This window comes from Canis lupus, chromosome 14 (genome assembly GCF_048164855.1).
Source record: "Canis lupus baileyi chromosome 14, mCanLup2.hap1, whole genome shotgun sequence".
In the NCBI taxonomy this organism is placed as follows: Eukaryota; Metazoa; Chordata; class Mammalia; order Carnivora; family Canidae; genus Canis; species Canis lupus.
Window position 1 is genome coordinate 19,356,523 of NC_132851.1, and position 1,114,742 is coordinate 20,471,264.

Genomic DNA, 1,114,742 nt, shown 5'->3' on the forward strand with positions numbered 1-1,114,742 from the left:
TTTGGTGGATGAAGCAAATCAGCAAGACTGATAAGAATCCAGGGGTTTTCCAGCTTCCCACTTTGCATTTTTTTTTTCTGATTTTTTTTTTTTTTTTTTTAGGTAAACTCTACACCCAACAAGGGGCTTAAACTCAGGACCCTGAGATCAAGAGTTGCATCCTCTACCGACTGAGCCAGCCAGGCACCGCCCCCCACCATCATTTTGCCATTATTAATGTCATCAGTGATATCTGCAACGATGCTATAATATGTCTCCACCAGCTCCAGGCATTTTGTCTTCACATAACCCCAAACAAAAGCAGGAAGCAAGGGGAACCACAGCAGCTTCCGTCTGTGCTGCTCTCTTTCTTAGTAAAGAGGACAATTGTTCCAGAACATCCCCCCACCCCCGCCACCCCAGCATTTCTTTATATTTCATTGACCAGAAACAGGTTACATGGTCACCAATCACCAGTAAAAGGGAATACAATGGCTATGGTTGACTGTACTCATCCAGGTTCTTCAGATAAACAGAACCAAGAGAAGATATATATAGAAACAGACCTAGATATAGATATTTATATATATTTATATTTTTACTTATAAAGATGTTTATTATAAGGAATTGTCTTACATGATGATTGAGGCTGACAAATCCCAAATCTGCAGTCAGCAAGCTGGAGACCCAGGAGAGCCAATGGTGTATGTTCCAGTCACAGTCCAAACCTGATTCTAAAGGCAAAAGAAGACAGTCATAGAATTTGCTTTTACTCTGCCTCTTTGTTCTAGTCAGCCCTTCAATAGATTAGACGAGGTCCACCTACACTTGGGAAGACCAATCTGCTCTACTAAGTGATTCAAATGTTAATCGCACTCACAGACACACCCAGTTTAGCCAAATACCTGGGCACCCCACAGCCCAGCCAACTGACATAAACTTAACCATCACACTCAGTCCAAGAGCCAAGAGAGGCTCATCAGAGCTGAGCCTATTTTCCTAGCATGTTATTGTTCAATACCCAAACAAGATTTGGATTGTGTTAGCAGGGAAGAAAAATGGATAATGGGTAGGCCACAGATAGTTTCTTCTACAGTTATTTATGTGTTTATGAAAACTAAGGTTTTTTTAAAAAAGATTTTATGTATTTATTTGAGAGAGAGAGTGAGTGAGGGCACAAGCAGGGGGAGCTGCAGAGGGAGAAGCAGATTGCCCTGCTGAGCAGGGAACCCAACATGGGGCTCCATCCCAGGACCCTGGGATCATGATCTGAGCCACAGGCAGACACTTAACTGACTGAGCCATCCAGGCACCCCGAAAACTAAGGTTTCAAAACAACAAACACAAAAGAAATGTGGGTCATACCATCACCTCCCTGGGCATCCTAAAAAGAGAATAAATGATTGGGGGGGGGGTGGGAGTCATTTGGGTATGGACACGCTTGAGGTCTCCTGTAAGATATATTAGTTTAGGGCCTGGTTGCTTTTCAAGGCTACAGCGTGTCTAGCTTTTTGAGAATACCCTATTCCATCCCATTTGTATAGTTAAACTAAAATAAAGATATATCTTTGAAAGCAATTTTAGTATTATCTGTATAATCTTCCATTTGCCTTCACTTAGAAAAAGTTGTTTTGCTAAGATAACTCGGGCTCTGCACCAGGCATAAGCATATAGTTGTATCTATACCTAGAGTCACCACTCTTTCTATACCAGCATCCTCCTCGGCAAGTCATCTTCCTAATTTTATTGCCTGTTTCCCAAATGGAGGCTGTAGGTGGAAGTCAGGAAGAGTTGAATTTCCAGATGACTGAGGCAGGGTAGAAAGAAATGTGATTCTATCATTAATGTTGATTATTTGCTCTGTTGAGGAACACCTCTTCTTCATAAAGAATGCCCTCAGAATGCCATTGTGAGGAGAAAATGACCTAACAAGAAAAAAGCACCATGTACAGTAGTACGATAAATGTTATTGTTATCCTGATGCTAAGAAAAATAATATTGGCTCAGAAAAAAACTTTATTTTTACCAGTTATATGTTATTGTAGGAAACTCAGAAGAAAAAAAAAAGAAAACTCAGAAGAGCTAGATAAGCAAAGAGTTGGTACAAATGACCTGCAATTCCATCATTGAACATCTTTCCACTCATATTTGTGCATTTTGGAATACGAGTGAGATAATATTGAGCAATACTGCTTTGCAACTGAAATCCTCTCCTACAATATTTTTCACACATTATTTCATATTAATATACACAGTTTTACTGCATGATTTTTTGTGTTCATATAGTTGCTCCACATTTTGCTCAAGCAATCCCCTATTGGACATTTAAGTTATGAAAATCTTTCTACATAAAAAGGAACCCTATGGTTCAGAACTTTGCAATATTCAGAGTTTCTCATACTCTAGTAAGTGCTCCCATTCACAGCTGTGTGCCCAATCCCAGCAACTGAGGAATGCACAACCCTAGCATGCTCTTTCAATTTCTTCCAATCCCTTCTTCCTTAGTGTGAGCACTACTAATGGGTGTTGAATTGTTCCTATCCTCAAATATGTTTCCAGAGTATTCAGAGGACTGGAAGACCTAATCCTCACCGCTGCTCCATAGTAACTCTGGAAGCAACCATGGGGGCGGGGTGGGGATAGGGGTGTCCTGGCAAAGTGCAACACTGTTAGCAGTGTTTATAGAGAGTTTCTAGAACAAGTACTTCTAGAAACCTGGAGAGAGTCCCCTGGGCAGAAAATTACAAATGGCTAGTCCAAAGCCACAGCAATGCCTGCTGCATTCAACAGCTTTTAGGAGCCACTTCCTAGAATCATCTTAAATTCTCCCCTTCCACTGCAGCCAGTGGAGCCAAACGTAGGTTTTAAATCCAAGGAACCTTAGCAGATAGATTTACTTAGGTATATTTCATTACCAAAACCACAGCATATGTTTGGGTGATTTCAGAATGTGACCACTTATTAATCAACAAAATATTTATTGCACGTTTTCGGGTGAGAGAGGATACCTCTAGTGCACATCCCATCAATTAACCTGAGTCATACAATTTTTCTGAATAATGTTCACCCTGACAAAATTGGCGTTTTTGTTACCTATTTATTATACTCTCTTTTTTAATGTTTTTATTTTTCTTTCTGAGATTTCTTATGTGTGTGAAAATATGATTATGTAAGTGAAGCACCTGGCTCAGTGCCCCATGTAGAAGGCACTCAATAAATGGCATTTTTCTTTCCTTTTCTGTTCTTACAGCTTACATAGCATTTTGACGTCCATCCTTCGTTTGGTCTTCTCAGCCCTGAGAGGGAGGTGGCACACTTTATACCCCTCCTGTGCAAGTATTTAAATCTAGCTGTGTTAATCCTACTTCCTGTTTCAGATTATGAATTATTTCAAGGCAAATACCTTCCCTATGTTTGTTTCTATCAGATAGCTCAACGTGTCAGAGTTCAATAAATAATACATAGCAACAGTGAGATTTTTTTTCTTATTGAAATACATCTTACATGGGGGTTGTTGGTGGTATTTGCCTCCAGAAGTTTTGCTGCTGATAGAAAAAGACAAAGTACCCTTTCTAATATGAATTTATGGAATGATTGTCTGCCCATAAAAAATTATTCTCCAGCTTGGAGCAATTAAAGTGGTCTCTCTCCTCTCCAAATTAATGTAATTAATACTATAGTCTTGGTTGTTTATCATGTCTTGATAATATCACAAGGGAATGAAAATATTGGCTCTTTTATCCCTTTAAATAGCTGAGATGGAACTGTTCAAGCTCTAATGTTACAACAGCTGTTTCTCATGTCCCAGAATATAATTGGTTGGTACTGAGGTTACTAAATTGTAAGAAATTGACTTTGGTTTTATATGCGTGCCTACTTTTGGTAGAAGGAAAGATGGGAAATGTTAGCTTTCTCTTGTAATGAAAAGGCAAAACCTTCCCCAGTGAAATGACAGCTTCCGGGTCGCATCTGTGTAATTTTCTTTACCAACCTACTGTCTCTGGGTTTGCTGGATAACACGGCTGGGAAAGCAGGACCATTCTAGCTAGCTTCCCTCCTAATTAGCTCTCAACCCAACACAGCTGGTCGAAATGCATCAGGGCTTTCCCACGAGGGCCTCTTTCTGGAAGTCATTGTAAAGTGGTCTGGTCTCCAATGGCAAATTCAATAGGGGATTTGAGACCATAATTATCCCGAATAATTTGTAGAAGGGAGATTCTTTTATCTGAATATCTTTATGGCTTGGATCAGTTGTTCTCAAAGTGTTGTCCTTGGATCAGCACCATCAGCATCACCTAGGAACTGGCTAAACATTTAGATTCTCAGGTCCACCCTAGAACTATTAAATCAGAAGTTCTGGAAGATGGAGGGAGGAACTAGCAATCTATGTTTAACAAGCTTTCGCGTGATTCTGATGTGCACTGGACTTTCAGACTCACTCACTTAGGGTCTTACCAGGTTTCCCTAGTTTGTGATAGCTCACTACCAGCCTCTCTGCTGCCTGGCTTCCATTAGGCTCCCAAAGAGTAGAGCCTATGGCAGGTGCATACTCCTTTATATCAGCCTCCTCATCACAAACACATTCACTGTCACTCTTTTCCTCATTCGTTTCTGGAGTTGTGGGGCACCACCTCAATCTTTAAAGCACCCAAGAATCATACAGCAATCTTGTTAAAATACAGGTTCTGATGTAGCATGGCCAGAGTGGGGCCTGAGAGTCCACCTTTCTGCCAAGCTCCTTGGGGCTGTTGCTGGTCCAGAGACCACACAGAGACTAGAGGAGCTGGCATCTAATTGTGAAGCCAAGTAGGCACAGGAAAAATTACAAACAATTCTAAAGAACTTGCCAGTTGGTCAGTGCAAAATGAGAGCGATTTAAGTAATAAATAGGGTAAGCGTTTATCAGGTCAGGACTTGAAGGGACTTGGACAGGATATTTCCATTGCAGAAATGTTCTTAATGTCTGCTTTCTTCCTCCCTGTGTTTCCTGGGACCCTCACTCTTCCTTCTCTTTCTCTTCCCATACCACACCCTCTACCTCCCTTTCCTTCCACTTCCCCACTCACATTTTGTTCAATTGCCTGGTTCTCTCATTCTGAAGCTTGCTTCTCTGTTGATCTTCACACAAGTCATCACGAACTGAAAAGCTGGAGCCAGTGCCAACACTTGCAAACGGATCTGGTGGGAAAACCATGGGGGAGAAATTTAGGGAGAAGACCTAACTTTATCACCTAGAGAGGCTTTTCCAGTTGTAAAGCCAATTGCTCACTCCTGAGTTCTGATTTCCCTGGTGAATTCCATCCAGTGAACTACAGCTTCTCTGTCCTTTAAGTGTCTCCCCTTAGACTGGGAAGGAATTAAGTGTAATGTTGGATTTTTCCAGCAGCTTCCAGATTGGCAATTTCCTTTAAACTTTGAAAATTACTTCGAAGTTTCCCTTTGAGGAAAGCTGGTGGTATGCACAGCTGACATCTTTGCTCCTGGATTTGGCTCCCCTAGCCTAGGTGCAGGTGTGTAAATTGTGGGGGGATGGGGTTCACTTTGATGTCTGCTGTGGAACAATGGCAGGAGACTTTAGAGACATGAAAAATAAAGCAAAAGGGTGGGGTGCCTGGGTGGTGCAGTCAATTGAATGTCTGACTCTTGGTTTCCACTTAGGATCTCGGGATCTCAGGATCATGGAATCAATCAAGCCCTTGAGATTCTCTCTCCCTCAAAAAAAAAAAAAAAAAAAAAAAAGAATAAAGCAAAGGGGTGATCTTTGCAAAGGTCAACAAAAAGAAAAACCCATGGCTTGTTGTATGGGTAAATCCTTATATCATTTCCTCCTGCCTCTTCTTCCTCCCTCACTTTTCTGGTGGTTCTTCTTTCACCAGAATGTGCATCCCGTCCCCCATGAGTACTTATAATTATTCTGTAGTCTTATTGAATTATAAGCGTGTGACAAGAAGCATCAGCTTAAATTTAGGAATAAAGGTTTCCCTTCTTTCCTGCGATCTTACACTCTATAGCTTAACACAGTGCCGCCCAACAAATATTAAGAATACACACGAGCAATGGTTGTAAAAGTTGCAAAAGTATAGAAAGCATTTCTCTTGACCATAAAGCCTAACTTTTTTCTTCTTGTCTTGTGGAGATAAGATTAGAGGGGAAAGGCAAATATCAATATTAAACAGAATGAGCCAAAAAGAAGAGGTATGAGATGGTTATCTCTTTGGGATACAGGAATCGGACAGAGTGAATGGAGGGAAACTTGATTTAGAATGTAAAAAATAAGGAAGGAAATGGGATGGAGTAGTGATAAGAGCATGGGTCTTGGCATATGTATTCTGATCACCTGTGAGTGAGCAAGTGACTGCGCAGCCTGTAGTTAGTGGACATCCAAGTGAGACAGCGTATAAAAGCACTGCATAGGTTAGGAAATAAGTGCAGAATATAGAAACCACTCTAGGTATTGAAGCAGAATAGGATTTTAAAAAGGGAAATAAATGCTCACAAAATTGGAGAAAGGATGACAGGCACTGAAAACAGGGGCTACTGCTAGGCTTCCAGGCTTCTCCTGCAGCTGCCACCCCCAGTTCAGGAAGCTGCAGGAAAACCACTCTCACCATCACCACTGCTCTGCAGCGTCAAATCTGGCTCCCAGACCAGCTGTCCTGGTCACTGCAAACGTTCCCACTTGATGAGAATGTGCATCAGCCAACACCAACACTGAAGAAGAATGGTCCTCCTCCTTTCCACTGACCAATCTCAGGAGAGTACATCTCATTGGCGAACCCTAAAATGCATCTAGACTCAACAACAAGGACAGACTGGGGAAAGAAGTCTTCACTTTCTCATCCGTGAGGTATAAGGAAAATTGGAGAGGGAGGTTTTGCAATGGATGTTAATGGTATCTAGTGTAAACATCAAGTACAAGGGAATAAAAAAACACTAGTCTGTGTTAGAGGAGCAAGCCATGCCTGGTAAAGTCTGCTCAGAGACTGGTGTCAGGATATATATATATATATATTTCCAGTAATAGAAGGAAAGGACTGTCACAAGAAGCCAGCAGAGGAGACCTAACAGCATGCTTCTCCCATTCATCCAATGGAAACTAACAATAGCTTCCACTCAGCCTGGCTGGGGTAGAGTAGACACTAACACAGCTTGCTCATACCCTGAAGCCGAACCCCCACGTCTTCCTCCTGCTTATCCCACCAAAAGGCTGAGGCCCCTTTTCCATTAGCTCTCATTCAAACTCTATCAGCTGGGACCTTCCCCTTCCTGCTCAACCCCCTAGGGTGATAAGCACATTTTCCAGCAGTTCTGGAGTCACGGCTGCTTACAGAGACTGTGCCAATCCAAACAAGTCCAGCTGGAAGGCGCTGCCTCCCAGCCTTCCTTCCCTCTCTCCTCCTCCCAACTGAAACCACAGAGGCTTCTGAACCTCATGACAAACAGACATGAGCTAAACCAAGAGAAGTTAAAGCCCACTTCCCAGAGAGGAGCACAGATTTTTTAGAATGGTCCCAGTCCTGTTCTTTTGAAAACTTGGGCCCTCTCAAAACCACCACAACTGAAGAAGAACAAACTACTGGAGTGGAAGAAGAAGAGGTAGTACATGGTACTGGAAAGCTAGAGCCCAGCCAAAGTGTTTTCACACTCCCATACTCCCACCTTGGCACACCCTCCACAAAATCTGGGATTCTCTCCCTCTTATGTGTTGCTGTTTCCCTGTGCTGAGAACAGGATCTGGCATGTAGCAATGACTCATGGTGATGGAGGGCACTGTATCACAGAGAAGGCAGGACTCAGCCTTTGCCCCCCTACATTCAGTGGCTTCTTTTGCAGTTGCATTGGTCTGTATGATTAGTTCTGGCCAATAGGCTATGAGTGGAAATGACATGTGTCACTTCTAGGACAAGGCAGTTAAAAGCTCTGAATCTCTCTTCTTTCCCTGCAGGAAACCCTGGCAACCATGTCTTGATTCAAGTATAGAAGAACTCTGGACCTCTGGGTCATTGGAAGTCTCGTCTTGCCCCGCTGATCTGCAGCAGATTTTACATGAGTTTCGTTGAGCTAACTCAGTGAGATTCCAGAGTTTATCTGTTACTGCAGCATAGCCTAGACTATTCTAACAGACACTGAATTATTCATACATTAACTCAACAGACATTTATTGAATTCTCCAGGGTGCTGGTCACAGGAGCGAGAATAAATTTAGAGACCAGCATAAAAGATAAGTTATAGAAATTCTAAGAGATTGTGAAACTCAAGAGATACTGTCAATATTTTCCTGACTCAGGTTTTATGCAAGTCTTGGGATTTCAGTTGCTATTTGTACAATGGAAGAGAAATAGTAAATTGAGACTGCCATATGCTTAGAGAAGACTCAAAAAATGAAAACATCCCTACATCTTATGTGTCTTACATTTTGCAAAGGCTGTCATGTGTATGATCTCATTAGATTCTTCTTCATAACTCTGTGAAGATGACAGGGTAGGTGTTATTATTCCTATATTACCAGGGTGGAAAATGAAGCCTAAGCAGGGGACGGACAGATAGCTCATCAGTAAATCCAAGTTTCAAACCAAGGTCTTCAGTTTTGAACCAATGTCCAATACACCAAGCTGCCTTCCAATAGGCAGCCAGATGCTTAACTTTCCATGAGGGAAAAATACAAGCAACAGAAGCTGAGATGTAGGTTAAGGGGACAGAAATGAGGTAGGAAAGAACACTGATAGTTTTGGCATAAAGAGTAAGAACGTTTAGTTCTAATTCAGTGAGTAACAGAAGCCATATGGATCTTAAATGGAGCATCATAATATTTAATTTATCTTTGTGATTCCACTTGACTCCATGAAAATTATTAGGATGTAAGCAAAGAAGAAAGACCGTATTTTGGCATTCAGATCTAGAAAATTACATTCAAGGAGAAGAATGAAGGAGGGCTAAGACGAGTCATGGTCCTGAACAGGGGCCTGGTCATCCCATACAACTGTTGCTGGAAAACTTTGGAATAAAGCCTCTCCCTAGGACAGTTCTCAATGGTATATGTTCTAGGGTGACAGCCACAGCTCATTGTACCATGAAACAAGACCTTCTTAGGGGTAGCAGCAGAGATCCGCACAACTTTTGTCACCCAACCAAAGATTTTCACTATATATTTGGAGATTGTAGAGACACATAAAAACCTTGGCACCTGATTAGGACAGTTTTTGCAAGTTAGCCACAGGAGGAGGCCAGGCATCTCTCCTAGGTCCTTGAACCTCCTGTTTCCACTGCCCAAATTAATGAATGTTAGATTCTGACTCTTCAACAGTGTAGAAGTCATGAACTGAAATGACACTAACCTTTGAAGAACCCATCTTGCATTAATTCTGCATCCAAATGCTACTTTTATCTCTATGAAGAGTCTACTTCTGCAACTTTGTTTCTATCCCTCTAGATGGGATAGATGTGCACTCTTGCGGTATACAATCTTATTTTTTTTTAAACAGATTTATTTATTTATTTGAGAGTGCGCACACACATGCACAAACAGGGAGAGGGGCAGAGGGAGAGGGATAAACAGACTCCCCCTTGAGCAGGGAGCCCGATGCAGGGCTTGATCCCACCTGAGATCATGACTTGAGCTGAAGGCAGACGCTTAACTGACCAAGCCACCCAAGCACCCCTGCCTTATATCATCTAATGCCTCTCAATGCTTCAAACCCTAACTCAAGTCTCTTTTATTCTGGAACCTTCCCCTGACCATCCCTATCCACTTCAGACCATACATTTATTCATTCAATTCATGTCTATTGAGTGCTTACTTTATTGGGCAAACTGGGCTAGGCACTAGGAGCACAGTGCTAAATTGGACAGCTTAGATCCATGAGCTAGATTCCAGTGTAACAGACCAGAGTATTTGTCTCTTGTTTTTTTGCTTCTACAATGAATTCAAGTATTCCTGCATTGGTCCTTAGAAAACAATGCTTGGCTTCCTTTGCACAAGTAAGCTCTATGATGGCAAGAACCATACCTGTCTTCTACATTTCTGATCCCTGCAGTGTCAAGCAAAGAAGTGAGCTGCTTGATGAATATCTATTGATATATATGTGACTAATATTATCCTGTGTCATATATCTTGTGTGGGGGTGCAGAGAGAGAGAGAGAGGAGTGAAAGAAGAAGAGGCATGTTTAGACTTGGTCTGTCTAGAGCACAGACACAGGTATTTGTTAGAATGATGAATAATCCATAGCAGGCATGGACTAGGACCTGTTTATTGCCAATATCATTTAAGAAGTGTCATAGGGAACCTCTTCTGGTTGAATAACTTAGCTCGTACCACTTGTTTTAGCTTACCCACAGATACTACACTAGGAAACTCATGACATTGGGAACAAAAAACAGTGAATTCCCTAAGGCTGACTTTGAGTTGTGTGTTTTGAGGGGACAGCCAAGACCTGTCATTACCTGTACATCTGATATTGGAAATCATTTGGTATAGCTGAAACCAACAGACACACTGTACCTATGAGTTCAAGTCATCTTCCTTTTAGATAATGTGTTTTGCAGACTTCTTCTTCTTCTTTTTTTTTTTTTTTAGAGAAAAAGCACAAGTGGGAGGGCAGTGTAGGGGCAGAGAGGAAGAGGGAGAGAGAGAATCTTAAGCAGGCTCTACATTCAGCTGCAGAGCCCAATAGGGGTCTCAATCTCATGACCCTGAGATCATGATCTGAGCCGAAATCAAGAGTCAGATGCTTAAGTGACTGAGCCACCCAGGTGCCCCTTTGCAGACTTCTTTGCAGAATTAGTTTTATAGGAGTCCTAAATAAATTTACATATTTTTTTCACAACTGTGAAAAGATTTGACAATGGAATTAATGATTATTTTTAAAGTCAGAAGAGAACTTTAGGCTTAAACACCCCTGAGCCCTCATTTCACACATGGGGACACTGAAGCCTAAAAAACCTCAGTGTCTCACCATACATCATACAATCAACTGGCATCAGAAGCTAAATTAAAATGTAGAACTCATGACGCATATCTGCACCCTTTGCACCATACCATAGCAACCTCCCTCTACCCATTTTATAAATACCTAGGCTGAAGGAGTTCAGTGGTAATTTTCTAGGAATGCGGAGTATAGACCTCAGAGAATCTATAGCAAAGGGGATTAGAATCAAACCTATTAGAATTAACCTGCAACTTTCTTGGCAAATGAAAGGTGAGTGTGTGCCAAATAGAAAGGAAAGAACATAGATTCCAGAAAATGAGACAGTATTCTAAAGTGGTATGAAAAACAGAAGGCAGGAAGACATGAGGGCAAGATCTATACACATTTTTTTCTGGGTTCTCCAGTCTAGATTAGAGCACCTTGTTTATATATCCCCTTGCATTTGTTTCCTGTGGCTGCTGTAACAATTATGACCAATTTACCAGCTTAAAACCACAGTAGTGAGTTTGCTCACAATAATGGAGGCCAAAAATTCAAAATCAGAATGCTGGCAGGGCCCCATTTAGGGCTCACCCTGATAACCCAGTGTTGTCTCTTTATCTCAACATCCTTAACTTAACCACATGTGCAAATACCCCTTTTTCCAAATAAGGTCACATTCACACACTCCAGGTATTTACATGGATATCTTTTGGGAAAGAGGCATTTTTTTTTGGTCCATTATACCACTTCTAACTTTATTGCACATATTCATTATCTGGGTTATTATTTTTGATGACCTCCACCCTTGCTGTGAGGGTCCAGAAGGGCATAAGCCTTGTGCTTTATTCACTGTTGCTTCTAAAGCACCTAGGGTAGTACCTGAGACACAGTAGACATTTAATAAATGCTTGGGGATCAAAAGGAGAGAAGGATAGAGGGAAGAAAGGTAAGAACGGAGGAAGCGAGTGAGGAAGGGAGGGGGAAAAAAACAGAAGAGGAAGGGGTGAGCAAGGAACAGAAGGGGGAAGAAAGAGGAGGTAGGAAGAGAAAGAGGAACCCAGATGAGAGCAAAGACAGAGAATAGAGAGGAAATGTCTCCATATCTCACTACTATTCTTACGAGAGAGGTAAAGGTGGGAGACATAAGGATGAGTTTTAGAAGTTGAAGGTCACAATCAGTAAGTGATAGAGCTTGTATTTGAAATCCATTGCTATTCAGGACAAGAGGCCCTTGTAGATACTGGGGTGGGGGGAGGTTAGGGTGGGAGTGATTGAGTGCAGAGAAGTATATGGTGTGCTTGCCCTCAAGGAGTTCACAATTGACAGAGGGGAGCTAGCCAGCTACACACTTGGTAGTGTGACAAGTACCAAATGAGTAAGGCCTGGGTTTTGAAAGATTTCAATGTCTTTGGATTTTATTCTGTAAAACAACATTTAGATGACATCTCCAGGCATATGCTGTAATATTTAAATTTTGCTATTTTGATGGTAAATAACCATTTTATAGCTATTGTGTAATTTTAAGTACAAATACCTATTATGACTCATACTCAGCTACATTAGCCCATGGGATTATTCTAAAGGGTAAATTACATATTTGGCATAAATCCAACCATTGGAAAATACCCACTTGAAAATGCACAATTATATTACTCCTGCAATGCATTTCATATATGAATCTGAGCCTTCAAATCAGAATATTCTTGTTTTGTTTTGAGAGAGAGAGAGAGAGCACGGGGTGGGGGGCAGTTGGGGCAGAGGGAGAGAGAGAATCTTAAGCAGACTCCACACCCATCATGGAGCCCAATGTAGGGCTCCATCTCACAACCCTGAGATCGGGACCTAAGCTGAAGTCAAGAGTTGAACATTTAACCGACTGAGCCACCCAGGTGCCCCCCAAACAGAATATCTTGCATGTTGACCAGTATCTGTGGTCAGGAGTTGTACAGGATCAAGACAATACTTAGTGTTGAACACTATCTTGAGCATTCATACAGTCATTCATTTGATCCATAGTTATTTATTGAGATCCTATTGTGTGTTGTTCCTTGAGCTGAAGATGCAACTGCCTAAGAATATGGCTTAAGCAAAGCTTCTAGTCTAGGTTCATTGGGTTAACCAGAGAGCAGATGCACTGACAAAGTTAGGAGTACAAGAGGTCTATTGGACAGTAACACCCTGGAACTGAAAGGGTAAGGAGACCCCTGATGCCCAAACACGGATATGACACCGTAGTAGGAAAGGAAAGGGAGCAAGTACTCTGAGGCAAATCCTCCCTGGTCAATGGAAAATCTGCTTGTTGTATTATGAGAAAAGAGAACAGAAGACGTGACTCAAATTCAGGTTTTTTTCTGCCTTGGGAATGGGGTGAAGAAAGTTCAGAGAGTCTCATACAGTCGATGTCTCTGAGCATAGGCCGAGGGAGAGAGAGCTTCTGATCACAATGCCGAGTTGATGAGGTCGCAGGGAACCCACCGAATCTTCCACTAGAAGTCCTGCATTAGCCCCCGCCCCTCCTTATGCTCAGCCATTGGCTGGGGCTGCCCCCCAAAGACCATGGCCTCACCTTGAAAGTCGAGATGGATCTCGAAGGCATTAACAGCTGGAGGCTGTCAGCTAACTGCACTCCTTGCAGTCCAACGGCAAGTTCTTTCTTGAAGAGAGATCAAAGTGATGCAACCCCACGGCTGCCACATGATGTGATCAGAAGAAGGCAAATAAACAGGCAATTTAAACCCAGTAAGGGTAATGACAGGGTGCCGCCAGGGCTTAAAGGTGGAGCACCACATCCAGACTCGGGCACACAAGAACTTCCAAGAAGATGTACTATTTAGGACGGAGGCAGGATTACAAGTAGAAGTCAGTCAAACGAAGGGGGGCAGGGATGGCCAGACAGGGTTCAGGGCAAGGAAACACCAAGTACAAAGCCTTGTGGGAGACAAAACACATTCGGGGAATGGCAGGGCCTGTGGTTTGATTTTAGTATTACGTTGGAGGGAGGTGGTGGCAGGAGATAAAGCTGGAGAAGTAAACAAGGGGTAAATGGTGAAGAGTTTTGTAGACTGAGCTATGGAATTTGGGCAGCATAACCACGTGCAAAATGGTCTGCGATTGGAACATGCAATTACCAACACTTTGTCCTAATCAGGAGAGAATCATGAAGACCCCATGTTCCAAGTCCCTGTATCTATTGAGACACTAGTGATCCTTACGAAAAAGCAACTGTATTACCTACAAGGGAGACTATAACTTATTGTAACAACAGTAAGTTGTTTGGTCCAATATTTTTATCCAAGGCCACTGGTTTATCTCCACTGGGAGAGAAATCACAGGACTGATGGGTTTGGGTTGGAGAGAGTAAGATGCTTAGAATCATGGAACTCTCTGAAGCATCAGAGCAAGAATGTGAGGAACTATTTTCGGTTTCCAGCATCCCAGAAAAAAGAGGCAGAGACAAGAATGTGTTTTGCCTACTTCTAATTTAGAGAGCAGTGCTTTTATTTTATTTTTTTAAGATTTATTTATTTGAGAGAGAGAAAGAGAGAACAACACACAGGAGGAAGGTGCAGAGGGAAAGGGCAGAGAGAGGGGGAGAGAGAGAGTCTTGAGCAGACTCTGTGCTGAGCATGGAGCCAGATGTGGAGCTTGAGGTGGGGCTCGATCTCACAACCTTGAGATCATGACCTGAGCAGAAATCAAGAGTTGGAAGCTTAACTGACTCTGCCACCCAGGTGCCCGCAAGGACAGTACTTTTAAAAATGATTCCTGAGATCTCATGTCTATGATTCTATTCTGAAGAATAATCATCAATTTCAGGTTTATAATAATTGCCGATGACAGTAATAATGGCTAACTTCTCCTGGTGTTTGCCATTATCATGCTAAGTGCTTCACACTTGGTTTTATACCATGCTTAGAAAGACCATATTGTACCTAAGAAGTAGGAATAGTATTAATTATGCCCATTTTCCTAACAGAAAATTAAAGCTGAGAGAGGCTAACATATTTGAGGTCATACAGTTAATATGCACAAAGAAAATAAACAAAACATTATTTTTAAAAATTGTAAACAATCTAAAAGGAAAGTATTACATTAATTTTGGACATATGTATTTAAAATGGTAGGTAACTATTAGAAAGATGTTGCAAATTGTCCGTAATGACATTAACAAGTATTTATGGTATGGCTTTTAGTGAAAAGAATGGAATGCAAAATTATGCATACAATATGATCTTTTTATAAAACAGCTTCACTGATGTATAATTTACACACTATAAAATGTACCAATTTTAAATGTACAATTCAATGATTTTTGGAAAATCTAGTTATGCAACCATTACCACAATCCAGTTTTAGAATATTGACATCATCCCCCTCCCGCCAAAAAATCTCTCATGCTTGTTTCTGGTTAATCCCTACTCCTACACCCAGCCAGAGTCGACTCAAACAGATTTTTTTTCTCTACAGATTTGCCTTCTCTGTACATTTTATATAGATGGAATCATGTGACCATTTGCATATGGCTTCTTTCAATTAGCATAACAATGTTTTTGAAATTTATCCATGCTATAGCATGTATCATAGTTTGCTGCTTTTATGTGCTGAAGAGTGTTCCAGTATATGGCTATAACACATTTTATTTACCTAGTCACCAGTTGGTGGACATTTGGATGGTTTCTACTTTTTGGATATCATGAATATAATGCTGCTGTAAACATTTGTGTGCAAATTTGTGTGTGGACATATGTTTCCTTCCTTCCTTCCTCCCTCTCTCCCTCCTTCCTTCTCCTCCCTCCTTTCCTCTCTCTTTCTTTCCTAGATGTCCCAATGTGGAATTGCTGGGTAACATGGTAAATGCATGTTTAATTTTTCAAGAAATCACAAAATGGTTTTCAAAGTGGATGTCCCATTTTATATTCCCACCAGTAATTCACAAAAATTACACTTTCTCCACATTCTCACCAACACTTGTGATTGTATGTATTTTATTATAGCCATTCTAGTAAGCGTGAAGTGATTGCTCCTTGTGGTTTTAATTTGCATGTACCTGAAGACTAAGGATGTTGAACATCTACCTGCCATCTATATATCTTCAAATCTTTTGTCCATTTTTATTGAGTTGTTTCTCTTTTTTCTTTTCTTTTCTTTTCTTTTCTTTTTTCTTTCTTTTCTTTTCCTTTCTTTTCTTTCTTTTCTTTTTTAAAGATTTTATTTATTTATTCATGAGAGAGACAGAGAGAGAGAGGCAGAGACATAGGCAGAGGGAGAAGCAGGCTCCATGCAGGGAGCCCGATGTGGGACTCGATCCCAGGTCTCCAGGATTGCACCCTGGGCCAAAGGCAGGCGCTAAACTGCTGAGCCACCCAGGGATCCCCTGTTTGTTCTCTTATAACCGAATGCTGAGAGTTCTTTATATCTTGTGAGTACAAGTCCTTTATCAGATATGTGATTTACAAATGTTTTCTCTTCAGTTTGTGCCTTGGTTTTCTTTCTTTTAGCAGAGTCTTCCAAAGAGCAGAAGTTCTTAATTTCAATGAAGTCCAATATAACATTTTTTTCTGCTATGGATTGTGCTTTTGGTGCTTGTCTAAGGAAGCTCTGTCCAATCCATGGTTCTAAAGATTTTTCTCCTGTTTTCTTTCAGAAATATCATAGTTTTCAGTTTTTTATTTAAGCCCACAATCATTTTTAGTTATTTTTGGGTACAATGTAAAGTATGTACTGAGGTTCCTTATTTTTTCATCTATTTTTTTTTTTGCATATTGACAGCCAATTGTTTCAGCATCATTTGTGAAGAAGACTATCATTCTTTTTATTAAAAAATTTTTAACTTAAATTCAATTAATTAATATATAATGTATTATTGGTTTCAGAGGTAGAGGTCGGTGATTCTTCAGTCATATATAACACCCAGTGCTCATTACGTCACGTGCCCTCCTTAATGCCCATCACCCAGTTACCCCACTCCTCCACCTCCCTCCTTTCTAGCAACTCTCAGTCTGTTTCCTGTGGTTATGAGTCTCCAAGATTTGTCTCCCTCTCTGATTTCATCTTGTTTTATTTTTCCATTCATTTGTGGAATTCAAGAAACAAGACAGAGGATCAGAGGGGAAGAGAAGACTATCATTCCTAACTGAATCACCTTGCTCCTTTGTTGAATATCAATTGGCCATATGTGTATGTATTTCTGGATTATTTTTTCTTTACTACTGATCTATTGTCCATTTTTTGCCACCAACACCACATCATCCTGATGACTTTATACCAGTAATTCTCAACTACAAGTGATTTTGCTCCACAGTGGGATTTTGCCTGAAAGTGCACACTTCCTTGTCTCCTTTTTCTTCCCTGTCCTGCTTTCTCCTCTCCCTTCCTGGTTTGTCCAGGTTTGCTCAGAAACACAACTGAATGAATCATTCACTAATTCCTTGTCTATGAGTATTTTTGTGGGGAACCTAACCTGAGATATGAAAACAGTACAGTGCCTGGAACATAATTAGTAACCAATAACTGTTAGTTGTAATTATTATAATATTGAGGTTTTGTAAAAGATTTTATTTATTTATCCATGAGACAGAGAGAGAGAGAGAGAGAGAGAGAGAGGCAGAGACACAGGCAGAGAGAGAAGCAGGCTCCATGCAGGGAGCCCAATGTGGGACTTGATCCCTGGACTCCGGGATCACACCCTGAGCCGAAGGCAGACGCTCAACCACTGAGCCACCCAGGCATCTCTATTATAACATTGTGGCTGTTAATTTTCCTCACCTCATTTTTTGAGGGGCTCCCTTTACAAAAGTGACCAACTATGTGGGTTTGCAGTTTTCCTTTGGGCAGGCTATTAAGTTATGGTAGTATCTAACTATCTTATATAATATTTCTACTTAATACCTAACTTCATATTTATTCTTAAGTATCTTTGTAAATTATTTATACTTAGTGCTTACCTAAATATAATACGGTCTTTGACTAGGAGTATATGAATGGTGTCTGTTCATTCTAATTATTTAATGTGGCTCTCTTTCTTTAACTTTGGAAATTCCAAATCTCAATTATATAGACCCCAGTCTCTGCAGAAGGAATAAAAAAAATTTTTTTTAAAAAGCAATCATCAACAACCTGGAGTGATTGTGGCAAGGACCAAATACAGATTAAGACTTTGAGGTATCAAAAATCATTGCCAAAAGTACAAGTTGGGGATCACCAGGGGTGGCTGGAAAATCCAAGGAGAGCATAGACCCTCTATTGCAATGCAATGAAAGCAAATTTCTGATGTTTCTGACCTGGCACTGTATCAAAGACCCAGGAGTAAAGGTATTATACTAAGCACCAGTTCAGATGTAAAGACCATGTCCAATTTTGTTCTTTATAACTTAGAAGAGATATAACAAAGTAGAAAAGGTTCAGAAAAGAGCAAAGAAACAGTCAAATAATCAGAAAATTGAACCTCTGAGGAAAGGTTAAATGAGTTTGGGTTGTTTACCCAGAGAAAGAAAGGCCAAAAGTTTACTTAATACTTCTCTTAAAAAATTTAAAGTTGGCATTTGACCAGATATTCTACATCTCTGGAAAACAAAACTAACCAAGCCCACACTCCACCTCCCTAATGGCGACCCCCCACCCCTGCCAAATTAAAGAATTTAAGGCTTAGGATAGAGCAAGAAGCTGAGATTCAAATGAGGAAGAATTTACTGATTCAGGAGTAGGTAAGGTTTGGAAGAGTCTACTACTGGTAGCAAAAATTTTGTTGCTAGTGATCTGTAAAACACAAGCACAGCGCCATTCATTAGCAGAAGTGGATGTTCTTTAAACGGTGATTGAAAATCCATGAAAGGTCACAAAATAAATGTGACTAGATCTAACTTCAGTTGTCACCACTGCAGCTGCTATTCAGACCAGCATCTGACATGCTGGGGACTTTGTCAGACTCTCAACGCAGCTGCCTCAAGAGCTGGTATGGGAGCTAAGAGCATCACCGCCCATAATCATATATTTCACCTAATGGCTGTATCAGTTAGTTTTCACCATGTAACAAAACACGCCCAGACCCAGCAGCATAACATGATTATTTCTTCATGTGGGCTGAGGTGTTTTGGCTTCAAGCTGTGGCTGCTGGATTGGCTCTGTTTCTTGAATGTTCCTTGTAGAATCTGGGTAAAGAAGAAACATCTACACAGGGGAAGGTATTCCGAATGTTGAAAAGTAAAGTGCAAAATAGCAAGGAAGCCCCATTGCACAAGCACATTTCAGGTCTCTGCTTGCATCATGTCTCCTAATATCTCATTCATCAAACTCAAAGTCACCAGACAGGAAAGCACACTCTGTCTTTCATAGGAGGCCCTGCAAAGATACATGGCAAAGGGTATGGGGACAGAAATGAGTGAAGAATTAGGGCCGGTATCTCCCTCCAGCTACTCAGGTAGCTCAGATCTGAAAGGTCCAGTCCTAAGGTGTTGGTTGTTACCAGAATGGTTCGTGCAGGTGTAGTATTGCTTGCTTTGGCTGAAATATGCTTGATTCCCCATGTTGGCCATAGAAATGACCTTGCCCTTTAATACTGCTTTAGAAGGGTGATGGCCAAAGGCCAGCCATAAGCCAAGGATTATTCTAGGCAAGAGTGGCATCTCTACCTTTCCCCTTTCTCTACCTCCACCCAAAGCAAAAATGTATCCACCCCTATATTTTTAATCGAATTAATGATACAACAACCTACACAGTTATCTGATTCAGAAACCTGAACTTCACCCTTGATGTCCTTTTCTCTTCTTTTTTAAAAATTTTTTCTTTTTTATTTTTTTAAGATTTTATTTATTTACTCATGAGAGACACACAGAGAGGCAGAGACACAGGCAGAGAGAGAAGCAGGCTCCTCTCAGGGAGCCCGATGCTGGACTTGATCTCCGGGCTCTGGGATCACACTCTGAGCCAAAGGTAGACCCTCAACCACTGAGCCACCCAGGTGTCCCGACTCCTTTTTCTTTATCCCCTCATCTCACCTGTCTTAAGGCTCTTGATCTACACCTGAAATGATGTAATAATATAATAATAATTCACTCTCTCTGCTACCTTCTTCTTTGAGATCCTTCTTGTTTCTCATAAGGATTACACAGTGGCCTGGGCTGCCTGCCCCTGTCCATCACCTCCCCAGTCTATCCACTACATTGCAGTCAATTTACTTTGGAAAAAGCAAATTATATTATGTCCAAACCTACTCAAGCAAAAGTCAAAGGACAGGGTTTTGTTTTGTTTTGAGGACAAATCTCGAAATCTTTATCATGGATTCAAAGACCTCTGAAATCCTGCTTCCTTTCCAGCCTCATCTCATCTCAAGTCCTCTATACTCCAATCACACTGGGCTGCACATTCTTCATACATTCCACTCACTTCATTTTTTTTTATTTTATTTTTTATTGGTGTTCAATTTACTAACATACAGAATAACCCCCAGTGCCCGTCACCCATTCACTCCCACCCCCCGCCCTCCTCCCCTTCTACCACCCCTAGTTCGTTTCCCAGAGTTAGGAGTCTTTACGTTCTGTCTCCCTTTCTGATATTTCCCACACATTTCTTCTCCCTTCCCTTATATTCCCTTTCACTATTATTTATATTCCCCAAATGAATGAGAACATATAATGTTTGTCCTTCTCCGACTGACTTACTTCACTCAGCATAATACCCTCCAGTTCCATCCACGTTGAAGCAAATGGTGGGTATTTGTCATTTCTAATAGCTGAGTAATATTCCATTGTATACATAAACCACATCTTCTTTATCCATTCATCTTTCGTTGGACACCGAGGCTCCTTCCACAGTTTGGCTATCGTGGCCATTGCTGCTAGAAACATCGGGGTGCAGGTGTCCCGGCGTTTCATTGCATTTGTATCTTTGGGGAAAATCCCCAACAGTGCAATTGCTGGGTCGTAGGGCAGGTATATTTTTAACTGTTTGAGGAACCTCCACACAGTTTTCCAGAGTGGCTGCACCAGTTCACATTCCCACCAACAGTGTATGAGGGTTCCCTTTTCTCCGCATCCTCTCCAACATTTGTGGTTTCCTGTCTTGTTAATTTTCCCCATTCTCACTGGTGTGAGGTGGTATCTCATTGTGGTTTTGATTTGTATTTCCCTGATGGCAAGTGATGCAGAGCATTTTCTCATATGCATGTTGGCCATGTCTATATCTTCCTCTGTGAGATTTCTGTTCATGTCTTTTGCCCATTTCATGATTGGATTGTTTGTTTCTTTGGTGTTGAGTTTAATAAGTTCTTTATAGATCTTGGAAACTAGCCCTTTATCTGATATGTCATTTGCAAATATCTTCTCCCATTCTGTAGGTTGTCTTTGAGTTTTGTTGACTGTATCCTTTGCTGTGCAAAAGCTTCTTATCTTGATGAAGTCCCAATAGTTCATTTTTGCTTTTGTTTCTTTTGCCTTCGTGGATGTATCTTGCAAGAAGTTACTATGGCCGAGTTCAAAAAGGGTGTTGCCTGTGTTCTTCTCTAGGATTTTGATGGAATCTTGTCTCACATTTAGATCTTTCATCCATTTTGAGTTTATCTTTGTGTATGGTGAAAGAGAGTGGTCTAGTTTCATTCTTCTGCATGTGGATGTCCAATTTTCCCAGCACCATTTATTGAAGAGACTGTCTTTCTTCCAATGGATAGTCTTTCCTCCTTTATCGAATATTAGTTGCCCATAAAGTTCAGGGTCCACTTCTGGATTCTCTATTCTGTTCCACTGATCTATGTGTCTGTTTTTGTTCCAGTACCACACTGTCTTGATGACCACAGCTTTGTTGTACAACCTGAAATCTGGCATTGTGATGCCCCCAGATATGGTTTTCTTTTTTAAAATTCCCCTGGCTATTCAGGGTCTTTTCTGATTCCACACAAATCTTAAAATAATTTGTTCTAACTCTCTGAAGAAAGTCCATGGTATTTTGATAGGGATTGCATTAAACGTGTATATTGCCCTGGGTAACATTGACATTTTCACAATATTAATTCTGCCAATCCATGAGCATGGAATATTTTTCCATCTCTTTGTGTCTTCCTCAATTTCTTTCAGAAGTGTTCTATAGTTTGAGGGTATAGATCCTTTACATCTTTGGTTAGGTTTATTCCTAGGTATCTTATGCTTTTGGGTGCAATTGTAAATGGGATTGACTCCTTAATTTCTCTTTCTTCAGTCTCATTGTTAGTGTATAGAAATGCCACTGACTTCTGGGCATTGATTTTGTATCCTGCCACGCTACCGAATTGCTGTATGAGTTCTAGCAATCTTGGGGTGGAGACTTTTGGGTTTTCTATGTAGAGTATCATGTCATCGGCGAAGAGGGAGAGTTTGACTTCTTCTTTGCCAATTTGAATGCCTTTAATGTCTTTTTGTTGTCTGATTGCTGAGGCTAGGACTTCCAGTACTATGTTGAATAGCAGTGGTGAGAGTGGACATCCCTGTCTTGTTCCTGATCTTAGGGGAAAGGCTCTCAGTGCTTCCCCATTGAGAATGATATTTGCTGCATTCCACTCACTTCAATAAATTAATATCTTTGTCCCTGCTATTCCATATGCTTGGAATGCCCTTTCATATGTCCTCTGCCAGACCAAAATTTCTAATCATTACCCTCAAACATCACTGTCCTTTCAGAATTAATCATTCTCTCCTCTGTGTTTCCATGGTGCTCAGTTCATCATGAAATCATAGTGCAGGCCTCACATAAATGTGCATGTATTGATTACTCACAGAAACCCCAGGAAGAAAGAAGAGCATCAATAGCTCCTGCACAGTGCAGAAAACTCTTCAGAAAGCACTTAGCCTGGAAGCTGTTCTCCCTTCTCGAGGTCCAGGGTCTTCTAGAGAATTCCTTACACCACTAAATTTCTGTCGCGGCAAGGAATCCCCGTGGCTGTAACAGAGAGTAGTGCAGAGTAGGCATCGGAGGTTAGTGAGCATCCTATGGTCCAGCCCTGTACACATATGTGCAATAGTAAATTAGGAACAGTAATAGCGTGGGGCAAAATATCTAGTACTGACTTAAAACCCGCCTTGAGAGCAATGACAGAAAAAGAGAATGATAATTCTGTGTAATAATATGTCAGCCTTGGAATAAAAAAGTAAGCAAATGGCCTAGCATGGGACCAGTTCCAGTCACTAAAAGGACTGAGAAGCAGACCTAGAATGTGGAGATAAGCTGAGAAGAGCTAGTGTCACCACCATGATGGTGACATCCCACTGGGTGACACTGTTAGCAAGTCTGCTCACACTATAATTAAGTTTTAGTTAGCTCTGTGTGTTAGTTATGGCTTAGTTATTAAACTTTAATACTGTATATACATATGCAATCAACATGCCTATATTTAATTATTAGTATCTATTTAGTGCATTACATCTAATCTATTTTTTTATGATTTATTTCTTACAGAGAGAGAGAGACTGTGTGTGCACGAGCAGGGAGGGGGCAGAGGGGGTGAGAAGAGGGAAGCCGACTCCCCGCTGAGCATGGAACCTGATGCAGGGCTTGACCTCAGGGCCCTGAGATCCTGACCTGTGCTGAAACCAAGAGTCAGATGCTTAACCAACTGAGCCACTCAGGTGCCCCCTACATCTAATCTATTTTAAAGTATGGGCTCAATCAAGCTATTTAATTCTTTTCATTGTTTTTATCAAGTCCAAGGTAGAAAACACTATTGCATTTTGCCAAAGTTAGAATGGACCAATCTTGGGGCGCCTGGGTGGCTCAGGTGTTTAAGCATCTGCCTTTGGCTCAGGTCATAATCCCAGGGGCCTGGGATCCAGCCCCACGCTGGGCATCCTGCTCAGCAGGGAGTCTGCTTCTCCCTCTCCGCCCCGTGACCCTCCCCTCTGTTCATGGTCTTGCTCTCTCTCTCTCTCTTTCTCTCTCAACGAAATTTAAAAAAAAAAGAAAGAAAACAACGGACCCAACTCTAAATTAAAATAATAATCTAATGGTCAAAGCACATAGTCCAGATACATCATTTCAGAACCGGGTGGCTGAAACAATGTGTTTCCTTTTTGGGTGGGCCACATGCAATGACAGTTCCTAAAAGATTATCATAAAGTTCTTTATGATTCTATTCAGTTGTGAAGGCTGCCAAACCAGACATCATGTTGTATTCATTGTAGAACCCAGCATGGTAGGTCCTGGCACAGTGGGAGTCCTCAGCCAGTGCTCACTGATCTAAATTGCAATGGCACCAGGAAGATGTCCCTGATGCACCCCAGTCTAGACTGAACATGGATGTGCTTCCGGAGAGTGGAGCTGGGCTGCTCCTGTGGCAAGGGCCCCAGGGTGTTCCTGAGTTGCTACCCCCAGCCAGTTGAGCACGGGATGGGGAGAGTGCCTATGGCAGAGAGTTCATTACTTTTTCACAACACACCTTAGCACATTTCTAGTCTGGCCAGCTTCTAGGAGAGTGAATAATTAAAGGGCATGGTACATGTCCGAATCAGCAGTGCCCATGCACACAGAGTTGAATAAGGTGAAGCAATCTGGAATTTTTATTCTCGTTTTAGGTATTTTTTTCCTTCCCATGCTTTAGTTAATCCACCTAGCTGAGTAAAATGATGTGTCACAAGCACAGAAGTCCAACATTTCTTTCCAGTACCAAATTCTTTTTGTATCAAAAAGCATAGTTTTTTTTTCTCCACAATACGTAGCATTAACACTAGTCTTATCTTCTGTCTTATGTAATGAATAATCTCAAAGTCACTATCCTGTTTTAGTTGAAGGCAAGGGAACCATACAACAGGAGCAAACTGGCATGGAGTGAGCTGGGGAATCCACTGTATTCCTTATTCCAGCTCAAGCAGCTTTGTTCCGCAGCTCAGTAACCATAAAAAGACCCATTGATGGCAACCCCTTTTGTTTCAGTGGCTCTTTCCGTGGCAACGATGTTAACAACATGCAGTCACTCAGGCCAGCTAAGAGCATAACACCTGTGGTATAAGATAACATCACATTATATCGGTGTGAAAATTTGTCCGACTATCACTTGCTTGGAGCCAAATGTCTCTCAGCCAACTTGCTTTAAGATGTTCATGCCATTTTCTGTGGGTGGAAGGACAGAGCTGAGATTTCCTTTTGTGTTTCAGAGGTCTACTGGAGAAATGCTGGTTATCAAGGCTCCAGGTGGGCCCAAGCGCTGGATGTTTAGAAAGGGTTCTGTGTATGTCCTGGCATAAGACAACTCTTGTACTCAGTGTTTTTGTTTAAGATGAGAGTAAATTAAAAACAAATACTGCTATATTAATCAGTTCCTATATTTCCCAGGATATCCAGATTTTGAGTGTATCATTCAATTTAATATGCATTTATTGGGCCCCTATTATGTACATTCATGGTAATATGGAGATAAAGTTACAACAGGCAAGAAGGAAGGCATGGATACAAAATACTAAGAAATACAGCAAGATGCTGGGGGAAGAGATGAAAAATGCCTTGCTGTATGGTTCTTAATGAAAAAATACCCAGATGAAGGGAAGGAGCAAAGACGCCAACAGTCACTGGTCATCTGTTCTTTGTAGTCATTGGTAGTGGATATGAGTAAATGACTGGATCAATGTCTTTGGTCAGATCAACTGTGAAGAATCTTCATGTTTTTTTTTTTAAATATTTTATTTATTTATTCATGAGAGAGAGAGAGAGAGAGAGGCAGAGACACAGGCAGAGGGAGAAGCAGGCTACATGCGGGGAGCCTGATGTGAGACTTGATCCTGGGACTCCAGCATCATGCTCTGGGCCAAAGGCAGGTGATAAACTGCTGAGCCACCCAGGGATCCCTATGGTTTTTGATCTCTAGAAGTGGGGGAAGTCAAGGTGAGAAACTTCTATTTAATTCAGGGATAGCAATCAAAATGGGGAGAGGTTATGATTCAATGGGGCTTCGGGAAGATGAATGCTTGCCTGTGGTAAAGAATGTGGCTTTGGGCCAGAGGGACTTGAACTCCAGTATTAGTTCCAGTATTGGTTATACACTGAATGACCCTGCACTTGTCACTTAATCTTTCCAGACCTTGGATTCCTCATCAGTGGATGGATAGAGTAGGCCCACCTTAGATGAACAAATCCATGGACATGAAGAATACCAACTCCAGAACAGCGGCTACTTGGAGAGAAGGTTGGAAGTGGGTCCAAGGAACAGGTCAGAAAGGAAAATTTGCTTTTGTTAAAGCAAATACCACGAAAGGTTAGTGTTGTCACTTCTAGGTGCTAAGAGTATTCATATCACTTCCAATTTTCTAAATGTCTGAAATATTTTGTAAATAAAAAAATAAGCCCAATTTGCAGTCATGGTTGTTGGATGTAATGTTTATCAAGTATGTGATACAGGCCCTGGCACACAGCAGGTTTTCATAAAGGAAAGCTATTTCATTGTTGTTTTTACAATGTAACAATGGGGGCAGTGGAATAGAAAATACAGGATAAGAGAGAACTAGAATAAAATTATAGGGCATAAAGGACTTGTACTTACAGCCAAGATGGAATAACAGGGACTAGTTTGGTCTTCCTACTTAAAACAACTGAAAAAAAAAAATGGACAGATATATGAAACAAATTTTTCAAGACAGTTGGCATCAGACAACGAAGGGTAGTATTCTCAGAAAGGTGGAGAAACAAATGAGGTTGAGTTCTATGATTGCCCCAACCTAGCGCTCAGAAAGAGCTTCCAGGCCTTGGAGTAGGGAAGGGAACTCAGGCGGACTCCAGTAGTCTTTTTTGACTTGAGAGACAAAGATGGGAGTAAGGAGGCCAGTCTCCCAAGACCCTAGAGTTGCTGAGAGGCACAGACTGAGAGGAAATATTTGCAGATCATATATCTGGCCAAGAGCTTGTATCCAGGATATATACATACATACATGGTTATTGTTATTAATTCATTTAATACATTAGTACGTCAGCAAAAGATTTAAATAAATGCTTCACAAAGGAACATAAATGGCAATAATCACAGGAAAATGTGAGTGTCACTCTAATAAGTGCAAAATAATCTTTAGTGATAGGAATCAGACAGTGGTCACCTGGAAGAGGAAGGACAGGCAAGCCTGAGGCAACTCTTAAAACGTTTACGTGATTTTCACTATCTAGTGTGTTTCATGGAGTTATATGTGCATGGGTGTATGTGTGTATGCGTATTTGTGTGTGTGTTAAAATTTATCAAAGTAGGGGTACCTGGTTGGCTCAGTGGTTGAACATCTGCCTTCAGCTCAGGTCGTGGTCCCGGGGTCCTGGGATCGAGTCCCAAGTCGGGCTCCCTGCATGGAGCCTGCTTCTCCCTCTGCCTGTGTCTCTGCCTCTCTGTGTCTCTCATGAATAAATAGAATCTTTTAAAAAAAGTTTATCAAAAAAAAAAAATAAAAAAAAAAAAAAATAAAAAAAGTTTATCGAAGTATACACATTAGGCACCTTTATTGTTTGCCAATGGTACCTCAATAAAGGGATTAGCATAGTTAAGGGAATGTGCTCTTATTGGCAGGAAAGAAAGAAATCAAAGATGACTTCCAACTTTGGGTGACTGAGGACTATACTGGTTCCACAAAAGAGGAGAGAGCAGGGAGGAGGGAGAGGAGGAAGCCCTCCCCCCTTCTTTGGTGTTTGTTAAGGTCAGGAGACACTTTCTATGGCTCTTACCCCCTGAGCTTCCTCTTACAATTATTTGGGGTAAAGGTCAATGGGGGAGATATGAACCCTCCAAAGAGAAAACGTAATTTTGAAGCATGTCGTCTTGTCCCTTCTCTGGATTCGGAGGGTTGCACCAGCCAACGTCTGCTTCGGCTGGAACACCGTGAGAGCCGTCAGGGAGGCCCAGCTACCTGCACCACTGTCAAGGGTCACCCAAAGCAATAAAACTGTGCTGCTTGACACTGGCCCCAGGTCTCCAGCCCAAAGAGGGGCAGCTGTATTGTCTTCAAGACCCCAGGCTGCTGTGCATTTTGTGAGCTTCCATCTGGTTTTGGTTGATTTTCAAGCACCTCCGACACTGTAAGCTGGTACTTTTTTGCTGTTAGCAGGTGTCTGCAGAGGGATGCAGGATGGTATGGCAGCAACAACCAAGGCTCGAGCCTGTATTATACCTCCTCGGTGTTATGGGCAATTGTAACTTCTTGGAGCCTACTTCTAGTTCTTTAGCTATAAAGTAGAAATAATAATGCTTATTCTTTATGTTTCTGTGTGCCTAAAAATTAGAGACTTTCTCTTGGTCTCTGTCTCATCTATCTATCTATCTATCTATCTATCTATCTATCTATCTATCTATCTATCATCTATCACCCGGGAAGATCGGAAGCATGATGGTATTGTGGGTACACAGTAAATGCTAACTGTTATCAGTATCCTCGTTCATGCTTTTAAATTTACTTACAATCTTTTAGGCCAGTAATTCTCAAAATGTGCTCTCTAGATCAGAAACATGGGTATCGACCAGGGAATATGCTATGAATGCAAATTATCCTGCTCAGACCTACTGGGTCAGAAACTCTGCGGGCAGGACCCAGTGATCTGTGTTTTACCAAATTCTCCAGGTAATTCTGATGCACGCTAATATATGAGAACCACGGTTCTAGATTATCGGGCTTGCTAAAGTAAATGGGTAACGAGGGAGGCTTTTTGGTATGCTTTGTAATTCTCAGCTGTGTTTGACACAGGTAAGGTTTCTGCCTTAGAGAGCCAGCAATAGGTACCCTGATAGCACACAATTCTTTATTGTGATTTATTCTGATTGAGTGCTTGTTTTTTGCCAGGCATAGGTTTTAGTCAAATGGTTTTAACACCCATGTTATTCTCAGATCATTTCATTTGTGTTACCCATATTTCCAAACCAATGTCTATGCTCTCAGAGGGCAAAACATAGGGTCTCACGTAGCATTTGCATATGCCATTGTGCCAAATACATTATTGCTAATTGCAAAGTTACTGATAGGGGCTGAAAGACTTTTCTTCTTTTTCAGAGATGGGAAAGTTCTGAAAAATGTTTTCTCCATTTTTTTTATGGCTCGAAACATGATAATAAGTGACAAAGTCGAGTCCATTTTTATTTTAAACCTTTTATCCTGTCTACCCTCCCCTAAATCCTTGCTTTTGCTTTCTATTTAGCTTTGGATTTGTCCTTGAAATATGTCCGCTTGTGTAGTATCTTGGCTTCTGGGTTTGTACGTTGGGTTTCTCAACTTCATCCAATTTCAGTTCCGTGCAATAAATAATAGCCATTTTAGCTAGAGTTTTAGCTATGAATAGCTTCTCTCCTCATAACTTCATCTTATATTTATTGCCTAAAATGATAGATTGAAAGTCATCACCTAGCAACTGGCACATTTTTCTCTTGTGGTCTAGTTACTTGTAATGATTGACTATTGCTACCGCTTCACTTGCTCGTCCTGGTCAAAAATGGATATAACGAGTCTATAAATAGATGTCCATTTACATACTCTTAAGATGATCAGTGCAACTTAACTGAAATGAGTTCATTTGTACAAAATACCTTGTCTATCAATTTATTTCTCACATTCTCAAAAGGAGTAGCCAATTCAAGTCTACCCATGATTTTATACTTACAGTACTTTATTAGCTCTGTTATCTCAAACACCAGATCTCCTGTTGGAGACTGGCTTTTGTGTCCCTGTGAAGAAAGCAACTAAAAACTGAATGCAAGAAAGAACACAAAAAAATGTTTTATATTGCTTCATGTTCATTTCTTGTATAGTGCTCTGTCACAAAAAATTAATGCTTTGTACTTTAAAAGAGGCTTTCATCCAAAAACCTCAAAGAACTTTATAAATAAGTAAGCATGATTATTCACATTTACAGGTTGGGAATGATGCACAAAGCTGTTAAAAGTGCATTGTGCATCATTGCCAAACTCAAGAAGAAGCCCATTTTAATTAAATGAATATAAAATTAGTTTGCTTGGTGTTTAAAAATATGTATACTAGGTTCCTCTAGGCCTCAACAGCCCATGGTTACTAACAAAGTTATGATAATAGTAAGCCCAAGTTCCTCTGGTTCTTCCCTCCTACATAATTCAAGACCTTGGCTTCCTGCAAAGCCCCCAGTTTGTATCTGGGTGTCCCCAGGGGGCATTCCTTCCGCTATCATGGACCATCCATCCCTGCTGAGCCTCCTCTGCTTCACTGAGCTTGTTTCCAATCATGGGCTGATATGCAGTTTTCCCTAATGCCCTGGGAGACATCTTCACAAAGGTACCTGTACTCTTTAAATGCCGGTTGCACAGTGCCCAGTGACCTGCAGCCGTGTGGGAAAAGACTCTCTTCCCTTTGTGTCATGTTCTGATAGAAGACAGTCCAAGGCAAACATCTTAAGCTCTAGTGCTTTGTACCTGGCTTTTCTTTTCAGAAGTTCTATCCCTCTTTACCTTTCTCCCTAGAGAGCTGGGCTCAGAGATGTGGGCTGATGACAAGTATCATGATGGACGTAGAACTTGCATCTTCAGTGATCTTAACTGATGTTGAGGTTCTATGCAAGTGTTATGTTCAACAAAAGAATCCCACGGTCAAGCTGATTGTTAACAGGTGAGGTCCTGGAGAATAGGGGCTGCTTTACTTGCTCACAAATCAGCCTCCGAGAGTACACACTTGGGTGGATGTGGAGAGCCTGAGCATGGAATCCAGCAAAGAACCTCGACATCAGACAAGGCCACTCTGTGACCAGGACGCATCAAAACAGCAAGTCCACCCAGTAATCACATAGGAAAATGGACAAAAACTGAATATCTTTAAGTCACAAAAATGCCCATGATTTTAGTTAGAAGAGCGGGGGATGATGTCAGGAAGTGGCGAGAATTCTATGATTGGGTATCCAAATAAATCTTATCTAGAATTAGGAAACAACAAGGGGGAGGCTAAAGCTGTAATTGGTAAATAAGTTGCTTTTGCCTTACTTAGCATCCAGCCCACAGCAAAGCCTCTTCCTTCTTCAGCCTTTTCCCAAATTTCCTACCAGCAGTCCCAATCCTAGAAATAAGTCCTCTCTAACATCGCTGTCTTAGTAGTGACCTCTATGGTGTGCATTCTTGGCCACTCTAATGAGTACTAAACTCAACTCTTCAACTGCAGATATGATCCTGAGGTCGTTGGCTGGAGGGCACTGACATCTAAGTGGAACAACAATGGGCTCCCTTGCCTTCTGGGTATTGTTGGGTTTGGCCAATGGGAGAAGATGGAGGGTGAGAGGAGAATGTGAGAGTATTTATTCCCCCATCATTTCCCCTCCCCCCACCCATGTCCTTTCTTTCCACATTCCAGTGACCACAAAGGCTCCCCTGTATTGTGAGCCCTGAGACACTGCACCAGGTCTTGCTGGTTTCCCTAAGTCCTGACGACACCTTTGTTACTAGTCATTTTATTAAAAGTTCTTCTGCTCTCCAATCTGCGAATGCTGTTGATTTATCCCTGGGACCAAACTCTCTTACTGGATTCTCCTTGTTACACTCTGACTCTTTTCTCTTAGGATGTGTTCCTCCTACGATACATTTCAGTCCTCTTACAAATAGACTTCTGGCTTGTTTGCTTCACCAGCTTGCCAGACACATCCCAGCCGGGCAGATTCATGCTTCAACAAGTTATCCCTTTTGTTGCCCTATCAAGCTTAATTAATAGGTTTAGGAAAGACCTTCAGAAATTATTAAATTTCAGGATCAGCTGACTGGCAAGTCTTTCCTTTCCTCTTGTATATCAGAAAACTGCACACCAGTTGTGGAAATTAAGTCCCAGAAAAAAGAATTAGGATTATGCAGATATATATATATATATATCTGCAGAATCAACCCATTTTCACTATAAAGAAAATGCATGGACTATTAAGCAAACACATCAATGGCTCTAACTATGGATTACCTAAGAGACCACCCTTAATATATACACTCAAAAATGCTAAACATTTTAACACTTGTCTTTAACCTTTTAAAACTACTAACTGATTAATTAAAGACCAGAGAACACAGTAGACAAATTTCCTTTTGTGGAAGCTACTCCACAAGGAAATGTAGCTGTTGGCACAGTATTTTAAGTTTTAGCACACCATCCATTCTCCTTGTGACTTAGTTTGGCTTTATTATTATTTTTCAAAAATGATACACTTTTAAAAAATTTGTGATTTTGAAAAGCTTTCCTGCAGATGCAATTGTTTCAAAATTACATGTTGGGGCTACATTTCTTTGTTCCTGTGGGAATACATCTTCACTGGTATAATGTAAGTCAGTATGAAAATAAGATTTGCTTAAAGGAAATTGTTTTATAGCCATGCTTCAGGAGCATGTGGAGTCCATCAGTCACAGCAGAATCCTGTGACCCTAAGGGCTCTTTCAGGGAGACCTAAGGATAGCTCTGGAGGGTTTCAGAAGAGGGAATAGATACAGTTCCTGAAACATTTTGATTGTAATTAAAAGAGAAAAAAGGATGGGGCATTGATACAGGAATTCCCTACGTCTAGGTATTACCTTCAGGAGCCAGATTTATTGTAAATAAACGCATACGTTATATAGTTTAAATAAATCACACATATCATGGAGATGGAAAATTTTGCATGACTGTAACGATTAAACATGGGACTTTCATGGGCATTTCAAGGCTGTAGTTAGCTGCTTCAGGCCTTTGCCCCAGACCCTGAGGGAATGTTGAGACTTTTATTTATGCCATTAGGCAATACCTACAAGTTATACCCATTATACAGACGGTGGTCCGCTCATGTGAGACTTGGAAATGCAGAAGCGACTTCCTAGCTGTGTGAGGCAAAAACCCCACAAAAACCCTTGAAGCCTCAATTTCCTTGTCTGAGGAGACAAGTGTGCCCTGAACGTGTAATCTTCTTAGGAAGATTAAATAAATGCTAGAGATACTCAAAGAGTTCAGCATAGTCCCAGGCCCAACATATGCTGGCTCTTATTATCCTGATAATTACTGCAGACATAGTAGTTTAATATCCTGATAATTACTACAGACATAGTAGTTTAATATTGGGATTTGAAAATTAATATGCCCTATAAAACATGGAAGGGGCTTAAAGTCATCTTTAAGACATCATATGCTATGAGTCAATATATACTTTGCAAATTATCTTTTCTAGGAACATATCAGATGTTTCCCAAACAATAAAACAAACCAACTTAGTTGACTGGAACTTTTAGGGGATTATTTAAGGTGCACTGATGTAAAAATAAACCCCACCTTTACATTTCTGGTTAATTGATTTCAACATGGATATCAGACAATTCAGGGGGAGAAAGTAATCTTCTCAGCAACTGGTTCTGAGACAACCAAATATCCACATGCAAGACAATGACATTGGACTCCTATCTCATATGATACACAAAGATGAACTAAAAACAGATCATAGACCTAAATATAAGTGTTAACACTACAAAAGTCTTTAAAAATAACATAGGAGTAAATCTTCATGACCTTAGTTTAGGCAATAGTTTCTTGGATAGGACAGCTATGAAATAATAGAAAATATTTATATGGGTCCCTGCCACTTATTCCTGGCACAGAACTTCTAAAACTTCTTGTAATTTCCTAAGTGATAAGAGTACTAGGAGCATCTCTGGCTCTAATGTTTGGTCGTTGACCCTGGTTCCTCACACACAGCTCTTAAATCCTTTGGAATCTTCTGGGTGATAAAAGCATCTTTTGTTCTAATGAGCCAATGCTTGGTGGGCTCCTGAATCAGAGCTGGTCACTAGAGAAAGCAAACCATGATTAGAAGCTTGGAACTTTCAACCCTATCCTCTATCTTCCAGGAAGAGGAGAGGGGGTTAGGAATTGAATTAATGATCAATCATGCCAACACAATGAAGTTACACATATAGGGTTTTGAAAGCTTCCAGGTTGTTTGGTGGACACACAGGTTGGTGGACATACCCATGTACCAGGAGCATGATGCACCCCAGCTCCACAGACAGAAGCTCTTGCATGTGGGGTTCTTGCAGACCTCACTTTATGTACCTGTTCATCTGGTTATTGACCTGTATCCTATATCATAAATCTTTTTTTTTTTTTAAGATTCTATTTACTTATTTGAGAAACAGACAGAGAGAGCACAGCAAGGGAAGAGAAGAGGAAGAGGGAGAAGCAGATTCCCTGCTGAGTGGGAAGCTCTATGCAGGGCTTATTTCCAGGATGCTAAGATCATGACCTGAGCCAAAGTCAGACACTTAACCCACTGAACCACTCAGGTGCCCCATTTATTATAATCTTTTATAATAAACTGGCAAATGCAAGTAGATGTTTCTCTGAGTTCTGCAAGCATCTCTAGCAAAGTAATGGAACCCACGAGGGCGTCATGGGAATCTCCAATTTATGGTCGGTCAGTAACAATGTGAACTTGTGATTGGTATCTGAAGAGAGGACAGTCTTGTGGGACTGAGCCCTTAGTTTATGGGATCTAATGCTATGTCCAGTAAATAGTGTCAGAATTGAGTTGAATGGTAGGACATCCAGCTAGTGTCAGAGAATTGTTTGGTGTGGAAAAACCCCACACACATCTGATGTCAGAAGAGTTGTGAGTATGGTGGTCATTTGAAAGTAAAGGAGAAAACACAGGAAAAAAAGTGAGGTTTTCCTACTGAACAACAAAAGGACAAGTAACAAAAGAAAAAAAAAGATAGATTACACCAAAATTTAAAACTTTTGTGCAGCTCCTGACACCATCAAGAAAGTGCAAAGGCAACAGACAGAATGAGAGAAAATATCTGCAAATCATATATCTGATAAGGGACTTATATCCAAGATATATAAAAAACTCTTACAACTCAATGAAAAGACAAATAACCAAAATTAAAAAGTGGTCAGAAGATATGAACAGACATTTCTTCAAAGAAGATATACAGATAACCAATAGGCACCAATTAGAAAATGCAAATCAAAATCACACTAAGATACCACTTCATACTGCCTAGGATGGTATAATCAAAAAGTCACACAGTAGCAAGTATTGCTGACGATGCTGGGAGACTGCAACCCTTATACCCTGTGAATGGCAATGTAAAAAGCTTCAGCCACTTTGGAAAATAGTGTTGCAGATCCTGAAAAAGTTGAACATACAGTAACCATAAAAACCAACTATTTCATTCTTTGGCGTATACTCAAGAGAAACAAAAGCACACATCATTATTCTTACTGGTCAAAAGCAGAAACAACCCAAATGTCTATCAACTGGTGAACGGCTAGACACAATGCTGCATATCCATACACTGGACTGGTGGTTGAGAATTTTAAAAAAAGGAATGAAGTACTCATACCCATATGGATGAGCCTTTAAAGCCTTATGCTAAGTGAAAGAAGCCAGTTACAAATATCACACATTGTATAATTTCATACATATGAAGTGTCCGGAATAGGCAAATCTATAGAGTTAGAAAGTAGATTAGTGGTTGCCAGGGCCTGGAGGAAGGAGAAGGTTGGAGGGAATGAGGAGTGACTGCTAACCAGTACAGAGTTCCTTTCTTGGGTGATAAAGCATGTTCTATAATTACATTGTGGTAGATAGTTGAACAGCCCGGTGAATATATTTAAAAATATTGGATTGTGGACCTAAAATGGGTGAATTATGGTATATTAATTATATCTCAATAAGGTTACTTTAAAAAGACAAAGAAAAAAAAAACCCAAACAGGTCTTAAATGTAGACTTTATAGTCCATTTTCTCCATAGGTTTCTAAAATATAAAATATGTATTTGATCACTGCATTGATTAAGCTTAACACTATTTTATAGCAAATTCTGCAAGTCTGTTTGAGCTAATTGGAGACCAGTGGAAATTTGGATGGGAATGTAATTACCTGAGTTGAACCATGATCAAAGGCATTCTAGTCTAACTAGAAGGTACTACTGGATCTTTAATAAGTGCTGGCTCCTAGGAGTCAGGCTTTCTCTTCCTTGAATAAGACAGAACAATACTTTTAACCACCCCCCTTCCCTACCAAGCAAGTGGTACAGATTGACTCATGGGTAAGAGGGCAACCTTCAGAGTGCAGCACCATTCCTTGGAATGCTTGAAATTTCTTTTCAGTTTTTTGCTTTCCATTCAAGTATTGATTGAGACAGGGCTCTGTGTAGCTTACAAGGTGTTAGGTGTTGTCAGGGTGTGATGTTAGAGCTCTGAGGCCACTGTTGTAAGGGGTTAACTGTCTTTATGGCAGTGGAAGTGCAGAAGGGCAAGCTGGTGGATTAAGGAACTGAAGCACTTGCCTTAAAGGACCCAGGCTTAGTTCAAAACCAGTGACCCACTGGCCCTAGAACCTCCAGTTTAATGACAAAATAAGCAGTTGTCATCGTACATTTGGAGGGGCTACTTTTTAAACAAGCAATCTCTGTTTTCCTTTATGTAATGAACTATTTTGGGATGTGCTTTTGATGTGTGTGTGTGTGTGTGTGTGTGTGTATATATATATATATATATATATATATATATATATATGAATATGTAACTCATTTGGCAAGTAGAAATGCTGCCTGTTAGTAACTGCAGTATTTTCAGATGGTCTGATATATAGTGAAAAGAGCTAACTATTCTGAGTCAGGGGAGCAGGTTCAGTTAGCTCTGCCAACTGTTGGACCTTCGGCAAGTCATGCACGTCCTTCTGTGCTTTCGATCACCCTCTGTCAGCAGGCTAATCATTTTCCCTGTCTTATAAGATTTACCTGAGGGTTCAGTGTGGCAATATTACTAAAGTTCCTTCATAAAGTGAAAAGGACCCTCTTGGTCATCTTTGTTGTGTGTGGGTCTGTGTCATGTTCCCACTGGGACTGAAATCTTTTGTAGCTCCACAAGGCTGAGTGTGGACACTCAGGTCAGGTTTGCTGACTGGTGGGTTGTTTGGGGGTCCTTGGGTTGTTGGGGAGCTGGAGGTGTTTAAGATATTTTTCCCTTGATTCATCAGGGAGTTATGGTATGGGGCCATAATTACCTGAGTTGAACCATGTTATGGAGGCCGAGTTATGGTATGGGTCAAGGGTATCTGGTTGGGCCATTCATTCACTCATTTAACAACTATTAATTGAGTGCTACTTTGGTCTAGGCACTTGGGATAAACTGGTTTTTCAGACTGACAAAAATCTGCTCGCAGAGGCTTACATTCCAGTGGAAGAAAAAGATCTAATCATTAATGAAATAAATAAACACATGATTTCAGAGAATTGGAGGTTCTCTGCAGAAAATATACCAAGGCAAAGGACAGAAAGTAGGAGTGGAGACTCTGTTTTTTCTTTTGAACAACTTCAGATCTACGGAGAAGCTGAAATAACAATATGCAATGAAGACCCATTTTTTTTTCATTGCCTAAGTCCACACTGTTTTGCCACATTTGCCTTCTCTCCCTCCTCTAGGTATGTGCACGTCTCTACATTGGTTTATGTGTTTTGTTCTTGTTGAAACTTCTAAAGTAAGTTACAGATATCATGAGACTTTATCTCTAAATAGTCCAGCAAATACTTCCCAAGAATAGGATATTCACCTGAATAACCACAATGCCATTAAGTCTCAAAAAAATTAACAATATATACTAACAGTATTTAATGGTGTGAAATTCAAATGTTCAATTGTCCGCCCCAAAATCCTATGTAGCTGTTTTGTTCTTTTTTTTCTTTTTTTTTTTAAAGATTTTATTTATTTATTCACGAGAGACACAGAGAGAGAGAGGCAGAGACATAGGCAGAGGGAGGAGCAGGCTATCTGCGGGGAGCCTGATGTGGGACTCGATCCCAGGACCCCAGGATCATGACCTGAGCCAAAGGCAGACACTCAACCACTGAGCCACGCAGGCATCCCACTGTTTTGTTCTTGTTGCTGTTTGTGTGGGAGAGCGGTTACCCGGGTGATGAAAAAAGACTTCTCTACATATGTGACATTGCAGGGAAAAACTGAATGTTGAAAAAGAGTTAGGTGCTGATGTGGTACGTGAGCCTGCGAGGTGTGGGGAACGGCAAGGCGGGAAGGCCCGCACCGAAGCCCAGGCGGCAGATCCTCATACAGGTTTACAGGCTCCCATCTGCTCTAACCACACTGCCAGACACTTTTCTCCAAACCCCTCAAGCCCTGGACCCATGCTGAATTCAAACTTTCAAATAAATCTGAAAACATGAAGTCATCACACGGGACAAGAAGACATCCTTTTTGTTAACCAGCAGTTTAGTTTGGGATGGCAGATGTGTTCAGGAAATCCCATGAATATTTTTTATTTTTTATCTTATTATTTTGCACAAGTGGAAAACGGAACACTAAGTGTTCTGAGACTAGAGCTAAGATGTGGAAGCACTGTAAGTTTAATGCAGTTAATACCAGAACTGACATCATCAACGTCAGAAGTGGGAAAGCTTATTTTAAGCCAAACAACGCTGTGTTCAATTGAGGAGGAAAGGAAGAAAACTGAAGATCACATCCACAGTGCTGGCAATCTGTGCCAGAAGACTCCTGAAAAAGTGAGGGGCAGCTAAGAATTATACACTAGCTCTTTCAAGATACTTTCAAGAACAAAGTATCTTCCGAAAGAGCTTACTGTATGATTTTTTTAAACATTAAGGGTTTTTTTTTTACACATTTGTCATATTGAATTAGGATAATTAATGCTAACTGCCACAGCAGACAAATCCTGAAATCTCAGCTTGCACCATCAAGTTTTATTTCTTGTACATGTAAAGCCTGATAATGTGAGGGCATCTCTCACCATCTGGTGTCTGTAGCCTCCAAAGTGGCCTCAGATGCCGGGAGGAGAAGGATGGAAGAAGACACTGGCTGTTCCTTGCTTTTCCCCAGGGGCTTAGGCAGTGTCACCACTTCTGTTGACACTTCATCGATGCCAGCCAGCCTCACCACTGGGCAACGTATAGGAGTGTTTGGAATAATTGGTGAGAGTCAGTAGTCTCTACAGATCCCAGATCCCATATGTGAAAGTAGGAGGCTCTCAACACTGAAGTCTCCAGGGCCTTCTCAGGTGGCGGCCACGGTACGAGGGGTAGTGTTTGCAGTAGGAGGAACAAAGAAGTTAAAAGGATTGCTTCCTCTAAGCATTGTCTTCTAGAAAGCTTCCTTTTCTCTTTCCTGTTGGCCTCATGTTTCCTCGTGAACCTTCTGAAGACCAAGTCCTTCCTAGGTGGGGCCCAGGTAAAAGAGGCCCAATACCACCCACCTCTTCAGTCAAATTCTGGTTTAGGCCAGAAGAGGCAAAGTGGGTGTTCATGGTTCAGTCTGGCTCTTGCAGATATGGGATTAGGCAGAGGTTTAGGATCAAAACAGTGGGTACCAATAAAGCAAGGATTTATCTAGATTATTCCAGATTAATCCAGATGCTCTTGGATTTTTGCATCTCCCATCACAGCCTGCTGTTGTCATTAGAGACAAGAATTCAAATCATGTAAAGAGCTAAATTCAGAAACACAATTGCAGCTTCAAAGCACAATGGCTTTGGAGGTTTAGCCCAGTACCTGGCAGCCTGAAGGACGCTCTCTCTTGGCAGGACTAGCTCTGGGCACTCTGGCAGAGCGGTCAATCGCCATGCCAGCCCCCTTATCTCTGACTCTTGAGGGGAAGGCAAGAGGAGGCTGAGCAGTCTTTAAAAGCCTGCTGTCTTCTCAATCCTTTCTCCTAGGATCACATGGGGGTCTGGTGTATCCATCCCTTTCTCATTCATGGCTACTCGGGGGAGAGCCTGCCCACAAATTCTTACTGCTCACATTTGCTTCTGAGGTACTTAAGGAATATATGACTGAGATAGGACAGGTGAGAGATAAAGGTTTGGAGTCCTACAGACCTAAATGGCAGTGATATTTAATACTCACAAATACCCACGTACATACCAGCAGCCTTCCCATCCCCCCACATCATTCCCTATCCATTTTGCTGTTAGGCAGAAGCATGTGACTCGTTCTGGCAAGTGAGCAATGGTTGTGAGTGTTTCATGCTTCTGTTTCCCTCTGCTTTATGGGCCTGGAATCCAGGTCTTCCAGATGTTAGAACCTTCGTGGTTGGCCTGGGTCCTTGAGTACTGTGGGGATCAGAGCCTCCCGCAAACTTCAGTCTGAGTCAGGCATGTAAGGGGAGTAAGAACTAATGTTTTGATGCACTAAGCTGTTAAATTTGGGGCTTTATTTCTGGTTACCACAGCATAACTCAACCAATTACATCGAAGGCAGATTTACAATCTCATCTGGGCTCAGCCACTTGATGTTCTTGGTCCTCATTTTCTCATCTGTAAAGTGTGATAATAATACCTACTACAGAGTCCATCTGGTATTTTTTTCTGCCCTGCATCCATTCCTTCTGGGCAATTCTCCTTCTCCTCTAACTCCATGAGATTCTTGTGGTGTGGTCAATGCAGGAACTCACCTTCCCTCCCGTGGGCCAGCCAATCAGAAGGCCACATCCTCATGAATATACTGACTGAGCCAAGGGATGGGCAAGAGAGCACATAATGGCTAATCAGAGTCTACTTTCTAGACTGGCATGGATGTTTCATAAGGGAGGGTCTCTTTCCATGTAAACCTGATGTTGTGAGGTGCCATTTTTCCCACTCAGACAAGAAAGCAGAACCTGTGCATGCTAAGAGACCCGCAAGCTCCATCTAGCCTGGGGCTTTTAGATACACCCTCTACTAAATCTCTTTCTCTCTCTCTTTTTCCTTAAGGTAGTTTGATTTGGGATTTAATCTCTTACAACAGAAAGAGTCTTGATCAATGCCCTTACCTTGGGGAGTTATTGCAAAATTAAACAAAACAGCTCACTAAATTCCCTGCCACATGACAAGTGTTCCAAACATGATGCTGTTATGACTGAGGTTGGTGGCTAGGGGCTCTAGCTTATTCCTTATTCTCAATCCTTTAGGTATTTTTTAAAAAGATTTTATTTATTTATTCATGAGAGACACAGAGATTGAGAGAGGCAGGGACACAGGCAGAGGGAGAAGCAGGCTCTATGCAGGGAGCCCGAGGTGGGACTCCATTCCAGGTCTCCAGGATCACGCCCTGGACTGAAGGCGGCACTAAACTGCTTAGCCACCTGGACTGCCTGCCTTTAGGTAGTCTTAACATTTGATGAGCTCATAAACTGAAATCATATATCTTGGGCCACAGAATTTTTTCCACTAGGTTTCACACAGTTACTGTGTCCTTTGTTGCCTTTGAGAGACATCCTAAGAAGCAACTATTTGAAAATCTTTATCGCATATGCTATAGGGACATTGTCTACTGCTTCACTCAGGGTCCAATCTAGAAAAATACATTAAGAAATTTTTCTCAGACTTATGTGGGAAGGAAAATTTGACTTCCCCCAAGGTGGTACTTCTCCAACTTTTTCACCCTCATCATCAGAAAAGACTGCACTCATACTCCCAGGGGTTGGAGGCATAGCCCTAAGCAGTGAGTACAATTTCTTCTGTTTTATGTTAAAAATTCATATAACTTTTGTATTCTTCTCCACTAGACATCCATGTTTATTTTTATGGATGTTGTAAATCCTGCAACAGATCTCTTTGATTGCCTCCAAGGTTGACATGAAATTTATGATTCCTCTTTAATAATGATGGCCAAAGTATATAGACTACAACCTACATCCTTGTCTTGATATTCTAATTGCTCTACAATTTCTCTGATCTTGATTGTAGCTTATTTATAGCTTTCTATTTTATGGTATATTTTCTTGTGAATTGATACAACTACTTTGTGGAAGTAAATGGGTTATGAATAAGTAAAAGCATTCATATAAACATAAAAAAAGAATTGACAAGCTTGAAATGATACCATATGAGGACACAGGATGTGTACTTGGTTTCCTACTAATAGACATCTTGCCCCTCCCCCCTCAACCTCAGCTGAATTGAACAACACATTGAGCGAAAAGAAGGTGTTTAAAATTTTAACAGAAACAGCACGCACGAAAAAGGCATAGCTAATATTCTTGTTATCCACAGAAAATCAAAAGTCCTAATTTGAAGAGAATACATTAATACTGATTTTGGAGGACAGATGTTGGAATCAGCATTTGAAAGAGTGGGTCTATCTGCTTCCTTTTTAAACCAAGGGCAATAATGAAAAATATTTTTTGTTAATAGACACACTCACTTTACTTTCAACTTCATACATCGAGACAGAGGCTGGGCAATAGCAGTACCTTTACTACATACATCCAGAACTGAATTAGCTGGTCTTTTGGACACCCTTGGGAGCACTGAGAAGCTTGAAAATGCAAAAGGAGGGCTATGGATCTAAGGCTTGGTTACATACAGGTCTCCCTTTCTGAACAGCATTCTCCAAGTAAAGGTAGTTCTTACAATGGGATGTGGTCCACAAGGTCTTTGAACCTACTGAAAGATTTGTGTGTTGGGTACATTTTTCGACAAGAGCATCCATAGCTCTCAGTAGATTTTTTGAAAACGCGTGTGATTTGGAGGGGTTAAGGACCACTGGTGCAAGGGAATGTCAAGCAGAGTGCCTTGTGCATTGTATGTGCTCAATAAATGTGAGTATATCTAACAGTTGAGGTTCTGTGCTTCCCAGTCAGAAACAGCTAAGTTGGCTGTAGGATCGAATCTAAGAATTTAATTCCTTTAAACTTGAATTCTTCACTGTTAAATTAAAAAAGAATAGTAACACCTAACAGAATATAGTAAGGATTAAATGAGGTAAAACATAGAACGCCGGACCTCTAGTGAGCACTCAGTCAATACAGCTATTGTTTTGCTTATCGTCAATTAAATTGTATTTCAGACACAATTATCAGATACTTGGTCAGGACCAATTCTCATTATAACTGTTTTTGGTTTTCAGAATAAAATATATTTAAAAACTTAAAAGATTATTCGAATGATTTTGGAATGGAATAGAGACAAATACAAAGGAACAAATAAAAGCAGGAATTTACCTATTTTGTTCAGGATGAGAGAGGAAATCGATCAGACCTAAGTAGAAACAGGCCTTCATTTGAAATTCTCCCAATCTCTTCCTCCTTCCCACTTCCTTCCCTCTTCTTATCTCCATCCTTAACTACATGGACACTCCTGCAAGTATGTGTGCATGCGCACACATGTGCACACACCACACACACACACGCTCCCCTAAACAAATGTTCAGGAATCTCTGCTGAGAGTTAGTGGCAGTCGTTCAGAACCCATCTTTAAAATAGAGTTCTGAATTCAGCCTCTAACTCCCCTAATTTAATTTCTGAATAGGGCGTCATGAAAGGATAAATAACAAAGGTGTCAAATTTGATACCACTTGTTCTTTTTTTTCAAATTCTCTGAATGACTTCCCCCCCCCCCCCAGTTCCATTGTGGCCAAGAATAATTTTTAAAGATTTTTTTTTCTTAACCAATTAAAATTAATACCTTTTCGTGCTGCTGGAGATGCCATTTATGGACCTGCGTGCTTGCCCAGTTGCTCAAATGGTGTTCCAAGCTCATTTCCTTTGAAAATCTTGCATAATGCTTGTGAGACAAAACTATATAAAATAAAAAAAGTCTGTTTTTAAAAAACAAATTTTCTTTTAATTTTAAAGTAATCCCTATACCCAACGTGGGGCTCAAACTCACAACCTCAAGATTAAGAGTCACAAGCTCCATTGACTAAACTAACCAGGTGCCCCCTCACCCCCAAAGTCTTTTTCAATCTTGAGAAGGAAAGAAAGCTACAGCAGACTGGAGCATCTAGATTTTTAAATGTATGCTTACTTCTCTTTAAAAACAAAATTGGAGATAAAGTATGGTAAAATTATAGTTGGGCTTAAAATGTTGGGGTGTAGAAAGGATGTTGGGGTCCACCTATTCCAAATCCCTATTTTTCCAAAAAGAATATTAAAAGCCAGAGGTATGTGAGCCTTGGTCCAAATCACACTACTGTTTTCCCCTCTCCCATCTGTGGATGATGTAAGGCTAGGATATGATAAGCTCACAGTGTTGTTCTATAATTATTAGTATTATTGTTTCAAGTAGACTCCATATCCAGGGTGGAGCCCAACATGAGGCTTAAACTCATGACCCTGAGATCAAGACTTGAGCTGAGATCAAGATTTAGATGATTAACCTGAGCCATCCAGGCGTCCATATAGTTATTTTTATTAATATACATTAGCAACTCCATTTTTAGCCCACTCTCTGGCCCCTCCATCACTCTCTTGGGACCCCATCTTTTGCACCATTTATTTTCTGAGGGCCTTTGCACTCACCTGGTTGATAACATATTGCTGTCAAGCCAATGATTGGCACAGATCAGCATTTCCAAAAGGGCTTGTTCTATGGGTTGTTGTATTCTCTGAGGGAAAATGTTGATGCTTGAATGAATTTGGAAAATACTGCACTGAATAAATGTATATGGTTATTTCCTGCAAGACTTCTCAGAGCCTTTAATATGCTAATGTATATCATATGTCTCTAGGAGTGGGGTGAAGTACATAAATCATGTTTTTAGAGCTTACCTGATGGTGGAGCTTTCTATCTCTCCCCAACCCCAGGATGTGAGAATGAGTGGGATTTAGGATATCCTTCCAGAGATTTTTGCATTTTAATAAGGGTTCTTTAAGAAGAATTATGTTGAGCTCCTTATTTCTCTTAGGGTGTACAATCTTTAAGGGCAGGAAAAAATATCATTTATCTCTGAGTCACTAACATTTAGTCCAGCGCCATGCACTGTTCCTGGCACACAGGATGAATAGCACAAGATCCATCTACACTTGTTAAAGGAATAAACAAAAAAGACTTCAAGACCCATCAGACTTACTTTCTGGAGGTAGAATTTGAGCCATCGATGGTAACTGTATTAATCTTCTGTTATTCTTTGTTTGTTTTTTTTTTATTAAATCTATAGTTCCAGGGCAAGACTTTTTTAAAAAAATTGATAAAGAGAACTATAAAGAAAACATATTGTATTATCACATTTTTTCTCTCCCTTGCTTGCAAACAAAAAGAAATTAAAAATTAAAAAAAAAATCCAATGCTTACTAGCTTTTGTGAGGTGGAATCAGGGCAATAGGTAGAGAAAAGCAGAGCTGGAGAGACAAAAATGGGAAAATTAGATGGAAGAGGGTTGTGATTTAGAAGAGAACTATGGAAATAGAATGCGAGAGGTTGTAGAAGTAGGTGAGAACCAGAGATGTCTGGTGGCTGGGAGAATTTTTGGTTGGGAGTTGAGAGTGGCAGAGGGAGGAAGATCTGGGGTAAGGAAGGTAAGCAGCTGCCTTTGGATGGATAATGAGGGCTGCATAGATGGGAAGAAGGACTTTTAAGATTTTCTGTGTAACACATACCCATACCAACAACCACACATCCTACTTTGGAAGTTTCATGAAGGACCAACTAAAACCTGGAAATGCTTTCAGATATATTCCTATTTCTCTCTTGGAATTCCCAGCATAAACTGGGCAATGGTGGGGCAGCTAATAATATTCAGATTCTACTACCAGAGGACAGAGATGCAAGAGCAAAATAGGACCCCAGCAAATTTTCCATTTCTCATGAGAATGGGGGCATGTTCATTTTGTGAAACAAATGTATGCAATTCTCATTATCCATTCCTACCTTATACCTCCCCAGTGCCATACAAGAACAGAAAGATGTGGTTGCCTTTCTTCACGCTTATTTTTAGTTGATTTTTCAATATATGTACAAAATCAGGAAAGGTTATGGAAAGCTATTTTTCAGTGTATGTACACCTATATACCATAAAAATAGATACATGTGAAGAGGAAAGTGCTACTAATTCTTGTGATTTCATAATCTGAATAATCTTAGGTCAATAAATAATTTTGGTGCCCTCGACTGAGCTTCTTATGACATCACTGTACCTGATCCAAAAATGGCCACCATGTCTGCCCAGGCAAGTATGAGTTCCCAAACACTAAGATGGTAGAAAACTTTCCTTTGTACTGGCAAAATGGTATCAAGGGGCATCTGCCTCGGCCTGGGTTGAGCATACTGGAAGCTGCCTTGGTGATCTGCTACCTAAAACTTTCACCCACGTCAGAAAAGACACCTGGCTTTAGTCCTTATTGCTCCAAGTTAACTTGCTTGAGTGTTAGAACAGCTTGATGAGCTCAGTAGGAAGGAGGGAAATTAGCTGGGAAGGACATGACACCAAGTTTAATTTACCGAGACCTAACCTTTGTTGAGCAACTATTATGTACCAAGAGATGGGAATGCAAATACCAAGAAGATGAATGCCCTACCTACAGGGAGAAAAAAGAAAGAAGGGTAAAGTGAGTTGGAGGAGAGGAATTGAGGTGGGATGGAAGAAGGGAAAGAGAAAGAGAGAAGATAGGGAGGAAGGTAAGGCAGAGAAGAACGCCAGTGGTTAAGAAAGACAAATAGAAGAGAAGGAATGGTCGGAAATCATCCAAGAAAGGTCAACACAAGAGGACACTGGGCTTGGGGTCTTTCATTCTATATCCTCTCAAGAGGTTAAATGGCGAAATGTTGCCCGGTTTCCATGTTCTGTGTGAATTAAGAGCAGCAGAAAATTGTGCTTTTAGAGTCGTAAGGCAGATGTAGAAGGTTTACACACCGAGTCAGTAGCCTACCTAAAAGATTATTGCAGGTTTTGCTTTTGGAAAACTTTTCGGGAAGCGGGAGGAAACCCCCCCAAATTATATTCACAGTAAACCTGTAATAAAAAAGGCAGTGAGAGTTTCCTTTCTTTTTCATGCAATTTATAAGTGCCTTTTCTTTTCTGGGAAAGAAGTGTTTCCATAGTACAAGTCAAAGCAATTCATCATATTCAGTAAAGTCATAGTGGCTCTTAGTACTCATTAGGATGTTTCCTTGAGTAAAGGAAGGGTGGAAATGGTGGAGCAGGTAAAATGGTCCATTGTTTATATTTGGTACATTGTATTATTTAGTTAAATTTTTTTTTATTTGAGAAAAAATGTTTGGCATCCCTTCAATACGTGGTTGAGACTGGAGTATATCCACATGTTTGCTGAAATAAAGAACTGGCTATGCCACATCTGTTTTGGAGAACAATTAGTTTCGGCCCCCAGATCTCTTGGTCAGGTGTTATTTGAAGGTCAGTATCTCTACCGATAAAATACTGTAACTGATAGCTTACAGTTGGTCACTACCTGAGACAGATGGCACTGGAGGCGCTTGGGAATGCCATCAATCATGCTATTATAAGCACTCAAGACTCTCTGGGGTGAGAGTAAATTGGTGGACCAAGGTCTGTTGTCCCATCTCTTCCCAGGGTGTTACCATATCTGGAGACCAAAAGAATTGTGTCTTTTTGCCTGGCTGTGCTCACCACTAAAGCCTTCAGTGGTAATAGCAATCACGCTGGTGGGATTCGTTGCTGGGGGAGTTCTGTGTGCTGGGAGCTGGAGGGAGGCCACCAATTCATTTCACATATATTATTTCTCCAGGAAACACAGCATAATTGAGGACAATTTTCCACCATGAATTGCATCATTAGCTAACACAGGGAAAGTGAAATGCTGTTAACTTTTCTTTTCCTTCTGCAAAGCTGATGAGCTGAAGAAAACAGAAATAAAAAGTTTAATGTGATTTTTTTCTAAGGATATATGTTGAAAATCAGAATCAAAACACTTTTACACGGTAATAGAAATCCCACATTTTAATACATTGCCATGCACATAAGGAATCAAGTAATGCTGAATACAAAATAGTCAGATATACAAAATGATAAAGCAGATTTTCAAGCCCGATAGAGATCATGCTCACAGATACAAGGGGGCAAAAATCTGTACAGTTTCATTTCTATCAATTTAAAAAGAATCATGCCCCCCAACTCTTTTTTTGACGACAACCCAACACAGAAAGAAACATTATAAGAAAATATAAAGGAGACCCAGAGGGAATTGCCAAGTTGAGAGCTGCTTAAGATATGGAAATCGTTGGTTCAAGATTGTGGTGCACAATAATTCTTATGTTTAGAGAAAAAAGTTTCTAAACATTGTATGCCCTGGGAACCCAGGGAACCAAAGTGAACATCCAACAGAAAAGGCACTCTGATTTTACCATGTAACTTGCTTGAGTCCTCCTAAGTCTAGTCCTGGGAGTTTTTCTAGGGTGCATAGAGAAAAAAAACCACAGATGTGGGCAATGGATAAGGAAAATACTTATTTAATTAACCACTCTTAGGGGACTAAGAGAGTTCAGACTGCTGGTTTAACTACTCACTTAAGGAAGCTATAAAACTTTCTACCCTCGATGTAGGCTTTTGTATTATGAAACGTGCTTTTATAGCCGTGTTTGTTAGTGTTTGTAAAACCGTGAACCAATTTTTTTCATGAGATTTTCCCCTCTTATACCCTACTGAGAGCACTGGTCTTCCATTCAGTTCACATTGTGTGATTTTTCTTCCTTTCTTGCCTAGAACAAATACTAAAATACAGTAGCTCATCAATGAAGTTCGATGTGCCTCTCTGCTTCCTGTGACCCTCTATTTGTCAACTTCACACTTTCACTGGTCTTCTCCAACTCAGAGATTGGCGATTTTTGAGTGCACTAAGCCAAACCTGAGGCTCTCTCCCTCAGCTAGGTCAACTCTAAGTCTTTTGGAGGCAGAGAAGTGGAGATAGATGGGCACCTAAGCCATAGGCTCTGCAGACTGGTCCCCATACATTAGATAAAGCTTGTGTGTATATATGCAAAATGCTGATTGTTACTTTCTTTTCACCCTTTCTTTTCTTTTCTAATCCCAGGATGGGCTCTCAGTAGTACCAGCTACAAGGAGAAAGGATAAAGAGAAAGGGCTCACAAGTAAATAAAGCCCAGGTCCCTGTGATAATTGCACATATATTAGTGGTATGGAACACCTCCCCTTAGCTCCTTTTATTTAGCCTGCAAACATTCCTGCCTGCTAAGGTGACAGATGAGCAGAAGCCTAGAGAGACCGGCAATTTCTGTTGAATCCAAGTATTCTTGAATTCAAAACCTCTTCTTCCCCTTTCTCAGAGCAGTGCCAGATCCACAAAGTCCTAAGAATAACTCAACTACATAAGCCACAACAGATCAATATTTTCTTTTCTCAAGTACTTTTTACTGCTAATAAGTAATTTTGTTACAATATTGATCTTCTCTAAAGTTTTGGGGGCAGCTACTTAATTTAGTGGCTAATGATATTAAATAGTTGGATTAATTGGAGCTACAGTAGTATGGCTTAATGGCACAAGAGTTTCAGTGCAATTAGTTTCAAACATTTGTGCTGGCTTGGCTTTTCAACAGACTAGCTGCTTCTGTGCCAATCATGACTGAAACTTTTGCAGTGCAAAGTCAAGAGCCTAACATTATTCAGCTCAGCAGTGTGAACTTCACTAGCCAAGCCTTGGTCTCCTCAAACATGGCCTTGAAGGGATAGCATTTTTCTTTTGGTGGAGAAAAGATAATGGTGGACATGCCATTCAGACCTCCCAGAGCACCTTCAAATTGTCTATGTGTGAGTTTAAGCAAGTGGAACCCCAACGACCCCCAGGGTGGCCAACACTCACTGAAGAGGCTAATGCTTCTCTTTCTAGTGACTGGAGATGAGAGTTACATTACAATGGAAAAGACAGTTTCCAGTGTTCAAACACCAGTATGTGGCCCCCAGCCTCTCCCCAGCCCCTCCAATCTGACCCAATTCTCTTTAGGTTTACCTCCTACAAACAGGGGCCTGTTGATGTGAAAAAGAACCTGGTCACATGCTTCAAAACTTCTGCAGTTGATGTGTGGGAAAACATTCTCAGTCCTTCTCCTGTATGGGAAATAGGTATGGGGACTGTTTGAAGCTACCACAGAATAAGCAGGCAGCTCCCAATGCAAAGCACTAAATGCAGTTGATGGTGGTCAATAAAAAATACTGGATATATATATATATATATATATATAAAATTCTAATTGATTTAGGGGTCATATAATCAAAGACCATGGCAGTGCTCAACCCAAATCATATTCTTGAAATTATGCATGAATAGGGAGACTATCCAGAGCTTCAAAAGGTGTCTTCATGGTCCTTGCGCTATCTTGAGAGGGGGTGGAATGGGGGTGAGGCTGGGCAGGCCAACTTCCTCTGCGGATGGGAGAAGCCCACCATCAGTTTGTGGAACAGAGCAACCACCAGACATTCGCATTTAATGGCAAGCAAGTATTTCTTCAAAGTTATGTCACAAAAGCAGTTCCCCCACTGCAGGACAAATAATGACCTAATAAGAATCTCTCTTGTTTTAGATTTTTTTTTTTTTTTTTTTTTTTTTTTTAAAGAGTTAAGCTCTTGAAAATGTTTTTATAGAATTTGGAGAGAATGGTATTTAAATACAATCACACATAACAGATCTGTGAGCTCTTGCATATCAACCCAGTTTAGAATTTTACATTTGATAGCTATGTGTGTGCCCTAACAGGCAAAGCCAAGTGGAGAGCAGCCCGTTTACTTCCTTTGATCCAAACAACTGAAATTTAAAAGGTTTTAAGCAATGCAGAAAGCAACCAGCAGAGGCTTCAGTGTCTTCAGTGTTTTGGGTGTTAGCCTCTCCAGCTGGATTAATGTCACAGTCTCTGTGTCATTCATATCAGTGGGGCTGTTTCTATCACTCTGCACTTGAGGCAGAAAGGCCTGGTTTTAAGAGCCTTTCTAAGGCTTCTGGAAATGTTGGAGGTTTGGAACAACAACAGCAACAAAACAAGCCATTAAAGAAATGAAACCCCTGAACCATTGGCTCCAAAATATGAAAAGAATATGTATAATCAGAAAGACTGTATCTACAACACTTATTATGTCAACGAGTCAATTGCAATTCAGTGCAAGTCATAGGGTTACTTTGAAATGTTATTAGGTGTATGTTGTTGGTTCCTTTTAGTGCTTGACGTAATTGGAGAAGGGAGGCTCTGAAGTAAGAATGCTTGGGGCTCTTCAAGATTGTAAAATAGCCCTACATGGTGCATAAATCTCCAATCTTGCAAAGCCTTTAACACGCATTTTCTGCTGTTCTGTGGAAGTCATTTGTCAGTCTTTGTGCTGTCGGGCAGAAGGTCTAAAACTGATCCCATTCTCACTGCCACTTCCCCTTTGCATTTATCCTATAGGTGAATTTCATCTTTAAATTTCTAGATCTCAGGAATGATGCTCTGCACTCCTCCCACCCCCTACTTCCAGAATTTTCCCTGCAGGGCCAAAATGATGGCCAGAAGAGAACCAGTGTGATACATCCCTCTAGCACCTTCCCGTATAAGAATCTCCAGGGAAGGATCTATTTTATTCTGTTTATTAAGGTGGGGAAGAACCTCTCTGTGCACATGGCCAACTTTTTCTCAAGCTGCCCACAGGTGATTAGCTTTCAAAAGAATGTCCCTGTCTCCCCACAAGAGTAAGTCACCAGAGCAAAATAATGGAAATGTGGTTCTGTTTGACCTGGAAACTATGCAGTGGTGCCAAGGAATCAAGCATATTGATAAAGGAGAATTCATGAGGCAGTTTTCTGGCTACAGGATTAGGTGAGATCTTAAGAAACAAAGGAGCAGGACCTCCTTGTCTTTGAAGTAGAGTCCCCAGCTGTGCCCTGTGCAGAAGCATCTCCTGGTCTGTCCTCCCTCATAATCTCATGGGTTCTGTTTTGATTAGCAGCTTTGACCAGTCACTCCCTAGAGATGTGAATCCACATCTGTTTGGGCAGCGAACCCTCACCAACGTCAATCATAAGAATGAACTAGGGGTGGTGGAAGGGGAGGGGGGGTAGGGGTGAATGGGTGACGGACACTGAGGGGGGCACTTGACGGGATGAGCACTGGGTGTTATTCTGTATGATGGCAAATTGAACACCAATAAAAAATAAATTTATTATTTAAAAAAAAAGAAAACCACAAAAGGACAAATCAATGTATTAAATAAAAATAAAATGGTAAAAAAAAAGAAGGAATTATTAGTCAGTATTGGGGGAAAAAGGAGACGGTTAAGTTTTTCTGTTTGAGTTCTTTATAGAATACTCAAAATCTACCCAAAGAATTGTATTAAAAGAAGAGATTAAAAAAAAAAAAAAAAGCAAAAGAGTGGGGTGGAAAGGGTTGTGGGAGAGGTGAATAAAAACAGCCTTTAAGGCATAAAAGAATTTATGTCATTTTCAAAGATTAGATTTTTAAAAAGAGTCTATGGCAATCTTAAGTCTAGTTGTCAAGTAACAAAATTACTCTAAAGAATGTAGAGGAAAACATCACAAAGAATGGAGCAGCTAATGGCACAGGGAAGAGGAGGTTTAGGTAAAGCTAAAGTACTAAGGGGGTCGTGAAAACTTTTCTTCCCAGAGACTTTTATTGTTCCTATCCAAAATCAACCATGTGGCATTCGCAGACAAAGGAAGCCTTTGCACGTAACACTGGGGTAAATCCATTAGAGGTTTCTATCCTTCTTTTATATTTGTGAGTACGGTTGATAGTCCTTCTCCCCATGAGTGTTAAAAATGGAAGAATCTCCTCAGAACGGAGGACCGTTAACATCTGTCTCTGCAACTGAGAAGTGACTTGGGAGAGGACTCGGGGTTGCTTCCCCCGTTCTGGAGGTAGAAGTCAAATGTGCAGTTACACAGCTCACGGAGCCTGAGCAGGGGGCTGAAGGGCCGCCATTACCCATAAGAAAGTTTATAGGATCTCTATCCCCTAGGTATGTCTTAAACTACTGAAGTGATTCGCTTTTTCACCCTAGCAGAACCACGGATGATGCTCTGCATTTTAAATTCGGTTCGGAAGCTGGAACAAGCTAATCCCCTTGGCACCCCAGAGAGTCTGATAATTATTCATTTCTCGTCATTCCCAAGAGTGTCTTTCCCCACACAAGTGTGGGTGTCAGCCTTTCAATAAAAAGTGTAGCAGAGGTTTAAGTAACAGGAAAAGTTAAGCATCAACAGTTTATAGCCCTTAGACATCAAAATATTTATCCTTTACCTCCTGGTTCTCCTGCTGCCTACTGAAACAAAACTCCCCACAGCCATTCCTGAACTTCTGGGAGGAAAAAGTTCCTACACACATCTCAGGAAGAAGGTAGAGCACAGCAGGAAGTAATGGCGGGAAATGGTGGATGAACATGGAACGAAGAATTGTGGAGGCTGCGAAGGAACTCGTGTCTCCATTTTGCCGGTTAGCAAGGGAATGCTCAGATTTTTTATGCCACCACGTTTCCAAAACTATCCCCCCCCCAAGTGATTTCATAATGAGGTCCACAGTTTGGAAAACAGTCATAGCTCATAGGCAAATAACGTGGTGTTCTGGGAATTAAGGCATTTATAGAGACGCCATCTTCAACTGGGTTCTTTCATCATCTTCAATTTTGCCTTTTCCCATCTCCACCCTTACCTGTCACCTTTTCATAATCTGTCAGCACACTTGTAGCTACATTAAAAAAAAAAAAAAAAAAGAGGCTAGGAAACTCGACTTATTTAATTGTTCAGAACATATTTTACGAAGGCCAAAGAAAGGATGAACCACTATCATTTAATGACTGACTGTGCCATAAAGCGTATCCAGTTTTCCAAGGTTGTTAGCCACAGTCTCAGAATGACCCTGAATTAATAAACCAATTAATTCCCAGCTACAGTATCTTAGCACCTGACAGTCATTCTTCTGGATTCAGGAGGCCCTATTCTGGGTCCCCTGGACTATACTGAGAACTGCAGCTTCAGAAAATCTGGCATAATGACCAATGTTGGTGCCTGTGTAAAGGATGGGAATACAGATGACCAAGGTGAACATCCAGGAAAGCAACCGAAAGCTGCTTTAGGAAGCTCTAACCAGCTAAGTCTGGGCCTGGGAAAGGTCTGATGTATACAAGGATGCAAATATGTGGCCTCATGCTGCCTACTACCACTTCCTCCACTGTCTACTTCCACAGGCAAGGGAACAGCCTGCTGCCTTGTGCATTTTGTGAGGTTACTCTGGAAGTGGGGAAAGCTGTCTGAATTGTGTTTCCATTGTGGAAAAGCCAAGATGGGGGCAGTGTCTAGGGGGAGGAGATACTGTTCCAGAAGGGCATGGGGAGTCTGCCTCGTACTCTGTTGTTACCCCAACACAATGCTTGGCACGTAGTAGGTGCTTCACAAATCCTTGCTAAATAAAAGAAAGAATGAAAGAAGAAGGAAGCCCTGCTGTTGGAATTGAAACTCAGGGGGTGGGCAGTAGTGTTTGGAATGTTATCTCCAGGGGTATGGACAGCCAGGGTTTGGCCGCCTCATTCTGGATTTGTAAAGAATTAGGGTCTGTGAGAGCCTGATGGTCCTGGTGCTGACCTGTCATAAGGCCAGATCTTGATGGTGACTGAAAACTCTTCTGAGCTCCCTCTCCAAAGCCCCTTCCTCTGGCAATAACAGCTTGACAGGTTTGTGGTGAGTCATCCTATGAGGTGACTCACCCGAATCACATTCGGTTCTCTTTCCCTTCCCCTGTCAGCTTTCCTGATCTCAGGTGGGGGTATTTTCCAATGTGTTGTGCATTTCCTGAGACACCCCCCCGCCCCCGCCAAGGGAGAGCAGATCATGAGTGCTTGTATGGAGACCCCCTCCTAAAATGCCAAATTTCCTTGTACTGGCAGGGCCCCAGGGTTGTTATGCATATTTAAAGGAAAGTCTCTGGTACCTGTCAGTCCCAGATTGGGATTGTGAGTACACAGAATATATTTGCTGAATTTTTGATTCAGCCAAGTTTATATTTTTAAGGGGGAAAACAAAGCTAAAGTATTATGTAGGGTCAGTCAATATGGACATCTCTCTAATGCCCAAAGACAAGCAATAACTGGGTTGATCAGTTTCCTAGGACTGTGCTTTGTTATAAGATGTAGTAAAAAAAATAATTAATTGTGGAGAGAATCCCAGAAAGGATTAAAAGGGACTAGTCGGTTCTCTATGGAGGTAGGAACCTAGTATGAATTGGGCCCTTCCCCTTCCTTAGGCACGCAAGGGGACACCTGTTGTCTCCCCTCTTCAGAGAGCTGTGATTTAAACTTGACCTAGAAAGTCTCCTAAAGTCGTAAAGCCAGACCAACACAGGAAAACTGCATTCTTTTCTCCTTACCCTCAATCCACCATGGTCTTTGACTAAAAAGCCATCTCTTTTCTCCATTGAAAATACTCTTCTATAGAAGGAGAGAGCATGTACACCGGCCACATAGAAGCCTCCTGGGTTCATCTGTATGTGGATGTGCTAAGTTGTGCCTCGGTTCCCAGCTTAGGAACAAAGAGCTAAGATACTTCAACCACCAGCCCCCTTCTACTTCCCTCTGGCACTGCAAGAAATCCAGTTGGTGGAGTAAAGTGTCAACAGGTTAAGTCTAACAGTATTGTGGCCATGTTTACACCAATCTACCACAAATGACCGGGGATATGCTAGGTGTGGAGTTTGTCTTGGACAGTCTGAGCCAGAACAAGGACGAGATTTATAAAAGAAAAAAAAAAGAGAATACTCGCTTTTCCCACATGTACTGAACGTGCTGATTCGTTTTGGTGTAGTGTTCTCAGGTAAAGTGCTTAAGAGTTGGACAGAACACCTTTAAGACACCATAACTAACGTAATCAAGACATGTTTACATTCCTACCAGGGCAGAATATTGTGAACACTTCCACTGAGATTGCAGAACTGCTGTGATTTTTTTTTCTAACACATCATGCCATCTGCACACATAATAAAATAATCCAGTAGTTGCCATGCTAAAATAGGACTTCTAGTGAAGGGCACAGACAGCTCCCTGAAGGGAGCTTGAGTTATGCACAGTGATGAAAACTGGAAGCAATTTTCCAGCTAGTGGTCTGCCAATGACCACTTGGAACCAGTTGGCACTGTATATTATGCACCTCATTTTAAAATCCACAGCAAACTAAGATTTCTCCAAAGCCCATAATCTTGACTGAATGGGTCAGTTAATCTGGTTAATCTGTCAATGCTCCATGGATATCTTCAGGCAGTGCCATGAGTTAGTCTCTCCGTGAGGAACAGGCCACGTTCATATCAGCTGGCAGGACAGCAGCTTGGAAGGCTAACCACGTTTACGGAGAACCCTCGGTGGAGGCTGTAAGACGAAAAGGGAAAAATGCAGTGAGTCATTTCTTCATGTTCCCAGATGCTGGTATGTAGCAATTATCCTACTCAAACAAATCCTACATCCTTAGGTCAAAGAGAAATCTCTAACAGAGATAATAGTTACTCAACTCCAGGACAAATTTATGGTGGTTTGTATTCTTGGAATGTCCTGCCACCATTTGGCAGAGCGTGGAAGACATCCATCTCAGGGACTGGTGAAGTTGCCTGGAAGGCAAGGCAAAATCAGGCCTCTGGAACTAGCATTCATCCCTCACTGGTCTGTGATTTGCTACATTGTGGAATTTCATGTCTTTACCTGATCTGGAACAAGATCAGATTGGGAGTGGTATGAAGGCGTGTGTGTGTGTGTGTGTGTGTGTGTGGTGGTGGTGGTGGTGGTGGGAGTGGAGATAATGATGGTTTTATTCATTAGAGAGCTTTCCTGGGATAAAAAGCAGAAGGAAATGTTGAAAGCAGTATGGCTGGAGCTCCTGAATTTGCTAGGTGAAAAGTGAGACTGGCTGAGCAGGAGGTCAAGGACAGAGAAAGTCATCAAAGTCTGATCAGAGATTGAACTACCTGCATTGCAACCTTGCTTTTGACTTTGGGAATGTTGGCATAGATATGTCTTCCTGGGTTTTGTAACTATTTATTTTATATTTTTCTTATCATTTTATCTGAGTCCTCCCTATAGTTCCTCATTTATTAGTTAATATGGGAGTGCCACTGAATGTTTTGTTATAAAAATATCAACATTAGCTTTATTTAATACACAAAACTATTGGGCAATGAAAGAGAAAGATACCAAGAGTTCTTGATGTTAAAAAGAAAAAAAAAAATCCTACCTAGGTTTTAAAACTGGCTTTTCAAAATATGAGAGAATGCAAAATTTATTAAGCAAATGTTTGATTAAAACTTGCTATTTTTGGGATCCCTGAGTGGCGCAGCGGTTTAGCGCCTGCCTTTGGCCCAGGGCGCGATCCTGGAGACCCAGGATCGAATCCCATGTCGGGCTCCCGGTGCATGGAGCCTGCTTCTCCCTCCTCCTCTGTCTCTGCCTCTCTCTCTCTCTCTCTCTCTCTCTCTGTGACTATCATAAATAAATAAAAAAAAATTAATAAAAAAAACTTGCTATTTTTGACAATGTAAAAACAAAAGTAAGGTACTATATAAGTGTACTAAATATAAAATAATACACACTACTGATATGGTTGTAATGAAAGTAGGATACTAATATATTGCTGATGGCATTGTAAAGTGGAAAAATAATGTCAGTTTATTTAAAAACTATTAAAAATTCACATTCTTTGACTCATTGTTCCCATTCAAGGAGTGTATCCTAAGGAAATAATCTAAAATATGAGAGAAACTGTACACACAGATATATAACCTAGAGGTTATTTATAATAGTGGGAAGATTGGAAAATAAGTCTCCCATTGTTCAAAGTGTAGGTTAAATAAATGACGGCGCATTAACAAGATGGATGCTCATGTGGCTATCAAAGTAGTAATTATGATGATTATGCAGCTACGTGTTAAAGGTATGGTATACTACAATATGCATAGAAAAGAACTCTAAGTAAAATGAGGAAGATGCTAGGATTTTATTATTGTTTCTTTAAATATTTTGCAAAACAACAAAAATCAGGTTCACAAGAATGCAGATTGACTAATGAGCACTAACTAAAGCATCCATACTAATAGTAATACTACCTCAAAGATAACTACTTTGCAGTTTCATTAAGAGATAACACTCCAGTAATATTGAAGGGGCGAATAGAAACCAACATGAATACAAATCTATCCAGGTCAACCTGCAATGGACGAGTGCAGCCTAGAAAAACCACATGGATTTCTGGGAACCAGACACAGTATAGCATCCTTTTGGGATTTTTGCTAAAATCAGCCCTAGAATAGAGAACCCAGAAATGGAAGCTCAACTCTATAGTCAATTAATCTTTGACAAGGTAGGAAAGAATATTCGATGGAAAAGTCTCTTCAACAAATGGTGTTGGAAAAATTGGACAGTGACATTCAGAAGAATGAAACTGGACCATTTTCTTACACCACACACAAGAATAAGCTCAAAATGGATGAAAGACCTAAATGTGAGACAGGAATCCATCAAAATCGTAGAGGAGAACACAGGTAGCAACCTCTTTGACCTTGGCTGCAGCAACTTCTTGCTAGACACATCTTCAAAGGCAAGGGAAACAAAAGCAAAAATGAACTATTGGGACTTCATCAAGATAAAAAGCTTTTGCACAGCAAAGGAAAGAGTCACAAAACTAAAAGACAACCTATGGAATGGGAGAAGATATTTACAAATGTCTTATCAGATAAAGGGCTACTATCCAAAACCATAAAGAACTTAGCAAATTCAACATCCAAAAAACAAATAATCCAGTCAACAAATGGGCAGAAGACATGAACAGACATTTCTCCAAAGAAGACATACAAATGGCCAACAGACACATGAAAAAAATGCTCAACATCACTCGGCATCAGGGAAATACAGATCACCACAATGAGATACCACCTCACAAAAGGCTAACATTAACAACTTAGGAAACCACAAATGTTGGTGAGGATGTGGAGAAAGGGGAGTTCAAACTGGTATATCCACTCTGGAAAATAGTATGGAGGTTCCTAAAAAATAGAGCTACCCTATGACCCAGCAATTGCGCTACTAGGTATTTATCCAAAGGATACAAACAGTGATTCAAAGGGGCACATAGGCCCCATTTATAGCAGCAATGTCTGCAATAGCCAAACTATGGAAAGAGCCCAAATGTCTATTGACAGATGAATGGATAGAGAAGATGTGGCATGCGCACGCGCGCGCGCACACACACACACACACACACACACACACAGAAATATTACTCGGCCATTGAAAAGAATGAAATTCGCCATTTGCAACAATATGGAAGGAAATAGAGGGTGTTATGTTAAGTGAAATAAGTCAGAGAAAGACAAATATCATATGATTTCACTCATATGCAGAATTTAAGAAACAAAACAGTTGAACATGGGGGAAGGGATGGAAAAACAAAATAAGATGAAAACAGAGAGGGAGGCAAACGATAAGAGGCCCTTAACTCTAGGAAACAAACTAGAGGGGAGGGTTGCAGGGGGGAGGTGGGGGGGGATAGGGTAATTGGGTGATGGACATTAAGGAGGGCACTCGATGTGATGAGCAACTGATGAATCACTAAACTCTACCTCTGAAACTAATAAAAAAATCAGCTCTGATTAAATGTGTGACCTTGGAAAAGTATTTTTAAGAATAGCCATAAAAGGGCAGTCCGGTGGCTCAGCAGTTTAGTGCCACCTTTGGCCCAGGGCGTGATCCTGGAAACCCGGGATTGAGTCCCACGTCAGGGTCCCTGTGTAGAGCCTGCTTCTCCCTCTGCCTGTGTCTCTGCCTCTCTCTCTCTCTCTCTGTCTCTCATGAATAAATAAATAAAATCTTAAAAAAAATAGCCATAAAAATAAAATTTAAAAGTGAGTAATGATAATAGTGAATTCTAATTAATTACTATAGATTGGATTGGATGCTGAATCAGGAGTTGATAACTAGGCTTATCACAGCTGCTGTTTTTCCCAATAGCCATGTTTTCCACATGAACCTCTAATAGCCAATGGAAAGCAGACATGTCTAGTTTTAGGCTATAATAACCTTATAACCAAGAACATAAGCTGAACTCATTGTATTTCAGAGCTCTTTACCTGTAGTTCCCCTGTAGACTTCTTCAGAGAGGTAGGGATATCCCCATTTTATGGATAAGGAGATTAAGGCCCAGCAGTATACTAGCTTGAGGTCACACAGCTTGTGAGGATCAAATCTGTGCTCAGACTTAGGTATGTCCCATTCTAGAGTCATGCAGAAGTGACAGGGACACATGTGTAAAGTATAAATACTCAGAGCCTTTCTCATTCTCTTCTCTCCTAAGTAGGATTCTGTGTTTATCCGTAAACTCATTCGGCACAATAAAGGGCCCTGTTGGGCTCGGAAGAAAATTAAAGACTTAATTCATTTATATGAGACAGAGATGATAGGGAGAGCAGAGGGATACTCCTTAAAGAAATTGATAACGTGGAGAAGTAGAGGCCACAAAGAGACAAAGTGGGGGTTTAGAGAGTGACATAGGGGACTCAGAGCGACCGCTACCATGTGAGTCAGGCCTTTGGAAAAGATCTGGCCAAGGAAAAGAGTGTGCTATGGCATAATGCCCCTGTGACCATCTTTCCATGGAATCAGTAAAGAATTCATTGATCTTTTATAGTTAGTTGCCTTTCATTTGAACGTGTCACTATGTTGAATTGGGCTTTATGTGGGAGCAAGAGGCCTCTGCTTAGGTTGTATGTGCCAGGTGCTGCCTAGGGTAAGGCTTGGACCACTGTCTTTCAATCCCAGATGTATAGTGATGGTCTCTGCTGTTTTCCCTTCGCTCAGGAGTTTTGTTATCTGCAATTGGAAACATGTCTTCGGGCATAGAAAAGCTACCTGAGGTCAAAATACAAAGTGGCAGTTTGCTTTTGATGGCTCTGGCTCGTTAAACGGAGAAATGTGTGCACTTTTTGCGTTCCAACCCCTGGGCTTTGGCCATCTCAGATTCCTTTCAGCTCCTAACATATACTGAGTTGTTCACAGACTTTGTTCACCCTTTCCTCCTGCCAAGATGCCTTCTTTGCGCACTCTCTAATGCTAGTGAATACATACCCCTCCATTTTCCAAGACCACCTTACGTGTCACATTCTTTACGAAGCCTTCTTTCCCCTAGATGTAGCTGACAACATCCCCCTAGCAGCCAGCACGGAATCTGAAATCTTGACCACCATACCCACCATGAACACTTTATTTTAATGTATCCATCTCTCCTAAATTTTTTGAGGCCATGTCTTTTGAGTGTGTGTCTTCCTAGTGCAAAGTGCAGTGCTAGATGTACAGAAAGTGCTTAAGGAACAGTGAAATTAATGAAGAAAGGAATGGTGTTGGAGAAGAAGAGATTTTTTTTTCTTTTTGTTCTTTTCGGCTTAATTCAATGCTTAATTTTATAGGAGATTTAATCCTGTAGCTCAGGGCTGCATATGGAAAGGGAGATTGCTCCAATTCCTCTCTTGCCATCTAAGGACTAAAGATAAATGTGCGTGCCAGTGCTGGCTATGAATGGATTTGCAGCTAACATAAAGTAAAGGGCTCTTTTTCTGATCTCTGCTTAATGGGTCAACATTACTATTCAGGCATTCTGGGAACTAATCACCTCCTAAGTCCAATGGCTCGAGAGCCTGGGATGAGTGGAGAAGGATTTGAGTTCAGTGATTAAGGGCGTGGGCTCTGGAATCAGGCAGATCTGGGTTGACATCCCAGACTCACCACTTACCAGCTGTATGATGTTGAAAACATGAATTTGACCGGGTTTTAATTTCTTCATCTTTAAAATGGTGATGATAATCCCTACCTTACTTGGTTGCTGGAATGATAAAATGGGCTCATAGAAAAAACACTTTGCATGGTGTTTGGCAAATAGCAAATACCTGCTGAGTGATGGCTACTATTTATTATTATTATTACCATGCATTCCCAGAATTCCTTAGAGAACTGAAAGTACAAATAGGGCAATGTTCCAGTGCCACAGCTGGGGGCCAGGAAAAAAGAAACACCATGCCCAGAGGTCAAGCCTTTGCACCCTCCAGGAGAAGGATAACACTCTTCTCACCTGCCAAGACCATAGTCAACACGCCATGGCTTTCACTCTGCCCTACATTAGTGCAGACATTGACAGACCAGTCCATGATAAGGAGATTTCACTTCAAAGGCAGGAAGGGGCCGGGGAGGCAATGGCCAGCTTGGCAGAGGATTTAAGAACAGATCTGGGGCTGAGTGTATCCAGCTCCACCTTTCCCTACTCCAGCAACAAGAGGCTGATGGGATTAGTTTCTTTGGGAAGAAGAAAAGATACCTTGTAGAGGCAGCCTTACTTCTCACAAGGCTGAAGGAAAGAAACAAAAAGGTTGTTTAGTGTCTTCCATTCCAAAAGAAGAACCATATAGTAAACAAATAAATAAAATATCCTCTATCTGAAAGTGTCTTTTATGTGATTCAAGTTAGAGGGTATTGGGAGTGGACCTGAACTGCATTTTGATGTGGGGCTATTTATGTCAGGTGTGAGAGATACATTCCATAGGACATCCCCAGTCACCCTTGGATAATGGCCAATAATTAGCAGAACTGACATTTGTTGAGCCGCTACAATGAGCCAGCCAAAGTTCTGCAGGCAGTCACTCATTGGAGCTTCACCACCATCTTTGAGGGCCAAAAGAGAAGATCTTAATGCCCCTGGAAAAAATGAGGCCAGGTTCATGAACTCCTCAGTCATAATGCCAAAAGGCATAGGACTGAGACTAGAACCCAGAGCTGTTCTCACCACAGTGATTTTCTGACTCAATAAGAAACACGTGTTAGGAAAGCAAATTCCTTAACTCCTAACAGGAATGCAAGAAAGAAAGCAAGTAGCTGTATTTGTGTAAAAGAATGCTCATCAAACACAAATCCTATACATAAAGTGCCATAAGTAAGAGGTATGACCTAGAGAAAGCTAGCGCATTCCTATTTAACAGTCTGAAATCTTTCCTATGTTTAGAGCAGTAGTTCTCAACTGGGAGCAATCCCTCCTGCCCCCCGAAGGGATATCTTAACTGTCAAGAGGCACTTTTGGTCATCACAAGTAGAGGGATAACTATTGCATCTGGTGGGTAGAGGCCAGAGACCCTATAAACATCCTAGAATTGCCTTAGGACAGATCCCCCCACCCTCAAAGAATTATCCAGCCCAAAATGTCAATAGTGCTGAGGTTGGTTTAGAGGATACAGGTCCTTGTTTATCTTCTCTTCCTGGTTGTGAGCCAAATATATCACTCCCAAAATAGGCCAAGATAAAAACCAACTTAAGTTTGACTGCTGTGTGTGCAGAATATAAGGCTAAGTTCAAACCTCACTCTTTCTTCTATTCATCATTTGCTTATTTTATTTAATTTTATATTCAATGTAATCAAAACCTCTAATACTAAATCATTTCTAACTTTTAGAACTCTCGCAGGCATACCATTATAAGAATCAAGACTGGATGATTTAAACAGGTATGCTCAATTAATTAGCATGTAGGGGAGAAGTTAGGAGATAAAAGGACAAAGGGGGATTTATGTGGTAATAAAGCTCAGCTCTGCCACCAGTTCCTTGGTGGGAGAACTTGTATGCCTTGTCTGTTGCACTGGCTTCATTTCTGCCACTGCCTGCCTCTCGATAGTTTCGCGGGTGTTTGCCCTCTGAGTATATTTAAGAAATTAACTCTACTCCCTGACTGCATGAAAATCGAGGTCCGAATCTTTTTTATTTATTTATTTATTTATTTATTTATTTATTTATTTATTTATTTATTTATTTATTTATTTATTTTTATTGGTGTTCAATTTACTAACATACAGAATAACACCCAGTGCCCGTCACCCATTCACTCCCACCCCCCGCCCTCCTCCCCTTCTACCACCCCTAGTTCGTTTCCCAGAGTTAGCAGTCTTTACGTTCTGTCTCCCTTTCTGATATTTCCCACACATTTCTTCTCCCTTCCCTTATTTTCCCTTTCACTATTATTTATATTCACCAAATGAATGAGAACATATAATGTTTGTCCTGCTCCGACTGACTTACTTCACTCAGCCGAATCTTGGGCAAAATGAGTATTAGGCTGGCAGAGGACTTGGGTTACTGGTGAGAAAACAGATGATGCATACAAACTAGCCTGTGACTTCTCATAAACCCTCGGAAACTGTAAACTATGGTGATGCTGTAGGTGGCAACCCCACGGGGCTACAGGATGCCCTGATATCTGGTTAAACATTATTCTGGGTGTGTCCTGTGAGGGTGTTTCTGGATGAGATTAACATATGAATCAGTAGACTGAGTACAGTAGATTGCCCTCCCAAGGTGGGTGCTCCGGATCCAATCAGTTCAAGGCCCGAGTAGAACAAAAGGCCCAGTAAGACTCAGCCATGAAAAGGAATGAGATCTTGCCATTTGCAACAACGTGGATAGATCTAAAGAGGATAATGCTGAATAAGTTAGAGAAAGACAAATACCATGTGATTTGACTCATATGTGGAATTTAAGAAACAAAACAAATGAAAAAAAAAAAGGGACAAATCCAGAAGGCAGACTCTTAACTAGAGAACAGAGGGGAGGTCACCAGAGGGGAGGTAGGCTGGATAGGGGGGGATGGGTGAAATAGGTGAAGGGGATTAAGAATGCACTTATCATGATGAGCACTGAGTCATGCACAGAACTGCTGAATCACCACTAGATTGTACTCGAAACTAATAGAACACTGTAAACTATACTGGGATTAAAAGAAAAAAGAAAAAAAAACTCCTTTAAATAAAAAAAGGTCAAGTCTAAGCATCTAAGCATCAAGAAATCTTTTTTGTCCCCTTACAGACAAAACAAGAGGGCTTCTCCTAGAGCTCTCTTTATCCGTGCCCTAGTTCCCACTTCCAGGTTTTAGGCTGCCCCAAGATACTTACAACTTGAGTCTAAGCCAGGGATAGCCAAAGAAAAATAAAGAATAAACATCACTAATAAGTAAAAAAAAAAAAAAAAAAAAAATTCTTTCTTTGAGTTGGGACACTGCTCTTCTGCATTTGGAGTTGGAGTCAGACTTGGACTAACACACCATCAGCTTTCCTAGGTGTCCAGCCTGCAGATCTTGGGCCTTCTCAGCCTCCATAATTGTGTTAGCCAGTTCCTTATAACAATTCCTTTATCTATCTATCTATCTATCTATCTATCTATCTATCTATCTATCATCTATCCATCCATCCATCCATCCATCCATCCATCCATCCATATGATATCTCTCTCCCCTGTATACACTCCCTCTCTTTAGATAGATTTGTCTGTCTCTCAATAACTAGAGAGATGGGTAGATATGGATGAATTGATATATCTCCAGTTGAAGAACCAAGATCTCTTATTGGTTCTGCTTCTTTGGAGAATACTAACACAGAGCCTGAAGACAACAATGACCATAATAGTAAGCACGATTGTTAACCAAGTATTTACCAAATGACTAGCATGGGGGTTCTGTTAGTTTTTGGGACTCTTTTCTTTTAATCTGAAGGAAAACCTGTTTGGGGCTTCTAAACACTAAAGAGAAAATTTTGGCTTAGACTAGTATTCAGTCTGGTGCCAAACTTCCGATGGAATTCAAATCCACGGACAAAAGTTTTATCCATAGAGGCTATCCTAATAAATTAATCCTTCACTTTGATCTATTTGATGGTCTTAAAATTTCCTGTTTCAAACAGCTACATTACTTGATTAAAACAATGTTAAAATTAAAAAAAAAAAAAAAGAACCCATGTCCACTGTGTAGCGACTTGAGGAGATAGATACAGTGACCTCACTCCACAGATGAAGGAAGTTAGGCTTGGAGAGCTAAATGTGCTAACACAGGCTGCACGTAAGCCAGGCTATGACCCTTGATCTGGTTATGACATGTCAGGGACCTGCTGAATCTGGAAGTGCTAAGCAGGAAATGTGCAGTCCCAAGGACCCTTGGGAACATTTTCAGGCAAGCATTTATATCTAGATGGGGTAGGAAAGCCTTGGCCCCCATCCCCCACCTTCTCAGTCCTTGGTTTTATTGTTTCAATTAGAATGTGATTGGCTCCAGATACTAGGAGAGGAGCCTTTCTGCAGTTGGCTTTGCAGTCCTCATTGGCTTGGACTGTCACCTCTCTCTGGGGCTTTAGAGGGTCCATGAGATGAAGCTGAAATACCACACGCAAACACACACACACACATACACACACACAGACACACACACACACAGTGAGAGAAAGAATACACTTTCTCTGCAAGCTATCCCTTTCCTCTTCCTCAGCCATAGAAAAGCAAAGACACTATGTTTGTTCACTTACTGTTCTACCACAAGTAAATCTGCTAGTCTATATTATGAGACTCAAAACCTTACAGAAGTCCATTCTGGCTCCTGTGGGTTAAATTGAGTCTCTGGATTCCAGGGTTTAAGAACTCTGGCATTTCGGCCACAGGTTCTCAAACTTAACTGCATCAGATTCATCTTAAAGAGCTTCTAAAATTTTAATTTTGTCCAGCCACTCCCCATTTCCACTCGTTTAGAATGTCCAGGGGCAGGTCTGCAAACCTCTATGTGATCGTCGTGAGGCCAGCTTGGCACAAGTCCATGGAAGCACTTCTGTCTTCTCCCTAGTACGTAACCACTAGTTACTTCTCCTTCAGGCAGAGAAAAGTATGTAGACTGTGGGGAAATTTAGTTTACAGTCTTGTTCAGTTCACATAATAAAATACCAAGAATTCTGGATATAATCCAGTGCAGTGATCCAAACATCAGGTTTTAGAATGGGACAAGGCAAGAGCGGTGAGGCCTGAGCAAGCCATCCAGCCCACTGAAAGTCCGGGAAACTAGGCATGCTCCATCCTCCCAGTATTGTTTAGTTTGTACAAGTTGATTCATGCATCAATCAATCAAGCAAGAAGCAACATTTATTCCATTGAGTACTTACTAAAATGCCCAACATTGCCTTGGGGGCTTCCGGGCTGGTGGAGTTTCATATCTGTATCATTGTACTCATCATACTGTATTAGAATCACCTGATGATGTGTCTGTCTATAAACTAATGCTTGTCACACTTTACTCTGCCTGAAATCCCCTGGAGAGCTTGGTAAGGCATTGATTTTGAGCCCCACAAGGAAAGAATCTGATTCAGTAGGTCTGGAGCGTGTCTGTGAATGTGCATTTCTAACAAGCTTGCAGCGACACCAATGTCGGTAGTCTGAGGAGCACTCTTTAGGCACTACTGCTCCTAACCCCAAGCTCTTCCAGGCAAAGAATATGTCTTCTTCTCCTTCTGCAGTGTGTAGAAGAATGCTTAGAATATCAAAGGTAGGGCAGCCCCGGTGGCGCAGCGGTTTAGTGCCGCCTGTAGCCTGGGGTGTGATCCTGGAGACCTGGGATCGAGTCCCACATCGGGCTTCCTGCATGGGGTCTGCTTCTCCCTCTGCCTGTGTCTCTGCCTCTCTCTCGCTCTCTCTGAATGAATAAATAAATAAATCTTAAAAAAAATATGAAAAGTACTCTCAAAAATGTTTGTTGAAAGAATATAATATCTAAGCTGCATAAGTAAGGTTAGTAGCTACTTAAAGTAGGAGCAGAATTTGTTTGGGGACCATGGTATTGTTCTCTAATGAAAGCTGGTTTAGAAATCTCAGTATAAATGCTTCATATAAGCATCTGAACTCCATTAATTCTCTGTGATAATCCAGGACACCTATAACTTCAGTCCTGGCATGATGTCCTGAAGAAAATGGCAAAACCTCACCCAGCTTTATGGCCATTTTGAACTAGAACTGCTGACAACAGTGGCTGCCATCTTGCACCACATCAAATGATTTGATGCCTTTTTGGGAGAAAGTATCATCAGGCCAGATGCTCTCAGCAGGGATGCATTTGTCCAGACAATTAGTAGGAGGTAACTCAGTGATTCCATTCTTTGCACTGGACAGAGGTAAGCACTTCAAGTCATTAAATTCCAATAGCTACTCTAAAAGCCCACAGAACCTTCCAGAAGAAAACTCTGTCCACTGGTGCAAATAACAATGAATCTCATGTGAGATCATGAAAACATGCCTTGAAGTTCAATCCAAGTTGCCATTGAAATTCCCACTCCATTTCCACGATGGCAGGACCAGCTGGCAGATTATATCCTGAGGGACTGTTTCCTTATTTCTCCCATTGCTTCTGCTTCTCACCTCATTCCCTCCCAGGGCAGGGCACCCCTGAGTAAGTCAAGTTACTTTTCCTTTTTTTTTTTTGATTAATCTATTTCCCTCTCTGTTTAATCTTATTTTAATCTCAAAGGTCTCTCTGTTGACTATTCCAATAGCTTCTTCATTGGAAAAATGCTAAGATTCACTTCTTCAGAAAAAAAATTCCAAAAAAAAATTCTCTAGGCCCTGCAGCTTTTCCAAGAGAAAGAGAAAAACATGCTTTTAAAGGGAGTACACAGGTATTGTCTTTCTCCTTTTGCATGCCAAGTCTCAAAGTACAAAAGTATCTTTTGGAATTAATGCCATACAAGCTAAATAAATATTAAGATATAATGCTGATAACGATGATAAATTTCACCATACAGAATCTTAGAGTGGAAGAGTATTTTACAACAGTACTTCTCAAATTTTAATGTCCATGAGTCACCTGGGTATCTTGTTAAAAGGCCGATCATGCAGGTCTAACAAGCTCTCAGGTGATACTGGTGCTCCTGGTCTGTGGACCACATTTTGAGTAGCAAGGCCATAGAGTTCTTAATCTAGAGCAGCACTGCCCAGTCAGTGGAACTTTCTGCAATGATGGGGATGTCCTATACTGGCTTCCTCCAATATGGTAGCCATTGGCCACATGTGGCTATTGAGCAGCTGACATGTGGCTAGTGCCTGGAGGACATTAATTTTAAATTTCATTTAATTTTAGTTCATTTAAATTTAAGTGGTCACATGTGCCTTGTAGCTACCATATTGGAAACCAGCTTTGTAGAGGAGAAAACAGAGAGATTTAGTAAAAATTTCAGAAAGAAAAAAACTAAAAAACCAGGTGAACCACAGATCCCCTCAACCATAGTATAAATTATTCTGATCCTCATCTCCCCTTCCTGCTTTCTATAGCAAGGGCTCCAGGCTTCCCCTCTGTTCTCCATCATTTTCTCAGAATCATTCTATAAACAAAATGATGTAATTAGGAAAGACTTTATAAACATTCTGAAGTGCAGAGAATGATCTCGTTTACATAAATCCTTTTGAGTTGGCAAAAACCAAGCAACCAGTCTTAAAAGAAAGAGTTCTTTTGTTATAGGCCTTTCACTTTGGGTATGCCTCATAGGATTCGGAATATAGGCTCCAAGGTTATTTCTTTATTGTGGATTTTGGCCCTTTGGCCTGGAACACAGGAGCAGATGTGAACAGTCCATATAGTCTAGAAAAGTTCAAAGGGAAAAAAAGCCCACTTCACATTGAGTTCCCAAAATGAGAAAATGCTGAGGGTGGGGAGACAGTAGGGTTTGGTTTTGTCTAAACTGGATTTGTCAGCTCTCAGCAGGTTACAGCCTATATTACAGCTAACGAGGTTGGGGGAATCTTCCCTGGGCTAGTGAGTACTAATTTCCATTGAGGAAAAAAGTTATGAGGCTTGGATGTCTTAATGATAACAGATAATTTCTCTGTGTTGGCAGAGCTACAAAGCGCGTTGCTATGAAACTGCATGGATTGGGCTATTTCTTTTGTGTACACAGTTTCCACTTAAAGAATCCACTTGGCATGAGTTGCAAACCTGCTCGGGGACCCTCGTGATTAATTGCTTGAACTGGCTGGTGGCCATCAACAGGATCTTGCAATTTACCAGGTTCTACACAGAATTATGAAACTGGAGGTTTAATGGGATTTCAGGTAATAGAGCCCAGATGTCCAAGACCATGATGTTTGAAATTATACTGCTTGCAAGGCTTCAGGGCTTAAACCTTATTTATTTCTTGCTTAGTAAATTTTCCTGTTCCCATCTTTATGTCATCTTAGACCAGTCAAATGTTAAGGCCTTTTATTCTGGCATTCTGCATCTAGAGAAGCCATTCACAACTACGCACCTGTAGCCGTAGCCTGGAGATGCACGAGCTCCCTGCCTTCCTGCCCCTGCTCTTGGGATTACCTTTCAGCCAAGGATATGGTAATTACCAGCCTTCCAGCACCTCGCCAGTACAGCCACTCCACAGCGCTTAACTTCCAAATTGCCTTCACACATTTAATTGCATTTTATTTTGTCAGGGACTAGAAGAAATGGGCTGGGACAGGTATTATGACCTCCATTTGGATGAGGAAACCAAGGTACACAGAAAAGATGGAATAATAATAGTAACATTTGTGGCATTCTTATGTGCCAAGCACTACTGTTCCCCACTGTGCCTCATTTCCTTTAAGCCTTATAGCAGCTTTGAGACAGATATGAGTATCAGCTCCACTTTGAAACCCAGAAAACTAAAGCACACAGTGTTTGGGTCACCCTGATTGGGGCCAGGCTCCATTATGATACACCCGTCACCTCTTTAAGGAGGGATCAGTGGCATCACTGACAAGACCTAGAGTCTGTTGTCGATAATGCAGCATTCATTTTCCATCATTTGCAACATAGAAGACAAATGCTAGGCACACTTTTCTAAGGAGAAGCTCTCTACACTCTTATTCCCTGCTCTCCTCCAGAGCAAGGCTTCCTCCTGAATGCTCTGGGGCAGGAGGGAGATTCTGTTTAATGGCATCCCATTTGAAAAAATAAAATACTTGGCTTAATATTCTAGGCCCTGTAGATCACAGTCCAGCCTATCCTTTCAGCTTTCTGCACTCTGCATTCCAGACACAGGAACTGATGGAATTTGTTCCATGCTGCCTGTCCTTTGTTTATATGGTCCCTCTTTCCTTCCTCATCCTCCTGTTCAAATTCTCCCCTTCCTACAAGGCCAGGTCACAGGCCACTTTACAAAGCCTTCACATATTCTCACAAAGCCTATCTCTCCTGTTCTGAACCCCTTATGATTTTATTGAATGAATGGATGGACGAAAGGGGAAAATAACATCATTTCTTGATCACTGTACCTAGCACTCTATGAAACACTGGGGATATAGGCCCACAGACAAACCACTACTGTAGAATGTCCTGTATGCTACCATAGAAGGGCGAGATTCCAGGGGAGCAGAAAGAAAGGGGGGGTGCTCATTGCTGTTTGCAGATATGCTTGGAAAATCTGCCCAAGCCTCGTCACCCCTCCTAGTTAGAGGAACTTCATGTTCATAAGGGTTATATTTTTTGCATCTATGTATAGTGCCGAGCATTCAGCATAGTCTCGAACCTGAGCAAATGTATGGTAAACAATGAAGACGTGTAGTAGAAGGGCTAGGGTCTCTGTCACTATGGTACAGGCATAGCCTTCCCACCTCCCCTCTTTCTGGTGGAAGTGCAGAAAAGGGAGGCAGATCCTTATGGCTGCTCACAGCAGCCTCACGGTGGTGTTGGCCCAGAGGGAGGGGGAGAGGGTCAGTGAGACCACTGGCCCAAACTGTAGCGCTCTTCAGTAAGGGGTCAAGGGATGGCTAATGTACTGCCTTAACATTAGAGTTTGGGCAGGTCTTCCCGAAACGTACTCTGGTCTTCAAATATTGGGAAATAGTTCTTGTTTTAAGTTGCTCCCATTTTAGAGCAGTTCCTCTCATTATTTAGCATTCTTTGGCCCCTCATAAAATCTCTGTACAGGGTGCTTGGGTGGCTCAATCGATTAAGCATCTGCCTTCAGTTCACATCATGATCTCAAGGTCCTAGGATCAAGCCCTGCATAGGGCTCCCAGCTCAACAGGGAGTCTACTCCTCCCTCTCCGTACTCTCCCTTTCTCTCTCTCAGATAAACAAATCTTAAAAAAATTTCTCTGTACAAACAAGCTATTTTTATTAGTTACCCTTCTCAACAGGAGTGCGACGGAATCCTGGGCAGTGGCCCAGCCCTATGAAAGCCTTCTCTCTAGAGAGTTCAAGTTTGGTTTTTGGAGACTGCGAACAGCATTTCATTCATATTTTTGAAATTTGTTGGAGACGGAAGGTGGGATGGCTGTCACTGCACAACATGTGTCTCTTTTCAGAATCACCAACCTGTGTTACCCAACAATTTTTAAAAAAGATTTTATTTATTTGAGAGAGAGCGAGCATACAAAAAGGGGCAGAGGGAAATCCCAGGACCCAAGATCATGACCTGAGCTGAAGGCAGACACTTAACCCACTGAGCCACCCAGTGCTCCTTGCCCAACAATTTTTTTTTTAATTTATTTTTTTATTGGTGTTCAATTTACTAACATACAGAATAACACCCAGTGCCCGTCACCCATTCACTCCCACCCCCCGCCCTCCTCCCCTTCTACCACCCCTAGTTCGTTTCCCAGAGTTAGCAGTCTTTATGTTCTGTCTCCCTTTCTGATATTTCCCACACATTTCTTCTCCCTTCCCTTATTTTCCCTTTCACTATTATTTATATTCCCCAAATGAATGAGAACATATAATGTTTGTCCTTCTCTGACTGACTTACTTCACTCAGCATAATACCCTCCAGTTCCATCCACGTTGAAGCAAATGGTGGGTATTTGTCATTTCTAATAGCTGAGTAATATTCCATTGTATACATAAACCACATCTTCTTTATCCATTCATCTTTCGTTGGACACCGAGGCTCCTTCCACAGTTTGGCTATCGTTTGCCCAACAATTTTAAGGAGTCAGTGTAGGATAATAAAAATAACAGTTTCTTCCACTTGCTAGTTTTGAGACCAATCATGTTACTGAACCTCTCCAAGCCACAGCTGCTTCATCTGCAAGAGGAGGGAATTCATGCATTTCCCACCTGTAAAAGGAGGAAACTGCAGACATTTTTGTGAGAACTACTACTTTTCATTGAATTCAGGATAACTTTTTAAAAAGATTTATTTACTTATTTAAGAGAGAGAGAGAGACAGAGAGATATGTGAGGGGAGGAGCAGAGGGAGAGAATCCCCAAGCAGACTCCCCTCTGAGTGCAAAGCTCCATGTGGGACTCTATCTCACAACCCATGAGATCATGATCTGAGCCAAACCAGAGTTGGACCCCCAATGAAGTGAGCCACCCAGGTGCTCCAAGGTGCAATTATTTTTAAAGTTTATTTATATATTTTTTATTAATCTCAACACTCAATGTGGGGCTCAAACTCCTGACCCCAGGATCAAGAGTCGCATGCTCTATGATGAGCCAGCCAGGTACTCCCCAAGATACAATTTTTAATGTACTACAAAGAAAGAACAAAGGGAAAAAAAAAACTGTGCTAATTAAATTATGATGTAATGATTTCTGATAGTCCAGGACAAGGGACAATATTAGCCTTTTGCTGCTTTGAAATTCTTTCATTTATTCTGAAGAAGCTGACAATTTCTCTGCCTTCAGTTTTAAGCTTTGTGTATCAAAGGCAATCCTTCTGCATGCCTTCCAGTAATAAAACACAACACACCTTCATCTACTTGTGATACCCTCCACTCTAAGGTGGTAGTGTAAAGCTCACAATTGCTGCTTTGCAGAAGTATATGAAATAGAGGCCATCTCTCTGATGTCAAACATTTGCCTCACTAATGGTACCCTATTTCAGTGACTTTTGGCATACAAGATAAATTTTCTCTTCAGTGCCAAATTGTAGTGTAATATTTCTAAAGACTTTTTAAAATAGCAATTAAACTCAACAGGTGAAGTACTAACAGTATATATAACTTGAGTGAAGTGATGAAAATGCGAACAATCAGAGCCAAATTCATGGATGTAAGATGCCACTTGACCTATAATGATTATAAGACTGCCTAGATTGTAAAATGTACAATTCAGAAATGTTAAAATATGAAAAAAGTGCATTTCAGATGCAGTGAAACATGGTAAATGAAAGAGCATATATTATGGGTCTTGCACCCAGTAGATGCCCAACAAATCTCAAATCCCTTCCCTTTTAAATAAAGAAGGAGAATGTGGTGAATCTCAAAGGTGCAGGGAGGCCGGACCTCATTTTTTTCTGCAAAAAATAAGATATTGGATTTAAATCTGATTCCTGTTAGATACAATTTACATTTCAGAAACACAAAATCATGAATGATCTCCAGAGAAATCAAAGTATTTTTCCAAACTCTGTGTGAATGATGTATGTCTGCAAATTCTTTGTTGCAGCTCCTATCTGTATCTCCCACCCAGAGGTGGGGGCTTTTTTCCTACTCCCTTGAATCTGGGCCAGCTCTGTGACTGCTTTGTCCAATAGTATATGACAGAAATGGTATTGAGCCAGTTAGGTCTAATCTTTTAGGAGGACTGGAAGCTTTTTTTTCTCTCCTTAGGACCTATCACCATGCTACATATAAGTCAACGAGCTACATGGAGAGGCCCACAAGGAGAAAAATTGAGGCTCTCAGCTGAAACAACTGTACAACCAGCCAAACTGATTGGAGTCACTTGCCAGCCAGTTGAGTGCACCATCTTGGATGTGGATTTTCCAGTCTCAGCTGATAGCATGTGGGGGAAATGGGAGGTCCCTGCTGAGCCTTGCCCAAATTGCCAAATCATAGCCAAATGATGACTATTGAGTTTCGAGCCTCTAAAATACAGAGCAGTTTGTTATACTGCAATAGATAACTGAAATTCATTACCTTGTTAATTTTCACAGATGCTCTGAGCAAGGCCTGTTCTAGAAATCCAAAGAATAGAACACAGAAGTGAACCTAGACCTTCTGATCCTTGGCCTGAGGCCCTTGCATAATTATTCTGCACAATGGAGTTATTAGGAGCTAAACAGGGCTTATAGGGCTCTTACTGTCTTACTCCTTAGCTTTCATCTGACTATATGATGAGAGCCAACTGGTCTAGACCAATTCCGGTGGGTTCAGGAAAGAGAACACTCAAGAGTGGAAAAGTTCCAATCTTTCAATTTCTCTCTCCCATTGCGCATCCCCCCCCTCCAATCTTAAAGCTTAGTTGGAATTTGAGGGTAGATTTTATGAATTAGATGCAAATATGCTTACGATGCTCCCAGCTTTTTAACATATTTGGTGGTGGCCTCAAGGAATAATATCCTCGTGGAAATAAGTTGGAATCTCAGGGGATGCATTCATATCAGTCATAGATTATTCAGAATGGAATCGAATCCCCAGGAGACATAGATTACCTTGGTGACAGATGAAAACAGGGAGTGGGGGGCACCTGGGTGGCTCAGTGGTTAAGCACCTGCCTTTGGCCCAGGGTGTGACCCTGGAGTCCCGAGATCTAGTGCCGCATCGGGCTCCCTGCATGGAGCCTGCTTCTCCCTCTGCCTGTGTCTCTGCCTCTCTCTCTCTGTCTCTCATGAATAAATAAAATCTTAAAAAAAAAAAAGAAAAAGAAAACAGAGTGGAACCAGTCATGTCCTTATGACAGAAAGGCTCCACATAGAGATAGAAGTCTGGCTGACCACGATGTCACTGTAGACAGCAACCAAGTATATTTCACACTGTTGTTCCCTTTCTATGCCAGGATGTCAAGATCTTCTGCTTCCACACATAACAGTCTATGTGTTGATGCTATGGCTTGTGCAGCACATGAGCGCTAATGGTAAGCGTCTGTGCCCCTGGTGGAGACATCTACCTCTAAGCAGGCTATGCTGTCAAGTATTTCATCTTGCAGTGCAATGTTCAGCTAAAGAGGCTTAAGGAGACAGATCTTTGTGTCAGAGAAACTCCAAATATCACTGAAGCAGGAAACGTTTTAATAGGCGTATATGCAGGATGCTATCTACCATGGATATGAGTGTTAGAAGTTTGGTGTTTAATTTATTTTGGAAATCAAGAGGGGAAGAGAACATAAACTTGTTGAATTCAATACAAATGGCTGTTGTTTATCTTTGCTTTAAAGCTAGAGCACTTATGAAATTGTAATTCTTTCCCATGACTTGCTGGTTGATGGCGAAGCTCCCATTTCTTAATGAAATCAGTGGCATATGAGACAGTGCCTTGTGGCAAATGGACACAACAGAGAGGAATGGAAAGCGCAGTGGAGCAGTGGCTGGAGGTGGAGGCAGAGGCTGTGTAGGACCACTGTTCAGAAGAGAGGTTATACAATGGGGTCTGGCTGTTACTGCAGTTGTTCAACGTAAGGAGAATTTATTTGAAGCATTTAAACAATTCTGAATAAAAAAGATCAAGCTAGAAGAATATAACTCTTCTTCACAAGAAAAATTCTATTTGTTATTTTTTTTTATAAACCAAGTTATAGCTAAACTCCTCTATTTCAAAAGTTAAGCTCTGGCAATTTTAGTAATCTAGAATAGGAGCTAAGCACCTACAAGGCAAATCCAGCCCACTACCTGTTTTCGTAAATAAAGTTTTATTGAAACCCAGCCACACCTATTCATGTATGTATTGTCTATGACTGCTTTCCATTCACAATGGAAGAGTTGAGTGGCTGCTACTGAGATCATATGACTCACAAAGCCTAAATTATTTACTATGTAGTTCTTCAGATAACTAACAAACTACATAGATAAACTGGTGTACACAGTGAGAGATTTAAAAAATATATTTAGGTGCTTGAAAGAGTAAGTAAATCTTGATAATCTGGAAAACTTTTAAGTATTGGAGCTTATTCTAAATGTTTCTCAATAAAGTATCGGCGCTGTATGAATGTGGTGTGAGACTTCAAGACACCAATGCTACAGCTTTGTGTGCACTGCATGTAAAATATTCCTTCACTACCCACCTCCCCACAGAAGTCTGTCCCGTCTTGTTCCTGGCCTCAGCATTCCTCATAGGCACCTGCAAAAGTTTCTTATCTGCTTTCCAACTCTTTATTCTTCTGTGCTAATCTATTCAAAACACTCCTATACCTTGGTCTCCCTGGAAAAACTACCCATCTCATTCATCAGCACATACCAAATGAACATTCACTACAGGCAACAGATTGTGCTAGATTCTGAAGGAGATTTGGAGCTGGGGTAAGGGAGTTTTGGTTCCTGAAAATATAAGGAAGGAGACACTATATACTTATAGAAGGATAATTAATAGTATAAGGAATTATATGATGAGAAAAAGAACGGTTTATTGTATTTCACATAATGAAGTGTTGGCTGCTTCATGGATTGGTTTTGGAGCAGGTGGACTTTGAGAGGAAAGGGCACTCTAGGAAGTTAGTGACACCTGGTTTCATTCAAAGCCACCTCTGTTCCTCACCGGAAGCTCTCTGTAGTCACTACTCAACCATGCCAACTTCTCCAACATCCCTCCCAAATAACCCCTCCCCTGAAGACCTTGGTGCTTTCTGGACTCTGATTTTTGGGGATGCTATTCCTAATGCCTAGGAAAGCTTTCTGTCCTTTCGGATTTATCCCAACTCAACTTATTATTTGTGGGCCAACCTCTTGGGCTCCATTCCAGCGTGTGGTTCCCTGGGGTACTGCTGCTCATGCCTTGCACACGGCTCACACCAAACACGGCTCACAGCCCAAGTTCTGCAACACCAGAGCCGACTCATGCCCAACAAGACAAGTGCACCCATTACAAGCTTGGGTATTAAACTGCTCTGAAAGCCTAAATGCTTATTTTCAAGTCTTTTACTTATTCCACTGTGGATCGGTAATAAACAGTCCACAGCCTGCCAGGGTTTTGCAACCTATAGTAAATAGCACTGCTATAGTCTAACATCATCTTTTCATCTCCCAAGTCATCAAAGCACCTGTTGTCCACTTTAGGGGCTAAAAACTAGTGGTACAGAGGCCAAATTCGAATTAATTGTCCACATGTAAAAATTGGGAGATTTATACTTCCTTGAAAAATTGGCAGTTGGGGCCTTCTTGTCCAATGTCGAGAAACCTTGAGAATCTATGGAGAGGGGGAGGGCCCAGCTGAGCCAAGTTGTTCAGCCATCTCTGCCAAAGCACCAGGAAAAGCAAGTAAAGCTGTCATGGACCAGCCCTGCCATGAGCAGAGTACCAAATAGGAACCACATTCAATGCCACGTGAAGCTGAAGAGCTGCCCAGCTGAGCCCTGAGCCAATCCCCAATGCTGAGAACCGTGAGATACAATAAAATGGTTGTTACCTTAAGCTACTACATTGTGAATGCAGTTTGTTACTACACAGTGATGGATACATGAAACAGAATTTAGCCTGAGTTTCCACTGTATACCAGAAGAGTATCCTTATTACCAACATTCAAGTCTTTACTTATCTTTTTAAAGTTATGACATCCAATGAAAATGATAATGCTTGCCTGGTGTTCAAGGTAGTGGTTGAGGCTGCTCATGAAGGGAAGGGCTGACCTGGGAGTTTTGCTGCTGAGAGAATTAGTGTCTCTTGGCATGCACACTGGTGCAAGTGAGCACTTGCTGATGCATCATTCCATTGTCATATCCTTCAGGAATGGCATGGTAAGTCATATCTTGGTCTCTACAGCAATTCTGCTGGGTTATTAATTTTTTAATTTTATATTTAACAGAGATATCTATCCATTATTTTGATCTACATAAATACTCTGGCCATAATTCTATATTTTATGACTTTGTTTCTGTGACTGTTAGGTTGTGGAATATGAAATTTTATAGTCTTTAAGAAATGTTTCATTTCAGTTGCCAGATCCTGGAAATCTTTAGGTCTTTAAAAATAGTGTACATTTTAAATAAAAGCTTAGCTCTTTTCCAACAATCTGTTTTTAGTTAATCACTACATTTTTCTTCTACCATTCTTATCACGTTGTAAAATCAGTTTCTCAAAGAACTATTCTCAACTATTCTCATGTATTTCTCAATTTCCTTTAGCAAGCCCTGGGAACCAATTGGCAATAATCATGATTTAAGTGCAGAGAGACAAGATCTAGACTTGGCTAAGGCTGGAAAGGTAATGGAAACAGAGTTGATAGTTACTTCATCCATTCCTGATAATTTGTCCCCATTAAACAAACAGATCAAAGTCTTCCCAAAGAGTACTTTTTCAATATTTTGATATGGCTACTTTGTAATCATTTAACCAATGATTATGCAAATCCTGTCCTTTGAATGCAAAAGCTGTCCTTGGGCCAGAGGTTTAAAAAACAGGAGAGGTAGGAGACTCACTGTGCTGAGAAAAGAGATAACAGTAGAATATGATGATGTAAAAACCTGGAATTGGAGTACTTGGGTGGCTTGGTTGGTTGAGTGGCTAACTCTTGATTTCGGCTTGAATAGTGCTCTCAGGGGCCTCACAGATGGACTCCACGATTAGTGTGGAGTCTGCTTGAGATTCTCTTTCTCCCTGTCCCTGTGCCCCTCCCTCTGCTTACATGTGTATGCACTCTTTCTTTCAAATTAAATGAATAAAATCTATATTAAAAAAACCCTCTGGAATTATTTGCACATCATTTCTAAAAACAAAAAACAAACAAAAAAAGCATATACGTAATAAAAAATAGGAGAAAAAACTTTTCAAAACTAAATTGGAGACAAAGGAGTGCTCATGAGAAGTTACAGACCCATACTGAAGAGATAACAAATGAACAAAATATTTTTGTCTTCCCTATTATGTGTTTATGGTCTGGTTCATGCAATCACATAAACACAAATTCAAACGTACATTAATTAAAACAATCTCTGCCCACAAGTGGTTCACCATCTGGCAGGGTGAGAAGTAGAAAGAGAAAGTAGCCACATTCCAATGGGATAAGTGCTATCTGAGTGGTGTGGAAAATGTTCTAGAAACATAAGGAATAATTAATTACATCAAGGGAGTGAGAATGGGCATTTAAGCTGAATCGGAAGGATGAGTAGAATATTTCTCTATGTATAGCTGGAGGAATGGAATTTCTGGAAAAGATTTTTGCTTAAGCCATGATGTGGAAGAATGAAGGATTAGAGTTGTTTCCAGAATGGCAAGATGTGAAAAAATATCAGATATAGCTTAGTCATAAGATGAGTTAATTGAGTGAGGGGTGGAGGGAGAAATGGGGTGCAGTGGCTTGCAACCTAATCTCAAGTTCGGAGCCAGATCATGAAGAGACATGTAAACCTGGCTAATGGGTTTGGGTTTTATCATGTAGACAATGGGTAGTCAGGAACCATAGGGTGTGCCATGATTATATTTATGGTTTAGAAATATTTTGTACTGGTACTGCCAGTAGGATGATCATGGATTTGCCTTTGTAGCAATTGTCACAGTTGCCCTTTTATATACGTTGGAGTGATTATTTGATTATTACTAGAGAACAGGACACCATGTAAACAAGGTCCATGTTTGCTCAGAACAGTTTTCCCAGCACCAAGTATGGTGCCTGGTACACAGCAGTGTTTCAATGTTGAAGGAATCAAACTATTCAATATTAGCATAGGCCAACCAACAGATGATGAAGGCCTGAATCAAGGCAAGGTCAGTTTCAACAGGGAAGAGAGAACTTTGATTAACACACCTAAAATAAAAATCCTAGGTTAACTCTTAAGAGATTAGGAGAAAGGATGGATATGAAAAGGGGTACTCTAAGGTTTCTAGAGTAGGTGACTGGGGGAAGTGCAGTTGTTAAAGACTCAGGAGGAAGAGAAGTGGGTGTTCTTGAAAGGGGAAGAATTGGAACCTTTCCCTAAGATCAGGAACATGACAGGGATGTCTACTCTCACCACTGCTATTCAACATAGTACTAGAAGTCCTAGCCTCAGCAATCAGACAACAAAAAGAAATAAAAGTCATTCAAATTGGCAAAGAAGAAGTCAAACTCTCCCTCTTTGCAGATGACATGACACTGTACATAGAAAACCCAAAAGACTCCACCCCAAGATTGCTAGAACTCATACAGCAATTTGGCAGTGTGGCAGGATATAAAATCAATGCCCAGAGGTCAGTGGCATTTCTTTACAGTAACAATGAGACTGAAGAAAGAGAAATTAAGGAGTAAATCCCATTTACTATTACACCCAAAAGCATAAGATACCTAGGAATAAACCTAACCAAAGAGGTAAAGGATCTATACCCTAAAAACTATAGAACACTTCTGAAAGAAATTGAGGAAGACACAGAGATGGAAAAATATTCCATGCTCATGGATTGGCAGAATTAATATTGTGAAAATGCCAATGCTACCCAGGGCAATTTACACATTTAATGCAATCCCTATCAAAATACCATGGACTTCCTTCAGAGAGTTGGAACAAATCATCTTAAGATTTGTATGGAATCAGAAAAGACCCCGAATAGCCAGGGGAATATTAAAAAAGAAACCAGAGCTGGGGGCATCACAATGCCGGATCTCAGGTTGTACTACGAAGTTGTGATCATCAAGACAGTGTGGTACTGGCACAAAAACAGACACATAGATCAATGGAACAGAATAGAGAATCCAGAAATGGCCCCTCAATTCTATGCAACTAATATTCGACAAAGCAGGAAAGAGTATCTACTGGAAAAAGGACAGTCTCTTCAATAAATGTTGCTGGGAGCATTGGACAGCCACATGCAGAAGAATGAAACTAGGCCATTCTCTTACACCATACACAAAGATAAACTCAAAATGGATGAAAGATCTAAATGTGAGACAAGAATCCATCAAAATCCTAGAGGAGAATACAAGCAACACCCTTTTTGAACTTGGTCAAGCAACTTCTCGCAAGACACATCTATGAAGGCAAGGGAAACAAAAGCAAAAATGAACTTTTGGGACTTCATCAAGATAAGAAGCTTCTGCATAGCCAAAGAAATAGTCAACAAAACTAGAAGACAACCTACAGAATGAGAGAAGATACTCGCAAATGACCTATCAGATAAAGGGCTAGTGTCCAAGATCTTTAAGAGCTTATTAAACTCAACAGCAAAGAGACAAACAATCCAATCATGAAATGGGCAAAATACATGAACAGAAATTTCACAGAGGAAGACACAGACACGGCCAAGAAGCACATGAGAAAATGCTCCGCATCACTGGCCATCAGGGAAATACAAATCAAAACCACAATGAGATCCCACCTCACACCAGTGAGAATGGGGAGAATTAACAAGACAGGAAACAACAAATGTTGGAGAGGATGTGGAGAAAGGGGAACCCTCTTGCACTGTTGGTGGGACTGTGAACTGGTGCAGCCACTCTGGAAAACTGTGTGGAGGTTCCTCAAAGAGTTAAAAATAGATCTGCTCTACAACCCAGAAATTGCACTGCTGGGGATTTACCTCAAAGATACAGATGCAGTGAAACGCTGGGACACCTGCACCCCAATGTTTATAGCAGCAATGTCCACAATAGCCAAACTGTGGAAGGAGCCTCAGTGTCCATCAAAAGATGAATGGATAAAGAAGATGTGGTCTATGTATACAATGGAATATTCCTCAGCCATTAGAAACGACAAATACCCACCATTTGCTTCGACATGGATGGAACTGGAGGGTATTATGCTGAGTGAAATAAGTCAATCAGAGAAGGACAAATATTATATGGCCTCATTCATTTGGGGAATATAAAAAATAGTGAAAGGGAATAAAGGAGAAAGGAGTGAAAATATCAATGAGGATGATAGAACATGAGAGACTCCTAACTCTGGAAAACAAACAAGGGTTAATGGAAAGGGAGGTGGGCGGGGATGGGGTGACTAGGTGACGGGCACTGGGGGGGCACTTGGCAGGATGAGCATTGGATGATATGCTATATGTTGGCAAATTTAACTTCAACTAAAAAATAAATAAATAAAAGTGGAAAAATAAATAAATAAATAAATAAATAAATAAATAAATAAATAAATAAATAGGGAAGAATTGGGTGGTTTTCACATATATTTGAGAAGCTTACAGGAACCCAGGTAGAGATATTATATGGCCAGTGGACAGAATGTCTTGGTAGAAAGAACTGAGAAACTAGGGGACCCTGGATTTGGGCTTTGTCATTTAACAGTTCTGTGTCCCAGGGCATGTCATTAGCTTAACTAACCTTAACTCAGATTTCTAACTTATGAAATGGAAATAAGAATCCCTGCCATAACTAACTTAGTGTGATTTTATAATAATCTAAACTTTAAAAATGTTGCAGAAAGTGATTTATAGAGTGTACAGAACATTATAAGGACTCATACTTATTATTATCACTACCCTAGAAGACTGCAGTGCATCCCTGAATAGAGCATGGTACTAGTTAGTTAAAGGCCGCAGTTTTAATAAACCTGGGCCACCTGACTTGGTAAAAGTACAGGTAAGTCCCTCCCTTCTGGCCAGCAGCCTTGTGAATGGGTATGACAGCAGAGTAGTCTAGGCACATCATCAGAAATAGGAAAATATCTCTACACACATCTTCTACCGAGAGTGACATATTCCAGTTTTAACAGAATGAGGAGCTATTAATATGAGGATTAGGATATATGGTATATTGCTGGTGTTGAGAAAACAACTCATGCTTGAATGAATATATCCTCTTTTCAGGTTCTGGAACCTTTCCTCTTTTCAGAAAGCCAAACACAAGTCTCTTTATTTTAATATACCCTTACTTCTAAAATTGTCACTTTTTTCTTCAGCCACCAGCCAGGAACTCCCACCTCTACATGAGGTCCATGGACTCCATGCCTGATTCAGGTAGGGGTGAGACACTCTCATGTTACTTCTTCCAGCATCTGGATTTTCCCTAGAAGACATCAATTTGCTCAGGTATCCAGCTGAAAACATCTCAGCATTCCAACTTTAGGACAGTCCTAAGGTTCTGTGGGAATCTGGCAGATAGGAGAATTAAAGGACCCTCAATTCAGATGACTGATTCAAGATTCCTAAAGCCAAACCTACAGCAACCCTGCCCTGACATGGAGGTCAGAGGCGTTGGAGACAGTCTTCTATTAGCGACTGGTTCCTGTCCTCAAAGTGGGCCTTGAGGACAGATTCCAAGGAGGAAGGAAAAGTTGAGTTTCTGAGAAAAATCGATAGGGCTATATCTTTTGCTTGTCTCAAGTTATTTGATGTGATATAAAAGCAATAATGTGCCTGGGAATGAACTCATAAACAGTTATTCATTTTATAGCATAATAAAAGCGTGGCGAGATTGAATTGGGATTTAGACAAAGGACTGGGCAGGCAGTAAGGAGGCCTGGTTTTTCTTGCCAATGTGCACACCATGTCCATCTTCAGTAAATCACCACATGGCTCTGGACCTCAGTTTTTCCTCCAGTGAAACATGGGTAGAAGGCTCACTATGTGCTAGGCTCTGTTCTTGAACTTGGGATACATCAATGAACAACAGAGGAAAAAAAGAAGATTTCTTTCATTCATAAAACTCATATTCTGGTGATGGTAGAGACAATAAAAAATACACTTCTTAAGTACATTATTTTGTATTTCAGAAGTTGATAGGTGATGGATGACTCCCCTCATCCATACCATGTAAATAATAATGTACACAGATCATGGGTTATAATGACTCAACAGAGTAGGAGAAGAAAAAGTACCTAGCACTCATATGTTACTATTATTATATTTTCTAATTAAAATCTCTAATAATTACTCTTCATTTTAAAGTAATCTCTACCCTCAACATGGGGCTTGAACTCACAACCAAGAGATCAAGAGTTGCATGCTTTTCTGAGCCAGCCAGGCACTCCCCTTAAAAATTTTCTTATTATTATACTTTCTAATCTCAAATACTTTTGACTCCAAAATCACAATTCTCAGATAGTAGGTGCTATAATGACAAAGGGCAATATCTGAAAATCACTAAGAAAGCCAAGGATGTAGTTTAGTCCAGGTGGTTTGCTTCAAGACATGGCCAATTATGGGAACAGCGATGCTTGCTGAAACAGGAGTGCCTCTAAGATTCACACAGGACAGACATCTGCAGGCTACCTCTTTAGTTCCATGAGTTAAAAAAAGAAAGATTTATACATTTTAAAACAAAGCTTTTTAATTTTATTACAGGTCTAACAAGCCTCCAGAGGCTGGCTCTTTGGAGAATGACACACCTGAACAATAATCAGAAAAGGCAAAATTGCCTCCTCTGGGAATTGACGTTAACAGATTTGACTTTTTCTGTTTCATGCCAGACACGGTGCACGTCTGGCAGAGGTATGAATTTCAGTGCCTCGCTTACAGAAATGCTGACCTCTGTGGGAAATGTTTAAGTCCTTTGATGTAACTTATTGTTGAGCAAACAGTATTTCTGGCACTAAAAACATTTTGGGTTTATATCTGTTTCCATCAATCTTTATGCAATGACATTATCATTGCTCACCTATTACAGATATTTCTCAGCTGAGACTTCTTGAAAGGGCAGAGGGTTCGAGAGAGTATATATTGAAATGACCAAAAGATTTTTTTGTCCCCCCCCACCCCGCCCTTTGCTTATAGAGGTCATAAAATCACTCATGGGAGAAGACATTTTTTATTAGAAAACAGTAAAAGCACCTCTGGATGGTCTTCTTCCTGTATTAGGTAAATGCTATATATTTTCAGGTTGATACTATCAAAAATATGCCTCATGCATTCATTCATGCATGCATGCACGCATGCATTCATCATATGTTGAATGTTTGTCATGTTCTGGGTGCTGAACATAGGCAGGCACAGACATAAACACTAAAGAGCTCACAACTCCAGGGAGCATTCTGTCTATGAACATGAGCTGGATTTCCCAGAACCTAAAAGAAGGTCATTTCATTAACTTCACAGAGAACTTGGCCTCCCTTCCTAAATGCTGTGGGGAAAGCTGTGCTGCCAGGGCATTCGGAGGCTGCTGGCTCCCAGAGAGGACCTGGGAGTGATCTGGGAGGGAGTGGGCTTGGTGCCATGCTGGGGGCAGCAGGATCATTAAGTTCAATAACTGCTTGCAGGGGAATTGGGGTAATGGGCCAGAACCTTTCTGGAGCTTAGTGTTCAGGAGTTTGACTAAGTCCCCAAAAAAGCATGTTAAGCGATTTGGGCAAGTTTATTTCAACTCAGCAAAACTTTACGAAGGGAATCCAGAGGAGCAAGTTGGGCCAGGATGTGTAAGGATGAGGTTAAAACAGTCCCTGCCTTCAATGAGCTTACAGTTCATGTCATACCTCAGGATGAGGTAAAGGCAGGGAGCAGCTTGGTCTGGAGCTCATGACAACATCGAACCAGTTCTGCAAGGTCAGATGAAGGGACTGAGGCTTGGGGATGGGCAGTAAGTTGGCTAAGGATGCCATGAATTATAGCTGGTTCAGTCCCCAGAGTAGCTTCAATCACCCCTTCAGGTTTTCTAGGAACTGCATCTGCAGATACAGACTTGACTTAGCCAACTTTCTGGGTCACAGGATTCGTATTCATGCAACATGAAAATAGAAGAGTTTGCACATACTGAGTGTGTACTCTATGTCAGGCGCTGTCCAAAGTGCTGGTGCATATTAAGCATTTTATATTTATTATCTCATTTAATCCTCACAAACCATTTGTACAGGTTGAGGGGGGAAGGGCTGTGACTGTCCCATTTAACACAAGAGGGAACTGAGGTATGACGAGGTGAAGTAGTTTACTAGCAAAAATCCATATACTCAATAACTTGATGAATCAAGATTCAAATTCTGATTATCTGGAGACGGCTATTCCTACTACACTGGTGCCTGGGACAGTTCTTTCCCTTGGGACATATTGAAGATTGATATCAAATAGATATTTCAGCAATGGTAATTCTGGTAGAATATGGATAAGTGATTATGGTAGCAGATGTAAACCAAGAACATCAGAAGGATTCTATCTTTAGCAGCAGGTCAAGAAAGCCCTCTGTTGACAGCAAGCTTCTCATGTATTTAAATTTAAATAAAAAATTTAAATTTCAACCTTGAAAGACCTTCTATCCATCCATCTGTCCATCTCTCTATCAACCATTCAGCAAACATTGTGGAGAGTCCACTAAGTGCTAAGCATTGTGTAAAGTACTGGGGATACAAAGATAAATATATACACAGTCTCTGCCCTCAAGAAAGTCATCATCATGTGTGTGGAGGGGTCTTGCAAAAAAAAAAAAGAACAGGATCCTGTGATATCCGGGTTCTATCTTAGGATGAAGCAAGGTTCTGTGGGAAGAAGGAAGTAGGTCAGCTTGTGGGAATCAAGAGCTTCCAGACGGGCTGACATGTAAGCTGATGAGAGTTGCTTAGAAAAATGTGGCAGCTTTGAGTGTGTATGGAAAAACTGAGGAACAGTGAGAGGGAGAATGAATGGAACATTCCAGAAACCACTGGCAGCATTTGGAATGAAGGACACTGGAGTAGGAATTAGAAGACATGTGTTTTCCTCCTGGGGCATGACACAACATGGAAGTATGACATTGGATCAGTCATTTGCCTTGCTGAGACTTGCTTTCCTCATTCATTAGACAACAATATTGATATTTAATTGATCTCTCACTCACAGGGATGTGTCTGAACATTTCTGCAGCTCTAAGAAGAACATTTTATTAGTACAAATTATTATGATTATAAATGAATTTATCCTCTCCATTCCCCAACTGTATACGGACAGGTTTTAACCACAAGGAAAAGAAAAGTGACCCATGGCTATCAAATAAGACTTAGGAAAAATGTGTCTCCTGTACAATGTCCAGATTTTTTTCCCCCGGACTTCTTTCTCTCTTCCCAAAGTCCACATCACACCTTGTCATTAACTAATGTTTGTTTTGCTTTTTACATTTGGCCTATTACCTTCCTCCTTTCTCACTTCATACTGGACTTTCAGACCTGCCCTTCCCACTTCCCCAGGTACCATTTTCATTACTTTTGTTCATGTGGTGTTGACTAGGATGACTAATGGCTAAAAATCCACAACAAACTCTGGGAACTTAATGAGTTAACTTGGGCCAAGCTCTGACTCTCAACTAAGCATATCAGGATGGATAAAAGCATTCAGAAAATGAGCTTCCATTTCCTCTCTCTGGTTTTCCCCTTCATTACAGACATTTGCACATCTCAGATTCCCCTATGGAAAGACTTCCCTGGAAGGAGAGAATGTATGGCTGCCTTGTTATGACCAGTGGTGACTGCCATTTGTAGTTCGCAGCCGAAGCCCAATTATCATATTTATTGCATCAGATGCTTCAACTTCTGCTAATTCTGGGGTGCAGAAATACCACACTTCCTCCTGGGATATAATCTGTCTGTGAGAGAAGAAATATGAATCTGCCATGTGGGGAAGGGATTTAAAAAAAAGGGAAGGTTTAGTGGTCTGGAGAAGAAGTGTTCTATAATGGTTGCTTTGACATAACCTAAAAAGTTGCTTAGGAGGTGGATGGAGCAGGAGAATACAAGGAGCAGGAGGGTGACAATCACAATGGTCGTCTATGTCTAATAACAGAGGGAAAAAAGAATCTCATATCCCTTTTAGATTTCTGGGCTCAGAACCCCAACTTCATTGGAGAAATGCCTTCTAAGTCAGACTGTTCTTTGCAGTTCCCCATTCTCCTTCAAACCCCAGCGTGAAAGCCCAAAGTGTGTGTGTGCATGTGTATGTGTGTGGGGGTGCATGTGCAAATGCACGTGTACACATATGTTTGGGGTAAAAAAGGGAGGCAAAGAAAAAGGGAAGGAAGAGAGTTGATTCAGTCATTTCAAACTGAGTCATATCAGAGAGGCAACAGAGGGGGTTGCCAGCCTATGCTGGATGAAGGCCATGGCACCAGGAGATTTGTGTGGTGGGATCACCAGTCCTGGCAAGCTTAACAGAAATGAAGAGTACCAGCCCAATTCTAGTTTAAACAGACAATATTGAAACCCTGCCAGGAAGAATCTGAGCAATATTTTGCAAACTTTAATAACAGCTCAGAGAAACCGATCAGAGCATTTGGCTTTGCCGTGCATTATTGCTTAGCTGGACCCATGTAATAGCAGAGAGAAATGAATCTATTTTTTTCCATTTGCAGAGAATAATATTTTTCTTCCTCCCAAACGGAGAGGAATTCAGTAAAGTCTAAATGTATTTGTTTTGTTCCTTATTTCAACTTCTCTATAAATCGCCCATAGGGTTTTGGCACCCACTGTTAAGGTAGTTGGTTCACTGCCTGACATATCTTCTTATTGGAAATTGTATTCTAGAAACTAGAATCTTATTTGGTTGAAACCTTCATTTATAGCTTTGATATCACACTTGCCAGGCAGTGACTATGAGAATTAGGCAGAGGTTTTGGATATGCCGAGTAGTGGGAGAGTTCCATACATCATCTCCCTCTGGGACAAGGAAAATTGACAGCTTTTTGGATCCATGTAGTAGAAAGAACATGAGATAGTTTTGGAAACTGAAATGAGATCAAATCCCAGATCTCCCACTTACGACCTGGGTGACTTTGAAGACAGTGTTTAAGCACTCTGGGACCCTTGAGTTCCCAGGTATGTTGGAAAGATCAGATAAAGTATGGTGCATCAAATGTCTGGGATAGAGGCTGCTTTTTAGGAGAATCCTACCCAATGGCATTTCCCTTACTCTTCTTTTTCCTTAAGGCAAAGAGAAGGGTCGTGAAGTACTGGACAGCAGGACAACTACTGTTTCCATGCTGGCATGTGGACTCCTTACTCTCAGCCTCGTGAATGGGAAAGCCTCATAGGTCACTATCAGCCCTGGCAAAATAGGTAGATCAGGGGAAAATGTCGGCTGGTTAAATGTGAAGGTGCTTCCCATGAGGAGAGAGGTATCTGAAGGGTCCAAAGAACAAGGTAGACCCAAGCACATATGGGCCTTAAAAAGCAGGCTGTAGGGGATCCCTGGGTGGCGCAGCGGTTTGGCGCCTGCCTTTGGCCCAGGGAGCGATCCTGGAGACCCGGGATCGAATCCCACGTCGGGCTCCTGGTGCATGGAGCCTGCTTCTCCCTCTGCCTGTATCTCTGCGCCTCTCTCTCTCTCTCTGTGACTATCATAAAAAAAAAAAAAAATTAAAAAAGCAGGCTGTAAGCTAGTTCTTAGAACTGGTTCCCTCAGCAGGGCCACTCAGATTTGGCTCAGCTGTAGGACAAGTGAAATGCTCTGGCTTCACTTTGGGGAATAATGTAAGGAGAGATGATCTGAGATCTTTTCATCTTAGACAAATGCATATTTTCCAAAGAAAACAGAGTTAGGAAAAACAAAATGGCAGGGAAGAAGGCAGGAGAGAATTATTTTCCTTTAGGTAGGACTGGGTGGTTCTCCAATTGTTTTTGGTGAGAAGTCTGTACATGAAAGGAGTTGGAACATTCTTTCTCATTCATTAGTCTCTGCTGACATGTTCTCTCCAAAAGAGGCCTTCCCTGACTACCCCTCTCCCCAAAGAAGTTGCCTCCCTACCTTGCTTTACGTTCATCACAATATTTATCATCATCCGAAATGACACATATTGATTTGGTTTTGTGTTCATAATTTGTCTTCCCCAGTGGAATGCACCTGTGATGGCAGGCACTGCATCCAGCTTGCCTACTGTACCCCTAGTGCATGACGCCTGATACAGAAACATGCATCAGAGGAATCAATGAACAAAATAACATATATTGTGTATAATGATTGCTGTTTTTAGTTTTAGAGGTTAGGGGGACAATTAAGTAAAAATAAAATTATTGCTGCAAAATGAGATATTATAAATAGATACTTCTCTGGAAAATATAGCCATTTTTTTTCTTGATTTATAGGTACTTTTAGAAGCAGAATTGATTTTTATCCACTTTTCCTTACAGAAGTATCGTCAAGAAGTTCAGTGTTTGGCCAATGAATTCTATGTTACATTTAGATAAATATGCTTACATTTTAGAATTTCATCCCAGTTCTTGGTAATCAGAAGGTATTATCCAAATAAGCTGTCATTTGTACCATCATTTATCTTAAGATTGGCTCCCTTGTCTCAAATGCATAAGCCTTATATTTTAGGGTCAGCATGCTGTCACTCTCAGTCTATGAGCAGAAAACCATACATATTATAATCATTTTAAATAAACATGATTACCATAAGTCTATTTTTCACATGTGTACTGGTATCCACAGGGCTTAAACATTTTGATAAAGGGAGAATGGTCTTTCATCAGGCAATTAAATGTGAGTCTCACTAGAATGTGAAAGGGGTCCATGCAGTTGGAACTGGTACTTCATAAGACACTTTATTTTTCAGGATAAAATTCATTCTGCTCTTGGATGTTGGGGTCACATTTAAAATGTAGATTGGAGGGGATCCCTGGGGGGCTCAGCGGTTTGGCACCTGCCTTCAGCCCGGGGCCTGATCCTGGAGTCCCGGGATCGAGTCCCACATCGGGCTCCCTTGCATGGAGCCTGCTTCTCCCTCTGCCTGTGTCTCTGCCTCTCTCTCTCTCTCTCTCTCTCTCTCTCTCTCTCTGTGTCTCTCATGAATAAATAAATAAAATAAAATAAATGTAGATTGGAGGTAGGGCACCTGAGTAGCTCAGTTGGTGGAGCATCTGACTCTTGATTTTGGCTCAGGTCATGATCTCAGGGTCATAGGATAGAGCACTGTGTGGGGCCCCCTGCTCAGCAGGGAGTCTGTTTGAGATGCTCTCTCTCTTCCCCTCTCCCTTTGTCCTTCCCCCTCTGCATACACACACACACTCTAAAATAAATAAATCTTTTTTTTTTAAAGTAGATTGGAGGGGATACGGGGAATAAGGACACCCTGATTGGCAGTTAATGCCAAGACAGCCCACTTAGAGAATGAACACCCAGAATTCACAACTCACAAGGGACTCCATTCCTCCCAAGGCATACGCATTGAGTTTTCTGCTTCGGACTCTCATTCCCTCCTTGGGTCTGCAAAAATAACAAAGCAGCTAGGAAGACAATATAGCAAGAATCGTATACTCTGACTCTGGAGTGGATGTTGTCCCCGGGTACAGATTATGTGACCTACTCTAAAGAGTCCCTTCAAGCCTCTGTAAATGTGACAGTAATAGCATCTACCTTGTAGGCTTGCTGTGGTCATTGAACAAGCTGACGGTACAGTGGTTATACTTAGCAAGTCTTCAACCAATGAGCATTAGCAGTGATGAAAAGCTGTTTAGTGACTATTTCATAGCCTCTGCTGATCCATCCACAAATTCCACATTACAACGATATTTGTTTTATTAAAATATTGAAGCAGCAAAGCCCCATTGAGCAGCAGCAACCCATTTGTGAGAGAGTCCTAGCAAAGACTAGGGAAGTCAGGCAGCCTTGCGCCTTCATGGCATTAAGGCAATTATACCCTGCGTTATTAAACTCCGTGGTATCCAGTTCAACTTGTGAAATAATATGAATTAAATACAGCCCAAATAGTAGCACTTTCCTTCATCAGTGAAAGAGTGGCACTCAACAATGAAGCTCTCTAGCTAAATTACCAAGTTCAGGGCCTAAATTTAGGATGGGACAATTTTGAAACAGTTGATTACTGCATCTAAGATTATGGGTGTTCTTGTGAACTATGGAAACTGATGAAATAAATATAAAATGGTGGATTATTGTTGGCACAATTATGGGAACAACCCTTCCTGGGCTGCCTGGAGTGCTTCTGCATTGCTATATGGAAAGATTATTGAAAAGCAATCACAACGCATGCCTATGAAAGACACCACAAACAATATCCATTTTCCAGAAGAATTTGATAGAGGGACTGAAGAGAACAGTTTATTTCATGATCGAATATGACACTTAAGATGAGAAGACATGTTTTTTTTTTGGAGATTGGAACCCTCCCCTGTGCTTCACGTGGATGAAAAATCAAAACAAAAAAAACACTGGTTCATAGCACAGAAAGCAGGCAAGTGGTATCACAACAGTCGGAAATTTACCTTCTTGGTTACTAGTCAGTTCCTAAAGTCAGAGGACAGAAATCACATTTGTGCTTTGGCATCAGACAGGCCCCCACTTTTGAGCTGTGTATTTTTAGCCAGTTTCTTGCCTTCCATAAGCCATGCTTTTCCTGTTGGTAAATTAAGGAGAGTAGTCATAGGACCTTCTTCCTGGGGTGGCTGTAAGGCTCTGGGTTAAATGTTCACATGAATTATTCCATACAACTCCACTGTAAATATGCCATAAATGGTAGCCACTGTGTAATTCCATTTTGTCTAAAAACTTTGTGACCTTGGGCAAATTATTTAATTTCTACATGCAGCTGTTTCCTCATATTTAAGAAGATGATGATGAATGATTGTACCTACCCGACTGAATTGTTGGGAGGAATGAGTGGGCTATGTATAACATGCTTATCATCAGACATAAGCCTTCTGTGTGTTAGCTGCTGTTATTATTGTTATTATTATTATTACTATGACTACTAAAACTTATTAATTAATTATTTTAATGCTACAGCTATTTTAAGACTCCATCAAGTCCATGACAGGGGACTAGGAGGGAGCCAGCCACCTTACAACCTTTCCTGAAATGTGGTCCTGATAGCTCTATCTTGTCAAACTAATGACTTGATGGGAGCCTTAGAATTGCTGTTCCTCTCCAGCTATGGAGTCCTCAAAGTCCCATCTATAATCCACAGGTACGCCAAGATGAGCCCCCCGAGGCTACATCACAGTGTCACTCAGAGCCTCTCTCCACACGAACTGGAGGGTGGGAAGAAAGAGGCAGAGGCTGGAAACTGCTCAGCCCTCCCAAATTTGTGGGGTCTTGATTTGGACTTTTGATGTCATTGCTCAATAAAATATTTTCATTATCATTAGAATCACATAAAAATAACAATTAAATGTCAATATTTTAAAAAGAGCAAAATATTGTTAACTGTGTTCATTTTTTTTCTTCTGTCTTGATTCTTTCTTTTCCTCATTCCCTCTTTCCCTCTGTTCCAATATACTGGAGCTTCAAAGAAGAGAAGTAGCCAAGGCCTTTCTCAAACTCTGACTGGGCTTGATACTTCTTCTCTATTAAGGTTCTTCTTGACCAGGATCTGAGCTGACTGCATTTGTGATTGGTTCAAATCTCATCTCTAGAAACACTAGCTTGAGATTGTATGTTCCCATCTGTACAATGGGGGTAAGAATTCTCCCTCACTCACAGGACCACTAAAAGCATTACATAAGATCATGCTTTTGACATGTGGGCAGTGCCTGGCACATAGTAAAAGATAATTTTTGCTAGCCAATAGTATTTGTCTCAAGTTCAGAAAGCTACTATTCCAGCCAGCTAAGATTTTCCTCTTTTCTTTTTTCCATTTTGTTATAAAATATACATAACATAAAACTTACCATTTTAACTATTTTTAAATGTGTAGGCCAGGGGAATTAAGTACATCCACATTTTGTGCAGCCATCAATTCCTCCTATTTTGTGGGTAAGTCTCATGAGACTCTGAATCAGACCTTGTGACTTGCCCAAACTTACAATGAGTCCTGGAACCTGTATATTCTACTCCATCAGAATTCCCCAGACTTTGAAAGGATCTCATCTTCCTTTCATGCAGACCCAAGTTTTAGAGTGAGAAGTGAAGTTGGAGATAAAATTACAGCATTTATTTAATCAACATGTTTATTCCATAAATACTTATTGGGCATCTACCTGCTATGGAAAGGGTGCATGCGAGAAATCTGGCAAAGAGAATCTGTTATTCCTTACAACAGTCATATTGGTATTTGGTTGGTTTTATGTTTTCATTTTATACATGAGACCATGGAGGGCCAGAGAAGGTTGGTAACTTACCCAAGGTCACATAGTAAATAGTAGAGATGGGATCCAATACCAGGGGAATATAATTCCAACATATTATGATGAACCTGGTGACAGGGCTTATTAAAATTTCCTAGGGATTTGGTTTTGGTTTTGTTTTGCCTTGAAACATAACATAATACCAATATGGCAGAGTACCTTTTTTGTTACTATGGGAGACACAGACTCCTCTGTGAACGAAGGCTACCTGAAGCAAAAAAGAATTAAGTCTCAGGTTCACAGACTAAGAACATTATTGAATCATCTTATGTCTTGGAGATGGGAGTGCTGATGGTGGTGGTGATAATGATGGTATTGATGATGATACAGGTAATGATGAAAATGCTAAGAACTATCAATCATAGAGTGCCTCTATATACCAGGTTTGTGTTAGGTCCATTTACAGATGCTGGGAATACAGTAATAAGACAGACACACAAAGTCTCAAACTATACAAGATACCCTGGAGCAAGATCATGGAGCTTATAATCTAATAAGCAATAGGATATGTTATCTTGATCCTCAAAACAGCCATATGAGATTAGAATGATGACAGTCATAATGAAAATTACCCCTAAATTTCTATTTAGAATACCTCCTGTGTGCCAGTCTTCTATGTGCTTTACACACAAAATATGTCATTCTGCAGATTAAAGAACTTCAATGAGCATTAGTTTCCTCATAACAAAAATGGGCACAAATGAGTCTGTCTTACACCATAGACTTTTTACCACAGTCTCCTCTCAGCCTAAGCTCTGGCTTCATTTTCTATCCAGGCCATTTGTTACTTCCACCCTGGTTTAAATCCCAACATCTTGCACCAGAAAGCAAAAGGGGTTGGGTGCCTACTTTCTAGAAGCTACCAGGTCTCTCTAAGTAAGAATACCTCTCCTGCCCTCCCTTCTTTTCATTATAAGGGAAAGCAGGGAAGCCCAGTCAGATCACTGACTATGAACTGTCTCATGGGGGCTATGTGCAGAAGCTTGGTTTCCTTGCCTTCTTCACTCTAAAGTGTCCTGGATTAGATGTCCCCTTCATAGGTGCTGGGCTTTTTTCCTAGGGCATGGAGTGAATCAGGCATGATCTTGGTTATTCTTCTGCAGGAGTCAGGGATATCTCCACTTCCCTGAATGCTCTATGCAAGATGGTGATAAATTCATATAATATTATTGCTATTTCAGCTTCCATAGCACTTTTTCATAGGTTGTCTCAGTTGATCCTCATAAAAACCCTGAGGATATCTTTATTTTATGGAGGAAACTCAGGTAGCTCTCCAGAAAGACTCACATAGTGAGGAGCTGGTTGACACCTTTACTGCAACTTCATGAGCATTTCTGAGCCAGAAACATCCAACCAAGCCTCTCTTAAATTTGTAACCCTCATAAGAAATAATAACATTTGTTGTTATTTTGGGGGGCAATTTGTTACGCAGAAATAGATCATGAATACAAATTTTGAGAGCACAGAAACTCATCTTCAGAGTCAGACAGCTCTGGATTTGCATTACAGTTTTGCCAGTTATTAGCTTTGTTACTTTGGGCTACTCATTCCATCTCCCTAAGTCTCAATTTCCTTATCTGCAAAAGGGGGATAATAATAGTACATATGCCCAAGTTTCTTTTCTCTCCAGAGTAAATAAAATGATGCTTATTCAACACAATGCTTGGCACACAGTAAGCAGTCAGTATTTGGAAGTTATAATTATTATTGCTATCACAACATTGGGAGCTCATTTTGGCAAATATCTGAAATACTCATTCTTCTTAAAGCACCAACCATAAGCTTTGCTTAGTTGGATTATACAGAAGGAGTCTTTTTATGAGGAAGACATGCTCAGTCAAAGAACATGGGTTTTGCCTGTTGTTGCCCGTGGTGCTGAAGGATATGCCAGGATTAAAAAGCCTTAACCAACCAGCAGCCAACAGAGCTTTCCTCTCCTTGTCCACAAAATGCTGATGAACAGCATTTTGTAATGTAATTAAGATCATACTGAAGAATGAGTCCTCCATCACCCCATCATTCAATTACCTTTTCCTTCACCAGCAGGAGCCCAGAGCTGGGCTTCACCTTCTCCTACAACATTCACCTGACCTCCATCTCATTAGTTCCATCCCCAGGAATTGATTTTAGGGGCCAGAGTCCAACATTTCTCTTGAATCTTTTTATGGTCTGCACTGAGGTCAAAATGAACTACATACTCATTTTCTGGGATGATATTTTTTGATGTGACAGTGATTGGAAACTATTCCTGCTTCCCATCTGCATATCCAGGTTTATGCTCTTCTTGGTCCTATGATTCATTCCATCTCTGAGTTGAGGGCAAGTGTGGAAGACAGTTTCCCTTGAAAACCATTATTTATCTGCAGTCACCATCTTCAGAATAAGATTCAACAAGGAAACTTCTCTCCCACAACAGTGTTCAAAGAGATGAGGACCCTTTCCCACACTGACACCTCTACCTTTATTGAGAAGACCATTTGGCTCATATCTCAGACCAAAATGATAAGTCATCCAGATTTATTAAAACATGTTTTGATGTGACTATCTCATCAGGCAGTGAATGACTCTTTCATGCAGAAGTTTAAGATAATTCTGCTTTGTTGGAAACAATCCTAACTCTTAATAAGCTGCACAGGGGACAAGAGGTTTGACTGTTGATCTTGGCTTGCTCACCAATTAGCTATATGAACTTGGGCAGGTAACTACATGTCAATGAGTCAAATCAGTTTCCTCATTCATGAAATCGGGAGAATAATACCTGTTTCACCTAGTTTTCAGGGTTTTTAGAAAGATCAAATGAGATGGTATCAATAAAAGTGTTCCAAAAATAATAATTTAAATACTTTCAATTTATATAATCATTCCAGCTGTAGCAAGAAACTCTACAACAATTACACCAGGTTTAACCAGCATTGCCAACACAAAATAATGACATTTGAAAGATATGCACAATATGTTTAAATCAACTTGTATGGGCAAAAAAAAAAAAATAAGAATTTATGATCAGCAAAAAACACTACAGAAAGAAAGTTAACACAAAGATAACAGATCGTCAAAACACAAGCAATGTCAAAAACCTTAAAGTATTATCTTTTTGTAAAAAGATTTGTTTATTTATTTTAGAGAGAGAGTACACACGAGTGTGTTGGAGTGGGGGGAAGGGCAGAGGGAAAAGGAGAGAATCTCAAGCATACTCCCCACTGTGTGCAAAACTCCATGCAGGGCTTGATCTCATGACCCTGAGATTATCACCTGAACCAAAATCAAGAATCAGATACTTAACTAACTAAGTCACCCAGGTGCCCCAAAGTACGTATTATCTTAAATCTGCAAGAAAGTCAGACAAATAAGCAGAACAAGAGGCAGGAAAACTTCCATCCTAAATAATCCAAGGCTTTAAAAAGTCTAATCTTGGAATGGGGAAATCTAACTGCCTAAGAAGTATGAAAGGCTATGCTCAAATTCCTTGGTTATCAGAAAACATAAGGTAAAACAGCCAGATACCACTTTACACCTATCAGATTGGCAAAAATTAGAAATCTAGATAATGACAACCACTCCAGAGGGAATATACACTGGTTCACCCTTATGAGCAATAATCTGGCACCAACTGGTGCAATTAGACACAAAGGTACCTTTATGACCCAGGAATCTCCACCCTTGGTCCAGAGTAGATAAATTCTTCCCAGGTCTTTGTATGAGGCAACCCAAGCATATGTAGGGTTGTAGCTAAGTGAAATGTGAGAAAATGCTAAGGAGCAATAATAGGACAATAGACTAGATATACATATAGCAAGCAACACGGAGAGGTTTCAAATATTGAATGGAAAAAAAGAAACTGGAAGGTCTATAACACAATATCATTTGCATAATGGATTATAAACATTCATACAAAATGACAGTATATATTAATAATATATCAAACACACTGGAGTTTTTGCTTAAGTGGGTGGTGGGTAGGATTGGAAATGAAATTTGGAAAAAGAAAGGAGAGGTAAACCCAACAAGAGTCCTTTGAAAGACCTGAAAAAATTGTATGCCATGAACCAAGTAGTGCCGTTAAGTCAACCCTGTGTACCTGATGTCTAAAAAGAAAACCTTCATGTAAAAACTATGATTCATTTTTATAAAAACTATATACCCAAGTGAACATATACACCTGCAAAGTCAAAAGCATCTGCAATGAAATAATAACAGTGGTTATTTCTATATACTTCTGGAAAGGGATTCAACTATTATTTTCTTCTTTTGTGCATCTGCATATTCTAGACTTTCCATAATGGACAAAATGGACATACATTCCTTTTTTAAATTTAGTTTCTATTTAAATTCCAGTTAGCATACATTGCAATATTAGTTTCAGATGTACAATATAGTGATTCAACATTTCCATACAACTCCCCAGTGGTCATCACATGCCTTAATCCCTACCACCTATTTAACCCATCCTCCCACCCATCTTCCCTCTGTAACCATCAGTTTGTTCTCTAAAGTTAAGAGTCTGTTTCTTGGTTTGCCTCTCTTTTGCTTTTTTCCCCAATGCTCATTTTTTTGGTTGTTGTTTCTTAAATTCCACGTATGAGTGAAACCATATGGTATATCTTTCTCTGACTTATTTTGCTTGGTGTAATACTCTCTAGCTCTAACACGTTATTGCAAATGACAAGATTTTGTCCTTTTTTATGGCTGAGTAATATTTCATTATATATATACCACATCTTCTTTATCCATTCATCAATCTGTGGACATTTACACTGTTTCCATAATTTGGCCATTGGAGATAATACTGCTATAAACATTGGGGTGCATGTGTCCCTTTGAATCAGTATTTTTGTATCCTTTGGGTAAATACCTAGTGGTGCAATTGCTGGCTTGTAGGGTAGTTCTATTTCTTAACTACTGAGGATGGACAAAGGCAAATGACTTTACTTAAGAATCCTGAAGACAGGTGGAGTGTGTGGCTGGCTCAGTTGGTGGAGCATGTGACTCTTGGGCATTTGAGCCCCATGCTGGATGTAGAGATGGCAAAATATTAAAAATAAGTGCCATGTCTTTCTATCTTCGTAATCTGCACACATGCCCATGGTGTGGGGCTGTAAAGACTCGTGTCCCTGAAAGATAACTGGAAGTCCTTGTTTCTAGTTGTCCTTGTCATGAAAATAGAAAGGGGGCAGAACTTTAAAGAGTTGAGCCTTGGCAACTGTATTTACCAAAAGAAAGAATTCTGTACAAAGAGAGAGAAAATGGTATACTTGGGTAATGATTTTTTTTCATTGGCTTCCCCAAGAAATACAAATGTTAAAAAATGTCTTAGTCTAAGGGCTGCCAAATCTGTTTTCCTCTTGGAAGTCCACTGGTAAGGAACACTTAAGATATCTGCCCTCTTCCTATTCAGGTGTCAAATAAAGCCAGTAGTTTCTGTTTTGTAGTCACTAGAATTTTAGAACATTTGCAGTCCTTTCCATGGGATAGCCCTTTCTGTACATTTTGCAGAAAAAAAATCCATTCACATTTATATATGAGATGAATATGTTATTAATAATGACTACTAATAGCTGACATTAGAATTCTTCTGAAGAAGGGAACTATCTTTGTTCAATAAAATTTTTTGATGAGCTCCCAGGGTATGAGATTAGTTGTCAAAATCACAAAAACTGATGATAAACTACATTGAATGAGATTTTGTTTGCTCCCAAAAGGAAAGTAGAGCAAACACTGGGAAGAGATTACTGAGACAGGAATCCAGAGGAGGTAAGAAGGGCTGAAGGAATAACCAGGTAACAGCCCTATGTGGGGTTCTAGAAACAGGATCTTTAATGATAAAATTTGATGTTGTTTGAGGTCGATAAAGAACTTCCCTTCTCTGCCACAATTTTAAGTAAAGTTTATTTTTTGAACTAGGAGATGATGCTGAGTTTTATATCAGGGAGACAGCATGTGCAGAAGCCAGAACTTCGAGATGGAGGGACCCTGAGGACACTTAAAGCTTTGTAGACTCTTAGGTGGTCCTGACTCTCACACCATCCTATCTATTTCTTTAAAGTGACCACAGCTGGCAAGCTATTTTCTGCTTCACCCAGAAAACAAAACCAGGGCATGCCAAAGTAGGCAGATATCAGCCTTTGGAGAGAACTGGAGAAGTTCTCAAAGATTGCTAACGAGTCTCAATTTCCCATGCTTAGACATTGGGAGGGCAGACTAACCTTCAGTAACAATGAGCTTCTTCAACAGCCTGGATCACAGGAAAATTGGAAAGAATTGTGGAACTCAAGTTAGATGTGCCAATAATGCACTCTGGATGGCACAGAGAGAGGAGGGAAGTGACATCAATTGACCGTGTACTGTCCCAGCCACATTAAATAGCTTATCTTATTTAACCCTTATTATAATCCTGGGAGGTGAGTATTATTATCCCCATTTGACACAGGAGGGGGCTGAGCTCAGAAAGATTAAATCACTTGCCCAACATTTCACAGAGTTAAGAAGTGATGGTACCAGCATTTGACCCAGGCCTGTTTGCAAAGTCTAGTCTCTTTGTACTCTGTTATGCTCTTTCTTTTGAAGAAACAATCAAAAGACATATAGCAGCTACCTTCAGGGAATATTAAATAAATAAAAAGACTGGCTGACAAACCATTCTTTATTTGATATTTCCATCATTTGGGGCGATATGTTTGTACATTTATCACAGAATCTTCAAATTGCAGGGAAACTTTAGAGAACCTCTAAACAAGATCTTTTTGGAATTGGGGTGGGGGTGAGGTGAGTGCAGTTAAGGTGAATTTGATTGAGAAAGAACAACCCAGGATAAGGGAAGTGGGGACTCATTTTAAGCAGATTTCATAAAGTGGAAAGGTAAGAAGTAGCTGTAGGAAGTAGTCAGCATGGAGGTGGATCGGCAGGGCTAAAGTGAGAAGCATAGATAAAGGTGGGCATGGATACAGATGTGTTTTTCAGTTCCAGGAAGGGTCAATTTCCTCCAGGTAAGCAAATATAAATTGATGACCTGCTCTGCATGTTGCAAGCTCTGTGCTACATACTTGGAACCCAAAGACGACTGTGGCAGGGAATGCAAGACCATCAGGAGCCTGGTCTCATTGGAAAGTACACTTAATATTGTTGATGGCTTCCAAAGTATCTTTACTTCTTACTCCTTCCTACAAGGATCTGAACCTTTCAGCCACAGAGTCTTGGCCAATGAGCAGACTCTCATTTCTTTTGTACTCATGATTGGTTTAGGGAAGGGCACTAGTCTTTTCAGTGACTTAATCAGTTAGAGCTTTCATTGGCTAGTGAGGGAAAGATAAATTCTTTCTTGTCATTTGGATATCATTGAGAAAACTTGGCAATCACTTTGATACCATGAGGGAATAATCTGAGGGTAAATCTAGGAAGACAGGGCCAAAAGAAATACATAAAAATGAAGCCTAGTGACTATGAATCTCTTGATTAAAGTATACCTGAAGCCTCATAGCTCTTCATTTATGTGGACCAATATATTCTGAGTTGGATTTTCTGTATCATGCAGCAAAAACACTATCATTTAAGGAAATATAAAAATAGATCATTCCAATATCATAAAGTGAGTGTTATGATAAAAATATGAACAGAGTGACATGAAATTTTAGAGGAGAGGCATTGACCCTAACTCTGGGATACAGGAAAGCTTTTCTCTTTCTTTCTTTCTTTTTCTTTCTTTCTTTCTTTCTTTCTTTCTTTCTTTCTTTCTTTCTTCTTCTTTCTTTCCTTTCTTTCTTTCTTTCTTCTTCTTTTTTCTTTCTTTCTTTCTTTCTTTCTTTCTTTCTTTCTTTCTTCTCTTTTTTTCTTTCTAGATTTATTTATTTTATAGCAAGAGGTAGAGAGAGAGAGAGAGGGAAAGAGTATAAGCCTGCTAATGGGGGAAAGAGGAAGGAGAGAAGAGAAGCAGACTCCTCACTGAGCAGGGAGCCCTACATGGGACTCAATCTCATGACCCTGAGATCATGACCAGAGTCAAGGTCAAGAGCTGGATGCTCAACCAACTGAACCCCCCAGGTACCCCAAGGGAAGCATTTCTAAAGAAATGAGTTTTGAAGGGTGAACTAGAGTTAGGTGGGAAAAGAGTTTCAGGCAGAGGGAACCTTAGGAGTAAAGACACAACACCATGAACTATATGATTTTTGTGGGGAACTTCAAAGTTTAGTATTACTAGATAATAAAGTGCAATGCTTGGCTGGTTAGCAATGTAGCTGGAGAGCAATTTGGGTTTCACTCAGTGGGTGAAAAGAAGATAAGGTTTTAGGCAGGAGAGTATCTATGTATCTAGATTTACATATAGCTGTAAGGTGGAAGATATAATTAGAGGAGGCAGGGAGCTCAGTTAGGGAGGATGAAATCATTCACACATACTCATGATGCCAAATGGTACTAGGCACTCATAACAATGAATGATAAGGAAACAGACACAGTCCCTGCCCTTGACAAGCTTACTGTTGGCTGAGAGTTTTATAGAAGTTAGGGTAAGAGATGGTAAGTGGCAGACTGGGATAATGTCTCTGCAGATAGATGAGTAAGGACATTTCAGCAGCGGAAGACATGAACTTTATATACAGTAGGAACTGTGCTTTCCTTACCCTACACATTTGGAGCCTGACTCCAAATGGTCAATTATTTTCCTACTCTGAAAGCTACTATTCCATTTCTGCTGATAATATATGGATCACATGGTGTGATTTCCACAGTGAATATTTCAATTTTTATTATTCCACATGGAATCCTATTCTTACTCTTGGCGACTCTTGTATGAACATTGGCTCCAACTATGGAAAGACAAAAAGATTGTTAGCCCAGGTTCAGACTGGTGGCCAACAGCAATGGGTTGGTGTCTTTGTGTGTGTGTGTGTGTGTGTGTGTGTAAACAATGCTTTATGAGGGTGGAGTAGGGACTAGATAGGCCTCCAGGCAATGAATAACATGTACTCACAATGGTGGGGAACTGGAGTCAAATGCCCTGGTCTCAGGCTTTGGGAACTCTTCAAGTATGGTGTTACATAGGAGTGGTGTTGCATGAAGAGTAGTGTTGAAAAGAATGTTAAGATTGCTCAGATAGATTTAAAAAAAAATATTTTATTCATTTATTTGAGAAAGATAAAGAGCATGAGAGAGCCCAAGAGGGAAGAGGAGCAGAGGAGAGGGAGAAGCAGACTCCTTGCTGAGCAGGGAACCCAACTCAGAGCTTGATCCCAGGACCTCAAAATCATGACCTGAGCCACAGGCAGAAGCTTAACCGACAGAGCCACCCAGGCATCTGTTAGATTGCTCAAATTGATTTTTGACGTCTGCCATTGCACAGGCAGGATCTGATGGTAATAAGACTGTATAATGGCCAACCTGGTCTTAGTTCACTGTCTGTTTTGGCCACTATCTGATAAAATGATTAATGAGTAGGTGACTTTGTTTTTTTTAAACATCAGAAGACATACACCTTCTTCTGAAACATAAGTGCAACAAATGGAGGCCAATTAAAATATGATCAGTACTAACAAAAGGCCCCAGAAATCTTTATTAAAACATTCTTTTAAGTCCTTAACATACGCTTCTCCTTAAAATACTCAACTCACTAAAACAAATCCATTGTAAGATAAATACAGCTATGAGCACCTCTTTATTCATGAGAATCTGTTCATGCTCAAGGACCATCCGTTGAATGGAACTGCTCTTATTGTCAAAATACTACTTGAACTGAGTTATTTCACTTTATTAAAAAGGAATATACATATATATCCATACACACATACATATTTTTCTTCACCAGCAGTTTTCAATTCTCATAAATCACTTTAGAAATCCTACACAACAGTAATTCCTAAAAGATTTTGTATTTTAGAAAGCAAAAAAGATAATTCTAACGGCAGCTAGCTTCTCATTAATAAAAGACATGCAGTAATTCTAGGATTTCTGTGTACTGTCTATATGCCAGCAGGCTCCCTTCGCTCCTGCTTGTAGCAGCAGCGATGGTTCCTGAGAGTGAGCACAGATGACACATAAACTTTAAATAGGATTATTTTTCAACCACACCACAAACTTCTGATGGAGTCATGGGTGGAAGGCGTTCGAGGCCCAGAGTGCTTGCTGTTGGCCTTGTCACTAACTGGGTGACCTGGAGCCTCTAAGCAAACAGGCGATTCCATACTCCAGGTTTTGGGGTGGGAGGCCTGATGGGAGGCTGCAGGAAAAGCTGAACAAATCCCCCGTGTCTGAATTTAAGGGGAGTGTCTGGCCTCTGGGGCAGGAGGGACAGGCAGTTAGGCTGCCTCAGAATCACCTCGATCACATGGGGGAGCCGTCTGTGTCAGTAGGCAGAGCATGCCAGGGTGCCGGCACACCATTTGGACATCCAATCCCTGGTACATGAAAGTGGGAAAAGCATGGAGTTCGAGGGCCCTGTTAAAATCCTGTCTCTTTAAACACCTGCTTATCACCTTAAATCTGCCATTTAAACTCTGTGTCTCACTTTCCTAATATTTAGATCAGAAAACATAAGAGGGTTACATAGGATAAACTAGAATATTTTCTACCGAGGACCTGGAACTTGTTATGCGGTGGGCACACAATACATGGGCATAGAGTAAACTTGCTCAGTTTGCTGAGTGCCCCTCAAAACCCATACAGGGCTTGAAGTATGGAATGCTGGGCAGATGAAACATTGAGATTGAAAGCCAGCCAATCAACTGTTTTTTTGCTGCTAAGCTGGGCTAAGTTCTAGAGTCAAAGACAGGGTCTGTCCCCCACAGCCCTGTGATATTTACCTTATGACATTTATTGTGTGTGCCAAGTACCGGTTTAAATATTTTGCACTCAATCTTCCTGTTCCTGCTATTATTATTTCCACTTAAAATGCATAAAACCTTAATACACAGAGGTTAAGTAAACTGCCTGAGGTTGCAGGGCTTAACCCTGAGGCAACACTACGTCACATTCCAGTTGCCGTCAGGGAGATGAGCACCTGGTCTGAGTCTGTGAGTCACAAGCTGGAGTGGTCAGATGATGGCCGAAACTAGGAAACCCTTTCTGGAAGAAGTGATTTAGGATTATTATTTAAAACCTTTAGGTTTGGTCTTAAAATTATGCCTTAAGGATGTTGGGCAGTCACATATAACACAGAGGAGCACCAGGTATCTCCGATAACAGCAGGGTCCCCATGCTGCAATCACGTTATCAAAGTCATCCCTGCTTTGGTTATAAATAAGGTAATTATCTGATTTGAAAGAAGATGGCAGGGGTAATCTCGCCCCTGAAGGTTTCTCATCTGTCTAGTGCTCCCTAGATCTTCCTCCGCCCCCACCTTCTCTGTGAGCTCCGAAAATCTTTGCTTTTTGGTTACTCTTGCTTTAGAAGTTCTATCCCCGACTACTTCTTTCGCGGAATGGAAATTTAATCTTCAAAACTGTTCTGCACTGCTGGCCCCAGAATTAAAAGCAAGCATCTTCAATGGGGAAATTAAATTTATTTGATATACCTGTACATGTATAAAATTGGATCCGGCGCCCATTTGGTTTGCAGGCTCATACGAAATGCTTTTAGCTATATTCTGTATCTAATATCTAATTCGAAGCTCAAAAGGGGCCGACCTCAAAGACCTTGTCTTGTACTGATCCTGTGCAAGGTGATCATTAGCCATGAGCAGGTGTCATTTTCGGTTAGAGTGTCTCCCCATACGCACAGTGTAATCGACAGCTGAGTCTTCCTTGGGGAGCTAAATATTCAGTTGACTGAATTTTCGTTTAAAAAAGAGAGAGAGAGACAGATACCCAGGGGGAGAGATACTTCAATTATAAATATCTATATTTCATTTTACATTCTCCTTTCTGAAGCTTCTGAGTCGGGCTCTGCCTGGGTGCTGCAGAAGGCGGAACCTGAGGTTTGCATTTGCGTGGATCTTGGATTTAAAGAAGAGGCTACGGGAAGTCAGATTTGTCCTCAAATTCTCTCTGTGTGCTGCAATTTAGCTCCTATGGAAACCGTAGTTGTGCTTTCTTCCCTATGTCGTTCATTTAGGGCACTTCTGCACCTAGCAAGAAATAAAGACGGGGAAGATGAACGGAGAATGGGGTTGGGTCAGAGGGCTGGCTGCCAGGTGGCTTCTGTCAATCCTTGGAAGACCAGCATGGCAGCAGGGGTGCTCATGTAGAGAGGGGCTCTGGGGAATCTGGCCTGATCCCCTCCTGTCACATGTTAAAGCCTTCCTCCACGGTCCACAAAGGCTGGTGACTTGTTCAGAGTCGTCTCCTTTTGGGTCCAGATGGTGCTCCTCTACCTGGGGTAGGGTCATGCACCTACCCTGCCCAGCCCCAGCACCCTTTCTGCTGCCTTGCTTGCTTTTTGGGCTTCTCTTTTCTTCCCTCTGGTTGTTCTCATTTCTTTTTCCTTCCTTCTCCTTTCTCCTCTTACGCTTCACTTTTTCTACTCCCCTTTCTTTGTCTGTTTCCCTCTTCCACATCTCTCCTTCCCTACACCTTCCTGCCCTCTCTTCCCTTCATCTAGCAAATCCTGATGGATTGTCTATTAAAGGCCAGTGACTGTACCAGGCAGGCATTGGGAACACACAGGAGGCCCAAGCTGTCCCATCCCCACACGAGCTGGAGGCTGTGCCAAGCCTTCAGAGATAAGGCAAGTCCCATCCTTTGTCCTCTGTGGGACCCAGCTGCTGTGCTAATCCCTGCAGTGGGCCCAGTCCTGTGGGAATTGCTATGGAACATGGCCATGGGGTAAGCAAAGTGTGATGGCACAGAGAAAGGAAGAGGGGCTCCACGTAATGAGAAGCTGAGCCGAGCACAGGCACCTCTTGGGCAGCTCTGATGGGGGAGAGCAGGAAGCTCCCATCGGAGAAATGGGAGAGCCCTTTGGCCAATGCGGAGAGATGGGATATTCTTTGCGAGCCAACCCTAGATAATGCACATCCAAACATAGTCCATCTTTTATGTGTGCCAAAACTAAGCAGAGTTGGGAGTGGCTGATGTTTCAATGAGAAACCTTGTGGAAGGGCAGTGTGCTTTAGACTCCCTCTTCATGGGAATGTAATCGCAGGTAAGTCACATATGATGGTTAATTTCACAAGTCAGCTCGATGTTTGGTTCAACATTATTTCTGGCTGTGCCAGTGAGGGTGTTCCTGGATGAGATGAACATTTGAATCAGTAGGGTGAGTAAAGGAGATTGCCCTCCTAAGTGTAGGTGGGCCTCGTCCAATCCATTGAAAACCTCAGTAGAAGAGAAGACTGGATAGATAAGATTCTCTCTTCCTGTCTTTGAGTTGGGATATCAGTCTTCTCCTGCTTCAGGCTCCTGACTTAAATTAGAACTTATGCTATCAGATCTCCTGGGCTTCTAGCCTGCCAACTTCTCATCCTCCATCATTGTGTGAATTGATTTCTTACAGTAAATCAGCCCCCCCTCCCCTGTCATTCTCTCTGTTCCTATAGGTTCAATTTCTCTGGACAACCTAGACTAATACATCATGTTTCTAAGTTTTGAGATACAAAATTCGGTTTTCTCAGTGCCAAAATATGAATGACAAGATAGATTTCGTACCATTTCAGTGCAAATTATCTATAGTAAAATATGATAAAGTTCTGCACTATGTATTTTTATTCCAAAATAAAATACTCTACATTCTTCTTGTACTTATGAGGATATCCTATAGAGTCTTTGTATCTCATGGCTTAGCAAGTTGTCTTGCAAACAGTAGGTCCCCAACTTGTCTTGGGAACCATGGCTGGTAGACAGCAGGAATTTGGGGATGTTTATGTTCCTAATGATGTTACTGCTGCTGAGATGTATGCAGGGTAGTGATGCATTCCCCAGGCCTCACATAATCTGTGGTTTAGCATGTGATCAGTTAGTTGAATTAACACATTAATTAATCAACTAACCTATCTCCCAACCAACACCAGGTGGCCCCAGAAAAGGAAGATAATGTGACCAATGGATAGGACACTAATAGGCAACAGAGAGGTGTATTATGTGAAATCAAAACCCATTATTCTTAATATTAAAAGGTTTATCAAGTACCTGCTACGCACCAAGAAGAAAATGCCCAGAATGGAAAATGTGACACTTGGGCTTACAGTTTGTAACTATCCCTTCTATTAAAAAGTTCTTACATTTCAATCTTGTTGAAAGGTTCTATTGTATCCAAGAAAATTGTCTCACTTTCTAGAAATAGGTGAAGTTGAAATGACAATGACAACCACCACCATAACAATAATAAAGCTTAAACCATACTCTCTTGCAAGTAAAATAGATTCCATCTATGCGAAAATTGGCCACATCTGTTGTGGGAAAAAGATAAAAGATGTAGAGAAGGATGGTGGGAATAGAGGCCAGAAACCACTCATTTTAGAATATAATCTAAGTTTTGAAAAATCATTCAAGTCAATACCCTATTTATCAAGTATTAGGTTGCAGCAAATGCTTCCACCCTGGGGTTTTTCAGGCTTGGGTTGACAGGAAGGTGAAGAACAGTTGCAAAAATGGAGGTGATGTAACACTCAATCTCCCCAATAGCCTTTATCAGTGTTGCAGCCTCCTTGTTCGAAACAAGAAAGTTCCAGAGATTATGATTCATGCCACATGGAAAGAGACAGTGAGCTATGTTGGAAGGGATTTAAGTAATACCCCCTATGTCATCATCTGTCTTGCCACACCAAGCTCTTTGGAGACAATAATTAATAACACATATCTAAATTGTTTCCATTCGCTCTGTCTTGGGGGCTTTGCTCCTTCCTCCTACACACGCCTGCACCCCTCCACCCCTACTGTGCCACTCGCCTGCCCCTTTCTTCCCATGACAAATGAGTCATGAGAATCCCTCTGCTTCCTACATGATCACACCACATGACTAGGCTTTCAAACACGCCAGTGCCCAGTGCATGTAGGTGCTGTTCCTCAAACTTTCCACCACACAGCTCAGGACTTGTTTTTACTTAGTCTCCTTGGCCTATGTTTTTCTATCTTTCTAGGGCTCTTCTTTGAGATTTGTCCTTTATTCCTCTCCCAGACTGATTTCAGGGGTTGTGACGGACAATTCTGGTGTTAATTTCTCCTTGCTCATCCCCTTCCCGAGAATGATGCCTCTCAGTGAGGGTCTTCTAGATTAGGTATTTCTATTCCTTCCCCATAGTGACTTCCCCAAATGTTCTCTCAATCCTAATTATCACAATGGGCTTCAGTTTTATTGAGTTGATGCTTTTGTAATCTTGATACCTGATCAAACTTTAATAAGAATCACCTTCAAATTGATCACTCGTGCTGCATCATTGTAATGAAACCAATATTGATGAAAGAACAAACTACAGGAGGGAAAATCAAATACATCTGAATCTAAAACAAGCCAGGTGTGTGGCTTCTTTATTTCTTGTCTCTGAGAAATATACTTTGTGCTCCATTTCCGTTATAGGAAACAAATTTTAGATTAGGAATAAACAAACAACAAACACATAAATAAATAAGATGAAGAGACCCTAAACCCTATTTTCTGGAGATAGCTATTGTTAACATTTTAATGTCTATTCTTTCAGAATTTTTCTGTGTGTAGTGGGTACAGAATACATAAATAAATAGGTTACACACACACACACACCCCTACACATGTATTTACCTTACTATATACAGAACTTATTCTTTATAACCAGTGTAAACATGTGGTTAGTCTACAAGTAACAAATGGACTATGTGTTGACTTCTTTTTACATTTCCTCTGAGAAGACTTTTGTTTTTTACCCCCTCATTGAAACAGGATTATTCCTGGTGTTTGGTTTCCTGGACTAGAACTCAAAAACTAATTTAACTTATGAAGGATAAGAAGAACTTCATCTAGTAGAAAATGGACAAAACAGAATCAGAAAATCACTTTTCCAATTTTGGTTCTACCATTCCTAAATAAGGCGCTACTACAGGTCATTTCAGTCCAAGGTGTGTAAGACAAATGGGGACGAAGCCCTCATTTTCCCATCTTCAAAATAAAGATAATAATTCACATCTCAAAGGCTTGTAAAAATTCTCTTAAATCACAGATATGAAAATGGTGAGCACCTAGCAAGGACTCAATAAATGATTATGAAATGGGCAGCAGGACCTCTTTAACATCTCTGGCTCTCTTTAAAGCCTCTGCATTTTTTTTGAGTCACAGACTCACTGCTCAAGGAGTTTTTCTTTTAGGATACTTTGGATTCGAGCAGATTGCAAGAATTCAACCAAGAGTTTTTCATTTATCAACTGCACAGGTCCCACCTTTGCCTAAGCAACCCCCCTCAGCCCTCATTTCCTGATAGTTTTCTAATCCTGAGCCCATTCCCCTGTTTGCTCCCACTGTAGACACACTGGCCTCAAGAAACTGCCACAGATTCTGTGTAATCATCTCCTTAGAAAAGGCACTCAGAACCACTGACTGGTGCTCTTTGTTGTGAATGTAGACAAAACAAAGCTAAGTTCCCACCATGTTCCAAAGTCACTCCATGTAATTCCTGCTCTGTAGTCTCTGGGGAGGCTAAATGCCATAGAAGCAATATCTTTCGTCCACGGCAGCTCATGATTTAATCAGGCCCCTTCTGCCAGAAAGATGGTCAAAAGTCACCATAATGAAAAGAACCATTAACCCAGCCCAATTAACCAGTGACCTATCTGAAATGTCGAGATTGCAGAACCCAAGACACATAGATGTTTTCTGACTACTGTTGCCTTTTTGGAAAATACAAATAGATGGTTACTATGTTCTAAGAATTTATATTTTGAGAACTGGCTCTTTTCCTGACTTTGGCCAGGTCAGATTGTCTTGATGGCTTCAATGGAACTCCTTACTGAAGTGACTGGATAAAATCTGCAAGTCACAGCATCCCAGCATATTCAGGAGATGACATACTCTGGGGTTAGCATGGACTCTGGGACAAGCCCTGAGGATGATCTTGCTACCAGCATGATCTCAGGTTTCATATTCCCCGGAGCAAACTGCTTAGGCTTGGCTTCCTTTCTCAAGGGTCTGGCTGGTCCAGAATCACCATCTGGAAACTTGTCACCCATGGGGACTGTTAAGACCAGTCATGACCTTGAGAAAATGCAGCAAGTCAATTCCTCTGCCGATGTTTAGAGTCCTATTGGACACGGATCCCTTTCTTATTATGTACAGAGCCATTTTTAAATGGGATGCTTTTCTCTGACCTTGCACACCATTCAGGTAAAAGTTCCCCTACAGGTTGCTTTATTCTGGTGTGAAGGATTATTCCTTGCTACAGGAGACAGAAATAGCCTAACAACGTGAACAAGTGAGCTGTTAGAGATACCTGAGAATCCTACCCACCGGTGTCAGGCAGACACTGAGAATCTTAACCTTTCCTCCTGCCCAGTGAAAAACACCAGCATTTGCAACGGAGGAAATAATGGGAGGCGGATTTGTCCTGCGAGCTGGAATCCACGGGGCCATCCCCAATCAGCGAACTTTCAAGAGAACTGCAGTGGAACAGGAAACCGGCTGACGTTCAGTCATTTTATTTCCCTGTCTCTGGGACTATTACAGTTCTCTCTTTATCTGTGACATTAGAGATTAGCCCGTGCTTTCACTACAAACCACTTTCCTCATCTGGAGTTTTGAAATCCTTATCTTTGGCTTGCCACACCTCACATGAGTTTTTTCCCACTGACACCTGAAAAGTGAGGCTATATTCTCGTGTTTACTCAGGGGTTCTCTTCCACAGACAGGCCTACTACGTGCCTGGCACCACTAGACGAGGTGCTAATACATCAGACTTATTTGAAGATCTCAAAGCTATCTTATTGGCTTACTTTCTACCGTGCTCGGTGCAGCCTCACAGATAATACAAATGATGCACTGCCCCTCATATAATTTCTATGAGATAGAAGCAGGAGTGAGGAAGGTGGTGGGAAAAGTAAAAGACTAATTGTTCTCTGTAGTGTTAGTATGCAATTGGCAGGGATGTTTGAACTGTTATCAGATATCCACACCCTCTTATTTCATCCTAAATCAAGGATATGGGAAAGCTGATGTTTGTAACATCATACAGTCACATTATAATAATCAAGATGACACCATACTTACTTGGCAGATGTCTCTAGCAGCAGAGGAGCTAGGAAGTGAGAACAGGAAGGCCACCGCATAGCTCACACAGACCAAGTCCATCTGCCAGGCTCCTGAACACCCAAACTCAGGGACTGTTGATTCTCATTTGAGATGCGTTCTAGGAAAGCTAGCTAACTGCTTTTTAAATCCTCAGCAGATTAGAAATAGCAAATTAGTACACTTCGAAGCTTACGGGAAAATGACAGCTGTCAGCCTCACAGGAAGAGAGGGAGGGAAAAGAAAATGCATGAAATGCAGGCACAAGGCCTACAAAAATATAGCAGACCAGGGATATGAGCAAATAATTCTAAGACACCTTGAACATGTTCTGATTCTTGCAGCCAGTATTCTCATGTAGCAACTCAGGAGACCATGTTCAATGGGCAGGGATGTGACCAACATATTTTAGAAAGATTTCCATCTAGAATGGTTAAGGTTGAAAAATGAATGTTCAATGCAGTGGTTCTCAACCAGGGAATGATTTTGCCCTCTAGGGGACATCTGGCAGTCTGGAGACATTTTTGGTTGTCACAACCAGCTGCAGGGGTAGAGGGCAGGGGTGGGTGCTGATGGCCAATGAGAAGAAGCCAGGGCTGCTGCAAAATATCCTGTAATGCGTAGAACTCCATCCCCCAACTCCGGCTGCTGAGAAGTACTCTGCTTCCAAATGAACATAGTGCTGAGAATGAGGAACCCTTGTTAATGGAACATTACATTATTTGAAAAATTCACTTATGTGGCTCATCTCAGAAGCTACTGATGCAGGAGGAGGAGGCATCACTGCATCTTATCTGTCAAGTTCTTTATACCTGTCAAGGCACCTTTGATCTATTTGATCTCCACAATAATCTTACGAGATAGCTGAGGGAGTGAGCACAATTTTCACTTTACAGACAGGATTGCTGAGACAGAGAAGGCTAAATGATATTTCTAGTGAAGAATAGATGTCCTGACTCCTCATCCTATGCCTGTTCCACAAAACTACTTTTCTGCAGATCTACTTATTTCCAGAACAAAAAAGAAGAATCAAAATAGTACTCACAACTAATCCATATCAAATTTAATTTTAATAAATTAAAATGCAGTCTTGGGACTTAGGTTCACTTTGTCATCCATTTTCCAAAGAGCTATTGAGCATGGGACATGTGCCATATGCTATCCTAAGTGCTGCATGTACAGACACCTCCTCTCTCAGAGCCTGCAGGTCAGAAGTATCTTACTTGCTTGCTGGACATGTTGCAGTGATTCTGGATAATATTCTCTTCCAGTCCAAACAAAGCCTTGCAGAATCCCAAGTCCTTTCCCTTTGTCCTATATACCTTGCACCAGAGTCATGCTTGATTTCTAACAGGCTTTGCCCATTTGTGTGATTTATATACTTGCCTTTTCCTCTGCCCCTTGTGCTATTCCTCCTTCTTCCTCTGTCATCCAGCAAACTTGTACTCATTTTTTGAGATCCAGAATAAATGTTCCCTAGTACCGCAGAGCTGCTAGCTTTGTCATCCAGCCTCTCTTATTATTCTGTAAATATCAGTACCATGTTAATTACTGTGGGTATTAAAATTATCTGCTTGTGCCTCAGTCTTCTACCTTATACCGGCAGTCTCTTGAGGGAGGTCATATTGTGCTGATTTTTCCCTCTGCCCTTTCCAGATCCTTCTCCACTCTGCTCTGTGCCCGGGGAGGCTGACCTCTGTGAATTGCACCAGTGGGCTCCCTTTCTCTCTGGTTACCAGTGGGGAACCTGCCAACAGGCAGCACTGGCAGGAGTTTCAGATAGTAGGAGAGGCCTAATGGTAGAGTTTATCCTCTTTGGCTACCTCCTTGGGCAAGCCATCTTGGATTGCCTATAGCTTGCTGCATAAGGCCATGCATCTATCTATGGCTGACTGTGACCAGCCTCCTCCAGGTCCCAGTACTTACTCCTTCCTCTTGTCCACTTAGGCCAAGGTGTGGTAACGGCTTGCCACTGTCATGATGCCTGGAGTACCAGCACCATCCTTATGACTTTATCTAAACCCAGTCCATACATTTACAATCAGCTCCTTTTCAAAACTCTCCTAAAATTATAGCATGTCATTGAGCCACTCCTTTCCTTTTAACAATAGTTTTGTTCATTTTAGCATCCCAGTGTCTAACAATATACCTGGCCAAAGATGATGTTCAATGAATGTTTGCTAAAAGTATAAATGAATGAATACAGATGGTACAAAAATTTTTTTCAGCTAGTTTTAGAATTTTTTCATTTGTCAAAAAAGCTACTCTCATCAAAGGCTTCGATTTCCTCAGAAGTAGTGAATTATATTTTTTGAACTCGACTAGACACAGTACCACTTATTAGCATTGCTGTTCTTTGTCATTTTCAACTTTCAGAAAACAGAAGCATGGTGACGTCTGTGCTTTCCCTAGAGCATCTAACAATTCTCCTTCTGAATTCTTCATTACAAACCTCAAACACAAAACAAAATCAAAGCACGAAACTCCTGTCCTAACCAAGCCCTGGTCAGAAGACTTCCACCTCTGAGGATACACATAATGACAGTTGGGTAGACAAGAAAGGAAAAAATAAATCCAACGATCCTCTCACATTTCAGCAAAAGTTTTCACCCAAAGCGAATATGACACATTAAATGAGCATCAGCCTCAAAGACCTTCTTTTGGAGCCTCGTTGGTAGCTGTGTTTTCTAAGTTAGTGAATGCCTGCTGTTAATGTGAAAATTGGTTTCAACTTAATTTGGCAACCAAGAAAACACATGATTTTTTTTTTTTTGTAGCTATTATGGTCCATAGTTAGCACTTTCCCATGCTGTCAGTGACTTATAGAATTAATAGTAATTATAGCTACTGACCATTTCTGAAGTTTCCGCAAGAGGTGACAGGTCCTATGCTGGAAACTTTTTAATTTAAAGGTGATCTTCATGACAATACTACAAGGTAGGCATCATCCTGCTGCTCTACAGAGGATTCAATTCAATTCAAGTATGCTGACTCAGAAGCCAAAAATTGGAAATTGCCCTTTTCTGATCAATAGCTCCTTACCCCGAGCATCAGAGACATGCAGACACATGGGGAATTAGGAATTCAAGGGAATTTCTAATCCATTATATACGGGTCCTTTTGGTGTGGAAGTGTTTGACTTCCAATCTGCCCAGGGACACCAAGTCACTTAGTTTTGAGAGTGGGTTTGGGGTGGTGCTAAGGAAGAAGGTAAAGAGAAAAATAATCTTAAAAGAATGAGAGAGAAAAAAGAATGTTTTACACAGCAGTTTTACAAATTTTCAAAGGTAAAGTGATTTCTGCTTGGTGACAAACACCATTTCTATTTCTGTTAAGATAGAAGAGATAGAGAGATACAGAGAGATAGAAAGAAAGCTCAAGGCTCATCCTAACTTGACTGTCTCTTTAAATGTTACCCAGCACCTAATATATTACAAAGAAACTACAATGCAGAACAGATGGAACAGCATAAAGCAGATGCAGATCTGAAGTCTAAATAGAGATGAACAATTCTTCAGTTAACAACAAGAAAATGAGGTGGCGGCGCAGACAACATGGAAAAAGAGCAGTTTACACTGGAGAGAAGCTACAGGGAAATGCACACATTATCACAACTGAACAGTGCAAAAAGATTATTTCATGGCATTTGAAATGACATCCCCTTATGTCTTCCTGGGATACAACTCAGGCTTCCATGCAATACTCAGGAGGAAAGCTAAAGGAAATCTGAACAATTTAAGGCAATGGGTAGGTAATAATGGTTGGAAACAAACGACCCAGGGTTTCAGTGGACTTCCAGTGGAGAGCTCAGCAATTAGGAGCATTTTCCATAAGAGGGAGAGGTACCCAAATAATCTTAACCATAGGTTAGATAAAGAAGTGATGCTATTTCTCCCAAGTTTTAAATTTAATTAGTTGTATTTTTATAATTCTAACACTTTTCCTTTATGGGCATTTCCAAACATTTACAAAAGTAGCAGGAATAGTATTTTGAAACTGCATTATAATCAATCACCATTTGGTTTCAATAACCACCAATGTCTGCCACTCTTGTTTCATTTCTTTACTCCCTCTCTACTTATTTTTGTAGGTAATTTTAAGCCAGTCTGGATAAAATGCATTGTCTTAGTTTCCCTGTTTATAAAATGTACCAACTTCCTAGAGCTGATGTTGGGGAGAAAGGCTGAAAAGATGTTAAACACAAAATCCTGCAAACGGGAAGTATTCAATAAATGTTCATTTCAATTCTTATGTTGTGGACACATAAAAACAATGGCTGAAGGTATGGAAAATGAGACTTTGTCAAGTGTGGGGGGTAGAACAAAACAGGACAGGAATATTAGGTGCTTTTATGTTCTGGCATTGTTTTAAGTATTGGCTATGAGGAAACATGAAACTCTTTGGACACACATTTAAGTGAAGTTAAGTAACAGGATTCTGTTCCAAAGTGTGGAGACGTGCACCTCAGAAAAAAAATCTATTAGTGAGTCAGTCCACAAGTTTATGGGCTTTTTATTTGTAGTATTGCCCTAAACGCCACCAGAAGATGGAGAAAAAAATGGCTGCTAGCTTCAAGGAAGTTGACTTCTATGTTTGAACCCAGAGCTGGAGCACTTCAGGAGAAAGACCCTGGCAAAGATACAGAAGAGCACATGGGAAAATACAGCAGAAGAATCTTCTACGTAAATGTAAATGCGGAGGAGATGCTGAGTAATGGGTCCTGCTCAGAGGCAGCGCTGGCAAGTGGAGAGCAGTTGGCCCAGCCTGTGAGGCAGTGGGGATGGAGATGGTGCTCTGTCAAGGCGCTGACAGTAAACGCATAAACACTCCTTAAAAGGCTTGCATAAAATGGAAATGCACCGACCACTCTTCTCCTAAGCCTCAAGAAGATGGTTTTAATCATGTAATTTGAGACTTCCTTTACTTTGTGAAAGCTAAAGCCAGATTCCATTGCAATTGAAATAGTGCTACATTCTGTTGTTTCTTAACATAAGTTTCAGTTTTATTTTAGGGTTAAGTCCAACTTTCTTACTCTTTTTCTTAAGAACACCTGCAAAAATCAACAGTCTCCTAGTTAACTCACTATCCATAAGGCAAGTGGTTCCCAGGTAACCACCCCTATGGCTTTTGTTCTATTGGCACCTTTACCACCCTTGGAGGGGTCTTGGTAATATCAGCACTGACACCATCTCCTCCACCTTCTGTCCCTCTTGAGATCCACTAAAGGATATGCTCACATCTGGGATTTCTGGCCATCTTTACAACATTTTCTACCCTAACAAGTGTCCTCATGTTTCAATTTAACAACGTCAGTAATCATGCACTAGAGTAGCCAAAAAGGGAAGACAAGATTACTGTTATAGAAAACATTCTACAAGCCTACAAACCTTGATGGTGACCCATCACCAAGTCTTCAGGGTGCTCATTGCTGATTGCTTAAAAACCACTAGCATGGAAATAAGATTGTGGCCATACGTGCAGGGGTGAAACAGGTGAAGGCAGAGGCCAGGGGAAGGGAATGAACTGAATGTACTTGGAGCGACAAGCAGAATCATTGGGATTGTGACATGTACATCTCTCTGCCTGGTTTTATATGTTTTCCCAGGGCAGTTCGGAGGCTTACTAAAATTTATATTCCCCCAGCTGTTTTTACCGGGTTGGAGAACTAACTGATGGAGAAGGGAATGATGATGGAATCTTGTGGAGCTGGCAGCGATGCAAGGTGAGGACTCATATTGAGACCTTTTGGAGAATGGGAAGGACCACCAACAGAATAAGGTTAATTCCTCAAGTACCTTTCTATGCCCTCTACTGTATTGCTCTTCGCAGGGCCATGGAAAGTTTTATTATCCTATGCAGGACAGGGCTCAGGTAATGTTGCCGTTCCTTCCAATGGGGATTACCTAAGGGAGTAGAAATGGACCACAACGAGGCATTTTCCTAATGAGAACATTCGGAGCCCGGTTATCCCAGCACTATCATCACTACTCAACTTGCTAATAAGTATTCTCGACTCTCCTTAGGACTTGTACATCTTCAAAATGTCCACAACTGCCTAATTGATTAGGACTTGGCCAGACAGCTCCAGGTGGCTAATTGGTAAAGCAATGTCTCAAAGAGGATTCGTCTTTAATTACGGGCATTTGACATCTTTATGTAGGTTTTATGAGATATTAAATACATTTTCACTAGACATCCATTGAAGCCATATGGCAGCCTTGAATATGCGGAACAAATTGGGCATAATGAAGCTTTATTTATTTATTTATTTATTTATTTATTTATTTTAGAATAGCAAGATGTACTGTTGAGAGTACTTTTTACAAGTTGAGGCTAGAAATTCAGGAGTCTGGGTAGTAGGGAAAACATTCTTTCTGTGCTGCTTCAGGATAAATGGAGGAGGATATAAGGCCCGACGGAATCCAAACAGCAAATAGAGTAAGAGATTCAAAACCAATTTTCCATATTCCGAGAGGAAAATCAAAGACATAAAATAAAACAGTGCATTGATTGTGTGTCCTTGTTTTCACCTAATAAGTCAGCTGGAACTACAGTCCCTCTCTTTGGATCCATTCATTTAACTCAACATTTATTCAGAATCTATTAGTATAGCAAGTGATATGGATCAGACTCCTAACAAGTTCATGAACACTCAAGTGATCCATGAATGGGCATCAGGGACTCTGTAATTCTCTGAAAGTATATGCAAAAATCTGTATACAGAGTGAAGCCACAGCTTTAATTAGATGAAAGGCCTCATAACTGAAAAAAGATTAAGAGTCACAAGCTCCACATCCAAGACTGTAAGACATATAATGTAAGACACACTAAGGTGAGTGAGCAGTGACTATTCCCTTTCCCAATCAGCCTTCTTAAGTAAAAGGCATATACTCAATTTATTCTGAAGGAAGTAGGTAGGTAAGTAGAATCCATACGCCCCAAAGAATGTTTCAAGTATAGTGATGTTATGATTCTCAGAAAATAATTCTTACTATCTGTAAAATCTAAAAATGTTCTAAAGAAAGACAACTAAAAGTGGAAGATAAATAAAAGCAGCTACAAATGAGATGTTTTGAGAAGGCTGAGGCCATCTGGTTCCCATTATCCTTAAGCTGGGGTACATTATTTCATCTGCTCAAGACCAGGCCATCAACTTGAATAGCATGTGGACAGGGTGGGTTTGCTAGGAAAAGACACAAGGATGGAGAGAGTATCATTTTCTGTTCCTCTTCACCCTTCTTGCTGTTGGAACAAACATGAAGTTGGCTTTTCAGCACATACTTTTTTTTATTAATTGGTTTGAAATCAATAAATAATATATGGATTTTAAATCAAAGATACCTAGGCTGAATTTTAAAGAACTGAATTGTTCTATAAGATTTGCCATAGGGATCCCTGGGTGGCTCAGCGTTTAGTGCCTGCCTTCGGCCCAGGGTATGATCCTGGAGACCTGGGATGGAGTCCCACATCAGGCTCCCTGCATGGAGCCTGCTTCTCCCTCTGCCTGTGTCTCTGCCTCTCTCTCTCTGTGTTTCTCATGAATAAATAATAAAATAAAATCTAAAAAAAAAAAAAAGATTTGCCATAAAAAACATCCTCTGATAGCGCTCCTTACCCTCCCCACTCCCACAGCTGATTATTTTGGTATTTACTTCCTTTATCTCTAAATCACATACTTATATTGCTACTTAAAAAAAAGTTGTCAAAAAAAAAAAAAAGTCCAACTTTAAGGGATGTCTGGCTAGAGAAGTAGAGTCAGTAGAGCATGTTACTCTTGATCTCAGGGTGGTGAGTTCAAGAACCACGTTGGTTGTGGAGTCTACTTAAAAAAAAAGGATTGATGCATATGTGGAATTTAAGAAACAAAACAGATGAACATAGGAGAAAAGAAGGAAAAATAAAATAAGATAAAAACACAGAGAGGCAAACCATAAGAGACACTTAACTCTAGGAAATAAACTGAGGGGGTCGCTGGAGGGGAGGCGGGGGTGATAGTGATGGGCATTAAGGAGGTCACTTGATGTAATGAGCACTGGGTGTTATATACAACTGATGAATCATTATTTTCTACCCCTGAAACTAATAATGCAGTATACGTTAACTAAATTGAATTTGTTTCTTTTAAAGATTTTATTTATTTATTCATGAGAGATATATAGAGAGAGGTAGAGAGACATAGGAGAGGGAGAAGCAGGCTTCCTGCAGGGAGCACGATGAGGGACTCAATCCCAGGACCCTAGCTAGAATCATTATTATAGTAATTAAATGCTGCCCCCAAACTGAACCCAGAATAAACTACCATCACAATTCCTCCCCTACATGACTACTCTTTCCCGGGTGATAAAATTACCTTGTTTCTTAATTTATTGGGTTTTCTAAACACTTATGACTCCCTTAGCCTCAAAATCTTCACCACCTATGTAACTACCCTGTTAAGATATCCCCATACTACGTATTCTATCAATTTCATCTTCCCAGAGAAGTCTCTTCTGGAGCCTTGCTCTCATCTGTGCCTGGTGAACTCCATTTCCAGGAACTATTTTACCCTCCTCTGGAATAAAGCTTCAGTCATTGGGTAGGCTGGGAGCATGGCAGTCTCCTGAATTGAATATAAGGAGTGGGAGAGGAGGTCTGGGGGTCCGGCTGTTTCTCAAACTTTTCAGTCATCTTCTTTATTTTAGCTCAGATATTAGAATCTTGGGCCTGCTAATGCATTTACCATGCGCCCGTCTGCTTTCCAGCTTCCAAAATGTGTGTACTGCCATCTTCCCTTCTGCTTTCCGTGTCTTGATAGATTTATGTCCTTAACATTTTTCTTTGCTGTTATTTTTCTGCATTTTTTTCCTGGTAGACGACAAATGTAGAAGTGTGTATCCAATCTGCTGTCATTGTTTTTGACAGCGTTTTAGAAATCAATATTAGCAAAAATACTTTAAGTAGGCATTTCATCAACATCTCTTTATAAGACAATAACCAACATATGCTTATCTGTTAACTCATAGGTGAAGAAAATGAGGCACATTCTGCTTCAAATGTATCATTTGTTAGATTGATAGAAATACAGAACACCTTATGCCCAAGTCCTCTTTTCGCTTCATTCTCCTAATTGTAGGCTTCTGTAGAGCACTGCCTTCCTGATAGTCTATGGTTGCTTTCAGGTCCCAAATACCTGAGAATTGCTTCAGTCAATCAATACTTCTGTCATGCTCTATTACAGCTGATCAATATGGACAAGGATGCAATGAGCTGGAAGCAAGATGTTTTATTCAATCAAGTTTTTGGTCTCTTTTATTGACCCCAATATAAAACTTCTCTGTTTACAAAACTTCTATACTCCTCACGTTTGATTCTAGCTAGCAAAAATTGTTTGCATAAAAACACATGCACATGCCTCCTCCTTCATGGTTTCAGACTGAGTCCATCATGCTGAACAGATCTGGATCCTAGATTCATATCTGCTTCTCTTTGTGCAATTTTGGATAAATCACTACCACTGTAGGTATCTCCCATCTGTGGGGAGTTGTTAAAGCTCACAAACAGGTATTCTATGGGTCAGCTGGAGTCAGCGGACATATTTAGTGGGGCTGGTACAATAAAGGAAGTTTTTGGAATGTGACTGCCTTTAGTGATAGTGGGGGAGGGGAAAGTACTCCATAATTCTCCAGTACTCTGGTAACATCACCAGGTTGCTTCACAAAATCCTATGACTTTTCCACTTCTTAAACGTATTTGAGTTTTTTTTTCTTTTTCTGTACAACGACTGCTCTGTCATATCCCCTTTAGCACTAAACTCTTTTGAGTTTATGGGTACTGCAAAAGCGTTAGCCAAAATACCCCAGAACCCTGGGGCCAGCGGAGGTAGACCAGCTGTGTAACCACCTACAGTCAGAAGGAGAATTTTATAAAATAAAGTGACCTTCCTCTCTTTCTATATGTTTTTTTCTTTGATCAATGCCCAAGAACCAGCTGACTTTTCTTTCTATATATTTCCATTTCCTGAATAGACATTAGTGTCAGCAATATCATTACCACCCACTTTCTTTTCTCCTATCTCACTCTATATGTTTGTCATTTTTAGATAGTGAATTCCCAGAGGGTAAAATGGTCTTGTTTGAGTTTTCATCTTTCTTTTCTAAATGTTTATTTGGATTACAATTTTTGCATTGTACACACAGCACACCGAGTGGAAACATTCCTCATTTTTATTTGGTCTTTTTTTTTTTTTTTTTTTTCTGAGAGGTTAAGGAGTCACAGAACACACTGTGTGCTGAATTTTATTACTTTTTGGAGCTCGGCTATTAAAAGGAAAATAAATGACACAGATATAAGATAGTTTTTCCTAACAATCTTCTCTGTACATCCTTGGCCATTCTCTAGATCATACACTTGATCTTATAATCCAAAAGACAACAACAGTGACGTAAGTTCTGGATTACAGAGAGAAAGGACACATGGGGAGAGGGGGAACCCAATAAAAAAAAACCCAAATTAACAAACCCAGAAAACAAACAAGGATAAAGAAGAGATAAGATATTTATACCATGAGCAGACCAATGAGTAACCGCATAGGTTGAATATAATTATTGGGTAACTGACGTGGAGGTCACAGGTGTTTTAAGTTTAAGCCAAATGGAGTGAGGTTATCATCTCTCTTATTAGTCTGGGAAGCCATGATTCATTGTTGGAATCAACAATGCATCTATTACCTGCTCAAGATATGGAAAATTATACATTAGCCCTTCCTGGATCCTTTTGACCCTGCTCCCCTCCAATGCAATCAAGATTCTGAATTTTGTGCTAATCATTTTATTTTTCTTTATAGTTTACACATAATATATATATTAAGGGATATATTAAAATCTGCCTTCTTATGAACTTTATATAAACTTCAAATAAGTGGAATGATACTGTATACATATTCTGTGATGTGTGATCATTTTGATCCTGATTTTAAAAGGGCTTTAAAAAAATTTCACCATCAAATATTATGTTTGCCGTAAGTTTTTTGTGGGTATCCTTTATCAGGTTAACAAAGTGCCATTCTATTCCTAGTTTGCTAAGAATTTTTATCATGGACAAATTTATTGAATGATCATTTGAATGGCTGTATGCTGAGATGACATATAGCTTCCTCCTCTAATTAGTTGATATGATGAATTACGTTAAATAATTTTCTAATAATGAACTAACCTTGCTTCCAGGAATAAACCCAAATTTATGATATATCATTTTAAAATCCATTGCTTCATTTGGCTTGCTAATATTCTTTTTACTTGTTAATGTTCTAGATATTTGAATGGTGTGTAATTTTATTTTCTTATTCTCTGTGTCAAGTTTTGGATCCAAGGTTAATATTGGCCTTGTAGAGTAAGTTTGGGAATATTCCCACATTTTCTGTTGTCTAAAAGACTTTATGTATTTTGGATTGAATATTTGGCATAACTCATATGCAAGACCTTCTGCTTTAGTGTTTTCCAGTAGAAAAAAAAAGTACCAATTTCATTTCTTTCATGGTTAAAGGATCATTCAGGTTTTTTCTCAAATTAGTTTTGATAATAAATATGTATGCTTAGAATGTCCATTGTACATGAATTTTCAAATTTATCTGCATAGTTTATAATTTTGCCTTATTATCTAATTAATTTCATATGCATGTGTAAAGATCCTTTACATCCTATATATTATTTGTGCAATTTCATTTTTTTAATCTTATTATTTCATTATTCTTTTCACAGAATGGACTTGATGTTGGTGATCTTCTATTTTTGTGTTCTACTTCGTTGGTTTTTGTTAACTTTTTCTCCATTATCTTTGGGTTTATTCTGCCCTTTTCCTAAATTTTTCAGTTGACAATTAGCTAATTTTTTTTTTGCTATTTTCTTTCTAATATAAGCATTTAAGACTATAAACTTCTCCTTAAGTACTGTTTACTATTTTAACTTCATCTCACATATTTTGTTAAGTAGTATTTATCATTTCCCTAGTTTGTTATAATTTATTATTTGATCCATGGGTTATTTAAAAGTGGATTTAAAAATTTCTCTATGTATCCATATATCTTTTTATAACTGATTTGCTTATATTCTTATGATAAAATGGATTCTTTACCATTTGGTGAGACATGCTTTATGCCTTACAACATGATAAATTTTTATAAATTTTCTGTGTCTCCCTCAAAGGAATTTTTACTCCTTAGCTATTGGAACAGTGTTTTACATATGTGCTTGAGGTCAAGCTTATTCTTTGTGCTGTTCTAGTTTTCTATATTCTACTGAAAACCATTAAGTAAAAATTTCCTACTATGATATGGAATTGTATATTTTTCACTGTAATTCTATTAATTTGTTTTTAAAATTTGAAGCTCTACTATTCATCACATATAAACTCAACATAATATTTCCTGAGAAATGTTAAGAAAATTCACCTCTTTATTTCTGGAGCATTATTTTTTGCCTTTAATACCACTTTTGTCTGGTATTATTATATTAATGAAGGCTTAGGTTAATGTTTGCCTGGAATACCTTTTTCTAATATTTACTTTTAACCATTCTGTGCCTCTTATAAACAACATGTAGCTGGATTTTGTGTGATTTTGTGTGTGTGTGTGTGTTTTAATCTAGTTCAACAATATTTGTCTTTTAACATGGAAAGATGATACAGTTGCATTGATTTTGGTTACTGAAAAATCTGGATTCATTTTACAACTTTATTTCGGGGTATCTGTTTCACTTTTCAATATTTCTTTTATTACCACTTTTCTTTCTTGACTTATTGAGGTTTTTGAAGTTTTTTTTCTCTTTTTTGCAGTTTTTCTTCTACAAGCTTCAAAATTACAGACTATATGTACCCTCTATCACTTGGAATCATGAACAGCAACTCTTCTGTAGTGTGGGCTCCCTCTCCCCTGCCATATTCACCTACTAAGAATGCCACCTTTTGGGATGGGATCCTGGCTTTTTGTAAAGATTCAATCTCCTGTCCTGATCAGGGTCCTCTTTAACTCCTGCCCATCTCTCTCCCACACTGGTCACAGCTCTAATACCTAGACTACAAGATGCCAGTTGTAAGACTTGCTTATCCCTGTGAAGTAGAGCTTTTGGTTGTTTCTTGACTTTGTTCTCCTTTCAATTTCTGTATCTGTCTACCTACCTATTTATCTATGTCTAGTGTATTTAAGTGCAAACTGGGAGGGTTTTCTCTAAACATAAGGTCATTCATCTTGCTAGAAATGGAAGACCACACTTTGGTTTCGATGCAATCATTTCCTTATGTAGCTTTGACAGGTTGACGAAAGCCCGGGACAAAGGGGGAAAAGTAATATATTTGATTTGTATGTCTCCTGCAAATTTGCAGAAATAAACTCTCAGATCATATTCTTTAGGGAATTAACAAAAGGGATGAACCTAATAAAATGATTTCCTTCCACTATGCATATTATGTTCATATACTCACTTTATTTAATCCTTAGAATGACTTCATGAGATAGTTATTATTACTCTCATTTTATGGATGAGGTATCCGAGATCACATTTTGAGGTTATTAAATTACTGAATTGGGATTCAAACTCTTGCCTATCTAATTCCACAGTCTGTACCCTTTCCTGAATTATGCTGCCTTTCTCCTGAGGGCTCTAAGGGATTCTTTCTGGAGCTGGTAAAAACAATCCTGGTTAGTCTTTCCCTGGTAATTTTCATAGCAAACAATGCAGCTATTTACCCGGCATTGCTTAGAACTCTGCTAATTGCTAGCACTCATTCTGTTAGCAAACATGGTATTTATTGACTCCAGAAAGAGTCCAGATTGTGGGAAAACATAAACAGTGATAACACAAACAAATGCTTGCAAAGCAAACCTTTGTTTGGGTCCTAGTGTCAAGTCATTTTTATTTCTAATTGTCATTTTTACTTTTGACCAAATATCTCCCATTTAACACTCTTTAAACCTCTGAGAGTAATTAAGCCCTCCATAAAATCTCCTAATGTCAGTTCATATAGTAAATCTCATAAAAAATATATATCTGTTTATGCAAGAGCCTATGTAGCCCTGCAGGCTAAGCCTAAACTGTTATTGAAGGCCATGTTGCCAAGTCTAATGGATGACCCAAGAGTGCCATAGATAAGCTAATCTTATTTTCTCTCTCTGCTTTATCACTGTGGAAAGGGTTGAGGAAAAGGCTCTCTCTCCCTTTCTACATGTCGCTTTTTCCCTAGCTGAACTTGAAATGTCTAAAGCAGATCCAAGAGAATTCTGGCATCTGGGCAGCTTAGAGAACAAGCCATAAAAGATGGCGCATGGGCCTATTTTCACTGGTCATGTTACTGGACCATTTACTGGTCATGGGCTGCCTTGCTAGTGGAACATAACGATTTCTGCTCAAAACCAGGTTGGAAGCAACATTCTCAGGCAACTCACACTCAAGCCATATGGGAAGGGGTTAGAGTTTGGATCACTATAATTCAGAGGTCAGTGATCACAAATGCAAACCAAGCCAGGCAAGTTTTCTATTTCAAGGCTTCATACATGATCAAAGAGACCAATATGGCAGTGTAAAGTGAAGAGAAGTGAAGGTGCATTGTTTCCATTACATGCAGCCATATGTATTTGCAAAATGGCTCATAAGATGTTATCATTCCCTAGGTTATAAAAGGCCCTAAATCCTTCTTTGTGCAAGGTTTGCCCCAAAATACAATTTAGAGAGGAATAAAGTATTAGCATTCTCTCCCAGTGGATGTCTCTAGTTTTGTTATTAAAACGAAATGGGTGTGTTTACATAATCTGGGCATTACGCACTTCTGTGTAATTTTCCCCAGAGTTGAAATTGAACAAAAATCAATTGCACATCTGGGTCTGGGGCTCTTTCAGCCTCTGATTCAAAAATGAAGATGAATTTCAAGTGATCAAAATGAGCAGAAATGCTCACTCCTGACAATTTTTTCCCTCCTTGGAATGGAAAATATAACAACTGTTTTTCTGAAAGATAAATTACAATCAGCTGGTGTTAGTCTTATTATTTTTAAGCCTTTCTACTGATCAGACTAATAGACTTTTACCACTGAGTACACATGAAAAGAAAAAACATCCTAACACTTTCCCATGATTTTAACTGGAAGGAAATCTAGATCAAACTGGGTGTGCCTTGTGTATTTTAATATTATGCAATAATCATACACTATGCTCTTTTCATTAATGTTTGTGATTAACATTAATTGGAAATGGTTACATGAGAAATGATGCAAACAATGTATCTTAAAAAATTTTTTTTAATGATTTTATTTATTTACTTGAGGGGGGTGGTGCACAAGCAGCCAGAGGGGCAAAGGGAGAGGGAGAAACAGACTCTGCTAAACAGGGAGCCTGATGCAAGGCTCGATCCCAGGACCCTGGGATCATGAGCTGACCCAAAGGCAGATGCTCAACTGACTGAGCCACTCAGACACTCCTGTATCATTTATTATTTTTTTTGACATTTAAGCAAATTTAATCTTTCAATCAAGATATTTTAAAGCTGTACATAATTTCCAACTGAAGGTCATAAAACAGTAAGCTTAGAAAAAGAAGATAATTTAAAGACAGAAGACATTTCCATGAGTTAGAGTGACTTAGGAGAACCTTAAAGAAAAATCAGACACTGTTATCTTTTTAAACTTGATTTTAATCAGCCATTGCCATATGTGAATTATGCTTTGAACTGTAGCAAAGACTATAGCTGTTAGGTACAGAACTGAAATAGTTAATTCCCCTACCATAGCCTCATTCTGACATTGTGGGGTACATTGTCAGTGTTTTATATATACATAAGAGGGAATATGTAAAAAGTCTGTTTTAACATTGTAATCAAGACATGCATATTTGATGCATTTTGCTGATTTCTGTGTAACACAATTCTGTTCCCTGTGTGTCTGAGACATTTATGTTTCTTTTTAGGACAGCTAAGGGAGATGTAATGCATGGCCCTGTGGGATTCACTTTACCAAAGAGATAGTTGGGTAAGACAACTTGAGCTCAAACAGCAACACACATACCAACACATGGATACATGACTTACCTTGGCAAATTTCTCATCTGCAAATACCTCCCTTTTAAAGGATACCCCTCAGATTCAGAATTGACCCTTGCACTTTCTCCCCACTCGCACATGGGACTGGGCCATTTTTCCATTTTTGTGGCGGTGATGAGGGAAGCACAATAAATGCTTGTAGACTTTATTCTGTTGCAGGTGCCCAGATAAACCACAAAATCAATAGTCATAACATTTTCTTTAGCTGAACAAGGAATTCCAAAAACAAATCCCCGTGTAAATGATAGCACGATGTCTTCATTCTTAGTCAAAATACACTTGAGTCTGATTGTTATGGTGTTAGAACAAATGCAAAGCATTCCCCTCATGCCATCTTGTAGCCAAGCAACTCAGAGGAACATGGTCACTCAGAGCACGTACAGCTTATCTCCAATCGGCTGCATTGCCCACTGTATGCTACAAGGGCAGGGTAAACTCAAGTTTGAGATAGAATCAAGGACAAAATTATCATCATTGATACCTCTGGGGTGATTTTGTATTACAGCCCTCAATAGAATTGTGGCAAAGGTGGTCTGAACGCTGCTGGTGGGACTTAATGACCTGGTCAGGGGAGGCCTATGCCTTTGGACAATCAAGCTTAGGAAAAATAAAGAAGTTGTAGGTCAGCTTCCAAGAGCAGGCTCCAAACAGCAGTAAAAGGGAAAGAAAAGATTCAAGTATTCTTCAGAAAAGAGAAGAAACCCGTTTGAGCCAAGCTTCTAAGGAACACACATAAATGGTGGCAGGAGGTTATTTCCTCATTAGGCAACTGAGACTTATCTCAATTGTATTACTATATGTGTACTGTGCCTCAAGCACTGTAGGTCCTCTAGACAGAAAGAAGAGTTTCTAATAATTGCAGGCTATGTCAGTCACCTGCACAGTAGCAGGTAGCTCCATGCTTTTATTTTAAGTGGCAGAAATGTACACTCTGGGCCCCCAGGAAGAAATCATAAAGCTGCCCTCCTTTGTCCTATGTTAGTGATCACATCCTAAAAATAGTCTTCACAGCACCTTATGTTTACATGTATACAGTTAAAACTCATTCACATATTATCTGAATTCAGTTTCAGAAATAGCTAGCAGTGTTAGTAGGGAGAGTATCATAATTTCTTTTTAATAAATATGGAAACCAAAGCACAGATTTTCCTAAGGTCAAGCAATTATCTTATTCTAGAACTGAAAGGGTCCCAAGAGAACTCATTTTTGGCCTCCAATTTCGCAGATTTGTAAGTAGAGGATGACAATGAAAGGTCACATGGTGAATTAGTAAGGGAGAAAGAACTGACAGTTCAGAAAGACTCAGAATCCAGTGCTCTTTTAAAAAGTAGCATTGAACATATCTAGATGGGAGGCTCCTCTTGTTCAAAGGCTTTCCTATGTGCCATGGCTGTTGGTCCAGGAATGAAAATGCTGTGAGGCAGGGACTCTTTCTATCTTGCTTACCATTTTATTGTCCATTCCTAGCACAGGAACCCTTCTGTGATGTTAGGTAAATGAATGTATGTCTTCTGGTAGCTACTAGGTATTTTTAGGAATAGATTGCTGACATATGGCATAAAGTAACAATTTCTTGACCAGAGAAAAACACAATATGCCATCTATCCACCAATGATCTTTGTAAATGATACAAAACATCTAGAAGTAGCTTAGATACCTATCTTGGATGGGGGAGGGGTTCTGAATCAGGCCCTGAGACAAGCTGGTAGAGTGCTCAGTCATAGACTCTCTCAGTATGACTCAGGAGACTCCCTACCAAGTAGAATTCCAGAGAGTTAGAAGTCAGTCCCTAATTTCTAAACCCATGTCCTCTATCCTCCCTAAAGTTTGCTCAGGATCCATTTTTCTACATTAAAGGCTATGATTCTCACTAGGGTGTCATGGCAAATTCTATCTCCTGTTCCACCATCTATGTATAGAAAGCCACTGTTTCATACAGAACGTGTATCCTTCAGGGGCTTTTGGGAGAAGTGAGGTCCCTACCTCTGACGAAAGACTTTAATGATCTTTGTCAGAAGGCTAGTTATTTGGAGAAAGGGCTAAACAACTTGGGTTGAGTGACACTGGGCAGTAATAGCTTAATTTGTCGTGGTTATAGTTTATCAAGTCCTCTAGCTTCCATTTTCTTCTCCGGCCATCATGACTTCATAGCGTAAGTAAAAATGACCATTTCCTTTTTTCAGAGGGGAAATCAAGGTTTGGAGTGGCTATGTCACATGTGTAAGGTCAAACATCTGGGGAAACTTTAATTCAGGTCTTCTCATTCCAAGTCCACCATCCTTTCCATTTTTCTAAGGACATGAGGTCCAAGCCAGGTAAAGGCTCTCCCCACCTCTCATCTCCCCAGAAAGGCTGGTGCCAGCTATCTGCTGAGCAGGTTGAAAGCTGGGCTCCAGCAGCTGCCCCTTTCTCCTGTGATCTAAAGAATGTGAAACTTCTATGTAAACCCAGCCTGTCCGTCTTCTGCAATTTGTTTCTCTTGCTTTTCAAATATACATTTTGCTCTGAGCTTACAGAAATTGCTGAAGTTGAAATTCCAATTAACCCTAGCATTAAGTATTGTAACTATGAGGGAGTTTTTGTCTCTTATGAAATGAGAATGAACCTCAAATGTTACTGGGATTTGCTAAAACTGGACAGAGATCAGGATTCAGATGCTTCAGCAGACACCACCCAGGTTGTTCCCCCTAGAAAATCAGGAAGAGGTACAGGTTTTCAAAGCAAATATGACTATTTTTATCAGGCAGGCTGTTTTCATTAGCTGTGGTTCCCTGCCATAGTTTCATTTTATTTTTTCATCAGTCAGATTCATTTTGTATTTTTTTCTTTCCCCTTGAAGCATATCATTTAAACTCAAATTAGACATCAGGTAGAAGGAGCTGGACAACTACTACCATGGACTAAATATACAAACAAAAATTCCAATGAGCCTAGACTTATTACAAATAAATCTAGTTTGAAATGTGGTTGCATGTGGAGTTTCACTTTGCATTTGGCTAGGACTCATGAAGAAAAATATTTAATACTCCTCTGACACTTTATTTTTAGGAGAAGTGTTGTCTCTTGGTAAAAACAAGATATTACTTTTCCAGACTCATTTAGAACTTAGTCCCTATTGTGTCGATGGCACCTTTTGGGACATCAATCAACAAATACCATTTAAACCCCTACCATGAGGTCAGAACCACACTTGGCATGCAAGGAATATAAGCCAGAGTGAGAGATTCTTATTCCTTAGATACTTAAGGGCTGGTTTTGGAATATACAAAGCTACAAGGCCCAAATGTTCTATTTCTCCCTTGTATACCTAAGAAAGATGCTGCTAATTCACCAAAGCATCCTTCACACAGACTTGGGTAAAGAGTCTTGCAATTTTCATCTAATCAGCTATATCTAAGCTATATCTGAATTGGCACAAAAATGAGATGAAAAGCCCACTGGCTATTCCTGAACTAGTTTGTGAGACAAAGCTAAAGACAAGAGTAAGAAAAACCAAGCAATGAATCCTAGGGAAGGGAAGTACATCCTACTATGGTGATGAGTCTTCTGTAAAGAGAGAGGGTTTCCATTGGGTCTTGTAAGTATGGCTAGAACTTCGAGAGATGAAGGGGACCAGGAGTAACAGACTCCAAAGAGCAAATATGTGGATAGAGCAGATGAATATAGATTATGAATATGGAATAGGGGTTGCCTTGAGATTGCAGAATAGGATTCTGTTCTCATTATCTTGAAGTTTCATTCAGAAACTTCTATTGTGGTTATGTTCTGATTCACAAATTCTAAGCATGGAGACCCAGTGGTGTCTGATCTATAGATGCCTAGTGGCACCCTAAAGTATTATGTATCACATTCTGGAAGGTGTATTAGCTCATTTTCAAAGAACAAAGATTACTCTGAGTCATAGCTTTCATGTCAATAAAATGGGTAAAATAAAGGTGACTTTATTTTTTATTTTTTATTTTTTTTAAAGGTGACTTTAAAAGTTTGCCAAATCTTCTACCAAGCTCTTTATTTTTAAAAATTTATTTATGAATGAGAGACAGAGAGAGAGAGAGAAAGGCAGGGACACAGGCAGAGGGAGAAGCAGGCTCCATGCAGGGAGCCCAACATGGGACTTGATCCAGGGTCTCCAGGATCAGGCCCTGGGCTGAAGGCAGCGCTAAACCGCCGAGCCACCCGGGCTATGCTACCAAGCTCTTTAAATTAAGCCTTTCCAAATACATTCATTTAGATGCATTATAGGCAATCTTGATAGTCACTCTTTGCCCCCTTTATGATAAAACGAAGAAAGCACCAGCTTTCTTGCACTTTTTAAAGGTAGATGAAACAATAAGCCAATCCCTCTGTCTTTGGCAGTTTGGGCTTGTACCTTGCTTGAGGCAGAACTGGCTAGGATGACCTCATAATTTCAAGTGATAGAATTTTATAAATTTTCCCTCTGAGTTGGACAAGAATCTGCATATCCTGTTGGAAAATCTGCACACTTTGACATGTGAATGACTGTGATTACCTGATGTACCTGTATTTCTTCCAACCTCCATCAATAAGAAGTGTGTAATAGTTCGCCTTCCCCTTTCTATCTAGACAAAAAAGAAACATGAAGATTGACTGGAAAATGGGCATCTCTCTAGAAAATGTGACTCTTGAAGAAGTAGTAGATAAAAATTCATCTGATGCTGAAACTGCATGATCCCAGGCAGATAAATGACCTAGTTAATTCTTCTAATTTCTATGTGGATTCAGAAGTCTGGGTTATGTGCTGCCTTTATCCTCTTATACTCAGGCAGGTTCCTTCTGATTTCCTATCTGATTTCTCTGCTCTTAGTCATGTTTGTTCAGAAGTGGTTACAAGAAAGAGCCTGGACTATTAGTTGCATGGGTAGACTTTTGGACGGCATCTCACAATTCTGAGTGGTTTGTAATCCATTTTGCCCAAATTGCACAGTGGGCATTCATGAGACTTGAATCTTTCCATGCGAAATCTGATAGCCCCCATGTAATAGTCATCACATACACTTTGGAAGAACCCAGCAATTTCTTAAAAAAAAGTAGGTAAGCAGAAAAAGCCAAACAATCCAAATAGCAGCTTGATGGGATGACTGGGTGGCTCAGCGGTTTGGCGCCTGCCTTCAGCTCAGGGCATGATCCTGGGATCCTGGGATCTAGTCCCACATCAGGCTCCCTGCATGGAGCCTGCTTCTCCCTCTGCCTGTGTCTCTGCCTCTCTCTCTCTGTCTCTCTCTCCTCTGTCTCTCATGAATGAATAAATAAATAAAATAAAATAAAAAAACAAATGGCAGCTTGAAGGTTTGTTCAAGGTTTATTGTATTTAATGAACTATGAATGCTACCATTAAAAATAAGAAACCAATGCTAATTTTCTCAGGTTGCTGTGGCATGAACAAACTTCTCTAAAACCCTTTTCACCTCTCTACTTCTGTCTCTCTAAAAGATCTACTAATTTAGAATGGCACATTTGAAAACTTGTCCTGCCATAGGAAATGTGACATAGTGGAAATGGACACAGGCTTTGGAGACAACATGGCGTCATTTCAACACCAGATCTGTTCCTTCCGAATTGTGTGGCAGCAGTAATTTGCTTACATTTGTTCAGCCTTGGCTTTCTTGTAAGCTGGGAATAATAATTTACCAGTTTCACAGTTATTGAAGAAAGTGAATGGGACCTAGTCCAGTACCTGGCACAGGGTGGGTGTATGATAATTGCTAGCAATTTCTGTTGTAAAAGTCTGACCCCATGAGAACCTTTGTTTGATACTTGGAGAAAGACACAGAATGGCTGCTTATATAATAGTGATGCTTGAGTTTGGTGGGTGGGGGCAAGCCTATGTTAGAAAGATGTGTTGGGCTCTTTTGTCCAAGATGTAGTTAGGGACAGCAATTTTCTTGTCTTTGTTGGGGCCTGTTCATGTCTGATCATGGTTTCCTGTTTCTCATCAATCTCTTTTCCTCCTCTCTTCTGAAATCCATCCAACCTTTTCCTTCCAGTATCTTTAAGAAAAGTAATAAAGGCTAATACTACCACTCCCTTACTCTACAGAGATGAGAACATTTTCTTCTGTTACCCCTGAGGCGATGTGTCATAAGCTGGCAGAGTTCTCCTGCTTCATTTAACTAGGAATCCAGGGTGGCGGGACCAGGAGGCTGTGACTAGGAAGAGAATGGATCAAGGGAGGAAGGAAGAAAGCCTAGATATCAGCTGGATTTGTGACTCTTGACCAACCTCTGCACTAGAAGATCTGGGTAGATTGCAGTGAGAATGGTAAGAGAGGTTTGGATAAGTCAGATTAAAAATCCACAGTCTCAGTATCCATCAGAGCATCTACATTCAGAATCAAAATTTGGTTTCTCTGGTTGGATTTCCATCTAAAATCACCAATCTGTGCCCACCATGTTGAATATGGCCATGAAGTTCACCTGGTTTAATGCACCTGAAATAACTCACTGAAATCACTGCTCTACCATTTACTATCTCTATGACCCTATCATTTTTTTCTTAGCCCTAATACTGAATTGTTTTAAAGACTAATTAAGATAACATATGTGAAGCACCTTGTGCTTGGAATATAAGAAACAATCAGCAAACTCACTATTTGGAACCAAGAAACGAAGGAAGAACGTTCTCTAAACCAACAACAAAATAAAAAAAATGAGCAGCCAGAGAAAAGAGCTAAGGATAGTACAAAGAAATAGTTTATTGATGAAATGAGTTGGGATAATGCAGGGAGTCAGAGGGAAACCCTGACTTTGATATTCATCATCTCCACCTCCCGAGAGAATCAGCTGGTGCCCAGTTTTTACTCACCATACAACTCATGATATTAATTTGTAATAAATAGTAAGAAAAAGAGGACTAGAGTAAAGGGGTCATATATGAGGCACATCTGTAGGGGTTTTTCTTGTTGTTGTTCAATGTTCTGATTTACTATTTCTGCTGTTTACCTTTTATTTTCCTTGTTGTCCTAGAGATATATTGGCAAAGTGTGGACCTTCATGAAATTAAGAAAGGGTGGAGTTTTAAGGACTTGTTGGTTCATGGGAAAGCCCCTAATAGTCCATACAGTCACACTTTCAACCCATGCTTATCCTGGCTTAGATCACAAGGATAGGAAAATTACATGGAAAACTTCTGCTTTTCTGGATTGTTGAACTTCAATCCCTTGTTCTTGGTAGACCTAAGCTTGCCATGGAAAATGACACAGTCAGGGCAGCCCGGGTGGCTCAGCGGTTTAGCGCCACCTTCAGCCCAGGGCGTGATACTGGAGACCTGGGATCGAGTCCCATGTCAGGCTCCCGGCATGGAGCCTGCTTCTCCCTCTGCCTGTGTCTCTGCCTCTCTCTCTCTCTCTCTCTCTCCCTCCTCTCTGTGTTTCTCATGAATAAATAAATAAAATCTTAAAAAAAAAAAAAAAGAGAAAAAAAGAAAATGACACTGTCACAGGATGTCATGAACTGACTGTCCTGAAGACCAAGCTCTGGCTTCTGAGCAGTAGTATTTTTCTGACCACAAAAATAACAATGGAAATGATGATAAGCAATGATAACAACAGTAACAATGATGCCAGCCTTTGTGCTCAAAGTTTTATAGATTGCATTGCATTCTGAAAACAAGGCTGCAAGGTAGATGTTATCCCCATTTACAAATGCAAAAGTCAAGGATTAGAGGCATTAAATAACATGCCAGAAATCACAGTTAGCGTCTAATAGTGCTGGAATAAAATTCCAAGTGGATGTGACAATAAAGATATTTTAGGCCATCCCTGCACAGTTGTCCATAATGACCTTCAGGAAGTCAGATCTTTTCAAAGTTATGAAAATTCATATTTTGATGGCCTTAGACCTTCTTTCCCATCATTAGTTTTTCCTTCTGGAATTGAACTTATAACCATTGAGGACTGGGGCTCTAGGGCAGTGATTTCAGATTTCTTGTAGACCATCATGAACTACAATTAGTTCATAATAATTAGCAAGAAAAAATGTTTCTTAAAAAAATCATTCACTTAAAATTATTTTTAATTTTATAATAACTAGTATATAATTATAGCAGAACAGAGCTATTTAGTTAGAAATAAAGAACTTCAAAGATGAGAACTCATCTAGTGTTTATTTGCTCTGGGGTTCTAATTACTCTGAAAACTACCAAAACTTTGTATATGATTACTAACAGCATTCAATAGCAGCTTTGAGGGAAGCTGAACCAATCTTTTTCTTTCTTTTTCTTTTTGCTCCATTAACATGGTGGGAATAAATGACAAATGCTAAATGCCGTACATATTCACTATGTCATTATTACTCTCCTGCTCTGTTCCCACTTTAGGTTTCCTGTGTTAAAAAATAACAAAACCAAACACATCTCCCTGGTCATTTTCAAAAGGTGACCAACCAAAGAACACCAGTGAGAAACACTAAACATGATATTGTTTTTCTGTAATATATTAGCAAATCCTGGTAGCTTCAATTTGGCTTCATTACATTTCCAATATATGCATGCATCGATTCATCTTCTTTTTTTCCCATAGTTAAGATTTATGTACTTTATTAATCACCTCGCGACAGCCATCTCAGCAGTTTCATTTAGCAGAGTAAACCAGTCAAACCTCATCAGACTTCTGGGGATGTCACATGGCAAACTCTGGATTCCTGGCAACTTGAATTACTCTTGCCAATATGAGATTTTTCAGAGTGATCCATCTTAGGGCCATCTAATATATCACATCTGACTCCCTCTTTTCCGAATTGATAGGTTGAGAGAGACACCCGCTAGATCTCACAATTGTCCCCCTGAAGCTGCCTTGGGATAGAGGTGCCTTGGCAGCAGCAGCTCAAAATGGCAGGCAGTTAAACATTCTGTTTTCCAAATGTAAGTTGACTGATATGAGGTGGGGGGGGGCTATGTGACATTCATCAAGCTCACATTTTCCAAAGGGCTTTAATAAGCAATGGCAGCCTCCCACACATTCACCACATGCCCTGGTGGTCTAAAAATAGGATATCATCAGGTGTTATGGACCAGCCATTCATTACAGCATCCTAGCCTACAGTAGTACTAACCAGACTCAGAGGCTGTGGACACTTCCCTAAATTGTTGTCACCAATTCTAATTCTTGGACACACTGCATTTAAAAAAAAAAATGTGTTATGACTTTTCCAATGTCTACTCTCCCTAAAGTTCTAAAAGAGCACAGTTCTAAACATACTTTTGCATGACTCAAATAATTTTCACATAATCTTTATTCAGTCCCCAACAGAACATGTGAGTTACTGGCCAGCTTGTTTTGTGATACAAAGAGTATAGAATTGGATTCCAAGTGTAGCTATAATCAGAAAGAAGCAATCTTAACACACTTATTCATTTAAGAGAAGGGTCTTCTGAGCTCTTCCAGATCTTACTTGATTATATGATCAAATAGGAAGGCTTGAGGGTGGCACTTTTTGTACTAAAGGACTCAAATAGGGAAGATCCAATGATTTGCAAACTCTTACAGTGGAGCAGCTGAGTAGAAATTATGAACCTTATGTAACAGCATGGCACATGAGACCAAAAAATTTTTTAAAAAAAATGACCAACTTGATATTAAGAAAATCTAATGAGAAACCCTAAGAAGAAAATGGGTTACCACAGTGCTATTTCTATGGTCTTTCAAATGCAGTTGCACTTCTAAAATTGGAATTAACAGTACTCAAAACTCCTCAGCCTCACAAGTTTATAAAATGGTGGTGTGGTTTAGCAAAGGGAGGGCTAGATGAAAAATTGGAAGATCTGTATTTTAGCCTTGACCCTATACAAAACTGTATGGTCTGAGGTTGAGCCATTAAACCCACTATGCAATAAAGGGGCTGGAAGAGACAGTGGCTTCCAACCAGTAGCCCTCAAAGGTGGCAGTGGGCCTTCTTGCCCTATTTTTGCTTTTCAGAAAAAGACTCACAGAAATCACACATTTACCCATAATAAGATTACACAGGATAATCAAAATGTCACATTTATTTGGTTTTTGCTTAATTTGTATTAACTGAAAGAGGTACCACTAGTTATTTCGTGCTAATCCATACTCTAATTGGAAGATCATGTATTTACTTACTGGGAAATCAAGTTAATTGGCACTTAATAGGCACAAATTGTAAAGGGAATCTTTCAAAAAGTAAAACTCACAGGCAAAAATAAGTTTTAAATGGGAACTTGATGGTCGCCAGTTTAGAAATGGTTTCACAAAAATCCCTTCCAGCTCAGGATTTCTATTACTCTGAATATATATATTTGGTCCTTTTCTTGTTGTCTTTTGACTTTTAATATAGGACAGTTATTTATTAAACCCAGGACTTTACAACTTTTTCATTCAACTCTGTGTATATCTGCAGTGAGAGCATTTTAACCAAACCTCACAATTTCCTTGGCTTACATGCTCCTCGCTTCACTGGCCTAATTATTTTAATAAGCAGCTTAACTGAAATGCTGGCTTATATTTATATTTCAATTTAATTGTGTACAGTTCCTAGTATAATGAAAACCTTGAAAGTCTTTCCCTATTTGTGACACTGTTTTACTGAGTCTTTTTGTTAGGGACACTAACAAAGTAACTTCACTTTATCTCTAAGCATACATCTTTTATTTCCTTTTTTCCTCCATCTTTTTTTTTCTTTTTCTTTTTTAAGATTAACAATGCAAAGAAAAGATCCCCACGTTCTATCATTTTGGCTGCCTAGATGAAGAGAAAAGAGAGTCCCTGTCCAGGCCTGCAGGAGAGCCTACGTCTCCTGGATTGAAATGAAAAACCAGTAGCACACCCTGGGTCAGCCATCCAGCTCAGGGGGCTTGAGTATTCCCACTCTATTCATTCTGATCATTAGCAAACAATTTTCTTAAAGGAGGAAAAAACAGGAAGTGGAAAAAAGAATGATCTGGAAAGTCACCTACTAATCATAGTCTCTGGGAAATGGAAAACAGAATTCCCCCTATGGTCTAATTATCCTTCGGTATCTTTAATGAAACCAAATCATAAGAGTTTCCAGCATTTGGCTGATGTTTCAGAGGCCTGATTTTCACGTGTCCTTGGCTCTGAAAGAAAATATTCACTACCTTCCTGAAGTTTCCTTATTATCCTCTATTTCCATTTAGTACCCAGAAAAATGTTTGTCACTTTTCTAACACGGAAGGAAAAAGCTGGAGGAAAATAAAAGATGTATGTAAACTGACATATGTTTTGCTTCTTGAAACTGTAATAGTGTGACTTAAGAATTTGTCACTGTGGAGCAGGTCAATATGCAGCAGCTGACTCTCTGATGATAACTCCTTAGGTACATAGCAATGGACCCTATGCGTGCCCCTGAATTACCAGGCAAACATGAATATATGTGTCTCTTTTCATCTATGCTCCTGCATGTGGGCCTATAAAAAAAATGCTACAGAGTGATGCGTTAGAAACCCAATTCTATTGCCTACCATAAACTGTGGCATGCCAGAACCAGGGGATTTTGGTAAACCTAATAAAACACATTCTGGAATCCTTGGATCAAAAGCAGTATTTACAGATTCACACAAAAAAATTGCAACAATACAGTAATAGCTACTTCTGTTCTGAAATACTGTTAGGCCAGGCTGGACTTTAATCTTTATTCCATTAAGAAACATAAAAACGTAAACCCTTGCAAATTGGGCAGTATTTTACTTATGCAGGGTTCATGACTCAGAAATGTGAAGCAGCATCTCAAGAACACACAGGTGCTAACAGCAGAGGCCTGCTGAACGTTTTCTAGGTACCTTAAGGATTACCCAGACCCACTCCTCTTGTTTTACATGCAAGATGCTGAAATTTAGAGCTATAAGGTATTCAGACAAGGTAAAACAGTGGGTTTGAAGTGTTAAGGCTATGGATTTCTACACAGTCCAGTCTGAGATTCATGATAACTGGATGGAACGTAACTCTGACAGCGAGCTTCTTGTAGACCAGAAGAATGTCTGTTTTGCTCACCTTTAGCAGTAGCACATTCTAGGCATGTAATCAATATTTGTGAATGAAAAGCCAATACATAAAACTGAAAACAGAAAACATGTAAGTCAATTTACATTTGGGTTTTGAAATACATGTTCTCTTCAGCAGATTTATCTTAGGAAATTATATCTTTTTTAGGATTACCACAGCCAGTTTGCTTTTTTTTTGTTTTTGTTTTTTTTGTTTAACACTTTGATGAAAAAAATCAGAGCCAGATGTGTGCTGCTAGAAGCCAGCTGAAGATGTGAAATGCAAAATACCCCAATATGCAGTCAAATCCTAGGTACCATCTGATGATAGTTCCTCCCCATAGGGCTCAGAGCCCATTTCTTCAAGGAATCCCAACTCCTTCTACAACCACTCAGACTGGCACACTCAGGTCCTCACAACATGTGAGGTGTAGCAGGGAGAAGTGAGGGCTGGTGGTGGGAGATGGCAGGTCTTTCACTAGGTCTTCAGATAGAAGCTGGCTCTCTCCAAACACGCTCACCCTTGATTTTCTTTGTCATTGAAGGCACATCTGAAAACTGATCGTAAACCCAACACCAAAGTAAGATTCAGCACAACCTCCTCAGCTAAACAGAATGGGGCCCAGATTTGGGGCATCACAGCATCCCGATCGGAGGGTGGCCCGCTTCTGTGTCAGACACATCTGCCTGTCAGATTAGGTGGGGAAATGCTCACTCAGCAATGAGGCGTGAGCTGACATTTGGGGACACAAGCAGAGCCTGCTGTGTGATGTTGGAGAGAAAAGCTCTTCCTTCCAGACTGACAGCCAGGAATGCCATTTTCTTGTTCGATGAGTGCAAATCTTTTCATTTCTACCCCAAACCTCTGGAGCCCGGCTACACATCTTGACTCTTCCCCCCCTGAGCTGAGCAAGCTGAACAGACTGACACAAGCTTAACAAACACGACCCACTTCTGTGAGTGCCATTGTGGGCAAACGGAACATAACATTAATTGTTTCACCGGCAGAAGGAGAGCTTCAGAGGCTTGCTTCACTGGGAGAGCCGGGCGTGCTTCAAGCACCCTGATGCTCAGCTTAAATTACCAGTAGCTACATGGCAGGAGGGCCTGTTTTGGGAGGGTTTTTTACACCATGACATTAATAATTTATGAATAGGCCAGTGCACAAAACTGTACTTGTACAAGGGACCAATAGGTGGGGTAAATAGGAACTTATCTTCTTAATAAAGGCAGAAGGATGAAAAAGACAATAATAACATAAGCCCTTGTCAGTAATATGCAAAATGTAAATATTGCCTTGTAGCTTCCATCACTAATTGGGGGGAACAAAGAAAAGACCCATGTAGGCTCATGGGACAAAAGGTGACACTTTGTACCTTCTCCTCCCATCTGCTCTCTGAGCAACAGGTTGGGTCTGGATGCATGCCTCTGATTCAAGGTAGTTTTTATAATTGTTTAGGCTCATCCACTTGTGTGTTGTCACTAGAATTGTCAGCAACGTTTGGAGGGCAGGAGCTTTATTATGTGCTTATGTGGGAGAGAAAGAACCAGCTTTACTTTGCAGTTTTGACAGTTATAAAAAAGAAAATACTTTTTTTTTCTCTTTTCAGTTGGAAACTGGGAAAACAGGGCATACAAGTCATCTAGACACAAAAGAAATAGAGTTTGTCCAGGTCAATTTTTGGCATATTGATCCATTTAGACGTCTCCATCAATTAGATACAACATAACATGAAATAAAAAGAGAATTAGATTCCTCTAATCAGCTGAATTACAAGACCAGCACTCTAAATTATTGCTCTGTTGTTTGAGAAGCAAATTATTGGTGAAAGGATATTTTTATTTTATGCATTCATTTAATCTCTGTATTTATACACTTTTCTAATAGCTATCAGAAAATGCTATGATGCAAATACATGTTGCAATTCAATATATATAGATTACATTTTTCATCATCCTAAATCTTTGAGATGCTTTGAAGCTCTGAAATAACCAATACTCCACTTATTGGAAAATAAAACCATGTCCAAACTACTCAAACCCCAAATATCAGCGGATAACAAAGACGCTTAATTCCACATATGAAAGTATCAGAAGCTAGAAACTCAATTTATTACTGTAAATCCAAAGTAATTTTTATTAAGTAAAAACCCGAGTGGGAAAATATATGTAAAATCCTAGCATGCAAAGGACTGCTTAGTAATAATAATGGTAACCCAGCTGTGGTGTATTGAGCATTTACCAAGCAGTTCACAGCCAGGACGGGCAGTAAGGGGACCCACTGAAATATAAGACCAAATCCTTGCTCTTCATGACCTCAAAATGCAGGTAATAAAAGGGAAGAAAGAGGAAAAGCAAGTGATCATAGCTGAGCATTTCCTATGGCCCAGACATTGAGCCAAGAGCTACCCATAAGCTTTATACTTGCGGTGGACCTATCAGGTAGGTGCTACTAAGCCCCCGTTGCTGGAAAAGGTCAGGGTATGTCTTCCTTCATCACACAGCAAAGAGCAGTGAAGTCCTTTTCTCCAGCTGCATCTCTCAATGCTCTCCACCCTCTCTCTGTGCTTCCCGATAATCATTTTTCTTCCATTTCTCCAATGCATAGTGTTCTTAGCTTTTGTCTTTGAACTTGTGTTCAAAATGTTCCCTCTGCCTTAGCATCCAGTTCAAATATCCCTTCGCCAGAGAAGGCAGGCTTCCCTGAGCTCTCAGGCCAGGCAAACCTGTTATATGCCAGGCACTTAACAGCGTCTGTTATTCCCTACTGTTCTAGGAACATTTGATCACTGTCTGTCTCTCAGTAGACGGGAAGTTCCCTGGGGGCAGGGCCCGCAGCTCATCCTCCTCAGGCTTCTCTGGCATTCAGCCAAGTGCACAGCAAGGCTGACATTAGCCAGAGGGTGGATGAAGAGGCTCCCAGTGTGCATCTCCCCAACAAAAACAATAAATGAACAACTTCAAACTGATGAAAACTGCTCTGGGAAAGCCACGGACTATGATGAAGAAGCTCCAAAAATCCTGTGGAGCTCACCAACTGAAGGTGGTGACAGAGCAAAGTGCGGGAGGTGCTTAATCTGCAGCATCCCATCTCCGTACCTGAAGAGCTCCATATCAGAAGGGAGTCCCTGGGGTAGGGAGGGGATGGCACCACACAAGGCACAGGAGAACCCAGATGATGGAGCTGCCTGGAGCTGTTACTGAGGGGAGCCCTGACTCAGGGGCCCGAATTGCCGTTGTGCCTTGCTCTTCAGGACCAGGACACTGTCAAACCTGCCATTTATAGGGACCAGAGCAGTTGCTGCACCATGGCTCCCCCTCCTCACGAGCCTCTGGTGGGGGCTCTGAGCTGCTATCACCTGGCTATGCTTCTGTTGCTTTGAGCCCCACTCCCTGGGTCCAGGGTCGGAGCACTGATCCACCATCACTGGGCCTGAGCTGGTGCTGCTCTCTGCAACCTGCAGCCTGGGTCCTGATTCAGGGTTCTGTTGTTCAGTCACAAGGCCAGGCCACTGCTGTATAATGCTCTCTGGGTCCTGAGTCATAGATATCACTCATGATCACGGGAGCCGAGCTGCTGCTGCTCTGTATCGTGTCCCCTGAGGACTAATGTACAAGCCCTTCCAGTCCTAGTGTACTCGGACTGCCATCCTGGGGATGGCCCCTGCCCCCGCAGCCCCCTGTTATTTCTGGGCCTGTGCTGCTGCTGCATACTACTCCACCTTCCCTGGAGCCCAAGTCACTGCATGAGCCCTAAAACTCAGACATTGGTTCCAGGAGGAATAGGCACATGCCCATAGTCCAGACAGCAGCACCCACTGCAGCAAGCACACCTCCAGGACCCAGGAATTAAGGTCACTCCATGTGTCCCTGAGCCCAGAACCCCAGCTATGCTGCCCTCTTGAGTGTTAGCATGCCACACTTGGTGCCAAGAGGAATTCCCATGGCTAGAACATCCCCCTGAGGGAAAGGGAGAATGGGAAGATGCCAACAACCACTGCCACTGAGGCTTTCCAGAGCCCTAACTGCCACTGTGACCACAGGCATCTCCAGGATTCCTGCAGCTTTGGTCACTGAAGGCCCCCTAGTCTTTGCCAAAATTAACCTAAACTGATGGAGCTTCATGGAGACTATGCCTCTGTGCTCTTCTTGAAACCAGAGATACTATACTCCACCTCACCAGTGCACTGTTGGCAAGAATCTATTTGGTACAGTAATTATAGGAAAACCTATGGTGGTACCTCAAAAAATCCAAAAGAGAACTACCATATTATCCAGCAGCCCTGCTCCTCGGAATATTATCTGAAGGAAATGAAATCAGTATCTTAAAGAGATACCTGCACTCCGTGCTCACTCCAGCATTATTCACAATCACTAGATATGGAAAGATGGATCCATTCACCCATCAACCAAGTGTCTGCTGATGGATGAATGGATAAAGCTAAGTGTATAAGGTTGCACACAGTAGAATATTATTCATCTGTAAAAAGAAGGAGATTTTGCTATTTGTGACATGGCAAAACATGGATGGATCGGTAAGGCATTGTGCTAAGTGAAATAAGCTAGCCAGAGAAACACAAAAACTGCATGGTATCACTTATGTGGAATCTAAACAAAAGCTGAACTCATATAAATAGTATAGAAGTAGATGCCAGTGACCAGGGGTGTGGAAATGGAAAGATGTAGATCAAAGGGTACAAACTTTCAATTATAAGATGAATAATTTCTGAGGACCTAATGTACAGTACGGTGATTATAGTTAATAAGACTGTATTGTGCACTTGAAATTTGCTGAGAGACCTTAAGAGTTCTCCCCCAGCCCCAAAGAGTTACCTAGTGAGATGATGGGTATGCTAATTATCTTCATTTTGGCAATGTGTATCAAATCATCAGGCACACTTTAAATATATGCAGTTATACCTGTCAGTTATTCCTCAATAAAGCTGAAGAAAAATAGTGTAAGGCATATAGTAAGTACTTAAGACACACTGGTGGAGTGAGTGACTTAACAGCTACTCCCTGATAATGCCAAGGTTAGATCTGAAGCTTGTTTTCTTCAGTACCATTCAGCATTCATCATATTTCTCACCAGTATTATTCAAAAGATTTGGCCATCATATATTATCTTACAAAATAAGGTGAACAAAGTTTGGATCTTGGTGTCCAATTGTTAAGTGCTGGTTTGTTCATTCATTTATATTTTCATCACATATTCATTTACTCAAGATACACTGTTTGGGGGGCACCTGGGTGGTTGTTGGTTGGGTGTCCAACTCTTGGTTTCAGCTCAGGTCATTATTTCAGGATTGTGAGATCAAGCCCTATGTTAGGCTCCACGCTAAGCAGAGTCCTCTTGAGATTCTCTCTCTCCCTCTCCCCCTCCTCCTGCTCTCTCTTTCTAAAATAAATAAATCTTAAAAAAAAGAAAAAGAAAAGAAAAAGAAATATTGGTTGACCACCTGGTCTGTGTGCTAGGAACTCTCCTAGCTGTCTGGAATAGAACAGTGAATAAAACAGACAAAAATTATTAGGATGAATGACATTCTAATCAAAAATATGCACAGTCTACAATCTTGATCCAATTTTTAAGTGTCTGGCATATATAAGCTATGTGTATAAGGTTGCGTGACACATTGACATGTAGATTAATGGACAACTTTTAATTAATACATTTAATATGAAGACTAAGAAATGAGGTGGATGTAGTGAGAAGCCTTCCATAACAGATATATCCAAATGACTGTGGTGCTTTACAAGAGCCAGGCATTTATTCTGCTCATGTTTCCATGGCTCCATAGACTTGTTTTTATGGATGGTTTAGGACCACAAAGAAAACTGAGATTATCACCATGCAGTTGCTCTACCATTTGTCCCTAACCTGATGATGTAACTGATCCTAAGGATATCCAAAAGATTGTCACTCTGACTTTGATGGTCATTCAAAAACAGACTTATCCAAATGTTGAAGCCATGGTCGTGTCATGCTACAAGGATACCATCTTCTAAAGTGACTAATTTCTCCGGGACAGCATACATCGAATGTATGAGCTTTGGTATGTTCATTTAAAAGCCGAAAGAAGGAATATAAATGGCCAGTAAATCAGATAGGAAAGCAATTCAACCTTATCAGTAAAATAAATGCAAATTTAAATTGCATGTCATTTTAAACCCAATTAGAAAATATTTAAAAAGAAAAAGAAATACCTATTTTGTAGAGGCTTTTACAGGAAAGGAACTGTTTCACATTCTCTATGGGAGGGTAAATTGTTAATACATTTTTAGAAGGGCAGCTTGTTCCATATGGGCATATCATATGACCTTTTTTTTTTTTTTTTTTAGTTCATATGAACTCTTCTTTAAAGTGGCCATACTCTTTTTTGAGGGCATAGTTGTGTTTTACTTGGGAAAAAATAATTTTCATAATATGTTTATTTTTAATAATAAGTAAAACACAGTACTTATAATAGAAAACAGTATTAATCTGTCCCTTTCTGTTCATCCTTGTAAACTTCTTGCCAGGCATAATCACTTTTAACCATTTTAGCTCTTTCTTGTGGTATTTACCTCAATTGTTCATATACTTCTACCAAGGGATTACCTCACAAAGAATCTACCTTAGAAATATTACCAGGAATGGGTACAAAATTTAGGTACAGGGATGTTCATTCTGTTATTATTTATAATAAGAAAATCAAAAGCAACATTTGTATGGATTGTTTGAATAAATGATGGCCTAAACATACAACTGAATATTCAGTCACTTCTATATAAATGGCATGGCAATAAATAAAAACACATAAATTCCATAAATGTATATGAGATTACCTTTGGGTAGAGGCTGGTATCAAAGATGAATTTTTCTTTGTGTACCTCTTTGTGTATTTCTCTTAATTTCTCTTTAGTTCAAAATTCTCTTCAATAAATGTGTGCTTTCTTATAATCAGAAAAATGGATACTGCTTTAAGATTGAATCTTTTCTGTAATCTTGAGACTTTGATTTCATGTCATATAGTGTGGGGCAGTTTACAAGAAAAGGATTGAGGGGATGTGCATGTTTTCATAAGACATATTTGGGAGAAATCACAAGACATATTTGGGAGAAATCATTGTTTTTGGTCCAATTCTGTGTGTGGGAAACATATTAATAAGGGTGATGATACAGCATCTGCATAACAGAAAGAAAATATTTTCACAACAGTCTAGTCACGGAATGCAATGTTGGTGGAGGTCTACACAGGAGAACTGACAGATGAATGGGGTTCCATTAGCAGAAACACAAGGAGGGAAGTAGGCAAGACTGGGAGGTGCTAGAACAGCAACATGCACATCTAGGCAGGGTCCAGGGAAAGGGGGTGAGTTATATTCACCAAAAGCAGTATTAGCAACAGAATTAAGGAGTAGGGATTTTTCTGGATGGTCTCATGGTTTAGGACTGTGAAGAAAGATGTAGGTCGTCTGGGGCCTATTGACCTCACTCTGAGGATGCCTAAGGGGAAAATCTGTTTCATCAAGTTAGAATTAGAAATTCTGGGATGATCTCCTTGGCAGAACTAGGTAGGAGAGGAACAGAGGACAGAGTAAAGCACACCTGTCCTATAATGGACTTTGAGGGGGAAAGGGCATTGGTCTCATCCGACTTGAAGCAAAGGATTTGGGGGATGTAACCATTTTGAGAATTCAAGCATATAGGGGTTCCAGAAGCAGCAAGCAGAAAATTTCAGATGAAAGCTCACCCAAAATGTACTAAGGTAGATTTAGGAGATGTTCTGAAGGATTGGCAAAAATCTCTTTGTGGCCTACTGACTTGTGGCCTTAGGCTAAGTACGTATAAAAAATTTTAAATATATATATTTTTGGATTGGGAGAGTATATGGTAGATAATTAATCTCCACTCAAATTTACATAATAAAAGTGTTCTCAGGGAGGCCTGGGTGGCTCAGTGGTTGAGCGCCTCCTTTTGGCCCAGGGTGTGATCCTGGAGTCCCGGGATCGAGTCCCGCATTGGGATCCCTGCATGGAACCTGCTTCTCCCTTTGCCTGTGTCTCTGCCTCTCTCTGTGCCTCTCATGAATAAATATATAAATTAAAAAAAAATTGTCTTCAGAGTTGGGCATGGTTCATCTTGTGATCACATGAAAGTTATGTATATTAGGGTAAGTGAAGCAATATTGCCCCCAACCTCAGCGACTTCCTATAACAAAGGTGTATTCCTCTTTCACAGGACAGTTTTTTGAGATGTAAGGCAGTTTTCCTCTGTGGACAAACTCACAGATCCAGGTTCCTTCTATTTTGGCAGGCCACCATCTTTAATACATAGCCTCCACATTGCCTAGTAAAGGGGAGAGAGAGAGTGGAAGAGTTTTGTGGCTAGATTTGGAAGTGGTATATGCATGCCTCTGGCTTGGACACAGTAATTTGTCCCCCCCCCTCCAACTTCACTACAAGTGCAGCTGGGAAATGCAGTGTTTCTGTGTGCTCCAAGAGAAATGGGATAGCAACGGTTCTCAACATGTGGCCCTGGATCAACACAATTAAACTTACCTGGGATCTTGTTAGAAAAGAAAGTTCATAGGCTCCACCACAGACTGACTGAATCAGGGGGCTCAAAAGTGTTTCCACAAGCCCTTCAGGTGATTCTGATGTAATCAAAGTTGGAAAAGCATGGGGACAGGGTATTGTTTAGCCAGTCTCTTTTACGTGTTTTTTATTAATGTGTAAATGCTGCAGATTACATCTAGAGAGTGCATGTTCATAAAATTGTATATGCTTTTGAGCATTGATACACCTACTCTGCTGGGAAGTAAAACACACAGTTTCTACAATGTGCAGACTTAAACATAGCATACCAATTTTAAACTTAATGCAATACACAAAGATGTCGGTAAGAACCAAATTGCATTTTTGAGCTTTCATATATGGAGTCAAGTAATTTTATACAGTTGTAAGCATTTATTTACTTAAAGGTTAAAAGGTTTAAAGATATCTAACCAAGGCTGAACCATCTGCAGAAAGTCAAAATAGACAAGCTTGAGTAGAAATGCTAAAGACAAATTAGAAGCAGGATCAAATAGACTGGCATGGGAATAAAACCCCAGGACAAAAATGACATAATCTTAAAGAGAAAGAAAAAAATTGGAAATGCAAAGAGTGAAATGTGGTAGGACCACTAGATATGAATAATTAGCAAGTTGCAATCATCATGGAGGACCTGTACCACGTGAAATGTGTTACAACTGTGAACAAAGCCAAGAGTAAAAGCATGAAATAAAAATATGAAAAGCTTCGATGCAAGTGGTACTCTTGACCCACTCACTGAAATACCTTCTATATTATTAAAATGCTTATTGGGGGCATGTCATTCAAAGCTAAAAGCTACAGACTTAAAAGCAGCTCAGCCATTGTCCACCCTAAATGGACCCCAGCATGAATCAGTGACTAGCATTTAATTACAGACACCCAAGAAATGCTTCCAAAGCTGGAATACTGGACTCATTAAATGTTGTATCTTAAAACAATAAGACTATTCATTTGTTTAAAACAAACATATAAACTGGATTAATATTTCATTGACATTTTTAAGATCTGCTAGAAAAGCATATGTCATGATGAATGTAGGTATTTTATTTCTAATCAGTTTATAAGTTATAAAAGTAACATAGGCTTGTGGACAAAAATGATCCATACAGATGGTTACAGAATAAAACGTAAACACTGTCCTCTTCCACATTTCTACGCTTCCTACACATAGCTACTGCCACTAGTTCCTTATGTTCTTCTTAGGGACAACTTCTACAGGTAGAGAGTCCCTGACCTGTATTTTAGGAATATCTCATTTAAAACAGGCATCTTAAAAAGCTGTCACAAATAAGGCAAAGACAACACACTTAAAATAACAGTGGAAATTGAGAGAAAGAGCTCAAGCTAGGGCCAAGAATAAAGTAAGCATATACATACACAGATGCTGGAATGTTGTAAAGCTCTTCACAATACTTTCTAGTAACAGAGTTGAGCATTTTTGCTGGGGTAGATTAAAAGGGTAAGGAATCAAAGGGAAAGAAATTAAACCTGTATATTGTTCATGGAAGCCAGAGGAAGAAAATTTGGATGCCTTCCAGGGAAGAATGGGGACCATCCTCACTTGTTCGCTGTTCTTCAGTTTCTTAGCTCACATCTCAAATGTAAATGGTGGCTTCTTGAATCTGTAGCCACATCTATTCCTTTGCTTGTTAATTTATGGTAGATTTATTGTCTACTGTGTGACATTAGCTCTGATCTCAAAGAGTTTATAACAGAGATGGAGAAAACAAGATGAGCATACATGAAACATTTGGAGAATAGTCAAAGATGGTATACAAAAAAGATAAACTGAATATAATTAAGTGCCAGCCTGCATGGTGCCATGAGCAACACTTAATTAAATTCAGGCCATAATCCATGTCCTGGTTCTAAGAAAAGAGCCTCCTACAATTTCGTATTTTCTACTGTAACCAATACCTGGAGTTCAGTCCAGTAATGTGATTTAACAATGACTATATTTCCATTCTCAAAAGGGAAATCTGTTGTTCTCAAAATGTGTAATATGTTTATATGTGTGTATGTGTTGAAAAATACCTAGTTAGTTTCAGGGGAAGACAGGGTGGATTTGATTGCATTTAGTGATTGATTGTTCAGATTTAGTACCTCTGGGAAAAGATGTGATAGGATCATAAAATCTAGAGATAGAAGGCTGAGAAACCAGCAAGGTCAATCCCTTGCCTTCAGGTGGGATGGAACTCCTGACTGATCACCTAGCCAAAAAGTTACAGTGATATTCTTGTATATATTTTCTTCTTGCATATATTGAATCAGAGTACAGCAAGGCATCTGGAATTGGAACATTATAAAGCCATATGTGAGGCTCACTAATACAAAATGCCTGGAAGGAAACTAAGTTAATACATATGGCTTTACATTTATAAATGAAGACTCATCCATCATCAAAGACCCAGAATGATCGCTGCCGTGACATAAAAAAGAACTTAAGAGAGATATCTGTTTTCATTTGTGTACCATCCCTTCAACACAAGTAACTATGAGAAAGACATGTGTGCATTTCCTAGACTTGATTTGGGGTATGCAATGTATTTTACAAAGGGATTTAAGGGTCCGAGGTCTCTTAGACAAGACTATGCTATGCCAATTTCACATCAGAGACAACTTACGTTGTTGGAGTCTGCAGAAGAAGAGTACTCTTGCATTATGCTAAGGCCATAAACAGTATTGGAGGTTCTTAAAAAAATTATAAGAGACAAAACAGCAGGCAGCTCTGGAATGGAACCCTGTGGCTACACTCCAAATACTGCATGGTTTCCTTTTCTAGGAGAAAGAACATGCGGCTCAGACTCCATCACCTCACATATTTGATCAGAGAAGACGTTAACAAGAGAGCTTTTAAAAAATGGCATGATTAACAAAAGTGAAAGAGGAAACAGAATCCTCCCATAGTTTTCAGTGTTTGTAGTATCTTCTTAGGATCTCAAAATCAAAGTTTCTTTCCTTTCCAATTTTGACCTTTTCTATTTGGCAGATGTTATTTATTTATTTTTTTCCAGCCTGTGTTTCTAATGGAGCTTGAAATTAACATAGCTTTTTGTTTACTTCCTAATTTGTGTGCCGCCATCATCAATGTTGTCAGCACAGTTCTGGGAATAGGGTTTGTTTACTGCTTCTGTTGAGCAAGCAAATAGAGAAATACAGAAAAGACTGTTTTGCTCATCCCATCCCAGTTCAGATCCCCCCTCCATTCACAGAAATGGCCTTCATCAAGAAGCCAATGACCTTCTCAGGTACAAGCACCACCAACCATCTTTAAGTGCTTGTCCTCAGTGACATTTCTGGGCTGCTTTTGACATAGCAGAGGATAGCCTGACCCTTTCCATTCCTTGTTAACAGGTGACCCAGAAAGAGAACCTTTCCCCAGGCATCTCCATTCTTCAAAGGATCCCTTGCAGGATTTCTGGGTTCTTGTCTCTTCTCCTACTCCTTTGTAAGGTTACCTATTTTTGAGTTTTTCAGATGCATGCTATCTCTCTATATATAGGTGACATCCGATTCTACCTGTATACCTCTGATACTGCCTTGCCTTTTCATTTGGACGTATGCTTGTGCTTCCTGACCATATCAAGTCCAGTTTGGGAAAGGGGGCAGTGATATTTCTCTCCCCAGCAAGTGCAATTAAAATTTCACAATGAATCCTGGAAACAGGGTTTTGTTTTTGTTTTTTAAATTCTTCATGCTCTTTTGATCCCACACTTCTGTCCAAGATTCAGCTTCTATGGCTTTACTGCCAACATTCACCTTTTCACAAAGGGTTCTACAATCAGTAAATATATTTGGGAGGCATAAGAACCCTCTTTATTTATGCTTTGATGTGACATGGTTTTGCTTTAAAAAACAATTTAACTATTATTTTTCAACGTAAAATTCAGTGCTATTAAGTATGTTGACAATATTGTGCAACCATCACCACTATCCATTTCTGGAACTTTTTCAACATCCCAAATAGGAATCTGCACTCACTCAACAATTGCCTCTGTTGTCTCCAAACCCCCAGCTGCAGGTAACCTCCAGTCCACTTTCTGGCTCCGTGAATTTGCCTATTCTAAGTACCTCATATAAATGGAATCATATAATATTTGCTCTGTTGTGTCTGGATTGTTTCTATTGGCATAATGTTTCCAAGGTTCATCTATGTTCTAGCACTTGTCAGAATCACGTACCTTTTGATGGCTGAACAATATCCTATCACATACACATCCTATTCTGCCTATCATGTATTGATACACGTTTGGGTTGTTTCTACTTTTTGCCAGTGTGAATAATGCTGTGAATGTGGATGTACAGGATCAGTGTGAGCCCCTGCTTCTACCTCAAAAGAGGGGTAGAAGGACCTTCTTTTGCTTTGCAAATTTCTCAACTTCATCCAGAAATAATATCCAGCAAGGTCTCAATTATTCATTTGTCCTGATCCACAGCTTGGGTTTGGTTATTGCTCCAGTTACTCGATGGGATTTCAGATCCATGCTTTACTCTTCTTGGCCTGCTCTGTTTGCATGGAACTACATTCCCCAGGCTCCTATGCCCTTTACCAGGCAGTTTTAACCAATGAGGCACTAAAAGGAGGCTGAGGGGGCAGAAGAAGAGAAAGGCCAGCATATTTCTTCCTCTCTCACCTTGCTTCTGGTGGCACCTTGGGCATGGCTGCATCTTCTGGCTCCAGCTCCCACGAGGATAGGTCACTGGGGTTCCAAGTGCTGCCAGGCAACCTTGACTTGCAAGCTCTCACTCCTCTTTTGTACCCCAGGGAAGGTAGATGTGCCCCAGGGAGGGTAGATGCTTCCTCTGGCTGCTAATCTCTGTATTGTCTCACTTTCACATCTGTGCTGCCAATTCCCTTCGTTAAGTTCCCTCTTCTAAATATAAATGGTGTGGTTTCTGGGTTCTTGACTGGGACTTGACTATTAACCATTCTATCGGGGAAAGATCTGAAATTTCTCAGGATGCAGAACCTATCTATAGCAGCGAATCCTAGCCGTCTCCAGTGTACCATCCCCTCAATAGAAGATTTAGCTGCGATTCCATTTCCATGCCTCCCTGGCAGTTCTGTGTGACCATGGGAGCAAGTTCTGGCCAAAGTGATGTAATCAGATGTGCTGTGTGGCAAATTTTAAACCTTCTTTATAAGTGAGCTGCTCCATACTTTCTGGCCCACTGTTGGAGCATGGACACAACAACTGGAGTTCCATTGTGGAACAAGAGGGCAGGGGCCACATCCTGGGGAAAGCAGGACTCAAAGCTAGAAGAATAGCTTGAGTCCTTGAGAACCCTGTGGAGTAAAACAACCATCACAGCCCTGCTCTGTCTACCTCTGCAATTTTACATGAGAAGCAAATAAAATTCTCTTTTGTCTAAGCTGCTGCTATTTTGAGTCTCTGTTTGTTTACCGCAGCCAATCTGAATCCTTACAAATCAGAACCCATATCATGAGCTTGATTTCTGTCCCACACCGCTGATGAATTTTCCTCTGCCTTTTCTTGCTAGATTAAAGCAAGGTCCTTGATCCTATGGTCTTATTCTAAGTTTTGGACACCTCCTGTTTATACTGGGAATTGACCTATTATCATTTACAAATCTTTCAAAAAGCTTTATTCCCTTTAACAGCTTCTGCTTTGCTTATTAAATTTTCTCTGAAAGGGTGTGTGTGTGTGGGGGGAATCCAACCCCTCACCCAGCCCATATCCAACCTAGAAAATGATTAGGGCCTTGGATGTTAGAGAATTTTTAATTAAAAGCTTGGGAACATTGTTCCTCAAGCATTAATAAAGCCAGTAAAATGGAGAATCAGCACAGCCTAACACCACAAGACAGACCGTTAGTGTCCTGGTCTGATGGCCCCTCTTCACAGAGCTGATGGGCTGTAACTGTACCTAATAGCTGCCAAGCACAGATAAATCTCACCTACACTTTACCCAAGTGGGCATCAATTAGAAATATGGACGTCTAGGATGATGGCTCTCAAACTTTATTGTGCATAAAAATCACTTGGGGGAACTTGTCTGAAATGAGGATACCCACCCTTCTGCTTGTGATTTAGATGGTCTGAAGCAGGGGCCACAAACCTGCCTGTTAAAAAGGACCCCAGGTGCCTCTAAAGCACATGGTCTATGGACCACGCCATGTGCGATGCTGCTCCTGAGGAACTCATGAAGTCTTATAAAACAGCCACAAGTGGGGAGTACTGTTATCGGCTGGGGGAGGGGCTGGAGAACATTAATTGATGTCTATTATGTTCCAGGGGCTCTGCTAGGAATTTTCCAGGCATCATCTTAGTTTATGCTTATGAGAACCTGCGTAACTATTAATAATGACTATTATAATTATCCTTGCTTTACAAGAGGCAACCTGAGGCTCAGAGAGATGAAGCAACTTGCCTAAAGTTGCAAAGTGGCTTCACAGCTGGGCATGTGTGTGCTGGATATATCCTATTTATTCCTCTAGTTTTGCTCTGTGCCTCTCCCTATACTCTGTATTCCTAGACACTGACCTGTAGTAACTGCATCCCAGGGTCCTCTGCCCTCCAGCTGGGTTGGGTCCTGCCAGTGGGAGATTCTGGGAGAGGACTAAGGGGAGGGAGGATTGATTCCCCAGCAGCACTCACTGCAGGTCATACCATAGTTCTTACCAGTGGCACTTGCTACCTGATTGTCTCTTTCCATGCTCCTGTAACTATTCCCTCTTCTTGCCCCTTCAGGTCTAAGGCTGATAACTGGTGTCCTTCCCCTTCTACCTAGGATGAAGTAGGATGCTGACCTTTTTTTTCACAGCTTGCCCAAAACTTTGTAAATACAATTATTTCTTTATTAAATTCGCTTCCAAATCACCCCATTTGAATGTTTCATCTGTTTCCTGCCAGGAATCTGACTGATAAAGTTTGCTTGGCTCCAAAGTCTTCCTCTTCCCCCTGTTCTATACTGCCTATATCATTCCCCTGGTGATGATGGAGGATGGTGGTGCTGGTGCTGCTGCTGCTGGTGGTGGTGGTGATGATGATGATGATGATGAAGCCAGCAACAATGACCACACCTGCTGAGCACTTACATACAAGTTGTGCTGAGTGCTTCACATGGACATTCTTATTTATTTTCCACAAGTCCCTAGGTATTAGGCCCTGTTTTACCTCCATTGTATAGAGGAGGAAAATGAAGACCAGTATGATTAAGTAGTAGAATCCAGCGGAGCCACTAAGGGGTGGTGCTGAGGTACATGGGCAGTACTTACTCCTTCTACTAGTGTCACTGCCATCATGTTACTTCCCCGGCTAAATCTGTGTGAATAAAATTCATAAAAATAAAGATGTTGAATGAAAAGCCTAGATCACTTACTTTTTAGGCTTGAATTTGAAAAAAAAAATGCATTTCATTCCAAAAAGGAATATGGTGCTCTGTAATAGTTTTCTTTCTACTCTCTTGAGCACAACTCAGTTCAGACCTTTCCACAGCCCATGTGGCAGGTTGTGATGGCTGCCTAACACCTTTCAGCCTCTCCCTGTATTCCTCGGCATACTGCTTATCATGGTGCTACATAAATGTGCCTACAATGTATTCTGAATATGGTCACGTCTCTGGAAATTATCAGTATAATTCAAGGATTACTGCTAAAATAAACCAGAATTCTAGGATAAGATCTTTTTCGACTCCCAAATCATTTTTCTAGCCTTGAGTGCAATTATTCCCCTATATAACCCGAAGTCTATAAGACCAAACTGTATTCATGATTAAGCCACAGTCTTTGAATATGTCTTATGCTCAAAACATATGGGCCTTTACTTATGGGGTTCTCATTGCTTGGAATTCTACTACCTCTCAAAAATTCCAAAGAGACGTCCCTTATCACCTTTATTTAGCTCTTGGGTCTCTGATGACATTACTTCCATATTTATTGTCTGGCTCATGCTTAAGGAAACTAATTCTGCTCTTACCTGCTAAGCCCCTTCCTTCTATGCTCCTGACACTCGGTATAGCCCTGCATCCATGGAACAAAACAGACTTATTTCCTGCACTCACAGAATTTACTTTCTGGTGGCAGGGACCACTGGAGGTACTAGAAGAATAATTTTTGAAGGAAAGAAATCTTTGAGGGTTCTCCTGCCTTCCTTAAGGAAAAGTGAATCTCCATACTCCAGATGTTTGTTGTCACTTCCAGGAATAGGGATGGGAGGAAGCACTACCATTTTGTCTAAGCTATTTCTTCTGTTCAGAAATCTTGTCTTCTCTCTATATACCTCATTAGTTTCTTTTTATCCTTTCTCCCTGGCAACTGCCTCTCCAGTTTCAAAAGAAACCCTCCTTACTTTATAGAGTCTCCTTTAATTCCACTTATGCCTCAGTCCTAATATGACTGGTTTATCTGCTTATCTCTCCAGTGGTGGGAATGAGGTATTCGACATCTACTCTACTTTGTTTCTAACATCTTCATTGTACTGCAGAGGCTATGAAGCTAAAGTACTGTATTTTCCAGACTCCCTTGCAGCTAGATTGTAAGTTTGACAAATTACTCTTTTATGAGATTTTCATAGAGAAAGCAAGTTGGAGGCTGGGTACCCCCAGTGGTGGAGACACTGCATTTTTCTGTGGCAGATCTCTTAGGGACAGCCATTACTCCAAGGGCCCAGAATCCATTGCAATGATGGATCTCCCTTATCCCTGGATAACAGCTAAGGCGTTGTGCTCTTAATTTCAATGATTTCCCTGGTACTCTCCTGAATTCCTATCTTCTTCATTGAGACACACAGAGTAACTGACCTCACAAGGCCAGATGGGTATTGTCTGGGAGTCATTTCTAGAATTCTCAGAGAACCTGGACCCCCCAGCCCTTCCAATGATTTTGTAAGTATCTAATTCCCTACATTAAATACTTACTGCATAAAACAGAGTATTTTTTACCTCCCACATTTGAACACTGACTAATGGCTCTACCAGGTAGAGACTTGTTGATGGAAGGGTCTGTATCTTATTTGTATCTGGTCTCTAAAATAGTGCCTGTTGCATAGCGGAAAGACTGTAAAGCATGCTGATATCGATAAGGACTTTATGAGTCCAATCATGTGACAAATAATATCTAACTTTGAACTCATTTAATTTTCATACTGTCCTATAAGGTGGGAATAATTTGCTTCGTGTTGCAATAGGCTTAGAGAGATTTAGCAGACTGCTCAAAGAATCTGATATATAACTTGGTATCTACTACCAGATTTATTTATTTATTTATTTATTTATTTATTTATTTATTTATTTATTATTTTTTAAAGATTTTATTTATTTATTCATGAGAGAGACACACACACACGGAGAGAGGCAGAGGGAGAAGCAGGCTCCATGCAGGGAGCCTGACGTGGGACCCGATCCTGGGTCTCCAGGATCATGCCCTGGGCTGAAGGCGGTGCTAAACCGCTGAGCCACCCGGGCTGCCCTACTACCAGATTTAAACTCACCTTTTCAGTCTTCAAAATTCTTGCTCCTTCTACTATGCCATTGCCTTCTTATAACATTAAAGGTATTTCACAAGAAAAAAACAGAAAATATATGACTATCTTACTGATTTATTGAAAACACTATCATAGGGCTGAAAATTTTGACTCCTGAGGGTAAGGATTACTTTCCTAAAATAGTCTGTTTCCTACTGTGTGTGTTAGATATTGTGGGAAGTGGTCTACAGTGGTCCCTGGAATATTAACTCACCCTCATGCCTTTGCTGTTATAGTCACAAAGTGGTCAATAGAATGTTTGTGGGCAAACTAAGACGTTGTTAAAGATACAGACCTCACAATTTTAATTTTCCCTTTATTAAGAGCCATTGTACAAAACCATTAATGGAAGTATTTAAGAGATTCCTTCCTGTCACATGCCTTTTGTGGAATTTAAGGGAGACACTTTCTATCACAAACATTCATACACCCAAATTAGAAAGCCCATATAGAACATAAACCACTTTATGGCCCCATATTGACATATTAATTAGTTCTGAACACTGATGGCATGCAGGTGTGAGAACAGCAGGGAGGAAAATTAGATAATCTCTTGGTAATTTGCTAGTTTACAAATTGAGGGAGGTATTCTGGGTTTTCTTCACTTATATTTCTCCACTTGGCCAAATATAGAATGACTGAGATGGTGATTATGGCATTCCTCCAACATATTAAATGTTGAGACCTGGTGATCTATCGGCAACCTGAAAGTGCCAATGCTCATCAAGAAGTATGTGGAGATTAATGAAGTCATTCTTTTTCTAGAGAAAGAATGTTATATTGGGACCATTTGGGATAGCAGACAGGATATATAATAAGCAATTTCAAAGAACAATATGATTCCTCCACAAAGAATATGGTACCTGGGGATTGGATGAAGCAGAGAGGGTTAGCTTACACATCTTCATCAGAAACATCTCCTGTGACCTCATTTATTGCATTTTCTCCCTAAGTCTGAAATATTCACTCCTAATTGACATGATTTGATGGGAAGAACAAATGTTCTAAATTTTATAAGGCAAGTCTAGGTGACTGAAAATAAGACATGAACTCTGAGGTTCCTGAGTACTTGGAATTGATATAGAGGCATCTCGGCCTCAACTCCCCCAGAAGACATTCCTCTTTTGGTTTTCTTAGTTGGCTAATCTTTCTCCTCCAGCCTTTGACTAGGACCCTTCCTCTGTGGAACTGTGCTTTTCTTAGCTCTTCTCTCTGTCCCTAGGAAAGCCACCTTTTCATCTGATTTCAAACAAACTCCTCTGTGTTATTTTATTTTATTATATTATATTATATTATATTATATTATATTATATTATATTATATTATATTATATTATTTTTTATTCATTCATGAGAGACATGGAGAGAGAAAGAGGCAGAGACACAGGCAGAGGGAGAAGCAGGCTCCATGCAAGGAGCCTGACGTGGGACTTGATCCCAGGGTCTCCAGGATCATGCCTGGGGCTGAAGGCAGCATTAAACCGCTGAGCCACCCGGGCTGCCCCTCCTCTGTGTTTTTAATCACAAAGCTTTTTCTCTAATTTCCTTTGACATCTACAATCAAATGCCCAACAGCATGTCAATCATTTTTGCTTTTATATCTTACGCTTACCTCAAACTTAATACGTCCAAAAAGCAATTAATTATTTGTCTCTTCTTCAGTGTTTTGTCTTTAGTACCATCTTATGATGCTTCTTATATTCAGGCTTGAAATCAAGTGGCCTCCTCAGTCTAATTTGCTTTAGAAAGGGCTTGCAATATGCTATTTCTTCTTCATTCTTAAAATCACTACTCCTGGGATCCCTGGGTGGTGCAGCGGTTTAGCGCCCGCCTTTGGCCCAGGGCGCGATCCTGGAGACCCGGGATCAAATCCCACGTCGGGCTCCCGGTGCATGGAGCCTGCTTCTCCCTCTGCCTATGTCTCTGCCTCTCTCTCTCTCTCTTTCTGTGTGACTATCATAAATAAATAAAAATTAAAAAAAAAACAACCATTGCTTTTAAAAAAAATCACTACTCCTTTACAAACACTCACCGTCTCATATCTGGATTGTTTTTTCTAAGTAATCTGTACACCCAAAGTGGAGCTCAAACTGACAACCTTGAGATCAAAAGTTGCATGCTCTACTGACTAAGCCAGCCAGGTGTCTCTCTGGATTATTTTAATAACCATTTAGAGTTCTTATAACAGTCTTGAGACTCCTATTGGAGTCTATATCTCCAATCCTTACCATTCTTTAAACTGACTATATTCCCTATCCTGTGCTTTTCATCACCATTATTTATTTATATTATAACTGGAAGTTTGTACCTCATAATCCTGTTTATCTATTTCATACTCTCTCCTCAGGCAACCACCAGTTTGTTTTCTGTATTTATGAGTCTGTTTCTGGTTTTTGTATGTTCTTTTGTTTCTTAGTTTCCAGATATAGGTAAAATCATTTATAATCCAGTGATTCCACTGCTGGATATTTACCCCCTAAAAAAACCAAAAACATGAATTCAAAAAAATACATGCACCTCTATGTTTCTTGCAGCCTTATTTTGAAAGCTACCTAAGTGCCTACTGAAAGATGAATGGGTAAAGGTGTGGTATATATACAATGGAATATTACTTAGCCATAAAAAAGAATGAAATTTTGCCATTTGCAACATGGATAAACCTAGAGAGTATTATGCTAAGTGAAATAAGTCAGTTCTTAGCATTCCTTTTTTTTTTTTTTAATTTTTTCAGTTCTTAGCATTCCTTAAAGCTCAGACCAAGTCTGAGCTCATGAATATTTGTGTGACCCCATCACCCTCACCTTTGCTCTGTTCTCTAAGCCCTCAGGGCCTTTATTACATTTAATGACATATTGTCCTTGAACATTAATGTGGATTAGTCTTTTCTCCTCCATGTAACTATGTCTATACCTCTCTTCCACAACTGCTACTGCCCTCCCTTACATGACCATCTCCTGCTATAGCTTCTATTGAAACTTTTATAAAGTAGATATCCAGGTAGGACATGCTCTATGTTTTTTTTTTAAACATATCAAATAATTTTATCTAAAGTGTGTAATTGGGGAAGTTGAGGGTTAGAAAGATTAAATGACATGCCTAAGGAGGCACATCCAGCAAGAATGTGGTTCCAAGGTCAGGCTAACATCAAAACTCCTGCTCTTCCCAGACTCGACTCCCAGATGACATGCAGAATGAGTACAGGCAAACTCAGTTACCTTAGTTTGGTATTAAATAACAATATTCTCATATTACTAGTAAGGAATCTTGTCTTTTCTTAAGATAACTGAACCAAACTGAGAGACAAGAAATATTTAGAATTTGCAACCATAAAGAACAGATTTTTATTGCTGGTAGTAATTTATCAGTTATCTAGGATTCAGATGTGGTACATTATTCTTTGATATATACAGCTCAGTATGGAGGAGGAACTGAGTAAGGGAGACCTGCTACATACCACACATGAGCAGCCACCTCTGCCAAAACTGATCGATACTTCTGGTGGGGGCACTGTCCATTGAAAGACTCATCCTGAGAGCTTCACGGCCAACACCAGAATGAAGAGGTCTAACTAGTTAGAGATTTCTGGTACCACCTTCTTTTTGGCCTGATTTACCCTCAAAACACTGGGACAGGTGTGGAGGGGCCAAATTTCAAAATAAGAAGAATAGTAATAAAGATACTGGCATTATCAACTTATTTTTCTGCCTAATGATGTGAAAAACAAGTAAACAAAAACTCTATAATTAGTTAACATGATGTTGGGCTAAAATTTTCCATGCCACACACTTTGCACATACAGTGCAAGGTTTGCAACAGAGGTGTGAAAACCAGTTCGATTACCTTTATCTCTCAGTCAGATAGAGACCATGTAAAGGTTGGAAGCTTGTGTTTAAAGATTTCTTTAAAAAAAAAAAATCAAGTGTTGGTGATGATGTGGAACATCCAGAATTCTCATATACTCCTGGAGGAAATGCTTATTGATACAATCACTTTGAGACATTGGAGGAATCTATCAAAGCTGAATATGTACGTACAGATGAGTTATGTCCACCCCCACCCAGCCCCAAATTCATATGTTGGAAGTTCAAACCCTCATTACTTTACAGTGTGACCATATTTGGAGACAGGGTTTTAAGGAGATAACTAAGGTAAAGTGAAGTCATATGGCTGAGCCCTAATCCAATATAACTGGTATCCTGATAAGAGGAAAGTTGGACACAAACAGAAAGAAGGCCATGTGAAGACAGAGGGAGAAGTCGGTCATCTATAAGCCAAGGAGAGAGGCTCAACCTTACTGACACCTTTATCTCAGACTTCCAGTTTCCCAAACTGTGAGAATATGTTTCTGTTGTTATGCCAGCCCGTTTGTGGTACTTGGTTATAGCAACCTGAGCAAACCAATACATCATACCTCCCCAATGACTTAGCAAATCCACTTCTCGTATGCACTGACTGAAATAATTTTATCACTCAAAGACACGTTTAATAATATTAAGCAGCCTGGGTGGCTGTATGTTAACTATACTGGAATTTAAATAAAAACTTTGAACAGTTACTTAAAAATAAGTAAGAATAGGGCAGCCTGGATGGCTCAGCAGTTTAGTGCTGCCTTCAGCCCAGGGCATGATCCTGGAGACCCGGAATCAAGTCCCACGTCAGGTTCCCTGCATGGAGCCTGCTTCTCGCTCTGCCTGTGTCTCGCCTCCCTCTCTCTCATTCTCTCTCTCTCTCTGTGTGTGTCTCTCATGAATAAATAAAGTCCTTAACAAAATAATATTCAGAACATCCCTTTTTACAGAGCACTCTCAAACTGGAAACTACCCAAATGCCCGTGAACTGCAGAATATATAAATAAATTGTGATATGTTCACATGTTGAACAATTTAGAGCAATGAGAATAAACAGCCCAAAAGAGCAGACAACAATGTGGACAAATTTTAAGTATGATGTTGAATGAAAGAGGTCAGACACAAAAAGTACATAATTGATGATTCTATTTATGCAATGAACAAAACCAGATGATGCTATTCTTTACTATCAGGATTTAGAATAGTGTTCATCCTTTGAGGGGAAGCAACTGGAAGGAAGCAGCAAGGAGGACTTCCGGGATACTAGTCATGTTCTATTTCTCAGTCTGGGTATTATTTCATGAGTGTGCTCCATTTGTGAAAATTCAGTGACCTATACAGTATACACACACACACACACACACACACATTAATTGAAAAGTTTTAGAAGGAGATTTTCTATTAAGAAAGCTTGGCATGAGTCCATGACAGCCTAACCTGCCTCTATTTGCTTGGGGGTAGGGGAGAGAGAGAGAGAGGAAGGGCTACTTCCTGATCCCAAGTCTCTCAAGGAGGCCTCAAGATCACTGAACTTGGTGTGTGTCTCTGGGGGACAAAGTGAAACATCTGAAGAGCCTGTAGCCTGTGGCTTGCTAACTGCTCTGGTGGCAGACCAAACAAAAGATTTGCATGCTAGGGACAGTCTGCCCTTGTTTGGCAGGGCAAGGACTACATAAGCATTTCCCATGGGCCAGATGTGGGCCATCCCACAGGAGAGAGCTGGTGTGGAGAAGCTAAGACCTCTCCAAAAGGGCACTTTAAAGGTGAAAACACAACTCAAGCTGAAATGCTATTGAAGAAAAATAAACTTGTGGAAGAACACGGACACATTTTCTCTTGTCAAGGGAATCACAAGTGAGTCATTTCTAGCACAGGGGTGGGGGGGTGGTAGTGGTATCTAAAGAACCCATCAAGACTAAATATCTATCAGTCCTTAAGAGTGAGGGCTGGGGGCAGCCCGGGTGGCTCAGCGGTTTAGCGCCACCTTCAGCCCAGGGCCTGATCCTGGAGACCTGGGATCGAGTCCCACATCGGGCTCCCTGCATGGAGCCTGCTTCTCCTTCTGCCTGTGTCTCTGCCTCTCTCTCTCTCTGTGTCTCTCATGAATGAATAAATAAAAAAATTTAAAAAAAGAGTGAGGGCTGGCTCATACTAGTATTTGTCAAATAAGAACTTTCCTGATCCACATACTTCCCTCAATTTGCTCTAATCAAGAAAAGGCTAAAAACCCCTAGTTAGCAAGGGAAGGAGTTCTATGGGGCACCAGGTAGCAGAATGTGGCCCGTTTTCCCATCATGTTCTACCCTGAGAGAAAAAACATTAAAACTTGAATTTTAAGTCATAGGTCAGTCATCAGGACCCTGGTAAAAGTTGTAGCCCATTGAAAAACAGTTAAAATTACAAAGAAATTTCCAAGAGATTACAAATTGATCTTATCCTCACAAAACTTATACCTAGAAAGCCCACTTCTCTCAGTACTCTACATCACTCTTGGGCTAGATCAACCCCACTTCTTCAGTAGAGTAGACCAGTGTTAAGCAGAGGTAGGAGTGATGGAGAGGGAAGAACTGACGACAGCCCTGAAATTTTTCCCTTGGTTGATCAGAAGACTTTGATCAATAATAAAAACATGGATGCAGGAGAAAAGAGCGTGCTGGGTGGTAGAGGCAATATGTGAGTTCAACTTTAATGTACCATGTTGGTGGTGCCTCTGGGCTATGATGGAAGTGAAAAATTTCCCTTGGATAGCTGGGAATTGAGGAAGGAAGTTTGGAAGAACTAGTTCAGATTAGAATAATCAGTGTAATGATTCAGTTCATGTCTGAGGGGTAGATGTGGTTTCCCAAGGAGAATACTTGGAACTTAATTTTATGAGAAATGAAGAGTAGAGTAGCTTGTAAAGACATATTGAAGTAGGTAAGAAAGGAAGAGTGATTTTTCTGAAGGTGAAGAGAGAGTCCCTTGAAGAAAAATGGGACCAACAGTGGAAAAATTCTACAAATGTGGGGGAAAAGAAATACTGAGAAGTATTCACTTAACACCAGGGGACTCCAGGGATCCCAGAATGATCACCTTGTGAAAAGAAGTTGGGGAGCAAGCCAGAAAACAGAGAACTAGGGAACAAATGGGACATGAGAAAGCCAAGATAATCCTCACACTATTCTAGAAATCCGGTGACAAGGAGGGCAAAAGTTTAAACACAGAAAAGGTTAAGGGAAGGGATTCTTTCTTTTTGTGTACTATGGACTTCTCAACATGTTCCAAACTAAGAAAGAGAGAAATCCATTAAAATTAGAATTTTAAGTCATAAGTCAGCCTGGTGGCTCTTGGTGGAAGCTGTGGCCGGGGGAAAGATAGTTAAAAATCACAGAGAAATTTTTCGAGGAGTTATAAATTGAAGTTTATTCGGCAGTCTGGAGAAGCCTATGGATTCCTTCTCAAGAAGCTATTTAAACGCAAAAAAGGGAACATATAAGATTATAAAATAAACAACTTATATTGAAAAACACCTAAGATAGTTTAAAAAATTTGTGGGTGGAACAATACATGTGTTTCTTTATTGATGCATTAAAGAATAAGATTTATTGGCAGAAATAATAACTTTTGTAATTTGACAGTAGTGATGAGTGCAAATGATATTTCAAGAATGCTTCAATAAGTTTTATGTGATTAAGAATTACTTGTGATTCTAGTGACAGCGTCACATAAACTGCTAAGAGTACTGAGGTTTTGGGCAGCCCGGGTGGTTCAACGGTTTAGCGGCACCTTCAGCCTAGGGCCTGATCCTGGAGACCTGGGATCGAGTTCCATGTCAGGCTCCCTACATGGAGCCTGCTTCTCCCTCTGCCTGTGTCTCTGCCTCTCTATGTGTCTCTCATGAGTAAATAAATTAAAAAAAAAAAAAAAAAAAGAGTACGGAGGTTTTGTTGTATTCATCATAGAAAGAAATGTTAGAATTTCAGTAAAAAGTTGACTAAAAAAGGTATATCTTATATTTAATACATATTCTGTACAATATAATCTATACATATACCCAAATTCATTCATACTCCACTAAAATCTTTCCATGGTTCTGTTGGAGGAGAAAGGGATCCAGAAATCTTAGGTTAAGAACATTCAGCTAAGGGATCCCTGGGTGGCGCAGCGGTTTAGCGCCTGCCTTTGGCCCAGGGCGCGATCCTGGAGACCTGGGATCGAATCCCACATCGGGCTCCCGGTGCATGGAGCCTGCTTCTCCCTCTGCCTGTGTCTCTGCCTCTCTCTCTCTCTCTGTGACTATCATAAATAAATAAAAAATTAAAAAAAAAAAAAAAGAACATTCAGCTAAGAGAAAGAGGTGGCTTGTTGCTTTCATTCTTTTTTTTAAAGATTTATTTATTTGAGAGATAGAGAGTGCACACAGGCAGGGGGAGGGATGGAGGGAGAGAGAAAAATCCTCAAGCAGATTCCTGGATGAGTGCAGAGCCCAACACAGGGCTCAATCTCACGACTTTGAAATCATGACCTGAGCTGAAATCAAGAGTCATTGCTCAACTGATTGAGCCACCCAGGTGCTCAGACCACTGCTTATACTGCGCTTTTTCTGTCTGAAAGACTCCTCTCACCTGTTCTTCACATAACTGACTCCTCATCCCTTGTGACTCAGCTTAAATATTACTCAGAAATGCTTTCCCAGAAGCCATCTCTGAAAGAGGCCTTCCGCCATTAAGCTCTATGATGAGCTCCATAATGACTGAGCTTGTGTCTGTCTTGATCCTCTCTGTAGCCCTGTGCCTACCACCTCTCTGTAGCCCTGTGCCTACCACATAATAAGCTCTATATAAACAGTCTTTAAATGAGCTATTGGATAGGGAGCAACTGAAGAGACCTGGGCTATATTCATGCCAGTAAACAGTGCTTCAACTTTCAGTGTGGTATGGATTTTATTAAGACTGTTCCCAGACTTGTTTTGGAGTTGTTGGAAAGCCAAACACCCTGCTTACATGAAAATGTCTGCAAGGTAGAATTTAGCCATTCTTCAAGCACTAGGAGGACCCCCTCTCTGGTCTAGACTGGATCAAATAAAGCAAGACAAGAATGTCAAATTCTGGGCTGTGCTATGACTATTCACATTCATGTGGGCTGTAGGCAGTGCCTAGGAAATCCACAGGTGATGCATCTACAAAGTCAGTATTCAGCTATCATTTCATTTCTAAGCAACACAAGTGATGGAAGAGATACTCATCTAGCATTCAGGAACATGACTTCTAATTCCGATTTTTCAGGTTTAACTGAGTGATTTTAAGCACGTCAACCTCTTTGAGCCTTAATTTTTTTTCATCTTACAAATGGCAATTTTAAAATATCTGCTATGGCAGAGAACGCACCTACCAAGCAAAATCCATTCTTTCCTTTACTCTGAATAGAAGACTGGACTACAATTCCAAATTTCCCTCAAGGCTCATGTGGTTAGGTGATTAAACCTTTGCCAACAGAATGTAAGTACTAGTGTTGCTTGTAATCTGCTTTATTGAGATGTAGGTAACATAAACACTGTATGCTTCAGGTATGCAATGTAACAATTTGATGCAAGTATATATTGCAAATCATCACTATTGTTAAGAGAGAAAAGTGCGTATTAGAGTGCCTGACACATACTTATTATTTATTTATTGAATTAATGAATAAACATCTTGCTGATAAAAAGCCTGAGATTAAAAAAAGATTCTATTCAACACAACTACACTTGGCAAAATACTTGTTTGGCCAGGGAAAACCTTTAATCGATTCACCTGAGCTCATACAAGTAAAATCAAACTCCTAGATAATGAGCCTCTTTCAAGAAGATTCTTGTTTTTCTTTTTGATAGTTTTCTACCAAAATAAATTATAAAATATTATACATTTTGAAAAAAGGAAAATAGACCCTTAATCTCATCATCCAAACACATTGCGTTCCAACTACAGCCATGTCTATTTTTGGTAGAGGTAAACCTGTTTTTTCTTATTTTTATTTTTCTTATTTTTAAAAATATTTATTTATTTATTCATGAGAGACACAGAGAGGCAGAGACATAGGCAGAGGGAGAAGCAGGCTCTTCGCACGGAGCCCAATGCAGGATTCAATCTGGATTCTGGGATTACAACCTGAGCCGAAGGCAGCCGCCCAACTGCTGAGCCACCCAGGCATCCCTTTTTATTTTTAAAATAAATTTTAATTTGTACTTGGTAAGGAAAGCACAGACTTGGTAATTCTCCAGAAGTGATTCCATCAAAAAACCACCTAATACTTCTAACAGTTCCAATTTAATTTTGCCAAGGGGTTCCATTCTTATTAAAAAGTATACCAGGGAGAGGAGGTGATTTTCATAAGAAAGTATGTGGGGGTGTTAATTCTCGCTACAATTAGGGTGATCAAGATCGCAAATGTCACAATCTTTCCACTTGCAATTTAAAAGCTATCTTGTGGGTCTTACAAAAGTTACATGGAGAGCAAATGAGTGTATACAGATCTTTTTCAAGGATATAAATGAATTCAATGATTAATGCAACAAATATTTATTGAGTTCCCACTATGTTTTAAGCAGGATGTGAACCATAAAACAGTCTCTATCCTTGAAAAAATTAAAGTAGGAATGAAAGACAAGACAACACACTGTGGTGATCTCAGAGGACAAATGAGGCCAGGGGCAGTAGCTGGAGAAAATGAGACATGGCATCTGGCTGAGGATCCGGCAGGTAACGGGGCAGACAGTGGTCCAGGATCCCCAAACATGTGGACCAGAATCAACAGAAGCAAGAAAGGGCATGGTATTCATGGGAATGCAAGTTATTCTGATAGGACATTAAGAGAGCCACTGGTGGTGAATGTCTAAGAATGAGAAGTAGAGGTCAGATCACGAAAGAGTGGATAGACTTTCATAGAGCAGTGATGGTGTTTGTTCTGTGCTACCTAGGACAGCACCTGGTAAACAGGCATTCCACCTGTGTTTGTGGAATGAATTAACCTACATCATGCTACACAGTTGACCCATAGTGCTTGGCCTCTCATTACAAAGGAAGAGTGTACACAGCTGCGAAAGACAACTATTCCTCTTTCTAGAGATTGCACCTATGATGGTGCTTATTGCCATGCTGGGTGTGCCACGTGACCAACTCTTGCTTCTCAGCTCAGGGATGCTGTTTTACTACTGGTAGTCCTGAACTGGTAAATAGTAGGGTCAGACACATTGAACCCTAATCTGCAAAATGCCCCCTTATCTCAATCTCATTTGTTAATGGCATCAAGAATTTCACACATGTATCTTCTCAGGACATGCTTGCAAATGTGATGTATTCATGCCACTTCCAATTCCCAATCCTAAAGGCAGAGAACCGAGGCAGATGGGGAGAGATGTGAGGGAGCTGAGGCGGGAAAGGACCTAAGAGGAAAGGCTCTGAAGACTTCTACTCATTTCTTGTCCTTGATTCTATTCTTCTCTATGTTTTGAAACTACTTTTAGTTGAAATTGAGCATCAATGATGTAGAAGTACCAGAAGTCCTACCTTCTAGGGAGATTAATGGATTAATAAACCAGATCTAGCAATACTGAATAATTTGGAGGCAAAAACAGACTTGACTCACAGCAGCCCAGCAGGGTGGCTTACTTTGGAAACATTTTGCCACCGCTCTGCTGGGCATACTAACAATGCACGGTGCAGGCTGACTCCATGGGGGAAGTGCATGGATTCAGCTGCTAAAGAGTGATGTGAAATTAAAGAGAGAATGAAATGTGTGATCTTACTTAATCACACCTGGTGCTTCAATTTCTCAATAACAGCACCCTGCTCCACTGTGTCAAATTGTGTGTGTGTGTGTGTGTGTATGAATTACAGCTAGGGGATAGATTTACTTTCTGATGCTGCCAATCCATCGCAGGGGATCTAATATGCAAATGACAAATGAGGTCTCCTCATAAAGAATTTGAGAGTAATTACCCTTGGGCCTGGACTGGCATAAAATTACCATAACTGAGGGGTAGGCAGTAAAATGTCACCACCTAAAAGAGGCTCAAACCTCATGGTCTCAGGTTGAAGGCGGCTTGGGGAAGACGATGTATTTCAGTACCCAAAGTATACTCCAGGCTATAATCTTCTTCTGGCCTAATGGCCAAGTGTGTGATTCATGTTGCTTCAGATTTCCAGGAGGATAAGAGATACCAAAAAAAAGGGAGAATGAACCATTTCAGCTTATTTAGGAATGCATGTTCATGAGTTTAAAAGTTCATAAATCTGCACTAGAATTGATATTTAGGGAGATCACCTCTCCCTCCCTAGCCCATCACTAGAGAACTGCTACTTTATGGCTTCTGTGGGTTTATACTGAGTATCAAACACAATGTATTTCTGTAAGGACCTGTGCATACTTCCCTGGCTAGTAGATACTTTATGGCAAGGAGGTCCTCAAGGATAGCAAAATGCTTCATCTAATGTAAAAATGGTTACTATAATTAAATGTTCCATTTTCTGCATTTTCTGGGGTAGGGGTTGAACTTTACATGATTCCATTTAGCAGTAAAAAATAAATTCTTAAGTATAACTAGCTTAACACTGTCAGCTTCATATTGCATTTACAGTGAAGCAGATCAAAAATGAGAACTAGACAATAGCTATTTTGATCCTTTCTAGGGAGTAAACACATGGTGGCCTGCAAACATGCACATGAGTGATCCCCAAAGATGCCCTGCTAATTTAGAGAAGATTTGTTTAAAGAGATTGATTTAGTGAAAGGAATTACAGAGGGAATACATGAATGGACTGTTCAGAATTCTGACCTAATCAATTTTCAGAAGCATGGGTTTTCAATATATACATTTAAAACAATCTCCTAAAAATAATCCTTAACTGCCAGGGATTCAGGTAACTGAAAGTCCTCCTTGTTTCTCTGCTGCTTTTGCAAACCCTGAGTTTGTTAGCTATCTTGGTAGTGCTTAGGTCATAGCTATTGTGACCCTCTGATCTCCTCTGGAACTGGAGGCCTCTTGAAGGCAGAAAACCTGGCTCATTTATCTCTGTCACTCATTTTCAAAATATATGATGAAGTACCTTCATGCCATAGGTATTCAATAAACAGGTGTGAATTGGACCATTCATCACTGTAGGCCACATTATTCTGAAAAGTAATTAGTTATTTCCCAGTATCTGAAGAAACAATAGGTAAATGTCAGAGGACGTGGGGAGAGGGGGGAAAGGATGGCAGGCAATCAAATGAAGTTATATTGAAATTAATTCTCTGATATTGAAAAAGATCTACTGAATGGACCCTTTATGGTCATTGAATGGGAATCTATAAAAATAAAATGCTGATTTAGAATAAAGGCCCATCCATTTTGCTATGTGGTATATTTCCTTAGCCTACTGAAGAGTTTAAGCTGTCTTCAGTTCATGGAGTTCATGGCCTCAACTTTCTGCTGGCAGGAGGGCAGGCAAGACTGAACAGCAGGGGTGGACTGGGGCAAGATCTGGGGGTTTCATCAAAATTCTTACTTCTCCTAATCAGAAGACACATCTTCAACTTGAAAAACTATGAATGTCAGGGATGTCTTTTAAGGTTTATCAGGTCTATGTTCAATTTTTAATATGTAGACTGAGAATGATGTATTTTCAACCATTTAAAAAGTGCTTGAGATATCATATATTTATAAGCAAATCTATAATAGCCTAACAGGTTATTAACCATTCCCAAAGATATTTGGGCTCAGGAATAAGCTGGTTTGATCTCTTCAGCCTCTTTTTAGTATATAACACAACAGATATGACCATGTTCTCTCTCCACTTTTTAAACCCTGCAGAACTTGCCCTAACTTCAGTGCAACACCCAAATTCTGGTCATCATGTCTTACACAGCTCTGTAACGTGTGTTGCCCCCCATCTTCAGCCACTACCCATTTTCCTCACTGTGCCTTTATGCTGATTTCTTTAGTTTGCCAAGTTCTTCCCAGCTCTGGGCTCTTCCTCCTGGCTCTGACTTTATTGTATTGTTGTTCTTTGCTGTTTATCAGTTGGGTCTTATATTATTGGTCACTTAAGAAATCCTTCCCTTGGTACCAGTCTGGATTCCTTCTTTTGTACTATTATACAGTAACTTCTTTCCAACGGTCACTTGATGGTTTTTCATGCAATTATCTCTTTAATGTCCATGTTCCGTTCTATATTTTAAGTGTCATGACAGCTGTGAAAAGATATGTCTTATTCATTGCTGTGTCTTCAGCACCTGGCACAGCACATAACAGGTGCTTAATAAATATTTGTTGTATCACTGGACATATCTTTCAGCTTGAGTTGACTAGGTTTGGAGCATCAGGCATTGTGATGTACTGGACAGAGAGTGGACTCTGGACTGTTTGAATTTAGCTTCTGTCTTTAACAGCCAGAGGGATAAGTCACTTCAGTTCACCAAGCCTCACTGTCCTCATCACTCTAAGTGTCATGGTGCTAACCCTACCTCCAAAGAAAATGTATGCACACAGTGCTGCTTGCACTTGCAAATGACCCTGTTATGCTATTGGTAATAATGCCCTGTGTATAACTCTAGCCATTCTTTCTGGGTTTCTGGGAAAAATCTCTCATGAAAGCAAGCTCTCCACCCTTCCTCCTTTCAGAAAATGCAAAGAGGAGTAAGAACAAGGAACAGCTTCCCCTTAGTCTGAACTAGGTCACCTAACAAAGCCGTTTTAGAAGCATCTAGAAACCTGCATCTAATACTGTGTAGATGGCCTCAAACTGAGGGAAGACATACAAGTTCTCTCGCTGTCTTCCATTTGACTCTTTGGTTCAACTTTGGTTTTGATGTTTGTTTATATGTCAAAATAACACCTGGCTATTAGAGTTTGCATTTCATTGTACAACTACACAATTTATTTACCATAGCTACAGACAAATATTGAGCTTATTTTCAGTTTTTGGCTATTACTTGCCCTTTTTTTATGAACTTACTCTGACACCCAGGGGAGAGGTTTTTCCTATGGAAGGTTGAGATCTAAAGTCAACTGCGGTCTACAGGAGATAAAGGGACTCACTGATAAGGAATAACATGGAACATGTAGTACGGGGAAGAAATGCCCATGGCTCTACCTGCAATTCCAATGAAAGTGGGGCTTTTTCCCTAATCCATTTGTCACCAATGTGGACCTTCCTAAAAAAAAAAAATAGGAAAAAACATCCTGGAACTAGACAGGATACTGTCCCAACTCATGTAAGTTCTATCCAACTCAGATGGCTAGACATTGAGTCTGAAATCGTAGAGTCAGTCATGCTAGGTACACAGAATAATGGACAGGGTGAAGTGTACCCAAGATATGAAGAGGTGGGTCTTGATGCAAGAGCTCCCAGATGTGTAGGAAATGCTGAGTAAGGTAAAATTCTATTACTGGGTCTCCTCATAAAGCTGGCTGCTCTCCATGCTCCTCAGGCTGCTGAATAACAAGAATTATGTAATGGCATATCATGCAGCCTTCAAGGGAAGTGTGTCTGGGGATGCAGAGAAGACACCAATGACACCTTTGAAGAGTGAGCTATCAAATTGGCCCAACATGGAATAAAGAAAAGTTCCACAACACAAATCACAAACATAATATAAACACGAGGAATGAAACATAATGCATAAAAGAGAAAAGAATAGCATCCTTTAGAAAAGATTTGCCACAAGACAAAGACAAAAGTTTAATAGTAACTACTTTGTATTCTCAAGGTAATTACTCAACACTCCAAGTTGCTATAAGAGAGGTAATGAGGCAACAAACAGATAAAAAAGGGATTTTATGAAAAGAATACAAGCAAGCAAATAATTCCATTGCAGAATTTAAAACTGTATGAAAAACAGTAAAGAGCAGTGATTCCCACTCCTGAACTAAATGGAATTAGATTAGTGAAATAGGACAGTGGCTCTCAAACCTAGATGAGTAAGGGAGTGGGGGGACACTTAAAAAATACATTCCTAGGGTGAAATACAGCAGATTTTGAGTCAGTGGGTCTCAGGTGAAGCCATGAAATCTATATTTAGAAAAAGTCCCTGAAGAGGATCTGAAACTCAATCTGGTTTAGAAACTATTAAGGTGAGTGCAAACTTAAGACAATCACCCAGAGTTCAGAGGGAGAAAAAAAAGCCAAGTGGAATAAAGAAAGAGAAATAGACTAGAATCATGATTAGTATCTGTGGCATATGCATAATGGGAGTAAAGGAGGAAGCAGTCAGAATCAATGCAACAAAACCAATCTCAAAAATGTATAATGAGGGGCGCCTGGGTGGCTCAGTCAGTTAAGCATCCAACTCTTGATTTTGGCTCAGATCATGATCTCAGGGTTATGAGATCAAGTCCCAGTGTCGAGCTCTACGCTAAGTGTGCAAGCCTGCTTAAGATTCTCCTTCTCTCTCTCCCTCTGCCCCTCCCCAGTAGTCCTTCTCTTAACAAAAAAAGTCCTTCCTATAGTGAAGGAAATTGCTCTGAAATGAGAAAAATATCTCCAATTTAAAAGGTTTTCCTGTGGACTTAGTGAAAACTGAAAAATATTTTGATCTGCTGGATAGTAAGTCTTAAAAAAAAAAAAAAAAAAAAAGAATCTTCCCCAAATCCAGGAAAAAGAAACATATCCCATATAAAAGAAAAAGATGTCAGTGGAATTTGTCTATGTAGTTTTCAGGGAGAATGCTTAGGCTATGATTCCCCCATTCTGTTTTCTGCCCAAGCTGCTGTCAGTACGAAGTAAAAGCAACCGGAAGGCTTTTTCTGCAGGGAAAGGGTTCTAGAACACTGATATTCTCTATGGTAGCTGAGATTAACCAACATCATGGAAACTGCACAATGTTGCCATCACTAGATAGCATCATTCCTATGGAGAATGTAAATACTGTCATTCCTGAAACAAGAGGTCCAATTACATGAGAATCAACAATTTAGCAACTATAGACTGCGGATAACAACCTCAAAGAATAACAAAACCTGGGTGGGAGGGGTATTGTGGGGAGCTGGAGGAAGGAGTCTATGGTCATCTTCCATTTGTATACAGTGGTGTGTCAACATATACTGCTTAATTCCTGACAATAATTTGAGAAACAGGTTTAGAATATGGGTTTTAAACATCACTATTATTTAAAAATTCATTAGGAGCTATCAGAGGAACTTAAAACAAGTACCACACCTTCCAAATTCCTGGAGTGGGATGGGGAAGGAGAAATGAACCAAAGAAAAACTCAGGTCATATAGCAAAACTGGCCTCCACTTAAAAAAGGGTGGGGGGGAACAACAAAAATCCAATACAGATTACGACAATAGAATAACTAAATAATCAGTTTTCTGGTTATAATATAGTAGACATATAATAATATAGACATGTTTATAAGAGTCTGAAAATATATGCACCAAAATGTTGATGGTCATTTCTGCCCGGTGGGTTTATAGTAACTTTTTTTTTTTCATAACTAAATTTAAAAACATTTCTGGCAATGATTACATATTACGTATGTGATTGAAAATAAAACATAAACCTAAAATTCCTCTTCGTTCATCTGAATGAGCACTGATCACGAAGCCACTCATTAGAACTAGAAATGACCAGCAGAGCTGCAATGGCTGAGATTGGCATTTGCTGTGATTATGCAACTTGTTTCACTAATTTGACTCATTTCCCCAAACAGGATGCACAGGTGGTGTTCATTTATTTAGTCACAACACTAATTACTCTTTACAATTGTGCTCTTCTCTGGGTTTCTCAACATAACCATCGCAACGGTAGGAAAGCGCCCTTGAATGATTGCTTGTGCGTGTGTGTGCAGAAGGTGGGGGACCTCGGCTTATAGTCAGATGAGTCTGGGTCCCCTGCCTTATGAGGGCTTAGACAGGACATTCCAGTCCCTTAGCACCATACGCTTCTAACTACACTTTAGTCTCAGCCCCCACCATGCCACAAAGAGCAAACTCCAGCCATACTGAGCAAGTCATTTCTTGACTCTTGCCGTCATGCTCGGAAGGCTCAGCCACGTTAGGGGGAGTTAGGGGTCCCTCTAGGGTCACAGCATCCTCTGCTTATCCTCTTTATTTATTTCATGTTTTATGGGGACTGCTTATTCAACTGTTCTGCAATGGAAATGTCTGCCTCAAGAGGAAAACCTGGGATGCCTGCTGGTCAGGAATGTATGGTATTTGCCTTCCAGCACTAGCAGGACGCCTGAAGAGGAGAAAATACTCAGTAGATAGTCCTGTGAGGGGGGCTTCTCTCAAAGCTGATTCACCTCAGCTCACACCCCCTTTTTCCCTTGCTCACATCTCCTTTCTTGGTGGAAGAGATCAGAAGGTCCAAGAGGCAGCATTTTGCAGCAGCTTGTTTCCTGAGCTTCTGAGTTCTGTAGAGCCAACCCTCCCCCTCTGCACAGAGATGTTTCTCCAAGAAGTTGGCAAGAGCTAAATGGCAAGTTCCCTGTGCTCTGTGGCTCCAACCTCATGGAGAATCCCAGCTCGCTTGTGCTTTCTTCTCATGTACCTCCTACACGAAGCCCCACTACTCTCTGGAAAGAAGCTGATGCCAGGCCTGTTCAGCTTTCTGTATCAGGATCATGAAACGTGTCACTACTGAAAGAGAAGGGATGTTCACAAACTCCAAGGCTGAGGTCAAAGATCTTCAAACTGAAGAATCACCTCACTTATGTCTATTTTTAGAATATGAACCAGCCATGGCTCTTTTGTTTTACAAATTTATAGATGCAGCTCAAAAAGAACTGTCATGTTTTCAGGCCAGGAAAGTATTAAATAAGGTCGGACTTGACTTAGAGCAAATATAGCATGAGAATCATTAGGAGCTGAAGAGACTCTGAAAAACTGGGGTTTGTATACTTCATTCTCCACCTGACTCTTCTCTGATCACTAGTCCTCTTGTCTCTACTATATAACCTCTACTCCAATCACACTGTAGTCAGTGTCCGGATAGCCCAGCATCATGTGTCTTGTGTGTCCCATCCCTTCATGCCCACCTTGCAAACAGTCATCGTTCAAGATGTTCAAAAGCCAAAAAAAAAAAAAAAAAAAAAAAAAAAAAAAAGTTCAAAAGCCAACTCTTCAGCAAAGCACTAATTACTTTATCCATAGTTAGAAATATAATTCCAGTCCTGGGGCAGCTAATAGTACTATGTCATTGTATTAGAATTTATCTATTTATACATCTCCATTTATATATTTATTCAATAACTAGATATTGAGCATGAAGCATGAGTCAAGGAGCTCTATGACGACCTGGCCTGTGTCCATCATTCCTAGGGCCCTAGACCTCAGCACTGCACCTGGATAGGTTACACACAGTATCTCTTTGGTGTCTGAAAAAATGACGGGAAGATAAAGCCCGGTTCTTTGAAATTCAGGGATGGCTATGCTTATCATAGATGAGTGCCTTCATATCTAAGATATGTAGGGAAAATACCATAATTTCTTTCTTTTTTAAACAGATTACTAACAGGAAGTTCTCTGATCTGAATCACATCTCCCATAACTCAAGCCTCCTCTTGATTCCTCCTTGCTTTGAAATTACAAATGTTGTTCATCATCACTCTTCATATATGTGAAAATTATTCTAAACTTTTCTCAGCTAGTTCCAAATTCCCAGAAATGTGGTGTTGAGAATCTGTTACCTTTATCCTTTTCATAGAGGCCAATTTTCAAGGCTAGAGCTCTTATTATTTATTTTTATATTTTTTAAAGATTTGAGAGAGAGAGTGAGCACATGTGCACACACACGTAGGGGGAGGGGCAGGGGGGTAGGAGAAAGAAATCCTCAAGCAGACTTTCCACTGAGAGTGGGGCCTGACTCAGGGCTTGATCTCATGACCCTGAGATCATGACCTGAGCTGAAACCAGGAGTCAGATGCTCAATGGACTGAGCCACCCAGGTGCCTCAAGCTCTTTTTAAAATATTTTTCTCCTTGGACTGTTAAGGCCTTTGCATTATGCTGGAGTTGTGAGGCCAGAAACTTCCTAGCCCTGGTGAGGGCATGACCCTGGCTAGTGGAAGAGAAACCTCTGAGATCTGAGAAAAGTGAACAGCCCCTGCCTCTAAAGCCCTTTCTTTATCATGTAACATTCCTGATGTGGCTCATCCAGAATCTCCATTGCCGTCTCACCCTTCTGTGTCCATGTGTTCTCTCCTCCATCTGCCCGTGTGACTCTGGGGTTCTCCACTAGGGCGTTTCCCTACTCTCCTCACACATGAAGGGTTGGCTTTCCAAAGAATGGTTGTCCTGCACTACTGGGGAGGCTGGCTGCAAAGCTACTTGGTCCTAAGTACCAAATATAATATCAAAGTGTGCCTGACAAAAGATTTTTAGAAATGACTATCTCACAACCTGGTGTGTTAAGTGAATTGTGTAACTCACCTGGGAAGTTCTAACCCCCCAGTAAATCAGAATGCGATCTTATCTGGTGTTGTAGATGTAATTAGTTGAGATGAGGTCAAACTGGAGTAGTGAGGTCCCCAATCAAATATGACTAGTGTCCTTATAAACATGGGGACTATGGGCACAGACACACATGTAGGAGAATGCTGCATGAAGACTGGAATTATGTAGCCGTATAAGAAACTACCAGAAGCTCGAGAGAGGAATGGGATAGACCCTTCCCTAGGATCTTCCCATCGAACATGTCCCTGCTGACACCTTGATCTCACACTACCAGCTTTCAGAACTGTGAGATGACCCATTTCCATTGCTCTAAGCTAGCCAGTCAGTGGTACTTTATTATGGTGGTCCTAGAAAACAAATACACTAAAGGCTTTCTCATTCTATCTTGCTATACAGAAGGTAGCCAGCCAGCTTCCCTTTAAAGTTTGTGCCAAATCTCCCAGTTACATTATGCTGTCTACTACATTAGAGAATGATTAGATGTTTGACATTGTGTCTCCACATTGAGCCAGAGGATGCTAGGAACCCAATAGGAGGGTATCCAGTTAGGTAAAGGAGGAACAGAAAGGTAGCCTGTATTCTCTGTGGTAGGTACTGCACATATTTGTTTACTCTGAAAAACCATCTTGTGATGTAAGTAGACTGTTCTTTAGTTCATGTTACAAATCAGATTTATCAAGATCAGTAATCTGCTGACAATCACAGAAGCCACAGAGCAACAATACAGACATCTGAATCCAGGCCTGCCTCCAAAGCTATTCCAGGATTTTCCTTCTGGGGAAGGTAATTCAGCATCAGGATAGGTTACTAAGGAAAGCTGGCTCCTTTCATTTTCCCAAGTGCTTAAAAACAGGCCAATTGTGCTCCTTTGTGGACAGGTTGTGTGTGGTTTTACCTGAAGTCGGGAGCACGAACAAGTAATCTTTCAAATTCCTTTGGGTCTGTGATTTTTATGATCATAGAATAGCCTTCATGAATTGAGGAAGAATGGGCCTCATGCTCCAGGAATTTCATCCATGCAGTCCTCATTTAAAATGCTCAGCTCACCAGATTAAGGGGACAAGACTATGCAACCAAGCAGGTCCCTTGAAATTGTTGGCTTTGGGCCAGTAGTCCATGTCACTTGCCAGTTCGGCTTTTCCACATCAGTGAGCATCTCTTCCATGCCCTGGGTCCCCAGGTACTCAGTGTTTTCAATCCCTTCGAGGCAGGGAGACCAAGCATGCTGTCTTGACATTCTTTCTTTAACCTTATTTCACCTTCTAGTCATCTCCTACAGGTTACGCAATAAAACTTTGACTCACTTAAGAACGTACTGCCTGTTGAAAGACAGGAATCTTGGGATATGAGATTCTAGATTTAAATGTACTGGAACCACCAGGGGGTAGCGGATCACACAGGAAACGCTTGTAACAGCTAAGAGCAAAGCACCACTGACCTAGAGATCAGAGAAAGCGAATGGAACTTCAAAGAATAAAGTAAAAAATTAGCAAGCAAGATCGGTTCTCAGGAAGATACAAAGTTCTTCTCCCTTTGAGATTGGATCTCTTCAGGAAGAACCGGGTGAAGCTGACGGGCAGCAGCACATCACGTGGGGGCTAATCACCACCTCCTGTCGAAGCTTTCTGGACTTTTTAATAATACCTTGATTTGTTTTGATGATTTTACCTAATTCCCAAGACAATGAATTTATACCGACTCTGAATTCCAAAGTTGAAATGATGAAAAAGCTACTTTTTAAAGAAGAAAATAACCCTTGATAAAGATATTTTCTCCTTAGAATGTAAACATGTTGACAGTTTGAAAAACTGTGAGAAATTGGAGGGAAATCTGGTCTCTGTGGTTCTGGCTTTTACCTTTCCTTCTAAGATTTCTACTTGAAGAAGCCCAGAGTCCCCTGAACAAATATGGCAAATTAACTACTGGTTAAGTATTTTGCTGGGTTCTACTTTACAAATAGAAAGTCATTTCCACCTGTGGGGTTTGGCTTCCCTGGGCTTGGATATGGGTCTGCTGCTTGGAAATCGGTGAGACAGCCCCAGCGTCATCCGCTGACGACTTCCTGACATCCTCATGGATGCTATTTAACATAAACAATGAGACATCCTTCAAAACCCAAAAGCATTTTATTTTTATGATTTTATTTACTTAGAACAGGAGAGAGAGAATGCTAGCGGGCAGAGGGGCAGAGGGAGAGAGAGAATCTCAGGCAGACTCTGAGCACAGAGCCCATCTCGGGGCTTGATCTCACAACCTTGAGATCATGGCCTGAGCTGAAATCAAGAGCCGGATGCTTAACTGACTGAGCCACCCAGGAGCCCCCAAAAGCATTTTAATCAACACTCTGTGCAATGTTGATCATATAAATATATTGACACTGATACTCAATCTCACTGGGAGAATAAAGAATAAGAAGCCACTTATCTTTAAACAAATGTTTTTGCTTCCTCTCTGACTTCACAAAATCCTCAATTAGAAAGAAAAGGGGAAAATGTATAGGTTGACAACCTGCCCAACATACTTGGAAAGGAAAAAAGGTAATTCCTCAAAGTCCATACAGGGCAGGCTGATTAAAACCAAGCCTTCCTCCATCTCCTTTAAGAAAACAAAACTTTGGTGTTTGCCCTGAACCTTTCAGTGCTAGCTACTCTGAGGAGTGCTGTTGATGGAGCAGCCTCGTTGCTATTTCTGCAGTCTGTGCAAACAGAGCCTGATGGAATGATGCATCAGTGATTCTGTTCTTGCTTTCCTGATGGGCCCTGGGGGTGCTTCTGAGTGATTGTGCCTTGCTTCCTGCAGCTCCGATGGGACTGAGCTCCCTTCCTCCTTAAACTCAGCACGGGGAGGTTGTCTCTACAGGGGAGGTGGCTTGGAGCCCTGTCTCATTCTGGGCTCTTCCACTATATATGTGTGTGTGTGTGGGGGGGGGGGGGGGTTCTTTTCATTGAGGTATAACTGACATATAACACTTTAGCTTCAGGTGTGCAAAGTAAGGATTTGATATTTGCATACATCGCCAGCTGAGCCCTACCACAAGTCTCCTTACCATCTGTCACCATACAAAGTTAGAAAAAAATTTTTTTTCATGTAGCTTATTGTTTCATCTGGGTATGATGTGAATAGCCGAATAGCCTAGCCAGCTAGACACAGATAAAGTGGTGTTTTTGAATAAAAGAATGTGCTACCCAGGAGGCATAACCAGTATTTTAATTTGCTGCTTGTGTTCGATAGACTGTGAGCTCCTCAAGGGCAAGGACCGTGTCTCATTTGTCTTTGTATTCTTGGTGACTAACACACATTCATTTGTCCATTCATTTATTCAACAAATATTTACTGAGAGCTGGAGGTACAAGATGGGAAAGGCAGAGTCTTCAACAAAGAACTAGACATTTCTTTTGCCCCATAGGCTGGAATGCCATGGAATGAAAATACTTTCTAATATATTACAAGATACAAATACACACTCAAAATAAATAATAGAAAAGTGGAGCTATCTTACTCATAGACTCATCGAATGTCAAAGATGAATGGGATTTGCTTGTAAAGATAAAGAAGCCAACACAAAGGAAGAGCTGACCAAACCTTGATCTTGTGCTCTTTTCATCTTAAGCAAGGTGGTCCATGGAAGGTAAATTTCTCCTTCAAGTAGAAATTTCCATTTTTCTCTGTATCCCTCCTCCCTTCCAAACATAACTTTTCATATATTTCTATATATATCTTTAATATTTTAATTTTCAAAAGTTCACATAACTGAAGGGTCTCCAGACCACGGTTTAAATCAAGATTAGAAATCCAGATTCATACAGGAACCAGGATGTAAAATAATTTAAGTGAAGCCAGGGGAAAGAATGGAGGTCAGAATAGAGCAAACTAAAAACTCAAGCTCTTGTTCAGTTACTGACTCCAAATTTATGGCTTAAAGCAATTACTTTATTTAGCATATGCTTTCATGGGTCAGGAGTTCATGAAGGGCTCAGCTGGGTGATTCATCTCTTATCCACGTGCTGTCCCCTCATGGAAATGGAGGATCTTTTTCCAAGGTGGTTCCCTTAATCATGTGTCTGGCACTTTGATGCTCCTTGACCTTCTGTCTTTGTTCATATGGTGTCTCTTCTTCTAGAGCTTCTTCAAGTGACTTGGGCTTTTGGCAGCATGATGGTCTCTGGGTAGTTGCACTTGATATATGATGGCTCATTTCCCTGGATTGGTATCTAATGAAACAGGAAGTAAATGTTGCCAGTTTCTTAAAGCCTAGGTCCAAAACCTGACTTACGATTACTTCTGCATGTATTACTGGTTCAAGCAGTCACTAAGACTTCCCAGATTCAAGGGAAGGATTCTGGGAGGATTCTGGGAGGATACCCAGACTACACAACTCAATAGGAAGAGTGTTAAAGAATTTATGACCATCTATAATGTGGCATAGTCTGTTTCAGACAGTAGCTATCAAGATACCAGGTTGTTGCATTGTGGGACTATAGCTCACAATGAGATAGTAGGAATATTTGAAAGATGGAAATTTAAATTTAAAAATGTTTAATATTTTGATATTTTAAGAAAGAATTTGAGAGAGAGAGAGAGAGAGAGAGAGAGAGAGAAAACAAGTGGGGGAGGGGCAGAGGGAGAAGAAGAAGGAGAAGCAGACTATCTGATGAGCAGGAAGCCTGATGTGGGGCTCGATTCCAGGATCATGACCTGATTCAGAGGCAGATGCTTAACTGACTGAGCCACTCAGGCATTCCCACAAACTCCTGACTTTTAAGTGCTGTCAACAGACTCAAATTTTCTGAAAAACTGTGTCAGGCACGCACATTTGCAGACACCGCCCAGGCCCACTAGCATGTCCCCTTTCCTTCCAGCAATAAACCAAATTCTTATAAAGAAGATCTAAGAAAGTACTGACACGCATTTGGAAATATTTTGCCTACACCTGAAAATGAAGATCTTAAGAGCTTTTTTTACTATCTTTGACAATAGATTTTTATTGAAAACACACCAGTGGGGAAGTGAGGGATCTTTCTATATAATTATCATGACCCACAAGGGAAAATTCAATGTCTCCTATTCTGAGAATTCCCTTCTCCGTTTCTATCTTAGCCAAATCACACTTTGATGAAAAGTACAGTGACTTTCATTTCTTGAATTTGAGAACTAAAAATACAAGATGATAGAGGTACTGACTTAATGCCCCAAAGGAAAGAAAACCAAAGAGGGCCCCTGAAACTAAATAAGAAGTCACCAATAGAAAGAGTACAAACTCTACATTAGTACTTAAACTTTAATGACTGGGGCACCTGGGGGGCTCAGTGGTTGAGCATCTGCCTTTGGCTCAGGTCATGATCCTGGGATCCCGGATCGAGTTCCATGTGAGTCTTCCTGCAGGGAGCCTACTTCTCCCTCTGCCTAGGTCTCTGCCTCTTTCTGTGTCTCTCATGAATAAATAGATTTAAAAAACAACAGCACTTAGTGATCAAAGCACCTTCTGACTCAAAAGAACCAAGTAATGTCACAAGACTTTGCATTTTGAATCAATACTTGAGATGACTCTGATGTAGGTGGTCTGAGAACCTTATCACTGGTACTCAACTACAGGGGTAAATTTTGAGAGAGCAAAACTGGGCACAGCTACAGTATGAATCATGCCTCATTTTGTGAGTTGGTGCTAAGCTACAGTAATGATGGAGCCAAGAGAAGGATGCATACAGTGGGCCCCACTTCTCTCAGTCTCAAAAATGTATTGGGGGTAGGAGAAATAGGGTTTATGGCTCTGATCTGCATAGCTAACTGAACTCAGGGAAGTCATTTCCCCTGCTATGGCCTCAGTTTCTTCCTCTATAAGATGAGGATGGTTGGCCTGGGTTCCAACAGTAGCAAGTACAACTACCCATATTCTGTGCTCAAGGGTTGCCCTGTTGTTGGGAGAGGTCATGGAGTCCTGAAAACCAGACCTGGGAAATCAAAGGCTCAATGCCTTGCCCCCCCCCAACTCCAGTGCTCCACTCTGTCCTTGGAATGTATATTCTGCCCACTATCTCCAGTGGGAACTATTCCAAGGACTGAGTCTTAACAGAGTAAGGTGCTGTTGAGACCATTTGGATGAACATGTGACTGAACCCCATTAGGGCCTTTACATAAGCTTTAAGAATCTGGTGGGTGGGTGGGTAGATCCACTCTCCTTGCAGGTGCTCAACACAAGCCTTGTGTTTAAGTTCTCCTGCTTACTGACACTGCCACCTATCAATCTGGATGGGACTGCCTCTTTCTTTGATCTTCCTTTGTCTTCCCACCATGTGGAAGGGCCAATTTGCAAACTGAGCACCATGTTCTCTGATGAGCCCTGGCCTAGCCTCCCAGGCCTTCTTTTCCAGCCACTTCCAAAAGACTGGAACTAACATAGGGGTCGAAACCCACTTCGTGGCTGTGGTGGAGGTTCTCTGTAGTTTATTCTGATTGTGTGGCATCTTACAATCTTGGAGGGAAAGTCAGGCAATAAGAGGTCATGAAAGGTAGTTTTTGAAGGTGGGAAAATAGTTTTAGGGCAGGAGCTATCTGGAAGTGGAAATGTGGGATCTTTGAAGGGTAGGAGTGCCAATCTGCCATCCAGTCTTAGGCTTGTCTTGGTTATCTTGGTGATGGAAGTCTTGGTATACTTGCCTCCACCAAATCCCAGTGACTACATCCCAGGACAAGCATCAGGAGGAGCAGGATTGGGATTAGGGTGAGCAACATCATGGGTCTGAACATACGTGAACCTGGGAGTGAGTGTCTCTTTACATTTGGCACCAGGCACCTTGCCTGCCTCAACCTGGCCCCACCCCCCACCCCAGCCCTGGGGAGGGGGATTATAACAATGGAGTTGTGGGCTTGCTTCGAAGTTCTCCTCTCCACCACAGACCCATTGAGCAGAGTTGGAGTGGGTTGTGTAGATCAGAAAGTGCAGATGAATCAGGCCAGATGAGGCCAGGAATTTCACAGATCTGATTTTCTGAAGGGCATTTGATAATAAGGGCAGAGGCTTCAGATTTATGTTGGCTTAGCTGTACAACTCTCTCAAGTTACTAAAGCTCTTTAAGTCTCAGTTTTCCAATCTGCAAAATGGAAATAAGCTTGCTTCAAGCTTCTTGGCAGAGATGCTGTGAAGATAGGATATGTATATGGGGCACCTGGCATGTAGCATTCAAGAATTTCATGGAAATTCTTTCTTTCTTTCCAGCCTCCATTTTGCCTTGAGTGAATGTCAGGAAGTGAAGCAAGCTAGCCACAGCAAACTTCATGCCAAAAATGGATGCAGAAATCCACATCCTTGCGCAGAGGAAGTCCGGCAGGTCTTTACATGCATTGTTGGCTTTCTGACTCATAAATGCTTTCTCTTTTAAATCCACCCATTCTGCTCAAGTTGGACCTAGTGAAGGAAGGTTGACAGTACAATGGTAGGATCTTGCTCACCAGGAAAAGTCTCCTGGTGCTGCTCTGAGGCCAAAGTTCTAGGGAAAAGGGAAATGACAAACCTTGTGTCACAGGCTTCCCTAGTAAGAATTATAGCTACCATTCATTTAAGCAATTAGTATGGCATTGGCCCAGTGCTAGGCACTTATGAACCTTAAAGTCAGTCTTTCCGGTATGATAAAGAAGCAGATATGACTATTTTTATTTGTGTGATTTGAATTAAAAACAAATTTTGTACAACCAAAACCTAGGAGTAACGTGGCTACCAAGGCTGAAATTATTGCAGCTGTCATATGTCACCAACTTTAAACATTTTTATGCTTATAATTTTAAGAAGCTTAAGTTTAAATTGATTTTATTATAGGTTTATAAATGTTTATACTAATAAATACTAGCAATAGTATCATTTTTAATATTGGAATTTTTCATTAGATTTTGTTTAAAGACAGGTGGTTCTGTTGCTTAAAAACACAAATAAATAAAGATTAAAAACTAAAAAAAATATGGGGAAATAGAGGCTAATATGGCTCATAAGCTGTAGCAGTGAATAGAAGCCAGACCTCCTGAGTTCTTTTTTTTTTTTTTTTTTTAATGTTTATTTACTTATGATAGTCACACACACAGAGAGAGAGAGAGGCAGAGACACAGGTAGAGGGAGAAGCAGGCTCCATGCACCGGGAGCCCGACGTGGGATTTGATCCCGGTCTCCAGGATCGCGCCCTGGGCCAAAGGCAGGCGCTAAACCACTGCGCCACCCAGGGATCCCCCTTCTCCTGAGTTCTTACCTGCTACTTAGAAATGAACATTTGTCACTCTGGAAATGCAAAAAACACAAGAGGAATTCATTGTTCCCAGAGAGTTTTGAGATGCAGAGAAGAATCAGGATCAGCATATGAAAAAGAACAGTATGGCACACCATGTGGCAGCCCAACAACACTGTGAGTTCCTTGGGGGGTGGGGGTTCTGTTTCAAATACCCCTGTTTTCTAGACCAATGGGTGGTCCCTTAGGAGGAGCTCAATCACTGTATGTTAGATGTATAGGCAAAATAAGTGCTGAGGTGTGTGCTACAGACACAGAGATTGGTGGAGATTCAAGGTCCAGGGGTGTCCATGAAGGTACAAGGGAGAAGGTCAGCTTCATGGAAAACAGTGGGACCTGGGATAGGATTTAGACAGGTTGAAAAGAGCAAAGGTGACAGAAGAAACCCACAAATGATGACATAAAGCAGCACAAACATGGGGTATTGAGACAGAGGATGAAGTGCTTAGAGACTTATCTGTGTGCTAATCGGCTTGGCAAAGAGCCAGCCAAGTAATACCTGGCAGGGCTCTGGTGTAAGACGGGCCATTATCTCTGGAAACAGGTCCACAAGGGTTGGCAGAACAAGGTCAAAGGAAACACAGGGCAGGCTGGTCTAGACATACAACACAGGAAAGTGTACTGGAGCAGGCTGGGTTGCAGGAAGCGTGGTTCCCCACCCATGGTAGAGGATGTGCAAATATAACTTTTGGCAGCTGTGAAAAGCATAAGAGGAGGGCAAGTCAGCCATGAAGAATGCGGAGGAGGAGGATACCATGAAAGGTCTTGGAGGAACACATGCTGGGGCCAATCACCCTCTCCAGTTGGATTTTCATGCACCATAGCAGCCTACCTGCTCTCAGGAGACCCGTGGTGCATCTGTTTATTCTGTAAAATGAACTCAGGGAAATCATATTCACTAAGGGTAAGTCATGATCCATGGGGTTCAAAAAGCCATGAAGTCCTTTTAGTAGGGTTGTATAGATATAAAAAAAATCTCCTATACACATATGTAATTTTATAGAATTTAATACATTTTCACATAAATGCTAATATAATTTTGTATAAATTTATACAAGTAATTTTATCCTGGGCTAAAGAGCTAAGTCTAAAAATGGAAGAATCTAACAGATGGCTCTATCCCGAGGCTATTGGTTCCATCCTTACCCTTCCCACCCAATTGTTCCAAAAGAATGATGAAATTGTATCAGTCAGTTCTGCTCTGTCAGTATATATTTAATCCATGTGTTCTAGCCAGGAAGAAAATCGTTACTTGGTAATGACCTCCATGTGGGCCTGAGGAACCCTGAGATTTTTTCACCAAGAATCCCAGAGTGGTGGTGTGGGACAATCTCTGCCTCTGACTCGTGGGACTAAACAGTTCATCACTGCCCACACCGTATGCTCTAGAACCCCTGTGGCCGTGGGATGTTAAAAAGCACTTGTGAGGAAGAGGATATTCTGGTTGTGACAGGAGGTCCCTAAGAACATCCCCAGGGTTGGTGATTTGCTAGGAGAACCCACAGGACTCAGCAAATACTCGTACTCACAGCTAGGATTTATTATAGCGAAAGGATGCAGAGCAAGAGCAGCAAAGAGAAAGACGCACAGAGCGAAGTCTGGAGGAGAGCAGGCACAGGCTTCCAAGAGTCCCTCCCGGGAGAATCACACAGGATACATTTAATTCCTCCAGCAATGAGTTGTGACAGCATTGTGTGAAATGCTGTCTACCAGGGAAGCTCATTAGAGACTCACTGCCCAGGATTTTTATTGGAGGCTGTTTCACATGGGCATCCTCTGCCTAGCATGTACCCAAACTCCAGACTCCCAGAAGGACAACAGGTGTTCAGCAGAAATGACTGTTTGTACAGCCAGTTTAGGCACATGGGCCATTCTGATCAGGGAGTGCTGGGAGTCCTCCTGAAATCCAAATTTCCAAACACCAGCAAGAGTCAGCCTTGCAAGGAGGACCTTCTACGAAAAGAGTCTTGGGCCTGCTTCAAGAACCTTTTCCTACATGGTGGTCTAGTAAGTCCAGTGTATCCTGTATGCCACGGCCATCTTTTGAAAATAAATAATGAACATTAGTATATTAAAGGATCTGAGAAGTATTGCAGTATTAAAGACTTCTTTTAAATCAACATTTCTCCAACCTTTTTGATCAATATACTCCCCTCCCCCCTTTTTTTAAACAGAAAACTTATTACATTCTCTGAACACTAGTTTTCTAGGAATACAGTTTGGGAAATCCTGGCCTAACTGTATAGACTTGCATTTACTTTTCGAAATGCTTTTACCTTTTATTAAACACACAAATAATGAGAGCTAGCTCATAAATTGCTCTCACTGCGTGTTAGCAGCTTTTTAGGTTATAACTCATTTGACCAAAAAAGAGGCTGGACGAGATTGCCTGTAAGCCTGGAGAAGCAGCACAGGAGGGATTGCTGCTGTGCCTGTTTCTTGGCTTTGCCAGTTATTGGCTGTATGAACACTTTCTTAACCTTGGTGTGTCTCAGTTTCCTCACCTGCAAAGGGAGAAGAGTGCTTCACACACAGGAAGAATTCCAAATGTGCTTGCTGATTTTTTTTTTTTAATAAATGAAGCTCTTTACAGCTTGAGAAGGTTCGATCCTTTGCTCTATGCCATGAATCACATGGCAAGCACAACAACAGACTCAAGGGGCTTCAGAAATGACAGGATGGGATGGTCAGGTGAGGGTGGCCTGGGCGGGGGGGGGACCCAGGATAGTCCCAGGTAGAGCTTGCTTCCATTTCTAGGAAGCCTCAACACCCAGGCCAGTCAAAACCAGGGCCACTCCAGGGAGTAAATGCAGAATGTCACAGGCCAAGAGGCACTGTGAATTTTCTGGGAGTCTAGGACTGAGGCCAGCAACAGAAATGATATGCTTTTGACTGTAAATAGAGCAAGACTCTAAACAAACTTCCATTAAACCTGGCAATTTTATCCGCATGCTTGAAGAAAGGCACCTCGCAAGAAAATCCCCTCTGATTCAAATCTCATACAGATCTACATGGTAGAAAAAAAGAAAAGGGAAAGATGCCAAATTGAAAAATGACAAACTGCCACCAGGAAAAAGCCAGTTTTTAATATGCCTTAACACTGTTTCTTTATCCCTTCTCATGCTATCTCCAGTTAAGGAATGTTCTATGTAACTAAAAAATCCTTCACTGAGATATATGAAGAGTCAACAGTGCCATCCTGGAAAATGAAGGACAGTTATATATATTCTACAGTGTGCAGGTACAAGTGGGTGTAAAAAAATCAAGGGGGTGGGAAGAGGAAGACCCCTCAGTGTGCTACAGGGTGCTAAATGAATGAAGCACTTCACTTGAATGAAGAATTTCTTAAGGGCTTGGTGAAGAAATTATCTCCTTGAGACAATCCTAGGCTTGTCATGGCCATAATTGTTCTCACAGATGATTCCTTATGGTCATTTTCCATTTTCATCTCTGTTTTGAAGTCAGGATCTAGAATATTCCATATAGTTTCATAGTGCCATGCCTCTCTATCCCAAACTGACACTGAGCTGGGTACTTGGCACATGTAAATAGATGCTCAATAGATGGATAAACAAAGGCCTTTACTCACAGATCCTTCCACTTTAAATGTCCAACGTTTGCCTCCCTACCTGGCAACATCTGATACGTCAAAGCCTGTTTCCTCTCTGAGTCCTGCCTGATTCCCATAGATGGTACCAATTCTTGCAGTACATAGTACTTTGTGGATAGTAATATGAGCTACCATTGTGGGAGCCCTTACTGTCACTGCTCCAGGACCTTTACACAAATCGACTCTTGTACTCCACATATCACCCACAAAGAAGGTCTTTTTATCTCCCTTCATTTTTACAGGTGCAGGACAGTGAAGATCGGAGGAAAAAAGAACTTGCCCATGGTTCCATAGCTAGGAAATGGCAGATGTCTCCTGTCTAGATGTCTCAATCATAGTATTTATGTCTTATCATGGTGCTAGCCTGGGAGCTATCCAGGATGGGGCAGGGGTGTTTCTTACACAATTCCTCAAATAATCAACAGAATAGACTGAATAACCCATGACAATCCAACTCAAACACTGAAAAAATAAAACCAAGGATCTCACAGACTGATCTGGCTTGAGTTCCAGCCTCTCCAAACCCTAACATTGTGACCTTGACCATATTCTTTTAGTCTTTCTGAGTATCAGTTTCCCCTCCATAAAATGGCAATTACAGAACCTACTTCATGGTATTTGTTGTAAGAATTAAAGGAGTTCAAGAACATGAAGTGCATACTCAAGTGCCTAGCACAAAGTTTATCTAATAGTAACGCTCATTGACAGGTTTGTTTGATAACCATACTGCCTAAGATTTGCCTGAGGCTTAGTGGAGTGTTCTACAAATGTCTATCAGATGAACTAATGCTTATCTGTCTCAGTTTGGGGACCCAATGCAGTAGGATGCACACGGAACAGCTAATTGTATTTTGGTTGCCTTAAAAGTGATATTTTTTTCTTTCCAGGATGCAAGCTTCATAAAATATGCGTGGGTTGCTGTCTAGACACAGCATAGTAGATTCTTAAGAAGCGGCCATCTTCACACGGCAAACCTGCCTGCCTCCTGTGGGCTAGTTTTACTTTCCTGGTGTTGTTGCTAGTTCTGATACTTTACTTCACTTCCTTTGATCATATCCCATCATCTCCCTGACATCACTCTGTAACCATTCCTTACGTTGAAAACACAAAACTGCTCTTTCTTGCTATGTAGGAAAGAAGTCTTGCAAACTCCCTTTTTCCACAGCCCCATCTATAGGAGCCATACACTGCTTCTTCTAAATATTAATGCCAAAATGTTAATCCAGAAAATTTAGATCTATGTCATTAAGTACAATGAAAGCGTTAAGTACATAATTGCTGAGATCAATACCCTTCAGGGTGCGTGACTGCCTCACCATGGCCACAGGGGCTGTCTCTGGGCAGCATCACACCCTGGTGCTGGCTGTTGTTGACCGCATCAAAGCTGGGCCAATCAGAGTTCCTGTCCGGGGATTATGGACGTGAGATGAGAAGGGGCAGAAAATAACTGGGAGCAGAAAGATGAGAAATTGAGAGAGCACTTGAGGGCATTATGAGCTCTCTAGCCATAGTCCGCAAACTCGAGAGGGGTAAGAAATCGCCCACCATTCTGTCACTTAAGTCACAGAGATAATGTGTTATAAAGAATGAAGTGGAGAAAGAGAGCAGTCTGTTGTCTAGATTCTTCCTGGCTTTCATAGTTCTACTTCTTTCTGAGGTGCTGCTGCCTCTGCTCTAAAGTCCCGTCAAGGACTTCTGTCTGGGAATTAAGAATACCCCACCAAGCCCCATCATTTGGCTGAAGCCACTTCTAGATTTCTGTTCCTTGCAATCACAAGAATCTCAATTTAGCCAACGCAAAAACTATGATTACAATTAGGGTTATCAACAATAATCCTTACAAGCATTTAATACCGTGCACATTTACTAACTGCTTATTATTATTAATATCTGCTACAAGCAAGTGCTAGAATAATGCTACGGAAGCAGCCATCCAAGAACTAATAATTGGGTAGCAGCTGGAGGTTAAAAAGCAAGCCGCGGAGAGGGAACGGATTTACGGAAATGATAACCAGTATGAGAAGTCATCAAATCACTGGCGACGATTCTGCTTACAAGAGTCCATCAAGGTTGGATGATTGTAGATCAGTGAGACAGTGGAGGAAAATGTTTTTCTATATCAGGAAGAATGAAACAATGAAACAGATGGATTGCTGTTTTTAAGATGAAAATTACAAGAGCACAAAAAACTGGCTATGCTTAGGTGGTTCCGAAAAAAAGCATGGCCACCGTCACCATGGTTCCTAAGAAATATGCTTCAATCTTAAAGATGTCAATAAAGCATTACTCGACTGTCAATTTTATAATGGAAGTGCCACCAAAGATTCATATTTAACAAAGCTGAACATAATAGTAATGAGGAAAGGTGGTTGATGGGGATCTGATTTAACTAACCATGTGTGATTGAGGAAATGAATGAATAAAAAGATCAATGGGAAATCAGGCCACTCTCTAGGACCTAAGGGTTTCTCGTTGGAATATTTTAGAAGAAGAACACTTAATTCCTGCAGAAAAGGGTACACAATGAAGCTTAAGCTAACTGAATGACTGATGAAATGGAACTTAGTCACATACCTCTCTCTACTGAGTACAGCCCCACAGATCTACCCTGCAGATAGATCAAGAACAACAGAAACATTGTTTTAGATTAGAAATAGACAGTAATCACATTGCTTGAGAAAATCTGGAAAGCCCAGGAGGATGCAAAGGAGAAGTAAAAATGACAGCCTTAAACCACCACCACGCAGATACCACTGTTAAAATGTGGGTGCATTTCTTTCCAGTTTTCTTTCTTTTCCCCCGTGAGTGTGAATAATATGCACTTGTATTTTACTGCAGAGGCACTATCTAAAAATAACATTTGGGGGTGGGGCAGGCGCCTGACTGGCTCAGGTGGTAAAACATGACTTTTGAGCCCAGGGTTGTGAGTTCGAGTCCCATGTTGGATTACTTAAAATACAAATAAATAAATCAAATAACATTTGGATCTTCCAGTATATGCTCTGTTCATATTCTTTTCATTTATTATCTAGTGAAGATTTTTTCTTGCCATCGTATGTAATTTCGAGGTTGCACACTTCTTTCAATTGTACAATTTTTTCATAATTTAATCAACATATTAGATATTTATATGGTTTCCATTTTACTATCAGCTATTGACTAAATGTTTGTGTCTTCCCAAAATTCATATGCTGAAGCCCTAATCCCCAGTGGGATGGTGTTAGGGGGAGGGAACCTTTGGGAGGTAATTAGGTTATGAGGGTGGAGCCCTCAGGAATGAGCTTAGAGTCCTGATGTCTTTCTGTGTCTACCATGTGAGGACACAGCAAAGAAGTAATCATCTACAAACCAAGAAGAGAGTCCTCACCAGAAGCTGAATCAGCTGGCACTTTGATCTTAGACTTCCCAGCACCCAGAACTATAAGAAATTTCTGTTGTTTAGATGCCCCCAGTCTATGGTGTTTTTGTTTTAGCAGCCCTAACGAAGACACTACTATTTCAACATAAAAAAAAAGAGAGAGAGAGCTATTTATTCACACTCCCTTTCCCCACTTGCTTTTTCCCCACAATCCATTGTCATCTATCCATCTGTGCCATGGGAGGCTGACCCCTGAGGACTGTATTATCTCCGATCCCCTGGCCCCTAGTCTCTGGCTGTGTTTAACTAGTGAGAGGCACCAGTGGGAGGCGGAAGGCAGGAGGTTTGACTGTTCTCTCCCTCCTTCCCTGCTCGACCTGGGGCTGGGGGCACAGACTGCACCTCTCCACAGGGTTGTCTGGTCAGCTGACGCCTCTTCCGTGCCTCCAGCTCTCTGTCCCCTCTGGCTTCTGCTCTTGCTAGTCCCTAGGAGACTCAACCCTTGTAGTTTAACCTCGGTTACATCAATACTTCCTTGAACTATCTTTAGATTGCTATCTCACAGGTATGGAAAATTTCACTGACCAGCTTGTATCCTACATGGCATAACTCTGTGGAGATCACTTATTTCTGAGAAGTATAGCAAAATCAACACTATGTGACCCGTTCCAAATATTGGGAGGCTTAGCACGGGCAAAATAATCATTCAAAACTTGCAAAATAGAGGAATGGTCCAGATTCTAGAAACATCTTTCCTGGCATTTTCAGCAAGTCTTTCTCATCAAATTTCTTTCAGTTCTCCTGCCTGTGTAATGTTCACAAACCACATGCTTTCCCCTTCCTCGCAGCCTTTGCTCAGACTGTTAGCCTAGATGGAGAGTCTTTCACATTCCTCCCTACTTCTAAGCTCTGTCTGAAGCCCTATTTCCTTCCTGAATTTGTGGAGCCCACAACCATCTCTCCTTAGAATTGCTGAAGCTGTGACACTCAACATGTTAGTTGGGAGTCATCACAAATGGCTACTTCAATCTAAGTCAATTAAAATTAAATTGTAAAGCCAGTTCCTAAGTCACACTACCCACTTTCAAGTACTCAATAGCCACATGTGGCTGATGGCTATTGGACTGAATAGTGGAGATCTAGACCTTTTCCATTTCAGAACGTTCTATTGGATGGCATTTTTCTAGAGCACCTAATTATATATGATTCCAAAAAGTATTACATCATAAATCTCTGGTACTGTTTTCTAGCCACAGAGTCAAGAATATAAGGAATAACAAGGAAGAGTTTGCCTTCTTCATTCTGAGTCCTAGTAATGCCAGAAACATAGGAAATATTGAGTAGATACAGTTGCTGATTTGGGTAATGACCGTGACTATTGCTCAGTAGAACATTAAAACACAGGAAGCAATAATTGAAGCAATGGTAACTTGTAGGTAGTGGTAGTAGGGATTCGTCTAGTCTCACAAAAACACAGGCATCCTAGACAACGTCCTCTTTATGCAGTCACAGAGAACCTATCCACAATATTAGGGATGATTCTTCAACAAGCTACATAGTCTGATCAAATGGAGTCATCAAAAGGACCCAAATACACAGCTATATATAGAAGCTTCTATACCATCTTCTAGACTTGTTCACAGACAATGAATAACTGTCTTTAGACATTTGAATAACTGTCTTTAGATACTCACATTTGTGACTGTGATTCTGGTTGACAAACCGGCCTCTGTCAAAAGTAATTTAATGGAAGTGATAAAGCTATATATCCTATACAACACCCTCTCTCTCATTTCTCTGCCTTGAGATGATTGCAGAATTTTAACAAAAATTCAGTGTTTGACTTATTGGAATAGTCTTATGAAATACATTATTTCAGCCTTATGCTAATCTCCGGCAAGAATGTCCTCTTAGATATTGATCCACTTCCCATCTATCGTTTATTCAGATCTGTGCTAATAATCACTTCACAAAAATCTCTTTTAATCCACATAGCAACTCTGAGCTAGGTATTTCTGTTCTGATTTTACAGTGGAGAAAACTTGCTTTCAAAAAGGATTATGTCATTTGCCTGAAGTTAAATAGATAGTGAGAGACAGAGCTGGGGTAACAACTTAGATTTTCTACTACAAAGGCCATGCTTTGGGTTGCTCTATCAGAGTTCACCTGGACATCAGCAGAGGTAATGCTGCGAATGAGGAACCCGAGCCCAGGCCAGGGCATGGTAGCATGTCACAACACCATTTTGTGATGGCTCTCCTTGGGACAGCTTTTATGTCCTCCCAAGGCCTTTTCTCATGTTGATTTGCAGAAACCATCAGAAGACACTCAGGATATATACAAAAGCTGATGGCAGCTTAGCGAAGGAAGCACACACAGGGCACTGGGAACTTACCAGAATAGCTCTCTTATTTGACATTACACAAGACCTGTTGTGAATATAGGTCAGGAAGGCTTAGTGGCCAAGCAACTGCATTACCCCCATGGCATCTTTGACACGTATTTGGACAATTCCTCAATTTACTGTTCAGTACAGATTCCTTATTAGACTTTCATCCCCAGACATCTAACTGCTTTCTTCAATGTTTCAAAGGACTGTGAACATAACATGCTGCAAACTGACCTCATCAATCCTGTCCAACCTCTGCCTCACGCTCCCCCTTCCAGGCCCCTCCTGAGCACAGACTGCTCCACCCACCCTGCAGCAGCTCAGACCAGGAATCCTGACTCACTTTGGTTCTCTCCTGGCCACATCTAATCCATCATCACACCCTACAGATCTTACTGGCAGACAGATCTGTCCCTGTTTGGTTCAGTGGCCACCACCTTAGTTCTGACCATCACCTGTTCTCACCTGGATTTCTGAACCTCCTTGGTTCCATGTCTGCCCTGTCTAGTCCATTTTCCAAGTAGCTGCCAACATGATCTTTTCAAACACAAATACGATCTCATTGCTTCTCTGCTTAAAATCTGCTAATAGCATCTCACTGCACTTCTGGAGACCCTAGTTCCAAACCCTTAATGTGACTTTGAGGTCCTATGGATCTGTCCCTTGCTATTTCCAGGCCACACGGCTCTCTTTGGAGCCCTGGGGTCCCACCTGAGGGATTTGTTCAGTTCTTAGATAATACTAAACTCTTCTGTACATCAGAGCTTAGCACATACTTTCCCACTGCCTGCTTGCTCTTCCCCTGCTCTCACCTGTGAACCCTCATTTCTTCTTGTAACCATTAAATGTCAGTTATCCCCCAGTCTAACTTACGGCCTCTCCTTGAGTCTCATATTTTTCCTTCCCTGTCCTTACCACAATTTTGTGGGGGACACACACACACACACACACACACACACACACCCCTACTTCATTTCCTGTGGGTAGAACTCTAGAAAAGTATATGCTAACTGAACAATTCTGCAGGGAACAGTACAATGTAGCTCCTATAGAGTTACCTGACATGAGACAATGGTGATAACTCTCCTCAACCTCATGAAATGTATTCACAGGGTGACAGTAGCATACCTACCTGATGTCTAGGACCATGTACTTTGGAGAAAATCAGGACTCAAATTCTCACTTCACCACTTCTCAGACTGGGTGACCTGGTTCAAGAGTCGCTTCAATTCTCTGTGCATCAGTTTTTTTATTCGAATAGGGACATTAGCAGCTCCTATGTCACAGGGTGTTGTAAGGATAAAATCAGAGTGCAAACAGAGTGTTTAGGGCATTGCTGACATGTAATCAGCACACAAGTGACAGTGATCACTGCTCTTGTTCACCCTGGCCTCATGTGGGACTAAGTATCCTGGGTCCCAGAACCAATTCTGGTAAGATGTGGGCAAAGTCTAAATTTTTGGAATAATCATTGGCCCAAAAGCCCCTTGAGGGCTGGGGCTGTCTGGGGTCTAGTACAATAGCTAGCAGAGAATAAATGTTCAATAAATGTGTATGCAAATACTCCATAAGCTGCCCTTAGAGGGCCTGGGAGGAGCCGTCATCCTACGCTGGAGACACCCATTACCTTTTTCTCTGCACTTGGGCAGTGTGGTTTCGGCCAGAGTCAACATGTTCAATATCCCCTTCTCAAGGGACAAAGAAGTCAATTCTTTTTCAACCTTTCCTTTTTAAGCCCAGGGCTTGAATAGGATAGGTTCCCTGGAGTCTAAGTAATATTTATTTCAATTATCTTTACTGTCACCGTACTTACAAGCGACCAGAAGCTATTTTAAGGATGAAGAAAGTCAAGTACTGGCAGTTCCTAACCCTGGTGCTGGGCTAACCCAGGAGACCAGCTGCCTCCCAGTACAACTGTTTCTCCCTGCAGAAACTGCTGAGCCATCATAATTTTGGCTTTTATTATGACGTGGAGAAGAAAACACAAGGGTGACTTATTTAAAGATTAAAATTGTGCCTACTTAATGGAGTAACTCTTTAAGCTGTTGGAAACTCAGCTTTCAAGCCCTTTGAACTCAGTTTTGCCTCCAGATTATTTAAGCCAACAGACAACCAAACTCCACCACAGATGGAGTTAAAAACCTGCTTGTATCACAGGAGGGATAATAGCAATGTGTATATGAGGGACCCAGTTTTTTCATTTTACTTCATTTTTAAAAGATTTATTTAACGAGAGAGAGAGAGAGAGAGAGAAAACGAACATGTGAGTAGAGGGAGGAGCAGAGGTAGAGAGAGAATCTCAAGCATCTCCCCACTAAGTGCAGAGCCCCATGTGGGGCTTGATCTCACAACCCTGAGACCATGACCTGAGATGAAATCAAGAGTCAAAGACTTAACCGACTGAGCCACTCAGGTGCCAGGACTGTTTTTTTAGCACAATACCTCAGAGCTGCTCTGTGTACCCACAGGGATTTTGCCCCAGGGTGAGTAATGAAGGAGTTCATACCTGTGTCTGTGTGATCACCAGAAAGTCTAAACCAAAGTTTCCTCATGCCAGGTGGACATCAGCGCCCATTTCTACCCTGTCAATTAGGTAGAGAACTGCTTTAACCGTCCTTGTTTTTTCCTGAAAAGAGTTCAAGGTAACATTTACACCCTTCAGGATGTGTTCTGGAAAAGTGGAGTAGGCAGCCTTATTAGCACCAGCGTGTCAACCTTCTGGAAATGGAACATAATTTGCTCATGCCAAAAAGACTTTGGCAGCTAGCCCATTTGTCACTTTCAAGGATTACATTGTTAATCACTGAGTCCCAATACCTAGCCTGACACACGGTAGGTACTCAAAAGTCATTGAATGGGTGAATATGTATGTTAACATGCTATTACAATGTTAGATACATAGACTGTAGTCAACGATCCTTTAAAAAACATGAAGGGAAAGATTAGGTATTCAAACCTTACAACCCCAATTGGTATTTTGAAACGGCAAATAAAAACACACAGATGGTTCAAGTACAACCTTTGATACGGGTGCATGTGTGTGCACAGATATCCTCAAATATGTCCCCCCACATGCACCTAGATAACATCTACACAAGCAAACCACCATTCACACATTTGTTAATCGTGGCTTTGCTTATATAGTGCTTCTACTCAGAGGAGTAAACATTTGTGAGTCTTTTAAACTGCTGAAAGAGACATTTTTCAGTTCATTGTGTGAACAAATGTGATGAGCCCAAGTCCCTACTAAGAAATTCAAGCCTGGAGAACTGGATAAATAAATATAAATGAATTCATTTGACTGAGTGACATTTTCATTTAATTAAAGCAGAAAATCAGCTCTAAAACAAATGATTATCCCTGACAAAGAAGCAGAAACTGGTCCTTAATTAATAAATTTCTAATAGTTCTTTTGCGGGCTGAGCAGTCTGTAGTGGAGAAGTACACTGGGGAGAAAAGAGAGGATAGTAGAGAGGGAGAACCCAGAACATAATGCATGTTTAAACTTTTAGAAACAGAAAGAAAATTAGAAACCACTTATTTATGCTTGAATACATGTCAAATCCTGCTAGACCAAAAGTATTATAGTAAAACACTTTGTGTAACAAAACAAACATTCAAGACCCAGGAGAGGATTAAAAAAAACAAAAAACAAATCTAGGTCAATAAAATTTGTTGTTACTATTTCATCTCTTCTTCCTTCCATGGTGTCATCAAATGACAAAAGAAAAATACTTAGGAAGATAAATATCCAAATATATGTAGTTTACAGTAAACACGAACCAACTTGACCAACCAATGTGATAGAAATGGGATGAACTAAAACATATATTCAAATGCTTCTCATATATTTTCAGAATCACCATATCCTACCTTTATCAATGTTTAGAATTTAACAGTTTTTGATGCTAAACATCTGTGTTGTGGAAGTGGCCTTTCAGATGTATACCTAAAAGCCACATCACATCTTACATAGCAGATACTTGAAACCTTTGAGGTCACTGTTAATAATTTTCTGTGCATTCATTTATGTCGAATCAATTTCAATTAAATCAATAAAAATGGCAACTAGCAAAACTTCACATCATTGATCCAACAAGATTCAGACTACTCAGGGTATTTGGGGGCATCAGGAAACGCTAGGCTGGCATCTCTGCTTCATTATGTCAGTTGGGAAATGAGTTTCTTAGTATCCCAATATCTTGGGTAGGCAAAAAGGGCTTAGCAAAACCATCCACCTACCAAATCTAGCATCCCAAAATAATGGAAAATGGAGGATGGAGAGTGAAAACAATGTGTGATAAGGAAGATATTCAGAGAAATCTTGGGATGCCTCGGTGGCTCAGCAGTTGAGCATCTGCCTCTGGCCCAGGTGTGATCCTGGAGTCCCTCCTCGGGCTCCCTGCATGGAGCCTGCTTCTCCCTCTGCCCATGTCTCTGCCTCTCTCTGTGTCTCTCATGAATAAATAAAATCTTAAAAAAAAAAAAGAGAAATCTTTTTATATGAGTAGTCTCGAGAATTTTTTTTTTTTTTTTTTTTTTTTTGAGAGAGAGAGAGAGAGAGAGAGCATGTGTGAGCAAGGTGCGGGAAGAGCAAAGGGAGAGGAAGACAGAATCTTAAGCAGGCTCCATGCCCAGCTCAGAGCCCAATGTAGAGATTGATCTAATGATCTGAGATTGTGACCTGAGCCAAAATTAAGATTTGGACTTTTAAACAACTGAGCCACCCAGTTTCCCCCTCAAGCATTAATTTTTTAAAAAAATTTTTTTATTTATTTATGATAGTCACAGAGAGAGAGAGAGAGGCAGAGACATAGGCAGAGGGAGAAGCAGGCTCCATGCACCAGGAGCCCGACGTGGGATTTGATCCCGGGTCTCCAGGATCGTGCCCTGGGCCAAAGGGAGGCGCTAAACCGCTGCGCCACCCAGGGTTCCCAAGCACTAATTTTTTAAAAGTACATTGGTGTCTTACTATTCATATCAATGTGGATGGAACTTGAGGGTATAATGATAAGTGAAATAGTCAATCAGAAAATGACAATTATCATATGGTATCACTCATATGAGGAATATAAAAAACAGCACAGAGGATCATAGGGGAAGGCAGGGAAAATAGATTGAGAAGAAATCAGAGAGGGAGACAAACCATGAGAGATTCTTAACTATGGGAAAGAAACTGAAGGTTGATGGAGAGAGATGGGTCAGGGGATGTGGTAACTGGGTGCTGGGCATTAAAGAGGACACGTGATGTAATGAGCACTGGGTGTTATATACAACTGACTTCTATATCTGAAACTAATAATGTACTGTCTGTTGGCTAATTGAATTTTTAAAAATACACTGGCATCAAGAGTATTTTATAAAAGAAAAAATGTATCTTTGAGAAGGGAGACTTACCAGCAGGCAGGTAGGTCACCAGCAAAGAGCATTGGTTTTGGAGACAACTAGTTATCTTGCCCACTGTGATGGTTACTTTTATGTATCAACTTGACTAGGCTATGGGGTATCCACACAGTGAAACATTATTTTGAGCATGTTTATGATGGTGTTTTTGGATGAAATTAACATTTGAATAGGTAGCTGGAGTAAAGCAGATTGCTCTCTCTGATGTGGGTGGGCCTCATACAATCAGTCGAAGGTCTGAAAAGAAAAAAAAAAATCTGATCCCCATCAAGTTACAGGGGATCCTTTTTGCCTGTTTTGAGCTTGGGCATTGGTTTTTCCCTGCCTTTGGACTTGAACTGAAACACTGCCTCTTCCTGGGTTTTTGGTCTTCTGGTTTTCAAACTAGAACACCACTGGTTCTTTTGTGTCTTCAGCTTAGTGACAATAGATCCTGGGACTTCTCAGCCTCCATAATTTTGAGAGCCAATTCCTTATAAGTTTCTCTCTCTGCATATATATTATAATTAAAACATTAAGTATCTATCCCCTAATGGTTGTTTCTCTGGGGAACCCTGACTAATATTTGCACTTTTAAACTGTGGAAAGAGCACTGCTGCTCTCTGGGCCAAGTTTCTTTATCTAGAGAATGGGGCTCATGATATCCATCTTGCAAAATTATTGTGGGGGCTAATTATAGGATTCAAAATGCCAAATGTGCAAATTAGGTGCACCATCAATCTTAGCTCCAGACTTCCCTTTCATAATAAATTGAAGATTCAGTAACTTGTGCCTTTGTGTGGAAATAAAGACAGTATCTAATGCTGATGTTAGATATTAATGATTTTGAAACAGCTGCCAAACTTTACAAAACCTTAATGGTTTCAAATATTAATCTCCAAACTGCTTCTTGTAGAGTTGAAACACTTTTCTTTCTCTCCTTCGCCCTTCTATCTTTAGAGGAGGTCCTACCACAATAGCTTTATCTTTCCCCTGCCCTGCACAGGAAATAGTGGAGTCTCCATGTGAAGTACCTTCTTTATTGCCCTGGGGGATTGCCCAAGGAAACCTATTTCATTTTGCCTGGGGAAACGGGAGTGGAATTACAGTGGTGGTCTCCTGGGAACTATGGGGGCTGGGCCACTTTCATGGACTTTGAGGACACCTGCAAGGTTAGGTGAGAGCATAGGATGGGTTCCACCCCATTTTGGGCTTTAATATAAGATATTCTCATTCATCTCAAGGGCTGAAGCTTTCATCTGAGTTTACCAGGTTATGGCAGGCAAACTCATGAAGCCCAAGAGAGTCTTACGCCGTGAAGGGGCAGAGTGCCTGGTACACTGTGCATGTGGAATCTGTAGTGTTGGGCAGTGACAGTCAAGCTCTCATCTGCCTAAGCATCACGTAGAAAATACCAATGCCTGGGCTGGAGAGCCTCATTCCACAGGTCCAGGGGTCAGGTCCAGGAAGCTAGAATTGTGAAGAAGCACAAAGAAAATTCTGCTGCAGAGAGAGAGCATGGATTTGGGGGAGGAGAATGTGATGCAGAGACATGAAAGATGACCCTTTACAATCCCCTTCTTCACCATGGGTTGCCTCGTCTCTTGAGTTGACTTCTCTCTACTCCCACTGGCCACCAGCCTCCTTCAGGCTATCCTCATCTTCTGCACAGATTAATACAAGAGCTTCCAAACTGCAGTCCTGCCTGCTGTTTTGTCCTTCTTCAGTGCAGCTGCTCTCCTTTTGTCACACAAAGCTCATCAGGGTGGTCTCTGGTTCAAACCCTTTATTCCTCCCTCCCCCCCCCCCCCCAATCTCTGAATTCCTTAGGAGAGCAAGCACTGAGGGTGTTCACTTCACTCTGGCTCCTCCCTTATTCTTTCCCATCTCTCACATCCCACCACTGTCTCCCTCCCCCACCCACCTTCTAACTAAATGAGCCTTCCTTCTGGCCTTCCACATGTTCCTGGGATGCACCAAGTTCCTCCCTCAATGTTGGCCACAGAACAGGCAGTTCCCTCCAACTGAGACATTTTCTTTTCTTTTCTTTTCTTTTTTCTTTTTTCTTTTTTTTCTTTTCTTTTTTTTTTTTTTTTTTAAAGATTTTATTTATTTACTCATGAGAGACACACAGAGAGAGGCAGAGACATAGGCAGAGGGAGAAGCAGGCTCCCTACGGGGAGCCCAATGCAGGACTTGATTCTAGGACCCCGAGATTACAACCCAAGCCGGGATTACAACCCAAACCGAAGGCAGATGCTTAACCACTGAGCCACCAAGGCATCCCTGGGACATTTTTCTTCCTCAGCCCCACCTGCTCCACTCCTCTGCTACATCTTCTGAGGGAGATTTTCCTGATCAGTCAGGGAAGTCCCTCTGCTTCCTCATGCCCGAAGCATAATTATCACCACCTTTCAGATCATTCACCACTGGTACAAAGATTATTTGTTAGAAGTGCCTTTGAAATGTGAAATCTATGTATCTGAGAACCATGTCTCTCTTGCTTACTGAATTTCACCAACACTCAGTAAAGGTCAGGCACTTAGTAAATATAGATTTTTTTTTTCTTGTAAATAGGAGTTTTACAGCATAGTATATCTCTCTGAGGCTCCGATCATCTTGGCAATTTTATATTTGCTTGATGACAACATCAGAAATTAACATACCCTAACTTAATATCGGCTTCAGTTTAGAGGTCACTGCCTCTTGGAAACTTTCCTGACATATTCTTTCTGGTTTAGATACAATTCCTATTTGATCCTTGAATTCTATGTTTACTTCTGTTATATCTCTTTCATTTGACTTCCACATCAAGGATTGTTATATTCATCCCTGTATCCCTAACACACAGCATCAAGTGCTGGGTATGTGATAGGATCTCAGTAAATGTTTTCGGGATGAATTATTGAATGAGCAGCTGTGTAATTGCTACCAAGTAAAGCAATTAAAAAAAAAAAGGGATACTAGTAACAAAGGTGTTATTTCAGAGAAGGAGAGAACATTTTGACTCATTGCTGGGGGAAAAGGTTGGGGCAATCACAGTGTAGACTATGTACGCAATGCCTTCTGGAATTGGTAGGTAGAAACATGGATGCAAGGAGAATCTTGAATATCTACCCTGTGTAAAGATTTACTCCGTGCACTGAGAATTAGTGGCCCCAAAGAAAAAGGCCACAGAGAAAGTAGGTAATAAATAATACTAGGGGTCAATATTCTAAACTATACAGATGGTATATTTCTCTGTTTCTTCTAGAAAAGGCAAAGCAGCTCAGTGCATCCCTGAAAATGGCTTCAATTCTCTCACATCAAGTCCACACGCCATTGTCCTATTACAACTGCCTTTCTTTTTTTTTTTAATTTTTATTTATTTATTCATAGAGACAGAGAGAGAGAGAGAGAGAGAGAGAGAGAGAGAGAGGCAGAGACACAGGCAGAAGGAGAAGCAGGCACCATGCAGAGAACCCAACGTAGGACTCATCCAGGGTCTCCAGGATCACGCCCTGGGCTGCAGGTGGCGCTAAACCGCTGCGCCATCGGGGCTGCCCTACAACTGCCTTTCTAATGAGCCCATAGGAGATTCGAACCCAAATTGCAGGGTCTAGCCTTATCCTAAAGAAAGGAACACAGTGTTAGTTGTGGAAACATATGTCAGTACAGTATCAGTCACTCAGGGTCCTTCAAATTCACAAACCACAAGGTGAAATAAGAATGCAATCTCATGGCCATCTTGAATTGTCCAAACAAAAGACATCAAATATATTTTTAATTTCACTGAGGACATTTAAATGCAAAGAAGTCAACAGTAAAGAATTCTGAGGTTGGTGATTTCTGCAGAGGCAGACACGAAACATTTGGTGTCCCTAACAGTTGCTTCTCAGCATGGAAAAATGCCATTAAAAAGAGAGTTGTGCAGAAGTCAGAACAAGGATAACTCCTGATAGAACATGTCCATACTAAAAAAATATATAATGTGTGGATACCTCTCCTTTATGCTGGTTAGAGAACCATCAGGGCATTTTCTACTGTGAAGAATGCAGCAGATAAGAAGGGTCCATTTGAAGCCTCACTTCAAACATCTTCTTGAATGACCCAGCCATAATGGACTCCCACAATGAAAATGAAATTGCAGTGGGTGCTAACTAGGGTGTATGCAGCACAACGCTAACCCCTACTGACATACTGATGTGTGAGCTCAATAATCTCCCAGAGAAGTCTATATTTAGGCCTTTAAACATAAAACTATACTGAAGAGAATTTCTCTGAAGGCTCAAATGCTTGATAAAATTAGAACTATTCCTGGCTGCACCATTTGTATAATAGGGTATGGAGATTATGAAACCTGTTGGGGAAAAGCTCAAGAAGGTAGCAGATTGAGTAAATGTTTTTTGGAGGCAACTTAGAAGTGACATGTGGTTGGCAGCTCCAAATCAAGTAACACTGGATGAGGAAGTGGTAATGAAAGACCCCAATTATAGAAGAATTATCTCCACAAAGTCCTATAAGATTCCTGATCCAACATTCTCATCTACCATGAGCCACTGGGAAATTTATTGGACCTTAGGAGAAAAGGCTCAATTTATAGTTGCTTGATAGTATCCTTCAGAACATTTAAAACTGAAAAATACTAGGAAAAACAACTTAAGGAAGGGGTGGCTTCTATATTTAAGAGCCCTTGTAAAAGGAGTATATATTTAAGAGCCTTGCCATCACCTGTAATGGTCAAAATAATACAAAAAGATCACAACAAAATAAAAGAGGTCTTCTGCAATTTTGCTCATGGGTGATGCAAAGTGGCTCTGTAGCTACTCTTATTTTTTATTATGAATCCATAAAAAATTGATATTACATTTACTGTTTTGAGAAGATTGAGAATAGTAAAGAAGAGAAAAGGAAAGGAGAACAATTAAGTTTAAATCAGTAAAAAATAAGTGGAAGATCCACTCTCTGATAAGTACTATGCTAGGAGGTAGGAGAACAAAGGAAAATCAAAAGACAATGAGGTTGTCTATGTTCTACAGGGGAGACGGACAGACTTCTCGCTACCATGTCTTTGTATAGGCTCTTCCTTCTGCCTCATGCCAGCCCTTGGCCATCTGTGAAAACTTCTATCCTTCAAGATCTAGTTCATATATTATACTCTTAGCAAGTCTTCCTTTATCCCACCTATTTCCAGGTGAGGCTAAGTTCCAGTTCTGTGGCATTATTATACATCTGTAAGGGCATACACATTCTATCCTCATTGCTAGATTGGGTGTTTCTGTCTATCCCTAATACCATAGAACCTGGTGCTCAGTGGATGGAAGAATAAATGGATACTAAATAGATAGTATGTAATGAATACATTATTAATATGAACAAAGTGCTTAATAATTAAGAAGAGAGAATGATTGGTTCTGCCTGAGAGATGAGGTAAGGCTTCTCAGAAGAGGCGATATCTCATCAAGACTAGGTCCTTTCATGAGTTTTATTATACCATATTCATAACAACTCTGTGAAATAGGTCTAATTCCCTTTTTTTACAACTGAAGAATCTTAATCTCTGACAAGTAACTTGCTCAAAGTTAATATATCTATGAAATGCCCAGAATGGCTTTCTCTGGAACGCTAAAAAGTTTGGATTTTATTCTGTAGGCAGCTGGGAGCCATCAAGTGTTTTAAGGAAGGATATAATGTCATCAGAAATATATTTAAATTAAGTCTGGCAATAGAAGTAGGAAGTTAATTAAAGGGGAATGAATGGGACAGGGCAGCGACCAGAGATCAAATAACTAGCAGGTTATTCTTATGGCCTGGGAAGGAGCTTAAGAGGAATGGTTTAACACAGTGGCTAACAGAGTCATGAGGCAGGGAAAGGCTGGAAACACATTTTACAAGCAAAATTCAGAAGATATGGTCACTGATTACATATGGGTGATGAGAGAGGAGGAGTAATCAGAGGTCAGGTGACTCAGCCTTCTATGTTAGGTAATGGAATGAGTAATGGCATTAACCTTGAGAAGAAACAGGGGGAAGAGTAGGCTGGGGAGATGGTGAGAAAGACAATGGAGTTGATTTGGAACATTTTAAATTTGAGATATCAGTGGAATATTCAGAGTTCATGACCTTTATGGAGATTAAAAATCTGAAGCTTCATTGAGGTCTAAGATGTATTTGAGAGTCACTATAAAAGAGGGGATGGTTAAAACACCCCTTAAACTATTTTTGTACATATTAAAACCAGTCTTTAACACTGTTTTTCTTCTTTTATTATCTTAAGAATATTGGCCTAGCAGTTTCTTCTGAAAATAATCATATAATTATGATACAACCCAGCAATTTTTAGATACTTATCCAATGAAATGAAAATTCATGTTCATACAAAACCAGCACATGAATGCATGTAGTAGTTTTATTAATATTTACAAAACTGTAAACAACCCAGATATCCCTCAACTGGAGAATGTGATATATTCAACTATGGGATATCCATGGAGTGGAATACTAATTAAATTAAATGAATGAACTAATTAAAATGAATGAACTGGTGATATACACCACAGCTCTGATAAGTCCCAGTGAATTACAGTAAGTGAAAAAAGTCAGATTCCACTTATGACATTCTAGAAAAGGCAAACTAAAGGGACAGAAAACACAGCAGTAGTTGCCAGAGGCTGACAACAAAGGGGCACCAGGGAGAGTATTTTCTGGATTTACAGAACTTTTATTTTATAGTTTGACTGTGGTGGTAGTTACACAAGTATATGTGTTTGTTAAAAGTTACAGAGCTGTACACTAAAAATGGTGAATTTTATTGTATGGAAATTAAACTTTCATTGCAAACAATAAGAAAAAAAGAACACTAATTTGGGAATTAGGAGAATAGGGATCTAGTTTCAGTTATGCCACTAACCAGCTGTGTAACCACGAACTATTATCTAATCCTCTTTGGGTCTTGGAACCCAAAACTGTAAAATGCAACTGGAAAAATTTTCTCAAAGAGTCTATTGCTATGTTCTACAAAGACTTCCTTCTTTAAGCAATGTGGTGGACCAGATGGCCTATTTCAGATCAGATGGCCTACTTCAGTTGCTGAAGTATCACTGTGGGGGTGACTGGACTAAAATACCCAATCTGTACACATGGTTCTGAAAAGTCTTCTTGGATTAGAAAGTAGTGTTTCTAATTTGTGTAATTCAAAAGATGAAGCTCTAGGAAAGTCCTCTGGTCATGCAATTCTTAACTAAAATTTGACACATATATTTGGACAATGTGGAAGAAGTCCTTCAAGAAACACTAATGTTTAATGAGCTATAAGTGGCCCTGGTAAACAATCATGGTCTTTTTTTCACTTTGTAGGCACTAATTAAAAAGGCATTTGGAGATGGTGGCATTTACTGCCTTCATCTGCTTTATCTGCCAGTTTGGATACTAGTGTCTACTGCCCAAAGTAACTCAACCCTCATAGTTGTGATTACATTTTTACACTATCCATGTATTTGTAGCCAAGGAAGACACTGAAAAGGACACGCAGGAGCGATATATATATATAGTGTTCCTGAGATGAGGGAAACATTTACAACTTCAAAAGGGAAGATACTGAGAATAAAAAATAATCTTGATAATGATGTTTAACGTTTACATTTTTGCCCCTGTAATACAAAAGTCCACAAATTATAGTCCACCAGCTATGTCTGTGAATAAAGTTTCATTGGTACACTGCTATAGCTCAATTCATTTTAGATTATCTGTGGTTGTTTTTACATGATGTGATAGTTGCCACAGATTGCCACAGATACTATATGGCCTTTATAAAGACTAAAATACATACATTTGGCCCTTTCAAAAAAAAAAAAAAGTCTGCCAACCTATTTTCATAGAATATGCCATAAACTAGGCTATACAGTTTACAAATAAAATTTCATTTAACCATCACAGCACCACCATGAAATAGAATTATTATCCCATCTGACAGATTAGAGGTGGTGAAATGTAATGGATAAAAGTTTGCTGTTGAGTCAGACAGACCTGCACTATGCTCTTTATTAGCAGTCTGACTTCGGGTCTATTAAACTTTTTTTTTTTACGGTTTTATTTATTTATTCATGAGAGACACACAGAGAGGCAAGAAACATAGGCAGAGGGAGAAGCAGGTTCCATGTAGGGAGCTGATGTGATACTCCATCTCAGGACCCTGGGATCACACCCTCAGCCCAAGCCAGACCCTCAACCACTGAGCCACCTAGGTATCCCTATTACTTAAATTCTTAATCTTCTGTTTCCCCATATGTAAGTTGGGGTTAACCACACCATTGATCATGGTAGGGTAACTATCAGGAGTTGATGTGACAATTAGTGCAGTGATTTGTGTATAGTAAAATTTAAAATTCATTACCCATCTGAGAAACAGTCAGCTTTCAGTATCCCTGGGGTTTTTTTCTTCCTACAAATACTGTCCATTACTAAAAAAGCTAAGGATGCCCCCTCAAATGCTTGGTTATGAATTAATTTGATATTTTGCACCACCGCTGTGTGTTACATAAGGAACCTTTCTCCTGTCTCTCATGAATCAAGGAGAGAACAATGATGTTTCCAGCTCTGTACTGCATTTCCCAAGATAACTGGAGGTGCCATAACATGGGAGAGTTTTCTGCAGAAATGAGCAAACTAGCAAGACCACCAAACTGACATCCTGGCCACTTCGTGGATAGGACACAGAAGACCAAAAGGCTGTATGGAGGAAGAAACCATCTCAGTGGTCTCCAAGGGAACATTTAAAGCAGGACCAGACATGGGTTATGTTTCTTGCAAATATCAGATAGTTACAGGGCCACTGTGAACAAAAGAAGGGAAATCAGAGGCCAGCATTTCAGCTGAAGGACAGTTCTGGCTTTATTTTTTTTTTTTTTTTTTTTTTTTTTTAAAGATTTTATTTATTTATTCATGATAGTCACACAGAGAGAGACGGAGAGGCAGAGACACAGGCAGAGGGAGAAGCAGGCTCCATGCACCGGGAGCCCGACGTGGGATTCGATCCCGGGTCTCCAGGATCGCGCCCTGGGCCAAAGGCAGGCGCCAAACCGCTGCGCCACCCAGGGATCCCCAGTTCTGGCTTTAGACGATGAGCTGTTTTATAAATTTTTTGTCATGATTCATTGTTAGTGCCTATAAACTGATATGCTTGCTATGAATCCACCATGTACACTTTTAAAATACCTTATAGTTTTTGTCTCTGGGTCAGCATCCAGAAGGAGGAGAGTAAGAAAAAGCAGGGTAGAAACTTCACATTCTCTGTGTTCAGATGACCCACAGGAGCTCCCCCAGTCCTTTTGAGACCATCTTAGTCCAATTACTGTAATGGGGTTCCTGGCCAACTGTGTGAAAATGATTGGTACAGAATCAATAGCTTAAGACCAGTTTTAAAACAGCCATCAAAAAGTCACAAAAGTAGGCTTAGCTATTATTTCCTTTAGAAACATGTTCAGAGATTTCCAGAAGCTAAGTAGCATTCTAAAATCTTAGTTTGGACTTATTCGGCATATTATTTCTACTGATTAATATTTGCAGAGATGAGGAATCAAATATTCAATACCAAATCATGTATCACCCCCGTGGTGAATTTCCCTATGATCTATATGTTATGCCAGTCCATTACTTGGGTAGAATAACATTCCAATTTTTATTATAGCAAACCCAGACCCAAAATATTTTAAGCCTACCCCAGCTGCCTTTAGAACTTCTATTATCAGTCATAAAAACAACTTGTCAATTTTTTTTTGTTTCACTTTTTTAAAAAAAGAAACCATCGCTTCAACAAGGCTATAGATTTTCTAAAGTCGGCCTGGCATGAAATGAGTTTGAACATTAACATGTAAAGGACAAGCAATAAAAAAGGTAATATGAGCGCAGATAGAATATCCAAGAGCTAGTGAACGTGATATCTTCTAAAGGGAATGGAATGAAAGAATGCAAAATGCACAGCTCTTCAAAGCTAAAGGAAGTGACAACAACTGAATTGAAAAGGCTGAACTTAGCATTACCTTCCCAGAACACAAACATATATTTAGCTTAATAGACTTGAGTACTATCTCAGGAAAAATCTTATATATTATGCATCTAGGGCAATGAAAGCTGTAGAAAATGATTTTGCAAAGCAAACACACTGCAGGCTGACAGCAGCATGGGGGAAAAAAAGGAGTCTAAGGCACATGAGATGAGTTTAGGTCTCATTTTCTCCATAACCTCAGAAGAAGAAAACAAAAGAGCAGAGGAAACCTCAAGACACTAACCAGACCTGGTAGAGAATGATGCATGTGATCGAAGCTTTAAAAATGTGACATACTTTCTGGTTATAAACATAATGTAGATTTAAACTAGAAAATTTGGAAAATATAAAGAAAATAATTAAAATCACCCACAATCCCGCCACCTAGAGAGAATCATTATCCGAATATTGGCACGTTCATTGGCATTCCTTTTTCTGTGTACATATAAAAATATGTTCTTTTTAAGAAATCTGGTTCATACTGTAAATATGGTCTTTTCCCCTCCACCCCCACTTCCTATTACTTCTTGAGTACTTTCCCCACATTGTCATATATTCCTTGAAGATTTAATTTTAATGACTGTGTTACATTGTATCTTATGAGTTAAAGCAGAATTATTTGTTTCTTTCCATATTGCTGAACCTCTAGGTTGTTCATAATTTTTCAGTTTTATAAATAGCACCAGGATGGACTTTCTTATAATAAATCTTTGAATCTCTATTTACTTCTTCAAAGAAACTAACTAGTATATCAGTATGTCAGATTCAAATTTAAATCACTCAGTGTATTTGTACCTATAAATTTACCACTGGAAACCTCTGGAGACAAATGCAAATAATGCATATCAAATAAACACACTATTTTCATATCACTCGAAGTCTGTATTCATCCTTCTAGAGCAGTCATCTTTAGGCAGTACATCACTTTCTCTAGGCAAATGGTCTATTACTGGGTTATAATCTAAATGCAACAACATGAAACTTGGCTGACCCAGATTTCTCCAATATCAGTATGCACACAGTTACAATATTCAACAGATTGAAAAATACCCCAGGCTCTCAAAAACACATATTTTAAGCACCCTTTCACTTAAAATGGTGTGTAATGGACATTAAAATAAAATAAATAAAGGACTATAGCCAGTGGAGGTTGGTAGCAACCAATCTTATGTAGACACGAGTTACACATAGTGCAACTTAAAGTTTTCTTCAAATTCTAGCTCTCTCCTGTCACTTCCTGTTATAGGTCCCTGAAGCGCTCCCAATATATCGAATTTATAAATGATTCTTGTTAAGAATTATATGGTCATAATATCCCAGGCTTAAATTCTTTACAATCTATTTTTTATAAAAAAAGATTCTATTTTCAGGATGCTAAAGAGCATTCTCAAAAATCACCGAAGAGTATGTGTTCATAGGTATATATATACAGACACATACCTTTAAAATGGTTTATTTTTTCCATTAGTCAATGAAAAGCAAAGTAAAATGAAACACAACAAAAATCCCACTTTTATCACGATCCTATGAACTATGCAATCATGCAAATTCTGAGGCCCCTGACTAAGAGAGCTTGGGCAGCACTATACAAATTGAAGGGGTGTGTTTGTATCCATATCCATATCCTATATAATAAGTTCTCTAGGGTTGTGCAGTGCACAACCTATATAACGCTATGTGATGTTCTTGAAATTAGGTCATCAGATAATTCCGTTTGCTCATCCATTACTTATATGTGTATCTTTCCCCCAGTGACCCATGAAAAAGAGAAGTTTTAGGAGGGAAGTGGGCTTTAAATCTATATGCCTTTAAAAAAAATAAAAGAAATTCTGCAAAAACACAAAAATAGTTTCTCCCTGGCTCCCCTTTGTCATGGTGGTAAAGGTTTCTTTCTTCCCATCCTCCCCCCCTTCCATCCACCCACAAGGCAGCAGCAGGATACCTTGTGTGAGTAACTGTAGGTTTCTGACTTCTTCTCGCACCTTCAGCTGGAGCACCTGTTGTAAGATGTGCTGCCGGAGGTTCTCCTGGGCAATCCCCATCCGCTCAAGCTTTTTGTCAGTAAGTCTCAGCAGGGCTCGCCCTGCGGGGTTTCAAGAAATAAAAGAGAAAGCAAATGAACAATGGCTAAAAAGGATTTCCATCCTCATTTTGGCTAATCTTTCCTTAAAGGTAAGGTTCCTTCTAAACAGATGCTTTAGAATTGAGGGTCCTCAATTATTCTTATTGACAAAAATTGATAATATGGATAAAGAAAATGGACAAATTTAGAGAAGAACCTCACTTTTTAATCTAATTTTGGCAATCCTCAGCTGAAAACACACGGAGTCAAATAAAATAGCACAATTTTAACCTGGGTATTTTGGACACAGATTGCAGGTTTCCATAGAAACAACACGCTTTGGTGAGTGATGGGTCCTGAGGCTGGCCTGTAGGAACTCATGCACTGACAGACCAGTGGATGACCTGGATATTGTAGCTGTGGTTATAGAGAAACTCCATCAATGTTTAACTTGGGTTGCAATAATGTTTCTGTGAAACATGCATGTGAAGTTCCAGTTTTAATCTGCAGGCATTTGCCTGTTGCATCCCTAGTGCTGGGCTAGAGTTCATTTCTAGCCTGTGGGAGCCAAACCTTAATCTCAGCCTCTGGCCTCAGGCAAGGGCTACAGCAATGGCCATGGGTGAGGGGAGCAAGGTGAGGGCATCTAAAGATCGCAAAACAAGGAGCCTCCAGGAGTGAGTGCCTGTAGTGTGCAGACACTCCCAGGGCCCCAGGCAGCCTGGCATGGCTTCTTCCCCAGGAAGTCTGCATGACTCCCTTCCTACAGTAGTTTCCATCAAATTCCACAACTCTCTGCCACTCTGTGATTGCCCTGAAAGAAGCATACTTCCATTGTGAGAGTTTAGCACAAGAAATAAAAAGAATGATGGTGGTTAAATGCTGTAGCATTACCCTGTTCTCTCTCCCCAGCACCCCATCATCATACTTGCAGATCTTTCTCATTTCAACTGATGTAGAGTCAACTATGTGTGATGAATGGTATATCCTTGGGTATATTATCACCTACACTTCAGAAAATAAATTCTCTACCTCCTCAGAACAGAAACCCAACAGCCAGAAGATGGGGTCAATGGACATTTTCATCAGAAAAATAGGGAAGTCTGGGTCCTGTGAATAGAGACAGGCAAAGGGAAAGAATGAGGTAGGAGTGATCTGTGCTGTTTGCTTTTCCCTTTTACCTCCCATTAACTCTTGCTAAATGTATCGGTTGGGATAAGTTAGGTAACACGTTACAATAACAAATGATCCCCAAATATCAGTGGTTACAATAAGGTTTATATCCTGCCTAGTGTACACATCAAATTCAAATCCATCCATCCTGAACATTGCTGCTTATTGTACCAGAGAGAAAAGAGGTGTTAAAAGGTCTCATGGCATCACAGCCTAGAGGTCATTTACATGAGCTAATGTAAGGGACATTAGCCAGAGCTAATAATCACATGAACTTTCCCACCACAGTGTTCACACATGAACTGCACTTCCATCATGTGTCAGGAAGGTGATGCAGGGAGGGAAATATTGGATGGGCAGCACTGATAAGAACACCAATACGGACTTGGCTTTGGACCAGTGCCTGGCAGGGAAGTGAATGCAGTGAGCTGTGGTGGTCTAAAGCTTCAGTAAAAGCTACATCTGGAAGAGGAAGGTGAGGTAGGGGAAAGGAATCCTAGGTGGCCATAGCTGAGGCTTGACAACACAAGGCAGATTGTGGTGGCCATGAGAACAAAAGGAAAGAACATAAACAGACTCCAAGTAGTTCTGGTTGTCTCCTGTGATAGACAGAATGATGCCCTCCCCTCCAGAGATGTATACATCCTCATCTCTGAGACCTGTGAATTTGTTACCTCACATGACAAAAGGGACTTTACAAGTCTGATTATGTTAAGGGTCTTAAGATGAGAGAGTATCTGGCGTTATCCAGATGGGTCTAATCTAATTACACAGGCTTTTATAAGTGGAAAAGACAAGAGAGCCACAGAGAGAGAAGTGACAATGGAAGCAGAAGTCAGAGTGAGGTGGCCACAAGCCAAGGAATTCAGGCTTCGAGAAGCTGGAAAAGACAAGGACATGGATTCTCTACCATACTCTTCCATCAGGAAGCATCTCTACCGACACCATGATTTTCTGTAAGAATCATTTCAGACTTCTGATCTCTACAACTATAACACAGTTAAGCTGTATAATTTTATGCCACTAAGTTTGTGGTCATCTGTTACAGCAGCAGTTGTTCTTTTGATTGAAATTTAACATACTTTTAAGAAATGAACCGATGGCTTTAGATTCCCTTTCCTAGTTTCTGGGCAGTGGCATACTCAAAGGTAGAGAACCAAGGGGTGGTGAGCCTGAGTCCGAGGCTTCCAGGACAACCCTGCCTTCAAATGCCCTCTTTACTGTCAGACCTTGGTCCTGAAGTTTCATTTCAGGAAGCATGGTATTGGGTATCCTCTATGTGGGTAATCTGCTTCCAAATAAGATATCCAGCTCTTTATACATGCTCTCAACTTACAATGCTGCATAAAAAGACTCCCTGAAGTTCAGATGTTCTAAATCCCTCTCAATACCAAAATACAGATCACCCATCCTCCTTTCTGTTCCCCATTAATTGAGCTGTGGTTTCATAAGCTGTGACATTCGGGTGCTCACAATGCTGAGGCACTGGTAAGATACACTGGAGCTTGGTCATGGTAAGCTGGCTGGTCTGTCTCTAGAGCACAAGCTAGTAAGTCAAGATGACAATTTTGTTCCAGTGTGCATGGCTCAGCTTCTCTGTCAGGTGGCCCCCTGAGAATCTCTAGCCTTGGTCTTTCCAGTAATGCACCTGCCTGGTCAATCCATAAGCCCTTTCAGAAAGTTATCCCCTACTTGGGTGGGTTAATAACATTAACTCTGAAAATGCAAGTTCCAAAATTCCATTAGTTGTAAAAATCTGTGCTTTTTAGACTATGTGGTGTAAACAATTGTGCCTATCAACATTTCACATGCTGAATACTCAGCTGTTCAAACTGTTTTATGTAAATTCTGAGAAAATAGATATTATTTCCATTTTTGGAGAAAGGAAAATTGGGAAGTTGAAAAATATTCAAAACACGAGAGCCTTTCCTAATTCTTCCTACTATACCTTTAGTTGTGCTTTCACTTCCTTGGGAGGAAAATAAAAGGCCCAGACTATAAGAAGAGAGATTATGGGAAAATTGTATACAACTTCCTGATAAAACAACTTCTAGAAAAGATCATGATCTGCACACTGACAGTGTTATGAACAAAATCTGATTTGTCTTCCCTGGATGGTTTCTACAGAGCCACTCAGGTCCTTAGTTCTGAAAAATCTGCCCAATAATTAGAGCATTTCAAGCAGCAAATGTCCCCTGTCCCATCACCTACTGCTGACCACAAAACAGTGTCCAAATAAATGTGGTGCTGCTTTTGATGCTGGTGTCAGAGAAGCGATAAACAATCAACAATCACTTTTTTTTTTGCAATTCATGTTGTCATTTTTTGTTGCTTAGCATAAAAATCCAATTGTTAATTCAGCAAACACTTACTGTGCACCTACTGTGTGTCCCTGTTATTATTTTATTCACCTTGACTATATAATGATGAACAGGACAGACAGGGTCAATCTTGGTGCCTTCAGAATGGCAAGGCAGGCAGCTCATGATAACTGTTGGCAGGCATGAGTATTAAGAAAAGGCAAATATGAGATCACAGAACTGCGTGACCTGACCTTGTCTGGGGACCAGGAGACTGTCACTGAGTAAAGAACACTTAACCTAACACTTGAGGAGTAAGTAAGAGGTAGTCAGACCATGACCACTGGATAAAGCAAAGATTTTTTTAAAAGTCCAGCAACCAGGTGGATGAAGAAGGAGCCCACTCTTGCAGAGAGAGAACAGAGGCACGCTGCTATAGTTTTTACGTTCCCTGCCTTTTCTCTTGAGAAGGTCATGGGCACCTTGCTCTGCATTCAGCTGTTCCACATAGAGAGGAATCAAGAAGAGAAAAATCAATTCAGTCTCAAAAGAGGAGCACTAACTAAAGTTCCTGATACTCCAAACTTGTTATAAATTTAGTTAACCCAGGCTGCTCAGCCTTCACAGACCCATAGATTCTTGGAGTCGGAAGAAGCTTAAAGTCCTTCATTCACATTGATCATATGCCGACCTTTTACTTCTTCTTTTGTTAAGCATTTATTGAGCATCACTGTATGCCTGACACTTTTCTGGGTCCTGAGGCTATAAATAGGAGTAGTATTTTCTGTCTTCATGGAGCTTACCATTTAGTTCGAGGGGCAATTTTCAAATGAACTGATACAGGGGCAGACGGGGACCCCTACCGGAAGGATGGCACTTTGTAGTTTGGGTAGTGAGGCAAGGCTTCCCTCCACAGGTGACACTGGAACATCTGGAAGTGTTAAAGCAATGAGAGGAATGGCAGGAAGGCTAGTGTCATGAGGGTCGAGTGGACAAGAGAATGATAAGAAAGGAGGTCTGAAAGAAGGCAAGTGCCAGATCACACAGGACCTCCTAGGTCCTGGTGAGGACTTTGGATATTATTCTGAACATGGGAAGTTTTAATAACGTCCCATGATGATGTGGACGTGATCTTACCTATTAAAAGAATCCCTGTGGTCACTATGTGGAGAACAGATTGGGGGTGTGGAAGTGGGGGTGGTAAGGAGCAGTGGGAAGAGTTAGTACACTGCCACGGGAGTCAAAACACGAGGTGCTGCTTCCTTGGATGAGGAAGGAAGGGGGGAAAGTCATAAGAAGTAGGAGTGTTCTAAATTGTGATACCTAGAAGTGGGGTGTGAAAAGAAGGCACACCTCAGAGATGATCAGGTTTTCAAGCAAAGCCATGAAGGGCTGGGTCTTCCATTTCAGTGCAGGAAGTTGAGTCAAATGAGGACGAGTTGGAGGCACAGAAAATCATGGTAGTGTGAGTGCTATTTTTTTTCTCTTGAGGTCACTTGGGATATAGAGAAGTAGTGAAAAGAACAGAATTAAACAAAAGAAGGTTTGAATATTCTTCTTCCCAAATCCCAAAGCTCTGAGCTGACTGTAGGCAGATCCTGGTGGAATTTAGAGAAATATGAGGGAGCAATTATGACCCACGCCCTGTACTGCTTCAACCCCAGCAATGGTCCTCAGGGCTAAAAACGCTTTCCTAGGACCCTCGGTGAAAGCTCAAGCCAGGGAATATTCAGTGAGAAAAGTTCACCCAGGAGAAATACGGATCTGATGCTCTGCTAACGGGCCTGGAAAATTAGTACTGTGCTGTAATTTAAGCTTGAGTGTAGACATAAAAGCTTTATCAAGTGTGGCCCACCACAGTGCTAGCTCCGTAAGAATCAGTATCTTTCCTGTCAGCCTCCCTACTGTCCCTTGTTCCCTACGATTGCATGTAATGCTCAAATATTTATTGAGTGAATACACTTAGTGCTACTAAATGAATGTTCTCTTCTTTACTCACAGACTGATGATCTCAAGGTCATTAAATGACTATCTTTCTTGATGTAAGAGACTTGGCTGGAAACCGACTCCCAGGACAAGGAGAAACTGAAAATAGCAGAGGGAGGAGGCTGTATTGTGTTGGTGGTGACCGCAGATGCCAAGTTGAAAGGAATAGAGAACTTGACGCTAAATGAGTACTTTGCCTTCCGGCAGGCTTAAAGAAAGACAAGTGTCTCCTCCTTTTCTTTCTTTTTTTTCTTTCTTTCTTTTTTTTTTTTTTTAAGATTTTATCCATTTATTTGAGAGGGAGAGGGGGGAGAGGGAGAAAAAGGAAGAAAAAAAGAGACCACAAGAGCAGGGGGAGGGAGAAGCAGACTCCCCACCAAGCAGGGAGCCCCACTGGGACCCATCCCACAACCCGGGACCATGACCTGAGCCAAAGGCAGACGCTTAACTGACTGAGCCATCCAGGCGCCCCTCTCATTCTTCTTTTGAACAGGCACCAAGTGAGATTGCAAGCCTTGATGGGCAGATGGGCAGGAAGAATGGATGAGGAGTCATGGACACAGAGAACAGTGTATTCATTTCCTACAGCTGCTGTAACAAACTGTAAACATGGGGATTTAAAACAACAGAAACGTATTCCACATCCTCTGGAAGCTAGAAGTCCAACATCAGTTTCCCTAGCCTGAAATCAAAGTGTCATCAGGGCCATATTCGCCCTGGAAGTTGCCGAAGAGAATCCATTCTTGCAGCTTGCAGCTTCTGCTGGCTGCTAGCATTGCCTTGCTGGAGGCCACATCACTCTAATCTGTGTATCCTGGTATCACCTTCTCTTCTGTGTGGGTACTCTCACTCTCCCCTCTCTTGGAAGCACGCTTGTAATGTGATTTAGGGTCCAATAAAATAATCCTGGATAACCTCTTCAGATGAAAACCACATCTTCGAAGACCTTTTGCTTTATAAGCATTTAGCAGTTCCTTCACTAAATGGCTGCCATTCAGTCTACTTCAAGCTGGAAGGAATCTTTGGGATTTCAGAGTATGGCACAGGATTTGTTGTGTTCTACATAGAGAAGTGAGGCTGAGAGGGGCAGCTGACTAAAGCCACGCAGGAAAAGCAGGGGTTGGGGGAGGAAGACTTAGGTCTAGACAAGTGTTTCTGACCTTCAGGCCCAATCTGGTCTTAGGTCTTGAGTTCAGGTATTCCCTACCTTCTGCTCAGAATATTGTAACAGAAGCCCTGTCCCAGCTTTTTAAGATGGTGACTGTATGCCATAAAGCACAAGTAGAAATTTCTGGGTAAGCTGGCAGTGGTGCAAAGGATGTGGCTCCAAGCCCTACCCTGTTGAGAAGTCTCAGTACCACTCTGAGTGGTTGGGGACTTCTACTCTTCCCAGCGAAGAGGAACCACAGGGCCTCTCTTCTGCTAGAAATAAAGGTCATTTACAGTTCCCCCAAAGAAAGGGCCATTTGTACCCTAGGCTAGCGCCAAACCTGCTCTCAGATAAAGGCCTGTGCCATGCACCAAGTAGGTGTCCCTGGCTCTACCCACTCTTGGCTGCTTAAAAGCTACAGAGTGATGAATGTTGGACACACAGCCAGGGTCCCACAGCCTGAACCCTTGTATCTCCATCTCCTCATCATTCCAAAGTCATAATATCTGGAACAAAGAAATAAGGAGAGAGGTGGAATGGCTAAAAGCACAGGATCAGGAACTAAAAGGTTTCAATAAATGCCCAGGAAAGCATATTTCAGTCTTAGCTTTCTCATCTTTACAATGGGGATGAAATGACACTATTTCATAGGGAGACTGAGGATCCATCAACATAAAACACATGCCCTTTGCAAACTGAAATCATTAACATCATGCAATATGGTTCCTATAGTTCTCTGGCTGAGAATGCTTCCCCCTCCTCATAGCAATGATCATGGTTATCAAACATTTATTGAATAGTTACAGAGTTAAACACTGTCCGTAGAGTCTGACACAGATTACCTTACTTTCAACAATTTCTCGAAGATACTTCTACTATCTATACCTGATTAAGAGCGGCTATCCCCATCTGAAGGTCATATACCCGCTAAGCTACAGATCTAGGATACAAATATACATAAAGACCATGCTCTTAACCATGCGTTAAACTGCCACCCCAAAATTTTTCAAGCAGACTTTATGTGTCCCCAAACCCATGTCTGCCAATTCTTCAGCAGGGAGCACCAAAGGTCAGGAGAGAGGCTGAGGGGCAGAAAGGGGTCATCATCTTGGATGAGTTAAAGGCAAGCAGTGCAAACACTGGCATAACTTCATAATACACAAGCTGCGATGCCCTTCATTCTTTGGTCTTCACTCGGTAGTATATCCCAGGAGACTGAATGGTCTTTGAGAGCAGCCATTAAATAGATTATCTATGTCTGCACCATGAACTGAACAGATCATGCCACTAGGAGCTAGGAAGAGAAAGATAAGATGATTTCCCTGCCAGTGGGACAAGCACAGGTTCTTTCAGAGCCCACAGGAGGGGTACCTAACTTTAGCTGGGGTCCTTGAGCAACAACAAAACCCAAGATGGTGAGTAGGAGGGAGAAGGCATTCAAGGCACGGAACAGCATAGGCTAAGACAGGGATCTGAGAACCAAAAGGTACATTTAGGGAACTCCAAGAACCTTGAGATTGCTGCGTGTGAAACATGAAGCAGGGAGCACATCATGTAGGATCCTGCCATTTCATGATGTTCTACCCTATAGATGGGCCCATCTTACTCTTTTTGTTTACCCCAAAGTAGCACGTAGGATACACCAAAGGATGATGTGCATGGTACAAAAAACACTTTCATTTGTAGGACGAATACCTCATTTTTGCCTACATTATATCGCTGCCCATTTCTTTTTTAAAAAGTTTCATTTATTTATTCATGAGAGACACAGAGAGAGGCAGAGACAGGCAGAGGGAGAAGCAGGCTCCACGCAGGGAGCCCCATGTGGGACTCGATCCCAGGACTCCAGGATCATGTCTTGGACCAAAGGCAAGCACCAAACCGTTGAGCCACCCAGGCGTCCCCCTGCCCATTTCTGATAAAAGAATCTCTCTTGACTTTTGGGACCTGGTCCTCCTCATCTGGTGGGCCTTTTAATAATTAAAAAAAAATTCCCTGTGGTACATTTTACTTCTAAAGTACTATGCAATATTCTTATTTTTAAAAAGGATTTTATTTATTTACTCATGAGAGACAGAGAGAGAGAGAGAGAGAGAGAGAGAGACAGACATAGGCAGAGGGAGAATCAGGCTCCTCATAGGCTCCTCATCGAGTCCCCAATGTGAGACTAGATCCCCCAATCAGGATCATGCCCTGAGCCGAAGGCCAGATGCTCAACTGCTGAGCCACCCAGGTGTCCCACAATGTTCTTGCTTATTATATTTATTTTTCATTTTCAAATTCCTTTCTACCTCTTCCCATAATGTAAGATCCACAACAGCAGGGCTTCATGGATGTTTCGAAGCATGTAGTTAAAGCCTAACTCAAAGTAGGCACTAGATACATATAGGTTACCCACCTGGTGGCTCAGTCAGTTAAGTGTCCCACTTGGTTTTGGCTCAAGTCATGATCTCATGGGTCATAAGATTGAGTCTTGCATCAAGTCCCTCATTGGGCTCTGCTCTCAGTGGGGAGTCTGCTTGAAGATTCTCTTCCTCTGCCCCTCCCTCCCCACTCATGCACACATGTTCTCTCACTCTAAAATGAAATATATTAAATATATATATAGATGTTAAATGAATGCTGTGTGTTCACTAGAATTTGTTGGAATTACTAAAATGCACTAGAATTGCCATGATTTATAAGAGAGAAGTTCTTTCTTTCTTAGATCATGTCCCAAGGGACAATACAAGCTTAGACTTACTGTCAGTTGCTATCTTTGTCAACACATGGAGAGAATTTGCTAGAGAATTAAGCCAACAGAAAGGGCAAAGCTGAGAGATTAAAAAAAAAAAAGGGGAGTGAGAAAGAAGATAACAATATGGGATTTCCTGAATACAGCCCTGCATGAAGTCAGATACCCCTGGGTTTCTCATTTATGTAAGGCAATACGGGGTGGGGCTGGTTAGCAAGCTGAGATCATTTACACCACTTGATTATAGCATTTATACCACAAGATTCCCAGGAAATCTTGACTTACAGATCCAAGCTCATATATAATGCTTAGTTGAGGCACTGTACTGTGCCTCTTATTCTCATTTCAAGAAAGCCCATTATGATATAGGTAAGAATGATATGTAACCTATCTTATAATAATTGGTTTTCAGAAAGTTAATCATTGGCAAATTTTGGTATTTTAATTTTTATTACTTATAAATTATTTGGTACACACCTTAAATCTGACTGTACATTTTTATTTGATGCACCTGGTACAAACTACTTACCAAATTTATGACCAGTGGTCGAAAATACAAATGTTGTCAAATGTGTGAAGAGAACCACTCTAAGGGACAACAGGGAGTAGGTGGACCACAGTAGATTGGACAGTTTGGTTCTTTAACTTTCTAAAATAAGCAATTCCAATCCATTTTTGCTATGCTAGATATAGGCTGAGTGTTGCTACTTCTACTATTTTTAAGTTAAGAACAACTGAAAATCTAGAAGGTTTATGAAGCCTCCCAATTTAAAATTTGCCCGTTTTTTTCCATACTATGAGAGCCAAACAATTCATGAATATGGGTCCTATTTGGCTCAAAGGTTTCCACCTGCAACATCTGACTTTTAACCACCTCCTCCCACATCCCTCCCACAGGCAATGGAAAGTGATTCCAGAACCTCACCTTCAGCGTCTCATCAGGCTTTAGGAACAGACTCCAAGTTTTGTGATTCCATTCTCTACAGCCTATTCTAAATTAACAGCCAACTGAGACCAAGGGGAGTTGAAGACTAATATGAACTGGCCCTCTGTGTTTTCTAACTTGGATATGCCTTAAAAATCCATTTTCATAAGTAACCCCCATCCCAGTGCTTGATTTCCTAAAAGTGACTGTGAACCAATACCAGAGCTAACAAGGACTTTGAGGTCAGCCAACCTATTGCTTCATTTGTTGGCAAGAACGCGTACAAAACCTTCCAAGACCAATAAATTTCTTCTCACTTCTACCTGAGAGCACAGCCCACTTGCCAAGCCTGGTCACTCACTTGGTTACATTAAGAATGATTAGCCATTAATTGAAGGCTAAGAGAAGGATTCATGGACATTTATTTGCACTGTAGTTGCTGTAAGTAATTTACTATACTGATGGGAACTGTATGCATTGGTAGTTTTGTTCTGTTGTTTTTAACCAGTCTGGGTTAAAAGGACTGTCTTAGACAATCTTTTTTTTTTTTTTAATTTAATCTTATTTAAATTCAATTAATTAACATGTAATGTATTATTAGTTTCAGAGGTAGAGTTCAGTTGAATGTAACACCCAGTGTTCATTACATCACGTGCCCTCCCGAATGCCCATCACCTAGTTACCCCATCTCCCCACCCCTCTACTGACAATCTAGTTTTTTGGTTCAATACATTCAGGTGCTTATGATGTTAATAGGAAGAAACTGGAATAATGTTATTTCCCATCTGAAATATAAATTCAGAAAGAAAGGATATGATAGTGCTTTTCAAACAGAGTGAAAATGTAGCCTTGCACTATTCTTTAGCCCTCCAAGAAGGAATACACATCTTCCAAACAGTAAATTAAAGGTTAAATCCTTTTATGTTGTTGGTAGTACATAAAGTTACCAAATCCCCTCCAAAAATTAATTTAAGAAACCCCTAAAACATTTTGTTTTGGGATTCTGCTTTAGTCCCTGGGAAGACTCAGTAATTACTTCCCTTGTACCTTAGAGCAGATTTTTCAAGCAAAGAAATCTAGTACCGACATAACGGAGAATAGAGCTGAAGATTTATGATATCATAAACAACCTTCAAGGTCTTTTCTGTTTTTGATAGGTAGACCCAACCTCTTGGTATGTTTGCTTTTATTTATTAGCATTTGTATGCATTGTTTTGGGATTCTCTGTTAATTGAGTGCCACTAGGTGAGCAACCCACCATGCACTACGCTTTTTTTGAAATTAGTTGCCAAGAAGCATGTGAGATATCTATTGACAAGTGTCCTCCCAGCCCTTGATATTCTGCTCATGGCCATAACAGCCAAAACTGTACAGTGTTCATATGCTGAAAACAAGCACTGGGCATGCTAGCTTCTCCATGTGAATTAATTTGAACTAGTGACTCATAGCCAAAGTAATGTTTAAAAAAAGTTTTTAAGCTATGTTGACTCTTTCTGATGCTTAGGAATTTGTTCTTCTTTAAATGTTTAAATGCTTAACTTTATTAGTATTGGGGATTTTTTTTAGTAGAAAAATCAACAAGTGAGAACCGTCCCTGGTCCAGATATATTCAACAGAAGACATGGAAACTACTCCTGTCTTCGGTGAGATGAAAAATTACCTGTGATGTAAGATCAGCAAATATGAAAAAGCCTTAAAGCAATTATTGAAAGAACCTGTAGCAATGACCATGAGGACCATAAGATCTTGAAAGTTAGGGCTGGATTAACCAGTTATTAGCTACCTGGTTATTTCTCCGCAATGTTTCACTTTTCTAGGCTTCAATTTCTTTACTGGTAAACTGAGGATGATGACACCCTCTCTCTCATGTTGTCCTGATTAAGTACTCAAGAAAGTAAGCAAATAGAAAATAATGTTGCCACTTTTAGAAAGAAAGGTAAGAAGCCCACCCAGGAGCCTATGGGTAGTGGTATAGCTCACTTCAAAACTGATGGGGTTACCTGAAAGGGTGGTGGGTGGTACCCTGACGGTGAGAGCAAGAATCTTTTATCGGGAACGAGTGGTAACAAGGTAAAAGAAATTCTACTTACTACATGGCAAATTTCAAAAGCCATCAACAAGACATGAAAGTAGAATGGAACTCTTCTCCTTAACTTAGTCTATTTTGGCACTATTGACACGTGAGGCTGGATAATTCTCCGTTGTGGGGGGGTGGGGGGGTGTTCTGTGCATTGTAGGATGTTCTGCAGAGTCTCTGGCTTCCACTTGATAGATGCCGGTAGCACCAGCTCCCTCCCAGCTGTGCCAATCAAAAATGTCTCTAAAGTTCTGCCAAATGTCTGCTAGAGGGCAAAATCCCCCCGGTTAAGGACCATGTATCTGGATGTTTGCTTCCCACAGATTCTCAAAATGCTAATCTCCAAGAGACAGACTAATCCTTAGCATTGAAGGTTCATGGGACTCAGGTGGTTGAGGAGACAAACCAATCCAAAACTCACTTTTGGGAAAAGCATCTACTATGTGTTAGACCTTCCTCCATTCATTGTCCCATTTAATCCACAAAGCACCTTGGAAAGCATTCTTAACTCCATTTTAAAGATGAGAAAATGGAGATAGCACCAAAGCACCCAAGCAGCAGAACAGGGATTTCAACCCAGTTCCACAAGTAAAAATTTCCACGTGTTTGATCTTGAAATGTCTCAATCCTGTAACCACAGCACTTCAAATGAGATTTAACTTAAGGGGCCTCATGTAGTAGTAAAAGTTGACTGAGGGAACCAAGACCATAAGCTTTGACTGACACTGTTTGGCAATTTAGGTACACATCAACATAATATTATCTTCATGTAAAGAGTAAAGATAAGCTCAGCAAACTTGAAGTCCAAAATTTGATGTCAACAAGTTACATCACTAAAAGTTGTGTTAATATTAAGAAAAGCAACATGAATACATTCTCAGTCTTATTTTTCCATGTCTCCATACATGTTACCCCTTCTAATGCCTTTCTTCCCTTCTTGTCTGATGGGCTTCAAGGACTGGCGTGGCTCTGTCTTTCTCAGCAAGTGCCCCCTGACTCCCTTTGCAACCTTACCTTTGGAGCAGGTAAAATACAAGGTGGTAAGTGCTACAGTAAGGATCTCTATTTCTCTACCTAAAGGTTCTTAAAGGTGTATCTTTTCATTTATATATTGACAATATCCAGGAAATGGCTTAATAAATTACTGAAATAATACTTGGACAGTGTCACAATAAAGTGTGTCAAAGGAAACCCAAGTTAGAGAACGTGGCAGACCCTAAGGATAACAGTCCCATGTTGCATTGTCACATACATTTGAACTAAATGGCTTTGCCGTGTCTGTAGCATCAATACTTTGACTTTGCAAAAAGATCTGCAGGCTTGCAAGAGCCATCAAATAGTTCAGGCTGGTGATGGTGCTAATGGTTGTAGGACTTGAGATAAAATGGATAACGGCTTTCTTCTCTTATTCGTTCATCTCAGAGATTATAATGCTAGAGCAGGAAAGATGGGAAGAACAGAATGAGGGAGAAGACTGACGCCGTGATGAGTTTGATCACTCCTGTGGAGTAGCAGCACAAGAAGGGGCACTGGATGGCCCAGGCAGCATGGACAAATGGCTTTATGATGATTATGGGTATAACCCATGGAATCAGACGTTTGGGTGTGAATCACATCTCTGTCACTTAAGTGACATGCCACCTTAAGCAAACTACTTAACCTGATTTAAGTGTTCATTTTTCCATCTTATCAGTGAGTATAAGAGTATCTCTGTCACAGAAATATTTATAAAGAATAAATGAGATGATACACGAACAGCACAGTGCCTTCAGAAGAAGTTAGCAATGGATGATAATGATCAGTCCTAGGACGGAGGACTAGCCACGGATGAGCCTATGATCAGCAGTGTGGCTCCTGTGTTCCCACAGATGAAATGTACGGCAACCTCCATGCTAATTACAAACACCGACACTGAAGTAGCACACCTCTTTATTCACTGTTACTGCAAACTTTGCTTCATGGCTCAAATCACTTAGCTGCCCTCAATTTCTCTTCTTACAATTTCACTTTATAGGAAGTGTGTCTTAGATATTTAAAGTAATGTCAAATTGATTTTTTTTCTAAAAAATTCTAGTTGCAATGAGACATTTCAAGAATTTTTTTTTTAATTTTTATTTATTTTATGATAGTCACAGAGAGAGAGAGAGAGAGAGAGAGAGAGAGAGAGAGAGGCAGGCAGAGACACAGGCAGAGGGAGAAGCAGGCTCCATGCACCGGGAGCCCGACGTGGGATTTGATCCCGGGTCTCCAAGATCGCACCCTGGGCCAAAGGCAGGCGCCAAACCGCTGCGCCACCCAGGGATCCCACATTTCAAGAATTCTTTGGAAAGAAAGCAAAGCAAGGTCAACTTGGGTTTTCTCCAAGAAGCAAGCTAGAGCCAGTGTTCTGGGACCAAATGGCCATGTATGAGGGTTCTCCAACCTCAAAAGGTTTTAAATTATTATTGTAAGTACAATAATTTGTTCACTGTGGACACAAAGACATACTATAATCAATGATGAACTCTTTACAGTCATAAATGATAAAATGGACTGTAAATAAATTGGTGAAACAGGAAGATGAAGGAAAAAGTGAGACTCTTTGATATGATTTTTTTCCTTCTGATTTAGATTTGGTTATAAAATATTTGGTTCACTATTGGTTCATTCTTCTAGTGATCATGTAATTAATAACTCATACTTTAACCATGTTGATTTCTGAGGGGAGAGACCTGAACTTGTAAGTAGAACACTTGGATTTGAAGCCTGGTGCCTCCATAGCATGGGTGCTATGTACTTGGACTGCTCACTTAATGCCACTGAGTCACAGTTTCCTCATATGTAAAATGGGAATAATGATCCTAATCACTTGGAGTTTTCTATGTAAAAGTTAAATTAATTAAAAGTACATTTGGAAGTGCCTACCACAGTATCTGACTCAACACATTTCTTTCAAATTAAACATACAGATTATATAAAGACATGCCTCAGTCTTCTATAATTGCCTTTACTATATTATAATCATGAATTTGTTCACATGCCTGTCTTCCCTTCTAAATCCTAGACTCTTTAATGAAGAGAATGTGGCTTTCATTTAACTGAATAAATCCAGGGCTCTATGAAGTTGGTGATGTTCATTAAAGTATTGCTAAATGAATGAATGGATTTCTTTTGTGAGAAAGGGAGAGCTCATTTAAAGAAAACAGGCCCAGAAAAGTGAAGTGAGTCACTCAAAGACACACAGCTAGTAATTGGCAGAGCAAAAATTAGAACCAAGACACCTGATTCAAATTCATGCTGCCTGTATTTACAAAAGTTCAGCATTCATTTAATAAACAATTAATGATCTTCTAACGTCAGCCATTAGGCTACATGCTGGGTATAAGCCACGAATCCAGCTGATATGGTTGCTGTGCTCACAGAGCTATGGTTTAGTGGGGAAGTACACATTAAAAAAATTAACAGGCAAATAAATGTTCTTCATGAGAGAAACAGTGGAAACCCAGGTGAGACTGAGAAATGGGGAAAACAAGTGTGAAAGAATCTTCAGGCTAAGATGAAGGATGAGAGCAACAAGAGTAGAAGAGCAAAAGTGCTCTGTGGCAAAGGAAAAAATATACAACATTCTGTGTAGAGTATTACTTTCAGAGAAGGCAAGAAGGCCAATAAGGTGGGCTTGTGGGAAGAGTGGAGGCCATCAGCTCAAGATGAAGACAGAGGGGCAGACCAGAGAAAGATCATTCATGGTCTTGGAGGCAAATCAAGGGTCTCATTATTTACTGCAAGTGCAATAGGAAGTCAGCATAGAGCTTCAAGCAGGGCAGTGACATGATACAATTTTTATTTTAAAACTCTGGCTGCCTATAAAAATAGTCTCAGTTGACGATCTAAGTGACATCTGGAAGTACAGAAACTGGTCAGAAGACTGGAGCTTCTGTTGAACCCACAGATGGTGGTTGCTTCTATTAGAAAGACAGTGATGAAAGATGTACATTTTGCATGTAGAATCAAAAGGATTTGGTGGTAGATTAGGTATTATTCGAGGCAGGAAAGAAGGGATTGTTAAGGATGACTTCTGGTTTGGGCAATAAAAGAAAGTGCAGTTGCTGACATGGGGGGTACTGAGTGAGCAAATTCAAAGGAAAAGATCAATACCTCTGGTTAGGACATGCAATACATTTGAACTATCTATGAGATATTCAGTAGAAATGTAAAGTTGGTAGGTATACACACTGGAGCTCCAAACAGAAGTCAGGTCTGGAGTTTATCTTGGAGTTGCTATTATAGAGTTGACACAGAAATCCACAAAGAGAAAGGAAGCATGAACAGGGGGTAGCCTTCAGACTGATCCTTTGAGGAACACTAGCACTGAGTGGGTAAATCAGTGAGATAAGCCAATAAGGACACTGATAAGGAGTGGCTGAAGACAGGGAAATAAATGTGGGAGCATGAGATGTCAGGAGGAGTGTGGTTCAAGAAAGAGAAGGGGCTGTTTGTGACTCTGAGGAGCCTACCAAAGTGTAGTCACTAGAACACAATGTGGAATGTAAGGTCCTTGATGCATAGGAACCCTGGGTGAACTAACCGTGTGAAGGGTGAAGGGTCACTCAATAACTTTTCTCCTAGGTTAGTTTCTGTTTGACCCAACAGACGACAGTAAAAGAGGTGTATGGAAATGGCTCCATAAACCTTTGACATCATCATTATCAATAATAAAATAATTATCAATAGTTTATTGGGACAATTATGATGGTCTGGATATAAGTGGACAATTTCTTATTCTTCAATTTCTTTTTTGGAATAGCCATCTGGACAAGTTCTATTATTACCCTCATTTTTAAAAGGAGGAAAATGGAGGTCGACAATTTCAATGACTACGATCATCACATGGATAGCAAGAGACAGAATTTTCAGTTATTATTTTTCTATTCAAAAACTCATCTTCTCCCATTCTGTAGCCTGGCCTTTCTATGCATATGAACAGAGCTTTTAAAAAAGAGGGGAATTAAAAAAAATTTTTTTAGCCTCTCATTAGAGTTCCTCTTGCATAGTAAGCCATCAATAAATTGTTGATGGAAGGATGGGAGAGAAGGAAAAAATTGAGGGAGACTAACTAGAGAAGACTAGAAACTAGATAACTTAAGTCAAATCAATGTTGCTCTACCGACTGGTATAGACTTTGTGCTGTGCCACTCAGATCTCCCTTAAAAACTAAGCTGCTGCAAGGGAGTGTTGCGTGGTGTGTCCTCTTTCAGCTGTTGGCCCTTCTTTCAACCTGGGCTGCAAAAGAACCACCCTGCCCAAGGTCATACTTCTCTTCCTGAGAGCAGCCTGCATCCGATCCTTGTGGACAGGGGTGGAGAGAGAAGGTATAAAGATCCAGGCCCCCAAAGTAACCCAGGCCCAGCTTGGGACAACCCCAAAGGTCAATTCCAGCTCCAGGGCTGTGGTTGACCATGGTCTTATCATGAATGAATAACAACCCAACTTCTCCCTTGTCCAGCCATGTTTCTTTCATTTCCTTCATTGGTTTTAAACTTTAGGATACCACCCAATACACTTCCAACATGCAGATCTTCTCTGAGCTTGCCTTCTGGGAAACTGAAACTCTAACAGGGTTTCACTGGGCAAAGGGATTCCTGATTGATTCTCTGACATAAACATTATGTGTTGCCTGTGGTGATTTTAAAACAGCCCGGGTGGCTTCACTGTACCATCCAGCATGCTTCTAGGTCACCTACCTCCATTGTTAGTAGGTGTGTGTGCAGGGAATGAAAATGAATTTTAACAGTGGCCTCTGCAATATATAATTAGTAAGAAAAATCTGGTACTAAAAATTCTGTGTGCATACCCTCTATTGATTTTGTAAGTGTGCCTCATTTTCCATAAAACACTAGGAACACTAATCATAGTGCACACTGTATTTGGGCACTATGCAAATCATAAAACACAAAGGTATATATGCATGCACATACACATTTTCATACATACACAAAAACCTACATATGATCCACCTTACTGAGTGCTTGCTATATTTCAACCACTGTGATAAGTGCTGGGCCTGAATTAACTCATTGTATTTTCACAGGCAGGCACAATTCTCTCATTTTCCAGATGAGAAAACTAAAGCCCAGAGAGATTAAGAATCCTGACAAAGACTTCCAGCTAGAAAAGCTAATGCCTTGAGTCACTTCTGGGACCACCAGATTTTTTTTTCAAACTCTGTACTTTTAATCACTACATCACAGTGAACATTAATTTGAGGAAATTTCTTATAACAATCTGTGAATGTGGTAAAAGGATAACAAAAACAAAGAAAGATTCACTGATCCCTCATTGTGTAAATCTGGGTTTTGTAAAATGGGTTTCCTTAAAGTAGGAGACACCTACATATACAAATAAGTCAAAGTCACAAACAATGAAGCCACAGGGAAAATGCAGCATTGTCCTTTGCCCCTTGCAAAAGCTACTTCTACTCAACAATCGAAGTAAGCTTGCTTTTACAATTGAATTGTTTTCCTTTATATGCAGAGTAATGGAGCATAGCAGAATACATGCCTTCAGCTACAAAAATCTGTAAATCAACACACACTCCACCATGTTGTGGCTGTGAGGACACCCTCACAAGCCAGGAGACAGCATCTGTCAAAGGAAGGGCTGATTCCAATGAATACTGAACAGCCACTAAAAACAGAAGTGAGACTGAAAAAACACCTTATAACTGATAAATGTATTGCTGTCATAATATCAACAGCTTGAAGTCAATGAAAACTATATTGGTTAAATTAAGTCTTCTACATAAAGATGTCAAATGTTACAACTTCACTATTACAGTGAAGAATAGCTTCAAAATGAGCCTAAACGGAAGAATTAGATGATACCATCCTTAGAAATGACTACGGAATTGTTAGGTCTAAAACCTTAAATCTGTACTGGAACATCAAATTTCTCTTGGTTTGGATTGTATAATCCAAGCCACCCGGACCATTTTTGTATCTTGCTTCTAACAAAGAGTTCTCCCATAATCACAGAGTGCCGTGGAATCTGGACACATTTGAAAATGTGCATTTATTAACATTTCTTTCAGATCTTGATAGTGAAGCAAGTCTTCCAGATTGCTTTTTGCCTAAGGTCCTGTATGTTTTCTGGATTGATTACATCTCTGGGCTTTATTTAAAATACCAAAACAGGGGTACCTGGGTGATATAGTCAGTTAAGCATCCAACTCTTGGTTTCAGCTCAGGTCATGATCTCAGGGTCATGAGATAGAACCCTATTTTGGGCTCCACACTGTGGAGTCTGCTTGAGACTCTCTCTCTCCCTCTACTCCTCTTGCTCATGCTCTCTCTAAAGTAAATAAATATATCTTTTAATAAATACATAAAATATAAAAACATCAAAAACTCTTTAAGACAAAGAAGTCTGAACCCATGAGAATTCATCTTTTAGATGAGCTAAGTCAGGATCACACACATACACACAGAAACAAAACTTTTAAAGATATCAGGATTGCTCAAATATATACTAAATGTGCTTCTACATTTAACCTTGAGATTTTATTTTTGGAATGTCTTTTCATCACTTACAAACGTATCCACATGATTTTTCATTTCAACTTTTAAGATGAAAGTAAGCCTTTCTTGAGCATGATTTACATTTCCTTTATTTGTTCCTTATAAATTATATTTTAAGTTCAATATTCTGATTTATGAAGCTCCACTTCCTTCTCTTTCCATAAGAAAAAAGGCACATGTCTCCAAGATTAGATTCTAAACAATTGTCTGCATGTAATTATGAAAACCTGTGCAACACAGGAAAAAGTTGGAGAAGAAAATTGCTCACAAAAAGAAATAATTCAGTATTACAAAGTCACTGAAATTAGAGAGGGAAAAGGCTTATTAGGTCATCTATCAAAGGAAGTGTATGCATTCGACACCCAGATTTAATATGCCAGAGATGTCAGGTCACCCCAAGGTGCCTCCAATCTTTTGATAAAGTAGAGAAACTAAAACAGAACATTTAGGAATCAGAGTCCTTAATCAAAGGCAAGTCCTCCCAGATCAAAATATCAGAGAGAAATATGTAAGATGAAGACAAGAGGCAAATGGAGAAGTAATGCTGAAACATCAAGGAGATGAAACTTTGAGATGCCAGTCCTGTGACATTCACGCTGACAAAGTGTCCAGGGATTGGGATTTTATAAGGGAATTTACAGCCAGAAAAGCCAGAGGGGTCAAAGGCTACAGGATATTGTTGTGTGTAAAACCCTAACCTTTCATCTAAGGAATGTACCTTAACCCTTAGAAATCTATTTTTCTTCTAGCAAAGAGCAAAGGCTAGTCACACACATTCTTCTGAGTGTGTTGGGGAGGGAGGAGATATGGGATAGGGGCTCTGGCTGATAAAGCAAAACTGTAATAAAGCAGATGCTGGGATTTACCAAGATAATCAGATCAGAATCACCTCAAAACTTTAAGAATCTTCACCATATGACCTCTGATGGGACAAATCTTTTGTAAGGCACGATCTTGTTGATATTTTATTGTCTTTTCTTTATTTAAAAAATTATGGCACTGCTAACTAGTTGCTAGAAGCCAGTTCAAAGGAGAAACCTACCAGAAAACGTAGGAAAATGACGTTACAAAGAACTTGCCAGTGAGCAATCTCTAAAGTTTATCAGAATATGCATTGAGAGTCCACCCACACACCCTGAACTGAGGATGGTTACAGAGCTTCTTTCCTGAGGTGCCATGGCTCTGCACACAGACACCCAGGCTAGCATCTGTGTATAGTGCACTACACCTTCATGCCAGCCCACCAATTTCTTTAAGGAACTCTCGGAATTCAAGAGAGTTTGGTCATTTCAACCAGATCACTGTTGCAACTGGGCTAACAAAAACAAAGGGAAAGAGATAAAATGTTCCCTAACCTGTTGAGCAAATTAGGCTATGATTCTTGGTGGAAGTGGGGAATAAAGTCTGCTATAATTTTGTAAATATTACGCATAATATACAATCTTTCTGGTGGTGGTGCTTTAAAATTGAGATGCAGTCAGAGAATGGTTAAAAGTAAGGGTTTCTCTTCCCTCATAAACATCTATCAAAACAAAGTTATAGACCCTTAAATATATACAGTTTTCATTTGCCAATTATACCTCAATAAAGATTGAGGGGGAAAAAAGTAGCAGTTTTGGAGTTCAATTGCCCGGATTTCAATACTAGCTGTTTTACTCATTTGCGTGGTGAATTTGAACAATATTTTAAGTTCCTTTATCCTCAATTTCTGCATGTATTAAAAAATAGTATCTCTTTAATAAGGTTGCCATGAGAATGAGGATAAAATGAGATGATATACACATATAGCTAGTACCTGACCCTGAGGAAGGGCCTAGTGAGAGATGCTATTATTAAAAACAATAATAGTTTCTAAAGAAAAATAGGTTCTAAAAAATAAGTTGTGAATATTTGGAGAAAATGACTTTAATGGGTCAACTTTAAAGACTGGCATCCAAAGGCCTATTATGAACGAATACAGTGACATGCACCATGAGATATAAATCAGAGGGAGAGGAAGTTCACGTGAGGTAGATGTACAATAGAAGAACCTAGAACTGGAATTCAAAAAGCCATGGGGTGATCAATGACAAAAACACTTCCATGCCTTTGGAATACAGACAACATATTGCATTTGGTCTTTAGCAATAGATAGGTCTCGGAGTGATGTGCTTAGTTTTTAGTTTGGTTGATTTTTGGTATTTATCCTACTTGGTGTTCTAGGACTTGCTTGGATGTGTCGTTTGGTGCCTGAACTAATTTTGGACAATTCTCTGCCTCCTGAAAAACATTAAAAAACTTGGCTTCGTTCTCTTTTTTTTTTTTCTTTTTTTTTCTTCTGGAATTCCAACTATCTGTATCTTGGAGCATCTGATACCAAGAGTGGCTGAAATTTTCTGAGGCTGTCCTGATTTTAGATAACCTCAATTGTTAGTCTGGAAGTACAGCATAGATTTAACTCAATATTTCTCAGTTGCCATTTGAGGGTTTCTGTCAGTTAACTATTATGCAGTGTTGTATATATACAAACCTTAATGTCTGTAAGAGTGAGGGGGGCTTGCTATACACGCAGAATTCTAGGACAGGAACTCTGACTCAGTGAACCAGGGGTGAGGCCAGGAGTATATATACTTATCAAGTATGCTGAATGAGGCTGAGAAAAGTGATCAGAGTATTACACTTACAGAAATATCAGCTCAACAACTCCTTTACTATTTTCTACTTGTGGTACTCTAAGAAGCTCTGTAAGATTAATGGTACTCTGCTTGAATATAAATTTTCTTTTATGTACTTTAAAATAGCCTTTAGTTCAAGAATGAACTGTTCTTTAAACTCTCCTCGAATGGCTGAAATTAAAAGCACTAACAATACCAAGTGTTGACAAGGATGTGGACAATATGAACTATAATGAACTGCTAGTCAAAGTGTAAAGCAGAATAGCTACTCTTAAACTTTCATAGTATCTATTAAGCTAAACATACCTAAGACGTAGAAAGTCCATTCCTGGGTATGGAAATGAGTATTCCTTTCCACCAAAACATGTACAACAATGTTCATATTAGCTTTATTCAAAATAGTTCCAAATTGGAAGTCATCCAATGTCTTTTAGCAATGGAATAGAGAAATTAGAAAATATTCACACAATGAAATATTATTCATCAATAAAAACCACACACTACAGCTATATTTGACAACATGGATAAATCTTGTTGAGAAAATATTAAGTGAAAAAAGCCAGACACAAAGAATTTAAAAAAAAAAAAAAAAGAAATCTAATCTATGGTGGTAAATCAGAATTGTGGTTCATTCTGAAGACAGTTGGCTGGGAAGAGGCACAAGGGAGGACAGTAATGACAGAAATATTCCAGAGCAACAAGCTGAGTGAAGTTTACACGTTATTGAGATGTATGTTTACAATTTGTATTCTTTACAGTGTGTAAGTTACACAAGAAAAACAAAAAAGGAAGGAAGGAAGACTACAAAGCTAAGCCACTTTGTTCTAGAACTTGAAAATCTGGAAAACAACTTTGAAAGCCCTTTGGTCCTTGCCACTAATGACTTCAGAGATTTTTCTTTCTTTTTTTTCTTCACAGATTTTTCTTATGTTCTTTTTTACCTATCATTTTCCCAGATTATAAAGCAAGTCTGGATGGAGAAAATCTCCCTTGTTAATAAATATTATCAATGGAAATCATCTGGGCACATAGATAATAAGGAAAATCTTGCTGATTTCTTTTTGGTTTTCTCTCTATGGTCAGTCATAAAAAAAGATTTCCCTGGATAAATACAAGGCTTCAGGAGGCTGGGGAATGTTGGTTTAACTAAGTTACGTAAACTGGATTGAACCAGATTAAGTATTTCCCTCTGACCAGAAAAAGAGAATTACTGAGGAAAAATACACAAGGCTTTCCTTGAAATTCCTGGCTCCAGCATTTCTTATGCAACAATTAGGTTAAAATAAACATTATGCATTCTTAAAATAAATCACAAAGTGATAAACTCAGCAGGGAAAATGTTAAGGTAGAAGAGGGAGGTCAATCTTCTATTTTTGCATTCATTAAACTAGGAAGGACAATACACGGATCAGAATCTCCACTTTATTTTTTACAATTTTTATTATTTTTAAAATAATCAACTAGAAATGTCCTTCTTGCCTCCCTGACAAATGTCACTGGAGGAGCCATGGGGCAGGTCCAAGGTGACTGCTGGCAACAGCTTCCTCTTGCTGCTTCCAAATTACTACTCTCTCCTTTTAAAAGAGATCCTCCTCCTTTGATGTTTGCACCTTCCTCCAATTGCATCTTTACCTCTCTCATTATCATCCGCCTTCTCCTTCACCCACGTCTCCTAAAGGACTATGGCACCTGCATCCCAGACTCAGTTTTTACTTCAAACACTCCTCTCCACATCACAAATCAATCAATTATCCAAGTATTACCCTATTTCAACTACTATTTACTTCAATAGCCACACTTTATAGTTTCTCATCACTGAATTATTTGAGCTCTTAAAGTTTAAACTTCATCACCAACCTCCTCTCTGCTGAGCTGTTCCCTCCCCCAACTATTCCTGTCCTCCAACTTTATGAACACTTAAATTCTTTATACTTTCCTTTCCCCCAAACCTATCAATTCCTTTGTGTATTCGCTGTCACTCCAGTCCTACACTCAACTGCATACCAGACTCCCTTGACACTATCCTCAAATCCCTTGCACCTGTGCTGCAAAAGACTGGTTAATTTCAAAGATCACACCCACCATCTGTCTTCCCAACTTACACATCACCAGAGAGCAGTTTGTGGACTCTTGCCACTACAAGCTAAGTCATGTTCTTCATCCTACCTGGACCCTCATCCCCACATTCAGTGGTTCTTCCTGGGAATCTGTTCTCAACTGCACCACTGTTGTTCCACATTCTCCAGGATCCCAGTCCCCTTATTGGACAACTACTCAACATCACCATCAGAGGGAAGAGTTCTGCTTTGCATGGAAACCTGAGAGTGGCAGAACTCTTTTACTTTTATACTCTACCACCTACCAAGATTGAATAAATCTATGGTGGTGGTCAGAAAATTGGTAGGAGCAGAAGGCGACATTCCACTGGAATAATGGAGCCATTCCGTGTCATGAACTGAGTGAGGTTTACAGGAGTGTCCATGACAGAGGTAGACACATTTTCATCTTCCACCTTCCTCAAAAGGATGATGAAAGCACCAAAATAGTCTATCTTGGTTTTTCCAACTTAATATCTTACAGCAACTCCATTCCACAAAACATCATTCATATTGAATGTGCTTTGCTAACGGCTTTTAGTTTTGAAAGTTCCATTACTTGCTGGGCTAAAATAAAGTCCACTTATTTAATCATCAAGAACTCTCTTATTTCAAGCAAAGATCAAAAGGCCACAGTGGCTCAAAGGAACCCAGGTAGAGATTCTGAGTAACAAACTTAAAAATGTAATCCCAGCATGGTTACTGATGCTCTGTGAGGCCTTCAGTAGGAAATTTCAACCCAATATGCCTTACTTCTTCTACTGTAAAGAAAAGGATATTAATACTAACTCAACTCTGCTAATTGTTGAAGGAAATTAAATGATTTATGAGGCTGTTAGGAAATGTAAAACCCTAGACATCAAGATGAAGTTACAAATAGGAAGGGTGTGAAGGGGAGGAAAAATTGTTAATCTTCACTGATATAGAAACTTAATTTTTCAAAGCGGCCTCCAGTGGGAATGTATTTCATAGGAAAATAAGTTCTCATCTTCCACAATGTTTTGACTAGCTCATGGAGGAGGCGAGTTGTCGAGAACAATGGAGATTTTTGCAATTTCCTTTTTGTTGCAGATACAGCACTATTATTCTAAACTCAACAAATACTGAGTGCCTACTTTGTGTCAGACATTCTTAAAAATTAGTGCAATGTAAAAAAACAACAACAAAAATTAGTGCAACGTATTTATTAAAGGTCCTCTTGTCAGATGCTTTCATCATGGCATGCTTGCACTCCAGGGGGTACATCAGATGTCTTCTGAGGTGTGGTAAGAAAACATCAGGTGACATATTCTTCTTTATTTATTTATAGATTTTATTTATTTATTCATGAGAATACACAGAGAGGAGAGAGAGAGAGAGGCAGAGACACAGGCAGAGGGAGAAGCAGGCTCCATTCAGGGATCACGCCCTGGGCTGAAGGTGGTGCTAAACCGCTGAGCCACCCAGGCTGCCCTATTCTTACTTATTTTTAAATAATTGTCCAAAGTTTTTATTTAAATTCCAGTATAGTTAACATACAGTGTAATACTAGTTTCAGGTGTACAATATAGTGATCAACACTTCCATACAACACCTGGTGCTCATCACAAGCACACTCCTTAATCCCCATCACTTATTCCCCCCATCCTCCCACCCACTTGCTCTCTGGTCACCATCCGTTTGGAATTTAAGAAACAAATGAGCAAAGGAGGGAAGAAAGAGAGAGAGGGGGGCAAACCAAGCAACAGACTCTTAACTATGGAGAACAAACTGATGGTTAACTTATTTTTCATATTAAAAGTTAGTTGGAAGGTCATATTGTAGCTAAAGTATCCCCTAGAGCAAAGTGAGATTCTACAGGCTTGAATGACAGCTGTGCTGCTTCCACTCACTGGTTCCTGATCAGTGCATAGTGGGATGTGTAATATTTACATATATCTGGTTAAATGAACTTGTAGCTTATAACTATTTTAACTAAACTGCCTTACATAAGATATAAGATAAAAAAGTTAACATGATTCTTGAAAACTAATAAAATGGTGAAACTGGCACTTTTTGCTCCAATGCAAAACATTTAATTAGCTGCATTATGAGGTAAAAGCCATAATAATATACCATTCAGACAAGAAAATGGCCCCTGAATTCCAAATTATGGAGATAGACAAATTCAAACATATGTATTTATATTCATTATTGTTAACAGTGAGTGTTGTTTTAAGTATATCTTTCTGCCTTGAAATATGATAATATGTCATCATAATTAGCAAGATATTTACAAATAGTTTATATTTGACTTTACCTGGTCCATTTTAATTTTCTATTTTATAATTAACATAATCTTATTTATAGAGTGTATATGTGAGGGTATTAACACATTCTGAGCATACATGTTCCAAAGTGTTTTTACATTGGGACATGTGCTAAAAAAAACAACAACAACAACAAAAAAAAACAAAAAACAACAACAACAATAAAAAAACTGGAACTATAAGAAAGCAAGATTTGGGGAAATGAAGGTTGAAAGAGAGAGAGCTGTGCTATGTCTAATTGAACAAAGGAATATAGACAGTCCAAGCTCAAGTTCAAACCTTTCTGCAAGCGATATGAAAAACTTCTCAAAAAAAAAAAAAAAAAAAAGAAAGAAAAACTTCTCATACAAAATATTACCTGTGATAATGGTCCCTATGGTAGCCCTAAAATATAGACTTAAATTTTTTAACTCTCCTCTCATTGACAGGCAGGGACTAAACTATGTCCCTTCCTCTTGGATCTGGATGGGTATGTATCTCTTCTGACCAGTAAAAGCCATTAATCGTTTTCTTGGCACCTGGGATGCTTGCTATTCTACAGAGGAAGCTATCTGTCACAACTACCTTAAGATAGCCATGTTAGAGAGGCCACATTTAGGTGAATGGTTCAGGCTGAGTCATATCTTCTGAGCCATATGCATAAGTGACGCCACCTTGTGCCTTCTGAACCACCCTATCTACCAGATGAATACCAGTGAACAACCTCAACTGAGATCAAAAGGTGTAGAACAATCACATAGCAGAGCCTTGCCCAAGTTCCTTAAACAAAATCTCTGATATAATAAAATGGCTTTTTAAGTCCATAAAAAATGTGGGGGTACTTTGTTATATAGCAATAGATAACCCTAAAAGAACCTGTTATCAGAAGTGAAGTGCTAGGATAACAAAGTAAACAAGTGGTTGTGACTTTGAGACTAAGTGGTGGGCAAAAGATAGACTTGAAGGAAGCTCTCAGTGATGGAAGTGAGGAGGATACAGTTGGTAGGTGGAGGAAAGGAAACTGCCCTTGTATGGTAGGGGAAACCTTAGAAACACTGTTGCCTGCAGTATTTTCAAAAACAAACTGCGCTGATGAATTGAAGAAGCCGGCTAAGGAAATTTCCAGCAGAACATCCAAAGTTTCAATTGGTTTCTTTTAACTGTGTTTCAGGAGTTACCAAAATAGGGAGATGAACTAAAAAAGGAAATATGCTGTTTCAAGCAGAATTTAGAGAAAATATAAAGGAGTCTGGACTTGTTTAGTTAAAAAATAAAACTATTTCTCAGCCCCAGTGCCATTTAGCAGAACATTACCAAAGTAAGAAAGTAAAGAAAGGTATAAAAGCAAAGGCCAACACCAGAATGCCATGGGGAAATGTGGTCTCAGAGTAAATATGAACACTGGGTGTGGCTATAAAACCACTTTTTAGTACCTCAAAAGATTCGAGGTGCTGTATCATAGATCATTTTAGTGAAACAAAAGAACCGTAACAACAACAAAAACTCAAGCTTCAGAAAGCTCCTAAGGGTGTGTATTACAGCCTCTCTTTGATAAAGAACTCTTAAGGGCATTGTCCCTCAATAGTCTCAGAGGACCCAGGATAGAAAAAGGCCTATTTCAAAGACTTTTATGCATGTGACTTTGGTCTGATACAATGAATTCTAGTAAGATTCTAGAAAACCCACAAAGCTTTTAAAAGAATTGTATTGGTAGAATATATTGCAGCTTGGACCTGGTCAAGAAAAAGTCAGATAAAGAGTGACCCGCATTCCTCGGAATTCTATGAGCCGGAAACACACTGAGATGATTACCCAGATATAAACACAGGCTATTTCCTTTCTGTGGGAAAGGAAAAAAGACTCAAGGGTAGGATCACAAGTATACAGCACAGGTTGGCAAATTATGGCCTATAAGCCAAATGTAGGTGGCAGCCTGATTTTATGTCTCCAGTTAGCTAAGAATTATTTCACTTTTTTTTTTTTTTTTTTCAGATTTGAGAGAGGGACAGAGTGCGCGCGTGTACACACACACGAGTTGGTGGAGACGCAGAGGGAGAGAAAGAATCTCAGGCAGACTCCCCACTGAGCATGAAGCTCAACATGGGGCTCCATTTCATGATCATGAGGATCATGACCTGACCCGAAATCAAGAGCTGGATGCTTAACCAACGGAGTCACCCAGGTGCCCCAAATGTTTGTACATTTTTAAAGGATTGTTAAAAAAAAATACAATTAAACAAAGACTACATATGGCATGTGAAGATTATTAACTATTTGGCCCTTTACAGAAAATGTTTACCTACCTTTACCTGGAAGGTGATGCCAAGAAATATGGAGAATCATTCTCAGGAAGCAATAATGGGCGCTGATCACAAAACTGAGAGTATGGTATACTGAGAGTATAGTATGAAATATAGGTAGGCCTATATCTCATAACTGATAGGGACTTGTGTTTATTGAGGTTAACCATTCCTGTTCTACCATTTTACATTGGAAAGCAGAAAACCAGTTTCTTGTGTTCACTTATTTTCAGATCAAAAGGACCGATACCCACTGAATGGCACTTGAAGCAGGAGTTTCATCTGCACCTGATTTAGATAACAAGATCCTGGATCAGGCACCTGAGCCTGCTATCATAAGGGTACATCTTTGGGTACATGGATCTTATTAGGAGTATGATTCACAACACGGTAAAAATGCATATATAATTTGTTGTTTGCAGAATGAACATGTGGTTTCAAAACATATCTGCAAATTCTTTTATGTTTCCCATAAGGAGATGGGGGTCTGTGTCCCATCTCCTGGAAATTGGGGAGGGCTTGTGTCTGTTCTGACCCACAGAGTAGAATGGAAGCTTACTGCATAAATTCCAAGATTAAGTCAGAAAAGGTCATGTTATTTCTGCCTTGTTCCTTTGGGAGACTTGGTCTAGGAAAAGCCCCTGTCATGTAAGGATTTTGATTACCCTAAGAACTCACCAAGTGGAACAGAGTTCAGCACTCTTGACAGTACAGCTGAGCCTTAAATTCTAGCCAAGATATTAGACACATGAGTGATGTGGTCTTGAACCATCCATGTCAGTCCATCTACCAGCTGAGTACCACTAATGTCATGAGGATGAAAAGAGCTCAGCCAAGCCTTCCTGAGTTCCTGACACACAGATTCTAGGAGGGGTATTATATGTGGCCAATGCTTTAAGCAACTAATATTTGGAGTATTTTATTAAGCAGTAATAAATAACTGGGACAGTTTACTATGTGTATGTAGGACCCTCTATGATGAAGTGGCTCTATGGACTGAGCCATGTGACTTGCTTTGGTCAGTGGAATGTTAATATATGTGACACAAGCAGAAGACTGGAGTTCTCTCCTCTTGGAACCTCCACCATTGCTATGAGAAGAAGATACGCCTGGGCCAGCCTGTTGGCAGGCAAGACACATGGCGGCAGAGGTCCCAGTTGTTCCTGTCATCCTGGTCAAGTCTGTCCTACACTAATGAATAGCCAGCTGGCTCACAGACAAGTGAGTGAGCCCAGCCAAAAGCAGAAGGACCACTCATCAAATCTAGCCCAGATCACCAGGCCATAAACTTGGGAGCTAATGTATTGTTTTACGCCACTCATTTGGAGAGTATATATGTGTGTGGTTATGCACCTTTAGTAGCAATAGATAACACAATGAGAATTTTCATTTCAAGGTATTTCTCCACTAAAAACACATTGTTTCTAATCATACGGTTCTGTGCATTCTTCCTGACACTTGGCATATTCAATCTAGTCTTTTTTCTTCTTACTCCCCTTCCTTCCAGAATGCCCTTTGCCTTCTTTGTGCCTCTCCTAATCCTACATATTCTTAACAGGCTGGCTTAAGTTCGATAACCCTATAATCAATCTTCATCACTCTATTCCACAATAGCGTCACTTCTGGATTCATGCAGAATGCACTTTCTGCACCATCTTCTTGACAATTAATTGTATATTGCTTTGAGATGCTAGTCATTTCTCCCTACCTGTATTTTGAGATACCTGAAGGGTGGGTGATACCTTATATCCTACTCTTCTTTCCATCCATCTCAACACCCTACATTCCATAGCCCAGTTTCATGCAAATAGTAGGTGTTAAATAGGAAGTAAAGAACACATCAAAGCTTTTGAAAGGGTCTTGCTAGGCAGAGGCAACAAAATACTTGTTTTGTATAACCATTTCCTATTACAGGTATTCCCCTCGCTTTTCCAAAGTTCCCACTATGCCACTTCACTTTTATGAAAGACCTACATTAGTACCTGGTTTCCCTGACTGTAAGGAATCTGAAGAGGATTTTTGCTTTATGGAAAAAAAAGGCAAAAAGCGAACATGAACATAGCGTTCACTGCTGGTTTTGCAGTAGCCATTATAGAGGCAGCCACACCCTAAGCAGTGACAGTGCCCCTCCCCATTCAAACTCCTTCCTTGAGACCTACACTCAGCATCCAGCCACCAGAGCCTGGATTTGTGTCTGTGCTTTATCTTGATTTATTTTGTGCATCCATTAGGAAGAGGTATTCTAAGGTATCAGAAAGCCTAAAAGAGGTGTTTTTTTGGGTCAAGGAATGCTCAAAAATTTTTCTGTATGAATTAATGGTATTGGTCTTCTCTTTGCACCATTTCAGCTTAGGAAAGGTTTCACTGGAACTTTCTACTTTCAGATAACGGGGGGAAACCTATACTTCAAATTTGAAAGAATAATAGAACTCTTTATGGGAGATAATTGAGCAATTTGGTGGAGGGTCAGAGGGTGGGAGGGAAATGTGCTAAAATCTTGAATGTTTTCAGTGAATCAGAGTCTTTATGGGTAAAAAGGTATCAAACAATTGTTGTCAGGCTTGACTATCTGCCAAATGACTGATCATAATGGCAGAGCTGTATTTCCCAACTTGGAGGTTTTGCAAGTCATTAATAGCCTGTGCAAGATTTACCAGGTGTTTGGTTAAAGCATGCTTACATAAAGAGTTTACAAATATTTATATTTCACAGAAATCCTCCCACTGTATTTAGAGTTAAAACAGAAGAATCATTTTCCTTTAAAAGATTGTATTTCTCATGAAAGGACATTATTTTTCCAAGAATTATAAAGAGAAGTGTTACCTTTTCCTCCAGGGAAATTACCTCTGAGGATGATGGGAAGGCTGAATTAGGACGAATAATCACCTGCCCAAAACCACATTTTAGTGACAATTTACCATATCTGAGTTTTTTTTCTTGGAAAAAAAAAAAAGGCAATAGGAAATAACGTTTTAGCATTTGTTGGGAAAAACTAAAATCTTCTTTGTAATTTTCATTTCAACTACAAGAGGAAGCCCAGTTATTTTTCCTCTGGCCTTTGCAAAAGAAGACTTCTAATAGGACTTAACCAGTCCTTATATCCAGACATTAAAAATGAGGGTAAATATGCATCCTACACCGAAATAGATTTATGATGAAGGGACAGGGTTTGGAGGTGGGGTGGCATAGTATCTCCTGAGGCCTAGTAGGAGGTGAGAGCAATCTCTTTTGTGTCAACGATAAACTGGCACTGCTTATGTGGCAATATGAAATGGTAGGTTTGAATAACCCTATCCACAAAGAACGTTCTAATGAAAAGTACAATCTAAGACCTAGTTGTCATTGCTTTCGAAATGCCTTAGTGGGGACACTGACTAGACTGAGCACTTCACTTACATACGGTAGGACACCTAACAATGATTAATTCATATCCAAGTACAACTTGACATCATTATTTTAAAGACTGTAGTTGACAGGCTGTCATCTCCCTTCAGGTCAATTAAGAAAGCAAAACTTGGGTATCAAAGGGAGAATCCTATTCAGATTAAATGGATGGATAAGGAAGAAAGTCCAAGTCAAACCTGAGAGGTGAGTATCCTAGTTAGCTTGTGTGAAAGCTCCCCCTTGAGGAGCACACAACAACTGCAAAAACTCAGCTGAAAACTTACATCGCCAGCTCTTGCCCTTCAGAAGAAAAGCCTAAGCATTTTTTTAGAACAAAAAATAAATAAAGAAAAAGAAAATCCTTCACAAATATTTCTGTTAAAGACTATTTTACTATGGGTTTTTTCTCCCCCCCTCCATCCAAGATATTATTTAACTGGTTCCTGTAACATGAAATGAGACACATATAATTAACCATACTGCCACGCTTGTCCTGTCTTTAGCCAGGACTCATCTTCAATCAACTTGAGGAAAAACCATTAAAAAAAAAAAGATAAAAGAAAACTCGTGTAAGAGTTACTTTTTTGTGTGTAGACTGCTACCAATAGTTAGTTGCTTTATGTTCCAAGAATAATGCAAAGGGAAAATAAAACACTTCTTGACCTGAGGTTGTAATTAATTGGAAAAAAATTCGGGTGGGTGAGCACCTGAAGATTCTGCTTTAAGTTCAAGATGAGCATACCCCAGAGTGGACTCTACTGAAGTTTGGAAAGAGGAAGAATGAGGCGGTATTCTAGTCTAGTGTCTTTAGCAACCATTCTCCTCCAGGGTAAACAGGTTCCTTTTCCAAGTATGTTTTAAGAATGAGCTATCTAATCTGCCCACAGAAGTCAAATAAGCAAGCCTCTGGGGCACATTCCACAGGCAGAAGGGTCAATTTACAAGTCTGGATCCGCCCAGGTAGTGCTAGAACTGAGGAGCTGGCTTCAGCCTGACCAACCGTGCCTGAGGCCTTGGACGACGGGAACAGATCTTCCATGAAAGCTGTCTCAATATCCCCATTTATCTAGCATGTCTTTACCCCTCATACTTTAAAGTTTTTGGAGACATTTCCCTCAGTGCAATGAAGAATAGACATCAATGCTCAATGTTATAAAAGGAGAATAGGGTTTTCTTTCTATCAGATCAGGGCAAGTCAGTTCCAATAATAGTTTAATAGTTCCTACTGAAGTGGAATCAAGGAGGAAGTTTGCAATACGTACTGTCCATCTAAGCCACAGGATGATGGCATGAAATGCTGGATATATGGAAAGACAGAAAATGTTGTATGAAGTGGGAAGAGCTTCATGATTATATGAACTATTTAACTATTATTAACCATAATAAGTTAATCAGAACAGGGAATGAATTGAGGACAAGGGGCATTTACTCCCCTCCAACCACCACCTCCACCCCCCCACCCTGCCACCAGGGCATACTACTCAAATTCTGGCAAAGGATAATCAATGATGCTACACTTCTACTTAGTACATCTCCAACATACTCTCAGGAGGCAGCTGAAATCAAGAAAATCTTTAAACATGGGCAAAATCAAATAACAAAGACTAAATTTCATCTAAAATAACTTTGAGCTTGTTGAACTGAATGTTGCAGCTGCGAAAATTCCAGAATGAAGGAATTGTCCTGTGTGAAAAAAAAAAAAAATCAAACCATCTAGTGGTATAGACTTTCATTCATTTGGGCATGATGAGCCCAACCTGTACTACCCGTGATAACAAGCACCAAGATATCACAGGATAACCCTTAAACCCCACTTAACTCTTTCAAGCTTGTCTCCTGCCCCTGTATCTCTGTCCACCTCTGTTTCATCCCTCAAATACTTAACATCTATATTTATTACAAGACTAATATGTGTATAGTATTTGTGATAATACAAAAATATGATTTTCATGATTCCATTAACTTTGTGCATTTTGATTTTTCAAAGTGTTCCCAGATTATTAAAAGGTTTTTTTCATTTGACCTATCTTGGGGGAAAAAAGCAAATAAAAGTTTCTAAATTTCACCTTTTTCTTTTCGGATTTTTTTTTTTTATATGGAGCTAAGCAGAATTAGCTTAAAGAAAAGAGATGAATATATCTGCTTGTACTAAAGAAGATGCAGTTATCCAGAAGGGACACATAGTGAATTCCTTCTTGAAAGAAGGAGCCCAACTTCCTTCTCAACCTTTTTTGTGTGCCCATTCCGGTAGTGTTGGCCACTTAGTGATTGCTCAGCAAATGTTTAGTGAGTAAATTAACGAGCACTAATATAAAGATAATTGAACAATTAGTAGGTAATGAATGATCTGCAAATTAGCAATTTATAATAAATTACAAATTATTTAATCCGTAAATAATTAAACTTCAAACGAGATAATGACAAATATTCAGTAAGTAAACAAATTACTGGAATGAAAAAGGAAGATTGTACTAAAAAACCCGAGGCCCAAACTACAGAATATTTGCAAGGAAAAAGAAAGGGTATTTTTTTTCAGATACTATAAGCTGTAAATGGGCACTGAGACAAAATTAGATACACTGTGAGGTGGGCAAGTCACTGTGCCATCTTGCATCGTCACCTGTTTTTAACAAAGATGTCTTTAGCAGTCAACTGCTTGATGCCCAATAGAATCTTACTGCTGAAACATACTTGAGAGGTGTTTTATTCAAACTCCACCATTTTGCAGATAAGAAATCTGCACCCCATTTCATATGTGCAACCTGCCCAAGTTTATTTGGCTAGTACACCACTGGCCTTCTTTCCAATTGGTTCTTTCTTCTGTCCTGCCTGCCATTAACTTAATCCCCATTTCTCCAGTGACTGCCATGTGTCATTTCTCTGCACTAGTCCAATTTTTGTGAATTGAAAGGTAGTGGGTTGCAAATAAATGAGGGTATATTTGTCACACTTATTTTTTTAAACTATGAAGTTTCAAAGATAGGTACTACACTATTGATTACACCTTGGTGACCTGGTTTTAACCATAGCAGGGGTTGCAACAATTGTTTCTATTGATGCTGCTTCAAGGAAGTAGAGTAGTCCTGTTTGCAGATTCAGTGTATTTCTTAGTCTTTTTGAATGTACTAAGAAAAATCCAACTCAAGTGTGTGCAGTCAGAGGTGATAAAGAGGGAGGGATACAGACTACAAAAACTTCTAAAAGCCAGCCAGCCAGTTTCTTAAATAAAAAGCAGAAAGAAAAAAAAATGAAAAAGGAGAGTTTTCCAGCCAGGAAACAGGCTTTTGCCATTATAGCATCCAACATATGATCAAAGAGAAAACATCAGTAAAACATATGTTTTTCCATAGTTTCTAGTCCATCTGTCCCTGACATTTTGCTAATTATCTCAAAAATGGGTTTTGGTATAATTTTCCTTTCCCTTCTATTTCCAGTTAAAGGTAACAATATCTCTTGGTGAATAACAGCTTCATTATTAAACGTTCTTGAACAACCATGCTTGGCATATACACACACCACTGTGGAGTTCTGAATCTCCTAAGACAATCTTCTCCTTGGTGTCAAAAATCGTCCTTTACAGTCGGCGTGTTCTATAGCATAGAACAACACAGCACGTTCTGTAACAGAGAAATATGACCATACCGAGCACGTAACAAGGGCAAAATGATGGGAGTAAAGAAGGCAAAACTTGCCTTGGACTGGAGCAAAAAATGCAGCCTGAGGTGTCAGGAGCTGAGTACTGCCATCTACTGGCCATGACGTCTGGGTCAATTTTCTTCACTTTCCTGAGCTTTATTTTTATTTTTATTTTTTTTCCTGAGCTTTAGATTCCTCATCTGAAGAGAGACTCACACTTAGATCAACAGGGTTCTGAAGATAATGTATTGGAAATATCACTCTATACATTTCAGGTGTGATATGAATGTTACTGGGAAAATTTCTTACAAGTGAAACAACCTGAGATTCTAGGGATATCCGCAGAATAGTTAACAATGTGAATGCAGGAAATTGCTTAGAGAAACAAAGTGGCTCCCTGTTTACGTTCTATAGCAGTACTTTTTGCCAGTACCCAGTCATCGCTGTATCCTTTGCCCTGTAGCCTTCTACATTTGTTGGGAGAGAGGCTAGTCTTTGACTTGAACTTCATGGGAGCATATTTTGCAAAAACAGAGGTAACTATCTTGTGCCCCTTTTTCTATGTGCTCAACTGAACATCTCTGTGAATGTACTGCCAAATGGCAGATGTGAGGCTAAGATCTTTCTGGAATGACTACAGCAATCCCATCTTTTCCCCTCTAGATATACTCACCGTCCTCTGAAAGATTTATAAAGAAGGACACTGTGGCAACATGCGACCTTTCGAAACTGCTCGCACTATGTTCTCTTCCTAGAAGGAATTCTAATGTCCTCTTTGCCTTGTGCTGCCTGCCGCGTACCAATCACGGGGGAAAGACACTGAAAATTTAATGAATTTAAGAAAAGCTGTGCAAGCTTCTCTTTTGGAGGAGCCTTGGGGAAGAGGGAAGCAGACATAAAGAAAACATTCAAAGAAATTACACTGTCCCCAAGGGTGGCATCTATAGAGGACAGTGACAGGGATTTGGAGATGTATTATTTTTCTAGTGCTCATTTACCTACCGGGCTGGTTTCACTACTGCTACTGGCCATAACCAGGGCAAAGGTGCAGGGATAAGATCAATATCAGAGGTAAAAATACTAGAAAAAGAAAACTGATTCCACCACACAAGTAAGAGTATAGGAGGGACATAGCCAGGGAAGGGAGGGTGGGTGTTAAAAAGAGAAGCATGTGGAACCAGAAACACACTTCATCTGAAAAGCATAAGTACATACATCTGGATAATAACAGCCAAAGAAAATATTTTCCATTTAGCTAATAAAGAAATGTATTTGCCATATATTTTTAAGTAGAAAAGAGAAAATATATTTGGGTATAGGGAGGAAGAAGTTGGGATGGGATCTACAAACCATAGCCTCTGGGTCAAATCTATCCTGCTGCCCATTTTTATAAATAAAGTTTTATTGGAACACAGCCACCTCATTCATTTACATACACGGTTGGAATCCAGTAGTTAAGACAAAGACCACATGGCCTGCAAAGCCAAATGGCACTATGTGGTCCTTTATAAAAAAAGGTTGCCAACTCTGGGCTAGAAGAATCCACTGCACAATTTTAGCTGTGTCAGCCTGAGGAAGTCATAACCTCTGTGTCTCAGCTTCCCCATATATGAAGTAAAGGGTAATGCATCTTGGAGTTTTCTTGAGGATTAAATGAGTTAATGTAAAAAAACACTATTTACTGTTGTGCCTGGCACATTAGGAAACGGTCAAAAACATTCTACTTACTACCTACTTCCTTATAAACCAGATACATTATTCCACTTATTAGGTTAAACCTAATGAAACTGCCACTTTGTTGGTGAAAATTGGTCAGTATTGGCAATTTTATATGGCTCAATGTAACCATATGTCACCACTCACTGTTTTCATTTCTCCCATGTAAGTTGTAATCTCTGAGAGAGTGTCAATGTCATTAAGGCAGTTTGGGGTTAGCTAATTTGCCATGAATAGCTGAGAAAAAAAAAAAAATCTAACACTGTTGTACCCAAATCCAGACAATATGGATGTCTGAAACAATAATGCTGTATTTGTATTATGCTTTGTTACTTTGAAACACTAGCAAATTAGCACTAAATGTATGTATGGTGTGACAGGTTCTGTGTTCCTGTCCTGCTGCCACAAATAGAAGCTTTTCAGATAAAAGATCTTCTTCCCATCCTCCAAAATAACACTTGTCTCTTGAATTTCAGCAGGCCCAGCAAGCTTCCACAACACTGTGACAATCACTCTTGGCACTGAGCAGAAATCCAGACACAGCCTGCCACAACATCTGTGGGAAGACCTGCTTGAAGGGAAGATGGGACTCTGGATCCTACAAAACTTCAAGAGTCTGTCATTCAAGTGCACTTAAAGATGGCATTTTGAGGCTTAGTACAGATCCAACATAGGAGTTCTTAAAAAAAAAAAAAATCAAATGGGGCTCCTCCAAGAATGAGACAGGAAGACAGACTTGAACATCAATGGAACATAATTATGAGAAGCTGCAGATAGAAAAGTATAGGATGAGCTTCATGAAGAGGAGGCAAATCAGGAAACTGAAAGACTAATCAAGTATTCTTATCAACGGAAATGGAGAAGGGCTTTAAGTTCAGTACTAAGCCTATCAAAGGAAGAACAAACTCAATTTAATCCAATCAACACTTATTAAATGCCTATTTTACGCCAGGCACTGGGTTAGCACAGCTAGAAATAGTAAGATAAACCAGATGCTATTTCTACCCTACAGGAGTTTCTGGGCTGGTTGGTGGAAGGAAGATAAATATGTAACCAAATAATGTTAATATAATGTGATCAGTGTTCTAAATACTAACAACAATAGCGGTTATACATGCACAGCAAAAAATGTAAAGGAAATACAGATGGAAAAATTAAGTTTGCTTGGAAAGGCCCAGGGAGGGTAGGGAAGAGAAATAATTGGAGGTGGACCTCACAAATTACTCACAGTTCAGTAGGCAGACAGTAGGGGCAAGAAGGAGAGTGGTCTGCTACAGTTTCGGGATAGGATGGACACAAGGAATGGCTGCAAACCAAGCTGAGGAATGTTTATGAAAAGTCTCATACGCTCAGCTTAAGAATCTGGATTTTATCCAGGAGGCATTTAGTCTTTTTAAGAGATCTGGTCAAGTCTGATTTAAAGAGACAAAAGGAAAGATGCTTTCCCAGAGAGCCATGAAGTAGGGTCATAGGAGACTGTTTGGGCAGAGACTAAGAAAATCTAGACCACAGGGAGTGCAGAAGGAGTAGCAAGGAGGGGACATACTGGGGAGAGCAGGCCTTCAAACTGGAATGTAAAAGTGGGAGCAGAAACTCTGAAGACTCAGACGAAAAAGAGAGATGAACAGAATTCTGGCGTGGAAGGAGGGAGGGTCACACAGGCAGAGAGAAGAGCAAGGTTAGGAGATCGGCCTTGGGAGAGATAATATCTCTTCCTCAGAGACATAAAAGAAACCAATAAGAAGGGAGTAAAAATAGAGGTAATACTGCAGGGAGGAATTTAAGAAGATTTATCACCATTGGTGCCTCCTCAGAAATGAAAGGGGAAAGGGATGGGGCTCTGTGGAAAAGGAGCTGGGTGGGAACCACCGTTGGAGGCTGGGAAAATGGAAAAGCCACAGATCCATAAAAGTGATAATCCAACAGATCCTGACCCAGGATCCACTTGGGCTAACAACTCACACATTGCTGATCTCTCTCATGCACACATTCCATTTTTTCCAAGAGTAGGTATTCTGAGCTTGTCAGTTCATTCATCATTGGTGATGCTATTATCTCTGATAGGTGGTGAATGACATCCAAAAGAGGAAAATTTAGTTTCCTTAGTCTGACACTCAGAGCCTCTTCTAATGTAGCCCTCAGTCTACTCTCTGATCTATCTCCACCTCCATCACTTACTACTCTTCAGGTTCAGAAACCCAAATGCTTTCAGGCTCAGGCACATAACCCCAGTGTGAGAAGAGGCAGGGTCTGATACAATAGGGGGTGGTGAGGTCTGTGGATTAAAAGCTGTTACATTTTCTTGCTCTCTAGGGTCAAACAAAATACATAAATACAACTTGGTATTTCAAGGACTTTCTCTTTTAAATTACTACATGGGACAAATCCAGCCTCCTCCAAGAAGACTTCCCAATCAGTCAGACTCCTATATAGGAGTTCCTTCTCAAGTCTCCTTTGGTGCTTACCCGCATTTTCTTTTTCATCACTCACTTGTACTTAAAAGATGCTATCTTTCATTGCACAGAGGTCAGGATGCGAGCTTTGGATTCAGATGGCCCTGGGTTAAAACCCTGACTTTGCCATTTTTAGGTTTCAAGGCCATAAACAAGAGACTTTTGTTTTATAAGAATCACTTTCCCCATTTGTAAATTGGAAATAATAATAATAGTATCATATAGGGTTATTGTGACAATAAAATTAAATAATGTATGCACAGTACTTACTGGAGTGCTCAGCATGCAAACACTCAAATATTTTTTTAAAATATGAGTTTTCTGCAACCATATATTAAACAATGAAACAAAACTACACACACATGCATTTATATAATTCTTTCCCATTTGAAAAGTGATTTCTACACTCCCCTTTGCTTCTTATAAACCTATGTATGGAGTCCATACAATCACAGATCAATAATAATAACTAGTAGCAACCTTGTAAGATACATTTTATTTTTGAGAAAGGGAAACCGAGACTCAGGGAGGTGAAATACACTTTGCCAAGGCCACACACAGTGAATAATCAGTGGAAGGGATTCTATCATGGGTTTCCACGGGCCAGGCTTTTTCTGACCTTGTGCAACTATCAGAGATAGGAAGTGTGTCAAGAGCAATTAAACACTTAACAGTCACATTACCCCAAGGTTAAGATGGAAATTGAAAAATACATTTAATGAGACTGAATGAGGAAGATGAGAGTCCAAACACAATGGCCTAGAATGATCCTGGCCAAGACCTCTTGAGGACAACTGTATTTCATCAAGATAGTGCCACAGAATCTTAAATATAACCAATCCCATGTGTGTGGACTTCCATTTCTTCCATTAACAAATATGGCACCACATCACCATAAGTGATGCCATCTGAAGGAAGTGAGCCATTGTTCCACAGAGCACAATGCCTCTAAAGGGCATGATTCCCAATCTCCCCACTGAGTGTCATGACAGAGGTTCTGTCCAAGCACCCTGGAGCCCTGAAGGATAAGAAATTTGACTTGACAGGATGAGTACACAGTATGTTCATTTTCAAACAGGGATCGGGAGCAAAACCAAGGGAAAAAGATCTCGAATTCTGCAATCTGTCTTTAGTAAACTACATTAAAAAAAAAAAAGTAAAAAACAAGATGGAGGTAAAGTCATCGATAAAAAAGGAATGAAATAGACACAGAGGCTAAAAAGTGGACTTATCCAAAAAGATCATGTTTTATGAACTTCGTTTCTCTGACAGAGCAAAAAAATCAGTGTTCAAAGTGAGCAGCAAAAGAAGCTGGATTTTTGGTTACATGTGACAGTCTCATAGGAAATTAGGTGGAATTAGGAGGGGAAAAAAGGAGGAAAAACTGGATCTGGTTGAAAAAAAGAATGAGATTGAGTTTCTGGCTATAAAGCCTTCTGGAATTTGGAGTGGGAAAATAAGTGGAGTGGTGTGCTTTAAAAAAATAAAAGGGAATACCTTGTCCATGTCTGGCTCCACTTTTATCTGTGAGGCAACCTGCTGGACTCTTCCTAAGAATGGTCTCCTATTCTCCCATAGTAATGTGATAATGAGAAGTAACAGTTACTGAGCCCCTACAATGTGTCAGACACTGTTTTAAGTATTTTCTAGGTGTTAACTTCTCTCACCTGCCAACAAACCTGTGTGCTAGGTCTTGCTGATGTGAAGTGCTCAGCAACTGTGCTTACCTGGACGTACCCACCATACTCTGAGCCATGCTTCCTCCTATCTGTAACAGCTTGCAAGATGAGCCTCATGCATACACAAAGCCTCCAAGACACAACAGGTATGATTAAAGATCTCGGGGGTTTTCTAAAGCAGGACTGTCTCATTAGTTACAACTTTGATAAGAACACCTGGCTGGCACTGGCATTTCTAAGGTCTCAGAAGCCTTTGGTTTGGGTCTGCTAACAGGTGCTGACCGGGAGAACGAGAAGGATATCTGGCAGGCAAGGGGAGTGCTGGGTAAGGGTGCAGAAAGCTAGCTCCTGACCCCAGCCCTGCATTCCCAGGCCGTGATATGTAGGCAAACCTTTCAAGTCTTATTTCCCAAACTACAGAATCTATAAAAGCAGTGAAGAGTAGGGGTAGATCATCCAAGAAAAAACTGAATCAGGTAGCAAGTAAAAATCCTCACCCTTGTAAGAGTATTCTTGATTATTTAAGTCTACACAATTGGTTAAAAAAAAAATCATTCTAGTTCTTTGATGTACGAAACAAATAGTTCATTTGGTGACAAACTCCCTTATCTTTTCAAGTGTAATATTAAATCAATGTTGTATTTAGAATATCAATTAATGTCCCCTTAAGAGCAGTAGTTTCCTTACACAAGCCTATAAAGTGGCACTGTTCTGTGATGAAAATGAGAGAAATATTTTTCTTAATGTAAAATTTATCATATTTTTTAAATGAGATTTTGTGTGTTAAGATTCCTTTGGTTTATAAAATGTGGTGAGGGTAATTTTTAATTTAAAAGTATGAATGAGTAAAATACTAAGGTGGCAACTATATGCTATTGCAAAAATATCTTCTGAAATTTAACTCATCTGTGAAATTCAAAAGCCTTGGATGCATGAGTGTAGCTCAGACAAGCAGAATCGCAGTAAGACAAGAAAGCTGTTCTTTTTGTCAGCTGTCATCTTCCACCAATTGGTAAAACCATACCTTTCATTACAAGAATGTTCTGCTATCTTCAGGTTATCCTTTGAGTGAAAAATGCATAAAGTGGATTTTCAAACTCAATTTCTTTATATATAACATATATATTTTCTTCTAGTTACATATATTTGTTATGCTATATTAGATTGCATACATTAGATTTATAATAGAGTTGAATATAAAACCACTCTACCTATCTTCATCTTTTTTCTTTTTTTTAAAGATTTATATATTTGAGAGCATATTATGAATATGCATACACAGGGTTGGGGGAGGGGGAGAGGGCGAATCTCAAGCAGACTCCCCCACTGAGTGCAGAGCCTAACGTCAGCCTCCATCTCACAACCCTGCGATCATGACCTGAGCCAAAACAGGATCGGATGCTTAATGGACTGAGCCACCTAGGTGCCCCTCCCCATCATCCTGAGTACAAATGATCCTACACAGCCCGTATGGAAAGACACAGGATGACATTTTCATCTTTTCCTTTTAAAAACACTTTGCCATTTTAGAAAATTTGGAAAGCACACAAGTCTCCAAAAACCAACTATGAGATATAATTTACATACAACACATTTCACACATTTGAGGTGCCAAGTAGATAACTTCTGACAAAGATATAAACCATTTTCATTGCCACAGAAAGTTCCCTTGGTCCTCTTTACCATCTCTCCTCCACATCTCAATTCAAGCAACCACTGATTTGACTGCCATCACTATCAATCACTCTATGTGGAATATAAGAAACAGCACAGAGGATCATAGGGGAAGGGAGGGGAAACTGAATGGGAAGTCATCAGAGAGGGAGAAAAACCGTGAGAGAACCTTAACTACAGGAAACAAACTGAGGGTTGCTGGAGGGGAGGCGAGTGGGGGGATAGAGTAATTGGGTGACAGGCATTAAGGAGAGCACATGATGGGATGAGCACAGAGTGTTATATGCAACTGATAAATCATTGCACACTACATCTGAAATGAAGTATGTAGTTTATGTTGGCTAACTGAATTAAAAAAAAAGAATTTCCATACGACTGAATCACACTGTATATACTCTGACTTTTCACTCAGCACAACTTGAGATTCTTTCCTGTTGCATGTGTCAGTAGTTGGTTCCTTTTTATTGTTGAATAGTGCTTTTGGTAGAAATATAGCACAGTTTGTTTATCCATGCTACTCTGGAGGGACCTAAGGATTGTTTAGAATTTTTGCCTGAGTAACACTCCTTTGGATATTAGTGGACGGGAATTTTTATGAATATATGTTTCCAATTCCCTTGTGTAAATACCCCAGAGCAGAATTGCAGGATCATTTAATAATTGTGTGATTAACCACATAAAAACTTTACAGTTTTTGAATCAGGTGGCATCACATTATACCCAATAACAATGTATGAGACATCTAGTTGCTACACATATTCAGCAACCCAACAACAGTCCACTGGGATGAAGGAAAGGATTGGAGCTGGCAGCAACAATCTGCCCTAGGGGCAGCATCAAGGGCTTTTTGAGGCAAAGGTCTCTCAGGTGGGAACCTAAACAGGATCTGTGGGTGGGTTTCAGTTAAACTACAGCAAAACTTTCTAATACTTAAATTTTTCGCCTATTAATGTGAAAAATCCTACAACAGGGCTTACCCTGGGTAACAATTTTTCTGAAGACCTAAATGACAATCTCTAAAAAGAAATGAAGCTGACAGTCTGATCTCCATTTATACTTTTCATTCAAAACAGTTTTTTTTTTTAATTGACCTCATCAAACCTAGGATGACATCTACAGCCCTTTCTGATATTTAGAAGTCTATTATCCTGAGTCATCAAGACAATTGAATGGAGCACCCCTGGTTTAAGAAAGTTGAGGAGTGTAAAGGTGATATTAGTAAGCTTTTTATTCAAAGGTGTTAAAAAACAATAAATGCTGTTATTGGAAAATTAACTTCTGGGAAATAGGCCCTGATGATGTCAGAAACTTTACTATGCAGATACATATGGCTTGAGGTTCAATAAAAAATGTAGAGCAGTTTATACAAAAGAGAAATGTAACAAAACACAAAACACAAAGACATAGAAAAGGAAAACACGGTATTCAGAAGGAAACCAATAATGAAAAGAAAATGTAGAGATGAAGTGCTGCGGTACTTACATATGCTCAAGTTTTACTTGGCTACACTGGACTCTAATAAGTAGTATACTCACAAGTAGATGACCTAAAGTAACTATTCCACTTCTTTTGATACTTGTTGACCACACACCCCACTGGTCTCTATGGGTAACTTATGTTAACTTATTATGTCTTTATTATAGACAAGGAAGACAATAGCAGAAGGGTAAAGAGGTAGAAGAGCTCAGAGAAAGCAGCACAGAAGGGAATACTGTTAGCAAACACACAGAACCACAATCCAGAGGTCCGATAAAGATAGAGGTTTCCACTTTATTCAACAGCATAAGCAGAACTGACAAATCCCAGGGTGCTACATCTCAGTAGAATATTTTAAAAAGGGGAATGAGGTACGGAGGGTGGTTGGAGCACAAAAAGAACCAGAAACACTCATTTATTTTGCAGGAGTCCACCGGGAAATACTTCAAATCAATACTGACCATTTGCAGGGGATATTCATATGATAAGTATTTATTCCTGCAGACATCTGGACATCTAAAGAATTCCCATTGCTGGGCCACAAATAAGACTACATGGAAACCTTTTTACATGTTCAAAATGGCTTTTAAAAATATTTTATATTCTGGGGAACACTGAGTGCTTCACCCATAAAAATAAGTCTTTCAAGTTGGCAGGGGTAAGAACCCTTTCCAGATGGAGAACTCAATGCTGAAGGAGGTAAACTCACTTTAGCATAGCAGCCATAGGAACAACACAAGGCACAGCCAGGGGCTGAAATCGCCTCAAACCTGAAAATATTCTTAACTGTGCATAAAAGAGAATCTGAAAGTTGCCTGTAAGCTTACACCTGGCCCCAGTAGAGCTTCCTCATCAACATTCCAAGCCGGCCTCAGAAAGCTGGAGAGAGAATCTTGCAAGCACAGGAAAATAGACAAATTTCTTTCCTTCAAGCCTAATCTGATGATTTAAATCTATCTATCCTAATGCCTCTCAGGTGTTCTCACCATCCTATGCCTTTTAAGAGAGCTTCTGCAGGGAGGTAACACTAGTAGCTTCTCTTCTGATTAAACACATCTGCCACAAAATAGCAGGTGCCTTCTGGACACAATGAAAGTCTCAGAAATTCTAATAGGAAATTTGCAAAAGGTTTTGAATGTTCATATATTGAAACATATCTTAAGTTTTCTTTGACTTTGGAGAAAATGGGAATGTTTGTGTAGAATTTAATGTCCTTCAAAAGGAGGCATAAAAAAGGTTAATATAGTGGATTTGCTGGCTAAAACATAAAAAAAAATTAAGCCACTGATGTTAAAGCAGGAAAATTTTCAAAAAAAAAGGTTAAAATCTGGACTCATCAGATAGAAAAATGAATACATTTAAGTTTTTTTTTTTTTTTTTTAAACTCGTTATAAGAAACCAAGAAGAAGTAAAACCAGGACATTACAAAGGAGAATCCAAAAAAGAAACAGCCAATAGAGCAGAGTAAAATGAATATATAAATGGCAGGCAAAATTCACCCTTTCCACAATGGCAAGAAAAGCCAATTGAACCTCTCGGGGACAGAATTTACACACCTACAACAAGGATTATTTTGTATTGCTATCAGTTATCTACAACTCACAGAGTTGTAAAAACAGTTCCGTGGAATTAGCCCCAAATGGTGTGCTATTGATGATGCATAGCTTTTCACAGAAGCATCATTTTTTCCATGCACAGATCGCTGACCGTCTTATTTATTGCTGTATTCCCCCGGTACAGGGTAGATGCTCCATAAATACTCGCTAAATGGATAAATCTCTACTATGTATCAGGAATTAAGCTAGGCCCTTCACGTGTATCCTTCCATTTACTCTCCCAACACCACCCTTTAAAATAATTATTCTCATTTCACTAATGAAAAACTAACTTGTGTGATGTGGTACAGCTATTACTTGTCAAAGGTTGGGGGTGGAGGACAAGCGAGGACAACTCAGGTCTGTGAAAGCCCTTTTCCCCTCTCTTTCCGTTTAATATATGTTCTTTTTATTTGCCATCACTGTACCATCTGCCTCTAAATTAAGGGATTGTTTATAGGTTACACTGGTATAACAAACACACTTGCTTGATGAGCACGATATTGGAGGTTCACGCTCTGAGAAAAAGAAATGAACAGCAACACTCAAGAGAATCTAAGCATAAAGTAAGAGACTCATCAACATCTTTTTTGCAACCTTGCAGATAAGCACAGGCTATTTACCAGCCCAGACTACCTCTACTCCTCCACTCCACCTGGGTGCTCATTTCCCAATTTTCAGGATAATAAAGATAGATGAATTCAACACTGTTTATATGTGTTGTTTGTTTTCCTAGAGATCAGAATAGCACTTAGGAGATCTTCATGCTTCCTAGGACCATGAACTACTTTCACAGCAACACTAGGAGGCAGGTACCATCTCCTTTCTGCAAATAAAGAAAGCTGAAGGGTACTAGCAACCTTCACAAAATCACACCATGAAGCTACAGCTCTGGGCTTCAGCCTGGCCCTTGTCACCACCCTCAGCCCTCCACTGTTTTCCAGGGGTGGGTGAAGTTTGCTCTGTCACCACAGATCTTAATTTTTCACAAGCCTCTTTGCCCTGTTTTTCACAGCCTAGCCTCCAAGGGTACAGAGACCCTCACAGCTTCCAGCATCTTGCGGCTGGTAACTGCAGGCTGGAGTTCTATTCTCTGGCCAGTTGGCACTTGTGATCACCTGGGTATTTCACCTTCACCCTTGGAGAGGCAGGGGCCGGAGGACGGGGGAAGAGAGTGGTTTTCCAAGGCCTCAGATAGCTGAATGACAAAGATGTAGGTCAAATGTTAACGTGAAATCCTCCTCTCTGTTCCCTAAACCCCCAATACTATTCTGCTTTCTTTTCTTTCCTGAAAGCAGGCTGCCCTCTTAGAATGAATAGTATTTTCAGACACCATCAGATGAGTCTTGACATGAATAATAGCAAAATGCTAGCATGTAGAAGGTGTCAATAAATGGTCAAATTAGTGGGTCACTTAATATTATTTCACTGTAATCTTCACAACTCTTGGGGACAGGTACTATTATTATCTTTGTTTTGGAGATGAGTAGTGAGATTGGGCAATTTATTCAGCTGAAGCAGCGTGCCCAAGATTCCAAGAAGGTTGTGATGTACCTATATCTGTGGTGGTACTTGGCGACCAAATGGGCCATCAAAAGCAATATGACGGCTGTTCAAAACACGTATCTCAGGCCCACAGTCTCTTTCTTCATATCACTTAGCAGAAAGCCTTGGGAAGTGGTACCATGGACTCCGAGCACTGCAGCATAAGACCTTTATTTCTACGGAATGTCATACTCATCCTCTACAAACCAGGATAAATACCTACCCTTCCCTCAAGGGCATCTCACAATTCCCGTTCATAATAAAGAGAACACTACTTTCAAATAAGATCGCAAAAAAGCTTTTGCCATTATTCTATCACACAGGCATTAAGAAACATTAAGTACACATTATCAGATGAAGGCGACCATAATCAGCCAAATGGTGACTAACTGATTGATTGCTTTTAGGGGTGGAATAACACACCCTGTATGGGATTTTCTTATATTCTTTAGGGAGGGACTAAGAAAAGAAATTAAACACTTGGAATCTAAACTAAGTTCTGACACTGCCTTCACAATTTTAGGAATTTCATCTAAAAAAGCCATTATTTTAGTTGGTGTAGGGGAAGCAAAGTGTGTTCAGGACAATTTTAAGACTTAAGTTATGAGGATTTCATGCTTTGTTAACTCATCTTGAGCTACAGTTGAGTGTGTTCCTTACATATTAAAACACTACCAATTTTGTCAGCAGGGAATCTACGATAAACTTAGCTCACTGTTCTTTTGAATTAGAATCCTTTTTTTCCATAGTTTTTTTTTTTTTTTTTTTTTTTTTTGTACAATTCAAATATGTCAAACAGGCATAAAGGGAGCTGCTTTAGTTGACACACCCATCTCAACCCAAAGCGCATCCCCTGTCTCTCTGGCAATCTTTAGCGTACCCTAGGGGCTCCAAGGAACACACTATGAAAACCACCCATTTTGGAAAGAGGCTTGGCATCCACAGTGCTGGGCTACTCAAGAGCAAGTCACTTGCCCACTAAGAGTAATAGTTTTTTCTTAGAAAAAAATCTGGACTAGAATCAGGACTTCTCAGTATGTTTTCCCTCTAAAGCACAGTTTTGGTGCACAGAGCATGTTCTTTAGTCGTATTTTTCATTATGGTGCTTGCATAAGTGGAGGGAGGATGCTACCCATATCCATGCAGACCCTCAGGGCAGGAGCACAGGTGAGGTCTGGGGAAAACGTCCCTGACTTGGATGGGCTTCCATGGTGGCCCCAATGCTCCCGCTCGCCTGCTCTGTTCTCAATGGAGAGACATGATCCTAAGGGCTTCTGCAGTTCATTATACTGTCATTGTTTGTTTTCTTTCTTTCTTTCTTTCTTTTTTTTTAATATTTTATTCACTCATGAGAAATACAGAGAGAGGTGAGGGAAAGACATAAGCAGAGGAGGAAGCAGACTTCCTGGGCGGAGCCTGATGTGGGACTCGATCCCAGGACCCTGGGATCATGGCCTGAGCCAAAGGCAGATGCTCAACCACTAAGCCACCAGGTGCCCATAGTTTCTAAGGGCTTCTTGATCTCTACATATAATATTCAAAGCCCTTTGGATCTAAATGGAATCTTCATTTTTGTTTTGAAGATATTCAGCTCAGGGACAGTAAGTATTATATTCACTTCAGAATTTTCCTATTTTGAAATCTTTCCTACTTAGAACATTTAATACTGATCCTGTAACCCAGCTAATTTGAATGACTTTTTCTTTTTTTCCTCTAGGATTGGTACACACTCATTTTCTCTAGAGTTCCCCAACCCCTTACCCTGATTTCCACATACTTGTCCTGGACAATCAGAATCTATGCTTCTCTGTAGCTGCTTATGCTTATTAAGCAGCATAGCTTGCACGGATCTGCAATCCATCCTCCCCTTTTAAAGTAAACCCATGCCAGAAAATTTCAGCAAGGAGAGGCATTTCATTTTAAGGGTATGGGAAAGGCCACTGTGATGGGGAGAGGAAGAGGGAAGAAAATATTTTGGATACCGCATACTTTACCAGTAATGTCATGCTGTTTGAATGACTCACTGTAGATCTGATACTGATTCGGACAATGTTTCTTCAACCACTTGCAGACATCCTGCTGAGTCCACAGAGCCACTGGTTTTGACAGCTTCACCGTAGCCGACTATAAATGAAGGAAAAGGTCTGTGAATGCCAGCACCATGTCTAGAAAGGTACCACTGTTAGAAGTCCTAGTGTGTGTGGTCAAGGCTACCAGCTGGAATCCTTGAAGATAAGGATCTGGCTGTTTTTCTCCTAACCTCTACAGACCTTCTCCATACCCCTGAAAACCAGAAAAAAAAAGGTCTAGGTGGAAAAGACCATAAAAATTATACTTTTTCTCAAGTTATCATCTCTACCAGCAAAAAATCCCCAGGAAGTAGTGTTTTCTGACAAATACTTCAACAACAAGACAATGCTGTTGCTAAGCAATTAATTAAATTTTAGGGGTGAAATAGCTGCCCCCCAGTGGCCATTCTCTGTACTGTAAGAAAGTGTCCATTTCTCCTCCTCTGAGACCTCTAGGGTCTAGTGCAACAGCAGCCCTGACAGGTGCTAATAATTATTTTAGGAATGCATGTTATTGGATTTAGATACCTACATACTAAAGAGTGTAAGATGGCCTGGGAGTGGTCCTGTAAAGTCTAGGAATTATTTATGCCATAGAGGGGAAGCAAAAAAGTCAATTCCATCAGCCCGTGGAGAATGGTAATCAGATAACAGGGTGGCTAAACCTGATGTAGAAGCCAACTCATCAAGGCCTTTTATTGCTTACTAGATCTTTCAGGAGAGGTTTATGAAACAAAACAAAACAGAGGTGCAGAGGACCCAGCCTTTGACAGATGGCAGGTTACAAATTCATTCATTAATTAACATGCATCAGCTCTGTGCCAGATGCTGGTCTTCCTCATGGATCCCAGCAACTTAGCTGACGCAAGATGAAAGCTTATTTATAATTTTTTTTTATCACTCCAGGTCAGTGTTTGTCAACAAAATAGGATTATAATATCAAAAATTCTTTAAAGGATGTTGGCTGGCACATAGACCTGGCCTTAAATATCACTGACCTTCTTATTAGAGATCATTTGCTTTTACTTCTCTTTCAGTCTTTCAGGTTAAGAAGACAGCCCCAATTTTGTATGACTGTGATTTAATATCTTTCAAACACCTGCTAACATTTTGACAATGAGGGCTTGCTTCAGTCTTACGATCTTCATCAGAAAGCAACAAACCTAACAACTGTTCAATTTTATATTAGTTATATTTAAGGTTAATTTTGTTTTACAGTAAATAAATTATGGTAAAAAATAAAATTTTTAGTAATATCTAGTTCGTTTTAAAAACAAATTTGTTCAAAAACGATCAATTTATTTATTTTTATTAGATTTTATTTAAATTCAACTTGCCAACATATAGTATAACACTCAGTGCTCATCCCATCAAGTGCTCTCCTTAGTCATCCACTCACCTCACCCCCCCATCCTCCTCCCCTTCCGCAACCCTCTGTTTGTAAGAATGGTCAATTTAAAAAAAATGAAGGGAACAGTAGGAGAGATGGTAAAATAATAATAGACATGACATGCACAATTTACATTTGTGAAACATAGTGCTCAGGTGGTTCTTTGCTTTGTTAGTATATTTCCATTTGTACGGTTCTTTGGACTATGGCTTACAAAATCATCACAATATTTTTACTTTATGCTGTGAATTTTTTTCACTCTGTGATAGATGATTTTATACATGTATATATATATATATATACACACATACGTGTACATATATACACATCCATACACATAGAGCTGCTTTTCATTCTTTGAAAATTCATTCATTGGCATTCCTACACTGATATTTGGGGTTGATGTTCCCTCTCCTTGAATTTCAGCAAGGTTGGTGATGGTCCTGACCAATGGAATACAGTGGAATTGATGATATCTATGTGACTTCTGAGGCAAGGTCACAAAGATACAGCTTCTGCCTAGCTAATCTTCTTAGGCACTCAGCTTTGGAACCCAACTACATGCTGTGAGAAATCTGAGATCACATGAAGAGACAAATGTAGAAATTCTGGCCAATTCCCCAATTGAAGTTTCAGCTGACAGCCACCACCAACCATCAAACAAATGAGTAGACAAGTTGCAGATGATTCCAGCCACCAGTCTTTGAGTCTTCCAACTGAGGCTCCCAGACATCACGATGCAGAGACAAGCCATCCTTACTGTGCCCTAAGTGAATTCCTGACTCATGTAACCCATGAGCATCACAGATTGCTGTCTTTCACCACTAAGTTCAGGATAATTTGTTCTGCAACACCAGTAATAACTGGAACACTTAGTTAACATGCTGCTGAGGACAGATCTGTTGTAACTGTGGTCTCAGAATGCCTTGTCTCTAATAGGTGCTACATAGCCACAAGGAGTAAGTGAATGTATTAATGAAATTAACCCAGTGGTGAATTTCAAGGGTAGCTCTTTACTGCTCTCTACCCACTGTATTGTGCTCACGTGGCTCCTAGTCAAACATTGTCAGCCTCTTCCTTCCACCTCACATCCCCGAGTCACGGGCTGCTAGCCATGTTCCCTGCAAGCTCTGTATGCAACCGCATCAAACACTTTCCTAATTTGGATGAGCAAGGAGGACCTCTGGTGTGGATGGCGCAAATAAGTGAATGTTTTGTTGTTCAGTTTCTTCCCTTTCTGCTCATCGTTACCTCTTTTCCTTTACATGATTAGGAACTTGAATTTTGGCTCTTTTAAGCTAGAAATGCACTCACTGTCGTGTTTCACAAGTCAGCACCTCTGAATCTGCCTCCTTCCTGCTCTTAAAACTTTTCTTCAGATTAGCTGAATGAGTTCATAGCTGACACATCATTACCCTGAAACCCTTTACAAGTTTCCTGCAAGGAAAGCTAATCACATCTTTTGAAAACCCCTATAAACCAGTCATAGATGGCTGTAAATTAGGAAAGGAAAGACAGGCGAATGAAGTTGCTTGTATATTAATATACTGAACTTTCTGAAAGATCATCTTTAACTTACTCCCTTCCTAGGAAACAGAGGGCTCTCAGCATCAAGTCAAAGCCCCTCAAAAGAGCTTCAGGTAGAGATTAACCCATTCCTGCCAAGTTGACTCAGGAGGCGCCTTATCAGCCCACCATGTTTGCTTTTGTCTCAGATTTTCCCTTTGTCATAAATTCAGGTGTTCTGAGGCCAATACTCAAGGAGGTGCTTTGTTTTTCCTTCAGAGTATACTCTTACTAAGAAGTAATTTGGTAACACTTGCTTGGACAGCAATTAATTCAAAGCCTTAGGCATAGATTTTTAAGACTGCAGGAAACTACAGGGATCTGCCTCCATGTAAACTGGCATAAATAAAATGGGGGAGGGATGAAGAGTCCTATCATTAAGCACTGCTTGTCTCTTCTTAATCAGAGAGTGATAAAAGTACTGGCCCCACTTATTAGCTGATTCTTAGCCTTGGCTTTATTATGAAATTATTAGTTTGCTACACATCAACTTGTTAAGAGGCATAATGACTCCACTTGCCCCAATCTGCTGCTGCTTATGGATTCTCAGAGCTGACTTTATTTTTTCTGCTTGAGCTGCTCTTTGCGTAGCACCTAGGTGAACCTCAGCCACTTGTCCTATCATGATTGCCCTATCTCCAACAGCAACTAAATCTGGGGCATGAATGCCATAACCTGATCCTTTTAAAGAGTTTAAACCTCCATGTGCAATTTGGAACAACGAGGAGCATATGCTAAACTCATGTCAATTCATGTATGGTTGTCCCACCGGGAGGTGCAGCATCGTCAAACTGAATAGCTCCACAATGTTATTTCAACCACCCACCTTTCCTCTGCTCTACTCACAGCTCTCTTTGTATGTGACTCTAGCCAAAAATATTCTGATATGTTGTGTTTCCCAGTGGGAGCCAAGACCAAAACAGTTCACAAAAACAAAGAGTATTTTATATTTATTAGAAATAGTAAACTAGTAAAAAACAAAAAAACAAAAAACAAAAAACCCATCCTGCCCAAAGGCAAACATTAAAAAAACATTTGCCCCAGTTCCCTTTCTCCTGGCTCAGGTCTACCATACCATTCACTGGATTTATAGCCCTGGAGACAATTGGAGTTTGTTTTGTTGCCCTGAAAGAAGCCAGAGGCAGTTTGTTATCTTAACCCCATGCATTGTGACACCAAACAGAATCCCAGGCATTTCCTCTCTGAATTGGTCCTGGCCTTTCTATAGACAAGCTGAAAATGCACTTCAGGAGCTTTTAGGGTCTATTTTACAAGGAGATCTCACTTGGGGTGGAAGATGCATCCCTGAGGGAAAGTTTGTTTGCAAATTACTTTTTTTGGGCACATTTCTTACTGTTATTCAACAGTTTCAGCCCTGTTTTACAGTAATTTTTAATTTGTATTTACATGGAGAGAACCCTTAAGTTTTGAGTTCTTGGAGGTAAACTTTAAGCTTTTCTAAGTTATAAAATAATTAAATGCTTTAAGGAAATTTGATATTGAAAGAACATGTTACAAAATGCTTTTCAAGTTAAATTTTATCTTGTCATTCGATGATCCCTTACCTGTTTTGCAACATAACATCTCTTTAATATACTAGGTTTTGATTTATAAGAGAACACTGCAATTTTACACTCCCACTGGCTGTATAAACTCAAGTAGGTAAGCTTACATGAGGCCCAGTGGGCTAACTGGGGAAAAGTAGAGAACTCACAGATCATTTATACCCACTGGCAAGTCAAACTGAGCTTTGTGCCCAAATACCAGGAAGTGGTAAACACATTTGCAGCCTCTCATTATAAACAGGTGTTTGCAAGTTCCCTTACTATCGTGCAATGTTCTCCATTTAGAATCCCGTCTTCTTTTCCATTGGTTTAACCACTGTGTAATCTTACTCAAGATGGGGAAGAGAGATTGAAGAAAAGGACAAACATATACAACAAGGTATTTATGTCTCCAGGCACAGCTTTTGAAGCTCATTTGCGCCCCCCCCTCCAAAAAAAAAATGGAAGGATGGGCTAGTTCACAGAATCCTTGACTTGGAATTCATTGATTTTCTAGTAGTAATAATGCCATCTTCTGCTGCCTTAACTCTTTCAGGAGTTAAGGAGGTAGTTAGAAAGTTTTAATGATTCTCTCTCCTATTCTATTCTGTTCCCAGGATAGCTTCTGAGCTCCATTCGGTCATTCTTGGGTTTAAACGAAACTAAGATGAAGGAAGCTTCTTAAACTTTATACCCTCCAAGAGAAGATATCTCACTGCTAGCAAGTTTATAGATAAAAGCAAAATCTCTTCTCAGATAAATGAAAGATAAATATATGTAGTGATATTTCACATTTTTTGGTCTTTAATTGACCATTGCTTTAACATCACCTCAGTCAGTCTATATGTCCTCATTGCGGTGTTCATCTAAGCAGTGCAACAGTAATGGGGAAGCAACTTTACAAATTTTTCCAAATAAACAGTGTGACATTATGAGTTTCTTCAACTGTTCTTCACATACATCTCTTTTAGACCTTTAAATTTTCATTCTCCTCTACGGGGCATGATAGCTTGTTAGTATTGCCTTAAGAAGGATCTTAAATGGACTGACTACAAAAGGAAATATGTTATTGAAACCCAAACTTATCTACCTATCTTCTTTCTTCTTTCTTTTTTTTTTTTTTTCCAAAGTCATTTCATTGGCTTACACTGAACTTAGAGGAAATCTATAATTTTGAGTCTTCTTCAAAGGAACTTGTGTCAATGTAGGGGTTCTCTTTTCCTGAAAGTAAAATTTTAAGAACTTCAACTGTATTTTGCAGGTTTCAATACATCATGTGGAATCCTTTTTTTTTTTTTTTTTAATTGAAGATTTTATTCATTTGAGAGCAAGTGAGTGAGGAAGCACAAGCAGCAGGGAGGGGCAGAAGGAGAGGGAGAAGCAGACTTCCCGTGGAGCAGGGAGCCTGATGTGGGATTCAACTCCACATCCCTGGGATCGTAAGCCAAAGGCAGATGCTACACTGACTGAGCCACCCAGGCGCCCCATCATCTGGAATCCTTATTAACCAGTGTATTCTCCCATATTTGTACCATCCATGTAAATATCAGCTTTTTCAGGTACTCAAAAGTTTTTAAGAGGGTCCTGGGATTAAAAGTTTGATAACCACTCTTCTAAGACATTATTAGAGTACATCATTGAAATTAAAAAAAAAAAAAAACTTGACCTAATTTTTTCCTTAATTTTATCCTGAATTTTAGTGATGGCCTTTTTCATTCCTAAATGCTCAGAACCAGTCTCTAGAGGACTCTAAACAGTCAGTAGGTTCAAGTTTAAACCCAAGGTAAAAATCCAATCCACTTTAAGACATCTAAAATGGTGGTTAGTAAGCTGGGACTACGATAAATATATCAAGGTATGTTTGTGTGTAAGCTACCTGGATAAAGACCAATAGTGATTGAAGATAATTACTTTTCTTTAGAGCTGTACAAAATTTGGAAAAACAATGATCTAGGTTCAAGATTCTCCCTGAAAATTTGTAGCATCAAAGAATGCATCCCATTGGGGTACCTGCGTGGCCCAGTTGGTTAAGAGTCTGCCTTTGGCTCAGGCCATGATCCCAGGGCCTTGGGATCGAGCCCCACATGGGGCTCCCTGCTCAGCGGGGAGTCTGCTTCTCCTTCCTCCTCTGTTCTTCCCCTGGCTTGCTCACTCTGTCTCTCAAAAAAGAAATAAAATCTCAAAAAAAAAAAAAAAAATCTTGTGAAATGGGCTATTCCATTGCTAATAAGCTCTAAGGGCTTAAAATAGTTTTTTGTATTGAAACCAAAGTCAGATTTCTATCCTCTTTCTCATGGATTCTGAGTCCTGCCCTTTGGAGCAATGCAAAACAAATCTCACCACTCTATGCACTGATTTCCATTTCACACATTGTACTGGTGCTCTCCATTGGGTCTCATAGTTTTGTTTTAAACCATGGTATTTGTTGATAAATCAGAAATTATATCTCCAGCTCATTCTTCCCAAACTAAAGAATCACATACAACTGATTTCACAGTTCCATTTGCAGATCTAATAAACATTTCAAATTCAATGCACATTTCAATTCATGTCCAAAACTGACCTGTCCTTCCCCTCAAAACTGCCTTTCTTACTTCATCTAATAAGGTAAACTCCATACTTTGTGCTACTGAAGCCCCAAATCCTAAATTCAACATATATTCCTCTCTCTCTTTTAATTTTTATTTTATTTATTTATTTATTTATTTATTTATTTATTTTTATTTTTTTTTTTTATTTATGATAGTCATACACACAGAGAGAGAGAGAGAGAGAGAGGCAGAGACACAGGCAGAGGGAGAAGCAGGCTCCATGCAGGGAGCCCAATGTGGGACTTGATCCCGAGTCTCCAGGGTCGTACCCTCGACTGAAGGCAGCGCTAAACCACTGGGCCACCAGGGCTGCCCCCACGGGTCTACCTTTAAATATGTCCAGACTCCAATCTCTTTTCATCACCAACATTGCTATAACCCTGATCAAAAACACTATCATGCCACACCTAGTCCACTTCATCTAGGTACCTAATGCACCTAACAGATGTATTAGTTTTTTTTCCCCCTTATTTTAAATCTTTGAAATGGCTTACAAAGCCTCAAGCAATCTGGTGACCCAGTATCTCTGATGGCCACCATCACCACCTTTCCCTAATACTTACTGCTCTTACTACATCAGTCTTCTTGCTTTTGCTCATGAATGCCAACTATACCCACTTCATATCTTGCCAGGGAGGCTCCTCTCCCAGGCACTGACCCTTCACTTCTTTCAAACCATTGCTCAAGTTCTACCTCCTAAGTCCTGCCCAGATCTCCTTATTTAAAAATGCAACCCTCCTCTCTCTGGCACTTCTGATACTCATTACCTCGCTTCAATGTTTCGTTCTCAAGAGCAAGTATCCTCCACCATACTACACAGTTCACTCATTTTGTCTATTATGATCCTCATCTGTCTCTTCCCACTGGCCTGCCATCTCCACAAAAAGCAGAGATCTTTCTTATTTTGTGAAGAATCCCAAATCCCAAACTTTAGAACAGTACTCGGCACATAGCAGGCACTCAATAATTATTTGTTGAACGAATGAAGAACTGTCTGGTCCGTCATCATATATCACAGCTCCTATATCCTTGAGTGTCAGAAAGATGATTCAAATCCCAGCTGTGCTCTTGACATTCCCAGGTTAGAACTACAACAGCCTTTTCTCCAATTAGATTTCTCTTATACTGAGCCAAATATGCAGAGACATTCTAGCACTATAATTCTTAGCAAGACAGCTCACATTTCTGATCCTCGATTTTTCTTTTCCGATTGACACAGAGAGTGATGTAATGAAACAAGCTTGGCATTTGGAGTCATGCAGACCTAGGCCGAAAGCTAGTTCTGGCATTCACTAGCACTGTGACCTTGGGCAGGTCACTGAACCTTTCTAAACATGTCCCTCAATACACTAAAACCTATCTTGTCATTTGTGGAGATTAAAAATGGCTTATCCAAAACACTTTAAGAGAGCCTGCCACATACTATGTGTTCAGGAAAGTATATCTTCTTATCTCTTGAATGTCAGTGATATGCTCTCCTGCTGGATTTCCAAGCCTGATCTAGGGAAGCATCAATGAAGTACAGCAGACACAGGTGATCTATGGAGTCCAGCTGACTCGAGTTGAGTTGCAGGCACTGGGAGCTGTTAAGATTAGTGACCTCAGAGACAGCTGAAGGCAAGGGGAAGTATTAGAAGGCACCAGTAAAAAAAAAAAAAAAAAAAAAAAAAAAAGGCAAGCATAGGAATAAGAAATGAGAAAATATAGGAAAAAAGAAGCATGGAAAGATAAATATACCAAATTAGGAGAGTCACAGGGATGGTCCCTTTATTCAAACCCACTTTACTGCAACTACACAAATATCACTTTGTGTTTTCCCATGATAGGTCATGCCACTGGTTTCCCTGAGACTCAGAATCAGCTCTTCCCTGTCTCTAGGGACATTCATGCACAAAGGGTCCCAATCCCATGCCAATGATATGGCCTGGACTCCCCAGGCATCTGACAGAACGATTTAGAAAGGCGCACCATCTAGATGCATAGACACTACTATTTACAAGCTGTGAAGCAGACGCCTGCATGTCATGCTGGTGAAGATCTGCTGGCTTCCAAACGCATGCTGCTGGGCATAAAAGTTTCCAACATTAAAACCCCAAGGAGGGAGTAAACAGACACGCAGAGGCAGTCAACAGGAAACAAGATGTCTGTGGCATCCTGAATGGCTCAGTTTATCAAGGCCTGCTCTTCCTCTAAGCCCACATTGTTATGTTTGTCAAGAGAAATATGGAAGAAGAGGATCACACTATACTTTGTGTCTGCTCCATCTTAGTACAGCAGAAAAACCCATTCCTCATCTGCCCAACTAAGCATACCCTATGGGAGCTGCTCTGCCGCAAGGTACAAAGGCACACATATGCTCTGAGCATATACCTTATGGTCAAACCCCTGGGTGAATGTTGGATGAATGAAAGCATGCTAAAGCAAAAAGGAAAACAAGTATGAACCAGCAAATGGTTATGACCATTTCATATTTTTCTTTTTTTTTTTTAAGATTTTATTTATTTCAGAGAGAGTGAACTCACATATAAGTGAGGGGAAGGGCAGAGGGAGAGGGAGAAAGAGACTCCCCACTGAGCAGGGAGCCTGATGTGAGGCTCGATCCCATGACCCTGGGATCATGACGTGAGCCGAAGGCAGATACTTAACTAAGCCACTGAGGTGCCCCTTACTTCATATTTCTATGACAATTCCTTGGGAATAACAATTTGGTGGACTGATAAAAAAAAAATTTGTCCTAAGTACAAAATGATTCTCTGAATACAGCTAGAGGTCCCTCAGGCACAAGGTGGCATCTATTTCTCCCTATCTTGACACCAGGGGATGCAGGGAGAAGGAAGGGGAGCCATGTGACCTACTTTGACCAAAAGAACAAGGCAAAGGTATGATGAACCAGGTCTGAAAGGAGTTCTCAAGAGGCCTTTTGGGCTTGTGCACTTTTGCTTGCTCCTCTGAAATCATGATGAGAACATGCCTGGTCAAGTCTGACCACTTCATATTTGGAAACATGGCAGAAAAACTTATTAATGCCATTCCAGACAGAACATTAGATTCAATTTTGTAACAAAGCATATAAGAAGAATTGTTCTAAGCACTTTAGATAAATCATCTTTAATCATCCCAACAACCTAAAAAGTACTTATTACTTTCAGCTGACAGGAACAGGCTTAGAAAGTTGAAGTAACTCATACAAGGTCACTCTGCTAGTGAATTTCAGAGCTGCATTCAGTCCAGGTCTGCAATAATTCCAATGTCCATGCTTATGCCATGACATCACTCTAGCTTGATAAACATGCAAGAAGAAATGAGGCTCATGATATCACTCTGGCTTGATGGCCATAGGGGAAAAAAAAGACATGAGCTCTCTTAACTGAAGTTCCTAGTGCTGGTTTGCTTCCTTAATTGAATCCATCGAGATAAATCTGTGAAAAACAATCCTGCCTTTGTGCTAACCTGGGTATGCCCAGGGTAGAGCTAGGATCAACACCCGTCATCTGTCCCTTAGACCTGGGATCTTTCTACTCTCTTCATTATGGGAGGCAGCACATTTTTCAGTTCTGTATAGTAAGGCAGTACTTATTAATCAGTCTTTCATTTACATCGCCAGCAAAATGTGAGCAGGAACAACTTCTCTACCTTACAGAGTTGTTGTAAAGAGAAAATGAAGATCAAAAGGCTGAGCAGTTGCTCTGATGATTTTACAGAAAAAAGAGGGCTGATGGATCCTGGGAAGTTGAGGCTACCAGACTATTGGCATGCAGAGAAAACTAAGGCATTAAGAAAATATTCTAGTTGTATTTAGCAGGACAGGGTGGGGACTCTGGGGTCTGGGGAGCTTAAAAACTCTGAGCGCTGTGAGGGAAGGAGTTAGTCGGTGCAAGATTCCAGAATTTAGTGTGTTTGGATTTTAAAAGTTAAGCCTACATGAAGGACAGCTACTCTCCCACTTCCATGACTTCTTGGTGGCAAAAAAATTTGTCCCTATATTAGATTCAGCCAAATGACAATTCAATGGAACTTGTTATGTATTGAAAGTTTCTAACCCCTAAAACATATATGTTGAAGCCCTAACCCCCAATGTGACTGTATTTGGAGATAGGGTCTTTATGAAAGTAATAAAGATTAAATGAGGTCGGAAAGTGGGGTCTGTTTCTCTCTCCATCATGTGAGCACACAGCAAGAAGGCAGCTATCTGTAAGCCAGGATGAGAGCGCTCACCAGATTTGACCATGTTGGCACTCTCAAGATTCCAGCCTCCAAAACTCTGAGAAAATAAGTTTCTGTTAAGGCCCCCAATTTATGGTAGTTTACTATGGCAACCCAAACTAATACAGGGCCAAACTCTGGTTCAGATAAACTGGTCAATTTGCAAAATAGTCTAACAATCCACAATTGATAAAACTTGGAAAATCTTGCTACATATGTTTAATAAGGAAGATAAAATAGAAAAGAGATGAAGACAATAGAAAAAGCAGATTTTTTCTTATTCATTTTTCTAAGATTTTTTTTTTTTGAGAGAGTGTGAGAGAGAGAGCGAGAGCAAGTGCCTGAGAGTGTACATGAGCAGGGGAAAGGGACAGAAGAGGGAGAAAGAGACTGTTGAGCGGGAAGCTTGATGCAGGGCTCCATCCCAGGACCCTGAGATTGTGACCTGAGCCCAAGGCAGATGCCTAATGGACTGAGCCACCCAGGTGCCCCTATGTTTACTTTTCAAATACTGACTTTTATATAATTAAAGAAAATCTTAACCTACGATTTATTTCATTAATGCAATTACATTTTAATAAACTATTTTCCTAGAATCTGTGTCCCTGTACATGTCTTTATGGCCACATGCCCCCTGAAAACAAAAAAGTTCCATACTACTTAACAATTTAAGTAATTTTTATGCTTTTATAATCATCCTGTCCATCCTTAATCTTCTTTTTGCTATCAAAGCATGCACATGGTTTAAAAAAATAAACAAAAGAGTCTATAGTGAAAAACACCAGTCCCTTGTCCCATTTGTTCTCACTGGAAGATATTATTTCCTCAGAATAGCACACATATATGATCAAACTCAAATATCTCTCTTCTCCAACCCTAGTCACAATCTCGGGGTGGGGGGAGCAATCTCATAGTGATTTCTCTTAATTGATTAGACTTAGATAATTATCTCTGGATATCCTTAAGAGAATGATCAGGAATTAGCACATACATGCCAGCTTCCTCTTCCCTTCCCTGGTTTGCTGTTAGGATTATTAATATTAGTTTTTAACTGGTGGTTTTTCCAAGCTTAATATATTTAAATCTGTATGACTTTCCAAATAAGGATCCTCTTTGTTCTTATTCTCTTTTGTAATAGTCTATCTCCTTTCACATCCCACCTTCTGTCATTTGCAGTATTTTATATTGTCAAGGACAATTTTATATTTCTATCCTACATCTCCAACAGATCGATATTATCTGTACTGATTTGAAGTTAAAAAATCAATAAGTAGTTGGGGTGCCTGGGTGGCTCAGTTGGTTAAGTGTCCGACTCTGAGTTTTAGCTCAGGTCATGATCTCAGGGTCATGAGATCTACGTGATTTGACTACGTGCTGGGCATGGAGCCTGCTTAAAGTTCTCTCTCTTTCTTCCCATCTGTCCCTCCCCTGTCCCCTCCACTCATGCACATGCTTCCCCCACCTCTCACAAAAAAAAAAAATACGTAGCATTTACTATATTGTGACTATGTAAAAATACTGTTCAATGCTGGACCAATTGCTCTGATTTCCCTTATTTTTCTTGTATCACATTCTCAGCTGTCTAATGTTGCATCTGCTCAGAATCTCAAAGACGTTTCCCATGACAAAAATCAAATAGAATTTTTCTTATACTCCATCAATTGCATAAATTCATGCTACAATGTAATTTGCTTGTCCCCCAGCTCATCCATACTTTTCTTCTACATCAGAGGTCAGTAAACCATGGCTCCAAGGACCAAACCCAGCCCATTGCATATTTCTATATGGTCTGTAAGCTAATAATGGTTTTTATATTTTTAAATGGCTAACAAGATCAAAAGAATAATATTTTATAATGTGTAAAAATCATGTGCAACTCAAACTTCAGCGTTCATAAAGTTTTCCTGGAGCACAGCCATGCCCATTTGCTTTTATGCTACAAAGCCAGAGTGAAGGATTGTGACTGAGACCAAACAGATTGCAAAACTAAAAATATTTACTATCTGGTTTTATATAGAAAAACTTTGCTAATCCCTCTTCTACATGGTAAGAGACTTTTCTCAATTTCATCTGCTAAATCATCTACTAAATTTTAAAATGTATTTCAAAATTGCATTTTAATTTCCAAGGGCTGTCTTATTCTCTGATGTTTTTTTTTTCAAAGCCACTGGGGATTTTTATTTTCCGTAGATGCAATATTGTTTTGAATTGCTTCGAGGATACTAATTAAAGTTTTTAAAGGGAGGGTTGGTATTTCTCAAACGTTCTCGATGTGCATATTTGATTTTCTGTAAGTTAAATATCTGGTTTATAGATCTGTCTATTAAAAACAATTAGGCAATGGAGACCAGACTTGGATTTCTGTATGTTTGCAATGGGCTTGTTGCCTGAGTGGCCAATTACTCAGAATGCTCCCCAAATGCCACAATGAAGATGACATCACTCCAGAGAGCTGATACATTAATATGTTCCAACTCAATCTAGATATTTAAAAAAAACAAACTTTTAAGAAACAGACTTTTTTTTTCTTTGCCTGAAGCAGCATAATAATCTAGCCATTGGGCTTTGTTCCTACAGTAGAAGAGGGCAAGGCAAAGACTATTTGATATTTCTTTACTTGTTCCCCATCTTATATACTGTGTCTCACTCCTGTCCCCAAGTCTAAAGCCTCTCTGAGATTTTACCTTCAAACCTACCGGTGTCTCCCCTTCCATTCCCATTGTTACTGTCATCTTATATTTCTTTACTATTTTCTCTTTTTAAAGATTTTATTTATTAATCATGAGAAATGAGAGAGAGAGAGGCAGAGACACAGGCAGAGGGAGAAGCAGGCTGTATCCTGGAACTCTGGGATCACACCCTGAGCCAAAGGCAGACGCTCAACCACTGAGCCACCCAGGCGTCCCTCTTTACTGTTTTCAAATTACGTTCAGTTGGATGAGGAAATAGATACTTGTGTTGGGTGTGTCATCTTGTATGTCTCCACATCTTTAAAATTATCATGATATATCTTATCCATACAAAAGAACATACGTCCATGGACATGTACACACATACTTGTATTCCACTGAAAAGCTATTATTTTCTCATTCCCTATTAGTAGATGTTTACATTGTTTCTAGTTTTGGGCCACTATTTATTTTGAAAATCCTAATCTCCAGGTCCCCATTTCTGCCAACAGGTACTGTCTCATTTCTCTGTTCTCTTCACAGAAACCTATCTTGAAAGAATTATCTGAGGTAATCTGTTTCAGCACCATGTGCTGTCACTCTGGTTGGGCTTTCCTCCCTACCTTTCACCAAACATATTCTTGCCACACCCAGCTGCTACTTCTGGTATCACTTCTTCCAATAACCTCTCTCCTTTCATGTGGCTTCTTAGTGGCATCTGACAAAAGGAAACACTGCTTGTTCTTGAAGTGCTTTCTTCTCCTGGCTTCCATATAATTCACTCTAGTGTTTGGTTTTTTTCCAAGATTTTATTTATTTACTAATGAGAGACACACAGAGAGAGGCAGAGACATAGGTAGAGGGAGAAGCAGGCTCCATGTAGGGAGTTCAACGTGGGATTCTATCCTGGGTCTCCAGGATCACACCCTGGGCTGAAGGCAGCGCTAAACCGCTGAGCCACTCTTTATTGCCAGTTCTCCCTCTTTGATCAAACTCTAAATAATATGTTTCGTGGTTTGGCCCTGGTACCCCTACTAATGTCGATATTCCCTCCCATGGTAATTTCAAGTCCTGTTGGCTTTAAATACTGTCAATAAGGTGATGATGTTCAAGTTTATACTGTTCCCTCAATATATCTCTGTAACTTGACTCAATTATACATGCTGCCTACTTGAGAGCTCACTCAGATGTCAAATAGGACTTTCAAACATAACACGTTCCCGAAACAGAATGCGTGATTTCCATCAACTCTGTTTTTCCACAAGTGTTTCTATATTTTGGTAGGTACTGACCAAAAGGTCAGTAATCCTTTCATTCCTTAGCTTTCCCTTGCCCCCTTCCTAGCACACAGATACACAAGATCCATAAAATCCCATGGAAAATGTGTTCAGGACCTGAATGCTTATCTCCACCTGTACTGCTTCCAACCCAGTTCAAAAGGCAACCATTTCCCACCTAGACCGCCCCAATAATCTCCTATCCAAATCCCCATTTTCCACACTTGCCTCCTATAATCTATTCCATAGTTTCAGAGTAATTTTTTAAATATGTAGGCCTCATTGCATCCTTTATTGTCTTCTCCTTCCACTTAAAATAAAATCCAAATTCCACCCTCCAGTCTGTAAGGCCCTTTCTTCATGCATTTACTACTGTTGTTTGCCTTGGTCTTAATGTTCCAAGACTAAGACATTCTTGTCTGTTCCTCTAACACATGGAGCCTAGCCTATTTTAGGGCAGGTAATGAATGAAAGCTAGCCTTTCTCTCAGATTTCCTCATTACTAGCTTTGGCTTGTCATTCACATCTTGGTTTAAATGTCATTTCCTCAGGGCTGTCTTTCTTGAGCAAAAGATGGTAACTGTTCCCCACGATGCTTTTGACACCTTATCTGATAGTTTTACATTTACTTATTTACTACAATATTCCCTATAACTAGCACCTAGATACAAAAGTAACTACTCTTTAATGAATGAACTATAAAGTGAATACAGTAAATCTCCATCATCTGGACTGATTTCTTGATGATAGAATATATAAAGTCTAGAAGATGACACGATCATTTTTCACCTGTTTTTCCATAGCTTTTTTAAAAATGTTTTTAGTGCAATTCTAGAGTCACAGCAACATTCAGTGGGAAGTACAGAGAATTCTTATGTATACTTCTCTGCCTCACACATGCACAGTCTCTTTCATTATCAATATCCTCCACCAGAGAGGTACATTTTCTTCATTTAGAAGAATCTACATTGATGTATCATTATTACTCAGACTTCATAGTTTAGGGTTCACGCTTAGTGTTGCACATTCTAATGATTTGGACAAATGCATGTGACAGGTATCCACTATTATAGAATCAAAGAGTAATTTCACTGCTGTAAAAATCTTCTGTGTTCAGGCAATTCATCCTTCCTTCCTCCCTAATCCCTGACAACCATTGATATTTTTACTGTGTGCATAATTTTGCCTTTTCCAGGATGCTATACAGTTAGAATTACACAGTATGTGGTCTTTTATATATGTAGCCTATATAAGATGTTGTGCATAATATTCCATTGTGTGTATGTGTATTTTCCTTATCCATTTACCTATTGAACACTTAGGTTGCTTCCTTACCTTGGCTATTACAAATAATGCTGCAATAAGCATTTAGTTTTCTTTGGAAAGTCCAATAGCAGAATTATGGGATATGGTATTTCCACTTGCATTGTTTTGAGGAACCTCCATGAGGTTTTCCACAGTGGGTGTATCAACTTACATTCCCTTTAATGGTGCACGATAGTTCCTTTTTCTCCATATCCTCCTCAACACTTGTTATTTCTTTTTTTAGTCATTCTGACAGGTATAAGGTAGTATCTCATTGTGGTTTTGATTTGCATTACTGATGATGAGTGATGCTGAGCATCTTTTCATGTGTCTGTGGACCATTTGTAGATCACTGAAAAAAACGTCTATTCAAGTCCTCTGCTCATTTTTTAACTGTTTTTGTGTATGTGTGTGCGTGTGTTGAGTTGTAAAAGTTCTTTATATATTTTGGATATTAACCCCTAATAGGATATATCACTTGCAAATATCTTCTCCCATTCACTAGATTGAATTTTTGTTCTGCTGATATTTTCCGGAGGGTTTTTTTTTTTTCATTTTGTTTTTGTTGATAGATTTTGCTGTGCAAAATCTTTTTATTTTGATATAGTCCCAATAGCTTTTCAGTTTTGTTTCCCTTGCCTCAGGAGACATATCTAGAAGATGCTGCTAAGGTTGACAGTGGAGAAATTACTATCTGTGTTCTCTTGTAGGGTTTTCATGGTACCACAGTTTTTAAAAATCCACTTACTTTCTAAAGAACATATTGGTTGCTTACACGTTTTGGCAATAATTAATAAAGCTGCTAGGAACATCCACATGAAGGTTTCTGTGTGGACAGATGTTTTCAGCATTTTTGGGAAAATAACAGTGGTAATTGTTAGATTACAAGGTAAGAGTATTTTTAGTTTTGTAATAAACTAGTCAACTGTCTTCCACAGTAGCTGTACCACTTTGCATTTCCATGAGGGTTCCTGTCGCTCCACATTTTCATCAGCATTTAGTATTATCGGGATTTAAAATTTTGGCTATTCTAATGTGTAAATAGTGGTAACTTGTTTTAATTTTTATTTCTCTGGTGGCCTAATGCGGAACATCCTTTCATATGCTTATTTGCCATCTGTATATCTTCTTTATTGAGGTGTCTGTTTACATTTTTTTTTTTTTTACTGGGTTGTATCCCTATTGTTGAGTTTTAACAGTTCTTTGTATATTCTGAATAACTGTCCTTTATTAGATATGTCTTTTGCAAATATTTTTTCCCAGATGGTGGCTTGTTTTCATCCTGGCAGTGTATTACACAGCAGAAATTTTTAATTTTAATGAAATCTAGCTTATCAATTACTGCTTACATGGATCATGCCTTTAGTGTGCCCTGTCTAAAAAGTCATGGGCAAACCTAAGACCATCTAGCTTTTCTCCTGTTATCTTCCAGGAATTTTATGATTTTGAATTTTATATTTAAGCCTGTGATCCATTTTGAGTTAATTTTTGTGAAAGATGTAAAGCTGAAGTCTAGGTTCTTTTTGTTTTGTTTTGCATGTGGATGCCCAGCTGTTCCAGCACCATTTTTGAATAGACTACCTTTTCTCCATTGTATTGCCCCTACCTCTTTATCAATGATCAGTTAATTAGGGACACCTGGGTGGCTCAGTTGAGCATCTGACTTCTGCTCAGGGCATGATCCCGGGGTCCTCTGCCTAGATCTCTGCCTGTCTTTCTATATCTCTCATGAATAAATTAATAAATTCTTTAAAAAAATGATCAATTATATTTTTGTAATTCTACTTCTAGGCTCACCATTCTATTTCATTGACCTATTTGTCTATTCTTTCATAATACCACTCTGCCTTCATTACTGAAGCTTTATAGTAAGTCTTGGATTTGGGTAGGGTCTGTTCACCACCTTTGCTGTTCTTCAATATTGCGTTGGCTATTCTGGGTCTGTTGCCCCTCTACATCTCTGGGATTTTGACTGGCATTACGTTGAATGTATACATCAAAGTTGGAAAGAACTAACATCTTGACAATATTGAGTATTCCTATGCATAAATATGGACTATCTCTCCTTTTTAGTCGTCTTTGATTTCACTGATCAGTTTTGTAGTTTTCCTCATATAGACTTTGCATATTTTTTTTTAAAGATTTATACCTAAGTATTTCATTTTGGGGGCGCCAATATAAATGGTATAATGTTCTTAATTTCAAACTCCACTTACTTTTGTTGGTATAAAGGAAATTGATTGGGTTTTGTGTATTTACCTTATCTTCTACAACCTAGTTCTAATGCCTTACTAGTTCCAGAAATTTTGGGGGGTCAATTATTTTTATTTTCTACACACACAATCATGGTATTTGCAAATAAAGAGAGTTGTATTTCTTCCTTCCCAATCTACATCCCTTTTATTTTTTATTTTTTTGTCTTATTTCTTTAGCTAGGACTTTCAATATGATGTTGAAAAATAGTGAGAAGGACATCCTTGTCTTAGTCCTCATCTTAGTGCGAAAGCTTTGACTTTCTCACTATTGAGTATATTACATTTAGATTTTTTGCTATTATCAACTTGAGGAAATTCCCCTCTTTTGAAAGTTTATTGAGAGGTTTTTATCATAAATGGTGTTGATTTTGTCAAATGCTTTTTCTCCATCTATTGATATGATCATGTGATTTTTTTTCTTTAGCCTGTGAGGTGGATTACAGTTATTAATTTTTAAATGTTGAACCAGCCTTGCATACATGAGGTAAATCCTATTTGGTCATGGTGCATAATTCCTTTTATACATTGTTGGATTTAATATTTTGTTGAGGCTTTTTCCATCTATGTTTGTGAGTGAGATCAGTCAGCAGTTTTTTTTCTTTGTAATGTCTCTCTGCGTTTTATTATCAGGGTAATGCTTGCCTCATAGAATGAGTTTGGAAGTATTCTCTCAGTGTTTATTCTCTGAAAGAGATTAGAGAACTAGCATAACTTCCTTCTTAAATGTTTGACAGAATTCACAGTGAAACCCTCTGGGCCTGCTGGTTTGTTTCAGAAGGTCACAAATTTTTCAATTTTTAAGTTGATATAAACTTACTCAGATTGCCTATTTCTTATTGTATAAGTTTTGAGTTTTGGTAGATTGTGTCTTTCAAGGACTTAGTCCATTTCATCTAGGTTGTCAAATTTATGTGCATGGAGTTATTTATAATAATCCTTTATTATCCTGTTAATGTTCAGGGGTTTGGTAGCCATGTCTCTGCTTTCATTTCTAATATTGGTAACTTGTGTCTTTTTTTTTTTTTTTTTCTTTCTTTCTTAGCCTGGTTAGAGGTTTATTGATTTCATTGATCTTTTAAATGAACCAGTGTTTGGTGTCCATGATTTTCTCTGACTTCCTATTTTCGATTTCATTGATTGCTGTCTAATTTTTATTATTTTTTTTCTTCTGCTTACTTTGGGTGTAATTTGCTCTTCTTTTCCTAGTTTCCTAAGGTGGTAGTTTAGATGACAGATTTTAGATCTTATTTTATAATATATGCACATTCAATGTCATCATTTTCCCCCAAGAACTATTTTCATTTTATACTATGAATTCTGATAAATTGTTAATTTCACTTTCATTTAAGATTTCTCCTTTGACCCATGTGTTCTTTAGAAGTGTGTCCTTAATGTCCAAATATTTTGTGACTTTCCAGATGTTATTAATTCTAATTAAATTTCAATTTAAATCCATTAATTTAATTCTCTGGTGGTCTAAGAGAAGGCACTGTATGGTTTCTGTTCTTCTAATTTTCTTAAGGTGTGTATTATGGACTGGAATATGGTCTATCTTGGTGAATGTTCCACATGAGCTTGAGAAGAGAGCTTGAGGGTTTTTCAATGAAGTATCTATAGATGTTCATTATATCCAGTTGATTGATGGCATTGTTGAGTTCAACTCTATTTTTAACTAATTTTCTGCCTGCTGGATCTGCCCATTTCTGTAGACAGGTTTGAAGTCTCCAACTCTAATAGTAGATTAATCCATTGCCCCTTGTGGTTATCAGTTTTTCCTCACATGTTCTGATACTCTGTTGTTAGATGCATATAAATTATTACATCTTCTTGGAAAATTGACCCCTTTTCTGTTATATAATGTCCCGTTTTTCCCTGTTTGCTTTCAAAACTGCTCTGTAATTAACATAGCTACTCCTACTTTCTTTTGATTAGTGTCAGCATGATTTATCTTTCTCTATTCATTTACTTTTAATCTACGTGTCTTTATATATAATATGGGTTTATTGTAAACAACATATAATAGGGTCTTGTTTATTGATCCACTCTGATGCATTTATACCACTGACATCCAAAGTGATTATTGACATAGCTGGATTTATACCATATTTGTAACTGTTTTCTATTTGTTGCCTTTGTTCTTTGTTCCTATTTGTCTTCCATTTCTTCTAGCATTTTTAGTTTTAACTGAGCATTTTATATGATTTTCTTTTCTCACTTTTATTAGCAGATCAGGTATACTTTAAAAAAATATTTTTACTGGTTCTTTTAGAGTTTGCAATATAAATTTTTAACTAATCCAAGTCCACTTTCAAATAACACTATCCTGGCTCAAAGGGAATATAAGTACCTTATCCTAACATAATAATCTTGATTCCTGGGGATCCCTGGGTGGTGCAGCAGTTTAGCGCCTGCCTTTGGCCCAGGGCGCGATCCTGGAGACCCGGGATCGAATCCCACATCGGGCTCCCGGTGCATGGAGCCTGCTTCTCCCTCTGCCTATGTCTCTGCCTCTCTCTCTCTCTCTGTGTGACTATCATAAATAAATAAAAAATTTTTAAAAAAATCTTAATTCCTCCCTCCTCTATTTTGTATAATTGTCATTCATTTCACTTACATATAAGCATATGCATGAATATGCATAATTATTGAACACCTGGTAGCTATTATTTTGAACATATTTGCTAGATCAATTAAGAGAAAAATAAGTTTTTCTTTCATCTTCACTTATTCTTTTTCTGAAATTTATCCTTTATTTGTGTAGACCTGAGTTTCTGACCTATGTCATTTTTCTCCCTAAGAAACTTCTTTTAACATTTCCTACAAGACAGGACTACTGGCAACAAATCCCTTCAATTTTTGTCTAAGAACGTCTTTACTTCTCGTTCATTTTTGAAGGATAATTCTGTAGGTTATAGAATTCTAGATTCATAATTCCCGCTCCCCAATGTTTTATTTATTATTATTTTTTTTATTTTTTAGTTTTTTTTAATTTATTTATGATAGGCACACAGTGAGAGAGAGAGAGAGGCAGAGACACAGGCAGAGGGAGAAGCAGGCTCCATGCACCGGGAGCCCGACGTGGGAATCGATCCCGGGTCTCCAGGATCGCGCCCTGGGCCAAAGGCAGGTGCTAAACCGCTGCGCCACCCAGGGATCCCATCCCCAATGTTTTAAATATTTCATTCCATTCTCTTCTTGTTTGCATGGTTTCTGAGAAGTCAATGTAATTCTTATACTTATTCCTGTACAGGTAAGGTGTTTTCTCCTTGTGGCTTTTCTCAGGATTCTTAAATCTTTGATTTTCGGTAGTTTAAATATGATCTATGCAGGTATATATGTTTTTGACATTTATCTTGCTTAGTGTTCTGTTAGCTTCTTGGATCTGTGGTTTGGTATCTGACATTAATTTGGAGAAAAGTTCAGTCATCATTGTTTCAGATGTTTCTTCCTATTTTTTTCTTTCTCTTCTGGGACTACACGTATGTTCCATAATTTGTAGTTGTCCCATAGTTCCTAGATATTTTCTGGGGTTCCCCCCCGTTTTTCACTTTTGGAAATTTCTACTGAGATAGCCTCAAAAAAGGAGATAATTTTTTCCTCAGCTCTGTCTAGTCTAATATGTTTCATCAAAGGCATTCTTCATTTTTGTTAGAATGTTTTTTTTTTATCTGTAGCATTTCTTTTTAATTCTTAGAATTCTCATCTATCTACCGACATTGTCCATCTGTTATTGCATATTGTCTGTCCATTAAAGCTCTTAGCCTATCAATTACATCAAGTTTTAAATTTCTGGTAATTCCAGCATTCCTGCTCTGAGTCTGATTCTGATGCTTTTTCTTTTTTTTTTTTTTAATTTTTATTTATTTATGATAGAGAGAGAGAGAGAGAGAGAGAGAGAGAGAGGCAGAGACACAGGCAGAGGGAGAAGCAGGCTCCATGTACCGGGAGCCTGACGTGGGATTCGATCCTGGGTCTCCAGGATCACGCCCTGGGCCAAAGGCAGGCACCAAACCGCTGCGCCACCCAGGGATCCCTCTGATGCTTTTCCAATCTTTAGTTGGTCTTGTAGTTTTTTCTTAATAGGCAGACATCACGAACCAAGCAAAAGTAAATGCTATCAATAGATCTTTAGTAATGTGGTGGTAAGTTGTGATGGGGAAAGATTTCCCAAGTTCCCTCAGTGTTTTAGTAAGCCTATACTTCTGTACTTTGAACTTGTCAGGTTCCCCCCTTCCTTTAGGTAGAACAGGATAGCTAGAAGGGCTGGAGTTGGATATTTTTCTTCTCCCAGGTCAGTTAGGCTCTGGTTAAATAGTTTTTCATGAGGGCAAAATTTATTAAAAACAGAATACTCTCTTGCATTTCAAAATGGATCCTTTCCCCTTCTCTCTGCCAGATGTACAAGGGAATTCATCTCTGGTATAAACTATGAGAACCTAGTAAAGCTCCAGAAGGTAAAATTCACAAAAGTATAATATCCCCAATGACTGGGTCCCCCTGGAGTTTCTTCTTCAGAGTTATGCACACTGAGCCTCCAGCAATTCATCAGTTACAGTTCATGTTTTCCCATCCTGGCCTGATCCTATGGAGGTTTCTGCTCTGGTAAGTTGTGATTCTCTATATTCACCTGTTAGTCTCTCCAATTTGGGGGCAGCAATTTTCTCTGACACCTCACTTCTCTTCTGAATTTAAGAAGAGTTACTAATTTTTCAGTTTGCTGAATCTTTTACTTGTTAGGATGAAGTGGCAACTCCAAGCTTCTCTCATACTCAACCAGAAACCAGAAATCCTCCTTGTGTGTTTTCCATCTCAGTTGGACAGTAGAGCAAGGCTTTGGGGTAAGACAACTGGAGGCAATGAAGCAACCTGAAAAGCCCAGGACCAGTCTTGTGCATTTGAATTGGAGGAGTGAAGATTCTTTCCTGCCCATTCATTCAAATATATTTACTAGATATTTACTCAATGTCTACTATATATGTGTGGAGTACTGGATAACACAGAAGAGGCCTTCCCCCTTCATTGTCTACTTTGACCCACAAGCATAAGCCTGACAAAGATTAAATAGGAGAGACTGCATGATGTTGTGAACAGGCACTCAGCCTAACTTTGCTAAAATGGAATTCCAGGGATCTAGGTTTGCATCTTTGTTTTTCTATTGACTAGCCATTTAATTGTAAGCAGGTGACTTGATGTTTCAAAGTCCCTGCTTCACCATAAAGGAAAGAGAGATAATATATTTCATAGGTTTTCTATGATGATTTGATTAGAAAATAAACATAAAACATGTCAATCAGTCCCTGGCACTAATGATAATAAATGCTAGTCTCTCCTACTGTTATTTTATTATTATTTCAGCTGCTACTACAGTTGCTACTCCCATCACTCCTCCTCTACCACTTGTTATTGAAGAAGTGTGGGTCAGGTGGAAATCGGTTAAAACATATTTTTAGCCATATTCATTGATAGGTACGTAATAAACCACATTAGTTATTTTCCAGTGGCATAATTTACCCAGACCCATAGGATGGCAAAAATACAAAAGATTTGATGGCTTCCATTTTATCTTTTCCAGAAAACAGCATGAAAGGAAACATGCCATCATATCCTGGTCATTTCTAGGATCCAGGCATGAAGCTGGCACTTATTATTCATGAAAAAAATCTCCACATTCTCTCTGGCCACAGATAGCCAGTTGAAAATGAATCACAGCTCCCAATCAATATACACACACCTTGGCCAAGAGAAGCATTTTCATTTGCTCAGTCTTTCTTCCAATATGTCTTGTCTTTTGGGTCTGTGTGGCTTCCAACCTTCTCCAGGAAAGATCAGTGGGGACCATAAACAGAAATTTGAATTCTCACTGAGCAATGCCTCCCCAGCTCATGAATGTTATTTGTGGAAATGAAATCTGGTTTCCTCTGGAAGTGCTGAACAAATCCAAAACCAGAAAAACTCTCCCGCTCAACAAGCATCATCCAGAGTCTGTGGGAATGAATAATGACACTAAACAATACAGCACAAATGCAGTTTCCCTACAGAACTAAAGCTGCATTTCCCCACAAATCATCATCGAAAATCCTCTTTCAGGTTTTCATTTTTTCTATCTCCTGTTTATTCCTTTTTAATAAGCTTGCCTTTTCATTTTTCATTCCATTTCCATTTTTCCTTGAATTTACACAGGTTTTTAAATTAAAAAACCTTCATTCTCTGCCTTTGCATGCACAATATTTTCCCATTTCTATTCTGGGGCCTAATTCTGAATGTTTAGCCATTTGGCATTCTCAGCAGGTGCAAAAAGAGACTGGAAGTTCAAAGGTATCTTCTGCATTTCTTGACCTCTTTGATTTGAAAGCACGTTACCTTAATAATAAAAATATCTGGGTTACACATTTGATATACAGAGCAGAGAGAATTGAGTGCAGGACATTTTTATGATCCTTTAAAGAAAAGCCCAGAAGAGGATTCCAAACTAATTTTCCACTGATTCTCTGTTCCTCCATTACATTATTTTTCTGTACCTTTTATACATCAGTGGAGCCCTTCAGAGTCATTTGGGATTATTGATTATGAAGCAGTAGAAATCCTTCATATGGTAGGCAGGGCGATTCCAGCCTCTCTCTCAGCTATCTTTTCAATCATATTATTTCTTCTCATCAAATGTATTTTATTCCATAATTCTTTTTACAGTCAAACTAGTTTTCAAGTTACTATTACTCATTGAAAAGTGACCATATAAAAAGTTTAAAATCTATAGATTTAATGTGCCCAACACTTAATTTCATGCTCTGTTTGCCCCATTGTTCAAAGCAAATAGTAGTTAAGTCCCCAGCTGTGTGTATGTGTGTATATTCAGTTCATGGCTCTAGTTTTTACAGTATTAATATATTGCTATTTAAAAAAAAACCGCTACACAGGAAAGGTGTCAAATAATAATTTATAATTTATCCCATTAGCTTTGTAGTTCCTATTTGCAAAGTGGTCTGATTTTTTATGGTTAACGTATTCAGTAGCACTTCTACATTTTTCTTTATTTTATACCTTAAACAAGTCAACTGTACACTCAGATGATGAAGGACTAGACAGAAGGGCAACACTGAGAGCAGAGAAATGCCTCTGCATATTGTAATTCAAATTATGTAAGAGCCTCTTTAAACAAGCAAACAATTATTAATAACTATGGATGACTATTTTGTGTCAGGTGCATGCAAAGGTTTTTAAACCTACAGGATAAGTGGCCCCTGTTAACTCCCAGAAATTTGAAAGAAAAAACTTAAAGATGATGAATTTTTAATATCAGGCAGAAGGCAAATGAAATGGTTAGACAGCGTTTTCTATAGAATAATTAGAAGAATCATCCAAAAGTGAAATATTCTATCAAGTATCCACTACACTCAAGGCACTTTGAGATGCACTGGAGAGAAAGAATGAAAAGACACCCGCCTACACATGGCTTATGTTCTAGCGTAAGAGACAGACACAAAGTAAGTCAACCAATGGTGGTGAGTGTCATGAATAAAGCTGGGTGAGGAGAGCTTAGGACCAGGACAAAGGAGACAGGAACTGTGGCAAGTGCTCTTTCAGATGTGGTGGGCAGGCTTATTTCATATGATTAGTCTGTAAAATAGAAACTCTCATACAGGGATCTCTGGGTGGCGCAGCAGTTTAGCGACTGTTTTTGGCCCAGGGCGCCATCCTGGAGACCTGGAATCGAATCCCACGTCGGGCTCCTAGTGCATGGAGCCTGCTTCTCCCTCTGCCTGTGTCTCTGCCTCTCTCTCTCTCTCTCTCTCTTTCTCTCTGTGACTATCATAAATAAGTAAAAATTAAAAAAAAAAAAAGAAACTCTCATACAAGTTGGAGGTATTTTTTAAGTTGGAGGTTTTTTTGTTTTGTTTTTTTAAAATTAATATATATGAACCTCAGCATGAGAAAAGGAAAATTAAAAATTGTTTTACAACATTGATTTTATTGAAAGGTTTCCACTTTTCAAAAGAAATGTATTTTCCAGTAATATCATGGCTTCCAAACTACTCGGAATTCTAGGATATTGTCCTTCCCAAATGCTCCATCTTCGTTATTCTTTTTCTTCCATGAATTATGATTTACATCATCCTGTAACCACATAATTAACACTGTCCAATAAGCACTCAAAACATACTGTTTTATGGGCCAGGTATAAAAATACACACTGACCATCAACAACCCACCGTTAAATGGAGTGAAGATTCATTTATTCAACATATATTAGGCACTTACTATATGCCAGGCACTGTGCTATCTGCTGGGGACAGAAAGATGAAAAATCAGGGCTGAGGCCAAGGGTTTCAAAAGAGAAGAACCGAGAGAAAAGATAATTAGGTCAGAGCAGTTTGTGGTAAAGACCCAAGACAGAAATATGCAGAGGGTGATTTGGGCACCTACAGGATGGTACCTGAGCCTGTTACCTGCAGGAGTGAAAGTGACAAGGAGTCAGAGAGGAGGTAGAGCCAACAGCAGGCAGTTTTAGGACAGAGCCACATGAGGATATTAATGTGATGAAAAAAAGAAACCAGCCAACTGAGAAACACTATTGATAAAGAATTGTATAGGAGGATGGAAGAAAAACTGAGACTAGGGATGATGATGCCATGAACATGGATGCAGTGGTGTTCCCATTCATAGTAGGGACACCTGCATGTACATACTCATGCAGTCTCTCAAACTGTTAGGCAGGATGCTGGTGAAGCAAAGGTGAAAGACAACTATTTTTACACACCCATCTGGCAAACCTGACATGATTGGTACCCAGCATAGCTTCGTCACTCATCATTTCCCCAGAACTATTTCTCCAGCCATATAAACACTTGTCCCTTTTATGCTTCTCTGCCCTGGCACATAATATTTTATCTTGCTAGATGTCACTCTCACCATCTTTCCCTGGAGAGTTCCTGTATACCTTTCAAGACCCTAGTCAAATAAAACCTCATTGGAGGATTTCCCCAATCTCTCCCTACCTTATTCCCATAGTTCTTGGCAACATCCTCCAATGAGAGTCCCTTTCCCAGTGAGGCTTAATTATCTGTCTAAATATCTGCTCCCACACAGAATCATGAACATTTCAAGGGTACTGACAGTTCTATCTATCATTCCTATCCTTCACAGCTTTAATACAAGGTCTGCCACATAGTGGGTGTTGATTATATAAATGTTTCCTTTTATATAATTTATTATTCTAGCAGTCGCTTAACAAAGGCTCAGATACTCAGAGACAGAAAATATTATACTATGCATGTTTCAATTTTTAAAAATTATATACAGTAATTCATGAATGCATTCTCACTGTAACAATTCAAACAATAGAGATGTATAATAAAGAGCCACATACAGTCTTTTTGTACTATTTTGCCCAATTTCATTCTTCTCAGCAGGGGTAAAGTATAATCACTTTGAGGTATAGCATACACTTTGTGCACATTTTCTTTTCAATGTATTTTACACATGTATACATGTAAAATAGGAATATAGGGTTTTCCATGAGCCACATGCATTCCTACAAATGGGACAGTACCATATGCATTGCTTTTCAACTTGTTTTTACTTAATAGAGATATCTGCCACCCTAAAACATATAAAGTCACCCCATTTTCAACTATTGTAGTGTTTATGAGTAAAAAGATGCGCAAAGGAAAACCATGATTGAGTTTTCACTCAAGAAATATACAAGCATAGAGAAGATTGATAGTATTTAATGGGAATTTGCCCTTAGACTAGTTTTGTGTTTTCCAAGTGCAATTAATTTCCAAGTGCAATTTTTCTAGAAGTTTATAATGTATAATTCCACTTCAAGGTCTCTATGCTGAAAAAACACATATCCATATGTATAAGCGAACATAAACAGGTGTGCATAGCTATGGAATCTGCAATAGTGGAAACTGAAATACCTTCAACATCTATAAGGGTTTTAAAAATTGTGGAATATCTGCATTTATTCTGTCAGTTTTGGGTGTATGGGATTAAACGAACCCAACTTTACTCCAGCCACATGCCTGTCCCTTCCTAAGGCTGCTATATTTCAAGTCTCTTTCATTTTTAATATTTTCAAACACTGCAATTCAGGACTATGTGCACATCTGATAATGGGATTCCTTTAGAGACATTTCTTATTTTCAGAGATTTTAATAGCCTTGTCTTGCTTCTCTTCCTACACAAAGTGAAGGATATGGTTATTCTGGTAAGCTTGTACAAGGCTCTCCCCTTCATTCTGACACCAAACCTGAATTTGACAATAGTTTTTGCTTTATTAATAATAATAGGCATGTGTTGAATGTTAACCACATTTAAGAGACTGTGGAAGGACAGTGACAAAATGCAAAGACATATCACTGTTTCACATATACCAGATGCTGAGTGTGGCAGCCATATGGTATTAAAAAGAAAGTGATCAGAAAGTTGGTATGTTTCTTTGTCCGTCCACCCATCTGTCCATCTATCCATCTAACTGCTGGCTAGATTGATGCAGCGAAAAGATAAATCAAATAGAACCCTCCATGAAATCAAATAAGAAAGAAGAACAAAAAGAAACCAAACCTGACACCATGGCTGAAAATAAGGAAATGAGAAATGAGGACAATTTACAAAATCAAAAGCAGAGAGGTCTAACGTCACTTGGAAATGCAATAGGCAATTTCTGGCTACCCACAGAGGCCAGAATAAAAGGTTAAGTCCTACAAGAAATAAATGAAAAAGTAGAGGAAAATGCTGAGTCTAAACAGAATCTTCAATTGGTATAGGGAATGTATGGCTCCTTTCCAGGCCAAGAGACTGGAACTTCACAGGTGGTGGGATAAGACTGGAAACCTGGACATAGACAGACTCCCAGATCAAGGCAGGTCTAGCTGGAGGTAATAGGGAGATGCCCAGGCAGGCAGGGGCAGCAAAATGCTGGGCATACTGTGAGACACACTGGCTCAGGAAGGCAGCCTTCGCAGACCAGGAGGTGTGAAATAAAGGTAAGGATTTATCAAAGAGTCACAGTGAGAATGGCACATTTGAATGCCAGAGTCGTGTGGAAGGTGAGCAGGTGGTGAGTGGGAAGAAGAAGGCAGGGCTCCCACCTCCTGGCAAAGGTTCACAGAAAGATGATAGACTATGGGATGGTAGGCCAGGCCCCAAGACAGAGCAGCCTAGTCTTATAGGGCTTGAAGGACAAACAGGCGAATCCAACCAAGAGGAACAGAATAGTCATCCTATTTATTACCAGGACGAGGTTACAAAATGGGCCCATGCCACTGCCACAAGGGCCAAACCCAAAGAAACCCCAGTAACAAGACCTGACTCCTGAAGAGGGGTCCTCAAGTTCCCTCTGATTAACAATCACTAATCATCCTATACCTTTCCCCTTGGGGTAGAACCCTTAAATGTGGTCAGATGGCTTCAGCTGTGGGCATCAGAGGGATTCCAGGGCAGGGGGCCAGGCAAGTCATCATACTCAATTACTGGGTTTGGCAGGAGGAGGAGGGAAAAGTGTGGTTTTGGCAACACTGCTGGAATTATAAGGCCTTAATTAGATTACTGGATCAACCTCTGACTAGCAATGAATGTCCTTGGGGAGGTCGTTTAATCTCTCTAGGAGACTATGTCTGAGTTTCCACATCTAAAAAACATGAAAATATTTCAGAGGCAGCTTACAGGAGAGCCCCTAAAGAGCAACAGTATTGCTAAAAGGATTAGGATTTCAGCTGATCCTTCAATTATATATACTGCCCTTCACCCTCTGGCCTTGCAAAAATAAATAAATAAATGAAATAAAGCGAAGCTGGAAGAAGTGGCTTCAAATAATCATTGCAAAGAAATGCACTTGCTTTGTATTTATGATAGGTCATGGAGTTAACTTTGCTGAACCTACACTGGTTGTACTGTAAAACAGTATAATAGGACTGAACCATTAACTTTAAGAAACCTGCAGATGAGAAATAGCAAGGACAAAGAGACTTTGTATTGCCACCTGCCCATGAAAGTTGGATCAAAACCACTACAGAGAACACTTCAAAGAAAAAGAACTGGCTCCCAAAAACGGGTATTAGAGGCTGACCATAGTAAGAACCAGGGAAAGAATCAGATTAAGTAGAGGGCTATTTATATTTGGGGAAATGGTAGTAATTTAGAGTCTAACCAGGAGAATGCTGACTAAGAATAAAAGGCTTCTCCCAAAAGTTTCCAAAGGTAAGAAGAAACAAAGTCTTTTGAAAGTGCAGTAAAGGATACACATGTACAATCCTATTTGGTATTACTTTGGCTTCTTTATTTAGACCTAATACCATGTTTCTTAAAAGACTCCCAGTGGGCTGCCCTTCTAAGATCTGGAGGCAAGATTTGAAAATGGCATTATCTAAAACTGGAGCTAATATTAATCAATTTTAAATGGACACTCAAAAATTTATCCCTCCATGAAAAATAGTTTGGAAACACCCTCCAGTTTTGTTGAGATAACATGGAGTTTCCCCCCAGGAAATTACAAGCAGAAAGTCATGGATGTTACCATTTGCTGTGTTGTCTTAACAGAATGGCTTGATCTTGATGGACGTAAAGTAGAGGCCACACATGTGATTTTCCATGTCTTTATTTTTTTTTTTAATTTTTATTTATTTATGATAGTCACAGAGAGAGAGAGAGGCAGAGACACAGGCAGAGGGAGAAGCAGGCTCCATGCACCGGGAGCCCGATGTGGGATTCGATCCCGGGTCTCCAGGATCGCGCCCTGGGCCAAAGGCAGGTGCCAAACCGCTGCGCCACCCAGGGATCCCATGACTTTCCATGTCTTTAATACTACCCACTATTGAGAGGGTCCCACATATTGGCAAAGGACAAGATTCCCTACTTCCTTGGCTACAACCTTGGATGAAAATTAGGATAACCTGAAGAGTTTTTTTTTTTTTTTTTTTTTAAAGATCCATAGAGCCATGTCTAAGATCTACCTCAATCAAGTTAAAGTGGAATCTTGGGATGGTTAGAGGGGAGGAGACCTAGGAAGTAATTATTATACTTCATAGACAGGGTTGAGAATTGACATATGCTTTCAGATGGGGGGAATGGAACTCACAAAACCTGATGGCTTTCTAATATGATTACTCAACTTCCTTTGCTCTGGTACCATGATTAATAAGCAACCTTCTTACGGTTATTTGATTTTCTAGGCTATTTTATAAGGGCTTACAGAGGGTGATCAGTTGACCTAAGGAATCTGCCTGCTTGCCAGTTAGCATTCTTACTTTAAATCAATAAAAGGGACTTTTTTTTTTATTGTCTTGTTATTCTGAAAAGTCCTACAGAATCTCCAGAATCTGTTTAACTAGTAAGGAAGAAATATACATGGCTTCAAATATATACCAAGTAGAGGATAAGATCTGGATCTTTCATGACTCTCTCAGGTGCTGCCCTTAGGAGAGCTTTGTATTAAATAGCTTCATCTCTGTGAAAGAACTTTGAAGGCAGTTGTTGTATTTCAAAGGGAATAATTAATTTCCATTTTTTTATTATGGCAAAATAATTACATACAAATAAGATGTGAGGTATGCATTCTTGACTGCCTTGGTCTTCCGCACCTAAGGTAATTAATAATTTGTTTGCCTGGAACCAAGAAGGTTCCTGGGAGCTGGGGTTTTCAGTTTTAAAACTGAGGCTGTCCTGGAGGGAAAAAAAATCCCCTGGATGGGGTGGGAGGAGGAGGTATTTCCTGGAACTCAAGATCTCCAAAGTTAAATACAGAATGATGAGTTGGTCACCCCATGCACACTCCTAGTCTTCTAGGATGGATCTACTCTACAAAAGAGGTTTCACTGATCACCTAATGATAACTAAAGGGAAACAAGCAGGTTGGAAGAGGAATTAAAGATGTTCTCCATCTCACATCACAATTCAACACTAAGAATGAAAAAGCAGCAAATACTCCATTGCACAGCTCAGAGTTAAGACCTGGTGCAGTGTTTCTATGGACAAAATCTCAGTATAGGGTTGAAAACAGTCACAGTTCAGGTACTGGCAACATGAAAAGAGTATAGAGGAGTCTCAACACAAGTGTGAGCTTGGAGAGCAAGGGGGTGTCTTGGACCAAGACAGTCAGCTGTCCCAGGTCCCAGAATCAAAAGCCAAGACAACTTTGAAGCCATGTGGTTTTTTTTTTTCCCCAAAGATTTTATTTATTTATTCATGAGAGACAGAGAGAGACAGAGAAGGCAGAGACATAGGAAAAAGGAGAAGCAGGCTCCATTCAAGGAACCCAACGTGGGACTTGATCCCAGGACTCTAGGATCATGCCCTGGGCTGAAGGCAGGTGCTAAACCGCTGAGACACCCAGGGATCCCCGAAGCCATGTGGTCTTAACTAACATTTGTTGAGTACTTAGAATAAGACATTACAAATATCATGTAATTTAATCAGAAAGCTATGAAATAAATCTATTGTCTTCCTTTTTATATATGACAAAACTGAAGCTGTGTGGATTTTATCACCCTTGTATTTCCAGCCCATAATATGCATGGAGCAAGTCACACAAAAATATTAGTCACACATAAACACACACACACATTTAAAGTGTAAGAGGGATAAATATTTTAAAATACAATTTAATAAAAAATCTTTTGCTTTTTTCTCCCAGATATTTCGCAAAATGGCTGACATCCATTTAAGCAGGCCTGTAACTGGTCATCCTTTACAAATTACTTAGAGATAAGAAGGGAGAAGGATCCAGATTAATATTATTAACCCAACACTCAAGTAAAGTGAAACTACAAATGATGTGTTCTGGCTAGCAGTAATAGGGAGAAAGAAAAAAGAATGGAATGTGTGTGTCAGTAAGGAAAATTAAACCGAAAATTAGATTCCCTGCCCACAAATTTTGACAAAACTTAAAAGAAATTAATCAACCACTTTACACTTGCTTTGCTGATCACAGAAGGGCTCTGACTCCACTTGACATAAGCAAATAAAGATGGTAACACTTGACATGTAATTCTTGGCTCACTTAATTGGATTGCTTCACAAACCATTTTCGGTAATCAATGATTCCTAGTAGGAATCACAAAAGACGACACCAGGCTGCTGTGAACAGAAATGACAGGACTGCATTTTCTCAAGTCATCTATTCAGAGACAATGGCCCAGTCATCAGATGCTTCTGTTCCCTGTCTATACCTCTTTGTCCACATGGCTACTCCTGGGGCCCTTTGAACACTTATTAACAATTATAGCCTAGGGATCCTAAAGTCAGACTTCCTGGGCTCAAATCATCACTCAACAGCTGTATAACCCAGAGCATATGATCTTAGTATGTCTCTGGCTCCCTGTCTGTAAAGTCACACAGAATCGTTGAAGTATTACATGGTACAATTCATGTAGAGTGCTTGGAATAATGTCTATTCCATGGAAAATTTTACATGATGGTTTACTTCTATTTTCATTACTGTTTTTGTTGCTTTATATTTCAAAAGCTGTGCTACCTCTACTTTGAAGTTAGGATCTCTGATCCAGGTTCAGGTAGAAAACTGGGAGAACCATCTGTGTACTCCCCTGCAGAACATATAGCTGTGATCTTTGCTGCAGTGTAGACAGTGTCAAGACATCTAGGCTGCAACTCCTTACCTTAGAGGCTTCTTAGACACTGTATCTAGGACATCCTTGGGCTCAAGCAGCTCTTAACCAGTTTGGCATAGGCCAAACATGCTAATTGGTAAGGATCTGTTTGAGAACCACACAATCTGCATTTTTGTCTCAGACCATAATTTATAGGGCAGGATTCAACCTATTAATGACAGGGTCAACGTACTTAAGACTCAGTGTTGCTATTTAGACTACACACTCAAATCACCAAGATACCTCTTCCAATTGAAAACCCCAAAAGGCTTTGAGGAGATCACAAGACTTGTGGCTTTCTAAGTCCTATCAGTATATAAGGATGGAGGCTAGGGCGACACCATGCTGGTTCAGTGGGAGATTGAGTTCTGCTACAAGGCACCAACTCTTTCTACTTTGGTAATCCCATTCCCTGTAAACCACAGCTCTTACAGTATAGTATGTCCATAGTACAAATGTGGCAGTCAGTGAACAACATATAGCAGCTTGCCTTAGCACAGGAAGTGTATAGACACGCACACCCAGCCCCAATTCCTCATAGTATGGAATGGTAGTGGATGATGGGCAAACAGCTTCAGCAAGCAGACCAAAAATACATCATCATGATCTTTGGCAGACTCACCAAGTGGTAACACAAAGTAAAAGGACAGATGGGTTTTTGCCAACTGCCTCTAAATCCAACCGTCCTCATACACTCACAAAAAACCCACTTCTACTGGCAGGAACATCCCTTTTAAAAATGCTAACATGTGGGGTGCCTGGGTGGCTCAGTTGGTTGAGCATCTGACTCTTGTTTCGGCCTCAGGTCATAATCTCAGGGTAGTGACTCTGAGCCCTGTGTTGGGCTTTGCACAGAATCTGCTTGAGATTTCTCCACCCTCCCTGCCACTCCTCCCACTCACGTTCTCTCTCTTTCTAAAATAAAAATAAATAAATGAAATATTTTTTTAAAAACGCTAATACTTCTTTCAACTATCCTGTTATTATTTCCATTGGCTCAGAGATGCCTTCAGAAAATAACCCACTGTAAAGAGAGATCAGGTAAGGTATTTACAGGGCTTTGTTAATATGAAACATTATTCTCTAACAGGAAAGTTTTAGTTTCATGGGTTCAGAGCTTCATAACCTTCTCATCCCCTTCATTCTTCTTTGTTCTCTGCTTGCCTCAGAAGTGCCTAGCAGAATGCTAGGCACAGAGCAGTTCAGCTACGCTGAACCAAAATGTAGCTTCATAATGGCAATAAACAAGATTTTCTTCTCCAGTTCCACCTCTATCACTAGAATTTTTATGAACAATATTCCCTACCAGAGGAATACGCAGGACTTTTGATGGCCTACTCATGGGTGTATGATTCTGGTAACTGTGCAGAGCAGTGGAGTACAAAATGCAATGGCCAACCTGGGGACACAAAGCAAAGTGGCCTACCTTACTGCATGACCAATGAGATGCAATGCAGAAATTTCAATCTGGTGAGAGGCTATGTATGGCTCCATCCTGCCATATAGGATTCTGGGGACGTCATGAATCACCGGCCAACACTCCTGTCCTCTCTCTCTGCCTCTGTCCACACTATTCTTTTTAACTAGAATGCTGCAGCCTGGTGCATTTCTACCCACCCAGCAAGCAGGCCACAACTCACTCTTCTGTCCTTCTACCCTATGGTAGCCAGAAGTCCTCTTGTCTTCCTCTGACCTTTAAAACTGCCTGTGTCATCCAGATCGTCTTGGAATGTACTGTCTTGTTGTGTACTTTTTTATGGATTTGTCTTATCCATGAAAGAGGGTGAAATCCTGCAGGATGGCCATCATTACTTTGCTCCAACTCCTATTGGAAATCCTATGGAATAAAACACTATTAGGTTTGCTATTTCCTCTTTTATAAATGAAAAAAAAATAGAGAAGTTCATGGGGACTGACTTTGCTTACTCTGACACATTACTGTTTCAGCTTCCTTGTGGACAGTTAGGCAAAATCAACTAAAATCTAAGTATCCTCATCATTTAGCCCTCCATGTACAGAATTAGCCCACAGTGTACACACTTCACAAACTGCTATGTGCTAGGATTTTTTTTTTTAAGATTTTATTTATTCATGAGAGACATAGAAAGAGAGAAAGAGAGAGAGAGAGGCAGAGACACAGGCAGAGGGAGAAGCAGGCTCCATGAAGGGAGCCCGACGTGGGACTCGATCCAGGGACTCCAGGATCACGCCCTGGGACAAAAGCAGGGGCTAAACCGCTGAGCCACCCAGGGATCCCTGTGTTAGGATTTTTATATTTTTATTCTAGCATTGTCACTGAAATTGCATTGGAAACAAGTCAAATTGTCTGGTGACAAGGAAATGATTTCAGAAATTATGGTGAGTACATAGAATGGAATAGAATGGGATATTTTTTCTCAAAGAAAGAGATACAACTACGTATACTGACATGAGGGTTTCTTAGTGTAGAGAACAGTAAATATTTGTTGAATGAATAAATCTCTAAGATATACCAGAAGTAAGAAAAGCAAATCACAAAACACTAAATGTAGTATAACTCCAATTATTCTAAAAAGCTATTTACAGATATACAGTATATACTAGGAAAAGGGACTGTGGTTTGGGATATATCACTTTTTACTCCATATTTTATTTTTTTTTAAATAGTGAGTTTATATTTATGAGTTGCTTATATAATTAAAAAGTTAAGACGAGAAAAAAGGTTGCCTAGATGTTGAAATATAAGAAGGAAAAAAACAGGTTATCAACATGTTGGAGTACAGGGCAACAGCTAGACATAGGTCTATCTGCTTCAGAAGCCCCTGCTCTAAGGGATGAACTTGGGAGTAGAGAGACCCATGTTCTGGCTCTGTCGAAAGCGACCTAGATAATCTTAATGGAATCACCCAACCTTTGGTTTGTTGCTGATTCTTTAGCCTGAAAGTAGAAATGATGTCTATCTTCTAAGATAACTCTGAGAATAAAGAAGATGATGCATGCAACAGCCCCTTTAAAACTATAAAGCACCATCCAAAGGCAGAAGATACTATTTATCATCGTGATTATTACTACTATAAAGTACTAACGCAATGTCTCACACAGATAAGGCACATGATATAAATCAGAGAAACGACTCTATTAGAATATGTGAATTTAGTCTTTGGCATTAGCTCCTTCCAAAGGTTCTTTGGTCTTTCAGGGATATCTCATTGAGAAAACATAAAAATAAAAAGGTCTGAATCCCCATTTCATTGGATTTAAGGTGCCATTGATTTTAAGATGTGCATTTATTTTACATACCACTACAACAGGAAAAGAAAGATGCTAAAGAAACTATGTCACATGATGATGCCAGACTCTGAAAATGTGCATTTAAGAATCTGAAATACAGTATTTAAATGAAAGGCTTTGGGCGAATTAGCTGATCAATTATACATTGTGTCTCTCAAATGAAATTACTAATTTAATAAAGCATGGTTCTCTCATACCAGGGATGTTTTACAGTGCCTTTTCCCCTTTGGATGTGCTGGCCACAGCATTTTTTTCATGTTTTAAAAATTATAGAGAATAGATAATTACTAGTGAATGCTGACCTTTTCCATATTATGAGTAATTATGCTATTAAAAGCATCATTTGGACCTTAATTTGGTATACAAATTATTCAATTACCTAGTCTGCAGTTGTAAGGATTTTTAGCCACCACCATTTTGGATGAGAGCAGAAGGACAGTCCTGAACATGACGCAATTTATTCTTATACTATGCTGCACAAATTTTAGTTGCATCAAAATAGTATTAAAGTCATGGCTAAACCAGTAATTCTACTGAAATGCTTCATGGCATCAAATTATAACCAATATGTCACTACTGAAAGAATTTGCAAGAAGGAATCTCATAAAAATCTTGTTATAAAACCAACACTGAAACAGACAAAAATAACTCTTCCTCAAGATGCTCAGGTTTAGTGTTCATCAACCTCGCCCCTGAGTCTCTATATCTGTTGCTTCTGTTTTGTTGTTGGTGGTGAGGATAACAGAGACCCAGGTACCCAGTCCCAAAGAAGGGTGCTGGACCTATGTAAAGGACTCCTATTGCCTGAAGACAGTAGGGCATAAACGGAAAAAACCAAATTGAGTTTGAATCCCAAATTAATTACTTATGGCTATAGTGTCATTGGAAAACCACTGCCTCAATTTCCTTATCTGTAAAGTATGAATAATACCAAGTATCTTCCAGATTGTTATAAGGACTGATAATAAGTCTCAAGAGCTGTCACACAGATGAGTTTCAAGAAATAGAGCAGAGGTGAAATTATTGTACTTATTCTGTGGTTTCCCGTTATGATGCTCTACTAGAAGAAAGGAGCTGATTATAGTTAAAGCCTTGTATAACTTTCTGACTCAGAATAGGAAGGTGGTTTGAAAAATTTCATGAATTCCAATCTTATGTATCCACAGCTATTGTCTTACAGTGGATTTTCACAGGGGTAGGGGGAGACTTACTATATTTTCAAATTGTCTGTCCTGAGAGGAGCGCTGGTCATTTCCCATTTTCCTGACCTCTACACATCACTCATTTGCTTCTAGTGGGGGTGAGTGATGAGGGTGTACCAGTAAGAGATGAGTGTGTGGGAAATGGTATCTTGCTCCCCATCTGCTTCCAGAAGTCCTGGCAATGACTCTTCCCTCCTCTCTGCCCTCTATCAGCAGCCCCTCATCCAGGGCTTCAGCTCTGAACTAGGCTCTGTCATACTGTTGCCTCATGTCTCTCAGGCCCCCATCTATTGCTGCCCCGCACTAGGCCCTGTTGGTTTCCTAAACTCCACCCACACCTCTAGCCTCTTCCTTTACATTTATTTTCGTATGTTATTTTCCTACATGAGTATGCCATCTGTTTCCTGCCTTATTGATAGAGAATCCAGAAAGAACATTCAGTCTACTCATTCTGTACTGAACACCCAGCAGTCCCTCAGTCCCCGATTTTATAGTGAAGCAGCTCAAAATGCTTTAAGAGTTACTGATGTTTTTACTTGTTTTCAACTCCTTAATTTGTTGGCTTTGTCATTCCTGTGCTTCAGACCTTCTAGATGAAACCCAATAACTAGGAAACCCTTTGTGATCTGGCTATTTCTCTCTCCAATTCAATCTCTTACCCCTCCTATATCTGCACCCTAGGTGCTCACTAAGCATACCAATCTAGCTGGGGTTCTCAATCTTATCTGCACACATGTTGCTCTCCTACTGGAAGGCACTGCTCTCCCCCTTTGTAACTACTGCTTATTGCCTAGGATGTGGCTGGCACATCAAACCCTCTGGGATTCATTCCATTACCTCATACCAAGTCTCCTCCATGCTCTTACACTACGGCATGCTTCTATACAAACACAGCACCAATTTGTGAAACTGTTGACTGACTTGGCTGTACCCCAACCCATGATCACTGGCACTTGATAATAGAAGTTTTTATTCTCAGCCTCACAGCAACAATACCATCATCGTCATCATCACCATCATCCAACAAACTCCTGAGTAGTGTTTATTACAGTGCCAAACATTGTTCTTAGTGTGCTTTTGATATATTTACTCCTCCCATTAACCCAATGATACAGATGCTAACTTCACCTCCATCTTATAGATGTGGAAACTGAGGCACAGAATGATTAATTGACCAGACCATGTAAGTAGCTAGTTGCAGAGCCAGGTCTGAGACCCAGGCAGTCTAGCTTTGTTCTGTATTCTTAACCTCCAAGTTCTACTACCTCTCAGGGGCACTAAATTAACTTTTGTTGGATTAATTAATGAATGTTAACGGGCTTACTAGTTGTCCAACTGGATATCAGGAAAGCAAAAAGAGGTAGACACAGGTTAGTCTGGTTATAGAAGACTTTTGGGAAAATCCCAATTTCTGAAGTTCACTAACATCACCATGTGGTTTCCCCTTTCTCCCCTTCTCATAAGAAGTAGATGGGGTTGACGGATTAACAAGTTACTCAAGTTACTCAATGTTCTCCAGCAAGGCACTGCTTGGAGTTTCCTTTCCTTGCAGCTCCTTCCCAGAAGATTAACTGAATCTGCAACAAAGTGGGCAGAGACAGTATAATATTTAAAAGCTTCCTGTGAAAAATCCTTCCCCTCTCTGGAAATAATTCAGGTATAAAACATTCACCACTTGGTATTGCAAATGGTAGGCAAAGTCTGTGTCACCATTACAACTGTTCCCAAATCATCAAGAAAACTGACTTGTCATCAGCAGTCCACATTTCCTGAGCTGAGAGTGAAAAGCAGACTAAGAACACCTCCCCACACTGGAATGACCACTCAACTGGCAATGGCACTGTCCCAGCTGCATGTTGCAGGTGTGCCCTCTGCCATCCTCCCCAAAGCTTGGGTGAACTGACCTCATTCTCATGCCCTGGACCATGCAGATAAAGTAAGACTCTCACTTTGATGCGGAGTCCAGAAACAGTGTGGGTAACTTCTGGGTTTTGTGGGGTACTCTGCTTTTTCGGGGAATTAAAGAGAAAGAATGAATGTTTTGGATGTTTTCTTGTCCCTTGGTGCTTGAAATTTTCATTTTATTTATTTTATTTATTTATTTATTTTTTTTTAATTTTATTTATTTATGATAGTCACACAGAGAGAGAGAGAGAGGCAGAGACACAGGCAGAGGGAGAAGCAGGCTCCACGCACCGGAAGCCCGATGTGGGATTCGATCCCGGGTCTCCAGGATCGCGCCCTGGGCCAAAGGCAGGCGCTAAACCGCTGCGCCACCCAGGGATCCCGAAATTTTCATTTTATGGTGATAAAGAATCTAAGTAGACTCTAGCCCAGAAAGGTGAGACACCTTTTATTCTGCCAGGCCCTCCAACAATTCCAAAGCTTCCAAACTACAGTTCAGCCCACTACATGGCTGATATTACCAACACACAAGTACACAGGGAATGGATGGAAATCACATGGAGAGGCTTCCAAGTGATAGGGAAGGAAACCAAAAAGCCTTGACATTACTTCTATCCCCATTCAACAAATCTGAACAGGTGGCTCTAGGAACAAGACAATACTAGGCAAGTTCTTAAAATTACTAAAAATAAATACTAAAATTATTTTGTGTCCTCATTCCCACTCTGGCAGCATCAAATATCAAAGGTTGCTGCCAGGAAACCTTAGTGCTCAGAAATGGCATTTGTTCCTCTAGCTCAAGTGGCTCTCTGCCAGCTCTGAGCAACGTCCCAAGCTTCTTCCCAACTGCTGGCACTAATACAAATGCAAGCCACCTAGAGAACCTGTTATCACCTGGTTCCCATTACTTTCTGTACCTATACACTTCAGCACACCTTTCCCCTGACCTGGATGAGCGCAGGGCAGAGCACATCCCGATTCTGTAGTTTGTCTGATGCCCAATTCATGATGGCTGCTTCACAATCCTCAAATAGCAATCCTTCAAAATCCTCAAATCCTCAATAGGACCTACTCGTCCTCTGAGACACAGCCATGCAAAATCAGTAGCTGATAAAAGATCCTTTGTAGTAACATAACCCAGAGATGTTTAACTCAAATTATTTACTTTTTCCACTTTTCTATTCTGAGCTAGTGTCTTTGTCATTTTTCTCATCTTTCACCTTTACATGAATGGCTAAGACCTTCATAGGAATGCCTAAGATGATCCTTTGGTTTGAGTATCAGTTTAAAGTCTTTAAGTTCCAATGAACATTGATAATAGGATACACCCAGGGACTTATTCCCAGGCCAATTCTACAGTAGTGGCTGTAGGATCCAACATTCTTATGGGAAACATTAATGTTACCTACTAGGATAGAAGAGATCAAGCCCTTTGCTCTCAATGCCCATAATGACCTGCCAAGGAAGGAGAGGACAGAAGAAAGAATGGGGTCTTGGGAAACAAAGTTCTGAAAAGTGGCTCTGCCGTTTGTAGCTATGAGCCACTTAGCTTTGTTTCCTCCAATTGTTAGAGATGATACTGTTTATCTCACCAAATGAGGGGTGATGGAGATAGTTTTTAAATAGTACCTGGAATACTCAGTACTTGATCACATCTCTCTCAATAATTATTTGATTCTAGAGTAAAGAAGAGCCACTCTCATCAGCGTGGAATCCATCACATAGTACCAATCCCTCAAAAACCTAAGAACCTATGAAGAATTAATATATATATATTCAATAATATTGCCCACTGACCCTGTACCTCTAGTTCTCAATATGCCTTCATTCTTATTCTAGGCACTATCCAATTACTTACATATAAATCCTCTTATATCACATTATTTTAATAAATTATTTTTTTATAAAGGCAGCAAGCTCAACAACTACCAGAAAATTAATTCCTTTGAGCCCCAGATAATTAGCATGATGACTTGGCCGACATATTTTCTTCTAACAGGGTGTTCGCCTTAAAGGAAACCTGCTGTTCCACTTTCAATCAGGACTGGAAGACAGCCCTGAACAATCAGGCTTAACTGCAGAGCTATCAACCTGCAGAGACAGAGAGGAACACACAAGAAGCCAGGGAAGAGGCAACAAGGCTTTGCAGAGAGCAGTCTCATTTCCTTGAGCTCACCCCCACATTGCCCCAAGAGGGCAGGAGGATGTGCGGATTTTATTTATTTTTATTTTTTTTTAAAGATTTTATTTATTTATTCATGAGAGACACAAAGAGAGAGGCAGAGGCATAGGGAGGGGGAGAAGCAGTCTCCCCACGGGAAGCCCGATGCGGACCTCGATCCCTGGGCAGAACCCGGGGATCATGCTCTGAGCCAAAGGCAGATGCTCAACCACTGAGCCACCCAGGTGCCCCCTGTGGATTTTATTTAAAACATCAACAATGCACCTTACATGTAGTAACTAGTCCTCATGGTAACTCTAAGAGGTTCCATAATTATTGCCATTTCATGGTTGTGGCAACCGAGTCACAAAGAAGTTAACTTACCTAGTATCACAAAGCTTGCAAGGGGCAGAATTGGATTCCAAAGCCGGGCAGCCTGGCCCAAGGATCCCAGCTGTGAACCACCACCCTGGCTGCCTCTCCACACTTCAGTTATGTGAGAGTCTCTTCCTAATGGCCAGCTGCCTGCGGTGCTTCCTGTCATCATGGGTCTCTGCTGCATAGACCTGCTCCTCAGGATCCTGCCTGCCTCTCTCTAACAGGGAGTAGGAGCTCCAGGACCTCATTACAGAAGAGCTGACACTCCATTATTTGATATCAAGCTACCCGCGCAATGACAATATGTCATAGTTACTCAAGACCAGTGTCAGCAAATTCCTATGCTACACCTGGGACACCAATTTTGAGACAAATGGATGTGGTAGATTGTTTTCTCTCTGTCACTTAATGAGCAGTTAACAGTCAATACACTTGTAATTCCTTGAGTCGATTCTGTGCCCTGGCTCTCTGTTTCCCTCCAAGTAAATCCAAGTCCTTCTGGTGGACCACAGGCCTTTTCCCACGTGTCTCTCCACTGCATCACATCTACCAATGACCTTAGCTAACTCCTTTCCCTGCCCTTCTTCTGACTTGCCAGGAACACTATTATCACAGGGCCTTTGCACTAATTTCTCTCCTCATCTAGAATGCTCTTCTACTCACTCTTCATGTATTTATTTGCTCAAACGGTGCCTTCTCAATGATGCCTTCTGTGACTCTGACCCCAACCAAAGGATTTCTTCCCTTAATACTCTCACCCCGTCTGAATACTCATCATCTTCTTATACAGTTGCTCTTAGAAAATAGAGTGCTGTAAGGGCAGGTATTTTTGTCACTTGTGTTCACTGTTTCATTCCAACACTATCACAGCACCTCTCATTCTGAAGTTCTACAAATTACATTCTGAAATAGTATAAATGAGAGAGGGTGAGAGAAGTATAAACCCAATAGGACCAGAGTCCTATTTAACAGGGAAGGTCCTTAAAGAACACGAATAATTCCAATTTTCTGGCAAGGAGAAGCAAGTGACTTTCTCTCCCAGGTGCACTTCAGTAGGAGGGGATGCTATACTTGCTTACTGGTATCTGTGGAGTTAGGCAGCATGTACTCATGTGTTCTAAGTAGGAAGCAGTGGTGGATTACCAAAGTATTGTGAACCTTTTGAAGACAATCAAACAAGAGAAAAAATCTTCCTGGCCTGCGCTACCAAAGGCCTTTAGGTCAGGCATTCATTCCCCTCACAATGCTTTCTGACATATCTTACTGTATGTCACGGCAGTACGTTACCCAGTGATGCAAACATGAATAATCAAGTAAAGCAATCTTTAAAATAATCCTATGGTATTAAACATGGTAACAGAGATAGGGACTTTTACAGTAGCCTCTAGGTCCCCTCACATTGCCATGAACCCCCTCCAAAGCAATATTTCACAGTAGCAATCAGAAAAAATTTTTTAATGGAAATCAGAAAGCGTAACCCTTTAGCCCTCCCTTGACTTCCATGACATGCCAGATCTATACCCCCAGGTGGGATTGCCACCATCTGCTACTGAGGTGTCAGCCTTGGGGCTTGCCTCCAGGCACAGAGCTTCAGTGACACTGGCTCTCTTCGGTTCCAGGGAGGCGTCTTTGTCTCCCTACATACAGTTCCCTCTGTCATGACTTTTCTCACCTTTCTCTCCATTAATCTTTTTTTTTTAAGATTTTATTTATTCATGACACACACACACACACACACACACACACACACACACACACACAGAATGGCAGAAACAGGCAGAGGGAGAAGCAGGCTCCATGCAGAGGGCCTGATATGAGACTCAATCCTGAGTCTCCAGGATCAGGCCCTGGGCTGAAGGCGGTGCTGAGCCACCGGGGCTGCCCTCTCTCCATTAATCTTAGCAATAGTTTCTTCTCAACTTTCATCTCAGTTTAAACATCACTTCCTCAGAGCAGCCTCACCAACACAATTTAAAGTAGGTCCCTATTGTTATTCGTTCATAACATTATGTTTCTCTAGTTTTTCTGGCCTTTAAAATAATTTGTAATTAAGTATTCAACTATTTGTTTACAATACACTATAAGCTTCATGAAAACATGGGCTATCTTTAGGTTGGCCATTTGTATACTTAACACCTAGCACTGTTTTTGGCTCATGGCAAAAGGTTAAAAATATGAGTGTTGAATGGCTGGCTAGGCTGGCTTGGCTGGAAGGAAAGGAGAAAAAGAAAGAAATAGGTTTTAGCAGATAAAGAAATGCTTAAATAAATAAATAAATAAATACACCAAACCAAGCTTCACTAATTCTCCCTAGGGATGGGAAAAATAAGACCCCAAAAGACTTTGCACAGAAGGGTTATTTAGTTTAGTTTTTTTTTTTAAACAAACAAACAAACAAACAAACAACAAAGATCTGAAGCCAAAGCAGAAAGCTGGCTAAGGGCCATAGGAGGGATTTAGATATGTTTGATTATTATCCCTGCCTTTAATAATCTTATAAATGTGTGAGCAAGATTGACAAATGGGAGAAAAATAAAGGTCAAGAAAGGGTTACATTAAATATAACAAACCTCCAGGGACACCTAGGTGGATCAGTCTGTCTTCGGCTCAGGGTGTGATCCTGGGGTCCTGGAATCGAGTCCCACATCAGGTTCCCCATGGGGAGCCTGCTTCTTCCTCTGCCCCCCTCCCTCTGTGTCTCTCATGAATAAATAAAATCTTTAAAAATAAATAAATATAACAAAGCTCCAAAATATATGGCTCAGACATTAAGTCACATAGGCAGCCAGAAAGAGAAGAGACACAAGAAGGCTCCAAACAGAACACAGGATCTGCAGTGTGCCTTGAAAGGCAATAGATGTGCTTACTTGGAACCAGGCAACGTTCCAAAAGCCTTACATATATTAACTCATTTAATTCCCCCAACAACCCCATGAGGTAGATTACAGTTATTATATCCATTTTACAAAAGAGGCAAGATCACATAGCTAATTACTGAAAAAGCAGGGGGTCGAGGCAGTCTTGCTTCTCAAAGGATGTCCAATGAAATTTGTTAAATGACCATTATTTGTATTCCCTACAATTGGTCATGAGTACAATATCTTAATTCAATAGGTACAGGATCCCACAGCTTCAAAGACACGAAATGAACATTTAATGCAGCAAGTCAGGCCCTTGATACAAGAGGATACCCACCATCCAAAAACAAGCACTGTTTCAGTCTTCTTTCTAGACTAATGGAGACTTTTTGAAGCAAAGATCATTTTAACTTGCCACAGCTCATCCCACTTTGTAACACTGTAGCTCCAACTTTTACTGAATGGTTACCAAATGAAAGATAGGTAAAACAGGTATGTTTTATTACTTGCTTTAAAGCTGTCCAAGGATCAATAACTAAGGACATCCAGAGATCACCATATAATAAAGACATTCTGATACTTTTGCTAAAACAAAAAACAAAAAACAAAAAAACAAACCTCTTTTGGAAGGGGTATAAGGAGCACCCACCTGAAAGCCTGCTCTGCGGTACACAGGGTTTTCATTGGCTTTTTGAATATTATTCCCAAGAAAGCCACAATGAAGAAAAAGTAAATACATTTCACATTCAATAAAATTGGCTATTAGAGGGCAGTACAGTAAAGTATTTTTTAAAGTATCTGATCTTTGCCATCCATCTCAATCTAAAAAAATTTCAGGTGCAAATATAATCATGCTAGTTTTATGCAGAATATGATGAGTCTCATGAATAAATTATTACAGAGACATGGAAGAGGTATAAGGTCATTAAACAAAATTATTTAATAAAGTAATAATCATGTCAGAAAGCATACCTGCTATTTGTAACAATCAAGACAATAACTGGGAGTGTTTGAGGTTAAAACACAAACCATCAGCCACATCTTAGTAATTCACTGCACTTGACATTTTAAGGAGACACTATTTTGCATTAACTTGTACTTTTTATGGAGAAACATACCACTTAGATTTGTAGATTGAAAAAGACTGACATTATAAGAACTAGTCTTAATCTTAAATCACTTTCTACATTCACTGCTCTGCTTGTGTCATCTAATGTGGTCATTTACAATTTGCTTTAACAAATAAGAACTTCTGTCAATCACTCAACTCTTGTCATACCAGACAAAGATTGCCATCTAGTGAATTTCATTATGATGTTTTATTTAATGGTCAGTGGCCAACTTTGATTTTCTGTCTCAATGATAAAATTTGATGACTACAGCTCATATCTAGACCATTAATATGAACAAGTTTCTTAATATCTCTATATAACAAAAATCACTTATACCCCTGAAGAACATACACAATTAAAAATGGACATTTAAGCAGCTCACATTTTTGAGGACCTTCTAAGGGCCAGATGCTGTGCCAAGATCTCTCACATATTTTTTAAAAAATAATTCTATATTGTAATTTTTACCTCCCATTTCATAAGTGAGAAAACATGCTCAGAGAGATGGGCCAGAGGAATGTCACCAGATAGAGTCAAATTAGATTCATGCATTTGGCAAATATTCACTGAACACCAACTCTGTATCAAGTATTGTTTCAGCACTGGAAAAGGAAACTAAACAGATAGTCTATCTGCATGGAAGTTCATTCTGGTGGGGATAAACAGACAATAAAAAGTTATCATATGATGTCATACTATGATGAGTGCCAGGAGGAAAAAGTGAGTAGGATAAGGTGGGAGTAGGGTTGAAAGAACCGTATCTGAGAAGGGAACACATGAACAGAGACCCCAGTGAAGTAAGTCACGTGGACGAAGTGGTCATGTGGATATCCAAAGAATGGGTTTAAATGTGTTGGCCAAGTGTCCTTCCTAATTGATCTCAGATATTCTATTACCAGTAAATTAATATGTATTATTCATATAGCTTTATGGTTCAAATATCACTGTACCCTTACAACACAGCATAACACATTAGTTAAAATTCCCTGGCAAAATCAACAGCTATATCTCCTGAGGAGCCTTGCTTCCCTCTGGCTGTCAATATACTTGTTGACCTTTAAGTGTTCTACTCTCAGAGGGGAAAAGATGATCAGAGAAAAACAGGCTTTGTCTTTGAAAGAGTGGTCACAAACCCTGAAGCATCACTTCTTTCTCTTCTCTTAGAGTCTTTCATTTAAGGAAGATCTATAGAATATTTACTCTGGGTATTGGGACAATGGAGAGCAAATATTCCAGCCAATGCCCCCTAGTCCTGCAGGAATTTCATGCTAATGGATCTACTCAATAATGTTTTTGGTGGCCTTGGCCTCCCTGCTTGGAATCTGCTCTTGGTTTGTTTACAAATGTACCATCATGATCTGTAGACCCCAGCTGTGGCTGTTCACTTGTACTGTTCCTTTGCTATGTGCTCTTTCACCAGCATGATTCCTATATTACATTGGTTAACCTAGCACATAGGATCAGCAGTAAGAAGATGGAGTAGCTCCCTACTAAAAGACCCCTGGGCCCAAGATACCTACTAACATTAAGGAAACAGACCAGATGGCTTGGTTTGCAAATACCTCGTTGCCCTGGGGATCTCCTCTTTGACATCAATTCTGTTGAGAGCTAACACATTAAACCAATTCACACCAAAGCTGCAATAACTTCTTAAACACACTTTTCTTCTGCAAATGGCAGAGGTGGGATTGGGGATGGAGAAAGGAGGAAGAAAAACCTAAGTTGCCTCACTGGATGCCTTGAGCTAGCAGGCATAAATAACTTTGGATTTTCTGATTTTTAAAACTCATTAGTATCTTTAAAATTACCTAATACTGGTATGGTAAATATGAACACAGCTAGCTACTTTCCATCTTTAATTTTCTCATCTGTGGAAACAATATCTACATCACAGAGTCTCTATCTAATAGGATTAAACAATGCTTTGTCAGCTGGTGTCCTGGCAGGAAGCAGATGACACAAAAGGGAAATTGATAATTTAGTGAAGGTAGTTGTGGTAGGCAGAATGATGACCCACAAGGATGTCCACTTTTAAACCCTGGAACCAATGATTATGTTACTTTACATACCAATAGGAACTTTGCTGGCTTAAGGTTAAGGACTCTGAGATAAAGAAATTATCCTAAATTATCATCTTAAAAGTGGAAGAGGGTGGCAGGAGAGGAAGTCAGGGAGATGTGACATGAGGATTCAACTCCTGCTGTTGGCTTTGAAAAGGAAGGAAGGGGTGTCAGCCAAGGAATGCCGGTGACTTCTGAAAGCTAGAAAAGACTAGGAAACAGATTATTTCCTAGAGTTTCCAGAAAGAAATACAGCCTTGACAACACATGGATTGTGTACATGCTCGAATCCTTCATTCCACAATTACTTTTTTCTTCGATTACTTTTTTAAAGATTTATTGAGAGACAGAGAGAGGGTGTGTGCACACAAGAGTGTGCAAGTGTGGGGTGGTGAGGGGCAGAGAGAGAGAGAGAGAGAGAGAGAGAGAGAGAATCCTAGTAGACTTTAACACTGTGCACAATGCAGGACTTGATCTCAGGACCTGAGCCAAAACTGAGAGCCAGACACTGACTGTGGCACCCAGGTGCCCCCCACAATTACTTTTTTAAAAAATGACAGTGTATATGGACTAAAGTGATTGAAGACAGGTGCTTTACATAATACATCCAATGGAAATACTGGACAACACTCCAAAGGGATTCAGACAGAACCACAACAGAGAATCTATTTTATTACTATTTTTACTTTTTTATTGAAGTACATAAACAGTAAACTAGTGTCTTAAGTGTACAATGCAATGACTTTTTTTTTTTTACATATGTATATACCATGCAATCACAATCTAGGTCAAGACCCTGGAAATTTCCATTACTACAGAAGGTTTCCACTCCCATTCCTTGCCTATCTGCCACACAATTCCTTTGTCCCAACCAGTAGCCACAAGGTAGCTACTGTTCGGGTGCCTCCCTCCATCTCTTAATTTTGCCTTCTCTTAAATTGCACATGAATGAGATGACCCTATCTGCATCCTTTTGTGCCTGGCTTCTTGTGCTCAGTGCTAGGATTTTTCTTTACTGCTACATGTATCCATAGTTCACTCTTTAGTACCATGTAGAGACTATACTAACTTTGGTCTTACTATTTCCCCTACTTTCTTCTATTGATGGGCACTTAAAGTTCATAGCTATTCTGAGTAAAACTGCTATGCCGTTTTTGTACAAGTCTTTGTTTGGACACACTTTCATTTTTCTTGAGAAAATACCTAAAAAAAAAAAAAAATACCTAGAACTGGATCTGTAGAATCACAGGGTATTTAACTTTACCAAAAACATAAAAACAAACGGTTTAATAGTTTTCTGAAAAGATGGTATCAATTTATACCTTAGTGACAAATGTGTGAGCCTTCCAGTTGCTCAACAACCTGGCCAAATCCTGGCCTTGGCAGTTTCAACTGGCAAACACTCTGGTAAGGATGCCATGGTATCTCATTTTGTTTTTAATTTGCATTTCTTAGATTAGCAGTGATGCTGAACTGTTTCATGTGTTTATTGCCATTTCTATATCCCTTTCTGCGGCGAAATGCCTGCTTAAATCTTTTGACCATCTGTAATTGGGGTCTTTGTCTCTTTTCTCACTACCTTATAGCACTTCTTTATAAACTCTGGATACAAGCCCTTGGCTGGAACTATGTATTGCAAATATGTTCACCTAATCCGCTGCTTACCTTTTCATTTTACTGTATCTTTGATGCTCAGGAGTTCTTAATTTTAATGACATCCAGTTTATCGTTTTTTCTTGTGGTTAGTGCTTTTTGTGACTTGTTTCTGAAGTCTTTGCTCACCCCAAGGTCATGAAGATGTTCCCTCTGCATAGAATTTTTAAAATACTCTCATATAAGAGCCCTTCAAATGCCAGCAAATTTTAGCTTCTCGCCTGCTAGCAAGTTTCCTCTAAACCAACTAAGACAGATGAGTTTCTTCCCCCTTAAAGATCTCTAGAGAAACCACCTTGACAAATCTCCTTCAGTAATCTGTTCCGGTGCTTTAAAACCCTTCCTATCAGGATGTTTTTTTTTTTTCTCTATATTGACTGGAAATTACAATCCTGTTCACATGATGGATTCATAATGCCTTTAACTTTCACATTAAAAACTAATTTAAAACATTTTTAGCTCCATGATATCCTTCTGTTCTAAGGATAGTCTAAGTACAGTTGTAATGGCTTTTGTTTTATGTTTTTATGTTAGCTTTGCCTTTTGTTTGATGCACTGAAAGTAATGTGATTTAATTGTTCAAAATGACTATGCAGATTGCTGGGTAATTAGGAGACTGAGGTCCTGGTGGGACACTGGGATGGGGGATGGGAGGGGGAAAAATGGCTCTGTTCTCCAGAAGCATCCTAGAGAACTCAGATTAAGCCAGAGGAGTGATGGTTTCTTTGCATACTACCAATGTACAGTCCCTACGTTTCCTTCTTGCAGACAAAGTCTTTATTGAGTAAAATGCAGTGAGTCATTATGAGCTGAGTATTTTTTAAATAAGGGGTCTGATACTGTTGATGTAGCAAATTATTATCATATGTTAACATTTTACAACTATTTAGATATGAGAGTCATGTAACATCCCTATTTAAGATGCTAATCAACTTTGCTCAATACAAACTGGAGTGGGGGAACCTATTTATTGAGATTCAGTTCCCATGTTCTTGGCAATTTAGTTTATAATTGTGTATCCTGTCTATCATTTTTCTATACCTTAAACCAACCACTTGAAAAAATTAAGAAATTGAAAGCAAAACCTATCAAATGTCATTTATGTCAAGGAAGGATTGCTTCATCATCTTCATCTCTAAGGGACAAGGAAACAAAGGAGAAAGCAAAATATCACAGGAACATGAAACTTTGTGTTTAGGAATCACAATGAAGGCAGAATGATCTTTTAAAAGTGTCAAACTGTGTTAGTTAGGACTAGGTTTACCTCAGAGTAGCAAAATTCCAAAAGATACTTTCTCTTCTGTCTTCCCTCCCCCATCTTCAAAAGTCTAGAGGTTTGAAACTGAGGAGTGATACATAAGCTCTTCTATGTGAAGTCTCAGGATCTAACCCTAGGAAGGCTACAGCCAAGTTTCTGGAAGCAGGAAGGGACAGGAAATGAAGGAGGGCATATTCTAGCTCTCTCCTAGAGAAGGCTCCCAGAACTTTCAAAGAATGCTTCCATTTGCATCCCCTTGGCTAGAACTTAGCCACATGACCACAGAGAGCTGCAAGTTAGGCAAGAAAACAAAGCTTTTATTTTGGCCAGCAATGCCCAGCTAAAATTGTTAATATTAAAGAAAGGGAAAATGAATACAGTGAAAAACCTGGCAGGGTCTGCGACACCAATAATGTCATTATGCCAAGTAACACCAAACACCACCTTCTTATTACCCCAGGGTAAATATCAAAGCCCTTAATATAATCTACAAGACTTTTCATTGTCTGGCTCCTGGCCGCCTCTCCAGTCCTTTTCTGCCACTCCCCTGATCCTTCTCCATGCTCCAGTCCCTTGGGAAACTTTCACTTTACAATTTAGGAAATTCCTCAACTTTACCTCTTCAGCTTCACCCAAGTCATTCTTCCTTATCCTTTTAAAAGTCTGCTTAGAGGTCATTTCCCTTGGGACACTAACCTTTCCTGAGTGTCTTCCCTTGCTTTATGCTCCCATACCACTATATTGTAAGGCCTACCCCACAAGTAGTTTCTTCTTTAACATCTTTCTCACTCATTCGACTGCAAAATCCATGAAGGTAGGGACCTCATTTATTTTGCTCATCATTGCGTGCCTGATATCTAAGTACAGTATTTTATTTCTTAAAGTTTTATATATATAAAACTATAAGGTATATATATATACACCTTAAGAATACAATTTGAAGAGTTTTGACAAGTGTTCATCGATGTAACCAAGACCCTCCCTCATCAAATCCAGAACATTCCATCCTAACATCCTTTCATGTTCTCTTCCAATCAATCCCCACCCCTTTAGCAACTTCTATTTATTTCCTATCACCAAAGACTGGTTTTGCCTGTTTTTGTACTTCATCTGAATGGAACCATACTTTATATATGCTTTTTCGGTATAACTTCTTTTACTTAACAATGTCTGTAAGATTCAATCTTGCTGGGTATATAAGTTATCTGTTTTATTTTAATGCGACAGAAAATTCCATTATAGAAGTACACTACAATTTGTTGACCCATTCCTTTGCTGGATGTTTGAACTGTTTATACTTCGGGAGTATTATGGATAAAATTATTATGAATATTCATGTATAAGTGTTTGTGTGGCTATAGATTTTCATTTCTCTTGGATATACCTAGGCATGGAATTTTGGAGTCAAATTCACATGCACACATATGGAACACATTTTCTGTATCCACTCACATCTTTCAACAGACACTTATTTCCCTATCTTTGCTACTGTGAATAATGCTGCAATGCACATGGGAGTGCAGAGGTCTCATTGAAACAATCATTTTATTTCCTTTGGATAAATACTCAAGAAGTGGGACTGTTAGATTAAGTTATTTTCTTAAACATGTCAAGAGATAGAAGAAACAGAGATGTGTGTGTCAAGCCTTAACATACCTTTAAAAGCTCCAATCATAGGCCAGTTTAAGATACTACACTAAAATGCAATCTAATAAAGATAGGAGTATACCATATTAAAGAATAGCCTAGTAAAATCAAGGAAATAGGGAAAAATAGGATATAAAAATATGAAAACAGAAGATCTGAATAACCTCAGGTAGAAGCCTAATGCCGGTGATTTGTTAGAAGTCAAATGCAGCTAATGTTGTACTGCCCTGAATATTTATGCTGACTCTGAGCTGTTTAGAAAATACCATTTTAAGCAGAAAATTAAGAACATTTGCTAACCAGCTGACCAAGTAAGAACCTCTGGGTCATCTTTGAATTCTCCCTTTCCTTCATCCACACATCCAGTTAACTGCCAAGTGCCTTACATACTACATTTCTCTCAAATTGATTACTTTTTTCCTCTCCCAATGATACTGCTTTGCTTCAGACCCTCATCAGCTCTCACAAGCAAAAGCCTCTAAATATTTTTCCCTATCCTCTTGCAGCTCCTATGAAACAAAGCCCAGGTCCTAGTATGTTAAATGAAGCTCTTCACCATCTGCCTCTATAGCAAAATCATAGGCCCTCAAAGGTATCCATGTCCTAATCCTTGAAACCTGTGAAAATATTACCTTCCATAGTAAAAGGGACTTTGCAAGCACTCTGTGATTAAGGGAAGATTATCCTGGATTATCCAAGTGGGTCTAATGTAATCACAGGGTCCTTTTAGGAAGGCAGGAGCATCAGAGTAGGAAAGATTTGAAGATGTTATCCTCTGATGATGGTGGAAGGGGCCATGAATCAAGGTATACAGATCTCCTCTGGATGCTGAAAAGACCAAGAAATGGATTCCTCCCTAGAGCCTACAGGAGGAACACAGTCCCGGCAAAAACCTTAATTTTAGCCCATATGACTTATTTTGGACTTGTGATTCCCAGGACTGTAAGATTACAATTTTTTGGTAATTTGTTACAGCACCTATAGGAAATACAATAGCTTCCCACGCTTTCCATCTGTAAACCCTGGATGCAGCCATGTGCTAAATGTACTATGTACTTTCATGAATTCCATTCAAGGCTATTACATGTTTGAAGTATAAAGTCCAGGAGGGCAGTTCCTCGTATCTGTATTGAAGTTATATACTCAAAGATATTTGTGGAATGAATCAGTGAAGGACAGGAGGCTTCTACATAGGAAGCTTCCTTGGTCTTGAATGCCTTTCTCTTATTATCCTGGTCAAATTCCTGTTCAATTATAAAATATATTGACTCTGTTCCCAGTTTCTCCAAAGGAATTGTTTTTTTTTTTTTTTTTTTAAGATTTTATTTATTTATTCATGAGAGAGAGAGAGGCAGAGACACAGGCAGAGGGAGAAGCAGGCTCCATGCAGGGAGCCCGATGTGGGACTCGATCCCCGGTCTCCAGGATCATGCCCTGGGCCAAAGGCAGGCACTAAACCGCTGAGCCACCCAGGGATCCCTGGTTGGTCTTTCTATTGTGCCTCTCTAACACCATTCATCTCTTTTTCTCAATTATTTGTCTGCATGTCTGACTATAAGTTTGTCAGGGCAAAGACTTTTTCCTTCCTCTGAGTACTTAGCACATATTATACAAAGTATGGTGTAATAAAATTCTGGTGAACAACTGCCATACACCTTAAATTACATATGGTGAGAACAGGGATTACCCAGTTCTGCGCTCACCCATCTGTGTCATTATAAGCAAGTTACGTAAATTTCCCTAGGCTCAGCTTCCCTAACTATGGGTTGGGGGCATTACAGAATGGCTCTTGCTGAGTTGTTGTAAGAATCCTATGATAAAATGCCCAGAAAGCAAATAGCACAAGTACCTAACACAAAGTTTAAAGTAAATGTTAGTTGTCATCATTCTTGTCACTAGAAGATAAAGAACATAGGATGAGCTCAGGCAATAGTGCATCAGATGGGAAGAGAACCAAATGTGTCAACGGTGGTCACCAGACTGTCACGGAATGTATGTGCCCCTGTGGATACAGGACCAGTTGGCTCTTGGGCACCAACCAAGCCACAGCATGTGAGTCTCAGAACCCCAAATTCTAAAGCTTTGGGGAGGTGTAACATCATGACATTTATTTTCCCTCTCAGTCTAAAAAATAGTTCCAAATATGTAGACTCTGTGAAATACTTTTCTTTCAAATTCAGTGGGGTGTAATTTTTATTTTTATTTTTTTATTTTTTATTTTTTTTTAATTTTTATTTATTTATGATACTCACAGTGAGAGAGAGAGAGAGAGGCAGAGACACAGGCAGAGGGAGAAGCAGGCTCCATGCACTGGGAGCCCGACGTGGGATTCCATCCCGGGTCTCCAGGATCGCGCCCTGGGCCAAAGGCAGGCACTAAACTGCTGCGCCACCCAGGGATCCCGGGTGTAATTTTTAAATGATCACTTCAGCTGGCTAATATGTGCATAATGACCAGCTGAAAACTGGTCCAAGAATTTTGACATTGACAGGAAGATAATCTTCAAAGACTTACACGTATTTCTGACCAGTTATTTATCTGATTTCTTTATCTCTCTACAATGGCTAAGAACGGGACTGGGATCCAGCTGCCTGGTTTAACTCCATAGTTGTTGATACTTTCCTTTTCTGTAACATGGGGATAACAATTGTTTTTACCTCTTAGGGTTTTAGTAAGAATTTCATGAGATAATACAAAAAACATTTAAGGAAAGTACCCAGCGCATTTAGGGGCTCATTAAATGTTAGCAATTACTATTAAGTTTTGAAATACAGGGGAAGCCCTGGTGCGCAGTGGTTTGGTGCCGCCTGCAGCCCGGGCGGGGTGAATAAATAAAATCTTAAAAAAAAAAAGTTTTGAAATACAATCTGTAACATCAAGGGTAGGTATCATACAGGGTATCTACTTTGGCCTTAATTGAACAAATATGAATCATAAGCATTTGGGAATATTTACACAAAAAATAGATGGCTTTCTGAGGGCTGAATCAAAGGTTTAAAACTTTTTAGATATGTCAAAATGGTTAAACCGAATATAAGAAATCTGATAAGAAATGTTAATGAACTATGAAATGTTAGAGGACACATCAATTAAACTTAAAGACCAAAATGAAATTTTCAGAGACAGAAACAGATGGAGAGTATGAAGGAAATGAAAAAAAGTCAGGAAGACTGAAGCAACATAGGACTAATTAAACAGGAAAACTGGAAGCAAATAATGGACTGAAATAAGGTGAGGAGTGTGCTACCATAGAGTGTACAGCACAGTGATCACAGTTCTCAGGCCCAACCCACTTCAGATTCCAGGTGTGACAGAGGTACTTTTCCATTTTAATGAAAGGTGTTTTGTGATCCCTTGAATGTTTCAATGACTACCAGGCCCAGAAAAGTCTAAGGAGCCGTTTACACAGCTCTATGCTGTTCCTCTGAATACAGGCTCATTAGTATGGTACATAAAAGATGAAGAAGTGTTTTCAATGAAACATAAAAATAACATACTGATCTATTTAAGATCTGCTAGATCAGGATGTTATAACATTTGTCACCTCACAACACTCCTAGAGGTACCTGGATCACTTCAGGCATACCACCAAATCAAGCTGAGGAATTCCTGCTCTGAATTTCTAATACTATTACTTCATCCCTTTCTTCTAAAACCTACATGGTGAGCAGTTTAGTGGTAATACAGATATCCTACCCACGCTAAATTCCTGGGTAAAGGTTGGTGTTGGCAACTAGAATTCACATGGCTTATGGTATGTAACATGGAAAATATGAGAAGAGAAACGATATTGCTAAGGCATGTCTTGATAGAAAGGACATATCCACTGAGTTTACTTTAAAGTATATGTTTATTCAACAAGTGTAGACCGGGCACAAGAGCTATGAGATATGTAGTAGAAATGATTAATACAACTGGAGAGAGGTAGACACAACATCTTCTGAGAGTATATGGTTGTATTGTGAAGGGTTTTAGGTATATGCTTTATCACCTTGCTAAGTTCACCATGTCCTCACTCTTCCATGGATACATGCTGGCTTACATACGTGGTTTGATATGGGAGCTGTATCCATCTAGGATAGACTAGGTTATGCTAGATAACTCCCAAGTCTCAGTAACTCAACAGTCAAAGTTTATTTCCTGCCTATACTACATGCCCAATATAGGAGTAGAAACTGCAACGTTCACTCTTCCACACACCCAGGAGAGGAGGAGCAAATATGATTAACTAGAACCAGTGATTACCACAGTGATTTATGATAGGGAATAAGGGAAAGTGTGGAAATATGGAATGGACACTCTATTCCCAACACCAAGATTTATCAGCCACATGCCTGCAAAGTCACTTAACTTCCCCAAACCAAAGTTAGATGGCAATAATCTCTCTCCAACCCACCTTAGATGGTGGATTTAAAGCTTCACTGACACAACAGTATATGAAGATTCTCTGGAAGCCTAAATACTTAAAATACTGTTGCATAGGAGTTGCACATGCTAAAGAAGGACATAGTTGGCCAGTGCTAGAGAAAAAGTGATGAACGTTGAAAGCTGCCAAAAGATCAGTGTGGATAAAAACACAAATAATTTATGAATCTTGACCACAGACTCCAAGACGACTCAGTTAAAGGCCAAGAAGTTCAAGCATTTATTCCCTTGGGTAATGAGCAGGGGAGGGGGCGGGGGGAAAGGGAAGGATCCTGAACTCCTCAACCTCAGTCTCTTTAAAGGACTCAACAAGGTTGTAGCCAGCATCCAGAGAAAACTGTCCTTAATATGGTTTCATGGTCCTGATGCTAGTGCAACCAAGTACCCTTTTATGGTGTCTCTCACCATATGCCTCCTCCTCTGCACCCACCTCAGAGTAGTTGCTGATCTGGACCCCAGGAGACCTTTGATGACAGAGTTTTGCTCTGTCCTTGAACCCCTTCCTCCAGCTTTTCCTTCCACATCAATCTTTCTCACATGTGATCAGAAAATGCCTAGAAGTCTCCCTGCAAAAAGCCATTCCTGATTTTTTTTAGCTAAAACCAATCGTTCCTTCCTCTATGGTGAGAAGGCAATTATTTCACCTTGTTTTCATATTTATTCTCACTTGGATTCAAATTATTGATATTCGTGTCACCCGTACTCTCTTAGAGAGTGTTAGAGGGCAGAGAGAGTGTCTAATTACTTAACCTCATTGTCTATCACTGTCTAGCATGGTGGTCTGTATAAAACAGACACCAACAGGCATGGGAAGGATGGAATGCCTCTCTAGCCACTTTTTGTCCTTTCCATCTTCTCGTCCTTCTCAAAGGGCCCCTGACTGATTCGGATTTGGCACTTTAGAGCCAATGTAGTATGACCTCTTTCTTGATGTGCACCTTCCCTATTCATCCAAATTTTAAAAATTCAGTTTTAAAGTCTGTTCTCCAATGCCTTGCTTTCTACAAAACTAGCCGTTTATCACAATTGGCTGGGAAGATTTCTAAAATATATATATATAGATTTCTTGTTCCCATGAGACCTATTAAAGCATCATTTCGTGGATGTGGCTTGGGAATCTATCCAGCTTGGACACTGGCTCTCTGAGCGACATTTGGAAAGCACCTTTACAAAAAGTATTCATGGCTGATAATGTGTTACTCCCGCAAACTATGAGTTTCTTAGCTGACACGTCTGCTGTTTTGCCCAGTGTAGTGCTCTCTAACATGCATATGAATCACCTGGGGGTCTCATTAAAATGAAAATTCTGACGCAGCAGGCCTGGGGTGGGATCTAAGCTCATGCATTCCTAACAAACCTCCAAGCTTTTGGTGTAGAGACCACACTTCGAGGAGCAAGACCATACTTTGTTTTGTTAGTTTGATTAGGAAGCTATTTAAAAATATAGCTTTCAAGGAGTCTTACAACAGACAAAAGTGATACTCTATTAGCTTCAGCACAGAAATTCCAATGTGTAACAACTCTTATTTAAAAGTCAACTCAAAAGACCAGTCATGCTGTTTTGATAAATGCAAAATTTGAAATCATGGTTTATGAAAGACAAATACATATTTAGCATTAGTAGTTTAATTTTGCATGATGTGATAAAATTGTTCTAATGCATAGAGACAAAAATGATAATAATTTACAACCATTTAGCAGCATGCCTTACAACGTTAGGCTAGGTGTTAAACAAATGACAGGAAAAGTTACTCTCTGATATCTGTGTAAAAGTCAGTGCAGGTTAAAATACGGTCTCCAGTATATTCACATCTGGAATACTTCTAAGGGTTAATTTTCATTATGGTTTTCAGTGAGTAAAAGGGTATGTAAAATTAAATTCAAAACAGACATCTGTTCAATTCCTGACTACCTCTGCAATTTGGAGGCAGATTTTTTAAAAACCACACCTTGATCCTAATAAGTAGATTTTGTAGGCTTTTTCAGCATTGAGTTATGGTCTATACAAAGAACGATTTTGAAAACAGGGGTAGTGCTAAGAATAGCATCACTTAAGGGTCTCTCAAATGATAAAGTGAGAGTAGCACCTCTGTCCAATTCTCTAAGGCCAGCCAAGTACAAAGGCTTGGTTTCCAAGACATTTCAGGATAAAGGACTCCCATCCCACCCCCACTCCCCCTTCTAGTGAAGTTCACACCAAAACAATACATTTGTCAGAATAAACCACTAATGTGACAAGCACTATAAATAACTATGCAAAGCACAGAATGCCTGTGTGTATGTGTGTGTGTGAGGCAGAGATATTAAAAGCATCAAGGTAACAATTTTTTATGTTCAATGGATGGTTCTGCCTCAATATTAAAGAGCTCAGTGGCTTTTAATGATGAAAAAATTATGCAAACATTAAAAAACAATTTTATATAATTATTTGGAGTTTGCTTTCATTTTACAAACAACAATTTAAAATAAATCCATTAATGCTGTCTGTGGGGATTTCTTGCAAGTCAAAGGAAATGTATCATGCACTGTGGTTTGGTTTAATACTAGAAAATAAGTTCTCTTACCAGTAGTGTTTATGAAAGGAAATTAAGAAACTTAAGTGATTATTTCTATGGCTGGGACTGGGCCTTAAATGGGGGAGGCTTTTTCATGGAAAGGTATTAGTCATCTATTCATTTAACAAATGTTTATGAAGAGTGTAAGGGCTCAAAGCCCCCTTCCCTCTAGCCAAAAGCATTTTGAAGGCTCATCCCGGCAAGCCCTCCTTATGACCCTATAGAGACCTTCAAATAAGGCTGAAATTTATCCTCAAGGTAAAAAGGATCCATGTAGAGTCACTTTTTTTTTTTTTTTTTTTTTAAGATTTGATTTATTCATGAGAGACACAGAGAGAGACAGAGACACAGGCAGAGGGAGAAGCAGGCTCCCTGCAGGGAGTGTGACGTGGGACTTGATCCCGAGTCTCCAGGATCACGCCCTGGGCTGAAGGCGACGCTAAACCAGTGAGCCACCCAGGCTGCCCACTGCCCACTTATTTGTTTCAAAATGATGTTGCCTCACATCATTTCTAAGAAAATTGAGGAAAAAGACAATGTTGTGAGGCTAAACATTCAGAAACCAAGCGCCACCTGGCGGTAGGAAGGGAATCACCACCAACCACATCTTCCCTCATTCTCTCCTGTCGATATATAACTACCACCTCTTTCTGTACCCTATAAAATCCAATTAAAATAAACACCTAAAGCAGAACTAAAAGAAAAATTAATCTTACCTTAAAATGGTTGCCTGAGGTGATTCTGTGGAGTCTGAGAGGAGCAGGAACACAAATTTTGTAAGTTAGCCATACTGGGTGGAAGGCATAGCCAACCTCCTATTTAACTGTCTTTTGCGGTGCCTCAAAGCCTACGACCTCAAAAAACAGTTTCTTATATTAACTATGCCCTAGAAATAACCCATGTCCCATGGTTTCCTGGGTTTACTTCCATCTTTGGCTACCATTTAAATCAGGTATGATTCCCCATCCTTCCCGTTGGCATATTTTGCAATTCATATTTGCTGTGCCTTCAACTATATCCTGAGGTTATAGTTGAGTGGGAAGGAAAGGTCAGTATCTACAACACAGTTCTGTACCAAGCTCTTTAAACCCAGAGCAAAACCACATACTCCTATGATCTGCTGCTCCTAGACTAGGCATTATAGCGAAGCCCAGATAAAAGTAACACAGTAATAATGGATTGATTCTCTTTACTGAATACATATTTAGTGCCATTTCCATCTAAGTGCTCAAGATAACCCTTCCATAAGTGGAAGATGACCTGGCTGTTAATGATCCTCTCCACATATATACACAGCTGGTGACACCATGTGGTGGATGACTCTTTGAGTTGCTATTCCTAAAAGGTTCAGGCTGACCTGGGACAACTCAGTGGTTAGCAGAGGGTTTAATGGGTTGAACAGTGTCTCCCATGTCCTAATTCCTGGAACCTGTGAATGGGACCTTACTTGGAAAAAGGATCTTTGCAGATAGAATTAAGTTAAGGTTCTTGAGATGATGAGACCATCCTGATTATCCAAGTGCCCTAATATCCAATGGCAAGTTCCCCTAGAGGAGAAAAGTGCAGGAAGATTTGAGATAGAAGAGAAGACATGGATTCACAGGAGGCAACATGAGGATACAACAGAGACAGATAGGGTCACAATTCAAGGACTTAGAGGTGCCAGAAATTAGAGCCTTCTGGGGGGAATGTAGTTCCTTTAAGATTTCAGACTTCTGGCCTCCAGAAATGTGAGAAGTTACTATTGTTATAAGGTACTGAAATTGTGGTAATTTGTTACACTAGGAAGAGAAAACAAAGATGATACACATGAACTTCCTCTTTCTATTTCTGCTTCCAACTGCTACCCTACCTGGCACTATTAGAATAGGGTGGCATTGCAAAAAAATCTTAGTTTAGGTTTTGGTGAGCATTGACAGGGGCTGAGCAAGTCTCAGAACCCACTTCACATTCTTAAGTTTTTCAGAATTAACTGACCTTGGTAACTGGTGCTACTGGCTTCTGCCATATTCATTCTCTCCTTTCTTATGAACACAACTCCAATTTTTTCAGGGCAGCAATGTGTAAACTACACTTCCCAGGATCCTTTGCAGCTAGCTAGCCATGGGACTGAGTTCTTGTTTGAGAGAGAATGTAAGTGGTTAGGTTGGCCTCCAGGAAAAACGATTTTTAAAGGGAGAAGACTCTCTTGGCACTCACATGTGGCCTTGGGTCTTAATCCCCTTCCTTCTTGGCAAATATGAGAACTATGAAAATGGAAAAATCTTATGAGAAGAAAACAAGGGAGAAGAGAATAAGCCTGTGACATTGACGATATTGTATATCTGAAAAGCCAGTCTTGCATTGCATACTCCAGACTTCGTTTCATGTGAGAAATTCAACCCTATATTTGAGCTACTGTTTAACTGGGCTTTCTGTAACAGCCAGATCCTAATATGTCCACCAGCTTTTAAAAAACCAGAATGTTCTTTGTGAACTCACTCAGTTAATAGAGCTGTCTACATTAAGATTTAAGGTGAAGTCAGAGCCCAAAATGATGCATAATTTGCCTCCCATGTTGCAGTCACTGGAATATCTCCTGGGCCTTCAAATAGGATTTGAGTATTCTTCAGTTCTTTTTCCATCCTACCATCAATTAATACCTTAATCTCATTGTTATCCCTAAAAAGAACCTTTCCGTCAATGTTAGCTCTCTTGCTTACTGTTCCAGTCACTAACAGAACTCACAGACCATACCCATGGTCACCCCTACAGTTTAGGTAGAGAACACTGCAGACCAGAACACTGGTCCCTATAAAGCAGCAAGACAGATCAGAGGAGGCATCAACCCAAGGAAAACCAAGCTCCAGCTCTGAAGGTGACACCGTCTTGCCTAGAGATTTTCTGAACTCCTTCTTTATCTACACCCGATTTTATCTACCTCCTAATCAATGACTTGGTTTGTTATCTTTAATTTTTCAGTATCTTGATTATTAATGAAACTTACTAATTTTCCTATGGCTTTGAGCACTTAATGTTGAACTCTACCTTGTATTAAATTATAACTGCATGAATATATGTTCCCTCTTAACTACTAGATTGTAAAACTCCTTGAAGGTACGTAAAACACAGAACATCTACCACAAAACACATATTAAGGGCTATTATGTATCAAGTCTGATGCCAAGCATGGTGCAATCATCATCTCATTTACTCCCTATTATTCCTATTTTATAAATGGAAAAACAGGCTTGGGAGGGTTGGTGATTTGCTCAAGACTCAGAGCTAATTGGGATTTGAATTCTGAACTCTATACCAATAGTAAGAGTCAATTACATATTAGCTATTGCATGGAATATAGAACTAGACCCCAAAAGAAGTGGAAAACAACTCAAACTTCCAATTTATGAGATGTATTCTCTAAGGCCAGATCTTATTTTCTCTGAAAAGGAAGATGAAGCCTGCTTAGTTGAACAACTCCCAGACAATATAATTTTCTTCAAGAATTAATGAATCAAAGACTAAAGCTGCTTCTCAAGGTTTTCTCCTCCCCTCATCTAGTTACCATTTTCAGAATAATAAACTTTAACTTGTTAATAACATTTCAACTTATCTATGACTGCATGTCTAGTAAGATAAAGACTCCTATCTCCAAGTGACCTTATATTCTTACCTCAACATCACTGGTACAATCACCAGTTACTTGTACTTGTTTTTCATATTTTGGGTAGGGAGTTATTTTCATTATTGTTAAATATGAGGCAGTTCTGGGCATATAGCAAGCACCCAATCAATATGTACTGTCTTACTTTAAACCAAATTCCTGTGAGCAGTCAAAAAGGTAGTCAGAGCATGACAGAGGCGGAGGTATGAATGAAAAGGATGAACGCATTTTCTCCAAACTCATTTTATTCAACTTTGAACATAAGTCCAGGGCCAGGCAACATTAAAAATGGAACTTTAATGTTACAACATGATTGAAAGTCTGGTATCATACTGAAGTGATGGATCAAATTTCTTATGAAATCTGCTCTGTAATAACATTTCATATTCTTAATAACACTCTGGTCTAAATATTGACAGTGAGTTGCCACTTGGGAGGCAAGTGGATGATAAAAAATATACCAAGAATATTAGCCTTCTTCCCTTAAGGTTCAATTTTTTCTGATAGAAGAAAAGCATTACTTTCTTGGGTGATTCCAAATTGATCTTCGATGAAGATGCAAAAAGATCATAAGTCCAATGAAATGTTCATCTGTGTGTGTTTGTATCTCCTAAGTGCCAAATAATTATATTCAAACTTTTAAAAAGTTCTCATGTGAATGGATTTGGCCAACCATCCAAGTTTAATAATATTTAACCCCCAAGCAATGACTGACAGCCAAAATCCCACTTGTCTATCATGATTAAACCCACAGGCTAGACCAAGTGTGGTTGAGCAAGGGTTGAGAGTAGGGCCGAGTGGCTGGCACCCAAAATGCACCAAAAGAGCATAAGAGCTTCAGAAATCTCTTCCCCAAAGAACAGAAATTTTACTGTGTCTTCATGAAACTGGCTTTGACTCTGAGGGCAGGAATGAACATATTTGTAGGTTTTCTTTTTAAAGGCTTCATTTCTGAAATGTACTAGTGCATGATTTGGTGACAGTCCCAGACACAGCTTCCCCCAAACTTAAAATTGAACATTATACACCCACCCCTTCTGATACCTTTTATAGCATGAAGTCCAGATTATATTTAGTTTATTTAATTAAAATATAACATGAACAGCTTTCATTTATATGTAAGTTAAATATATTTTTAAAATTTCTGCCCTTAATATGTGTCCTAAGCATTCAATAGTGACTACTGTCTCTCTTAGGTTATAAACCTTGTTAGAAAGGTGACATCTGTATAATAATCTCTATAGTACCCTAAAGTGTAACATCATAAGTAGTAATGTGATACAATTAAATACTGATATTTAAAGCTGGTAATACGGAGGGTCAGAGTTACCACGCAAGGTGATGTAGTGACACACACATATAAATACATATGATTCTTTTTCCCACTGTCCTCATTTTAGTGGCCAAGCCACTCTCTTAGTACTTTACAGTCTTTTATAACCAGTGGTGCTAATTTTTTATGTTATAGAGGAATCCTCTGGGAAGCTTTTTAATCGCCACTCTTCCCATCAAAAAAATTCTACCTGAGGCTTAGGGTGGGACCCAAGAACCTCTGCTGACAAGAATGTCATGTGATTCTGAGGCAGTTCACACTAAAACAAGGAGATCATTCATGGAGTTTAGTACCACAATCATTTTCTTTTTAAGCAAGGAAACTACATATATTTATGGAAATTTCACTTATAATATTCTATTATTGCCTATGAAAGAGAGTCATAATTTCATTTATATAACAGGTTTGGCAATTCCAGGAAGAATCATTTCATATGATAAATGAAATGAAAGTACCCCTTCCTCCCCATTCTGCAGTGTACATTTTGTCTGGCCATAGTCAGTGGACAGGGGACCTCATATGTTGGAGAAGGCACCTACTGGTCAAGTTTAGCTATCACAACCTAGCTCTAGTAGGTACTAAATCCCTAAACCCTCTCCAGCCAAGCCCCCTCCCAAAAGCACTACTTATTCATTTAACAAATTTTCAGGGTTCCTCTATTAAGAACTTTGGTTAATAGTTAAAAATGCTAGTAACTCACATATTCAGTAGATGGAATACATTTCCTCCAAGCAAAGAAAGTATGAATGTGGTTACTTTTCTACTGATTTTAAAACTATTAAAGCTTGAAGTTGCTCAGGAAATTCAAGTTAAAAGGTATTAACAATACCTCCGTCATTTAAAGAATAAACTGACTGTGACAGTCTGGTATATTACTCTTCACAAAGAACCTACCAGAATTCAAATATTACTTTGCTTATCATTGACAACTCATCTAGAATGGTAGGAGGAAATTGAACTGTTAACAAAAAGAGACGTCTTAGGGCAATATATTCAACCAAATTAGAAAAGAATAAATAAATAAATACAAAAACTCAAAGCTGCAGAGATTAATTTAATTTGGTTACTTCCCTGGGAAGCACTCAAAATGACGGGAATAGGAAGAGGGGGAAAAAGATCGATTCCTATTTGGAGGAACTGACAGCAATTGAAATTGAAATGTTCATATAAAAGAGAAAACCATTTCACAATTCTACCTTTTTTTTTTTTTTAACCAGTTTATGTTGTTATTTTAGGTACCATAATATGCAATGTCTAGCAGGTCAATTGACAAATTTAGAAATCCCTTGATGCTTAAAAAAAGTGCTTGAATAGACGTTTTGTGGATTGGAAAATCTGGGTAGATTTGATAATGCAAACCTCAGAGCAATGTTTGCTGAACCTCTGCTGTGTCAATTATCATGGCAGGGCCCTAGCAACTCTATAGTTCCGGTTGAAAAGACACTTTCTTCCTTAAAGCCCTACATTCATTCAACCTTCTATAGCAAACTCTTAAGGAAAAAAAAAAAAAGACAATTTAAAATATCTCTCAACACAATGCAACACAAAATCAACAGAATGAAGGTTTGCATTTGGCCCTACAATGTCGTGTAGGTCAGTTAGTAGAAAATTAAACAGACACAATTTGTTGTAGTTAAATCATTTCCCATTGTGAGGACTTTAAAAAGCATCCATTTATTTTGTAAAAGCACATACCAGAGACACATCCACAGCTGCACTGAATAAAGCATTGGCCTTCTGCAAGCACTTGTTGCTACTTCTATTAAGACAAATCAAACTTGCCTTTTCTATCAATGAACTATGAGCCTCTAATCCTAATAAATGAATTAGTAAATGAGTAAATCAGTAGTTGGACCTGAGAAGAACACAGCATAGTAGTGGACACTTTCTGTCTTCCAACTCTGATCCATTCCCTTTCATTTGGAAATAGGATCTATACTTTCCTTAGAGCCACTTCTTTAATGCTCTCAGACCATATCTCCGTTGGGCAAATGAATACAATCAAAGTGACTCCTTAATTCTGAAGACTCTGGCAAGAACTTCCAATAAAGACACATTTGTCTACTGGACTTGAAGCTGGAGTCTGCTACATGCAGATATCTCGCCGGACAGTAAAGCAAAGACAGACGCAACACACCTAAAAGATGAGATTCATGACACTGTGTGAGCCCTGAATCTACCATGCTTTATCTATGACTGACTGACCTTTCTAGTGTTATGAAACAATAAATATTTACCCCATTATCTGACTGATTGCATAAAATAGTTTGCTACTCTTCTACCACCTACAGTTGAATGAATTCCAGAGAATTCAAATACACATGAGCTTGCATTGAAAGAGGGTCATATCAGATACTCAAACTATATTTTTATGAGCCTACAACAAAAGAAAATAAGATTACCAGAATGTCACTAGAAACACTGTTTTTCATTTCAGTGCTTAAATCCTTAGCATGGCATTCACGATTCCTTATGATCCAGTCCTAGATATTTTGGTAATAAAATCACCTAGGACAGTTCCCTGATTTCTAAGATCCATCTATACTGATCTACTAATCATAACCAAACATACCTTACTCTTTTGTGCCTTGTTAATATCGTTTATGTCATTCTCTTGGCTTGAATGCACCCCTCCAACCTCATCTCTATTGTGGGACTATAGACTATCCTACCTACCAAGACAAGTTCAAATATCATCTCCATGAAGTTTCTCCCAAGCCTTCCAGTCAGTTCTAATTATTTTCTCTGAAAAGCTTTTGCCTCTATCAACACATGTGAAAGACATTTTGTGCACTAGTGGAAGCTATACAAAGGTCACTTATTTTTAATATTACTGAGCACTTGTATCACTTTCTTGTACTTATGTTGTATATGTGTATCACCTTCATTAGACTGAACACCCTGAAAGCAGGGACCAGTTTTATTTCTCTACAGCTTAGTTAATTGTCTTGGCATAATAAATACTACATTATTCATGTATTCCAGACATGTACTAGTCATTTGATTTTTCTCTTGCAAAACCAAAGCGCATAAAAACTTAAAGATCTGCCAATCCCAAATGCAGTTAGTCCAAGGAGAGGTAAATTTAAGTATTTTAACAAATAAAATATATAAATAACTCAATATGAACAGAGTTGAAAATCTTAAAGGAAAATGAATTTGAATAGATCTATTAAGAAATATTAAAAGTCAGGGGATGCAGGAAAGGCTATGGGGACAGAGGATTCATCCCTGAACACTGCCCCCTACACACACACACACAGCAACCTACGCTATATACATATTCCTGTACAGGTGGTAGAATAAAGACCAGGTCAAACCAGCAGAGTCAACTATAAGGAGGATAGGATTTGGTTGCTGCAGAGAGAAAAGAAGATGCCTCTAGGGCAAATAATTCAGGCGTAGGGGGCAGGGAGAAGATGGGAGTATCATATGTAGGGGGTGTCAGAGCCTCTTGACAAAGGTCACAAACCTGACCACCTAAGGGGCTAGCAGGTAATGAAAATCAATAGAGAAGGTCAAAAGGAGGGGGGAAGCTCTTAACAGCAGCAAATAATTACCTTCAGTTTTACAGGGAAAATGGGCAATACTGGGGATCAGAGCTGACCAAAAAGGAATGCTTCTCCTATAGAGTCCCCACTGCCCCATTCCCCCTTACTACTTCTATGTGGGAATTCAGGCCCAAAGTTTCCAGAAAATCCAATTTTCCAAGAACTTCTTAAAATCCATATTTTAAGTGTAGTTTGCTGTTATTAAATGCTAGTAACTAATTTAGTAAGACTTAAAGCATTGGGCAGACCAGCTAAAGGCACGTGTTGGCTAAACTTCAGGTTTGTAGCCTTTCTGATATGAGTATTGTGAGGCCAGCAAGCTTCTCTGGTCACCTAGCATTTAAAGCTATTTTTACACTTGCGTGACCCTAATTTTTGACCATAGAATACCATAAAATGAACCATGAGACCAAAATAGGAATTACGAACAAGTGTAGAGTGCCGTTTACAAAGTGCTTCCTTATGCATTCTCCAGTTCATCCTTGGAGCACCCATAGAGAAAGATATTATGCCTGTTTTCAGACCAACTTTACAGCAGGGTCTGGAGAAGGCAGAAGGGAGTCCCCTGAGTCAGTAGTTTCCTCACTGCCATTTGTTCATAGCAGATATTTATTGAGCACCATCTATGAGCCAGACATTCCATCTCTCTTCACAGTGACAGGATGAGGAAGGCCAAGTGGAAGATGTATACATTCTCTCTCGTCTACTATGTATTTAAAGTGGCTCACAAAGTGTGCAGGTTATAGATAGACCCTCTGCAAGTCATTGTGCTCTCTGCACATGAAATACCAATTTAGCTAAGATAATTAAATATGGCATTTGTAGGTTATGAGAACCACTCCATTGTTACCCATGAGTGTGACTTTTTTTGTGTTGTGTTTTTTTTTTTTTTTTTTTTTTTTAGGATTCCATATGTAAGATCATGGGATATTTGTCCTTCTGTGACTGGCTTATTCCACTTAGCATGATGCCCTCCAGGTTCATCCATGTCATTTCATACAGTAGGATTTCCTTCGTTAAGACTGAATGACATTCTACTGTATGTATATTTTGCCATTGACTTCTCCAACCTTTCTTATCTCTATCACATACTTAGCATTTCTTGTCTCTATCTCATAGGTATTCCTTAGAGTTGATAACCTAATACGTACTGCCTTAAATATCACTTTACAACTGCTTCTGAGTCATTTCATTTATGGTCATTTTGGCTGTTGCAATGACATCTCAATTTTGTATAAATTGTGGGCAAAGGTTTTACATTTTTTACATCATACTGCTCATATTAGACACACATAGCTGCTTAGTGCAGGGAACCCTAGGAGTTCTGGGTATATTGAAGGCTATCCTTGGTACAGAAGGGCAGCTTAATTTCTACAAGAGCTCAAAAGTGTCCATTTCTCCTTTGTTGAACGATAAATGTTCTCGTTCCAATTATATCCTGTTGTCTTTTTCCTTATATCTAATCTGTAGCTCTTTGCTATTGTCATTTTTGTTTCAGACAAGCTATTGATGTTTTAACATGATTGTGCAGAGGCTAAATTTCTAACAAGTTGTATATTCCAGGAACTTCCATGAAAATCTAGAACCTTCTTTTTAGGCTGATCTTATTTTCCTTATATGAAGAATACCTCTTCCACAAATAATCAGTGGAGGAGAAACCATTTTAATTTCTGAATAGTTTCAAGCTCAAAGGTGGTGCTAGACATAGTCACCCAGGGGAACAAAGGAGCTAAGAAGAAAAGGGCAAGATTGTCTAAAATGAGTTCAAATAAGCATAAACCAAAACCATGTCAGGTGAATAGTGCTCTGGAGTCAGGCTCAAAGGTCAATCACAGTTTTAGCACTAACTGCTCTACACCTTAATTTCCTCATTTGTAAAATGGGAATAGTAATAGTACCATCCCCTCCAGGGATATAAAGGTTATAATGCTCATGTCTAATAATAGTTCTTAGTACACGGTAAGTGGTTGAGAATTTAAAACAGATAAAAGGGAGGTATATCATACCCATAAGGGCAACTCATAGGAATTCCAGATGATACATCATCCAGGTGCTTACACAACATGGATTACTAAAACCACAAGTAATCATGGTATCTGCTGGTGCCTGCCCATCACAAGGATGGGGCATGTCATATAAAACATCAGAATCAGTCACACAAACATTAGATGGTTTCCAAAAGCAGTATGGCCTCAAGATTGGTAGACTATTCTAAAATTAACCAGCAAGTCTTGGTTATGCCTTACTTTTTAAATGCATGAGTTTGTAAGAATAATTTTGGTTGCAACTCAATCAACTTTAAATTAGCTATGTCTGCCCAGCTGCCTGCAGAATGGGCTGGGGCGGGTGATTCTCTCTCTCTCTCTCTCTCTCTCTCTCTCTCGCTCACACACACACACACACACACACACACACACACACACACACACACACAAACTGGGAAAGGATATCTTCACTCATGATTGAATCTGGGGCCTTAGTGCCATTCAGGTTCTGTTTCTTTCCAACACGCGAAGTAGATGGTCAGCAGGAGCACCAGACTCATGCTCTACCAGCTTACCAACCTGAAGGAAACAGACTGCTGTCTCTCATTAGCTTGGGCAAAAAAAAAGTGTCCTATATGAATTTCTAATGACCTAGTTTGGGCATGTCTGTCTCTGAATCAATCACTGTGGCCAAAGAGATGAGAATGGCCACGCCTAAATCAATGCCCATCACTACAAGTGGGACAGCTGACTCCACCAAACTTTATGCAATGGGTTCCTTTATAAGACTGAGGGCCTGTACTAGTACAGGAATGAGAAAAGGATAAGGGGGAGGGGGAGATAAACCAAGAGAAGTTCCTTTCCATAAAAATATAATCCTGTTAGCTATAGGGTTAATACTTTTTTAAAGATTTACTTGAGAGAGAGAGAGAGAGAGAGAGAGAGAGAGAGAGAAGCACACAAGCAGGTGGAGCAGAGGGAGAGGGAGACGCAGGCTCCCCCCCTGAAAAGGTACAACAGTGGCTGTACTTTTGCTTTCAAGTGACCTATAGTGTTTGGTGATTTTTATCTGGGTTGAGGGATGCTGATGCAACTTGGGTATGCATTCCAAATAATATGATTCAGCCTAAAGATGATCTGATGGTCAGTATGAAGGTATGGCCTTAATGAACATGTTGTAAATATGAAAAGGAGAAAGAGGTCCACAGATTGTCCAAAGCTGTACACTTTTAAAATTAGGACTTGCTTTCACAGGTCACGACTAAAGTGACTTAACATGTAGTCTGTGAATTCTATATAATTTGACTAATAAAGCCACAGCAACATCATTTGTGCTCAAGCTATCAGAGTACATTTAAGTTTAGAGCAGTGAAAAGATGTAATAATTATGTTGGTGCTTCTATGAGTTATAATTGCCTCTTGTATGATTACTGATAATTTCAGGTAATTGTCAGCAATATGAAAAGCTTTTTGTGGTCCCACACTAGGCATTACTCTAGGGAAGGCATTACAGAGCTGAGAGGGGAGTTGAGGAAGGAGGGGTAGTGAGTATTCATAGTATAATTTGCTTGGTTTATTCTCTAAAATAAGTAGATTGCTAGAATCTAATGATTTAATTACCTCATAGGACAACCATATGCTGAAACATCATACCAGCTTTTAGCAAAGAAGAAAAACTATATATAAAAATCTTTCCATCTTCAAAATCCTAACTTTTCAGAAAAGTCAATTTAAATCATTTGGAAGCCTACCTGAGCATTTTTACATCTGAAATAGCTGAACTGGCAGGCATGGTCAGAGATCTGCATGGGTGTGAGGTACTTCAAAACATGGCCATTATTCCAGGGAAAGAAAAGGCACCCTAACACAATGCAAACTGATTTTCCTCTACACTAGGAGGATGAGGATAGAGGAAATAAAAAAAGACCATTTTAAAATACAAATGCTCACTGGAATCTATATGCTGACATTTAATCCAGGGAACTTACATGAATTAACTGTTTCTGAAAACATGTAACCTAGTTGTGAAGATACGGGCCTCCCAATGGTAAAATGTGAAGAGATAAAGAACCAGACTCTGAGGAAACGTAATCAGAAAACCAGGTGGCTTATACTTCTCTTCTGGAAGACTCATCAGTAAGATGTCTAAAGACAATCACTTACATTTTTGCTTTATCCAAATATCAAAAGGTCAGAGTGGCTCAATTTATTGTTTCTTAGACAAACTTTTTTTTTCATTGATTTAGAAAGAAGAGCAAAAAAGATAGTAAAACTCCAATCAGCCTGAGAGAAAGGTTAAAGCCATTCTTTTTTATATCCATTCTGAGTAGTGATCCATAAAAAATAATTAGGACAAGGGTAAACCTATTATGTAGCACAGATTCACCATCAGTCTCGTCAATCTGTATTTGTTCAGCCTCTAAAGGTTTGCTGGCCTCCGTGTATATGATTAAAACATATATTAAATGCATATATATAAATTTCTCTTCCTTCATGTTCTTCTAGTCCAAGTTAAGAAGGCTCGATTCTTTCTGTTTAGTCTCAACTAGCATCATTGTGCATGCCGATCTAAAAATGGTTGTGTCTTCCCCCTCTCCATTTTATTTATTGCATTGTCCAATTTTTCACACATTTCTAAACATCCATCATGCAGCTGTTATCTCTGCCCAGCACTCACTGTCACATTTCCCTTGATCCTCCCTTTGAGCTAAGCTCCTTTACCACCGGCTGCCATGTCTATCTCCTTCATCCCTCTGCTGAGCAGAGGTGGCTGAGCACAGGGTCTGTAACTCTCGGATGCAGGCTGCGTTATGCGAAGGATTTTGTATTAGAGACCTGTCAGAGCTGGCCGGAAGGAGGGCACATTTGAAATCATTTCTCTTATTGAGAGATAAGTGTTCCCTGTCATTTATTCTTTCGTTCTCGCTTTTACCTTTCACACTACTTCCATATTTATCCTCCAGCCGCCTGCATATTTGACAATGTTATTGCTGATAGTGTTATGCCACGAGATATGCACACGTATAGCTGAAGTGACTGATGCGTGACCTTCAGCTTTTTCTATGCTTAATACACACATTTGAGCTTCATCCAAGATGACTGTTTGGGGTCTCCTGATGATCTCCATCCAGGTCCTTATTTTCCTTAATGGTAATAACAATGCTAAGTGATAAGGCCATGAATTTATTAGGCTTCTTCCTTCCCAGGTAATTAACTGTCATATCCTTGTGACTACCTCACTTTGTTGGCCTTCAGCCAGAATCAGAAGCTATAGAACAAATGCACAAGAGCAGCTTTCCCCCCTCCATCGTGTATAGGGTGGCTGGAAGGGGAGGGAGAAGTGGAGTATTTTGCCTACTTTTCAAATGCGCTCTGGATTACTCAACAGGGAATCTTTTTTTTTTTTTTAAGATTTATTTTTATTTATTTATGAGAGAGAGAGAGAGAGAGAGAGAGAGAGGGGCAGAGACACAGGCAGAGGGAGAAACAGGCTCCATGCCAGGAGCCTGACTCAGGACTCGATCCCGGGACTCCAGGATCGCGCCCTGGGCCAAAGGCAGACACGAAACCGCTGAGCCACCCAGGGATCCCCTCAACAGGGAATCTTAAAGTGACTTATGACACACATTTGTCCATAGAAAAAGCCCTGTCCCAAGAAGTACTGGTTAGCTAACTATATGGTAATAAACATACCACCCAGTATTCCCCCCAGTTGTGAGCTCTCAGGAGAGAGAATTGTGTCTTCCCACAACTCTGGCATATTTACAGAATCCAATACTTTGGAGGCTGCTTAGTGAACAAGGATTGTCTGAGGGACAGAGCACACATGCAAACATGTCAGCGAGTGTGAGCAAGCATGTGTGCACACGTGCAAATGGGAAGAGCTAGATGGGAAGCTCTAGAGAGAACCCAAGCACCTCACTCAACAATTTCAAGTTCATGTTTTAGAAACCACTCCTAATGGCTTGGTGGACACGGGGGGGGGGGGGGGGGGGGGGGGGGTTGTTTTGTTGTCTTATTTTAAAGATTTACTTACTCATGAGAGACACACAGAGAGGGGGGCAGAGACACAGGCAGAGGAAGAAGCAGACTCCCTGCAGGGAACCGGATGCCATACTCCACCCAGATTCCAGGATCACACCCGAGCCAAAGGCAGACACTCAACCGCTGAGCCACCCAGGTGTCTGTTTTGTGTTTTACTTTGCAGTTTTTTGGAGGAAATGTGAGCATATCAGTGCCAGGTTCACAATAACTTAAAAACTCCTGTACCAAATCAAACTACATATGAATGCCCATGCACCAAGACTGGTAAATAATCATCTTCCCTTAGCAAACATGAGCTTTATTGAAGTTTCCATCAAAGAGAAACAATCATTTCAAGTGACACTTTCTTTTTTTTTTTTTACAAGGTTGCTGTGAACTTTTACTCTATTGGTGACAATTCCAGATTACAGAATTTAATATCTAGTTTAACTGTAAGCCTTTTCAGCAGGGCTCTCGAGTTACTCCATTTAAAAACAAATGTATCAGATACCAAACAAAACTGGTACAGCTTAATAGAATAAACATGTATTAAAGGTTTTTTATTTACATGAATTGAGCAAAATCAAGATATCATACTGCTCCTGAGGGCATAGGCAAGTAGCCATGAGGAGGCCATCCTAAGATTATTCTGGTGTAAATACGTTTTATACATACCCACAGGATGGATTTTGTTTAGATCTCTCTACTTAATAAAATACACAATGTTCCTGGCTGTTTTGGTCCTTGGAGGTCATTCCGATATTTGATATTTCCCTAGCTGAAAATGCAATTTTATCTGGCTTTACAAAATGTACTTTTAGATATGTATCTAACTCATAAAATATATTTTGTACCTGAAAGTAGTTGGCCCAGTTGAGCCAAAAGGGTGGCACAACATGTGTGCACTTTGATGTACAGAAGTTTTAAAGTTAGCTCTGGGAGCCACAAACCTTTTAAAGACTGCTGATTCAGTGCATGGCTTACTGAAGATAAGGGTGGGAAAGAAGAGGGCAAAGGTGATGCTCCCTCAATCTCCTGTGCAAATGGGAGGTATATTTTGCCCGTGGATGAAAAGATTCCAGTGTGGACCTATCACCAGAATGGTAACAGAACATCAAACTGAAAGTAAGCACTGATGTCAGGGTGGCTGAAATGGAATCAATTAAGAATCAACTCTCATCATCTGTTATAACTAATGCAGGTTCTCCCCCTTTTCATTGCTTTCAGACTTATCCTCGTAGACATGGATGTAATTGTAGAGGACTCCCAGGGCTTAGAAAATTAAACTTCTTACATGGCATATTTTGCCCTTCTTTCATTTGGCTGATATACGTGTCTCGCCAAACTCCACTCTTAGATAAATCCAACTCTGTCTACTTAATACCTCCACGTGCCCCAGCTGAATAAGGCTACAGAATAATTCACAACCATCCCTAATCCAAATGCTTTCCCCCTCCCTCCAACATACAATATCTGTCCTCATTGTAGAGAAACTAATTCTTATTTCTGAGAAAAAAAGAGGCCAGCAGAACAGAGTTCCCCAAGCTTCCCCACCATCCTACCATCCAGCTGTCCTATCTCTGTGCCCCTTCCAACTCCACCTCCATTTCTTTTTAACTCTTTCAGGGTAAAAAGCCTAACAAGTGCTGTTCTTGCTCTCGTTGTCCAAATCTTCTGGGACCATTCTCTCCTGAACCCATACATCCTGGGCTTTTTGCCCCAGCATGCCACTGAGACAGCTCTTCAGAGTCACTAATGACTGAGTCTACATTGCCAAATGCGATGGCCAATTCTCAGTCATGACGCAGATCAGGATCATCTGCTTCCCCCCTCCCTTTCTCCCCCCCCTTCTTTTTGGAAACAATCTCTTATTTTAGTACCCAGGACAGAACTCACCTCCCTTCCAGCTTCACAGGTTGCTACTTCTTGGACTCCCCAATCCCTTCTAGTTTCCCCAACATCTAAATATTAGGCACCCCAGCATTCAGTCCTGGTATCTCTTCTCAGTGTCCTCTCTCTTCCCAAGGGAATTTACCCAACCTCAAGACATAAATACCACTATACACTAATGCTTCCCCAAATCCCACCCACAGCCTGGACTTCTCTCCTAAACTTCAGACTCATCTACCTAAACTGCCTGTTCAACATCTCCAATTAAAAGTGTCTAGAAAAGATTTCCTGATTTCTGTTCTCACAGTTCCTAAGCCAGTGTCACCCTGCAACTGCTTACGTCAAAAACCTTGAGTCACTGGTAACTGCTCCCTCTCTCATGCCTACACCCACATGCCATCCATCACTGAAACATGCTGGCTGTATCTTCAAATACATCACATATCTGGCCATTTGTCACTGTTGCCACTGCTCCCATGCTGACTCAGCACACTCTCCCCTGGATTATTTACAACAGCTTCTTAAGTGGCATCCCTGCTTCCCTCTTACTCCCCTACACTCCACCCTCACTCCACACAGAAGCCAGTGTTATCCTTTGTAAATAAGTCAGATGCTATCAAAACCCAATGATGCTTTACTACCTCACTCAAAATAAAAAGCAAAATTGCTCACAATCCCCAACCAGCCTTCTCATGAGCTACAACCCCCACCAGGTTCTCTGATCTTGTTTCTTATCACCTTTCTCATTTTCTGCCTACCCAACCCACCCAGGCTCCTTGATGTTTCTCCAGCACATCAAGCACATTCTGTCTCAGTGTCTTTGTATTGTGTTCCCTATGTCAAATGCTTTCCTCCAGATACCCACTGGCTTCAGTACTGCATCCTCTTCAAGTTAGCTTATTCAGGAAGCTTATCTTCTCAAAGACCTTCCCTGGTCATCCTATATTACTTTCCTCCCACCCCCTATTCATTCACCCCACTCCACATATCCTTTTCTCTTTACTCTTTTAATACTACTTTTCTGTGACAGCTGTCATCACTTCACATTATATATCTACTTGTTTGTTCATCAATTAAAATTCTTCCTAGACTATAAGCTCCATCAGGTCCATGACTATTTTGCACTCATCTGTGCCTCCAACACTCACAGCAGGGCTTGGCCCAGAGCAGAAGTTCAATAAATACTATTGAATGAAATAATGGCTGCGGAGTTCATCAGCTGCTTTTAACATTGTGTTCCTGCCATACCCAACTGTGCCTCTGCCAGTGATCCCACACTTTCACACATTCTATGGACTCCACGTTAGTGCCTGGAGCACTTGCCCTGCTTCCTTGTCCAATGGATGGACAGCTTGACATGTCTGTGACATTGCACAAATGTCTCTGAAACCTGCCCTGCTCCTCCTAACTCCTTCTATATGCCCCAAACTGTTCATTACATAACATCTCTATGGAATCACATTCATAAATATAATCCTACCCCACAGGAGGAGGACAGAGTAGACAAGTATCTGCTCTGGGCCACAGCTTTGTCGAGGTCAGTGAAAGATCCTAAATTAGAAGTTTATGAATATTGAAGCATCTAATGGCATTTATTATTTTATTTGTGTCATTCACAAGACTGAACCCGGACACCAAGTCTTCCCCCCAAACTGGCAAAATAGGAGCATGTGAATGTGAAGATTGAATGGATAGTATTGATGGTTAACACTGGAAGCTGGTTAGCAACCTGCTGTTTTACAGGGATTATGTCATTTAAGCCTCTGAACAATAAGATAAGGTTGGAACTATGAACTCCTTTTACATTTGTGGAATCCAAAGCTTGGGAATATGAAAAGTTTTCCCAAGGTCATCCAAAGGCAATGACAGAACCGGACCGAATTCTTTAACCTTGACCATCTGGCTCATGATGTTACGCTGTCTTGGAAGGGTTGCCAAGACGACCAGGGAAGGTTCCCGTCTAGCTACAGATCAGAATCACTTGAGATGCTTGATAAATTGCAGTCTTTGGTTTCACTCCTAGAAATTCTGCTTTGTGATGGAGTCCAGAGATCCTTATTTTTAACAGGCACCCCAGGTGAGTTTGATGGAGCCAATTCACTGGCCAGGGGTGGTGAGGAAAAAACAAAAAGCCCATCAAATGGGTGATGGAATATAATGAAGGAGGAATTTAATGAAGGGACTTTTTTTTTAAAGGTTCAGGCAGGGTTAAAGTAAAGTAGAAGACGACGAGCAGAGAGCTGTTTGTTAATACTTCTAGGCTGAAAGGAACAAGGTAACGGAGCAGTGGCCAGAAGGCTACAGAACTGCTACCACTCAGAAGACAGCTTGGCAGGGGCTCAAACATTCAGTCAAGACCAAAGGCAATCAGAAGCCAGAGAGCAAGAAAGGCTTGACGCAGTCCATACTGAGCAGCTTTCCAAGGTGTGGAGAAATGGAGAGGTATACCAATGTATAAGGCTGAAAGGAAAACATTCTGTATGCCACACGTTTGAGAATCAGTTTCCTATGGAAACATTGGTCCAATAATCACACCAAGCATATCAGACCAACCTGCTGTTGATACCCAGTGTCTTCCTCAAATGCCTCTTTCATTCTCAGCTCCAAACATAAAATCACCTGCCTGCTGAAATCTTCTATATCCCAGAGACATGACATGCCCCAACTGAACATGTTCCCCTACCCCCAACACATGGAACCTGCTCATCTTCCTGCATTCCTACTCATTGAACAGTACCCATCCCTTCCCCCAGGCTCCCAGCCAGAAGCTAGGGATTCATCTGTAACTCTTCCTTCTTAGCTGATTGGAAATCTTTATTCTCTCTACTTGATAGCTCAGGTCCTTCCTCTGCTCTTCTCTCTTCCTGCCATTGTCACTGCTTGAGGCCACGTCATCTCTGCCTGGATCACTGCAGGAATCTCATAATTGGTCTCCCTGCTTCAAACTAGTCTCTTCAGAGCTGAAGCTTTCTTTTCAAAATGCAAACCTGTTCATATTTCTCCCAGGCTTAGTATCCCACAGTAGTTGCCCACAGCATACAGGCAAACTGCAGACACCAACTGTGCATGCAATATTTTCCTATTTCCATTTCCAGATCATTTTTGCTAAAAGAAGAAAGGTATTGATTTTTACACATTTACCATGGCCCAAGTCTTTAATTTTAGTACTCTACCAGCCTGCATATTAAATTTTCTAGGCATACTATTTTATAAGCAAAGAAGATATAATTGTATTCCTTGTTCTCTTCATGCCAATTTTTACATTTTCTTTCCTTAGTGTATTAGAGTCCCCAAAATGATGCTGAATAATAATGGTGACGGTAGCCATCCTTGTCTAGTTCCTGATTTTAACTGAAATTATTCGAGTGTTTTGCCATTTAAGCTATTAGCCACTCTACGTTTTTTTGTAAACAACCTTTATTAGATTAAGTTCCCACCTATTCCCACTTAATCTTGGATTTAATTAGAAATACCTGATGAAGTTTAGAAACTGCCTTTTAATACATTATTTTTTCTTTGTTATTGTAATGAATTACACAGATATGTATCCTTACCTTGGATAGCTCTCTATTCCTGAAAAAAGCCTAATCATAATACATTATTGATTCAATGCTTAATTATGTGATATAATCATATAACAGTGGTTCTGTAGGTTTTGTTTTTACCTTTTTTAAATCATGTTTTGCTATTAACATTATGCTGTCTTCCTTTATAGTCAGGAATGGTGCAGTCATATGAAGATCAAATGATTTCTGATAGAGAACATGGTTGCATAATGGTTTGGTTCTTGTGACTTTTAAATGGTAGATCTTTAGTCATGTTTCTAATATCTTCTACAATAATTCATGCAAACCTCCTCTGGTGAACAAACACACAATTTTTCAGGTTTAAATTTACTTTTGAATTTATACCCAGTAAAATTCATTCTTTCTGGCATTCAAATCTATAAATTTGACCGATGCATAGGCCTACCAACCATGACAGGAGCTTGTCTTCCCTTTCCTCTAGAGAGAAAGGTGAGGCTGAGTTTCTGACACCCCACTGTCCACACTTATGCATAAATGGGGCTGCTCTTAGGCAAAGTGGTCAGAGAGAAGAGAAAAATTAATGGGGGTTAGCTTCCTCCATCACAGTTTGAACCACAGTCTTTTTTTTTTTTTTAATTCTTCTGGCCAGAGATAATTTTCTCTCAAGGTTTTAGATCTCTGCACCTCTACTGTGGCCCACAAGGTGCTACAGTGAGGCTACCCTTGGGATGAGAGGGAAAAAAAAAAAAAAGATTCCTCCCATACTTTTTAGCTTGCAAGGCACCCCCTTTTCCTTGTCTTCTGGCTAGAAATGGAAGTCTCTTAACTTGTGGCCATGGACACCCGCTGCACAGTTCCCTGATAAGGCTACCCTCAGGTTCCAGCCGGCGGTGAAAGACGGAAAAACCAGGAGCCATACAATTCTTCTGCCTTCCCTCCAAATCGAGTCTGTTCTGTTTACTTTGCAGAGGCCACAGGTGGTTGCTTTTGGTGTTTGGTCCAGGACAGAGGCTTGGTAGGGCTTCTAATCCTGGCCAGCAGCAGAGACGACTTCGAATGTGTGTCCTTTCAAATTTCTCCTCATGGATTGTTGTATTCCTTTGGAAGTCTTTGAATTGTTCCCTCTGGTTTTATCTTTGTTTTTATTTTTTGATCTGTTTTTAATTATGTACATTTTTTGCCACCTCCCTTATTCTCAACTACAACAAAGGTTATCAATTTCATTAGTCATTTCAAAGACCCAGATTATTACTTACCTAACTTTTCAACATTCTCTACTTCAACAATTTCCATCTTTAACACCTCTCTTTTTCTATGTTTTAGAGTTTGTTCTTTTTTTTAAATTCTTGAGATACATTTTAAGTCCCTTTACTTTTCAAATATTGATGTTTAGACCATATAATTTCCTGATTTTAGCTTTGGGTTATGTCCCCCATGGATTTTGGTATAAGATTTTCTCCTTGTAATTGCCTTTTATATAGAAATCAAAATTTGAATTGTAAACTTTTTTGATCCAAAGATAATTAAGAACTCTAATAACACAAACTTTTTTGGCCATCACAGTAATATTGATCTTTAAAAAAATTTTATTAGATTATTAGAAAACATGGCCTATGAAAATCTGAGGCTAAGAACATAATCGATTCTTGGAAGTATTCCACAGGCATACAAAAATATACATACCTTTCCCCTTCAAAGAATCCCAAGTTAAATATATTCAATTTTATTTATTATAACACTTAGTTTGTCTGGATCTGGGTTATCCTGAAAGATACACAGCAAGGTCACATTCTGAAAATTTTACTAATATCAAATTCCCTCTGCATTTTAATATATTTTGCTTTATATTTTAGTCTCACTTGTACATTTATGCTTATGACTAATGCATCTTCTTTTATACTGTGCCTATTCTAATTAATGTCCTTATTCTTCTTGTTCAGTGCTTTTAACCTTACACATGTGTAAGCTTGATATCAAAATTATAACCTATTTCTCTTAGTATCTCTTTGCATATTCCTGTATTTTACACCATCTTTCATCTCTTTGGTTTAAAAGTGCTTCACGTTTCTGGATTTTAACTGAATCTATAGAAAAGAAGGGAATTTGTTACGTTCATAATAAGCAACAGATATACTTCATTTTATTCTTTGTATCTTCCACTGTTTCCTATTGTCCGCCCCTTCCTTTTTTTTGTTGTTTTTCTCTGCCTAAGTTACTACTCACTGCTTCCCTTACTTGTGCCCCATTAAGTTCTAAGTTCTGCTTTTCTAGAGACAATTCAGGAAAAGCTGAACATGAACATAGTTACTTTAAGGTATTATTAATTTGGTTAGGTAATACAATGGTATTGTGGCCATGCATTAAAAACAAACAAACACAAAAAAACCCACAAAAACCAGAAGCCCTCATCTCTTATAGATACATACTGGAATATTTTCCAGTGAAAATTCAGGATGTCTTTGTTTACAATACCCCAATATCTGGGAACAGTTGGGGCAATATGTGAAGCTAGGCATTTTTTGAAACTGAGTGTTGGGCACTTGGGAATTGATTCCACCACTCTTAACTCTTTCACGTATGTTTGAAAATTCCATAAAAAAAAGGGAAAAATCATTTATTTACACAAAAGTTTTAAAAAATATTTGAGAGAGAGAGAGAGAGATAGCAAGAGAGAGCAAGAGCAGAGGCAGAGGGAGAAGCAGGCTCCCTGCTAAGCAGGGAGCCTGACACATGGTTCAATCCCAGGACCCTGAGATCATGACCTGAGCCAAAGGCAGATGCATAACTGACTGAGCCACCCAGGTGCCTCTACACAAAAGCTTTTTATGTTGTTACTGAAACTCCTCAGTGTTCATAGGATTCTTTTAATTAATATTACTGGTGGTCTCCTGCTTTCAAGGAAAGCAGGGGTGAACAATCTGTGTATGGAGTTAGATAATAAGTGTTTCAGACTTTATGGGCCAGTAGGCAAAACTGAGGATATTATGTAGGTATGTACATAACAAGAATCAATTTCCACAAGATTCTTCATTGTTTAAATGCAAAATATCATGGCAATAGTTGAATATAATTTTTGTAATACAAGTAAAAGATCTGCCTATAAGAAGAATGGGACTTTTTGGATGAGGTGCTTAGTTTTGCCTAATTGGGGTTCAAAGTTAGGCCTCCCCACCATCATGGTAGAAACACAGCCCCAGGGGATCCCTGGGTGGCACAGCGGTTTGGCGCCTGCCTTTGGCCCAGGGCGCGATCCTGGAGACCCGGGATCGAATCCCACATAGGGCTCCCGGTGCATGGAGCCTGCTTCTCCCTCTGCCTGTGTCTCTCTCTGCCTCTCTGCCTCTCTCTCTCTCTCTCTCTCTCTCTCTCTGTGTGTGTGTGTGTGTGACTATCATAAATAAATAAAAAAATTAAAAAAAAAAGAAAAGAAAAGAAACACATCCCCATTCTCCTATGGAGCTTTTTTTTTTTTTTTTTTTTGCTTCTCTGAAATAGAGTGATCAGATCACCTCTCCTGGGAACTCACCAGAATGTATTACACCTATATCTTTCTTTTTTTCCTTAAATATTGCACTCACAGTGTTAAAGAACTTTTCATTTAGGAAAGCAGATTAAGAGCATCAAAGGCTCTGGGATAAAACCATCTGGATCTGAATACAGCTGGATGACTCATCAGCTCTACCTACCTACTTAACCTATCTAGAAACTTCAGTTACTTCCTCTCCAAAATGACTACTAATACCTCTTTTACAGGATTGGAGAAAGATTCAGTAAGCTGATAAACGCAGAGTTCGAAGAAACATTACATACTATAAAACATTTGATAGGTGTTATTGTTCTTTCAGTTTTTTCCCAGCCACTTAAAATTTTAAGATTATTCTTAGCTTGTAGACCATACAAAAACAGTTGGGCCAGGTTTGGTCCATAGCTATAGTGTGCCAATCCCTGCAGGAGTTGCTACCTATTTTGGGTATTCTGCATATCTTTCCTCTCTCTGGCTTCTGGGCCCCTACATAACTCCATTCACTCCTGAGATTCAGGTCCAACTGTGGAGACCCTTTAAGCAGTAATCTAGAAAGAGGCAGGAGGCACAATAGGCCCAAAGACTAGCAGCAGCCAGGTTGGTAGCTGTCATTCCCAAATGCAGTGGGCATTTCTATTGTTCATCAATATACGATTCCCTCTATCTCTGGCATCGAAATGAGTCCCTGCCCTTAGCTCCCAAAGTTAGTATGTGTACCCATGTCACTTGTTCCATCCAATGAATATGAGAAAAAGTGATATGCATCCTTACGGGAAAAACATTTAAAGATCAGTATGCAATCACTCATCCTTCCTCCTTCCTGCCATGGTGACCATTGACTTTCTAGATGGTGGAGCTTCAACCAGCCCAGGTCCCTGATGGCAGAGACCTCAGATCATGGACTACTGACATGTAATATGACCAAAAAAAAAAAAAAAGTTTAGTATATTTTTGTCACAGAAGTTTAGGGGGTTTTTGTTTCCACAGATTAAACTGAGCCTACTAGGACTAATATACCATAACAAATTATCAAATTTCCTCCTTGGATCCCTTGGCTGTAAAAGCTGGCATTCTCCTGCTCACACGAAAGGAAATATTCAACCTGTGTATTTTTATTCTTCCTCATGGCTCTTTGGGGGGGGGTCAGGGCTTCTCTCTAGGACCCACTTTCAGGGATGGCATTGCCCTTAATCCCAGAGGCTACACAGCACTCTCAAGATCAGCTCTCCAGGAGGCAAGGTGTCCTGATATTCCCAGAAGGCTCCCCACCATTGCACCTCAGGCTTGAGTTGGCTCCCAACATGGCCTTCTTGGTTCCAGATTCCAGCAAATCACCAGGTGCTCCTGCCTAACCCATAACTGTTCCACTCAGGACAGATGGAAGGCAATTAGGCTAGAATTAGGAAGGAGAACAGCAGGTATCTGATTCTGTGCCACCACTTTCCCAGGCAAATTCCAAGGTAGAACTTACGTCTGGTTGCGGTCTTCTCTCTAGCATCATCTGTCTCAGCATTCCATTTATTTCACTCTGGGCTTCTGATATAGTCTGCTACACATTCTGTCATATGATAGCAAGGCTGTTATTGTACTCTTCATACCCACTCACCTTCAGTCCCCTGGCACAAGCCCACTAGCATTATTTTCAGTTCCATGTTCCTTCTAAGTACTACTGTACCATGGTACATCTTCAACATGTGCATGTTCAGGCTATGCTCTACTCAACCTTTTCTCTTATAGTCCTGGAGCCGTATAGTGTCTAGCCCATGAAGGAAGACACATGATCTTTGATCGATCCCTTTGGAACTCTCAAATCTAGCCATGAAGAGCCAGGTATGTAAGACATGCTATAGTAGATGGATATGCAGAAAGGAAGAAGATGCATGAAAGGATGAATTTGTGCTGCTTGGAAGGGGAGGAATGATAAGTGATCAGAAATACAGCTAACTAGAGGCACCTGGGTAGCTCAGTCGGTTGAGGGTCTGACTCTTGATTTCAGCTTAGGCCTCGATCTCAGAGTCATCAGTTCAAGCCCCACACTAAACTTAAAAAAAAAAAAAAAAAAAAAAAAAAGCTAGCTACCTCAAAATTAAGAACTTAGTTGTAACAAGGGATGCAGTGGTGCTAGTGGAAGCTTGTGGTAACACAGAGGTAATACATATTTATTGCATGCTTGTCTTCTTAAAAAAAAAAAGTCAAGGCAGCTTGAAACAAAAGGTACATGTACAACAAAACCTGGGAGACAAAAGACAAGAGCCAACTCATAAAAGGGAGTAGGTAGACAGAGGGGATTGATTGTACCAAAATCCTCTGAGTAAGGCTTAAGAACACTGTAATAAAAGTGAGTTGGATATAAAAAATATACTCTACACTGAGTGCTGATACGACAACAGGAAAAGGATATTCGGGTTCTAGTAAATGGTCCAGAGTCTCGGTGTAAAGAATCCTGGAGTGGAGAGATCAGTCCAAATTGCATTCGATGTATCTATGAATCGATCTTATCTTCACAGGTACATTGGAATGTCCTCACAGATATGTCCTCCCCAGGACACAGAGTGGGCACTAATATTTCTTAATTCATACAATTCCTATTCTTTCTAGCTTAAGAAAAAAAAAACTAATATTTACCAAGAACCTATTATATAATCAAGCATTGTCTTAAATATTTTTCATTTATTGCTTTACCTTTACATTATCACCATTGAAAATATACTTTGTTACTTTAGATTTCAGAAGAAACAATAGGAGATTCTCTTAAAATAGTTAAACAATATAATAACAAACTGTTACTATTATCCTTTCTTCCATACATTTAAACATTCTTCCAAGGTCACTGGTGTCAAATTGGGTGTGACCCTTTGTGTCTCTTTTCCATATTCTTACATACATAAGTACTGTTCATATAAATTGGATTGTACTGTATCATTCCGTGATTCAGCTTTCTTCATTTACCAATAGGTCTCAGAGAGCTACTTTCATACTATTTGTGGATCTACCTCATTCTTTCAGACCTCTGTATAATATTTCACAGAATGGATATACCAAGATTGATTTCGCAACCCCCTTATTGATAGACATTCATTTGTTTACAATTCTTCTGATATACCATAATTTAACTATTAAAATTGTTTCTAAATTTTTCCCTATAATAAAGCTTTTTGAAATAAGAATCCTTGTATATTCATTATTGTGCACAATGTAAGAATTCTTGATAGATTCCTGGAAGTGTAATTGCTGGGTCATAGGGTATAGACATTTCCTATCTCATAATCGATGCCAAAATAACTTAGAAGCTTTGCTAAGAATATTTCCACTAACAGTGTATGAAAGTGCTCATTGTTTCACATTACTTGCCAGTACCAGACAGTTTAATACGTTTTCATTGTGTTAATCCTATGCAAAGGAATCTCATTTAAAAAAATGATTTTTTTTTTCATTTATGAATTGAGTCTTTAAGTTTATGGTCATTTAAAAATTTCTTCTCCAAATTGCCTGTTTATTCAATAGCTTGTTTTACTGATTTGTTGAGGATATTTGTTTTACTGAACATGTACTGATATTAATTCAACATCTGCAATATACATACATCGCAATTCTCTTCCCATGCTGTGTTTAACTGTGTTCACAGTGACTTTGTATTTAGCAATAGGCTTGTGTTGCTTAAGCCTTTGTCCTATATCACCCTCTGAAACTTGGAAAGCTTTCTTTTATCATATTAACTCTTTAACCTGGAATAAATCTGGAATTTATTTTTTGCGCATGGTATAAGTTAAGGTGTCTATTTCTTTCTCTTGAAATGTCAGCATCTCCATTTTGCAAATAACAAAACTAAAACTCAGAAAGGTTAAAGAACTTGCCTGCTAATTCTGAGGTAGCAAGTGGCCTAAAGGGGATATAAACCTATTTGACCCTTTCTACCAAACCAAGCTGTTTCCCAAGAGTAGTGCAGGATACATTCCACATTAAAACATTATTATACTCAGTACAAACAACCTAAAAATGTCACTCACGTCTGCTGCATTACGTTAGCAGCGAGAGGTGCCTTGGCATTCCTGATCATATATAGATATACCTGCCAAGATCTGCTTTGCATTTGCTCAGAGATGGAATCACGAAGTCCAGGAATAGAATTGCATTATTATTCAACACCAACTAGCTGCTATCATGAAAATGAGGATGCCTCAAATTGACACTTTCTCAAAAGACAATTCTGTGCTCTCTTGGCTGGCATGGAACCTAAGAGATAATAACCACAGAAGAAAAGTAGGTTTGGGTTGCCTGAGTGGCTCAGTGGGTTGGGCATCTGACTCTTGATTTCAGTTCAGGTCATGATCTCAGAGTCCTGGGATAGAGTGCCAGGTCAGGCTCTGTGCTCAGCAGGGAGTCTGTTTCAGATTCTTTCTCTCCCTCTGCCTCCTCCCTGCTTGCACACATACTAATAAATGGATCAATCTTCAAAGAAAAAAAAAAAAAAAAAAAAGAACAGGGTTGACATTCTATCCAAGACTAGGAGACTGAATTATTCTGACTCCAGCTTCAATCACCAACCAATCCTTAGCAAATACTGTTCTGTGAGCTGCATGGAAAGTTGGCTTTCACACTTTTTAACTGATCTATTTAATGGGGTACACAGTAGATACCCCTGGGACTGTTACCAGTCTATCATGAACTTGTGTCTTACAGTGTTTTCTATATTGCCCAAACCAGAACCACAGGATTCTGGCGATGATGCTACTGGCCATCATGTTTATGTCACGGTGATTTACTAAGGGGGGACTGCTAACTGACATTGGGCTAATCAGATTCCTAGCTACCAGAATATAGAGTTGGGAATAAGGGAATCAAGTCAGCTTTATTACATGGCTGAAGCATCCACCCAGGAGCTGTGTGGCCATGTGCTGCCACATGGACTGGGAAGTAGACACGAGCTGCAAGGGAGAGGAGAATTGGGTGTTATGTATTGAGAGACGGAAAGAAGACCTGGAGACTGAACACTGTCTGAGTTCATTAGAATGACTTCCTGGTTGAGATCACTCATTCATTCAAATATTTACTGTGCACCAACTATATGTCAGGCATCATTTTACGATTTTATTTTAGAGACAGAGAATGCACGAGTCGGGGGAGGGTCAGAGGGAGAGAGAGTCTCAGGCAGACTCTCCATTGAGCAGAGCCCCTTACAGGGCTCAATCTCACAATTCTGAGATCATGACCTGAGCCAAAATCAAGAGCTGGATGCTTAAATGACTGAGCCACCCAGGCACTCTGTCAGACATTATTTTAGATGACTGAAGACTAGAATATATATTTCATTGTTACAATAAATTCTTTTTTTGCTTAAGCTAGTGGAAGGCGTTATAACCAGAGACCTATAACACAGGTCCATAAATGCAAAGACCCTTTATCTGTAGGATGTTTTACACTCTCAACTATTCCAGATGCCATCTCTATTTTTTAGGCTCTCAATCTACCTTGTATCATGCCTCACTTTACAAGCCATCACCTTCAGGTAACTCCAAATTCTTCCAGGGTAGTGGTTCTCAACTAGCATGACACAGGTCCCCGGTGCATTGTGATCAGTGATGAGGTTTGTCATCAGTAATTTTTAAAGCATAATGCAGTGCTCGATCTGGCTAGTGCTTTATGATTGTTTCCCACCCTCCCAGCAGATCCAAGGTCATCTGTAATGTCATCAGCCTCACTTGCACCACCATATGCTTTCTTAGTGGAAGAGAAATTTGATATTGCCAGCAGGTAGGGAATTGTGCATAACCCTGGGTATGTCCTAGGAGCTTCATAAACTGCTGTGGTTGCTACTCCTGATGCTGCAGTAAAGAATCTTCAAGCCTGCACCATTGCAATTAGCCACATAATAAATACACATGTGAACTCTAGGCCTTCATCCTTAAAAGATTATCTCAAGCTGGAATACATGCAAAGGTTGGGTAAAGTCAAATAAGGAGGTAAACACAGGTAAAGGCAAGTAGTTAACATGTTAGTTTTATGTTGCATCCCTTTCTAATGAGAAATGCATCTTCAGGTCATAGGATCCTGGTAACACAGTGATTGACCTAGAGGTGGGCATGACTGGAGTGGGCCAATCAGAAATCATTCTCCTAAGTTGAAATTAGAGAGCAAGAGAGTCCTCTTAACTGTCAGGTAGCAGAATCCTATAAGCTTGAAGTCAGGAGGGCAAGTCTTAGCCAGAGAAACTATCACATAACCATATTAGGTAGTACATATGTGTTATTTCATTACATTCTTATGACCTAGGGAAGTAGATAGCTACATTAAGCCCACTTTTTAAAATTTTTTTTTAAGAGAGAAAGAGAGTATACATGTTAGAGGGGGTTGGGAGTAGGACAGAGGAGAGGGAGAGAAAATCTTAAGCAGGCGCCACACTCAGTGGAGCCTGACACAAGGGGCTGGATCCCAAGATCCTGAGATCATGACTGGAGGCAAAAATCAAGAGTCCAATGCTTAACTGACTAAGCTACCCAGGCACCTCTTATGTCCACTTTTCTGATAAGGAAACTAGGACTCTGGGTTTATGTCCCTGTTCAAAATCATACAATCAGCCAAGAGTAGAGGTTTCAGTCTGTGTCTTTCTGGCTTGCCCTCTTCCAAGTAGGTATACAATGTTTTATATGAATTTGAAAATGTCTGTCCATGAGACCTTGGGCCAAATCTCTGGGCATCAGTTGACATACTTTAGTGCTTTTAAGCTTGGAGTCAAGAGAACTTAATCTCTAAAGGACCCGATAATAAATATTTTAGACTTTGTGGGCCACTCAAATCTGCCATTATAGTTTGAAAGTAATCCTAGGTAATGTGTAAACAAATGTTTGTAGCTACATTCCAATAAAACTTTATTTATAAAATAGGCAGGAGGAGAGGGTAGGATTTTGTCTGGGGGTAATAGATTGTTATTTTAAGCTCTGACTCACCATGCAAAAGATTGTAAATTCCTTATAGACAAATTCCCTCTATCAAATATTTTTATGTTGCTTTATAATTTACTCATGACTAAGTACACACATACATACTTCAGTAACTGAAAACTGTCAAACATAAAGTACACAAATATACTAACTAATCTACTAGATAAATGTTATATCATGGTTTTAAGTATTTTGATTCTTAATCTGTTTTTTAAGTAAGCTTCCTGCCTAACATGGGGCTTGAACTTACAACCCCGATATCAAAAGTTATATGCTCTACCAACTGAGCCAGCCAGGCACCCCTCAGCATTTTGATTCTTAAAGATAAGTGTGCCAAATATCTTACTGGTGATAAACCAAAGAAGGTCAAGGTGAGCAGGCAATGCTAGAGGGTGTATATAGGTCTTTGAAGAGGGCAGTCCATTTTACTCCATGCAAAGATGAAAGAACTATTAAGCTAGTGAGAAGTGGGCTACCATGGCCACATGGAGAATGTGCTTGGGACATTGAGGCAACAGCAAGATAACGGAGTGATATAAAAAAGCTATTCTCTGAGATGGGTAACTACAAGTAGATGATCTCATTTTCAGTGGGGGAAAGCATTTGTTTTCCAAACAGCATTTGTTTTTAAAATCAAGTCACTTTTGGGGCACCTGGGTGGCTCAGTTAAGCATCTGCCTTCGTCTCAGGTCATGATCCCCAGGTTCTGGGATTGAGTCTCACATCAAGCTCCTTGCTCAGGGGGGAGCCTGCTTCTCCCTCCCCCTGCTTGTGCTCCGTATCTGTCAAATAAATAAAATCTTAGAAAAATAATAAATTTTTAAAAATAATAAAATCAAGTCACTTTATGATTTAGATAAGAATTATTTAGATGTAAAACATCTACATATAAAATTAAGATTGCTGTGTATAAAAATTTAGATATAAATTAAAATATCCCTGAGATATTTGCTATGAATATAAATTAGTACTTAAGATACTGTGCCAATGAAGGAGCACGATCTTTGATACATCTTTTAAAATCTGATTTTTTTAAAAGATTTTATTTATTTATTCATGAGAGACCGAGAGAGAGGCAGAGACACAGGAAGAGGAAGAAGCAGGCTCCTCACAGGGAGGCCAATGTGGGACTTGATCCCAGAACCCTGGGATCACGACATGAGCCAAAGACAGATGCTCAACTGCTGAGCCACCCAGACGTCCCTAAAGTCTGATTTCTATGGGAATACAATACTATGCATATTTTCAGGAGGTGGTATCATTCAGATTTCAACTTCCAACGCCACTATATAGTAATGCAAGAATTCCCAGAATTAGGAAGCCAGAGTACAGGAAAAAAAGAAAAAAAAAAAAAAACAATTTTATGACAATTACTTATAGGAGATTGTTTATAACTAGATCCAAGTGAAAGTTAATTTCTGAGTCTATACACACTCAGGCAATATCAGGCTATCTGTAAATACCATGTAACAAAATGCCTTTTATTTCTATAATGAGGAATAATATGCCCTTGAGGGACAAAGTAGTGAGGAATATGTAAAACAAAACCATAAACTTGTGAGGAATATGTAAAACAAAACCATAAACTTCCCAAGGTTGTCTACATTTTCCTTTCTGTTTGTAGCCTCTTGCATCCAATATTGTCTCTAGCCTACCTAAATAAATACTCAGGCATCTTTGCACTAGGTTAGGGAAATGGGAACCAAAGACAGAAAAAAATGAAAGTGAAGGAAAGAGGGAGGGACAAAAAGAAGAGAGAAAAGGGAAGGCAATATAATGGAAAGCACAGTGACTATAATTTCTGGGAATCTAATGCATAGCATGGTGATCACAGTGAACGAATACTGTATTATATACTTGAAAATTGCCAACAGAGTAGATCTTAAATGTTGTCACCACAAAAAAGAAATGGTAATTATGTGACATGATGGGAGCATTAGTTAACCCTAAGGTGGTGATCAATTTGCAATATCCAATCAACACATTGTATACCTTAAACTTCTACAATGACATATATCAATTACATCTCAAAGTTGGGGAAAAATACTGTATCCCATACTTGAAAGTTGCTAAGAAAACAGTTCTTAGACGTACTCACCAAACACACAAAGAGATAACTGAGGTAATGGGTATGTTATCTAGCCTTTGTTATATATCATTAAAGCTGGAAAAAATAAAATATAAGAAATTCTTTTTTTTTTTTTTTTTAAAGGTAGATCCATGAGAGAGGGTGAGAGGGGAAAAAAGAATTAAACAGTAAGAATGAAGACAAAAAGGGCTATTCGGTAGTCCTAGCACCCCCCCCCCCCGCCCCCACCAGCACACACACACACAAAATTGCTGAGAAGACAGAGACCCTGGAATAGATTATTCCATGCCTAGGGCCCTGCAGATTTCCTGCTTGGCCTGTCTTCACTTTGGGCCTTACCAGAGTCTGTGCATTTATAATCCTCAGATCATTTTTCCACACTCATGATGCCAACTGCACCTCTAGGCATACAACTTTCAAATCTCTTATCTCCATCAAAGACAGGTCTGTCTTTGTTAGCTGGACACCTCCCTTTAGAAGAGCTCCCTTCATTTCATTTCAAACCCTAATGAAATCAAACCAAATAACCACCTTTTTCTTTCAAACCCTAATGAAATCAGACAAAATAATCACCTTTTTCTTTTCCTCTAGCTAGCCCTCCTTTCCCACACCCTATTTCAGTGTGCACTGGAAACCTCAGGGATCCTGACCCCACATCCTTCAACAACACAGATTCTTCCTTCATAACATAGTTTTGGAGTCTTTGCTTCCATTCCCTCCCTTCTGATAACATTCAAAATCTTTGTCACTCAGGAAGTTCTGGAATAGTCTTAATCTTCATGTTCCACCTTCACCTCCAACGTCTCCCAGTTGCAAACCATTTGAGCCAAATGAATTTTACCAACATATTTTTACTCCATTGTCTCCTTTGCCGAAAATCGTCCCCCCCCCCCCCCCCACCATGTACAGAATAACCTAAGCTCTTGGGTCTGGTGTCATAGATCTTTAACCATTTGTCCCCAACCTACATTTCCTATCTCCCCAAGACTGAAACTATCCATGATCTAAGCTGATCCACCAGTTTCTTCTCAGATGGTAATGCTCATTCCCACCTTTTCCCACTTGCATAATCACATTTAGTTACTACTTATGTGCTAGACATATAGGGTCACAAAAGTAGGTTATACTCCACTCTTTAATTATTCTATAATACTTTATGTGGAAGTTACTAGCTATACAAGGTTTACAGGTATTTTTGACCAGAAACAGATTAGTTCTAAGGGTGGGGAAGGATCTAAGAGGAGCATATAGACCAAGAGGAATCCATTCCTCTCTTAGAGCCCTTGGTTAAGTGGCACAGTGTTCCATGAAAATCTTCCTACTGGAAGGTCTAAGGATGCAATTTATTTTTTATTATTATTTTTTATTTCTCTAGAACATTTATTTATTTTTTATTATTTTAGTCTTTTTATTTATTTTTTATTGGTGTTCAATTTACTAACATACAGAATAACCCCCAGTGCCCGTCACCCATTCACTCCCACCCCCCGCCCTCCTCCCCTTCTACCACCCCTAGTTCGTTTCCCAGAGTTAGCAGTCTTTACGTTCTGTCTCCCTTTCTGATATTTCCCACACATTTCTTCTCCCTTCCCTTATATTCCCTTTCACTATGATTTATATTCCCCAAATGAATGAGAACATATAATGTTTGTCCTTCTCCGACTGACTTACTTCACTCAGCATAATACCCCTCCAGTTCCATCCACGTCGAAGTAAATGGTGGGTATTTGTCGTTTCTAATGGCTGAGGAATATTCCATTGTATACATAGACCACATCTTCTTTATCCATTCATCTTTCGTTGGACACTGAGGCTCCTGTTGGGGATTTATCCCAAAGATACAAATGCAATGAAACGCCGGGACACCTGCACCCCGATGTTTATAGCAGCAATGGCCACGATAGCCAAACTGTGGAAGGAGCCTCGGTGTCTAAGGATGCAATTTAAAGCCAAAAGAAGAAGTAGCTTGGAAGTAGGGGAGAGCACACAAGAAATATCTGTGTTCAGGGTTTTCTAGGTAACTCACAAGACTAGCAATAATGGGCAAATCACAAGGCCTTCCTATTGTCTGGTTTCTTAGGTACATGTTATTTAGGTTGGTCAGGATGGTAAGTCAGCCCAAAAGGGTAGAGAGTTGCTCCAGGGATTTCACCCCAGACCACAGGCCATGAAAAACCAAATGGAAACTAAAGTGCATGATGTACACTATAATATACCAAGGAAACAGGAATAGCATGATATGGAGACAGCCCAGAAGTACACAAGCAAGGTGTCTGGCTTTCTCCCCATCTCCAATCTTTATTTCCTGCTAACAACATGGAGAGAGGCCAGTCAGTAGCTCTCTCCCTCTACTCCCCTGCTTCCTCCACACATCCTGCCAACTCCATCCCCTATATCTCCTATTCACTCACCGATTTTGAAAATATGAAGGAGAAAGGATGAGAAGTTAGATATATTGAGAACATGCTTTGTGCCAGGTGTTGTGCTAGATGATTCCATATATAAAGAGAGGAAGAAAGCCAATAGAAAAAGGCAGAAGTAGAATCAAGTCAGCAGCAGATAAGTGAAGGCACTGGTTCTCGACTTGTTTCATGATACCTGTGACAGAACCCCAAGGGCAACTGCTGGAATGCAGCTTTTTCAGGCAGAAAAAGCACTAGACCTGGAATGAGGCCCCCAACTGCATATATACACACACACACATTTGTGTAATGTGCACAGGTGCATACATATATAAGCATACATATCAAAAAAATAAGCAGCCCAGCCAATTTTAAATGCTACACAGGTATTATACACTGAAGCAGAGGAATGTGCCACTGTGTTCCTCATAGAAGAGAGCGAGCTACCATACTTTATAAATCCTGATTCCCCCTAAGATGCATCATTACATTTATGTATCCCTGAAAAAGAAAACACACTGCCAATTAAACCAGGATATGCAAGCAATTGTAAGAGGCCTCTTAATTTCAGTAATGTTGAAAGGTTTACAAAACCTGTAGCTTAGAATTGACAAAATAGAGTTAACGTGTCAAGTGCCCGCTACAGTCAGGGTCAATCTGTGGTTATATGTGAAGTTAAGTTCCCCCAGTTACACAGCTCATAAGAGACCCAGCTAAGATCATTTCTAACTTGAAAGCCATGGCACTTTATTATCCTGCCACCAAACCCAGCCCAAGTACTGCCTTCATTCACACCACCCCCCACCACCCAGAGTTTGTATGAGCAGCGCAGCTCTGGGACTAGACCTCAACCGACACTGTTAGACACGAGAAATGTTGAGAAAGGAGCCTGGCACAAAGCACGATCTTGAGAAATGCCATCATCCCTGCTTGCAGTGCAGTGAAGGGACAGCAAAGGAGCTGCTATCAAGTGCATTGAGGAAGAAGCACAGGGTGTTGTCATAGAACGTAATTAGGGGACTCACCCATGCTATGGGTGGTCAGGGAAAACTGGACCAAGTGATGCTTAAGGTGGGGCTCTACCAGTAACCAGCAGCATTTAGCTATCATATCAAAGCAAGGGGGTAGAATGAGACAAAGTTCCTATAAATCCCAGCCCTGGTAGGGAAATTAGAGCCCTGAACTCTTCTGCTCTCAACCTGAATAACACTGCATCAAACAGTTCTCCCCAGCAGCACACACCCATTTTGTCCATACAATTCCCATCAGCTCCCAAGGTGTCCAGATGAGGCCCACTGGGAGAGAAAGCAAACTTCAACCCGGCAGGCTGCCAAGAGAACAGATGAACAGATCTCCTTGCAGGGCAGACAGCAATGGAGCAATAAATTAGCCCTGTAAAATACTTCTAATTTAAATGTGTAATCACTCTTATTTCTACAGAGGAATTTTTTTTTTCCTAAAGAAGGCAAATGAAATTATAATATTGAGCTAATTGGCAAGCCCCTCTGCACCCCCCACCACCATGCCTCCTTTAGGCAGTGCGACTTGTAACACATTTGGGGATGGCTTTATTATCCAAGGTGATGATGTCAGCCTCGGCAGATCTGCAATATGGGGTGGGACAGAAGGAATGCATTACACAGACTCAGTGGGAACCCAGCCCAGCAAGCTCTTGGCACCTGGGACAGAACAGAAGGCCACATCGGTTTGCTTTACAGTAGGCTCCCAGCAAACACAAAACCAAACTCTGGCATTTCATCGGGGATACAAAGTTTTACCTCAATCCAAGATCACTAAGTATCATTTTTCTTCTCTTGCGTTTTTTTCTTTTTAAATGACAGAAACCATGTTGAGAAAGCATGTTTATAGGATATGCAGACATTTGCTTGAGACTTAGCCCAGGAGTAGAGAAATAGAAGCCCCAAGTCAGGTAACAGGTAGGCAAAAGACAGCATATCTTCCAGAATCTAATCCATGAATATTAAAAGATTAGTTCAGGCTTGCCACCTAGAACTAGGAAGACTGTCTGAAAACAACATCTTCTATGGGCACTTCCTATATAAAAATATGTATCTGAAAATACCAAAGGGTCTCCTGAAAGCCTCTGGATATCCTATTCTTTGTACCTAGAGTACCCATCCCCAATTCGTCAGCTATGTCAATAATGACCACACTGAGGCTCTACCTGATATCCCCAAGGCATAGTGTCCTTCCTCTGTTACCCCAAAATGGATCCCTAGTACATACTTCTATTACTGCAGATATGATACTGGGTTATAACTAATCATCGACACTCCTGATGCCCCAGGAGACTGTAAGGTATTAAGGACCAAAGCCAGCCACATTCCATTTGCCCAAGGATCCCTGCACCTGGCCAGAACTTGGCACATGGTTGTATTCAATTCAGGTTGAGTAAAATATTAAGCAAACAACTCTCTACACTGCTTTCTGCTAAAAGAACCGTGGTCTTCAGGGATCTCTTGGAAAGCAGCATGAAAACACCTCAAGTGCAAGTTAGGTTCACAGATCAATAGAACATAGACTTCATTCATTTCTAATGTTTGTCCATATGAGTCTAAAATATGTTTTTTCTTAATATTTTTCCTTAAAACGATTCCTCGTTTAATTTCCACCCTGCCCTAAGCAACAATGAGGAAGCCATGATTTTGTGTGCTTAGTTTTTGTTCAAATACATAATAAAACTGATTAGTAAGCACTGTTCATCTGTGTACTACCTCCAACCCTCCAACATACAGTAATAAAGCGGAGCATATACACCGTTTTAAGAAATCCTGGATTAATAAAATATTCAAGCTGAATAGGTCATTAGAGATTTCCAAGTGCAAACTGTTAATAAACAGATATGGAAACCAAGGCTTAGGAGGATTAGATTTCTTTCCCAGCTGATGAAATTAGTGAGTAACAGAGATGGGATGCGCATCCTGAGCTCCAGCTCCCATTCTAGCGTTTTTGCTCTGATCACTGAAACAAATGCAAGAGATAAAACCTTTCAAACATCTAAAACATTACTGCAAGTATTTTTAAGATACTTTAAAATACACCCTTTTATTAAAAAGATGATGAAAATAAAACAAGTTTTGGTGGTGTAATGGATTTATTACTTTTTCTCCTTCCTAGCTTCCTAATAATTTACAATGTGGTTACAGTACTTTTATAATGAAAAAAAAATTAAAAATATACCTTATGCAGTGATTAGTTTACATGTTGACTAGGCTTCAGTGCCCAATGGTTTGGTCAAATAATAGTCTATATGCTCCTATAACAGCATTTTTTTTTTAAAGATTTTATTTATTTATTCATGAAAGACACACGGGGGTGGGGGGGGCGCAGAGACATAGGCAGAGGGAGAAGCAGGCTTCCTGCAGGAAGCCCAATGTGGGATTCGATCCCAGGACCCTGGGATCATGACCTGAGTCAAAGGCGGACGCTCAACCACTGAGCCACCCAGGCATCCCACAGCATTTTTTTTTTTTTTTTTAAACATTCAGTCAGGGGTGCCTGGGTGGCTTAGTCAGTTAAGCATCTGCCTTCAGCTTAGGTCATGATGTCAGGGGTTCCTAGATCAAGTCCTGCTTCAGCCTCCCTGCTCATCAAGGAGTCTGCTTCTCCCTCTGCCCTTCTCCCCTGTTTGTGTGCACTCTTTCTCCCAAATAAATTCTAAATACCTCCCCGCCAACAAAAACCTAGTTGACATTAAGTAGATTATCCTCTATGATGGTTAATTTTATATGTCAATTTGACTAAGCCATGGGTACCCAGATATCAGGTCAATTACCATTCTAGGTGTTTCCATGAGGGTTTTGTTTGTTTTATGAGAATAATATTTGAATTCAGACTGAGTAAAGCAGACTGTCCTAACATGGGCAATCAGTTGAAGACCTGGATAGAACAAAAAAGCAGACCTCCTCATGAGCAAGAGGGAATTTTTTCCACTTGACTGCTTTGAGCTGAGACATCAGTTTTTTGTTTTATTTTTTTCCTGCCTTTGGACTCAAAGTAAAATAGTGGATCTTCTTGGGTGCTGAGCTTACTGGCTTTTGAACTGGAACCATACCATCAGTTCCCTTTGGTCTCCAGTGCATTGATGACTATAGGTATCTTGAGACTTTATAATCTTATTAGCCAGTTCCTTAATAATAATAAATCACACATACATACATACACACACACCCTACACCTTATGGTTCTGTTTCTTTGGAGAACCCTAATAAAACACCTCCACAAGGACACCTGGGTGGCTCAGGAATTCAGTGTCTGCCTTTGGCTCAGGGCGTGATCCCAGGATCCAGGATCCGGGATCCAGTCCCACATCCGGATTCTTGTAGGAGGCCTGCTTCTCCCTCTGCCTATGTCTCTGCCTCTCTCTCTGTCTCTCATGACTGAATGAATGAGTGAATGAATGAATAAATAATCTTAAAAATAAATAAATAAAACCCCCCCATAGTGTGGGTGAGCCTTATCCAATCAGTTAAAGGCCCTAGGAGGAAAGATTGAGACTTCTCAAAGAAGGAATTGTAAAACTGCAACATAGAAACTCTGAGTTTCCAACCTGCCCCCTGCCCTGTGGATTTCAAACTTGCCAGACTCTACAATCACATGAGCTACTTCCTTAACTAGTTAGTGTCTTGACACACTGCCAGGACACAGACACATAGATCTCTATCTTTCCTTTTGGCTCTGTTGCTCTAGAGAACTGTAACACACAATATTTTTCCATGTCTGTACATGTACAGGAGAGGGGTGCATACCTTAAGATGACCAATCAGGAATTTGGTAGAAAAATAATCAGTTAATTCAACTACAAAAGAGCTAACATTCATCTGTTGTTTGTTAACACAGCAAATGTGAGAAGAAAGCAAAACAAGCAACACAAAGTGGCTCCACAAATCAAATAATTATGAATTAGTTTCCATTACAACTTTCTCTGGGTACGTAATGAAAAATTATGTTCCTGATGTTGTTTATCTTTACACTTGGTTTCCATTCTTTGTTTTGTTTAAGTCACTAACAACTAAGATATTCTTACCCAAGTTTCACAGTTTGAGAGGGTGCCAGAAGGAATATACTAAATTTCTTTCTCCAAAACAGTTCTCCACCTCTTCATTCGCTCACCCACAATAAAGCCAACCAGATTTCTTCTAATGCATCACTTTGTATTATTGATATACATACAAACCTGTCTTCTCTACGTGATCACAGAGATACTAGATTATAAAACCTTTTGTTAAATGAATTAAACAGCTGAATGAATTCTACAGCCCATGTTGACAACCAAATCAATATTCAAAAATATTAATACCATAAAGTTTAAATAAGAGGGCTCTTCTACTCTGTAGATCAGCACATTATACATCTCCCCATTTCCACTAAATATCAGAGTGCCAATGAAGTGCAGACCAGCTCCTGGCTCTGCCATGTGTTTATCATTACTTTTCCTGAACAGAAACAAACCATAAGAAAATGTTCGTTATACTGTAAGTAACCTAACTGCAACCAGTGAAGATGCTTTCTCACTGCAACATGAAATTAGGTAATAGGTATGACTGGATCTTTGAGCACTGTATCAGCTCACTACATAGTAAAGGGATTTTAAAATGACTTTTGGGCACAATTACCAATCCCTGGTATTTGATGATTTTCAGTGAGTGCCCTAGTTATTAGTTATTTCTACTACAGTGGCTTAGAAAAAAAGAAAAGGAAGAAATCACACCCTGAAAATGGGGAATAATATCAGGGTAAAATAATTATGGACAGAGCACTGAGCAAAAGGTATAAAATTTAGATTTGGAGTCCTTGCTGTTGTGCTCATCTGTATTCTCTTCTTTAAAATGGAGAGCAAGGCAAAATCTACCAACCAATCACCTTATAAGGAAAAATTAAAAATTTAAATTAGAGTATTTAAAAAAAATATCCTCAAAGATCCAACATTCATCTCTTTACATTCTATAGCCAAAAATGTCACTCCCATGCCCCCAAGCATGGTCTTCTAGAATTGTTAGTAAGGTCATGATGAGGGCAAAGGAGTTTCAGATATTATAGGACATTCTTCAGGACTCATGTGGCAGAAATGACTAAGACTCCTTAAAAAAAGGCCATCCATGTGTCACAGTATTTGGGCATCCCAATGATCTATCTACCTTTGCCAACTGATGAGTGACATGTATGTGTGAGTCTTTCTGTCTGTCACCAAAGACAAATTTTTGGATTACATGAATCTTTGAATTGAAAATGTCAATAAAACTGGTTAAGGTTATTTTCAGAATCTAGTAAGTATAAAGATGCTAATAGTAAGGGATGATAAAGATACAAAATTTGTCCTCAAGAAACTCACAGTCTAGTGACAGAAGCACACATGCAACCATGTTAACTACGACATAAGGGACATAATAGAGGAAGAGCAAAATGCTGAGGGAACACTTAGAAAGGTTAATATTGACTGGGGTTAGGATAGATCAGAACAGCTTTCATGGAGAATGATAGTATCCAAAGTTCATCTTTATGCAGGAGAACATGCACAGTAGTTAGGAAAGAGCTCCACAGTCTGAGGACACATGATCAAAACTAAAGAACATCTCGACACATAATCTGAGTCCCAGTGGTATACTTTTTCACGTAGCTAATTTGTACATTTGTGTGTCTGCGGTTTCACTTAGATACGTAAAATCTTGAAATTACGTCTAATTGTACTCCAGAGCTCTTAGAAAAAAAAAATTTCAAACAGTTAAAAGCATTGTAGTAGGGATCCCTGGGTGGCGCAGCGGTTTGGCGCCTGCCTTTGGCCCAGGGCGCGATCCTGGAGACCCGGGATCGAGTCCCACGTCAGGCTCCCGGTGCATGGAGCCTGCTTCTCCCTCTGCCTATGTCTCTGCCTCTCTCTCTCTCTCTCTCTCTCTCTCTGACTATCATAAATAAATAAAAAAAAAAATTAAAAAAAAAAAAAGCATTGTAGTAAAACCAATTCTCCATCACTTTTGCTCCCTTCGAGTTTACCCTATCTCTAAAAATGTCCTAACATCCTAACTGTTGCGAAGTGTTAAATCACTATATTGTACACCTGAAACTAATATTGGATTACGTTAACTAACTAGAATTTAAATAGAAACTTAATAAAAAAAGAAACAGGAAAAAATATCCTAATATTGTTTATAAAATTTAGCATGTTCTATTTATATAGTGTAGTATTTATATATACACTCAGTTTTTGTTTTTTGTTTTGTTTTTTTTTACATTTTCAAACTTTACAAAAATCTCACTATGTCAGATTATTCTACAATTTGGTTGTCACTCACCTTTATGAGACTTCCCCATTTTAAGTCAGGTAATTCAAATCTAATCATCTTAAATGTTTAGTATTCCTTGTAGGAACACAACACAATTAACTTACCTGGTTATCTTCTCATGGATATTTACATTCTTATTTGTGTATTATAAAAAATCCTTTAACATTTCTGTAAATGTCTTCTTTTGAATGTCCAAGACCTTCCCTATGCAAGGATGTAAGATGCAATCTTTAGGTTATAGCACATAATTTTTAATTTGCCATGTGTAGCTTACTGGCTTGTATGTATCAATAGAACCTGTTTTTAATTATTGGTACAAGATTCTAACTTTGTCTACTAGATTAAGATTGTTGTGTTGTTTATATCTTCTATGTCCTTTCTAACACTGGTCTAGCTTAGGATATCAATTACTAAGAAATGGAAGTTTAAGCTTTCTCCTATGATTGTAAATTTGTCAATTTCACATGGAATTTTTACATACATTTTGAGGCTATTTCATCAAATGTGTGAAACTTTAGAACTGTTCTTTTCTTACCAGTGAATTGTTCCTTCTACCATTATACAGTGACACAGATAACTCTGGGCCATACACAATCTTTGGGGGATTGATATAAATGGCCTAGCCCATGTGGGTGACCTGTAACTGAAGTTGAGCTCAATAAAGATGCTGATCAGGTTAGATGGTAAAGCATGTGCAAGCTCATACAGCACCTTGTCCAATCAGATTCATCAGGAATAGAGGTGAATTTCTGACTAAGCTGCCTGACTCAATAATTTAGTAGGGTCCCAATTTAGGAGGAAAAGAAAGGAGAGCTATTTATTGATTTCCTAATATCTCAAAAAGACTCCCTTCAGAGTAGATTTTTGTTCTGGGACTTGTCCCAGGGCTATTACCAGCACAAAAACTAATTTGGGAATTAATTTCTCAGCCATTAGCTCATGGAACATGGGAATTATAAATCCTAAACTCACAGGACATCAGGTACATGAAGTCAAGTTTTTCCAGGAAGACCTTTTATCCCCTTACCTAGAACTCAAGTTAAGACAGATAAAATTTTCCTTTTGCTTTCTTGTATTAATGAAAGACTCTTTAGACCACTCATTCCCAATACTCCCCCTTTGAGAGTTCTTATTTTATGCAGGGGTGGCCATTCCAACTCTCTCACTTCTAACCCCACATGAATATTAAAACTCAAATGTCAACTGTCTACAAAGGTATCAGAGTGCCCTCTCATAGTCTTCTCCTGGTTTTCAGTCCCCTTGTTTCCAGCAAGGCTTCCTTTACTGCCTTACAAGTTCTGCCTGCATTTATTAAGATTTCTGTTATATTTCTTAAGATTTGTAATGGGGGGATCCCTGGGTGGCGCAGCGGTTTAGCGCCTGCCTTTGGCCCAGGGCACGATCCTGGAGACCCGGGATCGAGTCCCACGTCGGGCTCCCGGTGCATGGAGCCTGCTTCTCCCTCTGCCTGTGTCTCTGCCTCTCTCTCACTGTGTGCCTATCATAAATAAATTAAAAAATAAAAAAAAAAAGATTTGTAATGGGAGGGCTTTTGGTTTATCCACTCTGCGAGAAGTATAAATGGTGACACATGAAATGCACTTGGAGCAGCACCTGACACGTGACAACTGCCACATAAGTGTTCACTGTAATTAAAAACATTCTCTCCAAAAATAAAAATAAAAATAAATAAAAATGAATAAAAACATTCTCTCCTTCAAACTTCTTTGCATAGAAGTAATGCACATAGCAAGCTTAGTGTATCATACTTAATGATTACACAAAGCTATGCCCTTTTCTATAAGATAAATCTGGGGTTTTTTTAAAATTCAATTTTAAATTGAAAGAAATTGCTCTCTATTCAACATACATTTTTACTTTAAAACACAAATTTAAAAATAAAAGCTCACCAAGTACCACATCATACACAGAGTTAAAGTAGCTAGCATTCAGAAAGCTAATGCTTTTTAGGGATCATCATATACATTTGAGGCTAAATAGGGGCAAATATAATAGGAAGTTTCCAGACTCATTTTCTCAGAGCCAAGAAAGGGCCTTACTGAATCACATAATCATAGATTTTGTTAAAAACTGTGAGATTTGCTAAGAAAAGGTATCTCATCCACAGTTACTTAAGATAAAAACTGTCTCCTTCTACACTCTCTGTCAAACCTTCTTCATATTGGGTAGTGTTGAGGCATCCACATACATTTTGGGGATCCAGCTATGGAGAAGTTTAAGTAGAATCGAATTCTGTTTGGGTTTAGCATGATGTATTTATATAGTTTATAAAGTACTGTACAGTTAATTTACTTCCATGTTGTTATTAACCATCTCACTACAGAAATGGCTTCCAAAAATATTTCTAGCCCACTTCGGCCTGTGTGGACTGTCATGGCACTATAGCATTTAGCACTGGAAGTACCTCTGCAGTGAAGAATATAAGCTTTCAGATATAATAAAGCACGAAGTTACTCTTTGGAAAATTCTTCTAATATTTAGATATGGAAACCTGGAAGCTCAGAATCTAGTTCTCATGGTCCCCAAGTCAAAAGGTAACTAGGGAATAGATATTATAGCAAATACAATTATTAAAGAAAAAAGAAGCCATATCCTTCCCATTCCACTCTCAGCAGAAGTGCTCACCATCCATCTCCAGAGCATAAAGCTCAAGGCAACTGCCTACTCTGGGTGATGGCTCTAAGGAGAATATCTCTAGGAGAAAGGGGGAGAAATTCTTAAAATGTCAGGATGCTGGGGGGACCCAAACACAACCTGAGTTTCTCAGTGATGGTCTATGATGAAGCAATGATCTATGATCTAAGAAAAGCTTCTTCTTTGCAAACATCCTGGATAAATATTGAATAAAGTCCCAAGAAGGAAAAGTCATGATGAGAATAAAAAATTTGAGACCTACTTGGGTCTCTAACTTATTTCTTGCAGTTGTCTGCAAGTCATTTCACTTCTTTGCCCATCAAGTTTCTCATCAGTAAAGTGAGAGAGCAGGATTACAAGATTCCTAATGTCCATTCTATTTGTAACCATTCCTTTCCCCTATATCCTCTGAGTTTTCCTCAAGGCACACAAGCCTGCTGCTTCCTGAAAAATAGCTGCTAATCTTGGGGCTCCACAGGGGGCCATCCTCAACAAAATGGCGGGGCTGGCGAGAAACTCCCAGGACTCACAGAAGTGCACTAATAAGCACTGCTGTAAATAACTTCACTGCACTAAACCCCAGATGTTGCCAATAAATATTAGCCATGGAAGCCCAAGAGAGAAAGGGGTCATTCAAGGAGAAGCACTTGTGTCTCAGAAAGTCACTGTGTAAACAGTGAGAGATGCAAAGCAGATTTGCATTCAGGAGGGCAAAATAGGTCACCTTTTCCAAAAAGTAATTACTTAAGCAGATTAACCACCACCACCATCCCCATGACAAAGGGGGAAAAAAAAAAAACATTCACCTCGAACTTTTAACAATTTAGACCAGTTGTAAGTGCTGAGCACTTGATAGCACATGCCAGAAGAAAGAACCATATGAAAGGAAATCACAGCATCAAAATGAGAAGGACATGGTGGCTAATTGCTATCAATTACACACAAACACAAAATGAGGCAGTAGGGATACACAGGCCCAAGGAGGTCTCAACACTGGTAATTATCACCGGGACCCAGGAGAAGAGCTTTAAAATCTTCATATAGGGATTTAATTTCAGTTCAGTAGTTGAGAGTAAAAAGAGCAGAGTCTCCATCTGTTAAAAAGAAAGTTACGATCCATACTGAGTTCTAAGTAATTGTTAAGCACACTCATCTTTGCTGGGGGTTATATCTGGCCTGAAGTTTAGCCAGATGCCTCCCTGTGAGTAGCTTATGCTTTGAGCAAGCATCACTGCACTGTCTCCGGATGTCACCTGGATTGATCTGGTTAGGCTAGACTTAGGCTGCAGTAACAAACATCTCTCGAAACCTCGGGACACAAGTTTATTTCTTGCTTCTACAAAAAGTCAGCTACAAGTCAGCTCCTAGGTAGCTGTCCTCCATGGGATGACTTTGTGTTCTGCAGTCTGAACATGTAGACGCCGTTATTTCCAAAAAGAAACAGGAAGTTTGCTCCAGGGTTTAGCTGATGTTAGTAGATACTTCTTTCTCTCCAGAGGCCAATGTCTAGAACTAGTCAGTTTAAGAGACTGGGAAGTGCAGAGGTCCATGAGCACATGAGAGAAGCAGATACTGATGAACACAGGTGTCATCTCCCATGACAGCACTGGTGAAAGCAGAAGCAGATACACCCTCACATTCCTATACAAGGCTACTAAGCCTTAAAGCCTAAAAACTGTATCAGCTGCTTATCCCCAACAACCTTTTTCTGAATGCTGATGATATGCACTAGTCTCTTCGCTAGGTAAGTATGGCTGCAGGTGAAAGAAGTCAAAATTAGGCCAGACAGAAAAAGACAGGATTCGTTACTTCTCCCCAAGTGCTTTCATGCTATTACGAATACCCTCTAAACTAAACAGTCTAACTCTTAGGCTCAAAGTCCAATGATGCAGGTTAAGGATAAGAAGAATCAAAGAAGCAGCAAGAAAGCAGGAGAAACCAAAGGGATTACGCATCCTAGAGATAAGGATCAATGGAAGACTCCTTGGTTCCTACGCGCGGGCACGTACTCTTAAATATACACAGTGACAGATATGGCCTTCAGTCTATAGCTAAGACTTCTTCCCTTGTAAACCTAGATTCAGAAGTTTAATAACCTACTCGATACGTTCTCTTGGATATCTCAGAAATTTTAAAATCAACACGGTCAAAATGAAACTTCTGATTCCCCCCAGAGCTTTCCCTTTTAACACCCTCCCTTGCCAATTTTCCTATCTTACTAAATAATGCCAATGTCTAGTTAGCTGCTCCAACCAGAAACATAGGAGTCATCCTTGATTCCTCCCTTTGCCTCATGGATTATACCTAATCATGTCTTACCAATTCTACCTTCAAAATGAACTTAAATTTGCCCACCTCTCTCCATTTCTATTTACTCTACTCTGGAACAACACAGCACTGTCTCTCAACACCATAAACTCCAATATCCCCTTCCCAATGTCCCCATTTCTACTCTTATTTGCTTCTCAACAACTCTGTAGAGCAGCTACAGTCTTTTCTTTCCAAGTCCCTCGCCTACCTAAAACCCTTCAATGATTTCCATCGCACTAAGTATAAAATTCAGATAAAACCACACAATCTCTCCTCCAGTATCCTCTTGAGCCATTTGTAAACCTGCCACACTGGTCTTTTCTAAGCAGTCTTCTGTACTTGAGGGTCTATGCACAAGCTGACCTAGTTCCATGAAGTGTTCTTGCTCCCAAGAAGTATTCTTGCTTCTTTTGGCATGGATGTATTTTTAACATTTTTAACAGTTTCTCAGACCTCCGTTGGTTTCCTTCCAAATATATATTAGAATTTGCATCACAGTACATGTTTCAGATCCAGTTTCCACTTCTGTCTTGCTCAATATAGTATCACCAGAAAAGGGGTCTAATAGATACTTTAAATATAGAATGACATGAACATTTTTAAGGATATAGAAGCCACTCTCACAGAGTGAGAAAAGGTTAAGTCTACATTTTATACTATGTCAGGATCCCGTTTCCCAAGGGTCACAAACTAAACGGACTATAGAAGCTTAGCTAGAAACAGAAGGAGTAAAGAGGGCCAGGCATGGACAGAACCAAATCTAAAGGGGGCAACTGCTGACAGCTGCAGCTGGTATAAATTTAGGCTTATCATTTCCAGGTTTTTTAAGTTTGAGAAATGGGAAATCTGGAGCTTTTAAATAAAGAATTTCTGGGTTTTTCCACTGTTGAATCATTGAACTTTAAGTCTGTGTGGGCAAACAAAACTTGCTGATAAACCCAATATGGCTGTAGGCACCCAATCTGAAACCGACTGCTTAAAAAAAAGAAAAAAAAGAAAGAAGAAAGAAAAAAGTATATTCTCTAATCCATCTGGCCAAAATATTTTGAGGATTGAGGATAATGGTATTAAGAATAACAATAGTAGCAAACTTACATCATGCTTACAATATGCCAGGAGCTGTTTTAAGCACTGTATATATAAACTGCAGTGATTCTAACCACCACATAGTGAGGTAAATATGAGGATTATCCCTACTGCACAGATGAAGACACCGAAGCCAGAAAGAGGTCAAGAAGTTAGCCCCAGGTGGTACAGCTATTAAGTAGCAGGGCAGGGATCAGACCTAGGTCCCAGAGCCTGTGAGTTTTACTATGTAATTTGAAGATAAAACAGTGAAGTTATATACCCTGCATTATAACAAATCCAAGTTTTGATGTCTTCCTCTCTTCTGTTTTAGTTCTGGTCTGTTCTGGCCACCTCCAAGTGGTTACTATTATCCAGGCTTTTAGAGAGTCAATCCTATATTTATAGTGTTAATAATATAATTTTTAGGGCTTAACCCTATTACTACAGTATGAGAAAATGCTGTCAGATTCTGACCCCCTCCCCCAAAATAGATTACAGTGTAAGGTAGACATGTGAACAATTAGGAGCTAAACTGCGTAATTAAGAACAAGATGCTGCCAGAGTCCAACTTTGGTTGTGGCATTTGGCCAAAAATCTGCTATTAGCTATGGTTTCGACCTTGGTTTTTGGCAGGCCAAGTAGCCAAATGCCATTTCAACTGTGTTTCTGGCAGCCCCAAGCTTGTGTGCAATTAATGATCATTTGATCATACAAGTTATTTACATATCTGATTACCATAGCATCATCAGCAACACAAATAGGGGTGTTCTTCAGGTTTACTGTTGCTGTATGAAAATTCCCTTTCCAGTAGAATGAGCCATGTAACAGAGTAAGATTCTTCTGGTTTGCTTCACACAATTAAAAGTTTATCAGCCAAGTGATAAATGTATACAGATTACAAAAATTCATGTCAACAACAAAAAATAGCTATACCTCTAGGACAGATCCCTATGTATCATAACCATGCCTGGTATATATTACTGAGCAAAACAGGTCTCTGCCCTCACAGACTTTACACTCTGATAGATGATGTATGATAATAATTCACATAATAAAGAAGTGATATAGGGATCCCTGGGTGGTGCAGCGGTTTGGCGCCTGCCTTTGGCCCAGGGCGCGATCCTGGAGACCCGGGATCGAGTCCCATGTCGGGCTCCCGGTGCATGGAGCCTGCTTCTCCCTCTGCCTATGTCTCTGCCTCTCTCTCTCTCTGTGACTATCATAAATAAATAAAAACTAAAAAAAAAATAAAGAAGTGATATACTGTTTTAGCAAGTTGTGAGTATACTGGAGCTGGGGAGGGGATCAGGGGTATTGGGAAAGAGGTCATTATTTAAATAGAATAACCCATGCAAACCCCAATGAGAAGGTTAAGCAGCCAAGATTTAAAAGAGACGAAGAAGCATGGCCTATGCTTCCTGAGGAAAAGGAACTGCAGGTAGAAGGAACAACCAATATAAGGCTCTGCAGTGGGAAGATGCCTGGTTTAATCTAGGAGCAGTCTAAACAAGGAAGAGAGTATAGTAGCAGATGACATGAGTGACTTGGCAGGGGACAGATCACACAGGGAGGGCCTGGTAGGACATCTAAAGGACGTTGGCTTTTGAGAAAAACAAGGAACCATTAGACGAATAACAGGATCTGACTCGCACATTAACAAGACCATTCTGGCTGCTGAGCTGAGAATCCTGTTTTACAATGAATATTGTGAAAACATTGCTTTAAAGAAGAAAACCACAAGGGATAAGAACAAAATTAAGCTTCACTTTGAGAATTTTTTAAAAGCATCTTTTTCAAGTACTAAAAAACGAAAAGCTTTACTTTATGGGATTGTTTCAATGAAGTTACCTCATGACTTTCAACCAAGATGGCAAGCCCAAGAGTAGAAGTCTTTAGTATAGTAGTTATTGTTGGAGGAGAAAACTTAATGACCTGAGAGGGAAATAGCACCATTAGCACGACACTGTAATGACAGAGCTGGATAAAAATGTAGGTTGCTCCATTACTGACCTTAGCTGAAAGAGAGCACATTTTCAGTATCATAGATGTGCAATGTAAAAACCACAAGAGCTGACAGCTCAGAGAAATTATTACCACTGAACTACAATGCCAATTTTAAACAAAATCTGCTTGGGATAATTTTAATTAAGTTGTAATAAATAGACATGCTTATTAAGATTTCAGGTTTATTCTTGTATGTGAGGCATTCATTCTATGATGGTGATACTGAGCTTCAGCCAAATAATGATTTAACACTGAGCTATTCGGCTTCGGGCCAAAATGCACGTTTGATAGGATAGGGACCAAATGTTTGTGCATCCTCCCAAATTCATATCTTGAAGCCCTAACCTCCAATGTGCTGGCATTTGGTAATGGGGGCCTTTGGGAGATACTTTTAGAGAAGATGAGGGCGGGGCTCCATTCGATTAATGTCCTTTTACAAAGAGGAAGAAAGAGCTCACTCCGCACCATGTGAGGCCACAGCCAGAAGGTTGCCCATCTGCAAGCCAGGTAAAAGGCACTTACCAGGAATCAATTAGCTGGCACTCTGACCTTGGGACTTGTCTGCCTCCAGAACTGTGAGAGGTCAAGTTTATTGTTTACACTACCTAGCCTATAGTATTTTGCTACAGCAACCTAAGCCAACTACGATGCTGTGTAGCTAAGGTTACCTGTGAAAGCAACACTTGAAAGCTATTTCTAATTCATAAAAAATTGGAAATAATGTTTTAGGTGTTGATTGGTACCCGGTGGTGTGATCTTCAGTTTTAATCAGAAATTCGTAACTATTTAAGGAGAAGCTGGTGCTTTCTATTTCCTTCAAGTCTGACTTCAAAAGAATAGGTTAGGGGATTCAAACGATGCTTATGAGGAGGACCCTGCAGAGAGCTACAGGTGGAGGTGAAGGAAACTTGCCATCTGAAATCTTGGCCAACCCAGGAGGGCAAGAGAGATCACTAGGTCCCAACACAGAGGTAGCAGAGCGTTTAAGTTTGGAATGCTTGCCATAGACTGCAAGACAGCTATTTTCCCTGGCTTAGGGACAATCTAGACTTTGTGAGGATGAATGATAGCATATTGGCTATGGAAGTATTCCTTGCTCACCTTATGTAGGATAGCTCACTTGCACTCAGTGTTCAGAAAAGTATTCCCCTGACATGGTCCACCATTATAGGAAGCAGCAAGATTTATCCTTCTGCTCATTTGTAGAGAGGCTAAAGATAATTAAACAACCACAAGGCAAAAGAGAGACTAGAGGCAAGAGACTTCTGTCTCGCATCAATTGATTCATTCATCAAAAATGTATTCTTTATTATGTGCTGGACACTATAGCAGGTAATCATGTTACAGCAGCAAACCAGACAGACAAGATCATGGCTTTAAAGGAGTTTCAATTTTATTGGAGACACAGAAGATAAACAGGAGGATTTCAGAAGGGAAGAAGTTCTATGAAGGACAAACCGTGAGGTCAGAATGTCCCCAGGGACTAATTCAGCTAGGGTGGTTGGTCTTCTCTAGAGAGGCACATTTGAGCTAGGGCCTAAATGACAAGGAATCAGCCAACCAATGATCAAGGGAGAAAACAGAAAGGATAGGGAATACCAATGCTCTCCAGACAAAGGACCTTGGTATATTCAAGAAACAAAGACAAGTATGTCTGGAGCTCAGACAACCAGAAGGGAGCCTGCTATGTAGTGAAGTTGAGAAGGCAAGCACAACCCAATGTCTTACGGTATTATCAATCATGATAAAGTACAAATCTAGATGCATTAAATGCTATGGAAAACTATTAAGGATGCCTAGCAGGTGAATGGCTTTCTCTGATTCAATATTGCTGTGTGGAGAAGGATCACAGGAGAACAAGAGGGAAGTGGAAGCCCATTAAGAGGCTATGTTGTGGTCCATGGGAGAAAAGATGGTGAAGTGAGGTGGAGAAGCAACATGAATGGATTTCAGAAGAGGTAGTTGGGGCAAATAAATGAACATGATAGGCTGATGAATATCCATCTCTCTAAAACAGAAGTGTCTGTCATTTGCATTTTGTTTCTTTTACACAGTGGAATTCCCTTTTTCCAATTATTACAAAATCTTTCTAAATGTATAATAGGGCAATTTTAAGTGATTACTTATTACAATTATTTTTTCCCTTTCCCACTATAAACTTTTACCAACTTATATCCAAACTGTACATAAGTTGTGCTCATTTGCAGGTTTACAGAGAAAGTGTTTAAAATGATTTGAAGTACCCCTTCTACCTCCCACTTCTCTCCCCACAGTTCTCTATAATATTGGGTGTGCACCATCAGAAGCTGAGGTGTCTAGTGCCTCCCATCGGCTGAGGCACAGGCAAGGTGATGTGGCACAGTGAGGACATGCAGACATGCATACAAGCCACAGGTCCACCACTTATCTCAGTGAAATGCATCCACTTCCTCAAAGTCACATGGAGACAGCAACACCCCCTCCTGTGCCCCCATGCAGAGCCATTTACTATCTGGCTTTTTATTATAAAGATTGCAAACACCAGTTCTAAATGGTCACCTGAGTTCAAGTGTTTATAGTTCAATAGCAACTACAGTGTAGTTTACCAAGGAAAGCAGAGATTTACTTGAAAATCCTCCTAAACATGTATTTTGTAAAGAAGCTATTTTAGCATGTATATGTTTATAGAGAGTAAAACTGTATGTGCTCAGAGAAGATGTGTATTTGTTAATCTATAATGCCCCTCCCTAGGAACCGGCATCAGCCCTCTAGCTATGGGTGTAGGCAAAGGCCAAACTCTGCTTTCTTCTACCTCCCTCTGACATTCATCTTTCTCTTATTACTTGAATGTGTGGCTCTGCTTTGCCTGCTTCTTGAGTTCTTTACTCAGCTAGGTTGACCAAGGCTCTTAGATACTTCTAGGCTTTTCCAATCTCACTCATCAAAGACTAGTCATCTTCATCACAACTACAGAATAGGCTCACTGCTGTCATGAGTCCCACCTATGTTTGTCTCTTTCTCAGGTATGAGATGTACCTTTTTTTAATGCAGATGCACAGAATTCTGAAATATCTTAATTCTGACTGTTATGGACTAACTGCTTCCATGGTTAGATACTGATCTTCAGAAAGGAAAAGCATCTGGGCAGAGTGGCTACCAGACAAGCCCTCCCTAGAACTCAAATGCCCTTTTTGCTGTGTCAAAACTGTCAGTGGAACTAACTGGGTTCTGATCCATCTGCTGTTAGGGGTTCCATCTCCCCTAAACATCACCTTTCATTCTGCAGCTTCAAATGGTACACACCACTGACACACCACAATGGTCTTCATATACCAGAAAAGTAGCATTAACCAAATGGTTCCAAGAACTTTTTTCATATAAATTTGTCAGAATAGAGTAGAAAGCACTGGCCATGGATTAGAACCATGTTTCAGGCTAGACTGGGCCACTGTTTGGTCTCAAAATCTTTGAGAAGCCCAGAGTCTCAGTTCCCTTACCTATAAATTAGGTGGTCAGATGTTCCCTAACGGTTCGTTCCTTGTTGATCATACCATGAATCTATGGCTCACATACATCCTAATTATTACATTTTTTCAGAGCTCAACACTTCAGTAATAAATGCTTACCTCTTCAAATATGGGTTTGCTATAGCTTTTCCTGAGATCTTTCCAAGTGCCCAGTCTGTACTGGAGCCCTGGAACTCACACAGCATGAAGTCATTCTGGCTTGTCTCTCTTGTTCTGACCCTTCTGACAATTCTTAAAGTGTGTGCTCATTATGTTTCCCATGTGTTATGCCCCTTCATATCATTGGTGACATTATATTGGATTGGCAGCTTCTTTTGGAGATACGCTTGCTCCCCAAGCCAAGAGATACAGAGAGCCAAGAATTAGATCATTCTATCCCCAAATTGCCACAGACCTTCTCAGAGGCAGCTGAGCCATGTAATTTGATCAAGGTTAAGTACCAATCCACCCTTCACCTTTTAACCCAAGTCAAAATTCTTTTAGTTTTCTGTTTTAATCCCAGATGAATGCTTCCTGCTAGTAGTTACAAATGTCCACAAGCCGCCTCCAGTCAACTCTCATTTATCCGCCTGTGGCTTATCCAAAGCACCAGGCTTTCTCCTCCTCCTGCCTCTGGCACCAAGTTTCAGGCCAGTTCCTTTAACTCTGTGCCAAAGAAATACAAACTAAATCTAATATTAGCCTAATGAGAAAAGGCTATCCTGCTGCCAAAGATTCACATAATGCATCCCAAAGCCAAATGTAGGCAATTATTCACTGTTTTAGATGCTGGCATTGCTTCTCCCTTATATAAAACAGAGATCAAGATTTTCGGTGTTTCTCTCTGAGGAATATAGATGACATGTACTGTTTTTTAACCTCTTCTACTGCCTACTTGGCCAGATTCTCAATAGAACAGATTACATTTTCTTTTCAAATAAATAGGTCATTTGTACATTTAACATCAAGGGAATGAAAAACCCTGGGTTTAGAGTCATTTGACTTATATTTGAATGCTGACTTCCTTTAGTAGTTAGCCAGAAACTAAGTTTTGGCAAGTCATTTGAATACTGTTTTCTTAGCTACAAAATGAGGATATACATTTTATTAAAAAAAAAAAAAATACAGGGGCCCTGGGTGGCTCATTTAAGTGTCTGACTCTTGACTGCAGCTCAGGCCATGACCTCAGGGTCGTGAGATGGGGCCCCACATCGAGAGTGGAGCCTGCTTAGATTCTCTCTGCCCCTTCCCCTGCACGTGCTCTCTCCACACACACACACACACACACACACACACACACACACACACACACACACACACACCGGCCTCTCAAACACACAGACACAGACACACTCATACACACAATACTAGGCAGTCATGCATATACAAGGAACACTCAAAAAGCCACCAAGACTACTGATTATCACTGTGACTCACAACCTTAGAGGCTCTAGTGAACTACTATTGCTGACAAAAAAATACATCCATCATCATCATCCTAAGGACTTACTATAGGAAATCCTTATTTTATAGTATTAAGAGCACAGAATGGGAGTTTCCTCGTGAGCACCCAGAAAATCAAGTCTAGAAGGCAGAAGTTTCTCATTTCCCAATGTTGTGTTTAGGCTATTGGTGAGGATACATCCCAGAATTCCAGGGCGGAAGGGCCAGGATACTGACTGCTGATAGGCGGATTCATTCCACAGCCAAAGTTCCCATGGAAACAGAAACCTTAATCATTGGAGCATTTGGGAACACCATTTTCAAAACAGACTCCTATTTCAACATTTCTTATGACTGATGCACATGTCCTCCAAGGCCCAAGGACAATAGAGAGGATGTTAGTACTATTTTTTCGTCTTACTCCTATAACCCAGAGAACTTTGGTAGCTTTCTGTAGGTCAGAGCCGTGATGTCTGACAGAATTTTCTAGGATGTTCTAAGTCTGTGCTATTCAGAATAGTAGCCCCTGGACACATGTGGCAACTGACCACTTGAAATCTGACTGGTAGGACCAAGGAAGTAAATCTACTATATTCAATTGCCATAAATTTAAATAACTACATATGCCCAGTGGCTACCATATTGGACAGTACAGGTAGAAAATAAATCCATGCTCCTCATCGTAGTATTCACATTCCATAAACTTGGCTCTAACCTACTATTCTAATCTGTTTCCAAAACATGAATCTTGACTCCAAGGAAACTGCTGCTGAGCACCCCTGAGGATGTCTGCTGCCAAACCTTGGCTCGAAGTTCTTTGACTTCATTGCTTCCATTCTTACTGCTGCATATTTGAGTTTTACCTGCACTTCATGACACTGGTTCGGTTCTGTTCCGCTGGTGCCTACTCCCCTGGATGCCCTGTCCCTACTTCTTGTGAAAATTGGTTAATAAACCTTGGGTGTGGGCCTGTCCAGGAAGGACCTCAGTCTCTCATAGGACTATTTCCTTGGAAGGTGCTCTGTGGAACTACACCTGGTCTGTAGGACTAGGAGTTGGTCTTGGGCCTCCATGACTACAATGGTAAAAAGAATAAAAATAAATCAATGGGAAAGAGGCCATACCCTCTCTGTGTTAAAAGGACCACCATGGCTCTCCTTTGTCACAATTGTACATACCCCTCTATGTGGAAGCAGACAAAAGCAGCCATGTACCTTTATAATTTCTGACTTCCCTAGAAGATGAAAATGCCATACTTATCTCTTGTCCTGTATCCAACTGTAAAACTAAGTTAATAGTTAACATAGGTTTGGGGTATTTTTTGGTTTTCTGAATTTTGTTTTTTATCTTAAAGTTATAACTATAGCTCTGGTATGCATGTGTACTCTCTCCTGAGTCCCAAGTGTTCAGAAGCATTTAGAATTTACATTGGTAAATATCTTTGGCAGATCCACATTTCAGTTGGGTCCATTTTTTTTTCCAACTAGACTCGATGCTGCCCAGTAATAAGGCTTAATTAAAAGTGCTATTGGTTCTCCACTGGTTTCTCTTTGGTCTGTAAGAGCTATGGGAATCTCCGGGCACAGACCACCTCTTTCTGGAAGTAGAGTTCTAGTCTTTTGAGGATTAGAGCCAAAGGCTCTAAAATTACATTCTAAGGGAAGAAAAAGAAAAAAAGAATTTTTCCAAGAATGGAGATTAGAGAGAGAGAAAGATATATATATTTTTAGATTATGAAAGCAATACAAATTTCAGAGTCAAGATGGTGTATTGAAAGTTCATGCTATAATCTCCCCTTCCTCAGGCTCTAGAAACTTAAAGGTACTAGAAAGTACATTTTTAAGTTGATATAAAGTCAAACTTGAAATCACAGATGTCAGAAAACCACAGCAGTCACTATGCCTGCTGGGGATCTGGAACAGGTGATGTTCAAAACTCAACATGGCTGGACTCAAAGTGGCAAGGCCACAGGCATGATGGGGATGGGGAACCAGAACCAGGTGCCCTGTGTGAAGCCTGCAAACAGGAAAGTGCATATGGGATGCTGTGGGAGAGCCTTGATTTGCATAATCAGTAGCAAAGGGAAAGTCAAATGGAACTGTAACATAACTCTTGGTCAGAGCTGTTACATTCCAGAAAGTTCAAAAAGAGGCAAACACAAAAGCACCTCACAAAATGATCTCCACAACTGAAGGCACATGAAGGCAAAAAGTCTCCAAGAAAACGCACCCCCTTGGTGAATAACTTACTAGCAACAATGGGAAGCCCTGGGAGGAAATACAGCACCTTTTAAGGCCCAATATCGACTCAAACAGCAAAAGTCACAGTTGAGCTACTCAAGTTAATAGGGCAATCTGAAAAAGGATTTGAAGTCAATACACGTAAAAACAAACAAAAAGACAGACAACCAAAAACCTCAAAACAAAAGTGAACATTTTCCCCATAATCTCAACTCCAGATTTGAAACACTGTTCAAATTGTGGATTAACTTTTCCAGACTCAGTGATACTTCTATACAAAAAAAGACCTTTTTACATAAATGAGAACATGCTATATACACTGTGCCCTTCTCCCCTCTCTCGCTTTAAAATATCATCACACTAATGTTCCCACTAAAATACTGCTAGATATTGAATGTCTGTTCTGCTAGTTGACCTCTAATGTGATAGAGGTGGAGCCTTTCATAGGTCATGAGGCTGGAGCCCTCATGAATGGAATCCGTGCTCTAAAGGAGACTCTAGAGAGCACCCTTGTCCCTTTACACCATGTAACACAGCGACATGATGGCCATTTAAGAAAGGGAGACAGTCCCTCATCAGATACTGAATCTGGTAGCACTTTGATCTTGAACTTCCCAGACTCCAGAACTGTGAGAAATAAATCTCTATAGTTTAGGGGTGCCTGAGTGGCTCAGTCAGTTAAGTGTCTGCCTTTGGCTCAGGTCATGATCCCAGGGTCCTTGAATCAAGCCCCACATCCCATGGGCTCCATGCTCAGTGGGGAGCCTGCTTCTTCCTCTTCCTCTAACTGCTCCCCCTGCTTACACATGCACTCTCTCTCAAATAAATAAAGCAAAATCTTTCAAAAAAAAAAAAAAATTCTACTGTTTATAAGCCACCTAGCCTTTTTGTTATAAGAACTTGAACAGACTAAGATAAATACATAGGTCTCTTTTACCTTATAAAGGGAGGATTCTATTTCATTGCATGGACAGACATAGTTCCTCTAGCCAGCAACCCAGGAGTGGACATTTGGGCTCTTCCCAACATTTTCATACTATAAACCATGCCAGAGTGACCACCATCCTCCAGTCATTTTTACATATCTGGATGATTATTTCTTTAGACAAGTTCCTAGAGAGGGGAATTCTTGAAAAAAAAAAAAATCACACATATTTAAAATTTCAATAACTATCATACTGTCCTCCAGAAAAAGTGTACCAATTTATACAACTAAGTAGCTTTAAATGCACACATTTCTAGCCAGAGGTTTTTGAGGGTTTTGTTTAAGTTTAGAGTAGGTCAAATTACCTGAGATTCAATTATTTGTCCAAGAAAGAAAGAAAACCCACAACTCCAATAACCCTCTCAAGGCAACCGAAACATTGAAATGTGTTTGTACATGACCCCAAACAAGTTCACATTGTGGCACAGAAGGTTCAGTGCAGGTAACACTGCAGGTCTGCAGCAATCACACTTATTTTTAATTCCGTCCCCTACCCCCACCCCCTGCAGCAACCACCGCTGTCATCGGGTCCTCCATGAAAAAAATAAAAACTTTTTCCAAGCTTTACTAAAGCCTCTGGTCATTCATTCCTAAATAAATATGAAAATAATCTCCTTAACCCCTTTTCACTGTAGATAAGCTGGATAATTCAAATGAATCTGGTCTCTAATATGTGGTCCAGTCTACTTCTGAAGGCCCATTATGGACTACTACATTCTCAATGAAGTACGTCTTTAGCAAAGCAAACAAAGTGATCTAGAGGAGAAGGCAATTGCTAACAACGTGAGATTCAGGAATTAATACAGTAGCACATATTCCAAATAATTCACAAGTTATCACATCATGTCAGATTTAAATAAAACTTTATATTACCGATGTGTTTTCAAATAAGAGATAATCTGGAAATGTTTAACGTTGAATTAAAATCAGACAAGTAATAGTTTTTCTTTACCCTAACTTTTAATATGTTAAGCATCCTTTTGAAAAGATCCTAGTCAAGGTATTTATCTTCCTAAAGATCCTTAATACTTTTATTCCCCCTTGTCTTTCAAGATGCCTGTGTAGCATCAGAGATTGAGGAGGTTTAAATATAACAGGATATAGCAGGGCTCACTTTATTTCCAACTCTGCTCACAAACCAAACTTCAACCATCAACTGATTACCTATGAGATGCAATTTCTCTCCACTAAAATGCTTAGTGCAAAATATCTGCAATATCCTTGCAACTCATTTCCCATGCTTTATAACATACACAAGCATGTACCTTCATGTCACTAGTTTTAATTATCCACACTAAAGAAGGGAAGCAACAATGGTAATTATTCAAAATTGTGGGTAAAAAACAATCATATTTGATTTTGGAAGACATTTGGAGCAGGGAGGGAGTTGGTTATTGTAGGACAACAAAGTCACCTGTCTACTTCAAGCTTTTCTTGGGCGATCGTAATCCTTGCTTTCCAAGGCACACACAGATTCACTCCTACAGACATTTGAAAGGAAAATCCTTTGCAGAGAATGCACAAGGGAGAAACCAAATACCATATAAAGACAAGTTCCTTCAATTTCCAAGGGGCCAGCTAATATGAACGTCTTCAACTGTGCCCCAAACATGAGCATCTTCACTGATTTCAGATAAAAATCCATCTATTGCCAGTTCCATTGTGGAAAACTCTAGAACAGGTTGTCCTTGCTAAAGAATCATCTCCCCCACCCAGTCCCTTCTTACTGGAGTGTTATATGCCTACAACTAAGACTTAAAAGAACTAAGTATCTTAAAACAAAAAAAATGGTTAGATCTTTCATTAATTAGAGTCCTGTTTATGTCGTCTACCTCACAGAATTGTTACAGGGACACAACAGGCCAATACATTGAGAGTCTTTGAAACCATACCTGGAATACATGCATATATTTAATAAAACATCATTAATTAAGTGTGCTTGTCAGCAAAAGTCCTTCATACACATGGCACTGGCCCTTTTTACAAAATCCTGCCAATGAATGGTATTATTTTATCTGTTCACCTCATTGGTGGAGGTAATTTTTATGATCTCTACAGAAGAGGAATGTGAGGCCTGGATAGTCACATGACATGCCTCATCATATCATAAAATGATAAATCTGAGCTTGGCAAACAAATCTTTCACCTTTGAGTCCAACGCATCCTTCTTGATAGGCCATTCTATACCACGCTCAGCCTCATGACATGACATGACATGGCCCCCAAACATGTTTTAGTTTCACTCCAAAGCAGATGCAGTCAACATCGTTTGTTATTGCTTAGAACCAAGCAGCAGTGTTCATTTAACTGAAGATACAACAGTGAGTAGTGAAAAAGTGCCATCAGTTCTCTGTGGCTGGGCCATAAAATATCAAAACTTTACCTTTGGAATCTCCCTAATTTAGTGGATCATTACCTACCTTAGCCGTCTCAGCTTCTGTTGGCAATCGCTTGGGGGTTCCTTTTTGGTCAAGCACCTTCTGAAAATTTTTGTTTTTAATGGACTGAGATTCAACACCTTCCCCTTCAATTTGCAGTTTAATGCCTTCAGCCCGGGCAGAGTGATCAATACCCCGCGGATTCAAGCCACAGTGGAGAGCTAGGAGAGAGTAAAAAAATTCAACTCCATACAAGTCCCACAAAGAAGGTGTCCATGACGGAGTATTTCATCCGGCCTACGTGGGAAGAAACAAGGCAGCAGCAAATTTAGAAGTGGTGGAATAACATGGGAACTAATCTGGGGAGCAGGGAACATGGCATGGAGGGAACCCTGAGCTCTCAAGTCAGAACAACTCAAGTACAAACCCAGATACCATCATTTCCAAGTTGTTTGACCTTGAACAAGTTACTAATTCCCACAGGACAGATGAGAATACCAAATCAGGCAACTTTGTTACAGCCTCCCACACAAGCACAACTAGTTCAACCCCTGCAGCTTAGCTTCTTGTCTCTGCCTCCATCTGGAAGAGCACTCCTTCCCTCCCCCTTTGAATCGCTTCAAGCATTTGCTCAAGTGCACCCTCTTGCATTCACTGTACAACTATTTGCTGAGCACTTACTATGTGCCGTCCCTGGGTTAGATCCTAAAAACATGTTTTTATGTATGACAGATGTTCCCTTCAAAGATCTCATGGTCCAATAGAAGAGGCCGATAAAAGACAAAAGAACAAGTGATTTTGAAACCATTATTATTATTGTTACATTAAAGAGAAGGAAAGACCCAAGTGGAGGGCTCCTGGGAGTCTAGCCTAGTGGCTTCCGACTTTTCCTGTCTTACTTCTCCACATTCTCAGACATGGATACCTCCCCAAATAAAATCTACAGCCCATTTCTGAACATATTTATTCATTCAACAAATACTTACTGAGCCCCTCCAATGTACCCAGTATTATCAACAAAATAGCAGTGAATGTTATGGGACCCATATATTTCCCCTTAGATGACGTCCATGAACCACCAGGGGTGTGTAGACTGGGTGTGTATCTTCATGCACATACAACATATGTGTGTTTGTGTGTTGAAGTTTCTGGTAGTAAATTATTTCACCTCCCTGGGACCTCACCCCTTCAAGATTAAACTCATTACCCCCTTCCCTTTAGCCTCAGAGGACTCAAGGCCAGAACCTTCCCTCCTCCCACCCCACTTGGGTCTCTACTTCACTGATAACCTTTTACTCAATATCTTCACTATCCCCCCTTTCTCGGCATTCTTCCCTTTTAGCCAACTGCTGCAGGTCTATAATTCTTCCCTCAACTCATCACCCCCATTCAGGTCAGGATTACTTCCTCCTACCTGGCTTCTGAGAGAGTCTGTGACACCTGAGAGACGAGGGCAGGCTTCCCAGAAGTGAGGCAGGGGTTGCCTCCCTGCTCGCCATGCTCTCCTTAACAGGAACCATCCACTCCCACACTCCAACAATCAATCTGTCGGTGACATCCAAATTTTAACTGCAGCCCGGATAGACCCGTTAGGAGCTTCAGACGTAGGCGGAACCTGGAACCCAATATCCCAATTCCAGTGTATCGCCGATACATCAAATTTAACGTGTTCAAAACCAATTCTTGGTTTTCTTTGGTTCAAAAACCAAAAATGCCTTTTCCAGTCCTCTCCAGTAACACAGGCACTGAAGAGTCATCCTTGGCAAGGCTCTCCCCACGATTCACTACGTCCCTTCCATCTATCGCCAGGTCCAGCAAGCTCTACACCCACAGTGCTGCTCCAATCCATCCTCATGGCTCCATCTGCACTGCCATCACCCTGGTCTGAGCCACCCACGTCTCTCATCCGTACTGCTGACTGGCCCAACTGCTCTTCCTTGCTGTAGCTCCCAAACTCCATTAAAAAAAAAAAAAGAAAAAAAAAGTACAGGTCAGATCGTGAGATGCTTCAGCTTAGAACTTTCTAATGGCTTCATTTTATACTTACATCGTTCAAAAAGCTTTAGCATGGCCAACAAGGCCCTGCATTATCTGTCCCCTTTCTACCTATCCAATTTCATCACCCACGTTATCCCTCATTCACTCTGACCACACACTTCCTCTTCACACTTCCTACTACTTGAACGCATTGAGTTCTTTCACACTTTCTGGATTTTGTATGTCATGTTTCTTTGCCTAAAATGTTCTCCCCATTCCTCACCTAACTCCTACTCCTTTGTCAGGTTTTGGCTTAAAGAACACTCCTTCAGATATGCCTTCCCTTAATCCCCTTCCTCATCCCCATGCCCCCACCATGTTAGATCATGGTGCCTGAAACCATAAGTGTTCAGATACTGAATAATCTTTAATTATACAAAGCTGGAAAAAAAATTATACAAAGCTGGGCATGTGGCCTTATTTATATCCTTTAATATGAAAATTATCTGTGAATTTCTCTTCTAGCTCTAAGCTTCCTAGAGCCAAGAACCAGCCTATTTCATGGTGCACAGTAGACATTCAGCATGTATTAGATCATATGTCCTTCCTTAGGCTTTGTTCTGGATTTCAAATGATCTTCATAAAAACTTGGTGAGACTGAATTACATTCACTTCACAGATAAAGGAGAGGAGACTCAAGGTGTACAGTCACTAGAAGTGATGCAAGTGTCTACTGAAGGTCAAAAAAAAAAAATCAATCATGTAGGATGCAGATGACTGTTTCAGATGAGCAAAACCAAACTAGATTAAATAGTAAGGAAAATTATTAGCTTTCAGAACAAGAAGTCCAGTAACAATAAAAGTTCAGAGTTTGTGGATTTGCCAGCTCAACAGGGTCAATGAGGATTCCGATTTTATTTTTTCTTCATCTCTCCATTCTGCTATTCAGAACATCACCTATGTCCTCAGCCTGGGTCCTCTCGTGGCACCTACAGTTACAAGCTTTTGGTTCTCATCTAGCAATATTGTTCTCTTTCCCCTAATCCTCCTCCAAGCTTTTATTTTTTCCTCATCAGTCCAAAGTGAATCACACACTCATTAATAAACTAAAATGCTGGCAGTGGAGATAGGGTTACCCTTAGACCCTGCGACCCTTCACTAAAGTCAATTCCTCAAACCATATTGCTGTTATTCGAGAAGGCGGGGGAAGAATAGATGCTGGAGAACCAATCACAATGCCCAATTCACAAAGTGGGAGAAAGAATTTAGTAGCCAAATCTGTAAGAGCAGGAGGTTAATTACTGTTAATACAAATCAGCTTCTCCATCTCCAAAGAATGGCCTATTTGCAATGAATATTCAATATGTTAAAAATCATGATTTAAAAAAAAGGTCTGTTTGTGAAGGGAGATGAAAAATTAACATGGGATAGATTTGGACATTAGAAGATCAATGTACAGCTTTGATCTTTTTCTTCAGTATGATCCCTGGCTGCTTCTTGCCTTGCAATTCACAGCCTACGAATGCCACTGATTTGCTGGTAGCTGCCAGTACCTTCTGTTCTCCTTCCCCACCAAATCAGATGCTCACACTTCCTTCACCTTTGCTCATGCTGGTCCCTCCTCCTAGAAAGAGGTTCTACACCACCCCAGTCTTACTTGCTGCTTTGGAAGGATAGGTCCACACAACGCCCCCCCCCCAACCCCCCCAGGAGTTTCTGGATACCAGAGCCAGAACCATTTGGCTATGCTTCTTCCATGCACATAGTACCCTGGTGCTTCATCTCCCTCGTTGTACTGAGGTGGTCTAGCTCATTGATCTGTACACCTCTCCTTCCACAACTACAAGTCTCTCAAGGCAGGCCCCACTGTTTGGTCACCTCCATGACCCCTACTCTCCAGTCTAGAACCTGGAAGGTCAATAGGCATTTAAGAAACATTTGTTCAGCTGCTGAGTGAACCAGCTATCTCTTCTCTTTATACAACCATGCCTTAAATCAAAGGGAAACTTCTCTCTGCTAGTAAATATCTAGTGTTTAAAATGTAAGGTAACTATAACATAAGGCAGAGTACAATGTTTTTGACTTTCTACACACGTAGCCATCTTCCTCACACAAATATTTTAATCCTCCATAGCTGTTCCCTCCTCGCCTGCAAACCCAGTAGTTGATTTAGGTTTTCGTGCTTGGGTTTATTTATTTAAAACCGTTTCTGACAGGCTTTGCTTTGTTTTCCCTGAAATTTCATGTCCCTAATATTTACAAATCAAGCAACATTCCAATGGCCTCTTTACAAGCTGTGACCTCCATTTCTTTGTTCATCATGTAAAAGGTGCCCTGTTTGAGTTCTCTTTTCTGTCCTCATTGCTGCCCTTTCTTGTTTTCACTCAAGTTATTTACTCAATTTAATGGGCTCAGCAGCGCACAGGTCAGCTAGGAGACCCTCTTCGTGCATCCCTGGTCTTCCTGACCCCACTGTGCTTTCTTGATTTCTAGTTACTGAATGGGCCCTGCAAGCTGTGGGTGTGTGGTCTTTCCTTCAAGGACTTCCTTCATCATTTTCATGTTAGAATTGCTAATACTAAGTCTTCAAAAAAAAAAAAAAAAAATCAAGAATTAAAAACCAAAATAGATTTCATAAAATTCCTTTTAAAAAGTTAATAGGGACTTTTTTTTTTGACTGCAAATGCAGAAGCTTTCAGATTGTTCCGAGATGCCAGAGCAAAGCTACCATCTCTTTTTCACATGTATGAACCCATTCCCTTGTGCTCTGCTACTGGGAATGTAAAATGGCACAGCTGCTGTCGCACTGTACGGTGATTTCTTAAAAAAAAATTAAACATTGAATTACCATCTGACTGACTCAACCAAAGAATTGAAAGTAGGGACTTGAACAGGTATTTGTACATCCATGTTCACAGAATCATTATTCACAATAGGCAGCAGGTGGAAACAACCCCAATGTCCACTGATGAATGGATAAATGAAATGTGGTACATAAAACAGAACATTCAGTCCTAAGAAGAAATGAAATTCTGATAGAGGCTATAACAGGGATGAACCTTGGAGACATTATGCTAAGTGAAATAAGCTGGTCACAAGAGGACAAATATTGCATGATTCCACTTTTACAAGGTACTTAGAGTAGTCAAATTCACAGAGACCAAGTACAACACTGGCTACCAGGGGCTGGGGAGTTACTGCTTAGTACAGTTTCTGTTTGGGGTGAAAAAGTCCTGGAGATGGGTGGTGGCAATAGTTGTACAATAATGTGAATATACCTAATGCTACTAAATCATATGCTTCAAGAATGTTAAAATGATAAGTTTTATGTTCTGTGTAACCTATAATAAACAAAATTCAAAAACAAAAACAACCCACTCCCTCTCATTTCATTCCCTGTACCACCTCCATACGTGGAAAGAGAAGTTCCAAGGACATTCTATTCAAAAGTTTTGAGTTTTTTCCCCAATAAGCTCACTGATTTTTCAACTAGAACATGTTTTCGTAAAAAAATATGAAGAGCTCAATCATATCATATTACTTTAGCATTTTCCTGGAAAGGGCATATTTTCCAAAAAAGGGGCCCCAGTGTGACTGGCAGAAGAGGTGCTTCATTGCTGGAAGTGAGCCTGGATCCTCCTGGACCTGACCTTGGAGAGATCCCATTCCCATGTGACTGAGCTCACAGTAATAGACTAGGAGGAAGTGCCAGGCATTTTGTCTCAAGATGAGAACCAAGGGATAAGCTGGCAGTGCATTCCATTTGCAAGAACAAGTGCATCCCACTTGCCAAGAAGTCATCCAGCTTCTAGCTCTTCTAATCCTCACCCACACCACACTCTCCCTGCAATGAAACAAGAGACTGAGCCTCATTCAGGCTGAAAGCTCCTTTATTTGGGGGCTTTGCTGTCAACAGAGATGCTTTGCAAACACACCTGAGGTCTACTAGGTTGCTCCATATCCTGCACCAAGAGTTTCTACTATCACACAGAAACTGCTTACAGCTGAGAGGTTTTTTGTGCTTCTCTAATTTGACAGAATTGATCTTTTTACATAATATACTCTTTCCTTATTTTCATGGATGACCCTTCAGGAAATATGAAATCACCTATTCTTTCCATCGTGAAGCATTAACTGATTTTGCACCTGTCAGATTCTCTCTATGCAATGTGGACAATTCACCTTTTTTTCTTTTTTTTCCTATTTATCTTCTCTCTCTCCCTCTCCCCTTCATCTCTTCTTCCACCCACCCAATGTCTGTATACACCATGCACTGCAAAAATTAACATGTCTGCCTAGTCTGTGACTGGGAATCCCTTGAAGCAAGGGACTTCTCATTAAAGCTTTACAAACCGAGTGCCTAGCCAAGTGACTACACTACTCTAAGTGCTCAATCATTGTTTATAGAATAAGCAGAAATATGGTGGAAAGATACCAATTCAATCCTACTCACTGCCATTCCCTTAAGAGAACTTACAGCCTTTACTTTTCAGAAAAGCAAATAAAACTTGCTAATTGTAGAATTCAAAAATATGTTTTAAGTCACAGAACCAGAGTTATTCTGAAATGGATTTACTTTACTGCCTTCTGCAAAAACCATCTTACTCATCTGTGTGCCTATAGAAACTAAACAGCTGTACATATCTGGCACCCAATAAATGCCGCTAAATACATGACCTTAGAATGTACTTCAATCTCATTATCTATTGAAATGGAGATCGATTGTTTATAATTTTATGTATATATCTTGCTTCTAGCTAAGGCTCCTGGAAAACACAATCCTTATTTCATCTGTCTTATACAATATACATAGCAGATATTCTCTAATCATCTAATTAATGGAAGTATCTTATCATACTCTAAAGTTAAATTCAGCAGAGCATTACCCTCTAGAAGTAATCTGGGCATCACAAGAGACCTTTCTCTTTAACAGACCCTTCCCAAGGTTTTCCTCCTTGCCACTTCCTACAATATGCCCACAAAGTCATTCAATTTTCCAGCCTCCCTTGCAGCTACATCTGGCTGTGAACATATTCCTGCCAATGGGACCTACGCAGAAGGTTGATATGTAAAGATGCAGTTCCATAACTGTTGGAAAAGAGTAGAATTTTTTTTTTTTTTGAGAGAGAGAGAGGAACAGAGAAAGAGAGGGAGAGAACACAAGTTGGGGGAGGGAGAAAGGACAAGAAGAAGCAGACTCCCCTCTGAGCAAGGAACCTGATGTGGGGCTCGATCTCAGGACCCTTAGATCAACCTAAGCTGAAGGCAGATGCTTAACCAACTGAGCCACCCAGATGCCCCCAAGAGAATGGATTTTGATATTACCCTTTTCACCACTTTGCTGCCTTGAATACAGTGGTGATATCCAGAGCTGCTATAGAACATAAGGCTATAAACATGAAAGCCAAGAGGCTAATAGTCACATTGGCTCTATCATCACTGAGCTACTCAAACTGGATTCTTATCTACCTACCTCTGGACTTGATGCTACATGAGAAAAGTAATCCTTTACTTATGATGCTGTTGAGTCAGGTCTTCTGTGACTTAAGACGAACCATTCTAAACTGACACGATTCCACTTTAGCAATATATAATTACTTAGCTCTTCCTTAAGGATAAAAAAGAAAACCAAAATCCTAGCAAAATATTCTGCTCTGGGTTTTATCATTCTCATTATGACTTGGAAAGTTGAATAAGTATAGTAATGCCCTAGCAAGAAAGCTGTATGTTACAAATACATGTTACCAAGAGAAAAGTTATCATAGATAGAATCAACCTAGATGATATGGTAAAGACCGGATGGCAAAACTCTTACTCATGGAGAAGATTCTGGTGCCCAGAAAAGTGCCTAGATCATGCATAAAAACTTATGCATGAACAAATAAGAATGTGTCCATGGGTGCCTTATCACAAATTTTTTAACATGAAAATATATCAAGTGTACCAGAAACATAGGTCTCAGAAACACAAGCTTGGATTAAGCTAATGGGCAGGGCACAACATTTCTTTGGGCAAAGAAGCCTGTCTAGCAGACCTCTACTAAGGCAGGGTCAGCCAACTATGGCTCATGGGACAAATCCAGCCCATTGTCCGTTTATGTATGGCATAAATAGTTTTATATTTTTAAATGGTTGGAAGGGAAAAAACTAAAGAGGATATTTTGTGATCTATGAAAATTATATGAAATCCACGTATCAATGTTCATCAGTCTTATTGGAGCACAGCCATGATTACATACAGGTTTTCTACAGCCACAATTTTGCTACTATGGGAGAAGTGAGCAGTTGTGATATACTGTAAACTGCAAAAACTAAATACTTACCAGCTGATTCTTTACAAAAAAAGTTTGCTGAGACCCATTCTAGGGTAGAGTATATCCATGTCCTGGAAGACTCTAGGATCTGAGAACTCTAGACCCCCACCCTGCCCCCACCATAACAAACAGGAAAAATGTAGGAGTCTTCGAGGGACTCACCTTCTACTTATCTATACTCCACTACTCCCAAGCAATTTAAATAAACTCAATTATATTTGATTTTATCACTGGGTCAGGCTAGGAGACTGAATATGACTTCCAGACGTCTCCTTTGTCAGCTAAATGTGATTTCATGTAGATGTGTGTGTGTGTGTGTGTGTGTGTGTGTGTGTGTAAAATTATATAATACTGAAGCTTAATACTTCTAAATACAGGTTGGAGTCCTTTCCTATCAGAGAATGGGGTAAAATACAAATTAGAGGCATTAAAAGAGGACATGTCCATTCTCAAACAAGTCTATAACTGACCACTAATATACAGCTCCTCACCTGTTACTAAGAGGGGGCTGGAGAGACAGGCACTCTACTGATGAGAAGAAAGGGGAGCAGATACCATGAGACATGAAGGGATGAACCTGCCAAATACTCTTATTGTCCTCAGAAATCTTCCCAGTGGGAGCTTTGGTAGCTACTGTGTGGCCACTGAAGCTGGGACTGGATGACCATCTATCCCAGCCAGATATTCAGACCACAAACAGATGTATCAGGACATTGCCTCCTCTGAGCCCCATCAAGCACCCTTACCCTGGCTCATTCATCTGGAGATGATTTCACCTTTGTAAAAGAGTTTGCTATAAGGAATCTCACTCCCCAAAGACTACTCTGAAGGGTGATAACCACGTTCACCCTTTGTACTCATGATACATGGACTAGACAATCTAAATACAGTAGAAATTAATGCTTAACATAGGTCATGAGAATGTGAAAAGGCATTGGACAAGCTCTAAGGCACAAACTTTAACTCCTCTCTTTCAAGAGAAGAATACAACCACAGATACAGTGAGAGGTTCTATGAAGCTTTAGACAGAGGATTCAGTTATCAGAGAAACAGGTTGTCTACACTGGTGACTCATTTTTAACTATGAGACTGTAAGAAACAGATTTTATACTGTGAACCCATAACCAAACACATCTATGTAAATACGTGAACCAAGTTTCATGAAAATATTTTTCTTTATTGTATGTAATCTACTCTGATGTTTCCTTAGGCCTTTATTCTTTTTTTAAGATTTTATTTATTTATTCATGAGAGACACAGAGAAAGAGAGGCAGAGACACAGGCAGAGAGCAAAGCAAGCTCCATGCAGGAAGCCTGACGTGGGACTCGATCCTGGGTCTCCAGGATCATGCCCTGGGCTGAAGGCAGTGTTAAACCGCTGAGCCACCTGGGCTGCCCAGGCCTTTATTCTTTTAAATAAAGTAGTGCCTCTTAGAGATTTCTAAAAGACAAAATAGACATAATTCTCTCAATTTGTCCCACTAAGGAAAAATAAAAATTCTGGATGTTACAGAACACAAACTTAAGACAGCTTTGAAAGGCAGGGAGAAGGCAGGCATTGAGGATCCTGAAAACTCAAGGAAAGACATGATAGTTTGTTCCTTGGGTTTTGTTTTCATTTACATTCCAGACTTGGAACTGAAGAAGTCTATAACCTAGAAACCCCAAAGGACACAAGTGCACGCACATCCGCGCGCGCACACACACACACACGACAAAAGCCTGCTTTCTTTAGCCAGAAGACCACATCAGGTACAACCTTGAAAGACAAACTTAACAATAACTGCTCTACTCAAACATTACAGAAAAAAATGTAACCCAACCATCCATACCAACAAAGGTTCGGTGAGAATTTAGACTTCTACCCTCACTGAGCCATACTAAGGTATTCCAAAACCTCCAAGAGGGTGGATCATAGAAAGCCACATAGGGGGCCCAGAGTTTCATATCTGTCAACGATTATCAAGGCCACCTCCTCATCCCTGAAAGATCAGTCAAGCCGCTGTGAGAAGGCTGGACTTCCACCTCCACCATGCAATGAGGCAGCCCCTCCTTTCTGAAATGGTGTCAGAGGAAGCCTGGTGGAAAGAGGACTTTTCAACACTACCCAGTGATATTAAGGAGGCCCCAACTCCCAGTAACATGTTGTTTTTTTTTTTTTTAAAGATTTTATTTATTTATTCATGAGAGAGAGAGAGAGAGAGAGAGAGAGAGAGAGGCAGGCAGAGGGAGGAGCAGGCTCCATGCAGGGAGCCCAACGTGGGACTGGATCCTAGGTCTCCAGGATCACGCCCTGGACGGAAGGACAGCGCTAAACCGCTAAGCCACCCGGGCTGCCCTAACGTGGTTTTAAAGCCAGCTAAAACAGATAGTTTAAATATGATTGAGTCTCATACAATGAAAATGTCCAAATTTTGATTGGGGGAAAAAAAAAAACACTCATAACCAAGAACCAGGAAGACAATCAGCAGATGCTAACACCAAGAGGACAGAAATATCAGATATGACAAAGATCTGAAAGCAGCCATGATAAAAATCTTCAATGAGCCATTATACCTGTCACATGAGAAAATAGAAAGCTTCAACCAAGAAAAGTTGCAAAGAAATAGAAGACATAAAGAACCAGCAAATGGTAATGTTAGAACTAAAAAATGTAATAACCAAAATGAAAAACTCAATGGATGAGTTCAACAGCCAAAAGAAAGATTTCATTGCAAAAAGTAGAAGGAATTTTCTGATAAGTGGAAATGTTCTGTATCTTGTTTTGGTTACATAACACAAGAATCGAAACTCAAAACTCGACACTTATTATTTAATATACAATAGCAAGCATGTATCTTAAGAATGTAAAAGAATACCAACATTAGATATGCTTTTAGATGGAGAAAGGATTTTTTAATCCTGTTTTCATTCATATTTCTCTCTCCCACCCAACACAACTACCCATTAAGTTCAAGTTCTACTTTCTTGCTATATGCTGACAGGTTGAAATAACCTATACAACACCTGACATCGACCAAGTGTTCAATGAGCATCAATCTCTATTTTTATCTTACTGCCATCCTCCATCACAATGGAGGAATATTTGGCATTAACATTTTTAACAACCGTGAAGTCAACAAAATGATAGTAATGTAACTTTACAGGAAAAACATAGTATAAACTTTAAAAGCGACAGTCCTGAATAAAAAGGCAAACTGAAGTGAAATGGAAGGGGGCGGGGATCAGAAAGCAAAGAATAGCCTTTCAAATATACAAACCACCTTGGTGAGAGAATTGAGGAATGAGGTTATGAATAAAGATAAAAGCCAATACCTGCAGCTTGTAACACACTTTCTACTGGTGAGCTTATAGCATTCCCTGTCAAACAATAGTAATGGAAAAAAGTGACTAATCGTCTAGGAAGTTTTGACATATTACAATCTGGTATTTCAGGAGAGGAGGAGGTAGGGATAGTACAGAGAACATATATGGAGGACTTTTCATCCCATATCACTAAGGTATTAGAACCGAGAAGGGATGCTTTCACCAGTCTCTGGTCAGTACATCCATCGCTGTCGGTCAGTAACTGTCTAACCATGTATGATGCCTTAACATGTGGAACGTATGCTGTGGGGGCCGTCATAACCTCTAAGCTTCCATGTCAGTATGAACATGTGCAGGTACCTACCCCCATCCACAATCCCATAGGCCCAGGCAAGTGTGTGAAATGTGCTGTAGCTGCTCCCCAGCTTGCCAGGGCCTAGCCAGCCCCCTCTCCCAGCCAGGGCTGTGGGGATGGCTCCAGGGGCTGGTGAAAGCCAAATTGTCAAAATTGAAGTTGCCTCCATTCCCATCTGGGAAGCCAGGTGTCTTCACACATCTGCCTTCTTCATCCTATATGGGTGGGCCTAGAGTCTCGTGCCTGGCCTGGCAGCAGTATTTATCATCTCCCTATGTGCTATACACTCTGGGCCTACTGGCCTGCCATGTGGAAGGTACCACCCAGGCTTGGTACCACCATCCTTGGCAGGCACTCCCAGACCCAAGGACAACTGTGGGGTCAGTATGCACAGGCAGAGCCCTCTCCTGTGTTTCCCCTCCCAGGCCCTAGCCTGGGATGCTCAGGAGCCAGAGCCTGACCCTTAAGAGTGGGAGATGGGGGAAGGGGTGGGGTGGGGGGTGGGGGGGTAGTGCTAATCAACTTGGTTAAGGACACCATGAAAATGGAAAAAAAGAGGAATGAAAACAAGGACTCTTATAATGCATACAACATTGTTCTCACCATACCATGATACTCGGGAATAAGCTACTTTTAACCACCTCTACATCTTTTTACCAACTATTGCTTAGTTGGTAAAACCTTAGCTTTGGAGTTGAATGAATCTGGCTCTACCACTCTCTAGCTGTGTGACCTTGGACAAATTAGGTTTATCTTTAGGTTAAGTTTATCTCACTGAGAAAATTGGAATAATCCTAATTTCTTTATGTTTTAGAATAATTAAGTGAAATGTATTTAAAGTACTCAATGTGGGGCACCTGGATGGCTCAGTTGGTTAAGTGTCTGCCTTCCGGCCCTGGGATCAAGCTCAGCATTCAGCTCCCTGCCTTGCAGGGAGCCTGCTTCTCCCTCTCCCTGCTGCTCCCCCTTGCTTATGCTGTCAAACTCTTTTTTAAAAAATAAGGAAAGTGCTCAATGCCTGGTGCATGGAGTACATGCTCAACAAATGATAACTACTGCTTTAATTAGTTCCTTTGCTCTTGTTAATATCTTAATGGATCTTGATTTCATCAGAAGCAACTACCCTTTGTATACACATCTGCATGTACACGCATGCAATAGCTCCACTAAGGGGGGGGGGGGGAAGGTGACTGGTCATGTCAGTGTAGGAGGACAAAAGGTCAGATAAGCTTCTCTTTCTTCTCTAAAGTCTTTAAAAATTCTCTTGAAAAAGTAATCCTGGCAACTAAATAAAAAGTATTTCAGGGAAAAATATGTATCAAATCACAGACACATGCAGAAGACTTAACAGGTTCCAGTTTGACTTGATGAATTGGAGTACTCCCCCTTCCCCGAGGGGCTGGAGTGAGAGGACAGGAAAGCTTGTTTTCTCACACTTTCTATTCAGAGTGATTTGCAGGAATGCTCAAGTTTAACCAGCCCCATTACTGTTTCACTTAATCTTCATAAATATATATGTTTTTATGTGTATACACAGATACACTTAAGTCAAAGATCATAGTAGCTAAAAGGAGAACCATATAGAGTTAATGAACAGATCTTAATATATGGAGAATCCACATCTTTCAAACTTGTGACCTGAGGAAGAAAAGTAGGTCAAAGATCAATAGTCATTAATATGTGTGTTTATCTTGCTAAAGATTAATAAAAATGCTCCTTTGAAATTTCTCAAGTTTACTAAGAAAACTGATAAAATGCCATCCAAGTTGGCATCACAAATCATGGCTCAATATTCCTTAGTCAATCTTTGAAGTCACACTGTCCAAAAAAGGATCCCACTAGTATCACGTGGCTATTTTAATTACATTTATGTAGAATTTTTTATTTAGTTCTTCAGGTATGCCAGTCACATTTCACTTGCTCAAGAGCCACGTGGAGCTGTGACCACCATATCGGACAGTGCAGATTACTGAACATTTCCGTCACAAAGTTCTACTGGGTAGTTCAATTTAAAAGATCAATATCTTTCTTCCCAGTGTTAAATTTGTTCTGTTCTGTAAATGTTACTTAAAAAAATTAGATTGATGAAAATAATTAGACTCCTCTATACTTTCAAATTGTTTTTAGTCATTTAAATAGCCATATGTATATTTCAAGGATAAGAAAAAAGATAATGCCATATTAGGGGTTTTATAATTTTTTTTCTCTTAGAATGAACAGCACTTTCAACCTATTGCTCTAATTTTTATAAAAGTAGACCTGAAGTGTATATAAAAGTGACTTGTTTATTTTAGACAACAGTCAGATCTTTATTACCCAAATTGGTTGCTTCAGTGTCACAGATTAGTGTTATTTTTGTTATAAGATTTTAGAGACCCAAGATTATTTTGGAGGGAGATACAGATAAATTGGGAATGGGAAATCAGCTGTGGCAAAGCTCAGAGTTTACAGCGTGGCTTCCAAATGTCTACCCAGAGAAGACAGATAGAGGATGAACATGTTATTGGTCCTCATTGAAATGGAAAATGAAACAACAACAATCCAGATAGCCTCAGGAGTTTCCCACTGGCCAAAGTTTGCAGTGTAAAGCCCTGTCCTTCAATATGGTCTTCCCTGCATTTTTTTGGTGTTAAATGCTTATCTTTTATGAAATTAGATAAAAGGTGGTGTGTTTCTGTGCACATTGAGTTTTAACACTAGCAAAAGTTATATAAACTGTAAGTGTCCACATTTTTTAAAAGTTTACTTGTCTTTAAAAGCTAGAGGTTTGAGTACTTCTATGCTAATGACCAAAAATAAGCAGGCCAACAGTTACTCGTAAATGGCATGAGAGCAAGTGAGATTGGGATTAGGAACTGCAAAGAAAGTAATGAGAGATTTCAAAAACTGAGAAAAGGATTACTTCCAAGAAAAAAAAATAAGCAAGATTCCATAGAAGTTGGTATTTCAGATAAATTTTGAAGAAAAGGCCAGGTTTGCATCTATAGATCAAGGAGGGTGTTCAAGCCGACAGACCAATTTCAAAGAAAATACAGATTAGGGAAGCTTGGCGCATTTACAAAGAAGATTAAGTCATTTGAAAAGAAATTATGGAGATGAGACAAGAAGATAATCAGGGAGCAGATTATGAGTGTATGGGTTTTTGGTATTAGGATCAGAAGTCTGAGATTTTTCACCAAACAACTAGAAAGTGAAGCAATGCTTTGAGCAGAGGGAAACAGCCAATGTTGTATTTCAATAAGGATGAATAAACATGTGACAATACTCATCTGTTGAAATGTGAGCATCCTTTAAGATGCAGTTCTCATTAAAACCTTCTCCCCATTCCAACACATAGCTAGTATTACTTAGTCCTAACTCCCAAAGCATTTATCTGCACTATACAGGGCAGTACATGGGCACTTCCAGTCACTACTGGAAAATTAGGCATCCAATAAATCATGTGGTTGTTAATTACCAACTTCATTACCTGCATCCTTTTAAATATTGGGCCTATAATGGGGCTAAGTGATGACTGCTGGTACAAGCCAACATATCCCACTAGCCCTTATGTTCCCACTCATGAGCGCTGCAGTTGGACACTGGTGGGTGGGCGTGCATCCTGGGGACATTTTAATCACACATATAAACACTCCCCTAAGAGACAGCTAAAGAAACAACAACACAAGTAAATGGCAGAAAGCATGACTGTATTTGAGAAAGGATTTATATTCCTACTTAGCTTTGCAAATCAGATGATGCTTGTAAAATATTTTACCAGGTTCCTCATTGGTCTAGATCTTCTTGGCTGGTATACACAAACAAATTCTAAAGAATACACTCTGAAAGATTAGCAGTTCATTTTATGGTGGTGTAAATTATTTCTAAAGATGCTTCTAGTCAGTTCTCAATATGATAGAAATTAAAACATTGTAAACACCAACTGTTACAATCTAAAACTCTCCTTTAAGATTAAAGAGAAGGGGGAAAAATCAAGTACACAGAACTCAGATCAGAGAAAGTCTACGAATCTAACCATTTGTCTCCTTGGCTGCTGCTAACAAAAGCCATGAGGAAGACGGCATCACTCCTCATGTTTTCAAATCTCAGCTGAATCTTCAACCTCTGCCCTATCTTCAATCTTCACCCCATTCACTCCTCCCATAAGGCTATTATTAACATGCTCAAGTCTTGCCCTGCAGAATAATCTTCCTCCAACTCTGTTTTTCCACTTATTTAATAAACTAGTCCCTTCCCCAAAGTAAGGTTAATAAAAATACATTACTGTTTACACTTTAGGCAGATCTATATGGGCACCATTTTAAGCACATTACATGCCAGGGTAGATCAACTTTCTGTTTGATAAGTATTCACTCCCCTTCCTTTAGAGCGGAGTGTATATAATGACTTTGGCCTTGGCCATGTGGTTAACTTAGCCAATGGCTAGAAGTGGACAAGATGTGAGCAGTGGAGTTAAACACGGTTACAGGGGTGCTGGGTGGCACAACTGGTCAAGTATCTCTTGGTTTCAGCACAGGTCCTGATCTCAGGGTCATGAGATCAAGCCCTGAGTCAGGCTCTGTTCTGAGCAGAGTCTGTTTAAGACTCTCTCTCTCCACCATACACACACACACACACACACACACACACACGTGCTCTCTCAAATCTTAAGGAAAAAAATGCTTACAAAGTTTGTTTTGGCCTCTTATGGACTTGTGATAACCAGAAAAACAGCATGCCCAAGGAGCTATTGCCCCTTCAACCTGGATCCCAGAAACAGACACAGAGCAGAACTGATTCCAACCTAAAGTAAGAAACCAAGTCTGGTTTTCTTGGCAGATAGAGAGAACTGGAGAAGGTAGCAGGTACTAGACCCACAGGGGCCTACAATTCACGATACTATTTTGCTCTTTATCCTAAGGCCAAGGGGGGCCTTTAGGACACAGCTTCTAGAAGTCTTCTCCATTCCATCCAGATGTCATTTGGGATCCCTCTAGATCCTTCAGAGCCACAGCATACTATTATAGAAACATGTACTACAATACAATTATTGTTTATGTCTTACCACATCACTAGTGCTGACTGCCCCTCCTTACAATGGTTAGTTACTCTATTTCATGCTAAGTCACAATAGGACTGAACCCTGATAATGTCAATGAGAATTCAGAGCAACAGATGTTGGAGTTGATAGGTCTTATCCCTTCAAATAGATGACCTAAACATTTCAGAGATAGGAAGCGACCTCCAAAAGCGTAGCTATGCCTATTTCAGAGCAGATCCCAAATTCTTGCTCTGCAGGCGGAACCGAATCAGGGGAGCAGCTGCTGAGAGAGGAGGTGGTTCTGCCAGCAGATACTAAAATAAGCCAGAGAATAACAGGCATTTCATCAGCCAGAAGCCCTCTACTCCCATGTGCATGGCTAACTCCTTGTTGCGCAAGTCTCCACTTAATCATCTCCGTGAAGACATTCCTAACCACATAATCTAAGTAGCCTCCCAGGCAAACACCATCTCATCATTGTTTTGATTCTCTACATAGCACTTGGTACTGATATTGGATGGTGTATGTGTTTATGGTCAGTGTCCAAAAGTTTTAAGTGGTAAGAGAAGGGGTCTTGCCTGGTCAATCATTGTTGTAACCCTAGCACGGTGCCTGACACACACGTAGCACTAAGTAATTGTTAAATGACCGGACTAAAGAATGACATACCTTCTTTTATACACATCCTTCTCTCTGGTAGGTGTTTTCCTCTGTGAGGCTGCTTCAGTGTTCCTGTTTACCTGCGATCTTTGAAGTCCTATCAACACATGCAAAGTTGGATGTACATGTGTGTCTGCATTTTTCTAGGTATGGGAAGCCTAGCTGTCAGAGAATCAAAGGATACATATCTTTTATAACTGAATTATGTCCCCTCACTCCCAGCTCCAAACTCATATGAAGTGTTAACCCCTATGTGACTATATTTGGAGACCTGACACTTGAGGTAATTAAGATTAAAGAGGCCATAAAAGTGGACCCTACTCCAATAGGACTGGTATCCTTATAAAAAGGAGATAGAAAGGATGTGTATACACACACACACACAAAAAAAACACACACACAAAAAAAACCCCCAAACAAAAACAGAGAGAGGAGGGCAGAGGGAGGGAGGAGGGCAGAGGGAGGGAGGGAGGGGGGAGAGAGGGAGGGAGAGAGAGAGAGGGAGGGAGAGAGAGAGAGGGAGGGAGGGAGGGGGGAGAGAGGGAGGGAGGGAGGGGGGAGAGAGGGAGGGAGGGAGGGAGGGAGGAGGGAGAGAGAGAGAGAGAGAGAGAGGGAGGGAGGGAGGGAGGGAGGGAGGGAGGGAGGGAGGGGAGGGGTCACTCCCCTCTCCTCTGTGATATTTTGTGTCTTAGGGATCCAATACAGTATCCCTGTAAAGGTAAGAACCACAGATAAGAAACTACCATTTATTTGAGCACGTAAGTAGGCCATTCCTTATACGCATCAATATACAACAATCCTGCTGGGTAAATAGGATTGTTCCCATTCCACAAAATCAGTAAATGAATCTAGACCTTAACCCAGTCAATAGTTCAGTTTGCACATTAGAATAACTCAAAGAACTTGTCAAGTTACTCATACCCAGCCAGCCGGTAGAGAACCCAAATTAATGCGTCCTCATGGAGCCCAGGCATCAGGCACTTTTAACAACTGGCCAGAATTAAGGACCACTGAGTGAGACAACCACAATCCCCAAACCTTGGAATACTGATTGCTGGCCTCCCCAGGCACAGCAACTGCTACTGCTTCTGACCACCTATGCAATCCTGCTCATGGTGTGCTCAGGTGAATCTTGGTTATTCTGTTCCAATCCACTTCCATTCACCCTGTTTCCACCATAGAGCAATGTTTGCTTGGGAATAACACCACCCCCTCTCCAGTTTTTATGGTTCAGGTGGGATCTTACCCAACTCCAGGGTTTAAATATGTGAACTGGTGCTAAGCCAATCAGCACATGCCATACCCCTGACCGCATGACCTATGCCGTCCAATCAGAGAGACTTCTGTGCTGGTGTGGGAATTACTGGGAAGGGACTTGTTTTCTGTCTCTGCCAGATGTGTGCACAGAAGGATCAGACAGAAACTGCCATAGCAGTCCTGACTTCTCAAGAGTAAAGCTTCTAGGTGAAGAGGGACACACACATGAGGAATCAACAAAAGGAAATGCAGTCCAGGTGAAATAACTAGAAATCTGGATTAAACTTTTCCCGAGGCCAGACGTAGAGCGAGGCTCTCAAGGAGGTGAGGGAACACACAGCCTCTTCTACTTAAGGCTAGTTGGGTTTTCCAATTCCTACAGTGTGTATCATCATGTTAAACCACACCTTGCCTCTTGTGACCAAAAAGGCCTTCAGATGTCAGTAAGGTCCTATGACTTCTTAACATCCTGTGTTAGATAAAGAATTTGAATTTTATCCTGAGTTAGCAGCTTGCCCATGTAAGGTTTTAAAAGCAAGTTGGTGTTAAGGTTTCTTTTTTTTTTTTTTAAATATACTGTTGCCATGCACAGTACCTTAGGGAGGCTCAAAACTGGAGTCAGAAAAACTCATTTTAGAGGCTCTTGGATTCAGCAGGTGAGAATCAGGGCAAAGGCCGTTAGGATGAGAGGTTTGCCAATGATTTCGATCAGGAGTTGATGGACATTTTCCATAAAAGGCCAGGTAGTAAATATTTCAAAAGCTTTGTGAACCACACAGTGGCAACTACCCCATTCTGCCACTATAGTACAAAAGCAGCAATAAATAATACATCAACTGATGATCATAACTGTGTTCCACTAAAACTTTAAGAAAACAGGTGGTTATTTGCCACCCCCTGACTTAGAGAGTAAAATGGGTCAAACCTAGTAATTGACTGGATGTGAGGGAGGAGGGAAAGGAGTCAAGGTAGCTGCTAGGTTTTTTTTTTTGTTTTTTTTTTTTTTAATCTTTATGTTCTCCGTGCTTGGTCCCAGAATCATAAATTCATTGAGTCACTGAATGTCAGAGGAGGATAGAAACTCATTAAAATTATATAGCTCAACAGCCTCATTTTATTGGTGATAATACTGAGGGCAGGTCCCTCTGAGGCAGCAACTAGTTAGCAGTGCAAGCAGGACCAGAATTCCTATCTCTGATTTCAGTGGCACCTCTATGACATGAGGTTCCTCTCTTCTATGCCTCTAGATAAAGATTTCTTTGAGACCATGGTGTTGCATGTAAGTATTGTATACTTAAAAAATATTACTAGACATCTATGATGACACACTCCGTGGTCCTAGGACAGTCTGTCCCTCAGGAGTCTTAGTCTTATCTTTGTGATACATATTTCCCCCAAGCCATTTTTGTGCTTTTGATTTTTTTTTTAGATTTGACATTTTTTAAGTGGTTGTAAAACATACATCATACTTCTTTGCTCTAAGGATTATTCACTTCTAATCTGAACAATGTTTTATGTTAAAAGCACAGAATTTATTCAAGCCAAAAACTGAAGAACTGCTTATTCAGCCTCCTGACAAGAAAAGAATAAATCCCATACATGCATTATCAGAACAGAACCACAGTCAGCTCCAATTGAAGACCAAAAAAATCCTACTAAAAGGCAAGCAAAATACCTTACGACTGCTACGCAAAACTAAAAACCATACAAAGAGAAGAACGCTAGAAAAAGTATGCCAAATACTAGCAATACCTTATCTTTTGAGGGTGGGTCTATGGATCATTTTTTTCCTATTTACTTTCCAGAGAATATATAACAAGCATGTAATCACAGTTATTTTAAAAGGTTAATTTAAAAGGTAGAGAAATGTTGCTATGTTGCATTTTTTTTTAAATGCTTGAATTTCTAATAGTATCTTGCTCTAGGACATTAACAGAATATATTAAATTATGTAAAAATTTAAACCTTTAGGTTTACAACAAACTATACTTTCAGGTCTAAATAGTTGATATAGCTTTATAACTCCAGAAATTATTTTTTCTCTTCATGCCTGGGAAGTGATTTTTCCTTAAGTATTTCCAGATACCATATCCTCTTCACCATTATCTGATTTTCTAGTACAGCTCCTTTTTTTTTCCTCCTTATCTCCTGACAAACCCAACATGGTCGGCCAACTGAGTATCATAAGTTCAAGTTTTTTTCTGGACACATCTTTAAACAGGTTGCCTCACATTCTCATTGGGAGAAAATTCTTAGTGCTATGGTCTCACTCACCTTCTTTGATGGGTTCTGGACTCTACTGCCCTCCCTGAGAATGCAAGCCCAGATGTCAAAATGAGAGGATAGGTAGCCATGTCCTTTTGATTTGACAGCTGACTCTTCTAAAAAGACTGGCACTGGCTCAACATTATCAAGCCCCAACCCCATTCTCCCTCCAATGATAAGGAACCAGTGCATAGACACAAAAGGAGAGAGAAGAAAAAGCTAGTCAGGATGGAAAGAGGCAGCTGTGGGTAGCCCTTAGGTATAGCTCTCCATTTTAAGTTCAAAAAGACCCAGTAAGCAGAAAGCAGATGGGAAACTCTCTAGAAGCTGTCCAAGATCCGAGATGTTGTAACCTGAATGCACAGGTATTTACAGGTATAATGCCAAGTTACTAAGAGCCCAGTCAGCCCTTTCTCTTGCCTCTTTCAGGCTAACACATGGCTGATGCCACCTCAATATTAACTCCTGATCCCAAATATAAAGAAACACTCTTATCCCAAGATGTCCCATGAGCAGGACATCTCTCTTGAGATTGAATCTATCTGGGTTTGCATGAGCACCTTTGTCACATTTGAGTGTATGCACATACACCATACACCAGGATGGGAGTTAGGGAACTTGGGTTTTTCTACATCCTATTACATGTTGTTCTGAAGGCCTCATGCGCTGAGTAAAATATCAATTCACTTCACAAAAAATTTCTGAGCACATACCATGCACCATGTTTTTTGTAGTGAATGGAAGTTTCTGGTTAAATCATCTTCAGAAATGATAATGCCTAGGGGCACCTGGGTGGCTCAGTTGGTTAAGTGCCTGCCTTTGGCTCAGGCTCAGGCCATGATGTCAGGGTCCTGGGAGGGAGCCCCACATCGAGCTCCCTGCTTAGTGGGGAGTCTGCTGCTCCCTGACTCTCTGCCTACCTACCCACCTCCACTTGTACACATTCTCTCTCAAAAACTTTAAACAAAAAAATCATAATGCTTGTAAAAATCTACATTTAGATGTTTTCTTAGAAATAATACAATGAACTATACCCAGACATTGAACCTTATTTGAAAATTAAGAAAATAAGTAAATAAGGGCATAGATTCTAGAATCAGATTTTGGAATTTGAATACTGGGTCTTCTGAGTGATTAACCAGTCCAATTAAAAAAAAAAAAAAAAAAGACATACATTCTGATATAAGATAATCCCCTCCTTGGTCCTAAAACTCCAGCCAATACATCTTATAATGAAGACCATAGTTGACAGGTTCCATCTGTTGAGAACTTTAAAAAAAAAAAAAAACTAAGTAGGTCACTCAAGAGCAGAGAGCCGAATATCTACAAACACTTGCATATCTAACAAGAACAGAGACCAGAATGAATTGTGGGGGTGGGGAGAGGAAGCAACGTGGAAGAAACATGAAAAGCAGAGTATGAACAAAATGTTAGCATTAATATCCTCAATGAAGTATGGAAAGATATTACATCCACAAAGATTAGAAGGCCATAAAAATTTCAAGAAAAAATTAAAAACGATGCTTGAGAGATAAAAATTGAAAAGTACAAACAAAAAAGAACCGATGAGAAATAGGAAACAAACTGAAAACTAGTCCAGTAACTTTAGCATCTTAACATCTTAAAGATAGCAGATAGAGAAATAAAGAACAGAACTGGATAAAAGGAAATAATTCAAATGAAATCCTGCCCCCCCCCCAAAAAAAAAGAAATTCCCTGAAATGAATGACATGAGTTTCCACTTTGAAAGAACACTAAATACACAACAGATGACAATAGGCTCACACCAGGCAGAGTCCCATGAAATTTCTCAACGTTAGGGACAAAGATTAAACAAGTTCAAGAAAAATGTATATTTCATGCAAATGATCAAGAATCAGAATGGCTTCAGATTTCTCACAATAAAGACTGGAAACCAGGAGATACTAGAAACCTCAAAATTATAAGGGGAAAATAGTTTAAATTTTTAAAAATTGGGTTATTAAGTACAAGGATAGAATGTTTTCAGATATGCAAATTCTCAAAAGCATGCTTCCTATGTACCTTTTCCTCAGGAAGTAACTGGAGAATGTGTTCCATCAAAACCCAGGTGAGAACAAGGTAGGACAAAGACCTAGGGTCCTAAAAGTGGGAACTTAACACAGACATCAAAAAAGGCATCTGAAGGACTGAGGTGAAAGGCAGTCCAAACAGTGCTGAATCATGTCTAGAGACCTATTTGAAACAAGTCAGATTTTAGGGGGGCAGGGCAGGGATTTCTTCAGTGAATGGAAATTGACAGATTACCTAGCACATGAATGTACTGGAAGGAGATTTAAGAGAGGAACTTCTGGTTCTAATTAGTGGTAAGTTTATAAAACACTAAGCCAACAGTAATAACAATATTATAAAGCAATTTTTAAAGAATGATTTGTAAATTATGTTCACATAATAAAATCTAAATTTTAAGTTTATAAAGTACTTGTCATATTCCCTGGCATATAGTATAAACTCAATAAATTTAGCCACTATTATGATAATTCAACCATACGTACATACATACACAGGCTCTATTTTTTATTTTTTTTACTAAGTAGCCTCAGGAAAGTGACTTACCCACAGCCTATTTCCTCACCTGCAAAATGGGAATAACTGTGTAGCAGATATTACACAGAATAAGTAACAATCCATGGTATACAGCAAACATTTACTAAATAGTAAAGGATATTTGTCTACCTATGTTCATATATAAAATATTTGTGTTTGGTCATCTGAAAAATGAAACCCTAATTTTAAAATATTAACAGTAAGAGGTCCATGCAGTGAAACGCCAGAGCACCTGCACCCCGATGTTTCTAGCAGCAATGTCCACAATAGCCAAACTGTGGAAGGAGCCTCGGTGTCCATCGAAAGATGAATAAAGAAAATGTGGTCTATGTATACAATGGAATATTCCTCAGCCATTAGAAACGACAAATACCCACCACTTGCTTCAATGTGGACGGAGGTGGAGGGTATTATAGGGAGTGAAATAAGTCAATCAAAGGAGGACAAACATTATATGGTCTCATTCATTTGGAGAATATAAAAAATAGTGAAACGGAATGGAGGGGAAAGGAGAGAAAAGGAGTGAAAATATCAGGGAGGGTGTCAAGACATGAGAGACACCTAACTCTGGGAAACTAACAAGGGGTAGTGGAAAGGGAGGTGGGCAGGGGGTTGGGGTGACTGGGTGACAGGCACTGAGGGGGGCACTTGGTGGGATGAGCGCTGGGTGTGATGCTATATGTTGGTAAATTGAACTCCAATAAAAAATATATATATTTATTACTGGGGATATATATATATAAAGTATTACTGGGGAGATATATATATATATAATAACCAGAAAGAGGTCAAAGATACATATTGGTTGAAAAGAAGAACTGCAGTGTTTCTGAATGTTGACTTAAAATTTTTTAAATACTAATAAAAGTGGCTGAATACTCCACATACTAGGCAGCCCTGGTGGCTCAGCGGTTTAGCACCGCCTTCAACCCAAGGCCTGATCCTGGGGACCTAGGATCGAGTCCCACGTCAGGCTCCCTGCATGGAGCCTGCTTCTCCCTCTGCCTGTGTCTCTGCCTCTCTGTATCTCATGAATAAATAAAATCTTAAAAAAAAAAAAAGACTCCACATACTAACAGGAAAAAGATCAAGGACACAGTACAGGATGACTAGATAAACCAGGAAGCCAAAATGAAACTTAAAAAAAAAAAAAAAAAAAAAAAAAAAAAAAAAAAAGGTGTAGAAAACCTAGTCAGAATAAACTGAAAAAATCAGAATAGAAGGTCATGGCAATAATCAAAAGTAGTTTGTGTGAATAACCAATCTGTAATAGTGGAGAGGAACATAAATGTGTGACAGGTAGGAGTTCTACAACTAACTTGGATCCTGTCCTCATCTTGTACAGACCTCTCATTCTATTCAAAACAGACACACCTTACAAAAAATAGGCATTTTCTATGGCTCTGACCTTGAAAATGACCATCGAGTCACAGGGACAGAATGGACTGAATGAGAGGACACCCTTCTGAAACTCAGTTTTTTGTTGCTCTCACAAGACCTCCCATCATGGGCCTTATTAAATGCTGTATCTACAGAGAATGAGATTGTTCATTATATTTACACAATGACCAAAAAACACAAACACATTAATATTTTATCAACTAAACACCTATTGAGATTTGCTGGAAGGACAAGTTATACCAGCTATAATGAGTTACCTAATATACCTAATACAAAGCCCAGAAGGAAATATGAACTTTCCCCTGGGGTGGTCTATAAGCTTTTTTTTTTTTTTTTTTTAATATAAAGCTTTTAGCAGCGGCAACAGAAGGGCACTGAAGTCAACTGAACTTGGGTTTGAATGCTTTATCATTTACCAGCTGGTGACCCTGAGGAAATTATTTAAGCTCTCTGGGCCTCAATTTTTTCATGTAGGAAATGGAGAGAATATTAAGAACCATCTCATGGGATTGGGAACAGGTAAGATATTCAGAAGTCATTGGCTATCAAAAACCAATATAGCTGTACCAGGGTATATCGGTTGAAGAGCAACCCTGGCTGCTAGTATCATTGAGTGCCTAAATAAATGCTAGTTACTGTTATCCCTAGTTTGTTCCTTCTTTTGTCTATGGGGACTATGAAGGATTTTCATATTCAGAAAAAAATATGTTTAAATATTACTTTAATATAGCTATTTAGAAGATAGTTATGGCAAATCAACAAAATAATGGGAGAGGGGGGAAAAAAAGGAACTTCTCACTACTTGACCTAAGGATTGGGTGCCTCTAGAGAACTAGAGGACCCCACTCTGACTGCTGTCATCTATAATTTCAGAAAAATTCTTGATCCCTTGTAGAACATCCCACTTGCAAACCCCTTCACAGTAGGCATTGTGCCATCCCTTCAATCATGGCAGCAGTAATAGAAGCCATAAAAAGACTCAAGACACCAAGTTCTAAATCTAAGCTTTGCCACCAATATGTTATGTGACCTTGGGTGAGGGAACTTTCACATCCTTATTTATGAAATGGGAACAAGAGCATCTGTCCCAGCTGCCAATGGATCATCTGTGGTTCAGATGAGAAACTGTACTTTGGAAAGCACAGAGTGCTGTGTAAAGCCAAGGCGGTATGATTTCACTGATGATGGCCTTGGGGTGAGCCCTAGCAAACACGCGGGTGCCAAAAGCTACCAGCTATTGAGTTTCAATTAAGAAACTCTGGCCAGGCAAAGCAGGTCAAAGGGAGGCAGGAATTTCATGGGGGTGTACAGAGGCACTTAGCAAGCAACAGTCCAAGAATCAGCCAGAAAAAAAAAAAAATCACTCTCCATTACCATAAGAATCCGGGACAACGGCATTAGCAGCCTAGCCTGGAAACCTAAATCTTCAAGTTTTAAAAGCAGGAAAGGAGCAAGATACAGGAGGAAATAGGGAGCATGTTCTTTTCTTGGCAAATTGTGATACTGGCTAAGTTTACTCTCTGTACCCAAAAGTGAAAACTTTTCCTTTGGGGCGTTAACCTTACTGTTTACCTGAAAGCCCAAACCCAAGTTGTAGGATCAGAGTGCCCTTGGGGCACCTACTGGCTGGACTGTGCACCCAACACCTGGTTCCACAGGCAAGCACTCACCAAGGACTAACCTCTCTGGAAAAGGACTACTGAAAATGATACCTTCCTCCAACATTTGTGAGTTCAAAGTCCTATTCCATACATATCTGACCTGGAGTTATTACAAAATAAACTAATTCACAAGAAAAACAGCAATGACCTGTATGTTCTTAAAGGTCATCCTTCAGTAGCCTCATTTTTAAAGAGGATTCAAAGGATGGTAGTATCTTAATGCAGTATTCCTGAACGTTTCTTAACTAGGAAAATGGACAGACATCTTCTGTTTTTAACAAATTCCGGCTCTACCACTTTCCAGCTGAGTGACTACGGGCAAGTTACTTAACCTCTCTGTGCCCCTTTCATTATTTACAAACAGAGATGATACTACTACTTACCATATAGGACTGATGTGAAGGTGAATGACTTATTATAGGAGAAACAGTTAAGACCATGCCTATCACATAGTATAGGTATTAGTGTATCTTGATAGTTTAGTACTTTAGTATTTTAGTTATGACACTCATTTGCACCAGGCACCATCCACCCCTTCCAGAAAAAAAAAAAAATTTCTCCAAGAGGTAATCCATCTAAACTCTTGATGGTCCTTGCTCTACCAATATTCCCTTCTTTGTATCTTCAAACTCTCTCCCCACTGGTTATTTCACACACATCATCTACAAACTCAAATATTTCTAGCTTAAAAAAAAAAAAGAAAGAAAAAGAAAAGCTTCTTTTGAACTTGCTTCCCAGCTAGGTAAGGGCCTCCACCTCTCTCCTTAGGTCTTCTCACCATGTTTAAAGCTCCTTTAATTTCAATCACTCTCTTGCTATAACTACTTCTCCCTCATTCTTCAATACTTTTGCATCAAGAGTGGTGTCCTCATCACCCACTTAAACCTTAAATTATAATATGTATTTGCTTCCCCATTTCATTAGAATATATTTTACTACTTGCCAAACCCCGTGGACACTTCCCAGCGCACACCTCGCTGGCAGGTGTTGACCATCAGTGACGCCGGCACACTCCATCCTGACATGTTTCCTGCTACCACTTGTTGCTTCTTCCCATCTCCCTCAGCTTCCTCATCCTACCCCTTCAGCACTGTAATTGCCTGGTAGACACACAGTTCTCATATGGGAAGATCTCCATCTCACACCCACCTATCCTCTTGCTGTAGACATGTGCACAGAAGGATGGGAGGACACCAAGTGAACCCGTGGGAGACAGGCACTGGGGGGGAGGGGGAGAAGAGCCTAAGCAATGCTGTGGGGAGTGAGATCCCAAGGTACACAGAGAGCCAGCAGACAGCTGATCTCTGGGCTCCACAGACTATCAGGGCAGATCCTAAACGAAGAGGGAGGGAAATCATTCTGGAGCAGGAAGGCCATAGCCTGGGAAGGACTCTGGAAGGAGTTTGGACTTTATTTTTTTGGCAGTGGAGAGTCGGGAGCAATTATGTCTGCCACACCCTATAAGGAAGCAATCCCAAATCTTACCATCCTCTCCCCCTATGAAAGATTTCTCACATCTTTTCCTTTTCTCTTATTACTTCAGCTTGTGTTTACAATTTCTCCAGGTTATGACCAAGCTTTCTGTAGCAGTTCATTCACGCTTTTCTTTAAAACTATGCTGACTTCTCCTGGGGAGCCCAGGAAAGTGGGTGGGCCATTGCTGCGGGTGTGGTAGCTTCCCTGATTAAGAGAGCACAGCCCCCACACACAGCCTGCCCTACCCACATGCCCTGTCCATGCCTGCACCTTTTCTACTGGGATACGTTCGCAATACAGATCTTGAATCTCTGACATGATTGTAAGTCTCACGATGGGAAGGTTTACAGCCTTAGATTCTTTTATATTGCCCTGCACCATTCAGAGTGCTGAGCCTATCACGAGTGCACAGTGAATCCTTCCTGTCCAAATCAAGTAGAAATTTACACTAATTGTGAACCTGGAAGGCAGCATGGGAAAACAAACAAAAACCTGAAGACCTGGGGCTCCTTACAAGGAAAGTAGTAAAACTGTACAGAGCTGTATCAGATAAACACATTACTGATTCAACTCAAATACCTGAGTTTTTCCTACTTCAGAGCCCAAATAAGCAATGATTTGTTTTACTATAATGTTGTTTTTCTTAAATTACTAACATTTCCCTGACAGAGCTAGTAAACTAGAACCAAACAACTGAACTAGAACAAAACCAGAAAGCGACACAGTACAGCAAGAAAGGACTCCGGAATATGGCACGTTTGGCAACGAAGCCTGGTTCCATCACAAGTTAGCTGTGTGGCCTGAGGGAAATAGCCTATCTTCTCTGGACCTAAATTCCCTCAATTACCAGATGGGAAAACCACCCAACCCACTGCATTTTGAAAACTAAGGTTTAGAATGGACACCAGGAACCTGGCTCAGAGTAGACACAAAACATTAGTTATCTTGTTTCCTCAATAATTGTATGCCTGCAATGTGTCAGACACAGCTGTAGGCACTGAAGTTGTACAAGAAAAAGTCAAATGCATGTTCTCATAGGGCTCATATTACTCATCCCTCACCTCTGTGAAAACAGAATGAAAGCCCCAGTCTTTTCCCCAGCGAAAAATGCCTGTAATGTCCGTACACAAATTGTATATACAGTGGTAAAGGGGTTAACAATCTAATATCCTAAGAGGAGCAAGAACCCTGCCCCTATATCAGGGTCTCTCAAACGTATTTAGTAAGAATGACTCAGGACCCAGGCCCCACTTCTGATTTACCAAAACAACAACAACAACAACACATCCAAGGTAGGGAATTAGGAATGTGGGTGTTATTAAGTGTCCCAGGAGAGAATTTCATCATTAAGAAAAGACCTAAAAAGAGGTCAGGATCCAACATACCTCTTTTCCCCAGCATACCCAGCCATATTAGGACTATTAAACTCAACTATTAAGAAGTACTTAATATTTGTGAATATAAAATGAAAAATATTTTAATTCTAAGCTACAGAAATGCTATACCCACACAAACTTCCTCAATGACTGCAATACAAACTGTCAATCCCAGTTTATCCACACAGAAGTATTTATTAAGGACCCCCAACATAAAAAAAAGATAAGTTTTATCAGAAAATAGAAAAAAGAAAGCAAGAGCTCGGACATCACAAGGCCCTGACACACATCTACTGACTCAACCAAGGTTGAGAGATGGGATGCTCCACCTCCACTGCTTGGTGACTGGTTGCTCTCTCCTACACCTGTAAATCACTGGTCACCAAGGTGGCAATTGCAAACCCAAGACAAAAATCAAGGGCAAGGTACATCTACTGAAGTCTGGTTAATAACATTTTCACCTCCATGTAATGCACAGGCATTCAGGATTTCTGTAGCAATCCCAGATTCAAGTGGTCTATGTCACAGTTACATGGACCAGTGGAAAAATCCTGGAAATCCTAGTTTATTACTATCCAAATTATACCTCTAAGACTGTTTGTGCTTGGAAACAATTCTGCCATCAGGTCTTATATCAAGTTTGAGGCCAGGTAAAAAGTGGTCTTTGCAAGTGAAACAAGCACTGCTCCCACTATATAAAGGAACAGCTGATGAAAGACTCGACTCTAGATCAGAATGGCACACAGGTGCAAAACAAGCCCCTGGTCCCTGCCATCCTCAAAATTTAAATCACACTAGATACAGTCAACTAAGCTTTTCTTAGGCTTCACAAAAACGGAACTCATGACTCCCCTTGGCAAATAAGGCCCACTCCCTTCAGGGACAAGTAAGTTTGTTCCCCACTCAGGGTAAGCAACTCTTCTGTGGATTCAAACATGGTCTTCCCTTTCCTGTCCTCCTGCTCTTGCCTATCATTCTCCCAGGTAAGCCTTTCCTCATTTGGGGCTTCTTCCCTTATGTGACAACAATGATTCAGTATCTAGAGCTTGATAAAAGGGCCTTTTAGAGTAAGTAACACAAGAATTTAACAGCTTTCTTTTGGATGCAAAAACAGTGGCATTTCTAGGCTAGATCCATGTTTGAGAGCTGGACTAACATCTAAATCAAGGGTGTATAGTTGCCATGGCCATGCTACACTCTTGTCTAATGTAGCACAAAGAGCCCACCTCTGAAAATCTACTCCTCCTAATCCCATCTGCCTAAACTCTACCCTGTAATGTAATCCCCTTATTTCCGTAAGATTGTCAATACCAATGATTTGTCAATGCAGAGAAAATCCAAACTGAGGAAAATCTGGCACAGTATCACACGTGAGGCACAGTAACTCTAAAAATGTTTGGCAGTTCCTTATAAAGTTAACACACATCTACTACAGGACTCAAAAACCTCATGCCTACCTATTTATACAAGAGAAACTTATGTTCACACAAAAACTATTTATAGTAGTTATTCACATTTACCAAAAACTGGAAACAACCCAATTGTACCTCATTTGGTGAATAGATAGACTGTGGTATGTCCATTCAGGGAATCAGTACTCAGTAACAAAAGGACTGAGTGGATACATACAATAACATGGGTGAAGCTCAAGTGCATTAAGATAAATGAAAGAAGCCATTCTAGAAGACAACATAGTATATCACTTACATGCCATTCTGAAAAGGCAAGACTCAGCAGTATTTGTCAGGAGCTGTGGGTGAAGGGTAACCACAAAGAGGCACAAGGAAACATTTTGGGGTGTAGGAATTAAATTTGATTGTAGTAGTTATAAGACTGAATACATTATATTTGTCAAAACTTAAAGAACTACAAAAGGTGCATTTTATGGTATGTAAGTGATACTTATATAACTCATTTTAAATTTCTTAACCTGCTAATATAGAACAAAGAATATTTGAAATAGGGACTCAAGTTTCAAAATCATGAATAGTTTAGATATTTCATCTCAGGAGATACGGAGAAATTTAAGCAAATTTAGATTATGATTGTAAATGTGTTAATTATTAGACAAAAAGAATCCAATTTTTTGTTGTGTACCTTCTAAAAGATTTATATAAGCAGGACAAAACATTTTTCATTTCACCTTTGACTCTTTATGGCCTATTTATATAGACCTTCCCCTCCCTAAAAAAATACATATATTAGGCATCAATTTTTGCCAAAGACTTCTTGATCCTTAAATGATCCTAATATTCTTCTTTGGTGCCTATCAAGTCACCATTAGGTTGATTATGGTCTTCTGTAATGCATCTGGTGTAACTCAGGCATATCTGCTCTGGAAAACTAATGGAATCATACAGCTGTGACCCAATGTCAATTTCAGAGTGCTTGACATTTTTCTTCTTTCACAAGATCTGAAATTTTGCTTTGCAATCAATTTACATATTGTATGGCTGGAGGATCCTGAGACCATTAGAGAGCTACACCAACAAAACAGCAGGTGTTAAGTGGCAAGTAGGTTTTGGGGTGGGGGGGGAATCATATAAGTGATGACCCTTTAGTGAATATAGTCTTGTTATAGCTTTTACTTCCCTCTGTTGCCTAATTATGATAGGGAATCAGATATTCAACTAATACATTAAAAGTGAAGATGCCTCATTTTATCAAGTACATTTGGTTGGTCTTATGCCAATGCTGAGAACCTAGATTCCTTCCCTGAGTACCTATTATACCAGACACTGTATCACAAAGCCATAAAAATAGCTTAGATGCTTTCTTAAGTGCGGCAGGAAGGAGACATCATTGCCATCACGTTGTCTAACATTTACTGAGTATTTATTGAGCAACTACCAGAATGGGTCTTAAAGAACTTTACTGATACTAATCTAATGCTCTCAATATGCCTATGAGGTCATTCCTATTAATATTCTCATTTGCTAAATTAGTAAAGAAGTCTCAGAGCTATTCAGTGAATTACCCAGGCCCACGTAGCAGGTCCTCGGCAGAGCTGGGGTTCACACCCAGTCTAGCTGCAGAGCTCATACATTTAAATACAGCTAGAGCCCCCACGGTGAGACACAAGCAGGACTGACCTCATTCCGGTCCCCGCTCTCCAGATTAGCTATAGCCGAGGCTTCATACTCTAGGATCATCTATAAGCAAATGTCAAATCACTGAAGACTTGCGATTTCCTAAAGAGTAGCACCAAACACAGCACCAAGGGCAGCTGAGGAGCAAAGAACTGAACTTGGCAGCTGGCTCCTCCCAACCTCAGTGCCCTTGGAAAAAGTCTGAAGTTGGTGAGGTGGCCGCCCCTGTCACCCAACAGCTGCCACCCCTTTGTGCTCTTCACTCGGGGAGGCAAGCTGTGCAAGCAGCTTCTTGCACCCACACTTTAGAAAAACCAGACTAAATATAGCCAAGTTTGCTCTCATGAGCCAGCTCAGAGCTGGTAGCGCTGCTACATTCCACTTCAGAAAATTGGGGAGAAATCAGCTTGATTTACAAGAGAGCAGCTTTCCTTGCTTGCTCCTGTGGTTTCAAAAGGACCATATGCAAGATCCAACTGGACTGTGGGGAGTGCTGGAGGTTTGGCCAAGCAGATAATAGAGCCCACAGGAAGAGGACTGTACCAGACATGGCTTAGTAGCATTCTCATTCACTTTCCTGCCCTAAAAGGGCTGAACAACCACAACACCAGGACTTTGGGGGGGGGGGGGGGGGGAAATCCATTTGGTAGAAATACTCTACCGACACCACTGTTTTATGCTCTTTCTCCCATCCCCCCCCCCCATCAATATCCTGGTCCAAAACTCACTTGAACACTACCCCCTTGGTTAGGCTATCCCATCCAGCTCAGAACTAAATGCTCCATTTGTTCTCATACCTCCTACGTTTTGCTGCTTGTACTTAGCACTTAGATCATTCCACCTATCTGCATCTTGGTGTTCTTCAGCAAAGTAATGATGAGGAGATACAGAATGGGCTAAGCTCCCTTCTTTATTAGACTCCTCCCCTCCCCAAATCTAGGAGACTTCCCTGGCACACAGGCTGTGTTCTTTTGGCTATGAACAGAAGATGCAAAACCTTTATGAATGTCGGTGAAAAGAGTTTTCAATTCCCTACCCGTCTCCTAATTAAATGCACAACATATGACACTCCTGGAGTTCAAGCACCAGCTTCAGATCCCGGGATACCCCTCCTGTAGCAGGTCACCACAGCATCCCCTGTGACTCAGCAGAGCAGAACACAGTTACCGCAGCAAGGTTCTATGCAATCTCCCCTAATGAGCACCTGCCCTGGTTTCTTCTGGCTTAAGACTACACTAAGAAAGAAAGGGCTGGGCCAGGCAATGCAAGAGTAGGATTAAATTGAGAGATGCCTGGGGGGCTCAGCGGATGAGAGTCTGCCTTCAGCTCAGGGTGTGATCCCCTGCGAGGAGCCTGTTTCTCTTCCCTCTGCCTCTATCTCTCTCATGAATAAATAATTTTTTTTTTTTTTTTTAAGAGTAGGATTAAACTGAAGCCGTGTCTGAACTGGTTGAGAGGTCCTCAAGAAGTGGCAGGAACCACTGTCCCAGCAAGCATGGAGGCAGGGTATGAACCTGCTTCTTCCACTGGACAGGAATTTTTGATGATGGGCTTCTATTCACCACACTCAGATCTTAAAGGGATTCATAGAAGCTGCTGGTACAGGAAAGTTAGATCTTATGTGCTAGAGAAAAAAATTAAATTTAGGTTAAAAAAAAAAAAAAAAAGACCCCTTGGTGATAAGTGGAAGAGAATCAGGCAGGAGTTAGTTGAATAACAACATCATGATGCAGATTAGAAATGGTTAGGGAAACCGGTCTAAACTTCCATTGCTTCAACGGCTCCTACTCTATATGTGAACACAGGTGGGAATCAGAAGCATCCATAATCTACCTGTTAATTGTCCTCCTGTCATTCATTCAACAAGCTTCATGAAGGGTCTACCATGGGTATGGCCTAAGACACAGTGCCTACCCACACACAGCAGCACCAAGTAGAAGATGGGATTACAAAGGAGGGTCTCAAGAAGGAAATGCAGTTAGAAACATGTCGGTGGGTGAGCACCAGGAGCTATCTCCCTCCTTCCTTCTGGCTCATATAAGGGGAAATCCATGAGGACACTTCCAGTCTCTCTTTACTCTCTCCTGGGTTCTTTCCGAAAGAGGAAATAACTACTAAGATGCAAGTCTATAAAAGGGAACAAAGGACACGTGGCTTGGGCCTCTATCCTCCCCTTGAGTCCCACTTGCTGCTGCAGGAACCTATACTCCATGGCTCCCCAGGCTGATACAGGGGGAGGCACTCCTAGGAGGGGTATGCTCTCTGCTTGGATGCAGTATTAGCGAGTCTGCTTTATCATCCAACTCAAAACCAAAACCAAAACCCAAAACCCATGGAGTCTTGTTATAAAGAGGGCACTTTAGTCTTCCATGAGTCCCTGTGATTCAGTTCTGAATTCAAGTGGAATAGAGAGCCTTCATTTATGACTGCTTCTGCTATACATGTTTGACTAGCTCATTTGCCCTTTCCCCCAGCTGCTATTATGTATCCTTACAATATCTTCCTGATGGCAGTTTTTTTGCTCTTTTATAGGAGGAAAACCATAAAACCTGAGTGTTGAATGACTTGGAGGCCATTTGAGAGTCAATTTCTTCGTTTAGGACGGAAAACTCAGATTCCTTAACGCAGATGTCATTTAGAGCATACCACCTTCCATTTGAATTCTTTGGGGAGGGGTAGTGCTGAATATTGGAAATCATTTTTCTGCCACATAAGAGAGACTAGTCCATTAGATCTGAAATAGAAACACTACACGTGAAGTTTATCCTCCCCACTTTCTTTATGTAGCACTGAGGTTAAAGCAAGGAGGAAAGAAAATGGGAATAAGGAGTAGGAATACTGTTCTCTTGTTTCGGGGCATTTTTACCCCGTTTGTGAAACTGTCACAGTTTCAGTGACAGTGAAACTGTAACAGTGAAACTGTCCCAGTCCTTTAAGTGCCAACCACCAATCTTGGAATACAAAGGTGAATACAACACTGTCCCTGAGGACTCTACTTTTTTCCTTTCCCTGTATAATAATGCAATCCATGTCTGTTAAACATCACCTCATGGACACAATCATCTACACAGTCCATCCATGGGGAATGGATTACTTTGTGGTTTCTGCATGCTACCTCCTCTCTGGTGGCCCTAATTTTTCCAGCTATTCGGGGTAACTTTCTAAAATACTATTATTTTTTTTTTGAAGAAAGACAATGGATGTAAACATAATCCCAACCTGAATGCAGACCATGTGCTCTATGGCTGGAAAGCACAACTCTAAGCTGCCCAGCTGACCATAAACACGAGGCATGGGTCTCCACCAGGCTAAGGAATAGAAACAAGATACTGTAATTAAATTCAAAGAAAACAGAACCCATGGTAGCCAAAAACAAAGGGCACCTCTTTGTCATTTTAAACTCAAGGCTACAGGTTCAGCAAAATGAAAGAGCTCCCTCCCAATTTGTTCTTAACACCTTTAATACTTTTAACACTATACACTTAACACAAGGTCAAGCTTAAACAGGTTACACATGATAAAAAAAAACCTTCTAATTTGCTACTAATTAGGCTTGTATGAGTAAGTGAAAATGCAAGATATGAAACATGCCAAAAAGGTTTTTTTTTTTTTTTTTTTTTTTAAGAAGGATGGGAACACAAAAACATTTACTGAGGATCTATGTTCTAAGCACCCTCCCGTAAGCTCTCTCCTTTATTAAATCGTCCCAACTCTCCTGGGAAGTAAACAGTAGTGTGACTTTTTCCCAGATACAGAAACTAAAGTTCAGATGTTAAGTACCTATTTCCTATCCAGGTCCTCCGGCAAAAATTCCTTCTCTGAATCAGTGTTTCTCAATGAACTTAGGGACACAAGCTGTTACTTGGTTTTGGGTTGTGAACTTTGTATGGGATGGCCATGCGCTGAGGGACACACAGCTGAGGGACCCATGGACAAAAAATACCAATAGTGCCCCAATATATCCCAGTAATGCACTAGGACTGTTACCCTCCAATAAGAACCACTTTTCTAAAGGACTCTTCAAGTATCAGGACAAAAGACTAAAGAGGAGCGCTCCCTTTAAAACTCTCCCCTATCTTCAGGGTGCCTGGTTGGCTCAGTGATTGAGGGTCTGCCTTTGGCTCAGGTAGTGATCCCAGGTTCTGGGATGGAGCCCTGCATCAGGCTCGCTGCAGGGAGCCTGCTTCTCCCTGTGTCTCTGCCTCTGTGTCTGTCATGAATGAATAAATAAAGTCTTAAAAAAAAAAAAAAAAATCTCCCCTACCTTCAAATCTCTCAGAAGTCTTGTTGCATTTAGGCTCCTAAGAAAGCCCTACGCACACTTATGGAGTCAGTTACAAAAGTGGTCATGAATTTATTTCCCATACATTCCATAATCATTCACTGAGTATCTACCTACTATGGGTCAGGTACTGCAATATTGGCTGGGACAGCAAAGCATACAAGATCCCAGCCTTGAAAGGGTTACAGTCTTATAGTCAGTCTATCGAGAAATTAAGTATGGAAATGTTAAAATAGGTGTAAGCACAGGTACTAGGGAAGCATAGTGCAGAAGGCACCGCCCACAGACTAGGGCAGAAAGCTGGGAAGGCAGAGGGTAAGAGGGTTGAGACAGGTTCCCAGAAGTGGTGAAGTTTTTCCTGAGCTGTTTGAAAGATCAGGTGGGAGTAGCCAAGAAGGGCCCAGTCTAAGCTGAGCAAACTGTCTTTGCAAAAACAGAACTAGGAATCCTCTTTGCAGTCAAAGTATAAAGGACTTGCTTTATTCCTCAAGTTGAGACCTCATCGTGATTCAAACTCAGGATCTCCTGCCTACGAGACAAGCACTTGAACCAATAAATCTCTAGAAAATAAAATAAGCCTCTGCAGTCCATGTGTACTTCATTTTGAAGCTCTTGTTTTTGCAAGGTCTGCCGTTGCTGGTATAATAACCCATCAGACAAGAAATATGACTAATTTTATACTTCTTACACTGAACAGGAAATTGTTTTCAAATGCACGGAGGGCTGGCAACCAGTGGGAGTGTCCCTCACTTGGGAACACAAAAAAGTGAAAAGAGGATAGTCAAGGTCACGTGAAGGGTGAGGCAGAAGGGGTGTCAGCAGGTCAACCTAACCTTGGCCCAAAGCTCAAGATGAGCTTTAGCTTTTTTATCTTTTCTCACTCATCTGAAGTCTAATTTCACTTACCATCAACTGTAACAATGCAGAAAGCCAGATTCTCACCTTATTAGTACATTTGCACTGTTGAGAAAACTTACAAACCTCTTTGGCTATTTTTTTTTTCAGAGCCATGTATGTTAGGATATGTAATATAGAAACCACGGATGTGAATATAATAAATATAAAGCTCAGAACCTCAGTCCAACGACTATAGTTTTTTGAGGTAAGGTACTGAGCAGAAGAACTAGGTTGTTGCTACTTCAGGTGGTTAAGTAATTATAATGAGAGCAGGAGTAAGGGTAGTTCGATTGCTCTCTTCTTGGGCAGGGAGGAAGACGGAAGCAAGCCCTGTGATTCCCTCTAGACTACAAGGAACAGGCTCATTTCCCCTTGGCAAGGAGCCAGATGCAGCTGGTCGGCATGCCCTCTCCTTCCTATCCCAGTGCCCCTTACCTGAGCCACACTCAGGAGACCTAACTCTGCGGGTAACTGTAGGCTCTCCTTCAGTCACACAATTATTTTATCATTCAGGCACAATTTGACCTCTAATGTGACATCGCAAACACATCTGGTCCACATATTCTTCCCCATGAACTGCCCTCCACAAAAAAAAAAAAAAAAAGTCTGTGTCCCAAGGGAAGAGAATCTAAAATGAAAACTGGGGATCCCTCACCAACCTCCTGCCCCTGCTTTCAACCGGGAGATTCGAAGGAGACAGTTATTGTAGAGCCAAAACCGCAAAGCCAAAGGCCAAAATTAAACTAGGAAAGAGAGGAAGGTGGTCTTCAGAGAAAGGATTCACCCAAACGGAAGAGGCTGGTTGTTCTTTTTTTTATTCCTGGCTGATTTCCATTTCTTTTCTGCAAAGTTTGCTAACCTCGGGATGGTCGTATTAACAGAGGCAGGTGTGGGAACACCTCCAACGCCCCTGAGTACATCCGCTGCCGCCGCTGCCCGGGGTGTGCAGGATGGGGGCCCTGGCCCCGGTCGAGGACCGTGCTTCCCGATGACGCACCTGGCCGGGGTCCCCTCCCACGTGTCGGGGGTGCAAAACCAGAATCCCCCGTCCGGAGGCCACCCCGCCGACCGCGGTGCGAGGGGCGGCGACAGGGGAGGCTCGGGGCTTCGACCTCCTGCCGGTCTCCCCGGCTCCCCGCCCGCTCCCAGCGCACCGTGCCGCCTTGGGGGTACTCTTCGCCTCCAACCCCAAAGTCCTGCGCACCTACGTGTCTTTCCAAAGCAACTGAAGGAAGCGCCTACTGGCCTTCCGTGGCTCAGGTGAGTGCCAAGAGGTGTAGGAGGAAAGGGCCCGCTCGCCACCACCCCCTCTCCTCTCTCCTCCCCACGTTCCCCAAGATTCATCAGGGACGTGTGTATTGGGGTGCGCGGGTTGGGAGAGGGAGCTTAAAATGCCCAAGCGTCCCTTACCTTCCACAGCCATTCTCTCAGAGCTTCCCTAACGCATGCATAATTTTCCCGGCCGAGATACTCCTCCTGCCCCGCGCTCCCCCCTCCTCGCGCTTTCGCCTAAATATTCTGCGCTCATCTGCTCTAGGACCAACCTGCCGCGGTCACGCAGAGCGAGGCTGCCGGCTCCGGCTTCGCGCAGGGCGGCCTGGGAAATGTAGTTCCACCACGTGCCTCTAACCCGGGGGGCCGCCCCGGATCCTCGGCAGGGGACGGCCCCGTCCGCACTCTCGGGCCGCAGCCCCCGCTGCAGGCGGCCCAGGCGGGACGACCCTTCCCGGAGTTGTCCCGTGGGCAGAACCAGCGACCTCCCCACCTCCCCAGACGAGGAAGGGACTACATTTCCCAAGATGCCCTGCGCTGGGCTTCGTTCGGCGCTGACTAGAGACCCGAGATTGAGTTCTCCGCTGACATTTGGAAGCGGGTGAGCACCTGGCGGGGGTCGTGCGGAGGGATGGAGGCGGCGAGGTCTGTGCTGGGATCTCGTGGGCTTGTTCCACGGGTTAGCGAGGAGAGCAGAGCCCGCTGCACGGGGTGCGGCTGAAAGTTGTTGCTGTGCGCCCCGGGCTCCGCGGGGTTCTGGAGGGTCCCGCCAGGTGGTAGAGCTTTGTCCCAGCCTCCAGGTGCTAGAGGTGGAGATAAATTTAACACGGGTCGGGGGGGGGGGGGCTTAAAAACTCCAAACAGGCGTCCTCCTCAAGGCTTTTGGGTTCCTCAAATCCAGGAACCAGGATCCCCACCTGAGGATGTTAGAGGATGTTAGGCTGCCTTGCTTCCCAGCTGGGAGACTTTCAGCTTCTGTGGCCTGGAAGCCCATTGGCGGTCTGTGATGGGGCCCGACAGTTAACCACAGCACCCAAGAATTAGCGTTCTTTCGACTTCTGACCCTGTGTCCTCACCCCCGGTGTTGGTGCTGTAAGCAGACAGGAGAAAGAATCACGTGGAGGGCAATAGAGTTCCAGAGCTGGCAAATACTGATAAAAATGAAGTTCCCAAACCTTTTGTTTTCTTGCATGTGGAAACGCAGATGCAGTTATGACTGGTAGCGGTAAGTGAATGGTTTTGGGAAAATAATGACTCGGGACTATAGTAAGTTTTTTAAAGGCCTTGAGGAGCTTGGAAATTCGAATGATGCCACTTCCACTCAGCGCCCAGCTCTTTTACCCCCTTGCATAGGGGGAGTGGAAGTGGCATCATATATATATATAATTATATATTATAATTATATATATAATTTCTAAAAACTACTCTGGAAAATAAGAAAGCACAAATATTTGATTCTTCCCATAAAGATGACTCTTTAGATTTCCTTTTTTTTTTGTTTTTTTTTTGTTTTTGTTTTTTTTTAATTTTCTGTGTACCTGCACACCTGTTTTTCTGGTCACTAAGAATGTGTGCCTTGTCCTACTATTGAGTAATATGGCTGTCTATTTTAAAAATACTTGTATGTCACTCTTAAATGCCATTGGTGATACTTTAACTGTGTCCATAGAGCTGTGTGCAAATCAAACCCAAGGCTTCCATCCTTGGTACGGTAGCCAGAGACCTGTTCAGTGAGACACAATGGGTATTTGCCACGGGTAAAATAATTTTCCAACCTAATTTGTAACCAAGCATTTCAAAATGTGGAAGGAACTGAAATCCAAGTGCTTTCTCTCCCCTCTCATTAAGTCTTTCCTTAGAACGTTTGTAGAAGAAAGCCATGGGACAGGCAGCATCAATGGCTCCCAAGCTTGTCTGTGCACAGCCTTTTACAAACACACAATCTTAAGCCTCGCATTAATCTCACAGAATCTGGATTTCTGAGCATTTGAATAGGGACACTTAAGTTTTAAAAACCCACAGGTGATTCTCATGTGCAGTGAAGATGAAATGACCTATTTACCAGCCACTCTTTGATCATCTATGCCTTCTCCTTGCTACAGTAAAGCAACAGTTGATCTACTGTCGTTCATTCGAACAATAGTAATATATTACCAAGGTAATATATGGTAGGCTGAACTTCTAGAAATGACCCTCAAGATTCTATACTAGAATCCCCTGAACCTAGGACCCCTAAACTCATTACAAATGAGTCATTCCTCCTGTGATTGAATTATGTTAAAAGGCACAGCTGACCATAAAAATGGAAGACTATCCAGGTGGACCTAATATAATCTGTCAAGAAAGAATTTTCTACTACTGGTAGCCAAAGGGGAGAGCAGAAGGAGAACTCAGAGAGTCCAGGCATGAAGAGGACTCAACACATATGTTACTTCTTTGAAGAGACAGGCATGTAAGTAGGGATACAGGTGGCCCCTGGCAGACAGCCAGCAAGCGGAAGGGGGCCTCAGTCCTATAGCTATAAGGGACAGGATTCTACTAACAACTTGAATGAGGCTGGAAATGGATTCTTCCCCAGAGACTTCAGATAAGCATTCAGCCCACCTGACACCTGATTGAGGTCTTTGAAAACCTGAACAGAGAATACAAGTGAGCCCTCTGAGCTACACAACTGTAAGCTAGTAAATCAGTATTGTTTTAAGCTACTAAATTTGATTCTTTTCTATTTGTTAATTTGTTTAGTGTGTGATGCAGCAATAGAAACTAACGGGATACATCCTGTATACAACAAACAGCAATTCTGGACCTATTTTTTTGTGGATGGGGTCAGTTAAAAAATAATGATTTTAATGCCAACAAAGTAAATCAGAATTTCTGGAGGTAGGAGGACTCCCACCCCTAGAATTTTATTTTTTCAAGTTTTTCAAGTACTTCAAGAGATTTTAATCTGAAGCTTCCATTGAGCAATCTTACTAAAGGGTTAGAGACCAAAATGCCTGGGTGAGAAGAGATATTTGGCATTCCCCTCTGTTACTGAGTCTTGTCATGGCCTTGCAACTTACCCCCTGAATGTGGGCTTCCTCTCCACTCCCTCTGCTACCCTGCTGGAGGATTCAGACCTGGGTTTCACTTAAGTAATGTGAATGATTCCACTGGCTCCATGAGGACAGGGGTAGACTGGTTTTGCTTGCCTTCGATGTTTAGGCCACTAGTACTATTTCTTTGCCTTGTAATAACTACATAATATATACATAATGTGTCTATAAATGATGACTAATTGAAGGAGTACGTAAATAAACTACCCAGTCATGATTAGATCTACATTCTGCCCAATGACACTTCAAGTTAATATTTTGTTTTTGTTTTAGTGTTCCATACCAGCAGAAGTAGATATTTCTACACCTGGAATCAATTCAAAAGCAACTTAGAGACAAGGGAATCTGAGCCTTCTCATTTCACAATTAGGGCAGAGAAAATCATGCCCAGGTAACACCATGGCAGGACAATGTCTAGAATCCAGGTCTGGGCCAAGGCTTTTTTTTTTTGTTTTTTTTTTTTGGTTTTTTTTTTTTTGGTTTTTTTTTTTGTTTTTTTTAGGGAAGTGATGGGGAGTGGAATGAGAAGGTTTCTATTGCTTTAGACTTGGTGGCTTTAAGTGGAAAAGGCTGGGGCAGCTATCCTTGCTTCAGGTTCATGGATAGGTTGGGGTAGCTCTACCTTAGGGTCAGGGGCAGTGGCTACTCAAGGGACAGCCATTCTCATAGTAATGGCAAAAGAATAAGTGGGCAAAAGGAAGCATGCAAGCCTTTTTTTTTTTTTTTTTAAGATTTATTTTAGAGAGACAGCACTTGCTTGGGAGGGGCAGAGAAAGAGAATCTCAAGCAGACTCCCCGCTGAATGGGGAGCCCAATACAGGGCTTGATCTCAATGCCCTGAGATCATGACCTGAGCCAAAAATCAAGAATGAGCTGCAGAGCACCTGGGTCACTCAGTGGTTGAGCATCTGCCTTTGGTTCAGGTTGTGTTCCAGGGTCCTTGGGATGGAGTCCCACATCAGGCTTCTACCTGCTTGCTTCTCCCTTTGCCTATGTCTCTGCCTCTCTCTGTGTGTCTGTCATGAATAAATAAATAAAATCTTAAAAAAAAAAAAAAAGAATCAGCTGCTTAACCCAATGAGCCACCCAGGTGCCCAGCACACAAGACTTTTAAAGCCTGGCTCTGAGCTGGGATGTGTTCACTTCTTACCCTTTGTCATTTATCAGTGGAAGTCACATGGCCAATCTAATAGTCAAGCCATGGGGAAATATACTATCCCCATGGAGAAGCCATGGCAAGAATGTGTGCGGAAGGATGAAAAATTGGGTTAATTATTCAACTCCCACCATGGCTATGTATTATTAGTCTCCTATGGTTGCCATAACAAAGTGCCACCAGCTGGGTGGCTTAAAACAACAGAAATTTATCCTTTTATATCCTGGAGGCTAGATATCTGAAATCAAAGTATTGGCAAAGCCATACTTCCTCTGACATCTCTACACAAGAATCCTCTCTTCTTGGTTTATAGTGGTTGTGGCAATCTTCAGGGTTCCTTGGTGTGTTGCTACATCACTCTAATCTTTGCCTTCATCATCACATGGTCTTATTCTTCATGAGTATGTCTCTGATTTTTACATCTGTCTTCCTTATCAGGACAGCAGTCATTAGATTCAAGGCCCACTCTAACCCAGTATTACTTCACCTTAACTTGAAATTTCCAGATAAGGTCATTTGAGCATCACCTGGGAGCTGGTAAAAATTTTAAATTCATGGGCGTCAACCCAGACCTACTGAATCAGAAACAAGAGGGTAAGACCCAGCAGTCTGTGGTGTAACAAGTTCTCCAGGTGATTTTAATTCATGCTAGAGTTTGAGAACCACCATTGTAGAAAACAGAAGTTAGACTTTGCAAAAAGGTACGTTTGGCCATTGTTGTTAAGAAGGAGCAAGAGGTAGGACCCAATCCCTACCTGTCTCTGTGTATGTGTTTCTGAGTATGTAGGGTTATTGGAATAAGTGGTGGGAGAGGAATTACTCATAAGAAGGCAAGTGTTAGCAGTAGAGTGGGTTTAACTAATCGCTTACCTGATAAGAATATAATTCTAAGGAATCCAGGTCCTATTTGCCTCATGGATCAGTGGACTTGACAAAGCACTGTTCTATTTTTTTTCCAAAGATTTTATTTGTTTATTCATGAGAAACAGACAGGCAGAGACACAAGCAGAGGGAGAAGCAGGCTCCACGCAGGGAGCCCGATGTGGGACTCGATTCTGGGTCTCCAGGATCATGCCCTGGGCCGAAGGTGGCACTAAACCACTGAGCTACCCAGGCTGCCCAGCACTGTTCTTATACTCAAAGTCATCACTGAATTTTCATTTTCTGTGGGTGTGAGAAAGATGGGAGGAGTCATCAGAACTGGTTCCTGAGACTACAGCATGAGCTACACTGGGTAGAATCAATGAAAAGAGGTAGCCAAGGTCTGGGGCACCTGGATGGCTCAGTCAGTTAAGCTTTGGGTTCTTGATTTTGGCTCAGGTCATGTTCTCAGGGTCATAGGGTTAGGTTCCATGCTTGGCAAGGAGTCTGCTTGGGATTCTCTCTCCCTCTCTACTTCCCCACTTCTAAAATAAATAAATCTTTCCAAAAACTGTAGCCCAGGTGCTCTCTACAGTTTTCAAAGCATTTGTAGAAATGATTATTACCAAAGACTATTGCTGACTCCATACTTCTGTCTTCAACCAGTTCTGGAAAAAAATGACCCTGTAACCTGCCCCTGGCTGTATATGCAGAGCTAAGAAAGAAAACATGCTACAGTTTGTTATAGCATTTCAGGCAGGGACATAGGAAGTTAGTTTACTAGTGAAGTCGCATCTAATGCACAACTAAATTTAACAAAGGGAGTCACCACCAAGGGTTAGATTCTCAAGTAAAACTATAAAATTAAAAAGAAAAGAAAACAGTACGGAGTTTCCTCAAAAAGTTGAAAATAAAGCTACCCTCCAACCCAGCAATTGCACTACTGGGTATTTGTCCAAAGGATACAAACATAGTGATTCAAAGGGGCACCTGAACCCCAAAGTTTAAAGCAGCAATGTCCACAATAGCAAACTATGGAAAGAGCCCAGTGTCCATCAACAGATGAATGAATAGAGAAGATGTCTATATACACAATGGAATATTACTCAGCCAACAAAAACAGTGAAACTTTGCCATTTGCAATGACATGGATGGAACTAGAGGGTATTATGCTAAGTGAAGTAAGTCAATCACAGAAAGACAATTATATCATTTTACTCGTGGAATTTAAGAAACAAAACAGGATCATAGGGGAAAACAGGAAAAAATAAGACAAAATCTGAGAGGGAGATAAACCATAACTTTTTTTTTTTTAAAGATTTTTATTTATTTATTCATGAGAGAGAGAGAGGCAGAGACACAGGCAGGGAGATCCCTGGGTGGCGCAGTGGTTTGGCGCCTGCCTTTGGCCCAGGGCGCTGATCCTGGAGACCCGGGATCAAATCCCACGTCAGGCTCCCGGTGCATGGAGCCTGCTTCTCCCTCTGCCTATGTCTCTGCCTCCCTCTCTCTCTCTCTCTCTGTGACTATCATAAATAAATAAAAATTAAAATTAAAAAAAAAAAGACACAGGCAGGGGACACAGGCAGACTCTTAATCCTAGGAAACAAACTGAGGGTCTCTGGAGGGAAGGGGGGTGGGTTGGGTAACTGAGTGGTGGGAATTAAGGAGGACATGTGATGTGATGAGCACTGGGTATTATATAAGACTGATGAATCACTGAACTCTACCTCTGAAACCAATAGTATATGTTTATTAATTGAATCTAAATATTTTTTCAAATATAGGACATGTTATTGTGTGTATACAGTCCTGTTAAGTAACCCCTAGCACCTCAAACTTACAGAACACAAAGGAAAGACTACAAGGAAAGACTTCATGCATATGTCTGTATATTCAGAACATTTTGCCTTTAAAATACATTCCTAGTCCTGAATGTGGGAGATGGAGAGACTGTTCAAAACATTTTCTTTTGGATTCTAATACCTTAATATGCTGGGATGGTTTTTGTTTTTGTTTTTTGAGGATTGAATGAGGAAAATAAAACTATCTGAGAGTAGAGGTAGGTCTCTAAAGAAATGGGAGTTTGTTCAATAGATGTAACCTACCTATATGAATCAAATGTGGAGTGGTTACAATTTGCCAGAAATTCTTCTAAGTATTTTAAAAATGCACATTCTGGCCCTGGAGGCCATGTGCCTCACTACTGTACTATGTCGCCTTTCTGATTTTGCACATATTGTGTTTCTGCTTTAAGAAGTTTTGGAGAGCAGCAGACCAAAATCAAAACATGGAGCTGGATACATTGATATCAGGTATGGGCCCAAAGAAGCACCCCCACCTCTATTCCCCTTGCCTCTCTCCTTGAAGGGTGGCAAGTAATACAACAAGCCTTCTGCAGCCTTTTCTTTTTAGCAAGCAAGCTCTATGCTTCATTTTCCCAGGGGCAGAAAAAAATAGCATATTGTGTTGTCGCAAAAGAAAAGAATGGAGTTGAGTCTTCGTGGTTAGAGATGAGAAAAGTCCATCAGTTGTCAGAAAGTAAGAGTCAGGGGAATTTGTGCAGCCAGAGCCCGATAAAAGGCACTGCAGGTGCTGATGACAGATTACTGTCCTCATAAACCCGAAGGCATGATCTAGGGCTCAATCCTAATGTCTGCCAAACTCAAAGAAGTTAAAGAAAAATGGGACATAGGAGATGATTTAGATTGCACCTGGGAAAGAAGGAATGTAGCACACCCAAGATGTGCCTTGTAAGATTAGGCAAGCATCTGCATGGTGCAGCCCCAGATTTGCCTTCTACTTGCTTTTTCCAGCCTGTGGTAACTGTTAGAGAAAAATTTGGCATTTAAAAGTTATTTCTGTGAGGTCTAATTTTGTTCAGGCATCCTAAAAGCTGCAAATGTAGATCATATGAGAGCAAGGGATATTATCAGCCAATTTTCACCCCATGGTTTTAAATGCTAATGGTGTAATATCTGTTAGGTGTCTTAGGTGATGCAGTGTATGTTTGTTAAAGTGATCTCTGCTTTCCCCATAGAACCCTTCTTGGGTTGTATGGACTCAGGTTGATGTGCATATGCATGTGGTGTCCTTCTTTGTCATTCCCTGGGCTGATCTCAGGAAGAGAACAAACCCAGCCACAAAGACTCCCCGAGGCTCAGGTGCCTTATGGTGCTGCCTTCCATCTGCTGTATGTATTGTTGATTTTGCCTTTGGAAGCATACTGATGGAGCAGAAATACCCTGGACCCTGGAAACTATAGATCTGGGTTTGAAATCTGCCTCTCACCACATATCAGCTGGGTGAATGGAAACAAATTAACCTCTCTGCCCTTGATTTGCTCTTCTATAAAATGGGTAACAATTTATCTGTCTCGGAGTTTTTGAGGATCAGTTATCTATCTAACAAATTAACCCCCCAAATTTAGTGGCTTAACATAGTTTATCATCTCACAGAATTTCTGGGTTCAGGGAATCTGAGAGGAGCTTAATCTGGGTGTTTCCAACTCTGTGTCTCATGAGGTTGCCATCAAGATGTTGGCCAGAGGGCAGCCCGGGTGGCTCAGCGGTTTAGTGCTGCCTTCGGCCCAGGGCTTGATCCTGGAGACCCGGGATCGAGTCCTGCGTCGGGCTCCCTGCATGGAGCCTGCTTCTCCCTCTGCCTGTGTCTCTGTCTCTCTCTCCTCTCTGTTTCTCATGACTAAATAAATAAAATCGATGTTGGCCAGAGCTGCCATCATCCAAAGGTATGACTTGAGGGAGTGGAGGACTTGCTTCCATGATGGCTCCCTCACACAACTGGCAAGTTAGTGCTGGCCAAAGGCAGGAGACCTCAGTGTCTTGGAACATGGATATCTTCATAAGACTGCTGAATTTTTCCTCACAAAAGGACAGCTGGCTTCTCCAGAAAGAGTGATCCAAGAAAGCCAGCAGAGGCCACATGCCTCTTGTGTCCTGGTCTTGGAAATCACAGATCATCACTCCTGCCTATTCTACTTGTTGAAAGTAAACCACTTGGTCTAGACTTCACCCAAGGGGAGGAGAATCAGGCTGTTTTTTGAAGGGACTCTATAAGAATTTGTGATCATACTTTAAATCCCTGCAAGAAATAACAGAAGTAAAATTCTTAGAAAAAAAGTATCGAATAAATGAACACAGTATTTGAAGACTTTAAAAGTATCTTGTTTCTTTCCATCTCTGGTACTGTGCACAGTACTTGGTGTGCCACAACTACCTCAAATAATAAGCTAGTGTTAATTAAGTAACGAGCTAAATTTGTTTGCTTTGTGTCAGGTATTATGCTAAGCATTTATTTTATTTTATTTTATCTATTAATGAGAGAGAGAGAGAGAGAACAGCAGAGAGAGAAGCAGGCTCCCTGCAGGGAGCCTGACATGGGACTCGACCCCGGGTCTCCAGGATCAGGCCCTGGGCTGCTAAAACGCTAAGCCACCCGGGCTGCCCTATGCTAAGCATTTTTGATGGAAAAGCCCATTGCACCTTCACAGTATTCCTGGGAAATGGACATTATTATTCCAATTTTATAGATGGAAAAACTGAAGTGTACAGAGAAGTTAAGCAATTTGTTGGATGTTAACATGGAAGAGTGTAATACAGCTTGGAACTGGTCTCAGTCAACTCCAGGGTATAGATTTTAACCATCTAAGTGTAGATCTTGTCATAAATCAAGGCCTCTAAAATTATTTATGTGAAATATTCCTACCTCTAAAATCTATTATCATGAAGTATTTTGAGAGTGGGAGAAAATGATGCTTGAATTATGAGGTCTGTATCTTGATGCACTTTTCTCAGATCTAGAATGTTCTAAAAATCCCCAGCCAAAACTTCACAACAAGAAGCATGAGAATTCCTCCCCCACACTCTTCTTTCCTCCGCCATTTGATAAAACACACCTTTAGCCTCTACTTTCTTCTGTTCTGCACTTGCGGTTTCTCCTTGAAACTTGGATGTTCGGAGGTTCCAAGGCTGAATACAAGTGTGAAAACCGAAGTAGATGACCTTAAAGGTCATTTCCTGTGTCAACGTTTTGTGATTACATGAGTCCTCCTTCTTTCTGCTTCCCCATTCTCATGGAATGAGTAAACAGGTCTGGTCAGTTCATCCTCAGTGATCACGCCCCTGACTCTTCTTGTTCCCTTCCTTAACCACAGCCCTCATTCTATACCTGGTAAGCCTGGGATGGAAACCGTAGCCTAGTCTTAGCTGGGCTAACACCTCCAGTCATTCTTATGTGTCCTGATAACCTAAGTCTCCAAGAATGTCCTTTTTGCTTATTGTTAAAAATAAAATCCATCAACTGGCTGTGTAGCAGTCCTCATACAGGGTGCCATGGTTTAGCAGATACTAATAGATAGGTTTTGGAGAATTTGGTCTTCAAAGAAGTTAGGTAGTTTTCTTTACTAATGGAACTTTCTGAAGCCTTTGATAATGCTGATATACAATGTGAATCTTTCTGAGGGAGAGATAATGTAACCCAAGAAATTTGATCTCTTGGTTTCGTTGTGGGCAAGCACAGGTTTCTCATGAAACTGTCTCGAATTATCCATTTGATAGCTGTTTCTTACCACTGGGACTCTTCCCTGACACTTCTTACTTGGTGATGAGCCCATCCTCATTACGTTGCATCTTAGCACATGAAGTCCATAGGCAGCTGCTCCATCTCTCAACCCACAGCCTCTCCAGAATCACTGCTTCAGAGTATCCAGATGTGTGCATACATGTGTTATGTATATGTAACTTTCTTTACTGAAGCACTGGGTAATTTTAAAAGGGCATTGACCCACTGAAGTTTTTAGGATATAGAAACTACTCTGTGTGGTAGATAAATGTTATACATTTCTTCAAATCCATAGAGTATACAACATAAAAAATGAACCCTAATGTAAACTATGGACTTTGGGTGATAGTACTGTGTGTCAAAGTAGGTTCATCAATCATAACAAACGTACACTATGGTGGCAGATGTTAATAACGGGGAAGCTGTGCATATGTGGGGACCAGAAGTATATAGGGATTCTCTGTACCCTCTGCTCAAATTTGCAGTGAACCTAAAACTGCTCTTTAAAAAAGTCTCTTTAAAAAGAAAAAGTCAAGTACTAATTGTGACTTCTCCAGGATCCAAATGTGTGTGTGTGTTTTAAAGATTTTATTTATTTGAGAGAGAAAATGTGCACGTGAGCACGAGCTGGGGGAGGGGTGGTGGGAGGGACAGAGGGAGAGAGAGAAACAGACTCCCCATTGAGTAGGGAGCCTGAGGATGATCATGGGGATCGCAGGGATTGAAACTCCTGGGATCATGACCTGAGCCAAAGGCAGAGATTAACCAGCTGAGCTACCCAGGCACCCCCCATGTGTGTATTAACTAAGAAGTCAACTCTTTCCTAGATGGGTCTTTTTTAAATACATCCACAGTTTCTATTCTGACTTTTATCCCTGGTTTTGCTTCTCAATCCTAGAGAGTCTTATCTTCTGGATTTCCCCATTGAAACTTTAACCCTTACTTCAGGATCCATTATGATTTCCCTCATTAGGACATTTCTCCAAGACCAAGTCATTGAGTTTTCAGGGTAGAATCCTGAAGTTTTTATTTGGACCATCAGTGATAACCCAAAGAGCTGCAGAGTGATTCCGGGGGGGGGGGGGGGGGCGGGGGGTCTTGGTGCTTCAAGTCTCACAGCATCATTCAGTTTGGTAATATACCCTCCAAGGGAGGTCTATTAGGGGATTCTCCTAAATATACTTCTTTCTAAAAAGCCCTTTTAGATCTCTTAGAACACCACACAGCCCACCCTAAAGTTGTTTTAATTCTTGAGGAAAACACAGTCCCTCTAAATCCTAATGAAAAACAGTGTTTTCTAACTGCTTTGTAATTTGCCATATAACTATTTCTTCCTTTGAAGCCAATGGATTTCATTATTATGAAGAGCAATGTAATGCTACATTCCTTTGATGCTTTAAGCTTGTATCACTTTGGACCTGATGGATAAAGAAAGGAGCCATATGCCTCCAGAAGACTGCTCCCTTGGTCATAAGAGAGAACTTCTGAAGGACCATTCAAGCAATTAAGTAGTCAGGCCCTGTACTGGGCACTAGAAATGTAAACATAAATGATACAAATTTTCTTCTCTAAGATTTGGCTTTAAAAAGGTATTTATCGGGGCACCTGAGTGGTTCAGTGGTTGAGCATCTGTCTTCAGCTCAGGTAGTGATCCTGGAATGCCTGGATCGAGTCCCACATCAGGCTCCCTGCATGGAACCTGCTTCTTCTGCCTGTGTTTCTGCCTTTCTTTCTTTCTGTGTCTCTAATGAATAAATAAATAAAAATCTTTAAAATTCTTTTTAAATAAAAAGGTATTTATCCATTCATTAGTTCGTATGTCAACTACATTTTGGGCCAGATATTATATTGGGTATAAGGACTGTTTTTAACTGGATTCCCTGGGAATAGAACGAAAATTGTGAGTTGTGTACAGATGGTTTCCTGGAGAATATTTGGGGATATAGACCTGAGCAAAAGTGAGGATAGCAGGACAAGGCAGGGAGAGAAGCAGGTGCTCCATGTGATTACAGCTAAGGCCATGCCCAATCTTACTGGGAGTGCCGGAGCTGACCTTATAGAGTTGTCCCAAAGAGGAAAGGAGTCCATTGACATTTGAATGCCAATGTCATTTGGTCACTGATGGCCCAGTGTCCTTAAGAGGGTCTGTAACTGTAGGGAAGGCAGTTTTTTGCAGCCTGGGGCAATGCCCAGGAAAGAACATGGCTTTGAGTCATCGGTTATCAGTATCCACAGGAGCTAAGAAGTGGGAAGAAATCTGTAGGAGAATTCAGCATCCACTATTGGGATATACCAGGAACAAGGATCCATTCATGCTCCCAGGGAGTTGATAGTCTCATTGATGAGACTTAGTAGCAAATAGATAAGTAAAAGTATAAGAAAGTGGTAAATGGTGTGAAGATGCAGAGCAAGAGCATGTGGCCCAGTCTGGAGAAGGATTCCCAAAGGAGGTAATGATGATGATGAGGTAAGAAATAAGGCATGTGAAGACAGTGAGTATTGGAGCTGGTAGAGAAAGTGTCCTCGGGGTGAGAATGTTCCTGGGGGGGCCTTACATAGTTAGGAAGGGCTAGAGTGGAAGGTGCAAGGGGAATGGTGCAAGGTCAGACAGAGGAGCTGAATGCAAGCTTGAACCTAAAGACTGGACCTGAAAGAGCAGAACACGTGGTCCAGCAGCTGGGGGTTTCATCCTGATGATGCTGACATCCAGAGGTTCCAGTCAGCAGTTTCATGAGGAAATTTGCACTTCAGGAAGCTCATTCTGGTGGCAGTATGGAAAAAGGAATCGAGATAAAAGAGCAACACGAGTGGCCCCTAGGAGTGTGGGCTGCTATTTCATTAGTTTCCAATGAGAAATGATAGTGACTTAAAATGGAGGCATGTCAGGTGGCATGGAGAGAAATGGATGGATTTGAGAGATATTAAGGAAGCAGAATCCATAAGACTTGACTGATTGGATATGGGTCTTTAGGGAAAAAGAGGAGTCAACCTCAGATTTGTCTTTGAGCCATAGCAGGCTGGCAGTGGCGTGAAGGATGAATCTGAGAGACTGTCAGGCTGAACCAAGGGAACCAATTAGAGCCATGATAAACAATGTTGTTTTGTACAGGGACCCATTCAGGGACAAAAAAGAAAAAAAAAAAAGTTTATGACCATACTCATTTCAATCAAATGAAAATAACATCATAGAATTCAATTAAAATACTACGTATAATCTTATAATTAAAATTACCTTTGTTAGAAGAATGTAAGAAAACTGGCCCTGCTTCTAGCCACTTAAATATTAGTATCTGAGCCAAGTTTAGACATCACACCATGGAGGCAGCTTGTCATTTTTTGGTTCCTATTTGTTTGGCGCTTTGGACCTCACAGAGCGCATTCTAGAGCATGCTCCTTTTTTATCCTTGATGCAACCTTGCAGGTAAGAATTATTGTTTCCAATACACAGAAGCAGAAACAGAGAAGGAAGTGAAATGGCTTCACTTGCCACATGGCAAAGTTGAATCTAGAATGTTCATTCCGTTCAGTGCCATGTTTCCCGAGGCTGCAGCCACTCTGTGCCACGTATCACATATGAAATCAATGAACTGGCTCCCTGTTTCTTTCGGCAACCTGGGCTTCTCTCTCTGCTGGCTGTAGGATTGTCTGTCTGCTTAGGAGCAGAGAGCCTGAGATGGGCAGGGACTGCCTTGTTGCCAGGAAGCCTGGACAATGCCTGTTTCTCCTGAGGGGTCTGGGGGGGACTGGCCACCTGAACATTCTTGCTGCCTTACTGTATTCAGGCCACTCCTGGGGGTCCCTGCTCTGGGCCATCCTGTCAGGCAGGCTTGGACTTTCATTCAGTTACTTGGAGCACAAGAGCTGAGCAAGACAGAGGTGGTGTCTCTGGATGTGGATCCCCGTGCTTTTAGGGTCTGAAAACCTTCCAACCATGTTGAACTTGATTTTGGGATTATATGTTGTCGCCAAATGAACTAGACCTAGCCAAAAACCCTTCTCTTCCCTAATCAGTGATGCTGTAACCTCCAGGGTCAGATGACTGTGTGCTTAGCTAGAGTAGGAGTATAGAGAAGATGCAAGGAGAGGGAATGAAAGGGAGAGGAAAGGAGGAGAGGACTCTGTTCTGAAACTGCCCCTTCTGACTACAGTCGCTGGCCATACAACCTCCTCTTTGTCAGGCAATTGCAGTATCAATGAGAAGGGAGCTTGTGTCTTAATCTGGCAATTTAGAAATTAAAGATGCAATTAAATATAATTATGGATAAGCTTGAAATAGATTTTCTGAATAGAAACACTCACATATACAGATGCACGCATTCATTCACTAGTCTCTCCATAAGCACTCTGAAGTCTTTCTTCCAGATTTATTGCGCTATAATTGATGTGTAACATTGTATAAATTTGATGTACAATGTGTTGATTTGATACACTTATAAATTGCAAAATTATTGCTACCATGGTGTTAGCTTGCAGAATTACCTTTTTTTATGTGCAGTAAGAACATTTAAGATCTGCTCTCTTAATAACTGTCATGAATATAATAGAGCATAATTAACTATAGTCACCATGCTATGCATTAGATACCCAGAACTGATTTTTCTATAACAGGAAGTGTGTACCCTTTGACCAACATCTCCTCAATTTCCCCTTATCTCCCAGTCCCTGGTAACTACCACTCTACTATCTGTTTCTAGGAGTTTAACTTTTCTGGATTCCATATATAAGTGATATCACTCAGTATTTGTCTTTCTCTGACTTATTTAACTTAGCATAATGCCCTCAAAGTCCATAACTATTCTCACAAATGTCAGGATTTCCTTCGTTCTGTGGCTGAATAATAATTCCATTATATATAAATAGTACATTTATATATAATATATATATATACACACACATACATATCTCTCTATATATGATGGACACTTAGTTGTTTTCCCATCTTGGCTGTTGTGAATAATGCTGCAGTGGACATGGGATAAGCAGTGGTAGTTTTGATTGCCATGTGTGGTTAGTATAAGGTTTTGGTGTTTTTCATCTTTCTTAACCTTATCCTCTGAAGCCCACCTCTATCTTGAACTGCCTTTTCTACTTCCAGAGTCTCATGATAATTGTCTTTGAAATGACCATCAAATTGATCAGGGAACTGCTCTTAGCCATACAAATACTGGTTATAAAGTCACAGAATGCCTCTCATCTTAGTTGCAAAATTAATAGTAATAATATAAACAACTTCCATCTATTGAACATTTACTATTAACCAAACTCTGAGTCAAGTGCTTTACACACATTAACTCAATGATATATTGGGATTTGATTATATTATGATAGGATTTTGTGACTTTTATGGCAATAAATTATCATTGCCACACCTCTTTTTTTCCATAACTTCATCCAGTTCTTTGAATTGTGTACTTTTGAACAGGACTAAAAAGGCCAATTTTGCCAATTTTATGTATATCCTCTGTGAGGTAGGGAAGATGCCTCTTACATTTTTGTACTTTTCACATGGGCACATCAAAATACATTACCTTCTGGTTGGTTTTTTCCCATGCTGCTCCTGCTCTTGAGGACCACATCTGACTCCCTAGAATCTTCCTTAAGGATGTGTTTCAGGCCAAGCAGTCTTCCAAAGTCAGCAGTTATCAATGATTTTTCCCCTCTGACACAATCCTATAGATAATAGGCACATTTTGACAAAACTCCCAAATGAAAGACCGTCTCATAAGACTGTAGAAGAGGTAAGGGAGGCTGCAGATGACCTATGATTCCCAGTGTGGCCCACTGACACCTCTCTCACTTTGCTCTTTAGACATATGCAACTACATAATATAACTGGAATAATTTTGAGTTCATTATAATTTGTTTAGTTTAAAATCAATTTGCTTTGAATTTTATTGCGTAAACACAGGATGCAAAAAATGTCACATTTGTATGTATGAAGTCCTATGGAAACCTCCAGAAAGAAACTACTGGGAGTGAGTTCATCAAGGTCACAGGATATAGGGGATCCCTGGGTGGCTCAACGGTTTGGCGCCTGCCTTCAGTCCAGGGCGTAATCCTGGAGTCCTGGGATCGAGTCCCACATCAGGCTTCCTGCATGGAGCCTGCTTCTCCTCTGCCTGTGTGTCTCTGCCCCCCCCCCTTCTCTCTCTCTCTCTCTCTCTCTGTGTCTCTCATGAATAAATACATAAAATCTTTTTTAAAAAAGGTCACAGGATATAAGATCGATTTATAAAAATCAATTGTAATTTTATATACTGGCAATGAGCAATCTGAAAATGAGATTTAGCAAACAATTCCATTCACAATAGCATGAGGAAGAGTAAAATACTTAGAAATAAATTTAACAAAAGGAGTAAGATGTGTACACTGAAAATTATAAAACATTAGTGACAAAAATTAGAAAAGACCTAAATGAATGGAGAAACATTCCATGTTCATGATTTGGAAGATGTTAATTCTTAATTGTTATCAAAATCCTGAGGGATATTGCTGCACTTATGCTGCCTATTTCCTGAGCCACCCTGTTAGCCAGAAGCTGGGCCAGAGTTGGTTTCTCCAGTTGCAGATCTTGGTGCTTTGTAATGATTGAGAAGTGTCCATTGAAATCAGCTTCCCAGTCATATGTGGTAGCCAAATGAACTAATATTGGTGAGTGAAGCCCCTGCACACTGAATGAGCAGATACCGTCACCATCCATGGTCACAGGGTTCAAAAAACATCATTAATCAAATGGGAGGACAAACCACACACTGGGTTGAGAAAAATTTTGCGAATCATATATTTCATAAAGGTCTTATGCCCAGAATATAATAAGACAGACAACCCAATTAATGCATGGGTGCACTATTTGAATAGACTTTTCACTAAAGAAGATATGTGAAGGACAAGTTATATGAAAAGATGCTCAACATCATTAGACATTAGAGATTGGAAAATTAAAAGCACAATGAGATACCACTTCCAAGGCACTGGAATGGCTCTAATAAAAAAGAGAAAAAAGTTAGTGTTGGAGAGGATGTAAAGAACTGAAGCTTTCACGCATTGCTGATGGGAGGTAAAATGGTGCGACCACATTGGATGACAGGTTCTCAGGTTCTTAGAAAGCTACTATATGACTTCACAATTCCACACTTACATATCTACCCAAGAAAAATGAAAATACAATATACAAAACTTCTAAATGATCATTCATAGTCTTACTATAACACAAAAACCTCAGACTAGATCCAAATGTCCATCAACATGTAAATGCATAAACAAAATGTGATATCATCATACATTGGAATACTCTCCAGTAATGAGTGAAACTGCTTATATATGCTACAACATAGAGGAGCCTCAAGAAGGAAGGCAGGAACTGAAGGAATCCAGAAATAAAAGGTTACATATCATGTAATTCTCTGTATATGTATGAAGTATCCAGAAGAGACAATCTGTAGAGACTGAGCGGTTGCTGAGGTAGCTCTGGGAATTAACGATAAAAACTCATGGAAGTTTGTGGGGAGGAGGGAGTCTGGGGGGCATTAGGGTGATGAAAATGTTGCAAAACTGGATTGTGGTGATATTTGCCCATCTGTATACTTTCACTAAAAATTATTGACTTGTAATTTTATAATGGGTGAATTCTATGAATATTATACCTCAGTAAAGCTGTTAATAAAAATTAGATAAAAATAACCAGAATGCAAAGTGGGAGGTACATATGAAACACGTTTAGCAGTAAATTGATATTTCTTGAAACTAGGTGATAAGTAATAAAGGATCATTATTTTTCCTTTTGTCTTATGTCTCCATTTAAAATTTTCAAAATAAAAAATTAAAAAGAAATGATAAACAAGGGAACTTTCATGCTTTTTTTTCTCTAAGTGAAATGAAGTCTGACTCGGTCTTTGTATCACAAGGCTGAAAGAAAATTAAATCTCATTCATCACAGAGGTGTCTTGCTAGGATCACTCAACAATCTGGGAGGCTCATGTGATGCCCAAAATTTTCCAGTCATCTGGGTAGTGGTGATATGACCAGTCTCTGATATGAATGATTCTTAGAAGTCAACAATGTTGCATTTATGCCAAGGACGGAGAAGGAATGTCTGCAGTCTCTAGTATCCATGTTTAGAGCCAGCCTCCATAGATCCCTTCTGGTTCAAGATCCTGGCTGTCATTTCCTTCTTCTGAGTCTTGATCCATTTGTGCCCAAGGAGAGGGCACGACTTTTTGACAGGGGTGAACCTTAGACCTATGTCCTCTTGTCAGTTGTGAGAATAACTCCCCTGGGGCTCATTCCAGCCCTCTTATCATAACCTTTTTCCTGGATTTCAGCTTTCACAACAGCCAGAAAGAAAATTCATCTTGCAGCTACTTCTTTCGGTTGTGCTCCTGCACCTGGAGTCTGGGTTCAAAAAATATTCTTTGACTTTAATATGTGTGCACATGCGTGTTAGTGTGTGTGTGTAAACACAATATAATACACAAGTACCTTATCTTTTCAAATTCATCTTCATCGTGTAAGGCTTGGTGCATTCACTTATTTAATTATTGATAAAGCAAATATTACTGAGCCCCTCCAAGTAATGCCAGGCAGTGTTTGTGGCACTCCTAGAGGTGCGTCACTGAGTGGAGCCAACAAAGACTCTGCTTTAGAGCTGATGATTTTTTTTTAAGATTTTATTTATTTATGAGAGAGAGGGAGGTGGGCAGAAACACAGGCAGAGGGAGAAGCAGGCTCCATGCAGGGAGCCCGACATGGGACTCAATCCCCCATCTCCAGGATCACACCCTGGGCTGAAGGCGGCACTAAACCGCTGAGCCACCCTGGCTGCCCTAGGCCTGATGATTTCAAACCATAATGTGCCTCATCTCATGATGTGCCCTCCTTAATGCCACCCAGTTACTCCCCATCTCCCCACCAACCTTCCCTTCTGCAACCCTTTTTTTTGTTTCCCAGAGTTAAGAATCTTTCATGGTTTGTCTTCCTCTCTAATTTTTCCCCCACTCAGTTTCTCCCTTCCCTTATGGTCCTTTTCATTATTTCTTAATATTCCACATATGAGTGAAACCATATGATAATTGTCTTTCTCCAATTGACTCATTTCACTCAGGGGTGTTATACTATATGTTGGCAAATTGAATTATAAATGAATGAATTAATGAATTAATGAATGAATGAATGACTATGGGTAGTCCAAATTGAAATATGCTGCAAATACACACTAGATTTAAATGACCTATGAGAAAATGAATGTAAGAGACCTTAATAGGGGACGCCTGGGTGGCTCAGCAGTTGAGCATCTGCCTTGGCTCAGGTGATGCTCCTGGAGTCCCAGGATTGAGTCTAGCATCCGGCTCCCTGCAGGGAGCCTGCTTCTCCCTCTGCCTATGTCTCTGCCTCTCTCTGTGCGTCTCTCATGAATAAATAAGTAAATAAATAAATCTTTTTTTTGAAAAAAGACCTTATTAATAATCTGTATATTGATTACATGTTGAAATGATATTCTGGATAATTTGGGTTAAATAAAATACATGGTTAAAATTAAAACAAAACAAAACAAACCTTGATGTGCCTAAGAGTCACATGGCAAAACTGTTAAGATGCAGTTACTAATTCCAAAAGATCTAGATGCTGCTAGAGAGCTGCATTTTTAACAAACTCCTGTGCAATGATAATGCTGCTGGTGTACAAAAACTGAATCAAGGTTCTGGGGTAGAATGCAGGGAAATTTTGGAGAACACAAAAGTTAATCATTCACGAGTTCCCATACTGAATTATTTGCAACAGGCTCCTCGTCTGTGCTGAAGGAGGGTCATTGACATGCTCTGCCCCGAGGGACCACACACTTGTCACTTGGCCCCCAGGTAAATGATTTCTCTCTTTTGTCATGAATACCACCCTGGTGAGGCAGCCTACACACTGACCGCACCCTATCCCACATTGTCTGTTCACATCCAGAGCCTTCTCTGATTAATTCACAGGTCAGGACCTGTGTGTCAGCCTTCCCTTAGGGAACTGATCCTATTTTACACTTCAAAAGCCCATCTGGCAGGTATCAAAGATGTGTAGGTCTTTGGAGCAGAACTTGAGCTTTTTCTGGTCTTAGGTTTTAACTCATTCCTGCTCCCCACTTCTGTGTTATAATGTTAATGATAAGAAGTTAAAATAGGAAAAAAGTACCCTTGTTTTCGCTTATTTTTTATGTGCCTTGTTTCCCCTGGAAAGCAATCTCTTTGTGTTTGTGTGATTGTTCCACAAAGTGAGTTAATTCTTTGTAGGTCCTGTGGCTATAGTTCAAAAATAGCAGACTTCTAAACAGCCAGGTTACTCAGGCATTTAGCCAGCCACAGCCTGGGCAATTGTATGGCGGTGCAACTTAATGGAATTTTGCCTCTAGGAAACTATTCTAATGAAATCATTGAAAAGGCAGACAAAAATATATGTAAAATGAAGTTCTTTTTTTTTTTAATTGATTGGATTTATTCTATGAACTTTACAACCGTTACTTGTATCTTAACAGCAGTTAAAACACAATTGTAAACTTACAACAATTATTCTATTTTTTTATGTTAGTCTTTTAAAATATAAATTCAGTTAATTAGCAAATAATATATTGGTTTCAAAAGTAGAGGTCAGTGATTCATCAGTCTTATATAATCCCGAGTATTCATCATATCACATGTCCTCCTTAATGCCCATCACCCAATTACTATGCTCTCCCACCCTCCTCCCTTCCAGCATCTCTCAGTTTGTTTCCTAGGATTAAGAGTCTCATATGGTTTGTCTCCCTCTCTGATTTAATCTTGTTTTATTTTTTCCTCTCTTCCCCTATGATTCCTCTGTTTTGTTTCTTACATTGCACAGATGAGTGAGATCATACAATAATTGTTTTTCTCTGATTGAGTTATTTCACTTAGCATAATATCCTCTAATTCCATCCACATTGTTGCAAATGGCAAGATTTCATTGTTTTGGTAGCTGAGTAGTATTCTATTGTGTGGCGGCATATATATATATGCATAAATATATATATGTATTTATATATATATATATATATAAATAATCTCACACCTTCTTTATCCATTCGTCTGTTGAAGGACATCTGGGGTCTCCATAGTTTGGCTGTTGTGCACATTGCTGCTATAAACATTGGATGCAAGTGCCCCTTCAGATTGCCACATTTGTATCTTTAGGGTAAATACCCAGTAGTACTATTGCTGGGTCATAGGATTACTCTCTCTTTGACTTTTTGAGGAACTTCCATACTGTTTTGCAGAGTGGCTATACCACCTTGCATTCCCACCAACAGCATAAGAGGGCTCCCATCCTCACCAACATCTGTCATTTCCTGATTTGCTCATTTTAGCCATTCTGACTGGTGTGAGGTGGTATCACATTGTGGTTTTGATTTGTATTTCCCTGATGCTGAGAGATGTGGAGCATTTTCTCATGTGTCTGTTGGCCATTTGTATATCTTCTTTGGAAAAATGTCTGTTCATGTCTTCTGCCCTTTTCTTGACTGGATTATTTGTTCTTTAGGTATTGAGTTTGATAATTCTTTATAGATTTTAGATACTAACCCTTTATCTGATATGTCATTTGCAAATATCTTCTGCCATTCTGTTGATTGTCTTTTGATTTGTCAGCTGTTTCCTTTGCTGTGCAAAAACTTTTTATCTTGACGAAGGCCCAATAATTTATTTTTGTCTTTGTTTCCCCTGCCTTTTGAGATGTGTCTAGTAGAAGTTGCTATGGTTGAAGCCACAAAGATTGATAATGCCTGTGCCCGCCTCTAGGATTTTGATGGATTCCTGTATTACATTTAGGTCTTTCATCCATTTTGAGTTTATATTTGTGTATAGTGTGAGGAAATGGTCCAGTTTCATTCTTCTGCATGTGGCTGTCCAATTTTCCCAATACCATTTTATTGAAGAGACTCTTTTTTTCCAGTGAATAGTCTTTCCTGTTTTGTTGAAGATTAGTTGACGATGAAGTTGAAGGTCCATTTCTGGGTTCTCTATTCTGTTCCATTGATCTATGTATCTGTTTTTATGCCAGTACCATACTGTTTTGGTGATGACAGCTTTGTAATAGAGCTTGAAATCCAGAATTGTGATGCTACCAGTTTTGGTTTTCTTTTCAACATTCCTTTGGCTATTCAAGGTCTTTTCTGGCTCCACGCAAATTTTAGGATTATCTGTTCCAACTCTGTGAAATGACTTGATAGTATTTTGATAAGGATTGCATTAAATGTATAGATTACTGTTGGTAGCATAGACATTTTAACACTATTTGTTCTTCTAATCCATGAGCATGGAGTGTTTTTCCATTTTTTTGTGTTTTCCTCAATTTCTTTCATTTTGCCTCTTTGGTTAGGTTTATTTCTAGGTATCTTATGGTTCTGGGTGCAATTATAAATGAGACTGATTCCTTAATTTCTCTTTCTTCAGTTTCATTGTTAGTGTATAGAAATGCAACTGATTTCTGTGCATTGACTGAATATCCTGCCACTTGGCTGAATTCCTGTATGATTTCCAACAATTTTGGGGTGAGTCTTTTGGATTTTCCATATAGACTCATGTTATCTGCAAGAGTGAGAATTTGATTTCTTTGCTGATTTGGATGTCTTTTATTTCTTTTCGTTGTCTGATTGCTGAGGCAAGGACTTCTAGTACTATGTCAAACAGCAGTGGTAAGAGTGGAGATCCCTGCCGTGTTCCTAACTTTAAGGGAAAAGCTCTCAGTTTTTCCCCATTGAGAATGATATTCACTGTGGGCTTTTCTCATATATGGCTTTTATGATATTAAGGCATGTTCCTCTTATCCCTGTAGAGAGTTTTAATCAAGAAAGGATGCTTTACTTTGTCAAATGCTTTTTTCTGCATCTATTGAGAGGATCATTTGGTTCTTGTCATTTCTTTTATTAATGTAGTGTATTGCATTGACTGATTTGCAGATGTTGAACCACCCTTGAAGCCCAGGAATAAATCCCACTTGGTTGGGGTGAGTAATCCTTTTAACGTACTTGTTGGATCCTATTGGCTAGTATCTTGGTGAGAATTTTTGCATACATATTCATCAGGGATATTGGTCTGTAATTCTCCTTTTTGGTGGGGTCTTTGTCTGGTTTGGGGGTCAAGGTAATGCTGGCCTCATAGAAAGAGTTTGCAAGTTTTCCTTTCGTTTCTATTTTTTGAAACAGTTTCAGAAGAATAGGTATTAATTCTTCTTTAAATATTTGGTAGAATTCCCTTGGGAAGCCATCTTGCCCTGGGCTCTTGTTTGTTGGGAGATTTTCAATTACTGCTTCAATTTTCTTGCAGGTTATGGTTCTGCTCAGGTTTTCTATTTCTTCCTGTTTCAGTTTTGGTAGTTTATATGTCTCTACAAATGCATCCATTTCTTCCAGATTGCCTAATTTGTTGGTATATAGTTGCTCATGATATGGTCTTATAATTGTTTGTATTTCTTTGATGTTGGTTGTGATCTCTCCTTTTTCATTCATGATTTTATTTGGATCTTTTCTCTTTTCTTTTTGATAAGTCTAGCATGGTTTATCAATCTTATTAATTCTTCCCAAGAACCAGCTCTTAGTTTCATTGATCTGCTCTACTAGTTCTTTTGGTTTCTGTTTCATTGATTTCTGCTCTAATCTTTATTATTTCTCTTCTCCTGCTGGGCTTAGGCTTTTTTTTGCTGTTCTTTCTTTAGCTCCTTTATGTATTAGGTCAGGTTGTATATTTGAGACCTTTCTTGTTTCTTGAGAAAGACTTGTATTGCTAAATACTTCCCTCTTAGGACTGCCTTTGCTGCATCCCAAAGGTCTTGAGCAAGTTGTGTTTTCATCTTCATTTGTTTTTGCCATGGATTTTAAAAAATTTATCTTTAATTTCCAGTTTGACCCTTTCATTCTTTAGTAGGATGCTCTTTAGCCTTTCTGAATTTCTCCTTGTGATCAAGTTCCAGTTTAAAGTATTGTGGCTTGAAAATATGCAAGAAATGAACACAGTCTTGTGGTACTGGTTGAGCTCTGATTTATGACCCAATATATGATATATTCTTGAGAATGCTCCATGTGCACTTGAGAACAATGTGTATTCTGTTCCTTTAGGCTGGAGTGTTCTGAATATATCTGTGAAGTCCATCTGGTCCAGTATGTCATTCAAAGATCTTGTTTCCTTGTTGATCTTCTGCTTAGATAATCTGTCCATTGCAGTGAGTGGGTATTAAAATCCCCTACTATTATTGTATTACCATCGATGTGTTTCTTTAATTTTATTATTAATTGGCTTATATAATTGGCTGTTCCCATGTTAGGGGCATAAATATTTACAATGATCAGATTTTCTTGTTGGATAGACCCTTTAATTATGAAATAATGTCCTTCCTCATCTTTATTATAGTCTTTGGTTTCAAATCTAATTTGTCTGATATAAGAATTGCCACCTCAGATTTCTTTTGATGTCCATTAACATGATAAATGGTTTTCTGTCCCCTTACTTTCAATCTGGAGGTGTCTGTGTCTCTTGCAGACAGCATATTAATGGGTCTTGTTTTTTTATCCAGTGATATCTGTGTCTTTTGATTGGGGCATTTAGCCCATTTATATTTAGAGTAACTATTGACAGATATGAATTCAGTGCCATTGTATTACCTGTAGAGTTACTGTTTCTGTATATTGTCTCTGTTCCTTTCTGGTCTATGTTACTTTTGGGCTCTTTGCTTCAAGGGCCCCTTTTAAAATTTCTTGTAGGGCTGGTGTGGTCATCACAAGTTCTTAGTTTCTGTTTGTTCTGGAAGCTTTTTATCTCTCCTATTTTTTTTTTTTAAGATTTTATTTGATAGAGAGAGAGAAAGCGAGAGAGAGCGCAAGTAGGGGGAGTGGCAGCAGAGGGAGAGAGAGAAGCAGACTCCCCACTGAGAAGGGAGCCAAATGCAGGACTCAATCCCAGGACCCTCGGATCATGACCATGATTTTAAGGGAGGTTCTCTGTGCCTCCTGGATTTGGATGCTTGTTTCTTTCCCCAGATTAGAGAAATTCTCCACTATTATTTGCTTCAATATACCTTCTGCCCCTTTCTCTCTTTCTTTCTTCTTCTGGGATCCCAATTATTCTAATATTGTTTTGCTTTATGGTATCACTTATCTCTTAAATTCTCCCCTCATGATCCAGTAGTTATCTCTCTTTTTCTCAGATTCTTTATTCTCCATCATTTGGTCTTCTATATCACTAATTCTTCTTTTTGCCTCATTTATGCTAGCAATTAGAGGCTCCATTTTTTATTATATCTCACTAATAGCCTTTTTTATTTCTCCAGAAAGAGATTCTTTAGTGTCTTCTATACATTTTATCAAGCCCATCTAGTATCTTTATGATCATTATTCTGAACTCTAGTTCCAACATCGTATGTCCATACTGATTAGGTCCCTGGTAGTCAGTACTGCCTCTTGTTCTCTTTTTTGAGGCAAATTTTTCCATCTTATCATTCTATTCATAGAAGAATAGATGAATGAGAGAACAAAATACTAAAAAGGCAACAAGGACCCCAGAGAAATATATGCTAAACAAATCAGAAGACACCTGAAACCAGAAAACAAAAATTAGGGGAAAAAAAGAATATAATTAGATAAGTGAACAGAACAGAGCAATACACTATATCCTGAGTGTATTTTTGTCAGTTTATTAGAAGAAACTACATCCCAAAATTGTAAAGAAAGAAAAACATGTATATATAAAAATAAAATTAAATACATTGAAAGGATAGAAAGTGATTGTAAGATGAAAATTAAAGAAGACTTTAACAAAACAGGAGAAAACAAAAGAGGAAAAGGAAGAAGAAGAAAGCAAACATGATCAGACAAGTAAAGAGAACATAGCCATTCACTAGATCCTGGGTGTATTTAGGTCTGTTAGAAGAAACTACATCCCAAAATTATAAAAAAAAAAAATTTATATATATATATATATATATGTAATTAAATGCAATGAAAGAACAGAATGTAACTATAAAAGTGAAAATTAGAATAAGTTTGTAAAAAAGAGTTGATAAAATTAGAAATGGTTGAAAAAGGAAAGAGATAAAAAAATTTTAATTGAAAAACTAAAGAATCATGGGGGAAAAAAAGAAAAACATGAATTCTATATATTATATTCCCCCAGCGCTGGAGCTTTGCAGGTCTCAGTGATCAGTAAACTTGATGGTGGCTGAATGTTCTTGCTAATCTTCTGAGGGAGGGGCCTATTGCATTGATTCTTAGGTGTCTTTGCCCCAGGTGGGATTACACTGCCCTTGCCAGGTGGCAAGGCTAAGTAATCTGCTCTGGATTGCTCCATGTGGCTTTTGTTTTTGAAGCCTTTTCCTGCTGCTTTAGAGGATGAGAGTGAAAATGGCATCCTCCCAATCTCCAGTCCCAGAGCTGAAAGCTTGGGGTCCCACTCCTCAGTGCTCCCTCAGGGAAAAGTGGTCCATCACTTCTGTCTCCCTGGTCTCTGTCCACACTCAATGCTCACCCAGCCTATGACTGAGTGTTTTTATCTTAGGCATGTGACCATGTTTTGAGTCTCTAAACCCTGCAGACTGCTGTGGCTTACTCCTGCACTGCTCCTCCCCAGGGAGGAAGAGGGGTCTTGCTGGTTCTTCCGCTTGCTGGTCCTTGCTCAGAACATGGTCACTAACTATGCCATGGTTCACAGTTTATAGCAACCCTGAGCTGAAAGCCCACTTCTGGGCTCACTAATGGCAGCTGGCTTCCCCACTCCAATGCCTGGGAACTCTGCTGCATTCAGACACCACTGGTCTTCCTGTGGCGCCAAGGATCCTGAGACCATGCTGTCCCACCTGGGATTCCACCCCCCACTTTGCTGCCTAAGCACCTTTCAGACAGGGATGTCCCTCACCAGAGCAGATTTCTAAAAATTCTGATTTTGTACACCGCTGCACTTTCCAGTAGCCAGTTTATGGAGACTTATAGAGGCTCCCACCCTGCTCTCCCATGGTTTATCTTCCCATATATCATCTGGGATTCACTTCTCCACATCTCTTACTTTGCAGAAAGTAGTCACTTTTCTATTTGTATAGTTTTAGCTATTCTGTTTTTAGATCTCCAGTTTGCAGGTGTTCCGAATGATTTAATAGCTCTCCAGCTGAATTCCTGGGACCAGATGAAACTAAGGTCTTCTAGTCCTCCACCATCTTGGACTCCTATCTAAATGAAGTTCTTTACAACATCATGACAGTAATAAATACTTAGGGGGGGAAGAAAGCAAATATCTGTGTTTGTTTCTCATTGCTACTATAACAAATTGCTTGAGATTTAATTACTTTAATTTTTTAAAGATTTATTTATTTATTCATGAGAGACACAGAGAAAGAGAGAGAGGCAGAGACACAAGCAGAGGGAGAAGCAGGCTCCATGCAGGGAGCCTGATGTGGGACTTTATCCTGGGACTCCAGGATCATGCCCTGGGCCCACCTTGGGCCAAAGGCGGTGCTAAACCACTGAGCCACCCAGGGATCCCCCGAGATTCAATGACTTTAAAAACATGGCCACTCTTAAAGTTCTGGAAGTCAGAAGTCTGCAATCACTTTTGCTGGGCTAAAGTCAAGGTGTGTATAAGATGACCCAGTTGGATGGAGGCCAGCAGCACAGGTGGTGAAAGAATTTACCCAAGGGAGAACAAAGGAGATAGAAGTTTATTGAATACATTGCAAGGGAGCAGTGGGTAGGAAAGCAAAGGAGAGACTCTCTGTGCAAGGCTTTGGGTGGTGGTGGGGTGGGGGGTTGATTATAGTTAAAGGGGGAAGGTGAGGAAGTATAGGAACATACGGAATTGTACTTTTTTGGTACTTGTGTACCAGGTGTAAGTAACCCATTGGTCAACTAGGGCTTATGGATATGCTAAGGCAGCCTATGGGCCTGCTTGCATTCAGCAAGGTGATGGGGGTCACTGTGGCCCCTTCTGCCTTACTCAGGTTTCCATCACCCAAGTTAGTTGCCTACAAGCAGCTTTTACACTGAGGACTGATTCCCTGTGGGATGTCTGAGGGCATCTGTCTCCTTGTCTTTTTCAGCTCTCTTGGCCCCCATATTCCTTGGCTTGTGGCCCCTCTCTCCATGTTCAAAGCTTGTCATTTCAATTTCTGATTCTGTCATCATGTTGCCTTCTTTTCCAACTTTGACTCCTCCTGCATCTCTTTTATGAGGACGGTGGTGATTATATCAGGTCCATGAAGATAATCCAAGGTAATATCCTTGTTTTCTAAACTCAATCTCTTAAAATTAAGATCCTTAGCTTACTCATGTTTGCAAAGTTGCTTTCACCGTATCGGGTAGCATTCTCCAGTTCAAGGGATTATGATGTGGATATTTGGGGGACCAGCATTCAGTTTACTCTAGAAGCAAACCATAGGAAGTAGTTAATAGTGTTACATTCATTGGAATATTTTATAGCTATTAAATGATCTTGAGAGCATTTAATGAAAATAGAAAGTACTGTAGTGCATTCAACATTTGTTCACTAAATCTAATACTTCCTATGTTCCAGGATCTGATCTGACCACAGGGGATATAGTCAAGAGTGAAGGCTCAGCTCTCTTACTTTGTAATCCTGGTCAAGGAGACAGACAATAAAGAAATAAATCAATAAACAGAGTAATTTCAACTAGTGATAAGAGCTATGAAGCAAATTGGGTGGTGGGGGCAGATGAGGGGTGACTTTGCTCAGGCAATCAAGTAAGACTCCCTGAAGGGGTTTCATTTCCACTAAGACCTGATGAAGAGAAGGAGCCAGTCATACCCCAACCACTGGGCAGAACTTTCTAGGCAGAAGAGAAAGCAGAGCTAATGGCCTATCTTGAGGCAAGCAGGTATTTGGTGCATACTAATGACTAATGCAAGTGTGGCTGGGTGTGGTATCAAGGAGAGAGTTAGGGAGGGTGGGCATGAGGAAGGATGTTGCAGGCCAGCAGCTGGCGATACTGCTGGTTGCTTACCTTAGAATCCCATCTTTCTTCTTTCCCACAGAGACAACCAGTTTAGTGTTGTGCATCAATGTATATAATTAATATACTGGTTATCCTGATGTATCTTGCTCCTGAAGTAGGGATTAGGGTTTGTTTGTTTGTTTGTTTGTTTGTTTGTTTTTGGCACATCTATGGCAATAAAGGTGTCTAGTGAAATCAGTGTGTGGAAGGAGGACTTTGACTTTTGCCCTTTTACTCCTTTCTCCTTTGAACACAGACAACATCCTAGAAATGGAGCAATGCCTTGCAACCATGAGCCTAAGAGCTTTGGGCTAACAATTTTGGAGCATAAAAGGTGCCTGGTAAAAAGCAAAATAATAATAATAATAATAAAAAGCAAAAAAAAAAAAAAAAAAAAAAGGTAAAAAGGTGCCTGGGAACTTGAGGGGGCCATGTGGCTATTACTCTTATTCTAGAATACCTGCCTCCAGTTCCTGTTTGGCTGGGCTATGTGAACCAGGATTCTGTGACATGACTTAGAATCCAATCCCTTAATGATAAATATAGTAAGAAATTTATATTTCGTACTGTGTGTAACTAGAAATCATTGGAAGGTTTTAAGCAAGAGAGCAATATGGTCTGATTTATATTTGTAACAAATGATGTAATCTACTATATGGAGACTAGACTGTAGGTCCTACTAGGTCCTACTAGGGACATCAAGTAAACAATCATTGCAGTAATCTAGGAGAGGGATAATGCTAGCTTAGACTAGGGTTATAGCAGTGAAGGTGGGGAGACAGTTTGTATTTTATTAAGTTAAAAAAAGGAAGCAGTAAGATATACTTATTCTATATACAGTAAAATAATAGTAGCCAACATTTATTGAGCATCCATTATGGCCAAAAAATGTTTTAACCATTTACATATACTAACTCACTTATTTTGTCATTATATTAGTTGTGTGAAGCATTATTTTTTATCCACATTTTAGAGCGAGAAAAACTAAGAAGTGAAAAGGTTAAGTAGTTTTCTAGTAATGATAGAGGATGCCTTCCTCCCTGTGTGTGTGTGTGTGTGTGTGTGTGTGTGTGTGTGTGTGTTGGATGGGATGGGGGTGTTCTGTATGTGATGTGGGTATGTAGATAGGGAGATACAGATGGGTCACCCTAGGAAAAAATGCTAGAAGGAAATATATCAAATATTTTAGAAGTTTTATGACTGAGCAGTAGCATTTCATGCAATTTTTCTTCTTTATACTTATTTACCAGCATTTCTACAGGGAACATGTGCTATCTTTATATACAGGAGAATAATTATATGTAAAAGATACTATAGTTTAGAATTGTATTGGTGTTTATCAATATATTTTATATCATGCCTGGTCTTTTTAGGCAAAGAGAGAAAGGGTCATGGTGTAGTTACTGTGGCCAAATATGAAGCACACCAAACTGAGCCGTGGAAATGAAGTCATGGAGCAAGTTAAGTTCTTAGACTTCCAGGGCATAATGATGGCTGCTTCATCCTAATCCAGTCATCTGTCCAGTCATTGATGATGTCTTCTGAAAATAGTCCTATTTTAACCAAATAACCAAACTTTTCAGCTTTTCCACAGGCTGGCATTGTAGGGAGCAGCTTTTCCGCACACACTCTGCCTATTCAGACGTGCTCCCAATAGCTGGATTCTGTATGCCAAGTTGGCTTTCTCTGAAGAATTTCTCTTGTCTGACATGACATCATTTAGTTTATTTATGTTGGAGAACCCTCAGGGAAATACTATACCTGTGTTATATATGTGTATGTGTGGATATAAATTGCAGAACAACAAATCATTAGAAGGTGAATTCACTTCTCAAATTCCTAGGAGCTGTTCAAAGGTAAGCCACATAAACTACTTCTAGGTATCCTTTGCCAGAGCTAGCAAATGAGAAGAGGGTGTCGAAATCCAATTTAGGGGTGGGGGACCCCAAAGCAACTTTTTAGACTCCAAATCCTGAAATTGTCAAAAAACATTCTTTAACCTCTCTGCAGGCACTGAACATTTATTTCTCAGAATCACTCAATCTCTGTATCCTCAGACTCCTCCACATATTTACTGTTTGCTCATTTCTTAGCACTAAGCCTTGCACATCAATATCATGAATACATTAGAAGAAAAAAAGTGCAGCCATAAATGTATCAAAAATAGAAAACAAGGGATAGTAAAATAATGGACTCAAAAGTCAGAGAATGGACAAAATGCTAATATTGTGCATTAGTATGCACATACCTTTTTTTCGTAAGGATTTGAGAACATTGGAGTGTTTGTTCCTTGTTTTACATAGACAATTTGAAGGACATAAAATTCATGATATATTGAAAAGCTTATGTTAAAAACTAAGGACAAAAGTCTAAATAAACCACACTTTATTCTTTAAAAATGGCTCTTTGTTTCATTACATTTGCTACCCTTTCTAAGATTCGACCCATTCATAAGTGAAGGTAGCGTTTGGATTATGCAGTCAAGTTACATGGTATGTCAATGTGGAATAAAATGATGATGAAGAAACGGTGTTCATTATACAATCAAGAAGCATGAAAAAGATTAGAATAAAGAGGCTTTAGGAGAAGAATTGTTTTGTTTTTTCACTTTAAAATAGATATGAGAGCTTGTTGAAGCCACCTGACAATACCAGGATTTGAATAAAATAAAGAGAAGAGGTTTTAGTTGAACAAGGCACTCTTTCCTAAATGGACTAATTCTGATAAATCACTAAGATATGGGGCTGCCAGATTCCAGACAATGAATTTATACAAAAGGAAACAAAGCCCCATAGATGTTTTTATTGTAGATGTTCTCACTATGTCAGTACCAAGCTATGAAGCAGGCAAAGAACTGAGCATAATTACAGCCTCTCTCAACGAAGTGAGGAGGGCTGGTTTGAGAAAAGCCCCATTGAAGCTCATTGCCCTGGAGGATTCTCACTGCAAGACCATAAATCAGGTTCAAGGGCGGGAACTATATCTGTGGTGTGCAAGGCAAAGGGTCTGGTTCGTAGAGATTAAGTTGGGTTATGTTATGTAGGCCACAGAAGAAGGAGCCTAAGTTTTGAGACCAGTGGTTTGGGACTTGGTCATAGCTCTCACATGATGCAAGGTTGCCTTGGAGAAGACAGCAGCTTCTCTGAGTCAGTCTTCACATTCATAAAATATAGTGCTGTGACTATGTGAACTGTAGGGACTATCCCCACTTGGGCATTCTGGTTCTTTCTCTTTAGAACCTTAGCTTGTTTTGTTTACTCCAACGGCAGGGCAGTATTGTAAAGTTTAATGGCCAACAAATAAAAAGGGAAACTCCAAATGTCAGAAAAGAGGGTTGCAGCCTGCTGATCCCTGGTGTGAAGGATTATATTATTGTTTGTCAAATATTTCACTTTCTCTCCTTGAGGAACCCCTTCTTGTGTGAGGTATATGTGTCTCAACCCTGTCAATGTCAAGAGTGGCCACGTGAACATGCTTTATTTAATGGAATACAGATGGAAGTCACATATGTCACTTCTAAGATGAACATTTTAGATTCATTGTGTCTCTTCTCTCTGGTACTATGGCCATAGATATATCAGAGATAGAAGATGTTCTCTCAGCCCAAGGCTGGAGTGCCCGATATTTGGAATAGTTAAATGATCATACATTGTAAGCAGGAAATAAACCTTTGTTTTAAGCCACTGCAATTTTGGGGATCATTTGTTATCACAGCAAAGCAACATTCTAGGAATGGCCAACTATGAAAAGCAGTTCTCATTTCTTGACTATGTTTTGAACAGAAAATCAGAATTCTAAACATTTTTTTAAGAACTATCTCTCTTTTCTTTAATCTTCATTTGAGGGCTATCATATATACATCATATATATGTATATATACACACACCTATATTGTAGATATAATTTAGATATATAAATTGTCTATGTCAGGTAACCCAGTGCAGGCACTAGGCTGTGGAAGATTTGAGTAATTTCATTTCCATTTAGTCTATGATGCCTTTAATTTTCTTCTGTGCCTCTGTGCCTTTTATCTATTTATCCAACAAATAGTTTTTGGTCACCTACTAAGTAACCAGTAATCTGTGGAGATGGAAGAGTGAAAAGGTAAGCCTGGTCCCTTAAGTCAGTTGTATTTTATCTTCTAGTAGCCTCAAGGAGAGGTACAGGACACAGTGATAAATGCTATGCTGGTAATACATACAATGTATAGAAGCACCTACAGTAAGCATTTTAAATCAGAGCTTTGACAGTGAGGAAGGCTTTCTAGAGGAAGTGATATCTAATCCAAGAACTGAAGAATAGATAGTAATTAGACAGGAGAAGTGTGTGTGTGTGTGTGTGTGTGTGTGTGTGTGTACAGACAGGTTGGGGAATTAAATGTGGTAACAGTACACTGGTAAGGAATGTTCTAGGAGAGGAAACCACACATGTGAAAACCAGTGAAGAATCCAGACCACAGATATTAAGGGGGAGAGGGCATTGTCTAGAAGATAAGAAGAAGCTTTATCATATAGGATTTTCAAAGTGATATTCAGGCCCTGGATTTTATCTTAAGAGTCAATGGGGAGCCACTGAAGGGTTTTAAGGAAGATGTTTCCTCTTCAGCTAATGATCTCCCCATCCAACCCCCCTTCCCCCAACACTTCTCATCTAATCCACTCAACAACCTCTTCCTCTTTAGAATCAGATCAAACTCTCTGGAACCTTCCCAGGGAGATAGAGCTCCTTCCTCTCTGACTTATAATCTGTATGTGTGTGTGTGTGTGTGTATGTGTGTGTGTGTGTGTGTGTATTCCTGAATACATTTATTTTATATCTATTCGCTTTCATCTGTTTCCCACAACTTAAGATCTAAAAATCTTGGGGGAGGGCCTTGTCTTTTCATCTGTGTATCCTCAGTGACTCTCATTTCTTGGCTTTTAGCAGACATTCTGTAAATGTGGCAAAAAGAATAAGCTGAAGGAAGAGAGCCTTGGGAGGATCCAATCTATAAGGAAATGTAGCCATGGATGTAGGGCAGTCAGATGCCTCCCCATGGTCTCAGGCCTTTACTATAGGGAATGTTTGTTTTTGAGGAATCTCAGAATGATCTCATTCAGAGATGATACTTAGGAAACTTAGGCACTAGATCTTGCCATCACCCTTCCCTCTGAGTAATGCAGGCCCACTGGGGCTTTACCTGTCTTTCCTAATTTTCCAAACTAGTAGCCACCATTGGGAATATCTGTCTAGGCTCCTGCTTCAACCCACATTGCTCAGGTGTGTGGGCCGCACATGGCTTTGGAAATAACTTGGAGTAACTCAGGCCAACTGGGGCTTTACCTGTCTTTCCTAATTCTCCAAGCTAGTAGCCACCATTGGGAACGTCTGTCTAGGCTCCTGCTTCAACCCACACTGCTCAGGTATGCGGGCCACACATGGCTTCGGAAGTAAAGGGACCTGAAGTCATGGCTTACTAAGTTCTTCCATTTACTGGCTTTGCATAGCAGGTCGAGTTCTAAGGTGACCATTAGTGTCCCACACCCTGTACGATCTCTGCTACCTGAGTATGGGTGGAGCCTGTGATTATGATTGGATAATATTCCTGTGGTTAGGTTACTAACCAGTTGACTTTGAGTGAACCAAATGAGAGATTATCTTGGGGAGCATGGTGGAGAGCCTGACTGGCCTAGGAGCAAATGCCAAGTTGTAAACTGCCTACTGGAGTCATATGGGTAAGGGAATATGTGACCTCTACTGCCTGACATGGATTCCACCAATAACCAGTAAGCTTGGATGAGTGCTGCAAGCCTCAGGTAAGAATCACGGCCCTGGCCCACACCTTGATTTCAGCTTAGAAAAATCTGAGAAGGAGACCCAGCTAACCTGATACCTGGACTTCTGACCCATGAGAACTATGAGATAATGCAATTGTGTTGTTTGAAGCTGCCAAGATTCTGGTGATTTTTTTATGCAGCAAAGACATGTCAATGGAATATTAATGCACTATGTGACTGTGTGACTTTGGAAAAGTTACCAGCCTTCTCCGAACCTCATTTTTCATCATCTATAAAGTGAGCATGATAATCTTATTCCCTTGTGAGGAGTCAGTTGTTGAAATCAATTGAAATAATATATGCAGAGTACCTAGTACCCTCAACATGGATTAAGTACCCCCTCTGTTGCCTCACCCCAACTGGCACCACCATCTGTGCATATGCCTTTTTTGGAATGTTCTGCCCTGGGTGCCCCCTCAAGAGCTGGCCCAGGAATTCAGGCTGTGGTAGGTGTCATTTGCCTAGCAGGCCATCCTAGGGCTAGTGTTCTGATGAAAATTCCTATTGTAATGCATAACCATGAAGAGTCCAGAATGAAATTGCTTTGGGAGCCTTTGTGTGATTAACATTTCAGCTGTTTATGGAGTCTTTGCCCTATCATTTCCTGTTTTAAAAAATTAATGTGCTGGTTTATTATTAAAAACCAAGGAGGGGGGAAGTTCAGCTGGTGCACAGAGAAATAGTTCTAGATGATCCAAATAAAAGTAAGTGTCTGAGTAGGGAGAGTATTTGGAAGACCACTTTTTTATTTAGATGCTCTTTTAATCCCTCTCACTTTTTCTTTTAATGTCACTCCCTATCTACCCAGCTCCTGGGCTTCTGTCATCCTACCCCTAAATTTGAGTTAGATAAAAGGCATTTGAGTCAAGAGCATTGTAACTTTTTAATGATGCCAAGGGTGTTGTGCATGATGGTGTTGGGTGATCCATGGCATTAGAGGTTATTTGAATTAGAAGGGACTTAGCAGGCCTATTTTACAGATAAGAAAACTGAGGTATAGAGGCTTAATTGCCCAAGGAGACACAGCTAACTTGTGACTCAATTTTCTCTGAAGGAAACTAGATGTCCTAACATGCTTTCCTCAAGTAATCTGAATCAATTAATTTTGTATGTATAGGGATCTCTGGGTGGCTCAGTGGTTTAGTGCCTGCCTTCAAGCCCAGGGTGTGATCCTGCAGTCCCAGGATTGAGTCCCACATCAGGCTCCCTGCATGGAGCCTGCTTCTCCCTCTGCCTGTGTTTCTGCCTCTCTCTCTCTCTCTCTCTCACTCTCTCTCTCGTTCTCTCTCTCTCATAAATAAATAAAATCCTAAAAAAAATTTGTATATGTCAAAGCTTAAAGCCTGCTGTGGTGAACTAAGGACCCCATGGTCACTTCTTTCTGATAAACCTCAGGGCGGACATGATCATGGATGCCCATGATCTGTAAGGTTGGCACCAACTGTGCTTCCACAGTGAATAGAAGGTTTTCTTAGGCCAAATAGAAAAACCTAGTTAATAAGAAGGAAAAGTTTAGATTGGATTTAAGGGGCAGAAATAGCTCAGTTGCCAGTACTAACTCTCAAATGGGACTGAGAAATAATGTTCTTTGTGGATCATCAATGAGAGTAGAGATTTATATATCCATCAGATGGATTTAGTCATTAGCTATTTGGCCTTAATCTTTGTCTTCTGCTATCCCAATATATTTCTGATGCCTGGTATTTATTTACTGGAACAGACTGGGCTCCCTTTTTCCAAGAGGAAGAAAGAAATTCTGTAATAGAGCCTAATCAACCTGAGATTGTAGTAAAGATTGACAGAGTATTTACTGTGTGTGCAGGAACATTTACTGTGTGTGCAGGAATGTTAACATGTAGACCTGAGACCGCTACCCTTAGGAAGTCTTGCTTGCAGCATTGTCCTTAGCTGGCATTCAGGCACTTAAATGATGAAGAGTTCCTTACACTGATCTGAAATGGCCCCTCAATGATAAGAGTGGCTCACTGTGCCTACAACTGTTTGTACAAGCAATATCCATGCTGAATACTTGCTATCCTTCTAGGATTCTTGAGTATTGGTATGTGACAGGAGTGGGTGTTTATATGCCCAGTTCCCAATAAAAAAACTTAGGTCATAGCCACCAGTGAGCTTCTGAAGGAGACAGTATTTCAAATATGCTGCAACAACCCATTGTTTAAGGAATTAAGTGTGTCCTGCATGACAGCAGCAGGATAGGCCCCTTGGAAGCTTGCATTTGGTTTCCTTTGGATTTTGTGCTACGCTCCTTTACCTTTGTTGATTTTGCTTTATATCCTTTTCACTGCAATAAATCTTAGTTGTGAGTACAACTATATACTAATGTAATTCCTCGTAGCAAGTCAAGCCTGGGGCTGGTCTTCAGATTTCCTTACTTCCTTATAGAGAATATATTTATTTCATTTTATTTTCTGGGGAGCTTCTCTAGCACCAGTAAAGCAGCAGGATCTGATTTCAGGAAGTTCAAGTTCAAGAGCCAGTATGAAGGGGCTCATGGGTAGCTCAGTTGGCCAAGCATCTGACTCTCGATTCCAGTTCAGATCCTAATCTCAGGATCAGCCCATGTTGGGCTCCATGCTTAACATGAAGTTTGCTTGAGATTCTCTCCCTCTTCCTCTGCCCTTCTCTCAGTTCTTTTTCCCAGTAAGTAAATAACTAAACTCTTATTTATAAATAAATAAGGAGCCAATATGAAGACAGTCCACTCTAAAATACTCAAATATAATTAATCTTATACCTCTTTTATACCCATTATTTCCCTCTGGTTTACTCATCTGCCCCACTCCACATCCCAGGTTTTTATCCTTTTTTTTAAATTTTTTGCTTTATTATTTCCTTCCTGTTCATTTCCAGTGTTTCCATCTGTCTTATCTTACATATTGTGCTGTGAATTTCATGATACCAAAACCTATAAATATCAGATTTAGCAGAAAACAACAAAATACTAGTGTATGGAGACTCCATTTTTATACTCAGAAGTTTTATTATTTGTCTTCTGATTAAAAGAAATCACTTGATACTTATGTCCCTTAGTTTTCTAATCTGATAAGTGGGGCCAATATTACCTGTCCACCTTGTGAAGTTACAGAGGGGATCAAATGAGAAGATTTTTATGTAAGAATTTCAAAACTTTGAGCCACATAGAATTGTTGAACCTTATTATTCTCCTGGAACAATCACATGAAAAATGCATACTCGAGATGTGGGCATTGTCTCTCTTTGTTCATAGAATGACAGGCAAGAGAATATAAAGATGCTCAGTGAGAAAGGACCATAGAAATGGTTAGCCTTGAGTAAAAGACGATCAAAAGGTTTTGATTACTGATTTCAAGTATGCAAAGGACATCCATGAAGAAAAAACAAGAGAAAAATTCTCTATGACTTCGCAAGATAGAATCAAGACTAATGGGAAAAAGTGAAACAAAACAAAACACAAAAAGCAGAGGAAGAAGAAAGACCTGGCTGAGGCATAGGGAAAGGAGGAGCAGAAGAAACTGATCTTCTAAGTTGTTCAAGGTCAGGCTGAACTTCAACATCTTGAATGTTGCACAAGGAATTAAACACCAGATTTATGAATGAGCTTCTTTTGTGAACCACCCCCACAATTTTTGCTGCAATGCTCTCTGTACTGTTATTTATTGAATCTTTAATTCATTCAATTTTTTTCAATAAATTTATTTTAAAACGATATTTTGCACGCTTGGTGTTTCAGTTATTTTTTTGTAATGTATTTTAAAATGCAAAGCTAACTATAAAAAACCTTCATCTGTTAGTAAACCTGAAACTAGGTGGCTTCCAAACCTGATACTCCATGGAAATTCTTAAGGCAAAATAAAGACAAGAACAAAAACAACACTACAACTCTGCGGCCCTGATTTCTGTTTTTGAGAATCTTTTGGTCACTTGGCGCCACATACTCTTCCTTGAAGAAAAAGATGGTGCTTCATTTGTGGAGTTGAGAGTGTCACTCAGCCTTTTTTCATGGGGGAATCACAAGGCCCTCCTTCTCCACTTCTGCATTGCTAATCCCTCTTTCACAACCCACCAGGACAATGCATACAAATGGAGATTAAAGCAAACTGGGATGTATCCTGTCCTACCTTTTCTTCAATCTTACTGCGCTGGCTTTGCACTTCCCACATTAAGCATTGGCACTTAATTCTTCACTCTTGCTCTATAATCTAGGGATGCAGGCTAAGACCCCTCCCCTTTGTCACTTATGTATACTCAGTCTACAGAAGTTACAGACCTGCCCCCATGCCCAGGGTTGATTAGAGCAGAGAAGGGCAACTGGCCCAAGATGGATCAGTTTTCTTCTTGCCAGAATTTGGGATTTCGGCCTAGAGACAATGTATAGTTTACTAGAGCTGTTTTTAAACAAAGTACCGCAAACTGGGTGCCCGGTTGGGAGGAACGGTGAATAGTTTGTTACAGAGTCTGAGTAAAAAGCAGGTGGAAACTATATATTCAATGAAGACTAAACAATGACTGAAATAAAGGAAACCATACTGTACGTATCCCAAATAATATGATCAGCAGAAGCAAATGCCTGAAGCATCTGACCTTTATTACAGAGGCCGTAGACAGATGTAAAAATGTTATAATACCTGTTGATGTCTTAAATATACCTTTGATATCTTATATATGTTACTTAATGGAGAAAGGAAAACTTAATAAAGGAGTGCTTGAAAACAGCTTGATCAGACAAAAGTAGCTCTTCAAACTCAGGACCAACTTAAGATCTTTGTAGATCTAATGTGCTCTAGTTTTGAGAGGCCCAAATCATATCAAATATATATGAATAAGGGAAGTGCTACATTTCAACTTAGGTATAACTGTCTTAAGATTTAATTGTCATTGGATACTTAACAAAATGCTACATTCTGTAGGTATAACAGTAGCATTTATTAATTCCTGTTTTGCAATTTTCTTTTTTTAGAGTCAATACATGTTGTTGCATTTTGTGTGTGGGTGGGTTTTTAAAATTTTGTATGCCTTATGCATTGTGCTTTTGGCACCCAGTGGAAGAAAATGGATGTGTTTATATCTTAATTTTTATTTAATTTAAGATTTTATTTATTTGAGAGAAAGAGCACCCATGAGTTGGGGGGTGGGAGGGTAGAAGGAGAGGGAGAAGCAGACTCCCCACTGAGCAGGGATCCTGATGGGGCTCGATCCCAGGACCCAGGACCTGAGCCGAGGGCAGACACTTAACCGACTGAGCCATCCAGGTGCTCCTGTCTTAAAATTTTGTATTCAATTTATAATTACATTTTTCTTTTCTTTTTTTTTAATTACATTTTTCTTAACAACTGAAAAACAATACATAGTATAGTATTTGAACTGCTGCTATATTTGCCTTCAAAAGGTGTCTGGAAGTAAGCCTAGGTTTCCAGAAGCATGAGAAATAGTTCTGTAAGGGATCCCTGGGTGGCTCAGCAGTTTAGCACCTGCCTTCAGCCCAGGGCGTGATCCTGGAGTCCCGGGATCGAGTCCCACATTGGGCTCCCTGCATGGAGCCTGCTTCTCCCTCTGCCTGTGTCTCTGCCCCCCCCCCACCCTCTGTGTGTGTGTGTGTGTGTGTGTGTGTGTGTGTGTGTGTCTCGTGAATAAATAAATAAAATCTTTTAAAAAAGAAATAGTTCTGTATTTAAGAAGCTACTATTAATAGCCTCTGCAACAAAAAAATAAGTCCTCATTTTAAAGAACAATTTATTAAAAAAAAAAAAAACTAGATAAAGCACGTTTCAAAATTAAGTGACTTACATGTGCATCAGTATATCTGATTCAAACTCCAAGGGTGTTTAGAAGCACAGCATACAATCAGCCCAGTTATGTAGTTTCTACATTTTTGACATAAAATGAAACAAAATGAACCACTTTCAGGAAAGTGAAATAAAAAGAAAATGATTAGGTTTAGTTATAGACATTACATTTCCTGCTTAAAAATTAAAATTAGGGATGCCTGGGTGCCTAGTCAATTAAGCATCTGACTGTTGGTTTTGGCTCAAGATCTCAGGGTCCTGAGATTGAAGCTTGTATTGGCTCCATGCTCAGCAAGGAATCTGTTTGGGATTCTCTCCCTTTGCCCCCCCCCCAATAAATAAAATCTTAAAAGGCACCTAAAAATTTTACTATTTGCAAATATTTCTACTTTTCCTGAATTAGGTTTCATCTGAAAGAGTGAGTTCACTATTGCTCAGAAAGATGTGCTCAACCAAGTCAGTGCAATTATGTAAGACGGATGTGACAGTGTGGGGTTCTGCTCAGGGTCCAGCCTTTGCAAGTTTTCTCCCCTCTCAGATCTACTCTAACATTTCTGTTTCATTTAGCTCAGGACTAGATAGCATTTTTTTATTGTATTCCAAATGCTTTCTATCTGACCTTTCAAGAGTGGTAAGCTTTTCAAAAGGTCATCTATCAGTTTGTGCCCAAGTTAAAAGAGGGACTCCCTGAGTGGACACATGGATGCCCTAAGTCTTTTTGTAGATACTAACAGGTATTTGCCCTAACTATACTAGCTCAGATGGCCGCACTGTTCTTTCAGGACTGCTAGCATGTATTCAAGTAGTCCAAGTCAGTACTTATTGATAACAACTTGGACTGATTATCTTTTTTTCTCAATCTATCAATTAATCAACAAATATGCTTGAGCTCCAATTATGTTCAAAGTATTATTTTATCAAAGAACAAAAATACATATGTAAGTCAGAAAAAAAAACAACTGAGTTGAATAAATGCAAATTTAAAATCTAAAATCTTGAGATAGATACTGGAAACAATGATATTTTGTGTTGGTGGATTTAAGGTGATGTAAAGTGAGATGTGTACTCTGACAGATGGCTGTGGATTATAGCATCTCTATAAAAATTGACAATATTCATCAATAGTCTTGCAGCTTGTCCCAAAAGGCATCAGGGAACAGTGTTTGGGAACATTTACCTGCATTCAAAGCTCAGTTCCTCTGTGATGTGGCTTTGGGAGATAACTGAATCTTGCTGCCTTAACTTTCTCATCTGTATAGTAAGGATAGCAATAGTGGCTCCCTGTTTTAAGGATAAAATAAGCCAATATTAGTAAAATTAAGGATTATAGTCTAGCAGACAGTGTGTCCCAAGTAGCCTTCTAAATTATCTTAACATTTGCACTTATAGAAACAAGGAATTAATTACAGATGAGAGTAAGGATATAAGTATGAAAATTTAAATACATCCTCAATGTCAAACTTGATGGAAATGGTTCAGTTCATTAAGGCATATCCACATTACAGTGTATTATACAACCATTACAAAATTAAGTTTTCAAAGAATATGGAGATAGAAAAATTCTCAGACATAATGTTACATTTTGAAAGCAGTATGTAAAGTTACCTATACATGTTATTATCCTAATGCTGTTAGAAGGCACATAGGAAAAGTTCTAGAAAGAAGTATCAAGATATTAATGGTAATTATCTCAGCGTATTGAAATTACGAAATTTTAAAATACGATTTTCTTTATCTTTTCTATAATTTCAAAATTTTCCACAAATGTGGAAAAAAGTAAAAAAAAAAATAACACAGGGAAAGAAAAAGTGGTGATCAAAGATTTATTTGTATTCCCTAACTTTTTTTTTTCTGAGCTGCTGAACAAACTTACATAATGGAATCTTGAATATCTTCAAGAATAGCAATTTTTTTAAGAATAGCAATTTTTAAAGCAAGATATGGTTGATATGGTTTTAAGACCTAATTAACTAGAAAATATCCTTTTAATAGTATTATATATGTGTGATTATATATGTATTTGTGTATGTATGTATATATACACACATATATAGCATATATATACACGCACATACATATATACACACATATATCCTCATATATCCTCTCTTTTAAAAAAGATGCTTACAGCAGTGAATCATGCCCTGGCCAAGAACTGATGAAGCAAAAGCTGATGAGTTTTGGATAAACTCAACAATAACTCAAGTCAGTAGACCCATAGGAACTAAAGTTGAGTTTCAAGGGGGAAAGAAAACTACAGACTGATGATCTTGGGAGTTGGTAAGGTAATTTGCAAAGGCTAAATATTACTGCAAATCTGACAACTGGAGGTACCAGAACTCACTCCATCATCTAGTGGCTAAGTGAGAGAGTCCCCTTGCAGACCTGACAGGGAAGGAGATGTCACTTAATCCATCCAACAAATTTCCTTTCCTGAAGAGGTGAGTTATGAGCTCAAATCCCCAGGTTTCTTAATGAAAATGTACCTTCAAATGTTTAAAAAATTTTTCTCTTCTCATTTCCTGGCTTGGAAGAAGAAATATATTTTCATGGTGGTTGTCCAGTGAATATTTACTGTCTAGACAATTCCTACCTGGATTTTCTTAAAATAATAAGATGGGTGGGGAAGGAGTGCTCTGAACATTTGTAAACCTGCTCACTGAATCAAAGAACATGTAGAAGCAGCTTGGTAGCAAGCACAATAATTACCAATTGTGATGCCTGAGATGTTTTTCTTTCTCATTTTTATAGTAGCTGTGTCCTTACAATCCGGGAACCTAAGAGAAAGTTACATAGGCAAATGTTAAGGTTAAGAATATATCCTTTAAATAGGAATTAGACACAAGATACATGCTCAACTACTTTTAAAAAGAAAGTGATAATTGTAATTCATTCGAAAGGAAGCATTCTTAATTTATAACCTTTAAAAGTAACTGTCTTTATTATACTGCAGAGTATTCTAAGTGTGTATCATGGCTAATATTTTATGCATACATTTTTTCAGTTGAAGGCATTTGCCATAATTCAGCTTTAACAAACTCTGTTCTCAGCTGTAACTCAGAGCATGACATATATCTGTTGTCCAGCTATAAATCTATGGTTGTTATTATACTTTTATGAATCTGATTCATGCAGAAAGCATTATCCTGGCAACTTTAATTAAGGAGCTAGGAATTTCCCCATTTGAATTCCTAGCATTCTGTACACTTTATTGCATTTTCCCTTGTGAGCCCTAAATGAGATATTTGGATTACAGATCCTTAGAAGAATAAAATCCATAAGCTCTAAATCAGGGATGGGTAAGTGGATTTGATCCAGCTTTAGAACTGACTTTGATGGCGCGAATTGCACTGAGTCTCTTAAGGATTGGATCAATCATTAATATATAACTTTTTAAAGCTGTAATTTTTGGTATTTGTTGGTATCAGGATATTAAGATGTGGTCTCTTGTTGTTTGGTTTCTTATTTCTGGGAAGCCCTCCAGTGTCTTATTTGGGTTGTACTAAAGCCAAGATTCTACAACTCAAGATTAATAGGATAAAATCAGGTATGAAGCAGAGAGAAATCTATGTATGACCTATTACATTAGACACTGTTATTTTTAATATAATGAGGTTGTGAATACTTGTGCATATGGGCAGGTGATTTTACACAAATACATAGAATTTATACATCTCTAATTGCCATTGTATCTTTAGGTTAGCTGCATATTTAGGCATCTTACATTGCCACCTCGGTTCCAATTTCCCATTCTGATGCTACAAATACACAGAGCATAATACGACCTATATCATCTCTTAGTTAAATACCAGCCCTGGTCTAAGGGCTTAATCCATTAAATGCTCATAACTAACCAGTGAGGCCATTATTGTGATTATTCCCACTTTACAGATGGGAAAACCAAGACAATGAGAGATTAAGTAACTTGCCCAAGATCAAAAAGTCAGTAAATGGAAGAGCCATAAATTTGAGCCTAGGCACATGTGGCTCTGGAATCCACAATCTTAAGCATTCTTCAATGCTGCCTGAACTAATATAGCTCTGTCAGCACACATTTATTGAGCATTTTAAACCAGTACCACTCTGTCCTATCAGGGAAGAGAAGATGTTTAAGACTATTTCCTTGACCCAAGAAGCATCTGAGTGAGAAGACAGGAAGTACACACAGGGACAATTATGGTGGAGCACTTGTCATGATAATAACATCTATTGGATGATTACTCTGTGTCAGCTGCCATGCTAATAACTAAATCTATGTAACCACAAAGGGACTATTTTTATCTCAGTTTTATGAAAGAGGAAGCCAGAGGTAAGTAATTGAAGTCACACAGCCAGTGAGTAGCAGAGCCAAGATTTGAGCGTACACAGTCTGAATCCAGAGCCCCAGCTCTTAAGCCATTGCTTTCTACTGGATGTGAACACGTCCCTATGTATGTGGCATATATCAGAAAAGTGCTATAAGAGCTTAGTGAGGGTAGGAAGGGTGGAGAGTCCAGTTAACCAATTACTTAGGTAATTAATTTATTCAACTATTGGTTATCTTCATTGTCTCGAGCCATAATAAAATGCCTTTGATTCTCTGAATTCAGTATGCTCTCTTTTGTGTCTAGATTTCTGTATGTTTCTTGCCAAGAAATATCCTTCATGCCCTGCCTCCCCTAGTACCAACTCACCACCAAACCGTATCTCCTTTACCACCATTGTGTGGCTAATTACTATTCACCCTTCATATCTCAGCTTGAATCCCAAAACATCTGGGAAGCCTTTCTGCCCCTCCAAGACTTGAGTGGGTCTAGTCACTTGTAATCCCACCTCATTAGAGCACCTACCACACTGTGGCATGATTACAGCTTTTCTTGTCTATCCAGTCCATGTCATGCCTGCTCTCTCCTCCTACTCCTCCAGCCAACACTCCCTAACCCACTCCAATAATAGTCTTGGAGCTTCTTAAATGTTGAAACTGGGTCTTACATCCTCCATTGAACTATAAGCTCCCAATATGCCCGACACATAATAAATGCCTTATAAATATTTTTTTGGTGACTTACTGAGTTCTATGTGCCAGACACTTTGCCCATAAAATACTTGTTATGTGATAGCACTGAGTGAATATTTGTTTCCATGATCTCACTGCATTCTTATAATAATCCTCTCATATACTATCATATTCATTTTACAGATAAGGGTACTGAGGCTCAAGAACATTAAACAGCATCCTTAAGGTCACATAGTAAAGGGGGAGCTGGAAGTAGAAATCAGATCTGTCTGATGCTAACCTGTCCTGCAGATGAACCAGCAGTGGCAGTGCAGGTTCTAGAAGGTATAAAGGTACACAGATGAGGTAAAGGAGTCAGAAATCATCTCTACTTGAGAGGACAGCAGGCCTTTCACAGGGATGTGATGCACAGGCTGGATCTTGATGGCCAAGTCTGAGTTCATTTGGGTGAAAACAAATAGAAGGATCAGCAGGTGAAAGCCCAGCCTCTTCCTTCAGAGAGGAGTGAGGAGTCATCTATAACAGAGTACAAGGTACAGGGGAGAAGCAGTCAAGGGTACTTGGATTACAGTGTAATGAATAGAGCCAATATAGGGCAAGGGAGGAACTGGCAGGATTAGAGTCGTGAGAAAGGATGTATCCACCACCTTACTTCTAAGAGATTGAGCTTCCTAGGCAAAGAGTGGCTTTCCCAAACCCTGGGAGGGATATTAAGTTAGTGTGAAGTCAGGTGGGAAATCAGTTGGCAAATAGAGGGAAATGATTCCCCCTCCATACTTTATGAGAAATAGGAGTCCAAGCCTTTTCTTTTGTTAGCAGCTCTTCAAATCCCCTGCCAGGGGGGAGTTGAGTAGAGACTTGAAAGAATGGAAGAGTAACCACAACATCCTTTAGGTACTCCTCATTCTTCTTGATATCTTCGTGCAATGCCTGCTATTTTATCTATTGTTCATATTAAAAATGTCATTGTTACTTATAAGTTAGATGCTGCACTATATGCATTCCCTTATTTGCATATTTTATTTAGTCCTTGCATTATGAAGGGTGTTATTATTTCTACTTTCGAGATAAGAGAATGGAAGTTCTGAGGTACTAAGTAGCTGGTCCAATTCCACAGGGAGTAAATAGCTAAGAATAATAGAATAGCTAAGAATTAATGCTTGCGGATCTGACATCCATGTCTGTGATCTTAACCAATGTCACAGAGAATAAAATAATAACTACTAAATACCCAGTGCCTTCTCTGAGCCAAGCACTTTATGTAGATAATGCGCAAAAAATAGGATATTTGCTCTAATCATTTAGTCCATTCATTTTGAAAGAGTAAGATTTGTCTAAAATTTACTTGCTGTGTTCTCTGCAGTAATCTCTTCCCTCTGTTTTCCACTCCCTTCTTTTCTAATTCCTCATTAAGAAGGGATGAGATATTTTAAGGATTTTCTAGGTTATTAGAAATTCTCATTTAGAATCTTGTATTTCTCCTTCACATCCACAGTGAGTCTATAAGAACAACTTCACGAAAGAGCTTTAGAAATGAATGTGTGGCGCCCATGCTCTCTCAAGCTCCTTTTAATGAGAAATGGTTAGGTGATTATGCCATTACGTGGTACATCCTATTCCTGGAAGCCATCTTAAGCTGTTCAGGATAATGTATCTCTAACATTGCATCAGCCTCTTTGTTCCATAGATGCTATTTTTTAGAGTTTTATGAACAGCAAATGGCTCCTTAGGAGAACATTGTCATCACTCAATCTGGATTTTCCAACAGTTTTGGGGTAAGGATGATAAAATGCCCATAGGGCAGTGCCAATTTGCAAAGGATGATTAACTCCAGATTTCCCATCCTTGGGACATTGTGAATGCCTGGATCAAGGTCTGATGTGTTCCAGATGATGCACAAGGATGTACAAACATGCAGACTTCCATTACAAGGGAGACTAGGAACAAAAGAGTACATTATTCATTCATTTATTCAACCAACAAATACATGGTGTCTGCTCTGTATCAGGCACCGTTTGATGCTGAGAATACTGAGCCCCTACCCTCAAGGCATTTACATCCTCTGAGAGAGGACAGGCAATAAATAAATAAATTACATGCTATTGGGAAAAATAAAGCAGGATAAAGCAATAAGGAGTGGTATGGGTGTGACATGCTTTTATATAGAAAAGGTTTCCTTAAGCTTAGACTCAGCTGAGACCTACAGGAAGTAAGTGATGGCATAAGACTTGCAGATGTCAGGGGAAATTGTTCGAGGCACTCATGGTAAAGTCCTGGGAATAGCAGTGCGTTTAAGGGTGTAGCAGCATGGATGCCTTCATGGCTGGAAAAGAATGGGTAAGTGGAGAGTGATAGGAGGTGTCAGCAGGAAGAAGTAAGTGAGGGGCAGAGGAAGGACCAGCTAGCCTCATATAAGCCTTGGTGGGGAGTTTAGATTTTATGCTATTATGGATTGAGAAACGATTGCAAAGGTTTAAGCAGGGGAATAGCATGACCCAACCTACCATTTTAAAAGCTTCTTCTGCCTATTCTCTGTAGGATACATGTAGGAGCAAAAGTACAAGCAGGAAAGCCATAGGTAGGAGGCTGTTTTAGTCCAGGTAAGACATGATGCTGCCTGGGGCAGTGTTGTCATGGTAGAGATGGTGAGTAGGGATCACACTCTGGATATTTAAAAGGAAGAGTTGAGAGGCTCTGCTAATAAACTGAATGTGAAAGAAAGAAATCAAGATTTGTACCAGCATACCTGGAAGAATGGAGGTGTTATTTAGTGAGAAAGGAAAGGTTTTAGGACCAACAGATTGAGGAAGGGGGAGCATCATCTCCATTTTGGACATGTCCATTGTGAGATGCTTGGTCAATGTCCATGCAGAGTTACAGGGGAGGCAGTTAGGTAGTGATTCTGGAGCTTGTGATTAATCCATGAGATGAGATAAATCTTCTAGGCGGGAGTTGACAGAAAAGTTAAGTTCTCAATTGGTCTCTTCAAGGGGTTCAGTTATGTTATCAACTTGGTATAAAAATTCCCCACATGTGTTGCTTTCAGCCCTTGAGAGGGCACAATACTCCCACGCTTTTCTTTTCTTTTTAAAGATTTTATTTATGTATTTATTCATGGGAGACAGAGAGAGGCAGAGCCATAGGCAGAGGGAGAAGCATGATCCCCACGGGGTGTCCAATGGGATACTCGATCTCAGGACCCTGGGATCATGACCTGAGCCAAAGGCAGACACTCAACCACTGAGCCACCCAGTCACCCTGCTTCCCTGCTTTTCTTAAAATGACCTATTTTAAAATGAGTTGGTTCAAGCTAGCTCCAATTTTTTTTCAAAAGTTCTTAGATATTTAACAGAGAGCAGCAAAGCAGGTGGTATACTTTGTACATCAACAGAGCAACTCTGAGCAGTTTTCCTGCTCTGTTACAAAATAAATCAGTATGGCCCAACCATATGGTAGTGCATGCAGAATAACCATTTCTCCCAAATATATACCAGTGTCACAAGTGTGTTTCTGGACTCTTCTCAATGGGAATGGTAACTACTGGTCTAGGTCCCCAGATCCATTTTGCCTTTTAGTATATGGCTTCATCCTAAATACATTTAATAAAGCAAAGGCTTGAAAAGAGAGCTATGTATACTCCAACTAGGAGTATCCACTAGTGTCCCATACTGGGAAAGGCCGATAAGGGAATGCAGAGTAAACCACACTTCTGAAAGTGAGTGGTGACTACATGCCTATTTCACACTGTACCTCTTCTACCTGAAGCAAAGATGTTGCAGTGATTCTGAGAGGGACCATATATGCCAAGTCCCATAAATGGAACATTTTATGGCACCAATGAGATTCAGAGTATTTGATTTGGTGGGATGGGGAAATATACCAAAAAACAAAACAAAACAAAACAAAACAAAAGAATTTTATGTGTTAGCACATGTGTGCGTGTACCTGTGCATGTCTGTATTACTCTTTAAATATGTGGGAGCCTCTCTCTTAAGTACAAGGACAGTATTGTATCCCAGCCTCAGAAAGACTGGCTTCCAGACCTTCCAGGTTTTGAAGCAGATGATCAGGTGCAGAAGAACGAGGCAGGAATCACTGATCAGGACAGAACTGAAAGATGGGGGTCTGAGTCAGAACTCAGCAAAGAACCAAAGTCAGGCCAGAGTTAAGCTGACCCAAAGTGTGTTACTGAGTCTTGAAATGCATCTGATGGAGGATCAAATTGATCATAGGGCCTGGAGAATAGAGCCTAGTCTGTGGGAGGGGATCAGTTGGCTCTGAGTAGGAGGATAGGATAGGATAGGATAGAATAGGATAGGATACGATAGGATACGATAGGATGGGAACTCAGAGAAGGAAGCAAGTGCTTGCAGAAGTAATTGGTGTCACTACCCTTTTCTTCCAAGGATAGCTGCTTTTAGCTGTTTGCTCACCTGTGTATATGGTGCTATCCTTATGGGAAGAGAATCATATTTTTCTTAATGGCACACTAGTTTACTTGGCCTGACCCCAAAATTTGCAATCTCCTAAAACAACAAATTGAATTGCACACTGAGGAAGGCTGGTAAAAACTAGAAATTTTATTTGAAACCTGAGTTATCCAATACACTAATTTCCTGAAGTTTCAAATAATCTTGAGAGTATTGTGCCCGAATCCCATTGTAAGGCCTTCTATGATATCTCCAACTATATGTCACAGCATTTAAATGAAGACAGCTGTGATTTTAAAATAGAGTACTTAGGTGGTAGATACACAGCAAGTATTATGGGTTTTTTTCATAAGTTGTCTTGCATGATATTAGCAGGGAGCAGCAGAATAAATAATATTTTTCTTCTTTTAAATTTGTAACGTGTGTGGTTATTGCCTTAATTTTGACTACAAGGATATAGCTTGTTACAATGCTTAATTTAATCAGAATTAAATCTTGCTACTTTTCACCCCCATAGTTAGTGTAGCTGTTGCAATTATAACCCTAAATAATTATTAACAATTATTTGATTTTAAACTAAAATACTATAAAATTTAAAATACCCCTTAGTACATAATTGTGAAAGACACTAAGATAGAGCCCTCTTACTTTTGGCAAAATATATCCAGGATGCTTATTTTATCAATTTATGTGAGCTTTCAGATGATGGAATATATATGCTGTTTCTGCACTGAGAAATTAAAGGACAAATTTAGATAATCATAATTTAAGTTCTTCTTCTTATTTTTTTTTTTTTTTTTACGTAGTATCCAGGCAAGGTGAAAGGGAGGCTTTGACAAAGAATTATCTAAGTGTCTCAGTTTTTAACTTTTTTCTGTGAATATCTACATATAGTCAAACACATACTTCTAATACCTTACTGAAACTTCCTATTTCCCAATTAAACATGCCCTTTTAAAGAAAACTAAATATTAATATAATCAAGAAAAAGAAAAAATCATTATAAATCTAGGATAGCAATTATAAGCATGCAAGTATCTAATAGTTGATAATTTTTAGTTTGACATATCAAGAAAGACCATTCTTGTACAGATTTTCCCCAAAAAGTGACTTTATATAGAAAAAGATGACAATGCTTGTACAGATTTTTTTATAATTTTATTTTTTAATATTTTACTTATTTATTAATGAGAGACACAGAGAGAGGGCAGAGACATAGGCAGAGAGAGAAGCAAGCTCCCCGCAGGGAGCCCAATGCAGAACTCAATCCCAGGACCCCTGGATCATGCCCTGAGCTAAAAGCAGTTGCTCAACCACTGAGCCACCCAGGCATCCACTTGTACAGATTTTTAATAGAGAATTATTTAATTACAAAAATGTGTGTGTCTCTCCATGGTTGCACCTTGGTTTAAAAGTCATTTTCAATAGATTTTGATTTCTGCTCTTTCAAGTGATTCATTTAAATTCCTTGATTTTTAATATTCCCCAATGAACTTTAATTAATCTCAGAAACTTCTAGGACCTCAGGATAAAACCAAACTTTGAAAGTAATCCAGTTGACTCCTGATTCTGATGCCCGACCTCTTCTTCAATCTTTCTGCCTGTGTCCTTCAACCCTGGACTCAATTGCTTTTATTAATTAAAGAATCACTTCCTTTGGGGAATTTTCCATTCTTGAAATAATTTTGACTGCCTGAAAATATTTCCTTATGTTGTTTTACAGCCTATTTCTATTTGTTCTCTAGTCTCAGATGCTTCAGAGAAAGTCCAGTCCCTCTTCTATGTGACAGTGGCCCAACCACAACATGAAATACATGCCAATTCCTGCATCCTCTCAGCTGCTTTCCCAGTTTCCTCTTCTTTAGCATAAGTGCTACATACTCCCTGAGGCCTTCTTAATATTTCAGTTTTAAAACACCTAATAAGCAGGGGCTCCTGGGTGGCTCTGTTGATTAAGCAGCTGACTCTTGATTTTGGCTCAGGTCTTGATCTCAGGGTCATGATATGGAGCCCTCAGCATGGAGTCTGCTTGTCTCTCTCCCTGCCCCTAACACTGCTCTTGGGTGTGTGCTCAATCTCTCTCTCTCTCTCTCTGTCACACACACACACACACACTCACTCACACACTCACACACTCCCTCTCTCTCAAATTCATTCATTCATTCATTCATTCATTCATTCTTTAAAACACCTAATAAGCTGTGTTGAAAAAAGCAGATAACTTTACCCCATTATTACAGAAACTCTCAGGTTCACAAAGGAGTATCATTTAAATTAGATACAAATTTGTCATGAAAAATAATTATAATATTTGTTTTTTTTTTTTGTAAGGAGATAAAATTCAATGAGTTGCTGTGTTGAAATTGGGCAATGTAATTTTCAATATTTATCTTTGAGTTATGTTTTATTGGGCTATTAAAACTCATACTTAATTCAATAAATTGGATTTTCTAAAAGCCTACTTAGATTCATTTGGTATATTTATGGACCACCAGCTACTGGAGATGGGATAATCCTGAAATTTTTAGCTCCTTAACTATGCCAGCACGTTACTAATGCAATATATAATTTCACAAATTATCTACTACTAAGATCTGGCTCTTCCAATACACGGCATTTAAAAGCAAAAAGCTCCAAATCTGCATACTTAATTATACAGCATTATCATTTCTATCCCTAATTCTTTAATCAAAACAGTCATTAGCAATGCAAATAATAAAGGAAATTAGATTATGAAGGAAATAAAGATTAGTGACTCCAAGATCAGATAGCTGGTTTTAGCAAGTCAGGTTGATATTGGGCTTTATTTTATTATTCAAATAAATAATACAACTACCTTGTCATAAACCTTTTCAGTTTTAAGGATAAAGCACTATGTATTTTGCTTTCTTTGATGCAAATTTTGCATGAAATCCATGAGAAGGAAGGGAATAAAATATTACATATTTTAACAGAATTGACCTACCACATAACCATTCATCCCAAATCGGGGACAGTGCTTTTTTAGGGTGTCATTTATGAAAATGGTTTTTGCTCAGTTCTCTCAAAGGCATATGATTTTAGGTTTTAAGTTTTGAATGGTTGTTTGTGGGGCTGGAGTCCCTGGAGGTCACATATTTTTATTTTAACTATTCAACTGAAAGCAGCGTCTTAAAACTAAACAGGCGTTCTGAGTAATTCACCAAGAAGCAGAGCTGTACTTGGTAGAACTATAAATAAAATTAATTAAGGTTCCTACCAAGGACAAGTTTGGCAAGGAGGCCTGTGTTAGCTCCTACCTCCAAGACAGTCTAACTCTGTGCCCTGGAGGCTGGAGAGATTCACTGGGCCTTTGTCTGCATAATGCAAAAAGCATCTCTGCTATTTAGATTTCTCGATTGTACATATTAGGTATATAAATATTAATAAAAAATTTCTGCCCTTAAATATTACATGTCACAGTTAATATTCTGTACTCTCTGTCTGGATATCAGCTTTTCAATATTTGCTGTTAGAACTTTATTAATAAATTTGAGGCCTGTTTTTCCCTTTGTGGGAATTTTATGTGGAACACTATGTTCAAACTACTAAGGAGAAAAAATATGGGCCATTCATTTATTGATGGAAGATAGGAATGTAGCATGTGCCCTACAGTTTCAGCAATATAAGATATTACTGAGATAAATGTTATCTTAGACACAGTGGGTTTCATCTTGTGTTTGATATAGCAGAGGGATGTTTCACTCTTTCATGCAGCCACAGGGGTTCCCCATATTGGAGAGCTAGCACACCAAGATATCAAGGATGCTGAAGAAGAGCATCCGGCATTGGTAGGAGACTCGATAGTGGTGGCTCTCAACTTGGCTGCCCTCAGAGTTTTACTGAATCCTGATATTTTGGTCCTACCTCTGAGGATTCTGATTTGAATGATTTGGAATAAGAGTTGGGCATTAGGAATTTTTAAAGTTTCTCAGGCGATTTTATTTTATTTTTTAAAATATTTTTATTTATTTGACAGAGCACCAGTGAACAATGTGGAGGGGCAGAGGGAGAGGGAGAAGCAGGCTCCCCACAGAGCATCCAAGAGCCCTACACATGCTCTGTCCCAGGACCCTGGGGAATCACAACCTGAGCCAAAGGCAGACACTTAACCAACTGAGCCACCCAGACTCCCCTTTCAGGTGATTTAACGTGCAGACACAATTGAGAACAGCTGTTCTGGAATCACTCCTCACTGAGATTAGAGATCTAACCTGATTCTATAATTTTAAAATATGATTTGGTACTATGATTAAATTTTAAAGTATGCTCCCTAAGAAAACCCTAGGTCTGCAAAATAATCTGTACAAAGAGATTCTGTGGTCACATAAACTTGGGAAATGTTATATATCTTATCATCTTCTAGGAGAAATTCAATTCACCTTGACTTGTTAAAGACAGTGATAAAAAAAACTTGTCTTATCCAGTGTTTCCCAGATTTTTAGTTAGGATCCTTGCTTTTTATAACAGCTATCCCATGAAACCAACATTCTGTGGTCCACACGTTGGTTAGGCTGCCTTATGTTTTGAATTAATTCTGAACTCTGTGCTTAAAAAAGGAAATTAAAAAAAATTCCCACATTAGTTGCTTATATATACATTTTGCCACAAAATGCATTAAGCTCTATTGGTCACATAGTCTCATATTAGTAACTGTTGTAATTGTGTGGCTGTTGAGTGAAGTGCATGTTGCTGTGAACCTTACTGGGATACCCCTAGCAGGGGCTCTTCCCATTGGACCTGGTATTTATTAATGCAAAGGGCCTGTATTAAGGTAATCCATCTTTTGTGCCTGATGTGGCAACAAGCAGAGAAGGGCTAGAGGGGTCTTGTTTGAAAGTTACCATCTTACCAGTTACTTCATTGTTTGAACTGACCTTCTCTGCAGCTTCAGTCACGAATTCCCTGTCCTAAGATGCTTTTTTTTTTGTCTTATAATGTCCTAAACATTAGGGAATGTGTTTCTTGGGCAAGAAAGTAAGGTGGAAGATTTGGGGATGTGGAGAATGGAATGATCAGGGTTGTGGAGCTATAACCAAGAAGAGGGGGTGTTTACTGACAAAGTCAGGTGGAGGGGGTGGCAAATAGGCCTGAAGGCTGGAGAAGGCAGTAGACATGTCATTGATCATGTCTCCTTGGGTAGAAATAAAAATGTGACTAGAATACACACCAAAAAGCAAAGCTACCCATGCTATCTGTTCACTTCACATCTCAGGTGTTGTCTTATTTGGTTCCTTGGCAGCACGCCAACTGGTCGCCTTCTATGCTCATCTTTCCATGGCTTCTACAACTGTATACTCGTTGCTTTTTTCTTATGACTTTACCTCTTCCTTCTGGTCTCTTCCATGTTGGTGAAGACACTCTTCCTCTTTGCTCCCATGATAGCCTGTGCCCACTTACTTCCATTAGGAGGTTTTCTGTAGTTTTATCCTAACTGTATTATCTTTCTATTAAAAACATAAGGAGGGATGCCTGGGTGGCTCAGTGGTTGAGCATCTGCCTTCAGCTCAAGGCATGATCCTGAGTTCCAGGATTGAGTCCTACATTGGGCTCCCTGCATGGAGCCTGCTTCTCCCTCTGCCTGTGTCTCTGCCTCTCTCTCTCTGTGTCTCTCATGAATAAATAAATAAAATCTTAAAAAAAAATAAGTAATACAACTTTATATTTACCATAATATTTTTAAGAGTAGGAATTGTACTATTTATTCACATCTCCCCAGATCATGGAAGACCCCTAACAGAGCATCAGCAAATATTTTTTAAACTCAATTAATTGATCCCATAAATACTCAAGAGATTCAATAGAGAGATGGAGTCAAGGCCAGTAAGAAACACCACAAAAAGGAATGGTGATTTATATTTCTAATGCACACTCAAAAAGATCACTCTGATTATAGAATTGGTGAATATTTATTTTAGAAGATTTTTTAAATAAAGGAAGAAATAAAGAAAATAACAATGATGTATAAACCCATAACCCCAAACCATTTTAAACAATTCTGAGTATTTCAGTTCTTTTTCTATGCATCAGTACAGGTCTATCTATCTATCTAAATTATGCTTATAAGAGAATGTGGATTATATTAAAAAAACGATTTTGTGTGCTCTTCTATTTAATGACACATTCTTTCATTTGACAAATATTTAGGAGGTTTACTATCATGTACCAGGCAGTATTTTAAATTCTAGGGATACATTAATATCTTCAATGTTTTCCTGAAAACTTGATTTTTAATGACTTATTAATATTTCATATTTTAGGTTAACTATAACTGTTAATTAGACAAATTCCTGGCTGCTGTAGTTACCATTTCACACAACTATTAGTAATTCTGCAGGAAGTACCCTCATTCATAAATCTTTGTGTTCTTCTCTGATCACTCACTTAGGATAGAAAGGAAGTTACATCAGATTATAAAACATAAACTGTTCAAAAAGTTGTTTGGAGATGATTCTACAAAATCAGATTATACAAATAATAATATACAAATATTTTAATAAGAAGAATAATATGCAAATATTGTTTGTAATAATTTATAAACCCTGCTTCCCAGTAGTGCATGAGAGTACCCATCCTGCCACCCTCACTGGTATTAACTTGTATTTCATTGTTAAATATCTTTGTCTGCCTCATGTTAGAATCTGTTTATTCTAGTAGGTCTAATGTTCATGCTTGTATGTAAGTATGTAATCGTTGTTTTTCCATTATTTTTTGTTGATTTTCACTCATTGTGGCCATTCAGAAAATCTAGACTTTAAAGGAAACCTCTGAAGCCTATTTTTAAGGATTTTTTTTTTGGGGGGGGGGATCTAAATTGTATTGTAACCTACTGGCAAAGTCCTGGGGCTTTCAGAATGGTTTCTTGCTAGCTGTTTTCCTTGGTTAACATATTCAGTACAGGTGCTCACATTTAGTGGAGGTACGTTAAACAAGGCAGATGCTCGGTGAAAGTCAAGTGTCCTTCAAAGAGTAATAACAGCATCCCAGGGGCTCTCTTTGAGTGTGAAACCTTCTCTGAGACTCAGCATAATAATTTGTTGGGAGAATCCTGTTGCATCAGTCTCTTCATGGAAAAAAAAACAAAAACAAAAAAAAACAGTATGTGACAGTACTGTCTGTTGTGGAATCTGTCTCTGTTTTTAGACATATGAACGGAGAAGGTCCAGGTATTGTTGTAAAGAATAATTTTAATCCCAATTACTAATAAAATGCTTAAATTTTGAAGGCAAATTATGAACCTATTGAAAGGAAGACACATCCAAGGACAAGAAATGCCGTTCATCAAGAATTTCTAAGTGTTAATATAGTCTAAATGGAATGCTATTTAGTTTAAAGGAAACTCAAAAAAGAAAAAACTATGTGTATTCTCTATCTATGAAGGTCACCATGTTGATGATGTAATAAGAAACTAAGGTTAAGTCAGTTGGTTTCAAGAGCAAAGCATTGTTGTTTTTGGTACAAAAGGGACTACTGGATGATTCTATGTTTGCGGTGACTCTAAATCTAGCTTTACAGTTTCTTCTTATTGGCTCTCTCTCTCTCTTTTTTTTTTAAACCCATAGTTTGCTTCTGTGCTTCCATGAACATACATGCTTTGTAATTTATATAACTTGTTTTTCCTGTTACTTCTGTCATGCAATCCAGACGTCAAAGAGCAGATCTGTATAGAGTTAATCAGGGTTTCTCAACTTTGGCACCTTTGGATGGGTAGTTGTCTGTTGAGAAGGGCTGTCTTGTTCATTGGTTTAGCAGCATCCAGGACTTCTGCCCACTAGCACCCCTCTTTCCTAGTTGTTACAAACAAGAACATTTCCAGATATTGCCAGATATCCCTTGGGAAGCAAAATTTTCCATGTTTGGGAATCATTAGGGTGAAGTAGAGTAAATGCAGCCCAATTTTCCTAAGGGGTCCTCGGCTTCACCTCTTGGCAGAGCACATTCCATTTCTACCCAACAACCATAGTGGTCTTTCCTAAAGAAAGATCCTGTCTCCTCCCTACTTATAACATTCTAATGGCTTCTTTGGACACTGCAATAAAATCTGAATTCCTTGTAGCATTTTTTAAGACCTTCCATAATCTTGCCCCAGCCAAGGGGCACTCTCTGACATCATAGTTTACCCCACTTCCTTCCCTCGGGCTTCTGCAGTTATCCTGATCAAAGTAATAACCTCAAAGAGGCCTTTTCTATCTATCCATCTGTGAGAATTGCCCCTCCCTCCTTCCAGCCACACTGTTACATCTTCTGGTTTGTTTCTGTAAGTGCTTATCACAACCTAAGTTTGCTTGGTATCTCTATTTTACTATTTTATTCTTTTTCCCCAAACAAAGTAGAAGATAAACTCTATGTATGTAAAGAAATTTCTATTTATTCAATACTCCTTGTACAATGCCTAGGACAAGCCTAACACTTTATAGGTGCTCAAAAAAATATACTGTGAAAGAATTAATAAATAAATGGGCACAAATAGGCAGGAGTAGCGACTCGGTATACGTATTTTCTCTTTTTCCATATTCAGATTTGACAGTTTAGTAATATTTTCAGTAGTCAAGCCAGTACAGAGAACAATGTAAGCATCTTCATGTATCTACTCTCCAGACAATGTGATCTTGAGGTACAAAGGAGGGAGCGCACCATTATGAATGTTATGGAATCCGTATACATATGTAAGCAATATTTTATAAATTAATCATCAAGACTTTTTCCATCTATGTAAAGCAACATTTATATGTTCAGTATTCAAGTGTAGAATGATGAAAAAAAATTCACTTCCCACTATCAAGGGGCTCACAGTTGGATGAGTGGGCAGGCACAGAGAAGGAGACCATTAAAGATAATCTGACGAGTGCTTCAATGTGGAATGAAGCACCAGGGGCTAGGGGAATGCTTCAGACAAACTCTGGAGAAGACGGGGGCTGGAGTGTATGTGTTGGAAACCAGGGAAGCCTGACCAGAGTTCTAATTCTCAGAGAGTACTGTGATGTATTTTGGTCGAGAATCCCTCCACATGGTTAGTGAAAGGAGGGTGCCTCATTAAGTAAGGAGTAGCTGTTGGGAATTGGCTATGCTCCATTGCCTCAGGAGCCTCCAGATTTGGAAGGTTTTTGGTTTCTTCACTTCTTTTGCTATCCATTTTGCCTTGATATATGTGCAACTCCCGGAGTTTCCAACTTCCAAAAATTTCTGAACCTGTAAGAAAAGAAATTTGCTTGGGGAACTTCCAAACATTTATGGATTGCCTTTTCACTGCAACAGCTAGGCAAATCTGTACCACCTAATATACTACTGATACTCTGCTCTCAGTGATAGCACTGGTAATAGAATAGAATATCTATACTGGTATAGATATTGTGTCCACGTGTTTCCTCTCATTTTTGAGTAATGGTGCTATGTATGTGGGAGCAGTGATATTTTCAGGTGTTTTCCATAAATTCCAGAAAATTTATCTAGGGTCTTGAGGTGTGGGTTACATAATGGGAATCCTATAAGAGTGTTTTTAAAAAATGTTTTGGGGAGACAGTTTATGACATAGTAAGTCCCACTTACATTAGTTCTTTAGTTGGTTACTTGCTCAGTGTGATTTGATCAATTGGGTTCTTCATGGAACAGCAACCAGGCCAGTGAAGATTCTTGTAGGTATTACATTACAATATGACAGAAGAACTCAAAAGGCAAATGCCTCTCAGATTAATATCACAGAGAGGCAATATTCATGCTCTTCTTGAGCAGAAGCTATGTACGCTTTCACCAGTTATGTTTTCCAGGTGCTTTCAAGTGTGTCAGAGTCATTCAGGTATTGTTAATTTGGGAGGACATACACAGAGGATATCAAATGGAAAGTAGTTGAGAATTTTCTGCTCCTTATTTGAAGATGACTGAGCAATCATCCTGGGAATAAGACTCTTTCCTTTCCTCTTATTCTGCTTAAAATTCTAACTGTTCAAAGTTGAATATGAGAGCGATTTGCTCATTACTCTTTGGTTCCCCCTTCCTCCCCCAACTTTTTTTTTTTTTTTTTTTTTCAACTTCTGTGTCTCTAGTTGCCTAGTGGGATGATCTTTGTTGTGGTCTTTGCTTTGTTGTTGTCAGTTGAACTCATGCAGGTTTTTCTTAAACTTTTTTTATGATACTCTGCCTCCCCCACAAGTAAAATGGTCACATATTCTCAGCAAGGCTCTGGTAGGGACTTAGAACTTCTCTTCTTCCTCAAGGATTAACGATACTTGGTTTCTAGTCTGTTACTGCCTCTGTGGACACAAATGTCAGAATCCGTATTGCTCGTGGCATATGAAATGGTATATGCACAGTTCAAGAAGCATAACTGTTTACCCATTAATCACTCTGGGCCACCAGTCAAAATATTTTCTCTGCAAAAATGCCTTTCCTATTTTGTACCAATTAATATTGGATGAAACTCAAGAGTCACAGTTAATATGTGGCAAAGCTTTTATTTGCTGTCAGGCATGCAGACATGAAAAATGCTCAATGCAATATTTTAATTAATAAAAATATGCTGAGAAGTGTATTTTTCTGAAGTAGATTTTTATTACACTTCATTACATTTCCAAATTTAATGGACACATATATTATGTCCTGTCACCATGGGAACCGCATCAAGAGAGGCTTTTTATAGGCTATTGGATGTAGTTATAAAATTCTCACAAAGACAAAATTGTTTCTTGTAACTTTAAAAGAAGCTGTGCTCATTTACAGTATGTATAATTTATTGCAGCGCTTGAGGCAATAGAGAAGGTCTTTATTTGATTTAGAGACTAACTCTTCTTTTTATGAAGCTCTTAAGTTTTCATTATTTCAGGTCTATGTTCATGAAGATAGAACTTGGCTTATTATAAAAGTAAATAAAAAACATGCAAACTTTGTAGAACATGAAAAAGATGAAATTATTTTTTTACAACTGTTTAAAAAGCAAACCATGTTTGAAAACAAAAATTTCTGATGACACATAAAAGAAACTACAACGATCCACAATATCCAGCTTCAATATCTGTCGGTGGTATCTGTACTTACTTATCTCTTGCTGCCAACACTTTTTATGGTTGAAGCATTTTAAAGAAAATCTCAGACATTATATCATTTTACTATCCAGTACTTTAGTATATATCTTAAAAAGGGGGAGGGGGCAAGAGAAAAGATCACATAGTGAACAACTTTCTGCGTTCAACAAAAAATATCATAAAACAATATGATGGAACAGGGACCAGACACACAGATCGTATCAACAAACATAACAGGCTTCTTTCACTTATTACAAAGGGAAAAAATGATTTTTGGATTGTCCATGAAAGCAAATTCTTGCTTACCGCTGTTTAAAAGGGCTGTGCTTAAAATTGAATGATTTTGGAGGTTAAAAATAAAAGAATAGGCAATTGCGATGAAAAGCAAAGCAAAGGTCTTAACATAGTCAAAATAGAATCAGCCCCCCCAATACTAAAAGAGGTGAACGAAGATATTTTGTAACACTAAAGGTTGAAAATCACAAGAAGATGGAAAAATCATTATTACTATTATTTCTGCCTCCAATAACACATAACAATTTTCAAAAAGCAGAAACTACTGGAGATACTCTAATAAGAAGAGTTTTAACATACTTCATTTCAATCCTGGGAAAATCAGAGAACAAAACACCAGCAAGGCTAGAGAAACCTCAGCTAACATGATCAATAGGGTAGAGCTAATAAATCTGTATTGAAATATGAACCCTGATAATAGGGGTTATGCCTTCCTTTCATGTGAGTCTGTGAAAATACAATTAATGAAAGGGGGGCAGGAAGTCATAGAGTTTGGACTCTGGGTTAAGACTCTGTAGACTTTTGAGGTTAGAAAATGTGTTCACTTTTCTACTCAAAATTATTTATGTGTTTTCCACATTCCTCTCACATGATCTCCCTCATCCAAAACAGGGATTTTATTCCAGCGATTTATGATTTTCCATATTGAAAGTAAGCTCTGGTGCTGATTTTTACATCAACCAGAGCTTGAAATATTTTCCTCAAAGGTTTCCAACTTTAACCTGCAAGGAAGTATCCAGTTTTGCCTTCTGTGAGCTTTCTGCCTTTTTAAAAATGCCAGAAGAGCAACGTGAGATTTTACAAATCTCAGTGTGAGATTGCTTTTCCATCAGTGACAGCCCCTGCTTGACAAGTGCACAGGAGCTTCTTAGTTAAACAAGACAGGTAAATGCAGATTGGTTTTTAAGCAAAATGAAGGAATAACCTGTTTCTTCAGGGTACTACATCCCTTCTTTGTCCTAAGACTCTTTGTCCCCTCAAGAGAAAAGACATTTAGGATGGACCTTTTGTGGCCAGGTTTTCCTAAAAATATAGCATTTGTGTAAAAGTACTACCTTTAGGATGTCTCCAGTCTCTAGGTTATAGCATTTTTTTCCCTCCCAGTTTTCGTGAGATTAATTGAATATAAGGAAGCAATAGGACCCAGTATTAGTATTATTATGATCATAGTTAGTGACTCACAATCTATAAAATGGTAAAAAGCTGTTGTGGGAAATGCATAAGGATTTCAAAGCCACTTAATTGGCTGGCTGCTCTGCTGCCTCGGCATTTATTCATTTGTTTACTCTTGTGCTTTTTTGTTTGTTTTAGTACTTGGAGTTTGTGAACTGTATAAGTGAAATCTGCAAATATAGCAAAGTAGGTGTGAGTGTGGATTTTTGTAGTCCAACAGTTCTGGAAATTAGAACTCCTTACTAGCGATGAGATCGCGGCAATTTGCTTAAATCCTCTGAGCTTCATATTTACCACCCGTGACATGAGAGGCATAGTAATACCCACCTGATGGAGTTGCTATAAAGATACACTTGAAGGATTTTTGTGAAATGCTTAGCATAGCTTAGATATGCTAAACATTGTATTGATGCTAGAACCTACACTAATAATTGTAATTTTGTAAGAATTAATATGTATTGTTAAAAGCAATTGAAGAGAATGAGAAACTCCTGGCCGTGAGGCTAAAAGTGAAAATGAGACTTTAAGAAATTTTTAAGGGCAGCCCAGGTGGCTCAGTGGTTTAGCGCCGCCTTTGGCCCAGGGCGTGATCCTGGAGACCAGGATCGAGTCCCACGTCAGGCTCCCTGCATGGAGCCTGCTTCTCCCTCTGCCTGTGTCTCTCATGAATAAATAAATACAATCTTTAAAAATAATAAAAATAAAAATAAAGGAATTAAAAAAATTTAATTATAGTGAAAAATGCATAATATAAAATTAACCATCCTGGGGATTCCTGGGTGGCTCAGCAGTTTAGCACCTGCCTTAGGCCCAGGGTGTGATCCTGGGGTCCTGGGATCAAGGCCCACATCGGGCTCCCTGCATGGAGCCTGCTTCTCTTTCTGCCTCTCTCTCTCTCTCTATCTCTCATGAATAAATAAATAAAGTCTTTTAAAAAATTAACCATCCTAACAAATTTAAGAATTTGTTTAAAGATTTTATTTATTTATTTATTCGAGAGAGAGAGAAAGAGAGCAAGTGCACGTGCAAGCACAAAGGGAAGAGGGCAGAGGGAGAGGGAGAAGCAGACTCTCCATTGAACAGCCAGGAGCCCTACACCAGACTGGATCCCATGATCCTGGGATCATGACTTGAGCTGAAGACAGATGCTTAACTGACTGAGCCACCCAGGTGCCCCCATCCTAAACATTCTTAAGTGTAAAGTTCATTAGTGTTTCGTATATTCACATTGTTGCACAATGTAACTCCAGAAATTTTTCATTTTGCAAAAGTGAAACTCCATTCCCATTAAACAAAGCTTTAAAAATGATAGTAAAATTGTTCTTAGAATAATTGTAGATTTACAGGAAAATTGCAAAGATGGTACAGAGAACTCCCATGTACCAAATCACCAAATTTCCATTGCTATTAACATTAAACATTAATATGGTACATTTCAATTAATGATATTGAGACATTATTACTAACTAAAGTCCATACCTTATGCATTTTTTTTTTAGTTTTAACCTAATGTTCCTTTTTTTTTGTCCCCAGATTCCATCAAAGTTTCAACATTCAGTTGTCGTGTCTCCTTAGCTTCTTCTTGTCTGTGACAGTTTCTCAGACTTTCCTTGTTTTTGATGACCTTAATAGTTTTGAGGACTACTGGTATATACTTTATTTGGGATTTGGCTGATGTTTTGCTAATAACTAGAATCAGGTAAGAGTACATACAATCAGTGACATTCTTGTTAATATTGACCTGGCTCACTTGGCCAAGATAGTATTTGCTAGGATTTTCCACTGTAAAATTATGGTGTTTTAATTTGCAATTTGCAATGACAAACAATGCTGAGAATCTTTTCTTAAAGACTTTTTTTTTTTTTTTTTTTTTAGAGTGGTAGAGAGAGGGAGAGCACATGAGCAGAGGGAGGGCCAGGGAGAGGAACAAGAAGACTCCACTCTGAGCATGGAGCCCCAAGCCTGGCTCAATCTAAAGTCCCTGAGATCATGACTTGAGTGGAAATCAAGAGTCAGATGTTTTACCAACTGAATCACCCATGTGCCCAGAGAATCTTTACATGTGTTTATGTATTTTCTGATTATCTTTTTTGATGAAGTTGCTATTCAGATCTTATTTTTTAAAGATTTTATTTATTTATTTTAGAGAACATGAGTGGGGCAAGGGGCAGAGGAAGATAAAGAAGCAGACTCCCCACTGAGCAGGGAGCCTGCCCCAACAACGGGCTCCATTCCAGGACCCTGGGATCATGACCTGAGCTAAAGGCAGATGCTTAATCAATTGAGCCACCCAGGCTCCCCTATTCAGATCTTTTTTTAATGTTGGGTTTGTTTTCTCCTTGATGAATTTTAAGAATTCTTTGTATGTTTTGGATACAAGTCCTTTATCAGATATGTGTTTTCCAAATATTTTCTCTCAATATTTAACTTGATTTTCAGCCTCTTAAAAATGTCTTACACAGAGCAGAAGCTTTTTATTTCAATAACGTCCAACTTACCAATATTTTCTTTCATGGATCATACTTTTAGTGCTATAACTAAAAACTTACCACCAAACCAGTTCACATAGATTTTCTGCTTTGCTCTTTTCTAGTTTTGTAGTTTTATATTTAAGTCTACAATCCATTTTGAGTTATTGTGAAAACTGTACGGGTATAGAGGTTCATTCATTTGTTTATTTATTTATGTATTTATTTATTTTGTGCATAAAGACATCTCATTGTTGTAGCACCCTTTTTAAAAAGATCACCTTTTCTCCATTACATTGGCTTTGCTTCTTTCTCAAAGATCAGTTCACTATATTTGTGTGAATCTACTTCTGAGCTATTTTATTCCATTGATCTATGAATCTGTTCTTTACTAAATATCACAATTGTTTTGATATCTGTAGGTTTATTTGAAATCAGTAGTGTGAGTCCTTTGACTTTGTTATTTTTCAGTATTGTGTTTGCTATTTTAGGTCTTTTGCATTTCCGTATAAACTTAATTTTTTTTAATATTTATTTTTTAAATATTTATTTTTTATTTTAAATATTTATTTTATTTATTTTTTAAATATTTATTTATTCATGAGAGACAGAGAGAGAGAGAGAGAGAATGAGAGAGAGAGAGAGAGAGGCAGAAACACAGGCAGAGGGAGAAGCAGGCTCCATGCAGGGAGCCTGACGTGGGGCTCGATCCCAGGTGTCCAGGATCAGGCCCTGGGCTGAAGTCAGCGCTAAACCGCTGAGCCACCTGGGCTGCCCCCATATAAACTTTAGAATCAGATTGTTAATGTGTACAAAAAACTTGCTGGGATTTTGACTGGAATTATATCAAATCTACATATCAATTTGTGAAGTATTGCCATCTTAATAATACTGAGTTTTCTAATCCCTGAACCTGAATTTTGTCTCCATTATCCAAGATCTTCCTTTGATTTGTTTCATAAGAATTTTATAATTTTCATAGAGACCCTGTGCCTGTTGTATTAAATTTATATCTAAATTTAGTTCATTTTTTATGCTATTATAAATGGTATTGTTTTTTAAAATTCAAATTCCAGTTGCTCACTATGATACATAGGAAAGCAATTGACATATATATTTACCTTGTATCCCATGACCTTGCCAAACTTGCTTACTAGTTCCACAAGTCTTTTACTGATACTTTGGGATTTTCTTTTCTTTTCTTTTTTTTTAAGATTTTATTTATTTATTCATGGGAGAGAGAGAGAGAGAGAGAGAGGCAGAGACATAGGCAGGGGGAGAAGCAGGCTCCCTTTGGGGAGCCTGATGTGGGACTCCATCCCAGGACCCAGGGATCATGACCTGAGCCATAGGCAGATGCTCAGCCACTGAGCCACCCAGGTGCCCAATACTTTGGCATTTTCTACACAGGAAATCATGTCACTTGATAATAAGAGTTTTATTTATTCCTTTCAAACCTATTTCTAATCTACTATTTGTCTCCTTTTCTTGTCTTATTGTACTAGCTAGGACTTCCAAGGTGAAGTTGAATAAGATTGGTAAAGAGAGGCTATCATTACCTTCTACCCCTTTCTAGAGGGAAAGAGTTCAGTCTACCACCATTGAGTATGATAATATTGGCAAGGAGCAAGAATTACCTATTCCCTTCATATCTAGCCAGACTAAGAATCAAATTAATGAGACAGATGAACAGGAGAAAATAAAATTTGATAGTGCACATATGGGAACCCACACAAGCATGGACATTCCAAAGACGGTCAAGCAACATGAGATATATCTGTCATTCTGAACTAAGGAGAAAAGGTTAGGGGTCTAGGACCTTCAAAGTAAGGAATGCAATCCTTAAAAAGAATGATGAAGAGTAAATGTTAGGTAAACAATATTTGCTGGGCCATTCAGAAAAAAATGGGGCAAAGAGAAGACTGATCAAACAGGCCTTGCTAGGTTCCTTCCTATCTACCATCCCTAGTTCATATCATAATGTAGTTCTCTATAGTGATAGCACTCTTCCTAGAATAGGTCCTCTACATAAATTCTTTTAAGGCAGTATAGGGGGAAATAAAGAACTTTTCTTGAGTCTGCTGGATTTTGATAGCTCTTTAATTCAAAGTAGCCTTCATGCCAAAATGGCCCATCTTGGAGTGGCCTGCCATTGGCTCCTACATTACCTATAGATTTTTGGGTACATTTTCTTCATTAAGATGGGAAAGTTCTTCTCTATTCCTATTTGCTGAGAGTTTTAATCGTGAATGAGTATCAGACTTTATCAAATTCTGTGTCTAAATATACTGATATGGTCATATTATTTTTTACTTTTGCCTGTTATACAGGTTATGTTGATTTTTAAATATTGAACCAGCCTTGCATATTTGGATTAAATCACATTTGTTCGTGGTGTAATTATTTTTATACAGCATCAATATATATACTTGCTAATATTTTGTGAAGGATTTTATATCTATATTTCATGAGAAATAATGGTTTTTCTTTTTGCAATGTCTTTATCTGTTTTGATATTAGACTAATCTCAGAATAAATTGGAAAGTGTTCCATCTACTTTTATTTTCTGAAAGAGATTGTAGAGAACTTATGTCATTATATTCATTAAATTTTTTATAGAATTCACCGTCAAAATTATCAGGATTCAATGGTTTCTATTTTTACAAAATTTTTATTTAGCAATATAGGCCTGTTCAAATTATCTATTTCTCCTTTGTCAGTTTTAGTATTTCATGTCTTTCAAGCAATTGGTTCATTTCACCTAAGTATTCATATTAATGGATATAAAATTGATCATAATATTCTTTTATTATTCTTTTAATATCCCCAGTACCAGTAGTGGTGACCCTTTTCTTATTTCTGATGTTGATAAATTTGCGTCTTTCCTATTTTTTCCTGGTTAACCTTGCTAGAAGCTTATCAATTTTATTGATCTTTTCAAAAACCAGCTTTTAGTTTATTGATTTTCTCTATTTTTTTCAATTTTATTGATTCATGCTTTTTATTGTATCTTCTCTTCTGCTTGCTTTGGACTTAAATTCTTCTTTCTCTGGTTTCCTAAGGTAGAAAGTTAGGTTATTAATTTTTTACCATTCTTCAATTTTAATATATGCATTCAATGCTATAAATTTCCTTCTAGGCAGTGTTTTTTCAGAATCCCACAGTTTATGGTTATGTTATATTTTCATTTTCATTTAGTTCAAAATATTTTTTCATTTGTCTTATACCTTTTTCTTTGATCCATGTTATTTGGAAGTATGTTTTATAATCTCCAAATATTTTAGGGATTTTCCAGCTATTTTTCTGTTATTGACTTCTCATTTAATTACATTGTGGGATGAGAACAGACTTTAAATGGTCTCTATTTAAAAAAAAATATTTTAGAATATATTATGGCCCAGAATATGGAATATCTTGGTAAATATGAATTTTTTAATGCTTTTATTTAACTGGTTTGTTGTTTTTATCTCCCATTAGAATAATATACTTATAGAACATTTTCACTATAGAAACACTTGTTAGGAAAAAAAAAAATCTCTTTCAGTCTGAAACCTTCTGACCTGTGTCTTCCTTCTTCAACTGGACCCACTGGTTTTGTAACATGAGTTTTAAAAGTGGAATTAATAATTTTAGTAGAAGAAGCAGCATTTATTGAACATCTGTGTTCCAAGTACTGTGCTTTACCTATATAATTTCAGTTCTCATAACAACCCAGTAGGATAGATGCCATTAATAGGGATGCCTCAGAGATGAAGAAGTCAAGACTTAGAGAACCATATCACTTGCCTTGTTACCCATCAGAGAAGTAGCAGAAGCAGATGTGAACCCTAGTCAATAAGACACTTGGGTGCACTTGGATCACTGTTGTCCTGGCACTTTCTTTGACATTATCAGTACTTAAAATATTATATTCCCAATTGTGAAATTCTGCTTCATCTGATTCATTAGCATTACTTCTTAAAATTTCCTTCATTAATTTATTGAATAATATTTGATGACCTAATAACTGTCAGGCCCTCGGGCTAAAATAATGAGCAGACCAGACATGGTCCTGCCATAACAAGCTTATAGTATAATAAGGCAAGAGGAATCCATCAAAATACACAGAAATAAATGTGGAATTATATAATGTTGTAACAGTGAATTAAACTGGTTGGTTTTGATGCGGTGTAAACAGGAAATGATTCATCCTTTTTCTCTTTTTGCTTTTAAATATCCTTTGATAGATTTCCTTTCTTATCCAAAAAAAGTATCCTTGACATGTTGCAGAAATTTTTATTTTGATAGAATTTTAGATTTATATCAGTTATAAAAAATAATACGGACTGGGAATCCCTGGATGGCTCGGTGGTTTAGTGCCTGCCTTCGGCCCAGGGCATGGTCCTAGAGTCCTGGGATCAAGTCCCACATCAGGCTCCCTGCATGGAGCCTGCTTCTCCCTCTGCCTGTGTCTCTGCCTCTCTCGATGTCTCTGCCTCTCTCTCTCTCTCTCTCTCTCTCTCAGTCTGTGTCTCTCATGAATAAATAATTTAAAAAATAGTAACACAGAGAGAGCCTGTGGACTCTTTCCTCAGTTCCCCCCAATGATGACATTATACAAAACTATAGCACAGTATTAAGACTAGATATTGACATTAATACAATCCACTGACCTTATTCATAGTTCCCCAGTTTTACCTGTCTTCATTTGTGTGCGAATGTGTGTGTGTATATTTAATTCTATAGAATTTTATTGCATGTATAGGTTTATGTATGTACTACAGCAGTCAAGATACTGAACAATGTCATCATTATAAAGATCCCTGATGCCACCACTTTGTAGTAGCATCCACCTTTCTCCCTGCTTCTTCCTTTATCTCTAATTTCTGGAAACCATTAATCTGTTCTCTATCTTTAAAATTTCACTATTTCAAAATGTTATATAAATGGAATTATACAATGTGTAATCCTTTTTGGATTGCCTTTTTTTCACTCCTAATTTTTTCCCCAATTCTCCAAATTGTTGTATGTATCAACAGTTTGTTTCTTCTGGGGCATCTGATTGGCTTAGTCAGTTAAACATCCAGCTCTTGATTTTGGCTTGGGTCATGATCTTGGAGTCATGAGATGGAGCCCTCCAATGGGCTGCACACTGAGTGTAGAACCTGCTTAGGTTCTCTCTCTCTCCCTCTTCCTCTATGTCAACTCACCCTGCTCATGCTCTCTTACTCTCTCTCTCTTTTAAAAAAAAGTTATATAAATAGTTGGTTCCCTTTTATTATCAAGTGGTATTCTATGGTATGAATGTGGGTTTGTTGAACCATTCACCTATTGAATATGAGCAGCCTATTTCCAGCTTTTATCTATCATGAATAAAATTAGAATAAACATTTATGTACTGGTATTTGTGTGAACATAGTTTTCATATCTCTGAGATAAATGCCCAAGACTGCAATTGCTGAAATGTATTGTAATCTCACATTTAGTTTTTTAAGAAACTGCCATACTGGAGTAGCTGTATGATTCTATGTCCCCATCAACAAAGTATGAGTGATCTAGTTTCTTGTCATTCTTGCCAGTATTTAGTATTTTTTTTCACCATTCTGAAATGTAGGTAGTAATAGCTCTCTGTGATCTTAACTTGCATTTTTCTAATATATAATAATGTTAGAGTTCAGAAAGTAAGAGTGTTCAAGAGCTGTGATGGGTTCGGATTTTATTCCACATGTACACAAACAAATTAGTGTGTCACCATTTTATGGATGTTGACAGAAGACACAAGACTCTGGGATCAGAGACAAAAGACTCCATTACTCAGGACACAGCGAGTAGCAAGAGCTTCACATTTGCATCATCCACCTCTACCATCCATCCTCCACCACTGCTGTCGCCACCACCATAAGCCTGACATAGACAATGTGAAGAGATCAAGGTGGAGGTAAACACGCAGTGAACTTGTGTTATCTTTGAGAAATCTGAGCTTTTAAAATGGAGAGTAGGCCTGTTTGAGGCCTGTCTGTAGGAGATATTGTCTTTATTATGCTGGACAATAAGCAAATCACCTTCTGCTCCAGAGGGAGACACTATCTCTAAGTTCCAGGGAAGTTCCCTATACAATCTAATTTGAAAAGATAGAAAAAAAGGAAAGGAAAGATAGGAAAAAAGGAAAAAAAGGGCAGTTAATACTTCTTGCAAGAAGTGGAGAAACGCAAGTGACCCATGGAGAATTGTCTCCCAACAGGATGCAAGATAAAGCAGCAGAGTTAGATATGGGCCAGATTATATAGGTCTTATAGGCCAAAATAGGGATCCTCTATGCACCCCACTATCCTATGCACAATAGAGCATTTACTAAAAGTTTTAAGTGGTGGTGGCATGGTGGCAGGGTGTAGAGTCATTCTAACAACAAATTACCTAAATTTCAGTGTGCACCTGCTTCTGTATCTTTTCATGTAAGGTTCTCTCTGCCTGGAACATTCTTTCCCCTGCTTTTCTTTCCTAAATCCCAGATGATTGATTACTTGTCCTTTAACATCCAGTTCAAGTCTTCCTCTCTGCTACTTTGCTTATCCATTTCCATGGTTTTTCCTACCTTCTGTATCAGATTAGGTGACCTAGTTTTTAGGCATCTTACAAAATCCTACTATTTGTTCATTAGTTTTGTCTCAGTGACTAAAAGGCCCCAATCACATCCTGAGATACTGCCACATAAAATTTGTCCCTTACTGGTTCCCACCTGTCAGGTGAGAGAAAATCAGCAAGTTCTAGGCTCTATTTGTTACCTGGCTTGTGTGTGCAGGGCTCTTACATTAGTTGTCACACAAAGTATGTCTCTGAGAAGCTTCCTGACAGCTCTTTTTCCATTGACAAGAAGGATTTTGGGGTGGAAAGAGTGGGTGTGGGGGATAGATAGAAGAGTAGCTGGAGAGATCCAAGGTTCAAGGATCATTCAAGGATCAAGAAAGGGGATCATCCAAGGGTTAAGTTCTTAGTTATACTCCAACTATTTTTAATCCAGATTGTGTGGAGATGATAACCAAAGTAAAGCAAAAACAAAACAAAAACAAAACAACCCCACCTGCCTCTGTTTGTTTACATAGACATGATCAGAAACAGCCAGCATTTTGTACTTTATGCCTTTATCAGAAGTATTTCATCTTATTCCATTCCTTCATTTCCTTTCTACATCTGTGTTCTTCAAATGGATACACTACCATTTAGCTAGCTAAAAATATAAAAGTTAATGTCTGCATATGGGTAGTGCCTGAATGTGTAACTTTACCCTCATTTTCATCAAGGCCTTGAAAGGATGAAGGAAAATCTACGAGCATTGAAAAATATAAATACTCATCCTTGTCAGAGCCTTCTAGGCATATTCCTTCAACGAAGCAACCAATTTTCAGTCTAGATGACTATATTCATCTCTAAGCCAATTCAAACCAATTTAACAAATAGAATTTTATGAGATTTTGTCACAAGCTTCACCAAAGGCCAATTATGAAACATCTACTTCATTTCCTTTGGTCATTGATTTTCTAATTTGTTGGCAAAAATCTATGACTTCAGTCTAACATGATATTTTCTTTCTAAGCTTATCTTATCTTTTGCTTATGGTCCCATTGTGTTCTAACTGTTTAAAGATTTTTCATTTTATTATATTTGTTCATTATATTGCTAGAGTAGAGTTTCTGAATTACAATAGCTGGCTCAGCCATTTTACCTGCTCTGTGGAATGATATCACATCTGTTTTCCCCTAATCTTATGGTGTGTCTTGAGTGCTTTGTTTAAAGACAAGTAGAAGCAATTCAATAGAGGTTTGCTAATTTTCTTATTATGCTAGAATGCATATCATCCAGACCAAATGTTTATGTGCACAGTTACTCTAAATACTCCCCTCATGCATTTTGCCAGTACTTATTCTCCAGTGTCTCCATTATTCTTATTGTGCAAGTTTATTTTTCTAATTTGACTTGGTAAACAGGAATTGAAAAATGACTACAATCATTCAGCTAAGTTTAGAGTCATAATAATTTAGTACTCTATCTTTTTATTAGCAGGCCTGTCTTCTGTAGAGTTTATATTTCTCCCCTGGTATATTTGTTTAATGCTTTTTTTATTCCATCCTTTTCTTTCCCTCTTAGCAGCATTAATTTTATTCTGAATGTTCACTGACATGATCAATTCTGGCCACACTCTCTAACAGAGCAGGTATTTTCCCTCTTTCTTTTGCTGTCCCTCTCTGTGGGAACATAAAGCAAATTATAGACATTAATTTTTATGACATGGAGACCAAAGTTAAAGAAAACTGTCAACAAGAATTACACAAATGACTATAATCATTTGCCTTGATAAGAACTTAAGCTTTTAAATGCTGGCATTTTTAAGTCCTGTCTACAAGTATGAAAAATCTTCACTTGACACAAACTGGGCATTGTAGGAAATTGCTGTGGCATTTAATATATTAAGGGAAGTGAGAGAAAAATGAAAGGGAGGAAATCCATATGTAGATATCATGACTGACATAGTTAGACTCTGTGAGGGGTCTTGAGAATTGATTTCTAACAAAAATAATAATTAAAGCAGTCTCAATATGTTTAGTCTTTCTTTGAAAAAAAAAAAAACCCTCACCAGTTACACACATGAAGACATGCTTTTCAAAATGAGGCTGATAAAGTGGAGGATTATCCAAAGAGAACACACATGCCACCATACAAATAAGCTAATCATGGCTAAGAGGGATGATTGGCTAGGGCCTCTTAGCTAGTGGTAGTTGAGCATGGCCTTCTTCCCACATCACCGCATTTTGTGTATGTAAATATGCCTGTCTGATCAGAGAGCTGCCAGCATTCCAGTTTGGCTATAGTAGGGGCTTTAAACACCTGTGTACTTAATTGGGAGCCCAATGAGAGCCATTAAATATATCGAATGAGATTATTATGTGGTCAGAGATGCCAAACCTTTCTTGAACCATGTTCCCAAAACCCAAACAATTAGGATTTGGGTTCCTGTATCAGTCACAGTTCAATCAGAGAAGCAGAATCACTAATGTGTACACATACACAGACATACACACATGTATTTGTTTCATGGATTTGGCCATATGCAATGATGGGAGCTGGTTAAGTATTCTCTCTAAGGCTGTTATCTTTGTACTTACTGCTAGAGCTAAAAGTCCACATAGTTCAGGCAATTTTGAAAGGAAGATAGATGTAAAGTGGGGGAGACTAAGAACAAGCATGAGGTGGAGCCCATAAGGATATGCTGAAACCTGTATACCTTCTTATTGCCTCTGATCTTGGTGGTATGAGTGCTGTACAAAAGCCTAGGCCCTCAGTCATAGGCTAAAACACACACATGTGGTCCAGGAATCCAAGAAGCTTCTATTAAAGAGACTGACTCCTTTTGTTCTTTTATCCCATTTTTTGTCATTTGCCTGCTCATAGCTTTTGAGCTTTACCACTGCCACTTCTTCCGTCCCATACCTAGCAGGCTGGTAAGAAAGACTAAACACCCCTGCCTTGAGTAATGTGGGAAGTTCAAACTGCATAAGCCCCAACACATGCAGGTATGCTATCACCCCAGCCCCATCCTCTGACCACCATAAAACCCCCAGTGAATCTCTTTTCCCTGCCTTCCAAAGCCATTTTCCAAGATGCTTGACAGCCTGCCTTGCTCCCCCCAGAAAACCTCATTATGTGAGTAATAGACCGCTTCCTTCTATCCTGCTGCATGTGTAGCCACAGTGTCTGAACCAAATTCATGTGGGAGGATCCATCCCATGTCTGTAAGGTGAAAACAAAAAAGTTGGATTCATGGAAAGATTGAGTCATTGAAAGCTCAGCTACTGGCTCAGGCTAACAAGATGACCAGCAAAAGTGTATCTGAGCTATGAAAGGACTGCCCTCCAAATCTCTCATAAGGACCTCCTTGGTTGTCTGACCTAGCCTGAATCATACAGGAAAGGGAATTTTGGGAAATGTTCAGCCGAGCCAACTTAACATGTTGCAGAAACCCCTATATCTCGCTCCTCTTTGATTTCTTCCCTTTTTTTGGATATCCATAATCATTTAATAATAGTGAAAACTCAATACATGATTTATAGTTATCAGCATCTCCTTTTTTTCCCCCTAAATGAGGTATTTTCTAAGCATTTAGCAAGGTGCCTTAAAAGTTAGCTATTATTATTCTATTATCACAGAATAAGATATGATTTCATTATCATTTTGCAGGATTGACCTTTCCTATCAATCACCGAAGAGGGCTCTCGGCTACTCTGGCTTTGACATCCCCTGAGGGTAGAGCTCAGACAGTGTGGAGGGAACTTGCACCCATGACAAATCTGGTGTTCTCCTGTGGTGCTGCCACAGAGGAAAAGTATTCTGATTCCTAAGAGTAGTGGATTTCTAGTGTAGGAAGTCCATGAGACCAGACATCCACTTGCCATTTTATGTGTGTTTTCCACTGAGTGTATAAATCCGTGAGTTTATTACCCTCTCCTTCATCTCTCCTCCTTTTCCCCCTAAAGTTAAAAACAAATTTTTATTATATGTGTAGCTCTTCTACCTATTTTTCTTAAGTCCTCATTCCTTTCTAGCTTGGCCCTGGTTCTTTTTGCTCTCACTCTGATTTTCTGGTAGAAAACTTAGTGTGCCTTGGGTTTTATTTGGAAATATCCAGGTCTATTAATTTTCTCAAGTACATTTCAAGAGCAAAACTAGAAACTTGGAAAAGGAAGCTAATGTGCAGAAAGTTTAATGAAATATTAGCAGGAAAATAATTTCTTCATTTAATTGTTTTACAATAAAGAGAAATACAAGTGTTGTTTCATTTTGTTTTGTTTTGTTTTGTTTTGTTTTTTAAGGGTTCTCTGTGACACAGGTTGGGTCCCAGGAAAGTGGACTCTGAAATGGAGACCAGAATTTTGGGGCTTTTATTAGAAAGTATTCTTGGGATCAACCTGTGGAAGGGAAGAGAGGTAAGCAGCAAGATGGAGAAGTCTGAGATGATACAGTGTCAGTGGAAGCTGTAGCCATCCCTAGAAGGAGTCCTAAAAAGGCATGATCCTTCGGAACTGACCCTAGATGAGGACAGAGGGTTGGTCCTTTATAAGCCTGTGTTAATCAATCATGGGATGTGAGCTGTTCTGTGACTGAGAAGGTGCACGTGGCCTTGGGGAAGCTAAGACAGTACTGACACTTGGGAACTGTTTGTTAACAGCATTCCCAGCAACTAGGATGGGGTGAGGGGGCTAAGACTTTCAATTTGATGAGGAATCTGGATGGTGCATCACTGTGTCCTACATACTCTAATGAGAGGATTATGGAGGGATAATTTTCTAGAAATACTGCTTTGCCATCCTATTATGAAATATTCTCTACTAACTCAATATCTAATACCTACATCAGTGGTGCCTAAGGGAATTAAACCATAATAAAAGGTGGCTTTAATATTTTTATATGCATCTTATGGCCAGTTTTACATTTTTCCTATCACATTTTATATCATAGTCTTAGAGCCATGTCAGTATGTTACCTTGAAAATTACTGAAAAAACATCACTTTTCCATACTTTGCCCAGTGGTAGTGACCATTTTTTACTATCTCTCAGCCATACTTCTTTCTGATCTCACTCAGGTTCAGTTGAGCTAAGTGGATCTTCAGAGCCTGAACAGAGGAGGTAATAAAAATAACTAAAATAATCTCCCATCTGCCCATCACTTGATCTTGTTCTTCTCTGCTCTGCACCCTGGAAGGCTGATCTGTGGGAACTACATTTCTGGTGGCTTCTCATTGGCTTCAGTCAATGGGAGACAAGAAGGAGGAAGTGAGTCTATGAAAGGAGAAAGAGGTTGGGGAATTTTGTGCCTGGTGCCTCTACAAATCTACAAAAAAGTGGCTATTGCCACTTCCTTGGCAATAGCAGTATGTGATGATTGTAACCCTGTCATGTGGTCCCTTCTCTGATTCAAATTTCTCCCTACTTTGGGACACTAAACATGGGCCATCATAGTACATTGCTCAAGTGACAATTATTTTCCTCATTTTTAAAAAAAACATCAATAGCTTTGATACATATTTCTTAGGAGATCTGTCCCCAGAAGCCTAGTCAATTGGATGTCAATGTCACTTAGGATCAAAACAACACCTGTGAGTTTTTATACTATCCCACACTCATATTTCCTAATTACTATCTGTTGTTTGAAAGTGATAGTGATAAACACATATGCAGTGCAAAAAAGGTTGGCTGTGGACCTGGAGGCAACAGTTTATCATCATTAGCAGAGCTGAAAAGGCAGGTACCAAAAGAACTTGGAAGATCTCCTACAAAATTAGCAAGGATGCCTGCCAAGCTCAGGCACTCTGACTTCTGCATACCTTTCTCAAGGCTGCCTACAGCCAATTCTCTCATAGTTTATACAGATCATACTCTCTCTCCCCACCCCCAACAATTTTTTAACCACTATTTGTCTCCTTATAACAGCTATTATTACTTAGTGACAGAATGAATGATTAAGAAGGCCACATACTATATGTAGGTGTTGTTAGTGACTCCCTTTCTCCTCTCCTAATAGATGACAGAGAAGCCGATACTATTTCTAGAAGAATTAGGAGCTTTTAAGGTTTGAGTCTGTTCCCAAGGATTACCTTTGGGCTCCTCATGGAGAGGGAGGAGGAGGCCAGGGCTTGGATGGGCAGAGGTAGAGTGACCTCTGAGACTAAAGACATGGTCAAGGTTCTACTGTATCCCAGTGGATTTGGGGTAGGTATAGAATCAGAGTCTGAGGGGACAACTCCTAGGAGGTGCATTCCTGAGTCCAAGGCAGATAAAATGCAATAGTCAATAAGCCAAAAAAAATGCTTGAACAGTGGTAACAATATAGGAGGATTGTAGGCAGGCATTTACTTATTATTTAATGCATATAGGAAAAATACGTAATTTCCATGTTAAAACTGTAGTTTTTTGGCCATTAATTTTTTATATTCTAAATAAGTTTACTTAAAAGACATATCAAGAAAATAATAATATAGGTAGTCCCTGGACCTCCTCACATTATTTCTGCTATAATGTGAGCAACTGCCACAGTGAAAATGAGATGCTACACAACTTTTGGTCTTAAAAGTCAAGAACCTATGAGTTAACTAGATGATCTAATCTAGTTAGATTAGATCATAAAAACATAAACTACTACATTAGTATAATCTACTATTATACTACTATAATCCCAGAGAGGAGTTAAAAGGGACCCAACATTTACTGAAATTGAATTTCTTTCCAACCAGGTTGATGGAAACTTTGAGCAGTTATAGTTTGATTTAAAAAAATTAATCAGGTATGTTAGCTATTCTACATGTTCTGTTAATTTGCTCTGCATCCTCCCAGCCTTGCTCTATCGCCAGCATACCCATATCAATAAGCTCTCTTGCCCTGTGGCTTTAATTAGCTTTACCCTGGGCCAGATTTAGGGTGAAAGGAGCATTGTGATGGCCTCCTTACAATGTTATACCTCATCTCAGACCTGTATTCACAAATGGGAGCCAGGATAGAGGAGAGTGAGGCTGGGGCATTTATTTCCCAACTCTTGCTACTGGGTTGCTGAGGGTTGAATCCATTCCTGTGTTGGGAAAATGGTTCCTTTCAGGCCGACCTCTCCATGCAGTTCTTCTAGGCCCCAGAGCATGGCTCTACCCCTTTAAGTATATATGTGGGGTTGGGGTTGGGGGACAAGGAGAAGGACCTGCGGGTAATAGCAGGGAGCCCCCTGCCATTGCTAGACCATTGCTAGGGTTCCTTGTTGTTACCCCGGAGGACTCTACTATTCCTTCTTCCTACCCTGGAGTACTATACACTTCCTTTTAGGAGACTGAATCTTGCTCACACCTTTATAAATAGTGCCTTTATTAAAGCCTCCCATTTACCTGTATAAATGTACCTCCATTTTTTGCTGGGACCCAAAGTGCGTGTAACTTGTCTTGATCCCTAGAGCTACGATCAAAAATTCAACTTTTTCAATTTACTAAATGAAATAATTTCCTTAGTATTTGTCTTCTCCACTAGTTTTCTGGCTTCCTTAGTAGATGGGGCTGCATTGTGAGGTGTCACCAGTGTGTCTACAGAGCCCAGCAATGGGTTCAGTGTGTAATAGGTACTCAATAAATACTTGCCGACTGATTTACTGTCTTGACAAAATCTAGGTCACAATTTCCCCATATAGGAAAAAAAATCAAGGATTATTGGATATCTGTCTGTTAGAATAAAAATCTTGCAACAGAGGAATATACCAAAAAAAAGAGAGGTGAGTTTGTCCTCTGTCCCTGCCTCTACAATATATCATGGATTTCCCCAAGCTCTTTAATTTTTTCTTTGTCATTTCTTGGCTGTAAACACCCCTGACTGGTGAGTTTAGCAAAACAGCTTTCAGTAAGCAAATTTCAGTGGGAGGGTGCGGGGGGGGGGGGGGGGGGCGGGGAGGGAAGCATGATAAGTACAGCACATGCTCATTTCTCTGTAATTACTTGATCTTCCATCTGTTGGTCTGGGATAATATTGATAAAAGAATTAAAGATACCACACCATCTCCTGAATCCAATGAGAACAGTCATTCTCAAATTACAGAGTATGACATTTTTATGTTTTGCAACATGAAGAGGAAAGAGCATTTAATTTATTTTAATGTGGTTAATTTGAAGCTAGATTAGATCATCTAGTTAACTCATAGGTTCTTGACTTTTAAGACCAAACATTGTGTAGCATCTCATTTTCACTGTGGCAGTTGCTCCTGTTAATATTGGCTTACATCTAATCAACTAGGGAGTTAACCTTGAATACCAAACACAAAGTCTATAAACTTAAAGCTAGAACTAACATGATTTTGGGAAGAGAGTCAATCTTAAATAAGAAGCACCTTCACATTGCTTCAAAATAAACATAGCTTTGAGGTTTGAATATTGTGGTTCATTTTCATATAAGGAAGGTGTTTGTTATTTTAAAACTTAATCACCTTCTCTTAGTAAAGAGTAGATGGAATGGTGGAAAAGTTCCAAGCAAAAGCAATCCTGGTGGCCAGGACTTGAGATCATGTCTATGGTGCCTATAGTAATGGAGTTGCCACTCTTGATCATGAGATAAGACAAAATTTTCATTTAGGCCTAGACGAATTCTCAGGTAAAATATCTTGCTGCTCCAGGGAGGGGATTCTCTGAACCACTAAACTAGATTTAAGCCATTATAAACAATCATTATTTTTCACCTTAGTTCAGACTATATGACTGAGAATGAAATTGGGCAAGTAAAGTGGCTTAAAATTTTGAGACTCCTGAAGACTTCAAAGATGAGGGTAGTAAGATGTGAAGTTCATTTTCCTTTTTAAGGAATCATGGGAGCTCTTAAAAAAAGACTTAAGCCAGTCACTGAATAGACATTTGATTTTAAATTTACTCACAATTTTGTTAACTAAATGCAGGCTTCAGTTGAAGCTCTAATATTGACAGATCATTTTCAGAAGGTCACCAGGTCCCCCAGAGTTGTGAAGTCTATATTCTCTCCCTGGTTAATTTTTACCCCCCACACCCATCTTTTCACTCCCCACCAGTGCTTTGAATTTTACTTTGGAATTATTTGTTTCCTTCTGATGAAATTTGTGAAGAGTATTGTTTAACTGAGTCTAGACTAATCATGGAATGAATATTTTAGTTCATCTTGCTAGTCCTCTAGGTGTCCTCAGAAGATTATTCTGGATTATTCGTGTTTTCTGTAGGCTACTTTTGATTATTTGATTATTATTTTATTAGTAGTATTATTATTAGTAGTATTCTGATTAGTATTATTATGATTAGTTATTATTTTGATTAACAGTATTTTGATTATTGCATGCTTTAAAATGTGTTAATATCTTTCCGTTTTTAAAAACTAATATAGCATACTCCTCATTTTCAAGCCCAATCATGTAAATGCTTTGTGATCCACCTTTTACAGATTAGGAAAAATTTTATTTTTACATTAGACCTGTAAGCCCATTCATACTAGGACAGGAACTAGTTAAAGGTTTTTAGTGTGAAAAGCTTTTTTAGCTGAGTAGCAGAAATGTGAATGTGAACGTCTGTATTTCTATTTGAAATATGGCAAATAGTTTGGGTTATTTGGCTCTGGAACAGGAAAAAAACTCTGAAAAGATGAACTGGATGAGATATGCAGAGGACTTTTATTCTGTAGAAGTATGTGTGTATTACACTTGGCCCAGAAGCTCTTCTTTCTTGCTAAAACTATGGAATCAAAATCAATTGCCACTCCTCTACTGTGTTCACAAAGGGGACTAGAATAAGAATATTAAAAATATTAAGAATAATCTTAATCTTAAGAATCTTAAGAATAAGGTAGATTAACACCATCTCTGAGTCCTAAGAGTCGTAACACGTTGACAAAATGGTGATCAGGGTTTTAGTATATTGAATGATACCTTGTATAAGTTAGGGTGGCTACTCATTTAAGATCCCACAATGGATGAGCAAGGCCACCAAGAAGGAACCAGTGGGCTTCTGGGTTAGTGGGTATATAGTCAAGGGCATAGTTCTGTGGAAAAATATGAAACCTAAAACCTATTCCCAATGGGAAAGTAGCCAAAGAGAAGTAGCCAAAGAGAAATACCCTAAGTTAAAATATGGAAGGGGATTGATTGACACAAAGGAAGGATACTTGAGTTGAGGTGGAGTGAAAGAAACTTAGCTTAGTTGAGATCAATGTATTTCAAAGCAAATTAGATAAAAAGGCTTGCAGTGGCTTGTACTGCAAAGAGAAAAGGTAGCCTCCACTTGGCAAAAATACAAGATAGGTATTAGAAAGTTAAGAGTAGCAGGCACAGGTTTGGGATTGGAAATTGTGTTTATCCTAATTATAGTCAAGAAAAACAGGAAAAGTTTTAGGCAAATAACAACAAACTCTGTCTTAGGGACAATCCTTCAGTGAGAGAAGAGGACAGAAGCAGTGAGGATGAGGATAGAGGTTTCCAGGCTGAAGGGTATTACCACTCATCCCTGGCAGGGAGAAATTAAAGGAGGAAATTCTGTGAGTAAAGGACATGATGATTCATATACCTAACAGAAGATGCAAGCTGATGGATGGCCTATGGTCTGCATCTGGCCCAAAGACAGCTTCTATTTATCCTGCTCTGTATTTAGAAATTTATTAGTTGATAATACTTTCAAACCAAACGCTTTCACATAGATCAAGATTTTTAGCCTCTAAAAAAATGGGAAGTTCTGGCCAATCAGTATACAATTTTCTGCAGAGCAAGAACATGGAGCTGAGTAGCAGCTGTCCTCTAGATAAAGTATGCCTTTACCAGTTCATCAAATGGTGCACCTCACACCTGCTTTATCCATGCATCTACCTTAGCTGCTTGTCCTAGACATTGGACTTGGTGAAGAAAACCCTGACTTAGGGTGAGTATGACAAACGCTCTATGTCATTTGTGTAGAGTGATTAGTGTGTGTGTATTCATTTTTATACATCATAAACATTTACCAAGCATCTGTTATGTACTGAGCTAAATGTAACAAGAGGCCCAAAGACAGCAGATCTAGACTTTGCTTTCATAGGATCTATGCTCTTGTAGAACTTCAACACATGCACACACTTCATTTGTGTGCAAGCTATAGGGTGGTGTAAGCTAAGACATATATAGATAAAAGATCATGGGAACTCAGAGCAGCTCAAGACTACTTCAGTTGGAGCAAACATCGATGAAGGCTTCATTAAGTAGGAGATATTTTTCTAAATTTGTGGTTTCAGAACCACTAATATAAAGATTTAAGAACTTCGGATGGGTGATGGTTAATATAGGAACAACCAATCCTGGGTAAACTAAACTCCACTGATACTATGATACGTAAGCAAGACCATTCTTGATTGAGTAGATCAGAAATCTAGTTACAAAGTGCTTCAGTTGACCCTGACTTTGGCACACACATCTGCACACACAATAGTAATATCTCTAGACTTGCTAAGTGGCCATTACTTCTCTACATTCTTTAAAAAAACAAAAAAAAAACAAAAAAACTGCTTTGTAGAGTTCGTTTCACATTGTTTTGCAAGCCAGTAACAGACTCTCATTTTCAGTGGGAGAACTAGCTTCCTTCCTTGATCATATGTGAGGTCACATACTTTAACAATGTTAGCAGTAGTTGAATATTTCAATTGTTTTGCTTTGTCAATGAGAACTAGGGAAAGAACCTTGCAACCATCCTATGAAAGCAAAGTCTAGATCTGCTGTCTTTGGGCCTCTCGTTACATTTAGCTCAGTACATAACAGATGCTTGGTAAATGTTTATGATGTATAAAAATGAATACACACACACTAATCACTCTACACAAATGACATAGAGCATTTATCATACTCACCCTAAGTCAGGGTTTTCTTCACCAAGTCCAATGTCTAGGACAAGCAGGTTTGACTCAAAGCCATGCTGAGGTCAGGTTCTCTAGTCCCCTCAAGGCTCATCTCTTAACTCAGTATTTTCTTTTGCCCTCCTCTTTTTTCATAACCAGGTGTGGATTTGGGAGACATGTAATATAGTGAGAGAGGTGTTGTCCATAAGCCAGAATTGCAGGCAATCTTACTTCCTGTTACTATATTTTAAAACCATTTTGTAGGGACGCCTAGGTGGCTCAGTGGTTGAGCATCTGCCTTTGGCTCAGATCATGATCCTGGGGTCCTGAGATTGAGTCCCACATTGAGGGAGCCAGTGGGGAGCCTGCTTCTCCCTCTGCCTGTGTCTCTGCCTTTCTCTCTGTGTTTCTCATGAATAAATAAATAAAATCTTTTAAAAAAATCACTTTATAGTAATAGGACTGTTTTTGCTACTTCTTTTTGCATTGGGTGAAATTTTAAAATAAGCTCACACTTCTGAAAATATCCAAGTGTAGGGAGGGCAAATAACTCTGCTCCGTTCTCCTATGCCTGTGGTAGACTGTAGTCACACTGAAACTTGATTCAGCCTCGGAGCCTCTAAACATGGCACTTCAGCAATGGGCAGAGGGATCACTCAGCTCCACATAAAGCTGCTTGACTTTTCTGATGGAGTGTGGTGCAGAGAATGGAAGAAACTCTGGGTGGGGTCATTTATTGGATATACCATGTGTCCCTCTCTTGCTGGGCATCGCATCCAGATTCTCCCTTAATCCCTACCCATTATTATTCTTAATTTAGAGATTACACACTGGTGGCTAAACCAAGCTAAATTACTAGAGTCTGGAAGCAGAGAAAAAGATTGATCTCATTCCTAGTAGGCATTAACAGAAAATCATTGAACTGCAGAGAGCTCCAAAGTCCCCTCCCTGCTCCTGCCTTTAACCTCCTCGCTGGGCGTGGGGAACTCCCTGCTCCACTCCAGCTGTGGTGGCACAGTGCAGTTTTGTTATTTGTGTCAGCTGACTCTGAGTCAGGCACTGAGTGAGATCAGACCCTGTCTCCTCAGTGTCCACCGAGGTGCCTGACACACAGCAGGTCCTCAGTCGACATCTGTTCCATGGCTTAGTGAAGGGATGCTTCTCCTCTTTACATAGTGAGAGAATGTTTGCCGGGAGTCACTCTCTCTCTCTTTGCAATGCAGTAGACTCCTGTCTTGAAAAAATGTTTATAATTTTTTTCTGACCCTAAAAACAATGTATGCTCCTTGTGGAATTATCAAACATTAAGGAAAGGCTGAAATTTAAAAAAAAATCAAATAAAAAAGTGAAACTAAGAAATTGAGCTTGCTGTTAAAAAATAACCAAGCATATCTATATGCACATTCATAGATGATATCTGTGATATATTTTTGAGTGATAAAAAAGCAAGTTATAGAACTAAATATGTTCAGAGTGTGACTCTAACATGACTCCGTTTTCCTGAAACGTAGTGAATATGAATTTGGCTAGGAAAGCTTCTGAAAGGACACATATCAACACATTCTTGGGTTGACTTAGTCTGTGATGAAAGTGAAATATGTCAGGGGACTTTCCTTTTTGCTTTATATGCTTCTAGGTTGTTTTACTTTTAACTATCACATCCTACTTTAATAGTTAAAAAAATTTTTTTTGAAAGAGAGAGTGAGGGAGCAAGGAAAAGGCAGATATATATATATATATTTTTAAACATGTATTTATTTATTTGAGAGAAAGAGAGCACACTGGGAGGGAGAGGCAGAGGGAGAAGGAGAGAGGATCTTTTTTTTTGAAATTTTTTTTATTGGAGTTCAATTTGCCAACATCTAGCATAACACCCAGTGCTCATCCCACCAAGTGCCCCCCTCAGTGCCCATCACCCAGTCACCCCAACTCCCCGCCCAGTTCCCCTTCCACTACCCCTTGTTTATTTCCCAGAGTTAGGTGTCTCTCATGTTTTGTCACCAGGAGAGAGGATCTTAAGCAGACTCTGTGCTGAGTCTGGAGTCTGACATAGGGCTCAATCTCATAACTCTGAGATCAGGACCTGAGTTGGATGGTTAACCAACTGAGCCACTCAGGTGCCCACAATTTTTTTTTTTACTTGTAATTTTATAATTAAGCAAAGCAATATAAATCTCTTGTACCAGAGATAACCCATGTTAATATTTTATTGTCTTCTGGTCCTTTTTTAAAAATTTGAATCACACTGTAGAAACGTTATTGTTTCAACTTTTTTCACTTACAGGATCTTGAGTTCTTTCACATGTCATTAAATATTCTTTTAAAGCATTATTTAAAAAAAACATTATTTTAAATTATTTAATGTTTCATCACTTGAGTTTTTCATAATTGACTATTCCTCAGGTAGAGAGCATTGAGACTGTCCCAGGCTTTCTCAATAATAAAAAGTACCTCCATTAAGAACCCTGGGGCAGATGTTTTTGTTTGCATCTCTGTATCATTAGGTTAGATTTCTGCAAATGGACTTACTAGGTTAACAAAAATGAAGACCTTCAATAGACATTGGTGTAGACCTTCATAGCTGGTCATACCAAGCTCAATGGCCCCAGATACTGTGTTATGTTACAGTAGGCTAGAGGAAGACAACGTTTTCCTCAAGTTTCTTAGGGTCTCTAGCTGGATCTGAAAATTAAACTGGCAAAGACAGATTAACAGGAGAAAAGCACATAAATTTTATTAAAATTTTTATGTGAAAATGAGGGCCTTGAAAAAGATGAAGACCCAAAGAAATGACCAAGGTAGAAAGCTTTTATACCTTTTAGATGATAAATGTGTGAAGAATTGACAAAACAAAGAGGTTTGGGTTAGGCATGCAGTTGACTCTTGCACAGTGTAGGGCATGTATAAGTTTTGACGCCCCTGAAAACTTAAATACTAATAGCCTACAGTTGATGAGAAGCCTTACTGATTAAAAAAAAAAGTTAACATATTTTGTATATTTGGTATATACTGTATCCTTACAATAAAGTAAGCTAGAGAAAAGAAAATCATTAGGCAATCATAAGTCAATCATAAGGAAGAGAAAATACATTTATAGTGCCATAGTATAAAACACCCTCATGGAAGTGGATTCGTGCAGTTAAAACCCATGTCGTTCAAGGGACAACCATAGTAAATAGTGAAGAAGTAACTAGAAAGATAAGAGTCAGTTTAACACGGTTAGTTTGTACAGATTCCTTGGTCCTCGAATTCTCTGTCTTTGGTAATAAGAATATCTTCCCTTCTCCTGTTACAGGGAGGGCACCTTTCACATGAGAGAGTTATCTCCTGCTTTCAAGGGGACAAAAGAGGGCCAGTGTCTGTCCTTATTGCATCAGCTGTTTTTTTAAGTGCCTTTAATTCAAAATAATCAATATGCCAAAGTGGCATGTTTTGGGGTGACCTATTCTGCTACCCTTCAGTAGACATTTTAGATGATGTGCCTGCAGGCTGGCTCTCATTATATACTTCCCATAGGATGGGGCATGTGTGAGGTCCAAACACCACTACATGATCTGGCCCCGGGCAGCAATACCACACTCGTGATGAAGGAAAAGTTTACATCGAGAACCCAGAACTCTGTCCGTAATAAGAAGAGTGGTCATGATGCTGGAGGTACAAAGACAGAAAGCTTCTTCTTTGGTCTTTCCATGACCCGGTGGGACCCATTTTCCCCCAGTCTCTTAACTCGTCTTCTGTTAGACTATAAATTCTTCAAGTTAACCTTCCTCACCATTTTATTTTCACTACCTGTTTTTCAAAATCTTCATCAGCACAGAGTTTGTCATTAAAAAAACCCAACTTTGCCACCTGGTGAGAATAGTAGTTATTATTTCAATACTTTTTGAGGTATATATGCAGTGGAAGTCTTGTTGATATATTTATTGATCATTTGTATTTCTCAGAGTTGACTCTTTAAGTCCTCTATTTTTTCACTAGAGGAACTCTTGTGGAGATATAGGAACTAATTATGTATCATAAATACTAATCTTTTGTCTATCTTAAACATTGCAAATATTTCCTGTTGGTTATCCATGATTTTTTTACAATGTTTATAGACTTTTATGTGACAAATTCTATTAAAATGTTTCTTTGTGCTTTCTGCTTTTATGCTTATAAACTCTTCCTCTGCCAATATTCCCTACATAATCTATTTTCTCTGGGTCTTACTTATTTTTTACCTTTCACTCTTTAATTCCACTTTGATTTCATTTTGATGTATGTATGAGATGAGTATCTAATCTGACATTTTTTTCTCCCAAATAATCCATCTTCTGACTTCCAACCTTCTACTCCATTACACAGGGGGCTAGATCATAGGTGTAGATAAGTCATTCAAAACAAAGAAGAAATCAAAGAAGACCACCTGTCCTAGTGCTCAGCGTTCAAGAGAAAGGATACCCATCTTGGTTTTGTCATTCAGAGTCACTTACTATACCATTTAGCTTTCTAAAAAGAAAGCCTTTCTGGTTGCCCTGAGTCCTCATTAATTCTAGACCATAAATAGTAGTAGTTATCTCCTTTATATTATTGAATATTATTTTTCCTGGTGTAAGATGTGATTTTTTTTCCTTTTGTTTTAACTCCCATAGTCACCCATTATACTCTTTTCAAAAGATTTGGATAAAATTGACTTCTGCCTTCCCCTGTGCCCTGGAATAGAAGCCATGCTTTCATGATAAATTGCACAGAAAAAAAAAGAAGAAAAAAAAAGGCAGCAGGAGTTGCTTGTACCAAAATGAGAGTGGCTTCTGGCTCTGCTTCAGTGACTTTGTTCCACATTTCTTTCTGAACTCTCAGACAAAAGTGATAATGAGAGTTTAGTCTCCAGACTTGTGCCATCAGCTGTTTATTTTCCTTAGACTATTTGAATTCCTACAGGGCCTCAATTTTAGCCACTAGAAGCAGTACTTTCATGGTAGTTCTTCTCCAGGGTGGAAATAATCAGAGGGTAAAAATCTAAGGTTTGCCGTATTTTCTAGCTGTGCTCCAATGTATTTTCACCATTTTGAAAAGACTGAGGGTCCAAGGCAAGCTTAATGGGAGTAAGATGAAAGATAGAAAAAAGGTATTCTTCAGTTTACTAGAACTCAGCTATCTTTATGGCATGATATTCAGTATCCATGTGGATACTGCTACTCTGATCTTTCCATTGTCCTGGGTTTCCTCTCTCTCTTTTATCATAGAGGCTTGTCATGTGCATTGTGGTATCTGCTGTTAGACTTTAGCAAAGTCATGTATATGTTGCCTGGGGGTATGAACCCATAAGAACTAAGATTTCTTTCAGTGGAATCCTTCCTTGAAGTAGGTAAAATGTAGTGTGGTCAGAAGGAGTGGTAAGGCCCAACAATAGTGTTTTTCTAACTTTTTTTTTTAAGTATTAAAACCAGTTTTCCAGTCTTATGAAAACAACACTCTTAATTACATGATGCTTGGGATACAGATAATGTCATATTTACATATTTGTTTAAACCAAATCAAATCTGTCTCCTAGGCTCTTCTTGCCAATATTGATATAAATCCACCCTTTCTCCTGCCTTCTCTGGCTCTCTTGTATTTGATAAGATTCTGGGGCTAATATGACCCCAGTCATCCTTCCACAGTGCTTACTGCTACCTTGGGTCCCTACCATGATTCCATCACAGTGCCCGGATCCATCAGGGGGGATGGTTTTACCCACTTCACTTCATTTTTTCCACCTCAATCATGAAGCATCTTTGCTGAGGATTCTGAGGCCATGTGCTCAATGCCAAGTCCTGATAAGCAACCACATTGCCAGCCCCTGACGAAGACCGGATTGCCTCAGAGGGACTGTAGTTTGAGAATGGCATCTACCATCATTATTTTTTTAAGTCCAGCACCGGAGCCTGGGAGCTTTGCTTAACAATCTTCAAGACATAAAGCCTCCATCTCTCTCCTTGGTGATTCCATGTAGTTTCAACATTGCCCAGAATTTTGAAAGGCAGATGTCTCTGTAGGAGATATCATTAGGATAATCTGTTCTTGGATCTTGGTGGGAGGGGTGGTGGAGAAAGGGATAGTAAAAGGCCTTTTTTTCCTGTGACCTGGAGGATTAGGGAATATAGACCTAGGGAATAGGACCTGGGCACTCCCCTAAGATATATGACTGATATATTTTTGGTTCCTTTATAACAGATTAGCTGAGAAAAAAACACCCTAATTTACTTTTGAAATTAGTAATACTATTATATTAGGTTTTCAGCAAATCACGCTGAACTATTATGATCTGTGGACTATCAATGTGCAAAACAGACATAAGCATAGCTGCTGTGGTATAAGAGGGATTTGACTTGAAGCCCTTCCCACTCAGCAGCCCCCCCTCCAATGTCTCAAATGTTCCTGAGCTACCTTGAGGAGCCCTGGAGGGTCTGTGATCTCAATTTAAAAACAATTACTGTGATTTGAGGATAACTTCTCTTTAAGCCCACATATACCTATTATGACGTTTTCACTTCAGAATGTAAGAATGGCTTAAGAGAAACAGATCTAACCCCAGTATAGACACCTTGGGTGCCCTTTGTAAAGTGGTATCCTGGAACATTCTAGAGAATGGAAAGATTTGTCTGCAGTATCCACTTTCTATATAACATTCTCAGAGAATAAGGATGTCCTCTGTAACATTTTAGTTTATCTTAACAGAAGCATGTACTTTCTGTAGTGTACTCACTATGTATCTGGCTGAGTTAATGCACACCTGAAATTTATAGAGTGCTTACTATGTGCTGGGCACTTTTTCAAGCACATCACATATAGTATTTACTTATTTTTACTTATAAGCGCTTAAATGTGTCAGGCGTTGGTTTAAGAACTCAATGAGCATTAACTCATTCAGTCTTCAAAAGAACATTCTAAATAGATACTATTATTCACTCCCATTTTCCAAATAAGGAAATTAAGGTATAGAGAGATGAAGAGAATGGCCAAGAGTAGCACAGCCAGCCAGGGACTGAGCTGCCATTAGAGCACTGACATTCTGGCTCCAGAGTTAAACTTCTCTACTTCTGTACTATTGTATCCCATGACAAAAATAGCTCATTTAGTCCTCCCTAGGAAGGAGATAATAGAGCTCCATTTTTACAGATGATGGATCTAAGGCCCCCTACATTTAAGTCATTTATTTGAAATCATACTAGTGCTAAAGAGAGAAATGTTAATTCAAACCCAGGTATTGAGTCCAGAGCCTGTCTGAATAGCAGTAATCTTCAAGAGGTAAATTCGCTAAGGTCATGCTGCTGGTAAGGGCAGAGTCTGTAGGATGCCTGGATATGCCATCGAAGTCTGTATTTTAATAATTCAATGAGGGCAGCCTGGGTGGCTCCACGGTTTAGCACCACCTTCGGCCCAGGTTGTGGTCCTGGAGACCTGGGATCGAGTCCCATATCAGGCACCCTGCATGGAGCCTGCTTCTCCCTCTGCCTGTGTCTCTACTTCTCTCTCTATCTGTGTCTCTCATGAATAAATAAATGAAATTTTAAAAAAAATAATAATTCAATGAATATATAATAAAGCTTCAGTTTATCAAAATTTTTAGAAACCTATATTTAAAATAATTTCCGTTTGTTAGTAATGATGATAATATTTATAGCTAGTGCTTACTATGTTCTTAGCATTAATATTAATATACAGATATTATCTAACTTATTGAGATCATACATGGACATTTTATGAAAATCAAGCAATATATAGAAGAATGTACAGAATAAAGCAAAAGTTGTCAGAAATCCCATAGTTCTAAATAACCACAGTTAACAGTCCTGTGAGAATCTTTACAGGCATCTTTCACTACACGTTTTGTATATGTACCATATGTACAATCATACAATTTTAGGTAAATGGAATAATAGCATAGATACTATTTGCAACCTGCTTTTATCTGTTCATTCCTCCAGTCAAGATATTTATTGAAAGCTTGACATTTATAAAGCAATATACTCAAAACGATATGTTGTCTCCATTTTCCTATTTTGATGAACAGAAAGATTGATCTTTTTGTGAATAATAAATTATATTAGTCAGGACAGGCAAGGTTATTCTACAATAACAGATTAACCCCTTCAACTCAGTGGTTTAAGGACACAGGGATTACTTCTTGCTTACATTGACTGAGGGTCCAGTGCCCCCAAAGCAATGACTCAGCAATCCATGTCTTTTCCATATTGTGGCTCTCATCTCCTTTTGGGACCTCTGAGTCACTACAGCAAGGGAAGAGAGTGCTTTTTATGGCTTTAGTCTAGAAGTAAAATAAAACAATTTATTCTTGATCTGACCAGAACTAGGCATGTGATACCACCTGATTTCAGGAAGACTAAGACATAGTCCTAGTCTGTGTACCTTGAGAGGATAAGGAGAAGCAGAAATTTTTGACCTTTAGTAATGTCTCCCACATGGGGATTCTGTTGCATGGATGTACTATCATTGATTTAACAATCCTCTCTTGATGGATATTTAGATAGTTACCATTATTTCTCTGTTACAAATAATGCCATGATAAATGGATTTGCATATGCATCATGTAGTCAGATTGATTAATTCATTTTAAATTCCTAGAGGAGGAATCACTGAGTCAATGATAGAAACGTCTAAAATATGATGCTACCTTTTAAGTTCAACCATGTAACATAGGGGCTTGAAGCCCAGAAAGTGTATTTCTCATGTTCTCTGGGCTTATAGTTTTGTCTAGAATCTACCAATGAGAGGCATTCACACAGGAAGGAAGGAGAAGCCATTCTCTAAACCAGTAGGGGAGTTTTGCCTGACTTTCGGAAATTCTAAGAGAAGTTGTCGGTCTCCAGGTTATCTTCCTGAGAACTACTTATTTCTGTGTTGCAGGGAACTGGGATATCAGTGGTGACTCTTTTACGGTCCTATACTTCTGGTTTCCTGTAAAGAGCCTTTCTGATCTATATTCCCGCAGGATCCTAGGCATGGTGTAAGTAAGCCTCAGTACAGGTGGCTTCTCTTCTCCAGATTGCACTCAGAGGAATGCAGCACCTATTGCCAAATTGCTCTTCAGGAAGTATGTACCAAAGAGACTTCCAGCATCAGCAGTACATTAGTGGCATATCGCCACTTTTGTGCACCAGCACCTGTCAGTATTTTTCAACATTGGTAAAGTCATAGGCAAAACAAAGAAAATTAATGATGGTTTATATTTGCATTTCTTGGGTTGAAAATATTATATTTTATTGGACATTTTTTCTTTTGTGAATTGTGTGTTAATATCTTTGGTTGTTCGGCCTCTTAATTAGCAACTTTTTAAAAATTTTAATTTATTTTTTATTGGTGTTCAATTTGTCAACATACAGAATAACACCCAGTGCTCATCCCGTCAAGTAATTAGCAACTTTCTTAAGAGCTCTCCTCTTTAATATAATACTTTTATTTGTCACTGCTTTTTGGGGGGGACTTAAAGGAGGAATCATTTGTTTCATTATATTAGATTCAGAGAAGAAAGATCATATGCATGTGAACAAATTATTAAATCTTGAAGTTGGAGAGTTAGCTGGATGTTCCATCAAAAGGTGCCTAAGTGACTCGTTGGTTAAGTGTTTGACTCTTGATTTTGGCTCAAGTCATAAACTAAGGGTTGTGAGATCAAGCCCCACATCAGGCTCCAAGTTGGATGTGGAACTTGATTAAGATTTTCTCTCTCCCTCTGGCTTCCCGCCCCCTCATCACCCCCCACAGCGCCCACCCCAAAAAAAAAAAACAAAGAGGAAGAACAGATCCACCTGTCAGGGTGATTCCTTCTCTCTGTAAACAGAGGATAAGCACTATTAAATGTGAAAAATGTGCTAAAATTGAAAGTGTTTTGGATAAAAGTAACTTTTAGAGCCTTCTAATGGCATTTGGTTTGTCATCCCCCACCCCTTTTTTTTAAATCTCCTTTCACCAATGGCCCTCTTTTGGTATAGGACTGTGGCACATTACATCCTTGGGAAGGAGGGAGGGAAAGTCCTGCAGATTTGCACTATATTGCTTCTGAAATACCAAACGAAAGATGACCATCAGAAAGGGTTATATTTTCCTTTAGGTCTTGAGATGGAAAACCAGCAGCATAATCAAGGTAGACTTTGAGCAAAGGAATTGAGGCAAAACACCACATAACTATGGCCAAATGGTCATGATTTGTTGAATGAAAAACTGGAAGGGCCAATACACAGGTTGAGAGGAGTTTAGGCTTAGGAATTGAAATGAGGATGGATCTTGTATGACCAATCTGTTTGATTGGCAATGACAGATTCTGAGACAAAGCCCACATTTACTAAGAGAGAGTAGTATGATCATTTACTGATGATGACCAAGGTTCTAGAATGTGAGGGCAGTAAAAATGATGCTACAAACTTGCCATATTCTGGTTTAGGATGTGGCTCCTTATAGGAACAAAGAAAGGACTTTTTTCTGAGATGAGATGGAAAAATAATATAATGCCTTAGGGAGGAATATGACTTTGTAATGCAGGCTCTTCTCAGTTTAAATTCCTAACATCTGCTTGGTTGATGAACAGTAGTTGAAGTTGGAAATAAAATTGTTTTAATTTATCTGATATGGAAACTTAATGGTAGCATTATTTTCAATTGTGTAAAATCCATAGGCTGGTATCCTGTGAGTTTACACACACACATAGGAGCAGAACCACAAGCTCTTCTTGGAAGAGACTTGCTTATTATTGAAAGACATTGGTGAGTAATGGATATAAGTAAGCTTCATGGTGCATAAATTTCTCCCTGTTCATAGATAACGTCCTTGGGAAGTTTCATTAATTTTTTCACCTCACTCCTGCACTATTAATTATTTCCAAATATCTCAATAAAGAGTAACTAGTATATTATTTTTTAATTAATTTCATATGTAATTTCAGTTAGTACTGTGTATAAAAAACTATTCATTGGTATGTCTATAAAGCGAAAGGACTTGGTTTACACATATGAGGAGCTTGCACTTGAATTAAGGCAATACAAATGGAAACCTAAACAATATAAGCAACAATATAGAAAAGTTGCCCTTTGGGTAACACTGAGTGTGACACCTATAGTAGTCCTTCTGGGACTTGGGTGCTCCAGAAATCCTTTACATTGGAAACAGAAATGAAACATGAGTAAGAATGCAATATAAAGAAAGAAAGTACATTTTGGTTTGTGTTTGGGTGGGAGCAATATAGCACTTTAAGAATGAGCGTATTGTATACCTGCTTCACCAGAGAGGAAGGTTTTATGTTGGGAAATAGTGGAAGAATTTGAAAGACTCATCTTTTTGGTTACACCGTGGGCTAAGAAGAATACACAGCTCTGTGGAACTTTCAGACTTTTCTGGTGCCCTTAGGCTAATTTTGGGGATTTCATGTCCATTGATTCACATTCTTTTTTTTTTTTTTTTTTTTTTTTTTTTTTTTTTTTTTTTTGATTCACATTCTTAATGGTTGTTCTAATGGCAGCTCCATTTGGGATTTCCCCAAATTGGCACTTTTCAACCTGTTTTAAAGCATGCTATTACTTTAGAGATTAGCCATATTTTTCTTTATAACACTCATTATAAATAGGTCAGAAAGGAAATACTGATATATATATATATTATATATATATATACACACACATGAATAGACACATGTGGTTTTCATTTTTATGTAACAATATGTATTCATACAAAGAGTGTCAGAAAGTTGTAGAAAGAGATCATCTAATGCATGAATGCATGATATTGCATTTTCTTATGGATTGCATTTACCAATTTGAGAGTTGTATTGATGAATGTTGTCTGTCTAGTAGTCGCTGGACTGTTATGTATTTTGTTTTAGAGTGTAAATACATACCTGTGATAGTTGATGTTTATTAACTGTTAAACATTTATACTGCACAAACTTGTTCCATGCATCTGTTGCTAATAGAAGGTAATTTTATGTAAAAATAAGAATATAATCATTCTCATCATCATCAACAAATCATCACAGAAAGGCAGAATGCTTCAAAGTGAGCATAGCAACTAGTATCTTCAATTTCTTTAAAAAAAAAAAAAAAAGGAAAAGGAACTGGACTTCCTGAGTCTAGTTAGCTATTTTTGGAGCATTCTTCATCAAGAATACTAAAATGTTTTAGAACATACTATTCTTCCCTTTAAAACTCAGCTGCATAGAATGAACTTTTCATGCTATATGTCAGTGAAAGTAAAATATAGGAATAGACTTGGTGCTACTCCTGATACCAGATCTGACCTATGAGAAGTTTTCATCATATTAAAAAAAATGCATCATCTGTAGTGGGTTAAACTGTTCCCCGCTCCATATATACCTGGAATCTGTGAAATGAAGTCATTTGAAAAAGTATCTTAAGTGCCTAGGTGGCTCGATTGGTTAAGCATCCAATTCCTGATTTTTGGCTCAGGTCACAATCCCCCAGTTGGGAAATTGAGCCTACCTCTGGCTACTCATTCAGTGCACGAAGTCTGTTTAAGATTATTTCCCTCTCCCTCTGTGTGCTCTTGCCTTCTCACATGTATGCATGCACTCTCTTAAAAATTTTTAAAAGATTTTATTTATTTATTTGATTTTAGAGAGGGGGGGCACCCGAATGAGTGTGGGGAGGGACAGAGGGAGAGGGAGAGAGAATCTGAAGCAGACTCCATGCTGAGCACAGAGATAAAGGTGGGGCTCAGTCTCACAATGGATTAGATCATGACCTGAGTCAAAACCAAGAATTGGACACTTAACCAACTGAGCCACCTAGGTGCCTCCCTCATCCTGACCAAAAAACATCTTTAAAAAAAGAAAGAGTGGGATGCCTGGGTGGCTCAGTGGTTGAGTGTCTGCCCTTGACTCAGGGCGTGATCCTGGGGTCTGGGGATCGAGTCTTGCGTCGGGCTCCCTGCATGGAGCCTGCTTCTCCCCCTGCCTGTGTCTCTGCCTCTCTCTCTCTCTGTGTCTCTCATGAATAAATAAATACAAATCTTAAAAAAAAAAAAAAAAAAAAAAGAGTATCTTAAGAGGCTTGGCAGGCCCAGTGCACTATCAAGTGTTGGCCATGTTGCATTATTGAAGCTTCGGACTGACTTGGGTTCTGACTTGGATTCTGACTTGGACCATAGTGTTAAGAGAATCTGAACGAAGTCTGCCCACACCTCCTGTTGTAAACTAGCAGAACTTAAAAAAAAAAAAAAATCTTTGCAGTTGTAATTAATCTAAGAATCTTGTGATGAGATCACACTAGATTTAGGATGAGCCCTAAATCCAATGATAGGTGTTCTTAAGAGAAGGGAAAACACAGAGACACAGAGCGAAGTATGTCTTCCATATGAAGACAGGAGCAGAGTATGAAGTAACAAAGGCAGAAGCCACGGAACATGAAGTGTTGCCAAAAGCCACCAGAAAAATAGGAGAAAGGCATGGATTCTCCCCCAGAGCCTCCAGAGGAAACTGACCCTGTTAACCCCTTGATTCTGGCCTCCAGAATGAACAAAGAATAAGTTTCTGTTATTTTAAGCCACCAAGTTTGTGGTAATTTGTTGCAGTCCTAGGAAACCAGTATCCCCATCTCTTCCTTTCTTCTTCCCTTCCTTTTTTCCTTATCTCATTCATTCACACAGCAAACCTTTGAGTGCCTGATATGTAGGTGGCAATGTTCTAGAGGAATTGGGGATACAGCAATAATAAAAAGACAACCTCATTTAAAAATATTTTATTATACTGTTTGGAGGACATACAATGTCTTTTTTTATTCTCTTACTCTGAGTTTTTGTGGCCTCTTCTACATTCACATCAGCATCTTTTATTTTTTTAAGATTTTACTTATTTATTCATGAGAGAAGCAGAGACATAGGCAGAAAGAGAAGCAGGCTCCCTGCAAGGAGCCTGATGTGGGACTCGATCCTCGGACCTCGGGATCACATCCTGAGCCAAAGGCAGACACTCAACCCCTGAGCCATCCAGGTGTCCTGTGTTCACATCAGCATCTGAACATATTGTAAGTGTCATTTAAAATATGAATGTCAAATGCTGTTCTGAAAAAGTTGTGCCGGTTCTCCATACTGATCCCACTGCCCCCTGAAGGCATTGGCTAGTCTTGGGAATGGGTGCCTTTGTCTGCACCCACCCCTGGCACTTTCTAAACTCACAGGGCTCTGGTGGTTCAGGACTGCCCATTGTGACCCCGTGTCAGGGTTTACCTTCTCCCACTCTGCCCCATCTTAGAATTCCTTCCATCTCTCTTCCCCATGGTCATCAAAACTTCTATTCTCTCAGCACCTGTGCTCTTTGGATCTCTCACCTTAACCGAATAAAATTCACACTTCTCACTATGGCTTGCAAGTAGTAAATGTTCTAGATTCCATCTCCTACCATGCTCCTGTTAGGTTTCAGGTGTACCCAGTTCCTTGATGTTCCTCTAAGATTCCAATTATGCTCCTATCTCAGTGTATACTTATGTTTTCTCTGCCAGGAACATTGTTTCTGAGACATTCCCACTGCACATGGCTCATTCTCTCACTTCATTCAAGTCTCTGCATAACATTGCCTTGTCGGAGAAATCTGACCACCACACCCCCTATGCTACTTTATTTGTCCTCATTGCACTGACTATTTCCTGGGATTAGAGCATATATTTATTGATCTGGCTATTGTCTGTCTCCTAACCTAGAATATGGGTTTCAGGAAAAGAGGGACTTCATCTGCTGCATTCCCAGCCCCTAGAGATGCATCTAGGCATAGCAGGCATTCAGTAAATATTTGTGGATAAGTGAATGGATGAATGAGAGCAGGATAATGTGAGAAACAGTGAAATCTTAGGATATTAGTTGCACAGTTGCACACTTGGTAAGATAGTTGCTTTGCATCTCCTGGTGACTTGATTTTAAGGCACATCATAACTAGCATTTACAGTTGCAAAGCAATTTTCAAAAGTCCAAGTATCATACTGCTCAAGACAACCTCCATTTTTATCGCTGATGAAATTGAGATTCAGTGAGGCCAAGATACTTAGTAGCTAAGGGCACACAACTTGTTAATGACAGAGTTGGAACTTAAACCTTGGTTTCCAGGTTTCAAATCCATGGCATTAAAAACAACCACCACAACAGCAAACAACACAAAGCCTCTACCATGATGACCTCTTTCTCAGAGGAGAAGTTCCGATTGTGCATGCATATGGGGTTAGGGGTGGTATTTCATGTGACAGTGATTTGGTTATCACTAAGTCCAACCATATATCTTGTCATTATAATTTGAGGAATTGAGCTACAAAAAGGCAAAGCATATGTCAATTTCTAAATTAAAATTCTCTTTTTTTTTCTTCAGATTGCGAAAAAAGGTGAAGTCTTGTTGAATATATGTGGGTTGCAGAGAATGAATATATCTTGGCCTAAAATACATCATGGTTCAATAAAACTCAACCTGAGAAATGTTTTAATTTTTACTGGTGCTTTTACTCTGTCTGTTCAAATCAGATAGGGCACTTAAGCCATTTATAATTAGATCTTCAGTCCTGTTACTGGATCATGGCAAACTTAGATGAGGCACTGAAAAATAGGCTTTCCTTTGCTATGTAACAGCCTTTGCATAAATGGAGAAGAGGAGCCTAATTAAACAGAAGCTAAGAATGTCATAGAGAGATTCAACAGTTAGGAGTTGGGGGTGCAGCAAATGCATCTTGTTTATCTGACAATATTTGTATATTTCCAAAACAAAGCAACAGGACCTGAAGCCTGATTAGTTGCCAAGTCATGTTTTTAGGGGCCATGGTCATCCTTTGCTCACTTCACCTCAGTTTTGAGGAACAATGCACAGTTTATATGAATATCACATGTGAGGAAGAGCACAATGGGTGCTTCTTTATCATCAACTCTTGGTCCTCACAACCCAAGCTGGTCCGCCTCATTATTTTTATTGAGTGGTGTAGAAGGGGGTATTTGAGTGAGTTAACAGATAACTAAAATAAATTATTATGTATTGCTTATGACTCTTGACCTAGACTTTCTATAATATTTACAAAGAAAAAAAAAGGCAAATCTTATACCAATTTATTTGTTAAGCTAAGTTTTATCCTGAAGCTATGAAGTACAGGAATAGTAGAAATGAGACAAGTCGATAAGATATCTGATATCTTGCTTTCCTTTTCTAGCTTGGATAGTCTTGAATTTGAACCTTTTTTGTATTGCTGTAGGTACCTTCTGCAACTGAGGTACAAGGCATATCAAACCAATGAGAGAAATCTAAGCAAAACCAGCTATTTGTGTTCCAATCCTGGAGATAGACTGTTAGGGCATTCCAACCAGGACTTTCTTCTATTTAGTTCTTTAAGATCTTGGAAGTTAGCTTACTCTTCTGGCTTTAGGAAATGGGGAACATTTAACTATTTCAGAAACCACTTTCTGCAATGATGAGACTATTCGATATCTGTGCTGTTTCAATACAATAGCCACTAAGTATTATTTAGTGCTTACTGAGCATGCTTACTGAGCACTCAAAATGTGGCTAGTATAACTGAGGAACTGAATTTTTAATTTAATTTAATTTTAGTTTATTTAAGTTTAAACATAGAGTTATGCTTGTGGCTATTGGCTACTGGTTAGTGCAGATTTAGATTGTTATTATTTCCATGAGCATTCATGCTCTAGGACTAATAATTAGAATCTTAAGCCTAGATTAAATGAAATTGTCAAATCCAGTTTTTGCAAATGAAGACACATTATCATGGAGGCATATTATTCAAAACTATAGGTCTAGTTCTTTGTAGAACTTTTCGATGGGTCTTTTATTCTGGGTTGTCATCACTTTCATGTCTGTTGGAAAGGAGAGGGTGAATACGTAAGACTCCGTGTGAGGATGCTTTCTAGAATACTATGGGAGTTTCCTACTAGAAACCCTCCTAGATTGAAATTTACTTGCATCCAAAGGTTTTATTGAACATGCTACATGCTTATCTGATCCTGAAATCCTTTCACACAATGTTTATATGCTGTAACTTGCTGCCAAAATTTTCCACAGGGAATAATTAAGGAACTTTCTCAAAGTTGTGGTTTTTCAAATATAAGAAAGATATTGCTGTCTGAAATAAAATAGAAATTCTGTGTGTAGTCATTAGGGCTTCCCCAAGTATTTTTAGTTTACCCTCTTCTAGTTAAGTGGTACTTTCAAGCCCTGTCATGGTTAGATGGGGCCATGTGACCATTTTGGCCAATGAATTATGAGAAGAAGCTATGCATGCCTCTTTGGGTCAGACCTTTAATTGCTGAAGCAAAACACTGCAGAGCTCTTTCTCTGCTGGCACAGCATCTGACAATGGTCAATAGGGCCCGCTGTATCAGCTAGGAACTCTGAATGCTAGGAAGAGCAACCTCTTGGCAACTTGCAATGGACATATAATATGGGAAAGAAGTAATCTTTGATTTTTCAAGTCAGCACACTGACACATGTCTAAGTATGGAGGTAAAGCAAAGATCATGAGTAGAAGACAAGAGTCAAGGTAGTAATGGAATAAGACAAGGATAAGTTATCTGAATTTCCACTCTGCTTCATATACCTTTCTCAGTTCACATATAATGGATTAGCAGACAGGCAAACCACTTGCTTGCACAGCCCCAGGGCAGTTATGAGACTGGGCGAGTTTCTATACCTTCCTGGATCTTTCATGTTATGCATTTTTAAAATGGGAGGATCTGTTAGATGACTCTCAACTCATTCTAGTACTAATATTCTCTTGTGTCTCTCCTTGATATCCTAACACCACAAAACTTATTTTTAACCAATAGCTGGAGACATAAATATGCCAGCCAAAAATTTTCCTGGGGTACCAAGTCATAAAAGGTATGTGGTAGACTTAAATTGTGTCAATTTAGCTAATCTGGAACTAGCATTCCTGCCATTCCCCCATTCCCTTCTGTGAGTAGCTCCAGGCTGAGGTGAGTCATAAAAGACTTCTTTCTTTCTGTCTTTTTTTTTTTTAAAGATTTATTTATTTATTTGAGAGAGAGGAAAAAGAGAGAGAGAGAAATAGGGCAGAGGGGCAAAGGGAGAGAGAGTCCCAAGCAGACTCCATGCCACACAGAGCCTGACACGGGTCTTGATACAGATTCTTGTCCATCTCCCTTGGTTCCAGCACATTCCTACAGGGTTTCTTTTGAGCTTTCTTCCCCCGCTTCATATCTCCCTCCCATCCCAGATGCCAGACCACCTGCCTTCCCTTGCCGAAAAGTCATAGCTCAGTAAATGCTTTAACCCACAATCATCTAAGATCAAATCCCTATAATAAATCCCTTATTATATAAATCTCCTAGTGGCTGCACTTCTCTGATCTAACTGTGACTAATACAGGTTGCTAAAACAGCTCAGGGAAGATAATTACATAGAGAAAATAGAATTTAGCAGAATTCTTGTCAGAGAAATAATAAATGTGATTGGAAGGATTTTTCTTAAGCCATTTGGGGGGCTGTTTAATGGGAGAACCAGAATAATAATCTGTATTTACTAAGTTGCCTTTTAGGAAGGGGGTGTCTAGTCCAGGTCAAGGCTTTTATGTTTCTTCTGATTGGGGATACAGTCAGGAGGATAGGACTAAAAGCTTGGAGGCAGCAAAGAATGAGAACATTATTTCTGGTTTCTCAGTACCCTCCTTCCTCATGCAGAGCTCAGCACCATCTCTAAACACATATCAGAACCTATTTTAGGACTTAGTATCAGTTTTAACATTAGCCAGTTATTCTTCCTTATAAGAGAAAACTCTGTTATAAGCAAGTGTAATGAGATGCATGGTATGGACCACACATTCATTCATTCATTTATTAAGTATTTAACATATATGCCAGGTCTGATCTAGGTGCTGGGGATACGATGTCAAACAAGATAGCAAGGTCCCTGGATTTACCTTCTTATAACAGAATCAAAGTAATACATTTTTCAAAGGAAAAAAAAAAGAACAAGATCATTGTTTGTAATGATAAGTGATAGGAAGCAGATAAAACAAGGGGAGGGTGTGATTTCAAGGGGAGGGTCAGGGAAGGGTACTGAAATGGGAGACCGGAATGAAAAGAAGGAGTCAATCATGTGGAAATCTGGCACTTTGCAGAAGAAAAAGCAAACCCAAACTCCTAAGTGGGAGCAAGCATGGAAAGTTCAAAGAATAAAAGGAAAGCCGAAATGGTTAGAGTATAGTGAGCGAGGCAAAGAGAATAAAGAATAGATAGAAACAAGACAAAATCAGAGAGGGAGGCAAACCATAAGAGACACTGAACTCTAGGAAACAAACAGGGTTGCTGGAGGGGACAGGGGTTGGGGCATGGGGTCACTGGGTGATGGACATTAAGGAGGGCAGGTGATATATTGAGCACTGATGAATCACTGACTTCTACCTCTGAAACCAATAATACATTATATGTGAATCAATTGAATTTCAATAATTTTTTTTTTTTTTAAGATAGAAACAAAGCCATGGAAGGGCTTTTAAACCATGGTGTGCAGTGTGGGTTTTATTCCTGGGTCAGCCCTGAGCATTTAGATTTTAGAAGATCATTCTAGCCCCACTGCTGAGAAGTGAAGAGTGTTAATAGGATCCAGTTATTGTGTGGCTGGTGTAGCAGGCTGGACTAAGCTGGAGACTTATGGATATGGAGAAATGTAGACAGACTTGGGTTTCGAGATAGGGCTGCTGAGACCTGGAGATGGATCAGATGTGGTGAGCAAAGGCACAGAGCTTGCAAAGATGGCTCTCATCATTTGAGGGTCAAACTGCTAAGCCAATGTTTGGCATTTTTCTAAGATGGGGAAGGCTGAGGATGGGATAAATTGTATTTATGTAAGTATAAAATACGCTATTAAAAATAAAAATAAAAATAAAAATAAAAATAAAAATAAAATACGCCATTAATTACCTAATCCTAGTTTTATAAAATTTAAAGTGTGTTTTAGTTCCCATGGCCTTTACTGAAGAAATATATGCTGATGAATAGGAGACAGTGCCTTCAGTGATGGATGTGTTGTTTCTGTGAAGAATAAGGTCCTTTCAAGAAGTTAAGTTTTATTCCACCATCAGGGGTGTTCTCTCTGGGAAATTCTTCCCTGTGGTTGCCTATTCACAATTGTACAAGTTCCCATTCTTTGACATGGAAATAAGGGGCAACGCCCACTGAAGTCAGCAATAGGAATCTGTCTTTCATTGCCATGAATTGTGCACTTTCACAAATCCTGAGGGATGGAAAAAAAGAGTCAGGACTGAGCAAAAGTGGCTGCCTCTGATTTCAAGGGTGCGCTTGTGTAAACATTTCTGAAGCGTGATTCTTATTCTTAAACATTGGAGAATGACTTTTATAATGAGAAAAAAAATTTTTTCTCTCCCTCTCCCAAATGTCAGTGTTTATGTTTCAGTCATTTGGGTTTTAGGAAACAAGATCTTTTAAGGGGAACGAGGTTATAGAAATTGCCAGCATCTTAAGGAAGATCCTTGCCCTGTTACTGGTTTCCTGTTAGCCCATAACAGGCTTCAAAAGGGAGGACCTCACTGCCAGAGTCGATGAGGTTTGCCCTCCAGGTTACCATAATGGATGCTACCAAGATGAAGAGGTTAGTAGCAGAGAACCCCATTTCCTCACTGGATTTAGCTCTTGGGAATCTGCCATAAATGAATTTTCTTCTGTTCTTCAGCTTTTACAGTGTAAAGATTTATTTATTTTTTGGTGTTGAAGCTGGACAAGGTTTATGAAGAAACTAGTTTTTCATTCCTTCAGAGAAAAGTTTGTTTTTTGGACAAGTGTCCCTGATTATTTTGCCTCGGAGTGCACAGTGGTCCATGTTGTAATGTCAACTCCCCGCCAGCAGATGGCAGTCACAGCACACTGCACTTTGGCATTAAGCAAAGTTTCAGAACCCCAGGAATTTGTCCTTTTCACAGAGGGGAGGGTCTGATGCACTCTGTGGCTTGGCAGGAGGGGTAGCTCCTATGGAGACTAATCCCAAGGAATCCACTACATAAATATATGAATTTGGCCTTGAACCTGGAGATATTTTTAATTGGAAAAGGAAAAAAAAACAGTAAAATAACAAAACAAAGCAAAAAAAAGCAATAAACCCAGCAACAGCAACAACAAAAACCCCTCCTTAAATAAATCTGTCAAAATGAGCTATGAGGTGAACATCCCAAGGTCTCGGGCTTATTCTGAGCTTTGTTTCACTGATACACGGATCAATATAATCATGGTTGAGGAGCTGGCATGAAAACATAATGGCCAAGAGAATAAGGCTGGAAACAACGGCAAAAGTATTTTATTTTCAGGAGGATTAACTGAGCTCTGGGTGGCTAGACAGGGTAGGGGAAAAAAACAGAAGAAACTCAGAAGTGAAGTTAGAAATCTTAGGACTTTTGTTTCTTCCATAGAGATATTTCCAAAGGAATTCTTTATAGGAAAAATAAGGATTTTTCTCCAGCTAGAAGGAAGACATTGCATATATCACTGACATTCCAACATGCGCTTCATTATGTTTTCCTGAATTTCTGCCACTGCAACTCAGCTGGGTTTGGCCACTCTTCTTTCCCATGAGCTAAGTGGTTGCCTTGCCTTTTTTGCAGAAGGTATGCTGACTTTGGGACAGGTGCAGGGGTTATATGACATTAAGAGGACATTCCTATTTCTCCACCCACAATGTGGTTTCTGTGTCTGAGCAAAAGGCACATTTTATCTGTTTATGTTTGGTTTGGTTTTTTGAGTGTGTCTCACCAGAAATGTGTGGGAACAGGGCTCTGTTTAAGAAAAGGCCACATTTCATTGTTAGGGAGAAGACTCGAATCCCATAGAAATGGACTATATGGGTTAGGAATTTCTGCAAATGTCTCTTTTCTCCCAGAAACTACTGAAACTAGGACTACTGTTAATGACTCAACTTTTTAAGGAGATCCTGGAATACAGAGTGATAAAACTCTATCCACATCATCATGATGAAAAACTTTAACTTAACCTTAAAGGCATCAAGAGAGGCATTTGCAGCTTCCTGATTGTATTGCTTGTTCTAGGTCTGTTGAGGGTTTGCCTATTTTCTATTCTAGTAAGTGGATAGTTATGTGATCATCCATCTGTATTTGAGCAGGGGTTGGATATTCAATCCACCTGGGATACAGACAATCAGGAGGTACATTTCCTGTAGAAAATTTAAAAACATAATGAAACTGATGAACAATTGGTCTGCTTTTAAATTATCACCATGTCCAGCAATTCTTAAGCACTTCCAGTGGGGGAAAAATATTTTTCTGGTCTAATTTCTAAATATTTCCTACGATGGCAGTTGAGTTTCAATAATATATATATATATATATATATATATATATATATATATATATATATGCTTTAAATTGGCACATTTAGGGACACTTGGGTGGCTCAGTGGTTGAGCATCTGCCTTTGGCTCAGGGTGTGATCCCAGGGTCCTGGGATGGAGTCCTGCATTGGGCTCCCCACAGGGAGCCTGCTTCTCCCTCTGCCTGTGTCTCTGCCTCTCTCTGTGTGTCTCTCATGAATAAATAAAATCTCCTTTTTTAAATTAGCACATTTAATTCATCTCTTAAGTAAACATTTTACATGGTAATGAATTCACAGAAGTCCTGCTATGCTGTTGGCCTCCAATACACATGGATTTGGCTAGTAAGTTCATTTCAAGAGAGAATTTGTAATTGTTCAGAATCTTTCAAGCTTGCCTTTGCCGTAGTTTATATTTCCAACTCCTGTGGTACTATATATTGTCACTTTTGAACAGTACATCGGAAATAAAGATATCTGTATGTGATTTTTCTTTTCTGAATTGCATTTTCTTTCTGGTGTGGTAAAGACCTAAATATAGTTGCAACAGCTGGAATCAGTTTAATGGTATAGTGAAAACAGCAACCTTCAAACTTGTTCCTTGAAAAATGGTGCACAAAAAATGGAGGGAAAGGCTATTAAATACATAAAGTGTATTGAACATTTACATAGATTAAGGAATCAAGTTAGAAGAAAAATATCTGGAGAAATAACATAAGATAGTGGTCTTAATGTTGCTGGAGAAATAACAAGGCATTGTTTGAATATCCTGATCATTTTCATCACGATCTCTGTATGAGTCCTAAATCAGAAGAAAAACTTCATTTTTTACTCAAGATAATAGAAATTTAAGATGAATTTCTGGTGTAAGTGCTCTGTGGAACTTTTCTGATCATGAAAACATGTGGAAGGAACTAGAACTGATAAAAAAAGACATGGACAGTATGCAGTTTCTGGAATTTATTATGAAACGAGACTTTTGTGGAACTTTGACAGGCTTATGCTTATGTTTAAGAGTCTTCTTAGCTATTTGTATATCTGTTCTTTCATGTGAAAGTAATGAAAGATAGATGGAAGAAAGGCAGACAGGGACAAGCCCCGCATTGCCCAGCCCTGAGACAAAATCATCCTTAAAAGGATTTTACACCACCCTGAAAGAAGCCCTCCACCCTCTTCCTCCATATGATAAGTAGATGATAAAAACTTGATTGGGTACTAGGAGCATGGAGGGTTAATCAGATTAAAACTGCCTGCTAACAAGCCCATAAAACCCCCTAGATCTGAACACCAAATCGGCAACCTTCTCAGGTCCCTTCCCTCTTTGAGACCTTTGTACTATCACCCTGTAAACTTTACTATTGCTCCATAAACTTTTCTTTGCTGTCCACCTGTCTTCATCGGGTCTACATGTTCATCCTTCCAAGCAGCATGACCAAGAACCCTGGGGACACTGAAGGAAAAGAAATCCTGTAACAAAGGAAACTTTATGACATTACAATTAATTTAAAAGGCATTCTTGACCCAAAAAGAATTATATTGTCTACTGAACATAAAGATGTAAAGAAAAGAATTTTGACAAAATCATTGACAAGTTTGTAGAACAAGATTAAAATGACAGAAACTATAATTTTATTGTCATACTACAATAGATCAATATATAAGTATGAATTTTCCCCTCTAAAAAATACAGCAATGCAATCAAATAATCTATTATCTTTTTCCATTGTGTTGTCCTATTTATTTTATTTTGTGTTAAAAAACTTAAGGGGCATGTGAGTGGCGCAGTCAGTTAAGCAGCTGACTCTTGGTTTCAGCTCAGGTTGTCATCTCGGGGTCCTGAGATTGAGCCCTGTGTCAGGCTCCAAGCTCAGCCTGGAGTCTGCCTGAGATCCTCTCTCCCTCTCCCTCTGCCTCTCCTGCTTATGCGCTTTCTTTCTCTCTCTCTCTCATAAATAAAGAAATCTTAAAAAAAAAAAAAACCCTTAAGACATATAGAAAGTTTTATAAAATAAAGAATTAAAAAAATAATTCATTCTGCTTCTATTTTCTGACTTTGCTTCATTTCATGTGATAAATATTACTCAAAATGTTTTTTTCAAATTTGTTTCATTTTTTTTTTCAAATAATTTTTAGAGAGAGCACAAGCTAAGTGGGGGGCATGGTGAGAGGCAGAGGGAAAGAGAATTTTAAGCAGGCTCCACACCCAGTGAGTAGTCCCATGTGGGACTTGATCTCATGACCCTGATGTTATGACCTCAGCTGAAATCAAGAATCGAGCACTTAACTGATCTAGCCACCCTGGCGCCCCATCAAAATGTTAAAAGTGATTCTTTGGATGCCAAATATGCTAGGCTGAACAGGCTAGTCTTTCACTATATTTATAGGTCACACTGGGCTTTGTTATAGTAAGATAGAAACTCTGAAATCTCAGTGGCTTAGTCCAATTAACATTTGTGGCTTCTAGCACAAAGTCAGGTATGGAAGTTGCTGATTGATGGTAACCCTTGGTAGCGGAGGCTCCAGGAACCACCATCTTGAGCATCTACCAGGTTGCTCCCTGATTGCTATCTCGACCAGATTCAGAGTTGCTCTGGTTACCATCCACCTAACAGATGGAGATATAGGATATGAGAGAATGCTGAAGATTAGGCAAGATGTTTATGAATAGGCCTGGAAATACCACATATCACTTCCATCTGCAGCCAGTTGGCCACGTCCAGCCATCCAGAACCAAGCTAACACCAAAAAAGGCTGGGTAAGAGAGTCTTCCTATATGACAAGGAAGAGGGAACAGGATTCTGAGCATCTAGGAGGTTCAGTCACTCCATCTGCGATCTAGCTACTAATCTTGCACCTTTCTACCACTACAATAGTTTACTAAATGGTATCTGTGCATCTCTCTCCCTGTTCCTAACATGCAACAGAGTACCATCGAACAGTTAATGGTTTCAAACCAAGTAAGTGAATTACTTTTTGTTCAATAAAACATGCTATGCACACTAGTATGTTAAAACTTAGATAGATAGATGATAGATAGATAGATAGATAGATAGATAGATAGATAGATAATCTATCTCACTGTTCTGGTTGGAGTAGGAATGACACTCAGAAATATTATTTCAGCAGTCTTTTCATTAACTTACACACACGTCCCCTACCTACCTACCCCAACCACTACTGAAACCCTCAGTCACCTTGTGTAATTTCTGGGTTGTGATTAACAGAAGTTAGAAAGCATTGGAAGAGGAAAAGTGGGACCAGTGAAGCTTTTGAACCAGGACTGTTGTTTAATAAGAGAGTTTAAAGTTTAAACTCTGGCATATAAGGGTGCCACGCCCCACCCAATAGTTTTCAACTTTATCTTATTCAACTCTACTTAATGTTCCTTAGAAGTTTTCAATTCATTTCAGCCTTTGTGTCCAGGTATTTAACCTTTTAACATTGTTTTTAATGTTGAACTTGCTTTCATTCAAGTGCAGGATTCAGGAAAACCATAATAGAGAAAGACACTGGCCTCAAGGGAAAGTATTCCCATACTCTAAAAATTGAACAACAACAAAAACCTAAATATAAAGTGGAATATACAATGTGATATTAATAATGTCGAAGAACCCCTTTCTTTATGCATAAAGATATATGTTAAGTTTCTATTTATTTCTCTACCCCCCTCAGTGGGCTCAAGGTCCAGCAAGAGCAATTAAGCCAAAAGGCTGCCTTCTTTTCCAGAAACCCAAGTCTGGGGAACGAGCTTTCTCTCAGTTCTAGGATTTCCTCCCATGCGAGAAAGGCCACAAAGAATAGCAGCCATGACAACATGGATGTTAGAATATTTAGTTTCTTTGTGACTATAGATTAAGGCAGACCTGTATACTGTGCTTATTTATAACCCAGCACTAAACCTCTATGATCTTACATTTGTGAATTCCTCAACATTTCTTCCAGACGTCTCCCCCATTACCGCTAGGTAGAGCCAGCTAAAGTCTGGTCTGTTCCACCCAATTTACTATTCACTTGATTTGCATGGGTTTTTTTTTTTTTTTTCATAATGTCATTGACATGGGGCAGAGGTTTGTAACTACCCTGCTAATTGCAGAGCAGACATAGTGTCACCTTTTTAGAGACCTTTGCCTCATGTGTTCTGAACCAAAACATTTCTGTCTTATCATATTCTTAGGATTCCAGGAATGTAAGCATAACTCCCCAGAGAATTTATACACATCACAGTGAAACTATTTCCAATTTAGCATTTTTTATTTGCTTGAAATTATTTTTTCCTGGAACAAGTCTGAAATTGCTAATTTATTGCATATACTTCTGATCACTTTATGCATACTAGAAACCAACTAGTCATACTGTTGTCTGTACCAGGTATAAGCAAAACTTCCTTGTGCAAATCAGAATCTTACCACATGCTTTTTTTTCTACATATGATAAAATCACATAATTTTTTCTATTAATGAGTAACACTGTCTGATTTTCAAAATGTTAAACTAACCTTCCATTCCTAGAATAAACCCAACTTTGTTGTGTAATATAATCATTATGGTTCATAAATCCTTTGTGCTACTTTAATAAGTAAAATGACCAGATTTATTTGTTTTTACTGTAATGTGCTCTCTGGTTTGTTATCAAGTTTATGCTGGTTGCATAAAATGAATTGGGAAGTGCTTGCTTGCCTTTCTGTTCTTTGTTAGGTTTTTATGTGAGATCGGTGTAATTTCTTGCTTAAATGTTTGATGTAATTCTCAATGATTCCAACTAGATCTGGAGCCTTTCTGAGTTAATATGGAAAGATTTTTCATTATAGTTTCAATTTCTTTAAAGATATAAAATTATTCTGATCTATTTCAGATAAACAATATTTGGAACATACTTATACTAAAAAATTATCTGTTGCTTATCTGAAATATTAGGTTTAACCACATCCTATATTTTTCTGGCAACCCTATAATGTTCTCATTATATTTTGAATGTCTGAATGGGTAGTGATTGTCCCCTTTCATCTCTGTGAGTAGTTATTTGTGCGTTTTCTTTCTCTTTTTTCCTTGATTAGTTTCACTAGAGGTTTATCATTTTAGTCTTTTCAAGAGCTAAACTTTGGCTTGTTTATTGTCTTGACTGTATATTTTCATTCCCATTAATTTTTATTTCCTTTTTTTTCCTTTTTTTCTTGTTTAACCTTTAGTTTGCACCTCTAACTGCTTGCGATGAATAATTTGATCTTTGATTTTAAGGATCTTTTTTCTTTTTCATTTTAGGAATGCAAATTATCCTCTGTGTATGATTTTATTTTGTAGGTGATCAGGAGCCCATTAGTTTTATGCACAGAAGTGACCACTTTATATTTGTTTTTTGATGCATGCCATTTGCTATGTTGTGGTAGAGGCAGTTCAGAAAAGCAAAACCTTAGAATGGAAGAGCACAGTGTTGAGGACAGAATATTGAAAGACAACCTTAAGAAAAGGGGCAGTAGAAGGATAGTCACCATTATTGGAGAAAAGGGACAGTCAGAGAAGAAAAATCCTCTGGTTCATACTGGATCATAAAGTTGAGGCCAGAGACTAGGTGAAAAAAAATCTTGAAGTTGTATATTTTACACTTGTGTTTCTGCTTAAGATTATCCACTAGATTTTACATATTGGAATATGTAATATTATGTTTATATATATAGTTAAATATACATAGTTTAAATATATATATATAGTTTAAAATATATATAAGTATATATATTAAATTCTTTTTCTTTTAAGATTTTATTTATTTATTCATGAGAGACACAGAGGGAGAGGCAGAGACACAGGCAGAAGGAGAAGCAGGCTCCCTGTGGGGAACCAATGCTGGACTCCATCCCAGGTCCCCAGGATAACAACCTGAACCAAAGGCAGATGCTCAACCACTGAGCCACCCAGGTGCCCTATTGTTAAGAAAATTTAACTGAGTAAATTTGAAGATCTAATTGGCTTTACTAAGCAGTTCATAAATCAGGTGGCATCCCATATAGCAAGTAGAGGGAAGCTCTGAGGAGTTTTTGTAGGATAGTGGGGCAACAAGTTATTAGCAAATGAAAAGATTGTTCAGGTAAGGTCACTTTCCTTGAAGGGGAAGAGCAGATCTTATTATGCAGATTACCTCATCTTCCTTTGCCGGGATCTGGATGGAGAGGGCCCCAGTGACAGATCACTTTATTGGTCTTGAAAAATTTCAGACTGATTGCTTTTATATCCCACTGTTGAAGAGATTGAAACTGCAATTAAGTCTCGGTTTGTTTTTGTGGGGGCAATTGACTCCACTTGGGCCTGTGGTCTTCTTTTCTTTTTTTAAAAGACTTTATTTGAGAGAGAGAAAGAGAGAGAGCACACACACGCATGCAGGAGCAGATGGCTGAGGGGTGGAGGGAGAGGGAGGAGCAGACTCAGGCTGAGCTGGGAGCCAGATGCTGCAGGATCCCAGGGCCCTTGGATCTTAACCTGAGCTGAAGGCAGACACTTAAACAACTGAGCCACCCAGGCACCCCCTGTGGTCTTCTTTTTAACTCTCTTTCTCTATATGTTTAAAATATATAGGAAACCTCTAAAACAAAGAACACATTTAATAACTGTTTATACCTGGTTACATAGCACACCAGTACTTTGACTTCTTAGGTATAAACTGAACTCCACCTGCAACCCTGCCATTCTGAAGTCTTCCTGGGTTGGCCTCTGCCAGAGTAATGGGTGTGAAGCCAATCCACTCCCTAGCCTATCACTTTTGCCTTTTTTATTCATCTGGTTTAGTGAGGTAGATACTATCTGAAATGTTTTTAGCAGTTTGGTACAAGATAGATTATAAGTAAAAGTTTTCATTTTAGTTGTAGATCATAAAGGATAAACTGTCTCATCTATTTTTTTTTTTAATGAATGTCTCATCTATTTTAAGAAAGAATAGTTGAATTGAGTTCAGATCAAGTCAGATTCTCCATTGATTTTTTTCATTGAAAGAGAAAAAGATTGGCCTGGAATAAAACTTTAGTGATTTGTTCATGGATAAGGCATTCCATCTTTATTTGGGATAGACCAAAAAAAATTTTCATGCAAAGTGAATAATGACTAAATGTATCTTTTTTGAATGGCCATCTTTAGAAACCAGCAACGTTTGGGATATTGTGGCAGGATTTCTTCTCCTTTAAGTTCTGTAGTTCTTGGTCACATCACTTCGAAGAATGAAGAGGTAGACCACACAGAATGGTGGGCAGCAAAGCAAAGTTTATTGAGTAGATGGTACTAAGCTCCCAAAAAGGGAGGGGATCCAAGAGGGTTGCCACCCAAGTGTCTAAGTCTAGGGGGTTTTATGGGCTTGTTGGAGGGCTGTTTTAATCTGGTTAACCCTCCATGCACCTGTCATACCTTCAGGTTTTTGTCATCTACCTTTATGTGGGAAAAGGGTGGAGGGGTCCCTGTAAATCCTTTAAGGGTGAGTTTCCTCTTAAGGAGGGGGAGTGGGGTTTGTCCCTGCCTGCCTTCCTTCCAACTAGCCTTCATCAATATCAAGAGGCATAGAACCTAGTGATTCTTCAAGAATGAATTGAGATTTATAAATAGGCCATTGTCTTACCAAAGTCTAATGTTCTGAAAGTTTTGCCACTCTCTTTCCTGGCATGTTGGGAAGAAGCCCATGATTTGTTTCCTTTTTCCACTGGTTCTCTAGACTCACCATGTGCAGAGTTGCTCAGCTGACATGTCTGTGGGAAGAGGAAAAAATGTCCTTTTCAAAGGAATCAATTTTTGTGGTTACACATTTGGGTGTTTGGGTAGACATTGACCATTTCCTTCTGAAACCTGAAAACTTCTTTAAGTTCCCACAATCATGTTAATTCATAGGAAGTTGACATCTTTAAAAAGCTGTGGAAAAAAAATCGCTTATAAAACCACATAACACTATCCTGTGTATACACACTATATGACCTCATGGTTCAAGTCCTAATGACAGGGAATAGTTCTTTTAGACTTAATGCTAAGATGTGGGTTTGGGTGTGATTATAGGATAAAGAAATAGATCCTTTCCCTGTCCATAATCAGTTGCAGTTCCTTATTGTGTTCAAAATCAACACAAACTTATGTTCCATTTGACTACCTTTTTGTGTTAATTGTGAAGTTACTATCTGAGAACTTGTAGAGGGAGTCAGATGAGAAATGATAGAATTACTGAGCTGCCTGTGATGATTTCACTCTATTGATTTGCTTTTTCATTTTTCATTGATCCATCTCTCTGACCATGGGTGACTGGGATGAAACCTTAGAGATTTGTTCATGAATAAGCTATCCTGGTGATGAGGAAGGATATGCAACTGTCTGTCCATTTATCTAAAATGTATTGATGTTCACATGGAGATAGAGATGAATAAGATGAACTATCTACCTTTACAAAGCCCCTGACAAGTAACAATAGGGAAATAATGTCATATGTGCTAATAATACAGCTATGTATGGAATGTAGTGGGTTCAAGGGAATAGAAAGGGAGGAGATGTACAGCTTAAGGTGAAATAAAGAAGATCTGGAGGAGGGGAGTAGTAGTGATGGAGAATAAAAACATAGAAGCTAAGTATTTGGTTTTTGAGTCCTGGTATCCTGACAGTACTTTTTTGCAGCATACTAGTTGGGCCATTCATACAGAATAAGTTTTTGAAATCCTCTGAATCTTGGTTTCTTTATTGGTAAAATGGGATAATAGTACCTACCTCAAAAGGTTGTTATATGGATTAAATAAGATAATTTCTGAAAAGTTCTTAGTATCCAGTGCTTCAAATATAGTAATTCTCTCTAAGTTGGCTGTAGTATTAGTAGGAGCTCTCCAGAGAAGCAGAACCTGTGGCATATGGGTATATATTATCCTATTTAATATAAGGAATTGGCCCACGTAATTATGGAGGGTGAGAAGTGCCATGGTCTAATATGTAAAAGCTGGAGACCTAGGAGAGCTGGTGGTATTATTCCAGTCTGGGTCTGGAGGCCTGAAATCCAGGAGAACTCATTGTGTAAATTCCAATTTGCATGCAAAAGACCCATGTCCTAGTTTGAAAACAGTCAGAGAGAGCATATTTACCCTTACCCTACCTTTTGTTCTATTCAGATCTCTAATAGATTGGAGGTACACCAATACATTGGGGAGAACAATCTGCTCTATTCAGTCTACTTATTCAAATGTTAATCTCATCCAGACACACTCCCACTGACATATCTAGAATGTTTAACCAAATATCTGGGTACCCCATGCCCCAGTCAAGCTGGTATATACAATTAACCATCACAGCTTTATAATTATAATCAGGACTGGAACTTGGGTGAGAAGTCACTTAATGTAGTTGAACCTTTTCACATCTTTTAATTTAAATCCCATCACTGCCTTCCACTATCCTTAAGATGTTCGTCAAGTTGTGTAATATCTCTGATATTAAGTTCTATAATCTGTGGAGTTGGGATTATACTAGCTATTTTGTGGGGCACTATTCAATGAAATGGATCAAAGGAACATGGCCCCACATCAAAATTCAGTAAATGCTTGCTACCGTTCTTAGGGGGCTGAGAGAGAATGAGATGTTAGGATGACATCCCTAAATTTTAAAGTGAGTATTAGCTGGATAGTCATGATATGCAGAGAATATGGAGGAAGAACGGGCTTGTTTAAAGAAAAAAAGGTGAGTTTTATTTTAATCATGGATAAGTGTATCTGTTGCCCTTGTTAGGTAGTTGAATATAAGGATATGGTTCTCAGAAGTGAGGGGATTTAGCTTCATGTATCAGCAGCAAATAAATTTTATCTGATTCCATGGATATGGGGGTAGGATTTTCCAGGGAAGGGGAAAAGATGCAAGTTTAGAATCTTTGAGGGGAATGATGGAGAAAAAGAAGTCCATGACTGAGATTGGGCTAAGACAATGATATGAGGAGGAAACCAGGAAAGAGGGTTATCATGCATGGCAAGAGATGAGAATTGTGTTCACAAAGGCATACAAAAATCACATGTCAAAAAGGAGAAAACAGAAAATGATGCTTGCTGAATTTGGCCACATGGAAGGCACCCAGTGATTTTTACCTTAGCAGTTTCTGTGGAGCGATGTGGGCAGGAGACAGAGGATTGCAGGGGATTGAAAAGAGAATAGGGCCAGGAAGTTAGGATGCAGGCAGTATGGGCCAGGCTTAAGCATGATTTCCAACAGTCCATACCATTGAGGCATTTATGTCGTTTGGATGGACTGGACATGCTAAGAAGTTTGTGAGTGTTTGTGATACAGTGGGTAGTGATATCAAAGGAATTGAATTTAGCACTTAGAAGAGCACCTGGCTTGTTGTAAACCCTCAATCACTGTTGGCTACTGTTAGCTACCAATGGAAATGACACTGCCATTAGACACACACTCACTCTACTGTTTCCTATGTCTACTCTGACCCACTTCAGGGAATAATTGGCTGCACAGCTTGGCAGTGAATGGGAAAAATGAGGAACTGGCCAAATTATTCATCTATATACATCAAATCAGAGCAATTTGCTTGAGGCTTTCCTGGTGACAACACCATCCTGCCTCTTTCCACTTCTTCCTGAAAACTACATTCTTGCTTTCTAAAGTGGCCACCTCTACCTTCACACTCCAAAAAGGATTGTTGGTGCTATTTTTTTTTTTTAAGTAGGCTCCACACCCAATGTGGAGCTTGAACTCAGGACCCTGAGATCAAGAGGTGCATGTTCTACCAACTGAGCCAGCCAGGTGCTCCTGTTATTATTTTTAAATAAACTTTAACCTCTATAAAATGTTAGGATATATCTTGAAAGATGGCTCTTTTCCTTCTGCCTTAGACCCCTCATTTTAGAAGTCTTCTATTTTATTTTGTTTTTAATTTAATTTATTTATTTGGGAGAGAGAGAGAGCATGAGTTGGGGTGGAGAGGGACAGAGCAAAAAGGACAAGCAGACTCCCCACTGAGTAGGGAGCCTGAATTGGGGCTTGATCCCAGGACCCCAAGATCATGACCTGAGCTGAAGTCAGACGCTTAACCGACTGAGCCACCCAGGCACCACATGTCTTGCTATTTTAGACAAGCCCACATAGACCGGTTGTTTGTTTGTAACTCACATATTTTTATCAAAAAAACTTTATCACATTATAAATCTGCTAAGGAACAGACACTCTTAGACATTGTTCATGGAAGTGTGAATTGCTCTAACCAATCTTTTCCAGAAAAATAACGTACATATTCTTTGACCCAGGCAATCCCATTTTGGGAAATATATCCTACAGATAAAAATAGCTGGTAAATGCAAAACTATAGTCAGTGATATTTCTTGCATTATTATTTGTAGTGGCAATATAACTAGAAACAGCCTGTGTATCTTATCAATGGGAGAAAGTTGACTAAATTATAGTACTCCATAATATAAAGATCAAAGGGATGTCCATGATATATTATTAAGAATAAAAGCAAGCGAGGCACTTGGGTGGCTCAGCGGTTGAGCATCAGCCTTAGGCTCAGGGCATGGTCCAGGGTCCTGGGATCAAGTCCCACATCGGGCTCCCTGCAGGGAGCCTGCTTCTTCCTCTGCCTATGTTGCTTCCTCTCTCTCTGTATATCTCCTGAATAAATAAATAAAATCTTAAAAAAAAAAAAGAATAAAAGCAAGCAAAGAATCCATATGCATAAGATGATCCCATATTTGGAACATAAATAAAACATTTTATTTATATGTGTTTATATCTTTGTGTGAACATATGTATTTATTTTGAATATAATTTTTCAAATCATAGAGAAAGGGACTGAAGGATTCATACCAAACTCTTAACAGTGGTACTTGAGAGTTGAGTAGAAATGAGGTAGAATTAAATTGTTAATGGTTTCCTTCTATCCCTCTGGATTTTTGGAGTTGATTATCAGAACAAGCTTACATTACTTTTTCATTAAAAAAAACAAACCCTGTAAAGGAAAGGAAAAATAAAGCTTTTACTACTGTTTCTGGAAATTATAAACCATCTATTTGGGAATAAATGTAATAGACACAATGAGGAATGAAATGGAAATTAACAAGACTTGGATGAATAATCTTAACTTTAGAGTTAAAGGATGCTGGCAGTGATTTGTCTTTATAATGTGATTAGAGAAAGTATAGGAGTGTGTGTCATGTTCAGTGGGTAGAGGATGCAACTTCTGATCCTGGGGTTGTGAGTTTAAGCCCCCCCATTGGGTATAGAGCTTACTGAAAAATAAAAGAAAATCGTTAAAAAAAAAGGGGACACCTGGCTAGCTTAGTCAGAAGAGCAAGCAGCTCTTAATCTCAGGGTTGTGAGTTCAAGAGCCACATTAAGTGTGAGGCCTACTTAAAATAAAAATTTTAAAAATAAATAAAAAAGAAGTTAAAAAAAAGATATCAGTATTGCTACCGGTCTTTAAATGTAGTTAACTCCTAGAAGGTCTTCTGCTTCTTACCTATGCTTTTGAATTGCTTACTATGTGAGGTAACATAAAAGGAAGTTGACACATTGGCAGAGATACTGATTTTATTTAACCAACTTAATGAAAATAATAACTGTTAATAAGAGCATTGCTATTAATAAATTATTAGTGTTATTAATTATTAACTAATAATAATAACATTAGTAGTTAATTTCATTAGCCGCTTGAAAGAGCAGGACATAAAGGAATGGTATTCAGACAGCTTAGTGTTGATCAGATAGTCATCATGGAAAAGAAATCATGTGAAAGGTCCCAGGACTACAGCAAATGCCCCATTCTGGTGGAATTCTTCTGCAGGGAGTGGGTTGAAGGAGGAATTGGAAGGTCACAAGTGCTCTCAGAATGTAGAAAAAAGGGCAAGAGAAAGCATAGGAACAAAGAATAGAGTTCCTCAAAACCTTGAGGGAAATCATCCAGCTTAGGGAAGGAGAGCTGTTGGAGAAAGGAAGAAAGAGGGTAATGGAGGTGAAAAAGAAAGAAGTTGGCACAGGATGTGCTTGGGCAGCCAAAGAGTGGGTGACAGATAAGGAGGGCAGAAGATGAATGCTAGGAGGTCTGAGGGAAGGTAGAAGGGACATAGGAAGTCATCCAAAACAAATATGCCTAATTTGAAGTTGGCCTAGCATTGGCCTGACTTGTGTTTAGTCTCATCCACTGGCCAAGTGAATTCCTATGGGTAATTTATAAAGTGAGAAAGTGTGAATTAACATCTTCATTTACATAATCATCTTTCATAACCAAGATGTCTTAAGCATCCAAAAGGTTTAATGTATCTAGTCTGTGCATAATAGCTTCAAATGATATATTTGAACAGAACCCTCTGAGATGTTTCATTCTCCTTTGCCAAAAACAAAGCTTCTTAAGTGAGGAAAAAGAAATACTGCTCTTCAGAAGAATCATGGTAAAGATATAAAGGGCACAAGAAATTAGTGTTGTAACAGGAATAAGAGACCCAACAGGAAGATAGGAAAATCTAATTTTGATAAGAGATGGCGTGAAGTAGCTTTGACATCTTATGGGAGTCATTTAAATTCTTTAGGTTTTTATTATATCATCAGTAGGATGGGGAAATCTATGATTTCTGTGGTCTTGCATGATACCCAGTTCTCTTAGGCAAGGGATGTTTTTGAAACTGATGAACATTGTCTGAATTAGAGGGAGCTACATGTAATGAAGACACACTTCAAAGTCATAGAAGATTAACAGTACAAGTTAAAGTTTGGAGTCCTATTAACTTGGGTTCAAATTCTGTCTTTACATATATTAGAAGATAATGTTGGGAAAGTTTTTCAATGCTTATTTCTCCATAAATACAACTGAGGATAATAACAAGTATCTAGCTATCAATGAAGTGAGTGTAAACAGATATGTGTTAAATGCTTAGTGATACAGATACCATAAAAGTGCTCAGAATGAGGTAGAAAATAAAACATTTCTGTTAATGTAAAAGCCAGATTTCTTTTTTCTTTTCTTTTCTTCTTTGCTTTTCTTTTTTTCTCTTCTCTTTTCACCTTTCTTTCTTTTTTCTCTTTCTCTTTCTTTCTTTCTTTCTTTCTTCTTTCTTTCTTTCTTTCTTTCTTTCTTTCTTTCTTTCTTTCTTTTTTCTTTCCTTTTCTTTTCTTTTCTTTCTTTTTTTCTTTCTTTCTTTCCTTCATTTCTTTCCTTCTTTTTAAATTATGGTTTGTCCTTTCAGATTGGGCCAAAAAAAAAAAGGGGTTATGAGTGTCTTGGCAATAAAAGCACAAATAAATATAGTAGTGATTTAGCAATACACAGTAAACATACCATTTCACGGCAGGAAGAAAGGAAGGAAGGAAGAATCAAGAGTAGAGTAAACAAAAGAGGAATATTATTCAGACAAGGAACTAACCAGCTCAATGACTAAAAATACTGTGGGATTGTCAAAGAAACTGAGTTGTTCCTTGGGTCAAGAACCCTGTGATTTATAAAATACAGCACTTTTCCCTTCATGACTGTTCTGTTGTGACCTCATGGTTCCTCCACTACCAGGACTACCCAGCTTTTCTAGCCTCATAGGGGTCACTGATTAAACTCTGTGGATATTTTTCCACAGAGTCTTTCCTATATGAGTCTTTTGAATGAGAAATAACCTAAACCATCATCACCACCACATGATGCTTCAAGTTCAAAATCCTGTTAAGTGCTAGTAACACCTGCACCTTCATATCCCTCTCATGGGCTGATACCAAGAGACAGTTCAGTCCTTCCATCTGCAGTATTTAACTTAATGGGGAAAAATGAAGGTTTCAGTAAAGAGCAACAGTGTTTTTGCATGCAAACTTTGCACATGGCAGCTTGTGACCGATCACTGTTTTGGCCGAATTAGACAAGCAACTCGTACTTACACATTCATTGACTTCTATGCACTGAAATAGCCATGATCCCTGCCCATGATGAGCTTACAGTCCCGCAGTGACACACAGGAAGGGGTGTTTAGAAGGAAAGAGTGACCTAATGGTGATCCGTTGAGTACCTGGTATAAATTCCTGTCTTCCAGAAGCTCCGGTGACAAGAGGGACAGAAGTGGAAGGGGAATGATTCTATGGTGAGAGAGTTATCAGTATTGCACAGAATGGAGGAAGCAGATATATAGAAGAAACCTGCTAGAGGGTATTCTCTGTGTCCATGGGTAGTAGGTGGAGAATGCCTGGGCAAGTTTGGAAATTTTATTGGAATATGGAACTAAAAGATTTGGTATCAAGACAGTGTCAAATTTCTTTCTCCTATTATACCAGCCAAATTGTATTTTAATTTGTAGATAGGCCATGCTTTTTTTAAAAAAAATTTTTCCTTATTTTACCTAGTTCTCCTGATAGCAGTTTTGGTTAAAATTAGTTAGCATGAGTGAAATTATGAAGGCATGGAACAGAAGTATCCAAAAACTGTCTGGGGTCAAAATGTATCTCAGAAAAAATTCTATTCAAACTGTCTTTCATGATCACATTAGTCTATCATCGTTAATTGTCTTAGACTAGCAGATCTGGCCTTCCACCTTGACCTTGTGTCCTCTCGTTCTACATAAAGGATCATAGGCACAAAGTGGGGGTGGCTTCATGCCAGATCCCCAGAAGTGTCCCTGTGTGAGCATGTGGGTTCGCATGAAGGAGCAGGGAGGAGAGGAAAGCCCTGCCTTTCGGTAAAAAGCATATTTGATCTTTCCCAACCGCAGCAGAGGACAGAGCAGGTTTCCTGGAAGAAGCTGAGGGGAGGGAAAAGGAAAATTAGAAGGCTTCATCTGAAAAGTTGGGGCTAAGCTTGAATTCCTAATTGCCACAGGTCTTTTCCAAGAAGCATGCTCATCTGTGGTATACCAGCCATCAGCTGGGTGGCTCCTGGATCATGTCTCCTTGGGCAACCCAGCTGATGGCATCAGAGTCATCAACTACTTCCAGGAATGCTGTGCCCATCCTCTCTGGTTTTCTGTTGAGTTGGTCTGGCCCTACTTAAGAGGAAAATAATTGGTATTCTTTACGCCTATGTCGGGCAGTAATTTCCTTTTGAACCACCCCGCACATCAGGGCCAGCTCTCTGCAAAATTATGCAGTAGACAGTTTGTTTTTAAGTACTTTTTTTCCCCCTCTGGTGCTTATCAGTCACTCTGTCCTACTCCCCTTGACCCAAATTTTCAAGACTCTTATATTTTCTTATGACTGTCAGATAACTATACCCTCATCGGTGTGATATCTGCACTAAGCCAGCAAACACTCCTTCCTTTTGGAATTGTCAACTTGATTTAAAAGTTACCAGTCTTTTGTCTCATTCTACCATGTGCCAGACACTATGTCAAATGTCATGGCTGTAATAATGAAGAATACATGGTCCCTATGCTTATGGAGGACACAGTTTCATGAGACATATAGGAAAGAGTATCCACCATTACAACAAAGATATAAAGGCATGAGACAGCATAAAACATTGGAGAAAATGTCACGATGGCAGAACATGTCACTGTTCTGTAAAGGTCACTAAGCAAGTATACTGTAAAGATGGAGATGAGAGTAAACTTTATCCTAAAGGCTGTGGGAGACCCACAGGCAAATTATGCTAGGTGACAAGATCAGATCTGCAAATTAGAAAGGTCTCTGAGGAGAGTCAGCGAATAGGATCCTAGTTTATAGCAGAAATCCAGATGAGAAATAAGGTGAACTATGTTGAAGTAGTAGCAGTGCAGATACAAAGGAAGGGCAGATTTGAGAGATATGTAGGAAATAGAAATTGCAACTTTGATGATTTCTTATGCCATTGTTTGGGGGAGATAAAGATTTTTTTAGGATTTTGATGAAGGCTAGGGCATGATGGTGTCTTCTCAGAGATGTGGGATGCACAAAGTAGAGTTGTTTTAAGACTCTTGATTTGATGGTAGTTGGTGTAGATGAGGCTTAACCCAACCTCAGAAATTACTTTCTTACCAAAATGGCATCAGAGTGGTTTCATGAAGTTAAAATACATATCTCTTTTTTATACCCTTAAAATTTTTGATAATGCTGGTGTGTTTAGAGACCATAACAAATCAATTGAAGAAATGTCGTTCTTTTGCTTGGATGGTAGGGTGGAAAAGGTGATGGACCTACTTATCACTTTGCGTGCTTTGGACCACTGGTCCTTGTGTTTACATGTGATCCTGCCTTCCCTGCACACTTTTAAAAAAGCTCTTGATTTTAAAAAAGCTCTTGATTTCTGTCCTCCTTAGCTTTTAATTCATTCTTTTATCCTTTGCCATTCCCACATTGGCCAAACCCTCCCCCTCTATGCTAAGTGCACTGGTGTCAGCATGGAGACCTCCCTGTTCTGTGTATTTGTAATCTAAAAGGAGAAGAATGGAGGTTACTTTCCCATGGACTTAGAATTCAGAGAATCTCTACTGCTACCACAGAAGATGTTTGGGAGAGATGTGATTATTGAACCAAGTAAGCATTCCCAAATCCTTGCTATTTCTCAGACACATGAGCTCAACAGTATTTATTGATAGAGATTAGGGAAGCCAGATACTTGGGAAATGAGGAAAATATTTTGATGTTAAAAAGCTCCATGTCCCTGGTTCCTTTGTTTCTATCAGTGCAGCTCTTAAATATTCACTCTCTTTTTCCTCTGTTTCTTGATCAATGAGTATTAAGTGAAAGCCTTAAACTCCCCATTCTCCCAGTCCCACAGAGTTTTGTTAGGATGTGAGGGAAGAGAGAGAGCAATAAACTCTTCTCAGGAGTCATAGAAGGAATAGCAAATGGATGTGAATAGAAAAGTGTTTAATAAGCAGCATGGAACCAGAAATCTTACAATTTTTGTAGCCTAAACCTAATAGACAAATACTTTCACCATTCACATGATTAGGCATCTAGCTACCTAGTGCCCTTCATCATGTGGTGGGAAAGAACATATCCACTTGTTATGCAATGTGGACCTAGGAAGTGGTTTTGGATTGGTTTTGGCTTCTTTGAGATGGTTTTGGACAAGATTTTGTTATGAAAGCCAAGCACAAGTTGTGATTGCATGCTACAAGAATGCCCCATATTCATTGGTTGCTCAGTTCCTTAAACCCACATTGAAATCCTGTAGGGCTATTGATGTCAGAGGCAATTTAGAAAGAAAAGGGTAAGAGTTAGCTACTGAAAAATATGGAAATGGCTTTGGGTCTTGATTCTGTGTGTGAGCAATGCAGTTGCAACAATAATAAACAATGCTTAGTTCCACTTGGCAGAGACACATACCTTGGATGACTTTATTCAAGTGGTATGCTAGGACCCCAACAAATTAAATGACATTAAGAGGGGTTAAGCACAGGAGGGAGAGATCACAAGACATTCCAGTGGAGTTACAGGTATAGGAGAGGGGTCACATTTGTTAACTCCCATTTTCCATCCTAAATTGAAAAACAGTGAATCACTTAACAGTTACATAGAAATATAAAATTCAATAACCAATAAAAGCTGGAAATTGAGTGGGAGAGAGAGGAGGGCATATTCATTTGAAAGAGATATTTATAGAAATCCTCTGTTCTTCTTAAATTTTACCAGAATTACCACAACAATAAAATAATAAGACTATGACTTTCTTGAGAACAAAGATCATATATTTTAAATTTATATCCTCAGCAACCAAGATAGTTTCTGGTTCAATAAATGTCTTCTGGCCAAAGGGATATGTAATCAAATGGCTACATTTACAGACAGATGTCTACATATCACATTATAATATTTATGTTATGATACCTATAGTAATTTAAACTTTGTCTATCCCTTATGTATTATCAAAAGTCAGCAAAGTTTTTCTTTTTCTTAAAAGATATTTATTTATTTATTTATTTATTTATTTATTTATTCATTCATTCAGAGAGAGCGAAAGAGAGGCCGAGACACAGGCAGAGAGAGAAGCAGGCTCCATACAGGGAGCCCGACAAGGAACTCGATCCCGGGTCTCCAGGATCACACCCCGAGCTGAAGGCAGCGCTAACTGCTGCGCCACCGAGGCTGCCGGCAAAGATTTTCTATAACAAAACTTATAAACTTTTTAGGCTAAGAGACAAAACAGAATATTATGTAGGTGCTAATGTAACATGAGGGAAACCAAATTTCCACTATATTTTGATGATGAAATTAAAAATATAATGATCCATGAGTACTTTTTTTTTTGTAATGGAATAAGAATGTAATTCTTTTGGAGGGGATAAATTTCATTTAATTGGGTTTGATGTCCCCATCATCAAAATATTTTGCAAATATTTATTATACTTCATTAATGATGAAGTGTAATGAGATTTTAATTATTCCATTTAGAATTTGAGTTTTATATAATTTTTGAATATCACTAAATATTGTCTTTTGATTTTTTTTTCCTACCATTTAAACATGTAATAGGTGTTCTTAGCCCTCAAGCCATACAAACACAGATGGTGGACTAGATTTGGCCCATAGGCGGTTCTTTGCTGATCCCTTATCTATACTGACTGATTTTGAAAAGTTTTCAATTTATTGATTTACTGCTTGTCATGGAAAATTGAATTTGAAAATGTGCATCTAGTTACATTTTTTGAAGTATCTCACAAAGCATAAGAGTTTCTAAATTTGAGTTTTCCTCTATTTTTAAAAAACTACTTACACATGGGTATTGGTCTGAGAACTAATCCTACTCCCTCTGCCCATCCACCCCCCCAAATAAAATTTACTTCAGTATCGTCTTACCAGGTTAAGATAACCTTACTTCTAAACTGAGTATGATTCTTAACGAGGCTGGCATAGAGGACAAGGACTTCACAAGAACTTCCTCTCCCTGGGATAAAAATACAATGACAAGGACAGAACCTTAAGGAACTGCCAAGCCCACTGGTTGCCCAAATTTGAAGTTGTTTTTTCATGATGTACTTTTGGTCGGAAATGCTTGAAATGCTTCTGTGTCTTGTAAGCCTTGTTCCCCGCTGTCACTTCTAGCCTGTCTCTCCTCTTTCCTCTTTCAAAACCCCAGATTCTTTGAATGCATGTCATTGACTTCATTACCCATGACCCTGCCTTGTGGCTGTCACATCTATCACCAGATTGTGTCCTCACTTCCTGGCCTCATCTATGCCTCTGTAAATCACCACATAGAATGGTGGTGAAGGGCAGAGAATCTGAAATCAGATTGGCTTGATTCAAAGCCTAGCTTATTTGTTCTCTGTCTCTTACACTATGAAATGTGTGTAAAAATAGTACTTCCCTTGTAAGGGCATTGTGAAAATTAAATGATTTTTTTTTTTTGTTTGTTTCTAAAGAAGTGTTTAGAACAGTGCCTACCATGCAGTAAATATTTAATATCTATCTTCAGAACCTTCACCACCTTTGAAAAATAAAGCAATAAATATGTAATACAAATGCAGATAGTACTTACTGCTAATACCTACCAGATGCTTACTATATGCTAGGTACTATAGAAAGTACTTTATATATGTGAACTTAGATTTCACAACAGCTCTGTGAAATAGTGTATACTCTTGCCCTCTTTTTTTTTTTTTTTTTTTTAATTAAGAAACAGAGGCATATGAATGTGTGAAGTAGCCTGCCCAAGGTTACCAGCCAATAAGTACAGAAGCCAGGATGTGGATGGTTCATCCTACACCCTGGTCTCCCAGATCCTTGACCTCTTTAGCTCCAGTTGTCTTGTTTCCCATTCCAGTTCAGCCATCTTGTCATCACTGATGGTAATCATCACTTCCCAGATTTTCAATTCCAAACCTCCCCTCCTCTGACCATCTTCTGCTCACCTCCTACATTTTTACTTTACTTCCTGTAGTATTCCCACTACAAACATTCTCTGATCTCATTCAAACTTTCACCTCATTGACCCTACTTCTTTCTTAGCCTAAAAAATTCAACAAGTCAAAATTCTAGGATTGGGGGATTTTTATTACTTTATTTTCTTTGCACTCTGGACACAGCCTTGCAAGTTTTTTCTCCAGAATGTATCCTGAATCTAGCTACTACTCACAAATCTTACTGCTAAAACTTGAGCTCAAGCCTCCATCATTTCTGCTATACAATGACCTCCAGCCTCAATGAACTCCTGCTTTCACACAGTGATGTGCCCTTCTCTCACACAGATCCTTCTTCAGAGTCATCATTCTAAAAAACAAGGCAGATTAAGTCACTTCTCTGTTAAAACTATCTAATGACTTCCCATTAAAAATGTCAAGCTCCTGGCTTTAGCATATGTTAAGCTCCTGTCAAGCCCTAGGGGATCCAGATCTTGGTCAACTCTCCTTTTTTTTTTTTTTCTTTCTCCCCTGTGAGCAAGTTAAGCTTGTTTCCTTCCCAGGATCTTTGTACTTGATTTTCTTTTTCTTTGGAACGATCTTCCCCATGTCTTTTTCCCATGCCTAACCTCCAACTCCACCCAGATTTCTTCACAGTTGCCTTTGTCTTATAATTCAGGACTAAATACACACATCTCCTCCTAAGAGAGATCTTCTCTGATAACACTAAGTAGCCCAAGCATCCACATTCACTCACTGTCACTTTCTTATTTTAACTTCTTCATAGTGAATATTAATAACATAAGTTATCTGTTTATCTGTTTTATATAAAATTATGGTCTATTATCCTAATGACAATATAAGCTCTTCAGGTGGAGGACCCTGTCTTTTTAAACTATCTCTGGTGTTAGTTTAGATTTAGAGTCTCCATATAGGATTAAAGACCTCACTCTCAGTTGCCAAAATTCTCAGCTCTGCTGAGACCATGGGTGACCATTGTACTCTTTGCCTCTAGGGATCACTCATCTAGTTGAGATCATAACAAATATAGGTGCTACTGTACTTTATATCATTTTTACTTGGGAAAACCTTTATACATCCTGTTTTACCTTCTTCTCTTTGGAAGTAGATGTTTGGAAAGCACAAAACTTTGAAGCTCATTGGATATAGGTTTGAATATCAACCGCGGTGTTAGGTAAAATCTCCACTCCTCTTAGTCTCAATTTCCTTTATAAAAAATGGTGATAATTTTACTTACTTTTCAGAGTTGTATTTGCTCTAATAAAGAAGCAAATTTTATTGCATGAAGGTAATAATCAATCAATATCATTGCTATTTTTCTTTATTAATTTGTTGTATCTCTAATTTTCTTAAGAAGATAAATGCCAGTTAAATTGGGCTTTCATCCAATCTGTGGACTTCAAGTTTTACCGGCATTAGCTAGTCTTGTGAGATGCTGTGTAGGACCCTTTTAACAACAGCTTTCTCCAAGCTAGTTTTTCTTCATAGGTTTGGAAGCAGATATAGATGAAAACACAGTGAATATAGAGAGGCCTGAGTACAGTTCCATCAACTTATTTATTGGGTTATGTTGGGTGAGACAGTTAAATTTTAATTTATTCTCATCACTTAGCTTTTATTTTCCTCATCTACATGGTGAGAATAATACTTGCAGGCCCTATATCATGGTTTGTGTGTGTGTGTTTGTGTGTAGTAAACATCACTGAGTTTGTCTTTTGAGGGTCTTCTCTAATTCCTGGATTTTCCTCCCAATTCTGCTCCCATTTCTCATCATCCATATGGTGTCTTCAGGAATGGAGAGAGTTCATTAGCCCAGTAGGGGAGGCAGGATAAACAATATTTTTTGCCAGGAGTTTTTGAATTGATAAGTGCAAAGAAAGTTAGTATCACTGCAAGGCCAGATATTTTAAGATATAACTCTTTGGAGCTGTTGGTAGCACAGTTTCCTGCCAAAGGGAGAAAACTTGTCAGCCATGAGAGGGAATCAAAGGTATGTGTGGAGAAGGCCAAGAAGAAGAGATACCAAAAAAGACTGCAAACTTCAAGGTGCTGGTTCTAAACATTCCTAAGGCCCTGCTATATCTGTGACCCTCATTCAGTCTGCTTGTTTAAACTTATTTGGAATTTGTAAAGTCATACTTTATCATTTTTTGCCTAAATGAATTGGAGTCCTGTTTCTGACACTTGAAAACAGGGCATCCAGAAATCAGTCCAGCCTTGTGGCCTTTTGTGAGTTATGTACCTTCCCTCTCTGAGCCTTGGTTTCCTTCACTCTAAAGGACACAATGCTTGCATTTGAACACCTAGATGGTGTCTGATACGTGCTTGGTGATTCCTAGTAGGTAGCTGTTCTTACCATTAACAATATAGTCCTGTTTGTGATAGACTCTCTCTGACCCACTTACCGTCTGTCCTATTGTGCCTTGTGATCAGACCATCTGAGGAAAAGCAGACTGAATGGTGAGCCAGAAGTGCCATGAAGTAGGAAGTGTTTCTGACAGAGACTTCTGGAAAGCTCTCATCATACTCAGGCCAAAGGATTAATGGAATTTTGAATTGATTTGTAATGAGAAGAGAGATTAGCAAGGCTGACATGATCAGAATCTCTTGAAGAGTTCTAACTAGTCAGTCTCCAGGTACCAATTTAAATAATCTCTGTCACATTTCAAATAAAACTTTTGATTGCTACCTCCTTTTTCCTTACTTAACATATGCTGTTAGCAGAAGTGGTAGGAGACAGAACATGAGGGAAATGATAGAAAATAGAGTAAGAGTTATAAGATAGACATTCTAAAGGCAAAGAATATAAACATAGAGCCATTCCTTTTTTCCCTTAAATAAGAAAGGACAAAAGCAATCTAGGGTAAAATATTAGTTTCAATGTAACACAATCACCTTATGCTTTTTTTAAATTAATAAGCTTTATTTTTGAGTGATTTTAAGTTCACAGCAAAATTGAGCAGAAAGTACAGAGTTGCCGTATCTCCTCCAGTTATCAACATCCAGAGTGTTACATTTGTTATAATCTTCCTTCACTTAGTTTTAGGCAGTTCAGTTTCCTCAATTTCTTTGCTTGGCTTTATCACTCATTTAATTTTAGCAGTGAATCATATTCCACTGTCTTGGATATACCACAGTTTATCTCCTATTGAAGGAAATCTTGTTTGTGTTCAAAGTTTACCAAATTTCAGCAATTATGAATAAAACTACTGTAATTATCAATGTGTAGGTTTGTGTGGACATAAGTTTTTGATTCATTTGGGTAAATACCAAGAAGCATGATTATTAGGTCAGATGGTAAGAGGATGTTTTTTGTTTCTTTTTTTTTTTTTTTTTTTAAGATTTATTTATTTGAGAGAGAAAGAAACACAGCAAGCAGAGGGAGAGGGAGACAAGCAAACTCCCCACTGGGTGGAGAGGTTAACCCTGGGCTCAATCCCAGGAGATTATGATCATGACCAGCTGAAATCAAGAGTCAGATGCTCAACTGAGCCACCCAGGTGTGTGAGGATGTTTAAGAAGTTGTAAGACGTTGCCAAAGCATCCCCTAGGGTGATTGTACCATTTTCCACTCCTGCCAGCAATGAATAAGAGTTCCTGTTGCTCCTCTGTCCCATCACCATTTAGTGTTGTCAGTTTTGGAATTTGGCCATTCTAATAGGGATATAGTGGTATCTCATCATAGTTTTACCTTACTTTTCTCTGATGATATATAATGTGGAACATCTTTTCATGTACCTATTTGTCATCTTCTTTGGTTAGGTGTCTGCTTGTATCTTTGGCCTCTTAAAAATTTCTTTTTAAGTTTAAATTCAATTTAATTAATGTATACTATATTATTAATTTCAGAAGTATAATATAGTGATTCATCAGTTGCATATAACACCCAGTGCTCATGACATCAAGTGCCCTCCTTAATGCCCATCACTCAAGTACCCCATCAAGCAACCCTTAATTTGTTTTCTAGAGTTAAGCATCTCTTATGGTTTGCCTCCCTCTCTGTTTTTATCTTATTTTATTTTTCCTTCCCTTATGTTCATCTGTCTTGTTTCTTAAATTCCACATATGAGTTAAATCATGTGGTATTTGTCTTTTTCTGAGTTATTTCACTTAGCATAATATCCTCTAGTTCCATCCATGTCATTGCAAATGGCAAGAATTTACTCTTTGATGGCTGAGTAATATTCCATTGAGTATATATACCACATCTTCTTTATCCATTCATCTGTTGATGGACATCTGCATTCTTTCCATAGTTTGACTATTGTGGACATTGCTGCTATAAACATTGGGGTGCATGTGTCCTTTCAAATCACTATGTTTGCATCCTTTGGATAAATACCTAGTAGTGCAATTGCTGAGTCATAGGGTAATTCTATTTTTAATTTTTTGAGGAACCTCCATACTATTTTCCAGAGTTGGCCATTTCTTAATCAGTCTTTGTTTTCTTATTATTGGTTTTTAAGACTTCTATGTATATTTTGGATAACAGTCCTGTATCAGATATATCCTATGCAAATATTTTCTTTGAATCTGGCTTGGCTTATTTTCTTGAGATTGTCTTTATAATCTATGTTTTTGAAATTGAAAATAAAACCATTGCTTTCAATGGGCTTGTACTGATATGCCTCAGGTTTAAGAACATCTCAAGGTCATGTATAAACTTCACCGCTGCTCCATCATCCACCTCTCATTCTATGGACAGCAGTTGTCTATGGACCAACTCATGCATTCCAGACAGTCACCTCAATTATTACTGCCTCTTTCATTTAACATATTTGCCAAAATTAGAATAGGCAGAGATAGATGAAATGCAATATGGTCTTAAGTGATGTCAAACAGGACTAAGTTCAGCACTTATTTTTTAAACTTTATCAACATAGCACAAGTATGAAATGAATTGACTTTGCCTTCTCCTGATGCAACAAAGAGAAATGCAGTTTCCTTCTTTATGCTGATAACCTTTTTGTATTCTCTAAGAGTGAATTTAAGAAGCAGTGTGAGTCCATTAGCATCTGACTTCCATAAGGAAAAACTCAGCATAAAATTCTGCAAAACAAAACAAAACAAAAATCACTGTATTTGGTACACATTCAATTTTAAGTGCCCTCAGGCAACAAGTCAATTTATTATGTCTTTTGTAGGGATTCAGTCACTGTGGATCCACAAATGGATCTATTCTCTTATTCAGGCATGCATTTTGCTCCTAATTCATTCTAATGGCTCCTGAGGATATCTAGTTCTTAAAATGAGATATTTGCTAGTTTATGTGTTGATGTTCTTTTATAGATGAGGCCAACAGCTGGTCATATATACACACACACATACTTCTGTGAGATAAAAGTTAAGTAAGATTAAATCTTTTTATTTCATATTTCCTGGTTCTGAACTGTGGAGTTTTAGACAAATACACATGCTTGAAAGCATTAAACCTCTGCTCAGGAAAAAAAAGAAAAATTAACTTTATCTCTAGACCTCTCTGCTACTCTCCACTATTAGAGTTAAATTTAATGCATGGCATATTTCCATTTTTGCTTCAGCTTCCAGGAAACAGAATATTATTCACTTTGATAGGAATTGACTATTTTACTTGACCCTAGCCTCTTGATAAGCCTCAATTGCTTCTGTGTTTTTTGGATAACTTTTTATTGTTATTTATTGTATTCAGAAGTATGTTTCATTTTTTAAGCAATTTAAATGATTTTTTAAGAAATTCAAATATTTATAACTTCTTTCAGCAGAAATTTATTGAGTACTATTCCAATAAGTTATTGTTTCTCAGCTCCACACTGACCCTTTACACTCAGCTTTGTGGTATTGGCTGGGGCTATGCAGGCCTCATGTGGCTCCATGTTAGGCTGGCTTCATGTTGGGTTCTACCAATAGGGGCCTACAGTGGGAGACCACCAGGCTTGAAGAGAAGGGATATTCTTCCTCCCAGCTTCCTGTTGACCAACAACCTTTAAGCTTTCTGTTCCCAGCATATCACCCAAGTAATACTTCATCCCCTAGCAGTTGTTTTTTCCCATAGTAAGCACTGGATCCAATGTGCAGTTAGTTCTTCCAGTGTGAGTAAAGCCCATTTCATCCCACTTACCATTGTGCCAGCCCCATCCTGTCATAGTCTCTTTTTGATGATCTGGGTGCCAAGCCCACTATTTGAGTTGGTTGGACATTTAGGCAGACAGGGCCTGGGTCTGCAACAAGACAATTTGGAGTCAGGACAGCTAAGATAAAATGCAACTGACATCCTGTTCTGCAGCTTAGATAGGACCACACTAGCATTCCGTTTTGTAGCCTTTGCAGAAATGACTTCTGCAAAATGACCTAAAATAAGACAATCACAGAGCATTTATCACTATTACAGGCAAGGGGCAGTTAAGACATGAGCCCTCAAATGTCAGCAAAAAAGACCATCAGCATGTAGACATTAACCTAATAGGTTGACAGATATGTGACCAAAGCCCTGATTGGAATGACTCAGCACATCCTGATTGCTTAAGATATTTCTGCTCATAAAACCCCGTAAGCTTAGAAATTCCAAGGGCAAAGCTCTCGGGTGCACCTCTTCTCCAGGAGTTTTATGCTATCACTCAATAAACTTTGTTTTGCTGCCCACCACTGTTCATCTGGTCTACTTCCTCTTTCTTCGAAATGGTGTGACTAAGAGCTGTGGGCACTAAAGGCTGATGAATCCTGCAACATCACCATATTGCTTCTCAAAGCTCAGAGATACCAGCCATGGAGATCTCCCTCCACAGAGCCCAGAATTTCAACTCTGCAAGGACCCTCTCTAGGTCTCCAGGATTTATTAATTCTAGTATCTCCTTTGCTCCCTCAGCCTGAGAGGTTGCTCACTGCAGTTGTTACTTGAGAATTTTCTTTGTATCGTTTCAGGTACCGAGTTAACTTTCTAGTAGTAGTTACTTCTTAATGTTAAATTCCCTTTCATCAAACTGGCATAGTTTCTGATGCCCAGTTAGCTCCTCACTAATGCAGGTACTTAACATGAATTAGGCATAGTTCTAAGGGCCAAGGAATGATCCTGACCCAGATAAATCTACTGCTTTCATAGAATTAATCTTATAGGATTGGACAGGTAACACACAGAAATATGAATTATGATAAATGGTACTTTTCCATTACTATGAAAAAAAAATAAAGCCAGGTAAGAGAGAAGAGAGTGCCCAAGGTGTCAGGAAGAGGCTACTGTTGTATGAGAATGGTAGAGAAAAGCCCTCTCTGGGCAGGCCTGGACATTTCAACATTTTTGAAGGAAGTGTAGGATCAAATTATATAGCTGTGTGAAGGAAAAATGTTTGAGGCAGGGAGAATAGCAAATGCAAAGCCCTGTGGGTAAAGCAGGCTTGCCATGACCAGGAATGGAAAGGCCAGTCTGTCTCTAGCAAAGGGAGCAAGTGGGAACGTGGTAGGAGATGAAAGTAGACAGGAAGCTGGAAGACCGGATCCTGTTAGGGCTCTGGGAGCCATAGTAAGGAGTATAACTTTTCTCTTCTTTTCTTTTTTAAGGATTTTATTTATTTATTTGAGAGAGGGAGAATAGGAGTGAGGGGGAAGGGGCAGAGGTACAAGTAGACTGCCTGCTGAGCATGGAGCCCAATGTGGGGCTTGATCCCAAGACCCTGAGATCATGACCTGAGCCAAAGTCATCAGATGCTTAATTGACTGAGCCACCCAGGCCCCTTCCTTCTTTTTTTTTTTTTTTTTTTTTTAAGATTTTATTGAACTTTTCATCAAAGTGAAATTGTAAGCCACTGAAGGAGTTTTGAATATAGGAAGCACAAGCCAGTCCTCCATGATCAAAACTTAATTGAGCATGTACTTTGTACTAGGCACTCTTCTGAAAGCCAGTATTATAGCAGTGAATAAAACCGATTTATTCCTGCCCTTCCAGTGGTGAAGATAGACAAGGAACACCTAACTCAGCATATAATAGGTCAGATGATATGTGCTCTGGAGAGCAGGATCATGGTGCAAGAGAATCTGGAGGAGAGCCTAAAGAGAGCAAAACAAAGTAGGAAGGTCAGTTAGGAGACTACTGTGATAGGCAGGAGTTGTTGGTGGCTTGGACCTGATGGGGATGAAGATATTTTTTTAAATGTGGTCTGATTCTAGATATGCTTTATATGTTGAGATGGTAGGATTTTCTGATGATTTATAGAATAAACCAGAATAAAATACAGATCCTAGTCATGGCCTACAAGATTTTGCAAGGTCTTGTTTCTTTTTTTATTTAAAGATTTTATTTATTTATTCATGAGAGACACAGAGAGAAAGGCAGAGACATAGGCAGAGGGAGAAGCAGGGTCGCTGCAGGGAGCCCGATGTTGGACTCAATCCCAGGACTCTAGGATCATGCCCTAAGGCAAAGGCAGATGCTCAACCACTGAGCCACCCAGGTGCCTGCATGATCTTGTTTCTGCCCTACGTTTCTAACCTCCTCTCTTATTCCCACTTCCCCCAGTATACACTGTTCTTTTACTCTATTGAACACTTACCAATTTCCTAAAGAGCCATGCTCTCACTGTCTGCTAGTCATTGCACATACCGGTCCCCCCATCAAGGCCTTATTTACCTGGAGAGCTTTCTCCTCCTTCAGCCATGGCTTACATTTTCCCTATTCACAGAAGCCTTACCCATCTTCTGAAGATGAGGCTCTGTGTCTCTCCTATGAGCCTTACCACAAGGCCCATTTGATCTTCTACAGCTAATCAGACATCCAGACAGCTGTGCACTCTCTTACTGTAATCAAAATTCTCAGTCTGTTTACTCACCTCATTAACTCTATTTTGGGGAGTTGAGGAAGGGTCCTTTAGACCACAAACACAAAGGTCCAGGATCCAAAGCAGTAGAGATGGTTGGTGGCCATCATACCATTCAATGGATAGTTGGTGCAGACTTTCTTCAGACATTTATAAGGGGATCCCTGGGTGGCTCAGTGGTTTAGCACCTGCCTTTGGCCTAGGGCATGATCCTGGAGACCTGGGATCGAGTCCCTCATCAGGCTCCCTGCATGGAGCCTGCTTGTGTCTCTGCCTCTCTTTCTCTCTGTGTGTCTATAATGAATAAATAAATAAAATCTTAAAAAAAAAAAAAAAAGAGAGAGAAACAACTTTATACTAATGAAGAAGAATTGGATAAGTCATTAAAGTTTTTGTTTTGGAACCTAATGTTTTGCTGTCATGGCCTTAAAATGCCCTCATTTTCTCAAGATTTTAATTTATTATGTTCACTTATTTTAATGCTGTTTTTACTTCTTGATTGTGAACACGCAACAGCTTTTAATCACCAGCTCACGGCACGCTGTAGGAAGAGAAATGCTTCTTTTATTAAGACAACATGCAAAATATATCACATGCTCATTTCCCGAAATATGGAATGAGTATCTTCAAACCTTGGAAACACTTCAGTTCCATGAAATAAATCTCCCCAGACTGGTAAATTCCCTGAGATTATCATAACAGACTTGCTAAGTCGAACTGAGGAGGGATTTCTATTTTGAGAGAATACTGCTTTTGGCAGCCAGGAGAGCCTTCTGTAGACATCTTTTGGAGAATGGAATAACTCATCTGAATTCATCATAGCCAGAAATAAATATTCTTGGTGCCTGATGTAGGTGCATTACCGGAAGGATGGTAGTCTGGCTTAGTATTGCTTGCAAAAATTACTTATGGTTGGCACTCCCAATGTATTTTTTTTTAAATAAAAACCTCTTTTCATACTTGGTTAAATGTGTCTGTCTTGCTTTTCATTATTATTTGAAGTCTACCTTCAAAATGCTCAAAATAAGGTTGTTTTTGGACAGACCTCTATCTGAAATCCAGGAAATAGTTTTCATTTTGGCCCCAGTTAGAACCCACATCATGTATATTAATGCAATTTTCTCATTCTAAACTACTTTTTGTTCTCGTTGCAGCCAGGCTTTATTAACATGCATAAACCAATAAATCTTAATCTTTACTGGAGTGAGCTAATTGTGTCTTCTAATGAAGAGGTCTGAACTTAGTTTTTCAGATTTATGTTTATACACAGGCCACCTCATTGAAAGCAGACCAGCTTAAGGAGTGTCTTGTCAAAAAGTACATTGAATGAGTACTTTAAAAAAACTTTCCTTGCTAATGACATTTTAAAGACTTAATTCCATAGATGTTATTTTTGCTGGAAGTATACAGATTCTTCCTACTAATATTTACAAATCTACTTCACGATATGCCATTTTCTATTGCTTTGAATGTGCATCTTACCCACAATACTCATTCTTATATGAAAATATATAGTCATTAACTTGTTTCATTACTTCCCTTAAATGACATCTCCATTCTTCCCTGCTTAGCTAAATCCTCTGTCTCTTTCAGTTCAGGGAAAATCTTACCTTATAGCTTTACCTCATTTTGGCAGAATATTCTGTAGATCATGGAGATGCCACTACTAACTGTATTGTGTGTTCTAGGTGGAATCTATACTGGCCAATATTTCCTGCATGTCAAAGATTTGCCCACTCATAAAAATTAACATACTATTATCTTAATGGAAATTAGAGGCACTGGGATAAGTTTTGTTTGTTTGCTTGTTTTTACAACTCTGAGATGCATTGTAGGTGATGTTGTTTTGGCCTCTCCAGAAGCCAGTTACCTTGACCCATGTAATAGCACTCTAATATATCTGGGGATTTCTGCCAGTGATACCTACACTGTGGATCTGTAACTGACCAGAGTAAATGAGGTTCCGTACCTGAGAAGTCTTCATTGCCTTGGCCTTGGGCTATGATAATATTATCTTGAGTTCTAAGGGCCATCATGATGGGAAAGCATACTTGAAAATTAGGCCATTTCAGAAGAAAGAAGGCATATGGGAAAGATTACTTCTTGACAGTATGGAACATCTGAATCCAAGTGTGTCAGAAGCTAAAGGATCTTAGGTTTTTCAATTACATAGTCAATACATTTATTTAATTTTTACTTGTATTTTATTTATTTATTTGTTTATTTGCTTAAGAAAGCATGGGTTAAGTTTTTGATTTTTGGAATTGAAAGAGCTCTGAATAACTATATGAGTCCCAGGTCTACAGATGAGGAAATTAAGCTGAGAATCGTCTAGGACACTGAAGAGCTAATAACAAATGAAACTGGAATTGGCATTTAGGTGTATCTGCCTCTATGGCCCATTCCCTCTGCTCTATTGTATTGCATGACAATTCTCTAGTATGCTTTACCTGGAATATATGTATATATATGTGTTTATTAATTTATTTTGGGGGAATAAATAAAGGCCTTGATTTGCAGTGATATCGTTTTCTAGTATTTTGGTGGAAGAAAATATGAGGGACACAGAAACATCTATGTTCTGAGTACTTGTAATAATATAAGCTGCATTAATACTCACTGAATTTTCCAGGGATTAATATTCAGCACATGTGGTCTTCCTTAGTTTAAAGCACCTCGGTTGAAGTCAACACCATTCTTATTCATAGAAAGACCTGCTAGTCTTTGAGTCTGTGTTACTCTAGTGTCTCATGTCCATAATCCCTATCTCCATCAATTTACATTATTTTCAGAAACACAAACAAAGGTTGAACTAGACCTTCACAAGGACATTTCTTTGGGAAATACTAGGAAAATTATGCCTACTCCCAGGCTGGATCAGAGACAACATTGCAAGAAACATCTGAGTTTCATTCCTGGAATTGTCACTGAATTTCAGGGTGGCCTTGGACATAATCATTTTTCTCTGTTTCTCCTCAGGGAAGATAACAGAAGTGGGAGAGGAATGAATAGCCCAGAATTAATAAATTTATTCTTTGCCGAGCTTAAGTATTGCATTCCCATTTTCCTGAAATTACTGTGAATTTACAGGCCAGATCTCAGAGAGAGCCTTTAAAATATTAGAAATAGCCCTTTTTATTTATAGCCAGAAGAACAAAAACAAAAACCAAACAAATAGAAAACAAGCTTGGGGCACACACACAAAGCTACAGGCAGGTGGGCCATTCTGGTGAGTTGGTGTCACTTACTAAGACCTAATTAGCTAGACTGCCTTGGTGGCATTTTCAGAAAGGAAGCTGGAATCCTCTGCCTGTAAATGTCTCTGTTAGCTCAGTGTGCATGTTTTCATTGGCCTTTGGAGAAGACTCTCAGTCTATTATGGTTTTGTTGATGGCTAACAGTATTCTTGGCGCTGAGTGAGATATAGAAGAAGGTGGGATCCGCCCAAGGCACTGCAACCTAAGTTAGTAAAACAAATAATTCGCTATTAGCCTTGACCTTGCTGGAAATTGGGCTTAAATATCAGTGGTGCTAAATTCCAGAATATTTCTATTTATGCCCCTTTGGGATGGGCAGGAATGACATTGTGGAGCAACCGTATTTCTTGGTATGCTTCCTTTCTTCCATTTTTAGCATGTCCGTCTGTCTTCCATACTCCAGGGCTTTTTCCATCCCTGAGTTAACCACATACATGGTGTCTCAGCATCCACTTATTTTGATGTAATATTTGCCCTAATTTTAGTTCATTATAGTAGAATTTCATTTATCTCTACCCACTGTAGTAGGAGAAAAAAGTGTTGGCTCAGATCAACCCTAAATAATTTTTTGTATGTGTGGGAATGAATTTTTTTTCTTATATATAATTGTGTGGATGCTGTAGCACTTCATTTTTTTTTAAAGATTTTATTTATTTATTCATTCATGAGAGACACAGAGAGAGCGAGAGACACACACACACAGAGGCAGAGACACAGACAGAGGGAAAAGCAGGCTCCATGCAGGGAGCCTGACATGGGACTCAATCCCAGGTCTCCAGGATCACAACCGGGGCAGAAGGCAGCACTAACCCGCTGAGCCACCCGAGCTGCCCTACTGTAGCACTTCAAATAAAATTGTGAAGCTTGAATGTGAAGACCCAGCTAGACAGCAATTGAAAATTAGCCAATATCCTCTGCCCATGTAGTTATTTTTCCATATAAGTAGGGAAGAAAGATATTACATTGCAGACTTCACACCTTTGGGAAGAGTGAGTGAAGTAGGGGAGGTGATCACAAGAGATTGAAGATGACCAGTGGAAAAGAGCCTGGTAAACTGAGGCAAGAAATATATAATTTGAAAGCCCATTTTTATGGCTGGTGTCAAGCCATTGCCAATTGGGAGCCTCTATGAGAAAGGACAAATAAAGCTGTTTATAAGTTAAAAAAATTGTTGGTCTTGCCTCTAATCCATACATAGCTCCTGCTGGTAAGCACTCAGAAGTGTGCTAGATTTGAGAGAGAAAGCTAATTGAAGTCTACTGGTAAGGTCTGTCAATATCAATGAAAATGTGATGGACTGTTACCACACCCAATAGCATGGATAAACCGTTCAACCATATGTTGAACAGAAGAAGACAGATACTAGAGACTAGGGATCGATTTACTTCATTTAAATAAAGTTAAAAAACAAATTATGTTGTTTTAAGTTTGCAAAGTATGACCTTCTGCAGGGGTGGTGACTGAAAGGGGGGGTGATGGGGTGCTCTGGGCTGTTTCAAATGTTCTGTTTCTTGGTCAGGGTGATGGTTCTACAGGTGTGTCCCTTTGTGAAATACTTATAATTATACTTGTAATTTGTATATTATTCTTCATATATTTTATATTTAATTTAAAAAGATTATTTAAAATTGCTAATGTCTAACCAGAGAGATGTTTGCTTGTATATATATCATTATGGAGCTATTAAAAACTTCTAGTGCTCACTTGGGCAGCACATATACTAAAATTGGAACAATACAGAGAAGATTAGCATGGCCCCTGCACAAAGATGACACACAAATTCGTGAAGCGTTTCATATTTTTGGAGGGTATTATGCTGAGTGAAATAAGTCAATCAGAGAAAGACAATGATCATATGGTTTCACTCATATATGGAATATAAGAAATAGTGAAAGAGACTATAAGGTAAAGGAGGAAAACTGAGTGGGGAAAAATTAGAGAGGAAGACAAATCATGAGAAACTCCTAACTCTGAGAAACAAACAAAGGGTTGCAGAAGGGGAGGTGGGTGGGGAAAGGGGTGACTGGTGAGGGGCACTAAGGGGGGCACTTGATGGGATGAGCATTGGGTGTTATACTGTATGTTGGCAAATTGAATTTAAATAAAATATTATAAAAAATTTAAAAACTAAGGAACTGTATATGCTTTTTTTTTTTCTTCAAGTTAATAGCTGACTGACATTTGATTTCTGGGAGATATTTGTTGTCAATAATTTCTGGTTACAAAAAAGAAGCCAGTTTGTCTAGGCCTGATGGATACCTAGGTATTATGGGTTGATGTGTGCTTTCCTCACAATCAAAGATAGTTGAGCCAAGAGCTGAGTCCTCTCCTGAGGCAGGAGGTAGGGCTAGATTATGGCATTTCCATGGTAGATAAAAAATAATGATCTTTACTCCATTGCTTCTCAGGTCCTGAAATGCGTGGCAGCTACTGTCACCAGAGTCTGTCACCTTCCTTCATTCCACGGCTCACTTCTAACCAGCAATATCTAGGAGGAGAACCTACCCATTCCCTTCTCCAGCAGGAACATCCTCTCTCTCTCTCATACAACACACACACACACACACACACACACACACACACACACGGGGAGTAGGCATTGGAAAGACCTGGTATATGAGAGCCAGAGAGAAGTAGGACAGAGGAATAGGAAGGAAGACAAGGCAGGAAGGAAAAGGGAAAAGTGGAGTTGGGAAAAAAAAGAAAGAAAAGAAAAGTGGAGTAGGTCAAGAGAGATGTGTCAAAGTATCTGAAGGTTGTCAACTTCCAGATAATGAGAAAAGGGTAAAGTCTTTACACTGTCCTATTTTTTAAAAATGCTTCAAATATACTTACTATATGCTAGGACCTGCCACTGTGCTATATGTCCTGTATCATTCTATTTAATTTTAATCATACAGATGATAAAAACTGAGGGATCAGGAGGATGAACACAGTATGTTTAATTCTGGTCTAACCCTTCCTTATTCACTAAGCTAAACCCTCTTAGCAGAGCCCATTGACTATAAGAATAATAATGTGATGTGTTGAGTGCCTACAACATCCCAAGTACCTCTCATTCACCTTTTATTTTCTTTTAGCTTTATCATGGTGAGAACACTCCACATGATATCTGCCCTCCTAACAAAATTTTAAGTATAGAGCATATGATTATTGACTGTAGTGCAATGTTACACTGCATGTATCTAGAACTTGTTTTGCTTAACTAAAACTTGATGCCCTCTGATGAGTGATTCCCCATTTCTGTTCTCACTCCAGCCCTTAGTAACCACTAGCCTATACATTGATTCTATGAATTGGACTGTTTTATTATTTCACATCAATGAAATTGTTCAGTATTTCTTTCTGCAACTAGCTTATTTCACTTAGCATAAGGTCTTCAAGGTCCATCCCTGTTGTAACACACAGCAGAATTTCATTTTTAAAAGATGAATGAGGAAAAAAAAAATAAAAGATGAATGAGGGATGTCTGAGTGGCCCAGTGGTCAAGCATCTGCCTTCGGCTCAAGGCGTGATCCTGGAGTCCTGGGATCAAGTCCCACATCGGGCTCCCTGCATAGAGCCTGCTTCTCCCTCTGCCTATGTGTCCGCCTCTCTCTGTATGTGTCTCTCATGAATAAATAAATAAAATATAAAATCCTAAAAAAAAAAGATGAATGATACTCTATTGTGTGTAAATACCACATTTTCCTTATCCATTCATCTGTCAAGGGACATTCAGGTTGTTTCCCCATCTTGGTTTTTGCGAAGAATGCTTTAGTGAACACAGTTGTGCTAATGTCTCTTTGAGATCCTAATTTCAGGTCTTTGGGATAAATACCCAGAAGTGATATGGGTGTAGTATGTAGTAGCTTTATTTTTAATTTTTTGAGGAACCACCATACTGTTTTCCATAGTGGCTGCACCATTTTACATTCTTAAAACTGTGCACAAGAGTGAGAGTTTGCCCACATATACATTTGTCCTCACCTCAACATACTTCATCCTAAATAATTAGTTTTTGTTCATGCTGATCAACATGTGCATATGGCTAAGTCTGGCTATCTGTGCCCATTTGTATTGGCTACTTGTTACTGGCTGTGACCTTATCATCTGGGATTCCAGCTGGAGCTGGGCGGGACTGCCTGGAGCCACTCCAGGCCACATGGCCCCTCTGGTCACTCTGGTCTGGACTCATTCCTCCTTGCCATCTATCCTTCCCACCAGGACTTATCTGGAACTTAACCAACTCCCAAAGGGAAAGATAGATCACTGGACAGATGACCATGAGCCTTTAACTGGTTACCCTGATTTGTGTGTATTGGCTTTGAGGGAGGATTCTTGTGGTTTCTTTTCACTCTGAGTTTATATTTTAAGCAAAGATTAGATTTGCTACACACTTCTCACTGACACATGAAGGTTTTGGGTGTGCATCATTGGATAGCATCCCACAAAACCAATGAGCTGTAGAAGTCAATTGTGCCATGTATATGTGATCAACTTGGAAATTCACATTTGAATGACTAAAATAGCTAAAAAATTTTGTAGAGATTAGTTACAGAATCATCACAAGTATTTGAGTATCCTAGACCTGCAAGTATTAAGCCAGGTAATTGTGTGGATTCAGAAGCTGGAATGAAGAAACAACAGATCAGGCTGTCAAAGACTGTACTAAAAACCAAGCCTATGCTGAATTAAGTAATTAGTAATAGGAGTGCAAGTGGACACATATAAGCGGAGAGAGATGGTCACTTGGTAGTGTGGGTAAAATGATCTTTCCTTACATCTATGTAATTGATCATTTCTATATATTTACAAATCAGATACAGTGATAATTGGTTGTTTGTGTAAAGTGTGTCTTTAGTGACCAAATAAGTTAGGAAATGCTAGTTAAAGAAAATATGTATAGGTTTCTCTACAGTAGGATCTTCCTAAGATCCTACTAATTTGGTAATTAGTTTTTGCTAATTTGGAAGCTCCAAGAGAAAAGGTAAATTTTCTGGTAGCCCACGTTTTGCACCTTGAAAAATTTTTATATACAGTATCTTCTGGAACTAGTCTTTAGAAAGGCTGGAAACAATGGTTTATTTAACATTTTCCGAATCATCTATCATTTCACGTTCTCCTTTCTTTTAGGTCTGGTGGAGAAAATCTAGGTAGCATAATGTAGTGGAAAATTCAGCAGAGAGTAGCCCAAATCCTAGGCTCATCACTCAGGGCTATTTTGCTTTCACCTTCTATGAAAATAAATCCACCCCTATTGTCCTCAACAAAGTGGGTCTACTTGAGATTCAGTGACCTAGAGATTTCAGGATTTCAGATTTCCTTAACCAGGGAACAGATCCAGCCATAAATCCTTTAGATGCATTCCCAACAAGCATCTTTCCTTTTATTTTCTCAAAGTACTCAGCTCTGAGCCCTTACCTTGTGGGTTTTTTTTTGTGTGTTTGCCTAGGGCAACCAAAGGAAATGAAGCAGATTAGTCCTAGAAAGGTCCTAAAGAGGGCACATGTATTCAAGTCTCCTAGTTTACAGATGAAGAATCTAAACATTCTTTGGAGTTTGACTTTCCCTTGGATTATAGTCCTGGTTAGTATGAGGGGCTGTAGGGGATGTATTAAGGTCATCTGACTCAGTCTATGCTGCTTCCTGTGATGGCGTACAGAGACCCTAGGATCACCCTGAGGTTTGATTCCCTTGACACAGGGCTAATCAGTGGGAAATGCCCAGGGGGAATTCCTCACTTTCACCCAGATCCTCTTTTGTCAGGCATGGTAACACTCAACTAAAATATAGTTGCTCTTATCTCTTGGGGAAAAATATTCAACAATTTAAAACTCCATTTGTTTATTAGGGATTTATCTAACTCTGTCCCAGAGCTATTTAAAAAAAATTTTTTTTAAAGCCCTATGAACAGATCTAGATGCTGTTACATCAGGGATCCCAGGAAATGATTGAGTTTAACACTCGATGGTTACAGAATAAGGGCTAGGGAAAATGCATGGTGTCTCGAAACCTCAGGCAATTTAACTGTGGCTGCTAAGGCATCCACAGAAAGAGTTTTTCAATTGGTATATTTATACTTTCTTTACTTAGTATTGATTCTAAATAAGGATAAAACCCATCCTTGATGGGAAGCCCTATGAGTAAGAACAGATGAATTAAAGTTTGTTTTATCTTCCCACTTTCCTTTCACTGTAGCCAAAAAAAGCCTTCCCTGTAGAGGCAAATGGGATGTATTCTAGAGGAAGCAGCCACTGCTTTCAGAACAACTAAATGATGAAGTAGTAGGAGAATCCAGGGCCAAAGGGATGGTGGGTTCTAGTGCAGGTCTAGGTCTCCCTAAACCTTTTGTCTAGAAAGTTGGGGGAAATAGGCCATCTTAAAGGTTCACAGTTCTCCAAATTTCCCCTGCCCAATCTGTATATGGATGCCCAGGCTTGTCAGTCTCCAAACCCTGTATTCCTCTTAAAACACCTGCTTTTGAGCCACTTTTAAAACAAGCACTCTCTCTCTTTTAGGTCTTGCAACAGATTGACTTCATCATACATATTTGCTTATTGATTATTTGTGGAACTGAGAATAATCTGTATATCTTGCCTTATGGCAGAAAATGAATAGAGAGAACGCGTGATCAAGGTAGGATTATTTTAGGCATCAGCTGCTCATTGTGTGTGTAGGTGTATCTGGGTGTGGGTCTGCGCGAATAATCTACAAACATCATTAAGTCAGACTTGCTCAAACAGAAATTGTAATGCGTCTCCAAACTTAAGGTAGGGCTCAAGTTTATCTTTCCTTCAGCTGTACAACAAGGTATGTGAATATGCAGAAAGATTGTCTGGACTTTAAAAAACCATCTTTTCCAACACTCTGGAAATTCTATTCTCATCTATGTGTAATCCACCCCATCTTGCAGCTAATTTTCTATATCCTGATACGTAGGCTGCTTCCACCCACCCCCACCCCTAACAAATGGATACCGCTGAGCTTTGCTGATAGTTTTCACTTCTTGGAGCCCCTTCTTCTTCGCCTTTCTCTTCTGTTATCCCACTTACCTTATATGGTTCCTTTTAAGTGTCCTCATCCTCCATCATCCAAGTTCATTGTTCTTATTCCCAGAGTTCCACAGGAATTTACTCATGCCTCCAACAGAGTGCTTATTTCATTCTGCCTGACATTCTAGTGAGATGTTAAAAGAGGGATAGTGAGAGAGTAGAAAATGAACAGGCTTTGGAAGCAACAAAGAAGGTTTTAGCCCTGGAAAATTCTAGCTGTAAAATGTTAAGCAAGGTTATTGAGTCTGTTTGAATCTTAAGTTTTCTTCTCTCTAAAATGGACATAACCATCACCCTGCCAATTTTTGTCAGGTAAAATGAGCTAATATATGTAAAGAGCTTATTACAAGGTGGATAACAGATCTAAGCTGCTATTGCCAGTTATAATGATTTAGGCATTTTTATCTTTGTGTCATTTTCTTAGTGTTTTCACAGTGTCTAGAAGACTGTTTCAAAATTGTTTGTTGAATAAAGAAATAATTCCCTTGATACATATAAGTTCCCTTTATACCTATAGAGCTGCTGCAAAATTTCATATACCACCACTAAATAAATAAGGGAAATAATTGTTTGATAAGGTAAGCAGAAATGAGAAAAGATGATGATGCAGTTGTTCTGAACTATTTAATTTATTCACCAAAGTAGCAATTCCATGGGGTAACACTGGGGATTTATTTACTGAATCGAGTCTAACCAGAGAATTTTCAGTGCATTGGGCTCAGTATTTGGAGGAGAGCAATCATCAGCAATAAGAACTGATAATTATTGATCATTAGTGATTATGCCTGCATGTGGGCATAGTGGTTTTAATAGAGGCAGTACCAGCAATAACTTTTTGAGGTAGATAGTAATGTCCTCATTTTACAAAAATGAAAATGAAGCCCACAGAAATGGAAAAACTAGTCTAAATTTGTTAAGGTATAAGTGGCAGACACTGTACTCAAACCCAGGCACTCTGGCTCACCAAATCCACTGTGACTACCATGCCTCAGGCAGTTTATACTCTAGTTGAACAGAGTCCATCAGTGCAGAGAAATACATGCTCCAATCCAAGGAACTCAAGGCGATTTGAAGCATTGAGAGGGTGCCATTTGAAAAGCAATGTTTTGCTAGGCTTTCTTTTTATTCCCCTAGCTACTTCCTTAGTTCTATTTTAAAGTTTTTTGACAAGTGATTGGTGGATTTTCCCCTCACTTTCTCATAGAAATACTGTGATTCATTTAGCTGGAGGTTTCAACTGAGGGAAAGTACCAGCCTTTGGTCATATTTACTCCTTGGCTGTCTGTAGGGGTTGGATGTGGTCATGCGAAGAAATCAAATACTTGATTGTATTCAGAACAATGCTGCTGCTGGCCCCAAGGAGCAAGTAGATAGCCCTTCAGCTCTCTCCAGTTTCTCTGATAGAGTTCTGCAAACAGTGCAGTGGCTTTTTCACAATACTTTCTATACAAACTTTGATTCTTTCAAGGCTGGCTCTGGAAAAACCAGAGAGGATGGAATTAGTATAGCAGCAACGGGTGGCCAGACTTACTCAGATCCTACAGGGACATTTCTCAGAGCCACTTCAAGAAGCTGTTAGAGGAAAGTAAGGAGAAAGGAAAATCACATAGGGATCTCTCTCTCACTCACCTGGTACAGGACTTGATATTGCCTCATGATAATGGCCCATATTAGATTCTTTGTAGAGAAGAGCTTTTGGTGGGTTAAGGATTTTGGGTTTCTGTTACATTGATTTATTAGTACTTTGTTTTAGAGTACTAATGCATTCACACTTGATTGCTACTTGGCAGAGAGAGAGAGAGAGAGAGAGAGAGAGAGAGAGAATGAGAGAGAGAAAGAGAGAGAGAGTTCTGATAGAGAGATGGGGGAAGGAATCCAAAGCATGGTGGAGACAAGCTAAGGCATGCCGTAAGGCATAGATGAACCAAGAGGAAGAACATCTTTCACAGTTGGGAATGAAGGGATTGGGAAATAAGGCAAATCCCCTTTTACCTTAGGCTGGTCCAGTTGTCTTGCTTACAAATCTCCCTCCTTCCTGTCCTCTCTCCCTTCCTTTCTTCTCTAGACACAGTACAAGGCAAATCACCAAAAGAAATACAAAGAGAAAGGAGACCTGATTCCTCCTCCTTCTAATTCACAATCTAGCAAAGGACATGTGTGTGCAATTAGGTCTACGGAGGGCCTGGTTTTAGAAGGAAGGTATACACACAGTGCCATGGAGTCACGGCACTTATTTTCTTTTTATCTAGATCCTAAGAAAGTGAAATAGAAGGAGGGGCAGGCATGGTTGGGACTCAGGGTGGAATTTCTCCTGCTCACCTTCTTGTTGGTGGAGTTGTCTCCAATGTGATGTGCTTGCTCTCAGCCTGGGAAACCTGCAAGCAGTGCTTTGGCTTCATGGGAATTGGTGTGACCTGTTTTGCTGAGTGAGTCTGACCAAAGCAGGGGGTGTGCAAGTAGATAATGAGAATGCTAGCAATGACAGCTAACTTTTTATTTATTTATTTATTTATTTATTTATTTATTTATTTATTTGCACTTTTTATATGCTGGTCATCATACTAGTCTATTTAATGATCTGGGCAATCCTTTTTGTTTTTTAAGATTTTATTTATCTATTCATGAGAGACACAGAGAGAGAGAGAGGCAGAGACACAGGCAGAGGGAGAAGCAGGCTCCAAGCAAGGAGCCCAACGTGGGACTCGATCCCAGGTCCCCAGGATCACACCCCAGGCTGAAGGCAGCACTAAACCACTGAGCCACCCAGGCTGCCCTGATCTTGGCAATCCTGCAAGTACTTTTATTATTCCCATTTTACAGATAAGGAAATTGATGCTGAAGGAGTTCAGTAATATGCTCAAAGATACACAAGTTAAAGGACAGAGCTGAGATTTCCTTCAGTAGTCCAACTCTACGGGCTAAGCCTTAACCATCATTTTCCTGAATATCCAATATTTCATAGTGGAGTCTCCCTTTGCAAGTAACTCTAAGAGCATACCATGCTAGAGATCCAGATCAGGCTGTGGGAGTGCTAATCATTAGAAAGGAAAGCATGTACCATCCTGGGAAGTCGTGGTCTCCTGGTTTTAGGGGAGAGGTTTATCAGTAACAGGAGCAAATATGGGTTTAGAACAACTGGAATGGTTTCTTCCCAGTGATCCAAGAAGCAGTGTCATATCCTACTTTTTTGAAGAGATGATGTGGTGTTGTTCTCTGGGCCTAATATCTCTGCTCAGCCAGAGAGACACTACCATCATCAGTTTAATGTTCAAATCCAACACTAGTATCAGTTGAATAGGAAAGCAGTAGTGATTTTTGTGTTCAATAGATAAGTTTAAACGAGTATTTTTGTTTTGTCTGTGGAAAACTGTAATAAAACAGAACTAGCCTTCCAAACACAGGTTGCACTATATAATTAGGTAGATAAACATGACTGTAGAAGTTGGAACTACATGAACCTTTAATGAACAGCAGGGAAAAGAATATTCTAGTCATCTTTTGGTGAGGATATAAGACCATGGCCAAAAGAACAATGTTTCCTTGATGACAGTTTTATTCCTAACTTGAGCAAATATGTGGCTTTGTATACTGCCATGAAAGATTGTTTTCAGATGAAGATGTCAGAGTACATTTGACTTCTGACATCAGTACTAGAAGGCACTGACACAGAACTTCTTATTCGTTTAATTTTTCTTGACTTTGGACTGGAAAAAAACACAAATTGAGGTATGAAACTGAAGCCTGACTGAATGTTTTGTACATAGGGTTCAGGTCATTCCTGAAAAGGAGGGATTATCTGAAAAAATATCATTCCTTTTCATGTTGCATCTCCTCCAGACTTTTTAGTGAACTAAGCTGTAGAGAGTAAACAAGCCAGGTTTCTCCCTCATGAGCCTTCCAAACATCCTGTCAATCATTTTATGTTTTTATGGAGTTGGTATGTGCTACATAGTTAACTATGAAAATAATGCTACAGTAACACCCTTGCATAAATATCTAAGCATCATTAAGTAATCCTGTAGGAGAGAAACTGAAAAAGTATAAATGCATTTTAATTTGGTGAAAATTACAAAATTATACCCCAAAAAAGCTGTTGTCCTCCTACATAGGGAACATGAAAGTATCCATTTCTTGCCCTTGCACTTTTGCCAATACCAAACATCATCTTTTTAATTTTTGTAAATCTGATTGGTGAAAAACGGCATCTTGGTATGGTTTTAGTTATGTTTAGGGGCACCTGAATGGTGCAGTTGGTTAAGTGCCCAACTCTTGGTTTCAGTGCAGGTCATGATCTCAGGGCCATGAGATAAAGCCCCATTTTGGGCTCTTTTGCTCAGTATGGAGTTTGCTTGAGATTCTCTTCCCATCCCTCTCTGCCCCTCCTGCTTGTGTTCTCTCTTTCTAAAAAAAATAAGTCTAGGGTAGTCCCAGTGGCTCAGTGGTTTAGCGCCGCCTTTGGCCCAGGGCGGAATCCTGGAGACCTGGGATGGAGTCCCATGTCGGGCTCCCTGCATGGAGCCTGCTTCTCCCTCTGCCTGTGTCTCTGCCTCTCTCTCTCTCTCTGTCTCTCATGAATAAATAAATAAAAATAATAATAAAATAAAAAATAAAAAAATAAATCTAAAAAAAATTGTTTCCTCAATTACCACAGATTAAATGTCTTTTAATCTTTATTGGTGACTTGCCTTCCTTCTTTTTTTGAACTATCTGTTCAAATGCTTTCTACATTTCCCTAGTGGTCTTGTTACATTACTCTTAGAGCTTTGTAAGAGCTTTTAATATTATGAGTATTGATTTTTTGAAAATATTTTCTCCTACTCTTCCTTGTTTTCTAAAGATCTTCATGATGTTTTTCAAAGTAGCTAAGCTGAAAGATTTAGGTAAGTCTACCAATATTTGAGTTTATGTCCTCTGAGTTTTGTGTGTTGCTTAGAAAGACTTTCATAGGTATATATAGGAAATATATATAATTATATATATATATATATATATATATATATATATATATATATATATATATATATCTCCTATGGTTTTTTCTAGTGCTATATGTTCATGATTCAAGTTACAATTTATTATCTTATTAGTATGTTTCCTTCTGATACTTTTCAAAGATTTATTTTAAGCATTTCAGTCATTCTGTTGTATATATAATGAAATATTTAGCTGATTTTTCTCCAAATAGAATCTAATTTTTCCAACTACATTTTAAGTAGCACATAATTTTACCACCAAATTGAAGTGTCATTTTTATCACATAATAAATTCTTATAGATGTTCATTTCCAGACTTTTATATTCTGTTCCAATTTATTTGTCTATTCCTGACACTGTCACCACAGTGTTTTAATAACTATAACTTTATATTTTGATTTGATCCATTGTTTTGTTTTTGTTTCAAAATCTCATGACTGTTCTTAGGTACTCTTTTGGTTAACTTTAGGAGCAGCTTAGTAAATGTCCACTTGAAGAATCTCAATGGAGTTTTGATTGAAACTATATAGTGTATGTAGGCTCCCTAGAGAAAAGAGAATAATCTTTCCAAGCCAGGGTGTCTACTCACACAGGATATCTGCCAGAATGTTATCAAGAACTGGTACCTCTAAAATGTTTGAGTTGCTCAACACAGTCCCAAAGTCAACACCGAAGAAAAATATTTCTCTTCCTTTTCTTAATGAATGTTAAGTCCAAACCCCGACTCATTTTATCTATGAAATGGAACTAAGATCCTGGGATGTCTGCCTGGTTAAGTTCTTGGCATATCATTTGAGAAGCTGTGCTGTCTGGCTCTAGAGGTGGTTCACAATAGGATATCTGCAAGATGTCGAAGTATGAGAATAATTCTGGAAGCCAAGGACTAGATTCATTAGATTAGATTCATCTCATTTTCAGTGAAGGCCAGTTTTATTGGATTCTGTAGCTTTTATCTAAGGCTATACCAACATGTCTTCCAAGAGTGCTGTCCAATCCAGTTAAGCCTCATTCTGGAAAGTTACCAGTAAAATTTAACCAAAAAATCTCACAAATATGTTAACATTATACACACCAAATGAGTAGATAAATTAATAAAGTTTTCACTTTTTCTTTCCTTCCAACAATGCTTTAATCTATTTTTAGAAGAATGAAGAAAATAGATACCATTCTTCAAAGTACAGTCTTTGCTTATTATAGCATTTGTGATTTACAAATTGCAGGCAAGGGGTGCCTGGGTGGCTCAGTTGGTTAAGTGTCTGCCTTCAATTTGGGTCATGGTCTCAGGGTCATGGGGTCAAGCCCCATGTAGGGCCCCTTGCTCAGCAGGAAATCTGCTTCTCCCTCTCCCTCTACCCCTCCCCACCCCTCATGTTCTCCACCTCCTTCTTAGTTTCAAATAGATAAATAAAATCTTAAAAAAAACAATTGCAGGCAATCTAAATGTTCAAGCAGGTTGGTAAATATTTCTTGTATATCCATATAGCATATTATGCATCATGTTAAAACAATGAAAGGTTGTTTGTAAAATGTAACGGCATAAAAGGCTTAGGATATATTATTCAACAGAGCTGTATCAATCTGTAGAACAGCGTATATAACATGATCCATTTTTGTTTAAAATAATTTGTTAAACACACACCGACATACCTAACAACATATAAAAAATAATCATTGAGTTTTGGAGTTGAGAAGGATAAAATTATAATTCTACCTTATACATATTTATATCATTTAAAAATTTTATAGTGAACATATGTGTTTTATAATGAAAAACAATAAAGATTTTAATTTTGGAAAATGAGATTTTTAAATTATTTGTTAATGATGTTACTTTCTACAATAACCTTTTTTCATTATTATAGAGTACTGAGAGTCGATGGTGCCTCAGAAATCATGTTTTCTTCCATTACAACCCTGTCTGTAGATTCATTTCAGCAGTATTACCTTTATCATAATTCCTTGAAGTTTACTAAGTGCCTCTAATAGAACTAGGTATATAAATTGTGTCAGTTAATCCTCAGAACTGGGCTGGATATTATCCCCATTTTACAGATAAACAAAATTGAATTTTAGAGAGGTTAGGTTATTTGCCAAAGTCCTTCAGTCAATTAATCAACATAGTAGGGATTCAAACTCTGATACCAACTATGGAGTCTCCTAATATCCTACAAAACAATTTCCATATGGAAATTAATAAATACAAACCAGAGAGTTTTTTAAAAATTCAAGGCCACAACCTTCCCATATTTCTTTTGTAAACTTGGTAGGGGTGCCAAAGTATCAGAATGAGTAAAGTGCAGATCTACTGAATGAAAACTTTATGATATGACCTAGGCTCCATTGATGATTATAATTCAGATCCCAGGTTAAGAAACACCACTGTGTCACACCATACTACCCCTGAGAGACAGGGCTACATAGTTACATGTACACACAAAGGCACAGAAATACACCTGTATAATACACTATTGTGCTAGGGTTCTTTTAGGTTCCTTTGATTTATTCTCTGGTTTCAGCCTGTACACGTATGTCCTATAGAGAGAAATTTGTAGAGTACAGTCTAGGCATCATTGAATGTGGCCATGAAATATTGCCAGTGGAAGTTTTTTTTTTTTTAATTTTTTTTAAAATTTATTTATGATAGTCATACAGAGAGAGAGGGAGAGAGAGGCAGAGACACAGGCAGAGGGAGAAGCAGGCTCCATGCACCGGGAGCCTGACGTGGGATTCGATCCTGGGTCTCCAGGATCGCACCCTGGGCCAAAGGCAGGCGCCAAACCGCTTTGCCACCCAGGGATCCCGCCAGTGGAAGTTTTATTTGTTTTCCCACCATTCAACTTCTTAATCCATTAAGCGTGAGAAGTTACTTTCCTTGATCAGAATTTGTGTTGAAATTTTGTCAAAAAAATAAAGAAAATGCCCAAAGGATAAACTTTCTATTACTGTCCTGAGCTTTCTAAATTATAGAACATTCAGAGAAAGTGTAATAACCTTGTGAAACTAGCTATTAGACTATGTTTTATTCATCTTTGAGTTCTAAACAGTTACCTGACATAAATTTGATGCTCAATAACTCCTTCGAAATGGACTATTTCTATATGTCATGAAGGGATACTTCAAACAGTCTTTCAAACACTCTCCCCACAACCTCCCCCCCCTCCCCAAATTAAGTGACTTGCACAAGGTCTCTTGCCTTTTTAGTTGGAGAGCTGAAGCTAGAATCAAGGTCTTGTGTCTCCAGAACTTTCATCTTCATTCAAACCATCACAACCCAGAATTGTTAAAGCAATGTTTTATTTAATTGCAAAAATGCTGTAGGATCATGGACATCCCTGATGACAAACCAGATCTTAAGTTTGGAAGTTCATGTGAATAGAAGTTCAAGAATGGAACTATATTTCAGTAGTTTGTGGCTTAGAATTGAGTATTTTTATGTTGACTTCTTTATATTAACTGGATTTCCATGACTCTGTCCCCTTGGATTGCAGGTGTAATTATGTAGCAGTTAACATATTCTCTGGGCCCAGCACATCCCATAATTAGCTGTGTTCTCTCCACAGCATATGACTCAACCCCATGTGGTTCTTCTATATCAAAGGCAGGGTGGCCAGAGTTTTTTAACCACAATACTTGAGCATGTAGTGGCAGATGGCTGCACAACCCAAGTGCACCAGGTCCTTTTGAAGAGCAACCTCACCAAAAACAAGCAAACAAACAAACAAAACCAGACCTTGAGATTTATTTTTGAAAAAAGGAAAGAACTTTCTTGGGGGTGTTTCCAAACACTGCATCATTTTAAAAGAAAAGCATGTCTTTTTTTTTTTTTTTTTTTTTAAGAACTAAAATAGAAATAAATGAGTTAGAACTTTGAGGTCAGCCTTGATCAGGAAGGAGGGCACTTCCTGGTCTCTAATCAGAGGTCTACAGAAGTTTATTTAGTTGTGCTAGGACATTGGGTATAATGTAGTATGTAGTGGGTAGAACATGGAACTAGGGGTCTGTAGATCCGATTTCTGGTCTTTCCTCTGCTGCTAATTAGGTATCTAAAGCTTTCTGAGCTTTGGTGAGTCTTGCTCCTTCTATCTGAGATCATTTATGAAAACACCTATTATAAATGCAAGCTCTTATATTATGAGACAAGCTGAAAAATAGACTCTCTTCTGCACAAGCACATTAATCTATATCTACTTGTGAAGAACCCTAAAGAAGGAAAAGACTCAGTAGCTGCCCTGGTAAACTTATTATAGGCTTAGTGAAACTCACCATCAGGGAGTTCCTTATTACGTTAGTGATAACATATCAGAATGTTTCATCAGAATTCCATTGGGAAAAACAACTATATTTGTTATGAAAAGCACTTAGAATGAAAGGTTAGACCTAGTGGGCTTTCTAGCAGTGTACTGCTTAAAAGAACAGATTTTCCTGTCACTTTCCAAGGTGGAGGAAAATGGGAAAAGGAAGAGAGGGGATGGGATTAATGTGATGGTAGGAATGCTACATGGTCTCAAATATTGAATTTTTCAAAAATGTGTAAGTACTGGTATATGTGTGTGTGGAGATGGGAAGAAATTGTTAGAGAAGTTATTTTTTTTAAAGATTTTATTTATTTATTCATGAGACACACACACACACACACACAGAGGCAGAGACACAGGCAGAGGGAGAAGCAGGCTCCACGCAGGGAGCCCAACGTGGGACACGATCCCGGGACTCCAGGATCACGTCCTGGGCTAAAGGCAGGTGCTAAACCGCTGAGCCACCCAGGGATCCCCTGTTAGAGAAGTTATGAAGGGACCCAATTTACACTTATTTTAATTCTAAGTGGTATCAAATTTGGGTACAGGAATGAGGAGGTAGACAGAGAAAAGAGAACATCAACTTTGGGGTCTGGCAGAAATATAATGAGAACTCTTGATTTCCAATATATGGAATTGTACTTCAGATCGAAGTCAAGATCTCAAAAAAGTAAAAAAACAAAAACAAAATCTCAAAAATATTTATAACATAAACACAGCAGCTGATACCTACGATTTGTGCACTTTCCACATTCTAGGTACTGTACCAAATGTTTTACGTGCATTTTATATATACATACCTACAAGCAAAGAGTATTCCTTTAAATCTTTACACTGGGTCTATGAAGTGGGTATTATCTTAATTCCACACTTAGAGAAATGAAGACTCAAAGAGGGTACATAAATTGCCCAAGGACATATAGGTATAAACTTAATGTGGATTCCAAATATATTGGAACATTAATTTATTAAATTATTCATTAATGTAAAAATGTATCAAGTATTATATCTACTGGACATCACAGGATGTACAAAGATGCTTCTCAAGTAAATCTTGCCTTGGCATATTTATTTTGTCATCTAACAGGAGCTATAGGATGAGGACAGAGCTATCTTACCAACACAGTATAAGGCATGAGGCATGACAGGTTTAAATGTTGTCAACTTCAGAGGAATCAAAAGATCTAATTCTCCCCACACCCGAGTATAGCATGAGTCCTTTTCTCTTGTGATGTTGGAGATTAGCTAACATATTCTGGATGTAACCCAAAGTCAGATGTTCTCTCATCCAGTGCCATCAATCATGACAAGGAACCCACCTCTTTATCAGTTTCAATACTTTTGGCAGCCTCTACTGAAAATCCTAGAGATCATGAGCAGTGGTCGCCTCAGGAAGCACACTGCATTTTATCCTGCATACTCCCCAACTGACATTTTTTTTCTTTAAGCTCCCCTCAGATTCATCCTTTTCCTCTAGTCTACCACATTCTTCCTCCTTATCTTTCCTTCCTTTGGCTACCACCCCTGCACATTCCCTTCCTAAACCTGCCCTGAAGAAATTTTAAGGAAATATTTTCTCAGCAAAGCAGATCTCTTTAAGGGAGCTATTTTTTTAAAAAATTTGTTGCAAGTAAAATAAATTCTTCCTCACGTAGAAATTTCTTCCATGGCTATATAGACCTGCTAGATAGAGCCTTCCATTTCCCAATGACCCACTGTCTTCTGAGGCTTCCCCAAGATCTCTGCTCTTTAACCCTCTTCCTTGACCTCAACTCTCTTGATATTTGACTACTCATTAAGTCACTATTTTCCCTACAGATTAGATAGGGGTTTATGAATGACATGGGAAACTCCAATCAGCCAAATGTTTCTTGTGCTACTTTCATAAAAGATTTGGAGGGAGAAACTTTAATGGCAATTAGAGGTGGTCTAGAGGTTGTCATTTATTTGATTTTCCTATTTCATCAATATTAAAGTTGATTTTCCAAATGAAAAGGGGACACTTTCTTAATATATTGGTGTGGTTTTATAAAAACAATTTTATATGCTGGAGCCAGTACTGATCCCGAGGTTGCAGAGACTGTATAAATCTCAGCTCTACCAGTTCACAGTTTTCTGACCTGGGCAAAATTATACGTAACCCTTCTGAATTGTAGTTTTCTCATCTGTAAATTGGCATGATAAAACTGTACATACTTCATAATGTTATTATGTATCTAGACTACAGTAGGTGTTTAATAAATGGAGGCAAATGATTACACTAGGAATCTCAAGCATGTCCATTAAGGAAAACAACTCTTGCAAAAACATAAAAATTCTCAAATTCCCACATTCTCTTTGACCTTCTTCTAATATTGTAAAGTGGTACATGGGGTGGCTATCCTTTGGTATAATCCAGTTACAATTCCGTAGATATATAATAGGAGTGTTTACAATTGAATTACAAACTCTGCCAACTTAGAGAAGCCTAGGGTTGGCATTCAGAGTTGGAAAAAAATCCCACCCCTGGTCTCAGTTTCACATCTCTGCAATTCATTTCCTGAGAAGCTTTCCAAATATGTGATTTTCCATAGCTTCAGGCTTTGTTATTAGTTAAGGGCCCTGTTGGGCTTATCACCAGCTCTAGCAGCTGCTGGCACAGGTGACTGTACATGGTTAGGCATGTGGACAGAATGTAAGTGGGGGCTTTCCAGTTCCAGGGGAGAAGACTATAAGATGCTTTGTATAAGAGCTCTGTAAGGAAGTAAGTAGGTGTCCACAAAGAAAGTGTACTGAAAAGCTAAAGAGTAATGATTGAATTTAATAAAAACTTCCATGTAAAGTGAGTTCCACATTCCCTTTGTGTTTTACATGGGAAATTACAAGCTAAAAGCCTTTGAAACAACTTTTCTAGCTTGTATTGACTTGAGAAACCTGGTATCATATGAAAAGTGTACAAAAAAAGTGATCAAGGAATAATAAGTAACTGTCATTATTTATTGAACAATTATTATGTTCCTCCTAAATCATATAAAGTAGATACTCTTAATTTTCATTTTATAGATGAATGTTATGAGGTTTAGTGGTAGTACATGATTAATCAGCAACTAAGAAGTTATTTCCAAGAATCCATCATTTCAACGATTTCCTCCCATTGAAAAATATACACTAAGAGCTATTCATTGATACCACTTACCTTTATTTATCCTAATCACTTCAGAAGACATTTTACCAGTGACTTACATTTAGGACTGTTTAACTATAGAAGAATCTAATTTGTTAGGCATGAAGACTACTTAACTGTTTGTTTATAACCAACTAACTGGTTAAGACAGCTTCTAAAATCCCTTTCTAGGAAAAAAAAATGTTTTTTAATTCTATAAAACCCAATACCTCTTAATAGCACAAGGCCAATACTAATGAAATATATTCAGTCCCAGAATACAGGGAAGTCTTAAATAGATTCAAGAAAAAGATAACACCATCCAAACAAAATGCAATCTGATCTTTTCTAAAATTTAGCTTCCTTTAGGGTGTGAAATCTTGTCTTTGTGTACTTTAAAGCACCCATCAGTTTCAGCGGACAGTGTGCCTTTAATGAAGTTTTATCAGATGAATAGCATTTAACCATCTCAACATCTCAGAACGTCTTGTTTCCAATGTCTCCTTATGATTGAAGCATTTTGTCCCAGTCCAAATAAAGAAACAGATAGGAGGCAGAACATGCATCAGCTCCCCTCCAAACATACAACAGTTAATTAGGAAAGTGAGATTATGGTTGAGATGTTACTGTATTAAAAGATGGGAGCTCACGTTATTGACCGATGACCACATAGCAAGATTTTCTCCAGATTAACTCCTTTCGTGTGATGGTTATTTCCATTTTATCTGCAAAGAAATGGTTATTTCCATTTTATCTGAGTGACATGTAGCAGAGCACCTAAGAATATGTGGCAGGTTGAGTAGATAGGCAAGCTTTAAATCTTGCTACTTAACCCACTAAATTGACCCTGAGCTTCATTCCTTCCACTACAACATACTCTTTCCTAGTACTGAAAGGCAGTCCTGAAGTTCAGGGTAACCTCATCGCACAGAGATTGCTCATGGATGAAGAACGATCCCTTTGAGGTATCTGGACCAGCAGCGTTAGCCGCCTACAGGAGCTTTTTAGAATTCAGCATCTTGGAACTCCCTCCACTCCCTACTGCATCAGAATCTACTCTAAACATGCTCTGGCTGTGATTTGTATGGAGATTAGTGTTTTAGAAGCACCGTCCTAGAAGTTACGCCCCCACCCCCACCCCCCAGCATCTCACAGGTGTTTTTTTTTAGAAGATAAAACAGGAGTGCGCTTTTTCAAATAGGTCTTTCTGTTCTTGGTAGTGAAAAATAGTTTGACTGTTATGATTTCTGTCAGGCTTATGGCAGAAGATCAAAAATGTGTGCTTTGGAATCATCCACTAATTTATGCTGCCAGATTGCTTTTATGTTATCAGTGCTGAGGAAATTAAGCCTCGACAGGACAGTTTCTCACTGGAGGCACTGACATTCACAATCTTTCCTGTAGAAGGGGAAGCAGATGGGCCTGGACATAGATATTATGCATTCTGATAGCGAAGAGGCAATCTTTCATGAGCTGCCCTGGAGCAAAGTGGGAAGAGTTCTGTGTTAATTTTTTAATGTCTTTTTAATTAAAAGTGTCAAGCAGTAGTCCCTGAGTTTCACTGAGAGAACTGGATTCTTCTCTGTTATCATCTTTGAAATGAAAGCCAATTCAAGGAGCCATGTATTTTTCTTAGTCTTTGTTTCTGGTTTCCTTGTTTCTGGTTATCCAATTTTTGGTACAGTTCAAGGTGAAACTCAGTTATCATTATTTGCTGACTTTCAAGTTTGCATTTGAAGTCATCTTGAAACAAAAAACAGATGCCCCCTGGTATTAGTCAACCATGGCCACAGTATTGCTGCATAATAACACAAACTGTCCCTGGCTTTCAACAATAAACATTTATTTCTCACACTGCGCCTGCAGAGGGGATAGATTTGCCTCACCTAGAAGGAGCCTGGTTAGCATGGCTGCCTGCTGTGGCTCTCATCCACAAGTCTTTCATCTTCCTCCTGGGACCTGCAGGTGGAGCATGCTTTTCTCATGGAGACAGCAGAGGTCAAGAAAGCAAGCACAACCAAACGAGGCCTCTTATTGCCTAGTCTAAGCCTGATGTGACTATCACCACTGCTTTGTTATGTTGACCAAAGCAACCCACGGAGACGAAACCTTAAGTCAGAGGGAAGGAAATGTATTCTACTTCCTTTAAGGGTAGAACTACTAATTACATGTAGATAGAGGGAGAAGTGAAGAACTGGGGCCATCGCTACATCGCTACAATCTACCACACTAGTGATTTCCTAGGATTCCTATTATTCAAAGATTCCTAGCCTTGTATTTCTGATGACAGTAGGCATTGTGATATATGCAACATGGTGGATAATGCATGGTTTCCTTCACATGTGCTGGAAACGGGTCTACTTAACATATCAAGCTCGATTATTCAGTCTTTTTTCATGCTCAGAGTTAATGTGACATTATAGAAAACCATGTCATGCTAATTACAAAATCATTTTAGCTGCCCAATATTATGGATTTTTTTTCTTGCCTGATAATATAGCCTTTCAGAGATGGTCAGATCACACTGGGGAGAATTAATTGCTCAGTGTAAATAGAGGTGAATAATTCAAACACCAGTCATGAATCTGTTGAGAAATAAGTTCAGGATAGGGAATCTAAGAAATATTCCATGTATTAATAGTATTAAAATATGACTTTCCAACAACTATTTCAGATTTTAAGACAAACTTTCTTAATTTTCTGCTTGAAGTGCCACATGAAGGAAATGTTTTCCATAGTTTTGGAAAATGACAGGAAGACCACCTTAAAGGTAAAGCAGACTGATTGTCTTAGGCACTCTGATTTGAAGAGGTGATTTGAAGATCCCTTACCCCTTACCCCAATATCTCCATCCCTGTTCCCAGTGTCTAAAACATCACCCTTAGAGAATTAGTCTTTGGGCTAAGATTTTATTGATTTTTAAGACATTTACCATATATCTATGTATTCTGTCCCCCCCAACTCATGCACAGGAGACAACAAAATTGGTTATCAAAACATCAACCTCCAAAGAACACAACCTTTTACATCATCTTTCACTTTCGCTACCTTTGTTTTGTCCTCTTTACCCCAGATTGGCCTGTGGTCTTGCATTACATAACCAAAGGCCTCATTAAAAATTATAGCTAAACAAAGGAATAATTTTTCCTTAGGATGCATTGTATTCTTTTCCTAGAATCATACTTTATGGGATTGCTGTGAGGACTAAGTGAATTAACACATGCAAACCACTGAGGGGAGTGCCAGACACAAAGAATATCATTACTAATGATATTTTGCTATAGCATCTGCATCAGTTTATTGCATCATTTTTTTAGGTTATTTGTCTTTTCTTGTCAAATATGAGTTTTTTGAGGGTGGTTCAGTGGTTGAACGTCTGCCTTTGGCTCAAAGCGTGATCTAAGGTTCTTGGGACCGAGTCCCATGTCAGACTTCCTGTGGGGAGCTTGCTTATCCCTCTGCCTGTGTCTCTGCCTCTCTCTGTGTGTCTCTCATGAATAAATAAATAAAATCTTTAAAAATAAATAAATAGATAAATATGAATTTTCTGATATACCTAGAAAAATCCATGGCTAATAGTATGTGCCACATATTTATTAATGGAATGAATTTCTTGAATATTCATTATGTGTAAGAACCAAACAAAGCAAATATACAAAAACAAAAAAAGAAAGAAGAAAGAAAGAAGAAAGAAAGAAAAAGAAAGAAAGAAGAAAGAAAGAAAGAAAGAAAGAAAGAAAGAAAGAAAGAAAGAAAGAAAGAAAGAAAAAGAAAGAAAGAAAGAAAAATGTCTATTTAGGTCCTCTGTCCATTTATAAATCACATAATTTGCTTTTTTTTTTTTGCTGTTGGGGTTATATAATTTTTTTAAAAATGTTTTTTTGACACTAACCCTTTATTAGATGTATCATTTGCCAATATCATCTCTCATCCTGGAAACTGACTTTTTCTTTTTGTTAATGGTTTTTGTTAATAAAGCCCTTTTTATTATTATTTTTTAAAGAACCATACAAAGCAATGGTTATGCAAAAATAACATAGCTAATACCTACCCTGGAGGAGGGCATAGTCTATGAAAAAAAAAAAAGACACTTTTTTTTTTAAAAGACACTTTTCTATGGATCATGGAGTATATATAAAAATGAAGGAATATAAAAAGTAGTGCAAGAGACTAGATGCAAGAAGGACACTCCATGACCTCATGGCTTTGTCCTGGATGGCAGGAATGTAATCTCGGAAACTAAGAAAATGAGTTAGAGCAGTGCTTGTCAAGTTTAACATTAATGTGAATCACTTAGACAAGTTGTCAACGCACAGATTTCTGGACTCTGTGCCCAGAGTTTCTTTCTTTCTTTTTTTTAATATCTTGTTTATTTATTCATGAGAGATACAGAGAGAGAGAGAGAGAGAAAGAGAGACAGAGACATAGGCAGAGGGAGAACAGAGCTTCTAATTTAATTGGTCCAGGATGGGCCTCAGAATTTACATTTCTAGTAAGTTCTCAGATAATGCTGATGATGCTGGTCTAGGGAACACACTTTGAGAACTGTAAAGGAATGGGGAGGTAACACTATAAATAGAGTCAGTTCTTGAAACTCTTGTCATCATGCAGGGAACTGAGAAGTGCAAACACTGAAAGAGCTGGATAAGGCCCCTCTCATATAAGGTGATTTACATTTATTTTCATATATTCTTCTAGCAATGTTATGAAGTAGGTTTATTAAGCAGTGTAGTGTCTAAGTGTGCTGCCAATAACAAATCAGCAATGAGATCTCAGGGTTAAACACACACACACACACACACACACACACACACGAGTTTTATTTATGTAGTACAGGTAGATGGAACTGCTCTATGTCGTCACTCAGGGAGTGTAATGGATGTTGTGGGCCACCACCCATAGGGCTTAGATACTCAATCCTTTCATCTGTTGGGACTTGTGAACAGCTGAAGAGAGATGCCATGCCTAAAGGCACATTCACACCCAGGCACCAGTTAGGCAATGTAGGCAATACAGATCTGGTCCACTTGCCATGCCAAGTCACAACTTGGAAGAGCCATTTCAACTCTAGAACTTGATTGAATTGGACTAATATAATCCTGCACGCTAGGGATTTCTGTCTTAGGCCAGATTCCCCCAGGAAACAGATGGAAATTTTTTTGTTGAGGACTTTTACTGGGGGAGTGCTTTAGGTATCTGTATCTGGAGGGAGTGAAGAAAGAAGCGCTGGGCAGAGGGTATGATTGGATTTAGATTCTGGAGCTGACATGGATGCTACACCTAGCAGGGATGCTTAGCTCAGAAGTGGTGACATGACTCCAGTGGTGGAGGCTCATTGCTGTCATTCAAGAATAGCAGTACTGGTGGGTGAGAATAATGGACTCTGCTTTGGCTGGCTGAGTCTTTGGAGAGTCACCTTGGCATTCTTCATGGGTTCCACTGTTCTCTTTACCCAACATAAATTAATTAGAGCATCAGTATCATCTGGGGGAAGTTTTATGAAATACATAATCTAGGCTCTGTCCAATAAATCAATCTATTGTCTTAGACTCACCAGGCTTGAGTATTGCATTTTATTCTAGGTGACAGATTATTCAGATGACCACTGAGAAATGTGGAAAGAAGCTGACTGGGATAATGAAATAGTCTGTAAAACACTTGAAATGAATATATAGCACCTAGAAAAGAGACACAAGTGGAGGGATCCTGATCATCCATCTCAGATGTTGAGACTGTCCTGTGGGGGAGGGTATCCCTCTGGCTCACAGTCCTTAGCTAGATGTTAATCTCTAGTAGATTAGAAATAGTGTCTGCCACAATTGCATTATTACCTCCCTGGCCTAGCATAGTACCTGCCATAAAGTAGCTACTCAAGAAATATTTTTAAATAAATGACACTGAATAAATATTATGTGGGTTCAGATTGTAACTCAACAGAATGAAGATCTGCATACTTTGGACTCTCTTTAAAATAATGGAATAGGCTGAGTGAAGTAAGTCAATCGGAGAAGGACAGTGTATGTTCTCATTCATTTGGGGAATATAAATAATAGTGAAAGGGAATATAGGGAAGGGAGAAGAAATGTGTGGGAAATATCAGAAAGGGAGACAGAACATAAAGACTCCTAACTCTGGGAAATGAACTAGGGGTGGTGGAAGGGGAGGAGGGCGGGGGGTGGGGGAGAGTGGGTGATGGGCACTGAGGGGGAAACTTGACGGGATGAGCACTGGGTGTTATTCTGTATGTTGGTAAATTGAACACCAATAAAAAATTATTTTATTAAAAAATAATAATGGAATAGGCTGCCTTAAAAGCCAAGTCAAGACCTTATATTGAGAGGTTCCAGATGTAGGTGGGATAACCCTGTCAGCAAGAGAGATTGAAAGATTGATCAAATTTCTGATCTGATTAGGAGGTAAGATATTTAAGGTTTCTTTCCATTTTAAGATACTTAATATTTTAAGCATAGAAAAGTGACTATTTTGTGGAAAAAGAACTGCCAAAAGGCATGATTGCTACTGTACACAGGAAGTTTTGAATTTTCTGAATTCCCACAGAGATTCCAGAAACAAGTTGAAGGAAGTCACATTTACTCTACCACTTTCAACTTAAAACATCAATTATTAATAGGCCAATTCTCTTCCTGCACTCAGAGATGGCTTTTTGATAGACCGTGGGATCCCCAGAACTTTTGGGCATGTAGTGATAGAGAGTCTAAATCCAAGGATGCTTCCTGTCCTCATGTACCCAGTACCTGAGGCTAGTAGTGAGGAGTGAAATCCTTATACTGTGATTCAGGACAATAGAATAAGAGCAGAAATTATAGGACAAGCTCTATAGGATAGGAGAGAGTATGGTTTCTAAATTTAGGTACCGTGGTTATCTTCGAGGATTTGAAGAAAGCTTTCATCAAATCTATGAAGAAAAAATGCATACTTGTATGAAATTGTATAAACATGGGCCTCTTGAAACCCACTAATGAATTAAGAACCTATGGGATAAAGATAGAGCTTTTTAGAGGCCCTTGTGCCTTCTAGGTATTACCTTTTGAGCACAGAAAGCTACTTTCTCCTTCATGCCTTCTAAGGAAACAGCTTATAGATATACAATTCATTGCATTTATGAAGTTCAAGGAGAGAAGAGTGACTTGATTCAGAGTCAAACAAGATCAGTATGGAACTGATGTCCCATTTATGAGCTGGATATATTAAAGCAGGTCAGGCTTTAGCTTACGATTACAATCATAAATGGTATTGATTGGCAGTTGGTCTTTTTTAATTTAAATTTTATTTTTTTATTTATTAATTGGAGTTCAATTTGCCAACATATAGAGCAGTTGGTCTTAGGAAGACTTGTATGCTTGAATTATTCAAAGTCCTTCTAGGTATGATACTTTAGATACTACATATCTACATATGATACACCTATGATACCTAGGTATAGGTGGTTGAATGTCATGCCTACTTGACCCGATTAATGGGCATTGATGAACCTACCCACTGGAAGATGTGTCAAGCCAAAATGGTTGTATGTTTATAATTACTACCATATGATGAGCCCTTCAGAGATTTCTAGATGCATGCACCAGTTCATAGAGAGAAGGCAAAATGTGACCTGAGAAGCTATGTGTTAAAGTGAAAAGGGCAGGCATGGCTTTAGGAACAGAAAGATCTGAATTCACCTTTACCACTGGTTAACCATATGATCTTAGGTCAGTTACTTAGTTGTATGGCATGTCAGGCACTTCACCATAGATCAAGGCTGAGGGTACCTGTCTTGCTTCTATTGTGATAGTGCATGTAAACATTTAGGTTAGGTTTGGATAAAAACCTGCCCCATCTTGATTTTTGTCCTCCTTTCATATGGGACACATTCTGGACAAGTATTATCCAATAGAAGATTGGTTTCTTTGATTAAAAGAGCATTGAGGAGATCGGTATTTAGTAGCCTCTGCAAGGGGAACACCCTACAGCAAAAACTGAGAGTGACATGCCAGGAAGAGAAAGCAGCCAGATAAAAGGAACTGGGGTCAGATGGAGGGGATAGGGACACAAAGTTCACCGTGTTCTCTAGGGCCAGTCCTGTATTCTCTCCCTATCTCTTCAAGATCTACTTAATTCCAACCTTTGACTTTCCCCGTTGGACACTTCACATCCACCCAGAAAGAAAGACTGATTCTCACCACTCCTCCCCACCTCCTGCCCATTTTTCACTTGATCCATAGTAATCCTTGCCTGAAAAAGAGTGAAAGTGCAGAGTTGGTTACAATGGAGGAGAGGTGTATAACTGTCTCTTTGGAGGAGTTTTAGAGAATTGGAATATACTTGTGGGAAGGAACTTTACATTTTTCTAGGCTAGGATTGACAATCTAGATTGGAGAATTTTTTGAGACTGTTCTATGCATTCTATATTGAGCATATTTAGTTGCATCACTGTTCTGTACCCACTAGATGCCAGCAGTCCCCCCTGCTCTGAGTTCTAACAACCAAAAATGCCTGCAGACATTGTCAGATGCTCCCCGGGGGAGCAATATTGTCCCTGTTGTGAACCCTGTTATAGTTCAACCTTTTATCCAATAAATGGCCATTCCTCTCATGGCTTTTTACTTTTAAATCAGCCCCTGACTCAATATCCAGACATTTTCATCTTTATATTGCATAGATGTTTAACTAGAAACAGGATGAGGAAACCCACATTTAGACTGTAGCCAATTGGAATTTTAGTGAAGACTTTGAGCTAGAAGACATAATAGAATCCAGTTGTTTTTTTTCCCATGTTGGATTTTGGAGTTAAAACCTGAGTCATTAAAGGAAGTTTTGATCTTCTATTTGCTTAAATATATGGGAAACTAGACAATGAATCTTTGATTCTCCTGCCCCTTTTAATTTGACAAGCTAACTTTGGCCTCTGAGAGTGAAGACAATCTCTGGACAGGGATTAATAACCTCTGAAAGGTGCCTGAATGCCACTCAATGGAGACTGAGTAACATTGTTTTCTGAATTATGCCTGCAGGAGCATTTCAGACAGGGATGAAATAAGAAAATGCATGTGGAGCATCCTGCACTATGTCTCTCATGATACTTGCTAAGGAATATTGTTATCATTATCATTATTTTTTATCACCATCACTGTGGTGCAGTCAGGGCACATCCAAGGACCCAGGGGGGGCGGTCCTGCAGGACCAGTCAAGAAGGTCCTTGGCTTCACTCAGGTTGGAAATCGAATGCAAGCCAACAGGAAGTGAGAGCAGAGTTTACTGAAGGTACAGAGAGAGAGAGAGAGCAGATACAGATGGAGGGTCTCAGAGACTCAGAAAGGCAAGGGGCATGAGTCTCAACTTTGGGATTTTTATTGATGATTGTGGTCTGGTGCATATGTCCTCTTAGGCTTCTAGGAACTGCTCTGAACAGGTACAGGGTCCAGGTGTCTGTCATAAGTCATTCATTCCCTGGAGCCAGGAGGTCTTGACGTTGACATCTAGTGAGCACCAGTGTCCTGGAATATGACATGCTGGCTTTGCCCATCCATTCCTGAGATAAGGTGTAATCTAATGTGCTGGAAGACTCCAGAGCAATCACTAACTTCCTGTCCCTTACAATGAGGATATACATTAAGGCTATACAGAGGTACAGGTCCTAGTGAGAACAGAAGCAGGAAAGGGAGCAGAGGAAAAAAATCAGCTTTTTCTCTCCTTGGGTCCTTCGGTCTCCTAACTGTCTCAGTTGCCCTGGTTGAGCTGCTAACCCACTTACAGTTAAACTATAAGTCTTTGTTTGCTGGTTTGTTTTAGTTTTTTCTCTTTGAATGATAAATTCATACCTTACATCAGGTTATAATGGTGAATTTATTTTGAGTAACTCAATTAGAAATGCAAATCTGTAAGCTTTGTGTGGTTCCATCTAGTTCACAAAAAGTACAGGACTACATGAAATAAGCACTTGGAAATGAGATGGTCTGGACCATAAGGTGTTTCTCATGTCTTGTCAATGGCCTCCAAGGACAAGTAGCAGATTTTAGTGAGGGCAAGGAGATAGAAAATAGAAAGTCATCGTTGCTAATTTGCTGAAAGAATCCCAGGTGTCTGTGTACTGCAGGGCAAAAAGTAGTTTCTTTTAAAGCAGCCCTGAGGGACGTTCATAGGCTATGATAGCCAGATTTCATCCAAATCCATGTTTTGCTTCTCATATAGGATTCTTTCTTTTTTAAATCCCTGGATTACTCTGTTAGATGCCTAGGCCTTATTCTGGAGAATTAGGGTATTGGATTAGAGGTGAGGAAATCTGGATGCTACAGTCTTTTTCTCTGGAGTTAAATTAAGGAAAGAAGTGAGTTGTGGATAGGGAGAAGGGAAGGGAGAAGAAAATGCACAAAACTGGTTACATATACTTCTCCAGGACACAAGTAGGATTTGCCCAATGCAGTAACTGTTGGCAGATTAGCAGTTTTGCTAGGGCAGTGCTGGTGATAAGAAAAATAATCATCATCGTAATTATAGCCAACGTTCCTTAACAGGTACTGGGCTAGACACAGTGCCAGGGGTTTGACATGTGTTCTATCATTCCACCTTCACAGAAATCCTATGAGGACCATCACTAACCTTCCTTTTGCCGATGAGGAAACAGCAAGATAAGAGCTTGAAGGAATGTGTTCAAGTAGTGGAACCGAGTTTCATATCCAAGAGCAAAGCCAATGCTCTTAACCATTTCTCTCTATTGCGTATCTCAAGATGTGTAGCATTGTTCAGCCTGAACTAGAACCAGGATGGCAGTCAAGAGGCCAGAATGACCGGGATCAATCCCAACAAATATACATCATGGAACCACTTGCTGGAGGCTTGTAGCAAGTTATTTCTAAAGGAACCAGAGCAAATGGTGTTTTTGTGCTGCTCTATGAAATCACGCAGGAAACCGTATTCTCAAGAGTAACAGAATGCATATGCTCTTGTTCATAGAAACATGTGTAGTAGCCTGATATTCTAAGATTTAGCCAGTTTGGTTTATATAGGATACTATTTAGCGTCATTGAAATGTTCCATGGCTCACTTTACTCCATAACTAAACATATCTATTTTCCCTCACATCTTCTATCTAGAGCTGTGAGAATGGTTCATGGGATCATGTTTGTAAGAAATTCTTTGACTTGCTTTGGGAAAATTATACAAATACATAATGTAATAATCTGATTTATACTACCTAGAGAGAGTTAACTGAAGAGGAAAATTAAATGATTATGGGCCTAAGTAGATGATTTATGAGTAAGGGCTACAAAGTATAAAAGTCTAACAACAACAGAAGTCCCTTTGAAGGTTGAGATGGGAGAAAAATGATGTAGGTTGGTACAAAGGCTTCTAGGTAAGATTAACCGGCTGAAATTGAAAAGAAAACAATTTTGTTCCTTATGACAAATATCAAGACGTTCAGATTAATGATATACTGAGTACTTTTGTAGAGAACCTTATACCCTCCAATCCTAGGGGGCCTGAAAACAAAATATGGCAACACACAATATATTTGGAGGTAAGAAGGTCCAGTGGTGGAATATAATGATTGATGCTTCAGGGATCTTTAGAGACAAGAACATTGATGGCTAAGGTTATTGGCAAATATAGTTTCTTTGACTCAACTGCTAAGACTTAGAATATACTAAAACATATATTAATAATGCTTCTTTCTGACCTTCTATGATTTATAGACTCACATGTTAGCAATATATAATTTTAGACAGAGAAGATAAAATATTTCCATAATACAAATTCTCCTGAGTGTGGGACACTTCTGTGCAATTGTTTAGAGGAAGTATAAACTGTGTAACTCTCTTCAGGGAAATAGTAAAGTAATACTAGACAGTATTTGGGTTGTGCTACATGTTATAGCAAGTAGACAGAGTGCCCAGTGTCTTGAATAGCATTTCTGCCCTATATGTGATTTGATGCTAAAACTTACAGGGTGTTATGACTTTAGAAAAAAAGGTGAGTATTGAATATGGAAGCAATAGGTTGTCATTGTGACAAGGTGAAAGGGATGGTCATAAAACAAATGAAAACAAATATCAGCTCTTTGGGGTCATTTTGAGATGAATTCATTTCATTTCAGCAACTATCTATTGAGACGTGACTATGCACAGTGCTGTTCTAGGAACTGAAAGGGAACAGGATGAGTATCACCTGGGTGCTCACAGTATAGTGAAAAAGACACAAATCAACACTGAAAATGATCCTTGAATAAAAGAGCCTAAAACAGTGGTATAAAGGGGAGCTATAAATCGAGGAGGAGAGAATAAGAAGAAATTCATATGAAATGAGATAATTTCAGATTAGTCTTTAAATCCCTCAGGTGATGAGGGATAGCATGCAAAAAGGGATTTACGATAAAAAAATTTTCCCAAATTAATTTGCAAGATCAGTAGAGCTGCCTTGTTCTAGCAACTACCATCAAAGAAATATTCTTTTCTAACTTATTTTTTTTGTTGTGTTTCAGCCTAGGTATAGGACGCAAATGCACAAGTTTATATAGATATATGTAATGTTTTTCATACCATACTAGTGAGTGGTTTTAAGAACATTACTGTATAAATCATGCACACATATATGTAGATTTGGAGCTCAAAAAGACCTAAGTTTGAGTTTCACATATGCTACTTACTAGCTGTGTAACTTTGGACGCTTAGTGTTTCTAAATCTCTTTTCTTATCTGTGAAATGGAGACAGTCCTGAAGTATGTGTTTGTGAAATATTTAGGCACGGTGCTAGATGGAGCATTGCGTAAAAGGAATAACTGGGTAAGATTTGGTGTGTAGGATTAGGGTGTCAGTCGTGGTATGCTGGTAAGGATTTAACAGTTGGCTCTTTGGGGGGAAAAAGCCCTGATGTGTAATGTTTGCCAATTCCCATGGTGTAACTACTTCTGCAATGGTCCATTTAAAACTAAACAACATGACGTCACTGAATGTAGAATTGGACATTGATGTGCATAAGTGGCTTTTATTGACTGGTGCCAACCAGGGTCAACAAATGACTGGATGTCAGTGTTTCAATGCAATGGAATTTAAAACTAAGTAAGTCTGATGGGAAAAGAAATTGTTGACAGTTGAGATTGTCTTGTCTGGATCATTGTGCCAGAATATACCCTGAAAGAATTGTCAGTTCTGAGAAGAGGTCAATTCAGTAATAGGAAATAATTTAGGTTAGGTACCATGGAAAGGAAGAACCTCCTCCTCTCTGGGACTGGTGAGCAGGTCCACATAGACTCTAAACTGGGATGTGGCAGGGAACATTCCAGATGGTGTGAGTAAGCTAATCTTTGCAGCATGGAGGTAGGCAGACTCCAGGCAGGGAACTGGGCCAGTTAATCTTAGGTCTCTGAGACTGGTTTGTGCCCATGAACTTTTAAGAGTAGAGATTTCCTAAGATCAGTTTTAAATTATGCAGTTGTATTTCTGCTTTCTGCTAAATTGTAGGGTAAAGTTATAGTTGGGTGACAGCTGTGAAACAAGGAGCTAGGGACACTAGGTGGGATCTCCTTTCTATTGTGGGAGGAGCTCTCTAGCTCCTGGAAACTTCCAAATCAAATGTAATACTCATTTACTGAATCCATCTTATCCCATGTTCAAGATATAAGGGCCTCCCAATCTTGAATATCAGATTCCCTTAAGCTAGCTCCATGGCTTCCATTTGAGTCTCAAAAGGACCCATAGCCCCAAAAGAGTAAGAAAGACTTATGCATATATTACATATCTTGTGATTTTTTTACTACAATAATTTTTAAAATGACTATAATATTGAGAGGCATCTGGGTGGCTCAGTTGGTTAAGTGTCTACCTTTGGCTCAGGTCATGATCCTAGAGTCTTGGGATCAGGCCCCATGTCAGGCTCCCTGCTCAGCGTGGAGCCTGTTTCTTCTCCCTCTCTTCCCTACTTCTGCTATTTCCTGCTATCTCTCTGTGTCTCTCAAATAAATAAATAAACATTTAAAGATGTGTATTTTACATTTCTAATCTGAACCATCTCAAATTCTCTTTGGCAAGAAAGTTATAAATGATACATGACAGTGAGAAAATAGTGCTGAATAATGATGTTTCATGGACTTAAATTTATATTCTAGTTCCTCAAAAATTAAACATAGAAATACTAGGTGGCCAAGAAGTTCCTCTCCTAGGTATACACCCAAGAGAGTTGAAAAGAAATGCACAAACAAAAACCTGCACAAAAATGTTCATAGCAGTGTTTTTCATATTAGCTCAAAAGTAGAGATAACATAAATGTCCACTGGAGGCTGAGTGGGTAAACAAAATATGATACATCATACAATAGAATATTACTGAGCCATAAAAAGGAATGAAGTCCTGATACATGGTGCACTATGGGTGAACCTGGAAAACATAATGCTAAGTAAAGGAAGTTAGATACAAAAGGCCACTTTGTGTTTGCTTCCATTTATATAAAATGGCCAGAATTGGCAAATCCATAGATTACTGGTTGCCGGGACCTGGTCGGAAGGGAGAATATTGGCTTGTCAATAGTTATAGAATTTATTTTGGAGGTAATGGAATGTTTTGGAATTAGAAATGATAGTTGCACAATAGAGTGAATATACTAAAAACTACACAAGTATACACTTCAAAATGGTAAATTTTGTTTGTTATATGAATCATATCTCAATAAAAATACATATGCTCACTGAAAAAAACTGAAGTAAGCACCCACATGTATGGTGGTATTCCAAAGAAGCACAGGAACCAACTGAAAAGCTCCTGGTGGCCAAAGGTAGAACAATTTGAGAAAAAGAGATAATTTATTTGAATTATCACCCAAAGTATAAAATATCTGTAAGTCCATGATGATATAAATAAATGAATTAATAAATGAGGACAATAAACACCTTTACACTTTAAAGCATTTTAGATGTACAGCATTCTAAAAATGTAGCTGAATATAAAATATTTTTTAAGCTTTTTTGCTATTTTTCTAATTATAGAAGTCATATACTTCTTGGTTTCTTGCTCAGATCTATTTTACTGGGCCATTGTACCTATCTTCCAGCTGCTGGGAGTGCTAGGTGCTAATGGCTTAAGCTCTGCTCTGATGGTTATCCCCACCCCAACACCCTGGGATGCTTCTGAGCAATGACTGATACTGCCTCAGACTAAGGGACCAACTGTATGGGAAAGTAGGTGTGGGTAAAAGTAGGTGTCGCTTGAAGCAGTGGCAGAGATGCCAGCTTGGAGATAATACCATTTTTCTGTATGTACCTTAAAATAATGGATATTAAAAGATTTTGATAAGTAGTAAGCAGGGAGCCGAAGTATGTGGTAGAGGGAGGAATGATTTCATTCACTGTCATTCTCGATGTCCCACTAGAACAGTCTGCTTCTCTCCTAGCAACTTTAGGCTCTGTAGGTCTCACACTTTCCCCAGGGGCACCAGAGTCCCACTAAACTTAAAACTATGGCTGGTATTGGTCACTTAGGATTTTTATGCCAGCAGGCTAGTAGGCAAAACAGGTAGTCACTGTAAAGGCCAGGCAACTGACCCTGATTGTTTGGGGGAAGTAGGGATGCTGCTACATAGTGAGGAAAAGGAGGGAGTATGTTTGTCAGCCAGATGACCCACTGGGCATCGAGTACTCTCATGATAGTTTGTGAGAAAGGGAAACAACTTTGCTAGCCATGAGATCAGGCTCCTTGGGAATAGGTCAGACCACTAGGCAAGACATCTATACCACCAGAAGTAAGTTACTGTCAGAGGAAGAGGAGGATCTAATAAGGATGATGGATGAGAGAGATGATGAGTCTCAGCTATGGTCTTAGAATCAATTTTAGGGGGTATGGAGGGATGTAATTCCCACTCATGTGTTCTTAAGACCAAAAAAGAATTCTAAAGAACCTGTGTCTGGATGTAGTAAATTTTTTTTAAAGACTTTTTTTGGGACGCCTGGTTGACTCAGCAGTTGGGCATCTGCCTTCAGCCCAGGTCGTGATCCCAGGATCTGGGATCGATTTCTGCATTGGGCTCCCTGCGTGGAGCCTGCTTCTCTCTCTGCCTATGTCTCTGCCTCTCTCTCTCTCTCTCTCTGTCTCTCATGAATAAATAAATAAATCTTTAAAAAATATATTTTATTTATTCATGAGTGACACAGAGAGAGATGCAGAGACATAGGCAGAGGGAGAAGCAGGCTCCCTGGAGGGAGCCCGATGTAAGACTCAATCTCAGGATCCCAGGATCATGATCTGAGCCAAAGGCAGACAGACACTCAACCACGGAGCCACCCAGGTTCCCCTGGATGTAGTGAATTTAATGCAAGAATTTTAAACAGTGCAAAGTAGAGACTGCAGAAGACTGGGTGTCCTACACAGATCTCCTTTTCAGTCTGGTACATTTTCCCCACAGCTGCCATGAATGTTGGTTTCTCTTGACAAAACTGCTCCCCTCTCCAATGAAGTGCCCTAAGCCCAAGGGAACCCCTTTGCTCAGGAGGTTACTTATGCACACTCCTGGGAGTAGTTGATCACCAAGGGCTGACTCTGTCCATACAAAGAGCTGGCTTCCTGATGTGGAGGTAGGGCTTACTCTGTGTTGCTCCAAAACTTCCCATGGGATGAGGCTGAAGCTTGACATTCTGGCTCAGTTTCTTCCTCTTTGCTATTCTGCTTCCTTTTTCCTTCTAAGTTCTTTCTGAGAAAGAATGATCTCATTTCCTTCCAAGTTCTTTCTTGACAGCTCTTCTTCAATAAAGTATTTGCACATGAATCCCTATTTTTTGGAAATTCAAGACAAGATACATATTTACTACGAAAAGTTCAATGATAGAGAAAAATATTTTTGAGTCATCCATAGCGATACCTTATGTTTACCATTGATGATAGTATATAGTCTTCCAGATGTTTCCATATTTATTTAAATACTGATGTAGAATGTATGTGGTATATGTTTGTGTACATGCATGTGCACATGTATGTAGTGTATGATTTTTTTAAAAGATTTTATTTATTTATTTATTTGAGAGAGAGAGAGAGAGAGAGAGAGAGAGAGCATGAGCTGCGGAGAGGAGCAGAGGGAGAAGGGGAAGTAGATTCCCTGCTGAGCAGGAAGCCTGAAGCGGGGCTCTGTCCCAGGATGCCAGGATCATGACCTGAAGGTACCCGCTTAACCCACTGAGCCACCCAGGTGCCCCTGTAGTGTGTGTTTTTATGTATGCATGTACAGACAGACACTGTGTGGTGGTGATTTTTTTCAAGTCAATAAATAGAACTACACCATTCTTCTATACATACATGCTGGGTGAATATATAATTATTTAACTAATTCCCTATTTGTCCTAATAGTTAGTTGTATAAGTTCTATGATAAAAGTATTTACACCTACATTTTTGCAGACTTATACAGTTATTTTCCTCGGATAAATTTTTAGAAGTATATTTGTTAGGTTAAAGTGCACATAATAAAAGGATTTTATTTCCTTCTGGCAAACTGCCTTTCAATGAGCTATGTATGAGACTGACAATTTCTCTGCATCTTTGCCAATACCTGATCGATGACAATTTAGAGCTTAATCAACCTATATATTAGAACTGACAGTTTAGAGCAGAAGTTTTAGAATGGCCAGTTGAATTGAATAGTAATATTATCAACTAATTTAATATTTTAAATGAACGCTTAAAATACAAAAAAAAAACCAGTTAATTTTCTACATGCTCAGTGCTTAAGATAACTTCACAAACCATCTGTGAGAAAGACTCAATCGCTTATATTACTCAGCTAGTTAAAGACAACCTGGTCTGCCTGTCTCCTAAGCTCTGCTTTTTCTACAGAGCCCAATATCTCCCATAGGTTATTGTAAACTTCAAAATATTATAGTATGAAAATAAAATCAACACAAGAAAAGAATCGATGAATGTTAACCCGGAGGCTGCTGGTATCTGAGGTTTCAGTGGAAAATATTCATATGCCTTTCCTGGATGACCTGCTCACCCTGTCCTCATCTTACCTATTAGCCCTTTCCCCAGAGGTAATCATTGCTTTGGCAAACACACACTGTCAAGAACAAAAATGCCAGACCCTAAGTAGATAAGACCAAAAGGATATTACTCCTAATGTGACATTAGACTAGCATGAAGGGACAAAAAAAGATTTCTTTTTTTTTTCTTTTTATTTTTCTGCCCCACCCCAGTTAAGATTAAAAAAAAAATTGTAGCATTTCCATTTCTTTCCTTTTTTTTTTTTTTTTTGAGAGATTGAGCCAGGGGTTGGGGGGTGAGGGGAAGAGCAGAGGGAGAGAATCTTAAGTAGGTTCTATGCCTGATGCAGAGTCCTACATGGGCCTCAATCTCATGATCCTGAGATCATGACCTGAGCTGAAGTCAAGAGTCAGCCACTCAACTGACTGAGCCACCCAGGTGCTGCAAGCTTGCAGCAGTTCTTTGACAGGTCTCTCCAAGAAGGGGTTTTGAGGGTCCATCCTTTCTCTGCTGGAGTCTACCAGGCTTCAGCCCTCTTGGCTAAGTCTGCTATGACGGGCCGTGCAGTAGCAGGGGAGTGACGCAGTGGTAGGATGTCTCCGGGCAGGGCACAGCACAGATTGCCCTCCTTTCCCATAGCCTACTCGTTGCCATAGAAGAATTCCAGATGAGGGAGCTCAAAATTGCTAACTAGTTTGACCATAAAGTGTCACCAAAAACAGAGCTTGGGAACTGAGGGGACCAGTAGCAGTAGCAGTAGGGTAGGCAGCCAGGTTGGGAGTCTCCTCTAGTGGGGAAAGGGATCAGTCTACATGAAATCCAAAGAAAGCATCCATCAATATTAGCATTTTTGAAGATGCTTATCTAAATTGTCTTTTCTATCCCTTCCTGCTCCACTCAGTCAAGGGGAGGGTATGAAGAACTGCCCTATGAACAGATTTAAAGCATTATAACTTTTCTACATTGACAGATAAATCACATGACAGCACTGAATTTGCTGAAGGCGATGTAGGTATAGGTGCAGTGATATGGACTGTGCATGCGTGCAGTAAAGTGGAATGTGCTCAAGAGCAAATTATTTCATTTATAGAAATAGTTTCACCTCTGTACATTACGACTTGTCTGCTGCCCTAACTTTAAAATATCTGATTGGTTACAGGTGCAGTAGTTACATCTCAATACCAAATTTAGTAAAAATGAAGCAATTCCATGTTATTTTTTGCAGAACACTGAAGTAGGTGGTTGGGGAGTAATTGAAGATATGAGTTGGATCTTGGTTATGCTGCGTGAATTTTCCTTTAGAATTGGCTTTGTGATGCAGATGCTAGCCTGAAAATGGTCTTTTTGCAACAGCTTCATCATTGTAGCCGTTGCTGTATTGTAATAGAAGCTTTCAGGGAATAACAGAAGCCCCAAATCTTATAGCAGTGATTGGGATAGAACTTTATTGAACAAGCCTCAGCTGAAACCATAAGTTTACCCACAATACAATATTTGAAGAAAGACAGGAAGTTTCATAATCTTCCACTCCACAGCACACACAAAATTTGAGTCTATTCATAGATGAGGTAGAAAAATAGAGAGGAAGATGTGCTATTTATGGAATCCTAACAAGGAGAGGATTCTTGTCTAAAGAGAGACAGTTTGGTTTAGCAAATTTACAGACAAGCTTCAACATGTAATATTCTCAGGTCATCTAAAGCCTGTGCTACTTGCCCCACTCATCTGATAAGTTATAAGGAAGTGTGTGTACTTCCATGTGTTTTTTTATAGATATGGGTTCATTGTAACATTTGGGTATGAGAAATGTCCATTTTTTTCTCAAATTAGATTAAATCTAGATCCAAATTCTTGTTCATCAGAGCAAAGAGAAATTCTGTCGCATTGTTTTTGCAGGAGGGAGGAATAGGTGAGATGCAAATAGAAGATATTTCCTACCTTTGGGTGATATAATAATTCCAGAGAATTACAACTAGCTCCAGAAGTGGCATAAAGGCCTGGTCCTTCTTTCATGATGCCTGGTATAAGGAGATATGGTCACTGTAATCACCTTGTAAACACAGGGCAGACTGGAGCAAGCACTCTGCTCTTGGCACTTGGGCCTTACATTTCCAACAAGGAAAATGAGACACATACATGTGACTCGATAATGTGAAATTAATTACTTAGATAATCCAAAATAGAAGGGCTTTAAGAGTGCAAAAGGGAACTGCTTCTAGATGGGCTGGTTAGATTGAATTGGGCAAGAGAGACTGGTGGCCTGGGGTAAAGGTTAATGTTAGTTTTGAGGCAAGATAAAATGATATATTATTTGTTCTCCTTAAGTGAATGAGAGGCACCGTTCATCCTTCCCTATCCCAAATATGCAGACAGACTTTCCTATTCTAACAAGGGTGGACCTCTTGCCTTGGAACTTCTTTTGCAGCTTTGGCCTCAACATGAAATAGAATTTTCCAGGCCTCCATAAGCATTTAACTCCTCCTTCCCCATCTTCTATTCTTTTATTAGGGATACAGAGACTCATCAAAAAAAGGAGAGGCTGGTATTGGGAGTTGAAAAGGTCCAGGGACAGATAGGGTTAGCTTTTGAAGACCAGGAAGTTATTGGAGTTTTGAGTTAAGGCCGGGGCCGGGCTTGTATGCAGTGATCTGGATGGGGGTGGTGGTGGTGGGGGGATGGGTACCTGCAAAAGAGGCAGAGGTGGCTCTGTGCCCTGCGTCCTTGAAGACAATGGTAGGGTCATGAAGACAGCTGCTGCCAAAGGCACTTGGCACCTTTGATCTTGTCCTTCTTTCCCCAGCACCTGGCCCTTCTGACATATTAGAAACAGCATATCTGAATTTCTACTTGCACATATCCGGGTATGCAATGCATTTCCACTGCAAAATGAGTAGACCGGACCCCAACATCATCTCACATGCTTTTGCTGGCTAACTCTTCTATGGAGAGTTGAACTATTATTGCTAACAAAGAAGCAAGAAGAAAGTCCTACCCGCAACCCACTTAGTCATAATTTTACCACTTACATCCCAATAGTCTCTCATACCCCAATTTTAGAGAAACTAAAAAATGTTGGGGTTCCAATCAGTGACTTCTTTGCTGCCAACAACTAATGGGCATAGCCAAACCAGGTCGATCTGGATTTGAAAAAGGCAGGGGGCGGGGGGTTAGATATAAAAATTCTCAGAACAATAAAATAAGAGTCCATTTTAAATGGAGCCTCTGGGGATTATTCATAAAAGGCTTTAGAAATCCAGGGGATTTTAGACACAAATGGAGATGTAGAGGGCATCTGAACTCTCCTCTTTCCATTTTCTTTAACTGCTGCCTCCATTTATAAATGGAAAACTATAGGAGGCAGATGTCAGTGAGAGATAGTCAGGCAATAAATAGTTTATTCACAATTGCCAGGCTCCAAAGAGAATTGTTAAAACCTAAGCCATCCCTTCATTCAGTAGAAAGTTTTCAGAATGAAATGGAAAATCAAAACTCTATTTGAAGAAATTAGCTTTGAGGATTGAAAGTAAAAGTGGACCAGCTGTTTGTCTGAGCTGAAAGAATGATTTACATTTAGCAGACTGTCACTGAGTCCAGGGCAGCAAGAATGATGTGATCTGATGACCACAGTCCCAGGAGTAGGGACTGGCTTGTACCTCACCTACTTTTGCACACATTAACCTCATTGGGCTCTAGGCTGAGAGAAAACTCCAGACTGGATGAAAGAAGCATCTTTAACTATGTCTAATCTTTCCCAGTTTAGTTGATCATAGCTCTATCTCCTTGATGTTAAATCTTGACATACTTAGAATCATTTGGATACTTTTAAATTCTGCATTCCAGATCAATTAATCTCTGATGTTGGGACTTCGGTATCAGTGTTGGGACACTCCAACGTGAGGCCAAAGTTGAGACCAAATACTACCTTGTCCCATCTTTCTCCAATATCATCATTTTTTCCTTCTAGAATCCCAGCCCAGAATGACTACCAATTATTCAAATGATCATTTTTAGAAGGCATCACATTATTTTTTTAAATAGTAAGAGAAAAAAAGACATAAACAATACGAACTATTGGGAGTGTGTAAATAGGAACTCTGTACTTTCTTGCTCAATTTTTAATGTGAAACTGCTCTCTAAAAAATGTATTTTTAAAAATCTTGAAAATTCTGGTAGTCAGTTTTTTATGGTCTTTATAACAGAAAGACTATAGACAGAGTGGCTTATAAACAGCAGAATGTATTTCTCACGATTCTGGAAGTGGGAAGGTGCACAATCAAGGCACTGATAGGTTTGGTGTCTGGTGGGAGCCTCCTGCCTGGACAGCCTCCTTTCCATGGTAACTTCACATGGCAGAAAGAGTGAGGGATCTCCTTTATAAGGACTCCACCCTCAAGACCCTCTAACCTTCCATAGGCCCCACCTCCTAATGCCTTAGGGATTAGGATTTCAATATATGAATGTTGGGGGCGAGGCATAAATATCTAGTCCCTTGAATTCTGCCCGTAGCCCCACCAAGTTCATATTCTTGTCACATGCAAAATACATTCAATAGCTTCCAACTCACCTTCCAGCATCAACTCTAAAGTCTAAGGTTTAAAGTTTCATCTAAGTCTCATCTAAATCAGAAATGGGTGAGACTCCAGGTATGATTCATCCTGATTCAAATTTCTCTCCAGCTGTGAGGCTGTGAAATCAAGTTATGTGCTTCCAAAATACAGTGGTAGGACAGACACAGGGCACACATTCCCATTCCAAGAGGTAGAAATAGAACAGAAGAAACAAGAGACAGATTACTAGTAAATCTTAAAGTTCAAGAATAATCTTTGGCTCAATGCTCTGCCCTCTAGGCCAAGCAGCTTTGGGAGGCCCTTATCCCCATGGTTTTGCTCAGACAGACCATCCATATCTCTCACAGGTTGTTTATCCTGTGCTGTGGATCCCCCAGCTGGCTCTACTATTTTGGGGTCTAGGGGATGTTTTCTTCCTGGGTGACATGCTGGTAGCTCTGAGTAACCCCTTCCTTCCAAATCTAGGTAGAGATAGCCATGTCCCCAGGTTCCTACACCATGCACACCCACAGACAGAGTGTGGGATGCCAAAGTCTGCAGCCTCTGTCCTCCGGAGGGGTGGTCGCCATGACCCCTGCCTCACTGGAGCAACGGGAGCCACACCTGTGTCTGGATGGCCCCGGAGCCTGGCACTAGAGTGAGGGAAGCACAGCCTTCCCTGTGCCTGAAATGTGAGGGGACACCTACACAAGGCAAGGCGCACAAAGGTAGTGCAGGCACAGGTGGCCCGTCCCTTGAAGTTGTTCTGATGAGCTCTGGATCATCAGAGCTCATCAGAACTCTCAAGGAGAAGGGGGCTCATTCTTTCTTTGTCTTGAACCTTAGCTCTTGGCTTCCGTTTAGAAGGCTGACTAATCTCCTTATCAGATGGTCGTTTGGCTACACCCTGAAAGTACTCTCTCAAACAGGACTTCTCATTCTTTATAGCGTGGACAGGCTGAGAATATTCCATACCTTCAAGTTTCACTTCCCTTCTGTTTAACAATACCATCTTTCCATCACGTCTCCTCCCATTTCACTGAAAGCCGACAAGAGGAACCAGGCCACTCCTTTAACACTTTGCTTATATCCTCAGCCAAATACCCAATTTCCCTGTTCACCTGCTTTCATTGTGGAATTTCTGCCTTCCTGGAAACACTAGGGCACAAATATTAGTCTAGTTGGTGGGGGGGTTGCTGCTTTATCACGAGGATCACCTTTCCTCCAGTTTCCACTAACATGTTCCTTGTTTCCTTCCAAGACCTTGTCAGAACACCCCTTACCATTTCCCACATGTCTGCTAACATCCTGTTCGGGATTCTTTAAGGATTCTCTAAGAAGAATGAGGCCTCCTCTCTGCTCTTTTCTTTCTGGATGCTCACCAAACTCTCCCTTCATAGGCCATGCACAGCAATCTCAAAACTCTCCTAGCCTCTCTTCATTACCCACTTCCAAAGCTGCTTCTACTTTTTGGGTGTTTGTCATAGCAGTGCCTGGCTCTTGCCACCAATGTTTGCCTTAGTTCAAGCTGCTAGAATAGAAATAGCATGAGCACTCTCACGACCTAATCACCTCCCCAAGTCTCTACCTCTTAATACCATCACCTTAAAGATTGGGATTCAAACTAATATGAATTGTCAGGAGGCTGGGGGTGGGGATATAAACAGAAACAGAAACAAACAAAAAGACATGGAAATGAATGGGTTAATCTTGCTCCAGCGTGTGGTAGCCATGCAGCTCAAGGGAAATCAGCCATGTGTCTACCAACTCAGCTCAGTGGCATCTCACTGTCCATCCTGACCATTTCACCAATAGTTTATTTACCAGCCAGTTCACATTAGTTCTATGTAGTGAATAAACCTAGCTTCTCTACAACCCAACTGATCGCATCCTGTATGTGCCTTCTAACTTCTGGAAATAGGGTCCTTCTCCCTTTGCAGCATCTGTAATCCTGTTGTGGGCCACCCACTAAGTCCTCCCTCCCGAATAAGCTCCCCACTGAATTTACTGAGCTCAGATGACTTGCTTACTGTCAGGCCAAAGGGCCAGCTCATCTTACCAGTTCCACCCACTTTGATGTGCGTAACTGCTCCAAAAGGGTTCATTCCTGTCATCTGACCCCAACAAGTATGAAATATGACAGTTATAGCTGCATATAAAGTAATAAATTCTGCCCATGTTTGAGAAATCACTGGTAGCCATGTAGGGTACATGCTCTGCATGTTCAACTGTGTGTCTGCACCTGAATGTTAGACTATTTCAATATGGAAACGTGACTTCTGCTTTTTATTTTATTTTATTTTATTTTATTTTATTATTTTATTTTATTTTATTTTATTATTTTATTTTTTTTCCTCTTTTGATGCATTAGAAGGATTTCAGAGAAAATTTATTTATTTATTTATTTATTTATTTATTTATTTATTTATTTATTTATTTATTTCAGAGAAAATTTAAACTTGAAGCTCTTCTTGCCTTCAAGGAAAAAAAGGAGCCCAGATTTTTCTGTTGCTAATGATTCTAACTTTGGGTTTAATGAGCCAGAAAGGTTTAATGTGGAAAAAAAATGACAGAGGAAAATGAGTGGGACAAGAAGAGGAGAGAGAAGAAGTTGGAAAGAGAAAGAGCTCTTCTCCCCAGATTAAAACTTGTCAAAGCAGGAAGGAGTAGACAAGGAATGGGGCCAGGTTAGCTGAGGGGCATCTCGCTAGAGGTTCATGACACCAAGGAGCCCCCACATTGAAGGGAGGTGCTAAGGGCAGTGGGGTTGGGAAATAAATCCTTGCATCTATACCTCACCAAGTGACAATACAGCTGAATTAACCCCTGAGCTGGGCGCATAAATGAAACACAATTTGGCATTTCACATTGTCTGTTCAGTCAACAACAGCCTTTGGGGTTTAGAAGTAAATGGAGACTCCGAATCATCTACCCACCTACCCCTACTTCTTTGCTATCAGGTGTCATAATGAAAGCAAGACTTGAGAACAAGGCATGAAAGCAATCACTTTGCTCAATCTCAATTTGGAGATTTGATCCAAAATGGATAAACGAGATTCTGATGGTGAAGTAAGTGCATCTTTTGATCCATGTTTGGAGATAGGGTCTTTACAGAGGGAACTAAATTAAATGAGGCCACTAGGGTGGGCCCTAACCTAACCTCCTGCTGTCCCTGTAAGAAAAAGAGATTAGGGCATGCAAAGAGACTTCCTTGCACACAAAAAAAGGCACTGTAAGGACCTGGTGAAAATGCAGCCATTTGCAAGCCAAATAGAGAAGACTCCAGAAACCAAACCTGACGATTCTTTGTCCTTACACTTCCACATTCCGGGACTCTGAGAAAATAAATTTCTGTTGTTTAGATTTCTGTTGTGGGATGCCTGGGTGGCTTAGCGGTTGAGCGTCTGCTTGGCTTGGGGCATGATCCCAGGGTTCTGGGATCGAGTCCCACATTGGACTCCCCTAGAGGAGTCTGCTTCTCCCTCCGTCTATGTCTCTGCCTCTCTCTCTGTGTATCTCATGAATAAATAAATAAAAATCTTAAAAAAGTTTCTGTTGTTTAGATTTCTGCTGTTTGCCACATCCAGTCTGTGGTATTGTGTTATGGCAGCTTTAGCAAACTAGTACAATTACCAAAATCTGCAGGCGGCTTTTTCAACTTACAATGAGCTCTTTCTCTTGAAGTGCATGTATCTAAGTATGGGGCGTGTGGCACGTACAGTATTACTCAGAACCACCACTCCTCCTCACATTTGCTGGGTACCTCTTTTGGGGCAGACTCCTTTTCCTTTGTGGTTATCAGGGACCCTTGATGGGGGAATATTTCTTCTCTACCCATTCCTTTCCACAAGAAGAGTATTTTGCTAAAAATTCCTGGTATCTTAGTCTCCCTCATTTCCTTTTCCTCCCCCCCCAGAAGTGGAGTGACTTATCCAACTGGTGAGTTTGAGAGTGGGAACAGGGTGGGAGTATCTCAGCCCCTTTCTTCCTCATTGTCATGGAAGGAAGTCTGTCTTCAGAAAAAAATGTGTTCTAGTCTGCTCCTCTGTACCCTTCATTATATTGAGGTACCCCTGCTTGGAGAGGCTGTGATTATCTGGTGTTGTCTGTGACAGGGTAGCAGGATGCCCATTGTTACTACACACCTTTCCCAGTTATCTAGTGCTATATGGCCAACTATCCTAAAACTTAGTAGTATAACACAATAATCTTTTTTTTTTTTAAGATCATAATTTTGTGGGCCAGAAATTTGGGCAGGATACAGCCAGGATGACTTGTATCTGCCCTGCAATGACTAGAGCCTTCAGTTAGGTTGGCTCAAATAGCTAGATCTGGCTCAGCTGGTATGACTGGAGCCATACATCTTGGGCCTTGATTCTAGCCATCAGCTGGGTTGGGTTTTTTGTTTTTTGTTTTTTGTTTTCTAGTTTTTCTGTTTTTTGTTTTGTTTTGTTTTGTTTTGTTTTTCCATACCACATATACCAGGGTTAGGATGTCCAAGGTTTTCACTGACATTTCTTTGCCTGGCAAAGCTGACTGAAACAATTAGGGCTAGCTGGGCATATCTATCTCTCTTATGGACACTCTATATGGTTAGTGTGGGCTTCCTCATGTTATGGTTGTACTTCTTATGTTGTGGCTGGGTTTTTCCCAGAATGAGCATTCCAGGTGACCCAAGTGGAAGCTGGAGGCTTCTTCTGACCTAGTCCTGAAAGTGTCATAGCATCACTTCTATTATAGTCTATTGATTACGATTGAGTCACAGGGCCAGCCAAGATTTAATAGGTGAGGGATGGCAATACAGGGATGTTCATACCAGGCAGAGGTTTAGAGAGGTGTGTGTGGGGGTGTCTTTTTAGAAGCTGGCTACCAAAATGCTTAAGCTATGTTCTTAAATCAGTAATTAAGGTCCTACTGGTATCTCCATCTGTCTTACTCTTTTGTTTTACTTTGCATTTGATTCAAAACTGAGGCCAGAAAAAGTGAAATGTTTTTTATTGATCTTCCCATACATCAGCAACAGCTATCATCTGTCCTTGCAATATGGCTTATATCAGAAATATCCTAATTATAGACAACATTTAAAAGTGCTCTGCTTGTATGCAAAAAAGAGGCTGTAAATAGATACTTGGGGGTTGGGATGTTGTCTAACACCATGTGTTAGATTAGCATCACATCTTAGTTAAGGAATAAGTTCTAAAGACAGGAAGGAACTCTGAAAACATCATGGCTAAAACATCCTGCTGAATTCTCAAATTCAACTTCAATTCTTCATCCTCATGAGCCAAATGGCTGGTGAGGCTAGAAGGGAGCCAGACCCTGAAGAATGAGAATGAGATTCTGCAGGGCTTGCCATGCATTGGCTGTCATGAGAGCCGGGACAGATGAGCACTAGGGTGAATATTTGAACCAGGCCCAGGTCCTGGGAAGGGGCAGTGTTGGTCTGTCATTTGTGACCATCTGAGAAAAACTGAGCAAATGAGTTGAGCCTACTCCACCTTTGAGACTAGAAAGCTTGAAGAGGCCAAGGAGCAGACAGTGTTCCTCAGGTGATCAGACAAGAGTCAGAAAATCTGCTGGCTATATCCATATATAGTCTCAGGGGAGCAGAAGCCACCATGCTACTTAGGGGAACAGCTGGCCCCAAATAAGCAGACAAAGAGCTATACACTGGAACATTCCCAATGCCTAGAGAGAGAAGAACAAGCATAACAGGAGAAGCAGCCCCTTCCCCTACAAGAGCTGGTGGATGATGTGAACAGCAACTTGAATGAAACAGGAGCAGATAAAGGAGATTCATTACAGTACATAAATGACTTGGGGATAAGTCGCACTAATTTTTAAGTAAAATACAAGCAGATAAATTGAAGGAAAAAATAGTCCTTACTGAGATTCAAATTAGAGGCTTGGAAGATAAGTGGAGGAAACCTTAAGAGACTATCTAAGTCAAACTGAAAAGAGATTAACATCGAGGGAGAGGTGAGAATTATAGTTGCAGGAGACTTGACATGCAAGTAGTATTAGTTTCGAAAGGAAAAACAAGAAGATTTGGAAGAAAGGTAATAATTAAACAAAAGAAGAAAAATTTTCTAAACTGAAGGAAGACCTGTGACAGTGAGGTACATTGGAGTGGGTCCTAATGAAATTCTTTAAGTTTAAGGATAAAGGGGAAAAAAATGTAGAGGCTTCCAGGTAGGAAGAACAAGTTATTTTGAAGGTTAATTTAAAAATTCAGGTTGGCATTGGAATTCTCATCTGCAGAATGAGGAGTTGCTCACTATACAGTGACATCTACAGACTACTTAGAAGGAAGTGCAACCATGGATCCTAAAAGCTGCCATGATGCCATTATAGTAGCATAATGAAATAAAAATATTGTAGATACCAAAGGACTTAAAGCATGCATCATCTGATTATATTCCATAGGAGGAAAATTATGGAGAGTAGACCACAACAAATAAGTCCTAACAGAGATGAGAATGAAGTGCTTGAGGGGTGGCAGGGTTGACACTGAATCAGGAAGAATGGGGAATCTGAAGACTCATCCTAAGAGGTGCATGGGAGATGAAGGGAAATAGTTGAGGAATAGATCACTTGGTAAGGGTTTTTGGAGCTAAAATTAATATTAATAGAGAAATAATGGGCTTGGTTGTAACTGCCAGGAAGGAGAAGTGAACCATTAGTACATTGGAAAAGTATAATACAGGTCCTGAATTAATAAGCAGTTCTACTTGCAAACAAGCTACAAATAGAAAAAGAAAATGTCAAATTAAAATTAATTAACATAGAGTAAGATGGAAAATATTTAAAAAGTATATTAAAAAATAAATTAAAATTAAAAAGTATATTATATATATTGTGTTAATGATCTTCAGCTGCATTAAAAGATTAACCCAAATCTTGGTGGCCTAAAGCAATAAACATTATCTCATCATTTATGTGGATCAGGAATTTTGGAGAAACACTTTTAAGCCTTAGGGTCTCTCATGATGTAAGGATATTGGCAGGAGCCAGTCATCTAAAGGCTTGATCCAGGCTAGAGGATCCAGTTTCAAATGGTTCATTCACATAGCTGTTGGCTGGAGCCTTAGTTCTTCACCTACCCCGGTCAGAACAGCCCTCTACAGCTACAATGCCATCTGAACCTCTGTTTTCTGCTTAATCTGACTAGAAAATTAGTAGATCCTACCATCAGAATATTTGTTTTGTTTGTGAAGGGGTAAAGTTTCCAAGCAAAGTATTCTTTGGAATTCTTACAAGTTGAAGAGATACTAGGCTTCACTGATTTTAGAAATTCAAAATGTGTGACTATTTTGGTTCCTAACTGCTAATAAATGATTATATAATTATTTTCATTTTCACGTACAGTCTGGTATGCATATGGCAAAGTAGACATTCAGTCTTTATTCATCTTTAATTGTTGGAGATTGTTAATATTTATTTTTTTTTAGAAAGAGAGAGAGCAGGGGTAGGGGCAGAGGGAGAGAATCCTCAAGCAGACTCCTCGCTGAGCACAGAGCCCAATGTGGGGCTTGATCCCGTGACCCATGAGATCATGACCTGAGCTGAAACCAAGAGTCAGATGCTTAACTGACTGAGCCACCCAGGCACTGTGAGATTTTTAATATTCATTTTTAAAACCCAGATAATGACAAATGGTAAAAATAGTGAATATGAAATAATTTTTTACTCTCAGCATCCCAAATAATTATAAGTATCCTAAATGGTCAAATATGAAAACCATCTCAACTAAAACAAAAGCAAGAATTTCGGAAAGGAAGTTATAAAACTATTGCTTTCTACTGGTGAAAAACTGTGTAAAGAAAAATCAACATGTACATTATTTATTGAATATTAATAAGAATTAATAGAAAAGTTAGGTCAAAGAAAGTCATTTATATAAGAAAGATATATATTATATGTTAATATAAGATAAAGACATAAAAAGCAATGGATTTCCTCTAGAATAATGGTAACCAGAAATGAAAGTAAGAAAATATTCCCCAAATGAAGACTCCTAACTCTGGGAAAAGAACTAGGGGTGGTGGAAGGGGAGGAGGGTGGGGGTGGGGGTGAATGGGTGATGGGAACTGAGGGGGGCACTTGACGGGATGAGCACTGGGTGTTATTCTGTATGTTGGCAAATTGAACACCAATAAAAATAAATTTATTATTAAAAAAAGAAAGTAAGAAAATATTTCATTCATAATGGTGGCAAAAATGATGATGTACTTAAGAATGAGTTCAAGAAGAAAAGCATCAGAATTAAATGGGAAAATTTAATAGTAAACTTATAGAAAAATATTAAGTTTTATTGAAAGGCATAAAAGGATATTCATGTAATTAGAAAGACATGCCATATTTTTACATGAGAACTTTAATAAATAAAAATTTCAGTTCCAATTATAATTATAAGAAGAATTTTTGGGAATTTCATAAGAGATGTTCTTATGAAAGACAAAATAACAAAAATAGCCAAAAATAGTGTAAAAAAGAAATATCATGATAAGGATATTGCCTTGCCAGACATTAGGTGCTATAGAACTCTGGCATTTAGGGATCCCTGGGTGGCGCAGCGGTTTCGCGCCTGCCTTTGGCCCAGGGCGCGATCCTAGAGACCTGGGATCGAATCCCACGTCGGGCTCCTGGTGCATGGAACCTGCTTCTCCCTCTGCCTGTGTCTCTGCCTCTCTCTCTCTCTCTCTCTCTGTGTTTGTGACTATCATAAATAAATGAAAATTTATTAAAAAAAAAAGAACTCTGGCATTTAAATGGATAAGTAGATCATTGGAACAAAATAGAAAATTAAAAAAAATAAGCTCTAATATTTATGAATTTTGAATCTATCATAAACTTGATACTTTATTTCATTAGGGAAAAAGATAGTTTATTTAAACACAGCTGACATTTTAGTTCATCTGGAAGAAAATGAAATAGGAGCCCCATCTTGTACCATGTATGAAAATAAACTTCTGGATTAAAGGCTTCAATATAAAATTTTTTTAAGGTATAAATAAGAATCTGAAGAAAATAGAGGAGGTTACGCTTACTACCAATGGATTAGAGAGAACTTTTAAACCAAGACAAGAAATCCAGAAAGTAGGGGGGCCCACATTCTGGGGGTGATTAAGTTAGTTAAACATCCGACTTTCAATTTGGGTTCAGGTTGTTCATGATCTCAGGGTCATGAGATCAAGCCCCGGGTCAGAGTCCATACCCAGTTACCCAGTTTAAGATTCTCTCTCTCTCCCCCTCTGTGTCTCCTCCCCCTGCCCATTCATGGGTTCATTCTCTCTCTCTCTCTCAAAAATAAAAAATAAAAAAGGGAAAAAAGAAATCCAAAAGGTATAAAAAACAGACATATATATATAGCAGATATATATATAGCAGAAGATACCAAAGCCAATGGATGACAGATCATAGATTCGCAAAATGTATTTGTAACATAAATGTAGACAACATTTTAAAATCTAGAGAATACAAAGAATATATAGGCCTCAAACTGAAATGAAAATATAGTTCAGAATTGTGAACAAAGAATGTAAATAGGACATTGTTAGAAACTCAAAACCAGGGCAAAATCTTTAAACTCATGATTAGTAGATTGGATATGAAAATAGGAAAGAAGAAGGAAGGTGTGGAGAAATAAAAAATAAAAGAGAAAAAGACATAACAAAAAGTTTCTCACAATATTTGACATGAACTTCTGTGTACAAAATATTCAATGTATGTGAATATATGCATAAAAACTAGAAAATAGATCAAGTTAGATCTATATCTACTAGTACTGGGCATTTTTAATCTATACAAGTTAAGTGTAAAAAGTCCACATTGTCCAGTGATATATATACTATAATTATATTTTGTTAAAAACAATAACAACGTAAGTCCTATAAATGTGTATACATGCAATAAATTTGTTAGAGAGAATGATTTGAAAGGTTGCATACCAAGCTGTGTGCGAATGTGTGAGCATGTGTGGTGGGTGAGAGGGGGATTATTGAGAGTGGTGGCAGCCCGCAGATTTGCTTATCTTTTCTTTTATAGTGTTTTTACACATTATAAGAATATATTACCATGGATATTTAAAAAACATGAAATACTGAAAAACTAGAATATTAATTTTTCAGCTGCCTGTGCTATGTTAAAATAATAGGATAAACATTTACTAAAAATGGAATTCTAAATCATTGTATAAGGTAAATTCAGGATAGTTAGTATTACTCCAAAAATTCCTTTTATAACTCACAGAGTACTAATACTTGATTTTTGGCATATAAACCTATAAGATACTTTGCACATTAAAGTTTACGAATGAAGCTTCCTAAGGAGGAACAAAAGAAAATCTCTTTGCAGACGTCTGGGCTTGTAGCCACTGTGCTCTGGCATAACCATCCCAACCCTGGGCATGAGCAGGGTCTGAATATGGAATTCAAAAGTATTCCTTCTTGCCTGTACATTCAGAATTAATTAAGTTTCTAAACCATAATACATTAACTTATTGTGAAGATAAAAATAGTCAATTGCATTTTTAGTGTAGTTCAGGTTCTCAGGTTCTCTTAGATTCTCCAAAAGTTATATGACCTTGATGGTTTTCTGCAATGATATTAAGTGACTGTCTCCAACCTAGCTGACAATGCAATTAAACCTGCCTACCTATTAGCTCTTTGGCTTAAAATCTGCATTTTACAGAAGGGAAACCATAAAAAATAAAAAATAAAAAATAAAAAAAAAAAGAAGGGAAACCAGTTCAGAGGCTTTAAGTAACTTATAGAAGACACACAGCTAATGAACATAGGGGAGTTTGAATCCACATCTGCCCCAACTCAGCCCAGTTGGTATGGTTCTCCACCTATGCCAACCACAGGCAACAGTTGGAGGAAAATTAGCAAAGCAACTCACAAATGTACCACTCCAGCAGGTCAAAGGACAGAAGAGTGAGAAGCAGGCAAGGCAAAGGGCTTACGTTCGTGTGTCTGGGGTTGTGTGTGGATTGGGGGTGGTGCTCTCGTGTAGGATAAGCAAACCCAAGAGGAGGGAGGAAATTGACTTGGCCCAGGGGAAATCTAAGTGGCTCAGGAGTGAGAATTGTCGGTGACAAAAACTGCAGTGGCTGCCAACCAGTAATTTGCACTTCATGCTACCTTTATTTCTTGTCCAAAGTGAGAAAAAAGGCCTTGAGGCCCCAGAGTAGGAGGGAGAAGAAAGGAAGAGCTGGTGGGGGCCAAAGCCAGGTTGGTTTCCTTCCTGACCTCACCCACGCTCTCCCACTCTTCCTGTCTGTGCTTAGCTGCCGCCCAGGCAGAGGCTGCTAAGGAGAGCTGGCTCGAAGGAGGCTTTATAGAAAACTGGAAGCTGAAGATGGAGCATGAGCTCCTGGGTGACTCTTCAGGAATCAGTGGCTGTGATTCCTGAGAAGCCCATTGTCCCCTCCTTGCCATCCCATTGAGTTATAGGGGCAGCGACAAGAGGCTCTGATGTGGTAGGTTTCCCTTAATAAGTAAGTGAATGAATGAGTAGCAATATGGCCATAATCTTACTTGCCTTGCAGGATATAGATGCTTGTGACTCTACAGTTTTCCAGTTCTCCAAACATCAGCTAGGTTTCTGACAATTCCATTTGTTCCTGAAAGTAATTACCTGGAGTTAACATCAGACTCTGCAGGTCTAAGGGCTCAGTCCCAAAGACTGCTCCCACTTCAGACTCAGTTGCAGATAACAGATAGCAGGTTACCCATTTCTGTCTGACTTGCTACAAATTCATGAGTTCCAGCAACTTCCTCTTAAGGTTCGTTAATTCCCTAGGATACCCTGCAGAATTCAGGAAGGCCCTTTACGTACTATTATGGGTTCATTGTAAAGGGTACAGGTTAGGAAGAGCCAAAGGGAAGAGTTGCACAGGGCAAGGTATGGGGGAGGGGGCACACATCTACCATGCCTTTCTCGGGCTTGCCACCCTCCCAGCACCTTCACATATTCACCGACCTGGATGCTCTCTGAATCTCGTTGTTTAGGAGTTTTTATGGAGGTTTCTTCACGCAGGCATGATTGATTAAGTGATTGGCCACTGGTGATTGAACTCAATCTCCAGCCCCTCTTGTCTCCATGGAGGTCAGGTAGTGGGGCTGAAATTTCCAACCCTCTAGTGATGCCTTGTTCTTTTTGAAAGCAGCCCCTATTCTACGAGTCCTCAACATAAACTCGGGTATGGTTGAAAGATGCTCATGGTGAATATCAAAAGGTACTTGTATCACTCAGGAAATTCCAAAGGTTTTAGAGACAAAGGCCAAATATATATTTCCCATTTATACCATAAGGACACATTTTGATGTTAAAAATTGAACTCTTTTGGGGGGGAATGTGACTTTTTAAAATTACATTGGAATAATCATTTGGCTCATTCTATGGGTAATCTGGTATTTCCTGCCCTTCTCAAAGAAACAGGGATTGTTCTGAATAAAAACCCTGACACTCTAAAGGAAAGGCCAGTACCTCTGTATTCGTTTTCTAGCGCTGACGTAACAAAGTACTACAACTTAAACAACAAAACTATGTTTTGTTTTGTTTTGTTTTCCACAATTCTGGGAGATAGAGGTTCAAAATCAGGGAAATGACAGGGTTGACTCTCTTTGAGGGCTGTGAGGGAGAGATCTGTTCTGAGCTTCTCTGCATGGCTGGTACCTGGCCCTGTTCTTTGTCTCATCATCTTTGTCTTCCATCTGCTTATCTCTGTCTCTAAATTTCCCCTTATAATAAGGCCAACAGTCATATGGGACAGCCTACCCTAATAGGACCTCATTTTTACTTGATTGACTCCATAAAGAGCCTATCTCCAAATCAGGTTACATTCTGAGAAACGACATGTTAGAACTTTAACATGAATTTTGGGGGCACACGACACCATCTTTACCAGTGGTTTGTCTCTAAACGTGAGATGATCACTTTCTGAATTAGTCACAAAGAACTCTTACGGGATGGAGGCAAAAGTAGGACTTGTTATGAACAAAAAATTTCTGTTCATATTGAGTGTAGACACTCCAAGGAAAAAGCAGCATAAATGATCTCTTTCATTGGAAAGTCCCTACTTGGACACACCAAACTGCCTGGTCTTGTTGGCCTGTTCTCAGCTCCATGCCCCTCTCATCCAACCTGTAGTGTGAGATTGCATTATCCCACATCCCCTTTTCATCACAGACGTTGATTTTGGTCCTAGTGCTTTCCATCAACCCCATCCACGTTTCCAGGATGTATTTCCAGGATGTATTATTGGATCAGGGTCATTGTCAGAGCTGTATTTCCCAAATTCTAGTATCTTCCAACCTAGAACACAGATTTGTTCTATTTCTCTGTTGTGTTTAGAAACAATAGTCTATTTCTATCCCATGCCTGGGTCATATTCCAGCCCAGCCAAATCAGAAATTCTGATTGTGGGACCCTGATTTTACCCTGATTCTCCAACACAGCATTAAGAATCACCAAGCTAGAAAAGCAGCGTGAGGAAGGGCAGGAGTGGGGCTGGTTTGGATACCCTGAGTACAGGGTGCATATACATTTCCCCAAAAACAAGCACTAAGTCTCAGAGACAGTGCAGTCTAGATACATAACATGAGGAAGAAATATTTTTCTAATTGCAGGATAATTTAAACAATTGTCCCTGCCCGCAGTATGTGCAGTATCTTACCTCGTTATGTATGAGAAGTTCTAGGTTGTTTGTTAATTGGATTCTGGATTGCAGAGTGTACTTTGAAGGCTTTTAGTACATGAGAAAAAAACTAAGTTCAAATGTAGCTACCTTTAATTCTACACTTAGCTACACAAAAAGTTTGCTTGAGTCTTAAAATTAAACTCTTTTTACCACTTTCCTTTTTGGCTGTTGGAAGTTTACTTTTGAAATAAATTATACATTTATGTCATTTAATGGGATAAATCATTCTAGAATTATTTATTAAGAGAACAGCACCTTTATACCCCTCATTCTATTTCCTTCTTTCATAGTAAAAGCCTTTTTATCATTTGCTGCTGCTTTGTAAATTTCAGCTTCTTGCCCTCACCTGAGCCCCAGGGTCTCTACATTTGTCCCCACAGATTCATTACCTTGAGTAACTTGGTGCCAAATTTTGATCATAGTTTTCATTCTTTGTGATGCATTATTTTTCTTGTGGGTGTCCTTATATAAACTTTTCTTTTTCCTCTTATCTTCCCATTTTTCTCCTAGTTTCTTTGTCTTGTGCTGTTTCCTTTTTCAAAAAATATTGAGGTAAAATTCACAGAACACGAAATCAGCCACTTTGAAGTTTACAATTCAGTGGCATTTAGTACATTCACAATTGTCCCCATTACCACCATCTAGTTCCAGAACATTTTCATCATCCCAAAAGGAAACCCCTTACCCACTAAGCAGTCTCATTACTTTTGGTAAGACCAAATACTTATTATATTACCTATTGCAGTCTAGCATATGGCTCTGAAATATAGCAGCTTACTAGTAATCATTTATTAATTTATAGTTTCTGGGAATCAGAAATCAAGACACACCTTAGACTTGAGCTCAGTTTCTTGTGGTCTATAATCAAAGTATTAGGGGCTGTCGTCATGTGAACACCTGATTAAGGAAGGATCCATTTCCAAGCTCACTCACTTGCTATTCGCCAGATTCAGTTCCCTCTAGTCTGTTAGACTGAGGCCCCAGTTGCTTGCTAGTTTTAGCTAGAGGTTCACCTCAGTTACTTGCCACATGGGCCTCTCCACAGGGAAGTTCACATCATGGCAGCTGGCTCCATCAGGGCAAGCATGTAAGACAGTAATAGAGGACTCAGAGAGGGAAGGAGGGTGGGGAGAGAGAGAGAAACAGAGATCTTGCAGATGAAAGTCAGTCTTTGTATAACCAGTCTTGGAAGTGACATCCATCACTTGTGCTGTGTTCTAGTTATTAGAAGCAGTCATTCGGTCCAGCCCATAGTCAGGGAGGGTGTTACATAGACAAAGTGAAGGCCGTCTCAGAGGCTACCAGCCATGTTTGAGTACGGCTTTCTTCAGTTATTTTCTGTCTGAAAATGGTTGTGATTTGAGGATCTTTTATCCAATTTTGAGTAATCTTTGGTAATTAAAGGATGATTTTGCTTTTTCCGTTGAGCATCTAAAAAATTTTACATGAATTTGGAGTAGAGAAAACTTACAGAGGCAGAATTCATGAAAATTAAGACAGAACAAAATAAAATTTTGAATGTGTGTGCCTCACACATGAAAAAGACAGGCAGATGGGATGCCTGGGTAGCTCAGTTGGTTAAGTGTCTGACTCTTCATCTCAGCTCAGATCTCAATCTCACACTCATGAGTTCAAGTCCCACATTGGGCTCCATATCTAGTGTAGAGCCTACATTAAAAAAAAAAAAAAAAGAAAAAGAAAAAGAAAAAGGCAGAGAGAGTTGAATGATTATTAAATCCTGTATCCAAATGTCTATATTTATAAATCCATATTCCACATACTAGGTTTGGAGCAAAGTTATATTGATAAGTAAGAAGGGAAAAGATTGGTGTTGGCTGAAGTTATTAAGTGGGGAGAAAACTTGAAAAAGACCTTACTTAAAGGAAAATGAACACCAGAGTGTTAAAACCATATTATTAAGCAGTAGGAATCAGACAATATTTACCATGAAAGAGAATATTTTGTGAGTTTTGACAACTATTTCAAAAACTGCCAAAAGAGGATTCTGATGTCTTTGTGTTTCCCTGAGGTAGGACCTCAGCGTGGAAAAAGTTTCTTAAAGCTCTAGGTTTTGTATCCTGGATACCCCCCTGTAATAAGCTGTGTAACTTAGAGCAACTTATAAGTCTCAACTTCCTTGTCTGTAAAGTGGGATAATCATAGTACATGTCCCAAAGAGTTAATAGAAGCAGCTAAGTAGAAGTTTAAGGATAGACTCTTATATTTATTTATACTGAACTAAGACTAATGGATGGAACCATTGAGGGGGTAGATTTTGGCTTAATACTGAAAATAATCATCACATTTTAGAACAGGAGCTGGCAAACAATGGCAAGTAGGATTTTGCCCATGGCCTGTTTTTGTTTTTTGTCTAGTTTTATTGAGAAATAATTGACATACCTCCTGTGTAAGTTTATAGCGTATAACATGATGGTTTGATTTATAATATTGTGAAATGACCACAGTACGTTTAGTTAACATCCATCATCTCATATAGAGACAATAAAAAGAAAAGAAAAGAAATTCTCCTTGTGATGAGAACTCTCCGATTTACTTTCCTTACAATTTATCCTAGATATCATGCAACAGCACTAACTAAAATCATCATGTTGTACATTATATTCCTAGCACTGACTTATAACTGGAAGTTTATACCTCTTGACCACCTTCCTTCAATCCCCCTGTCCATATCCTCTGCTTCTGTTAATCACAAACCTGATCTCTTTTTCTAGGAGTTTGGTGTGTGTGTGTGTTTAGATTCCACAAGTAAGTGAGACATACAGTTATTGGCCTTCCTCTGCCTGACTTACTTCACTAAGCACAATGCCTTCAAACTTTATCTATATTGTTGCAAATGGTAGAATGTCCTTGTTTTTTATGGGTGAATAATATTCCATTATGTATATAATATTTAATGTATATATATATCAACTTCTTTGTCCATTTATTCATCAATAGAAACTTAAGTTGTTTCCATGTCTTGGCTATTATAAACAATGCTGCCATGAACGTGAGTGCAGATATCTTTTGAATTAGAGTTTATATATCCTTTGAATATATTCCCAGAGGTAGAATTGCTGGATCGTATGGTAGTTCTACTTATAATTTTTTGAGGAACCTCTATATACAGTTTTCTTTTTTTTTAGAGTATTAGTGAATGTATTATATATATATATATTTTTTTTTTAAGTTGTTATTTATTTATTCATGAGAGACACAGAGAGAGAGAGAGAGGCAGAGACACAGGCAGAGGGAGAAGCAGGCTCCACACAGGGAGCCCAATGTGGGACTCGATCCCGGGACTTCAGGATCATGCCCTGGGCCGAAGGCAGGTGCTTAACTGCTGAGCCACCCAGGCATCTCCATACTGTTTTCATGGCTTGTTTTTGTATGGACTGCATTTTAGTCAGTTTGGGCAGGATAGCAGAATACCACAGATGGGATGTCTTAAACCATAAATCTTTATTTGTCACAGTTCTGGAGACTGGAAAGTCCAAGATGAGGGTGCTGACTGACCTGTTGTCTGGTAAGGACTTGCTTTCTGGTTTATAGATGGCCATCTATCCTCATCTCCTCACGTGACTCAAGGAGAGGAAAGAAGCAAACTTTTTCATACCTTCTCTTGTAAGGGCACTAATGCCATTCATTAGGGCTCCACCCTCACACCGCCTCTGCAAATACTATTACATTGGAGGTTAAGGTTTCAACATATAAATTTGGGGGGGAACACAAACATTCAATTCATAACAGATTATGAGTGAAGAATAGCATTTATATTTCAAAGGGCTATTGGGGAAGCAACAGCAGCAGTAGCAATGGAGACTGTATATGGCCCAGAAAGCCAAAAGTATTTAGTGTCTGCTCCTTTACTGATAAAACCTTTGCTGACCCCTGGAAAGTATTCTCAAAATTGGATGTATTTACTCCCTAAGAATGGGAGTAGTAAACTGGTAAAGAAATAATTCAAACAGAGAGGACAACTGAAGAAATAACCTCTGAAGTCCCCTGAAACCCTAACATTCTATCAAGTTTTGGATATTCATTTCATATTTTGGCAGCTCTGGTTGTTAGAAAATTCTTTCTTATATCGAGCAAACCATGTTTTTGTTTTTGTTTTCATGAATTTTGTCCATAGCTGCTCTGTTTTCTGTCCTCCATTCTTTGTTCCTCTGTGTTTTAGAGGAGTTGTCAGGAGGATGTTTGGAGAATGGAGGCCAAAGCCATTTCTGATATCTTGATACTAGATTAGTCCATCTTTTATTGCAAAGTGTTGGAAAGCCATAGTACTGATAGTAGTGAAGGAACAAAGGAAAATAAGAAGCCAATCTTTCTGTTAATGGCTAAGAAAAGTAACTTAAGAAAGGCGATATTGGCTTGGATTTGTTTAGATGTTCAACCTGATATGGCACCAAAACATATTATAATCATAACATTTATTGACCTTCTATGTACAAGGCATATATGTGTATATTATCTCATTGAATTCTCTCAAAAACAGTATTAGGTACCAGTTGTTACCACAATGGTAACTGAATACAACAATAAAGGCAACAAAAAAATTCCTTCTACAAAGTATTATCTCCACTTTATAAATAGGAAAATAAAGTTTAGAAAGATTAAGAAACTTGTCTGAAGTCAAATGAAAAAATGAATAGGAGGTTCTAGATTCGAGCCTAGTGTGCCTAACTCTGAAGCCTATTCTCTTACCTGCCATAGTACCCAACATATGATACCTTCTGTTTGTGAGAATTGTAAGTAATGTGGATACCGCTTGTCCAAAACCTCTTCCTTCCAGCCCCTAATAATAATAATAATAATAATAATAATACAAATCCAATTGTCTTTTTTTTTAAAACATATTTTCCCCCTTTCAGCTGTAGGAAGGAGCAGAGTTCCTTACCCTTTACCTTCTCTGGGTGCCTAAAACATGATGAGTATTTTTTAATGTTTATTTTGGTTATCTAGTATTATGCACATAGGGAAATGGGTTGCATGAAATTCAACATTCTTCTTTGATTTGTTTGGTCAAAAAACAATGGTTTTTGGTTCTCCAGGCAAGTATAATGAATATTTTTAAAAGAAAATATTATCCTTGAACTACCTGAATCTATTATTTGTGGTAAGATTCTACATTCCTTCCTGAATGTTTTTCTACTTCTCCAAAAATATGGCTCTTCTGCCTTTCTTTGTTCCTCAGAAGAAAGACTAGGTCTTATTTTCTTTGTTTCCTTTACCTTAAAAGTCAACTTAAAAGAAGTTGGGTACCATGTGCTGGGGATGATTGTTAATTCTTTTAAAAAGATAGATCTTTCAGGATCATCATGTGTGCAACGGCAAAATAACCCCAATGTAAGTTGTACATATAGCAATGCTTTTTCCTTTTTATTTATTTTTTAACCAGTAGATATAAATTAGACTAAAGAACAAAGAAATTATTGATTTGGGGATAAGGTCATGGAGGGAGTTTGAGATGGAGGTGATTTTAAATTTTTGGAAAAGTTGGTGGTATTGGTACAGAGGGATGGAAAGTTGATGCTCTAGTGGGACCATTTCTCTAGCATTGACTATAACCTTACATGGTCTCTGTAGGCTTGGATAGATTAGGATATGAGTAGTCAAGAGAGATTACATATAATCCCAAATCAGCCTGCTGATCTTGCCCTTCCCAAAGCTTGAATACTAAAAGCAACTATAATGAGGCTGAATCATCCCAAAGGTGCCCGGAAAAAGGCCATCCTTTAGTTCCTGAAGAATTCTAGGATCTTGGTGGCAGAGCCACCTGGGCTTATGTTTGCATGCTTTGGCTTGAGGATGGGGAAAGGCCTGATGGACAGAACAAGCAAAACTATAGGAAATGAAGGAAGTATAGGCAGATTGAAGTTAACAAAGGAAAAGGTTGCATTGCACAGGCAACAAGCCATGTAAGTCCTAAAGCAAGCATTGGTCATACTTGCTTAGTTTTGTTACTAATCCTCATCCTCACCTAGACTAAGACTTATAACATTATTTATTTGTTTGTTTCATTAAAAGGAAAGATTTCTACCTCACCATCTTTCCAACGTGCTTGATTTTACATTGCTTATAAGAAATAGTGACACTCCATTGTGATTCGATGCAATGTCTCCTATGTGACTCTGCCTCAAAGGAGATAATATCAGCTTGTGGCAGCTAGAAAGAAAATGTGAATAAAGAAGATTATGAGCCAACGAATCCTCAAGTATTAAAAGGTGTGAATTAATAAGAAGATGGAAGACTTTGAGAGAGATGAGATCTGATTTGAGGGAAAGACTAGCCCCAGCAATCGTGGCAATGACATGGAGGTTTGCTATAGTGAATTACTTCAGTGTCATCATCCTTATTTTTAACCCCGCATGTTCCATGACCTTGTCTCCAAGTTACAATTCAGTTAGCAGACTGTTGAGCTGTCAATTTGCTTAAAGCATTTCAAGGTGTCTTTTTCAACACACACACACACACACACACACACACACACACACACACACATATGTATCCTTTCTTTTCCCTAAGACCACTTTGCTTTATTAACATTTCTTAATCCATTCATACAAAAATCTGGTATCACCTTTATGAAATGCCTTTGAGGCTGCTCAGTTTGGGATAATTGCATTCCTCCCAAACAATATCTATCATTGCATTTACCATATGTTATTATATTTTCCTATTTACATGTTTACCTCTTCCAACTACTCAGTGACTTCTTTGTGTAGAGAAAAATAAATGGTTTTGAAAGGCCACAGACTGAAATAAGTCCCTTTTCTGAATAAGACTGCTTTCAGATAAACTAGCAGATGATCACATAGCTGACTCATGCTAAATCATCTAAGAAGCCAGACACAAAAGGCCACATATTGTGTGATTGCATTTATATGAAATATCCAGAAAAGGCAAAATCTGTAGAGACAGAAAACAGATTAGTAGTCATGTAAGGCTGAGGGAAGAGGGAAATGGGGAATGATTGCTTCATGAATATGGGGTTTCTAGGAAGGGTGATGAAAAAATCTGTAACCGAGTATTGATAATGGCTACACAACATTGCAAATATTCTTTTTTATTTTCTTTTTAAGTGGGCTCCACACCCAGTGTGAAGCCCAAGGTGGGGCCTGAACTCATGACCCTGAGATGAAGATCTGAACCAAAATCTGAAGTAGGACAGTCAAGCAACTGAGCCACCCAGACACCCCTCTAAATATTCTTAATGCTCCTGAATTGCACACTTAAAAATGGTTACACCAGTAAATTTTATGTTACCTGTATTTTGCCACAATAAGAAATAAAATAAAAAAGTTAAGTAAACAGGGGCACCTGGGTGGCTCAGTGATTGTCTGCCTTTGGCTCAGGTCGTGATCCTGGGGTCCTGGGATCAGGTCCTGCATCAGGCTCCCCTTGGGGAGCCTGCTTCTCCCTCTGTCTCTGCCTCTCTCTGTGTCTCTTATGAATTAATAAATAAAAATCTTTTTTTTATAAAACTGAAGTAAACAAAAATACAAACAGCCGAAAAAAGAGAAGAAAAAAAGAAAGAAGAAAAGAAAGAAAGAAAGAAAGAAAGAAAGAAAGAAAGAAAGAAAGAAAGAAAGAAAGAAAGAAAGAAAAAGAAAAGTGGTAAGGCCAGTTTCCATATGTCCCTGTATATTTCTCAAACGTTGTCCATAATGTCCTGACTTCCTTTACCTCCCAGATTTGGAATCCTTGACCTTTTCTCATCCTATATGGTAAATCCATAACCTACAATTCTCCACTGTAATTTTCTTCTCTATCAGGGGTCTCATGATGGAGAAAAAAAAAGAAAGAGGATTTTCATATAGGGAAAATGGAATTAAATATTTTCAGAACTAGGTAAAATTACTTATCAGGCATGACCAGGGACTCCTTACCTTTGTGTATATAACTGTTTTAATTTTCAAAGTAATAACAGTTACTTCCAAAAAATAAAAAAATAGGACAAATGTATAAAGTAGAGAGGAAAAATTGGGGGGTGAGATTTTATTTTTATTATGGTAAATTTACATATAAAATTTACCATCCTAACTATTTTTTTTCATCATGATGAGTGTACTCCTTACTTCCCATCACCTATTTCACCCATCTTCTCACCAACTTCCCCTCTGGTAACCATCAGTTTGTTCTTTATAGTTAAGAGTCTGTTTCATGGTTTGTCTCTTTTTATTTCCTTTGCTCATTTGTTTTGTTTCTTAAATTCTGCATGACTGAGATTATATGGAATTTGTCTTTTTCAGACTTATTTCACTTAGCATTGTACTCTCCAGTTCCATCCATGTTTTGCAACTGGAAAGATTTCATTGTTATTGGCTAAGAAGTATTCCATATCACACACACACACACACACACACACACTGCACATCTTCTTTATACTACATCTTCTTTATCCATTCATCTATCAGTAGACAGTTGAGCTGCTTCCGTAGTTTGGCTCTTCTAAATAATGCTGCAATAAACACTAGAATTCATATATCCCTTTGAATTAATGTTTTTGTATTTTTTTGGGTAAATACCCAGTAATGTGATTACTGAATTGTAGGATAGTTCTACTTTTGTTTTTTGAAGAACCTCTATAATGTTTTCCAGAGTGGTGAAAAATCATTTTAAAAAATCCCCTCTGACAGAGACAAAGCTATATATAACCAAACTGGGATTTTGTTTTTCTTTTCTGAGCATACAACCTACCTTTCCCAGCCTCTCTTGCCATTAGGGGAAGGACTATGTGTTCTGGCCAATGGGATGTTAGTGTTTTGAAATAATGTGACCCACTCCCAAGGCTAGCTATGAAATCCCTGTGCAGTCATCATACTCTCCTTAACTTCTGCAATAACTTTAGAGGTGATGTATTTGAGATTAAGTAGAACCACAAATTAGAAGAAATCTATTTCCCTCTGTTACTGAAAGAAAGGTGAGCAGCCAAGCCAAGATCCAGGTGACTTGAACAAGACTATGACTTGAATGAAAGGAAACTATATGGTTATTGCATTAAGCATTTGAAATTCAGGGCCTATTTGTTATCACAACATAACCTTTCATGTTCTGATTCATTGACCTTTTAATCTTACTCAGTGGAGGTAACTAACTGTATATCCAGTTTTTCAATCAAAGTATAGAATTTTTCCTGTCATTCTTTGTCCTGTCCCTTTAAAGTAGGTCCCAGATGTAGTTTTGGTGACCCACTTAGTGCTAGGAAGCCATGTTCTTTCTTAAACCAAGTAAGGGAAACCCATTCTTTTTGCTAGCGAGGTATTTGCTTAGCAATGGGTATATGATATGATTCTGGCCAAAGAGAAATAAGCGGATGTCCAAACATAAAGTTTCCTGGAAAGACATTTCCATAGGTTACAAAAAGATGGCTGTTCATCTTTTGTTCAGTGTTGGTATAAAGCAGGGGTTGGTGGTGCCATATATTGGCAAGTGCTGTTATTGCGAGAACAAAGTTTTTATGGTAAACAGAGGAAAAAGGTGGTAGTAACCATTGTTCTTCATGATATCCCTGAGCCAATAAATTAACCAACTCTCAAGATGTTCTTTCACATCTTTTAGCACATGAGATAATAAAACTTTCTTATTTTTTAGCTGCTTTGAGATTTTTACTGTTACTTGCAGCTGAAAACATCCTAGATACTGATATTTGTTTCCAATGATTTGGATATTTCAAGTAATAGTGCAGCAAATACCCTTGTACACTTATCACTGGTGATGTCCAAAATGCTTTCTCTAGTTGTATTGCTAGGTCAAAGAGTATAAACATCTAAATGTCTTATAGGTAGTACCACATTTTCCTCCAAAAAACATTACCTTCTCCTTAGCTTTTAAGTCTCCTTATTTGGATATTATTGATCTATTTAATTTTGCTAATCTGATAAGCAAAATAATATCTCTATGTTTTATTTTGTATTTCTTTCCTTATTAATAGACTAGTGACAATTTTTTTAAAGATTTTTAAAATTTATTTATTCATGATAGACAGAGAGAGAGAGAGAGAGAGGCAGAGACACAGACAGGGGGAGAAGCAGGCTCCATGCCGGGAGCCCGATGCAGGACTCGATCCTGGGACTCCAGGATCAGGTCCTGGGCCAAAGGCAGGTGCCAAACCGCTGAGCCATCCAGGGATCCCCAACTAGTGACAATTTGTAGGGTTGTAAGTTGTCTATCCAAAAATTTTGTCTATTTTTCCACTGACATTTGTATTCTTAATTAGTAAGAACTCTTAATAAAAATAAGACTATTAACTTTTGCATTGCAAATATTTTCTTCTGGTCTGTTGTTTATCTTTGACTTTGCTTATAACCCCTGTTCCTACTCAGGAATTCAACATTTTTATCTCATCACTTTCCTCACTCTTAAATTTAATGCCTTCCAATTTTTTATCTTAAAATCCCAAGTGTTGTTCTTCTCTGTGGTATTTTCAAGGACCAAGAAATCTTTAAAGTGTAAATAACCGAAATTGTAAATGATTGACAAGATATTTAGAGGGCTAGGATATATGAACAAATACTTCTTAAATTACTTTGTGTAGTTAATTGTTTTTCTTATGAGGACACCTGAAGGAAAGGGAATATATTTTTGTCAAGTACTTACTTTATGCTAGGCATTATGCTAGGTGCTTTACATGTAATTTTTTTAAAAGATTTTATTTATTTATTTGAGGGGGCAGGAAGAGCACAGAGGGAGAGGGAGAGGAAAAAGCAGACTCTCCAATGAACAGAGAGCCTGATGTGGGACTTGCTCCCAGGACCCTGAGATCATGACCTGAGCCAAAGGCAGATACTTAACCGAACCATCCAGGCGCTCCAATATGTGATTTTTTTTTTCAATTTCAATGCTCATGACAACTCTTTAAGTTGGCTTTTATTATTACTATTTCAGGAGAAGTAAGGTCAATAGCTTGCTCATGGTCATATAGTCAATAAAGACTAGATCTGTATTGAGTCCAGGTCTTCTTAGCTCCTTAACAATAACCTTAACCAAGGTACTCTATGATACTGGATAGATACGCAAAACAAATACAATTCCTATTTTCCCCTTTCACACTTCTCTTTTTGATACTCTTTCTTTTATCCTGGAACCGGGAATAAAAAGCATGCAATTCAAACATTATTTTCTTTTCATTGTACCATGGTGTCTTAAGCTAAAAAAAATAGGACATGTTTTACTTTTTAGGTATTTTTATCAAGCACTGTTTGTGTACAAAACTGAATCAATCACCAACATTATCAGGAAAACATTTCATGATGTTTGTGGGCTAGATATGTATGTTTTTGAAGACATTGATAAATTGGGTGATGGCTTTATGTCATTTATCACCCGGGCTTATTTGTTAGGGACTTACCTTTCTGAATCCCTCCCTGTTTGAACAGTCACTTCCTCCTGTCTCAGCTGGCTGTCTTTGATGTCTAGTACTGTCTGGTATTATTTTTAAGATGAGAGTGTGGGAAGAAAAGAGGAAATGTGTCTGCATATTGCACCAACCTCTGATCCAGGAGAACTTTTCTACTTCTGAATTTCAAGATATACTCTACCAAGGATTTAAGTTTCTTTGCATGCTAATCCCAGTTTGAGCCCTGTCTAATAGCTTTTTCTTGAATAAACATTCAGAATAACCAAAATAAAAGAACCTTTAATTCAGAGACTGTACGCCTTGGAAATAGGATCTGGAAAAACCCTAACCAAAGATCCTAATCTTGAGAGCCACCGATTTTTTTTTTCTTAGCAAAACAGGTGGGGAGTCGGAAGTCTAGATTTCCAATTGTTATTCCGTCACTTACTTGCTGAGTGTCATTGAGTAACTCAAATGTCCCAGACAGTGTTTTCTTTACCCTCGAAGAGGAGGAATTGAAGCAGGGTATCTCCAAGGTCACTTCTGTTGTCTAGTCTCATACTAGAACACCAGAGCAACCGACACTACATTGTGGAGTTGCCTGAGTTGAGTACTCTAAGAGCAAAATCAAGTGCTCTTATCTTCCCTTCATGTACCTTCTCTCCTCTGTGCACTATGCACAGTAGATAGATGTTTATATCTTGGTCCATGAAAGTCTCAGAGTCTCTGGTCCTGCATATCTTTGTTCCCATTTTCTCAAACACTACTTCTTGTTCCAAAACCTTTCATATTTGTAGTCTCCTAAGGACTTTCTCCTTGGTATGAAAATGATATATTAATTCATACTAATCACTTAATGGGCTACTTCTTGGTAACTTGCTTGCATTCTAACAGGGACTTTCAATACACAGAATATATTGATTCTAAAGAAGTGACTCAAAAAGTGGAAATTACAGTTACTTTGGGTTGGGCCAGTGGGAAAGGTTAAGGGTGGGGGTAGTTATGGGGGGCTTCTCAGAAATCATCAGAAAACAGCCACTTGGTCTGCCTTGTTGAATTGAATATAACATGTTATGTTCCTGATCTCTCTGAAAAGACTAAATGATCTTGACATCCTTTTTCTGTTTGTAAGGCCCAATATGATTTTTTTTTTAAAGAAAGAATTTGTATACCTTGGAGGGAGAAATGAGGACCACAGCTTCTTATTAATTCAGAGAAACCTGAAGCCCCATCAGATGTCAACTGATTCCAATGGCCCCATTAAGGAGTAGAGCCTAAAGAGACCTGTAAAAATCCCTCTCTTAATTTTAAGACCTTTAGGCTCTAGTCATTGGTTATGGAGACTTACTCTTTTCCTGAAGAGAATTTTGAGTTTTCTGTAGTCAGGGCTCAGGCATTTTACTTCTTTTTATGCTCCATGGAGCCTTGCACAGGCTGGGAACATACAATTGCTTAATGAATACTTGCTGACATATCATCCTCCTGGAAAAGAGACCAAAACAGCTATACATTTATTACCTCATTTTTCTGGGATAAAGCAGCTTTTGAAAACATCAGTAGAATTGGAATCTCTATTTTGCAAAGAGAGGAAAACAAAACAAAGAAGTTAAAATAACTTGTCTCATGTCATATCTAGAAAGGTTGACAGAGTTTTGATTAAAATTAAATTTTGACAAGTGGCTGAAGCAGAAAGCACAAGAAGAATCGTCTCTTCTGTGATCATTCCCTTGGTCCTTGTATTCTCCTGAGCAGTTTTGAGCAAAAGGAGAGAAAAGATAAATTCCTGAGCATGGAAGCTGGTTTCATAGAAGAATTGGAACCAGAGATAATCTAGATATACTGGATGCTGGTGTGGTTGAGGACATAAAATGGTGGAGTTTTGTGGTAATACTTAGAGCTGTGATCCAGGGCCTTATCTGCTTACCTAGAAAACCCATTCTTTGGGTCACCATCTGAGATTTTGAGTTAGAAGGCTCAAAATCAAGCCTCAGAAATTCCACCTAGAAGCAGAAAACTGTTTGGTGATATTCAGTGTAAAGATACCAAGGCTTTTCCCACTGCCTACAAGGCCCTACATTGCAGGGCTCCTGGCTACCTCTGCTTCAGCCCCATGGCCAATCTTGCTATTTCCTTACCACACCAAGCCTGCTTCTATCTCAGGGCCTTTTCTCCTTAGAGTGCTCTTCTTATATAGAGCTGCATGGGTGGTCTCTCACTTCACTTGGATCTTTGCTCATGTCACCTCATCAGTGGCATTACGCTTTCCTCATAGTCCAATCTAAAGTACTGACTCTGTCTTATCATATGTAAAACAAGAATAATAGCCCTACTTGAAGAATTAATATATGTGAAAAATCTTGGTAAACTGTAAGGTGCTATAGAAATAAAGAATTTTAGTTGTCTTTATACCTCTGAGACTTGGAAAAAATTTACTAAAGGCTTTAAATTTAAATATTGATCAATTTTTTTTTCCAAATTAGATTGACCTATTTTTTTTTCTTCCCATTTTAGGGATTATATCCTGATATAACTATGATGGCTAATGGTGATAAACATGTTATCTATGTATGTACATGGTTCTGTTTTCTAACTTTCTTAGCCTTTAATTGAATCAAATCAAATTTATACCTCTAACTACCTTCAAGAACAAAGGGATTTTTCCAGTTTAACAACAGTGGTTAATTAGAGGGACTCTTTTTAGGTGGAAGATGATAAGTTTGACCTCAGAAATTGCAACTTTGATGTGCAGGTATAACTTCCATATGAAAAATCCCTAGTGGGCCGTTGGATGTTATCAACTGATGTGGTGCAGGAAAGAAGTTAGCAAAGTGTTATTTATTGGTTTTCACCCAAATGGAGATAGTACAATTAAAGTGAAAACCAGCCATACCCCAGTACAAGTTCTATATTAAAACAGCAACTTGAATGACACAGTATTGCCAAGTACTTACTATGTGCGTGACACCATGCTTTGTATTTTTCATGCATTATTTCATTTAATTCTTATAATTACCTTATGAGTGGGTGCTAACATTATCCCCATTTTCAGTTGAAATGACCAAGGTTTAATGAAATAAATTAATTTGCAGAAGCTCTCAGAGCTAGTGAGAATAGGAGCTGGCATTCAAACTCAGGTTTATTTAACTTGAAAGTCAAAGCTTTTAATCACTGTATTAGATTGTACGGTGTGTAATTTATACAATACAAATTAAACATATTCTCAGCAGGAAGGCTGTACCCTTGTAATGCATTACATGAGAGACCCACGAAGTTCCTGAAATGACTCCTGGTTTATGGTTTCTTGGCTGTCTCAGAGTAGAGCCCAATATGCAATCCAAAGGGAGGGTTCATATTTCCTACTTATACATTGGATATTCATACCATGTCCTTTAGGAAACCACAATCCATCTTTTTTTAAAGTGTCAATGCAATTGCATGTGACACAGGCTTTTGTGTAGAGTTCACTTTTATTTCTGTAAGTATTGAGATATGTATTATATGAGTTTTTGTATCTCCTTGAAATAAATATAATGTCCATATTATAACTAAGCTGAAATAGTTCCTGGCATGAAAGCAAAGAATGATGAATGAAACCTAGTGTGATTTGCCTATAATTGTGCTCCTCTGTGTCTGTCTTATGTCCTTTCTTTCATTTCATTCCAAACAGGTCTAACACAGAACAAACAGCCATGCTAAATCATACTAAATAATTCAGTGCAGCACTTGCAGACATTTGCAAGGTGTGTATATTAAAGATGACGGTGATCTTCCTAGGAAAGAGAAAGACCAAAGAGTTTCCATATATTCAGGAAATGTGTTTAGACATGCATTTATATTCTTTGCTTTGTTTCTTTTAAAGATTTAGTTTCTTTAAAGTTTTTGTTGAGTGTATTATGGGAGGACTTGGCATATGACCTTTTTTTTCCATTTTCTCTATTAGATACTTAGGGGACAGATATCATACCAAAGGGTATAACAGTAGGGCAGGTAGTATAGGTAGGCAGTGCCATTGGGGGTTTAAAACAGACACACACCCTTCCCTCACAGGAGGTGTCTAGAAAACAGAGGAATTCACAGACTGATGCTAGAATTTTTAGAGGTCAGCAGCAACAAGCAAGGCAGTCAGCCGGTAACTCCCATTGCACTTGGGACTATGGTCAAGCTTCCAGTTCCTGGCACCTTGCACTGCCAAGAATAAAGCAGTTTTGAGTCAGCGTGTAGATTATCATGATGGAGATGGAGACCCAGAAAGAAACAGAAAAAAGTACAGTTTTAGAAGGCCAGAGTAGAAGGCCAGGGTTAGGACCTAGAGGTCCTAAATTCCCAGTATTTGGCAGGAATGGTTTAAGTATCTTTTGTCCTCTGTTAGTCTGAGTGCAAAAGGTCAATGAGACCACTTCTGCAGGTAGGCTCAAATGATGCAGGCACAAAGCAGGGTCTTTTACTCTGCAGTTTACATTTACTGCACCTCCATTGAACAAACCATACACAATGATACTGATTTGGACTAACAACACCCTTGATTAGTACTGGGCAATGGAGCAATTCTGTGTGAGTTGCTGAGTTAATAATATATACAAATGCATAAATGTTTAGCTAACTCATAATTATCTTTATCACTTAGGGTCCCAATAGGAAACAGATGGCACATTCAAATGGAGTAATTGAATAAAGTTTAATAGATTATTGATGAGGGTGTAGGCAGGAAAGGAAAACCAACCACAGGGTGATGAAGGACGCTGCAAGCTACTCACAGTGGGGATCCATTGCCATCCCTAGTCCTGAAAGGATAGGGAGCTGAGAACAGAAACCTACCTATACCCATGGGGCATTCAGTCTTCATTGACATGACTTTGCTCTTTCAAGCAACTCATGCCCAGGAAGATGAAGTTTCAAATAACTTTATTGCTTGTTTTAGGAACTTTCTGAAAGTCCATTCATCTCAATACTATACTGCTTAACATGTTCTCATTTGTGTAAATATCCCTACCCAGGATAACAGCCTAACCAAGCTTTTCAAGCAATTGTTTATTCTTTAACTCACCTGGAAACCCTCTCTTGCTGTATTCTATGCACCAGTCCTAAACTATTATATCATGAGCTTTGACCAGTCCTAACCAACTGCACACATCGAAAAATCCACCTTAAAAACCAGACCTTCAAAACTGTATATACATCCTGACTTTGCTCTTCTTCCTGCAAGTGCCTGCTAAGACTGGCAAGGTGCTGATCTGTCTTCCTGTGATAAGCAAAACACTCAACTTTGCTTTATCAATAGATAATTTTGGTAATGGTTTAGAGAGCCAGTATTTGACAGAACTGTTACTAAAAACTGGAACAAAACCTGGCCAACGGGAACTATGGCCTCTGGAGGAAGGGAATGAAGCGTTAATCAGCCAGATCAGGGGAAGGCCTGGGGATACACACCCATTGTCACTTGGCTCTCACCCTCTGATCTTTTGCTGACATCTCTCCATGTTCACATCCAACTGGAAACTAGAGAGCATGAATGCTCTGGATGCAGTCCCCTAGATTCAGAGTAGGGCGGCAAAGGGTGAAGTACAGATAGGGAGAGGAAAAGGAGAATATCCAGCACACTGATCAGAAATAAAAATCAACATGAATCCCTGAATGCACATATAAACCGCATCCTTTAAAATTTAGAGCTGCAGAAATTGATCTAGAAAAAGTAAACTTTCTAGAAATGCATTGAAGTAACATTTTTTACAAACTGATTTTTAAGTTCTCAAATAAGTTAAAAGTCCTGTATAATAAAAAATGATCTTGGAAAAATCTCTGCATTGCCCATAGAATACAAACATTTTTGGTAAATAGCCCTGTCCAGTAATATGTATGTATAACGGGATAATATATACAGTATGCAATTCCATGGGTGGACGATAATCAACAGGAATTTTGCAGCACTTCCAAAATTTTGTGAAAATTACAAATTGCCAGCTCTAGCATTTATCCTTATGCTCTATATTCAACTTTAACAGTCCTTCTAGTTTGGGTCAGTGTTCCTCTAAGGGCTTAAAGTAACTATTATTACTTTTTATAGATTTTATTTATTTATTTGAGACAGACAGAGAGCACAAGCAGGGGAAGGGACAGAGGGTGAAGCAGGCTCCCCACTGAGCAGAGAGCTGGAGACAGGACTGGATCCTGGGACCCTCCCAACCAGGATCATGATCTGAGTGGGAGGCAGGTGCTTAACAGAATGAGCCACCCAGGTGCCCAGTAGTTACTTTTTAAAAAGCTATATTTTGGGCAGCCCAGGTGGCTCAGCAGTTTAGCGCCGCCTTCAGCCCAGGGCGTGATCCTGGAGACCTGGGATCGAGCCCTACATCGGGCTCCCTGCATGGAGCCTGCTTCTCCCTCTGCCTGTGTCCCTGCCTCTCTCTCTCTTTCTCTCTGTGTCCCTCATAAATAAATAAATCTAAATAAATAAATAAATAAAGCTATATTTTGGAATAATTTCCAATTTAAAGAGAAGTTGCATGAAATTATGAAGAATACTTGTATGCCCTTTCTATAGATTCACTCATTTTGACTGTTTTGCTACATTTGCTTTCTATTCTCTCACTGTGTGTGTGCCTGCGTGCACATGCACACGTACACACTCAGCTTTTGGCAGACCTGTTTGAGAGTAGATTGAATACATCGGGACTCTGTCACTTAATTATGTCAGGGTGTATTTCTCAAGAACAAGAATATTTTCTTCTATAACCACAGTCTAGTTATCAAATTCAGGAAATTTAACATGGCTACACTTATTTATATAATAGTCCACTTCCAGTTTTTTCAATTATCCCAATTACATCATTCACAGAGGTTTTTCTCTAGAATCTAGTCTATGATCATGTACTTAGTTATCATTCTTATTTAATATGGAGTAGTTCCTTGGCTTTTATTATCTTTCCTGACCTTGATAATTTTAAAGATTATAGGCCAGTGGTTTGACAGACTGTCTTTTTATTTTAAGATTTTATTTATTTATTAGACAGAATGAGAGTATGAGTAGGGGGAGGGGCAGAGGGAGAGGAAGAAGCAGGCTCCCCCCTGAGCAGGGAACCCAACTTGGGGCTCGATCCAGGACCCTGGGATCATGACCTGAGTCAAAGGCAGATGCTTAATGGACTGAGCCACCCAGGCGCCCCTACAGACTGTCTTAGAAGGTGGTTTACCTATGTTTCCCCATGATGTAATTCTGGTTACATATTTTTTGGCAGGATTGCTAGATTAAGCAAAGCTGTGTCCTTCTTAGGCTATCACACCTGTAGGCACATCACGCCTGTCATGTATTCATGATGCTCATTTTCATCTGTCGGTTAAAGCGCTGTTTTGTTCCTCCACTGTATAGCAAATTATAGCTTTTGTAAATTGTAATTTGTAGGGAGATATTTTGAGATTATGTTAATAAGCTGTTTCTCATCAACACCCGCCTCCTCCCACCCCAAGTTAATTCCTTAATTTCTTTTTGGAGGAATCACTACTCAATTCTGTCCTCACCATGTATGAAACCTTTTAATGTTTGAGAATCCCTTGGGGGTGGATTTGGGAAAACACTGAAACTCTTAGATTTATTTTAAACTTTGGCCAAGCTGATTGAATTCATGTAAATTAAATGTGGATCTGTTGAAGCTCTATTATAATAACCATAAAAGAAAAGTACTATGGGTAGAAGCTATAATCAGTCACATTTTATATGGACAAAATGACTGACCAATAAATCAGATGTTCAGTGTACAGTTTACAGAAAAACGATCCTGATGAATATAATTTCAATAAAGTAAACATAAAAATGTTTTCACTGTGCTGAATAGAAAATTCAATAATAAATTAAACTGGCCTAATGATATTTGCTCTGTAAAGCGCTTGCTTGACAAAAATTTGTCAGTGGTGTTATAATTCTAAATTAAATGTTTGTATTCATAAAGATGGAACCCAGATATCCATGGCATCAAAAATGGGGGTAGAAATTGCAGGGTGAGGCAGGATTGCTGGGCGCTTTAACACATGGGGATTGGAGCCTAGGCCCCTGGGTTTGAATATCCCTTCTGCCACTTACTAGGTATGACCGTGGACAGGTTATTTAATCTTTTCCTCAACTGCTCTATTTGTAAAATGAGAAGATAAGGACATACACTATCCGACTGTTATGAGAATTGAAAGACTTAATATGTGTCAAATGCTTAGAATAGTGAGTACTATCATATAGCTACTCTCAGTAAGAGTGAATCTCAGTAATTAATCTCAGTAAGAGTTGCCATCATCCTTACCACCATCTCTATCATCTTCGCCTCTGTGCTGTATCTTTTGAGCATGAAGGAAGGGGCTATTTCCAGGCTGGGAACCTTAAATTATTAGAGATTAACTGATAAACTAATAATCCAGAATATTGCTTATTATTCTTTGGTGACAATAATGCCACGGCAGTTTGTAAACCAAGTAGCACTGTAGAATTTCCTTAGCATAGGTCACTAAGAATCATCTTTAAAGAGTTTAGATTATACCTCTCAGTTAAGGTTTCATCCCTAGAAACATCATTTTAAAACCATTGCCATTATCATAGCTGCTAGGCTATCAGTTTTAATGCCAATGGCATGCTATGAGTTTATTTTTATTTTTTTTATGCTATGAGTTTAAAACAAATTATCTCACTGATTCTTTGCAACAGTTTTATGAGAGAGCTGCTATTATTAGTCTCATCTTATTAGGAAAGAAACAGGTTTTGAGAAACTATAAGATTTGTTCAAGTTCATGGATCTAGCGAGAGGGAGAACCGGATTTTGAACCGTGGTATTAAAGGCCGGGTACTGCTCCACTACACCATACTGCTTTCTGGAAATATTCCCCTTGTCTGTGGGTTTCCCTTCCCTTCCCTTCCCTTCCCTTCCCTTCCCTTCCCTTCCCTTCCCTTCCCTTCCCTTCCCTTCCTTTCCCTTCCCCTTTGCATTGACTTTGCTTATGAGATTAGTGTTTCTTCAGATTTGATGTTGTAGTAAATGATATTTCTTTACTAACTTTATTAATCAGAGTTCTAGAAGAAAAGGAGATGTTGTACTTAAAAGAATAATTTAAGAAAATGCAATAAAGAGACTTGTATCAAGGTGTGGCAGGGTTAAGGGATTCAAAAAAGGATGACAAAGCCCTCTAAGACTAGCAGTGACAGGAAGCTTCTCCCACCATCAGGCCAACACAAACACAGTCAAAGAGACTACCTCTGGAATCTAGAGAGAGCTGTAACCACCTGACAGGGTCCGTCTGAGACACTCACTCAACGGGAACACAATCCCTTCTTAACAACGTCTAGTTGGAAGAGAGTAAGGATAAAATATCCCCACCTTTCTCTTCTAGTATTTGATCTCATGTCTATATTTCTTATGGGTCAAACCCAATTAGAAGGCAGAGGGCAAGGGAGCTCATGTGACACAGTTGGTGGAGGTGATTCTCCCTGGGCACAGGTTAAGGCTGAGATAAGTGGAAAGCCAAGTTGGAGGGGAAAAGGGAGACATTCTATCATGCAAAGCACCCTTGACATATTCTAAATCATGATCATGTACTATGATATCAGAAAAGAAAATGGAGCAATTCAATAAAAAAAGATAAGGGACACCTGGGTGGCCCAGTGGTTAAGTGTCTGCCTTCGGTTCAGGGTGTGATTCTGGAGTCCCGGGATCGAGTCCTGCGTTGGGCTCCTTTTGGGAGCCCAGAGAAGAACTCCCTCTGCCTGTGTCTCTGTCTCTCTCTCTGTCTGTCATGAATAAATAAATAAAATCTTTAAAAAAAAGAAAAGAAAAAAGATACAACATACATAAATGACAAATAGTATATTCTTCTGAGTGTGAGAGGGGACAAAGGCTTTTCATTAATAGAGGACATCCTGAAGGTAATGCTATCAAGTAGATAGGTGGAATGTAAAATGTTCAAATGTGATCAGGAGTCTTCTCCAAGTTGTTTATATGTTAAACCTGTCCTTTGATCAGTGGCTATAACTGCATTTTAAAAAGTCCAGCAGACTTACACACATTTGTGGCTTTGTTTTAAATTGGCCCTCTATTTTGTGCCAGTAGAGTTTACCAGGTAGTATGAGCTCAGTTCTGGTTTCTGAAGGGCTCACAGTTCTGTGGGCCACTCCCGATGTTTCCTGGACACCCTGTTTAATGTTGCTCTACTGCACGTCAGTGTGAGGAATCACACTGTCATCCATTCTCCTCATGTGTCCTGTCCTGTGCTTCAGTGTAAGGAACCCCATGCCCCGAGCCTGCTGGGCAGGATTTGATTTATGAGCAAGAACAGATGTTGTTCTCTTACTCATCTAGAAGATAATTCATATGCCTTCAGTTTAGTGTGGCATCTGCTACCCTTGGTTTTAGTTTCCTGCTCTTTTCTCCAGCTTCTGAATTGAGGCTTTTGTGCTCTTGCCTAGTAGCACACAGTGCAACAGACATAGCCTATCTCCCACTGGGCTGCTAAGCTGAGCCTAGCCCAGAGAAAGTCTCACTGGTAGAGAGAGCTGAACACTGAAATCCATTACTTTATTTTCAAACCCTGTCTTTTCTTATCTCAAGCAAAGTAGCATAGTTTAGACATTATTATAAATTGTTTCCAGGATTGCCTTCAACATATGTCATAAAAAAAAAAAACATATGTCATAAATCCAAGTTGGGAGAAATTCTCTGACCTAATCAAGAAGAATGGGAATTTATGAATCTAAAAATTAAAATAAAAAGATGCTGCTAAAGCTGCATTAAAGAAAGAAAAGGAAAGGCCAGGGGCTTTCTCTTTCTATTATAATATATTTTGTCAAAATTTTCCATTTTTAATTCCCCCTTTTTAAATTCTTCTAATGATTGAAGCACTTTGTTTAGGGCAAAGAAATATAAATCGATGGAGAATTACTTAACTAGGAAATATAAATCAATAGCCACTTCCTTATGCAGGAACTTTTTGGTCTGAAATGTTTAGCGACATGCTATTTGTTCTAAAAAAAAAAAACTGGCTTTAATAAGCTTGTAATTATGCTATTTACAAATCAAAGCACTGTATAATAATCTTTCATTTATCACAGGGCACAACCAATTAGCACTTTTTCATGCACATTATATGATAAAGAGTTAAGTAAACAAATTACATCAGAATAGCAGTAAAAAAGGAAATTTCTAGTATGAGTTAATAAATAATACATACTTAACCCAGATGTCCTATTTTCTTTATAAATCTCTAATGAGAACTGTTGTGTATAATAGTCATTCAAGAGAACTCAAAATTGAATGGAAAAACAAAAATTATTTTGTGTTGGGTCTTGTTTTTGTTTTATTCTGACAATTTTCTATGCCAAGAAAACAAAAATTCTGAGCCAGGAAAATTAATTTCTTTAGTATCTGCTGTAACATTTAGAGAAAAACATTATGCTGGAAATGAGCCCCGTAGTTGATGATTATGAATACACCACGTATTAGCTGTTTGGCATTGAGCAAATGATTTGTGGAGGGTTGTTTTGTCTTTCCAGATTCTTCTTGGCACAGATCCTTTTCTATGCTGACAGTATGCTACTGGCTGTCCCCATGCTTTTATGACTCAGTGCCACTGGCAGCAGTTAACTTGGACCCAACTAGATCAATTAAGGTCCTTCCCTAGATTTGGTTTGGCCCAGAGAGCATCTCAGCATCTCAGGGGTTAAAACTCTATGATATATAACTTAAGAACTATGAGCAGCCGTATTTCCTGCTCTGAAGAATGCTGGTTTACAAAGAGAGGGAATAAAGCCAACCTGCAGAGACAAACAGAGACAGAAACAATCCAATGAAGTTCATGTCTCTGGTTCTAGTTGTTGCTGATGCCCCTCTGCTTCCCTGCATTTCCAAAGATTGTGTTTTTCAATACTTAGTTGGCTTTTCCCTTTTCAAGTTGGATTTTAGAATGTTAAACCCACACTTTTGTGAGCCACACCCAAAGTCCTGTATATGATTTTGTATTTGTGATTTTATTTTATTTTTTTAAAAACTTACTCCCAGAATTGTGTAATGTAATACGCCCATAAACATGAACTCGCCTTTTTTTTTTTTGGTGAACCCTCGGTTTTGAATTTAATTAGTAAAACTTCGCTTCTCTGATTTTCAGTTAACTCATTTGTAAAAGACTGGAAATCATTATTAAATGCCACTAAAATTCTGTGACTCTACGACAGTATAAAGGGTAACTTCCCTTCATGTTCCATTTATTTTTACAACCATTGGGAAATGGCTCCTTGTGTTCAAACTTTCACTGAGATTGTAACGATATGCCATAGATTAGTAACAAAGAAATTTGAGAAGGAAGTGACCATGAGAACTGGGAACTTGAGGGGATTTCAGATAGAATTCTGTTATTACCCCTTTGGAATAGACAAAGGGTCTCAATATTGAAGGGACAATTGCTGAAATGAAAATTTTAGGTATTATACGTTGGGGATTTTTTTCATTAGAATACATACTTCCTCCCTAGTCATTAGATGATACTTGGAAGTTTTGTGGTCTAGTGTGTGATTCTTGCTTGGGCATTTTTTTCCCCATTTTATTCATTTTTGCATATTAAAAATGTAACAGCTTTCCGATGGATTAAATATACTGTAAATAGTTTACTACCCGCAAAGCCTTTATTATCAAGAGATGAAAATTTTTATCACTGTTTTTTGTTGCTGTGCCCAGCTGTTCAGACACTGAATCCTTGTTATATGGTTCTGGTTGCTTCTTATCTTCTTAGTTTTCTGAGTGCATAGTACCTCAACATTTTCTGGTTCTAAAGGTTATTGCAGTTTTTTCACTGGTATGATTATGGTTTCACTCACTTTTAAAGAAAAATAGTTTTTTGTTAGGTGTGAGATATTGAACAGAACACTTTATTCTCTGATTCTCAGTCCCCAACTTAAAAATAGGAATAAGAAACTAACAATAAAGGTTTTGTGAATTTTTGAAATTATAAGGTGCAAATGTGACAGCATGGGCTTCAGCAATGTTTGTCCTTACTCTTTTCTGACCTCTCAGAATTCTTTTGACAGAAAAGTCAGGTTACAGATAAAAATTCTCACCAAAAATGGTAGACAAAGCAAAATCTTAAATACTGAACATCAGCTAGTAAGAACGGCGGTATCACCTAGGTAATGTCAAACACTGAATATATTTGAAACGTTAGCCATAAATATACATAAATCTAAACTATTGTGTATGATTTAAAAGTGTGTGACTAACAACTTTAGTAACATGGATAAAGTTATATGAAGATACTGAAGGCCTTATTAAATAGCATTGATTTACCTTTGTTGAGCATTGTGGGGAACTTTACGACAATAGCTTAATCAAAGTCACTGCCTTTCTTCTGAAAAATTACAGATGATTTATCCAATTATCTACCCAATTTTTCTTCACTCTAATAATGTCTCCCCATGTTTTAGTCAGAGTGTGACCAGAGAAACACAAAATCTCTGAAATACACATTAATATCTAAATAAGGGATCTATAATAATGTCTTGGCCTTACACAGTTGTGGGACGTGGTTAAACTATTATGGTTTCCTTCTGGATCTGGTGGCGGAGGCAGACATCCACAGGGCAGGCAGTTGAGAAAAAGGTTGGATGTGAGGGGAAACATGCACAAACAGAAACCTGCAATGCTGACCAGAGCCCAATAAGGACAGGCTTTTAAAACCATGACAATCTCTCCCTGCCTTTACACCTGCCACCTGGGTTGGGGGTATCCTACAGGGGAAGCCAGTGACTTTCATCATGGAACTAAATCTACACCTAGCGCAGGAGCCAGAGAAGCCAAATAAGGATTTGGCAGGAGGTACATACAGGAAATGGTGGAGGGGATGCTACCCCAAGGTGAGAAGCCAGCAACAAGCAACTATGTATATAAACTACCAGGAGCCTCATTGCCTGCCCTCACCTTCTGCATGCAAAAAGAGTGTGGCTGATACTTCATGCTAACCTGGAGCTATATAGGCAAGGGAATTTTTGACATTCAGTTCCAGTTGAGCCAAATTGACGTAATATAAATCTACCACACTCTGAATAATTGTGTAAAATTCCATCTCTATGCTTTTTACTTTCCTTAACATAACTTGTTCTAGCCTACATCCTTGGGATAACATCCTTTCCCAGATATCCTACTCTTCTTGCCAAAATTAAGCTCTATTTATTGTTGTTCAGTAGATAAATAAATTCAACTCACTTGTATCAATTTTCCAGGGCAATGTTTAACTTTTGTTTCACAATGGGTTTCTAGAACTAGTAATCACACTCAACCCATACCATCTAGCAGAAACTTGTTTAAAATGAATTCTGGTTTAATGGTTTTTCCATGTTACTCTGAAATGCAGGCCTAGCTTTCCTCTTCATTTCTCTTGCAGCTAAATCTTTTATTTACAAATGTACACAGATCTGTGTTATACAGAAAACCTGAAATGGATTAGTGAAGTATCCTGGATATTGCAAAAAAGGAATTTATTGTTCAAAATGAAAATAATTTTCTAGTTCAGCTTTGAAGAGGAGTACAGAAAGTCATGCCATTAGCAATAATTTACTCATTTATATATTTTATACAGATTGAATAAGCCCTTTGTTTTAAGCTAGGCTTTTCTATGAAGATTATGAAGTGCTTTGTCAGGTTTGCAAATATAATTTGAAAGCTTAAACTTGACTAATACACCACATTGCTGATTCCCCTTCTTCCTACTTTCACTGGTAGAAGTAGGAGCTAACCATGCAGGAATGGGTGCCTTAAGGGAGTGGAGATGTAGGGATGAGATGTGGGGCTAAGGAAACGGTAGATCTCAAGCCCTAAAATTATTACAGTGCAACATCTCTAGGCCAGATGAGTATTGTAGCTTCCTACAGAAGTTAAGAATCTCTAGCAAAACAGTTCCCTAAAACTGAGGGGCAGCTGCTGGAGGAAGGATGGGGCAACCCACTGGAGCCTTGCTAGAAACTCCTCAAAGAAAAAGAGAAAACATAGAGAAAGCACCAAGAAGCTCTGGAACAAGGGGAAAGGGAATGGTTCAGATGCAGCATCTAAGAATCTCTGGCCCTTGAAGAAGGAAAGTAAGAATCAGGCCAGCACCTGCAGGGCGGCTAGCTATGTTCCCAAAGGACATTGGACTTATCTACATACAATCATTTCCCAGCACTCACAAACCCCTTCACCATCACTGAGGCAAAGCCTGGGAAGGTAATTTGTAACTATCTTACACAGGTCATCATCAGGCTAATCTTTACACCTCTACTTCACCCTTGATACTCATTTTGTCCAGACTTCAATTGCATGAAGTTGACATTAAGAGGAACATTTGAGAGAGAGATGATATGGCATGAGATGTTGCCAGTTTCACTGAAATACTGTTAATAGAATTTCATTTATTTCCAAAATGATATCATGGATACTGCCATTTATAAAGCCAATTCAAGAGTTTGTTCCAAGGTTGGTCTTTCCACAAATATTTATTGACACCTTCTCTGTACAAACACCAAAGAGATACAAGGAAGAAAAATTCTTTGACCTCAGGGAGCTTGCATCCTTGTCACCTTGTCCCCTGTCAGTTCTTTACCCCATTCCACAAGACGGTGAATCTAAACGCATTTAACCTCTACCACTTGCTGTTTCCCCAACTTTGTCTCACATCCTTCATTCGTAGCAGATACTTCATATACCACTTCACAGGAGAACAGAGGATCGCAGCCTAGTATTCTCTCCCACCTTTTTCTAGAGTGGAACTCAGACTCTCTTTCTGACTCAGGAGACCAGGCATCATTTATGAACTTCCCCAGGGCTTTGGTAGCCATGGAGTCATGAACATGTTTGTGTCTGGTGTGGGCATTTGTCCACAAGATCGAGGTTACCCGCTTTGCCTTCATTTGTCTTCATTTACTGACATATTCCAAAGTTTTAGCATGTCCTCAAAGCATCCACTACATTTTACTAACTCATTTTGATAACTTTAAGGAAGACTGCACTCACTCTTTGGGTATAGAATTGCTTCTATAATCATGTATTAGTTGTTAGCTAGTAAATAATATATCAAAAGGGTGATAGGATTGTCAGTGCTGGTGTCATAAAGAGTGTCCACAAAAGTGTTTCCCCCCCCCCACCTGAGTCACAGAGATGCCGATATTTAAGAGCTCAGTGAAAAATAAACCCTTAGTGAATACTAGCTAACCTGATAAAGAGTGATGAAGTTAAAAGATGATGGACTTTGGAACAGATAGTCCCTGGTTTGAATTCCAGCTGTGCAACTTAGTAGCCATGTGACTTTTAAAAGCTATCTGGTATCTATAAAGCCAACTTTTATCACTTGTAAAATTAAGATAAAAATCCAGCCTTGTCACGGTTATAGTAAAGAATAGATGAGATAACATAACATATCCAGCCTCACGCTTGGGTGAAATGGCAGCTGATTCAATATTAAAGGCCAGTTTCCTTTAGAATTCCTAGGCCCCTCCCAAGCCTCCCCTGCACCCCCTCATCTCATTTGTTTTGTTCATACTCTGTAATCGCAATCTACTGTAATACAGTAGATGGGTGGAGGTTTCCAGAAGAGCTGACCAAATACCAGTGTTTCCAAACTGTGAATCCGCTTAGAGATAGTATTTGAGTAAATTTTTGTCTTTGTGTTAAGAATCAGATCCTGTCTATTTGAAATAAGTTGAGTAATAGAAACCTAATGAGCCTTTTCTCATCTGAAAGCCATGTCTACCCCAAAACAAAATGTATTTGTGAAGAGCCAATTATTTTTATGCTTTCTTGGCCAAACTTTGAGGTGATCCATTAGTAACAGGAATTATAATTAGAACATTGAGAGTATCGTTCAATTTTCTGCCCACAGAAATCCTGCTACTTTATTAGTAAGACATAGGCCCAAGCAGAAACACTGATAGAGAAATTTGTGATTTCAGATTAATTTAGATATAGGTACATGCTTTTGATTAATGTGGGAGTTCTTGTCCTCTGGATAACCTTGTTAATTCATTTCATGGAGTCTAATCAGTCTTCCATAGTGAGGAGAAATAGGATCATTTCCAAGGGATACAGTAGAGACCAGAGCCCCATATTTGTTTTAATCTCTGATGATATACTGTGTTGCAGCCAAGAAAACATAACTGAGAAAATGTTTATTTCCTAGAGTCGGCTTGATATTTACCAACCTAATGCTGATTTAATATGGGAGTAAGATGAAAGTGAGGAATGGAAAATAGTCTCAGGGAAGCTGAAAAGGAGAACAAAAGAAAATTCGGTTTGATATATGGCCATTAGCAACTGTTAATGAATCTATTCAATTGATGAGGTACCACTCTTTTGTTATGTGCATTACGGTAGGATAGAATTGTGGGGAGTAGTGTCTTTACCACCGCCCCCCTTACTTCAGAGCTTACTATTTCTCCTGACAATTCATATTTGGTCTTAGAGAATGGTTGGTATTAAATGGTAATGGCAATGATAATCCTTAAACCCAGATCTTGCTTTTCCTAGGATTTATCATTCAGTCCAAGAAGAGAATAAAGAATGAGGTAAATATACTCACATATTAATTCAAATTTACAAACTTTTTTTTGAATGTTTAGTCAGGCACTGAATTAGGTACTGGATATGAAGAGATGAATAAGTCATCTTTTCTGTTCTTATGGATCTCGGAGTTTTAATAGGAGAAAGAGACCACTTGTCACAGAAATCAGTGCACTTAGAGGTGTCTCAGGTCAGATTCCCACTCCACAGCTGATGGAGTGTTTCCAGGAGAAGCCTGTAAGGAAATGAAGGAAACAGATCTGGGCAGGATAAGAAGCTAAGCAGAGATGTGGATACAGCTGAGTCTAACCTTAGCTGATCTCCAGGGGAGTTGCAGGGCATGAAGTACCCCACAGACTGGTCCCACCTTGAATTGAAAGGTTGGGCCTGTGTACCCTTTAATCATCCAGTCATTTGATGAGGGCTCTCCTCATGGGCATTTTTGGGCTCCTAGTCCGAAAAGAATTCTCTGGAGAAAGATTGCTATGGGCCACCAGTAGCCAAGACTCCTAGCAGCTGAGAGATAAGTGCGCTGGCTTGGTAAAGGCAGCCCAGTTCAGGCAGTATCTGCCACTGGATTCAAAAACAAGTATAGGGACGCCTGGGTGGCCAAGGGACGCCGTGGTTGGGCATCTTCCTTCAGTTCAGGGCCTGATCCTGGAGTTCTGGGATCTAGTCCCATATCCAGCTCCTGTGGGGAGCCTGCTTCTCTCTCTGTCTCTCATGAATGAATGAATCTTTAAAAAACAAACAAACAAACAAACAAAAAACAAGTGTAACGTGGCTTTTCGCCCAGGTAAGTCAGAGTCCCACTGTATAGACTGGCATTAAACAAACAAGTACAGCACAGTAACCATAGGAGTTTGTACTAGAGGCAGGCACGAGACCGCGATTATCTCATAATACATTCACTGGCAGTTAACCTCATTGCACAAAATACTGGTGGCATTTTGAAAAATAGCTCTATCTTTCTAGTAGTCAAGAGTATGGGCATGGAAGTGTCTTCAGAGAAGATGCTAATTGAGGTAGATTTACAAGGAATAGATTTTATAACTGACATACTGGTGAGGGGGGAATTATGAAAACTGCAATGTCTAATCCATGACCCTAAATTAAATCTCAGTGGGAACTCTTTTTCAACCCTATTGCCATTCTATCCTATAATGGCATAATTAAGCATATATATATATATGTATATAATGATATATTATGTATTACATATTTTAATATAACCATATATTAGGTAATAATTATAGATTACATTGTTATATTACATTACATATTTCATTATAAATATAGTATTATAAAGTATAAATATATGTAAATAAATAAACAATAGTAAGTATAATCCAAATAATGTATTATAAACATATTACATTGTATTAATATATATTATACGTAATAGACTATATTTTTATTGCATTATATTATATTGAGACTTTAAGAAAGGAATAAGATTGGATTTTAAGGAAGAAGGCCACTTGTAATAAAATGATAAGAGCCTTTCTATTATAGTAAGCACATGGTGATAGTAGTCTCTTTTGAAACTAGGAAGGAAGACAGACATACTTTTAATAATAGAGTTGGCCTGTCAAGTTAAATGATTGAGGTATGTTTCCATAAGATGCTTTTCCAAAGGTGGCCTACAATATCCACTGATATTTTCATTTAGCAATACCATTGTTTTATTTGCTACATCTTGGAAGTAATATTGGCTGTAGGCTTGTAGAACCTCCAGGGAAAACAGGCCCAACCCAGAACTGGGAACATCTCTAAGTGGTTCCAGGTTTTCATTTCTTGTGATGTACTTCTCCAGAATCAGTGGTATTAAATAAAAGTGATGTTTCAGTGTAGTTATCTGATGCACTACCCATGCAAATATCCATGTTTTAAGAACACAATAGAATTAAGTGAGATTTCTTTGTATGTGTGGCTCAGTATCAGTTTCTATGGTTTCCTTACTCACTTCAAATCCTGGAATATAATGCTTGGCTTAGAGGTTGACAAACTGGCAGGCCATTTATTTGTGTTCATTATTTATTACTTGAAATTTTCATATTTCATACTTTTTAAATGGTCGTCCCAATGTTTTCCCAGAATTTTCTTTTAATTTGAAGACTGTACATTTCATTTAAAAACAAAAAGAGAAAAGAAACTTTCAGTGACCTCCATAATTATCTTGTGCATTTTCTTTTTTTTCTTTTCATGTGAACATATTAAAAAAACTGCTTGTATATTTGCTGTTCTATTCAAGAAAGAAGGTTACATTGTCTAAGTATTTCTCTCTCCTCCATGTTTGATGGCTTGAGTGGTAGATAACCATGGAGAGGAGAAATTTCTTGTGAGAAGAAATGTGGGGGAAAACACATATATGGGTACACTGAACACACACACACACACACACACACACACACACACACACATCCCACCACCACCACTATCACCATCACCCATGCGTAAATGACTCTAGGACAAAATGACCTGATTTAAGTACTATTTGGAGCTTGGCATCAATAAGACTTTTACTTTTGAAAAACCTTCTGAAACAAAACTACATTAGGAAGTATTGGCAATTTATGTCTGAATTTTGTTACTGTAGCTTATTCTTTCCTGCGACAAGGGAATTCATGTGGTTGTTATATATAACCTTGATATATATAATATTATATTATAATATATATATCCTCGTCATATATATATGCAAAGACAGACACGCAGAGGAAAATTGAACCTTTTATTTACAGAATTCAGTCCTTTTATTTGCATATTTCCCATAGCGCTAAGTGATTAGCTTGAATTTGGGGAGTTATGCCTTTCAGTAGGAGCAAGCTGGTATTTGAAAATACTTTCATTTCTCTTGGGTAGTAAAGTCATCCTACATTGATTATCCCTGTTTAGTTTAGCCCTATGGGGATCAAAGCAGGTGTTTCTGCTCTGATTTTCCTTTAGTGATTGCCTCCTCTCTCACTCAGTTCATGTGGTTTAGGTAGCACAGCACTCCCTTTTCCATGTCCTCACCATCCCAGACCTCTGAGGAGGCCCCAATACCCAGGTCAACAACCAAAGAACTCAATATCATTGCCAGGATGGGCACAAGATCTAAATTTGGGCCAAACCACAGATATTCCTGTCCTTGCAACCGAACTGCTCAATGTTTTTTAGAAGGATAAAGGGGATTTCTCTTTTCTCTTGGTTTTAATTCATAAGGACTTATAAATCAGACAACCAAAAAAAAGGCACTTCTTACTCTCATTCTATTATTAAAATAATAATGTGTTGGGAGCCATGCTCACTGCATTTGGTTCATCATCTCATAATTTCTACAATAATTCTCTGAGGTGGGTACTTGTATTATCTCCATCTACACACGAGAAACCGAAAGTTAGACATACTGTTATTTTAAGGTCACATGCTAATAAATAAATGACAAGTATTTGACAAACTAAATCTATAACTCAAGGTAGCCTGGAAGCATTGCATTCCTTTTAGTGTGAGTGCCATATTTTAGACTATTCCAAAGTTGACTAGATCTAAAACGTTTGGCTTGGTACCCTATTGTTTCATGTTTATTAATAAATTTATTTTTTATTCAGTCATTCATTTCTTTGATTTTTACTGAGCATCTGCTAAGTGCCAGGTATTAGATGCCTAGGATGTATCAAGGTATCTGTCCCCAAGGAACTCCTAATCTAGAATAGGAGATGATGAGTTAAAAAACACATTATAATGAAGCAGTAAATGTTCAACAGTTTCAGTAGGAAGGAAAAGAAGGAAAAGAAATTATAATAGAGTAGATTTGGTGACCTATACTGGAACATACAATTAAGCCAAGAAAGATGCCTCTAATATTTACTCTTATTAATTTTATTTATTTAATTATGAGTGAATTTAATTCTGGAAATGATCCCAGATGCCTTTCCCTGCTGGGGAATACAACAGTTTTATAAATAGCAAACTTTCCCTCATGGGCTGAGAGGAAGCCATGTGAATTCTTCAGTGCCTCTGCTAGCAGCTACATTTAAAGAATTTTATGCTGAAGTATTTTGATATAATTGGAAAAAATACAGTGAATCAGATCCACTCACATTCTAGTTCAACCTAACTGCTTACTAAGTGTATGATATGTGTAAATTATGTAACAACTTAAACTGTAAGATGAGGATGCATACATAAAATGTAAATGAATATGTAAATACAAAGTGCACCTCATGTTAGTATCCATTTGCTTAACAGATTTTAGTTTTCTTCCCTTCCATGATTTTTCAGTTTCTGTTTTCTCATTTATCATATTGGGATAACAGAACTTATTTGTAGGACTGATCAATCAATTAAAGTATGTGCATTAAAAAATAGTTGTCACATAATAGATGCTCAGTAAATGTCAAATAGCCCTTGCTGTTTCTCTTACACTCTTGAAAATGTAAATGCCTTCTTATCTTAATTGGCAAAAGTAACTTCTCTGATAAATTCTAACAAGAAAAAAAATCCTACATATCTGAATAATTACATTATTAACTCAAGGTCAATTACAGTTCTCCACTTTGCCTGGAAAGACATAGTAAAAACATAAAGACAAAGTAGAAAGCAGATCACAAAGACATTTAATGTATAAGGGAACTAATTAAAATTTTCAGTAAGATTTCTGTGAGTGTGTGTGTATGGCTTGATAATTATTCTTAGAAAAATAAAAAGCAATGCTTTGGAATCATAGACAGTACAAAGAAAAAACAGTTACCTTATTTGTACTATGGAAAAGGTGATTTAGAAATAACTTTTTATTCATTTGTCACATATATTTTTGTGATATTGGGCCCCAACCTCGTGGTGATAGTCTGGTTTCACCAGAAGCCCTCTCCTTGCTGAAAAGTAGTTTTCTACTCTAAATCCATTCTATTTTCACTTATGCTGATGAATAATGCAGTGTTGAATTGCTTTTTTTTTTTTTTTTCTGGTTTAGTACTAGCATAGGAACTTTCCTCTAGAATAATATCAATTAAAATTCTCTGTGGCAGATGTGGGTTATGGACCTGGTCAAAAGGCATAAACTCTCAACCCACCTTGTGATTGTTTTAGTAGAGGATTTCCAAGCATTACTTCGAATGACCTCAGCCATGCATTGCAGATAATGAGGGAGACACAATTTCATACCCAGCTTCTTAACTCCTTGGCTGCTGTTGAAGGTAGCTTTATTTTTCATTTGGTGGACTGGAACATCCCCTCAGATTAGAGAGAAGGAAGCCCTTTGTACTTTATAAGCACAGCTCTGTCAAGAGTGAGTAATAATAGCATGGACTCTGATTTTTATAGTCAATTTTATTTCTACTTTAAGGAACAAGTTCTTCATCACATTTGTAAGCAGAAGCAGAATGGCTCTCGGCAAAAGTTAAAGCATGAATAATATTAGCAAGATAATTGGAATCTATACATTTAAATCTAATTCTATTTGATTTCTTTCCAAATAATTATTAAGTCCTTACTATATACAAAAGAGTATGTTCAATGCATATATGTTGATTTAAGTTTGTCAATGTCCATTATCTAGATTGGTCCACCAATATTGAATATACTCTCCCAGTTTTCTGCTGTTCAACTAGTCATGAATAACTTCGATTTCCTTCTTGTCTTCTTCTTGTTACTCATAAAGTTTTAGAGCCTCTTATGTTCTTAGAATATATTTGCTTAAGTAAAAGCTAATTTCATGAGATGATTCCAAGAGTACCTCAAAGAAATCAAAAATAAATGTTTTCTGAAAGAGCTAGGCTCTTTCTTTCCTATCAGAATGATCTGAAATTGACTAGTGTGACAGGTATATTGCAGTATGTCTTCCAATGGTCCCTGACTCGTGGTAGTCACACCCTCATTTGATCCCTTCCCATCCAATGTGGGCTCACCCTTTGATTTACTTCTAAACATTAGAATAAGGAAAGATGATGGGATGTCACTTCTGTAATTGGGTTACATAAAATTATGACTTCTATTTTGCTAGCAGAGTCTCTATTGCCTTCTCAATTTGCATACTGTCATATTAGGAAGGTGCATGTGGCAAGGAAGTAAGAAATTCTAGCCAATAGCCAGCTGGAAACAGGCCCTCAGTACAATAACTGCTGAAAAACTGAATTTTTCCAACAAGCCTGTGAGTATGGAAGTGGATCCTTTCCTAGTCAAGTCTTCAGATGAGACTACAGCCCTAACCAACACCTTGATTAAAGTCATGTTCCCTGCAGCACTGGTCACAATAGTCAAGATGTGAAAACAACCCAAATGTCCATTGACAGATGAATGGATAAAGAATATGTAGTATATGTACAATGGAATATTATTCAACCTTAAAAAAGAAGAAAATCTTGCACTATGGAACAATACAGTTTGACCTAGAGAATTTTATGCTAGGTGACATGAGCCTGTCCTAGAAGGACAAATACTTTATAATTCTACTTATATGAGATATTTAAAATAGCCAAGTCCAAGGAGGCAGAGAGTAGAATGATTGCTAAGGGCTTAGGGAGGGGGGAAATGGGGAGTTGTTCAATGGATATAAGGTTTCCATTATGCATGATGAATAATTTCTAGAGATCTACTGTACAACATCATGTCTATTGTTAATGATAATATACTGTACCCTCAAAAACTTGTTAAAAGGGTAGATCTCATGTTAAATGTTCTTACTGCAAAAAGAAGAAAGAGCATATTGTCAAGGGAATTACTCTGAGCGTGATTGGAACTTAATACTGCTGGGGAAATGGGAAATTGAATAGAACAAGCCCAGGGGTTGGGATAACTCAGTGACTATCCATGTACTCCCCAGTTATTCATTGATTAAGGACTTTTGGAGGTAAGTAGGAGGCATTAATTCCTCCAGAACTTCCAGACTTTCCCATAAAGAAATAGAAAGGGTTTCCTGGTTGGAGGAAGACCTCAGGCAATGAGTCAATGGTGCTGGTAGTTGGAAGTTGACTAAGCAGGCATGGATGTGATTAAGTGCTGGAGGATATAGGCAGGTAATCACAGGTATCTGACTCATTATGCACAACTCTTAGGACTCTTAATTCCACCTTACAAAAGAGGAAACTGAGTGAGGAGGAGTGGAATCCTTGCCAAATCCTGCAGTTTTTCTGGATCAGAGCTAGGATTAAAAAACCAGTGAGACTATGAAATAAAATATTTCATATAGGATTGTTGTGAGGGTTAACTATACATAAATGTACCTAGCAAGTAGTGAGCACACAGTAGTCAACAGGCATTCCATAATTGTCATACTTTCATACACCTGGAGTTTTCCAGCAAGACCCTGGACAGCATGGCATATAAAGGACCTGGGATTGGGGACCTGTGTCCTAATCTCAGCAATACCAACAAATAATAATGATATGGAGCACTGCAATAAATCCACTCTTTTTTTGTGTGTGCAGCGGTAAACAGAAAGAGACGGAAAAAGTTACTGTTCTTCCTCTGTAAATATAATTTTTTAAAAGATTTTATTTATTTATTCATTCATGATAGACATATAGAGAGAGGCAGAGACACAGGCAGAGAGAGAAGCAGGCCCCATGCAGGGAGCCCGACGTGGGACTTGATCCTGGGACTCCAAGATCACGCCCTGAGCCATAGGCAGGCACTGAACCACTGAGCCACACAGGGATCCCCCTGTAAATATAATTTTAATGATAGAAGAAAATAGTAACTGTACTTAGAAATCTCAAAATTAATGAAAAATTAAGGCATCCAAATTCTTTTATGTGACTATTAACATTTTTGTGTCCTCTCTTTCATTCTCTTTCACACACACACACACACACACACACACACACACACACACGCCCTACTTTACCTGGTTGTTATCATAGTTTATGTATATTGCTGTATGCAGCATTTTATTTTATTTTATTTTTTTATTATTGGAATTCAATTTTCCAACATATAGCATAACTCCCAGTGCTCATCCCATCAAGTGCCCCCCTCAGTGCCCATTACCCAGTCACCCCTACTCCCCGCCCACCTCCCTTTCCACCACCCCTTGTTCGTTTCCCAGAGTTAGGAGTCTCTCATGTTCTGCCTCCCTCTCTGATATTTCCCACTCATTTTTTCTCCTTTCCCCTTTATTCCTTTTCACTATTATTTATATTCCCCAAATGAATGAGACCATATAATGTTTGTCCTTCTCTGATTGACTTATTTCACTCAGCATAATACCCTCCAGTTCCATCCACGTTGAAGCAAATGGTGGGTATTTGTCGTTTCTAATGGCTGAGGAATATTCCATTGTATACATAGACCACAGCTTCTTTATCCATTCATCTTTCGTTGGACACCGAGGCTCCTTCCACAGTTTGGCTATTGTGGACATTGCTGCTAGAAACATCAGGGTGCAGGTGTCCCGGCGTTTCACTGCATCTGTATCTTTGGGGTAAATCCCCAGCAGTTGTATGCAGCATTTTAATACAAGTTAGAATGATGTAGGAAAGCATCTGTCGATATACCTTTGCCAATCCAGTGTGTTACCAAATTTTTAAGACTTTTTCTCTCTGACAAGTGAAAAGGGTACTTCAGTGTAATTTCTCTTGCTTGTAAGACTGAATATCTTTGCATGTGTTTAAGAGTCACTGCTATTTTCTTTCTTTAATAATATGCATTTTCCATTGAGGGAGGCGGAATTCTAAGAAAAGAACTCAGGTCACCTGACCATTTGATTTCAGCCTTGTGAATCCTTGAGTGGAGAACCCAGCTTCACCACATGAGACTTCTGAGCTACACAACTATGAGAGAACAAATGATGTTTTGTGCTGCTAAGTTTGTTATTACACACCAATAGAAAAGTAGTGTATCCATGTTTCTGTATAATGTCCACATTTATTTTTCATATCATCACAGAATATCCCATGAGTGACACTGTTATAATTGAACATTTAGGTCAACTATATTGAACATATAGTTGAACATTTGGGTCGCTTTTAATTTTTTGCTCTTATAAACACTGCAGCAACAAACAGGTTCATGGACATAGCTTTACCCATTTTTTATCATCTAATATTTATTTTATCTGCTTTTATTTCGAACAGATAATATATTACTGGTTTCAAAAATCAATGTAAAAAAATGATAAAAACTGAAGAATTTTCTTCTCACTCCCATGCCTTGGCTATATACTTTTCTAAGATCCAAACAATCCAAGTATTAAATTATTTTAATCCTTCTAGAAATTTTTTTTGTCTAAATGATAGCATATAAATGATACTACACTGAGATGCCTGGGTGGCTCGGCAGTTGAGCATCTGCCTTTGGCTCAGGGCATGATCCCGGATTCCCGGGATGGAGTCCCGTGTTGGGCTCCCTGTATGGGGCCTGCTTCTTCTCCCTCTACCTATGTCTCTGCCTCTCTCTCTCTCTCTCTCTCTGTCTCTCATGAATAAATAAATAAAATCTTTTAAAAAATGATAGTACACTAAATGAATGTACATTGTTAGGTAGCTTGCTTTTTCACCCAAACAATGTATTTTGGAGATTGGTCTATATCAGCACCTAAATAATAGCCTCTCTGTAGCTGAATAGCATTCTATTATATAAATATGCCATCATTTATTTAACATTTTTGTTATTCAATCATAAATGCATAATAATTTATTCTGTTGTATGAATGTACCATAATTTATTGATTGATGAACATGTTGGGGTTTTGGGAATTTTGTTCCTGGTCATCATGCAAGATAATATGGAAGTGTCCCACAAGGATAACCAGAAAAGCTAGCTAAATGTTAAAATATATATATATGTATATATATATATATACACACACATATATATATATATATCATATACATATGATATCATGGTATAAAAACACACAACACACACAGACACACACACAAATATTGGTAACATATTGTGACCAAATGGGCCTCAAAGATTCAAAGATTAAAAACAGACAAAGCTTTTGACGGAAAATATGTGGGTGGATAGTATATTTCTATGGGTGGGTCTATTTGGTAACGGTTTGACTGTGCCTGGTTTTACCACCTGTTCAGATGAGAAGATTTTTTTGTCTTTTTGTAGCACTGATAACCAGGAGAAGCCATTAAAAGCCACTGGTTATTTTATTTTTCATCAGGCAATTTTCAAGGTTTTAATTTGTTCGGTATTTTTTTTTTACACTGTGTTACATATAAGCAACTTTAATAGGTGATAAATGTACAGTAGTTAGACTTCACCTGCCTAGACATTTTTCCATTTTATGCTCTATGATCTGAAAAAAATGCTTTTTGAACTGTATAAGATTTATGTCTACTGTAAACATTGTTTAATTTTTTTTGCTCTTGATTTAAACAAAAAAAAGTTTTGTTGAAAACGCTATTGAATATTGCAATCTATATAGTGTATTGGATGGCTTCTTTTGTCAACCTGATCTCCTATGTTACCAATGTGTATCGTCTCCTTCTCCCTAAAGTGTACTTAATCTTTGCTTTCTTTGCACAATGTCTTTGGTTGCAAGTCATAAGCCTGAGGCAAATAAAATTCCAGTAATTTCCAAGAATGTGGTGTTGGTGCTTTCCTAATAAAGAGATAATTTAGCTCAAAAAATATATATATATATTTTATCTATATATCTATATCTATATCTATATCTATATCTATATCTATATCATCTATATCTATATATCTACCTGATATCTCTTCCCTAGATATTATCTACCTGAAGGTATTAGAGAGTTAAACAGAAAGAAGGAATTACTTGGTTACTTGGTTAGGAGCTGAGGGGAATGGAAACCCAGGACTGTGAGGCCAGCCTCTGAGGGTGCTTTAGACCTGAGTGAGAATGCTGAGGACTTTGTGAACAACTTCATGGGACAAAAATGTTAAGGGCACTCCAAGGTGACCCTTCAACTTTGGGCTGGGACTCCAAAGGGGTAAACACAAAGAATGAATGAATTCCAGTCCCAAGGGGCAAGCCCTTACAGGATCTGATCATGACCTCATAATTCCAGAAATTGGATTGAGATGATTCAAGATTGCTAATAGCTCTTGGTGGAAGCAAAGGTACATCTTCACTGTGAAATGTAACCACAATTGGCTTCACATTATTTTTAGAAATAATTTTACAAATAGAAAGTTCCAGCCACCAAAACCAACCAAACAAACAACAGGCACATGAGGAGTGGTGACAACCTGAAGAAAAATTAATAGAACTGATAGGAAATAAACAGATCTACAGGGCTCCCAAGAATTCAGAGACTGACTTAAAACTCAGCATTGTTACTGTGCCCAAGGCAATAAAGGAAGAGAAAATATTTTCAGTGGAGGATTGGAAACAATAGTTTGCAATCTTTGGTCTTACAAATAGGGCAGCAGTGAATATACTTATGCAAGTATATTTGTAGAAGAAATATGTAGATGTGGTATTTCTGTGTCAAAAATATTTGCAATTGTAATTTTGATAGCTACTGATGAATTGTCCTCCCTAGAGGTGCTACTAATTTACATTCTTACCAGCAGTGTAGGAGAGTGGCTGTTTCCCTACATTCTTGACAACCCATGTATTAACAAATTTTTGTTTATTTTTATTAAAAAATTTTTAAAGATTTTATTTATTTATTCATGAGAGACACACATGGGGGGGCACAGAGACATAGGCAGAGGGAGAAGCAGGCTCCCTGCGGAACTCGATCCCAGGACCCCGAGATCATGACTTGAGCCAAAGGCAGACACTCAACCACTGAGCTACCCAGGTACCCCTAACACATTTTTAAAGTATTTCCTAATATAATGGGTGGGAATGGTATCTCACCATAATTTGTATTTGCATTTATCTTCTAAAAAGTTTGAACATAATTACGTATGTTTAAGGGCTATTATTTTTCTCTAAATACTCCTTTAATTTTTCTATTGGATTGTTGGTCTTAATGTTTATGGGAGGTTTTTTTTAAGTATTAGGGAAATTGGCTCTTTTTTCCCTAAGATATAAAATGCAAATATTTTTCTTGTTTTGCTGTTGACAATTTCTGACTTTGGTTACTGTAGGTTTTGCTATGTCCAGATTTTTTATTGTCAAATTTTCACTTTTTTTTTGGTTTTATTACTTCTGGTTTTTATATCATGTTTAGAAAGACCTCTTCCACTTAGAGATTGTATATCAAAAATCACTACAGTGTTTTCTGGAACTTTTATAGGTTCATTTTTAAATTATTGATCTCACTAGACTTTTCTTTCAGTGGCCATCTAGTTATTTTGTACCATTTACTGAATAATCCTTCTATTCCTCATTGATTTGAAATGCCACCTTTATGATATGCTTAATCCCAGTGTACATCTGAGGCCATTTTTTGAGTTATTTTCTATTTATTGGGTCTGTCTCTTCATCTATCCATCATATATCTTGCAGATTATTTTGCTTTATACGATATTTTAACATCTACTAAAGGTTGTCCCTTCTCAATATTCTTCTTTTTTAGAATTGCTCTGGATATTCTTATTTATTCTTTTGTATTGGCTTTGGAATTTGCTCTTTGTTTCCCAAATAAACCTGTTGGTGTATTTAGTAAAATGACACTACACTTATAGAGTGATTTAGAAGGAATTGACATCAGTTCTTTCCATCCAAGATCATGGTATGCCTTCTCATTTGGTCAAATCTGTTTGTCTCTCGGAAGAATCCTACAGTTTTCTGTAGTGCCTTTATAAATGGGGTGTCTCTCAATTGGATGAAAGCCCCCAGATGTGGGGTGACTATTGGGTAGAAGCTGTGGCATGGGTGGTGAAAGAATTCACGTAGGGCAGAACCAAGGAAATAGAAGTTTATTGAATACACTCAAGGGAGCAGTGGGCAGGACGCCATGGAGAGGCTGTCAGCCATGAGGAGGTGTGGGGGGATTTTAGGTTATATGCATATAAAGCCAGTAATGCCAGTTGGCTCTTCTGAGTGGCAACACCAGTCTGTATTCCTATGAGCAGAGCATGAGAATTCTTATAACCTCCCAAACTCCCTACTAATATCTATATGAAAGATTTTCTATGTGCTTATCCCTTGCATTTTAATTTCTCCTGTGTATTGATTGTTCATGTGTCTTTTTCTAAGTATTCATTTATAATATATCATAAGATATACCAATTTCACCTTATTGCTAGATAGGTTTTTCAATATATTATTCATGTTTGAAAGATTTGTGATGTTCCTTCAAGCATTACAATTTTGTGATTTAAAAAACATTTAAAAATTATTCCTATCAAGAGTTTCTACTTTTTGTAAAAGGGATTTACTTCTAATTTTCCCGCAAGCTGCTTGTCTAAATACAACAGAGAAGTAGCTGAGAATTCTAAAAAAAAACTAGGATAGGGACTAGGAGGGGCCAGGAAGTCAATGTAGGCACAGCAATCATTTTAGAAATATATTTGCTCACTCATTTAATAAACAACTACTAAACTTATTATGAGCTGGGGACTGTAATAAATGTTGATGATACAGAGATGAGTAAGACAGTCACCTCCCTTAAAAAACACATGTTCAGTAGAGGAGAGGGGAGTGTAAAAACAGATGAATTGCAAGTATAACTACAGAAACATTAGCAAAGCCCTAGGGACACAGGTTTCTTCCATTATGTGACTCAGATTTTCCAGTGTGAAATTAATGTGTTTATTATATTGATGACACATTTTCTGTCATATTAGAAAAGAGAAAAATAAAAGAAGTAGAGATGAATCCATTGATTGTTGGTTTTAGTCAACAAATATTTACTGAATGCCTCATTTTGTCACTGTGCCATATATCAGGGATACAAAAGTGAGCAAATGTTAAGTGATAACCTACAAAGGACAAAAACTGTTGTCTGATTTTTAAAGCTCACTATGATTCATATAGCACAGTGAGCCAGAATATTTAACATATTCTTTAGTCATCTGTGTTGGATGTCGGAGATCATAGTATGTGTGTATATTTGAGAGTAAGCATTTCAGTTTTGTTGGTTGTGGCTAAGAAATGCTAATTACATCTTGTTTTACTAAGAATGAACAAAGCTATATTAAAAAGAAGAAATATTTCCATAAAGCAGGTGATTCTGCTTGCATGGATAGTGACCTGACCTCTTGAGGATGTCCACAGGCAGAGATGTAATGCATAAAGTCAGTCCTCTTCAGTGATTTTCCACCACTACCCCAGGCAGAGAGACATCTTCCATGTGAGGGAGCTGGGTGTATGCAGATTTAATGGTATGTGATGGCAGAGGTTGTGAACAGTTTGTAAAGAATTGTAAAAGCTAGAAGTAATAGAAGTTTTTAAACTAGATATAGTCATTTTATTTCTAAGGTGATAATGGGGGTCCTTTAAAGCCCAGAGAATCTAGGGAAGAGCAATTTAGAACCGTTCTTTTTTTTTTTTTCATATATATATATATATATATATATATATATATATATATATATATGAGATAAAGATTTTGTTCATTTGAAAGAGAGAGAGCACAAACAGTAAGAAGAAGGGGGAGAAGGAGAAGCAGGCTAAGCCAGGAGCCCAACCTGGGGCTTGATCCCAGGACCATGGGACCAGGGGATCATGATCCTGAGCCAAAGGCAGATGTCTAACCAACTGAGCCACTGAGGCACCCCTGGACTATTCTTTCTTTAAATCCCCTTGAGGAAACATATTGGACTCTGAGTTTGCCTCCCATCACCCATTCCCTAATTATGGAGCAGCCCAAGCTTGAGATGTGACTGACTTTGTTGGTAAATCAACTGCAATAACCCCATCCTTCCTTCCATGTTAGCTGGTTTCATTGGCAACCAGGGAGGCCTTTGTGGAAGAGGTAAATCAAGTTAGACTTTTAAGACAGAGTAGAATTTTGATAAGTGGAGAGCAAATTACGGGCAAAAGTGAAAAAATAAGAATATGCAAGGTTTGTTCAGGGACGGTGAGCAAACGTTTCTCAGCTAGAGCAAAATGTTATACTGTCTATCTCCCAGAGCTGCCCAGGTGATTAAACTCAATTCTTGCATTTAGTAAGCAATTATTGAATGACGCCTAGTATGGTACTAAGAAATAGACAGGCTTCAAAGAAAGTTGCCTCAAGGTTGAGAAACCCCACAGCAAAGGTAAACCCATTGATTTTAGAACTAAAAAGACCTAAGATATAATCTAACACAATCCATTCATTTTCAGGTCACAGAAGCAGAGGCCCAGATAGCTTAGGTGAATGGAAGCAGTAAAGTACGCAGGGAAAAGAACAAGTTGTCAGAGTCATTTAAACTCTTTTACTTTAATTTCCATCAGCAGAAAGAGGGCAGTAATAGCACAAGAAGCTGTCACTGCTGCCCAGGGAGACAGCATATGCAAAGCGTCAGGCACAAAATAGATGCCAAGTAAATATTCCCTTTCATTTTCCTTCTTTCCTTTATTGATAGCAACATAGAAATTCTATGGCAGACTTAGGAATAACTCTACCTGACTCCAGAACAGCTCCCTCCTGCACAGTACAGCAGTCCATTGTTAGAATCCCAAGGAAGGAACCACAAAGGCTTCTTTCTCCAAAGAAGAGGAGCTATATTCAAAAACTCTTACCTTGTTGTCTTAATCACATACCAATCTCATTCTCTTCTCTAGACCCATGAACGCCTTGATTCTGAATCCCCACTCCTGTTCTTTTCCATCTATCTATCCAAATCCTCTTTTTCACTCATTTATTCATTCAGTTATTTGGTCTGTGTAGAGTCAGGGAGTCATCAAACCTTTATTGAGCACTTATTATGTGGCAGGCACTGAGATAGGAGTTGAGATTACAGGGCCAAAGAGAAGAGCTGCAGGGAGTCTGGCAGGGGCAGTCTAGTTTAAGCACAGATATGCCCATACCAGGAAAGTTAAGGGATGGTGTTGTAGAGGTAGGGACATGATATCTTGGGAACATTGGACAGAGGAGACAAGGTGTACCTGCAAGATCTCTGCCATTATTCTCCTGTAATTACATACTCATCCTATTCTTCTTTGCCTCCTATTACACATAGAGATGGCCACACACAACAACTGAGCCCTTACATACATATACTACTTACTATCAGTGCAGTGATATCAGGATGTGGATAGGTATAAGGTGTATATGTAGCCAGAAAGGACCAAGGCAATCCAATCAAGGTACCTCAGGTTTATCTAGAAAAGTAGTGAGCATACCCAGGGGTAGAGGATGGATAATTCCATCACTAACAGACTTTGATAAGGGCCTCCTGCAGTATTTCTAAATCTTGGTTGCAGGTCAGAATTATCAGGGGAGCATTTGAAAAATAAAGATGCCTGAACCCTATCCTAAACTTATAGAAGCAGGATCTTTTGGGATGAAGCGCAGGCATGTGAATTTTTAAGTGACATGTGGTTGATTCTGATGATTAATTAGCAGTGTTAGGAAGCACTGGTCTATTTTGTGCCAGACATTTGCAGAACACTGAGAATACACAAGCAGTCCTACTCATGCCATAGAAGATAAGTCTCTGTCCTAGAAACACTGCGTCAGGTGGAAGAGACAGGCAAGCAAAGATACACAATCAACCAGATCAGTTTTTAGATAGAGACAAATACAAAGTGTTGTTGGATCACAGATGAGAAGGACCAACATACTTCTGGGAAGTGGAGAAGCTTTCTAAGTAATGTTGCATTTGAGACAAGATATAAAGGATGAGCAGGGGTGCCTGGGTGGCTCAGTTAAGCATTTGCCTTTGGTCAGGTCAGGATCCCAGGGTTCCAGGATCAAGCCCGGTATTGGGCTCGCCGCTCAGCAGGCAGTCTGCTTCTCCCTATACCCCTCACGCAGCTCTTGTGCTCTCGCTCACTCTCTCTCTCTCTCAAATAAATAAGTAAAATCTTAAAAAAATAAATAAAGGATGAGCAGGAGTCTCCCAAATGAAAGAGGTGTGGAAGGATATCCCAGGCCTAGGACTGAGATCCTCTAGTTCCCACAGGGCTTAGCCAGTAGGTGAGATGATCTGCAGGGAAGTCTGAGGGAGAAGAATTAGGGCACTTTGATCCTGGGAATGGGCTCTTAGGTGTGCTTGAGGTGGAGACAGTGATTTGATGGATTGCGTCACTGATTTATAGCTGTTTCATAGACCATTTTTATTTCTTTCAACTAGACCTTATACCTACAAGACAGTCAAAAACAGAACTTGCAATGGGAATATGCAAGAAAGAAAATTCCTTAAAATTTGAAGCCAAAGGAAAGCTTATCACAGAAGGGATAAGTCTATAGAATTCTATGGAGTGATCATAAGAAGGGGGAAGGGCAGAAAGGGGTGGCGTCTTTTGGCAAGGGCAAAGCATGGGGATGGGAGCAAGGTCTGCATATTCTAGGATCTTCAGGGTCAGTGTGGCTGAGGCAAAGCACCAGAGGAAAGGCAGTGGCCATGGATGAGTTCGGGGAGAAAGGTTTGCTCCAGGCTCTTGAAAGGCCTCTGATGCTCTGCTGCAGTATAGACTTAATCCCGTTGACATTGGTGAATCCTGGTTATTTTATGCTGAGCAGTGACAGGGTCGTTTTTCCTTTCTGAAAGGTAATTCTGAACGTATGTATATTTTCTTTCTCCAACAGAATTGTAAGCTTGCTGTCAATAGGGATCATATCTTGGCTATTTTTTGTTTTTCTTTTTTTTTTTGCTATCACCTCTAGTGCTTAGCAAAGCAAGAGCAAGGGACACATGTTGAGATGTCCATAGTTAATGGATTCACTAATTATTTGAGCCATACAAACCCATACTCAAGTCAATGTTGTAATACAGATATTATATCCTATGTGGTGCCTGATACTCAGAGATCTCAGGCAATCTTCCACTATGCTTCTTCATGTAACATGCACGCAAATCACCTGGGGATCTTGTTCAATGAGGATTCTGATTTATTATGTCTTTGGTGGGGCCTGAGATTTTGCATTTCTAACAACCTTCCAGATGCTGTCGTGCTGCTGCTGATTTAGATTTCTACCTTTTGAGGGGTAAGGAACTTGAGATGCGCCTACATTATTTGGAAGAGTTATAGTGGTAAGGTCATCTGTGAACTGTAGAATGTTCTATTGAGATTATGGAAGTGAAGAAGCCTTATCTGGAGAGGATAAGACTCCAGAGAGCTCCCTTGGGACTAGTTTTGAAGGTAACCACATGTCTTTGAGGCCCCAGGGGTAGATATTGATGTTATTTGCCTTTAAAGCAGCTTCTTGTGCTGCTGCCAGTTTCTTCCTTGCTCTGCTAGAATTGAGTTCCAAAGAAAATCCATTAGTAACAGTGGAGTTGATAATAGAACAGCAGATTAAGTCAGAGGGCTCTACAAACAGCATGCTATCAGCGTGTAATTTGTTTAGGTCCACGTAGAATAGTTTTTTTCTCAGGAATTTTCAAGTTTGAAATTTGATTATGGGCCACTTAATAAGTTCTTGATATTTTCCTCTTCTTTTCCTCTGTGAAAACAATACTCGTGGCCATATAATGGTAAATTGGAAGTCCCTCAGGCCTCATCAACTGGTAAGCATCAAGATGGCCGCATTGGAAAGGCTAAATCTGGGCGCTTGGTGCTGCTTATCAGTGTGAACAGGGGCTTAGTCTTCATTTCGATGTTTCCTGACCTTTCTTTTGGCTCTTAGAGCAGCCTTAGGCCACATCTCCTACTGTCCCAGTATTAACGTGCGTTGTTACCTGCACTTGCATCTTTTGGCCATGGACCCACCACAGCTGCTCCATCTGAGATTGCTCCTCACGACACTACCAGTCTCTGTTGTTTCCACTCCATGCATGGGTACAGCCATTGCTCACTTGGACCAAAGTTTGGAGATAGTCCAGGGTAGCAGCGGAATTAGCTTTGGAGACAGAATGTTGCATATAAGCTGTGTGATTTGCGCACATTCTCTAACCACACTAAACCTTAGATTTCTTAACTGTAAAATGAAGTTAACTGCAGTTCTGTAATCTCAGGATTGTTGAGATAATAAGGTAATCCACCTAAGCTCCTAACTCTTCATTCTTGGCTTGATAAACATTGACCATTATCCTCACTGCTTTTCACTATCATCCATGGTCCCGGTCTGGATGAGCTTCATTTTTCTTTGGATACAGCTGAGACTAGTTAGTTAACAAGTTTTCATGACATGGCTGATGGCTCTGGGATAAGAGATGGGGATTAAATCAGGGGGAAATACACTGCTGTTTGATGTGGAGACACTCAGGCATGATAGACCCAAGTGCGTTCTCCTGGGGTCCCTCTCAGGGGTCTCGTGGCATCTCCAGGACTATCTTTGTCTTTGAACTTATCTAGACTTCATGGAGTCCAGGCTCAGAGATGAATTTTGTCATCCTGGGCTCCATTTCTTTTTCCAGCATCAACTCTTTTTTGAGGTTACTGACAGTAGGAATCTCCACTCTCTAGAGAGTCTTTATCCTACTCTGGCATGTCACCTGACCTTGAAAGGAAGGCCAATGCCTCTTTGCCCCTCCCAGTCTTGCCCCAGGGTTCACGATGTTTCTTTCATGCAGAGGACAATTGAACTCTTAAATCATACTTAATCTCTATTCAGGCCCACAGGAGAGATCATCTCTTATAATAATAATAGTAGCAACAAAAACTAACTTTTCTCTTGTTTTCCTTGCACCACTGCCTCTAAAATAATCTTTCTTAAACATGCTTCTTATTATTCCACTTTCTGCTTAAAGCCATTGTGGCCTTCCTGGGACTAAGGTGACGGAAATTTATGTTACCATAAGCAGTTCTTTATATGTGCTGGTCTTTTGTCCTGAGACGCTCTTTGTTTCTTTGTTTTCTCAGAGAACGCCCATTCAGCCATCATGGCCTGGCTCAAATCTGACTTCCTCTGTGAATTCTTCCTGGAATCTGGCTGTGTCCCCTATCCCAGACATCACCCAGGATCCCTCCTCCAGGCCCCCTTGACACTCTACACCTTATCCCATCACATGGCAACATATGATAATTCACTTCCAGTTTTGCCTCCCCAGTGTCAAGGGCAGCTCCAGGAGGCAGTCTCCAGTCACAGGAGCAGCAGTGAAGGAACTAATGCTTACCTCACATTTTACTGAATTGTTTTTTGTCTGCTGTCTCTTCTGATCCTTCCTATAGGTCTGTGAGATAAGTAGGACGTACTACTGTGATCTCTGCTTTATATGTGAGAAAAGGAGTCTCCAACAGGTAAGTGACTAGTCCCTGGTCACCCACATCAGCTGATTGAGGGAAGCAGGAAGTAAACTCAGAGTGGGTTCTTTGGTCTGGAATTCCAGTGTCCCTATTCACTCCTTTTTATTGCTTCCATTTTGACAGAAACTAAGCCCTGGTAGGAAAGGGTCTCAAGGAAGACAAGGCATGGGACCAAGGAAGACTGAGGGAGGCAGTGACCTGCTGAGCAACCAGAGCTGCAGTATCACTGGGCCTCACAGGTAAGGCTGTTGGGTATGATAAGAACCATGGGGTGTACTCTTGGCTGACTTTAGGACTTGAGGGAAGATGCTCTTTGATTAAGACAAGGTAAGTGGGATTGGATATAAGAGAAACACCATGAAAATGAGTTTTATGCAAAACCAGATCACACTCAAAATCTGGTCTCAGGCACCACCTCGCAGAGTGTCATTCCTTTTCAGCAGCCCTCTGGATGGCTCTAAGTAATGACAGATTAATTTTATAAAGGTCTTGAACTGCTGCTAAGACTCCTTTTTAAACCTGAAGGCAAAACAAACAAACATGAAGTCCTACAGAGCCGAGAATAAGCTCCAAGGGAGAGTGAGAGCATTGGAAATAGTTACTGGGATGAAGAAGGGGATCATGATGTACCTTGTTTCAAACCCCACCAGCATTGTCAACTCACCCACCTGCAAATCCTGTGGGCAGTCTGAGCTCGGCTGGGGGTACTAGGGGGCGTTGCAGGGAAGATGCCAGGATGGGAGGGCTCAGAGCTATTTCAGACTCAAGGCTAACATTCACGGAGACCTTGAGTTACGTCATGAAAACTGTCTGGACTTTAGGCCCCCTTATGCCAAATGCGGTTTCCAGAAAAAGGATCCACTGCATATTTGGAAGCCCATCAACCAAAAGTTGTCTCGTCACTTTCGTGCATGAGATCTTTTCATTTGTGAAGAGTATATTATTTTGCTTAATTATGGGCTTAGAAGAGATGGCATAGAGCAGTGGAAAAAGCATGAGCTGGGAGTCAGAGCGACCTGGGTCTGAATCATGGCTCTGCCATCCGCGAGCTGTGGGACCTTGGCTGGGTGGGCCTCAGTCTCCTTGAACATGAATGGAGAATAATCTTGTAATAATGACCTATATTGTTGGGCAGTTGTTAGGACTCGATTGTTAATGCATGTCAAGAACCTTGTCTTATTCTGCTATTCAGATATTTAATAATCAGTAACTAGTATTAACAAAATGTCTGACTTTTAACATGATAACATTTGGTAAATGAAATTTCATGTTCACTGCAGAAATATATATGTAGTTATATGTTATGTATAATCTTTTTTTGCAGGGAAATATACTGTTGATTTTAAATTTCCATTTCCCAGTGGAAATTGCTGTTATTCCATATCAAAACACCTCCCCAGGCTCATTTTCCTTCTTAGATGGAGCCTCACTGTACCCTACTGGTCCTGATTTTCAGCACCTTGACAAATGGTTTTTAAATACTTACAGTATATCTGTAATCATTTATGCCATGATTAATTATTCTTTTCTTAAGGAAAAGTGCATCCATAAAGGAGATAGGATTATCTCTATCAGTCACTCACTGCCTAAGACTTAAGTTATCATCTCCAGTATGGCGATAATATTTAACCCATGTATCTTACAAAGGTGTTTTTTTTTCCCCACTGGAAAAAAAAATCAGATAAGATCATAAGTGGGGAAGAATTTTCTACGTTATAAGTAGATATGTAAATTCGAGTTGTGACGTAATTTTTGCTATAGATCCTTTTACAGCAGATAGGAAATTTCTTTGTGCTCTGGCCACCTGCCTGGGAGTCACCTTGAGGTTACTTAGAGACTTTCTCCACCACCGGATGTTAGGAGATTGGGCAACTTGCTTGAGTAATTTTCTCCTCTGACTCACGTTCCTTGCGGTCCCCATAGTGACCTGTGTACTACCCAGGGGCTATTAAGGAATAGCCCCAAACTTTCAGCTTAGTCTTTTTTTACACAACTTCTAGTACTACCTACCTCAGTGGCCACAGAACAAATCTGTGCAGCTGTTGAATTTGGGTTTGTTGAAATATGAGTACACACTGTTGGAAGGACATAGAGTCTCCACTCTAATGAAACTCTTTCTGTGGATACCAATCTCTCCATAAGGCCCAGTTGGGGTAGAAGAGCATAGTTAATACATAGCATGAATACTAACACGTCATCCAGAGATAAATTTTAGGTATACTTGACCATCTTTCTTTCCTTACTTTCTCTGTGTCTGCTTTCTCTCTCTCTCTCTCTCTCCCCCTCTCCCCCTCTCCCTCCCTTCTTCCCTCCCTCCCTTCCTACTACACTACAACTTTTTAAATCCCTTCTGTTTCCTACTTCCTTTTTACTACACTCTTTCCCAGTCAGTAGACCCACCATGGCATTCCCAGGCATAAGTCATTACTTTTGTTACATGTACTCAGAGTGCAACAGTTGTAGAGATCTAGTCCAGGTCTGAGATTCTAATCCCTTGCTCTGTATTATAATTACCTGAAGGACTAAAAGATACTGATGTCTGGGTGTCAGTTAATATCTCAGGGAGGAGGGGGGGAGCTGGACCCTGAGGCTGAAGCTTTTAAAAAGCTTCCAGAAAGATTCTAACGTGAATTCAGCCTACACTGGTTGAAGATATTTGGAGAATGAAGATATGACAAAATGATTCTAAAAATAAACTAAAATAAGATTTATGGCTCAAAGAGCTGCAATCATGTGGTTTGGCCACACTTGCTTGTTTTCTGTCCATCAAATAACAAGTATTTTTTGAGAACCACAGAAAGAGCGGTTGGTTATGTCCAGTCAGAGCTTCTAGATGAGTTTCAAAGATAAGGCATGTGCCTCACTAAACCCTTTTATATACATTATGTCATTCAACCTTGTCAGCAAAGCTAGGAGGCCTTTTTATTCCTCCCAGTTTACAAATGAAGAATCAGAGGCACCAAGGGATTGCTTAAATAGCTCAAGTTTTGACCACTAGTTAGAAGTGGAGCCAAGAGGTATGAATATAGGCATTCTGCAGTCTTCCTTTTAATTATCATGTGATATACCTCCTCTCTACATTGAGAGATAAGATGAAAACACAGACATTTACTGGAGCAGTGGTTCTCAACCTTGGGTGCACTTTAGAGTCAGTGGGAGAGCTTTGCAAAAATGTCCTTTGCTCAGGTCACACCATGGACCAATTTAACCCCCCACCAGTCTCAAGAATGGAACCAAGACATCAATATTTTTTAAAGTGTCACAGGTGACAAAATTGAAAACTACTGAACTATAGGAAAGAGAGCAAAACAAATGAGAGTCATTAGGATAAGCTTCCTAGGTAATACTTCACCTGAACTTAGTATGAGACAGAATAATGCCCTCCCCTTGCCAAAGATGTCTGTTTCCTAATCTCAGGGACTTCTGAATATGTTACCTTATATGACAAAAGGGAAGTAGGGGTGTGGATACATTAAGGTTGTTAATTAGCTGATGTTAAAATGGGGAGTTAGTTTGGATTGTTCAGGTGGACCCCATGTACTCACATGGGTCCTTAACTGTGGAAAAAATAGGCAGAGGAAGGAGAACCAGAGAGGTGGTAACATGAGAAGGACTTGGCCTGATTTAGAGGGCTTTGAAGATGGAGAACAGACTTAAGGAGTACAGGTGGCCTTGAACTGGAAAAGATAAGGAAACAGATGCTACCCCAGAGCATCCAGGATGAACACAGCCTTGACAACATCTTGAGTTTAGTCTAATGAAACTCATTCTGGACTTCTGACCTCCAATACTATAAGAAAATGAATTCATATTGTTTAAACCCCTGTTCATGGTAATTTGTTTCAGCATCAATAAGAAATTAGCATGGTGTCTTAAAAAGGAAGAGTTTAGAGAAATGTGTGGTGAGTGTGAAAAATACCCATTTAACTGCAGATTTGATTTTCTGTATTTAAGTATCTATATACTGCCACACCGTACATCTCTGCCCTATACAGTGCATCTACAATGGTAGGCATCTGTAGCCTACAGTTGCATCATGATTCAAACCCAAACCTTTTGGACTCTAGAATCAGTGCTCATTCCAGTTACTTGTGTACTTTTCCTCAAGACTATTTGGCACAGTGATGGTTTTTCTGATCTCTGCTTTGAGCAAAAGGCAAGGAAGCATAATGTCACAGGGGACCTTAGAGCACAGAGAAAACAGATCCTCATTCAAGATGCTTAAAGGAACAAATCACCTCTAATTACTTGGATGTTTAAGGAAGATTGATCTGAGAGTTGTGTGCAAGAAGTATTAAAGTAAATGAAGGTGGGATAGACAGATCAGTTAAGAAGCTCCACAACAACCTGAGGGTTTGAATTCTGAATGGCTGTGGTAACAATGGTAGGAGAACTTGAGGAGAGGATGAATCCAGGAAACCTGGAGAAGAAAATCAACCCAAGGGAAATCACGCTACTTGAGAAGGACAAAGGAAAGACAGTCAAAGACAGCTCCAAATTCTCAGCTGTGGCAGACTTAAAGGGTGGTTGGTAGTGCCCCTGACAGAATTGAAGGTGCTAGAAAACAGAACAAATTTGGTCTAAGTGGGATGGGATAGAACAATGGCATATAATAAAGAATTTGGTTGGCCTTTGTTCATGGAAGGGATACTCTAATCCTTGGACTATCCCAAGTAATAAATAATACTGTTTTTATGCTAATGAAATGGCTCAAGGTAGGCCCCTAGATAATTTTTAGAGAGTTGGGACTTTGAGCAATCTACATCTGTGGCATGGAGAAGGGCTGGAAATTGAGTTCAATCAATCATGCTCATGTAATGAAACCCCAATAAAAACTCCAGACAGTGGAGCTTTCTGGTTTGTAAACACATTATTGCTGTGCTGGGAGGGTGATGCACATCTGATTCTCCAGGGAGAGAGCACAGAAGCTCCATATCTGGGACCCTTCCAGATCTTAGCCCTAGGAGTATCCTTTATAAAAAGTATAATCATAAGTATAGTGTTTCCTGAGTTCTGAGAGTCATTCCAGCAAATCATTGAATCTGGGGGCATGGGAACCCCCCTTTTTTTGTATCTAGTCTGTCAGAAGTTTTCATGGCCTGAAGAACCCTGAGGCTTGTGGCTGTCTGGTGGCTAACTTCTGAAATGGAGGCAGTCTTGTGGAAGACTTAACCTATGAGGTCTGTGCTACCTCTGGCTTGTTACTGTCAGAATTGAATTTCTGTTCACCTACTTGGGGTGGAAACAGAATAGGTGGATACTGCATGGCATAAATGTCTGTGGGCAAAACTCAATAATTGTGTGAAACTAATTTCTCCTCAACACCAAGGCCAAAAGAAAATGCTGAGGACATTAAATACAACATTAAAATACTCACACCTTGCTTCTTAATTGACCATTCTGACTTCCCTAATGTCTTTGAGCCAGTGTGATAGAATGAAATATCGGATTCTAAAAGACAAAATGGAGTTTCTGTTATTCACTTGCAATGAAATGGTGGGCATCTAACTTATTGTCTTTGGGCCATAGCCCTTTATCTTTAAAACGGGAGTATTAAGGCCTAATTTGTAAAGCTGTTAAGAGAATGAACATAAAAAGGTAAGATATTGGCACGACAGGTATTCCGTGAATGTTACTTTCAGCTGTCCTTTAAGATTATTTCCAATTGGAATGGTTCCTTCTGAGCGAGATTTTCTTTTATACAGTTCATCAAAAGGAAGTCAAAGTGATTGATGTGGCTTCACTGAACATTCAGTGAACTATCTGACTTTGGGGGGATATGCTGACTCAACCTCTCAAATGTCAGTGGCTGTTAGAGAGTTTCATCTTAAAGAGGGTCTTACTTTAATTGAAAAATTCACAATGTCTGCTGTGCCTATGAAGGGAAAACATCCCTACAATGCCTGCATCTACTCTCTCTATGATTTCTGCAATAGCTTGGTGCCACATTTGTCAAAACCCATCTTGCTGCAGGTGCACTGTGTCTATACTCTGTATACTCTGAACAGCACCATTCCCATTGGAATACCATAGTGGTATTCACTGACTTGCCTAGGGAGGCCCAGCATGTCTGGGGCCCAGAATAAAACCCAGGCCTGTAAATGCCTTCTTGTCCCCTCAACTGCCTCCTCCTGACTTGCCCTCTCTTCCATTTTGTGGTGAAGTGGTTACGGCTCTGAACCAAATGACCAGCATAGTTTCCTGGAGGAACGCCCATTTATCATTTCCCTCAAACAATCACACAAAATGGTTGGGTGTCATCCCTCGTGTGAATTTATGTCTTATGAAGGAATAAGTTTTTAAAAACACTTGTTTATTATGCCAAGTACTGTGATAGAAACTTATGTGGAATGACCAGATAAGCTTCTGAGGTTTTATTCTATCAATGGTGCAGACAGGAAGGCTGAGCCCCAAACCAATCACACCATTTAGGAGAAGAGACAGGATTTAAAATTAGGCGTGTCTCCTAATCCCTTTTTTCTTTTACTGAAGGTTTATTAACTCACATGGACCCACTTCTGAGAAAGACAGCTACTTATTTCTAGGTAGAATCTGCTCTTATTTTTCTTTTATTCCCGGACCCCATTTTATTTTTTCTAGAAACTTCATTATGATATTCCCTATTCTTTAAATGTGGCTTAGTCAACAGCATATTTTCAAATAATTAGGGAAAGATATAGTGCCAGCTACACCCAAGTGCCAGTCTGTTGGCTTTAAGTCTTTTTTATACCCAGTCTTAACTCCATGGTTGGGTTTAAACAAAAATTTATTCTGGAGGCTTTAGCAAAGCTTACTTCTTTTGCCATCCTCTCTTAGTAAGCAAATCCTGGATGCTTTCCTTGCCACGAGTGCTTAATGGCAGAGTACATCTTGTCACCATCCAAGGCAGATCCTTTTGAGTGGCATATTCTCGTGGCTGGAGGGAAAAATCTGATCCAGATCCCACAAAAAACAGATGGAGTTTTCCATGCAAAACCATTACTCTGGGATTCCTGGCTAGTGGATTTCTGTTTTTCAAATTGTGGGTTTTTTTTTTTTTTTCTTCTTCTTCTTCTTCTTGACTCTTGCTCTCTATCTCAGGAGTGATGTTCGATACCTCAAGCTTAAATCTAAAGGTGCAATTGGGGTTGGTCATTGGAAGGATGTATAAGACTTGAGATAGCTGGGACTAGATCAGGCAAATATACCCAGTCCAAGCACAATATAATAATATAAATCCCAAATGAAAGAATGGTGGATGTTAGGGGAAGTCAGCTGAAGGCTGTTGGCTTCTAGTAAAATGATGATGGTGATTTGATAACTGGGTTACTGGGATATAATGAGATGATGTCTGTAATAGTCTTAAGGGTGGGACTTTGTTCCTCACAAGTTCTCAATAAATGACATTTACTGTGAGTACCAAGGTCAATGTAGAAACAATGGCAAATCAGATGAATCAGTCACTTCCTAGCTTTTGCCTTTATAAAACATTGTTTTCTAACAACCTAAATGGACCCATATCTAACAGAAAAGCATTTAATAAGTTATAGTGATGATTATTATTATTGCTGTTGATATCATTACCATAACATCAGCATCAAGGGAGACAGTTAAATTGTCAGGTGCTAAATGCAAGGATAGGCACATACATGATGGGATTAAACACACTCCAGAGAGAAAGCTGGTGGTTCCCCATCTTTGTTAGGAAAAGCATAAAGTAAAACAAGAGTCTTGATAGGACTGAGAAACTCCGAGTTCTGATAGAAGCTGTGCAACTTAATTTCTTGCAGCCTCATTTGGATTCTTAAGGATTAGATATAATGTTTTCCAAAATTGCCCAATAAGAATTCTGGCACCCGAGTCCTGACCCATGACTCAGAATCATTCTGGGAGGATGCTAGAGAATGTACATTTTGAATAAACATCCCAAGTGATCCTCATGATTAGGTTAAGTTTGGTAAACAGTAGGTTGAATTAAAGGCCACCTGCTCTAAAATTCCAAGAAAGTAAAAGTTTCCATTAAACAAACCATTTTGCCCAATCTCGATGTCAGAGTGAGAGCTATTAAGTGCAGAAATTGGGTTCTGGTGTCTGTGTGTGCTGTGTTCATGTGTATGCATGCATGTGTGCACATACATATATGCTGTGTGTTCATATCTGTGCACATGTGTGATGTGCTTGTGTGTGTATGTACGTGTGTGTATGTGTGTTAAGGGAATCACTGTAGCAATAAGATGCTTTAAAAATGCTTAAATACAAGGTTATCACTCTCCAGGATGGTTTAGGAATGGCTGGACCAAGGCAGGAGAGATGAATAGATGACCTCATGTCTTTCAGAAACCTATGATTGCATGAGAACGACACAGGTTTTATGCATGATCTGTCCTGTTTACCTCCTCTTGTCTGAAGTCAGTGAGTCATGAAAAACCAAAATTGCTATTGAAATGTCAATTTGGAAGATGTCTTTGTTTTAGTTAGAAGGATTTTTGTGGAAATATGACTTAAGCTTTTGTGTCTCAAAAGATGAGGTGGATTTCCCTGGGAAAAGACTCAAGAAAACCCAAGGAAATGGGAGACTTATTTTGTATTAAATATTTGGAAAAGGACAGAATCTCAATCCATTAGTCATAACCAAATGCCCAGTGATGGTGCTCTTCCTCTGATGACTCTCCTGGAAAGATTAATGGTTTTTACTGTGATCTTTCCTTTCCACTCTGGGCTCCCACCTGCAGTCTGGGTTGCCTACTTACCTCATGGCTGAACTATTCTAATAGTCAAACTCATCTGGTTTAATAATCTCTAACCTATTCCTGCTCCAATCCATTTTATTCACTCCCGTCAGAATAATCTTCTTAAAATTCTACTTTTGCAAACATCAAAATCTTTCTTAAAACTTTAATGGTTCCTATTGTGTTTATAGGTGAATATTATCTAATTAAGTGTTCTCAGATGGAACCTGGCAAGCATCACAGCTCCTCTAATCCACACACCTTTGTCTGACATTCAAAGACCTCTTACTTACTCTATATATTAGTCAGGGCTCCTGTTTATGAATTACAGAAACTAGCTTGGGGGAAAAGGGAAAGCCAATGATTCACAAAACTAAATAGTAGGAAGAAAATATGTGGCTAGAACCAGGGACTTGAACATCATCAGGATTCCTTGCTTGTCTCTCTTCCTTGTTCTCTCTGATAGCTTCCATTCTTTGTGGCCTCTGGCAACTTTAGCCTCACACTTCTATAGATTTCCATTGGACAGAAAAAAATTTTCTTTAAGTAATTCCAAATGCACACATCATAAGGAAGGTCTCTTACTGAATACCTTGGGGGTAGCAATAGGAAGAGTTGGGGGTACAGAAAGAGAGGCAGTTATTGTCAGGCTCCATTGGAACTATGTGGTTGAATTGGGGGTGGGATGGGAGACAGCAGTTCCCTAAAGAAAGGAGGTGTTACCAGACTAAACTGAAGAGTTCTGTGTAGATGAGCAGTTAATTTTACAGCCCACTGGATGCTACCAATAAACTAATTTGAGCTTATTTTATAGTACACTTTGAATTTTTAGGTAAACTACATGAGTCTAGACAATGTTTCCTCAACATGTTATGTACATTTTAGCCTGTATGGCTTTTCTAATACAATTCCTTATGTCTATATCCCACCTCATTCTCTATGCCTAGATGTGCCTACAGGACTAAGTTGAAGTTATTGCTTCTTGGTCTGCCCTGGGCTTCAGAGATGACATTTGATGAATGTGCCATGTTTATGCAATTCAATTGGTACTAAGTATATCCTGTCTGGTATTAGCAATTACTCTCTCATATATAGATCCTGTCTCTCCAACTCGATTCTAGCCATCTTCAGGACAGATGTATTTAAACTCAGTGGCAGAGATCATTGCTGCTGCTTAATATCACTGTTAAATCCCTGTTTTATAGTTTCCTAGATTTGAGGAGAGATAAATTTGGAAAATAACAGCAAGAAAGTCAAAGAATTAGAGCATATGGTTGTATTCAATATCAACAATCATAATTATATTTATTGAACTGATAGCAGCTGCTGTTTTGAACTTTGATCAAGAGAAGAGAATAGTAAAAGTTTATATCTCAGATTGAGTTTGGACAACTGTTTAGGAAACATCTCCAATGATGCTAAACATTTGAAAAGGAGCTACTCCTAGGGCTATTGGTCTCTGCATTGGCAAAATGCATAGAGTTCTCTGTTCTAGGGCTCTTCCTTTCCCTCACACCTATTTCTGCACCTGAGCACTGAGCATAAACACCACTGTATTTGACAGAGATAGTTTCACAAATAGTAAATTAGAACAACCCAAGACTATGCTCCTGGGAGTAATGATAGTTTGCCACTATATCTCTTGCTTAGAACTGGTATAAAGTGCACTGTACTGAGTACTACAATTTGGCACACAAAAATATTATTTTCAGTGGATTAACAAATTAGATTTTCAGTATATGAATAAAATACTAAAGATGGTCTATTGAATAAGAGGCTTAACAAAATAGAATAGAAAACCATGATTAGTAAGTAAAAACTTCCTGGAATATTTTACATGACTGGTCTAGAATCAGGATTTCAAAACCATTTCTTGGTCTGTATTCTTTAGTCCATAATACCAACCCATCAAAAATACTTTACAACTGTGTAAGGTTCTGGATCAACAAGAGGATACAGTTGATCTGGATTAAATGAGGATAGTTTGAATTCCCATCTGATCTTTCACATCAAGTTTTTAAACAGCAGAATTGACCAGGTTCTAACTTCTTCCTGCGAAGAATGCAGAGAGCTAGAATTGGTGATGTTCTCAATCTTACAAATAACCAAACTAAATTCAACTTTGTGACTTAAAAAAATCGATTGGACGTACACCACCAAGAGTGAACCCTAATGTAAACTGTGGACTTTGAGTGATAATGATGTGTCCAGGTAGGTTCATCAGTTATAACAAATGCACTGCTGTGGTAAATGATGTTGAGAGTAAAGGAAGCTATGCATGTGCAAGGGCAGGAAGTATGTGAGAAATCTCTGTACCTTCCTTTTAATTCTTCTGTGAACTTAAAACTTCTCTTAAAAAATAGTCTTAATTTAAAGCAAACAAACAAGCACTCATTAGACCCCTGAGGTCACGGAACAAAAAACTGGCCCAAAATCTGAAAAGAGAAAGTGATTCCAGGGAGAGAGGACATATGAATATGTGCTTACTTGGAGCAGATGCAATGGGACACAAATAAGAAGAGCTCACTAGGATAGCTGAAAAGTTGATGAAGGCTATGTGTGGGCTGGTGGAATAGTGTAGAACTGGGTGCTGCAGAAACTGGAGGAGTCGGCACACTTTTTGTTGCTTTGCAACCTTGGCAGCTTCTCAGGTGAAATCTGAAATTGGTCCCCATATACAGAGGGCAAGGAAAGACTAAAGAAAGACCACTCTAGGTGGTAGATAGCAGGCTTAATAAGCAAGGGAATTATATACAAGGCTAGTCTTGGGCAGCTACAAGATGAGTAGATCTCTACACCTGCGCATCAGATTCTTAAAGTTTAGGAGACCTGACTGGGGTTCTGTTATGTATTCAGTCCCTATAGTCCCATTGACACATTGCTTTCTTGGGGCCACATCCTAGAAATGGCCTCCACTGTGGGAATGGTGGGAAGAATTTACATTTCAAGGACAGGGATTAAGTGAGGAGCCTCTAATTGCCTTTGTCCAACTAACAGGTCAACCAGAGCAGGTCCACTTGATGACTTCCTCCAACACTTTTGCAGGCTCTTTCTCCATGAATCCCATTGAGTATTCACAGAATAGGTAGGGAAGAACCACAGGATCTTGGAGGGAGGGGCAGTAGCCCTGTAGGGAGATGGGTAAGACCCCTCACCCATAAGAATAAAAATATTAATATAGCAGGGGAAAGGGAAAACCCACTAGCTCTAGAACATTGGTGAACACTCATTACAACTGAAGAAAAGGAACAGAAGGTGAGAAAAAGTCTAGTCTTGGGACAAGGTCAGGATTAAGTGCTGAACGCACAACTGGCAGACTTCAAATGACAGTAACAGCAAGATGCTACTGGGAAAGGAATGGGAAAGGAACAAGAATATGCAGATAGAAGCTTTTGAGGAACAGCTCATGGGGAAGATCTAAAACTCAAACAGGCATTGCTCTGATACACATCCACCACCCTAGAAACAAGCTATCTATAGGAATTTGAAACCCCTGATGTACTGAGTATAACCATTGCAAGAAGAAAGGAAAAGAAGAAGAAAAGAAATTAATTGACAAGATAAGTGAATTACTAACTGGATTAATGCAAAACCTTCCTTTATAATTCTAGCAGAAGGAAAAGCATGCCCATATCCAGGTATATAAACTATTTTCCCCAGTTTCTACTGATCTACACAACATATTTGACTTTTAACAAAAAAATGATAAGACATAGAAAAAGGCAAGGAAAGCTAGTATACTCCCATGTAATAGAGTAATCATCAGAAATAATTTTCAGCTTTACTATAAAGTACAAGTAATTAAGACAGTATATTAGGTGAAAGGATAGATTTACAAATAAATGGAATAGAATAGAGAATCTGGGAGTGACTCACACAATATAATCATCTGATTTTTAACACAGATTCAAAGGCATTTAAGTGGAAAAATGCTAGTCTTTTCAATAAATCATGTTGGAACAGAAGGAGGATCATATGTAAAGAAGGTGGCAGATGGGGGGGGGCTTCAATACATATCTCACATCTTATATAGAAATTAACTCAGCTAAAGGGCTAGTATCTAAGATCTATAAAGTACTTATCAAACCTAACACCCAGAAAATAAATAATCCACTCAAGAAATAGGCAGAAGACATGAACACACATTTCTCTAAGGAAAACATGAAAATGGTCAACAGAAACATGAAAAATGCTCAACATCACTTGTCATCAGGGAAATACAAATCAAAACTACTATGAGATAACACTTTACACCAGTGAGAATGGCTAAAATTAATAAGTCAGAAAACAACAAATGTTGGTGAGGATGTGGAGAAAATGGAACCCTCTTACACTGTCGGTGGGAATGCAAGCTGGTGCATCCACTCTGGAAAACAGAGTGGAGTTTCCTCAAGAAGTTAAAAATAGACCTACCCTATAACCCAGCAATTGCACTAGTAGGTATTTACCACAAAGATACAAATGTAGTGATATGAAGGGGCACCTGCACTCTAATGTTTATAGCAGCAATGTCCACAATAGCCAAATTTTGGAAAGAACCCAGATGTCCATCAACAGATGAATGGATAAAGAAGATATATATGTACATCATGGAATATTATTCAGCCATCAAAGAGGATGAAATCTTACCATTTACATCAACATGGATGGAACTGGGGAGTAATAACGCTGAGCAAAATAAGTCAATCAGAGAAAGACAATTATATGCTTTCACTCGTATAAGGAATATAAGAAATAGAGCAGAGGATAATAGGGGAAGGGAGGAAAAACTGAATGGGAGGAAATAAGAGAGGGAGACAAATGATGAAAGACTCTTGACTCTAGAAAACAAACAGGGTTGCTGGAGGGAAGGTGGATGAGGGGATGGGGTAACTGGGTGATGGGAATTAAGAAGGGCACGTGATATGATGAGCTTTGGGTGTTACAAGCAACAGATGAATTACTGAACTCTACATCTGAAACTAATGACGTACTATATGTTGGCTAATTGAATTTAAATTAAAAAATAATTCAGTTACAAAGGTTAATATCAACAGTAATTAGTCTTGCTGATATCACTGGCCCCTGATATGATATGATATATGAGAAGGGCCATTCATTACCCACATGATATTCTCCAGATCCCTAACATCAGTCCATTCATGAGAAAACATCAGAAAGACTGAAATTGAGTCATACTTTACAAAATAGCTCACTAGGGATACTTTACACTGTCTTTTCAGTGATTCTATAAATCTGATGTTGTTTTAAAATTAAGTTTTAGAAAAAGACTGTTTGAGGAAATATACCTGCCCTACGACCCAGCAATTGCACTGTTGGGGATTTACCCCAAAGATACAAATGCAATGAAACGCCGGGACACCTGCACCCCGATGTTTCTAGCAGCAATGGCCACTATAGCCAAACTGTGGAAGGAGCCTCGGTGTCCAACGAAAGATGAATGGATAAAGAAGATGTGGTTTATGTATACAATGGAATATTACTCAGCTATTAGAAATGACAAATACCCAACATTTGCTTCAACGTGGATGGAACTGGAGGGTATTATGCTGAGTGAAGTAAGTCAGTCGGAGAAGGACAAACATTATATGTTCTCATTCATTTGGGGAATATAAATAATAGTGAAAGGGAAAATAAGGGAAGGGAGAAGAAATGTGTGGGAAATATCAGAAAGGGAGACAGAACGTAAAGACTGCTAACTCTGGGAAACGAACTAGGGGTGGTAGAAGGGGAGGAGGGCGGGGGGTGGGAGTGAATGGGTGACGGGCACTGGGTATTATTCTGTATGTTAGTAAATTGAACACCAATAAAAAAAAAAAAAAAAAAAAGTTTTAGAAAAAGAGAAATGGATGTGAAGTCACCTGCCATATTTCCCTTGGAGGAGAAGGTTGAGGTAGAGTGAACCCAAAGCAACAACCAGGAAAGCCAAAGAAATTGGCATTTCAGTGATTTATACTTGATGCCATTAACTTTCAAATGTTTCTCAAGCCTACCCGGTGTGAGTAGGTCATTTTATTTTCTGTTAATAGGAACTCTGATGGAAGCACTAGAGCTTCTGAAGGAGAAACACAGGCTTCTTGTTAACTCTTGTTCAGCTGCTTATACCTTCAACACTTAATTCCTACAATTGTTTTCACTTCAAGTGATGTTGGGATTCTGATTCTCTGAGTTTGAGCCTCTTGACTTCATTTCTGCTTTTTATTTCCCCAGATTTATGCGTTTCTCTGGTGTTTACCTGGATCTGCCCTTCTGTCAAAGTGGTCATAACTGATGTGATTTTACAAAGGTAGGGCTGATCAGCAACAACATTATACTGTAAGTCATGGTTTTGACGTTTGTAACCCACAAAATGATGAGATGGAATCAACCATGCTCACAGTGACATCCCCTTTTCGGGAACTGAAAAAGACAGACCTGCACTGGCCATTTCTTTACACCAGTCCCATTCTAGGACAACCAGAGTCTCTATCCCAGGAGTTTGATTTTGGGCCTACCAGGATGATTTCCTCATCTCAAGATCCTTAATTACATCTTATAAAGACCTTTTTTTTTTTCTTTTTAAAATTTGATTTATTTATTCATGAGAGATATATAGAGAGAGGCAGAGGGAGAAGCAGGCTCCATGCAGGGAGCCCAACATGGGCCTCGATTCCAGGACTCCAGGATCATGCCCTGGGCTGAAGGCCGGTGCTAAACTGCTGAGCCACCCGGGAATCCCCAGACCCTTTTTCTAAATAAAGTAACAAAGGCTCTGGAGGTTATGATGTGAAGATATTTTTGGAGAGCACCATCATTCAACCCAATATCCCACCCTTCCAATTATTCTGTTAAACTAAGTAGTACCAGTTTCCCTTACTTGTGATTAAGAAAACCTAGTTTGAAAAAAAAAAAAAAAAAAGAAAACCTAGTTTGGTGTCTCAGTGCTAGCCATGGCAGTTGTAAGTGGTTTGCACCACCTATATGCTACTCTTGACTTCAGAAATTCTCTAATTTCAATGTGGTAAGTTTCTTTGGAACTTATTGAAAATACAAGTTTCTGTCCTCTTCCCCAGCTTCTTAATAAATCGGTCCAGGAATCTGCATTTTTAACAATTTTCAGGTGGTCCTGATGATAAAAGAACAAGGAAAATTGTGACAGCTCAGACCCATTAGTGTCCCATTCAAATAAAAGCAAGAGGAAAAGCAATGAAAAATAATTTGAAAACTTTAATGATGTTTAGATAGTAAAAACATAAAATCTTTTAAATAAAGTACATTCAATTTCTCAGAGCATCTAATATTCAGATAATTTATACTTCATACACTTTCCAACATTAAACAATTGACTATATAATGCATTTTCTATAAAATGATATTACAGCTTATACAGGTAAAAGTATATTACAAAAACACTCCACACAGGAAGGATGGCCGTACCTATTAAGAGATGCTATAAACTTTCCATTAAAAAATATATTTTATCTCTCATTTGTCATAATAATAAACAGAACATATATTTTTCTTTCTAAAATTGTCTTATACAATTTCCCTTTAGGATGATAATATGTACAAACCTTATATCTGAATGAATATAAATAGAAATACTGTAATAGTGTTACAGATATATTAGTAACTTTACAGAAAAAAAATAGGGCTTTCTAATAAAAGCCTCTAGCACAGCTGAAATCTCAAAGCTATTTAAGTTAGACATTCCCATATTTAGTAAGGCACAATGGAATCTAGTTTCTTATTTCCAGTTGAATTACTGCGAGCAGTAATAAGAGAAAATATAGTCAGTAGATATTGGACCAGATCTATCAGTTGGATAAACTTTTTTGGGGAGACGTTAGTTCTTTCTCCACACCATTGTTTCCTTTTGTGCCCTGTGGCCAGATCTAGTCCTTGGCGATGAGAAAGAAATCACTGTACCCCCCGCCCCCAACAAGTGCCTGAGAAATAGTTTACTCATTCATTGGATCTGGTCTATTATGAGGACATAGCCCAGTGACCATTTCCAGTTATAAGCAGCTTATTTTTACTGATTGGACCTGGTTCCCTATCATTTCTAAAAATAGCTTCTGATATAATCTGTACATGGTAAAGCTGTGAAGGAACCTGATGGTCTTCTTCAGGCTCTGAGTGACAGTTTTGGGGAAGTGGTATGGCTTCAAGTGCTTCAGAGCATGCATTAAGCCCTTCAAGGTGTCTTGGTCACCATTTTTTATTCTCCACAGGCTGAGCAGCTTCAGAATCTGCTCACTTGATTTGCATGTCTTCATCGTCTTCTCAATGTCTTCTGTGGTGACTTTCTTCCCCGGTAAGCTTTCCATCAAGCTGCGGAGCTGCTCGAAGGTAAGGTTTGTGTATCCAATGTGCCGCTGTACGCTGTTCTCACACAGGTCAATATCTGCATAAAGCAAAAGCCCAAAGAGATGTTCACATAACGTATATTCTAAAGCCACCAGCACAAAACTATCATGAGGCTGAAGGAGGTTCTCCTAGAATTTCGTAAATTTATTTTAAGGATAACCTCTTTCCTTTTTTTTTTTTTTTGAGAGGGAAGGGAGGCCTAAGTGATGCTAGTTATTTGTGAGAACTGAGCTGAATATTATTTTGTGGTAAAGGGTAATATGCTTTATGTATTCTAGGCATCCAACAAAGCTTTGTAAAAAGCCCTAATTTTGGAAATGAACAATAGAAAACTATAGACACATCACTCAGTTTTCTAAGAAAAATTGGGAAAATTAAAACCATAACATTTCAGAAAAATAGAAATAAAGTATTCGAGTTAGCCATTTTTTAATATAAACTTGAACTAGTGGATATCTGGTATATACCCCATTTGAAGAGAAAAGGGCTAGTTAAAACCAAGATAATTTATAGCACAAGAGGATAATAACTACGGAGGAGGAGATCTGAAAAACCCAATAAAATGAGGGCAAAGAATGGTAGGATCTATATGGCCTAGAGTGTATTTCAGTAATGAGCTGCTACATAAATGTAAGGGAGAGTATCTAACATTTCCATTAATGACATGAGTCATTTACTGTCTGTGAGCCCTAAGGCAAGTCAGTTCATCTTTTTGGGTTGAAATGTCCTCATTTTTAAAATAGAGAATTTGGCCCCGTAAAATTCTAACAGTCTCTGATTCTCTATCCCACCCCACATCCCCCGCCCCCTTTTTTACTTGCTTCAGGGCTAATTATACTTTCAAAGAATACATTTTGTTTGCCAAAACAGAAGAAAACTTTACTCTGCACAAGTGAAAGCATTCAGCTGTCAAAGATCTTAGTCTCCTAAAATAACAGGCCTCAGTTTCAGATGCTTGAGGCTTTTGGGGAAGTATAAAACTCCTCAGTCATCTACCTGCAGGTAAATTGTAGATGGGTTTCTCACTGACACTGTCTGCACTATGAAAACCTTCCTCCTTCTTTCTGGCAGGTGCTCCAATGCTAACCGAAGTCCAGATTCTTTCCACTGTATATTCTAAAGCTTACAGTCCACACTGCATGAAACTTCCTTTTCCCCTTTGGATTCTTTCCCATCATAACACACACACACACACACACACATACACACACACATGCATACACACACACATTGTTTCTAAAGGAGATTCTTTATAAAACCCTATAACATGAGCATACTTGGTTTTAACTAACCTCTTTCTCTAAGAAGCTCAAACACTTTACGGACCTCATCTCATTAATCCTCACAACATATGCTATTAAAATGGTAATTTTAAAATAGGCTATGTTGTGAGGATTAATGAGAGGACATCTGTAAGACACTTGGAGGCTCTCTGGAGAGAACTACCAAATGAATACAAATAAATACAACATAGCTTCTTGGTGGAAATGCAAGATAAGATCCAAAGTGTGTAAAGAACATCCAGGTAGGCCAGAGGGAATGCTAATAAAACTGCTAAGGGATCTAGAGGTGGAATTCCTGAGGTCCTGTATGTGAAATGGACCATCTCTTGGTTTAGAGTGTTCAATATACTTTAAAAAGCATTTGGGGGTATGGAGGAGGTGACACTACAACCGTGGATGACCGCTCTAGGGATAGCTTCTACACAATCATTTGGTGAAAATATTTTAGTCCAATAATAATTCCCAAAGGGAAACATCATCCACACAACTAAACAGGTACCTAGTCTTCTTAATGATAAATGGGTATCTTTGATTTCTGTTTGATTTGTTTATTTCAGGTTACCATACCTTGGAAGATCTTCTTGACTATATCTTGATCTTTGTTTTGATGTTTCCATAACTTCAGTAGCTGGAAAGTCTGTTCTTGTGAGCTGTGTCGCCGTTTTATCCTCTCTACACTCTCTGCATTTACTCTGGTGCCAGGCAAATTGTCTACCAGGACGCTGAGCCAATTAGGAGTGAACTTTGTAGGAACAGCAAACCTGAAGAATGCCTCCTCACACAAGGTGACATCTAAAGGTAGGAAAACCAAGATTTACTTAGCAACTGGATTCTTGGAAGTCCAGTGGGCAAGACATAAATAAGCCATCACAATAGGGTTTTTCAAAATCTAACGTGTTAAAAATGTGAAGTTCGAATAAAATCAACCCTCTGTTGGCTGGGTCTTAGTGGCAGGTTGTCAACTCAACTGGGTTTATGTCCTTTCTAATGTCCTTTTAGGGCATTTGGGTGGGGGGAGATTTTAACAAATGTCTAATGAAAATATTGCTGTAAATTAATTGCAGCAAAAATTCTATGACTTGAAGTACGCATTAACCTATTTTCATGTAAATATTAAATATCCTGTTAGAGGGTTAGCTAGCATCCACAAGTTACGTCAAGATCTGTGTCAAAACAAATATAATTACTGTCTTTAGAGGAGTGTGAAAAGTAATCTAGAGTAGTATACCATTTTCTGCACACACATAAACACTTAGTTTACCTTTAAGAACAAGGATAGATATAGATAATATATAGTAATAGTAATAGAGTAATAGATATAGATATAGTATATATATATATAGTAATATATAGATATAGTAATAGATATAGATGTAAAAACATACATTAAGTGGGAAAATAAACACAAAAAATATGCCACTTAGAAAAAGAGATACAATGGCCTGAGTGTCTGGGTAGAATCTGTTTATCCCAGAGGTTAAGAGTTTGTCTGCGGATTCATCAGACCTGATGAATCTTCTCTGATTCTTCATCATCTATACTGAACTTAAGCAAACTTCACAGTGTTTTTGTAAAGATTAAATCTCATATAGCAAAAGTACCTGGCACACAGTAAGTGCTCAATCAATGATAAAAATAAAATTTAAAATGAATTAAATAAAGAGAATGATAAAGGTCAAAGTCCCTCCTCTTATCACTCCTTCCCTCATTCCATTGTTTGAATAGGAAAGCAGAAAGGCTAAATGGCTGGTCTAAGATTCTGATGAAATGGTGAAAAAATGTTGGAACTGGGTTTGAATCTTAAATATCTCAGCTCACAGTCCTATGTTTCATATTCTTCTTTGTCATACAAAAAAATGCCTGGGGGGGGGGTGGTCAAGCTGGTTAAATGATAAAAGGCAGGTCATCTTCAGTGTGATGCATCCTTGATAGAATGTCTGAGATTAGTCAAGTTGTAGGAATGACACCAACACGGGATACATTCACATAATGAGCTTGGAGCAGTGACCCTTCCTGAATAGAGTTTAGGACAACCAGAGGAACTGATCACTTCAGTGCCATAGAGGTAGTAATACCATAGGTAACAAGCCAGATTTGCATTTTCTGATTTGTTACCAGTCTATGTCATGGTGCTTCTTAGTTGCCGGTTTTTATTCTTAAAACTGATTAAAAATGCATAATTTATTAAAAGAAACCTCTAAAATGTTGACTGCTAATTTGACTTTAGATATAATCTTTGCATCACCCTATTCCCCATGGGTAAGATTTGAGTCAAGTGTGAAAGGGACAAAGTCAAGTTTGGGAGCATGATCATGACAAGGTAAGACCTCTGGAGAGATTTTGACTTGTGGCATTAGCAGCAATGCACAGAACAGTCTTAGCCTGTTAATGTTCAAGAATGAAAAAACATGAGTTTTGCTAAGAAGGTAGCCAGAGGGTCTTGTATTTAATTCAGAGGTAGTAGAAGGTAGAAATTTAAGAAGGTATAATTATTTAAGAAGAGGTAGAAATATAATTACCTATTCCACATTTTTTAGTCGATTCACTGTTTCCAGAGCATACATTGTCATGAGTTGCATTTCCTTTCTGTGTTAGAAGGAGACCAAATGCACTGCAGTTTGTGTGTTTTCTACAGGGTGCTTTAGATGACGTCTCATTCGAGAAGAACCCATCTGGGCATCTTTTGCAAACTGTATTTCGTTCTGGGGTTCCTACAGAAAATACCAAGCAATTTAGCACCTTCTTCACAAACACTTGCACAGCAGACATCCTCTTAAGACATTTTGGAAAGACTTCTAACTTGGTTTTTACTTCTACTATTATGTTGCACAAAACTTTAGGCATTTTTCACCTCGTTAGAGAACAAAACCTTTAGTTAGTAACCCCTTAGGTGGTCTCCCTTCCCTGAAATACAAACACAAATATATTTTGCTGTGACCTACAAAACACGAAATGAGAGGGAAGGAAAGAGTAAGGGTGTTCATTTGTCCTGCCTGTGCTGAAGCATCCATGAGGCCTTGCTGCCAACCATATTCTTCTCACATTTCTTTCTGGAAAATCATGAAGATAACTGCTGTGTATATCTGCTGTAATATCATTCTTTGAAATTAGTACCCACTGAATGCTAGGTTGTTAAATTCCAGTCGGTGCCTCCTGAAGTTCTGTCTTTCCTTAATCCTAATTTTGAAGCAACTCATAAGTATGCTAACCTTGAGAAGTAAAAATTTACAACATTATAATAAACTTTTGAAGGTGGCAATAAAGTTGATCACTGACTTAAAAGCGTAAGCCTGCAGTTAAGCTACACAGTAAATGGGAAATGATATACCGTTTGCTTAAACTATTGAGTTTTAAAAGAGCACCATCAGTAAAATTTCAGGGAAGGGTGATTGCAAGGGCATTTTATTTCATGGTGGAAAGATACATGATAAGTTTGGAGAACTCGCTAGTTAGAAAAACTTGAACCAGTCAACAACTAAAGATAAATACCTTCAAACCCTTGACTTTATTATGCGTGGCTAGATTATACATTACAGGGTATTTGCATATGAAAATACCTCCATCTAGTGTAAGCTAGTTGAACAGATTCAGACTTCAATATTCAAATGTACTTTTTCCAGGCCAATTCTGGTTCAGGCGAGATAACAAATACAAAAGGGACAAATGAAAGGAACAGCAAGTTAATAAACTTCATTTATTAAAAATTCAAACCTCCCACCTCATTGTATCAAAACCAGAGGTAAGAAAGAAGGAAAGAAAGAGCAAAACGATTTGGTTCTAGTTTCAGCTCCTACTTCTTCTAAAGGAATTGATGATGCGTTGACCAGTAAAAATGACAAAGGGCTGGCAGGAAAAAAAAAAAAAAAAAGAGGAAGGGGCAAACCACAGGCCTGAAATTTTCATGTGCCGTTTCCAGCATTGCAGTGACATTGTATTAGGGAAAACCTTCCACAGAGGTCTAAGTTTTGTTGTTGTTTAATACTTTCTTACTATACCTCTCACCTTAAGTGGGATCCAACTTCACACCAGTTCCTACAATATCATAAGCAGAGGTATTTGGCAAGGCCTCCATAGTATTCTTTCATTGCTAACATATTGGGAATAAGTGGACTTGGCCATCTGGATCTAAGTCTCCCTCGGCCAACTGCCACGTGTTCTGGAAAGCCAATTGCGTAAAGAAGAATCTTATCATTTTTCAGAAGAATTTTATCATTCTTCAGAAGAATCGTATCATTCTTTAGATATCATTCTTCAAGAATCTTATCATTCTTCAGACCCATAGTTTGGGTCTTGCCACACATCCCAATGACAATGTCAAAGATATAAGACATTCTTTCAGGTAATGTAATTTGTAAAGTTCTTTAGCAGAATCCAAGAAAAATGGAAGGAAAAGTTTCTTAAAATATTTGGGAGGCTTTATATAATGACCTTTCTGAAGAGGACTTCCCTCTTTTATCATTGTTAGAACTTTCTGTAAAAAAAAAAAAAAGGTTTATCCATCTAAGTAAATGATTTTGCCTTATTAATGTCAGTGGAAATAAAGGTAAAAGGTATAATCTGACAGGCAAAATGTGAGACACCATAATGGGGAGGGGAGGTCTGCTTTCCAATTGAGGATGTCATCATGCCAGCCGTAAGAAAGGACAGAAGAATTACAGGACGCACACACAGAATGGCATAGGTAAAACATGGAAAAGGGATAATCTGACTTCAAAACAACAGCGGCAAGGAATGGTTAATACTTTTTGGAATAACACTACATAGTCCTCCTTCTCTTTGGACTGGAAACCTCTTATTTTCCATGAGGAACTGCTCTGTGGGTTTTTAGGGAGGGAGAGGTAAATAAGCCCCACTGTGGTGCCACAAATAAAATGTGTCTTTTTGTCTGTCTTCTGGCTGCCTGCTTGCTTCATTCCACAAACAAATTTTCATGCTGATGTGAGAAAATGCCATTTCCATTATTTTCCAAATTTTTCTAGTTTCCAAGCTATAGAGCCCCTGCTTAATTAATTTTTCTGCATATACAACTTAACTGAATTGAATTAAATGGATTTGGTTTTGTTGGGTGAGTTTTACCCCCTACAATTTGGTTTAGCTTTTGAATCCCAAAGCATCATGCAATAAAAGCTAGGAAGTCTCACCAATTTCTTCATACTCATGATGGAGACATTTTAAGGGACACTCATGCAATTTGCACCTCCTGTAATTATTTTTATACGATTCACAATTCAGGCAATGAAATAGATTTCAACTTTTGAATGTTTCCTTTGTATGCCTTTATACCTAAAGTATTTGTCATTGAATAATTTAGGCTATGTAGAAGTGGTAGAACACCACTTCTGAAAGTTAAAATAATTACAAATAATTAGCATCCTCTAAACCAGTAGATCTGAACCAGGGTGATTTTGGCATCCAGGGGGCAACTGGCAATGTCTGGAGATATTTTTGGTCATCACAACTAGGGAAGGAATACTATTGGCATCTAGTGGCTAGAGACCAGGGATGCTGCTAAACATTCTACAATGCACAGGACAGCTGCGCATAAAAAGAATTATTCAGCCCCAAATGTCAGTAGCACTGGGGGTGAGATACACTGTTTCATACTGAGTAATCAGAATCTATACTGATTACTACTTCCTCCAGAAAAGTGGGAGAAAAAAGGAAAGGAGAGGAAGTGAATATTCTTAATTTTCCCAAGTCACGAGAGGATATAGACTGCATTGAAGCTTCATGAATGTGGTAGGAAAGAATGTGGGTTGCAGCTTTATAAGATTCAATGCACACTGGCCCTAACCTGTGCTGTTCAAAATGCAAAAAGAGAAAGTACTTTTGTTTGTAGACAAGTACTTACTCTTGGCTTGACAATCTGTTTTGTCTATGATAAAGAATAAGCTCATTTTAGAAATACTGCTGGTCTTTATCCTCATAGACGCTCGACTCCCATGCCAAGGGAAGAACTAACTTCATTTTTAATAATGAAATGCATTTCCCCGAACCATTCTCATTTTTTACATAATTAATTATAACTGCTTATTGTTAGCACTCCAGAGCCTCATTAATATCAGCCTAATTACTCTCTTGGTATCAATTATAATTTCTGATGTTTGTCAAAAAGCACTGTAGTTTGAAGCTGTCCATGCTGAAGGGAAACACAGAGGTATGTATCAACTATGAACAGTGCGACTCAGAGCATATCCCTTTAAAAAGGAGCACTCCATCACGCATCTCATTAGAGACCCATTTGCTGCATTTGAGATCTGTCACTAAATTGCCCAGTAGTGGCAAAGTATTCCTCTGAGGAATGGTCCTTTGGCAGCCAGCCAGACACACAGGACGTACCTAGCAGGTTCTATTACCTTTGCAATTTGCTATCCTATAATATCACCAGGACGCAAAGTGTTCCCTTAAACTTTCAGTACTACCTGACTTTGTATGATCTCATTAATTTTGTCGCATGCTGAAAGCCGATGCGTACCAGCGTGGAGCACTCCAAAGCCAGGGGGACAGCTCCTGTGCTTCAGGCAGAACTCAAGCTCCAGGTAGCGCCCTTCCTCACACTCGCACACACGGTTGTGGGTCCGGTTGCACTCCTGCTTGACATACTGGAGCTCCTTGCACACCGGCCTGCAGTATAGACACTCGTCACTGGTGTGCCACAGGTCCGTGTAGTAGTGGTTGGGACAAGGGACACACACAGTCTTCCGCCTTGCTGTGCAGTGCTGTTTCAGAGAAGTGCCAGGAGGACACTTGTCACACATCAGCTGGCGAGAGGTTTCTGGGTCATAATGAAGGTACTTTGGAGGAAAGGTTTCCTGGGTGGTCCATTTAATGGAGATGTCCAGGAACTAGGAGAGAGGGAAACAATGGCATGTTAGCATTGTTAGATAGGGTGGCTCTTCTGTGCAAAAGCATCATTAGACTCAGAAAGTCCCTGACTACCCTCCTGCCTACAGGGCTGCACCACAGAAAGTGAGTTCAGAAGCCGTCATTTTTGCCTCTCGTAGCTTAATTTCAAAGACCAAGATGGGGGTGGCAGCACACATTGATTTAAGTAAACCCAGGCTCATAGATAATAGGATGTTTAATCTCCCTGGGTTTCAGGATGTCTAGATGAATGAGTTGGATGAATTAGTAGGCCTCAGAATAGCTATACCAGAAATCTCCTAGACTCCCCGATAAAAATGCGGATTCCTGGGATTCACAACCCTACCCATTCTGATTCCGCGGGTGTGGAGCTGGGATTAGAGATTAAAAAAAACTCCTGCAGTGACTCCAGTGCTTGGAGTCCATACTCAATAACTATTCTTTCATTTATTCACTTCACAAATAGCTACTGAGCCCTTAATATGTGCCAAGCTCTGTGCTGAACAATTAGAATGCAGCTGTTGAGTAAAACAGTCAAGAAACCCTCCCTGCTCTGGCAAAGTGTACAGTCCAGTGGAGTAGTGGGTAAGAGAATAATTACAGATAAATTACATGTTAGAAGGTAAGTGTACAAAAAAAAAAATCAGCAAGTCAAAGAGATTGGAAGTATGGAGGGGGAGGTGGAGAGACTAACATTTAAATGGGGGGGATCACTGTAGCTATATTTAGGACTACGTATCTTTCAGTTTTCCCATTCTAAGACTTGATGTATAGTGAAATAAAGAGCTGGTGATGTGTGAAGACTGCATGATTACATTAACAGTCGTCCAGACCATCCATCCATTCATTCAATCATGCACCAGCCAGGCACTGAACACCTATCAAGAATGCACAGGAATATGCTAACAGATGAGACATAACCCCTGTCCTCATGGAGCCTGAAGTTCATGGAAAGATTCCAAGACTTTTAAGACTGATATTTTCTCCAGAACATCCTACAGCCCTATCTTGACTCTTGCACGTAAATGGTGACAAGAAAATTAAATGACCACCTCTTTTCACGTTGGTTGGGAAAAACCTCAGGGAACAGGCAGGGTTTCAAAAGTTTCTATACATAAAATCAGGAATAGGTCCAAGACAGCAGGTGAGAAAATCTCATGGGTGAGGGTGCTGCTTGGGAGGGCAGCTCCACCTGGGTGCTCTATCTCATATTCTAGATCTTCAAGGGAACATGGAAGTAGTTCTTCACACTAATTACCGAAAGCACACTCTCAGAAGACACAGTGTTGTTTGTGTGTAGGGGGTGGTTCATTTGGTTTTTATTGTTTGTTTATGGTACAGGGATCAACATAGACTATTTTCAGGCTTTGGGGAAGTGGCAGACCAAACACAGTAATTTTTTCCAAACTTTTCTTCTTTATAGAACCCAGGAAATTTCACAGGAGCCCCTTGACCTGGGAAAAGCATGCCCAGCTATGGAAACAACACTCCCTTATGAATTTGGAGTGACAAAGGTAAAGAATGGCCCTTTTCATAAGCATTTGGGCATTTTCATCTAATTAACAACACATTCACTTCTTACTGGAACATGACAAGCATCAAAGCTGACTAGACCTAATATGAGCTGATAAGCCAAAAGAAAAAAAAAACCCAAAATATCTCACACTGGGCCATGAACAATCTTCAGAGTCTTGTGAGATAAAGGACTCCTACCTAACAAAAAGTGGAATACAATGCAAAATCAGGGCTGCTCTGGGGGCCTTCTCAAGACACTTTCATGACCTGAGGGTTTCTAGGGAAAAAAGTCCTTGAATTTCCCCAGGGACTTTCTATTGGCTCAGACAAAGCTCATCAACATGAGGAGAAAGAAGAAATGGACCAATAGTGGGTGGAAACTCTGGCTTGCTCTGAAGCTTTCAGAAATATGGAATCTATTTATTCATTCAACACGCATCTGGTGAGCATCCACTGTGTACCAGGCATTGTAGAATGAACTTAGCATAGAGTGGTGCACAAAAGGCAAGATGGCTGTTGCCTTCAAGGAGTTCACAGTCTAGTGAGGGGAAAGACCGCAAAGAAGTGAAGAAATAAATAATTATATGTTTTGAGGGAAACAGAGCAAGATGGAAAAGCCTTGTAGCTACTTGGTCATTTGAGTAGATGATGCTACCTCTTTCAAGGCCCCTTGTGTGAATTTGGCTTAAATATTCCTAAAATCTTCAATATTAGGGAATGAAGTTTTCCCAGTGCAACTTGCAGACACATGGAAGCAAAGAGAAATGCTTTTTTTCTCTCACTGTTCACCTTTGATTTTCTGAAAGACTGTTTTTACAGGTTATGTCACTTTTAAGAGCTTTGTCTCTGAGGTGCAAAGGAACACCTTTATCTTGTGTGCTACAACTGAGTGAGCCCCATCTTGGTAGAACTAGAATTCCTAAGACTTTCTCCAGCCTGATTCCCCATCAATCCCCCTTTCTCATTTCAACATGGCTTAGTTGTGCCCATTTACTCATCAGCTGACTATTTTCTCCCTTATCAAGAAATGATAGGATGGGATGGGAACCCACACCCCCAGTGCTTGTGTTTCTCACTAGAAGGAGCCACATAAATTGAAGATCTGACCAAGAAAGCTGATGCAATTTATATTTTTCTAGGCAACTGGACATGACACTGTTGGTTTCCAGGAACCATGCATAAGAAATTAGTTGCCATTTCTTCAAAATACAGGGAAGTTGAGGTGAAAGGAATCCACAGAGACATAAATAAATAAGGTTGATTTAAGGATTAGAGGGCAATTATACTAGTGAAGGTAATTTCTCCAAGGCCACCGCATTGGGATTATCATATATATTTTTGCAAATCAGAAGGCCTTGAGGAACTGCAAAATAACTTGTTTTTAGCAACTTCTGTTGGGCCTCTGTGTTTTATTTGAAAATTTTCCACTATGGTAAAAAGACAGAACTGTGTGGCCAAAACTGGACGGTGAGGTCTTAATCTCTGGTTAGCCCTAATTCCCGCACAGAATTTCTGGAACCAGTTACTGGACAGAGGATGGGCAAGATCAATGGAGCTCTTCATGTCAGTCCTGTCCCTTACTTTCTTCAGCATTTCCTGGAAAAGCAATGAAAAAGATGCCATAGAAGGACACATCATCTTAACATTGGCTCCATCTCCTTTTTCTCTTTATTTTTTCTTTCTTCCTCCTCCCATTTCTTATGCATACACCCTTTGGGGTAGACCACTTTTGCTTGAGGGAATCTGGGACTCCTCCAATTTAGTGCTTCCATCTAGTTTTCCTGAAGCCCTGGTGCCTCTTTCCTTGAAAGGTCACTTAAAGTGCCATGTCTAATAGCTTAGTTCTTCTCCTTGCCCTTCCATTTTTCATGGTGGACAGAGGTTAAAGAATGTTCTATGTCAGCCCAACCATCTTTTCTCATCTATCAAATGTTAGTAAGGGTGGTGGTGAGTGGGTTGAATTGTTTGTTCTTTAAAGTCCTTTCAAGCTACCATCATAATATTCCGTGGTTTGACAGCATTTAATTAGCTAATGGCCTTGGAAACAAATCTCTTGCTTTAACTCCCTATTTCTTGCTCCACTGTTTTATTTGTGAAACCACTTTGGATCTCAGAACCCCCTTTTCCAATCTCCATTTTTCACATTCACCCATGTCTACTACTCCTTTTTGTAGAACCAACAACTGATGCCCCAGTACCCTGACTTTTCAGCCATCCCTTGTCTTCTGACATGCCATCTTTCATCTGCTCTTACCATGATGTTGGTACTTCACAAAAGCCAGTTGCATGTTTGTTGCTGAATCTGTTATGCTAGTTTTATCTCTGTATCTGTACATGCTATGGTTGTAACTATCCTTAGGTAATTCAGTCAAATATTATGCAAATCAATCAACAGGGGTGTGAAAAAAATTACTTTTCTAGGAAAAATGCTTTGGGAATGACTTGATAAAGATGAGCCACAAAGAAGCAAAAACAATCTATTATAGAATCTGGAGTAGCTGGGACACCTAGGTGGCTCAGCGGTTTAGCGCCTGCCTTTAGCTCAGGGCGTGTTCCTGGTATCCCAGATCCAGTCCCACATCAGGCTCCCTGCATGAAGCCTGCTTCTCCCTCTCCCTCTGCCTATGTCTCTGCCTCTCTCTGTGTGTCTCTCATGAATAAATAAATCTTTAAAAAAACAAAAGAATTTGGAGTAGCTGAGACAACTGTAAAAACAAAATGGGGTAAACGTCTAGAATACTCAGTTTGTTTCATAAAGGTCTTTAAGGGCCAAAATTGAAATGCATGGGCCATATATATTATAAAACATGTTTTGTTTTTTTTTTTTTAAAGAAAGATAGCATAGGACTTAAGTTAGCAAACCCAGATTCCAGGAAAAGCCTTGGCCAAATCTCAAATTACAGGTGAATGAATGTTTATTTAAATGTTTTAGTTTATAGTATATGTGTATACTTTTTAGTATTAATGTTTTAATTGATTTTCTTGTTAATCATCCAACTCTTAGTCCCAATCAAAATTTCTAATTAGAATTCTTAATATTTAGGAAGTAGAGTGGTATGGTAATGATATTTGCAGGTAACAAAAAATGGACAATATGAAGATGGAATTCTATTTTGCCTATCCCATTCTAACATACATGCATCAAATCTCTACTCTGTGATAGGCAGTAGAATTAAAAATAACCTTTATAATATTTTGATTTGTACCTACATTAGGATATTATTATTGTTGTTGTTGTTGTTCTACCAGCTACAAAAATGAGTCTTCGAATGAGTAACTAACTGTCCTAGGTCACAGTCATTATTAGTGGAAGCAGAATTCAAACCCAGAGCATGTGCCATATAATACTGTTTTTTGGTCAAATCCTTTAACATTTACCAGATGCTCTCACTTATACTATAGCCTTCATGCATAGTTTAAAAGTAAGACCTGATTTGCTTATTTTTCATTTAGACCCAAGAGCACAGAGTTAGGAGATCATGGAAGATCAACCAAAGCCTTCCTGAAGTCCAGATGAACTGACATTGACTCTTCTTTGTACTGAGACTAGCACTTACTGGTCCAAGCCACCGAGATAGAAATTTCTCAGATGGTGATTTGACTAGAACACTCTACTGGTCTATGTTTCATCCTAAAGGCCAAGTGAAGAATACACTTTCTCTAACAAGTTTATTTTTACATTATGCAATGCAGCAAATTCCATACTACTGGGCTTGCTCTCTGGTATACAGAACCATGAGTGACCCAGTGGGTTTCTGTTTATGGAAAATTCATTAAAAGGAGCCCACGCACAGCCTGAAATAACTACTTGGTTTGGGAGTTCCTTTTGTGATCTCTCGTCATGATCTTTGCCACAGAGAACTATTTGAGGACTATCCAGAGTTAGCTAAAGTTCTGGTCAGTTTAGAAACCATGCCGTTTTACAGTTCATTTTAGCCAAGAAGGGAGACATTCAGGACACATATCATGGTGAATTTCCTATAGATCTCTTGCAGTATAAACTATAAAGCTTATTTTTTTTAAACTATTTTCCTATGAAGTTTAGTGTATTTGATTTTCTATAGTTTTACAGTGTAGTAGCCCATTCTCTTTTTCCTCCATTGCTTAAATAATTCATTTATTCAATCAACAAACCCTTCCTGAAACAATTACTATGCTGTAGAAATACCTCTAAATGATGGAGTTGAATAAGTTAATGTTCCTGTTTCATAGGAACATTCATCTAAAAGCCCAGCCTGATATAAAATACTCATAAATCACTGCAAATCAATTGGAAGCAGAAGAGAGGAGAAAGAGGATCAAGAAAAGACTCAGCAGAGAAACAGGTCAGAAATTATAAGGGACTGAAGTTAGGCACTGATAAGGGAGGAGAAGGAATAGATATGATATGTTGACTGATTGCATGGAGAAGATGCCCTAGAAAAAGCGATTGAAGAACATACCCATGAATTTGAACTATTAGGTATGTAGTATTGTCATTAATTACTGATGCCAGGAGAAGAAGGCAGTTATGGAGAAAGAAAATGAATATACCTTGGGACATTTTCCATCTATGAGACTCAAAGTGATATCTACTAGATAACTGGATATATGTATTGGGAATTTAGGAGACAAAGGCAGCTAAAGACACAGGTTTCAGGGTTAAGAGCACATAAATGGCTCTATGAGCAGAAAGGTCAGATGGCCTACGGATATTGCATATAAGCATAAAAGGACAAAAAGTTAACCCTGGAATTTATATGCAAGATGGGATGAAAAAAGAGAAGGTAAAAAAGGAATTTCACAGTGTTTTGAAAAGAATGCTAAATGGATAACTTAACAAATTCTAAAAAGTATGTATCTTGGCCATTAGATCAATGTTAATTAAGAAGAGCACTTTTATTTTTAAAGATTTTATTTATTTATTCATGAGAGACAGAGAGAGGCAGAGACACAGGCAGAAGGAGAAGCAGGCTCCATGCAGGGAGCCCAACATGGGACTCGATCCTGGGTCTCCAGGATCACACCCCAGGCTGAAGGCGGCGCTAAACCACTGAGCCACCCGGGCTGCCCAAGAAGAGCACTTTTAGCTGGGAACTTACATTTAGACTATGAATACCAAGCTTCCAACTCAGTGTGACCACTAGGTTTAGAAACCTTGAGCCACTATCTCACCTCTAAAATGAGAATAAACCTTATTTTAACTATCCCTGTACAACTGTTGTATTTCAAATGAATAAAAGAAGGTACACAAATAAACTTGGTAAAGAATAAGCTCCCAGACAAGTAGGAGGTATTATTACATATACTAATTATACAGAAGGTGGGAAATGGGAGATATTTTGAACCAGACGTTTCAGAAGACATTTTGAAATTTCCTGTGCAGTAGGAAGTTAACACACCTATGATGTGTCGGAAGTTGACTATCTACCCTATTCTTAATTATCTCTAGAAAAAGTGATTTTTTAAAAAATTAGTTTCAGTATCTTCCCAACTGGTATCATTTTCTTGGTCTATTTCAAATATTTCCAAGGCAATTTCATGGATTTGCTTAGGGGGACCAGATAGAAAAGAATTTGTTTCCATACTCCTTATATGCTTAACCATGGTATCTTACACATATATCAAGTATTCAATATATCTCATTTAATTTTATTCAGTTCAATAGGCACATTGAATGCTTACTGTGTGTAATTAGGATTACTGGTGATGATGTGTGCACACAAATACCCAACATGTAAATTTGCAAGAACAAGCAAAAAATCTGCAATTTTCTCATCTGTAAAATGATACTGATAACACAATGTGCCTCTAGGAAACATTTTTTTAAAGTACCTTTCATCTCCCATGGCATTTTGCAGGTACTGTCTATTTGCATTTAGCTTCCATTTTAAATGCGAATGTAGAAAAAAAGCGGGTAGTTCATTTGAGAGATTTATCTGCTGCTGCCAGTTCCCCACCTAAGGGTCTCCCACTGCTTAATAATTTTCACAATAGCCAGTTGTTTGGCTGAGGATTATGTCTCTAAGTAAGAAGTAAGAGCAAATGAATTAAATCTGTTCATCTATACAGAACTGATTTGCTGCCAACAGCTAATACTAGGCAAACGGGAAAGGAAACACGAAGAATTATGATTTGTTAGATGAATCGCTGAGCCAGATTCTACACTCTTTTGCTTCCTTTGGGGCTGAAGAACTGTCTCAGGTAAACTTCAACTTTCAAAGCAATTTTTTGTTCCCTTCAGAAGTTTCCTTTAGCTGTTTGAAACCTTTTAAGTTAATTAGCAGTAAATTGTTTATGTTTGGAATCAACCAGAATTACCAGGACAGATTTGCTTGTGATGCTTCTGGCACTTTGGAGGAGTTTTACAGACAGCTGAGTTTGATAGATTCACAAGTGAAAAGAAAAAATCTGAAGCAAAAGAACTAGCAATACAGGTAAACTTAAGACTTTCCCAGAAAGGTATGTAGAAATCTCACATGTTTGGCTTCTGTTAATCACCAGATTTGAGATTGAATATTAATTCTGAAAAGTTCAACTCAACCGCAGAGCTGGTTGCAATTTTCTCTATAATTATGTCCATTCAGGTCCACTTAATAAGCATTACTTAAGAGTATTTCACCTGCTGTCCTTGGCATTTGGGGCTGACAACTGGCAACACATTTTAGTATGTTGATCATTTTGAACACCAATTTTTAAAATTCCTTTTTATTTCTATAGTGCTTTTCTTTGAAGATAATACATTACTCACATTTTATTAATCTCTTCTGGTTATTAATGATCTGGATTGAGGTCCAATCAGCATATAGTTAAGGGCAGCTGGTGAGAAAAAGTTAGGCTCGAGAAGCTGTAGTGATTATAAAATGGAACAGAAACTACAAATAGAAATGGAACAAAATAGGGTATGAGTTAAACATGGAGGGATTTACTGTGTGCCTCCAACACGTGAAATTCTAGGAGCCCCAGGTGATACAGGAATAATATTAGCTTAGTGCATTATATTATGATATAGCAGGCTCTATACTAAGCCTTTTCTTCACATGCTATTAACATCCATCCCCTTCGCCAATCTCTGAGGAGATATGATGATCCCTATTTTATGGACAAAGAAATAGCCTCTCACAGAACTTTAGTGATGTGTCAAAGGTCACAGGGCCAGTACACACGTGAGCTGGGATTCAATCCAATCCTGTTTAAATCTAAGCCCTTTAACAAATGGCTCTTGCCTCTGGGAACTTGCAGTCTTACAAAGGAGAGAGGCACAGAAGTAATCAACTACAACACAACATAAAGTTCAATAAGATCTACCTTGTACCTATGCATCTTATCTATGTATCCATCTTGTCTGTCTTTCTATCCAGCCAGCCATCTATCCTGCTGAATAAATTCTTCTCCCTCTCTTGTCCTAAAATACAATAGTTTCCACAACTTCTCTGGACAATGGTGCTATGAAACTGAGACGTACTTTAATTTTTTATTTACTTGCCACAGAGAGAGAAAGAGAGCTCACACACAAGCACAGGGAGCAGGAAGCTTGATACAGGACTCGATCCCAGGACTCTGGGATCATGACCTGAACCAGAGGCAGGCACTTAACTGACTGAGCCACCTCAGCACCTGAGAGGTACTTTATACTAAGCAGTAGCTTCTTGGTAATGTGCCCTCTTGAAGTGCTCTCCTTCCTTTTCCACCTTACTCTTCTTTCACTCGCTCCTCATTCCCTAGGATTGTAGTTTCTAGTAAAGTACTAAAATGTGAGTTTGCCTCATGCTGTGTTTCCTAAGGCATCTGGGCTTTTAACTCATGTCTAGTAAGGAGGCCAAGGCATTTAATTTTAAAAGAAAAAAAAAAGAGGAAAAAAGATGGAAAATACATTGGAATCGGTTGTCTCAAATATTTGACACTCAGGGGCCTCAGCTGGGGTTCTTTTAACCTCAGCAGAGAAGAGATCACTGGGTGTGAAGGCACCCACAGAAGCTTGGCTCTAACTTATAGATATTTTGTGTCCCACTGGACTCGAGCTACTAGATGTAAGTTCTTATAGGACAAACAAACTCAGCTAGGTTACCTAAGAAAAAATTACTTCACTTCTCTGGACCTCAGTTTCTATGTCTGTGAAATAGATACTAATCTCCACATCAGAGCCTTTCTATGCAAATTAAGTGAAATCCTGTGTGTGACTTTCATTTACAAAACATATTCTAAGTATCATTAGTGTCTTTCTATTTTAGGATTTCCTTCCTCCGCTCAGCTTCAATGGGTCATCCTGATGAAAGATGGCAGTGAACCTGTATGAAAGAAGGGTCAGTTGGAAGCAATGAAGAGAAAAGACTGATCCTTGTTTTCTTACTCTCACATAATAGGGTGTCTGATTTAAAGTCTACTGTTAGGTATCTGTTGACCCTTCCATTTGCAGCCCAGCTAAGCTTTTACATAATTTTAGTTCCCTAAATTTTGAATTTTTAGCATTAGAAGAAAGAAGAAGTCCTTCTCATGAACACCCCTAACAATATCTTTGATACAGAAGGAGTTTCAACTGATAATCTAAAATAATAGGTTTAGGGGCACCTGGGTGGGTGGTTTAGTGGTTGAGCATCTGCCTTTGGCTCAGGGCAAGATCCTGGGATTCTGAGATGGAGTTCCACTTCGGGCTCCCCACAGGGAGCCTGCTTCTCCCTCTGCCTCGGTCTCTTCCTCTCTCTCTCTCTCTCTGTGTCTCTCATGAATAAATGAATAAAATCTTTTTAAAAAAACCCTATAAAATCACAGGTTTAAACATTTGTGATTTTAAATGCTCCTTGAAGTTCCTGCCGCTCAATGAGCTGATATACTTGGGGTCTGGCTACTGTGTCCATCAGGACAGGCTGGGTTTTATGCTGTGCTAAGAAACAACTTCAAAATTTCAGTGGCTTAAATATAACAAAGGTTTATTTCTCACTCATGCTATATTCCTAGTGCATCCACTGAAACCTATTAGCATTGTCCTTTGTCCAGGATCTAAGATGATAAAGCCACCAATATCTAGAATATGGCTGGTTCACTGTGGAGGAGGGAAAGAAAAAAAAAAGTTGGAGGAGGGGGTCATAGGTCCTCACTTAAGTATTCTTTCGTGGAGTGACATATCATTTTAACGCTCAAGTCGGTGGCTGGCACTGTTTGCATCCTCTCCTCATCCTCCACCCTCACCAGAAGACTGGAAAGCACAGTCTTATGCTTCGAGAAGGGAGGACTGAGAACTATTTACAAGCAGCCCTAACAACTACATCCTTGATCAAAAAACATCAGTCATACTTTCTCGAGGACCTTTATTTTAGCACAATCCAGTTGATTTTCTCTTCTTTTTACTCAATAATAAAAGAAGGGACTGGGGTCACCTGAATGGCTCGGTCCATAGAGCCTGTGACTCTTGATCTCAGGGTTGTGGGTTCGAGCCCCATGTTGGGTGTAGAGATTACTTAAAAATAAAATCTTAAAAAAAAAAAAAGAAAACAATGTATGGGAGCAGAGATTTATGTCTATCAGCCTGATGTAGTCCTCAAGGGAAATATTTAACCTATTACCATGCCTACTCTGCCCAAAGGTTTGACATTTATTCTAAAGAGCCATGTGTAGTTGTCAAGTACTTCCTTGTGAAGACAAATGCAAAGAAAATTCTGCAATGAGTCTAAGGAGATTGCTAGCAACCAAAATTATACCTCTTTAGTAAGTCCTGAGGGAATGTCTTGGATCTGGCTTCTGGCTAAATGGAATATGAAAAATACCCACATTAACGACTTCTCTGCATACTAGCTAACGACAAGAAAGACTTGTTTCCAAATGAGAAAATGTTTTATGGTTTAAAAGAATAATCTGTGATCTTAAAACAAATAAGTCTCACTACTTAAAAGGAGGTAACATTTCAAAAGCTGCTTCCTCTGGGATCTCACTGACTTAAACAGAATTTCTTATATGAGAAGCCAGTTGGGCAGAAGAAAATGGCAACTGCAACAAAATAGATTTTTTTTTTTTACGATTTTATTTATTTATTCATGAGAGACATAGGCAGTGGGAGAAGAGACATAGGCAGTGGGAGAAGCCGGCTCCCCACAGGGAGCCTGATGTGGAACTGGATCCTGGGACTCAGGGATCATGACCTGAGCCAAAGGTGGACACTCAACCACTGAACCACCAGGCGCCCCAACAAAATAGATTTTTTTAAAAAACATTCCTTTACGATTATTTTTTTCATAAATAAGTCCTTTTGGTTTTTGCATGTTCGGTGTATTAGTGTATCTTCAATTTGTTATTTTAATGACAAAAGCTTAAAACTAAGGCAGACCTCCTGCATATCACCTGATCCAATACCCCTATTATTTATTTATTTCTATGATTATGGTTTTTAATTCTAGTATAATTAATATCCAGTGTTATATTCATTTGAGGTGTACAGTATAATGATCCAACAGTTTTTAGAGATGGTAAAGTTAAAATCTCACATTGCTGGCATCACCAGTCGGACTGCAGACTAAGACAGAACTTGGCTTCCTGCCACTGGAGTGATCTTACTGTCACTATGTCCAGTTGAATTCCTAATTACTTCATTTCTTTTTTTTTTTTTTGGTGGTGGTGTTATTGCAAATTGATGGTGGGAGGAACTTTTTAAAGAATAGGTTCCTGATAACCGTATTTTCTAAGAATAAAAGAAATCACTTTTTGAACAAGAAAGTACCATTACATGGGAAGGAAATTGAGGTTTTTTGAATCAAAGACCAGGGGAGAAAATTGAATTTACCAAGGCAGCCAGAAAGTTTAGATGAATTACGGTCTTGTTTTAAATCTAAATCCATCTTGACTCCCATTTTCCTATTTTATAGTTGATTATTTAAGAAGTCCTGATGGAAAATGCTTCCAAGATATGGACAAAATTGAAGTAAAATCCTAAGGCTCTTCTTTTTATTTTTATAGACGATGCTTCACATCTTCACAGTATTAAAACATCATTTTAGAGAGGCAAATTTTTAAGAAATCAAAATAAGAAAGTAATAAATCAAGACCATTAGGAGCACATTACTTTCTTTTTTTTTTTAGAAGGGCTTTAGGAAGGACATTTCATTTCCTCCTGCATCGCCTACCCATTATGGCCAGGCTGATATAGGTGTTTCTCAGAAATTGGGGTGAAAACAACGTGCCCAGGCCATACCTGGGAAGTTATGCCACCTTTAGTTGGGAGAAACCATTTTGGTGTGTCTGCATGCTGTTCTGGCCTTCGGGGCGTTAATTTAGAGAGGCCAGGTAAATGTGAGACGGAGTGGGGACCACAGAGCTTCGTACCTAATGTGTTGTAATACTATTCTTATCCCTTACAACTGTCTAAAAGAATTCTTTTTTTAGACTTTCTATGCTAGTCACCCCAAAATATTCTGTGGTAGTGAGTTCCAAAAACTAATTACATGTCACATAAAAATACTGTCCTTGTATCTATTTCAAGTTGGCCATACCTCAGTCTTTCTTCTTGCACAGATAGTTTACAGATGTTGCTAGGATTTCCGATTCACTAGTTCCTGCTATTATGGGTTGCTCAGTTTTATTTTGATTTTTGTTTTCTTTTCTAAACATGGCTGCTATTACTGCTCATATTTGCATTTTGTTTACCGGACTATCAGTATCGCAAATGTGCTCTGGGGCTGCTTCTCTCTCTCCTCTCTCACCATGTGCAATCACCTTTCCCTACTGCTTTAAAAACCTACTGTATAATGATGACCAGATTTTTATCTTCAGCCCGGGCTTCTCCTATACTCTGAAACCTTGAATCCAAATGTCTATTTGACTTCTCCATTGGCATGTTTTACAAACATGTAAACTTGATCAAACCAAAAATGAATACCTGATGCCCAAACCAACCAAATGGGTAATGAGAAAGTGGGTTCAGCTGAGCTTAGGTAGGACCTCCACGAGTCACTATATGAATCTAGTTCATCTCTGTTGCTCACTTAAGAATGGGTCTTCATGAAGATATTGATACGAACCTTCACAGTAGAAATGTACAAATATTGGCACCTGGCCCAAAATATTGGTCAGGTGGATAGGGTGTCATACTTAATATTATGAAAGCCAACATTAGAATGTTAAATCTCTGGCAAAATCAATCAATCAATCAATCAATCAATCAATCAATCTCTGGCAGTAAGGAGAACTTTAGCAAGATTTGTTTGCCATTTCAGAAAAGCACAGCACGGAAGCCAACACTGATCATGGTTCTGAAACCCAGCACATCACATGGGTTCTGGCCTTTGTTCCTAGTGGTCTGTTCATGGAAATTTCACATAAAGACGCTAACATGTCACTGCCTCATGATGTCTTACAGTGAAGCTTATTTTATTATTAGCTACTTTCTTTTTATTTCTCCTTTATAGTATAGTTATGCTAGTATATTGACTTTAAAAATTATGTATGTAGGTAAAATATATGCACTCTAAATTTTGTTTCAGGAGAGCAAGAGAGTTGTTACAAAGGATTTATTTTCAGCGTGCATGAAAAAAGTGATATGATTGAGAATTACTGCCCTACAGGGCAAAACGTACAGATATACTGATAATTTTGGCATTTTTGCTCCATGGTAGCAACATAAGGGGCAGCCAGGCCTCATTAGTCAAGGCTTTGAATAATGCAAACATAAATTTTTATAAAATTACTCTTTCTCTGCAATCTATTTCCCAGTTCCCTCTTTTTGACTACAAAGGAGAAACTCGGGCTTAAAAAAATGCTAGTGGTTAATGAGATGCTGAAGGAAATAATACTTTTCAGAAAAAAGCTTTCAGAATAGGGAACATGCAGGCAGGGGGGCTGAGGGTTGCTCAGGGCAAAACCCAGCAGGCAGGTTAGTGGATAGGAGAGCTAGACTAGTTGAGTGTGTGTTTAGTGCCCCTTTGATAGACACTGCCATAGCTCTCCTTCTAGAACCAAGTGGATAAAACATCTGGCACAGAGGGACACCTGGCTCAGTGGTTGAGCATCTACCTTTGGTTCAGGTGATCCCAGGGTCCTGGGATAGAGTCTCGCATCGGGCTCCCTGCAGGGAGCTTGCTTCTCCTTCTGCCTGTGTCTCTGCCTCTCTCTCTCTCTGTCTCTCATGAATAAATAAATAAAATCTTAAAAAAAAAATCTGGCACAGAATGCTTTCTTCCCCAGTCGATGGAATTTGACAACTGTGGTTTAAGACTAAGAAATAAAATTAAAGATCAGATTGAAATTGGGAGACTGGGGGATCCCTGGGTGGTGCAGCGGTTTGGCGCCTGCCTTTGGACCAGGGCGCAATCCTGGAGACCCAGGATCGAATCCCACATCGGGCTCCCAGTGCATGGAGCCTGCTTCTCCCTCTGCCTGTGTGTCTGCCTCTCTCTCTCTCTCTGTGTGACTATCATAAATAAATTAATTAATTTAAAAAAATTAAAAAAAAAGAAATTGGGAGACTGTGCTGATGGGTGCTAGGGGCAGGGATCAGGACTGTTTGGGACTGAAGATACATCAGATTCTCCTACAACCTTCAGAGTGATTTTTCTCTTAAAATAAGTAAAGAAGCCAATAAATAAAAAGGAGACAAATACTCTCAATCATTGGATGAGGGGGAAGGAAACCAAAATAAACAACAAAACAAACCAGGAAAGGCATTATTCTGATGGATGGACAGATCAGGCAATTGTCCTGAGAAAAACATCATCTACCTCCCCACAACCCCTTCAGCCCCACGCTCCACCCCAAGTCTTATCACCCTGACATGAATTGGGAGCTTAACTCTGAGAAGGCCATTGGATGGTTCAGGGCACTACACAGTGGGAAGTTTCACTTACCAGTTAAAATCTAGGCCTAGGCCAGGATGCTCCCAGAGTACCTGAGCACCCATGAATGGAATGGCCTCTGCTTGACACATTAGTGAGCATTCCGGAGAGCCCCGTGACTGTGACTGTGGCAGGAGTCTTGGTGGCCATGCCCCTGCACTGCTTGCCTAAGGGCATATCCTCTGATCTCTTAGAAACAATCTAGAATTCTACTTTGCCACATGATTTTACTTTCTCCCACTTCTTAGGTTCAGGACACCTGGATTTTATCTGCAACAATAGAAACATTCTAGTCCTCCTTCAAGGTAATAGGTGCTGGCCTCCTCTCCCCTCCCTCCTCTGAGCATCATCAGCTTTTCATTTACAAAATTCACTTGGGTCTAGATTTACCTACAGTGATCTGTGAGCAGACTTCTAGAAGCTACTGGTAATAGGCAGCAGGAGATTTATGTAGTTATCTTGCATGTGTGCATAACATTCTGTCTATTTTACAGAAAGCAAAAACACAAGAAAGATGTAACTTGCCCATGGTCACTTGTCACGTAGATGGTACTGCTGGACTTGAATTTTGGCCCAACTGCACTGCAGCTTCCTTTATAAGGACCTGGAGGGCGAATCTTTTATACACCCAGGACACCCAGCTCTTGCCCTTTTGTTATTCTCATTAGACAGAAAGTTGATATTCCAATGTCTACCTCCTCCATTTGACTGTGAGGCTCATGGAAGTAGGCATGGTGTCCATCCTGTTTTCCACTCTGTCCCTAGTCTCTGGGCCTGCCTGCCTCAAAGGACAAATTCCTCTAATGCTTCTACTTCTTACAGTTGCACCAAGGTGCTTATGAAAGGGCATCTGGACTCCTTGTAAGTACAGTGTCCGTCTCCAATCATTTATCAAATAAAGTCAATCTCAGAAACTGCAGAAAGGGAAAGTCTTCTTCATTGAAAGAATTCACTAGGTTCAAAGCACATAGAAAGTTTTCTCCTTTGATAATGTTGTATCATCCACAATTAGTTTTATCTACGTACGTATCTATCTCCCTAGATAGACTACATATCACAACGTTCATTTACTTCTTCCTTAGGAACACTTATGATTAGGTACATACATTATTTAAGGGAAATTCTGAGATTTAGAAGTCCTTGGTCATACGTTTATTATTAATTAAATCTGACAATACAAAGGACAAGGAAGACTAATGTCCCCATATTAACAGCAGAGTTATGTAAACTAGCAAAACACTAGAATGGTTACGTTAATTGTGGTACATCCATACAATGGAATACCATACAATGAAAATGAATGAACTATTGTACAACCAATGGCAAAAAATGATCGCATAAAGGGAACATAAGTGAAAGTAGCCAGACACAGAAAAGTGACGAAGCCATTATGTAAAGTCCAAATACAAAGAAAGCTTATCTATGATGTTAGAAGTCAGAATATTGATTACTCCGATTACAGACATAGTAGTGACCCAGATAAAGCCCGGGGTGCTGGTAATGTTGTATTTCTTGATCTGGGTGCTAGCTCATAAACGATCACTTTGAGAAACTTTATTAGGCACTTATGAGTTGTGCAATTCTCTGTGTATGTTATGCTTTAATAAAGGTTTACTTTTTAAAAAGTTCTACTTAGTATCTGTACTGGTGGAGTTATTTTATATATTATATCTTACATACGTAAGATCTTAGCGGTAGCTAAGATTCTCATTTGTGCACTCCTGTCTAACCTACATTTTCTTTAGTGACTTTGCTATTTATTTCCTTATTTATGCTTGTGTATCCTGGGAACTAACTGGAAGACTTCCTTGCCTACTACTCACTATTTGTGGGCTGGATGTTGAAACTCAAGCGTTTACTCCAACATGTTCAAAACACATATGTGGCTTAAATATGGGTTTTCCTATCCTCTTGTGAATGTCTCATTCACATCTTACTGTATTCAACACTCTAGTGACATATAGAATAATCTACAAACAAATCTTATTAGCTTGATTGGCCAAAACTCTAAATTCAAAAAAAAAAAAAAAAAAAAGTAAGCTAAGTCACAAAGACTCCTCTCTTTCTTTCCAAACAGCACTTTAAAAACATCTTGTAGCCCTATTTAGTGCTGAACTTCAATTATTTAAATCTATTTTGGAACATAATCGGCATCAGCCCACCAGTGTCTTCCACATTATATCGAAGTTGAGAACTGGAATAAACCATTTCAATAATAAAATTGTATTAGAATGTTAAATTGCACAGCCATGAAATCTATATATGCATGTGTAGGCAGGCATTTGTGTGCATGATCTTTTTCTCTGGTGCCAGTTATGCAAAATTTCCCCTAACGTTCGCTTAAGTGGGGTTGTGGGGGGCGGGTGATGAGCCTAAGGGTGCATCACACCATGTTCACTCTATCCAAACTTTATCCTAGCTGTCATAGTGTTCAAAGGCCTGGCATCTGCTTCTACGCGACCCCTTTATCTACCTACATATTTAAAACGATAAATTAATCCTCGCAGTGGTAGTACTAGTAATAATATGCAACTAACTGAGCAAAAACTCCTTGAGGGCGGCGGATCATCTGCAAAGAAGAGAGTAAGTAAGGAACGTGGATGCATATCATATTGCACCGGAGCTCCTCCCGGATTGCACAGCCCAGCAGAGGTCCCCCGGGCAAAGGGCCCCCCGAGAGGCGCGCGAGGAGCCCCGCGAGGGGGCCCCGGTTGCATCCTGCCCGCGCCGCGCCGCGCCGCGCCCCGCGCGCTCCGGGGAGCGGGTCCGGGCGGCGGAGGCCGGGAGGCGGCGGGCGGGGACTTACCAGGAGCGCGCAGCACAGCAGCGGCTTCATCGCGGCCGCGGGGCACGGCGTGGGGCGCGGGGCGCGGGGCGCGGGGCGGCGGCGGCGGCGGCGGCGGGGCGAGCGCTCCGGGGCGTCTCCGCAGCCCGCGCGCTCATCACCTTATATACAGCGTCCGGGCGGCAGGAAGTACCGGCGGGGCTTTGATCGCTCATCCTCTATCTGCACCAAACTTTGCACCTTTCTTTTTTAGGAACTCGGGCGGGGCGCAGAGGCGCGGGGTTAACGCTTTCGGGGCCGGCGCGGGTGGGGGCTGGGCGCGGGGCGGGGCCGGGCGGCTCCGCGGGGGGCGGGGGCGGGGCCGGGGCGGGGGCGGGGCCGGGGGCCGGGGCCGCGGGGCCGCGCAACAAGGAGGCCGCTGTCTCCGCGCCGCGCTGAGGTTTCCGGGCCGCGTCCCGCCCGCGGGCGGCTCCTGGCGGCGCTGGGAGGGCCGGGCGCGCGCCGCGGGGCTGCGGGGCCGCTGCGGCCAGGACCGGGGCGGGGGGGGGATCCCCGGGGGGTCCTCTGTGCGCCCCCCCGGGTCGACCCCGCGCTGTCGCAGAGCTGTTGGGAGCCCTCCCGAAGCCCGGGGCCCCGAGGTCGCGCAGCAGGGGCTCCCCTCCCTCCCGTCGGGTCCGAGAGCCGGGGTCCCCCCCCCCCCATTCGCTTCTCCTTGTCCGGGGCCGTCAGAGCCGGAGATTGAGCCGTGCAGCAGCTTGCGGCCCAGGGCAGGGCAGGGCAGGGCAGGGCAGGGACAGCTTGCGGGCTGCGGGCTCTCCGGGCCTGGGTTTTCCCCATCAACACCCCCATCAGCAAAGGGGTCCCGGGCCCCTGGGGCCCTACCTACGGCCCTACCTACGGCCCTTCCAAGCTGTCGACCTAGGTCTGGGGCTTGCCTAAAGAGGTCTCGTCCTCCTCACCCGCTCCTGCAAGCTCCTCCTCTGGAAGGGAGGCCCGGTGACTCCTGGAACCCTTGGTGCCCGGTCCTGAGAGGTCCGAAACTTCACCCGCGAGTTCTCCCGGGTTTCCACCCGAGGCCCAAAACATCACTGCGGAGCCGGCTTCCCCGTCGGGGCCAAGGGCTCACTTACAGGCCTCTCCAAAAGGGCAAGTTCTACTCTTCATCAGAGTTTAAGGATGGAAGGTATGGAAGGTGATAATCCAGGAGAGGGCCCCCCTGGAGGCAGGTATTGCTCACAGGGATCAGGCCATCTGCCCCTTCCTCTTCTTCTTTTTTTTTTTCCTTCAAGATTTTATTTTATTTTTTTTATTTGAGGGAGACAGAGAGAGAGAGAGAGAGAGAGAGAGAGAGAGGGAAAGGAGGGGCAGAGGGAGAGGGAGAAGCAGACTTCCTGCTGACCAGGGAGCCCTATATGAGGGCTTGATCCTAGGACCCCGGGATCATGACTTGAGCTCAAGGCGGAGGCTCAACTGACTGAGCCGCCCAGGCCCTACCATCTGCCCCTTCAAATGAACATGCTTCTAACCAGTTCAACCTGGGTCCACAGAGTAGAATGTATTTAGAGGATAAGAATGTCCGCTCTTCTGTGAATTACGAAGATAGAAGGGTTCCCTTTTTTTTCAAGATTTTATTTATTTATTCATGAGAGACACACAGAGAGAGAGAGAGAGAGAGAGACAGAGATACAGGCAGAGGGAGAAGCAGGTCCCATGCGGGGAGCCTGCCATGGGATTCGATCCCAGAACCCTAGGATCATGACCTGAGCCAAAGGCAGCCGCTCAATGGCTGAGCCACCCAGGTGCTCCCACAGAGGGCCTCCTGCAGTTTTGCCTCCTCCCAGGCTGGAGCTAACAGCGAACTATGAATGAATGAATGAATGAATGAATGAATGAAGACCAGTGAGTGAGGCCAAAGTTGTACGACTCCAGACCTGCCCCTCAACTTTCAAACCTCAGTTTTAACATCTACAGCCTGAGCTACTAACATAGACTTACTGCCGGACTCAAGTAAATTCAGATGTTAGAAGTAAGGCACTAGATAAGTGACAATATTATTGTGGGTTGTTTTTTTTTTTTTTTAATCAGGGTGTTGTTGGTCTAGGATATTATTTGAAGGCATTTTTCTTGAAATGTAATCTAATGCCAACATGCAGGAGCCAAAGCCTTGGAGAAAACAAGCAGTAAGTCCCACAGTGTTCACCCTGGGGAAGTTTCATATCTCCCTAAGCCACAGTTCATTCATCTGTAAGTGAAAAAAGAATACTGATATTATGGAAATTTGAGAGGGAACAAATGAGAGCATTTTAAAAATATTCCATAAATAAAGCTAATCACTAGTGGTGAGCATTACATAGAGGAGTACACGTAAGATCACTTAGCAAAATGTCTGGCTTATAGGAAATATTTACTAAATTGTGTCTATGATTGTTCTAGAGATGCCTAAGATGCTGGTCCTTGGAGCCAGACACCTAGCTTTGAACCCCAGGTCTACTACATCCCAGCTCGGTGACCTCAGGTAAATTTTCCCCGACCTGTTTGCCTTTCTGTGTTGTTTCTTTACCTGTATTAATGAGGATAAAAGTCACGCTGACCTCAGTGGATTCATAAAGGTTATTAATGAGGATTAAATTGGATAAAACATGTAGGGCCCTCAAAATGGTGTCTAGCACATAGAAAGCGCTCATTACCTGCTAGCTACTATGTTATTCTTATCTGAGGTTCTCAGAGGGACATTTATATGAGCACAAGGTGAGCTGAGATTAGAAACTCCCAAGGGCAGAAATCCTATATTTTCCTGTGGTATTCCTTGAAGCTTTTAGCTTAGTGTCCGGCTCCCTGGAACTGTTGGGAGCTACTACAGATAATAGCAACAGTGGTTAGTGGTGGTTGGTTGTGTGCTTAAGGAGGTGTGTGTAATTACCTGTAATCTTGAGAAAAGCCGGGGCACCATTTATCTAGAATTACAAAATCGACTGTGTATTGACTATGTGTTTCAGGGCCTGGCTATGGGTCATTTTTAAATCACTGACTGACAGGAAACAGACACTATGAGTTATTGGTCGTTTCATTTGTTATATTCCTGAGGCAATCTGGCTGATGCCCCTGGGTCCTTTCATGTGCTCCCCCCCCCCCCCACTATGGGCAGCAGGCCCAGCACTCTCTGTAGGCAGAGTTCCTCTGAAGCTGGCATTGGAATGGACCCAGGGATTTGGGACCGAACCCAAAGGGGGCTGTTTGACACCAAGTTAGCAGACCACATTCATCTTCCTGTGACAGATCCCTCATTGGCAGAGACCACTGGTGACATTAAATGGGCTGCCCCATAAATTTAACCTTCTGTTCCTGGTCACCAGATATGTGTGATGCTGACTTTCTAGGCATCACCTCATCAGATAGCTCTCATCTTCTCTTGCCTGAACCCTTTCAACTTCGGCCCCATGTTGAACACATTTTCACTGCCTGTATTTCTGATCATCCCTGCCTCCATTCCTGCCACTCCTAAGGCTTAGAGAAACTGCCCGAATAGTGGGAGCTCCCATGAGGAAAGCACTTCATCTCTTTTTTTTTTTTTAATTTTTATTTATTTATGATAGTCACACAGAGAGAGAGAGAAAGAGAGAGGCAGAGACATAGGCAGAGGAAGAAGCAGGCTCCATGCACCAGGAGCCTGACGTGGGATTCGATCCCGGGTCTCCAGGATCGCGCCCTGGGCCAAAGGCAGGCGCCAAACCGCTGCGCCACCCAGGGATCCCTGCACTTCATCTCTTTAGCACAGTAGCAGAGCACCTGAGAGAGAAGGCCACTTTAATCATCATCGTAATGGAAATGCCTGAAACTCAGAACAGGAATTGATTTAGGTCATTTGGGAGACAGGGCATGCCAGGGGCTCTGAAGTGACTGATCAAGTATCTAGATCATCTTGCACCTAAGTCCCCTCGCCTGAAAATTGGAAATACTGGTTCTGAGATTATGTAAATGAAAGATTGTTAACTTGAAGAACAAAAACATACTCCTTGTTATTTTGTTGCTAAAATGAAGGCTTTTCTGGTTTCATAGGAGAAAGAACAGACGGAGGAGGCATACTATGCTATTGATATTCTTTTATTAATGTTTGCCAATTTCTTCTCTAATGAACATGATTCTAATATCAATGATTTTAGACAAAAGCTATCTGACTCTTAAGGTGTTACAGACAATGCAGAGGTAGATGTGTACCTGCTTTACGACAATAATGAAAGCTGAAGCACTTTCTGATTAAGTCATCAGTGACTTAAGGATTTCTTGCAAGTATCAGACCAGATATCAATAGGCACTACTTATCCCCCACTCAGTGGTGGTGCGACACCAGCATTGTCACTCATTCCATTATAACTGTTTCTTTCTTTTTATTTTTAAAGATTTTATTTATTTATTCATGAGAGACATACAGAGAGAGGCACAGAGACACAGGCAGAGGGAGAAGCAGGCTCCATGCAGGGAACCTGACGTGGGACTCGATCCCAGGTCTCCAGGATCATGCTCTGGACTGAAGGCAGGTGCCAAACCTCTGAGCCACCTAGGGATCCCTAATAACTGTTTCATGGAAAGCTGGTAATCCAGCAATCACACAAATACATCAATATAAATAGGACGGTGAGCTGCCTGGAAAGAAATGTTAAGGTAGGAGCATCTGACCCTACGATGTTAGACAGTAAAAGGAGTATTAACTAGTGGTGAGAAAGTAGTGTTGGAGGGAGAACATGTGAGCAGGGAGGACAGGGAGGAAGCTGGTGTGATTGGAAAGAACCTGACGTGGCTGAGGATGGCTGGTGCATGGAGAGCAAGGCACTGCACAGACTGGAAGAGGCTGGAGAGGGGTGTGGACAGAGGTCAGGCTGCAAAATGCCATCGATTCTATCTTTTTCCAAAGGACTTTAGGAAGCACTGGAGGGTTTTAAGCATGAAAGTGACTCTAGTTGCCCTCAGGTGGAATTCTTTGAACTTTACCCTGCCAACTTCCTGGGGTTCCAGGTCCAAACACAGACATGCAAGGAAAAGCCCCCTGAAACTAAAAATCACAGCGCAAGTGTAAAAGTATTTATATGCGTTTAACTAGGTTTCGACTCTTTAAATCCTTGCATATGGTAAAATTCAGATAGTATGGACACATAGAGAATGGAGGGCAAATCTCCATGTCACTTAAGAACTCCCCACCCCTTTACAAAAACTGCTTTTGAGAGGAGCTGCTAAATTGTTATATTAACAATTACCACTACCAAATATGTTATTATTCTTAATATTAATCATACCATTGCAGTAGGTGAGGAATCAGTAAAACCATCTCTCATGTTATTCCCCATAACCCCCGTCCATGGCACTGGAAGGAGCCCTGCACATTTTAGTGGGAAGCCTAGTCTTTTGAAATGCGATCTATAAGAAGAGCTGCCTCATTTACAATCCAGTGTTCAGCAACCCCTATCAGTGCATCAAGTGGAGGGTAGAAATATGTCTTGGTCCGCTCCTGCAGCTTTATCGGAACACCATAGACTGGGTGGCTTGAACGATAGACATTTATTTTCTTTTCTGGAGGCTGAAAGTCCAAGATCAGGGTGCCAGCTTCTGGTGAGTCCTCGCTTCCTAGCCTGTGTGTGGTCACCATTCGCTGTGTACTCTCGTATCACCTCTTCTTTGCCAGTTGGGAGAGAAATACCTGTCTTCCTCTTCTTAAAAGGCCACCCATCGTATTGGACTAGGGCTGTACCTTCATAACCTCACTTATTCTTAATTAACTGCTAGAAAAGCCCTTTCTCCAAATTCAGGCACATTGATGGTTAGGGTTTCAACCTATGAATTATGTCAGGGAGCCAGGGGGAGGGGGATGAAATTCAATCCTTAGCGGCATAGTTCTTTTTTAAAAATTTAAATTCAATTAATTAACATATAATGTATTATTGATTTCAGAGGTAGAGGTCAGTGATTTATCAGTCGTATATAATACCCAGGGCTCATTGCATCACGGGCCCTCCTTCATGCCCATCACCCAGGTACCCAATCCCTTCACCCACTCCCCTCCAATGACCGTCAAGTTTGTTTTCCTGTGATTAAGAGTCTCTTATGGTTTGTCTCCCTCTCTGATTCCACCTTGTTTATTTTTTCCTTTCTTCTCCTATGACCCTCCGTTTTTTTTTCTTAAATTCCACATGAGTGAGGTCATATACTACTTGTCTTTCTCTAATTTATTTCATTTAGCATAATACCCTCTAGTTCCATCCATGTCATTGCAAATAGCAAGATTTCTTTGTTTTTGATAGTTGAGTAATATTTTATTATATATATAATATTCTTCTTTATCCATCCATTCACCTGTCAATGGACATCTGGGCTCTTTCCATAGTCTGGCTATTGTGGACATTGCTGCTATGAACAGTGGGATGCAGGGGCTCCTTGGGACCACCTTGGGACCATTTGTATCTTTGGGGTAAATACCCAGTAGTGCAGTTGCTGGGTTGTAGGGTAGCTCTATTTTTAATTTTTTGAGGAAAGTCCACACGGTTTTCCAGAGGGGCTGCACCAGCTTGCATTCCCACCAGCACCGTATGAGGGTTCCCCTTTTTCCCTTAGCAGCATAGTTGTACCTTCCTCTTTCTGGACTCATAATCTCATGCTTAAGTTTCCAGGGAAGATCAGCTTTTGCCACATTAGTGCTCAATACATGCTATAGATACAGAACTGTAAAGTCAGTCTTTTTTCTCCCTCAAATTTCCTTTTTCTTCCTCTTCTGAACTTTCTTCCCCTCTCTTCCATCTAATGAACTAGCCTCTATGGTTCTGGCAGTTCTGATTTATGCCTACATCACTTTCTAGAATGCATCACCCACTTATGGATTCTGGTTTCTCTGACTGAGGTTAGGAGGCTACTGGCTGGGAGGAAATTTTGTGCATTCTCTGATAAAGGCTTTCAGTAGAAGAAATCTGTATGGCAAGACTTTCTACACATACAACACACACCACAGTTTCCTTTTTGAAATTTGTGTCAAAGTTGGTGACAAATTCCTGATACCTCTGGGTGGGGAAGTTGGGGAAAAGGCACAAAAATCTCGACAGACCATAACAGACTATCTGTTCTTCTTAGCAGCCTGAGGAGGGGACATAGTCCCCTGCTTATAAGCATTTTGACTTTGTCCGCCAATTGCTCTAGTCACTTCAACGAAGGTTTTCTGAAACTCAGATATCCATATAGTGCCTACTCATTCCTGAGAAATTGGTTCCTTAATTAAACAAGGATGCACTTCCCAAATCACTACTCACCTGGAGGTTTCTGAACACTTAAATGTTTACATCCGAGAAGTGTTAGAGAATACTGCATATACACTCAGAGTTCTTCAAAAATCCTTCAGGAAATTTGGTCACCTCTAGTGTTGATGAGAAGATTTTCCCCTTCCCCAAACCTCCTGTAATTTGTCTGTACCTGGCTCATACAAATATGATAAATAAGAACCCTTACAACTATTCTCTTGATGTCAAGTTGGTACTTCTAACTGGGAAACTCCCCTCTTTTAACTAAAACAAACCTTTAGAAACAAAGCTTTTGATGAGATGGTCTTCAGAGAAATTAGCCCACAAGAGAGAATTGCTTCCTGAAACAGGAGTTTGCCGATAAAAGACAGCCCAGGGCAGCCCGGGTGGCTCAGCAGTTTAGCGCTTCCTCCAGCCCAGGGCCTGATCCTGGAGACCTGGAATCGAGTCCCATGTCAGGCTCCCTGCATGGAGCCTGCTTCTCCCTCTGCCTGTGTCTCTCTGTCTGTCTGTCTGTCTCTCTTATGAATAAATAAAATAAAAATCTTTAAAAAAATTAAAAAAATAAAAGACAGCCCAAAGGACCCTCCTCAGGTGAAGATAAGTGAAGATAAGCTAAAGAGGGAAATACAGTTATTTAACATTCAGCAGAAGGGACACCATTAACAAAACCAGGAAAGTCTGTTTCAGTACAAATAAAGTAACATCAATCATTTATTCAACAAATATTTACTTAGTACCTAGTAGCTGCCAGCCATTGTGCCCCTGATATAGGCAGAAATAGTTCCCACACATTTGAAGCTTCCAGTCAGGTTAGAGCAAGAGAGTAATGAAGTAAACCTAGAAATAAACTCTTCAGAAGGTGGATAAGCCAATTGCAGAGAGTGGTAAGAGAGTTGAAGTCCATAATAATATAATGGTGTGTAGTTAAGAAGGGGATACTTCAGCTGAGTTTCTTAGGGAAGAACTCTGAAAAAGCAACTTCTGATCAGACAGTAGAATGATGAGGCCTATTCTAGGAGGTGGGGTCAAGGTCTTCCAGATAAAGCCAAGAATAAGTGGGCTACCCCAAATGAGAGGTGTCAGTTGGCTAGAGCTAAGGGAATGAGAGATTTGAACTATTTGTGGCCAGAGAGGTAGGCAAGGCCAAACCATATAGTGACAAGAGGATTAGAATAAAGATTGAGCACTTTAGTTGAAAGGCAGGGAAGCCACTGGCCTATCTTAAGATGTGAGTAAAGTGATTTGACTTACATGCAAAAGGATCATGTTTTGGTGGGTAATGCAGCTAGAGCAGAGATAGGAAGACCACAGAAAGTAGGAGGGTAGTTGTCACCAGCATAATCATCATCAAACCCTTACGCCCTAAGATGTACATTCTTTGATAAAGGCTTTTAATAAAAGAGCTCAATTACATGAAATGGTATACCCTGCCCACTTGAGCAAAGGAAAACATATGTCAAGCCTTTCTGTACATGGAGCACACATCACAATTTCTTCTTTGAAATGTCTGTCGAAGGTTGTGCCAAATTCCTCATATTTCTGAGTGAGGAAGCTGGGGAAAAAGGAATCTCAACAGACCATAACAGAGTCCATCATTTGTATCCAAGTGTCTTTGGATTTCTTTGAGTCTTTGATTTTATTGTCTGTAAAGTTAATATTCCAGTTACCTGATAAAGCTGTACATACTTCCTAAGGATATCAGGAGGATCAGATGATGTATGTAAAAGAGCTCGTTAGTCCTAAAGTGCTATATAAATTTCCAATACTACTAATAAAGAATCTTTTTTTGGATCCTAGTTTTGGAGTAGGTGACTAACCTATCAGAAGGATACAAGAGAGCTAAATGGCAAAATAAGTAAATATGCAAAAAAAAAAAAGCATTTATGCAAAGAGTACATAAACTTTTACTTTTTTTTGTTTGTTTCTACATATTTTTCTAGATACTTGAGGTTTAATTGTTCCTCAAAGTAATGGTAATATAATTGATTAATCATCATAATAATGACATTTTTGAATACCTACAATTTCTAACAATTTCTACAATTTCTTTATCATATTTATTAACTTCCATGATATAGAAACTATTCTTCCCATTTTACTAAAAAGAGGACTGAAGCTCTGAAAAGTTAAGTAACTTACACAAGATCAACAGCTAATGAATGGATTTGGGCCCAGAGAGTCTCATTCCAGAGCCATAACTACTAACTCTGGGGCTTATAATAAATTTGAGGATTTTCTAAAGCTAGAAGTAAATTCTGTTCTGCAAAATAATTAGGTATTTAGTATATGTTGGTAACAGCCAACAGTTAAAAGTAGATGAGGTTTAGCTTCTCTTCTTAATCAAAATCTGCTATATGTATGATACTTATTAGCAAGAAGACCCCCAGTGGCCACACACTATGAATTTATACTTTGATAAAGTCTCAAATTTGTGGTCTTCTATACACAATTTGTGTTACAGGTTGACCTGAAGCAATTGTGACAATATTCAGTGAGAAGATGCAGCCACAAGAATACAGCACAGTTCAGGGATCAAACCTAGGGCACAGATCCCAAAAATATTTTATTCCTAAATATTTTATTGTTTTGGATGCTAATGGAAAAGGAGGTTGCTTTCAAAATTTCACTTACAGATAGTTCATTGTTGGTGATAGAAATACAATTGATTTTTGTATGTTTATTTTGTACCTTGCAACTTTAGCAAGTTTGTTGGTTCTAACAGATTTTTAGTGAACTCTTTAAGGTTTTCTGTATATACAATCATATCGTCTGTAAACAGAGATCATTTTATTTCTTCCTTTCCAATTTAGACCCAACTGTTTTCTTTTTCTTAATTGTTGTAGCTAGAACTTCCAGTACTGGGGTGGTGGAAGGGGAGGAGGGTGGGGGTGAGTGGGTGACGGGCACTGAGGGGGGCACTTGGTGGGATGAGCACTGGGTGTTATTCTGTATGTTGGCAAATTGAACACCAATAAAAATAAATTTATTATTAAAAAAACAGAACTTCCAGTACTGTGTCTAATAGAAGTAGGGAGACTTTGTCTTGTCTTGGTCCTGATCCTAAAGAAAAGTCGAACCATTGAGTATGACAGCTGGTACCAAAGGAATATAAAGAATCATCAGAGTCTACATACCAACAAACTGGACAACCTAGAAGAAATGAAAAGTCTCAACAGATTGATTAATTGCTAATAAGGAGATCAAATCAGTAATAAAAAAATCTCCCAATACGTAAGCCCAGGACCAGATGGCTTCACAGGTGAATTACACCAAGTGTTAAAAGAAGAATTAATACCAATCCTTCTTAAAGTCTTACAATAAAGTTGAAGAGGAAGGAACACTTCAAAACTCGCCATATGAGGCCAGCATTATCCTGATACCAAAGCCAAAGAAGGAGCTACAAGAAAAGTAAAGGCCAATATCTCTAATAAAAATTGATGCAAAAATCCTCAACAAAATATTAGGAAACTGAATTCAATAGCATATTAAAAGGATCCTACGGCTGATCAAGTAGGATTTATCCCTGGCAAGCCAGAATGTCTCAACTTAGGCAAATCAAAGACCACATTAACAGAGAGGAGAATAAAAACCATTTGATTATTCAATAGATGCAGACAAAGCATTTGACAACATTCAGCATCTTTTCATGATAAAAAAACTCTCAACAAATTAGGTAGAGAAGGAAAAGATCTCAACACAAGACAGGCCATATATGGACAAGCCCATAGCTATCATCATACTCACCAACTCTAAAAAGAAAGTGCAAAAAACTGCTATATTCTGTATTCCTACAAGGATATAGGGGGTATTAAAATACTTTAGCCCAGCATTACCTCACTTATCTTTTCATTGTTGCCCCTCAAAGGAGAATAATTTAATTTAAAGGGAGAAATTAGATACTGAAGCATATGATTTTTTTCAAGTAGGATTGTGCTTTTGAGAAACATAAAACCCTTGCAGTATCTCCGACTTTTTTCACTTTACACCCCATAACAAATTTTGCCCACTTGTAGAATATGTTCTCCCACAAGGAATGCATGCTTTAGCAACCCAGTACCTTGAATATTCATAATTTCACCAAATAAGAGCCCATTATACCACCATCAAGTTAAGTAATAGAGTCTGGTGGCGCCAGGAGATGGGTAGGGATGATTCCCTGGAATGCGGGCCTTCTCATGAAATGCTAATTTATCTCCTGGAAAGTGGGAATCCTGGTTAAGTCAACTGTTTACTTGTAGAGAGTAGATTCACCTGACTAATGTGTATATGACATAATACTGGGCTGATATATTGTAAAATAAATTACAGACATCATAACAAGAACCCACAGCAAGGGAGTGGACAGAGGGGAGAGTCTGTGTGCAGGGAGTAGCTCAGAATACAGGAGAGAAAGGATAGAATTTGGCTCTAGAGGAATATAAACAATTTGTGAATGAGAACCAGCCCAAATCCTGTCACAACCATTCGTCCTCAGGAACATGAAATGGCCTTTGAAGGCTCCTATTTCCGTAGGCGCCACAGGGCAGTCAGTGAGAATTAGGAAGGTGGGAACAGTGGAGCCCGCGGACAGTTAAGGTCACCTTCTGGGTCCCAGTAGGAAGGACATCATTATCTGTGCTAGGATTTCTTCTCTCAAGGGGCATATTGCTTCTGCTGGAAGGAGTTCCAGTAGAGGCAAAGGCACCCTTGCACTTCAAAACCAGTCCAACTGGGACGACTTTGCACAGTGGGACCAAGGGCCAAACATAGAAATGATGACTTGTGGCTTCAGCTCCGGTCAGGGGGCAGCAGGGATGCTGTCTCGCCAAGAACAAGCCTCAGGGCTGGGGCTTTCAAATTCATGAAAGCTGTTTTCAGGACTTCCAGCCAAAAAAGTGTACATAGGCTCACATAAATTTTGCACTGAATTGTAAAAGCTTCCTGGCCTCTGACTCCAGGAGGGAGATTGATTTGGAATATGATGAAACTCCTTTCTGTTTGGTTTTACAGAAATGTTTGTACCTTGGTTAATCATAATATAGTCATATTATCATTTGTCATATTTCAATATTTATATTTCCTGGGTTCTTGTGTAAGATACCTAGCCTGAATTTTCAACGTTAAATAAATGAGGGTTGTTTTCTTCTCCCGAGTGGATCATTTAACTGACCTAGACTCTAAATGGGCTCGACCTTTCAAATTGTGTACACTCAGAACGGCTCGGATCTCAGGGCAGCTGATCCTGCTTGGCAGGTGTGGGATGTGTGGTTGAGTCATCCTAGAATCTCAAAGAGATATTTGTTAGAGGGAGCAGCAAACAGTGACTGATTCAGTAGCCTCTTGGTTTCCCAACAACCTGGTACTTACCACAGTTTACATTTGAAGGAAACTCTGCTGTTCCTTTCATGGTTGTTAGATGTAGGGGAGAAGAAAGGAACACGAAAGCAGAAGTCCCAAGGGGCAGGGACAGTGAGAAGTGTGGAAGAGGGGGTTTTGGTTACCTTAAAGAAAAACATGTAAGATAAGGTTCAGATATCATAGGACGAAGATCTGGCAGGTTAGTAGTCAAGTCATTTGGGGACCTTTTAGATGAAAAGCAATATAGCCCGAGTGGTCGCCCTGACCCTGAAGCTGGACCGCTTATATTTGAAAACTTGCTGCCTTGCACTATGTGCTTTCATTTCTCTGTATCTCGGTTTCTCTATCTGTATGATGGGAAGCTAATAATATTATTTACTTCTTAGAATTGTTCTGAATATTAAATGGGCAAAGATACACAAGGCACTTAGAACAATGCCTGGCAAGCAGTAAGCTCTACACAAATTCATTGATGGGTTGCTTTAGAATGGTTGTACTTAGGCTGGGTATCATGGCTGTGAAGGACATTGAATGGAGAGACTTTATAATTTCAAAGACTATTCATGCTACCTGTTTAAAACTATAGATATTCAAAATAGAAAATCTTGTGGCAACCATGGAGGTAGAATCAGCTGGAACATGTGTCCAATAGTGCCTACAGTGTGTTCAACCCAGTACCAAGCACTGTGGAAACTGACCATGGGCAGATGTCCACGTGTCTTCCTTGTCTTCTGGGATTTTATTACTTGGTCTCTCAATCAGAGGTTGGTCTGTGCATTTTTAAAAGTTATAGGAAGGAAGTGGTGCAGGAGGTCAGAAGCCATAGTGATAAAAACATGATGTGAATTATTTAGGCATTTAGGGGGTGTGCGTTTGAAATGGGATTGAGTGTGCATAGGGGGGTGTCTGGAAAGGCTTCCTGAAAGAGAGGGCCTTTGAAAGATTAGCAGGCCTTTGAGAGACAGATATGGGAAGGAAGTAGATTCCAGGCAAGAAACCCAAGGCTATTGAAGACCTTGTAGTGGTGGTGGATGAACCAGTGCTGCGGGGTGTGTGGTCCCAGCAGAGGGAAGGCAAGCAAGCACAGATGGGAGAAGACCTAGTCATTGGTGCTGAGGGAAAAATGTGGATGCTTTTGAATCACCAGGTACTACTCTTGCTATATGAGAAGTAGAGGTTCAGATTTATGAGATACCACTGAAGACACCATTTGTAAAGCACTTTATTCTTTTCAAAGAACTTTACATGCGTTATTTCATTTAGTACTTAAAGCAAGACAATGCATTATATAAGGGAGCCATTATATGCCTCGTATCTGCCTAGCCAAGCCACACACATTGCAAATAAAGCAAATCAAGAGATTGTCCTGTTCATGCTCAGATAAAGATCAGGAGAAAGGTGCCAGGATGATGTGGACCAAGCATGGACCACTCTGCAAAGTTGCTCGTTTCAAAACAGTCTGTTTTTGTTTCAAACTGTGTTGAAAGTTTAAATAGAAATGATGTTCTTAGTCATAAAGTGTATCTATATTGTCACAGTACCTTTCAATATACCCTATCATTTTATCACTTAAGGCATAAGACCACATCCAACATGTGTACAGTGTTTTTAAGCCAACAAAATGTCAGCAGATCATTTAATCTTCTCAATAACTGACAAGTAGATTGGTTAAAATATGATTGGTATTTCTATGATAAGGAAAGTAGCACTGAGACCCCCGTGACCAGTCCAAGGTGGCACAGTTAGCAAGAAATGGGCTAAAATTTAAATCAAGAACTTGAACTGGGGATCCCTGGGTGGCGCAGCGGTTTGGCGCCTGCCTTTGGCCCAGGGCGTGATCCTGGAGACCCAGGATCGAGTCCCACATCAGGCTCCCAGTGCATGGAGCCTGCTTCTCCCTCTGCCTGTGTCTCTGCCTCTCTCTCTCTCTCTCTCTGTGTGACTATCATAAATACATAAAAATTAAAAAAAAAAAAAGAGCTTGAACTGTAGGGGTGCCTGGGTGGCTCATTTGGTTAAGCGGCTGCCTTCTATTCAAGTCATAATCTCAAGATCCTGGCATTGGACCCCCAGGTCAGGTTGGGCTCCCTCCTCAGTGGGGAGCCTGCTTCTCCCTCTCCCTCTGCTCCATCTCCTGCTTGTGCTCTCTCACTCACGCTTTTTTTTCTCTCCAATAAATAAATAAAAATCTTGTTTAAAAAGAGTTTGAACTCTAGATTATTTCAGAACTGTCATACTCCATCATATTTTTATTACTTTTTTATTGAAGAATAATTGACATACAATACTGTATTTGTTTCGAGTATACAACATAATAATTTGATATTTATGTACGTTACATTCTTTTTTTTGTCTTTATGTTCTTTTTTTAAAAAAGATTTTATTTATTTATTTGAGAGAGAGCACAAACAAGGTGGGGAGCAGTGGGCAGAGGGAGAGGGAGAAAGCAGACTCCCTACTGAATAGGGAGCCTGATGCGGGGCTTCATCCCAGGACCCTGAGACCATGACCTGAACTTAAGGCAGGATGCTTAACTGGCTGAGCCACCCAAGCACCCCTACATTACATTCTTTTGCTAGATGTTTCTTTGTTTAACTCAATTCCATCATTTTACAGTAAGCTTTTGTAGACTAAAGGTGATTTTCAAATGTTATTAGAATTCTCTTTTTCCTATTTTTTGAGGCCTGTGGGCAGATGCCAAAATGGAAGACTACAACTGGCTCATCTGATGCAGGGGCTGGCTCTCTGCATGGTGCAAAAACTGGTTAATATCATTTAGGATTCTGCCTGCTAACTTGACCATGAGACATGTTGCACTTTGTTGATTCTTTGGCCCACATTCCTCTCCTCCCATCTTCCACTCCCTTCACTCCCAGGCTGGAGAAGCAGAGAGTCTGACACTGGAACTCTACCTTTTCTGGCTAAATCCCCATCTGCGTCAAAGTGGTGTTGGCTTTGGCGCCTGGGTGGCTAACTCGAGACCATCCATCCAGGCAGCTGAGATGATTTCTTTCTAATGGTTTCTTGACCTGCAAAGCCAGAAGAAGGTTATTTTTGCTTAAAGACCTCAAAATTTCAATGGGGATTTTGGTTTTAAACATTTTCTAATGCCCTACTCAGTTCTTAAGAAGTGAAAAAAACAATCATTTTCAAAGAAGTACACTTGCGGGTTGGCATGCCGGCTTATGGGCCTACAGCTCAGCTCATGCTATCCAGGTCATACTTGTCTAAATGACATAGGGAAACCAATCATCCCCCTGATGTTTTGCATCACCTAGAAGGCAAGCCTCCCACAGAGAAGTGGTGGATATCAATTCTGGCACCCATACAAAAATGTTGAGAAACATTTGTAATCTCTTTAGAACCTTATAAAGTTAACAGGTTACCATGGGAAGGAACTATTGGAATGGCTCATCCAAATCAAACTGAAAGGAGTAACTGCCTTTGGAAGAGATTAACCGGTGTGATGGGGAAAGCCCTAGATGAGTACTGACCTATATATTCTATGGGATATTCCCATGTAGTCCAAGGAGTAGCATTCTCCTTTGAAACTATTGCTAGTTAGCACTCAAAAGTTGTTTTGTTGAGTGATGGATGGATACCCACTGCATTCATCACTAGGGCTTTATCGAAAACTTTCCCTTTGCTCTTTGGGGAGTGGGAAGGCCCATTACCCAACACATTTGTTTTTACATTCAGTCAAGAAATACTATAAGAACCTTCTAGGAGCCAAGCACTATATTCTAGATACCACAGGTACGAACAAGTCAGGGTTCACATGTTCAAGGAATTTATAATCTAGTAGAGAAGACAGATAAGGGACAAGTTGAAACAGAAGATGTAAAGACAAAGTGTTAATTGAGGAAGGAAAGTCCAGCACTGCAAGTCAAAGCAAGGGTCCAAGAGTTAAAACAAACAAACAAACAATAAAGAGAGAGGAAATCAACTGAAATTCAGTTCAGGAGTTACTGACAAAAGTATTAAAAACTATCATCTGTTAGTATTTATGGAGTTCAAGTTCTTTTACACACACTATCTCAAATATCACATTTTATAAAACCTATTTTCCAAATTAGGAAACCAGGACTCAAAAACTTGCTCAAGCCCACACAACAAATTACTACCTACCATGTAAATACAAGGTTGATTCTTAATTAATGTATCAATTCTTTATGACTACCTGTTCCCCTATCTCCCACTGTCCTTGCGTATCTAATTCCAACCTAATTCATGCATCACTTTGAGGCACTCTCTTGACACATCCCGCATGCCTTTATTTTTTGCTGCAACCCTTCTCATCATCTAACATACAATATATTATATTCTATCATTTCTAAGGCTGTCCTTCATTCATATTTTTAGATCTCTGAAGTTAGTATGCATCGACACATCAAGAGCAAAGTTTGTGATATCCTTTTCTTTCTTTAGACATAAAACTAACTGTGCATCTTCACATTGGTGGCATCTGAAATTCCTTAAATGTACAGTATTGTGCTTATGTTATACTGCTTATTTTCTGTCTTCCTCCAGTAGAATATAATCTGTGAGAGGGTGGAAACTTTTGTCTGCCTTTTTCATCTTTGTACTCCCATCTCCTGGAATGCTGTTGAATAAATTCATGACCGATTAGATATTGAATGTTTATTATGTATCCGTAGCTGTGTGAGGTGCTGGATATAGACTGGGGAATAAAGTAGACATGGCCCTTACTCTCCTGGAGGAGATGCAAATGAAACAAACAAACAAGCAAAGGCATAGATAAATGTGCAATGTGAAGTGGGAAGTCAAGAGAAGTGAAAATGTTGAAGGCGCTTAGAGAGAAAAAATGGGGTGCTTTCCAAGTTTAGATTGAGAAGTCAGAGAGGCTCTCTCCAAGCTGATGTCAGAAGAGTGAAGGCAATAAAGTCAAGAATCCAGACTATTGTACTACCTGACATAGATCATAGCAAATCTTGACCATTCCAGGCCAAAATATTCTCTCCCCTCTTGCAACAATGGATGCCACTTATTGTAGCTGCGTGCACTGGTAGTTATAAATTTGCAGGTTATCCTTTCTGTTCACCTAGATTACAAATGTATTCATCCCTTGGTAGAAAGAAAGTGCACTGGATTAAGAGTAAGCCTAGGTGGTAGTTCTAGCTTTGCTCCTACTACTTTGTGTATCCGAGAATTTATGTAAACTCTTCAGAATTTTTACTTGTAAGAGTTTACATTAGAGGGTCTCTAAAGTGTTATTGAGCTTTAACATTTAAATTCTGTAATTATCAGCCCATTTTCACAAACAGTTATTGAGGAGCTACTATGCTAGTCTGCTAACCTCTCTGCAGGGCACTGGAGGAATTGAAATGAAAGAAAGGGAAAAGGTACAATCTGTTCATTTTAGATGTTTATGAGCTTGAGGAGGAGACTGGTATATTGATGACTTCAGTATAATGCAGCATAGACTTTCCTCTGTTTCTGAACTTTAAACTACTATCATTGCATTTTCAGGTGTGAACAAAGTCCCCCTCTTGGTAAAGATACTTAACTTGTCTGCTACCAACCCATGGGCAGGTGGTCACACCAATTACACTGTTGCATTGGATTTGAGAGCTATTAGATGAGAGGGAGCTTTGGGAACCTAAGTTGTTTGTAGGAAAATAAGTGGCTGTATGCCAGGGTAACATGGGAATTGAAAATAAAGGTTCCTTTGTTCTACCTGACAGAGGATGAGAGCGAGAGTGTTGGTCGGGGGGTTGTCAAAAGATGCTATTGAGGGAAGTTTTGGAGGGCATTAATATCTCAGCTTTTTGAAGAAAGAATAATAATTAAGGAAGTATATTGGCTGGCTAATTACCTTATATATTAGCCTTCAGTTGCAAAAGAGACTGCCCACTTAAAGATGAATTTGATAAGAAGTGCAATCATTATTCCACATTTATAAAATACAGGGGCAGGGAAATTCCAGGTTTCATTCAATGGCTCAAAATGCCATTGAAGACTCAAGCTCTCCTAACTTCCACTCTGTCTTCCTCAGAATGTTGGTTTTTGTTCCAAAGCTTTTCCGCCCTCATGATTGCAAGGTAGCTGCCAAATAACTTGGCAAATTATTTGGAACAACTGTATAAAAAAGGCTGAGAGGGACAACTGTACTCTAAATCCTTTTTATTAAAGAGAAGAACTGTGTTCTTCTTGCCCAGTTTCTCACCCCAGTCTCAGTAGAGTTCCTTTTAGGTTCCAGTGGCCATGGTGGGCCACAGGGTCATGCTCCAAATGTAAGGGAAGCTGGGAAGTGTGTACCTGGCATTTGTAGTGTCCATATTGGATGCCAGATTCTGTCTGCTGGGAGGAGGTGCATGCATGAAGTGGGGAAGTGATCAATGGTATTGGGCCAGCCTCTCACACCATCTTCAAAACAGGAAAAGAAGGAATGGAGAGTAGTTAATGGATCTCACGCTCAGGCCCTCGCACAGTCCTTTGCTTCTTGAACTGTAGGCATTCAATTAATATTTGTTGATTGTGGGATCATTGTCATGGGAATGGAAAATCAAGATGAGGTCAGGCAAGTGAGGAGTAAAATCAGTTATTCTTTCCAGTCTGTGGCTAGATGACAAATTTTTAATTTTGTCACTTAAATGGGTGACTGTTGATATTTCTTCTGGGTGGATAAACTAAAATATTAATTCGACAGCAAGAGAGGTAGTGGTGGTTTTATAAAACCATGTCTAATTTGGCAACAGTTACATAATCTAAAAGCAAATCAGGGAAAAACCAGAGTTAAATGGAAAAAGACCAGGTCCTAGGAAATAAAAGTTTACTGAAAACACCATGTGTGAAGTCCTAATGAAAAAAACAGACTGTAAGATGGCCCCAGTACTGAAAAAAATTCAGTACTAACCTAATAAAGTACTTAGTGTCTGTTGATTACCCATGGAAACTCACAACAAGGAAAAAGAGGGCACAAACTTAGTTCATTTAAAAAAATCGACTATCTAAACAAGCAGACATTAATGTGTTTTAAAAACTTTGCCTTTCTCACAAATACAAACAAAGCAGAAAGTCAAAAAGTTGTCTTTGGACTATAGTAACGATGACAACAAGGATACTATGTAGAGACCGGAAGAAGACATGAGTCATTATGTTAAAGAAGTGTGAATTATTTTAAATAATTCATATGACGAAATACAGAGAGACTTCCAAATTAGTATGAGCACGTCGCAGCACACTGATCCTTTGAAATGACTTCTTGCATTTCTTTTTAAGTTCGTTAAGCCCTTTTGCAGAACAGAGCTTGCCTGGAGACTGGAAAGCATTAGAAATGAATAAAAGGTATGGGGTTATTTCCCATTGCTCTTTCTTGTAAGAGATTGGTCCATTTTTAAGTGATTGAAGCTAGTTAACTGTAACCACAATATATTTTCAGTGTTTTTCTCGTCTGGAGTTCTATTCTTTTGCTTCATTCCACTCTAGCCTCTCACAAATGCAAAGGCATGCCCCAGCACAGGGAAAGGGGCCACACAGGACCACAGGCAGTTAGTTGACTCATCTATAAATGTTTCTAATTTCTTAGTGTTTGTTATATATCAAGTCAGGTACTGCATTTCTGCTGTAAACTTTTCTTCGCACCTAGGCCGAATTCACAATCTTTGTGGAGTTGTGGTATGCTTTTGGTGGATCAGTTTTCTGACATCACTTGGATTTCCCAGTTTTCTCCAAGTCCTTGAAGGTAAGATGCAATCTCTGCACTTCCTTCGGCATCTGAAAACCCTTATGCAGTGGTTCAGCCTCAGGAGTCCATGTAGAGTTACATAGGGAACTTTTACCTTACACACAGGTGTCTACTTGCCCCAGCACACTGAATCAGAATCTCTACTGTTGGGCCTGGAGAATATCTCTAGAAACACTTCTTTGAGTCATTCAGATGTAAAGGTCTGTTTCAAACCATTAGTGCGTTCAGATTATAAATTTACCCTCCAAAAACGAAAGGAAAAGAAATGAAAAAAAAAAAATTGGGAAGAAATAGAAAGAAAGATGAAGCTTACATAGCCAGCTCTTGCATCTGATTTCTATGGCACCCAACCACGATGGCAGTCCTGGGAATTTGCATAGGACATGGCTAAGAGACCAATTCCCTGGATTCAAATCTCTGCTCTGCTGTATGACTTGCATCAAATCAAGTAGTCACTCTATGCCTTAGTTTACTCATCTTACAATGAGTATAATAATGATATTGGCTGTAATTTTGAGTTTAAATTATGTATTACATATACGATGAAAACTGATTAAGTATTTGCTGATAGACTGGCATAAAGTATTTGTTCAAACAATGTCAAATTGATATTATTTCAGGCTGCTTAGAGGCTCAGACTGAAAGTTAAATAGTATGTCTGATCTAAAAAATGAAAATATGAATGATTATAAATAAAAGTTTTTTTTTTTTTTTAACAGAACATAAAAACTGAGATTCAAAGTGAGATTTTGTTTTAGGTCTAAGGTGTTATCAATGTTGGGCCCATATTTTAATTAAGTGATTATATTAGCGTTGAGAATGCCAGAGTCTGTTTTAATGGCATGAATAAAACCCTAAGGTACCATAAAATGACAGCCAGAAATTACTGGCATGGATAATTAAGGATGGTGTTATTTCCTGCAGGCCCAGAGAGCTTGGTCATTCATTTTTTCACTGATTCAACAACAATTTGTTGAGCTGCTAACATCTGCCAGATACTATTAACAGGAAGCATATAATCCATGCTATGCCTTTCAGAAACTTTTTCCAGGACCCTGGGAATTAGAATGGGCAATGCAGAGACCAACCCCCAGAAGAAAGATGTGTGAAGCTGATGAATTCTGATGGTGGTTCACCTGATCCCCAGAGCTGTGCGATTTCCATTCCTTCCAGAGGTTTGGTAGTTTGCTTTTGTTTTGATTTTTTGAACCACCCAGGTCCTTATGATAAATTCCTTTATTTATATAAGTTGGGGAAAGTGTTCCTGTGGCTATTTGGCCCACTCCAGTAAATTATCTAAATAATAGTCAATCGATAGCATCTTCTGATCACATCCAAGTTTTGTGAAGGTATTTTAGACCAACAATTTATTTTTAGCAAGCTCATTTTACTCCACAGAAATAGTCTGCAGGTCATTAGCCAAGTAATGCTTTGTCCCCAACAAGCTAAGTCTACATCCTAATCTCAGCATTTGGAAAATATTTTTCCCTGTCTACGTGGAAAGAAAAATGTGAGCCACAGACCGAATTTGCAATCTTCTGATGTCTGAACTACTAAAATTTGTTATGGAAAGAATAGTTTTGTTATGAATATGAATTTCATAATAATCTCCATGAGTATTACCTACCATCTGCAAAAAAGGAAATTTGCCTTTGTTGGTTAGCTTTTATTTTTATTTATTTATTTTTTAAAGATTTTATTTACTTATTCATGAGAGACACAGAGAGAGGCAGAGACACAGGCAGAGGGAGAAGCAGGCTCCACGCAGGGAGCCCGATGAGGGACCCGATCCCAGGACTCTAGGACCACGCCCTAAGCCAAAGGCAAAGGCCCAACCGCTGAGCCACACAGGCATCCCTGTTGGTTAGCTTTTAAAATTGGCTATGGATGGAATGATGACAGATGTATGATGCCTTATATAAGGAGCTATCACCCTGCTCAAGGAATAGCAAGTTCTTCCAGTAAAGAGAAAGGATAAATTGAAGAGCAGAAGCACTGCCTGCATGGGCTTAGGTCTATGAGGTTTGCATAATGATTTCAAGCACAGAATCTTGTCCTAGACACCCTTGTGACTTCATTGTATCTCCCCTTACAGAATTTTCCAGACTCAGCAACATTCAACAGACTGGTGAAGTGACTCAAGCTAAGTTCAGGCTTCATTGTCTGATTCCCTTGATCAACTCAATTAATAACACTAAGCCTCAAGATCCTTGGTGGGATACCTAAAGTGGGACCAATGATAGCGTCTACAGACTAGCTGAATAAAGCTTAAATGAACAAACACGTGGATAAGGATCATAGAGACATTCAAAATATTGTCATTCTCTTCTCCTTTTGGTAGGTTTAAAATTCCTCACCCCTTTTGGAGTGAAATGACTGACTCCGGCCAATGAAATATGAACACATGTTGATTCTGGGAGGAAGCTTTTAAAGAGCTATTGTTATATTTACCATTTCACTGCTTGTTTCAGTAACATCAGTATTCCAGATGGTAGTCTCTCCACTGACCAGGGTCCAAAAGAGAGGGTGGTATGGTGCTGAGCCCCCCCCCCCCAGCTCATCTGAAATAAACCTTTGTTGTTTTAAACCACTGATATGTTTGGGGGCTATTTATATCTACCACATAAACTGGTCTGGAACTGAATGTAAAGCACTTAACACATAGTAACCTGTCAGTTTGGATGAGAGGTGAAACCATAGGGGTGATTAGTTTACTTATTTAACAGAAGTTTACTGATTGCATTCTAGATGCCATACACGGTGAATTCCATGGGAAGGACAGAAAGAAGATCCATGAACTTCTCAGTTGCACTGACCCTGCTACCATTCTAAAACTGAGGAAAGCAATCAGAAAACTTCACATCCCTGTGGGAGAGGAAAAGTCACGAAATTGGGCTAGCCAAAACTCTTCATACAAAGACATTGGAGCAAATAATAGTCATCCCTGACTAAGATCTGATGTGTACAATGGAGGTAACCTGGTCAGTATTGGTTCTGGGCATGACTAAAGGTGCCATCCTGCCTAGCCATGGCATCATTATTGATGCTTCTGCTCTGAGTTCCCTGACCCAACACGCCACTACTGCACTTAGCAAGATGGCCCTCCTTTAGAGAACTCCTGCCTAGTTCATCCATAAATTCACATTCTGCCTTAGTCCCTGCTACCCCACCAGATGAAAATAAAACCAAATGTTTGCCATCCTGATCTACCATCCCTCCACTCTGGGTATGCTAGACTCTCCATTGCTAGAGTCTTAGGATAGTTTTCTGAAGAAGTTGAGAAGCAACAAATCAAAGGGCTATTTACTCCCTTTCTGGAAACAAATGGCATTTGGTGAAGTCTGGTGATAATCCTAATGGGCTCCTGGCAGGGGGCCTAAGCTCTGTGGTGTGGAGCTTCCTTGCATTGAGACAGTAAGGCAGAGATCCTTGCTGTACTGTTGCCTGCTCTCACATAAGAAGGAGTGTTGGTGGTATTGGACTTTGAAACTCAAAGCAGAACACCCTATCGTTTTGAGTCCAGCAGTGAGAAACTTGGGCCAGGCAGAGATGCCACAGCCCCCACTGGTACCTAGCACAGTGCCCTGGGACTTCTAGGGTTTCTTCTTGGCACCTAATAGAGAAGGAGAGGCTGATGTTGATCAGCTTCTTCACGCCCAGGTGAACTCTGAAACAAGGTATACAAGTTTTCTATATTCTGGTGTAGCTTTAGGTAGGGTTAATGATATGGAGGGAAAAAAAACAAACACAATACATTTGATTGAAATTCACATTGCTTCAGTATGAATTCTGGCCTTGATGCTTATAAAAATGGATCTAGCATGAATTATTTGCTGTCTCTGAGCCTCAGTTTTCTTACCTATAAAATAGTAATATTTTTTGTTTTTTTTTTAATTTAAAAAAACTTTTTAAATAGTAATATTAACATCAATTTTATAGCTGGTGTTCAAAGATTAAGCATTGAATAATGTCTGAGGCATAGTGGACTATCAATGTATGTTTGTGCCTTTTCTTTTTTCCCTCTAAAACAGGTATAACTAAGTGCTTTTGATCTTATGTCTCTCAGAGCTTATCAGAAATCACTATGGCTCTCAGCATATTATAATGTTCTTTCACATAGATTTTTTTTCTTTTTTTTTTTAAGTCAATTGAAAGAGGTTTAATAAAAAGATGAATGTACATAATTTATAAATGGCATCTCAGAAGTCAGGATCATTGCCCAAAAAAAATCAGTTGAAAGCAGAATACTGAAGCCTAATACATTTGCATGACATTTAACAATTGTTTTGCATACAAAAAAGAAACATGAAGAAAAGGGAATACTTTTGGTAAATTGAACACCAATAAAAAAGAAATTTATTAAAAAAAAAAAAAAGAAAAGGGAATACTTTATATTGGAACTTAAGACCCAAATCAAGTACTACCAAGAAATACTACATATAACTTCATTTTTCTTTTGAATTAAGAGGCTTATACGAAGTTGATTTTGTGAACAAAACAAATCACACATTGATAATTACCATAAAGTTTTATGGATCCAAAAGCATGATATCTACTATGAAATATGAGTCACTGTATATTTTTAGTTTGAAGAATCATCATGATGCCACAATTTAGATTTACTTCCCACCTCTACAATTAAATACTAAAACCTTTTGGGAGATCATGATACCTCTATTATCAATTTGAGATTGTTTCATTTTTCAAATTTTTTTTTCAAATATCTTTTTGAAAAATATCATTTTCAAATTTTTTTTGAAATTTTCAAAATTTTTCTTAGAAATAAAAGGCACAATCACAATGTATGCTAAGCACCATTCCTAAAAAAGAAATCTTTAATCACATGGTGTTGGTTGGGGCTTAAAAATGCACTTATTTTGGGAATAGCTTTTGCATAAGTACAATTTGATTTTCATTTTTCAAATATCTTTTTTTCAAATATCTTTCTTAGAAAAAAAAAATTCATTTTTCAAATATCTTTCTTAGAAATAAAAGGCACAATCACAATGTATGCTAAGCACCATACCTAAAAAAGAAATCTTTAATCACATGGTGTTGGTTGGGGCTTAAAAATGCACTTATTTTGGGAATAGTTTTTGCATAAGTACAATTTGATAACGTTAAAAAGGCAGATAGTGATTGCTGCAAACAAATTATTAGCTCCCGTAAAGTACCAAGGTGCATTCTTGATATACTAAGGCATTTGGAGACCAGAGATACCTCTATAGTTTCCTTAGCTTAGAGCTTGCTTTTACTCTTGAAAGTATTCTTCAAATGTTTGACAAAGGAAATGTCCCCTGCTCCATCAGGCCAGTTGTCATGATCTGGTACGTCGAATATGTGCGTATACAGAGACTGGCCCCCGTCCACGTTCACCAACTGTCCAGTGATGAAGGAAGCTGCAGGAGACAGCAGGAAGCAGACCACCGAGGAGATCTCCTCAGGCACTCCAATTCGCTTAGCTGGGATTTTCTCAAAGTACCCTGCAAACATGTTTTCTGCCAAAGGACCATAGTTGTCAACAGCACTCGGGGAATAAATGGTTCCAGGGGCAACACAGTTGATCCTTATTCCACTGCTGGCCCATTCCACAGCTAAGGATTTGGTGAGGTTGTAAACCCCTGCTCTGGCAGCTCCACTATGCGTAAATCCTGGATATCCATTTCTAGTAAGGATAATAATATTGACAATAGATCCTCCAGGCTCTTTCATCCAGGAATTGTAAACTGCTTTGCACATGTAGAAGGTGCCTGTCAGGTTGATTTCAATCACAGCATGCCATCCCTTTGCATTAATGTGTTCCATAGCAGCCACGAACTGGCCTCCTCCATTGTTTACCAAAAAATTGATTTTACCATAAATCTCTAAGGTGGATCTGACCAAATTGTTCACCTCTTCTTCTTTGCGAATGTTGCATTTTATGGGAGTGACCTGAGCCTGGTTGGTCGGGGGTAGGCTGGCCCTCAGTTCTTCTGCAGTAGATTTTAATCGATCAAAATTACGAGATGCAATGACCACATTACATCCCAGATGCAGGAGCTCGGTGGCGATGGCCTTCCCGATGCCCGTGGCCCCGCCGGTGACGATGGCCAGCTGGTGCAGCAGCAAGCCGGGAGCCAGGAAGCTCCTGCGCTCGACCCACGACCTCATGTCGGCGGAGCGCCAGGCTCGCTGCAGCGCGGGGCTCTCAGGACCGCGGCCCGCGGGTGGGCGGGGCTAGAGGCCGCCGATTTTTTTTCATTCTCCCAATAATTTTATAAGTAAGGACTATAATTATGCTAATTTTATACATAAAGAAATTGAAGCTCAAAGAGATTAAGCAATTTGATCAATGATCAAAAAGATAATATTTGTCACAAGTATGACCTACACTGGAATCATTGGACCCAGTGCCCCTTTTCTTTATAGTCCTTACTACTTCTTTAACATTTGCATGGAGCCTGACTTTGTAGTGACCAAAGATCAAGCCAGGTTACCACTGTCTCTGCCTACTGCTCTTCCTATTTCCACTGCCATTAGAAATAACCTTGATCTAAGGTCAACTTTAGACATGTTGAGCCTTCACTTGGAAGGGGAAGTTGTATAAGTGATAGGTTGAGTGTGGCCCCTTTATTCTGTAGACCAGGACACACATTTTAATCTTGGTAGGGCCACAGATAGGTACTCTAAAGGGGAAAAAAAAAAGATGTGCCTACTATCTTTCCATCTCTCATCCTCAAACTCCACCCCAATCCTAGGGATGCTGATCTGCAGGGAATGCACCCCTCTTTACAGATCCCCCTCTGGATGGCTGGATTTCTCTACTGAAGGTCATAGCTTGTCTGAAGGTATGACTCTCTTCTTCTGAGTTCCACTAATCTTGCCATCTCCTCATTTTAGGGGGTCTAGGAGTTTAGTGGTAAAAATCTCGGGGTGCTGAACATTAGAGTAAATAATGCCGTACTAAACCTTCCTCAATTAGACTAATTTCCTGATAGGAACTTGAATAACACAATAGAGAGCTCCAAACAGTATTAAGAAAATGCAGCCTAGGTAGATAATGACTGTCAATATCAGTTTCTTTACCTATCACCAAACCGAAGTCCTCAATTGTACAATGTTCTATGGTATGGTTTTTCTCTTTTAAGGGTATTCTAAGTAGTATTTTTAACTTGGTCTTCCCTGTATATAAAAAAGTATTGGAATCTGGTGATGTGGACACAGTAATTTTTAATAGAGCTTAATCTCACAAGATTGCCCAGCTGAACTTCAGAAGTAGTAGAATATAATTATTTTAGTCTACTTAGGCTGCCTTAACAAAATACCATAGACTGGGTGGCTTAAACAACCGGAATTTATTTCACACAGTTCTGGACACTGGAAATCCAAAATGGTGCCATCAAGTTTGAATTCTGGTGAGGGCTCCCTTCCTGGATTACAGATGGTCACTTTCTTCCTGTGGCTCTCATGGCAGAAAGAATAAGCTCTGGGGTCTCTTCCTCTTCTTATAAGGGCATTAATCTCATCATAGAAGGTCCATCTTCATGACTTCATGACAAGCCCAATTACCTCTCAAAGGCTTTATCTCCTAACACTATGACATTTGGGGTTAAGGCTTCAACATAAGAATTTGGGGGTGGGGAAGACACAAATATTCAGTCTATTAAAATAATGTAGTGAGAGCAATGGAGTGAGATCTCCTGGGTTAAACATTACAGTAGTAGAACTTACTAACTGTTTGCTTCCAGTTTACTTAACTCTTTGTACCTCAATTTCATCTATTAAAAAATAGATCTTGCTTAGTGGAGTTATTATAAGAATTAAATGAACTAATATATGCCCACTAGATATTACTGAAGATGATTATGAGGTGCCTCAGGAATACACGTGAAAGTAAACAAAAACATTATAATGCTCTGAGTGATTGAAAGGACCCTGTAACATTCCTTTAAAATGACATAGAAACTGTAAACGCTTTGATAATATGCTAATAATCGTGTATATTGCTTCACAAAACAGAGAATACATTCCATAATTGTCCTGAAATTATTTCAAATGTATGCGTCTTCATCTTATATCCTAGTGACTTCTACCAGAGAAATGTAACACTCCCCAGGGAAGCTCTCCGTGCCTTACTCAGTAATGTTAGAGTGTCACCCACATGTTACGATAAAAACTCCCAGAAGGGATCGCATCAAGAGCTCTCAGATACTTCCGCCTTACACTGCTACCTGAAAACAGCCTCTGTTACATTAGAATGAATTCCTACTTTACTGCCTCCCACCCCCACTCACTGCTCATCCTCTTATTAACTCAAGAACTAGTCAATTAAATGTATGAATCTTCCTTGACCTATGATGGGGTTATGTCCCCATAAGTGAGTAAAATATCCCCATAGTAAGTTGAAAATATCCTTAAGTTGAAAATGTTTTTGTTTTGTTTTGTTTTGTTTTTTTTAAGTAAGCTCGACACCCAATGTGGGATTTGAACTTATGGCCCTGAGAACAAGAGTCTCATGTTCTACTGACTCAGCCAGCCAGGCACCCCTTGAACATGCATTTAATATACCTAACTTACGGAACTTCATAGCTTAGCCTTGCCAACCTTACGCATGCTCATAATACTTAAATTATCCTACAGTTGAGCAAAATCATCTAGCAGGAAGCCTATTTTTATAATAAAATGTTGAATATCTCATATAATTTATTAAATACTACACTGAAAGTGAAAAGGCCGAATGGTTGTATGGGTGCAGATAGGTCGTCCGTATATGAGTTGCTTACCCTCATGATCAAGTGGCTGACTGAGACCTGCACTCCACTGTTGCTGCCCAGCATCACGAACGAGGCTCATACACCATATTGGTAGCCCAGGAAAAGATTCCGTTTCAGAATTTAAAGTATGGTTTCTACTGAATGCATATCATTTTTGCACCATAGGAAGGTTGAAAGATTGCAAGTTGACCCATAGTAACTCAGAAACCACTTGCATTTGTTAATACCATTTATGTGTCTCTCACAAAGTGGCACCTGATTGGTGGTTTGAAACTTTTTATTTATCACTTGGTGACCATATTTTCTTGAGTAGAAAAGATTATGTTGGGCTTGTAATCAAATTTTTTACTTTGCCATTCATTTATTTGTTTATCTTCATTTCTTCCCCAGCTCACCTACAAACTAATAGAAACCAGAGACTCTCAATAATGGAATCTGAGGCTTCTCTGTAACTTCTCCCAGTTTTACTCAATTCTTGACCCTCAAGGAATTAAATAAAGAACTATTTTCATGCTCTACTTTCTTCTTTCCTCTCTAGGGCTTGGTTTCTTTACTGTCTTCCCAAGGGTAATGTGAGGATGAGTTGCATGACTTCCAAATTTGCATACCTAAGCTGGGCCTTCCCCTTGACTCTAGAACTTAACATCTACTCAGAAGTGTCCAAGAGAGGGATCCCTGGGTGGCGCAGCGGTTTGGCGCCTGCCTTTGGCCCAGGGCGCGATCCTGGAGACCCGGGATCGAGTCCCACGTCGGGCTCCCGGTGCATGGAGCCTGCTTCTCCCTCTGCCTGTGTCTCTGCCTCTCTCTCTCTCACTCTCTGATGACTATCATAAATAAATAAGTTAATTAAAAAAAATTAAAAAAAAAAAAAAGTGTCCAAGAGACATCCTAAACTTGGCACATCTAAGCTAAAACTTTTATTTTCAACATCTGCCTCTTCACCTTCCAAAAAAAGGTCAAATAGAAGACAAACTTAAAAAAAAAAAAAAAAAAAAAAAACTTTCCTTCTAGTTTTCCTTAGGTGGTAAACAGTAACTTGAATTGATCTGGCTAAAAAGCTTGGCATTTACCTTGACTCCTCTTTTTCTCTGATAGTTCACATTTGAAATATCACAAAACTCATAGTTTTGCCTTCTGAACAAAACTTTTTGCTTTTTGCCTTCTGCCTTGTTTTCTCCTTCCCAGCATAGCCACTGTGGTAGCCCTACTCCAGGTCACTGATGCCTCTCACCTAACTGTTCTCCCAGCTTCTATCTTTATCTCCTGTATTAGTTATCTGTTGATGGATAAGAAATCAGCACAGTATTCCTGGCTTGAACCCACCTAAATTTGTTATCTAATAGTTTCTGTGGATCAGGCGTCTGGGCACAGTTTATCTGGGTCCTCTGCTTCAGGGAAACCAATAAAGCTATAGTCAAGGTGTGATCCAGGGCAAAGGTCTCATCTGAAGATAGGACTAGGAATAGGTCACATGATTATAGGCAAGTTTTATTTCCTTAGGAGCTGTTGGACTGCGGGTCTCAGTCCTTGGTTGTTGCTAGCCAGAGGCCACACTCATCCACCCTCCTTTGCCACATGGACTTCTCCAACATGGTTTCTTGCTTCATCACAGTGTGTAAGTCAAGAAGGTAATAGAGGGTCTGCTAGCCAGCTGGAAGTTATAATTTTATATAATCTAATACATAATCTAGAAGCAATTTCCCGCCATATTTACCATATTCTATTGGCTAATACAAGTCAAATATCCTGCTCACACTAAAAAATCCTGCTCACACTCAAGGGGAGGGGCTTATACAAGAGCAAGAAGGAGGCAAGAATCATTGGATGCCATCTGAGAAAGTCACCTACTATATTCTTTTAGTTTATTTTTCATGCAGTGGTCAGAGATCCTTTAAAGCAAGAATCAAGTTATGTCATATCTCTCTTCCAAATCTTCCAAGTGTTTCCTATTTAACTCCTAACAGACTCCAAACTCTATATCATGACCTTGCCTCATCCACATCTCATCCTAAACCACCCCCACCTGAGTTCTGTCTTGTCCAGATGTACTGACTTCCTTCCGGTTCCTTGAACCCACACAATACTGTCCCACTCTGGGGGCCTTTGCACAATAAATTACTCTGCCTGGAGCCCTCTTGTCCCAGATACACATATGGTCTACCCTTCACTGAAATCAATCCTTTGCTTCAATGTCACGTTTTTAGAGAGAACTTTCTAAACCATCCTACTTAAAATAGTAGTCCTTCATTGCTCGCTGTCTTCTTTTCCTTCTTTAATTTTATTCTCAGTATTGTTTTTTAACCACATAAAATGTTATGTACCACATTTAAATGTCTGTCTTCACCATTAAAATTAAAGAACCATGGAGCAAAGACTATTTTGTTCCTGCAATATACATAAGATGGCCTATTTAGTGACATAAAGGGGGAAGTTTGTTAGGGCAAATGCAAGCACTTACAGAGGGAGAAAAAAGAAAGTACAAATTTCTTCTAATGATTATCCTGTAATCATCCAAAAGAGTAGACCAGCATACTATGTTCCGATCACTAGAGAGAGGTGTATCTTCCTTTAATTAAAATGAGAATTCCTTCAAGGACATTCAGTTCCCTTTACTGCTGTTTCATCAAACCGCTTTCTATCACTAATTCTGTTTTGTATTGCCTTGTTCCCAGGAAAGACTCTGAATAGAGGGCTAGTTGTTCATTCTTATTGTTCTCAGTATCTCTCTTAGTAATTAGTAAAGCGACATTCCTGTTTATAAGGTAGTATCTGAGCTAAAATTTAGGTAAACTCACAGAATTAAGTTTACGAGCGCAAAAGCCAAGGATTCAACTCTTCACTGTAATCATCCTCCAATGGGAGGCAGCCATGATCAAATACATCTGGAAAAGTCATCCAATCTTACCTACTGCTGTTTTCTGTTATTCCAGAGAGACACGTACAATTTGAGAATGGTTAGATTCAAGTCCATATTTGTTTAGATGCAGCAATTGCAGATCTTCAGAATTAACCTAAATGAGCTGAAGTTTTATAGTTTATTACTGGGAGAAAAGGGAGACATTTCTGTGGCATTGACCACAGAGTTTTCTTTTAATGGACTGATTTTCATCTAGTGAACTGCAGCAAAACAAAACAAAAATGCTGCAGACATTTTTCTCTCAGTAGCTACCTAATAAAGCCTAAACTGGCCAACTTCCATGCCCTTCAGGGTTCCAGAAATACAAACAGGAAGTTAACATTTCCATAGCAATAACAATTCTGTAATAAAAGCTGAGGAGAAACAATAAAACAGAAGGTCAGGATAAAAGCAATTTACATTTTATTAACATCCTAACACTACATCAAAATAGATTTTACATATTAAAATGGAATCAGAGTATAATCAGAAAAACATTTCTAATCAAATGACCTTTTTTTTTTTTTTTTTTTTTTTTCATTTTTCAGCATGACTTTGCTTTGGTCTTGTAGCAAGGTGCAAAAAGTATGTATAGTGTTTCTAGATTCTCCCAATTTGTAAATTCTGCTGTGTCATCTCAAGAATTATTTTGCCCAAGCAAGTTTTTCTACTTCAAATAAAAGCTGTGTGACTCATTGTGTTGTCTGTTTGTTTGTATTCATTCCATTACTGTGAGACACTATGCACTCTAATGAGTATAATGAAGATAGTGATCTGAAGCAAGTCAAATGCATTCTTTCAGGCATCTGAGGGAAGCCAACAGGGTGACAGATTGTCCTTTGGGCACAGACACAGCTGGTAACTGGTAAAGTTTCCTCGATTTCCCAGTACTTGGACCTTTTTTCCCCAACTATTAAACATTCATTTCCTCTAACTATGGAAAATGGAGGCAATTTCCTAAGAGAATGAGAAGGTACTTCAGCATTAAATGGGAGGATAAACTGAATGCCAAGGAGAGAGAAAAGGAGACATTCCAATCCCCAGGTTGAGATGAGTGACCAGGAGATAATGAGCCAGTGTTGAGAACAGAAGAAAGAGAAAAGAGTGTTTAGTTCTGTAAACCCTGAATTTGTTATTGTAATCTTGAGCTGCGCAAGCTTCCATGGCCTTCTGTCCTTGTCAGACATTGGACTTCTAATACAAATAACATAGCTAATAACTGGGCCTCGTTAAAAAAAATTGGAATTCCTCTCATTGTAAGAGAATCAATCTTTCATCGATTACCTTCTGTTGTCAAAATCCTGTATTTTAGTATACTGAGCACTTACAGAAAATTATGTAAGAAATTGTGTAAATGCCCTCTTATGGTTCCACAAATCCTTCTAGGGCCAAACATAAAATGTCCGTCTCTTGTTAGGGCAATTAATAGAGGGATTTAAGAACTGGAGGAATCTAGAAATTTAATACATACTTTGATTTTATAAATTAGAGAAGGGATTGCATGAAGACCACTCATTTCAAGTTCATATATCTAGATAGTATAGTGCCAAGGATGGAACATGGTCCATTACTTTTCCCATTCTAGTGCGTATTTTAATGTAATTTTAATTTCTGGCTTCATAATTCAGATATTTCAAGGGAAGTCACAAAACATCAATTTTATCAAAGGAAGTTGTACTAAGAGTAATTATACTAAGTCAATATGATGTCAAAACTTTTCAAATGTTAGAGGACTTCTGCATTTTATCAACTCAGAAAATTTGAAAAGTTCTCAAATAGCAAACTCACAAATTTCCAGTTTTCAGGACATTTTACTTGAATTCTCCCAACACAGTTCTTATTCTTATTTAACATCCGAGGAGCCACAGAACCAGTTGAATACTTATAAAACACGTTACTCTAGCAAAGCAATTTTTTTCCTAAAACCTTCTATCTCTTCCAAGATAACCATTTGCATTTTTATTTGTTCCCAGGCTGTTGTTTTTATTTGAGTTGGCTCTATGGAGGTATAATTTACACACAACAGGATGCACACATTTTAGTGGACAGTTGAGTGAGTTTTGATAAATATCTCCATGTATGTAATCTCATCAAAGTCAAGATATAGGACAAATACGTCTCCCAAGAAGGTTTCATTGTGCCTCCTCTCAGTCAATCTCTACCCTGGCCTCAGGCAACCATTTATCTGTTTTCCGTCAGGAAGGATCAGTTTTGCTTCAATATAAGAAATTACAAAGTAGATACTCTTTCATGTCTGGCTTCTTTCTTTCTTTTTTAAAAAATGTAAATCTTATTTTATTTATTCAATTAATTAACATATTACGTATTATTGGTTTCAGAGGTAGAGGTCAGGACTCGCTAGTCTTATATAGTACCCAGGGTTCATGACATCATGTGCCCCCCTTAATGTCCATCACCCAGTTACCCTATCCCTCTTTCTCCAGCAACCTTTAGTTTATTTTCTAGGATTAAGAGTCTCTTATGTCTTCTTCTCTGATTTCATCTTGTTTTATTTTTTATTTTTTGGCCTCTTCTGCTATGGTCCTGTTTATTTCTTAAATTCCACATATGAGTGAGATCATATGGTAACTGTCTTTCTCTGATTGACTTACTTCACGTAGCATAATGTCATCTAGTTCCATCCATATCATTGCAAGTGGCAAGATTTCATTTTTTTGTTGGCTGAGTAGTATTCCATTGTGCATATATATAGATATAGGTATCTATATATATAGATAGATATAACCACTTTTTTATTCATTCATATGTCAATAGACATATGTGCTCTTTCAATAGTTTGGTTATCGTGGACATTGCTGCTATAAACATTGGGATGCAGGTGCACATTTGGATCACTACATTTGTATCTTTGGGGTAAAAACCCAGTACTGCAAATTGCTGGGTCATAGGATAACTCTATTTTCTATTTTCAACTTTTTAAGGAATGTCGCTACTGTTTTCCAGAGTGGCTGCACCAGCTTGCATTCCTACTAAGAGTGTAAGAGGGTTCTCCTTTCTTTGCATCCTTGCTAACATCTACCATTTGATGGCTTGTTAATATTAGCCATTCTGACTGGTGTAATGTGGTATCTCATGTCTGACTTCTTTCATTCAGCATAATTGTTTTGAGATTCATCTTTGTTATTTTGTATATGTATCAGTAGCTTGCTCTTGTTTATTCCTGCAGAGTATGCCATAGTATGTATATATCACAATATTTATCTTCTCACTAGCTATGAGACATGAATTATTTTTAGTTTTTTTACTATTATAAAAAATTCTGCTGTGAAAATTTATATAAAAGTCATTGCATGGTCATATGTTTTCATCTCTCTTAGGTAAATACCTAGAAATGCAATTGCTGGGCCATATAAATATATATTTAACTTTATAAGACATGGCTAGACTCTTTCAAAGCAGCTGTATGGTTTTACATTTTCACCAAAAATGTGTAGAGTTCCTGTTGCTTCAATTTCTTGCCACCACTTGGTATCATCAGTATTTTTTTTTTTTAATTTTAGCTATTCTAATGGTTAGTAGGGACATCTCACTTAAGTAGGTTTTTTTTTAATTTTTTTTATTTATTTATGATAGTCACAGAGAGAGAGAGAGCGAGAGAGAGAGAGAGGCAGAGGGAGAAGCAGGCTCCATGCACCGGGAGCCTGACGTGGGATTCGATCCCGGGTCTCAAGGATCACGCTCTGGGCCAAAGGCAGGTGCTAAACCGCTGCGCCACCAGGGATCCCTTAAGTAGGGGTTTTATTTGCATTTATCTGATGACTAATGATGTTGAGCCTCTTTTCATACACCTGGTCACCATTCAGATATCTTTTTTAATGATGTATCTGACCAAATCTTTTCCTTATTTAAAAAAAAAATGGGATTTGCAACTTACAATTGAGGTGGAAGTGTTCTTTATATATTCTAGATGCCAATCCTTTGTCAGTTTTAAGTATTATCAACATTTTCTTTCATGCTTGTCTTTTCATTTAAGTGATGGTTTTGAAGAATGTTGAATTGAATGCTTATGTCTGCTCTCAATTCATATGTTGAAATCATACTCCCAAGATGATAATATTAATAGGTTGTACCTTTGGGAATAGTTAGGCCAAGGGGGCAGAACCTTTTATGAGGATTAGTGATCTTAAATAAAGAGAACCGAGAAAGCTCTTTAGCTCCTTCCACCATGTAAAGACATAGTGCAAAGATGCCATCTATGAGGAAGTGGGTCCCCACCTGACACTGCCTCTGCCAGTGCCATCATCTTGGACTTCCTCAGCTCCAGAACTATACAAAATAAGTGTTTGTTGTTTATAAGCCATTCAGTTTACAGTATTTTTGTTACAGCATCCTGAATGGAGATACTTTTAAGTACTGTTATGCCCTCCTCTCACAAATTGGTATCCTGTTTAAAGATACCATTTGGTTATTGATCCTTTCAAAATATGGCTGTCACAGATGATCACAATCCTAGTAGGTATTTCTTTTCCTTTTAAGTCTCATAAGTATATTACTTCATTAGAGAAACATGTACATAAAACTCAAGAATAGAGGCTGACTGCTTAATCAGTATTGGGTTTTCTTTGGCAGTGATAAAATGTGTGGAACTAGCTAGACGGTGTGGATGCACGATACAGTGAATACACTAAACAACACTGAATTGTAGATTGGGAGGTGGTGACTTTTATGTAAATTTCACTTTAATTTAAAAATAGAAAATACATAGGGGAAGCGGGGGAGGGTACCTCATCCTGTCTCTGAAAGAAATAGGGCTGCCTATGGAACTGTTCCTGGAGAGTGAGAGAAAAGACCCATACATCAACATATTCAAAGTGGAACTTTAGAACTCCATGAATAAGGAGAAATTCTAAAAAAACTTCCAGAGAGAAAAACAGATAACTTACAAAGGAACAAGAAAGATTGGTAAGAGATTCATTTTATTTTATTTTATTTTATTTTATTTTATTTTATTTTATTTTATTTTTAATAAAGTAATTTTTATTTGTGTTCAATTTACCAACATACAGAATAACACCCAATGCTCATCCGGTCAAGTGTCCCCCTCAGTGCCGGTCACCCACTCACCCCCACCCCCCGCCCTCCTCCCCTCCCACCACCCCCAGTTCCTTTCCTAGAGTTAGGAGTCTTTATGTTCTGTCTCCCTTTCTGATATTTCCCACACATTTCTTCTACCTTCCCCTATATTCTCTTTCACTATTATTTATATTCCCCAAATGAATGAGAAGATACACTGTCCTTCTCCGATTGACTTACTTCACTCAGCATAATACCCTCCAGTTCCATCCACTTTGAAGCAAATGGTGGGTATTTGTCATTTCTAATGGCTGAGTAATATTCCATTGTATACATAAACCACATCTTCTTTATCCATTCATCTTTTGATGGACACCGAGGCTCCTTCCACAGTTTGGCTATTGTAAGAGATTCATTTTAAAAACTGGCTCAAGAAACCATATTAAGTTGGGATACCTGGGTGGCTTGGCAGTTAAGCTCCTGTCTTTTGGCCCAGGGCAGATCCTGGAGTCCCAGGATCGAGTCCCACGTCGGGCTCCCTGCATGGAGCCTGCTTCTCCCTCTGCCTGTGTCTCTGCCTTTCTCTGTCTCTCATAAATAAATAAATAAAATCTTAAAAAAAAAAAAAAAAAGAAAGAAACCACGTAAGCAACATCTTCAAAATTGAGAAAAGATTATGAGCCTTGGATTTTATGTCCCACCAACTATCATTCATGTGAATGGCAAACTAACATTTTTAAAAAGATTTTATTTATTTATTCATAAGAGACATAGAGAGAGGATAGAGACATAGGCAGAGGGGGAAGCAGGCTCCCTGATGCAGGACAAGGAGCCTGATGTGGGACTCGATCTCAGAAAGCTGGGATCATGACCTATGCCAAAGGCAGATGCTCAACCACTGAGCCACCCAGGTGCCCCTGTGAAGGGCAAAATAAAGACAGATGTAGACATGCTAGGTTGCTTATGACCCCAAACTCTAACTGGAAGGTTTATTAAAGTTATAGTTCAACAAAAATTTTTAAAAACTTAGAAGATGTACATTTTTTTAATAGACAGGGTTTGGATCCAACTCTACAACTCAATAAATGTAGGATGCTGGGAATTTCACTGAACTCCCCTGAATCTGCAATATAAGTGGGAGGACAGGCACTACTCATCCACCGATGAACACTTCGATTGTTTCCATATCTTGGCTATTCAATGAACATGGGGATGCACACACCTTTTTGAATTAGTATTTTAGTTTCCTCCAGATAAATATCCAGAGTGTGTGATTATGTAGGTCAAAATAATTTGCAAAATCTAAAACAATACACATCATGATGCCTGGAAATAAGAAAAAAATGAAAACTATAAACAGAACATTATATAGGAAAAGTCAAGTAATAAGGATAAGGATAAACGGCTAGAGGGAAGGTTCAAAGTTGACAGCAGAAGATGTGAGCTTAATGCAAAATCCTGAAGTTGAGCCACAACTGTACTTCTGAATTTCTTGGAAGTCAAGGGAAAAAGGAAAATAGAATATATGGCATGGTTCTCGTTATATAGTAAAAGGAAGACTGCAAAGTATCAAGGAGAAACAAACTGTGTCAGACTGTATTTCCAGCCCTTCATTTAATTTCCCAGTTCTGAGCTTGAGAAAGTACAGAGATCTCATCAACGCTAGTTCCTGAGACTAATGCTTTAATTTTGCTGGCCAGAGATGGAGCTTCAACAAATGCCCATGTTTCAATATGCCCATATGCCAATATGCCAATATTTTCTTGAATAATATTTTTTAGAATCAGTTTATTATAACTAAAATAAACCCAAAACACTTCACTCATTTTCTCCAACTCCTACCCTTTGTCTCTGGCAAGCACTGACCTGTTCATCATATCCATGAAATTGTTTTTTGTTTTTTTTTTAATATAAGATCACATATAACAGAGGTCATATAGTATTTGTCTTTCTCTTTCTGACTTATTTCACTTAGCATAATGCCCTCAGTTGGCATTCTTTTTTATGGATGAATAATACTCATACACATGCACACACAAATACACATCCCACAATTTCTTTATTCACTCATCCACTGATGGACACTTAGGCTGTTTCCATATCTTGGCTATTCAATGAACATGGGGATGCACATACCTTTTTGAATTAGAATTTTGGTTTCCCTCAGATAAATATCCAGAAATGTAATTACTGAATCATACAGAGTTCTATTTTGTATTCTTTTGAGGAACCTCCATATTGTTTTCCATAGTGGCTACACCAATTTGTACACAACCAACAGTGCATCTTTCCCTCCACATTTTCACTAATACTGTTATTTGTAGTCTTCTTGACAATCATCATTCGAATAGCCATCTCACAGGTGTGAGAGACACCTCATTAGGGTTTTGATTTGCATTTCCTTGATAATTAAAGATGTAGAGCATCTTTTCATGTACCTAGTAGAAAAATTTCTATTCAGTTATGATCATTTTAAAATTAGTTTTGTTTTTGTTTGTTTGTTTGTTTGTTTGTTTTTTGCTATTGAGCTGTATGAGTTTTTTATGTATTTTGGATAAGTTGCTCCTTATCAGATACTTGATTTGCAAATACTTTACCCATTCAGTAAATTGCCTTTTCATCTTGCTGATTGTTTTCTTTGCTGTGCAGAAGCTTCTTAGTTTGATGTACTCCTACTTGTTTATTTTATCTTTTGTTGCTTTTGCTTTTGGCGTGAGATTCAAAAAATCATCACCAAGACCTATGGCAAGAAGCTTGCCATTTGTATTTTGTTGTAGGAGTTTTATGGTTTCTGTTTTTACATTCAAGTGCTTAAGCCATTTTGAGTTAATTTTTGTGTGTGCTATAAGATAGAGGTCCAGTTTCATCCTTTTGCATGAAAAAAGTGTCTAATTACCCCAATATCATTTATTGAGACTGTCCTTTCCTATTGCATATTCTTGGCTCCTTTGTTATAAATTAGTTGACCATATATGTTTAGATTTATTTCTGGGCTCTTTATTATATTCCATTGATCTGTGTATTTACTTTTATGTCAATATGATACTGTTTTATTTACTACAGCTTTGTAATATAATTTGGAAACAGGGATTGTGAAATCTCCAGCTTTGTTCTTTTTAAGATTGTTTTAGCTATTTGAGGTGTTTTGTAGTTCCATACGAATTTTAGGACTGTGTGTTCTATTTCTGTGAAATGCCATTGGACTTTTAATAAGGATTGCATTGAATCTATATATATAGCATGGGCATTTTAATAATATTAATTCTTCTAATCTATGAACATGGAAGAGCTTTCGATTTATTTGTATTGTCTTCAGTTTCTTTTTTAAAATGTCTTAGAGTTTCAATATAAAAACTACAAGCCTCACTAAATCAGTCCTGCCTTAATATTGAAGAAAGGAGGATGGTCTGAATTTCTCCTTCTTCACTGTAAATTGAAGGGTAAAATTAAAACTGACAAATATGTAAAAACACAACTTATTTCTCTCCACAAAACCTTTAAATGTTGTGCTAAGAGATAGAGCTTCAAAGGGAAATAATTTGTGCCCAGAACACAATTTTTCATTTAAACACAATCTTCATTTTGAAGAGAAAACAAATGGATGTAATATGACCCTGCTGGCCTTATGCCCACTCATGTACCACAAGTGCCATATGAAACCATGAAAGGAACCACATCAAGGCAGATTAGACCACTAGGAACTTCAAGGAAATCATGTCAGCCACACATGATTTATCTGTGGACCTTTGTTAGAAAAAGCAAGCTGAGTGGCTCAGGGCTAATGGGAAAAGTCATCAAGTTGGAAGTCAGCTTTTGAAATGACATGAAGAAGCAAAAATCTAAAGAGTTTGGAAATGTCATCAATTTCATATACTTGGGAATCAATTTCATATACTTTTACAGAATAAAAAACAGAGCATAACGTTGTTTAGTGTACTTAAAGCTTTATCAACCTCACAAATTGGACAACTTTTTATTCTCTCTTTTCAGCCCAAGGAAAAACTTTTTAATTAGTGTATTTTTATTTTTATACATTGACAATATAATAAATATTCCTTTTTTGCATTTAAATATTTCTGGAATCTCACATATATCATCTATAATCTGTAAGTCAGTGTTGTGTAGTGTGTGAAGAAACTAGATGGTGCAGCCATACTGCCTGGAATGGTATCCCAGGTGCACCATTTAACAGCCATGTGACATTTGTCAAATATTTACTTTCCTGTGTTCGGTTCCCTCAACTTGAGAATGGTAAACTAGTACACATTTCTTCAAGCCATTGTGAGGTTTGAATGAGATACAATAATCAAATTTCTCACAACCTTCCTTTGGTACAAATTAACACCAACAAGAAATAGCTATTAAAATCCCCATGTCAACCGCACAAAATAGATCTTCATTCTATAAAGACCTTGAAGGAGAAAGTAACTGGCCAAAGAACTCACAAGTGGTGGATAGAAATGGTGGAGATAATGCAAATCCAGTGGAGTCTGGCTACAAAATGCCCACTCTAAGTATTCACTAAAAGAGACTATTTCGTATCTTCTCATATCACAGTAATTCGAATTTACATTTGGATGCGAAAAACAGGAAGGCAAGAGCAACTGTGCCTTCTACTTGTTATAGGTTTTCTGGTGTGACCCAGTTTAGCGTCCTGGAGATACATGGCAAAAATTGCTGAAAGAGAGGAAACTGACATTTACAAAGCACTTAAGAAATGTCTGCCGAGAACTATGGCCAGATACTAAGATAAATTACCTTTCTATTTAATCTTTACAATAATCTCAAGAGGCAGGTGTTAACATCCCTGTTTTACAGATGTTTTACAGATGTTGCCTAGAGGATTTTTTTTTCTTCCCTCAGACTATGTTTTCTCTTTATGGAACAAATGCAGCAATTGAGAGCAGGATTTCAAAGCCAAATCAAACTTGGTAGGAAACTTGGGTCTGCAGACTGTTGGCAGAGGGAAAGGGGACAGAGAGTTGGGCAAAATGGGTGAAAGAGAGTGAGAGATACAGGCTTCCAATCTTGGAATAAATAAGTCATGGAAATAAAAGCATAGCAAAGGACATATAGTCAATAATATGATAATAGCATTGTGTAGTGACAGATGATAGCTACATTTGTGGTGGGCACAGCATTCAATAAAAGGAAATTGATCCCTAGACCTGAAACTAATATAACATTGTGTGTCATCTATACTCAAACACAAAAATTAAAAAGAAAGAAACTTGGGGGGCACCTGGGTCAGTTAGTCAGTTAAGCATCCAACTCTCGATTTTGGCTCAGGTCATGATCTCAGGGTTGTGAGATGGAACCCTGAGTTAGGCTCCATACTGGGCATGGAACCCGCTTAAGATTCTCTCTCTTTGTGCTCGCTTCAGCAGCATATATACTAAGATTCTCTCTCTTTCACCCACCCTTTGCTCCCTCTGCCCCTCTCAGCCCTCCCGCCACAAAAGAAAGAGACTTGGTTCTGCTACTTACTGAAATGCACGATTTTCAGTTATTAAACTTCTCTGAGTTTCTTCTATAAAATGCATATAGTGAATACAGCCTTTATCAATGGATAATTATATTAAATGAGACAATACGTTTGAAGCCCTCTACCGGAACCACAGTAAGCAGTCAATAAATGTTAGTCACTATTGTTGTTGTGATTTTGTTATCACTTTTAATATGAGTTTTAATGGAGTCAGCTGAAGTGAAAGGACCTTTATTAAATTTTAGCCTGTCAGTGTCTGCTTTAAAATGAAAAATAGCCTCTAAAATGGAAAGGCTTTGGGAGTCGATTATGTAGGTAATCAGTTTCTACAACTCCACGGGACAGTACTTGTCCAAAATAATCATTATTTCAGTAAGAAAGTCACTAGAACTGTTTTACATAAAACAGTAGAAATATTACTTCCTAACAGGAGTGTTGCCTATAAGTTTATGGGAATAGTCAGCATGTGATGTGGAGATAGAAATTTGTATGCAAGGAGTGTTTCTTCTCAAATGAAAAGATCTGACCTCAAGAGGGACTGTGAAGCTAAACCTATTGAGATTTTATCATCATTTGCAGATTGCACTTCAGAAGTTCAAAATCCCTAGGGGAGGAGAACTTCACACATAATATTTTAATCTCATTCTGTTTTAGAAATTATGATAAATTACTTTTTATCCAGAATGATCAGTGAATTGAAGGTGCTACTTATAACCCAATAATATTTGTCAAATGTCCTAAATTAAAGTCTAGAATATTCACATCAAATATTATACCGTAAAGAGTATAATATGAGAACTTTAGTGAGTAAAATGTTTTCTTTGGCTGTTCTGAAACCACTTTAGATTCTTAGAGTTCTCAGTGTTATTATTATGAACCTTAATTATGATAGCATAAATTTCAGTGTAAAGGAAAGAAGCTTTTTACCCAGGAAGAGCTGTTCCAATTTGAACTGGGCCATGATGGAATTTTATGGCTTCTCTTTGCAAGGAGATTCAAGCAAAGGCTGCAGGATTGCTGGCCTGGAAGTTTGCAAAAACAGATCTTAGCATAGGATGAGGAATCCTAGAATTGATGTTTCCCAGAGTTGATTTCCTATGGCTGACATTGAACAAAGGCCACAGACATGGTGGCTTAAAAAAATAAAAGTTTATTTTCTTTAGTTCCAGGTGAAGATATTGTTAGGGCTGATTTCTTCTATGGATTATAGATGGCCACCTTCTGCTATGCCGTCGTATGGTTTTCCTTCCACGTGTGTCTGTGTCCTAATCTTCTCTTTTTGTAAAAACACCGGTCACATTGGATTAGGGCCAACCCTAATGACTAATTTTACCCTGGTAATTTCTTTCAAGACCCTTATCTACAAATACAGTTCTATTCTGAGGTACAGCATGTTAGGACTTCAATGTAAGTCCTGGGTTTGGAGGTTAGGGGGTGGTATAGAGCACAATTCAGTCCCTAACAGTGGTTTTGCAGGAGAAGCTCTTCGGTTCCTGGTTAAAGATTGTGAATTCCTCAGCTCCACTACTAAAGAATGATTCATTAAGTCAAAGGAACTGCATTTTTAACCAGTGTCTAATAGGAGTTGTTCTTTTGCAAATGGCATAAGATCTGTCTCAAGCTGCATCATTCAAATAAATAATTGAACATTTGAAGAGTAAAGCTTTAGGCTGGATCAAGAGCCTAAAGGAGGGATCCCTGGGTGGCGCAGCGGTTTGGCGCCTGCCTTTGGCCCAGGGCGCGATCCTGGAGACCCGGGATCGAATCCCACATCGGGCTCCCGGTGCATGGAGCCTGCTTCTCCCTCTGCCTGTGTCTCTGCCTCTCTCTCTCTCTCTGTGACTATCATAAATAAAAAAAAAAAAAAAAATTAAAAAAAAAAAAAAAAAAGAGCCTAAAGGATACTATAACATGATTCTATAGTAAAAATGATGCCATAATAGCCTGGCTTCTCTTTTTATGTTGCTTCCACTTGCTTTCTCAATGTTGCCTCCATTTCTCAGTACCCTTCTGTTTGGAAGATGGCTTGGCCCAGCCCCTATATCTTCAGAGGTTCATATATAGTGGGGTTGAGGGTAAATCTGATGAACTCTTTACTATAAAGAAACAAAATGAATGCTAAGTGGCAAAAATGGACCCTAAATGGCAAAATAGAGAAAGGATAAGAATATGTGAGTTTCCATGCTTTGGAAGTGACCTAACATAAAAGATACAAAATGTACAATTATACAAAGTATAACTGCAAGTTTACTTTAGCAACAGATTAATAATACTAGTATTTATTTAAATTTAACTTAGTGCTTAGTATGTGTTAGCCTTTATGCTAAATCCTTCACGTGTATTTTTCTATTCACGTTAGGTAAGATCATTATCAACATTTTACAGACGGGGAAACTAAGTCTCCCACGGGCTGCACTTGCCCAAGATAGCAGAACTAATAAAGCAGGCAGACCTGGGACTTGTGTCTTAGTACTTTAGGTTTCAAAGTTCCTGCTTTGAAGTGTCACTTTTTGCTGCCTCATTAACATACTATCTATCAGAGTTAGCTCTCTCTCTCTCTTCAAAAACAAACAAACCCAAAAAACAAACAAACAAACAAAAAACAATTAATTAAAAAATCTTTTCCTTGTAATTTTCTTTTTCGGTTTTATTGAGATATAGTCGACATACAGCACCTTATGTTTAAGATGTACAGCATGATGACTTCACATATATACATTGTAAAAAGATGACCACAAGTAGTCTAGTTATCATCCATTAGCTTATATAGACACGAGAATAATAGTTTTTTCTTTTTCCTTTAGATGAGAACTTGCAGGATTGATTCTCTTAGCAACTTCCAAGTATGCCATATGTAGTGCTAACTGCTGTCATCATGTTGTACATTACTTTAGAGTTACCTCTCCTTAGCAGAACTGAACTCCCTCAAATTTCAGTGGTTTTAATATGACAGCAGTGTGGGGGTTGAATGGGAAGCACTGTTATTTATTATAATTATCAGCATGCACTAGAAAGACCACTCATCTGACATCAATTTGCAAAGTTGCCTTACAAACTCAATTAACAATGGTCATTATATCTCCTAAACACTAGCCACAGGAGTCTCCACAAGGCAACAGCTTATTAATTCTACTCAATGTGGACAAAAGGGAAAAAAAAAAAGAATCCAAAAATGCTTCTTTATTCCCTACTGAAGCTATACATCCTACCATATGACTAGTTCACTTGATGACCTTACCAACTAGCAGACCAAGACGCCTAAAGCAGTCAGTGTGTGTTGTCCTTATTCAGCTAAGTACATTTATTTTACTACTGAATTGCACCAAAGTGTAGGTAGGTCTTTCCCTGGAATTTGAGCAGGATGCTTGTGTCTTTTTGCTGAGAAAATGCATATAAATGCCCGAACCAGTTTAGTGGTCTTTACCAAAAATAGCTTGGCCTTTTGACTCACCCAGGCTGCCAGTAAACTCTGTTTTTTTTTTCCCCCTCTCCACAGATAGGCTAAATCTAGTAACATCACGTCAGTGCATTCCAAATTGGATGCAGCATTGAATTTGTTTTAGTTTGGGAATCCTTGTTATCAGTTCATATATTGTATCAGAGAACACTGAGACAGGAGGGGTCTGGGAGATATTCAATATTCAGCCCAGCCTCATAGATTTATAGATAAGGAAACAGAAGCCCAGAAAGGTTAAGTGACCCACATAAGGCCACATTGCTGGTAAGTGGCAGACCCAAAATAACTCTGGGCTGCTGATGTGTGAAGCAATCTGGTTTTTGTCAGAGTCTCAGCAGGAGGTCTCATGGGTGGGATAGGACAGGTCCCCCTCAAAAGTAGTTTGGGAGAGTGATCGCAAGGTCTGAATCCTGGCTGCTGCTGTATTTACAGAATTTTCAGGAAGGAATGTTCGAGAATCAACTGATATGAAACCTATAAAAACAAATAGATATTTTAATGCTTGGATTTGGCCTTGGTTGTGGGTGGCCCTCTTAATGGGGCCTGGGGAAGAAGCTAATTCACATCAGCAAGTTACACTGTGATCTCTCACAGCACCTGAATCATTCCTGTGGCTTGCCAGCTTGTGGAAGCCCTCCCGCCTCCCTAGGTGGCCAAGTGTACCACTTTGTGCAAGGAAACAAAACCAGCAGCCTGCCCTTCACCCAGCAATCAGAACCTCTGGATTTCTCCCCATACTTTTACTGATAGACACTGGTTTCATTTTCACACAGCTCTCTTCTTTGCTCTCTCGAGTCTTTCTGTCATCTGCTTGGATTTCAGGAGAGGTTTTGTTGTGTTTTGTTTTTAACAGAGAAGGATATAAATTATTTCTTTTTGAATTCAACTTGCAATGGTTGTCTGTAACGTAACGATGGAACTTGCAGTTAGAAAATGAAACTTAGTCACACTCAAGAAAGCAAATATGCCTTTGCTGAGTATATACGAAATGTCTCTTTAAATCAATATCCTGAGTGTAATTAAAACCTGTGTAGAGTCATTTCAATTTTTTTTTTTTTTTTAGAAGTAAATCAGGGACAGATCCTGGAGCAACACTTCTTGTGTGTGCCGATTTTGCAGGTGAGGAAACCAAGCCTTGGAAAAGAAGGGTCTTGGGTTAGGTTGTGAAATCGAGAAGGCAAAAACAAGAGTTTGGACCTAGATCTGAGGCTCCCCAGTGACTATGCTCTTTCCATTTTGTTAGACAATCAACCCCTACGGACTTGACTATCAAATGGCTGACTTCAGGAATAAGAAAATAAAAATCTGGTACCCAGAGTCCTCACAATCATTATATCTTTTGCTTTTAAATCTTATATCTTTTGCAAAGCCTTGGGAGGAAACTGGATGCCATTGCCCCTATTTTAAGGAAAGATATCTGGAAAAAAAAAAAAAAAAAGAAAAGACACCTGAGCATTAGAGAAGTTAGTTGACTTGCCCGAAGTTGCCTGGGCAGAAGTAATTGACATGGGACCTAAATCAACACCTTTACACTAGAGTAAGGTGGATAGTGAAAGAGACCCAGGCTCAATCAAGTTCCAGCCATTCATTCCATTTATTTGAAGTGTATCTTAGACAGATTACAGATTGCTTTTCGAAAGTTTAAGTTACACCGCTTTGCTTTTATGAAAGACCTGCATTAGTACGTACCTGTTTTCACTAACCAAAAGAAATACAAAGAGAATTAAGTGTCATAAAGGTGAGTGGTACAAGTCTTTGAAGACAGCTATGAACATCATTTCAAAACCCTGGGCTTTTGAAATCACCTGAACCTGGCTTTGATTCCCTGGTCTGCCACTTAGTAACTGAGTGACCTTGGCCAAGGGTTAGGGTAGAAAAGTTCTTTACATAATCATACTTATTTAATTCTCTCTGTTGTCATAGTTCCAATTGAATTTGCACTTTGCAAAGAGAAAGCCTCTGGCTGAATATCATAGCAGGTTTCAGTAACTGAAATATATAGTAAATATTTAGGAAAAACTCTTTGTGTGGCCAATTACAACAGAGAGAAGTCTAAGTCTTTATCAAATTATATTTTTCATCTATTTTTTTGTAAATCTCCCAAGTCAGATGACTTTAACATTGTGCTTGACAAGAAAACTGTATTTCAATATTGCTTGAAGATTCAAAGTCAGGAACCACATAAACGGAAATGGTGTACGGAATAAATTAGACTTTGTAACAGGTTCTAGTTCACTGGTTTTAAGGCTCCTCTGAAATGTTTCCTTGGGCCCCAAATGGCAAAATTGTTTCCAAAAACAATTTTTGATAGATTTTTAAAAGGTGAATTTCTGATGTTGTCATCACAAACTGATTATACTGTAAATAGAATGAATGATTGGCATCACTGAACATAGGCTGAATTAGTTAGATATTCTTTTTATAGAGGATGCTTAGGAAGCAGTGCAGATAATTTAGAGAGATCTGGCAATTGTACCTTCTCTCTTCTTGTTTGATCATAGTTGTGCCACTTACCCTATATCCTTATCTTTAAAGTTGAGATAAGTTGCCCAGATTCTCTAACTTTTCCACATCTTAGCACACATGGAAAATTGTAATATTCACCTAGCACACTGAAGCAAATGGATGAGGCCAGAGGAAACTTGCTAGAGGTTCTCAACTATGCTGAGCTGGTTAGCCTTCTTGGGGAGATCAATATTTCATCACTTAACAACTAAGAGAATCCTTTAATTTATCATGTGGGGATCCCTGGGTGGTGCAGCGGTTTGGCGCCTGCCTTTGGCCCAGGGCGCGATCCTGGAGACCCGGGATCGAATCCCACGTCGGGCTCCCAGTGCATGGAGCCTGCTTCTCCCTCTGCCTGTGTCTCTGCCTCTCTCTCTCTCTCTCTCTCTGTGACTATCATAAATAAATAAAAATTAAAAAAAAAATTTATCATGTGGATAAATTAAAAAATAAATAAATATTAAAAATAAAATAAAATTAAAATAAATAAATAAATAACTATTAATAATAAATAAATAATAAATAACTAAATATTAAATAACTAATAATAAATAAATAAATGTTAAAAATAAAATAAAATTAAAAATAAATAAATAAATAACTCTTCTGAGAGTTGAATTGTGCATGTTAATAATAACTAATAGCTAATAATAACTAATAATGTACCACTAAGATTGGTACATTAGGGATTTTACCGGGCAAATCAAGACATATTTAACCTAAGTATAACCCATCCACAGTAAGCAGCATGATTTGGGGGGAGCTCTAGACTCAAAATAGTATTACATATATTCTCATGAGGATAAAAGGTACAGCATAGGGAATACGGTCAATGATATCATAGTTGTGTTGTCTGGTGCCAGATGGTAACTACCCTTGTGGTAAGCATGGCAAAACCTATAGACGTGTAGAATCCTTATGTTGTTTACCTGAAACTAATGTAACATTATGGTCAACTACACTTCAGGTTTTAGAAAGTGGTTAGCTGCTGTTATTTATAGGAAATCTAAGTGGGGAGAAGTGTTCTGACCTCTACGAAAAGAATTGCCTCCAAATGAGGTACTTGTTCAGCCATGATGCCTACCATTGATTCTAGCAACTCCAACTATAGGTTCAAGGGAGGACAACCAACAACTATGATCTCAAGAATCCTAAATTACCTTTTCTAGTGTCATGTACTTGTTGCTTGTTTCAAGTTCAGTTTTTTCCCTTTTATCTCACAGCTGCCAAGGACGACCCTTGAGGGAACCCTGTGATGAGTAGTAATCTTTCTGAGGCTGTTATTTTTAGCTTCCTCAGCATTCCACCTGTATGCTATTAATTTCACTGCAGCCCAAGTCTCTCTCTTAAATTCCGTACTCTTATTCTCAATTTTCTTTTGAATATATCCATCCAAATTTCCACCCCATTCTTCAAACTCTACACACCCAAAGGGAGCTCTATTTTCAATTTCATCCACACCAGCCTTTTTCCTAGTTTATGTTTCTAACTTGTGTATGACACCATTAAGTCACTCAACTCACTTCAGAGTAATCCTAGATTCCTTTCTCCTATACTCTTCTTGGTCAACCCAGACTCATCCCACTAATTCTTCTCTCAAAATAGCTTTCAAGCTGGTATTTCATCTATATTCTGCTAGATTTTGAGTATGATCATATATCACCTCTTTGTTGAAAAGACTTATTTGTTGGTCTTTATACCTCTAGTTCCAGCACTGTTCACAACTTCCCACACACTTGTTTAAACATGCAGATATCAGTGTATTATTTCCATGCTCAAAATCCTTCAATGATATCTGCCAAAGGGTGAAATGTGAAATAATTTTCATCTCATAGAAATATCCTTGAGATCAGATCTCTAAGTGTCAAGCCTAATTTTTCTCAATCCTTTTCACTTTATACTGCATCAGACACTTCTTGTGAGCTATGTCAAACTTCTCAATGCTCACCTCTTATTTCAGTCACAGTCATGTTACCATGACCAGTTTTATATAGAACTTGACTAGCCTCACTCAGATGCATTTGGAAAATGCCTCACCTTGTACTCAAGTCACATAATTTTTCCTTCCCTGGGACATATCTGTCATCAAAACAAGGGGATCTCCCACTATCAGGGACAGGCAGACCCAAAGTATGGGATATTCATACACATTGAATCACCTTGATGTACGGGGAGAAGAGCCTAGACCAAAAGTTCAGAGAGTTATTTTATAAATCTCTTTCTTCTGTAGGTTATGAAGGTTTAGCATGTGTCACCTGTGCCAATGGCCAATGTAACAATATTTATTTATTTTTCTCTCTTTTCATTTTTTAGTCTCAAATAGATTATCTTTGTGTAAGTCTTCAGCTGAGTCTTTATTTTCAAAAAAATATGAAAGACCATAGTTACTAAGAATGTTCATGTAAAACAAATCCCTGTGTTGAGACTTTGAAGTTGGATTACTCATAGATCAGAAAGGAGTAAAACTCTGATTACTTAAGGAAAGTGGGTGGTGATAATCTTTGACATGCAGTAGCATCATGATTAAGACTATCACATATAGTAGATTGTGATGAAGTATGGGTAGGAGGAACATTGGATTATATGGTAGCTTAAGCATTTGATTGGCATAGAGCTCTCTAAATCATAAAGATTCTTCTTCGTATCATACCACATTGGATAACTTTGTGTAGATGGACCTCGAGATCATGAAGTTGCCAAAAATATAACTACTCCCGTAGGACACATGTGAGCCAGAATCACAGGATAAGAAATGAACTCCACAAAGATTTAGAATGCTGCCACATTAGTGAATATTTTGATGTTGGTACATTATATGGACAATAGTTTAAAGGGACTGCTGCCACACCAAAGACCCAGTCATGGATAATAATAATAAGTGAGATTGGTGGGGAAAATCCTACGAAAGGTCAGAGTTTGTTCACTTTGTATGGATGGGGAAATGGCCTGAGGTATGCATATGGATTAATTCATAGCTATTAGAAAATAATTTGCCTATTGGTCATAAACATAGAATGATTAAGACAAACAGAAGGGCAAAAAAGGGGTATGCATAGGATTCATATGGATAGACCTCCAGTAGTAATCACAAATCATGAGGATAGCATGAATCAAAAAGGAGACACTCAATGATAATTGGAGAGGATAATAGCCAGCTCCACTTTTTGCTTGGCATTGGCACAATGGGCTTATGAATTAAGTGGCTGTGATGACAGATACAGTCTATATGCACAGACACAGTAACATGAGATGTCTCTCCCCAAGGCTGACCTAAGTATTTCTGTGGCTAAATTCACAATCTGTAAGCATTAGAGACTAATACTGAGCTCTTGTAATGGTACTTTTGCTCAGTGAAGCTAGTCAGTAGCTTGGTGGTTTGTCGACTGCATCAAACCTCTTGATAATTTTTCCTTGCTGGAATTATTATATGGAAGCACATGGGTTGCCTTTTGTGCCTTCTGTGCTACAAGCAGCACCACAATTTGGAGGTTTATAGAATGCCTGAAATATCATCAGAACCATGAGATCTACTTATTATATACTCAGTCTGACCTAATAGAATAGTAGGAAGGCCTATTAAAATCTCAAGTAATGTGCTAGCTCAATAATATTGACCTTAGAATTGTAAATGTACTGAGTCAATGGTCAAAAGATAATGCTAGGTCCCCAGTAAGAAGAATATATGGATCCAGGAACCAAGGGGTTTACAGCAAATTAGGCACTCTTATCATCATTCTCTGTGACCAATCTGTAAAATTTGTGCTTAAGCTCTGATGGACCTGAAGCGCTATTTTCCTAAAGAGTTTACCTCTAAAAGAAGGGTTCCATTCTATTTGGAGCTAGAACAACCACTTAGTCATTTTGGATTTTTCATATTAGTAGACTAGCAAGCAAGGAATGACTACAGTACTAGTGTGAGGAATTGATAATGATGGCTATGAGGAGCTAGGGTTGCTGCTGTAAGTTGCAGTATAGCCAATTCACTTGGAAATGTCTTGCTTGTTCTCCACCCACTGAAAGTGGCAACTGGGCAAGCATAACAGGAATGACTTTAGAAGGGCATTCATCCAAAGCCTGCAGGATAGAAGGTGTAGGCAATCTCACTAGGTAAGCAGCCTAGATCGCCAGGAAATATTACTAGACCACCCATAGTGCTGGCTAAAGATGATAAAAATACCAAATAAATAGTGTATTAGTCTCTTCTCAGGCTGCCATAACAAAATACCATAGACAATGCGACTTAAATAACAGAAATTTATTTCTCATAGTTCGGGAAAGTGGAAGTCCAGGATTAAGGTGTTCGCCCATTTGGCCCCTTGTGAGAGCTCTCTTCCTGGCTTGTAGATAACATCCTTCTTAGTGTGTTCACCTGGCCTTTCCCTTAATTGCTTTCTAAAGGCCCTATCTCCAAATACCATATAATATTGGGCTTAAGGCTTCAATGTATGAATTTGGGGGGGGGACCCAAACATTCAGTCCATAACAGATAGTGTAGGAGTAAGAGAATGAATTACAATCATGTGCTTCAGGTCGAGTTATAGCAGCAGGGACTGAGCTGATTCCACTAATCCACTTTTAATCACTGGCTACCACTTTAAAGGGGACTTTGTGGCGGATTGACTATTGGAAGGCACAGGTGTAAGAAGTGAATAGCACTGGAAATGGTTGGTGTTGGGTATCTCTCGTGCGCCACTTCAAATCCTCTTAGAGCAGTTATAAGACACATTTCATAAGCTGTCAGTAACGACTCTCAGTCTCAAGCAATAGTTGCCTCTATCAGGGCCAGCTAGACAATGCAAGCTGGCTTGGCTTATCTTCTTTTTCTATGTCACTTTCCCCTATCTCTCACTTATGACTTTTGAGATCACTTTTTAAATGTACTATTTTCACTCAAAAATTAGGTTCAGGAGCTGTTTTGGGGGGCACTTTCACTAAGGCATCCGCTTTAAAGAACATTACCAAAATAATTACAGCACCTAGCAAAGGGACTGATACCTGGTATGGACTCATTAAACATTTATGTAATGTTCTTTCTGGACATGGCATTCTTCTTCTGGATCTTTGGCTCTGTCTGGATCTTTGCACAGCAATTTCTTTCTGTCCAAAGCACCTCCATTCTATGAATCACCTATAAAACTACCCATTTTTCAAATCTTAATTGGTTTGCAAGTCTACAAATGTAAATTGCCTGAGTTCCTATAGGAAACATAATGCAATTTGTTCACCAAACAATTTGATTTCTGGAGATACTGGAAGAACACATTTCCCAGTCAGCATTGTATATCTGTAGGACAATGTGACTGAGTTCTAGACAGGGAAATGTGGGCAGAGGTGATACAAATGATTTACAACCCTAGCCATAAAACAATTTGCATGATTTTTCATTCTCCATCTATTCCTGTCTATGCAGTTGAAAGGAGAGTTGCAGTAGAAATATCCCTCCCTTCACATTAGACTTTACTTGGGTGAAAAAGAAACTTTCTTTGTATTAAACCACTGAGATGTCAGACTTTATTTCTACTTCAGGATAGCCTAACAGATCATAACTAATATATCCCAGACAGAGGATTTCTCTAAATGTAACTCTATTAAATAAATAAATATTTAATTCTAATTGTCTCATTTCATTTCCATCTATTTGATGTTAGCTCTTTGGATTCCCCAACACTAGTACTATATTTACATACTTACTGATTGGATGAATGGATGGGGAAGAGCATGTAGATTTATTCTGCAGGATTCTAGGAGAAAAATGTTTAGAAATTTTTGAGAGACATATTATGATTGACTAGGAAAAAGAAACTTTCTAAAAACTGTAGCCATGGAATAATGGTATAGGGTTGCTGGTAAAGGTGATGAGAAATTTATCACCAGAGGGCTTAGTTGGCCTGTAATTTAAAGACCAATTGTCCAAACTGCTCATCAACTTCTTAATGAAATAATTAAGTCTAGGGAAGTCAAAGGACTTGTCCAAAGCATGTTAGTAATAGAACTAGAAATGAAATTGAATATTCTTTGATGCCAGTATTTTATTAAATCAAACTTCAGAGAAGCTGAGTAACCAGAATGTCAAATATATATCAGATCTGAGTTCAAATTCCAATGATTTACTAATATGTGTCTTCAGGTGAATTACTTAATCTGGCTCAGGACGATTTTCACATTTATAAAAGTGGGATATGATACCTTGATAGATTTTTATGAGATTTTTATTGTACAATATTATAATTATTACATTTATTATAATTTCAGTAATTATTAAAAAATAAATATTTCTTATTCAAATCTATTATTTACATTTTACCAGCATGGTGTTGGTAAATTTCAGCTATGTTATAGACCAACGAATTTTTGGTCACTAAATCTATAACATGAATCCTATGAAAAAATGAAGTTCAGGACTCAAACAACAGAATTTGAAGTGAGTTGTGGAATACAATGTTTTTTTCAAACTGGGGACTCTCTGGGAACACATTTTATAATGTATGAGTCCAATTAATTGCAAGTGAGTAGAAGAGGATAACAAAAAATAATCTGGGAACTCAGACAACAGTGAAGGCTGGAAAGTCCCAGAATACCATGCCCCTCCTTACATTCTTAGTTCCCATATTTTGGAGTAATATTTTTCAATCATGATTCCCATGAAAATGAGTAATAAATTTATTAAGTGTAATACTATAGCGCTAGGGAAGGATTAACTTAATAAAATCATTACCAAAAATTGTTTTTTGGTGGTGGTGCTGTTGTTGCTGTTGTTGTTGTTGTTGTTTGGCATTAGGATTCAGTTTGTGCTTACATTTAGGGTCCATAATTGCTCAAAGGTTTGCATTTATTCAGGGAGATACTTCTAGAGAATAGTCAGTGTGATGATCACTCTAGGAACCTGACCTCCTAGAACCGCTCAGGACCCTGGTGAGTGTCTTTTAGAAGGCAGTGAGCCAGGTGTGTGTGATGACCTACATTCTGTCACATTAGATAATGAATCCTGGCTATGCCTGCAACCTTTGTAAACTTAAGAAAGTTACTTAAATCTTTAGAGTTTCAGTTTCCTCATGTGCAAAATAGGGATGATGATACCCATCGCTGTCAAATTGTTATATTGATTAAGTAAATGTGTATATATTATCTAGCACAGTACCTGGCATTTAGCAGGTACTTAGTAACAATTTCTCCCTCTTCCTTCCCTCCTTCCTCCCTCCCTCCCTCCCTCCCTCCCTCCCTCCCTCCCTCCCTCCCTCCCTCCTTCCTTCCTTCCTTCCTTCCTTCCTTCCTTCCTTCCTTCCTTCCTTCCTTCCTTCCTTCCTTCCAGAATTCTAACTAAGCAAGAATAAAAAGAGCAAATCTAATTAAAAATGAGTACCAACTTAGAATTCTTGAACACAAACATATACACTGTTCCAGTTTCCTCCCTTAGGGAAGCATTGCCCTTCATACCCTGCTTCAGGCTCTTGCCAACATTTACCCATAAAATTAGCCTTTGAGAGTCTTTTTGATAAAACCCTATAGATACAGACAGTTGAGTGAGGAAGGACAGGACCACGGCTTAGATCCCCCTGCACAAATCCCTCCCCTTACGGGGAGGATTCTGTGGGAAGTTAGAATAAATCCTACAGCAGTGACAAATTCACGGGGCACAGTACAAACAGGGGTTCAGTTTTTCTTTCCTCCTTTATTTCTCTAGGAAAGCTGGGTAAACCACCTTTGATCTGCTAATCTGCGGATTAAAGATTAAACTCACTCCAAGAAGACTACTTAGGCTTCTGATGGTTGTAATGCAGTTAACAACTTACTCAAAAATGAAGCTAAGAAAGCTTAGCTTTTAATGTTGTCTTTATTAAAGTTAATGACGAGTCCTAGGACACATAGTATGTGCCCAGGAGTTACCTAATCCTCACATCAGTTGTGATAAAGGCAGACTATCATTCTACCCTTTACAAATGAAAAAACTAAGGTGCAGAAAAAGCCTAAGAGACATGCCCAAGGTCACAGTCCTAGGGAGTGGTGGAGTCAGAATCTGAATCTAGGAAAAGGTGGCCCCAGAGACTTTGAGTTTAACCATGACATCCTACTGCTAAGTTCATTTAGCAGCTCTTAATTAAAAGGCAATGCCTCTCAAGAAAATGTGTTGCATTCTTTTGAAGAATTCTTACTGAAGGTTTTTACTTCCAGTGAAGTCCTCTTTGGCTTGATAGAGAATAAGAATTGCCAATTATGTCACAGGATGCTGGCTTTCTTCAAATAACTTATTTCTCTTCCATTTATAGTTATATATTTTTCTTCTACAGGGTTTTCATTTTTTTTTTTTAAACCTACGTAAATCCCACAGAAGATGTCCTCTACATGAGTTATGAGAGCCACAGGGGTCTGCACAGGGCAATCCATGAAAATATAAGAAGAAATACTTGAGCACCTATTCATTCTATTTCATTTGTTTAAATGTTCCACTGTTAGTGCCTTTCAATAAATAATATACTATTTATTGCTACAGTAGTTCTTCTATGTAATTTATAAACTAATATTCACCTATATTGGAAATTAGCCCTCAAAAATTTTTTTAATAAAGGTGACTATTCTTTAAACAAGTTTGGAGATCATATTTTAGAGATCCTAGAATTTAGGAAACCAACCTTTAATACTCTATTGCAATGAACCGATTTTATCTCTTTCACAGGACAATTTAAGCTGCCTTCTAAATACTCACCGGATTTATAGGCAATATCAAAGCTACATAGATTTTCTGAGGGATCTACCATGACACAAAGTTTTGAGATTTCTAGCATAATATCTAATATATAATGAACCCTCAAAGAATATCTTTGGAAGGATAGAGGGAGGGGGGAAGGGAGGGAGTTTCCCATAGTTGGGAAACTTCCTAGGTAAGAAACACAGATTGTTCTTGGGTTCAGCATTTTAGGATGTTCATCCTGAGCTGAACAAATCTGGGGTCTGGTGGGAGTTAGGGGAAATTTCACAACACTATTGTGAAACAGATTCTGTTATTAACCTAATTTTACAGACAAGGAAACTGAGGCCAGAGAGATTAAGTAATTTGCTCAAGGTCACACAGCTAGTTACAGATGGAAAATTTAAACCCACATAATCTGGCCCCTGAGGCCTTGCTCCTAATGACTATACTACTACACTGGAACTTTCCATCTCTTCCTTCTTTCACATTTTTAAACTTCTTTTCCCTTTTAAGGATGACTTTGATTTTCACTTGAACGTATTTATCCTGGATTTTGCAAGATGGGGGCTCGGGGATATGCAAGAGAGAATTCCCAGCATATGGAATGGAAAGATTATTTGAAACCATAATACCAAGAATATAATAAACATTGTCATAATCACCCACGCTTTGTGTTGGTTCAGCACTTGAGTTTCCAAAGTTCCCACATATTTAATGCTTCTATATCTAACACTTCCAGACTCTTCTCAAGGAGGTAATATTTTCCCATTTCTGGTAAGGAAAGAAGCTGGCAGAGAAAAGGTTTAGTCACAATCTCAAAGCTAGCTAGAATTTGAATCATCTGATTCCTTTTCCTGCACTCTTTAAATACCCTTTGACACTGGGCAATGTAGATGGGAAATTGTTCTTAACATTATCTAATAACAATTCCTGAACTTTGTAGGGAGCCAGATTAGCATTCAGTTTCCATACTGGCTCTTAGTTATTGATGGTGATCAATTGTGTTAAGAAGGATTCTGAGGCTCAAACTCAGCTCTGTGGGAATGAATGCAATGACAGATTAGTCATGTCTTTCACAGGTACATGTGCCATGATTAACAGAGCACCTAGAGTGTATTCACTGAACCTCTTACTGAGATTTACGTTCTGGAAATTGATGTCTTATATATTGATTCTTCCAGATAGAGTCATCCACTTAGGGATCTTACAGCACTATATCCATATTTCTATGATTTTATATTAATAACTACTTAAGTATCTAATGACATTTTTCTCACACTCACTCTTAAAGTCAGAGACCTCATGTATCTGGGTATTTCTTCAGCCTGACACAAATCCTGACACATAGCAGGACTCAATAAATACTTGTTGAACATTTTACAGCCAAAAATAATTTTGGGAGATGAGCATTATCAGCTGTCAGTTTAAGAAGGCTGAGGATTCCGTAAAAGCCATCTTGACTTGTGCAGAGCTAATGAGCTTTTTCTACTCACTGTCTTATTCCTAAGATGCAAATGGCTTTCCTCATGACCATTGGGACTTTTCAAAGCCATTAGTATTCCAGGAGGGGACAAAAGATTTCTAAAGTTGCTCTCTCTAGCTGACCTACTGCACTTGGTTTGAAATTACACTGCCTGTGTTTCCTGCAAACTTCATCGGTTCCCTACAGACATGAAAAGGAATCGTTTCCACTGAGCCATCTTGCTAGGAGACCTTTACTAAAATTGTCCTGAAGAAGAAATTATACTTCACCCGTGGGGTCACTTGATAGCTAAAACAGACTTCTCCTTTTTCTTTTAATCTGTTCTACTTCACTGCCTCTGTTTTTCTGTGTTCTTAAAGGTATTGCCTTATTTACTTTGATGGTTTCTCAACTAATTGAATACAGAGGTGAGCTCTTTCTTCCTTGACTCTTTTGGATATTTCTACTACCCCAGGGGGAAGGGTCCCTATCAGACAGCTTGACTTTGAGATCCTTGCTTATCGGAGTCACTTTAAAAGCTATTGTTATTTACGGTGCTGTTAAAAGTTTGCACATTTGACTAAAACATAGTGAATGGAGTGATATCAGCCTTAGCTTGTGGTGGCAACATGTGTAGGTTATGGGTAGGGGAATAGTTTCTGAAAACAAAAGGGTGGGTAAATCCTGTTCCTTGAAGTTAGGTCCATGTATATTGTCACCAAAGGGTCCTAAAAGATTAAAAAAAATAACCAAAACACACATTTAAGGAATTATCTGTATATGAAGATAAGGAATGCAAACTGTGAAATCCAAATCATACAGAAGCATTACTTAGGAGAAAGAAGGATTTGTCTTGGAACTGAATCCTTCAAATTCTGACACAGAGATGACTTCTTTCTGACTCCATAGTTAGCAAATATTTTCTGATTCCTTAACACATGTGCACACGTGTACACACATGCACACACCCCACAGTGAAGGGAAGTCGTCCATAATCGGTCATGGTAGTATGTATCTTGTCACTTTCTTTCTCCATCCTTTATTTACCACATTCATTTTACTAAATGCTCTCCAAACCATTTTCACCAAGGTACGGAATTTATGTGAAAAGCCCTAAAACTCTAAGAAAAGATTCCTACTACCTTCTCTCCCTCTGCACACTGGCCCATACCCAGCAACTCGCCAGAGCCCAGGATTTTCCAAGCTTCTATCTTTAGTGAGCTGTATGTGTAATGAATCATAGTGTCCACCTGTAAGTGTCATAAACAGATGGTATAAATACGCTTGCATAATGTGACTCAAAACACATCTCCAGTTTTAGCTGGAGTTCAAACAATATTTGCAGTTCCAAGAAACCTGTGGCTTGCAGCTTCAGGGTCAGTGGGAGGAGAATACGGGAAAACTGAAAGCCCGTGTTCCCTGCTGCCTGTCAGTGCAGGCTCCGTGGAAGGGGCTGGAGAGAAGGTGGAGTGGAGGAGGAGTGACAGGAAAACCTGTTTTCCACTTGTTCTTGAAGCCATTCATTTTAAAGGCTCCCAAGAAATTGGTCTTTGGATCCTATGGGAGTGGGTGTTTCACACATGCCCTTCCCTCTTCCTGGAATGTCCTTCCCTCCCTAGGACCCCTCCCATTTTCCCTGTTTGTCTCAGTTCTGCTTATCAGATCTCAGCTTCCACAGCTTTCCTGTGGGAGGGGAGGCCTTCCCAACCCCCAGCCCAGGTGAAGGGGCCTGCCTGCGTTCAGTGCTCTGATGACACACCAGAGTGGGAATCCTCTAGGGCAGGGGTTGTGCCATCTTCTACATGGACAGACGTCCAACATGGAGCACAGACAGTGCTGGGCAATTAATATGCCTCACTTATTTGAAGGCCTGTCCCAATAAACAATGAATCAAGTGAAACAGTCCTGTTGAAATTTCAGTATGAGGGCATCTGGCTTCTTAGAGAATGATGAGGATTGACTTTTGAAGAAAAAGGTAAACAGATTCATCATTGGTTCTTGAGGTTTCATTCATCAGTACATCCCTCAGGAGATCCTGATCAAGCATCCTATCCTCTCAGAGATCCTGTCTGGGCTCCCCAGGAAGGCAGGAGCTTTCTCTTCTGTGACCACACAGTGCTTACTCATAGCCTGGGTTTCTTTTCATCTCTTTTCATCCCGCCCTGTCAGGTCACCAGCTATTTAAGGAGGTGAACTGGGTCTCTGGTTCTTCTGCCTCAGTCTACTTTTCCTAGGAACCAAGCTCATTGCTGAGCATTGGCTAAGCATTCACATTAGGTGAAATGGTTGAAACGTTGGTGAGAAAAATAAAACATCTGCTCATTTCACCAACCTTCAATAAATATTTATTGAGAGTCCTACTGTTTACCAGGTAATGTCTCAGGTGCTTGGAATGTATCAATAAAATATTCACTATCCAAATAAGTATTTTGGAAGTGTTTAACTTTTCCAAAAACTAGAGAGAGGGGTTCCAGGTTTGTTCTGTAACTCTGTTTCCTAAGAGATGCACAGAGATAGGTAGTAAAAGTTGCTTAAATACTAGGTGTTGAATCCTGAGGTGGTGATTGAGTCAAGCTCAATGGCATTTCTTCTTAATAGTATTCTTAATGGATGAACGTAGTACCTTGAAGATGTGTATTTAGTAATGGAAATACAAAAAGGAGTTAAGTTAGCAAATAATTTCTATGCTTACCAGTAGGCACCAATATCAGCACAACAGTGAGTTTTCTTTTCACTTTTTCATTATAAACATCCTAAAATGTCAGAGGACTAAGAGCTTGGCAATCTTGAGCCAGTTTCTAAAATCACACTCAATTAAATTTCATTTTTTAAAAAGTGCTTAGTTCTTCTTAAGTAAATAATCCTCTTTATTATGTTTAAATTAAATTCACCTAGAAATAGATTTCTCACAGCTTGTTTTAAGCTAGAATCATTAAAAATGCACACGAATTTCATGCTGTGCAATCTTTATCTTTTCTAATGATGCTACTTTAGTTGAAGAGTGTTTAAACAACTAGGACTTGCTCATTATCAGTCATTTTGACATTGAGGATGATGTATGGAATAGAGCAATTCATGTCAATTATTATCCACAGGCACGCTTCATATCTGAGCCAGTAAGCAAAATTTTGGGGAGCAGAGCTTCAATGTTAATTGAAAAATCAATAAACTTCTGATGGAGTGAGTTTTGTGCCTTCTATTTCCCTAATTTTAGAAGCTGCCTCAATTTAAGTCTGTGGTATTAGCCCCATTAATATTATTTTGTGGAAAGGCAGATGGTGACTTTTTATTCTTCTAGCCTGTAATGGAGACATGTATCAAATTATTTCTAGATTTATACTAACAGGATTTAACATTTCTTAAAGGGCTTTGTGGCACTGCAGACTTCATAAACAGGTCCTCTCATTCATCATAGATCTTTACTCCCCGTGGAAGAACTACAGCAGCAATTATATCTAAGACAGGGACTCTCACACAGTTTAGGGGCAGGGAATGAATGTCTTCTACAATCGAAGCATAGGAGCTGGCAGGAATTATTCCCACTGGAGTTGGTGGAGGCCGAAGGCTTTCCTCTGGAGGGGGATGGAATAAGTAGTGTTTCATCCTGAGTCCACATCTCAGGTCAAGGCCTTGGGGAGCCTAGAAGCTTATTGAACACCACCACCTTTTGATCCTGGAAAGACCAATCCTCAGCAAGACTGTGAAATAGAACAATGTTCATTTATGATCCAACTTCTCTTCACAAGAGCCAGCAAGTGTAACAAGGAGGAACAGGCCGAGGCCCCATAGTAGAAATGTGATGAGAATTAAATTCGGAACCCAGCTTTGAGCCTGGCTCAGTCATTTCTTGGTGATGTGACCTGGCGAAATCAATTCACCTCCTTGAGACAATATGCTCCTCTGTATAATGCAGCCAACAACACATAACTCCCAGGTTTGTTTTGAGGATTACATAGGTTAATGTGTGTAAAACAGCTCAGTCAACTGAGAAGCAAACTATACACTTGGTAGGTAATGTCATCATTATCCATAAAGCTGGCTCTGGCACAGAACTTGGCAAGACCATTTCATGGTTGGTGTTCCTCCCCCTGGCAGTCATCTTGTTCAGATGCCAAGATTTCTCATCTCTCTCCTGGCAACATCCAAATATAAGGTCTTGATGTTTTGGAGGAAAAATAAAAGCTGTAACTATCAGAAGTCTGATGGAATTTTATTTTATTTTATTTAAAATTTTATTTATTTATTCATGAGAGACACAGAGAGATAGAGGCAGAGACATAGATGGAGGGAAAAGCAGGCTCCTCCCAGGAAGCCTTGATGCAGGACTCAATCCCAGGACCCCGGGATCACCCCCTGCTCCAAAGGCAGATGCTAAACCGCTGAGCCACCCAGCTGTCCCTGGAATTTTATTTTTTAAGATTTGTTTATTTATTTTAGAGAGAGTGTGTGTGTGTGCGAGCAGGGGGAGGGGTAAGGGAAGGGGGTGACAAACAGACTCCCTGTGGAGTGGGAGCACAACACAGGACTCCATCCCAGGACACTTAATTCATGACATGAGCGGAAATGAAGAGTCTGATGTTTAACTGACTGAGCCACCAGGCACCACCTGATGGAATTGTTGGAAGCAAATTAAATCAACTACGTAAATTGTGAAACACATATGGGTTTTATTTGTTCTGTGACAGTTTAACACTGCCCATTTTTGTTTTAAAGGAGAGTAATGAGAGACTATGGACATCCCATCTTAGAGAGGCCTGCTGCTCCCATTGTCAAACAGTTGTGTTCCTTAAACCTTTTTTTTTCCTGCTAAGTCTGTGATGGATGAAACAGCAAAGATACAAAAATATTGGTGAAGTGTTAGCATTACATAAAAATGATTGCAATACTAAAGCAGAAGGAACTGCTCAAAGTGGAGAAGATATAAAGGAAGTGTTCATCATTCGTGGAGCATAAAGTCACTGGGGAAAGCCAGCCAGTTTTTCATACCCACATTCAACCTCTCTGGAAATCCTGTTGGCCCTTTCTTCAGAATAGATCTAGAAAGTGCCTTGCCTGGATCAGTGCAGTAGCCTCCCGACTAGTCCCCCACAACTGTATCTGTTTCCCCAGACTTCTCTCAATGCAGCAGCAGAGTAATCCTCTTAAAATGAAGAAAAAAAAAAAAAAGTCATGACATTCTTCTGTTAGATACCCTTCAGGGGCTTACAACTGACTCCAAATGAATGCCAAAATCCTGAAAATGCCTAGAAGGCCTTCCTTACCCCCACTCTATCTCTCTGACACCAGCCCTTATTAGTCTTCTTCACTCACTCTAAATGCCTACATCTTCCTCCTTGTCAACAGGCATCTCCTGCCTAAGGACCTTTGCACTGGCCACTTGCTCTGCAGGAGACAGCTGCAGTAATTCATGCTCTTTTCCAAACAATCAACTGGTTGTACTTGCACCTGCTTCAATTCTTTGCCTAAATAGCACCATCTCAAAGCCTACCCTGAACCAGAATCTGCCCTCCCACTCCCAGTTTCCCAGTATTGCTGACCCTGCTGTATTTTTTCTGTGGCACTTGTCATCATGCAATATACCATATAATTTATGTATTTATTATGTTTATTAATGATCGCCTATCTTCCATCCATTTTCCCCCTAATATAAATTCTAAGAATGCTAGGATAACATATGTCTACATGTTTCATGTATGTATCCAATTTGTAGAATGAATACATGGCTGATATTCCTGACCATATATTTTGAAGAAGGTATTTTTCAAGGGAAACTTTAAAGAGAAGCTCAGAGCCTGAAGGAGAGTACTTTGTCAATAGAGGGAAAACCCAACAAAAATAGAGGGCAAGTTATAGAAAGACAAATGATACAATTGAATTTAATGAACAGAACTAAAAATGAGATTATAAAAGTTCCAAAGACTCATTTTAAACTTCCAGTTTCCTTTTTTAATTTAATTTTTTAAAATTTTTATTTCTTTATTCATGAGAGACACACAGAGAGAGGCAGAGACACAGGCAGAGGGATAAGCAGGCTCCTTGCAGGAAGCCTGATGCGGGGCTTGATCCCAGGAACCCGGGACCACACCCTGAGCTGAAGGCAGACGCTCAACCACTGAGCCACCCAGGTGTCCCTCCAGGTTCCTCTTTTAAAAAAGATTTTCTTTTTACATATATTTTAGAAAGAGAGAGAGAAAGCATGCATGGGCAGGAATGAGCGTGCTGAGCAAGAGGGGAGGGGTCGAGGGAGAGAGAGGGACAAGAAGACTCGATGCTGGTGCTGGCTTAGCTTGAGCCCATCGTGGGGCTCCATCTCATGACCCTGAGATCATGACCTGAGCTAAAGTCAAGAGTCAGAAGATTAACTGACTGAGCCACCCAGATGCCCCATTAACCTCCAGTTCCTAAACATATTAATTATTCAGCTTGGTTCTCCCTTTGTGCTTTCTATGAAAATTGGAAAACATTCTGGTTTTAAATTTTTGTTATGTTGAAAGAGTGGATAACATTTAGTGAAACAGAACAATGATGTTTCTGTTAGAATTTATACCTCAATTACTATGTCTTACAGCAAAAGCCACAGCCCATTCCGTATTTATCTTTCAGTCAACGTATTTGATGTCAATACATTTGGGGAAAGGTGTAATTATGTACCATCATTTGAAATCAGAAGAATAGCTTTTGAATAGGCAGAAGCAGGATTTTGTCGCTGCTTTTGTTTCAGAAGACTGCGTGACAGTCCTGCCTTCCAGCCAGCTGCTTTTGTCCAGAGCGAGGCACTGCAGGTCAAAACCTCACATGGATGCCTCTTCCGCTGGACGCCTCATCTGTCAGAAACATGTTCACATACCGATATGATAAGGGCTGGGGGGTGGAGAGGATACAGTACAGTTTATTTTATTTTTTAAAAGATTTTATTTATTTATTTGACAGAGACAGAGATAGCAACAGAGAGCATGAACAGGGAAGAGAGGGAGAAGCAGACTCCCTGCTGAGCAGGGAGCCAGATGTGGGGTTCAATTCCCCAGGATCATGACCTGAGCTGAAGGCAGATGCTTAACCCACTAAGACACCCAGGCGCCTCTACAATACAGCGTAGATACCAAATTTGCTTCATACTCACCATTTTTCAGCACTCCATTCCAAGAAAGTGTTTTAAACTTCGTGTTTCCATGCCTCTGCTTGGGAAAGGTTGGCCATATTAGCTACTGACAAAAGACAAAGTTGATGGGTATCCAGAAGTTATCTCTCACCCATTCCTAGGGTATTTTTGGGGAGTGTTTGGTGTGATCTTTATAAAGGAAAGTTTCAAAGATTGGGAAAGTTGAAAGTAAAATGAACTAGGAAAAATATTTTTATTATTTTTAGAGCTTCCCCAGAGATTGGGACAGATTATATTTTACTAGTTTTCTTATAGTGGGACTCCTCGTAGGGCCTAGATTATGTGTGTGACCTCAAATGGGAATGACTGCATGGAGCATCTTGAGATGCTGGACACTGAGGGTCAAGGCCCAGTCCTCAGGGTAGAACCCCGCCCCCCAACATGTACATACATATGTACAGACGCACAAATATACGTATGTGCACACATACATGTCTGTGGTGATGTGTGGCCACCTGCCTTAGGAATAGTGGACAGAGGGTCCTTCACTGAATGTTCTAGATGGCATGAGGCCTCAACCCTTCTTGCATGACACTGAGGAGAAGGTGTCATATTAAAGCCTGGATTACATTTGTTCACTTTTTCCAGAAACACGGAGGCTCGAACAGACCATCCAGTTTCCTGAAAGAGAGTAATATGAACTTCCCTGCTACAATAGTTCAAAAGGGAGTCCAAAGGAGGATTTATAACTTATGAATTAACAGTTATCGCACTACTCTTTTTTTAAACCACTGACATGTAATCTCTCAGCCTGGTTACAGTGAATTGGGAATTTACATGGATTATCCTAACTAACAAAAAGATCCCATTTTCTAGAAGATGTTTATACAATTGCAATAACACATTATTGCATCTGCATAGTGCTATTTTTCACAGCTTAGTCTCCAGCTCAAGCCTACATGGAGTCCATTCCTTCCAGAATGTGGAAATTGACTGCAAGGTCATGCATTTGATCTCTGCTTTCCAAAGCTAAATGGAGAGAAAGTGATACTGAAGTATCTGGCAATTCAATCCACTGAGTGGAAAATCTGAAATGTTCCAGTCTTCAACATTTCACTTTCAAATTTACCACAGAGATTATTTTTTAAAGTTTAGCTGCTATTGCCTCTATTACATAATGCTTGGTACTGCACTCTGCTGAGAAGAAACAAGCACAGAGCAACACAGGCATTTCAAACATGGATTCTGTGCTCTGTGGGTTCGTGGGAAACACTCTCTGTGGTTAATTCCCCCGGGGCCACCCACCCCTGTGGCCGTAGGTCAGGAACTTCTTACCTGAAACAGCTCCTGGCGCTCTTCATTGTGTAATGGCAGGGCAAGACGTTAAGGAAAACTCTGGCTTCCAAAAAATCGACAGTGTGGACACCGGGTATGAAGTGACTAAGCACGCGGCTTGACCACATCACAGTGTGGGATTTGAGAATTCACTTTTGGGAACCTCCAGTTCTTGAGAAAGGAGATGTGATGTGAATGGGTGTTCCCAGAGTCTTGGATGTTTGCTCAAGATTTATTGCAAACGTTATTACTCTGGATTTCCTGTGTGTATGCAGTAGAAGTGGACCCTACTCAACCTTGACAGATGGGCAATGTTAGAAAACATCAAGACTCTACCCTGGCTCCCTTGAAAGCTGTGCTCCTTGATAGCATTGTTTACAATCAATCATCTTTACATTTCCTCTCCATTCTCTCTGCAGTGCAGCAATGTGCGGACACCTGCATTACACCAACAGAAGTCAGGTTGCTCAAACTTCCATTGCCAAAGCCACTGGACAATTTTTAACCCTTATCCCCTTTAATCTTTCCTCAGTATTTGATGCGTTTGACTAGTTCCTTCTTTAGATGTTCTCCTTATTTGATTTGACAATGCCTGGTTCAACCTCTTCTCAATTCTCTTCTTTTCATTTCAAGTAAATGTTTATTGAATGACTGTTCTGTAACATGAAATAATACAAAAAAAGTCAAATGTGTCCATTTATGAATCATTTTTTGCAGTACTCAGTATTGCCCCTAGGGTCTCTGATTTCATGAAGCTATATAGAAAAGTGTTTGAAACCATGGCTATTATAAGCCATCTATCGGAGTTCAAATGCTAGCTCTGCCACTTGGTGGCTGTTCAGAAGGGAGTCCTCAGAGAGCAGATTCTGAAATGATTAGTTTGTAGGGTGTTTATTAAGGATTGCTCTTGAGACCAACAGCGTGGGCAGGAAGCGAGATTGGGCAAAAAGAGAAGTCGAGCTGTGTGCATTCTCTTATCAGAGGTAATCACATGGGGATCTAAAGCTGGAACAAGCTTTCAGAGTTATCTGAAGCTGGGAAGAAGAGAGTCTGCCTTTGTAATCCTGTATTTGTCAATCATCGGTTGTAGGCTGCCCCCCTGGAAGGGGCTTTATGACTTTGGGCAATGTGGCTCTCCTAAAGGAGCTGAGAGCTGAGAGCTTTCAGGCAGCTGCACTGCCTGCCATTAGGGGAATATGCCCTGGTCCTAAAGGGAACCTGGGCAGAGCCTCACAGTCTTCATTACCATTGTTCTATGTCCTTCTGAAGTCATCTTTTCTGTGCCTCACTTCCACAGCTACAGAATAGGAATAATGATAATACCTAGCATGTGAGTTTATTGTGATTGCTGAAAATTATATCTGGCACTTACTAAGTGCCTAGGAAAATTAGTTATTGTTTTTTTTCAGTAGCTACTCAAGACAGCATGTGCTAGAGGGCCGAATTCAACAGATTGCCAAACTATAATTTTGGACTGATCAAATACTCATGCCCACATTCAATTTCAATTCATAAATTCTATTGATTTCTTTCTTTTTTTAAAGATTTTATTTATTTACTTGAGGGAAAAAGAGAGCAAGCATGAGGGGAGGACAACAGAGGGAGAGGGAGAAGCAGGTTCCCTGCTGAGTAGGGAGCCCAAGGGGGCTCCATCCAAGAACCCAGGGATCATGACCTGGAACAAAGGCAGATGCTTAACCAACTGAGCCACCCAGACACCCATATTGATTCTTTCGTTTAAACATTCTTCTTATTAGTGACCCCTTCTCCAGCTCCAACAATACTTCCCTAGTTCAAATCCTTATTTGCTGTTGTCTGGACCAGTCTCTGCTTCCAGTTTTTCTGTCTTCCAAATAATCCTTTGTAAATAGCTAATGATCTTTTATACAAATTCAAATCCAGCCATCATTTTCCTACTTAAAATACCATTGCCAGTAAGGCAAAGTACAAGTTTTTTTTTTTTTTTTTTTTTTATCAGAGAGACAATCATTCCATTTCTTGCCACTCTCTTGTATGTAGCCAGTTCACCAGTAACAGCTAATTACTTTTAACTTACCTTATGAGGCTCTGGCATTCCTCTGGGAACTTAACCAATTTTTTTTTTGTGAGTTTAACTTCTCTCCATAGCTGAAATATCTTTTCTTCTAAAGCCCCAATTTGTATATATGAGTGCACAATGCACACAGACCTTCCCTTCTCTGCCTGTGGGAAAATTCCTATCTCCTATCTTGCCTCCTGTGTTTAGGTCTGGATTTAGAGTACTTAAAATTTTGTATCATAATGTGATATGGTGAGCTCTGAAATTGGACAGTCCTAGTTTAAAATCATAACTCAGCTCTTAGTGGAGTGGCCTTTGACCAGTTGCCCTTTGATTTTCTTAATTTACCTTGGAAGGTCCATGTAAGTGTTAAGTGAGAAAAGCATATACCCACCACACAAAGTGTGTACTCAGTATTTAGTAGATGTATTATTGTGTTTATCTGCCTGTCTCCTTTATTTAGTACAAATTCCTAGAAAAAAGAAGTCTTATCTTCTACATCTTGGTTTCTTTGACATCTAAGAGAATGTCTGGCATATTAAATGAATAATTGCTGGATACCTGGCTAAGGAAAGGTTTAATATGTTATCATATATCATATTGAAATTGCACAGTAGTATAAAGGACAGACTTTAGGAAAAAAGTAAAATGTCAAGTATATGACACAGAAACTTAAGGAGTTATTATCTCTATTTTAAAATAAGAATGCTTCTTAATCTCCCTTTTGAAAAAGTAAAAGCTATTTTAAAAGTTAACTCATATGTGGTTGTGTCATCCCGGGTAGATAAACATTTTCTCCTGCTGGTAGGAATAAAAATCATACTGGCTAGTTAATGATAGTATGGTATTTTTTCATTCATTCATTCATTTATTCATTCAACAATTACTTTTTGAGCATCTGCTAAATGTGAACCATCTAAGGTGAAAATAATTAGAAGATAAGCAAAGGCAAATATAGTTCCTGCCCTCAGAAGCCTGTAGTCTAACTTGCGGGATGACTGTTACAGCAGCAAGCAAAAGTCAATGTGTAAGACCTCTCACAACTGATGTACAGGATGTTGCAGTACCATGTAACAGACGACCTAATTCCTCTGGAGGTAGTCAAGGGAGGCAGGAGTACAGTATAGCATCTCAGAGCACAAAGCTCCTAAGGGCCTTTGTAATCCTCATTAAGTCTTTAGACTTGATACAATGGTACTTTGTGGGATTAAGCACAAGACTAAAACAATCATATTTCTGTTTTATGAAAACCACTCTGACTTCCATATGGGTATTGGATTTAAAAAGCCAAAACTGAAGCCAGAAAGATCATTTGGGAGGCCACCAGCAATCTGCATAATTGAGTCTTTAGCCTCAGAGTCTGATCACCATTCACTATTTCTTTGTCTTCCAGGGAATGAGTATTATGGTATTAGGATAATAAAGAGTAGGTTCCAAAGATATAATGGCAATAATGACTCTATGATAACATAAAAAAACAAAATACTTACTTGTAAAGGAGCATTTAGAAACCATCTTCTCTACAACTCTTTCAGACAGAGAAATTTTGGATGTAGAAAGGAGATGTCTGTCTCATCTGAATCCCATTCACTAAGTACAATCCATGTGCTTTACATTGTACCATGTTCTGAAGGCAAGAGAAAATAAATAGAAGAACAGTTTCCTTATTCGAGGAACTTTTAATCTGGTTGAAGAAAACAAATAGTTCTACTTAAGTGAATTGAAGCCAAAGATAAAGAGTGAATTTGAGGCTAATTTTGTTCCCATTCCTCTAGTTAAGCATTTTCTACATCTTTGATGATGAATGGAAAATCTTTATGAGCCCTTCAGCTCTATACAAACCTATACAGATTCATAGCCAGCAACAGAGTTTCTAGAGGAAGCCTACCATTACTTTGTCTGAAGGAATTTTAAATTTTCTTCTTCTCTATATGAGTAGTTTGCAGAAATAGGGATAGAGTATGAATATATCCTTTTTCACCTTCTTTAGTCTCTCCACCAGATGATTGATGGCTTGGAGCCACATATCTACCTCCTTGTTCCCAGAGCAGACAATGAATATGACCATGCAAAAGGGCTTGAAGACACATGGTTGGATACTATGGAAATATTTTAATTGTAGAACAAGACTTTTAAGAATATCAGCTATGTATTTATTGGACATAATGCTTTTACTGCAATAAAATGTATTTTTAAAGCATAGGCAGTTTCTAATTTTTAATGTATCACTAAAAATTTAATATTTATAGGCAACTTAAACATTTCTAAAAAAGAAAATACAGTTCAAAATATGAAAGAGTGTCACAACCTTGCAGCTGTTTGCTCTGGAGTTTGAATCTTGGTTCTACTCTGACTAATCATATGAACATAAACAGATAACTTATCACCTTTGTCCCTCAATTCCCATCACTAAGATAGAGGTAATAAGGATAGTCACTTCACTGATGTCATCAGGAGGATTAAAGGATTCAATACATGTAATGAACTTAGAATAATGCTGGGCACATAAACGTTACTTATTATTATATTGTTATTTTGAAGATTTTGAGAAAATGTGGTCCTATCCACCAATAAATTTCTAAAAAGCTGTGAACATGTGAATGCTTGCCTGTGGAACTAGCCATATTTCATATTATAGACAATTACTACCCTACCCCTCACCTACAATTCTGAGTTGTTATGTGGAAAAGTATTTATAATTATTCATCCTATATTTTACATGAAGATTTCAAAATTCCACTGATGACTCTGGGATGGGGGAATGGAAGTTGAGAGAGCGTCACATCATGTTGGGCTCTAATCATCTTACATAGAAACCATATCTAAAGGTCCAACATATTCTTTGGAAAGAAAGATGTAGGGTGGTGCCAGGCCAGATTAAAGGACTCTAGAGTTGTGGTTGTGCACACCCTGTTTTACGGTTGTGAGAACCCACTCCACAACCGAGGACACATGAGCTTCCTTCAAAGTTCCATCTCAGAAAATTGTTGACCAAATGAAGTATCATGTGGCAACAAATGATTATCAGTCACAAGTGAGGAAGGTTCTTATCCATTAAAGTAAATCTGCCAAGTACCTACTCTTTGCCCTGTATCTGGATAGACATGAGGGTTCCAATAAGGAGAAAACTTCAACCCTCTAGCCAAGAAAGTTCCAATGGAGGAAAGAGACAAGTAAAAATTTCCCTTACAGTATGATAATAAAGGTGTGTAAAATTCAAGACTAGGAGACAAGGCAAGTGAGGACAGGATCCTATTAGAGAAGGCTGTCCTCAGAGAGACAGAACCTGAGCTGAATTGTGAGGACAAATAGTAGTCGAGCATTAAGATATTACCATGAGAAGAGCTTTTTAGTTAGAGAGAATAAAGGCTGGACATTTGGCATGTTTGGGAAACTGCAAGTATCTCAGTATGTCCAGGACATACAACCGGGGGTAGGGATTGGTGGGAGTTGAGGCTGAAGGCTTTTTGCTTGACTATCTTGCCAAGCAGTATAGACATTATTCTGCGGACAGTTGGGGCCCCTGAGTGATTCTTAACAGCTAGTAACACTATCTTATTTTTTGTCTTAGAAAAATTCCTCCAGTGGTAGTGTGGAAAATGGGAGGGAGGGAGGGAGTGGGCAGGGAGAGCTACGGAGATTCTTGTATAATTAAAATGACAGGTGATGGGTGTTAACATGTCACTGGTGGGATGGAGATAAGAGATAGATTAGATGCAGAGTACAGTGATAAAACTTACAGACTAAGCCACTGATTAGCCAGAAGTGTTGGGAAAAAAGAGAGAAAGTAGGAGTCAAAGAAGATCACCATATTTCTGATGTAAATAAATAAATGAGCAAATAGAGATGCTGACGATTGACATGAGGTCCACAATCGAAACAGATGGTAAATTGGGGGATGGGCTAGACCATTTTCCAGAGAGCTTTTCTACTCCCGCTGTGAACTACTGCAAATACTTCTCTGGTTATCTGGAACTTTTTCTTCTGATCATGTAACATATTAATTCATAAGAAGGGTAAAGAAGAGGAATAATTATATATAGATTTCTATTATGTTACACTTGACCTTAATTCACTTGCAATAAAAATTGAGCATTTATAAAGAGTAAATGCAATTTTTAAAGTCCATATACATCACATCTTGGAGAATAAGACCTTGACTTATAAAGCATTGCATTAAAAATGATAATAATAATTGATGTTAAATTGACACCGCGTATCAAGCATTCTGTTAAGCCGTTCTCAGGCATCTTTTCCTATAAGCCTCACAATAAACCTATGAGGCAAGTACCAGTATTCTTTCTATTTTACAGATGCGGAAACATGAGGCCTAGAGAATTTGAACACCCACTTTTAAGAAGTTAGCCAGGATGCAAAGTGAAGTCCTCTGATGTCGTGATATGAACAAAGGAGTGGGGATTCAGAAACCTGGTTTAGAGTCCTAATATCACCATTTATTGGCAAGACAACAGTCACATCACCCTTCTTCATCTATAAAATACAAGGTGAGGGATGAGTTGCCAGGGCAAGGAGATTTGAAAAAGCCAAAATCAAGACCTCTGTAGCCTCTTTTAGTGTTGGTGTTCTATGATTTTGATGGACATGATGGAGTGTTCATTTTCTTAGTGACTCTGAGCTCCAAGGGATATGGTGACTGGTCCATACCATATGCTGAGGGGACAGGCATGTCACTGAAAGGAAGGCAGAACACTGTGCAATAAATGTGATCATTGGTTTAATTCAGATGTTTGTAAAAGCCTCTCTGCATTTCTCCTGGTTATGGTTTTGTACTCAGCCTCAGGAATTATTTAATTATTTGAATTGTTGCCCTTTCCTTTATAGGAAAAGGACTGAGAATAATTTCTCCAGATGAGAAAAATCTTGTTCTCCCATAAGCAAACTCAGTCATTTTCTGTATTTTTTTTCAAGATTTCATTTATTCATGAGAGAGAGAGAGAAAGAGAGAGAGAGAGAGAAAGAGAGAGAGGGGCAGAGACACAGGCAGAGGGAGAAGCAGACCCCATGCAGGGAGCCCGATATGGGACTCGGTCCTGGGTCTCCAGGATCACACCCCCAGCAAAGGTGGTGTTAAACCGCTGAGCCACCCGGGCTGCCCCATTGTCTGTATTTTAAAAACAATTCAGAAAGAGACTTTTTATAAAGTTCAGTTCTCTTGAATTTTGTCATCTCTTTTACCTTATAGTTATATTGCCCAAATATTGTAGAATAAAAGCCCTTCTAAGTAGAGTTGGAGAGTATAAATATTTCCAGGAAAACCCACGGGAAAGGTCTTTTCAAGCTGCTGATGGGGGCAGCAAAGTGAGAGGGGAAAATATTATTTCTGACTTTGGTTTTTTTTTTACATTGGGCTTTGAACTACTATTTTATTTTTGCTACAGGGAAGTTATTGGGGTTTTTTGGTAATTCCTTTTCTTAGGAGATAAAACAAAATGGCTACTTTGGGCATTTGAAGCCCTGTGATGTTAGTCCCACTCTTAGGGTTTAGAAGAAAATACATAAACACTTGAGTCACAACTCTCACTAGCTGTGTGATTCCAGAGAATATTCTTTTTTTTTTTTTTTTTCCAGAGAATATTCTTGAACCTCCATTTCTCATCTGTAAAATTGAATCGACATCTTTATTTCAAAGGTTGCCGTGAAGTTTAAATGCAAAAATATATGTAAAGTATTTAGGCCAGTACCTGGCTGAAGCTCAGTAGATGAGAACTAATCACATTACTCAAAAAGAGCAGACTAGTATTCTGAGTTAACAGAGGTAATACTAGTAGCATACTATGCCCCATCTATTGGGCACGATCATCTAGAAGACATTCTTCCGCCTTCCATATTGAGCCTCTTGACAGCACACATGAGTAACAATAGCAATAGATGCTGCATCAATAAACAAACAGAATAGAAATAATTAACACAATATGCTTGCATGCATGGAAGTTTCTATCAGAAATTACAATGCTTAGAATCTGAATTCTTCTTGAAGGCAATTTTGAGCTCAAAATAGCTTTGTATGTGCATTAGCTATTATTTTGTGTACTTTTAGGAATATCCGCTATCTATGGTTGGTTGTGATTATTTGTGAAAAGTAGACACAGGAAGAAAAGAAATTGTGCTGGATTGATAAGACTGTCTAAGGCATAGAAAGAATATTAATATACTTTGTGCAAAAATAGGCTGGGCCAGCTGAGCTCAGATATCAAACCTATCTGAGTATAAGAGGATGTTAATTTTTAGTGAAAAATCTTGGATGGATACCAATAAATTCTGGGAAAAAGAGATAGTATTATACAGATTCCTTCTCAGAGACCTTTTCTGTCCACAAAGAAACCTTTCCTGAAAAGACAATTATTTTCTTCTTTGGCTCATCTTTGAGGATTGCTCGAGTTAGGTCATTTTGCACCCGAAGACCACCACAAAGTTCAGAGGAGGTAGGAGGGGCCTTCCCTTTAAATTCTTGGTCAACCATTCACATTTTCCAAAAGTTAGCTGACAATTACAAGGTTTGGGGACTTCCAGTTATAAGTGTATTGCAAAAATAATAAGAGAGAAAACAAGCAGAGGTTATGTTAACAGGCCCCTAGTGGCTGTCAAGGATATGTGGTTCAGCCTTTGAAGTCAGTTTCAATAGATTTTCATGAGAAATAAGTGAAGTAATATGCTCCCATTTTAGGTTTTACAAGTCATATTATTTAATGTCCTGATGCTGTTTCTTGTAAATTTGTTTTAGGGACTTACTTTATTTCCTCTGAATTACTACTATTTTGGAAGCTAAACAAAATAGGGGGTTAAGATTTCATTTCTATTCCTGTTTTTATGTTGTTTAATAAGATTAATTCAAGCACATGGTTTTTAAAAGATGAAACAGATAGTTAAAGCTAAAAGAATGTGAACTAGCAATTTCCCCTTCCTAGCATTGCTTCCCAAAAGTATCTCTTTCAAAATTTTTTATTCTATATGTCCAAAAAAAAAAAAAAAGAAAAGAAAAGAAAAGAAAACCATCCCACTACAAAACCCAACCAAAAACCAAAACCAAAACAAATTTTATGTGTAGATCTGCTCCTATGGATTTTGTTTGTTTTTCACAAATAGTATATAACATACTCTCAAGTACTTTGATTTTTTTCACTTAATATATCTTGGAGATTTTTCAATATTAACACATTCAGATATATTACATTCTTTTTAACATGTGCATATCATTCCACTGTTTGGAATGTACCATAATATATGTAGCCAGTGTTTTCTGTATCTTGTTATTACGAATAATGCTGTAATGAATCCACTAAATTTTTTGCATGGTATTTCTGGGGCAACGGGTAAGTACATTTAAAATTTTGACAGATATTTTAATTAAGTTCCTACTAAGAGTATGTGAGAATGCTTATTTTAGGCAGGCATTATTGTTCTCTATCTTTGTGTCCTCCCCTACACCTGATTGAGGGTGTGGTGTCAATCAACATTAGCAGAATAAGTAAATGAAGAATAGAAACTTCAGAGACAGCAAAGGTGTTATTTTAGGGTCTCAACAGGGAAACGGAAGACACATCAAATTAGGAAAATTTAAGGATGAGTCATTTACAAAGGGACTACTTACAAAGATGCAGGTGGATATAGGGGAAACCCATGGAAATGTGCAATAACCTGGAGCTAGAAAATAATGGCTGAGTTGTTACCACTCCTAAGACATCATAGAGAGAGCAGGAAGCTGATATTGGATCTTAAAAGGAGTCATGTAGATACATTCACCTTGAAAAGAACAATACTTTGCATTGAAGGTCAAGGCTTCACCTGCAATGCTGCTGTGGCTTCCCATTGGTTTAGCCAAGAGGAAGCCAAAACATATGCCCTTCAATGAGATCCATACTGGTCAATTTCACAAGGCAAAGAGGAGACTTGACAAAGGTGAAGAGTAGCTCTGTCTGAAGGGGCAAAAAATTCAGATCACCCAACACAGAGGTGATTTCTATTATCAGTGATTTTAAGAATAACCATCCCAGGCCAGATAAGGATTCATACAACTTTTATACACATTGAGGAGCAAAGTCTGAAATATTTTTGGTGAAATATTATCCTGTCCATTATCTACTTCTCTTACTTTGTTGTCTGAGGGCGGGGACCATGTATAACTTATTCTCACACTTTTGGCAGAATCCACAACAGTGCCTGACACAGATGAAGCACTTAATAACTAGTTGTTTAATAAATGTGTGAATGCATAAATATCAGAAAAAATATTCCTTACTTCTGTACCTAACATTTTATAGTGTTACTTAAGCTAATTTCTTCATTGTTAATGAACTTTTTTAGTGTTGGTGGTGAATAATCTCCTTATGGATAATGGCTGGGCTTCCAAAATCTGAAATCATACTTACGTCTGTTCCTCCAATGCATTCACCTACATTCTTCTTCTCTTTTCTAGGGTCTTCCTCACACATCCTTAGACTTTAGAGATAAAGCAAGGAAATTTATTCTCATTCTTTTCTGCTGCTGAAGAGAAAGCATAGAAAATCAACATGGTATGATAAAATAAACTTGGGCTTTGATATGAAACATACCTGGGCTCACATCATAATTTTGCCATTTCTAGCTTGATAACCTTGAGTATTATTTGACTCCCTTGAGGTTGCTAAGAGAATGCAATAGGATTGCATACATAGTAAATTCACAGACATGATAAAATATTAGCTTTCCTTACTCTATCACCTTCTCTTTTAGGATATCAAAAACTATGCTCTGGTTAAAGTCAAAGGATGGGGCATCAGATTTAAATAGGGGATTTAAGAAATTTTCATTTTTTTTTTTTATTTATTCATGAAAGACACAGAGAGAGAGAGAGAGAGAGAGAGGCAGAGACACAGGCAGAGAGAGAAGCAGGCTCTATGCTGGGAGCCTGATGTGAGACTTGATCCCAGGTCCCCAGGATCATGCCCTGGGCCAAAGGCAGGCGCCAAACCGCTGAGCCACCCAGGGATCCCCAGAAATTTTCATTTTAGAAAAAGAGCATGACATAATAGGAATCAGCATTCTCTCAAACTTTCATATCCCTCGGGCTGGGGAAAATTGATGTTAGTATTGTTTTATCTAAATAAACCACTGAAAAAACTACCATAGGATTTTATTGTACATTCACTCTCCCTTTTTCTGTATAAGCTGTTATTTAAGCTTATTTTAGGACTGTATTTGAATCAATGGATGTTGGAGTCTAAACAGTGATGCAACGCCCTCACTCTCATCCATATGTGAATCTTATGATCAATCCTTGTGAATCTTTAGATCTACCATAGTATTTTATTCTTGAGCTAACCTATCCACACAACTTACTAAACACCTCCAGATTGTAGAACCAGTTTCCCAAACTTATCAGACTCTGCCTTGGTTTTGGTTCTGCTGTCTCACCAGCCCCTCCAAAGTTCCTTCATGCCCCAGTGACCTCTGGCCACATCCATTTTCTGTGAGTTCTTTGCAATTTTGCATGACTATCTAATTAGTATTATATACAAAATTACAATATGCATGATTGAATATATGTAATAGTATCCATCTTACTAATAGTGTTACTGCATAACACCTAAAGGTTCAGAGGTCACACTGTGTGGCATGTCTAGCACAATTCATTTGCCCCTATTCACCTTGACAGCTTCATCTCTCATACTCTCACTTAAGCCTTTGTTGCAGCCATGTAGAACCTCCTTTTCATTGCACGAAGGCCTTCTTTGTTTTATTCGGGAACAAGTTCTTCTGTCTGCTTGGATCTCTTGTGCCCCAAAATCCAATCCCACTTGTGCTCCCAGGGTCAGTGCATTTCTCTCACCCTGTAGTTTTTGACTTGTAACAGCTGCTTCTGAAGAAGATTCAAGGTGGCAAGTTGAAAATTATGCTTTATTCCAAAACATGAAAAGTGAAATTCAAGATGTGATGTAGGAGATGCATCTATCACAAAGGGAAGGGGGAAATCCTTCTGGACCAGGGGCACACAGGGAAAGAGAGAGATCTAAGGGAAACATGTAGAAAAACAGACATGTGGTGGCTCTCCTCTATGATGAAATCCACAATGAGAATAGCCTCTCAGATGTGGGATATATTAATCAGGTCCTTAGCAGGAAGATGTAGACTCAAAGAAAGGCTTTGAGCAAAGAAAATTTGATAGAAGGACCATTAACAAAGAGGCATGGGCAGAGTTCAAGGAATCAGAATGAGATGGTGAGGCATCAAGAGCTATCAAAGGGAGTGTAGGACATGGAAGAGAAACTGGATTATTGGGGTTCCGCAACAGTGAGAGTTTGCACTATACACAAGAGGGTCATTCAACAGCTGCTGTGGTCATTGATAGAGGACATGGCCGCTGTGGAACTCTGGCCCATAGGGAGAGTGTGGAGCGGAGACCTCACTTCTCTTTCGCCCTACCTTGTCATCTCCAACCAGGGCTACTTCCCTATTGAACAAATTCAAACCTGGAAGCCGCAAGACAAATGAGACTGTGACATCCACTAACAAGGACAGTCCCCCAGGATAAAAGAACAGGGACAAATGAAGAATCGGTAACCTAGAATGAGTCCCAAACATAGGAAATTATGGTTTGTGTGCCCAGACATAACTGGAGTGAAACTTCACATTTAGTTTGGCACAATGCCAAAGAGGCACACGGATCCTTGTCTAAGGGTCTGCTTGTGGCGATCGTGGCCGGAAACAGGGGTGGGGCTGTCTCCCTCTCCTAGCTTTGCTTGCTCCAAGGCCCCTGTTGTTATCTACTGCTTGATGCTGGCTCTTATCAGATACTCAGCAGAGAATCTGTTCAAGCAGCATTTATTTTTTCCTGGTCTGATCCCCAAATGATTGAATACCATTTAATTCTGGTAGAAAAACTTGAAGGTCTTTTTTTTTTTTTTTTTAATGGCTTTTCATCCAGTACATCAATTCGGTAGCAAAACACTATTGGAATGAATTTCTGGTATTTTTATAAAATGAATCAGAGACTAAAAGAATACTCCCTAACAGAATTGGTAAGTGCCAATGAGTTAGAAATCTTAATTCTTCTAAACTGCACTAACTAGGTTCAAATTCTCATCTTGCCTCTTACTATGCCTCTTACTGGAAAACTACTTGAATCCTTTGTACTTCATTTTTCACATCTGGGAGATTGAGTAAAATAAAATAGCTATTAGGATTAAATATTATAATACGTCTAAAGTACCTACAAAGCTCCTGGCATATATTAATGATTAAGGAATTAATAAATATTATTATTACATGTCTTAGCAAAAAATGCCTTCTTTTAGTCAACAAACTTTTAGTGATCACTCAGTTGATGGAAAGAACTGTTAAAACCTGGTTTCTGTACTTACCACTAAGATTGAGCATGAAACTCATACTAGGCAATATAAGCTAGTACGTGATAAGACACGGAGTTGTAGAGATTTGGGTTATATTAACCACCATTACTGGGGTTGTCACAAATTCAGACTGGCCAGACATTGGCTGGGGTGTAAACCAGGCAAGAGAGGGGAAAGAAGGACTTGTAAACAGTGTGACCCAGGAATTCACTACTAAGGATTTACCCCAAAGATACAAATGTAGTGATCCCAAGGGGCACCTGCACCCCAATGTTTATAGCAGTAATGTGCATAATAGCCAAACTTTGGAAAGAATCTAGATGTCCATTAACAGACGAATGGAAAAAGAAGATGTGGTATATATATATATATACAACAGAATATTACTCAGCCACCAAAAAATGAAATATTACCATTTGCAATAACATGGATGGAACTAGAGGGTATTATACTACTTGAAATAGTCAGAGAAAGACAATTAACACATGATCTCACTCATATGTGGAATTTAAGAAACCAAACAGGGGATCATAGGGGAGGAAAGGAAAAAATAAACAAGGTACAATCAGAGAGGGAGACAAACCATGAAGACTCTTAATCATAGGAAACAACTGAAGGTCGCTGGAGGGGAGGGGGATCAAGAGATGGGGTAACTGAGTAATGGACATTCAGGAGGGCATGTGATGTGATGAGCACTGGGTGTTACATAAGATGAACCACTGACCTCTGAAACTAATAATACACTATATGTTAATTAATTGAATTTGAATTAAAACATTTTTTTAAAAAGAAAAAAATGGTATCTCCAAAATTTGTGGTTAATATGGCAATTGTTCCTTATTTAAGATTGATTAATTATGCTTTCAAATTTTTGTTTAAGGTTTTATTTACCTTTTTTTGAGTTTTTTAAGGAAATAGCTCTGGTTTTATAGATTTTTGCACTAGGGCAGCTGCTAAAAGACACAGGTACAGTCTTACTGGCACTATGGATTGCTAGCTTTGGGACACTGGATCATCCTCTCCAGACACTGATTCTTCATCCATGAAATGAACCTAGCATACACCCATTTTGCTGCCGTCACAGAACATCTTGAGGACCAAATATACTAAATGGATGTACCATTAGGAGTTTTTAAAATGTACAACTTTGTTTGAATGTAACAAACAGAGTTGTTACCCCACAGTGTATCTTTAGATAACATAGTATAGTGGCTAAGGACACAGGTTTTGGATTTCAGATATGCGTGGGTTTGAATCCTGGCTTTACCACTTACTAGTTTTACAAACTTGGTTAATTAACCTTTCTGAGCCTTATTTGTTTCATTTGTGCAATGGATCTTATTGAGAATTGGTTGAGATTATTGGTATAAAATGCTTAGCACATTGTTTAGCTTGATAAGTTCTTTTTTAAAAAGCTATTTCTTGTGCTGCAGTTTGAGAAGGAATGTATTGGAGTAACTGAATGAAGAACCAATCTTGCATTTTTATAACAGAATCATAGCAGGGGTACCTGGCTGGCTCAGTCGGTAGAGCATGCAACTCCTTTATCTCGGGGCTTTAAGTTCAAGCCCCTTGTTGAGTATAGAGATTACTTTAAAAAAAGATAAAATTTTTCAAAAAAAAAAAAAAAAAGAGAGAGAGACAGAGACAGAGACAGAGACAGAGACAGAGTCATAGCAAAAGGGGGAAACCACCCATGTTTGTACTTGTCTTCCTGACTCAGCAAGATTACTTGAGGAAGTTTTGAAATGTTAGACTTCAGACAAGCATTATAGAAAGACAAAATACTGCCCTAGATTGTACCTGTGACATATGCAGAAAGCAGATAAGGCTTATCGCTTATATTTTAAAAGGGGGGATTTATTAAACTAGATAAGAATCTAGAATTTATTATATTCTGTTTCTTATCCAACCACTTTTATGTTTTTAATAATTCACACCTCTAAAGTTACATGGGCCATGTAAAGCTCTTTTATCACCTACTTAGTCTTTCCTTTCAGTAGACACATAAAAGATAGCCAGGACTTGCAGACACCCAGAAACAATAGCAGGAAGCCAGAGAATTTGCCTAAAAATTGAAGGTGAGTCAAATAGGAAAAGCCTTTGTAACCAAGAGCAACCAGACAGCGTCTAATGTGACTTTGCCACATGAAAGACTTTGTATAACAAAAAAACCACCAGTATCCCAAGCTGTAGAGTTTTGCCAAAAACACACATGAAAAAACATTTCCTGTCTGTCACTGAACTACCAAGTTGCTATAACATTATGTCTCTAGGTGTGACTTTCAATATAGATAAACAATTTTGCTTTCTTTTCAAAGATAATATTACCAACAGTATACTCCAGACTCAAAGTCTGGTTATTTTCTTATTTAATATTTATTGAAACTTTATATCTTTTTAATAACTGACCTCTATTTTTTATACATGCATATGGATATGTGTATATGTATACATGTATGTGTAGGCACATACATAAAAATACACATATATTAATTGGAAATTTGGAGGGCAAATAAATCCCAGACCTTAGGGCTAGAAGAAAAGTTAATGATGACTTAGTCCGTCCATGTCTTTTAATTGGGGCAAATACTGAATCCAAGAGAGAACAATGATTTGCTGAAAGTTTCACAGTTAGCACTAAGGCTTGGACCACCAGATATTTATCTATTTCTTTTCATCTTTCCACTACATAATGCTGCCTTTCAAAATAAAAACAAAGCAAACCATCAAATACCTACAAATAGACAGAGACAAATGTCTGAATGTACAAGGAGCTTTTTAGTATTATGGATGTTGGAATCACTAATGTTAGGGAGATCACATATCCTAGTTTGCCAAGAATAATTCAAGTTTGCACCCTTATCCTTTAGTAATAATGAATAGCACCCCATCCACTCCCACAAATGTGTGATTTGGAAGATAATTTATATGATCTCCTTAATTAAAACACAAGTTTCATGTTGAATGTAAAGATTCATATTTTACTTGAAAAAAACCTGAAGATACATTCTAAAGAAATATACAAAAACCATCACAAGAGCTTGGGATTTAAAAAGGGGGTCAGGGGATACAATGTACTTGAAAATGATCACAATCATACGCAAAGGCCATAGCAGGGCTAACTCTTGCCAGGAAGACCCAAGCACATAAGTGTGGCTTTACAAGATGTCCTTAATGAGAATTTTAGTTCCTCTTTTCAATTCTGTTTATGTTTAAAACAAAATGAAAATCCATGAAAGAGTAGTAAAGCCATGCTGTGACTGAAAGAAACCACAGCTGGGAGTTGAGACCCAAATACATGTCTTTAAGGCAAAGTATGACTTGGGGCTAGTTGCTCTATATCTCTGGGTATTATCATTTTAATCATCTGCAACATAAAGGGATTTAATGACACTATCTCTGGTTCTTTCCAGCTCCAATTTCAGGCCCCCATAGATTTGTATATTAATTTCCATAATTTTATCCTTTCCCAGGAAAATGTATCATCCACCACTCCCCCCACCGCCAGTTTGCCCCAAGTTCTCTATGATACAAGTGTTTCCCAGAACTTTCATGAGATAAGAGAATTTCTCCTTCTGGAATTTACCTTAGGCATCAATACAAACTAAAGACATAAGGTTAATACAATGAAGAGTCCATCTCTCCATTCCAGTGTCCAGGCTGGTTCAATTGTTACTTGTTTGTCTCCCATTTTTTTCTATTAGCTTCATGGCAAACCAAGACTCTATAGGTGTGGATGGATAAATGTGGCATAGCCAATTGGCTCAATTCTGTTTTTTCCCTTAGTTGGTTCAGACTGCGGCCCAGCAACTTGTGTTGACAATAGAGAAAGCTGGAAACGACAGGATTAGATATGCTATAACCCTATTTGATGGCATGAATAGACCCAGCTTCATTTTTCCAGCCTCAATTGCTGAGTTTTAATGAGAAGTCCAAAGGTCAATTACTTTTTGACCGACTGTATGAAAAGAAAACTGATAGCTAGGGAAAGTTGATTGTATTATTCGCTCTGCGCACACACGGCAAATTGGTTTTTCTATTTATGGAGAATGTTTTTAATTAGTGCTCGAATTGTGCATTAAAATTGGGCATCTATAAATAGTTCACAGATGTGATATTTTATACCTTAAAATTCAAAACTTTTTCTTCCCCTCATTTGATGAATTCTAACCCATAGCTCTCTGTTTACATGTTTGCTATTTTGGTTCTGTGTAATTCTAGAAATAACTAGTTTCAGACAGTTATGGTTTAGTGAACGCAGGGAATTGCTTTAGCTAAAATTATTGTTGCTTGTTTCTAAAACTCCTACAGAATAAATCTACGGTCTTCGGAAAAGCAGAAGTTATTTCCAATGACACATACTATTTGCTGAAAATTTACGGTAGGTTGACTCATGCATCTTTGCATTGTACTTAGATTAAAATACTATAGCTTTGGTTGAGGGGTAGATGTGTCAGTGGCCTCACTGTGGCTTAACAGTTTGTTTTGATAGGACAGAGAAAGTTTACCTAATTATAGGAGACTCATTATTGGTTCTGAAGGAGGAAAAAAGTCACCTCAACATTGATTTCTTCTGGAAATGAATCATGCAGTTGTATAACTTTTAGCACCACCGTCTGTCTCCATCTATAAACTTTTTTTTCTCTTTTACTTAATGTGAAGTTTGTCATTTCAAATAATGTCTGATGTCTGGCCCCAGGCTATTTGTAGATTTATCCTACCCAACATGTGTCACTCATCTCTGTTTAGAATCTGCAACCTTCATCCTAGCAACCTCTTTTTATTTTATCCTTTTCATTGGTGACTCTGTACAGATGATAATGGGCCCTCTCAGTAAAAGTATGATTAATGGTGGGTATCATAAGTCCATAGATGTACAGTAAATTGGAATTCCTGACATGAATTTATCATCCAGATAAATATTGGCTGCATCTTATTTTAGCAGTTGCTTTGCTCATACTTTATAATGGATACCCCATCCTCTTAGTGGCACCTTTTAAAGAGACAATAGAAAGTTCAAACAATTCACCCTACACATCCCTTCTCTAAATTGAAGGTGAAGATGTCAGACTTCTTCCAAATATGAAAAAGAAAGATTGATTTTCAAATAGTTGTAATTTTTATCCTAGTCTTTCATGATTTTATATGATGTCTGCTTTGCTTACTTGCTTACAATTACACAAATAAAAAATGGCATGTTTTCGCCTATTTAGGAATCAAGTTTCTCTTCATTTCAGCCTGATCCTGAGCCATACACTATCTTCCTATGGCCTCATGTGCTAGTCAGTGGCCCCAAAACACATGGAACCATAGAATTGTCTACTTAACTTTTAGCTTTTAGTATGAAGTAACTGTCATGAATTTGTACATCAAGAACTCAGCTAAGAATGTGACAAGATGTTGGCAACAGTATTCCTTTGGGAAACCCCTACATGATGATTTAACTCTCCTAAGTAATCAAGCACTCCTACTTTGGACTTTATTCAAAAATGTATTTTTTTTGGCATATATGTTATTCCAAAAAACAACAGATGTTAATGGGTACCATCTCAAAAGAGATAGTACAGCATTTTCACAAAATAGCAACTACCTTAAAATAAAAGAGTCTATGGATCAGTGTACAAGGTAAACATTTTGGGTACATCTGAGCCTTGGTGAAAATGGTTTACCACTTTGGCTCTCTTGTCACATGGGTAATGGATCAGGCAGCCAGAAAATCATGGACTCATTTCAACTGTGGAAGTTCAGGGCGCAACTCCAAGCCAAAAGCGTGGCCATGGCCAGCCATCTCAAGCCTCTGTGTGTACTCAGTAACCAATAGATGTTACAACATACGCTGTGTCAAATCCAGCCATTAGCCATCTAGATCAAGTTAGGGAAGTCTTTTTTGCATTTGGTGCACCAGGAAGGTAGTTTCAACTGAGTTACAGGGATCAGGAAGTAGAAAGGTGGAGAAACTAAAGAAGACAATGCAATGTGGACTTTTACTTTCTGAAAAAAGACAAAAACCTATCCATGTTTGTCTTCTTATAGAACTAATCTATATGTATCAATAGATGCAGGTTTTCCAACACCTTCCCCCTTAGTTGGAATGCTGAAGAATTTCCTCTCTGAGAAATGTGGGGAAAAAAAGCACATGTGAACTCTATTAAGCATAAATTCCAGGGGCTGATGGTTTGTATTCATTTTTGTATTAAAGATCTCCAGGTTGTTGGGTTGTTTAAAAAGATTTTATTTATTTATTCATGAGAGTCACGGAGAGAGAGAGGCAGAAACATAGGCAGAAGGAGAAGCAGGCTCCTTGTGGGGAACCTGATGCAGGACTCAATCCCAGGACCCTGGGATCATAACCTGAGCCAAAGGCAGATTCTCAACTACTGATCCACCCTGGTGCCCCTAAAGCTCTCCAGTTTTCTACATTTTTTCTATAGGAATATGATTGCCTAACATAAAGTAAAACTAAAAACTAATAGGATAAACCAAATGGCTTTGGTGCGCCTGGGTAGCTCAGCGGTTGAGCGTCTGCCTTCAGCTCAGGGCGTGATCCCAGGGTCCCAGAATCGAGTCCCGCATCTGGCTGCCTGCGTGGAGCCTGCCTCTCCCTCTGCCTGTGTCTCTGCCTCTCTCTCTCTCCCTCTGTCTCTCATGAATAAATAAACAAAATCTTTTAAAAAAATAAAATATACTAAAAATGGCTTTGAGTGTCCAATGTCAAGGGTATCATGCCAATTACAGTAAAAAAGCAATTAATAAAAAGCACGGCTCTCAGCAATGATACAAATACATGGGAAGTTTGAATTGCCTTCTTTTATTAAAAAAAAAAAAGAAAGAAATGTCAGGCAAAAAGTTTATCTCATTGGTGTTAGAAAAAGATTATTTTTGAGGTAAATTCTAGAGTTTGAACAAATCTAATGTTATCTACATACAAAATATTCATCTACTATAAGTGAGGACCATCATTCCACATGACAGCCCCCAATCCTCAAGCCTCAATTATCAAAGAGAGAAAGCATTTTTTTAACATACTTATTTACCAAGGCACAAGAATAGCATAATAATATTTTTGAAGTTTGGGCTTTTTTTTTTTTTAATGAAATTGGTTTTTAACAAAAGGGGATCTTTAAGTTCAAAGACTAAATCTTATTCATTGTATTATCTCCACTGACTAGGTGGCAGAGTAGGTACTCATAAATTCCTGGTGAATCAAAGGAATCTTCTTTTAACATCAATTGCAGAAGCTGTATAATTGGCTCTGAAGAAGGAACATAAAGTCATCTCAGCACTGATTGAATCTGGAAGAGAGCCATGCTATAACTTCTAGCACTCCTGGCTATCTCCATCAAAGATCTGAGAGTTCAATTTTCTGATAATTAGATCTCATCCATTTTCCAGGGATTGTACTATTGGTATGGTTGAACCAGCTTTTGGTAGGCTTTTAAGGCTGAAGTTGATGACTTGGCTTTTTGTGAGAATCTAGATCATATATGTACAGACTTTGCAAAATAGGATATTCCCCTAGCACTCCATAAGTCTTAGCTATGTTATTTTTGATGAGATTTCTAAAAGTAAACATTTGATGTAAAGCACTTGTCATTGGTAATTTCTAACAATTTCCAGAGTAACCAGAGAATAGCGGAGTTTCCTTTTAATATATTCCCGGATGTCAAGGAAAAAAATAAATAAGAAAGTTCACTTTCCCTTTAAAATTTTAGTTATAAATTCACAGTTACCACTGGAAGTCATCGTATGGCAGTCTTAAAGTGACACAATTTTTCCGAAGTTGATCAGTAAAGAGATTTTCTATCCAAAAAAGTTGTATAAGTTATTAGCTAGAGTCTGCAAGAAACAGTATATACACATTTATAGTTTGATTAAATATCTGAGTGAATATGTTTTTTTTAGGAACAAATTTTCATCATGTTTGGCTTGGTAATTTATTTTACTTTAGGGACATCTGGGTGGCTTAGTGGTTGAGCATCTGCCTTTGGCCCAGGGCGTGGTCCCGTGGTCCCGGGATCGAGTCCCACATCAGGCTCCCTGCCTGGAGCCTGCTTCTCCCTCTGCCTGTGTCTTTGCCTCTCTCTGTGGGTCTCTCATGAATAAATAAATAACATTTTTAAACGAAATTTTATTTTAATTTATTAAAGCTACTACCTTTTAAGACAATACAGAATTAAATAAATGACTGCATTATTCTAAGACCCATGTGAAAAAAAATATATATATACACACATTTTGGGAGATAAAAAGGCCAAGAAATCAGTCCACCATCAGTTGGAACAGTGACTAATGCAAAGGAATTCTCTGCCACTAAAGAACACATCGCAGTGGTTCTGTCCTGGGTTTATGGACTTGTTTATAGAATGGAAGCAACAAGGCCAAAGTCATGTTTTCTCTGCCTGTGTTGGTCAGGTTACTGTGATGTGCCCATCACTCCCACAATGCTTCACATTCAGTTTAGCCAATTAATTTTTCATACGTCTAAAAAATTCTGAAAAGCTTCCTCACCAACAAGAAAGACTAAACTATCAATAAATACTTAGGCTAAGGATAAAATAGAGCAAAAGAGAAAACAAGGTGCTTTTTAAAAATATATAAACCTTTACTTCCATCCTCTTTCTCCTGACCTAAGCATTTAAGGGAAACACATGTCTTTCATCGCTATTGACTGAAGCTCGTTTCCAGCTTGGAGGTGTAAGAGCTCTAAAATTCAAAACATACTTGCATTTACCTATGGATATTAAGAGTCTCTAATAAAATGAAATTTAAAAAATTAACCGATTATGGGAATTAGTGTATCAATAAAAGCATAAGTTACAAGTAAAGTGCCCATTCTTGGCTCTTCCCAGGTAACTGTTGTAGGTAGAAGTTGGATGACTGCAACTTTTTTCCTTTTGAGTGCTGCAGTGAGAAAAGCACAACATAGCAAATCATGAGCCCATACATCTGGGCTCAAGTGCCTACTATTTCCTAGCCATCTGGTTGAAGGCAAGTCTCTTGCCCTTCCCGAGCCTGAGTTATTACATTTATAAAATCAGGTTTTTATGAGGAAGATGAAGGTCATGTCTCTAAAGAAAATGTTACCAGTGTTTTCAAACAGCAACAAAAACACTTTACTCAGGAAGTCTGGACGTGCATTGCAAACAAGAGTGCCTGGCACACAGATGGAGCCAAATAAATGTTCGCTGATTGTTCCTATCAATATATGAATGTACAATAGATGAAAGATTATGACACTTATCTTAGCATGGGAAAAAAATTTAAAAATGCGTCTCATGTTAACAGAGGCAGAGACACTACCCTCACGTGGGGCAGAGAGTGCATTATTTAAGTTGTCAATTTCCCAAATGCACAACATACATATTGCTTAACATGTTGAAGCAGTTGGGTACACTGTGTAAAAGTAAAGACACTCAGGCTCAGCCTAAGTACAGTATAGGGTTGAATCCCATCTCTGCACCTTAATTGCTGTGTGATATTAAGCCAGTAGCTCAAACACCATCTCCGTTTTCTCTCATGTACAATGGGATAACTGTTTTATTTATTATATATTTTTAATATTGTATAGCACCAAAAGAGATAACTGAGGTACTCAGCCCTTAGCAAAATATGACCTTTTCTGAGGTAACTTGGTCAGCCTCTGAAGAACTGATAGAAAGCCCATCAGGATGGCAAAATCGCCATAATGATTCTCATCTACAAGATTATTGGAGTTTCTCATTCCTACATAGGCACATGGCTTGGTGACTGCAAAACATTTTATTCAATATGGATCCACCAACATCCATCATTTTCGCTAGAGCTTGCAAAACACATGTATTTTTTTTTTTTAATAGCAGGTCAGATGTTAGCCAAGTCATGCAGAATGGTAACAATGCTGAGTCTGTGCAAATATTGATTGCTCACCAAGATCATGTTATCACCACCTAGGCATAACTCTGAGGGCTACTTACAAGTCTTGTTTACTAGGTAGGTGTTTTATGATAAAAATGACAGCTCCTTCCATTGTCCGAGGCATTGTCTCATTTAATTTTTGAGGCTACTACAGCTATCATTAGTGATCCCGATTTTTTTCTAACAGATTTTATTTTATTTTACTTTGCTTATTATTTTTAATTGAAATACAGTTGATATACAATGTCATATTAGTTTTAGGTGTACAACACAGTGATTTAACAGTTCCATGCATTGTACAATTATCACTACAATAAGTGTACTTATCATTTTCCAGCACACATCATTATTATAATATTACTCACTATATTCCCTATGCTATACTTTTCAACCTATGACTTATTTATTTTATAAATGGAAGTTTGTACCTGTTAATTATGTGAGTAAAAGGCTTCAGGATCTATGCATATTATCAGATAGACATTAATTTATGAGAATCTAAGAAATGAAGGATATTTGCTTAATTATTAAGTTTAGATCTTCTCAAAAATATTTCATGAAAATATGTTTTTGAGAATTATATATGATATAAATGACCAAGATTTGTGATGCAAAGTCTCTAAAACATAAACAGACTGTTTAAAAAAAAAAAAAAAACAGAGCATGTCATTTATTACATGTTTCCCGGCACAGCTGAAATAAATATTTATATCCATGATGCAGGAAATATTTTCCCAGGAATGGATTATATTCTGCAATTCTTCAGTTCAACAAATGCCTGATAGTCTCTCTTAATTCCTCTGTGTAGAGTGTCAAACAGATACAGGAGGTCAACCACATACTCTCTGTCTGTGTGGAAACCCTGCTGCTCCAGGCTTTTCAGAAGCAAGGGGTAGGGCAAGAGTGCACGGTAGCGATTACTCTGAAGAATATTCATCCCTGACCTCTGTTTACAGGAGGAGACAGGCAAAGTTGTCCTTTGTTCCTCAGTCTATATCTGTTCGGTTCCTATCTCCTAGAGCTCAGGTACCATAACCTTTATTTGACCCATCTGCACAAGCAGAGCAGGGATGCAGGTCTCCACATTTGCAAAATAGAGAAGTAAGATGTAGAACAAATAAATAATCTTCCCAGAGGCAAATCTGTGATAGAATTGAAAGCTGGGCTCAGGCCTCTTAAATGTCAAGTCATGACTACTGTTTAACATAGTTTCCATTAAACGTATTCAATTTAATCATCTATTTGTCCTAGAGAGCATAAAGCAATTCAAAAGAGATAATGTATTTGAGCTGACTGCAAATAATAAAAATGCCTTGTCAAAAAGGAAAAAAAAATGCCGTAAAGAATAATTTCCTTTTTTGTGCTGCCAAAAGCATCCAAGCATCTCCCAGTTATAAAACGTGAACTTTCTTCATAGTTTTGACAACTTACCAAACTCTATTGATACTTCCTTGAAAATACCATAAGTGTGTTTTCTTCTCGCTTTTTATTCTCTCAAGATCTTGTCTACTCCTATGGCTTTAATTACAATCTATATGGGGATGACTTTCTAAACTGTACCCCTGGCTGAGATATCTTTTGGGCCATCGGATGCATCCTCTTGAATATTACAGAAGGATGTTGAACCACGTATTCAAAACCTAATCAGCATATTTTCTCTCAAATTTGCATTCCTTGTACCAGTAAATGGCACCACATCCAACAGTTCAAATTAGGAACCTGGGAATCTCCCAGACTCCCATCTCACTCCTCCCTACCATTTTTTTTTTTTCTCCCTACCATTTCTAAACAATCAACGAGTCTTGCTCCCTCCACTTTGTTTTAAAAATCCATTTGCTTCTCTGTATTTCCATTGCCACTGCTAACATTCAGGGCCGTCAGAGAGTCAGGCACTATTACCTACTTAAGATCCATTCTTACTTCCAAAGCCCTGGTTTACCTAACTGAAATATTTGATCTCTTACCTTCCTTTGCTGCTAACCATAGGACCTAATCCTGCCCAAAGAGATGTAAGTTGATTTTACTCCAGAAATTTTCCAGGAAGATTCTTTAAAAAGGTGACTAAGTCAGCAGTTTTGTTGTCCTCACACTTTGTCTACAACCATTCTCTTCATCCTGCCTGGTAGTGAAATGTGTGAACTGTAGCAGCCCTTTTGTGACTATGAGGAGAAAAACCACACATAAAATATGGGGAAGGCAGGAAGTGGAAGTCATGGTCCCTGGTGATAGCATGGTAATACTCTGTTAGATTCTCTACCTTCAGATTCCTTAATATGTGGAAACAAAACAAAACAAAACAAACATGTCCTATTTAACTAAGCCAGTAAGTTACTATTGCTGGGCTTCTATTACACAAGGCTGATGACATTTTATCTCTGACACATCTCTCATATTCTGATTATCAGTTCTAATAGTGACATCTCCTTTCTTAAAATCCTTCATGTGCTCCCACTGCCCTTAGGATATTTTTCAAACTCTTTATTTATTTATTTATTTATTTATGATAGTCACAGAGAGAGAGAGAGAGGCAGAGACACAGGCAGAGGGAGAAGCAGGCTCCATGCACCGGGAGCCCGACGTAGGACTCGATCCCGGGTCTCCAGGATCGCGCCCTGGGCCAAAGGCAGGCTCCAAACCGCTGCGCCACCCAGGGATCCCTTATTTTTCAAACTCCTGAGCAGCACCTATAATGCCCTGTGGGATCTAGTTTTTAACATTAGCTCGAGCTTCATCTACCCTACAAGTTCCAAACTCTAGTCTCGGTGAACTGCTTTCACTTCTCATAGATTAGTGTATGCTAGTCTATTTATGCGGAATATCTTCCCTTTATTCCTTTTCAAGTTTATTTGGCTAATTCTGATAGGTTTTCCAAAACCTTGCTTAGGAAACATCTGGTAGAGGAACCCTTTCCTGATCCACCAAGATTAGGCTAGGCCTCTCTCTTCTAGGCCTCCACAACAACTGGATACTTGGTATTTATCCACATGGGAAAAAAAAGTATAATGGCAACTACTTTAAACTTCTCTGTTTTGTCAACAAGACTATTATAAATTCCTTAAAGAAGGGACTGTGTCTTGCGGACTATTGTAACTCCAAATATTGTACCTCAATATCTGATAAGTAATATATAGTTGTTGAATGAGCAGGTGAATTAATGCATCTTCATCTCATATTTCTATCATTCAAATTCAAGCTCTCATCATTATGTGCCTGTATAATTATTCACTCATCCAACGTTATTCAAGAGATTACTATATATAATCAATCATAGAACAAAAATAATGAAAATCAAGAATTTGTCCCTTGCTCCATTAGGGCCAGAAGAAGATATTGATACCTTAGTAAATGAAAAAGATTGGGGATACCTATTCTCTTTAATGTAATTTTGTAATGAATTTTATACTTAGAGGTATTTAAATAAAATAATTTAGCTGCGTTTCTATAGTAATATTTTTTCTCTGGTAATTTTCTATTGGTGCTTCAACTGAGAAGATGTATCACATAAAGACACTCTTTAGGTGTGCTAAACCAATACACACTGAACTGGAAATGATCTTAAGATTGATGACTTACTGAATCTATAAGGGCTGCTTTCCAAAGTAGAGCAAAATTACGTTTGTCTCATTCATGATTTCCAGGCTTATAAACACTTCTTGAGAATTAAAACATTCCAAGAGTTTTGAATGCAATTTTAATGTTATTTTTTCACAGTTTTATGGAGGTATAAATTATATACCATACAATTAACCAGTTGTAAGTAAAGAGTTGGATTCTTCAGTGTATTTATATAGTTGTGCAACTATCCCTGTAATTCAGTTTTACAATGTAGCTATCACTTGCAGAAGTTCCAACATGCAATCAATCCCTGTTTCCACTCCCAATTCTAAGCACTCACTCACCCATTTCCTATCTTTAAAATCTTGTTTTCTAAAGGGCGCTTGGATGGTGCAGTTGATTAAATGTCCAACTCTTGATTTTGGTTCAAGTCACAATCTCAGGGTCTCAGGTGAGATTGAGCCCTATGTCAGGCTCCAAGCTCAATGTGGAGTCTGAGCTCAGTGGGGAGTTTGGTTGAGAGTCTCTCTCCCTCTCCCTGTGCACCTCCATCCTGTACTCTCTGTCTCTCTCAAATAAAGAAATCTTTTTTAAAAATCTTGCTTTCTTTTTTAAAAGAAAATCTTTTTAAAATCTTCTTTCTTTTTTAAAAATCTTGCTTTTTCATTGTTTCTTATTTCCTTTATTTAGCACAATTTGAAGAGGAGGCATCATCCATGTTGCTACATCTATCAGTAGTTTGTTCCTTTACCTTGAATAGTATTCCATTGTATGGATATATTACTTGATAGAAAAAATAAATTCACTGCTGGATGGACATTTGTACTGTTTTCAATTTTTCACTATGATGAATAATATTGTGAACATTCATGTACAAATGTTTATGTGAAACATGTTTTAATTTCTCTTAGGTATATATCTAAGAGTTAAATTGCTGGGTATATATTAGTTTACATTTAACTTTTTAAGAAACTGCCAAACTGTTTTCCAAAGTGACTCTACCATTTTACATCCCTACCAACAATATATCAGAATTCCACTTTGTTACATCCCAGCCAACACTTACTCCTGTCACATTTTTTATTATTATGGCTAGTCTTGTCTGCGTATAGTGGTATCTCATTGTGATTTAATAAATAATGAAGTAGGGCATTTTTCATACCTATATTAGCTATTTGTCTTCTTTGTAGATATGTCTGTTCAAGTATTTAGCTCATGTTTTTTATTCAGTGATTAGTATTCTTTTATTGAGTTGGATACAAGTCCTTTATTAGATATATGAATTGCAAATATTTTCTTCCAGTCTGTGACTTGTCTGGTTTTTCTCTTAAAGATGTGTGTGCATATGTATGTGTCTGAATGTGTGTGTGTTTGAAGCACAAATGTTTAAATTTTGAATTAGTATGGTTTATCAAATTTTTTCATGAACTGTGGCTTTGGTGCAATATCTAAGAAATTTTTGCCTAACCCAAGGTCACAAAGATCTTATCTTATGTTTTCTTCTAGAAGTTTTATACTTATGTTTAATTGCTTATGTTAATACAAGTATATATAAGTGTAAACATAGTATAATGTGTATATATATACACTTGCTTATATGTATATATAGTACTTATATGCAAATACTTTTTAAAAGTATCTACATTAATCTCATATTTGTCTTTGATCTCTTTTGAGTTAATTTTTGCTCGCTTTGTGAGGTATGGTTCTAAGTTCATTTCTTTTCATGTGGCTATCCAGTGTTCTATGTGGCACTGTTTGTTAACTATCATTTCCTTCACTGAATTGCCTTGGTACTTTTGTCTACCTTCAAGTGGCCATCGATGTTAGGATTTATTTCTGTACTCACTAGTTGCTTACATTAATATGTAACTGTGTTTTCACACTCCATTTTGTATTGCATCTGTCTGGTAGCAAAGTTGCTGGATTTTTTTGGCCATCCTTGTGCTAATAATACTGCTCTTCTCACCAGCAGAGGTGGGGAAAGGATGGAGTTGGCTCCATGCATGAAAGCCTCATACTTTCATTATATACAAAGCTATGGCATCTTTCCAAGAATAAATACTTCTAAATTTGTCTCTTTGGTCAATTTTCAGAATCCCGAAATGGCTATTAAAAAAAAAAAAGAAAGTCTAATTTCATACATGTTATATGGAAAAGCACTCTCTGGTCTCTTCACATGGTCAAACTAACTCCCTCTCCAAGACTGATTTTTAGGGGAGAAACTACCTTTGTTGAACCTCACCCATAGGAGTTGCTTGAAACTGTATTATAAGGTAATTGAAATATCTGAGTCTATTTAGCAGATTTAATCCATGTGTTTATGTCCTGATCCCTACAGAATGTCACCAAAATAGCAGTAATGGAATAAATAATAATCATAATCTACGATGACAGAAGAAGTAACAGAAAAGTGACTACAGATAACCCAGTGCAGTGAATGCAAAAAGGCCAGTATTAAGGACATATTACCAAAATTTCAAAGCATAGCATATAAAGAAATGCTCCTAGAAGTTTTCAGAGGGAGGGAAGAAGTATTCTGTACAAAGTATAGAGAATTTGAATGACATCAAACTTAACACCACAAGAAGCTAGAAGAAAATAGAACAATATTTTTATACCTCAGATTGAAAACTACTTTCACCCCGGGATTCTATACCCAGCCAAAATATTACATAATTTGGAGGTAGAATTATTATATTTTCAGATGTGCAATATCTCAGAAACATATCTACAGCTCCATGCTCTACAGGAAATTACTAGAAAACATGCTATAATAAATATAAAACATGCTATAATAAAATGAGAATTGAAAACCAAGGAAAAAACCAATGAAACCAAGAAAAAAAAAATATGTGGATACAGGAAAAGGAGTTATAACATAGCTTTCTAGAAAATGATGAAAGACACATACCAAATGAATAGCTCTACTAGAAGCCTAAAGAATATCCAATCCAGATGGAGCAAGAAGTATGAGGGTTCTAGAAGACATATTTCTCAGAAAAGCAATGAAGACTAATTGCATATTTCTCAGAAAAGCAATAAGACTAATAATTTTATATTTTCTACTGAACTGACAAATCTCAAAGAATTAGTGGTTATTATGAGATTGGTACATAGAAAGCTATGCAAAAGAAAACAACCCAATTATTAAATCTTGTAAAAACAAAATTAGTACAAGGAATGAGGTGTAATCATAATGCACCACATGATTCAGCTATGAATAATTGTTACAGAGTCATTATGATATAAACATTGAATATTGTAGTAAGTGATAATATTATTAAATTATAAAGAGAAAGAAAGGAAATGTGTGTCAAGGGGGACATAGGGCTAAGAATGAAAGAGAAGAAACCTCCATCTTCCATATTAAGAAGACAACGAGTATCCAAATAAAACCAAATGAAAATCAAGAACATTAGCATAAATTTATTTTAAAATATGGAAGAGATAAAAGAAGAAACACTAAAATTATTAAAATAATTTCTTTCTAGAAATAAGAACCAAGAATGGGGCAGGAATAGCAGGAAGCTTCTATTTAATCTCAGAAGCTTGTGAAATCATTTTTTAAAAATATGTTTTTATAAATATGAAATTTAAAAAGCAAACAATAATAAAACAGTTTTATAAGTGTGTTTGTTAGCATGTTGCTTTCTAACCATATGTCATTTTAAAAGCTGTTCTACTAATTCCCATTTTTTACAAACTGCATTCAATTAAATTGACTCACAAGAGAGAACTTTAATCCAATATGATAGTTATGTGAATGGACAAATACAAAACCAAGTCCAAAGCTGAGGTTTATCAATTTGTCAGGAAATTCCTTCAGGAGAGGAGGTTGTCATTTTGTTGCTATCCTATTTTAACTAGTAAATCACTTCTGCCTTAGGATGTGCTCGTTTCATATCCTGTATTTTATCTCCCTCCAGATATCATATAAGCTGGATGCATGATAATTAAAATGCACAAGAGCAGATGTTGCTCAGTCTCTGTCGGGCATTGAGTAAATGTTTTCATGTGTCATTCCTTTCAGTAACTGTGGATGAATATCACAAGAATGGTGCATTAATTTTCTGCAGGGTTGCTATAACAAATTACCACAATGTGGTGGCTTAAAACAAGAAAAATTTATTAACACAGTTCTGAAGGCCAGAAGTATGAAATTGAGGTGGCAGGAGAGCCGAGTTCCTTTTGAAGACTCTAGAAGAGGACCCTTCCTTGTCCCTTCTAGTTTCTGGCAGGTCCAGGTGTTCTTTAGCTTGCGGCTGTGTAACTTTACCTCTGCTTTCACAGAGCCTTCTCCTTTTGTCCCTGTGTCTCTCCTTTGGGTGTCTCCTAAGGATACTTGTTCCTGTCACCCAGATAATCCAAGATTATTTCATCTCGAGATCCTCAGCTTATTTATATCTGCAAAAGACCCTTTTGCCAAAGAAGATCACATTTACTGGCTCTGGGGATCAGGATGTGGACATATCTTTTAAGGGCCCACCATTCAGCCCATGAAAAATGGATAAAAGAATAACAGGGGGGAATATCACATATTATTCACTTTAGTGGCATGTCATATTTAGACAAGCACAAAACCACGCCTGAAATTTCAATGTCCGGGGAAATGGAAGACAAAAACGTTTATTCAGGAAAATGTGGAATTACAGAGACAGTTTCATAAGCCAGTCACTGATTTCTGTCTTGTTAGAATTACCATTAACTTCTTCCAATTTTGCTGAAAACATGATTGGCTTATTGTCTATTTCCAAAACATGGATTAAAGGAAAAAGCAGTGTTACTTGTAGTTCTCAAAGACTTCATTTTCTAAATAACTGAGAGTGGATGGTTTTAAGTCTCAGTAGAAATCTTTCAGGGTGTTAGGTATTACCACACATTAAGAATACACTTACCATAATTTGAGCCCTTTCTTGCATTTATCCAATCATGTGTCCTATTTTAAAACTGACCCCATATGTATTTATTTATTCCACCCCATATGTATTGAGTTATCAGGGAACCTGTACGCAGTTCTTAAGTAATGGCATCAGGCTCATGATTTTCATGCACATACACCACCCTTCAATGATTCACAGATAGGGTTTGGTTTATACTTTCTTTACATTATTTTCATTTCTTCTATCAACAAGTTTTGGAAACTTAGTCTAGATTCCATTGCCTCACATGCCATGCCATTCAGTTTTAACTGCACTCTTGTTTAAAGACCGTTTAGAATCCTTGAGAAGAAAATACTACGTTCATAGGTGCAGAGAGTAAGAGAAACTTGAGTCAATAAAAGTAAGTGTTGTTACTATTATTGTTTTTATTGTGATGACTTTTCAACAATGACATTCCCAATGGTCGTGGGACTGTCACTCCTTTCCTTTCAACTTTATGACATCTCTCCACTGACTGATCTATTTAATTTATAAGGTTCTATTGATGTATTATTGACTCCTAAATCCCATGGCTTGTTGTCAACCTTCATCTTACCCTTCCATGCATTAATTGTGATTAATTGTATGTTTACCTTTCTTGTCCTTAGGCTTCCATGACATTTTGCTCCCTCTCTGATTTATTTGTTAGCTTTTTCTTCTCTTTCTGGCCCCTGAATATAGACTCTGACATTTATACTCTTGAACTTTTTTACTGAACATTCTACTTTCATCTATAATCTCCATACCTTGTGACTCTAAAGCTGAAATCTCAAATTCTAGATTTTCTCTTAGCATCAAGACCTGCATTCCAAACTGCCTGCCTATTATCTCCATCCTGTTATTTTCCTGACCCTTAAACTCACCCAGCTTCATTATTGTCTTCTCAAAACTAGTTCTTTTCTTAACCAAGATTTCTTAGTGGCAATAGTGTTTTTCCAGTCACCCAGATTATAGCTGAAAAGAGATTTTTAAGATCACATTTCTTAGTAAATCTTAGCTAAAAGTAGAGCAGTCCTCTCTGATTTATGGAAGCATTCTTCTTTGAATTTCCACCTAGTTATAAGCTCCCCATATTTACCAGTCAGGAAAAAAGGGAACTATAATTTCTAAATTAGATAAGAAAGAAATCAACCATGGAGTCCAGTTTCCAGAGAAAGAACAGAATATGACTACAATATAGGAGTTATTTTTTATTTTATTTTTATTGTTATTATTTTTATTTTTTTTAAAGATTTTTATTTATTTATTCATTCATGAAAGACACAGGGGGAGAGAGAGAGAGGCAGAGACACAGGCAGTGGGAGAAGTAGGCTCTATGCAGGGAGCCTGATGTGGGACTCGATCCCAAGTCTCCAGGATCAGGCCCTGGGCTGAAGGCGGCGCTAAACCACTGAGCCACCCAGGCTGCCCATTTTTAAAAAATTTATCCTTATATGTTGCTCTCAACATTCAGTGAGTTACCAAGCTATATACATTTGTCTTCTTTAATGTTCAGAAGGAATAGGTACATAGATTGCACTCTATGGGGTGCCTGGGTGGATCAGTTGGTTAAGCATCTCTCTTGATTTCACCTCAGGTCATTATCTCAGGGTCCTGAGATTGAACCTCACTTAATCTCAAGAGTCTGCTTGAAATTTCCTCTCCCTTTGTCCCTTTTCCTCCCACTCACACATTCACACTCTTTCTCTCTAAAATAATAAATAAAATCTTTAAAGATGTTCCTTACAGTGCTATTTGTATTAATAATATTAGAAATGTTAAATTTCCAACAATAGAATAAGTAGTATTTTACATACAAAATATGTGATGAATAATCTGCAGTAATTTAAATTCTGGTATAATAGTCTATTCATTTATACAGAAAGATATTTATATGCATTTTTAAAAGTTTTTATTTAAATTCCAGTTAGCTAACATTCAATGCAAGATTAGTTTTAGTGTACAAGTTCAACACTTCCGTACATCACCTGGTGCTCATCACAGCAAGTGCACTCTTCAATTGCCATCACCTATTTAATCCATCCCCCCTTTTCTTCTCAGTTTGTCATCTATGGTTAAGAGTCTGTTTCTTGTTTTGCCTCTCTTTTTTTCCCATTTGCTTATTTATTTCTTAAATTACACATATGAGTGAAATTATAATGTATTTGTCTTTCTCTGACTTATTTTCAAGTAGCGTTATATCTTCTAGATCGATCCATGTTGTTGCAAATGTTTGTATTTTGATAGGGACTGCATTAAATCTGTAGATTGCTTTGGGTAGTATGGAAATTTAAACAATATTTGTTTTTCCAATCCATAAGCATGGAAAATATTTCCATTTGTGTCGTCTTCAATTTCTTTCATCAGTGTTTTATAGTTTTCAGAGCATAGGTATTTTACTACCTTGGTTAAGTCTATTCCTATTTGATCATTTTCGGTGCAGTTGTAAATGGGATTATTTTCTTAATTTGTGTTTCTACTGTTTCATTATTAGTGCGTAGAAAGAAAATAAATTTCTGTATATTGACTTTGTATCCTGTAACTTTACTGAAGTCATTTATCATTTCCAGTAGTTTTTGGTGGACTCTTTAGGGTTTTTAACATATAATATCATGTCATCTTCAAATAGTGAAAGTTTTACTTTTTTCTTATTAATTTGGATGCCTTTTATTTCTTTTTGTTGCCTGATTGCTGTGGCTAGAACTTCCAGTATCATGTTAAATGAAATTTGTGAGAGTGGACATCTTTGTTCCTGATCTTAGAGGGAAAGCTCTCTGTTTTTCACCATTGAATATGCCATCTGTGGGTTTTTCATATATGACTTTTACTATGTTGAAATATATCTTTTCAACTTGAGGGCTTTTAATCATGAATAGATGTTATAATTTGTCAAATGTTTTCTTTGCATCTATTGAAATAATCATATGGTTTTCATCCTTTCTCTTGTTGATGTAATGTATCACATTGATTGATTTGCAAACATTGAACCACCTTTGCATCCCAGAAATAAATCCCACCTGATCATAGTGAATGATTTTTTTTTAATGCATTGTTGGATTTGGTTTGCTACTATTTTGTGGAGGATTTTTGCATCCATGTTCCTCATAGATATTGGCTTGTAGTTCTCTTTTTTTGTAGTATCTTTATCTGGTTTTGGTATCAGGGTAATGCTGGCATCATAGAATGAGTTTGGAAGTTTTCTTTCCTCTTCAATTTTCTGCAATAGTTTGAGAAGAAGCGATATTAATTCTTTAATTATTTAACAGAATACACCTATGACGTCATATAGTTCGGGACTTTGGTGGGAGTTTTTTGAGTACTGGTTCAATTGCACTGCTGGTAGTCTCTTCAAATTTTCTATTTCTTTCTGATTCAGTTTTGGGAGGTTATATGTTTCCAAGAATTATCCATTTCTTCTAGTCCAGTCTGTCAACATATAATTTTTTCATAGTACTCTCTTATAACTTGTATTATAAATTGTGGTGTTAGTTGTTAGATCTCCTCTTTCATTTCTGATTTTCCTCTCTTTTTTTGATGACTCTAGTTGAAGATTTATCAATTTGTTGATCTTTTCGAAGTACCAACTCTTGGTTTCATTGATCTGTTCTTTGTTGTTTTTTTTTAGGTTTTAGTTTTCAAGTTTCTAGGTCATTTATTTCTTCTCTAATCCTTATTATTTCCTTTCTTACTGTTCTTCTTTTTCTAGCTCCTTTAAGTGAAAGGTTAATTTGTTTATTTGAGATTTTTATTGCTTCTGGAGGTAGGTCTGTATTGTTATAAACTTCTCTCTTGGAACAGCTTTTGCTGCACCCCACAGATTTTGGACCATTGTGTTTTTCTTTTCATTAGTTTCTGTGTATTTTTGGATGATCTCTCTCATTTCTTGGTTGACCCATCTGTTGGTTATGAGCATGCTATTTAACCTCCATGTATTTCCATTCTTTCCAGATTTTTTTGTGTGGCTATTACTAGTTTCATACCATTGTGGTTGGAAAAGATGCCTGGTATGTTTCTTGTTGAAACTTGTTTTGTGGCCTAATATGTGATCTATTCTGGAGAATGTTCTATGTGCACTTGAAAGAAATATGTACTCTGTTATTTTAGGATGGAATATTCTGAATATATCTTTTAGATCTATCTGGTCCAATATGTTATTCAAAGCCATTATTTCTTGTTAATTTTCTGTTTGGATGATCTATACATTGATGTAAATGGAGTGTTACAATGTTCTACTGTTATTGCATTACTATCAGTTACTTCCTTTATGACTGTTATTAGCTGCTTTATTTCTTTGGGTTCTCCTGTGTTGGATGTGCAAATATTTACAATTGTTGTATCTTCTTGTTGCATTGTTCCCTTTATGATTATGTAATGTCCTTGTCTCTTGTTACAGTCTCCGTTTTAAGGTCTATTTTGTCTGATAAAGGTATTGCTACCTCAGCCTTCTTTTCACTTCCATTTGTATGATAAATGCTTTTCCATCCCTTCACTTTCAATCTGTATGTGTATGTCTCTTGCAGACAGCATGTAGATAAAGCTTATTTCTTTGATCCATGTTATCATCCTGTCTTTTGATTTAGTCCATTTACATTCAAAGTAATTATTGATAGATAGGTACTTATTGCCATTTCGTTACTTGTTTTATGATTGTTCTTGTAGTTCTCTGTTTCTTTCTCTCATGGTTTGCTGGTTTTCTTTAGTGATATACTTAGATTCCTTTTTCTTTATTTTTTTTTAGCATATGTATTATGGGTTTTGATTTGTGTTTACCATTAGATTTGCATACAATATCTTATAGATAGTAGCATATATTGTTGAGATATATATATATATATATATATACACCATTATATATATGATATATATACATATTGTTGTTTATATATACCATTGTTGATGGTGGCTTAAGTTTATTTACTTATTTTTTTTAAAGATTTTTATTTATTTATTCATGAGAGACACAGAGAGAGAGAGAGACAGAGAGAGAGAGAGAGAGGCAGAGACTAGGCAGAGGGAGAAGAAGGCTCCTCACAGGGAGCTTGATGTGGGACATGATCCCTGAACCACTCCCTGAGCCAAAAGCAGATGCTCAATCACTGAGCCACCCAGGTACCCTGATGGCTTAAATTTAAACCCTTTCTTTACCCCTCTTCCAGCCCCCACATTTTAGGTATATGGTGTCTTACTTTACATCCTTTTATTTTGTGAATCCTTTGTCTGATTTTTATAGATACACTTAATTGTACTGCTTTTGTGTTTACTACTTTCCTTACTCTTGCGTATGGTCTTTTCCACTCTTTTCCACTCTTTCCCTTTAACATTCCTCATGGGGCTGGTTTAGTGGTCATGAATTCCTTTAACTTTTATTTATCTTTGAAACTCTTTATCACTCTATTCTGAATGATAGCCTTACTGAGTAGAGTATTCTTGGTAGCAGGCTTTTTTTCTTGCAGTACTTTGAATATATCATGCTGCTCTCTTCCGGCCTGTGAAATTTCTGCTGAAAAATCAGCTGATATCCTTCTAGTGTATCCCTTGTATGTAATTTTCTTTTCTCTTTTGACTTTTAAAATTCTCTTTATCACTACTTTTTGCCATTTTTAATTATTGTGTGTCTCCTTGGGGTGATTTTGTTGGAGGCTCTCTATGCCTCTTGGATCTGGGTTTCTATTTCCTTCCTCAGATTCAGGAAGTTTTCAGCTATTATTTTTTCAAATAAATTTTCTTTGCCGTCTTCTCTCTCTTCTTCTGGGATCCCTATAGTGTGAATGTTATTATAATTCATGGTATTGTTGAATTCCCTAAGTCTATTTTCATTTTTTATTATTATTTTTACTCTCTCTTGTTTTGCTTGATTGCTTTCCATTACTCTGTCCTCCAGGTTGCTTATCTGTTCTTTGGCTTCCTCTAGTCTGCTATTTATTCCATCTAGTGTATTTTTAATTTTAGTTATTGTGTTCTTCACTTCTGATTGGTTCTTCACCTTTTCTGTTTGTTAAGGGTCTCACTGAAGTCCTCCATATTTTCCTCAAGTCCACTGAGTATCTTATGATTATTACTCTAAGTTCTATATTTACATTTAGCTGGAAAGAGTCTGTTCTGCTAGTCTTTGGGTCATTTTCTGGGTTATTTTCACTGATGTTGGTGTTTTCTAGGTGTATCTTTGGACAAGTGAGCTTAAGGTCCTCCTACTCTGCTGTCTTCCCTGGAAGTCTCTATGCTTTGTTGAACTGGAAAAAAAAAAAAAAAGGAGAGAGAGGGGGAGAGAGAGGGAAAGGGAGGGAGAGAGAGAGAGAGAGAGAGAGTTAGAAATAATAGGCATAGGATACCCCAAGGAAAAATACTAAGGACTATTATTTGCTTCAAACTGTAACCAAGGATTTCTACATATAAATGTAATGAATGTATTTCACTATGTGTCAGGGAACTCTTGACAAAGAAATGAAAGAAACAAAATAAATTAGGTTAATCTAAACAACTTAAAGAACATCTAGAACTTCAAAGAATCTTAGAATTCAGAAAGTACATTAAATATCAGGTCTAAACTCACTTTATATGCCTTATGGCATTTGAAGTTGAGTGATTTGCTCTATATCATTTATCTGGTTATGATAGATATGGAATTTGAGTTTCTCACACCATTCTATGGATTCCCACTATTTTCCTATCACTGTTGATATGGCATATGCAATCATTTTGATGTTTTAAGAATGTGTGAAAATTAATGCATCTTCAAACCTTGAGCCTATCCACCTTTATGGAAGGTAAATAGCATTTTAAAGCAGGAATTTTGGGAAATAATTTATATTTGAATTTTTTGTTCCTTTTTCAATTGGTGACTTTTAATCAGGATTCTCCAGGGAAATAGAACCATCAAGAAATATTTATATCAATATCTATATCTGCATATATCAATATATACATATATCTATATCAAAAGAGAGAATGATCTGTTAGAAGAAATTGACTCACATGATTATGGAGGCTGAGAAATCCCATAATCTGCCATCTGCAAGCTGGAGGCCCAGAAAAACTGGTGGCATAATTTTGGTCCAAGCCTCAAGGCCTGAGAATCAGGAAAATAATGGTGCTAAGTTCAGTCCAGGTCCAAAAGCCCAAGAACCAGGGAAATGATGCTGTAAGCTCCCCAGTCTACGTTCAGGAGAAAGCCAAAATCTCAGCTCCACCAATGAGGCAGAGAGGAAATTCTTCCTTCTTCTACCTTTTTGTTATAGTAAGACTCTCAATGATTTGGATGAGGCCAACCTAAATTGAGGAGCAAAATCTGCTTTACACAGTCTTCAGATTCAAATGCTAATCTTGTCTGGAAACACTCTCATAAACATGCCCACAAATAATGTTTTGGCAAATATTTGGGTACCTCCTAATCCGGTCAAATTGACACATAAATTTAACCTTCACAATGATCTCAAACAATTTGCTAAATTTTTCTGAGCCTCAAGTACTTTGTCTGCAAAATGGGGGAGTTACTATCCATTCCACCAGGTTATTTTAAGGCTTAAACAAGATGCACTTAAAAGATCAACCCTATTTTACACATAATGACTATTCAATTAATGACAGTTCTTTTTCCTCCCTCTCTCTGTATTGCTAATAAAAATATCCAGTTACATTATACTAATAGCCTGTTATGGGTTGAATTGTGTCCTCTCAGACAAAAGAAAATTCATATGTTGAAATCCTAACTCTCAGTACCTCATAATTTAACTGTAGTTAGAGATAGACTGTTAAGAGATAATCAAGTTAAAATGAGATCACTGAGGGGGAGGGGCGCTAATCCATTATGAATGGTATGCTTATAAAAAGGGAAATATTTAACACAGAGAGACACACACAGATGCACACAGGGAGAATGTCACATGAAGACTGGAACTGTGCTGTCACAAGCCAAACAAATACCAGAAATTGGTAGGATAGGGGCCTGGAATAGATCCTTTCCTGGTGTCTTCAAAACAAGCATGGTTTTGCCAACACTTTTTCCAGCCTCCAGAACTATGAGACAATAAATTTTTGTTATTTAAGCCATTCAGTTTTTGGCACTTTGTTACAGCAGCCCTAGGAAACTAATACACCTGTATTTCTTAGATTGATGATTACTTATAATGACATCTCTTAGAAATAATTCTTCATTAGCCCTTATGAGGATATATAAGGTCCTTCTTTTCCAATTTCAAGGAAAGTAGATCTAAAACCCCTTCTAGCCTAACTCTTAGTTAACATGCCTCTCAAGAGTAGAGAAGGTAAGGCATCTTTTATTATATGTGATTCTAGTTCTAGTTTTTTAATATCCTACTAAACCTAGGCTATTCATACAGGTCATGGGTTGATGGAATAGATAGGTGGATGGATGGATGGATGGATGGATGGATGGATGAAGAAAGAGAGATGACAGATGATAGAAGATAGAGAAAGGAAGAATGATCTCTATTTCTATTCCTGTATATATGTCTATATCTGCATCTCTATTATCTATATCTATCCTGCTTTTTAAGAAACATAATAACATAAGCTTCTTCCCCCCATTTTATCAAAAACTTGCTACAAACATCATTTTAATAAAATGGTCATGTCATACTCTCTCATATGTTTGTATTTACTATGATTTGCCAATCCCAATGCAGTTAGGTGATTGATGTCCCTTCCTCTTTTTACCATATTTTCTTAAATAAAACTTTGTCCACATTTCAAGATATTTTCTTAAAATAGTGTACTAGAAAAGCAATCACTAGACCAAAGGCTATAGACATTTTTTAATATTCTTGATACCTATTGCCAATTGCTTTGCAGAAAAACTGGTGTTCTTTCCTTTGGGATTTAATCCCAAGACAATTCTTTGTAACAAGAGAAGGAAATAAGGTCATGAAGAGCAATGGGAGCACTAGCATTCAGCTGCCACAAACAGGTAATGAAATTTCCTTATGAAGAGCTCAAAGCCCTGCATGGTGTATCTATAATATGCAGGTAATTCAAGCAATCTCTGGCTCAATCTTTCTGGAACCCAACATACAAATGCAATATGGGATATTAAATTGTCAGCTCATGTACTGAGCAAAATCATCTCTATCCTCTCCATTCTCTGGGTTGTTTCTTCTCGAGTGTTTAGTTCAGCGATAATTTCCAGTAAACTGTTGTCACTTGAAAATAAACAGTCTGGACAATGTATGGTCCATTTGGAATACTGAGAAAATAAACAACCTAGGATATGCTTCCTACTTGTCTATGTAGCCCTTTTTGGAATGTGTGCTCCAGATACTTTACTTTTTTTCTTTGAAGCAGAAGTTTTATTTAAAATAAAGCTACTTATTTGGTACTCCTGGGCAATCCTCTTTTGAAGAACCACAGCAATGAGTGGCTTTGGAGCCCTACTTCGAAGAAACCAGTTCATCCTTCTGGTGCTCTTTCTTTTGCAAATTCAGAGTCTAGGTCTGGATATGGATAGTCGTCCTACCACTGAAGTCTGTGCCACACACACAATTGCACCAGGACCCAAAGGTGAGGAAAGAAACAAAATGTTCATAAATGATAAGTGAACTCTCTTCTCTCCTCCTTCAACCCTATTGTAACTCTCGATGACGTTCTTTTCTCCCTAGCGTCCTTTCCTTCTATTTTGGAAAATCAATGGCCTGTTATCTATTTAAAAACCTTCCTTGATGTTATTAGGTAGGAGAATGCTGGGAGGGTGTAGAACTCACCCAGAGCAGGGGAAAATTCTCTTCTCCCTGCTGTCCCAGGGAAACATAAGCTGAGACTTTAGCCTTTCAGGAATACTTTCCTTAAGACCATCTCTGTTCTTGGGCTGATTTTATTCCAATGCTTTTCTCAACACTGATTTTGGTAAAGTTGCCAGGCAAAAGCTCAGTAACAAGAAAATTAAATCTCTCATATATTTCATAAATTAGTGGGCTTCCCATGAAAAAGAGAAATTTTGTCAAGGTTGCAGGTAGTGTATAAATGAACAGTTATTTATTGAAAGTTGAGTCTTTGGGCCCAAGTGCCTTCAGCTGAAGGATGATAGAGTATTGCAGAATTTTTTCAAGTAGAGCCAAGGTCTAAATGTGCTTCAAGCAACTGGTTGATAAAAAATGCTGCTGTTTTCCTGGTTTCAGTTCTGACCCTTTTGTTCTAAAAGTGGTCACTGCAGTGCAAATTGGTGCTTCCGCATTAGTAATTCATGTTATGTTTCTCCAGGCTATAGGGTGGAAGAATTGCAGCTGCTTAAAATTTTAAGTAGAAAAAAAGGGTCTTTCAGAAAAAGCAGAAATACATCGTCTTATGCTTGTCAGTTATTTAAATGTGTATTGCTTAAAGTGCATTTTTCTTAATCAGTGAATTAATTTCCTCCTAAGATTGCAATCCAAGCTTTAACCTTTGATACCATAAAATAAATGCAGGGAGGAACAATGAGACCTTGGGGCTTCCAAATAATTTCTTGGGTGAATAAATGAATAATGCAAGGGCAAATGTTCAGAAAAGAAAGTTTTGATTAGAAATAAAAGTATTTACTTAAAACTATTATTGGACTTTCCAATAATGTACAGATAACTTTGTGTTATTCCTGGGGTATCATGGAAAATGCTGAAAATTAAAGTTTTCCTTGTCCCTGCAAATGAGAGAGTCCATTTGGAAATAATACTGTTAAACAATTTTCCTTGCCGAGAACTACAGCTTTCAAGCTAGAAGAATGCACAGAGTTTGTCAAAGTAACATCCAAAATATCATGCATTCCAGTACCACAATTCTATTTATTCCAATTTGGCCAAAATATATCGAGTACCTATTAAGTGCCAAGCATTATTTTAGGCATAAGAGATGCATTAAATAACATATATTAGTGCCATAAGCAATAAATAGAAAAACTTAGGAGGGAAGAGTGGGCAATTAATTTTTATTAGATACTAGCAGCCTGTTCGTCACGGTCTTCCTATTCCCATTTCTTTTTTTTTTTTTCTTTGAGATTTTATTTATTTATTCATGAGAGACACAGAGAGAGAGAGAGAGAGGCAGAGACACAGGTAGAGGGAGAGGGGCAGGCTTCTCGCAGGGAGCCCAATGTGGGACTCGATCCTGGGACTGGGATCACGCCCTGAGCCAAAGGCAGACACTCAACCACTGAGGTACCCAGGCGTCCCAATTTCTTGATGTAAAATGTTCCCCTTCCCACTAGAAACCTTGCTAAGATTTCAAACAATGTAAATCCTTCACTCTTCCTGAGCCTGTGTTCTCTAGAACCCTGGGGTTCCAGAACTACGTTCCTAACTAAGACCTAGCATGATTTTTTCTTCCCCCAGAGCCTGAGGGCTTTGCATCAAAATGAATTCTAAGTTCCCTTCTTATTTTTTTTACGATGTTATTTATTTATTCATAAGAGACACACAAAGAGAGGCAGAGACACAGGCAGAGGGAGAAGCAGGCTCCATGCAGGATTATGCCCTGAGCCGAAGGCAGGCGCTCAACTGCTGAGCCACCCAGTCATTCCTAGCTACCACTTCTCCTTGTCTCTGCCCTACTGGATCCTTTCCCATTAACCAGTCTAAATTCTTGGTATCTGGCTTTAGATCAGTCTACTGTCTCCATTTTACTGAAATCAGGGAGGATGTTGTAGGTCCTCTGTGGACAGATACATAGTTAGCTCAAAGAAGGAAACACTCAATTGAGAGTGGGAACTTGTGCACAGAAAAAGGCAGTTAAAACCTGAATGCCCGCTGCGTTGATCCTTTGTTAACTGAGACAGATCAGACATGAGGAGAACCAGCTAGGAAAACCATTAAAAATGGGTTTTATTCTGTGCCTGTATGTGGCCAAGGTCATTTTGAAAAATGCTTCCCTACTTGCTCGGCCCAACAAACACATGCAGATCAAGGAATTCAAATCTTCAGGTTCAAGAACACCCACGAAACTGCCTGAGTTATCAAGGCCATGCATATCTGTAAAGCCACCAAGTATTTGAAAGATGCTACTTTAAGCAACTTCCGCCATTCGGTCATATGATGGTAGAGTTGCCATTGCACAATTCCAAACAGGGGCACTGGACACAGGTTTGGTGGTGCAGAGTGCGAGCCAAAGGCCAATGCTCAACCACTGAGCCACCCAGGCATTCCTAAGTTCCCTCCTTATTAAAGACACTCTACAATTCTGGAATGTAATGTATGGAATACCTTCTACATCTCAGGCCTCATCTTAGGTGCTAAAGGTTTCAAATTAAAGCACTTATCCTAGAACATGTTTACATTTCAAGCTGGATATTAGATTGCAAGCTGTTGGACTCAGGGCTCGGTTGACTCAGTTTTTTCTTTGCAAATTGCCTATATTCATGTGCATGGAGCAACATGTGTATCTCCATCACCGCCTCTCTGCCACCCTCTGCACTGCACCATGCTAGATGCTGTGCCTACAAATGAAAAAAAAGAGTTAGTTTTTGTCATCTCTCAAGACACAAACAGCCGTCTACCCTATTTCATTCCTGAACATAATAGCTCCTCCCTACCTCTGAACAAGGCAGATTTGCATATTTATTTCTGCAAAAACCAAATACTAACAATAAAGAAAAACAAGCTTGTTGGCGAAGGAAACATTTTAAAGGACTGAATTATTGCTTCTGTTCAATATATTTTTCCTACAAGCAAGCTGGTCTATCATTTTTCTCTACAGCAAATCACGTCAATACTATAGTTACCAGTACTGTGCTCAGAAACTTCTAGATACTCTGAGAAACAATAAAAGGCGTTTTCTTTAAATGCATTTGGAAGGCTGGGAACTAAATAAACTATTTAGAGTTGCAAGAGGAAAACAAGTAATGCTAACCTGTCATATAATATATTGTCCAATATCGACTCACCATTTTTTACTGCATTATTTCCCAAGCATAAATTGGTGGGAAGAAAGACATTGAATTCAATCTGTTTGATCTCCAGTATGCTATAGCATATATTTGTATTTAGTTCCTTTATTTGCAAAGTGCTTCATTAGAGAACTGTTTTAAGAATAATATAAGTTAATAAATGTATACTTTAAGCAGTGTAGACATCATAAATAGATAATTAAATTCTATTTATTTTCCCTTCTTCTCCTAGTTTATCTAAGTCTGTTGAGTAACAATGTTGGGGTTAAGTAATGTTCCAATTATCAAAACTTCTCTGTTGAAAGCCATCTTTATTTTCCTTTCTATGCCTAAATTTATTATTTTATGCTGTTTAGTAGAAAATGTCTTTCCCACCTTCCTGGTTTCTTTATTAAACAATTCGTGTAAAATTCTGACCTCTAGTGGTTTTACTTGAAAACAGCAGTGGCAAGAAATTTTAACAAGAAATGTTCAAAAGAAATGTAGAAATAATAAATATTTGAGTGATGGTTCATAATTTCGAAAGTATTTTCAAGTAGATTATCTTGTTTAATTTTCACAATTGCCCTATGTGACAGCAATTACTTTAAACTTAAAAGATAAGGAAACAATCTCAACGAGGCCAAGTAGAACTGTCAAGGTCTCTCACATACTTAAAGAACAGATACACAATTTTAACTTTAGCCCTGGCCTCCTGGCTCCGGGTCCAGTACCATTCCATGACATCTGCTGGTTTCTATCAGAATCAAGTTTGAAAATATAGTCTACTGACCCCTTTGTGATAAGAAATGGATGCAACGATGCCTAAGAACATAATGTTCATGCAACCTTACAGCTCAACATTGTACTGGATATTAAAATATGCTGAAAGTAATGATATCCCTCCTTTTTGATAATCAACTCCATTACTTCATTAGTTTGTTTGGAAATTAAAGATATTTTGCCTATGCTTATGTTGGATTCCATTAGCTTCTTTATTTAGGAGCTATTTCCCCCCAATGACTTTTGTGTGTGTGGCCTAAAAGCTTTTTTGTAATCCATCTGGCTTCTCTCTACTTCTCCTACATCAAACTGCTTTTCCACTTGTAGTCTGATTCAGGCATTCTTGCTTTGTCTTCCATTGTTAGCCCAATATCTTTGTCCTTGATGTTTCTTCTGTCTGGCTCAAACTTACCCCAGGCCAGATCTCCCCAAGGATCATTCCTTCTCCTCATTTACATTTTAGCTCAAATGTCATTTGCATGGTAGGGCCCTATCTGATACCCCGTCAGTCTCTGGATCCTAGCAACTGGCACAACTTGAGTTATTTCCAGGTAACTTCTCAGCCTCCAGTGCAAACAAGCCTTCTCCTGACTTTCCCAAACAGATGGCCAGATATGCCAGGGAATGTCTGGATCATTTTCACAGCCAAATTGTAAGTCTTACTACCCATAATGTAACTATCAGAGATAATTTGGTTTAATACTAGATGTTTTTACATTTGTTAAAGCTGAAGCCCAGAGAGGTAAAATAACTCGTTTAGGTCACACAGTGATTAACTGGTGGCAGGGCTAGAACTGGAACTCAGATTCCAATCGCCAGGCCAGTCATTGTTCCATTCTGCCATTTAAATCATCATCCTCATGTTTTATCATTCTCATTAAGCATGAAATTATTCTTCATTTAATTTTATAAATTAACATTAGAAAAGGAGTTCTGTGAGGTCAATGTATAAACATGGTACAGAATTGTTTTAGCTCGGTCACCTTGATATAAATTAAGTTGCTAATTTCTTTCTGGCAGCTTTATCAGAGAGGTTAAGCAAGTAGGTATTTTCCCAAGACCTTTATATTAACTGTATTAATTCACTACCTTCTTTCATTGAGAGTTTTAATATGTATTTTATGCATAAAGACAGACCAAAAATTTAAGTGGCTTGACCAGGGTGCTCTGGACCATTTTTCTTTTCCTTTTTCCTTTGGGTAGATGCCAAGAAAGCATCTCAAGGTTAGACCAGAAAGGGAAGAGTAAAACTCCAGTCAATCAAAGTGTGAGCAAAGATGAGTCAGGGGGTACTGAATGATAATGATAAAAAATATTAGCTTGTTTCATTTTAATAAGGATGTATTCTTTACCCAAGCCACTCCTTTACTCAATTCCCTTGCACAATAACTTGGCTATCCATCAGTCACCACTAGGCCATAGTAGTAAGTACTTGCATGCTGGCAAAGATCATGGACTTTGAATTTGAGCTCTGTCACTTACCTGTTCATGCGACCTTAAGCCTTAGTGTCTTCATTTTTTAAATGGAGATAATGCTTAATTTGAAAATTAAACATGTGTAGCATATGACTTAGGTCTCCTCATTTTTCCCATTAGCTTCCATTTTCTTTTTTTTTTTTTTAATATTTTATTTATTCATGAGAGACACAGAAAGAGAGGCAGAGAAACAGGCAGATGGAAGAAGCAGGCTCCATGCAGGGAGCCCGACATGGGACTCGATCCCGGTACTCCAGGACATGCCCTGGGCCGAAGGCAGGTGCTAAACCGCTGAGCCACCCAGGGATCCCCAGCTTCCATTTTCCATTACTATAAGCTCCCTCTTTTCCCACATGCATAATGAAATGCTCACAGACTGTAAAGTTGGCTCCTCAAGTAGAAATCCATCAGGGATATACCCACCACCTTCTGCTCTTTGATGCAATTTCCTGCCTATTGTGATCCCACTGTGAAGTCAACTTTTATCAGTAGTTCACAAACCTGAGCCTCCTCTTTCTCTTCCCTCCTGTTGCCTTCTTTCCCTTGTTCTCCAACTGAGCCTGATGTTCTGTATCAATTAAATAGGAATAATAACAGTATAAATACCCCCAGGGATATAATGGGGTATGAGTTAAATGAGTTAAAACCCACAAAACCGAACTTTAGTTTTCTTTTCAGTAAGAAAAGATGGGATAGGTGTGACTACTTCATAGGGCCATGGTGAGAAGAAATGAGTTAAACCATACAAAGCACTTGGTATTGTCCTTGACATATTGCCAAGGACCCTTTAAGTATTCAAAAACCATGGATTAGCAAAGCTCAAGAGAAAGAATGTTTTCTCTGCTTTTTGGTCTTTTTTTCTTCCTGTAAGGAATATTTTCCTGTGCCCCGGAAAGGCAGTTTTGTTGGCCTTGGGTCATCGATCATATGTGTAGGCCAGACACCATTTAAGTCTCATGTTTTTTATTCATGAAATTCTACTTCTGTTAGAAATGGTGTTATTTGGCCTTTTTCATCTTTTCTGAATATTGCAATCCATAACCAGTCTGTCTGGTTTTTTTACCACATATTTGATCTGCAATATTCTATAATTTTACAAAATTCTTTTTTTTACAAAATTCTTTAAATTATATTCTAGAGCATTCTCTGATCTTTTATAAATTGTAATTATAAATATGCATAGTAAAAAACTGACACTCAGAGACTCAATTGAAGTAGTATCTGAATAATTTAATTGTTTTCAAATTATTTATTGTGATTGTTCTTGATTTAAAAATTCTAGACCATCATTTCAGGTCTCTTGTGGCCACTTGACAATACTTGTATCTGTTAAATTATAGGAGTCTTTAGAATTTACAAAGGGTTTATCAGTTATTTTTCTTTTTTTTAATTTATTTATTTATTTTTATTTTTTTAATATTTTTATTTATTTATTTATGACAGTCACAGAGAGAGAGAGAGAGGCAGAGACACAGGCAGAGGGAGAAGCAGGCTCCATGCACCGGGAGCCCGACGTGGGATTCGATCCTGGGTCTCCAGGATCACGCCCTGGGCCAAAGGCAGGCGCCAAACCGCTGCGCCACCCAGGGATCCCTCAGTTATTTTTCTTTAGCTCCTTTGACATACTATAGGAATCATTATTCCCATTTTAAAAAGGGAGACAAATAAGTAAATAAATAATAAAGTAAAGGAACTAAAGCACACTACTCTTGCCTGTAACCCTTCTGAGGGTCATTTATTTGACATCAGCCAGGGATGAGTGTATATGCGAGACATTATAGTATTGAGTGCAGTCAAAAATAGTTTAAATGTTGGTGTTCTACCTTGCTTGAGATAAACAAAAATCTAGAAGAGAATTTTGGACCCCCCGCCCCCCCACCCGCTTCATACTACATGCTGAGTGACCAAATAGCCCCTTAGTCCAACAGGAACTTGGGAGATGGAGTGATACAAGTGTGACAATATGCTGCAGACCAAAGTCAAAGTCCCCAAAGAGATGGAGGGACTTGGATATATTACAAAGGAAAGTCTCTAGAATGGATTTATCCTAGCACTTGAAGAGCAAAGCTAGACCATGCCACCAGTGATCCTGCGGCAACGTCACTAGTGGCCCATAGACACAAACCAAATACACTGAAATAATGCTCATATGGAGCATACAAAAGCAAGGGATATGGCCTTCTTTCCTAACTTAGAGGACCCTGATGGGAGGCAATGCAATGGTAGTATTATTCTAAGATGACCCAACCATGCTAATATGGAACTCTCTCCTGCTCTCTCTTCCTGATGCTCTAACATTTTAACTCTGCACAGATGAGAGTATGCAAAATTAAAATGCTCAGCATTCACTGATGCCAAGGTATTCCTGCACCTGCCTACAAGGCTTTCGCATTGAGAACTGAATCTCCCCCAAATCTATTATTTTACTGCCTGTTTTCCTGCATTCCTTCCTATCTTACTTTTTGGAATTAGAAATACATGCGGGTGTGGGAGGTTAGGGCACAGTACTGTGCCATGTCAAAATGCATCACTAATGCAACAAAATGATTGACATCACTTTCTAATCATAGAGACCTACTGTTGAAACACGGGTGACCGATGGAGGAAAAACTGAGTGTTATTCTGCCTCCTTTTAGGTAAATAGAATCAATTTTTTAAGAACATAGAGCATAGAATGTTTTCCCTATTCTAGCCAATGGCTTCATTGTAAATGGATACTCATTACACTTTGTTAATCTAATATTCCTTATACTGTGGATTTTCTTTCTTCTTTTTTTCTTTTTTTCAGTTTTCATAAGCATCCTGTAGAGGTTGTAAGATTGTATCAGGTCTGACTAGCCAAATTATAAACCAGAAGAGCCAATGGAAGTCTGAGTAGGAGAATGAAGCAACTTAGACTTTTTTTCAAGTAGACAAATCTCTTGGCTGAGTTGAAGATAGGCTAGAGGACTGAAAGGATGTGAGAAGCTCCTGGTGGATCATGAACTAAAAACAGGAGATGAATTAGTGTTGTTGGGGTAGGGAGAAAGGGGTGGGATTAGAGAAAGATTTCAGAAGTAAAATTGGCAGATTACAATGAGTTCTGAACAGTTTGAACCGCCTCTGGACATCCAGATGGAAAAGTCCAGCAGGCAGTTGAAAATAGATACCGTAAATATTTTTTAGGCATTTCTTCTCTACAAAAACAAATAACACTATTTGTCTTGACTCATGGTTTTTATAACTTGTCTCATTTAGTGGACTCATCAGGGACGACTCTGCTATTCTCACAGATAGGTGGGATGTCCATGGATTGGGATGTTGGAATATAATCATAGTTATTACTTATAATGCTATTCGTTTTCTTTACATTAGTTTCTGCCCCACTTTGTACTGAAAGGAATTTTAGACAGAATATTGTGTGTTACATCTACAGAGTGTTGTAAACGTTTTAATGCTAGAGGCACAAATCTCTGGAAGCAAAAATACACATCGGCCAGGGAGTTGCAAATCTGCACAGCCATGGTATGTGCTAAAAGGGGTATTGTCTGCCCTTGGCCTCTTCTTTATCCCTCTAATTTCTAGTGCCTAGAAATTCTGGGTGGCTGTTGGATGATAATTGTTATAACACAAATTTCACAAGCGCTCACGGCATTCCAGGCACCATTTGACGTTTCATATGCATTATCACATTTACTTCTCTCAACAACACTGTAAGGGAGATATTTCACTACTCCGATGTACTAATAGGGGACTTCGACTTATGGAATTTAAGGGGGTTGCCAGTAAGGTCTCAATGGAGCTTGGACTTGAACTAAGCCCTCAGATCCCAGATCTTCTGCTCTTAACAATTGCATTGTATTGCAGAAGCACGCCACTTCATCCTAGATGGATGGAGTTCCTCTTTGCATTTGTTACTACTGACTTGGCTGTGAATGCATTTTAATAATGAATGATATGTGCAGGAGGAAGAAAACCTGCCCAACAAATCTTAATATTGTATTTTTCATTAAGTACAATGTTAGTTTTTTTTTTTCCTCCCTGTTGCTCAGACATGGAATGACAACAAAAGACTTACAGGTTCCATGTAGTAATTCTTAAACCAAATAAACCTGCAAAGAGGAGGTCTTTGTAATTCAAGTAGGAAACACTGCAGGATCCTTGAAATCCACTTTTCTTTGCTAGGTTATTCAAAAAGTAGCTGCAAGGGGAATAAAGTTTATGGATCTCTGAAATTGATGGAGCACAATAAAGGGATTGGTTGACGTCATGGTCATACACATCAACAACCTGGACTGGATCATAGGAAGCACCCACTAAACATTGTTTCATTAGTATCATTGATATTATTATTAGATAAATTAATCACAATAGATGTCTTTACCTATTGTATTTCCTTGCCTTGTTTAGCATGTTTTAGCTTGTTTTTATAGAGGAAAAAAATTTCTATTCTATTTCCTTATTTGATACATTATCTTGTCATTTGAGGAAAGAGCAGTATAGATGAATAAAAGCCAAATCTCCTCACCAGGGAGAAGGAAAAAGAGCATTGATCTTTTCAAAAATCCCACCTTATTAGATGCCAACCACACACATGACAATTTCCTATTCATAATGCTCATAACATTTATAAGACCTTGTTTGGTGTCTCCTTCCCACCAAACTTTTAGGTTTAGATCATGTCTGGTCTGAGACAGTGCTGTATGCCCAGGACTGAACAGAGGACTTTGTAGCTAGTAAAGACTCAATAAATATTTGTTCAAGGAATGAATGAGTGAGTGAGCAAATTGTGAAGTTTTGAGTAGCTCTTGAGAACAAAGTGTAAAATATTTGCCCTGAAAACAAGAAACTTACACTATAATTAAGTAGTTGACATTAATACAAAAAGTTAAATAACAGTGCATTTTAAAATAATACTCCAAGGCAGCAATTAGAGAGTAGTAACAAGGAACCAGATGGTGAATTACCAAGGAAATAATTCTATCAATAAATTCAGAGAATTTAGAATTTGAGACAAGGCTAATTGGTAAAATTTACAAAAGGAGAGAAGCTCCACAGTTTCTTTACATTATTTATGATATATTTTTCAAATTGCAAGAGTATTTCATGATTGTTTAAACATATAGCATGTGTACTACACTAAGCAAAATAAGTCAGAGAAAGAAAAATACCATATGATTTCACTCATGTGGAATTTAAGAAACAAAACAGATGAACATAGGGGAAGGGAAGGAAAAATAAAATAAAATGCAAACAGAAAGGGAGGCAAACCATAAGAGATGTCAAACTCTAGGAAACAAACTGAGGGTTGCTGGAGGGGAGGAGGCAGGGAATGGAATGAGTTTCTGGGTGATGGGCATTAAGGAGGGCATGAGATGGAATGAGCACTGGGTGTTACATGCAAGTGATGAATCACTAAATTCTACCCCTGACTAACAATACAATATTTGTTAAATAAATTTAATTTAAATAAAAAACTAATTAAAAAATATAGCATGTGAAAATATGTGCTGAATAAAGATGTGCAAAGAAAATGCTAATGATCTCACTTTTTACTGTGACTCTTCCCTTTCCACACCCACTTATCCCATGTAACCATCATTAATAGCTTGGTATTAACACATTGCTCTATATTTTTCTGTTTATTCTTTCTTCTAAATAGTATCATATGCATATGACTCTCCAAGAGACTTTCTTTATATAAAATGACATGGAGATCACGTCTTCTTCAGAGGTCTTTCTAAACACATTATTTTTCATCAGTTTCATGATGGTACACTTTCAGATTGTGGTTTTTGTTTTTGCTACTACAAACATTCTCATATATATAAATATGCACACACATATATCTGTTAGTCCTTTTTTTTAAAGATTTTATTTATTTATTCATGAGAGACACAGAGAGAGAGGCAGAGACATACACAGAGGAAGAAGCAGGCTCCCCGCAGGGAGCCCGATGTGGGACTTGATCCTGAGATTCCAGGATCACACCCTGAACTGAAGGCAGACGCTCAACCACTGAGCCACCCAGGTGTCCCTATATGTTAGTTCTTAAAGTTATTCCCATGAAATAGATTCCCTAAGGTAAAATGGAAGATGTGGATTCTTTATTTTAAGCCTTATTGACAGACTAGCTTCCAGAAACACTGTAGCAATTCATGTTGCCAGAAGCAATGAGTGAGTACTTTCTGCATCTATGGCATCCTTGAATGCTGTAGTCTTTTTAAATTGTTACTAAGTCTGATGGCAAAATATGATATAGACATTTCCATATATACTATTTTTCTGATGAGTAGTGAGTATGGGCATTGTTCATCTATTATTTATTATTTATATTTTTAGATCACCTTTTTATTTCACTTATTGTCTTTTTGCAAAAGCTTTTTGCATGTTAAGAATATTAATCATTTTTGATGTCTTAGTGTTTGATTTTTTCCTTGTCTGTCATATATTTGTTTACAAACTCTATATATTGATGTGACTCCTTTTATCATATAGAAACTTTTAATTTCTTATATGGTCAAAGATATCTTTCTTTTCTTTTATAACTTCTGCTTTTTTTCCTCCAAAGAGATGAGCTTCAAACAGAGAGAAAAGCCTTTCAATGGAGGCATGAATTGAAAGACATTTTAATGAAAAATGAATAAACAAGTTGAACAGGAATAGAAGATTATGAAAGTCAATGTCAGAAAATAATGCTAGAAAGTTCTACTGATGCCCAGTCTGTGAAAGTCCAAATGCTAGACTAACTCGATTGGATGTGGCCTAGAAATACAGAGGAACTGCTGAAATGTTTTGAATAGGGCAGTTTTGTAATGAAAATGTGATTTTTATAAAGATCAGTCTGCAAGATGATTTGAAAAAGTGAAGCTCAGATATAAGGAAATCAGTATTTCAACAGTTGTTCATTGAACAGACACTATTCTAGGTACTTGGAGTCACTAGTGAATAAAACACCATGAAGACCATGTAGGGGCCACCTGCAAAGACTAAGGGCTGGAGTATGAGGACAGAGAGAGATAGAATAAGAGGGAAAAGAAAGGAGAAAAAGTAAGAATCAAGGTGGAAGTTAGGAAGGATGAATAGCCAAAACCAATTTGAGTACTTAGCCTGGGAGATTAGAGCATGGCAGTGATATTGGGAGACACCAGCAAATAAGAGGAGGAAGCAAAAATATGCGGCAGAAGGAACAGTAGAGCCAGTCTGGCTGCCCTCCTAGATCACAAGCCATCACACAGACTTCTCCACTGGCCAACTCAAGTCCATTCATTAATCAGCCATTTGTGAGAATGACATTTCAATCAATTACCAACTTATGTGACTGTATTGTCACTAAGCTCACATTTACCAATCTTCACTTTAAGATTATTCCTTTTCTTTTGAAAACCTTCATTGAGAAAGCACTTGTTGCATCTGAGCCTCTGTGCCAAGAACCAGGGACACAAAGGAAATAGTGTATCTTCCCTGACCTGTCCCATCATCTGACACAGTGTGGTGGATGCTGTGATGTACAGGGGGTGTTCCCTTCAGGGTAACTTAAAAAGATTAATCCTGATGGTTAAGAGGGAGATGGCAGCAGGAAAGTCTGCACTGAGCAGACTCCTGGGGAGAGGAGGTGACATGTGAGCACATGTGAGCATGGTTTGAATGGAAGATAAAAATCCACACAAACTTTTATTGATAAGAATGTTTTAGTATGAGCCTGCCTCATATATAAGGACAAATTTGTGTTTTAGTTTTCACTTTAAATACAAATTTATTTTGATGGAGTCCAGGGCAAGGGATCCCATTTACATTTTCCGGAGAAAGAATATGGAAGTTTCAGGTGTAAGCAGGTAGAGACAGGTGTTTCCTCCTTATGCTCCCGTAACAGCTGCTCTTCCAGCATTTATCACAACAATCACATATTTACCTGCCCATCTTCACCTAAGGTTTTCATCTCCTCAGAGGAAGGCTCTCATTTTCCTGATCTGTGTCTAGTAGTTCTATTATTAGTAAGGAAACTTGTGTTTGCAAGTGAAAGAAACCAAATACAAACCAAGCTTAAACTGGTTAGTTAGACCAACAAACAGAGGCAAGAAGGGGAATCTATAGTGTCACGTCACAGGGCAGGACTCAAGCTGTGCTACATCCTGTCTGGAACAATGTGCTCAGGACTCAGCCTTCATACCATATTCCTCAATAATGACTTCATTTTAAAGAAGGTTCTCCCTTCATGGCAGTAAAATAGATTCAGACATTTCAATAATAGTCTGTCTTCACTGCAACCCCAAGAACAAGTCTCCATTTTTGCAAGTTGTAACTGCTTGCGTTATTGAGGAGGCTTATCTCCAAATTGAGACTCATTGCCTCTTACTATGGCACATGCCCACTGCTGTACCAATCACTGTGGGTTAGGTTCAAACCACATGGACGAAGAATAAATGAATATGATTTCCTTTGGAAATGTGTGGGGTCGTTATTGGAAGCACAGATTGAGGGTACCAGGAAGGTGAAAGCAGTAGATTCCCATGACACATGAGATAGTTAGCGGATCGATAAGGGCACATGCGATGCACAGGGATCCTGTTAGCTCTGTCATCTATAATGTTATTTAATCTTTAAGCAACTGCATAAGAAAAGTGTAACTATCTCAATTTTCTGGTTTAGGAAACTGAAGCAGAGAGAGGACTTATTTACTATAATATTAAAGAGCTGTTAAGTAGAGATTTGAGCCCAGGTCTCTGACTATTAATTAGTTTGCTAGGGCTGCCATAATAAAAAAAAAACCCACAAAGTGGGTGGTTTAAACAACAGGAAGTCATTGTCTTGCAGTTCTGAGGCTGGGAAGTCCAAGCAAGGTCAAGGAGTCGACAGATTTGGTCTCTGTTAGCTAAGACCTCTCTCCTTGGCTAGCACATGGCTGCCTTTTCACTGTGTCCTCACATGGCCTTTTCAGGGGTAAGTGCATTCATCCTTTGTATCCTTTTGTGTGTCCAAATTTCCTTCTCTCATAAGGACACCAGTCAGATTGGATTAGGACTGTTCAAACAGCCAGAATTTAACTTAATCGCCTCTTTGAAGGCCTTATGTCTAAATACAGTTACATTCTGAAGTACCAGGATTAGGGCTTCAACATATGAATTTTGGGGGTGAGGAAACAATCCAGCCCATAACAGACTACAAAATTCCTGTTCTGCTCATAGGACCACGTTTCCAAAGACTTGTGGTTCTGAGGCTGAAACCCTTGGCAAATTGCATTTTTGTTAAGAGCTCCTTTCTCCCTTGGACAGCTTTTCTCCTTAGAGGCAGCAGTTTCCTACAGACTAACATGAACTTAGTTCTTTTGTAACCATATTCCTGCTGTAGAACTAAAATAAATAGTTTGCAAATGTTTTGAATGTATTAGGAAAGGTATTAATTGTTTTACAAGGATGGTCTTATTCCAAGCACATTCATCATAACTGAGTAAGGTAATGTTTGGGAAACGCCTTGGAAAATCTCTTAGAGGATGTCTGTCTTACTGTCATGGAAAGACCTTTTTCTATTCATGGAGTATAGTGTTTATTATTATTATTATTATTATTATTATTTTGTTGTTGCTCTTAAGCCAGGTTGGCCAAGGTCAGGTCTCAGATAAGTTGCCTCATGGTAATGAGGATACAAAGTAATGTCTACAAACCATTTTTCTTTTAGAAATCACGCTTGCTCATTTTTTATGATTTCATTAAAAGAAATATGAAGAAAAACCCCTCAGTGTCTCAAATGAGGAAAGAGAACTGCGATGAAATGTCACCATGGGTCTGTAATCTCTCCACAGTTTATGACCACTGCTATCTTTGAGGGTCAGTGAGCCATGCTTGCAGATGCTTGGTTTTAAATTACAGGTCACCTTCTCCTGTTGGCTCCTGTTAACCAAGTGCTTGGCACCAGTTCTAGAGTATAAGACCTTTGGAGAGCTGAAAAAACCCACCTTCAAGGAATGGGCAGGAGCAGTACAGGTAATACTACACATTATCTGCAATATATTTGACAGGGAAAAAAGGAAATAAGAAATCTTTTTATTGATTTCTTCCTCTACCAGCAATTTCCATCATAAAGCTATCAAAATGAATCAAAGTACCATGTGTCTCAGAGTAAGCAAACAGCCCTCAGTTTGGGAGACTAAACAGGTAGGCACTCTATTTATTTCTATTTACAGATAAAACAGAAACTTTGAAAGGTTAAATACCATACCTAAGTTCACAAAGCTGGACAGGCATATAATTAGAAATTGAATTCAGGATCTGTAAGAGCGAAGCCCACAGATTTCACCAAAACATCATTCCAGCTTCACAGGAACTGTAGTCTTCTGTGAATAACCAGTGGAAATGTGCCTTCTTCCAGCCACTCTGGTCATGGTCGTTTCTCAATTTATTAGTAGTCCTTTCAGAAGAAAAATGGAATTTTTGTCATGATTTGTTTTCACCAAACCTAGGTTTACTCCTCTGAATGTCTGCTCCTCTATCTTTTTTATTAGTTTATATACAGCACAGTAGTATGGATCCAAGATAAACAAGGTCACAGAACTCCATAAAGATGACTTTAGTAAATCCCTGTAGCCAATTAAAACTTAAGATTGACATAGGAGAATGTTCTTATCTTTTAGAGATTTGCTGAAGTATTTAAGGAAGATATGTCATGTCTGAAATTTACTTTTTAAAAAAAAATCAATAAAAATACATAGATGGAGCAATGGCAATATGTTAATTGTTAAATCTCAGTAACGGGTATATATTTATATTTATTTATCTTTATGTGAAAATTTACTTAGTATACATAATCAAGTAAAAAAGTAAGTGATGATTAAAAATAAGGATTGAGGTGGTGAATACCTCAAGATACCTCAAGGAAGATTTAAAAGAGATGTCATTTCTGGTGATGAGGATGATAATCATTCTTATACCTACCTTCTGACTTATTAAAAGAAGAACAGATGATTTTACCAAGCACCAGGCACTGGGCTAAACACTTCTCATGCATTGTCCCCGTTAGGGACACAACAATCCTATGAAGTAATGATTGCTTTCTCCATTTAATGGATGAAACTGAGCGTCAGAAAAATGATAACTTGCTCCAGAGCCCTCTTCACCGAAGAAAGGCACTCCTTTTGCCTTAGGGAGAGTGATGTAGGAATGAGTGAGTTGAAAGAATTCAGGACACATGGGGAGATAAGTAAAGGCACAGAGAGACTGATGAACTAAGTGAACGGGGAAAAAGCAAACATAGTAGGTCCCAAGAATGGCTGAATATTTCAGTGAAAGGGTAAGGTTGTGATCGAGGACATCAAAGTACTGGGAGATAGTCCATTGTATGACCATACTGATACACCTGGTGCATATGAGAGGTCCAGGGAATAATTGATATGACCACAGATCTTTCCATGAATGAGAATGCAATCAGCAAAAAGGTGTAGGTAGAGATGGGGAGGATATATTCTAGAGAAAAGTCCTGGCTCAATTAATAAAGCACACCATACCATCTATTCTACTCAATTCTAAGGCTGATCAGGAGAAGGATTGCCAACAACTTTCCTCTAGCCCATAAGATTATTTTGGCTGTGGGAAAAGTACAGCTTCTAGTGAATTTTCTTTAGCCTTTTCAAAACCAATTCACTAATTTTTAATAATTGCTTCCTTTGAGCAGGGGGTACTGACCTAAGTTCAGCTATTTCATTTCAAACTAGAATTTAATTTTAAAAGACTTTTTTGCTTGTTGGGGAAAAAAACTTTACCTAAGAAAAACTGGTCAACTGTGTGCTCTGCTGGAATTCTGCTGGAGAGATTATCACAGCAAGCTGGTGGCCTAGGGGGGCCAAAACAAATCATTTTTGTAAAATTGAAATTGGTTCATTTCAATTGATAGCTTTTCATTTAATTTTAAAATGTAAGTAGCTATTTTTAAAAGAAAAAAGAAAGTCTAAATTGCACTACTAATCCAATGAAATATTGCCAAGAGGATGAAAGCAGACAACTGTGAGCCATGTGGGGGATCCTTTCCAAAGCTTGCTTTTATACCTCTCTTCTGTTCTCATTAAAACAAGTCCCAAAGATCAAATGAACTCAGGATACAAGCTGAAGGCAAGGGCACAAGTTGTTTACTTCATCTCTGCCAGCAGCCTGCTCGCCACCAGGCTGGAATACAGGCACACAGGTCAGAAGAATAATAATCCTATTTTCACCCTCCCAGGTCTCCATCAGGAGCCACCAGGGAGCAGTAGATGACTAAGTCACTCGTTTGGCTGCCTTCAGTTAGATATTTACTTGAAAATCAAAGGGAAAGCTCATAAGAATGGGGAAGGGAAGAAGAATAGTAATAGCACCAATAGTTCACATTTGTGTGGTTTCATGATTCACAAAGTGCTTCACATACATGCCTGCGTTTGATCTTGCCTTTTGGTGAACAGGACTTGCAGTCTTTGGTCCCATTGCACAGAAGAACAATTCCAACCCCAGAAATGTTAACAAGAATTTGTCCCCAATCATTCAGCTTGATTAGAACATGGGCTTTGAAGGCAGATGCCCTGGTTTGAATCCTGGCTTTATCATTTGCAAGCTATGTGGCCCTGGGAAGTTATTAACCTTTCTTGACCCATTTCCTCATCTGAAAAATGGAGCTTAAAATAGTATCCATCTCAAAGGTTGTTATAGAGATCAAGTGATAGGATGTGTATCAAGGACTAGGAACCCCTTTGACCCATAGTATTCAGCAAACACTACCATTACACTTGTAAAATGTTTTATGACTAACAAAATATATCCAGTTCAACTATATTCATTAAGCACCAAAAGTCAAACACTGTGTCAAATGATGGGGATGCTAGAATAAATCAACCATGACCCCAGCCATCCCACAGGTCCAGATGACTATAAGGAACAGCACAGAAAAATAGGCTCACTCAGTACAAAGTTCATTGTTTTCAACCATGAAGGTAATTAAAGGGAGAATTTAGCCCAGCCTGAAAGTGTTGGAGGGGGCTTCCTACAGGAAAATACTTCTGCAATTTTATCTTTCCTAAAACTCTCTCAAGAAACTTGTATTTTGTCCATTCTACAAATGAGTGAATGAATCAAGGCTTAGAAAAGGTCAAGGACTTCCCAAGCTCCCTCAGATGGTGAGTGGCAAAGCCAAGTCTCAGTGATACTGAATTACCTCAAGGATACATTCCCTGTAAATTAAGTCATTGAGATACTAGGCTATTTTTTTTCTTCCCCACTGTTTTCCATTTTTAAAAAGGAATAAAAGCAGTCATTCTTTCTGCATCTCCCTTTTCTATCCTCAAAAAATTTGGCACAATGTCAAATTATCTAAACTCCCAAATCTGCTAAGGGTCACAGTATCCTAAATTGGAAGGGACAGTTGTTTATTGGTAGGGATCTCCAGGCACAGAGACACACATTTCGTTGCACCACCTACAAGCTCTATGACAAAGTGCAAGAAATTATTAACCTCTTTGAATCTGTTTTTCCATTCATAAAATGGCACCATAATAGTTTCCACCTCCTAGAATTGGTATGATGATTAACAGTGTTGGCATACATTATAATTACTCAATAAACATTTGCTATTAAGTTTATCTAAAGAAATGCCGCTTAGTTCATCCACTTCACCTCTCTGTTCTGATCACACAAATCATCTGTGTGTTCTTTTTTGAAAGCCTTCCCTGAAAGGAGATTTTAGAGCTTCACGTGTGAAGTGTCTTAATGTTTAACCAATCTCATGACCTGGAAATCCAACTATTCCATACTTGACTTATGCTTTCACTTAATATATTAATATTCTTCTGTGAGAAAAAGAGAGGTTGATCATGCTTTTTCTGGATAAATAAGTAACATCTCAACTTTCTCCCTCCCAAACTGTCTAATCCAAGAAGCTTCACTTTTGTCATTAGAAGTCTTTTATTTACTTCTTTCTACTTCTTTTTTGCTAGGCCTGGACAGGACTCCTTCCTATCTTGAGATTGGTGTGGTGATAATGCAGGTCATAATATTGTGTGTATGGTGCTCTTTATTTTCAAAGCATATTCACCTACTTACCTTCTTGGTCAAAAAACAACTGAGAGACATAGGGAGTGCAGGTATGAAGTTCATATTGAGGATAAGGAAACTCAAATATGAAGTAAAACATAACAATAGCTACTGTTGCATGGATTATGTTCCATGTCTCTTATGCATTTTATCTTATTAAACTTCTTACAAGGATCCTCATTTGGTAGATGTTATTAGTTCAATTTGCAGGAGGGGGAAATTAGACTCAGAAAGGGATATCACATAACCAAATTTCTCCAGATAATGAGTGGTCAAGCTGAGAAGGGCCAGATCTGTTTTACTACAAAGCCAATAAGCTCTATTACTGATTTTGAAGGTCTGCTCAACTCATCAGTGACTAACATGATGTGAAAATCCAGGGCTTTTGATTTACTGTCCAGGACATATCTATTTTTTTTTTTTTAGATTTATTTATTTTAGAGAGAGAGCATGGGCAGGAGGAGGGGCAGAGGGAGAATCTCCAACAGACTCCCCACTGAGCACGGAGCCCAAAGTGGGACTTGATCTCACAATTCAGGTCATGACCTCAGCCAAAATCAAGAGTCAGAGGCTTAATTGACTGTGGCCCCCAAGTGCTCCCCAGACACTTTTCATTAAAGCACTCATTCAGTCCTTGACTGGGCAAGGTACTAAAGCTAGACCCATCTATGACTAAGGTAGGTGCTGCTCACACAGAACCGCTGTGCATCCCCATTCCTAGCTGTCTTCTATTCTTAGCTTCCTGGTCTATGCCTATAATTTTGAGGCTCTCAAGCATGCAGTCACAGAGTAATAATTTACAGATATAAATTATAATTTATATATTTTTATAATTTTTGTATATTTAGATAATTATATATAAATATATGTAGTATATGTATATATCACACATCAGCATGCATGTTTGTACATGTACATGTTTCCAGAACTGGCCAAATTCTCCAGCAAAAATAAAGATTTTTCACACATATAAATATGTGCAATATGTATACATGCACATATTTATATACATATATGTGTATACATATACACACATATAATGTATATGTGTATGTATATGTATACACATAATGCAATATTATTTAGCCATAAAAAGAATGAGATCTCACCATTTGCAACAACATGGATGGACCTAGAGTGTATTATGGTTTTTTTTTTAAAAGACTCCGTGAGAGTCTTTTTTTTTTTAAGATTTATTTATTTATTTATTTATGATAGACAGAGAGAGAGAGAAAGAGAGAGACACAGGAGGAGGGAGAAGCAGGCTCCATGCTGGGAGCCCAACATGGGACTCGATCCCGGGACTCCAGGATCACGCCTTGGGCCAAAGGCAGGTGCCAAACCGCTGAGCCACCCAGGGATCCCCGAGAGTGTATTATGTTAAGTAAAATAAGTCAGTCAGACAAAGACATATACCATATGATTTTACTTATATGTAGAATCTAAAAAACAAAGTAAGTGAACAAATAAACAAAGAGCAGAAACAGACCCATAAACACAGAGAACTAGCTGGTGGTTGTCAGAGGGGAAGGAGGTGGGAAGATGAACAAAATGGGTGAAGGGGAGTAGGAAGTACAAGCTTCTAGTTATGAAATGAATAAATCACAGAGATGAAAGGCACAGCATAGGGAATATAGTCAATGGTATTGTAATAACATTGCATGAGGACAGATGGCAGTTACACTTGTGGAGAACATAGCAAAATCTATAGACTTGTCAGATCAGTATGTTGTACACCTGAAACTAATGTAATATTGTCAACTACATTTCAATTAAAAAAAAAAAAAGATTTGTCAAACCAAACAAAGTTCTCAGGAAATCACCACTAAAGATATTTCTTTGAGCATAAAATTAGTAGGTTTGCAAAAATGAGAATTTCTTGCAGAAAATTTGAAACTGTTCTCTGACCCCTCCCTCAACATACACCGAGAGCAAGGGAGAACCAAGAAACAAAGCAGATCAATCCGGATTGGTAGGTGGTTGTGTTAATAAGCAAGGGAAGTTACATATGAGGCTTATCTTCAGTGGTGGTACGAAAAGGTCTCCACACGTCTGCCAGTCTCAAACGTTTATACAGAAGCCTTATCAGGGTTGAGTCACATATACCAGCCAGATGGTCTCAACAACTCACTCTCTCAAGGCTGCCTCCTTGAAATGGCTCCCACTGTGGGAACAGTGGGTGGCTCATACATTTCAAGACAGAGGAAGAGGAGAAGCTTTTGATTGACTTCCCAGGTCAATTCTAGGTATAGGCCAGTGGGTGATCACATCCCCTAATGACCTCCCCCAACAATGTGGAAAAAATAAAAGACAAAATATACCAGAGGTGTCCTCCCTTCCCCTGAGTGTCCAGTCCATGTGGGCCAATACACATAGTCACATCAGAGTTATAAGGCAAGCACTGAGCTGAGGAATGGATTCCAACCATCTTCACCACCATAACCTGGAAAGGATGTGCTATGTTATTATTTGAGCTGCTCTACTCATTCATTTTCCATTTCAAAAGGAGATGATGGTGAAAAAGGAGATCCAGGAGAGGAGGGGAAACATGGAAAAGTGGGACGCATGGGGCCGAAAGGTAAGTGCAATGACATGAATTTGACATTCTAATATTAGAATTGCTTTCTCTCTCTACTGGTGTTGCCCTGGAAATTGGCAGCTTTTGTAACACTCTCTGCTCTGAAGAAAAATGAAATGTATTTCGGATGGGAATTTACTCACCGCCAGGGAGCTCCTATGACACTGTCGATAGGACTCAATGCATTTCTCAAGCTGCCTTCTTGGGGTGGACAGGAGTGGACACTCCAGGAGCTCTAGGGAATAGCAGTCTCCAGAAACATCTAAGAAACCCTGAGTTTTAGAAATATAGCTGGGTTGATAGCTATGTCTCTTCTCAGAAGCCACTGCTAAGCAACTCTTTTTGGATGGCCTAGAGCATAAGGAGGAAGATAAGGAACTTCAGAAAGAGTTGTCTGATCCATTGACTCACCTATTTTCAAGAGCTGTCAGCAAATGGTGGGGTATGGGAAGAGCAGAGCAAAGAAAATGAGAATGACACAAAGGCTATTAAGGAGTGTTTTTACTCACAAAGCAAGAGCAATCTCACCAAAATATAGCTTTAGACGTGATGTGTAAGTGTGTGTCTTCCAAGCATCGGACATATTTCCTGCCAACTGCTACAAGGCAGTGGTCATAGACCACTGATTTCAAAAATCTTCAGAAAGTTAAAGAGAAAAAAAAAGAACTCAGGCCTTTGAGATCTCAAATTGAGAAATACTGATTTAAACTCTTCTTATTCTATAAATATGTACAATATTTTATAATTATATACAAATAGTTGCAAAATTATCACAGATACAGTTTAATAGCTGTTAGGTATTTTTTAAGTCATCATAGAAAGAAACAAAATTGATAACTATATATATTTATGTTTATATATTTATATAATATAAATATATCATATTTATAATATAATATATTTTATTATATATAAATATAATATATTTATATATAAATATATATTTATATATTTATATTATATTTATATTTCCTATATATATATAGGAAAAATTGGTGGGACAATCACTGATGTCCCTTTGATCACTAGATTTTATGATTATACATTTCTTCCTGTTCTAAAAAATGGCTAAGATAGTCAAATCTTTTTTTTTTTAAGATCAGAGGTTCTATTTTTTTAAATTTTTTTAATATTTTATTTATTCATGAGAGACAGTGAGAGAGAGAGGGAGAGGCAGAGACACCGGCAGAGGGAGAAGCAGGCTCCATGCAGGGAGCCTGATGTGGGACTCGATCCTGGGTCTCCAGGATGTCGCCCTGGGCCCAAGGCAGCGCTAAACCGCTGAGCCACCTGGGCTGCCCTAAGATAGTCAAATCTTAAAATAGGGAATCAATAGGCTCTCAAAGTGAAGCCAAAAAGGGGCTGCAGAGGAATAGAATTAGAATGAAATATAAGAATTCTTCCGCTCAGCCCTTTATTTGACCTTTAGATTAAACATCCTCTACTATAGACCTTTTAGAAGTATTGTGTTGGTCAGCATTTTAATATTATTGGGTCCAGGATTTTCATACTTAACCACATTTAGTTTTAATACAAACACTATAATGTTATTAAGGTAGATAAAAAAAGCACAGGATATGTGTCGCATACCACAGATAGAAGAGTGCACTTTTGGTATTTCCTTCAAGTGCATATCATGTGTTAGCCACATCTTCAAAGGGAGTATAAGACCTTAGCATATAAAGATGACATGCTTTGCTTTTCAGGAATTAAGGGGGAGCTGGGTGATGCAGGAGACCAGGGCAACATTGGCAAGACTGGGCCCATTGGCAATAAGGGTAAGCTATATTTTCCTTTCCTCCAGTGGCAGTTTGAAGCAAATCAATCACACCCTTGATATATTCTGAAGGACTCTGTATCATGAAAATGATCTCTTTTCTTTGTTTTAAAACATGAGTTTTTCTTCATATCTTAGCTGTGCCTTTCATACATAAACAATGTGTCTAAAAAAATAAATAAAGGCCTTGAGCAAGGTTAAACTGAAATTCAGAGACAGAATCAAACATAAAGTTCTGGTAGTTTCTGTATTGAAGTATCTCCTAGAATCTGCTGATTATAATACTTGATACAATTAAAATGGGTATAAATGGGTATCGTGACCATAAAGCATGTTCAGTAGTAGAAAGCAATTATTCGTAAGGCAGCACACAGCAGAATTTTCTTTCTTTCTTCTTTCTTTCTTTTCTTCTTTCTTTCTTTCATTCAGATTTTACTTATTTATCTGAGAGAGAGAGAGAGAGGAGGAAGAGGGGACAGAGAGAGAGGGAGAGAGAGAATTTCAAGAAGACTTCCTGCTGAGTGCAGAGATCAATGTGGGGCTGGATCTCATGACCCTGAGACTATGACCTGAGCTGAAAGCAAGAGCTAGACACCCAACTGACTGAGCCACTTAGGTCCCCCAGTATATTTTTTTTCCTTAAACTGAGTGAAATAATAATGATTCTGCATCTGGGATTTATTAACAGATTAGAAACTTTAAGTGTATATATTCATACCCTTTCGTCTTGTCCCAATCCTGCACAAAATTACTACTTTCCTATTATAATACAGGGGTGGCCTCCTCTTTATTATCTAAGCACTCCTCCGTATTGTCTTCTCATTGAATGATAGCAGGTTCCAATAGCTTCTGCTGGCCAGCAGTTCATACTGAGATTGTTCTACTTGGTTTGAAGATACAAAGGCGAATGAGATTAACAATTTTATTGTAAAGAGCTCATAGACTATTTAGGGAATAGGACATAGGACTTTCTCAGAAAGAATTATAATACTAAATAACTAAATGACTACTATAGGAACCATGTGGGAGACTAAGGCCAGATTGATATAAAGACTTGACCTAGGTCTTGAAAAACAGTGACATGTTTATGGAAATACAGGGAAAGGCATTTGAGGTGGGAGGCAAGAGATACTTGTGCAAAGGTACAGATCTGGGGAAACTCAATGCCACAGGTAACAGAATTCTGCAGCTTTGATGCATATCCGGCAGCCTTCCTTCCATATGTGCCTGAGCAGCTGCATAACCAATCATGTACCTCTTAGGCACCTGCGGTATGTTCTTGGGCAGGCTGATAAATGCATTGGAAGCTGAGACTGTGGCCCCACTCCTCTTGTCCTATAGCTTGGTACCTCCTCTCTCCCTGTCCTTTTCCAACTCATTCCTTTGAGAATTTTCCTTCAGCCTGCATTTGAGAGCAGGGACAGAGTGTAGTGCCACTGAAAAGAAATCGCTACGCTTATTTTTGATTCAGTGGCTTATAGTGTATGTTCACCTGTGATTGAAATTCTCATAGCTGGAACAAGCTAGAAGGACTCCTCATCGATTATGATTCTTTCTGTAGTATGTATTTTGGGTGGTTTTACCATTAAACTAATGAAACTTTGCTTCAGAGCCCCACACTTTTTAGATTCCTTCCTAAGTCCCTGAGAAGAGTCTTATCAATGGGTGCACATGGCCATATATCTTGGTAAAGTTTGTAAAGTAAGGCATTTTATCCTCAGCTGGTTAAAAGAATGTCTCTTAAAAAAAAAAAAAAAAAAAAGAATGTCTCTTAACATTTAAAAAAGCACAACTATTTCCTACTTAACCAGCCTTTTTTTTGTTTTTTGTTTTTTTGCTTAACCAGCCTTTTTAGACATATTGCCCCCCAAACCAACCAGTTTGTTAGACATTTTTTTCTAATTGCCCTCCCAAATGAAATTTTAATACTGCCCTTGGACTATGTATCTGTTATGTATTGTGTGTATATTTTTGCTTTATGTAAAAACATAGTAAGATTTTTCACCCCTCTAGAACTGATCATTTAGCAGGTGATCCTCATTGAGAATGCATCACTGTATCCTGCTTCAGCTTCCCTCCATTACATTTTTCTTTGTATCAGCTGATCAAGGGAGTGGACACAAGTATTTTGGGAGCTCACCAAGAAGAGTTTGAGTGAGAGAAACATATAGTTTAGACTTTATGGGATATGCTTACATAGTCTGCAGTTATTTCCACATACAGTTATAGCTAATATTTTCAATCTAGGAATAGCTTCCAAGAATATTCCTACCACTTACAGTGCAGATCTCTCCCAAGTCATGGTGAAAAAGTGCAGGAGTAGAGATTGGATCATCATATGAATGTGTCTTGGCACATCTAGAACAAGGAATGTGTGAGTTGTGGAAAGAAACAACGTTTGAAATGTACAGGGCCAGGGCTGGGCTTTGGAAAATGTTTTCAAACCCAACAGCTCATATATGAAAAGGATTTTAGAGAGGTATCCTCAAATTTGACAATATTTTTAATTTACATAAATCATCAATCATAAGTGGCAAAGGTAAAGAAATTTCTTAATTTTACTATTAATAATAAAACAAAATTCAGATTTCTGCTATAAGCTATGAGAAATTCACTTGCATTAATCCATCTGTTAAGAATGACCACCTGAGTCAAAACAAACAAAACAAAAAAACAAATATAAATTTGAATGTGTGGGAGAGCTACCAAACTGAATAGGACTTTAGGGGCCTAATCTGGAGGAGAAGAGAAACACACTAAGGTGGCTGTGCATTCTGTACTATTTTTCCTTTCAAATCATTCACCAATTCATAAGCAAGGCAGCACTAGAAGACTGAGAAGCTCATGCACAAAGTTGCTCAAACTGAACTGGCATTCAAGGCCTACCAAAAGAGAGTGGCCCAGGAAAATGTCACTCTTTTTCACTTCAAAAATAAACTTTTTCATTTAGAACTCCAGAAATTCTGAAAAATATTTATTAAACATACACCCATCCGTGTTTCAAAATATATTTGAATTAGAGGGTAACATTTAATTTGAAAGGTAATATCAACACCAGGAAGAGAAACCTATTAAAAATCATACTCAATAAGGGAATCTTGAACACTTCTCTCCTGAGATTGGAAACGAGATGAGCCACAGCCCTCATCCCCAGTTCTAAGCAACATCATAGCAGAGGTCCTAGCTAGAGAAAAATGGTGAGAACAAGAGATAAGAATCACAATAATTGGAAACAAAGAAATGAAAGTGTCATTATTTGCAGATGATGTGATTGCATATCCAAAAAATACAAGCAATCAATGTTACCCAGGGCAATTTACACGTTTAATGCAATCCCTATCAAAATACCATGGACTTTCTTCAGAGAGCTAGAACAAATTATTTTAAGATTTGTGTGGAATCAGAAAAGACCCCGAATAGCCAGGGGAATTTTAAAAAAGAAAACCATAGCTGGGGGCATCACAATGCCAGATTTCAGGTTGTACTACAAAGCTGTGGTCATCAAGACAGTGTGGTACTGGCACAAAAACAGACACATAGATCAGTGGAACAGAATAGAGAATCCAGAAGTGGACCCTCAACTTTATGGTCAACTAATATTCGATAAAGGAGGAAAGACTATCCACTGGAAGAAAGACAGTCTCTTCAATAAATGGTGCTGGGAAAATTGGACATCCACATGCAGAAGAATGAAACTAGACCACTCCCTTTCACCATACACAAAGATAAACTCAAAATGGATGAAAGATCTAAATGTGAGACAAGATTCCATCAAAATCCTAGAGAAGAACACAGGCAACACCCTTTTTGAACTCGGCCACAGTAACTTCTTGCAAGATAGATCCACGAAGGCAAAAGAAACAAAAGCAAAAATGAACTATTGGGACTTCATCAAGATAAGAAGCTTTTGCACAGCAAAGGATACAGTCAACAAAACTCAAAGACAACCTACAGAATGGGAGAAGATATTTGCAAATGACATATCAGATAAAGGGCTAGTTTCCAAGATCTATAAAGAACTTCTTAAACTCAACACCAAAGAAACAAACAATCCAATCATGAAATGGGCAAAAGACATGAAGAGAAATCTCACAGAGGAAGACATAGACATGGCCAACACGCACATGAGAAAATGCTCTGCATCACTTGCCATCAGGGAAATACAAATCAAAACCACAATGAGATACCACCTCACACCAGTGAGAATGGGGAAAATTAACAAGGCAGGAAACCACAAATGTTGGAGAGGATGAGGAGAAAAGGGAACCCTCTTACACTGTTGGTGGGAATGTGAACTGGTGCAGCCACTCTGGAAAACTGTGTGGAGGTTCCTCAAAGAGTTAAAAATAGACCTGCCCTACGACCCAGCAATTGCACTGTTGGGGATTTACCCCAAAGATACAGATGCAATGAAATGCTGGGACACCTGCACCCCGATGTTTCTAGCAGCAATGTCCACAATAGCCAAACTGTGGAAGGAGCCTCGGTGTCCATCGAAAGATGAATGGATAAAGAAGCTGTGGTCTATGTATACAATGGAATATTCCTCAGCCATTAGAAATGACAAATACCCACCATTTGCTTCAACGTGGATGGAACTGGAGGGTATTATGCTGAGTGAAATGAGTCAATCGGAGAAGGAAAAACATTATATGGTCTCATTCATTTGGGGAATATAAATAATAGTGAAAAGGAATAGAAGGGAAGGGAGAAGAAATGGGTAGGAAATATCAGAAAGGGAGACAGAACATGAAGACTCCTAACTCTGGGAAACGAACTGGGGTGGTGGAAGGGGAGGAGGGCAGAGGGTGGGGGTGAATGGGTAACGGGCACTGAGGGGGATACTTGACGGGATGAGCACTGGGTGTTATTCTGTATGTTGGCAAATTGAACACCAATAAAAAATAAATTTATTTTTAAAAAAATACAAATGAATCTACAGATTAACTATTTGTACTGAGTTTTTGCAGTTTAGCCATACAAAACTCAATTTTCTTTCTATATGATCAGAAATCAATAATTAGAAACATGAAATGAAAAATATGCCACTTATTACAGCAACAAAATTATTAAATATCTAGGAATAAAATTACAAAGGTGTCTAAGACTTCTACAACAAACAGGACATTGTGATAATGAGAAAAATTAAAGACTGTTTAAGAAATTGGAAGTAAAACTACATTCATAGATTGGAAGACTTAATATAGTTAAGATGATCAATGTGAATAAGATGACCCTCAAATTTATGCATAGATCAATGCTATCTCAATAAACATCCCAGAAGTAGCTCTCTCAGAATTTAATAAGCCAATTCAAAATGTATATGGAAATGAAAGGAACCAAAAACAGCCAAAGAAAACCTTAAAAAAGAAAAACAAAACTGGAAGGCTGAATTTAAACATTTTTTTTAAAGCTACAAAATAGTGTTAATTTATGCAGAGGCAGATAAATACACCAATGAAAGTGAATGGAACATGCAGGAAGACTCCTAAGTTTGGTTTTTGCAAAGTTGATGCTATTTTGCAATGGGAAATGATGCACTTATCAATAAGTAGTAGTAGGTCAGTTGCATATTCATGAAAGCAGCCAAACATATGCAGCCTACAGGTGTGAAAAAAAGAACTATAGATTCGCAACTTTATTAATTAAAATGTTATGATTATTAGTGAATCTTCAATGTGGTGTCTACTTTTAAAATTTAGTGATTTGTTTTTATTTCTTTTCTTATAGGTATTCATTTTTATACCACTTTTCCATTTGTAATTGTGTATTATTTTTCTTAAAGAGGGCTCCACAGATTGTATAATTTTCAGATAAAATGCATCATGGAGCTGCTCTTAGCTGTATCAGCTTCATTTAACTACTGGCTAAGAGATGGAAAGATATAGCCAGAAAATGGGATCTTGGACTTCAAGATTTCTGAAATGTCTCAATGTTCCGTGTGGTTGAGATCCCAAGTACTGCCCTGGAGATGAGTAGGAGTGGAGCGGAAAGAGGAGTCATTCTCATGAACATGTCCAGAATTTAAGAAGTTTGTTTTTCAATGAGTTGTTCTAGCTGGTGCATTTGCCTAGATTTAGATGTGTCAAATACAGAGACTAACTCAGAGAGTTGTTGTTCATGAACTTGAATCAAGTCTTAAACCTTTCATAGAATAAGACAAGGTGTTTTGGGGAGGGTGGTGCATGACAGAGATAGGAAGAGTAGAGTTCAGTATGATTTTCTGAGCCTCATAATGGATGAACTTCCACAAATATTGAAGAAGTAACGTCTGGAAATGATAGAGTTAACTAACCTTATGTTCTTCAAGCCAATTTCATATTTGTACACTTCTATCATTTTACACATTGTCATGGCTTATTAGCTTGTCTTTTTTCCCCTACAGACTTGTGAACGTCTGGAGGAACAAATGAGTGAAGGCTGTATTGGGACTTTTAGTTAAATAAATATAAGCTCTGCATGGGGACCATACTTTTTCATCATTTTATCATAATGCCTATTATACAGTGGAAACTTTCTAATTTACTGCATTAAGAATGAAAAAGTAAATGATAAAATATATCATTTCCTATGATGTAGCCTATTTCTACTCTTTATTTCTATAAGTACTACTGTCCCTTAACATCAGTTTCCACCATTCACTGAGATTTCTTTCTCCTCCAGAGATATGCCATCAAAATTTATGAGCATGTCCTGGAATTTCAAAAAAATGGAGGGTTAGTGTTCTGGCTCACCTGGATTAATTTCATTTTTAATCTGTACTTTGAAATTTATTGTCCTCGTTTCATCAGTGGGCCCTTCTAAATTTTTCACTGACTCAGATTAATCTCAACTTTCTGGGCTGACCTTAATGTTGTCACTCGCATGGACAAGGTAGCTTTCTGGATGTCAATATTTCATTTTAGGAATAAGAGAGAATGATTTAATATAGGCAAATTCAATCTCATAGCAAAATAAATGTTTTTACTTAAGGTCAATAATCCTTTTACAGTAAAAGTGCTATGGTTTGTTTGTTTAAATACAACCTCTAATTCTTCAGCCTTAAGACAGTTATTACTGACACGTTCCTGGTCATGGGCCAAAGTAAGTTTTGTGTATGGCTTTAAGCCAGAATTCATTTTTGGGAATAGGCACTATAAACTCACATCCTCCATGAACCAGCTAAGGATGTGGCATGCTTTCTGGCTAAGTACTGGCAGAAGCTAACATTGGTTGACCATTCTCTATGACTTAAGCACAGAGTTAATTCCAGGATAAGATGACATTATCTAATTTATCTCCCTTCATAATCTACTGCTTCTTGCATCATTATTTCCACTTAAAGAAATAAAGAAATAGAGGCTTAAAAAATTATGTAACCGGTTCATGTTTATCTAGTAAGCGGCAGAGCCAGAATTCAAGCGTTGGTTTTTTTGGACTGCCATGGTTGTTCACTCTACCATACTGCTTTGGCTTTCCCATCTGTTAAAAAAGGAAAGAAATTCATGTGAAAATACTGGAAAGTAGTCACAGTCCTTACATCTTGTCAGACAAGAAAGCCATCTATCAATTTAAAAATCTGTTTTCTGCACTCTTAAGATCCAGCTGAGTACTGGGTGTTAAACTATATGTTGATAAATAGAACTTAAATAAAAACAAATGTAAAAATAAATAAAATAAAATAAAATAAAATAAAATAAAATAAAATAAAATAAAATAGCAAGCTAGGAAGATCCAGCTGAAGGCTCTTGCTTCAGTGAACATCTTCTCTACTCTGATCCACACCATTTTTGCCAAATATCTGGGAGGCACTTCCTTTATTTCACTCTGTGGGTAGGTAATAGTAACAGTGTCCCATTTCTGTGGTCTCTGATGTATGCTTTGTTTTCCTTAAAACCCCCATTATTTTTATAAAACAAACACTACATGTTAGCCTTCTTTGATATCCACCATTGGGTTTAGCCCAGAACTAGGATCATAGCAGGACTAGAATAAACTTTCAGCCCACACTGAATTGAAAGGATCCACATTTAAAGAAAACACACTATTTTCAAAAGATAAAATATTAAACTATATTCATATGATCTTTTAAGTCCATATTGTTTCTGGTGGTGACAAGGACTTGGCATTCCTTTCAATTACTGATAATATTTTTTCAATACTTTATTTCATTAAATCATTGGTTCACTCATTTGGGAGGCACCATGAACTGGGGAGCCAGAAATGGTTGGGTTTCAATAACAGCACAGCCACTGAATTGCTTAGATGTCCTTGAACAAGTTATGTTGTCTCTATGATCTTCCATTCTTTTCATTGTAGAATAAAGATAATATTACTTAACTCATAGGATTTAATTTGATGGTATCTATAAATAACATGATAATATCTATATAAAGTATCTGGAACAATACTTAGCAAATGTAAGTTCTCTTTCTTCCATTAATATATTCTCAGAATCTATTTTTATCTTTTACAATTTACATATAAGAGAAATTGAGGAATTTGCAGGACACAACTTAGGTACGAGCAGAGCAATCTTCATCTGGGTGTGTGGCATATTTCCATGCTTTTTTCCAACTATACCTCTGTTGTGTATTGTCCCCTACCTTGCTCCCATCTTCATCTTTCATAACTTCATCTTTCATTCTCTTTTTCATAACTAAGCTCCAGAGCTATCTTCCCTGGAAAGCCTTTCTTCATCCTCCCAGTAGAAGTACTATGTCATCTACCTCCCTCCCAGAGTATATTATCTCTGTTCAACACCTCTTTTACAGAATTTACCACATTCCATTTTCATGGATTTCACTGTTGTTTTATTTCACCCAAGTGCAAGTTCTGGGGCTTCATCCTACATATTTAATTGTGTTCTGGATTTCAAGGACCCCTCCTTCTGTTCGGGGAGCTCATGAATATCCACCATCACTATAAAGAGAAGTGTTCACGGGGGTCAATTTGGAAAGGCTCAGCAAATTCTTAGAGCCCTGGCATGCAGGCTTTCCTGGAAGATCAACAGTTAAGACATACAGGACTCTTAGTGAAAAGTAGTCAGCAGACAGTGATGAAAAGAATAGATAATGAGCAGGCAATGTGGGCCACCTTATGGGTTTTAGAGTGGCTCTCATTTTTTCCCTTTTGCTGGTAAAGGATGAGGTTAGGCGGAACCTTAATTCTGATTCCATTTCCCCTCACATTGCTCCCTCGGGGAATATAACTAATTCCCTGGCCTCACTAAACTTCCATGAAAGTAAGCCCCTCTACTCTTTTAGCATGGATGACCTTCATCCTATATTCATTCCTCTCAAATTCTTTCTTTTTCTTTTTCCAGTTCACCATTGAAGCATAAACTCTATTTTATTTCCATCAGGATCTTCTCTTTTGATTCTCAAGAACTTCAGCCAAACATTTCCTCTTGGAAATCAAAAGCTTTTGCTTTCAATTATTGTGTCTGATGTAGGCTTCAAGGGCTTATTTTGAAGCCGAAAAAAATCAACATTTTTTTTCTCTCTGCTTTAATAATCCTGATTCTCTGAGAAGTATTTTGTGGATACCTCTGACTGAATAAGAAAATGGCCACATACAAAGAGTAGAAGGGAAAATTATCAACGTTGATATTTCAGTATAATATATTTGACACAACTTTATATTACAGATATTTGCATATATCACATCTTTTCAAAAAGTGTAAAATCCTTCAAGTCAGAAGTTTAATCTTGTCTCTCTTTATATCCTGTCAAAGTACCAAGCTTTTTGTCTTGCATAGGGTAAGTAATAAATAGTAAATATTTGAATTAAATTGAAAAAGCACAACATATCTTTGAAAATCCAAGGACAAAGCCATATGGAAGGACTTGGAGACATAATAAATACATAGACACTGCAATGTGCTCACTAAGTGATTCAGATACACAAAACAATGGCACTTTTGAAGTTAAAAACATGCGGAGAATTGTATTAGCCTTTCTCAGAAGGCTATGTTAGTAGGGCAGGTAACACAAATTTCAATCTTTCTTTGCCATCCCATCAGAATTCTGCATTCAATCTAAATAAATTATGACTTGTTTGATTAGTTTTGTACTTGAGCAATTAACTCAAAATCAAATTATGTATATAAAACCAAGGGATATTAGTTGGAGATATGGCAAATGAAATTTAAAAACTGTTTCCCGTGTTTTTAGGTATATAAGATATTTTCTGCCAGAAATGATTCACCATTTTAGTTCATTGTTCATATCCTGGCTTTTCTTTTTATTCAGGAGACAAAGGGGAAAAAGGTTTGCCTGGAATACCAGGAGGAAAAGGCAAAGCAGGTACAACATGATCATTTTTCTCTTAAATTTTAGCATTATCCCAAATGTATTCATTTTTTAAAGATTTTACCTATTTATTTATTTGAGAGAGAGAGAGAGAGAGCAAGCATGAGTGGGGGGCGGGGAACAGAGGGAGAAGGAGAAGCAGACTCCACATTGAGCAGGGAGCATGACGTGGGGCTCGATCCCAGGACCCCAAGATCATGACCTGAACTCAAGGGCACACGCTTAACTGACTGAATCCCCAGGTACCTCTAAATGTATTCATCTTTAAATATAATGTATTTTTATGAAAAAACAATTGTCCTCTCCGTGTTTAACCTTATTTTACTTGGGCTAGGAGAAAGGAAAGAAGGAAACTTTCCTCTCTATCTGCTGGTGACTTTCCAAGCCCTGGGGAAGGGAATGATGGCACATTCCATCCTAGTCATGCTTAGTGGGAGGAAACAAACCCAGCACGTTAGGAAGTAGCCCTCATTGTCCTAGAGCCCTAGGAAAATCCACCATGGCCTTAGCAGTAAGTAGGACTGCACCGGCGTGCCTTACATTCCACCAGCATCTCAACCAAACAGGGGCCAGCAGTTTGCCCACAGCAAACTGGCCTGATCCAGAAAGACCCCATGGATACACAACATCCCTTCAATGGTCAGGGAGAGTCTCCATAAATTGTAAAAGAGTTTTATTTCCAGTGATATTTGCAGGGAAAGAAAGCAGATTGCTCTGGGGGAGGTCACAGAAGTGTAGTGAAGACTAATTCTAGGACCTGTTTTAAATTCCTTATATTTAACTGTGAATGTGGATAAATAAAGCCACAGATTTTTCCCCCCTTTGGCTAATAAAATTCTTTCTGCTTTTCAACTGCCAAAGAAGAAAGCAAAAGGAACTGATTACATGAGGCAGTCATTAAATAGAAAAAGGGAATCATTTGAATTTCATATCATTTTCCTTACACTTTTTTCTCTGTCACAGTATCAGCAGGTAGTTGAAAAAGTAAATGAGCAAGGAGGGAATGAATGGCAGAAATTAAAATCAGAGTTAATCCACAAATGGGACAACTGGTTCTTGAAATTATAAGTTGAATCTATTCACAAGAATTAAACTTAGTCCTTGAAACATTCAAGGATCATTCAAGCTGTACTTGAAATGGATAATTAGAATTATCATTTGGTTTCATCATGAAAGTTTTCTCCTGTCTTGGGAGAGTTGTGTGAGCCAGTGGGCAATGCAGTTAACAGAAGAGAATATTGACTAGAAATTTAAGAAAGCTGTAAAGATTTTATTTTGAGATTGGACAGGCACATTTTGTGTTCAACAAAAATGCCAAACGGTCCACAGTATGTGTGCAGGGGTTTGCCATATTTACTCTTCTCTTTAAAAATCTGGCTTAGAATTATGTTTCGACACATTTAAAATACTCAAAAAGATATTTTGTAAATTCCTGAAGACAGTGTAAAGTAGAAGCCTTGTTTTAAATAAAAGACTAAAAGTATAGCCATGCACAGAAAGATAAAGCCAGACTAGGAAAAGATAGTAAAGATGGAGAAGAGAGCAATTGCTCTTTCCAACTGGTCTCTGTGCTTTCACATGAATTTATAGTTTTTGTCATTTAAAAGGTACTGTCTGTGATTGTGGAAGGTATCGGAAAGTAGTTGGACAACTGGATATTAGTGTTGCTCGCCTCAAGACATCTATGAAGTTTGTCAAGAATGGTGAGTATATCCTCTTTGCTTTGTGCTATCTACTGATTTAATCTCTTTCAACATTACAAATCCAGTATTCCTAGTGGGAAATACCTTGGGTCAGGAAAAGGCCTACTGAGATAATGTCACCACTTTATAGGTCTCTTAAAATGCTAATTATCCTCTCAGACTCCAGGACACTCTGAGACCACTATCTACGTATATTCACATATATTGCATTACCTATGGATAGAAAAAGATACTTTCTGGAGAGAGGTGAATGGAGAAAAGGGCAAAGTCTGGCAAGTCATGTCTTAAGAATCAAAAGGGCCAGGAAAAGTCAGAGCCAGCATCTCAGAAAAGAGAAGTAAAAACAATAGCTATTTTCTTGAGTACTTGAAATAATACTTAGGGTGTAGGTATTATGATTACCCTGAGGCTTACAGAAATTACCTTGCCCGTAGATACAGAGTCAATTAACAGAGTATCAGGGATTCAAATACAGGTTTCACTGATTCCGCTACCCTCAGTACAAATCAACAGAATATTATGTGTTTTCCTGAATTGTGCCACTTCCCACATCAGCCATTTCCCCATTGTAATTAGTAGTGAATTCAGCCCTTTAAGTGGACTTACATGTTCTCTTCTGAGGCAGTGTGAATGGGAATCTATTGTAGTTACAGTTGAAATTGGTTTAATTTTGTTTTACTTTTATTTATTATAATCCAGCTATGTTTTTTGTACACTATTAGAAACACACATATGCCATCTTGTGTTCATCTTCATTTCAGAATATTCTTAATTTTAACTCTGGTTATAATACTGAGATGGTGTCTCTGACATGACTTGGATTCTAATGAAAGAAAAAAAAACAGATATTAGGCGTTCAACATAGAACAATAATTTTCAGCATTTATTGGCGTGATAATAGATTTCTTGGTAAATTTTAATTTACAGACCCAAAGAAATACATGTAGATGCCCCCAAAGCCTAAAAATGCATTTAATATATTATGAGCTCAGGATGATTCTGAGTCCCCAATTCTGTCCTGAAGCTTATGCAGTAGCTCAGTACTTCGTGTACCTGGAGTGAGCATGGACACTCACGTGTTCATGTACGTGTTCATAGCCCAGGAAAAGTGGACAATCTTCTGTATTATTCCTATATCCATTCAATAAGCTTTTACCTGCTCATGCACTCTTGTAGGTTCTGAGTGGTAAGACATGGTTATTGTCCTCAAGACGTTTGTAGTTTAGTACATGAAGCATGCAGACAAACAGATCAGAATGTGCTGAGTGATACAAAAGGGGAAGAGGAAGGAGCTATGGAAACATGGAGGAGAGTGCTCAAGAGCCCCATGCCTATCCAGAGATACTGGAAAAGTTCTTATAGGAGAAAATTCTTCCACGGGGATCTAAATGGCAAATAAGAGTTTTCCAGGTAAAGCAATGAGTGGACTTTCCAGGCATGAAAGTCCTAGAAGTGGGATAGAGAAAGGCATGCTCTTGGAACTCTATGTGTGGCAAAGCATAAATAGGATAGGAAAATAGTCTGAGAGGAGGTGAATGGCAATTCATATAACAAGCCTTTGTCAAAATAGTCTCTTCTTCATAGCTGTGTGGGGAGTTAAGGAGGGAGGACAATTGGCAGGACTTTGTTCTCCATTTGATAACTACAAAGATGATTTTAAAAAAATTTAACCAGTGCCTACCTCATAATAGGGACTTGCTTGTTGAACAACAAATAAATGAATTTAAGTCCAGCAATATTACATACTTGCCGTTTCTCCTTCTGTGATGCATAATCATGCTCTTTTCCTCTCTGCAAAGTCATAGCAGGGATTAGGGAAACTGAGGAGAAATTCTACTACATCGTGCAAGAAGAGAAGAACTACAGGGAGTCCCTGACACACTGCCGGATCCGGGGTGGGATGCTGGCCATGCCAAAGGATGAAGCTGCCAACACACTCATCGCTGACTATGTCGCTAAGAGTGGCTTCTTCCGGGTGTTCATTGGGGTGAATGACCTGGAGAAGGAGGGACAGTATGTGTTCACGGACAACACTCCACTGCAGAACTACAGCAACTGGAAGGAGGGAGAGCCCAGTGATCCCTATGGTCATGAGGACTGTGTGGAAATGCTGAGCTCAGGTAGATGGAATGACACGGAGTGCCATCTTACCATGTACTTTGTCTGTGAGTTTGTCAAGAAGAAAAAGTAACTCTGCTCCTGCCACCCATTTGTTATTTCTCTGTGTCTACCATTGCAGTTATTTTTATACATCTTTTTCTTTCTAATTACACCAAATTCATTCTGATTCAAGACAAGTAGAAAATGCTAAACTGAGGTTTGGAATCCCCATTGCCATGTTCTTCTTTGAACATTTTCATTTTGAACATTTTCATACATGGCATATTGTTGAGCCAATAGCTCACCAAGTTACATGGATCCTGAGAGAGAGTTTGAATTACTAATTGTGTGGAATGTGGTTGTCTATGTGTCAAATGAAATGTTCTCTTGGTATTTGCTCTGCTGCCTCTCCCTAGACCCCTAAACCACTGTCTAGTTAGCCCAGTGGATAATTGGACAGTTGGTTGGTGAAGATTAGGCTAACTTGCCTTTGTTCAAGCCAGACATATGGGAAGGCCTTCTGTTAGGAATGTAGAGATGTTATCTAACATCTTTGAAGCCAAGATCCTCTATTCTTTGACTATTCAGTTACCATTTCTATAGCCAACTCAAAAGGGCCTCTTGTTTGCCAAGACATAAAAATACTTCAATCCCAAACTTCTCTATATGAGAACCTTTTAGCCTGTGAGCTGTTCCGGACTGTATAGAATCACACAGAGAATTTCCATGTTTCTGATTGACAGCCTTCTCTGAGGTCTACCAAGTAGTTACCTTGGTCTCTTTCTATAGGACCACAGCTTAATTCCTGAGCTCCAAGTTGTAATTTTGATTTGAGGAAAGGTGAACTTCAGACACTGAAGAGAGAGAGAGAGAGAGAGGATTTTTTCCAAAAATATAATCCTCCTATTAAATTGCCCCTTGCTACTAATATGACTACATTTTTCCTTATCTTATATATAGCCATATCACCTTTTCTCCCCTTAGGCATGGAAATGAAGGAAGAAGTTTGTGAAGCCTTCAGAAAACTCTAGAAGCCTCAGGTGCTACCAATGTTAAGTTGATAAGTCTTCTCTTCTTTGCCTCTAATATATCACTTATGGTGACATTTCATGAGAGGCCTTTTACTTTCCATAACTAAATGCTGTAAAAACCTCGCCAGAGATGCCCTTTGCAGTATTCTGAAATCATAGGAATGTGGCAGGTGGGGAGTTTGGAACATGCCTAGGACTCACATTTATTGAGCTGGAAAAACTCTACTTTGAACTGCCAATCAAAACTCAAAGCAGCTTTCCTTTCAAATTTGAAAATAATATAGCTCAACAAAACTCTAGATTTTCCCCCTTATAAACTGTTTCTCCAGTTATAGTTTGTGACATATGATTAGACTGTTTAAAATGCTGGCAAAATGGTTAATGAAATAAGAGAAACAGATCAACAACATATGTTCACCTTAAACCATCTGTCCATGATTTCACCCATGACTAACTGGTTATGAGATAAGATTTAATTAGGTTATTTCTGTCGGTTTATCGAGAGTCACAAACTCAGGTCCTATAGGGGCCATACAAAATGACATAAATAAATCAAGTGAAATGGGTGGGGATCCTAGTACTGAACATAGTTTATTCTTCTAAAGAAACCAGCTCCGCTGCTCCCCTGCCTCTGTCACCACCATGCTTGCTATGGAGGATGCAATATCACCATATGTTCTGATATTTCAAGATAGTCAGACGGAACTTTATGATATATATTCATTTAAAAATATTGGCAACTAGTCAATTTTTAGACCAAGTTTTAAGTCACACAAAACAGTCTGCTAGCCAAAAAAGGTGAACTTCTCATTTCTCACCTCTGGGGAAAAGTTCTGAAGGTTCTATCCATGAAGAAGGTCATTAGGATACACTGACATCAAAGTCAAGGTCTTCCATTTACACTTCAATCAATTCAGCTCAATTACAGGAATTTGTTCAATGTTTGCCATTCATCAGGTTAATAAACTACGTATTTAGGCTTTTGAAAATGTGGCATATGATATTTTGAAGGCAAGGCAGTTTAATAAAAACTACAAAGCAAGACACTATATCAAAGCCAATAATCTTGAATGGAATGCCAGCCAGTCAAGGGCATGACAAACAAGAACTGAGGAATGGCTGGAGGAAAAGAAAGAGATAAGAGGAAAGCAGAGGGAATACACAGCAAGCATTGCTTAGAGGCAAGTGGCAGTGGGATCCATATTCTGATCTATCCTAGGTGGCCAAAGTATTCATATTTATTGTGTGTACTCTAAGTACTATTATTATTATCCTCATTTTATTAAAACATTTTTTTCAATGACTCATCTTCGCTGCCAATGCTTCCAAGAGATGACAGAGTGTCTAAGGCATCACGCACTTAATTAGATTTAATATAAAACTTACTTAAATTTTGTCAAGTTCTTTGTGCTTTACAAAATAAACACCCTCACACATTATGTCTCATTTGATCCTGATAAACTGTGCTGTAGAAAGGGAAGACATTTTTACTGCCATTTTCCTAATGAGAATACTAGGCCTGAGGAAGCTAAGTAATTTATCAAAGTCGACTCATTTGGGAGAAAAGCAGGACTCCAGCCAGTGTTCTTTCCAGCCTGTTTTCTGTTCATTTTAAATGGCAGCTCATCCATGATTCTCTCATAGCAGGAACTCAACTAATCTCTCTTGATTAGTTTCCAAAGCTAAACATTAGAGTAAAGAAACAGAGATGCCGGGGATTCAGAAACTTACCTTACAAATTTGGTGTTCACCAGTTTATTTTTTAATTCATAAATTGTCCATATATGGCATTAGTGTTGGGGAGGTGACTTAGTAGAGCCTCACTATAGTTCTGTAGATAGCTCCGATAAAGGGAAAGCAGATCAGATATATGAAAATCAAGATTTGCTCAAAATAAAAATGAAATAATTTATTTGCCCCATAAAATTAATGAGAATTCCCTTAAATAATAAGCATTTAAAATCAATTTTATTCTCAAAGCGTTAAGTTCATACTCAACTTTTCAGGGATACATCTGTGTATATCACAAGGACTACATAAAAGTTCCAAGAGAAGAAAATTAAAAAAAATACATTTACAACCTCATAGTACTGTCTTTTCAAAGCAACACATTCCACAGCAACTAGGTAAGAAGAAATATCTTATGTCCAGAGTTATTTTCCAAACACTGTGGAAAGGTGTATATCCAATGTTGAGACAAATATAATAGACATTGATTATATTTTGGACAAGTTACCCTTAAAAACTGCTGGCACTAAAATATATATATATATATATATATACACACATATATATTGTTCTGCTTAGATCTATGTTAACCATATATGGGCTGATTTGTTATTAACCAACTAATTTTCACTTTTCTGGATTGCATAATTTGAGACAATAAGATATTTATTGAAGAGGAAAGATTAATATTAAATAGCAGCACCCAGTGCATCATTAATAGATTAAAGCTGAACATCTGTAGGTTTCTCTTTAATAAGAAAATCACGACGGGATTCCATGTAGTACTCTGAATCTTTAAGTGTATCACTTTAAAAGTAAAAAAAAATCTAGATCCGGCGCATGATGTCATAAATTCCAATGCCAACTGTGCCACCTATTAGCCCTATTAGGGGAAAATTTCTAAGCTTTAAACCTTGTTTTCTTAATCGGTATAGTTCCTCCTCACAGAGTACTGTGACAATTAAAGAGGTAATGTGCAATGAGGTAAGAAACAGGGTACCAGCCAGACACCTTATATGAGTGCAATAAAACTTAACCATTACTACCAACTACATGTTGAAAAGAAACAAGTCCGATTTTAAGATACAGGTTTCACCCTACTACACGAAAGTAGAGCTTTCCTGTGAACCTTTTGTAAACTGAAATGGTGGGAATTGAAGAAACAATTGCTATTAACTTATATGTAATATTTCTGAGTGTTCCCAACCTCTTCCCTCCCCCCTCCCCTAAAGCGCCTCACTTAGGCTTTTCTAATACCTTAGGACACATCTTGATAACGATGCACAAAATAAATCAAAGTAAAACACAGGTGCTCACAGACAGGTCAGAGCTCTGGTAGTTGATGCTGGGATGCTGAGTGTAGGTCCCGGGGAAGGAGGTTGGCTGGGTGACTGTCACTGTTTGGAGCGTAGCTGCCTCTATCACGGCAGCTGCCAAACCAACACTGTGTTCACTTTTCAGCTTTTTTCCCATAAAAGTGGAAATTCTCTTCGGATGTCTTTCAGTTACTGAAAGCAGGTACCAATACAGGTCTTCGTAAAAGCAAAGCACTGAAATGCGAACTTCCTGAAGTTGGAGGGTATCTATCTATATACATTTTATATACAAAGAATCACTTTAGTGAGAAACTATATGTAAACAGCATATACACTATATGTATGTATATATGAATATGCTGTATAGGTGTCTCTGTGAGTGTATACACAAACAGGTCACTTTTCTTATCCTCATTCCTAGATAAAATTTTCATCTTTAGGGCAGTGAATATATCTGCCAAAAGTTGCACTCCTGGTTAGAATTAGCATTGAGACTGATTCTAAAACCATTTCTACTTTTGATTGATTCTAAAACCATTCCTACTTTTTCTAAGATGCAGTTCATCTGAACTCATATTTATCACATAAAAAGTAACTATTTTTTTAAACTTAAAAATGAAATCATCAACTTGCACCATGTTGAGGTTGTAAGACCTTTATAATCTAGCTGGTAAAATTTGAGGGGGAAAAAGAAAAATGAAGGTGAAAGGAAAGGAACCACTTGTCACAGATATTGTATACATGAATCTTTTTATGAATATAGGAATTTCTTTCACTGCACTCCCAACAGGTAGTCTTGCAATCCATATATGAATGTTTTTGGTAATTTGCTAGCCCTGTTAGAGAAATCTTCCTGATGGTGAACTAAAATATGCTTCCTTCTAGTTTCCACCCATTGCCCTTGTTCTGCTCTTTGCTATTTATAACTTGGGGAGTTCTGGCCCAGAGATAAGCTGGAGTAGGCTCTTAATGAAAGTATGAATTGGGGCAGGGACAACTGTCCTCACTATGGCACTTACTATTAGGATAGATATCTAGTTTTATAAGTTTCTCTAAACCTAGGTGATCTGTCCCACACCCAATGAATTCAAATTTTGTTGGTGAGGCATGAGAGTCACAGATGTAGAATATAAATGGTATTCAAAGTCACTTGGGGCATCTCAATCATAAAAAAAAAATCTACTTATTAGGAAGTTACATGGTGGGCAGGGTTTAACCCCCAGAGAAGAGGCTATTAAAAGGTAGATGGTTTGGTAAGGTCTCATTGAGAGAGTTCAGGGCAGGTGTCCAGTGCCAGTGGGAGAATGAAGTCAAAATCAGAGTCCATATTCATAAAGCCTATATGATGTGCAATGGCTTGGGTGGATGGGAGAGTTCATTAATTCATCAAATATATTTGTGGAATATTGACTATGCATTGAATATGTGTTAAGTGGCACCATGATAAGGGCTGGAGATACAATGGAAAAGAAGACAAATAAGGTTTCTAGACTCATGGGGAGAACTCTCATCAGTTTCATTGAATATCAAGCCTACCACACTGAGGCCCAAGATTTATTCCATTATTAGGGATGGAATATATAAACCTTTCTATTTTTATATGTGCTTCCTCTTCAACATAACACCTCTTCAAAGATATATTAAGATAAGCTGGATGAGGAAATTTTTTTTTGTAACAGTATTTCATTACCCTTTCTCAAAGAGCAACATAGACATATCTATGAATACATTTACACATTGACTCATTTTGATGTGAACAAAAAGTTCTTATATCAGTGTGTATACTCACCCACACCATTTCCTCACAAAGATAGAATGTATCTTCGTGGTTGTGCATAAATGAGCATTGACACCTGGCAATTGACTTATTTTTTCCTGGTGACCTACACCTGACATTCAGTGAAACCCAGATTTGCCATAGACCGTTATTTTCATAATAAAATAAGAACAGATAGGAGGAAGGAAGGCGCAGTGAGTTAGAAACTTTACCATTTATTAAAATGTGACTATAGCAACCCCCGATCAATCACCATGTTGGCCTCTGCATTTGGGAAATAATGGAGATTAATGTGTGTCCATACAATTTTAAAGCAATATAACCCTTCGGCATATTGCATTTTTCACTTTAAAACCCTTAAGCAGACTAATTTATCAATAGTTAACTTACTCTTTGTGTAAACTTGGTTGGTGGGCCTCTGGGAGAAGGAATGAAGATGAGAACTTGAGGACTGTGTAAAATCAACTCTTGCTTATATAATAAAATATAAGCCCCAGGGAAGAGTACTGATGTATGAAAAGCCCAGGCAGGCACAGGAACATTTTCTAAGTCTTGAGAAAATAGGGTAAGAAGAGAAGTAATTGCAAACACATTTAACTTAAATCCAATAAAGTCTACATAAATATTTTTACTAAGTATAGTCAACATAACATAGAATTATAGGAGACTCTTCCCATAGCAGATCACAATTTCACATGGATATTTCCTAAATCAACTTGGAGAAGGTGATTCTGGAGAAGGCTACCAGGAGAAACATACATGTTTTATGAGTGGATGCTTTCTGGCAATGTTTATGGTTTTTTTTGTTTTTTTTTTAAAGATTTTTTTTTATTTATTCATTCATGAGAGACACAGAGAGAGAGAGGCAGAGAGATAGGCAGAAGGAGAAGCAGGCTCCATGCAGGGAGCCCGACGTGGGACTCAATCCTGGGTCTCCAGAATCATGCCCTGGGCTGAAGGCGGCGCTAAACCGCTGAGCCACCCGGGCTGCCCAATGTTTATGTTTAAAAACATTTCCCCCCAATCTCCTGTTTTGTATGATTTTATCTTTGAACTTGCCAACCTTGGTACCCTTTAGGGATACAATGTCTAGGATGGATGAGGATTTCCATATGGGCATTTACAAGCACCATAATTCTCTCTTTCACAGAATAGGGATATTATCTTTGCCCTAAAGGGCCTTAGGACTTAAAGAATAGAATGAACAAACACAAGAAGCTATTTCCAGTTTTGGTCTCTACATCTGAGAAAAAGGAGGTAAGTTGATATATCCAAAAATACATATTGAGACACTAAAATAAAGCATCAAAAAGCACAGTTGTTAAAGAAGCTTGAAAATATTTCATCTGGGTTTCCTAACACTAAACACCTATGCATAGAGAGATTTTATAAAAAGAACAAGGAAGGAGGAAAATATATATGTTTATATTTCCACCTTTGGAAGTGCAAAGGAAAAAAATAGCTAAGCTCTTCTTTTTTCAAATACTCCCTTATTGTGAATGGGATGGAACATGATACTACTGCTTCTCTTTCAAAATGTTGTGTTACAAGTTTCCTTCATTCCTACATTTTCAAAAATTTAATAGTTTGATGTACACTAATGTTCTGGCTTCACTGATTCATATGACTATGAATTATCAAGATAATATTTATAGAGTGAAATTATACATAGTAAGGAATGTATTCCTCTGATCACCACAAACAAGCCCTCAGATCCATATGGACAAAAATTATATGATATTTGGGTCCTAGTATGCAAATTCCTTATACTAGAAATATTTGCTGTTAAATTGTCTACAAATACTCCTAAATAATTTGCTATGCTTGGGTTTCTGAAACATCCTTGCATTTAACATAACCCCTATGGCCCATTATTTCCTAGGAATTCCTGGCCATGGTTGTTGGAAAATATCCTCACCCTTTGCTGAAGTATAGTTATCACATAGATATTGGGATTATAGGTCCTTATTTCCTTTATTCTTTTATTTTTTAGTTTAAATTCAATTAGCCAACACATAGTACATTATTAGTTTCAGATGTAGAGTTCAATAATTCATTAGTTGCATGTAACACCCAGTGCTCATTCCATCTTGTGCCCTCCTTAATGCCCTCCTCACCCATTTACCCTATCTCCCCCACCTCCCCTCCAGCAACTCTCAGTTTGTTTCCTATAGTTAAGAGTCTCTCATGGTTTGTCCCCTTCTCTAATTTCTTTCCATTCCATTTTCCCTCTCCTCCCCTATGATCCTTGGCTGTTTCTTATATTCTACATATGAGTGAAATCATATGATAATTATCTTTTTCTGATGGACTTATTTTGCCCAGCATAATACCCTCCAGATCCATCCATGTCAATGTATGGCTGAGTAATATTCCATTGTATATACATACCACATCTTCTTTATCCATTTATCTGTCAGTGGATATCTGGGCTCCTTCCATAGTTTGGCTATTGTGGAAATTGCTGCTATAAATATTGGGATTCATGTGCCTCTTAGGATCATCACATTTGTATCTTTGGGGTAAATACCTTTACTCCTAATATGATTTTTAATATGGTTTCTTCCATTGGCACCCAACAATAATGAATTTGTCAACATGAAGTCATTAAGGAACTTAGCAAAAATCTCAATAGTATGATGGAGGCAAAAGACAAAGTACAGTGGGGTTGATGGGGACATGGGCTGCAAGAAGGTAGAGATGGCATATATAGAAAACATACCAGTATAAAGAATTTTAGGAAATAGGTCATTTTTTAAAGTGCCATGTGAGAGGCATATTTTAATTTAAAACCACGGGATTTAATAGAAAAGGGAAGTCATACCATTTTTAGGAAGTTTGCCTATAAAGGGGAGTTGAAGCAACAAGATCAAGAGAGGTTTTGGACATAGTCAATCAAAATAATAACTGATTTAACTTGAGTGTTACACTAAGCATTTGACATGTGATTTTGATTCAATCCACAAATCCACTCTATGTGGTACATGCTATTATTATCTCTGTTTTGCCTATGAGTAAATTGGGGCACAAAGATTAAGTAACATTCCTCAGTTCACTCTGATGGGATTTCAATGCAGTCAGTGTTTGCATTATTAACTACAGCACTTTCTGTCTCACCATAGGATAATGGGCATATTTGGAAGGTCCAGTTTCTGTCTTGCTACTTATGCTTTATTGAGACTGCTCACAACCCACTTACCTGAGCTTGTTATCTGTGCGTACAATGCACATATAGATGGATGCATGGAAAAGAGGGAAAACTGCGCAAAAACATGACTGTTTCACAGCACCTTCACCAGTCATGTAATAGGTTGTAAACTTAGGAACATTTCATCCATTCCTCAAAAGTAATAAATAGATATTTCAAGAATTCTGAAGACAATTCTTTTTTTCTATCCCTCAGAAGGCAAGGGAAAATACCACCTCACATAAAGGAAGAGATTCTAATGGAGAGAGAGTTCCACCAGGGTCTGGTTTAAAGCACTTGAGGTCAAGTTTCTGAAAAGAAACTTGAGCAGCAATTGCTCTGACCAACAGAAGGAAAAATGACATAATTGGGGTCCCCTGGGCTGAAGTGATATGATCCAGGGATGCAGTGTGACAGGAAGATGGAGACTACAGGATCCTCCTATAGGACATCACCAGTCACTCTGGAGGGAAGCATGGCCTATGGGTTCCAAGTGGTGAGGCTGTTAAGTCCTCTGGGGTTCTGAAAGCATTCAGGTCCCTCTGCCGTAGAGACAGTATTCTAGACTGGACAAACAACTCTTCAGAACTTTCAAATGACTATTTTCCTCTCTTATTAATGTGAAGTATGTAATAGGAGATGTTGTGTTTATTTAATTTTAAACATGAAATATCACGTATTCTATGATGGCAACAACTTTTTAACTTTTGCAGGTAAACAGTCACTTAAGTTTTGTTCCAATCCTATCTCCTACTCTTTTTTAATGATTTTTAAAAAGGTTTTATTTATTTATTAGAGGGAGAGAGAGAGAGAGAGCCCACACAAACTGGGGGGGGGGACGGAGAGGGAAAGAGGGAGAGGAAGAAGCAAGCTCTCCACTGAGCAGGGAGCCAGATGCAGGGCTCAATCCCAGGACCCTGGGATCATGACCTGAGCCAAAGGCAGAAGCTTAACCGACTGAGCTACCCAGGTGCCCCCTATCTCCTACTTTTATATTCCTACAAAATAGGGGCACAAATTCATAATATAATGTATTATCAAACTTAGATAATAGATGAATGAATATGCATTCTTTGTAATATGACTTCTTCCCACCTTTTTAAGCCCCTCCTTTTGCAACCCGTTTCCAGGCGCATACCTCCAAATATATTTTTTTAAGATTTTAATTATTTATTCATGAAAGACACACAGAGAGACATAGGCAAGACATAGGCAGAGGGAGAAGCAGACTCCCTGGGGGAAACCCAATGCAGAACTTGATCCCAGGGTCCTGAGCCAAAGGCAGATACTCAACCACTGAGCCACCCAGGCATCCCCATACCTCCAAATCTAGACATGTACTAGAAGTTTCCACAACAGGTTCATCTCTCTGGTGTATTTTGCCTTCATGTATTGTTCCCCATTATCTGTGTAGCAACCTCTCATTCATCCAGTGAAATAGGACTCACAATCTTAGCTTCCTAAAGGCCCTCAGGAGTTCTCCCTCTGTTCTGGAGGCACAGCTCTACACATTGCTGTCATGGCTTTCTGTTGGGAAGAGGGATTAAAGGCAAGGCAAAGTGCCCAGAATATAAGAAGTAACCAGTGCATGCTTGTTCAGTAACTACCTTATAAGTGATATATCCAGGAATAGAATTTGAAGTTCTGGTGCCCCCTGGTCCTAGTACATTCAGAGCAGCAATCTAGGAACTAGAGGTGCTTTAATCAAGGTCCTTACAGGAAAGAGCACACACAAATGAGGTAATTGAGAAGAGTCCAAAGGGAAGTCTTATACAAAGGTCTAAGTAGAATTAAGGGAAACCATCAAAGGGTCATGACACATGTAAGACAACAACTGCAAGGCCTGTAGGGCCAATTTGAGGGACAGGTTACCAGATCTAGAGAGAGCCACAGGTAAGAGCTACCTGATAGGACCTGTGGCTACTGAGACCGACCACAGGGGAGCCAGGAAATCATTAGCGACTCACGTCTCCCTGCTCTCTGTTCTCCTACAAGTGCTTCTCATTGGCCAATTCCAACTGGAAGCCAGAGGGTAGAGGATCCAGTTGTTGTAAGCTGTAAAATTCAGCCTCCCCAGGCTTTGAGCATGGTAGAGCCAGACAGAGATGGAACTGAAGGTCAAACAAAGATATCCAGCATAGAGAGTGGATTCCAAACTCATCTTCAGCAAGCGGAGTCTGATGATGGCTTATGATAGATTTTGAAAACAAGGATGAGATGAAGAAGTTGGAAGAGTTTCAAAATTAGAAAGGCAACAAACAGTGGACAGCCAGGATTAATATGAACGGGCAGTTCTAATTAGCATCAGAGTCAAGAGGCAGGCAGATTGGCAGAAACCAGACGTAAGGCAATAGGTCAGGAACCCAGAATTGAACAGGAATTTTAATGAAAAATAGGAGCTGTGGCCGGGAGAAATTCTCTAAAACAGTACAGTTGGTTGTAGTGCCTTTTTTTCAAAATATATAGATTTATTCATAGGTGAAGAAGGAGCCAGTAGGTCTGCAGAGCTGGTTTTGGCAGATACAAAGAGGTCAAAGATATGACTCCTAACTTTAGGAACTTTCTAAATTGCTAAAACCAAAGGGGCCAGACATAATCCAAGAGTGCTGTCCACTCTTTGGCATATCCTGGCATCTCAGGTCTATTAGGCCTCTCCTGCAACTCAAATCCTTCAGAACTATTTTTTAATGTTTCCACAAGACTCTGAAATTCTTTGACATTATAATCATCATGCTTATAAAGTGGAGATATATATGTATATGCACATATATTATAACATATAAAATAACAATATAACAAATTATGAATATTATATAGCAATCATTAATTATATCATTATAACCATTAATTATATAACCATTATAACCATTAATTATATAACCATTATAACCATTAATATCACTATTAATTATATGTAAAGTATAATTATAACTAAATATATAATTAAATAAATTATAACATATATAATTATATTTATGTTCTTCAAAAAAATTAACAGTAAGTTTAATTTTTTAAAAATCTATTTGAACCCTAATAAAATCTCAAGACCCAGTATGTGACTCAAGATTTTACTTTCAATCACAATCAGCTCAATCAAGAAAATGGTGATTTGGAAAAGTAACTGTTAATTTAGAATTCCATCTTCCTATTCCCTTTGCACCATTTCTTGTAGATCCCCATTTGTGCTACTTCAGCCCAGAATCTTTTAATGGGAAGAAACAGAAACTCAACTCAGACTAAGTGAAGCAGGGAAAGAAAGTAGTAAACACAGGGCAGCTGGACTGTGGCTCATCTAGATCTGGGTTCTGAAAAGATTCGGTCTTCCCTGGGTTCTCTTCATTGGACTCCTTTCTACAGACTCATCTCATGATAGGGAAGACGATCGCCTGTAAGCCCAGATCCCCATTTTTCCACTTTACCAACTCCAGAAAAAAATATGTTGTGCCCTGCTGTCTGTGACACCATGATCTGCTGTTGTCCCCAAGAGGCTCAGGCTTGGTCTTGTGTCACCACTGTGGCAGGGCAATGGGTGAGATGGGGACAGGTGCAGAGGAGTAATGATTTCATTAACTCGTAAAATCTCTTTCTCTGTGCCTCTCTTTTTCTTTCCATCTTTCTATCCATACATCCACCCGTTTATCTACCTATAAATAAATACACCTCTGTTTGGACTAACAGCATTTTGAATTATGCTAATTTGCATCAAACTAAGGGCTTAGTGAGAGAAAGGGAAACAAATGAAAAGAGATAAAGAGCAAAGGCATGCTCTTATTCCACCTTCATTTGGCCAGGAGACATTATACATCATAATTACTTAGAACATTCACTCCTTAGAAATTCTAGGACTGAATTTTGTTCTTCTTTCCAGTGGCCTAAGACCACTGGGATTGGGGATATAAATATCAAGAAGAACCAATACCCATTTTGTTAAATCACAAGATGCCTCCTACATCCCTTCTTTCCTTCTGTTCCCTCTCACCTCCCAGCTTCTCAGCTAACTCAGATGCACAAACTCGTCCTTGCCAAGTGATTCAGCCCAGGGAAGTGAAGCTTGTCAATGATGCAAAAATAAATTTATTTGTAGTTCTATATCTTATCTCAAAATTCTTCTAGATGTTACAATCTAATCTACAATGTGTTGTGTTGATCTTAAGGTGAAATAAGTATCTACCAGTCTTTTAAGTAAAACTGGTAGTAAAGAAATATACCTCCTGTTTCTCCCTTGCTCTGCACCTCCCCATCTCCAGCACACTGCTCTGCATACCTTAATCCAGTAGGCAGGGCTGAGCTTACTCCCTTGCAAAGAAACCAAACTTGGGTAAGCCCATGGAGATATAACTGCCAGTCCGAAATCAATCCTATTGTTCCAGTGTCACTTTTGTATTCACTGAAATTTCAGTTTCCCTAAGTGTTTTGACGATCACTAAAAATTTCCCAAATGAGGAAATAGCAATTATAGTTTTTTAAAAAGCAATTGCCATGAGATATTTAGAATTACTGTAATGTCCATGGTGATCTTATTGTGTTATTTTTTTTATCAAGTTGGCATTTTTGAGGTGTAAAGGGCTTTTTTTTTGATGATTAAAGTGAGATATTGTTGTTAAATCGATACATTATACCTGGCAATATAACAGGCCATCAGCCAGTTTGAGAACTTAAAGTTGTTCAGGCTGCAGAATAAACGCATGTGTGTTCTTTGGTTCTGCTGACCCGTCACTCTCATGCCACTCCTGGGGGACTGTATCTGACCATTGTTCTCTAGCACCGCTGGGTCTCTCTGCAGGGAAGAGAATCTTGGTCCTTATTCTGCTTGGACACAATCTGATGTAGGTATTAGAGACCATGCCTTCCTCTGGGGTTTTATAATCTTTGAGGCCTGATTCTTTTCTTGAGTGCCTTCTAAAATCTCATCTGTAATTATTTGGCATCTTCTAACATTGCAAGACCCCAATTTCCGGAATCTATTTCGGAATCTATTCTAATTCTACTTACATGCAGGCTGGTTATTTTCTGATTTTTTTTTTTTTTTTGTAACAACCTCACCAAGGCAAGTAATAGCCAGTAGACACTAGTTCTCTTATGTATTCATTCGCTTCTTCTGAAAGTACAAGTTAAAGATATTTACTCTGCCTCCCAAGTTACTAAAGGCAACAGTTTTTCCAGCTGCTCTTCCACAGTATAAAATGGATAGTTTCTTATACATCCCCATCTCTCATATTGACCTTACTGATGCATAACGAGGTCAATGCCATATATTATTGTTTTACTTTAAAACAGTCTGATTGAAAATACCAATTTCTTTGTTAGTCCCTAAGCTATGTCTGAATAATGTACCCTTAAATCATAATAGTTTAACACAATCAAAATTTACTTCTTATTCATGTCATAGTTGAAAACAGGTTGGGCTGCCCTTTTCTATCTCATTGTGATCCCCTGTGGAGCCCCTGCCTTCCCAAGCTAGAGAAGAGAAGAGCTAGAGGACTCTTAGGGTGATTCCAGAGGCCAAGTCTGGAAGAGGGGGGGGGTTACTTCATTGTTACCTACATTCCTCTGGTCAGAACTCAGCCATTTGACCACATCTAGTTGCAGGACAATCTAGGAAATGCAGCCCTTCTGTGTGATCTGAAAGACGAAATGTTGTAGTAAACACACAGCCTTTTCTCTGCTATAGGTGACTGCAAGCTAGTGGTTAAGTGTACAGGCTCTGATTTCATCAATATTGGCCATGGGCATTAAGTGAGTTACTTAACTGCTGTGTGCTTTAATTTCCTTTTCTGTAAAATGGGGACAATAAAAGGATAATTGTATGGGGAGGGCATAAGTTTATATACATAAAGTAATCTGACTAAGCCTGGTGCACAGTAAGGGCTATATAAGGTTATATAAATGCTACATAGCAAATTGTTAGTATGTTGGCACAGAGCATATTGGGATAATTAGCAAATGTGTCACTTTATAGAAAGTCTATTTGATTAGGAAGTCAGACATTTAAAAAGCCTAGCCCACATGGCTCTAAGGCCAAAATAGTGCCTACCTTCATGACTCATTTTGTGTCCTTTTACTGTAGCTCATTTCACTTTTGCAGGATTTATTTTAGATTATGTGCTAAACCAAAAGAATGAGACATTAGTGAAAGTTCTTCGGATGGGTTCTCACCCAAAGAATATTCTTCCTAAAGACTCTAAAGGAATTATATGATTAATGACTGCCAAATTTACCAAGAAGGGAGTCTGTATGAGAAAATATTGTCTTTCATTCATAAAATAATTTATTCATGTATCAAAACCTAATAAGCATTTAGTATGCATCAGAACCGAGTTAAACAAAAAAGTTATAAATAATGGATTCTCGCTATGGCAGTAGAAGGAGATTGTGCATCTGTGGAGTAGTTTTTATTATTATATCCATTTTTATGAAGAAAAATGTGTGGTTTGAAAAGGAACCATCGATGCTCTGCATTCTCCACTTACTATAGGAAGAGAGTTAAGATTTATATTCAGGACTGTGCAAGTCAGTAGCCATACTCTTCACTCCTCCGGCATGTCAGCCAGAATGCTAGCAGGAAACAGCACATACATTCAAAATGGGTAAGTCAAAGTGAGTTCTAAAAAAAAGACTCAAATAAAAAAAAGTTCAAATAAAAATGTGAGCAAAGTATGAGGAGACACCAGGGATAATGTAGTACAGTGAAGTTGGTAAAATCTGATGATAGTTCCTTCCTGTAGGTCTAAAAGGAAAAGAGGAGTAGTTACCAGGAGCCAGAGAGAGAGAAAGTGACCTGTCAGAAGATGAGAATTTCAATCCAGGAGTGTAGCCAACCTAATGTGATCCCACTAGGAAGGAACTGGGGCAAAAAATACTCAGTGATTCTCACTGCCAAAACAAGCAGAAATCAGAGATTGAGGGACCCCACTGACAAATAAATCCATATGGGTCAGCTTCCCAAAGAACCAAAGAAGATAAGAAAAAGAAATGAGTGAATTTGAGGGGCACATCAGAAGATATCAAAGGTGAAAAAAGGAGGAAAATAAGACTGAGTGGAAAACAAGATGGCCAGCACAACCACTTGGAAATCTGTGCGCACACTTAATTATAAAGCATTTTTTAAAAATTGTATTAGCCAAGAATTTACAATGGATTTAACCTAATTTTCACATCAACAACTCTCCTTTGCTATGAATATTACCTCAGTTTATTAATATTTAATTACTTTATTATAGTAATAAATTAAGTGGCAAAAGCAGGTTTGGGAACAAACACATTACGCATCTGACTTTTTGTAAGTGCACAGATCAACAGCTAATAGCTGAGGCACGCAGACATAGCACAGGTACCTAGTCTCTGCAGGAATTCAGTGGCCAGAGGGATGGGCAATTGTAATTTGCCAAGCGAGGAACTACAACAGTAAAACTAGCAAATCAGAGTTAAAGGGCAGAAAAGAGAACTTCCAGTAAAGTTCTATGCTGAGTATCTGACTATTTTGCTTGGAATCTTAAATGGAGAAATATGTGTCCATCCAGAATATTCTAGAAGTCATTATTCCTAATCTTGTCTTCCTTGTAATATCAAAATCATCAGTTTCCTATTGAAGCTGTTCTTGGTAGTTAACATCTGTGCAGTCTTCATATCTAAAAATTTCATGGATCAGCATCACCACTACATGCATGGTCCATTTCAACAGACCAGTTTTGCAGGCAGCATAAATGATTAATGAATCCTGTTTGGCGAACTAGCAGCTTGTTTGGTGTTTCTGACCCAGGTGCTTTAAAACTCATTACTGGTACCTACTGAAGCTTTTCTAATGGATTTAAAATAGATTTCACTACTGTTAACATGGTTCTGCTCCTGTGTGATCTTGATTTTCATGTTCCTTGTTTATGTGTTGTTACTTGTCATTGTTAGGCACTATCAACAGGCTTCCATTTTTTTTTAAAAAGTCAATCCGCATTCAAGGTGACAATTTACCATGTTCCATTTAGAAAAGAAAGACATTTACTACAAAGTTGCAGGTCTAAACAATGGCCATATGACAAGATAGCACTGTTAAATGTAGAATTTGTTAGTTTAATATTACAAACAAAGCCAGGTCTATACTAAAATAGTGCCCTAGAATATTAGACATCAGTAATTTGCTCAACGCTTCCACATAGCTGCAATCAGGCTTGCAAACATCAATCAACCTCTTTCCCTCGCCGTGGGTGGGGACAAACACTAGATTGGCCAATCAGATCAACTTCTTTCTCCAACTACTGTGATTGGTTCAGATATAGGCATGTGACTCCAGCACAAGGCCAATCCCTTTTTTAATGTTTAATATATGGATGATGGAAGAGATTATGTGTCTTCTTCTCTGGGATTACAAACAATAAAATTTATGGAAACAAGGGCTATCACAGAAATCTTTCCTTCTTGCATAAAGGAAGCCATCTGCCCTAGGGAAGAATGGGAATAACTTAAAAAATAATCACTCAATTGGCACATGAAGAAAAAAATATTACCAATCCTTTCCTTGGTGGAAAGTATAAAATCTATATTTTCTGCATTCCTGTATGACTCATTTATGCAAATTTACACCTCAGTCTTTGAAGGACATCACACCACCATTTGCCCTTAGTGTGGGAGGAAAACTGGGGTTAAGAGAAGAAGGAGGAATAGATGCAAATGACCAGGGAGCAAAAATTAAGTAGAAGAAAGGAAAAAAAAAGACTGAAAAAAAAAAAAAAACCCGTAAGCAATGAGCCACCAAGTCTGGATTGAAAACCAAATTATAATCAAACTTGGCTGTATAAAGGATTAAAATAACCAAAACCAGACATTAGATAATGTTTTTTTCAAAAAGATGTAAAAAGTCCTGTGCTTCTACATTTCAGGTTTCCAGAAGGACTGGTGGTATCACTATCCAAGAAATGTTATAGTCATTCAGAGAAATTGGATACATTAACAAAAAAGCCTCGAGTAAAGGGAATTGAACACCACAAATGGAAGCTCATATGATCTGCTCATATTCTTGACTGTGGAGTAACTTTCAAAATATAATATATATGATAAAAACTTCTAAGGACTTTGCCATTGATAAAGTATGGCAGACTTAAAGTGATTCCCCTTTGCAGAGCAGAGGCAAATCTTTCTGTTTATTGATGCTCAGAACACTGCATTTGTTTAAAGAAATCTCATTACCAAGATCCAGAAAGAAATGCATAGGATTAGCACCCAGGAAAAGTGAGTATCTTATTTACACAAGTATTAGGGAAAAAAATATTTCACAGAAGTAGATTGATGTAGATTGTCTAGATTGATGAAACTTTCCCTATGCAATGATCAAACTCTTAAACAATGTTAACTATTTTGGAGAGCAACTTTATATACTGAATTATTAAAACTGCATTTCTTCTTCAAAAGACCATATGAAATGTAAAACATTTTTGATAGTTGAAGTGATTATTATGAGTATAAATTATGGTGTTGTATTACAAAATATGCCTTGAGGACTTCCAAAGTATTTGAAGCTTTTCCTTAATCCAGATGTCTATGCTTTCAGAATTTTTGTGTCTGGATATCATTATCATCATCATCATCATCATCCTCATCATCATCAGCCTTCTTCATGTTGACTTACCAGTTAGCCTTTTCTATTATTGGTTTAATGACTTTACAATCTCACTGGTTGGTCAGTATACTTTTGTGTTCTTATTTTCTAGGGAAGAGGAAATATGTAAACTGGAGTTAATGATTGAAAGCTTAAAGCCACCCTGTAGTCAAGTTCATTGGCCTTATAAGTTGTGCTATTTGCCAGCTATTTTAGGTTTTCAGTAATTTTCTCTCTTTTTGTCTCTCCTTCTCTCTTGCTCACTTGTTTGCTCACAATCAGGTTTGTGCATCTCACTGTGCCCTGTGTATAGAGGCAGCCTCCATATTTGATGTAGAAATATGTGTGTGTGCACCCTGTGTGTGTGGGTACCGTGTGTGCATATACATGTAATATAAGGTATAAAGCATATATTATAAGGAAGGGAAGAGGTGGTAGTTTATGATTTAATAATAGATAGCTGTAGATAGATAGTTGTAGTTATCTACTTGAGCATATAGTAAAGTGAATGAGATTCAGAAAGAAATCAAGACAAAGATTTGATAGAGAAATATTAGACTGGTAGAAGTACTAAAATTAAAATTCTGAAATTTCAACTATAAAACAGTTGCAATGTAAAAATTTAAAATTATTTGAAGAAATATTTGGCTCCCACTATTCCCTAGAAGTCTAAATTACATGAAATTACATGAATTACATGCATTCCGCCATGAAAATTTTGTGCCTTTGAGCAAACAAATGACTAACATAATTTATGATACTTAGAGAATGATCTTTAGATAATTATAAACCACGTAAGGCCAGAGACCAATCTTATTAATCTTTGCCTCTCATCTACACCTAGCCTAGCACTGTATACAGCAGATGCTCAAAAAGGGCTTTTGAAAGAATGACTGCCAATTCTGCATAAATTCAAAATACATAGCTGGCTGTTTGGCTATATAGATGAACATATGCGTACACATATACATAAATGTATTAGGAAAAAATCTTTCATTGGTTATTCAGTTAACTTTAAATAAAATCACTTCATAAAAAATCACTTCTATTTCTTGCAAAGGCATTTATTCATTGTCTTTAAGTTAAATGGATCAACAAGACAGTCTCTAAAGAGGATTACAGTTCCTTTGAAAAATATAATATACGTTATGATATCTAAAGATTGTTTATTTCTGCAATATTTGGCACCATAGCTATTTTACATGTCAAGTAAAACTGAAATTTATAAGATTCTATAATTTTATTTCTCATACTTATTACCTAATTTTATTCAAAATAGTTGATGTAGTTTGTAAACTTTAAGGTACTACACAATTTTACTTCTAATTATTTTCTATTTGGAAAGATCAAAATCTTAGTAAATGAGATAAAACACTTGCCAAAGATTATAAAGTCAATATATGGCAAATCTAAAATTAAAGAATGTATTTCAGGATTGTACACTCATAATTAAACTTCTATTCTTCTTATTGAATTCATTTATTCATTCATTAAAAGCACTGATCTCTCCAGAGTATTATTTAGGGCAAGAAATTTGTGCTCGAATTCCTTTCATTTACTTTGTACATTCTGATTGTGTGAGTAACTTGGTTCAAAAGCTTTGTTCTTTTATTTTAGGCTTTTAAATGCCTGATTACCAGGGTAAGTGCAGTGCTGAAAGGTTTTGTTTTTAAAATAACGCAGGTAAGAAGTGCAAAAGACTCCTTGTTTAGGAGATAGAGTCTGAGAAACTATTATCAAAATGAATTAAATAACTCAGTTTATGCATTGCCCTGGAAACTAATAAATCAACAGATGACAGCTGCACCTTCCCACGGTACCATTTATTTCCCCCAATATAACATTAATCGAACTTGTAATCTCTTGTTTAATATTTATATTCACGCTTAGAATCCAGACCCTACAAGAGCAGGGATATATTAATACCGTTCACCATTTGCTGCCCAGTACCACACAAAAGTGTCTGACACAGAATATTTAATTCAATATTTATTGATTAGTTAAATGAAGCAAATAGAACAGGTGAAGCGGCACAGAAGTCATTTCAATCATCTATTGAAAACATGAGGGTGGTTTAGTGGTTAAGCATCTGCCTTTGGTTCAGGTCGTGCTCCTGGGGTCCTGGGATTGAGTCCCGCATCAGACTCCTTGTGGGGAGCCTGTTTCTCCCTCTGTCTATGTCTCTGCCTCTCTCTCTCTGTCTCTCATGAATAAACAAAATCTTTTAAAAAAAGAAAATATGAGAAATTCCTTCTGCAAAGGAAATCAAATCTGCATCAAAGAAAATTAAAATCCTTAATACGTTTTATGTATGCACATATGCAGATATTGCTATCTAAATGTGTGTGCATGTGTCCATTTTGATGCTATCTCTAGATTACCATTGAGTTTGAATGAGTTGAGGATGTAATAATAATAATAATAGCAGCAGCAATAAATAATATATATAAACATTTATTGAGTCCTTACTATGGGCCAGGAACTATATGCTTTACATGAATTAAATCATTTGATTCTCATAATTGCAGTACTAGATAATTACAGTTTTTCCCCTATTTTACAGAGAAAGAAATAGCTTATATAGTATAAACTAAATGGAAAACAATGTCACCTTCTATTGTCTGATAAGCTTCTTATATGACCCCAGAAAAAAAAAAGGGGAGGGAAGGAAGGAAGAAAGAAAGGAAAAAAGAAGGAAAAAGTCCTGGCCAGAACTTGTGAAATACACATCGATACAGACCACTAAATTAGAAATTAATTTATGCCACCTGTTGCATAAAGAATAGTTTAATTGGGTGTGGTTCTGGAGTATATACACTGCAGTACATTCCATTGATCACTGATGCTTTTTTTTTTTTCTGATTCTGATTTAACTTTAACTTTTCTGATTCTTTTTAACTTCAACTTTGCTTTTTGTATTGTATAGAGTGGATAGAAATAAACAGAAAACAGGAAATTGCAGTAAGTCATCCTGAGATTTCAACTATTCGTGATTGTCCACAGAATCAAGCTAAGTTTATGAATAAGAGGTGAAAACATTTAATTTATTGATCTCTTCAAATGAGCCAGGAACCATGTAGAACATTTTTTATTGATCCTTTCATGTAAGGCTCCTCACTGCGCTTTGATGGGAAGCATTATTATTTCCTCACTGTGTAGATGAGGAAGTCGAAGTGAATAGCTGATCCCAGGTCACACAGAGTAAGTGGCCGACTCTAGCTCCCACACCGTTTTACTGCTCTATGTCCTCTTTGGAAGCCAAGTTGCACTTGATAAGGGCACACTGGCCTCTGGCCCAAACACAATAACTGTAAAAGTTGAGGTGGAAGCAGTAAAATAAGGCAGTAGGTTACTGACATTGGTCAGACTTGAGCTAGGAGACCCGACAGTGGCTCTGTGTGATGATGGGAGAAAAAGCAAGAGGCAGACACAAGAGCTACATTTGGTCAGAAATTAGCACCTATAAGATGCACAGTGGATGAGGGGAAAACAAGGAGAACCCTTCAGTTCCTGGTTAAGTGATGAGCAAGTGTGTGCCCTAAAAATGCGTAAAGAGTTAGGGAAGTGGATAGTTAATTATTTCCAGCAGGAAAATGTTGAATTCGAGGCCACTGCCATTCAGTTGGAGATACCCAGAAGGCAGACACTCACCTACTGATAAATATTTTGGGTGTTTTTAGTTTGGGGCTATTGTGGAAAAACCTTCTTAGATCATGTATTTACAAATTTCATGCACAAATTTTTTCACTAATTCTGGCTTTCAGAACTGTCAGATGGCATATTTAAGTTTATTCCATGCCACTGAATTTATCACAGAGGCAAGAGGAATATAATACATTTTCTTTTATTCTTTTCAGAACTGGCTAAATCTAATAGCTTATGGGTAGACATAAGACATCGAAATCTCTCCAGACTTATTCCAAATTGCAACAGGAGCAGTCTAGGAATTATACTATTATCCCTAAATACAAATACCTAAGTCAGACATCTCTTTAAATGCAGTTCTTAAATAAAAGGCACAAAAAAATGTGTATTTACATGTATATTGGCAGGCAGTCACAGAAACTACTATCAAGTATATTTTTGCTTTAAAATGAATGCCTAATATTGATACGAGTATTCTCAATAATCTGAGAATATCTGCCATTATGAAACTTGTTCCACTTGTAGAAATTAGGGTATACTTGATATAATGAGTCTTGTCATTCCACTGTTCTTGAGACAAGTCCAAGCAGGGCTGGAAGTCTCCCCTTTCACTGGCACTGCCCACCCTGCCTATTCTCTCGGCATCTACACCTACCTCTCTTGTGCAATCGCTTTAATCTATTCCCATTTGTAAATGCCATGAAGGGAAACCCACTAATGTTTCTGCATTGCTCCTTTTCCCATATACACTAAAACTTTAGCTGTGTTTGTAGATGCACTTAGCATCTCCATTGAATCAATCAAATGGCTGGCAAAGAATATGCAGGATGAATGAGTTTCTTTTTTTTTAATAAATTTATTTTTTATTGGTGTTCAATTTACCAACATACAGAATAACACCCAGTGCTCATCCCGTCAAGTGCCCACCTCAGTGCCCGTCACCCATTCACCCCCACTCCCCCGCCCTCCTCCCTTTCCACCACCTCTAGTTCGTTTCCCAGAGTTAGAAGTCTTTATGTTCTGTCTCCCTTTCTGATATCTCCCACACATTTCTTCTCCCTTCCCTTATATTCCCTTTCACTATTATTTATATTCCCCAAATGAATGAGAACATAAACTGTTTGTCCTTTCTCTGATTGACTTACTTCACTCAGCATAATATCCTCCAGTTCCATCCACGTTGAAGCAAATGGTGGGTATTTGGATAAAGAAGATGTGGTTTATGTATACAATGGAATATTACTCAGCCATTAGAAACGACAAAGACTGAGTTTCTGATCTTCGGTCTCAAGTGACAACATAAGCAGTAAGGTACATGGCCTTGATCCAATACTCCTTTATATATATTTTATGTATTTTTACTTCCTTGTATTAAGAAACAGGTAATGCTTCACCAAGAATGTAGACTAACTGGTTTGATTAGTTTTATGTATTTTTTAAAAATTAAATAAAAAGAACAGAAAAAGAATGCTTTCTTTAATTTTAGTTTCTTGAAAAACTACAAATCGAATGTTTCAGTTAAACAATGAAAAATACACTAAAGAACAGCTATGTTATTAAAGAGCAAAAAAAGGGAAAAGGTTGGGTTTAAAATTTGGCTTTTTTGCAGCAGCACCTCACCTGTGTCTGGTGAGGGTGCACTTCCTGATTCAAAGAGTCAAACTGTAGTTCTCTCTCTCTTTTTTTTTAAAGATTTTATTTGTTTATTCATGAGAGAGAGAGAGTGAGAAGCAGGATCCATGCAGGGAGCCCAACGTGGGACTCGATCCCAGGTTTCCAGGATCAGGCCCTGTGCTAAAAGCAGCGCTAAATCTCTGAGCCACCCGGGCTGCCCCAAATTATAGTTCTGATGAAGAAAATACTGGGCTGCCTGGGCAGCTCAGTTGGTTGAGTGTCCACCTCTTGATTTTATCTTAGCTTCCTGATCTCAGGGTTGTGAGATTGAGCCCCACATCCGGCTGTGCCCAGCGCAGTCTGCTTGAGATTCTCTCTCTACTTCTGCCTCTGCCCTCCTCCTATTCTCTAAAAAAATAAATAAATAAAATCTTAAAAAGAAAGAAAATACTTTTATTACCAAGCTGAAATCTTGTTCATAAAATTTTTTTCTGTCTTGGAATTAAAAGTCTCTCACACTCTCTTCTCCCCCAGAAAAATTCTATAAAGCATAGATTGTAGTAATTTTCCATTTTCAGGGAAATCTGAGAGTTAAAGGCCTGGGGGAAAGGAAGGAAGCACCAACATTGTGGTACCACTCTTCCTTTTAATTTTCTTGACAAATCAATATCCTGTTAATTCAACACATATAAAGTGCCTATGGTGTGCATTTTTGAGATGCCAAGCATAGAAAGGAGGGTAAGATCCAGTCCCAGCTTGAAACATACCTTATAAAGGACAAATGAAATCTATTATATATTTCTGCAGATCTATTTTTTTAATCTCAAAATCAACAGATTCAATTTTTCGTGATATTTGGGGGTCTCACAAATTTTAAAAATACACATATGTAAAATTAACACTTCCCATTCTCCAACACAAGACACATTAAAGTGTAAATAACTCATCCAGGTTTACCCAAGAAAGCCCTAATTTTAAAATTGAAATCCCAATGCTGAAAACCCCCTCAGTCCTGAGCAAGCTAGGACAGGTGGTCACCCTCTCATACATGACCCGATTCAAGTTGGTTTAATTTAAATAGTATTCACTGGGTTTTCTCAAGGGTGCCTACTGCTCTGCTAGGAATAGTATATGAACTAACTATTGTTCAGAAAAGAAGTGTTTGATTATTTGACAACATAACAGAATAAACTATGTTTTAGGGCTTTTTAAAAAAAATTTCTTTATTTGAAAAAGTAAGAAAATTCAATGCCTTATACTTTTCAAATGATACAGAGATACAAGCCTTCAAATCATATGGTTCTCAGTTACACAAGAAATGCCAGCTGAACACAAGCAATTTATAATTGTTGAGGGAACCGTAACTTCTAATTGTCTCACTCTGGGGCCTTGTATCCATATTTTTTAAGTGACAGTGTGAATGAACATCTCTTTTTACAGTGATTTAGATTTAATGTTTCAAGATTTGAGGGAAAGGTATTATACCATTTGCTTTTTCATGAATGTTGCTGTTAATTTGTAGTATAAAACAAACACATTAACTCAATCCAAGATGGTATATGGTCTTTTTATGTAACTAGGATAAAAATTGGCAAGTTATCATTTGGCTTTCCAAATCATACAATTTTATTGACTGATTTTATTGACTGAATGAAGTGAGGTCTCCATTTCCGTTTGGCCACTCAGGATTTTATGTTCGTATTTTTTTCTATTTGTATTTTTTTTTTAGCAGAGTTTTCAAAAGTTAACAAATTAGTACACTGAATTTAATCGTGATAACATTACATTTTGCCAAAATAGAATCCCCAAATCTTTGAATAATCACTTGTGATTATTTTAGGTTCTCAACGAAGAATTGCTAAGGATGCACTCCAAGCAACAGCTTCATTCACTAGCGATATTAAGGTTATTAATAATAATAAATGACATTTGTTAACATGGTGGGAGAAAGTATAGTTGGATTTCTCATAGATGTCTCAAATTTAGCATGAGTTAGCAAGGACTGCTGATTGATCTGGTCATTTCCTCCCTCCTCCTGTCCTCTCCTCACCCCTAAAAATGGCATGGACACCCTACACAGTGAATTAGCCAGAAGCCCAGGTCCTAATTCCAATCTCCACTTTCTCTTCTTCATTTCCTTGCACTAATTGCCATCATCTTCTTTATTCCATCACAAGCATATCCGGAATCCCTGTCCTTCTTTCCTTATCCATTTCTGCCCCCTTTGACCAGGCCACCATTGCTTCTTCATGGATCAGTGCAACAGCCTCCTGATTGTGTACTCTCTTCTTTTACCTGCCCTAAATCCATAGAGCATTAAAAGCATGCTTAAACCATACATAGGAGGGGTGCCTGGGTGGCTCAGTTGGCTAAGCATCTAACTCTTGATTTTGGTTCAGGTCATGATCTCGGGGCCATGAAGTCAAGGCCAATGTTGGGCTCCTCGTTCAGTGGGAAGTGTGCTTTAAGATTCTCTCTCTCTCTCTCTCTCTCTCTCTGCCTCTGCTCTTCCCCACTGCTCTCTTGCTTTCTCTCTCTCTCTCAAATAAAAAAATAAATAAATATCAAAAAAAAATATACACCACATCACTTAACTTACCTGTTTCAAAGCTCTGCACTGGTTTCCTGTTGGTCTTAGAAAAAAATCCCAATTTTCAACTCTACCTATAATACCTGCAATGATCAGGCTCTGGCTCTGACTTCAGGCTTATTTCCTGCCACTTTATCTCCATGGATTGTCTTAGTCCATTCATGCTGCTATAACAAAAACACCATGAGCTGGGTAGCATATAAACAACAGAAATTTATTTCTCATAGTTCTGGAGGCTGGGAAATCCAAGATGAAGGCATCAGCAGATTTTGTGTCTGGTTAGGGTGCACTTCCTGATTCAAAGAGTCAAATGTCTTTCCTATAAAGGCACTATCTTATTCATTAGGGTTCCATCCTCATATACCTCTTCACATCCCAAAGACCCCATTTCCTTTTTTTTCTTTTTTTTTAATAATAAATTTATTTTTTATTGGTGTTCAATTTGCCAACATACAGAATAACACCCAGTGCTCATCCCGTCAAGTGCCCCCCTCACTGCCCGTTACCCATTCACCCCTACCCCCCGCCCTCCTCCCCTTCCACCACCCCAGTTCGTTTCCCAGAGTTAGGAGTCTTCATGTTCTGTCTCCCTTTCTGATATTTCCTACCCATTTCTTTTTCCTTCCCTTATATTCCCTTTCACTATTATTTATATTCCCCAAATGAATGAGAACATATAATGTTTGTCCTTCTCTGATTGACTTATTTCACTCAGCATAATACCCTTCAGTTCCATCCACGTTGAAGCAAATGGTGGGTATTTGTCGTTTCTAATGGCTGAGGAATATTCCATTGTATACATAGACCACAGCTCCTTTATCCATTCATCTTTTGATGGACACCGAGGCTCCTTCCATAGTTTGGCTATTGTGGACATTGCTGCTAGAAACATCGGGGTGCAGGTGTCCCGGCGTTTCATGCATCTGTATCTTTGGGGTAAATCCCCAACAGTGCAATTGCTGGGTCGTAGGGCAGATCTATTTTTAACTCTTTGAGAAACCTCCACACAGTTTTCCAGAGTGGCTGCACCAGTTCACATTCCCACCAACAGGGCAAGAGGGTTCCCTTTTCTCCTCATCCTCTCCAACATTTGTGGTTTCCTGCCTTGTTAATTTTCCCCATTCTCACTGGTGTGAGGTGGGATCTCATTGTGGTTTTGATTTGCATTTCCCTGATGGCAAGTGATGCAGAGCATTTTCTCATGTGCGTGTTGGCCATGTCTATGTCTTCCTCTGTGAGATTTCTGTTCATGTCTTTTGCCCATTTCATGATTGGATTGTTTGTTTCTTTGCTGTTGAGTTTAATAAGTTCTTTAAAAATCTTGGAAACTAGCCCTTTATCTGATATGTCATTTGCAAATATCTTCTCCCATTCTGTAGGCTGTCTTTTAGTTTTGTTGACTGTATCCTTTGCTGTGCAAAAGCTTCTTATCTTGATGAAGTCCCAATAGTTCATTTTTGCTTTTGTTTCTCTTGCCTTCATGGATGTATCTTGCAAGAAGTTACTGTGGCTGAGTTCAAAAAGGATGTTGCCTGTGTTCTCCTCTAGGATTTTGATGGAATCTTGTCTCACATTTAGATCTTTCATCCATTTTGAGTTTATCTTTGTGTATGGTGCAAGAGAGTGGTCTAGTTTCATTCTTCTGCATGTGGATGTCCAATTTTCCCAGCACCTTTATTGAAGAGACTGTCTTTCTTCCAGTGGATAGTCTTTCCTCCTTTATCGAATATTAGTTGCCCATAAAGTTCAGGGTCCACTTCTGGATTCTCTATTCTGTTCCATTGATCTATGTGTCTGTTTTTGTGCCAGTACCACACTGTCTTGATGACCACAGCTTTGTAGTACAACCTGAAATCTGGCATTGTGATGCCCCCAGATATGGTTTTCTTTTTTAAAATTCCCCTGGCTATTCGGGGTCTTTTCTGATTCCACACAAATCTTAAAATAATTTGTTCTAACTCTCTGAAGAAAGTCCATGGTATTTTGATAGGGATTTCATTAAACGTGTAAATTGCCCTGGGTAACATTGACATTTTCACAATATTAATTCTGCCAATCCATGAGCATGGAATATTTTTCCATCTCTTTGTGTCTTCCTCAATTTCTTTCAGAAGTGTTCTGTAGTTTTTAGGGTATAGATCCTTTGCCTCTTTGGTTAGGTTTATTCCTAGGTATCTTATGCTTTTGGGTGCAATTGTAAATGGGATTGACTCCTTAATTTCTCTTTCTTCAGTCTCATTGTTAGTATATAGAAATGCCACTGACTTCTGGGCATTGATTTTGTATCCTGCCATGCTCCTAATACCATCACATTGTGGGTTAGATTTTAGCAAATGAATGGGGGGGGTGCGGTACAAATACTCAATCTACAGCAGATTCCACAAAGAAGACAAAGCTTTTTAGAGTTTTTACACAAATATTCCCTCTCCCACCAACATTCCTTCCCCCTCTTTTTGCATTGTTTAAATGTCACCTCCTCAGAGATGCCTTCCTTGACTACCAAAATGGAATAGTTACTTTTCTCCCAGTACTTATTATGACTTGTAATCTTTTGCTTATCTGCCTCTACATAGAGGCAGTTCTACATTTTGGTGTCTTCCCACCACAAAACATGTCAGTTTTATGAAGTTGGAGTCTGGGGTGTCTTGCCCATTTTATATTTTTGGCACCTATAGCAATGTCTATAACAAACAGTGTGTTAAAATAGTGCCTGTTGGGACACCTGGGTGTCTCAGTGGTTGAGCATCTGCCTTCAGCCCAGGATGTGATCCTGGTCTTGGGATCGAGTCCCACATCAGGCTCCCTGTGAGGAGTCTGCTTCTCCCTCTGCCTGTGTCTCTGGCTCTCTCTATATATCTTTCATGAATAAATAAAGTCTTTAAAAAAATCTCTAAATAGGGATCCCTGGGTGGCGCAGTGGTTTGGCGCCTGCCTTTGGCCCAGGGCACGATCCTGGAGACCCGGGATCGAATCCCACATCGGGCTCCCGGTGCATGGAGCCTGCTTCTCCCTCTGCCTGTGTCTCTGCCTCTCTCTCTCTCTCTCTCTGTGACTATCATGAATAAATAGATTTGTTTTTTAATTTTTAAAAAAATCTCTAAATAATGTCTGTTTTTTTTTTCTTTTTTTTTTAATTTATTTTTTATTGGTGTTCAATTTACTAACATAGAGAATAACACCCAGTGCCCGTCACCCATTCACTCCCACCCCCCGCCCTCCTCCCCTTCTACCACCCCTAGTTCGTTTCCCAGAGTTAGCAGTCTTTACGTTCTGTCTCCCTTTCTGATATTTCCCACACATTTCTTCTCCCTTCCCTTATATTCCCTTTCACTATGATTTATATTCCCCAAATGAATGAGAACATATAATGTTTGTCCTTCTCCGACTGACTTACTTCACTCAGCATAATACCCTCCAGTTCCATCCACGTTGAAGCAAATGGTGGGTATTTGTCATTTCTAATAGCTGAGTAATATTCCATTGTATACATAAACCACATCTTCTTTATCCATTCATCTTTCGTTGGACCCCGAGGCTCCTTCCACAGTTTGGCTATCGTGGCCATTGCTGCTAGAAACATCGGGGTGCAGGTGTCCCGGCGTTTCATTGCATTTGTATCTTTGGGGTAAATCCCCAACAGTGCAATTGCTGGGTCGTAGGGCAGGTCTATTTTTAACTGTTTGAGGAACCTCCACACAGTTTTCCAGAGTGGCTGCACCAGTTCACATTCCCACCAACAGTGTAAGAGGGTTCCCTTTTCTCCGCATCCTCTCCAACATTTGTTGTTTCCTGCCTTGTTAATTTTCCCCATTCTCACTGGTGTGAGGTGGTATCTCATTGTAGTTTTGATTTGTATTTCCCTGATGGCAAGTGATGCAGAACATTTTCTCATATGCATGTTGGCCATGTCTATGTCTTCCTCTGTGAGATTTCTGTTCATGTCTTTTGCCCATTTCATGATTGGATTGTTTGTTTCTTTGGTGTTGAGTTTAATAAGTTCTTTATAGATCTTGGAAACTAGCCCTTTATCTGATATGTCATTTGCAAATATCTTCTCCCATTCTGTAGGTTGTCTTTGAGTTTTGTTGACTGTATCCTTTGCTGTGCAAAAGCTTCTTATCTTGATGAAGTCCCAATAGTTCATTTTTGCTTTTGTTTCTTTTGCCTTCGTGGATGTATCTTGCAAGAAGTTACTATGGCCGAGTTCAAAAAGGGTGTTGCCTATGTTCTTCTCTAGGATTTTGATGGAATCTTGTCTCACATTTAGATCTTTCATCCATTTTGAGTTTATCTTTGTGTATGGTGCAAGAGAGTGGTCTAGTTTCATTCTTCTGCATGTGGATGTCCAATTTTCCCAGCACCATTTATTGAAGAGACTGTCTTTCTTCCAATGGATAGTCTTTCCTCCTTTATCGAATATTAGTTGCCCATAAAGTTCAGGGTCCACTTCTGGATTCTCTATTCTGTTCCACTGATCTATGTGTCTGTTTTTGTGCCAGTACCACACTGTCTTGATGACCACAGCTTTGTAGTACAACCTGAAATCTGGCATTGTGATGCCCCCAGATATGGTTTTCTTTTTTAAAATTCCCCTGGCTATTCGGGGTCTTTTCTGATTCCACACAAATCTTAAAATAATTTGTTCTAACTCTCTGAAGAAAGTCCATGGTATTTTGATAGGGATTGCATTAAACGTGTATATTGCCCTGGGTAACATTGACATTTTCACAATATTAATTCTGCCAATCCATGAGCATGGAATATTTTTCCATCTCTTTGTGTCTTCCTCAATTTCTTTCAGAAGTGTTCTATAGTTTTGAGGGTATAGATCCTTTACATCTTTGGTTAGGTTTATTCCTAGGTATCTTATGCTTTTGGGTGCAATTGTAAATGGGATTGACTCCTTAATTTCTCTTTCTTCAGTCTCATTGTTAGTATATAGAAATGCCACTGACTTCTGGGCATTGATTTTGTATCCTGCCACGCTACCGAATTGCTGTATGAGTTCTAGCAATCTTGGGGTGGAGACTTTTGGGTTTTCTATGTAGAGTATCATGTCATCGGCGAAGAGGGAGAGTTTGACTTCTTCTTTGCCAATTTGAATGCCTTTAATGTCTTTTTGTTGTCTGATTGCTGAGGCTAGGACTTCCAGTACTATGTTGAACAGCAGTGGTGAGAGTGGACATCCCTGTCTTGTTCCTGATCTTAGGGGAAAGGCTCCTAGTGCTTCCCCATTGAGAATGATATTTGCTGTGGGCTTTTCATAGATGGCTTTTAAGTTGTCGAGGAATGTTCCCTCTATCCCTACACTCTGAAGAGTTTTGATCAGGAATGGATGCTGTATTTTGTCAAATGCTTTCTCTGCATCCAATGAGAGGATCATATGGTTCTTGGTTTTTCTCTTGCTGATATGATGAATCACATTGATTGTTTTACGGGTGTTGAACCAGCCTTGTGTCCCAGGGATAAATCCTACTTGGTCATGGTGAATAATTTTCTTAATGTACTGTTGGATCCTATTATAGGCCAGTATCTTGTTGAGAATTTTTGCATCCATGTTCATCAGGGATATTGGTCTGTAATTCTCCTTTTTGGTGGGGTCTTTGTCTGGCTTTGGAATTAAGGTGATGCTGGCTTCATAGAACGAATTTGGAAGTACTCCATCTCTTTCTATCTTTCCAAACAGCTTTAGGAGAATAGGTATGATTTCTTCTTTAAACGTTTGATAAAATTCCCCTGGGAAGCCATCTGACCCTGGACTTTTGTGTCTTGGGAGGTTTTTGATGACTGCTTCAATTTCCTCCCTGGTTATTGGCCTGTTCAGGTTTTCTATTTCTTCCTGTTCCAGTTTTGGTAGTTTGTGGCTTTCCAGGAATGCGTCCATTTCTTCTAGATTGCCTAATTTATTGGCATATAGCTGTTCATAATATGTTTTTAAAATCGTTTGTATTTCCTTGGTGTTGGTAGTGATCTCTCCTTTCTCATTCATGATTTTATTAATTTGAGTCTTCTCTCTCTTCTTTTTATTTTTTTTTATTTATTTTTTATTTTTTTTTAAATTTTTTATTTATTTATGATAGTCACAGAGAGAGAGAGAGCGCGGCAGAGACACAGGCAGAGGGAGGAACAGGCTCCATGCACCGGGAGCCCGATGTGGGATTCGATCCCGGGTCTCCAGGATCGCGCCCTGGGCCAAAGGCAGGCGCCAAACCGCTGCGCCACCCAGGGATCCCTCTCTCTTCTTTTTAATAAGGCTGGCTAATGGTTTATCTATCTTATTAATTCTTTCAAAGAACCAACTCCTGGTTCTGTTGATCTGTTCCACAGTTCTTCTGGTCTCGATTTCGTTGAGTTCTGCTCGAATCTTTATTAACTCCCTTCTTCTCTTGGGTGTAGGATCTATTTGCTGTTTTTTCTCTAGCTCCTTTATGTGTAAGGTTAGCTTTTGTATTTGAGTTCTTTCCAGTTTTTGAATGGATGCTTGTATTGTGATGTATTTCCCCCTTAGGACTGCTTTTGCTGTATCCCAAAGATTTTGAACGGTTGTATCTTCATTCTCATTAGTTTCCATGAATCTTTTTAATTCTTCCTTAATTTCCTGGTTGACCCTTTTATCTTTTAGCAGGATGGTCCTTAACCTCCACGTGTTTGAGGTCCTTCCAAACTTCTTGTTGTGATTTAGTTCTAATTTCAAGGCATTATGGTCCGAGAATATGCAGGGGACAATCCCAATCTTTTGGTATCGGTTCAGACCCGATTTGTGTCCCAATATGTGGTCTATTCTGGAGAAAGTTCCATGTGCGCTTGAGAAGAATGTGTATTCAGTCGAGTTTGGATGTAAAGTTCTGTAGATATCTGTGAAATCCATCTGGTCCAGTGTATCATTTAAAGCTCTCGTTTCTTTGAAGATGTTGTGCTTAGAAGACCTATCGAGTATAGAAAGAGCTAGATTGAAGTCACCAAGTATAAGTGTATTATTATCTAAGTATTTCTTCACTTTGGTTAATAATTGATTTATATATTTGGCAGCTCCCACATTCGGAGCATATATATTGAGGATTGTTAAGTCCTCTTGTTGAATAGATCCTTTAAGTATGATATAGTGTCCCTCTTCATCTCTCACTACAGTCTTTGGGGTAAATTTTAGTTTATCTGATATAAGGATGGCTACCCCTGCTTTCTTTTGAGGACCATTCGAATGGTAAATGGTTCTCCAACCTTTTATTTTCAGGCTGTAGGTGTCCTTCTGTCTAAAATGAGTCTCTTGTAGACAGCAAATAGATGGGTCCTGCTTTTTTATCCAGTCTGAAACCCTGCGCCTTTTGATGGGGTCATTAAGCCCGTTCACATTCAGAGTTACTATTGAGAGATATGAGTTTAGTGTCATCATGATATGTATTCAGTCTTTGTTTTTGTGGACTGTTCCACTGAACTTCTTCTTAAAGGGGAATTTTAAGAGTCCCCCTTAAAATTTCTTGCAGAGCTGGTTTGGAGGTCACATATTCTTTTTTTTTTTTTTTTTTTATTTATTTATTTATTTATGATAGTCACACAGAGAGAGAGAGAGGCAGAGACATAGGCAGAGGGAGAAGCAGGCTCCATGCACCGGGAGCCTGACGTGGGATTCGATCCCGGGTCTCCAGGATCGCGCCCTGGGCCAAAGGCAGGCGCTAAACCGCTGCGCCACCCAGGGATCCCTGGAGGTCACATATTCTTTTAGTTGCTGCCTGTCTTGGAAGCTCTTTATCTCTCCTTCCATTTTGAATGAGAGCCTTGCTGGATAATGTATTCTTGGTTGCATGTTCTTCTCATTTAGGATCCTGAATATATCCTGCCAGCCCTTTCTGGCCTGCCAGGTCTCTGTGGAGAGGTCTGCTGTTACCCTAATACTCCTCCCCATAAAAGTCAGGGATTTCTTGTCTCTTGCTGCTTTAAGGATCTTCTCCTTATCTTTGGAATTTGCAAGCTTCACAATTAAATGTCGAGGTGTTGAACGGTTTTTATTGATTTTAGGGGGGGATCTCTCTATTTCCTGGATCTGAATGCCTGTTTCCCTTCCCAGATTAGGAAAGTTTTCAGCTAGAATTTGTTCAAATACATATTCTGGCCCTCTGTCCCTTTCGGCGCCCTCGGGAACCCCAATTAAACGTAGGTTTTTCTTCCTCAGGCTGTCGTTTATTTCCCTTAATCTATCTTCATGGTCTTTTAATTGTTTGTCTCTTTTTTCCTCAGTTTCCCTCTTTGCTATCAACTTGTCTTCTATGTCACTCACTCGTTCTTCCACCTCGTTAACCCTCGTCGTTAGGACTTCTAGTTTGGATTGCATCTCATTCAATTGATTTTTAATTTCTGCCTGATTAGCTCTAAATTCTGCAGTCATGAAGTCTCTTGAGTCCTTTATACTTTTTTCTAGAGCTACCAGTAGCTGTATAATAGTGCTTCTGAATTGGCTTTCTGACATTGAATTGTAATCCAGATTTTGTAACTCTGTGGGAGAGAGGACTGTTTCTGATTCTTTCTTTTGAGGTGAGGTTTTCCTTCTAGTCATTTTGCTCAGTGCAGAGTGGCCAAAAGCAAGTTGTATTGGGAAAAAGAGAAAAAGAGAGGAGAGAAAGAAGGAAAGAAAAGAGAAAGAGAAAAAAAAGGGAAGAGAAAAAAAAAACGAAAGAAAAAAAAAGAAGAAAAAGAGAAAGAAAAAGAAAGGAGAAAAAAAAGGGGGGTGGGGGAAGGAAACAAATCAAAAAGCAAAACAAAACAAAACAAGAAAACAAAAAAAACAAAAAAAAAAAACAAACAACAACAACAACAAAAAAAAAAAAAAAAAAAAAAAAAAAAAGAACCACCGGGGAGTATCTTCTGATTCTGTGTACTTTAAGTCCCTTGGCTTTTCCTGGAAGTTGTCCGTCTAGCTGGTGTTCTGGGGTAGGGGCCTGTTGTGCTGATTTTCAGGTGTTAGCAGTTGGGGGAGCTGCTGTGCCCCGGCCTGGTGCAGGGCTCAGGGGGGTTGTTTACCCCGTGAGGCCGCAGGAGGAACAGCCCCAGTGGCGGGGCAGCTCTGGAAACCTGGATTCAGCTCCGGCAGGAACTCCGTCTGCAGGGCCTGGAGGCTCCGGGGCGGGGCCGCTGATCTGCTCAGCTGGGGCAGGAGCGTCCTCGCTGTCCTGGGCCCTCCCGGCCTCTGCCTGTCCCGGGGGAGGCGGGATCCTGGGCTGTGTCCCGGCGCCCTGTGCTCCGGGGCCTGCGCTGGTGGATTCGCGCTCCTGCCCCGCAGCCCCCTCCGCGGAGCCGCCCCCTGCCCCCCCCCCCCCCCGCCCCCCGAGCTGCTCCGGGTCCCGCCGCCCGCGCTGCAGCCCTTAGGGAGCTCGGCGCACTCTCCTGGGCGCGCAGTTGCTGTTACTGTCCCAGGGAGCCCGAGGGCATCCCCGCCCTCCTGGGTCCTGCTCCAACTCCCCACGAGCCCCTTTCCCCCGGGAAGGTCGGTGCAGCTCCTGCTCCTCCGGGACGGGGCTCTCCTGTCCTGGGGACACTCGCCCCGGCCTCAGCCCGGCTCCTCGCGGGGCCCCTCCCCCTTGGAGGCCTTTGTGTCTTTATTTCTTTTTCCCCGTCTTCCTACCTTGATAGAAGCGCGAACTCTTCTCACTGTAGCATTCCAGCTGGTCTCTCTTTAAATCTCAGGCCGAATTCATAGATTTTCAGGATAATTTGAAGGTTTTCTAGGTAGTTTGGTGGAGACAGGTGATTTGGGGACCCTGCTCTTCCGCCGTCTTGCTCCTCCTCCTAAATAATGTCTGTTAAAGAGTAGGTACTTAGAGACTTTTTGTTAATGAAGGTTCAACACTTTATGTCTTTTTTTTTTCACTTTATGTCTTATATCATTTCATTCTAAGTGAGAAACAGATATGATTCACGGCACCATATTACTGTTGAGAAAATTGAAATTTAAACTTTCTGGCTGTGTAAAGTACCTGTGTGGCCCCACAGGTAGAAAACACATTGCTCCGCTTGATTGCTCACATCATTACTGTCCCTGAGACCCTGCAGGCTCTCAGGAACTGGGGCAATTCATAAACATGAGCCCTCAAGGCCCTTCTTCTGCTTGATTAGGAGTTTTATAATTGTGATTTCTCTAATTTTACCATTCTTTCTACATTTCTTAGCTGGAATTCATCTATTATAATCATGTGGATTCTAAAACTCAGGTAGGAATTTTGAATAGACTTAACAAAAACTATTCTGAGAGTAATGAGTGTGTGTGTTGGGGGGGGGGGGATGGGTGCTTCTTCCTATTTTCTGTCCCTGCCATTACTGGTTAGGACTCTTCCACTTGTCCAGGCAATATAGCAAATATTACCTTCCCACAATCAGTAATGAGAGATCATGCATTTTCCATTAGCACAAATTATACTTATTAAAAATCTCCCTGCAGAGATATTATACTGAAACATCATGGATTTTCTCATTTAAGTCTTGGGAGCAGTGGGTTTAAGGTGATTTTAGAAATCATTGGTAGAATCACCATAAACTAAAACTTCCCAAAACACCAGCAGCAATCTACACGCTCACTCACACAAACTTCTGCTTTCTATGTCATTGCCTTTCTAGATGGCCCCAAAAGAGAAACTGGAAGGAAAAATTATGGAGGAAGAAAAAAGGGAAAAGGTTTCTTTTAGCCCTAAATCCTATTATTATATCCATAAGTTAACTGGAAATAGAAATAGCCACAGTGATGAACATAAATACAGCTGCATTGGAGATCCAGTTGAGCCAATAGACTTCCAAGTCATGAGTTGAGGAGAGCCAATGAAAACCAGAGACCACTCAGGATGTTCATTGCTCACAAGCATCTAGAGCTCTACCTTCCCAAAGAAAAATCCCTGCTCTTTCTTTGTTTCTCACTGACATTCATGAGAATGTGTCTTTGTCCTCCATCCCTACCTTCCCTTTCTCACTTCCAAACCAACCATCTAGTCCTACCAGTTGTCTCTCTAAAATGCCCCCTGGATCCCTCTCTTCCCTTCCATCTCTGGTGGCATTACCCTAGTACATATCTCCACTATCTTGTGTCTGGAATAATAGAATAAAAATATAATAGCTTCTTAACTGGTCTTCTGCATCTAATAGTGTCTCACTCATGGCTCCATGGACCCATTATTCTTGTGGTAGCCAGTAGGATCTCTTTAAAACCGTAATTGTGACTCATAAAGCTCTTCTGTGAAGGCCCAGTAATGATTCCCTATTGTGTTTAGGAAAAAAATCTAAAATTCTTCATAATTCTTCTAAGATCTTGCAAGAATTGGCCCAGACTGACTTCTTGCTTCTCTTCATGACTGTCTTCTTTTCTGCCATCATACGCTTTCCTGAGACCCTTGAACACACGATGCTCTTCTTGAGTCACCACACAGGCAGTTGCTTCTGCCTACAGGGCTCTTGCTTTTTCTGTGCCAACACACTCCTGCTGTTCCAGATTAATGATCTCCTCCTCAGAGAAGTTTCCCTCACCATCACAACTCTCTCAGATCGGGCCCTATGCACCCCTCTCTCATATCTTGGCATACAATGAAGGCTCTGCAAAATCTGCTCACTGACTTCTAAATTCTCTCCTAGTTCACAAGGGCCTGAAACTACTGCAACTAGAGGTGAATCAGAAGCAATGAAGGATTACTCATTCTAGCATTTGCCCAATTTCAGTCTCATCAGAGAAGATATGGTAGGTGCAAATGGAATAGTCCCTACCACCCAAGAAAAGATTGGCTACATGGTCATCACTGTCAAAATTCTCAGTTTCTCCTTCTATTGAGATGTGGTAGCTAGGCAACTTCAATAACATTTGGAATCCAACCCACAAAAATCTCACTCCAAGACAAGATGAAGTGCCAAAAACTGGTCAGCTTCCCTTGAGAGCATTCTCCCTAAGGCCCTGAATAGGGGCCAACTGTCTGGGAAGAAATCTTTAGAAATACCTATACTACAAGCATGCAGAGGTATAATGTTTTATTGACTTAATAATGCGACGTGGTCAGAGTGTCTGCTACAGTATATGGAAGGCTTGGATATTCCTACTTCAAGATGAAGTCCATATGTAAATAATTATCTTGTTAATGTGGCATTTATTTGAAAAACTGACTGCATATTGCAACACTGTAAATTAGGCAAAACAAGCAGTTATTTCCAAGCATGAAATCCTTGCCGTAAGATTTGTGCTGTAAATAACACATTTAAATGAAGTAATAAATCCAATGTCTTTAGCATACATCTTTGAAGAAAAGGAGCTCAGCAGATAATGAGCTTACCAGATAATGCTTTTAAGATGGAAGCAACTATGGAAACAATAGGATTCTTCAGACAAACTTTTATCTTTTCACAGATTCAAATTAGCTGAAGACTGACCATATCCACTAAGGGGCTCTCTGAAGGTCACCAACATTAATATGATAGAGTTATCATAGAATTCAAAGCCGAATAATGGCTACTTAATGCTCTGTCCCCTCAAAATTCTCTATTGTGAAGTTACTAAGTGCTTCCATTTATTTTTTAACTTGTAAATGTGTATACAAAACCATAATGAGAAAGTGTTAAGCCTTATAATATTTATTCCTTGATACAAACAGTGTTTAAATACATAATTAAAACTTCCCATTTGAGGAAGATAAGTGACATGGTGGAATTAGTTGACTAGAGAAGGTTAATTTTTTTTCTAATTATTTATTAAACAACCTACCTAATCACTGTTTTCCTCTTTCCCAATTTTTCACTTGCCTGAAATTATAAGCACATTCCAACTTTCCCTAATAGTTTTGATTAATCCCAAAAGGTGTTTTATTTCTAACATGGTTATAATATTTTGTCTTTTTACAAATCTATCCATCAATTAAAACAGAGCAAAATCATTATCCTATGTTATTATCCCTAGGCTCTAATGAGTATTTAGCCTGGGATTTGTTCAATAAAGTAAACACATTGCCATATAAATAAGGACTATATATTTCTCAGACTCACAAAAATAAATGTTCATGGTGAATATATAAACCTCTAAAAATGTAATAAAGCCTCTAAAATGCAATAAAATTCAAATATTTATAAATTCAATTTTTAAAAATTATTCTCCAACTTATTCATGCAAAATTAACAACTGAAGTTTTACTCCACTTTAGTATTCATTTTAGTTGGTTGTAGAATAAACATATTTTGCTAAATCTGTTTAACAGAGACAAATAGCAGTAGTTAATTTACCAGATAGAAATTGGGGCATATCTATCAGTTATCTGACAGCAGGATCATATCCAAGGAAAGTTTTGGAGCTAAGTAATTGAGAAGCTGCTTGAATACATTTCATGCTTTGATTTCTGAACAACTATCAAGAAGTTCAGTCCAGGGCCACTTATGCAGAATCATGCTTGGAAAACAGGAAACTGCCTTAAGAGGAAGTTGTTACTGTCATTTGTAAGCTATCTCAGACAGCTTATTCAAGGACAGATAAGGTATTTTGCTGTGAAGCAGCTGTATTGTACTGGAAAGCAAAACAGGCCCAAGAAATGAATATGAATCCTGGCTCTCCCATGTACTACCCTCATGTATAATTTTAGACAAGTCATTTAATGTTCCAGTCTCAGTTTTATCATCCTTAAAAAGGCTATAATACCTGCTTCAAAGGACTACAATAAGGCTCATATAAGATCATAAATGGGAAAGTGCTTTCTGTTCTAAAAGACTACTCATCTAAGAGATGATGGTTATTATCCTCCATTCAATTGTCCTTGCCATGGTATTAGTGAATTTACGACTTTGGATGTTGAGTTCTAAAGACCCTACAACTTCTTCTTCTTAATTATACCATGAATGAATCAAAGTATAGAGAACATCTGAGAACTGTTAAAATAACGAAGTAAATATGACTTATCTAGAATGAGACGTGTTTATGTCCAACCTCTGAACTCATACATATCATCAACAGCAGACTAAAACCTTACAAATTTAAATACATTGGACAATTTATTTGTGCTTATAGGTTTGTTTTTCTTCATGTAAGAGATGTATCTTAATATGTTACATACAAAATAATTCATATTGGAAACAGGTTTTATTTAGATTAAAGAAATGCTGTGATAAGTTTTTTTAGGGAATAAAGAATCTTTCAGTGTAGACAAATAATGGTCTTGTAAATTTGAATTTTTATAAGCCTAATATTGTAAAAGTGGAGATATACTCCACTAGGATTTTTTTTTTTAACTTGGGTACCTCGCTCATAAACCGGGAAAAACTATCTACATGGGACGAAGAGACAATACAAATGAAGAATTAAAACACTATCACTTGAATAGTCTCCTATTAAAATTATTGTTTTGATGTTGGAACTAGCGTTCAGAATAAAATTATTGTCTTAGATGAGATGCCTATACCACTCATTTAACAATGGGTTTCCTTCTGCAAGTGTAGTCATAGTCACCCTTTAACTGAAGTACTGGCCTCTTTGTATCAGTACCTAAATAAGTATCTGTAGACTAGATGGACTCTTCTCTTATCTATCCTCTAGCCTGTTTGCTCCATTTGATTAAGACCAGTCACCGACTCTGGCTTTTAACCCCCTTTGATTACATGTTTATTATTTTTGTTGTTTACCCTGTGACTGAGCTCATAAAGGTTAGAAGATTAATGGAGAGGGACTCTTAGTACCCATCTTTTCCTTTGCCCCTGTCTGGAATCCCTAATTGCTTAGTTCTGCTTAGAGCCAGGCAAGGGCAACATCCACTCCTCAGTCAGCTCCAGGTCCAAGTGCTCCTACCTGGGAAGATCCTAGAACCTCCTGTTGTCCTTGGAGTGAGAGTTTTTGGGGTCTTGATTTTTTAAAAGAATTTCCTAAGTCAGGTTTATTTCCAGTTCAAAGTGACAGCAAGCCAACAAAAAACTAGTTGAGCCAAAAAAATGGAAACTTATTGGAAGACTTATAACCACAAAAAGAGCAAATATGGCTCAGAGACCAACTGGGAATAGAAACTCCAATGTCTCCAGAATGTACTACATGTCTTGAATCCACATGTTGGCTTCATTTTCTTAGGAAAGGTTTTCCCACCAGCAGGAAACAGAGAATCTGGCAGCAGCTCCATCTCAGTCTTCCAGAGTCATCACCAGGAAATGACTGGTTTCTGCTGTCTCTCTCTCTCTCTCTTTCAAATTAAAAAGCTAAGGAAAAGATGTGTACTTTGTTCAGTGTGAGTGAAGGGTTCATTTTCAGACCAATCAGCTAAGGTCAGGCAGTGAGGGATGTTACTCTGGATTTATTTACTCACCTCAGATCATTAAGTGTTGCTGGGATTTACAACAAGTGACAGTTTCCATTCAAAATAGATGCCTCCAATAGGAGAAAAACCATTCCCAGAAGGAGGGAGTGAGTGCAGAGAAACAATTTCCAGAAGGAGGAGAGGTGAATGACTAGACAGACGTGGCAATGACTGTTTGTTGGGATAGATATCCAGTTGGCATATTATCTTTTGATATTTTAGTTTTCTTATTTTCCCTATTAATCCCTGCCTTTTATTTATATCAAATTTTTCTTAAAGTCAAGGTGAATAGTGAATAGGAAAAGCAAATGAATATGAAAAAGGCTTTAATAGATAATTAATACTTCTGGAGAACCAGCCCATTTCCAGAAATTTCTCCTATAATCTTCCATTTTCTCCCTTAAACAACCTTGAAGTGGATAACTCCAGTCCCATATAAACAAATTAATTCTCGAGGATAATAGCTGCTTCAAGATGATGAAATTATCAAGGGCCAAGTTGCAACTAAAGACCTGTATATATTCAATTGGAAAAGGAAAAATGCAGTGGGGCTGGTGCAGATTTAATTCATGGTAGAAATTGTGAGAAAGTAGTGATTGGTGTTCAGAGCTCATCTTTACATGTCAACCCCACAAGAGATTTATTGCTTTGCACATATCAAGTCCAAGGACAACTCAGGACATTTTACCAAATTATTAGTATAAGAAGTATAAATAAATAATTGGTCTGCTTTCTTTTCTTTGGGATCTATTTTATTCACTATCATAGCATTAAGATGGAAAGTTGAGATTAGGGTGTAGACCTAGAGAAATGAGGCCAAGAAGACCAGCTGTCCTGCTGACTATAGCCCATGGTATAAGGCTTTCTCACGGCATTATACGATAAGAAGACTCCATTGGGATTTGGTGGAAAGTCTTTAAAAAATAAACAGAATGATTTTTCCTAGAATATCCCTTTGGTAGAATGTATTCTTCAATCAATGGAGGTATTAGCCAGCTGTTAGAGGATTCCTGGATCTTGGGTTCCTGTCAAATGCCACTGCATCCCAGATAAGAATTGACAAGATATGTCTATACATACAGAACATGAAAGATGGCAGGTTATTTACTGTGTATCCACAGAATGAAGTTGAAGTCCTTCTTTCCATCTGATTACATTTAACACTCAGCCACTATGTACAGGCCTTGTGCTTAGCACTGGCCATGCAAAGATGCATCTTTCCCCTCAAACTCAAGAGTATCATGGATGTACTTTGGTGCATTTCTGAGCTCAACACTTTAATTATTAAGATGATTTTGTGTGTGAGTAGTTGGTGAATACTTGACATAAATCCCAGGCTACTTCGATGACAGATTCATAATGTAGCTAACGTCTCTCCGATGTTGTAAATGAAGACACCATCTGAAATCCCGAGAGTCACATGCAGTGAATGACTAAGCAAGGCAAGATTTGAGGTCATTTGTCTGGCTCTGGATCTCAAACATGTATCCCGCTCTTCCATGCTCCTGTGCTAAAACTGCAAGTTGAAGGTGAAATCTTGCCTTTCTCTTTCCTCCTTCCTCCCCTTACACATTTAGCAGACAACTGGGAAATGAATCTGGGAACGTGCTCACTGATCTGAGCACTGACACCCAATAGAATTAATTTGCTTTTGACACTACACCTCATGTTTATTCAAGCTTATATTTAATTTATGATAAAATTGTGAAAGAGCATGGCTTAGAAAATTGAGATGAAATTAGAAAGTTTTTTTTACCTAATTGCAAAGCTTAGAATTCCAACCAAATCTGAAAAGTCTACTTGGTTATTAATTTCATCTGAGGAACTCTTGGATCAAAAAAATATTGCTTAATTGAATAGTAATGTGCAAAGAAATGGCTCTGATATAAGAAGAATCTCTTAATTTTATTCATCAACCTGGGTACATTCTGTTTTAACAAAAAATTTCTCCAGTTACATTGACCAAGTTTTCATTTTACCTTCTAATATTTTTGCTACAAATTTCTCATCATTGACTATCATTTAGGCAGGCAAAATGCCACCTACCACCAACATCATTTTAAATATAGTCTATACCCACATGAAGATCCTAACAAAAATAAACTTACTCTAGCCAAGAGATAATGAGTATATGGACATTCAGCAAAACTCTCTCATATAAATTATCCTATTTAATCCTAAATGAAACTGTTTTGGTGGGTGATATTATTATCACCATTACACAAATGAGGAAATGAAGATTAAAGTGGTTGAGTCAATGGTCAAGAACAACAGCCTTCCAAATAGTGAAACAGGCCTGTGAATTAAGAAAGCTTGTCTCAGTTTTTTCAGGCTTCAGTGATGTTACTATCACGCATTCTTGGCCCATTGCAAACATGAGACAATTTCTTCCTCATCTTCTGTGTAATATTTTTAACCGTTCATTGATCTCCTGGAAATTCATTTAATATTCAGTAATTATTACTTGCACACTTGTTTTTTGAAAAGCACCATGCCAGGCATCGTTGGGGATAGACATTCATAAGACCTAAGCTGTGCCCTCGAAGTTTACACTCTAGTCTATGAACAAATGCAATATCCCAGTATGGAGAATTCCAGGAAATAGATCATTTTAAAAGTGCCCTATGGAAGGCATAATTTATTTTTTTTAAGATTTATTTATTTATTTATTTTTAAGGAGAAAGAGAAAGAGAGAGAGAGAGCATGTGCACATGAGTGGGGGTGGAGTGGTGTGGACAGAGGCAGAGGGAGAGCAGAGAGAGAATCTTAAGCAGATTCTATGCCCAGCATTGAGTCTTACCTATGTGGGGCTTGATCTCACCACCCTGAGATCATGACCTGAGCCCAAATCAAGAGTTGGACCACAGAGCCACTGAAGCGCCCAGAGAGGCATATTTTAAATGCCATGGCGTTTAACAGGAAAGAGAACTCACATCTAGTGATAGATGTGTGAGGACATAATGGAGGTGTGGTCTTTCTTTAAGCCCTTAAGGAAGGGGAAGATTTCAGCAGAAGGGAGTAGGAACTCCAGAAGAGGAACAAGAGCATAAAAGTGAGAGTTCAGGGAATTGTGAGGTGTCCAGTGCAACCTGGAATGTGTGAGAATGTTGTGAAAGATAAAACTCAAAAAAAAAAAAAAAGATAAAACTCAGATGCTGAATTAAAAGCCAGATGATAAGGGATTAGAATCTTAGCCTAAGAAACACACCACTGGGTCCATATAAGTTCTATGTTAACTAAGTTGTTAAGTCAGTTCTTCACAAGCATTTTTATATGCAGGCAAAGGTTACTGAATTTAGAACAGTGTGTTGGTTGTTTAAAAAACACAAAAAGCAATTGTAAGGAATTACTGCCATACTGGTGCTTACTTTTTGAAGTATTCTCATAATTACTTGTCTAAAGATGATAAGTGTATTGCTACAATCAGATTAATCTTTAATTCTCAGTCTATCCAGTAGATAAGGACAAAGTACTTTTGGAAGAAATTTCTTCTTGTATTACCAGTCTCCTCTGATGTAATCTTATTTTGAAAAAAAAAAAAGCCATTCTTAATATACCGTGCTAAGAAAAAAATGCATGTCAACAGACAGAATAATCGAAAATGAAAGAACACTGTTATTATTTGCTTTAGATGTTATGGTTTATTTAGTGTTTTAACCTTAATCTTTACGACTGAAGGATTTACCTCCTAGCCAGTCCCACGGTGGTTAGCTTCAGTGAGATCTTTAATCAGAAAACAGAAGTCAGTGAGAGCCAGATGAGACAGACATTTGTGCCACTGGCAGAAGTTCCCCCACAGAATAGCCTTATTGGGAACAAATATTAAGAAGCATGAGTATTTGGCCTTGATTCATTACAATTCTTCCAATGTATTGTTAATTAGCACTATTTATCTCAAATAAGCTAAATAGTCTAGAAAATGACAAGAGGTCACAGGATATGAATCACTTAGAAAAGAATAAATATAGATCCAGATTATTAGGAACAAAAATTAGATTGTATAAGAAACTCCAGCAAATCGACAAGTCAATAGGCACGGAACCAAGTCAGATAAAAAAAGACAAAAAAAAAAAAAAAAAAAGCATTAGGCAATATTCAGAGGGGCATTTCCAAGTGGACCACAAGCATATGAATTGCTGCTCTGGTAGTGTGAGTAATGTAACTTAAAATAATAATAGGAACCTTTCACCAGGTTGGTGAAAATGAGAAAGTTGGAAAATACTCAGACACTATAGACCAGGGGAAAAGAAACAGGGACTCTTACATACTATTTGATAGGGTACATTCTAATGTAGGTTTTTTGAAGAGACATTTGACACCATAATGAAACTAAATTTGCAATGTCATTTGCCGGTACACGCCCCAGAGACAAAAGTCACCCACCGGGCACCTGGGTGGCTCAGTGGTTGCGGGTCTGCCTTTGGCTCAGGTTGTGATCCCGGGTCCTGGGATCAAGTTCCACATCAGGTTCCCTCTGGGAAGCCTGCTTCTCCCTCTGCTTATGTCTTTCTGCCTCTCTCTGTATGTCTCTCATGAATAAATAAATAAATAATCTTAAAAAAGTCACCCACAGTTCCATAAGGGAATAGGCCAAGGATTTCAACTGTAGCACGGAAATGAATGCAATTAGAGTCTCCAGGTCTCCATTACCAGACACAAGGGTATACCATGCAAGGAAAAAGCGATGTGCTAGAGGCAGATTCATCAACATTAAAATATATTAAAAACATAATATTGAGTGAAAAATAGGAAAAAATCTATCTCACAAAACAACACTATACATTATTATTGACACATGTAAATCCAAAAACATATGAAGACCAGTTAAGGGTGGGAGATAGGAGTGAGGATCAGAAATAATGGGAAAATGTTAAAATAATATTTTTTTAAAATAAGATCTTTAATAGATCAATAGTGAGAGTGTGCCATGAATTGTGGAAGAGACCCAGAGTAAGAGAAAGGAGGGAAGGAAGGAAGGAAGGGCTAAAATGTAATTATAAGGAAATGATAATTTCATTTCATACAACTAATTTGTATTGAGTATCTACTGAGTATCAGGCACCATAAGGTACCATTTATTCAAGAAACAGACCAGTAACTAAACATTCAAAAGGTTGCTCCCCTTCAAATTCATCACTTTTATAAACTATATGCTCACTTTTTCAGCCTGGCATTGCTCAGAATAGTTATGGAATTGTTATACATTGAAATCTAATTATGTCCAAGCACATTTGAATGTCATTAGAGAAAAGAAAAAAGAAAACTATCTAATTACTTTGCAATCATGCCTTTTAAAAACTCTATGTGTGTATATTTGTGCATACATACAATATGTAATATATATATACATGCAAAAGTTGTGTTTGTATAACTTTTAGCAGTTTCAAAAAATTAAACCTTTCCCAAAGGATTGAGATTTGCCACTGTCTGAAAGAATGCATGGCTGATTCTGAAAGAGTCTATGAATGACAGTAATATTGTCGAAATGTCTGTGTACTGCTCACCCCTACTCTAAGGTGATTACATTAAGGGATGATATTCATTTACCCGGATTAATTCTTGTAGATTTACTTAAAAAAAGAAGTGTGGGGACACCTGGGTGGCTCAGCTGGTTAAGCATCTGCCTTCTGCTCAGGTTGTGATCCTGGACTCAAGCCTCTGGTCTGGCTCCTGCTTGGCGAGTTCTCTCTCTCTCTGTCTCTCTCTCTCGAATTTTAAAAGTCTTTTAAAAATAAATAAAATAGGAGATCCCTGGGTGGCGCAGCGGTTTAGCGCCTGCCTTTGGCCCAGGGCACGATCCTGGAGACCCGGGATCGAATCCCACGTCGGGCTCCTGGTGCATGGAGCCTGCTTCTCCCTCTGCCCCCCCCCCCCCTGTGACTATCATAAATAAATTAAAAAAAATAAAATAAATAAAATAAAAATAAAATAAAAGTGTGCAGTGATATGAAGAAAAGCTACTCTCATTTACTTTTTACTTTTCTTTTGGTCATTAATTTCTTGTTCATTAAATAAATGCTTTTGAATCTTTCCTCTTTGTTAGGGTCTGAGCTATATGTTGAGGATGAAACAAAAAATAAATAATAACTTGTGCCTAAGGTAATTCAAAGTCGGATGGTTTTACTTTAAGAGTTAGTGGATTTATGTAAATATCCACGTGGACCAAAGTGACTAGATCTAAATATCTGGCAAAAATGCAACTTCTCTGTTTGACTCTGCCTTATATTCTAATAAGCTTCAACTTTCCACTGGAGGAAAATGATAGAAAGATAAGATGAAAATGCTTCCCAGATATTTATCTCTTTATATGAGGAAGAAGGTCAAGCCAGAGCCCCTCAGGGTATCTAGCAGAACCCTGCCCCCAGGAAGGATCAAGAGAAGAAACATCTCCTAAATGTCTGGTGCCTACTTGTGCCCCACCTCTTACCTCTTCAAAGGCTATTGATGATGGGCATCTCCGGTTGCCAGTTGCCCAACTGTCCTTCAAGGATGCAGCCTCTTTACACACTTCATTCCCTTCCCAAACTTACTCTTTTATTTTAGAGAGAGCCGTACCACTTGGGATGGTTTCCTCCAATCCTGTAGATTTGAATGGTGTTTAAGACCTTCATACACTGCTTCAGCTGTGTTAGTGGCTGCTATATTAAGCATAGCTGTACTGCTAATTAACCTCCACATTTCAGAGACTTAGTCACACAAAAGTGTATCATGTAGGTCAACAGAAGACTCCACTTCACGTGGTAATTTAGAGACTGTCCAGTTAGATGTCTGATGCATACAAATAGCATACATCACCTCCAGGGAGAAATTTAAGGACCAATAAATAAAGTGACCATTTATAAGTTGTAGGTAGGGTGAAAAAAATCCACAAAGATACTGCAGTATCTGGTCTCGTAGCTGCAGGTCAAACACTAAGGTCTAAAGGGGCAAGAAAGGGATCCCTGGGTGGCGCAGCGGTTTGGCGCCTGCCTTTGGCCCAGGGCGCGATCCTGGAGACCCGGAATCGAATCCCACATCGGGCTCCCGGTGCATGGAGCCTGCTTCTCCCTCTGCCTGTGTCTCTGCCTCTCTCTCTCTCTCTGTGACTATCATGAATAAATAAATAAAATCTTTAAAAAAAAAATAAAGGCGCAAGAGGAGAGATCAGGGAAGATGCTGGGGATAAATATCCAGACCTCACCGTGTTCACTTCTTCAGTCTCTTACTGTTGCTCCCCATGTACAACGTGAAGCCAGAGAGAAAGGGTGTCCCTTGAGCACTACTTACTTACAGACTTTCCTCTTTGGCCCAGAGTGGGGTGGAGACAAAGGGATGCAGAATCAGGAAGAGCAAATAAAAATAACCAGGGCTGGAAACTGAGTTGCCTGAGGCTCTGCTGCATTGTAGGTGCCCCTCTGCTGACTTCATTTTGTTGTCATCCCGCTAGAATGAACACTCTTTGAAGCAAGGATGGATATTCTATTGCTCTGCAGCGAATCTCCTATATTCAACACTGTGCCCAGTTCATGACAGGAGCTCTATGAATACATATTAAAAGCCCACTGATTTAATTATTTGAGGCTTGTGTGGAGAGAAAGGCACAGAATAGCACAATAAGTATTCCCCAAATTCACTCATTTGAAGTACATCTCTTACCAAACTCCACTCACAATCCCAACCTCCAGGTATAAATGTTCTCAATTGGTCCTTTCTACTATTGATACACTCCAGAAAAAGAGGTTGAATAACAAGGCATCAATCAACAGCTTTAGTTATTTGCAGTGACTATCAATGCATCTTAGGAATAGCTGGCTTTCAACAAATACTGCATTTGACAAAAACTGAATCAAAATTTCATTTAACTTGTAGAGTGTCAGGCTTATAGCAAATATGGGTCCTGAGTACCCCTCACTATTTGTCTCGTTTCTGAAGTGATAAGGAAGGAAATTGCAAATAGGCATTGCAATGCCAGTCTCAAAACTAGTGCTTCCCTCAATAATAAAAAGGACATTACTCTGTGGTAAAGCACCCTGTGTGAGACAAGATACAGTAGATTTTCCTTACCTTCGATATCTTTCATTTGCTATGTAAATGTGGCCTCTTGATGTTTAGAAGCTCAACTAAATACACAGAATAAGATAACTTGGACATTTATATCTTTATATGTTTACAATAAGAAATGTACCAGCATCATGCTTGTGATCTCAGGAGGCTACATCAACAGCCTCTATCAGAAAAAAAAACCCTAAGTTCTCAATGAGTGCATTCAAGCTGCAAGTAAGGAAGTGATGAATCTACCATCAATATTTTTGAAAACCCACTTTGAGTTACTTTCGCTAAACCTGGTTTGAGTTTGCAAAATGATAGATCTGAGGAAATTGTCTGCTATATAGAAAATATAAAAACTCATCTGTGATAAGTCAGGCAGAGATAGACAAATACTGTGTGGTATCATCCACTTGCAGAATCTAAAAAGTGAAAAACATAGAAACAGAGGGTGGAATAGTGGTTGCCAGGCACTGGGAGGGTGGAGGAAATGGAGGGATGTCAGTCAAAGGGTATGAACTTCCAGTTATAAAATGAATCTGTTTTGGGGATCAAATGCAGAGCATGATAGCTATAGTAAATAATACTGCACTGTACAGTTGACATTTTCTAAAAGAGTAGATCTTAAGTATTCTTAACACACGCACACACACACACACACAGGTAATGATGTGAGCGATGGATGTGTTAATTAACTGCTTGTGGTCATATATATTTATGTATATATATTATATACACACATATTATATATATATTCATGTTGTGCACTTTAAATATATACAATTTTGTCAATTATAACTTAATAAACTTCAGGGGAAAATAAGCCTATCAAGGAAAAGTATCCTCAAAAAAAAGCATGCCTTAATGATAATACAATAATAGCATAAATTTGTTAGTTTTATATTAATAATACAGTGATACTCTAAGGAAGCTTTGTATACAATTATTTTACTTTTGAACAGATCCATTCTCTTTGCTCCTGTTTCCCATGACCTTTCGGAACTGCTTAAACTTACAGGTCTCGTCAAATTTCAGTTTTCCGGCAAAAATATTAGCTCTCACGCTACAGAAAACATGATTTACTTTGAAGGAGGAAGAGTTATCAGCAGAACTGTTTCCTTTTCACGAATAGTGGGGCTCATGGTGCCTGGGTACACTTTCAAGAGTCCCTCCCTAGCAGGCCATGTCCCAGCGACACCTGCCCCATCAGTACAGGCAGACACACAAATTTCTCATAGGCTACTTGTGGTGCTAATGCCCTACCAGGAGTGGTACTTTCCAAAGGCAATGAAGGAGGGTGGGGCTTGGAGTCACTCTGAATTTGAATCCTGGTACTGCCACTAGCAAGAAACACAACCCTGGGCAAGCTACTTAAGCTGTCTGTATCTCAATTTCCTGAGAATAAAATCCTGTTGCCAGGATTAAGGAACTAATTACCGCAAAAGACTTCATATGATGAGATCCAGAATCTTCTTCTTTGTCTTAGAGCCTTGGGTTTGCTAACATTCAGTCATTGAGTGCAGCTATTGTATTTTTGGGCAGGATTTACAAGAAAAGAAGCTTCCAGCAGCAGGACTTCCTCACTCATGTGATCTTCCCAGCTCCTCTGATTAGGAAACTGTAAGACATGGGGATTGTGTTCAGGACTAGCCCCTGACAATTTAAAATGCCCTTCTCCTTAGATGTGTGTATTCCACATACCTTATTGAGAACCTATTGAGTTGAATCGTATGAAATTGCAAATGGTCTAATCTGGGTAATATAAAAATAAATAAAAGAGAATCTTTAGAATGAAGTTGGGAGGCTGGCAGGGGAAGCTGTCACATCCTATCACTCCTTGTCAACACTCAACAGGAAAAGAGGGACCCAGCACATGGATACTACTTTACTACTCTGAGCAGGAGGAAAAAAGGCTTTTCTTCTCCCCTGGCAACAGCCCAGCCTATAAGAAATGCTCACAACTCAGCCAATGAAAAGCTACTATATTTCAAGTTCCAAGTTTACTCCAACAGGTCATTTTGTTTTTAACAGTCTTCCCAAACCCCTTTCCTCTATAAAAGAACATTCTGCATTCTTCTCCTTTGTTCCGTGGACTTGCCTATGTTTTTTTTTTCCCCCATAATTTGCTTGCTGCAATTCTCTGTTATTCCTGAATAAACCCCTTTGTGCTGGTGAAATAACTGGGGGGAGGGGGGATATTTTTTTTTTAAGGTAAACAGTAATTTTATATAATCAAGTGCAAAACTCTCAAGACAAAAGGTTAAGGATGCCAAGATTAACAAGACAAATGTAGGCCCTGTCCCCACACAAACAATGTGCTAAGGAGAAAGAAAAGAATGTTAGGGCAGAAAATAGCCTCTAACCATGAACCAAACTCAAAGGAGTAAAAGTGGGGCAAGAGAAATCTCTTCTCATAGAAACCAGATGAATGGGTCAGAAGTAATTTGGAGGGATATTAGCTTCCCTCAGGCTACTGTAACAAATTGCCACAAATTCGGTGGATTAAAACATAAATACCTTTATTCTCTTACTATTCTGGAAATTAGAAGTCCAAAACAGTTTCATGGGCAAAACCAAAGTACAGACAGGATTGAGCTCCCTCTGGAGACTCTGGGAGGAATCTATTTCCTTGTCTTTCCCAGCTTCAGCAAATTCAGTCCTTAGATTCCTTAGCTCATGGAACTCTTCTTCCATCGTCAAAGCCCATGAAACAATATCTTGCTTCAGTTGTCATGTGCCCTCTTCATTTGTTTGTCAAATCTTCTCCTTCTCTCTTATAAGGGTTCTTGGGATAAGACTCACCTGGATAACCCACCTCAAGATACTTAATAATATCTACACAACCTCTTTTGCCATGTAAGGTATTGTTTACAGGTTCTAAGCATTAGAACCATGCCATTGGGGACCATTATTCAGCCTACTATCCAGAGGTTGCAAGCTAATTAATTACCAAAAAAGCAGTTAATAGATTGTTACTATAGGACAGATGAATATTCAGTCTTGGGTGCTTACCAAGGAGATTTGGGAAAACATAACATCCTAAACCAAATCAGCCAAATGAAGAATAGGGAAGGGTAGTGCTAAATCGGATAGTAAGATAGCATGAAACCCCAGGGGCATGAAAATGGTATAATGAAAGACCTTAAAGACTGTCTTACTAGATACTTTTAACACATGAAATGAAAGTAATGTGGGGTAGTGGTAAAAGACGAGCCTGTGAAGGTGAGCAATCACTTTATAACACAGTGTTTCAAGATTCAGCTCTCTTAGGATTATTATTTTTTTTAAAAGATTTTATTTATTTATTCATGATAGTCACAGAGAGAGAGAGAGGGGCAGAGACACAGGCAGAGAGAGAAGCAGGCTCCATGCATCGGAAGCCCGACGTGGGATTCGATCCCGGGTCTCCAGGATCGCACCCTGGGCCAAAGGCAGGCGCCAAACCGCTGCGCCACCCAGGGATCCCCTCTCTTAGGATTATTATTCCCTCAAAACTCATGCTGAAATTTTACTATGATGTCAACAAATGATAACATGGTTTTGGGGGGAATAGAGTCAACAGCAATAAATTCTATTTTCCAAATCATGGGCTATAACATACATAAAGGAATAAAATTAAGAGATAACTTAAAACTGAGCCAATACATAATAGAGGCTAGAGAAAAACAATGACCACAAAGATTGTCAACAGTTCAAAACAAAGCTCAAGGGATTATGGCAAACTCAAATCCATTATGGTTGAAGTTCAGTGGCCAAGGACTGAGGTTCCTATAAAGAAGACCAGGATTTCAGAGTATTGGTGGTTCTCAGTCTCAATCCATTCTTCATATCCAAATGTATTGAGGTTTTGCTTTCCCATACTATATAGTGGCATGGGATCACTCGGCATTTAGGGAAGTCCTTGCAGAAACAGCCTATGAAAGAGGAAGCGATTATCTAATGTCAGAACCTTCAGTGTGACCATTGGTGTTCAATGCTGAACATCAGCCATAGCAGGAAGTCAGAGTGTATCTGGAAACAAAGACCAAGGCAGAAGGTGATAGCTCCAACACATGACATACACCATAACTCTGCTTGAGTATAAGCCCGGAAGCTGAGCATGAGGTAGCAGAGCTCATTTGGGAGCTAGGGCAAAACTTGTACAGAGACTAATACAAAGGCTTATCCTGAGATCCAAATAATAACTGCATAGTTTATTCACATTGCTTTCACAATGATGCAATGCATTGATTCATTCCTTCATCTTTTCATTCCTCATAACTTTATTGCATCCTGCTATGCACCAGGTACTCATATCAGTTCTAGAAATATAGATAAGACACCTTCAGTTCATTGTCTCATTTATTTAACAAATATTTATTGAATATTTTATTACCTTTCAGGTGTTCAGGATACAGGATTGACTGGACAGGTCTTCTCCCTTAACCATCCACAGTTTTGCGGGGGACAAAGATGAGTATGTAGATAATACTATACAGTGATTTTTGCTGCAATAGAAAGAAGCAGTAGGTACCAGAGGAGCACGAAAGAGGGAAAGATATTGGGAACCTCTCAGGCTCAGGAGACTCAGGGAGACTTCCCGGAAGAAGTGATTTCTAAAGCAGGATGGAAAGCAGAAGTAGGAGTTTGAAGATAATCAGGGTAGAAGGAGAAAAAGATTGCAGGTAGAGTAGATACCATTTACAAAGATTCAGAGAGAATGAAGGACATTATTGAAATCTTATATAGTTCAGTTTGGCTTCAGGCTATTGTGGAGGGGTGGAGAAGTGACCAGTGAGGCCACACAGAAGGCTAAGGATAGATCATGAAGGTTTGTCTGTCATACTGAGGAGCCTGGATTTTGTCCTTGGGGTACTGTTGTGGGGAGGAAAGGTTGTGGGATTGATGAGGGTTATAACCAAGGGAATGATATCATCAGAATTTAGTTTTAGATAATTTTTTTTGTAGTGGAAAAGTTCTCTTCATCAAGACACCCCCCTCCTCTCCCCCCACACACCTAACAACCCACTTCGAATAACACATCATGGAAGGAAAAACATTTTGCTCACTTTGCAAACACAGCTTCAAGATGATCCTTCTCGCTCTCCTTACATGCCACTGATCGTGGATACATACTTCCCACCGGGCTGCAATGTCCTCCCAAGAGAAGCTTCTTGACAGTAGAAATAAAGTCAAGAAATCACTCACAAAAATTAACCAGGCTATTTTAAGGCATTAAGTTATCTTAATTCAAAAAAGAAAACATCCCGCAATTCTGTCCTAACAGGAATTTGCAGCTGGAAGCTGCTTCTAAAAGGCACCAACAATTTAAATATACCACATCCCCCTGGCAAGTTCCCAACCCTGTGTCAGTGGGAGGCTTTCTCTCCTGCTTCTCACTTCTGTTTCAAGCTACATGAACCACTGACCTTTACTTGTTATCTCACTCCTTGTCCCTGCCCCAACTGAAAGTAAATATGGATGACCATAATTGAAAAGAAGGAAAAGGAACTAGTATTTACAGAACACCTGTTGAAGGCATGTTAGGTATTTCCTGATACCTTTACTACGTTCTTTTTTTTTTTTTTTTTTTCCCCTAATAGCAACTCTATGAGGCAGGTAAAATCCCTATTCTGCACTTGAGAAACTGGGTTTCATGGTGATTCATTTCTCCCTTTTCTGTGCCAGGCGCTGGGGCACTAGACTAGAAGTTCAGGGTCACAGGGTGTGGTCAGGGAGGGATCTGAGGCCAGATTCTTTTGGCTCATGTCTTTCCAACTACACCACAAACAGGACTTGGGTCTTTTTATTAAGGTCTTTTGTTACTGGCGCCAGTGCTCCACACAGCTTCCCGAGTTTCTGGTTCCCTGTCTTTTCCTCTCTGTGGCATTCTCAGTTTGTAATGACCTACCCATTCAGACTTTGGAGTCTTCAAGTTACTTTCCCCTTGGGTGTATATAGCCTCCTAATTCTTTATTGCTGATGTGAGGATGCCTATTTCCTCTTTGGTTTATGTCCAGCTCTGAGCCACTCACGCTCCAGTGTCAGCTCCACTCTGTCCCCTACAACTCCTATCTCCCAGCACTGCCCAGGCAGGATCCAGTTTTTGAGCCCCCATAGCATCTCTGGTCCAGGGCCTGACAACCCTTTGGATAATACCTTTTGTCTAGAGAGATCTTTAAAAACTGCTCTTTTGGGATGCCTGGGTGGCTCAGAGGTTGAGCGTCTGCTTTTGGCTTGGGGGGTAATCCTGGGGTCCTGGGATCGAGTCCCACATCAGGCTCTCTGCATGGAGCCTGCTTCTCCCTCTGCCTATATCTTGTCTCTCTCTGTGTCTTTCATGAATAAATACATAAAATCTTTAAAAAAACAAGCAAACAAAAAACAACTGCTCTTTTTCCTCCATCTCCTACTACTGACCATTTAAAAATATTGCCTTTTTTTCCATAGAGAGGTTTGTGATGAGATACTAATGCTTTCTATTCCTATTAAAGACTTAGGAGCCAAGAAGATGCAGCTATTTCTTAGAAACTGAATGCAGACAGTAAAATCAGGCTTATGAGGGGCCTGGGTGGCTCAGTTGGGCATCCAATTCTTGATTTCAGCTCAGGTCATGAGCTCAGGGTCATGAGATCGAACCCCTTGTGGGGCTCCATGCTCAGCAGGCAGTCTGCTTGAGATTCTCTCTCTCCCCCTCTGCCCCACCCCTGTTCATATGCACTCCCTCTAAAATAAATATATAAATAGATCTTTTTTTTTAATTAGGCTTATGAGTAAATTTGAGGCTCTGAGATTTCTGAATAACCATTTAGGCTGCCTTTTATCCTCAGGTAGGAACGTGACTAAAGATTGTAGAGAAGGTGGGGGCAGGGATCATATATTTTTAAAAAAACCCTAAAAACCTGAGGGGATGATCTATTTAGGATATCCCTCACCTAGTACCATTCATGCTAGAGATCATAAGATTTAAGAAAGAGACTTCGCTACATAGAAACAAGGTTTGAATGATTTTTATAAAGGGAGAGTCTTTTTAGTGGCAGTTACCCAACTCATAAAATTCAGTATGCAGTGGCCAAAACTGAGGGGCATTGTGCTGGCTTGCTATTTCTTTTAAGTATGAATAACTTTTTTTTTTTTTTTTTTTTTTAAGTATGAATAACTTTTTAACTAATAATAATGTGTTTCCTGATTCAAGATAGGATATGAATGATCAAATCTCATGCCTTAGGCTCTAAAGCAATTACTGCAGAGAACAGAATCTCTTGCCTATGTTCCAAATGAAGAGAGAGAGAGAGAGAGAGAGAGAGAGGGGGAGGGAGGGAGAAAGAACAACCATGCACACTGTGCAAACCCATCTTTCCTTCTGGAATCTGCATTGAGCCACTCCAATTTCCCAACCAAGGAACCATGACTTTGAAACTGAGGTTATACAGCTTTAGCCACAGTAAATAAAGCTCTGATTTTCACCAATTTTTTCGAAGTCTTCTCTATTTGCCAAGATTAACCTCTTTTCTCTAAGTAAAAGTATCATTTTGCTAGTTAATAAAAAGAAAGTAACGCAATGTCTGTTAGCACATCAGACTCCCTGCTCAGTGGGGAGTCTGCTTCTCCCTCTGCCTCTCTTTCTCTCTCTCTCTCTCTCTCCCTCCCTCCCTCTCTTTCTCAAATAAATACATAAATAAAACTTAAAATAAAATAAAACTTGGATAAGTTCCTAGGTGCTACTACTGCTGCTGAGTCTCTGACCTCACTTTGAATAGTAAGAGCCTAGAAAGTTTACTTTTAGCTAAGGAGTCTAATTGCAATGGCATATTATTTCTTAAATAACTTTATAATAAGTAGAAGCTCCATTCTGGAATTTCTGTTTTGAGGCTCATATTTACTGGATATACTACTCTCAAGAAATATACATTTTTGTTGGAAACAGTATAAGTATTTACCTTAATTTCTAAATCTGAGTTTAAGTATGAGAAGCCCATTATATTTAGTATTAAGAACACAATGTCATTTGTTGAAAATTTGCATCATATGCTGGACACTGCCTAATTTTTAAAGTCCGTACAATAACCCTACCATTATTTTCACTTTTTTATATTTCCTATTTTAATCTCTCCAACTGAAACCCAGATTATATTGCTAGTTTGATGTTATTCAGCCAGCAGTTGGCAAAACCTTTATTTAAATCCAGATCTGTCAAATCCAAGACCCAGTACTACAGTATGTGTGCTTGTTTTGCTTTTAGTATTTTAGCTTGAATACAATTTTAAGAAGAAGAACAACAAAAAATGAACTTACTATGTATTGGATTACCAATGTCTGTCAACTGAAGAACAGATAAACAAAAATATGGTATAACCATTCAATGGAATAGTATTCAGTCATATAAACAAAGTACTGACGCAATATCAGCCACCACAAGATTGAACCTTGAAAATATTATGCTAAATAAATGAAGATAATCACAAAGACCATATTGTATGATTCCATTTATATGACATATCCAGGAGAGGTCAATCTATCAAGACAAGTGGTTGTCTAGGGCTGGGCAGGCCAACCTGAGGGAAAATAAGGAATGATCGCTAACTAGTACAGAATTTCTTTTTGAAGTGATGAAAATGATCTAAAAGTCATTGAAGTCATAGTTGGATAATTCTTTGAATATACTAAAAAAAATTGCATTGTGTACTTCAAATAGGTGAAATGAGTGTATAATTAAGAATTATATCTTAATAAAGCTATTATATTAAAATATTAAAAAGTTAGCATTATATTTCACACCTAGGAGGACATTAGTGACCTTTACTTGAACAATTCCAATTTGAATTAGGAGAGGGGAAGTAGAAGACAAATTATGTTGTGTGTTGCTAAAAAAAAGCGTGGGGGGGTTGGGAGTGATAATATAAAAACAATGTAGGTAGACCATTCTCTTAAAAAAGTCTAGCTGCAGGGGTGCCTCAGTAGTCAAATCTAGAAATGAGAGCTGGGTTTGCAAGTTCAACTGTCTACAAGGTCCAGGCAGTAAATAACAACACCCAATGTTTATTGAGTGTGTATTACGCACAGGCATCAGTCTGAACACTTTTTGTTCATAAACGCACTTAATCTTCAAAATAGCCCTATGAGATAGGTATTCTTAATCCTATAATGGACAGAACACTGAGGCACATGAAGGTAAAGGAATTTACCAAGAATGCACAGTTAGGAAGGTGGTAGAGCTGGGCTTTGCAGCTGAGCCATCTGACTGAGAGCATGTGCTCCAAACCATGAAGTTATATTGCTTTCTTTAGAGAAATATCCACAATAAGATGGGGTGAGCCTATGCTGAGAGAAGAGCCCATGGCCATACTACAGGAAGCAGGCATTACCTATGTCCAGCCCATTCCTCACATGCATGAAATGGGCTCCATGTTTCAGACCCGTGAGAGTTTTTTTTTTTTTAAAGGAGGAGCTGAATCTGAACTTGCAAATAAAATCTCACAATTTTTAAACATTGAGGATTTACTTTTTAAAGTTTAGATATTTCATGACAAACATGTCAATGGGCCAGTTATGGCTCATGACACGCCAGTGTGTGATCCCTGCTTTAAAGAGAACTATAGGCTTCTGTCCAAGAGAAAGAGGGATATGATACAGAATACGAAGTCTGATAAGTTTGGAAGTTTGACGTGTCTACAGATGGCATTTTAAAATGTACAGCGTAAAGGGGAAATGAACACACATTCGGAAACCTGCAATCAAACAAATACTCATCAAAAAGAAAATCAGGTTACACTAGCCCAGAGAAGAGAAGACGAGAGATATTTTAGAATAACAATGACAAAAATGCTGGGCTACTGTCATTGACAAGGACAATCGGGATGAGACGTCATTCTCCAAGAAAGATAAATGGGACCTGAAAGAATAAATCTCTTGTTGTAAAAATCCTGTCCCACTTACATCAGGCATACTGTATTCAGTGAGATATAAACAAATAAGGGACAATCCATCACTATCTCACAAAGTTACTGGAAGGAGAGGGAAAAAATGAGCTTTGGTATCAGTAGGAGAAAACAGTTCCCCCAAAACAAAATTAGGCTGTGTTAGTGTGAAAAGGGACAATAGATGCCAAGTGGTCCTACAAGGACATGGACAGTAAAGTGCACAGCTGGAATCTGAAAGCAGATTGCCAGGTCAGCTCTCTTCCACAACTGCCCAGGATCACACCTAGAATGATGTATCTAAAACAATGCTGTATATAACCTTTTCACAGAGTGTTTGCAGATCCTTCAGTCTGCATCGAAAAGATTAAAAGGCACAAGCTGATGCTCAAGTATCTAGCAATCATTACAACCACCATCACTACAACAGGACCAAAGGTACCGCACCCCACAAAAGTCCACTGTTATCACACCACTTGCTGGCCTGCCTTGCGGGGCTCAGCCTCTGGCTGGGAGAAACTGTTTACTTCCCCCAGAGAGCTCCCTTTTGTACCTGCAAGGCAAGGTTGTCTTTTGTTCCAGTAAAGAAACTCTTTTTTGCTGGTTCGATCCCATGGTACATCTCCTGTCTCTTACAACTGGTCATCAAATCCCATGACCCTCTCAGCCCAAGCTTCCATCTGGCAAAATTGCCAAAACAATGAAAATAGCAAAATGACAGCAACATGAAAGATTGATCACTTTATGAATGTATGTTACGTGTAGGTGCCGCTCTAAGACTTGACACATTTACTGCACAATGTGGGATTTTGTACTGAACGATTTTTAGCTAAGCTGGAACTTCTATAGCAGCTGGATATATGTAGCTTCTAGAAACTCCTACTCATTTACCCATGCCAGGGCTGATGGTTGACAACTTCACTCCCCTCCTCACCCTGGATCTTTTCAGACCTTTCTTTCTCTAAATTCCTCCCACTGTTGTGTAAGTTAGAACTCCTACAGTGCATTCTGCATTCCATGCACTCACAAGGTTTCTACTCCCTGATTAAACACTAACTCACACTCATTCTGACTTTAGGAGGGAGGTGCTATTATTATTTCTATTTTACAGGGGGAGAAAAAAAACCTGTGGCACAAAGAAGAAAAATTATTTGCCCAAAGTTATATACCTGAGGAGTACTGTGGGATTTGAACTCATACTAATTTTTTTTTAATTTTTGTATTTATTTATGATAGTCACAGAGAGAGAGAGAGAGAGAGGCAGAGACACAGGCAGAGGGAGAAGCAGGCTCCATGCACCAGGAGCCTGATGTGGGATTTGATCCCGGGTCTCCAGGATCGTGCCCTGGGCCAAAGGCAGGCGCCAAACCGCTGCGCCACCCAGGGATCCCCTCATACTAATTTTTTAATTTAATATCTGGTTCAACTACCATAACAATACATAGGCAGGTATTATATAATTGCTATTACAGTATATGTAGATATATAACATGCGTATCTACTATATTGATATAGAATATATATACTATGTGACATATATAGCATGCTTTGTAAGTAGCTATCATATAAACTATGTAACTGATTAGATATAGATAGTCACCTTATATAAAGAATTTAGCTTTTAGGATTTTATAGAAATTGATTTTTCTAAAAAAAAAATAAAATAAATAAAATAAAATAAAATAAAATAAAATAAAATAAAATAAATAAAAAAATAAAAAATAAATAAAAAATAAAATAAATTAAAAAAAGAAATTGATTTTTCAACTGTTTTTGCTAATGGATAACAAAATGCCACCTGTGTATAATTAAAAATATACATACATAAATATATATTCTCAACTATAAAAATTAGCAACAACAATCGAAAAACCAGTTTCTATAAAATCCTAGAGCTAAATCGTCCTACAAACAAAAAGGAATGGATAAAACTGCATTTTTGGATAATATTGGTGATTCCAAAAGGAAAAAAAAAAAAGAGAGAAGAAAGAAAGAAAGAAAAGACTGAGCTCATTAATGTTCATATGAGGATGCATTTGAAAAGAGAAAGTTAATAAATACTCAGCGTGGGAGGATGGTGAGACAGTATAAGCCTGTGAAACAAATTCAATGTTTAGAAGAAAATGATAGATAATTCTATTTAATGAGTACACAGCAGACTAATTATTGTAATGAAATATGTTTAATTAAAAAGAAGTCTGCTTCCTAATGATTATACTCACTGTAAACTAGTTTGGAAAACCCTAAAGACAGCTCAAGGCGATATATATATATAAAGGCTGCAGGGAAGGTTTACACAAGGAAAGTAAATAAATGTGTTTACTTGGTCTAAAGTAAGCATTCTAGTCATTCTAGGCTCTTTTAATGTAATAATACACCCTGATTTCTTAAGGCGATGTCCAGTTGGAAATAAAAGAAAGTCTTAGGAGAACCATCTACATATATTTTAATATGGATTTGGAGAAAATATATCTTAATATAAACTTGTTGAAAAATGTAAATTATGACAAGTTTCATTCAGGATACAGTAATAAAATCCATTCATAGAATCAAAATACAAAAGAAGTCTGTATAGTTCCAGTCTTTAGTGGGATTTAGGATGTATAAATCATGCTTTTACACCCTAATTCAGTCTCACCACCATTGGTAGCTCAATGGACAGGGAGCAACATAGCAAGAAGACGAGAGCAGAATTGGGGGTTTCGATGCAGGGCTACAAAAATGTGACCTGTCTGTGATTCCTATGAGGGTATGATAGTGAGAGGGTGGGCTTTGGAGTGTGGGTGGTGTTATCAGATACATCTTTAAGAAAATTCCAATCTGGGGGAAAATCCAAGATTGATTTTCTGGGCATATTCTGCACCTGAACCATTCATTTCTCTTTCCTCATTCCTGAAAAACGGTGGAATGGAGTAGTGATATGCTGGAGGCCCTGGTGTGCTGAGGTTAGTCTGTACTAGCTGTGAGAGCTGTCAAAGTTTTTAGAAACCTGCTGGCTGTTTATAAAACACAGCGATCAGGGGCGTCTGCGTGGCTCAGCGTTTGAGCGTCTGCCTTTGGCTCAGGGCGTGATCCTGGTTTGGGGGTCGAATCCCGCATTGGGCTCCCTGTGAGGAGCCTGCTTCTCCCTCTGCCTGTGTGTCTGCTCTTTCTGTGTCTCTTATGAATAAATAAATAAAATATAAAAAAAAACAGCTATCATTAAAATTTTAATGATAAAAACTTGTAAGTAGATAAATTATACTAGAAATAAAGGTAACAGATACTCAGCAATTCTGACTTATTTTACTAACTTTTTATTATCTATGCTCTTGGGGTTGTCTACATCTATCATATCTATATAGTGGTACATGTATACTGCTGCATACCTCTTCATAACTCCACTTCCAGTGACTTCACGATGGCAGCTTGAAATTGATCACTGTGGAAATATTTGCACCAAGGAAATCACCATGTGCTGCAAATCAGTTTCCCTCTACCCTCAGTGGTTGTTAAACCTTTACTGGCACATCCCTGGTTAGAGGTTATGATGAGAACTGAGCTATGCTGCCTAGATCCCACATTTGGAGCACAGCATTTGAGCTCTGGCTGCTGGACGGAGCAGAGGAAAATGGTAGCAGGTGAGTCTGTAGCAGAAACCACACAGATGTGACCTAAATAGGTCATTACTCTGGGGAATGTAGGCAGAAGGAAACTGAGGTTCTGGTCAGGAGCTGTTGAGATGAGAACTTGGAAAATCAAACAAAAGTGCAGTCTAAAGAATTGGTTACGTGGTGAAACCACAGAAGAATTATTGAGCCAAGTTGATTAGCAGGTTTTATAAGGTGGATCCTAGGCATAAATAGGGAAGAACATTTAAAGGCAGGGACGCTGATTTCCACATTTACTCTACATTGCTTCAAACAAAACCCTATTTTTCTGAAATGATTTCTTCTCCCTCTGTTCAAAGTTTTTCAATGTCTGACCTCACATTAAAAAGAAAAGAAGCCAGATTAAGACAAGTTATATGGAGGTATCATTAACATTCCTTAATACTAGAGAAAATGTTCACATACACACACAGTCACACACACATGCACTCACCCCCCCCCTCCCCGACACACACACACATGCATACCCACTTACAGGTCGGCTAGAATGGCATTTACTGGGAAAAACAAGTAGAGATAGAATTAGCAGCAGATATGTAGGTTTGCCATCGCTCATTCATTATAGCCGGGCCAGACGTAAGACTAGACAACCCTAGACTTTGAGCTGTGAAGTTCAAGGCTACATGATTAAAGAAGCAGTGGCTTCTTTCCTGGTGTGATTCTGTGCTGTAATGTGGCAGAAACTTAATTCTAACCATCCTGCCAATTAGTATTCATAGGTAGTGGGAAACAGTCTCTGTCCCAGGCACTGGGATCCAGGCATATAGTGTCAATTATAAGATATACCAAACTAGGAGTTGCAACATCAGGGTTTATGGTTGGGGAAACAGCAATCCTTCATCAGGGATAGGAGCCCAGGCCTTGCATTTGACTGAGATTGCTATTCCTAAAGAACTGGGGGCCATCGCCAACTACCACAGAATTTGCATAAGACTAGCTCCAATTCCTTAGCGACCAGTCTGTACGGTATCAGTCTTGGACATATTTTTCTTTATTTCCTATTGATATATTGTCTGGATCCTCCAAGAGATTCAGGTAATATGATAGAGGAGTTCATGAACAGATTAATTAGTCTCTATCAGATGGAAAGTTCAAGGACTTTTTTTTTTATTAAATCAGGAAGTTCTTCTGCTGTCTACACCCAGTCTTCAAGAATATCTCATCCTCCTACAAAAAGAACAATTATGAACACCTAGAACAAGGAAAAAAGATTTCTTTTTTTCACCAAAGTGCCAACTGCTCTGAAGAATATGATTCATTAATGATGTCTGCCATAGGTACATCATAATAGGTAGTATAACTAATGCCAAGTATTTGTCATTTTACCTAACTTTTCTGTAAATTATTTTCCTCACTTCAAAAAACATAATTTTGTGGGCATTTGTCTGTCTCCTCAAAAATCACATGCTACTGATTTCTGGTATGATTTTTTGAAAGGCTATGCCTTCATATGTGAGATAATTAGAGGAAAATTAGTTTAGTATGCTATATCTGTCCTTGGATAATCTTCTAGTAAGGTCAGATCTGATTATGTCAAGATTTGAAGAACATTAATAGTACAAATGCCCTGGGGAAAGATTTCTTTCTCTTTTCTGGTGTGATGAGGAGCTCAGTGTAAAATTGGCCAGATGAAATGTGTTTTTTTTCTGTAAAAGTAATGGTAAACCTGCTCTCTCTTGCCTTTGCAAGCATCAACCCATTTCTCTATTTTATGGGTTATAAAGTCATTACGTATTGGACAAATTTTAAAAATTACCAAAATAGGGACTCCTGGTTGGGCACCTGCCTTCGGCTCAGGTCATGATCCTGGGATCCAGAATCGAGTTCCGCATCGGGCTTCCTGTGAGGAGTCTGCTTCTCCCTCTGCCTATGTCTCTGCCTCTCTCTGTCTTCTATGTCTCTGATGAATGAATAAATAAATAAATCTTCAAAAAACTTTTTAAAAATTACTAAAATGAAGAACCAAAATTATATATATTTCAGGAATAATTTGATTATTTGTGCATTATAATTAATAATGTTAAGCATTCATGAGGTGCTTACTATGTGTTAGGTACTACAACAAAGACTCTCTATATAGGCGTTAATATACAGAATAATACCTCCTCCCTATAGATGTGTAGTTTAAAATATAGATGCCAGGAACCCATGAGAATAAAAGACAATCTGTGAAGTGTGAAACTAGAGTATTTTCCCATAGGTTTCATAAACTTGTACACCTTCTTCCATGCTTAGCAGAATAAGTGAGCACTCACTAAATACTTATTACATATTTTATATTTGAGAGCATTTTACAATAAAAATTACAGCTTCTATTTAATTTCACTTCACAGTAACCTGAAGGTAGATAAATAAAGGAAAATAAATCCATTTTGGGAAGTGAGGAATGAGTCTCAGGGGGTTTAAGTAATTTGTTCAAGATAAGCAAGTCTGTTTACTCCAAAGTTTCTAACATTACCCCTTTACCACACTGCTTTCCCATTCACTGTTGGATGGTTTCAACATTTTGAGTGCAAATTAATTTTTTTTACCTAGAGCCCCAAGTTATATCTTTAAAGCTTGTACTTTAAAAGTTTACTCCCCTCTAACCTTGCACTGTTTTTATAGGTTTCTTAGGATAAATTTCATAGTCTTAAGCATGACCTAGAAGGCCCTAGAGAACCAAAACTTCACCCAACTCCCTGGTTTCATTTCAAAGTAAATGGATTTCACTCAGTTCTTAACACCAAGCTCCTTCTTACAGACAAATCTTCACATATGTTCTCCCCTTTGTTCATGACACCTCCTTCCTCTTCCTGCCTTCAATCAGGCTAGATTTTATTCATCCTTTGGGTCTCTGCTTAAGTTATGTATTCTTCAAAAATTTCCCCAACTTTCCATATTCATTGAAGACCCTGTTATTCATTTGCATACACTCCATATATAAAGAAAACATTTGTCAAAGTCTTTTTGGCTGTGCTGCCGATGGACCAATTCCTTATCTAGTATGAATTATAGTGAAGGATAGAGCCCATCTCCCATTGTGGGTGGCTAAAAGTAGGTATTTGTTCACAGCTTTCTGTTTAGTTAGAATGCAGATGCATGGGCTAGGTTTAGCAAATTAGATGCACCTGCTTCCAAGGTCAGATGAGGAGCTGGTGATTCAAAGAAGCATGGAAAGAAAAGGATTTATTCCCATTATGGTGACAATGGCTGTACTGACATCCAGTTTTGAGAGCTCAAAGATATATCAACAGCATTTATATCAATGTTAGAATCCTTGGTCCAGTTCTGTCAATGTAAGGAGTACAAGTCGTGGATCCTGGTGATTGGTGGAGTTGGCAGTGTCATCGCTTGACCAGTTCTGTCACTTACTTTTGGGTGTGACCTGGCTGTGTATCCATCCTCATTCTTATTTACTTTCTCAGTTTGGTTTCCCAAACTTCCTGCCAAATCTACAAATTAACACACATATTTTCAGTAAATTATGTTTCTGTTTAAAGTAACCAGGATCAGTTTCTGTTGCTTGCAACTTAGAACCCTGAAGAAACATTATTGCCCTATTAACCTTATGATTTAAAATGAATACATATTTCAGTGATGTCTGCTTCTCCCATTGAACTATAAGTTTGAAGACTTGTACTTTGTCTGTTTTATGAACCACTGATTTTCTGGTGCCTAGCACAGGTTTGTCACATGGTAGACAATTTGCTATGAATTCAATTTGCTGAATGAAAAAAGTGAGTATCTGCAAAGTACTGTGCCTAAACGATGGAGAGGGTAAGAGATAATAAGATGTACAAAGGAAAATAACAAACATGATCCTCAATAGAAAAGATATGTTTGTAATGAATTAATATGTGTGTGCACAGACACACACACACATATATATACATATACACATACATGTATATACATATACACCTATGAACTAATGAATGACCATTATGTAAGACAGAACATGAAAACTGTTGGAAAGATAGAAAAGTCAAAGGGAGAAGAACTGAAGGCATTGTGAAAGAGGTGGCTTTCAGGCAGGATCTTGAAGCATAGAACAGATTTTAATATTCAGGGATCCCTGGGTGGCTCAGTGGTTTGGCGCCTGCCTTTGGCCCAGGGCTGATCCTGGAGTCCGGGGATCGAGTCCCACGTCAGGGTCCCCGCATGGAGCCTGTGTCTCCCTCTGCCTGTGTCTCTGCCTCTCTCTCTCTCTCTATGTCTATCATGAATAAATAAATAAAATCTTTTAAAAAATATTTTGATATTCAAAACTGGAAAAGGGAATATTCAATAAAGTCTGTACAACTGGAGGGATGAACAAGGCCACAGAGGTCAAAATGCATAGAATTATGAATAGTTCTCCATTTATTTAGAATGTAATGGGCAGCCATTAAGAGCTATTAGGGAGGGGTAAAAAGCTATTAGGGAGGAAAATGACATGTTTAGGCTGCATTATGAAAAAGTCAAACTGACAGAATTATTTAAAATTTAACATAGAGTAGAAAGAATAGGCCAAAAAACTCAGATATTAGAAACTATTGGTATAATTCAAAGGAGAGGTAATAGGGCACTGTTCTAAGTAGTAAAAATGAGATATTATTATTATTATTATTATTATTAGACAGATTATTAGCTATCAGAGAGGTAGGATTCCAAAGATTTGGAAGCTAGCTGATATGGGAAGCATTATAAAATAAAAGTTTTTAAAAAGTGAAAATAAAGCATAGATAATTGGGAAAATGGTAATACCAAGAGCAGAAGGAAGAAATCATGGGGAAAGGTGATGTTTTATAGAGAAAGATAAACTTGTAGGACATTCTGAACTTAAACTTACAGGTGCTTTGCAACAGGCAATTGAAAGTTGAGGTTTGGAGTTCAAGAGGGAACTCAGAATTAGAGATCTAGATTAGGAAGTGAAGCAGATGATGTCTGTGCTCTCCCAGGTCCCCTTAATCCCCTTTATATCATTTCTGTGTATCATTCTCCCCACTTTGGTGTGGGTTCAAGCATCAGCCCCTGCGGCCCATTTTGGAAGACAACCATGAGCTACTGGAGGTGTACTACCTGCATGTGCAGATTGCTGGAAGAGTTTGAAGTTTAAGTTCTCTCTTCTCTTCTGTCCTTAGCCTTGACATTCAGGTAAAGAAGTACGGAAGCCTCACCTTAAATTATGCAACACTGAGATGTAACTTACATTCCAGTTGTTCCGCAGGATCAGGCTGACTTATCCCTGAGATCACACCCTTGCCTGGCTTCCTTTCCTTCCCTGTCCTGCTCTACTCCTTTTCCAGTCTCTCATAAGAGTACTTCTTTACTGAATCATTTGGACAGGAATCCATTTCTCAGGGTCTGCCTCTGGTGAGCCAGAGGGAAAACAGGAATGAAACCATAATGTAAGGCGTGGACTTGAAGTGACAATGATACGCCAATGTAGGTTCACTCTTGGTATAGAAATGTCCCATCCTAGTGACTGCTGTTGAAGATGAGGGAGGCTATGCATGCATAGAAACAGAAGGTACACAGGAAATTTTTGTACCTCTCTCAATTTTGTTGGAAACTAAAAACTGCTCTAAAACAATAAAGTCTTGGAAAACAAATTAAAAATTTTAAAGTGTGTATTTTACCTTCATTTTTGAAAGGAATTTTTACTGTATACAGAACTTTAGGTTGGAAGTGGGTTTTTTTCTCTTTTAGTGACTTAAACATGTTTTATTTACTCTTTTCTTATTTGCATTGTTTCCAACAAGTCTGTTGCCACTCTTATCTTTGTATCTCTATATGTAATGTATCTTTTTTGGTGGTTGCTTTGAAGATTTTTCTTTCCGTCATTGCTTTTAAGAAATTTCACTATGATGCGGTTTGGTACAGATTTCTTCATGTATCTAATTCCTGGAGTTCATTGAACTTATTAGATCTGTGGATATAATTTGGTAAAATTTGGAAATCTGTCACCCATTGTGTCTTCAGAATTTTTCTCTTTTCTCCTTTTGAGATCCTAATTACAAATATATTAAAACACTTGAGGTTTTCCCACTGATCACTATACTTCCTTTTTTTTTCCAGTCTTTTCCATTCTGTGTTTCATTTAAGTCCCTGTTTCTATTTCTATGTCTTCAAGTTAAGTAATCTTTTCTTCTGCAGTATCTAATCTGCTATTAGTCCTCTACAGAGAAAAAAAAAATCCTCTACAGAGCATATTTCATTTCAGACATTAAATTTGTGTCCTTCTTATATATTTTATATTTGTTTCTACATGATGTGTTCAATCTTTATGTTTTGAACATGTGGCATATATTTATATTAACTGTCTTAATGTCCTTTCTACTAATATAGTCAATCACCTGTACTATTTCTGGATTTGTTTATGGTGGTTGATATTATTTTCATTATGTTTCATATGTTCTGCTTCTTTGCATGCTGGATAGTTTTTAATTGGATGCCAGACATGGTGGATCTTTTCTTCTTGGGTGATAGACATTTTTGTATTCCTTAATATTATTAAGGATTATTCAGTGATTCAATTGCATTATCTAGAAACAGTTTGAGCATTTTGGGGCTTTTCAGAAAGCTTTGTAAGACAGGACCAGAGCAGCCTTTCATCTAAGGCTGACTATGTCTCAATTCTGAGACAATACTTTTCTGAGTACTCTATCTAGTGCTCTATTAATTAGAAAAAATTTCGTTTTAGGTAGTGGAGACAAAAACTGTTCCTGGCCACATATGAACTCCTGGGATTGTTCCTCTGCTCCTTTGGAATGTTTTTTCCTTGGCCTCAGACAAGTTACTTATCTTCATGTGCTGATTAGCACTCATCTGAAGATTAAGGGGGACCTTTGCTGACCTCTCAAGCTTTCTCTGCATGAAGCTCTTTCCTCTCTAGTAGTCTGTGAGCTCTAACTCCTCTGATCCCCTCAAATCCAGCTTCACCATCTCAACCCCTGGCCTCCACCAGGGTTCTCCTTCCTCACTCTAGAAACTCCAAGGTGAGAAAATAATAGTTTTTTCCCCTTATTCCTAATGGATTATTACCTTGCATTGTCTGATGTGCAATGTCTAAAAACCAGTGTTTCACGTGTTTTGTCTGGAATTTGTTTCAACTGGGAAGATAAATCTAGTTTTCTATTTTGGGCAGAAGTCACATGTTGCTGTTTTTGATGATAAGAGAAATTTGTATGTGTTCACAGAGGGGAAAGGGTTGAGTGTAAAGTGAATATTGGAATAGAAGAGAGAGAGAAGGAAAAAATAATGAATGAATTTCCTAAAGGAAATACAAAGGAGAAATAATAAGAAGCTGGGATGGGCCTTCACTTTGGATATGGCGGCGGGGGTGGGGTAAGGACAGGAAGAAAGGAGGTGAGTAATAGTGATAAGGTAGAGAAATTTAGACGCAGAGTTCATTTGGTCAGCTAATATTATGTGAGTCCTACTATGGAATGTGAACAAATCTCAGCTACTTTCTGCAATGTGGGCCAAGGGATGAAGGGGCACAGTGAAGTGTGATTCCTAGCACAGGTCTCCCTGAAATCACTCTCCTTCCAAATTCTTATCCCTGAGCTTTCCATATTCTTGATAAATGTGAGGGTTTCATAAATTATCCAATGGGTTCTTAATCAACTTACTTTAAAACTTCTGGTGGTATGATTTACAGTTCACACTGGCATCTGGTATTTAACATCTCTTTGTGCCTCCACTGATCTTTTCAACTTAATATCCCATTACACAACACTACCTAAGGATACGAGACAAGTGAAAATACAATTTTAATTTAGGGAAGTAAGTGTTCTGTTCTCTAAATGTTCTTCACACAGGTTGTGGAAACACAGTGGGTTGGCAGGGGCTCTATATAATCTTCAACAGTCAGAGATATGCTGCCATAAAGAATTGCTCTTATGACTCAAAGGAATTATCCACAAAATAGATATGGGGTACAGGAGTGGCGAGAAGAAAAGATGTTCCATTAGGGGTAGGAGAATGTGTAAAGGTCTGGAAACAGGAGAATTATTGGAACTGCAGAGGGATTAGTAGAACAGGTGGGGGTCAAAGAGCTCACGAGAAGCTATATCCCACAAATACCCTGAATGCATTCTAGGGTGTTTGTTTGTAATTGATCCTGAAAACAATAGGGAATCCTAGAGGAGTTTTAAGCAGAGGCGTGACTGCAATCAATTTTGTGGTTAGAAATCATTCTGATGGCGATGTAGAGAACACAAAGGAAGGAACAAGACAGAGTATTCGTTGTGACAGGGGATAATATCCTGAGACAGAAGAACAGTGGGGATGGAGAGAGGTGAGACATCCGAGAGAATAAGGTGCTTGAATTGCTAAACCTTATAAATGATTAAATATGTGACATGAGAGGAGCTACCAGAGGAAACACCCAGATGTTTGTCTTGGATAACTGGACTGACAGCCCTGTTTTCAATGAAACAAGCATTACTGGTTAGATGTCCTAAAACTCCTTGTAGAGTAAGCGAAAGCAGGTATGATTGGAATGGTTTAGATTTGCTTTTATTCGTTGAATATATTGTCTACTATGCCAGGCTTAAAGACAGGGAAAGGGAAAGAAGTTTTGGGATAATAAGCAAGACAAGTAGTTGCGAAGGGTGGTGACAGAAAGTGACAACCTCAGGAATCCTTAAGGACAAGCCAACGTTAGATATCATGAAATAGTAATGGAAACAAAATCTTCGTTATGACCCTCTTTCAGCAACTGTAAGCACTGTGACAGTAGAATCAGAGAAAACAGATAGAGATGGTAGGTTGAACCCAAGCTGCAGAATATGAGGTCAGTGTGGATAAATTTAAAGTACAAGATGGGAGGCAATATCTTGGACTAATATAAGCATCTCTAAAATTCCTTCCCATGAGCACAGAATGGACAGGGAAGCCACATGGGGCCAATGAGAGAATAAAGAGAGAGTGAAAGGCTGGAGGCCAATGGAATGAGAATGAAGGAGAGTTTGATGAATAGGAAATAGCCATCAGAGAGAATGTTAGCATTCACAGGAATGGCCATAATGAAATTCCAGTAAGGTGGGTCAAGATGTGAATTGACCTCATTGAAGGTAGCAGGTGATAGTGAGGCAAGATTGTTGAAAGTATCATGAATGTGAATAATGGCATTCCAAAAAAAGAGTGTCCACAGGAAGTCTATGAACAAGGTAAAAGTCATGCTGGAAGTCAGTAACAGAAGCAGAATGGGGAAAAAGCAGAAAAGTGAAACTGTGAAGAGTTCGTAGTCAATTGTGTAAAGGAAAGGACACAGTGGTGGGGTGGGGTGGGGGGGATGAGTCTTTCCTTCCTTGGAGTCCAGAGGTGTTGCTTTCATTAAAAGGGAACTGGTATGATCAAGAGAAAACAGGTTTGGGTAATGATCATGAGAAGGGAAAGCCATTCTAGGAAGGCATTCATTTTCAAGCAAATAATATGTTACAATAAGAAAAGAGGCAATTCTTTTCATTCCACCAGTCATTGTGGCAGCAGGTAGAAGAGGGAAAGCTGGGATAGTCAGGGATACATAGTATATAGCAAGGAAGGTTCTGGAAGGGACACAAAGTTTTCCCCCTTGGTAGAAATTTTTTAAACAAATGCAGTTGAGGTTTTCTGAGTCATTCACATTTTGGGAAACTCTAAAGTGATTTAAGTTTATTCACTAAAATTTGGGGGCCCCATTATAGCTATTGAGCATCTCCATGATGAAATTCTTTGAAGAGGTCTTCCCTTTGAAAGTCAAGTACTTAAGGAGAAATGTCAGCCAGATAATGCAATATAATACAAGACAATACAATACACATGAAGATTATTCTCTACTTGTCAGAGTCTGAACACAGAGACAGTTCACCGATGAAACAAATCAGTGCAGGGGCACCTGGGTGGCTCAGTCTGTCTTGAGCTCAAGGTGTCATCGTGGGGTCCTGGGACGGAGTCTCACATTGGACTCTCTGCGGAGAGCCTGGCTCTCTCCTCTGTGTCTCTCATGAATAAATAAATAAAATCTTTAAAATAAAAAAAGAGAAACAAATTAGTGCAGAAAACTTTAAATTTCCTATGAAATAACTAGCACACATTGAATATCAGAAAGTGATGACTAATAGGAATATACAAAAGGTTTCACCCACACCCTGTTTTGTGGGGTTTGCCCTATTCTTGCCACCACACCTATGAGTTTCACTTATTAAAATAATGAAGAGGTAGAACGGCTAAAATCTGCTGACCAATGCATAGAGCTATACAGAGTTCTTTAAAGGCTACTGATAGACAAGACCAGTATTTGGAGGATGCCTGATGATGTCACGTAATATTTTTTTCCAACCTGTTCTGCCTGTGTATGCTGGTGTGTGTACTTTTGTTTATATTCAGCTAATCTCTGAGAAGGTTAACTCTCCTATCCTTTATCTCACTTACAAAATGTTGACCTTAAAATCAAAGATAAAATGGGGATAAATTGGGGCAGGGAATCTAAAGTATACATAGCATCCTTAAAAAAGAAAATCCATTTAAGTGTCTAAGAGACAATTCATAAGTTTCAGACAGGTAAAATCAATAATTAAAGTTTTATGCGGAAAATACAGCCTATGCAACACCATGTGTACACAAGAGCATGATAGGTGCATGTGTAAAAAATCTAAAAAAAATAGCAGTCATCCTATCAGCGCCTATTGAAGGGCGCTTACCATGAGCTAAGCTCTTTTCATGTTCATGTAATCTGGGCAATCCCAAGAGGTAAAGACCCTTGCCCCCATTTCACAGATGAGCACACCACCGGCACCCAAAGAAGCCAGTTAGCTGTCCAGCATCCCCCTCGCCTCCACCACCAATGGATGTTGGAGCTGAGCCAGCTGACTCTCCTGGAGGGTATCATGCTGAGTGAAGTAAGTCAATCGGAGAAGGACAGACATTATATGGTCTCATTCATTTGGGGAATATAAAAAATAGTGACAGGGAATAAAGGGGAAAGGAGAAAAAATGAGTGGGAAATATCAGAAAGGGAGACAGAACATAAAGACTCCTAACTCTGGGAAACGAACAAGGGGTGGTGGAAGGGGAGGAGGGCGGGGGTGCGGGTGACTGGGTGACGGGCACTGAGGGGGGCACCTGACGGGATGAGCCCTGGGTGTTATTCTGCATGTTGGCAAATTGAACACCAATAAACAGTAAATTAAAAAAAAAAAAGAAAGATAAAAAAATCCCACTAGAGTCCCATTTAGGGCAGATCCACTCCACTTTTTAGGTGTGGCTGGTGACCTTGATTTTACCTTCTGAGTCACAACTTCAAGACCCGTCTTGCAGCTAAATCGAGGAAAGTGGGGAAGGGAAGTTGCGAGGCCCGGGGCGGGGGGAGGGCAGCGGGGAGAGACCAGGTTGAAACGAAGACCAGGGGGCGGAGAGACCAGGCGAGCGCGGCGCCGCGGGGGGGACCGCGCCAGGAGGCCGCCGCACCTGCGCCCGGACCCGGCGGCCGCGGCTCGCGCACCTGGGCCCACGTGACGGGGCGGGGCGGGGCCCCGCGCGGCCACGCCCCCTCCCCGCGGCGCGCCCGGACCCCGCGGACCCGAGCGGCGGCGGCGGCGGGAACCCGGCGGCGGCGGCGGCGGGCGGAGGGAGGGCGGCGGCGGCGGAGACGCAGAGCGGCAGCGGCAGCATGTCGGCCGGCGGAGCGCCAGTCCCGCCGCCCCCGAACCCCGCCGTGTCCTTCCCGGCGCCCCGCATCACCCTGCCCGCCGGCCCGGACATCCTGCGGACCTACTCGGGGGCCTTCGTCTGCCTGGAGATTGTAAGTGGGGCGGCCCGGTGACCGGCGCGCCCGCCGCATCCCTGCCCCCGCCCCCCGCCCCCGCTCCCCGCCCCCGCTCCCTTCGCTCCCTTCGCTCCCACGTGGCCCGCACCTGCGCCGCCCCGGGGTCCCGCCCTCCGCGAGCCCCCGCCCGGGCCCACCGCCTGGCACCTGTTACGCGGGCACCTGCGCCCCCGCTGGCCACGGGGACCGCCCCCCGGGAGCGAGCGGGCGGCCCGGCGGGGCCCCGGATCGGCACTTCGGGGAGGGGAGGGTGTTGGGCTCGGGGCACGGCCGGAGCCCCCGGCGGCTTGGCTAGAGCTGGAGCAGGCGCCCTCGGCCTCGCCTGTTGCTAACCTGCCATCTTGCTGGGTGGTGCGGAGGTGTAGCCGCCGGTGACCGAGCGACCTGGAGGCCGCCTCGCCTCGCCGAGAAAAGACGGGGGGGGGGGGGGGGGGCAGGTAGCAGGAAGGGGAGGCGGGCTTAAGACCTAGGCCAACCCCCCCTCCTCCTTTGCCATTATTAGTGCCCTTTGAGTTGGAGAGGGGAGCAGGGTTTAGGAGGCAGAGCAGGGAAAAAGGTCAAGTCTGAACCGTGCCCTTGGCAGGTTCTAATCAAGTGGGCGTGACGGTGGTGGAGGAAAGGTAGAAACGTGGTTGTCCAGTTCCTCGCCGCCTGCCTTTGCACCTTCTGGCTCCCTAGTGGACCTGGGCAGCCCCACGCCTTCTCAGCACACTTCGTTGGGCCCAGGTGACGGTGAGGTTACCTGGCCTAGCCTGCAACCTTATCGGGCCAGAGATTTAAACTCTCTAAAGGCAATTTTATAGACTTGGGAGTTTTTGGACCAGGGGAAATGTGCAAACATAAATTGGGCAACCCAAGGTTGCGTCAGGCCCTGAGAACGGCGGATCCAGAGTGCAACGATAGCAAGTGCCTGCCCTTCCTGCAGGCTGATGTTGTTTGGTCCCGTGTGGAGTTTCCGTCTCTCTTCCCTAACCTGCTCCTTTGAGTTTGCATAACCTGGATTTGGTAGCTTCAGTTTCACTTTTGTGCTCGTGGGGCTGGAACGCCTTGCGAGCATTGGTTTTCTTGCCCTATTATGCTAAGGTGGCTAAGGCGTGCTAGGTTAAGTTTAGCTCAGATTTGAATCTGAAAAAGGAGACAAGTGAGTTACAGGCTACGACATCAGTAATCGGATCGTGACGGCGAGGCTGGAAGAGGCTGCTTTGAGTCTGAGCCCAGTTCAGAAGCATCTGAACGCTTGGGATGAGGTACAGGCATCCATGTGAGAAGAGTAGGGAGAGGATGGCACTGGGCCCGGGCGCTGTTGTGCGTGGGGGAGATGCGCCCAGAACAGTAGGATCTGGGGAGGAAGCTTGTATAAGTTCTGGGCTGCTTTAGTTCCATGTTCCTCTAACTCGGCTTGTTTGCATACCTCTTCTACAAGTTTTTGCCAAATCCACATTCCACCTGTACTAGAATTTACAGAATGTTCACTTCAATTCACTTCTAAACTTTAGTACCCACTTCAAGCCTCATTCTAAGCAATAATACCGTGAATCCTCAAATTTGATACACTGGGTATATTTTTCTAATGTTTACTCAACTACCTATTTATATATTTACTTATATGTATGTGTATATGTAAAGAGATGTAAGGGTACACGTGTGTGTCTATGACACGTATATACGAAGAAGGCTCATCCGTGTGCCGTCAAATCAAATACTGTCTCAGGGACCATCCGTGGTCTTGTCACACTTTTGGAAACGCTGCCTAATTCTGAGGGAGAAAGTGGGAGTGCTTCATTCTACTCTGTTTCCTCTCCCCTGCCCCCATATCTCTTTATCTGGCCCAGGAGTTAGTTCTCAACTCTGCTGTACTTAATTACTTGGGCAGCTTTTAAAAATACGGTGACTGGCCCAGACTAATTAAATCAGAATCTCCTGGGGGAGGGGGGTGCCCAGAGTCAGCCAGTTTCTTCTAAAAGCTCCCTAGAGCTTCTAGTGTACAGTCATGGCTGGGAAGCACCAAGAGCGGCCTTTATCAGGGCTCTGTGGACAAGACAGCCCTCACGCAAATATGAATTTTCTCCCTGTGTGAGAGCTTTCCCCCTTCCCTATTCTAGTAGGGACACAGGCTCACAGAATTATCCAGCCTTTCCTCTTATTTCTTCATGTCATAGGGCTTCTCACTCCAGAAACATGTCTCAGACCCTTACCTACATAGAATAGCACCACTTCCAAAAGCCATGTTGGTTTACTCTTCATTTTTTTTATGCCAAACATATGTAATAACTTAAAATCTAGGCCTCCCTTACCTCTTTTACTTGGCTATCATCCTTGTTTCTCCTCAGCCCACCCCTTCAAAAATAAAAGAACCAAAATCATCCAATGAAGCTGGTGACCTCAGAGAAACAACAGACCTCATTGGAGCTGAACTATAAGCTCATGCTTGGTTCTTACCCTCCCACACGGCTTAGAGATACTGGATTATACGCCATAAGAGAGCAGAGATCAAGGCTGCCTTGGTACCTCTCTATCTAATACACCCATATGAGCTACGTAAACACATTGGATGTATCTTTGGTCCCAGCTTTTTAAATTTCCCTCCAGCTTTCTGGTTCCTTTAACATGTTCCATCTCCCATGGCTCCTCTTTACAAATTCCTCAGCCTGTGGGTTAAATGTGATGGTTTGGCAGGAGCAGTTCTAAACTCTAGGTAATCTCCTTTCTGGGGGCCCAATTATTTTAGCTTTTTCCAGTGTTTCTGGATATCCCCCTACTCTTTTTCAATTTTGACATTCTCTTCAAATCCTTTTGTCTTGGTGATTTCTCTTTTTATGTCTTGTTGCCATCTAAGACTTGCCATGTGAAAACAGCATCTGGCAAGATGGACTGGGCTATCCATAGTTGACTAAGCTAATGAAGCCATGATCCTGGAGTTCGCTTCTCAGACTAACCAGAAACTTGCTCAGAAAATTCAGTCTCGGGATGCCTGGGTGGCTCAGTGGTTGAGCATCTGCCTCCTGTTCAGGTTGTGATCCCAGAGTTCTGGGATCGAGTCCCGCATCATGCTCTCCCTGCAGGGAGCCTGCTTCTCCCTCTGCCTATGTCTCCGCCACTCTCTGTGTGTCTCTCATGAATAAATAAATAAAATCTCTTTTTAAAAGAAAGAAAATTTGTTATCCGGAGGGTGCTATACTTACTGTGGTGAGCACTGAGTAATATATAGAATTGTCGAGTCACTATGCCTTACACTTGAAACTAATACAACGTTATATGTCAACTCTACTTCAAGATAAATTTTACATAAAGAATTCAACCTCAGTTCCCCTTATTATACCCATATATAATCTCTCAAGTATAAGCCATTTGGTGAGAGGTAATTCGAAAGATGCAAATAGTGCCTCCTTAACAGCACCAGGTAAGGCAATTTATAGCACTGGCTCCATAGATGGAGAATATTACAACCACACATGCATGGTATGGCTTCTTGAGATAGGTTTGTTCCACTCGTAGATAGGTAGGTTGTTAGCCCCTCTGTTTTTTGCACCAAGCTATGCTTGCCTGAAGTGTTAAATACTGTTATGTTTGCAATGCAAAGACTTGTAGTTTAGGAGAGAAAACATCACCTTCGAAGTCACATTTTCAAATTCTCTCAGGGTTTCCTAAATTCATGTTTTCTAAGTCATTTGTCAGGCATTTATTGATTATCTATTGTGTGCAAGGCACTCTTCCAGGAAAAAAACATGTTTAGACCCTTCCTCACCTGAAAGAACGTATAACCTAGTTGAGAAGGTATGCATCTCAAATAACTACCATTCAAGAAGAAAGATGCAAGTATAGAAAGTGTTTTCCATATGGGTCTGTTCATAAGAAAATGACATCAGAGCATCTGTACTATTGGGCTGAATAAGATATTTCGGGTCCCTGTCCTCAGCTTATCCTGTATAATGCACAAGAAAGATCAGGTGTAACAGTATTAAACAAATAAAAGAATAAAAGGCAATATATTTGAATTCAGTGTGTTCCACGGTTTCAATAAACTGTCCATGTTCCCCAAGGCATTCATTAGTGTTTTTCTTTATGAAAGATATTATAGTACTTTTATTCATATGCTTCAACCTAAGTGTTGCAGATGTCCCAATAATTTTCATTTATTCAACAAATAATTAAGAATCTGCTATGCGTCAGGCCTTATTTTATATCCTGGAAGTAGAATGATTAACATAGCCCCTACCCTTAAAAGAAATTCCTATATTGTGAAGTATAAAAGTCAAGAAAGAATTACAGTGCTGTGTTTGAATTGATAAAATAGGTTCATGAAAAGTACTATTTAAAAACAAGGTAGAGGGACACCTCGGTGCCTCATTCAGTTAAGCATCTGACTTTGGCTCAGGTCATGATCTCAGGGTCCTGGAATTGAGCCCTGCTTTGGGCTCCCTGCTCAGCAGAGAGTCTGCTTGTCCCTCTACCCCTCCCCCTGCTCATGCTCACTCATTCTCTCTCTGTCAAATGAATAAATAAAATCTTAAGGAAAAAGAAGAAAGCAAAACAGGATAGAGCATGTCTGGCCACTGAGGAGTCCAGGACAGACAGCTTGAATGGAATGGTGACATTTGAGCTTAGTCTGAAATGATGAGTAGGCATTCAATAGACAGAAAAAGTGGGGAAGAAAATTCTAGGTAGAAACAAGGGCATGTGTAAACCCTAAAGAAGAGAAGGACCATGAAATGAAGGTTCTAGCAATTGTTAGTTTGTTTTGATTTTTTACATGACCTGTGGGAAGTGGACAGAAGAAGGAGAAAGAGCAGGTGGCAGGGCTTGAGTTGTGATGTGCTGAAAATGGTAGGTCAAGGCACAGGATGGGTTGCTGCTGAATGACAGGGGCAAACGTGATCATACTTGTGTTTCAGAAATCTTTGGGTCGTGGGGTTTGGTTATAAAACAGATTGAAGGCAGAGAGATAAGCTAACGGGCTTGTTTCAGTGGTTTGAGTGGGGGATAATAACAACTTGATAAATGAAAGAAGTAGAGAAGAAGAGAGTCAGGCCTGACGTTTAGAAGGTCAACCAGGTATGTAGAGTTTGGCATGTCCTGAAATGATACTAGACCAAACTTAACTCTAAGGTGTAACTCAGAGGAATTATGCCAGAAAAACAAATGTTAATGAGAGGATGTTGGGGAGGGAGGGGTTCTGGAACAGGCATGTGCAGTCCTGTAGAGCAATCTACGGAAGGGATCTCAGGTTATTTTCAACCCAAAGATTTGACATTAGATGAATGTATAAATGGTCAGATGTATAGAGTCTCCTTTTCTTGCCCAGAATATAGATTTGAGTTGCACACCGACATTGTGTGTTTGCAGTGGTGAAGAGGGGCTCTTCATGGATGTGTTTGACCTCTTGAAAAGGGGTTTTATTCTATAACTAAGATTTTCCCTTTACCTCTGGGTTAAAAACCTCCAGCCATGTGTAAAGAGTCCTTAAAGCTTCATAAGAGAAGATAAACTGATGCCTCTATGCAGGATTATTTTCAGCAGTCGTTTGCCCTGACTGGCAGCCCTGTATGAAACGTGAAGAATGGCAGTATGGAAAACTTTAAATCAGGTTCCTGGAAAGTTTGACCTTGAGCTCTAAAGGAAAATCTCAAGGAGAGAAGATTTGTTTTGCAGAACCACATAGAAATGTTCTGGTTGGTAGTAGGAGTCCTGACCATGGCATATTTGCATTGATGTGTCTGAATAGGAAAGACTTTGTAACAACAAAGGACAGGAACCAGACTGGTGTGCACAGTATCCTGCACGTGTGATGCCTAACAGATGCTCTTGGATCTGCAGGACAAACTGTACCTTGAGTGAAAATATTCTAGAGAAACTAGAGTGGAGAAGGGAAGTTTGGGAGTAGATTGGATCTGCAGGACAAACTGTACCAAGAATGAAAACATTCTGGAGAAATTGGAGTGGAGAAGGGTAGTTTGGGAGTAGATTCCTGAACAACTTTTAAAATGTCATGATTCCTTTCCAGGAATCTGCAGTCTGATCTGAATTTCCTATGTCCTCTTTTGTATGACAAGGGATCACATCCTTTTCCAGTCACCATATATGATATTCTTAACTTTTGTATAATAGCTTCCAGAAGGAGGGAGGTAAAAAGGAAGAAAAGAGGCAATGATTTGTAGGGTTCCTGCTGATGTCCAGGCATGGACCTGCATCATCTGCACTAGTTAGATGATAACTAGTTACCCACAAACATGAAAAGAGAATTTTTTAAAAAATCAAGGGCAATTACAAGTAAGAATAAAAAAGGGGTCAGAACATATTTCTCCCCCATATAAGATGTGCTTCCCATTTTGGGGTTAGCATCGGCTATTTAAGAAACCGGGATGGAAGTTTGGATGGAGAGGGGGAAAAAAAAAACTGTAGTACCAAATTCTTTATAGCATCCTCAGACATATTTTTTGAACTTTCAAATGTAAATCTAAAAAGCGAAACTTCTTTTGCATTAGTATGTTTTGTACAGAGGCCTGTTCTATATCTGTTATTTCTCATTGCTTCTCACTTGTCTGGTTTTCCTTTCTCTGTTTTAAAACAAACAAAAAACACCTAATCAGCTTGTACCTCTAATTCAGAACTGCATCAGGGCTAGTCCAGGACCAGGACCAGTTTGGATGGAAGTCCGCATAGTGAGAGGACAGATGGGGATTGATGGAGGAAGCAGGAGGGGGTCGGGTAAGGCACAAGATAAACACTGCCCTAGTCAAAAGTTCCAGCAGCAGTTGCAGTAGAATCCATGAATTGAACAAATCTGGGGCCCGAAGAAGATTGAAAATGGGGTGTCATGAGCTAGACTGGCAAAAGCTGCCAACTTCCTCAGAGCTTTCCATCCCTGCCTCCTGAGATCTTGTAGTAGGTGGTGGGTGCTGCCAATAATAACTTAAAAATTGAGAAGTACATGTTCCTGCTTCACTAGTCTTCATGCCTATTTTTGAACACCCACCATGTACTAGGGGATGAGCTAGGCCCCAGACAGCAGTGTGTTCTGAGCATCTTCAGCTGTACTTTTGGAGCATTTTCTTTTAGAGTCATTCTTTACACACCCTGGTTGGTTTTCGTTCATTTCAAGGAGAAGGCACTTGAACATCTTTTGTAGAAAGCATTGTCTTGGGTTCTGAGCATGCAGAGATGTTTAAGGCAATGCTGCTAACTCTGAACTTGCAATCCAGTGGGGAAACCAGCCATATGAATCTATAACTTCCAACCAATAGTTGTAAGTGCTACAAAAGATACAGACATCAGTAACCATGGAAGCACCAAGGGATGGCATCCATCCAGGGAAGTCTTTCTGGAAGATATGCTGCCAGAGTTTAAGTTATCCAGAGAAAATTTTGGTGGCATCATGCTAGGCAGAGCATGGACCAGTGTGATGGACTCGTGTGCAGGGGACAAGGAGCAAGAGGCTAGAGTGCCAGGATTGGGCAGCTGGAAAAGTAACAGTGTTGGGAGGAAGGTGAGCTTGGAGAAGTGACAGCAGTGTTCTCGATACTGTTACCACTTGACTACAGTAGGAGGGTGAATGAATCCACACATTTATGGGCTGCCTTACAAGCACATGGATCAGTTGTATCTTGACCATAGTATGTTCCCAGTTAAAACCAAAATTTTGGAATACAGGTTGTGTATAAAGAGCTGGTTATAGGTAGTCTATTCATTAGATGGTAGTCTAAACACATTAAAAATTCTTCAGCCCTGTTGTTTCATTTACGGGTGCCCCATAAACCAGCATTTATTAAAATAGGAGAGGTCACCAAGAAGATGAGGTATTCTGAACTTTTGGAGGGGCACCAACTGCTCTGTGGTTCCAATGAAAGTTGTGTCCTCACAAGAGATATGATTTCAGGAAATCAGTCTCCGACCTCCACCAAGCCAGTCCACAGCAAAAGGATAGATACCCTGCTCCAGACTGAACATTAACTTTTGAGGGAGGCACGACAGCGTAATATCAAGAGCATAGGCTAACATTTATTGACTATAACTTAGGGCAAGTTATTAATGGCTGTGTATTTCAACTTATCTTTCAAATGGGAGTAATAATAGTAATTAGCTCTCAGTGTTTGTGTGGATTAAATTGGTAAAATGAAATCCATAGAGCAGTTCTTGGAGCATAAGCATTAGATAAGTGCTAGCTAATATTTCTATTATCCTCATCAGCTTTAACCTCCTACTCGAACTAACTCTATAAACCAGATTAAGAGACATTTTTTTTTCCCTCTAGGCTTATTGGTTGGTTCATTTTCTCACTGTTACAGTGAGGAAGTGCTCAATCTATAAATAGCAGGAAAATGTGAAAGAACGGGTTATATGTTATATACAGGAAGTTCTAAATAATGAAATATTTCTCCTTAGGGATTGTCTAACCAGTCCCTCATATCTTCAGATTCACTTACCTTTGCCCCTTCTCATTCCAAACTTTGACTGAAAAATAGGTCAGAGTAGGAATTGGACTGTTTACTTAGTGCATTAATAAGACTATACTAAGATGAAGGTGTCAGATTGTTTTGAAAGTTGATAGCTAAGATGTTGGAGGGCAACATTGGACTCCCTGCTCTGCAGGGAGTCTGCTACTCCCTCTGCCTTCCCCTTACTCATTTTCTCTGTCTCTCTTTCTGTCTCAAATAAATAAATAAAATCTTCTTTAAAAAAAAAAAAAAAAAGATGTTGGAGGGCATATTTCAAAGCCTGCAAGTAGGAAATAAGTGACTTTTGGAAAGAAAAAAAAAGGGGTATTTGCAAAACGAATCCTTTAGAGACATAAGACCATCCAAATAGGAGACAAGTTGAGAAATCAGTCGTCCACGCAGCTAGCATCACAAGAGTTGCTTCTGGCTCAATACCATGTTTTCCCCCGGGGTTACGGGTTCTCACCAGTCCACGGTTTCTAGTGAAAACACATTTCAAGTCCAACTTGGAAGGTTCGGTGCAGTGTGACATGTAGATGAAAACTTCCACGGCTTTCTTATGGGAAGGCTTCAATCAAGTCACACCCTTGTGGGCCGCAGAAGCCAAATGAAAGCGATAAACATATGGTAAGCCACAGAGGAGATGTGTGGTTTTAGGAATGGGTAGCAATTAAATAACTGCAGCTCGGCACATAGTTGAGCGCTCGCGGTGTCTCTCAGGTACATCACCTGAATCTGAGCTCAGAGGCTAAGGGGGAACTGAGTCACCACGGAAGGCTGATACCTATGCCTAGGGAGTGTTTGCCTTTGCACCATACCTGGAAGTCTGGTCATCTTTTTGTTAGAGCTTGAGGCTTGGAGTCCTAAGCCCCAACTTACCAGTTCCTGAAAGAAATGTCAAAATGTGATACATTGGGGAGTTTTATATGTAATTATTGGGCCTTTTAGGACACTAGAGGGTGATGGAAGGCAGTGATAGACAAGAGGTCAGAATGTGGAGTCAGAGCCAAGAGGAGAAAACGTGGGCAGACATGGCATTCCACTCTCTTTCACAGTGTGTGTACTGTGCAGTTGCTACGATACTTTATCAACTGTTCTCTCTCAGATTTTAACCATGTTTATGCTCCGCTTTTCACCCAAAAACAAGGCTCCCTCCAGAGTCACCTGCGCTAAACTGGGATGCTAATAATTAAGTATGGCTGGTAAATGCCCTCAGCTTAGTAATGCCAAGAATTAGATGAAATAAATATATGACCGTTAAGGAGAACTTAATGAAGTGTTATTAAAAGATCAGTTTTTTTTTTTAATTTACTTGTTTGACAGAGTGAGTGAGAGCATAAGCGGGGGAGGGGCGGAGGGAGAGGGAGAAGCAGGCTCCCCACTGAGCAGGGAGTCCACCTCCAGCTCCTGCTCAATCCCAGGACCCTGAGATCATGACTGATGCCGAAGGTAGACACTTAACCAAAAGATCAGTTTCTAAAGTTGGAGCCAGGTTGGGAAGCTCAGGGAGAAAAGGTAGGCTTTGGCCAAGGCAAATCCAGAAGCAAGGAAGAAAGAACTGTGTCAAAGCCCCAGTGGCCTGTACACCAAGGTGACAGTCTTGCAGTGAGGAAGGCGGGCCTTGCTTCTGTTCTCTGACCCTCCTGTATCTACCAAAGCTGCCCTGCTGAGCTGGACTCCGGTCTGGATTTCACAGACTCAGGGAGCCAGGGATTGGGGTGGGGTGGGGCACTCCTACGCCTTCCTCCCCTGCCTGCCCCCTTCCCACGCAACACACACACACCACAGATGAGGAAGGGAATCTGTTCTTTTCATATAAGCATTTTGTTTCCTTTCCAAGGTTTTGAGGTGTTGGAAGGGCTGTAATTTTGAGTATGACAAGAATGGTTCATTTATACTGTTTCACATCAGCATCTGCTGTCAGAGCCCTGGTCTGCCTTGAAAGCCTGCTTGAAAACCTGCCTCCCCTGCCTCCCTCACCTCCCTCCCCTCCCTCGCCTCCCTCGCCTCCCTCTCTCGATGCCTCCCATTATATTTCTTCTCTCCACTCCCAGCCTCTTGGAGCACACTGTGTGGAGCTCTTTTTATAGCACTCACCACAATCTGCTCCTGAATCAGATTTGATGGTGTCTATTTCTCCCTAATCTAGAGCTCCTGGAGACAGAACCTCGCCTTTTTTTTTTTTTTTCTTTTTTTCTCTTGAGTATTCTTCTACAGTGCCTGGCAATAGATTTGAGGCCAACCAGTTTGAGGTCCAGTCGGGGCTTATTAAATGTTCTCCTTAATTCGAGGGGATCATATAACTCTTCTTCAGAGGGTCAATTTATCATAATCCTTATATCATATAATTATGCTTTTCTATCTCAGTCAGCTTGCCCCTAATAAACATGGCCAGTTGATCTCTATTACCCTGTGTACTTGCACCTCAATTCTCAATAGGTGGCTCTTCAATTAATAGATATTTAATAGCAGCATATATTTCTTAAATAGCCTTTGGAGTAGTTAGTATAAATTATTTGTAGTGGGTGAGTAAGAAAAGGTTACCAGGAAGATAATGGTGAGAAAGAAAGGAAAGATTTGAAGATCTTATCACCTTCAAATATTTAGTAAATAGTATGAAAGAGTAGAGCATCTTTTTACCGGGAACATTATTTCCTTCATAGCTACAATAAGGTTCTGGTTAAATTTTTAAGTGTGCATTAATATTCCATGACTTAGACTTATTTCACAAAACTTTCTGTGTTGTTAATTTTTTTTATTTGAAATTAGGACCTCAGCAACCACAATTATAAATTTATTAGATTGGTGCTATCGTTATCATACTCAAGTGATAATTTATTATGCTTTTGAAAATGTTTTTCAAAATGGCAATGAATTGTATGACTGGGCCCTTGTTTAGAAACTTGAATTAAAACTTGCAACTTTAACTTTTAGTGATTTGTGCAATTTGCAGTTTGGATATTATCTAGATACTTAAGAGGCAAGACACACATAATTATTGGTTTTTAATATGTAGAGTTCCAGCTGTTCTTGGAAACTTGGAGTTTATTTACTAAACAAATATTAGAGGGCCTCCCGCATGCCAGATGGATATGTTTCTATGATATGACCTCTGTGTGTGTGTGTGTGTGTGTGTGTGTGTGTGTCTGCGTGTGATTGGGAAGGGGGATTGATTTCCACTTGCCTAGGCTTTTGGATCACCAATCTAGGGTAGTGCCTGACTGATAGGAAGGGATCATTATGTCGATGGACAAATGGCTTGGCATGCAGAGGCCTGTCAGGCAGCTGGCTGCCAAGAAGGTCTCATAGTGCAGTTGGACGGGAAGCCAGGACATCCAGTTACAGTATTTCTCATTAGTGTAAAATATCCATATAGGGAGCTTGCCCAGGAGATAAGGAGGTACCTAAGCATGGAGTGGAACTCAGGAAAGACTTTTGGGGTGATGTACTCTTCAAGATGAGCTATGAACAGCAGTTTCTCAAATACACATGGGGAAGGAATGACATTCTGGGCCAGCATATGTCAGGCCTCTCAGATGTGAAAGCGTTTTGTCTTTGGACTATGGATTTTTTTTTTCTTGAATGTAAAATGTGGGAGGCTTAGTGGCAAAAGACAGGTTAGAGCATAAGGGACCTGGGATGCCATGCAAAGGATGTGTAGCCTGTATCGCTTTAGTGGTAGCTTAAAGGAGGCTGCTGTGGATAGGTTCATAAAACTGACCATCTCTACCCCGTAATCATTTCTCCTCCTGTGATCTCTCCCTCACTCCTAGTTGCCTGAGCCAGGAACCTGGGTTTCTTCCTTATCTGTTCTTTTGCTGATCTGATCAGTCACCTCCTGCCACCACGTCCACCTCTCATTTCTGTCTAATCTGCTCATTCCCCTCTGTGCTGCCTGCCTGAATCTGGGCTGTGCCCTGTGGCTGTCGCAGTCTCCTCCATTGTCCCTCAGGCCCACATCCTCTCTTCTCTAGCCCTGTGGCCCTGCAGCCAGAGAGAAGCTTCCGAATATGAATTGAATCACGCCAATTCCTGCTCAGGGGTCCTGTGGCCTCCCACCGGCCTTGGGAGAAGTTCGCCTCCGTGGGTGGATCTGCAGGACCCTTGAGCTCAGCATCCAGCTCTCACCTCCGGCATCCCCCGCATGGCACCTGCCGCTCCTGCTCCTGCTGTGCTGAACTCTGCCCTCAGCTCTACGAGATCACCTCAGGGCTCCCCTCCTGCCCCCGGAACTACCTTCTCCTTGGGCTGCTATACTCTCCAGCTTTGTCCCTTGGGTGGCTGCCTCCAAGGAGTGTTTCCCGAGCTTTCAGCTCTGGATTTTAGAGCCCTCAATCTGTGAGCCTGCGGTGCCCAGAATCTCCCCAATGGTGACATGTGTGAAGCAGCATTTTACTCACTTGCTTAATTGTCCATTTCCTGGGGCACCTGGGTGGCTCAGTTGGTTGAGCATCTGATTTCGGCTCAGGTCATCATCCCAGGGTCCTGAGATGGAGCACCGCCCTGGGCTCCGCACTCGGTACGGAGCCTGCTTGAGTTTCTCTGTCTCCCTCTGCCCCTGCCCCTGCCCCCGACTTACTCTCTCCAAATAAGTGGTAAATAAATAAATAAATAAATAAATAAATAAATCTTTTTAAAAAATAAAACTTAAAAAAATGTCTCTTTCCTATAAGTGACTGAATTCTCTGGTGGCAGGGACCAAGTATAGCTTGTTTACCACCTTATTCCCAGGACCTGGAACAGTGCCTGACAGGCAGTAGGTGTTTACTGGGTATTAGATCTGTGAATATTCAAAGTACCTATTCCCATGCTCAGCACATAGAAGAGTATCAATAAATCGGGTAGGTTTTGTTTACTACCATGTACAGCAGCTGCGGCTGTTATTCTACAGAGAGGTAATAATCCCACATGTACAAATAGGCCGTGATAAGGACGGGCACATGGCCATTAGAAGTGACAAGTTAGAAAGTTATGACTGATCTTTGCTGATAAACTCTCTGAGACATGGTGAGAGCAGAAGCCAGTGGTTTGAGTCAGAGCTCAAGGTAGGAGGCAGGGACCAAGCAAAGCTGAATTTGTATAAATGATTGACTGAAAAGGAAATTGTTAGGCAACAGGGGTCAGAGGAAACTATTTTTAGGTAATGAAAGAATTCTGTGTCTGTTCATGGGCTGAGGATGGGTCCAACACAAAAGCAGGTGCAGAGACAAGTGTGGACTGGGTCACCCGAGAGAGAAAGCACTGGTCTTGCCCCTGAGGGAAGCCGGTGGCCTACATCAGGAGAGAGGAAAGTGAATGGGGTGGCCGGGACATGTGCAGGGGTCTGGGGAGAAACCAGGGGTGCGAGCATGTTCAGTTACTGCCCACACATGTGACATCTTTCTTCCTTCCCTCAGCTGTTTGGGGGACTCGTCTGGATTTTGGTCGCCTCCTCCAACGTTCCTCTACCTCTGCTACAAGGATGGGTCATGTTCGTGTCCGTGACAGCTTTCATCTTTTCCCTCCTTTTCCTGGGCGTGTTCCTCTCTGGCATGGTGACTCAGATTGATGCCAACTGGAACTTCCTGGTAAGGGATTTTTAAGTCTATTTCAGGAAAATGCAAGAAACGTATAAATATCTTCCTCTGTCCTGAAATGCCTGATCCCCTGTTCTATCTGTTGCCTCCAGTGAGAGAGAAAAGGTCTGACTGCTGGTCCGCTGTGCTGCCGTGCAGCTGCTTGCTGGACAGCAGGATCCCAGTTTATGTAATTGCTGTCAATAGAGCCGAGCCATTTTTCTGTTACTCCTTGATGAGTTAGATGACCTTTACTCAAAGACTCTTTAATTTCATGCAACAAATGAATTGCATTACAGTTATTGAACCATTGAAGAGGTGCCTTTGGGAGATGGATGCTGGGACAGGTATCTTGAAATTTTCCATTGATTTCTGCTTTAGATATTAAATACATACATTCTTTTCAGAAAACAAGCAGCTATATATTCTACTCTCTAAATACTTAGAAAAGGGGATAGTTTATTTTTAATTCCTGTCCTAAATCAATAAGAATTGGTAATTTTAAAAAGTAAATTTATAATCAACATAATTTTAAAAATTATGACACCATTAAATTGGGTCATCTTACTTCCCTTTTCCCATATCATATAGGGGGCCTCTTTCATGCTTATGCTTATTCAATCTCTGAGACTATTTCAAAATGGCCAGTGGAGCTGAAATTCCAATCTGTGGTAGACAAAGCTTTAATGAAATTCATGAAGCACCTCACCTAGGTTTCAGTCAGTTTGGTGGTTAGAAACTTAGATCAGGCCTTTCGTCAGGCTTATTTAGTTATTTTCAGGTATGGTAACATTATATTCACCAGCTTTAGGATGGATGTTAGGCTTATTAAAAAATGTTCTTAGTTACAGAGTGTAAAGAGAACCATCATCCCGAATGTTATCAGGAGTGCAGTCGAGTAGATGTGGCTGCCCATTAAACCAGCCTAGGGGCAGATGGTTAGTGTAAAGGAGGAAGTATGGTGTAAGGGCTATCATCTTGCACAGGCTTTGAAGTTAGGTCTGGTTTGCTTAATAACTGTGAGCCTTGGCCAAAGTATTGAACCTCTATGACTTCCGATTTTTTCCTCTGTAAAATGGTAATTATAGTTCCTGCCTCATTAAATGCTGTTAAGGAATAATGGAATTAATGTATTCTAAAGTACTTATCAGCTGTGTATCTGATTATAGTAGATGGTCAATAATCATCATAATTCTGTAAGTATACCAAGGCTTGCAGTTTGAAATGTTGAAAGTCATTCTGTTGAGTCACTAAATTGTACACCTAAAACTAATATTACACTGTATGTTAACTAACTGGAATTTAAATAAAAACTTAAGGCAAAAAATTATTTCCATACACACACACACACACACACACACACACAGAGGAAGTTCTGTTTCTTAGGTTCCTGATGCAGTGTGTTCCCACATTTTTGCCTTGCTTTCTCATAAATGATGAGAAAATGTTTCTAGTAATTAGTCAAGTGAGGAAGATCAGAAATCTCTATTTAAGTTACAGATGGATTGCTTAATCTCCTCTTTCTAAGTGCTTGGCTTTCCCATAATCATATATGAATGAATCAATCAATACCTAATGTTGTTGGTAAGCATCACCAAGCTCTGTAAATATTAAGTTCAAAGATGGTATTTGCCCAGCATGTACCAGTATAGCCTTTAGTTCTGGTTAATACATAGTCATTGCCCTAACCTACTACCTCTTCCCAAGTGCTATGCTCCCTGCCACCCTTGGTCTTCCTCTGGGACTTCCCTGGACTTCTTAGTAGCCTAGCAACTAAAGGGTTAGTACCTGGCAAAGTACTAAGTCTCTGGGGCCCTTGCACTGCCCAGCATTCCTTCTAATGGTTGATGCACATACTATACCAATGTTTAAATATTTTTCCAACATCCCTCCTGGTTTTATTAGACATATGTTCATACCATCTTTCTTCCTTTTGTTTATATTGAGTCTAATTTTTGATATTGAGTACATCATTAATATCCTCATAAGTTTATTAGGTTTCCTAAATATGTGGTCTCCCTCTTCCATGTGTAATGTTATACTTGGTGTTCCGACAATAAAATATAAGAGTGTGCTTTTTTTTTTAATTAAACCACTTTATGAAAGGGGCAACCAGAATTGGAAAGACCTACCTGTCTGTTGCAGAGGTCACCAGCAGAGTTTATCCTGTGGTTCTTTAGCTGGGATAGTCCACTGTTACTGAGGGAGAAAGCGGTGGTAGCAACACAGCACACAGCAAGTGAGTGGTGTTCCCTGCATAGCCTTGTCATGGGGGGCACACTTTCATTTTATTTATTTATTTTAATAAATGTATTTTTTATTGGTGTTCAACATATAGAATAACACCCAGTGCTCATCCCGTCAAGTGCCCACCTCAGTGCCCATCACCCAGTCACCCCCACCTCCCGCCCACCTCCCCTTCCACCACCCCTAGTTTGTTTCCCAGAGTTAGGAGTCTTTCATGTTCTGTCTCCCTTTCTGATATTTCCCACTCATTTTTTCTCCTTTGGGGGGCACATTTTCAGAGGGCCAACTTATGCTCTCATGGAGTTGACTTAAACACTTGCCATATTTGAAAGGGCTCCTTTCTTTCTCCCCTTCTGAGATTTTTTCCACATGATTGGTCATTTCTGATCACTTAGTTGCTTTTGGTAGATTTTGAAATATATCTTGGGTACTCTCAGTGAGGAAAATTTTTTAGCCATGCATATTGTGGAATTGACCACAGATGGTGACCATTTTTAATTGCTGCATTCTGGAATTGTTAGACATTAACCACTCAAAAAATAATTGTTTCCCCTTGTGATAACAGTTTAATGTTACCTGTATGCATTGCATAAAGGAAGAAAGAATGCATTTATTTTCTGGGGTGCCTAGGTGGCTCAGTCTGTTGAGCATCTTGCCTTCAGCTCAGGTCATGATCCCAGGACCCTGGGATCGAGCCCTGCATTGGGCTCTTTGCTTAGCAGGGAACCTGCTTCTCCCTCTCCCTTCGCCCTTCCCCATGCTCATGCATGCTCTCTCTGTCAAATAAATAAATAAGATCTTTAAAAAAAAGAATTTATTTCTAAAAGTATTTGTTGTGAGATATTAACTAAAATATTCATAGCTTCGAGCTTTTGTTGATTATGGGGTTGAATTAGCATTTGTAGTGGTAAATGTCTTCAGTTTTTTTTCCCCAAGGCTTTCTAGCTTTGGTGTAAGTGAAGAATTAAAAATATAATATGTAATATATATAATAACATATCTGAAATATTAAAAACTTGCCCTATTCTAATTTCAGGAAAGAAGCAGGTTTTGATTTTGAGGTGGTTTTTTTGGTTTTTTGTTTTTGTTGTTTTTTTGTAGAGAGGAAATACCATTTTGCCTAACTTTAAGTAAGAGATACCATAGTTATTTTCCATTTTTGGAGAGGTGGGATGTGAAGGAAAGATATATTTTAGAAAAATGAGAGCTACAAAAAAAAATCCTGTACAATTAAACATACTTCACTTTCTTCCCCCAAAGTAAGTGGCATACATTTGCCTATTCGGACTTCACTTAATACTGTGAATGTCCCGAGCTATGTTTTCTGTCCTGACATTCATTTACTTATTTGATCTTTATGACAATTCCTATTATTGTTCTCATTGTTGAGAAAGCTAAAACTTGGTGTGGCCATTGTCCCTTTTTCATGCTGCCATCGGGGAAACCAGGATCCCCCTATTTACAGCATAGCTTTTATTTTAAAACTAGTTAGTGAAAATCTGACCTGAAGAGTAAAACATGGGCTTAAGATATGAATATGGGGGATAGTCATTTGTTGCTGAAAAAAAAATCGAGCTATGCTTAAGATTGTTTACCAGAGCAAAAAGTGAAGACAAGAGAGGGGAGCACTGGGCTGTGTGAATATTAGGAAGTTTGGCAGAAGAGCAAGGGTATACAAATGAGACTCAGAAAGGGGATGGGGCCATCTGCTGATGGGGAAGTGCCAAGGACTTAGGACAGGTGGTTCACAAAGGGGGGTCCCTGACCTGCGGCAGCCACATCACCTGGCAGCTTGTTACACATGCAGATTTTCAGGTCCCACTCAGACACACTGAGTTAGAGACTCAGAAGGTGGGACACAGGTAGTCTGTGTTGTAACAAGCTTTTCAGATGATTCTGAGGCATGCTTACCTTTGAGAACCACTGGTTTTGGATGAACAACCTGTGCTGTCCAAAATGATGAGCAAAAATTTGTGGAAGCCCTTCTCACACACATTCCCCATGTAGCAGACATTGGAATAAAATGTCCAGGATGGCCAAATATAAACATGGGTGTGGCTTTCTGGTGGTGGGAAATCTGGACTGAGCACCTAATACATACCTGGTGCTATAGTAGGCCCTAGAAATACAGTAGTAAACAAGACAGGCTTGTAGTGGCTCTCAAAGAGTTTGTTGTAGTAGACAGTGTCAGTAAAGAAATAATGACACAGAGGCGCCTGGGTGGCTCAGCCGGTTAAGTGTCTGCCTTCAGCTCAGGTCATGATCTTGGGATGGAGCTCCATGTCAGGCTCCCTGCTCCGCAAGAGTCTGCTTCTCCCTCTCCATTTCCCTCTGCCCTCCCTCTCCACTCATCTTCTCTCTCTCTTTCAAATAAATACATAAAATCTTAAAAAAAATAATTACACAATTGATGCATTAATCAAAATGATGTTAATGGTCAAGCAGGGAGTGTTCAGGGTACTAGAAGAGCATATTTGTCATCTCAGGTCCACTGGGAAACAGACTGTAAGATGAATTTAAAAGTTCAAGAGGTTTTCAGATGCCTGGGTAGCTCAGACAGTTAAGCATCTGACTCTTGATTTCAACTCAGGTCAGGATCTCAGGGTCATGAGATCGAGCCCTAAGTCGGGCTTCATGCTAAACTTAGAGTGTGCTTAAGATTCTCTCCCTTTCCCTCTGCCCCTCCCCCCTGCTCATGCTCTTTCTCTCTAAAAAAGAAAAGAAAATAAAAAAGTGCAAGAGATTTTTTTTTGAGGGAGAAGAGAAGAGATAATACCCGTAAAAGAAATAGGGAAGGAAATAGGGTAAAACAGAAAAGTCTTAGTGTGGGATGCAGATTGACAGTCTTGGCCAAATTAACGATAAGCTCAAGAGCACAGTCTTTGCCTTAAGAGTCTTATAGTAGCTAAAAGTGGCCAGGCACCAGTATCCCCACTGTACCATTAGTAGCTGGAGACTGCCAGGAGGAATGTTGCCTTGGTTCAAACATAGCAGTAGATCCCCAACCCACTGAAGCCAAAGTCATCAGCTAAGTAGACTCCTCACAGCTGAATGCCAGGTTCTTTCTTAAAGGGGAATGTGTGCAGTACATAATTACGGATGCTACAAGGCCCAGGAGCTGTTTTACAAAGACCTGTAAGTTTCCACTTCAGGTTGCCTGCCTGACTCTAGAAGTCCAGGAGCCTGCATAATGATTTTCTCTCACCAGTATTGCCATGAATTCAATTCTTTTACACCAACACTTTAGGATACATGTGGCCCTAGGATAATATGGACAGATGGGTAGCATGGCCCAAGTCAAACAGAGTTAGGAATATAAGAAGTTTATTGGATGACAACACCCATAAAAGATGAAGGAAAAGGATTGGATAGGGAAGCCTTCACCATGGATCAGTTCCAATACTACTGAAAAGGAGGAAGAAGTCAAAATTAGCAGGAATAGAAAGTTGGTGGTGGGTGGGGGGAGGGGCAAGTGATAATTGGTTGTGGGAAGAGTCTTTCCAGCCACACCATACTGCGTATAAGGAACATCAGCCTTGAGGTATAGAGTATTTCCTGGCACCAAAATAAGGTTGAAGTGGCTGATGCTCAGAGGGATGGGAAGGTGGCATGAGCCAAGGCTGGTGAAGAAGGTGAGGACCTCATTATACCAAGAGTTGCAGGCCATGTCATCAGACTTTTCCTGCCCTTTCTAAGGTAACGTGAGCCACTTTCGAGAGTCCACCTCAGTCTAATGATCTTAAATATATTTTTCTTTCAATCTTTATTACTAATTGAGATCCAGGTGTGTTACTTGTAATTCCTAAAAGTCATAACATTTGGACTTTGACCTTCATCAATTAACGTTTGTTGCATAGCTACACGTGTTTAAGCATTTCTGCTATAGATTAGACACGTGATCAGTGCGTGACATTGTTCTTAAATCTTTTGATTCATATTGGTGAGTCAGCTTTTATAAGTTAGAAATGTTAAGTACAACGTATTTTTAGTATTTACCTTTGGAATTCCCACTCCTGGTGAGTTAACTTTTCCTTACTATTCTAGGCAGAGTAAGAATAATTCCTATGGACAGTTTTGCTGAACGGGCCTTTACAAAAGCAGCGTGCTGTTCTTTCTCTGTAATGTTGCCGTATCAATAACAAACAGTTTGATAGAGGAAAGAAAGCGGACTTTGGAATCAGCCCTATGTGGGTTTGAGTTCTTTCAAAAGGTTATGTTTATATAGCTTTAAAACAGTCATTTAATGAATGAATGAATGAATGAATGAATGAATGAATGAATAAAGAAAGAAAGAAAGAAAGAAAGAAAGAAAGAAAAGAAAGAAAGAAAGAAAAGAAAGAGAGAGAGAAAGAATAAAGAAAGAAAGAAGTCACTTGTTTGTAAAATAGGAATAATAAATGGTGGTTGTAAGGATAAATGATAATGGATGTAATGTACCGGGTATCTGGCAGCTGTTGACAAATATACACACAGCGACGTGTTGATAGACATCTGTTCATGTAAGACAATGTGAAATCCAGTAGAGTTATGCCTCACAATGCCAGCAACATATGAAATCACCTTATGACAATTGACTTTTGAGAGTTCCTATACATTTTGTCAAAGTATATGATATATAATTTGTGTTTCTGGAATATCAGGAGATATGTTACTGAATTCTATGATGTCATAGGTCTCCTGCATTTTTCAGTGTATGGGGTGATAGTCTATGGATGAAAATAAAATTGCTCAGAAATAAAAGGCCTAATTATAAAATGTGTGTATGTATATTATCGTATAGCTATATGATATACTGTAATACTATAATTATTATCAAATAACTATAACAAGGTTGTAAAATTATATATTTTACTATAAAATTCAGTATGTCAGTTTTGCCAAGCAGCCGACTATAGCAGATCGTTGGTTGGTTTTCATTTGGATTCGAATAGCTTGACATGGCTCAGGAGCCAGAATAAATGGTAAATATGGTTAAAGATTGTTTGATTAAAAGTTCTAACCTTCCTGAATTTAAACCTCATGAGCTGAAATAAGGAACAGAAAAAAAAAAAGTATACTTTTAATTGTAGGTGTCTTTTTCCCCCTCCTCTTTCAGGATTTTGTGTACCATTTTACAGTGTTTGTATTCTACTTTGGAGCCTTTCTACTGGAAGCAGCAGCCACATCCCTGCATGATCTTCATTGCAATACGACCATGGTGGTGCAGCCGCTCTTGAGCGATAACCAGTATAACATAAACGTAGCAGCCACAGTGAGTGTCGATGAGTCCAGGGTACCAGCACAGCCCCCTCCCCGGGTCTCCTAGAAACTCTAGGGGCAGCAATCATTTTCTCTAATAATAGCCATTAGCATTATATATATACTAGCTATTTTTCTGTAGACAAACCTGAGGAGCTAAGTCCTGCTCTGACCCCTCCTATTGTGGACAAGAACCCTTGTCCTGATGTACACACAGTCGATGCTTAAGAAATCTTTGTCAAAAAGTAAGGACAGAAATTCAGGGTTGAGTGCAGATTTCAGGACTATCTCCCATGCCAATCTGTTGATTCATTTCTGCAGGTTTTCTTCTGAAGTTGCTTCCCATTGTCCCAGGAAGGATTTGATACATCCTCAAGTTCTGATAGTTGCACTTTTCTTGGCTATGAAATCACTGTATGAATAGACACCTCATAATGAATTTTTGAATATTGTGTTGGGGGTTTCATAAATATTTAATAAGTGAGTCCAGCATGTGAACAAGTGTTCAATCTAAGGCTATCCACAAATGAGAAAATTATTAGAGGCCAGAATGTTTAAAAGAAGGGTTAATGATGCAAGGGGGTAAAACAGTAGTACAAATCATCAAAAAAGATGAATATAAACCATTTTCATAAATGATGAAGTACCTTTAGGTAGGTTGATAGGTATTCAGATAGTTGTTCCTTAGGATGAGTGTTTTCTTAAAGTTGGTGGTATATATCTGATGTGAGCTTTTGTTCCTTTTTTCTTAGATTTTTGCCTTTGTGACAACAGCTTGTTATGGTTGCAGTTTGGGTCTGGCTTTACGAAGATGGCGACCGTAACACTCCTTAGAAACTAACGGCCTGTGTTAGTTTCATTTGTCTACTTTATGTGTCTGATCAAATAGATGCCATTTTGTCCAGATAGAACAACATTCCAAAAGTAATTTGTTTAGTATACAGAGAGAATCAAAGTACAAGTTTTGGTTCATTTCATGGATGGTATTTTAATTGTATTATGATGTTAAACAGAGAAATGGCCTTTAATTTTACATTTGTCTCTTTTTTAAAGAAGATTTTCTTTATATCCATAAAATATACAGATATTTCTCATAAAAAAGGGGTATTTCTTTTGTTTAGAGTCACCTAAACCTTAATTTTAATAGGTAACTAAAATTTCCTTAAAAAACAAAGAAAGAAACCACGTTTTAAATAGCCTTCCCACTGCACTCTGTCTTTTAATATAAGACAGAGATTGGCACCCTTTTTCTATAAAGGTCCAGTTGGTAAATATTTTAGGCTTTGTGGGCCATACAGTCTCTGTTGCAACAATTCAAATCTGCTGTTATTTTGTGAAAGCAGTCATAGGCCATACACAAATGAATGTGCCTGTGTCCCAATAAAACTTTATTCACAAAGACAGGAAGCAGGCTGGATTTGGCCTGTGGGCTGTAGATTATAGTTTGCCAACTTCTGGTATAAAACCTTAGTTATATGTTATGTATTTTATTGAACTGATCCTGAAAGGTATAAAACATAATATTTAGCCTCATTATGCAATAATCACATTGCCTTTGTGTTAATGGTCAAGTACTTACCCTTAAAGTGGTGGATAGTTTTTCAGACGAATTCAAGCAGAGTCTTGGGTACAGGAAATGTAATTTATGAAGTAAATCCTAGTTGCTTAATCAAACTAAGGGTCTCTTAACAACTAAGCAAACCTCTCATCTGGCATCCTTAAAATGAGATTCCCTGAGAAACCATTCACCACTACTGGAACTGGTATCTAGCTACTTAGTCTTACTTTGGATTTATTTATGCTTCAGAATACAGCTGTTTGTCCTGTGCATGAACATATGAATAATTATGTGTGGATATGTGAGGCTTTACCAAATAGAAGAGTTAACCTGTAACTTCTAATTATTTAACATTACTTCCTGAGTTAAATTTGGATATAGTATTAAATAAAACTTAAAGCTGTAGCTTTTTACGTGTTTTGATAATGGTCCCAACATCTGTGCTGTTTTACATTGGTATAAAATCAGTTTTAAAACAACAGCCATTATAAGAACTTGTCCCTGGCTGAATTGCACGGAAAATATTTTAATGCATCTGTTAGAGACCCTGGTTGTGGAAAGGTGCCAAAAATGGCTTGAATGGGAGACCAAGTAAGAGTTAGGTCCCAGCTCCCACCACACTGTCCAAAGCAAGATACTTCTCTCCTACCCCAGAAGGGCTTCCTCTGGGAAAAGAGGGCTTTGACCAGTCAAAACCTTCAGCCCTTTGCTTTTTTGGCTGAATCGTCCCATAAGAGTGCCATGTATAAGTTGTGCTATTAGATTTCATGGAACGCAGAACAATCCTGAATGAGTAACATGATCAATGCTCAGTGATCAGATGCTACTTATGTAATAATCCCCTAGAAGGAAGAATTTTATTAGAGTTTGCTTTGTGATATAAACTGTGTTTCAATATGTGGCAAGAAAAAATCAGTCTACGATTTTATACTCATGTCCTATCTTTTCTATAATATCTGACTTCCTTGGTTTTTCTAGCTTCATACCACACACTTAAACCTGTATTATGAATTGTATATTACAAAGTCATAAATGTGCCATAAGGATATATAGTCTATTCGAGTTGGAATCATTCAAAGTTAGTCTGCTAGATTTAGTTGTGAGATTTTATTTTTGTTTCCAAAGTATAACAGGTCCATGCTTGGTGGCATTAAATTAAATGATTTCATGAAATGGCTTTAGTGGCACTTTTGTAAATGGATTGCTTCTAGATCATTAAGAACCAAGCCTAAAACTCATCTGACTGTGAATACTTATATTTGTAGATTAATCGTGTTCTGGGTTTGTGAATTGAGTGACAAAGCACTTGAACAAAAATTATGGCATTTGAGAATTTCTTTATATATGCTGTAGAAATGAGAGTGTTGGTTTTAAAATCTGGTAACTCCATGATGAAAAGAAATTTATTTTATAAGTGTTATGACTCTAATAAAGTATTCATTTGATAATCTTTTTTTGGTCATCTATTTTTTATACAATTCACTTTGAAATTCAGTGAAAGGTTTGATATAAACTTGACAGATTTGGAATTTCTAGACCCACAATATATAAAAGTTCGGCTTTAAACATTTCTATGTAAAAGTCTCTCAGGAAATGTCAGTGAGCCTTTTTTCTTTGATGAAGGTCAAAGAGGTAAGTCTTTGGAAGTAATATTTTAAAGGAAGTTTAAATTCTACTCTGTTTTATTGAAAAGCATTTTATATTGCTTAATATATGCCAGGCAGGGTCTCAGCATCTTTTCAAATATTAGCTCATTTAATCCTCATCATGACAACTCTGAGGGGTAGACAGTATCTCCTCTTAAAGATGAGGAAACTCAGGGCACCTGGGTGCTCAGTTGGTTAACCATCCGACTCAAGGTCTCAGGTCTGCTCTTGATCTCAGGGTCATGGGTTGGAGCCCTGTTGTGGGCTCCATGCTGAGCATGCAGCCTATTTAAATTTTTGAAAAAAGATGAAGGAACTAAAACACAGACCATAAGTGACATGCAGGGTCATGTGCCTAGCAATAGACTTGAAACCCCCAGAAGTCTGGCTCTAAAGTCCAGGTGCTTAATGGTTTTGCATTCCTCAGTTCTTCAAGATTTTACATATTTCATTTATATGGAAATGAGAACCCTTTTCCTCCTTAAAGAAGTTTTTAGCAGAATTTTTAATATAATTTGTTTGTGGTAGATACCATCTTTTAGAACTTTTTTGTCCTAGCCAAGGACTCATGAGTTTGGCTGTAAGATTTCAGGCCAGACCTGCATTATAGGGGAAAATCCAGCAACTTTGGTCCACAGAGGCCCCCGAAGAGCTTGACTGCCTATTTCTCTTGTCCAGTAATTCTGGCCTGGAGTGCAGGCCCTTCAGTCTCCTGCACTGCCTTATATCAGCACTTTCCTGAATTAGCCTGGCTTCCCAGTCAGCTCCGGAACTGACATCAGAAGGGTTCTCTAGTCTGAGATACACCATTCGATCTTTATATATAAACTCTGAATTTCCACCTCTGCCTGTGCCAGAATCTGGAATTCTAAGTCATCATCACGAAGGTTCTATCTTTAACATTATGCTTCAAGTTTGCTATTAAGTGAGCCAGCGTCTCAGGTGATAATATAACATATTCATGTGGTAGGGGTCCAGAGTTTAAGGGGAGATGATCATCTTTAGGACATATATGGATTTTTTTTAATGCTTTCAAAGTTTATCTTTGTAGAGAGAGTCCTAAGCTGTGCCCTGGGCAGTAGGTCAATACTAGTTGCTCTCTCAGGACCATTCTCCCTTCAAGTACTTGCATGGCTTGCTCCCTCACCCTCTTTGGAACTTTGCCCAGTTGTCACCTTCAATCTCACAACAGCCTGCCTTCTCCTTTCCTGCATTTCTCCTAGGCACTTAGGATATATATTTTAAATATAGCTTGAACAACATATATTTTATTTACTTATTGCATTTGTCCTCTTCTCCACTAGGATGTAAGGCTTATAGAGAGGAATCATCTACTTTGTTTACAGCTCCATGTTCAGTGGCTAGAAAAGAGCATAGCAAATAACATGTACCCAGTAACTACATGTTGAGTTAGCAGATGGATGAATGTTACAGCAATACCTACTTTTGTGTTCTAATTGATATACTATATAAAAATTGATCTTGTTAATACTTGAAAATTTCTGGTATAAAACGGCTAGGTATTTTTCATCTAATTCTGGATGTATTTAGAGTGAATTCTACCTTACAAGTTCTCTAGTAATTAAATATATGTGTACTGTAAAAATGTTATGTAATCAGTCTTCTATAGCAGAGGAGCTATGCAGATAAAAATTAGGCATCCTGTGTAAACTCATCAGATCTTTATTCTATATTTTTTTTTCATGACAAAAGATATCACTATAGACTCAACTGACTTAGTCCTCAAAGCATTATCAGAACTAAGAACTAATGGTCAAAAGCTGTCATTTTTTAATAATTATGATGGGAGTGTAGGGCTCTGACTAGTGATTTTTGCTATAAGTTATGAACGTCACTGTTCTCAACCTAACGAGGTAGGTGTATCTGTATATATCATGTGGCATTTTGATTTTTTATGTCTGTCAACTCTAAAGTTTATCCTTGGATATGCATAAGAGATATTCTAGAATGGAGGATATTATTGAATTCCCTATCTGCAGTTTCATGTATCATTCTAAATATGCCTGATGTCCTGAGTCAATGTACAGTTTAGCCAAAGCAATGAAGTTCTGATGCATCAGTATACTGGGCCACATTGCCTTTTCATGAAATTGTGCATGTTATTGACTAATAAATATGCCATCTTACTGAATACACTAGAACTTTGGTGTGGAAAATTTTTGGAATGTGAATAAACTCATTTATTTGTATACACAAGTATATAAAATGTTTAACAGTGGTTAACTAAAGATTTGTTACTTTTAAAGAATGTAACAGTCGTATTAATTTCTGAACATGCCTACCTTATTTATGTATATGAAATATATGAACCTGTGTCAACCTATTTTAACTGTTAGTAAAGCATTTTAATTTTTTATCATAAAATATAGTTAAAATATGTTCTTGTATCATGCTGTGTAATTCATTAGCAGACAAGTAATTCATTACTCTGAATATTTCTTAAGGCACATATACTCATTTGAGAGGCTACAGGAATGAATGGATCATTGATATGGAGGTCACCTGCCTGGATTTTTGTCTTCTACTGGTTTGATAGAAGTATTGAATAAAATGATAGGGGAAGTTGTCTCATATAGAGTCTGACAGCCATAGACATTGTCTTTTATCATACTTTTGCTTCGGTTTCCTGGTGAGATGATAGCTACTACTACATTTCTTTTGAGTAGAAAGTTCCCTATATCTCAAAAATTAACTCTTGGTTAGATAAATTTTTATGGAACAAATTTATTCTCCAGAAATGCATATGATATTATGTTCTTTCCCAGTGTGAGATAAGTAAGGATTGCCTCAGATAGTTTTTTTAATAATTATACTTTCAGTGTTCATTAGAAAAGTATAAATTGCACATCAAAGGCATGATTTCATGGATATTATTTGGCATGAAACTAAATAAACATGTAAGTAGGAAAAAACGGTCCATTAAGAGCTGTATGACTTGAAGTGAGTTGCTTTATTTAAGCCTATATACTCATCTTCAATGGTGATCATATTTACAAGCCTGTGACAATAGGTCCTTTGGGAAGAAGAACCCAAGAAGGAGTTAAAAATACAAATAATTGGAGGTAATGCCTATGATAAAGAGAAGAAAGACAAAGATAGGAAGAGTTTCAGACTGTGTTCTAGTTATGAGAAAGTTTCAACCAACTTATCAGGGAGCTCCTGCATCAAGATTGCCCATAGAGGAGTCCCATACTAGCTTAGAAGGATGAACCCTATACCAACACTGTGCTCAGTCATTGGCCTTGGATTGCCCAGAAAGAATATGATCTCAGCTTCTTGACTTAAAAGCTGAAGGAAGATCCGGAGGCACCTGCAACTGGAGGCTGTTCAATAACTGCCATCCCTTTGGGTGATAACCTGTTGGAGATCTGAATGGCACACTGGTGACTGCCACTTTCTTCCCTTTGTGCCAGATAAATCCACTTCTCCATACTTGTCCTGGAAGCCACTTCTCCAAGGCTCCAGTGGGCCTCTTGACCTAAGGGAAGAATTTAAAAAAGGAAGTTAGGGATCCCTGGGTAGCGCAGCGGTTTAGCGCCTGCCTTTGGCCCAGGGCGCGATCCTGGAGACCCGGGATCGAGTCCCACATCGGGCTCCTGGTGCATGGAGCCTGCTTCTCCCTCTGCCTGTGTCTCTGCCTCTCTCTCTCTCACTGTGTGCCTATCATAAATAAATAAAAATTAAAAAAAAATTAAAAAAGGAAGTTAGTGAGGCAAACCACTAGCTCCATCACTGCAGTTAGTCTTGGGGTCACCACTAGTAGCAGCTACCACCAACTTTCCAGGTCTTGGTCATTGATTTGGTGTTGTGACCCAAGCCCTCATTCCTGAGGGGTATAAATTCTTGGCAGTAATACCTTTTGTAGGTAGGAGTCACTGCCCTTGTCCATTCACAATCACAGCTGGGCAAGGAAATGCCAAAAAGGTACCCAAGTGTATTATCTGAGTTCCATACACATTCCTCTCTGTCTTCATGGTATAATAACAGCCCTACTTCCTGACCAGAATCAGCTACCCCTGCCAAATGGTGAATCCTTTGTGCCTGCTGATTTCCAAAATCCAAAATGCTTCAACAGAAGCCACAGCTTGTAGTTCAATGAGACCTTTGCTCTATTCCCTGGTAAGAATGAACTTCCCTTGAGGATCCAAAACAGTAACCATACAGAACCCAAAGTTGCAAAGACAGGCTATATCAAACCCACAGTGAGTGATGGGGAGTTATAATAAATGGAGCTACTCCTATTTCCACCTCCTTTTCCCTCAGCGCCATGAGTTCTTTTGAGGACACAGTGCCCTATAAAAGTTTCAGATTCGATACATACCTGGCATTTAGGAAGATGACTCCCCACGCTTACAGAGTATTGGCTCTATGCTGGTTCTTCAACTGTGCTTTCAACAGGCCATTTCTGGCCAGCTGCTTGCTTCTATGGTACATTGGAGGATATGATCAATGACCACAATCATAGAACTATCTCCCTGGTTAGATGCTATGTTGGCTGAGATTCCATGCCTATGGACCAATCATTCCATAATGTTATTGTGCATGAGTTTGTAAACTTTCTCACCTCAAGACACTTTTTCTTCCACGAAATGTGCATAAGATGAAACCCAAGAAAACATAGGGATAAATCCCCATGACCTTAAATTCCAACAATGGCTTTGCAGATATACACCAAAAGCACAGCAACAAAAGATAAGTTTAACATCAAAATTCAAAATTCTTACACACCAAAAGACACTATCCAGAAAGTGAAAAGACAACTTACTAAAAAGGAAGAAATTGCAAATAGTATAATTGATAAGGGTCTAGTATCTAGAATATATAAATAACTGCTATAACTCAACAACAAAAAGATAACCCAATTTAAAAATGGGCAAAGGACTCGAATGGACATTTCTCTTTAAAAAGATATGCAGCCAACAGGCACATGAAAAGATGCTAAATATCATTAGCCACCAGGGAATGCAAATCAAAACCACAATGAGATCTCACTTCACACCCCCCATGGTGACTGGAATATATTTTAAAAGAAAAATAACTAAATTGGAATCGCCATACATTGCTGATAAGAATGTAAAATGACGTGGGGGAGTATCTGTGTGGCTTAGTCAGGTGAGCATCTGACTCTTGGTTTCAGCTTGGATTGTGATCTCGGGGTCCTGGGATCAAGTCCAACATTGGGCTTCATGCTCAGCAGAGAGTCTGCTTCTCTCCTCCTTTTTCTGCCCCTTCCCTGCTCACACACACTCTCTGTCTCCTTCTCTCTCTCTAAAATAAATAAATAAATATTTAAAAAAAAAAAAGAAGAATGTAAAATGGTACAATCACCGTGGAAGACACTTCAGCAGTTTCTCAAAATATTTTAGCAGATATACATAGAATTATCACATGACCTAGCAAGAAATTCCGCTCTAGCTATATACCCAAAAGAGCTGAAAACAAACTCAAACAAATACTGTACATGAATGGCCATCGTAGCACTACTCACTGTAGTGAAAAGGTGGAAACAACCTGAATGACCATCAATGGATGAATGGATAAACAAATGTAGCCTATCCACATAATGGAATATTAATAAGCCATAAAAAGGAATGAAGTACTGATACATGCTAAATGTGGATGAATCTAGAAAACATTATGCTAAGTGAAAGAAGACAGACACAAATGGTCATATATTGTATGACTCCATTTATATGAAATATACAGAATGAATCTAGAAGCAGATTTTTGCCACCCAAAGGGGGCATTGAGGAGATTCTCCTCCTTCTCCACTCTGAAGACATAGCAAGAAGGTGGGCTTTCTACAACCCAGGGAGTCCTCACCAGAACCATAAAAAACTAAATTTCTGTTATTTAAGCCACCTGGTCTATGTTTAGTTATGGCAGTCCGAGATGACTGAAACTGGGTGCTGGCCCAGAACTTGGGTCTGCTGCAGAGCTCTTTCCTACTGTGGGCCTCACTCAAAGAAGTTTCCTTTTTATGTCAACCAGAATATGGGCCAAAACAATATTCCCACACATGGAATGTATCACCTTCAGAAAACCCAGAGAAACCTACAAACCATGGTACTTCCATCTTTGTGAATAAGAAAGCAAGATGCAGGATTTTGGCTTCTTTAGAGGGGATGCCCCAACATGCTGCTGACAACTACATGCCTACAAGTTTTAGAAGAAAAGACAGTTTCCTGAATCTTTGCAGGGTTTTTCTTATGATATCTGTAATGCAGATCTTACCAAGGTCTTTAGTGAGCTCGTGTACTCATCCTGTGTCATTAATGTCTTGGATCAGTATCATGTGCTGTGGTTATGTTCAGATTGTCCAGATCTCTTCAGACTGTATCATGACCCATAGTAGAAGAGTTATCCTAATTCTAGGACACATCTATCATGTGTATTACTATCTGATCCACGTGAAAATCAACTGTTTCTGATCTCGTTTTTTTTTATTAAGATGGAACAAACTCCTGGGGTGCCCGGGTGGTGGGTCTGACTCTTGGTTTTGGCTCATGTCATCATCTTGGGGTCCTGAGATGAGACCTGCATCAGACTCCATGCTCAACACAGTCCGCTTGAGATTCTTTCTCCCTCTCTTTGCCTCTCTTGCTCATGCTCTCTCTTTCTGTCTCTGAAATAAATGAATCTTTTTAAAAAAAGAATAAGAATAAAAAAGATGGAACAAACTCCTGACACCTTGTTTGGCATAGCAGCTACAATCAGGACTGCTACTTGGTTGAGCTTGTGATACTCTACTGTCATCCTTAAAAATGTTTCTGATTTCTGAAGAGGTGAAATTTTAATTAAATAGAGATATGTTAGAGACCCTCTCCCCTGCTTCCTTAAGAGCCTAATGATGGCACTGATCTCTGTCATCTCCCTTCCCCTAGAGTGTAATATATATATAATATATATATTATATATATATATATATTATATATATATATATATTTAATTTAGGATATTGGCTGAGGACTGTGCAATTTCAGAAGCTTCCTCTTGGCCTCCCCTTCTAGTATAGCTCTTAATCTATTGACCAGGGTTCCAATATGAGGTTTATTCTAATTGCCAAGTATGGTTAATACAGTTATGCTTTGGGAACTGGGGGGATCATCACCAGTTGGCTCACACATACATAGTAAGTTCTTTGTAAGATGGATTTTAGCCACAAATTTATTGTCCCCATATGTCCCTGCTCGAATAGTTATGATAATCATATGATGAATCTCCAAACATCCATGGAAACTCAGTCCTTGTGTCCAAAGTCCCTCAAAATATCTTGTCATTCCACTTTACTCAATATTAATCACTTGGAGAAGGATCAACAGTATACATCTGCCCTGATGTTGTGAGGTCCTTCCTTGTGGGAAGTAGCCGCCTCTTCAGTCAATACATTCCAGGTTTGAAAACAGGTTCAGCTTGTGAACTGAGCGAGAAAAAGTGAACTGCTGACAGTTCTATGCTCATCCATCCTTTCCTTCTTTTGACTATAATAAGCAGTACTCTCATTGGTTGCCCATCTGTTTCTGCCCCTACAGAAGCCATGTTCTAGTAACCACCTGCACAAATTCCAGTGGGTCAAGGCTCTGTGATGACATCTCCCAAAATTTGCAACCCCCAGGATTTTGGTGGTTAAGTATTGCCTTCTGGATTCTATTGCATCATGGCTCCATCATCCTTATTTCTTTTGATAAGCCAAGTTCTTTAAATGTCTTGCCTACCCACAGTTCTGTCTTTTAAAGGAAAACATCACTGACCTTCTTAGTAATGTAGAGTAATGCTAGCAATGAACATTTATTGAATATTTATTATGTGCTAGTATTAGATGTTTCACATTTAATCTCCCCAATAATCAAGACCCTCTAATGACCACCATTTTCTACATACAGGATCTCAGGACACCAAAATTTGAGGACTTGTGTAAGGTCATACAACTAGGAGTAGAGCCACATTTCAACCCTAAACAATATGTTCCAAGAGCCCAGTAAGTTCTGGTATTCAAAACCTTTTTAAAGATTACAATTCTGAACCAAGTTCAAGGAGAAACACACTTTTAGATTTTATCATAACCATGAATTTGGTCAACAAACACTGAAAAAATACTGGAGTATTTTACAATGAAATCTTTTCCATGGATTGCCAGCTACCTCTGATTTTGTGCATCAACCTGCTATCAGCCTTTGTATCTGCCAGTGGGGTACTACAAATGGTACCAGGCAGTAAATGTATCCATGAATGAAAGCAAATTTAACATTGCTGTGCCCAGGCTTCATTGACTCCTACCTTATGGTTTATGTGGTCTGAGACAGACCTATCCAGAACCCAGATAAATTCTGGTCACATAGCAGGTAGGTGTGGGGCAACCCTACTAAGCTACTACTATCTACCTACTCTAAAGCAAGACTTCCTTCCAACATTGGGATGCTTTTTTAATGGAATTTCTTTAGTCTGGGTTTATATTTGCACTGCAGAGTCACAAGTGAGAATTCTCTTTCTGTCCCATTGTTTTTCACTTTGGTTCACTTGGCAATTTCCATTTCTATTAAATTCAGATTAGTCATAGAGCATGCAGTGCTAAAACCGATGTTCACTTTTCTTTTAGTTGTTCTTCCATCCAACCAGGAGAGGGCAGTCAGAGTACATTTTTAGAGACTTCAGCGGCAGCTGCTTAAGGGTGGGGGGACTTCAGAAAGTTTTTCCATTTTAATATGGGTGTACTCTCAAGTCCCAGTCCTCAGAGTAATGTGAAAACCCAAAGTTTACGGCCATATGTAGCGTGTTGGTCTAAGTAAGAGCTGAGAGCTATAGCCTCTTTTAAGGCATTAGCCAAAACTTAATCATTAAAAGCAAAAATAGCAATAATTGTAATCAGAATGCCTGTTTCCACAGCAGGAAGGGATTAAAAACATGAATGTCTTTCATGTTCTTGAGCTCCTCACTATATTACAATGAAAGGTCATCTTTTCAACACCTTGCAATATCTTTCACTGTTAATCAAAATATCATTTTGGAACATACTCACTGGGCTCTGTTTGCAAAATTTGGCCATGTCTTCTACTGAAGGACATCACTTTTCCAGCCTTCACTTAAAATAAAACCTTGCTGATAATTGAATGGTAAGGAACAGCACACACTTAAGGCCATCATGTGTTTCATGCAATAATCAAATTTTTTTTTAAATGCTGCATCTTGTAGTACACTTTCTAATGTTGTCTTTGCCTTCTTGATTGAAGTCACTGTTATTCTCACAACCAGCTTGGGAGGTGGTGCCATGAAAGAAACAGAGCTTGGAGCCAGGTAGAACTTGTTTCATATTTTGGCTCAGTTGTGAGATTTAGGGCCAGTCTCTTAATTTCTGGGTCAGTTTTGTGTGGAAGATGAGCAATGCTCTGATTTTACTGAGCAGTAGAATTTGAAGCAGAAACTACTACTGCTGTTGGTTTTGTCACTGTTATTTTGACTAAAGTAGCCAGGCGCTAACCAGTGATGTTTGTTCCTCCAAAGAGTAATAGAGCAGATTTCTTCTAGTAATACAGACAGTAACCCAAATAAATCTGTGTTTTTCCTAACAAAGCTATTATCAGATGAACATATGGGGATGCAGGAGAGAAACAAACCATGAGACACTCTTAATGGAATGGCACAGTTGGTTGTGTCTGACTCTTTGTTTTGCCTCAGGTCATGATATCAGGGTTGTGAGATTGAGCCCCATGTCAGGCTCCATGCTTATTGGGGAGTCTGTTTAAGATTCTCTCTCCTTCTGCCTCTCCCTCTCACGTGCACTATCTCTCTAAAACAAACAAATCTTTAAAAAAGAGAGAAAGAGAACAAACTAAGGGTTGATGGAGGGAAGTGGGTAGGGGATGGGCTAAATGGGTTACGGATATTAAGGAGGGCGCTTATGATGAGCACTGGGTGTTATATGTAAGTGATGAATCACTGAATTCTCCTGAAACCAATAGTGTATTGTATGTTAACTAACTAGAATTTAAATAAAAATTTGAAAAGAAAAAAAATAACCCTGTTTTCAATGTTAAGGAGAAAAATGAATTTTTGTTTTCATTCACCAAAGTTCTGTTTCTCAAATTTCCCTTTTTTTTTTTTTTTTTTTTATTTTTTTATTTTATTTTTTTTTTTTTTTCAAATTTCCCTTTTTATATAAAACCTCTTTCTTCTCTATGTCTTTCTTCTCTTCAAGAATACCAGCACCAAAATTAATAGAAAAATAGCAAAAAATGTTTTTAGTCCTTGTAGCTGACTCTGAATGTGTATAATAGTCACCTTCCTAGAAAGGAACCCAGTTTGGTCTTAAAGAATGTTTTAGCAAATACTACACATATAATGAAAGTCTTTATTACATGTTTGCAAAATACATTATGTTTTTTATATGTAAATTGCATGCAGAAGTCAAACTATCAATTTGAACAAAACACTTTGACAAATGTAATTTGTTATTTACAACAATGTTCTGAGGAAGCAGAACATTCACAGTCTACTGAGAAATCAACTGGTATTAATGGATCACACCATTAGTTCTTAATAGATCTCAGAAGACAGATTTTCAGACTCCTAGTCTAGTGCTCTTGCTTCAGTACAGCATCATCTGTAATAGCCCTCTTTCAGGCAATTAAAATAAGGGTATATTTTTAAGGGACCCACAGGTGTATCATTACAGTGTTCAGTAAGTGCATTAGTAGCTGATGTAATATCTTTTGACCACCTTTACTACTACAAAGCATAGCAGAGTTATAACACACCCACTACAAAAAGCAAATTCTTCCGTCTTCAAAATAAAACACCTTTGGTTGTTTAGCTTGTTGGAAGTTGCAGTGAAACTCAGCAAGAGTAAGGACTATATTAGTGCATGCCATCACCTGGATCATACAAACCAGGATTATTTATTACAAAAAACTGAATTATAACTATCTAGTTTTTCAATAAGAATGACTAGTCTTTGTGTGTTTGTTAGAATATTCTTTATTCTCAGAGATTCCTAAAGAATGAAGGATGGCACGGGCATACTATGTAGGTGCTGATACTTAATGAGAGATTGCTAATGAGAGTGTTAGGTATAATACATATTTTTAACCAGGTGCCACAATATCATGAGCCGACAGTACGTCAGGGCAGTGTGCTCAAATCCTTTCTCATATTGTTTCACTCCATCTTCCTGACAACCCTAGGAGATAAGGACTGTCATTATTAAACCAGTGCAGACAAGAAAGAGAAGGCTCAAGGAGAGAAGGAGAGCCCCTTTGCATAAGCCAAAGGCTTTGGCAAAAAGATAATGAGGAAATGAGGTCACAGTGGAGGTCAGGAGCAAATTATAACAGTACTTGGGTGATAAGCTATAGGTTTAATATTTTATTCTGTAAGCTCTGAAGAAACACAAAAGAATGTTTTAGTAGGATTAATCTAGCTGCAGTGTGTAAGGACAGATCAAAGGAGGAGAATGAGATATCCTGCAGGCCAGTGCTATAATCTAGACATGGAGAGATGGTGGTCAGGGGAAGAGAAGTAGGGAGAGGAAGGAAGGAGGGAGGAAGGAAGGAAGGGAGGAAGGAAGGAAGGAAGGAAAGAAGGGCGAACGAACTTCGGGTGCTGATGTAGAAGGAGAAGATGAATGAAACAAATTCCTAGTGATCTAGAAGTTGCTTTTTAAAAATCAACTTGATGTAAACTGTATGCTTTTACTCATAAATGTGATGTTCTGAATGAGGAAAAACAGAGTTTTCATATTTAAAATTCTGCCAGTGCTCAGATATTCCAGAAATTCTATGATTCTGAGTGTACGATGGGATGGGTTTGCCCTGCTTGGGGCCCAAGTGATGAGTTGAGGCCATGTGACTGCTGAGATTAAAGATTGTTACTGCAGAAGGACCTCGCTTATCCTGAATGATATGCTAGTTGTTTGAATCATGCAAAAATTTAAAAAGCATTTCCTAAACATAAATAAATAAATAAATAAATAAATAAATAAATAAATAAATAAGTAAATAAATAAATAAATAAAACAAAACAGAAACTACCCCTATTAAAGGCTTTATAGGAGCCTTAATATGTGAGTGTGTATGTGTGTGTATTCATTCACTCCTCCATTCATCAAAAGTCTATTGAGAGATATTATGGGTCAGGCATTTTTTTAGGCAGTGAATATATGAATTTCTTGGCCTCTGTTAACAATCTTATGAAAGAAAATAGACATCAGAAAGCATATTATAATATATAATATAAGCAGAGTGCTATAGGTGTGTAGAGAGGACACTAATCCCAGGTGGGCATGATTGGAGCAACTTCCTGAAGAAGCAGGTGTCTAATCTGAGTCTGAATTAGAAATGTAAGTTAATTAGGCATTGAGGGGATGAGCAGTTTTAGAAAGTAAGGATATCACATGCAAGGAGCAAAAGGCAAAATAGCTTGAGCTACAAATAGTTCCTGCAATTGGGGCATAGTGTGGGAGCCAAAAGTGAGTCTAGAAATTAGAAGTTAGGTCACTTCTGTGTAAAGAAGTCTGGACTTGATCTTGAGGGTGAGGAAATCCACAAGTTTGATGCAGTGTCATAACTTGATTAGATTTTTTTGCTTGAGAAAGATCTCTCTACTACTGACAGAATAAGTGGATTGGAGGAAGTGGTAACTGAAAACAGGGAATTGAATTAGGAGGCCATTGAATAACCCAGGCAAGAGATGATGAAGTTTAGAGTAAGATAGTGTCAGAGTAAATGATGGAGAAAAAAAATGCTTGGGGAAGATATAAACTAGATATAATTGATAGAACTTGCTAACCCTCTGGATTCTGTCTCAAGCACCTGGATAAGGGGTGGTACTTTTCACTAAAGTATTAATTTATGGGTGTGGGGTCTAGGAAAGGAGAAGTAATAATCTCTATTTGAAACTCTTCAGCACAATTGAATTTGGAAATGCCTTGTTAGCTACAAGTCCTGATCTGAGAAGACCGGTATAAGGTACAGAGAGGTACAGCTTTGGAGATGTGAGCATGCAAATGGTAGGTGATGCCTCCTAGGTGATGTGTTTTAGCTCACCATTGATAAATGTGCAGAGGGAAAAGGGAAGAGGAACACTGGTACATAAAGGTAGGATGAGGAAAAATAGCCCAAAAGAGAAACCAAGGACCATCCAGAGATTTGGATTTACAACATGGCTTGACACAAGCCAGTGAAAGAGACACCTAGGAAGAGCAACCAACCCATCAAATGCTGTAGAAGCATGAACTTGATGTTGGCCATCAGTAGAGAGGTTAGAGCAATGATAGGCAGTGAAGATATGAATTTCTTGGCCTCTTGAGAACAATCAACTAGCCAAAACGGAGTAGAAAGTTTATGTCATAAATAATTACTGAACACCTACTAGAGACTAGGTGTCATAAATAATTACCAAACACCTACTAGAGACTAGGTCAGAGGAAAAAAAAAAACAGGAAGTAAATTCTATGTCCTTTGACTTTAAGAAAAACAATTCAGTTTATTCATTGACTTTCCTATCTTTCCTTTGTCTTATCCAGAATGATCTCAATCAGCTCTGGTACCTACCTAAAGGTCCATACTACTTTATCCACAACTTTAAACTCCAAAAAAGCTCTGGAAACTAAGTTTGTTTTGTTTTGTTTTAAAAAATCTGACCTGAACTAATAGGAGACTAATTTTAGTCTTGATTTATCTCTCAGTATGAACATTCATATATTTTACTGTAGAAATATTGATATGGATCATTATAGTTTACTGTGCTGTACTCCACCTATGGTAATATATAAATGGTACATGTTCTTAGTTTGCTTCTTAACCCCCACCCCCGCAAAAAAAAAAAGATTAAGTGAGGAACACATATGACTTCACAAGTTTTAGATGTGAGATTATAGACAACTAGAATTAAAGCACCTTATTAAAACACCTTGGGAAATATACATTTTTTTTGCTTTCTAGATTAGGTACTTCTGATGGGAGCCATATATAATATTTATTTTGAGTGTGAAACTTTCTGGCAGAAATCAAGTTATTGCACTAAACAATGGTCTATTTATCCCTCTCTATGGCAACTATCACCACTCTTCCAAGCACTCACTCCGAGTACTCAGCACAGACTGGAGGGTGCTCCTCAGCTTGCAGAGAGGTGTCCTGTCCTGGAGTTGACCTCACTCCCCTGAGCATTTTCTTTGCTTCCTTCACTCTATGGCCCAGGGTCTGCTGGCTCCCTTTTCTGCCCTGCACCTGGGCCTGCTTCCGTTTTCTTTTCCATGAAATCTTAGGCCAGGAGAATCTTCCCATTCTTATTTGGCAAGCCTGGGATCATTACCATTTCAGAGTTGGAAGAAAAGTCAGAGAGAGCATTGTGTTCAGTCCTCTCCTTTTAGAAACAAGGATACCGAGGGGCAGAGAAGTGAAGCGATTTGGCCACATGACCTGGGTAATTTATGACAAAGCAAGGGCTTCAGTCCAGCCTGCTATTTCACTTTCCCAGCTCAAAGGAGTCAAACAACAGATGAATGGGTGCAGTAGGTTATATAGTAGACATTTTTGTTTGGCTTTGTTTGTTTTTTGGATTGTTTATTTTAATCCCCAATTTTCCTCTGGAGTATCACTTTCCCATCTCTATTACTGTGATTCAAGCAAAATTTAATCAAATCCCTAGTTGCATGGGTAGCACATATCTGTAACCAGGCCAGTCAAAAAATCATACTCTTCAAGCACAAACATGAACTCCTAACCCAATCAGAGATATGAGGAGCTTTGAAATAATTACCAAGAGAAGGGCATATGTACATCTCTTTAATCCCCATTGGACTTCAATGGCACCTGGGAGCACATGGCCTGGAGTTATTTAGAGCTGTCCTACTATCACATGTAGCCAAGAAGGGAAGCCAAAAGCTTAGAGGTAGAAGACAGAGTGTTCTTATGACATTGAGTTTCTAAATTCTCTCATGCCTGAAACCCCTTTTAGCTCTGATTTTTTTCAGTCACATAAACCAATTAATTTCTTTTGTCTAAGCCCACTCTGAGTAGATTATCTGTCACTTGCAACCAAAAATGCCTTAACACATAAAATGACCTTTTATAAAGTCTCTTCAAACACTGTCTGTTTGTGGTTTGATTTTTTTTTTTAAAGGTCTGGTATTTCTGGAATCTCTGAAATTGAATAACTTGCTGAATTGAGGTGAAGTGAGGAAACAGGCAGAGTAAACTCTCGGGTCCCAATAATATGCTACAGCTTCTACTCTACATAAAAGATAGCAATGCACATTTTACTGAAGTCTAATGTTCTCATTTTATGCTGGGTGTGTGACTCCATTTGCTTAATTTAACACTGACACAGGCATCATCACTTTTTACATTGCCAACTGAGCTCTGCCATTGGGCTTTTCCATTTATTTGTGTTTATAAAATCATTATCTCTTGTTCTTAAGAAGAAGAAGAAATAAAAGGGTTTTTAAAAGTTAAATAGTTGTTTTTTTAAGACAAAGAAGTCTCAAGAGGTTTCTTAAACTTCAAACCACTCTAAAAGAATGACATGGTAATGAGCTAAATGTAAATGAATCAGGAGCTTCCGGATTAAATTTGCTTTCAAATCCACGAGTTTATAACCAAAGGGAAACTTTGATTTCTTAAAAAAGCCCATGAGAGAATGGATAATATTTAACATGTTGGTCTATGCTAAATTAGGCCCTTTTATTGAATAATTAATTAATTTGCATATGGAAAGTATCTTCCCATGGCCTACCAAACAGGAGTTTTTCCTGAGGAAAATCAATGGAGAAGACAGCTCATATACCACTGCTCAGATAAGACAAGCCAAAGTCACAAGGCTTGAAAAGGACATAGTTGAAAAGGACATGGTTGCTTAAAGACACCAACAGTAATTGATTATGTCTATTTTCTCTTGAAAGGAGACTTCACTTCTCTTATTCAGTTTCCAAATCACCTGACTATTCATTTCTATTCTCATTCCTGGCTTTGGCCACCTGCTTCTCCAACTTTACTCTAAGCCACTCTCTTCTTTCCTGTTCCTACTTAGCTATATATCATGCTCCTTTCTGTATCTTAAACTTGTATCAAGCTCTTTCACACGTTGGGGCCTTTTCATTAGCTGTTCCCTCTGCCTAGAAGACTCTTCTGATGGTTCCTTGCAAATTGCTCCCTGTGATACGCTCGAGGGACCTTTGCTGTTCATCCTACCTCTACACCTTACTATTCTCTCTCAAAGCACCCTATTAACTTCCTTCATAGCTGTTACAATGATTGTATGTATCCTATTTATTTACTCTTTTTGTCTGTCTCTCCCTTTTAAAATATAAGCATCTAAAGTGCAAAGATAATTTTTGTTTGTTTACTGTTGTATCTCCAAAGCCATGAATAGTACCTGCCACATAGTGTACAAACAATAAATATTTGTGGAATGAATGAGAGGGTGAAGGAATGAAGGATGAAATTGTACAAATATGCTCCTTCACCTAAAGAATTATTTATAGAGGGAGAAGGTTAATGTGTTCAAATATTAACTATCTTAGATAAGGCTGAAGAAGAAGGCTTCTCTCCACTTGGTTAGCTTCCTTAAGTTCCATTAAGAAAAGCAACATGTATCAGGACTTCATGATCCACAGACTAATCTAAAAAGGTGACTACTTCGTAGAGTGTTCCACCATTGACCATATGCTGCTTAACTATTTCTACAAAATAGGAAAAATCAAATATCCAGAATTGTAGGGTACTAGAATGAGTTCTATGATTTTTTCATCTTGGACTTTCTCTTAGAGATGAACAAGGAGTACAGTTTACCCCTAAGTTTAAGGACAGACACCAACTGCTCAGAAGAGTGGTGACTCAGTATTGATAGAAAACAAGAAAGGTATCAAGTTGGATCTTGTCTATGATAAGGTCAATTATTTAAAACAATATGTTAACCGACCTTATATTGACCTAACAACTGATATTGTTTCATTTAACTTTATGACAATTCAAAAGACAGGCAAAATAGACATTTCATATCCCCATTTTCTTTTCTTTTTAAGATTCATTTATTTATTTGATAGAGAGAAAGACAGCACACATGTGCACACACATGAGCGGGGTGGGGAACAGAGGAAGAGGGGGAGAGAGAGAATCCCAAGCAGACTCCCCACTGAGCAGAGAGCCCAACACAGGGCTCGATCTCATGACCCTAAGATCATGACCTGAGCCAAAATCAAGAGAAGGCCACTTAACCAACTGAACTACGCAGGAATCCCTCATATCCCCATTTTCTATGTGAAAGCCTAACCTTTTTCTATGTGAAAGCAAACCAGGAATTCTGATGACAAGATGACAAGTTGCTACTTAGAGACAAGAACACTCATGGTGTCTGGAAGCCAAGTGAAAAGAAAAGCCTAGTTTCAAGAAAAGAGATCATAAGGAGTTTTTCTCCATATTTCACATATAGCTAAAAATCTGTTAACTTATTGTGTGTAAAGTTCATGCCAGTTTGGTGGGTAACATTAGAGTATGTAAAACAAAAATCTCCTGACCAAGAGCTGTCAACCTAGTTGGTAAGATCAGACATGCACACATAAAAAGTTCGATAAGATTGCAGATTCAGATCATTGGTGCTAAAGGAATTAGGAAGAGATGGAAAAGGAAGACATCAACTCCAGAATGCAATAGAAAATGAAAGTACTTCTTGGAGAAGATGGAAATTCAGTTCAGTAGAGTCAACTCAGACACAAAGTTTTGATGGATAATCTCATAAACAGTGACAAGGAGGAAAGTATGCCATATTTTGGGAAAGCAACTGATTTGGACAAAGGTTCTACCTTGATGGAGAGAGACTGGATTATAAACTACAGAGGTCAAGGTCCCCAGTGATATCATTAGAAGTAAACATATATATGGCAGAGGAGTGGGAACGTGAGGAAAAGGGAAAGACATAGACAAGAAAGAAAGGAAGGTAAGGAGAAAATGAGAGAAAGAAAAGGAAAAAGTGTTCTATAGTGGAGAGTGAAGCTGATTCAAAAAAAATGGTCATCTTTCTTCAAAGACACCTTATTTTCTAAACCCAAAACACCAGGACAGATGATTGAACTGTTCTAGAAAATCCTGGGTACGCAGCTACCGTATCCATAGGTCACACTGCTTACATGTGAAGCCCTCAAGATATACATTTTTGGATTAAAGCCTGATGGAATTTTTGTTATTAGCATTGTTGTTTTAATGGATAAATCTTAAGCACATCTTCCAACAAAATTAGGCTATTTTTGGAGACATTCACCTGGTATCTGGGCAGTAAGGGAATGAAAGGTAGGGGTAGGGACACCAGGAAATTGAGAGTAGAATTAATGCCTCTAATTTGGAAGAATAGAGATGGACCTGGGAAGTGTGCTATGGAGACGAGGGCCTTGGTTGCCAAAAAAGAGGAAAGCAATTTTTGAGGGTCTTATAGGATGCGTGCTGAGTACTCTCAACAATTTGCTCTATTTTGTCTTAGGAGAATCTCAAGAAGAATTGTTATAACTCCTTATTCAGATGAAGGAGAAAAAACTAAGTAACTACCCATGATCCTATTTTATGTGGCAAGTCCTCTTAGTATTAGAGGAATCCATTCCTTTCTACTCACACCCACCACCACCATCTTATTCAACCCACTATCATCTCTTGCCAGGATTCCTACAATTGCTCACCAAACAATATTCCTAACTCCAATCCCATCCTGCCACAATCTATTCTCTGTGCTGCAGCCAGGTGAAATTATCAAACCAGAAATCAGATCAATACCCTCTCCTGGAAACCCTTCAAATATAATATGTCTTCCTCTGACCAAAAAGCCAAACTCCTTAAAAATGTCTGTAAGTGGGCCAACCACACAATTTATCATCCAACCATAAAATGTATCTTCTTTTAAAAGTGAAAGAGAGCCATTAAAGTTAATCTGGGGTGAGAGGTATGAATGAGGACTGTCCCAGGTACATAGGGACATGTGATCTTTATTATAGAGCCTTTCATGGCCTGTTTATAACTTTCTATCTCACCTTTCACCAATTTCCCCACGGCCTTCTTATACTCTTGCTGTACTAAACTACTGAAATCTCCTCTACAACATGTTCTTTTCACTTCTTGCGTCTTAACATGCACTTTCTTATTATATCATCTCTCTTCACCAATTTTTCTTTAACCAGCTATCCTCTAAAGGATACCTGGGTCAGAGTTTACTTCCTCTACAAAATTTTCTCCAACTCCTCCAGGCTGGAGTCAGTGATGTTTTTATTGGTTCCAATTCGCCATGTGTACAACCCCAGCATTGCATTTAATAGACTACACACACGCCTATTTCCTTGTACATCTTCCCCCCTGATTGGATGCTCCTTTACTGTAATTAAGCACTTAGCACACGGTTCCATTCCTACCACATAGCAGGCATTTTTAGAGATTTAATACATGTATGTTGAGTAAGCAGATAGGTGAATGGAGAGCTGAAAGGATAAAAAAAAAAAAAAAAAAAAAAAAAAAAAAACTTATTTCCCCAACTTATAAACTGCCAGTATGATCCAGTTTTCCTTTCCTTCAAAGTAGTGATTTCCTAGCCTGGCTATGCATCTGAATCATTGAATTGGGATATCAGATATTTGGATTAAAGAGTCTGTTTTTAACAAGATTGCTGGGTGATTTTTAGTCAATGCTAGTCCAGTTGGTCTGGATTTAAGAAATTACATATCTGCAATGACCATCTGTTAGATTTTCTTTATTCCTATACAGTATGCTCTAGTGGAGAGAAATATTAACCCTCTATTTGAAAATTAGAAGTCATCAGTTTCATACCCAACTGATATGAAATGAACAAAGACACATCTATGGGGATGTGAATCCCAGGGTTCCCACTCTAGATATCCATAGCTCCAATCTGGGAGCTAGCTCCTATTGGCTTACTCATATGGTCAACATTTTTAAGATAAGAAAGATTCCTTTAGAATAAGCCAGCCGCCAGGAGTGGGAAGAGGGCAAGAGTTCTCCTTGGGGAATACATTTGCTGAATTTTTTTAAATTGCCACATTTCCTATCTTTAGCATTTGAAAAATATTGACTGTACTGAAAAGTTTTAAATTTATGGCAGGTTACTAGGGATTTTTCAGCATAGCCTGATCCAAGTATTCCCTTTGAAGTAGTGCCTATAATATAGTGCACTTCACCAAAGAAGAGAAAAGAAAAACAGCCTGTCTCCTTGAGAACAAGAACAAACCGCTTGCAAACATGAATTGAAAGCCTACTTTCTGAGTAGAGATACTAGTGACCAACAAAGCCATAACCTACCTCCACCTCTCATGCAACAGCAGTGGGAGACTCCATGGGGCAACGACCTCTCTGCTGACTTCTCAGAATCATTAGCCTCTGGTCTATCAACCTGCAGATAAGAAATCTCAAGAAAGGAAGAGTGATTGGAACTCTAAAGGAAGGCAGGAAAATGAAGGTCAGAAGGCAGACTCCACCGCCTCTCCTGCTGCCAGTTTGTTGTAAGTGTTGGATGAAGCACCCAAGTTCTGAGCTCAGTATTTTATCCCTTCTTAAAAATAAGCCTCACAGAACTTGCCCAATGTGCCAGGCATAATGACCACAATTCAATCCGTAAAATGCTTTGCATTCCTTGGGGAAAGCTGCCATATAAAAGGTCAGGATACCAGCCTGGGCTTGTTTGGGTTTTGGGATTAAAATTTTGACATTACAAATTTGACACTATTATTTCTAAAAACCTCTCATGCAAGGGTAAATAACCATCTAAGGCTTTGGTGACTTCACCCCTAGGCACTTGAGTGTACTATGAGTGAGCGTAACGTGAAGGCTTTGTATCTCCCTGTAGCAGGAAATTGGTTATATATAAATCAGGAGGGCCTCCCTGTAGAGTATAAATTAAAGGACAATTGAAAAATGAATAGTTGATCATCAGGGCAGGAAGGAGCATAGTGGGAAGTTAGAAAAGGAAAATGAGTATCTAAGTTGAAAATCTTAACTAGAAAAAAAAAAATCTTAACTAGGAAAGGGAAAAATTTTGAACATAGAGATCTGAAAGAGATTAAAGGTATTTGAAGATGTCAAGCAAAAAGATCTTGCTATCAGTCCAATTAAAAAGATTAAGCATGTATTTTTGTTAACTTTTTATTTTGAAATAATTTTAGATTTACAGAATAGTTGCAAAGAATGGTAAATCAAGTTCCCATATACTGTTCACCAAACTTCCCCTAATGTTAACATCTTACATAATAATAGCACAATTATCGAAACCAAGAAATTAACATTGACACAATACTCCTAACTAACCTACAGACTTCATTCAAATTTCCCTGGTTTCCCCCTGTGTCCTTTTTCTCCAGGAAGATCCAGTTTCGGATCCTACATTTAATTTTGTTGTCATGCCTCCACAGAGATCTCCTCCAATCAGTGACAGTTCGTGAGTCTTTTCTTTCAATACCTTGTCATTTTCTTTCTTTTTTGTTTTAAGATTTTATTTATTTAATTGAGAGAGAGAGAGAGAGTATGAGCAGGGGAGAGGAGGCAAAGGGAGAGGGAGAAGCAGATGCCCTGCTGAGCAGGGAGCCTGCATGTGGGGCTCAATCTCATGAGCTGAAGGCAGATGCTTAACCAGCTAAGCCACCCAGGCACCCCAACTACCTTGACATTTTCAAAGAATACCAGTCAATTACTTTGGGGAATACCCTTCAGTTTGGGTTGTCTACTTCTTCATGTTAGACATGAGAAATTGGGCAAGCAAGCATAGCACAGAAGCAATGCTGGGCCTGTCTCAGTGCATGAGAGCAGATATGAACTATGTTGTTATGTCTGATTACGGTAACATACACTTTGATCACTGGGTAACGTGTGTCTGTTGGAGTTCTTCACTATAAAATTACTATTTCCTCCATTGTAATTTATAAGTAGATTATGAAGAAAGACTTTGCAATAATGCCAATATCCTTTTCTTTAAAACAAAACAAAACTTTATGTGTTTAGTGCGGTTTTAGGGTCACAGCAAAATTGAGGAGAAGGTAAAGATTTCCCATATCCTCCAGCTCCCACACATGCATGACCTCCTCCACTGTCACTATCCTCCACCTGAATGACGCAGAGCCATATTTGTTGCAATCAATGAACTTACATTGACATGTACTAATTACACAAACTCTATACATTAAACTTCAGTAGGGTTCATTCCTGATGATGTACATTCTATGGGTTTGGACAAAAATATAATGACATATCTCTATCATTATAGTATTATACAGACTATTTTCACTTTCTTAAAAATTCACTGTCTCATCTATTCATCCTTCTGCAAACCAGCCCCTGACAAACACTGTTCTCTTTATTGTCTCCACAGGTTTGCCTTTTCCAAGATGCATATGGTTGGAATCATACCATATGTAGCTTTTGCAGATTGGCTTCCTTCACTTACAAATATGCATTGAATCTTCTTCCATATTGTTTCGGGGCTTGATAGTTCATTTCTTCTTAGCACTAATGATATTCCATTTTCTGGATGTGCCAAGTTAGGCCATTCACTTACTGAAGGACATTTTGGTTGTTTCCAAATTTTGGAAATCATGAATCAAGTTTCTATGAACATTCACATCCAGGTTTTCACTTGGACACAAGTTTTCAAGTCCTTTGGGTAAATACTAGGAAAGGAGATTGCTGGATCATATAGTAAGTATGTTTAGTTTTGTAAGAAGCTGCCAGACTGTCTTCCAAAGTATATCATTTTGTGTTCCTACCCAGCAATGAATGAGAATTCCTGTTGTTCCACATCCTCACCAGCATTTGTTGTTGTCAGTGTTCCAGATTTGCGGCATTTGAATATATATATGATATATATAGTAATATCTCATTGTTGTCCTAATTTGCATCTTTCTAATAACATATAATGTATAGCTTCTTTTCATACATATATCACTTTAATCATGTACTTTTGCCCATTAATTTTAGGATTTATCAAGGGTTCTTATCTGCAAAAAAATTAGCTGTCACTTTTACCTAATGATAATCTTTCTATTTCCCTTGTTCTTTCTACATTTAATAAGAGCATAATATTGTTTTAGTGAGGCCAAAGGGGAAGAAGCTTCACATTCTTATTTGTATTCTTTTTTTTACCAAAGAGAATATTTTAAAGCTCTCCTAATACTTGGTGTAAATAGAACTCATCCTAACCCATTTAGGAGATAAATGGAATTTTCATTTCAATAGGCACAGCCTGAAATAGCCACTTGATGATCAAAGTTAAATTCTCATAATTTAGGTCCTTTTTATTGAAAAATTCAGCCATTAATCTTGAATTCCATATTCAGTGCTAGGTACTAGACTAAGCGCTGGAGATACAGTATGGGCTAATAGAGACATGTTCCCAGTCCTAATAAAGTTTTCAGTGGAACAGAGAAGGCAAGTGATAATATAATTCATTGAAATTGCTGTGAGTTCATAAATGTAGAAGAATAGTTCATTCTATAGAGGAATAAATGTGCCTAACCTAGTCTGGGTTAGGTGACTGGTCTGATCTACAAGGGTGTCTCAAGCAAGAAAAAGCTGAAATTGCTGAAAGAATACTAATATATAAAGATAAATCAGGGGCATAAGGAACTGAGAAATCATGAGGCTGAGGAGAGTATACAGGGAAAATCTTGCAGGCCATATCAGAACATATCAGAACCATTAATATTGACCAGGGGAGAAATGGAAAGTCACTTCAGGGCTTTTAACAGAGGTACAACAAATTTGTGTTTGCAATTCCTTAAGACGACACTGGCAAGCTGTGTGCAGACTGGTTACAAGTGAGGTAATAGAGGCTATGAAAAGACCATTTGGGAGCTTAGTGAGGAAGGACAAACAAGATACAAAAGTATTTCAGATAAAGGTAATGATAGCATAAGTGGAAAAAAGAAGGAAGATTCAGGAGATGCTAAAAGGTAGAATAAATCTGGACTTAGAATTGCCTGTGAAAGATAAAGAGACATATGTGTCCATGGTCACCTCCAGGACTCTAACTTGGATAAATGAGTACACAATGGAGCACTCACTGGATAGGGCAAGTAGAGGAAGAAGTTGGTGAGGGAAGTTCATGACTTCAATTTTGGACATAAACAATTTGGGGAGAAGCAAATAAGTGTTAAATGGGGAGTGGATATGTGTGTCCAAAACCCAGGAAAAAGCTGATACTGCCAGCTTGGATTTTGAGGTTATAAGCATATTGTTGCTATTTCAAACCATGGGAGATGAAGGGTTGCCTCACGTGAGTGTGGGTTGAGAAGAAGAGTCTGGAGACCTATGTCAGGGATGAGTCTCCTGGAAATGTCAGATGGGGAAAGATGGGTCACCTTCATCCGGAAATGTCAGAAGGGTGAGAACAAAAAAAATAAAAATAAAAATAAAAAAAGGTGATGACATAGAAAAGAAAGTATACATTCTTCTCTCCCAACAGTGTAGTTCTCCACCCTCACCTCCACCCCCACTCCGTTCTTTCACTACCTGCCTACTTCTGTTTCTCCACTTCTTTATGTTATGTTGTGAAATTGAATGGACATTTCCAGTCAGTCTACATGCCAAAAGGTCTTTCAGCAAACTTCTCAACAGTTAGCGCCTCTTTCAGTTCCAGTTATCTATTTCTGTATTGCAAACTACTCCAAGACTTACTGACTAACAACTTATTGTCTCTCATGGTTCTGGATTGGCTGGACTTAGCTAGATGGTTCTAGCTCAGTCTCTTAGGCAGAAGCACTCAGATGTCTGCTGGGGTTATCATCATCTGAACGCTAAAGTGGAGTGAGTCAACATGATGGATCGTTTACATGGCTGGTGGCTCATGCTGTCTGTCAGCTGGGGGTTCAGCTGAAGGTTCATCTGGGGTTATCTCTTGGAGCGTCTACATGTGGCTTCTGATGCCAGTGCTAAATGTGTTGTCTCTCAGCTCCAAATCTACCATTCTCTGCCCTTTCTGGGGATACTTCAACTGGACGTTGCAAACAATTCTTCATTGCCAGCTGGTGAGACATCAGGCTTTTCACAGAAGGCTCTGGGGTGACACTAATATCCCTTGGTGATAGAGGCAGGAAGACATTTCTCTTCAGGGTTGTGATCTTCCATTATTATCATGCAGGATAGGACCCTGGTGGTCCTTGTGGACAAACTCCAGATGCACCCTCAGATCATGCTTTGCTCCCTGGCAACCATTTGGGTAACTGCAGTAGGCAGCTTCTGTTGTAGCTCTCAGGCCACGTGCTCCCCACCAGGCCCTTATCTGGGCAGCTCCAGCTCCCTCCTCAACCCTACTCTCTTACCTTTTTGCTACTTGCAAGCTGCCTGTTTCTAGCTAGTCACAACCTCTTCTAAGAAGTTCAAATCTAAGCATTGGGGGAAGGGACTCTCTCCTAGTCCTAAATTCCTTCTCTTGTCCTAGAGGGGATGCTTGGCCTCTTCAAATCCCATTTATTCTTTTAGTAGTTGACCACCTCAACTAGATAGTAATTACTTATATTACATTTTCCCCGTTCAGATAACACCTGACTAGATCCTAATTGATTTACCTCTCTGTGTGGTATGTCTGGGACTGCTCTTGGGATGGGCTCCTAAAGAGAGTGACTTGGGAGTTATCCCTAGCTTATCTTTTCTTCCCTATGTATGTTTATCGTCCAGTTATCTCATCTAGTACTTGGTTTAAAATACCATCCAGATGCTGGTGGTTCCCAAATTGTACCTCCAACCCATAATACCCTACTGAGCTCCAGTTCATATATTCAGCGATGCCCTTAACCTAATAGGTAGTTCTAGCAAAGCTCTTAATTTCCCACATCTTCATATAGACATATTATTTAAAGGAGGCACCACTACTTGTTCAAGCTGATTCCAATACTAAAAAAATGGTTTCATTTTCCCTCCAAAGTGCACTGCAAAGCCCCCCCCAATCATCCCTCATCTGACCTCCCAATACCCCCAACCACATCTAATGTTTTCTTCATACACCAACCAGAATAAACATTTTAAAACCTAAATCAGATCATGGCACACCCTGGGTTTTCTTCAGTGATATCCTACTGCACCAGCCAGCCAGCTGGTAGGCCAGCCAGCATTTGTAGAACACTGTGAATTTGTGTAGAACCACAAACCATCTGACTCCTGCCTACTCCTTTAAACTTACCTGATTTTTCCTCTCATTCCTTCTGCTCCAACCACACCACCTCTCTTGAATTCCTAGAACATATAAAGTCTTTTCTTTCCTCTGGACTTCCAGAGCTTGTCCTCTGCCTATGATGTTCTTTCTCTGCTTTTTTGCAGATGGTTAAGGTCTCCTACAAGGGCCACTCTTCTGGCACTTTCCATACACTCTTACTTTTCTCTTTGTGTTTCTCTCTTAGTGTGATTAATCAGTTTTCAATTAGTTCCTTTTTTTATAATCGGTGTCCTTATTTTTGGAATATAAGCTCCATTTATCAATTCTACAAGTATTTTCTAAATTCTTACTATGTTTCTGATTTTTTCTGGGCACAAGAATACAGCAGTGACCAATGTCCTGCCCTCTCAGAGATGACATGTGCTTTAGGTAGTTAGTCAGCCAATATCAGAGTGTAATAAGGAACATCCAATTTTATTTAATTCCAAATAAAAACAAATAACAGAGCCCAAATCTGAAGAGAAATTGTCCATATTACTTATAATGCTAAGAATCTTTGATAAATCTCTATAATGTAAACTTTCAGCAATAATCAAAGCAGCTCTGGTGAGCAGAGAATATCAATATGGGAAGATGCAACTTTCATTGCCATGTTTACATCTTCCATTCTGGTTTTAACATAGAAGGTGGTGGTGACATTTACTTGTTTTCCTTAGTCGTTCTTGTAGATTCATGTAGGTGTCTCCATCTGGAGCTTTATTTCGAATCTGTGTTGAATGCCAGCCAGCATTTGTAGAACACTGTGAATTTCTTTTATAACAAGCTTATGGAGAATGGTAGCTGGGGTGGGGAGGAAAAACTACCCAGACTTTCATGCATGCGGACTTCCAATAATATCAAACTTTAAAAATTTGATCCATGCATGTGCATCCCATCTCACTGTAGATTCCAGAGGACAAACAAGAAATGCAGTAAGAATGAACACACCATGAACAGAACACAACCTTGGGCCAGAGGAGACAGAAACTTGTATTTCATTTAAATAGATGGAAGGACAGAACTTCCAAATTTTTTGAAGCTACTCACTACAAATTACCTATGCACAGAGTTAACCTGTATTAAAAAAATTCTATTTGAAAAGAAAGTTACATTGATCACAGTGAGCCTTAGAATCTTAAAATCTTAAAATCATGATGCTCCATAGAGCATGATGGGTGGTAGATATCAAAAATCAAAAGCATGAATCCCCTACCCTATGTCCCTGCCAAGCAGTCTTTTAGATCATGTTTACATACCTCTGGTGCCAAAACACTCAATGCCTTTTCATCTAAAGATATTTCAGGCTGTTAAAAAGCTCTTACTTATGCAATTCAAGTGTCTCAAAGTTGCTAATATAAAACTTTCCAGATATCAATTTTCATTAAGGCAAAAGCAAAATGCCTCAAGGCCCCCATCGTATATACTTGAAAATTTTAGTTTTCCTCCCATATTCCAAAGGATGATTTGTGGGTCCAGTGGTCTCCTAGACCTTCTGATTCTGGATCCCGGCTTATATTGAATGTGCCATCTGGGTTCTTTTATCTTACTTCCAGAAGCAGCTGTCCACTTGTTGCATATTGTGCCCCATGTGCTGATGGCCATGCCCATATTTCATTTCTTAGAGTACCAACTACTACAAGCCATTTAGGAAACTTGTTACTGCAAATGAGTAGGTCACAGAAGGAGAGCAATTATTAGATAGTACAGTTATGAAGACAATTGGTCATTTCAACACACAGATTCAGTTTGTCACTGGCCATTCTTCTCCTTAGTCTCTGATCTACCACTATGACCTCTCTCACCCACTCTGTCAGTCTCTCTCTCTCTCCCCTTCTCTCTCTTCCAACCTACAATGTGCAGGGCTGATATCTAAAAACACTCAATTTTGTCTTACCTTATTATGGAAAGTAACTCACTCTCTAGTTTCTTCCGACTCAGACTAGTTTGATGTGGGACATTATACTTGCATAGTAAAATTGTATTATAGAGTGTTTTTTGCATGCAAAGGAACAGTTTTCTCACTTTGATTAGCTCTGTTTCCTTGGTTCCTAAAGTAACCAGCTCAAACTGTAACTTGCTTTAAAATAACACAAATGTCTTCCCTAAATCCTTTTTTTAAAAATATTTTATTTTATTCATGAGAGACACAGAGAGAAAGAGAGAGAGTCAGAGACACAGGCAGAGGGAGAAGCAGGCTCTATGCAGGGAGCCCTGCGTGGGACTCGATCCCAGGTGTCCAGGATCACACCCTGGGCTGAAGGCGGCACTAAACCGCTGAGCCACTGGGTCGCCCTCTTCCCTAAATCCTTATGTTGGCCTGAAATGGGTCTTCTTAATGTTTCTATGTATTGATTGCATGATAGTTATTGATCTTTTACTTTATGCTAAACACCACACTAGGTATTGAGGAATATTAAGACCCAAATCCTGCCTTCAGTGATCTAGAGAAAATTCAAAAGCAATTAAAATATGTTCTAAAAATTGTTCTTCTGGAGCTAAGCACGGTGTTTATGGGTGAAATACCGGAGTGCACTTACTCTAGACATGGAACACTGGGTTGAGTTGTGTCTCCTTCAAAACATGTATCCAAGTCCTAACTCCCAGTACCTGTGAATATGGCATTTGGAAATAGGGTATTTGCAAATATAACTAAATTAAGGATTGCTAAATGAGATCATCATCATCCTGGATTTAGAGTGGGCTTTAATTCCAATGACTAGTGTCCTTAAAGAGAAGAAACAGGGAGATGACACAGAGATAGGGAAAGAGAGTAACATGAAGGTCTGTAGGCAGAAATTGAAGTTGCACTGTCACAAGCCAAGAAATGCCAGGAGCTCCCAGAGGCTGGAAAAACCAAGGAGACATTCTCTTCTAGAAGCCTTTGCAAGGACTATAGCCCTTCCAACACCTTAACAGCAAATTTCTAGCCTCCAGGTGTGAGAAAACAGATTTTTATTGTTTTAAGGCACCACATTTGTGGTAATTAGTTGTAGCATCCCTAGGAAGTTGATACAGAGGGTTGTCTAAATTTCTGCCAGGCATATAATGTTTAAACTAAGAAATCAATGTGAACAGGTTAGTGAAGGGTTAAGAGGGATTGGAGAGTGTCCTGACTCAGAGAACAGTACCGGCATAATATGAATCCGTCAAGTGATGACTGCTACAATTTTCTATTCCCTATGAGAGCAGGAAATGGAGATTGTGCACAGCTAACAAAAGAAAATATATAACCATATAGGTTTATAATATAATGTAAAATACTTAATATGTCTATATGCTTGTAGCATATGAGCAATATTAGTTATGAGTCACCAAGTTAAATATTAATTAACATCTAAATATTCACTTTCAAATATAGGTAGACTTTCAAAATTGAATGAAAAATAATCCTCTTATGTGTTCTGCATGTTGCAATTCTGTACAAGAGGAAAGCTCAGTGACTCAGGGGTCATTTCGCATCACAGCACTTAAAACACCGAAGCGCAACAGAAAATAGCCTCACCCTCTCCCGACCTAAATTGAAGGTGAGAATCTATTTAGCACAGCAAAGGTTGAGCGTATTGACCTCACTTGGGACGCCTAAGAAATTATTGTCTTGTGCAACAGTATCAAACTTTAAAAATTTGACTACCAGCATTTTTAATGATCAAGTTAAAAGTTGGAAAATTTAATACTTATTCTTGTGCCCTGGAAATGCATTCCATGAGGTGACATTAGTCTTCAGCTTCAGTTTTGGCCGAATACTCATTTTAACTCTGGGTCACCTGACATTCAGCCACAATGTGTATTTGGTTCCCCTCTCCCATGTGTCTAATGGGCTTACCCTGAAGGGTCTGCTGTGTAACATGGCTAGCACTATGGTAAATAGCCAGGAAAGGGCAAGATTCATGACAAGAAAGTAAAGTGCTTAATTAACATAAAAATATTCTATTGTTCCTGAAATATGTTTAAGAAAATCATCTGGGGAAGAAAAACGGAAGCCCAGAGAAAGTTCCTGTGTCCAACTGAAGGGCTGCTCCATTCTACTCAAAGAAGCATTTTGGTGAAGTCCAATCACAAGAAACAACTCATAGCATGGTGAGTGCCAACGGGACAAAAAATACTGGTTGACAAAAAAGCGATATGGTGAGCCTATTGGTGCAGGAAAAAGAGTGATAGTAATTGATGGACACAGATGGAGGGGTGGACCTTGGTTAAGAGAGAGGTCACTTCCTTCCCAATACTGATAAGACATACGATGAAGAGAGGGGAAAGCTGTGTTTTATCTTGTTTTGTTTTGTTTGCATTTTGAGACTGAACACATTTCAATCTGGATTTCTGTCTTCTGGGGACTGCTGAGTCTCCAGTTCACTCTCACACCTGGGGCATAGGGGGCTCTACATTTCTATTATGGTCCTTCGAGCTCTAGTTTAGTCAAAATCTCTGCCTACCTCCTCAACTTCTCTGCTGCTTTCAAATTTGCAAATGCCTTGAAAGAAAAGTGATGCCAATGTGCTTTCAGCCCTCTCTTCTTTTCTTGGATCTTGGGTGCACAAGTCCTGCTGTCTTGGTAGCTCTCAGATATCTTCAAATGTTTTGGTGCTTAAGTTCTTTGCCTTGATTCAGCTATTTCAGTTGTTTTCAGAAAGAGGTTTAATCAGATACAGCTAGTCAGTTAATTCATGGAAGTCTAGCTGCATTTTTCCCCAATATTACCTACAATTCACTCCATGTCCACATATCCAGAGATTCTGATCTGGGATCACATATGGTTTATTTTTTTAAAGATTTTATTTATTTATTCATGAGAGACACACAGAGAGGCAGAGACATAGGCAGAGGGAGAAGCAGGCTCCCTCTGGGGAGACCAAAGCGGGACTGTATCCCAGGTCCCTGGGATCACACCCTGAGCCTAAGGCAGATGCTCAACAACTGAGCCACCCAGGCGTCCCCACATGTGGTTTAAAAAACAAAACAAGACCCCATGGGAAATAGCACCCACACCTTCATCCTCATCCCTTGATAGTCATGGGTTTAGAGACTCTTCTAGAAGCAGTCTGAGACTCAGACTTTGGAAGTTTATGGAACAGCCTTCCTGGCAGCTAAACTCCCCAATCACTATCACCTTCCTTTTAGACCTAACGTGGCTACGAATCACACTTGCCACTTGAGAGTAATTATTTCCAGGTACAACAGGCTTTTAAAGAGCCTCTAAAATACACGGTAATTTTTTAAATTAAGTAATTTTTTTTTCTGTTTCCCCAAAATCTCCAAGATAAGTTTGACATTTTCCTGTGTAATTATACATTGACTTATTTGCTTCACTTTTTTTGTTTTTTTTTTTTGGGGGGGGGGGTTGTTTTTGTTTTCTTGCGAGACAGTAAAATACACATTCCTGGATTTATTCCAACATGCGCTATAGGCATCACCAAGTCTGAACCCACCTTGTTCTCCCATAGCACCCAATAGGTGACTCAGAATGCCTCTATTAGTTGTTCAGAAAGTGAGGTCATGGCCTGAAGAAGAGGCAAAGAGCCAGTTACTTAATAAGAAAATAAGCCTTTCATCTGAAAAATAAAGACTATAATTTCTAGCTTTCCAAAATTTTTCTGAGCAACTACAAAAGAATTATTGAAAAATATGTTTTTAATATACTTTTGAGAAAATCCCTTGAGCCTTATCAAAAATAAATACTTGTACTATCCTGATGTCTACACTTGGAGAATTCCTATCTGGATGCAAGAAGCTAAGGACAAGACAGAGCAAAGCAATCATTCCTCTAAGGAATCACACTGTTTGGGGAGGATGGAGAGGAGGGTGGCACTCAGTTCAGCTCATATGTTTTGATTAGTGTATGAAATACCACCTCCTGTAATGAAATCCCGGATGAAGGGTGACCACCATAGGCCCTTTCTTTGAGGTTTAAACTAGCCAATTGCTGCATCGGAGGAGGTGAGTCTGCTTTTCTAAGGAAAAAAAAAATGGTGTCATGTTGACTTAAATTTCATAGCATAATGAAGAAAGAAGTCTTTTTAACAGAAGGGCTAAAATACACAGCAGCCATGAAAAATATCTGTGAAATTGTCTTTCAAAATCATCCCTATTTTTTCATGAAACTGCATATTTCAAAGAAAATGTAGAAGAGGACATGGTTGTAACTAGGACTGTCTATTACTAGAAAATGCCCTTCCTTTTATAATACACATAGAAAACCTCTATTTTCCAATTTTCCACAACAAACAGTATTTTACATTTATAATTAGAAAAGTTATATTTAAAGACCTTTAAAAGCTTTGAGCCGGTCCCCTTGGCACCTTGCTAACAGTTCCTATTGGGTTTAAGTGAGCTTGGCAAGCTGACTAAGAGAAACATTTATCACTGTGTTATCATTAGAAGCTGCCCCATGTCCTGCTCAGCACTGACAGGACATCCACTGTGAGTTAATTGCTTGTTCAAAATTTAAAAATATGTGATAACCTCACCCATCATCAGGGTTACTGTTTCTCATCTTGAAGTAGAAATGAACTTGGATTCTAGCCTCCTGGACTCTGAACAAGAGAAGTAAGTCCAATAATTCATTCCTCTGCTTTGTCACCATTGTGGAGAAGTGCTCTTTCTAAAATGATGCACATGGATCCATAGTGTGGTTCAACCCAGAGCCAGTCTATACATAGGAGCCAATGAGACAATTTAATGCCAAGAGTACCAGGCAAAAACATCTTCCCAATAGCTTATCATTTATATTGGCCATTCCTTTGTATTATCCTAAAGCATCTCCTAGCTAACATTCAACGATACAAGGTCCTGTACACGTAAGAAGGGCTTTCCATGCATCATCTCATTTCTCTTCACAAACGCCCTGTGAAATCAACCGCTTGTTATTTTTGCAGTTTTAGTGAGCAAATTGAGAATCAGAGAGATTAAGTACCTGCCCAAAACCACAGGGTTAGTAGCCAACAATCTCAGACTCAAACTCAGATCTGGCCTGACTCCCACACCCCATGCTCAGAACCATCGTGTGACATTGCCTTTTTCCACGGCTCCTGGGAAGTTTCAGGTAAGTTAGTAAGTAGGTATGCAAGCTACTGAATGACCCTGGCAAGCTACTTAAGCCGTCTGAGTTGGATTTCCCTTAGTTATGAAATTAGCATGGTAACAATACTTATTTGAAAGGGCTGTCATAATTAGTAAAAGGCAATAATGCAAGCAAAGTGTTTCTGAGACAGCCTAGCCCTCATAATGCTAAATAAATTCTAGTCTATTATTTTCTGTGAAGATAAGCTCATTACTTGTTCTTATTGTCTATAACCACTCCAACAAAATACCTTTTAAGTATTAGAGACATCTTTATTGTTCAATACTAATCCATTTGGGGCCAAACCATAACTAATTCTATGTAAAACCTTGAGCACATCTAACTGGTCTTCTATTTTATCCATGTTTCTCCATCAAGTCTTCAGAAAACATGGAAAACTTTACATTACATTCTTACAAAATCTAGACATACTCAGTCGAGGCCATTCATCTTCAAGACATGCCTAACCAGTCTAGAAAGTTCATTTAAAAATAAAGCGAAAAGAAAAGGAGGACATGAAGATAGTTTGTTTTGTATAAGATGGAAATACATGTTAGGTTTCTTTAACCTAATATAGCCAAAGTTTAATCCCTTATCTTGCTAAGAAACCAGTTGTTCATCTTGTCTGTATTACATTGAATGATGCCACCATCATTCAGGCTCTCTAGACACAGAAATCATAAAGGCTGTTATTTATTTTTTTATTTATCTTAAAAATAATGAAAAACCTCAAGCATAATTATAATGAGAGAGGGGATCCCTGGGTGGCGCAGCGGTTTAGCACCTGCCTTTGGCCCAGGGCGCGATCCTGGAGACCCGGGATCAAATCCCACGTCGGGCTCCCGGTGCATGGAGCCTGCTTCTCCCTCTGCCTGTGTCTCTGCCTCTCTCTCTCTCACTATCATAAAAAAAAAAAAAAAAAAAAAACTATAATGAGAGAATAATCAAGAAAAGCTTGATGGTACCAACTGTCTCTCAAGTCTGTTCAATATGTACGTTTTGCAATATTCGCTTCAGATATTTTTTTCTAATTGTTTTCAAAGAAGGACATTATAGATACTATAAAGTTTTCTGTATAAAACTCCCCGATCTCATTCTCTCCTTTTTCCCTGAGGTAATTACTATCCTGAAATGTGGTTTATCACTTTGTATGTTTTTAAAACTCTGTCACATATGTTTGTATCTATAAATAATATACAAGATTCCTTTGAATATTATGCAGAAGGCATTATACCATACCTATCTTTTAACTATCTCTTATATTTCATATTGCAATTTTCTTGTTATATCATTGTGGAAAAACTTATATGTTATTCTTTTCCTTTACTTGCCAGGTTTCAGAATAATGAATTGGTACTCTTGCAACCTACAAAAGGTGACCTGTGGGATTCTTAAAAAAATACCTTTATAATCTCTTGAATTATAACATATTTGGTGCTTCCATCAATGGCAGAAACTATTCACTTTGATATTCTGATGGTTTTGTACTCTGGACACCATTGTTTGAAGAGAAAACTGTATCATAGTCTCGGGTCAGCCAATTGATGACTTAAAGCATGGTATGAAATCAGAAGGCCTCTTTAACAGCATTTAATAGGAGGAAAACTTAAAAAAAAAAAAAAAAAAAAAAGCCGGAAAGCCTCAACAAGCTCCTAACCAAAGTCAGAGGCCACATCGAAAGAGCAAAGCCCAAATGCTTAGGTTAGGATAGGGTCACAGGGTAGATGCAACTGTAAATATTGAATCTCTACATGCCCTGGAGCCCTCTGTGCTGCATAAGTGGCCTATTTCCTCTCGCTAGAAGATAGCACCCAGATCCCCCTACCCAACTATGACCTTCCTGCTGGCAGGATGTACACAGACCTCAGCTAATGCACATACCTTCCAACATCTACTTCTACCTCTACCACTGGCCACTAGACTAATAACCAAGTTCAAGCATCAGCATTGCATAGCCGGATGTAGTGCTGTCCTGATAAGGGAGGGAAGAGATTATTCACTAAAAGACCTATAGAACTTGGCTACTGTGTACCAGCAGAAATGAGAAAGCCTGAGAGAGAAACTTGAGGATCCTGACTGACAGCAGTGACAGGGAAGAGGGTATGTAGAATACTATGACAGAGGATAGGGTATCTGTAAGGCACTGGAGGAGTGTTGACAGAAGCACTTCATGCAGAAAAGATAAACCCAAATTCAGAGTAAGTGACTTTTTGAGTAAATGACTTTTTCAGTAAGAATAAAGACCTGCCTCTTCTGTTACTGGAGTGGCCCATTATAATCAAACTGCCACCAGGTATCTGGGGGATCACTCCAAGAAATGGTACCCCTAGTCACTCTCTCCTGCTTAATTTGGGTTTCGCCTCAATGCAAGTCTTAGCCCTGGAAGAGGTTAAGATTCATTTCAGGACTTCATAAGGTCCAGACTGCCCAACATTATGTGATCTCACTCATGAATTAGGACCTGTGTGTCCTCCTCCATCTTTTCTAATAGGGGCACTGAGGTTCCAAGAAGACTTTGCCTTTGGAAATTAGTACTTACTTGTTAGTGATTTCTCGGTGCTCCAGGTCAAGGTCTTTAAATATTTTCTCGGGGTTTTTTGTCTTGTTTTGTATTATGCCCTATTTTTTGTTTGGTTTTGCTTTGTTTGTTTGTTTTTTATCATAGAGGGTGTTTTTGATTTTGATAATTTGGCCCCACTCACTTATATTTTCAAATTCATGAGAATATTTTATTACCTAATTTGGTTGAAGATATTTTTTGTTTGTACAATTTTTGTGGTTGTTCATTTCATTTCAATTTAATTCAGGGAGAATAAAAAACTATTCCTTTGACACCACTACTTTTCTTATTATATGCTGTATAATGTTGTATTATGTTACATTATATCATATCATATGTGATTATATTTATGCATTATCTACATTTTTTTAAAAAGATTTGTCATTGCCATTCATGGCTCTTCTTTTTGATCAATGGTTCCCTCTATTTCACTGAGAAAGATTGATTCATCCTCACTATTAGTAGAAACTGCTTTGACCATAATCAGTATTGCCCTTAAGTCCCAGCAAACCTACCCTGTGCTTAGCTCTGGCCCTCCTCCTGCAGACCCCTCCCCACAGAGCAAGTAGTCCTAGAAATCAAAAGAATGTGATCACCCAGTGTCTCTGTCCCTCTTTTAGACCAAAATTAGGGAAAGACTCAGGAATTCCCTGCCCAAATGGATACAAGCCCACTTCCAGGGCCTGCACAAGTTGGATGACACACGAGGGGTAGTCATGGCATGGCTCTTTGTTAAGCCAAGGGTTGGGAGAGAGCCAGTGGATGGAGCTTTGAAGTATGGGCTGGAGCATCCACATTCACGTGTGCAAGACCCCTCACAGTATGGGTTGGAATTGGTCAGAGGGAAGTTTGGTTTGGCTGTGGGCTCAACCCTCCTTTTTACTCTACCGCAGGCTCTGTAAGTATTAGGGGTGGGTCTGCCAGTGATCCTCAAATTATAAAATCTTACAGTTTCTCAAATTTCTCAAACTATTTCTGACTTGTTTTGCAACTCAGCTCCCCCACCTAATCACTTCCTTTCTCCACTGCCTTTTTCAGATTTTTAGGGATGTCTAGAGCCTTTTGCTATTTCAACATGGTGCTAAAGGGCATCTCATGCTGAGTGGGGCTCTCAGTCCATTACATAAGACATTTCTCTAGTTATTAAAAAATATTATGCTGGAGTCAAGTAACACAGTGAAGCTCTCCAGCATCAACAGTACTTTCACAATATTTATTTTCTTATCATGTGCACAAAGATACATATATGCACATGGACAAGCGTAATGTATTTAATGCATTCACTTTGCTCAATATGCTTCATCATCTCTAGCATTTCTTTTAAGTATATGACCTTTTCTAGACAATTCTTTTCTTTAGATTTATTTTTCTAATTTTCTTTAAAAATACTTTTACTTAATAATAATAGATAGACAAAAATGGTTTAAAAACAGGAGCATAAGTTACCATCCCAATAGAACAGTGAAAATATGGGAACCGTATTATATGAATCCTCCAGTGCAGATTCCAACCAAAAGGATTTTTGCTAGCACATGTATGTAGTCTTATTAGCACGGATTTCAACTAAAGTAGTAAGTTTTGGGTAGATATTTTATAAGAAGTTAAGGGAAGATTTGGACAGCGAGCATTCACATAGTGAGGGAAACCTCTACTTCTCTCTGTTGTATAATCTCTGTGCTGCCAAAAAAACTTATTTTTCCAGTGTAAATGTTATTCTAATTAAGTTTCCCTAGTTAAAACTATGAATAGTTTTTCACAAATATAAAAAAATCTAAATCATGAACACATCATTCAAAGACACTCATAACCTGATCTCAACCTAGCTTTCCAGCTTCATCCTAACTTCTTCCAGTCATAGCAAAACCATATAAAGCCACTTACTCAAACAATCCATGCACATATACTGATTCCTTTCTTTGGAATATCCTTCTCCATTTGGTACCACACCTACTTTCTCTTTTCTCAAACCTCTAATGTTTCCTTTCCCATCCTCATGCTTAGCAGATAACTGCATTTTATTTTTCAGTAAGAAGATTGAAGAGATAACTTTGCTTTCTGATTTGCTAAGAAAATTGAAGAGAATGTATACCAAATCTCACTACCGTGACTATATATCCATTGGCATCTACACCTTTAACACTGCCTTCCTTTGTGTTACTATAGACAAGCTGTCCTTGCTTCTATGCAAGGCCAGACCCTGTATGTTTGTGCTAGATCCTTACATTCTTATTGACCCTTATGCCACTGAGATCTCTCTTCAAGAAACAAACTTACCATTCAGCTGCAAGGAAGGCAGTTGGATGATAGCCTTCAACTTCAGAGCCTTTTTGGATCTATCTTAGCTTTCAAGGTAAGACTTTGGATTCCTGTATAGTCCTCATCTTACGATGGACCATTAAAAAGCTACTAGGATCTATTTCTCCTCAACATGAGATAGCTTTACTAGGAAATGTTTGCTTCCAGGTTTCCTTTTGCTTTTTCTGAAGCTCTCCCTACTCAATCCTGCTTCTATCCCCTCTTATTTCACAGATGTCAGATTTGAATCATGGACTGAAGGCTTCCCCTACCTAATATTGTTTCTTCCCCCTTTATCTTTCAGACATTCTTACAGGGAATTTGCACTGCCAATTTTATCTGTGTCCACTTCCCGAAGGATCAGAACTATCAGAGTTAATAGTCAGAGTGAATTGAGAATTGGATTTGAGAACTGAATCCCTTACCACCCACCTGCCAATAAGGACACAAGTGGTCAGAGCTTTACCAGGACATCTTCTATGAAGTAAAAGACTAATTGTTATAAGTGCCTCTCCCAAAACAAGGAAGGAACCTCTCTGGGGTCCCCAAATAATTCTTTCATTTACACATTGGTTGACATGAAAAAGAACCAGCTTTAAGTGAATGTGAAAGAACTATGTAGCAGGTCCAGACTGTGGTACAATAGCCCTACCACTTGGGTTATACATTCTAGCAGACCCTGTACTATTGGGGGTGTCTGAAGTGGAAGATGTAGCATGGAGTTTCTGGCAAGGACCATTGGGCATACTACAAGGCAGGGTCCTGAGGTTCAACAGCAAGGCCAAAACATAGGCCAGGGAGAGTTATTTGCCTTTTAAAGACAGCTCCAAGGGAGTTAGTGGGCCCTGGTAGAGAGGGAATACTTGGCCATGAGACACCAAAAGCCACACCAGAATTTCCCATCAAGAGCTGAGTTATATTAGAACCATCAAGTCATAGAATCAGATAGTCCCAGCAGCAATTCATGCTAAGATAAAAATGGTAGATACATTCAGGATTAAACACTAGTAAAGACCAGACAGTACAAGTAAGCTATATGATCAAGCACAGCAGACCCCCACATCATCATGCTGGCTGAATGCCCCTCCATCAGCTCACACTAATGAACATATGGCGGAGGGCATCTACAAAACCATCTGAAGCAGGAAGGAACAGCCTGAATTTAGTTTATGAATAGTTCAGCATATGGGTACAAGCCGAAATTAAATGATAACTGCATTATAGCCACACTCAGAAAAATGATCTTGAAAAACAGTAGAGAGGAAAAATCTTTCAGCTGGGAAGAATCTTAAACAGAACAACTGGCTTATCCACTTATAATAGAAAGATAAGTGGCCTAAACTAATATATATGGAATAGATATCAGTGGCAGATGAGTCTGGCAAGTTGGTCAGGAGTATGAAAGCCAGGAGTTAGAAGGTTGTAGACAAATACTTAAAAAAAGACTTAAGGACAAAACTTTTGGAGTAGAGGGTGAAGATGTATATGTGGGAGTGAATGTATTTTATTTGAAACATGTTCTTATCACATGTTAATAACTTCCAGAAAGCATTCATAATTGAAAAGGCATTGAATAAACAAGCAGAAAAAATTGGGCAAGCCAAGTGGCATTAGGCAGTGTTTGCCATCAGACTTTTGAATTGGCATGATGGTTCCATGAACAGAGTGGCTACAGCAGCAGAGATGAAGACTAATTAATCACGGGCCACCCTTATCAATGCCTCTGATTTAACAACAGAGCCCAAAAGTATATCCCTAATATGGCCCTATTCCTTGAGGAGACTGCCCAGCCACTTGATGACAAGATGATTATATTGGATCACTGTGAACCTCATGTCTACTATGCATCTGGCTGCTTCCTCCTGATGAAAATAATATCCTCTATTTCTCTTCCTATTTCCAAATCTCAAATGAATGCCTTTCATTGGAAAATGATTCAGGAACCAGTTGAGGAAGAGAATTCAGGAAATGAAGTTCCTACCTTTTCTTCTGTGATGCAGAGATCTTACAAGGAGGTGGCTATGAGGCCAAGTTAATGACAAACATTTGACCATGGTCCATCCCTTGTCAACCTGGCATTTATACTCTTTTGTTACCCACAATTAAACTTCCAAGTTAAAGCAATAATAATTGCTGATGGCTGATTTTATAACAATCTTCAAGCATGATATATCAATGGAGAAAAAAAGGGATTTGACCCAGGCAAAATAATTTGTCTTTCTTTGTTAAGGTTAAATAAATTGGACATCTTAAAGAGAGGCAGGAGAGCATAGTAGTTTAAAAATGTGGACTCACAAGACAGATTGTTTGGGATCGATCTTATCTCTCCTCCTTACTAGCTTGTGACATTCAGCCAGTTGCTTAGTTTCTTGACATCTCACTCTCCTTTCTCCTAAGATAGAGATAATAACTGCACCTATTTCAAAGGGTTGTTGTGATAAAAAAAAAAAAACATGTTCAAATATATTAAAATGCCTAGATCCATGCCTACCATATAGTGGACATTCTATAAGTTCAGTTGTGATTATTCCCATCTTGAAGACAGTTTGTGGTTGTGCCTGCAGGCAAGAAAATGACAAAATGTCGAGTTTTTTTTTTAAATTAAGACTTTATTTATTTATTTGAGAGAGAGAGAGCATGAGGGGAGGCAAGCAGAAAGAGAGGGAGAAGAAGGCTCCCCACTGAGCAGGGAGCCAGAGGCAGGGCTCAATCCCAGGACTCTGAGATCATGACCTGATCCAAAGGCAGATGCTTAACCAACTGAGCCACTCAGGCGCCCCCAAATGACCTCTTATGATCTCCTCTAATGCGGAGTTTCAAAGATTTTTGTGGTTTAAGGTTGCTGAATTTGCCCAGTCCTAAAAGTTTTCCCACCCTTCCTACCTTATCTTCATCTTCACTGTCTTCTCTGTGGACAGAATGCTCTTAGCAGTGTATGGGAAACATCACTGACTCATGCTCTCCTCTGCCGCCATCCTCCACCATCAATCAGTTCATCTGGTCAGATCACCTTCTCACCAACCCACCTTATTCTCTTTTCTTTCTCTCATCTCCAAAAAATTTTCCATGCCTCCTCTGGTGTTTGAGGTTTTTCTTAAGTCTTCCTAGACAGTAGTTCTGATTTGGTCCAGGGAAGAATAACGTCAAGCATAGTCCTGGGATGGAAATTGCAAAGGCTCAAATATAATTCCAGCATTCCAATTTGGAACCCAGAGGGTTGGGAGTTCCATAACTGGTGCACACTCAGCACTTTGCTCCCTTGTGTTATTGGTGCACATTGGATTATAAACTCTTTTAAGGACATGGCTTGTGTTTTATTCATCTTTGTATCTTTCCCAGCACCTGGCACAATGTTTTGCTCAATAAAGGATTGTTAATGGAAATAAATAAAATGAAATGGAATAATGTCCTTGGAAATTTGTGAATAGTTTAATTGCTTAGCAATGAGGTTATTTTCTGACATTTTCTTTTTATTTGAGTAACATTATTTTTAATACAGAAAAATTATAGATATGACAAAGATGATAATGCCATTATCCAGAGATAGCCACTGTTGTTACCTCTTGCATTTCATTCTAATATTTTAATTTTTTTACTTAAATATTAATATCCTTTTCTGTATGCTATAGAGTTTTTTAAACTGAATTTATTTTCTATTATTTACCTTAAGAAATGATATTGGATACATCAGATCTACTTGTTTAATTTGAAGAAGGCTAATTGTCAAAAACCTACTGTGAACCTCCTCTTATTGAACAAATATTAGGTTAATTATTTTTCCATCTAGAACAAGATGAAAACATCAATAATTTAATTTACTCATTCATTTTATACTTACCAACAAATGGTTATAGGACTCCTTCTATATGCCAGACACAGTTACATGAGGATATTCTAGTAAGCAAAAGAGACAAAAATGTCTGCCCTTAATAGGCATTTCATTCTAGTGGGGAGAGAGAGAAGTAAAAAAATAATAAATCAATACATATCACGGAGTGTGTTAAGTAGTTATAAAAGCTATAGAGAACAATAAAGCAAGAAAGAAGGATAGAAAGTGCTTGCAGGCATCCATTTTAAATAGACACTATCTATGCAAAGACTTGAAAAATGTGAGGGAGTAAGTCATGCAGATATTTGGGATAAGAGCTTTGCCGGCAAACACAGATTAAGTGAAAAGTGGAGCTTGGACTAAAGTAAAGTAAATGAGGTGCCTCAGCTGTAAAATTTAAGGAAGCTCCCATTCTCAGTTTATGTAAATACAATTGATCCTGAAAAGACTGGGAGGAAGACTGCTCCTAGAAAGTTTCAGAACCAGTGAGGCGCTCAGTGTGCCTGATGCAAAGGGACCCATATGTACAGCAGCTGCCTGAGTCAGAGGTGTAAGACAACCACTGCAAGACCTCAGAGCATTGCAAGGAGGTTGGCTTTGATCTGAGTAAGATGGACAGCCACCATGGAGTTTTGAGCTGAGGAGTATTCTAGTACAACTAAAAAAGGAAAAAAAAAGGAGTAACGATATGAAAGAATGAAATTAATCTGCCATTATTGCAGATGCACATAGAAAACCTGAAAAAAAATCCACAGAACATATATTGGAAAAATTAGAGATGAGCATGGTTGCTGGATTTGAGGTCCAATTTGTGAAATCAATAGTATTCCTCTATGACAAAAATATTGATAAGAAAATATTATAAAAATCAATGTGAGATTTATGAGCAAATAAAGAAATTTGTACATTGTCCAGGCACTAATTGGACAAAATGTTCACAGTTTTTATAGAAAAATTTTAAGCTTTATTAAAAACCTAAGGAAGAAGGGAATAAATTGAATTAAAGCTTAAGGATTTAGTATTTAAATATCAATTGTATCCAAAGAAATCAATAAATTTAATACCAAAAGAATCAAGTTTCCTTTACCAGTTACCTCATGTCTACTATGGTATGTCTACTTGGTTACCAATAACCAATTAAAAAATATAATAAAGTCTTTTCACGAAGATGGGGCCAAATGTGAAGAAGGAAGCCCCTGGCCCTCCCAAAACCGAAGTCAAAGCAAAGGCTTTGAAAGCTAAGAAAGCTGTGCTGAAAGGTGTGCATTGTCCCACAAAAAAAGGAGATCTGCAGGTCACCTACATTCCGAGGACCCAAAACCCTGCATCTCTGAAGGCAGCCCAAATATTCTTGAAAGAGCACCCCCAAGAGAAACAAGCTTGATCACTATGCCATCATCAAGTTCCCCCTGACTACCAAGTCAGCCATGAAGAAAATAGAAGACAACACACTTGTGTTCATTGTGGATATCCAGGCCAATAACCATCAGATCAAATAGGCTGTGAAGAAGATCTACATCATTGATGTGGCCAAGGTGATATGGTCAACACCTAGATCAGATTCGGATCATCTAAACTGAGTCTAGCTGGCTATAAGTATATATATATATATGTAACAGAAATTTAAATACTCTATAGCTAGCAACAAATCCCCTCAACAACTCTATAGATGTTCATCAAGATTTCTTGGAGGAACATTTTAAACCCCATTAAAATATGTAAAAGAAAATTTACAAAAGGTAGTAATATACCATGTTCATGAATGAGACTGATTAGCATCATAAACATGTTACTTTTTCCCAAATTATTTTATAAATCTAATGCTGTTCCAATAAAAATTCCATTCAAACTCATTCCAAAACTTAGATTAAAATATGGAACTAGTTGTCAGTTTTAAAATGAAAAGGAAAGAGAAGTTCATCTGGTTATACATCAAGTTTTATATAAAGCCTTAGAAATAGTTTGGGTCTAGTACATAAGAACAAGTAAATTAATCAATAAAACATAATAATGAGTCCTAAAACATCTATGTAATACGGTAAAGTGATTTATCATGTTCATGCAGCCTACTTGGGTTAAACACCTACAATGTAAAAAACTAACGTAGATTAATATCTATAATGCTAAAAGAATTCTTACAAATATATGTTAAAAAACAGTGAGCTGAGTTGAAAAATGAGCAAAATTTATCAACAGGCAATTCATAGTGAGTCCCAAAAAGCTAACAACTATAAGATGAGATACTTGAAATTAGAGAGGTGCAACTCTAACATTAGACTATTTTATACACACTAATTTGGCAAAAATTAGGAAAAGTTGTAGTGTAAGTGCCTGACAATTAGCTTCTTTGAATGTGATAGAAGTACCTGACATTAAGCTGAAGCATCCCCGTGAAACGCAGGGACACCTGCACCCCAATGTTTATAGCAGCAATGTCCACAATAGCCAAACTGTGGAAGGAGCCTCGGTGTTCATCGAAAGATGAGTGGATAAAGAAGATGTGGTCTATGTATACAATGGAATATTCCTCAGCCATTAGAAATGACAAATACCCACCATTTGCTTCGACGTGGATGGAACTCGAGGGTATTATGCTGGGTGAAATAAGTCAATCGGAGAAGGACAAACATTATATGGTCTCATTCATTTGGGGAATATAAAAAATAGTGAAAGGGAATAAAGGGGAAAGGAGAAAAATGAGTGGGAAATATCAGAAAGGGAGACAGAACATGAGAGACTCCTAACTCTGAGAAACGAACTAGGGGTGGTAGAAAGGGAGGTGGGCAGGAGGTGGGGGTGACTGGGTGAGAGGCCCTGAGGGGGGCACTTGATGGGATGAGCACTGGGTGTTATTCTATATGTTGGCAAATTGAACACCAATAAAAAAAATTTATTTTAAAAAAAGCTGAAGCATCCATTTCAAAGATATCCATCTCGAATGAACACATCTGGATAGAGAGCCAGGTCCCTCCACCCATTAAGTTCCTGTGTTAGAAAGCCCTGGGTGACTAAGATAACTGGCCACTTGGTTGACCCTGTTTCCCTTCTCATGTTTTAATTCTTGCTTTTTGTTTTAAATTCACCAGCAAAGAGTGGTCTTGTGAAATCCTAGGAACCCTACCCTCAATCTCAATAAAGGTGGAGTCCCAGGTCTGTGCATGCTCTCTCTCTCCCTCTGTGACCTGGCTGTGTGACCTTGGGTGTGTTGCTGAGGTAAATTTTGCAATCATAATAAGCACCACAAAAGCAAGTCCAGCCACAACATTGGTTCTGTTAGGGAAATGTCCATAGGGCTTGCCACCAACAGTGAAGGCTGGGGTGGGTGCACTCCCCATCAGGCATTCCTAGTTCATGGCATCCCTATAGATAGGCTGAGACCTACACAAAATGAAGGTAATGAAACACATTACCTTTTGAAACACACCTGCATTTGAAACACACCTGCAGGCGGAATTGTAAGCTAATACAGTCATCTGGAGAGCAATTTGAAGTACTTAATGAAATGAAATATTAATAAATCCTAGTAAGCTTCTCTTTTATATATATCCCAGCGAGAATTGTCCACAGATCCATATACAGGCTTATCTAAGAATTGTCATCTCAGAACCATGTGCAGAAGTGGGGGATTGGTAACAACCTAGGTATGCATCTATGGATGGACAGATAAGTAGGAAGTGGTATGTTCAGTGCTTTGCTAAGCAGCTATCAGAAGCAATAGTAAATACAAACATACGAAACAAGTGTTGATGGGAAAAAAAGCTAAGAATCATAAGGTATAAATTGCTTTGTATCCATGCAAATTCAAAACACTTCTATATACAAAATAATAACAGTAATTTTCCAGAGAACTATACATCTTGAAGGACATCAGAGTGGTGCCCATGCCAGCAAGAGGAGAATGGAAGGAGATGGGTGATAAAGGAGAAAATACTGAAAAGAGATTAAATAAGAAGAGGGCATTGTCTCTAATGATAGCATTAATTACTAGGAAATAGGATTAACCTGATGTTTTATACTTGTGCTCTAGAAGAAAGAAAAAAGGGTTTTAATAAAAAAAAATAGGTAAAATCAAAGGGAAGCCTAGATTTTTAGTCACTTCTCACTCTAATATTCTGGTTTTCTATGATACATGAGATCCTTCTGTACTGAGTAAGCCTTGAGAGACAATTTGTATCATTTTCCATTGATGGGATGAAGCCAAACACCTGCAAATCCAGTAAATTCAGGCAAACTAGGCTCAGGGGAGCTAGTTTCACATCATCTGTCAACAAGGACATCAAAGAGAGGTGGGAAATCGGAATTATCTGTCTCTGGGCTCCAAGCCCTGCCTATGACTCCCCAAACACCAATTACAGTAATTCTCAGTGTTCCTATAACCCTCAGCATCTGTTAATTGTTTAGGGCTTCATATTCTACCCTGGAGGCCTCTCAGTGTTTTCAAGTTTAGTTAAGGAGAGAACCAAAAGAATAGACAGGTAAGTTAAAAGCATGGAGTTTGGGAGCAAATGTTCTGTGCCAAGTACCCCCAGTTTGGTGTGCAGATAGCTACAAATGCTGTTTTTACAGCTGATTTTAATCCACTGTGGTTTAACTGGGACTCCAGAAAGGAGTTTGCAGAGAGATGAAATACTGCTCAAAATGATAAAGACAAAAAAAAAACCCTTAACAACTGGAGCAGGTAACATGAAATTTGCAATCACAGGATACATCTGGGTTCCTCTACCTGCACACTCTTCTGATAGGATGAGATACTATGAAGAGTCACAGATAATACCGAGGGTATTTATGACTCAGTGAGCCTTTCCGGACTACAGATCTCTTGAGTGTCCCTTCAAGCTCAGAGATGACATGGCTCCATGATATGTGTGTTACGTGCTTGAAGACCACAAACTAACAGAGATGCTGCTTGAGAAGCTGCTGAGTGAAGCTACACTGTTCATCTTCGTAGAGCTCTTTCCAGTTCAGTGATGTGGGAGCTACTGGAAAAGCCTCAGGACATGAAAGTCAAAGAATACAGACCAGAACGGAAAACATTCCTTTGGGAGGTTTATAAACTTCAAAACTAGATATCAATGGAACTGGCTATCTTGGGAGGTGGTCACCTACTTGTCCCTGTGTGCCTTAGCTTCTAAGTGAAGAGGAATGTGTGACTGGAATTTATTTTCAGTGTGACTGGAATGTGTGACTGGAATTTATTACTCAGTAGGTGTCCTTTATCGTTTCTTACATAGACAGTGTAAACAGTTTACTGCTGTCTTTTTCAGGTGTTAGGTCAGTCATTTTCAACAAATACTTATGTCATCTTCATAAAATCCTTAGCTAGAAACTTTTTGAGGTATTGCTATGTGTACAACCCAACTTCACTGATATTTGGAATCAGTGTTCTATCCAAAGAGAGACAGGCAGCACACATTAGGTCCAAGATTCTGTTTTGAGAAGACATCTATCTCTCTTTAGATGTGCTATGTGCTCTGCTAGGAACTCTATATTTTGGGGTCCCAGAAAGCAGATATCTAGTAGCATTCTTGGCTTCCTTCTCCGATTTTATTTTGTGCTTCTATGAACCAGCAAAACATACTCATCATGTCAAAATTACTTCCTTTAAAAGTATTTGTTATATAGCAAAAGACAATTCATACCTTAAATAATTTGCAACTTTTACATATTCAAAATCTCCCCAAAATACAACACCTCTTTGAGAGCCGAGTGCTAAGGGTTTCGCATAGCTGCTGCCATTAAACACAGTTCCAGGGTAGCTATCTTTGGTGACAGAGAAATTCTCCCCCTAACCTCCAAAATCTCCTTCAAAAGTTATACTAGGCCTCTCCTGCCCATATCCCCATGAGGATGAAGGAAAGAAGAGAGAAGAATCCAGCTACTTAATTAAAAACGAAACAAGCATGATAGTCCCTGATAGTGTGTCCTCTTCTATAATACTCCTTTCTTGGTGATATTGTATAGTCATAAGAATTGGAGTCCTGTAAGCATTAGTTTTCTGCAAGTCTCCACTAGTGTGGAGAAAGCACAATGTACTCTTCATAAATAAGATCCCTTGAAAAATCTGGTCTAAATAAGATGATTTTATCACTAACAGTCAACGTGAAAACACGAACGGCCCCAGGGAGTGGTGGGGTGTGTAGGGGAGTTTGTAAGGAGGAACTGGAAAGGGTGCCCATTAGTACAACCTCTGACAGCACCATGAAAGTTACAGTGAGGCTTGGGGTCTAGGTGAGAGAATATAGCTCACTAAAGATTAAAATCTACATTCTAGTACCAAAATCATATGCATTTAATTACTACCACCAAAACCAGTTTTGGCAGGAAATTAGATCCACAAGGAAGCAGCTATGTTGCTTTTAGATACATGGATTAGATAAATCTCTTCTTCTTCCTGAGTTATAGTATCTTTAACGTAGTTTAGGGATAAAATCTGATCAATACTGGATCAACAATTGAGGCAAATGAGATTTTGGAAGACAGATGATGGAAACTGCAAAGAACACTACAAATTAAATGAAACAGGATAGTAATGATTAGGAAATTTTATATTGTATCTATTCCAACACAATCTATTTTAAACTCCTGGTTATATATTAAAGGTTGACTCACATTAATATTTCGAGGAAAAACATTATTATTGAAAAAAACAAAAATGAGAGAAAAAAGAAAACACATATATATAAATGGAATCAATCTATGTTATCAAACTGTTGAAATGTATATGGTGGGATTGATTGATTCTGGTTTCTATCTTATCTGGGTCAATCTATAAATGGTGTAAGAGAGGGCCTGTAAGCCAATACCATAAAATTCAACTTTGTTTCACTTCCATTTCAAATATAATTCAAGTGCCTTTCAACAGAGATTTACTTTGAAGTTGGCTCTTTCACATCCCATTAAGTTAGTACATTTTATTTGTGTGAAAATCTAAATTGATCTGATGTTGTGTCCAGCCACTCTACAAATAGGAGGCGGAAAAGATCTGTTAAAGATAAAAATTGCCCAAGGGGAGATGGACATAATTTTTTAGATTTTGCTGTAAACAGCACTGTTTTTCCATTATCAGATTGTCATTAGACTTTCCAAAGAGCTGCCTAACGCCAAACCTGTGTCCAGCTTAGACTCCAACCTTTCACCCTGCTTGACATTATTCTCTGAGCAATGCTCTGCCCTCCCCCTTCCCCCCTGTAATTGCATCAGCTGCCACAGATGAGAGAAACATATTAATAACAACGTATGGAATATTTCCACACAATCTCAACATTTAAAAGCTTCCAGGAAAAGCTTGGAATTCCAAGCTCCCAAGTAAATTGTCTGTCAACAGTTATTTTCCTTTCAGCTTTGTTAGAATCTAATTTCTCAACTTCATTGTTTGGATGTATAATAATGTAGGAATTTGGTTTGAAAATATACAAAGAAAGGCTAGAAATTGTCTATAAACCACACTTATTTTTTTCATTTGTGTCTGCTTGTTCAATAGTACAAATATTTCCCAATATTCCAAGCTATAGATCAGGACATCGTTCTAAGATATTGAGAAAAAGCTGGAAAGAAAGGAATGGATTCTGAGATGATAAAAATAAACATTTATCTAGAGGTGAGCATATGCTAAGTACTTAATTGGATGTCTACACATGCTCAAATAATTCTCATAATTATTCTCTAAGGTATAAGTCATCTGCATTTTATGAGGACAAAGGGGGCTCAGAGAGGCTGTGTCAACTCTCCAAGGTCATGTAACTATTAAGTGGCAAAGCAGGTATTCAAAACATCAGCTTTTTTACTTCATCTCTTACATCCTTCTACCTAACTCTCTACCTTCAATAATCAATAGTCTAGGTTCAAGGATACAGCAACCAGAGGTCTCCATTCAGAAAACCAAAAGGCGAAATCGGTAGAAAAAAATATTTTAACAACTGACACCTTGAATTCTCTCGAAGGAAGAGTTTTCTTTCTCAGAAAGTTACAATGACTAGTCACATAAGCAGGGGACGATGAGAACATGATGATTTGAGTGAAAATAAGCTTAACTGCTCTCTGTTTGAGAGGAAAACAGGAATCTGAGTTGGAATAAATAATGAAAATGGAAGGAGAACAAAAGAGATAGGGGAGCTGGATGATGCTGCGTGGTCTATTGCCTAATAAATAAATGCTGTCTATGAGAAATCTCCAATGGCAAATTGTTCAGATTTTTCATAACAAGGGATTACCTAAATTCAGTGTTCAAGTTATTTGCAACGTGTCACTACAAAAGCATCTTTTATCTTGCCAAACTGCCAGTAAAATCTACTCCACTCACAACATTATATAAGAAGTATCTGAAAAGCAAAAAGGGATGCATTTCCATACCTGCCTCAGAACAAGGTGATGAGAAAAGAGTAAAACATAGGGTTCAGAAAGCACAGGAAATTAGAAGGAGAGATGTCCATGTGACTGTAAGAAGTCATTGTGCATCCCATGACGTGGAAGAGGGAATGAGTTAGTTTATATAAATGTCAAGGAAATCACACATCTGAATTATACCTGACCAGCTAGATCCTATTGTCTTGATATCAGTTCCTTCAGCCCACCAGTTATGTTTGTAGAGGAAATGTCTAGAAACTTACTGACATCATGCCCTTTCAATAGCCCTGACACATGGGTGTGATTGGAAAATGGCAGCAAAATTCCTTTCCCACACACTTGCTATTTCTGTTGGTGTCTCCATTGTTCTCCTATATACTTTTACTCAGAAATAACCATAAGGAAAAAAAAAAGAAATAACCATAAGGAAATTAAGAGAATCACCTTAGATAAAAAGCTGAGGATCGATGGTCTAGGAAATTTGAAGTTCAGTCAAATGTCAATGGCATAAGCTATCTCCCCTTTGCAAAAGGCCATCCTAGTCACTCCTTCCTCTAGAATGTCTGGCAGTATACTGACTACTGCATGGTATTTCTTCTCCTATAGGCTTCTACACACTGTATTCTGGACACCAAGCTTAGAGGACCCTAATTATAACAACAATAATATATTTGAAGGAAACAGAAACTTCCAATTATTGCAAGAATCCTTTCTCCAATAGCCTCAGTGAGGTTGTTATTCATCTTCGTGAACACATCCAATGATAAGGACATTTCAAAAGAAAAATCCTTTCTATTTTTGGATAATATAAACCATTAGAAAGCATGTCCTTATATTGAGCCTAAATTATACTTCTGGCCCTAGATTATTACAGGCATAGGTGTTCTTCTTCCATCTATCCTTAATTATTTGACAGCAACTCGCATGTCACTATTTAAATCATACTAAATGTACTCAATTCTTTTAATCATATGTAGATGATTTGTTATACATATCAGGAACCACTTCTGGGTACATTCCATTTGCCAATGTTGCTCAGAAAAGTGTAATGCACAGAAGGGGAACTTATGCCCCAGAGGTGTTCTCTCTTTTTTTTTTTCTAAGATTTTATGTATTTATTCATGAGAGACAGAGAGAGGCAGAGACCTAGACAGAGGAAGAAGCAGGCTCCTTGCAGAGAACCAGATGCCAGACTCCATCCCAGGACCCTAGGATCATGACGGGAGCCCCAAGGCAGACACTCAACCACTAAGCCATCCAGGTGCCCCATCCCCCACCCCGAAGTGTTCTTAACTGAGAATAAAATTCAACATCACTCTTACAGCTCTCTTCTGCAAATGGGTCCTTTAGCCTTTCAGGACATTGTATCAAACTCTAATCATAGAGTTTAGGCTGCCATAGGCTGCCATTGTCTTATTATTCAAACTGATTTTTTTTTAACAATTTCTTTACATACGTTTTTCTACCCATTTGAAAAGTTTGACATGACTCAATGGATAATATGTCCCATTTGTTAATATTACAGGTACTAGGACCTATGTCATAACTTGTCATAATCCTAGGGTAACATAGAAGAGTCAATGAGCATGCAGTTAGGAGAATTTTGCAAATTTTATATAATATTACTTTGATACTAATGGCTGCAAACATGTCATGGGGGTCGCAGGGCTCAAGTGCAACTCAGGAAAAATTTTACTTTTTTTACAAAGATTTTGTCTTATTAGTACAATATATTGCAAATTCTATGCTCAATTTTGTCCTCTTATTTACCATGATCGTTCACTTAAAGAAAAGACAGAGAATAAAAACCTAGCATCTAGGAACTTTGTCTCTTCCTTAGAGATTCTTAGTCTAGTAAAGTAACTGAATTTTCTAGATGATAAAAATTTCTCCTTATCAGAGGAATATTAGGAAGAAAAAGTCATAGTACTGTTAAGAAAATAACTAGGAAAAAAATAGAAAACACTATTATCCAAAAATGTTGAAACCTGAACTAAACAGTTGGAGAAGAGAGAAATATGAGCTTCTTGGAGTTTGCTTCTAATACTGCCTTAATATTAAATCTCTTTGTAAACATTAATACCAGACCTCTGAGTCACTAGGCCTCTTTCCACAACACTATGCTTCTTTTTATGCCATCTCAAAACAAACTCCACCTCTCTGTCATAAATTTTAGAATAACTTCTACATTACCTCTTCCAAATAATCATCTAGATTCTGCTTAGAAGACCCCAGGGTAGGAAACTCACAGATTTTTAAATCAGCTCAGGCCATCACTGAAAAGCTCATAACACATACTTGTAGGAAGCTATTGATTTATTATTAAATTTAGAAAGCAAAATATAGAATTGTCTCTGGTCCTTATCACCACCATAGAGATTATATGTCCATATTAAGAAAGACACAGAGAGAACAGAGACAAATGAAAAGAACAGTGGAACCATATATCAAATGACTCTTAAGAATACTATTTAGAATAAATAATGTTGATTAAGGAAGAGGAAGAATGGTATTCTTTATTTTAAACTATATCTCACTGCACTGGAATCCTGTCCCTAAATCTCCACCCATCACATAACACTCAACAAACATTTCATGGAGTGAAAGGATGTAAGATCTTCCTATTGATATTACATCAGACCACTGAGACTTCACACAACAGGTGGATTTCCTCTTCCACACAACAGGTACTATGTTCTCTGAGGGCTTTCTTTGTTGTGAATGAGCTATTCTGAGTCCTTCGATAGTTCCTAAAATAATATATTTTATTGACCCTTTTCATTGATTTCCCTACCCAAGTAGGTAGCACTCACAAAACAAAATATCACGCGAGGTCTGGCCAAGGTGGGTATTGGGGTGAGTAGGGGAGGGATGGTCACCAGAAAAAGAAGCCAAATCTTTCTGCCATTTGCCTGACTTGCTCTCTCAAAATCTCCTGATAATCTTTTATAGTATCATTCTTCCACATGCATACTCAACATTCTTTCTACACCCCCAAAGCAGCCACATGAAGATCTTTTATGTTCTGCTTCTCTCCTGCCACAATATTGGTTGTTCATTCCAGATTCTCACAGAACCATGGGCTCCCTCCATCCCTCAATTCTTTATTCTGATCTCTCCTTTGAGTGCCTTATGATGCAAAAGTACACGAGGAAATGGGGAATGCTGTTTCAAACACAGATCTTATGTTTTGATCATTCATTTTTGACATCTTTTTGAGACTTGGAGAAGAATATACTGTGAGGCTTCTTATGTATCTCCAAAACGAATTTAGCAAATCAATCCTTTGGAGGCCAACTCTTTTCTCCCCATTAGAATGAAATACAGCCTTAAGTTTGAGTTATGTATCTAACAACATGGTTTAGCAAGACAAAAACTAAAAGAAAAACACTTTCAGCTAAATTTCAAACTACAAAAGCATGGCATCCTCAGTATATGTGGGTAAAGTCTGTAATGACAGCTTTAATTAATCTGGAATTTCACCAAGACATAAATTTACTCATACCTATTTTTAAAAACAAGAATATTGATTTTGGACCAGTAATAAATTCCTGTAATATCTGTCTTCAGTAAAAAGCCAAGACAATTCTAGTCCATTTCTTTTTGTCTTGAAAATGTTATGCCAAAACCATCATTTTGTTGGCTGCATACATTCTGATTTATATTCAATGAGAGTTGTAAAAGGTTTTTATAGAGGAGACAGCCGAGTGACATTTTTCTATAAATCACGACCATTTTTACTGCCACAGAGTTCTAGGGCTGAACTTCAAATGTAACCGTGCTGTAAACTCTGTAGATGGGACCACATTCTTGTTGAATGAGAAACATGTTTCCCCTTCCACCGTGAGCGACTGCACATTCCAATCAGTCTCTGGCAGATGAGAGCATCACAGAAACCCAGGGAACCATGCTCAGCCCTGATGCAGCAGCCCATGAAATGCAGGTCACCCAGGACACCTTTGAATACAGCTATGCTTTAAGCTTCATGAATCACTCAGATTGGTACAGATACTGGGTGTTGAGCTGAAATAAATTAGGCATTAAAGATACCAAGAAGGAGGCAAGAGGGAGGGGAAGCTAATTTTGACACACAGCGGTATTGTGGATCAGAAATATAACCCTATAGAAAGGAATCATATTTCATTCAATAGGAATCCTCATGAGAATTTCTCCTGGCCATGGAAATGTCATCTTTACACATAACTCTCCTAAGCACTCCGGTGGCCACACCTGTTAAAGGTAACTCACTTTTATAAGAAAGGGGTGTTGAACAGAGCAAAGAAAAAGGTACCAGAAATTGGAAGCTCTGAATTTTCTTCCAACCTGTCTTAGTGAAAAGAACTTGGCTTTGGAAGGCAGAAAAATGGCTTCTGTGATTCCAGAAAAGATACTAAACCTTCCCATGCCTAGATTCCTTGCCTATGCATACTAAATGTCCCACCATCACCCCATCAACTCCACCTCCTTAAGGTGTCCTTTCTCCTCTGTTACATGAGTCTGTGAATGGCACCACCATTGTCCAGCCAGAAACATGGGTGTTATCCCTGAAGGCTCCCCCTTTCTCAGTCCACATACAATCAACTACAGGTCCTACTGATTTTACAATCTTAAAATAGCTTAAATCCACTCACCCCTCTCCTACAATTCTAGGTCATGCCATAACTGCTTGCTTCCTGAGTTGCTACTTTAGCTTCTTAATTGACCTGCATACTCTCAGTGTTGTTCTGGGCTTGTTCTCATGCAAACAGCATGAGGACCAGAATGCTGTCTCTGAGATAGCTGCTGTGTGCCTACTATAATCTCACATAATGCTTTTTGTCTGATTTTAGCATAGCTCCCTTACTTCCTGCTGGTTTTGTTTTGCCTGCGATGTCCTTTTCCATTTGTATTTTTTAGAATAAGCTAAGACACTGTAGCAAATAATAACTAGGCCAATAAAAGCCATTCCTCACTTCTGCATCCGCCGCCAGATAACGGTCCTGAGGAAGTATCAGTTCTCTGGTGATGATTCTGTTCCAAGCTGTTATTCGGGGACCCTAAATGCCTCCATCTTGTGGCTCTAGTAATCCCTAGGGTCTACTCCACATTTGCACCCAGCCAGATCAAGGGGACAGATCCTGGTGGATGGCACAGGAAATTTAATGGGTCAACGCTGGAAATGATACATACTGTTTCCACTCATATTATACATGGCCTGGACAGCTCTAAAGGAGCCTAGTTAAGTGCCCAAGAAAGGGGACATGAATTTTTTGTGGATGCCAGTATATGTCTTTTAAGTTAACACAAATAAACACAAATAGAATATGATTTGTAAAAAAAAAAAAAAAAAGGAATATGATTTGTTATCACTCTTGCTTTTTGTTAAAAAAGGTTCCCAAGTACAATTGACTCTCAGGTGTCTGAGTGGCAGAGGGGAATAGTATTAAGAACATGGGCTTCTGAGACAAACATTTAAATCTTGGCTCTGGTGTTTACTAGTAGGGTGATTTGGAATAAATTACTTGACATCCCTGAGCCTCAGTTTGCTCATCTGTGAGAATCAGACTAATAATATGGCATGGACTTTTTGCAAGGACTAAGGGAAATTAAGTATTTAAAAGCAGTTAGTTCAAAACTCATCAAAAATCAGTTTTACAGGGGCAACTGGGTGACTCAGTGGCTGAGCGTCTGCCTTTGGCTCCGGGCGTGATCCTAGGGTTCTGGAATCGAGTCCTGCATCAGCCTCACCTCAGGGAGCCTGCTTCTCCCTCTGCCTGTGTCTCTGCCTCTCTCTGTGTGTCTCTCATGAATAAATAAATAGAATGTTTTTAAAAAATCAATTTTACCAAGTGGAAGCCATTATTAATAGCTATTGATTCAGAGAAATGCAAGCTAGAAAGAGAGATGAGAAAGAACAGCTTTGGGATTAAGTGGATTCTGCTTTCAAATACATTTGGCAAAATATTTAACATATTCTGGATCTTTGTTTTTTCATTAATAAAATGATCATAATTCCTTATAGTATAAGGAATTATGAGGTTCATATGAGGTTCATAGACTACTGTAGGAATTGAACAAAATATGCACATAAAGTGTTTTATATCATGTTCCACACATAATAAGCTGTTCTACATGACAATTATGATTAAAGAAGTAAACTTAGTATATCAAGAAGAAATTACTTATGTGGTAAAAACATTTTTCTCCTTCCAGAGGGCATAATGAACAACTTCAAACTCTCTCCTCTCTCTTTCAATTCCTGTTAAGATTTTTAAATTTTCAAACCACAAAACTCAAGTATGCAAAAAATGTAAGTGTTTTTCCTAGTTTCTGTCCAAAACTCCTATGGCACCTAGAGCAGAAATTGGATTTTGAAATTTCAAGGGAAATTCAGTCACTCAAGGGTTCTCTCAGTTAATTCAAAGTAAAGTCGGTCAATGTATGGTTCAACACCTGCCCCATTTGTGGTAGTTTCCAACAGTCAAGGAGTCTTCAAAGTTACTTCACATCCAGAGTAAGACATATTCTTGGTCCTTAGATATCTTTGCTGACTTCCACTGAGGTTAACAAAACCACGTTTGATCTCAGGTTTTCCTTAGACTTTCGTTGTCCTCATTTCTGTCATTTATGTGGTCTCTGTCTCTTATCCTCTTCTTCCACTCACTTCTGTGCTTCCATCCAATTCCATGCTTCCATCCACCACTGCTGTCTTGACTGCAGTGGCCCCATGGCATGGCTGGATTGTCTACCACAATTCTCTGTAACTACAACAGGACTGCCACTGACTCACGTCTCTGCTCTGGCCCCCATGCAACCACCTCCTCTACTGTTTCCTAATCATGTGGTTCCCAAGCTACAAAGGAGATCAAAGCCTTGTCCCATTTATTTGAATTTGCCCCAATTTGCTTGGGAGGTTTGTCTACCCTCTCTTTATGACTGATCCTAGGAGAAGAGAAAGGGCACAGCCCCTCAGAGAACCATTAGCATCAAACTAATTGGCTTTCCCTCAGGGTCTTTCCTTCCCTCTTCAGCTCAGAGAATTGTTTCAAGTTTAAGATATTTCATTATACTTTGCTTTTGAAACTTGAAAGTCGTGAATTTTATACCTTGATCTTCGTTTCATTTTGACATTTCTTTCTTGAGACAAAGAAGGCTTAGGTCAGACTTCTAGGGTGACTCTACGCCTATATTATGTAAGTCATTGAGAAAAGAGGCATAATGAAGAATGTTATTGTCCCACAGTCACCACTCAAGATACTTTGTGCATCTGTACTCATGCTTAGCATCTTTCTCCCAGGGGGATCCCTAGGTGGCTCAGCGGTTGAGCATCTGCCTTCGGCCCAGGTTGTGATCCTGGGGTCCCGGGATTGAGTCCCACATCAGGCTCCCTGCATGGGGCCTGCTTCTCTCTGTGTGTGTGTGTCTCTCATGTATAAATAAGTAAAACCTAAAAAAAAAAAAAAATCTTTCTTCCAGCTCTACTGATTAAATATCCCTGACCCTATGAGAGGCCAGCCCCTCACTCTCTGGGACTCAGACTCATTCCTTTCTCAAATTAATTCCACCAAATAATTTTTTTTCCCTCCACACCAGAGGTCAATAAACTTTTTCTCTGAAGGCCCAGAGAGTAAATACTTTAAGCTCTGCTGACCATACAGTCTCTGTCATGACATCCAAACTCAGCCATCATAGTATAAAAGTAGCTAGAGACAATACATAAATTGGCATAGCCACATTCTAATAAAATTTTATTGATGAACACTAAAATCTGATTTTTGTATAATTCCCACACATCACTAAATAAATATCTTTCCTTTTTTAAGTGTTTTAAAAACTATTTACAAATATAAAAACTATTCCTTGCTCATGGGCCATCCATAGTCTACAAAAGTAGGCAACAAGACAAATTTGGCCCACAGGCTATAGTTTGCCAATCCCTGGTCTAAACATTATTTCTCTCACTACTTAGCAGACTAGTGACAACTATTTTTTACGCTCTAGTGTCTTACATTCTTAAAAAATTTTATCTTCTCTTGACTCTTCATGTCTTTCTAGCTACTATATTATTCCTCTGTTGATCTTCACAGTAAACCTTCACAGCAAAAAAATTTTTTTTCTACACATTCTTCTACTGTTCATCTCTCAATTATTTTTCATATCATTCTAATGTAGTTTTCATCCTGCCACTATAAAAAAATCTTCCCTTATAAAGGTCACCAATTATCTCTATGTTTTCAAATCTAACGGTACTTTTCAGTCTACATTTTATTTAATTTTTCAGTGGTTTTCAACACAGCTGACCACTCCCTCCTTGAAACATTCTCTTCTTACATATGAAAATAGCTGTATGCTTAAATCATTGAAACCACACTGTGTGTGATGAGTCTTTCAACTAACACGTCCTTTCACTGAGACTTAAAGAAAAAAAAAGGTCACCAGAGATATACCAGTTGCAAACCAGGAAAACCTCTCCAATTGCCACTGCCTGCCTTCACTCTGTCTAAAGATGCTTGGACCCTGACATCAGAAATCTTGTCAATTGGCTACACCCAGAACTGAGAAACTGGTTTATAATTTTTTACACTTGTTAACCATTATTTTTCATTTATCTCTACAAGAAATACCTGTAATTTAATACATGACTACTTGAATCTAAGACCTAACTTTGAGAACACACCTGCATCACTATGTCCTGAACTAAGTTTAACCAAACTGACCCATTGTCAGGACTAAGAACTGGTTCTATGAGACCAGCTACCACCACAGCTTTCGAAATGTGAGTATTTCAGGGAAGTTTTAGAGGAGGAAACTCTAGTGGTTTTGGGCAGTCCACCACAAAGTTTTTCGCAGTGGCGTATTGATTATTTTGAATTAAAGTTACTTAAGAAATGTCCACTGCAAGAAGAATACTATGAACTTCCTTTGTCTCCAAAAAGAAGGAAGTGAATCTCCTATATGAAAAGTACCACCTTACACACCAGGAAGTAGAGAGACAATGTCAAAGAATTCAGGTTCAAGAATTCTGCATAAATAAATTTTGTTACTTCTATTAATTTATGACCCCAGACCAAATCATCTTTAGAATTCCTTACTAATTTTAGCTTCTAAAGATTGAGAATGTAATTGTCTCATAAACTATCAAAGATTTATACTTCTTTGTCTAAAATGTACAAAAGCTGCCTTTCTTGGTCATTCTTTTGGTCTCAATTTCATCACTGGGATTTTGTGCACATGTAATAAAACTTTGGTGTTTTTCTCCTATTAAAAAAAAAAAGAAACATTCTCTTCTTGCTTATGTGACTTTTAGCCCAACTACCCCACTGGTCATCCCTTCTCAGCCTTTGTAGCTGACAATTCCACTTAAGCCACAATTCCTGGGTCGTCTTCCCTATTTTCACCCTCTCTGAGTATCCTCAGAATCTTAGCTATAACCTATATTCCAGTAATCCCAAAAAGGTATACCTTGTCTGCCAAGACCATTCCTTTGATCTTCAGACTCCTCTAACCAATTATCTACTTAGTATGTCCCTGCACATGTCTAAAGAGAATCTCAAAGTCGACAAGACCAAACTGAATCACTGATTTCTGTTCCCACTTGATTCCTCTTCTTCCTCCAACTTTCCCCAATATATGGCTCCACCATCTACTTACTCAAATCATCTCTAACCTTGGCTTCTCTCTTCCCCACACCTACCATATGTTAATAAGTCCTGTCAACACAAGCTCTAAAATTTAACTTAAGTCTACTCACTCCTTTTCATTTCCACTGTATAACTGTCATCCAAGCCACCACCTAGCTTAACTAAATTTCTGCAACTACCATTACCCGGTCTCCTGTCTGCACCTTGGCCTCACTACATTCTCTCTACACAGAATTGAAGGTCATCTTTTTAATACTTGAATAAAACCATGACATTCATCTCCTTTAAAGTTTCCTATGGCTTCCCATTGCCCATGGGACAAAATCCAAACTGCCTCCCATGATCTGCCATATTTTGCAAGACCTGCTTTGTCCTCATTTTATGCCTCCTTTCTTTTGATCACTATCTCCCAGTCACTGCCACCTTCTGTCAAGTCTGGGATGATAGGAAACTCTTTCTGACCTCAGTGCCTTTGCATGCACTTCCTTCTCTGCTAGGCACATTGTCCGTATGTCTATTTAAATGTTTGTCTTGGGGCTTGAGGTCTTCCATGGAGGAGACCCAAAGGAGGCCTTCTTCTCTTGACATTTACTCTACTCTCTAACCCAGCTTAGTTCCTATTACTAGTTATGTTATCTACTTATTATGGATAAAATGTAATAAGTTATCTGCTAGTGTTTCCTGTTTACTTTTTGTCTCTCTAAGTTCCATGAGGTCAGGGATCATATTTGTCTTGTTCATCATTGTATACACAACATCATGCACAGTACCTGATGCATAGCGAGTAGTTAATAAATTAACATGTGAGCTTATTAAAAGAAAAAGTTAAGTCTTAGAATGTTAAATATGACAGACTGTTAGAGATCCTGCATCTAATTTAATCTCCTCATTTTTACAGGTAAATAAACGGAACCCCAGAGTATTGTTGAAGAATTGAATGAAGTCATAGCTTAAACAGGATTAGGATTCGGTTCTTGCATTTCCAGCCCAGGGATTTTGGTTCTACATCACAGAGGGCAAGGCTAAGAGATGATAGGCATAATCTTTGTTCTATGTTTCATTCCCTTTTCTTTATTAAGTTTAATGTTTTCAACCTTTAAACAAATTCCTAGAGGAGGGGCACAGTCCTATTAATTTGCCTAATACAGCAAAAAGAAAGATAGCTGAATAAATTTTTCCAGACATTGTGTTTATAGCCCTGAAGTTGGTGTTCAATAGATTTTAAGCTGAATTTAACCTATTTTTAATATTTCAAACCATAGTTGGTTCATGTTTTCCATATAAAATCTGCAGTTCCATCCTTGCCATTTGCATTTCCATCCTCTTTTTCCACCATCAAGCGGTCTGGCTCTTCCATGAGTGTGGCAGCCAGATGACAGATGCTCTTCCAAATAACCCCAGGAGTGGTTTCTCCTTCCGCACCGGAGTTGGGCAGCCAGCTAAGAGAGTGGAAAGAGGGGTTAGAAACTGGGCGCCCCACTTTACAATCCTGGCTCTGCTGCTGATTCCCTTTGTCACTCTGGACAATTTGCTTAAACACCCTGGCCATGGGCCCCTGATTTGTAGAATGAAGAACTCAGAATCAACTCTTCCCAAAGTTTCCAGCCAGCTCTAGCCTTCTATGCATAATTTTCTATGTGTGTTTCTACACATAAAATGAGACTTTGCACTGTAAGATTAAGGATCCATCTCATCTGCCTCTTTCTCTCCCATTGATATCTTGTTTTCTTCCTTCAATATGCAACCTTCCCAAGAAATCTTAGAATTCCTAAAATCTTAGGAATCCTTAGAATTCTAAGATTCTAAGCTTAAGGAACCTCTTCTCAAAATCTAAACCATCTCTAAGAACATTCAATTCCTTTTCACAGTTTTGCTCTTGAGCCACCTCAAGGTGATGCCTAAAGCAAGAAAATGCTTGATGCAGCGTGGTAGTTGATTACCCGATAGGCAGCCTCAGCACCTGCTCTTGAGGTCAACCTTTCTCCTCGGGAATTGCAATTTCTGAATATTTCTGGAAAATGTCTAAAAAATGCTTTCCTGGACCCCTGAGGTCTGTTCTTCCACTGCCAATGGCAGTCAGATATATATTCAAACATCCAAGAAAAATGAGCATTTTTTTCTAAAGTATTCTCCTTCCTGCTTAAGGTGAAGGCACTAAAATTACATCCTTATCATCCTAATCCGAGTCAGGGACCACTCAACAGACAGGCTGCTGTAAAATGAAGTCATTCATTCTTTCATTCATTTGCATATTTAACAAATTTATTTTGGTAATTACTACATGCCAGTTATTGTGTTATGTGCTGGATAAAGCATTAATCAATGCCCTCAGAAAACTTGGTCTCCTGCTAATGCTGGACAAATAAATATGCAATTAAGTTTAATGTAAGAATTGCTATAATTTCCTTTTACAGACTTCATGGCTGTTTTGAATGATGTATCAGGGGTCAGTGGGTCTGGATGGCATCACAATATTTTAGGTAGTGAAAGCCAAGAAAAGAATTAATCTAGTCATATGTTGCATGATAATTATAAGAAAGGTCCCAAGTGGAAAGGTGGGAGAGTAGTGATTTCCCCCATGTGGTGCTAGAAAGTATCATTACTCCTTGATGAGGTGTATTCCCTGCTTCAGTCATCAATTTAACACCAAATAAAATGGTTTTGTGTATAAAATAATATTCAACATACCATAAAGCCGAGGAACGAAGGATGAGGAAACAAAAACAAATCAGTATTTATGGTTACTTAATTTATTTGATCAAAAAATTATGTTTAGGTTCAGAACAAATGTCTTGAAAGACTCAGTTGTGTTTAAGTTTTAAAAAATAAATAGAAAAAGTTAGTCGTGTGGCCATGCCCAGACCACTCAAATGCCAGGAAAACTGACATAGCTAGTTGCTATCTAGTATGCTTTTCCTATTGCTCTGCGTATAAAGAGCAGAAGGAGTATGACAGATTTAGATAATAATCAGTGAATTTTAAGCTACTCTGGTAGGTTCAATAATGGGTCCCCAAAAGTGTTTATATCATACTTCCCAGAATCTTACAAATATATTACTTTATATACATGACAAAAGGGACTTTGAAGATATTTTTAAGTTAACATGGGGAGATTATTTTGGATTATCCAATAGCCCAGTGTAACCACAATGGTCCCAAAAAAAGAAAGCAGGAAGATCAAAGTTGGTAAGAGGTAACATGACCACAGAAGCAGAAATTGGAGCGATGTGGCCATAAGCCAAGAAATGCTGGCAGCCTCTGGAGGCTGGACCAGACAAGGATTCTCCTTTAGAGCCCTTAAAACCAAGCAGCTCAGCTGACACCTTGATTTTAACCCCATAAGACCCATTTTGAACTCCTGACCTCTAGAACTGTAAGAGAATGCATTTGTGTTGAAATGTCTCTTCATGGGGGTGCCTGGGTGCTCAGTCAGTTAAGTGGCTGATTCTTGATTTCAGCTCAAGTCATGATCTCAGGGTCCTGGGATGGAGCCCAACGGTGGGCTCCCCGCTCAGCAGGAAATCTGTCTAAGATAGTCTCTCTCCCCCTCCTTCTGCCCCTCCACTCTACTCTCATTGACATATGCTCTCTCTCTCTCACTAAAATAAATAAATCTTTAAAATGTTTTTAAAAAAGAAATGTCTGTTCATGCTCTTTCCCATTCTTCTATTGATTTGTTTGTATTTTTTATACTTATGTATTGGAGTCTCTTGCACATTAAGACTATGGACAGTCATACAGTTTGCAAATATCATTACAATTATTTTCCTCTTTAGTTTGCTGAGATTTTTAAATAGACAATTTTTCTTAATTTTATAAGATTAAATCTGTCATCAAACCTTTCTTTGTGACATGCTTAGAAAATGTTACTCCAAGGTCTCATGTTCATTTCTACCTATTTCCCCCCCAAATTTGACAACTTTACTAGCTAAGTTTCTAAGGATATAGGATTGAATCAGGCACAGATCCTATCTTCAAGGAGTACGCAGTTTAACGGTGAGACACATCAAGTAGAAACAGCAAGAGGTTTTAGGGGCAATAACAGTGATAAATATTTACAATGATTTATTGAGCACTTACTGTATGCCTCTCACTAAACTAAGTACTTTATAATCATCTCAGAGGCAGTGAGGGATGGATGTACATTCTTGTTTGTTCTCATTTCACCCCACTTTACATCTGGTTTGTGATCTTCACTGCCAGTTCTACGAACCAACAATGACTTCAGGCCCAGATGCAGAGGCAATAGGCTTCCACTTCTTCCATAGCACCTACAAACCATGCAAAAGAGAATCCCTGTCATAAATCCCATATTCCACATCACTCATAGTGGTTCTGTTTCTCTGCTAGAGCAGTAATCATACAATATGTTTGAAAGTTAATAACAAATATGGATTAGTCAGAGCTTCTGGGGAAAGAGGAGGAAGAATGGATTGGCTGTAACTCACCAAGATCTTCAGTGTTATTTATATAATAAACATAAGTTTCTTCATAATTTACATAATTTATTTGTTATAATAAATTGTAAAATTTTGTGTTGTACTAAATTATAAAATTGTGTATTATTTTTAAATTACAAAATTATGAATTTATTAAGCTGGTGGCTAAGTATGCAATAATTGAATGAACAAATGTGTGATGTGAACATGTTAGTACTCAATCTCTCTTCTTTTTAATGTATTCATCTGTAAAGTAATAAGATTAAATCATATTTTATACCATATATTTTTATCATATTTTTAGGCATAAAAATTCTTGAGTTCCATCAGTACAATCTGTTAATTTTTAACATATCAGGGAAATAAAGTACCTGTTTCCAAATATTTGAAGGCCATCAAGAAAGATGATGATCTATTTTAACCTATGTGGTTTTTAAGAGCAATGGGTTTTATTCAACAGAAGAAATAATTTCCCACAAATTAAAATTACCCACCAAGGGAAAAAGATGACTTTAGAATCAATATGTTCTCTCCTCCTGGAACAATCTAGGCAAAGGACAATTATTTATCATGAGGGCTACTGAGGAACTTACCCTCTTGGGAGAGTGACCAAGCTGCATGGCCTCTAACAACTCCTTGAACTTCAATTGGCTATGCTTTTTATATAAATATTTTCCACGTAAACTATTAGCTTAGATGATTACAAAAGAATAGTCCAGTTCCAGTTTTTTTTTCAATTATGACAGATATAGCATTACAGTTTGTTATAGTTGATCAGAGCATTAGCAATTTCATGCTTGTTAATTTGAACATGTAGCCAGGAATAAATAGCACACAGTATATGTAATACAATCTTAAAAGTGTTTTATTGGAACAATTCTTAGACCTCATACAAGGAAATGAAAAAATAAGAAATGTAAATGAACGTGATGTCAGACTGATGAAGCAAATCTCTAGAGATCTTTAGAAGTTAGAATGGATTTTAAAATTCATTATGATTGAATTATAAAATAAATGAAAACCAGCAGGGTTAAATATGAGGTTGCTGAGAGCATAAAAAGGAAGTTCTTTGAATATCCACAACAGGGAGCAAGCAAGTTCAGGTTCACCTCTAGAGCAAGGAGGAATTTTCTTCCAGGTTCTTCTTCTTCTTCAGTGTTAACTCTGTATGAGGTACTATACCAGTCACGTAAAATACAAAGACCAAGAAAACACAGTGTCAAACATTTATAAGCTCATGCTTTCAAGGGAGTGGCAGGCATATACACTAAGTGCACATAATAGTAATAATACAGTAAAAACTAAAAGCAACTGAGCACTTATCACGTGCCAAATACTTTTCTAAGCACTTTACAATATTAACTTATTCCATTCTCACACAAACCATGAGTTAAGTACTATTACAATACTTGTTTTATAGATACTCAAAGTGGGGGGGGCAGGGGATAGATGGGTTAATAAGCTTACTCAGGTCACACTACTTATAAGTGGAAGAGCCAGGATTCAGATCTAAATCCAAAGCCTGTGCTCCTGACAATACATCTTATTCCCTCCTTAACATGATGCTTTTTGGGGGGTAAGAAGTCTAGAGATGGGGACACCTGGGTGGCTCAGCGGTTGAGCATTTGCCTTCGGCTCAAGGTGTGGTCATATGGTCCCGGGATTGAGTCCCACATCAGACTCCCTGCATGGAGCCTGATTCTCTCTCTACCTCTGTCTCTGCCTCTCTCTCTCTGTGTGTCTCTCATGAATAAATAAATAAAATCTTAAAAAAAAAAGAAGAAGAAGTCTAGAGATGACTACTTTAAAGATCTCTATGGTTATTCTTATTGTTGTTATAACAATTGGTTGTGAATGGCCCTGAAAATAGAGACTTCTAGTAGTGGAAATAAATAGACAGGGACATTCCATACAATTCAGCAGAGATTAAGACATACACATGTATGTACTGGATAGTTCAGGCCCCAAGAAACTTATCAATGGCAAAATTCAGGCCCATAACTCATTTCAATTTTATACTGCAAATACTAACTGAATGCCAAAACTGTACCAAACATTGCTTGAGTGAAGGATAAATATAAGAGAATTTTCTTGACTTTAAGAAGCTTAAACTCTAATAGGTAAAATGAACCAAGTAAACAAATAATCATAGTATAGAGCAGGTTGTGGTAAGTGCCATTAAAAGGGTACAAAGTATTGAAAAAGTTTTCATTCAGCCTAAGGATCAGAAAAATCTTCCTGGAGGAAAGTGACATCTTGAAATCTCTTGAGTACTAGGTAGGATCTTGAGAGGAGAGAAGGAATAAAGTGTTAAAGGCATTCTGACAAAGGAAACAGTAGAGTAAAAAAAATAGAGTGGAAACCCAAGACGTGTTCTTAGTAATGAATTAATCATGCTGATTGGTTGGAGGAAGTTGAAGATATGGATGAAAAAGTGGGTCACTAAAAAAAAAAAAAAAAAAAAAAAAGTGGGTCACTGCAAAATGACTGTCAGGGAGATAAAACTCAGAAATTTCATGATAAAAGGTCTCATTTACTGAGGACAAGTCACATTTAGGCCCATGCTAGTCTATCATTTTTCTAGCATTTGTAGTTAATCAACTTTCTCTCTTTCTTTCCCTCTCTCTCTTTCTTTTCTTCCTTTCTTCTCCTCCTCCCTTCCTTCATTCCTTTCTCTTTCTTTCTTTCTTTCTTTCTTTCTTTCTTTCTTTCTTTCTTTCGTCTCCCTCCCTCTTTCCCTTTCTTTCAAGAGCCTGAAGTGTCTAGCTAACAAGACCGCTGAATACTTCAATTGGAATCTTGTATGATTACAATGATTCTCTATTTTTTCTGTAGAACATACATAAAAATATCTCTCTGATCACAGATTATGACAAGAGTTGAAAATGTTCATGCACATGATGTACATAACTATGTAAAATATGTACATAACTAAAAATAGAATGTCATCCTAGAATTTGATTATTCATTTAAAAAATCTTTACTGCATAAGAAGCTCTGAGAAAAGTATATATATATATATATATATACTTTTTATTGGAGTTTGATTTGCCAACATACCCTATAACACCCAGTGCTCATCCTGTCAGGTGCCCCCCTCAGTGCCTGTCACCCAGTCACCCCATTCCCCTGCCCGCCTCCCCTTCCACGAATACCTACCATTTGCTTCGACATGGATGAAACTGGAGTGTATTATGCTGAGTGAAGTAAGTCAATCAGAGAAGGACAATCATTATATGGTTTCAGTCATATAGGGATATAAAAAATAGTGAAAGGGATTATAGGGAAAGGAGAGAAAACGAGTGGAAAAATTAGAGAGGATGACAAAACATGAGAGACTGCTAACTCTGAGAAGCTCTGAGAATTCTGAGGCATCTAAATCAAAATCCATGCCTTCTAGGTGCTTACCAAGTCTGGGGTAAATAGATAAGAAACAGCTGTTAAAAATACCAAAAGATATAATGGAGAGTTGTGAAGGTGGTGAGGATGGTGGAGGAAAGGCTACCTGCCTGGGTGATCTGTGAGCAGAAAAGAAATATGCTGGGTGTTCACAGAGGGAGATGAGTTTTTTGCAAAAGTAACAACATGTGCGAAAACACAAGGAGGGAGGCTTAGCTTAATTTGAAGAACCACAAAAAGTAACAGGAGCATAGGATACAGGAAGGGAAGTGGTAGGAATGTGACTATAGGGGGGAAAATGGAGTCAACTGGTAAAAAGTCTCAGTTGGCAAGTAGAAAGCATTTAGCTTGTGCTTGAGGCCATTGAAAGCCAGAAGAAGAAAGGACTCATTTGACTTCAGTTTTTAGGCAGATAACTGTGCTAGCAACATGGAAGATAAGTTAAACTGGGGGAAAAAAATGTTAGAAAGTCAAGTTAGATTATTGGGATAGTCCACATCATAGATGACAATGTCTAGGATTTTGAAATGCGAATCAACAAATATTTATTTCAAAATAATCCAGTAGAGTACTAAAGATTCAGTATTAACTACACCTTTCAAGAAAATGAATGGTGAGCTTTGAACTAAGATGTGGGAAGTAGGGAATCAAGGTGAGTATTCTGGGCTGAGGGAGCAGGGAAATGCTTGAAATTTCTAGAGTGGGAAAATGCCCATCTATGGGTATCACCTACCAAGAGAGGGAAAACAGAAAGAAGGAAAGAAGGATAATTTGAGGGTGAGGTGATAGGTTTAGCTCTGTATCTGTGCTTGTCAAATTTTTATTACACAACAGACAAACACTTAAAATTAATTAAACTGACTGGCATGACTAATCGTCAGGGTAGACAATCCTTTCGTAGTCTTCAAACACCTCTATCACCCCTAAAGTATTATCTGACCTTTGGAAGAACACATTTCAGTGGTAGCAACTCAAGATTTCATCTTATTGCAAAATTTCTCAATCAAGTGCCAACTAACCTCACTTTTTCCTCACTTTACACTAAAGTTTCTACTTATCTAGTTTTCTTTTTCTCTGAGAATTCAATGTTCTTCAGTTAACTTTATGGCCTTTCCTTGCTTGCCCTTCAGTGTAGGCATTGTAATAATGTAAGCATAAGACGAGGAGAACTATAAGTAGTAAGACTGTAGATATAAAGAAAAGGATAGGTCAAGTGATTTCTAAGGTAAATTCAATTTGCCTTGGGAACCAATGGGAAATATTGGAAAATGTGAAGGGAACAATCTATTGTGCTTTCAAGGTTTCTAACTTAGATGAGTATGTTGGTAGTAGAATCATTCAACCAAATAAGGATTAATGTAGAAGCAACTTTGGACTGGGAAGAAAAAAACACTTAGTTTTAGTTGAGGTCACAATGACCTTGAGATATTTATGGGGCACCACAGTATCTAAGAGACAGAAATATAAACAAATGAAACAGAAATTGAGAAATATAAATTGGGACAATTTGGATGGCACCAGGAATCAATTGGCTTGGATCAAATCAACCAAGGAGAGTCTAACAGTGAGATGTCTGTGATGCAGATCCTGAGGAATATAATAATTGACAAAGTTGCTGCAAAAATAGGTATCTGAGAAGATTAAGAAGGGCACAGAGATGGGGGAGGGAAATAGGTATCAAAAAGCTAAGGGAAAAGAAGAGTTTCAAGAAGGAAAGAAAAGCAAACATGGTCTGATGCTTTGAAGCATCCATCAATAAAGACTGAAAAGGATTGTTGAGTTTTAGAAGTTCCAGGTTTTCCAATGCTTTTTGAAAAGACAGCTGCAGAGGAACAGCAAAGTGAGGTTAGTTGGGGCCAGGAGAAAACTGCAGGTAATAAATTGCAACCTCAAGTAGAAAGGATTTTTTCAATAATTTTGGTTAAAAAGGAGGTAAGGAGAGAACTGGAATAGGTCAAAAAAGGAATAAGGATTCCTTTTCCAGAAGAATAACAGAAACACTGCTTGGAAGTCAGAATGCTTTCATCCCGTTTTTTCCTTTACTTTAGGGTCTATTTGTAAAGTGCTCTTTTTGTGCATATGAAGAAATTTCTGAAGATTTCTGTAAAATTTACCTAAGAGTCAATGGTCATCATTGCAGTTAATGTAAATTAATATAAAATATGCTCTCACTGATGTCCACATGATTGAACTGGAATCCTAAAATTACGTTTATTTTTATTTAGTCAGTATTTACTTATTTATATGAAATTTCTGTATTGTTAAATTAAATATCCAGAAACAGAATAATAACCAAAAGTAACTTTTTTTGAGTATTTACAATATGCCAGGTACTGTTCTAGGATATTTATTTAATTTACCTCTTCTCCCGAGAATCCATGAGGGAGGTCTGGTTTTTTACCTCCATTTCATAGAAGCACACAGGCAGGCTCCCTTCCCAACATTGCGCTCTTAGTAAGTCACAGATCTGAGTTCACACCCAGCAGCACCAGAGCCCTTGCTTCTAACCATCATACCATCTTGCATCTTGATCATAAATTTTAAGTATCATTGCATATAAAGAGACATCTCTGGCAATACTTTCTTGTTCTCTGACTTCTGTCTTCATTAACTTTCAGGAGCTTATTTCTCCCTCCTGAATTCAACTTGAACAATAAAAAAGGATAGCTAAGTCATTCGTGTAATTATACTAGTATTCAGACAAATTTAAACTTGGATATGTTTATCCCTCTGTTTAAGAAGGTTCCTTAGCTACTCCAGCTCAGTCTCCAGCTGGGAAGTGAGGAAGGATCCAATTGGCATGAAAAGGTCATGGCCATTAGGCCATTGGGCAGGGTATGTAATTGGGAGATTTTAAAATGATTTCTGATTGTCAGAGTTAGTACTGAGGTCCAGGGGGAAAACAAAATTTATTTCACATGAACACCATTCAGGACATTTATACAAAAAAACACTATGAAGAACAAAACTCTTCCTTTGGACTTGAAATCCAAATGTTGAGAATGTTTCAATAATACAAATAAAACAAAGGGGGAGCTACTTCTCTCCCAGTTCATATTAAATGGATGGGTCATAGTTTGTAGCATGATTGCACACATATTTTTCCAATTTCCTTATTATGAGCTACACAGCTAGCAGCACAAAATAATATAAAGTTGAAAAATAAATGAAAAAACATGAAGCCAAAATTCTCCAGTGGAACTGAGACAATACACACAAAAACTGATGTATGGACATTATGATAAGAGAGGGATTTAATGGCTTTCTAAGCTTCCCATAATTCTCAATGTATACTGTGCAAAGAAATATGGGTATTCCTATCATCATCCATAGATACACTACTTCAAGTAATTTATAAACCTGACATCAAATTAGCAATCAACAAGATCTAATCTAAATACATATTAGTTTCCTCACTGAGCACTTAGAAACTGGTAAATAAAGAAAAAACATTTAATGCTTTTAAGTCATAGAACAATGTATCTGCTTGGCATGACATCTCACTAAAATTTTTGGAGACAAAGCTAAATGCACTAATTAGGAAAAGAGAAATAATACTTGTTATGAGCCTTTAGGTATTGTAATGTACATTAGGAGTTTTACATGTGCTATCTCAGTATTACTCAGTACATCTTTCTCTCTGGAAGTTTCTGTTATCACTCTCAATTTGAAATCCAAACAAACAGTTGAGGCTCAGAGTTAAATAACTAGTCCAAGCTCACTGAGCTAGCAAGTAGCAGAGCTGAGATTGGAACCCAGTTCGGTCTGATTCCAAAATTCCTTCCTCTTCAAATGTTCCCTCTGTGAGTAATAAAAACCATGGTCTCTCAAAATTTGGATATAATGGAAATGTAGAAATTAAATAATGGATTTAAGTAGCAAAAAATTGAACTCAGCTTTATAATAAGTGGACAATAAAAAATTTCAGTAATGTTCTTGTTTTACACTAAAAGGTGAAATAAGCCATAAAATAAAAACTAATCTGTGTGTAGGAATATCTTTACTCAGTGATAGGCCCTGAGAACCACAGCATAATTATTAAAAGAATCACTAATTTTTGAAAGACCATATTGTCCTAGAGTTTGATTTATACTGGAAAAAAATTAAGATATGGGCTATTTAATGACATAACATCCATTGATTATTATACTAAAGGAATTTTTAGATAAAGATTATTAGAAGAATATTCTATTTCTGTCAGTATATATTTGATAGAAAGTGGGCAGATTGCATTTTCAATAAAAATTATGTATATGTTGCAAGTAACAAAATCACAACTTAATCTAGTTTAAACAATAAACTAAATGCATTAGCTCACATATTGCAAAAGATAAGAAATACAACTAGTTTCAGGCAGGATTGAATCCAGGGGCTCAAAAAAAAAAATATCATCTAGAACTTCACTCTTAACCTTATCTCTGTTCTGTTCTTTGCTTGACCCTCAGGCTCTCCTTGAGGACGCTCTCAGCCATACTTCTAGTAGCATAAATACAGACCTCGTGACCTCATCTTTTTTTATTGTGGGGACAAGTGATGCTCTCTTCTCGAAGTTTCCACAAAGGATAGACAAAAGTCCCAAATTATTACACATTTTATTGGATCTGGTTAGACTCCCAGGTTCCCTATGATCAGGGGAATGAAATACAGAATACAGGTATTGACATTAAGCCTCCAGGGCTGCTACCCTCTAACCAGGAGTAGGCATCTCACTCAAAATACATGGGCTCAAAAACAAAAACAAACAAGCAAAACCAACACTTGGACTCAGAATTTGGAGGGACTAGTATCTCAAAGGAAAACTCAGGATACAATTAAGATGGGAAAGGGTGTTCAGTGTCCTTCAACATACAAATGTCCAGTAAAAATGGAAAGATTTTTAAACAAAGACAATGACATGAACACAAATAATCTCACGGGCTGAGATTATTAATAAAAAAATTAATAACTACATTAGGTAATGAGTATTTATTGTCTATCAAATCAAAAGGTAAGTACTTTATGTGTTTTACTCCAACAAAACTTCACAACTACCTATAAAGTGGGAGTTATTATTATTCTATATTTTACAGATGAGGAAATTGAGACCCAAAATATTTAAGTAATTTTTCCAATATAAAAATAGATGAAAGCCTGAATTACTTCTGTAAATTATGGAAGGGTGCCATCTAGAGGACAGAAAGTTTGAAGGAAAATTGCTGGATAAAGATAAGACTAGCTTCATTCAAGAAATATTTATTGAGCACCTACTACAAATAGATACTGGATTGGTCACTGAAGTCAGTCATTTGAGTGATGAAAACGAAAATCAACTTGTGACTCCAGCCTTCAAAAAATGTGTCCAATCTAGATTTCTCATGGTGCCTCAAACCCACCAAATCTCTCCTGACTCAGGACCCTTGTACATGCTGTTCTTCCTATTTTATCTCTACCCATAAGTCTTCTCTCTTCACATATCTCCTTATCCTTAATGTGCATGGCCCATCACTGTCATTATCTAATACCTAAACTCCTTGTGCCTCTGTTAATTTGCAGATTAGTGCCACCATAAATTGAAGTTTGTTCATCCCAACTGGGCTCTCAATGCTACCTAGGGTCATACTACGTCTCTCTACTCAATCTCTCTCTTTCTGCAATTGTAATTTCAAACCTTAACTAGTCTTCCCAAATCTTTGACCCTACCACCTTCCTTACTCCCAACAATTACCACATCCATCTCTTTATGAGAAAATAAAAATCATTAGATTTTTTGTAACAATTTTATTTATTTACTTATTGTAAAGAGAGAGAGAGAGAGAGGTAGAGCACATGGGGGAGAGGGGCAGAGAGAGAGGGAGAGGGAAAGGGAGAGAATCTCAAACAGACTCTATACTGAGCATGGAGCCCAATGAAAGGGACCCAACTCCACAACCTTGAGATCACGACCCAAGTAAAAACCAAGAGTCAGAGGCTCAACTGACTGAGTCACTCAGACACTCCAAAAATCATTAGATTTTTAACCCTAACTTTAGCCCCATTTCAATATGTTGAGTGCTCAGATTTTTATTTTTTATCATAAAACTTCTCCCTGAATCCACTTAAAAAGATTCAAAGTGGACAGCCTGGTTCACACTTTTGAAGAATTAAAATTGAAACTAAAAAATTAAAAATATAGTTCTACATGCTTTCTTTTGAATAGAGGAGGTGTAGAAATGTGGGCGATGTGCTATGGCCATCTTCTACCCTATATACATGGAGTAGATTAAGCCAGTGTGCGTAGATAGAGAAGGCAGTAAAAATTTAGAAACAGAAATGAGAGATAAAAACAAGTTACTACATGAATTTCCTAAGACTTTCCATGTCTTGGTTCCAGGCACTTTCTAAGTCTCAGCTGTATACTCCAGTTCCTTGGAGGCATCTGCATAATCTTATAATTAGGCTTATTCTTCTAGTTTTGGTTGGTTTCTGTCACTTCTGTTAAAAATCATAAATCCAAAGCATTTACTTTGTAATTGTTTGAAATGTTTTCTCTTCTTCCCATCTACTCTGCCAGACTCTGGTCCAAGCTATCCATCATCTCTTAGCTGGACAACTTGGGATGGTCTTCTAACTCGTTTCCCCACATGCCCTATTATTTCACTCAGTCAACTCTTGAGTTGGATAACAATTGTGTCTCCTGCTTATCTGCAGTTTCACTTTCCATGGCTTAGGATACCCATGGTCAAGTGCCATGAAGCAGATGACTCTCCTTCTGATGTAGGATCAGAAAGTCAATTGTAGCCTAATTCTATGTCACAATGCTTACATCATTCATCTCACTTCATCTCATTACACAGGCATTTTTATCAGCCCATATCATCATCATAAGAAGGGTGAGTGCAGTACAGTAACATATTTTGAGAGTGAGAGATAAACCACATTTACATAACTTTAAAATATATATTTATTTTTTTATTTATGAGAGAGAGGCAGAGACACAGGCAGAGTGAGAAGCAGGCTCCCCACAAGGAGCCTGATGCACAACTCCATCTCAGACCCCAGGATCATACCCTGAGCCAAACGCGGATGCCCAACTGCTGAGCCACCCAGGAATCCCAACATAACTTTTTTTTATAGCATATTGTTACAATTGTTCTATTCTATTATTAGTTGTTGTTAATCTATTACTATGCCTAATTTATAGGCTAAATTTCATCATAGGTGTGTATGTATAGGAAAAACACAGTATATATAGGGTTCAGAACTGTTAGCAGTTTCAGGAATCCACTGGGGGTCTGGAAACATATCTCCTACAGACAAAGGGATTACTGTATTTGTAGATCATTTCATTCCACTGCTTAACATTTTATACAACTATACCTAAATATAAGTTATTATATAAAGTGTAAGGCGATACCTGGGATTGAAAAAATGGAAGATTCAGCACAGCAATGTAGTGAAAGGAGTTCCCAAATATAAGGAGGTCTCAGTACAACTAGGAAACATAACTATAGTACATTGTCATCTGTGACTCATTACAATAGTCAGATAAAGTAAACAGTATTTTTTTAAAAAAATAAAAAATATTTTTTAAAACAGCAGGTTTTTAAAAAAATTATTAAAGAAATTTTGACAACTGGAAAAATGAAGAAAGAGTGAATCTAAGGGGGAGAAGGAAAAATCAGAATATGATGTGGTTGTGATGTAAGAAAGCTAAATCCTCATCTTCCAAAAAAGAAAGCAAAAAAGAAGAAGAAAGTCAGTGGGTAATATGAAAATTTGAAAAAGCAAAAAAAAAAAAAAAAAAAAAGTAGTATAAGCTAATATGGAGGTATAATATGGGAAGACACGTTATAAAATCTGACAAATATTAAAGATAAATACAGCCAAGAGATTTTTGAATGTTTGACTATTAAGAATGAATATTAATATATGGATAGGGCGGAAGACTACTGTTCTTTACAATTATATGGTACTGACCAACATTTTTAGACTAAGCAAAATTTTCATAAAAATTAACTTTAAAAAACCGTAAGATTTTCAGTTGAAAGATGGAAATTAAAAAAAAATAATAACTACTTGAATGAATCACAAAGGGAATATCTATGAATTTGTTGACTTAAATTTATAAAACTCTGTACATCAAAAATCATGAAATTTAAATTTAAAGGTACAGGACAGGCTAGAAAATTATTCATAGTATATGGACAATTGGTATTTAGCTATTCTAATACTGAACTTGCTATCCAGTTTAGGAAAAAATTCCCATTTTGTGTGGTACTGACAGGAGAGCAGAGGATGAAGGGGCAACCTATAGTCAAAGCTAAAAGAATATCTTCTCTTTTAGTTGCAAGACTGAAATAAACAAAGCCAAACCCAATTTTTTCACAGTGGAGAAATGTCAATGGAGTCAATGTCAAAGCCTTGGCAGTATCCTAAAGATAAGGAAAATGCTGGATGCTGATAAGTGGAATTGAAATGGGAAGACCTGTGAGCTTAGAGGCTACAGCTCCCTCTAAGAATAGCTTAACAACTGAAGGAACTCCTCCTTCCTTGTCTAATAAAGATGTTTTCTCTCTTCCTTAAAGGTAGGCCTCCTCTTTCCCTGAAACTCTAACCTTGCCAACGTGGTCCAGTTCTCCTTTGGCCCTAACTTCCCACTCCTCAGAATCCAGAAGGAGGTACAGATTTGCAGTTAATAAAATACTTGCCAAATGGGTGACCAATTTCAAACAAAGCATGCTATGGTTTACAGTAGTTAAAATCACGACATTGAAAAAAAATCTGTAAGCGTTCTTCTCAGGATATTCTTGCAATGGGTAGGAAGAAGACTAGTATACATTTAACTCTTCTTCTGGTGGCATGCAAGATGGAAATTTTCAAGGTAAACACAATCTCTTGATAATTACACTTGTCATTGTCTACTGGAGTAATAATGTGGAATAGCATTTAAAATGGCATTTCCCTTCCATTTGAGAATGAATCCATTATTTTATGTCATAGTCATATATTTTAAATATTATCACCGAAGTAAACTGCCCCTTGATACAGAGAATTAAAGTTTTGACTATCATCTGATATATATATATATATATACACACATTTGTAATTTAATAATGCTACATATACTAAATTAAAGTTAAAACATTTAAGTGCCAAAAAAGAATAAAATAATCTCCAAGCTTTGGGCAAAATATGGGATTGTATTCATGAAAATGGATGCTGATAATATCCAATAAAGGAGGAAGGAAGCATCATTCTAGAGCACACTGAATTTACAGTTATGATTGAATTTACCAGAGATTCTGAATTCCATATTCTAGCTTAGGTAGCTGGGGATGAGTAATGAATACTGGAATCAAGGCTGAGCTGTATCAATCAAACTGAAATTTCTTGGTCCAAGAAAAAGGAAGAAATTCTAAGATGGAGAAAATAGAAATGCAGGAACAGATTTATTTTTTTAATATATTATTTATTTATTCATGAGAAACACAGAGAGCGAGGCAGAGACATAGGCAGAGGGAGAAGCAGGCTCCATTCAGGGAGCCTGATGTGGGACTTGATTCTGGAACTCTGGGATCACACCCTGAGCTGAAGGCAGACGCTCAACTGCTGAGCCACCCAGGCGTCCCAGGAACAGATTTATTATGTTACTCTTCACCTTCTCTAACCAAGGAGACACTCTTCTATCATTAAGAAGTTAAAATATGAATTTAGACTATCATAACATGCTTTTTCTTTAAATAGAAGAGACTAGAATAACAAATATTCAAACATGGGCCATGTAGTAAAGACATATTTGTTTTGTGATATTTTTGTTCTAATTACAGCTACGGGTATGAAATGATTTATATAAACTGGTATGTATATATGTGAACATGCATTTATACATTTTTATTCATGATGATATAAATTTTCAATATTTCTTATTGAGTGTCATGGTGAGAAATACTTGAGAGCCACTGTTCTAGTTGATTTACAAGTGACCTAGCACACATAAGCTAGCACCAGCAAGAGGAGATTCTTCTGAAAGAAGACTAGCAGTGTTTAGCATGACACTGGAAAGTCCAGAAAGACAATGGAAAAGAGAATTTTGATTAGTGACATCTTGTTGTCCATTTAACCTGAAGGAAACATGACTTGAAGGAATGAGCTATAGCAATTCCTGACTAGGGACATAAGGACAGCAAAATGGCCAGGATTAGGTAACAAGAAAAAAGTGGTTCCCAGTGTTGACTGGTATTATTGATTTCAATCAACAGGAAAAAGCAGAGTCCTTCAACAGAAGGAAGAAGGGAAGAATAGTGGGAAGGAATGACTCCTTCTTATGCGACCAGCAAATTCAGCAGTAAAACCTAATGAAAGAGAACCAGATAGGAAGAACCACTAAAAGCACTAAATGTGGGTAAATTTTTTTTAAGATTTTATTTATTTATTTATTTATTTATTTATTTATTTATTTATTTATTTATTTTGAGAGAGAGAGAAAAAGAGAGTGCACACAACCAGCAGGGAGAGGCAGAGGCAGAGGGAAAGAGAACCTTAAGCAGATTCCATTCTGATCAGAGAGCCCATCAGGAAGCTTGATCTCACAACCCTGAGATCATTTCCTGAGCCAGAATTAAGAGTCAGACACTTAACCGACTGAGCCATCCAGATGCCCCAAAGGTTTGGGTCATTCTAACAAATTACCCCAACCACTCAAGGGACTGGCTTTCTGGAAACTGTCCAACATCTTTCCCACTATCATATACTGCTAGCAGAAGAGTACACTGATAACACTTCTAGAAAGCGAATTGGAAATTTGTATCCAAAACCATAAATTATACAAACCTTTGCTTTGATAATTCTACTTCTACTCATCTCAGAGAAAAGTCAAAGCTATTCACAAGAAGCAGTAAGAAAGAGAGAGAGAGACAGAGAGAGAGGGAGAGAAGCCCGGACTATTTATAACTATTGCTACCAACTAGGTTGTGAGTTTCCTCTGCTGTGAATTATGAACATTTGATGAGGACTTTCCATGAAAAAACCACTCTAGGGATGCCTGGGTCACTCAGCGTTTAAGCGTCTGACTTTGGCTCAGGACGTGATCCTGGAATCCCAGATTGAGTCCCACGTCGGGCTCCCTGCATGGAGCCTGCTTCTCCCTCTGCCTGTGTCTCTGCCTCTCTCTCTCTCTCTGTCTCTTTCTGTGTCTCTCATGAATAAATAAATAAAATATTTTTTTAAAAGAGAAGACCACTCTATATCATATGTGACAGAAATTAAAGACACTATGAGACTCCAAAAATGGCCAAGCTTCCCCTGACCCAGCTAACCTGAGCCACTGTCATTTCTTCCTCCAAAATAATTCTATCCGTGCTTTGTTCATCCTGCCTTTGCAATAAAGATTATTAAGACGACCAATCATGAACTTGCTTCTACTTCCCATCAGCAGCCAGTCCAGAACAAAACTCGAGTTCCTTGAATTATCCTCAAGATCACCTAACCCAGGCATAATATCTTTCTAAGATGCCCTGTGTGGTTCCCCATAGTGTGTGTTACCTGCTAACACTATTCAACATGCAGGAAAGAAGTTAATTCATTGAAAGGGAAGCCTCATGGTATTAGAGCTTAATTCTTTCACAGAACCCCATTGAGAAGGGCTGCAGGGCTTTCTATCTCTCACCTTACTTATACTATCAACAATCCTAGGAAGAAAAAATAATTATTATCATTTCTATCTTACAAACAGAAAAAGAAACTGAGGCACAGACTAGCCCGGTAAATCATCTAAGATCTAAGAATTCGAGCCCTGGTAGTCAGATGGAGAGATATTTTATTACAGAAGCTATTTGGCTTCCACCAAAATGCTATCTCAGCTACTTAGTCATCTAGGGTCAAACCTGGAATCATACTTATATAATCACTACCCCAGCCATCCACACTCACCCAGAGCTTCATGGAAAGCAAATCATCTTTTATCTCCAACCTTGCCTTTCCATGCCCAGGGCCAGTCTGCTAGTTCCAATCCTCGTTATCTCTCCCTGCACTGTTGCAAAAACACTATAACTGCATTACTTATGCCCAGTCACCTACTTCTGTAATTAAGCATAAATTTTTGAAGAAAACATTCCAAATAGGCCCTGATTATGCAGCTCCTTGCTAATAGATAGAAGATAGATAGATAGACTTAAAAAAAAAAAAAAAAAAAAAAAGAACAACCCTAAACTCTACGGCTTGGCATTTATATTCTTCCAAGGGTTGGTGGCTGTGGTCTACTTTTCCAACCTTATTTCCCATTACCTTGCTCTGTTCCAGATAAATTAATCCACTCTTCATTTCCTGAACAAGTTCTGAATTTTTCTTGTACTTTTCTTCCATGGTCTCTCTGTTCAACTCACCACACTTCCAGCTTTCAAATTCCCACCCATGCACTATCCAACTCAATGTTAGTCTTCAGGGCAATGTGGCTTAGCGAAAAGACAAACAATGAACATGGAATGATTAGTTTTCCCAACACTCGTTCCCCAACCTCCACTACTCCATGTTCTCACAGCAATTAAATTCATTTCCCTTTATGCTCCCATGTTACTTTGCCTATATTCATGGACAGAAATGATCACATTCTGCCTTAGGTGACAGTTTTTATTTTTTTTACTTCATTTTCCTCCTAGGTTATAAAATCCTTGAAAACATAAAACATCTTATTCATTTTTTATTCATGCCATGAAGTATAAATTATTATCACTTAATGAATTAGACATATGAACATTCACATTGTCAAGCATAACACAGTTCTGTGGCCCCACATCTCCTAAAAGTCTACCTTATTTTTTTCTGAGAATTCATAAATTGGGTAGGAGAGGCTGTACAAGCTTTTTGGGGCTCTGAGATATCATTTGGGAATAGGGACTTGCCCAAAAAAAGAATATTTTCTTTCTCCAGGAACAATCATTTAAAGTTATTCAGGACTTTGCCTATATTTAAGTGATATTATTTCCCTTCTCTGTGCTCACTTGGCCACCAGCATTTATGAGTTGAGTCCATTGTCATCCAATGTGGAGCACTCCTGAGAGGTTATTGGCCAACCTTATGTCCAGTCCACAGGCATGTGCCTTTGTCTCTGACACAAATTTCTGCTCTAGAGGATTCTGGTTCATGGCGCAGAACTGGTTATACTTTACCTGGCGGTTATAAGCCATAAAGAAATCACATAGAAAGACTTGCTCATAGCCACTTTCCTTAGTGCAGGTGGGGTAATGTTGGTGCCTGGAGGCTGGGAGTGTGACATGTACATAAACTTGACAAACTCCATTCCAGTTCAAAACCTTTTTTATTTTATTTTTTTAAGTAGGCTCCACATCCAGCATGGAGCCCAACGCAGGCATTGAACTGACAACCCTGAGATCAAGACCCGAGCTGACACTAAGAGTTGGATGCCTAACTGACTGGACCACCCAGGTGCCCCCTGGCTCAAACACTTTTTAAAAAATTTCAGCTTCAAAGAGCCCATTTTCCTATTAGGAGGTCATTTAGTAGTGGGAGAAATTAACTTTTCACATTTCTAGCCAATTTCTAACTTGAATTTCTTTTTTACTTAATCTTCTGGATTTTTCTTTTGTGTAAGAAATGCACTACAAAATAAATTTTTTAAATGTGGGCAATAGGAAGATGTTTCCAAAGAGGATAACCCCAAACATTATATATTTAATATTTCATCTCCTGTCACTGCTTTTTCTCTGTCCCTCATCATTTCCAGGAAAACAAGAACTCGAGAGATCTGTCAGAGAAACAAGAGGATGTAATGAAAATTAACCATAGAAGCCTACACCTTGTAAAGCTGGCCAGCCTAACATATAATGGGAATTATCTAGTGTTCCACCAAGTCCCTGGGGCCCCAGGAAAGGGACCTATGAAGAAAATTCAGAAAAAAAGAAACTAAATCATTCAAGAGCTGTGAGGTTGATATATGGGGCACATTCCCAGAGTACGTGTGGCTTCGCTAAATAATGACTGAATGAAGATACAATCAGTGTCTACGGGTTTATGGAGAATGTGATCACTGAGGAGAGAAGAGGGAGACAGTTGTCCTGGAGGTGATAGCATCATGGTCACTGCCTTTTCTTTGTTTCATTTTTAATATGGGGTTCTGTGCTTTATATTTCTCTCGCTTGCTACAGAAACTAGTGCCAATATATTTTTAAAATCTTTTTTTAAACTAAAAAAAATAAAACAACAATGGAAACTTTGTTTTTCAAAGATTATTTATTTATTCATGAAAGACACAGAGAGAAAGAGGCAGAGACACAGGCAGAGGGAGAAGCAGGCCCCATGCAGGGAGCCCGATGCGGGACTTGATCCCAGGACTCCAGGATCACACCCTGAGCCAAAGGCAGATGTTCAACCGCTGAGCCACCTAGGCATCCCAACGTGGAAACTTATATAAAATTTTACCTTCATAAAGTTGTAAGGAGTTCTCTATATGTATTCTGGGTAGGAGTACTGACAAGTAATAAGAATATAAATTGGGGCACCTGGGTGACTCAGTTGGTTAAGTGTCCAACTCTTGATTTTGACTCAGGTTATGATCTCAGGGTTGGGAGATCGAGCCTGACATGGGGCTCCACACTCAGCATGGAGACTCCTTGAGGTTCCCTCTCTCCCACTGTACTCTTTCTGCTCTTTCTCACTCTCTCGCTCCCTCAAAATAAACAAAATCTTGAAAACGCAAATGTAAAAATCAATTAACAGCCTATCTGAAATAGAGAAGGAACAAGGAGTCTCCAGTGTCATGTCTGGGGTGAAGGAAAAGGAGGAGAGAAATGGAATGGAATGGAATGGAATGGAATGGAATGGAATGGAATGGAATGGAATGGAATGGAATGGAGAAGTGAATCCACCAATATACTTGCCCCTCATAACCAAGTGGAGCTGCCCTCTTGGTTGGTAGCCAAGACGAGCAACCCATGAAGTGCTTATAAGGTAATAATGTCCCCTGACTTCCTAAGAGATGTCCATTGACACAGGATTTATTTCAGACAGGAGGAAGTCACCAGCCTGTATGCCATCCTTTAGACTCATAGTGCCAAGAAAAACTGAGAGAAGGTGTATGTCAGAAGCAGTAATGATGGCAGATAGTTGCTAAGGAATAACACCCCCAGTTCTTTCTTACCTAAACTTAGCATAGCAGTAACAAGGGACAAAGCTTAAAGCAGGGTTGGCAGGATCTCAAAAGGTCCAAGAACAACTGGCTGCTTGCCCATTCCTGGGAGTGTTATGGAAACTATGAAGTACCCCCTGTTCTCAAGGGCTCCTGGGTAAGAGATGGAGACAAGCACAGAAACAGTAACGTCACTGTTACTCAATGAGTTCAGAGATGGAAGGAAAAGCACAGGTGCCAGACCAACAGAGAGGACAAAATCTATCCCAGCATGGAGGACTTGACAGATGTCCTGGAGGCAGCAAAGCATGACCTGATACTTATCAGATGAATTCATTTTCAATTTCCAATTGTTTTAGTATGGAGCTCCTTATCCAGGAGCATTTATAGCAGATGGTAGAGTGGATATGTACTGTTTTGCCTGCCATGCTTGTTTTCTTCTCAAAGAATAATCCCTTCTTTCCTAGGGAACTATTCTTCACCCCATTCCAACTGTGTGGTGTTAGCTAATCCCCATTCCTCATCTTTCTTTTCTCCTTCAATTAACCCAGGGTGAGCTCATCCAACTCCTCTCCTGGAACTTTCCAAACTGAGCCAAGAGAGAGGGACATTCCTTCTGCAGTGATAAGGTTGCAATGTAAGAGGCTAGGGAGACTTTTAGGTTGATACTTCCCTTATATGGAGAAGCTGGTCTGTGGTGGGACAGAGTAAAGCTGACACCCAGAAGAGCAGTGAGAACAGATGGAGAGATGGAGTCTTGATAGCTCCAAGGCCCTGATCCTAGTGGCCTCTGAGGCCTAGTAGCACCTTTCCCAGCAGTTATATGTGAAATACCGCAGCTTCCCTCCGGAAGTCGTCTTGCTGAAGCTAGTTCCAGTTTGGTTTCTATGGGTTGCAACCAAGAGGCTCACATTAGCCGTGACTTCCTGACATTTTCATCCTTATCTTGAATTCACATTTTTCCTCTCATCTTCCCCCTTTCCAAGAAGAGTCAGCTGAGCCTCAATGCTGCCGATTTCTCCTTATTCTGGCTATCCATACTTTGAAAACCCGGCCAATATTCTTGCTTCCCCATTAGCTATGCTTCTAGTTGTTCCATATCTATAGGTTTCCCAAAGTCAGCTCCCTTTCCAAAATACAGTGAAAAGCTGTCTACCAAGAGCCCTCACCAGAGAATCCAACTCAGTAGGTCAAGAGTGAGTCTAAGAATCTGCACTTAAAAAAAAAAAATACACCTTGGTTGATTCTGATGTGCACCTGAGTGGGCCAGATGCACTAGGCCAGATGATCCATGGAGCTTGTCAACTTGAAGGATACGTGAGTGTCCTACGCATGGCACAGATTAACTGTTCAATTTCTTGTCAAGCTTGGAGTCCTGCTGAGTCCGGTTTACCTCAAAGGAAGCAGAATGATTGCAGGCTTGGAACTACCTAATAGCAGTCTCAAGTTGCTCAGAGAACTCTCCTGAAGGGGCTGGGGATGACTTCACCATGGGGAACAGGCATTGCAAGGGCAGGCCTGGCCCCTTACGCAAGCTGTCTTTGCTTTCCTTCGTGTCAGAGACGGATGATGTAGAGAGAATTTGTTTCTTTTTCAAGTCTAGCGTTACATCACAAGACTGTATAATTTTTCTTATAAAGTGTCTTTCCAACGTGGCTATCCTCGGAGGAGCTGGGCCTAGTTACCCCAGAGGCAGCAGCAAAGTTGAAGTAGGGGAGAAATTTTCTTTTAATCCCTCAAGCAATATCACCTTTGGAGCAGCAAAACTGCTCTCATTCTCATGAGAGATGACAAGCGCTTCACTGCAATTTTTAAAACACGGATGCCACCTGAGAGAGAGATTTGCTGGAAGGGGTCAGCCAAGGAAAGCAAATACCTCCCCGCTTCTTACCTAACTCACTGACCTTTGGACAGTGGCTGAGCTGAACCTGCCTCACCAACTCTCAGAGGCTCTTGGATTCTGACATGTGCTGCGTGACGTTAGACATGGTACAACAGGTGTTTCAAGACTTTTTTTTTTTTCTATCAGGAAGAAAGCTCATATTTAACTCAGGCTCTTACATTTTCATTGTATACTGTTTTCACTTTATTTCTTCCAAGCCCAAGGAATCGCTTCGGTTTTTGTTTAGTTTGTTTGTTTTAAGAACCAGTAGGGAGTTGGAGTGATTAGAATCAAAGCAACGTTGCCATTTGGCCAACGGCATCCCCCATCGTGGCGCTGGGACGCTTTGCTTTTTGCTTTTGCCTGCTCTTTTCTTGCTTTTCCCCTCCACGTTCCTTCTTCTCTCTGCTCCCCTCCCCCCTAGCCCCCCCCCCCCACACACACACACACATCCAAAGAGTGCCCTAAACGGTGACAAACTTGCACGTGCTTCCCTTCTGACTAAGCCCCCGGGCCTCTCGCCAGGCCCCCGCAGATGGCCCCAACCTGCAGGCGCCCCCCGAGGACAGCCCCGCGCCCGCAGCCCCGCGCGCAGCGGGTGGGGCGCCCCGGGGTCCGGTCCCGGGGGAAGGCGAAGCGGCTTCCAGGAGCAAACGGGCGTTTCCTTCCCACGCGCTCGGGCGCCCCTGGGTCCCCGCCGCGCGACTCCACCCTGCCCCTCCCGGCGCTCCGGGAAGAGCCAGTCGCCACACACAGGCGCACGCAGGCCCCGGGCCGCGCCCTAAGGAGAGCGGCACCCACGGCCAATTGCCATGGCAACCCCGGGGTTCGTTCCATTCCCCACCCAGCGCGCCCCCCGCCCCCGCCTGCCCCGCAGCCAACCGGCTCGAGCGCGTCCGGCGAGCGCGCTATAAGAGCTCCGCGGGGGCCGCCGGGGACCAGAGGCGCGCGCCCGACCTGCAGGGGGCTTGTTCGCTGCAAGCGCGAGGGCAAAGCCTGACCATGCAGAGCGTGCGCGGGGTGCCCAGGCGGTGCTTTGGCCTGGCCTTCCTGCTGCTCCAGGTCCTGGGACAGGTGAGCGGCTCGGCCCTGCGGGGCAGCGCGCGATCGCGCCTCCCACGGTCGCCGCTGAGAGCTTCCCCCTTCCTGTCCCGCCCGCGCCAGGTCGCCGCCGCCCAGCGCTGTCCCACCCAGTGTCCGGCCCGGTGCGCCCCGACGCCGCCGGCCTGCGCCCCCGGGGTGCGAGCCGTGCTGGACGACTGCTCCTGCTGCCTGGTGTGCGCCCGCCAGCGCGGCGAGAGCTGCTCCCCGCTGCAGCCCTGCGAGGAGAGCCGCGGCCTCTTCTGCGACCGCAGAGCGGACCCCAGCGCGGGAGGCGGCATCTGCATGGGTAACCCCGGCCCCCGCGCCGCCTGCCCCTCGGCCCCTCTCCTTCCCCCTTCCCAGAGGGCGAGGTGCAAATGGTAACAGCGGCGAGGGTGCCGCAGGTGGTGCTGTGCGCGGGCAAGGTCTGGGCGGGTGGAGGTGAGGGGCGCTCGTGGCTTTGGGAGCCCGGAGAGGAAAGCGGCCGGCAAAGGTGAGACGCCTTCATCCCTCGCCTCCTGAGAGTGGAGTCCGGATAGCTGGGGAGCAGAGCCGACTTTAGGGCCAGTGAAATCATTTCCTTTGGACATTTCCAAGGGGATGCTCGCGGGGGCGATGGAACCTTGGGCTTACTCCCAAGCTCACAGTTCCCCCACCTGCCGCCCAGCAGGTTTGTTTGCACACCTGTCATGGTCCTATTTGAGCTAAAGCAACCCCTGCTCTCCTGGGACGACTGTGTAACCCCAGTCTGGGCTGTGAATAAAAGAAAATGCAGGAAACCAGCCCATTCAGGCTGGTGAAAGGTAATGGATGGAGATCATCTTTCCACGTGATGCCCCGTTAGTTGGAGGCCGCCCCTGTCTTCTCTAAGTTAGTGGTGATTGTTGTGCTGGAATGCCAAGCACCCCTTCCAGATTTGACCTACTTGGTGAATATGCAATGCACTTTTTTCTTTTTAATTCTAAGCTGCTGGAGTAGGAGGATCGAAAGAGGTTCTAGAAAAATGACTTTATCATTGGGAACAACAGCTGTGGCACCTGGGGAGTGTCACTTCTTGGTCATGCACCTCCTCCTCATCTGTAAAATAAGTGGCAGGAGCAGATGGCCTTCACGCTTTCTTCTTGCTCTCAGAGGCCTCCGTGAGGACCGCTCTCTGCCAGAGATAGAGAAGAAACAGATCACTTCAACGGGAAAAAGGAGGATCTGGGGTTTGCATGTAGCTTGCGTAGCTTCTCCACCACACTCCATCCCTGATTTTGCTCTCTGCCCCTTCCCTCTCTGCCTTGCTTCCCCAATGCTCTAGCGGTAGAAGGAGACAACTGTGTGTTTGATGGGGTCATTTACCAAAGCGGGGAGACCTTCCAGCCAAGCTGCAAATACCAGTGCGCCTGCAGAGATGGGCAGATTGGCTGTGTGCCTCGCTGTGGAGAGGACCTGCTCCTGCCCCAGCCTGATTGCCCAGCTCCAAGAAAAGTTGAAGTGCCCGGGGAGTGCTGCGAAAAGTGGATCTGTGACTCAAATGAGAAGGGAGAGTTGGGAGGCCTTGCCCTTCCAGGTAAGAGACTCAGGATACCTGAAAGTGATCACTGCACAGGTTAAATGCAGGCACAAGGCATGTGTGCTGTGTCGGATTTGCGATGAGAAACTGGCCTCCGTTCCTGGCCATTCAGTTGTGGATTCCAGATTGCCCACTGAGATCAAACGCATCACATGTGTGAATCCTAGCCAAGTTATTGAAGTATGCACAGTTTCTCCTAAAGAGAACCTGCTGCATTCAGTGGTTCTTTTGAGCAAGGGAACTGACTTAGTCCTATTGCAGGACTACTGTTTATATTTTAGTCCATCCCACCTGACCCTTATTAACATCACAGAGGTAAAAGTAAAAAGAAATCATTCTTTTCCAGATTCTGTGTATTGCCCATGTGCTTTCAAGATCAGCCTCCCTAGAGAATGCTACAGGTGTCACAGAGAAATGCCACCTTCCCGATTGATGCTGTAGAAAGGGCCAAGGATCTTTGTTTTGCTTTCCTTTTTGTTTTATCTTATAAAGGAAATAGCTTTTTGAAAAAAAAAAATTCAAGAGCCAGTAGAGAATATTTTAGAAGCCATGAACCAGCCAGATTATTTATGCTGGCAGTAAGCAGAGCTTTACAGCTTTCCTGAGGTCAGAAATTATCAGCTATGCCTTACAGATAGGAAAACTGCCATGTAGAACAGAAGTGCCCCAAGCCATACATATTAAACATTGAGACAGAACTTTGTGTAATCAAAGTCCAAGTGTCTATATCCCAAGAATCCAAACAACCAGTTTCACCTCCCTTGAGCAAAGTATTGCCTTCCTCACTCTTTTGAGTCCGTAGGTTCTAATTGCTCATCCAACTAAAATTTCATCATGATCCTTTCTCTGTATAAAATCACGTTTTATAGCTTATGGAATGGTTGTTGATGCTATTATACTGTTCTACGTTCTTCAAACTGCTGGACTTCTTAAAGATAGGGTCTCCCAAGCTTCTTCAGGACAAGGTGGACAGCCATTCCACAAAGAATTTCTGGAAGGCCTACAGTGTGCCAGCATTGTGCCACCTCTTTAGAGTTTATAAATACCGAGGTCCAGTTCTGGCCCCTGAGAGCACCAGAGTTTGTTTATTTTTTATTTTTAAAGATTTTATTCATTTATTCATGAGAGACACACAGAGAGAGGCAGAGACACAGGTAGAGGGAGAAGCAGGCTTCCTGCAGGGAGCCTGAGGCAGGACTCTATCCCAGGACCCTGGGATCACGTCCTGAGTCAAAGGCAGACACTCAACCACTGAGCAACCCAGGCGCCGCAGGAGCACCTGAGTTTAGTGGGTACAGAATTGAATGAGGCCCTCTTTCCAATGATGGTTGAAAGGATCATTTGGCAGTCCTCGTGTTTTACGCAACGTGGCTGCTTTTGTTTGTCTGCCCCATAGCCTACAGGACAGAAGCCACGCTAGGAGTTGCAGTCTCTGACTCCGGCATCAACTGCATCGAACAGACCACAGAGTGGAGCGCATGTTCCAAGAGCTGTGGCATGGGTTTTTCCACCCGGGTCACCAACAGAAATCCACAGTGTGAAATGGTGAAGCAGACTCGGCTCTGCATGGTGCGGCCCTGTGAACAAGAACACCAGCAACCAGCAGATAAGGTAGGAGCCTAGAGACAGCCTCCCATCCTTGAGGAGGTAGCTTTGCCTCATGGACGTCTGGGCTCTAGAAAGTCATTGTGACACGGTGACACTAGTTGACTCAGACATCAGCTCTAGCTGGGAGTGAATCCCAGAGAAAAGGCAGACAAGTTCCTGCAGTGAGTGGACTCACCTTCTTTTTTTCTCTTTCATGTTTTGAATTATCCCAAGCAACTCACGGCAGGTCCACAGGTAGAGGGAGGAGCCAGCAACTCTAATAGTGTCCCTAGTCGAGATGGTCTGGCAAATCCCATTCCATTCCTGGAAAAAAACTGGCTGCTCAGTTGCCAAGCAGAGTTGATTTCAGAGAGTTCATTTCTGACCTCATTTTTTTTTTTTTCACCCTTAGGCTTGCTCGCTCAACCCTCAGTGCCCAACATCCTACCTGGTCCATATTGTGTGCTTGATAAACAATTGTTGATAAATAAATGAATGGATGTCTGGGAATTATTTTCAGTATTTTAAAAAGTCTAGTGGGAATAGTACATTTGCCAGCATAAGGCGATATGTGCCAAATAAAATAGCACATTTCTTTCCCTTTTTGCTGGAAGTGTATCAACTCAGTGTGTTAACACTGACTATAAGGCATGCGGATCAGAAGCTCTGATTGGTTCCTGATGACATCAGAGGCCTTGTTACTGGAGCCCTAGATCAGATAAATGCAATACCCAACCAAATTGAACCATTATATGGAAATTTGTACAAACCCAAGGCCAAAATAGTGTCTAATGATGAAAAATATACATATCTCTACACTGAGGCAATATCACCTAATGCTTAAGGGTGTGACTCTAGATAGAGCCCGACAACCTAAATCCTGGCTTACACATGAACGAGCTGTGGGATCTGGATGACTTTTCTTAGCCTCTAAGCCTCAATTTCTTCTCCCATATAATGAGGCTATTGACAGTACCTACCTCAAAGTTGTCATGAGGATTAAACAGAATGAATTTACAAAGTGGCTGGGCAGAGATTACTCTATTAACATTAGGCAGCGTTTCTATTTATTGCTAAAATACGTCTCCAGCAATCATATTAGTTGTATGGCTATATAGCTATATGACTTTTGGGGATCCATCCTAATTATGTTTCTTCCACCAATTTTGAAAGAATACATAGAAACATCTTATCCCTAAAATTATGTGCTAGAAGGTGCACCTCCCCACTCTTAGGGGAATTATATCATACATGTAGTACAGTTATGTAGGTTCACCCACAAAGCCACCTCTCTGCCTCTCTCTCTCTCTCTCTCTCTCTCCTTCTCTCTCTAGATATCTCTGTTCCCATCTCTCTACTTCCCTTAGTCTCTCTTTCTCTCTCTCTCTCTCTCTCTCTCTCTCATACACACACACACACACACACTCACATGCAGATGTTGCTGACCTTGTGCCTTTTTGTGGACATTGGCAAGAATATAGGTTACACATTAAATATGAAAAAGGAAGAAACAAGAGGCCCTTAATATTGTTAAGAACACATTTACTTCTTTATTAAATAAGGCTTTTTCATGCCATGCCTCTAAAATTTTGCTTTTTCTATTGTTTCTTTTGACAAAATTCTTACATTCTTTTGTGTAACTTGCACCCAGTTTTATAAGGGGAGATATTATATTTGTTACTTACATACATTTCATAAAGATTCCAAAATTTATTTGGCATCTAGGGAGATACTAGCATAATAATCATAGCTTCCTAACATGAAGAGTTGCTTAAATGTCAGCCAGTGCTTCTCAAAGTGTGGCTCCCCAAACCAGCATTGTCATCTAAGAACTTGTTAGAAATGCACATTATTGGGGCCCAAATCAGACCTACTGAATCAGAAACTCTGAGTGTAAGGCCCAACAATCTGTGTTTTAGCAAACCTTCTAGAGGATTCTGATGTATAGTAAAGTTTGAGAGCCACTGATTTAAGAGAATCCCAAGGCTCATGACTCCACAGCTGTGGGCTGTGCCTAGGAAAGTGAAAAGCAGGAGACTTATGGCAAATTAGTGGGTCAAGAAATCTTGTTTTTAATTAATTAATTTTTTAAAGATTGTATTTATTTATTCATGAGAGACACACAGAGAGAGAGAGGGAGAGGCAGAGACACAGGCAGGGGGAGAAGCAGGCTCCACGCAGGAAGTCCGATGCAGGACTCAATCCCGAGACTCCAGGATCACGCCCCTGGCTGAAGGCAGGCCCCAAACCGCTGAGCCACCCAGGGATCCCTGTGGGTAAAGAAATCTAAGTGGGAAATAAACAGAGTCAATGCTGTGCTGAATTATCAATATGAGGGTCCCTCATCAACTATTACTAATGGCATATTGAATAAATTCTCTACTTATATGCATTCATTGGAAAATAATCTTAAATCCCACTTTCATTCCCGAGGTTATGGTATAATAGAAGGCATGAGCTTGTGTCAGACATTCAATAATTAGGTGTTTCTGGTGACTTTGGGCCTTTGAGACTCCCATTTACTAATCTGTGAAACTTGCACAGTTGTTCCTTACATAAATAATCGATCCTTGTAGGAGCAAATATTGCTAAGAATGTTAAGTGAATTAATGTCTGAAAAGTATGTGAAGCATTAGTAGGTATGCAATGCTGCCAGGTATATTCCCTTTCTCTTTATAATGCCTAAGGATACATTGGCTAAAACAACACCAAAACCTGTCCCAGTGCCTTGAAAAATATAGCTTTATATATATATAAATATATATATTATATTTATATAATATAAATAATATTTATATTATATAAATATAATTACCCTTGGAGGAGTGGTAGCCATTCCATGATCTCTCCTTTTCTTCTTTCTCAGAAAGGAAAAAAGTGTCTTCGTACCACAAAGTCACTCAAAGCCATCCACCTGCAGTTCAAGAACTGCACTAGCCTGCACACTTATAAGCCCAGGTTCTGTGGGGTCTGTAGTGATGGCCGATGCTGCACTCCCCACAACACCAAAACCATCCAGGTGGAGTTCCAGTGTTCCCCAGGTCAGATCATCAAGAAACCAGTGATGGTCATTGGGACCTGCACCTGTCACAGCAACTGTCCTCATAACCGTGAGGCCTTCCTCCAAGAGTTAAAGCCAAACACCAGCAGAGGGGAAATGTAACATGTATTCCTTGAGAAGCATACCCATGGAGGCAAACTGTAGCTACCCACCATCAAATGAATATAAGAAAATTAAGAATTATTATTATTTTACCCCTGAGTCCTATGTATTTTCTGTGGTCATTTAAGGTCAGTTATATCTGTCTTTTTTTTTTAAATGAAAGATATGATTAACTGTAAACTTGAAATCAAGGTAAGCTCAGGATAGTACTTAGGGATGACTTACTTTTCTGTGGTATTGACTACAAATGAAAATTTGTATAAATTTAAGAAATCAGATACATGTTTTACTGTGTATTCTATCACATTACACTCATCTTATTTTGTTATACACTAGTGCAATATCAAGAAAATGTCACTGTCATGAATGTCACAGTGAAATTCAATATCATACTGAACATGTCATGAGAATATTTTGCCATACAGTGAAGTTTGATTTAAGGGATCTCTGTTGAACTCTCTTTTTGAGTGGCTCAACTCTGAACTTCCAGGTTCAAGATCTGAGGAAATGTGTAGCTCTTCAGTTTGAAATCCAGAGACTATTAGTCTTCTGTTTCATTGCACACTAGGAAACAGACTGTATCTACAGGAATGGAATGTTTGTTAGCTAAGTGGACTGGTGTGATAAACTTGCTCCATTGCAGACAAGTTGACTCCTTTCCAAAGAAAGAAGCTAAACAGAAAACTCCCCCTAATACAGAGAGGACCAGGCCTGTCAGCCCTCATACATTTCTATATGCTGGAGGCTGTTGGGGCTTATGCTTTTTCATTCAGAAGAAGCAGAACACATCAGCAGAGATTTTCTTCATCTTTCTGATGAGTAAACTGGGGCTCAAAGCACCTGATTACAACCTTTGATTACTTTCAAATGTGCTGGTCTTAGATTTGGAAAATAAGAACAACATCAACATGACTGTGGTGGTAAAATACCACAAATTTTATGGGAGTTCAGAATTATTGTAGACATGCCCAAAACTTATCCTTGGGCCCTAATTATGCAAACTCATGAACAAGATACATGTGTATTCATATGTGTATCTAATGTGTCAAGCTATAAGGCTGCAAACTTAAATGTATACATTCTTTTAATGTCACCACATGTGTTCAGCTTTTCTCTTTTAAAGTATTTATATATAAGTTATACATTTTTTAAATATTCTTTTTACTTTCTCTATTTGTCAGACATCACTAAATAAACATGATTTTATCAATGTGTGACTCTGCTATTACTTATGTGCTTATGAGTTGCTTGTTGAAAATATGAATAATGGATGGATCTAGAGGGTATAATGCTAAGTGGAATAAGTCAGAGAGAGAAAGACAAATGCCTTATGGTTTCACTCATATGTGTAATTTAAGAAACAAAACAAACAAAAAAAGAGACAAACAAAAGAAACCAGACTCTTAAATACAGAGAGCAAACTGGTGGTTTTCAGCAGGGAGGTGAGTAGGGAGTAGGTGAAATAGAGAGAAGGGAGTAAGAGTACACTTCTCATGATGAGCACTGAGTAATGTATAGAAAACGGTCTCACTGTACCCCTGAAACTAATATAATGCTTTATGTTAATCATACTTTCAAATAAAAAAGAAAATATAAATAAAATTAAATAAAATAAAAATTAAAATTTACAAATTAAATCAGACACCAAGTGACAGCATCTATTGAAAACAAAGCAGATATTTTTGGAGGAGCTTCCAATTTCTTATCAGAAGGGAAACAAAATTTGTCCAATTGTCCTATGAAGTAAGCACTCCTTTCCATTTCACAGAGGAGGAAACTTCAAAATTTTTAAACAAATGGTTTAAAAGGCAATTCTTTTTGATTTAGATGATCTCTATTGCCAAGGTCTCAGATAGTTTCCACTATCAGATAGTTTACTGAAGCCAACATCTCTAGCCCTGATATGTTTTTCTGGACAATCTGCTAGACACATCTATGTATTAAAAACTGAACTTGGGCCAGGCAAAATTTACCTCTCTAGCTTCATTCTCTAGTCAAAGTGCTCTCCATCCTCCCAATTATCCAGCTTAAACCACCAGCGTTATCTTGACCAACCTACTCTTACCATGTGTCCAGAAGAGCATATTTCCAGGGGCAATATGAACAGGGCTGTGAACAGGGCTGCTATCTGGACAGTGTGAGGGTCAAAGTTAATATAACCTTTATGTTAAAGTTTCTGGCTGATGAAGTGGGTCTATAGTTCTTCCATAATTTATAAAAAAAATAAATCTTATTCTCGACTTCACGTCTCCTACCTGATCCATACATTTAGCAAGTTTCTATTTGTCCCTTAAGATAAATAGGAAAGCCCATTTGATTTCTAGAGTTTAATCAAAGGAAATTATCAAGGATAGCTAATATTTATTGCACACTTTGTGCTGATCACATTACCTTCATTAACATAATTTAATTTGCCCAATTGCCCTGTGATGTAAGCACTCCTCCCCATTTTACAGATGAGGAAACTTAAAAAATTTCAAACAAATGCTTAAAAGAAATGGGTAAATCTAGAAGTCAAACCAAAGTCCTTTTGTTTCTATTTTAAACTATCAGGTGAATCCATGCAAAAATAACCTATCTGCAAGGCTGTTGAGTCCAATATTGTCCACAATGGCAAAAAGGCAACTCCAAAGGTCAATGATATACTTGACTAGATAAATCCCAATACTTCATCATTCTGATGAATAATAAAGCTATCTATAAAATGATAATGTAAGAAAATACTTACCTCTTACAAAAAGTATAGAACTGTGAAAAAAGTGATTTGTTTTTGTTCAAAAGTATTTGTGAACACAAATGTAAAGAGAGCCAGGAGACAATATACAATAAAGTATTATAGTGTTATGCTATGATGGGCCTTTTTTGTTTGTGATTTCTTTACATTTTTCCTTTTTTTAACTGAGAACATAAGAACATACTACCTTTAAAAGCGGGAGGATAAAAGAATTAGGGTAAATTCAGATATCCCTTCAAGCAAAGTTCCCCTCATACCTCTGCATTCATGTTGAGTTGACTACCACTTCCAGCATCCAAAACACTTGCTAATTCATTCATTTTGTTCATTCAAAAATCACTTACTGACTGATTCTGGGTGCCTAGCATTGTTTTAAGTTCTGGGAAAACAGCCATTAATAAAACAAACAATAAAATAAGTTACCTCTCCTTCCTGGAATTTACACTCTCTCTGTTGGCAAGAGCAGGCAAAAAGCAAGCAAACGATCAACGAAGATGAATATCAAATAGTGATAAATAAACCCAACGAAGGTCATCAAAACAGGACGAGCTAATAGAGAATTTCTTTATGGTCAATTTAGCTGGAAGTGGTCTATGAAGCTTTTTCTGAAGAAATCACATTTCATCCTAGATCTGAATGACCAAGATTAGGAGAAAGAATCTTCTGAGCAGAAGTTAACAGCTAATGCAAAAGAAAAAAAAAAAACAAAACAAAAACCTAGTGTCAGGAATGAACTTGGAGCTTCATTAGAGATGATCTGCATGGCTTGAGTGTGTGAGGGGAGATGGGAATGATGGAGGGCTTGCCTCATAGTGTCATAGCATTTTACAACCCATCCCTTAAGTTCCATTACATTGAGCATCTGGAGGCCTGCATCTTAGTCTTCTTTGTATCTGCCCCAGTATCTGGCACACAGTAAGACTTCACTATATACCTGTTGAATGAGTGGATGAATAAATGAATGAATGGACAAAATGAATGAATGGACAACAGATAGAACAGTCTTTGAAATAAATATTGGGATTTTAAACTATCATTTTCATTATCACTGCCACTTGGAGAGCAATCCCCTACTCTCAGACCCACACAAACACGCACATGCATGCAGTCCTAAAGACTTATTAAAGATAACTGAAGACTTTTGAAAAAAATGCAATCTGATCTATAAATATCTGTTAAATCCAGAATGTTCTAGGAAATGGCAAAGAGAGCAACATTTACTGAGCAGGGTTGAGGGCTGCAGAAAGAGTGCAGGTTTGAGGTTATTCAAGCTTGGGTCTGAATACCAGGCCTACTCTTTCCCAGCGGTGGGATATTGAGCAATTTGTACATACTCTCTGAGCCTCAGTTTCCACACCTGTAGCAGGAGGCCATAATATTAATAGAGTGACCAACCATCCTCATTTGTCCCAGACAGAGAATTTCTGGGACTCAGGACTTTTAGTTGTAAGATCAGACAGTCCCAGGCAAACTGGGCCAAATTGGTCACCCCAAGTATCAACCCCACCTTGTTGTAAGAGAATATGTGTTCATAACCACTTGACTGTGCCAGACACATAGTAGGCCAGCAAATGACAGCTATTTTAACAATAAGTATCCAGTACAGCCAAGCTCTGCCCCTTATTCTTTGTCATGTTCAGAAGTAGACATTACTGACCTCATTTTTATAGGGAAAGATGCAGACTATAAAGGAAGCTAATTGCCTATTAAGGACACAGTAAATGAAGGAGCTGGGGTTCAAACTCAGGATCTGCTTGAGCTCAGAGCCAAAGCTCTTTCCTTTCTTCAGCGCCACAGCCATGAGGCCAAGTATATTTTCAGCAACCAAAACAATTCCAACAGTTTTCATTTTTGTGCTATTTTCCCAAACTATAAATGTTCTCTTTTAGAAACAGCATTGCAAAGTAGTGAGATTGTTGGGATCATTCTGTGAATGTGAAATTTTGAAAGCACTTAATTGCTGCTTAGCGATAAGGCACACTTCATTGAAAATTATTTGGGAATTTTTCTTCCACCACACAAGGATTCAGTTCAAGAATGTGGTAAGGACATCTTGACACAAGGAAATAATTTGTCACATACATATCTGTGCTTGATGAGATTATCAATAGAACTTTCGACAGAGATTTCTAAGCTGTACTGGATTTTTCTTCCAGGATCTTCCTGTAGGTACACATTGTCATGCTTCTGCATGGGTTTCAATCCAAAATGCTCAATATCATAAATCAAATTATCAAAACAGTATGTCCTTTTGGCTGTGTGCTATCGAGCTTAGTTTGAAGATTCATTATTGTTGGAAATGTGTTCATCTTAACCACACTGCATGGTTCTTGCCGGCAGTGCTATGCTGTCTGGACCACAGAGGGTTCACCAAATTCAATTACCACTTCAATAACACTACTGGCACTTGCTGAACTCTGAATAATGACGAATTCTCTGCAGCCATCCAGCTGAGGACTGCGAATTACTGTTACATTAAGCCAGCTGTTCTGGGGGATAATCAGGAGGTGCAAAGGGTAAGGATGTCAATGTTGTACCATTCTTCCTAAAGGATGTGTGTCTCTCATTAGGACAAGAAAATTAAGGTCTGAATTTCAGCCCAGGGAGCTTTACAAAAGAATATACAGTTCCATTCAAATGCAGCATTTCACAGAATGAACTGACCACTGGTTCTACTGGAAAAAGCCTGGAAACAAATGTTTTATAATCCAGGAAGAGGATGTTGCTTGGACTTATATTTTATGAGCAAAATCTGAGAAGCAGGTTTGCTTGTAGCAGAGGTTCAGAAGTCTGGAAGAGGTTACAGAGCTCTTTGTGTGGGTTAAGTAAGGGTCACTATGCTCCAAACGAACCCAGATTTGTCTTGCTGAAGCAAGGCCACCCACAAGATCCTTGGAGGACCATGGCAGAGGAGATGCCAGTAAATGCAAGTTCTAGTTCCTCTAAAAATTTCTAAATTTCAACAGTGAAAAATTTCCCTGATACTTTGCAGAGCATCTCAGCTCCCAGAAGAAAGGACAAAGACTACAAGGATCCTGTTGGATGGGCCCTCTCATGTGCCCAAATTCCATATCCTTGTTCAAGAATCTACTTTAAGTTTACCTTCTCTGAGAAGGCTTCTTGACTGGCACCCTTTTTCCACCAACAGAACTGACCACGCCCTCTCTTGTGCTCAACTGCTGCTTGTAATAATTTTACTAACACAGCAGCTAAAATACCCCCCCTCTGTTATTAGTTTTCAAGTCCCTCCTCCACTAGACCCTAAGATCCATGAGGGCAGAGACCTTGGCTGATTTTCTTACCACTGCTTCTCACTGTGCTTCTCACATTTTTCCATCACATTACGCTAAGCAGCTAAGCATAATGAACACCTATAGCAGAAATCCAGCATTTCAGGCCAAAGTTTCTGTGGCATGCCACATTTTTCAATTAAAAATTCAGGTAAATCTTGACTTCTCTTTAATATATCCATATATCTTCAAGTAAAATTGATGCTCCAGAATGATGCACAACGTCTACACTGAAGTTTCATATCTCCTTGCATACTTCACATAGTCAAAATAGCAGTTACAATAATTTCAAATTTTATCTCATTTTAGAAGCCACCAATTGTAAGATATACTATTAATTTATGTATCAAAAAGACATAAAATTATGTCAATTCACCTAAGACATATCATCAATTGTAAGATTTATCTTACTTTCATAAATATTTTAAATGTTGATTTTACTATATATAATTTAAAAAGAAGATTTTTTAAGAGAGACAAAGTAAAGGAAAAAGAGAAATAATATTTACAAGATTATTAAGTACCAGGCAATATGCAAAGTGCTTTACATAGATTACCACACTTACTTTAGTCCTTTAAGAATCCGAAGAGTTGGGTATTGTTATATCTCAAAATCACAGCTGAAGAAAACAAAGCTTTGGGGAGATAAATATATTACATAGGATCATCAATATGTTATGTGGAAAAGCCTAGATCTGAACCCCCATATTCAGAATCCAGAATTTATACATTTAATCCCTCTGTGTTATTGTCTACATTCTGAGGGTTACGTATAGTCCAGTTGAGGAAGTAGGTAGAACATGTTCAAAAGGGTCAAATGGATGAAGACCTATTACTAAGCTCTGAGAATTTGTGCTTTGGATACTGGTCACCACCTAAGGAACTTCCCTGACAGGAGGCATGGGGTAGCATATGCAGTCTTTGCCAAAAAAAAAAACAAAAAACAAAAACAAAAAACAAAAAACGAAAAAAACACATTGAATTTGGGTAACAATTTTGAGATCAAGAACTGTCATGAATGTGGTCCTGAACTTTTCACCAACCACTGAGATGAAGGCAAGAGTTTCTTATTTTATTAGTCAATAAATTAAGTTATTAACCAATTCAACAAATATGGATTGATTATCTATAACATTCCAGGTAATGTTTTGGAACTGGGAATAAAGCAGAAAACAAGGCAAATACATATTTGTCCTCAGGAAGCTTATAGTCTGGGGGATTGTGTTAGTTTTTCCTCAGACCTCAGTTTTTTATATTAAATTATCAAGTCTTTCTAGCCTTCCCTCTTCTGCTTGCCATTTTGACTATTTTCATGACAGTGGGCTCCATAGAGCTCAATCCCATATTGGGGGCCCCCTAAATTCCAGAAAGGATCCAGAAAAAGTAATATCCCAAAACTGAGTGTAAAGCAGTTCAGACCCTTGTTCTTATGTAAACCAGTTCCTCATCTGAAGCCTATTTAGAAGCCAGTTTCTCATCTGAACATCAGCTACTTACAGAGGTCCCTCTGCAGCAACCATGGGAAAAGAGAGTCTCTTGTGCTTAAGCACATACTTGGAAGATTTCAGACACAGAGAGATAGGGTTTCAGATAGGGTTTCCCTCTAAGCCTTCATTCATTAAGAGAACTGTCTATCCTCCAAGCCTAGGTCCAGGGGCTTGTTCAGAGGGATCATCTGACCTTTTTCCCCTTTGGCAGAAGGGCTCAACTTTTATTGTGTCCAGACTCTTCTTGTTGCTATATATCATCTACCTGGAATGGAAGTCCAGGAGTCCAGAAGTCCTCCTTCCATTAGATTCATCTTTTGAAATCTTATCTATCATTCAAGGCCCATCACAAAATGGTATCCACTAAGTTTTTCCCAATTTCTTTTCAATCCTCCCTTACAACATGCCTCTTCAGCTGAGACAAAAACATAGTAGCAGAACATATTGGGAAACACCGAACTTGGAAAAAACCATGTTCTACTTGAATAGCTTGTGGACTTCTGTGCCCATAAAACAAAGATATTGAATTCACCAGCTTCTGTGGTCCCGTCCATATTGACTTATAGAGTACCTATAAGTACGTGCCGTGCACTTATAAATTTCATCTTTACAACCTAATATTTCTTTGTAACAATGTTACAAGATTAGTACTATTTTCCTATTTTATAGATGAGACAGGTAAGGACTCAAACCCAGAGGCACCTGACTGTGGAGGCCAGACTGCCTGCAGCATGACTTACCCCCAAAGCTTGAAATGCCCTTTCTCTTTCTTTTCTCTTTTATTATCATGAGCATTCTGAAGGCTGAACTCATTGCAGTAAAAGCACTTTAGGTTTCTGGATTAGAAAATAACCACCATAGCCTTCAGATTTATTCTGGTCTCTCTAGGCACTGTGATAATGGAATAAGCAATGCAAATATTAATTAAAACTGTATGTATACAATATCCCTCAAAGTGGTAGAGATATGAAAAAGCCAACAAAGAACCAGCTATTAAAACTACACCCTACCAACCTTATAGCCCAAGTAATCTTGAGCAAGAAGAACAAAACAGGAGGCATCACAATCCCAGATTTTAAGATATACTCCAAAGATATGTATAATCAAAGCAATACGGTACTAGCACAAAAATAGACACATAGATCAATGGAACAGAATAGAAAGCCCAGAAACAAAGCAACACTTACAAGGATAATTAATGTACAACAGAGAAGACAAGAATATACAATAGGGAAAAGACAATCTTTTTAATAAATGGTGTTAGAAAAACCGGGAAACTACATGCAAAAGAACAAAACTGGACCACTTTCTTATACTATACACAAAAATAAATTTAAGATGATTTAAAGATGTAATTGGGAGACCCAAAACTCCTAGAAGAAAACAGAAATAGTAATCTCTTTGATATTAGCCTTAGCAACACTTTTCTAGATATGTCTCCTCAGGCAAAGGAAACAAAAGCAAAAATGAACTACCGAGACTCCACCAAAATGAAAAGCTTCTGCACAGTGAAGGAAACCATAGACAAAATGAAAAGGCAATCTACTGAATGAGAAAAGATATTTACAAATGATATATTTGATAAAAGGTTAATATCCAAAACATATAAAGAATTATACAGCTCAACACCAAAAAAAACCACAAATTATCCAATTTAAAAAAATGAATAGAAAACCCGAATAACATTTTTTTCTAAAAAAGACAAAGATGCCCAAAAGATACATGAAAAGATTCTCAACATCACTAGTCATAAGAGAAAAGCAATCAAAACCAAAGTGAGATATTACTTTGCATGTGTTTGAATGACTAGAATCAAAAAGACAAGAGATAACAAGTATTGTCCAGGTAGTAGAGAAAAAGGAAACCTTGGGCACTGTTCGTGACGCACACTGATGCAACCATTGTGGAAAACAGCACAGAGGTTCCTCAAAAAAATTAAAAAATAGAATTACCAAATAATCTAGTAATTCTACTACTGGTTATTTACCCAAAGAAAACAAAAATACTAATCCAAAAAGATATATGCAGTCCTATGTTTATTGCAGCATTATTTATGATAGCCAAGATACAGATGCAACCCAAGTGCCCACTGACAGATGAATGGATAAAGAAGATGTGATAAGTATATATACAACGGAGTATTACTCAGCCATAAAGGATAATGAGATCTTGCCACTTGCAACAACATGGATGGGCCTAGGGGAGATTATGCTAAATGAAATAAGTCAGACAGAGAGAGACAGATACGATATGATTTCACTTATATGTGAAATCTGAAAAATACGGCAAATAAACTGTTCTCTCTGTTAAATACAGAGAACAAACTCATGGTTGCCAGAGGGAAGGTGGGTGGGAGGATGAATGAAATAAATAAAAGGGAGTAAGAAGTACAAACTACCAGTAATAAAATAAATGTCATGGAGATGTAAAGTACAACATAGGGAATACAGTCAATAATATTGTAATAATGTTGTATGGTGACTATACTCATGATGAGCACTGAGTAATGTAAGAACTGTTGAATCAATACGTGTACATCTGAAGCTAATATAACATTGCATGTTAATTATACTTCATTTAAAAAAAAAAAACCTTTTATTTCATAAATAGCTGTTAAAAAAAAACCATACCAACCAATCAATGAATTTGATTTGGTTTTTTTTACAGGACCACTTGCTTTGTCAGGCTGCTCAAATAAAGGATCAAGGTGCATCTATAAATACAAAGCTTTGTAGACAGAATCATTGAATTAGATCATCTTTTGAAATGAATCATTTCAGGGATGCCTGAGTAGCTCAGTGGTTGAGTGTCTACCTTTGGCTCAGGTCATGATCCTGGGGTCCTGGGATCGAGTCCCACATCAGGCTACCTGCGTGGAGCCGGCTTCTCCCTCTGCCTCTCTCTGTGCCTCTCATGGATAAATAAATAAATATCTTTAAAAACAAAAACAAAACAAAAGAAATGGATCATTTCATTCAAACAATTTGTTTGTAACCCAAGTTACTCACTAGTTAAATCTCATTCTATATATTAAAAGCAATTTGTCCATTCGGTAGGCCTTTAGTGACATTTTTAAAACAACCTATACTATATATCCAAGAAAAAATGCATTAATTAGTTAATGCTTTTATTTAACTGAAGCTTGGGATCATCTGAAGTGTCACCAAAAACCTCTTGTCATATTAGATTGGTCATCACAGATAATTCTGACAATGTTGGACACAGACAGATTCTTTAACAAAAGAGCTGAACTTCATAACACACCGGGAGGTTTAATGCAATACAGATTTCTCGAACTTAGAACAATAGTACAAGTACTATTTTCTAAAAGCCTTGCCTTTTAGTGGGCATCTTTTTCTCTCAAGACTTTGTATTGATTTATACATTTCTTCAATCCTATATAAGTTAACTGTGGATTTACAAGGCCCTCAAATTTCACAAGCTGCACACCATTATTTTCACTGATTTTTCCACTACTCTTGTGGTTTTATGCCTTTCTCTTCTTCAATGAGTGAATAACTGAAAATGTCCAGGGAAGATATTTAATTGTATTCTGATGAAGGGTCAAATATTATTTGACTTGAGTGTTCCCTGAACTCTGCAGTCTCACCCTGAAATATGCAGTAACAGCCAAGATCCCTGATTTTTGCTATAAGCCTTTATCCCACCCTGGCTAGCAAGGTGTATGTAGCATGTTGTACATGGGCCGTAAACCCAAAGGCAAATGTGCTTTTACTGGTAATATAGAGTTATTATAGGCACTTGGTCAAATTTTAAACTACTCATGATTTGTGACTTTTATAGAATAAAAAGCCAACTTAGGTGTTATTTGCTACTGCAGATTCCCTTGGTGGTTACACGATTTGGTGTTAAGGGAGAATTGATACATCACAACTTCTGAGGAACCACCTAGACAAATGGTAAAAGGATGCAGCTTTGTTTCCAAGCTATTGTGTTTGTGTTCTCTTCTCTCTCTCTCCAACTAACCAGTTTCTTGTTTTCTTCAAAAGATTTTTGGAAAATACAAGCACTCCCTAGTCCATTGGCCCACTGGGATGACAGTGAGTTGTAACGTTTGCTGTGTGTGCCCACTGATGACCTCTTTTTAGGCTAAACCATCAAACTGGGGGCATCCAGGGAGTGATCCTGGAGATGGAGTCCCACATCGGGCTCCCTGCATGGAGCCTGCTTCTCCCTCTGCCTGTGTCTCTGCCTCTCTCTTTCTCTCTGTGTCTCTCATGAATAAGTAAATAAATAAAATCTTTAAAAAAAACCATCAAATTGCTTTATTAAGTTTAGGAAACCATGTTTGGGGATCATTCCTAAATTTAAGAGGTAGAAAGCAAACACAGGATAAATCTCTACATAAGCACAACTAAGAAAAAGCTTTTACCCATCCATAATAGTCCATTGCACAGCCTCATGCTCAATCTGAAATTATCATAGCCATTATTATGGGTCATAGATAGCACCTTATGGGCTATGTTTAACTCTTTTCACTCCTCTATGAAATATCAAGCATAATTCTATACAAGATGGGTATTCAATAAATGTTGGATAAAAAATAAAAGAACAAATTGATGAGAGGATGGAAGGATCATTGGACAGAGAGATTAGGTGACTGGAAAAAGGTATTAATTGATGAGCAAATAGATAAGCAAAAAGATAGAACTAGAGCTTTATGACTACAATTCACTGACCTCTTAAATAAAAAGTTTACCTTTGTAAAATTGATGCTAAAATTCTGGAAAGTTCCATTAGTGATGATCTCAGGAATCTGTCCAAGATTCACATCTACCCACACCTACTGCCCCATGCTCCCCTTCCTGGTTTGCAACAACCCTCCTTTTAGTTATATGCCTTATTTTCACTATTCCTGTTGATTCACGTCCCTAGCCTTAACATGGCCCAATTTCTAATGTATGTCCTCTAATCATGGTCTCCTTAAATTTGTCCTTTCCATCTCTTTGAGCATAGCCAGCAACATTGGCCTGCTATCCCTGAACCTGTCCATCAAGGCAAGGCATAGGAATTGGATAGTTTACTTAAACTGTTAGACTTAAAACCAGCACAGTTTTAAGTGATATTGTTGATTCCCTTTGTCTTTCCCTGAATAACAAAAAAATCTAACACCATTGTTTATGAAAGGTCCTTCTTTGCCACCAGATACCCAATTTTTATCAGGATTAAGGCCATATTGGAAAATGTGTGTAAAAGTAATATGTAAATTCTAAATTCCCATTTGGAGGAAGCTATTATTAGGGGTCATTAACTGTCTATACAACTCCAAGACATTTGAATATAAATTCAAATTTTTTATCATCCAGATGCTTGATATTTGAAAAAGCCCATTTGGCATTCTAGTCCCAATCCTCTGGATGATTAATGGAGCAATAAGAAGGAAAAGTCAATGTTTGTCATCTTGTAGACATTTTCCCTATAAAGTTTAAGTACCTTAACTGTGCTGCAAACAGAGAAGGAAATATTATAACTCAGCTTTAAAATTTTTGGCCATATGCAAAAATGGCCTAGCAATGTGAGTCATTTAGCTAAAAGAATCAATGACCACTAGCAGACAAGACAATTACCCTGGTTTTGGGTATGTTTCTATGCTTTGGAGAAGATCATATAAAATGTTTTAGAGTGTAACTCTTGTTACAAATATTCTTTATGGTGGTAAGAAGATGATGTATCACAAATAATACCTCTCTATCTTGATTCAATTTAACAAGACAATATTTACTAAGCAATCAGTGTAGGTAAGGTTATTCTCATGAAGGTGGTATGCAAAATGCCCTATGATTTTGATGTTTGGAATCCAAACTTAATTCCATGAAGACATGGTATATCGTTATATGAAAATTAATTAACCTAGCATTTACTGAGCACATATGAAACTCAAATACAGCAGAGTATTCTTCTATTGCAGAAGATACTCATTGCTAACCCATGTAGGGTACTCAAAGAATTCAGTTTTCTCTCCAGACTGGAAGGAACTTTCCTGCTGTTATTACCAGACTCTGGGCCTCGGACCTGCTGCCATCATGCCAATACTTTCAGCAGCTTCATTTGGTAATCTATAGTAGGGTGAGGGATAAAATAGGGGAAATGTGCTCTTCCAATTATATTACCACAAGTGTCCACAAAGATGGCTGGGAAACTAATAACTTCTCTTCTCTGAAATCCACCTTACCTTTCTTCCTTATACCAAATATTTACTAGGCTATGATGGAAACGTATAATGGAATAGGTAGAGTTGATCTTTAAAGAAAAGTATGGGGTAATAAAGGAGAGGTTAGCTTTTTCCAACTTCAGCATTCCTTTGTGCCTCACTAGCAAAGGAAATCTTTGAAAGTGTGCTCCAAATGAATTCTTTTTATTTCCTTAATATTCCTTACTTTTTCACATAACATTCTCTCAAGCACTCTACTCCAAAGCTCAATATACTCTCTCAGATAACTCCACCTCTCCCTAATAAAGTCCCTTTAGGGCTACTTAACTTTTACAAACTCAAGTGCCTGAGGAATTAGCCTGAGGCTAATGGAAGTTCTACTCAACTCAACTTGTTTGACTTATGAAGGTAGAGCTGGATCAGAGTCATGTGAATGAGGCAAAAAATGAATGTTCTGAGTTTCACCTTTTGTCCTCAAGAGATTCAGCTGAAATCCTCAGGAGTTGACCTAAGAAGGGAGAGTATCTCAGGACAAGGATTGGTTTTTCTTCAAAAATAAAACAAGCCCAAACCAAAAAGGAAAAAAAAAAAAAAACCTATCTATTGTGATACATGAAAACTGATATATTTCCTCTCAGCATGACTTTGACCTCACCCTTTGTGGAAACAATGACCGTGGAATTATTTTTTTTTTAAGATTTTATTTATTTATGCATGAGAGACATGGTGGGGGGCGGGGCAGAGACACAGGCAGAGGCAGAAGCAGGCTCCATGCAGGGACTCAATCCCGGGTCTCCAGGATCAAGCCCTGGGCTGAAGGCGGCACTAACCTGCTGAGCCACCAGGGCTGCCCTGACCCTGGAATTATTGAAGGAGGAGCCTTGGATTCTTAGGTCTGATATATGCTCCTCCATCCTAATGAGATAGTTCCAACTTTAATTAGATTGGTTTTCATTCCAAATTATTCTTACACACATTATCTCATTCAATTCTCATAACTATTCACTGAGGTACTGATTTTTCTGCCCATTTTACTTGTTAAGATCCCTTAGAGTTGGGATCCCTGGGTGGCGCAGCGGTTTAGCGCCTGCCTTTGGCCCAGGGTGCGATCCTGGAGACCCGGAATCGAATCCCACGTCGGGCTCCCGGTGCATGGAGCCTGCTTCTCCCTCTGCCTGTGTCTCTGACTCTCTCTCTCTCTCTGTGTGACTATCATAAATAAATAAAAAATAAAATTAAATTAAAAAAAAAATCCCTTAGAGTTCTAGTGCTCTCACATTTTAGTCAACGATGCTAGCATTTTAGAGAAAAATATGCAAACTGTAAGCTCAAAAGAAATAACTTATAATAAGTTCATTTGAACCATCAGTCATGTTTCCCACAAATGATGTAAGCTTTTAATTGCCTAACTTTTCCAAAAGAATAGTAAAGAATCCTGCTGGTTTTGTGGCTTATGGCCTCTTCTAGAAAGCTCTTAAACAGTATCCATTAGAGAACTTGGAGAAGACAATCTTCATTAAATGGATGTCACCCCATGATCATATACTGGGAGTATGCCTATTTCTCTGTATTGCAAAGCACAGCAAAATATGTTATACAATACTACTCTTATAGACTATAAATCATAACCCATTTTGCAGATGACAGATCTAGCCAAGAAAAATAAAGAAATAAGGGTGAGATTTCTATTCTTCCCAAATCATGCTTCATTCCAATTTATCCTCAATATCAGAGAAGGATAACTGATGCTCTTTGGATGAGCTCATTTAAACATGTCAAACTCTTTCCACAAAGATTAATTAGAGCATGTCAGCTACATTGGTGGCAAAGCCATCTTGTTTTAAATCTGCAAAAAGTAATATACAAAGTAGGATTACAACTGCTCAATCTTTAGCATGACATGCATAAAATCAATATTTCAAGCTCCTTTGAGAGTTACAGCCCAACATGCTGCTAATGAATCGTCATAATGACCTCAGCCAGCCCCTCCTGTCCAGTGGGGAAATGGGATTACTCAGCCGTCAAGGAGGGACTCAAAGCCTGGGCAATTCACAGGGGCTGTGGACAGGCAGATGGTTTTCCAGAAGACAAATATCAGATGTACAAGTTTCCTAGATGCCATGTCATTATCAGTCCCAGCTGCTCCAAAGTCAGCCAGCCAAACTCAGTCATTTGAAAGGCTTTGGGGAAAGCAAAACAGGGGCATATATTCAGAGACCATCCTGAATGACTTCTCACTGAACCAAAGATCCCAATAGCACTACTTCTAAATATTCCATACAGAAAGAGACCTCAAAATTTCCTATAGGAGATCTTGTTTCTCACTGAATGAAAGCAGTTCCTGTTTAGTTCTCTCTCTGGACTTATCATCAATGTTTTAATTTCTGAATTTCCAAACTGTAAAAAACTGAAGTCTTTTGAAATTTGAACAATCTAGAATCTCCAAAATTTCTCCCATTATTGTTTTAAAACTCCAGCTCTACCCGAGGATGCTTTAAGAATAATCTGAAAAAAATATATGGTTAAGCATTGACTAGCACAACATTTTCAATTGAGTATAATTTTGCTCCCCAGGGGATGTTTGGTAATATCTGAAGACATTTTTGATTCTAATAACTGGGGGGCTGCTACTGGCATTTAGTGGATAGAGGCCAAGAATGCTTCTCAGCACCCTGCAATGCACAAGGCAGCCCAAACAACAAGGAGTTATCCATTCAAAAATGTCAATAATACCACTGTTAGGAAGCCTTGCACTAGCATAATGACAAATGCTTAAGTTTAATCAATGACAAAAGCTCAAATTAAACCACAGGTTTCAAACTTCTCAGACCATGGTACAGGAGGCAAAGAAAAAGGCAGGCTAATTATTTCAATGTCAACTAATAAGAAATCTCCAAAAGTAGGTGTTGCAGAATCCACTTCTGTGAAAAGAGCAAGCAAGCCAAAAAATACATGTGGCCTTACAGTTGGCCATGAGAACACAATGTAGAACAGTAAATTCCAGGGATAACTGGAAAAGGGAAGTGATACCCAAACAGATTTCCCCCTTGTGACATATGCTAGCTGACTTAAGTACCCCCCCCCAAGTCCCCAAAGTGTTAATTTCCAGAAAAACTGAAAAAAGGAGTTAAGATAAACATCAGCTGTGAGTTGTTCTTAAGCCCCAGTCAAAGAGGGATCTTGAAATATATTTTTCATTCATTTTCTCTCTGTCTCTCCCCTATGTGAGAAACATGGCACGCACAATTGGCGCCTATATTATCCTTTGGCCAATACTTTATCCCAGTTGCCTTAGCAACTGTCAATATTTGTCTGGTATGTCACAGTCCCAGTTGGCTGATGTCTGGTTCAACATTTTCTTGTAAAGTTTAGGGAAGGGAGACACCCAGTGGTCTAAATTAACTGAGCTGTGGAAAATCATCTTCCAATTCACTTTATTTTCACTTGAGAGATGTTTATTAATCTTAAAGCTGACTCTTTTTTAATGATCAACAATCCCCACAGTTAAACCTGCAGAAACAGTGGAAGAACAGAGGTTGGAACACTTACTTTTTCTATAAAGGATGAAACAGTAAATATTTTAGGTTTTGTGGGTAATTCAGTCTCTCCGTTGCAATTACTCAACTCTGCGGTGTAGCACAAAAGCAGCCTTAGACAACATATAAACAAATAAGCATATCTGTATCACAATATAATTTTATTTACAAAAGCAGGCAGAAGACAACATTTGGCCCAAAGGTAATAGTTCATCAACCCCTGCAAAGGAAGATATTTTTATCCTCTCTCAGTCTGCACAAGCAACTGCCTCCTCCATTCCCCCTAAATTTCAAGAATTTGAAAGAATCACTGCAAAAAGAAGCAACATCAACATTTAGTCAATAGCATTGGTACCATTTGTTGTATGTGTACTATGTTCCTGTCTCTGTTCTAAACATCAGGGTAACAGCAAGATACGAGACAGCCAAAAATCCTGGTCACTGTGGAGCTTATATTTACAGTCAGTAATATAATCTATAAAATAAAATGTCTTGTAAGGGAGGTGATGTGCAGAAAATTTCAAAGGGGGATCAGGTAAGAAATATTCTGCTGAGGAAGTGTTAGAGGATGAATTGTGTCCCTCATAAACATATCCTGAGATCCTGGTACCGGTGAATATGATCTTATTTGGAGATAGGGTCATCACAAATGTAAGCAAGTTAAAATGAGGTCATTAGGGTGGGCCCCAATCCAATATGACACGTGTCCTTATAAGGAGAGAAAATGCCATGGGAAGACAGAGACACACTGTGAAAACCTTTCAGTGATAACAGAGGCAATACTAGAGCAATGCCTCAGTAAGCCAAGGAATACTTAGGATTGCCTACCACCACCAGAGCTGGGAAGAGGCAGGAAAGGATTCCACTCAGAGTCTCTGAGGGAGCAAGGCCCTCGTGACAACCTCATTTCAGATACCTCACCTCCATAACTATGAAAGAATACATTTCTATTGTTTTAAGCCACACAGCTTGTGCTATTTTGGTACAGTAGCCCTGGGAAATTCATACAGGAAGGAAAGGAATTGTCATCGGAAAAAGGGTGGTAAGGAAAAGCTTCACTGAGAAGGCAAAGGAGACATTCACAGGCATAACTGCGTGAAGGGAATCCAAACAGGGGAAACAGCAGTGTGAAGTCCCTGAGGCAGGAGAGAACATAAGGTTGCCCTTCTTCCCAGGGCAGAGTGGGAATGAGGAGTAAAGGAGGCAGTAACATCAGAGGGGTGAAGGAGGAAGAGAATAGCAGGTACATAAGCCATTGCATGGAATATGGGCTTTATAACTGACTGGGTTATAAAGAATTTTGAACAGAAGAGTGACATACGATATGACTTATTTTTGGAAAGGATTGTTCTGACTGTTCTGTTGAGAGAATAACCTACGGAAGCAAAGGCCTATTATGAGGGTACTGTAGTAATCTGGGTAAGAGTTTCATGCAGAAGTATGGAGGATGGGAGAAGTATAGGGTTTGCTGTTAGAACAGGATCTGATGACATATTGGATGTGAGACATGGAAGAAAATGAGGCTCAAGATTAGATCAAGGTGTTCTCTTCCTGCAAACTGTAGTTGGTACTTATGATGGGGAAGATTGGGGTAAGAGCAATTTTTTGTGTAGGAGTATGTCAAAAGTTCACTTCTGGACGTGCTATGATTGGGATGCTATCAGTTAAATAGATAGGTAGATTTATGAGTCTGAAGCTCAAGGGAAATTTTTAGGGTAAAGATTGAAATATAGATATAGTTAGTACATAAATTGTGTTTAAAGCCAAGAGATCAGATGAGGTTAACAAGAGTATACATATAGATAAGTGGAGAAGAAGAGAGTTCAAAGGATAGATCACTAGGGCACTGCAATTCTCACTAGCTGGGGAGAGGAGGAGGAATCAGTTAAGAACAGCAAGAAGAAGCTACTAGAAAGACAAGAAAAGAACCATGTGAGATCCTGGAAGGCAGTGAAGGAAGAAGGATGTGATAAGATGATAAGATGTATGATATGCTCTAAGTTTAAGTATAATGAGCACTGAGAAGTGCCGTGTTTAGCTGGATTTATCAATGTGGAGGTCACAAATAAGGTGAACATACGATTTATCATCTAAATCAAGATATTTTGAGACTGAAAAATTATTCCTAGAGAACAGGCAGAGGCAAGGACTATCTGTACAAACTGAGATGTGAGTCACTGTAGTCATGGAAATATTGACAAGAGCTGTTTCATGGGTGTGATGGACTGATTGCCTGAATGGATTGGGTTCAATAGAGAAAGTGTGGAGATAAATCAGGGGTAGTGATTGCAGGTAACATTTCAGGGAACTTGCAATAAAATGAAGTAAAAAAAACAATATTGGGTAAAAAGGTTGTTTTGGTTCGGTTTGGTTTTAATATGGAAGGCATTAGGGAAATTTTGTGTGCTGATGGGAAAGAACTAGAAAACGAGGGAACAAAATGGCCTGAATCAGAGGTTGGAGGGAAGAGAATTGCTAGAGCTATGACATCTAAGACACAAGCAGAAGAACTGCCTTAGATATGTATGTAGATATTTTACCCCTATTAACAGAAGGCAAGGCAGAGAAAGTAAAGCACTGATTAAGGCAAATGGATAGATAGAGCAGTAAGAATTTGTTGAACTTCTCTCATTGCCTAAAATTTCCCACACTGGAGAAGTTGAGGAGGGGGAAATAAGAAGAAGGAAGTGGACATGGGGTGGTGGGCTATGGTCCTACTGCAGGACATGTGGACAGAACTAAGACTGGATTCAATAAGGCACCATCTATTGCATCGGGGAGGGGGGTGGTGGTCGACCAAGTTCAAGGCAATCCATGAACTACATATGGGAAACCCCTGATTTCCCAAGAAAATGGACTGAAGTAGTACTCGATGGAGGTGAATGAATGTTAGAGATAAGCTTAATAGGCCATACATTCAGGTCCTAGCTCCTCCATTTATTACCTATGTTAAATTTGAACAAGTCCCTTAAACTCTTTGGGCCTCTGTATTCTCATACACAAAATGCAGATCATCACATCTCCCTCATCAGGGAATGAGATAGTCGTATGCACAAATATCAAATACCATTCTTTTCATAAGGCATTTTGAATTTGAAAGATTGCCTAATTTTGTTGCTTTATAATGACAATTACAATTACTATTATCCTCGTTACTATTATAAAGCAACAGAATTTGGTGATGTTTCAAATTCAGAAGATATGGAAAATAGTATTATGATTAATTCATAATCAAATTAGGAAATTATGTTATGATAGTAGTTATGATACATTGTTATCATTGTTATTATGCTCCCAAAATATTAGGCCATGGTCTGTAACCTGGTTTTTAATCCCGAATTCCAGTTAATGTCAGAGATATTTGTGAGAAATGTTCATAAAATATTTTCATTCTGTAAGAAGGCTACATTTTTAAGAAAACATGGAATATATATATATTTTTTTTATCATTCTGAGGTCGATATAAGGGAAATGATTGCCTTTCCTACCAAGACAAGTGCTCATATTTAAGCCAGAGGGCTGAAGTATATGACCTCCAAGAGTCCTTCTAATTCTAAGCTTCTATATTCAAGTCTACTCAGGTTTATTCAAATCGATGGCTTATCAGTTTTCCACAAATTACTCTCTGAATCAAGCACGGCTGTAACTCAAAGTCACCGGATCCTTCTTGTCTGCAGATAAAAATGAAGTGACCTTTACGTCCATAATCAAAGTTTCTGTTCTTGACCTTGAACTACATCTGCAGAATCTTTCACACACATACACACACACACACACACACATCAGGTTCTTCCCTCAAGCATTTTGAGAATCCTCTGAAATAAATGTTTGTATATCCTCACATTCAGTCAGTTAGCTACTGATACCATTTGAAAATCCTCGATATTCTTTCTACCTGGGTCTGATTTCCTTGAATCAATACTTGTCCATGATCTTGCTTGAGATAGGTTTTCCATTGTCATTGTCAACAACCATCTTGAGACTACGAATATAATATCCAAGGGGGCTGTCTCTGGAAGTTCCCAAGCTAGTCAGGTTGGAAATGTCAGAGAGGGGATCCCTGGGTGGTGCAGCGGTTTGGCGCCTGGCTTTGGCCCAGGGCGCGATCCTGGAGACCCGGGATCGAGTCCCACGTCTGACTCCCGGTGCATGGAGCCTGCTTCTCCCTCTGCCTGTGTCTCTGCCTCTCTCTCTCTCTCTCTCTCTCTCTCTCTGTGACTATCATAAATAAAAAAGAAATGTCAGAGAGGTCTGGGTTCTGAACAGAGGTGGGAAGTGGACTTAGCGGTTAAGAGTGAAGACTTTGGTGTCAGACATTCCTGTGTTCAAATCCTACTCTGGCAGACAAGATTTATAAGCTTGGTCAAGTCTCTTATTCTCTATGAGCCTCAGTTTATTGTTCTGCAAAATGAGACTCCTCTCACAGGTTTGTTATGAGAATTATATGCGATAATACATGTAATGTTGGAACTATGATCAAAATATAGCAGCTTTCATATTCACCTAGGTTCCAGATAGATAGTTCTGGGGATGAAAATCTACATTATATCTTCTGCACTGGGCCATCTTAAACACACTCAACATGCACACTCATGAACCAGATCAAAGGTCCATAGGTATATTTGAGAGTTATTCTGGCTCAGTGTCTTCTCCAGTCATTTCATACACTGGCTTCAGAAGGTCTTCGTCTTGTTTGGGTTCATACTTTGGCCTCTTCTCTTTGCCTGGACACTTTGAGAATGATGGAAAAACTTTAATCCTTTCCTTAGTCCTCTCATCGTTACTACTTCTGAAATACAATTTGAGTTGTCACCTGTTTTTCCATCACTTCCACCCCGGTTCATAGCAGAAGTAACTCTTGCCTGAACTACTTCAAAAGGTTTCTGATTCATCTTCTCATTTCTTCTCTAACCCTGCTTTGTTGTTTTCATAACAAAGCATGTGAATAGTCCACTCCTCTGTCCATTATATTTCAAATAAAATCCAAATGAATTACCATAGAGTGGAGAAGACAATTCAACTTGCTATCTATTGAAATCTTCTCCTCTTTTATAATAATAGAGTTGTAGCAGAGATGCAGCTACCCAGCCAGGGATACTGTCCTGCTTGTACCTGCATGTGGCCTTATGTGTTAGTCAATCTAATGAGGCATAACAAATTATACCCAAATCTAGTGACTTAAAAATCATGCATATTTTTACTATTGCAGAGTTTCTGTGGATCAGAGATTCAGAAGCAGCTTACTGTCAGGGTATTTCATAAGTCTGCAGTCCAGATTTTGGACAGGGCTGCAGCCATCTGAAGGTTTGATTGGGACTAAAAGATCCTCTTCCAATCTCACTGTGGTTATTGACAGAAGGCCTCAGTTCCTTGGTATCTGATGGCCAGAGAATTTACTTCTTTTGCCATGTGAATTTCTTTAGAGGTGAGTGTCCTCATAACATGGCAACTGGCTTCTCCCAGAGTAAGTGATCCAAGGAAGAAAGCAAGCAGGAATCCACAGTATCAGGGGATCCCTGCGTGGCTCAGCAGTTTGGCACCTGCCTTTGGCCCAGGGCGTGATCCTGGAGACCCAGGATCGGGTCCCACATCGGGCTCCCTGCATGGAGCCTGCTTCTCCCTCTGCCTGTGTCTCTGCCTCTCTCTCTCTCTCTGTGTCTCTCATGAATAAATAAATTATTTTTTTTAAAAAAAGGAATACACAGTATCTTTTATAAAAGTCTCTGAAGACACAAACTATCAATTGCATTCTTTTCCATTCATTAGATGTGATCACTAAATCAACCACACTCAAAGGGGGATTCATTCACTCACATGTAACACCACTCAAGACCTCTCTCTCCTGAGGTCCAGACTGGTATTTCCAAATACCTAGTAAAAACTCACTCAACATGTGTTGTAGATGTTTCATACTGAACCTACTCCCAAATAAATTCACTGTCTCTATTATCATTGATCTCTGCCCCAGTCTACTTCTCTCTTTATATTTTTTTCTGGGTTAATTGTATTTTATCCATGCAGATGGGTAACATCTTTCACCATTCTTTCCATCTCTTATATTCATTTGGTCACCAAGTCTGTCCAAGTGTATAACAAAATCTCTCTGGACTTTTTCTTCTGTCTTCAATCATTACTGCAACATTCTGGAAACTGCACCTTATAACTTCCGTACCGGAGTATTACAACAGATTTGTACTACTAATGCCCCTCCAGTCCTTCCTCCACACTAGTACCAGAGATCTTTCATTAAAACCAAAATCTAATCACTGTCCTGATTAAAATCTATCAGTGATCTTCCATTTCTAAGATATAACCCCAAATTCCTTCATATGATACACATTTTTGCATTATTTGACTCCTGTCCTCATCTCCTTCCACTATTTTCTGCCAGAGCCCCACACATGGCCCATGTGCCAGCCACTACCAGAAAGTGCCTGAGAAGGTGGTATTTTTTTGTCTCTCCAAATTTTTGTACCATGCCCTTCTCCTACTGCTCTATTTATTACAGGCATACCTACCCTTCAAAGAATAAATCATAGATCAATTTCCTCCTTAGACCGTCCTCACTCTAATCCCTTTCCCCTATTTGGATTTTGTGCAAACCCATATTATTGAATTTATCTCCGTAATAGTTTTTATTTATATGCTTATATCCTCACAATATTCTGATCTTTTTAGAAGCAGAGGTCATAAATAATTCAACTTGCTGACTGTCAAAGAGCAAATGTCCATATGTTGATAGGGAAAGATAGGGTTTAGTATGTAAAATTGATTTTAAAAAGGGATAGTTATCATTTCTTAACTTTTTTTAGATTTCTGCATAGACAGTATTGACTTAAAAATATTATCTATCTGTTAACTAACTGGAACTTAAATAAAAATTTGAAACATAAAAGAAAATATTATAGTCTTTACATTTCAGAATATCCAATACATCTATTTGTTGAACACTACAATTCTTTTCTTTGCTCTGGCAGAAAATGGCCACCAGGGAGCATTATAGTTACATATACTTTGTACAATTTCAAGTGATATACTTCAGGGCATAAATCAATTTGATAATGAAAAGTTCTTTTATGTCCCAATTTATTTAGCTATTTATGGTTTTTCAAAGAAAATCAGCAAGTAAACTTCCTAACCCTTACCTCCATTCTTCATAGCACTCAGAAATCTTTCCACAGTCATATTTGGAATGTTTCCAAAGAAGAAAATTCAACTCCCCGTTTTTCTCTAACTTTAACAAACTCTTCATTAAACAAACATTTTCAAATCTCCAGCTACTTTAATAGAAAATATGGGAGGTAGAAAAAAATTCAACTAACATTTATTAGGGGCAAGACACTGTACTGGAGTGTAAAGGTACAAAAAAAAGAGCCACTACATATCTACTTTTAGTAAAAAAGATAAAAGATAAATAGCTTCTAGCATTTTAAAGAGGTAAGTAATGTCATAGAATATATATGCAAAGAAGGCAGCAAATAACTGTGTTGAATCCATTAGAATTAGCCAAGCTTAGGGGAAGGGAAAGCTAATTTAGAAATTTAAAAGGAAAGACATGAATTTCTAGTATTTAAAACATATTTTTTTTAAAGAACAATCAATTCTGCATAAAAATATGCTTTCAAAATGAATGAAAAAAAGGAAATTTCCAAGATTGCTTTTAAAGAATAATAAAAGAGAAATGTAGAACAGCTTCAAACTAGTTGAGGATAAAGTAAGTAAAGACAAAACCTAAGGTTGCCTTAAGGATATATTTTCAATGTAAATCTGAAAACTAGCTTTGGAAAGATGGAGGGTTCCAAGGATGAAGATAAGCCATTGGCTTTACACTTACCAATGATCATGGAAGATCCTAAGTGGGAACCAACTTTTACAGTCAAGCAGAAGCAAATATAAATCATCTCTGGAGGGTAGCATCCTTAATTCCCACAAATTCAAAGGGGCTTATATATGAGATGATAATCAAAGGTCACCAAAAACAGAAGATAAGCCACCATGATTGAAAGCTACCAGCAACAACAAATAAGTTAGATCCCCTAAGACTTTGGAGCACGGAACTATCAGGCCCAGAATATAAAATAGCTAGATATAAACTGTTTAAATAAATTAAAGCTTGGTGTGAATCCAACAAAACATGACTGGATCTGTATCCTGAAAACCATGAAATAAAATGGAGAAACATATCATGTTCATGAATTGATAGATTCAATGTAGTACAGATGTCAATTATCACCAAATTGATGTAAAGTATTAATGTAATTCCTATCAAAATCTGAGCAAGATTTTTTTTGTAGACATAAGCAGGATTACTAAAAAAGTTATATAGGAAGGCAAAGGAAATAGAATAGCTGAAACAATTTTGAAAACCAAGAATATTATTTACTATCTAGCTCCAATAATCAAGACTGTGTGATACCAGCAGAGGAGTAGGTATATAGAACTAATTTCTTACAGAAGTGCAAAAGCAATTCAATGGAGGAAAGATAGCCTTTTTAACAGTCATGCTGGGCCAAGTGAACATTAACAGACAAAAAGGTAAATCTTGGCCTAAACCTCACACCTTAAAAAAAATAACACAAAATGGATCACAACCTTAGATGTAAATGTAAAACTATGAAACTTTTAGAAATCCATATGAGAAAATCTCTAATATCAAAAGCTGGACTTGACGCTAAAAGCATGACCCATAAAAGGAAAAACTGATAAACTGGATTTTTTCCAAATTAAAAACATTTGCTGTGCAAAAGATACTGACAAGAGCATGAAAAGACAAACTATAGTGTCAGATAAAATATTAGCAAACCACATATCTGATCAAGAAGTATTATCTAGGATATATAAAGAAACACTAAAAACTCAACATTAAAAAACAAGCAATTCAATTAGAAATTAGACAAAAGACATGAAAAGACATGAAAAGATTTTCCCAAACAGAGCATACCAAACAATTGGAAAAGAAGCAGAAGTTCAACATTAGCTATAAGAGAAATGTAAATTAAAAACCACAGTGAGATATTGCTATACTCCTTTCAGAATGACTCATAAAAAGTAGCGACAACACCAAATACTGGAGATGTGGAGAAACTGGATCACTCAGACATTGCTGGGTGGAAGTATAAAATGGGACAATCTGGAAAATCATTTGAAACTTTGTCTTAAATATTAAACATGTAACAATCACACAACCTAGTAATTGCACTCCTGCTCATTTATCCCAGAGATGTGAAAACACGTTCACATGAAAACCTGCACACACATGTCCATAGAAGCTTTATACATGCCGCTAAAAAAATGAACTATTTATTCAATGGGAAACTACTAAGAAATAATGGAACTGTTCTGCATGAGTTTAGTAGTAGATACATGATTTTATGTGTTTTTAGAAACTCACAAAACTATCTTAGGAAGAGTGAATTTTACCATATGCAAGATATAAATACTCAAGTAGGATAGTGAAGAGAAACCAAGAGGAAATGCAAAGTGCAACAAGTAAGTCTAACTGACAAATAAAGGACATCACCCAACTGGAGTAGAAGGGGAAGAAATGTAAAAAAGTGTTTTGGGCTGAGATGACACATCTGTTTAAAAAAAAAAAAAAGTGTAAAAAAAAAAGTGTTTTGACTATATGCTCTAAGATTAAAGACAAAAACTGCATGCAAACATTGTACTCTGGTTGAAGAATTTGTTTTTCACGGGAATATGGATAATTATTCCAAAATGGTTTACATGCATGCTAGGAATGAATAATTTAGTGAGAAGTTTGTAAGTGATGAGGACCAGGTTTCTCACTGTTCAAATGCCGCTGGGTTGGCATCAGAGACAGCAGTGTGACCTCATGTTTGTTCTGATGTGTGTTTTTATATTAGGATCCATTTATCTTCCTGTATTAGGTATATTCAGATAGATAGATACAAAAATTAATATTAGATGTAAGTGCATAGATGGGTTAGTAGAAACACATGTATTTCCTTCATGTTAATAGGATATATAGGAATTCTTTGTGATCTTATTGCCACTTTTCTGTAAGTTTGGATTATTTCAAAATAAAAATTTTGAAGAACAAATTACATAAACTTAAAATTAAATGTGGAGTCCCGGGGTGGCTCAGTCAGCTGGGCATCTGACTCTTGATTTTGGCTCACATCATGACCTCAGGGTCCTGAGATCCAGCTCTGCACGGGGTTCCATGCTCATGGGGAGTCTACTTGAAACTCTCTACCTCTCCTTCTATTTCTGCCCCCCCACCCCTTACTCACTTGCCTTCTCTTTCTCTCTCTTGTGCACACTCTGTTTCTAAAATAAACAAATAAATCTTAAAAAAAATTTATAATTAAATGTTATATTAACAATAGAAAAGAGTAATAATGAATTGATAGATGCAAAACATGGATGAATCTCAAAAAAATTATGCTAAGCAAAGAAAGCAAGACCTAAGAGGACATACTGTGTGACTCTATTTATATGAACTTCAAGAACGGGCAAAAGTAATGGTGATAGAAATCTTATCAGTGAGTACCCCTATACTGAGTGAAAATGACTACAAAATGATGAGAGGGAACTTTCTGCGCTAGTGAAAATATCCGTATCTTAACTGGAGTGATGTTTATATGGGTGTTTACATTTGTAAAATCTCATCAGACTGTATCTTTAAAGGTGCATTTATTTATGTAAATCACACTTTAATAAAGTTGCTTCTAAAAAAGATTATAGAATGGAAAATGAATAAAAAAGAAATAATGATAAAATATATGGGACATAAACAAAATAACATTACCTTGAGCTAGGAAAAGACCCAAGAATAAGCTTAGGTCTGTTTAAAGGTTTGAAAATAACTATAACCTTCAAATTGACCCTGAGCTTCTAAACACTGAGAACGGAAAATGTTCTAAATTTTCAGGAAGCAAGGGTAAAAGCAGTCTGTTCCCACATCTCCAACTAGTTTTGGCCTCCACGTATATTTGAGATTAATTTACAACCATTGAAGCTCAAATAAATGATCAGTACTCGTGGCACTGGCACCATGCAAGAGCTAACTTTGAAGTTTGTGCCATTTCCTGTCTTTGTTTGGAAGAACCCGAGGCCAAATACTGCTGTGTTATCCAAAGAGTCTCTGAAACTGACCTGAAATAAGCCTGGGCAGTACATTCAAAGAGTTAATCCAACCACACCCTGGTGTCGCCATCATCCACACCTCCAAACTCAAACAAGTATCCCCAGGGGAGCTGCCAAATCCAGTAAGCTACTGACAGGGAAAAATCTAGCTGAGAAAAAAAAAAATATGAAGAGAAGACATGGAAAAAGTTGGCTTTAAGAGCTTTTACTTGGACCATTAGCATTATAGATGCAGAAAGGGAAAGAGATGAATCTGACGTGCAGAAAGGATCCTGGGTTTAGGTGTCAGAGGGGCCGGAAGCCTGGAAAACACATTATTTAAAGCCATTTGGGATTTAGTTTCCTTATCTGAAAAAAAAAAAAAATGAGCATATTATGTCCTAAAGTAAACCCACATTATGTTAGTAGCCCGGCCTAGAAGTCTATTGAGTACAATGAATCTAAGAAAAAGGCTAGGGTTCTCATGCCTCCTAATCCAGTGATTTAAATGGATTTGATCTATAATCTCTAACTGATACACACACAAAAACCCCTGCACATGGATGTTTATGACAGTTATATTCGTAATTGCCAAAACTCGGAAGCAACCAAAATGTCCTTCAGTTTGTGAAAGAATAAAGTGAATGGATGTGATATATCCAAACAAGGGACTATTATTCAGCACTATTATTTGACAGGGGCAACTGGGTGGCTTGGTCAGTTAAGCTTCCAATCCTTGATTTCGACTCAGGTCATGATCTCAGAGTCATGAGATGGAGCCCTGCGACAGCTCAGTGGGTAGTCTGCTTGAGATCCTCCCTCTCCCTCTGTCCCTCGCCTCCACCTATGCTCTCTTCCTAACATAAATAACTAAAATCTTAAAAAGAAAAAAAAAAGAAAAGAAAAGAAAAGAAAAAGAAATGGGCTATCATGCCATGAAAAGACATGAAGGAAACTTAAATGCATAATACTAAGTGAGGGAATCCAATTTGAAAAGGCTAAATACTGTATGATTCCAACTATATGACATTCTGGAAAAGACAAAACTAAGGAGACAGTAACACAAATTAGTGTTGCCAGAGGTTGGAGTGAGAAGAGAGATGAACATCCCAGAACACAGAGGATTTTTAGGGCAGCAAAAGTACTCTGCATGACACCATAATGGCAGATATATATCATTACACATTTGTCCAAACCTAGGGAACGTATGGTACCACGTTCATCTGCTCTATCAAACGTAATGCTCTGGTAGGGAGTATATTAGGGGACATTGTGCGTATGTGGGGCAGCGGGTATAAGGGATATATCTCTGTACCTTCTCCTCAATTTTACTGTGAACTTAAAACTGCTCTAAAAAATTAAAAGTCATATATATGTATATATACACACACATGCACATATATATGATACGTATGTATATCTAAGTTTTCATTTTGAAATAATCATAAACTTACAGAAAAATGGCAAATACAGTACTAAGGACTTTTTTAATGATCCATTCAAGATTCAGTTGCAAGTATGATGCTCCAATATCCCAAGGATGCATTTCCTACAAATAAGAACATCTACATGACCACAGTGCAACCATCAAAATCAAGAGTTAACACTGATACCGTCCTACCATCTACTCTTCTGGCCTCTCTTAACCTTTACCAACTGCTCCAATAAGATTGTCTCTATTGGAAAAAATTACTTATTGCATTAGTGATTGAGTCTCTTGAGATTCCTTCAATTTTAAATTTCTCTGCTTTTTCCTGGGCCTCAACTTCTCTGCTTTTTTTCTTGGCTTTCATGAACTTGTTTCTTTTGAAGATTATAGGCAAGTTACTTTGTACAATACCTACCCCTCAATTTGGGTCTAATATTGAATCCTCATAATTACAGGTTACCCACCTTAAGCAGAGATATCACAGATGTGATGAGATTTTTTCATTGCAGGTAATCAAGGGGCACATGATTTCTGTTTGTCCTCCTAGAGAGGAGGTTCTCTTTATCCCTTATTTGGAATGGTGTCCTCAGGCTTTCCTGTTGTTAAGTAATTCTTTTACTTTGAAACTAATAAATGTTTTGGGGGAAAGTGGTTTAAAAAGTATGTAATTGTCCCATTCCTCAGCATACATTCAATTTATTCATATATATATAATCTAGTTTCTTATTTTACTTGAATTTATCCATCACCACCTATTTAGGCAAATATATACCTTACCACTCATTAGTACCATCCCAGTGTTCCTGGCAGGAAGCACTTCAGACTGGCTGTTCCTTTCTTTCATGAGTCTCCATCCCTGTTTCACCATTCCCTTGCTTTCTTACAGAAGATGTTCTAGGCTCATGTTGCATTTTCCCGGCCCCAGACTTCGAATCAGCCATTCCTCTGCAGAGCCCTGCTTCTTTTTAGTGGAGAACAAAATTTAGAAGCCAAGATATGAGTGCTAGGTATGCATCCTGCTATAGGGATGTCCCTATTCCCAGGACCTCTCAGTGAACAGAAATGGGGAAGGGACACACACACACATATAAACACACATACAACCATTGTATTTCTATATACCTATATATTGAATACCATGAGTTCACAATTTTACTTCCAAGTCCAGTTCAACACCATCAAGTTAATTTGGGTATTATTCCTTTCCATATTTGTAACTCCTTTTTCTGATAGAGAGAAGTGTTGCTCCCATTATCTTTAGTATATTTATTGACATAATTAACCCCATTTTACATCATAAATCTTCCATCTTCTCAGCAACCCCTCCCTCAGATAGAGGACCTCCTATCCACTGAGGCATTGACATTCCCTACCAGGATATACTCCCATGCAGACATTCTCCTCATCCCATTTGGATTCTGACTTCCCACACTAGGCTGCCCTCATCCAAGTGGGTGCCACTCTCACCCTGAGTCCCCATAGGTCACTCCACCTTGGGATGTCCTTCTTACTCTGGCCCTTGCATGGATACAATCCTCCACCCAATTAGGCTACAATACTACTTCTTGGCATGGATGCCTTCTTCATTTTGCCTGGGCTTTCGGGGCCACACTTTGATAAGTTTCATTAAGATTTCAGTATCCAGCCTGAGTTAGGCTGGAGGTAGATGTTGGGGGTGGAAAATGACAGGGGTTTTGGCATTTGCAGCACTTGACATTTTTAGCATAAAGTCAACCTAAACAGAGTTCCTGAGCTATGTGAACACCAGCTATAAAAAGTCATGATGGATATTGTTGATTTAGTTCTCAATACCTGACCAAATCATGAGCTTCTCTGCTTTCTTCTTCCTTTAGAGAACACTGATCACTTAGAAAGTGGGACACAAAATTTACCCTTCAATTTTCAATTTAATTAAAATGATAATAGTAGCCAAGGCACACATTTACCTCTACCCTTGCCAGGTTATCAGTGGCCTAAGACCAGACCACCCACTGCATGTATTGACTTTTTACTTCTGGGAAAAATAGAAAATTCTTAGTATTTTTTTTTAATTTTTATTGAAATATAGTTGACATACAATGTTACATTAGTTTCAGGTGTACAATATAGTGATTCAACAATTCCATGCATTACACAGCGCTCACCACACTAAGTGTAATAGCCATCAGTCATTGTACATTATTACAATATTGTTGACTATATTCCCTCTGCTGTATTTTTCATCCCTGTGGCCTATTTATTAGTATTCTTATGTTAAAGGAAAAGAAAATCAACTTTTTTTTTTAAGAGAGACAGTGTGAGTGGGGGAGGGGCAGCGGGAAAGAGAAAAAGAGTCTTAGGCAGGCTCATCCCCAGCACAGAGCCTGACAGGGGGCTTGATCCACCACCCTGAGCCCATGACCTGAGCCGAAATCAAGAGTCGGACATTTAGCTGACGGAGCACCCCCTGGGTACCCCCAAAATCAACTTTGTATAGATTCTATTTGTTCATATTTCCTAAGTAGCAGCCCTGTGTATGGAAATGTAAGAGTGGTGTCTGGCTGCCCCTGGTCCTTGAGAAGCCACTCCTAGATTCCCCACAACCAGAGAAGTTGTCTAAAGATGCTAGCAAATATGTCATAAGAACAAAGTGGGGAGCAGCCGGGGTGGCTCAGCAGTTTAGCACTGCCTTTGACCCAGGGTGTGATCCTGGAAACCTGGGATCGAGTACCACGTCGGGCTCCCTGCATGGAGCCTGCTTCTCCCTCTGCCTGTGTCTCTGCCTCTCTCTGTCTCTGTGTGTGTGTGTCTCTCATGAATAAAATAAATAAAATCTTAAAAAAAAAAAAAAAGAACAAAGAACAAAGTGGGCAAGAAGCAGGAGCTGAAAGAAAAGCACAAAACAAGATGACCAAGGCCCGGGGTAGGGGTGTGTAGGAACACAGAAGGACAAGAGACAGTGGATAAAACAAGTTCCAGGGCCACGGGGTCACCTGTCTTGTGCCACTCACTGTGTCAGTCTTCCTCCTCTTTTCAGTAGTTGAGCCCCCTCATCCCAATTAGCATTTTGTCAGCACACCAGCACATCAGCATTTCTAAGCCTCTTCCAAATTTAAACATCCCTCCCTTTACCACGCATAGTCAGTCCTTCCATTATCAGCCTTTATCTCTCATCCAATTTATTGCCAAACTACCTTTTAAAGGGCATTCAGGACGCCCTGTTCCACTTCCTCACCTCCATTCACTTTCCTCAATGTTCAGCCAGCTTCTTCCCCCACCATCCCCAAAGTTGCCAGGGCCAAGATCAACTATGACCATCCTGAGGCTAAATCCAATAGACAAATATTTATCATCCTCCACATGTTAGCCTTTCAACAGCATTTGGCTCCACGTGGAGCTTCCTCCTTACGTCTCTCTGTGGTGGGTTAGCAGAGCTCCTCTCCAGGTCTCCCCACTACTTCGATGGCTACTTCTTTTACCTGCCTCCACTTTGACCTACCATCCCCAGCTTCTGCGTTCACCAAGTACTCTGAGTGATCTCACGTCCTCCCTCCACTGCCTGGATTAATCAAAATCTATACCTCCCACCTGGAGCTCACTCCTCCAGCCAGGTCCTCCAGAACACCCTGCCGTTGCGAATCTCTGCCTGTCCACCTCAAAACTCAGCCTGTCTGAAACTGAACCCCTGAGCTTCAAACATAAATCTACCTCTTTTGTACCTCCTCCCTTCTTTCAGCACCATCAGTTCAGTCCCCCAAGACAAACCCAAGATTCTCTGGGATCTCCTCACTCTCGTTTCCTTTCTCCTCAAGCCCCACTGAGGCTACCTGCTAAAATATCATTTGAGTCTCTCTTCTATATTTTGTTTTCACTGGTATGATTCATTATGTCTCACTCAAATCACTGAAAGAGCCTCTGAAGAAACACGGAACTTACCCACTTTTGCCTTTTTTCCATCAGCATAGTCTTTCTAAACCACAAATCTGATTATGCTAATCCTCTGCTTAAACTTGCTCAAAAAACCCTAACTCTGCGGAATAAAGTGCAAAATCCTTAGCAGGATGTTCAAAGCCCTTTGTGATCTGGCACCAGCTTAGTTCTCAAGCTTCATTCGTCAGAACTCCCTAACTTGTATGCAGCCTTCGTTTCCTGGAACTCACATCCAGATGCCTAAGCAGATCCCGCCTTGTGCATGTCCCTGCCTTTGGACGTGCAGTCTCCTTAGCCAAGAACTCAACCCACTACACTTCCTTCTAACCAGCCAGGACTCTGCAGACACAGTTCACACTCACGCCATCTCCTCTGGAAGGCCTGTCTTGACTTCCTGTATCAGGATTAGTGCCTGCCTCTGCTCGCATAGCATCTGAAACTTCCCTATCCTAACGCCATCAAACTGGTATAGGATCACCTTCTTCTTCTTCTTCTTCTTCTTCTTCTTCTTTTCTTCTTCTTCTTCTTCTTCTTCTTCTTCTTCTTCTTCTTCTTCTTCTTTTTTAAGAGATAAAAGTTTATTGAAAACACTGCAAGATGGAAAAACAAAAACAAAAACAAAAACAAAAACACTGCAAATGGGATCCCTGGGTGGCTCAGCAGTTTAGTGCCCACCTTCAGCCCAGGGCGTGATCCCTGAGTCCCAGGATCGAGTCCCACTCCAGGCAGGGAGCCCGCTTCTCCCTCTGCCTGTGTCTCTCTGCCTCTCTCTTTCTCTGTGTGTCTTTCATAAATAAATAAATAAATAAATAAATAAATAAATAAATAAATAAATAAATAAAATCTTTAAAAAAAAACACTGCAAGACAGCAGTAGGCAGGATAGCAAAGAATCACTATCCTTCTTATCTGTCTCCCGTTGGCAGTCACAAAATGATCTCCTACACACTGTATCCAACCCATATATATTTTTTATTTTTACCCAAACAATACTTTAAAATAACACTTTAGATTAGTTGACAACATTAAAAATCTGGAGATTTTCCATAATTTTTTGTAGAAATTGGATTTTTAGTATTTCTTAAAACAGCAGACCACACTGTTCCAACCTTCTGAATAGCAATAATTTTCTGGGGTTGAGCTGTGGATGCCCCTTTACATAGAGGAATTGTTCTCCAAAATCCCAGAGTCCCCACATGACTTTCTTCCCTCACTGACCTTACCTGCCTGGTCTCTGTGTAGGCATTCGGCTACATAATCTCCTGAACAGACTGTATGCTCCCTAAGATCAGGGATGGTTAAAAAAAAAAAAAAGAACAGGGTTGGTATTTTATTTATTTTTCTATCCTTAGTACACCTTAATGATCTTTGGTTTACTCCCGCATGCCATGGTAAGCCCAACAGAGCACTCTGCATTCAATGGGCACTAACTAAATCAATGTTGCTGATCGCTTGAACCACTGTCCCATGGAAGTGACCAAGATGGCTGGACCTCGGCCTCCATACAGGCTGGCCCAGTAGGCAAGAGTGTGGAGCTGGGGACATGTTGGAGGATGGTAAGGAAGAAAGAGAGCAAGCTAACACATTCCCGCTACTGCAGCTCTGGGCATCCCACTCCAGTAACATTGGGTGTTTGGTGAGTGAAAGGTTGGCCCACAGCTTCTACACACAATCTGGAGAAGGAAAATAAATCCAACTTGCCCGAGGAAATGACGTTTTTCTTTCTTTTTGGAGAACAGACCAAGTTCGAAGATCAGTTTCCTCAAAGAGCTGAAGTTTTTTTTTTTTTTTTTTTTTTTTTTTACAATTGCTTCATATTGAATCTGTAATAGCAATCTGTGTTATTCCACTTCCAAGTTAGTCTTTATGATTGAGGAGTAAGACTCAAGGCTGTGGCATTTTGGGAGGAAAAAAAAAAAACCAACTCCTAAGAATAACAGTATATAACAGTTGAAAGGGAACAAATGTTATTTCAAAGGTGTTCCACATCACCGACCGTACAACCCAGGTGAGCACATGGCTCTCTCCAGCAGCCCTGGTGTGAATAAGCCAGCATCCCCTTATTTGTCTAAGGGGTGGCTTGCTCAACCTTGAGCTGCAAATGTACTGAAGCCTTGATTCCAAAATGAGGTCTGCTCTTTGTCCCTTGTCCCTCAGTCAGCTGGGCCAGGCAAAACTTATTTTTACTTTTTATCCTTTCTCACACCCAACACACACAAACACTTTCTTTCTTTCCTAGCTGAGGACATTGGCAGTTTTAGATTTATGCTCTATCCTTGCAGAGTTACCTTTCCTCCTTTGTGTTCCTTATGCTTCAGAGATAGAGCTTTTGGGTAACTACAGCACAGTCATTTCCCTTTTTAGGCAATATTGTATTAATGGCATAGTTTTGAGGTCAGAGAGAACTATGTTCATACCTGATGGCAACACTTCCTTGGTGCCCTAAGTCATCACTGAATTTCACAACCTAAATTACTTATGATACATCAGTTTGGTAGAATTTTGTGCATTAGACAGACTAAGTGCGAGAATTATGAAATAGGAAAACTATTTACAATATTATATGAACACAAAAGTTCTCTCATTATTAGTAAAACTAGCATTTGTAGAATGTTTTTTAGTTTACATTTACAAAGTCTTATACACATAGTTTATGTAAATGAGATAATAAATACCACATACTGATCTTAATAGGATGTACTATCATAAGTTTTATTTTATAGATCAAGAAACCCAAACTGCCAATAGTTAGGTAACTTGTCAAAGGTCACACACTTAAGAAATAACAGAATTAAGACTTGGCTTCTGGAACTCATGTGATAGCTTTCATCTTAAAGATAGTTTTTAAAAGTCAAAAAATACATGCACCTGGATGTCTCAATCCATTAAGTGGCTCAGGTCATGACCTCAGGGTTGTGAACTCAAGCCTGGTGTTGGGCTGCACCACTGAGCATGGAGCCTGCTTAAAACTCTGTCTCTGTCTCTCTCTCTAAAGAAATAAAAATAAAAAAATAAAAGTCAAAAAAGAATATAACATCATTACAGAAAGTTTGGAAGATTCAGAGAAGGGGCAACTGGGTGGCTCAGTGGTTGAACATCTGTCTTTGGCTCAGGTTGTGATCCTGGGGTCCTGGGATTGAGCCCCACATCAGGCTCCCTGAGGGAGCCTGCTTCTCCCTCTGCCTATGTCTCTTCCTCTCTCTCTCTCTCTCTCTCTCATTAATAAATAAATAAAATCTTTTTTAAAAAGGGATGATTCAGAGAAATTATCTCAAGATGTGTACTGTCAAAAAAAAAAAAAAACATATATATATGGCTTCTCTCTTTGACCTATCTTCTACCCCATTTATTTCATAGAGGGGAAGATCATTCTGCTACTGCCCTACCACTGCTTAACAATCCCCTCATTGGTAAACCCATGCCATCTTCATGAACCATTCTCTTCCTCGTGGGTATCTATCGACCCCAGGATTTTAACTCATTTTCATTAAGGGATAAATATTTATTGAGTATGTGGTGATAGTGAGATGAGATTTGAATAAATGCTCTGTAAATCTGACTTATGATTTCTTTGTTGCCCCATTATCTGCCAAAATATCACCATCTACACATCTGCAGGCTTGACATTTGTCCATTTCTTCTAATTTTGGTGACTACGTGCTACTCCATTGTAGTCACACCTATACAAGGCTATTATTCCTTGAAATAAATTCTCTTTTTGAGTCATTCCATTTTTAAATGGTGGAAAACTCAGAGCCTACGGATCCAACAAATCTGAGTTTAATCCTTGAGTCTATCACTTACTAATATTGTGACATGGGCAAATCCATTAATAGCAGTTACTGCTAGTTTGCACATGCAAATTGGGAGATGATTATAATTAATATTTGATCCCCACTGGGTCGATTTGAAGTTATATTCAATGATAGATTTTCTGCATTTTGAATAAATCTCAATATGATCCAGTCTCAACTAAATTCAGTAATCAAAGCAACAGTTCGGTTATGAAAACTATTGCTAATATAATTCAGTGAATCCATCTCTTACAGAAAATTTAGTCAACAATGCAAGGCAAAATTTTTTTTAAGTCACGTTTCCCCTTTTTTATTCTCCATCCTATAACTATTGCAAAAGGGGGACTCTCCCTCCCTCTTTCTCTCTCCCTCTTTCTGCCATTTTGCCAGATTTTTTTTCTCCTTCCCATGTCTCTCTTAGCTCTTTAATATGCAGGTTGGCCTAGTTTCCCTGATAATTTGCTTTTGAGTTTCACTCTCTGCCTGTCGTATCCTTCAAATTCTCCACATAAAGGAGAACCCAAAGAATTTCTGTTTTCCATTTCCTTCCACTCCTCCCATCCTGTCTCTGTCTCTTCTTATTTTCATAAGTATGCCTTTAAAAAAGAATCAGATTGACCAGGATAAAACAATCTCTCACTGGGCAGGGGAGGGAGAAAAATTGGTGAACTCATACAGAATTTTGGATGTATGGGATAGAAAAAGAAAAGACTGGAGAAAATATATATGCCCAAAAGGAGGGGCTTCCTAAACTTTAATTATCCATTTTAAGGATCGCAAACTGCGAAATTGCCCTCTCTGTCCCTACTGTCCCATCTTGACAGCTCTTTCTGCTCTGTGCTCAGTGTGACAATAGGCACTTGCTTCTTCCTCTTTTCCCATATTTTAACCGTTTTTGTGGCTTCCCTGGTCTCCCGACCTGGCCTCTCTCTAGAACCTTAAAATCCTTCTTCCCTCAAATTTTCATTTCTCTTTCCTGTTAAATTCAAAATCAAGATGCTCCTGGGCTTCATTCTTTTTTTTTTTTTTTTAAGAAAATTGTGGTAAGAACACAAAATATGAGATCTACCCTCTTAAATCTTTAAGTGTATAGTACAGTATTGTTATCCATAAGCACAACGATGTACAGCAGATCTCCAGAACTTGTTCATCTTGCATTACTGAAACTTTTGTTCATTGAACAAAAACTCTCCATTTCCTCTGCCTCCAACCCCTGGCAACCACCATTCTTCTTTGTGCTTCTATGAGTTTGACTATTTTTAGATACCTCATGTAATTTGAAAGAAGCTAAATCCATTGATGGATGAATGGATAAAGAAAATGGAGGGGGCAGTTATTCAGCCATAAAAAAGAAGGATGTCCTGCCATATGCAATAACATGGATGAACATTGAGGACTTTATGGTAAGTGGAATAAGCTAGGCTCCGTTCTTATAGCTAGCTTTTGAGTGCAGAAACTATGGAGAAGTCTTATTGGTCTTTGTGTACCCAGTACATAGAAGGCACTTAATTGTATTGAACACATACATGATGGAATGAATGAATTTGGCTCTACTAAATTCCTACCACCAGAGCTGTACTAGATGTTGCCTGATTATTGATAACATTTGTACCCATCAATAGCTAATTCCTTATTAAATGTCCATAGTGATTACTTCAGCCTTTTTCTATACCCCTCCATCCTATGCCATTTCCCCACCACCATCAACCCTCTTTTAGTCAACCTATTCTCTCCTCTGAAGTTCCCTTGTAAGAACAATCTTTGCACATCAACATTTAAGGTTATGCCTCAGAATCCCCAGTTTTCTCTTGATAGAAACTTTCCAAATCATACTATTATGATTAAGTCCACACTTTTTCCTACTGAATGTCTAAGACATATTTTGTACCACATGGAACGGTTTTTAAATCCAGTGTTTTCTCACAAAATTCTTCATTCCTCTTCAAGTTACCAGCCTCAAGAAGTTACTTTATGAGAAACCAAAGAAAAAAAGAAAGGAAAATCTATGCAAATGTAACAGCGAGTTTAGTCTGAAAATACTTGCTTCTAGAAGCCTACCAATTTCAAAAACAGGCTCATCCACATCGCGAAATCTTACACATTCTTCCTGGGTTCCAGATAACCTCCAGTTTCCTGACAAACTATAGGAGGGTAGAAGTAAAATGGCATTCACAGAGGGTCACAGAGGTGTCAAACCTGCAGAGGTCAGTCCTTTAAACCGACTTCCTTTAGGTGAAAGGTCCCTGGTAATCAAGCAAGTTCCCTGGGGCCATAGCAGAATGGAGGAATTCTGAGTTGACTCAAGATAGAAAAAGACATTTAGGTAGTTTCTGCAGGAATTGTTGTCAAAAGATTTTAAAGATAATTATTTTATCTTGGGCCCTTCATTAAGTATCTAAGGTTTGGATCTCTAGAAGCAGGAATTGGGGTGGCCAATAAATGTGATTTATAAAAAAAGCAATCTTCAGGAAGAATCTCTAAGGAAGCAAGGAAAGAAGAAAGAATATTGAGATAAGGTCTAGTCTTGGCTTAACCATGGTGGTCCCCTGGAACATAAATTGCATCTCAGAGTAATCCCACATTTAGGCTAAGGTCAACCTTTTGTACTCTTATATCCTTCAGTCATTGGCTCCAGTGGAATGTACCCTTCTGGTCTGGGGGGCTTTCCTTGCCTGGGAAGAGGGCAGGCAGTTGTGAGCTGTTTACAGTGAATACTCACAGTGTTGGGAATGAGAACAAGGAGAACAGAAACTAATATGCTTGGACCACCTTCTGGCAGGCAGTATACTAGGTGCTTTGCATAGGTAGTCTTGTGTAACCTTCCTAAACCTATTATACCCTCATTCTACAAATAAGTAAACTGAAGTTCAGAATTTAGGTAAATATCCTAGATTATTTAAGTGGTTGGGGTAGCTGAACTGACCTTCTAAAGAATTCCAGAATGAATCACCTCTCTAGGACTCAACTCAGTCATTGGCAGACCTCTGAGTAGGCAAAGATAAAAATATCCTTTAGGAGCCAATTTTTTCCTAACTCACATCTCGGAGGTAACTAAAACCTCCTGCATTAAAGAGGTGGGAGTGCCATAGTCCCAAAAATAAGTGGGAACTATCTTGAATGAATATTTTGATGCTGAAATCCTTTAAACTGGAAGTTTACAAAATTAGCCTGACCTCCCCTGGACAACTAATTTAATGTCTATCAACAGTAATTATATTAACACCCTCAATTGGTACCTGAATCCATTCATGCTGTCATAACAAAATATCATGGACTCAGTGGCTTATAAACAACAATTCTGGAATCTGGGAAGTCCAACATCAGGGCCCTGGCATATTCAGGATCTGGTGGGAAACTGCTTCCCAGTTCATAGATATCCCTCTTACTGTGTCCTCACAGGGTAGAAGGACCTAGGAAGCTCTCTGTGGTCTCTTTTATAAGGATATTAATCCCATTCATAAGAGCTCCATCCTCATAACTTAATCACCTCCCAAAGGCCTCACTACGAATACACTGGGGATTAGGTTTCAACATCTGAATATTGAGGGGACACAAATATTCAGTCTATAGCAATTGGCAAAGCTGTGTTGACTGATTTCTGTCAGGTAAGCACTCTGCTAAGCCACAACATACAATGTTTCATTAATTTTCACAATCATCCTGTGAGATAGGTTCTAACATTATTCCAATTTTATCGGTACAAAACTAAAGCCCAGGGAGATTGAGTTTTCCAAAGTAACAAATAGTGAGAATGTCAATTAGCAATAGGAACAACAAATCCATTGAAAATTGCAACCACCTTTATTGCACATCTATCTTAAAGTCTGAACATAATGTGGACTTACTTTGCATTGTCCACTAAGTATTTAGAAGGTAGCACCTTTGTTTGCTGCTCTGGGAGGTGTTGTGGCAGAGCAACTATCTCTAACCATCAAACCCCTAACTCCTTCTGTCTTACACGCCTATATTTTTGCATTCTATTATCAACCTTATCCAACCTTAGTGTTTTATAGATTTGGACTCTACTGAGGTTAGCCAGGTGGTTAACATGAACTCCGTGTTCGTCATTGACTGCAATCACACCGTGTTCCAAAACGCTAGACATAAAATTTGCCAGACCAGATGAATGTGGGTCAGAACTGGCAGTGTTACTCCTACCTTATTCTGTTGGTCAAAGCAGTCCCCAAACACCCTCAGATTCAAAGGGAAGAAAACTTAATTCTACCCTTTGTTGGAGGGCTAAGATAGCAAGGTCATGTTGCATGTAGGATGGGAATTATTGTTGTGCCGTTTTGAGAAACTGTAATCTGCCACAGTTTTTATTCTTATACATATGATGTAAAGTGACTTGCTAAAGGTCACAGACATGGTAGGTGATGGACCATATTTCAAACACAAGCACATAATCCTTATACTCTACTGACCATTCATGGCTCCAGCACTCAATTTACGCGGTACTCTGCAAACATCTACTTACCTGCCTCTCTCTTCCAGGAGATAATGAGCTCCTTGAGGACTGTGTCTAATTCCTCTTCGTATTCTTCCTGGAATCTGGTACAAATTCTGTCACAGAGTGTGCTTGCTGAGATAATAATCGAATCATACAATGTCACTCATCATCAGTCCCACCAAGCTAGGATGGAGTTCTTTTCTGGGATAACTTGTTTTCTAGTCCATCTGGGTATAATGATGCTAATGAGAAAGGAATTTCAGAAGCAGATCTACCAATCCTCCCTTTGCAAGTCACTGTGAAGCAGAGATATGACTCCATACCGATGAGTTTGTAATTTTTTTATTTGTTCTTATTGCAAATATTGATGGTAAAAATAAAGAGTTAAAAAAAGAAGTGGTGTCTTTGCTGGAAAACAGCATTGCAAATTACTCTAGTCCTGTGTGTATAAAATTATACCTGAAAGTAACATTTACATTTTTCACTCAACTCCTGAACTCTAAGAGGTACACCATATGGTACTACATGCTTTATGCTCTATACTGTTGCATCTTGCTCAGGGGCCGGAAAGGCTGACTTTGTCAACAGCATCTTTGAGTGTCCTTTCTCTCCAGTTAGTATGGGCCAATGGGAAGCAGCAGCAGAGGATGAAAGGACAAAGAACGAGGTTGGGATAGTTATCCCCCTAGAACTCTTTCCCAGCAGGCCATGGGTAGGTAGGGGCCAGATTCCTCTGCTGAAGCCACTTCACTGTTCAGACAGTCAGCCTTCTCTTCCAGGTGTAGCCCCTTCTCCGGATTCCAGTATTGGCTCCCACTCCTTCACCTTCAGGCTCAGAGGTCAGGTAAGAGTTCCTGCTAGCTCTGGGCTACCTCACTCTTCTGAAACTGGTTTCCCAACCCTTACCCTCATAATTAGTCCATTCATTTAACACCTCAATTACTTTGTTTAAATCTGTTTCCTGCCAAAACTTGACTGATAAAAGTGGTGTTAAGAATTTGAAGATGTGAAAAAAAAAAAAAAAAGAATTTGAAGATGTGGGCAGCCCGGGTGGCTCAGCAGTTTAGCGCCACCTTCAGCCCAGGGCCTGATCCTGGAGACCTGGGATCGAGTCCCATGTCCGGCTCCCTGCATGGAGCCTGCTTCTCCCTCTGCCTGTGTCTCTACCCTCCACCCTCTGTGTGTGTGTGTGTGTGTGTGTGTGTGTGTGTGTGTGTGTGTGTGTCTCATAAATAAATAAAATCTTAAAAAAAAAAAAAAAGAATTTGAAGATGTGTGAGGTGCCTGGGTGGTTCAGTTGGTCAAACATCTGCCTTCAGCTCAGGTCATGATACCAGGGTCCTGGAATCAAGCCCTGCATTGGGCTCCATGCTCAGTAAGGAGGCTTGTCCCTCTGCCCCTCCAGTTCCCCCTGTTCTTTCTTTCTCTTTCTCTCTCAAATAAATAAATTAAATCTTTAATAAAAAAGAATCTGAAGATATATAAATGCCTTGAACTGTGCTTCTTATGAGCCACCCACTACTTTGCTTAATGTTTTAAATCCATGTTACAAAGGGAAATTAAGTGAACAAACATTTATTTAATTGATACCATGGGTCAAGCACAGGATCAAGCTCTGAGGATAGATTCATTGATAGAAAACACACACACACATAAACTTTATAACAGCTTTATTGAAATATAATTTACACTCTGAGTTAAAAGAAGTGAAATCACATTGCTTCCTGTAGCAAATAAATGCAAATAACTTGAATGTCCATGAATAATAGAACAGCATAACATAATAGTTGGATAAATTTTGTAGTACATATTCCAAATATGAATCTACTGAAAAAATAAGTTATATCTACAGCTATTGATATGGAAATATATCAGTTATGTATTGTTTAGTGAGAAAAGATATTTGTAATATGCATGATATAATTTCATTTTTTATTAAAAAACACAGCCAAAACAACTCTATACATGTGTCTATGCTCTTTGTGGGAAACAAACATGGAAAATGCATATTAAAGATTTTTTAAAGATTTTATTTATTCATGAGAGACACACACAGAGAGAGGCAGAGACATAGGCAGAGGGAGAAGCAGGCTCCCTCTAGGAAGCCTGATGCAGGACTCGATCCCAGGACCCCAAGATCACACCCTGATCCGAAGGCAGATGCTCAACCACTGTAAGCTGTCCTCACATATTAAAGTGTTAATATTAATTATCTCTCGGATAAAAGTTTAACATTTGCTTTATGTAATTTTGCATTTATGAATGCAGTGAATGTGGTGTGAACATTTTCTTGTCGTTTTATGTGTACATATAATTTTATAGAGAAGTTTAATGAGAAAAATTTTAAGGAAAAACAAGACAACTCCAAAGCTAGAGCTGTTCCTGAACCCTTTTTTGGCCAAAAATAGTGACTCTATTAGCTTATATTATCTGCCTCAATTCTGCATGGACGGTGAACTAAGAATTTATAATCTATTTAGTTAAGTAGAGGCAGAATCAGCATGCAAATAGGATTAAGGTTGTTTAAAATAGTGTAACCAATTTTCTTATATGTAAGAATTTCTGTCAATGACCAAAAAATTAAATAGTGCTGACTGGTTGACTATATTTTGCTCCTGCCTCCTAAAGTAGACAGTGGAGCTGCATGCTTAGCATCCATTGGACTTGCCCCCATTTACTAAGAAACACTCACTATTGCCAAAGAATACCATTTCCCACATGGTTTAGGCACCAGCTACACATCCAGTTCTGAACCAATTGCCACAGGAAGGGAGATGAGATTATATTCACTACTTAAGTCAGTCTGGACTCATTCCTGGAGCTGGTGGAGCCAACCTCTTCCAGTTCACGTGGCAACCATGGCTGGTTTGTGGATGTACTCATGTGTAACTTAATCATAGTTAAGCAAAGGACTTCGGGTAGATAGTGGAGAGGAGATTCCCTCTTTCTTTCCCAGATGTAAACAAGAAGACATTTGGCTTGCATTGCTGCCAGCATCCAGTTTAAACCATAAGACAACTTTATAATGATGTTAAGCCCTTGGAAGGCAAAGCAGAACAATAAAAAGAAACTAATGCCTTGGTTCCATCATTGAGCCACTGGATCAAACCCAGCCTGAAGTCCACACTAACACTGAACTTTACAGTCACTTAAATTAATACATTTTCTTTATGATGACAACAACTTGGGTTTCTTTTCCTGCTGTGTGCAACTGAAAACATCCTAAAAAGCAACCCCCCCGTCCCCCCAATACATACCATCTATATGGGCCTTATCTTTTAAAAACATCAAAGTTGTAATTCCCCCCATAATGTTAGAGAATCTGGCATTTTCTAAAGCATCTTTTTTTTTTAAGATTTTATTCATTTATCCATGAGAGACACACACACACACACACACACAGAGAGAGAGAGGCAGAGACACAGGCAGAGAAAGAAGCAGGCCCCATGCAGGGAGCCTGATGTGGGACTCGATCCCAGGATCCCAGGATCATGCCCTGGGCCGAAGGCAGATGCCCTAACAGCTGAGCCACCCAGGTGTCTCTCTAAAGCATCTTAAAGGACGTGTCCCGCGCAGGGGAAGCAATGAAGAAACAAAACCAGAACTGAAGAAGGAAGTGAAAAAGAACCAAAACCTGAACCATAAAGATTGTGATGGTTTTTCTTAGGGCTGATATCCTCAGAGGGCATTACACCAGCCGGGATGTGCTCTACACCAATTTTATATTTTACTCACTCAAATCCTGTTTCCTGGCATTTGTTTTTCTCAGAAGTAGGAAAGGCCACAGACAGAGTTCTTGGTATGTCATAAAACTCCTCAGCAGGGCAGGTCCTTGTCTCCACTGCTAATAAACATCACAGCCCTCGGCCAGCAACACCGTTCTGTGGGAGGGAAAGTCTGTGTTTGTTAAACTCATCTTCTCTTTGGCTTCCCAGGTTACTAAGTTTCACCCCACGTTTGGTCTGAAAAGCACACAGACACCTACCAAGCTCTCCCAGAAGGCTTGGAGGCCACGCCGGGGAGGCTGGAACCTGGAGACGGTTTGGCAACTTCTCGGCATGCAAGCACCTTCGGCAGCTTCTAGGTGGAGACAGTTTGGTTTAATGAGATGAATGGAGTCTCTGGAGTCAGACACTCCTGGGTTTAAATACAGCCTTTGCTTCTTTCTAGTTCTGGGATGTTGGACACGTTTTTTAACCCACGCATACTTCACATCATCATTTGTAGGTAGAGATGACAATGAATACCCATCTCCTGGGGTTGTATGGCTTTGGCAGTGACCTCCCTAAATCACTTAACACAATGCCTAACAGGTGATGAGCACTCAAGAAGAATTGGCTATAAAAAAGTAGGGGGTGTCTGGGTGGTGCAGTCAGTTAAGAGTCCGACTCTTGGTTTTGGCTCAGGTCATGATCTCAGGGTGGTGAGATTGAGCCCCGCTAGGCTCCGTGCTCCGTGAGGAGTCTGCTTAAGACCCGCTCTACCTCTGCCCTCCCCCTGCAGTTCTCATTGGCCTGCGCACATGCAGGCATTCTCTCTCTCTCTCTCTGTCAAATAAATTTTTTTAAACAGTAAGGAAGTGGAAAGAGTAATAGAAATCTCCACTGAAATGGTTAAAAATCTGGGTAAGGGTGACTTTCAGATGAGTAACAGAGAGCAGGGGGTACGGATGTTTAAGAAGTAGTACCTAGACCTCCTCACAAGGAGCCTATACTGACATTTTCTCGCCTCATCTTTTGCCAACTCTTCCACATTATCAATAATGAATTTGCCTATCCCATATGTGAACAATCAGACCAGGGCAAATCCTTTCAGGCACTTCTCTCCTTCATCAGTAAGTTGAAATTGCTTTTCCAGGGCCCAAACACATACACACACACACACACACACACACACACACACAGAGTCAGCAGCCTATTGAGGTATATTTTGTGCATGACAGTGAGTAAAGAGAAAAAAGAAACTATTACTTAAGATCAAACATTGTTTTCAAGTCTAGGTTAGCATTCCTGGAAAATCCATCCACAGTATTTTTCAGGCAGGTTAAAATCTCTGAGCTGCGATCAAATAGTTTGCCAAGAACATGGTTAGACAGAAAGGCTTGGAAAACTGGAAAGGAAGATTTGTTTCCAAATGAAAAGTATAGCATAGTCACAGCTGGTATTCTGGAACCAAGAGCTCTGTGGGTAAGACCAGGCCCTGGGGAGACATAAATCGTTTTGAGCCTGGGGCCAGATCACCATCAGGGTGCAACCTGGTTCTTCTCCCAAGAAGGACATACTCTTCTCTCCTCCAATTTTAAAGAAATAGCTTCATTATCGTGCTTTTGCTCCCATGGAAGTTGAGTAAAATTGTCAAATTTGTATCAGTACAGATGACACACCTACGCTCTATTATTTAGTTTTGTTTTTTCTACCTTAATTAATACTTTGATGTCCATGACAAATGTCCCTAAATCCTATGAACTGGGTGTATCCTCCACATGAAGGTAGACTTCTATTTCATCCAGGATTTTTTTTTTTTCTTTTTCAGAAAAGCCTGTATACAGCTAGATAGTAGGGCTGAGAAGCCTTAGTCTTCCACGAGGTATCACATAAAGGAACTAGGTTTCAGATTTGGTAAACAAGACAGATTTTACTGAGCCATGGAATATGCTAGAACCTGACCAGTCTTCCCCTACCTGGCACCCCAAATGTGCCTGCAATTCTAGGTTTTTGCTTCAATGACATAATATAAAAAATAGAGCATGCAATTTGGAAAGAAACACAAGAATTTGATTCCTGATCCTCCATTTGCTGGTTGTGTAATTTGGGTTAGAAAAGTTTTGTTCTCTGAGTGTCAATTTCATCAACTATGAAATGGAAAGCGTAAGAATGACCTCATAGCATTGTAGACATCAAATGAGAGAGTGGAGGTCATTCTCCTTTGCAAAACCAAACAAAATAAGCACAATTAACTTAAGGATAACTATGATTATTATCCAGTACCTTTCTAATTTCTATTACTGGTATCTGCTAAAACAGTATTTTCCCTTTGAGAATAGCACTTTAGTCACACTGATTATGAGCACTGTAATGTGAATAAACAATAAAAGTTAGAGGGTGATAAGATGACCAAAGAAAGGCTCAAAGAAAAGAAATGTGAGACTATACCAAGAAAGAAAAAAAAAAAAAAGAAAAGGTGCTTAGGTGGCTCAGTTGGTTAAGCGGCCAACTCTTCTTGGTTTCAGGTCATGATCTCAGGATTGTGAGATCTAGCCCTGCGTTGGGCTCTGTGCTCAGTATAGAGTTTGCTTGAGGTTCTTTCTCTCTTCCTCTCCTTTCCCTTCTGCCTCTCCCTCTGCTTACAGATTCTCTCTCTCTCTCAAATAAGTAAAAAAAAAAAAAAAAAAAAAAAAAATTTAAATTAAGTCTTAAAAAAAATAAAAAAGCAAAGAAAACCCAGGTCACCTCGGAAGCTTAACATAAACCTTCTTTTCTTCAAAATTTTTCCATGCTGCTACTAGGTTAGCTTTCTTTTCCCCAACAGAGAAATGTAAAGGATATGAACTTGCAGTCAATAATAGGAGTATTTATTGAGTGACTAATAAGTGCCAAGCACCGTTGTAGATGTTGGGGACATAAAAAACAGACTTGTCAATTGACTTTGAAGCTGACAACTCACGCTGGTGGTTGATACCATCTAGAAAAGATGGCCAGGGATGAAACCCTGAGGTACTCCCATATTTAAGGATTGCGGATATGTAAGAGATTTGAGGAAGAGAGTAAAGTGAGGTCTACAGAGAAGCAAGAGTTGGTGAGAAGAGATGGGATCCAGAACAGAAGTGGCGATCCATCTTAAGGAAGAGAAGGGGAGCCTCTCTGTTTATAAAAGGAATCACTCCATTTTTCAGCAAATATATTCTTGACTTACTCTAACCTATCCCAGTTCTTCAATTATTGAAAGACAGTGTTTCCCAGGAAGCAGACTCTGGGATGGGATCTGCATGTAAGAGGCTTTTTAAGGAGTTTATAAAGATTAACACCTGATAAAGGGAGAAGGTTGGAAGAAGCAGGGTTGGATAGAGTAGAGGGGTTGAGCTGCAATGCACAGCCAGTGACAGCCTCAGCAAACCTCACAGGGAGCCCTGGAGTTAGAATGGCCCTTCTGATTTGTCCTCAGCAGGGTTGAGATGGCCACATCCATCAGTTCTCGCATGGGAACCATCCCAGGATGTGGACTTGGCAAGGTGGCTCTCTACTGATGAGGCAGTCACTACGGGGGCTGACAGCTGAAGGTCATCTACCAACAGCATTCCCAGCATCTGGGGAAAGAAGTCCTCCATTGATGGAGGACTGGGGGACACATCACAGTGCTCACCCCACGAAGAGTACAGTTTCTGCTTCCTAAAAGACATGGTCTCTCCTGAGGTACAAAAGGGAAACAACTGGTCCAGCAGATGGCAGCATTATGACTGTGGTTGGCCAGCCTGGATTAAAAGATTTTGTTGGGTCAGGGTTCTTGGATGCAAAGGACCGAAATGGTCCCTGGTTACTTAAAGCATAAAAGGATTTATGGAAGGGCATGAATTAATTGAGAAAATTAATGGGACACCCCAAGAAACAAGCTCAAAAAATGGGCAGGAATAGCAAAGAGAGGGTAAGTGTCTAAACTCCGAACCACGTTTCTGCCATAGAAGTAGCCTGGATTGGGTGCCATCTCGGATGTCCACACACAATGAGGGCCACCACTTCTGCTTCTGTAATAAATTCTCACCTGTTCCCTGCTACTCTGAATCACTGGCTCCAAATTCAGAGACCCACACAGAAGCATCAGTTCAACCAAGTGTAGGCAGGTGCCCATATATTATCTGCCAGGGCTGACGATGGGAAAACATCTGGCCTCTCAGGTCCTTAGCAGAAGGGGAGGTCCTGCTTCCCACTTCAACTTATGAGGAGTATCATCAAAATCAGAAGGGGATCAGATACAGATACTGAACTGATTTTTTAAAAATATGCAAAGAACAAAGACCTGACTATCACCTTGGCTCCCCCATTTGTGAGAAGCAGTAAGTGAGGCACGCGGATGTCAGGGCCTACCAACATATGAAAGGGAGACAGATAACAGGCTGATAAAACAAAACAGAGGCAGAAACACTACGCAGTAGATCATCTCTTGGTGAGAAGGAGTTAATGAGACTTATGCAGATGCCAGTCCCAGCTGGATAGATGGTGGTGCTGACAGAGGACTCTCAGCAAAGTAAGGGGCCTGCGCTCAGGAAAGAAAGGCCAAGGCCCAAGCAGAAGGCGGAGAGTGGAGAGGAGAATTGAACCTCAGAGAGTGGGTACATCCCATGGCCCGCCCCTCAGCACAACAATGGCAGCAACACTCATTCCAAGTTCTTTTCAATAGTAAGGGAAGGACCCTTAAAATACGGCCTGATTTTCCCAAGACCACGTGGGGGCCAAGTCTTTGAGTTGAAAATTTTCTGTTCCAGCAAATGAGTGGGGCTGGAGAGCACACCACTAGGAAGATAAATGACCCAGAAAGAAACTTGAAAAGCTTTTTTCTCTTTATCTCTCTCTCCTCCAGGGCCATCCCCCAAATAAAAAGCCAGTATCATTTCTCTACTGCCAATGATGCCAAACCTGTGCTAAGTGTTTTTGCAACTACTCTCTCTTTAAAATCTCACAAAGAAGCCTGTGATCCTCATTTTTCCCCGATGCATGAGCTGAACGTCATAAATGGTAAATAACTGTCCTGACTCTCACAGGTTCAGGATGCAAACTCTACCTGAAAACAGACCATGATCGTTTCCTATCAGTTAAACGTTCTCTCATCCCTTCCTTTATTCCAGATCCTTCCTCCTCACTTGACTTTGACAGCACTTTGTACTTCTTAGAGTCATGCTCTCACACTGGAATTTACGTTCTTATAATGTTTAAGATTTTTTGAGGTCACAGACTTAGCATAAAGCACATTCCTACAATGACAATTTTACTTGAGGATTTTGCATGGCTGGGGTTGCAGGTTGGGGGATAGTGTACGGCTGGGTATTTTAATTGGTTAATGTTTAAAATATTTTCTCACTAAAATAAACACAGTACATTCAAGATACAAACATTTAAAGGGCACCCATGTGGCTCAACCAGTGAAGCATCTGCCTTTGGCTCAGGTCATGATCTCTGGGTCCTGGGATTGAGCCCCGCATCAGACTCCCTGCTCAAACGGGAGCCTGCTTCTCCCTTTCCCTCTGCTCTTCCCCTCACTTGTGCTCTCTCTCAAATAAATAAATAAAATATTTAAGACAAAATAGATGAAGTCAAGGAACCCAGACTACCTGTAGGTCCTTCTGAGATATGTGTTCACTCCCCTCTGTCATTTAGGATATATTAATAACAAGTTTTAAGAAATACTAGTTATGAAGAAAAGACCTGGGGAAAACTCAGGCTCACCACTGCTTCCCAAGCCTTCTTGTGTGCCAGTCTCAGGGCTTCATTCTGGAGGTTCCCTAGCTTGGAGAAGGTGAAGCACTGATGAACATTCAAAACAGCCAGGGCACTGGGGACAGTCCCCAAAACTAGGGGCCTTTGGGAAGAGTGGAAACTGCTAGAGACAAAAGAATGAGTCAGAGGCCCAGCAGCATAAAGGAGGGATAATTAAATGCAATGGAGCAAAGGAAAACTTTGGTTTGGGGTTGGGAAAGTTTCCAAGCAGTAAGAACTGTTCGGTGGCCGACTCATGGAGGAGGGAAATGAGGAGTCCCCCAACACTTGGCTCATCTAACCCCATGGAACTAAGGCAGCCTCATCTACAGGGAGCCACCGTGTACTGGCTCCGGAAGGGCAAGATGGCCAAGCAGGTCATTTTCAGCTCTTATTTCTGTGACTCTATGGAACAGGGGTGATTCAAACCGTATGTCTTTATAACCACTCTTCATCTCAGTGGTTTGGTTGCTTGGGTTCTTTTAAAGTACACGTGACAAAGGCCCTTGTGACAAAACAAAGCACTCTCACAAGCAAAGTTTGTTTCAAACCTAACTCCCTTATCTTCCTTTCTTTCCCCATGCATGTAAAGTAATGTGCTTTCTTTTAGAACTCAATCCAGGGTAAACTGGATTGATGTTGTGCTTTATGTAAACCGTGAGGCCAAAGAACAGAAGAATATGAAAGATCCCACACTGGGTAGGATCAAATTTCAGGGCAGCCTGGGGTTCTGAATCTGAGAGTGGTACCCAGGGACATGTGGTAAAAAAAAAAAAAAAAATGCTGGTTGTTGTTAACCTCAAAAGGGCAGGGATGAGTTCTGAGCAGACAAACATCCCTATCTTGTGGGCAGACGTTTCATGGATATTTTGCTCCATCTCTAGTAAAAACAGCCTGAGCTTCAGAATCAGACAACACCGGGTTCTGACTTACCCTGTCACACAGAAAAAGAGACTTCGATTGACCAGTGACTTTATCTTCTCTGAGGCTCATCTGGAAAATGAGCACAGTTAACCCTACAACAGAGCACGGCTGAGAGAATGAAATGAGAAAATGTATGTGGCGCACCGAGCACGGTAGCTGGCATATAGCAGGGGCTCAGGGAATTGTGACAAGTCAAATGATGCCCGTTCTGTCTATAACTCTCCTAAGACTGCATGCTTCCTCAGTCCCGGGTAGCTGAGTTGTATACAAGAGCCAAACCATTACTAGAACCTCATTCCTTTAATGAATGGCTTCCCACCTTAGCAAGAGCAGCAGCCTTTTTAGTCAGAAGCTATCTCAGGCTTAGTCTACTCAGGCTGCTATAGCAGAATAGCATAGACAGGGTAGTTTCATCAAAAATTATTTCTTTCTCAGAGTTCTAGAGATTAGAAAGTCCAAGATGGAGGTGTTGGCTAGTTTGACTCCTGGTGAGGGCCCTTCCTTGATTTACAGATGGCCGTCCCCTGGCTGTGTCTCATATGGTGGAGAGAGAAAGAGAGAGAGAAAGAGAGAGAGCTCTCTCATGCCTCTTTTTAAGAGGGCACTAATCTAATCCATGAGGGCTTCACCCTTATGATTCAGTTACCTCTCAAAGGTCCCACCTCCAAATACCGCCACTCTCTAACATCATCTGCCATTTATACAAAAGGAGATGTATCACTTACCCGTTGCAGTGAGGATGTCATCAGAGTTCAGAAGAAATGTGTAACAGTTTGTGGTTGCCTTGGCAGCCTGCTGGAGTTTGCCAAGCAATCTCTTTTCTTGCCATTGCTATGGTTTTCATAAATCCGACTTATGAATTTGAGAATGCAGCTAAGTGAATGAATTAGGGGATTGCTCTGATGAGGAGAAAGTCCATGGCTCTCAAGTTCCTGATCGGAGGATCCAACACATTTCTTTGTGTCTGCAAGTTTTATAGCTGTGACAGAGCTGGAAAGATGTCCCCGGGCACCTCACTTAGTGACCAGTTCTAGTCTATAATATAATGGCTCCTCAATTCACTGGTAATCATTGTAAATGAAATCAAGTTTTGTTCATTTTTAGGGAGCGGGCGTATCCGAGATGTACTCCTGCCAACATGAAATGTAAATAAATATGGAAAACAGAGAATAAAGACTACAAGGAATAGAGTCAGGGCCACAGAAGAGTAGGCCCCTGTGACTTATATTTGCTGGCCTATCACTGAGTCTTTTCGTTCACTGCAGAGCCCCAGGCTTCCTAGGTCAAAGAACAGGGAGTGTTTTCATAGGAGGGTCCCCGTACTGCAGGAGTCCTCATTCCCCTCTATCTCCAGCTACCTTGCACTGCTCTGCCTTGAAGTTCAAGTGCCTCAACTACTTCACCCCAATAGATATCTGTACTCCTAGCGCTCATGAGTGTCCTGGGGTATTTCTATGACTACTTAGAGCTTGGAATGCAAATTACAGAAACAGAGTCCGCCTAACTCAAGAAGAAAGGGAATTGACTGCACAGGCATTGAATATCTTACAGAACTGACCAGAAAATGAGACAACTGGGAACCAAAGGAAACGTAGCCAAGGTCCTGCCTAGAGAAAGTCTACCTAGAATGCCACCCTTCTAGGTAGAATGTTCCTTAGCCACCAAATCCTTGCCATAATGACACTGGACTTGAGAGTATGCCACAGTCTGCAGAAACTATTTTTACTGATTATGCTATTTGCATTGTTCCCTCAACATTTAAAGTTTGGTGCTAGAGAATCTCGTTGGCTACACATGGGTCACAGGTCACTGCCCAACTACTAGGTGACAAAGCTAAGGAGAGGATGGTCCACCCATTTTAGTTCTGTAGAGAGAATCCCTCCACCTGTCTCAGGACTTTCCCTAAAATACGAATGACATTCGTAGATTCCAGGCAGCCCAAATGACTAATGTTCATCACAGTTCTCTGCTTTGCCTAACATCTTTCCAGATCCTTCTGCCCTTCTCAACATTTCCAAAAATATTGCTTCTAACACAATGGCAACTAAAAGATAACCAAACTCTCACTACCTCCTAATGGGAGGCAAAATGTGGTCTCATCTACCACTGTCATCAGCTCCAGGTTCAGGATTTGAGCATGATGCCCATTCTCCTTCCTGATAGTCTGCCATTTTGACTAAACTTAAAACCAGCCCCCGACAATACATGACATGTTCATACATATAAAGATGGGCTAGAGTGAGAGAGCAGAAAAACGAAAACACACACACACATACACACACACACGCAGGAAAGAAATATGGTTTCATGTTACATTTCTCATTTTATAGCTGAGATGAGGCTATCACTAGTGCTACCGATTGGGTTCTATGGGAAGTAGGGTCTGAGACAGCATTTAGTTTTCAGGATCTTTATTTAGGAGAGCCCTTAGGTCAACACCTATGGAAAAGTTGAGGAAAGAAGCTGAGTAGACAAACCAAAGAGTCAAGCTACAATGCGGGCCTTTTGGAAGACCATGGGTAAGCAATGAGTGGGTGGGTTATTTAGTTAATCCATTTCAACCTTCCTATCTCTGACAGTCTTTGAATTCCATCTCTACAATGAAATTGACATCTTTTTCATGTAGGCCCCAATTTCAGTCAACAAAGTGAATAATTACAACCACTGCCAGATGTTCAGTTTTGTACAATGAGCCTACAATAACCAGAAAATAGACCAATATCAATAAATTCAGCCTGAAATAAAGTGAACTTCTTCTGTCTTTAATCTGACACCCTCAGAATACATTCCTACACATATATCTTAGATTTTTGTCTACATAAATTAGTAAATTCTTGTAATACTTCTGCAGTAAAAGATTTCTCCTCTCAGATTTAATTTTTTAAGTTTACTTTTCTATCCAAGGTGTTCTAGGAATAAACTTTACAGGCAGAAAGTCAATGAGGTTAGTGGAGAGTGCGCAAAGGGAGAATTGGCTTTCCCTTGGAAGAATTAAGGAGTTAGTCACAAAACCTTCCAGCAAACTTGAAAAGGGAGGTGCTATTTCAAATGAACATGAGACTCACTTCAATCATACCAAATTCTCCCACATATTTCCATACTAATCTAGACCCCTATTTCATTGTCCCAGTTTTAGGAGAAGTTCAATGAAACTTTGAATTGAATTGATTGTAATTTGTCAAACCATGGAATGAAATGTTTGATCATCTCAGTCTTAACCCTCCAAGAGATAAGATATTATTTATTCATAGTCATAGAAAATACTTTTTTTTCAGGCTTTTTTCTTGAGCCAAGAATATAGGAATTGGAATTGGTCAATCTCTTCAAAGCTATCTAGTGTCATTAGAATTAGTTGCCCTGTGATGTTTAGTCTCCATTTGCTCATCCTGATCAACACTTCATTTTTTTTCCCATCCTTGCTCTTTTCCCCAGAAAAGTGATCATATACTGGATCAACCAGGTGACCTTAACTTTACTGTTTCAGGTTGGGTCTGATCTATGGAATGCATGAGGGGGAAAATCAGATGAAGATAGAGGCCAGTTTATTTCCTGACCTCCAAACTGCCAAGCCATGCTAGTGCTGCTGAATTCTTCTACCAAAGTCCATAGTTCCTATTGAAAAACCTTACAGGTACAGCTGCAACTATAGTTTTCTCTAGGTTCTAGTAATTGCACCTTGCTCTTTCAGGCATAGGGGGCAGTAGGGATCTTGTAGTTCAAATCCCTAAAACACTTGTTGATTTTTCTTAGCCCTGCCCACAATATTGTAAATAAGCCCTCTGTTAAACTCTCCTCAAAAATCCCACTTGAGTGTACCATCTCTTTCCTGCTGAGATCCCAAATAATACACACCCCTACTAATGGTTCTCAAATTCCTGTGGGTCTTTATTCCATTCTAGGGCATTAAACTACTCAGTCTACCAAATTCCTGCCTTTAATGTTACATTTCATTCCAGATTACCAGGGATGGTAATTTAATTAGCAGATTCCCAACTGTGTGCTTGAGCTTCTAGATTATCATCCCTGAATTCGAACTGAACTTCCACTGCTCTTAATTCTGAATGATTCAGATTGCCCCATATCTCTCACATTTTCCTGAGATATACCTGCATATACTCCTGGTACCAGCATCTGCACTGGTCAGTGTTCTTGTTTATAAATGACAGAAGGTAACACTGAATAACTTAAGCAAAAATAGTAATATACTGGAAGAAAATTGGTAGCTCACAGAATTGACAGGAAAGCTGGAAAATGATGTTCCAAAGAAAATAAAATGAGACAAAGTGATCAGAACACCATCACCACTACCACTGATGTCACTGTCGTAGACTACTGTCCTCATAGATGGCACCAGAGCCAATGGACTTGAACCCCTCTGCCACTGGCTACTCAATCAACTCCACTGCAGCTGTCCCAATAATCTGTAACTTTATGACACTTCTTTCTCTAGTCCATTGGCTCCAACATTTTCACATCAGCCACGGATCAAGCCTGGTATCTTTCTTGGACTCAGAGTTCCATTGCCTTTCCTGTCACCTCATTTTTGTCCATTTTTCTCCTTTTAAGGCATTCTGACATAGGACAATTCATTCTGTTCTTTTCTCTGACAATAGAGTGAAATGTAGCTTGAATAGGTATTTATAAATCAGAAGTTCATAAACTCATTATTCTTGTCTAATTGTTTAGATTTCTTCTTTAGATCAATTCATATTTAAATGTCATAACAAATGTCTTTTCCCAAATAGAGGTTTACTCAAATATTTGTGTTGCACTAAGGCCTTCAACTTTTTCAATAGTCTGGGACACTGTTATATCAAGCTGCCTTGGTGGGCAATCATTAATCTGTTCTTAGTTTTTGCTATATAAAAGATTTGAGGACATATCTTCTTGACTCCTTGATTCCTGGAAGAATAATTTAAGATGCGTCTCTAAGATGTGTAAAGATAAGGTGAGTAGACATTATTAAATGGAATCATTTGGGGGTATTTACCAAAACCCTTCCCCTCCTGTTACTCTTTGACAAAGGTTAAGGAACTTTCAGATACATAAGTGATGGAGGCTTCATCAACTTCCATCCCAATGTTCAACGTTAAACCCTCTTTGATAGATTACAATGATGTTGACCTAAGTCCACCAAAGCCTTCAAGAGTGGGCTCACAGTGAAGAAAGATGGACCCTGGACTTAACATTTAGGTTCAAAGCCAAGGTCTACTGTTCATAGGAAGAGCCCTGATTTTTGCCAATGTTGAAGTGCTTCCTAATCCAACAGCTATTATGAGTACTGTGAAAATAACGTCTTCCCATGGGAATAAACCAAAGAACTACAACAATTATAAATTATTTAACTGCAGATAACAATGGGTGGGGGAGTCAAATTGTTCTCTCTTAAAAAATCACTGTGGAAGGTACAGGAATCTAAACCAGCAATGCCATTCTGCTAAAGCAACTTTAGATAAGACCCCACATAATATCTGGCACAAAATAGATGTTAAAAATATTTGCTGAATAAACCATTCCCCACTCCAATCATTCCCCATTTATCAAGATGCAATTAATTTGAATATCAAAAAAATTAAAGAAAGCATTTCATCTATACCATTAAGATGGTAAGGCATATCATCTTTGTTAAATGAAACTTGTATCCATAAAAGATTTCCCTCACGGTCACTTCTTATTCTTCATAGTGCCCTCTCTGTCTTGGGAGGAGGCTCTTGGTATATGTATGATAAGGTGATGCACATTTGGACCGGTAAGGCCACCATTGTGTTGACAGGAAGATACACCAAAGTTCAAACTTTGAAGAATGAAATGATTATCTTTCATGCCATTTCTATCCTTATTATGCCTGCCTGCCTAAATCTGTCATATCGACATTATCTACTGCAAAGACTGAATTGTCATTTGTTCAATAAGTGTATTTTAAAGTTTTACCAGGTAAATCCTCATGGTTAAGTATAATAAGCACTAGACTGGGAATGAGTAGACCAAGTTGATTCCCAGACCTCATAAACATTTAATTATCTGTGCAAATATGAACAAACAAGTTACTCCCATTAAACCTAGTCCTCATCTGTAAAACCCATAAAATGGAAAAAGCAAGGCCATTCTTGACTAAAACCCAGCGTTACTATGAAGATCAAATGGGATAATGCATGTGACATTACATTGCAAATTGGATTAAACAATGTATAAATGTGAGAGATGACCTAATTCATCTTCAAATTTTAAATGGTGAATTTGGAATTGGCAAGTACTCATTTGAAATAACATTTCTCAGAGGAGTTTGGGGCCTCTTGATCATCAGTTCCCCAAGGCTTTTAGAGAGAGTCACAAGGCTAAACCTCCACTGCCACACTCAGAGTATGAAAAGCCCATTTAGCTGTCATCCCCTGCTTTTGGCAGACTTTCAGGGAATGCCAGCAAAACGTCTGAAATTGGAACGGCAACCCACCAAGTACATCCAAATCTTTCATCAAACTGTGCCTAGTTTAGAAGCAATATTATGTTAACATTACCCCCACCATGGATTATTTCTAATGAAACCAATCTGCCAAGGTGAAATGAGAGCATGTGCTACGGAGAAGCATAATTGGATTGACCTGAAAACTGAGTTTAAAAGTAAATATCCTTTCAATTAAAGATGAGCAGAAAGATTCCAGAAAATATCAAGACTTCTGATTCCTTTAAATCTGTGGCCTGTCCCTTAGACCAAAATATAATCAAATCTTTTAAAGTTTCTGAATGTAATTAGAATAGAAATTTGCAATTCTGCTTATTGAGTCAGAGTCCCCTGATGGCTAAGCTCCCCTAATTGCAGGCTAGCTAACTTCAAAGGCAGATCCAGCTCTTTCGAGCTAGCACAGCATCATTCAGGATGTGGAAGATACCAAAGCAATCTTTAAGTCCAACCTCTGAATTGTCACCATTTCCTTCCTCTCCTTCATTGCTTCATCACCTTCTACCTCCCTTTGTAGTCACCTCCTGCTAGGCTCCAGCATTTTCTAGACACCAGATGGGTTCTAGGAATCAAAGATGATTAAGACAGAAGCCTTGACATTGATCTGCTTTCAGCCCAACCACCTCCTGTGCTCATTGTTTCAGTCTCAGGTCAAATACCTCCTCTATGATGCTTATTCTCATTCACCCAGGAAGACTTTAAAGTTTCTCCTTTATGATTTAACTGCTCTTTGAACATAGGCCCATTCCAATATTTATGTTGTATTCCTAACAATTGTTAATTTACATATTTCCTTGAAATCAGTAATCAAGGGGTTTTTTTGTCTTTGTACCACAAGACTCCACATAATATCTGGCACAAAATAGATATTAAAAATATTTGCTGAATAAATCATTCCCCACTCCAATCATTCCCCAGTTATCAAACATTCATTTCTACCTCATGGTGGTTCTGCTTCCCAAGTTCCTTTTCTTTACTGCTTGCTGTTAATGACCAACTTTGGTCCTCCATCACAGTTTACTGTATCTGTTTCTAGCAAGTTTCTCATGTACTATTCTTACGTATCTCAGATCCATGCCTGTCCTACAGAATTATCTAAAGTGTGTGTTTCAACCATTTTATTTCATTCATTAAATATTCCCTCCTAATTAGACTGTAAAAACATATGGTTTAGTTTATATTCTCCAATCTATTTTTGCCCTCTTCTACCAAATTCCCTGTGATCCTAAATCATGTATGCGTGTTTGATGTCTCTATGGCCTTGCTCATATGTCCTTTAAGCTTAGTGGACCCTTCTACCGATGTTGAAAACCCAACCTACCTTTAATAATTTAGCTTGAAGATCCCACTAATATCATCAAACACAGGCTAATAAGAACATAGTCTTTCAAATTTACTAAGGCAACTTGCCACCATCAAATCTAAAGGCAGAGCTAGAACTAATATCTAAGGCTCCTAACTCTAAAACTCTATATTGGCCCTAAAGCCTTGCCTATAAACAGCATAAAACAGTCTAAATCATATGTGGTTCAATGTGGAATACTTTTCAGAGTTAAAGAGGGCATAATGAACAATTACACTATTAGTAATTACACCCAGACAAGAGCAAATCAGGACCTATGGTCAACCTACATCTAAGCTACCTTAAGCTATGGCAAAATTTCACGGTTCCCGTTTACCGAAAAGTTCTACATCATCTAGATTTTTCTCCTAATGACAGCTCATGGGATAATTGAGATGATTGAGCCTTTAAAAAGTTTTTTTTTTAATTTTTTTAAATTTTTATTTATTTATGATAGTCACAGAGAGAGAGAGAGAGGCAGAGACATAGGCAGAGGGAGAAGCAGGCTCCATGCACTGGGAGCTCAATGTGGGATTCGATCCCGGGTCTCCAGAATCGCGCCCTGGGCCAAAGGCGGGCGCCAAACCGCTGCGCCACCCAGGGATCCCCGAGCCTTTAAAAAGTTATTTGGTATTCCAGTTCCCTATTTTAAAACAATAGCAACAATAAACATATGGACACACACAGGGCACTGTGAATAAGTTGTTTCCCTAGTAACTGCACAAGCTAATATATACCAGGTATTTCTTGGGCTCTAGAGCCAGATACACCCATGTTATCACACAACTCTATCACTTGTTCTGTAGGCCTCACAATGAAGACAAAGGGGCCTAACAGGACTTTTGATTCACTCATTCTACAAATATTTGTTGTGTGCTTAACAAGTATGAGATAGTGTGCTGGATACTGTGGATACAATGCTAAGCAAATCACTACTCTCCATTATGATCTAATCAGACAGACAGGTATGAAATTCAAATGAATGCACCATCCCAAGCAAAGATGAATGCTGTGATACTATATTACCACAAAAGAAAAGAATCTGATCTATATTGTGAGGTCATGAAACGCTTGAGGACATAAGGTTTATCTTGTGAGCTTAAGAGTGAATGCAACTGAACTAGGCAGAAGAGGAAAGGAAATTTATTCCAGGAATGGGGAATAGCATGTGCAAAAGACCTGTGTCCAGGTGGAACCCAGTCTAATCAAGAAACACAAGAAGGGCTTGTGTGACAGAAACACACAAAATGAGGAAGGAAATGGTGGGTGATGAAGCTGGAGAAGGTGGTAGAGACCAGTATAAAAAAAAGTCTCTGTTGGGTCATATAAAGGATCTTGGTTTCTTGGCAAGAAGCAATGAAATATCAAAGACTTTTAAGTAGATAGTTGACACAGAGAAGAGGAAGAAGATTGGTACCCATAATTAGATTTGCATTTGGAAAGATGGCTCCTGTGTTGCACGAATTGTGGGTTAGGAAAGGATCACAACACATGCAGGGAGACCAAATAGGAAGTTTCACTGTGTCCCTGGGAAGCAGCCAGGGTTAAACAAGCATAGGATGAAGGCAGACAAAATGCCAGAAGGGAAAAGAAAGGGGGGGTAAAATTGATAGTTCTAGTGATGGTGGCGCCAATCAAAGATAATGGCAAAATGGACTCACAATTCTGCTATTCTTTGAAATAGCAAACACTATAAAAAAAGTCAATTTAGAGAAAGTTTGTACATTGTCTTGGATATCATTAGTCTAAGGTGGCCTTGAAACATGCAGGTAGTGATACTGAATAGAAATGTGGATATAGGGGCCCCTGGATGGCAGTTGGTTAAGCCTTTGCCTTCAGCATAGGTCATGATCCCAGGGTCCTGGGATTGAGCCTCACATAAGGCTCCCTGCTCAGTGAGGAGTCTGATCTGCTTTTCCCTCTCCCTCTGCCCCTCCCCTACCCCAGCCCATTTTCTCTCCCCTCCAACAAATAAATAAAAATCTTAAAAAAAAAAAAAAAAAAAAAAAGCAACATGCTACAAAGAGAAAGAAGACTCATCCAAAGGCTGGAGGAAGCAGTCCAAGAAAGTGTGGCACTTTGCAGTGATAGTGAAGGAGACAGGCCGTAGTATGAAATACTGCTGAGAGATCAAGAAACTGAATTAAAACGTGGCCACTGGATTAAGTAGCATGAAGATTATTAGTGGATTTAGTGACCTATGACAGAGGAATGAGAGAACAGAAGCCAGGTACAGGGTACAGAGGAAATGGAGGCCCCAAGTATAGACAGATTTTTTTCTGAGAAGTTTGGCTCTGAAAATTGGAAAGGATTAGACTATTGGAAGAAAAATAGTAAGAAGAAGCTGTAAGAGAAGACATGTATAATATAAAAGGAATTTTAATTTAATTTTATTTGTTTTGCAGGTTGAAGAGAGTTAAGCATGTTTAACTACTTATGAAAAGATCCCATTGCAGGGGATCATTAATAATGTAAGGTCTCTGTGAAGACAGAGGAATGCAGAACCTAAAGCACAAGGGGGGAGTTGACCAGGAGGAGGGCACCCCAATAATGTAACTGGAAGTAAAGATGGGCTCTGCTATTGGGCTCGCATTTGCTAGTCTGAGTTTAAAGAAATTCCAGTCTGATGGTTTCAACTGCCACTGAAAGTAAGAGAAGAAATCAAAAGCTCAGAGCAAAGGGGCATGAAACATGGTCAAATATTGGGATGGAGTGATGGCGGTCTTTGTAGAAAGACGTTAAGAGAGCTGATGGGCCAGATGGAGGGCCCATATGAGGGTTGATCATGAATGTTGTGCCTCCACTATGTCCCTGTCATGGGGCTTCCCCCCCATATCACCACATTGCTCAGACATTGGCCTGGAAAAGCAGAAAATAGGGCAGCCCGGGTGGTGCAGTGATTTAGCGCTGCCTTGGGCTCAGGGCATGATCTTGGGGTTCCCGGATCGAGTCCCACATCGGGGTCCCCGCAGGGAGCCTACTTCTCCCTCTGCCTGTGTCTCTGCCTCTCTGTCTCTCATGAATAAATAAATAAAATGTTAAAAAAAAAAAAAAAGAAAAGCAGAAAATAAGGTTAGAATTTTGCTTTATCGATGTGAGACAATAGCAGGTGCTCAAGAGAGTAGGAAGGGGAGAAGAACAAGTCTGAGGACTGCCACTGAAGCTCTCTTTTTACACGTAGGTGTTACAGGCTACTGAGTAGCCCTTTTCCCAGAATCCCAGAGTTGCAATGAAGGCCAAAAGCGGAGGATCCAATTACCACTTGTAAGCCACATTCTAAAGGGAGTGGCCGCCACTGCCTGCCAACAGCTGGGGCCAGACTCTTGTCTCCCTCCCTTTCCCTACTTCTCCCAGGACTTACTAGGAAGAGATGGAACAGGCCCTGTGACCATGAGACTTCACTCCCAACCCCCATCCCCACCACCAAACATACACAAGCATCTACACACACCTCATCATTTCAAAAAAGAAAAGACTGAACAGGAGAGGTATAGACTTTCTGAAGAATGTAGAAGGTCGGGAAGTGATGGTCTTTGGTCAAGACCATTAAAAAAAGCGGGGGGGGGAGGAGTCATAGAAGGTGACTCACCCCTGCCCCATGAGTTATCTCCACTTCAACACATCAGTTACATCAACTACACGTGTGACCTGTAACATGCAAGTAGCATGAGTTCCTCTGAAGCAAGTGTCACATAAGGAACTGTGGGGTTTGCTGAATAGCCCCCATCCATTGTTGTTTTTCCCTTTCTTGGGTTTATGTCCCTCGCTCATGCTTCCAAAACAATAATTGTGCTTTCTCACTTCCCAAACTCAGCAAATGGAGTAGAGAAATGGGCCAACAATAGAAATGTCTAGCAAGATTCTCTCTTACAGCTGCTTTTCATCTGTAGCTCGCATTTGCCCAGATTAACCAAGTGACAGATGTTCTCCCCACTTTCACCTCTGCTAGTGTGGCAGGACAGAAGGCAAGGCTGGTCCTTTTCTTGTCTTATGGGAATCAGAGCTTCACTTCGCAGACAGCAACTCGGTCCTTGGAGGCACGGGAGGTGTTACCTTTGGAAAGCTTATGTTCAATATTTTCTGACTGCAAGTACGTCACCCTGCTCCTGGATCTGGGGGACATGGCACCTCTCCCGGGCTCAGAAAAGAGCAAGGGATTACTGCCAATATTTCAGTCCCACTGGTGCGATGAGATCTCACCTTAGTGCAAATCCATCACTGAGCTCCAAAGCAGTGACTTCCTCTCCCTTTTCCAAAACCAACACTCGACTATTTGATGAGTCATTGGTTCCCTGACATTGGTAGAATATGCTTGAACTGCTCCCAGAGGGAGGAAAATTATACTATGATCACACCACACTCTGGCTCTCCTTTGCCTCCCCTTCTTCTCCAGCCTCTACAAGTGAGGAATCCGCAAGCTTCACAGTGGATGCCTCTGGGGCTACTCTCATCTAATTCAGCTGAATGAG

The 1,114,742-nt window shown here is 39.2% G+C and overlaps 5 protein-coding genes, 10 long non-coding RNA genes, 1 other non-coding gene and 1 pseudogene across 47 annotated transcripts; 8 read left to right on the top strand and 9 right to left on the bottom strand.

Moving 5' to 3' along the window:
- Positions 1 to 47,438: 47,438 nt before the first annotated feature.
- Positions 47,439 to 425,188, bottom strand: SAMD12 (sterile alpha motif domain containing 12). Of its 13 annotated transcripts, none has more exons than XR_012006738.1 (6): positions 387,132 to 387,587; positions 385,760 to 385,938; positions 263,981 to 264,110; positions 213,494 to 213,634; positions 210,723 to 210,880; positions 47,439 to 55,859 (listed from the first exon to the last, which is right to left on the bottom strand). XR_012006738.1 is itself a non-coding variant. In XM_072774312.1 (5 exons), exons 1-5 carry the CDS (start codon positions 425,059 to 425,061, stop codon positions 55,837 to 55,839), a joined length of 486 nt encoding a protein of 161 aa, XP_072630413.1. In that variant the 5' UTR covers positions 425,062 to 425,188; the 3' UTR covers positions 47,439 to 55,836. The 13 variants fall into 13 exon arrangements, 10 of the variants coding, with proteins under 10 accessions (XP_072630413.1, XP_072630408.1, XP_072630407.1 ...); XR_012006739.1 differs by lacking the exon at positions 47,439 to 55,859 and adding an exon at positions 181,460 to 182,735 and having other exon boundaries at positions 387,132 to 387,588; XR_012006737.1 differs by lacking the exon at positions 47,439 to 55,859 and adding an exon at positions 202,557 to 203,000.
- On the top strand, positions 425,088 to 710,844 carry LOC140603751 (uncharacterized). 6 transcript variants are annotated; one of them, XR_012006742.1, is made up of 10 exons: positions 425,088 to 425,511; positions 445,380 to 445,456; positions 668,627 to 668,695; positions 668,825 to 668,940; positions 683,620 to 683,695; positions 685,623 to 685,740; positions 687,667 to 687,839; positions 695,329 to 695,419; positions 701,472 to 701,603; positions 701,715 to 710,844. It is a non-coding gene; the product is annotated as an uncharacterized lncRNA (long non-coding RNA). The 6 variants fall into 6 exon arrangements; XR_012006741.1 differs by lacking the exon at positions 445,380 to 445,456 and having other exon boundaries at positions 425,089 to 425,511; positions 701,715 to 701,836; positions 703,631 to 710,844; XR_012006744.1 differs by lacking the exon at positions 445,380 to 445,456 and having other exon boundaries at positions 425,090 to 425,511; positions 703,631 to 710,844.
- On the top strand, positions 484,637 to 626,423 carry LOC140603746 (uncharacterized). Of its 8 annotated transcripts, XR_012006732.1 has the most exons (8): positions 484,637 to 484,811; positions 489,636 to 489,801; positions 501,412 to 501,525; positions 502,184 to 502,226; positions 517,821 to 517,920; positions 570,529 to 570,646; positions 623,153 to 623,203; positions 625,708 to 626,423. It is a non-coding gene; the product is annotated as an uncharacterized lncRNA (long non-coding RNA). The 8 variants fall into 8 exon arrangements; XR_012006729.1 differs by lacking the exons at positions 623,153 to 623,203; positions 625,708 to 626,423 and adding an exon at positions 594,047 to 594,296; XR_012006731.1 differs by lacking the exons at positions 517,821 to 517,920; positions 623,153 to 623,203; positions 625,708 to 626,423 and adding an exon at positions 594,047 to 594,296.
- LOC140603747 (uncharacterized) lies at positions 554,969 to 571,190 on the bottom strand. The gene is made up of 3 exons (XR_012006736.1): positions 571,063 to 571,190; positions 558,086 to 558,185; positions 554,969 to 557,037 (listed from the first exon to the last, which is right to left on the bottom strand). It is a non-coding gene; the product is annotated as an uncharacterized lncRNA (long non-coding RNA).
- LOC140604386 (U6 spliceosomal RNA) lies at positions 565,725 to 565,831 on the top strand. Its single transcript, XR_012007291.1, has one exon. It is a non-coding gene; the product is annotated as a U6 spliceosomal RNA (small nuclear RNA).
- On the bottom strand, positions 684,596 to 712,122 carry TNFRSF11B (TNF receptor superfamily member 11b). The gene is made up of 5 exons (XM_072774304.1): positions 712,020 to 712,122; positions 693,517 to 693,886; positions 689,561 to 689,752; positions 687,609 to 687,833; positions 684,596 to 685,795 (listed from the first exon to the last, which is right to left on the bottom strand). Exons 1-5 carry the CDS (start codon positions 712,047 to 712,049, stop codon positions 685,407 to 685,409), a joined length of 1,206 nt encoding a protein of 401 aa, XP_072630405.1. The 5' UTR covers positions 712,050 to 712,122; the 3' UTR covers positions 684,596 to 685,406.
- A 425-nt stretch (positions 712,123 to 712,547) lies between these two features.
- LOC140603754 (uncharacterized) lies at positions 712,548 to 722,133 on the top strand. The gene is made up of 3 exons (XR_012006746.1): positions 712,548 to 713,181; positions 714,432 to 714,513; positions 721,737 to 722,133. It is a non-coding gene; the product is annotated as an uncharacterized lncRNA (long non-coding RNA).
- A 15,102-nt stretch (positions 722,134 to 737,235) lies between these two features.
- LOC140603749 (peroxisomal trans-2-enoyl-CoA reductase pseudogene) lies at positions 737,236 to 738,543 on the bottom strand (annotated as a pseudogene).
- Positions 738,544 to 776,596: 38,053 nt separating this feature from the next.
- Positions 776,597 to 779,189, bottom strand: LOC140603386 (uncharacterized). Its single transcript, XR_012006362.1, has 3 exons — positions 779,033 to 779,189; positions 777,719 to 777,800; positions 776,597 to 777,422 (listed from the first exon to the last, which is right to left on the bottom strand). It is a non-coding gene; the product is annotated as an uncharacterized lncRNA (long non-coding RNA).
- Positions 779,190 to 819,897: 40,708 nt separating this feature from the next.
- Positions 819,898 to 860,809, top strand: COLEC10 (collectin subfamily member 10). Of its 2 annotated transcripts, XM_072774317.1 has the most exons (7): positions 819,898 to 820,281; positions 842,396 to 842,467; positions 844,174 to 844,245; positions 854,477 to 854,530; positions 856,144 to 856,239; positions 858,039 to 858,359; positions 859,324 to 860,809. In XM_072774317.1, exons 1-7 carry the CDS (start codon positions 820,134 to 820,136, stop codon positions 859,368 to 859,370), a joined length of 810 nt encoding a protein of 269 aa, XP_072630418.1. In that variant the 5' UTR covers positions 819,898 to 820,133; the 3' UTR covers positions 859,371 to 860,809. The 2 variants fall into 2 exon arrangements, with proteins under 2 accessions (XP_072630418.1, XP_072630417.1); XM_072774316.1 differs by having other exon boundaries at positions 819,901 to 820,281; positions 858,039 to 860,809.
- On the bottom strand, positions 851,602 to 871,097 carry LOC140603756 (uncharacterized). Its single transcript, XR_012006748.1, has 7 exons — positions 870,610 to 871,097; positions 864,582 to 864,742; positions 861,102 to 861,201; positions 859,111 to 859,193; positions 857,986 to 858,235; positions 856,846 to 857,062; positions 851,602 to 851,705 (listed from the first exon to the last, which is right to left on the bottom strand). It is a non-coding gene; the product is annotated as an uncharacterized lncRNA (long non-coding RNA).
- A 37,864-nt stretch (positions 871,098 to 908,961) lies between these two features.
- On the bottom strand, positions 908,962 to 913,801 carry LOC140603387 (uncharacterized). Of its 2 annotated transcripts, none has more exons than XR_012006363.1 (3): positions 913,162 to 913,801; positions 912,489 to 912,600; positions 908,962 to 909,731 (listed from the first exon to the last, which is right to left on the bottom strand). It is a non-coding gene; the product is annotated as an uncharacterized lncRNA (long non-coding RNA). The 2 variants fall into 2 exon arrangements; XR_012006364.1 differs by lacking the exon at positions 908,962 to 909,731 and adding an exon at positions 911,586 to 912,027.
- A 17,467-nt stretch (positions 913,802 to 931,268) lies between these two features.
- On the bottom strand, positions 931,269 to 933,851 carry LOC140603760 (uncharacterized). Of its 2 annotated transcripts, none has more exons than XR_012006750.1 (2): positions 933,769 to 933,851; positions 931,269 to 931,633 (listed from the first exon to the last, which is right to left on the bottom strand). It is a non-coding gene; the product is annotated as an uncharacterized lncRNA (long non-coding RNA). The 2 variants fall into 2 exon arrangements; XR_012006751.1 differs by lacking the exon at positions 933,769 to 933,851 and adding an exon at positions 932,894 to 933,091.
- Positions 933,200 to 999,612, top strand: MAL2 (mal, T cell differentiation protein 2). 4 transcript variants are annotated; one of them, XM_072774318.1, is made up of 5 exons: positions 933,200 to 933,411; positions 947,264 to 947,434; positions 988,239 to 988,363; positions 995,927 to 996,250; positions 996,500 to 999,612. In XM_072774318.1, the coding sequence occupies exons 1-4, from the start codon at positions 933,280 to 933,282 to the stop codon at positions 996,240 to 996,242; spliced, it is 744 nt and encodes a 247-aa protein (XP_072630419.1). In that variant the 5' UTR covers positions 933,200 to 933,279; the 3' UTR covers positions 996,243 to 996,250; positions 996,500 to 999,612. The 4 variants fall into 4 exon arrangements, with proteins under 4 accessions (XP_072630419.1, XP_072630421.1, XP_072630422.1 ...); XM_072774320.1 differs by lacking the exons at positions 995,927 to 996,250; positions 996,500 to 999,612 and adding an exon at positions 992,675 to 994,042 and having other exon boundaries at positions 933,205 to 933,411; XM_072774321.1 differs by lacking the exon at positions 995,927 to 996,250 and having other exon boundaries at positions 933,208 to 933,411.
- Positions 961,064 to 978,687, bottom strand: LOC140603759 (uncharacterized). Its single transcript, XR_012006749.1, has 2 exons — positions 978,412 to 978,687; positions 961,064 to 961,610 (listed from the first exon to the last, which is right to left on the bottom strand). It is a non-coding gene; the product is annotated as an uncharacterized lncRNA (long non-coding RNA).
- A 34,551-nt stretch (positions 999,613 to 1,034,163) lies between the features above and the next one.
- On the top strand, positions 1,034,164 to 1,039,975 carry LOC140603388 (uncharacterized). 2 transcript variants are annotated; one of them, XR_012006366.1, is made up of 3 exons: positions 1,034,164 to 1,034,461; positions 1,036,043 to 1,036,181; positions 1,039,522 to 1,039,975. It is a non-coding gene; the product is annotated as an uncharacterized lncRNA (long non-coding RNA). The 2 variants fall into 2 exon arrangements; XR_012006365.1 differs by lacking the exon at positions 1,034,164 to 1,034,461 and adding an exon at positions 1,035,424 to 1,035,640.
- Positions 1,039,976 to 1,043,341: 3,366 nt separating this feature from the next.
- Positions 1,043,342 to 1,051,405, top strand: CCN3 (cellular communication network factor 3). Its single transcript, XM_072774322.1, has 5 exons — positions 1,043,342 to 1,043,878; positions 1,043,969 to 1,044,194; positions 1,045,191 to 1,045,442; positions 1,046,842 to 1,047,056; positions 1,049,899 to 1,051,405. Exons 1-5 carry the CDS (start codon positions 1,043,807 to 1,043,809, stop codon positions 1,050,193 to 1,050,195), a joined length of 1,062 nt encoding a protein of 353 aa, XP_072630423.1. The 5' UTR covers positions 1,043,342 to 1,043,806; the 3' UTR covers positions 1,050,196 to 1,051,405.
- Positions 1,051,406 to 1,114,742: the final 63,337 nt, after the last annotated feature.

Coding starts and splice junctions, on each gene's coding strand:
- SAMD12 (XM_072774305.1), bottom strand. CDS start 387,237: ATGGTTCCTGTTAAGGAGAGCATGGCGAGCAGGGAGGCAACCCCTGCC. Junction 385,939..387,131: donor CAGACTCTCTCAGAAGCCAG/GTAGGAGGAAGT, acceptor ACTCTCTCCTAG/CTCTCCACTGTGGCTTGAAT. Junction 213,635..263,980: donor CAAACAGCATGACATTACTG/GTAAAGTATGCG, acceptor GAAACCCCGCAG/GGCGAGCCCTGCTGAGACTT.
- TNFRSF11B (XM_072774304.1), bottom strand. CDS start 712,049: ATGAAGCCGCTGCTGTGCTGCGCGCTCCTG. Junction 689,753..693,516: donor CTTTGGAGTGCTCCACGCTG/GTACGCATCGGC, acceptor TATTTTCTGTAG/GAACCCCAGAACGAAATACA. Junction 687,834..689,560: donor GACTAAAAAATGTGGAATAG/GTAATTATATTT, acceptor TCCTACCTTTAG/ATGTCACCTTGTGTGAGGAG.
- COLEC10 (XM_072774316.1), top strand. CDS start 820,134: ATGAGTGGCTTTGGAGCCCTACTTCGAAGAAACCAGTTCATCCTTCTG. Junction 820,282..842,395: donor AATTGCACCAGGACCCAAAG/GTGAGGAAAGAA, acceptor CCATTTCAAAAG/GAGATGATGGTGAAAAAGGA. Junction 856,240..858,038: donor TATGAAGTTTGTCAAGAATG/GTGAGTATATCC, acceptor CTCTCTGCAAAG/TCATAGCAGGGATTAGGGAA.
- MAL2 (XM_072774318.1), top strand. CDS start 933,280: ATGTCGGCCGGCGGAGCGCCAGTCCCGCCGCCCCCGAACCCCGCCGTG. Junction 933,412..947,263: donor CCTTCGTCTGCCTGGAGATT/GTAAGTGGGGCG, acceptor TCCTTCCCTCAG/CTGTTTGGGGGACTCGTCTG. Junction 988,364..995,926: donor AAGAAACAACTCATAGCATG/GTGAGTGCCAAC, acceptor TTTATTTTTCAG/TAAGAAGATTGAAGAGATAA.
- CCN3 (XM_072774322.1), top strand. CDS start 1,043,807: ATGCAGAGCGTGCGCGGGGTGCCCAGGCGGTGCTTTGGCCTGGCCTTC. Junction 1,044,195..1,045,190: donor GGGAGGCGGCATCTGCATGG/GTAACCCCGGCC, acceptor CCAATGCTCTAG/CGGTAGAAGGAGACAACTGT. Junction 1,045,443..1,046,841: donor GGGAGGCCTTGCCCTTCCAG/GTAAGAGACTCA, acceptor TCTGCCCCATAG/CCTACAGGACAGAAGCCACG.